Genomic DNA, 887,940 nt, shown 5'->3' with positions numbered 1-887,940 from the left:
TTATTTATTTGTTTTGGTATCCCTATTGAAGTTATCATGTACTTATATAATCAAACAATGCAGATAAAATGAAAACCAATCTCTTCCCTCGAAGCACTGTTCCACTGCAACTTTTATAGCTTTTGCAGCCTCTGGCAAAGGATTTCTCCTTTAAACTGCCACTGTGACACAATCACAAACGTACTTGTTTGTATTAATAACTTTTTTTTTTTTGGACAGGGTCTTGCTGTGTCACTCAGGCTGGAGTGTAGTGCATGATCATGGCTCACTGCAGCCCCCGAACTTCTGGGCACAAGCGATCTTCTCCACCACGCCTAGCTTTTTTTTTTTTTCTTTTCTTTTTTTTTTTTTTGTAGAGATGGCAGTGTCTCACTATGTTACCCAGGCTGGTCTCAAACTCCTGGCCTCAAGTGATTCTCCCACCTCAGCCTCCCAAAGTGCTGGGATTACAGGCGTAAGCCACCACGCCCAGCCTGTAGCTCTTGATAAAGAGATGCACACAGTCTCTTCTGAGATCACACACCCTTGATGGGATAGAATCCACTCTTCTTCCAAGCACTCAACTAAGACTTTTGAGCTGCACTAGCAGCTTTGTATACGTGTCCCATTTAACTTCCACAACAAGTCAAAGGAGTGGGGCATTATCATTCCTATCTTATAGACTATAAAACAGGGTTAGGGAAGTTAAGTGGCCAAGGTTACCCAGTTATTAAGTGGTGGGATCAATATTCAAGCCAGAATCTGAATTCCAAGGAGGCTCGTAAGTAATTACCGTGCTATTCAGAGATGAGTAAAATACAGGTCCTGCATTTAGAGACTTTATAGTCTGCTTGGTGAGCTCCAGTTAAGGCAGCTCAACCAGCTGGCTGGAAACATCAGACTTCCTGTGATGCTGAAGCAGGCAGAACTGAGGATGCTCTGTTGGATGGCTCTTGTCACTCTACAGGAATGCATTAAAGAGAGCCACGATCTCCCACTCATTGTACTTCCATGTCAAGTTACCCTGCAGTGTGAGCTGATGTGAATGAGATCTGAGGTGGAATTGCACGAATTAGGAAAACAGCACAGAGCTGGCCTATAAGGCAACCAGCAGTGCAGGAGGCTGTCCCTAATTCAGGAGGTCAGTTCTGGACAGCCCAGAGGACAGTCAAGTTGCCAGATTTGTCCCCTACATAAATATGTTCCAGGCAGCTGACCACAGTTCCCTCCAAAACTCCCTCATGTTCATTTTTCTTTTATTTCTGATTATACCAGGTTATGGGAGGGGTGTTGATTAGATACTAATATGCCCATAACATCGCTGTTTAGCACTTGGTAGCTTTAAACTTTCTTCAAATTGGGACAAATGATCTTTTAAGGAAAAGAGTGTGTCTGGAGTTCTATTGAAAGTTGGCTTTATTAGTATTTTAAATAATTCAAGGTCCATTAAGCACTTCCTTTGCTTGCATTTTGGCGATAATGTATAAATTATGTTTTAAAAAGCATGATTCCTTAATTCTTGGAACTAATGAGCTAAAATGGACAAGAGTGCCTTTTTGTTGGTTGGTTGGTTGGTTGGTTGGTTTGCCTCACAGGCCATCTGATGCCTCTTGCCTGAAAAAAAGTGTCTATACTTGTAAGAATAAGCCAGTTTATGCTGTGGTAATATGCAACTTTAAAAATCTCAGTGACTTGGCCAGGTGCGGTGGCTCACGCCTGTAATCCCAGCACTTTGGGAGGCCTAGGAGGGCAGATCACCTGAGGTCAGGAGTTCGAGACCAGCCTGACCAACATGGAGAAACCTCGTCTCTACTAAAAATACAAAAATTAGCCGGGCGTGGTGGCACATGCCTGTAATCCCAGCTACTCGGGAGGCTGAGGCAGGAGATTCTCTTGAACCTGGGAGGTGGAGGTTGCAGTGAGCCAAGATCGTGCCATTGCACTCCAGCCTGGGCAACGAGAGCAAAACTCCGTCTCAAAAAAACAAACAAAAAAATCTCAGTGACTTAAAATGACAAGATGTTGCCTAGGCACCAAGAGGCTCTGCTCTGTGCCCTTTTCCAGGACCCAGGCTGATAGAGCAGGCCCTCTCTGGAACACAGACTGTGGTCATTGGCAAAGGAAAAAAGTCCCCCAGAGAGTCTCATCCCAGCAATTAAAAGCTCAGTCCAGAAGTGACACATTTCAATTCTGCCTATTGACCACACAATAGGGGTGGGTGGGGCAGGAAGTGTGTGCCGCCTCATGACCTGAAGGCAGAGCACTGAAGCCCTTTGGTGAACAGCATCAGTGACTACCTGAGTGACCTAGCTCAAATCCCTTATCCCTAAATGAGTCAGTCTGCTCTGCCAGCACCTTAACCTTTGTTGCTTGTGACTACTCCAGCTCAGCCCACTATCTGGTCTCTGCTTGGGCATTCTACTGCTCACCTCTTTTCACATTTGATGTGTCTTTCCCAAACTCCATGACCCCGTAGGCCAAGGATATATCACCACATTATCTCTAATCTTTATCACAACTCTTCAGTGTAAATATGTGATTTCTTGTGGCAGAGACTGGTTCTGGCTCTCTGTTTGCCAAATCCATGCCCTCTTTTTCTCTGGGCACAGAGATAAATGACATTTCCTAGCTTGCCTTGCAGATACGCAGGTGTGGCCATGTGACTGAGTTCTAGCTGGTGGAATATAATGGCACCATTTCCAGGCCTGGCCCATAAAAACCTCCCATGCGTGCTCCTTTTCCTGTTCTACCAGCTGGAGACCAATGCCCAGGGGATTTTGAGAGCCAGCATTAGAGATGGCAGGCCCCTCATCAACTTGGGTCCCTGAAGGACTGTTCACAGCAGAGCGCTGCTGCCTTTGACCCAGGAGCATCCACAGTGGATTCTCTCTCTTTTTTTTTTGAGACGGAGTGGCCCAAGCTGGAGTGCAGTGGTGCAATCTTGGCTCACAGCAACCTCTGCCTCCTGGGTTCAAGCGACTGTCTTGCCTCAGCCTCCCGAGTTGCTGGGACTACAGGCACAAGCCACCATGCCCAGCTAATTTTTGTGTTTTTAGTAGAGACGAAGTTTCACCATGTTGGCCAGGCTGGTCTCGAACTCCTGACCTCAGATGATCCCGCCTGCCTCGGCTTCCCAAAGTGTTGGGATTACAGGAGTGACCCACCGCGCCTGGCCCACAGTGGACTCTTGTAAGGGAGAAATAAACTTGTTACCTCACCTATCATCACCCTAACTAATTACTCTCTTTATAAAGGAGATTAAGGAACTTGTCCAAGAGTTGTGTAGGGCTATTTGTTCCAAAATCCTTCACTAGATAGTAAATGTCCTCATGAAGCTGCTACAGTTTTCTTTTTTCTTTTCTTTTCTTTTTTTTTTTTTTTTTTGAGACAGAGCCTCACTTTGTCACCCAGGCTGGAGGGCAGTGGCGAGATCTCCACTCACTGCAACCCTCACCTCCTAGGTTCAAGCAATTCTCCTGCCTCAGCCTCTTGAGTAGCTGGGATTACAGGCATGTGCCACCACACCCGGCTAGAAGCTGCTCGAGATTTCTAGGGCAGTTCTGAATTGCACAGTTCTCTAGGAGGTGGGAGAGCAACAGTGGCCCGCGTGTTCTGGTTTGGTCTGGGCTACAGTGCGACACTGGGAAGGATGCCTGGGGGTTGCTTCTCCTTTCAGTTTTCCCTTTCCTTGTCAATCCAAGTGCAGATGGACAGCATGACCTCCATACAGAAGAATGCTGTGACAGCTTTCAGTACTCTGTTGCCGACTGAAATCTGTGACTGTGGCTTGTTTTCTTTGGTGCATGACTTCAATCTTCAGGCTGAGCACCAGTGTGCTTACACTGCAGAGGAGTTTGTAGCATTGACATGACTTCTTGCAGATGTGCTCTTGGAGTGCAGCCATCAGCAACTACTGGATTGTAATCAAAAGGTCTCATCAAAAAATTAGCCTGGGGTGGAGTGGGACATCTTTGCAAAGGGCTAAGAGGACAGGGGGGTTAAATGTGTGGAAGAAATTCCAGCAAGTGAACTCCAAGGGCCAGAGTGGATTACTGAAGCAAGCTTTGAAATATTCTGTATTTATTTATTTAAAATTACAATAGTACAACATACATGTTGTAACACATTCAAACAGTACTGAAGTATGCCAAGTATAAACGTTGAAGCTCTCTTTCCATCCAAAGTCTACTCCTCCCAAGTAATTCACCATTGCTGATAGCTGGAATGCATCCTGAGTTTAAATAGAACCCAAAGTTTGCGATATTTTGGAGAATTTGTCAATCTATGCAATATCAGCTAATTACAACTAAGGTTTCTCAAATTTTGACTAGGTGCCAGGTATTTCTCCAAACGCTTACTGTATTTTCTCATTTAATCCTCAACACAATGTCTTGCTACTTCTTTTACTTAGGTAGAGAAGGACTGAAGTGATTACCCAGGCCACACACTCAGTGTAAAGCAAAACCAGGGTTTTTTTGTTTGTTTATTTTTTGTTTTGTTTTGTTTTTAAGTTTTAAGTTTTTTTTATAGAGACAGGGTTTTGCTATGTTGTCAAGGCTGAGCTCAAACTCCTGGCCTCAGGCATCCTCCCACCTTGTCCTCCTAAAGTGCTGGGATTGCAGGAAACCCAGACTTTGAACCCAAGCAGTTGGGCTACAGAGTTCACACAGTAATGACTCAGCCATATACCTTTTAGCTAGTAGACAAGGAGAGTTCTAGGATGGAGTACATTCTATGTGGTGGACCATGGATGAACCCAGTTACAGGGTTACAGAACTGGAAACAGTGACATCCAAGTATTGACTCTACCACTTCCCTCATTTCCCTGAGCCTTAGTGATTGCAACTGTAAAGTATGGCTGGCAGGTCTTATGTTGCTGAGTATTGATATTAATGAATCAATGATGCTAAAGGGTCATGTAAATACTGTACCTAAAATTACCCCATAGATCTATAAAATCAGCTTACTTTCATTTGTACTTCATCTCAGTGAAAGAGTCATTGGAGGACAAATGGCTGTTGAGATTACTCTGCTACTTGTATTAGGGATAATTTAATTTCCTACACGTTAAAGGCTGTTAATCCTCGATTTTCACTTTCCCCAGCAGATGCAATGACTCCCTTTTGGCTTTCTAAACGCCCTGTGAATCCCCATAATCCACTTTGCAATGATTACTCTAAAATGTTTTACTTAACTCTTTCTAATTTTTTAAAGGGAAAATTATTTTGCGGTTACAAATTGTTATACCTCAGCAAGATCTTTACTGTACTGATAATTTTGTCCTTCTACCACTAAGGGGCGCTGCTTCATTGAATTTTTTTTTTTGGGTGTGTGTGTGGGGTGTGTGTGTGTGTGTGTGTGTGTGTGTGTGTGTGTGTCTTTCCTAAAGTCTTCTCTGTGTCTTGGAAACTTGGCGTTAAAATGCATCCAATTAATTGAGTCAGACAAACAAACAAACAAAACCTTAGAATTTTGACAATATCTTTATTCAAGGAGCTGAAAGGCTCTGATCCTCCAAAATTAATTAGAAACTAAGCTTCAATGATTAATACAGGAAAGAAAAAGAAAATTCTTTGTTTTGAAGCAGATTAGGAGAAAATTCAGTGATGTGAATAGCAATTTATAATTCCAAAACAGAAACATTACTATTTCATTTTTTTGTATTAATTGATGAAATTAAGTTTTCATCCATCTTGTAGGGTTTCTATTACCAGTCATGGAATATAGTTATTTCATGGGATAAATGCACTACATAAAGTCTTTTGGCTTATTTTGCTTTTTTTTTTTTTTTTTTTTTTTGAGACGGAGTCTCCCTCTGTCACCCAGGCTGGAGTGCAGTGGCGCAATCTCAGCTCACTTGCAAGCTCCGCCTCCCGGGTTCACGCCATTCTCCTGCCTCAGCCTCCCCCAGTAGCTGGGACTACAGGTGCCCGCCACAATGCCCGGCTAATTTTTTTTAGTAGAGACAGGGTTTCACCGTGTTAGCCAGGATGGTCTCGATCTCCTGACCTCGTGATCCGCCCGCCTCAGCCTCCCAAAGTGCTGGGATTACAGGCGTGAGCCACCGCGCCCGGCTCTTTTGCTATTTTGTTACTATATATGTTTGAACTTGGGAAAGTGAATCCCATTTTACATCTTATATTGATAAACTGAATTCTAAAACCTTATAATTACAATAGGAAGGTTATGAAAAATGAAAAAGAGAATAAGGAGTACTTAGTAATGATCCTAAAGTTCTAGGTTTTGGATACATCTGAATGAGGTATTAAAATATAGTGCAGTGGTGTGATCTTGGTTCATTGCAGCTTCCACCTCCTGCATTCAAGTGACTCTCATGCCTCAGCCTCTTGAGTAGCTGGGACTACAGGTGCAGGCTACCACACCTGGCAAATTTTTGTATTTTTAGTAGAAATGGGGTTTTGCCCTGTTGGCCAGGCTAGTCTTGAACTCCTGCCCTCAAGCAATTCACCAGCCTCGGCCTCCCAAAGTGTTGGGATTACAGGCATGAGCCACTGCACCTGACCGAATTTAAATTTTATTATTTAATAAAGGAAAAGACATTCTATTCTTTTGTACCTGGTTCTAAAGGAAGAAGAATGAGGTATAAAATTTATAATTGCATTTGTACTTAACTTTCTTTACATTTTAGGCCAGAGCAAATATGCTATATCTGATTGTAGTAGATTTCTATTATTGCATGACTACCACAAATTTAGCAGCTTAAAAACAGTAATTTATTATCTCACAGTTTCTTTTCTTTTTTTTTTTTTTTTTTGACAGGGTCTGGCTCTCTTACCCAGGCTGGAGTGCCCTGGCACAATCTCAGCTCACTGCAGCCTCCGCCTCCTCGGCTCAAGCCATCTCCCACCTCCGCCTCCCAAGTACCTGGGACCACAGGCACACACCAGCATGCCTGGCTAATGTTCATAATTTTTTTTTTTTTTTTTCGGAGAGATAGGGTTTTGTCATGTTGCCCAGGCTGGTCTTGAACTCCTGGGCTCAAGTGATCTATCAGCCTCAGCCTTCTGAAGTGCTGAGATTATAGGCATGAGCCACCATGCCTGGCCTATTTCACAGTTTCTGTAGTTCAGAAGTCTGAGCATGGCTGAGTTAGATTCTCTGCTCAGGGTTTCACAAGGCCAAAATCAAGGTGTTGATTGGGCTGCAATCACTTCTGGAGCTTGGGGTCTTCTATCAAGTTCACGTGGTTTTTGGCAGAATTTAGTTCTTTGTGGTTGTAGGGCCGGGCCCGCAGTTCTCTTGCTGGCTGTTAGCCAGCAGTGCTCAAAGCTCCTGGAGGCCCCTGCGGTTCCTTGCCATGCCCTTGCACACTTCCAAGCTCTTTCATCAGAGGAAGCCAGGCACTTTATGGCCTCACCTTATCAGATCAGGCCCACTGAGGATAATCTCCTATGTTCAGGTCAGCTGATTTGGGACATTTTTTTTAAATCTAAAAAATTTCAATTTCGTCTATAAAATCTCTTCAGAGTGGCGCCTACATTAGCCTTTGACTGAATAACTAGCAAAAATGTGTATGCCAGGGTTCAAGAATCTTTGGGAGCCATCTCAGAATTCTGCCTACCATGATGCATAATAATCATTTGAACTCAATAAATCATATTTAAAACTATGGTATTTGTTAAATATTTGAGAGCAGCATAAATAATGTTCTTAAAAAAGGAATGGAGGCTGGGTGTGGTGGCTCATGTCTGTAATCCCAGCATTTTGAGAGGCTGAGGTAGGCGGCGCACTTGAGGCCAGGAGTTCAAAAGTAGCCTGGCCAACATGGCGAAACCTCATCTCTCTAAAAATACAAAAATTAGCTGGGTGTGGTGGCATACACCTGTAATTCCAGCTACTCAGGAGGCTGAGCCATGAGAATCACTTGAATCCAGGGAGCGGAGGTTGCAGTGAGCTGTGATCATGCCACTGTACTCCAGCCTGGGTGACAGAGTAAGACTGTCTCAAAAAAGGAAAAAAAAAAAAAAAGGAATAGGAGAACCAGGCTGGTAATCCAGAGGCTAGACAAAAGTAAATACATGATGGCGAATGCCGCCTCGGTTAGTTCAAGCTGAGCGGCAGAGAACTCTGCCAATATATTAACCCACAGGCTGTTCATCTTCGGTAGCACTGATTTACACCGGGCCCAGAATTCACTCAGGAATCTTGTACAGTGCCCAGCCACTTTTGCTATCACAAGATCAACTTGGGGAGAGGGCAGTGAACTGAAGGCACTTTGATCCCCTTCCATCTCTACAAACAAGACCCACTTGGAGAGGGCAGTGAGGCTGGGAGGTGTTGTGGGTGAGAATAGTCTTCTTCGTTCCACTCCTTTTCCTACCTGTGAGGAATGAGGCTGTATCCTACAGCTTAGGATCCTCTCTTAAAGACTTCATACCAGGTGATGGGAAGCCTGGCGTTTTGTGAAGATTTGAATTTTAAATAGAATGTCATCATCATCAGAGGCCTCCTTCATTGTGCGTCTGGCTGCTGTGATCAAGCCCAGGAGAGTGGGAGGCTGTGGGTATTTGCTGCTCATCTTCCATGTGGAATTGTGACAGAGTCAGAGCTGTGATTCAGGAACCTCCTCTGATTGCAGTGTTTGCGTGGGGGATGCAGAGGGCTTTCCTTTTCACTTTTTTTTTTCTATTAAATGTGACATTTTTAAGAGATATCATTAAAAAATATTCTTCCTCCCTGAAGAGAAAGGGCTTGGATCTTAGATATCTTTCACTGAAACCATAAGGCTCTTGTCATGTTTACCATTTAAGCCTTCAGGGCCTTATCTTTTCTGTCCTGGAGAACAGAAAGCATTTTGATCCCCTTCCAGTTCTACAGACAATGTTCTTTAATCAGCTGGAGGCATCACTGTTGATCAGACAACAGTACTTCCCCCTCCATGAAGCTAAAAGCACCTGCCAATCTGAGCAAGAGAGAAGGGGTGTTCTTTGAGCACACAGAGCATTGTTATTTCAAATATACATGAAACTATAGAAAACAACCTGAAACCCATTGTTTTTTAATAGATGCCAAGGGTAGTGGCATTTACTAGACTTGAAAGCAATGCCATGAATTCGCATATTCACCAAATGCATTTATTGATTTATGGCTAGCGTGATATTTGTGATATTGAAAATGTCGTGTTTCATTTCCTTTGTCACTAAGTTCATCATCTTAATGAAAATGTAAAAAGGAAAAATGACTAAATAGGAAGTAAAATTGTATTGTTAGTAATATTGTTGATACCGGGTGTGGTGGCTCACACCTGTAATCCCAGCACTCTGGGAGGCTGAGGTGGGTGGATTACTTGAGTCCAGGAGTTCCAGACCAGCCTGGGCAACATGGGAAAACCCCCATCTCTACTAAAAAAATACAAAAATTAGCCGGGCATGGTGGCGGGCACCTGTAATTCCAGCTACTTGGGAGGCTGAGGCAGGAGAATCACTTGAACCTGGGAAACGGATGTTGCAGTGAACTGAGACTGCACCATTGCACTCCAGCCTGGGCAACAAGAGTGAAACTCAGTCTCAAAAAAAGAAAAAAAAAAAACGCTATCTCTACAAAATACAAAAAAATTAGCTGGGTATGGTCGTGCATGCCTGTAGTCTCAGCTACTCGGGAGGCTGAGATGGGAGGATTGCTTGATCCTGAGGAGGCCAAGGCTGCAGTGAGCGGTGACTGTACCACTGCACTCTAGCCTGGGTGACAGAGTGAGACCCTGTCTCAAAAAAACAAACAAAACCAAAACAAAGAACAAAGTAATATTGTTGATTAATACTGAGCAGGCTGTAATAAACCACACTTTTCTCTGTCAAAATACTTGTATTAAGCTTTCTTTAGTTTTATATATATATATATTCTATATATAAAAATACATATGATATCAGTTATATATACTCAGTTGTGATTGGCTGGGTTATACTGCAGTAGCAAAAAGCCCTGTCTCTGTGGTTTTAAACAACAAAGGTTTATTCCTCACTCACGCAATATGTCCCTCTGCTCTGTTGAGCTCACCAGGAGACCTAGGCTGATGGTGAGCACCCTCTCAGTGCTTCTGCAATTGCTTGGCAGGGAAAAAAGAATGAGGCAAACTAAGCACAAGCTTCCCGTAGGAAATGACACAAGTGACCTGCTCACAGTACTAGCCAAAGCAAGTTACTTGGGCACACCCAATTCCAGTGGTAGCAGGTGGAGAGCCAGAAATCCTTGGTGAACACATAGATACGTATTATAATGTGTAGATTGAAAAGGGGAGAAATAGCTTCAACTGTAGCCAAGCAAGTCAACTTTGATTTATTATTGTAATATTGTTACATTCATAAGTTTAGAATTAATGAAAACAATGACATAGGCAATGTTCATAGAATATACTGCAGTTAATGAGGAGGATAAGGCAGATCTTTATGTTCAGACATGCAAATATCCCCAAGAAATACTGAATATTAAAAAGAGCAAGTAGCAGAATACTATGATCTCATTTATTTAAAAAGCACATAAAATATATATAAACATTTGTGTGTCTGTGTGAAGTCCATAGTAAAAGGCCTAGAAACAGTTACTATTCATGGCAGAATAGAATGGGATTTGTGTAGCATGTAGGCGACTTGCTCCCATTTTACTTGGTGTAATCCTGTATTGTTTGAATTAATTACATTCTACATTTATCATGTATTACTTGTTGTATTGGTTTCCTGGGCTGCTGTAACAAATTACCACAACTTGAGAAGGCAGGAATTTAATGCTTTGACAATTCTGGGGGCCGGAAGTCCAAAATCTGGCAGGACGGTGCCCCTCCAAAGGCTCTGAATGAGAACCTGCTCCTTGCCTCTCCCAGCTGCAGGGCTGTCAGCGCTCCTAGACTTGCGGCCACATCACTCAAACCTCTACCTCCCTGGTAACATTGCTTCTTCCTCTTCTGTGTGTCTGTGTGTCTCCCTTTTATAAAGGCACTCACCCACCCAGAGAATCCAGTGACCTTCTCATCTCAACATCGTCAACTTTGTTGTATCGCAAAGACCTTTCTCCAAATAAAGTCTTATTCTCAGATTCCAGAGATTAGGATGTGGACACAAGTATTTGAAGTAGGGACATCATTCAACCCACAATACTTGTGTAATGTGAGAAAATTTTTAAAAGGAAAGATTGAAAAAATAAATCATCAACAGTGATTACTTTCACAGCTGGGTGCAGTGGCTCATGCCTGTAATCCTGGCACTTTGGGAGGCCGAGGTGGGTGGATTGCCTGAGCTCAGGAGTTCGAGACCACCCTGGGTCACATGGTGAAACCCGTCTCTACTAAAATACAAAAAATCAGCTGGGGGTAGTGGTGCACACCTGTAGTCCCAGCTACTCGGGAGGCTGAGGCAGGAGAATCGCTTGAGCCCGGGAGGTAAAGGTTGCAGTGAGCTGAGATCGCACTACTGCACTCCAGCCTGGTGACAGAGCAAGACTCTGTCTCTAAAAACAACAACAACAACAGTAACAAAAACCAGTGATTACTTTTAGGAGAGAAAAATTTCCAAATTTGCTGTTAGTGAACCTATGTAACATTTATAATCAGAAGAAAACAGAGACAAAAACAGCGGAGCAATAATAAATCCCCATGACCACCACAAAAGCAGAACATAGGCAGGTCCTAATTTGCACACACCCTGTGAACCAACGACCTTGACACACCAGGAAGGAGTGGAGAGGTCACGTCCTCAGACTCAGCGAGGGGCCTTGAGTTCTTAGAACCACAGAGACATTAGCCTTCTCTCACACAAGGTAGTGCCTTACCTTGGGGATAGTGCCCAGGAAGAGTCAGAAGAGGGGAAAATGCTTTTCTGGTGTTGAGTTGTAGAAATTAAAATGCATTTTCTCCACAGAAGCAACATTATTGAGCAGAGTTTGCAAGACTGGCCCAATTTCAGCTTACTGATAGATCTTGTTTCATTTGCACTGTGTTGAAACTTTTTTCTAATTAATTGCCAACTATTTCACATAAAAATTTGGGTTTTGGCTTCTCCCAATGTGCCGCATTGGGTCCGCATTCTCCCAGGGCAGCCATCCGATGCTGGAGCCTGGGGTGGCTGGTGGCCCCTTTTAGAAGCAGCCTGGAGTGGCTGGTGGCCCCTTTTAGATGCAATGTCCATCATGCCCTATGTTCCTGGTCTGACTCTCCTTGCTTATGTATTGTCCACCTGGCCACTTCAGGCATTCACATTTGCAAACCCCTCCTGAATAGAATAAAAATCACTTTGTGGTATTATAATGCAGTACATTAAGGGTTAAATGGGTTTGTGTAGGTTGGCTGGAAAACCCAGGCACTCTTGCTTTCAGGGAAAAACACTTCTAAGTTCCAAATAGCCAACCCATGAACTTGAAGCTTGCAACCTGTTCATCAATTGGTGACTCCTCAATAGTGATGTTTTATAGTCTGCCTCAACAAGTAATAGAAAATGCACATCCGTGTATGCACTCAGATATCAGAAATTCAATTCCATGGGCTATTTGGGAACGAAGTTTCAAAATTGTGCCATGGATGATTATGTTGCCTTGGCCTGTGTCTGTGCACAGTGGGGCATGTGTGTACCCGGGGGGAAGGGGGTAAGGATGTGCTTTTGCAATATGAGGGCAGGGCCTGTCTTCCTAACCCCAATTGTGGAGATTAATGAGTCACGAGCCAAAATTAGCCTCCACCTTATTGGGTTAAAACCTGGGACCTTCATGAAATCTTGCTGGAAGCTACCTTGACTTGTGGCAGGCATTTCTAGAAAAGCTCTTGAATTTTTCACTGGAGCTGAGCCGTAAGTCAGAGGAGGTGGGATGCTTGCCCTGGGTCATGGGGAGTGTTGCCTCAATGGGGGCTAAAGCCTTTTGGAAGTCAGTGAAGAATGTTCGTCAGGTTCCCCTCTCCTAAATTAATAAATATTTAGTGAGCACTTATTCTGTTCAGGGTACTAGGCTAGGGCACATAAAAAATTGAAACCTGGATAGTGCTTGCAGACCAAAAAAATTCCAACCCGATGGGGATGTGGGGAAAGAGACAAAACGTTAAGTAATAGCACAATGTTATGTAAAACAGATGAGATGTCACAGGTAGTGAGTGACAAATTGCCAGAAGGATGGTAGAAACTCTATATTGTGCATTCAGGGAAGAAAAATATTTCTGGCAGGGTGAGACCAAGCAGTGGAGATGGTGACTAAACCGTGTCTAGGCAGAGCAGAAATTGTAACAGCAGCAGATATGTGGCAATGGGAAAATGGAAGGTGGCTTTGGCTGTGACAGAGGGTTAGGTTAGAAAGTTTCAGGCAGGAGGACTGGGGAGAGTCTCAAATGGCAGGATGTGTCCTGTAGGCACTGGGGAACCCTGGAAAGCTTTTGAGCCGAGGAATGGTATGATCCAAGTAGTGTATTAGAAAATCAATCTGGAGGTGATGCCAGGGTGATCTGGAAGGATGAAGGGAATGAGAGAATAAGGGGAAGCTTCTGCAGAGGAGAAATGACTTAAGCTTGAGAAGGCCAGAAGGGCTAGAAAAGAAAGGATGGAGGGGAGAGAAGTCCTAAGGACTTGGCGGAAGACAGATTGCAATGAGTGGAGGGGGCGCAATAGCAGCAGCAGCATCAGCAGCAACAGCATATGATGCATGGGTGACTGTAGGTTTGGAGCCAGAAACTAGGACAATGGTGGTGCCACTAGCTTAAGGAGCCAAGTGTGGAGAGAGGTCCTTTGGGAGAGGGCAAGAAGAGCAGAATGTTTTGAGTCCTGCTTAGAGGCCCTGATGGGGCATCCAGATGATCCAGTGGCGCCATCTTGGTCACTGCAGCCTTCATTTCCCGGGCTCAGATGATACTCCTGCCTCAGCCTCCAGAGTAGCTGGGACTACAGGCATGCACCACCATGCCCGGCTAAATTTTGTATTTTTTCTAGAGACAGCAGTGATCCAGTTCCAGTCCCACTTCCTCAACTGCCGGCTGGTGGTTTCCACCTGCATGTGCTCATCTCTTTACTCATGCCCTAAGGACTCAACACCAGTGCCTGATAGGATCTACTGAGGATGCTGAAACTCACTTGGTAGATGTTCAAGCCCCCCCATGCCTTCTCCAGCTGGTGGTCAGTATTCTTAGGTCCAGCATATCACCCACCAAGCATCCTTGCCCGATTGAGTAAGTGTTTTGTACCTGGACAATTCAAAAGGGAATGTGGAGGTTGCTCTAGCCTGTATCTCCTCCTTTGGGCAGACCCATATCTCTGGGATTCCACCAGCTCTTCTGACTATGCCTCCTGTGTTCCCCACTCCCCGCTGTCAGGAAGCCCTTCCTTTTGCTCACTTTACATCACTCACATTGACGTTTGACCTCCACATTGGAATTCCAATGTGCCCCCGTTTTGTGACCAGGACTAGGCCCCCTTGACATCTACGAGCTCATGTGTACATGGGGTAACTCTGATAAAGCCAGCATTATTATGCTTCTGCTGAATACTCATTTATTATTGCAGTGCCTCCACCAGAACAGAGGAAAGCAAAGAAATTTGCACCCTGACCATCTGGGATTGTTGCTAAACGCAAAGACAAAATCAGGAAGTGAAGCCCGTGCTTAGGTACAATTGAGGCTGTATAGTTTAGCAGGATTCCCAGTAAGCCAGTCCTTATTGCCTTTTATTCTTCCTATTCCTTTGTCCTCTTCAATTTCTCCCCTTTGAGCATCAAGTCCCTTTTCTCTGCCCTTTGTGCTCTCTCCACTTCGATCCACGTCTTCCTTCTTTGTCCCACAGCCAGTCTGCATTGATATTCATGCCAAAAGAATGACCCAGTCCGTTCTGTGGTAGCAATCCGAGACTGGTGACTGGTGCAACTGCTGGAATATATAAACATGACTCTTTTTCAGGTAGCATCTGGGATGCCAGTCTTAGCAGCCTCATTTAAAAAATTATTTATATTCACAAAAGTCTATAATAGCATTTTTATTGTGTACGCCTGCGATTTGGGTGCATTTTTTCCCCATGCCAGCTTCTTCTTATTGTTCAACACTGACTACAGCCTTAAATGGTAATGAAAACAGAAGCACTCTTTCTAAAAGGAATGACTGCTTTCCCCGTCCTTTAGTATATATGTGCTCCCTGCCTGAAGGGGATGATTTAGTGTTTAGATGGCCGCTCCTGACTGCCTCCGAAACCAAGTTCACATCCTTGCAGCATTGACTCGGTCTTTTATTCTTCTACAGAGAATAAATTGAATACTAGGCTATTTTGTGTGTGGGTGTCTTTCAGATGAGACCTTAAAACCCAAAAGCTGTCTGTGGCTACTGGAGATGCTGAAGTTCTTGTCCTGCTGTCCTTGCCCTGGGTTCCAGAACCTGGCCTGGCCACACATGTCACACACTCACTTTACATTTTTTTATGTTTTGTTTTGAGACAGGGTCTCACTCTATTGCCCAGGCTGGAGTACAGTGGCGCTACCTTGGTCACTGCAGCCTCGACCTCCCAGGCTCAAATGATACTTCTGCCTTAGCCTCCAGAGTAGCTGGGACTACAGGCGTGCACCACCATGCCCGGCTAAATTTTGTGTTTTCTTTTTTTCTTTTTTTTGAGATGAAGTCTAGCTCTGTCGCCCAGGCTGGAGTGCGGTGGCGCGATCTCGGCTCACTGCAACCTCCACCTCCTGGGTTCAAGCGATTCTCCTGCCTCAGCCTCCTGAGTAGCTGGGATTACAGGCGTGCACCACCATGCCCAGCTGATTTTTGTATTTTTAGTAGAGATGGGGTTTTACTGTGTTGGCCAGGCTGGTCTCAAACTCCTGACCTCGTGATCTGCCGGCCTCAGCCTCCCAAAGTGCTGGGAGGCTGGGATTACAAGCGTGAGCCACTGCGCCCGGCTAATTTTGTGTTTTTTCTAGAGACAGGGTTTCACCATGTTACCCAGGTCTCAAACTCGTGGGCTCAAGCAATCCACCCGCCTCAGCCTCCCAAAGTGCTGGGATTACAGGTGTGCACCACTGTGCCTAGCCCACACACTCACTTTTGAAGAGAGCTGTTTATTTGGGCCTTTATTCCCTCAGTTCCTGTGGTTTCTTTGCTTCTGTGACATGACCTGCTACTTTCACCCCTTGGTTTTCCAGTGCATTAAAAAATCAAGCAACAAAACAATTTCCCTTAGAGTCAAAGTGCTACAAATGTAAGCTTGTTATCTGTATTCCATTATGATGAATAACTCACCAACCCTCATGCCATGTGTATGATTGACTTGCAATTATGTGTTGTATTTTACAGCACCTCTGAATGGTATTCTCCCTTGGCTGTTCCTTAAGCCAAGCCTGGAACCCCTGGGTCAAATGAGAATGGGTGGATTTTATAGACTCCAAGGATTTTATTTTCCCCGAGCCTAGATATTAGGTCTGTAATTAATGATGCAATAATAATACCTTTTACTTGCCATTTTATGCCTTTTCAAAAATGTGTTTCATGTTTTTGTGATTAATTTTCACAAAAATTTCTTTGGCATAGGCAGGACAGATATAATGGGCTATCTGATTTTACAGCTAAGGGACAGTCAAGGCAAGGTTCAGTGACTTGCCCAAGTTCCTTCAGCAAATCTAAGACAGACCTGGGACTGGAACTGGATTTTGTAATTTCAAGGTGGTGGTTTTTCTGTGGCCACTGCATGTGTAACAAACTCAAGACAATTGTAGTTACATTCAAGATTTCATCTGATCCTGTGATGACCTTACAGGACAGGGTGAGCAGGTATTATCCTCATCTTTCAGATCAGGAAGGAGAACTCCAGAGAGATGGGGTTACTAGGGCAGTATGGTAATTAAACAAAAGAGGAAGGACTTGATTCCAAGGCTCCAAGTCTGCAGCTTTTGGTGATGCTTTGCTGCCTGATTAATGCCTGAGACCACCACTCATTCAGTGGCTTTGGCCCAAAACTTAGACTCATCCTTGACTCCTTTTTTCCTCTTCATATCTGACCCATCAGCAAATCTTACAGATTCTATCTTTAAAATATATTTCAAATCAACCATTTCTTATCACCTTCGCTGCTATTATCCTGCTCTAATCCTTCGTTCTTTGTCACCTGGATTGCTGCAGTGGTCTCCTGTATGGCTGGACTACAAAGATGGTCCTCAATGAAGCAGTCCTCAAGGACTGCTTGTACAACATGGACATCTCAGCTCACCCGTGACTCATTTTAGCTCGTAGAATGTGGAGGATGTGACGCTGTGTGTTTCTGACCTAAGTATTGAGAAGGATTTTATACTTCTGAGACCCCCGAGCTACCTGTATGAAGTCTAGGTACTAGTATCTCTGCCAGAGATTCTAAGTGAAGAGACCACATGAAGAGGAAGAGGCCTCAGACTGCATGGAGTGAGAGAGTCCCAGCTAAGCCCAACTTTTTACTGCCCCCACAACTTTTTACTGTCCCCTGGTGGAGCAGAAGAACCACCTAGCTGAGCCCTCCTGACCTGTAGAATAATAAGAGATAATAAAAGGGTGGTTGTTTTAAGACACTTAGTTTTGGGTTAGTTTTTTACATAGCAATAGATAACTAAAACATCTAAGGGGTCTCCCTAATTCCACACTTGTCACCAATCTATTTTCCAGAAGATTTAAAAAAATTGTGGTAAAATACTCATAACATAAAATTCACCATCTTAACCTTTTTTTCTTTTCTTAGAGACAGGGTCTTACTGTGTTGTCTAGGCTGGAGCGCAGTGGCTCTCAACAAGTGCAATTATAGCACACTATAGCCTCAAACTCCTGGGCTCAAGTGATGCTCCTGCCTCAACCTCCCAAGTAGCTGGGACTAAAGGTGTGCACCACTGTGCCTGGCTTCACCTTAACCTTTTTTTTGGTTTTGTTTTTTATTTTTTTTGAAATGGAGTCTTGCTCTGTGGTCCAGCCTGGAGTGCAGTGGCATAATCTTGGCTCACTGCAACCTCACCCTCCCAAAGCTGTAAGCTGGATTATAGGCATGTGCCACCACGCCTGGCTAATTTTTGTATTTTTAGTAGAGACAGGGTTTTGCCACATCTGCCAGGCTGGTCTCGACTTCCTGACCTCAGGTGATCTGCCCACCTCGGCCTCCCAAAGTGTTGGGATTACAGACATGAGCCACTGCACCCAGCCACCTTAACCATTTTTAAGTGTATAGTTCAGTATTGTTAAGTATATTCACATTATTGTGCAACCAATCTCCAGAACGCTTTTCATCTTGCAAATCTGAAACTCTCTATCTGTTAAACAATAACTCCCCATTTTCCCCTCTCTCCAAGCCCAGCAACCACCATTCTACTTTCTGTTTCTATGAACTTAACTCTTAAATTCCTCACATAAGTGGAATTATACAGTATTTGTCTTTTTGTGACTGGCTTATTTCATTTAGCATAATGTCCTCAAGGTTCACCCATGCTATAGCTGTGTCAGAATTTTCTTCCTTTTTGTTTTTCGTTTTTGAGACAGAGTCTCACTCTATTGCCCAGGCTGGAGTACAGTGGCACAATCTTGGCTCACTGCAACCTCCGCCTCTCAGGTTCAAGTGATTTTCATGCCTCAGCCTCCCAAGTACCTAGGACTACAGGTGCGCACCACTAAGATGGGCTAATATTTTGTTATTTTTAGTAGAGATGGGGTTTCGCCATGTTGGCCAGGCTGGTCTTGAACTCCTGACCTCAAGTGATCCGCCTGCCTCTGCCTCCCAAAGTGCTGGGATTACAGGCGTGAGCCACCACGCCCAGCAGTTTTCTTCCTCTTTAAGACTAAATAATATTCCAGGCCGGATGTGGTGGCTCACGCCAGTAATCCCAGGACTTCGGGAGGCCAAGGCGGGTGGATCATGAGGTCAGGAGATCGAGACCATCCTGGCTAACACGGTGAACCCCATCTCTACTAAAAATGCAAAAAATTAGCCGGGCATGGTGGCTCGTCCCAGCTACTTGGGAGGCTGAGGCAGGAGAATGGCGTGAGCCCGGGAGGCGGAGCTTGCAGTGAGCCGAGATCATGCCATTGCACTCCAGCCTGGGCAACAGGGCGAGACTTCGTCTCAAAAAAAATAAAGAAATAAGTAAATAAAAATAAATAAATAAATAATAGTCCGTTGTATGGATAGACCACATCTTGTTTATTCATGCATCTGTCGATTGACACTTGGGTGGTTTCCACCTTTTGGCTATTGTGAGTAATGCTGTTGAGAACATGGGTATACACACATATCTCTTCAAGACTCAGCTTTCAATTTTCTTAGGTATATACCCAGAAGTAAAATTGCTGGATTATATTGTAATTCTATTTTCAATTTTTTAAGGAACCACCATATGCAGAAGACTTTAAAACATACATTTTGTCACTCCCTTGCTCAGAACACTCCACTGACTTTTCATTCCTCTTAGAACAACATCCAAGATCCCTTCTTACGGCCTGCGAGGCCTCATATAACCAGGCCCATAGCTACCTCATCAATTTCATTTCCTGCCATTCTTCCCCCTCCCTCTGCTTGAGCCATTTTTAGCATCTTGCTGTTCCTTGTCACCCCAAGCATGACCCTGCCTCAACGATTTTGCACTTGTTATTCCCTTTGCCAAAAATGCTTTTCTCTGGTTATTAACATGTCTTGCGCCCTCACTTCATTCAGGCCTCTCTGCTCAAATGTCGTCTCCTTCAGAGAGGCCTTCCCTAACCACTCAATCTAAATAGCACCCCCTATCATCTCTATGTCCTTCTTTTATTTTTATTTTTATTTTTTTGAGACAGAGTCTTGCTCTGTCGCCCAGGCTGGAGTACAGTGGCGCTATCTCGGCTCACTGCAACTTGTGCCTCCCAGGTTCAAGAGATTCTCCTGCCTCAGCCTCCTGAGTAGCTGGGACTGTAGGGTGCACCACCACGCCTGGCTAATTTTTGTATTTTTATTAGAGACGGGGTTTCCCCATATTGGCCAGGCTGGTCTCAAACTCCTGACCTTGTGATCTGCCCACCTTGGCCTCCCAAAGTGCTGGGATTACAGGCGTGAGCCACCGCACCTGGCCCCTCTATGTCCCTCTTTGTTTTAAAATTTATTTTAATTTTTTTGGATCCAGGGTCTTGTGCTGTTGCCCTAGGCTGGAGTGCAGTGGCACAATCATGGAGTGCAGCCTCGACCTCCCGGCCTCAAGAAATCCTCCCACCCCAGCCTCCCAAGTAGTGCCACACCTGGTTAGGTTTTTTTTTTTTGGTAGAGATGGGGTCTTCCTATGTTGTGCAGGCTGGTCTCGAGTCCCTGGACTCAAACGATCCTCCCACCTCAGCCTCCCAAAGTCCTGGGATAATAAGTGTGAGCCACTGTGCCAGGCCCCTTCATTTTTAATTCATTCCCTTATCTCTACCTGATAAGTGGAGAATTTATATTAATCACACACACACATAATAGTACTAACTATGTGCCTGCTTTGGTTCTAAACACTTTACATATATTGACATAATTATCTTTTTTTTTCTTTTTTATTTGAGATGGAGTCTTGCTCTGTCGCCCACGCTGGAGTGCAATGGCGCGATCTCGGCTCACTGCAACCTCCACCTTCCAGGTTCAAGTGATTCTCCTGCCTCAGCCTCTCAAGTAGCTGGTATTACAGGTGTGTGCCACCACGCCCAGCTAAATTTTGTAGTTTTAGTAGGGATGGGACTTCACCATGTTGGCCAGGCTGATTTCGAACTCCTGTCCTCAAGTGATCCCACCCGCCTCAGCCTGCCAAAGTGCTGGGATTACAGGCATGAGCCACCACGCCTGACCTGACATAACTATCTTAACAGCAGCTCTGTGGATTAGGTATTATTATTATTATCCCCATTTTACAGATAAGAAAAATAGACATCAAACGTTAAATAAGTTCTCTAAAGTTCAACAGCTAGTAATTGACAAAGGTGGGGTTTGAACCGAGGCAGTTGGGATCCAGAATTATATTATATTATTATTATATTATTATTATGTGCTTCTCATTATAAATGTATATTATGTGTAAGATATGCATGTGTTATGTATGTGTTTGTTTATTGTCTGTCTCCCACATTGGGTGTAAGATCCATGAGGGCAGGAACTTTATTCTGTTTACATTCCCCCAAGGGCTTGGAACAATGCCTGGCACATACTGTATTAGGTTTTCAATAAACACATGTTGAATGAATGAATGGGTTAGATTCTTTGTATATTGGGGGGGAAAAGGCTCTCAGTTGTTTTTCCCCATGAATTTGCTTGTGTCTGAAAAGAACGGTTAGCTGAGTAAAGAGTAGATGCTCAGTAATTATTTATTCAGTGAATCGTATTTGAACTCCTTGAAGATCAAGCCCCGTGTCTGTGTTCTTTCTGTGTTTCCCCTGCCCTCTGCTGACTCTCAAAGCTTTGTTGTTACTGTGGAAGAGAACAAAGCATATATTTGTTGAGAAAATTTAGCCTACTGTGTTGTGACAGTGAGTAGGTGCACTTGTTTTTGCAGAAGTAGCTACAGGAAAACCAAATGTGCAAATTCCAGACCAAAGGCTGTGTGGAGGAGAAACCACTTTCAGAATCTTTTATTTTTATCTTTTTAAATCCTGCACATCAAAAGCATCATTTTTCATGAGATTTAGTGTCAACTTGTGCAGTGTTTCAGAAAACACCTATGAATTTCCTCATCATTCTTCTCCTCTTAAAGAACTCCCATAATGTAAAGCATGTTGACCCCTCTCAAGCTTTTGGAAGAACTGAGACTTCAGAGGTCCACACAGTGCCTCACATGGAGAAATCACTCCATAAACTAAGCTAATGCTGAATTTTCTTCTTCCTCTTCTTCTTCCTCTTCTTCTTCTTCCTCTTCCTCTTCCTCCTTCTCGTCCTCCTCCTCTTCTTCTTCTTCTTCTTCCTATTATTTTTTGAGACAGACTCTCGCTGTCACCCTTGCTGGAGTGCAGTGGGGTGATCTCAGATCTTTGCAACCTCCGCCTCCCGGGTTCAAGCAATTCTCCTGCCTCAGCCTCCAAAGTAGCTGTAACTACAGGCATGCGCCACCATGCCCAACTAATTTTTGTACTTTTAGTGGAGACGGGGTTTCACCATGTTGGCCAGGCTGGTCTTGAACTCCTGACCTCAAGTGATCTGCCCACCTAGGCCTCCCAAAGTGCTGGGATTACAGGTGTGAGCCACCGTGCCCAGCCGATCTTATTATTTTTTAAATCACAATTAACAGGTGAGGGATGAATGAATGATTTTGTTATGCATTCTCTTAAGAAATAGCTGCCAGGAACTCAATCCCATGATTGGTTAGCTTTCTATTTGGGATCCAGCTGTGGGTCACCATATTACTTTTTTTCTCTAATTTTATTTTATTTTGATTTTTTTTTGAGACAGGGTCTCGCTGTGTCGCCCAGGCTGGAGTGCAGTGGTGTGATCTCAGCTCACTGCAACCTCTGCTTCCCGGGTTCAATCAGTTCTCCTGTCTCAGCCTCCTGAGTAGCTGGGATTACAGGTGTGCTCCACTGCACCCAGCTAATTTTTGTATTTTTAGTCAAGGTGAAGTTTCACCATGTTGGCCAGCTGGTCTGGCTTCAAGTGATCTGCCTGCTTCCGCCTCCCAAAGTGCTGGGATTACAGGTGTGAGCCACCGTGTCCAGCCTTTAATTTTAAATATGCTTAGGAGAATCTTCCCAGCTACTTTTTTCACCAGACCGTCATCAAAATGCAAGTCAAAAGAAGACCAGTGTCTATTGAAGAATGGCAGCAATGCATTAAAAGCTACCCTGGTGGCCTTAAAGACTTAACGCAGCTTTTAAAAATGCCTAATTTATTCACTGGGCTTCTCCAAATCACCTTGCACAGTGGATCACATTATACAGAAAAGTAGATGGAACCCACATATAATAGGCGATGGCTGGGCTGCGTTATGACCTTATTTTCACTGATAAAGACAAATCTCATAACTCACTGGTAGCAATGTCAGTCCTTTATCTTGCCTTGGACTCATGAGGATACAAGTCACATCCACCGAGCCTGCTCCAAGTGTGACAAGGAAACTCAGGCAGCCAATCGTCACAGAGGTGATTCATTCATTTGCATCCAGAAATCCTGTTGGTTAGAAAGCAATAAAAGCGTTTGGGCTTCTTTTTTCTCCCCCACTCTATAAAAAGTGGCTCACTCTGGTGAAATATACGCCTTCACTCATCTTGCAGAGCTGCTGTAAAAAATAACTTTTGGCAGTGGGAAGTGGGACTTTTGCTTGAGGAACTGATGTGTATATATAATATTTGTACATTTCTTAGATGGCCATGGACACTTGTCAATGCTTTCGTGTTCCAAAGACTTGTACAGATAAAATTTACTATGGTGTGGATCTTGAGTTTTAAAGTGTATGAGAGGATTCGTAAAGTGTGAGGTTGCATGATGAGGTGATAAGAAAAACAAGGCGACTGGAGCAGTAGAGTGGTGACATTAAGTGAAGCATTTAGTTTGACTCACACGTGAGTCGTGAGAAAGCACGGTGCTTTCTTTCGCCATGCACCCTGCCTGCTCTAGCTCTGTCTCAGAGTCCTGGTTGTTCATGTCTGTTTCTGCTCTCTGCCTGGTTCTTTGAACCCTGACTTTGGCCACAGAGGGCCATGCAACCCAGCCAGGGCCTTGGAACACTGAACAGATTCCAGAAGACCTGAAGTAGTAGCCCAAGGAAAATGGAGACATAGTGTTGGAGGTGGAGGTGGAGGTGGGGCTGTGGAGTGTCCCTGAGTGGCTAAAGGCTGGTTCCTCTGCTGGGGCACAAATCTGTGGGGGAGCCTAGATGTTTATTTTCAAAGCAGATGCTGCATCTTCCTTTACACTTTGTGCTGTGCTAAGTAAAATGTTGGTACTGGATAAATGTTAATAATAGCAGCCATAACGATGATAATAGAAATATAGTAGCTTCACCCCCTGTATGCCAAGAGAGCTTCAGAGACTTAAGCATTTCTTATGATTGACATTAACATGCCCAGGGGCAGGGTCCTTGTCCAGCAGACTCTGCCCCTGGGTATTTTTCCTACTCTCCCGGTTGCTTAGAAAGGCTGTGGGAGGTAGGCAAGAGGTCCTAGAGGCCAGGGCTTCCTGCATATTCATCTTCAGAACAGTCACTCTGAGAACCTCATGTGTCTTGTCTGTCAATCAGACCCCTCTGTCCAACGAGATCCTTTAAAGAAACAATAATGATACCTTCATTTTAATTATTCTTTCTCTCTTTTCTTCTTTTTTTTTTTTTGTCTCACTTCAGGATTGCACCTTTTAAATAAACTATACCAGTTTCTTCCGTCTCCTCTTGCTTATAATTAATGACAGTGGGGGGTATACTTGGTCTTATTTTCTTATTTAATTACACTGATTTTGGCTTAAAACAGGACCCATTGAAGTACTGAAAAGATGTATTTTCTGATTCAGTGAGGGTTTTTCCCTCCCATACTTTGGAAGATAACATAGCTCTGAGATGGCCCAGGTCTGGGCACCAAACCTAACTAAGCTTGCCTTGCTCTGGATGAAGGATAATAAGCCTCAGAGAGGACTCCAGCTCCTGCAGGAGAGAGCCCTATATCCTCTAGAGGACTGGTGTTTTGCCATAAGTAGCAGCCATCATGGTGGGAAGTCAAAATTGGGATGGCAGCTCCAGGAAATGTCCCAAGGGAATGCAGTAGTGGCTGTCTCCAAAGGTGAATGGTCTACTACTGGTTGCTCTTTCTTGCCCACCATAGCACCTGGCCTGACAGTCATTATATGCCATTTCCCTTCCTCCTCCTTTTCCTTTTAGATTCTGGTCCAGCATTGTGTTCTTGGGGTACTGCCACTTCTTCCTAGAGTCCATGTGATTCAATGGTAAAAAATATGAGCATTGGAGGCCAAGACCTTGGTTTGAGTCCCAGCTTGGCCAATTGCTGGTGAAGCAGTCTTGGGCAAATGACATACCCTTTGAACTCTGGGATCCTCTTCTATAAAAGAGGGACATGATGTCTACTTGGCAGGGTGGTTGGGAAGGGTGCATATGGTAATGGATGTTAAGTGCAAAATGCCTCCTGGCATGAGGCAGGTTCTCCATTAATGTTTGTTGACCCTTTCTTTTGTAGGATATGTGTGAGTGAGTACCTGAAAGGGTGGGCAGATATTTGAAGGCTGAATGATAAAGATAATAATTCCTGACAACACACACACACACACACACACACACACACACACACCTGTCCTATCCTCACTGTCCCCACCCATCCTTCTCTCATGATCCTTTTCCATTACCTCCAACTCCATAAGGTTTACCTTGATTATTTGGAGCCTACACTGATCCTTTCCGATTCTTTTGTACTCACTGCCTCCACCACATATCTAAACATTTCATTATGAGTCGTCATGGTTGGTATATGAAGATCTTTTCTCTCCAATAAGGTAAGCTCCTTGGGAAGCGACTGAGCATGATTCTTTTCCTTGTGTCCTTTGCAGCATCCAGCACAGTGCCAGGCGTGCAGTAAATGTTTCATAATTGATTGTTAAGTGCAGTGCCATTATCAAGCCTGCCTGATGGCAGAGAATGTATTTTATTTGTTTTTGTGTGTGTGTCCCCATAGGAGTTCACCCAGTTCACCAAGCACATAGGCACTCATAGGTACTCAATAAACATTTGTCAGATTAAAATTACCTTTTGCTGTTAGCCATTGACACAAAAAGTATACGAGAGACCTTGGTAGTAAAAGCTGAGTCTACAGAAGGTTCTGAAATGTCTGGGATTTGGGGAAGGCATATCTTCCTTTCTAGCAGTTTGTAAATCGTGTCATGGTATGGCAGAAGGAGCGCTGCAGAAGGAGCATTGCAGAGGGAGCTTGGGGACTTGGCTTTTGGTCTGAACTGAGCGCCTTATCTGTTATTGCCTCCTAGACTAGGTCTGGAACCAGGTGGCCCTGTGGCTTTTGGTAGAAATCACGTCTCCTCTTGTCTCAGGAGCCCTTTGGAAATTTTTCACCTGTCAGTGACTCTATTGACAGCTCCTGTTTTGTTTTTTTTTTCTGATAGATTTGAACTTAGCCCATAATCCTTGAATAGACAAAACTTCCAAGGAAATAGATTTCCGTTGGACTGGAAGTCAGTTATGCTGCCCCAAGAATATGAAATTAGGCTTCAGGGGAGGTGGTTAATTTTCTTTTTTTCTTTTTTTGAGATGAAGTCTCATTCTTGTCCCCCAGGCTGGAGTGCAATGGTGCGATCTCGGCTTACTGCAACCTCCGCCTCCCGGGTTCAAGCGATTCTCATGCCTCAGCCTCCCGAGTGGTTGGTATTACAGGCGCCTGCCACCACACCCGGCTAATTTTTTTGTATTTTTTAGTAGAGACGGGGTTTCACCATGTTGACCGGGCTGGTCTCAAACTCCTGACATCAGATGATCCGCCCGCCTCGGCCTCCCAAAGTGCTGGGATTACAGGCGTGAGCCACCAGGCCCGGCCTAATTTTTAATTATCCATAGGTTGGAGGCAGCAGGGGTCGCTTATCATGGAGTCACCCTGAGAAGGGTGACCAGGAAACTCAGCTAGATCCCCCCTCAGGGAAGCTTCTGCCCACTCCCCCAACTGCCCTGAGGCTCTTTGTCCTTCTGCATGTGTGCACAGCTCTCTGGCTTCATGCCCTTCTGGGCCTCGAGCTGAGGGAACCCCCGTGGCTGGCGGTCAACATGTTCTCTGACCTTGAGAACTCAGTTCTGTAGGTCTGTGTGCCTGTGTCCCATTAACACAGTGAGTACTACAGGAGCCATGAGATGTAGCCTTGTAGGCTGGGTTTAACAAAAACAAAAGGCCAGTCACCGTGGCTCAAACTTGTAATCCTCACTCTTTGGGAGGCTGAGATGGGAGGATTGCTTGAGGCCAGGAGTTCAAGACCAGCCTGGGCAACAAAAAATAAAAAAATTAGGCTGGTATGGTGACACACACCTGTAGTCCCAGCTTCTTGCAAGGCTGAGTGAGGCCAGAGGATTGCTTGAGCCCAGGAGTTTAAGCTTACAGTGAACCAAGATTTCCCCACTGCACTCCAGCCTGGGTGACAGAGCAAGACTCTGTCTCAAAAAACAAAACAAAACAAAAACAAAAACAAAAAACCAGCAAAGGCATAACCCAATGCTCTGACCCTGAGCTAGCTTCTTGCAGTTCAGGGGGCAACATACATGGGTGGTCCTAACATATGGAACCAGGGGTCAGGGGAAGTCCTACTCTGCTGTTATTCCACACAGCCTGATTTTTTTTTTTTTTTTTTTTTTTTGAGACGGGGTCTGGCTCTGTCACCCAGGGTGGAGTGCAGTGGTGTGATCACCGCACACTTTAGTCTCCACCTTCCAGGCTCAGGTGATCCTCCCACCTTAGCCTCCCAAGTAGGTGAGGCCACAGGCACTGCAGCATAACGCTGGGCTAATTTTTGTATCTTTAGTAGAGAAGGGGTTTCACTGTGTTGCCCAGACTGGTCCTCAAGCGATTCTCCTGCATAGGCCTCCCAAAGAGTTAGGATTACAGGAATGAGCCACGGCGCCAGGCCACAGGGCCTAATTTGTTTCAGCCTCTGGTTGCACTGTCCTCACGGTGAAGGGCAAGGATCCCTCCCTGTCAAGCTCATGAGAATTCCAGGGCAGCGATGCAGCTGTCTGGGAGGGGGCTTTCTGCGTGTACAGTCTGTGCGCTTTCATTAATTCACAAAGCGCTGTCCGTGAGGGAGCCAGGCAAGCGGCATTATTATTTCCATCAATCACCCAATACTGAAGAAACTGAGGCAGCTGAAGGCGAGGAAGGCTGCTGAGCTGGCTCATCCAATGGGAGGAGGAGGCGGAGGCTGGGAAGGCCCAGGCAGCCCAGGCCTGGCTCCCTCTGCCCGGGGATTAGAGGTGAAGAGTCGAAGCAGACAGTGTGTGGCTTGGCCTGCACCAGCCGCATTTCGAGTCAGGCACCCCACCGCCGCCGTTTTCTTTCTGGGTTCCCACATCACATCCATTTTGATTCAATTTTGATGTTCTGGAGTAGTGGAAGGGAACGAGGTTTGAAAGAGGTCAGCTCCATTACTCAGCGTTATTAATGATGCTGTCGGCCGTTAAAATCCCAAAAAACTAGGAAACCAATAAATTTTACATATTGAAAAATCACAGGTGGATCAGGCAAATGGATAAATTCTTAAAAGTATTTAATAGCTGTTAAGAGGACAGAATGATAAATTCAATATTGAAAACCAATATCAGATTCACAATTACAGGCCATTTATCATAACCAACTGCATGGACAGCATCTTATTGCAGGGAGCACAGTGTGATTCACACGCAGAGACCCGGAACAAGTCCATATGAAATGAGAAATAAATCTGCTTTACATATTGGAAGCTTATTTCCGCTTCCTATCTTTATTGCCAACAATAATGTTAGCTTTCACGAACAAATTGTTACGCATTAAACCTATGCATAATGAGCCCAATTGAGTCAAAAACTTCCCTAAAAAGAGCTTTAAATTATTCCAAATTGGGTTATTAGCCTAACTCTAATTCCTCGGAGAAAGCCCCACAGTCTGACAGGGAGTTTCAGCACTTAACCAGACAGTCGGTGTCCCGGGTTGGGCCCCAAAGTTCTGGATTTGTTCTTTGTTTTCCATCCCTCCACCTCCCCTGAATAATTAACAGTCATGCTAAGAACAAACATAATATTTAACAAATGTGTTAATTTAACAAATTGCAAGAAAATTGCAATGTATATTTCTGATTTTAAAATGAAGTTCTGCAACTTTTCAGTATAAAGAAAATAAAGTAAGATGAATTATTTTGCTTTGTTTGAATACATGAGCGACTATGAATAAGTGAAATGATTTGAGTTTGGACCCTTGGGTGTCACTGACAGGGTGCCAGCTTGGTCAATATTTTGATCTCCAGACATCGTAGGATCAAGGGCCAGGGAGGTGATTTTGCTCTTACGTTTCTCATCCTGCTGACAATCCAGGCTGACCCAACTGACATGACTGTAATCAAGACACAGAATGGATTTTTTTTAACTGTATCTTTTCCTGATTTCAAGAATGAGGTGTTCAAGCGTAGAAAATTTGGAATGCATAGGAGAAAAAAATCACCTCTATCTTCTCCCAGAGGCCACTGCTAATTACATTGTGAAATGTTTCTTTTTCATTTTCTTTACTGTGCATTTTTTCTTTACAGATTGAGATTATATAATTCTATCCCATGCAATCAAAATGTTAATGATTAAATAATACACCATTTTATAAGGGACCCTTTCCTAATGTTGGGTACTTAGGTTGCTTTCAACTTTTCTCTGTCATAAATAGCATTGCAATAATCATCTTTATACATGAATCTTTGGGTGAATTTCCGATTATTTCTGTAAGATTTGTTCTCAGAATTGTCATTACTGGGTTTAAGAGTGTAAACATTTAAAGGCTTTTGATATGTCCTGAGGCTAAAAATAATTTTATGTAAACCTCTAATTCGTGAATCTGTTTATTGTTTGTACAAGCTGCTGCCATAGCCTAAAAGTTAAGATCACGGACTTTGGAGTCAGACACATTTCAAGTTCCAGGTCCACTACAGAGTAGCTGAGAGATTTAACTACTCTTAGCCTCCATTACCTCATCTCTAAAATGGGCATCATGACACATCTCAGGGTTTTCGTGAAGATAAAATGCAACAATTCCTATCTTAGCAAGGCACCTGCCTGGTACAGAGTAGATATTTCATTTCATAAAAGACAAATAGTGTATTAGTCTGGTTTCATGCTGCTGATAAAGACATACCCAAGACTGGGCAATTTACAAAAGAAAGGGGTTTAATTGGACTTACAGATCCACCTGGCTGGGGAGGCCTCACAATCATGGCAGAAGTCAAGGAGTAGCAAGTCATGTCTTACATGGATGGCAGCAGGCAAAGAGAGAGAGCTTGTGCAGGGAAGCTCTGCTTTATAAAGCCATTAGATCTCATGAGACTTATTCACTATCAGGAGAACAGCATGGGAAAGACCTGCCCCCATGATTCAGTTACCTCCCACTGGGTCCCTCCCACAACATGTGAGAATTCAAGATGAGATTTGGGCAGGGACACAGCCAAACCATATCAGATAGTATTGGTGTTTATTCATTTTTTTGTGTGTGACAGAGTATTATAATATATGTCTTTTTATATAATAGATGCATAAAGGCATCATATAATTTAAAAACTTTTTCTCTTTTTTTTTTTGAGATGGAGTCTCGTTATGTTGCCTGGCTGGAGTGCAGTGGCATGATCTCGGCTCACTGCAACCTCTGCCTCCTAGGTTCAAGCGATTCTCCTGCCTCAGCCTCCCAGTAGCTGGGACTACAGGTGCCCACCACCACGCCTGGCTAATTTTTTGTATTTTTAGTAGAGACGGGATTTCACCATGTTGGCCAGGATGGTCTCGATCTCTTGACCTCATGATCCACCTGCTTTGGCCCCTCAAAGTGCTGGGATTACAGGTGTGAGCTGCAGTGCCTGGCCAATTTAAAAACTTTTAAGCTTTAATAATATTCCCCATTATCTCCAGAATAAAATTCTACCTTGTTATCTATCAATATCTTCCTCCATCAGAGCCCAGCTCACCTTTCCAACCTTTTCCTCTCTCTTTCCCGGCAGTTACATTTTGCTCTAGCTGCCCATGGCACGTATCCCTCGAGTGTGCCATGTGCCTCCTATCACTGTGCCATGTCACTCCCCTCTCTCTAGTCCTTTCTTTTCACTGTGCCAAATTCTACTCATTTATTTAGGCTTGGCTCAGGTGTCACCACTTTTATCAAACATTCCCTGATACCTTTGCAGACAAAATGAACGTGTTGGTCTTCTATGCTGTCATAGCATCTTGTGTATACCTGGGTTGCAACATCTCTCAGTCTCACATGTTACAGTAGGTCAGCTGTGTTTCAGTCTCCCCCAACAAACTTGGAGCTCTTTAAAGGTCAAGATCACATCTTATTAATTTTTGTTTTCTTAAGTGCCTACTACAATGCATGATACAATAAAAGGGCTCAATAAAAGTTTCTTAAATGTAACATAGGTCATGGGTATGATCAAATAAATCAATACATGGCTTTTAAAGGCACATTGAATTTCAACTGAATCGAAAGCTGATTGGACTTTATTTATCATGAGATAAATACATGGACTTTATTTATCATGAGATCTTAAATACAAAGGCATTTTGTGCAATGGTGTTTTCTAAGCCTTGAAATACTTAATGCAATTTGTAAAGTGTTTCTAGGCAAATTCTTAAGATTTAAAAATGTGCAAGGAATTTCAGAGGATCCTGTATAAACATATATCAAAATATCTCATGGGAGACTACAGTATATGTCCATCATGTAGGTGTGGACACTGAAGCCCAGGAAAGAGAGAGCATTGAGTTATTGGAACGCTGAATTTCCTGTCTAGGCTTAAATAATATTATAGCAAAAGCTGAAGTTTAAAACAGTCTTCATATTGACTCAACACATCAATTAACTAGCCTGGTAAAATACCTGGGTTGTATCTAATTGACAAGCACTCACTTTATCATTATTTTTGTGTATTTGGCTTAGCGTTGGCTAAGACTAGTGCTTGGCACATCATAGGCACTCAATCAATATTTGCCAAATGACCACATGAATCAGCAATCACATTTGGTATGACCCAATCTGCATCCGCTTGGGGTTGTTCAGTACAGCTTGACAAATCTTTATAGAGTGCTCTCTGTGTTCCAGATACCTTGCCAAGGAGCTGAGGGTATGACGATGAATAGCATATGGTTCCTGTCTTCATGATGCTCAAAGTCTGGAATGGGGAGCAGACACATAACAGATAAATGCAGTACATTGTGGTTAGTGCAAAGAGAGGCCTGTGCACATGGTGCCAGGAAACCCAGAGGAAGGGTGTATGGTCCAACCCGGGGGCTTCAGGGAGGATTATCTAGGAGAGAATATGCCTGACTTAGTCTTGCTGGATGAGTAACAGTTAGTGTGAAGAAACAGGTCATCCCAAGCACAGAAGACATCACTAGCAAAGACGAAAATATGACATATCATTCATTAACTTATCCAATACTCACTGATGGCCTATTATATCCAGGTGTAGTTCTAGATGCTGGATGTATAATGGCAAACAAAGCAAAGTCCCTTCCTCATGGAGCTTGTGTTCTAGTGGGCACAGGGCCCACAAGCCTCTTTCAGCATTGCTGGAGGAAAAATGTAGAGAAGGGAGTGGTAGCAGAGGAAGCTGAAGAAGAGGAGGACATTTTGCTTAATGTGTGAGAATTGTGTTGATACCCTACCTACTTCCACAAAGGATTTGAGGTGCTTATATAAAGCTAAGAATTTGCCAAGTCAAGCTACCATTCAGCCAGAGTTCCAGACCCCCTCTTGAGGAGGAGATTCTTCTGCTTCCCCCAAAGTCTGTTGGTTTCTGCGAGGAACCTGCCGACAGTGCTGGAGAGAAGAAGTTTTTCCTGGATGCTGCCTGCTACTAGAAATCCACCTGGGTTGATTTAGTGATTTGGGTTGTGGGTCAAGGTAGTGAGCAGGGAGCCTGGCACATAGTAAGAACTTCATAAATGTTTGTTGAATGAAAACATATGTTATTGGGAAACCATGAGGGGGATGACTTTTTCTGTAAAACAAAGGAGTAGCTAATCCCTCTGAGCTTTGACTTGAGTCTAAGAATGAATGGCATTATGAGCTTCCTGGAAAATAAGATCGCTCCTACTCCAACACCCCGCTCAACCCAAGTCAAAGGATAAAGAGCCGCAAGTATAATAAAACCCGTATGTTTTTATTTCCAAGTCCGTCCATCCATCCATCATCCATTCATTCATCCATGCATCCACCCACCATTAGGCCAGGCACTATGCAAGACACTGGAGATATTGAAATGACTATGGTATTCACCATACAATGTGAGCAGGTAGACCTGTAAACATATAATCAAACTACAGTGAGAAAAGTGCCAATCAGGGTAGGTAAACAGGTAGGGTAAAGGCACCAAGGAAGGCCTTAGCGATGAGCAGAATTTTAAAGGGTAAGACGAGTTTGCCAAGCTTAAAAGAGGATGGGAAAGTCATTAAGGCTCTGAGAACAGCATAAATAAGATCATGAAGCACGGCTAGGCGCGGTGGCTCATGCCTGTAATCCCAGCATTTTGGGAGGCCAGGGCGGGTGGATCACCTGAGGTCAGGAGTTTGAGACCAGCTTGACTAACATGGAGAAACCTTGTCTCTACTAAAAATACGAAATTAGCCGGGCGTGGTGGTGCATGCCTGTAATTCCAGCTACTTGGGAGGCTGAGGCAGGAGAATCTCTTGAACTCAGGAGGCAGATGTTGCGGTGAGCCGAGATCGTGCCATTGCACTCCAGCCAGGGCAACAGAGCGAACTCTGTCTCAAAAAAAAAAAAAAAATCAGGAAGCCCAGAACACTATGGAGGATTCAGAATGGGCAAGTAAACTGGTGTGGTATCAGGTAGAATTTAATTTAAAAGTTGGTCGAGTATTGAAGGTGAGGAGAAGAAAGAAAAGTGTTTAGAGGTGCAAATTTTTCTAATCATTTGTTGCAAATAAAATGAAAACAGTGGCTGAGCACAGTGGCTCAGGCCTTTAATCCTAGCACTTTGGGAGGCTGAGGTGGGAGAATTGCTTGAGGCCAGAAGTTTGAGACCAGCCTGGGCAACATTGTGAGACCCTGTCTCTACCAAAAAAAACAAAACAAAACAAAAAAAAATTAGCCAGGCATGGTAGCCACACCTGTGGTTTCAGCTACTGAGGAGGCTGAGGCAGAGGCATCACTTGAGCCCAGGAGTTTGAGGCTGCATTGAGCCATGATTACACCACTGCATTCCAGCCTTGGCAACAAAGTGAGACCCTGTATATATATATATATATGTATACACACACACACACACACACACACACACACACCCTGTGTGTATAAATATATATAAATATATATTTACATATATATAAAACAGTATCCAAGAAGTATGATTACATTGATTTCAGTCAGAAGGCTACTCTCCACCTACTGGTGGTGATATAATTATTCTTCTTTTGGTAGCATTTATTTACATTTGCTTTGGACCCCAAATCAGAGCAAATCAGAATATGACAAAGGTATGTCAGTGATGAGAGTTATTTGATGGAGAATGCATTACTCTTGTGAGTAAGCAGTTTATATCCTGCCAGGCAACAGCCTGCTGTGGCACAAGGGCTATTTCCAATGATTTCACTTTGACCCCTAACAAACTACATTTTGTAATTACTTATTAGCCAGAGAACATCATTAATATATAACTGTACCTTGTGTAAAATCCACACTTATGGATAGTTAAATTTATTCATTGAGTTCCTGAATCTCAAATCTTCCAAGGACTTTCACGAATCCCCATGATGCCTCTGAAAATTGCATTTTGCATCCGATTCTCATATTTCTGTAAAAGAAGTTTCAGAAATTCATGTTGCTTGTCTTCAGTCCACAAAGTAGAGTTACTTCTTTTGGACAAATTAGTCTTGGACAAAGTATAACACAGAAATTGCTTCCAGATCATCTTGTGCCTGTGGGAGGATTGAGGGCTTAAGACAGCATGCATTTCACAGTGTCATATTTGGCCCCTTTTCCTAGTAAACATGGAGGAAGGAGACCAAGAGACCCCAATCCAGGTTTTACTGGATGCAAGGAAATTCAGTATTTAAATGCCACATTTTCTGGGACAGCCTAATAATGTTATAATAGTGGAGCATCATAATAAGTAATGGTGTAATAATGTCATGATGATAACCTATAATTTAAATAAATCCATGAAAATGTAGAATGGAGAGCTCTCCAGTACCAGCTACTGAGAATGAGTCACAGACTCAATTCTCAATTCAAAGCAATTGGCACTTCTGACGTTTATACACAAATAGATCTCCACCAGTCTCATTAAATATTCAATCCATATTCAAAGTTATTAAATATTGAACACGATTTAATAAATACAACCAAGTTAATCAAGACTTCGATTGGTGGTTGTGGGTTCATAAAAAGCTTGTGAAAAGAGTCATGCCACTGTGTCTTATTCTGATCCTCTGCCTCCCGCCCGTTTTTAAGAGTGCAGGAATTGTGTTTTATTTGTGTGTGCAGGGGGATGTTTGGGGTGTGTTGGTGTGTGTGTAGGTGTGTTGGGTTGTCATCTCCCAGTAATTTGTGTATCAGGCAGGATTATTGTGTGTGGGTATATTTGCAGATGTGTCTGGCGTATATTGTATCAGTGTATGTTCTATCAGTGGATGTAATGCAGTTGTGCAATGGTTTCTTTTCTGCACCTCATTGATGGCTAGGACCACATGGATCCCAAAATTCTCTATAATTCTTTGGGGGCATTTTTCAAAGGTTACTTTCAGGTTTGTGTATGTGCATTCAGGTCCTGAGAGTGAATACCTCCCTAGGTTGCCTTACCCAAGTCCCAGTCCCATACTGCAAGACACTACAGCATCGAGAAAAGAGCTTAGAACAAGCTTGAGTTCAAATTCAGGTTCTGTCATTTACTGGCTATGTGGCCTAGGGCAAATTACTTTTTTTTGGCCCTCAGTCTTTCCTCCGTAAAAGGGAAATAATAATGCCTACTATACAGAATTGTCACGAAGTTTAAACGATATCATGTGTGTATCTTATTAATAAATTGTAGATATTTTACTTATTCTTTTAGCAAGGCAAGGCCCTATGCTGGGCTTTGTATCAGATATAAAGGTAAATAAGACGTGGTATTGACCCCAAATGTGTTAGAGTCTGGTGGGGAGGGAGACATTCTGCCCTCCCAAGCACTCTGACATATTGTGTTCCACTTGAAGTTTTAAAAGACCCCACAAGTTCCGAAATCGTTCATTCATTCAACAAATTCCAGTCATCCCTGGGTTTGCTTTGTGGGTATTCCTGCTTGGGGCTTTGAGTCAGAGTTCTGCAGGAAGATAGAGAGGGAAAGGCGATCTCCCCTCAAGGAATGGAGGGAGAGAGAAGGAAAACAAAGAGAATTCCCTGCCTGCACACTTGATTGAAGGAAAGACCATTGTGGTCTGAGCCTTGGATCCTCTCTCCAGTGTCCTAGACTTCAGATAATTTATTTCTAAGAGGAGGAGATCCTCTCACCTTAGGCGCCGGAGTTTTAGCTTCCTTACTTTTCACCCCTGTCCAGGCCAAAGTGTGCAGAGGGTGCAATTGCACTTGCTTGTGGTCATATAGCTAACATGTGACAGAGCCAAGGATTTGAAGTCAGGCTTCCTCTTCCAGGTTCCCTACTCTGCTTCTGCTCCTTTTTTTTTTTTTTTTTTTTTTTTTTTTTTTTTTTTTACTGTCTTCCGACTCCAGAGTATAAGCTTGTTTTTTTTTTTTTTTCTGGCAGCATCAACCAGGTATGCAAACTTTTTGATAGCAGGGTTTATAGCACAGAATAGTGGATTTTTATCTCAAATATGCCCTTCAGTGAGTAGCCTGGCTTTAGATGGCATAGCTTCCAAAATGAACTTGTTGCAGCTAGTTGAAGGTGGATATGGCAGTGGGCTGTGCAGAGTGGCGCCTCCTGTAAGTAGGCACTCAGAGACTGACAAATGAATGATGGACCATGCGCTCTAATGTGACCCCCAGCCAACCTCAGAGATGCTTGCTAAAAGTGTTTCTGGCTCTGTTGGGACATGTGTCCTTGGAGCCTTGCCATCTGGGTAGGGAAGGTGCAGCTCTATAGATTGGTATGGCTTTTTAGAGTGTAGCAGAAAACCAGGCAATCCCCAGCCCAGCGTGGAGGGGGCCAGTAATCCTCAGACACACAATTCAAGCCTGGCAGGTGTGAGTGTATAAGAGGAGGGAGCGAGAGTTGCTTCCTATTTATTGGTCATCGAGATGGGATGAGATGGGAAGACCTGTCTACCTTCCCAAACCTATCAGAACTGAAGTCTGAGACTTATAAGTGGATGGCTACCACGTAGAGGGAGGGTTGTGGGGCACGGTGGGGATCACAACTCATAATGAAAATGGGAAGGTGAAGATGAAGGAAAGATATGCCAAACCCTACCTTGTGCAGTATTAATTGCTCACAGTAGTCAAGTGCTACTCTGTGTCAGGAATTGTGCTTTGGTGCATTATGTGGTTTAATCCTCACACAGCTCACAGTACTATGATCATTCCCATTTTACTGATAGGGAAACAGGTTAAGTGACTGCCCAGTGTCACAGTTAGTAAGTGGTGGAGCAGGCATACAAATTTGGCATCTATGATACCCACAAACTGTGGTACCTCAGAGCTGGAGAAAATCTTAGAGAACATCGAATTCAGCCTCTTCATAGTCAGGTGGGGAAATAATGCCAGCATGGGGGCGGCCATGGACCAAGGCCAGACAGCTGGTGAACAGCAGCCCTCAGATTTGCCTGCAGTTGGGACTAGGGTGAGGCAGGGAGGCTCTGAGGGGAGAATTTAAGGAGGTGCTCACCCTCAGTTGCAGACTCTGAGGGTGAGCACTCCACGTGCCCCACCCGAGTCTCAGCCTTGAGCAGATGCTTCTTCTGGCTTTGTGGTGTGAACCACAGAGGCCCAGGCCGGGCTTTATTGACTTGATTTGATATCCCCAAGCGAGGAATGAATAGAATATTTGTGCAGAGTTTTGCTAGCACCCCAAAGTAGATTTTTACCCAGGGGCTGAGCAGAGGTTCTGCTTCTGGTTGTACTTCTGGTTCTGCTTCTGGTTGTGTACCACAGAAATTTCTGGCCCCAGAAATTAGGGGTGGAACTATGAGAATCCTGGTGGTGTCGGGCCGCAGCGTGGACTCCATGGGAACGGAGACCCCACGTCTCTCCTCCCGACTCCACTGGGCTGAAACGAAGAAGTGCCAGGAAAAGCTTCTAGGGGAGGGACTTGCTCCATCAGACCCAGAATGGCCCGGGTGGGCTAGGTGCTCAGACACACGGACGGACACACAGCTCCCAGTCTCGGGCATTAGGCCTACTTTATTCGCAAAAATTCATCTCCCCAGGTGTGTATGACCACCTTTCCAACCCTGGGCCTTTCCGCTCCAGTTTTAGTTCAAGGACAAAAAAGGGCAAACCCCACGAGCAAAGTACCCTGCCGCCACTCCGGTGTAAGCAGGAGTCAGCCCACATTTCCTGGAGAGGGGTAGGAGGTGGAGGAAAGGGGGTTCCCTGCATCACTCTTAAGAGCCAGGTCTTTACCCCCATCTGGCTTGGCCTCACTAGGAGTGTCGTGGGGCAGCCAGGCGGCCCCAGGTGCTGTAGCAGAGGAGGAAGGCTTCCTCCCCATGGCCCCCGGGACTTGGGCGCAGAGGCAGGCAAAGGGACGGGAACGAGCTGACCGGCCTCAGGCGCCCTCGCACTTCCCGCATCAGCGCAGGAGCCCAGTCCCAGGCTGCGAGGAGCGGTGGGGGTCTCGACCTTGCCTGGAGTAGACCTCGGCAAGGCAAGTTCATTGCCCTCTTCTCTTTGGGTCTCAGTTTCCTCATCTCACCAGTCACGGCTCAGCCCGACTTGGGTCTTAACATTTTGAGTTCTTTGCTTTTCTTGCCCTTTTCGCGGCCGGGACGTTTCTCGAGCCCCTGTCTTGAGTCCCTGTCTCTGGCCCTGCCCCTCCCTCTCGGCCTTCGGCCTGTTAGGAGCACGGCCTGGGGGTGCCCCTGGCTCCCTTTAACCCCCAGACCCCCACCCCCATCCCCGGGATCTCCCATCGAGAGTATAGAGGAAGAGGCGCGCAGGCCGCTCCACTCCCCCAGGAGGGAAAGGGGGAGTAGGGAAGAGAAAGGGGAGTAGATGCGCGAGAAGGTTAGCAGGAGGAGAAAATAGAAAATAGAGAAAAGAGGGAGCAAGAAAAATGACCAAAAGAACGAAAGTGGGGAGGAGGGAGGTGAGATGCTGGAAAAGGATGAATGGGAGAAAAAGGAGAATCCAAAGGCAAGCTGAAGAGAGACACTGAAGACAGGAAAAAGAAAGAACGAGCGCGCGCGTAACAGCAGGATCTGAAAGGACCAAACAGAGAGAAAGAGGAAAAAAATGAGCGGGGTGTGCGGGAGAGCGGAGGGAGGGAGCTGCGAGCCGGGAGGAGGAAGGCTGGGAGGGAAGGAGAGGGAGGGGCCGAGGGACGAAGCGGGTGGGGGCTGGCTCGGCAGCAGCCGCCGCGGCTCCAGCCGCCCGCTCGCTCGCTCGCTCAGTCGCTCCTGGTGCCCGCTGCCCGCCGCCCGGCTCCCGGCTGCTCGCGGCCCCCCGCTCCTGCCTGGCGCTCTGGCTAGGCTCGGGCTCTGGAGGACAGGACCGCGCGACTGGCCGGCCGATCCCTGGGCCGGCCGCGGGAGCAGGTAGGTGGCTGAGTGGGGACCGCGAGGACGCGGAGTCTCGGACGCCGGGGGCACCAGGGGACGCGGGGGTGGGGGTTCTGGCCCTGGGGAGGGGACTTTGCAGCCCCGCGACTAACTTTCCACCAGCTCCGCGGACCCCCGGCCGCCCTGCCCGGGTCCCGGCTGCCGAAGCCGAGTTTGGCTCCGGGAGTAGGTGGATGCCGGGGCTTGCAGGAGCGCCAGGGGGTCCGGCAGGATGTAGGGCGCCTCAATGTGGGCAGCCGCAGCCCTCCGGCCGCAGTCGGGATGCAGCGTCCGCGGCGCCTCCACGTGCGGGGGAAGACCCGAGAGCAGTGGCGCGGCGCGGGTGTCCCGGGGAGGGCGTCCGTCCTCCCCCTTGAGTCTGGGGACTCCGCTCTCAAGCCGCCCCGGGTGCACCGGCTGCTCTCACTGCACCGGCTGCACTCACTGCACCGGCGCCTTCCCCGCCGCGGTCGGGAAGCAGAGCCTGCGGGGACGCAGCAGGTTTTCGGCGGCGGCCGGCGATGCGCCCCGCGGCCGCCAAGCCCCAGCAAGTGCCATGCACGCTTTTGCTTTCGGGAGAAGCGAGGCGGAACGTGTATCCCCCTATTTCTTTCCCATCCCATAGCCGTTACTCTATTCCGGGAAGTCCAGGACCTGGACGGCCTTGTTGGTTGGCTCCCAGGACGATCCTCCTGCCCTAGACTGCGACCCTGGCTCCCAAAGTTAAAGGAGAAGCAAGTCACTCTCTGCGCGCGCCTGGAGCGTGGTCCCGAAGTTCCCAACTTCTCGCCCAGCCGTGGGCAGTAGTGTTGGAGGTGGGGAAATGGGTGGTGGTTGTGGCTCCTTGGAGCTGCCGAGCGCAGCCGCCTTCCTCCTGGACTTGGTTTATTTTCCTAATTTGTTAGAAAAAATACTACTTAAAAATAGGCAGAATCGTTCCTCGAGGGCGTCAAGGTCCCTGAGTGGGATGCAGCCGTCACCTGTCCTGAGCCCGGGAGCGCCGAGCCTCGGCGTGGCAGTGCCCAGAGCCCCCGAGCCCGGGCGGCTTCTCCCGGACCTGGACTCGCGGGCTCCATCCCGCGGCAGCCGCGTCGCGGGATCCGTGCCCCGCAGCCCGCGCTGCGAGGCCAGTGTGACTGTCTCCCGGGTGGTCATGTTCTCCGGAAAAATATTTCAAAGTGGCTCCGCTTCAGGATCGCCCACTCTCCATCCCTCCAAGAGCCGAGAGGACAGGGCCTGCGACGGGTTGGAGGAGGCCTTTGGGATGGTTTGGGCTCCTGGCCATCTCGGCTCCCTTGGGCTGGGGTCCTCGCGCCCCGGCAACCAGCGCCCCTCCGGCGCTCTGCCGGGGAAACAAGGGTTAAAACCCCGGCCGGTGGGGGGTGGGGGGCGGGGGATGCGGCTCGCGGCGGCCGGCTGGGGCAATCGGAGCCTGCCGTGGGCTCAGTCCCACTCGTTCCCAGAGTCGGAGAGGCCGGATTCGCCGACCTCTGCGGCTTCTCGGAGCCAGCGGAGCCCCGGCCCAGCAGCTCTCTTTGTTGGAGTGCTGTCGGGAGATTCTCTTGAGAGGTTTAGGGGGTTTAGAGGTACCAAAAGCTCGAGGCTTTCCGGAGAGGGTCCCTCTGCCGTCACTCCCTGCAGACTGGGCGGGGTGCCCCGAGGGCGTTGAGCGGACGTTGAGCATCCTCTGCTCCTCCGGCGGATTTTCCTGGTGCACACCATGCACCAGCTCTCTGCGTTGCTCACATTTTGTTTAAGCCGCTAGAAATTCGAGGTCTAGGACTGCAATCTCGCCACTTCCTCCCGCTCACAGATCAGCAAACTGAGGTCCAGAGAAGTGAAAGGACTTGCTTAGAGCTGCTATATGGTAGGAAGAGTAGATAAACCAAGTCTCCTGACTTCCGGGTCAGGGCGTTTTCTAGTATTCCACACTAACTTTACTGCTTTCTTCGCACAGGGCAAGTGTTCCCAGTCAGGCCACTGCACATCCTTGACAGGCTCGAGGGCTGGGTGTGTGTGAGGTTAGAGGCAGAGGACCTGTCTCTGGATTTTCGGGTTAGGTGCTGTGCTGGGAGCATCTCCCAGGATAAATCACTCATGTGACAGTTTGTTGCATACCTGTTCTGTCCCTGCACCGAGCTCTGGGGGTAAATGGAGCCCACACACAGGGCTCAGCCCCATCAGGTGCAACCCATAGGGAAAGAGGAGCCATTGTTTTGTAGTCAAGGAAGTGAGTGCATGTAGGCATTCTCAGGTGAAATCACTTCGGGAGGGGCTGGATTAGGGATAGTCCCTGGAGAAGGCAAGATTAGGAGCTGATCCTCGGGTAGGTTTCCAGTTGGGGAAGGAGTGTTGTCAGGATACAGGGCTTGAGTCCTAAGAAGGAGGCAGGAAAGCTGGTTAAGCGGCTGGTCAAAGCACAGCACTGTCAGGGCCAATGAGCACTGGGCCTTTGTGTGAGAATCACTAGGGAAGCTAGAAGAGCCAGTTGCTCAGAGCTCAAGCTCAGAACCTGACCCCAGGTTCTAGGCCTAGACTTAGGGTGAGCAATTGGCTGGCAAGTCAGTTCCCCATGAGCCAAGGGTGATGGGGTCAGATGGGCAGTATTCTGGCGTTTGCTTCTTTTCTCCTTTCTCATCATTCCCAGGGGTTTCAATCATTCTCATTATTTTTCCCCTTCTCTCTTTTTTTTTCATTCTTTTTTTTTTTGAGACGGAGTCTCACTTTCTCACTCAGGCTGGAGTACAGTGGCATGATCTTGGCTCACGGCAACCTCCGCCTTCTGGGTTCAAGTGATTCTCCTGCCTCAGCCTCCCAAGTAGCTGGGACTACAGGTGTGGGCCACCATGCCAGGCTAATTTTTGTATTTTTAGTAGAGATGGGGATTTGCCATGTTGGCCAGGCTGGTCTCAAACTCCTGACCTCAAGTGATCTGCCTGCCTTGGCCTCCCAAAGTGCTGGGATTACAGGCTGAGCCACCGCACCCAGCCCTTTTGCCTCTTCCCAACCATAACTTCTAGCTGCTTCAGTGTTCCGAACTTATGAAAGGCAGGAACACGTAGTCAGCAAATAGTTATTGAGCTCCTTCTTTGTGCCAGGCACTGGACTAGGCCCTTGGGATACAGCAATGAATCAGACAGGAAGAGTCCCATACCTTGTGATGCTGACATTCTAGGCTCTCTCCTCCATAGGCTTAAAGTCTAGTCGTAGAACAGAGGCAAATACACAACAATGTCTGAAGAAGTCCTGAAATGGGACAATATAATAGAGAATTCTGAACCTCCCCTCTAGTGGTTCAAGGCTCCAAGGTGAAAGATTTGACGCTGTTGGCTGTGAGATTTGGAGATTCTGTGGGCTTCCATGACCCCAGCTCCTGGTTGCCAGGGGTAACCCAAAGGCAGCTGCAGTGGTGACCTTAGATGCAGCATTGGAGAACTGCTGTGCAGAGCTCCTGCCAGGAAGGGAGCTGGTGAGTGCTGGCAACTATGATCTTGCTGGGTATCCATAGAGACTGGTGCCAGGTAACCATGTCCCTCTTAAATTCCAGCATCCACAGCTGTTTGGTGTGCTCTGGAGCCCCATTGTACAGATGAGTAAATGGAGCCCTGAATCTGTAGATTGGGACAGCTGTGCAGTAAGAGGGGCCCAGCCTGTATAGAATGCGGGTGTTCCCTGATACAGGATTCAATTTAAAATGCTGCTCTTTTCTTCCTAGTAAAGCATTTCTTCCTTGCAGACTAGTGATTCTGAGATTTCAGTGTGGAGGGCTTGTGAAAACACAGGTTACTGGGCCACACTCCCAAGTTTCTGATTCAATGGGTCTGGAGTAGGTCCAGCAATTTGCATTTCTAAACAAGTTCCTTGGTGATGCTGATTCTCTAGTTCTGGAGACCACACTTGGACACTTTGAGAATCAATGTGGTAGAACAAGGGAAAGTGAATGATTTTTTGAGATTATAAGATGGGGAAGCCTGGAACGAAGGCTGTGATTTAGCTCTAGGAGCTCATAAGACTTGCTATGTACATCCCCTCCCCCTCCCCCTCCAAGAGGCCATAGAATTAAAAGAATATTTTATCTTCATCAGCACATACACAGAGAGAATATATTGCAATATAATTAGGGAATAAATAGGTGTCATGTATTGGATGTAGACTTCATGCCTGGTGGCTCTGTGGGGGTTTATTATAGCAGTGTTATAATTGAAAAGGTGTCATCCACTCCAAGAGCCCCTCATGAAACTTCCATGGCCTGGGTGGTCATTGTCCAAAAAAACATGCCTTCTTCATTAAAAGACTGAAAGAGAGATTGCTTCTCCTGCTAATGGGACTGTGTTTCATTTGACAGTAACTATGCAGTGTGTTCTTAAGGAATTGTGGGGGGGGGGGGGAAACAACTGAACAGCCAGTGTGAACAGAGAGGTGCTGAAGGAAGTCCACACCACAGGTTCACAGGTCTGTTTGTTGAGCATCTCAAAATGTTTTGAAACTCTGTCTGTCTTCCTGTATTTCTGATATGAAGCTGTATCTCAGCAGGAAGAGGAGAGTTTGTGTTTCAACTTAGCTGGCCTGGTAAATGTAACAGCACACTTTATCCCCAATGTGTTAATTAGACCCAAAAGAAAAGAACCATAAAAGAGTTGTTCTCCTAAACGCCAGCATTTTTCATCTGGATTCTATTTATCGATTATTTTATAGTTGAGAGGGAGCAAAAATCCATGTTTTTATAGCAAATAAAGCTGGCTGCAGTAATTATGCAGGCTTAACATGTCTGTTCTGGAGCAGGAAGTTGGAATTCAGCCTGACTCTCAAACATTTGGGTGAGATCTAATTGAAAAAGACTTTTCAAAGAACAAATATTTAGGAATGAGGAGTTTTGCTGATGGTCTCTCTGGGCCAAGTGTGAGTACCTTGCTTTTAGTTTGATCCTCAGAGGTGGGAGGAGACCATGGAGAAGGACCTGGTCAGTAACGTTGAGACCACAGTCAAAATGTGAGGCTGAAACTTAAAGATAATCAGTGAGGCTTAGTAAAGGGAAGAAAGATGCCTTCAGGGAATATATCCCCTGTACCTGGTGAGCAAGGGGAAGATCAATTAATCAAATATAGATTGAATACTTATTGAATGCCCAACCTTGGGATAGGCACAATGAGGGCAGGGGCCAGGACTTTACTAGTTATATATCTTTTATAATGGTTAGCTCAGGTATCCATTGTGACAAAAGCTCTTGACTGGAGTGGGAATGAGGGCTGCAAGTGACAGAGAAGCTGAATTCAACTGGCTGAAACAATAAGGAATTTAGTATCTCCCATAACAAGAGGTCTGGGCTATGTCTGCCCTATAGTTGGTTCTTTCAGTTTGTTCAACAGCATCATGAAAGATCCGGATGCTTTTCATCTTTCCTGTTCCCAAGATCACAAGATGGTGGCAACAGTTCCAGGTGTTATATCCTCACAATCATGAGCAGAGGCAGAAAAGGCAGGAGGGAGTCTTACCCAGAAGCCCCTCAGCAGACTTTCCCTTTTGTCTTATTGGCTAGAATTGTGAATCATGTGTCACGCCTAAGTCAACCACAGGCAAGAGAAGGAGGTCATTGTAATTGACCTAGAACAATCTTTTTTTTTTTTTTTTTTTTTGGAGACGGAGTTTCACTTTTGTTGCCCAGGCTGGTGCCATCTCGCCTCAGCCTCCTGAGTGGCTGGATTACAGGCACGCGCCACCATGCCTGGCTAATTTTGTATTTTTAGTAGAGATGGGGTTTCTCCATGTTGGTCAGGCTGGTCTCAAACTCCCAACCTCAGGTGATCTGCCAGCCTCGGCCTCCCAAAATGCTGGGATTACAGGCGTGAGCCACTGCGCCCGGCTGAACCATCTTTTTTTTAAAGGGCTCTCCTTCTGTTGCCCAGGCTGGAGTGCAGTGCTGCTATCATAGCTCACTGCAGCCTCAAACTCTTGAGCTCAAGTGATCCTCCTGTTTCAGCCTCCTGAGTAGATGGGACCACAGATGTGCACCACAGCACCTGGCTTGGCCTAGAACAACCTTGATTTGTGTATTGGGCCTCAGATAGGATCAAAATTAAGATTCTTTTGGAAGGGTGAAAGGAGTAACTAACAGTGGCTGCCATAGAGCTCAAGACATGGGTTTGAATTATCTTTCTACTTGTTTTAAGCCCTGTTTTTCACCTCCTGTGCCTCAGTTTACTGAACCTAGGATGGGGATCTATTGGGAAGATAAATCTGAATTAGCACCATAATTATACTTGATTAGTACAAGAGAGTAGAAGATTATTTGTAAATTGATCTCTGAATCAAAGAATTTATAATCATCTAATGCAGGGGACATGTGAGGACTAGACCATCAAGAATATCAAATGGAGAACAGAACTAGAGAATAAATAATCATGACTTGCAGACCCACCATTATAGGAGGAGCATAACATCAATGGGAGCCATAGTAGCTAGGGAAGGCTTCCTGGAGGAGGTGGTTCATGGCTCATACTGAAACTCCAGCACTTAAGTATGGATAGGTTATAAAATATTTCTGCCTAACTTGCTTCCTCTTGCTTTTTTCTCAGTGGTAAAATGGGACCATTTGGCCAAGGTAAAAATCTTATCTCTACAATCACAGTGGCTTTGATAGTCAGTCCAAATACGATCAGTACTGACTAGCATGATTCTGGGAGGGAGGCCACAGTGACTCCCTCGCCAGCCCTGGATTCCTGGTTTCCAGTGCTGGATCACGCATCAATCTCCATGTCTCAAGCCACGTTTCATCTCCTGATTAGATATTATTATTATTATTAGTTTTGAGATAGAATCGTACTCCTGTTGCCCAGGCTGGAGTGCAGTGGTGCAATCTTAGCTCACTGCAGCCTTGACCCTTGGGACAAACGATTCTCCCACCTAAGCCTCCCAAGTGGCTGGGACTACAGGTGTTGCCACCATGCCCAGCTAATTATTTTTATTTTTTTTTGGTGGAGATGGGGTTTTGCCATATTGCCCAGGCTAGTGTCCTGAACTCCTGGGCTCAAGCAATCCACCCACCTCAGCCTCCCACAGTGCTGAGATTACAGGCGTGAGCCACTGCACTGGGCAGATATTATTATTATTAAAAGCAGTATTTGGATGCCTGGCCGCCATCATGAAACCTATATGCCTAAACTGAAATCTAATGTTTCCTCACCTCTCAAGTCATCTCCCCTTCTGGTTTCTTCACTTTTGTTGCTGGCGAAACCACCTTCCCAGATGTTTGGGCTCAAAACCTGAGCAGGTACCCCTGCCCCCATTCCATACACTCTGCTTGCAATACTCAAGCATCGACTTGCTTTTTAAAAAAAAAAAAATTAATTAATTATTTTTAAGATGGAGGCTTGCTCTTGTCACTCAGGCTGGAGAGCAATGGCGTGATCTCTGCTCATTGCAACCTCTCCCTCTCGGGTTCAAGCAATTCTTGTGCCTCAGCCTTCTGAGTAGCTGGGATTACAGGCATGCACCACCATGCCTGGCTCATTTTTGTATTTTTAGTAGAGCAAGGGTCTCACTGTGTTGGCCTGGTCTTGAACTCCTGACTTCAGGTGATCCACCCCCCTCAGCCTCCCAAAGTGCTGGGATTACAGGAGTGAGCCAGCATGCCTGGCTGCCTTTTGTTTTTAGGATGTTTCTTGTATATGTTCTCTCCCTTCTGACATGAGAAATCCTCTTTGCTCAGGTCCTCTCTATCTCATGCTGGGTGATGGCACTGCATCCTACTCTGCCATCCTCAGAGCATAGTGCATAGGTGTATGTGGGGACATGTGTCTTTGGGAGTAGTCTATGGGGGCTCTGTAAATGGGATAGTTTTTATAAATTCTACTGAGGGGTAGAGTCTCTGCAATGAGTCCAGAATCCATGGCTGCAAATCCCATACGTTGCTCTGGGAGCCATTTTCCAGCCTCTCATCTCTTTCCCCTTCATATCATACCGAAGCATTGGTTTTGGTTTGTTTTTGGAGACAGGGTCACACTGTTGCCCAGGCTGGTGTGCAGTAGTGCAATCATAGCTCACTTCCATCTTGGACACCTGGGCTCAAGCTATCTTCCCGCCTCAGCCCCCAGGGTAGCTGGGACCACAGGTGTATGCCACCATGCCTGGCTAATTTTTTTTTCTTCTTTTTTTACAGAGATGGGTCTTGCTATATTACCCAGGCAGGTCTCAAACTCCTGGCTTCAAGCAGTCCTCCCACCTTGCCCTCCAAAAGTGCTGGGATTACAGGAGTGAGCCACTGTGCCTGACCTAAAACATTGTTTTAATCAACTCATTATCTTACATTTTTTTTCCATAGCACCTACCAGATGAAGCCCAAATTCCTCAAATAGACAGTTGCAAGTCTCGACAATCTGCCTGCATCCTGCCTCCCCAGTCCCTACCTGTTCGCTGCTAGGACTCACCATTATGGCTGACTCAGCTTCAAGTTCTGTCTTTCCCTGTGTTTAATCCAAATCACCCTTTCCTTTAAGACCAGTGTTAGTCCTGCATCCTCAGGTGACCTCCCCTCACTACTGGAGCCCACAGTGATATCCAAGCGTTGATCTTTCCTTCCCATGAACTTCTGTAGCAATTATTGCCCACACCACAAATTTGGTATTTAATATGCTGCTGTTGTCATTGATAACATTTTATTGGTATGTTTATTGTCTTCCCAGTTGGATATAAGACCCCTGGGACCCAAGGTGTTGGGGGTGGGTGTATCTGTCTTTATACCCAGGGTCGTGGCCAGCAAGCCCACAGCACTTCAGTATTTATTGAATTAATAAATCATAGGAATAGATTATTTACCTGAGAAATCAGTTAATCTTCACCCTTTTTTCTTAACCTCAACTGGGGAAAGGGACTAAATTTAATGAATTCCTGCTCTGTGCTGGCTACTACTTTAGGTGATTTTTAGGAAAGATTTTAACTGAGCCTGGTAACCACCCTGTGAAGTTGGGATTCTTGGTGTTATCCTGCAGATGAGGAAAGCGTGGCTCTGGGACAGTTGGGTGTCTTCCTGTGCTCACTCAGCCAGCAGGAGAGGAGTGAGGGACAGGGTCATCTTCTTTCCTCTATGTTTTCTATTGCATACATCTTCCTGAAGTTCTCCCGACCTGTGGGTGCCTGTTCTCCCAGTCTCTTTTTCCTTGTGTCCCACTGTGCCCCACTGCTTTGCTGCATCCCCAGGACTTTGGAATAATTCAGGAACCTCTAGATTCTAGCAGCGGACTCTGAGCTTTCTGGTGGAACAGGTAAGATGTGTTACTTGGTGCAGAAAAGAGGGTTAGAGCCAGTAATGAGCAGGAGAGAACTTACTAATGGGCCTCAGGTCTCCAGAAGGCCTTGGATGACAGTAGGCAGGACATAGAGCCTTCTTTGGGGGTGTCTGGGAGGAGTGGATGATGTTTACTGTGGGAGAGATGAGGTGTGAGACCATAGCAAGGACCACCATTGTTAGGGCCTCGCGGTTGAGCAGGCACTTCTCAGGCGCATGTATTTTCTAGACTGTGTCTTACAACAACTTTGTAGAGCAGGTTATTGTCCTCAGAACAGGATGTTAAAGAGTTCAAGTGGCTTGGCCCAAGTCACACCCCGACTTGATGCCTACCTCCCAATGGTTAGTAACCCTGAGTGACAACAACAGGCTTGGTTTTCCAGAGGCCATGTGGACCATGTGAGGCGGCCATGCTTCCTGAGGTAGGGGCTTCATAGTATGACGTTGGAAGGACTGTTCTGGAATTGATTCTGCAGGTCGGTAGAGGTGACTTACCCTTGTGTATCTAGGGCCTATCTTTTCTCAGACCAAAAATTATTTAAAACCCACTCCTGTCCTTGGAACCTGTCCTTCCCTTGCCTGACTTGCCTGGTTTATCATCCAAGCTTAAAATAAATACAATAAATAAAAACACCCCAAAACTCTCCTCCTGCAGAGGATGAGCAACAATCTACATATGCAAATAAACGGCATGCCAGTCTCCATGAATATTAATTTGGAAAGGGAGTCTGAGGCCCTAAAATACACTCAAAACCAACAATTTGGCATCTCACAACTCTTCCAGCTCACTTCCAGTGATCGTGGCCTTGTTATATTTTAAGATTGCCCCACTCCCAGCTGGCCTCCCTTCTTCACCCCTGGAAGTTCAAGTTACCAAATGGATGGAGAGTGTCCCAGGTTGGCAGGTTGGAGGTCCAGGGATGACGGGTGAGTCCTCACCCTGGGGCTGGGCTGACCTTGTCCTGCCTCCCTGACCAGGGCCCAGGCCTTAGCCCCTCTCTGATCCCAGCATTAGCAGGGAGTCCTCAACACCAGGGGACATTTCTGGGAAACACCATGGGCAACCATCAACCTGGGACCCTTGTACTGTCAGGGAGCATGCAGGGTGGGGCAGGGCAGCAGCCTCAGGAATCAGCTTCTCTGGCCTCTCAGGGGCAAATGGAGAAACCGAGATCCGGAGGGTAGGTGCCTTGCCCAGAGTGCCACGGTGAGTTAATGGCAGGAAGTGAGAACACTTGTTCATTCTTCGCTCTGAAAAGCACATTTCTTTTTGAGTGTGTGTGTGTATGTAGAAGACGGTAGGCAGGGTAGTGCTTAAAGTTTGTATACTTTGGGGGAAAGAGTCATTCTTCTCTTATGATCATTCACCCAGAGACAAGTGGCAACAGAAAATTCAGCCTTGCGTCCCATTTCCATTGAAATAAATGATTTCCTTCCTCTCTCAGTAGATTTCCAAATTAGATTATGCATAGGCCAGAATTAATGTGAGGTTGTCTTGCAGAGTACCCTCTGGCTGAAGGTGTGATAGGGCAGGAGAGAGAAGGGCTGAAGTATCTCCAAGGAAGCCAGGTGGGAGAGGACCTCGAGGTGGAAGAGGAAGGAGTTGACAGTAACTTCTGTGTCCCACTTGTATGGGGAGGAGGGCAGAGGGGAATGGTGCAGCATTGTGGTATCATCAAGAGTTAGGTCTCTTGCTTGCCCTCCCTATCTCCCTCCCTCCCTCTCTCTTTCTTTCCATCTGTCCTTCTTTCTTCTTTTTTTTCTTCCTTTTCTTTCTTTCTTTCTTTTTTTTTTTAGACAGAGTCTCACTCTGCTGCTTAGGCTGGAGTGCAGTGGCACAATTATGGCTCACTGCAACCTCGACATCCCAGGCTCAAGCAATCCTTTGGCCTCAACCTCCCAAGTAGCTGGGAACACAGGTGCGCACTGGCATGCCAGGATAGTTTTTTATTTTTTATTTTGTAGAGATGGGGTCTCCCTGTGTTGCCCAGGCTGGTCTCAAACTCCTGGGCTCAAGTGATCCTCCTGCTTTGGCCTCCCAAAGTGTTGAGATTATAGATGTGAGTCACTATGTCCGGCTTGCCCCTACTTGTTAGTGCTGCTTTGTGAAGACTAAATGAAGATTTAATGTTCTGCACCATGCCTCACACAAAGGCATTCAGGACATCTAAATTTCTTTCTTTTCCAGATGGATTTATTTGACTGGCTGCAGTTGTCAGTATGGCTATGTTTTTTTTTGTGTTTGTGTTTCCACTTGTGTCTAGATTGGTGTGTTTCTCTTTGTTGTCTGTGTATGTGCTGCTGTTATCCATGTGTGTATTTCTGAGTGTGGTGGTGTAGATAGGGATGTGAGGAAGTCTGTGTATGTCTTTGTGCTTGTGTCTTTGCGTGTTGGGTTGAGTAGCGTGCTTTGTGCCTGTGAGCAGCTTTGTCTCTGTGTGTCAGTGTTTCCATGACGGCATGACTGCTCTATGTGTGTGTGTATTGCAGGGCTGGTATGCCCAGAGATCTCCAGGGATTCAGGAAGCTTCACAGTGCACAGGAGCCCTGGACCTGGGTCCCCTCTAAGGTCCCTATGGTGTCCTCCTCCCCGCAAAAAAGCCTCCTGCAGTTCCTGGAGCCCTTCCTAATTGCCCTCTGTCCGTTTTCCTCTGCCTCCCACTGGAGGCACATGGGGCCTAAGAATGCTTCCGAGGTGGCAGGGCCCCTGGTCCATTTGCATTCGTGTTTGCATATCATTTGCATTGTCTATACAGACCGTGCTTTCAGTTCTGCAGTTTTCAAGGTAAAATATAGTTGCTCTTCTTGAAGGTCATTATATTAAGTATTTTTCTGTGTTTTATTCTTTCTGGTCCAGACCACTCTCCCAGAACCGGGAGGGTAGGGCAGGATAGAAGCCCCAGAAGCTTCTGCTGTTCCATCAGCTCCTCCTCCTGGTCCACTGCCCCTCCCTGGGCCTCCAGCTTGGGGGACACTGTGACAGTCTTCCACTCAGCAGGCCTGGTTCAGTGGGTAGAGACCCTGGGCCCTGGGAGGAGGAGCAGCTGCGGGGGAGATTTTCTCACCCAGGGGTAGTTGATTCGGCCCATATCCCAAGAGGGCAGGGAATAACACAGTCCAACTTGTGCCTATTGCCTGCTTGCCCACTCCCCATGACTTACTCCTGTTAGGGAAGGACTACCATGGATGTTTCAACGTCTCTATACCCATCTTTGGCTGGGGAGGGGCCACGGGGCTGGGCTGGCCTTATAGGAAACAAAGGAGTCAAAGATGTCTTTTCCTTTCAAACATCTAATACATACTTAATAATATTTCTGATGCCACGGAAGACACAAATCCAAAAAGCTTCCCCAGGAGGGCTGTACCCAAAAAGCTTCCCCAGGAGGGCTGTACCCAAAAAGCTTCCCCAGGACGGCTGTACCCAAAAAGTATCTTCCTTATGGGTCACCCCATGCAAGACATCTCCTCTTTCAATGTGGATTTGAGTCCTGGCTCTGCCATGCACTAGCTGCACGGTTTCTGACCAGCTACCTAACCTGTCTGAGCACCCTGCTTCTCATCTGTAAGAGGAGAGTGATAATAGTACTTAAGATTAATAATACATAGGGTTGTGAAACTCAAATGAACAAGGCAGGTAAAAGGCTTAGCTTAGTGCCTGGAATGTAGCAAAGACAAAGACTCAGTGAATGTCTGACTTGCCAGTCCCCATGGGCGTATTAGAAAACAGAGGTTCCAGGGTGTGGTCTTTATCGCTTCGTATAAATTGTTCACCGGAAGCACCTCAGACGCATGACAGGCAACAGGCTTGGGTCCCTTCATGGCCTTTCTGTAAGTCCAGCTCTAGGGGAACTTGGCTGTTTTTGCCTTCCCACAAGGGGAAGTGTTGCAAAGGCAGCTGGGGAAGCAGGAGCATCCTTGTCTGTGTCTCCGAAAATTCAGCCCCCACTCTCCCCTGGTTCCAGGGTTGGCAGGATCTCATCTTCTCAAAGTCAAGTCATTCATCTTCTCTCATGTGTCTTTCCTCTGAGCAAGGCCCTGCTGGACACCCAGGCCCTTCCACAGCAGAGCAGATTTTGGGTTCCCCAGAAAACAGAGCTTGAGGGAAGTCTTTGTGCTAGTGCTTTACTGGGGGGCTGGGGTGGAGCTCAGGGCAGGGAGAGGGAGAGGAAAAAGGAAAGTGAGGCAAGGAGGGAGGAAAAGCGAATGCCAGCCACCACTTCGGGAGAAAAGAAAGCTGGTTGCTTAGTCATGAGGGATGGCTCCTGTTAGGCTGAGTGGAGCCACTGTGACTCAGAACAGTTTGTTGCAGGTAAAAGGGATAGAGTTTATCTGCTAGCTCTTTGGTGATTCATTGGTTCAGGTTTTTCCCATGGAGCATTAACTCCCTTGCACCTCTGGGTCATATCACCTGACCCTGTTGGGAAGCCTCTGGAGAAGCCCAATCCCATGCCCTGTGGCATGGTGCCTCACCTGGGCCCAGAAGTCATGACAGCATCCAGTGCTCCACATGACCGGTGGGTGGACCCTGGTACGGGAGCTGCTCTGGCTTCTGAGGAGTGTGCAGTGCAGGCTGTGCCAGAGTCTGGCCCTCACCCTGGGGGAGGCTGGGACAGCCAGCAAGGTTAGATGAGACCACTGGCAGTGGTGGCCTAGCTCTCCACCCAGAAAGTAGGTGATGGTCTGGGAGGCAGGTGGGGCCAAGCAAATCTGGGAAAGTGCATATGTAGGGTCTGATTCAGCCATCATTAATCAATGAATCAGTTCACGACTGGGGCCAGGTGCTGGAGTCTGGGCCTTCCCCTGTAGGCAGTGGGGAGTCATCAGTGGTTCTTGAGCAGGTGAGAGACTGCTCAGTGTTCAGTAATGACATGAGTTATTTGGAGAGGGTCCTTGCTCAGGTCTACATGTCTTTGTCCACAAAGATTCAGATGGGGGTCGTTACCAGAAGACCTGGCATTCCTAACTCAGTTCAGGGAACAGAAAATGCTCCTAGCTCACCATTGCCTATGGAGTTTCATTCAGCAGTGAGGAGGCTGAGTCCCCCATGACAGCTGTAGAGGTCTTAATCAGAGAGGAGAATGTCCTTCCCGAGTAAGGTGAGATCATTCTGAACTGGGTCAGAGACCAGAGTGCCTGGGTTCAGACCCCAGCTCTGCCATTTAAAAGCAGGTGACCTTGGGCAAGTGACTCAACTTCTACTCATTCAATGAATGTTTAGTGAGCACCTGCTGTGTGGCAGACTGTTCTTGCTGTTGGGCCTACAGCAGTGAGCAATGCAAGACAAACAGACACAAATCCTTCCCTTGTGGAGCTTCCATTCTCGTGGAGGAAGCCGGACTCTAAGCAAGTAAGTTAGTAGATGGTTTATTTGAAGGTGACAAGCGATGTGGCGGAAAGCAGGACAGGTGAAGAGGCAGTGATGGGTGGGGGTGGGGTTGCAGTTTTAAAAAGAGTGTTAGGGAAGGTCTGCAACAAAAAGGTGGCCTTTAAGTTATACCTGGAGGAGGGGAGGGTGTGAGACATGCTGATATCTAGGGGTGACACCGTTGCCTCAGTTTTCTCACCTGTACAGTCGGGGTTACGACAGAACCTATCTCAGGGGCTGCTGTGAGGGTTAAATGAGTTAATCCATGCAGTGGGTTTAAACCTGGCCTGGCACACAGTGAGACATTATTGTCACCACTGCTGAGGTAGGAGTCCATCTCTACTGCCTCCAGGCGGTGCTCCTGGGCTCTAGACTACAGGGATTTTGGTGGGCTTCATCTCCCCAAGAGTGCGTGTGGGGATCTCCTCCAACCTTCCCTGTCTCCTCATTGAAAGGGGCACACAACCTGCAGTTTGAGAAGCAACACATGCATTTTCTTTTTACTCGAGCATCTGAGTCCCTGAGGGAATCGCAGAAAAGCCTTTAGCAAACTCCAGGTTTAGGAAGCAGCTTCCAGCCTTTCTCTGGGGCATCTGTGGACTGGGGTGGGCAGGCGTTTCTGGCCCAGACCAGCTCAGGGTGGGTTGGGGAGGGGGTTTCCCACCCAGAAAACTGGGCTCCTAGCAGTGGGGATGCAGGGCTGGCCCTATTCACACCCTCCTGGCTGGGTGGCAGCCCAGTTCTCATCAGCAGGCGCTAAGAGTCCCTCCAGCAATTCGGATACTATTATTTACTATTGCAGAGATTTTTGTGGCTGTGATTTACCGCCACTGCGAAGCCCCAGGACCTGAATCCCAGTAGCTTCAGTATAGATATTGCATCGAATCAATCCTCTATTACCATGCAAATACATCCTATAAGATATTGCTGTCTTTTCCTTTCAAACACTTAATACATAATTAATGATATTAAAATACATCTAATGCCACAGAAGATACCAACCTCAAAAGCTTCCTGTTATAATTTATTCCCAGCTAGATAAAAGATTGATTTATTGGTTCACTTATCATTCAGGAGTGGTCCTCTCCTGGCCATCCATGGGAAGGGGCGGTGGAGGCAGGAAGTGCCTGCTGTGTGGCAGACTGCCCTCCAGACAGCATTGAGCCTGGCGGGAGATGGCCACATGCCAGTGTCTTCAAGGATTACTCATTCAATTCTCCCAAACTACTCCAGGAAGGAGGTCCTGTTGTTGGGGACTATAGATGGGGAAACAGAGGCCAGAGAGGCAGCCCCACTTGCCCAAAGTCATAATCTTAGGCTTCCCCACAGGACGGTGGACCTGGAAGGTGGGCTTGGCATTTCTTACCCCTTAAAACGGCAGCCATAGTCACTACTCTGCAGGGGTATTTGAGAATTAGAGATAACAGCAGATGTTAGGCACTAAAACGTGCTGCTGCCGTCCTTATTTGGAGGTGAAATGGTGAGACCATCAATTTTAAGGGTATTGTTTTGGCAGCTAGGTGGTCTTTTGTTGGGGGGAGTGAGTTGGAAGGAGACAGGGTGTGGGACCCCACTGTCATCAGGCACACACCTTCTCTGGCCGATAAGACACCATGAGAAGAAACCACACTCCAGAGTCCATCTGGGAGTTTCTTCATCCAGGCTTCACCCAGGCCCTCCTGTGAATCACGAGACCGCTGGACTTGGGAATGAAGATAACGTGGTCCCTGGATGAGGCACTGTGTCTGGTGGAAATGGACAGACACAGTAACTAGTGTGATGAGGTGTGATGGGTGTTAGCATGCAGGCACCAGGATTCCAACAGCCAGGGGTGCCTGGATGGTGCTGCCAGTGGACAAGGGAAGGAGGTGCTGGGTGAGGGAGTGGCATGTGACCCATGCCGGGCACACAGAGGGGCCTGAGAATGATTGAGGTGAATATCAAGATTGAGATGGCGGGGACAGCAGTCTTGTTCTTCCCGGGGTGTTACAGCGAGCCGCCCATCTTGGCTCAGCTCCTCTGCCCCTTTGTTCTGATGTGGAGGAAATGAACTGGGTTGTGTCCTCCCCAAACCAGGACCGGCAGAGGAGCTGTATGCTGAGCAGGGGCAGGAGGTGGGGACAGGAAGCTGCCTGCAAACAACCACCACAGCCAGGGGGCACGGAGGCTCACTGGGGACCCTTCCTGGGCCAGAGGACTAGGGTCCGAGCTGCTGTTCTTCCTCCAGCACAGCCATTTCCACACCCCCATGGAATTCTCAGGACGCCCTCTCATTCTTCCTTGTCCCATCCAGACTTTATCCATGGCATTGGTGGTATTGAATGGTATTGAGGGCAGACCCAGCCTGTGCCCCCAGACTGAAGAGCTGCTTCTTGCTCAGGAGTCCTTTGCCTTGGCTTGGGCCTTCTCTCCCTTTTGCCTGTGATGTCTTTTCCCTCCCCAGTCCACATTCCCTGTGGCAGGCAGAAGGATCTTTCTAAAGTGCAAACTGGACCATGTCCCTGCCTGTCGGAAACCCTTTAACAGTTTCCCATTGCCCTCGGGATGAAGTCAAAACTCATTAGCACAGAGTCAAGGCCCGGCAGCCTCACCCCATCCTCTATAATCCACCTTGCACTTGCTGCTTGGGTAGCACCAAGCCGCTTCTGGTCCTCCCTCCTCCAGAACACACAGTGCTGTGTCACACCTCTGTGTCTTTGCATATGTTGTTTTCTGACTGCAAAGCCCTTCCTACCTTCCTTGTGTGGCTGACTCTTACTCATCCTCCACAATTCAACCCAGACACCATCTCCTCCAGAAAGCCTTCCCTGAACTCCCCTCCCTCTGGTGGGCTGAGTGACTTGTCTTTCTGTTCTGACTCTCTGTGCTTATTATAGTCTAATACACTCAACACTGTAGTGAGAGCCTCAGGAGGAGGGACTTGGTCAAACAGGGAGCCAGTACCCAGTGCTGTCCCTGGCATGTAGTAGGGTTAAAGATTTGTTGTCACACTGAACCGGGATAGTCCTTGTCCTTGATATGGAGACTTGATGCCTGCCTGTGGCTCTCCTTGACCTGCGGGGAAGAGGTGGGGTTTGGCAGGCAATTTTGGGGTGGACTGTGAGATGTGGGAGTCCGGGCAGTCTTGAGACGCTTCCAGGATCCTGTAGGAGGAGCCAGGCTCTTCTGGAGTTTAGAGAACATCACTGCTCTGAGTGCCTGGAGGGTTTTGGCAGGTATTGGGGTATAGTGGTGTTGCTCAGAGGCTTGAGAAACGAGGATGATCCTGGGTAGTTGAGACCCCTGGGTAGGTAGTCAGTTTCTATTCTCCCTCTTGGCCATGTCTCTGGATTTGTTACAGATTTTGACCTTTTTTTTTTCTTTGAGACAGAGTCTTATTTTGTTGCCCAGGCTGGAGTGTAGTGATACCATCATGGCTCACTGCAGCCTCAACCTCCCAGGCTCAAGCAGTCCCCTCATCTCAGCCTCCCAAGTAGCTGGGAATAAAGGTGCATGCCACCATACCCAGCTAATTTTAAAATTTTTTATAGAGATGAGGTCTCCCTACATTGCCCAGGCTGGTCTCAGACTTCTGGACTCAAGCAATCCTCCTCCCTCAGCCTCCCAAATTGCTGGGATTACAGGCATAAGCCACCTTGCCCTGCTATATTTTGACCTTTGAATTGCTTTAATCAGCTCCCTAATTTTTGTCCCTAACTTGATCCTCTGCACCTTCCCCACCCTCCGCCATGTGTAACACAAGGGATTTAAGAAGAGGAAGATCTTCAAAAAATAGGAGACTCTGAAATGGGTTTTCAGGGAAAGCGTGGCGCCCCCTCTCTGGCTTTGTGCAGAGTAGGCGTGGAGGGTGTGGAAGCATAGGAAAGAGCCCCTTACTTCCTGTGGGATGAGGACAGTGAAATGACATCACCAGACCCTGAGTTCCGAAGGTGGGAAGGGCAGAGAGGACCTGGTTCAGGGCCAGGGATTGCTCTGGGACTCCCCACTGGAGGCTCGGTGTCCTTCTGGGTAATTTTCATCTTTAATTTCTCAGCGTTTTATGAACAGGGAGTAAATCAGGATCCTGAACCGACTGCTTCATGTAAAGGATTAATAAACTGGAGATTTATGGGGCAGCAGCAGAGGAAGGCAGTGGAAATGGAGAATGAAATGAGACTTGGTTCCCAAGGGGCAGAGGCTGGCTCCAGAATCTTCCCTCCATTGTAGGACATCTGCATTCCATTGTAGGGACCCGACTGGGATCCTTGTCCTTCAGGGATCATATTCAGGGTTGGGTGGTGGGCCTGGGCCTGGGCCCTGGCCTGTGTCTTCCATGTAGGAGTAAACCAGGTGGGCCCAAGGTCAAGGGGGCAGAACCATGCCTGGGTCTGTCTAGTTTGACAGCCTGATACCCACTCTTCAGCGTTGCGTATAGATACATGCTGTGGGCTTGGACTCAAATGGTCTAGTTTTGAGTCTATAGCCAGAGGACTGAAGTTGACATTCTCTTTGGCTATATCAGTTAAGCTGCAAGTAACAGAAAAGCATGACATCAGAGGCTTAAATAATAAGAATCTAGGTCCTTTCCGCCTCTCTGGCTGTTCCTCTCGGTGTGTGAGCACATCCTCGCAATAGCGCCTCATGGTGGTGACATGGCTGCAGTGGTTCCAGTCTTACATTCAGAAATGACAATGTCTGGCCGGGTGCAGTGGCTCGTGCCTGTAATCCCAGCACTTTGGGAGGCCAAGATGGATGGATCACTTGAGGTCAGGAGTTCAAGACCAGCCTGGCCAGCACGGCGAAACCCCGTCCCTACTAAAAATACAGAAATTAGCTGGAGGCTGAGGCAGAAGAATCGCTTTAACCCGGGAGGTGGAGGTTGCAGTGAGCTGAGATCCAGCCTGGGTGACAGAGCAAAACACCGTCCCAAAAAAAAAAAAAAAAAAAAGAAAAGGAAAAAAAAAAAAGAAATGACAATGTCCAGTGGAACAAAGGACTGCCTGTCTCTCTTAATGGACATCTCTTTTTAAGAGCAAGGACACTCTCCCCAGAAGACCTTTGGCAGGCATTCCTCATATCTCACTGGCCAGAACTGGGTCACATGCTCCTTCCTAAACCAGTCACTAGCATGATGAAAGGGACTACCATGATTGGGTCAGAGTAAGGAAGATTCACTGGGTCCTGCTTCCCTGAGTCATGTTGGAGAGAAGTGGGCACCTAGACAGAAGTGGGGCACTCAGGGAATGGGGAAAGGGCGTGGCTGCTGGACAGGCATTTGCTGTGGTGACTTTGGGTAGTTTGTTTTAGCTTGCTAAGCCTTAGTTTCCCCATCTGTAAAGTGAGAATAATCATAATAGTACTTTCTGGCCAGGTGCAGTGGCTCATGCCTGTCATCCCAGCACTATGGGACACTGAGGCGGGCGGATCACTTGAGGTCAGGAGTTCGAGACCAGCCTGACCAACATAGTGAAATCCTGTCTCTACTAAAAATACAAAAATTAGCCTGGTGTGGTGGTGGGCACCTGTAATCCCAGCTACTTAGGAGGCTGAGGCAGGAGAATCGTTTGAACCTGGGAGGCGGAAGTTGCAGTGAGCTGAGATCATGCTCTTGCACTCAAGCCTGGGTGACAAAGCTACACTCTGTTTCAAACAAACAAAATAATAATAATAGGATTTTCTTATAGCGTTGTGAGAATGAAATGTGACATGTGTGCTAAGTGCTTAGCAGGATGCCTGGCACATAGTATGCTCTATGCTAGGTGCTGGTATTATGAACAGCCCAGTGATTTGAGCACGCTGCTTAACCTGTTTGGGTAACAGTGCTGTGTAAAATGGACACGGTGTTATCTCTCTAGGGTCACACCTGCCTTTTGTTAACACTAGGAAACTGAGGTGGTGTTGTTATTGTCATAGCCCTATGGCATCCTCGTTCGTAACCTGGGCTTTCATATCAGACTAGGGTCCTCCACTCACCTAGCAGTGTGACATTGGTGAAACTGGTTAACCTCTCTGAGCCTCTGTTTCCTCATCTGTAAAATGGTGATACTTTTACTCATCTTATAGTGTTGTTGGGTGAGTTAAGTAAATAAGGCAGGTAAGTATGGCACTTGGCTGGCACAGGGCCTGGCACACGGTAGGCCTCGATAAAACTCCTTGCCTTTCCTTTTCCCTCGTAGGCACTCATTTCATTTGGCGCATGACCCTAATCAGAGACTGGAGGTATAAGGAGCAGGGTCTGTTCTCCTGGGGGTGGTATGATGAAGCAGAAAATGAAGGCCAGGGTTCAGACCCTAAGGTTCTGGAGTGCCAGCTGGGAAATGAGGCAGGAGAGAGCTAGGATTTTAGAGGAGAGAGCTAGGATTTTAGAGGAAGCCAACAGGCCAGGGGCAAAGAGTGGGTAGAGCTCAGATGGCACAAGGCTGTCCAGAGCTCCCCGGGGACTTGGAATGCTGAGTCTCTCGCAGCACAGCTGATTCCAGATCCTACTGTCTGCCTTGACTGGGGCCGGTCCAGCTGTAGGTAAAAGCCTCCTAAGGGCTGGTGGCCAGGACTGGGAGTGGGGAGAGAAGATAATGGGCAATGGTTAAGCTATGGGTCTGGGAAGTTGCTAGGGTTGCCAGAGAAGGTCTCTACAGCCTGTAGGTCTTGGTGCATTCAGGCTGGCTGCCTCAGGGCCACCTTTGACTCTTGAGACCTGCCTCTGGAGGATGTTCAGCTCTGCAGGCTCCCGGCCTAGGCTGCCTGCCGAGGGCAGCTTGGTGGAGGGGCTCTGAGCAGCACCTGTGGACTCCTCCTGCCTGGGTTCAAGGCTCAGCTCTACCACCATCATCTCAGTAATGTGGGGCAAATCCTTTAGCTTCTGTGTACCTCAGTTTGACCATCTGTAAAATGGGCTTGAAATAGAACCTAACTTGTAGGGTTGTTGGGGGGATTGGAAGTGGGTGAACACTCAGCACAAGGCCTAGCACACGGTAAGGGCTTGGTGAGGGTTAGTTGTTATTTGAGGATGATAAACACATGTATTCCGAGCTTCCACAAAGCAAATTGTATTTTTCTCTTACTTGCTCTTCCATGACCCAAGTCGTCACTACTGAGGGGGAGAAGGGTGGAGAGGAAGCTGGAAAAACCTATGCTTCATTAGTGATTAAGCATCACTATAGCTGCCCAAAGGGCCTGTGAAGCTGCCAGAGAAGCTGGTGTGAGCACAAAAGGGTCCAGGGATGAGGACTAGCAAGGAAGGGAGGGGCGGGAGTTTGAATCAGCAGCTCAGTTCATGACTCAGGAGACGGTTGGAGCATCTGTTTCTGTAGAGTGCTCAGGGGCAGCCTGTGTAGGAAAAACAGCTCCTCTCCCTTCTCCAGAATGAAACTTTGTGGAGCCCTGATGTAATTTGGGAGCCTGGAGGGCAGGGCCCAGGAAGGGCCTCATGTGCCTTCTTGGCATCTTTGACAACTTCCGTTCTGACCCCGCCATTATCTAGAGGCCGTATCACACCCTATAACCGTCCCCTCTCCCTGGGCAGATTATGTGTCCTACTTCTGTCAGCCCTCAGCGGGGTTCATCTGCAGCACATTCCTTCATGCAGACTTCACTTGGCCAGGGTTCCGGTTTCTGGAAAGTCCTGCCTTGGGGGATGGTGGGGGTTGGGGTGTGGAGTAGGGCTCCTCTTTACCTGCAGGTCTGTTGCAGCCTGCATTTCCCAGCCTGTGTTCTGCGGAACACCGGTTCTGCAGAATGTTCTATAAAGGGTCCAAAAAGTCTGCAGGACATGGACATGATTGCTTTCTTTAAGCTAGTATTTTCTAAACTTATTTAACCATGGGATCTTATTCTCTATAGAACGCTTTTAACATCCTAAGGAGGTGGTGTTGTGGGACCCACTTTGGGCAAGGCTGCTGTAGGAAGGAGACCACTTGGCCAGGAATGGGAACGCTGCCTCTCTGGTTCTGTGGGTCCACACAAACTGAGTGATTTGGACGAGCCAAGTCCCCTCTCTGGGTTTCCATTTCTTCTGCTTTAGAACATATGGGTGAGAATAATGCCTCTTCCATCACTTACATACTAGAGTGGGTTTTTAAAAACTCTTTACAATGAAAATTTTTGGAGACCCCAGGTAGAGAGAACAGTATAGTGCACTCCCACGTCCGCATCACCTGCTTCAGCAATTACTTGCATTTTGCCTATCTTGTTTCATCTCCTCCCTTTTATAAGAATGGTTTTGAAGATGAGGTGAAATTAAGTCTATGAAAGTGCCTTGCAAACTTCAAAGTGCTATACAAATGCAAGGCATCTATCATTATTATTATTAACTTTATTATTCTTATTCCTAAAGTTCAAAGTGCTGCACAGATGTAAGGCATCTGTCATCATTATTAGTATGCTTATAATTTCTTATTACTGTCTCTAGTCACATCACCAAAAATGCCCAGTAATGTGGATATTATAGACCTCCATTTGTAAGAAGCTGGGCTGAGCCCTGAGGGGAAATACGTTTATAACCCAGCCCTGCTGCCAGAGGGCTTGCAATCTAGTGGGGGAGGTAAGACAGAAGGTTTGAAAAACAGCCTCACAGTTCCTGGTGGAACGTGGGCAGCTGCCAGACAAGGGAGCAGGCAATTCTAGAGTAATTCAGGGAAGGAGAGAAGCAGGAGGCAGGGAGTATGTAGCCAGAGGCTTTCCTTCACTGGAGAGATTCCCCTCTACCCAGCTAGTTTGTGAGCTTGCCTGGACTCGGAGGCAGCTGGAGGGATGAGATGCCCTTTCCGGGACACAGCCGCCTAAACCCTAGTGATGCAGTGGTTCTAAGGAGGACAGATTCTGGACCTTTGTGAATGACATGAATCTCCCTCTCTTGTAGGAGGTAAAGTTGCTGCCAGCACTTCCCAACAGGACAGGAAGTTCCCACCACTGCCACTTTCAGACAGAATTTGTTGCAGCCTCAAAACAAGCAGAGCTTGAGACCAAACAAATAGATCCAGAGTAACCCCAACCTTTCTGAGGCCAGCCCCATTGCCCAATGGGGCCCCCTCATTTTAATCACCTAAATTCCAGTTTCCCATCTTGGTCAGCTCTGTGTCCTTGTCCTGGGGCCTCCACCCAACTGCTCCCCGCTACCCAGCTCTCTCTGTTGTCTAGGCTTTGCCAAGGGCCCTTCCTCCCTGTGGGAGCCTTGCCATTCCTCTTCCTTCCCCAGAGCAGAGAGAGACTCAGAGATTCAGAGTGTGCAGCCTCGGAAGGGCCACCAAAGCTGTCATCCTACTGAATTGTCTATGTAGGAGATGGAATTTCAGTCCCAGATTGTAACTTTTAGGGGAACAAACAGCTCTCTCTTGGCTACCGATAAGTTTGGCTTGAATTTTGCTTTGAAAACATGTGAGCCAAGAGAAGATTTTACATTTAAAAATGTATTTCCAGTTTCCTGGAGAAGATCTGCAACTCCAGGCCCACATTTCTGCCTGGCAACAGTCGAGGGAGCTGAGTGGTGGCCTCCCCATTCGGCTGGGACACGTGCATATCCAGGTCGCCGTGGCCCACTGGGAGCCTGGGGCTTGTGGACAGTCCTGCTCTGGCCCTGGTGGGCATTGGGGCTGGGGAAGCATACCACAGACAGCTTGGTTGTGCTCAGAGGCTGCAAGGCTAGTTAACCCAAAATTTGTTTCTGCTTGACTTTGTTGTTTCTGGTCATGATGGGTTTGTCATCATTATTTGACTAAGAACATTTTTTCTTGAGTGATATATCAGGATCCTGGCAGGTGACAAGTGGTGAACACAAGCAGGGCAATTTGATGAGTGCTTAATAAAGGGACTGTTTACAAAGGGGAGGGCAGAGTGCAGGAAAATCAGCAAAGGGTAGTGCAGCACCCTGACGCTAGCACCAGTGGGGAGCAGTTACCACCCCCAGGTCTGCAGGGACTTGGAGAGGGCGCTGTGTAGAGAGGGCTGCCTGTGACAGGAGCGGGGCCTCCTGGGATGGAGGCAGCCAAATCACAGTGACCCAGCTCAGTCTCCTCCAGCTCTGGGACATCCTGTGGTGTGCCCCACTGCCCAACCCAACTGGAAGCCAGAGATCAAGGGGGCCTCCTCTCATAAAGCCCATGCTTGTCAGCCTCCTGGGCCTGGAGCAGAGGGAAGCATGGAGAGAAGCTCTGGAGAAACACGTGGAAACCATCCAGCACTGGCAACAGTGTGATAAGGTGATGAGTACCAACCCCTCTGCTGGCTTGCGGTAGGAGATGGTTCTGTCGTGTGGGGATGCTGGTCTGATAATGGGGAGCCGTCCTCTCTCTGGGGTAGGGGCTGTTATTTCTGGGGCCCAAGAGCTTGTGCCCTGCAGGCCTCTTGGCCTGGCTTTCTGTCCTGCTGTGTGTGGCTCCTCTGTGTCTGTGTGCATGTGTGAGTGCATGGGCACCCCCTCTCCCCAGCTGCCTCTTTCTCTGGGGCTCCATAGCCTGTCACAGGTAGAAGCCTTCCTTCTAAAAGGAAACCTAGTGGAGGAGGAAGAGCAGGTCTGGCTGTCTGTGGAGGGCTGGCTCCGTAGTCTTGGCGGTGGGGACAAGGCTTCGTAAGCCCCTGGGCAGGGCTCCGTCACTTTATTGACTCTCCTACTTGAACGCTCGCTGTGTGTGGTGTTTTCTGAAGAGCCTTCCTGCTGTGATATGATTTACTAAGCTCCCCTGGTCTCAAAGGATCTTCCCCACTGGCCTGCCTTGGATTTTGAGATTCTCTGCAGCTTTCCAGCCCCAGAGAAGGTTAAAACTTAAAGGACCTTTCCACCCCCTCATTTGGCAGAGAGCACACCGAGGCCCAGGGAGAGGAAGTGACCTGCCCATAGTCACAAGGTGACTTAGGGCCCAGGGCAGGAATAGGAACCTGGACTAGCTCTTGGGCTTGGGGAGTTCTGTGGCCTCACCCCAGATGTCCTGGCACGTGTCATTGGAGTGGGGAGGTGGTGGAGTCTGACGGGAAGGCTGGAGCACCCAGACGCTGGCTGGGCCCAGCTAGTCTTAGAAGATGTATCTGAAGCATAAAAGAATCTACTGTCTAAGTGGGCTGGGGTGGCCCTTCCCTGGGGACCACTGGTGGAATGGGGACCAAGAAATATAAGATAACAGCCATTTCAGGGCATGTCCCAAACAGCAGAAGCCCGGCGCTTCCATGGCTTGAACTGGGGAAGAAAGGTGCTGTCTTCTCCTTCTCCTCTCCTCTCCCTTCCTGCCCTCTCTGCAGGAGATGCTGAGAAGCTGGGTGAAGCTCCATGGGGGTCCTGTCCCAGGAGAAGCAGGTATGCGGGTGGGTGGTGGGCATAGAGAAGTGGAAAGAATTCCTAGCGTTAGAAGGAAGGCCCGAGTTCAGTTCTCCCACTTGGCCGTGTGATCTTGGATACAAATCATTTAAAGTGCTGGACTTCTGTTTTCATTTGTGTGAAATGGGGAGAATAATACCTCAGAGGATTGCTATGGGATTTATTACTATTAACATCCAATATTAATAATAATGCTGAGGATGAAAGGTCTAATTTACTGGGGCTTACCACGTGGCAGGCACTGGGCTCAGCAATTCCCACGCGTTATCCTGTTTAATCCTCACAGCAGCTCCAGGAGGAAACTGAGGCTCAGGATGATCCCGTCAGTAAGCAGCACAGCAGGGACTCAGTGAGGTAATGGAGGAAGGCGTCCTCCACGAACCGCAGAACCCCAGCGTATTTTCTATTGACCTAATAAAAGATATTCCCATGCTGTCAATATTACTACCTAGTCCTCCCCATGGGCTGTAGAAATCCTCAGAGATGTCTTCCAGAACAAGGCTTTTCAGAGGCCTCCGCGGACCTGTTTCCACGCCTCACACCACCTCCCTGGGAATCCTGCCTGGGTTGTGATTTTCCGAAGGAGGAAAAGAGCCTGGCAAACGAGAAGACCATCTTGTGACTTGACTGCTGGCTTCTGGCAACCTGTCCTCCCAGCAGAGCCTGAAGCCCCAGCGGGCTGGAGGGCTGCCTCTGGGTATGTGTGTGAGTGTGCATGCGCGAGAGGATGTGTGTGAACACACGTGTGTTTGTGTGCCCATGTGAGGGTGTGAGTATACAGCAGTCACCCCTTATTCTCGGAGGACATGTTCCAAGCCCCCCCCCAGTGGATGCTGTGGACAGTACCGACCCCTATATAGACTATGTTTTTTCCTGTACGTACATACCTATAATAAAGTTTAATTTGTAAATTAGGTATAGTAAGAGATTAACAATAACTGATAATAAAATAGACCAATTATAACAATATAGCAGCATCACTACTGTTGCGCTTTGGGGCTATTATTAAGTAAATTAAGGGGCTGGGTATGGTGGCTCATGCCTGTAATCCCAGCACTTTGGGAGGCCAAGGTGGGTGAATCCCTTGAGGTCAGGAGTTCGAGACCAGACTGGCCAACATGGTGAAACCTTGTTTCTACTAAAAATACAAAAATTAGCCAGGCGTGGTGGCACACGCCTGTAATTCCAGCTACTTGGGAGGCTGAAGCAGGAGAATCACTTGAAATGGGGAGGTGGAGGTTGCAGTGAGCTGAGATCATGTCACTGCACTCCACCCTGGGTGACAGAGTGAGACTCTGTCTCAAAAAAAAAAAAAAGTAAAATAAGGGTCACTTGAATACAAGCACTGAGATACCATCGACAGTCGATCTGATAGCCAAGATGGCCACTAAGTGACCAATGGGCAGGGGGCGGCTACAGTGTGGCTACACTGGACGAAGGCGTGATTCATGTCCCGGGCTGGAGGGAGTAAGAGGGCACGACATTTCATCACACTACTCAGAATTGCATGCAAGTCAAAACTCATGAACTGTTTATTTCTTGAATTTGCCATTTAACATTTTTGGACTGTGGTTGGTAACTGAAACTGCAGAAAGCAAAACTGTGGATAAGGGGCTGCTGTATGTATGTGTGTTCATGTGAGTGTGAGTGTGGGTGTGGACATGACAGTGGGTGGGAGTGAATGTGTGCATATGAGCATGTTTGCATGTGCCTGTGTATGTATGTAAGCTGTTACATGCTGTGTGCATGCCTCAGTGTGTGATCTTATGCGAGTGTGTGCTTGTAAACATATGCCTTCATGTGAGCATATATGTATTCATGTAAGTGTGTGTATGATAGTGTGCGTGTGTGTGTGAGTGCGTGGGGTTGTGTGCATGTGTCTATGATTGTATATGTATGTAAGCTGTTTATGTGTGCATGTGTGTGCTCAAGTGTGCAGGACCATATGTGAATGTGTGCTTGTAAACATAACACTGGTGTGTGAGTGCGTCTGCCAGATGTGACCAGATGGGTTAAGCCCACTAGGTTCCTGCCTCCAAAGGGCATCATTAGGAAGCATTTGAATTTTCCAGACCCAGTTAAGGAGCCTGGTAAGGTAGAGGGTGGCACCACCCACTGAGCGCTGGTCTCCCCGCTCCTCACTAGGGCTCTTGAAGGCCATATTACCTACGGAGAACAGCATCCTCAGCCATTGCCTTTCTGGGCAGAGAGCTGGTTTTTATTGCCACTCTTAGGCAAAATGGAGTGTGGGTGGTGGGCAAGCATGCTGAAGAGGCCTCTTTTTCAGGCAGGGCTGCTGCCTCTTCCCCAGGATGGGAAATGGCTCCTGCAGCTTTGAGCCTTGGCTCTGCTCCCTAATGGGCACTTGGTAGAAGTGCTGGGCCGTGACCAAGTGTGAATCCATGCCAGGCCACTCACCTTGGCTGGGAGAGCAGATGGCAGGGCCGGGCCCTTCTGGCTGGCTGCTCTGCCCAGCCTGGGCCTTGCTGCACACTGCCTCCTTGTCTCAGGGTCTCGGGAATGGCCAGACCACACACGCCGTGTTCTTTCCTGTGCCTGTATTCTCCAGCAAGACCCTTCCTCCCAGGAGGAGAGGGGCTGGCGTGCTTGGGCTAAGGGGAGAGAAGGTTGGGGAAAGAACTGTGCAACTCAAGGAGAAATGAGTGCTTGGGGGTGCTGATTGAGATGAATATGCATTTTGTAAGCCTTGCCCGTCACTAAACCAATTAATGAGATTCACTCCCCCATCTAGGGAAATATTACAGCTAATCCTTGGATAGCACTTATGCTATGACAGGTACTTTATATATATATATATATGATATACATATATGATATATATAAAATGTATATATAAAATATACATTATATATTATATATAAATATGTACTTTATATATAAATATATATAATATATAATAAGTAATAATATATAATATATATTAAATATATATAATAAATATATATATATTTTTGAGACAGAGTCTCACTCTGTTGCCCAGGCTGGAGTACAGTGGCACCATCTTGGCTCACTGCAAACTCTGCCTCCCGGGTTCAAGTGATTCTCTTGCCTCAGCCTCCCAAGTAGTTGGGATTACAGGCATGCACCACCATGCCCAGCTAGTTTTTTTGTTTCTTTGTTTTTTAGTAGAGTTGGGGTTTCGCCATGTTGGCCAGGCTGGTCTCGAACTCCTGGCCTCAAGTGATCCACCTGCCTTGGCCTCCCAAAGTGCTGGGATTACAGACATGAGCCACTGTGCTTGGCCAGATACTTTATATGCATTAATTCCTTTTATCCACACACACACATCAGCCCTATGAGGTAGATAATGTTATTATCCTCTCAGTTTACAGACGAGAAAACCAAGGCTCAGAGAGGTGAAGGAACTTGTCCAAGGTCACAGAGCTGGTAATAGGCAGAGCTGGGATTGATGCTAAGTGGTCTGGTTCTGGAGACTGCAGTTAACCGCTACATTATATCATGTCTTGAAGTAGCAAAGTGTCCTGTTGTTGATTAAATGTCCCCCATCATGACTGATTGAAAAAAGAGGCCCGTCACCTGTACTGTCCTTCCTGGGCCAAGCAGGGGGCTGACCTCTTGAGGGAGGTTGTAGTAGTGGAAGAATACCCAACACTCAGCCACCCCAAGGAGGGGGACGTACAGGAGTTCGGGCCACTGGGGCTCAGTCCTTCATGAACCCACACCCTCCACACATAGTGAGTGCCTAAATGACTAAAACAAGAAAAAGATTTGTAGCAGCTTTATTGAAATACAATCCACATACCATAAATTCACCATTTCATTTTTTATTTTATTTCATTTTTATTTTATTTTTTTGAGACTGAGCCTTGCTCTGTTGCCCAGGCTGGAGTGCAATGGCGCCATCTCAGCTCACTGCAGCCTCTGCCTCCCAGGTTCAAGCGATTCTCCTGCCTCAGCCTCCCGAGTAGCTGGGATTACAGGCATGTGCCACCACGCCTGGCTAATTTTGGTATTTTTAGGAGAGGTGGGGTTTTACCATGTTGGCCAGGCTGGTCTCAAACTCCTGGCCTCAAGTGATCCACCCATCTCGCAATTCACTATTTTAAAGTGTACAATTCAATGGTTTCTGGTGTATGCACAGAGTTATGCAACCATCACCACAGTCAATTTTGTAGTATAATCCCACAATTACCCCAAAAAAGTAACCCTATATCCCTTATCAGTCACTCCCCATTTCCCCTCCACCAGCCCCTGGCAAGCACTTATCTACTTTTGTCTCTGTGGACTTGCCGGTTTGGACAATTCATATAAATGGAATCATACAATATGTGGTCTTTTGTGACTGATTTCTTTCACTTAGCATGTTTTCAAGGTCCATCCATGTTGTAGCATGAACTAGTTAGTACTTCATTCCTTTTTATTGCCAAATAATATTTCACTTTGTGGATATAGCACGTTTTATTTATCCATTCATTGGTTGTTAGAGATTTGGTTTGTTTCTGCTTCCTGGCTATTATGAATAATGCTGCTATGAAATTCATGTACAAGTTTTTGCATGGACACGTATTTTCTTTTATGTTGGGTACATGCCTAGGAGTGGAATTGCTGGGTTATATGGTAACTCTATGTTTAACATTTGAGGAACTGCACGACTGTTTTTCAAAGTGGCTACACCATTTTACATTCCCACTAGCAGTGTATGAGGGTTTTAATTTCTCCACATCCTCATCAGCATTTGTTATTATCTGAGTTTCTGATTGTAACCATCCTAGTGGGTTTGAAGAAGTTATCTCAAAGTGGTTTTTATTTGCATTTCCCTGAGGATTAGTGGTGTTGAGCATCTTTTCATGTGCATATTGGTCACTTATATACCTTCTTTGGAGAAGTGTCTATTCAGATCCTTTGCTCATTTTAAACTTAGGTTCTAAGAAGATGAATGAATGAGCGAATGAGCCAGCCTACTACATACCAGGCACTGGGGAAGCCAGGATGAATGAGACCTGGTCCTTGCCCTTGGGAAGCTTATAGCTCCTTAATTGTGCAGGAGACGAACACAAGACAAACACAGTTGTGTAGGACGCAAACACAAGGAGTCAGAGAGATATAGTAAATGCTTGAACAGCAATAGGTGCAAGAGGCTGTGGGTGGCTGCTGCTGATTGCATCTGACCAGGCGTCAAGGAAGGAAGATTGAGGGAGAGTAGGTTTGAGGAAAGGCCTTTTGAGTGGAAGAATTTGCTCTGGAGAAGGCCCACAGTATACTTGGGGAGCAGCTGGGAAATCAGGAGCAGGATGAATGGCGAAGCAGGGCATCTGGAGGTTGGTACTGGGTCCAAGGAGAAAGAGCCAGGAGATACACCTGTGTGCTGAGGGTCACAGAGTTGGGGACGCTCAACTTGGGTTTAAATTTGCCATCAAAACCCTGCCTGTCCTCAAGGCCTCCTAACAGAATTGCTGAAGCTGCTGCTGTGGTACCGGGTGGGTCCTTTTATGTTTTAGTAATTATCCTGTCACCCACCAAAAATAATTTCATCTTGGGAAGAAGGGAGGTTTGGTGGTATCGAAAACTGCTGCCACGTAAGTGCAAGCGGCCTAATTGGGACTCATAAATCCACTTTTTAACAAGCACAATTAGGAATACTTATTGCCGGCCAGCTTGAGGAAATCAGGAAAGTGCTGTTAGCAGGGGCAGATTTTATGTGGCTTTATGTAATGGGATTGAAGACTTGGTTTGATCCTGGCATCTCAGTTAGTTGCAAAGGGAGCAAGTCTCAACTTAAAAGTGGAATTTTACCCCAAAGTTTAATTCTCAGGGGGTTGTTAGGCAAAATTATAGTAGGAAGAGAGATCTTGTTAGATTGTTCTTTAGGGAAAAATGTTAAATCCCATGAAGTTTGGAAAAAGATAAGGGAGTACCCTACAAATCAGACAAAATATGAACAGAATTTGGAGAGACATATACTCAAATAAAGAGAGGTCTGTCCCCCCTCCCTCCCCACTTCTCTCTGCCTTCTAAGTGCTCAGCTGTGCCAGGGCTGTGGGGAGGGTGGTATGGTCTGAGTCCTTAGGAGCCGGTGGTCTGACTGGAAAGGGTGAACGAGGTCCTCTGACGGTTGTGAAATTATGTGAGGTCTGTAGATACCAAGGGCAATGGAGGGTAGAAGCAGCTGTCAGTGGAAGGAGGGATGCTTGCAGGCTAGAATAATCTGGAAAGCTTTCAAGGGAGAAGAAGCAGGACTGAGCTGGGGCCGGAAGCATGGGCAGGATTCAGGAGTGTGGGAGGGAGGCAGGCGTGCTGGAGCGGCTGCGAGCCCGTGACCCAGGCAGCCCTCTCCCAAGGAGAGTTGCAGAGAGGAAGACAGAAGTACTGAATGCAGTTGGGAGGCCTGGGGGATGGTCCCTGCAGGCTGTTACCCTGCCGTGGGACTCAGGCCAGCACCATCCCTGTGGATTAAAAAAAAAATTTTTTTTTTTAATTTGAAATAATTTTAGACTCACATAGAAGTTGCAAAAATAGTAGAGAGTTCTTGGGTACCCTTCACCCAGCTTTCACCCTGATGATGGCCAAAACCAGGAAATTGACATTAATACCACTTACTAAACTGCAGCCCTTACTTTCCATTTCCCCAGTTTTTACATGCACTCACTTTTTGGGGGAAGTGTATATTCCTCTGAATTTTGTCATATGCATTAATTTATGTAACCACTACCACAATCAGAACTGCTGATTTAAAACTCTTAGCAACTCCTGTGGCTGGGCATGGTAGCACATGCCTGTAACCCCAGCAGTTTGGGAGGCCGAAGCAGGAGGATCACTTGAGCCCAGAAGTTTGAGACCATCCTGGGCAACACAGTGAGATCCTGTCTCTATAAAAATTAAAAAATTAGCCAGGCACGGTGGCACACACCTGAAGTCCCAGCTACTCTGGAGGCTGAGGTGAAAGGATCGCTTGATCCTGGGAGGTCAAGGCTGCAGTGAGCCGAGATCACGCCACTGCACTCCAGCCTGGGTGACAGAGTGAGACCCTGTCTCAAAACAAAGCAAAAAAAAAACCCAACAAAACCTCCTTGTGCTCCTCCTTTATGGTCATACCCTTCCTTTCCTCCTCCCCTGGCAACCACAGATTTGTTCTCCATCACTCTAATTTTGTCATTTTGAGAATGTCATATAAATGGGATCATACAGTAATCTTTCGAGACTGGCTTTTTTTCACTCAGTGTAATTCCCTAGATTGCTGTGCCATCAATTCATTAATTTTTATTGCTAAGTAGTATTCCATGGTGTATTCGTTTTCTAGGGCTGCCGTAACAAAGTACCACATGGCGGGGGTTGGGGGGGTCTTAAAACGACAGAAATTTGTTTTCCCACAGTTCTAGAGGTTAGAAGTGTGAAATCGAGGTACTGGAGGTTCTGGGGAAAAAATCCCTCCTTGCTTCTCCCCAGGCCTTTGTGCTGCTTGTAGATGCACTGCTCCAGTCTCTGCCTCTGTTGGCACATGGTCTTCACATGGCCTTCTCATAAGGACACCACCAGTCATTGGATTTAGGGCCCACCCTAATCCAGTGTGATCTTATTTTAACTAATGATATCTGCAAAGACCCTATTTCCAAATAAAGTCACATTCTGAGGTTCCGGGTGAACATGAATTTTTGGGGAACACTATTCAACTTAATATATGCGGTGTGGATGTACCACAGCTTGTTTAACCATTCACCCACTGGAGGACATCTGGGCTATTTCCAGGTTTGGGCTATTACAAATAAGGCTGCTATAAACTTTCTCATATAGATTTTTATGTGAACATGAGATTATCTCTGGGATAAATGCTCAAGAGTGCAATTGCTGGGTTGTATGGTAGATACGTTTTTTTTGTTTTGTTTTTGAACACCAGTGCTACTTGCCAAACACATTTAATTTTTTAAGAAACTGCCAAAATGTTTTCCAGAGTGGCTATACCATTTCAAATTCCCATCAGCAATGTATGAGTGATCCAGTTTCTCCACAACCTTGCCAGCATTGGGTGTGGTGGCGTTTGTACTTTAGCTATGCTGATATGAGATTCTGCATGAGATCTCATTGAGGTTTTAATTTGCATTTCCCTAATGGCTGATGATGTTGAGCATTTTTCTCATGTGCTTATTTGCCATCTGTATGTCCTCTTTGGTGAAGTGTCAGTTCAAGTGTTTTACTCATTTTTAAAATTGACTTTTTGACTTCTTCCCATAGAGTTTAGAGAGTTCTTTCTGCAGCTGGATATAAGTCCTTTGTTGGCTATGTGAGGTGCAGATATTTTCTCCCGCTCTGTAGAGTGTCTTTTCATTCTCTTCACAGTGTCTTTTGCAGAGCACTTAATTTTCATGAGCTCTAATTTATTGATTCTTTCTTTTATGGATTGCACTTTTGGTGTCATGTCTAAGAACTCTTTGCCCTAAGAGATATTCTTCTATGTTTTCTTCTAGAAGGTTTTACATGTTACATTTAAGACCGTCCATTTTGAATTTAAATATATAAACATTACATCTCTCCCTATAGACATGTCTATGTCTCTATCTCTATCTCTATGTAGATAAGGTTTAGGTTAAGGTTTTGTTTTTGTTTTTGTTTTTGCCTGTGGATATCCAGTTGTTCTGATACCATTTATTGGAAAGGCTTTCTTTTCTCTTCCAACATTTTTAAGCTTCAGTGTGGTGTGGTAAACAGGCACTTCAGACTGATTTTACTGCTAAGGAAGCTGAAACCCAGGGAAGCTGAGGGACTGGTTTGAAGTCACCCTGCAAGCCATCAACAGATGGGGGCTAACATCCGGGTTTTCATGGTCCAAGTACATTCTATTTTAAAGATGAGAAAACTGAGGCTACTTAGTGCCAAAACAGGCCCTGGCTTCCCACTAGGGGCCACCTTTTTGGTTTTGTTTTGTTTTGTTTTAATCAGTTCCCAGGGGGCCACCTTTTGTGAAGCAAGTGGACAGGCAAGCAAACAATCAAAAACGAAAGTTCCACATTTTGGCAGTAAAACCTTCATCCCCGCTCCAGTGCCTCCATCTCCACATGAAATTCCTTGGAGCAGGGAGGGTTTGATAGGCTAGGTGCCACAGGGATCAAGCCTGGATCCGAGGAGTGGGTCCTAAATGGGAAAATCAAGTTTGGGGGCAGATTGCAGGGGTCTCTTCCTTAGCTTTTAGAGCATGATGACTCTTGTTGGGGAGCCCTGGTTGCAGGCCCCATGAGCCCTGCCCTGGCATGCGGGTGTGTTGGCAGCGTTTGGGGATCATCGCTGTGGCCCTGGGAACAGGCTTTTAGCTTAATTGAACCAAGTGTCTTAAAATGGCAACTCATCAGTTAGCTTTCATTTTGTTCCTTTCTTTAATGTATCTCCCTCTAGGGATGAACCACATTGATGTAAATGCTGGGTGATTTTTCCCCCGTTTTTAAATTTTGGGGACATATAGGTGATTGTCGACTGTAACAACCCAGCCGAAACCAATAGAAGTATCTCTTTCCTTCATTGAAAGAAAGAGGCTCCCAATAAATCTTGTAAAATGGCAGTGCTTGTGCCCTTTTCTGAGAAGAATGCTGGGGAGATGTGCCAAGAGCTGCCGAGAGATCACCCAGCAAGTTATTGGCTTCAGGGCACTGAATTTCCCACAAAATAACAGAGAAGCTGTGGGGTGAATAGGGACAGGGACCTGACCCTTCTCCATTACTCAGCTGAGGCCCAAGCCTCTCTCTGGGGAGGGATGCTTGGGGCCTCAGCTTTCTGGATGGTTCCTGGGAAAGTGTGCAGTCAGGAGGCCCGAGTTCTAGAAGCAGCTCTGCCAGGGACTGGCTGTGTGGACAGAGGCAAATCTCTTCCCTTCTGTGGGTCCCCTTGGGTCTGACATGAAGGATTAGATGAAACAAGGGGTCTCATGTCACTCCAAATTCTGTGGTACCCACAACATCAGGCTTGTCTCCATCTTGGCCATGAAAATTCCCTTTCCTGTGCCTTAATCCCCTGGCCAGGTACTTCTGCCCTGGAAGATGTGAACACATATTTGCATGTTGGCCACCTCTACAAAGAAAGTCCCACACTTTAGCGGGGATACAGAGGGTCTTTTTAACATCAAATAACAAGTTCTGTACCTGGGAGGAGTGGGTAGTCAGTTCTTATCACAAGCCTTAGCTGCATAGCTGTCCTTTTGTGAAGCAGATGTTGGTCAAACACCACATCCAAAGGGGCCCATCTCCACACTCATCTTCCTGCTAAGCCTAGTCTGTGTGAGAGGGAGCTGGAGGCTGTCCCTGCGCAGGTGGACCCTCTCTCTTAGCCACTTTCACTCTCTGGGCCTCAGGCTCCTTATCTGTGAAAGGAGAGAGTCGGACCAGCTGGTCTCTGAGGCGCCTTCTGTGGATAGCTCATGATTGTCTGTCTTGTTCTAGACATGCCCCCTGACTTAGGTGGGGTTCCCTGAGAAATAGACTCTGAGGTGGAGATCTCATGCAGCAAGATTTTTAGGGAGTGCCCTTGGTGTCAACACCTGGAGGAAGTGAAGGAAGCAAAAGGAGCAGAAAGAGAAGTTGGGCTGCAATGTGGTGGCAACCAAGGCCTCGGCCAGTCCCATGGGGTGCTCTGGAGATGGCCCTGCAGAATTGCCCTGCCTTGAGGCAAGAGGGCCAAGCCTTTGAAAGCACCTTCTCTTTAGCCAACTAACCAGGCATTGGAGGTTTGGGGTGTATCCTTGAGCCAAGTGGCTCTCTGTGGCTGAGGATAATTCTAGAGAGTGACTTGGGAATGAGTGCCTCAGTCCTGAAGGGGGTTCTGGGCAGCATACTGTAGCCTTCAACATATCCCTCCTCCTCCTTTCTCCCTAAATACTCCAGCCTGAGATACGTCCATTTCTGGGTTAGAAAATCTAGCCCAGATTTCTGTACTTCTGACTGTCAGCTGCTTCCAGGTTGGACCAGGGTCTGGGCAGCACTAGGACTTGCCTCTCTGCTGCCTCCCTTCTTTGGTTTGCCTGGGACCTGTGCTATGCCAGAGAAGGTGGAGGTTGGGGTGGGTTGCTCAGCAGGGCCCTGGAAGGCAGGAAGCATCTTGTGTTCCACAAACATGGCTGAGTACCAGCTGTGTGCAGGGTACTGGGCACAGTGCTGCTGTGAGAGGTCCCGGGCCCAGATTGGGAAGATCTCTGGCTGAAGGAAGTTCGTATGTGACCTGACCCTTCTGCGGTTCTGTGCCTCAATGTCTCCTTAGGGCAATGATAGGGCATCCTTAAGAACCACAGCCACTTCCCTGGGATGTGGATCCCCCTACATGATGGCTGCAGTCCCCCAAGCTTGGACAGTGCATAATTTTAAGAAGGATCTGGAATCCTTCCCCCAAAGACTCCTCCAGGCCAACAGCTGCCATTGAGCTATCACCTTTGCCTCAGCATCAATGGGAATTTCAATTTACAGCCTGTGGCTTTGGAGAGACTTTGTGACAGAAGCCATCAATCTCTGCATTGCAAATTTATTTTATTTTATTTTATTTTTCCAGCCTGAGCGCCTGTTCTGCTATGAACTCTGTCTAATCACCTTGCAGGCAGTTGAAGGAGAGTGGGTGTCCCCTTGATCTGTGGGGTTTATGTGCATAATTCCCTTTAATTCATCTCAGACGGGTTGGAGAGCCTCGGTTGAGAATGATTTTCAAAGTCTCTCACTGAAGTTCAAAGATGCATTTCTCCAGCCAGACTAGTAAATTATAGGAGCAATTTGCCATGAATTTCCAATGTGGAGCCATTCCTAGTTCCTCTCAGGGTGCAGCCCTCTCTCCCTCATTCCCTCCTGCCAGTGGAGGTGGAGACTGTGGCTGGTGTCTGGAGAGCATCTCCTCCCAACATTCACTGAACTGTTTATCCCAACCCACTGGTCTTCCTGGCCCCCAACTCTGTTGACCCTCCTGTTCCCCATTTCAATCTTGTCTCGAACCTGTGCTGATGCCTCATTTTTGGGGGTGGGGAGGTCCAGGTCAATTGTACACTCTGGTACAGACAAAACCTTGATCCTGAGTGTATGTCTTCACACTTTATTTGTCTGTATGATAAACGCAACTTCTGCATCAAGACTATCAGTCATTTTCTGATGTGATCTATGCAGCTCTGCTTGAATTGAATCAGCTCCTGTATTATTGTGACAGTTTATTTGGTAAGAAAATGAAATAAGATGTGTAAATTAAAGTGGAGGTTCCCAGGGCTCAGGTGGTCCCTCTGGGGGCATTTCCATTCTCTGTTCTTTCTCCTCTTTTTCCCACTCCTTGCATTGGGCTCACAGCTCTACTGCCTTCTAAGCTCAGGTCTAAGAGACCAATGCGAAGATACAAAGCGATGGCTGAGGGAAGGTAAAGATGCTGGGATACTGTCAAGAGCCCAGCAGATAAAAAGTGAAAATGCACTGAGACTAGAACTCAGATTAAGCTTTGTGGTCTTAATACAGAGGGCTGCAGAGAGCGCGTATGAGTGTGTGGGAGGAGGCGTTAGAGCTCCAGATGAGAGGTTAATGGTAAAGAGAACATCAAGACTCTTTCCCTGTGCATTCCATGTGCTTCTGCCTCCCTCCTGCTCCTCAGCCCTTGCCATGCAGGACCATTGCTGACCTAGGGTAGCAATCCTTTTCTTTTTCCTTCTCTGCACCTCTCCCCTCTCCTATTCTTCCCTCCTCTCCTCTTACCCCCGTCTTCTTTCCACACACACTCATTTTTCTCCAGCTCTGAGCTGGGCCTTGAGTGCAGTGTTAGTGCAGGAGGAAGGGGCAGCCTGTACCCTGTACGTGGCAAGGGTGCCCACAGTGCCCAGAGTTCCTTTGAGGAGAGGCCGGTCTTAGGGTGAGATGGCAAATAAACACGCACAAGATGATGCAGTGAGAAGGAGGGTGTGTGGGAGCTCCCAGGAGAGAGGAGGTGTCTCTGCCTGAACAGTCCTTGGCAGCAATGGATCCTACCTGGCTGGCTTTACCTATAAGTAATCTCAATTAATCAAACCACCACTTCTCTCCTCCCAGAGGCCTGCCCCTTCTTCTTCTGCTGTGTCATTCCAGCTGCTGCTGTACAGGCCTCAGCCAGGAAAGCAAGGGCTTGCCCCCTGCCTGAGACCTCCCAGATCACATCGCGAGAGTCATTTCCCCTGCAGCATGAGGACCAGAACTGGGAGGGGTCAGGCTGGGAGCAAGAAACCACCTACAGCAAGGACAGGGATGAAGTTTGTCCTCAGAAGTAGCCTGCTCTGGCCAGGGATTAATCCCTGTAATCCCAGTACTTTGGGAGGCTGAGGCGCAGACCACCTGAGGTCAGGAGTTTGAGACCAGACTGGCCAACATGGTGAAACCCTGTCTCTACTAAAAGCACAAAATTAGCCAGGAGTGGTGGTGGGCACCTGTAATCCCAGCTACTCGGGAGGCTGAGGCAAGAGAATCACTTGAACCCGGGAGGCAGAGGTTGCAGTGAGCCGAGATTGTGCCACTGCACTCCAGCCTGGGCAACAAGAGTGAGACTCCATCTCAAAAAAAAAAAAAAAAAAAAAGTGGCCGGCTCATTTTGGGCATATCTAACTGCTTCTGAGGTCTCAGGGAGAGGAGAAGGGTTGGCGGCCATATCCTTACCAAGGGGTGGGTTTCTCTGGTTGAGGAGCCATCTTGGGGCCTCTGAAAGTTCCATAGGATAGTCATTGGCAGTGTTGCCCTGGGTGGAGGCGCTTCTCAGCTTAGCTCCTGGGAGGGTGGAGAGAGCTTGCTGAGCTGAATCCTCTGAAATGGCACTGTTTAATGTTGTAGCTACTAGCCACATGTGGTTATTTAACTTAAAATTAATTAAAAATAAATAAAATAAACAATTTAAGGCTGGGTGTGGTGGCTTGCACCTGTAATCTCAGTGCTTTGGGAGGCTGAGGCAGGAGGATTGTTTGAAGCCAGGAGTTCAAGACCAGCCTGGGCGACATGGCGAGACCCCCTTCTCTACAAAAAAAAAAAAAAAAAAAGAAAAGTTTCTGGATGGAAAAGGAGATATATCATACAAACACTAATCAGCACAAAGCAGCAGTGCCTATATCACTATCAGACAAAAAGTTCTGTTGGGCTGAGTTGGAGATTGCCAACTCCACGAGGGCAGAAATTTTGTCTGTGTTGTTCACTGCTGTGTCCTTACCGTCTGGAAGAATCCCTGGCACATAGTAGGCGCTCAGTATTTGGACACTTGAGGAGTGCTAGCCTTGATGCTGCCACCATCTTTCTGTGTGAACGGGGACACACTGCTTCCCCTCTCTGGGTCTCTTCATCCATAAATTGAAGGGTTGGCCTCATCTCTGGCATCCTTTTCAGCTTTAATGAGCTATGATCTAAAGTATCTAGTTGGCTGATTTCATTTATTTTATTCACGAGGAGGGGCCAGAGAGAGCAGGAGAGGATGAGGTGGCAGATTTGATTTTTGATTTCAGGTCTCAGTTAGCTGTGGCTCACCAGCACTTCCCCAGTGCAGGGATTTGCAGGCCTCATCTCCTGCGGCCTCTCCTTTCTGCCCGTCCTTTGTCCACAACTTCCCGATATCACCAAACAGCTTCTTGGCCCTCCCTCGCAGATCTACAGGACTGGAAGCCTGGGCAGAGCATGAGGGGCTCACCCCATTCACACAGCTTGGCCCTCCCTGCCTCCACTGTCTGGAACCTGCAGCTGTTTCTCCCTTTGGATACCTTCTGTGTTCCGTGGTTTAAGGTAAACTGCTGGAGCCTTCAACTTGAGTCCCAACTGCTGGTGCTCCTGTATGGCTGGGGGGAGTCCCTGGCAGGAAGTCCCTGGCAGTGGGGACTGTGTGCTGGCTGCCACCTCAGGACATCTGCCAGCGAGCCTCCGGGGATGGGCCCTGACATGGGGATGCCGCGTGTGCGGATGGAGGCCAGGCAAAGACTTGGCAGTGGGGGTGGAAGGAAGCGCATTCTTGTGTTACTGGGGGCTCTGTGCCAAGAGGAGGAAAATAAATGTAATTACCTTCACTACTGGGATCCTGGCAGAGTGAGGGGCCAGCCCAGCCTGGCTCTAGGGCTCTGCAGGCTGAGGGTTTGGTCATGCCAGGAGGAGAAGCCTCCTTTATCTTCTCTCTTTCTTAGAGGCCTAGGGTAGGGCCAGGGAGGGCACCCTAGCTTCCCTTTTGCAGCCAGTCCCCCCACGATGCACCCAGCTTGTGCTGATGGGGATGGGAGAATACAATCCAGAGGGCGGAGAGATGATAGGTGGGTGCCAAGTCCCACCTCTGTGTGCTGGGCCTGGGGTTCGGCCGTGGTGTGTAAGTGGCTGTGTGTGAGAGGGGTCCTCCATCCCTTTGGGTCTCTCTGATTGCCACTTGCTCCCTGACACCCATCCCTTGTTGCCCTTCCTTGCCCTGCCCTCTGCCCTGGAGAGGCTTTCTCTTGTGTGGGCTCCCTTGCTTTCTGTCTTTGGGTTGGGTTTGGCCAATGGGAGGCCCTGTGGGAGACTGGCGGGCGGGAGGAGAGGGAGGTTGGGGTGTCTCCCCCTGCCTGGGCCCTGGCAGTGGCTGCATCCTCACAGTCCCCCTTGCTCTCAGCTCCAGTTCTCCGCAGGGCTCCTGCGACCCTTCTGCTTCTCTCTTCTCTTTGCCCTTCAGGACTTGTCATGGTGATGTCTTCCCACCATTGCAAAGTCCTGAGTGTTTTCACATTGCTTTTGGATTCCCACAGTCCTGCCCTGCCACAAGCAGAAGGGTCACAGGAGCCCAACGAGAACTGGAGCTGAGAGCAACTCTGCTCAGCTAAATGCTTTTGAGAGAAATTCTGGTGGTCTCTTTGAGTCTTGAGATTTTTGATTTTGTTTCATTAGGTCTGTGCTGTGGTCTGTATGAGTGATTTGGGTCCTTAGGGTAATGAGTCAGTATATTCTTCTGTGACTTCTCTGACAGGGGTAGTTATGTAGAGAAGAGAACATGAAATGAGCCTTAGCGTAGCATTTTGAATATACCCAGGAGAGGGTGAGGGCTACCACTTTCATGAGACTTCCTTGTGTACCATGTGGGTCAGGAGAGTGTCTTACTCAGGGTCATAGTCAAAATATTTGACAATTAGCACATCATAGCACCGACCAATCAAAATGAGGCATTGAGCTGTGTGACTGGGCTGGCTTCCCACCTCTGCCTGGGAGCACCCCTCCTGGGGAGGGAACGGTGACTGGCTGAGAGACCCTTGGCTTCCTTGAGTGCAGCTCACATTGGATGATATTCTTTTTTTTTTTTTTTTGAGACTGAGCCTCACTCTGTCACCCAGGCTGGAGTGCAGTGGTGCCATCTTGGCTCACTGCAAGCTCCCCCTCCCGGGTTCACGCCATTCTCCTGCCTCAGCCTCCTGAGTAGCTGGGACTACAGGTGCCTGCCACCACGCTCGGCTAATTTTTTTGTATTTTTAGTAGAGACGGGGTTTCACCGTGTTAGCCAAGATGGTCTCGATCTCCTGACTTCGTGATCTGCCCACCTTGGCCTCCCAAAGTGCTGAGATTACAGGCGTGAGCCACCATGCCTGGCCAGATGATTTTCTTTCTTATGGCCAATGGCAGAGGCTTGTCTTAGAGGGAAAAAATGCAAAGAAAACAAGTTAATATGTATGTGATACCTCCAGGGGAATGGAGGTGGCAGTGGGAGAGGAGATGCCTGGAGGTTTCTGGTGAGGTGCACCTTGGACTGGTCTTTGGGAGGGCCAAAGCCCCTCTCTTCTTACCTCTGGAGTGTAGGCAGCTGGTTGCCTAGGAGGGCAGCTGCTCCAGAGCAGGCTAGAAGTAGGAATGTGTGGCAGGGCTGACACCGTACTCTAAATTCATCCTTGACTGCTAGTTTTTTCTTGCCATCTGTGACTTGCTTCTTCCCCTTGTCCTGAGGGCTCAAGTCCAGCTCTTCCTGGAACCAGTGGCCCTGGCGATATTCATTGCTGGGAATTACCTAGAAGGCAGAGATGTTGCCATGTTTGCCTTTCATTCTAATGTGCTTCCTGCTCCTGAGAGGAGGACATGCTGCGGTAAGAATTCCGGGGAGGAATCTAGCCTTGGAGGGTAGCCCCTCTTCCTGGCCTCAGTTTCCCCAGATGATCTTGAAAGTCCCTCTCCCCTTTAAAATCCTGTCTCTGCAGAATGCAGTCGGTTTTCCTTTGAGTGCAGGGGATCATTCCACCCATGCTTCCTTACCCAGAATCCTTCATACAGCCGAGCTTTCACGTTGCAAGATACTTGGCCTGGGGTGGTTGGGAGGTGGTTGGTGGTGGAGCAACGAGATGATTCCCACCCCTGCTCCCCTTAGCGATCAAACTTTGTTCCTCTGGTTCTAGAATCCTGATAAGTGGGCCTAAGAAGCTGTCATTCCCAGGCAAGGCTGGGACTAGAGTGAGACAGGCAGGGCACTCAGGGTCAACACTTAAGGAAGCACTCACTCTCAGGTGCTGACCCTGCCATTGGACACCCTGAGAGTGAGCGCCTCTTTACATTTGTTTGAATTAAGTTCCTGTTTCGAGATATTTGTAGATTCACATGCAGTTGAAGAAATTATACCCTTTACTCAGTTTCCTCCAATGGTCACATCTTGCAAAACCATAGTACAGTGTCATAACCAGGATATTGACATGAATGTAGTCAAAATACAGAACATTTCCAGGCCTGGTGCAGTAGCTCACACCTGTAACCCCAACACTTTGGGAGGCTGAGGCAGAAGGATCGCTTGAACTCAGAAGTTTGAGACCAGCCTGGGCAACATAGAGAGACCTCATCTCTACTAAAAATTGAAAGTAAAAAATTAGCCAGGTGTGGTGGTACACATCTGTAATCCTAGCTACTTGGAAGGCTGAGGTGGGAGGATCACTTGAGCCCAGGAGATGGGGGCTGCAATTATGTTCGCACCACTGCATTCCAGCCTGAGTGACAGCAATGAGAAGAGAGGAAAAAAAAAAGCATTTCTGTCACCACAACGATCTCTCCTGTTGTTCTTTTATAGCTTCACTCACTTCCCTCCCACCCTTACCCCTTCCTAAACCCCAGGCAACCACTAATCTTATATCCATTTCTATTATATTCTCATTTCAAGAATGTTATATAAATGGAGTCCTATAGTATGTAACCTTTATGAATGGCATTTTTCACTTAGCATAATTCTCTGGAGATTTATCCAGGTTGTTGATTTATCCATGGTTTGTTCCTTTTATTGTTGAATATTATTTTATGGTGTGATTGTACCATAGTTTGTTTAACTATTCACTCTTTGAAGGGCATCCAGGTTATTTCTAGTTTTTGGCTGTTACAAATAAAGCTACTATCAACATTCTTGTATAGGCTTTTGTGTGAACACAAGTCTTCATTTCTCTGGGATGAATGCTGAGGAGTGTAATTGCTCATATGGTACTTGCGTGTTTAGTTTTTTTAGTTTTTTTTTTTTTAAGATGGAGTCTTGCTCTGTCGCCCAGGCTGGAGTGCAGTGGCGCGATCTTGGCTCACTGCAAGCTCTGCCTCCTCGGTTCATGCCATTCTCCTGCCTCAGCCTCCCGAGTGGCTGGGACTGCAGGTGCCCGCCACCACGCCCGGCTAATTTTTTGTATTTTTAGTAGAGATGGGGTTTCACCGTGTTAGCCAGGATGGTCTCGATCTCCTGACGTTGTGATCCACCTGCCTCAGCCTCCCAAAGTGCTGGGATTACAGGCGTGAACCACCGTGCCCGGCCTGCATGTTTAGTTTTTAAAGAAACTGCCAAACTATTTTCCAGAGTAGCTGTAGCCTTTTATATTCCGAGCAGCAATGTATGAGTGATATAGTTTCTTTATGTCCTTGTTAGCATTTGGTCATTGTTTTGTTTTGTTTTTTAGCTACTCTAGCTGGGACATGTTTTTATTTATTTTTTATTTTTTACTTTTTTGAGATGGAGTTTCGCCCTTGTTGCCCAGGCTGGAGTGCAATGGCATGATATTGGTTCACTGCACACCTCCCAGGTTCAAGCGATTCTCCTGCCTCAGCCTCCTGAGTAGCTGGGATTACAGGGGTCCACCACCATGCCTGGCTAATTTTTGTATTTTTAGTAGAGACGGGGTTTTGCCATGTTGGCCAGGCTGGTCTCAAACTCCTGACCTCAGGTGATCTGCCTGCCTCAGCCTCCCAAAGTGCTGAGATTACAGGCATGAGCTGCCACTCCCAGCTGGGACATGTTTTTAAATCCACTTTGCCAATCTCATCCTCTCCTGTCCCTCAACTCTGATTTATTTTTCAATTTCTCTTTTAATTAGTGTATTTAGAACATTTACATTTGATGTAATTATTGATACATTTTTCATTTATCATTTTATTTTTGTTTTCTGTTTTTCTTTTCCCTCTTTTTCCGGCCTTCTTGGGGATTATTTAATATTTTAAAATTCCATCTTGATTTATCTATAGTGTTTTTGAGTATATCTTTGCATAGTCTTTTAAATGGTTGCTCTATATATATTTCATTATATACACAAAACTTATCACAGTTTTCTCGTGTTGTCATTTTACCAATTTGAAGTATAGAAACTTTATCTCTCTTTATATCCCTTTAGACTTCCCCATGTATAATATAATTGTCTTAAATATTTCCTCTAGATAGATTTAATACAGCTTAACTTCAATAGTATACAAAAACTTTGTTCCTATATAGTTCCAGTCTCTGCTTCTTCTTCTTTTTTTTTTTTTTTTTTTGAGGCACAGTCTCACTCTGTTGCCTGGGCTGGAGGGTAATGGTGTGATCTCAGCTCACTGCAACCTCCACCTCCCAGGTTCAAGCAATTCTTCTGCCTCAGCCTCCCCAGTAGCTGGGACTACAGTGTGTACTACCACACCTGGCTAATTTTTGTATTTTTTAGTAGAGACAGGGTTTTGCCATGTTGCCCAGGCTGGTCTTGAACTCCTGACCTCAGATGATCCACCCGCCTTGGCCTCCCAAAGTGCTGGGACTACAGGCGTGAGCCACCATTCCCGGCCTCTCCTTCTCCTTTATGCCAGTAATTGTCATACGAATTACATCATACATTCTGTGCCCATCAACAGTATTTGTAATTATTGCTTTTGGCATTGTCTTTTAGATCATATAGGTAAAAAAAGTTACAACAAAAATAGGTTTATACAGTCTTTTATAATTACCTATGTAGTTACATTTAGTGACGTTCTTTATTTTTTACGTGGATTCAAGTTACTTATCTAGTGTTCTTTTATTTCAGCCTGAAAGACTTCCTTTAGTAGTTCTTGTAGGGAAGATTTGCTAGTAATGAGTTCTGTCAGTTTTGTTTATCCAGAATGTCTCAGTTTATTCATTTTTGTATAGTAGTTTTGCTGGTTATAGAATTCTAGGTTGGCTATCTTCCACTTTCAACATTTTGAAGACATACATCTTACTGCCTTCTGGCTTCTATGGATTTGATGAGAAAACAGCTGATAATCTCATTGAGTTTCATTGTACAGGACGAATTGCTTCTCTTTTGCTGCTTTCAAGAGTCTCTGTTGGTCTTCATCTTTTAACAGTTTGATTATGATGTGTCTAGGTGTGGATCTCTTTGTGATTATCCTACTTGGAATTTGTTGAGCTTCTTGGATGTGTAAATTAATGTTTTGCATTAAATTTGGGAAGTTTTCAGCTATTACTTCTCTCTATAATTTTTCTGCCTTTCCTCTACTCTCCTTTTGGGACTCCCATTATGTGTGTATTGACATGCTTCATGGCATATTATGGCTTTCTGAGGCTCTGTCATTTTTCTTCATTCTTTTCCATTCCAACTAGATAATTTCACTTGAGCTATCTTCAGGTTTACTGATTCTTTCTTCTGGCTGCTCAAAGCTGCTGCTGAGCCCTTCTAGTGAGTTTTTAATTTTTTGAATTTTTTAATTTTTAAGTCTCTCTCTGTTGCCCAAGCTGGAGTGCAGTGACACGATCTCAGCTCACTGCAACCTCCACTTCCCAGATTCAAGTGATTCTCCTGCCTCAGCCTCCTGAGTAGCTGGGACTACAGGCGTGTGCTACCATGCCTGGCTAATTTTTTTTTGTACTTTTAGTAGAGATGGGGTTTCACTATGTTGCCCAGGCTTGTCTCGAACTCCTGACCTCGTGATCCACCCACCTTGGCCTCCAAAGTGCTGGGATTACAGGTGTGAGCCACCACGCCTGGCCTCTAGTGAGTTTTTTATTCTGGTTATTGTACTTTTTGAACTCCAGAATATCTGTTTAGTTCTTTTTAAAAAAATAACTTCTGGCTGCTTTCAATTTTTTTTCTTCATCTTTAATTTTCAGAAGTGTAATAATCATGCATCTTAGAATGGATTTCCTTGAGTTTATCTTGTTAGGGGTTTGCTTCTGAATCTGTAGGTGAGTGTCTCTTGCCAAATTGATGGAGTTTTCTCTCATTATTTCTTTAAGTACTCTTTTAGCCCTGCTTTCTTTTTCTTCTTCTTTTTCCTCTTGCTCCTCTCCTTCTGATGACACAGATGTTATATATTTTGTTATAGTCCCATAAGCCCCTGAAGCTGCATTTTTTTCAAGTCTGTTTTCTCCCTGTTATTCAGAATGGGCAATTTCTGTTGTTTTGTTTTCCAGTTCACTGCTGCTTTTCTCTGCCCCTCTATTCAGCTGCTGAGTCCATCCACTGAGATTTTTATTTCAGTTATGTTTTTCCATTTTGTCCTTTATGCCTTGCATTTCTTTGCTGAGATTTTTTGTTTTGTTCATTTGTTTCAAGCATGTTCATAAGTGCTCAAAGAAACATTTTTGTAATGGTTGCTTTGAAATCTTTGTCAGATTTTAACATCTCTGTCATTTTGGAGTTGACATTTATTGATTGTTCTTTTTCATCCAATTTGATATTCTCCTGGTTTTTGGTATGGTGAGTGATTTTGTATTGAAACCTGGACATTTTCATGTTATAATATGAGACTCTATATCTTAATTAAACCTCTGTGTCAATTGACTTTGTCTGACAACTCTGGCAGGGGAAGGAGGTGGGGCTGCTTTGTTACTGGCAGGTAGATGTAGAAATCTAGATTCCCCACTTGTCCTCTGTTGACACCAAAGAGTGAGGGCACCTACTTGTGCCAGCTGAGCAGGGGTAGGAGTTCCACCTCACCACATGGTCTCCACTGACACTGCAGGGGGCAGTTTGTTACTAGCTGGAGAAGGTGAAAGTTTCAGCTCCTTTCTTGGTCTTCTCTGATACCACCAGCGAGTGTGTTGAGGTGCCTTGTACAACCTTGAGAAGACAGAAGTCTGGGCTTCCCTCTTGGCCTTTGCTTGTGGGCCCACAGTTGGTGTTTGGCTGGAGCTGAGTGGCTGTTATCCCCACCACCCCCAAGACAGGATCTCGTTCTGTCTCCCAGGCTGAATTGCAGTGGTGCAATTATAGCTCACTGTAACCTCAAATTCCTGGGCTTGTGTGATCCTCCCACCTCAGCCTCCCAAGTATCTTGGACTATCCAGGTACGTGCTACCATGCCCGGCTAAGTTTTTACATTTTTTATAGAGACAGGGTCTTGTTATATTGCCCAGGCTGATCGCAAACTCCTAGCCTCAAGTGATCCTCCTGCCTCAGCCTCCCAAAGAGCTGGAACTCCAGGCATGAGCCACTGTGTCTGACTGAGTGGCTATTATCTAAAAGTTTCTTGTCTTGCTAAGCTGCCCCTTTCTTAGTCCTCTGGCAACAGAGAGCAGGATTTTGTTGGTGCTTTTTGTGTATGCTCCTATTGGCATTTCTGGGTTCCTAGTGTCTTTAGCTCCAAATCAGGGATATATGAAGCAAAAAAAAAAAAAAAAAAAAAAAATTCAACCCAAGGAACACACCACCATGTTGCTCCTTGGGGCTTAAAGTTCCTAGTTGCTTTGGCTTCTTCCCTCTACCTTTCACAGTCTTCTTATGTTTGTTTTACATGTAATGTCCAGGGGTTTTAGTTGTGCTTAGCAGAAGGAATAGGGAAAAATATGCTTACTTTATCTCTCTGGAAGTGGAAATCCTTCCTTAAATTTTGAGTCTCATTGTCTCTCGCTAGACCGGTGGTCTTCCCAAGTAGGGAAATGCAGAAGAGGACAAGAATGAATGTTGATGGAGGCCCCTGGGTGCTGTGTGCTTCTGCATGTGCAAGTTTATTGAGTTCTCATGACTTGGTAAGGATGGTTTCATTATTCCCTCTTTACAGGTACGAATAACCTGAGGCTCAGAGAGAGTAGGTTCAGGCAGGTAGGCGGGCCTGTACTGGCCTTGAACCCAGTGCACATGCCTTTTCTACCACAGGTCACTCAGCAGCTAAAATCTAGGTTTGCTACTGGCATCACAAGGCCTGGAAACGTGGTTTATAACTGCTTCTTCTTTTTTTTCTTTTTCTTTTTCTTTTTTTTTTTTTTTGAGACAGGGTCTTGTTCTGTCATCCAGGCCGGAGTGCAGTGGCACAGTCCCGGCCCACTGAAACCTCTGTCCCACCCTGGGCTCAAGTGATCCTTTCACCTCAGTCTCCTCAGTAGCTGGGACTACAGGTGTGTGCCCCAACATGTGGCTAATTTTTGTGCTTTTTGTAGAGACGGGGTTTCACCATGTTGCCGAGGTTGGTTTCAAACTCCTGGGCTCAAGCGATCTGCCTGTCTCAGCCTCCCAAAGTGCTGTAATTACAGGTGTGAGCCACAGCATCTGACTATTATCTTTTTTGTAGAACCTTTTTTTTCCCCCCCTTTAATAGAGATGAGATCTTACTGTGTGGCCCAGGCTAGTCTCAAACTCCTGGGCTCAAGTGATCCTCCCATCTTGGCCTCTCAAAGTGCTGGGATTACAGGCATGAACCACCACACCTGGCCCACAGAAACATTTTAAAATAAATTATATCAAGATATTCACTCCTATGTCAACATACATCTCCAAAAATCCCCGCATTTTCCTACATAATCACAATAATCACAAGAACATTATTGCAACTGACAAAATTAATAATTTTCTAATATCTTCTAGTATCTAATCCATATTAAAATTTTCTCTATTGTCACCCAAATGTCTCTTATAGCCATTCATTATTGCATTGGTTGTTTGGTCCCTTTGTCTTGTTTAACCTGGGTTGGTTTCTGACCTTTGAAGAGTTTTGTTTTGGCTGATTTTGGTGGAGAGGGTAGAAAGGAGCAAAGGTGCTTAGGGGGTCAAAGCTGGGACTCTCTGACTCAGTTTCTCTCTGGGGACCTCTGGTCAGAGTTCTCCTTGGGATCCTGTCTTTCTTGTAAGCAGGTAAGCTGTGGTGCAGGAGAGGGCCTGAGAGGTCACCCTCACATACTCAGAGTTTAGATTTAGGACAACTTAGACTTTGTACACCAGCTTCTGCCCTGGGACCCCAGAGTCTGACTAGAAGTCCTCAGTTGCCAGTTCCAAATGAAAGAACAAAAATTGACTCATGCTGTTTCTTGAGAAGCCAGAGTGGTGGGTGCAATTCAAAGTGACTTTTCCCTTCCACTGCAAAGAATTTATCATGCCCGTAAATACCACACAGTGGCCTGCATGTGAGGTGGGCCCTCGGAATCAGTGGCCCGATGCTCTCCGACCTCCATGAAGGTCTCAGCTCCTACCCCACTTGGGGATGGCTGAGTGTGCAGGCTCAGGCAGCTGGGATGGCAGAGGTGCTTTGGGATTGCTGGGGTGGGCACAGGGGCAGGGGGCTGAGGTATGTGAGTACTGGGGCTGACTTTTTTGAGTCCAGGATCTGGAAACTCCTCTCCTCGGACGGTGAACTGAGGATGAGGTAGCTGTTCTGTGTAGAGCTTTCTGTAGCTAAGAGAGTGTAGGCTGGGGGTGGGAGAATAGCACCCGTCTTACAGCCGGATGCCTCTAGCCAGTTCCTTCAGGCGCTGGAGGGTGGAAAGACCAGGTCAGCACGGCTGAAATAAGTGGCGTCTTTTCCTGACATGGTTCATACCTGCTTTCTACATGCTGCCTCGGTGCCAAATGGGCCAGACCATCGCCCTCTGAGAGGCTACTTACCTGCCTGTGGGGGCCAGAGCTTCTGGAGAGGGGAGCAGAGTCCTGACTGGCAGTCCTGAAAGAAACTGACCAGTCCTGAAGGAAATCCAGCCAGAGGCCCGAAGGAAGTTTCCAGAAAGGGAAGGACTTCCTCGACATTCTGTGTTGGTTGGACAGTTGGGGATCAGGGTGCTGTTGCTCAGAGATACTGAGGGAAAGGAGGGTGAGCAGGATGTTGGGGAGGCCAGAGGCAGGTGTGCTGGGGCCAGGGCTGCCCCTAGGGGTCACGGAGACTGAAGAGCAGACTGCCAGGCCAGCTGCAGCATGCTCCTTCCCTCCAGAGGGTCTGGAGTGCTGCCCACTCCTCATTCTGCCTGAGTGGCTGTTACCAAGGAGAACAGAGCCCAACCTTAGCATGCAGGGCCGTCATGCCCGCTCACCACGGGTGTGATTGCTCTCTACTGCCATTAAATATTTCATTGTGAAAACACAGGGGTTCAAATGGGCTGCCAAGCAGGCACTGGGCATTGATTACTCTAATGGCTGGTGGCTGCATGTGTGGTGTGTGTACTCATTTGGGGTTGTATATGCACATATTTGTCTACATATATGGTGGGTGTGCACAGGTAAGGTATTGGTGCATGCATGTGTGATGAGTATGTGTGTGTGTATCACTTGTGTGTGTGTGTGCGCATGCACGCATGAATGTACATTGGGGGTCTCAGCACTTACCATGGCTTCAGCCCCCCATCTGCCATTCCTCTTTCCTAGAATTCTGCTCTCCTGGGACACTGGAGAAAGCCACCACCCCACCGGGATCAAGAGCTAGGTCTGGAGGCAGGTTTTTTTTTTTTTTTTTTTTTGACATGGAGTCTTGCTCTGTCGCCCAGACTGGAGTGCAGTGGCACAATCTTGGCTAACTACAGCCTCCGCCTCCTGGGTTCAAGTGATGCTTCTGCCTCAGCCTTCCGAGTAGCTGGGACTACAGGCTCGCACCAACATGCCTGGTTAATTTTTTTTTTTTTTTTGGTATTTTTAGTAGACAGGGTTTCACCATATTGGCCAGGCTGGTCTCAAACTCCTGACTTTGTGATCCACCTGCCTCGGCCTCCCAAAGTGCTGGTATTACAGGCGTGAGCCACCGTACCCGGCCTGGAGGCAGGTTTTTAACGGCAGGCCACATGTCAGGGTGTCGGCAGGGAGAGGTGCCATCATTGCAGAGCGGCAGTGGTTCTTTTGTTACACTTTCCTTTCTAGCTGTGGTTTCACAGCTCCTCCATCACCCCTTTATCCCGTGAGCATCACCCCTGTCCAGTGCTGCTTGGCCTCAGCACCCCTGGGTGCCGTGTGCCTCATCCTACCCTTTCTTCCCCCTGGTGTCTCCTACCCTGTGTCAATCCCTCCCTACCCCAACAAACTTCTGAGAGCAACTGTGGGTGGGGGCTTCCTCTGCAGCCTCGAAACAGCCTCTCCAGCCCCACATTCTGCAGGAGGAGGAAGGAGCAGGGAAAGATAACAGTGGAGGGGGGGCTGTGCTCCTGAGGCTGAGGCCTGGAGGAAGAAGAGGGCGAGAGGGATAGGTGAGCTGGACTTGTGGTGGGATGAGGGAGAAGCGTGGACCTCAGTGGGGTCTGCGGAGTTACGGGACCTAATTACCCAAGCGGTGAGGGCTTCTGGTCTTGGTCTGTCATCACACACCAGGGCTGGTCCTTTGGAGACCCTTTCCTTATGACCCTGAGTCACATGGAGGCCATGTGGTCCTGACTCTACTCGCCACCCTACCTTCTGAATGGGGTGTACATGCAGGGGCAGCCCAACCATCTGGCCTTGGGCTTGTGTCTGAATACTTCTGTTTGGCAGTGGGGAGGGCTGAGGGGTACTTTGAATCTCAGTGGCAATAATCTCTAGGGACAACCTGACCTCACCCAAGACTCCATGATGCATGCTAGGCTTTAGGGCTGGAAGGAACCTCAGAGGCGATTCACCAACCCCTAACTCAGAGTGAGCTTGCTCATACCCAGCCCACTTCTGCACCCCGCTGGAGTCAGGAATCACCTCAGTTTGTGGTTTAACAGCCATGCTAATAATAGGAAGGTTCTGCCTTAAGTTTAACTTCACTCCTTCATGTAGAAGTATAATCTCTTTTGACTCTTCCAGTGGAGATGGAGGTGGCTGCTGTTGTCACAGCCTCCTTGTTGGGTAGCCTAGGCTCTGTCATTCCTGTCACCTCCCTGGAACTAAGGTGGGGGGAGGGATGAGGATAACTGATGATGAGGTAAGACCCCTGAATTACTAGAGAAAATAACTACCTAGGAAAAGTATAATCATTTCTCTCAAAGAAACCATACCTGATTATCCCCTAGAGAGTCTTACAAGGAGTGAAAAAATGTAAGCAAGCAGGAATCAATACATACAATTCAGATTTCAAAACAGTCTTTGGGTTTACAGTACAAGCTCTCATAAGAAAACCACTGTTTGGTTCTGTTTTATTTGTGTAAATGTAAAAGTAAAACTTGTTCTTTACAGAAAACTACAAAAACCCAGAAACATATAAAGTAGAAAACCAAAATCAGCTGTGATTCCGTAAAGCAGGGCCTAGCTCAGTGCCACACACATAAGGAGCCTCACTGGAGAATTGTTGAACCATTGAAGGAGGCAAAGGCAAAGAAAGCTTCTGGCAACATTTTGGTATGTTTCCTTCCAGGCTTGTTTTCTGTGAATATTGACGTATTCATAGTTGAGGTTATACCGTACACAGATTTGTATATAGATCTGCTTTTGCATTTCATCTTATAACTTGAGAATTTCCTAATGTTATTAGAAGGTTGTAATTGGCTGCTGATAGATCATCTTGTAGATATACCATATTTTATTTTATTATTATTTTTTTTTGCCAAACCCCTACTGGTAGATATTTAGATTGTTTCTAGTTTGGACTATATTATGTAATATTTCAAGGGACTTTTTTTACATTGTTAGCATACCTTTTTTTGTTTGTTTGTTTTTTGTTTTTAAGATAGGGTCTGATTCTGTTGCCCAGGCTGAAGTGCAGGGGTGCAATCATGGCTCACTGCAGCCTCCACCTCCTGGGCCAAACCAATCCTCCTGCCTCAGCCTCCCGAGTAGCTGGGACCACAGGAACACACCGCTATGCCCAGAGAATTTTTAAATTTTTTTGGTAGTGTTGGTGTGCCTTAACTACACAATTACTCACATAAGTAGAGATCTGGGGCTTTGGTCTTGGCTGTGGGCCCAGGAACTGGTTCTGGCAGTGGGAGCCTCTGGGCTGGCTTGAGGAGCAGGGTCCTGGCCCAGTTGATGGCCAGTCAGTTTACTGGAGTCTCTGAAACATCAAGGCAGGAGAGCAAGCCAGAGATTGACAGCAAATAGCAGCGGAGTGGAGACTTGACGGACGTGGAGGCTAGAAAAACACCCAGGGCACTAGGACTGGGAGGAGAGGAGGGTGGGGAATAGGGAGATTTTCAGCAACGGCATCTCCATTTTTTGGATTATCCACTGCTCTTTATAAAAGAAGTTTTGAACTCTAATATACGTCAATTTACGAATGAAGTATATATGTACTACTTATCAATGAACACTAAATAATTAATAAAATTATTTTTCTCCATTTAGAGAAAATAATTCAGACAGGAGATATGTTTTTTTCCCCTTGCATGCCACAGACCCCTTTACCCCTTTGGAGAACACCTGCTATCACGAGTTGGGGGGCTGAGCCAGGCCAGGAAGAGGTTGTAGGGCCCCAGTGCAATTAGGAGGACCTCCAGAGGGAGAGAAAGGGCCTCTGGGTGAATTCAGAGTCACACCCAGTGGCTTACTCCAGAGATGATTATTTAACTTTTTTACAAGTGATTTGAAAGTCAGCATTCAGGCTGGGCACGGTGGCTCATGCCTGTAATCCCAGCACTTTGGAAGGCTATGGCAGGCGGATGGCTTGAGCCCAGGAGTTTGAGAGCAGCCTGGGCCACATAGTGAGACACAGTCTCTGAAACAAAAGGAGGCTGGGCTCGGTGGCTCACACCAGTAATCCAGCACTTTCGGAGGCGAGGTGAGTGGATCATTTGAGGTCAGGAGTTTGAGACCAGCCTGGGCAACATGATGAAACCCCGTCTCTATCAAAAACAAAAAAATTAGCCAGGTGTGGTGGTGCACGCCTGTAGTCCCAGCTACTAGGGAGGCTGAGGCAGGAGAATCACTTGAACCCAGGAGACAGAGGTTACAGTGAGCTGAGATTGCGCCACTGCACTCCAGCCTGGGCGACAGAGTGAGACTCCGTCTCAAAAAAAAAAACAAAAAACAAAAAAGAAAGTGACTTCGATGAATGAGCTTCAGGCTTGCTGATGACATTGAGATCACGTGGGTGGTGAAGTACCAAGGTAGGAAACAAACCAGCTATGGGGGAAACTGAAGAGGTTTGTGTGCGATCAGAGAAATGGTAGATGAGGGACAAAGTGTCTGAGTATAAAGAAATAGATACCTAGCAGTGGTTTCCAACCCAGGGTCCCTTTAAGAAGTGTACCCAGAATTTCCAAAAGAATCTCCCTGCCTCTGTTGAACGTTTGTCTATGTTAAGGGACCATTTTTCTCTGCTTTTATTTGAGACTGTCAAGTTCACATGGTAGGTAGTCTTCACGCTGATCAGAGCTCTTGACTGGTAGTTATGAATGCCTTCGATTAAAATTGGAAAAACTGTTTCAATTATTTATTTATGTATTTATTTATTGAGATGGGGTCTCACTGTAGTGCCCAGGCTGGTCTTGAACTCCTGAGCTCTAGCGATCCTCCCACTGCGGCCTTCCGAGTAGCTGGGATTACAGGCATGCACCAGCATGCCCCAGCTTTCAATTATTTCTTGATAAATGTAACTTGTTCTGTGGGCAAAATTTCTTGAAACCTGGAGGCCTTGTTAAGGCGGGGGGTGGCTGAGGAGAATTCGTTAAAGAGGTCCTTATTGGAAGAAATGTTGAACTCCTGCTGGGATGTAAGCTACCCATTAGGACACAATGAAGGACAAAGACATTTTGGAGGCTGTATAGATGTAGTTGGAACCTAAAAACATCAGGCTAGGTGCAGTGGCTCACGCCTGTAATCCCAGCACTTTGGGAGGCTGAGGCGGGCGGATCACGAGGTCAGGAGATTGAGACCATCCTGGCCAACATGGTGAAACCCCGTATCTACTAAAAATACAAAAAATTAGCCGGGTGTGGTGGCATGTGCCTGTAGTCCCAGCTACTCAGGAGACCGAGGCAGGAGAATGGCTTGAACACAGGAGGCGGAGGTTGTAGTGAGTTGAGATCGCACCACTGCACTCCAGCCTGGGCGACACAGCGAGACTCATCTCAAAAAAACAAAAAACAAAAACAACAAAAAACATCAGCTGTATGAGAGCAGTGACCCCAAAGGCAGGGAAAATGTGCATGGAATGAACCTGGAGATGAGAGTGAACATACTGTCCTACCGAGACATCACAGAGCCTGGGATTATCGCATCAGACTCTGATGAATCAAAGATCTTGCCCAGTATTAAGATTTACTAATAATTTCAAGGACATAAGTAATCAGGAAGCACAAATGAGACAGACAGAGGTCTGGGACCACTACACATCTCACCAAGCCTTTTTTCCTCACATCAGAACTTACTCTGCCCAGATTTACATATGAAGTGTCTAAGAACTGTATGTGGCTCCATTACTTACACAGAAGAGAGCTATTTTAGTTTTGAAAAATCTGCAGCATATACTCAGATAGTTACATAGTTTATGTGACAAAAGGGATCCATGCTCTGTAAATGTGTAGATTTCCATATTTATTTACCATAAGCAATCCTAGACACTCATATAAACGAGGTACATCTGCCTTAAAGCATTCTACAGATAAGGACTTACTGTTAGCAAACACCATTGGTTTATTTTTAGAGGTCTGTCATCTGTCTTTAGCATGTTTACTAGGGGATTTGACCAGTCATGTTTCTTTCCCAGGATCCCCCCACATTCCCCCTTAACCATTTCCTTTCTGGGAAACCACTTTGAGCCATGATACACCTACAGTTGCCACAGGCAATAGTTTCTGGTCTTAGTCACCTTAATTCCTGGTTGAAAGTAGATGGCGTGAATGCCACACTTCAGAGAAGTCACGAAAGAGCCGTTCTTCCCACTCTAAACCTGTCTGCACCTAAATAGGTAGAGTGACCTTTCTAAACAGAAATCTGCTGCAGGTCTCTTCCTACCCCTGCTTAAAACTTTCAGTAGCTCTCATCACACTTAGGATAATGTCCCAAATCCCACCTCACCACCGCCAACTTTTTTTTTCTGAGACAGAGTCTCACTCTGTTGCCAGGCTAGAGTGCAGTGGCATAATCTCAGCTCGCTGCAACCTCTACCTCCTGGGTTCAAGTGATTCTCCTGCCTCAGCCTCTCGAGTAGCTGGGATTACAGGCGCCCGACACCATGCCCGGCTAATTTTTGTATTTTTAGTAAAGACGGGGTTTTTGCATGTTGGCCAGGCTGGACTCAAACTCCTGACCTCAGGTGATTCACTTGCCTCAGCCTCCTGAAGTGCTGGGATTACAGGCGTGAGCCACCGCTCCTGACCCTAAATCCTGAATATGGGCCTGCACCATGTACCACCTGCCTGCTTTCCCAGCCTCATCTCCCAGCACTGGTTCTCCCCCGGTTCCAGCCATACTGGCCTTCATTTAGTGCTCTGAGTGCTCTGTGTGCACTCCTGCCTCAGGGCCTTTGCACACGCTGTTTCCTCAGCTTGGAAAGCTCTTCCTGCCACTTACCCCGCTCTGGTTAACTCCTACTCATCCTGCAGTTCACAGCTTGTACGGACACCGCTTGAGCCTCACTTCACATCCTCTCCCCACCACGTCTTACTCCAGCCCCTGCTGTGGTGACCAGTTCCACACAGGCTTTGACCAGCTTTGCACAGATGCAACCTGATAGGGCCCCACCGCGGCTCATTCCACATACCTCTTGCTTCCTGTCCTGGGGCTTTTCTGACACAGGTGAGAGACCTCTGAGGGAACCCACATGCTAGTGTAGAAGTTCAGGGGTTAACACCAGCAGTGTGGCTGTCCCTAGCCAGTGGGGACAGCAGTGATGGATAAATGCTTCCCTGTCTCATTTCCCGGATGGACCTTTTGGAACCCTCCTTAGGAGTCCAAGTAAGATGGAGCCCAGTTGCCTGCAGCGCTGGCCTATAGCTGTATTCGCTCTCCCTTCTTCTCTGTTCCTCTCCTCCTGAACCTCTCTCTTGCCCTGTGGGATCACTTCCCAAATAAACAACCTGCACACATACCTTTGTCTTAGGTTTGCTTGTGGGGGAACCCAGGCTAGGACACAACCCCGATGTGACTTCCTTAGGGAGACCTTCAGTGACCCCCCCAGAGTCCCTGTTATCTGCTCTTACTGTTACATATCCCTGAACTTTTATGTCTTAGAATGTTGTTGTGGACTGACGGTGTCCCTCAAAACTTCAGATGTTGAAGTCCTAACCCCCAATACCTCAGAATGTGATTATATTTGGAGATAAGGCCTTTAAAAAGGTAAGTAGTATAAGATTAGTTCATATGGGTGGGCCCTAAATCCAATATGACTGGCATCATCATGAGAAGAGATTAAGACACAGACATAGAGAGAGGATGGGATCTACAAGCCAAGGAGAGAGGCCTCAGAATGAAACCAGTCCCATAGGCACCCTGATCTTGGACTTCTAGCCTCCAGAACTGTGAGGACACACATTTCTTTCTTTTGTTTTTTTTTTCAAGGACAATGGACATAACTAGACCACGTGCCACTTACGATCTAGCAGGCTAACCCAGGCTTAGCCTGGTTGTCAAGAGCAGCAAGTGACGACAAGCCCAAATGCACAAACGGGGTTCAAAACTTGTCTTTGCATTATGTTTGTTATTTTTTTTAGAAACTACATTAATTTTTAATTTTTATGTTAGTTATTTTTAATTTCATAGGTTTTTGGGGGAACAAGTCGTGTTTGGTTACATGGATAAGTTCTTTAGTGGTGATTTCTGAGATTTGGGTGCACCCATCACCCAAGCAGTGTACACTGTACCCAATATGTTGTCTTTTATCCCTCACCCCTCCCCCTCCCCCCTTCTTCCCTGAGTCCCCAAAGTCCATTGTATCATTCTTTTTGTTTGTTTGTTTGTTTTTTGAGACAGAGTCTTGCTCTGTCTCACCCAGGCTGGAGTGCAGTGGTGCCATCTTGGCTCATGGCAGCCTCTGCCTCCTGGGTTCAAGCGATTCTCCTGTCTCAGCCTCTTGACTATCTGGGACTACAGGCGTGTGCCACCACACCCGGATAATTTCATATTTTTAGTAGAGATGGGGTTTTACCATGTTGGCCAGGCTGGTCTTGAACTCCTGACCTCAGGTGATCCACCCGCCTCGGCCTCCCAAAGTGCTAGGATTACAGGCATGAGCCACCATGCCTGGCTCATTGTGTCATTCTTATGCCTTTGTGTCCTCACAGCTTAGCTCCCATTTATGAGTAAGAACATATGATGTTGGGTTTTCCATTCCTGAGTTGCTTCCCTTAGAATAATGGTCTCCAGTTCCATCCAGGTTGCTGCAAATGCCATTATTTCGTTCCTTTTTGTGGCTGAGTAGTCCATGGTATATATACCACATTTTCTTTATCCACTCATTGATTGATGGGCATTTGAGCTGGTTCCACATTTTTGCAATTGCGAATTGTACTGCTATAAACATGCATGTGCAAGTATCTTTTTTTGTATAATGACTTCTTTTCCTCTGGATAGATACGTAGTAATGGGATTGCTGGATCAAATGGTAGATCTACTTTTAGTTCTTTAAAGACTCTTCACACTGAGGAAATAAATTTCTGTTTGAGCTACTTGTTCTGTGGTATTTATTACATTAAGCAAAGTAGGTGCAGACCCTAAACTCATGGAGCTTACAGTCCTCCAGGAAAGCAATATATTTATAACAGAATAATATAATATAATATATGGCTGTATATTAGTTTGCTCGGCGGCCTGAGTAAACTAATATACAGCCTTCCCTTGGTATATGTGGGACATATACTGTTCCAGACTCCCTCGTATACCAAATTCCACACAAACTCAAGTTCTGTAATTGAACCTGCAGAACCCACGTATACAAAGTCAGCCCTCCATGTCCTTGGTTTCACATCCCACAAATACTGTATTTTTGATCTATGTTTGGTGGGAAAAAAATCTGTGGGTAAGTGGACCCTTGAAGTTCATGAGTTAACTGTAAATGTATTATAGTTAGTACTTATATACTTATCTAATTATTCTATTATATTGCTCTCCTAGAGGACTGTAAGCTCCATGAGTTTAGGGTCTGCACCTACTTTACTTAACCTTGTACCTCTTGTGCTTAACACAGTGTCTGGCACTTAGTAGGTGCTGAACAGATTTCTGTTGCATGAATCAATGAATGAAGTCGAAAGCCTTTGAAAGGGTCCAGGCAGTCACTGAGCAGCTATATGAACACAAATGAGTCAGCTTCAGTCTGAGCCCAGACATCTAGAGGGAGGATGTGAGCACAACATGTAGACTCATAATGGGTTTGGAGTCAAAGAACAGGATTTTTTTCCATAACTAGAAGTACCTAGGAGTCTTCACAAAATGTTAAAATGGTATATTCAGCATGGGTTCTGCCTTTGTATACTGACAGTTTGTTAACACATGGTACTAATTTGAAAACAGAAATGGATTTAAGGATTTATATCGATCCAGGGATTGTTTGGTTCATTCCAGTGAATATTTCCCAATTTAGGGAAGATTGGGATGTTTGGGAATGTCCTTGGTGCTGCCTTGGTGCTGACCTATTCCTCTCCATCACACCACTGCCAGGTGCCATGTTGCCAATGAATAGCTAGTACCAAATTATAGAATCATTTGATGTTGGTGACATCGCAGACGGAGGCAAAATGATATAGTGCAAAGGGCACCACGCCAGGAATCAGAAGATCCTACCTATTAGCTGATGATTTTAGGTGAATCAGATTCACAGAAATGCTGGCTCCTCATCTCCAATAATGTTGCTTTTCCTGCCTTTATGGGACGGCTGAGAAGCCTGCCTAGTATTGTATATAGTGGTGGTTAAGGGGCAAATCCTGGCTCTGTTACCTTCTAGTTCTGTGACCTTGGGCAAATTATGTAGCCTTTCTGAACCTCAGTTTTTCTCATTGGTAAATTGGGATAATTATAAAACTTATATCCTAGGCTCATTATGATGATTTTATTTTATTTTATTTTATTTTATTTTATTTTTGAGATGGAGTCTTGCTCTGTCACCCAGGCTGGAGTGCAGTGGCATGATCTTGGCTCACTGCAACCTCCATCTCCTCAGTTCAAAGGAATCTCGTGCCTCAGCCTCCCAAGTAGCTGGGATTATAGGTGCACAACATCACACCTGGCTAATTTTTTGTATTTTTAGTAGAGACAGGGTTTAACCATGTTGGCCAGACTGGTCTCCAATTCCTGGCCTCAAGTGATCTCCCCGCCCCGGCCTCTCAAAGTGCTGAGATTACAGGTGTGAGCCACTGTGCCTGGCCATTATGACGATTTCAGCATAATGCCTTGTTCAGAGTAAGCCCTCGATATTTGTTGAACTACCATTTATTTAGTAGGTCTTTTTATTTTTTATTTATTTATTTATTTTTGAGACGGAGTCTTGCTGTGTCGCCCAGGTTGGAGTGCAGTGGCGTGATCTCGGCTCACTGCAGCCTCCGCCTCCTGGGTTCAAGCAATTCTCCTGTCTCAGCCTCCTGAGTAGCTGGGATTTCAGGCGCGTGCCACCATGCCCAGCTAATTTTTTTTTGTATTTTTAGTAGATACGGGGTTTCACCATGTTGGCCAGGATGGTCTCGATCTCTTGACCTTGTGATCCACCCACCTCGGCCTCCCAAAGTGCTGGGATTACAGGCGTAAGCCACCGGGCCCCGCCTAGTAGGTCTTTTTATTAAGATTATAACCCAGGCATCCACTGGGGACCCCCAGGCCTTTGAAATCAAGATAAGACAGTGTCATTCCCATGCCCTCCTCAAGGGGGCATCTGAACCGGGTTGATGGCTTGCTCTGAGGCCGCTGTGATACCAGGTACTCTCACTGGTCACCCCTCATCGCTCCTGTGCCCCACCACATCTTGCCTTCCTCTGCCCTCGGGGGAAAACAGATGAGTGCCCTGCATTGGCACTGCCTCAGTGCTGCTCCGTCTGCGGTTGCCAGACTTAACACCCCCCCAACCCCGACCCTCAGGGTCCAGGTCCCCCAGACAATATATCAAAGATTTTCTTCCCCCAGAGGCATCCTGGTGCCAGCTGTTAAGATAATGGATTTTTCCACGCAACTATGCGATGCAGAGCATCCATTGAAACCCCTGTATAGAAGCTTAGTCAGGAGGGACCTTAAAAGCCGAATCCTTTGTGCTTTGGCCTTGAGAATGTGTCGATAATCAATTAAATGGCCAGCCCGGAGAGCGGCCCTCCTTCCAGCCCGGGCTCAGACTTCACCGTGGTCCCCATTGCAGGATGGGATAGCAAAGTAGGATTTTTGCTGTTTATTTTTTTTGGCGGGGGGAGGGATATAGTTAAAATAGTGAATCTACTGTGTTCTTTCTTCAGAGGCAGCCTTCTGTCTTAAGTCTGGCCTCACATGGGGGGAGAAACTTGCTTTTCTTCCATTCCTGGAAGTCCAGCCGGGCTGTGTCCTCACCTCCAGCAGTTTCTCTCCAGGCTGCGGTGTTGTAATAAAGTCTCCCCTGTGAACACTCCGTGAAGCCTGATGTTAGGTTGGAATACAATTGCAGCAGGAGGGACGATAAATAAGCCAATTTATTTTATCTCACCTGCTTGGAGTTGGGGTCTTTTTTGAACTGAAACAAGCAAATTTATGCAAATGACATGCAAATTAGGCCCTTCCTGGACTAATAAAAAGGAAATTGAAGCCCTGGGTAGTGCCCAGGGCCTGACACAGCATGGAATGTATTGTGAATCTTAGTGTGCTGTGGGGGGGTGAATGGAGGCGCCAGGGAGGGCATGTGTGTCCCGAGATTCAGTGGGGTGAAGGCTGTCAGGTCACCTCTGGAGGTCTCAGGTGGGCAAGTATCTCAGACAGGTCAGGCATTTTGAGGGGTGCTATCTCTTGGCCACCTACAAACCCTCTTCCTCCACTCCTTTCCCTTTCTACCTACCAGGGACCTTGCTTGGTTTAGTCTCAAGTGTGTCTGAGGACCTCTGGAAGGCCCCTGCCCCCTCCTCCTGTTTCCTTCCTTGGTCACAAAGGGCTCAGTTCTGCTCTTACCAATCCCCATAGACACTCTACATCTTCCCTTGGACCTGGTTTCTAGAAAAGCTCACACCTGCAGTCCTAGTGACTCAGGAGGCTGAGGTGGGAGGATCGCTTGAGGCCAGGAGTTTGAGACCAGCCGGGGCAACATAGCAAGACCCCCACCTCTACAAAGCAATTTACAGAAAAGAAAAGTCCCATTTAGTGTCTACCCTAAATCCTTCCAACTGCAGAATAATCCATGCCATTGTGTTATATCCTAATGGAGACAGATTAGCGCAGAAGTCCTTAACTGTGGCTGCACATTGGAATCACCCAGAGAGCTTAGACATGCTGAGATTCGGATTTGATTGCTCTGGGGGCCCATATGAGCTTCAGGAGTTCTGAAAGCGTCCTGATGATTCCAGTATGCAGCCCATTTGAGAACTACTGGCTTGACAGGTCACTGGGCTTTATACAATTTATTTTTTGGAGACAAGGTCTAGCTCCATCACCCAGGCTGGAGTGCAGTGGTACAGTCATAGCTCACTGCAGCCTTGACTCCTGGGCTCAGGTGATCCTCTCATTTCAGCCTCCTGAGAAGAATACGATTGCTTTCGTGTAGGGATTTAATGCCCCTCATCTTCCCCCTGTTGCTCATTGGAACTCTAAGGCCCCATTATTTGAGCACCTACTAAGTGCCAGGGGCTTTAGATATCTTGTCCCCCGCAAGCCTCTCAAGTAGCATCTCCATCTTTTCCATGAGGAAACTGAGGCTCAGAGAGGTGAGGTTTCTTTCCCAACATCACTCAGCAGGGAAGCAGCAGAGGCAGGATGAGACTCCAGTGGTGCCCTCTCCTGCACCCGCTCTCATTGTCCTTCCTGGGGATTAGCCCAGCAGACCTGAGAGGGCTCCTGCAGGCCCCAGGGTTGCAGGGCTCCAGGCCTGGGTTTACTGCTTATCACCTGTGTGACCTTGGGCCTCAACCTCAGCTTCCCCATGTGCGCAATGGGGATAACAACGCAGGCCCCTCCGGCAATCATGAGGATTAAAGAAAATGAGCAGGTGCTCTGTAAAGCATGAAGTGTGATACCCACATTCATTATGTTTATTACATGTCCCCTTCCCGCTGGCATCTGTCCCCCTCCCCTCAGCCTCCACCCCACCCCAGCATGCTGAGGGGTTTTGAAGCTTGGATTCCTTGGCCTCCCCTCCCTAGTGCCAGAGGATTCTGCTTAATCCTCCGTGCTCCGCAGAACACAAGTGACTGTCTCCCTGGGAGAATGGGGCGGTAATTAGGTTAAATAATTTAAAGTAACTTTTAATTTTTAAATAATTCTAATTTGCATTTGTGCAATTTACTTTCCTTCTCTCCCCATCCCTCCTCCCCCATGGCTTTCCTTGTATTATTTGTTTGTTTAAAGTTTTTTCTTTTGCTTTTTCCTGGATAACCAATTTGCTTCAAATGGCAACTAGCCAGCTCCACTCAGAATCATCACAGATTGTAAGGCGAAGGTAGGAGGCAAAATCTGCTGACTGGGAAGCATCTGAAAGGCAACTTTGCCCAGCCCTGCAACCCCCTTTAGGAAAACAGGATAAAGAAAAAAAATTGCACATGTGGTTAACTTTCGATTTTCTTTCTGCAAGGGTGTCCACTCAGTGCTTGGTACCTGGTGCTCTGTGGGGTGCTTGATGGAGGCTAGGGAAAACACCAGATGGCTGTCTAGGCTCACTGGGTAGACAAGGGCCAGTAGGTGGAGGGGAGGAGAAGGCCAGGAGTCTGCATACTGGGTTCAGGTACTGGTATCTACTGGTGCTCCCAGCTGCAGGGCCTCAGGCAAGGTGGACCCTCCCTCTGGGCCCTGGGGTCCCCATCTGCAGAGAGGGGAAACCAGAACCAAGCCAGTATGGGGCTTCCATGAGTGTGTGTGCGGGAAGGTCTAGCAGGGTCTGACCCGTGGTTAAATGCCCTCCACTGTCGGATCCCTGAGCTGTGAGCAAAGGGAGTCAGGGCCTTGGGGCAGACATAGAGAGGGCTGTAACCTGGCAAGGTTTTTTTTTTTTTCTTCCTTTCTTTCTTTTCATGTTATAAGTGTTCATAAAATTTTATTTTTTTTAAACAATTTTTATTTGGAAATCATTTCAGACTTACAGGAAAGTTACAGGAAAGATAAAAACAGTACCAAGAATTTATATTCTTTACCCTTCTCTCTCTCATATGTATATAGATCCCCAGTGGTTCTAACAAGAGGCAATTTTTGTCCCCCAGGAGACATTTGACAATCTCTGGACAATTTTGTTGTTTCAAATGCCTGGGGTAAGGATGGGGCATCGGGGGGTGTTACTACATTAGTGCATAGAGGCCAGGGATGCTGCTCGATGTCCTACAGTGCACAGGACAGTCCTCCGGCTCCCCCCAGCACAGAATTATCCAGCCCAAAACGTCAGTAGTGCTAAGGTTGGAAGTGTGTGCATGCATGTATACTTGAACTGCTTGGTAGTTGCAGACGAGATGCCCCTTTATCCCTCAACATTTCAATATGTATTTCCTAAAAGCAAGGGCATTCTCTTCCATAACCACAGTTCAGTTATCAAAATCATGGAGTTCACATTGATACAGGGAAGCCATAGGTATGATGCCGGCTGGCGGATCCTCAGGAAACACGTGGGACTCTTCGTTAAGGATGCTGGAATCGTACATGGAAATGGACTGAAGCTTGAGCTCTGGGCTGTTGAGATCAAGCCCCACAACCCTGGCCAATCTTTTGGCATTTTTCTCTCTGTTCCATTGCTCCTCCCCTCCGAGGGTTGTGGATGAGGGGAAATGAGTCCCAGGAAGGAGAGACCGTGCTTTGCGTGTGAGTACACAAGACTGCCGTAATGCCACCAACTCCACCCAGAGCCTTCCTGCTGGAATGAGAGGTGGGGGTGTGAGGGGCAGCCTCTCTCCTGGTGGTTCCTGGTTGCGACGCTCCAGCTGTGGCCAGTCTCAGGGTTGTCGACAGGACTTCCACCCTCAGAGGCAGGCCTGGGCTCAGCCACTGAGCCACAGAGAGCAGGTGGGTGCCCCAGTGGACAGGGAGCTGGGCTCCCCTGTGTGTGGAAGAACATGACAGGTATCTGGGAAGGCCCGCTCTTTCTGTCCTTTCACAGAGAGAGGGATGGGAACAAAGGAGCCGGCATCACTGAAGACAGAGAAGTGCTTGGCCAGGCGTGTTCCTAGATTCCAATCTCTTGAGAAATGCTTCGCTTTCCCCAGGAAAGTCCTTTGTAACCTCCATGTTGGAATTATCCCAAAACAATATGTTTTAAGATTTGGAATTGGAAAGAAGGAACAAACATTAACTGCTTTCCATGTACCATCACTCTCATATATTTCATCTTAGTTCATCCTTCCTTGCATTTTGAGAGATAGATCATAATTAACACATTTGTTAAGAGAGGAAGCTGGGGTTCAGAGAGGTTAAATAACGCACCTGAGGCCACACACAGCTGGTAGGCAGCAGAGCTAAGACAAAATTGTAGATAGGATTCACTTCAAAGCCGGTGCTGCCTCTAGTTTAAGGCCTGGCTCAGCCATCAGTAGCTCTGTGACCCTGGGCAAGTTTCTTGACTTTTCTGAATCCTAGTTTCCCCTTTTGTAAATGAGGATCATCATGTCTGTTTTCATGGCCAAACAGGACAGAGAGAAAACCTGTCTAGACCATCTCTCAGTTAGATTTTGTCGTTAACACAAACGGCATTTGCCTCTGCATTTGATTCCCTGTCCACGGGGTGAGTGGGTGGAGGCTCAGCAGGGGTGATTGACTTAGCTGGATCAGGACCACTCGGTGATGGACACAGCCCGGGGCTCGAGAGATGGAGACAGGGAGTGCTCCCATAGCTAGACATCTGTCAGGTGCCTTTGCTTGAGGATGATCTCCTAATATGTGTAGCTGGCCTGTTTCCTGTCCTACAGTCTCCTTTCTGGAAACTGTCTTGGGTGAGCTCTAAGCCCTCAGAGAATGATGCCAGCTCCTTCCCCACATGGCAAATTCCAATGGCTTGGGGGCAGAGAAGGGATGCCTCTAAGGCTTGAGGTCCCGGCACCCCAGAGAGGGCCCAGAGGCTGCTGGCCAGTCCCGGGGCAGACAGACCACTGCTGGATGCCCAGCTCCAAAAACTGCTCTTCTTCCAAAAACTCTAGCCTCCTGGGCCACACTCCAGACCCCAGGGGAAGCTCACCGTGAGTCACCCTCTCTGCTTCCCAGAGGGTCTATGCTGTTAAATTCCTCCTCTTCTCCAGTGACATCTAAAGTGATAGAGAAGCCTGAAAATTATGGGGAGTGGTCAACCTGGGTCTGGGGCTCATGGGCATCCATTCCTTTCCATGTCCTCATCTGTCTAGGCGAAGCTGAACCCTATGAAGGAAGGTCCTGGGGCTGCCCCCACCTCTCCCCAGTAGCTGCTGAAGTGGTCCCGATGCCTCAGTAGGATTCAGGCAGGGAAATGATGAGCAAATGCTATGGCACAGAGAAGGGCAGGAGTGAAGGCAACTAGCAGCTTGGAGCTCCAGAACCTCTGAACTGTGTACCTAGCTGTGTGCTTGACCTTTTGAGTCCCTGCCTGGCCCTGCCTCTTTAATTCCTAGGACTGCCCAGGGCTCTGAAGTTCTGACAAAGACCAAGCCTGCTCCCTGGCTCTGCTTCTGGTGTTCTGGTCTACCTGGTGCCTGGCTGCTGGCTGGGCATCTGACCCACTGCCCCCTGACCTTTGCCATCCTGGTGTCTCTGCTGCCTGACACCTCGCCTACTACCTCCCCACACTTTGGGGTGACCTCCTCCATCTCCTGAGTCTTTGACAGGGTCTGGGGAGCAAGTCCAGAGGTTTGGTGGACTCACATGCTCAGGCCAGTGCGTGTGCCCTCCTGGAGGGGATTTTTGTCTAAATCCAGATTGTCCTCTGACACTTATCTTCCTACCCTTAAGGCACTGCCAGAGTTTGGGATCCAAGCCCAGAAAGGAAATGATTATATCCAAACACAGCAGTGTTGAAATTGTGGAAAGAAAAAAAAGAAAAAAACACCACAAAAGCAAATGTGCTATTTACTTTATGCAAAGTGGCTTTGAGAGGAATGGTAAGGATTAGGGTAGACATGAGGGAGGCAGGAGTTCCTGCTGGAACAGGGGTGGGTTGTGGGTCTTTGCAGAACTTGAGGCAGCAGGGGCTGGCGGGGCAGTGCAGGGTGGGAGGAGGAGGGTGCAGGGAGCAGGGGTTGTAAATGAGCTGCCGTCCCCACATTCTAGAGATGTCATTGCTTAGGGATGACCATGGCCCCTTTGGAGGATTCGCTAAGCATTCTTTCAAGAAACGAGTATGTATGGGGTACATCCTGGGTGCCAGGCGCTGTGTTGGCTGCAGAACAGACCCGGTGCCCTTCCTGGGGAGTACTATGCAGTGTGAGAGACAAGCAGGAATGAAACACTTGTGCGGGGGGCTGTATGGGACAGATGCATGCAGATGGAGTGAGTGCTTGGAAGGAAAGGAATATGGCTCTAGGAACACGTAAAGCAAAGGAGCCTGCCTTGGTTTGGGTGAGCTGGGAAGCAGGCGGGGAGAGTCCTGAGGGAAGGAGAGCTGAGCTGGGATGGGGGATGTGTAGGAGTTCACCAGGCAAGAGAAGGGGGTTGGGGGTGGGAGTTACAGACAGAGATCCTGAGCAGACGGAAACATGGTGCTTTGGGAGAACTCCTAGAAAGTCAGCGAGGCAGGGGTGGAGAGTGAGAGGAGAGGGGTGGAAAGAGGGGTTGAGGGGGAGTAGGTGGGAGGCACCCAGGGCAGGGTGCACCTTTTGGTCTTTATACCCTCCCATCTTGAAGGATTTTAAGTTAGGGGGTGGGCAAGTAGCGATGGGGGGGGGGGTGGTTTGGGGTTGTGGGGAGAGTGAGGAGGTGTGAGGTAGCAGTGATGTGCTCAGATCTGTAATTTAAAGAGATCACTCTGACTGCTTTGTGGAGAATGGATGGGGAATGGAGGGTGAAGGTGAAATCGGGGCACGGATTCTTAGGGCGGCCCAGGTGAGATGGTGGGAGCTGTGGAAGAGGGAGGGGGATGGGTTCCAGCCCTGGAGACCACAGGCTAGCTGAAAAGCTGCTCAGCTCAGCTTGAAGTGGAAACAGGCATCTTCAGTGTGGGATGCGTGGGGAGGAAGGCCACCTAGATTCTTTTTTTGTTTTCAGTTTTGTGGAGGTATAATTGATGCATATTAAACTGCACATATTTGAAGCATTACAATTTGATGAGTTTTGACATATGTATACACCCAGGAAACCATCGCCATAATAAAGATAGTGAATATATCCATCACCCCCAAGAGTTTTCTTTGTTAATTCATCTGTCCCCCAGCCCGATGTCCAGGCAACCACTGATCTGCCTTTCATTTTTATATATTAGTATGCATTTTCTAGAAGTTTATATAAATGGAAGCATAGTTTATGAATATGTACTCTTTTTTTGCCTGTCTTCTTTCATGCAGCATAATTATTTTGAGATTCATCCACACTGCATATAGAATCTTATTTGGACTTTGCTGCTCAATTTATATCTTGGTTAAGTCTCTTGAGACCTTGCAGCGCAAGGTGAGGTCCATGGGACCGCGGCATCTGCATCAGCTGGGAGCTTGTTGGAAGGGCACACCCTCAGCCCCATCCCCACTGCCCAGCCCTCCTGACTCGGAATCTGCATTTTCACAGGATCCCCGATCCCCAGGTGTCTGAGAAGCCCTGTCCTAAGCTCTCTGGACCTCACATTCTTTCCTTGTCTGTGGACTTCAGGTGGAGGGAGTTGAGTCAGTTACACTTAGTTAATAACTCATTGTCATGAACAGCTTTTGTTTGGCCTTTCTTTTGCTTCGTGGCATCCGTTTTCTTTCTTTTTTTTTTTTTTTTGGCAGTTGGGTGTGGGTGGCACGGGGTGTTGGTGGCAGGATGGAATCTTGCTCTGTTGCCCAGGCTGGAGTGCAGTGGCGCAATCTCCGCTCACTGCAACCTCCACCTCCTGGGTTCAAGTGATTCTTTTGCCTCAGCCTCCTGAATAGCTGGGACTACAGCCGTGAGCCACCATTCTTGGCTAATTTTTGTATTTTTACTGGAGACGGGTTTCACCATGTTGGCCAGGTTGGTCTCGAACTCCTGACCATGGGCGATCCTCCCATCTCAGCCTCCCAAAGTGCTGGGATTACAGGTGTGAGCCCCCACGCCCAGCCACCATGTGTATCTTCTCCTTCCCCTCTCCTCACTCCCGCAGACACCCACTCTGAAGTGTTTGGAATATGTTCTAAAATATGCAAGTAGTGTATCATTGTAAAATATGTAGTGTCATTCTGTGTGTGTGTTTTAAATTAACATACATTTTATTGTGCTACAAATCTTCCATTTCAGCTTTTCTCACTCAACATCGCGTTATTGTGACCACCCATATTGCTCTGCATACATCCGATATGCGGCTCTTTACTGATGGTGAGTTCTCCATAGTGTGTTTCCACTGCCTGCTACTCCTCATGGGTGAGGGACACCTAAAGATGTTTCCAGCTTCTCTCCACCGTAAACGGCTTCATCCCCGTGGGTGGAACCTGAGTCTGTGTCTTAGTAAAAGAAGTGTCTTAGACTAAATGACCCATGTTGCCTGCAGCCCTAACTCCCGTCGCTTATTTTGCAAGTGGAAAGACCATGGAGACTTGCAGGCCTCCAAACTGTCAGGCAGAAGATCTGAATAGTTATGTTTTCCTTTGAGTTAAGTTTGTAGCTGACACCAGGGATGGTCTGAAATCCTTTGATAGTCAGAGTCCCTGAGACCTTCTCTTTTCCCTTGAGCTCCTGAAGTGCTTTAACTTCTGATTTTTTTTTTCTCCCTGTGAATAATACACCAGCTGCTCCAGGGAGCTCAGTGTTGCACCAGTTTGCAGGTCTGTTTAAAATCCCGATTCTGCAAACTCCTCAGAAGGAAGTGACAGTTCTCACTCCTGTGTGATCATTTATAGATCAGGTAATGATTTCCCTGTTGGCTTAATGACAGTTCTATTCTTGGGACAGCTGGTCAGCTTGTCAAATACTGCTGATGTTCCCTCTGGTGTGGGCCCCGAGGATCAAACACCCACACACTGTGGTTCCATCTGCCATTCCTGCTTACCCGTGGCACCTACAAGTGGCAGGAAAAGTTACTTCCTTCAAAGGAATCTCAGGGCTTGTGAGAGGATGGGGAGCAGACCCGTGGAGGGGTATGAGGACTGGCAGACTCTATTTGCCGTTGGTCCCGAGATCATCAAAAGGCATGTCTACCTCCTTCCCTATTCCACCTGCTGTTGTCCTTAGAGGGGGGTGCCTTGCAGAGGAGGAGGCTGGGAAATATGGGAGGAGTTCCACTGTGAGGGAGGGGGCCGCCCAGTGACTTTTCAGAGGGACTCAGCAACTGTTAATGAGACTCTACCAAATGCCAGGCTCTGTGCTGGTTTGGTGGGGCTTGGGCAGAAGGTCTGGCTGGTTGCCCAAGGGGACATTCCTCTAGGAGAACTTCAGTGGAGCCCTTCCTCATTTAGGAGCAAACAGATTAGTATTCATGGAACTCACAGGATGGGAGGTCAGTTCCTCTGGACTACTGTGAAAAGAACTTTGCTCTCAATTACCAGGGCTGATAAGCGGCAGAGACACAGCGCCCCTCCCCCAGCATTGGCCCTAAATAAAAATTTAATTAAGAAAAATTAGTCTATGCCTGTGGTTCCCAAGGGTGGTCTGTGGACCTGTGCTAGACTGTAGCCAAGTTTCCACAGATGAGATTAGGAAAATGAGAACGGTATGGTGAGTTCTTCATGAAGCTAAACATATTCACTATTAAGGACTATTCTTTCTAAGATTGGCATCCTACATCCCTGGTATTCAGGAAATTGGAATGATAGTAGAAGTGATAGTAGAAGTTATAGTAGAAGAGAATAGAAGATGACCGCAAAGTCCTTATGTGGCTAAATAAAAAGCTGGCAAATTTCTGCCAGGCTCACTAAAGTGTGAATGTGTGTGCATGCGTGCGTGCATGCAAGTGTGCATAAATCTTACTGTTCTGTGAACCTCCAAATTCTGAAAAAAAACAAAAACAAAAACCTGAGCCTGGGAGGTTGAGGCTGCAGTGAGCCGTGTGAGCCGTGATTGTGCCGCTGCACTCCAGACCCTGGGCGACAGAGTGAGACCCTGTCTCAACAACAACACAAATTCTGTGAATCTTCAAAGTCTGATAACAACAGGCAACACCAATCAGGCATTGATTCTTAGCTTCTTCCCCAAATGGATAACACATTGTATCTAATTTTTGCCTAAGTAATATGTTACTTTTTTTCTAATAATAACAGATTTTTGTTAAGATAAAAATCTTCCCTTTGGAAAAGGAGCAAATGCTTAAAATTAGGTTACTTTAGCAAACATTTACATTTTAATGAATATATTCTGTTAAAAATCGCATAAGATGTAAATGAGCGCAGCCGGAGGAGCTGGTGAGTGGTCAGCTGAGGGCAATTGAGATGCAAAAGGCTCTTCTGTTGTGGGCATAGGGTCACAGCCAGGGCCGATTAGGGGCCTGGACCAGGCAGCCCAGTTCCTTTGCTGTATTTAAATGGAGAGGCAGAGTGAGAATGTAATTAAATTGTGGCCGTAGAGCTAGACAACTTAACTAGAGCCCCCTCATGCTACATGCTCCAGAATTTAATTTTCCAAATAAACTCAGTGTGGCTTTGATGCCCGGGGAGGATCAATAGAATGGAAATTGCTTGCAGTTTCCCCTAAAGTGTTACAATGGATTACCGCTCTCACATTTCTCCTTCATGCTCCCTTTTTTCTGCCAGAGAGAGCCTGGTATTCATTCTAGGCACATACTGTTTAAGGAAACAGAAAAAAAAAAATGAATAAAAAAGGAAACTACAAGCCACTGTCAGGAGGGGGATAAGACTGTGTCCTTCCGCCTGTGAGGCGAGGGCTCCTGGGTCTCTGTGAAGGAAAACAGCATCACCATTTGGCTCTATGGGGCTGGCTCAGGATGGGGTATGGGGAGGGGTTGTGTGTGGCATTGAGGTTCCCTGAGAAGGGACGTGGAGGGTCTTTGGTTCATCTGGTCACCTTCTCAAGAAAGGCACCCAGGAAGGTGACAAAACCTCAGGTCCTAGGGGTGCAGCTGCCTGGAACCTCACTGCTTGCCCATCTGCTCTGGAGTCCTGGGGAATGTTCTAACTCCTTCACATTCTCTCTGAAGAGTGGGGTCAGGGCACGGCCCTGGCTACCAGTGGCTTGCTTGTTCCTCTGGGGCTCAGAGTGCAGAAGATGACTGTCAGTCACAGGCTATTTGGAGTTGTAATTTGAATTTTTCAACTGTGGAGAACTTTACAGAGTCAGATCTCTCTCCTTTTTTGTTTCTTTGGGAGATATCAATGAGCTTATAGAGTTGGCAGGAAGAAGGGACTCTTGGGAGCAAGGTTTCTGGATCATAGGTCTCCCAGCTATCGAGGGCTTGGTAAACCCTTGCCTGGTTCTGATGGTGAGGACAGGCCAGGACCAGGAGAGTAGGAGACAGAGAAATCCAGTAGTCCTCTGTTAGGCACCGTTTGTGTGTCGGAGGGTGTTAGGCACTGTGTGTTGGTGGGGGTGGGGGGGGGGGGGTGGCAGGGGCAGGCTTGCAGAGATAAGACAATCCTTGTCTTCAAGGAGTTCATAGATTAGATAAGTATCCACATGGCTTTAATTCTGGGTGGGGTAACATGGGTTTGGGAACCTGAAACCGGGTTGAGTACAATCTCCTTATTTTGCATTTGGGGAAACTGAGACAGGGAGGTAGGTTCTTCCTGGTTGCACTCTCTACATTCTTGCATGCTGTTCCTCTTGGCCTGAGCAGGCTCAGGGACATGGTGCACTGCAGGGTGAATGGAGATTCAGAGCTTCACAGGCGGAGAGCCTGTTCCTGAAGGTCTGCGAGTTGCTTTGGGCTCTTCTCCTCCCCTCCTCCCATGTGTGGCAGAAGTTCCAGAATCACCAACCTCCAGCTGGGCGGAATGGCTCATGCCTATAATCCCAGCACTTTGGGAGGCTGAGGCAGGTGGATCACCTGAAGTCAGGAGTTCAAGGCCAGCCTGGCCAACATGGTGAAACCCCATCTCTACTAAAAATACAAAAATTAGCTGGGTGTGGGGGCGTGCACCAGTAGTCTCAGCTGCTCAGGAGGCTGAGAAGGGAGACTCTCTAGAACCTGGGAGGCAGAGGTTGCAGTGAGCTGAGATCATATCACTGCACTCCAGCCTGGGTGACAGAGAGAGACTTCATCTCAAAAACAAACCAAAACAAAACAGAGTCACCAACCTCCTAGAGCTGGGGCTGTGATGCTTCCCGGGGCTGACAGATTGACCCTGTTTTGAGATATCCAGAGAGTGAAAGTACTGGAAAATTAATTAGCAGCAGTAGACACTGGCTACCCGGAGGCTACAGGAATTTATGGGGTTTTTGTTTCTTTTTTGTCATGGAATAAGTTTTCAGCATGTGTGTTGATTGATTTCCTGCTAAGTTCCTCTCTGTCTTAAAAAAATAAAACAACTCTCAGAGTTTGGAGTCCGTTGAAGCATTTTAATGACCTTTTTTCCGAATCGCTTCTTCTTGGTATTGTGTCTATCCCCCACCCCCACTCTCCTTCTCTCTCTTTTGCTTCTGACTTTCAGACAGGCAAGGGGTTGGTCCCTCTGAAGGGCTGGGACCCAGGACCCGGGTAAGGCAAGCTGAATACCTGGGGCTGAAACATTTAAGGAGGCACTCACTCTCAGGGTCTGCAAATGCAGGGTCAGCATCTGAGAGTGCGGGCTTCCTTAAATGCTGCCCTAGGCACCTGCTTGTCTTACCTAGGTCCTGGATTTGCTCTCCTGACTGCTGTGCATGCCACATTCAGGGGAAGAATCAAACAATATCTGGGGAATTCAGGTGCTAAAACCTCATGGACAGCAACAAACAGAGCTGGCCATGACCTAAACAGACCAGGGTAGACCACTGCAAACAGGTATTAATAGGAAGAGCAAGTTTTCATTTAGAGGCCTCATGTCCTGTGTTAACTGGGATGGAGCTGGACAACTGCCCAGTGCTCCCTTCTCTGGCCTGTTTGGTTGCTGAGGCAGACCAGAGAAAAGCCCTCAAAAGGGCAGTGAAGAGCCAGGTGCAGTGGCTTACGCTTGTAATCATAGCACTTTGGGAAGCCGAGGAAGGCAGATCGCTTGAGCCCAGGAGTTCAAGACCAGTCAGGGAAACATCGTGAGATTCCCTCGTCTACAAAAAATTAAAAATTAGCAGCGCATGGTTAGCCTGTAGTCCCAGCTATTTGGGAGACTGAGGTAGGATTGCTTGAGCAGAGTGGCGGAGGGGCTGTAGAGGCTGCAGTGAGATGTGATAGTGCCACTGCACTCTAGCCTGGGCAATAGAGTGAGACCCTGAATCAATCAGTCAATCAGTGAAAAAGAAGGGCCGGGCATGGTGGCTCACACCTGTAATCCCAGCACTTTGGGAGGCCAAGGCAGGCAGATCGCTTAAGCTCAGGTGTTCCAGACCAGCCTGGGCAACATGGCGAAACCCCGTCTCTACTAAAAGTACAAAAATTATCTGGGCCTGGTATCATGCATCTGTAGTCCCAGCTACACTAGAGGCTGAGGAAGGAAGATAGTTTGAACCCAGGAGGTTGAGGCTGCAGTGAGCTGTGATTCCGCCACTGCACTTCAGTCTGGGTGACAAAGTGAGACCCTGTCTCAAAGGAAAAAAAAAAAAAAAGAAGAAAAAGGCAATGGAATTGGGGAAGGGGCAGACAGCGTGCTGTGCTCTGAGTTGCTTTTTGGAGCTCACGATACTTACAGTGCTTTGGTGGAGGTAAAGTTAAAAAAAAAACAAAAACAGCCGTTACTAATTTAAAATGTGCCGTTCCCCTCATCCCACCCCCTGGAACCAGAGGAGAGGAATTATTGAATATGTGACATCGGAGGAGAAAGATTACTGTGCGTATTAAGCAAGGAGAAGAGTGATTGCTGAATACATGATGTAAAAGGAGATAGTCACCACAAAATTAAACACAAAAAATTCAGTGGAAAATAATTATTGTCTATACATTATAGGCTTGACTTATGGTAAGTTTTCTGCTTTTTAAAGCCTCTTGTAATTTCTCGATAACCCATTTAGCTGTCTGGTTCCCACTACCCCACCCCATCCCTGCCATGCATCTACGCTATCAGAGCAAAGTTATTTTCTTGGCTTTTAACTCCTTGTGGGGATTTTCGCAGCCATATATATGAATAATTTGGGGGAAGATGAGGACCCCAAAAGGACCTCTGGGATTTTCTGAGCTCCCTTTGGTCATGTCTGCAGAAATCTCCCAAATCCTGGAGCCCCTAAAATGTTCTCTGACTCTTTCTCCTCTACGCCCACCCAAGGTGTAGTATCCTTGAAAGGTGGGAGTTACCAGGGGTTAGATCAAATGGTAAGGGAGGGAGTGGGCTGGCCTAGGCATGGCCTGTGAACTTTGTCATTGCTTGAAGCTTAAGATCTGTGGGGAACTTCTCTCAGGTGCCAGATGATTGTTAGCTTGACTGTTCCTGTCAGGATCTGGTAGGTGGCTGAAACACACAAGGCCATCTCTCAGGCAGACAGAACCCCTATCCTGTGGTCATCTGGCCCAGCTTCATCCTAAAACCATCTGGGACCCTCCCCAGAGCAGAGGACTGGAGTAAATGGGCTGGCTCAGCAGCGAGAAAAAATCAGCGGTGCAAGATGAAGCGCTTTCCAAAAACAAAGTTTAGCTTCTAGACCAGAACTGTCCAAAGGGTCCTCTGCAGTGATGGAAATGTTTTCTGTCAACACTGGCCATTGCAGTAGCCACTAGCCGTGTGTGCCCGTTGAGTTCTTGAGATGTGGCTGAGTCACTGGTGTGACTGAGGCTCTGAGTTTTAAATTTTATTTATTTTGATTAATTTAGATCTAAATAGCTACATAAAGCTACTGTATGAAAGAGGGTATGCCTGGCAGACATCTCCTTTATCCCCCCGCCACCCCAGCCTCCCTACCCTCCATATCTTGGCTATTGTGAACAGTGCTGCAATAGACATGGGAGTGCAGGTATTTCTTCAACATACTGATTTCTTTTCCTTTGGATAAATACCCAGCAGTGGGACTGGTGGATCCTATGGTAGTGCTATTTTTAGTTTTTTGAGAAACCTCCATACTGTTTTCCATAATGGCTGTCATCATTTACATTCCCACCCACAGCTTGTAAGAGTTCCTTTTTCTCTGCATCCTCACCAGCATTTGTTATTTTTTTATAATAACCATTTTAACTGGGGTGAGATGACATCTCATTGTGGTTTTGATTTGCAAATCCCTGGTGATTAGTGATGTTGAACATTTTTATATATGTTTATTGGTCATTTGTGTATCTTCTTTAGAGAAATGTCTGTTCAGATCATTTGCCCAGTTTTTAATGGGATTATGTGTTTTTATTGTTGTTGTTGAGTGCCTTATATATTCTGGATATTAGTCCCTTGTCCCATGAATATTTTGCAAATGTTTTCTCCAATTTTATAGATTGTGTCTTCACTCTGTTGATTCCATTGTTGTGTAGAACTTTTTAGTTAGATATAGTCCCATTCGTCTATTTTTGTTTTTGTTGTCTGTGCTTTTGAAGTCTTCCCCATAAAATCTTCACCTAGATCAATACGCTGAAGTATTTCCCCTATGTTTTCTTCTAGTAGTTTTATAGTAATGGGTCTTACATGTAAGTCTTTAATAGATTTTGAGTTGATTTTTCTATATGACGAGAGATAGGGCTCTAGTTTCATTCTTCTGCAAATGGATATCTAGTTTTCCTAGTACCGTTTATTGAAGACAATGTCCTTTCCCCATTGTATGTTCTTGGTCCCTTTGTTGAAAATCAGTTGGCTGCAAATACATGGATTTATTTCTGGGTTCTCTAACCTGTTTTATTGGCTTATATGTCTGTTTTTATACCAATATCATGCTTTTTTGGTTACGATAGCTTTGCAGTCCATTTTGAAGTCAGGTAGTGTGGTGCCCCCAGCTTTGTCTTTTTGCTCAGGATTGTTTTGGCTCTTCAGGATCTTTTGTGGCTCCATACGCATTTTAGGGTTGTTTTTTCTATTTCTATGAAGACTGTCATTGGTATTTTGATAGAGATTGCGTTGGATATGTAGATTGCTTTCACCATTCTTATTTAACATAGTACTAGAAATCCTAGCTAGAGATAGGCAAGAGAAAGAAATAAAAGGCATCCAAATTGGAAAACAGGAAGTAAAATTGTCACTCTTTGTAGACAATGTGATCTTATATATAGAAGAACCTAAAGACTTCACCAAAAATCTCTTAGACCTGATAAACAAATTCAGTAAATTGGCAGGATACAAAATCAACACACAAAACTCAGTGGCATTTCTATACACCAATTACAAACTAGCTGAAAAAGAAATCAAGAAAGCAATCTCATTTACAATTGCTACAAAAAAATACTTAGGAGCAAATTTAATAAGGAAATTAAAGTTCTCTACAATGAAAACTATAAAACACTGATGAAAGAAATTGAAGAGGACACATACAAAAAAGAAAGACATCTCATGCTCATGGGTTGGAAGAATTAATATTGTTGAAATGACCATACCACCCAAAGGTATCTACAAATTAAAGGGATTGGGGGTTTTGACTCCTTTTGGAATGATCTATGTCAGTTCCTCAGAGCAGCTTCTTCCAACAGCTGAGATAGCCCCACAGGTGGGGCTGGGCTGGGCTTCTTCCCTGTGGCTCTATTTCAGGAAGGGCATTATGGGGTTGAGGTCATCCAGAATGCAATACCAGGATTAAAGGCCACTGCTTCTCCTTCTCCCTGGAAAAATGCAGAGTTATATCACTTACAGCACTAAAGCTCATCTGATCCAACCAACCCCACATGTTACAGGAGAGGCCAGGAGGCAAGAAGGGCTAAGCGGCAGGGTTGAGAGAGGATCCAGGTCTCCCGATCCCCAGCCCAGAGGTTTCCCCTACACCATGCCTCAATTAACCAGGGTGAGTTTCTCTTGATTAAGTCTCGGGCACATGCTTAATTCCCCTCTTGGGAGGGATGGAGATAGGGCTGTTACCAGAGGTTTATAATAGAACAGCCCCACCTCCATCTCTCTGCAGCCCCTTTCTGATCTCTGGCCTCATCCTTCCCTTTGGGGAGGCTTTCTGGGTGATAGCCTATTCCATCTCAAGATGACCATGGAAATAGGATTTGCTGATGACTTTTAGGCTTGGGCCAGGTATATATGGACTTGGCAGTTTTCTTGGGTTCTCAATCCCTGTGAAATAATTGAGACCAAGCCAGAATGAAGTGTCAAGTGTGGACCACAAAGTGGTGAGCAGACAACCCATCACCAGGTGCCTTGAAACACAGGGAGAGCATTCTGCCTCAGGAGACAGAGGACATATGGGAGCATGTCTCAGGCTATAGAGGAAGGCAGGGTCGGCTCCTCTGAGGACTGTTCTGGAGGAGAGGCACTTGACCATCCAAGAGAATATTGACTTGAGCTGCCAGGATGGGCTGTTGATTTGTGGCAAACTGTCCAAGGGTGGTCTCTGCAGGAAGCAGGTGGTCAGGGCCTTTTCCCCGCAGTGAATGACTCCTATGATGGTAGAGGGTGATTTGGACCCTTCGTGAACAGCTCGCAGGGCTCGGAGTTGTCCCTGTGGACCTCACTGGTCTCCTTCCTGGGGAGGGGAGGGGTAATGGTGGAGGGAGGCAGTTCACAGCTATAGGAGAAACTCCAGTAGAAGTTTATTGACTAAATAATCGCCTTCTGTTGGCTGGGTGTGGTGGTTCACACCTGTAATGCCACACTTTGGGAGACCAAGGCAAGTGGATCACCTGAGGTCAGGAGTTTGAGACCAGTCTGGCCAACATGGTGAAACCCCATCTCTACTAAAAATACAAAAAATTAGCAGGGCATGGTGGCGGGCACCTGTAATCCCTGCTACTTGGGAGGCTGAGGCAGGAGAATCGCTTAAACCCGAGAGGAGGAGGTTGCAGTGAGCCAAGGTCGCACCACTGCACTCCAGCCTGGGCCACAAGAGCGAGACTCCATCTCAAAAAAAATAAAAATTAAAAAAAAAATTGCCTTCTGTCATGAAGGACTTATGTAAAAAAGAGAGGCTTTGGGTGGAAACTTGGACCCCAGATCTATTGGTTTGGTTGGGGTTTGCTTGTGGTAGAGACGGTCTAGGGTTTGGCATTTTCAATGGGTGCACTGTTACCTGAGGGGACAAATACAAAGACCGTAAGAAAAGGTGCTCCAGGCTACAGATCCACTGAAAGACGGATGCCCCCAACATCTGGAACATGCTGTGGAGGAGGGCATTTGAGGTGCATCAACACTGCTGTCTCTGGGCAGGCACAGGTTCTTTGAGCCCTGATAGCACCTTGAACACTCGCCTCCCAGGGTAGCCCATATACAAAGAGATGCATACTGCAGTCAGGAGGGACAGAAAAGGGATGCAGAAAAGTCAGGCTGGTGAAGTCTTATTAGACAGAGTCAAAAGACTTGAGTTTTGGAGCCAGCCCTGCTGTGACTGCGTGTGACCTAGGGCAAGCCGCAGTCCTGTCTGAGCCTGTTTCCTCATTGGTAAAATGAGAGGTATTGGTCAGGGTTCCCATTGGGTTCCAGCAGGAGACAGATGGCACAGTAAAGCTGGGTAATTTGATGGGAGCTGAATAAAGGGACTTTTACAAAGGTGTGGCAGAGTATGGGGGAAACACAGGGTGGTGCAGCCCCTGGAGTGGGTGACAGTGGGACTGGTGGGGCCTCAGACCTGAAGGGGTGAGGGAAGGGAGCATTGGGAGAGAGGGGGGATCACCTGATGGGAGCTGTGATCTTCATGACACAGGCAGCCTGTGGTAGCCCTGCGGGGAAAGCCCAGTCCAGTAAACACCCAGCCTCACGCCTCTCCCTCCGATCTGCTGCTGCTCCTCATTGGCTGAATGCAAGTAGAAGCAGAGGGCAAGGCTGCCTATTGATGCTGTCCACACAGCTCTGCCCACCAGGCCATGGAGCAGGCAGGGCCGTGAATGTGAGGGGTGAGTGGACAATACCCAGCCCACGAGGCAATGGACTAGGTAGCCTTCCAGCTCCTGGAGGGAGGCAGGGTGAGAGGAGACATTTTTTGATTCCTGCTGATGTCTTGAGTCTCCACTCTTGCAAGACAGTGCCTCCCCTGCCTGCCCTGTTAAAGGTGGTGGTCATTCTCCTGCCGAGCAAACTTCCGACTCCAGCCTAGTCCTGGAGGAGGCGGAGGACCATCTCCCTCACTGAGCCATCCACCGCCACCATCCGTCACTCTGCCAGCCGTGTGAAGTAATGATAGATTAGTGCACATTAGGCCTCCCATCCTGCAGGCCTAAAAGCCGGGGCTTTACCAATCAGTGTGGGGTGAAGCGGTGTGAGGTGAGCCAGGCTCTGCGCAGGGAGCTGGAGGCGCTGGGAATTAATAAGCACTTGGAGATGGCGGGGATATTGAACTCATTCCTTAAATCAATCCTTAACTAAGAAAGATGAGGGAATGAAATTTTGGACAATTAGTGGGTAATGACGACCTTGTGAAAAGAGCTGTTGACAAAGGGTGAAGCGGGGAGAGGGTGGGCGCTGGGGGTGGGGGGAGCTGGAGGAAAATGCGCATGGTAGTGAGTCTGCAGGGCTGGGGGGACCCTCTCAGACAGGAGGGAGCATTGAGTGGGGGTTCTTCCAGATCGGCTTTGGGGAGCAGACAGGTGGGAGGAGTCCCCGTGTGGTTTTAGAAAAAGAGACAAGGTTAGAAAGAGAAAAAGAGACAAGCTAGAGAGAGCGTCTGGAGACGTGCACAGGGTGACCCAGAATGCAGGTGTCCCTCCTCCTCCCACCTCTCCATTCCCTTCTTCAGGGACCCCCACCCATGTCCCCAGCCCCATGTGGGGTGAGGGACCAGCAGTCCTCTCTGTCCTTGGAATCTTGGAGTACTTGCAGCAAGGGGCGTTTTCATCATCCTGCGTCTGCTCCAGCATTCACAGGAGCAAGACCAGAATCCTAAAGGCAAGGGCCTTGCCCCGGCACCACTGGTGGGACCCTAGCTCTCCTCCCAGTCCCAGCTTCCCCGCTCGTCTGTCTTTTTGACCGCCCCCGTGGTTGAGCAGATACCTGCCCCAGCCTGCAGGTCTGGCAGAAACATTTGTGTTCTCCTTCCCCTGGCAGGACATGGCATCCTGCATTGGTGCTGTGGTCACTGTGACTCCAACAAGAGCCACAGCAGAAACAGCGGCCTTCACCATGCAGGAGTCCTCTTCAGCGGCTTCTTCAAGCAGAGCTTGAGACAAGGCTCCAGGACCTGTGACTTCCTGGGGTGCTTTTCAGAAAGAAACCTGAAAGGGAGGGAGGGAGGCAGGGTGGGAAGAGGAAGGAACTGAGCGAGGACATGGCCTCACATCCATCAAGTCCACCCTTGGTGGTCCCCCGGGGCAGGGCTTTGGAGCCTGAGCTGGACCTCCAAGTGGTGCCCTGGTGGGGAGTGAGCCAGCCTCTGGCATTAGGCAGTTACTGCCTGTGAGCTGTCAGGAAGGGGAATTGACCACCTCCTGGACAGGGGCTGCAGTCAGCTGAGGGCCGTGCTTGTGGGGAGGGAGGTGGGGATGGGGAGTGGGGGTCTTCAGCAGCCCACCTCACAGCAAATGGGGGAAGGGGCATCACAGTGTCCACTTCAAAGGCCCCCCTCCCATTCTATGAGGGATGACGACAATAATAAGAACTTCTTACATCTGTATAGAATATCACAAGCTACTGGTTCCTTTCAAAAAATTATCTTACTCAACTCACTTGGCAAGAAGGATTTGATCTCCATTTTACAGACAGGACGCTGAAGCCCAGAGAGGTCACATGGCATGCCCTGATAGGCCAGGAGGCTGGGCCTGAACCCATCGCAGCTACTAAGTGGATTCAGCTCAGATTGTCCACCCTGTAGACTTCCCTGTAAGAGACTCTGCTGTCTTCATGGGAGAAAGAAATGGCCCCAAATAGAGCATGCTATGAGTGTCTTGCACACAATTCCCCCACCCTACCCACCACCTGCTTAGCCAATCTCTTCTGCAAAACGCAAAATATCCAGAAGAGCTCTCCTCTCTGGAAACACCCCCAGCAGGCTGAGCAGTGTCAGGAAGGAGGCACAGCTCACCACCCTGGCCTCCACAGGTGCTCTCCATCTGCCCCATCTCTCCTAACACGCACCCAGGTTCTGACTCAGGCCTTCTTCCTGTTGCTATTATTATTGTGATTATAGAGAAGAGGTTACTCTGTCTTTAGTGCAGTCTTTTTGGTAGAAAGATGAACAAAAGGAGCTACACTTAATTTAAAATGACAAGTTAGGTTTCCTTCTGGATTTTTTTTTTTTTTTGGCAGACGGTCTCTTAGTAAATTACATCTGACACCCCAAAATAAACTGTGCAGAAGGACACTTTATGCATAGTTTCTGTGGACTCATGGGGCCCAGTTCCTGGGATGGCAGGGTGAAGGGAGCTTGGAGAAGGACTGGCCAGTTGTACAAACTGTGTGTATGTGACCTGCCGGGATGGTCCGGCTGCCGCGGTGCTCCTGCTCCGCCTGCGGGTAGGAAGGAACCCAGCAGCGCTGGCCGTCTCACCCAACCACCCGGGGTCAAGGAGCTATCCTGGTCTACGATGCCTTCTTCACAAGGATTAGCTGCAAAAAAGAAAATGAAACAAAATGGGGCAGGGAAGCTTTAGATAAGGAACCAAGGACGTGGCATCTTTGAAAGTTTTCCCAAAGGAGATGTCAGTGCTCGCTGAGACAGCCAGAATTTACTTTAGCTATTACTATGGATGAATAATTATGGGCAAGCCACCAAGTACGCGGGTTCACCGCAGGTTAATTGGGAATAATGGGTTTCATTCCAAACCATGAGAAATGATATTTCAGAGAGAGAGAGAGAGAGAAACTGACTCGGTTCTCCCTCACTGAGTGTCAGGACCGTCCTTTCCCTGCACATTTGGCTCTGCTGGTCCCGGCCAAGCCTCTCGAGTCTAGACATCTGGGCCTGGGCTTTTGTTGGGCAGACGGTGGAGGGTCGGAGGCTGGGGGCTGAAGCCAGGGAGATCAGGTGGCTCATTTGCATCATTTTCCCTTCTGAAATCAGACTGGGCAGCCTGGCGTTTAATCCTTCAGCGAATGTGTATTGAGTGGCTGCGTCAGGCAGGACGCTGTGGTCTGTGCACCTCCGTGAGACCACATGGTGCTGAACAGAAGCTGCCTGGGGTGATGGAGGCAGCATCGACCAGATAGTGCAGTCTAACAGAAATAAAGTGCTAGCCCCACATGCGAGCACATGTGGAATTTTAAATCTTCCAGCAGCCACTTTAAAAAAGTAAAAAGAAACAGGTGACTTTTATTTTATTTTATTTTTTATTTTATTTTATTTTTTGAGTTGGAGTCTCACTCTGTCACCCAGGCTGGAGTGCAATGGCACGATCCTGGCTCACTGCAACCTCCACCTCCCGGGTTCAAGCAATTCTCCTGCCTCAGCCTCCCAAGTAGCTGGGATTACAGGCATGCGCCACCACACCCGGCTAAATTTTGTATTTTTAGTAGAGATGAGATTTCACTATGTTGGCCAGGCTGATCTCAGGTCACCATGTTGAACTCCTGACTTCAGGTGATCCACCCACCTGGGCCTCCCAAAGTGCTGGGATTGCAGGCATGAGCCACCGAACCCAGCCTTATTTTAATAATGTATCTTCTTTAACCTGTTATATCCAAAATGGTATCAGATTCTTCCTTCAACATGTGGCCTATATATGAAATTAATAAGATATTTGAAACAGCACATCTGAGTTTGGACTGGTGGCTTCCCTCCCCAGGTGTTCTCCCTCTGCCCCATCTGCAAGTCACTGAGCTGTAAGTGCTCAGTAACTTATATCAAGTGCTCAGTAACCATATGTGGCCAGTGGCCATCATGCTGGATGCTGCAGGAGTGGATCATCACTGATGTCACAACCACACACAACTGTGGGTGTTCTGCAGAGGAGAGGGTCACACAGTGTCCAGCGGGCAGGCCTGATAGTTGGGCAGGGTCTGGAGGGCATTAGAGGAATAACCATTTGATGCAGTCTGAAGGAGAGGCAGCAGTTACCAAGGCAAGGGAGTTAAGGCAAAAACATTCCAGGCAGAGGGAAGTGCATGTGCAAAGGCCACATGGGGAGTTGAAGGCTGAGAAGGCCACGGTGGCTGGAATGTGGTGAGCAAGGGGAAGACGAGCTGGAGGTGAGGTTGCTCCATCAGGTAGGAGCTGGCAGGACTGGAATGCACCGTGAGCATTTTGGTTTGATAGGAGGAAGCGCGTATAAGCAAGGGTTGATAGGATCAGATGTGGGTTTTCTGAAGCTCCCTCTGGCTGCTGGGAGGAGCCTGGCCTAGGGGAATGCAGGAGGCCCATCTTGGAGGCTGCTGCAGAATGCTGCCCGCCCAGCAGGGGTTCAGGGGGGAAAGGCTACATCCCCTGAGGCCAGGCCAGTGATGGCCTCTTCAGAGCTGCTGCCCCTTCCCCCTGGCCTCACAAAGTCTGAGAGGCACCAGCGTGGTTAGAACTTACCCATGTTTTGAGCAGATCAGTGCAGTTTGACCTGCCTGGAAGTTAGGGCTGTAGATGGAGATTTCAGCTCCAGTTCCTAGCTATGTAACCTCAGACAGATTTCACATTTCTTCTCTCTATCCATGGGCCTTCTTTTTTGTTTGTTTGTTTGTTTGTTTGTTTGTTTTGTTTGTTTGAGACGGAGTTTCGCTCTCATTGCCCAGGCTGGAGTGCAATGGCGCAATCTCGGCTCACTGCAATCTCTGCCTCCCGGGTTCAAGCGATTCTCCTGCCTCAGCCTCCCCAGTAGCTGGGATTACAGGCCGGCGCCACCATGCCTGGCTAATTGTTTTTGTATTTTTAGTAGAGACGGAGTTTCTCCATGTTGGTCAGGCTGGTCTCAAACTCCCAACCTCAGGTGATCCGCCCGCCTCGGCCTCCCAAAGTGCTGGGATTACAGATGTGAGCCACTGTGCCCAGCCATCCATGGGCCTTCTTTAGCTGTATAAAAATGAAGCAGCAGAAGGGCATGTGGACCAAGGGTTTCTGAAACATCATGAGAGTAGGATGGAGTCTCCCTCTGGGTTGTCTTGGGGCACAACCTCTTCTGCCCCGGCTGGCCCTGGGCTTGGGCACTTTCTTTCTTTACCCCAAGGGTGGGAGCCATGGTCCATCACCCTGGGGCTGTTTGCCTTTATCAAGATGCCCAGCTCCATGGTGGCTCTGCCCACTGGAGCCATGTGGCTATGAAAGGCAGGGCTGTAAGTCAGCGTTCAGGTGAGGAGAGAGGATGCCCCTTGGAACTCTGCATCAACTGTGACCTCAAGGGCCACGACCAAGCTGAGTGTGTCCAGGGGAGGAAGGATAGGAGCAGGGAACCTGAAAGGCACATCCTGAGGGGCAGTGTGGCCTGACTCTGCTGTGTTCTCCACCCTGTAGCTGTAAGAATCGAAACCTTTATTCATTTGTACTTTTATTTAGAAGATATTTATTTATCCAGGATTGCTGTGTGCCAGGTGGCGTGCCAGGGCCTGGGATGCCAAAGTGAGTGTAGACAGGGTCAGAGAGAGCATTTCAGAGACGATGACTTGAATGACAAGGCGGAGCCAGCCAGAGGCAGATCTGGGAAGAGAGCTTTCCAAGCAGAAAGGAAGTACATCAGAGGCCATGAGCTGGGAACGAGCTTGCTGGAGGAGCAGACAGGAGGACCATCAGGCTGGAGCAAAGGGAACAAGGAGATGCAGCCAGGGAGGACACGAACAAGATCATGAAGGGCCTTTGGGCCTAGTGAGGAGTTTGGGTTTACCCCGGTTGTGAATGGAAGACACTGGGAGGTATTAAGCAGTGGAGCAGTGTGTTCTGATTTATATCTTTAAAGCTCTCCCTGGCTGCTGAGTAGAGGGTAGACTGGAAGAGGGGAAGCAGGAGGCCAGTGGGGGTGCTCCTGGGGTGACAGATTCTGGTGCATGGATCAGAGTCTGAGCAGTGATGGGATTCTGGACGCATGTTGGAGGCAGAACCAGCAGGATTTGCTGATGGACTAGATGTGGGGATGTGGGAAAGAGAGAGGAATCAGTGTGACTCCAGCAGCAGTATGAATGGTGGTGAGCTCCCCATGGCGGCAAACCCTGGGCGGGGAGAGCAAGGGGGCACAGAGTTCTATTTTGTTCCTGTTTAGTTTGAGAAGCTACCAGCCGTCCCAGGGAAGATGTCAAGTAGGCAGCTGGCGATATGGATCTGGAGCTCAGGAGCGAGGGCCCTGCTGATGTAACTATGGGCACCGTCTGATGACATTTAAAGCCCAGAGATGGATGAGATCACCCAGGGAGTGGGGGATATGTGTATAACTGGAGGGGCTTTGTGACTTCCTCCTCCTGCTCTTCAGAGCTCAGCCACCCTGCCTGGCAGGGCTACCTGGCACCTGGAGCAGTTTTGCTGTGGGCACGGTCTGTCCTGGGTGCAGGAGTCCACCTCCACTCCTGAGCAGAGCCGAGCCTGGGCAAGGTGTCTCTGGCCTGGCAGGACTGGGACAGGGGACGGAGGGAGACCCTGCCTTTGGTCTTCACTTCCTTTCTTGTCATGGGGGCCTCTGAAGGGAGCTTGGAGCCATTCTTCCTGCCTTTTCCTTATAAGTCCCCCACCTGCCTGGGAGACAGGAGAAATGAGGGAGAGGAAAAAAGATAGGAAATAGAGGAGAGAAGAAGAGACTGAGAGGGCAGAGGGAGGCAAGGCCCAAAAGGGGCTCCCCAGGGATCAGGAGGGGCCAGGAGACATGGGCGAGAGCTGGGGCAGGGCAGAGGTAATGAGAGAGGAAGGGGGAAAGAGAAGGACCGAGAGAGTTTTTAAAAAAGATGTTCCTTTCTCTCTTCTGTGCTGGTGGTGGTGACTAGTTCCCCAGAGCCCCTACTCTCCTGAGTAAAATGGTCTGAAGCTCTTTTACAAGGTCAGCTGCCCTGTGGACACCTGCTGTATATCAGGGACTTCATGTGTACTCTCTCCACTCTGCACCAACCCTGCGAGTCCGTGGCTTCACCTCCATTTCCCAGATGACAGACCTGATGCTTGGGGAGGTTTATAGTTTGCCCAGGGTCATGGGATTTTGGGGTGGTGGAAGCAGGATTCAAACCCGTGCCTGCCAGATGCCAAGTCCAGGCCCCTATGCCATCCCACCTCACTTCTGGTTTATTTCCCTCAGCAGCTAAGCCCAGATTCCTGAAAAATTGTGAACTTTTGGAAAATACTGTTTCTAACGTGCTGTGAGGGGTTGGTTGTAGGGGTTGCCCTAGTTTGAGAGATGAGCCCGGCTGTGCTCAGACAGGGCAACCTGCTGTCCGGGAGTCTCCCAGCCAGTTGCTGGCAGTCCTGCCACTGAAGTTTGCCTGTGCTCAGTTGTACCTCCTGCCCCTGAGCCCCCTCCCTGGTGGGGACAGCTGTTAGTAGCTGCAGTCACCTGCCTGGAACTGGCAAACAGATGGCCCTGGGTTTCTGGGACAGTTCCAATTTCAAATGTTCTCTGGTTGTCAGACAAATGTGCTGCTTTTTAGTTCAGAAATTATGGGGCACCTTATGCATGGCTATAAATCCTGTCAGCTCTAGTAGGTTCTGTCCCCGAAGGGAGAGGCCTCCAGAAAGGTAGCATGGTAATTTTTAAAGGCTGGCCAAGAATTGGGATTGGGGTCTGAGTGGATCCTGGAGGGGTCATACGTAGAAGAAGCTGTCCTCTGTCCAAAACTCCATGAGGCCCACAGGAGACATGCCAGACCTGGTGAGAAAGGTCCAGTGGGACAGGATTATTGTCCCCATTTTACAGGTGAGGAAAATAAAGCTCAGAGAAGTAATGCACTTGCCCAGGGTCCATGGCAAGTCAGGGATGAAGCTAGAACTTGGGCTCAGGTCTCCTAACTCTTGGTTTAATATTCTCTCCACTACCCTATTCTCAAGAAGAAAGACCTGTGATGTCGATCCAGCAGGCCCCTCACATGCAGCGATCCAGGTTGTGTACTGCACAACTCCATTGGCACAGTGATGAGGTGAAAAGCACTCCAAGCTGTGCAGTGCAACAATTCTGAGTCCAGGGCAGCCTGGCCCTTCTCTGTCCATCCATTGAACTTCTGCCATCAGACCTCCCTGCCACTAATAGAAGATGGAGGAAAGGGGTGCACTTCCAGCCTCCAGAAACAGGTGTGGTGGCTCCACCTCTGGTTTAGCTTCGTTCAGGCCACACTGGACCTCCACCCCACCCCACCCCTGCAAATCCAACGACCCTGCCCCCCGGTAGACAACCTTTTCTCATCTGCCCACTCAACACCATTTGCTTAGGGACGGGACTGGAAGGAGGGAGGTTTGGCGGCTTGGGTGAGAGGTGAGTTCAGAGGACAGCTACGTTTAGGCCTGCTTCTTCCTCATTCTCTCTTACCCTCCACCCACATCGCTGGAATTAAAACGGTGGCACAAGCTCTTCTCGAATATGACGCATCTTTGCCTCCTGTGCATGCGGGGAGGATTTATAGGTGAGGCCCAGTGGACTGATCTTCACTCTGCTCCAGTGGCCAGGCTGCCACTGATTGATGCCCCGTGCACTGCACAGCCAGGACGGATCTTTTTATAGGCTCCGCCCGCCTTCCCATAACTCAGGAGGGAGGCTGTAAATCCTCAGGGGTGGCAGAACAATCCTCTATTAGGACAGCCACCTGGAGTTTCTGGCAGGTTCCTCTAGCCAGCTCCACATCTCATTGTCAAGGCAGCTGTGAGCTGAGGGGACATGCCCAGGATGGGGAGCCAGGACAGCTGGCCAGCTCAGAACTTCCAGGTGGGAAAGGGCCTATAAAGGTCACCTGGTGTGACAGATTTTCAGCCTGTGCCTTCCCTCTGCTGATGGAGAACTCACTATCTACCCGCCCAGTCCATCACTGGAGCGCTCCTCCACTTCAGTTCACAAGCCCTTTCTTCTCCCAAGCTGAAATCGGCCTTCCTAGGGTTTCCATCTTGTTTATTCTCCTTGGAGCCAAATAGAAGGAGCCTAAAGATAGGGTAATGGTTATGTGCAACTTCTCTGCTAGCTTCAGAACCCAGCTCATTTAATTCTCACAAATCAGTTCTGTAGAACAAAACATATTGTGGTGGCTGAGTATTAAAGCAGGATGGAGCGAGCCCGGATAGGTGGACAGGAGCTCCAGATTCCCCCTCTGCCCTCTGTTTCCCAACATGGGTGTGGCGGTAACTGTAGACGTTGGGGGTTGCAGGCCTCAGCATCTGGGTCTCCATGTTCTCTTTGTTCTAGGCTTTGGTTGAATCTTGTGGCTTTCAAACTTCAGGGTATATGAGCAGTATGTTGCAGGATCGAATATACCTACATATACAAATCTCTGTGGGTGATTTAGGAGATTTGCCAGGGTGATTTTGACTATATGCAATGTTACCCTTTCGAGATGACTTTTGAACTTAACCTCCACCTGAGAAGTAATTCAATTAGATTTCTTTTTTTCTCTCATTTCTTTTCCTCGAAAAAATATTTTCTTACTTTTCCTTTCCTGTTGAGGTACAACTGATAAGCAGTAAAGTGCACAAGTCTTAAGTGTCCAGCTGGAGGAATCTTTACAGATAGATACGCCTGTGTGGCCCCACCCAGACCAAGATACAGGACATTTTTACCATCCTAGAAGGCAACTTCGTGCCTTTGGCATCAATGCCCTCTCCCCTCCCAGAGGTAACTATTGGTTTTTTTTTGTTTGTTTGTTTTTCGTTTTTCTATCACCACAGATTACTTTTGCCTGTTCTTGAACTTCTCCCAATGGAATCATACAGTAAGCACTATTTTGTCTCTGGCATCTTGTGCTTGGCATAACGTCATTTTTGTTGTGGGAAGTTTCTTATTTTACAGTGCTGCATAATATTCCTAAAGCAACACAACACTACCCTATTTAAAGGCATTTAAATTGTGGGCCATTCTCTCTCTTTCTACAAGTCAAACTAACGTTTATGTTGTGGTAAAATATACATCACATACAATTTAACATTGGAGCCGTTTTTCAGTGTGCAGTTTGGTGGCAGCAAGCACATTCACGTTGTTTCATGACCATCACTGCCATCGGGCCACTCTCTTTTTAAAAATTGCCTGATTGTCCCCAAGCTCCTCTTCTGGGCTCAGCCTGAACCTTACTTCTCAGGGTGGTTGGCCATGGGAGTCTTTGCTCCCCAGCACTTGTTTGTCCCATATGGTGGCACTTATCACACGTGGTTCACTGGTTTTCATGTTGCTGGCAGCAAGTGTGTCATAGGATCAATTCCGTGGGCCTCAACTCATCTCAGAAAAATAGAAAATATTAGATTGGCTCCTCTGTAGTAGAGGTAAATATTGCTTTGTGGAGCTTTTGTTTCAGTTCCGCGTGTATATGCACACATGTATTTGTGGGTAGTGGGTCATGATGCAAAGCATACTTTTTATTGTGGGTTGTTTTCAAAGACTTGAAAGCCACTGGTGGTGTAACTGCTGGCTTGCTGCTCCGTGAGGGCAGAACGATGGTTCTGTTTTTCCCAGAACGATGGTTGGCACATAGTAGGTGCTCACTGAGTGCCTAGAAGCACAAGAATCAGTGTTTGTCCCTCTGAGTGCTCATCCTCACTTAAATCATATTCATTTAGAAGTAGGTGGTGGATGAGTGCAGTGGCTCATGACTGTAATCCCCCAGCACTTTGGGAGGCCAAGGAGGGCAGATTGCCTGAGCTCAGGAGTTTGAGACCAGCCTGGACAACATGGTGAAACCCTGTCTCCACAAAAAACAAACAAACAAAAATTTAGCCGGGCATGGTGGTACACGCCTGTAGTCCCAGCCACTTAAGGGGCTGAGGTGGGAGGATCTCTTGAACCTGGGAGGTTGAGGCTGCAGTGAGCTGAGATCACACCACTGCACTCCAGCCTGGGTGACAGAGCAAGACCCTGTCTAAAAAAAAAGTGGAGATTATGTGACCAGCTTCTCAAGTGAACACATCCTTCTGCTGCTTTCCTGCCAGAGGGTACTCCTGAGCTTCTTTCCTCACCCGTGTGGCTGCCTGTCTTTGCTGTGCTGTTGATCCCTTGGATGAGAAGCACAGCCCCTTACATTCATCGCTATTATGTTTCACCTCCTCCCACTCAGTACATTGCTCCGGCCTGTCAAGATTTTCTGAGATTCTCATCTGATCCCATCTGACTTCACGTATTCAAGGATCTTGTGAGCTTATACTTTAGGTGTTTGTCCCAGTCTTTGAGAAAAAGTTGAAGAACCTAGGGCTGAGGGCTAAGGCTGTGACCTCATGTCACGAGCCACGGGCCTGCCTCCAGGGTGGCTTTGCTGTCCTCGTGGGCACACCTAGACTTCTCTTCCCTGCACCTGGGCACTCCTCCCCTGATCCCTGCATGGCTTCTCCCTCACCTACTTGGGCTCAGATTTCAGCTTCTCAGCAAGGTCCTCCAGGCCACTCTGTTTAAGCTGCCATCCTGCTTCTAGCTCTGGCATACTGGATTCCCTTCCCAGCTTTATTTTTCACCTTAGCACTTATCACCACATAACAGATACATCATTTACTTATTTATGTTCTTAATCACCTCTTCCTCCCTAGTAGAATAGAGCAGAAGGGCAGGAATAAATTCCTAGGGCAAGGGTGTGTGTGTGTGTGTGTGTGTGTGTGTGTCCCCTTAGGGCCTACAGCAGTGCCTGGCATATAGTAGGCACTCAATAAATGCTTATTGAATGCATGAATGAATGACATTAGAAATTATACTCTATCTTACCCTCATGGATGTGATATCAGCACAGAGTTCAGCTGCAAGTCAGGAAAAGTAAAACCCACTAACTAGAGTATTTTAAACCAATGGGAGTATTTATTTCTCACATGGCAAGATATCTGGAGGTTGAGTGTCTGATGCTGGTGAAGTGGTTCCACGGTGTCACTGGGGAACTAGGCCTTTTATCTCATTTGACTCTCCTGTTCTTTGCATGTTGGCTTGTTACCTCATGATCTCAAGGTGGCTGCTGCACCCTTAGGTATCACATCCACGTTCTAGGCAGAAAGTGGTGAGAGAGAGAGAGAGAGAGAGGGCTTTTCCTTGGAAGGCTTTGTCCTTTTGTTTAGGAAACAAAGCCCTTTCTAGCCTACTTCTCCCTCCCAGAATAGGAACATGTGCCCATCCTTACACCATGGCTACCCAAGGAGGATGAGCTTTCCAATCTTAACTCAGCCTTTGAGGCTGGTGCTGGCTCCTGGGATGAAAGGGTCTCCATCTATCACATGGACAAATTGGAGTTCCATTAGCAAAGAAAAATGGGGAGAGGGAGTGACCACATCATAAGAGATATCAAAACCTTTCAGAAGATCTCTTATGCTGTTTCCTGCATTTTCCTAATCTAGAAGAATCATGGTTACTCCAACTCGCCTTGTCCACAGAGAGCTCATGTGGGTTGTGGTGACCACTGCACCCTCTTCCAGGGCCTCACTGGTGTCCCTCAATTAACCCTTCGAGAATCCAGCCCAGGTGTGAGGTCCTGGCCATCCTTCCCACCAGGGCTCTCTCCCAGCTCCTCAGCATCCCCCTTCCCCAAAAGGTCCCCAGAAGGTACCACTGCACCAAGATCATGTCTCCAGGCCCCAGGTCTATCCTCATGGTCTGAAGTAAGTGCCATCGTGGCCCCTCTAGCACCAATGCTCATGCCTGAATCTTGCCTTTCCCATCCTCCCACACGCTGTAGGTCACTGAGTGTCCTTCTGTGGCTGGGAATGGTGGTCTGGGTTATGCAGAGGGTGTGCCTAGAGTGACCACTATTGTGGGCCAAGTCAGGGTGCTGAAAAGCCTCAAAGGATTTCCTCTCCAATGTATAAAACAGTGGATTCCAAGCATCTTAAACAGCCCTAGACCCCAGGACTAGGAATGGGTCATTCATTTCTGGAGGTTCTTGGTCTTTCCCTGACCTCTGTGGCTCCTGGGTACAGGTCTGCAGTAGAGGAGGGGAAGGAAAATATTTCAAGATGGGCACAGTGGGTGCCACCGCAGCCAGACGCTGGCCATCAAGTGGAAGACAAGGCCCTCTGGGCATTGTGTGAGTTCTACTGCATGGACTTCAAGCAAATTTCTTAAACTCCCTGAGCCTCAGTTTTCTCATCTAGAAAGTGGAGGCAGCAATAACTGTGAGACAATTGTTTGAAATCAAATGAGATCATGGTCATGAAAACATCCTGTAAACCTGACAGACTTAGAATCATTATTACTCAAGCTAAGTTCAGGAACGTGGAAGGTCTAGAGGAAGATCAACTCTCAAAGCAAAAATTAGAACCTCATTGAGACATAGGTGTAAACAACAGCTTAAAATGTTGTCCCTTTAAGAGTAAGGACATTTTAAAAGAGGTGCAATTTCAGCTCGTCTAAAGACACAGAGTTTAGAAGCTACTGCATGGAGCACTTTGAGATATTAAGCGGAGACTGGATGCTGGTTGTCTGGCCTGTTTTAAAATGTGGGTTCATGTGGATGCTATGGAAACAGGCCTTGGAAGGGGGAGGTTTCAGGTACCCAAAGGTGAAGGAGATATTTGAGAGCCAGTGATTTTTCTGCTGTTTACCATGTCAGGACTGTTGAAGCCTATGCTTCCCTAGCCTGGCTACTCATTAGGATTCTGGAGAAGCTTTCAAAAATCCTGCTTCCTGGGCCCCATGCTTGGAGATTCCCATCAGTGGGGCTGAGTGGGGGCCCAGGAACCCTGGATCCTTCATGCAACCCCAGATGATTCTGATGTGCAGCCAGGTTTGGGGCCCCGGAGGGGTGCACAGGGCTGTCTGTGCCTAAGGCAAGCAGGCGTTTCCGGGACCTGGCACCACCAGCACTGTTCCCAGCCCAAGGGGCAGAGCAGGCAGCCTCTGAGGAAGTTGTGCTGAGGCTGAGTCCACACGGTTCCATCTGATGGGAAGAGGGGGTTGTGATCTGGCGAAGCCTTCCTTTTGAATAGGAGAATTTTTAAATGGTTGACTACTGTTAAACCAAATTGGATTAGCTTTCCACACGAAGCTCCTGACTGTCCACTCTGCACACAGGAAGAGGAATTCCTGTGGGTGATGCCAGCTCAGGATTTGCAGGTGTCCCCAGCAGTGCTTCTGGCTAGAGGGGTGAAAATGATTTTAAACATTTAGTCCCTTTTCCAGCAATTTTTTTTTATTATCAAAAATGAATCTGGGAATCTGCAGCCACATACATTTTCAGCCCATTTGCAAGTCATTCACGCAAGTGAACATTTCATCCGACAAATGGGAAAAGCTATGTCTCACCCGGAGAACAAAAGATTTCAAGGGGCAACAGCGGGAGGTACATTCATGGATTAATTTAAAATAAAATCCTGTGCCTGTGTTCCTATTACCACCTCAGAGGTTGGCACGTATATTCAACCTTACACCCCTCTTTCATTTAGAATTAAAAAAAAATACTTTGCAACAAAACTTTAACCTTCCCTTTAGAAATCGGCCCAAAAGGTCAGAGCTGTGCTCCTGTAGATTTCCTGGGCTCAGCTGGGAACTGATTAAAGCTGCTGGCTTTGGTTTGTCAGCTTTGTCATAGACAACTATATACACTCTTTGTTATTCCCTTTGCTTCATATTATAAATATATTTATCTTCCTCTGTCAGGCGTCTGCAGGACAGGTGCTAGGGGGCTGGGAGTCCTGCTTAAATGCTTCTAACAATGTCCCCTCTTAATGACATTAGTGCAGGAGACAGGGACGAAGATGGCAGGAGATTCTGGACCCAGGGCTGCTGTGGGGCTAAAGAGAATACCTGGCACAAAGCCTTGCACATAGTAGGTGCCCTTCTCTCCACCCCCAGATTTGATTCCTGTGTGATCAGCAATGGGATTGTTGTGATCCAGGGGTGGGATCTTGTAGCTGCCGTGACATGGGGTGTGTGGGATGATGGCAGGTCAGGACCTTGCACTCCCTTGCTCACTTTGACTAATTAGAACAGAGCTGATTTGTTTTCTTATCAAAGGATGAATAGCACCCTGCTAGCTGTGATCAGGAAAGCAGAGCATGGGTGGAATTGCTCCCTCGGGAGTGAGGAGGGAGGCTGGCTGCATTTGCCCGTGGAGATGTCACTAGACATGGCCTAGGTACTGTTGTCCATGTGGGGTTGTCAATACCACATATGTTCTGATCCAGGAGCTGTTAGCTGCTGGCATGTCTCCGGTCCCATTTATTCTCCTCTAAAACCTGTAAGGCATTTGTCCCATTTCCACAGCTGGAGAGTCATAAGCCTCAAGGGTTTAGGAGGAGTGATGGTCTGGTTGAGTCTGGGCTTCCCCACAAAGCATGGTCAGTGAAGAAGAGAGAGCTTTGGTGGGTGGCTGCTCATATTGGAGGCAACTGACTCAGGGTTCCAAGGCCTGTGGGAAGGGACAGGTTGGGGTTTAGGGGGTTCTGCCTGGCTCTGTGACCTGGGGCATTTCATTTCCTCTTGCGTTGCTCTGTTCTCTCAGTACAGAGGAAATTGGACTGTGATGATAAAGTCCTCTCATCTTAGACACCGCCCAGAGGTGGTATAGGTCCACCCAGAGGTAGTATAGGTCCACCCAGAGATGGTGCAGCTGTGAGTTCACCAGACTAGGGAGGACTTGAATTGCCTGCTTTAGTGTCTAGCCCTGGTTAACGAAGGCAGAAGGAACTGGAAGGGGGCACGGACAGGGCGCACAGCCACAGAGGAAAGAAGGCTCCAAACCGAGGGGCTGGCAGGAGTCTTGACTCAGGGAGCAGCATCTTCTCCCTCCTCTCGGGGGCCGGGCTCTGCCATGTCCTGACACAGGGAGTGGTGGCCGAGCACAGGGCCACCACTGGATCCCCAGCTGTGGCTGTCTTTAAGAACAGGCCTGGGACGTGCAAGGCGAGGCTGCCTGGAGGGGTCAAGTGGGACCGATGACCCACCAGGTGCTGGTGGCTTGAATTTTGAAATTTGGAGCTCTCTGTGGAGGCCATGCTGGTGAGAAGGGGGACTGATGTTTAATCATGAACATTCCATGGAGTACAGTAGAACCAAGGTGTGGAAAGGTGGTGGGAGCTATCAGAACCAGCCAGGGGTAGGGGAGATCCCAGCAGTGCAGGTGTCTGGGCCATGCCTGGACATTCACTTCCAGGCTGCTGTGAGAGGACCCATGTGCTGGGCAGGAAGTTGGTTCAGGGGCCTCTGACCCTCCTTCCAACCTGGAGACTTTGGGACTCCAGGCCACATTGGCTGAGGGGATCAGATATGTCCCCAAGTGCAGGTGTGGCCATCAAGACCCTTTGATTCATCCATACTTCCTTCCCTGAAGACCAGCTCAGCAGCTTCCCCACAGGGTCCCAGATGGGAAGCAGCAAATCCCAGGCTGGTGGGTCGGTGGGTCTGTGCCGCTTGAGGACCATCACCCGCTCCCACCACAGGCCTGGAAAAGCTGTGCTCACTGTGAAAGTGAGCACAGACTCAGGGGTAAGGGTGGAAACAAGACCCATGAGTAAGCGATTACTCTAATCCAGGTGAGAGCTGACGTGGCCAGGAGCGGGCTGCAAACAGTGGAGTGGGGAAGAAGAACACAGACTTGGGCTCCATCTTCAAGGTTGAGCTGACAGAATTTCCTGAGGATTGGGATGAGGGAGGCGAGATAAAGAGAAAAATCAAGGCTAAATTTCTTGGCCCAAGTCACTGAAATTGGAGAGGTTGAAAGAGGGACAGGCTTATGGGGGAGATCAGGTTTGGGTCATGTTAAATCGAGGTTTCTGTTAGACTTCCACATGGAGAGATTGAGTAGGACGCTGGAAACATGAGTCTGGAGCTCTGGACAAAGCCCAGCCTGAATGATAAGTTTGGGAGTGGTCCCTGTATAATAGAAGCTATTTAAGGCCAGGAGACTGGAGGAAGTCAGCAAGGGAGTGCCTACCTGACCCCTTCACCTCTGTTTGCACCACATCCTAAATTTGGGGTGTGTTTTCTTCCCAGGCTCAAAGAACCCGGTCTCTTAGGGTTCACCCAGCCTCTTTCCTGCCCCACTCTCCCCGCCCTCACTCTGAGGCAAATTCTACAGCTGAGGGCTCTCCCTCCTGTCTTGCCTCTGAGCCCTTACCCCATAGCGAGGGGTGGGGGGCATCGCCATGTGTGTCTCACAACCCACCTGATTACTGCACAGGGGGTGACCTTGCAACACTGAGGCACAGAGCCAGGACAGCGAGAACTGACCAGGAAGTCAGGGGCCAGGGTCTCATTTAGGCCCTGCTCATAAGTCACACAGTGACCTTGAGCAGCCTCAGTTTCCACATTTGTCAACTGAAGACTTGGCCAACAGCATCTGAATATGATCCCTTCCAACTCTGACATCCTGACTCTGTGATTCTAATTTGGCCTTCGGTTTCCCCTGAAGGGAATTTTGTTGGCTCTCAGAGAGCTTGATGGTTCCTTGGGGAAAACCTGCTAGAGAAACCAGGGTAGGAAGGCGCATGTGTGAAGGTTGTGCAAATATTGAAACACTTGAATATTGGTTGGAACATAGCTGCCTCCCTGCCACCTGGGCCCTTCCCTTCCCCCACTGAGACCCCACCAAGGTTCATCAACTGAAAGGATTACCTCCTAGCCCAACAGGGGTGGCTGGTTGGTTCCTCTGCCCCCCTAGTTGTTAAAGATTTTGACTACCACCCAGGTGTGTGCGTCTTTCTCTGGCAGGTCTCCAACAGACAGACGGAATTTTAGAAGTGTCTCTGTCTTGCACGTCCCTCCAGCACTTTGCCTTTCATTCGAGGAAAATAAATACAATCCCAGTAAATAAAAGTTAATAACTGCATCTTTATGACGGGGTGTTGAAGGCATCTAATGTTGGAATCACTGTTAAATCCCTGGATTATTTATAACCCAGATGTTGACAGATGCTGGATTGGGTATTTGAGCCCCTGGGTTTTTCCTTCCCACTCTGCTCCGAAGAGCCCATGTGCTGATTAATTTCGCAGCCCCTTGGCTCTTGCGGGGCAAGTACTGTTTGCTGCAGATCCCAGAAGAGATGGCTGAGAGCTGGGCCGACTTCAGTGCAGCAGAATGGAGTGTGGGCGAGCGAGCACGAGGGTGGGGAGGGAGAAAGGAGTGCAGCAACAGTTCAGGTGTTAAACTACTGATGTGGAAAATTGCTCTGACAGTTATGATGTTGTTGTTTCGGGTAGCAAGGGTTACACTATCATTTACTCCAGCCACGCCTGCTGGCACTGCTGGGCTGCCTGTCTCATGCAAAGCTGCTCATTGGCGGGTGTCAGAGAAGGGTTTTTTTTTGTTTGTTTTTGCCTGTCTTTGGAGAAGCAGACCACTGAGGGGCTAGTGGCAGCCCAGCTGTAAGGGTGGCCATCCTCAGGGAGCTGTGCAGTGCCCCCCTGCCGCTGTTGATACCCGTCACCAGGGCCCAGATTGGAACCCAGAGCCAGCCAGTGGGGGGATGAGGGGAGCTGCATTTGGGGAGGGCCCACTGTTGCCCAGGTGCTTAATATGCACGAGCCCGTGTGACCCTGTCTGCCTCCCTGCCAGGTAAGATGACTGAGGCTCAGAGAAGCAGCAGAGTGCCCGGGGAGTAGAGTGGGAAGACAGACCCAAAGCTGGACCCAGGTTCCTGATTCTAAAGCCACAGACCCTATCACTTGCCATGCTCTGGGTGCCTCCTGCTAAGAAGTGACTTCTCTGTGTCTGGGCGCACCTGGGTGTCAGGTATGAGGGCCAAAGGGAGCAGGAAGTGCTTCTTTGGATCACATCATGAGTCAGATCTGCTTTCTTTCTTTTCTTTCTTTTTCTTTTTCTTTTTTTTTTTTTTTTTGAGATGGAGTCTCGCTCTGTTGCCCAGGCTGGAGTGCAGTGGCATGATCTCGGCTCACTGCAACCTCTACCTCCCTGGTTCAAGTGATTCTCCTCTCTCAGCCTCCCGAGTAGCTGGGACTATAGGTGCCCACCACCATGCCCGGCTAATTTTTGTATTTTTAGTAGAGACGAGACTTCACCATGTTGGCCAGGATGGTCTTGATCTCCTGACCTCGTGATCCTCTCGCCTCGGCCTCCCAAAGTGCTGGGATTACAGGTGTGAGCCACTGCGCCTGGCTCAGAACTGCTTTCTTTCATGGGCGTTGGGTAAGCCATGGAGAGCTTGCCTTGAGATGGGACCAGCCCATCCACTAAAGAGCTCTTATTGATCACCTGTTTGGCTCCAAGTGAGCTCTGTTAGTGCTGTGGGGAGTGTGGAGCCACAGAAACCAGGGCCCTTTGTGAGAAGTTTAGAGACTGGGTGGGAAGCAAAAAGGACTGAGTGTGGAAGGATGGTGTGTCCATTAAAGGCTCTCCATTGGGGGACAGAAGGTGGGGGCCGGAGGTGTTGGAGCAGGGTCCTGGAGGAGAAGGGAAGGAGCAGAGAGCAGGGGAGAGGGCTGTCAAGGCGGGACCGGCATGGCAGTACACACAAGGCCCAGGAGGGCTGCATGTGAGCAAGCAGTGGCTTCGGCGGGGAGGGGCAGCCTCCTTCAGCCTGGATACCCTCCCATGCCCGGTCCTGGGGCCATGTCCTGGCCTCTGGGTCACCACTGCCAAATGGGCAGGCTGGCCTCAGGAAGTGTGCTGGCCACCCACTGCCATCCGGCCGTGTGCATCCACAGGCCACAGTGGGAGGACAGCAGCGGGAGAGTCTCATGTGCCCCTCGCTCTGCATTCTCCTGTCAAGGAAGGGGAGGTTTCAGACCAGTGCTTCTCTCCACAGAGATCTCATCCACATAATGGTCCAGAGAGAAGCATGGTCACACCCCCACTGGGCCAAGGGGTGAAGGTTTCAGGGGACAAACCCTGTCCTACCCACAGGACCCCTGGCAAGGCCTTTCAGATATCAGGGGTCAGATATCAAGGGTCAGCCCATGCTTCTGGATAAGCGAGTTGCAGAATAATTTCTGTTTTATCTGCCTAGAAGGTGATGCTGAGAGGTGACTTACACCGCAAAGTCCCGAATCAGTGAGAGGAAGGGTGAGGAGGAGGGGGGAGTCTGGGATCCATGCCCAGTTCCTACATGAGCTGCTCATACCCTTTATCTTTGTCTCTGAAAACCAGGGACCCTCTTTCTTGCCCTTTCTACCCTCTGAGGGCACTAGGGATGCATTGAGGGAAAGGTGAGACTTGAGACCAAGGTGGGTTCATATTCATAAGTGGGGACACCGAGACACTACCTCTCCATCCCTGGTGACAGGCCCATGTTTCCTGGAGAAGCTGGCAGTGCCCATGAGGGGCTGAGAGCTGGAAGAGCAGGTGGGCAAGGTGGTGCTAGAGCTCCTGGAATGAAAACCCAGGAAGTAGGAGGAGAGGTGCCGAGGCTGGGGCCTTGGAACCTGGAGCTGGGCAGGTGGGAGGGGTGAGGGGCGGTGCTGCTGCATCTGCCTGCACACCCTGCCCCCCGCCCCATGGTAGGCCATTGTGCCACTCAATGCCTCTGATTGCTTTCAGGCTGGGAGCCAGGCACTGATGAAGAGCATCTGGGCAGCAGTGGGGTGGGGAGGCAGCCAACCCTGCTCCCCTTCTTATCCTGCCCTCCCAGGGTCAGCGGTCTGTCTTGCCGTGAATGGAGCTGGAAGCTTGTTTCTGGCTCCCAGGAAGAAGGGGGAAGTGGGTCTGGGGCTCCCTGGGGATGACCCTCCCGCAGCTACTGGGACCTCTTGTCTGCTGGAAACAAGAGTCAACCAGAGCTAATGACCTGTTCTTCCTGGGAGAAGTCTTTGCTCTAGGAATCAGGAAGGGAAACTGAGGACTCCTTAGAAGATCAGGAGACTGGGATTTCTCCTATCATTTCAGAATCTAGGGATATCAGCCTGGAAGGAGATGTAGGGATTGTCTGGTGTGGTGAGCTTCCTTGACAGATTAAGAAACCCAGGCCCAGAGATGGGGAGGGATCTGTCCGTGACTGGTGGCAGAGTGGAACTTGGAGCCAGTGTCCCAACCCCACATTCAGGGTTCTTTCCCTCATCCCCACCTTCCCTTGGGTGCACTGTCTAAATTCCCCCCGAGGTGGCTCAGCCCCACGTGGCTCAGGGAGAAGGCAGGGATCGTTTGTGGGTGCTGAGGAAGAAGGTTGTGTTGGTCCTCTCTTTGCTCTGTCCTCCCTTCTGGTCTAGGGAGGAGCCTGAGGGGCAGGAGACATTTCTGGGGACTTTGGTCAGGGCTTTGTGGCTTTCCGCATGCAGCCTGTGTTTTAGGGTTAGGGTTAGGGGGTGTCTCAGCTGGTCAGGACACTCCTCTCCTACTCAGGGAATTCCAAGTAGGTCAAAGGTGGGAGGTGGGACACTCCTGAAATATTCTGAATGCATTTAGAGGCAAAAAGGGGACCTCCCCAGCCCTTGTCCCTTGACATTCCTTCCTTGCCCCTTGAATCCTTGTCACCTTCTAGAGAGCTCAGCAGGGTGATCCTGGTGGCAAGGGGATGGGATGATTGTCTGAGACCTGAGTTTTCACCCTTAGTCACTGACAAAGGGTGTGGCCTTGGAAAATTCTTTCCTCTCTCTCTCTCTCTCTCTCTCTCTCTTAAGACAGGGCATTGCTCTATTGCCCAGGCTGGAGTGCAGTGGTGTGATCTTTCCTCTCTTTAAACCTCAATTTCCCCATTTGAAAAAAGAGGTGGTTGGACTAGATAATGATTCAAAGACTGTTCTTGCCCTCATATGCTAAAATTCTAACAGATTCCCAGGTGAACCCCTTCTTTTCTTCCTTCCTTCCACTAATTCTTTCTAACATGCCTACTATGTGTAAGTCACCCTTTCCTTAAGGGATAGGCCTGCTTGCCCATGGACAGGGAGGGTGGGCTTACTACAGTTAATGTCATCACAATTGGGGGAAAAGCCCCCCTCCCAGGCTCTGCGACTCCTCAAAGAATATTAATTATTCTCCAAGGAAGTCTTCATTCTGAGTAGTTCCCTTTCTCCGGTAATTAATATTACATGTCATTAACAGTCAGGGAACATTGTATGATCAAAGACAGCATAATTCCTAGCAAGATTCTGAGGAATAGCACAATATTTGTTAATTGTGTTATTGATTCTTATGGTCTGGAATGCCCTAATTATTCCTGATCTCAACTGGACCCCACCATGCCCGCCAGGCTGGCTTTGAACTGCCGTTCTCCCCTGGGTGGCCTGGCTCCCTGCTCGGGGGCTGGTGGGACCACAGCTTTCAAAGGGATCAGAGAAGCTTTGTCTCCCCAGAGCCACATGAAAGGGGGAGCCGGCTGGGATGTGGGGGCTGCTTCTCCCAGGCTCCCGCCACAGCTCTGACTCAGTCAAGGAGTGAAATGTAGCATCTCGCTTTAATTAGCCAGATGCTGTTAACGGACAGCTCGAGGGGTCCAGCAGGCACTGCTTCCAGGGAGCAATGGGATGGGCGTTCTTCTAGGCCCAAGGCCACTTGCTGCTTCTGAAGAGCCCAGTGCTGAGTGATGCTCCAGTGAGGTCCGGTGGGGCTGGGGAGCCCTGGTGTGGCCATCATCAGGAGTGTCTCAGGTGAACCTCCCCACTGGGCTCTAAAACTGCTAAGTGGATGGTGTATTTCTATCAGTGGCATAATTACTAAATGATGCTTGTTTCTTAATCGGCTGTATTTATGAGTGGGCCAGGCTCCCTCCCTCTTTTTGTTGAATCCTGCAATTAACCTTTGTAACTGCATGACAGTCAGCTTCTCACTCAGTACATTTTGTCTGAACCCCAGTGGGTTGTATTCTGCGTGATGCTGATGGAGATGGGGGAAGAGTGAGGTCTGTCCAGCTCAGAGCTCAGGAAGGTAACTGCTGGGGAGGTGGAGGGGGGTGTGAGAGTGGAAAGATAGGCTGAAGAGATCCATGGACACCACCACCAATAATAGTTAGAAACACCTCTTCCCCAGGCTAGGCTGATTACCTACATTGATTCATTCAGTTCTCATAAGAACCCCTTGAAGTAGGTTCTGTTAACATTCCCACTTTGCAGGTGGAAACCAAGGGTTGGAGAGATCAAGTGACGGTCAAGGCCACAAGGAAGGCAGAATCAGAAACCAAGCCCATCTAGACTGTCTGGGGTTATGACCCTCCATGCCACAGAGGACTTTTCCTCTATGTGGCTTTTGGAACGTATCTGGAGAGTTTATGATTCTTCCAGTAGAGGCTCCCTGTCACTAGATCTCCAGGGCGCCTGGGCCTGTGGCCGTGGTTGTGCAGGAAAGGAAGATGAGGGGCCAGAAAGGATCATTGAGTGGGAGCCAGGGGCAAAGGGCGAGCAGGAGACTGGAGGTGCTCCTGCCGGGCGCAGACCCTTGACTCCATCCCGTCCTGGGTGTCTGCCCTGCCTCCTCTTGTCTGGTCTTTTCAGCATCTCCTTACAGCTCTGGAGACTGAGGCCCCACATGGTGAGGTGGCTGGCTTGTCAAAAGTCCTCTTACTATTCAATGCAGAGCCATGTCCAGGAATCAGCCATTTGGGGGACCCTGGGGGAGTGAAGTGGTGGGACAGACGGTTCCTGCCTTAAGCAGCCTCTGCTCTAACAGGAACATCAGACCTCAGAACTCCAGTGGGAAGGAAAGACGACCAGGGACCCCGCACCAGACCTACCCACTCCCTCTCCACCCTCAACCCTGTGCTTGTCAACAGCTGGGCCAGGACAGATGTGGAGAGACTGCCCAGGCTGATAGAGAGGGGGCACTGGCTGGGCAGGCGAGAGGTAGGCAAGGACACAGTGACCAAAGAGCCTGTGCAACCCAATTGCTACTCAGCCTCTGAGGTGGATGTGGGGTTGGCTGGAGTGTCAGGACATTTGACCACAGAGGGACCTGGGGCCCCAGGCCCACTGTGGCAGCCTCCTGTCGTTCTTCCTGCCCCAGCCCCATCCTGTCTGATCCCTCTTTCCTTATCTCAGCCAGTGGGAGAGTGCTGACTTTTCTTTCTCCTAACTGCTTTTGATATTCTGGGGCCATTGCCAAAGGTGCCTGGGAAGGGGCACTGGCCAGAGGACAGGGCAGATAAGACCTGAAGGTCTCTGCGTAAATAATCTCACCTAAATGGGATTGTCTCAAGCTCATTTTTCAGTTCAATCTTTTAAATGTTTTTTTTTTTCCTAGTTTGCCTCTCTCCTTTCTTTTCCCTACATCACATCATTACCCCCTGCCCACTCAGGGAGCCCCTGCCAACATTTTGTCATGTATCCTTCGTATCATATAACTAAGAGCCATATACGGACACACACATGCACACATGTACACATTTATAGGCAATTATTGGCTTCGTAAATACAGGACTGTACTAGATGGCTTCGGCCTTTTCCCCCTCTCTGGTACCTCCTGGCAGTCCCTCCAAGTCAGCCAATATTGCTCCCATGCATTCTTCCTAATGGCTCCAAATCGTCCATGGTGTGAATGTCCATCATTAAAACATTATTCCCCTATTAATGAGCATTCACTTTTTTTCCACTTAAAAATTATTTTTAATCAGAAAAGGACCTTTTGAAAACACAACTCTGGCCAGATTGGTCCCTTGCTTAAAACCTTTGAATGGCTGCCCATTTATCTCAGAACAGTCCTGGCTCACAAGGTGTGTTGTGTTCTGGGGCTGAGCCCCCCTCCAGCTCAGAAGGCACCACCTGCTTCCTCAAACTCTGTTCCAGCTAGAAAGAGCCACTTCTGCTGCCTCGGTGCACCTGCTCTTTCTCACGTCCAGGCCTTGGCACCCACTCTGCCCGGAGCACTGTTGCCCTACCTGGTTAGCACATCTGCCTCCTTCAGGTCTCAGCATGTGTGCCCCTTCCTCTGGCCGGTGTTCCCTCCCAGCAACCGTGGCAATGGCCTTGAAGTCTAGGTCTCCAAAGGGAGGAGACCAAACCACAGGGTCTGTGGTTTCCTGGTAATGTTATTCTCTTTCCCGTTAGAATATGACTTGACATGTTACATGTGCAGGGCCTTGCCTGACGCCTGGCACTTAGTAGGTACTTCTGTCTTGAGTGAATGACTGGATGAAGCGCATGGCTTTACTCCCTGGGAGGAGGCTGGCAAGGGCCCTGGGCCGCGCAACCATGTAAGGTGCCATATGGGGAGGAGTCATGAGTCAGAATTTAGGAGGAGGGACTAGGGTGGGAGCCAGATTGATATGGACTGGGCTTCTGTGGGAGGTGGTGGTTTAGCGACAACAACAGTTAGACTGGGGCTTTGGAGCATGTGACATGCCTGAGGCTCACTTTTGGTGAGTCAGTGGCAGCAGAAGAGACTCAGGAGACAATCCAGGGACCTAGCGGCTACAATTGGGCTACCGTTTATCCCCAGTTCCCAGTGAGGAATGGTGTCCACATTATGCCTGCCTTGGAGAGAATGGCTTCAGGAGTGGGACTGAGTGAGCAAGTGGGGGCATTATGGGAACCTGTAGGAAGCAGTAAGATAAAACAAAGGCAGAGGAGATGGGCAAAGAGCAGGCACAAGGGTGAGGCAATAAGACGCCCCCCTGAGAAGGTGCCTACCTTCACCAACAATGCAGACAACGCAGGACCCAGGCCGAGGACCCCGTTTTGTCCCTCTGCCCCCACTGCCTTCCAGCTACTCGGCGTGTGCCTCCGTGGACTGATGCCAGTGCACAGGCTGCTGTCCACAGTGAGATTGGGACAGAATTGAGAGAGTCCTTAGACACTTCATGACAACTTGACACAGATCCAACATCCAAGCCTGTGCTCAGCAGGGTCCCCACACTGATCAGGATAGAGGCCTCTGTGGGAGGTGTCGGCATGCGTGGTGAGTCACACGTGGCAGAGCCATGGGAAGGCATGCACCAATCCGTGTCTTATTGGGAATGAAAAACAACTTGTTCCAGATCATGAGGCCATCCCATCCAAACGGTGGCGTTTGGTTTATCTCCATCTCTCCTGGGAACTTCAGTTAGACATCTGTAGGAATTAAAAGTTGTAGTCTGCTGACACTGTTGTCTAGAAGAAATGTAGACTCTTCCTGTGAGGTCTCGGGAGAGAGAGTCCCTTGCAGCCGGGAGAGGGGAGGCAAACCGTGGCATCTAGAACAGCCTTCCCGCTGGAGGTGAATGAGGATAATTCCCTGAACATGTATCATTTAGTATACATTTCAAAGCACTTTCACTTGCGTTATCTTTTTGATCTTTACAACCACCCTAGAGGTAGATCAGAGCAGGAATTATCATCCTCACTTTGTAGAACGGGCAGTGAAGGATCAGAGAAGTTAAGTCAATTTCCCAAAATCACCCAGCAAATTAAAAACCCAAAAAGGATATGACACAACACCCAGGGGCTTTTCTGGGTGGCTATGAAGAGAGGTTTAAGGAAACTGAAGGAAGCAGCAGTGTAAACAGTAGCTTCTGTTTACTGTTCGCCCAACGGTAATAGCAGCTACATTTGGTGAGTTTTTACGGTGTTCCAGATACCGTGTGTAATTATCTCATTTAATTTTCACAATGGATACAATTGCTATCTCCATTTGCAGGTGAGGAAACAGATCCCCCGCAGGATTAAGTCATTTGTCCGGAGTCACTCAGCTAGTAATTAGCAGAGCTGGTTTGTGGTTCAGACCAGCTCTGACTCCAGCACATTTCCTTAACCACAACACGGAGCCAGATGCCTCCCTCACATGGTCCTGCCAGGGACCCAGCAAAGTGTGTGTGCTCATCCCCATCTCCGTTACTTGAGCCTTGCCTTTCTGGCACATATTGTAGCCTCTCACAGCCACAAGCTTCAGCCCAGCCCCCTACCCTTCTAGATGTGCAGGTGTGAGGCTGGGGATGGCACCCAGGTCCTAGTCTATGCACCTTCCCTCTCTCTCCCTGTAGTAAAAACTCCAAAGCCAAAGGCATCCAGTTCAGCACCTGGCTATAGCTAATTATTAATGTCCGAGCTGCTGGCAGCTCCTCGTTATGTCATGTCTCACAGAAGATTTATGGCCACTTTGTAAGTGGCTTTGAAATGAGACAAAACCCAATATTGAATTTTTTTTTTTACCTCCTTTTCCCTTTGGGTTTTAGGGCATATGATATCAGCTTCCTCCCCATTAGCATATTTCTAATGAGTGCTTATTAAGGTGAATTTCATTGCAGCTCACAGAGTTATCATTAGAAGAGGGAGAGGGAGGGAGAACAGACACCATCAGATGTGGAGACCTCAAGGCTCTGGGGCTTGGGCCTGCTCTCAGCTCAGGCCTCTGCTAAGTGAGTTCTGCTCTCCTATCCTTGCAGGAGGGTCTGGCTGCTTTTCACTGTGGGACTGGAGAGAAGGACTTGGGCAGGTATTCTACAGCAGGGCTGTCCGGGAATTCTGGATCGGCGCCTGCTCTGCCATCACTCCTCTTTGAGCCTCATTCCCCTAATCTGTATAATGGGGCTTACAGTGGATAAGCTCTATGGGGAGAAACAGTGTCTACTTCATTCACTGTTGTATCTTCAGTGCCTGGCATATCAGAGGCACTCAGTACATAATGGCTGAGGAGATAGATGGGTAGAGAGAAGGATGAACAGGTTTGTCTCTACAAATAGGATCTGCCATGGATGCTATGGCACCTGCCTGCAGAGGTGCAGGTAAAGGTTTGTTCATTGACAATCTATAGTTGGGCTCAGGTGGTGGTGGTTGGTGCCCAGGGCACTTGTACCAGCCCCGGGGTGGCTGGGGGAGCTATGAACCTCTCTGCCCTGTGCCTGTTGCTGTATAGCTGCTAAGGGAAGGGGTCAGTGGGCATTCCTGTCAGAGTGATGTTGCCTTTCCCTTTCACCTGGGCCTAGCTGGCCTTTTGGATGTAACAGGCAACTTCACTAATGGCTTAGAGGACCCATATTTCTGCCACCCACTGACACTTTGATGGGTTGGGGGACACTTGTGATTCCAGGGAAGAACTAGGATATTGGCAGGAAGGGGGTACCCATGCTGGGTACCTGTGCTGTGGGGTGGGAAGGGAGAAAGAGATGAAGAAAGAACAAGGCCATCCCCTTGGTGGGCTTTCCTGTTGATGCCCTTGCTCTCAGGGAGCTCCTGGTGGGTGGTTCTCCATCTTGGCTGCTCATTGGAGTCACCTGGGGGAGCTTTTAGACAACACCGATGCCCAAGCTCCACCCACACCTAGTTGACCCCTCCCACCTTGTTGGCTGGGAATGAGGTCACAGCATTGAGAGTTGAAAAATGTTCCTCAGGCCATTCTAATGCGCAGCCAGGGTGGGCACAGTGGCTTAGTGTCCGTGTGTGCTGGGAGCAGGAACGAGATGTTCCCTCCAGAAGGAGTGTCTCCCCCTCCCTATATCCCCACCTGGAGCCTCTGCCCTGAGCTCTCTGATGGGGGAGCTTTGATTTCTGCCTTTGTAGCTCCTCCTGGACAGAGGAGGACCCGGAGGAAAGGCTGAGGTGCCTCTTGCCCCCTCTGTCCCCTCCTGGTCCCCACTCTGCCACTGAAACTCCCTACCCTCCTGAGTCCCACCTCGGGGTCCTCATCTGTAACAGGCTCTTCTGGGATCAAAGGACACGGTGAATGAGGGTGTGCTTTGTTAAAAGCTCACTAGAAGGTAAGGAATGGTCTCTGCCGAAGTCCCCTGAGTCCTGAAGAGACAGGGCTGGTGAAAACAGTTTCTGAGGGCTCAGGAAAGCAGGTGGAGAGAACAGAATAGGATCAGGCTGTGACTTCCCAGCAGAGGTCCCTGGAGAGAAGAAAGTCAACTTCCGGAAGCTTTCCTGAGGCATCTTGCTCTGCCTCTGCCGTTAGTTGCCTCCTCTGTGCACATCTTTGTAGGAGGAAAGTAAATACCTGTAAGAAAGCCTGAAGGAGGTGCCAGGGAGAGAGCCTGGCCAGCTGCTGGGCAGCCAGCCCTTCTGTCTGCACCCGAGAAGCACCCCATGGGACAGGGGCTTGGTGAATGGGCTGGACAGGGAGTAGACTGAGGGGCTGGTGGATTCTGGGGCCTAATCCAGCATGCTCCAAGGGGAATCTCATCCCCTGTCCGCAGGCTGCCTCCGCCTGGCCTAGCCCCCACCGGAGGTGCTGCTCAGGGCCTCCTTTCCCTTTCTTGGGAGCATGGTGGAGTGGGCTGAGTGCTGGATTTGGGGTTAGCTCTGCTATGATCAGCTGTGTGACCTTGGGCAAGTCTCTTCCCACCACCACCATCTTCAGTTCCCTCTCGCAAATGCAGGAACTTGTTCACTGATTCATTGATCCAATCATAGATTAGTTATCGAATGTTTATTGATATCCGCACTGTGGCAGGTGCTGAGAGCACTAGGACGCACCCCTCCCTGCTCATGTCTGCTCTTGCTTGGAATCACCGTAGAACTTTCCAGAGCTGCAAGAGACCTGAACTAGGATCCTGATTTGGCTTTCAAACTGCAGGACTGTCAGTCAACCTCCTTTTATAAATGGGGAAGCTAAGCCCTAGAGAAGCTGTTAAGGTTCTTCTGTTAGTCCCATGGCTGGTGGGTGCTGCTGGAAAACTCAAATTCAGGCCTTCAGGCCCATGTCCTCTTCTCAAGCGAGACCACCTGCTTGAGAAGTGATTCTAGCTCCTCCTCATCAAAGAACAGCCCAGAGAGGTGCAGTGACTCATTTGGGGTCACACAGCTGATTATTGGCACACCTGGGGCAAGAGACCCACTTCTGTGCTTTTTTTGTCCCTGGCCTGTTTCTTCTGGCCCTTGGCTGGGGGCTCAGCTCAGGCCGTCCTCAGACTCAGACAGTCTCATCAGCAGATGCTGTCCGCTCACAGGGCCTCCCTGTGGCAGCTGCGCCAGGCTGGCGGTCGTGCCGGCTCACTCACTCTTCCCACACTTACTCACTGAGACATATATATGCACAGCTCTACCATTTGGCTTTAGTGATTGCTCCACAGTGGGTGAAATTGGCTTGAAATAAATGTCTCCTCTGCCTTCCTCCCTCAGGGTGATTTTTTCCTCATATCCACTTTGTGGAATGGTCCAGAGTCTGGCGGGCGCCTGTTCTGTCTAGATATGTCCTTTTTGATGCAAAGATGTTGCCACGGCTACTGCTGTTTCTTGAGAGCCGTGCAGAAGTGGTAGCAGAATTCCACAACTTGCTGTCCCTTCCCAGTTCCCATCGCGGGGGCTCCATGTGCAAAGCCTAAAATTAAGGAGGTCTAGGAGTGCTCTCACTTTTTAAGCTGTTAGAGTATTTTCTGGATGGAGCCCAGAATAGGATGGGGCATTGCTTATACCTGGGGTACAAACCACTGTTCTGCCTTGCTGGGGAACTGGCCTGTTGTGTAATAAAATAAACTCCACATCCTCTAAGGTAGGGGAGGCGCAGGGGGATCATGTGCTTAATTCTTGATCCCCAAGCTCACCTTTCCTATTCAGATCTCTTGCCAGTTATTGCCACCGATCCCCCCACCAACCCAACACACACAATGCTTGCCCTAAGGGTGGGGAGTGAGGAGTAGGGCTTATCCCCTTTTGAGGCCTATCCCCAGTCTCTCCCTAGATTCCTCAAAGCACAGCTGAGGCACAATCGGCTCATTTAAAGATGATGTTAGGCCAAGGGATGACAGGAGGGAAATACACATGGGATATTGTGACCTAACATGGTTCAGGAGGTCTGGCATCCTCATCTGCAGCCCATCTCCTGAGGTCAGAGCCAAAGGGACCTTCGGGGCCACCTAGTTCCTTCTCAGCCAGGTTCAGGAGAGAATCCTGCCCTCATGCCCTAATGTGACCACTGCACGTAGCAGATTGACTTTTCTCTTGTGCATCTAGGATGTACCATCCTTGGGAGAACTGAGAAAATTGTCCATTAATCCTCTTCTGGGTGCTGTGGTTCAGGTGGGAGAAACCCTGGCTGACAGAGGCTTCCTCTCAGCTAACAGAGGACAGTGAAGCACCAAGCAGGCAGCCTCCTACCCAAGGTCACACAGCCAGCCCAAGCTTGTCTTCTGAGTTTCAAGCCAGTCGTTTTCTCTTTTCTCACAATAGCATTAACATCCTCCCCTCCGCTGCTCCAATCTCGTGAGCATGGAGGAAGCTCTGATCCAAAGAGATGAGCCTATCCCTGTCTCTCTCTCTCTCTCTCTCTCTCTCTCTCTCACACACACACACACACACACACACACACACACACACACACACACACCCCTGAGTCTGCAGGACAGAGACACAGAGACATCCCAGAAGCTTGGCATTGGACAAGCCGGTAGTCCTGAATTTGTGTCTAGGTCATCCACGTGAGCCTGCATTTCGCCACCTGCAAGAGGAGATCATAATGCCTACTTGATGGAGTTACTGGAAGGACTGAAACTGGCCATGTACCAAGGCTGGCACCTGGCACAGTGCAAGGTCTTGGGAACCATCCATTTTTCCTTTGCCCTGGTGCTCAGTAAGGTGCACAGTGGCTGATGAGTGAACAGCACACTCAGTGTTCAACCGAGTCTACGTCTAGGTTCTAATCCAACAGGGAATATTCACAGAGCATTCTTAGTAAGGGCTCGCAAGTCCCCGAATATGGCATTTGTACCCAATACCCGGCTGAGCTCAGACTTCCAGGCCCGCTTCCTGCCAGCTGTGCACACTCAGGCCCACAGATGCCTGCTCTCCCAAGACTGCCAGGTTGGCCTCCCACCGGCCTCACTCCCCACCCCATTCCTTTTTCTTTCTCCTCTTTCTCTCTTCACACAGCCAAACATACCTGTGTCAGAGGCCTCCCATGGCTTAGCAAGCTTCTGGCTTGCCTCCCGTTCTTCCTACCCTATTGAGTCCCTGTATGTATTACGGCAAATTTAGAAATTTGTGGGCACACCACAGAATTAGAACATTGGGGAAGCATGGTTTGGACTTGGTGCAAGCGTCCTGCTTTCTACATAGGGTGATTCAGTGTATTGAGGGTTAGTACCTCACGGGCCCAGGCCTGCCTGGGGAGGGAACAGAAAGCAACTGAGAGAAGCTGGAGTCAGGCGGGAAACCTGCCCCTGCCTCCATTTTGCCTCCAAGAATAAGAAATGGGTGGTTCACATTTCTGAATTTCCTACTGAGTTGGAAGATATGCAGAAAAAACCTTTCTGTAGTTCCAACACCTGTTACCAAAACGCTTTTGCAATTGTGCCCTTTTCCTTTCCTGCCCAGGGAAGTGGAGTACGATGAATAGGATCAAATCTCTCTGGATTTATCAGGATTTTGTGTGACTTCAGGATCATTGTTCCTAAAGGCCTGTCCTTGTTCAGGAGTGGGTATGAAGGGAGGGAAATTAAGCTGAATAAGTTATCAGAAGCTAGCCCTAAAAGCTGCTTTTCAGGAGAGGGGAAGAAAAAACCGCACTGGCTTTGGTTGAAATGCGCCGGTGAGGACTGAGCCTGACTGGCACCGGGGAGTGTGATCGGCTGTTTTGGCCACCTTTCAATTAACTGAAGGCTCCAGTTAATTGGGGTTTGGCTACATTTTCTCTTGACACTGGTGCTCAGGGTGGCCTGTGCCCTGCTGGGCCTGACTTAGTGACATGGCTCAAGTCCCCCTGACTTCCTCCTCATAACCTGCCTTGCCTCTCTGAAGCCTAAATGCCTTGGTCGGCATTCTTCCACGGAACCCTCAGAAGAAACTACGCTGACATGTTAAGCTTTTTAATTTAGCACACACAGTGCGTATATGCCCCCAGACAAAACAGAATTGATTGATAATTCTCTTAATGGAAGCACAGGCTTCAGTTGCTCCAGAAATAGATCGTTACCTCGGCCACCTTTTGTAATTTTCTCCCTCCCATTTTTTTTTTTTTTTTACCCCACTGTGGTCTAAAAATATGATGTTTCATTTCATCCTTCTTTCACAATCCACTAAATGCCAGGGCATTTCTTTTCAGACCTTTAATTTATAGCATGTTTGTTCAGTTTCACTTCATTAATTAATACTCTTCCCAGGCTCCCATGACAGAGTCTTTGTGTAATGCTCTCTTACAGTAAGCAGGTGCTTTTATCCTTAATGAACAATTTCCTGGAAAACACTGAAATAAACAACGACTAATCAGGCCAGGCACACAGTGACTCTGGGACTTATGTACCATTTTCCAAATTAAACCTGGGGAGATGAGGGACAGATTTTGATCGGCCACAGTACTGTTTTTTAGTGGGTCTTTCCTTTGGGAGGGCATATAGGGTGCTCAAGTTCTGGAAGGTGGGTGAGCTTCTTGCTCCTCCAGGAAATTAGAGTTCAGAGGAATTGTTTGATTGCAAATGCATGTGGCTGTGAGATGGTTGTCAGACACAGCCTAGGCCAGAAATGCAGCCAAATTGGCCTCTGGTCCAGACTTGGAATCATCACTAGCTTAGACTGCAAGTCAGCAGGGCCTGGGCTGGGCCAAATTGCAAACTTACTGAAATTCACCTTCAGTTCCTTTCTTCCCTTCTGGCAGACTTGCCCCACCCCCGGGAGGCAGTCCTTATCAGGCCCAGGACCCTAATAGACTCATTCCCCCTGTGCACCCCCAGTAGTATCTGTACTGCACCCCATACGCCCCATCAGAGAGGACAATGCCAAACCCAGCCATGCTGATATTTTCCCTGGGGCTATGCTGTTCACAGGCCCTTCTCATAACCTGTGTCTCTTTGGCATCTCAACCTTGGGAGTCAGGTTTATTACTAACCCCATTTTGCAGAAGAGGAAGCTGGGAGCCCCGGAGGTTAAATGACCATCCTCAGGCCATGCAGTTGGTAAGAGGCAGAGCTGGGATTAGGACTCAGAAACCTCCTGAGATTCCAGGGCTCCCTGTGCTTGCTGTTCCAGGGAGGAGCAGAGCCAGTGTGAGAGCAGAGGAGGGAGGTGAAGTGCCGGCCGTGACCCGACCGGGCTGCAAGCCAGAAGTTATCAGTGTCATGGACAAGAGCCTCAATAAATTGCTTTAAAAATCTGAATACCTGACTCATTTATTATTCTGAATACAGCTGACAAAATCGTGCTTTATCCATCTATTTTTCTGTGTCGTGAGATCATTTTGGGTCTTTGAAACGGCATAATGTTTTTCATCATTGCATGAGTGTACCATCACAGCGTGGACACATGCCACACCATTGTGATAGCAATCTCGCCGCAGCCAGATGGCTTCAAGGGCTGCCTGGGAGGCTCCCCTAAGTGGCCTGTGTCCCTAGGGGTAGCAGGTTTAGGGCTCAAGTCCTCTGTGAACCCCTGCTCTTTGGGAAAATGTGCCCCAAGGAGCAGAGGGGGAGAATCTGGGCCTGGAGGAGGGTAAGCTGTGGAGGAGTTGCCTGTAGGGCCCTCCCTTTTTTGTTTTCAAAATGAAGGTGGCTTTATTGTGGTTAAAAAATTTTTTTAAGACGGGATCTTGCCATCTCACGCAGGTTGGATCTCACCCAGTGGCACAATCATAGCTCACTGTAGCCTCAAACTCCGAGGCTTAAAACATCCTCTTGCCTCAGCCTCTTGAGTAGCTGGGACTGCAGGCGTGCATCACCGTGCCTGGCTGGTTTTTGAAATCTGAAAATTGAGACCTGCTCATACTGAAAATATATAGAGAAGAAAGTAAGTTGGTTAGGCAGAGTGGCTCATGCCTGTAATCCCAGCATTTTGGGAGGCTGAGGCTGGAGGATCACTTGAGTCCAGGAGTTCCAGACCAGTCTGGGCAACAGTGAGACCTCGTCTCTAAGAGAAAAAAAAAAAGCCAGGTGTTGTAGTGTGAGCCTGTGGTCCCAGCTACTAGGAAGGCTGAGGTGGGAGGCTCTCTTAAGCCCAGGGAGGTCAAAGCTGCAGTGAGCTATGACCGTGCCACCGCACTCCAGCCTGGATGACAGAGATGCTGTCTCAAAAAAAAAAAAAAAAGAAAGAAAGTCACCCAAAATATCATCATCCAGACATCTTTGTTAACATTTTTAACATACTCCGAACATCTTCCTGTCCTTCCTCCCTCACTGTTGGCACACGCACACCGTATGCCCGTGCACACACAGTTTATATAAATTTGATCATAATGTTCATGCTGCTTTGTAACCTGCGTTTTTCACATAATAAGACTTTAGGGTCATCTTCCCATGTCGGTGAATTTACACATAATAATCTTAAAATATCTTTGCTTTTCTGACTATAGTGATGATAATGCTCATTGTAAGAAATACTAATGTAACAAAAATGTTTGACTTAGAAAGCACAAATCTTCCATCCCTTCCCCAAAAGATGACCAATATTATTAATGCTCTGGTGTATGGGCTTCCATACTTTTCCACATCAATATTTGTAATGATCGCATAATAGTTTGTTATATAGACATGGTGGAATTTATTTAGCAAAGGCCCCATTCATGGGCATTTAGGTTGCTTCAGTGCTGTGGCAAGCATCTCTCTTTGTCTCTTTCTTTTTGGAGACAGAGTCTGGCTGTCACCCAGGCTGGAGAGGATGTGCACGTCTCACTGCAGCCTCAACCTCCTGGGCTCAAGTGATCCTCCCACCTCAACCTCCCTAGTAGCTAGGACTACATGCATAGACCACCATGCCTGGCTATTTTTTTTTTTCCTGTATTGTTTGTAGAGACGGGATCTCATTATGTTGCACAGGCTGGTCTCGAACTCCTAACCTCAAGTGATCTGCCTGCCTTGGCCTCCCAAAGTGCTGGGATTACAGGCCTGAGCCACTGTGCCTGGCTCAAATATCTCTTTATCAAGAGAGAATGCAACAAACGTTCTTGAACCTGTCTTTGGCCCCGGCCAGTTTTTAAACATGAAATGGCAGAAATGGAATGCTGGGTTAAAGATATATGTTAAAACATGTTTATCTATATTGACAACCTTTTTTTTTAGAACATGTGTAGGGCACTTCAAACTTTGAGACAATTGGTTTCTGGCTTCAGAATCCCCTGGCCCAGGTCAGTTGGGAAGGTTCTCTAAGGAAACCTGGAGAGGCTACCCTTGTCTGATGCCCATGTCTGTGGGCTGACAGCCAGGCTCTTCTGTTTATCTCCAGACTCAGGGGGTCTATTGACTGGGGAGACGTGGTCCCTGAGGTGTGGCGGGAGAGATCCTGTCCTAGTGTGGGCTCTTGGCTGGAAGGGAGCACACGAAAGAGGCCCATCTTCAAAGGGTGCCGAAGATTGGACAGAGAGGCGGGTAGCAACTAAGGATCCTGACCATGACAACAATACTGATCTCCGCGTGTCACCACTGGGCTGCAGTTTGCAGGGCACCACCTGCATTACCTGTTTAATCCTCACAAGAAACTGTTGTTCTCTCACCCTTCCTATTTGTAAAAGAGGAAAAGGAGGCTCAGGGCAGTTAAATGAGTTTTCCAGGATCAAAGACTAGAATCCATTTCTACTGCCTCCTCTGCATTATCTCCCTGCAGCTGGGAGATGGTGCAGACCTGAAGTGCAGGGGTGAAGAGGGAGGAGAAGATGAGGAGGGGAAGGGCAGGGAAGGGTGATACTTCATAGGTAAGCTTACAGAGTTGGAAGGGCCCAAGAGATGATGTAGTCTGACTCCAGCCCTGTGCACCAGCAGAGTGAAACTCAGAGAGGTTAAGCAACCTTTCCTGGGTCACACAGCAAGGTAGTGACTTAGGAGGCAGAGGGGAACTGGTACTGACTTTGAATTCAATAGGAAAGACCCAAGGGCAGGGGAAGTATGGCTCTCTGAGCCCCGACTGGATGGAGTTGGGAGACTGGATGAGCTTGTGAAAGGTTCTCTCCCTTCAGAGGCAGCCCTGATCAAGAGTGGATCCAGAGGCATCTAGAATGGAGATGGGCCAGACTCAACACACAGGGGATCTGCTGGGACATTAGCATCAATCCCTGCAAAGGCCTCTGATTTCCCATCACACTGGCCCGAGGCTTCCTGCAGGGAGAGGCCTCTTCCTGCAGGGAGGGGCCTCGGTGCTTTGAATTAAGCCACATCCTGGGTCTACTACCCTCTCCTAGCCATTCCCACCTCCCCTCAAGCAAGTGTTCAGGGGCTTGGGGCAGGGCCCCGCCTGAGTCTTCTCTGTGTCACAGTGACTGATGAGCATTCAATAATGTTTGCTGAGGGGATGGATGAAAGATGAGATCTGCCTTGATAATTGTACAGTTAAGACTAATCCAGGGGTCTCCCAAAACATACAGCCATGCCTAGATTCTCCAGCAGAGTATTTTTCTGTCATTGTCTTTTTTTTCTTCCAGTTCCTTAGAAATTCTAAAAGTACAGAGTTAGAAGAGTCTTTGAGGTGAAGGATGTGGATGGGAAGGAAAGTTCATTGGGTACCATCTATGTGCCAGACCTTGGGCCAACCACGTTACCTGCATTCTCATTTACTATCTTAACAGCCCTTGAAGTTGGTCTTCCCTAATATGCAAGATGTGAAACACTCAGCCCTGGAGCAGCTAAATGACTCTACTGGGTTATACAGCCAGGAAGGCAAGGGCAGGATTCGAACCCAAGTCAGGTGGACTCCACCATTCCCTTCACATGAAGACTGCAACCAAGTTTTCGTGTGTCTTTGAGCAAGTCACCTCCCTTTCAGGGAACAGTTTCCCCTCCTAGAGGATGAGGTGTTGGACTCTTTCTGCTCCCAGGTTTGTCTCGGCGCCAGTTCTGACACCATGTGGCTTGCTGTCCAGCCCATCATCCTCACAGCTCAGCTCCCGTGAGAGAGGCTTGGCCTTCCAGGGGTTCTCGAGGGCTCCCTCCCTCAGCGCCCTCCTCCCCGCTGGGCCCCTGTAGCTGCACCTTGTTGTTTAAGGAATGTTTTCTTTAAGGGGGCAGGAATGGGGACAAATCCCCATGGAGCTGAAGGGCCCTGGGAGGCTGACTTGTTTCAGAGGTTTTGTGGATGTCACCATGATTTAATGCAGGGCATGAGGGACACCTACAGTTATGAGAACTCCATAGCCCTGGGAGGAGGTGGGAGAGGGTGGCTGAGAAGGCCAGGAGTGGGCAGATTGCGGGTGGGGAGGGGCCAGGCAGGCGTCCAGGTTGGTCAGGCCAGCTGAATGTGTCCTGATTTGCAAAGAAATGGAAAGATGGAGATAATTGCTTTGTGAGAAATGGAATGGCCTAAGAACATAGATAAGTTTTCTCCCTTCATCTTTGAGGGGCTGGAGGCTGGGGGTGCAGACGCTGCCTGCTTGGGAGTTGGGGCGGGCAGGAGGCGGTTTGAGGGCCCAGAATTCAGAGGCTGTGCCTGTTGTGGGAGGGAGGCTGGTGCTTTATTAGTTTGGCGGTTTCTACTGCTCTGCTCCAGGGTAGGCTGTGATTTCTCTCTGGGCCTGACTGATGTCAGGGCCACTTGCTCTCTGCTGGGCTTGAGAGTGCAGGGGACAGGACAATCTCTTGACCCTGATTAATGGTGGCTGCAACCCTCATGGTACCATTTTCAGGATTTGCAGCCCGAGGTTTCCCAGGCAAGGAGAAAGCAGAATTTATCAGGGTCGTGGAGCAGGGACTTGGAGGCGGACATTTAACTTGTCTCAGGAGGTGACTCCAATCCCCGCTGATTTATCCCGGGGGGCAGGCACCTGGCAGAGACTCCACATTGGCGCTGAGAATTTTTGCTGTGCTCCTGCAGTCAGGGAATCACTCTTTAGGAGATTAAGAGCTGTGGATTTATTTTTAAAACTTTTTTTCTTTTTTTTTTTAAGTACAGGAAGATTAGAAAGCATTCAACATAAACCCAACGCCTGGTGGGATTGCTGCAGGGCAGGAGGCTTCATCAAGGCAAAGGACGAAGCTTCTTAATTATGAGGGCTGATCCAACTCCTCTTTTCATCTCGCACTAATCAGGCCCTAGCAAGGCCAGTAAATAGAGAGGGCTGGGGACTGGGAGCCAGCTGAGAGAGCCAGGGCAGAGGAAGGGGAAGGCCACTAGACGGGGTGATAACCTTGGCATTTGCCCCATTGTGTGCAAACTTGGCTTTTTGTTTTATTCAGAAAAAAGTAGAGAAGTGTGTGTGTATCTTCTATAATTAGAAGATAGAAAGCTCTCTCTCCACCCACATGCCGGGAGAAATGTGAGGCGTTTGCTTTATCAGCTCCAGTTTGGGGTTTGCTTCTGCTGCTTCCCAGACCTGAAAGCGCCTTTTCATGAGGCGTCTGGAACACCCAGTCCCCAACTGCAGCTTGAGCTACTGCCTGTGCTTCAATGCCTGCCTTGTGCTGGTGTGGGGAGCAGACATGCGCTGGTGCTGATGGGGTGGTCCAGGCAGGAGTCTTTGAATTGCTCTCAGGATGTCCTGGGTGCCCACTGTACAGTATCTGATGCCACCAGATTGGTGTCTCTGCAAATGCAATGTTAACACAACACGGAATGCCTTGTGCAGTGTGACCTGCTGTTGGGATGGGTCTTTGGTGTCCTCTCTCGGGACAGACACAAGCAATGTGGCTGATCCTGAGGCTTGGGATGGTTGAGAGGTTGGGGTGGAGGTTGGCTGCAGAGTCCGTAATCAGTTGACAAAGATGTCTTGAGCTGCTGTATGTGCAGGCAATGCTCTTGGGGCTGGGGACATAGCTGTGAACACAAGAGATGGAAACCCCTGCCCTCATGAAGTATATGTTCTAGTGGCATGGTACAAGGGGAAGGAAATAATCCTTAGGTCCTAGGGTCCAGAGGGAAGAGCCAAGGCCATATCTAAGTGGTAAATATAGGAGGGGAGAAATTTCCAAAGTGGTAACACCTGTTCAGCAGTATAGGCACGGTACATGGCACCTGTGTTGTCCCTCCCCAGAGTTCAAGACAGACATTACTAATCAATCCTGGCATGCTTTCCCACTCAGCCCCTCTTCCTCAGCACAGCATTCTAAACAGCCACTATAATAGATCCCCATTGTTGTGGGAGTGGGAACTTCCCTGGGCCCACAAAATAGTGTCTGACTGCTGCCACTCCTGCCGCCAGTGCAAATATGTTGAGAAGCAAAGGATCACGGGAAGATGGACTGGGATTGACAGAGAGCATGCTGTAGGCATGTGGGCCAGGCTCCAGGCTCCAGCGTCCGAGATTTAGGCACAGTCAGGAGGATGAAGCCAGTGGTGGAAGTGAAGCAGGTGGGGTAGGATTTTTGCACAGATGGACCTTAAGGCTGTAACAGCTGATCCCAGGGCAGAGGCCACCTGTCTGTCTGCCTTCTGCCCCAATTTATGCATCTTGGATAATGTGAGCAACTAATGTCTGGCCAGGTGTGTGCTGCCACCAGAGAGAGAGAGACTGGCCTCCACAGGTGCTGGTGCTAGTGATGGCAGGGTCCTAGGCAGAGGCAGGGGCCTCCAGAGGATGCTGCCATCTCTAAGATCTGCTCGGCCAGCAAAGCCAATCCAGGCCAGAGCAGAAGCCCTGGACAGGAGGAGGGATCCTTTGCTATGATGCCAGTGTCCCTTAAGCAACCTGGCGGCATTTTCCTTTAACACCAGGTGCCAGGCATAAGAGGCCCTTGAGTGTTAGAATAGACAAGTGCATGCAGACTCTCAGGACATAGCTTGACATGCACCAGGACTTTCTTCAGACTTGGTGTTGAGGGAGGGGAGCAGAGTTTCCTAAGCCGCTATCATCAGGAACACCGCTCTTAGAGCTGTGTCACTGGGAAGAGTTCCATGGGAAATATTGGGTGAAACAAAAAGTCAAATGGTCTCTTTATTTTGGGTCTTCTCAGAGTCTAAGCTATGCTAAAATGCTTAGACTGAATATTTAGGATGAGGACATAGCGAGCAGCATTTCCTGAGCTTATTCACCCTTGGAGACCTTTGTCTGAGAGATTTCTATCAATGTCTCATGGGACTAGTGTTCCACAGAACCCAGCTGTAGAGAATGCCCTCCAGAGGTGCCCATGCTGCCCACCACTGTACTGCAGTGCAAGCTCTCCGCTGTCTGGTTCCTCCAAAGTTCCTGCACATTCCTGCCTCCACACACTGCTTGGGCTGGACCTGACCCAGAAATGCCCTTTCTCTAGCCTCCACCTTTGCATACGCCATCCAGTCCAAGTCCCACCCACCCCACAAAGGCTTTCACAGCTCCGCCAGTGGGACTTAATCACTTGCTGCTTTGAGCGTCCTCAAGTGCACTGCAGCTGATGGCATCTTACTTCTTTGTGTCCTCCACAGCACGGCCCAGGCCCGGGCAGGTGGTGCACCAAGAGTGCTCAGTTTGGGCCATGGCCCGTGGGTGGCCATGTGGGCTGACAACACCCTGTCTGCAGGTGTGAGAGGTACGCCTCCTGGGCACTTTCTCTTCCCTTTATCCGCCCTGCCCAGTCCATCAAGGTTTGTAAAGCAGCCATGGGGCCCGATAAGGAAAGAAAATTTTCCACCTCTGCAACTTCCTCTGCTCCCTAATATGTAGACAGCTGGACCAGAGGGAAGAGAACCAGCAGATCTGTTTACATGGACTCTTCCCCTGAAGTGAAACCAGGGGCATTTTCTTATTTAATTATTAATGCCCTAAATCAGATGGTGCCCAATATGTTAACCTCTGTCACTCCAAATGGAGTCGGCCTAATAATCACTGCAGCATGATTGATTTTCCCTCAGTCATCTCATAAGCATATGTCTTTGGGATCTGTCCTCAGAGAGATCCCGGGAAAGTCCCATTAAAGTTAATGGGGATGAGTTGCCCCCATGTGGTGATGGCTTCTTTCTTCGCTGCGCCTGAGTGAAGTATCGGAGACAAGGAGAATTTCCTTCCTTCCTTCCTTCCTTCCTTCCTTCCTTCCTTCCTTCCTCCCTCCCTCCCTCTCTCTTTCTTTCTTTTTCTTTCCTTCTTCCCCTCTCCCTTCCTTTCCTTTCCTTTTCCTTCCTTCCTTTCTCTTTCTTTCTTTCTTTTCTTTTTTTCCTTTTCTTCTTTCTTTCCTTTCCTTTCCCTCTCTCTCTTTCTTTTCATGAGGATTTTAAAATCTCACAAATTACAGCAATGATCCAAGTTACCTCTCTCTCCCATCACATGGGTCAAAAGGGACCAGAGGAACAATCTTCTCCTGTCCAGCTGGCCTCATCTTTTGATACTCTTGGTGTATAAGTTTGAAGATGCTGTCAGGAGGTTCTCTCGGGAGAATGCTGGAGATTATAGGAGTGGCCCAAGTAATGAGTCAGGGCCACAGAGAGAATCAAGACAAGGCAAGGCATCCCCTACAGCTGGCATTCAGACTCCATGCCTTCTGGAACTCTGTGTCCCATTGTTTATTTCTTTATTTGATGCCTGATTAGCCCAAACCCCACTTGGAAGAAGATGCTTGTTCCACTTTTGACTCTCCACATAGCTGAATGCCATGTCCTGGGCAGGCTCTTTCTCCGCTCTAGGTTGAATCTCCCAGAGGAGAATGGATTGAAATGATCGCTGAGCTCCTCTGCAGCCCTGGCATTGCACAGACTCCAGTTTGTGTGGAGTCTTCTGAGGTGCTCACTGGGTCTCTGGGGATGGGGGAGTGGGCTGGGGGGATTGGGTGGGGAGCTCTGAGCAGCTGTGCTTTGCATACTCCTGGACTCTGCACATTGAGCAGAAACACCAGAATCGCTCCCCTCTTTCTGATTTTCAGAATGCATTCATTTGAAATCTGGCTAAATCTGCATTTTAGTCACATGATTTCCAGATCTCAAACAGAAACACCTCATTAATCATTAACTTAGACCCCCACAGTTATACAGAATTGGTGACAATTTGTTTATCTTTGAAGGAGCTGCTGAGAAAGAGTTTAACAAGGAAATTATTGTGGAGCGAAGGAGAGTGTTTAACCTTTCAGAAGAAAGGCACTCCATTTAGCTTCCCTGAGGGTACAAATGGGGGTGTGTGCAAAATACATGCCGGCTTTTATCTGTTCTCCTAAGTAGGTTGAGCGCTTCCTCATCTGCGAACCCAGGGCCAGCGGGATAGATCCCCAACCATTTCAAGCCTGTGACCCCTTTCCAATGTCAAAATATTTTCTATGACACCCCCACCCCCAGTTATTAGAAGTTGTAATTTTTAGTGTTGCTGATTAAGAAGAAAAGCTACTCTGAATTCAGTAAAGCTTTTAAATAAATCATGACAGCATCTATGTACACATGAAAAATAGTTCTGTCTTTCTGAGTCGCAGCGTTCATTCAGCCTACAGATGATGTTTGGGTGCGTATGATTTCCAGCTCCTCTGCACCCTTCAAGGTCAGCGACCCACCAGGTTGCAACCCTTGGACTGGAAGTTCTCTGAGGCAGGAGGACCACAGAGTCCTGGAGTGCCAGGACAGGAAGGAACCTCAGGAGGCATTTCAGCCACTCCCACTGGAAAGGTTGTCTCCCCTCTGTGAGGACCCCCTTGTTGGGGATCCCAATTTAGTGAAGCAAGGGAGTTGGCATCCCACGTAGGCACATACCTGCCATAGGCTGTCACTTCAGGGACCTGGATGAAAGCCTGCAAACTGATTCCTTACGGTCCCTTACCAGGTGGTCTAGGCCTGGCATCCCTCAGTGGGAATGGCATGTGACGACTGCATCACTCTGGGCAGAAGTAGCTGATACCCCATAGGAGACAGAAGAAGCAAGATCCAGTCTTCCATGGCTTGTGGGCCCAGAGCTCAGGGTTTTCTTGACTCATTTCCCCCCAGGTCCACACCAGACATCTTTTTTCTCTTTCTTCTTGGCAGGAGGGAGTAGGGAAAGGAAGTAGATGGGCAAAGAGTGTCAATGATGAGGGATAAGGGAATGGGGAGGGCATTCCCTTTAAAGCAGTCCAGATCTGGGGTCCCTGGGTCCAAGGATGGGCCCAGGGGCCTGAGGACACCCTGCAATTATAGCCGATTTTGCACTTGTGGGCATTTTCCTGGAGAGAACATCTATACCTTTCACTGGATTCTCAGAGCAGTCCCTGAGTCAAAAATCATTCAGAACCCCTGGCCTAGAATTTGGACTTTTTCCTGACTCAGGCTTCCCACTCTCCTGTTACTCAGAACCGGTGAACTGTTACAGCGTTAGTCAAAGCCTGCAAGGTGAAATATCAAATGCTCGTTACCCACGACGATGGGAAACTAAGTAGTTGCCAGGAACATGGTCTGATCACAGACGCAGCCTCCTTTGTTCTCCTGTGCAGGGCCCGGGATGGCGCTCTCCCTGACGGGGCTCATTGCCTTCTCCTTCCTGCAAGCCACCCTTGCCCTGAACCCCGAGGACCCCAACGTGTGCAGCCACTGGGAGAGGTAAGGTGTGGGCCTCAGATGGCCAGGCACTCTCTGGGGGATCACCCTGGGCATGGCAGTAGGGGACAGAGGCAGTCAGGAGATGCAGGAGCTGCCCTCTAAGGGTCTACAGCCTGGCTGGGGAGATGGCCCAGATGCTGAGAGACAGGACAGAGATGTGTAGATTCTGTCTGGAAGGTCAGGGTGGAGGCAACTCACATTAACTTCAGTTACTAGCACTTCCCAGCCATTGCACAGATGAGAAAGTAGAGACCCAGAGGGGCTCAGTCCCTGTCCACAGCCAGATGGGGTGCAGTAAGTGGGGGGATGCGGACTTTGGTCCCAGGTGGCGTGCTCTCTGATGCTGTGATGCCTTTCCTGGTCTCCCAGGACTGGCAGCCACGTGGCAGCTTGGATGTGTGGCCCCAGCAGCCTGCCCTGAGGAGGACGGGTGAGGGGGTCCTACTACTTCCAGTCTGGTGGGGGCAGGGTGTTGCCGGGGAAGGGTGGCCGAAGCTGCAGCGGAAGAGCAGGCTGCATTCCAGCTGCGGCACTAGGTCCTGGGGGAATGGGCCGGATCCCTGCAGACGGCCTGACTTTGAAGCACAAGGTTAAAGTATTGATTTTGGTGAGCAGAAAGACAGTGACCAGAGACCCAATCAGGAAAAAACCAAATTAAACCCCGGAATTGATTGGCCATGCTGACCAGGATGACTTTGCCACTTACATGTTAATAAATCAAATGAATAAAATTAAGATGAGGGCCCTATGGGAGAAGTGAATGGTAGAAGAAGAAAGGTGGGGGACTCGGAGGGGGGGGTCCGTGCTTCATGCCCATGAGGGTGGATAGCCCAGCCCTAGGGCAGGGAAAGGCACTTCAGCCAGGCAGGACCTGGCTCTGGGGTAGCCTGGACACTTGTGGGTCAGGAAGGATCAGCTGGGAGGCAGAGGGACAGTGCCTGCACTTGTGTGATCCCTGGAGACCAGATCCTGTGCGTGGTGTCCCAACAAAGTTGAGGATGGAGCAAAAGGCAGTACTGTGGTGTGTCCCTTTTTGGTGAAGTGGGAAGAAAACAAGATCCGTGATGAGAAGACCTCAGTTCATTCCAGTCTGGATTTTTCCACCTCTAAGCTGTGTGACTCTGAGGAAGTCTCTGAACGGCTCTGAGCCTACTTCCACCTCTGTAAAGTGGGGAGAATCATTATCCTTGCCTCACAGGCTCATTGGAGGATCAAGGGCAGCCATTTCACAAAAGTGCTTTGAGGGCCATAAGCGTCAGTTACTGTCTTTTCTTGTTGACAACTGTGGCTTTGCAGGAACTGGTTATCATGGACCTTAGTGCACATCAGACTCACGGGAGGTGCATAGAAAAAGTCTCCTGGGGCCTATGCCGGAGATGCTGATTCAATATTGCATTTTTCATAAGCTTTCTACGTGATTCTGAGGTTACTCAGGCCCCTTGCCCATTCTGGCTTTGGTGAATTTAAACCTTTATTTCCCAGTGGGTCAGAGAGGTATCGGGAAGAGCCCCACGTTATTCTGTGGGTTTTGGACTCCAGCCTCAGAGGACCCCTTTCATCCCTCTGGTCCTGTTAAGACACAGCTGCTTCCTGCTACTGTCTCTGCTGCGTCACAGCCCCTCGAGTGCCTCCTTTGCAGCTGCTCACCTCTGCCTGCCCTAGTGGCTCTATCCGGAGTCCCTCTCTTCCAGGGAGCATCCCCCACAGGGAGGGCCCCCTCTGACTTCTCTCTCTGTCTGAGCCCCACTTGTACTCACTAATTTTGTATACCTGCCCAACATGAATACATTTGGAATGTGAAAATATTCTGAACTGAGCTGAACTGAGCTGGCATTTCAGGCTTCTTAGGCTATCAGCCAAGGTTACAGCCTGGATGGGAAGACAAGGAGTGAAACCTAACAGCTGGAATGAGTTCTGGGGACTCTCTGGGCTTCTCTGGCCCCAAGGGGGAAGCCTTGTGGGCGATGCCTGGTGACACCAGGTGCTTTCTTCTTCTCAGTCTTTCCAGCTGAGCTCCATTGCTAAGTTATATGTGGATGGATCTAGCCTGTGTTGTTCCAGAAACACACCCCGGTCCCTGGAGACCGCTTAGGGAGAATTTCTCAGCTGGATTAGTGCTTCTGGCGGCTCCTCATTAATTATGCCCCTCCACCATAAAACCCAGCGTAAAGACCTCTCCCGGCTAGTAAAGCCTGGCTCTCCAAGATTAATCTGGCCCCTCATTAGCATGTTGGCAAATGAGCAGTGTTAAGCCACCCAGCCATGAAACCAGGGGTACACACTTCGGGTCAGAGAACTTGGAGTTGGTACGAGGCCTGGTTGCCAGACTCATTCAGCCCAGGGCATCCTGCAAAGCCTGGTCCCTGCCCTGTGACTGCCCCCTCCAGCCCTCTGCTGGGCTTCTCTCTGGGCATCCTAGGTCTATGTTAGGGCTGAAAAGGGAGGCTGGACCTCAAAGTGCTTAACAAAGGTGGGGAATCCATTCTGTGTGCTGGTCTTGCTCCCTCTCTCCCCACCTTGGTCAGGGAGGAAAGATCCTTCAGTGCCTAGCACGGGAAGTGAATCATTGCCTGTCAACATCTATTAAACACTTACTGTTTAAACATGTTACATGTATAGTGTATCTTGTTTTATTTTCCCACTGCCCTGACAGATAGAGAATATTACTGCCCTCCTTTAATCCTCACAATAACCACACAACCTGGTTAGACTTACAGGTGAGGAAACAGAGGCTTATATGAGTCAAACAACACATCTAAGGGCATGCTGCTAACAGGCAACAGGCTTCAAACTTGCCCCTCCTACTGCCTCCGTGTTTGGATTCCAGGGCCCGTGCATGCTCCCCATTCATCCTCTTGCTCTAAGTGAGGTATTCAGGAGATGTGCTGGAGCAAAGATTCATGCGATCCCAGAGTTGGAAGAGGACTCTGGGTGGCTGGAGTGAGGGTCGAGTTGCCTCAGTTTCCCCAAGCCTGGAGATAAAACAGGGTTTGGGCTGTTTTTTTCCTAGATGTGTGCCTCTGAGGCATATCTCAGGTGTGCCAGCTGGTGGGGGCACACTGAGAGCCCTCCTTACATCCCCAGTGCTTCAGAGAAACAGAATTTCCCACCACCCAGGCCTCTGAGCATTGTTGACTGCTTTTGGCCTCCTCCTTCTGGATGCCAGACCTTTGACCTTTCAGGCATCAGAGAGCCTACTGTGGACCCACTTGGGGAGCTGGCCTGCCCAGCCCCCTTGCAAGGTAACCAATGCAGTTTCCTCAGGCAAGGCAGACGTGCTTTACAGCCTGGACCCGGCCATCTGGCCCAGGTCAGTGAGCCTTCTGGGAAAAACACTGAATAATACCAGCCTACATAGAAATTAATTCCTTAGATCTCAGCTGAGGTCCTCTCTCCAGCCTGCTTAGGAAACGTGAGTCCTCACTTCAGCATCCTGGCTTGAATGACACTTCACGCAAACCCTGCCAGGGGCCAGCAGGTAGAAAGGCTTATTTTGGTTAAGCTGAGATCTGCTTCCCTGTGGCTTCCACCTGCTGGTCCAGGTTTACAGCTAACAGGCAGGATGACAAAAACCACTTCTATCAGGGACATATCCTCAATGTACCCCCAGCTATACTAGAGGCAGAATAGAGTAGAAGGTAACTGGGGTAGCTTGTGGAAGCCACTTATGCCCCCTGATGCTCAGTTTCCTGGTCTGTAAAGTGAGAACAATTCCACCTGCCTAAGATTGTGAGGAATGAAACGTATTAAAACACTTGACACAGGGTGCTCAATAAATGTTAGCATCTATTGATACTGCAGTGTGAGCTGGGCAAGTCACTTTTCTCTGAACCTTAGTTTCTTCCTCTATAAAATGGGGCCACTTACTTCATAGAGTTGCTGCAAAGACCAGCTTCCAAGCATGTTTTTTGAAAACCATAAAGATATGAACAATCACATATTTTTAAACTTGTTGGCTCTGCCTTCCAGAGCCACACAGAATAAAACTACCCCCCGCATCTTTATTCATTCTCTGTTAAATGAACAAATGAACTCGAATTTTAGAAAATGATCTGGGCCAAAGGTCAGTAAATATGTCCTGGGGCCAACCTGGGGTTGGGGAGGCTGGAATATGAGGGCATTCAGGGCAGGGGGAGGATAGTTGGGAGGGGGGAGGTCAGAGCCTCCGGACACTTGGCTGTGGAGCTTGGCTCCTCAGGGCTGTGGGCTCAGATGCCCTGCGGAATATCAGCTCAGCTTCCCAAGCGCTAATCATGGCTCCCATCTCCCATCTGGTTCTCAGCTATGCTGTGACTGTCCAGGAATCGTATGCACACCCCTTCGATCAGATCTATTACACACGATGCACGGACATCCTCAACTGGTTCAAGTGCACCAGGCACCGGTGAGTACCTCTCTCAGATGATGGGGCAGGGAAAAGGCACTGGGCTCTCAGGGCTTGCCTCTGTGCAAGTTAGAAAAAGGCCGCTGGAGCAGATGTTGTCACGCGCCTCCACTCTGAACACCCAAGATGCTCTGCTGATGGCTTCTTTCTGGCCAAAAGAGCTTGCGGGTAGGACAGGCCAGCAGTGCTGGAGAGTTAATGCTCTTGAGGGCATCCCTCAACCAGGGATGGGGAGATGGGGAGGTGGTGGATAACTACCCCAACTTCCTCACACTTGGGATGGCAGGAACATCTCCTAGCCATGTTCTACATGTATCCTAGAAGTCTCCAGTGATGGAAACCCAGTTGCCCATAGAAGTAACCTGCTCAATAATATACCATAGATTGGCTGCCTTTACTTCCCTGTCTCACTTTTCCATCCTCCTACCGGTACTTCCTAGGATTGCCTCCAAAATAAACTACTTGTTCTTGAATCCTTTTCTTAGGGTCTGCCTTTGGGGGAAAACCCAACCTAAGACAGCCCCCTGCCCTGAGCAGATGTAGCCCCATATCAGGGCATCTGGCTTGAAGAACAGAGTGCAGGCTAGAATTCAGCAACCTCTCGGCACCTTGGCCAGGCTTTCCTTAGCAGTGCTCAACATGAACAACTGCACATGGCAGTCTTGTACCCTTGTCTGCAGCCCTCCTGCAGATTATATGTTATCATGTCACTCAGGGAAAGGCAAGAGGAAGGAAGAAACAACATGCTTTAAGGGATGACCCTGGGAAAGACACTTTATTTTGGGATTCCCAGTGTACTCATCAAACTTAATAATCTGGCCAGGTGCGGTGGCTCACGCCTGTAATCCCAGCACTTTGGGAGGCCGAGGTGGGCGGATCACAAGGTCAGGAGAACGAGATCATCCTGGCTAACACGGTGAAACCCCGTCTCTACTAAAAATACAAAAAATTAGCCGGGCGTGGTGGCGGGCGCCTGTAGTCCCAGCTACTAGGGAGGCTGAGGCAAGAGAATGGCATGAACTCCGCCATTCAGGTGGAGCTTGCAGTGAGCCGAGATCATGCCACTGCACTCCAGCCTGGGCGACAGAGCAAGACTCTCTCTCAAAAAAACAAAACAAAACAAAACAAAAAAACCTTAATAATCCTTGTTCTACCTACCCTGCAGTGTCCACGGAGGTCAGGAATGTGAAAATTACTTTGAAAAATACAGGGGAAAATGGAGGAAAGTGTGAGATATTAGCCACATGTGAAGCGACACTATTTGAAGGGTGAGAGACTAGCTGTTGAAGGGTAAATAAGGTAGTAAGGGAGAGACCCCAGGGTGGGGCCTTTTCCTAGTGGCTGAATATCTGTTGATTCCAGATTTCTCCTTTGCTTTCTCCTATGAGCCCAGTTCCTCTTTGAGGATAATTCAGGAATCATGCTGGGCGGCGACATAGATGAGAAAACTCATTCTGTGCTGAGAAGCGGAAGTCCTGGTTTTCTTTGAGGTTTTGCTACTAACTGGCTGTGAGACATTGAGCAGAGCTATGCTTGCTGCTTTAAAATCCTTGCCTGCTAATTCCAACATCTGGGTCATCTCAGGGTTGGTCTTCACTGATTGCTTTTTTTTTCTGCATGGGTAGTTTTTTTTGACAGAATCCCACTCTGTTGCCGAGGCTGGAGTGCAGTGGTGCGATCTCGGTTCACTGCAATCTCTGCCTTCCTGGTTCAAGCAATTCTCCTTCCTCAGCCTCCTGAGTAGCTGGGATTACAGGCACCCGCCACCACACCCTTCTAATTTTTGTGTTTTTAGTAGAGATGGGGTTTCGCCATATTGGCCAGGCTGGTCTCGAACTCCTGACCTGGTGATCTGCTCGCCTCAGCTTCCCAAAGTGCTGGGATTACAGGCGTGAGCCACCCTGCCTGGCCAGTGTGTTTCTTTATATGCCTAGTAATCTTGGATTATATTGTGAGCATTATGAATGACATGGGGAGACCGGATTCTGTTATGTTCCTCCAGAGAATATTAATTTGTTGTTGTTTGTTTATTTCTTTAGCGGCCTGGTTACTTGGCTAAACACAAATTCCAAACTCTGAAAGTTTAATATTTTTAGCATTAGCTAGGCTGCTTGGAATATGTCCTCCGTAAGGATAAATCAGTGGCCAGACACTTGGGCAGGGATTTTACAAAGATGTTGGGGCTCCCTTTTTGTGACTCTCACCTTTTAAGGTTTCCCCTTTCACTTGCTACCTGCTGGGTCCACCCTGGACTTGTCCTGTGGTTCTTCAAACAAGCAAGGTTGTGTGTTTTCTATCTGAATTTTAGTTGCCCGGAGTATTGTTGTGCTAACTTGCCCACCACCATTCCCTTCTCTCAAATGTCCACTTGCCTCCAGTATCGGCCTGTTTTTGTCCTCCCTCAAGTGCCTTCAGGTAGTTGTTTTGTATATTTCCCCCTAGATTTTATAGTTGCTATTTGCAGAAAGGTGGTCCAATAGGAGCGACTCAGCTATTACTGCATCCCCTTCCTCTAGCATTTGACTGCGGAATGAGGAGGTGGGACTAAATGCTCTCTTTCACCCCACCAATTTTGCCAGAGTTGGCTGCTTGCGGCCCTGGTCAAAGACAGAGGCAGAAATGGTAGTGCTGCTCCTCCCAAAGCCCTGGCAGGCCCAGTGTGAGAGCCAAGTTTGCTCAGGGGTGTGGCCCTTTTGGGTACTTGGAGGCTAGGGCTGCCATCCATCACCACTGAGGTGGTGGCTGCTTATTAAAATAGGCTGTATTCCTAGAACATGAATTATTTTGCTAAATTATTAAGTTGCCTTGCAGCTTTCCTGATGACCTAGAGTGTGCATGCTAACAGCTTGCACCCTCCGTCAGCTTTGGTGTGGAATGGCATGTTTTAACCCAGCATCCTTCCCCTGAGAGCAGCCCGGCACCTGGCCTTGCTTCCCTCTCTTGCTTTCCAACCTGCACAGGGACAAACAAAGATGGGTGAGCTAGAAACAATGGGTGGCAACTCTCTCCTGAGGGGCGTTAATGATGCCCAGACCACCCCCCATTGCGGGGCTTGGGGATTATCCTGTTTGCTGGGGAGAACAGGCTGGATGACCTCTGAGTCGATTCTGAGTCATTCTTTACCTGAGAGGCTTATACAACCCCTGAAACTGCCGGGAGCTGCCTTCTGTGCTGGGGAAGTAGCTTTACTTTGAGGCCAGCTTTCCTTCCATTATGGGTTTTTGACAAAGTTGAATGACCTTAGCTTACGACATTCCCAAATATCACAGATTTCCCCAGAGTTCTGCACTGTCATTTGTTATGAAGTGAGGGCTTTAAGGTGTGGGAGGGTTGTCCCAGCCTGTATTACAGGACTCTCTTCCCAAGCTGGCCTGGCCATCCATGGAACGCAGCCTATAGGCATCTCTGATGACCAGACCCTGGTGCTGTGCTGCTGAGGAAGAGTCCACAGGGCAAGCTCCCCTTGGGTGCTGATGGAAAAGTGGAAGGAGGTCTGGCTTCAAGGCCTAAGGACTTGGGGTTGGGTCCGAGTTCCACTCCATGACCTTGGGCAGGTCACTTCCTCTCTGTAGTCTCTAGTGGCCACTTTAAATCTCTTCCACTTTGACTCTCCATGTGAAGAAGGGGCTTTGCCTATGAATACCCCATTTTGATTTCCTTCTAAGGACTCAGTATTTCTTTTTACTTACTCCTTCACTGTGGCCATCTGTAAGGCCAGAATCTACCCTGTGAAACCTGGTAGAGGGCAGTAGGTTAAGCCTAGCAGCTTTGAAATTGGAGTGAGCTAGGTTTGAATCCTGGCTCTGACCCTGATTAGCTGTGCTGGTCACTAACTTCACTAATTTTAGTTTTCTTATTCATAAAACAAAGGGTGGGGAGTTGAGGGGAACATAAAAAAATAGAATAAAAGCTCTAAAAGAGAAAGAAAGAAAATAAAGGGGGATAGTAATGGTGCCTGCCCCAGGGAATGGAATGAGATGTTGATCATAGTCCCTCTGGCATGGGGCTAAGCCTTAACACTTGTGTCAGCATAAGGTCTGGAACCCACGTGTCTGACTCCCAGTGCTGCAGCTCCATGGGCCTCAGCTTCTTCCTTTGCAGGGTGCAGGGTCAGTTCAGGGCCTTTCCAGGGATGGCATGCGAGGCTCCTCTCCCGGAGGTGTTATTTTTGGTGTGGGGGAGATTAATCTACTCTCCGGGACTGAGTTGGACTCAAAGCGTCCTTTTGCTGACTCTGCCTCAGTTCTTCAAGTGGGGGGACCAATACTCAGGGGGCTGTGAGCAGTCTGGCTTGTTAGAGGGGTGGGACGGGGCGGGCACAGAAACCCTCAGGGCCTGACTCCTATCCAGGTCACCCCGTGGGCTCTTCAAGCCCAGAATCTGGGTGTTTTAAGGAACTAAGGAGAAGTTCATGGTTGCCCTCCACAATGTCACTCCAGAAAGTATCTTCTGCAGCCCTTCTATTTAGAAGTGACTGGGGAAAAGTCAGCAGGTTTAGTAAGTGCCATGTTAGTAATACATTCTGCATCACAACAGCCCAAATCCCACTATTGATTTTTTTTATTGTGTTCCTTCATATTTGAAGTCGCCATGCATTTTAAAGTAATTATTGAATGGCATCCTCAATATAGCTTAACACAAATATCATTCTAAATGGGAGTGATTGATTTTCAATACTTTCAAGTGGCTTTCTCCCTTGTGCCTTAGGATCAGTTATAAGACGGCGTATCGGAGAGGCCTCCGGACCATGTACCGGCGGAGGTCCCAGTGCTGCCCTGGCTACTATGAGAACGGAGACTTCTGCATACGTATGTAGGGGCTGCTGCTGTTCTGCCCTCAGTGGGGAAGGGAGGAGAGGCAAAAGGAGGGGAGGGGAGGTGGGGCTGATATCCACGGCCCCTAGGCAGCAGTCCTCAGCCAGATGGCTCCAGAAGTCCCTGCCTGCTGCCAGTGCTCAGAAGGAATAATGAGTTTGGTGCAAATACAGTAGCAAGGGTTGGGCCATCAGATCAACCTCCTTACAGGGTGGATGGAAGTGCGTGAGTTCAAGGCCTTGATGGGGGATAGGGGAGAAGTGGCTCCTTCTGGAGTGGGCACTCTGAGAAGCAAGGGAGAAGAAGTGCTGGGTGCCTGGCGCAGGGTTAAGATGTGCAGGTGCTCAAGACAGCTTTGCTGGATGGACGGAGAGATGGATGGGTATGTAGATGGACAGTTGGATGGGTGGAAATGGGAAAGGGAGGAAGGAAGGCTGGGTTGTTGGATGTCAAAACCACAGTAAGAAAAGGATGGGGGCAAAGATGAGATGGACCATGAGGAAGTGGTTCCGGGAGCTGGGAGGATTTCCAAAAAGGATTTGGGGGACATTGGAGAAGAGGTGGGTGCATGAAAGACAAACATTGCCTCTTTTCCTATTTGTTTAGAGCAGCTCAGAAAATGCAGGCCTTAGTGTCCCCTAAGAAAGACAAGAGCTGAGTTGCTGGCAGCTGCAGGCCCTCTGGGAGAAGAGCAGCATGGTGCAGTGGAGGCACCCCGGAGCAGGAGCCTGTAGATCTGGGCTTCCTAGCTATGGGGCTTTGGGCAAGTCACTTAATCTCTCTGGGAGGATGATTGTAGGGTCCCTGTTGGGTTCTAAGGGACTCTTTCCCCACTCACCTCTGACCCAGTGACATGGGGCCAGTGGACTTTCCAGCGGGCCGTAGAAGGTTCCCTCTACTGTAGGAGAGTGTCAGAGGAGCTGGGAGGCCCTCGTTTAATGACTGAGAAGAGATTCCACCCCCAAAGCTTCTGCCTCTTCATTTGGAGAGCAATTTTCCTTGTTAGTATTCTCTTTGCCATTCGAGTGGGTAGAGAGAGTTCGCACCAGAGGGAAAATTTGGGCAGAGTGGGTGTGTTGATGTTGGGAATAAAATGACAATTTTCTCCTACTGTTGTTACATCTCCCCCAGTGCTGGAGAAACTCAATTCTAATTGCATTACAAGAATGAATGAAAAATGTAACCTCCAATGGGTTCGGTAGTGATGATTTTGTAGGAAAGATACAAAGCAGATCACCTAAAAGGCCGTTCCTCAGGGGCAGGGCAGAGGACTGAGCTAGGATGAGGCCTTGGTCAGTACCTCACCTGGGATGGGGTAACCGAGACCCAGGTGTAGATGTGAGATCAGGACAAAGGCTTTCCTGCTGCTGCTCTGTCTGTATGGAGTAGTGCGAAATCAGGCCGGGGCAGGACACGGGACTCACAAAGCCTCAGAGACAGATGTAAGCGGCCCGCCCAAGCTCAGGGCCCAGTGATGGACTCAGGGAAATTATGAAGGGAGTTTGGACGTCAGCACAGAGATCCAGGAATGGACGAGCACATTTCCTTTCTAATTTTCATTAGTGAACGGTGGCAAAGCTCTTTGAAAATGAAGAGCAGGGCAGAAGTGCTAAGCGTCCTGATTGCACAGGAGGCCCACTATCTTGCTGACTGGCAAGGGCAGTTTATACCTTCCGACTTACTCCTTATGTAACCACTGGGTACTACCTTCTGGCCAGGTGACCCTAGGACGGTCCACCAGGAAATCAAGCTCATAAAGCCACTTTCAGGATGAAAGACTTCTAGGAGGGGACAGGAGAGTTCTGGCAGGGAGATGGGATGTGTGGCACCCTGGGTGCTGGTAGTAATGACACAGAATCACAGGGGTCTGGGTTTGATCCTTGCTCTGCCACTGCCAGCTTCTTCCTCTTTATCTTCATCATCTTCCCAGCACCTGCCACATGCCAGGCACCATTCTGATCACTTTACATACGCTGATCCATCTACTGCTCCCAACAGCCCTATGAGGAAGGTATCCTTATTTCTCTCATTTGACAGATGGGGAAACTGAGTCATAGAGCTTCTGTAATTTGCCCAAGATCACACATCTGGAAAGTGGCAGAACTTGGATTTGAATCCAGGCTGTCTGGCTCCAGAGTCTCTGCACTTGGATGGCTTGGGCAGGCTGCTTGTCTCTTCACGAACTTAGGCAAGGCTTTACCTCTCTGAACCTCAGTTTTCATTCATGTAAAATGGCAGTAGTAACACCTGCACTCACCAGGCACAGAGTGGGGGTTGAGTAAATGTCAGTTCCCTCCTCCATGGCATTGGTGCTCCACATTGTTTGAGTCCTGGCTTTTAGTTGCTCAAAGAGGTCCATGGACACTGTCCCTGGGAAAACGCATAGTACCTATATAAACATACCAACACACAAAATCCTTTGCATTGGGTTCATGGGTTCATTGGGTTCATGGATCCCCTGAAACCCTTACAGGGTCCTTGTTGCATGGTAACGTTACCACATGTTCATGTTACCCATGCAGCATGTATTTGTTACTTCTTGCTATGCAAGATGCAGGGGCATAGATACAGATGATGGATAGTTGCTGCCTTCAAGGAGTTTCCAGCCTAGTCAAAGGAGGGGACTTAGAGTATGGTACAGGGTGTACTAGAAAGGTGTTTCAAGCCAGTATTTATTAAGCACCTACTATAGCCCACCCACAGTGCTGTGCTACGAGATAGAAGAGAAGAGTTAGAAATACAAATAGCCCCTGCCCTTGTGGAATCTACTTTCATGATGGGAAGGCGGGACTAACACTCAGTAAAATCATTCCATAACAGCCCAGAGACTGGATGTGAAAAAGGCTAGACAGAGACAGTTGAGCGCAGCAGGAGAGAATGCTGCCACCTGCTTCACGGGGCCTTGAGCTCCATCTTGAGGGTTGCAATGACGCTGTCAGGGGTGGGTGGGAGAGGGAACCCCATCAGCAAAGGCATGGAGGTGGGCGGTGAGGAGGCTGGCCAGACCCCAGAGGGCAGACCTGGGCTGCAGCGGGAGGTGCAGGTGGCTGGGTTGGGTGTGTCAATTGTCTAGGGTGGCTATTACAAAGTACCACAGGCTGGGCGGCTTCATCGGCAGCGGTTTATCATCTCACAGTTCTGGGGCTCAGAAGTCTGAGATCCAGGTGTTGGCAGGGCTGCTTCCTTCTGGGGCTGGGTGAAGGGTCTGTTCCAGCCTCTCTCCTTGCTTCTGGTAGTTTCCTGGCTGCAACAGCAGGACTCTGATCGTCACATGGTGTTCTTCCCGTGGCTTCACATTTCCTTGTTATGAGCACACACATCATAGTGGATTAGAGCTCTCTCTAATGACCTCATTTTAACTTGATTACCTTTTAAGACCCTATCTCCAAATAAGGGCGTGTCTCAGGTGCTGCGGCTTGAGACTTTAACATAGGAAATCTGAAGAGGCTGGTGTCAGCTTTTTAAGACCCTTGATTGCCTTTTAAGACCCTATCTCCAAATAAGGGCGTGTCTCAGGTGCTGCAGCTTGAGACCTTAGGAAATCTGAAGAGGCTGGTGTCAGCTGTTACCAGCATCCTCCTGTTCTTGTTTACTGTGATGGGAGGAAAGGGAGGGGGCACCAACTGGCCCCACATGGGCTTTGGCACTTGCCCATGAGAGAATGGAGACCCCAGGGTGAGGGAGCTTGTGAGAGGGAGAAATGGTAGTGAGAGGGTGAAGAATGACGCCAGGGCACTGGGGGACAGATGGGAGGCTTGTGAGCCTGGGAGCATTCAGGGGCTGGTGCCTGCAGCCCTGCCCCGCGACTTGTCTCTCCCGATCGCTCAGAGGCCAGAGAACCTCCAACTTCACCAGAACCTGGTGAGAACCCATCAGATGCCAAGAGTTCTCTGGATCCTGCACAAGAACATCACCTGTGCCCTGGGCAGGATGGGAGGATGTCATCTTCCCTTCAGAGTCACCTTCTGGGAGCCTTGTTTCTTGCAGGCTGACAAGGAGCAGGCCCGGGCGTGAAAGCCTTGGCTGACTCAGCCACCAACTTGCTCTGCAATCTTGGGCCAGTCCTTTGCCTCTGTGGAGCAGCGGTGACATAGGACGGACCATCCCTGTGTGTGGAAGGAGGAAGAGATGGAACAGGGACCCAGAGTGTCCTGGAAAACACAGAGCTCAATACAGATGCAGGGGGGCACTGTTTTTCTCCTCTCTGTACAACTTCATCTGCCTTTGAACTGCCATTCTCATCTGGGAGCCCTCCTGAAACCATCCGTACCAGAGCTTCCCACCCACCCCTGCCCAACTCATACCTCTTTCCGCTTCCATTATCTACAGCTACAGCGGAGTCCTGGCCCACTTTGGTCACCAGGTATGAAATATTTCCTAGAGATCACTGGGCAGAAGTGCCTGCCTGCCTTCCTCCCTCCCTCCAAGCTTTCCTTTCTTCCTTCTTTCAGGACAGAGGCATTTTTGCCTCTGCAGATGGAGCTAGTTTTATGTCTTGCAGAAGCAGACTTTCACATACGTGGTAGAGTTTGAGGCATTTTGGGAAGCTCTGTTCTTTGAAAATATTAGTCTCGTATCAAACCAGATGATACAGGACTGAGTTATGAGCATACTGAGTTTTGCTGCGGTAACAGACAACGTCCAAATCCCAGTGGCTTGAAACAGTGAAGTTTAATTTCTTCTTCATATTAGGTGTCCGCTGTGGGCTAGCTAAGGCCTGCTCCTTGTCAGCCTCACCCCAGGTCCTAGGCTGATGGAGCAGCAACTCTCTGGAATGTTGCTAGTTGCTGTGGCAGAGAGAAGAGGGCTCTAATTAGTCTTGAAGGCAGAGAGGGTCAGAAACATTTAGTGAGCAGTATTAGTTGCAATCACAAGTCCCACACAGATGGCCACAGTGCTCACAAACCACAACTCATTCAAATGTATCTTTGGTAAGCACTTAATAACAATATGAGACAGGTTCTGTGTGCTTGACTCCAGCGGTTCTCAAACGTGAGCTGCCGAACCAGAATCACCTGGGGGACTTGTTCTACCACAGACTGCTGGGCCCCAGTCCCAGAGTCTCTGATTCAGAAGATTTGAGGTGGGGCCCAAGAATTTGCATTTCTAACAAGTTCCCAGGTGATCCTGATGGATGGGAACTACACTTGAGAACCACTAGGCAACGGTTTCTTTTTCTTTCTTTTTTTTTTTTTTTGAGACGGAGTTTCACTCTGTCGCCCAGGCTGGAGTGCAGTGGTGCAATCTCGGCTCACTGCAAACTCCGCCTCCCGGGTTCACGCCATTCTCCTGCCTCAGCCTCCAGAGTAGCTGGGACTACAGGCGCCCGACACCGCACCTGGCTAATTTTTTGTATTTTTAGTAGAGACGGAGTTTCACTGTGGTCTCGATCTCCTGACCTCATGATCCACCCGTCTTGGCCTCCCAAAGTGCTGGGGATTACAGGCGTGAGCCAAGGGTTTCTTTACTGACTCAGTTTGCGAATCTGTTACAAAGAGGCCCAGCAGGTGCATCCCCTAAGTACTCAGGGCTTCTGCTGCGGGCGGCAGCAGGGAGAAAGCATGCCTCACTGCAGCGGGCAAGGAGGGGGAGTCTATCTGCCCAATTCCCCGTCTCCTGTTTCCTTTTGGTCGACATAGTTTCCTCCTGGCAAATGAACTCCCTCAAGCTTCCAGGTGAAATCTTCTGGCCCTTTCAGTGGTGGCTTGGAATGCCAGAGGCCACCCTCTGCAGTATGGTTTTCAGGAAACCCAGAAGTGGAGGGATCCACCAGAAACTCCAGGCACGTATGCAGCTGATGGGCCTGGCTGGCTTGGGGAGCATAGGTTGTCCCCAGGGAAAGGGACTGTGCCAACCCTAGGAGGTGGTCTGCACATGGTGTCCGAGGGAGCCAGCAGCTGAGGGTCTGGGAGACTGGCCTCACGGGTGGACTCTGGTTGAGGGGAGAGGATTCTGGTGGGGGGTTGGGCAGGGGGTCAGGCAGTGTAAGATTTAGTTCAGTAAATTCGACACATCAACTCTGCCAAATTAGGTACTCCTGTTTCATTATTGCTGTTGCTTTGCACAATTATTGTTTAAATTTAAATTGAATTCCTACGTTTCATAATTCCTTTGCTCATCATCTCTTCTTGCATCACTCTCCTAGGTTCAGCCTCATTCTTCTTGAAGGTTCTTTAGTTCTTTCAGGGAAGGTCTATGAGTTACCAATGCTCCTATGCTTTATTTGTCTTATGCTTTGATTTTGCCTTTGCTCTTGAATGATAGTTAAGCTGCCTGTGACATTCTAGGCTTTCAGTCATTTTCTTCCAACAGTTTGGGAAGTGGTGTTCCACTGTGTTCTGGACTTTGTCTTGCACTGCCCTGCAGTTTCCCTAGGATGTGTCTGGGTGTGGAGTTTTTGGGGGTTTTTATTTGTTTGTTTTATACTGTTTTCTTCTCAGAGGTATATGTCATCTTTGAGCTGAGGATTCATGTCCTTCATCAATTCTGGAAAATTGCCAACCACACCTCTTCAAAAATCTCCTTTCTTCCATTCTCTTAATTTCTCCTGTTGGAGCTCCAATATGTTGGATCCTCGTATTCCATCTTCTGTCTCTCCTAAGTTCTCGTTTTCAGTCTCTTTATCTCTCCGTGCTGCACCTTGGACATTTTCCTTAGATCCGTTTATTAGATGCTGTGGTTCTGCTAATGAACCTGTCTGGTGTGGTCTTAATTTCAGTTTCGGTTTCATTTCTAGGAGTGCCATTGGTTCTTTTTCAGATATGCTGTGCTTTTTCTGTCGTGTCCTATTCTTTCATTATGAATTCCATTCCTTCTTTTATTGCTTTACTTGTTTTAAACATATTTCTTTTATAGTCTCTTTCAGATAGTTTTATCTTGAGCGATTAGTTCTATTAGCTCAAGTTCCTAGAGTATCAATTCTCCTTTCATGGAGCCTGCTGATTCTCCATTATGGCAGATTGTTTCCTTGTACAGGTTGTACTTTTTTTTTTTTTTTTTTTTACTATTAATTTAGCCCTTTCTTCCCTCCCTTATGCCCCAAATTGTTCAGGGGCCCTACACATCAGTTTTACATTTTCTTGTTGGGCACTCTAATGGTTTCCCCCGGTTCAAGATCACCCTTTACTTTGTTAGCCTGATTTGGGATTTTATGCTGTGTTTGGTAAAGGCTTGGGGTGTTTTTTCTCTTAATTGATGTGAATTTCACATACCATAAAATCATTTTAAAGTGTGCAATTCAGTGGCATTTAGTATATTCACGATGTGCAAATATCACCTCTATCTAATCACCCCTAAAGGAGACCCCATACCCATTCAGCAGTCACTGCCTGTTCCCCTATCCTGGCTTTTTGTTTCTTGTGGGAGACTTTTTTTCTCCATCCAGAATACCTTGTTTATCTCTAGGTTGGTGGGTAGCATGTTCAAATCCCCCCTACATGGAGCTGGCGACTTCCAAGGCCAAGTCAGCCCTTGAGTGGGTGTGAAGTCCCTGGCTCCCAGCCTGCGCTGGGGGTGGGGGGTGGTGGCTGTAGCCAGGTCTAATGTTCCCTGAGCTACTTTGGCTTCAGCATCTCACATTCTGCTCTCCTATAAACTCCCCCTTTCCCCAACACTTAGAAATTTACCGTGCTCTCCTTAGAGCTCAGCTATGCATTTAAACATATTTTTACTGTATTTTGGGAGCACTTTTGTAGCATGAGGAGCTACATTAGCACTTTCTCCATATCACTGGAACTGACTCTGTTTTACAGAGAGAAGTGGAATGGGGGCTTTATAACCAACCCCTGTGACATTTAATTCAGTGCCTTCTTGGAGTGACTGCTAACTTTCGACCATAATAATGACAATTGTGTAACGTCTGGTGGTTTAGCCGGCGCTTTCACCTGCAGTATATCATCTGCTCGGTAGACTGGAGAAGTGAGCATTATTGTTACTGCCCTTTTACAGGACAGAAAACTGAAGCTCAGAGAGGCTAAGTGACTTGTCCACATGGATAAGTGGCAGGCCCAGATTTCAGATGGGTGCGACTTCAAATCCTGTACTTTCCCCTCCTATAGTGGGTTTTCTCTGAGTAGGAGAAACCTGTGGCCAGAAGAGAGAAGTGGGGTCAGTGAAGAGGGCAGGGGAGGAGGTTTGGAGGGGGAGGAGGGGAAGGAGGGGACTGAAGCTATACTCGTTTGAGCTCAAATTTTTGCTAAGGTGGGTCCTAACAGGCGCCAGGATCAAGGTGCCAAGAGGGCATGGGAGGTAGAGGAAAGGGCATATGTGTAAGCAGCATGATGGGGCCTGTCTGAAACTCAGCCTCTCCCTAGCTGCTAGGTAAAAACTCCCTGCTAAACCTCTAAGAGGCTCCCCAAGGAGTCTTGCCTGCTGCCATCACCAGAAACAGTGTTGCCACCACTCTCTTGGGTTGCCAACACCTGGTGCTGAGCTTTGCTGCCTAGAAGAACAACATCCATCCATCACCATTTATTATTATTAGATATCTGCCTTGCGGGTACTACTAGGTCCTGGGGATGCAGAGATGAATAAGAAGCACATGGTCTAGCGGGAGAGATGCCATCACAGAAGGATAAGCACAGTTTAAATAGGGAGGCAAGGAAGGCATGGCTGCCCGTCCACCCCCGACAGAGCCCCACTGAGAGGTCAAAGTTAATGCAGCCACCGTGGTCTGGTCCCCAGTCCGTGGGCTTAGAACATTGATTTAGAATGTTCAGAGTAGCTGAGACCCAGGTGATGGTTCACACTGACCAAACTCATAAATACGGATGCTTAACCCTGATACCAATTAATTCATTTGCAATGAGAAACGTAACTACCAAAGATTTGTCCTTGTCCACTTGTTAGTGCTTGTCAGGCCCTCAATAAATAATTGTTGAAAGAGTGAATTCATGGTCTGGGCACCCACAATGCCTGGTGGTCTCTCTGGATTCCCCCCTTCTGTTAATGCCTATTTTGGATTCCTCCTGTTCCACCCTGGAACTCCGCCTGTTTGGGAGGCACATGGTGGTTGGTACAAGTACTCTGTACCCACCATCCTGTCTCTCCCTTGGCCCTGCCACCCCTTGGCCCCTCTGCACCCTTGTCCTGCTGGTTGTGAAGCTGCTGTGCCTGTCCATCTCTCCCACTCAGAAGTGAGTTCCTGAGGCAGAGGGATCAAGTCTCTGCAAGGCTTTCCCCAGGGCCAGGCACGGTGTCCAGCCCTGAGTACTGATCAACCACTGAATTGAGTGAGTGAGTGAAATAGACTCATACCACAAATACTGAGAGACCTCTTAGGGAGAGGCAACTAGCTTTATCTAGGGATAGAAGGAAAGGGGGTCAAGGAAGACCCCTTCAGGGAGGTGAGTTTTGAGCTGAGTCTGAAAGATGAGTAGGAATTCACCAGGAGAACAAGAGATGGGCAGTGGGTAAGACGGAGCTTCAGACCTCAGCCGGCCGGAGAGTGACTCCACTCACTTCCTCTGCTAGCTGTGTGCCCCCGAGCACGTTGTTTTGCCTCTCCATACCTCGGCTTTCTCATCTGTAAAATAGAGTCCCATTGGGTAACTACCTCTTCGGGCTGTTGTGAAGATTCAATGAGTTGCTACAAATAAAGCATTTAGTAGAGGGCCTGGCATGTGAAGAGCTCAGTAAAACTTAGCTATTGTTCTTGGTTTACTTTTGTGAGGGAGGGCCTCGTCTGGCAGAGGGGCAGCATGAGCAAAGGCGAGACGTGGGAGACAGCAGAGGGGTCAGGACACTGCCCGGACAATCTCATGAGGTCATCAAGGGGTTTAAGTAGCAAGCGATGCCGTGAGGTGGTATCAGGGAGTGGTTGCTCTGGGGGCAGCAGCATGGACCACCAGTGAAGGTGGTGAAAGGCAAGTTATTGGGGGTGTGCAGGGATGGGTGAGCCATGGACGGCTGTGTTCAAGGACTTGGTCAAGGGGATGAAGACCTGGGGTCTGGCGGCTGGGTTTTGCTGGCCAAGCTCTAGTTTTCCCTGGCAGGACTTTCCTCCACCCTCAGTGAGTGCCAGCAGGGCCCCTCGTGCTGATACAGCCGTGGGAGGATTGAGGCATCGCTTCTTAATCACCAGCTGTGGCTGTAATTAAGCCTCTGCCATCTGCACCGGGCGGCCTCTGAAGGGAAGCCTTTGGTTGTGTCAGAAGCAGTCAGGCATTTATGTAAGCTCTCTTCCTGGGTTTTCCTGGGCCAGCTGAAGCCCATAAAGTGGCTACCCTGTGCCCAGTCTAAGCGCCAGTTTCTCTACGGGAACTTGCCAATGGCCCCCTTTTGATCTTCTGAATTCATACCTTGGATGTCTGGTCCTTGTTGGGCGTTAGCTGCTTGATGCTGCAAGCCCCACATAGCCTGGCCCCAGCTGACTCTGTGCCTCCCATGCTGGCCTCCTGGCTCCTCCTGCACACAGGAAGCCTTGGCAGTTCCTGTTCCCTCTGCCCGGAATGCTCTTCCCCAGATAGCCACATGGCACCAGATGGCCCGTCCCTCATTTCACTCAGTCAAATACTGTGTTTCAGAGAGGCTTCCCTGACCGCCCCATCTGCAATGGCGGCCTCCTCCCTGACATCTTTCTATACCCTCTTAGCCTGTTTTGTTTTGTTTTGTTTTGTTTTTTTCTTTGCACTATCACTACCTGGCATAGAATATACATTTTTAAAATTTCTGTCTCCTCAGTGGAACTATACACTCAACACAGAGCACTGTAGAGTCTACAGTGGGTCATGATGTGCCAGGCACATAGTAGGGGCTCAGAAAATAGCCTTGGAAAATTGGAGGCACCTTCAATCCACTCTATTCCTGCCTTGCCCCACTGCTGTGGTTTCTGGCATTTTCTTCCTCTCTGTCCAGGGCTGCCCACTCCAGGTTCGTTCCCCAGGGTCCTTCACATGAGACTTGTGATTCTCTGTCTTGCTCCTCAAGGTCCCGTTACCTGACTGCTGAGCCTCTGCATCCCACCCAGCTGCCTGAGTTCTCCACATTCTCTCATTCCCTGGGGCTTCGTGCAGGCTGCCCTCGCCTCCTTGAACCCCCATCCTGCTCTTGCAGTTTTTGCATGCTGGTCCTTGAAAACTCAGTGTGGAGCCTAACATTCTCTGGGAGCCCCACTTGACACCTCCCTACCCAGCCCCGGCCCTGTCTTGATTGCAGCCCCTTTCACTCCAGGTCCCATTGTCAATGTGTTTATTGTTTCTCTCACTGGCCATGAGCTCCTGAGGGCCCAGAATGTGGGACCCCTCTGTATCTGTAGTGCCCAGTGCTGGAACGTGCAGGCTGGTTGACGACGAGGATGAGTGGGCTGGCTTTTCCAGGGGACACTCAAGGGATGCCCAAAGGAGTAGTCTCTGGGCAGGGTCCTGAGAGTCCAGAGTGAAGGGTGGCCTGCTTCAGACAGGGCCCTGGTCTGAGGGCTGCTCAGGGCCCTCCCCTCTTTTATCCTCCCCTCCAGGACCTCAGGTTTCCAAAGCTTCTCCCAGAGTTCTGGTATCTGTACCCATGTCCCATGTGTGTGAAGAGTCTGGGAACCCTGCTCTGGGGCTCTGTGGGGACTGAGCTTACTGTCTCAGAACCCAGGAGGCCACCTCTGGGTTAGAAGCTGAGCTTCCAGGATGTAGGGCAGCAGTGACTGGAGGGACATGGGAGGGACGGAGCTCCTCATGCAGTGCCTCCTGGTTTGCTGAGCGCCTTCCTCCCTCCTGGCCACTAATGGGCTTTTGTGGACAATGGGCATGCCAGTCCCCAAATCTCCTCTAATGCTTGCTCTTCAGTGAGGGCTGCTGAGTGGCCCCAGTGAGGGTGACAATGCAAGCTCAGAGCCTCCCACTGCCTCCCAGTAGCTACTTTAATGTCTTTGGAGACCTGTCTTTCAAGAGCCTTGCTCAGCTGTCCATCAAGTAGGCGGGGTGGGGACTGGCTGGGGAGCTGGACACTCCCTACGCTGTGCTGACCTGACAGTGGCCAAGCCCAGTGGAGAGCCTAGGAGCAGGGTCCCTCGTTGCAGGCACACATCCCACCATCTTCTCCCTGTCTATACCTGGGGGGGTAGGAATATAAACATTGAACTACAGGCTTGGCACCCCTATCGCGAAGTTAGAATGGAATAGGTCCTGGAGGTCCCCTGTGTGGCTAGCTGTTAACCCTGTAGTTGCTGGATGATAGGAAGGTGGGGGTCTTGGAAGGGTAAGCAACCATTTACCAATGAGAAGAGGAATATTTTAATATTTTATCATTCAGTGTATTTTACCCTAGTCTTAGTTGAACTGGAATCCCTCATTTGACACTGCAGATGTGATACGTCTGGACCTCTGAGGAAGGGGCATATTGCTCTGATGTCTGGCTGTGTGTCGGTGTGGTGCATATGGGATTGTGAGTCTGCATGTGTGGAGGCTGCTCCCAATCCACGTGAGGGATGTCTGTGCAGGCATGTTATACCAGCTGATATCAAGGTTAACAGCATAGACCCTAGAGCCAGACTGCTGCCTACTGCCTGTGTGACTCTGGGCAAATTACCTAGCTTCTCTGTGCCTCAGTTTACTCACCTGTAAACAAGGGTAGCAATAATACCTTCCTTGTGGCCTCATTGGGAAGATTAAGTAAGTGACGGTATGTAAAGAGCTCAGAATGGTGCCAGGCATGTGGAAGGTGCTATGGAAGTGATGGCGTTTATTATTGCATACACACATGTATATTGAGAGCTGGGTTTTGCTGTGTGTAAAATGCTCCCCCCTACACATGTGTGCACATGTATGTTCTGCATGTATTACTTGCTGTATGTGTATATTACATGTCTGCCCATGAAAAAGCCCCCAGTAACCTATGTACCAAGTGCATAACTGCACGCTGGCATGTTTGAAGAGTCTGTGCCTTCACTTCTCCCTAGATTCTCCTGAGAGTCACCTTCCCCATCATTGTTTCCCATCTCCTTTCTCCTTTCCCTTTTTAAGCAGCAGTGGTGCTGAATTGTCACCAAGGGAGCCAGAATCGCTTCTTTGCTCCTGATGGGGTGGGGAAGGGGAGCCAAATGACACCATCAATCTCATTCCCACAATGGACGCAGACCTGGAACCAAGGGCAGAAGCCAGGGAGGCCTCCTCCCTCCCCTGGCCAGAGAACTGCCCCTCTGGTTGCCTTTACCCTGCCTTGGCTGGAAAGACAGGAAAACTCCCAAATCTGGGAGCCAGAGTGGCGGCAACTTAAAGGCAGCCCCCAGCCCTTTGGTGTGGCCAGGTGCAGGGACTATAGCCTTGGCCTCTGTTTATCCACAAGGCTTCATCCACCAAACAAACTGCGGAGGCCTGATAGTAAATCAACAGCAAGTGTGATTTGGAGGACTCTGTTTGCTCAGCTAAACTTTTGGCAAGGTAAATGCATAAGCTGCAGAAATTCTCTTTGAAACAGCCGCAGGGCTCAAACACCCTTCTGTCCTCCATAAAGGATTCTCAAAATTATATGGACTAGATTACTATCTCTATTACATAAAACCATTTCAGTGCCTGCTCGGGGCTTTGAGAATAAAGTCACCAGACAGACCTTTTGTTGCCCTGCCCCGCCAGCACATAGTAATTGAAGATTTCCCTTTAAAAGTGTGTCAGGTAGAAAGAGCTCCTAATTTACTAAGTGGAGGGGCCTTTGTTAGGGAGACCAATGCTTTGTTCTGCCTGTCCCTTTTAATCTTCTTGCACAATGGACTTATATAAAGCACTAATAGAGGATTAATGCCGGGGAGGGGACCATGGCAGGGCCCGGCCTTGCAGAAGGGAGGCCAGGCAGGGCCTCCTTCTCCCTTTTCTGCTTCTCTTCCTTCTCCTCTTGCTTTTTCCTTTCCTTTATTTGGGCCTTCTCCTATCTGGACCCTAGAATCAAGGAGCAGGTGCAAGCACTAGGACGAGCCCTGTGGCTCTGTAGGAGTGGCTGCCCTTGTTTTTCCTAATCAGAGCACATGCTTCTCCTTTGCTCCCCGTTTTTTAATTGCATCTCTGCATGGAAACTCCTGAGGCAAGATCCAGGTTTGGGGCTACATTCTCTGTGGGTTGCCAGATTTGAATCTAGCTGAGGTCTTCAGCCCCAAAGTCAAATGCCATCTGGTGCCTGATGGGACAGTTTTGGTTGGAGGGGTTTCTGCAGTACCCGGGCACTAAGCAGCATTTGTTGTCTGAGATGCCTCCCCAACTCTGGCCTCTGGCTCCAAGGAGGAGGAGGAGGAGGAGGCCACTGAACCCAAGTTGAGAGGACTTGCATTTTGCCTCTAGCAGGGAGCCACCCGCTTCAGGCTCGAAACCCCCATGATGCTGTTAGATGTGCGCCCTGACCTGGCTTTCAGAGATGGAATTCACCTGCTCGGCCATCATCTTGCTGTGTGAATGGATGCAGGATTCCACCTCCCTTGGGTCTTAGCTTCTTATCTGTAATGTAAGAAGACCTATCAGCTCTGAATTTCTATGAAATGAGTTCAAATTGTGGTGACTGTAGAGCAGAGGTTTTTCTCATTTTGAAGCCAATGGGCAAAGTTAATGAGACCCAAGACCAAAGGAAAAGTTTAAAATGGAAAAATGCAATTGCCATTCTTAATGAATTGGAGAAAGAACTTAAGAGAGGCAAAGTGATTAGAAAAGAATCATGAAACATCCTTGGAAATGCCATTTGGCTTGTTTCTAGATGGTGGACGTACATAGTTTCATGGTAACTATGGTAAGAGGGTAAGAGGTTCCTAAGCTTTCCCAGGGCAGGGCCATTTCTTCCTAGACTGCATCCCCAAACAGGCTGTCACAGGCCTTCACAGTTTCTTCTAAAGACTTAACTGCTTGGCTGGGGTGGGCAGAGGGGAAAGGTGAGCTAACAGTGACCAGACTGTGAAAGCTGTAACTCCAGACAAGATAGCAAAGCTTGTGGGGACCCATCAGCCCCATGTGGAGCACATTCTAGATGAAGACCTTCCTGGAGGACATTTGCCTTCACAAAGGGAGGGAGGGACAAAGGAGGGGCTCCCATTTTTGGTGTCAGGCCTTCACACATGTTATCTCATTTTATCCTTACAGTGACTTTGCAGTAATGCATTTCACTCTCTACATGTGTACAGCTGAGACTCAGAGGAGTGAAATCACCTGCTGAAGGACCCACAGCTAGGAAACAGTGGAGCTGGGTTTCCAGGGCACTGATGCAGAAAAAGCTGCGGCTGTGAAATCCACCAGGACCTTAAGTTTAAAAGAATGGCCCCTACGTCTGGCTGGGGGTCTGTGCTGTAAAGTGTCTAAGCTCTAGCTTAGGCTTAAGGACCATGGGTTGCAGCCCTGCCTTGCACTTTAACTAGCTAAAGACTTCGATGTGCTGTTCTACTTTCTGAGTTTCCCTTTCCTCATCTACAAAATAGGAGTAGTAGCCCCTGTGCCACAAGAGAATATGATGGGGCTTTGTCCTCACCAGCCCCTGACCACCCCCACCTTGACCGGCTGGCAGTAGAAATAACAATATTCTTCTCCTCTTCCTCCTGTTCCTCCTTTGCCTTCTCCTCTCCCATCCTCCTCTTACTCTTTCCCTCTTCCTCCTCCTCCATTGTCATCAACATAGCTAACACTTACATAGCACAAACTATATGCTAGGCCTCATTACTAACTCATTTAATCCTCACAATCCTATGAAGTAGGTACTATTAACATTCTCAGTTAATAGATGAGAAAATGGAGACACAGAGAGGTTATGTAACTTGCCCAAGGTCACACAGGAATGAAGCACTAGAACTGGGAAGTCAAACCCAGGCATCTGGTGTCATTTTCACGCTCATAATAACCATTCCGTTATAGCCAGTAGCCTGCAGACTTAGCTGCTCCAAGGCTGCACTGGAAGCTTCTGTGTCTGTCATCTCTGGAGGTTGAGGATGGACAGATTTTAGTTGATGGGATATGGCTGCAGCTGCCGGTCTGACCCCCCACTGTGTGCGGTCACCTCATCCCCTATTCAGCCATCTGTCCCACTCAGTTCCTATTCTAGTTCTTATTTGCTGCTGGGATGGAACTTGGTCTGGGGAACCCTATTGTTAATTCCCTCTGTGCCTCAGTTTCCTCATTGGTGTAAAGGGGATAATAACAGTGCTTTCCACTTGTGAAAAGGCTTGGGAAGATTAGGTGAATAAATTCATGTAAGGTGCTTGGAACAGTGTGTGGCACACAGTAAGTGCTGAGTGTCAGCTCTTATTATCCAGTACAGCATGATAACACAGAGAAAGCTGTACTGCTAGGCCAAGGGCCAAAGGAAACAAGTTTTCAGTTCTGGGAAGGAACCCTGGGTGTATAAGCATAGAGTTGGGAGGTGGTCAAGACCCCTCCCTGACTACCTAAAGAAAATGTTTAGGCTGGGTGTGGTGGCTCATGCCTGTAATTCTAGCATTTTGGAAGGCTGAGGTAGGAGGATCGCTTGAGGCCAGGAGTTTGAGGCCAGCTTAGGCAACTTGGGATCTGATATGAGAAAGACCCTGTTTCTACAAAAAAAATTTTTTTAATTAGCTAATTGTGGTGGTGCATGCCTATAGTTCCAGCTATTTGGGAGGCTGAGGCAGGAGGATTGCTTGAGCCCAGGAGTTGGAGGTTACAGTGAGCTGTGACGGCTGCTCCAGCCTGGGCGACAGAGTGAGACCCTGTCTCAAAAAAAAAAAAAAAAAGAAAATGTTTAAAATGGTTAGAGAGAACAGCAAATAAATATTGCCAAGCTCCTAGTCTTCATCATGGAAATGAGGTGCAGGAACTCAGCTTGATGAATGGAGAAGCCTAGTCATGGCTCTGCTTGCTCTAGGACACGCACAGATCGTACCACTTCCACCTAGACAGCAAAGATGGAAATTTTAGATCTGCATCATCAAGGTCCTGGGGGTCAGCCTACAGGTGTCCCAGAGAGAAACAATTATTCAGAACCGCAGAGAGGGGTCCGAAGGGCCAGCCTACCTGTGACAAGAACGGTCTCTGGCAGCCGGTGTTCTTGACTTTCCGCTGAGGAGGTCAGTATGGTTCTAAAGCCCAGGTCTTAGTGATTAATAACCTTACAGCTCAAATGGTGAAATATATGTGTGAGATTTGTCTGTCTCCGTGTGTCTGGAATGAAGCAAGCCTCTGTCAGAGGGCAAATAGCATGTTTCTCAAGGTCACTTCCAGCCCAGCATTCTGGGGCTTGTCTGGGTGCGGCAAGCAGAGAAACGGCTAGCTGACTTTCTGGGCATCTTCCTTTTCTGAATCTGTGATGGTAGACATTACCCCTGAGTAGGAAGCAAAGCCGGCATGCCTCTCCCACCAGCTTCCTGTATTTACCTTAATGGAGTTTTAAAACACAGCTTCTGACATGTGTACAAACCATGCATGGTACAATGTAGACGCCTCTGTTGGAGGTCTTCATTACCTGCTAAGAACAAGAGATGGTTCTAAGATCTGCGCAGTTGCTCATGGCAAGTGGTTTATTTCCCAGAGCAGAGTACGGAGCAAAGGGAGCCATATGGCCCAGCGGTGGAACAGCTGTCTCTTGAGAAGGAACAATTTGGGAACTTCCACCATCTGGGTGAATTACGAGACTTGCAATTTTCATGCATATGTTGCAACAACTTACCAGCACAGCAGTCAAGTGGGTCGATGATGGAGAGATGAAATGTCCCCATGGTCTGAGTGCTGGCCCACTGCATGGCTATCCATCCTCAGAAACCCTGACTCGGCGGCCACCTCTTGAGCCTGTCTGCCCTGGGCAGGGCCTGCCTCTGAGGTCACATGGGCAGATGCCCTGCCAGCTCCCTGAGGATCCCCACTGCCTTTGCCTGACAGGTGGGCCTTCCACTTCCTCCAGAAAATATACATGTCATTCCTTTAGCTGCAGCCTCCGTTTGCCTCTGGCAGGGCTGGGAAAATCTAGTTGAAGAGTGCTTAGTGGTTTGGGGCTGTTATATTTTCTCTGCTCTATGATCCATGTTAGGCTAAAAGGGCCAGAGCCACTTTTCCTTCCCACAGAAGATAACTCAACCTGGACAGGCTTCCTCTGGGAGAATTAAAGGTGATGAGGGACTTCTGTTGGCTGGAACCGTTAATATCCTTTTCCCCAAATGGTCCTCTCCCTTCCCTGCCTCCCCAGCTGGTTGGAATGATGGGTATATTCCAGTGTGTCTTCATCCCAGTGATAAAACTCTTTTCCTGTGGTTATTGGTGGCCTCCCAGAGCAAGTGCTGCATATCCAGGGGCACAGAGAGGAGAGTCACGTAGTGGGGTCCATGGAGCGCCAGGCCCCACAAGGGGTGCTCTTCCTCCAGTCTCTTTTTTTTTTTTTTTTTTTTTTTTGAGACAGAATCTCGTTCTGTCACCCAGGCTGGAGTGTAATGGCATGATCTTGGCTCACTGCAGTCTCTGCCTCCCAGGTTCAAGCGATTCTCCTGCCTCAGCCTCCTGAGTAGCTAGGATTACAGGCACGTGTCATCATGCCCAGCTAGTTTTTGTATTTTTAGTAGAGATGGGGTTTCACCATACTGGCCAGGCTGGTCTCCAACCTCTGACCTCAGGTGACCTGCCCGCCTCGGGCTCCCAAAGTGCTGGGATTGCAGGCATCAGCCACTGTGCCCAGCCTTTTCTTCCTCCATTCTTACAGAAGTGCTTCGCAGTGGGGCCTGTTATTCCTAGTTCAGATAGGAGGAAGCAGAAGCACAGAGAAGTCAGGTGACTAGCCAGAGGTCACTGAGCTGGGAACCCGAAGAGATAGGATTCAAGCTTATGTCTGCTTGACTCCAAAGCCAAGCCTCTTTCCTAGAAACTGTGCCAGACCTGGAAGGAGGCAGATCTCTGAATGAGGTGTTAGCAGAGGGTATGCTTTTGAGGAAAAAGGAATTGTACAAATTGCTATGTCTCAGGACCTCTCAATATCTCTCCTACTGACAAGCCAGAGATTTTCCCATTAGGGAGATGCCACTGGGTGATTTCCTGGTCTCCAGAAGGCTCCTGCTAAAATGTAGTTTTGTTCCCTGGGGAGGTGACATTTCTCTCCATGCTCCTTCGGATGGAGAGAGATTGACACAGATAGATGAAGGGTACTGGTGCCCTTCCACCTTTAAAACTTGATCTGAGCTGGGCGTGGTGGCTCAAGCCTATAATCCCAGCACTTCAGGAGGCCGAGGCAGGCGGATCACCTGAGGTCAGGAGATCAAGACCAGCCTGGCCAACATGGCAAAACCCTGTCTCTATTAAAAATTACAAAAATTAGCCGGTGTGTGTGGTGGCAGGGTGCCTGTAATCCCAGCTACTCAGGAGGCTGAGACAGGAGAATTGCTTGAACCCAGGAGGTGGAGGTTGTAGTGAGCCGAGATCATGCCACTGCACTCCAGCCTGGGTGACAGAGTGAGACTCCAGCTCAAAGAAACAAAAACAAAACAAAACAAAAAACGATCTGAAGCCAACCGTGTCCCCCGTTCCAATCACCCCACACCTTCTGTTACCAGGACATCCCAACTAGAGTCTTCACAATCCAGACATCACAGCCGATCTGAGCAGGTTGGCCTTGGGTGGATTGCCCAAGCCCAGCACCAGGGTGTCCCAGGAGGGAGGAGTGCAGCCTGTGGCTCCGGCCTTGCCCCTTGCTCCCTGGCTTGTGGGGATGAGGCACAGCCTAAAGGCCACCGTCTCCCCCACCAGAAGAAACCAAGGTCTCTCCAGAAGCCCAGAGGAAACTCAGGGTGCCCCTGCTAGTCACCTGCTGGGCTCTGTGTGGCATTATGTCATGTCACCTATTCACCCCTGTGCCTCCTTGGTGAAGTAGTCCTGAAGGTCCCCAAGGCAGGGTTTGAGTCTGAATGTCTCTATGTCCTTGTGGGGCTAACAAGAGTTAATAGGGTTTGTTGACCATTTCAGTGTCTACCAGGAAGGGGCTTTGGGGAAATCAAAATAGCACCTCCCCAGAAAGGCAGGGAGCCTTGCTCATTAACCTCTGGCAGCAGAAAGGCTGATTCAGTCTTTGGGTGTCACTTTCTTTTGGTTCCCCTCCCTAGAGACGGCCCTGGGCACAAGCTAGTGGATCCAAGCCCATTGAGCCTTTTGTGCTGGTGTCCTGTGACGATGGCCCCTGGCCACTAAAGCCGAGCTGGCTGGAGATCAGAATCACTTTCCTGCTTGACTTCCCCTCTGCCACCCCCGCTTGCTGCTGCTTCATGAATTTCTCTTTTCTTTGGGTGGAGACCATTTGAGAGTCCTCGTATTGGACCCACTGAGAGGGAAGGCTGGGAGGCAGCTACATCAATGACCTTCAGAGGCAGCTGGGAATTGGCATCCAGTTCCAAGGCAGCCACCTCCCTCTTCTCCTTTGTCTCTGGGCCCTGCTGAGCCTCTTCCAGCTGTACCTTGTTCTCTCTGCACAAGGACTGCCATGTGCGGGGGGAAGGTAGGGGCACCTGGGAGATGGCTCTCAGGGAGACAGCTGCCCCAGCACCTTGGGCCAGACTTGGGGATGTGTGAGTGAGATTGTGCCCAGATGGAGGAGGAAAGGAAAGATGTCCCAAGGGGACGGTGAGCATCGGGTGGATTTATGGGTGGAGGTTCCGTTTTTTGACCCCAAGCAAAGTCACTGGGAGAACAAAGGCCAGAAGTTGAATGGAGTAGCTGAGGCTCAAAGCTGAGTCCTGAGACTTTCTGATCCATAACCCCAGGCTTCATGTCCATGGGACCGGGCTGCAAATCAGGAGACATGGGGGTGAATCCTGGTCCTTCTCTGCACCCAGACCAGAGAATCACACATTCTCAGAGTTAGGTGGGGCCCTGCAGGTCTCTGAACCTGGGCACAGCTCTTCAGATGCTAATTTCTACCCCAGCCTCTGGGCCACCATTTCCACTCTTGGATGTAAACGGGCCTCACAGGTTGTGCAACGTGGAGGCCCTGCTGCTGTCACTGCCACAGAGATGCTTGTCCAGGCTCAGTTTGATTACCTTGGTTGACAGGGAATTCACTGTCTCCTAAGGGAGCCCATGTGGGTTTGGACTGTTCTTAGTAAAAGAAAGGTATTTATTTTGGTCCCAGAAATGATTTCTCTCTTTCACATAGTAACTTTTCAGATGTTTAGAAACCTGTCTCCCTTCTCCCTGCCCCCACCCCAACCAGTTTTCTTTTCCAGGACGGGCATCATTTGTTGATTTCACAATGGATTTTCAAGCACCTCTTTCTTATGTGCCAGGCTCTTGGCTAGGTGCTGACAAGACAGGAATTTATAAAACAGACATGACCCTTCACTCAGGGAGCTCACAGCCCAGCAAGTCATTATTCCCAGGCTCTCCCTCTTAAATGTAAAAGGGGCTGCAGGTCTGGCTTGATCAGGGCAGAAGGTGACAGCCCCGCTTTGTTCTCCATACTTCTGTTAATGTCTGTGTGAAGCTGGGCTAATCACTTCCCTTCCCTGGGCATCATCCCAAGGATAACAGCACTTCCCTACTACCTAACAAAGGTAAAGTATGGGATCTAACAGTCAGATTTTTACTTTGTTACACACAAGTATGAGATATTACTTGCATTTAATCCCAAGGAGGCAGAGAGACTGGAAAAGAAAGGTGTTTATTTTGGTGGTGTCCCTATGACAGTAATTACTGCATCCTTTCAGACGAGAGGGTCATCCATCCTCAGCAAACCCACTCAAATGGCTAAATAACATCTTCACTTATTTTTTATCTGGGCAGTAAGTATTGAGTGCTTACTGTGTGCTGAGCTCATTGTTGGGCTGAGAGGTGGATGCTGGGGGTGAATAAAAGAGATGAGGTGTCTGTCTCCATGATACCGACAGCCTAGTGAGAGAGGCTGTTAACAGCCATCCCCAAATAAATTGAGGACATTTTCAATGGATGGCATGGAGGAAAAGAACATGGGGTGCTGAGAGCTAATACACCAGGGAGACCTCCTTTAGATGGGAAGCTGGGGGGATCAGGGAAGGATTATGGAGCTGAGACCTGAAGGATTCAGAAGTAAAGCCTGGGGATGGGGAGGGAACTCCTGGCAGGGGAAATTGAATGGGTGAAGACCTGGAGAAGGAAAAGAGTGTTTTGCTCCTAAGCAACTAGAAGATGCTGGTGGCCAGAGGGCTGGAGGAGGAGGTGGCAGGGATGGAATGGAAGAAGTGGGCACAGCCAGATCCCCTGGGGGCTCCAACTAGAGTAAGAACCTGTGGCCGCAGCATCACCAGCTGGACCGGAGCCAAAGCAGGCAGGAGCCTGGAGCAGGGGCTCAGGGATGTGCAGGCACCATTGTGGCTGCAGATACCAACACTTGGCCCTGGGACTGCCAGGCCATCGGGCTGTGTCCTGGTGGCTGTTGCACTTTGTGTTCACTCCCTTGGGGCTCACACCCTTGCCTTGTGGGAATAGGACTCGTGCTTTGGGATGGTGCTTCACTGACTCCTGACTCCCTCTCTAGATGTGACTTTCCCAGAGCTAAGACCGTGGCACATTCTGGTACCCCCGTGCCTTGCACAGTGCCTGGCCAAAGCGGGCTTTGCTGTACTGGCTTCTGGCTGTGACACTGCCTTTATGTGACCTTGGGCAACTCACCTTCATCCTCTGAGCTGCTTAGGATTCTCATCTGTTCATGTCTGACAAATCATCCTGACTCTTGGACTGCAAGTGGGGATGGGAGCAGAAAAGCAAGTGAGATCATGGGAAAGAGGGGGCTTTGTGAAATGTGAAGTGTTGGGCAGGTAGAAGGTTGCCCTGGTGCCTGAGCCATGCCCTCGGGTTATCTTCCACCCTTTCTCCTCTCTTTGCCAAGGCCAGAGTCACCTTTTCCCATGGTGCCTGTCAGCTGCTTGTTCTCACACACGTGGGGAAACGTCTTATCCAGCAGTGGGTGAGTTGCCCTAGTAACTAGCTGGTTGCCTAGCTCTAAGTGCTGGAGTTGGAATTTGAACACAGGAACCCCAGCTCTAGAGTCCACAGTCTAGCCACTCGACTCTCCTACCACACTCTGTATTCTCTGCAAAGCACTTGCACACATATATGTCATGCTATCTGCGGCACAGGAAAGCTTCATCACTCTCATTTTCCAGATGAGAAAATTGGAGCTCTGAGAAGTGAAGTTCACCTGGGTCACACCGCCTGATCTCCCGACTCCGGGTTGGGTGATCTTGCCATCTGGGAGGCCCTAGTTCTGGCCCTGGAAGAATGTGGCGCGTTGGCCTTGGGGTGTGTTTGCACGTGGTGTGTAGAGAGCCGTGGAAGCACGCGGGCTGCAGCCCTGACTGCTGGCGTCCGAGGATTTGTCAGACTCCATGGCAACCCACACGCTGCCACTGTGGGCCTGATATTGTTTTTGTTGCTTTGGTAAAATGTTTTGTTGAGTGTGTGGCATTCATGCCCTCTGTAGGTGCTCTGGGGCAGGGGTGGAAGAAGCAACATTAGTTATGTGTTTAAGGGCTGAATTCCTTGTCACCTTTCCTCTACTGTTCTGCCCCCAGGAAAAAAATAAGTGTCCCGCCTCTCAGGCTTTCTAGTTTCTAGACATGTGCGTTCTCAGGCACCAGAGAAGCCAGCAGCACTGTGGGCTTGCTCATCTCGGGCAGGGTATGAAGTCCAGGCTCCCCGGCCCCCATCCCACCATTGTTCCCTATTGCAGGGCCTGGCGGGGGTTAAGGTTCTTAGTGACCAGTAAGGGTCCACCAGCCACTATGCAATGCCAGGTTCTGGGCTGTGCCTGTGGACTGGGAGGAACGGCAGAGAGGGGTCTCTGCCCTTCAGTGGCTGATAGCCCAGGCCAGTAGATGAGTCCCCCACATGCCAGGAGGCAATTAATCATGCCAGCTGCTCTAGGAGTCAGGCCCAGAGTATGCTACAGGTAATGAGAGAGGCTATGCCAAGTACCAGGGGCATGGAGCCAGGAGCTCTGGGCTCTGGACCAGATCTGGCATGGATGACCTTGGTCAAGTCTTTCATGTCTTTGAACCTCACTGTTCTCATCTCTAAAGTGGAGACAATAACACAGCTGTCTTGCCTACTTCTTAGAGGAGTTGGGAAAGCAAATTAAATGATAAACATAAGTGTGCTTTAGAAATTAAAAAGCACCAGATGAATAGCAACTATTATATGCTCTGAAAATTAAGAGGTAGAAATCTGTTTTGTCTTTATTTTCTCCCTCCCTCCCTTCCTTCCTTCCTCTCCCTCTCTGTCCCTCCCTCCTTTTCTTCCTTCCTTCCTTCCCTCCATCCCTTTTCTTCTTCCTTTCTGCAAATACCTGCCAAGTGTCTTCCCCATGTAACTGTGCTAGGTGATAGGTCAAGGTTGGGGGAAGAGAGTGAGGCACAAATAAAGAAGGCCTGGTTTCCCCCTTTAAGGAATTTGAGACTAGTTAGGAGCCAGATGTCACCAGAACTATGATACAAAGGAGGGTGGCAGCTGCATGACCAGCTGTGGTACTGGGCAGGATGTGTTGAGAGCAGGGGCGTGGGCAGCACCTGGAAGAAAGGTGGGAACATGGATGGGCAGCAGTAGGGAGGATAGCCTGACATTCCAGAAAGGAATTTGCTCCACTGTGGGTGGAGAGATGAAGGGGTCCGGGGACCCAAAGATGCTCGTGGTGTTGGCACCTTGCTCTCTGCTGGGCTGCAGTGGCTTCTCAAGAGCTGATGCTGGGCCAGTCGGGGGGCCCATCAGCTCCCTTCCCTGCATCCTTCTGACTCTCATCTCACCTGGGGGGCTCCACTTGAGATGACAGGGCCAGCTGGCACATCCTGCAGCCTCTGCCCCCGTCTCTTTCTCCCTCCCTTTGCCCCAATCCCCCAAAGGGCCAGAGTGAGTAGACTTGGATGAAGAACCATCACTGACAGGAAGAAAGGAAGGGAGGGAGGAAGAGAGGAGAGGAGAAAAGGAGGAAGGGAGGGAGGAGGGGGCTAGCTTTGTGGCTTCTGTGCCTGGCCCTGGCCCTGGCCCAGGGGAGGTGCTTAGAGCAGGGCTGTGAATTAAGAAGAAAGGGGGAGAAAGGGAAAGTGAAAGAGGAAACAAGAGTAGTGGAAGAGAAGGGAAAAAACGGGAAAAGGGAGGGAGAAGACATCTTGCAAGATTAGGTTGATGAAAGTTGGAGTAAGGGAAAACAGGGATCTTATTTGAAGAAATCGATATTGCTCTGAGTGTGCTACAGGAGTAAACACCATCTTGGGGCTCTGTGCAGTTATGCTTTATGGGGGCTCACCGTGTTGTGCTGAGACCAGCAGCTGCTGGGACCTTGCTGCAGCTGCCACCGCCCCTGCTCTGCCAGCCTCAAGGGACCTGCTGTTGTCCCGAGCTGGGCTAAGCAAGGTGTGACAGAGGCCAGGTCATTGCTGGGGAGGTGACACCTCAGGCTCCAACTCAGCAGCAGAACTGACCTTCTGGAAGTGGCCAAGGTTTGGCCCCTTGATCGGAACAAACCTTTCTGATCAATCCCGACTCCCCTTCCGTCAGGGCTCTGCCTTAGCAACAGTTATGCTTACTTGAGACTAATAAGTTTATGGATGCTAGCATGTTTCTTCTCCCAGAGGATGCTTTTCTGTGTTAGCAGAGGCCTTCAGGAAAATGTGCCTTATTTTTTGTAGTTTTAATGGTATTTATTTTCTGCACAGGTAACACATTCTCCTGGCTCAAACTTTAACAGTTATAAAAGGCAGTGCAGTATAAACTTTCTTCCAGACCCCCCTTCCTGGAGGAAATCCATGGTACCAGTTTTGGGGCATCTTTCTGGAGATATTTTATGCATAGATAAGGAAATATACACATATATTCTTCCCCTATACTTCAACATTCTTAAACAGATGGTAACATATTCTAAATTCTGCTCTGTACTTTTTTTCACTTTAGCTCTTGTATTGTACACTTTTCAGCACCCAAAGAGCTTTCTGTTCCTTTTTGTGGCTGCATACTATTCCATTGTGTGGCTGTACCATGATTTACCCTTTCCCTTGAGTATGGAAAGCTAGGTTATTTCTAGGCTTTTGCTATTGTAAACAGTCCTGCAGTAAATGACCTTGCACATTTGTCATTCTCTCAAGTTCAGATATATTGAGGTGGTGCTTCTTCCCAAAGACACAGAGTCAGACCCCTGAGTGAAACGCTCAGGAGAGAACAGAGCACCTGCCCATCCTCACCTCAACTAATTCATGAAAGCACGAACTCCCTGGGACTGCAAGGGAAGTCAGGGGCCCCCAGGGTAGGCAAAGCTGTTTCTCTGTATAGCTGCAGGGCCGGATGAGGGATAGAGAGTGGGAAGGGGGTGATGGGCAGGGACATCCTGCAGGGTGAGCCAGGGAGGGACAGGATGGAATGTCTGCTCCCTTTACCCTAAGTCTCACAGGCTAAGAGGATGACATGTCCTTTGCCTTGGTGACCCTAATTTGACCACTGGAGTTCAGAGGAGAGAGCTGATCAGGGTTCTGTTTCCACAACCTCAATCTGCCCAATGAAGTGCTTCATGCCACTGCACTTGGGGGTTTCCTCCTCTGCTAGGAAGCCTTCCCTGCTCACCCAGCCTGTGGGCCAGCATCGCTTCTGTATCCACCTGCCCCACAGGCTTGGGTTTGCTAGAAAGGCTGCGTGTGAGAGTTGGGGGGAGCGCGGGCTTTGGGGCTGCACAGTCCTGGGTTTGAATCCTGGCTTAGAAGCAGTGTAATAGGTGATTTTAAAAATAAAGTTATTTAAAAATAAGGGGAAAACATTAAATGTTCAAGTAGAGTTGTTGGACATGTAAGGAAACTCTTTGGGCTTGACCCTGGGCGTAGTTTGGATTGGGGGGAATGGAAATCAACTTCTCGAAGCTCTGGTTAGGGGAGAGCTGAACATTCCCAGCTCAAAGAATGTGAGGCTGCAAAAGGACTCTGGGAGTTTGTCTCCTCCTGCCCCGTCCTGCACTGTTCTGGCCAACAGTGTGACCCGTCCACATGAGGAGTTAGCCACAGAGCTGGGGCATGGACGGGCGGAGGACTCTAGACTCTCAGGCCAGGGGTGTTAAAGAGTCTTTTCAAGGAAGAAGTGCGAGTTCCTGGAAAGGCAGGGAATTTGTAAACACAACTCAGTGAGAAACAAATACAGCCGACATCATGAAAAGGATGTGGTTTTGATAAGGACCAATTCATAAAAGCACAAACTCCCTGAGATTGCAAGGGAAGTTAGGGGCCTGCAGGCTGGGCAAAGGTGCTGGGAGGGAAGGTGGGGGCAGGATGGGAGGGGTGACTGGCAGTGGCCTCTCACATCCGCTTTGTGTTAGGTTTATTAAAGTGCTAAATCAGTGGTGCTAAGTAGCTCCTGATTTAGCTTCTCACTGGAATAAGATTTAAAATCAGTGGGACCACAGGCTGCTCACTGCTGGGGATGTGGCAGTGACAGCTTTCCTAAACAGGGTGGGCTTCGTGGAGCAGGATGGTGGCAGCAGCCTTGCTGCAGTCCCCAGGACAAAAGGCTAACTTTGAAGGGAGAACACTTCTTCACAGGTGGGCACTGTCCCTGCCACACCCTGCTTAGAAGCCGTGGGTTCCTGTCACTCTATCTCTAACTTCTATCAGATCCTAATAGAGAAAAATCCCCTGAAAGCTTGTCACATGGAATCGAAATAAAATGTGTCTGGGGAGCAGGAAAGGGCAGACTTGCTGCCAATACGTGGAAGTTCAAGGAGGCAGATTTCAGCTCAGTGAAGCGAAGTGCTTGTAGTAATCAGAACTGCTTATAATTGAAAGGGGCTTCATTGATTCGCTCATTGACACATTCAGCAAATGATTATTAAGCTTCTGCTGTGTGCCGCTACCGAGCTGGGTGCTGAGGAGATGATGGTAAGAGAAACAGCATCCCCTTTTCAGAGGCTCCTGAGCCAGTGTTGAAGACAATCAAACAAAAACAGTGACACGTGACCCTATGATGGGGTAGGGGAGATGTTAGAGGAGCACGAGCCAGGAACATCTAACCTATGGAGGGTAGCCAGGGACAGCTTCCTAAAGTACGGAACATTGAAAGTGACACCTGAGAGATCAGTTAGCCAGGTGAGGAGGTGGGAAGAGGGGTGGGATGGGGGATGGGGAGAACAGCATGTACAAAGGCCCAGGAGTTGGAGAGAGCCATTTTCACTTGAGGACACGAATGCAATGGAGTTAGGCAGGAACAGAATGCCTGTGTTTGCTGTTAGCAGAAGCATCTCGGGAGAGGTTTGGCATGAGATGAGGGAGAGGGTCTGCAAGCACTGGATGGGGTGGTAGAAGCAGGGACTGTGTTATTACTTGGCCTCTTCTGTCCCTAGATGCTTGGTTTTGAGTCTGCTGAAGTCCCTGAGTTCAGCATGCTTGAGTCTCACAAGTGTGCTGCCTTCTCCAAAGCCAATGATGACAGGAAGAGTTGGGATTTCTGGGGCCCTTGCTGGGAGCCCACTCTGCCAGACACTTCACAGGTGTTATCTTATTTCTCCCTCACTATCATCTATTTGGGTAATGTGATTAGTCCAACTTTATAGATGGAGAGCACAAGGCTTTGTGATGTTAGGTAATTTTAATTGACTCAAGGTCACATAGCTGGCTCAGTAGAACTGGGACTCAAACCCAGGTCTGTCCAACCTGAATCCCAGGTGCCTAACTACTTCCCTCTGCCTGGAGCCTCCCTGATGGAGGGCAGGAGGTGGGCACCATCCGTCCTTCTGTCCATCCTCCCAGTGCCATCTCCTTCGGGACTCTGTCATATGTCTCCTTGAGAAGAGGCAGCTCCTTTGGGGAAGGCAAGTTGCAAGGCAGAAGCAGGGGATGAGTTTTTAAATCAGAGCATTAAAAAAATGCTTGACAAGCCTCATGTTTTGCTTTCCTCGTAGGTGGTAAGGATCAATTTCCCAAAGAAAAAAATCAATCAGTTGGAATGTGTCTTTCTGGAGAAAGCCTGGCATCTGTCAAATGGGGAAAAAAAGACCCAGAAAAAGATTTTCTTGGGTGGTGTGCGGGGGGTTGCTGACTCAGGCCGTATGCTCCAATATCATTAACAAGTTGAAAAGCTGTTGCTCCTTGCAGGGATACAGCATTGGTGGTTCGAACAGCTCGACCGAGAAAATCCTTTGCAAAGCAAGGAAGGCTGGGGTACCAGGAGCCGGCCACGAGCAGATCTGGGGCCCAAAGCATCGATTAAGGGAATTGACTGCAATGCTGGAGCTTTTATCAGGCCCAGTGGCTGGATGTGATTGCTTTATGTGGAAACCCAATAGGAATGTTCTGACAAGTTGACAATTTTAGTTGATAAACAATTATTAACAGTTAAGCCATGTTGAGGTGAGGCAGGCTAATACCCTGGGGTGATTAGTAGCATTGCAAGGGAGGTCCTCAGGGGAGTTTGTAATCTGACACTGGCATTTGATGACAGACGGCCCCCAGGGCTTCAGACTGGGGAGGCCAGAGCCTAGGCTTTGATGCAGAGTCACTGGAATTTTTCTAAAGACCGTTTTGCCATCTAGGGATTTGGGGCTCAGCATTGCCCTGGTCTTATAGCTTAATTATGTATTCACCTTCAGCCAGATGGGCATGGCTCAAGTTAGTACAATTAGAGCCCTGACGAGAGGACAGGGAGCCTCTGCAGATTCAGACACTCATTTGTTCAGCATGTATTAATATTTATTGAACACCTGCCATGTGCTGGGCATCATGCTAGGTGCTGGGACATAGCCCATTCCTTGCCTTCATGGAGGTATGGAAGACAGACAAGTAGTAGAGAGAAGTTAGTGCTGTGGCCTATGGGGCAAACCAGATACTGTGGGAGCAGTGAGAGGACCTCATCCAGCCTGTGGGGAGGGGGTGGTCAGTGCAGTCAGGGGAAGCTTCCTGGAGGAAGTGACATCCAAGTTTATGTGAAATGTACACAAGTAAGTGGTGGGAGAGCTGGAGATGCAGGTTGTAGATGGAGTTCCAGGCTGTTTGAAGGCCCAGTGTGGGGAGGGCAGGGGCTCATTCACAACCTGAAGTTCCAGTGCCAAAGATGAGAGGGCAGCCATCAGGGAGCAGCAGGCTGGAGAAGTGAGGGCCTGATGAAGGAGGCTGAAGGAGTCACACAGACAAGTGTCACTTTCTCTGTGAAGCTCTTCCTACGTCTTCCCCTGTCCCTGACATGTGGAAGAAGTGTCTACTCTCTCAGGGCCCATCCTGCACTCTGAACTGGCTATGATTTCAGCACCAGTAATGTTCCAGTGCCCTTGCTCGCCGGCTCACCCACTCACTGGCTCACTCACCCGCCTGCTCACCTGCTAACCCACCCACCCACGTGCCCATCCACCCACCCACCCACTCACTGGCTCACTCACCCGCCTGTTCACCCACTCACTCACTGGCTTGTACTCTTGCTCACCTACCTACCCACTCACTCACCCACCCACCCACACGCTCGCTCACTCACCCACTCACCCACCCTCCCACCCATCCAGTGGCTCACTCACTCATTCAGGTGCCGTCTCCCTTTCCTGCCATCAGGTTGTTGGTACCACGAAAGAAGGAACTGTGACTTATTTGCTTATGCTATTCCCAGCACAGCATCTGGCACATAGTAGGTGCTTAATAAATGCTTTTGGAGTGAGTGACTGCTCAGAGGAATGAATGACTTTGAAAAACATAGTGAGGTTCCCATGTGCCAGGCATTGTTCTCAGCAGTTTACAAGTGTTAATGATTTAGTCTTGCAATGAATTTATGAGGTAAGGGACCATTGTCCATGTTTCACAGGTGAAAAAAACTGAGGGAGGTTAAATAACTTGCCTGAGTAACCCACGGCTTGCAACCGGGAAGTAGCAGAATCCAAGCCTGAGTCCCGACAGCCTGGCTCTCGGTCTGTTCTCTGACCTTACACCCTGGCCTGTAGGAATTGGAGTGCGGCCCTTGTCCCTCTTTGGACAGCTCTCTATGGGGTGCCAGAGAGAGAGAATTCTCCCTGCGGCACTCCAGGCCCCTGCTCTTTAGGGGAAGGGTCAGGAGCAGGTAGGGGGAGGATTCACCGCCCAGAAGACCAGGAGGCAGGGCAAGGCCTGGCCCTCTCTGTATTTTGGACTCCTCTCTCTAACCCCTGCCCACAGAGCCCAGCCCACAGGAGGTGCCCGGTAAATACTGGTAGAGTGAATGCACATGTACATGGTACTGCATGAATGGGCAGAGGGTGCGCGGGGGCAGGGGGACCTTGGGGTACAAGCTCACATTTCCCCCCCAAAGCGCAACCATTGGGGCTTCATGAGACAAAGCGCCTGAAGGTGGGACTGGGGCCGCCTTTCATTCCATGCTCCTCTTCTCTGAGGACCAGATACGGAAAGGGCTATGCCCAGTGCTGCCCTAGTGGATGATCATTCACCAGTGAGTTGACTCTGGACTGTGTCTCCTTCCCCACTCCCAGTCCCAGCCCCTCTAGTTTTACCAGGGCTCCTTCCTCCCCACCCCCTCCCTGCCTAACGCAGGCCATTCTATCATCCTCTGAGCTGGAAATGAGCCTGAGCATGCTCAGGGGCCATGGTACCCCAGCTCCCCAGCCCAGTCCTGGGAAGAGGAATATTAATAACAACAGCAACATTTTAAAAAGAAAGCAACAGTTATAACTAACCCGTGGTACTTGGTGCTTTGCATGAGTTAACTCATTTACTCTGTGCAATAACCAAGTCAACAGCCATTCTACAGAAGGGGAAACAGGACCAGAGAGGTTGCTCAAGGACATGCAGCTAATGAGTGGCAGAGCAGGGACCTTGGCTTTTAATGCATTGCTGCCTTGGAATACAAATCAGCAAGGGCACCACCAAATTAAAGGAGAGTGGCAGGCTGGGCTGTGGCTCACACCTGTAATCCCAGCACTTTGGGAGGCTGAGGTGGGCAGATCGCTTGAGGTCAGGAGTTCGAGACCAGCCTGGCCAACATGGTGAAACCGCGTCTCTACTAAAAATACAAAAAGATTAGCCGGGCTTGGTGGCACGTGCCTGTAATCCCAGCTATTCGGGAGGCTGAGGCAGGAGAATCACTTGAACCTGGGAGGCAGAGGTTGCAGTGAGCCGAGATTGCACCAGAGCAAGACTCCATATCAAAAAAAAAAAAAAAAAAAAGGAGGGGTGGGAGGGATGGGGAGTGGCTCTTGGCCAGGTTGGGTGGGGGTCACACCCTGCAGGCCCCAGTCCTGCAACCCAGGAGAGTGTTTGGCCGTTAATGTCCTTCTACCTTATCAGCCTTGCTGGGGAAGTGCTGCTTGTTAAAACAATAATTGTCTCTTCATATATGGGATCCCAATGTGGCCACAGCAATTAAAAGCCAACTCTAGATGGGCTGAGGAAAGGACCAGCCATTTTTATTCTTCCTGGCTATGGAGGGGACTGAGGGCTGGGAACTGTAAAGAATGAGTGGTACACATCTGATGAAGTGTTTTAGAATTCCCCTTGGTGACTCCCCAAGCCCCACTACAGACACAGACACACACTAATACATACACACATGCCGTGTGACCTTGGGCATGGCGGAATCACTCATGCTAAGCATGTCACCTCAGAATTGGCACTTGGGTCCACGTGGATGTAGGTCATTTTATTTCCAAGCTGAATCCAATGACAGCCTGATCTGAGGCCTCTTGCCAAGAATGCTAATGGCAGACTGATCAATGTGCCTTGGAGCACTGGGGAGACTGGGTTCGGGGGTGGCTCTGGAGGTGATATGCTGGAGGATTCTGGGAGGCTACCACCCTTTCCCTGACCTCCCAGTCTTCTTGGATCTTAGCTGAATGTCAGGCTAGTTGGCCAGGGGGCGTGGAAGTTGTCTTTATTTATCCTGACCCTTTCATGTAAGTAATTTTTATAGTTCCATTAACTAGTAAGACCATTTGCAAACTTCCAGGCAAAATATATGACCACAGGCACCTCAGGGACCTGTGGGTCATCTTGGGTGGAGGCCCAATAGAGGGAGAATTGATTCAGAGGGCTTCCATGAGCTGGGGACAGCAGATGGGGCCACCTTTGGTTAGGGAAGGGCCAGTGTTATCTGAGCAGCTTGATTGCAGAGGAGACCCCAAGTCTGACGCACACACACCTTTGCTTGGTGCCAAGATCGCTGTCCTGGGTCCTGGCCTGCTTATGCAAGCTCACCTGCTGCCCCAGGACTGATGCCCTGGCCTTCCATCTGTACCTCTGAACACGTTTGTTCCCGGGCCAAGCTCTATGCCTGCATTTGTAGAACAAATTCCTCTCAAACTTAGCTTGAATCAGTCAGCCAAAGAATTTGGCAGTTGCTATCATGGAGGCTTTTACTCCCAGAGCTGGAGGGAACATTTAGATCCTGTCATCCAACCCTTTCATTTCACAGACAGACAAACAGACCCCGAGGAGGGAGGGAGATGAGCTAAGTTCTCACAGCAAGTCAGTGACAGATCTGCTGCTGGAACTTACTCATCTTACCCTGTGCGAGCAGGCTTTTGGCATCACACGTGTGGGTGCAAATCTCAGCTTGGCTCCTGGACCAGTTAGAGTCCCAACCAAGAAACAGATGGCATTTTTTTTTTTTTTTGTAGTTTTTTGAGATGGAGTCTTGCTAGAAGGCTTCTAGCACATTGGGAGGTCAGAAGCAGGACTGAAGCAGGGTGGTGAGAGTGCAGTTCATATTTCTTGGTGGGGCCAGGAGAGGGTGAGTGGCTGGCCCCATCACACGGCTGGTGCTGTCAGAGCCCATCCAGCTGCCCTGTCCATGACAGCAGACGGATGTGCAGCAGTGTGAAGAGGGACTTGACAAAACACTCTGTTTAGAGTTGTAAGTTTCCAAGAAGGAGGCCAGGGTGGCAGCACCCTAACCCAACCCCTCCCAGGCAGCCACTGGCATGGGGGTCTGTGGTCTGAAAGAGCTTAGGGCACCCACACGCTCTAGGAGCAGCAGCTGAGTAACCCCAGGCCTCTGGAGACGGGCTGCCAGCTGCTGGCATAGGAGTCAGCCGCCCCAGCGCCAGGGATGGCCACCTCCATCCTCCCTAGGAGACTCTCCCCGCAGCACCCCCAGCCCCTCCCCACCAGGTGTCCAAACACGCGGTGGCCCAATTGCCAAATACGGCAGCCTGAGCCTCGGGTATTTGCTATCAATATTTCATGCTTCAAACAACACTTACGAAATATGAATGGATTGAGGTTTTGACAAGCAAATAGTGCAGGCAAAATACCAGGACAATGAGGAAAGGAGGGAGATGCACCTGCATCCCTGGGGTCAAGCTAAGGGACTGTGGGATGACCGTCCTCCATGAGTAGCACAGAAGCTGACCCCGAAGCTGCTGCCTTAGCAGAGTCCTTACCAGGGTCTAGGGGCTGGATACAGGACCGAGCTGAGGTCTGTGTCTGCAGTGTGGGGGGCGGTGTTCTGCAGACTGTCCTGCTGGTCTCTGGGGCTTTGGGAAGTGACCAAGGGAAAAGGCAGTGCAGTGTGGAGCTTGCTCAGAGCACCGGAAGGCTGTTCCCTCCCAGCTTGGAGAAGGCACAGGCGGTAGGCGGATGGGCTGGGTCTCTAGGATCGGGAGCAGGGGGCAGGCAGGTCATTGGGTGGTCTTCCTTCTCAAATTACCTGCCCTCCACCCTATCCCTAACCTGTGTGGTGCTGAGCATGTTGAAGCAGCTCCTCCACCCTCTGTCTCTGGTCACCACTGACCTTCTTGTGGGCCTGTCACAGCACCCCTCTGCTGTTCCCTCTGGAACGGCCCCACCGCCAGCCCCTGAGCCATGTGGGCGGGGGAGGCTATCCAGCCTGGGCAAAATGTGAAGTCCCCACAGCCTTGGGCTCTCTCCACCTTCAGAGGCCTCTAGCTCCAGGAGCCACCCCAAGCTCCTTCCTCCCTGGCTGAGAGGCCACACACTGCCCAAGGGGCCATGAACGCTCAGGCCTCAGCTTCTCCAGGTATAAAACAATGGGCCAGGACATGATTTTCTCTTAAGTCTCTTCGAGCCCTGACACTCGGCAGGTTCGCAAGTCACTGCTTGATTTCACCGCCCTTGGCAGAGACCCCAGGGATCAAGGTCCTGCTCTCTGCAGTCAGAAAACAGTTGGCGGTGTTAGTGAGCTAATGTGACAAGCTGTAACACGGATGAGCCCAGCTGTGGAGCGTGCAGGGACCTCAGCCTGTGGGGGTGGGGATGAGGGAGAGGGAGCACTGAGGCCAGGGCTGGGAGCTGGCTGGGCTGAGGGGCTGGCATCCCGTGGGGAGCCAGAGGATGGACACTGGTGTGTCCTGGGGGCATTGACCCATTTGAGCTTGTTTGGAAAGTCCAGTGAGAACAGGGGGAGCCCGGGCAGCAGGACTGACAGTCTTGCTAGCTGCCGCGTGAGCAGCACATTGTGGTTCTAAGTGGAGCTGTTCCCCGGGGTCAAGGCCCACTGGGTTCTCCAGCACTGGGTTAGCCGCTTCTCAGGGCTGCAAGCGAGCGGGGCTCCAGCACTGGGGAAGCACCACAACCCTCCCCGAAGGCTACCTGTAGCAATCAGAAGGACCCAGGTGCTAGGGATCTCCAGACACACCACAACCCAGGCTTGCAGTGGACAGGCTGACTCCAGACCACTGACCAGTGGGGCATGTGAAATGGCTCTTCTGGGGTCTACCTTGCCTGGGGCCTGGGCAAAGCTAAGGCAGCAGCTTCGGGGTCAGTTTCTATGCTTAGGAGGGGCCAGAGGACCACATCAGCCATAAAATGAGCCTTGTTGTTTAACCCAACAGCATCTTCCCAGTGGGCATTTAGGCCAGGCAGTGGGTGGGAGGCCATCAAAGGGGACCATCTGCTCCCCTAGCCCAGGCCAGTACTGGGCAGAGAGAAGTCTCTTGCTTTTGGGAAAAACAAAACAAAACAAAAAACCATCTAGATCTGGTCTAAGGAATTGACAGGGTTGATGGTAACTGCTGATTCCCTGAGCTTTCAGACTTGGTGGAGGTGGCACATGGGGGCTTTCTGTAATCCTTCACTGATGGCTTAGATGGTGGGGCAGATCTTTCAGGAGCAAAAGATGACCTTGAGGAAATGTGGATTCTGTCAAAGAAAGAGAAAAATAATTTCCCTTCCTCAAACTGCTGTCAATAAGCCTCGGCACCAGAGTGGTTGAGGGAAGGTGCCTGCTGCTGTAACCTCCCACCTCAGGAGGCTGCAGCATTCAACTGCGTGATAAGAAATTGCCAGGCACTTTCTAATTACAATTATCATCATCGTGGATGTCTCTCTTAATTACTTTCTTATAATTAGCTGTTGCTTTTTTCCTCTGCATGTGTGTACTTTGCAGATTTGCTGACATTTGAGAGCCCCAAAATAGGGACATTTGGGGAGGAGGGCAGAAAGGTGGGGGGAGAAGTGAGAAGGGACCTTCTTTTCAGGCAGGCTGATACATTTTGGGGCCTTTTCAGAAGGATACTAGGGAAAGCAGAAGATACAAGGGACAGATCATTTCCTAAGCAGATGGGGAAAGAGAGCAGGGGTGTGGATTTAGGAGCTGAGGTTTGCGGCGGTCTCTGTTGTTAAACGTTGCAGGAAATGTTCTCAAAAAGCCAACGAAGTTACCGCTTCACCAGCTTGGGTTTCATTTTAAGAAATGAGCTGGGATGAAATGTACTCTTGTAGGATCCATTCTGGAGTTAATTAAATAACTCAGGTCAGGTGTAGCTTGATTTTCCCCCCAAGCCAGTCATGCGTTCTAAGCATCCCTGGGCACCAGCGAGTTGTGACAAAATGGATTATGCTCCTTGACCAGATGGTTGGTTTTCACTGTTTGTTCTGGTTCTTCCTCTCTCTCCCCATGTCCCCTCAGCCCTGTGTACGGAGGAGTGTGTGCACGGCCGCTGCGTTTCACCGGACACCTGCCACTGTGAGCCTGGCTGGGGAGGGCCCGACTGCTCCAGCGGTGAGTCTGGGGTTTGGGGGTCAGGAGGCCCCCTGGCTCTGACTTGGTAGGGGAGTGGGTTGTGGTGTGTGCATGCTACATTTTTGTGTTGTGCTGGGGCGACTTGGGGTGGGCTACCTGAGCCTGTGTGAACATCAGGGAGGAGGTATACCTGCAGTTAAAACATGGTGGCACTTGAGGGATGGTGATTTATGGGGGCCTGTGAGGGCATTGTGTGTTGTATGTGTAGGGAATTGTGGGATCATCTGGACAACTCTGACTTTTGATGGAACACCTCTGGATATGGTCTTTGATGGTTGATGTGAAATTGACACAGTGCCCAGGAGTACACACTGAGGAGGTCGCCATTGTCTAGCCCTGGTCCCCAGGTTCACTGGTCCAAAAGCTCAGTTTTGTGGGTGCCCACAGAGGCTCAGGGGAAGTGATTTGTGAGACTGGTGGACATTTGGGATGTCTCTGTGTCCCCAAAATTAGAACAGGACACTCGTGGGGGCAGGTCCTTGTGTTTCTACATTTTTGTGGGTGGATGGTTCACCTTCTCCAGGGAAGCCTTCCTATTGAGCCTGGGGTGAAGTGGATGCTCTCCAGGCTGGCCCAGTGACCTACAGTGGCATGGTGCATTGTCTGTACTGTGGGGCTGGCCACCAAGAGGGTAAGGCATACCTGGCAGCTGTTCAGGGAATTCTCTGCCAAGAACCCAGATGAAGATGAATCCTCCTTCCCCTCTGGTTTATTGCCCCCAAATATTTGCAGATGACTTGGCACATTATGCAGTCAAGGGTTGGTTAATATCATGGTCTTGTTTGATTTTCAAAGAGGACTTGACTAAGGCTGAAGCCCAAATTTCCTCCTGCTTTGAGTTGGAGTAAAGTCTCTTTATGGTGACCTGAGTGGATAACAGAGCCAAGCGGCTCCACTAGGGATCTAAGCCCGATTATTTGCCCATCTTGGGGAGCCACCTCCATGTTCCCCATCCCATACCTGACTACCATAGTCATGAAAACTTAGGAGAATGTTGGGTCCATGTTGGCCCAGTGTAGTGCTGTTGTCCTTTTCCCCTCTCTCTGCTGCAGTGGAAACATCTAGTTATGTTTTTTTGTTTGTTTTCCCAAAGGCCTTGACTGGAGCCTCTCTGTCTATGCAGTGCATGAGAACATTCTGGCCAAAGCCAGTATGTGGCTTTGTTTTGAGCCTGGGTGATTATCTTGGCTCAGGGAGTCCATAATCTGTTTGAGGTATCCAAGAAACCCCCTAACGTGTTAGGACCTCCAGTGACCACAGTGGCCTCCTCCTTCCACTTGTCCTACTGCTTTGAGTGAGCCATGACTGGGAAACAGGGCCAGACAATGAAAGGTAAACTGAGGCACAGGTGAGCTAAATAAAGGAAGATGTCCAACCAGTCTTTCTGTGGACTTGAGCTGCAAAACACACTGGGTAAAATGTCTGGGCTTCCCCCGCCCTTATCTGTGTTTTGTTTTGTGTAACTTGGCTTACAAGGAATCTTTGAGGAAGGAATATGTGACTTGGATTAGGTCAGCCCTGCTGGGATGGGTCTGCCTGCTGCTGCTGGATTATAATGCTGAAGGCAGCCTATTGGAGGTTGAAATACAGCCTGGGTCCCCCGGGGCCCTGAGTATATAGAAACCACCAGTGAGTGCAACTGTGTTTAGTGCTCGCTCTATGCTCGGGACTGTGCTGGGCCGTGGGGAGGGCCCTGGAGGGTTTTTTAGACGTGGTCTGTGTCTTTTCAGGGTTTCTGGCCTAATGAAAGAGATGGAACAAAGGTGGCATTTGATGAACAGGACTAGGCAGTTTAGAGTATGACTTGCCCCCAGAGTGAATTTACCAAGCAAGCAGGGAAACAGACTTGTTACTTTACAGCACAGAACTAGGCTGTCTGATTTAACTCCTCCCATTCAGTCACCAGACTTGGTGCTAAGCAACCCAAAAGCTCTTGCCTCTCAATTAAATCCACCCTCATGGGTTGAAGAGCCATGACTTTTGGATCTACTCAAAGGCATGTGCTATTGAACCCATGGGAAGTTCTAAAAGGGGTTCCAACCCTGTTTGAGGGACAGCAGCATTGAATTAAAGCAATTCATAGATTCTCACCTTCAGTGTCATTCAGAGCACTGAATGTTTAGATGCTCTGCTAAGAGCTTTCCAACCTTTGCTTGAATACCTCCACTGACAAGGAGCTCACTACCTCTTTTGGAAGCCCATTCTCATTGTTGGAAAGTTTTCCCTTCTCTGCAGTGGAAATCTACCTTTTAGCTTCTACTGATTGGTTCTTGCTCATAATAAAGTCCAGGGCAGGGTGATGGATGACCATGATGCTCCTTGTCCCTGGAATTTCTTCCAAGGACCTCACTGGATAAGACCACAGTCTGTGTGTATAGAAATGATCATCTCAGAGCAGTTGATAATAGCCATTGAGGCTGCACAGAAGAAACCAGAGACCCTCCAATGGGTCAGGTATTAGAAGATAGTGATCATTTTCCTCCCCAAGTGTTTCTTCTCCAAGCTCCCTTGCTTCTCACCTGATGTCATCGGGACTACCTTTCCCATCTGGTTTCTCTCCGTTGGCCATGGCCTTTATTCCTCTTAAATGCTCACTCCTAGATCTGGCCACACAACTGCAAGCTTGGTGTGACCAGTATGGAAAAATGATAGTGGAGATAGCTACTATATATTGAATTTTACTGTGCACTGAGTGCTTTATTTACTTATCTACTTGTTTAATTTTCACAACAAACTTATAGTATGGGAATTGTTATTTATCCCCATTTTACAAAGGAGCAAGTTGAAGCAGAGAGAGGTTAAAGAACTTCCAGCAGACACAGTTAGTCGATGGTAAGTCTGGGACTATCACCCAAGCAAAAACCTATGTCCTGAACCTGAACTCTTAATTATTTATACAATTGTAACTTATAACTCTACCTCCTTCTGGATGCTCAACCTCTGTTAATATAGTCCAAGGTTGAAATTGATCTGTCATGAGAAAACATGGTTGTTCATAGGGAAAAGTGAGCTCTGCTTAAAAGATGTGGCCCTGAGATATTGCTGTGGAGACAGAGGAGTCGTCCGTGGGACGCAAATTGTTACCAGCTTTCCTCAAGTAATTTGAGCCTGCTTGCTACATGCTATTTGGGGGTCTATCTGCCAGTGTGCTCTCTGCAGTGCCTTAGGGTCTTTGTGGGCCCAAATCTGTGGAGACAAGTATCTTGGTCCCTCTTCAGTGTGGTCTCTGGAGATCACTGAGTGGGGTCTATATGTGTGACACCCTTTCAGAGAAGCTTTGGTTTTGTTTAATTGAAAGCATCATTCTTGTTTGTTTTTTTTCTCTCTGGTTCTTAAGTTATACCTGTTCATGTTAAAAAGAAAAATCAAACTGTAGCAAAAGTTAGACAAAAAAGGTTAACTCTCCACCCCAGAGATAACCACTGCTGGCATTTGGGTGCTTATCCTTCCTGCCATTCCTCTATACATTTGCGCATTGGGCTAGATCTGGATATAACTTTTATTATTTAGATCAAATATATGAGCTAGTCTATAACTTGCTGTTTAAATTTAACTTTATGTCATGCACTCATTTTCTTGTTAATAAACGTGAATCTCCTCTAGATTTGTAATGGCCTTACAGAATTTCATTCTATGAATTACCGTATGCATTTAACTAGTCCCTTGTTGATGGACATTGAGGTTGTTTCTGATTCTTCACCGTCATAGGCCCACCATCCTTTTTCCAAGATCCGTGGGGCCTGTTGGCTTCAGAATTTAGAATTTTTCAGAGTTTAGAAAGCATGTGGTGAGTATGTTGTGTGTGACATATGCCCCCATGGGGGTCTGGGCAGCACCCTGGGTGAAACAGTGATATTTCTGAAGTGACATATGACTGATCACATCTAGTGACATAAAGGCAATATATAACCTCAAGTCGGTTTCATGCAGATTTTGCCTCTAAATGGATTTTGGTGCTGAATTTTTTAAAACATGTTTTGGACTTTTTAGGGATTTTTGGATTGTGGCCCTGTGTAAAAATGCTGCAGTGATTCTTCTTATGCGTATGTCTTTGCCCACTTGTCCCAATTTCTTCTTAGGATAAATTCCTGGAAGTGACAGGGAGGGTTTTGAAGATCCATCATCCAACTCCCTGCCCCTACCCTGCCCTGCCCTGCCCTTTGTGGCTGCCAAGGGATTTATGACTTTGACAGCAGTGAAGGGGATAAATGTAGTACCGGGGTCGGGTGGGGACTTCTCATTCTTTAACTGACTTATAAGCCCCTAGCTGAAATTTTTTAAGGCCTGGACTAATTTCTTTCTGCTCCATAAAGGAAGAGAGATGATGCTGATTTGCCTGGTGGGCTGACACACCAACTATCGGATAATTCTGGGCTGTTAGACGGACCACTATGGGGAAATGGAGTGGCTGCATGCCTGGTCATAAACCTCCATCCCATATAATAATGAAGAGTAAAAGGATGAAATGTCAGTTTATACTGAATAAAGACGACAGAGTGACTCTTATTAAATTGCCCTAATCTCACAAGTGGAGATAAAAAGGAAGAAAGTTTTCCTATATTGAATATCTAGCTTTTTAAAGTAATTAGGAATATTAAAGCACTGACAATGATTGAGATAGAAACATTATTCATAACTTTTATTTCCGCACTGGGCAATGATCCAGTATACTTCATTTATGAGATTTCAGCTGTACGGAGAAGGACGTGAGCCAATTCCTAAATTAAATATGCCCTGTTAACTTTTATAAATGATGCCCAAGAATTAACTTGGAAATTTAAGCTTTCATTGTATGATTTAATTATTGTATTTCCTGGGTCCCGTTTCTCTGCCTCCCATCCCAGGGTGCTTTGCATTTTGGGTTCCAGGCTACAGAATGGCATTTTGGTTTTGGGCCTGAGCCTGCCCTCCAGAAGGCCTGGGGTAGAGATGAGGGAGAAGGCTGCTCCTCCGTTTCCCATTATTTTCCACATTATCATGTATTCCACCAAACTGGTCTTATCCACGCACTTAGGACAAAGTGCAGGATAAGTCAAAGCCTGGTACACACTGTCCTGCTGTTTTGCAGAATTGCTCCCCTACTCCCCAGACGCTGGGCACAAGGCAGGACTACAGAGAGGCCTGAGTGATGAAGGCAGCTGGAACCAAGCTGGCCCATCACCAACTGTAGCTTCTGCCAAGTCCAGCGTGTTCTTATCTTGAATGGTGTGTGGGACCCCAGGCTGACTTGGCTTTAAGCTATCTGCAGATTAAAATAGAAAGTTAACCAGCTCAGAAATATGCCTATGCTCCTGAACTAGCTCGGGACCCTTAAGGTCAGTGCTTCTCAAACTAAGTGTTGGCTACAAATTCTTTCTTTAAAAAGTCCTGGTAAAAGATACATAACATAAAATTACTCATTTTAACATTTTTAAATGTGCAATTTGGTAACATTAGTACATTCACATTGTTGTGCAAACATCACCACCATCCATCTTCAGAACTTTTTCATCTTCCCCAACTGAAACTCTGTCCTCACTGAGCATTAACTCCCCGTTGCCCCCTTCCCTGGCCCTTGGCAACCAACAATCTGCTTTCTGTCTCTATGAATTTGACTACTCTGTGCTTCATATAATTGGAATCATACAGTATTTGTCCCTTTCTGACTGGCTTATTTCACTTAGCATCATGTCCTCAAGGTTCATCTGTGCCATAGCATGTGTCGGAATTTCCTTTTTTTTTTTTTTTGAGAATGAAGTCTTGCTCTGTCGTCCAGGCTGGGGTGCAGTGGTGCAATCTCGGTTCACTGCACCCTCCGCCTCCCAGGTTCAAGTGATTCTCCTGCTTCAGCCTTCTGAGTAGTAGCTGGGATTGTAGGTGCATGCCACCACGCCCAGCTAATTTTTCTATTTTTAGTAGAGACGGGGTTTCACCTTGTTGGCCAAGCTGATCTTGAACTCCTGACCTGAAGGGATCCACTCAGCCTCCCCAAGTGCTGGGATTACAGGCATGAGCCATTGCGCCCAGCTCCCTCATTTGGTTATGTCCTTTCCTGGTTTTGGTATTAGGGTGATGCTGGCTTTAGAATGAATTAGGAAGAGTTCCTTCTTTATCTTGTGGAATAGTGTCAAAAGGATTGGTACTAATTCTTCTTTGAGTGTCTAGTAGAATTCGGCTGTGACTCTGTCTGCTCCTGGACTTTTTTTTGTTGGTAATTTTTAAATTATCATTTCAATGTCACTGCTTGTTATTTGTCTGTTCAGGGTATCTAATTCTTCCTGATTTAAACTGGAAGGGTTGTAATTTTCCAGGAATTTATCCGTCGCTTCTAGGTTTTGTAGTTTATGTGCATAAAGGTGGGTTCATAGCAGCCTTCAATATTCTTTTGTATTTCTGTGGCGTCAGTTGTAATATCTCCTGTTGCGTTTCTTTGTGAGGTTATTGGGATTTTCTCTCTTCTTTTCGTGGTTAATCTGGCTAATGGTCTATCAATTTTATTTATCTTTTCAAAGAACAAGCTTTTTGTTTCATTTATTGTTTGTATTGTTGTTGTTGTTGTCTCAATTTCATTTAGTTATGCTCTGATCTTGGCTATTTCCTTTCTTCTGCTGGTTTTGGATTTGGTTTGTTCTTATTTCTCTAGTTCCTTGAGGTGTGACCTTAGGTTATCTATTTGTGTTCTTTCAGACTTTTAGATGAAGGCTTTTAGGGCTATGAACTTTCCTCTTAGCACCGCCTTTGCTGTATCCCAGAGGTTTTGATAGGTTGTGTCATTATTGTCATTCGAAGAATTTTTTAATTTCCATCTTGATTTCATTTTTGACCCAATGCTCATTCAGGAGCAGGTTATTTAATGTCCATGTATTTACATGGTTTTGAAGGTTCATTTTGGAGTTGATTTCCAGTTTTATTCCACTGTGGTCTGAGAGAGTGCTTGATGTAATTTCAATTTTCTTAAATAAATTGAGGCTCATTTTATGGCCTATCATATGGCCTCTCTTGGAGAAAGTTCCATGTGCTGTTGAATAGAATGTGTATTCTGTGGTCGTTGGATGAAATGTTCTGTATATATCTGTTAAGTCCATTTGTTCTGGGAAGTAGTTTAAATCCATGGTTTTTTTGTTGACTTTCTGTCTTGATGACCTGTCTAGTGCTGTCAGTGGAGTATTGAAGTCCCCCACTATTATTGTGTTGCTGTCTATCTCATTTCTTATGTCTATTAGTAATTGTTTTATAAATTTGGGAGCTCCAGTGTTAGGTGCATATATGTTTAGGATTGTGATATTTTCCTGTTGGACAAGGCCTTTTACCATTGTATAATATCCCTCTTTGTCTCTCTTAACTGCTGTTGCTTTAAAGTTTGTTTTGTGTAATATAAGAATGGCTACCCCTGCTCGCTTTTGGTGTCCAGTTGCATGAAATGCCTTTTCCCACCCCTTTAAGTTTATGTGAGTCCTTAGGTGTTAGATGAGTCTCCTGAAGGCAACAGATGGTTAGTGAGTTCTTATCCATTCTGCAGTTCTGTATTTTTTAAGTGGAGCATTTAGGCCAATTACATTCAACGTTAGTATTGAAATGTGAGGTACCGTTGCATTCATCCTGTTCTTTATTGCCTGTGTACTTTTATTTTGTTTTTGTTTTTGCTTTTTAACTTGTATTTTTGTTTTATAGGTCCTGTGTGATTTATAGTTTAAAGAGATTCTGTTTTGATGTGTTTCCAGGATTTGTTTTAAGATTTAGAGCTCCTTTTAGCAGTTCTTGTAGTGGTGGCTTGGTAATGGCGAATTCTCTCAGCATTTGTTTGTCTGAAAACGACCGTGTCTTTCCTTCACATATGATGCTTAGTTTTGCTGGATACAAAATTCTTGACTGATAATTGTTTTGTCTGAGGAGGCTGAAGATGGGTCCCCAATCCCTTCTAGCTTATAGGGTTTCTGCTGAGAAATCTGCCATTAATCTGATAGGTTTTCCTTTATAGGTTACCTGGTGCTTCTGTCTCACAGCCCTTAAGATTCTTTCCTTAGTCTTAACTTTGGAAAACCTGATGACAATTTGCCCAGGTGAAGATCTTTTTGTGATGAATTTCCCAGGTGTTCTTTGTGCTTCCTGTACTTGGATGTCTAGGTCTCTCACAAGGCCAGGGAAGTTTTTGTTGATAATTCCCCCAAATATATTTTCCAGGCTTTTAGAATTCTCTTCTTCCTCAGGAACACTGATTATTCTTAGGTTTGATCTTTTAATATAATCCCAGACTTCTTGGAGGCTTTGTTCATATTTTCTTTTTTTTTTTTTTTGTCTTTGTCTTTGTTGGATTGGGTTAATTCAAAGACCTTGTCTTCGAGCTCTGAATTTCTTTCTTCTACTTGTCCAATTCTGCTGAGACTTTCCAGAGCATTTAGCATTTCTAAAAGTGTGCTCAAAGTTTCCTGAATTTTTTATTGTGTTTTCTTTATTTATATCCTTGACTATTTCTCCCTTCACTTCTTGTATCATTTTTTGGATTTCCTTGCATTGGGCTTCACCTTTCTCTGGTCCCTCCCTGATTAGCTTAATAACCTCCTGAATTCTTTTTCATGTAAATCAGGGATTTGTTGGTTTGGATCCATTGCTGGTGAACTAGTGTGATTTTTTAGGGGTGTTGAAGAGCCTTGTTTTGTCATATTACCAGGGCTGGTTTTCTGGTTCCTTCTCATTTGGGTAGGCTCTGTCAGAGGGAAGGTCTAGGGCTGCAGCCTGTTGTTCAGATTCTTTTGTCCCATGGGGTGTTCCCTTGATGTAGTACTCTCCCCCTTTTCCTATGGATGTGGCTTCCTGTAAGCCAAATTGCAGTGACTGTTGTCTGTCATCTGGGTCTAGCTACCCGGTAAGTCTACCCAGCTCCGGGTTGGTACTGGGGGTTGTCTGCACAGAGTCCTGTGATGTAAACTGTCTATGGTCTCTCAGCCGTGGATACCAGTGCCTGTTCTGGTGGAGGTGGCAGAGGGTGCAACGGACTCCATGAGGGTCCTTAGCTTTGGTGGTTTAATGCTCTTTTTTTGTGCTGGTTGGCCTCTTGCCAGGAGGTGGCGCTTTCCAGAAAGCATCAGCTATAGTAATGTGGAGAGGGACCGGTAGTGGGTGGGGCTGTAGAACTCCCAAAATTATATGCCCTTTGTCTTCTGCTACCAGGATGGATAGGGAAGGACCATCAGCTGGGGGTGGGCATAGGCATGTCTGAGCTCAGACTCTTCTTGGGCAGATCTCGCTGCGGCTACTGTGGGGGATGGGGTGAGGTTCCCAGGTTAATGGAGTTGTGTACCTAGGAGGATTATGGCTGCCTCTGCTGAGTCGTGCAAGTTGTCGGGGAAGTGGGGGAAAGCCAGCAGTCAGAGGCCTCACCCAGCTCCCATGCAAATCAAAGGGCCAGCCTCACTCCCACTGTGCTGTACCCCGTCCCCTCTTCCCACCCCCCCACCCCCCCGCCCCTTCCCGCAACAGCCCGGAGTCTGTTTCCAGGTGTAGGGCAAAATGGGCTTGAAAACTTGCCCAAGGCTATCTGCCTTCCAGCTGCAAAAGAAATGGGCTTTAGTTCTTCTCTTGCTTGTGAGGTCTCCACACCAGATTCGTGCCCTCCCCCAAGTTATGGCCAGGAGGCTTCTCGCCCCATTCAAGTTGTTACAAACTTCTGCTAGAGAATTCCTTCTCTCTCTGGAGTTTTACCTCCTGCTCCTCTGGCCACCCTCCTGATGGATCCCTGTGGTGCCAGGCAGGAATGGGCTGCCTGGGGACCCCTAAGCCTTTCTGCTGCTTCCTCTACCCCTGTATTTTACTCGGCTCTCTAACTTGATTCAGCTCCTGGTAAAGTCAGAAACTTCTCCCACAAACAGACTTCAGCCTCTCCAGTGAGGGGGTGTGTTCGGGAGAGGAGGGTCTCCCTTTCCCACTTCCACACTTGGGGCACTCACAGTATTTGAGGTGTCTCCTGGGTCCTGCAGGAGCAGTCTGCTTCCTTCAGAGGGTCTGTGGTTCCTCTCGGGATTGCTGGCTTGTTCTTGCAGTTGATCTGGAGCTAAAATTCACACTGCAAGCCGCCGCATTGTCCGGGGCTGCAATCTAGTCCTGCCTCCCATCTGCCATGATCCCCTAACCCTTTGCCCATTTTTTTAATCAGATTGTTTTGTGTTGAGTTATAGGCATTCTTTATATATTCTTGATATTAACCACTTATTAGATACAGTCATGCACCACATAATGATGTTTGTGTCGGTGACTGACCGCATATACGATGGTAGTCAAACCTAGGTGGTGTAGCCTAGGTGTGTGGTAGGCTATACCATCTAGGTTTGTGCAAGTACACTCTATGATGTTTGCGCAACAACAAAGTCACCTACCGATGCATTTCTCAGAGCATATCCCTATGGTTAAGCAACACGTGACCATATGTGATTTGCAGATATTTTCTCCTATTCTCTGAGTTCCCTTTTTACTCTGTTGATAGTGTCATTTTTAAAAATTATTTTTATTTTTTAGAGATAAGAACTCACTTTCTCACCCGACTGGAGGGCAGTGGCACAATCATAGTTACTAACTTCAGCCTTGATCTCCCAGGCTCAAGCAATCCTGTGGCTTCAGGCTCCTGAGTAGCTGGGACTACAGGCATGTGTCACCGTGCTGGGCTAATTTTTTAAATTTTTTTCGTAAATACAGGATCTCACTATGTTGCCCAGGCTGTTCTCAAACTCCTGGCCTCAAGCAATGCTCCCACCTCAGCCTATTGATCATGTCTTTTGATATATAAAAGTTTTTTTTTTTTATGAAGTCCAATTTAACTATTTTTTCTTTCATTGCCTGTGCTTTTAGTGTAATATGCAAGAAATCATTGCCAAATTCAATGTCATGACGCTTTACCCCTGTGGTTTCTTCTGAGTTTTATAGGTATGCTCCTACATTTAGGTGTTTGATCCATTTTGAGTGAATTTTTTATAAAGGTTCCATTTCATTTTTTTGCATGTGCATATCCAGTTTCCCCAATATTATTTATTGAAAAGACTTTTGCTAGAGACTCTTGAAGCTACAAAGTTTAAATTTTTTACCATGTAAATGGCACATTAGTTACCTGATAGTTTAAACATTTCCTTAAGTTAAAACAAATACAGATTTATAATAGAATGAAGTGTACAATTGGCATTTATTGAAAAACCAAAAAGATGATCTCGACCTTCATACCAGAAATGATTGTGCTCCTGGGGAGGCCTGGTGGTATAGCCCCAAAACCTATGACTACAGGTCAGGCCAGCACTGGGATTGGGGATTTCCAGGGATGTCAACCCAACCAACTGCCTGATTTGGAAAGTACATCAGGGAGTGTCTCTGTCTCAGGCGCCCCTGGACACACACTCATGAAAATGGCAACACCACAGCCTGGTAGCCCAGGACATAGGGGGCAAAGCAGAGGTATAGGTTGGGGGCCTGGGTCCCTGCCCCTGGCCTGGGACAGGTGAGGGGTCCCAAAAGGAGATAGGCAGGGCCAGATGGGGGTGTGTGTGGCCCACCACATGTGTCAGCTGGGAAGGGCCACTGCCAAAACTTTAGGGCTCCTCTCAGCAAGGGAGTAAGGAGAATGAATGTGAGAGGTGGAGGGAGGCGGGAAGAAAGAAGCATGATGAGGGGCCACGATTTGGAGGAGGAAGGTGATGGTGATTTGTGCTCCCGCTGCATGCAAATGCTTCACGTAAACAGTCCCTCCGCACCGCCCTTTTTTTTTTTTTTTTTTTTTTTGAGACAGAGTCTTGCTCCATCTTGCTGGAATACAGAATACAGTGGCACGATCTTGGCTCACTGCAACCTCTGCCTCCTGGGTTCAAGCAATTCTTCTTCAGCCTCCCCAGTAGCTGGGACTACAGGTACACACCACCACACCTGGCTAATTTATATATATATATATATATATAATTTTTTTTTTTTTTTTTAGTAGAGATGGGGTTTTACCATGTTGGCCAGGCTGGTCTCGAACTCCTCACCTCGGGTGATCTGCCCCTGCTAGGCCTCCCAAGTGTTGCAATTACAGGCGTGAGCCACCGTGCCTGGCCAACTGTCCCATTTCATCTGCCCAGCAGCCTGGGGAGGACATATGTGTTATTCTATTCCACAAACGAAGAAATCAAAGCTCAGGGAGGTGGAGTCACTTCTGACATTCACCCAATTATCAAGCAGCAGATCTGGGATCAGAACCCAGAACTTGTGTTCTTCCCTAAGCTCCATGCTGCCCCTGAAGGGGTGGGAGTTGCCTTAGCTAGTTCAGGCTGCTGTAACAAGACTGGGTGGCTTCCACGGAAAAGTGTTTCTCACAGTTCTGGAGGCTCAGAGGTCCAAGACCAAGGTTCTGGCTGACTCTCTTTCTGGCGAGGGCCTGCCTTCTCACGGTGTCTTCCAGAGTGGAGAAGGGGGTCGTGTCCCTCATGTCTCTTCTTTAGATCAGTGCCCTCTACGGGGACTGATTACCTCCCACAGACTCGACACAGGTCCTACCTCCACACAGCACTACATTGGGGATTAGGGTTTCAACATGAATTTAGGGGGGACTTGAACATTCGGTTCATAGCAGAAGTCCTGTGCCTTAACATACAGGAAAGCTGGCTTTGTTCCAGGTCTTCCCTGGGGCACCCTGGTCCTTTCCTTTCTGTGGGCCTCAGTTTTCTCATCTTTAAAGTGGGAAGGGCCAGGCACAGTCGCTCATACTTGTAATCCCAGCACTTTGGAAGGCTGAGGCAGGTGGATCACTTGAGGTCAGGAGTTCAAGACCAGCCTGGCCAACATGGTGAAACCCCGTCTCTACTAAAAATACAGAAATTAGCTGGGCATGGTGGCAGGCGCCTGTAATCCCAGCTACTTGGGAGGCTAAGGCAGGAGAATTGCTTGAACCCGGGAGGCGGAGGTTGCAGTGAGCCGAGATCGTGCCACTGCACTCCAGCCTGGATGACACAGTGAGACTCTATCTCAAGAAAGAAAAACGAAAGTGGGAAGGTAAGCAGGGCTATTTCCACTGTGACAGCTCATGATGTTTTATTTCTAAGGAGTCAAAGTCCAGGACTGGCTCACCTAATCCGAGGCCCTGGTGACCTCCCCCCAGCCCCCTGATGGAGGTTGTCTCCCCTTCCTGCCACCCCGCTCATGGCCACCCTGATTCTCTCTTCATTCCCAGACCTGGAGAGGATGGGGAGGTAGGGAGGCGGGACATGAGGGGGATGCGGCGGCCTTGTGATCACATCCTTGCCCCCTCCAGGTGGGAGCTCCTGCTGAGCCCTATGCTGTCCAGGTATAGCTCATGCGTGCAGTGGGTGTGCAGAGGGCGCTGTGCCAGCCGGGAGGCCTCAGCTCTCTCTCGAGTTGTTTTTTCACTGCATCGAGCTGGCTGTCAAGGTTAAAGCAACTTCAGATGAATCGCCACAAAGCAATTACACTCACTGTTCCTCGCGTGCAGCTCTGCCAAGCCCGCGGCCCCTGGCAGACCCGCCTGGGCCGCCTTCTGCCAGCATCTGGTGTGCCTGTGGGCCTCCCTGGGACGGTGGGCTCTGTGTCAGCCCCACACACTGGGGCGCAGTCACTGTGACGGGGACAGAAGGGAGCTGTGTACGTAGCAGCAAATGCTTTTTCAAGGTTTATGAGTAAGAGGAGCTGCTATTCACCCTGGAATTCTAATTTTGAACAAAAAGGAATTCAATAGCCAGGACCACTGGCCTCATCGACTCAGTATTCTCCATCCTTGACTTCCCCTTAGTGCACATTTACTGAGCGCTTCTCAAAGGCCAACAGTGCCCGGGGTTCAGGACCAAATGGGGGGTTCAGAGATGAGGAGAGCATAGCCTCCATCTTCCAAGAACTTTGAGCAGAAGCCAGAACCACCAGCACAGAGAGGAGGAGGAGGAAGAGGCAGGAGAGGAAAGGCTCTGCTTTTATGGGAGGGGGACCTGGATTGTGAGGCCATCATGGGAGGGCAGTGGAAGGCAGGAGCCAGGTGTGTGCTGCGGTCCCCCTTTTAGAAAGAGAATCTGAGGCACAGAGAGGTTACATAATGGCCTGAGGTCCCGCATCTGGTGACTGTCAGGGCTGGGTCTGTCTGAGGCTTTCCACGAGGTCATGGGGTCAGAAGTGTGAGGACAGACTCAATTGTGAGGAGCCTGTGCTCAAGCCTGAAAGAGACCATCAGACAGGTAAGAGGCTGCCCAGCCCCTGAGTCCTGGGGGGCTGTGGGCCGCAGGGGAGGGACAGCAAGAGCCTGGGTCTGCCGGTCTTGATGTCCATCTCTCCGCCCTTGGCTGTCACATCCCCCAGCCTCTGTCTCCTTCTCTTTGAGATGTTCCAGCCTTGGTGACACTCTGGAAGCCAGCGGAGATGTGAGTCTCCTCTTTCTCATGCTCCGTTTCTTCCACAGTGCCTCCCAGGAGAAATGGGAAAGGAGAGGAAGCAGGTGCTGGGGAGCCCCGCCCTTGTGGGAGCCCAGACCTTTGTCAGGATGAGGATCAGGCTGGGAAGGGGCAGCCCATGGAGACCCCAGAACACCAGCCCAAAGGCAGCCGGTCCTTCCCACCCCATCTCTACCCTCCACCCACTCATGTTCCTGTGATGCTGCTGCCGGGTAAACGCACCTGAGAGCGATCACCTAAGTGCACCCCAAGAATGACCCTGTATGGCAAATGCACCTGAATGTGTGTTCTGAGCTAGGGAATCCGAGAGTGGCCAACCTGGAGATTCGTTCCTTGTCTATGAGGAATATCTGAGCCGTCGGCCTGTCTGGTGGAACACTGGCTGTACAGGGGATTAAGCCCTGATTTTTGGCGGGGGTGCTGGGGGCGGGTGTGAATGAAGGTTCCCAGGTGGAGGTTGTTACGGTGCTGAGTGGAAATGCTATAGCAACTGCATGCCTTTTACAAGAAGTTGTGGTTCTTCTGCCCAGCCCGCCACTGCTGGGCTCTCCTCTGCATATAAGCCCCCAGTAAAACCCCATGTCTCTTTTGCTGTTTCTGGGTCTCTTCTTTGGCCTCTTGAACCTGGTGCCATCCCCACTAGAGTTGTTAGGGGTTCAGCACAACAGATGCCCACCAGGAAAGGAGGGGAGACCTTCTGAGGGTCCTCATCCGTCCCCCCAAGAAAATCCCAGACAAATCCTCATCTGTCCCCCCAAGAAAATTCACAGGCAGGAAGGCAGGCAGGCCATGGGGCAGGGGGCGGTGTGGGGCCACTGCTCTCCCCATTCTTGAGAAAGGGCAGTCTCCCAGAGTCTCACCCCTTCCCCGCTGCCCACTGCCCCTCAGAGCAGGGAAGATTTGGGGCCAGTCACATCTGAGCAGGAGGTGGGGGTGAGGCAGGGCCCTGGCACGTGTGGCTCCTCCTGAATTTTTGGACCTGAGAAAGCCAGAAACAGGATAGCCTGGGGTCTGCGAGTGAACTGTGTGCTCGGGAGTGTTGGAAGTGGGGAGGGAGGTACATTCTGCCCAACTCAGTTCCTGCCATCTGCTCCCTGAGAACAAAATTAATAAATAAATGACACACAGGGAGTCTCGAGAACTGGCAAGAGGCAGGTAGTGGAGATCCCACCTTGAATGTGACAAAAGCAGAATAGAGTGGTGGGAGCCCAGCTGGCGTTGTCGCACGTGCTGGCAACCGGGCGGATACCCCTCCCCAGCCCCACACAGGCGTGAAAAGGACCTGCACTTCCAGGGGCAGCCTGCAGGCAGGGTCTCCAGGAGGGGACTCACGAACTGCACCCACCTGCTCCCACCAGCCTGCAGGATGTGCCTAGAACTCTGAGGGGAAGGAGAGGGAGTAGGTGCATCTCATCCTGGGCAGAGAGGGGCCTGGTGATGGGGGAGCCCTGCCCCCAAGAAGGTCAGTGCCAGTCAGCCCCTGCCCACCTGCGGGCCACTGCAGACCTCCTTTCATCCTGACTCAGCCCCATAAGGTGGGGTTAGAGAGCCGAGGCCCAGGAAGTCCAGTCATCCTCCAAGGTCACTCGGCTACGGCAAGTGTGAGCTCTCCACTCAGGCGTGTTTCCGCCACGATGCAGGGCTGTGGAGGAGGTGGCACTTGAGGCTGACAGGGAAGGAGGCTGGGCTTTGCTCATGCTTCAGCATCTCTCCTAACTCATCCAGTACTTCCTCTACACACTGTCCTAGAGAAAGTAGTTTATTATTCTCATCCCCATCTTTCAGAGGAGGAAATGGGCTCTGAGAGGTTCAGTACCTGGCCCAAGGGTACTCATAAGCAGCAGCAGCATGATTTGAACTCAGGCAGTCTGTCCCTGGAGACCACCCTTGAAACTCTGGTTGATGCCCTCTGCCTTCCCTCCCCAATCCCTCCCACACTTGGGAGGTGGGGAGGCTGCTGAAACGCCAACTGGGCCACACCTGTGTCCCTGCTCTCTATCACCTGCTGGGAAGTGCTCATCTCCTTGGCCAGGCCTTCCTGGCCCCTCTGGATGTGGCACCTGCCTGGCTTTCAGCCTCATCTCCCTCCCATCATTCCCATCCTTGCCCTCTTTCATCCACTGACCCATTGCTCTTTTGCTGTCAAAGCCCAGCACAGATGCCCCCCTGCTGTGAAGGTTCCCTGATTCCCAGGGGCCTCGACTCTGTACATGGCCATGCGGTCCTTGCCACCCTCGGCAGTTATGGTTTGATTGTGTTTGTCTCCTTCTCACCCGTATCCCCTGAGGCCTCTTCATGCAGGACCCACGTCTTTCTTGTCTCTATGACCTGGAGCCCCTCATGCTGCCCGGCACATGGAAGGTACTAAGCAGTGTTACATGGAATCTGGTGGACTTGCTCTCCTGTTTTATCACGTCTTTCGTTCCTTCTGGAGGTGGAGGTGGGACTAGGGAAGATTATGGGGCTCTAGGTTGGATGCTTGAGAGAATTCAAAGCCATATCACGTGATCTTCCAATGCTTCCCACCTATGGGGAGTAGGGGGCCAGACACGTGCCCCAAGAATTGCAATATGAGGCCAGGAGTCAAATTGGTCCTTCAGAGGAAGCAGAGATCATATCCAGTGGAGAGATCGGAAAGATGCTAAAAATATGGTAGAAGCAGAGCTCAAAGAAGGATGAGATGTGAGGTTTCAGTCATCAGATATGGAAAGAGAGGGTGCTCCAGGCAGGCCCACCCACATAGCAAAGGTGCCAGTGCTGAGCAGGTCAGTGTGGTTGAAGCAGAGGCACCCAGAGGAGTGGGAGCCAGGCTGGACTGGTGGGCCAGGGCAGGTGGCATGGTGTTCTCACACCAACAGCCCAAGGGGCTCTGGCATTATTCTGTGGGCATGGGGAGCCCCTGAAGGCTTATTTTTCATCTACTCACTCTGCAGTGCTTCCTGGTGGGCAACCCTTTGACTCTTTCTTCTCCTAAGTAGCATGTGACCAGCTCTGGGCCTAGGTATGGGAAGAGAGAGGATGCTGAAGGCTTTGATCTGCCCTTGGAGCCCTGGCCAGTCCCTCTGGGTAGCTGGGCAATGCTCTACTTCCTCCATCCCTGACTGGAGGCTACTGAAGAACATACGGCGGGCTATCTTGGCGTTGGAAGGAAACAGATTGGATGGGGGGAGATTGCTGTGATTAAGAGTTGGTGAATGGATCTGGGCAGAAGATGACCCACAGAGGCCAGGTTGGACATGTCCTGGCCTGACCTACCTCTCCCATTCCTGGTGCAGCCAGAGAGATATCCTGGTACAGCCTTACTGTCTCCTGACATCTCTGACTCCCAGCCTGCCTCTCAGGAGCAGCCGTGCCCTCCACATCCAGTCCTCAGATGCTGGTGCTGCCCCAAAGCAGGCAGTCACTGTTCAATAGTGCCACAGCAACAGAGGCAGCGGCAGAACTGGAGACTCTGTCACCCTCTAATAAGGAAAGCCCATTCTGGCAGGCTGGGTAAATGGCCTCAAATTGAATAATTAATAAAGTTATAAAAATATGTCTACTGTATGGCCAGAATAATTAAGCCCAATTAGAAGCAGTTATTTCTCATAGTTATGCCACTTGGTATTTTTTTTTTTTTTTTTTTTTACAAAGATCTTTAGTAACATGACAGGGTTATCAAGTTTGGCTGCCTGCTTGAGAAGTTCTTTTGAGACCAATCCCTCTTCCAGATGAGGAACATCCATCCATCCATCCATCCATCCATCCATCCATCCATCCTGTCTGTCAGTCCAACCATTCATCCCCTTGTCCAACTATGTATCAGTCCATCCATCTGTCCATCACTCTGTCCATTCATCCATCTCTTTATTCTTCCATCCATCTGTCCATCTATGCATACATCCATCTGTTTATTCATTCATCCACTCATTCAGACATTTCTTAAGCCCTTTCCATGTGCCAGACACTGTGCTAGGTTCTGGGCATATGGAGATGAATAAGATCCTGCCCTTGTCCCTGCCCTAAGGACCTCTCAGCCCAGGCAAGTGACCTTTGAGTCACAGAAGCTCTTGTTCCTCTTCCTCTTCAGAGGTCCTGCCAAATATCATTTTTGCCCTTCATCTCATTCCCTTTATTTCCTGGATACATATGCAGCTATTTGGACTTAAACATAGCCTTGAGCTAGGTAATGGGCTCCTTCCCAAGGTGGCTTAGCTCATTCTCCTATATTTGAGAGCTCAGGGATCTGCTTGCTTCGAAACACCCACTGTTCTGGGTCCCGACCTTTTCTCCGAGCCATCAGTGGCTGTGAGATCTGGCTTCACTCGTCCCCTGTCTTCAATGTGATCTGGGGCAAGACATTTACTTTTTCTTGGCCCATCTTTAAAATATGAAGGATCACTGTGCTGCTGTAAGCTCACAGGAATGGTGAGAGTCGAGAGGCTTGGGGCCACCTGTTGGAGATCCCAGTCTGCTGTCTGGAACACCGGACATGAGTTGAATTCTGAGTTACATCAACTCATACTTTACAGGCATCCTGCAGGAAATCCTTCCATAAAGCCAGTGCTCTTTTTGCAATGAAAATATCCTGCTTCTGATTTCTCTGCTGGACATTGGAGCTTTTCTCATAGCATAGCAAAACCGTGTCATTAAGTCTCCATAGGGCCCTTGCTGTAAGCCCAGATCTGTGCTGGCCTAATCTGATAGAATTCTCTAGTGAGTATGTTACAGTCACCAAACATTTATTAGGGGCCCGATATATTCAGGGGATGCAGAAAGACCTTGCTCTAGAGGGCCTCTCTAACATGGGTTCCCTTTTGCTTCATTGTGAATCAGGATGTCAGAGCTAGCAAAGGCCTTTTGACACCCTAAACAAAGTAAAATGGCAAGCTGTAGGTTGGGAGAAGATATTTGCAATACCTGCAATCTATAAGGATTAATATCCAGAATATATTTTTTAATCCTACAAATCAATAAGATGAAACCCAATTCAAACACTAGTGAAGAACATAAACATGTACTTAGCATGCATATTTTGACGGGTAATAAGTGTATGGAAAGATGCTGACCTCACTAGGAATCAAAGATATGCAAATTAAAACTAAGATGCCACCCTATGACCCCCAACAGATTGAGGAAAATCAATTCCTGATAATACCAAGTGTTAATAAGGACACAGGGAGATGGATACTCTCATATGATACTGGTGAGAGAGTGAATTGCCAGTACCATGTTAGGGAGCAGTTTGGTAACTTTAAATAAAGCTGGAGATAATACCAACCTCAGAATGCCAGGCATCTCAAATCTTTTTTCTACCACAACCTAGATTCATAAATTCATTTCATGTCATGTCCCAGCACATACGTTTTCACACACCGATATTTTAAAATCTCTTCTATTTAACTTTTAAAAATGGTGATCATGGCCCATTATATTGATTTCATGACTCTCCTCTGGGTTACAACTGCAGTTTGAAAAACTCGGCTCCAGAGAGCCTCTCCAACAGGCGCAAGCCTGCATTATTGTTCATAATGGTGAAAAGCTACAGGTCCCTCAAGAGGGAAGTGGATACATTGTAATATACTCATACAATGGAGTCTCCACAGCAGTTAAAATGAATGAACTAGCGCTATACCTGTCTACTTGTGTGAATCTCAAATATATCATATTGAGTGAAAAAAGCAAGTTGCGGAGGGCTTCATACATACCATATGGTATCATTTATAGAAGTGTAAAAGCATGCAAAATAATGAATATGTTATTTATCGGTCCATTCATATGTAATAAAAATACAAATACAGACATAGAAAGGATCCACACTAAACCAAAGTCAGGCTCAGGTTACCCCTGGGGAAGGAGAAGATGGGCTAGGGAGGGATACCCAAGGAATTTCAACCGGGTAATGTTTTTCATCTAAAATGAAAACATCTGTAGCAAGACTGGAGGATGTTAAGATCTGTTTGATGGATATACTGTGGTTGTTTTAATTTTATTTAAACTTTACAGAATACATGAAACAGTCCATATGCAAAAGAAAAAGGCCTTTGACACCTCTTTGTCCACCTGTCCAGCACCCAAGCTCATGTGGGGGAAAACGTGTTGGCTTGTCCTAAACTCAGGTGTTCGCTTAATGTAGTTCAACAAATATTTATTGAGCACCCACTATGGGTCTGACAATACCAGGTGTGAGGTGTGGGTTGGGCAGCAAGGAAGGGAAGATATTACCAGTGAAAATTTGGAGCTCAGCAAGGGAATAGGCTGCCCACCCAACTCTGCCATAAAAAGCAGGTAAACATTCATGCCACAAAGAGGAGCCCAAGTTCACCCTGTGTCTCCCTGGGGAACCAGGAAAGGCTCCTTGGAGGAGGTGAGGACCATGATGGGCATTGAAAAATGGATAGAGTGATCTGTTAGATCCTGGAAAGGAGATGGGAAAGAAGAGACGACGAAGCAGCTCAGGACTGTACGCTGAAGCACTACAGCTAAGACGGTGAAATGCTCCCTGGACGGCAGTGCCCAGGAGGAGATAAGATAAATGGAGTGAAGAGGTGGGTCTAATTCATCACAGGAGCTTAGGAGTGCTGGGTTCCCGGAAGTTGTGGGAGATGAGAGACAGGCTGCCCACAAGGAAGGGCACAGCCTCTCAGGGACAGCCACTTCCACCGCCCATCCTCAGCAAGGGCTCCAGCAGGGAAGAAGAGGGGTGTGATTCTGCTCAGATCCCAGACTTCCGATTTATTTGACCAGCTCCCAGTAAATTCCTCACACCAGAGGCCCCGCCACCTCACACCAGAGGCCTCGCCATTCATCTCAGGCTGGCGAGGCGGAGGTGGGGGTGCACTGCACAGGAAGTGTCTGTCTTAGATTGCTTGGGGACATGGCCACATGTCTTGCTGGGAGGCCAGCCCCTAAATCCTCCTCTGACTCATTCCCTTCCTAGTAAATCTGAATAGTTTAAAATAACTTCTTCTGACCTTGAGGCTGGTGCCAACTATCTGCCACCCATCAGCCCTGGCCTATTTCTTATTAAGGTTCAGCTGTTCCCTTGCAAAAGTTGTCACCTTAAATCAAAGGGCCCATAGGGCAAGGCAGAGACCGGGGCCTTGCAGACAGTGGGGCAACAGCAAGTCAGGAAGATGAGGTTCTAGTGCCACTGCTGGAGCGAGCCAGGCAACCTTCCTGGGCCTTGACCCTACAGCTTGCATGAGGGCCTATGGATGATAGTTGTCCAAGCTCTGCAAAGCTAGAAAAGGCTGCCTAGGGAGGAGCTCAGAGGAGACCAGCTTCCCAAGGTTTTCCAAAAGCCAGCAGGGAGAAGGCTCAGGTAAAGTGGACTTGTAGCACTGATTACATTCATTCATTCGCTCACTCAGGAATACATGTCACTTATTTAATAAATCTGTATCAGATGCCTACTGCGTACCTGTTTTAGATGCTGGGGATTCAGCAGTAAACAGGACAGAGAAGGTGCATGCTTTCATGGATATTACCCTTCAGTAACAGAAACACAGTTAACAAGAATGTAAATAAACACGGTAATTTCAATTGGTGATAAATGCTAAGAAGAAAATAAAAGGGCGTGACGGGTTAAAGTGTGTGAGGTGGGGTGGTCAGGGAAGGCCCTCATGGGAGCTCGTGGGAAGATTTGAGCCAAGACTTGAATGCAAGGAGGAGCCACCAGGCCAAAAACTAGGGGAGCTTTGTGTTCGTCAGCCCTCATTCTTGGTCTGTTTTTGACTCAGCAGAAGAAAATTTGTTTTACACTCAGGGGACAATTGCCAGGCTCTGCAGAGGATTTACAAATGGATGAGCATGTTCCTGCTCACACAATGCCTTCTATCTAGTGGGTGTGATCATGCGCCATGCAAGGAACTATAGGGCAGGGCGGCTGGGGACGCGAAGGCATCTTGCTGAAAGCTCAGAGAAGGCACAGGCCCCTTCCTGCCTGGATGAGCAGGGAAGGGCTCCTGGAGAGCAGAGCGCCGGAAGGGAGTCCTCTGGCAGGAGCTGTGGGCTCTGTGAGCAGTGCCTGGGTCCCAGTGGTGCTCATTTATTCCGTCAGATGCTGGTGCTGGGTGGGCACGTGTGTCCTATTAATTACCGGAGTGAACGGAGTTGTTTCTTGGAGAAATGCAGATGACACATATTGCCCCATCAGCAAAAGAACTATGGGCAGGGAGGAATGCGGAGTTGGAACCAGCTTTCTTTTAATAATTGGCAGCAGATGAGTGGCATGGATTTTTTTCCTTATTGTTGCTGCTGCCAAAGGAAATCACTGAGGTTTCCCCTCTTTTGTGCACTGCATGTCTCCTGGCTCCAGGTCACAGCCCCAGCTAGGAACCCGAGCCCCGGATGGTACAGATCATGAGAAATGACAGATCCCCGATGCAGCTGCAGGGCCTTTCTGGGGAGAGCACAGGCCACACAGGCCGGTCTGCCGTTGAAATGAGCAATTCTCTTTCATAAGTCAATACAATTTGCTTAGCAAATAAAGATTAGCAGGGCCACCTTCTCCACATTTGCTCTCAGCTCTAAACTTCTCTTGACATGGGTCACAGCCAAGGGTTGCAGAGAACAACCAAGAAATACAGTGGCTTCCCATGCACCTTGGAAGCTGATTGGCTGATGACCTCAGAGGCTGGCACGGCACCCCACGGTGGAGACTCTTGGAGGGCAGACTCCAGGCTAGGCAATGCAGAGACAATGTCAGCTCTTCCCCTCAAGGAACGTAGAGTCTAGGAGAGAGAGACAGGCATAGTCATCAGGGCCTGAACAGGTAGGTGTTATCCTACACCTGTGTACAGGGCAGGAGGTGAGGGCAGGGAGGGAGAGGACAGTTCTATAAGGTGGACCTTGGGTGGAGCTTTTATCTCCTTCTTTATGCCCATACAATGCTTGGCACAGAACAGGCGTGGAATAGAATGAAGAATATGGGACAACACAGTCTCTAAGTGCCACCAAGATATGCCACAGCTGAAATGAATCAGAGCCATCTTCTAGTTCTTGAGGGGTGGGGAGATTAATGTATAGTTTTCTCCTCGATTCCATGTTTTTCCCTTTAATATGTTCCTATAAACTTTGGTTTCTACAACTGCTTGACTACACTAAAGTCTAGGGAAAGACATGAATACTATGAAGCACTTACTATATGGTGGACTCTGGGCTGGGTGTTCACAGACATTGGCCTCACTTAATCCCCCCACTTCCTCGACAGCCTTGCAAGTTATTCCCATTCCACAGATGAGGAGACTGAGAGGTGATATAGTGAAGGCCTCCGTGCTGCTGCGGGGTGGGGAGAGAGATTAATTTGAAAGAGTATACCTGCGTAAGATGACGTTCACCTTAGCCCAGCATTACCTATCTAGCTCTGCAGATTTGGTAAATGGTGTTTTACAAAGATACCCCCCACCACCACCAGAGCCAGCCTCTTGTAGAATACAGGGTTACAGACCCTTCAACCAGCAATTGTTGAACATCATTTTTGCTTGCTCATTGGTGATCCCGTAAGGCTTAATGCTTAATCCTTTCCGGCCAAACTGGTCCTGGTTGTCACATGGACACCTGCCACCTAGCCAGGACAGGCTTGGGCAGTTGGCCTTTGGTTGGAGATGTGTTAAAGTGGGGCAGGTAATGCCCAGGTTAGGTGTGCCTTGGAAATTTCCAGAGCCCACCTCTCTGGCTGCTCACTTCAAGCTCTGATTGAAGGGGCAGCTGAGCCTGACAGTTTTCTCAGCTCCCAGACTGTTTCTAAAACCGACATCTCCGAAGATTAAAGCTGGGCTTCCCCAGTCCTCATTGCCTGTGGGGCAACCTCAGGGCCAACCCTCTGGGTGAGCAGACTACCGCCCCAGAGCCCAGACAGAGTGACTTTCACTCCGGTCTTTTCCTGATTGTCCTCCCCAGACTGCTGAGGTCATTTCCTTTGGGCTGGAGAAAAGAGAAAGAGGAGCCTAGGCCACTCCCTAATTAAACCAGTTTTCTTAGAGCGGTGGTCAGCAAGCTATGGTCCATGGGCCAAATCTATTCCATTGCCTGCTTTTATAAATAAAGTTTTATTGGAACACAGCCATCCCCATTCATTTCTGGATTGCCTATGACTGCTTTCTCACTGTAACAGCAGAGTTGAGTAGTGGTGACAGGGACTGTCTTGCTCAAAAGACAGAAAATATTTATTATCTGGCCCTTTATAGAAAAACTTTGCCAATTTCTACTTTAGAACAGTAGCATTTTTCATCCCAGTGTTTTTCTATGGAAAATATTAAATGCCTTAAAGACAGGATGGCCAAACCTTTCCATCACCTAGGATAATACTATAATAATAGAAGCAGTAGCAGTCTGGGCTAAATGCTGACTCTGTGGCAGTTAAGAGCACAGGTTCTGGAAGCAGGATGGTCCTATCCCAGCATCACCATGGTCCCGACTGTGGGACCTTGGGCAAGTAATATGACCTTCTTTACCTCAATCTCTCCTTTTATAAAATGGAGCTAACAGTGCCTTCTTTACAGGGGTTCTGTCTGGGTTAGATAAGGTGTTACATGTAAAGCACTTAGACGGTGCCTGACAAAGTATTCAGTCCATGCTGGTTTACTCATTTAATCCTCATGGCAAATTCCTATTCCTTACTTCATGGCAGGTACGGGCACCTGCCCATCCAAAGCCTTGGTAATTCAAATTCAGAAAGAGAAAAGCATCACATATAAAGTTTCGGATTAATCACTCACTGTGATAACTTCCTTCCTTCTTTCTGAGCTCAGGACCAAACAGACTTGGACGGTAAGGGATATTTGCCCTTGTGGTCTGTAAGTACTTTTTTGCAATTACTTTTAATGGCAAAACTGCAATTACTTTTGCACCATCCTACTAGATACCATTATCATTCCCATTTTGCAGATGCAGAAGCTGAGGCTGAGAGAGGGTAAGGAGCCATGAGATGCAGGACTCAGTCCAGACTGTCTGACCCAGGAGCACCCAGTGACCAAGCACACTGCCACTCCCTGGTGTCTCACCACTGTGTCCCTGGCTTGTAGTAGGGGCCCATGTTTGATGAGTGAATTTGTGAGTGAGGGGCACCCAAGAGCAGGCAGACACTGTTTTTCACCCATGCATTGTGCCTCATTACCACAGAGTTTGTTGTGCCTCATGCATTGTCACTAGGGTAGGGGACTTTACACAGCTGGCTACCCACTCTCCCCCATGACCTGCACCCTCATTTCAGGATGACCTCCCCTGATTCAGTCACCTGAAGAACAGAGCAGCAGCAACCAGCCTCTTCCATTCTGGAACCCATGACAATGGCCTGATGGAAGAGGCTTGGACAGTGGGCCATGAAAGACAAGGGCCAGGTGGAAAGAGCACTGGCTTAGAATTGGGACCCCTGGGGTTGAATCCCAGCTCTGCCACCATCTTGCTTTGTGATTTCAGGCAAGTCACTTACTTTCTCTGGGCCTCAACTTTCTCGTTTTTCAAATTAGGTACTAGATTTCACTAGATCAATGGTTTTTAATGCCAGGGGACATTTGGCAATGTCTGGAGATACTTTTGGTTGTCACAGTTGTGGAGAAAGAGCACTATTGGTATGTGGTGGGTAGTAGCCAGGGTTGCTGCTAAACATCCTACAGTGTGCAGGACAGCCCACACAACGATTATCCCACTTCACATGTCAGTAGTGCCACTACAGAGAAACCCTGTATCTATATCCAGCTCCAAATTCCCATTCTTCATTTGCTCATAAAACATTTATTTATCAGGTACCTACTATGCACCAGGCAGTGCACAGGACAGGATCCCTGCCCTATTGGGGCTCACAGTTTATAAGAATAATGATAAGAGTTAATATGGGCTGACTGCTAACTATATATTAATACCAGGGGTTTTTATTTTTCCATGAACTAGCTTACTTGATCCTCAACAACCCTTAAAAACTATTATTACTCCCATTTTACTGATGAGAAAACTGAGGCTCAGCAAAGTGAAGCATTTGGCTTCAGGCCACACAGCTAGTAAGTGGTGGCATCGGCATTTTTACTCCAGAACCCATGCTCCTAACTGCCCTGAAGCAAGGCGTTAAGTCCTTGCCAGCAACACCAGAGGAAAGGAGCTTGGAATGCTTAGCCCTGCTGTCTCTTTATCATGCAAACCGTTTAGCGAACTGGAAAAGGGCCTCATGACTATAAAACAGCCAGTAATGACCTGACAGGCAAAGGGGGCTGGAGAAGTGTTAGGGCCACAGAGACATTAATCTGCTTCCAGCCACTGCTGCTAGCAAGACATTTGTTAGCGTGGTTATGGGAGCCATAAAAGGCTATTTGATATCATTCCTCCCTACAGTGGGAGCCTCAGTGAGCAGAAAAGGAGCTTCCCAGGGCTCAGGTGTTGTAGGTCTGGTTGGCCAAAGGCAAAGGGTCCCACCTGCCACAGGTAGGATGCTGCAGGGAAAGAACGTGGGGCTGCAGCAGGAGAGCTGGATTCTGGTCCATTTTATGATCCAAAAACAGCTTTAAGGCCTCCAGCAAGTCCTGTAATTGCTGTGGGCCTCATTTTCTCTATCTGTAAAGTGGAAACAGTAATGTTCATTTTTCAGGGCTGTCCTGAGGCTCTAATAAGGTGACAGATGCAGACAGTGGATAGGAATGCATTTTACTGAGGTACTAGGCATCATTACTGTTGGTGGCCACTGTGTGGGTAATAATAACTGCAGTAGCAACGTACAGGGATTTAGTCAAACATTAGGCCCGAGACTGGATCTGAGGTGTCATCAAACATTAGACCTGGGCAAAGCTTCATAAATCCATCTAGTTCATTGTGTAAGTAATAGCTTTCATTCATCCTGCACTTGTGATGCACCAGACACCGTTCTAAGCACTTTATCTGTATTAACTCATTGAATCCTCACATCAAACCTATGAGTTAGGGATGAATGTGATCCCCATTTTACAGATGAGAAAACCGAAGCCCAGAGAGATAGCAAGGTGCTGCAGCTGGGCGCAGGCAGATTAGCTCCCCCTGTGACCACGCTCCACCCTCACACGGAGGAGAACTGGAATCAATTGTGGGTGGCAAGCAGATGGTGCCTCTCCTTTCTGGGGGTCTCTATCTCTCCTGATTGCTGGGGCCACAGAGCATCATCTGACCCCACCCTCCCTGCAGCAAAATGGAAACACAATGGTTTGTTTTTGTGGGGCTTGATTTTTGGGATGAATCCAAGCCTCATCCCGGTGGGCTGATCAGGGAGGTGCATTAAGGAGGCAGGCTCAGCCCTCTGGCTGGCATCCAGAGACCTCCCAGCCCCACTAGGGGTGTGGCAAGGAGATGGCAGGGTCTCGCGGCCGCGGAGCTTGGTGTGACCACAGTGCAGCAGGTGCATTTCAGACAGACCTGTAGTGAGCAGGTTCTCCACTTGGACGCAGGCCACCTGGACCCAGGGCGGGCAGCCAGGGAGGACAGCTTGGTGCTCGGTTATAATGTGGTCTTCCAGGTTTTGCACAACATGCTGATGTTTGTTGTTTTTAAAATTATCATTGAAATAGCCACATAAAAATTTAAAATTCCCATAGATTCCCCCTGGGCTTCCAGCAATTCTAGAGAAACACTGCCTTAGATGGATCCCAGCATGCCAACAGTGGGGAGGTGGTGGGGAGGCAGGTCAGCAACCAACTGGGGGGCTCTGGTGTTTGTGTTGGGACCCTAAGAGCCATGCTCCCCTGACCCCTGAGCCCCTGGCGTCTCTCGGCCTCCTCTTGCCTCCCCTGCTGCTGCCCTCAGGGAAATGTCCTGGCACCCTGCTCATGATCTTGTTCCTGAGCTGGCAGAAGCCTCACGTGTCAGGCTTCCTCTTCCAGCATTTGGGAAGTTCTTAGGAAGGCCAAACCCACAGAGCTATCCAGTGTCTTTCCTTCAAATTTGCTTTCCGTTTGGGTTCCTGTTCAGAGCCATATCAACCGGGAGATGGATGAAATGGCTTTTTCAGGTCTCAAATCCTGTTAACTTGGGGTGCCTCTGCAAGAACACAAGGACAAACTGTCCTCCCACCACCAAGGCACGGCCCTCACCCCAGGCCCCAGCCCCTCTGTGGCAGGAGACCTGGGTGGACACTGTCCAAGTTCCCTGGAAGGTGAGGGAAACCCCACTGCTCCCCCACTTCGCCGGGCCCTCCTTAAATACCCTCCACAGTGAAAAGTCAGGGGAGATCTTGATGTTTGCCAAGTGGAAAAGACAGGAAAATCAATAGGGGGAAAAAAATCTCATTTTCAAGCTTCTAAGCAGGTATTGCAATCAATAATGCAAAGAGCCGCAGGAGGCCATTAAGCCACATGGCAGTGTCCTCTCGGACCCAGGAAATGTTTGCTGAGCAGTGGGACTTCAAGGGCACCTCAGTACCCACCCCCACCTGCCCAAGGACCACGGCTGTGGGCTGTGTCTTTTAAGGGAGCTGGTCTGAGTCTCCACAAGGGAAACGCTACTTGGAAGTGAGTTAGCCCATCCCCCAACCAGTGCGGACCCCAGTGCAGTGGACCCTCAGATCCAGACATGCAGAGCAGAGGACACAAAAGTGCAGGGGGTGGCATCCCATCTAACTTGGCCACGGGAGGTTTACCAGGAGTTGACACTTGCCATTTTCCCCTTTGTTTTTTATTTTGCTCCTGGAGATAAACTGGACCTTTTTTTTTTTTCACCATCATAGAATAAATAGACTCCTGGTTTATGTTCCATCATTTCCTAGCTTATTGTGTATGCTGCAAAGTTTCATTTTTCCATCCTATTTCTGATAACTGCCAAAGAATATTAGGTGCTCTGGTGGGATGTTAGGGACGTGTGCTCTGACAATGGGTGCATCCCCCTCCTGCCCCACCCATGGCAGCATTTGCTTCCCCTCTTGCCTCTGAGCTGTGACTGTGCTTTTAAAACCTGCTGGGTCTCTATGGACACAAGGGCCAGTGAATCAGGGCTTATTGGCATGGCACTACATGGACCAGGAGGAAGAGGGCTTAGAAGGAGACCTGGTGCCTTCCAGACACTCCCAGGTTGGGGTGGGAGCTCCAGGCTTTGACTCACAGTGCTTGCAGCCTGATGGAGGAATCTAGACCCTGTCTATAAGATGATGGAATAATAGCACTTAAAAAACCATATAAAAATCATCTCACAAGGCCGGGAGTGGTGGCTCATGCCTGTAATCCCAGCACTTTGAGAGGCCAAGGCTGGTGGATCACCTGAGGTTGGGAGGTCAAGACCAGCCTGACCAACATGGAGAAACCCCGTCTCTACTAAAAAAAAAAAAAATACAAAATTGGCCGGGATGGTGGCACATGCCTGTAATCCTAGCTACTTGGGAGGCTGAGGCAGGAAAATCGCTTGAATCCGGGAGTTGGCGGCTGCAGTGAGCTGAGATCACACCATTGCACTCCAGCCTGGGCAACAAGAGTGAAACTCCATCTCAAAAAGAAAAGAAAAAATCATCTCACAAACCCCTACCCTTCCAAGAGATGGCCCTAATTCATTAATTGTCCTGAAATTCTGTTGTAGTGAGTATTACCTGGGGAAAATGTGTTATTTAATGGGATTTGAAGTTGTTTGATACAGTGTTTTCTTTCCTTCTTTTTTTCAAACAGAGTCTTGCTCTGTTGCCCAGGCTGGAGTGCAGTGGTGCAATCTTGGCTCACTGTAACCTCCAACTCCTGGGTTCAAGTGATTCTCCTGCCTCAGCCTACAGAGTAACTGGGATTACACACGTGCGCCACCACACCCAGCTCATTTTCTGTGTTTTTAGTAGAGATGGGGTTTTGCCGTGTTGGCCAATCTGATCTCGAACTCCTGGCCTCAAGTGATCTGCCTTCCTTAGCCTCCAAGTGCTGGGATTACAGGTGTGAGCCACTGTGCCCGGCCAGTGTTTTGTTTTGTTGCTATGGCGTTTCATCAACGTTCTAGGTGGCAGGTGTGGTGATAGGTTCTGAACATGGGCTTTGGAGTTAGACAGACTGGGTTCACATCCCACCTGCAGAGTTGACAGTTTCTGTGCAACCTTGAACCTATAATGTGACTTTTCTGAGATTGTTTCCTCATTAGAAAAAAGTGAGGATAGTCATACCCAATCACAAGCTTCACTTAAGAAGTACATGCTCCCAGCAATGTCTGATAAAGAGTGGGTTCTTAACAAATATTTGTTTTCTTCCCTTTATCCCTTTCCTCTACAGATTTTAATCTGACTGATGCAAATTTAATGGAGAACTCCCAAGTGTAGAGAGCTTGCAGGCTAAGAAATACTCCAAGTTTCGGGGGTTAATCAAGAAAGGCTCCCTGAAAATAGTTTGGGGTCTGTCTCTCCTAAGCCCCACTTGGGGCGCTTGTACCCAGGCAGAAAGACTTACAATGAAGACTTGTGGGGAGAGGCCGTGCACACCCTCAGTAGGTACTCCTGCAGCATGGTTTGGGGCTGGAACTACGGCCTGGAATTTCTGCTGCCCAAGAATGAAGGCCAGGCTGTATCACTTCCCCAGCCTTTCCAGGCCACCCCAGGGGCCCATCAGAGATGGAGCTAGGGCTGGTTAGTTGGGAGGGACCCCTGGCAAGTTCTCTTATTGTTCACCAAGACTAGTGTAACTGCCTCTCATCTGGCCTCCCTGCATCTGACCTTGCCGCATCCATCTCATTCTCTACCCAGCAACCAGTGTAAACTCTAAAACATGAGTCAGATCCCATCCCACTTCTCCTCAAAAGCCTCCAGGGGCCACTTAGAAATGATATTTAAAGCTTCAAGCCCGTCCTGGAGTGTTTTCAAATAAAAGTATCAATTTGTCTAGGTGCAAAGCCATTTGTTTGAAATTATGTAACTTGTTAGCATTTGAATAAAAGAGAAATTTCACAGCAGTGAAAATATGCCTTTTTAACACTCAATGGTTCAGTGACATCTTAGTTCCTCAGAATACACATACCTGACCTAGATGTTTTTGTAGATCGTATTTTTAAAACTCACATCTGAAAACACTCTTTTCCATAATTTAAAGGGATGGTTTAACAAAAATGTCTATCACTTTCACAAATAAAAACAATCTTCCGTGTCACTCAATCATGCCACTCAACCTCATCTCCTATAATTGCTCCCTTGCACACCTGCTCCAGCTATGCTGACCTCCATAGGGTTCCTTTCCTGCCTTACGGCCTTTGGCACTGGCTGTGTCTTCTACCTGCAATTATTGTCTTCCCCCAAATATCTACAAAGCTCACTGTCTCACCTTATTAGCTTTCTATTGCTGTAGAAAGAACTCCCACATATTTAGTAGCACAAAATACCCACATTTATTATCTCGTAATTTCTGTGGGTCAGGAGTTTGGGCACAGCTTAACTGGCTTCTCTGCTCAGTGTCTCACAAGGTTACAACCAAGGTGTCAGTGGGCTGCAGTCTCATCAGAGGATTGACTGGGGAAGATCTGTTTCCAAGGTCCCTCTGGTTGTTGGCAGAATTTATCTCATTGTAGCCATAAGACTGGGGCCCCATCCTCCTGCAGGTTGTCAGTCAGGAGCTACACTCAACTCCTAGAGGCTGCCCACAGTTCTCTGCCATGTGGCCGTCTCCACTGGCCTTTTACAACGTGGCAACTTCTAGCTAGTAAGGGAGAAAAGTCTTTCTAGTGCATGCTAGCAAAATAAAGCCTTCCTCATATCCTAACATGGGACAGCCCATCATCTTTGCCATATTCTATTAGTTAGAAACAAGTTATAAGTTCAGCCCATACTCAAGATGGGAGGGGACAAACATGGAAGCCACCCTAGCCTGTGGGCCTTTGCTTGCTGCTCTCTGTGCCTGGAAAGAGCTTCCTCCTGCTCTTTGCAGAGGTGACATTTGATTGCTCATATATCAGATGTCACCTTCCCAGAGAGGCCTTCCCGGATCACTTGACCAAAAAGAGGCTGCAAGCCAGCTCAGTGGCTCACACCTGTAATCCCAGCACTTTTGGGAGGCCAAGGCAGGAGCATCACTTGAGCCTAGAAGTTCAAGACCAGCCTGGGCAAGACTGTCTCTACAAAAAAATTTTAAATTAGCCAAGTGTGGTGGTGTGCACCTATAGTACCAGCTACTTAGGCTGAAGCAGGAGGATCACTTGAGCCCAGGAGTTTGATTATCAGCCTGGGCCACATAGGGAGACCCTGTTTCTACAAAACAATTAAAAAATTAGCTGGATGTGCTGGTGCATGCCCGTAGTCCCAGTTACTTGGGAGGCCGAAGCGGGAGGATTTTTTGAGCCCAGAAATTTGAGGCCACAGTGAGCTGTGATTGTACCACTGCACTCCAGCCTGGGTGACAGAGCAAGACCCTGCCTCAAAAAAAAAAAAAAAAAAAAAAAGCTCAAAAAAAAGAGGTTCTAGCACCCCCTACCCCATGCACTGTGCCCCTACTCACCAGCCAGACGTTGATGACAGTCTGTGATCATCTTATTGAGTAGGTCATGCATTTGCCTTCTGTCTCTGCTGTAGCTATCAGCCAGCTGTGGGGCCTCCTCTTGCCTCCTCCAGCATCTCCCCATGCCTGGAGCCATGCCCCACACTCAAGAGAAATGGAAGTGAACGAGTAAAGGAGGCTGAGGCTGACATGTGGGGGTCAAGCCTTTCCAGCCCCATGTTAGGCGAAGGGGACAGTGAGGTGGGAAAACTGCCTGGGCCAGAATGCCTGGGACGGCCTGCAGTGACTCCCTGGACTCCCTGCACTCCCTGGGCCTCAGCCCCTGCTCTGTGAAGTCAGGGTGGGGCAGCTCCACTCTCCCTGGTCCTCTGATCAGAGTCGGGACTTACCCCTTGGCCCTGACCCAAAAGGTCCCCAGGTTTTGAGGTGACAGCCTTCAGTCACCACGTTTCAGTGAGGCGCCTGGGAGTCACATTGTTTTAGTCCTTTCTGAGGCCCAGGTCTCTGTAACCAGCTCCTCCTCCTAACTGGGCTCCCCATCTTCACTGCTACCCTGGCCCTAGCTGGGGAATCCCAGCCCCTCCAGTCCCCATTCCAGCCCTAGGCTTCCTCAGGAGGGCTAGGAGCCAACGCCATGGGTCCTGGGCACAGCAGGTGGGTTTGCCCAGACTGCTCCAAGCCACAGAGGCTAGGCCTCATGAGGGTCTCTGTTTCCGTCCCTTTAGACTGTCATATCCTCACATCTGTTGTCAGTTTCCCTCTCATATTCCTAGGTCTCTGTCCACAATCAGTTCAACTGCACAGATCTTTCCTGCTCACTTAGTACTGTAGGTGCTGGGAGGACACTGGGATGAACAGATGTGGTCTCTCCTCAGGAGCTCACAGTCTAGAGGGAGGGACAGACACACCAGGTTAACCAACATCCAAGGCTGAAGCCATGGAGGGGGCCAAGTGCCTTGGGGGGTCCCAGAGGACAGAGGGTCATTTGCCTGGAGGGTACACTTCACAGAGGATGTGGCCTTTGACATGGATGAAGGAGGAAGACAGTTCCAACAGGTACTGCAGAGAGGAGAAGGCTACATCCCTCGGAGGCTTCTGCGCAAAGGCGTGGAGGCTGGATGGAGCGTGCAGTGTCATTCAATGGTGGGCAGCAGCTTAGAGCAGCAGTAGCTGGGTACTGAGCTAGTTCTGCAAGGGGAGAGACTGTGTTTGGCTTGGGGGTCTCAAGGGCATGGAAAGGAGTTTGGGATTTTATTGGATTTGGATTTCCTGACCTGAGGCCTTGGTGCTTGCTCCATCTCTTCCTTCTGCCACCACTTCTGGGGCAGCTTTTGCCGTGTCTCTGTCTCTCTGTCCTCCACCTCCCTGCCTTCTCTTTCCCCCTCCATCCCCATCCCTCTGACTCCTTAGCCCTCAACCCCACTCCCCTTTTGCAGTATCTCCTGTCCCGGGCCCCATCTCCTAGTCCCTCATCTCTTTGTTCCCCCATCCTTCATCCCTCTGCTGTCCATCCCTCTGTCTCTCTTGTCCCTTGGTTCACCACCTGCCCCCATCCCACAATCCTAATGCTCCCCCACCCACTGCCTGACCTGTCCCTTCCCAGGTTCCCCCTCAGACACTTTCCTGTCCTTCTGTGCTGCCCAACCTTCCCAGGAACCCTGGCCAAGGAGGTGTGGTTGTTTTTCGAGCAAGATAGCAGGTTTGCCTTAGTTTCCAGCTTGTTTGTTTTACTATAATTAGGTAAATAAATCAGCATGTTAGCTCCCTGCCTGGGAGCCGGGCTTCTTCTAGAAGGAGCAGTTCTACCATAGGTAGAGTGGGCAGGGGAGTCCCTGGGGTTCTGGGACGTTCTGGGCCTCTCCTGGCCCTGACAAATGGGGATCACTGGATCTCTCCCTCTGCTCACCCTCTCCACTCCTCAGCCAGCACAGTTCATATTTCTCTGAATTTAAGAACCTGGGGCAACTGGTTGGCTAGCGCTGTGGGGGTCTCTGGGACTGGGCAGGGGCGGGAGGGCTGGGAGTTTCGCTGAGTCAGAAGCACATGGGTAATGAGGGCTGCAGGTGTTGCTCATTAAGCCACACACCCCACTTTTCCTGATATCCCCACTTGGACTGTGGGGCAAATATGGCAGCCGATGAGCCCCTGTTCCTCTACCTAGGACCATTAAAACCCAATTAGCCGAATGAGGACCTGCTGAGCAGGGCGCCTTTCCTCTTCTGCAGGAATGCTACGGGCTGGGAGAAGGGGTAGCGGGGCTCTAATGAGGCTGGCAGGACTGAGCCAGAGAAAGTGCAACAAAGACTTAGGTTAGAGCTAGTGGGGAACTTCCTCATGGTGAGGATGGCGCGGGGGAGGGAACAGCTCTGGGCTGGGTTCTCCCCGGCTGTGCCACCAAGCCACACCCTCCCATTGGTCCTCCATGTGAGTTAAGGTTAGAGCAATGGTTTCTAAATGGAGCCAAATCTGGAGCAGGCTCCTCCAGGGTAACTAGGGGGGATGTTCCAAATATTCAACAGTCACTGGGGTTTGATGATGGGGCCCTGACCTACTCACCCCCAGACTCTTAGCAGGGGAAGGATCAATCCTTTAATTGCCGAGTGGTTGGGAGTCCTGGATGGGGAGGTCCCAGTGAAGGGGCTGGGGTGGTCTGGGGTAATGGGGAGACTCAGGGCACTACAGGGCTTGGGGAAATGGTTCTTTATCAGCTAATATGGAGATATTTCAGGATTTTCATGACTGGGACAGACATCTCAAAGTGTATCAGCTAAATAACAGCATTGCATGTCATCAAAGGAGGCATCACCACCTCCTCCTCCTCCTTCCTGGTAGGGAGCAGGATGCACTGGAATAGGGCCACCCCGAAGAGGGAGGATAGCATGAAGTGACCCCTGATGCCTCCCTACAGAGAATGACTGAGGCACCCAGAGGCAACTTTATCCCTTCCTCAGAGCCTCTAGAGCTGTGGAGGGGGAATCTGGGGGAAGTACATAACTGGGATGTCTCAGCCCTGAAACCTGTTCCCCAGATCTGTCTCTGCCTGACTGTATTGGGGTGCTCCGGGGCCCAGCCCAAAGCTGTCTCTCAACCCCTTGGAGAGATGTTATCAACAGCTCCTGAAACTGCCTCCTCAGCTCCTGGCTTGTCTTAGCCTAAGTAGGCCTTTTGGATTTATTAGTTCTGGGGGTGGAAAGAAAACAGCTTCTTGAAGAAGTGTGTTAGTGCCGCATTTCAAACTTCCAGGCTTGATGGAAATGGTAGTTAAAACATTTTAAGGCTCTTAGGTAAAGTTGCATTTGCCTTCCGCACAGCCTATATTCTGATATTATCCACTTACTGCCGTTGCCCTGTTATATGGCTGAGAGGTGGTGCTTTATCAACAGCTGTCAGCCCATCTTGCAGGGATATGGCCCCGGCTTCCATCTGTGAGCCCATCTCATTGAAACCACCAAGAATAAAAAACCTCAGAGAACAATTGTGCATTTTAATTAAGCCTCAGTGTGCACCCTATTGTGGAGATGCTAATATTAAAGAATTCTTTTCACTTTGCAGGAAGCTGGAATATTTGTTCCCCATGTCATTTCTAAATTCTTTTTGTGTGGCAATTAATAGTTAACTCCTGGGAAATAAAGCTACTGCTTGATTTCATCTTTATGGCCTGGCATTAAAATAACTGTTCCTGATAAACTATTATAATAAAGTATTGAGAAGACCCTGCTGAAAGGGGGTTTTCGTTCAGGTATTAATTCTACTTAAGAGCTGGGCCCTGAACAGATCTTTTGAATCCTAGTTTGTTTCCTTTTTTATGATGAAATGTCAGTGAGCCTAAACATAATCATAATAATAGGAGAATAAATGTGTATTTAAAGGGTAGAGGACCTGGTCCACCTTTCCACCCCTCCTATAAAGGTATTTCCGGTTAGTGTGATGACCCTAATTAGGTGCCTATAACAGCCTTCATCTGCTTGCATCACTTTTCGCCAGAACATGTCCTTGACATAATAGAAAAGGTGAAATCAGCACATTTGTAGTCATTGTAGCAGCCCAGCTCTACCTGATATCAACAATATTTAACTGGGAGACCTAATTTGAGTTTACAAGTGATTACAAGGTATCCTACGGGATGCTGCTTACCAATGCATTCTCAAGGAAGTTGCAAAACAGTGACAAATTAACTTGTTACGCTGTCAAAATCAATTACTACAAAAGACAGCTTAACTTCTCCAGCCCTGATCTTAGGGTCTCTGAGCCAGCACCACTGCCCTCTGCCCTTCAAGAGCTGCTCAGGGGAATCTTCCCAGCCCAAGCTGCCTGCCACCAGCCAACCTCCCCGACTCCCTACCCTCATTTTGCTTCACCGAAAGCCTCCAGTTTGAATTTTGGAAAGTGAATTCTCAGAAGCAGGGAGTTGGGGGAATGGGAGGGGAGAGTCAGCCTGACACATCCTCCCCACCACCCCCTGAAATGATGTTCTCTCCCATGAAGGCTGGGGGAGATTGATTCCTGCTGTGGTTTTAAGTAAGATAAACATCTGAAGGGCCCAAGATCTTTATTTCGCAGCATTGAATGGAAGGGGCAATTTATAAATGCTCCTTTAATATTTCTGAAACAGATTGGCCAGTAATTTATAGACTGCAACATTGAGGACTGAATTAATTTTCCCAGTGAGAAAAGTCCGCATGCAGCTTGGTGAAAGCTGCTCCTGGCATCCCTAAGCAAAATCAGAGAATGACAGGGTGAGGGGGGACCTTGGAGGTGATGAATCCCATGCTGTCAGTTTCCCAGTGGGGGAAACTGAGGCCCAAGGTCACACAGCAAGTTCCTGGCTGAGTCGAGTCTTGAGCTCCAGCCTCCTAAGGGCTAGACTAGTTCTTCACTCTATCCCCTTCTGGGTAGGTGAGGTCTCATTGTTGAGCTTACCTTTCTATGTTATCGGTGCTTATAGCCTCATACCACTGAGAGGGCCCTGCATTCTTCTCTGGCTTTTGTTTCCTTTCTTCTCAAAAGACGAAGATGTCCTTGCCTGAATTATGAGTTGTAGGCCCAATGCTGAAGATCGGGGGCAGGCTAAGGTTCTTGCTTGCATGACTGTCCACATGTGGGGCTCATGTGGGTAGGGAATCAATAGCTATTAAGTGCCTACTGTATCAGGTGCAGGGCTGAGCACTATATCTACATTATCTTGTTATAATCCTCACAACAATGCTGACTGGGGCTGGTATTTTGATCTCCTGTTTTACAAGGGTAAAATGAGGCTCAGAAGGTTAAGTCCTGCTCCTTTTTACCACCCCACACCCTGCCCCCTCTACAGCCCCTCCCTCTTCTCTCCAGGCCCAGAACAGCAAGAAATCAAATGGGTCAGATGCTTCCAGTGATTGGAAGGATTGGGTAAGGCATTAACTAGACCAGCACTTCTCCCACTGGAATGCACCCATCAGTCACCTGGGACCCTTGTTAAAGTACAGATTCCCAATAGTAGCTGGGGAAGGGGGTGAAATGTGGAGCCTGACACTCTGCATTTCTAACACGCTCACATATGGTGCTGCTGCTGCTGGTTTAGGACCATATTTCAATTACTAAGGGCCTGGATCACCCTACCAGAGCCATTTGCCTCCATGCTTTCCCGAAGTCTTCCATCCAGTGTCATACTAATGGTCAGAAAGCCCATTCTCCTGACTCTGGAATTCGGGGCTTCTTTTTTATCCTGGCCAGTCTCTACGAGAGAGATGGAAACCACCACCACCCCTCAACTGCAGAGCCTCCCGAATCATGTTGAGGTTGTTCTGTATGTAAAACCTAAGCAGTGCGGCTGCGTGAGGCTTCCCACCATTGTGATTTAATAACTAGCAACTGAACAACAAGTTGGTCCCTTCCATTTACTTGGTTCTTGAATCACAGAGCTTGTGTCACAGGCAAGATCTTTACGTGAAAACTGTGTTGAGTCCCGAATGTTACCAAACATTGTAAATAGCAGCTGGCTTGTTTTCCAAACGCTCTATGCTCTGAAATGAGAAAAGAAATACATAGAACCAAAGAGGCTGTTTCTGTCCCCCCGATTCTGACACACCAGCACAAACACACGCTACCGAATGAGGCACCCTCGTGCAATTATGTTGTGGATCACGTCTGAATATCTCCTTGTACATGACATTTACGAAGAAAAACACTTGCAAATTAAATGTTTGATTAACATTACATCTTTTACAGTGTAAAATGGGTGAGCATAATTGAAAGCTGCATTAGCTAAAGAACACGAACTTTATATGAGCTTTATCCTGGGCCTACGAATCTCGATAGTTTTACTGAATCCTTAGTGCCAATGGCCCAGAGTATTTATGCATTACATCTCATAAAATAATCTAAAGGTTCAGTAGTGTGCAGCCTTATCAGAGCTAAACCGGTACAGTTTGACCACGAATCTTGTCTAAGGGCAGTGAGCACTTGCCGGTGGAATTGTGGGTGTATTTTATCAAGAGCTAACTTGGTTAGTCTTTCTTGTGTGGTTCAATATGGGAGGGATGGCTACCCAGTCACCCAGATTCTAAGTCTGTACTCACTTTTCCAGATTCCATGTCTACACCAATAATAGCATCTAATTTACTGCCAGCTTCTAGAGAATAGCCTCTTTTATAATCTCGAGATGTAGACATATACTTTCTGGACTATTCCCTTCTTCCCTTTTGTATTTCATCCTTTTCTCTTCTCTTTATTATCCCTCCCTCTCTTTCCTTCCTTTCCACCTTTAATCTTCCCTTTACCACCCTCATAACCCTGCCTGTTCCTCAAGTTTGAGGACTGCATCAAATTTCCCAAGGTAGTTCCCTATTTAAGAGCACCTCTCAATGACTGTGTGTTTAAAATGAAGACTTTGTATAGTAGAGTGAGGCCCTAATTCCATTATCTGGCCTTTCTTGTGATACTTTTTAAAGGACACCTCTGCAGCCCAAGTGTTCAACATGTGTGCTCACTCCATTTTCCAGGCCGCTCACTCTGCCCAGGCCAATGGAGGAAATCTTCATCCAGACACCCCTGGAGGCGATTTTTAAAGCCCGAGTTAGAGTTTGCCAAGTGAAGAAGCCAGAGTGGGAAAGGGACATTCTAGGCAGTGGGAGCAGCACATTCAAAGGCCAGGAGTTGGGAAAGGGCCCAGGTAGTCTGGGAATGTTGGAGAGTCTGTGGGGCAGGTGGAGGTGAGGGGCTGGAGTTGACCCTGGAGGGACCTGTTAGGATCAGGCTGTGAGAGGCCCTCATGGAGGAGCCTGCAGAGAATTTTAAACCAAGAGGGGACCTGATCGCTTTTGTGTTTCACATGGTTGGCTAGAGTGCAGGGTGGACTGCCGTCCAGTGGAGAGCAGCTGGCTGGGAGCTGCTGCATCAACGCAACCAGGCAGGCACTTAGGAGACAGGGGCTGGGCCAGGCGGCCCTGCCAGGAAGCCTTCAGGGAACTGAGCAGAGCTGGGAACTGGGGACCCAAGAGGGCAAGGATGCCAGCCAGGAGGGGAAAACTGGCAAAAGAAAGGCTAAGGCCTCCAGTGGAGATCAAAGGGGTCAGGGAGGCCGGGCATGGTGGCTCACATCTATAATCCCAGCACTTTGGGAGGCTGAGCTGGGCAGATTGCTTGAGCTCAGGAGTTCAAGACCAACAGCCTGGGCAACATGGCAAAACCCTGACTCTACAAAAATTAGCCAGGCATGGTGGCGCATGCCTGTAGTCCCAGCTATTTGGGAGGCTAAGGTAGGAGGATCACCTGAGCCCAGGGAGGTTGAGGCTGCAGTGAACCATGATCACACCACTGCACTCCAGCCTGAGCAACAGAGTGAGACCTTGTCTCAAAAAAAAAAAAAAAAAAAAAAAAAATGGTGCCAGGGGAGGGGGAGCTGAGTCCTGGCCCTGGCTGGGAATGGAGAGGATTAGTGTTAGGTTTCAAGGGTTCCCAGAGTGTCTGGGCCATGTCTCCATGAGCAGGGGTCTGGGCCCTGAGGGTGGCAACTAAAACATCACGGAAGGCAGGATGGCTGCTGATTACCAGCAATGTAAGGGAGACTGGGAAAACTGCTGTTGGGTTGGGGAACTAAATAATGATAATGATAATAACAATAACCCCATTCCCCTATGTATACTGTATTTCAAAATTATCTGAGCCACTTGACCCTGCCATGTTGTTACTAACAGCATGAGAAATCTAAAGCAGGTTAATTGAACTAAAGTCGCGATCAATGAAGATGTAATATTTAAGTCCCCATCACCTCGTCTAGTGTTTTTAACAGGCAAGGATGTTAGTGCTCCTTCGCATACTTATATCTGGCTCTATGCTATAAGCATTGTGGAAAACACAAAGGATATGAAAAATCCTTGCCTTAAGGAAGCTCACGGTCAATGAGAAGGCAAAGTTAATCCAGTGGAAGTAGTGAACAATTACAAGGAAGTATCCATTTATTATCCACACATTCACTGGCCCACCCACCCATTCACCCACCAACCTACCCATCCACCCTGCCACTCATGCATCCATCCATCTATCCATCCATGTACCTGTCCACTTGTCCATTCATCTGCCCATCAACCCATGCATCCATCCATTTGGCATTTACCATAGTCATTATAAACTGGGTCATCAAGATCCTAAGTTGATTCTTCCCACTCTGGCTGCATATTAGAAGCACCTGGGCATTAAAAATACTGATGCCCAATTCTCCAGAGATTCTAATTTCTTTGGTCAAGGGTGGGGCTAAGCTTTGGTATTTTTTAAAAGCTCCCTGGGAATTTCAATACGTAGCCAGAGTTGAGAACCTTCTAACATGGTTTAGTTGTTCAAAGATGGGAGGGCCTCAGAAGGTTCCTAGAAGCCCCCTAGTGCAGCCTCACAGCCACTGAGGGGAGGCCTGGATGATGGTAGTTTCGGGAGTTGGCCCATTATCATCTTTCTCTCGGCTTAGAGTAGCTTCTCCTAGCCCTCTCTGCTAGCAGCTGGGGAAAGCATCGAGAAGGAGGCATGATTTGATCTGGGCTTTGAAGAACAGGCAGGCCTGGAATAGACAGGGGAAAAGTCGTTTCAAGTTGAAATGGAGTCACAGTGCAGCCCAGGATGTGGATCAGGATTGAGGCTGGTGAATTTGGAGACAAAAACCTCTATGTGCTTTTGAGAGCTCTTTCAAGTCACAAAACAAACAGACTTCTTCCCAAACACCCAGGCATCCCTTCTGTGGAGCTCCTTGACTGTGGCCCATACCAGAGTAACAGGGGAAGTAACAAGGACGGCTGGGCCATCATCTCCCCATCATCATTTACCATCCATCCTGCTGTTCTCTGAAAGCAAACACCGTGCCCTCCACCCCCTGGCACAGCCCCACCTGGAGAGCAATGAGGAGTGATGAGCCCGTTGCAGGGAGGAAGTTTAAACAATTACTTTGCTCTGATTAAGAAGGCTAATGCCTCTCTTTGAGGAGCAGCATTAATGGGAAAGTGGGGATGATGGATGCTCGCCCCTACCCACATAAATCTCACCTGTGCGCCTCTGTTGCCTCCTCATGATACATGTATGAGATAAATTCTCCAAATCTATTTTTGTGGCGTTGCCAGCAGCCTGCTGATGGAGTAAATAAGAGTTATGGCCGCCATAATGGCATCACTTAGGAGGGGCTGAAAAAACAGCAAACATGTCTACACTGTTCTTATAAATCTATTATAAATGTGGGCTCAAGTTCCCAAGGAAGTTCCACGAGACTGCACAGCACTCGCTTTCTCTGGAGTCTAAATGAGCACCTGAACGAACAGGTGCCAGAGATGCCGAAATCAACCAGCGAGACCTTCCCAGTCATTTCCTCCCTCCCTCCCCTCTGAGTTCTAAGCCCTGGTCAGCTGTGAGAGCAGAAGCCACACAGAGCCAAGGAGCCACCGAGCATGCCCCAAGGCTCCAGCCCCTGCAGATGGGATGGCTGCCACCAACACCTTCATTTAACAACTCTGGGGCATGGCAAATCTGAAGTGGCTGGGCAGAACTCTCATCTGATGGAATGGGCAGGGGGAAGGCTTTGAGAGAGAGCTGACTTGGGATAAGCCAACTCTTGTCTTCCCTCTGTGCTTTTTCTTCCCTGGATGGAGTTGAGACAGACTTCTCTGTGGGAAAAGGGGGTGTTTGACCTGGTAGGTCTGGGGTGGACCAGGTCTCAGAGTCTACTTCCTGGAAGTCTTGGCTTTTTTCCTGCTTCCCATCCCAGCCTCTTTAGTCTGAATGGGCTTGTCTGGCATGGAAAATGGAAGCAATGAGACCCAGGACTCTCCAGGGTCCACCCTTCTTCCCGCCCACACTCATCTCCCAGTCTTGACTCCCTGTACTTCCTCTCTGCTCCCCCAGCTGAGGCCTCAGTTTCTTCATCTGCAAAAAGGGAATAATACTAACAATAATAAAATAATAATACCTAACTTGTGGGGTTGTTGTGAGACTCCCATGAAATAATGGAGGTGAAAGCACTTTGTATGGTCAAGTGCTATGAGGCATAGTGTTCGTTGTAATGATTGTCCTTTGGGACTCATATCTGTCACAGAAAAATGCCTAAGCCATGCTCCTCTGAACTGGAGGCCCTCAGTCATTCCCTTGGGAAGAGCTCTCTGTAAATGCTGCCAGGTAAGGCTAATTATCTTTTAACTCAGGCATCTTCTTGCCCCAAGATAGGCTTTAAACCCCCAGAGGGCAGTGCCAGCCTCTGAAATGGCCCGGCAATCCCAGGGTGAGTGCTTGGCTGATCCCTGGCACATATGGGATTATGTGTGACCCTTCTGATGGTCAGGGTGGGCCCTGGCTGGGAAGATGTGTGGACTCCCCAGGAGCTGCAATGACCTTCTTCCTGGATTACAGCCAGAGCCTCCTAACTGCTCTCCATCTATTATCTCTAACCCCAATAGCTACTCTCCATGCAGCTGTCAGAGTGGGCCTTTTAAAACATTGGTCAGGTCATGCCAGGCCTCCAATGGCTCCCATCACACTCAGGGTAAGAGCCGAAGCCCCATGTGGGTGTCTAAGGCCCCGTGTGATCCTTACCCACCTCTCTCACTCATTGCTAGCCCCCCTGACCTCTCTCCTGCCCCTTGCATGTGGCAGGTCTCTCAGGAACCTCAGGGCCTTTGCACTGGCTGTTTCCTCTGCCTCCACATGGCTCACTGCTCGCTTCAGGTCTTTGCTCAAATGTGTCCTGGCTGAGGCTTTTCCTGACACTGTGTTAAAAGTGTAGGTCTCTACCCCAGCCCCGTCTTCCCCTTTCCCTACATATTGCTCCCCCACATTGCACAGTCAATATTCCACGTATTGCATTTAGTTCTTTTGTTTATCCTCTGTCTTTTCCACCAGAATGTAGGGGCTCTAGTCAGGTGTGCTGATGTGCACCTGTAGTTCCAGCTACTCGGGAGGCTGAGACAGGAGGATCACTTGAGCCCTGGAGTTCAAGGCTGCAGTGAGCTGTGATCACACCACTGTAGTTTAGCCTGGGCAACACAGTGAGACCCTGTCTCAATTATATTTAAAAAAATTTTTAACACGGAATGTAGGTTCCATGAGAGCAGAGACTAGATTTGTCTAATTCTTGACTGTATCCTCAGTACCTAGAATAGTGCCCAGCCCATAAGAAGCCGTTGATAAATGTTAGTTGCTTGAATGAATAAATGAATAAATGAGTGGATGAATAGATTACAGAGACAGAGAGGCCCTGGCTGGGCTCGACGCCGTGACTATTGGAAGTCTCCATCGGCTCTAGGAGAAGGGTGGGTTCTTGGCCAGAAGGCAGGTGGGGAAAAGGACCCTTTTACCCGCTTAGATCCTGAGGGAGTGAAGCTCTGGGCCCCATCCCAGTTGCCACTCTTTCTGCCTCTTCTTCCAGAGCAGAGAGAGGGTGTAAGGATGCAAAAACAGATGCATCTGGAAACCACATATGTAACAATTCCCATAATCACTGGCACTCACTTTTCCAGAAAGCTAGCAAACCCGTTAACATGCAGCTCAACCTATACCCTGTAAAGTATGCAAATGGCATGGGGTGGGGAAAACGCTTCCACAGGCGCAAGTCTCCATTAAAAAAACATTGCTGCCCTCACTGCGGCACTCGGCCTGCAGATAGATTCTAAATGTCAATAGTTCCCCCAGTGAAGGCAGGCAGAAGGTTGAAAGATCAGCCGTTTTAGGAAGCTAATTGCTATCAGTAAATTAGAACTATGAACACACCAGCCTTTCTCCTTTGTCACCTCTCCCCCTACCCCAACCCTTTTCCTGACCCAGGAACCCCAGGAACGATGCAATTTAAAACCCAGAGTTGGAACCTAGAATACAGGCTTTCTGTGATGAGGAAGATAATAGGGAATAGATCCCACCCTCCTGAGAATGAGTGGATCCTCGCCTAGTTTGCAGTCAGTCCAGGAAATAATAGCCCATCTGGGAGCCAACACTTAACCAGTTCCAAAGGCAGGGCTGACTCCAGCTTATGCTGTGACTTTGCAGGGCTGAGGGATGCAATTTGGGCACTGTGGCTGCCTCCCCCAGAATGCCCACTCTGGCCCCAGCTCTCTTCTGCAGCCCTTCCTCTCATTATAGGACAAACCCCTGGTGGTCTCTTCTGAGAGGAGAGAGAGCTGGGCTGAAGGTCATTTAACCTCAGTTTCCCCAACTGTAAAATGAGAATGTAGAAAGCGTGCCCCTCCCCCGGCTGCCTTGAGGTCTGGAGGGGGTAATGCCTGTGGAGTGCTCAGCACAGGGCCCCAGAAATTTCTACAAGGGGATAGCATTAGGATTTTATCTGTCAATTCTGCTGCCTAGAACTTAACAATGTCACTTGTGGGGCAAGTTAGCCACTGTGGACTCACTTGCCCATCTGGGACCCTTGGAGGGCCAGGCCTTTCCCTCCCTTTTTGCCACCCACCAGCGTGGCAAGGTGGGCAGGAGGTTCAGTCTACCAGCCAGCATAGGCCAGGTGCTGGGCATCTGCAGACCAGCCCACAGGATGTCTGTGTGTGTGTTGCTTCCCTTGGTCATCAGTGAGCTGTGGGGCAGGTGTTTTGTGGGCAGGGAGTCAGGGTGGCTGGATTCAGAAGCAGACTTGCTCACATGGCTGCTGAGCCCGCAGAGCCCCTGGGCTGCAGAGAGAAGCCATCTGTCCCTTGTTGAAATCCATGCCAATGGCTGTTTCTGCTTTCCTTTGAACCTCCCAGAAAAGGGTGCCTGTGGGGTCACCCCCTTGGTGACATAGTGCAGGATTGGGAGGCTCAGAGAGACACAGAGCTCTTCCTTGGGTCCTCTAACCCCTGCTCCTGTGAGCCTTCTCCATGAGCAGTTAGTAAAACAAACCCTCCTCCTGGCTGGGTGTGGTGCCTCATGCCTGTAATCCCAGCACTTTGGGAGGCCAAGGCGGGCAGATCACTTGGGGTCAGGAATTCAAGATCAGCCTGGCCAACATGGTGAAACCCTGTCTCTACTAAAAATACAAAAATTAGCTGGGCGTGGTGGCACATGCCTGTAGTCCCAGCTTCTAGGGAGGCTGAGGCAGGAGAATCACTTGAACCCAGGAGGCAGAGGTTGCAGTGAGCTGAGATCACACCATTGCCCTCCAGCCTGGGTAGAGGCTCTGTCAAAAAAGAAAAAAAAAACACTCCTCCCAGGGCCCATGGAGATAACAATGTCCCCTCAGGCCTCCCCTCCACCCGAGGCCCAGTGTGACACCTTCTACTTCAGACCACACTTCTGCCCCACGGGAGGGCATGTAGGCCAAGGAGCCATCTCTCAGCCCCAGTCCTGGGGGATGTCCCTGTAGAGCAGGCAGCCTGGCGGGCATGTTGCAAGAGCCACTCGGCCCAGACTCCCACAGGCCCACTGGGCCTCCTGCCTGCTGTCAGCCCCTTTTGTTCTCACCTTTTCAAGCAGCTTCACTGGTGGTTTGCATGGAGTTTGTGGGCCAGGGAAAAAGGGATTAAAAACAGTGAGGACATAAAAGGACCTGAAGAAGGTGTCTATTCTAGACAGCAGGTGTTATTCTTTATGGGATGGAACAGGTTATTCATGGCCATCATAAAGACTGGGGAGTTCGTGTTTATTATTCCCAGTGCTGTAGGTGTGTGCTCATATTTCATTTGATCCTTAATACAAGCTCATGAGGAGGGTAGAGTCAGTCCCATCTTGTAGATGAGGAAACCATGGCTCAGAGAAGACATGTAACTTGCCTAGCTAGGAAGTGGTAGAAGAAATCGAGGTTTAGAGATGTTCAGTAACTGGCCCCAGGTCACACAGCTAGGAAACGCCAAAGCTGGGATTGAATCCCACTTCTGTTTGTTGAACAACATACAACAACAAAAAAAGCTCTTTTCACTATGCCATGCTATTGACAACTGCCCAGCAGCTTTTTAAATGCCTGTTCTACACAGCAGGCATTTGGAGAGGACCTCACTGAATCCCTCATCTGTGGGGAGGGTGTTTGCCTCCTAAGTCCTCCTTTAAAAGGCAGAGGTCAGCACAACACCTGATGTGGCTCCCTTTCGACCCAGCTTTTCAGAATCTGCTGAGAGGTGAACTTCATGGGATGCGCTGAAATCTACATGTATTGATTTTGTACATTCACTGACAATATCACTTCCTGAAAGAGCAATGTGTCACCTGCAGGGGGAACCTGGGGACCTCTCTGCCCTTGTTGTCCCCATTCCTCACAGTGATGCTGGGGAGTGGAGTGAGGAGGGGAACTGGCAGATTGTACACAGGTGAGCCTTGGGCAGAGGGAAGGGAAAAATATGATAAGGGACAGCCTAGGCGAAGATACAGAGGCCAGCAAAGCCTACTGTGTGTTGGCAAAGTCAGGCTTGGCTGGGTATTGAGGCTCAGGGGCTGCATCTCTCCTCATCGCTGCTCTGGGCTCTCTCTTTAGAAGTGGGCACGATGTCTGCTACAAATGGGCAAATCCTTTAAGAACAAAGCAAACAAGGAAGCCCCCTTGGCCCCGGCACTCAGCCTAAGCCTGCGTGAGAAGTCTTAGCCAAGAGCTGAGGCCCTCAGCCTGCAGCAGCTGCCGAGAATCTGCAGGATGCTCGGCAGTGCCTGTCCCCAAAGTCTGACCATCCGCCCAGCTCTGCCGTCCCTTCGGCTTCAGCTGAGCTCTAAAGAAAGCCTGACCACCATGTCCCGTGAGGTGCACACACTGCATGCAGCCTGGGTACCTACACTTCTGGAGTCTGGGGTGTGCTTCCTCCATTAGGTTAAGAACTCTTAAAGGCTATGTGGGATATTTGGGAAGTTTGGATAGTCTAGATGGCGATTTGGGATCCTGGGTGTACGTTAAGGGCTGCAGGGGGAGGTAGTAAGCTAGGGGGAAGAGAAAGAAGAAAATAAGGCAAGGAAGCATGAGGAGTCAGCTTCCTGCCACTTAGTTGCCATGTGACCTGGAGCAGGTCCCTTCACCTTTCTGAGCCTCAGTTGCCACAGCTGCAAAATGAAGATACAGTAATCTTTTTTTGAGACAGAGTCTCACTCTGTTGCCCAGGCTGGAATGCAGTGGTGTGATCTCGGCTCACTGCAACCTCTGCCTCCCAGGTTCAAGCAATTCGCCTGCCTCAGCCTCCCGAGTAGCTGGGATTACAGATGCATACCACCACACCATGCTAATTTTTGTATTTTTAGTAGAGACAGGATTTCACCATGTTGGCCAGGCTGGTCTTGAACTCCTGACCTCAAGTGATCCACCCACCTCGACCTCCCAAAGTGCTGGGATTACAGTCGTGAGCCACCGTGCCTAGCCAGGATACAGTCGTCTTTATTGCACAGGGTTGTAGGAAGGCTCAAATGAGATAAGGGTGAAGAAAGTGCCCTGCCAACTGTAAACCACTCTGCAAACTGTAAAGCGCCCTGCCCACATAAAGCACTGCAGTTGTTAGAGACTGAGGGACTTAGGGTATATGTCAGAATCACACCCACTCTTCTGTGTTTCATTTGGAGGTGACACATGTCACTCCATTCACAGCCTGCTGGCCCGAACTAGTCTTCCAGACCTGCCTGGCTACAAGGGGAAATGGAGTAGAGCACATGGGCTGTTGGGTGGGCATTGATATCAAGCTGAGATGCTGAGCCAAGGGGTCCTGAATCAGAGCAACCACTGCCCAGGGCAATTCAGGGCATGGGATGGGCAGGCGAGCCCTCAGAAAGTGCCTTAAGTGGACAGGCAGGCAGGCAGCAGCAGACTCCCCATCCCTCCCCTCTCTCCTGCCAAGCCTATGGCTCAGGACCCTTGGACAAAAGCCCTGCTAGGTTCTACAGCCACAGGGCTCTAGGCATCCACAGGAGAGCAGGGAGGTATGAGAGGCTCTGTCCTGCCATGGCAAACTGGAAGCCTCAGGTAGAGATAGTAGAGCTACAAAACAGAAATGCCTGGATTGCTGAATCGCTCATGAAGGCCAACCACCCTGGGAAGCTGCCTGGACCCACAATAGATTTTGTATGAGCGATATATACATTTTTGTTATTTTAAGGCTTTTAGATTTGGGGGATGTTTATTATAGCAGCAGGACCCAGACTATCCTGATTTAATATACTTTTTCATCTTGCACTGTTTGAGCTTCATAATCCAGTCTGTCCTGCTGCAGGGCACTGCTAAGACTTTCTCCCAGCTCCTCATTCGGTGGACACAGCCTTATGGTTAAGACATCACCTTTCCATTCTCCTCACATTCCAGTTCAATTTCTTTTTCTTTTTTTTTTTTTTTTTTTTGAGATAAGGTCTTGCTGTCATCCAGGCTACAGTGCAGTGATGTGATCATAGCTCACTGCAGCCTCCAACTCCTGGGCTCAAGCAATTCTCCTGCCTCAGCCTCTCAGGTAACTGGGACTACAGGCACCTGCCACCACACCTGGCTATTTTTTATTATTATTATTATTTTTAGTGATACAAGGTCTTGCTATCTTGCCCAGGCTGGTCTCAAACTTCTGGACTCAAGCAATTCTCAGTCTCCCAAAATACTGAGATTACAAGCATGAGCCAGCACGCCAGTTCAATTTTTAAGAAAAGTGACCCCCTAATGCAGAAGTAAGAGGACATCTCATCACCTGTTTACTCTTGAGAATTATGGGCACCTCCTGGGGTGCTGGCCCTGTGTGTGGCATCAGAGATAGAAATATGTACATTCTCCCTTTCTGCCTTGAGGAAGTTCACAATGTGGACTGGAGCACAGAGAGAACACAGTGTGGTAATGAGCAGGTGATGGATGGATTAATGAGTGGAGGGTTGGATGAAATGATCACAATTCAGTGTCTACTGCATTGCCCCTTCTCTCCTATTACCTTCCTTAGTACCAACAACTACTCTATAAGGTATGTATTATTTTCCCTAATTTATGGATGGGATTCAAACCCAGGTCTGGGTGATGCTAGCAACTATCTTCCTTCCACATCACCTTGCCATAATGGAGATATTCATTGCTTTGTACAAGCTCCCCAAAGGTCGAGGTTTCCTCTCCTTTCTCAGATTAGACCCAGATCACTGCCTTCTGTGGGAAGCATTCTCAAAACTTTCCTCCATCCACCACCCACTACACCAAGCACCCCTTGCATCTTTTCAGTTTTTGTTTCTTAAAAGCCTTATTGAGGAATATTTCAAATATATATAAAAGCAAAAGAATAATATAATGACTCCCATGTCATGATTACCCCACTCCCTTTCCCTCTTGCCCAGGCATCGTGTTAGTTGATCTGTAAATACTTCAGCATTTATGTGGTCGCTTACTTCTGTTCATCCTTCCCGCTCTGGGGCTGGTATTGGGTCTTTTTCATCTTCAATTCCCCGGTGCTCAGTTCACTAGAAACTGGGTGTGTCTGTTGAGTGAATAAATGACAGAGTCCCATATGGGGACATGAGTAGGTTCCTGGTGCCTGTCACTGCCCCAATACAGCTTCTAAAGAGTCTGGCTTCTCAGCAGGGCCAGTTCTTCTGGGTAGGACGTTCCTTAGATTGCAGTGTGTGAAAACCTTTCTGTTGTGGTCATCTGGGACTCTGGATGCTGATAAAGCCTTCTCAAATATGGCTTCTTTTGTGTCAACATCCCGCGGGCATAATTACATTCACTGTGCAAACACACAGGCGAAGGGCCGCTGGGCCACGCAGTGTGGTATTAGCGTGGCTTCTGCCCAGACATCCCTCAGAAGTCCTGCCAGGAGAGCAGATGGGGCCAGTTCAGTCCCCCAGGACGCCCCCAGCATCCCAGCTGGCATGGCAAGGCCCTGTTCTTTGCATCTGATTTCAGCCCAAGAGGACCCACAGAGCTGGTCAGCCCTGTGGCCCTGCTACATTTCTGACAGTGGCACTGAGGGACACTTAGACATGACCATTGGGTTGCCAACCACTGTTGAATACCTACTATGTGCTTGCACCTGCTGGAGTCAGAGGGAATAAGACTCAGACCCAGCCTCGAAGAGCTCTCAATCTGTGAAGACAAGGAAAGCTCTAGAAGAGAATATTTACCATAGAAACAGCCATGGCCCCAGCCCGCCTTGTTTGCCTGAAGGACTCTCTTCTGTCTCTGGCTGGGTCCCTGATTCGGAAGGATTGAGACAGCCCCTCAGAGTTTTGAGACATTCCCTGTTACAGGCTGAATTATGTCCCCTCTAAAAAAGCATATTGAAGTCCTAACCCCCAGTGCCTGAATGTGACCTTATTTGGAAGTAGGGTCATTGCAGATGTCATCAGTTAAATTAAGATGAGGTCATACTGGAGGAGGCTGGGCACCTGATCCAGTATGCCCTGCAGTCCTAGGCCGTGTAAAGACACGCAAATGGGGGATCCCATGAGGTGGCCAAAGCGGAGCCTGCAGTTATGCAGCAGCCAGCAAGGAAGGCCAAGGATGGCAGCAAACCAGAAGCTGGGAGGGGCGAGGAGGGACTGCCCTAACAGGTTTCAGGGGGAGTATGTCCCTGCCAGGACTTGGGATTTCAGAACTTCTACCTCTAGAACTGTGAGTTGATAAATGTCTGTTGTTTTAAGCCACCCAGTTTGTGGTGGATTTTTACAGCAGCATTGGGAAACTGATACATTCCCCCCCCTCAGTGCTCTGAGCTCCCTGGAAAAATATCTGTTCCCCAGAAGTTTATCAGAACCTTTCTTGGCCTCCATTCACAGCTCTGACAACGTCCCCTGGGTAAAGAAATCTGTGCATTCTTGGCCGGGTGTGGTGGCTCATGCCTGTAATCCCAGCACTTTCGGAGGCCGAAGTGGGCAGATCACTTGAGGCCAGGAGTTCGAGACTAGCCTGGCCAACATGGTGAAACCCCGTCTCTACTAAAAATACAAAAATTAGCCAGGTGTGGTGGTGCGCGTCAATAATCCCAGCTACTTGGGAGGCTGAGACATGAAAATCGCTTGAACCTGGGAGGTGAAGTTTGCAGTGAGCTGAGATCACACCACTGCACTCCAGCATGGGTGACAGAGTGAGGCTCTGTCTCAGGAAAAAAAAAAAAGGAAAGAAATCTGTGCATTCTGTCTCTGCTACATGAGCAAATACCTCCTTCTAATTGGCTCTAAGTTGTTGAGCTAGAGCCCTCCTTGTCCTTGGGGTCTAGGATCTTGTACATGAACCCTTATGATCAGAAAAGCTGCTTAAGGGTCAAGAAAGGCAGGATGATTTGGTTTTTTAAGAGCATGGACTCAGGCTGACCCTGGTTTAGATCCCAGCTCTGCCATTTCCTTGCTGTATGACCTTGAGCAAGTAACTTAGCTACTCTGTGTCTCATCTGTTTTCTCATCTGTAAAATGGGAGTGATGATATTATGAGCCCTAAACTCAGAGGGTAGTTAGAAGGCTTAAATGAGTTAATACAGGGATTGGCAAACTTTTTCTGTAAAGGACCAGATAGTAAATATTTTAGGTTTTGCAAACCACATACAAGGTTTCTGTCGCAACGCTTCCACTCTGCTATTGGAGAGCAAAAGCAGACACAGGTAGCATACAAAAGAATGGCCTGCTGTGACTCGTAAAGCCTTATTTACAAAAACAATTGGCAGGCAGGGTTTGACCCAGAGGCCACAGTTTGCCAACCTTTGAACACTACGTCGGAGGCACCTAGTGCAATGTGCAGCGCAAGGCGACCCTCCGTGCATGGGGGCAGTTGTTGTGGAGCACAGAGCGCTTTCTCATGCACAGTTCCATTCACTGTCATGGAAACCCTGTGAGGTAGGGGTTGTGGGTATCCCCACTCTGCAGACAGGAAATCTGGGGTCCAGAGAAGTTCTTCATCTTGTTCTGTAGTGAGCCTAAGGCAGAGAGCTTGCATTTTCTGCCCAGCAGTCTGTGGGCCTTAATAAACACAGTTTATCTCTTGCCCAGTCAATCAACTTACCAAAGACCTGTTCCGTGCCCAGAGCTGTATCCAGCTTAGACAGGAAGAACTGTAAAGCATGGAAATTGTCAAGAAAAGTACAAGCCACAGTTCCTGCCCCAATTTTCAAAAGTCAGCTTCTTCTTTACCAGTTGGGAACAACAAACCTGCCCATCTCAAAGAGTTCTTTTCGCCATGCAGTCATTCATGGATTCTTGCTTATGTTCATTCATTTATTTATTTTCATTCATGTATTTATGCACCAAACATGTACTGAGAGACAGAGATATAGCCAGGACCAAACAGGCATGGTCTCAGGCAGGGCTATTGTCAGCCTAAGTGGCCTCTTTGTGAAAACTGGGGAAAAAAAAGAAAAAAAAAAGTCCCTTCCTCTGAGTGGATACGGCTCTATAGTAGGGCAGTTGAGGACTAGATTTCAGCCCCATTTTCCCCTTGGCCAGGCACCTTGAGCAGTGCACAACATACGTAACCATGCATGGTGTTCCTGTTCCCTGGAGCTTCAGTCTACTAGAGGTTTCAACCATGGAAGTGAGTGATGACAGCCGTGATGTGAGTGCTCCGACAGCCAGATGAGGGACAGGCCCTGGAATGCCCTCCACTCCTCTCCTCATACACTGGCTTCACCCTCCCCATTTAGCACTGCCACCTCTGTGCCCACATAATCAGCCCTTGGCATGAACCTTCCTCCCACCACCAGTGTAGACAGCTTCCTCACCTTGTAGGACTTGGAGGGGGCCCTACCTGAAGGGCTGAGAACATATCGCTGTGAAATATACTTCCCGGTGTACCCAATCTGCATTAGTGTGTGTCATCAAAAGATGATTATTATGTGAGAAAGAGGCCGGGGATGCATTAGTGAAACATCTGGAATTGTTTTAGTGTGCTGATGAAGAGCCAGTCTGAAGTGCCTCACTTTCTGCAGCCACCACCACCGCAGGTGCTGAATCTGAGGGCCAAAGATCTAACCTGTAACCTGCCACCTCACCCAGGAAGCCCTCCTGAGCTGCTCCAGGTCACACTCAGCTCTCTTTCCTCTCTCTGAATTGTTAAACCACTCACTTTGGTGTCTAGCCACTTACTGTCTGCCATTGGTAACTGTTTCGGCTGGGTTACATTTGTCTTCCTTGTTGGACAGTAAGCCCTCTGATACCACATGAGCCATTTTCATCTCTTAAGCCCCAGCGAACATCATTGAAAGACCAGCAGTTCGGACACTGTAACTGACACTTGCTACGAGGTAGAGATGAGAGAAGGCTGACTGTCACCCCACCGCCACCTGACCCGGCTCAGAACCGTCACCCCATCGTCACCTGACCTGGCTCAGAACCATCACCCCATCTCCACCTGACCTGGCTCAGAACCCTCAGCCAGATGGCTCACCTCTGCTCTGTCTGGAGGTGCCAGGCTTTGAGACAGTCCAGGCTTCCTAGAGGATGTCGTCTGGTGGAGAAAGCAGGGGTGGGAGGGGTGAAATCGAGACCTAGGTTGAAACTTAAACCCTGGTGCAGCCACTTAACGTAACCTGAGTTACGTTGGGCAGTCTACTCAACTCACTGCGTCTGTTTCTCTGTCTGTAAAGTAGGGAGAATGCTGCCTACCTTTTATCTGTGAGAACCAAATGAAATGATAACAATAAAAGGTCTAACTCAGTGCTCAGCACATTAGAGAGCGAATGCACATGTCCACTCTCTTCCCTCTTCCCATAGGCAGGAGACGTGGTCCTCAGGCTGAAGTTAGGCTGAGACCAAGAATCACTGAACTCCCTTCCTCCTCGGCTGTCAGGACCTGCTCCGAGCAAAGCCTCTCCTGCCACCTCTGGGAATGGGTGGGGTCACCGCAGTTCCATTCCTGGGAGCATTTATCCTTGTTGGCCTCTTCGCTGTGGAATGGAATTTCCTCTGTCTCTTTGTGTCTGCTCAAGGGAGATGTTTTTCGGTGGAGTGATGCATCCCATCCCTGGCATCCCTCAAATTCTATCGCATAGGTAGTCACCTCATTACCCTGTAGAAAATGGACCCATTTATCATTCGTTTCTCCTTCGGTAGGGCTGAGGTGGAGCCCGAGACTGCATTTCCAGCAAGCTCACAGGAGACAGTCCTGCTGGTGCTGCTGGTCTGGGGACTGTAATTTGAGAACCATTCCCTAGACTGCACTGGCAGGAGTATGTGCCCTGAGTGAACTGTTAAGCCCTACAGGTGCCCAAGGGTTAAACTAAGCCTTCCCTGGAATGCCCACTTCTTTTTTCCCCCTCCTGCTTTGCATCCAGGTGCTGCTCGGCACAGGTGCCAGTGAGACCCAGGTGATTGGATTTGTGAACTTGGCTCAATTTCTCATCATCTGCCCTAGGAAACTGCATTATAAGGTGGGAAGAACACAGGACTCAGAGGCAGAACCGGGGTTCAGCCTGGTATCTGTTTCATAATAGGTGTGACCTTGGACTGCTAGTAGTTGTAATTGAAGCAATGAGGACTTAGCTTGCCTGGGCTTCAGTTTTTTCATCTGTAAAATGGAGACATTACTGTTCTCCTGGCACACCGCCCATGTTTTTATGGGATGTGCTTGAACAGCCTCGTTAAATTAAAGTGCCGCAAAAAAACTATAATCTTATTATCCCTGGTGTGAAAGGAGAGGAAATAGTGAAAAACAGATTCTAACATCACAAAGATGCAAAGCCTTAGCCACTGAGGGGACTTTAGGGCATTGCTCCCTTAACCATCCCTCGATTTTGTAAAGGAGAAAATGGAGCCTCAGAGGCAGGCAGGGAAGTGACATGCCCATGGTCAAATAGCAAAACCAGGAGAAGAATCCAGCTCTCCCCTGAGCCCTGCTCTTTCCTCCATACCAAAGTATCAACATCTCCCCAAACCTGGGCTCAGAAATTCTGCTTCTCCCCGTCACCCCATCTTTGAAGAGAAGCCAGGTATGCACCTCAATTTATCATTCCTGGTGCTCCTAGGAAGTTTCCATTATTCATCTTGTTAATTACTCTTCTCTTTGCTCTCCCTGGTTCTGGGCTTGTCTCTTTTTCTGCCTCTCTAATCCAAGCCTGAAACAATAAAGAAATTTTATTACATATAAAAACGCTTTGGTAAGTGCTACCATTAGCTGATAATAAAAAGAATTTTTTGAGTGTTTCAAGCAGTTGTTTTTACATTTCCTGTTAATTATTCAAACCTCCAGGTATCATGTGGCCATGGGGATGTCAGGGTTGAGGGTGCCTCCTGTGCTTGTCCCGATCACCTCCTCTTCCAGAGAAGAAGTGGCGGTGGGGAACCCCAGGCTAGACACAGTGGGCAGCAGCCAGACTGGTGAGGACATTGTTCCTACTGCTGGAGAGCCTCTAATCTGAGGAGGAAGATGACTTTCCTAGGGAAAATCTAGTCTAATAAGGGAAATAAACTCCTGCCTGCCGAGGGCTGCCAGGATGGTGGGAGAGACCTGTTCTGATGGAAGAGAGCTGCCCCAATTGACTTTCAGAGCTTCTTGCATTTCTCCACCCACTTGCCCTCACCCCACCCTATGATGGGACCAGGAGAATTTCCACGTTATAAGAGCTCACCCTCAAAGAGCACTTACTACGTGCCAGGTGCTTCTCTATGGACCTACACATGATTACTGCTTTTGCCCTCATGGCAACCCTATGAAGCAGGGACCATTCTTATCTACAGCTAAGGAAACTGAGGCATAGAAAGATTAAGTCACCTGCCTGAAGCCATCCACTAAGAAAGCAGTAGAGCTCAGATACGAAAACTGACAGGCTCATTTTGGCAGATAGTGGGTTTAGTTATCCCAACTGTGGTAGATGTTTAGTAAATGCTTATTGGTTCATTGACTCATGGTAAGTATGAGACGGAAATGCTAAATCCTACAGGATTTGGTGCCTGGGAGAGTCAGGGATGCCTTCCCAGAGCAGGTGGGGTGTAATGGGAGGGCTGGATGCTGCGAGGACTGTTTCCCCATCACCCTCCCAGCATCACTGAGGCCTGACCAGCAACAAGCACTCGGAGCTGCCACTCGCAGGCCATCTGCATGCAGGGTAACAGGCCATGAAATGTCATTATCAGCATGTTGTTCTAAGAGACAGCGTAGGTTATTGCTGGCAAGGATAGCAGCCCAGCCAGGGACAGGGCCTTTGCCTCTGCACTTCCCTTTCTGCAAGAGTCCCTGAGGCCTGGGAGGATCCCCAGGGAAGCAGTGAAGAAAGAAAAAATGCAAGGAGGAATTAGAGAGGGGAAGGGGAAGTTGATAGACGCTTGTTATCCCAGTTAATGTGCCCGGTGCATAAATACTTCCTACATGAATGAATGAGTGGTCCTTTGGGAGTGGATGGTGATGCCAAGCTGGGTACCAAACTGAATTCAGCTTATGTTTAAGGCTCCCAGCTCTCTGCTCAATTTATTTGGTGAATTAATTTGCCTCCCTGCCCCTTTCCTTCCTCTACTTTCCAGGGCTTGCCTTTAGTTAGGAAGACATGGACTCCAAAGATGAAATGACAGTCAAGGCGGGTGTGACTCAGTGTCAAAAAGCCAATAGGAAACACTGAGGCTGTCAGAAAACCTGGATGGGAATGCTCAGTGCAGCACTGTGTGTGATAGCAAAACATTGGAGGCAACACAAATGTCCATCACCCGGAAAGGGGATATATATTCAGTTCTGTGGAATGCCGTGCGGCAGTGAAAATGAATGAATAGAGTAATATGGAGCAACATGGATAATTCTGCAAAGCAATGCAGAGAGCAAAAGCAATACTGCCTTAACTTGGGGTTCCCAAAGACAGAACCAGTGTGCAGGGAGCTTGTTTGGGAGGGAGAATGAGGGAGCAGGGAGAGAGGATAGAGAAGAGGAAAGCCAGTAAAGGGTGCATGACTGAGTAGGTCACTGCTGTGGGCAGCTGGAGTCCCTCCGAAGAATCATGCAGCGTGGACTTGAGAAATGGCCTCTGAAGGACAGACCTGGGATGGTTATCACTGATTCCTGTTCCCGTTGGTTGAAGGTTGTCCCCAGGGATGCCAGCTCCTGGCCCCTCTGGCTGTGCCTGCACAGGCTGATCAGCCTCCTGGAACTCGGGAGAAAGCCCAAGGCAGGAAAGCAGAAAGGACACTGGACTGAAGTGGGGCCACTGGCGGGGTGCTCTGAGCTGTCACCACAGCTGTGCTGAAAGCAGGTGGGCTGAGGGGCTGTGGCTCAGAGGACACAAGCCATCAGCCACAGATTCACCCGTAGATGTGAAGCTTAAAAACATGCAAAACTATAATATATATTGATAGTGGATATATATGTGTGTTAAAAACAGAAAGATACTCATGGCAGTGATAAACATCACATCCAGGATGCTGGTTACGTCTAAGAAGAAAAAGAGAAGCACATTCAGGAAGTGAACACAGGAGACTTCGGTTGTACTGACAATTTGTCTTCTCCTTTTTAATCTAAGTAGTGGGTACATGGGTGTTTGTTTCATTACTTTTTGTGTCTTTAAAACATTTCATCGTCATCATAAACACCATAGAAATGCATAAGGAAGGACCTCAATATTTGCCTTTGGAGCGTGTGGTTCATGGTGGAAGCTGGATAAAAGCTTTGGCTTTGAAGGAGGAATAGAATTTGGCTAGGTAAAGGGGGAAGAAGGGCCTCCCAGGCCAGGGACCTCATGAGCAAAGGCACGGAGATGGGAATGTGTGTGGGGTATCAGCCCATGTCAAGCAAAATCACTTTGGGGAAATAAACGTTGAATGTACAAGGTGAGGCCACATTGTGCAGTTATTGCAACACTGAGGAGTTTAAGCACAACAGGACCGTTAGAGTGGCAGCAGCAGCAGCAGTAGTAGTAGTCGTGGTGATTGTAGTAGCAGTAATATTAGAAGAAATAATATACTACTAATAAAACAACTACCGTAATACTACTTACGAAGTTCTTACTCTGCGTCCGGTACTTTGCTGCATACTCTGGGTACCTCAGCTCATTTAAACTACACAACAACCCCCTGAGGTATTGTCTTAATCCATTTTCTGTTGCTATAACAGAATGCCACAGACCGGGTAATTAATAAAGAAAAGGATTTTATTTAGCTCATGGTTCTGAAGGCTGGGAAGTACGAGAGCATGACACTGGCATCTGGTGAGGGCCTTCTTGCAGTGTCATAACATGGCAGAGGGCATCACATGACAAGAGGGAAGAGAGCCAGAGAGAGCTCACTTTTACAACAAAGCCACTCCTGTGATAATGAACCCACTCCTGTAACAGTGACATGAATTCATTCATGAGGGCAGAGCCCTCATTAATCCATTAATTCATCATGAGGGCAGAACACTCATTAATCCATTCATGAGGGCAGAGGGATTAAGTTTCCAACACATAAACTTTTGGGAAACACATTCAAACCATAGCATTTGCCTGGACACAGTGGCTCATGTCTGTAATCCGAGCACTTTGGGAGGCTGAGGTGCAAGGATTGCTTGAGTTCAGGAGTTCGAGACCATCCTGGGCAACATGGTGAAACCCCATCTCTACAAAAAATACAAAAATTAGCCAGGCATGGTGGCATGTCCCTGTAGTCCCAGCTACTCAGGAGGCTTAGGGGGGAGGATCAATTGAGCCTGGGAGATGGAGGTTGCACTGAGCCAAGATCACACCACTGCACTCCAGCCTAGGTGACAGAGTGAGACCCTGTCTCAAAAAAAAAAAAAAAAAAAAAAAAAAAAAAAAAAAAAACCAAAAAACCGGCATTCCACCCCAACCCCCAAAATTCATGTCTTCTGACATGTCAAATACATTCATTCTATCCCAATAGCCACAAAGTCTTAACTGTTCCAACACCAACTCAGAAGTCCAAAGTCCAGAGTCTCATCTGAATCAGATATGGGTGAGACTCAAGGCACATTTCATCTTGAGGTAAATTCCCTCCAGCTGTGAGATTGTGAAATCAAGTTATCTACTTCCAAAATGCAATGGTGGGACAGGCATAGGACAGACACTTCCATTCCAAAAGGGAGGAATTAGCAAGAAGAAAGGAATAACAAGTAAATCCAGGCTGGGCATGGTGGCCCGTGCCTGTAATCCCAGCACTTTGGGAGGTCGAGGCGGGTGGATCACAAGGTCAGGAGTTCAAGACCAGCCTGGCCAAAATGGTAAAACCCTGTCTCTACTAAAAATACAAAAAATTAGCTGGGTGTGGTGGCGGGCACCTGTAATCCCAGCTACTGGGGAGGCTGAGGCAAAGAATTGCTTGAACCCAGGAGGCAGAAGTTGCAGTAAGCCAAGATCATGGCGCTGCACTCTAGTCTGGGCAACAGAGCGAGACTCCATCTCACAAAAAATAAAAATAAAAAATAAAAATAAATAAATCCAAAACCAACAGGGAAAACTATATTTGGTCTTAAAGCTGGAGAATAATTTCCTTTGACTCCATGTCTTGCAGTCTGGACACACTGGTGTGGGGGTTGGGCCCCCAAGGCCTCAGACAGCCCCATCCCCATAGCCTTGCTGGGATCAGCCTATGCCTGGGTACCCAGACCATCTGCTACATCCTTTGAAATCTAGATGGAGGCCACCATGACCCCACAGTGCACACACTCTGCATACCTGCAGAGTCAGTACCACATGGACGCCACCAAGGCTTACTGCCTGTTCCCTCCAGAGTGATGGCCAAAGCTGCACCTGGGCCTGCTTGAGCTGTGACTGGGTCAGCCAAGGAGCACTATGCTGTGCTGGAATTCAGGGAGCAGAGACCCTAGTTGGCTCTGGGCATGGAGCCTGTGGAGGGCACCCTGGGGCCCTTCCCCCAAAACCATTCTGCCCTCCTAGAGCTTGGGGCCTGTTATGGGAGGGGCAGCCTCAGAGATCTCTGAAATGTTCTTCAGGGTCTTTCTCCCTATTGTCTTGGTGTCTTCTGTGTATGGTAATCTCTTCAGCAAACAATCTCTTGGCCACACCTAGGTGCCATTTCCAAAACCTACCTTTTCCCTCTTTGCATGACTAGGCTGCAAATTTTCCAGATATTTCTTCTCTGCTTCTTTTTTTTTGATGGAGTCTTACTCTGTCACCCAGGCTGGAGTGCAGTGGTGCCATCTCAGCTCACTGCAAGCTCTGCCTCCCAGGTTCACGCCATTCTCCTGCCTCAGCCTCCCAACTAGCTGGCACTACAGGCGCCTGCCACCACACCTGGCTAATTTTTTGTATTTTTAGTAGAGATGGGGTTTCACCGTGTCAGCCAGGATGGTCTCGATCTCCTGACCTCATGATCTGCCCACCTCGGCTTCCTTTTTAATCATAAATTCTGTCTTTAAATCTTGTCTTTCCTATCTTACTTTACTGTAATCAGTTAAAAGCAGGCATGCAGCAGGCTGCGTGCTTTGCAGCTTAGATATTTCTCCCACCAGATATCCTGGCTCATCACTCTTAAATTCTGCCTTCCATAATCTTCTCAAGCACAAGCGTAGTTCAGCCAAGTTCTTTGCTACTTTATAACAAGGATGGCCTTTGCTCCAGTTTCCAATATGTTGTTTCTTAGATCCATCTATGACTTTGTCAGAGTGGCCTTTGCTATGCATATTTCTATCAACATTCTGGTCACAACCATTTAATCTCTAAAAAGTTCCAGACTTTCTCCAGTGTTCTCTTCTTGTGAGCTTTCACCAGGATCATCCTTAATGCTCTGTTCACAATGCAGACTTTTTCCAGCATTCACTTCAAAACTGTTCCTGCTTCTACCCATTACCCAGTCCCCAAACCCTTCCACATTTTCAGGTATCTGCTGTAACAACAATCCCATTTTTCAGTATCAATTTTCTGTCACAGTCTGTTTTCTATTGCTATAACTGAATACCACAGACTGGGTAATTTATTTAAAATAGAGGTTTATTTAGCTCATGGTTATGGAGGCTGGGAAGTTCAAGAACATGGCACAGGCATGTAGTAAAGCAGCAATCCCCAGCCTTTTTGGCTCCAGGGACTGGTTTCATGGAGGACAATTTTTCCATGAAGGGGATGGTTTCAGGATGGAACTGTTCCATGTCAGATCATCAGGCATTAGATTGTCATAAGGAGCTTGCAACCTAGATCCCTCGCAGGCACAGTTCACAATAGGGTGTGTGCTCCTATGAGAATCTAATGCCACCACTGATCTGACAGGAGGCAGAGCTCAGGCAGTAATGCTTGCTCACCTGCTGCTCACCTCCTGCCATGTGGCCTGGTTCCTAACAGGCCACAGACCAGTACTTTCATAACGAAGCCACTCCCAAAATAATGAACCCATTCCTGTAATAACAACATTAATCCATTCACGAGGGCAGAGGGATTAAGTTTCCAACACACGAACTTTTGGGAGACACATTCAGATCAGAGCAGGGAGTACTGTCATAATCTTGTTTTACACATTTGGAAGCAGAGGCCCAGAGAAGACAAGTAGTTGCTCAAGATCACACACTGAATTGGTGGCAGAATGTGGATTTAAGTTCAGATCGGCTTTCTGCCCAAGCTCAGCCTCTCCACCACTCTTCCTCACTGCCTTATGGATGTCTTCACCCCTCCATCCCCCCACGTAAATTCCTGAATGTGAGGACAGTACTTCACTTGGAGTGGGAAATGGTTATCCTGTGCTCCGCCTCTGATCTGGTGCTGGATTGAGGTAGAACCCCAGCCTGGCCTCCATGGGAGAGAGTGTAGTGATCTCAAAGTGACATTTGCCAGGAAGACCTCAACTTTGCTAACCCTTCACCCAGGCCCTCCCCTCCCAAGACAACATCCTTGCATATTCTATGCCCTATCTCACAGAGGGAAACCAGACTGGGTATAGAAGGTCCTGACTGTGCGCCAATGAGCAAATCTACCCAACATCGAGGAACACGCACTGGGGCATATCAGATGTTAATTAGTGGGTACCTAGGATGGGCTGTGCTTCATGGAAAAAGTGAAGGGACCTTTACTTGGGTAGAAGACAGACCCATCAAAAGAGGCTTCTAAGACATCCTAACTTTGAGAATTTGGTCCTGATGCTTCAGAAAGGTGGTCAGAAAGGAAACCCCACTTCCCTCTGCTTGGACAAGGTATTTGCTTTATCCTATCAGGCTGATAATCCCAGTTGTTTGGGTTTGGGTACAGAATGGGCAAGTGCAGGCAGGACCTAAATCTTACTAAACAGCATATGAGCCCTCTTACATTTCCCTTTTATTTTCCCTGAATGGAAATCAGGCCCCAGGTTGAATCCTCAGACCAAGCCTGGGAATTAATTAGGCATGTAATGCTCGTTAGCAGTAATGGATGTTCCTTGCTGAAGTCCTTGTGCAGCTTGGCGGGGGACGTGGCCTCTGTGGTAGGAATTGAGCATTTTTTCCTGAGCAGGATCTTGACACTGCAGGGGCTCCAAAGCCTGTATGTAAAGTTGAGGGGTGGCAGGGCACAGTGGCTCACACTTGTAATCTCAGCACTTTGGGAGGCCGAGACAGGCAGATCACCTGAGGTCAGGAGTTCGAGACCAGCTTGGCCAACATGGTGAAACCCCGTCTCTACTAAAAATACAAAAATTAGCTGGGCGTGGTGTTGAATGCCTGTGGTCCCAGCTACTCCGGAGGCTGAGGCAGGAGAATCGCTTGAACTCGAGAGGTGGAGATTGCAGTGAGCCAAGATCATGCCACTGCACTGCAACCTGGCAACAGAGCAAGACTCCATATCAAAAAAGAATAAAAAGGTTGAGGACTGTGTGTTTGAGTGAGGTAATGGATGTGTGGTCTGAGGCATGTATACAACATGTATGGGATATGTTATGTGTATTGACATAGCATGGGTCCATGAAGGGTGGGTATTACATGTGAGGTTTCTGATATATATGCACTGGGTGTGATGTGGAAATGTGGTATGGGCTGGATATGTCATGTGAATACCTGCCATTTTGCATGCGGCAGGTACATAGCATATGAGTTGCAGACGTGTGGCCTGTGTGCACGAGAAGTCGTGTCTGAATCTCTCTGTGTGTGCTCAGGTGTTTGAGCCTGAAGGACTTTGTCACTGTCAGAAGCAAGATTGCTGAGAATTCCCATGACATTGGGCAGAATTATGATCCTGCTTAGCGCTGAGATAACATTGGTTGGAGAAAGGATGGATGAAAAATGTCCCCAGGAATAGAAAAAGGAGTTAGACTGGCTTAGCAGAGGATGAGCTGGTGCTGGGGAGACAGGGAGGAATACTTGATTAAAACTGAAAATATCTGTTACCAGGAGGGAGAGGTCCAGAGGAGGGAAAGGGACAGCTCAGCCTAGAGGAGCGCAGGAGGGAAGAGTCATAGGCAGTGGAAGCCGGAAGCCCCAGGAGGGGCGTTGATGTTGGTGGAGAAATGTGCAAAGAGGAAGGCCTGGGAGGGGGAGAGGAAGGCACAGAGGTCCCCACTCATCTCCCAGGACAGAGGTAACTCATGGAAGTCTTGAGTAGGGGGCAGGTGGCCCAGGGCCCACCTAGAACAATTCTTGACATCTCTGGGTCTGCGCCCCTCAGGGGAAAGACCCCACCGTCACACCACCGTTCATCAGTCACAGAGCAGCTTTCCTCTCCTCTTTTCCTGCTATAAAGAGGTTTCAGTAATGTGACCATGTCCCAAATGGGACATTTTTGAGACTGAAGAGTGCTATTAATAATTATGCCAGGCCAGCAGGTGAAAACTGGGACTGTCTCAAGCACACAGGATGTATAGTTTCCAAAGGCTTAGAGGTCAGGAAAGGTGAGTGTAAAGAGGAAGACTTCTCATTCCTCACCCAGGCTCAGCCTACCTCCTGTGGGCAAGGCTCCAGCAGAGAAGACCTCGAATGCCACCAGGCCCTTGAACTTGAACATCCTCTGCACCCCTCTCTGGCTCAACCCCCATCAGAACACCACAGGGTAGCATGGGCTTCTGAGAAAATCCAACCTCTCCCCAAAAGTACCCAGAATCATTTGAAGGCACCAAAAAAAAAAAAAAAAACAAGGCAATTCTGTTTGCCTGGCCACACTTCTCTAAGGCTAAGCTCCATCCAGAATCCAACTGTTCGTTTGAGCATCTCTCTCAAGATACTCTGGGATAGAGACAGGGATGGATTTGGAGACCCCCAAACATCACCCTTCTCCCCTCCTCTCTCTCCTTGTAGTCATTTGACAAACATTTATTATTTGGCTATCTAACTTTTACATTGTGAAAATGGCATTACAACAAAATTACAGGAAATGTTTAAAAACAAAAATAAATCACCTCTAGTCCTTCCAGTTTAACACAGTAATTAATTTCGTTTTGCATAGTCCCTTCTGATCCTTGTCAGCATTTTGATTATATAGTTATAATGCACATATAATTTTACATTCTAACTTTTTTATTTCACATTTTACCATAAGCATTTTTTCCACATAACATAGTTTTCATAAATATTTTAAATGGCTACATAATAGTGCGTTGGGTTTATATACCATAATTTACTTAACAATTCCCCTATTGTTTGACCATTTAGGTTGTTTTCCATTTGGGGCCATTGTAATGTTGCAATGAATATCTTCATGCATATAAATAATTGTTATTCTTTTGAATGATTTCCATTGGATACAGTATTACAAGTGGGATTACTGGGTCAAAGTGAATGAGCATTTTATGACCCTTAATGTATATTGCCATATTGCTTTCCAAAATGATCATTTGATCATTCCTATTTTCAACATTATCAGTAATGTGTGTACCAGTTTCTGTATAACATTGTCAGCAGTGCATGTTATTTGTTTCCCTAAATTGTTAATCTAGGAAGTGTAAAATAGGACCTCCCTGTTGTGTTAATTTGCATTTACTGGCTTTCTAACAAGGACAGACATTTTCTGTGTTATGAAAGACCTTTATTGGATACTTACTATGTGGCAGGGTCTGTGCTGGGTGCTGCAGGGGCTGCAGAGATAAGACAAGGTCTAGTCCTCAAGCTTGCAGTCTAGAACAGGCAGGGACACAACTGATCACCAGGAAGAGGAGACTGGGTACAGTAAGACTGGGTACAGAGACATCTTACTGCACCCAGTAAAAGGGAGCTGAGACAGGGGACTCTGGGAGGAGGCTGGTGGGTGTGCTGACATCACAGTTGTCAGAGCACCTTGCATCTGTGTGATACGTCCCTCTTTTCAGAGGGTTTCCCTCTTGATCTTTTTTGACCCTGAATATTCCTCCAGACAATTGTCTTCACTGTCCCCATTTTGCAGATGAGGAAGCTGAGGCCCAAGTCTGTTAAATAACTCACATTTGGTCACAGCTTAAGGTGGAGAGCTTAAGAACGCTAGCCTGGGGTTTCTGATCCTAAGCCCAATGCTCTCCAGGGGACATCAGGCCAACAGGAGAGGAGGGCATAGAGGGCAGTGACTCTCAGCCCTGATCATGCATCGGAACCACTGAGAGCTGAAAAAGAAAAGGTAGATTCTTGCCACCCCCACCCAAGATTTGTGCAATCTGAATCATCAAGGGAGGGGCCCAGGATCTGAAGCTCCAGACTCTCAGGGTGGTTCTGAGGCACTGCCTGGGTCATAGCCCAGAGATAGGGGGTGATGGAACAGGAAGTGGACCTGCAGTGGGGCAGAGGGGAAAGCTGGGGCTTGGCCATTGTGAACGGGAAGAATGCATGGGGCACCCATTATCTCAGCAAATGTTATGGTGCACAGTGATGGAGCAGAATGAGTTTCAGGTGGCCCTGCCTTATCATAGGCCCCTGTCTGTGAGGGACGGTGACTGCCAGTGGGTTCAGCTTGACGTGGTCACTGGTACTCAGGCATAACAGCCCAGTGCTGCCTCAGAAGAGGGTGATAAGTTGTTTACAAGGGCTACTGGGAACCCTAGTGTGGACTCAGCCTGTGGCTGGAAGGGGTAAAGTCGGGATTTGAACCTGTGTCTTCTGAGTCTTTGTGTGCTGATCAATCTGGAAGTGTGCTGATCAATCTGGAAGTGTGCTTGTTTCTGAGTGAGCTTGCTGGCCTGGCCAGGGCCCTGGAGCTTGCTGGGGAGGCCCAGAAGTGTCTCCACAGTTAGCGTGTCCAGTGCCCACTGGATTTCAGGAGTGGGAGTGCTGGTGCATGAGGGCTACCAGAGATAATCAGGCAGATCACAGGCACCAAGACATCACTGCAGGTGGGATATGTGTCCTTCCAGGTAAAAGAAGAGAAAAGGGATATTTTCAATTTACATTTCATATAAACGACACCATTTTATTCTCCCACTGATCCTATAAGGCTCCTGGGGCAGTGAGAGCATACCTGTTTTACAGATGCAGATGTGAGGCCACAGTTGATAAGTACCTTGCCTAAATCCACATAGCTAGAGCAATAATGCTAGGCTTCGGCCGGGTGTGGTGGCTTATGCCTGTAATCCCAGCATTTTAAGAGGCCGAGGCGGGTGGATCATGAGGTCAGGAGATCGAGACCATCCTGGTCAACATGGTGAAACCCCGTCTCTACTAAAAATACAAAAAAAAATTAGCTGGGTGTGGTGGCATGCGCCTGTAATCCCAGCTACTCGGGAGGCTGAGGCAGGAGAATCCCTTGAAGCAGGGAGGCCGAGGTTACAGTGAGCCAAGATCGCGCCACTGCACTCCAGCCTGGTGACAAAGCGAGACTCCGTCTCAAAAATTAATAATAATGCTAGGCTTCAAATACAGGTCATCAGCCTCCACATCCTGCACTGTCTCAATTAGGGGTGCATCCATTCCACAAGTGTTGCCTGAGAAGCCGGAAGGCTGGCAATGAAGAAAGATGATAAAGTCGTGGTCCCTTCATCAAGCAGTGCTACTCAAAGTGTGGTCCCCGGTCCTGCAGCATCAGCACCACCTTGAGCTTGTTAGCAACACAGAATCTCAGGCTCCTCGCCAGACCTCCTGAATCAGAATTTGCATTTTAACAAGACCTCCCAGGTGATTCTCATGCACATTAAAGTTGAAAAAGCCTTGTCTCTAGACAGCTTCTGCATGCTGGCTGCACATTAGAATCACCTGGGGAGCTTTGGGGAGTGGGGGAAATCCCCTGTCAGGGCTCCATCCCCGGAGATCTGAATCACAATCTGGAGCGGGGCCTTGGCATTGACATTTTTAAAGTTCCCCAGGTGATTCTGATGTGGGACTAAGTTGAGGAGCCACTAGTCCGGGATGTTCTAACCAATGCTGGTCAGGCCTTTCTCTCCTGAGTGCCCTGCCCTTTTCTCCTTTTAAGTTTTCTGTGCTGTGCAGTTGGGAGGCATTGTTAATTATCATCTTCAGGAAATAGGTGGGCCAGGAATTCCCCATCATTGTGGGGTTGAGATGCTGGACCCCAGAGCTTGGGAAGCAGGTCCTGGGGTCTGGATTAGAAGTTCACAGAAGTGTAAGTCTGCAAGCCCAGACTCAGGCTCGGCGGGGGGCTGAACAAATTAAGAGACAGGGGAATGTCCCGAGAGGCCCGCAGGCAAAAGGAGGTGTGGTCCGTTCCTAAGGACTCACAAAGCATTAACAGGAGTGGATCTGGGTGGCAGGTTTCATCATCATTCCCATATTATGGATTAAGAAATTGAGACTTGGAGATTTTAGGTTTTAGCTCAAGGTCACTTAGGCTTTTAAGACCTAGGACTTGAGCACAAGTCCGACTCCACCGCGCTACCCTTGTCCTCAGGGTAAAGATCTAGAAGAGGTAGTGGACCTCCTCGCCTCAAGTCCCTCCCTTTGGAGCTTTCTCCAGCCCAGCCCCTCTCCCTCCTCCCTCCTCCCTGCCTCAGGCTGACTGAGGGGCCCAGCATGAGTTTCAATAAGCCAAGCAAGAGTGGACCACGAGGAGCCCCCCAACTCAGGAATCAGCCTGGGACCAGCCCCTCCCTTGGGTGGCTGCCAGCAGCAGGGGACTTCAAGGAGGGGGCAAGGAGAGGAGAATGCGGGTGTGTTTTCCCCCTCTCTTGGGCACTGGCCCAGGTTTTGCATAGACTTGCTGGAAGAGAGAGTTCAATTTGGCTCTGATACAAACTCCACAGTCACTGCACTGTCATCTTCATTTAGTTAACGTTCTTTCTGGGCAGACCTGGCTGGAATTCATCTTCATTATCCAGTGAGGGGCTCACTCCGGGCCAGCTTTGATCTCCTGCAGATGATTTCCCCTGATGGCCATTAGCAGGGGTGGGGGAGGCTCAAAGCCAGGGAGGGGCCGGTCACACTCCCCCAACCAACACACACCACAGCCCCCACTCCACCCAAATAGGTGCCCAGTCCACTTTCAGCAGGACCCAGTTCGCCTCTGGCCTCTCTTAGCTGAGCTGGGAGGGGCTGAGATCCTGCTTCTTCCTCTCCCTGCCCCCACAGTGCCCCCATCCCGGCCCCATCCCTGAAAATTACCACCCACAAAGCCCTTTACAGAGCCCCTTCTCCTTTGATTTTCACAAGCTCTGAAGCCAGAGCTACCAGGGGTTCAGTCCTGGCTTGGTCACTTATATAGTGACCTTGGGTGAGTTACTTCGCCTCTCTGAGCCAGTTTTCACACCTGCAAAATGGGGCAACACCACCAGACTGACAGCATTTTGGAAATGATGCCACAACATAATGCATGTAAAGGGCCTAACACAGTGCCTGACACACAGTCAATGTGTTATTACTACTTCTTTGAGGCAGATATTAGCACACCTGTTTCCCAGATGAGGAGGCTCATGGAAGTGCCTCTGGCCAGCTGTGTGACTTTGGGAAAGTCATTTCTTTCCAAGCCTCAGTGTCCTCCACTGTGAGATCCCAAAGGTAACATCCGCACCTCCCAGGCTTGTGTGAAGGTCAGCTGAGAGAATGTGTGGGCGCAGCCCCAGGCGCCCCAGGGCTGACTGCAGGTTCAGAATTCTGGAGCTGGTGGGGCTGCCCCCATGGAGGGACTTGTTCTGGGCAGCCATGTTCCCCAAAGTACCTGAACTCTAAATGAGGCCTTTGTGGCTTTTAAAATTCTTCCAGCTTTTGGTTTGGGTACCAGGAGTACAGAGACTGCTGGGTCAGCAAGATCCAGAGTCTGGTTCCTCACTCTGCTCTGGGTTCCCCAGGAACGAACCAGCCCCACCCTGAGCCTGCAGTTCTTTCCCACTGCTCAGCCCACCCACCTGGTTTCTGCTGGTGACCTCCATCCCCTCTGTCCCAACTTCTCCTGCCCTGGTCCCAGCCCTAGGTGTCCCCATCCTCAGCCCACCACTGGCAACCCTGTATGCACCCCTCCCCCTGCAGCCTCCAGACCGACCCTCACCATCCCCAACCCCACCCTTGGCTGCCAGTCTAGCCTCAAGTCTTTCTCGGCAGGGCTGTGCCCCAGCTGGTTTTAATCCCCTGTGATTGGCACTCTCTGACAGTGCAGGGTAAGGACATTTGGTCTGAGCAACTGGTGCTTCACTGCAATTATCTGCCCAGGGCAGCAGGGTCTGTAATCCAGCCCATTGATTCAGTGGCTTTTCTTCTGCACACACTCATGGGCACGCCGACCCCACTTGTCTGTGCAGACTCTGCAATGAGCAGAGACAGAAGAGCCTTTTTGCAACTGGGGCTGTGAGTCTTTGAGAAGAGTCTCCATTCAAAAAGGCCAGCTAAGAGGGATTCATAAAGTGTCTTATAAAGCCACACAGATGCCTTGTGTTCCCTGGCAGGGAGCCTTGGCTGACGTCCTCACACCTGACCACCCATTCATCTGCCTTTTCACTGGGTCTGCATGTGGCCTGGGCACATGGTTACAGTCTCTAGCCCCAGCTGGGCCTCCTGCAGACTGGGTTACCCTGCAGGGCCATGTTTAGAGGCTGTCATGGATATAGCTGTGCTTCTTCCAGGCAGGCTCCAGCCCCAGGCCCTGAGCTGATGGGCAGTTTGCTGCACCCTGGAATTCAGAGCAAGAAGCAGCTGCTACTGGCCTCTCTCCAGAGGACGGTGAAAGAGTGGAATCTCCATCTGGGCTTTTCTCTGAGCCCAAGGGACCTAGAGCTTCAAACAAGTTTTTTTTTGTTTTTTTTTTTTTGAGACGGAGTCTCACTTTGTTGCCCAGGCTGGAATGCAGTGGGATAATCTCGGCTCACTGCAATCTCTGCCTTCCAGGTTCAAGCAATTCTCCCTCAGCCTGTGGGATTACAGGTACCCACCACCATACCCGGCTAATTTTTGTATTTTTAGTAGAGATGGGGTTTTACCATGTTGGTCAGGCTGGTCTCAAACTCCTGACCTCAAGCAATCCACCCCCCCGTCAGCCTCCCAAAGTGCTAGGATTACAGTCATGAGCCACTGCCCCGAACCAATTTTTTTTTTTTTGAGACAGAGTCTTGCTCTGTTGCCCAGGCTAGAGTGCAGTGGTGCAAACACAATTCACTACAAGCTTGACCCCCACCCTCCACCCCCAAACCCAGGCTCAAGTGATGCTCCCACCTCAGCCTCCTGAGTAGCTAGAAGTACAGGCATGCGCCACCACGCCTCAGCTAATTTTTTAAAAAATTTTTTGTGGAGATAGGATCTCACTATACTTCCCAGGCTGGTCCCAAACTACTGGCCTCAAGTGACTCATCTGCCTCAGCATCCCAAAGTACTGGGATTATAGGTGTAAGCCACTGTGCTGGGCCAAAACAGAAATGCTTAACCTGGAGTGCAGGCACTGGGCCACAGTATGACCATGAACTCCTTGAAATTATGTACAAAGTCATATGTGTGTGTGCCTGCATGCATGCACATTTTGGTAGAAACAGTCCACATTTTCATCAGATTCTTAAAAACGTCTGACACCTAACAGTGTGGTCAAAGCACAGCTGCCTGAGACCATTGGGCATGACCATCAGCACTGCAGGTAGGCCCAGAGGCCACACTGGGCACTTGTTTGCAGGAAATGTATTGCATTACCTTACATGGAGCTGAGAGAGTACATCTGATGGAATCGCCAGCAGACCTGAGGGCCCACACCTGTCCTGGCTACCACCACATGCAGGCTCTGTCTGCAGGAAGGAGCCCCGAGCTCAGCCATCCGTGACCCAGGGCCAGGGTGGCCCTCTGTTCTCGCTGCATGGGTCTTTATATCCTTATTCCTGGACCTTGTGGAGCCTCCAAACCCACCACCTGCCTGGCTAGACAGAGCCTCCTCATCACCCCCATGCCCTTAATCCCGGCTGACCCAAGAGGCGTCACATGGCTTGTTCCTCCCTGTGCCAGCCCTTCCCTGGACTGCCCTGTACCCCAGCTCCAGCCGCAAGTCATCCTCAGACTCTGGAGAGACATTTTGCTCTCTTGCCAGAAACCACTTTGAAATTTGCAAACTCTTGCAAATGGAATAGTGAACAGAGAGCAGGAGGAAATCCCCACAAGTGCCAGTGTTCCCCCTGCTCTTTCGGCTCCCCTCCCCGTCCTGAGATGTCCAACTCACACCAGCCCACCTGGGTCTTAGTTCCACACTTTGCCAAACCAGCGTGGAAGGGCAGGGGTATCTGGGAAACTCTGCCAGTCCCAGAGCCTCCTGCAGAAAAGCATTTGGGCTTGAGCCCCGGGAACTGGCTGCTGAATTTCCGTCTCCCTGGGACACAGCGTTTTTCCTTCTCACAGATTTTCAGAGCCAGGAAGGAGCTTGCAGACCACCCTGGCCAATTCTCCTCTATTTCAGACTTCACCTTCAGGACAGCATTATTGATTTTTTTCGTTTGTTTTATTTTGTTTGTATATGTATGGCTTCTATTCCCAAAGAGATTGTAGGGTTAAGAGATTTCTTTTTATTCCAAGTGTCTAAAACAGAATAAAAACTCATACATATAAAAGATACTAGGGCTGGGTTTGAATTCACATTGTCCAACCCTCTCATCTTGCTGACAGGCAAATGGAGGCTGAGAGGAACATCTGGCCTGCCCATGGCTTCCTGACCCTGAGCCCAACCTTCCTCTACCTTTTGTTGATTGATTGATTGACTTATGACAATATCAAGGAGCAGGAGCACCAGACAAGGTAGGGGTGGGCTCCCCAAGCGTTGTCCCTGCAGGCCCCTGCATCACCTCCCCAAGAGAGGTTGGGAATTTCTCAGGACCAGTGTCCTCCTGGACGGTGTGGAGACCCAACATCACTACTTCTGATGCCACTGGAATTCTTTTTTTTGTTTGTTTGTTTGAGATGGAGTTTCGCTCTGTCGCCCAGGCTGGAGTGCAGTGGCGCGATCTCGGCTCACTGCAAGCTCCGCCTCCTGGGTTCACGCCATTCTCCTGCCTCAGCCTCCTCAGTAGCTGGGACTACAGGCGCCTACCACCTCACCTGGCTAATTTTTTGTATTTTTAGCAGAGACGGGGTTTCACTGTGTTAGCCAGGATGGTCTCGCTCTCCTGACCTCGTGATCCGCCTACCTCGGCCTCCCAAAGTGCTGGGATTACAGGCGTGAGCCACCGCGCCCGGCCGGCACTGTAATTCTTAAAGATATCTCCAGGAGTGAGGGAATTGGGACCAGCCAGCAGGAAGTCTCACCATTTCTTTCAACCTAATGCCAGTCTTTCCCCCAGACATTTCCCTGGGAAGGAAGAAAGCTTTCATTAGTGAATTGGAAAGACAGGCTTCAGATACCATTAAACAATACTTTTTATTGCAAAAGACAGAAATCCAACCTAAGGTTTAGGCAGAAATGGGGATTTGTTGCCTCTTGTAACTGGAAAGAACAGAGGTGGATGTTGCTTCAGGCCCAGCCACACCAGGGGCTCAGATGATGTTGTCAGCAATCTGTCTGCACCTTGCCTCGGTTTTCCTTTGTGTTGGCTTTGTTCTGAAGTCTTCTCTTCCCAAGTAATGGCAGAGATAGACACCAACAGCTCCAGGACCACAGTCTCCCAGCCTAACAGCCCAAATGGAAGAGAACACCTACTTACCCAATTGTTCCTGTTAGAGTCCCAGGATTGAATCCCATTGGCCAGATTGGGTCACATGCGCATTCCAGAACCAATCGCTGCGACCAGGAAATTGAATGATCTAATCCTAGGGGCCTGGGCCCTGTGCTGTACAAGGGTAGAATCAGCCTCCTACAGGACCACCTACAGGACCCGAGCTGGGGAGGGGCGGTGGCTTTATGCTGACAAAACAACAGCTGCCCGTTATCCCCTCCCCGGTTTAGCTCCATCACAACCCCACCTCCGTGTGCTTACCGGAGTGGCCATGGGCTGTCTTGGAATGGGCAGGTAAAGGATTGAAGGAAATGGGTAGCCGTGGAAATAGCTTACAAGCCCAGAGCCAGAAGCTGGTAGGCTTGCTGGAGGGATAAAAGCTCCTAGGTAACCCACACCCTGGCTCTAAGTCCGTGGGAAGGATGGTATAAGTGATGCATGTGAGGTTTTTCATATTGTGTCTTTTTTGATCCTCATAAGAATGTCGTAAGATGAGGAGAAGAAACAGAGGCTCAGCGAGTGAGGTCGCATACCCGAGGTCACCCAGCAAGCAGTATTCCAACCCAATTCTCCATCCGAAGCTCTCAGCAGCATTCCGGAAACAGCGCCAGGCCCCCTGGAGGAGCCGGTCTGCTGCTGGCTGCGGGGCTGGAAGGGGCCTGCGGTTCCCTAGCCTCCCTCAGAGCTGCTGGGTTCCTGGAGTAGAGGCCTGTGCTGCCCCCAGGGGAGGGAGGGCAAAATTGGCCTAAGACCAAGGCAGCCGCAGGAGGGGCCAGCCTCTTGCAAATGAAATATTCATGGGGGTTATTGAATCAAGTTTTATTGGAATAAAAATACACTTGCTGAATACATTTATTTCCCGTGGTTGCTTTCAACCCCATTCCCTCCCTGAGTGATTTGATTTGGGGGCCACAGAAGGTTTTTTCCCCCAAGTAAATTAGACTTCGTTCAGCAGAAGAAGGATGCCATGTCAGGATTGGTGCTTGGCAAGGGGAGTGCTGTCTGCGGCCTCTGGGAGGACTGAGGGCCCAGAAGGGAAGGGTCAGGAGGTCAAGCTCCTGGTTCCCATGCACAGGCCCTGTCACCAAAATCATCCACACTCGCTGCACCCTCCCCTCTTTCTTGGCCTCCCTGCCCCTTGCCACTTATGAGGGACCAAGCCTGACGTGTGGAGCCAGGGAGAGTCCCACAGGCCTGGAGTCGTGGTCATGGGCCTCACTGTCAGATGGACCTTCCGAAGCCATCTAAGAGGTCCCCATCTGGGGGGCAGGGCAGATGACTCTGCCCTCTCTGCCAAATCTCTCTTCTTTCTGCGTTTCTCCTCCTCACCTTAGCGTTCTTGGTTTCTTTCTCTTCTCTCCCTCTCTACACATCTCATTCTGGCTTCCCGGCCTCTGGCCTCTCTCCAGGGTCAGTCTCTCTCCAAATGTTTCTTTTGGTCTCAGTATCTCTTTGGCTGTGTCTGTGAAGGTCTCTTTTTCTTCCTAACCTCACACTCAGCACCATTCCACAACCCCACACACACTCACACACAGAGTCTCATGCACAGGCGCACACTTGCACACGCGGACACCCTCACCCACACATAGGCAGGCACCCGCTCACACACACACATGCGCTCACCAGCTGCACACGCACACCCTCTCCCACACAGTCATTCACGGTCATGGGCTGCTGGCTGACTCAGCAGATACAGCCAGGGTCTTCTGTCCCCGCTCCCTGCCCTAGAGTGGGCATCTGGGGTTCACCCTACTCTTCATGCACTGCACAGAAACCACAGCGGGGCTGAGTCCAGGCCACCCTGTGCTGCCTGTAGCCCCACTCTCTTATTTCACAGGGAGGAGTCGGAGGGGAGAGCCTAGAGGAAGGAGCCCAGCCACAGGTGTCACTTCTCCTGAAGAGCACAGCTGGGCAAGGCGGAAGGACTCTCCCAAATGGGCAGGGCCACTGGCTGGCTGGTCCATGCCCTGCTTAGTGACTGGAATGAGATGGGAGGGGCAGACTCTGAACTGTGCTGAGGGCTCCATGGACCCTCAGACAGTCAGGCACCCAAGGGAGACTCCCTGGTTCTGTGGCCCAGCCAGCCTCATCCTGTGGACTGCCCTTCCTTTTCCTGAAGCTGGAGGGACCGTGCCGGGGTGGGCACTGCCCCATCACACACATGTTGGTGCCCCAGTGCCCTTCCTCCCCGCTTCCTCTCACATTCACCACTTGACTGTTTCTGGCTTCAAGCCCACCCGGCTCCTTCCCTGAAGTGTGACAATCAGGCTCTTTGCCTGCCCTGCAAGCGGCTCCTTCCCTGAAACCCTCTCTTGTCCTTGAGGGCCTGCCTCTCATCTCTCTGTCTTCCTGGCAGCCCCTAGATCAGCACCCCAGTCCTTCTTTGCTCTACAGGCCGCCTGACAAATCAGGTTCTCCCAGCACTCCTGCTCACTCACTCTTAGGCCACAGTGCTCCCTTTGGGAAACCTCTCTCTGGACCCAAGACCAATGGTCATTCTGTGCCTGGAGCAAAGACATCAGCAAATAGCCTCTGGGCTTCGGCTCCTCAGACCCCTCTAGCAAGTGGAGCCGAGCCTGTGGGTACTGAGGAGAAGGGTGTGACCCTCAGACACCAGGGAGCAAGCAAGGACCTCCTGGGGGAGGCATCCTCGGAGGGGAGGAAGGGATGGGTCAGACCAGCAGGGCCAGAGGATTCCGGGTGCTGATGGTAAGAAAAACCAGCTATGGGAGGGAACATGGTGGCTAGACAGACCTGGCCCCATCCAGGTTCTTCACTTCACAAGCTGTATAAGCTTGAGTAAGTCATCTGGCGCTCAGTCAGTTTTTCCTTCTGAAAAGTGGGCACAGTCGTATCCGTTTAGATGCTAAAGGATGAAATGTGCTTGGCCCACAGAAGGTGCTCAGTTAACAGCAGTCCCTATTGTCACCATCATTAGCAGTATCCTGAGGACCCAGGGGCACCAGCAGTTCCCTGAGGTGGCTCCCAGGCTGCCTGTCATCCTGACCATCTCTGCCAGGCCTGATAGGCTGCTGTCTGTCTGCAGATGACAGCTCCATTATAGTAATCACGGGCCTGGCCTGTGTGGCTTCCCCCTCCTCCGTCCCCTACTGCTTATGATAATTTAATCGATCGCATTCACCCGGGCTGTGCTTCTCCAGCAGCTCTTCATGACTTAACTTGGGAAGGACAGGAACAAAAAATAACCCCTGTCCAACATCCCTGGAATTAGGAGCTTTGGCTCTGCTCTGAGTCAGATGACCATGGGTGAACCAGAGAGAGCTTCGGAATCTCCCCTCATGGAGGTATCAGAGGAGAAGGGAAATCAGTCCCTGCCCAAGTTAGGCCACCTTTGGGAAAACTTCCTGTCTCTATAGGCATCCCTTTCCCCATTCACAGGGAGCAGACAAGTACACCAGCATAAAGAAGATTCATTCATTGCTAATTCCCACGGCATTTGAATGAATTTGTATTTATAATAAATTAAGTGAATAAAAGTAAACCTCAAATACTTGTATAGCACTTACTATGTGCTAGACACTCTTCTAAGGCCTTTACAAATAATAACTCACTTAAACTTGTCGTTTTGAAGGTGATATTCAGCTGTCAGCTTGGATTCGTAGCTGGAAGCTTTGTAAAAGAAGGCAGTTTGGATTAAAGACAATTTGTCGGTGTCGCAGGTTGTCAAGGGTGTTGCTAAGAGGAGACACTGTGTTTAAATTTTAACTCCTTGCTTCCAAAAAAAAGAAAAAACTGAATGGATGGAAAGCAGAGTCTTTGTTTTTCTTTTAGAATAGAATGACAAATTGTTTTGCGGTCGTTAGAAAACTCGGGGTTGTGATTCTGATCTCACATAAAATTTGTTGAACCATGTAAATGAGGCAGGCTGCTGCTCTCTGATGGCAGTGTGCAAATATTGCAGGAAAAGTACTCAAGAGGAGGGTTATTTTGCAAACCTGGTGGCAAATAACTGATCCTCTTCTATAAATGATCCTAATTGATCATTGAAAGAAAATAAACCACAGGATGGAGGAGGGAAGCAGGAGCATGATATAGTTGAAACAAGATTGGCCATATAGTGATGATTACTGAAGCTGAGTGGGTTTTTTTAAAATTAGTTAAATAGAAGGAAAAGATAATTCTATAAATAGCTAATTCTTTGCCCTCTCCCATTCTATGATTTGATACCTAGGAATGTGGAAGGGTCTCTCTCCTCTCACCAAGACATCCATCCCAATGCCTACCCACCCACCCCAAGTAGGTGGGCTCTGATGAATCTACCAGAGCCCCGCCACCAACTCCCACCACCCCACTGAACCCCACCCAACCCCACCCACACAGTAGCACAGGGAAAAGAAGATCATCAGTGGATGAGCAGAGATTCAGGGCTGGGAAAGGTGGAATCTTCTCATCGTCCTCTCAGGCTGTGGCCCGGTGGCCACCTTGCAGTTCCCAGCACTCCTTCCCAGGGCAGGTGTATGCTGTCTATTGGATGAATAAATTAATCTAATTACTCACCACAGGTCTGCTTTTCTAGATTCCCAGGAACATTTGCTGAGCCCCTACTCTGTTCTAGATACTGTGTTGGGAGCTTGCTATGTGTGTTCTCATTCAGTTTTCTGGGAGTAGACTCCTTACCCCCTTTTTCATGATGAGGAAACTACACCTACCCCCATGATACTATAACTTTTATGACTTTCTTCACCAGATTATGAGTTTCTTGACCCAGGGACTGTTTTATCTTTCATCTTTATTTCCCCATAACCCTATCACAGTGAATGGTCAAAAACTGTTGAATGAACGATTAAATGAATGATTAACATTCAACAAGAGGTTAGATGGTGTATCTGGGTTATGCAGTTAGTAAGTGGCAGAATCTGGATTCAGATCTAGCCGAGAGCAACTTTTGCATCATCAGAGCTGCCCAGATGACCCTCACCCTCCTACAGTGGGCTCTGAAACCTCTTAAGCTCATTCCAGTTGCCTGATGACCACTGCAGAGGTGACTAATCCAAAAGAGCAATGGCTGGTGAGGGGAGAGGGGACTTGGGTATGTAGACCCCTCCGCGTGGCTCCCTGGTCCACAGATAACTGTGTGCAGTGCTGTTGTGGTGCTGTCTTGCACTAGCTCATGAGAGTCAAGTGTGCACATCTCTTTGCAACTTCATGTTTTGTTACGTCATGTTGATAAGCTTGAAAGCAATCATGGTGGGACGATTTACACCATGGAAATTGGCAAATGCTACAGATCAGGACTTTTTTTTTTCCTCTAGAGCTGGTTGTTGAGTGCGTACAAGCACATCCCTGACTAGGTTACAGCTGGCAACAGGAAGCTTCCAAGGGAAGTGCAACTGTGAAGCGTACATCTCTATGTGGTTATTTTCTCTGGGGAGGGCTGTCTGACCTCATAATTCATCCCTTGTCACTGGCTATAAGTTGCTACAGGTGCAGTGATGGTAACAGGAAGCCCATGATGATGAAAGCGGAGAGTTCTCAGCTGTTTAATTTTCTTGCCTCTCACAGAAAGTGGCATCTCCATGTTGGGGAATGGTGGGGTGGGGTGGGAGTAGGGTGCTCTTTGTCCCTGGAGTTGCCTCCCCACGAGCTTTGTTGAATGATGAGCACTCTCCTCCTGGGGTGCCCTGGGAATCTCAAAGCGGTTTTTCATGCCTATCACTCTCCCTCCCAGATTTGTTTTTACAAGTGGTCTTTCTGAGGCTTTCTGGCTGGAAATTCTGGAGCAAACTCAGTGCCTGGAAGAGGAACAATGGAAGCCAGGTCATTGTTTGACATAACCAAATCTTGTTTAGCCCTAGGAAGGAGCCACCCTAAGGGGCAGATATATTATTCTCCTGTATACTGGATCGAATAGTGTCTCTGAAAATGAATGTCCATCTGGAGCCTGTGAATGTGACCTTATTTGGAAATACGGTATTTGCAGATGTAATCAAGTTAAAATTAGATCATACTGGATTAGTGTGGGCCCTAATCCAGTGACAGACATGGCAAAGTCTAGGAGTCCCCACAGTCACTCTCTTGCAGGTGCTATCAACCCTACTCAACTTTTTATGTTTCTCTCTTCACGATCCCCATCACTACTGCCTTTGTTCCAGGTCTCCTTGGCTTGTGCCTGGACCATCGCCTAACTTCTAACGGTCTCTGTGTTTCCTCTGGCCTCTCCTCACTCAAACCCATTGTAATCAGATCACAGTCCCAGAACCACCACCCCAACCATGGCCCTCCTCTGCCCAAAGCCTGCAGTCACTTTCCTGGCCCCAGAAAGGAAGTTCAGATTCTCCTGTTGAAATTGATAAGACCTCTATGATCTGGCCCCTAACTGCTCCTCCAGCCTCAGTCTCTCTTTGCCTTCACTTGCCTAAGTCAGCCTGTATCCACATGGAACTACTCTTATTCATTCCCTGTACTTTCCCACCTTTGCCAGGTGCAAAGTCTCACTCTTCTCTTTACTGATGTGGTGTCCCCTCTGCACTGTCATGAGACTATATGCTTCCTATACAGTCCCCACTATTATACGGCCCTTGGGTGTCCTTCTTTTCTTTCTCCTTCAAAAGAATCATGATGGGCGTTGGAGTAAGACAGCCCAGCTTCAGATCTTTGGCCTCAATTCACTGTGGGGATATGGCAAGTTAATTGATCTCTCTGAGCCTCAGATTCCTCCTACATCTGTTCCTCAGTGAGATGTGGAGATTAGATTAGAATGTGCATGTCAGGCGCCCAGCACAGAGAAGTCACTCAGGAAATGGGGGCTCCTTCTGTATCCCCAAGGACTCAGGATTGCAGGTGTGCAACCTAAGTTGCCATGTTGATATCAAGAGCAGTTGTGGGGCCTGGAGACCTGGGGTGGGGGTGGGAGGCCTGAATTCTCAAGGCCCAGACAGAGGATAATGGCAAAGCAAGCACAGAGCCTGAGTGGGAGGGTGAGGCTAAGAGCAGACAGGGCTGGCTCACTAAGGCCACTTGGGTACTGCCATGCTTCCCTGACTGACGATGGAGGCCAGAGAACAAGATGAACTCTGCCGCTGCCCTCTAGTCTCCTCCAGCTCAGCTTCCATGTGGATGGAAAAGGGCATGGAGGACAAAGACTTGAGTTCCAGCCCCACCTGGGCAATGACTCTTGAGCTATCTTGGTCAAGACCCACTCCTCTGTGGGCCTTGCTTGCCTTATCTGTAAAATGACAAGGTGAAAGAGGAGAATCTCCAAGGTTCTTACTACAAAAAGGACAATGAGATGGAAGTTAATCTCCACCCACTGATACAGCAGCAGAGTTCCAAACTAAGCCCGGTCCAGCTGGCTGGCCCTTACTGCGAACCCCTGTGCGGGGGCTGGCCCATCATCATCACTGGCCCTGCTTCCCAGAGAAAGCTGGCAAAGTCTGGGATGGCCTCCCCAGGGCTCCTAGGGGAAGCGCTGCTGCCTGGTGGCCTTGATGGCTGTGGCTTTTGGCAGGCAGGGAGCAGAGGGCAGGTGCTTCAGGGCCCAGTTTAGGGCTTGTGGGCACCACAGAGATGACAGCTGCATCTGCCCTCCTTGTGTTTTCTTATTTGTTCCCAACAGGAAATCGATAATGTCAGAAACTGTGGGATAACTCTACAGGCCCAATCAATAGACCCTGATTAATTCAGTCGTGGCCGTTGGGTAAATTTGCTGCATCATAATTAGAATTATTAATTAAAAATAGGAAATCGATTGACACAAATTAAGCAAAGGAGGAGTCAGTTGGGCTGCTTTGACATTGCATGGGCAGGCGCTTGAAGACATCCCATTGGCTCTAGCTTTGGGGTCTGTCATCCCACATGAGTCCCAGACTCCCCCACACCACAAGAGCCTAGCTCCAGCACCTGCCACTAACTAGGGAGCGGAGAGCCCTGGGCCTCCAAATGCCCGAGCTGGAGGCCCCCAAGAAGCATTTCACCCAATACTTACATTTTTTTAATGAAAAACAGTAAGGATTTTAGGAGAAAATATATTTCTGCTCATTATTTTGCTTTCTTCTTTTTGTATTTATAATGTTTTTGGTAGAGATCAGGTTTCACGATGTTGCCCAGGTTGGTCTCAAATTCCTGGGTTCAAGCAATCCTCCTTAGCCTCCCAAGTAGCTGGGACTACAGGTACGTGCCACCACGCCTGGCTAATTTTTTTTTTTTAAGAGATGGGGTCTCACTATGTTGCCCAGGCTGGTTTCAAACTTCTGGGCTCAAGTGATCCACCTTGGCCTCCCACAGCATTGGGGTTACAGCCACCTCACCCAGCCCTATTTTGCTTTCTTTATGCACATGCATACATCATCTTACCATAATATATACATAATTTGTGTTCTATTGTGTTCTTTTTTCTCTCAACATCATGGCATAACTGTTCCTTTATTTGCACAAAATTATCTTTTTGAATGGCTGCATAGTATTCTCTGGATATACCATAATCTGCCTAACCAGTTCCCCATTGTTGGCCATTTAAGTTGTTTAATAATAATAATGATGATAATAGTAATAATAGCTAAATTCCCTGGGGGTCCATTCTCACTGCTTGCACTGTGGGCGCTACATGCATCGTTTTTTCTGATCCTCATGACAACCCTCTGAAGCAGGTGCTATTAGGATCCTCTTCAGATGGGGAAGTGAACACTCAGAGGAGTTACGCGACTTGCCCGAGTGACTTGTCTGGGGTCACTGGAGGCTTGCTGGAGGTGGGGTGTGGGAAGATGAGGGCTCTCAAGTCCGAGGTTGTTCTGCCTCTGACTTCTCGATGTTCACAAGTGGGTGGCCACACACAGCTTTCCACATCTCGCTTTTTCTTGTCCCAGTGTCATTTTTATAGATGAAGACACTGAGGTCTGAAGGGAAGAAGTGATTCAGTCTAAGTCCCATAGCTGGGCAATGGCTTACCCAGGAAGGGAGCCAGGCCTCCTGGTTCCCTGGCCAGAACTCTTTTGACCTGCCTCCCACTCCCATACCACCTTCCTTCTCAGTCCCCTCCCTCCTCACTGCTCCCTCAGGATCCTCTGAAATCTTACGGTGGCCACATGTGGGCACAACAATCCCTGAGAACATCTGTCCTCAACTGAGTGCTGAGACTAAAGCCCTTGGAGGGTCAGAGCAGCTCCTGCCCCACCTGGCATTTCTATACCAGCTCTGGGACGGTCACCACCTGTGACTGCTCCTGGCAGGCCCCCTTTACACACACCCAGTATTGTACCAATGAGTGTGGCTGCCACATAGAGAGTCTCCATGGTCCCCAGTGCTCTAGCTGGGGAATTCCCTCCCAGCACCTGTGCCCCTCTCCCCACTGCCACACCCAATGGCTTCCCACTTGTCAAGAGTGGACTTTCTGACCATGCTTGAAAGTGGTTTTCTCAATCCTCATTCCACATGCTGCCCACATAGACTGGGGCCCAGTTAAGTTGGCTGTGGGTTATAGGTAATCTCAGTGGCTCCTAGTGGTGGAACCCCATGTTTTCTTTCCCATTTAAGAAAACATCTAGACATGCAAGTGATAGAGAGGGAAGTTATCATGCACGTCCAACATTGACACTCTGTTATTTAGTATGAGAAATAAATTATTCGCCAGCTTGGTACTACATTAGTAGCAAATCACTTGTGACAAACCCTGCACTCTATTCAATAGAGCTGTCCAACCTGCAGTCCATGGGCCGCATGCAGCCCAGGATGGCTTTGAATGTGGCCCAACACAAATTCATATACCTTCTTAAAACATTATGAGATTTTGCTGGGTGCGGTGAGTCATGCCTGTAATCCCAGCACTTTGGCAGGCCAAGGCGGGTAGATCACTTGAGGCCAGGAGTTCGAGACCAGCCTGGCCAGCATGGTGAAACCCCATCTTTACTAAAAATACAAAAATTAGCATGGCATGGTGGTGCACATCTGTAATCCCAGCTACTCAGGAGGCTGAGGCATGAGAATTGCTTGAATCCAGGAGGCAGAGGTTGCAGTGAGCCAAGATCATGCTACTGCATTCCAGCCTGGGTAATAGAGTGAGACTGTCTCAAAAAAAAAAAAGAAATTATGAGTTTTCTTGCACTTTTTTTTCTTTTTAGCTAATCAGCTGTTATTAGTGTGTTTTATGTGTGGCCCAAGACAATTCTTCCAATGTGGCCCTGGGAAGCCAAAAGACTGGACACCCATTCTCTATTGGATTATGCTGGTTTGTCATATACAACACCACACTAAGAGCACCTCATCCAAAATATGAAGATTATTCTGCACTGGTACTAAAAATTATTTTCTGAAATACCTGCAGCTTTGGACAAAGTCATTCAAGGCTTCTTCCCCCTACCTACCTTTCCTTTAGAAACCATATGTGGGCCGGGCGCGGTGGCTCATGCCTGTAATCCCAGCACTTTGGGAGGCCGAGGCGGGTGGATCACGAAGTCAGGAGATCGAGACCATCCTGGCTAACACGATGAAACCCCGCCTCTACTAAAAATTAAAAAAAAATTAGCCAGGCACGGTGGCACGCGCCTGTAGTCCCAGCTACTCGGGAGGCTGAGGCAGGAGAATGGCGTGAACCCAGGAGGCGGAGCTTGCAGTGAACCGAGCTCATGCCACTGCACTCCAGCCTGGGCAACAGAGCGAGACTCTGTCTCAAAAAAAAAAAAAAAAAAAAAAGAAAACCATATGTGACCCAGAATTTTCACTTTCTAGATTCTGCTCAGTGGCCCCAGCCTCTGCTTTTGAAATACCCACCCCTACAATTCACCCTAAGACACCTATCCTCCCAGGAAGGGGTCACTGGGTCTTGGGGAAAATAAAGTCTTGAGTCATAGATGGGAGTCAGCCTGACAGAGCCTCCCAGCCACTAGGAAGCATCCCCAAGGACACTTCCTCTTCCCAGAATGACATGCATTCCCCTGCACCCTCCCCACCTCCATGACTCCCAAGAAGTACTGTTAAGGGACTGGTCTTTCCTCTACTGGTAATTTATAGCACTCATGTGCTATTAAAAAAAAAAAAAAACTTAGGTTAACGTGTTCTCTAACCAACTTAATTACCACAAGCCTCCTTCTGAAGATCATTCCAGCTAGTTGAATATTAATCTGCAATTCAAAGAGTCCCCAGGCACAGATTGCAAGATCTTGTACATGCAAGTAATTAAGACCATAAGTAGACAGACTCCAACGAACCAGGGATTTCCTCCTAGAATGTAAGAGTGAAAAGCTTTTATGAACTTCTGGTTACATTGCTGTCCTTTTCAGCAGCCTCCAGCTCACCTGGCAGGCAGGCTGGACAGAAATTTAGGTTTTGCTATTTCGTGGGTCCTAGAAGAGGAGATGTTGTAAGATAGAGGCAGAATGGTATAGAAGAAGGAGCCCTGGCCTGGTATTCCAGGCAACTAGTTTACAGCCCCTTTAACTCTTTTTTTTTTTTCTTTTTTTCTGAGAGACAGAGTCTTGTTCTGTTGTCCAAGCTGGAGCGCAGGGGCACAATCATGGTTCACTTCAATCTTGAACTCCTGGGCTCAGACAGTCCTCCCACCTCAGCCTCCTGAGTAGCCAGGACCACAGGCACATGCCACCATGCCTGGCTAGTTTTTAAAATTTTTGTAGAGATAGGGCCTCGCTATATTGCCAAGGCTGGTCTGGAACTCTTGGGCTCAAGCAATCCTCCCACTTTTGCCTCCCAAAGTACTGGGATTATAGGCATGAACCACCATGCCCTATAACTCTTTTATGGTGGGCAAGTCACTGTCCCTCCTGAGGGGCAGAAGCATCCTCATCTTTAAAAGAAGGGAGTTAGACTAGGCTGTAATTTTGTGTGTGTGTGTGTGTGTGTGTGTGTGTGTGTGCGCGCGTGCATGCATGTGTGTTTCATCGTTAATGACTTAGTACTTAGCACAGTGCTCACGTGACACTGGGAAAATTGATGGTTTTCCCCTTGTGCTTAGAAAAAGGGTTGAAGGAAGGGCCAAGAGGGTAGGACTCAGGGACCCCTTCCTGACTCCTATCTCTGCTTCAACTACAACATCTCTACCTTTGTATATCTTGTATTTGTGGTTCTTTCTATGGTTTCACTAGAAGACAGGGTTCCCTGATTTTAAAAAACATCATTGAAAACCACAGGCCACAGTGAAGTGTGTGGTTCCTGTTACCTCTACAGCCTCTGAGTTGATGACCCTGTGTTTCCCCTGGGCTCTTGGTCTGCATAGTGGACACTTCACTGTCCCATACATCCTCCTTGGAAGAGGCAGGAGGAGGTGCTGCAGAGAGGGCCTGAAACCCTGACAACCATGCCACAGCTCCATGCAGCCAGGGACTGTGCTTGATCTGTGTTTATATTGATGCTTCTTTCCAATACCCAACCCTTGCCCACCCCTGCCCCCTAGCAGCACAGTGCCTAAATAAGTGCTAGGCACTTAGTAGATGCTCAGTAAATAGTCACTGACTGGGTGAAGGGGTAATGAGAATGTGCCCTCTGTGCCTTCTTTTCTTTTCTTTTCTTTTCTTTTCTTGAGACAGGGTCCACCTCTGTTGCCCAGGCTGGAGTGCAGTGGCACAATCTCAGCTCACTGCAGCTTCTGCCTCCAGACTCAAGCCATCCTTTCTCCTCAGCTTCTGGAGTAGTAGCTGGGACCACCAGCATGTACCACCATGCTTGGCTAATTTTCGTATTTTTTGTAAAGATAAGGTTTTTCCATGTTTCCTAGGCTGGTCTTGAACTCCTAGTCTCAAGTGATCCACCCACCTCAGCCTCCCAGGGTACTAGGATTACAGGCGTGAGCCACCACACCCAGCCTGGGCCATCATTTCTTTTGTTTGATGTTTACCCTAGCATGCACACAGGGAAATTATTCAACTTTTCCCTGACAAAGAGAACCTAGCAGGGAATCAAAATATTTGGATTGAGGGGGAGCCATTTCACTTGCCTCTGGAATATGCTACGTGGTATAAATGTGTGACTTTATTTTCCTGAGTTTGTCCCAAGTATGGGCTTGGCTGTTGCTTAAGGCTAAACATTGCATAAGCCTCATGCTGCTAGTGATGCGTGTAAACGCTGCCGTCAACATAAGGTGGTAGCCAGGGCTAGCCAAAGTGCCTGGTGACTCACGTGTGCTGACCTATGAGTCTTCCTAAGTTAGCACACTCAGTGCTGGCACGGTGGACCCTCAGCCCCAGGCAGGTCAACAGCGTGCAGCCGCTGAATCCGAACCTGAATTAGCCTTGCTGTTAGCCACTGAGCCAAGAGGGGAAGAATTTGAGCCAGGCTAATAGAAAGAATGTGGTGAGGTAAGCCCCTGGGTGAGGGAGAGGGAGGGGGCTTGTGTTTGTTTGCAATATTGGATCAGTGGGCTCAATTTCCTCTGCTTCCAAGGGAAAGCATGAAGGTCTCCCTCCCATTATGTGTCCACATGTGCACGCTTCCCTTTCTTGGAGACTGGAGGGGCTGCCAGCAGGGAGCTGCCCTTGGCTGTCTCCCAGCCGTAAAGCCCACCTCTCCATGTTCACTGCTCTGCTCTTTAGAAAGGGCTTTTATATACAGGTTATTTAATGTCATTTGGATCTCTTATTCCTGGGATATAGACTGGAACAAAAAGCAGAATGACAGCAGCAATTAATTTTCCTGTCGAGGATGCCAGCAGCAGAGAGAGAGCCAGGCCAGAGTGGGGAGCTCAACACAACAGGAGGATTTGGAATTCACAGCCCTAGAGTCTCTGTCTGGAATCCCTGGGCCCACCATGTATAAGTCATGCCCTTAGAGCTCAGCCACACGTGGAGAATGGGGGAAGGAGAAAGTTTGTTTACTCTCCAGACCTTGATGCTTGGCCCTGCCAAGCAGAGATTAAATGAAAATGGAATGGTTTGGCTTCTCCTTATCCCCCTCAGAGGGCTCTAGGCCAGCACTGCTTTAGCTCTGCGGGCTCAGGGAACTCAGGGAGAAGCCTGGTACCTAGGTGCATAAAACATTAGAGCTGGCAGGGACTGAGTCCCATTCTTCATTCTAGAGACCCTGTGTTAGAACAGCAGCCAGAGCCCTGGGCTCCTGATTCCCATCTCTCCCCACTCCCAGCCTGCCTCTCCTCTTCCCTCACAGCAACAACAAATAGGGTGTATGTGTGACTCATCTTATCTTTATCCCATTTACCTCTCTATGAGGTCAGGTCTTATTGTCTCCATTTTGCAGATGATGAATACTGAGGCTTAGAAAGATTAAATACCAAACATCGTATAGCACCTCTGGTTAACAAACCCTTTGTCATCTGATTCCGTTTTACTCTTACAGCCATTTCGGTGGATCGATTTTAGTAAACTCACTTCCCCCTAGAGAAAACTGAGGGTTGGAGAAGTGAAATGACTTTCCACAGCTAGTCAGTGGGTAAGTTGCACTTGAGCCCGGCTACTCTTCACTGCGTGTACATGTTAGTGGCTGAGCCAGGGCTAGAGTGTGGGTTCTGACACTCAGCCTGCTAACACTTTATACCATCCCTGGTGGACCCCATTTCCTGGACACGATGACACTGTCCCTCAGCTCAATGAGTATGAATGCTGTGACATCATCCTTCCCACTTAAGATATGTCACTGCCCACCTCCACTCTGAAAGTCTGTGATGCTTGCAAATGTCACCAGCCACCATCTGAAAAGGTTTTTGTTTACCCACAGGGAAGCCAACTGGACCATTTTTCTTAAAACTTTCTCAAGGATTCTTCCAGCTTAACTCAAGCCTCCACACTCCTGCCTTTTTTGCTTCCCACCTTGAGAGATCATTCCACTGCATACTTACTGGAGCACGAATCATAACAGTATTGCCAATTTCTAATTATAGTATTGCACTTAAGTGTTTTCACAAGCATGTTTTCAAGCATTCTATCACCTGGTAAAATGATCTCCACTTGGCAGATAAAGAATCAGAGACTCACTGTTGTGAAGGGATTTGCTCTGGGTCACAAAGGCTTTCAGTGACTGAACCTGAACTCAATTCTGAGCTTCTGGCTCCCAGTTCTGTATTTTTCAGTTTAAGGCTGTGAAAGAACAAGCACCGACTAGCAGAAAGTGGAGGTGGGAGAAGAAGTTTCAGGAGAACAAATGTCAGAATCCCCTCCTGTCATTTCGATCACCAGGATGTCCTGGAAATTAAACCATTAATTTGTGTCTTTTTTTCTTTTTTTAAGAGATAGAGTCTCGCTATGTTGCCCCAGATGGAGAGCTGAGGCTATTCACAGGCATGATCATGGCACACTGCAACCTCGAACTCCTGGGCTCAAGCGATCCACCTGCTTCAGCCTCCCAAGTAGCTGGGGCTACAGGCATGTGCCACCATGCCTGGCTTAATTTGTGTCTTATAGTAACAAGATTATTATTCTAGTTTCCAAGGTCTGTGTTCAAAATTTCATTGGTGTGGAATTCAGCACCAAGGACAGCACACCAGGTCCCATTGCCTGCAGCAATATGCTAGCCCTGGGTGTTATAAGGCTTGAGAATTGGAAAGGTCCTCTCAGGTCACAGAGTCCAACCTTCACCCACTGTAGAATTCACTCCCACAATATTGAGTGCCTATCTGGCCTCTGCTTGAATTCCTTTTGCAGTGGGGCTCTTACCACCCCCAAATTCAGTCCTTTCTGTTGATCCACAGTTTGCACTTAGAGACAGCATCTCCGTAAGTGCAGGAAGTCAGGGAATGGTGGCTGTTGAGAAGAGGTTCACCAAATTCTTTTTTAAATTATTAAATATTTGTGACATACAGGAAAATAGAGAAAATAACATGAAAACACCCACCACTCAGACTGAACAAATATTAATATTCACTATATTTGCCCCAGATTGTTTTTAAGAAAAGAAAATTTTACAAAAATACTTGAAGCCCCCCCCTCTCTGTGCCCCTCCCTGGTTGAATTATCCTCCCTCTCTTTCTCCCCAGGGGTCATCTATATGGTTGTTAAGACCCTTCATCCAGAAAGTTATGTCAGAGACAGAAGAGTTCCTAGAGACCTCCTTTTTCAATCCCCTCATGTAACAAATGGGGAAAACAAGGTCCAGGGGGAGGACTTAAGAGCTCAGGGGTGATCCTAAGCACTTTTACAGCTATTATCTTTATTTTCATTCCAGCTTTCAATGTGGGGCGGGACATGGATTGGTATGTCCGTTTTACAGGTGTTTGGGTTGTTTCTCTGACTTTTTAGCTCTCTCCCTCAGCTCCAAGATATTGAGTCACCCTTTTGCAAGTGGAAATATCAGGGAAATCACCACTGGAAAAGTTCCTCAGCCTACCCCCTTTTCCATATGAGAAATTTGAGTCATGGCCAAGATAACTGAATAATAAGGGAAATCAAATGGACTTGCCTTGTCGGAGGTCTAGCATGGGACGGAGTGGAGCAGGACTGTGGGTGCAGGAGCAGGAGGAGTAGCTTTGGTGAAGTTTAAGGCACAGGAAGGCAGGGGCTTCCAGGAACCTGGGCATGAAGGGGTGAATGGAGGGACTGGGCAGTGGGAAGGCTGGGCCTGAGCACTGAGGGCTTTGAATGCCAGGCCGCCATGCACCTGGTCTTGAACCTTGATTTACAAAGAAGCCATGGAGAGGCTCTTGGCAGGGCAGTGACCTAACCAGAGTAGTCATTTGGAAAGACCATTCTGGGGTGGGCAGAGGTGGGGTGAGGGAGGAGACTCCAAGTGGGGTGCTGGTTTGGGAGCCTGTTACAGCAGTCTGTGGCCACCACGGCTGCTCTTTCTCCTGGTGCTGTTGGGTTGCTTGGCAGATAAGGCAACTCTCAGGCTTCATTGGCTTATCCCAGGCCATCTTCTCCTCCCCACCCTCCATTCAGCCACCCCTAAGGAGAGAAAATTTGCTTTCATGAGACCTAAGAAAAACATGACAAATAAGGAAAACCTCCATAACTCACTGGCACATGGCAGGGAAAAGACAAGCACAGGGGGATGTCTAGGACTGTGGTTCAGCTCAGATGCTCTGATAGAAACAGCCCTGGGCCAGGCGTGGTGACTCACGACTGTAATCCCAGCACTTTGGGAGGCCAAGGCAGGCAGATCACTTGACATCAGGAGTTTGAGACCAGCCTGGCCAATATGGTGAAACCCTGTCTCCACTAAAAATACAAAAATTAGCCAGGCGTGGTGGTGCGCACCTGTAATCCCAGCAACTCAGAAGGCTGAGGCAGGGGAATCGCTTGAACCCGGGAGGCAGAGATTGCAGTGAATTGAGACTGCACCACTGCATGACTCCAGCCTGGGCGACAGAGCTAGACTCTATCTCAAAAAAAAAAAAAAAAAAAAGAAAGAAACAGCCCTAGACTTAAGAGAACTGTTCTAGGCTCAGCCCTGGTTCATCCTGTGACCTTGAAAAAATCATTTTCCCTTTCTAAACCTCTGCTTCTTCACCCCAAAAAGGGAGAACTGGACTAGCTGATTGCTCAGGTTCTGCAATTCTAACACTTTATACTTACATCCTCCTCCTCAACCTCTCTGAGTCACCTATGGGACTCTTGACTCTGAGGTCTGCAAACAGCCTGCTCAGCCCTGGTCCTTCATAATCATAATTGCTACAATTTATTGTGCATTTATCATGTGCTTGCACTGTGTAAAAACATTCAATTACTGCAACTACCCTACCATGTCAGTGCTATTATCATTTGCATTCTACAGATGGGAGAAACTGAGGCACAGAAAGTTTTAGTAACTTGCCCAAGGTCACCTGCAGAAGCAGGACTTGACCCAGGTCCATTGGCGTCCACAGCTCATGCTCTGAATTCCTATACCTTAATGCCCAGACCCAAGCTCAGGCCCAGGCCAGGCCCCCACAGTAGTGATTTCCAAGTTCTCCTTGGTCCACTTTAAACCATGAGGCAAAAACTTGTCTGGGGCTCTCCTGGGCTTTGTGAGTGACCAGACTCCACCCCCGTCCTCACCCCTAGAGAGCTCTGCTGAGGAGCCTACCTCCTGTTTGCTCATTTTAATAAGATTGTTCTCTCTCTTGAGCCTGAGTGATGACAGGTAGCCAGCTAGAACTAAGTACAGTGTTAACTTTGCCTTGAAATCCTCTGCGAGCTCTGCAGCTGCAGACAGCTTGAGCCATGAGCTCATTAAGCAACAGAAGCCTGTCTCCCCACCACCAAGATGCAGGCAAGAAAACCTGTAACAGATCCACTTTTACACTGAGTCGAAAAGATCTGTGCTCACCCAATCCCCAACAACTTGCTTGGGGTTGTGGTGTAAGGGGAGGGGATTCCATTTCCCACCCCCAGTATTCAATTAGCGGCCAATTAGGCACTGAAAGGTCCCCCATCCCCCTGCCAGCCCTGACCCAGAAGAGGAGAGGACCGCAGAGCTCTCAGCCAGGCTCAAAGGCCTTTTGATTGTGCACCTGAGTTTATTCTGCTCCTTTCACTCAGGGCCTGGCTTCCTTTGAAAGTGAAATGTTTTAAAAGGAAAAGAAAAGAAAACCCCACACTTCGGGGAGGCCCACTGGGACCCCCTTTGGTTCAAACATCCAGTTCAAATGGCCTCCCAGCTACCCCCCTACATCTCCCGGCATGTCAGTCTGGGACAGCCTCACCTAGTCCTCCCACCTCCACCTCTTCAGGACCCAGCCATTGAGAGGGGAGATGAGAGAGAAAGATAGGTGGGGCAGAGTAAAGGAGGTGAAAATGAGAGTGAGGCCGCCGAGATGGAAATAGAGACAGAGAGAGAGGAGAGACACCAGGGAAGCTGCTTCTCAGCCTCCTGTCCTCTCAGGGTGGGGCTGAGCAGCAGAGTGACGACCACCATTTTAGTATTTCAGCTTCCAGGGAACCCGATGCTTGCCTGTGACAGCATCCTCTACCCAGCTCTGGAGTACAGAGGCTGGAGACCTGAGGGGCTCCCAATCCTTCCAGCCTGGGGAAGTGTCTATTTTTCATCAGTTTCTAAGTGCCTCTTATTCCTCTCTCCTCCCTTCCTTATACCAGCCAGACAGAGCCACGAGGTACAGATGTTCAGGTTGTGCACTGCATAGAATAGACACAGAGAAACTTTCGTGGGGGCGTGTGGATGTGTGGGGGGACTCCAGCCTTCCCAGCAGCATCCGAGAGCAGCAGGGAGCCTCTCCAACATGCACTTACTGGCACACACTGCTGGCGGCTGCTCCCAATCCTAACTCTAGACATCCTCTGAGGCCAAATTTCTGTCCCCACATGTCAACTCTGAACCAGACAGGTTAGAGAACCTAGAGACTCTCCAACCAGAGTATCCTGCCCAAGTGTTTCCCAACACACCTGTGATGCCATTTCTGCCTCCAGCCTTTTGCCCATGCTGTTCTCCCAAGCCCCACCCCATCCTTTAAGCCCACTCTCCCTTCAGGCCCCACCAAGTCTCATCTCCTCCTAAAGCTTTCCCAGCCCTGAGGCTATCCTCCTCTTCCTACCTCAAGTGCCTTCACCTCTTCCTGGGGGCTTTCGCTTCTCCACTTTTAGTGTGATTTATCCATTGTCTTTTTTCTTGTGGAATAGTGTCTCCGTCTCTCCACTCTAGGTTGTGAAGACCTGAGGACCATGTCATTTTGTTATCCCTAGCTTCTCTAACCATTTCCTATATGGAGTTTGCTGATGAATTATTCACTGAATCAACAAATATTAATATCAACCCCTGATACACATCAGACAGCATGTTATGTCAGGGATTGTGTATACAGTGGGGAACAAAACAGACTTGGGCCCTGCAGCTGGTGCTTTTGCTTTTTTTTTTTAAAGAGACAGTTCTCTCTCTGTCACCCAGGCTGGACTGCAGTGGTGCAATTATAGCTCACTGCAGCCTGGAACTCCTGGACTGAAGCAATCCTTTCACATCGGCCTCCCAAGTAACTGGCACTAGAGGTGTGTACCACCATGTCCAGCTAATATTTAAAAATTTTTTTGTAGAGACAGGGTCTCACTATGTTGCCCAAGCCGGCCTTGAACTCTTGGCCTCAAGCCATCCTCCTGTCTCAGCCTCCCAAAGTGGTGTGGGCCACCATGTCCAGCCTGCAGATGCTCTTGATTCCCTAGACCCCTCAGTGCTCACCTTTACACACCAGAGGCTGCCCCCAGCAAGCATCTGTCACTCCACCACAGAAGGACACACAGAGCTAGTGGGGAGCACCCAACAACTAAGCTGCCCTTCACCAAGGACAGGATAGAGAGGCTGATGGATAAATGCCCTGGCTTCCATGCCCTTGACTGGGATAACTGAGGCGGTGGCCTTCATAGTCTCCCAGAGGTCCGGTGGGTTAAGCAGCACTTGTACTTCATCTCCCTTCCCTTCCCTGTGCACTGCCCCTTTCCCTTACCTGGCTTCCTGGAGCCACCTCAGGGTCTGCTTCTGGGGAAGCCCAAACCAAGTACCTCCCCTGAAGGAGTTTACAGCCAGTGGATGATGATAATGACCTACTGTCAATCCTGACAGTAATTCTGCTACCTAATTAATTTACTTGCACATAGCATGATGCCTTGATCATTGACTTTATTCATTCATTTATCTCCACATTTTCTTGAATGTTTTGTTGAAACGTAGTACCGAGCACCTCCTTCTTGCCAGGCATTGAATAAGGTACTTTTGTATCATATCCTGATGGCAACCCTATCAGGCACACAAGAGCCCCATTTTATAGGAGAGATGAAGAAACTGAGACCCGAGGAGTGAATGCTTCCTCAGGTCATACGGGTGGTAAGAGGCAGAGTGGGATTTGAACCCAGGTCTGTGTGATTCCAAAGCTCAGGGGCCTGATGGGTGAGCATCCACCTTAACCCAATGCAAAAAGCAGTGGGCACATGAGGTGGAGGAAGCAGGAAGGTTCTTGAAGCTTCTCTAAGAGGAAGCATTAATCTGAGCCTAATTAAGGATAAGGGGGCTTTTAGAGAATGGAGAAGCCCCCCTCATGTAGGGTCTTCAGGGTCTTTAAGGAAGTGATACCGGGCAGGTGCAGTGGCTTACCCCTGTAATCCCAGCACTTTGGGAGGCCATGGCCAGATAATGGCTTGAGCTCAGGAGTTTGAGACCAGCCTGGGCAACGTAGGGAGACCCCATCTCTACAATTTAAAAAAAAATAGCCGGTCATGGTGGTATGTGCCTGTAGTCCCAGCTACTCAGGAGGATCACATGAGCCCAGGAGGCCTAGGCTACAGTGAGCTGTGTCTGTGCCACTGTGTGCCAGTCTAGGCAACAGAACGAGACCCTGTCTTAAAAAAAAAAGAAGTGACACCCACATGGAGGACAAGCATTGTCCTTTGGAAGAGGCTGGGCCCCACTAGACAGAATGAGGGGGTGCTGAGGCCTGGGCCACTTCTACCAAGTGAAGGTCATTAGATTCCCTCCAAAGTCCCAAACCCCTAAGAGCTCCCAGGATGTTCCAGCAGCATAAAATGTGGATGTCCTGCTTAATGAAGCCTCCTGCTGCTGCGGGCCACGCCTGAGGTCATGAGAAATCCTAAGGGTCATTAACCTCACACCATTTGCTCAAGTGCTGGCTGTGTTCCTTGCTGGGTGACTGACGAGGCCATCAGCTCCCAGAATGGCTTTGGTCCTCCCCACACCCCCGAACCTCCTGCCATAACTCTCAGCTGCATGCGGGGACCCACTACCACCGTGACCTGCCCTCTTACGTCTCCAACTTCTGGCAAATGCAGCACCCGCTTTTAGTGATGGGTTAGAAAGATTTCAGGAATCATTGTTTGGCACCCAGAGACATAAATAACAATGAGGGGAACTATATTTAGTGAGGCCTCCACTGCTCCTAAAGAGGGGCGCTGTAATTTAAGAAGTCTCGGTTTGTGTACAGCTGTCAGCACATTTTCTGAATCTCCTGGATGCACTGAGCTGCCCCAACTGCTCCTCCTGCCCTCACCTGGCTCCTCCCTGGCTGTGTCTTTCTTACCTGGCAGGGGAGTGCATCTCACCGGCACTGGTCAGTGTCATGAACAAATCTGAGGAGTGGAAAGACTCATTCTTTCTTTCTCTCTCTCATTCTAAGCGAGCAGGCACTGGCCTACCAGGGATGATGATGAGCTGCAGAGAGGGACTGTCTCCCTCTTAGACCAGGGTTGCAAGTCCTGCCACAGGGAAGTCCTGCTTTACTGCTTTCATGAATTCATGATGGAGCACTTAAAGTGCTTCCCATTGCTCTTAAAATCCCAGCTCCCTGCTGTGGCCACACATCACCTGCCTTCTCTACCTCACCTAGAGCCACCTTTCCCTCACAGTGCCCCCCACCCCTGCCCGTGCCTTGACTCTACCAAGCCTTTCCCCACCCCAGGACATCTGCCCGGGCCCTTTCTTCTTCCTAGAAAGCACTTCTTACCTCCTGCTCTTCCCATGGCCATCTCCTTCTCATTCTTCGGTTCTCGGTGTCCGGGTCACCTTCTCAGAGCAACCTCTCTGGCCTCCCAATTGAAAGGAAGTCCCTCTCATTGTTTTCTATCAAGCTCTTGTTTACACCTCCATACCCTTGCTGCAACTTATAATTATATACTTACTTGTTAATTTATTCACTCATTCAGCAAATATTTATTGATCATCTACTATATGCCAGACACTGTTCGAGGCGCTGGGGATATAACAGTGAATAAAACAGAGCCCCTGCCCTCATGGAGCTGACATTCTAGTAAGAATCCCAGACAGTAAACAAAAGGATGAAAATAGGCAATATAGTGGTTACATCGTATTAGATAGAATAAGCGCTTTAAAGAAAAAAATAAAGCCGGAGGATGGGGGAGAGAGCTTGGAAAGGGTAATCCAAGAAGACTCTAAGGATGTAGTGTTTGAGCAGAGGAATAAAGGCCTTGCTTTGCTTACTGTGTCACTTTGCTGCTGGGCTGTGAGTTCCAGGACAGGACCATGGTGCTTTTATTCCCCACTCAATCCCCAGTGCCTGGCACATAGCAATCAAGTCTTGTTGAATGAATGAACAAATGACCCGCCAAGCTGACCTCCTACTGCTGCAGTAGAAGTGTCGTTCCTTGGCTTCATCCTGGCAGATCCCAGGAGCATCCAATCCCATCCTTTGATAATAACTCTCAATAGACAGGAAGACCATTTGTCACTCACTCTCAGGCCTCCTCTCTCCAGGGAAACCAGGGGTCATTGTCCAGCAGTGATGGATAGAGTGTCCTCTGACTGGCAGACCCAGCTGGGAGCTCCTCTCAAAGTCCCTCCCCTGCCTGGGGACAAATGGACCATGACACAAATAACATAAATAGCAAGACAGAGTTGAGGAAGTCCCCAATCCCAAAGCGACGTGCTTCCCACCGATAGGTGGGGCCCATGTGAAGTGACTCCACTGGGGAAGTGGCACCATGGAGAATGCTGGGTGGACCTGGGGTCTCAACTCTCCAACTCACCAGACCAGTGGCCTTGGGCAAGCTGCTTCACTTCTCTGGGCCCCAGGCTATCCATCTGACCAGTGGGAATGCCAGTGTTTGCTCTGGTCAGCATAGAGGTGCTGTGGAAGCTCAAAAGTATGCTAGATGGTGCCTCACGCCTGTAATCCCAGCACTCTGGGAGGCTGAGGTGGGCAGATCACTGGAGGTTAGGAGTTCGAGACCAGCCTGGTCAGCATGATGAAACCCTGTCTCTATGAAAAATACAAAAATTAGCTGGGTGTGATGGCTCACGCCTGTAATCCCAGCTACTCAGGAGGCTGAAGCAGGAGAATCACTTGAACCTGGGAGGCAGAGGTTGCAATGAGTCAAGATCGCACCACTGCACTCCAGCCTGGGTGACAGAGTGAGACTCCATCTGAGACCAAAAAAAAAAAAAAAAAAAAAAAAAAGTGTGCTAGAGATAAACAGGGCTATTTCAAATAGCAAGTTTCCCACAGTATTTAAAGGGCAAGTTCATTGCACAAGAACTTGGAAGAAGGGCTATATAAAGTGAGGCAAATGCTCATTTGCTGTATTGGTTTGGAAATTCTATTTCTGCCTATCATTCAATGGCAGCTGTGAGCAGAGGTGCCGAGCACTCATTTGCACCCCACAATTTGCTTTCCCCCTTTGGACGTGCTCTTCTCATCCCTGCCCTACGGATTTCCCCAGGTGACTCTGAGAGATGGAAGGCATCTCAAGGAGCATCCAGTGCTAGTGTCTTTATTTTACAATGGAAAAACTAAACGCCAAAGAGGGGATGTGTCTTCCCTGAGGCCACCCCGAAAGTCAGCAGAAGGACCTGGACTAGGACCCCAGTGTCCACAGCTCCCAGATGGGGTGAGAGGCAGGGAGGGTGGAGCCTTCCCCAGGACTCTGGTGACATCTGGATGCTCTCCTTAGGCAGGTCCCTTACCTCTCTGTGCCTCAGTTTGCTCATCTATAAATGGAGATGATGGAAGGGTGCAGTAAGATACTACTTGTAAAGCACTCAGACAGTGCTTCACATATAGTAGGGCTCATTGTGTGTTTGCTGCCACTGCCCTGGACGTCCTGAATACAGCCAGCAGGCGCCAACCCACCAGGCAGCTGGTGGGCAGCCTGCTCTGCCAGTAAGGAAGTCATTTGAATATCATCCTTGGTTATATTTATCATCCCCAAGTGCCTCGTCCCTTAAGTAGCACAGCAGCCTCTGGGAATCTGCAGGACTTCCTGAAGGACACAGAAAGGACAGGAATCTTGCCTAGCTGGAGTAAAACCACCTGCAAACCTGTCTTGATGGGCTCTTCAGCTCTCCTCTGACCTGCGCCTAGCCCAGTGCTCTTCAGAGTGTGCTCTCTAGACATGCAGCCTAGGGGCTGTTACTGGCCAATGATGAAATAAGTAAGAAATTGAGAGTAAACGTTTAGCAACCTTTATAGTAATTTTGACATTGCTGTCACAGCCACGCACATGGTTGGAGGGTTCCTCTCATTGAGCAGAGTATAGACAAACTTGGGTGTTGTCAGATGTTCATGATGAGTCCCAGGTGGTATGAACATCACAGGAGTTATGCTCAGTGAGGACCATATGATGGATTAGAAAACAAACAAAACAAGACACTTGGTCTTTCCCCATGGAGAGTTTGGGAAGCAGTGGTCTAGCCTTTCCAGGCCCTCTGCAGCCTACTCAGGCTGCGTACCCGCCTTTCCAGGCTGCCCTGCCAGCCCTGCGCGCCCCCTCCCTGTGCTCTTACCGGCCCCTCCACTCAGACTGTCTTCCCTTGTGTTCCCACCCATCAGAATCCCGTTCCTCCTTCAAGATCCCAGATCAAATCCCACTTATTACACAAGGCCATCCTGGGTAGATTAACCCCTTCCCCACCACACCCAAGCTCCCAATGCACTTTGACCTCTAGCAAGCCCAGCCTTCAGCATCTCATGTGACCTCTAGCTGCTGCACTTAAGCCCCACCCAGTCTGGACCCTACATCCAATCAGTTCTTAGTAGACCTAGGCCAAAGCAACTCCAAGCACCAGGAGCACCAGTTGGCTCCAGATGTTGCCTTTGCCAAAATGAAAGGTGGCACAACTGTGAATTCCTTTGGCTGGAACAGTGGTGGTGTGAATGCTGCTGGACGATCAGCAGAGCCAGTGAACCTGCTGGTGGGAACAGCCTCCTGCCAGGCCTTTGGGGTGCAGCATCAACTCCCAGGATGAGCAGCCCAGAGGGCAGATCCCAGGTCCCTCCTGCCCCTGGGCCATGGCCCCCTTCTGGCTGACTCTCAGCTGCCCAGGTCCAAATCACCCTAACTTGCTTCACCTCTCCCTGGTGCCTGTGAACCCACAGATAAGCTGCTGGAGTCGCTTCAACACAACTCCTCTCTCACTCCTCTTTCCCACCCGGTGAGAAAGGCCCCCAGCTCCAGCATGAATAGGGCAACAGGTGAGGCAGGCCTTCATTCCAAAATGCTCCGTGGGCCCACCAGGGAGCCGGGCCTCTGCACAGCCTCCACTTCCACTGCTCCTGTCTCTGCTTCCTGCTTATTCTTAGTGGGGGTGTGGCCCACAGTACCAGGCAGAAAGTCCCTTAGGAACAGTACCAGTCTGACTGCCTCCCCACAAGCATCCTTCTCGGTGCCAGGCCCTGAAGTGGCTGCTCAGTGAGTGGGTGATGGAGAAGAAAGAACTTCCAGTGAGAACTTCCTCAGTGAGACCTAGGGAAGAACTTTCTGAGTGTGAGAGGAAATAAACACAGGCGTTTAAAGGCAGAAATTGGGTTTTTGCACACCCTCCCCGCTTTTAGCTGCTTAGTGCTTTGTCCCTGTGTGAGGTTCCAGGTCGAAAACACAGCAGCTCTGGAGCCCTGGAAATGGGAGGTCCGGGGCCCCTGTCACAGCCCAACCCCGCTCCAGGCAGAGAACTCTTCTGAACTCCATGGGCACAGCTTGGCACACAGTCATCTGGCCTGATCCTGTTTTTTGCCAAGGGGGACACTGAGGTCTGGAAGGGTGGTGCCTTGCCCACAGCCTGTGACAGAGATAGAGAGAGGCTCCCTCCTCCAGACCAGACCTCATGGTTTGAAGGAAGTCGTGGGGAAGGGGAATGATGGGGAAATGGTCATGTCTGGAGTTCACTCCTCAGAGGAAATGGGCTTGGACCCCACAACTTCCAGTGCCGTTGCCCACTCCGACTGTGAATTCATTTCCCTCAGAGCCTACATAGCTGGGAAAGCATCACCAAATTCCCCTTGATCCCTACCCTCTCCCTCCCCTACCCGCCCCCACACAGCCTGAGACTTGCTCAGGGACCCCAAAAGGCAAGTGAGGGGGCCACGTCGGGGAGGGTGCAGGACCAACAAGGCTAGCCCGGTGTCTCTGCCAGCTGCCTTTGAAAGGCTCTTCCAAAGAGGTAATTCTTTTGTGCACAGACATGATTTATGAGGCTTTCCAGGCAAATTGTGGAGATAAATGGTCTTTGGGGCTGGGAAGCTTCAAAGGCAGTGATGCAAACAGATCAGAAGGAGCTGGGCCGCTGGGAGCTGGGCCTTCATTAAAAGCCTGTGGGTGGAAGGGAGGGCTTTGAGCAGAGCTAAGGACAGATAGCTTTCTGGGTCCCTGGGTCCCTGTGGGACAGCCCACTGCAGTTTGCCTCTCACCCCGAGCCTCATAGACCTCATTGCTGTATGGTATAAGGTGAAAGTGCTGGGGTCACTGAGGTACATTTATCTGCTGGGATAAATGCCACAGGACAGAGGTTGAGGGTGGTGCATGAGTTCTGACTTGGACTCTAGAACAGCAGGGAGGACAGTGCGGGGTGCTCCGGCCGGGAGCGCAGGTAGGTGGCATCAGCCTCTGTGATCAGCACCGTCTGGAGACCTGGCAGGAGTTCTGGGAGTCTTGCTCCTCTCCTGCCTCTCATGGGTGATCTGGCTCTCTGGGTGTCAATACCTTCTTCTGAACAAAGTATAAAAGAACTCCAATGTTCCAGCTCTGCGGTGCCTCCTGGGTCCTAAATGTCCTCATCTCAGAAACAGGCCAGAGATCACCCTCGCTGTGAGGTTGTGGGCAAGCCACCCAGCCACACCTGCCCTTGGTTCCTTCCTCTGTGAAGGGGGATAACTATTAGCTATCCTGAGCAGTTGTGGCTTAAATTGAACAAGATCACACCTGCAAAGTCTCTCACACTTACTGTTCCTTCCCATTATCTGTCCACACAATACTGTGGCATTCTACATCCAGAGCAGATGCTGATTTAAAAAAAAAAAAAAAGTCCCTGATAAAGTCCCTGATAAAGTCCCTGAAGTTGATAAATTTGACTTTCCCATCTTCCCACCTCCTCTCTCCTAAAGCAGGTTAATAAACATACACATACCCTGCTGAATCTGGCTTCCAGATCTGCTAATTGCCACTTGGATATTAAGAGATAACTGAGATATTAATGGCTGATAGTGCCTCAGGATATGACTAACCCCCCCCCACACACAGAGGCACAAACGGGGTTGTTTGCATTTTAATAGGGATTCCTGCAGCCCTTGAGGAACGGGGTCCTAATGGTGCAGTGCCAAGCAGGTGCAGTGATATTTGAAGCAAGGGCTCAGTGTTGGTTTCGATTCAGCCATCTGCAAAGAGATGCCCGGCTCTGATAAAACTGCTCCTGAATCTCCCCACTCACTCCTGAAATGTTGATGGTGATACTCCTGGTTGAAATGGACCTGGCTGCCTGGAGCTGTGGTGGAAGCTATGGCAATAGAGATGAGGAAGGTAATGAGCTGGTGCAACTGCCTTTGCTCAGGGCATTGAATGTACCCATGGCCTTTGTTCCCCCTCCTGCCCTGCTGCCCGAGACACTGCCCGCTCCCGGGCCTCCTTGTCTCTAGCCTGACAATGGAGCACCCTCCCCAGTTTTAGCAGGCAGCTTGCCCAGAGCTCCTCTCATCACCCCGTGTTCTGACAGTTTCCCATTTGCTTGTCTGTTTCTCAAACTGACTGCAGGCTTCTGAGCCCCTAACATGATAGGTGCTTGATAATTGTTTGACATTGAGCCTCTCATCTCGTAATAGCTGGTGTGATGGGAGGCAAAGAGCCCTAGATGGATACAGTCAGCTAGTTTCAAATGCAGCTGTCCAGTTTGTTAGCTGTGAGCTCACGGGCAAGTCATTCAGCTTCTCTGGCCCAGTTTCCTGACCTGTAAAATGTGGAGTGTACACAAGATGACTTCTAAAGCCTAGCAGTAAAGAAAGCCAATATATGACTCTCAACTTCACCTTTCACAATCAGGTGATGTTACCCACTGCCAGGGGATGTTTGTCAATATCTGGAGGCATTTTTGATTGCCACAATTGTGTGTATGTGTGTTGGGGAGGTACTACTGGCATCTCGTTCGTAGAGGCCAGGGATGCCACTAAATGCCCTGCAATGCACAGGATGGTTCCCCATAGCAAAGAATTTTCTGGCCCAAAATGTGCTGAGGTTGAGAAGCCCTGATTTAGTTATTTAATGTCTCTGAACCTCAGTTTTCTCATTGGAAAATGGAATCATAATCACATCTCTCATGGTTTAACTCAGATCCTCTTTGGAATGAGGCAGGATATGAATAACTGGCACAGGATTAGTAAGAAAATTAGAGGAAACAACCCATGGGAGAATGCAGCTGGTCCCTGGTAAGCTCTCAGGGTTAGGGATTTCCCCACGTGCGTGTGCTCACTCCTCCATCCCTGCTACCCTAGGAGATGGGTGGGATATGGAGCTGCAGCCTCTGTGAATCCCAGCCTCCCCTTGGAGGTTTAAGGGAGGTATAGACGGTGTGGTTAAGTAACACCGAGTAACAGGTGTAATAAATAGATCACTAAGAGCTAATGATACATCATTATAATCCTGTGCTGTCAGCATCTTCTAGGCTTAGGGACTGTGTCAAGAGATTTGGGTTTTAATCTACCTTGGTCTATTAATATTTAATTCCAACAATCTAAGTGGCAGAAAGATAGGAAACTGAGTGATAGCTCAGCTCAGAGCTCGGGTAACCTCCTCCAGTTTTTCTTTTTCTTACAAACACACCTCCTATCCCTGTGTCCTCTGGCCTGTTTCTCAAGTAGGGACATTTGGCAACAGGGCAGAGAATCACACAGCATTGGGACTTGAAGAGTCTCCAGCATTTACCTACCAGTGTTTGTTTGTTTCTTTCTTTTTCTTCTTTCTTCCTTTCTTTCTTTCTTTCTCTCTTCCTTTCTTCCCTTTCTTCTCTTCCCTTCCTTCTTTTTTCTTTTCTTTTCCTTTCTCTTTTTTTCTTTTCTTTTTTTTTTTCTTTTCTTTCTTTCTTTTCTTTCTTTCTTTCCTTTCTTCCCTTGCTTGTTGTTTGCTTGCTTTTGGACATGGTCTCACCATGTTACCAAGGCTGGAGTACAGTGGCGCCATCACAGCTCACTGCAGCCCGACCTCTCAGGCCCAAGCAATTCTCCCACCTCAGCCTCCTGAGTAGGTGGGACTACAGGCACATGCCACCACACCAAGCTAATTTTTATAATTTTTGTAGAGATGGGGTTTTGCCACGTTGCCCAGGCTGGTCTTGAACTCCTGGACTCAAGCTATCCTCCTGCCTCAGCCTTTCAAAGTGTTGGGATTACAGGTGTGAGCCACCGCATCTGGCCCAGTATTTCTTAATGGGGACATCTTTGGCATTTTTTATTTGTATTTTATTTATCTTATTTTTAGAGACAGAGTCTCTGTTGCACAGCTGGAGAGCAGTGGTACAGTCATAGCTCACTGCAGCCTTGACCTCCTGGGCTCAAGTGATCCTCTTACCTCAGCCTCCTAAGTAGCTGGGACTACAGGTGTGCACCACCACAGCTGGATAATTTTAGCTTTTGATAGATAATTTTAGCTTTTGGTAGAGACAGGGTCTCACTGTGTTGTCCAGGCTGGTCTTAAATGTCTAATCTCAGTGATCCTCCTTCCTCGGCCTCCCAAAGTTTTGGGATTACAGGTACGAGCCATTGCACCCAGCCAGGATACAGTTCTAAATTGTGTACAATTGTCCCTGGGATTATTTGTGACAACCTAAATTCCCCCCTCCCATTTCCAGATGCTGTCTTGGGGAGGGTGACCTACTCCAGGCAAGAACCACTGATCCAAACCTGTTTTACAGATGTAAAAACAGAGGCCCAAAGAGGGGAGCAGGCTGCCCAGGAGTACCCAGCATTGGCTCTGACCCATCCTTCAGTGCTCCCTCAGAATTGCAGCTTAGGCCTGGAAAGAGCAAGGGGCTCAGCCTCGGAGAACTTGACTTTGCTTTTACTGGGGCAAGTCAGTTGACAAATGGCCTCACTCACTGGGAAGTCACTTTATTTATCAGCTGGAATGGTTTCCGGCGGCTGCTGCTCCATCTCTGCCTCCCTGCCTACTGCTTTGTAAACTCAGGAGCAATCCCGTGACCTGTCAGCTCTCGCTGCTGCTTCTGCGGGTGGGGTAGGAGATTGGGAGCCACAGACCTTTCTGGGAGGGGCTGTGACTGCATCAGGCCTTCCCATTGCTAGAGAGGAGAAGGGAGGTGGGGGCCTTGGCCCAGTCCTTAGTACAAGCTGGGGCAGCTCAGGGGCAGTGGCTTTCAGGTTCGTTTCCATCCCTTGACCTTCACTTCAGAGGCCGACTCCTCCTCCTTGCTGGGTCTCAGGATTCCTATCTATGGAACGGGAAGGACTAACCTTCTCTCCCACCCCACCTCCAGCCCAGCATCCTCCTGCACATCTCCCTGAGAGGACCAGTGAGAACAGAGATCATGGGAAAAAAGAGTTCTCACCTGGGGAGCTTTTCAAGGGACCTATGCTTGGGCCCTACCACCCTAGACCAATTCATTTGGAACGGCCATGGGTAGAGCCCAAGCAAGAGGGTTTCTTAAAACTGTCCCAGTGATGCTGATCTGCAGCCAGGCCAAGAACCACTGTCTGAAGAAGTGAATCCTACAAGCCCCTGGGAGAGGGTTCTTTGGTAGCTGGGAGAAGGGCTGGCCAGTCACCTTCATCAGCACTGCTGACAGCTCTTCTTGTGCCCCGCTGAGCTGGCTGCAGGGTGGGACCAGATGGTGGATGTGGGGAAAGTAAAGGGCAATCACAAACCAAGGACACACCTTAGCTCCTGTCTTCCTCCAGCCCAGAGAGACTCCAGGGCTAATGCAGCAGACTGGGCACAGGCACCTAAACCTTCCTATACAGTAGTGAAGGCAGAAAAGTAATGGTCGGCCGCATTATTTATTATTCCTAGTACAGTCCATAACGGCATCAAAACATATTTAGTTGTGTCCCTTTAATGAATCGTCTTCAGGGACTCTAAAAGATATTTATATCCCAGTGTTCACTGTTGTCTTGTAGACAATAACCAAAAGGTGGAACAACTCAGTGTCATCAACAGACGAATGGATAAACAAAATGTAGTCTGTCCATACAATTGAATATTATTCTGTCATAAAAAGGAATGAAGTCCTGCTACAGGCTACAACATGGATGAACCTTGAAAATGTTATGCAAAGTGAAATAAGCCAGATACAAAAGACTGATATTGTATGATTCCATTTAGAATCTAGAAATATCTAAACAGGCAAATTCATAAAGACAGAGGGCAGGTGCAGTGGCTCATGTCTGTAATCCCAGCACTTTGGGAGGCCGAGGCAGGTAGATCGATGAGCCCAGGAGTTCAAGACCAGCCTGGCCAACATGGTGAAATCCCATCCCTACAAAAAAATAGGAAAATTAGCTGAGTGTAATGATGCACGCCTGTAGTCCCAGCTACTCAGGTGGCTGAGGCAGGAGAATCACTTGAACCTGGGACACACAAGTTGCAGTGAGCAGATATCGCACCACTGCACTCCAGCCTGGGGGGCAGAGCGAGACTCCATCAAAAAAAAAAAAAAGAAAAAAAAGACCGGGTACTGTGGCTCATGCCTGTAATCCCAACACTTTGGGAGGCCAAGGCGGGCAGATCACGAGGTCAGGAGATCGAAACCATCCTGGCTAACACAGTGAAACCCCATCTCTACTAAAAATACAAAAATTAGCCAGGCATGGTGGCGCATGCCTATAATCCCAGCTACTCAGGAGGCTGAGGCAGGAGAATCCTTTGAACCCAGGAGGTGGAGGTTGCAGTGAGCCAAGATCGCACCACTGCACTCCAGCCTGGGTGACAGAGTAAGACTCTGTCAAAAAAATAAAAATAATAAAATAGAAAGAAAGAAGCTTAAAGGTTACCAGTGTGGTAGGGGAGGAACTAGGGAGTTACTGCTTAATGGCTACAGAGTTTTTCTATTTGGGGTGATGGAAAAGTTTGGAAATAGTGCTGATAGTTGGTGCAACACTGTGAATGTAATTAATGCCACTGAATTACACACTTAAAAATGATTAAAATGGAAATTTGTATGCTATATATCTTTTACCACAATAGAAAAAAAATCTGAGTAAACAATAGATAATCTTAAGAGAATAAAATTTTGGGAAATAGGGCCAGTCATGGAAAACCTAGGACCTACGCCCACCATTCACACATAAACCAGTCCCTGAATAAGGCACTTGTGGAAAATCAGTCTCCGCTCTCACCTCTTTGTGGATTTTCAAGGGTGGCTGTTTAAGCCCAGGCTGGCTGCCAGCATACCGTGTCCATCTGCAGCAAGTGCTATTATTATGGGTTGTTGTGAGAATTAAATGAGAAAATTCACTTTGCACCTTTATCTCATGACTTGGCATTAGTAACTGCCTGATCAACTGTAGTTACAAATTTAAAAGCCTGTCGGTGAAGAAGACGGTGGTGAAGCCATTTGCCCTCTTGGGGACCCAGGGGCACACTAAGCCTGGACCCCAAAGTCTGAAGCAGTCAGCAGGGGAAGGGGGTGAGTTGCCCAGCCTCGAGGAACAGAACAAGCCAGGCCACACACTTCCAGGTGCCCTTCAGCCCTCAGTAGCTGCCCAGAGACAATCTAGCCACTTAAAAAATCAGCCAGTAATCCCAGCTACTCGGGAGGCTGAAGCACAAGAATTGTTTGAACCCAGGAGACAGAGGTTGCAGTGAGCCGAGTTTGCACCACTGCACTCCAGCCTAGGCAACAGAGTTGAGACTCTGTCTCAAAAAAAAAAAAAAAAAAAAAAAAAAAGGAAAAATCAGTCAAAGCCCAATATAATTAGGAAGGAAAGCCTGGGACAGAAAAAAAGAAATGTGTGAGGGGTGACATTCCAAGGCCAAATTGGTAAGAGTTTGCAATTCTCTGTGAAAGAATGCAAAGTCTTCTTGTAATTATAATGACGGTAGTTTTTAGTCACCTTCAGCAGAGTTGATAATTGACTCGCTGCAGCTCTGCCTCATTTCTCTGTCATTGCTGGAGAATGAGGTGTTTTAAGTGAATTTTCTAGATAACTGAAGCTTATCCCTGTGAACCCTAACATTGTTTTTTTTGTTTAATCACTCTGGTGGGAAATTTCTCTGGAATGAATTACACACTTCTCTGCTTCCTTAATCAGAATATTCTAAATTGAATGTCACTTCTTCCTGTCAATTTGGATATGAGAGGCTATTTGCCCCTATATTAATGGCTGCAAGTTGCTTTGCTTTTTTTCATCTATAAATGTTTCCTATTTCCATAGTTTCTTACTATGACACAGAGATCTTGCTCACATACTTTTTAGGAGCCCCATAAAACATGCAGACATTGGCCAGGTGCAGTGGCTCACGCCTATAATCTCAGCACTTTGGGAGGCTGAGGCAGGTAGATTACCTGAGATCAGGAGTTCGAGACCAGCCTGGCCAACATGGTGAAACCCTGTCTCTACTAAAAGTACGAAAAATTAGCTGGGCATGGTGGTGGGTGCCTGTGATCCCAGCTACTCGGGAGGCTGAGGCAGGAGAATCGCTTGAACCCGGGAAGTGGAGGTTGCAGTGAGCTGAGATCGTGCCACTGCACTCCAGCCTGGGCAACAAGAACAAAACTCTGTCTCAAAAAAAAAAAAAAATGCAGACACAAACATACACATGTGCATATACACACACACTCACATGCCAGTCTGTGTTGTGAGAAAGCAGAGTGCCAGGCTTAATAGAATTGTGTTTACATGTCCTTCTATAATGCCCTGAGCTGCCCTTATTAGAGCACTTTCGTAGGGTACCATGAATGCTGCTCCAGCATTTCTGCCCCTACTAGACTGTGCACCCCAATAGGGCAGGGTGCTTTCTGGCAGTAGCAGGTCCTTGGTAAATGTTTTTGAATGGACAAGCAGAAGAATGAAAACACCCAAGTGTTACCATGTGGACTTTATGACAATATTCTGGCTTCCTTATCAGGCGGCTAGTTTTGCTTCCTACTGGGTTTTGGCTGTGCCAGAAAGAACAGAGGTTGTTTGATAAGCAAAGCATAACTGTATGCCCTGCGATGCACCGAGAACAAACTGCCTTTTGGCTCCAACAGTTTTATACAGAACCAAGGTCTCAGGGCAGTAACTGCAGCCCCAACAAATGAAGGAAATTCCTTGTGCTGGATCCTGGGGTGGTTCACAGTGACGAACAGAGAAGAAGTGGCTAGTCTCTGTGGTATCCCTGATCTGTGCTTCGTGGCTGCCACCTTGTCCCCAAGGCCACCTCTAAACTTCACTCCTTGGACTCATCCTCCAGAAAGTGTCCCAAAGACCTGCAGTGGGGAGAGCTAGAACCAGGAGACCTGGGCTTACTCTTGCTGTAACCTCAGGTAATCACTTAACTTCTCTGACCGTGTATTCTCCGTCAAATGGGAAAATAAGAAAACCTAACTTACATGGTTGTTGTAAGGATTAAATTTTAGTCATGTACGTAGCACTTCTAGGATGGTGCCTGGCACACAGGGAGCTTTTAAAATGTGGCTGTCTGGCCGGGCATGGTGGCTCACGCTTGTAATCCCAGCACTTTGGGAGACTGAGGCAGGTGGATCACCTGAGGTCAAGAGTTTGAGACCAACCCGGCCAACATGGTGAAACCCCATCTCTACTAAAAATACAAAAATTAGCCAGGCGTGGTGGCATGCACCTGTAATCCCAGCTACTCGGGAGGCTGAGGCAGGAGAATTGCTTGAACCCGGGAGACAGACATTGCAGTGAGCCGAGATCACACCACTGTACTCCATCCTGCCTAACAGAGCGAGACTCTGTCTCAAAATAAATAAATAAATAAGTAAAATGTGGTTGTCATTATCATAATAGAGTCACAACATATGGACAATAAGCTATGTGAATTCAACTACATGTGCTTGGCAACTAAAAGAGAAAGGTACCATAGATAATTCTGCTAGTCCTTCTGCTCTTTGAGTGTGTGTCCCAAAGAGAGGATGAGGTAGGAGGTGCTGGACTGCTGGATACTCAGTCACTCTCTGTCCTGTGAGCCTTTTTTTTTTTTTTTTTTTTTTGACATGGAGTCTTGCTCTATCGCCCAGGCTAGAGTGCAGTGGTGCAATCTCAGCTCACTGCAACCTCTGCCTCCCGGGTTCAAGCAATTCTCCTGACTCAGCCTCCCAAGTAGCTGGGAGTACAGGCACATGCTGCCACGCCAGTCTAATTTTTTGTATTTTAGTAGAGATGGGGTTTCACCGTGTTGCCCAGGCTGGTCTTGAACTCTTGAGCTCAAGCAATCCACCCACCTTGGCCTCCCAAAGTGCTAGGATTACAGGTATGAGCCACAGTGTCCAGCCTTCTGTGAGCCTTTTTCAATGTGAGTGGAGGCTGTAGCTATAAATGGATTTAATTTTTGCTTTACTCACTGTAACAGCAGGTGGAAAATATAGGGTGAGACTCACTCATAACTTGGCAGCTCAGTTTGTGTGTGTGTGAATACTTGGGGCACAGATGAAGAAGGGATGAACCAAGATAGGGTAATGGGAGTTCCAGGCCTTGGTGATTCTGTCTGCTACAGGATGATAGGCAGACTCCATGACATTGACCACTTGACCTTGGTCAGCAGGTAGGAGGGACATGTCGCGGACTGGTGGGGCTGATCCTTCCACCAACCTTCAGCCCCCAAAGACCACGTGCACTTACTGGCCACACTGAACCTTGTACCCTTGTACACGCCCAACACTTGAACGCCGCTGTATCTTTGCTTATATTGAGTCTACCCCAGTGACACCTTCCCAGTCCCACTCACCTGCCCCCTTTCCTCTCTGAGTGTCTAAACCCTAGAAACCTGGAGCACAAACAGCAACAGATAATCTCGGTGACCGGCCACTCCAGTTTGCCCAGGACTGAAGGATTTCCCAGAATGTGGAAATTTCAGTGCTGAAAGCAAGATGGTTGCTCACCCTATTAGGCAGACAAGTGAGACATCCTTTACAGCCCACTTGAGATGGCTTCTGTTTTAAGAAGCCTTGCCTGGTCTCCTTAGCTGGGAGCAATCACTCTTTCCATCCAACTTCTCCCAGAACATTATGTGTGCCTGTCCATGCCTGAACTCCACACCCTACTTTCACCCCAGAATTTGAGCGAATGAGGCTGTAACTGAGGACATCTTGTTATTGTGTGTCCCATATGCATCAGGTGAGGGTCAGAGTGGGAGGTGGCAGCAGGCTTGGTGACCTCTCTGGGGCTCTGCTATTCAGCCCCTTTCCATAGCCGTAGAGTGTGAATTTCTGCAACACTGGCTCAGCTATCTCTCTTTGAAACATTTAATTACATGTAAAGATCTTGAAGGCTGCCTGTTACTTCCCAGGGAGGCCTTTCTTTTTCCTGCTCCTTCTGAAGCTGGCTGCTTGGAAAGTAATGAAACTGAACTGAAGCTGAAGCAACCAGAGGGCGTAGGCATTACTGAAAGGAAGAAGCATGAGGAAGAGATGAAAAGGGTGACAGAGAGATGGAGCCAGGGGAGGGACAGGGAGTTAGAGGAAATATTCCCAGAGAGTGAATGAAATGCAAATGGTGAGAAAACCAATGCGTGTGGGGAAGAGGGAGAAGCGGGCAGGAAAGATAGAGAAATGGGAGCTGGAATGGGCTGGGTCCCGCAGGTCCCAAGAAGAGGGGTAGGGTCACAGAGAAGAGGGGTGGCAGATGGGAAAAGAAAGGGCCCGACAGAAAGGAACAGAAACAGGCAGCCAACCAAGAGCTTAGCAAAGAGGGATGTAAACAGCTTGTGGCTCCGGAATTTCAATACAGGAGAGGGGGGTTTAGGGCAGCCATTTGGTTGGAAGAGAATGGCCGGACCAGGAGATGGGTTCTGAAGCTGCCTTGAGGAAACAAACGCTCTGCCCTTCTTAGCCTGTGTGACTATTTGCATGGCTTGGTGGAAGAACTGATGCAGGTTATGAGGCACCAAAGCTTCCACCCAGGCACCCCTTGCTGCCACCTGTCCAGGGAGGAGCGCTGCAAAGATGGGAAGGCCGCATGGGCATCGGTTCCTGGCCCCTGCCCCAAGGAGAGCCTTCGGGGCTCATGATCCCTGACTGCCCCGTCTCTTGCAGGCTGCGACAGCGACCACTGGGGGCCCCACTGTAGCAACCGGTGCCAGTGCCAGAACGGCGCCCTGTGTAACCCCATCACAGGCGCCTGCGTGTGCGCCGCCGGCTTCCGTGGATGGCGCTGCGAGGAGCTCTGCGCGCCTGGCACCCACGGCAAGGGATGCCACCTGCCGTGCCAGTGCCGACACGGTGCCAGCTGCGACCCCCGCACCGGCGAGTGCCTCTGCGCACCTGGCTACACCGGCGTCTAGTGAGTCATGCGGCAGGACCTGGAGGGGCGGGACCTGGAGGGGCCGGACTTGGAGGGTGCCTGGGTGGGGAGGGTAGAGGAGGTGGAGGGGCTGGGGCGGGGCCTGGAGTGGCTGCCCTCACCGCAGCTGCACGCCCAGCCCTGGGCTCCTTGTGGGTGGGCTGGGTGGTGGGACCAGGAGGGATAGTCTTGGCTGTGAAATCTCCTGTGAGTCTAAATGCCCAGGCCTCACCCACGCAGGTCTCAGATTCCTTCCTTCCAGGACCGCGTTGACTGGTCCTTCCTGAGACTGCCCGAGTGGGCACTCCCTAAAACCCTCCCAGGAGGCCCTTCCTGGCAGAGACAGCCCTTATCTTGAAAGTCTTTTCTGACCTTACCCAAATGATGCTGCTCACCTGGGGCCTTCCCTTCTAGGGCATTTGGGACAGAGAGAGGTGAGGGTCCTGGGCAGATACCATGTACAGATTTGGGAGGATTACTCCGCCTGTTCCTCTCCCCTACTTTCTCTCCCCAGACACCAAACAGCCCCTCATTCCAGTTCCCCAGAGAGTAGTATTGACAGGAGACCTACAAGACTGCTTAGCTGAGACCCCCTCAGAGGCAAGATTGAAGTTCTCCTCCCAACCCTGTAGCAGGCTCTGTGGCCTCTCCAACAGCCTAAATCCTGAGGGGTGGCCAAGGACTCTGACCACAGAGACGTTGTTGATTGAGGGTGTTCCCTACCCCGATGTCTGGCCAGCTCCCAAGTCCTAGCGAGCTAGAGGCCAGGGCCATTGGATGAAGGCCCAAGACCAAGACCCCATGCAAATCCTGCCCCACCCTTCAACAGCGCCCAGTCCCTGCAAATGAGCCTGTCATGGGAGCTGGGAGCCTTCCTGAGCCTGGAAGGAACATGCTCCAGATTCTTCCCCTCTCTGAATCTAGGTGGATTCTTGAAGATGGGATCCATGAGCACTTCTCAGTGCCTTCATTAATGCAATGACTTTGGCCTGGCATGCCCTTCCTTCCATTCTCCTGGTTAAATTAACTTCACCTTTAAGGCCCAAGTAAAATGCCTTCCTCCTTGGGAAGCCTTCCTCAGCCTCCTCCCCAGAATGCTCTTCTTTACACTAAGAACACTTAAGTCATCCCACAAGTATTGGCCCAAGCACCCTACATTCTAATGTATTCAGTCTGAGCCTTGCTTCCCCCTCCTGGCAGGGAGCAGGACTGCAGTTCAGCCGATGCTGTGCCTAATACAGATCCATTAACTGCGGAGGAATTCCTAGGGAACCCTGGAGCACTGGGGCCCTGCCACCTGATCTGAATGCTGCTGTGTCTAACACCTCTGCTTCTCCATGCAGCTGCGAGGAGCTGTGCCCTCCTGGGAGCCATGGAGCTCACTGTGAGCTGCGCTGCCCCTGTCAGAATGGGGGCACCTGCCACCACATCACTGGAGAGTGTGCCTGCCCCCCAGGCTGGACGGTAGGTGGGCCCAAAGGATCTGGGTGGGGCACTGGAGGGCTGAGCCTTCATCACTCATGCATACCTTAAAAGGCTAAACTAGCCGGGCATGGTACTCGTGACTGTAATCCCAGCACTTTGGGAGGCCGAGGCCCGCAGATCACTTGAGGTCAGGAGTTTGAGACCAGCCTGGCCAACATGGCGAAACCCCATCTCTACTAAAAATACAAAAATTAGCCAGGCATTGTGTCATACGTCTGTAATCCCAGCTACTCGGGAGGCTGAGGCACAAGAATAACTTGAACCAGGGGGCAGAGGTCACAGCCAAGATCAATTTGCTGCACTCCAGCCTGGGCGACAGAGTGAGACTCTGTCTTACAAAAAAAAAAAAAAGCTGAATTCTTCTCCCACTCTGGATACCCTCCCTCCTATTTATCACCATAGGGCATCACTAAACGCTGCCAGTGGTGCCATGGACACAGCTTTGAATCCCAGGTCTGCCATCTCTAAGTGCTGTGTGGCCTGAAGCAAGTTACTCACCTCTCTGAGCCTGTGGTCTCTCGTGTGCAAAGAAACTGAATTCTTCTTGTAAGATTAGCTTTGTCTTTGGGTGTGAGCACCCACATGAGCTGCCATGGGCCCTGGGCCAGAGGTGGCAGAAAAGGCTGGGAAAGGAGGAGAAACAGCAGGTATGGATGACCTGAATTTATCTAACTTCGCCCCCTGCACTTGCACACACACACACATTCTGATTCTGTGGGCCCCAGAATCTGTATTTTAACAGGTACTGTAGGTGATTCTGATGTAGCCTGAAGCAGCCCAGGTCTCATGTCTGGGAAAAACCACTGTGGGAAAGGAGGGTAAGATTTGTAACCTCATGGGCCTAAATTCAGGTCTCACAGCCAATGTCGACCCTGAAAAAAGCCTCAATTACTCCCCTTCCCCCAAGTACAAAACTGATATAACAACAGTGAGCCCTGCCCTGCCCAGCTGCCATGGTTGGAGGCTGGCTCATGTGAGGCTGTGCATGTCCAAAGTCTTTTGCAAACTCTGAAGCCCTCTACGATGGCTTGATTTCTATCCCTGGGTGCCACAGAACCTCCACAAGCCTCCTTTTAGCCAACACACCCTGCCTGTCAGTGCCTGCCTCGCAGACCAAGCCCTTAGAGGCAGTGCGTCAGCTGAAGCTGACCTTCCTGGGCTGCGTCCCTGCCTCTGACTCTCCAGTAACACGCTCCGTTTCAGGGGAAGCTCAGGGACACAGTCCACCACCTCCCCTGGGGCCTGAGACTTTGCAAAGCCGGAGAGGAAAGGGCTGCTGAGCAGAAGCAGGATATTTTAGGAGGCTGCAAATGCAGAGGTCACAGGGACAGATGGGAGGACACCTGCAGGGCCCATCGATGCAGGCACAGTCTTGTCAGAATTTTTTTAGGGCAGGAAAGGACCTTGGGGACCACTTGGTCCCACAGTATCCAAACCTGACTGCACCCCAGAGCTGACAAGGGGGTGGTGGGGGGTTAAAATACAGATTCCCAGGCTGCACCTGTGACCTCCTGGGACCGGGGGATCTCTATTTTTAATAAGCTCCCCAGATGGTTCTGAGGCAGCCAGTCCTGTCTGCAGGTCTGCATTTGGAAAGAACTGATCCAGACCATAGGACTTCCTTCTGTGTTTCACAGAACCCTAGGGTTTCTTGAGGGAGAGTGGGGGCAGGAGCCTAATCATTAGGACTCTGGTGCCCACCCCACCCCCACCTCTCCATTTTAATCTAGTTTCTATATTGAGGTGCTCTAGGTAAGATTTCACATAAAAACAGTGTTTCCCAGCTTTAAGAGATTTGAATCCCACTGGTCTGTCAATACCTTCCTTTCTCAGATGAAGAAGCTGAGGCTCAGAGAGGGTAAGGGACCTGTTCAAGTCCACACTGGTGGTTAGGAGTGAGGTGGAGCTAGAATCCAAGTCTTCTGACTCCCAGCCCTTGGTGTCTGTCTGTCCATCTGTCTGTCTCCTCTGAGGAAGAAAAAGGGACCGCCACCACCTTTTCTTCCACCCTGAACCAGTCTCTGGAAAGACCCTCTCATCTCCAACCAGCTTTCAGAAATCCACCCAGCAGGCTGGGTCCTCAGAGGCCCAGCTGCAGCAGAAAGGTTGGATCAGGATGTGGTGGGGAGAACAAGCACACAGCATCCCTTTGCCTGTAAAGGCCTCTCTGGAGACACTGCTGAGGCTCGGGTGGTTAAAGAGGGGGAAGGTGAGAAGCAAACACATGGAGGGATTGTATTTCTCCCCAGCACAGCAAGAGGTTTGTTTTTCCAGATGACAGGAAACTCTGTCGATAGAAGCCTTTGGATTTGAGGACTTTATGTTTTTAATTTTATTGTAGACAATTGAATTTCTATTTTTGACATAGCATTTAACTTGCAGATTTGTATGAATTATTAATACCCCTTGTGCATGCAGAGTCACTGTATAATGAAGTTGCATTCATGCCTGAGGCTCCTCCCAGGGAGAGCTGGGAACAAGGAATGGATACTGGGGAGAAGGCTCCCCACTTTAGCATCTTCCATTGCCTGACTTCCCAATGGCCCTATGTGACTTCAACCACACATTTTCCAACTCAGGGATATAGAGATTGCTTATTCACACCATGCACCTCCCCAAAGACCCAGGCCATTGTGTGGAACTGGAGAGAGGAGCTGCTAGGAACTCTGGCCCTCCGGGCCCCTCCTCAGAGATTCCTGGCCACCAGGCCCTAAGCATGCCCACAGGATATTCCGCTAGCCCAACATGAAGCCTATTTCAGGAGGGGTCTTTGCAAAGAGCCTGGGGAATTGTTTCCCCTCTTTTTCTGGGCTCTGAGACCTTTCAAAGCAGAGAAACCAAGTCTGAGTAGTTTCATGTGAGTGGGCACTAGAGACAGAGAGGCAGGAGGAAATAGGATTGACATCCCCCACCCTTAGGAGTTCACAGTCTTACGTTGGGGACTGGATGCAGTGTGTGTGTGCCTACATGCATACACACACACACACACACACAAAGAAAAGACTGGAAGAGAGGAGGCTGAGGAGCTGGGAAATAGGACCAGTTATCCTAGAGGGCCAAAGAGAGGTTTTGCATGGTGAAACCCTATCTCCACTAAAAATACAAAAAATCAGCCAGACATGTTGGTGGGCACCTGTAATCCCAGCTATTCGGAGGCTGAGGCAGGAGAATTGCTTGAAACCGGGAGGTAGAGGTTGCAGTGAGCCAAGATTGCGCCATTGCACTCCAACCTGGGTGACAGAGCAAGACTCCATCTCAAAAAAAAAAAAAAGAGAGAGAGAGAGAGAGAGGTTTTGGGGCCGAGGCCTAGCACCACAGATGCTCAGGTTTGAGAAGGGAGATTCATGGAGCCCCACTTCCCAGCCTGTGGCCTGGATCACCTTCACAGCACCCACACCAACCACAGCTCACTGTCCATTGAGGGTGTCCATGCCACCCTGGAGCATCACTGATCATTAGAAATGCCTTCAGATGCTTGATGAGGCTGAGTTGCCTCCCCTCCAGGAGAGCTGGCATGGCCTTAAGTCCTTTCACCATCTTGGCCCCTTCTCTTTTTATGTTCCACTTAGCCAAGATCCTCTTTTTTTTTTTTTTTTTTTTTTGAGACGGAGTCTCACTCTGTCGCCCAGGCTGGAGTGCAGTGGCACGATCTCAGCTCACTGCAAGCTCCGCCTCCCAGGTTCATGCCATTCTCCTGCCTCAGCCTCCCAAGTAGCTGGGACTACAGGCACCCGCCATCACGCCCGGGTAATTTTTTGTATTTTTAGTAGAGATGGGGTTTCACCATGTTAGGATGGTCTCGATCTCCTGACCTTGTGATCTGCCCTCCCAAAGTGCTGGGATTATGGGCCTCCCAAATTGCTGGGATTACAGGCGTGAGCCACTGGACCTGGCCACCAAGATCCTCTTAAAGTGCGACTATTTTCCAGATTTTGACAAAGCCATTTGGTCTAACCAGTTCTGAGAGGAACAGAAAATATCACCTTACCCCATGTCCAACCTTCTAGATGCCACAGCAGTCCAAGATCCCACTACATTTGGAGATACACACTCAACTGACCACAGGGCAAGTACGTGAATCTGTTGAGGCTGCCATAACAAAGTGCCACAGACTAGGCGGCTTGAACAACAGAAACTGATTCTCACAGTTCTGAAGGCTGAAAGCCCAAGATCAAGGTGTCGGCAGGGTTGGTTCCTTCTGAGCCTCTTTCCTTGGCTTGTAGATGGCCATCTTCTCCCTGTGTCTCTATGTCGTCTTTTTTCTGGGTCTGTCTTAGTCTCCTCTTCTTGTAAGGACATGAGTCATGTTGGATGAGAGCCCCCCCATATGACCTCATCTTAACTTGATTACCTATGTAAAGGTCCTGTTTCCAAATACAGTCACATTCTGAGATACTGGAGGTTAAAACTTCAGCATAGGAATGTTGGCGGGGCGCGGTGGCTCATGCCTGTAATCCCAGTACTTTGGGAGGCCGAGGCGGGTGGATCACCTGAGGTCAGGAGTTCAAGACCAGCCTGGCCAACATGATGAAACCCAGTCTCTACTAAAAACAAAAATTAGCTGGGTGTGGTGGCACATGCTTGTAATCCCAGCTACTCAGGAGGCTGAGGCAGGAGAATTGCTTGAACCTGGGAGGTGGAGGTTGCAGTGAGCTGAGATCACATCATTGCACTCCAGCCTGGGCAACAGAGCGAGACTCCATCTCAAAAAAAAAAAAAAAAAAAGGAATGTTGAAGGGGTACACTTCAGCTCATAGCAGCAGGAGAGAAACCACAGGCCATAGCCCTCTCCTAAGCTGACTTCTCTGGCTGCTCTCTCCCCCTGCCTCTCCCCAAAAGGCTGTTCTTCCAGCCAGCAGTGGGTGATGACTCCGACAGTTCTCTTCTACTCTTCTCAGTCTCAGGATATATGGGGCTCCCACCATGTGCCACCTCATCAGGTGTCAACTTGGTTCAATTACTATTAATTAAGTGCCCCCTGTTTAAGGCACTGTACTAGGTTCCTTCACATCTCTAATCTCACTTCGTCTTTATAACCACCTGGAAGACTAGGAGTTACTACTCCCATTTTATAGATGAGAAAATTAAGGCTCAGAATGATCACCTGACTTATCCTAGCTCACCTATCTGGGAGGAGGCAGAGCTGGGATCTGAGCCCAAATCATGACTTTGAACCCAGTGCTCTTCCCACCAGACCAGGCAACAGGACCTCCAAGATATCAAATTCTCTCAGGCCCCAGGAGCTCAAACCAGGGAAGAGGACTAGAGATTCGGCGGGCTTGGATGCCTGCAGTTTGGGAATCCTGAGCAGGGGCTGAACGAGGTGCTCACCCACTTCACTAAAAAGTCTCAAGGATGCTTGATTTCCCTAGGGAATGCTGGAAGGATGCATTCTATGTACCAGACTTCTCTACTGACCTCAGAGAGCACTGGTTGTGTCTGAGAAGCACTAAAAAGGACAGGAACCTGGCCAGATGTGGTGGCATGAGCCTGCAGTCCCAGCTCCTCAGAAGGCTGAGGCGGGAGGATCACTTGAGCCCAGAGGTTCAAGGTTACAGTGAGCTGGGATGGCACCACTGCACTTCAGCCTGGATGACAGAGTGAGACCCCATCTCTTAGGAAAAAAAAAGTTTTTTTGGCTGGGCATAGTGGCTCATGCCTGTAATCTCAGCACTTTGGGAGGCTGAGGCAGGTGGACCACCTGAGGTCAGGAGTTCAAGACCAGCCTGGCCAACATGGTGAAACCCCATCTCTACTAAAAATACCAAAAATTAGCTGGGCGTGGTGGCGGGCACCTGTAATTCCAGCTACTCAGGAGGCTGAGACGGGATAATCGCTTGAACTCAGGAGGTGGATGTTGCCATGAGCCGTGATCACATCATTGCACTCCAGCCCGGGCAACAAGAGCGAAACTCCATCTCAAAAAAAAAAAAAAGTTTTTCCAAGAGTGTCCTTATCCAGCCCAGGACTGTAGAAGACTGAGTCAGATAGAAGCCAGAAAGACTTCTCCTCCCTCTTGAATACCTAGAACTTATAATGTGCACTGAGAGAGGCCCCCGCCATGCCTGGAGTACCCCCACACCTCCAGGAAGAAGAAGGACCCCTACTCTGACTTTTCTTTTTTTCTTTTTGAGATGGAGTCTCACTGTGTTGCCCAGGCTGGAGTGCAGTGGCACAATCTTGGCTCACTGCAACCTCCGCCTCCCAGGTTCAAGTGATTGTCCTGCCTCAGCCTCCCGAGTAGCTGGGATTACAGGCACCTGCCATCACGCCTAATTTTTGTATTTTTTACTAGAGATGGAGTTTCACCTCACTGGCCAGGCTGGTCTTGAACTCCTGACCTCAAATGATTCACCTGCCTTGACGTCCCAAAGTGCTGAGATTGCAGGCATGAGCCACCGCACCTGGCCTGAGTGACTCTTCTCTCCCCTTTTCTCACACACACGCATTCTCTCACTGTCCTCGGCTGCTTCTGCCCTTCACTCCTCCCTCCCCTCCCCTCCCCTCCCCTCCCCTCCCCACCCCACCTCACCTCAGCCCCTCCTCTTAGCCCCCCTACTTCTGACTTGTGTGTGGAGGAGAGTCTGAGCTGAATGGCCTCCTATTTAATTCATTACAAGTAAACTGGATGATCTTGAAAGATGACTCTGGTCTGGCACAATTTTCCTGAATACACTAGCTTCTGCAGGGTTGGTGATTATTGGTGCTTAATAATTGTGTGTTGAACTAATTGATTAATTAATTGGAGGAACATCCTTGATCTCCATAAGAGAAATGACTGTCGGGTATGCGCAGGGCTGGAAGGGCAGCAGGAGACAAGAGCAGGCTCAGATCTGTTAAAAACCTAAGACTCATGCATGTAATTTTAAGTTATGTAATACCACAAGGCTAATACTTGGGGGGCCGGGGAGTCCCCTGCTCCATTTGCAAATCCTGCTCCCTAAAGGCAACACTTTCAAATCTTTTAGGTATTTCTTCTGGCATTTCCCTCCATTTTTCTACATAACATGCTTTATAGCCATTTCTTGACTTTTCCGTTTTAGACAGTCATTGAATCCATTGACTTTCTGCCATAGAATAAGATTCAGCTCTGTCATACACACACATACAAACACGCAACCCCTCTCCCACCCTCCCAGTGGAGTTATATTACAATTTGTGGTTAAATCATTTAAAAAAGTTTTAAGACACAGGATTTGGCTGTGTTGCCCAGGCTGGAGGGCAGTGGCTATTCACAGGCACAATCATAGCTCACTGCAGCCTTGAACTCCTGGGCTCAAGTGATCCTCCTGCCTCAGCCTCCTGAGTAGCAGGGACTACAGACAGGTGCCACCATGTCCAGTTTGGTTAAATTATTTTTTAATATTTATGTTAATATACATGTGTATTGTTACTAATTTATCCTTAAAACTCTCTAACAGAGCTCTCAAACTCCTCTCAATAAGGTCAGGCCCATTAGAAGTCTCTCCAGTTTTTGCTTTTGTTCTGTTTTTGAGGCAAGTTTCTTAGAAGCCTGTGTCTTCTGTTCCATTCTGAACTCTTTAACTCTTTGCTCTCCAGGCCTGCAGCATAGCTGTCATCTGGGGCTTCCTTTCACTGCTATCCTGGGATTCCTTTTACCTCTGTCTTCTGTTGCAGCCCCTAGTTCCTGGAATTCATGCCTTTCTTTTTCTTGGGTAATTCTTTTTTTTTTTTTTTTTTTGAGACAGAGTTTTGCTCTTGTTGCCCAGGCTGGAGTGCAGTCGTGTGATCTTGGCTCACTGCAACCTCCACCTCCCAGGTTCAAGCGATTCTCCTGCCTCAGCCTCCCTAGTAGCTGGGATTATGGGCATGTGCCACCACGCCCGGTTAATTTTGTATTTTTATTAGAGACGGGGTTTCTCTATGTTGGTCAGGCTGGTCTGGAACCTCAGGTGATCCGCCCACCTCAGCCTCCCAAAATGCTGGGATTACAGGCGTGAGCCACTGTGCCCGGCTTTCTTGAGTAATTCTTTTTGATGGAAAACAAATCCTACAATAGCTTTCTGAGAAAGTATTTATGGAAGGTTAACTTTTTGAGGCTGTTCAAATCTGAAAATGTCTTTATTGAGTCCCCTACTTGAGTGTTAGTTTAGTTGGGTGTAGAATTCTAAGTTGGAAATGATTTTTTTCCTCTGGATTTTTAAGGCATTGCTCCATTGTCTTCTGGCTTCTAGTTAAGAAGTCTAAACCCTTTTAATTCCTGATTTTTGTATGTTTGTTTTCCTCTTTGTATTTTCATTTTTATTTGTTTTTGTAGAGATGAGATCTTGCTTTGTTGCCTAGGCTGGTCTCCAACTCCTGGGCTCAAGAGATCCTCCCGCCTCAGCCTCCCAAAGTTCTAGAATTATAGGCATAAGCCACCATACCTAGCCTGTTTTCCTCTTTCTAAAATCTGTTAACATCATTTCTTTATCCATAGAGATATAAAAGTTTACGATAACATGCCTTGATGTGGGTCTTGTTTTATATTTTTGCTAAAGACTTTGTAGGCCTTTTCAGTTCAGAAACCCAGGTTCTCCATCCTTCCATTCTGGGAAATTTTATTATATTTTCCATCAATTTACTCACCTCTATTTTCTCTGTTCTACTGTCTGGAACTCCTGTTAATTAGATGTCAGACCACCTGAATTGGTCCTCTATATTTTCTCTATTATTTTTAATCTCATCTCTCTATCTTTGTGTGTGTCTCTCTCTCTGGTATACTTTATAAATTTCCTCAACTTTATCTTTTGGCTCTTCTGTTGCAATATTTTAATTTCCGCCATTTTATTTTTAATTTTCAAGACCTCTTTCCTATTCTCTGGATATCCTATTTTATAGCACTCTGTTCTTTCATAGGTGCAATGTTTTCTTATAGCTACATGAGCATGTTCATTTTAATTATGATAGAGGCTTTTTTCCTTCTCTTTTTTTAGGTTTTCCTTGCTCCAGGCATGGTTCCTATTTCCTCTGTGTTCCTGTTGCCTATTTGTTTATTTCAGTGTTTCTCTTTCATGTGAGGGCCTATTTCAAATATCTGGTGATCCTTGGCCATCTGTTCATGTTTTACAGTGAGCCCCAGAAAAGCTAATTGGACACCTGGGGGTGGAGGGAGATGTCAGGCGTGTTGACTGATGGGACCCTCAACTATCAGTATCTTTAGGTCATTTCTCTTGAGCTCCTCAGTGTCCCTAGAAAGGAACCCTCCAACCTCCTGCCACAGGGAGTTCAGTCCGGCAGTCAGCCTTTAGGAGCGCAGCAGGGAAGAGAGCAGCAGGAGAGTTCCACCCCCACCTTCGTCTGTGCCTGTGTCCCTTGTCCACAGCCTGTGACACCAACCTCTCTGAAAGACTTGGACAATTCACCTGGCTGCTATTCAAGGTGGGGGCAGAGATGGGGGCCTAATTCCCTATTTTATAAACTTTCAAACAGTCCTGTTTTGATCATACCTGCACCTTCACCTTCGGAGGGTCTCAGTGTCTCTGATTCCTGAGCTTTTTGAGGTTACAAAGGATTTCATCATCCAGCATTGTGACGCTCCCTTTGCAGGCACTTAACATTGCCCAGGAAGCAGAAACCAAAGCAGTTATCACTCCTCCACCTGCTTTTCCATCTTCCAGTGTGTGACATCCTTTGTCTCCTCTTCCTCTTTTCCTTGTGGGTTTATACCTGTACCCCTTTGACTCTCATGTCAGCTGGGTTTGAGAAAGAAGCTGAGCAAAGTGCACGTCTCCATACCAGCATGTTTACTCAGCCTCCTTCCTTATGTCTTCTCAGCACTTTACTGTGTACCCATGTGAGAGTACTTAGTGCCTTGTACTTAGCGGTTTTTTTGGCTCTTTCTGTGGTAGACTAGGAGGACAGGAATCAAATCGAATCACCCCTAGTGTCTAACACAGCACCTCGTATACAATAGGCAGTTCCTAAATTGTGCTGAATAACTGGATGAGCAAGTTGGCCTCAGTCTCCCATCTCCCATCTCTAAGAGGAGGGCTTTGGAGCCCTGGTGTCCAGCTGTCTGAACTTCTTCTGGGAAGTTGGGTGGTCCCTGGAGCCACAGCAGGTGTGCCATTCCCAGGAAAGTTTGGCATTTCTGGAGCACCACCATGCATGTCTTCCCACCTTTCTTTTAGGGAGCAGTGTGTGCCCAGCCCTGCCCACCAGGGACGTTTGGCCAGAACTGCAGCCAGGATTGTCCTTGCCACCATGGAGGGCAGTGTGACCACGTGACTGGACAGTGCCACTGTACAGCTGGATACATGGGGGACAGGTAAGGATAGTGTTAACTGTTATCTTTGCTGTCCATTTTATTCATATTCATAGGAGACTTGCAGAGAACAGCTCATAGCCCTCTCTCTGCCAGCCTTCCAATTCCTTTCTCAGAAGGCACTCTGAGCTCTCCTGCCAGGGAGAGTTGGCACCTGATCCCTCCTCACCCTCGGCCTGCAGAGACACCCTCTTCTCTAGCCTAGTGGCCCAAGCCCTGAATTTAAATGGGCTCACCTGGGGGAAGGAGGTGAGCACCTGCCCCCACTCTCTACTCTCTGCACTCATAGAGGGAGGCAATGGCACAGATAATCCAAGGAAGCTGAGAGTACAAAATCACTTCATACGTTTTGCACGATTTCTTCTGGAAGGGGATTTTTAGTCCTAATTTGGGTTCCACCAAAAGGATACTGGCAGCAGTTTGCATCCTCTGAAGGCCTGTGGCTTAAGAGCAGACTGAAGGAGGGTGCCAATGTCCTGGAATGAAACCAGCCTTGCAGAGTGGATAATCAAAAAAACACAGAACTGGGGAATTGCCATATGTGCACATGTGCCACAGCTGGAAGAAGGAGGCCATGATGACAGGGCAAGTGTAGAGGAAAAAGGAGAAACAGCAACCGGTGTGTGTGATGGTGAGTAGATTGGAAGCTGGAAAAAGATATTTGAAACCCACAGAACCCGGGCCAAGTCTCCTCCCTCTCACTCTTGACCACGTGGATCTCTTCAAGCAGAGAAGGGCGTACAGAGGCAGCCCCCACACCCCATGCCTTGTTCTGTGGGGATCCATGTTTCATTTCTGGCTCCTGGACTTTATATTCTTCTCAGACAAAATGAGGAAACATTTTTCATCATTCCATGCCTGGGTGACATCAGGAAGCCGGGATGGAGGCTAAGTTAACCAATGAATCCCTCCATTTCTAATAGACATAATCGGGGCTCCTCCAGCTCTCACTAGAATCAGCCCCAAAGCCTTAGTGATGTCCAGAAAAGAGATTGTCCATTAGCCTTGGGCTTATTTACCTCCAGCTGGAAGTCTTTTAAGCCAGATATGATCTCTTTGTGAGCCAATGTTCATCAACGTGAGCTTCCCCAGCATAGAACATGGGGTGTGGCATCTGGGGATCCGTCCCTCCCTGACCCGTGGGAGAGAGGGCTGAAACATTGAGTGCATGTTCCCATCCTCACCATCTCCCCAAATAAGGAAATGCTTAGGATGAGCCAGTATGGACTGGAATCAGGAAGATCCTCAAGCCAGCACAGGACTCCTTTTTCAGTCCACTTTCTCATGAGAGTGCAAACCGCCCGCTTGTTGTTGGAAATGAGCAGGCCCAGGGCTCTAGCCGGCTGGACTCCATACCAGTAGACCCTAGCTCATTGGTGCTGTCGATTTTCCCTGTCAAGATGTGCCAAATAGAGAAATAATCCAAAATCTCTCTGCTTGTTGGAGCCTGGTCCATGATCCTGGGCAGAGAGGAACCCCTAAAGCCAAGGGGCCCTCCAGCAAGCTTTGCCAATCAACCACAGGAGGGTTCAATAGGAGGCCAGGCAGCATTTGGGCTTCTCACCTAAACGGGCTGCCTGGTGTTTAATATTTTGTAAAATTGCCTCCATTAATTTCATAGGTGACAGCTGCATTAACCCACCCCAAATCATCATGAGCATATTAAAGTTGAGTGGGTGTAATAATGCAGGCCTCCCCGGATAGGCAGAAACCAGTGCAAATTAAACACGAAATGTAACGAGGGCTTTGCAGCTCATTTTGTAATTTAATTGAGCAATGTATCTGGTTGTTAATGGCAATATTGGACACATTAGATTGATATGGTGCAAAGGAAGGATGTTTAAGTAGAAAACTAATTCCTGCTGTGATTATCCTTCTGTTCCGCAGGCCCCATTATTAGCATGCTTTGTGTAAAATTCATTAGCCATCGTTGCTTGATCTCTAAATAAATAAGTTGTTTAAATTGTGAGTAGGGAAAAAAAAAGAGGCTGATTATGTAAATGAATTAGGTTGTCAATATTTCCAGATTGTTTTTCTGGGGCTGTAGATCCAGGCACCCCAAAAATATAGTGGGCTAGGGAACTGCCCTTCAGAGGAGCTTAGGGTTCAGGGCTCTGTCCAGTCCTGCTAAGCAGGAGGGAGCAGGAATGTTTGAAAAGGAACAGGTATCAGGAGGTATCTGGTTTGAGTTTTTTCGCCCGACATTTGAGACATTCGAGGCCAGCAAAGCACAGTGACTTCTGGAGAAATCCATTTGCAGGCTGAACAGGGGCTGGCAACTCAGATAGTGATTATTTGGGTCTTCAGCTGCTCTTTTTCCTCCCCTTCTGGCTCAGTTTCCCTCCTTCCCTTCCCCCATTCTACTTCTCCTCCTTCTGTCTTCTACTTTCCATTCCTTCTCCAGACATCACCTTCTTTCTTGCCTCTTCTTCCCTCTCTTTTCTGCTCTCTTTCCCTTCATGAGGCCTCAGATTGGCTGAAATATGACAAGATTTGCAGAAAGACAATCTGGGGTCATCTTAGCCACATGCAGGCTGTGTGAGCTTGGAGCAGTTGCCTCACTTGTCTCATGGCAGCCTCCTTAACTCCAAAGTGAGGGTGATGAGAATATGTGCTGCTCCAGGGGCTGGGGACAGGCTCTGGGGCCTGAGCAGCTGGAAGCCCCTCAGTATACGGTGCCCAGGGGTGTTGTCATCATGATCCCTGCTGCCCCACTATTCTGCCAGATCACTCCTTGCTACAGTGGCTCTGAGAGGGGAGAGCTAGTGGCATCTTCTTGGGAAGGAAACACTCAAGGCCAGACCCCAGTCACTGTCCTCTTCTCCTTGTCACTGTGGGCACAGAGCAGCAAAGGCACAGAACAGAGACAAGGACACCCCAGTCTCAAGTTGCCAAGGCTGGTGCCCCACACACTGGCTGCTCTCATCCCCCACACACTTGCTAGCTGGCCCTGCCACATCCACGAGGGTCTGACCACTCACCCTCACCATAGACAACTGAGTCACCCAGACACAGAATCTCCCTGCCCTGTCTGTAGGAGAATACTTCCACCCCCACGATCCTCCAAAATACATAATAAAGAAGTTAGAGCTGTATTTTTTTTTAAATTGCTTTTCCCCTCTGATTACTGTAGAAGATATACAGAAAACCTGGAAAATGGAAACATACGATAATTAAAACACTAACTCCTTAAATCTACTCTACTATTAACATTTTAGAATGTTTCCCTTTGGGCTTTTTCATGCCTGAATTTAAGGCCAGAAGGTCAGATAGGCTCTGTTATAAGAACTGTTGAAAACAATATTAACATGAGTACTAGTGAAAATAACTAACTTTTCTAATTGAGCCTCAATTATGGTCTGGGCGCCTTTCTAAATGTTTACACACATTATCCCATTTAATTCTTACAGAACCCGATGAGGTTTAGTGAGTATCGTCCCATTTTACGAAAAAGAAGAGGATGTCAGAGCTTTAGGTTAGTTCTCCATTATCCGTCCGCATTGTTGAATCAGTGCTGGAACAAAGATATCCCAGAACCCCAGAGGCCAGAGGCCATTTCCATTTGTCTTTGGGATGCCAGAAGTCGTCCCCCTCTTTTACCCCTATTCCCCCAGGTTTAACCCTTGACTTATCCAGATCTAGTTGCTGTGACAATAAGTCTGCATCCTCTGGGAAAGAGCCCAGGGTGGGGGTAAGGGGTGTTGAGGCACATTCAGGAAACCAGGTGGTCAGCAGTGGGGGTCACACTCGCCCACGGAGGAGCCACACCCATGGCTGTGAGTTAAATGAAGTTGAATAATTATCCTTATGTTGGGAGCTCCAAGTACTAGCCCAGACACACACAGGACACAAAGGTGGTCCCAGGCTTCCTCCTTAGGGGCTCACAGGCTGATGGGAGAGACTCAGCCCCTACCTTCAGGGGACCTTCTTCCAAGGAAGGGAAAATAGCCTTGTCACAGGGCATTCTATAGTCCAATGCAGGAAGACGCTTCCTCTACTCGAGGGAAAATCTGCAGTCAGGGAGGAGATATGTCTCCCAGTAGGACAAGAGAGACTGTACATCTGGCCCAAAGGCTCAAAAACCAGAGATACTGTATAGAAACAAAATCACCCCATTTCATCAAATCTAAGGTGCCACTGATTGTAAGATGCATCACTGTTTCATATGCTGCAAAGAATGAAAAACACTGGCAATTAAACTATGACATGTCACCAATTACAAGACTTATGTAATTTCAGAGATATAAAAATATCTTTTAAAAACAAGGTGGCTCATGCCTGTAATCCCAGCACTTTGGGAGACCGAGGCAGGCGGATCGTGAGGTCAAGAGATTGAGACCATCCTGGACAACATGGTGAAACCCCGTCTCTAGTAAAAATACAAAAATTAGTTGTTGGGCGTGGCAGTGCACGCCTGTAGTCCCAGCTACTCGGGAGGCTGAGGCAGGAGAATAGCTTGAACCTGGGAGGCGGAGGTTGCAGCAAGATCATGCCATTCCAGCCTGGGCGACAGAGTGAGACTCCATCTCAAACAAACAAAAAAAGCAAGGTATTTTTAAACCTACCTAAACAGTTTTTTGTTTAATGGGTGCGGAGTTTCAGTTTGGGAAGATGGAAGCGTTCTGGAGATGGGTGGTGGTGATGTGGCACAACAGTGCGAATGTGCTTAATGCCACTGAACTCTACGTGGTTAAAATAGTCAATTCTATGGGGTGTACTGTCTTAGTCTGCTTATGCTGCTATAACAAAATACCCGAGACTGAGTAATTTATAAACAATGGACATTGATTCTCACAGTTCTGGAGGCTGAGAAGTTCAAGATCAAGGGGCCGACAGGTTTGGTGTCTGATGAGGGCCCCAATCTCTGCTTCCAAAATGGTGCCTTGAAGCCTGCATCCCCAGAGGGCGAAAAGAATAGAAGGGCCAAAAAAAAGAAAGAAAGAAAGAAAGGGACCTCACTGGCTCCCTCCAGCCCCTTTTATGAGAGCACTAATCCATTCATACCCTAATCACCTCCCAAAGGCCACACCTCCTAATACCACTGCATTGGGTGTTAAGTTTCAATGAGAATTTTGAGAGAAACATTTAAACCATAACCTGTATATTTCACCACAACTTTAATTTTTAAAAATTATTAGGCTTGGAATCAATAAAATATGGTAGTACAAACTTATTGCTGGGGGGACTGAGCAGACCTGGCATGAAAGGCAGAAATGACTGGGGCGAACTAAACCATGGACTACTTCCTGGAGGAGGAGCGAGAAAAGGGGAGAGGAGGCTGTGAGCAGGGTGGAGCACACCAGGCCTGGGCCAGATGGCCAGGAGGACCACATCCTGGAGGATCTTGAAGCACAGGTGAGGGATCCTGGCCCACAGCCTCAGCCCCACTCTGCTCTCCCACAGGTGCCAAGAGGAGTGCCCCTTCGGGTCCTTCGGCTTCCAGTGCTCACAGCGCTGTGACTGCCACAATGGGGGGCAGTGTTCACCCACCACGGGTGCCTGCGAGTGTGAGCCTGGCTACAAGGGCCCACGCTGCCAGGAGCGACTGTGCCCGGAGGGCCTGCATGGCCCAGGCTGCACCCTGCCCTGCCCCTGTGACGCTGACAACACCATCAGGTAGGAGCTGGGAATGGGCGAGCCCGGGACAAGGGCGGGGGGTGCTCAGGTAGAGAGGAGACTTGCTAGGATGTGGCTCCCCACCTCTAGCGTGGACATCCAGGCGGCGGGGGGGGGAAAGGGCTAGGACCTCAGCACTGAGCCCTGAGAACCACTTCGATGAAAAGAAGGGGAAGCCAAGGCCACATAGCCACAGTCAGGACTAGAGCCAGATCACTCACCTCTGTCCACCACACCTGGCTACCTGCATTTCCAAATGTGCCTGTCTGAGACTCCACACATGGGAGCAAGGAGACAGCAAGGAGGTGGGGTGGAGCACAGCTGCATGACCCTGGGGGCTAGGATGGCAGGGCTCGGGTGCCACAAGCTCTGAGCACATTGTCCTGGAGAATATTTCCCCTCCACTTGCGTGGCATCCAACCAGAGACAGGGCCACTAGGGCAGAAGTAGAGGCTTGAGCTGCAGAAGGTCAGGACTAGAAAGGACCTTAAAAATCACTAGGGCCATCCAGGGCCTAAGGAGGGTTGTCCCAACAGGCCCTGGCAAGGCTAGAGGAGCAGGAACAACAGGGGCAGCCCTTTATCAGGGCCTGAACTTGGGGCCAGCCCCTCCCCCAGCACTCTGTGTCGTTTGTGGCTTGGGGACATCTGGGCAGAAGTTGTCCCTCCACCCCCTACTTCCAAAGGAGCCTGAACCTGTGAAGCCAGAGCTGTTCTGGGCTACTGCTCCCAGCTCCCCTCCCTGCCCGCTTCATGCACCAGCTGGCACTGCCCCAGCTAACAATTGAGACTGTCAGCCCCAGATAAATGCCCCCACAGCCCTTTATCGTGGCTGCCTCTTATCTGGGTGATGAAGGTCAGGGGAGCATCCCTTCTCCCTCAGGCCTACGGACAGCCCAGGGAAGACCGGCCACCCTGGGCATGGGTGCTGCTGCTGTTTGCAGGGCAGACAGAGAATCCCTCTGCTTTGCAGCCCTGTTGCTGGGACGGCCAGGAGTTAGCCTGGGCCCCTCTTCGTTTCCGGGCTTTGATCTTTCACAAATCACTCTGGAGCCTCGTTCACTGCAAGCAGAGGCATCTCGGCAAGTGTTATGAGTTAAACTAAAAGGTCCTCCCTCCCTGGAGTGGAGCAGCTGGGGTGGTGTGAGGTAGAGGTGGAAGGCCCGGGAAGGAGACTGTCCAGAGAGGGTGCTAGAGCCAGTGGAGCTGGCCTGTCCATGACCTGAGCATTCATTCACTCGGTCATTCATTCAACAAACACTGAGCGCCTGCAGGGCTGGGCTATGAGGAGGAAACCCTGAGCACCTTCTACCGTATTTCTTCAAAGACAATACCAGTAGTGAGGCATAGCTTTATTTGGGTTACTACTAGGAAAATTCTATCAAGTGAACCATGACATACCATTGATTGTATAGCCAATATCAGAGATGTGAATTACCCAGTATCAGAGATGTGAAAATGTAGAGGAGAAGTACATCTTAGAACTGATGAAATATATGTGGCTGGCCCTGCTGGGTCCCATCATGTGCCCAAGTAACTGTGACCCAGGACTATGTGATGCTGGTCAGGGAAGGCTTCCTAGAAGAGGTGGCATCTGGGCTGGGTTTGAAGAGCAGAGTGAGAGCTCCAAGGCGCTAATTACAGAAATCTCATATGGCTGGTCAGGGGACTAGGCAGCTGGCTCAGACTGTTGCATGTGTCTAAATATTAAGATTCCAGGATCTGTCGCTCCTGCTGGGAAGCTGAGGGAGGACCCTCTCCAAGACAGGAAGCAAGGCTGATGCCAGGGTCCAATGCAGGGAGCTCCTGCCACAGAAATCTAACCAAGCCCCAAATTAAAGGGTTACTGTTTTCCTCCTGTGCCTGGGCAACCATGCCCTGTATAATTCATCCTTCCTCTGAAGGAGTCCTCGATGCATTATTAATCTGAAAGGACTCCCTCTTCTCTCCTGCTAATCTCAGCCCATCCAATATTGATGATTATTTGCTTTACTGTCTTTAAAACGTATCATGTTTCAGGGACTGGGAGGGAGTAGCAGTTCTTCAGAGTGGGGGCTCTGAGCGTGCCCACCAGTCTACTCCCCAGCCTGGTCTCCTCTGAGTCTGCATCACCACCTCCTTGAGGGCACCAGCAGCCTGGCTTGTCCATCCCTGTGGCCTCTAGCCTCAGCATTGCACGGTGCCTGCACAGAGTAGGCCTTCAGTAAGAGGAGTCCCTGAACTCATCTTAAACAGCCCATCCCTCTAGGAGGTTCTACCCATTAGCTGAAGTCAACCCTATTTTTTAAAAAAACATATTTCTCCCTTTCTCTTGGTACACTGGCCCAGTGACTGAGCCCCTGGCACAAAGTTTTTGTTCAGTTGAAGTTAGGGTTTCTCAACCTTGCCACCGTGAACATTTTGGGCTAGGTAATTCTTTGTTGGAGAGGGCTGTCCTGTGCTTTGTAGAATGTTGAGCAGCATCCCTGGCCTCTACCCACTAGATGCCAGTAGCACCCTTCTTCCACTGCCCAAGTTCTGACAATCAGAAATGTTTCCAGACATTGCTGGATGTCCTAGGGTGGGGTGGGGCAGGAAAAATTCCCAGAGGTTGAGAGCCTCCAGAGGTTGAGAGCCTCTGGGCTAAATGAACTCTCTTGTGCTGCACTTGATTGTTCTTATGGACACCAGAAAACAGCTCTCTTCCTCTATGTGGATGGAGGGCAGCCCCTCTCTTCCCATGAGCCTTTTTTGGCCCATTATAGAGTCTTCTCTTGAGATTCAAGAAAAGCAAAGGAATGACTCTGTGACTTCTAATCTTAAGACAGTTAAAGTTCAGGTACTGAGTGGGGATTGGGACTTCTGAGTCCTGCCCTCAAACCTATCTCTGTCTAAGCAAGTATCCGTAATAAGGGCACTTTATATATGCACATAAGATATACGTCCTTCTCCTCTCTATGCATAAGTTTCCCAATCTGTCCATCACCTTTCATCAACCCAGTGGGGGAAATGTTTTCCTGTGGTCTTTGAAAGTGAAGCTTCCACCCAACTCCCTGAGAGAAGGAACGTGGGATCCCTAGAAGCCTAGCCTCAAAGCTCCCTGCCTTCTGCAGAGCTTACAACAAAGCCCCCACCACAACAGTGTGCAAGGTCTTGAGCATCTTTCCTAGGCAGAAAAAGTAATCCCAGCCCCCAGCCAAAGAAAGCCCTAGCCACCCAGCTCCAGCCTCTCTCTGTCTGTGCCCTTCCGGCAAGGCTGCTGCACAGAGATTGAATCCATGCCCTGGGAAGGAAGAAGTGGCTGGTGAGATTCTCCAATTCTTCATTCCCTTTATCAATTATTTGTAGCACACACAAAGAAACATCCTCCTTTATACAGGAATAACCTTGAGAGAGAAAGCACCTGTGTGTCAGGGCTCTTAAATGTCCCCTCCACAATTGGGTTGTCATAGACTAATTCCAGCAGCCATGATCGTGTATTACCTTTGAAAGATTTGATTTAGCCAACAGATGCAGCATTGATAGAAATCTCATAGCAGCTGAAAGAAAGGCAGAAAAATCCACTCTGGAAGGATTCCTGTATTGTTCAGCTTTTGGTTCCTATTAACTTGTGATTAATCTATGTCTAGGGGAAATGGGAGAAAAGAAAAAACCAGAGAGAACGGAACCAGGCTAAACACAAGTGACTGTAACTTCTGCCTGAGCCAAAAACAGCAGTCCCTGGCCTGCCATGTGACTCAAGAGAATGGGGACCACCACCAGGAAGAAGGGATGCCTGGGAGAGGGGCTGTGCAAGTCACTCTGCTGAGGGACAAAGGTTCCAAGCATGGCGATCACAGCTCTCCATCATGATCAGTCAGCTGTCACTCTCCCTCCTCTTTTCAAAGGGACTTTTGGAGTTTCTATAAGATGAGTAGAGTAATCAAATTAAGAAAGTAGATATCCCATTTCTAGTAGAATTGTAGGGATATGAAAAAAAAAAGGACTGATTTTAGATTTGGTTTTGAGCCTTCTGGTTCTCAGAGTAAAGAGTAAAATTAGTGCCTAACATATCCCTGAGCAGCCAAAGTGACGGCAGCAGAGATCAAAAGCAGGAAATGCAAAGAGTACTTAGGTCAGCATTTGCTAGCTCGTTGTGTGTGGAGTGTGCTTTTCACAAGGTGGTGCCCTCACCAAAGTAAGAGCGTGTAATGGATGAGCTCCAGCTTGACCATTTGCTAGTCAGAGACAGCAGAAGCATCTATTGATGGAAGAGGCAGAAAGGTGCCTGAGACCTTTTAGAATCTCCAATGCTCAGCAGAGCTGATGGCTGCAGCCAAGACCTGCCAGGTCATTCCTAGGTTCAAGCATGTCAGTCTCCACAACCGTGACTGTGCCAGTCTCTCTACTCTAACCCTAAGCCTCAAACGAAGCTCTTGGAAAGATGCAACCTAAAGAGAAGAGTGCTCCAAAACCATCTAGCAGAGCGTCAGGGCCACCAAGGGGCACGCCTTCCCCACGATACCCATGCAGGTCGCTGTCTCCCCTTCCAGTGCCTTGGGGCTCAGAGAGGAATTTTTCTCAAACTGTAAAGGTCAGAAAGTCTTTGAACACTCATCCTTTACACCCATTCTTCTTTGTTAGATATTTACAGTTTTTATTGCTTTACATCTGTTTATAAATAAAATAGATGCTCAGTTTTGGTAAGTTAGGGAATACATTTAAAGAAAAAACTTAGCATCACTCAGTTTCTCAACCCAGAGATAGCACAAAAGCCATTTTGGGGTAAATTTGTCGATGTCTATATCGTTTTCATATTTTAGATTTGATATATTTTCATATTTGAAAGATTTGATTTAGCCAACAGATGCAGCATTGATAGAAATGGCTTTGTATACAAAGTGCTTATTTCACTTAACCTTATATCATTAAACATTTTGAGAAACAACTGAATACATCTCTTAGCATTCCTTCATATGGATGTCATAATTCATTTAACCAATACCCTGTGGTGAGAGGTGGCATGAGGCAGTGGACAAAATGTGGCCAGACAGACCTGGGTTTGAATCACAGCTTTGCCACTCACTGTCTTAGCTATGTGACCTTGGGCAAGTCACATAACCTCTAAATGCCATCTGTGAAATACAGGCTCAAATACCTAATTCACAGGCTTATTTGACGATTAGAAATACATATATAACGTGCCTGGTGCCTCAATAGCCTAGTCACATATTATTTATTATTATTTAAATTGCTTCCATTTTCCACTGTTATAAATAATGCTTCAGGGAACATCTCTGTGCATAAATCTTTCTCCACAACTATGATTATTTCCTTAGGATAGAGTCTTCGAAATGGAATTACAAGACCAGAGTCTGAATAAAAGTATTAAAGTATTAAAGACTTAAAAGTAAGTCTCCTGATATGTAACCTCAGATTGTTTTGAAACCTTTACCAGCATTTAAAAGCATCTTCACTGTTTTGATGGAAGAAAAGTGGTGTCCAATTGTTGTTTAGACTTGATGGTTAATGAGACTAAACACTTTTCTGAAATGATTACTAGCTACTTGTAATTATTATTCAGGAATTGCCTGTTCCTGTCCACCCCCTCATTTTCTGTGAGAAAACCAGGGTCCCTAGAAGAGAAACAGTTTGGCTAGGCTTCACACAATTAGTTTGCTCGTTAATTAATTTTCTAAATATATATTAAGCACCTCCAGTGTGCCAGGGACTCTGTTGGGCCCTGAGAAGGGAACAAGACAAATGGCTCTCCCCCATGGAGCTGCAACCTAGTGGAGAAGACAGATGATAAATCAGTAGAAAAGAATAAAGAATCAATGGAAGATAATTATATTTAGAGGAAGCTGTATTCATTTCCAAATATTCACCAGGGCAGTGAATATGAGCCAGGTGTTGGGGATCCATCAATGGTCCAGCAGGGCAAGGCGCCAAGGCCCCATGGAAGTTAGCAGAACCAAGACTTGCCCCAGGTTCTCCCTGCCAGCCCAGGGCATGCTTCTCTTGACCTTATCCCCGGAGCTTGGCTCCAGAGCAGGGAGGCCAGTGCCACAAGGAATCTAAAAGGCTTGTCTCTACCACCCAGCACTTCTTTGGTGTGTTAGTCTGAGCTCCTCCAGAAGCAGATACCAACAGCAAGAGGTTTACTAGGGGAAGCATCTGTGAGGGAAAGTGGGGAGGAAGCTGAGGAGGCTGGGAGAGCTGACAGATCACATGTGAGGAAGAAAGGAAGGAAGGAAGTTGGGAGAAAGAGTCTTAACCCACAGCACGGTTCTAAGAAAGTTTGCCAGGATGGGGTATCTTAAAGCCAAGGTAACCATCAGAGGAGTCCCAGATCTCCCAAGAGTGTGCCCACCTTAGTATCCCTGCTGTGTTCCAGCTGGAAGTGGCGCAGGGGAAATGTGGCCTCTGGATTTCAAACTCAGCACTGGGGCCATAGGTCAATTATGCTCCCGCAGGAGTTCTGAACAGCACATGGTTACAACTGGCATCCCGCTGACCATGAATAGACGTTGGCTATTGGATCAGATGGCTGCCAGCTAGAGGTTGCCCTACTCTCTGGAGGTCATGCCAGGGATCCCCTGCCTCTAGCCGAATGGTCCTTTCTCTAGCCTAAACAGGAGATGGAGAAGAGCTTGCTCACTGTTGAAGAGCCTGGCAAAGCGTAGGTTGGGGTTGCTCTCTCCAGGGCAGACATTGCCAGAGAGAGAAGGCCACATCTGGCCCAAAGTCTTGTTTTCACTCAGCCCAACATTCATTGAACACCTACAATATGGAAAGCCACTGGGATATCATTGCTACCTTCTCTTCCTGTTCCCACACTAGGCATTCACCTTAGGTGAGGGATGGATGAAGCCTTGGACTGCATAGTCTATAAGCCAAGGGACTAAAAGGCCACTCTCTGTTTTGGTTTCCATGTGTCTGAATTATAAAGAAGACTTGTGTGGGAGTCAGAAGACCTGTGTTCTAATCCTGCTCTTGACTTCTCCTTGCTGTTGACTTCAGGGTAGTTATATAATCACCCTGAGCCTCAGCTTCTGGGTGCTAATGAGACCATGTGGCCTTGGCATCTTCTGATAAACAGAAAAGGCATTGAGCAATTTAATCCCAGAGGTCCTTTGATCCCGCTACCCTAGGCAAGCCAGGCTTGGGGTAGACAGAGGGCGGGGCCATGGCTGCTTCCCAGAACAAGCTGTCTTCTCACCCTTCTCTCATCTGTGCAGCTGCCACCCAGTAACTGGAGCTTGTACCTGCCAGCCAGGCTGGTCTGGTCACCACTGCAATGAATCCTGCCCTGTTGGCTACTATGGCGATGGCTGCCAGCTGCCTTGCACCTGTCAGAATGGCGCCGACTGCCACAGCATCACTGGGGGCTGCACTTGTGCTCCGGGCTTCATGGTAAGATGGGAGGGGCCTCCCGTGGCCTTCCTGACCCCCACCGGGCCAGTTCCCCTCACCTCCTGGTGCAATCAGGAATGTGGCCCTGCACCCAGCTGCCTCCTTGTGTCCGCCTCAGAGATAGACTTCATGAGGGGAGAGCCCCTGAAGCTGTTCTCAAAGGGCCAGGGTTTGTAATACTAAAAATAATAGGAGGAGGGGGTCTTTCCATCACCCCCAACTCTGAAGGTTGCCTTCCTTTGTGCCCAGCTCCTCCCTGTCCATATCCTTAGGCACACAATATTTTTACATCAGAAAAACCACAATGTACAGAGACAGTTTTGCATTCTGCTTTCTTTCACCCACATTGCTATGTTGCTGCTTAGGCTTCTTAATTATCATTTTAAATGGCTGCATAACACTGCAGGAGCAGATGTACCCCCAGTTTATTCAGCCATTCTCTTACTGCTGAATATTGTTTCCAGTGTTAACAGTGAATGTTGCAGTGAGCATCTTCATACAAATAGCATTCCCCCACCGCACCCTTGAATTATTTCCTTAGGGTGAATTCCCAGGGTCAGTGGGCATAATATATTTATGGCTCTTGATGGATGTTGCCATATTACTTTCCTCAAGTGTTCTATAAATCTACACTGCCACCAATAGTGTATGAATGTACCTATTTCAGAATAACTTTGCTAACATTTTCTTAATTTTTGCTAATTATGTAGGTAGAAAATGGTTCCTCAATGTTGTTCTAATTTGCATTTCTCTGATTACGAGGGAGAGTGAACATCTTCCCTATGTTTGTTTACAATTTGTATTTTCTCATGAATTATGCTGGTCTTTATGAGGTTTGTTTCTGGGGAACTTGACATTGGAAGTGGAATCCTGTTCAAAGGCAGGGCATGCCCAGCAGGCCCAAGGAGCCAAACACTCAGGGGTTCTCTATGGCCATGTTTAATTGTGCTGTAGGAAGTGGTACAATTGTGCAGTTGAAAGAGTGTGGCCTTTGGAAGCAGACCTAGGTTGCACCCTGGCTATCCTACTCACCAATTGTGTGACCTTGGACCAGTGATTCAACTTCTCTTCAGTTCTGTTTCCTCACCTGTGAAATAAAACCCCTGCCTCGCAAGGTTGCTATCAGGTGTCAAGATGGGATATATAGAGTGCATTCTAGCAGGCTTCTCAGGCAGTAGTAAATTTTCTAAGCACCTGTGGTCCTTGTTCACTTGCAGGTTCTGATTCAGTCGGTCTGGGATGGGGTCTGAGGTTCTGCATTTCTAACAAGCTCCCAAGTGATACCAATAATGCTGGTCAGTGGTCCTCACTTTGAGTAGGACGCTGATATGTAGCCATGGGTCTCAACTTGGGCTGCACAGTGAAATCACTAGGAAAGCTTTATAAACATCAATGCCTGGGCCCCACTCCCAGAGATTCTGATGTATTTGGTCTAGGCATGGTCTGGCTGAGGCCAGTGTGCTGCTAAGATGGAGATCCACTGATCCACAGGGAATTCTTGTAGATCAAGGGAGGGTTTGCTTGGTGACAATGTCTTTTAAAGCCAGGTTGCCCCTGGTCTGCAGAGCAAGGCCCAGAACAAAACACTATTCAAATTGAAATGTGGCTAGTTCTGAATTGAGATGTGAAGTGGAAAATGCACATTGGATTTCCAAGACTTAGTATGAAAAGGTGAATATAAAATATCTCAATAATTTTGTTATATTGATTACATGTTATATATATATTTTTATTTATATATATTTAAAGTATTGTGTGTGTGTGTGTGTGTGTGTGTATATATATATATATATTTTTTTTTTTTTTTTTTTTTTTGAGTCTCACTTTGTTGCCCAGACTGGAGTACAGTGGCACAATCTCGGCTCATTGCAACCTCCGCCTCCTGGGTTCAAGCAATTCTCGTGCCTCAGCCTCCTAAGTAGCTGGGATTACAGGCATGTGCCACCACGCCTAGCTAATTTTTGTATTTTTAGTAGAGACAGGGTTTTGCCATGTTGGCCACGCTGATCTTGAACTCCTGGCCTCAAGTGATCCACCTACCTTGGCCTCCCAAAGTGCTGAGATTACAGGCATGAGCCACCACTTCTGGCCTAAATATATTTGTTTAAGTAAAAACACATTACTAAGATTATACTAAGATTAAAAAAAAAAAAAAAAAAAACAGTTACAATCCCCCTTCTTCCTCCCCAGTGCAGATAAAACTGGGTAAAAATGAACTCTTTGGCATCTTTGAAAGAGAAGGAAGTCTGGTTTTCTCTTAATTTACCTTTGTTAGTGTAAATTTTTTGTTGTAATTTCCACAGTAAAATGGAGGTGCCCTGGGTTTTGAATTTGGGTAGGAGAGAATAATTGTTTGGGATTAAAAAATCTCATGTAGCCAAGTGGTCAGGTGACTGCACCACACTGCTCATGGGTGACCCCTGTCCCAGCTTGGCTTCTAGCATAGCTGTAGGACTTTGGGCATCTGTGGATGGGGTGTATACAGGGAGAGAGAAGAACCTATTAACTTCTAAGATGGTCCACTGTATGGACTCCATGGATCAAGTCAGGAAACACTGTTCTGGGGGAAAAGGGGGAAAGTAGGAGCAAGAAGGTATGTGCATACATAAGAGTGGGAAGCTCATTGAGGGTTTTACGGTATGGTCATATACATTGTCTGTGTGTCTGCTGGGGGTCTTTCCTCCCTGTTCCCCCTTCTTTATCCCCAGTTGCCTGCCTACTCACTTCTCCTCAGAACAAGGGAAAACTGGGGCCCCAGAAAGGCCTGGAAGACTAGCATCTGTTTGCTCACTGTCCCCAGTGCTCCAACAGTCTGGAGGCCAGGCCACTGCCTCTCTTCCTTGCACCTGAGATGCAAATGACTTCCTGTCCTTGAACTTTGGGGCACAGGTGCATGCCAGAGTCATCTCACTGTGGAATGCCCCCTGCCTGGGGCTCAGGGCTAATACAGATTGTGAGTCAAGCTGCCCTGGTGAGACCCAGCGAATTCCCATCCATCTCCTCCCACCCAGCCTCATTATTCCTGGAAAGGCTCCTCTGGGGCTCTGTTGGATGTTGGGCAGGGGCTGCAGGAGGTGATTACAGAACAGTTCATTGTTCTCAACCAGCATGACTCACTCCTGTATGCATCAAGCCCTGAGGGGGAAGCCATTACTCTTGTCCTCACTCCAGCTTCTGAGTGAATGCAACTTCCCACAATTAGCCAGTTCTGGTCAAAGTAGGGGCAATCAGCAGAGCAGACTCAGCAGAGACTCGACTCAAGATGTCCCACAGTCAGTAATAATTAGCAATGCCTTTGTTGGTTGCTTGGTTTGTGAATGTATGTACGCGCCTTTATCCTTGAATGATTTTAGGATAGGTAGTCAGTTAAGGACTAATTAAAGGAGCCCTTTTCTGGGTGTTTGGAGACCTTCATTCTAGGCTCAGTAATCTTGGACGTGTCACTTTACCTTGCTGGGCCTCCATTTCCCTATCTGAACGATGGGAGGAGTAAATCAGTTTTGCCTGCTATTGGATGTGAGTATCCCCCATGACAGTGGATGTGAAACCGCATCCTCAGCTGTCCCCTCCCACCCCAGCTCTCCCTGCCCGGGGTCTTTAGGGAGGATATTGGGACAGCTTTATGAAAGTAGACTCTAGGGGCTGAGAATGGTCTCAGGCTCAACATAAACGTGAGGAGTGCTGATGAAGTAGTGCAGAACCACACCTGTGAGCTCAGTGGCATGCCTGCCCTAGTCACGTGGTCTCCACCCCCGAGAGCACAGGGACACGGGGCAGAAGCAGGTCCTGCTTGGGGCTCTGGACTGGCCTTCACACACTTCCACTTCCTTCCCAGGACATTGGAAGTGGAATCCTGTTCACCGAAATGTGAAATACTGGATGTTTCCTCTGCTAGGACTTAGGGGGCAGGTGGGGATGTGGAAAGACTAATCAGACCCCCATCCAGGAACCTGTGTTCTAGTAATAAGCACATTCACACTAGCAGTGAACACTCACTGAATCCTGGCTGCACGCTTCATCTGACTTATGCCTCACAAGGGCCCGTGGAGATGCACTTTCACTTTCCTCAATTTGCAGATGAGGAGCTGGAGTTCAAACAGGATTAGCGACTTGCCTGGGATCACAAAGCCAGCAGTGGTGGGAGACATTGAACTCTCATATTAGTTGATGAGCTTTGATTGAAGGGTGACCACGGAACCAGACAAATCTAAGTTCAAATCCTAGCTCTCCAATGCCCACACTGACGACTGGCAAGCCACTTATCCTGCCTGACATGGAACTTCCTCATCTGCTAAAACAAGACTTTGCTTGTGAGAATTAGGAACATTATATGAAAAGTTCAAAGCCAGTGCCTGAAATACAACAGACACTTGGTGAAATGGCAGCAATTACTGGTAAGCTATGAGAGTAGTGGGGGAACGTTGCTTCCCCCATGCCCGTGATACCAGTAGGAGGGTGTTGGGATGAGCTGTACCCAGGGATACCTGATGGATCAGAGCCATGAACGTGCACAACTGCTGTTCTAGGCAGGTCCACCCAAGCACCTGTGGGTCACCCTGAATGGTCGGTCTCAGGAGGCACTGTACGAGTGGACAAGCCTCTCAACATTTGGGGAAATGGAGATAGAGATGGGGGTGGGAAGAGAGCCTGGGCATTTTACATGTTTGCTTGGCAGCAGTGATAGAATCACTTGGGGTATGCATTGGTAAATTGCACTGTGGCTGCCCAGTGGGGGCAAAGAGCCCTGGACCAGAAAACAAGAAATGAGTTTGTAGCTTTAGCTCTGCTAACTTTCTGGGTTTCTATTTCTCATCTATAAAATGGGAATGAAATTCCCTGCCCATCGGAAACAGTGGTGTGGGAGCTAGTCATTCCAGTGGGAGTGCTTACAAGTGGAAACGGCATCGTTTCAGCACCTTGGACAGCCTCATGAGCCAGGGATTCAAGGCTACTCTGTGCCTTCTTAGAATCCAGGGTCCTCGCCCAGACAGAACACCAGGGTGAACAGGGATGGGAGAAGGCAGAGTGAGGGGTCACATGACACAGTGGTCAGGCCAGCAGAGTCCTGAAATACCTGTCTTTGTGAGGATGATCCTATCCAGGAGGTGAGGACCTTTCTTCACACCCCGCTGAGCTAGGGAATTAGCTGAATTGTGGATGAGGGGACTAAGTGGAGCTGTCCATCCACTTGCAGGTTGGCATCACATCACCCCTCTCTGTGGCTCCCCACTGCCCACCAAATAAACCTCAAATCCCAGGCCTTTGTAACATGCCCTCGAACCTAGTCTACCCTAACCTCATCTCCCACTAAGTCCTGCCACAATCTGCAGCACACATAACTCATTTCCTCCCCACACACAGTACAGTAGTCCCCGTTATCCATGAGGGATACATTCTAAGACCTCCAGTGCCTGAAATTGTGGGCAGTACTGAATTCTGTATGTACTACACAATAAGAGATTAACAGTAATAACTAATAATAGAACAATTATAATAATATGCTATTAAATTTATGTGAATGTGGCCTCTCAAAATATCTTTAAAAAAAATTTTTTTTAGAGATAGGGCCTCGTTCTATTGCCCAGGCTGTAGTGTAATGGCACAATCATAGCTCACTGTAACCTCAAACTCCTGGGCTCAAGTGATCCTCCTGCATCAAACTCCTGAGCAGCTGAGAATATAGGCATGTACCACCATGCCCAGCTATTTAAAAAAAAAAATTTGTAGAGATGGAGTCTCACTATGTTGCCCAGGCTGGTCTGGAACTCCTGGCCCCAAGCAATCCTCTCATCTTAGGCTTAAAATATCTTCTTGTATTGTACAAGCCTACTTTGTTGGGGGTTTTTTTTGTTTTTTGTTTGTTTGTTTGTTTTGAGGTGGACTCTTGCCCTGTTGCCTAGGCTGAAATGCAGTGGCGTGATCTCAGCTTACTGCAACCTCCACCTCCCGGGTTCAAGCAATTCTCTTGCCTGAGCCTCCTGAGTAGCTGGGATTACAGGCATGTGCCAACACATCCAGCTAATTTTTGTATTTTTAGTAGAGACAGGGTTTCACCATGTTGGCCAGGCTGGTCTCGAACTCCTGACCTCATGTAATCTGCCCGCCTCGGCCTCACAAAGTGCTGGGATTACAGGCTTGAGCCACTGTGCCCAGCCACAAACCTACTTTAAAACCACAGTTGACCTCAGGTAACTGACACTATAGAAAGTGAAACCAGGGATAAGGGGGCACTACTATATGTTCTTTGGGGCCTCTGTGCTTTTTCTCAAACCTCTCTTTCTTCCTAGAATGCCCTTCCCATAGTCCCTATCGCATCTATGAAAATCCTTCTCAGCCTTTCAGGAAATCAAAGGCTGCCTCTTCCATGAAGCCTTCCCTGAATACTCCTCTCTTCGGAATTAACCATTCCATCCCTTTGTTTCCACTGTGTGTGGCTCATACTCAGGTTCTATCTCCCTAAGGACAACAACATGTTTCCCTCTAACCCTGGACCTCCTAACAAGCCTACAATGCCTACCACACAAATATCTTGCTCAGCAAACTCCCTGAAATGAATGAAATCCCTGGTAGACCCAGTGCCCTTAAAGCAGAAGTTTCTGGAACATTTCTGAGCTTTACAGTAAGGAAATTCACGGCATTTCCCAAGAGGCCTTGCCAGTAGGGCTGGGACTTGACTCTACCTGTTGGCTTCTCTGAAATTTATGTAAACAGATAGCTACAGTGGGACTGGAGCAGCTGACCCCTGACACCATCTCCAGATTCTTTGAGCAGTGGCATGAGCTTCTGCCTTATGAAATTTTGTGTAGTGGTTTGCAGAGACTCTGGTGCCAAATTCTCTGCCTTCGAATACCAGCTTTGCTGCACATTAGCTGTGTGACGTTGGGCAAGATATTGTACCTCTCTGTGCCCCTAGTTTCTTTTATTTCCTTTTGTGTGTGTGTGTGTGTCTGTGTGTCTAAGCCTCACTCTATTGCCCAGGCTGGAATGCAGTGGTGCGATCTTGGCTTACTGTGCAGCCTTGACCTCTCTGGGCTCAGGCGATCCTCCCACCTCAACCTCCCAAGTAGCTGGGTCTACAGGTGCACGCCATCATGCCCAGCTGATTTTTTTGTAGAGATGGGGTTTTGCCATGTTGCCCAGGCTGGTCTCGAATTCCTGGCCTCTCATGATCTGCCCATCTTGGCCTCCCAAAATGTTGGGTTTCCAGGCGTGAGCCACTATACCCAGCCTGCCTCTAGTTTCTTATATAAAGGAATAATAACATAGCCTTGTAGGATTATTGGGCTGACTAAATTAATTAGTAAATATAAAGTGCTTAGAATGTCTAGCATATTAGTAATCTTTCAACAAGCATTAGCTATTATCGCTGTTGATGATGATGATGATGCCACTACTGCTGCTGCTGTTGTTATTTACACCAAGGGGTCTCTCACTTGAAGAGGATGACTGGTCCTGGCCTGAGTGCCCTGTTTGGGGGTAGAGGTGGAAATGGGGGTGAGAGAAAGGAAGCAGTTAGTTGAATCTTTCCCTTGGCTGGGAACAGCAGGGTTGCCAAGGGCTCCTGGGTTCCCAAGAGCAGCCACAGAACCGAGAATAGACTTCCTGCTCACACGGGGGAAGAAGGCTGATTTCTCGGCTCCACCATGCTCCTCTGCTGACTAGCCTTCCTTTCCTTAATTAAGGCCTCACCTAGGTGGCCAGACTGATGGAGCCTCCTCCACTGCTGTAGGACTAATTACTGCCACCTTGGTGCCTGCAGTGAACTGTCTGTGAGGTCACTGCCAGGGCTGCAAAAACTTGATTTCTCAGACCCCCATCTGGCTGCCTCCTCCCGCATGGATCCTGTGTGGCTGGAAGATAAGGGGCCCTCTGGCCATTCCTCAGCCCAGATGCTCCCTTTCAGCTCCACTGTGATGGAGACAGGAATGCGGGAAGCAGAGGAGAGGGGCTCCAGTGTCCCCTCCCATAGGATTCGGGGCCCATATTTCTCCCCAGGATGACAGCATTTCTATTACCTTAAAGGGCTCATCTATTTATGCTGCAATTTTTTGAAGCCCTGCCTGCCATTATTGAACCCTGCATGCTGGCGAGGGGAGCAGGCACTCCATCACCCAAATGAACAAATTTGTTTCCGCATTTTTCTCACCTTTCTCTGTGCCACTGGTAGGTCATACAGAAACCTCAGCTGTTCTGACCAGGGAAGGTGGGAGTGGGGTGCAAGAGTTATGAAAATTCAGATCAGTGGAGCGGTGATTGAATTTCCCTCCAAGGTTTCCAATGTCCTTTAAAGATGTTACGCTCCCCTGGCCTCCCCCAGCTGGGCAGAGTGCATGTCCACCTCTTGGGTGGCTCCTAAGCTGGAACTAGGGAGTGAGAGAAGTGTGACCAGTAGAGAATGCAGACTGAAAATGACAGCCAGGTGACATGGATATCATGTGTGTGCATTTTCTTTTCTAATTGTTTCATTCTTCATCAAGCTGAGATCTACAGGCTGTTAGCCCTAAGAACAGAAAACCAGCTTCTCATCCCCTCACCTCCCACTATTGACTCATTTCCCAATTACTGTAGTAAAAGATTTTCCTGAATGCAGCACCGGGAATGAGGAATTCATCCTCTAGCTGCCACGCCTGTGCGAACAGAGGAGTACAAACACTGCAAAATAGCAGAAATGATCATCCAAAAATAAGACACACACACACACACACTCCAGTACCCAAGTCCTAGCTCTGTTATCACCTCCTATGTGGTCTTGTTGGAGTTACTTAAGCTTCTCAAGCCTCATTTTTTCATCAATAAAACAGGATAATTAATGGCACTATGCTGTAGTGTTATTCTGAGGATTGAATTAGATAAAATATATAGAACAAAGCCCGGCACGTAGCGAATGTTCAGTAAATGTTTGTCAAGGTTTATTATGTGGTTGTGGAGAGAAGACACACTGCAAGCAAAAGGACATGGACTTTGGAATCAGACAGTCCTGGCTTGGAATCCCACATCTGTCACTCAGTAGCTGTGTGACCTTAGGAAACACAGCCTCTTAGAGCCCATTTCTCATTGGTGAGATGGATTAATAATGCCAGCCCTTCGGGGTCGGTGGGCGCACTGAGCGAGATGCAGGGTGTAACGCTGTAAAACAGGTGTAACACTGTAAAACAGCTTCATAATGGTGGAGCTGGAAGAATGCTCAGGGCTTCCACAGTGCACAGCAAAAAAAAACAAGGTCAGAAAGGGAAAGTGAACTTCCCTCAGGTCACACAGCATATTGTAACAGCTGGGATGGAATACAGGCAACATGACTCCCAGCCTACTGTTCTTTCCACCTTTACCTCCATCTCATGAGCTTCCTGTACCCAGAGCAGACACGTACTGATGTTTCCCTGGGCAGGGAGGGATGGTGGGGGTGGCAGGTCGGTGGGGGCACAAAGGGAGTCACCAGGGGGTTAAGTCATGTTGTCAATTAATTCACAGAGCAAAGTAGGGAAAATTGGTTTTATGTCACTAAGATGAGTCCAGCCTTCCCCCTCTGGGACCCCACTGTACAGCTTATTAGGGAAAACTGCTGACTCTTCTACTCTAAAAAATAAACATTTGCCATCTCAGACCACCCTCCTGCTGTCATGGTCCTGATGTCCTTATTATCAGTACCCTCATTACTGGGGTCTGGGCTGGGGCTTTGTCTCAGGCCTAGTGGCCGCAGCAATCTCTGTGCAGCAAAAGAAGCTACTGGAGCAGATCTGCGGCATCTGTGCTTTAAGTATACCCAGTTTTCTTTTTGTCCAAGTCTCCAGCATAGATGGGGCTTCTGCTGGCTCCCAGTCCTAGCCAGAACCCAGGGCCTGGGTCTGACCTCACCAATTCTAGAGGGCAGGGATAGGGCCACAAATCAGAGAAGCCTCCCTGAAAGGTCTGGAGAAAGTAGACAATCAAATGGGGGTGATGATGGCTCATATTTTGCAGTGGGCCCTAGGCCAGGCACTCTGTTCTATATACATTGTGTTTAATCCTCACAACAACCCTGTAGGGTGGGGCTGTAGCATCCCCACTTTGCACTCTGGGATTCTACCCATCCTTCCCAACAGCTTGTTTCATTGGAGCTTTACACCAGCCCCAGGAGACAGGGGGTCAGCGTTTGCACCCTCATTGTGCAGAAGAGCCCACAGGCTCTAGTCCCCCCACAAAATCTGCAGGCCTGGAACAAAGAAAGCTCCTGCTAGCCCTGCGCTCAAGCTTCAGTGCCCCAGCTCCCCAGCCCCCTAGCCCAGCCCCTCCCAGCCACCTCTCCCTTAGTCATTAGTGCCGATAATTCCATCTGCAAGAGTAATTATCAACCCCAGGAGGGGAAGGGATTCCTGCCAGAAGATGTGATTATGTCTGGAAAATGAAGGATATTGCAAAAAAAGGTCATGAATAAATTATTTCAAGGTGGGGCTAATAAGAAAACTAACAATGGGGGTAAATGCAAAAAACAGAAAAAACAACAACAAAAAATCTATTTAAAAGTTATCTCCCAAAAACACTAAAAAATTAATATTCTTGCTTCTCCTAAAAGTTCTGAGGAGGGAGATATAATTCCCTGAGACAGGCCCAGGGAAGCCAGTCAGGGGCTCCCTGGCCATGAGGCACAGGTGTCGAGGAGGGTGTAGGGAGTGGAAGGAAAAGAGTGGGAGCAGAGCAGGTGGGCCCTGCATGCCAAGGTGGGGTCTTGCGCTTAAGTCAGCAGGCAAGAGGGAGCCACTGCCATCTCGAGCAGGGGTGTGACAAAACAGTACTGTATTTGACCTCCATTCTCTGTGTCGGGAGATGGTGATGTCACAGAATAAGAACCAGCATGCAGGCTGGGTGCAGTGGCTCACACCTGTAATCACAGCACTTTGGGAGGCCGAAGTGGGTGGATCACCTGAGCTCAGGAGTTCGAGAGCAGCCTCGCCAACATGGTGAAACCCCATCTCTACTAAAAATACAAAAATTAGCCAGGCATGGTGGTGGGTGCCAGTAGTCCCAGGTACTTGGGAGGCTGAGGCACGAGAATAGCTTGAATCTTGCAGTGAGCCGAGATCACGCCACTGTACTCCAGCCTGGGTGATAGAGCATGTAGTAGGTGCTCAGTAGATGCTGGATCCCATCCTCCCCAAATGTCTTCACTGGAGGCTGCTTGGCAGAGTGGGGAGAGCATGGACTTTGAGTCAGGGAAACCTGAGTTTGCATCTCAGCCTTGCCATTCACCTCCTGGGTGGCTTAGGGCAGGTTCACCCTTTGCTCGCCTCACATGTGGATGTTTCTTGTAGGACGGTTGTGAGCATGAGACAGGGCAAGCTCTACAAAAGTGTTTGGCACAGAGTAGGTAAATCATAGCCTCTTCTTGCACCTGCAGTGGGCCTAGTTCCTGTTGGGTCATATGTAATAATAAAACGCTGAAAGCATCTATAGCACTTACCCTGGGCCAGGCACTGTTCTAAGAACATTACGTATATTAACTTATTTCATCTTCACCACTACCCTTGGAAGAAGATACTATTGTAATTCCCATTTTGCAGACAGGGAAACTAAGACACAGAGAGGTTAACACCTTGCACAAGGTCCAAAAAGCCCCAGGGCCAAGACCTGAACCCAAAAGTCAGGTTGCAGAGTCCATGAGCTTGACACGCCCGCCTGCCCCTGCGTGTGAGCTGCGGGTAAACCCAGAGTGATCCTCACTGCCCCCAACAGGATGAAACCTTAACTGTGGCCTTGGGGGTGATGGAGCCAGGAGAGCTGAATTTGGAAATGGCTGACAAATGATGGGGGAATCAGGCACCTGTCAGGCAGCTCAGGGGAGGTGTCCATTCCCCAGGTGGTGGCAGGAATGGAGTGCCCAGTCACCACGCTGTCCATCCGTATCACTGTTCTCCAATACAAAACACTCATAAACACCATCTCATGTGCTCTCACTGCCCTCTGAGGGCTGTGATGGCGCCACCGACATTTTACAAATAAATAAACTGGCGTGGCAAGGTTACATAGTCTCTGGGGCATCTCAGCACTCCCCAGCTCAGGGCTGAGCCCCTCCTCAGGCCCTCACTGCTCCCCAGGGTGCCCCCTCCCACCCCATCTCCCTCAGTAGCTCTGCTCCCCTCTCCTCCCTCAGGCCTGCAGCGCCACACCAGGTCTGCCCTGCAGGGAGGTCTGCCCTGAGCTCCCATCAAACTTGCCCCTTCCTGGGCTTGGGTGCCTTCATGGAGGGCACATTCCAGGCCCGTGTTCTGTGTGGTGAGGCACTCTGTGAGAACTTGACTGAGAAACCTCTAGGGCCAGAAAAATCTAGAGGAAACTAGCTTTAAAAACCCAAGGGGCTGGGCACGGTGGCTCACGCCTGCAATCCCAGCAGTTTAGGAGGCTGAGGAGGGCAGATCACTTGGGGTCACAAGTTCGAGACCAGCCTAGCCAATGTGGTGAAACCCCACCTCTACTAAAAATACAAAAATTAGCTAGGCATGGTGTGCGCCTGTAATCCCAGCTACTCGGGAGGCTAAGGCAGGAGAATCACTTGAACCCGGGAGATGGAGGTAGCAGTGAGCTGAGATGGCACCACTGCACTCCAGCCTGGGTGACAGAGTGAGACTCCATCTCAAAAAAAAAAAAAAAAAAAAAAAACCTGAGAGTTTATATGAGTTGGGGAGTTGGGGATGCGGATGGACCAGAGGACACTGGACAGTAGAGGCAGCCGTCCCCACCCCAACTCCTTTTTTGTTCTCTAGTAAAAGCCTCTCCAGTGTTAAATTCTGGGCTGTCTTTGCATTCAGTCTATAATTGTTTTTATAATGATTCCACAATCAATAAGCAATTGGATTTGCCAGAGTCTAGACTCTCAGCCAGAGAGGAAGGGCCCAGGCACCTTTCTAAAACAGGCTGGAACACTGAGTCACTCACCTGCTCTAGGGGGCCCTCTTTTATCTCCCAAGCAAAGTTCACACCTGTCGCTCAAGGCCATCCTGGCTGGGCCCAGCCTGACCTCCAGGCTCCTGCTACTGCCTCTCATCACCCATCCCTAACCCCTGAACTCCAGCAAATCCAAACTGCCTTACCCTGCAGCCCCCCAACCCACGTGTGGCCCCACTGCCACGCCTTTGTTCAGTCTGCCCCTTCCCTCGAATACCCTTGCTCTCCATCCCCCTCAGCCAAATCCTGCCGGTGCACCCTCCAGTCTCCATTCAGTTGCCACCTCCTTATAAAGCCTTCTTGCTGTCTTCCCTATGGGACAGAGCCTTTCCATAGGACACTGACATACCCACTCTGGTGGCACATTGTGGATGTTTTTCTCCCATCTACTAAACAGAAAGCTCCAAGGGTCTGTCCAGTTCATCCCTGTGTGCTTACTCTATTCCCCACCCTGCCACCTCCTAACCCCCAGCCTATCCAAGCCCGGCACAGTCCCCTGCACAGAGTGTCAGTAAATATGTGTTGAATAAATGCACAGATAGTTTAGAAGCATCCCCTAAAATGTGAATGCACCGCATTTTACTTGGACCCTAGTTTTCCTTATTAGCCTCTGCAAGACCCTCTGTCCCCCACAGTCTGGCTCCCAGCTGGGACATTGTCACCATCACTATTGTCAGACTCTGGCTCTGCAGGCCACTGCCCCAAGTCCATACTACACAGCCCTCACCTAGGGAGCTGGGCTCTTTTACGGTACACATGCATGTATACCCTATAGATCCAAGCCACCCCTCCCTGACTTTGACCCGTACCATGCTCAAAGCCACTATGATCAAATCACCGTTGGGGCTCCATGGCCAGGATCAGCCCAGATGTCTGACATGCAGATGCTAAGCTTGCCCCACAGCTGTCACACCACCGATACATATCACACACGCATACCAAACTCACATACTACATGGATCACGTAGGGGGTGACCCTCTAAGTTACCATGCAAACCAGGACACTGGGACAGCAGGCCCAAATCCTATCCCTAACCTGCTCTCCATACATGCAGAGCACATGTACATCTAGTACCTCTGACACACATAGGGCCCACATGTGTTAATCACATGAAATACATCAGGAATATATATCACCGCTAGCACACATACACGAGCTCACCAAAAACAGCCTGCAGAACATGCACGTGGAGAAGTTGCCAGCCTGTGCCCCTCCCTGCCTCCATGGTCCACATACATACTCCTCTAAATGCCCAGAAAGACCTCCCCCAACACCCAACATAGGTTTTCCCAAAAGTTTAGAGGCAATTTTTTTGGCACTTAAAAATGACAAGGTTTGGGTGGAACGTGGTGGCTTATGCCTGTAATCCCAGCACTTTGGGAGGCCAAGGCAGGTGGATCGCCTGAGATCAAGAGTTTGAGACAAGCCTGGCCAACATGGTGAAACCCTGTCTCTACTTTTAGTAAATTAGCCAGGCCTGGTGGCATGTGCCTCCCAGCTACTCGGGAGGCTGAGGCAGGAGAATCGCTTGAACCCGGGATGCGGTGGTTGCAGTGAGCCGAGATCGTGCCACTTTACTCCAGCCTGGGCAAAAGAGCAAAACTCCGTGTAAAAAAAAAAAAAAAAAAAAAAGCCAAGTTGTTTTTTGTTTTTGTTTTGTTTTGTTTTTAGCACTATGGATATCATGAAACCTAACATAGATTGATTAGGGTCATATGCTGTCAATGATTGCCCAGAAACCCCTGAAGACTGAGGCCCAGGATTTGCAGGGAAGCTTCATTCTGTTCTCAGAGGGAGCAGGTCCCAGCAGAACTGTAAGAGATGCTCTGAATCCCTGTGGCCATAACCATCCTCACCCCCAGCCCCTCAGGAACCACAGAGCTCTGGACAGGGCTCAGCCCCAGGGAAGCAGGGAGAGATGAGGCCAGGCACGGGGAATCAAAGCTGCAGCAGGAAGCTCCTTCCTTCTAAATAAGGGCAGAGACCTGCCTGGATGTGGGATGTTGATAGCATCTGAGGTCAGCAGCAGCACCACCACCACCACCACCATAGTCATCATCATCATCATCATCATCAAACCAGCTTTCTCTCATTCAATGGATATACATTATTAAATACTAACTCACTCCCACTGCCTGTTATTCCGCCATCTTAGCTTTATACCCTGAAGTCTTGAAACCTTTTGTACTTCAGGAGCTTCCTAACAACATAAGATACAAATGCCCCCTAAGAGTTCCCAGCATAAGCCCCCATAAGCCATTTCTGCCTTCATTGTCAACACACATTTAACAACAAATGGGTAGGACAGGAGATTATGAAATTACACATCACAGGCACCTGGTAGCAAGCCTGGCACGTTGCATGGGCTCAGGACATTTAAGTCCCCATCATTTCCAACCTGTGTGCAGTCAAGGCAGCCTGGTCTAGGGGAGAGAACTTGGGCTTTGGAATCAGTTGCCCCTTCCCTTTCCCATGCTGTGACCTGCGGCAAATCGATCTCTCCAGCCTTGGTTTGCAAACCCTCTCTAGGATAGTTCTCTCTCTAGGAAGGGAATTCTCTCCCTGCAGGGCTGTTATAGAACAAAAGGAGATAAGAGGGGAAAAAAAGTGCCTGGCACAAGCCTGTCACCAAGGGGGGGGGCATGAAAAATATGGAGTTTCCTTTCTCCTGTCATCAGCACTAGGGATGTGTGGGTCTGCCCTAAGCCACAGGGCCAGCCCTGTCTGGAGGGGTGAAGGGGTGTGGTCAGTGGTGAGGACCAGGGTCCTGCTCCCCACTCCCTCCTGGGGCTGGCCATCATGCATATACTGTGCAAACATCTCCAGAGATTTTAGATTTTGGGTCTCCTAGTAAAGTACAAATACCTCTCATGAGTTTGCTCAATAAGTCCATATTAGCCAGTAATGCCTTCTCTAAACTCGGTACAGAATCTCAGGAAAGAGAATGGTTAGAAAAGGAGAAGGGGCTACAGGTAGCACAAGAGCATCAATACAGAGGAGAAAAGAAACTGCTCCACAAGAACTGCAGCTGAGTCCCTAGGAGCACCCTGGATGACTCAGCCAGTAAGTGGCATGGCCTCAACTTGATCTAAAACACCTTTTCTTGGCCACATGGACCGCCTCTTGGGTCTGAATTTTTTTTTTGAGATGGAGTCTCACTTTGTCACCCAAGCTGGAATGCAGTTGAGCAATTTTGGTTCACTGCAATCTCCGCCTCCTGGGTTTAAGCTATTCTCGTGCCTCAGCCTCCCAAGTTTAGGCTATTCTTGTGCCTCAGCCTCCCAAGTAGCTGGGATTACAGGTGCCTGCCACGACGCCCCCAACTAATTTTTGTATTTTTAGTAGAAACAGGTTTTCACCATGTTAGCCAGTCTGGTTTCAAACTCCTGACCTCAAGTAGTCCACCTGCCTCAGCCTCCCAAAGTGCTGGGATTACAGGCATGAGTCACTGCACCCAGCCAGATCTCTCTGAAATGTTTTGTTGTCTGTTTGGGAACTGTTGGAAGGTGTCTGTGCTCCTCCAAAGCGGCCCCTTGAGATGTCAGAGCCATATCACATATTTGTGCAAATTAGAATAAGTTACCCCTTTCTCCAGACATTCTACTGACATCTGCCAGAAAACTGATATAATATATACACAAATCTATAATGACTGTCATTTGAATAAAACCTCTAGATTTGTGCAGTGCACACCCTACACAACTGCACAGAGTAACCTCAGATCACTGGCAGCCTATTCATTTTTGATAGACATAAGTGAGAGTGAATATTACAGGGGCTTCCAGTCCTAACCTTTCTCCTCCTTCCACCTGCATGGGAGCCAGACAGAATGACTCAGCCCCACAGGCTGTGGACATTTCTCCCTCAGCATAGAAAGGCAGGGTCAGGGATAGATATGACAAGTGGCCTCCAAGTCTCTCTCTTTCTCATCCCTGCGGCTCTCTGTTCCTCATACCTTAGGCAGACTTTCTTTTCCTCAACATGCACCTGCTGTCAGTTGCTGCTTTATCAGTGACGCACTAATTAGGTCCAGCGAGGTTTGCTCTGCGTTGGAGAGGCTGCTGTGGCTGGCATTTGGACAAGCTATTCTGTTTGCCTTGTGGGCCACATGTCACTCTTTCTCCCTAGGAAATTACAAATGAGGCTCCCCACTTGGGAATCCCACTGTCCTAGCGCTTAGAGTTGGGAGTGGGGTGTGACTGACAAGGGTGGGCAGGAGAGTGCAGCAGCCCAGGGCTGGCATTCTGCTTGACAAGGAGCAGGCACTTGCTTGGCAAGGGGCTTTGTAAACAGTAAAGCATGCAACTCTTGTGTGCTGCTGGCATGGATGCGGCATTGGACACCAAAAGCAGTCCCCATTAGTAGCTCCGGAACTCCAGGAATGGCTGGGGTGATGAACAGAAGCAACCAGAGCCACTACAGGCCGCCTGCAGAACCCATGGAAGTAGGGCGGGACTAGCCTGTGCCCCTTTCATGCCACAGCCTCATTTTATGCCCCACCCCGTCTAGCCACTAGACATTACTGACAAGCTCTATTCCACTTCCTGTGTATCCCCTGACCTCGCACAGTGTCTGACACATACTGGCACTTAAGAAACATTTCCTGAATGTCTGAATAATTCAACCCATGTGTACTGAACACAAATGACTCAATTCTTATCCTCATGGAACTTGCAATCAAGTAAATGAGAGCTGAATTTTTTAAATGATTATCTCATTACAACTGTGGTAAGTGACACAAAGGAGCAGTAGTAACAGGGAAACCTGCCCTGGAAGTGGGAGGGCTGGGGGAGAGTTAAAGAGTAAGGGCTGGGCGCGGTGGCTCACGCCTGTAATCCCAGCACTTTGAGAGGCTGAGGCAGGTGGATCACGAGGTCAAGAGTTCGAGACAGCCTGACCAACATGGTGAAACCCCGTCTCTACTAAAAATACAAAAATTAGCCAGGTGTGGTGGCATGCGCCTGTAATGCCAGCTACTCAGGAGGCTGAGGCAGGAGAATCACTTGAACCCGGGAGGTGGAGGTTACGGTGAGCTGAGATTGCAACATTGCACTCCAGCCTGGGCGACAGAGCGAGACTCTGTCTCAAAAAAAAAAAAAAAAAAAAAAAAAAAATTGGGAGATGAAAGGGACCTTAGGTCTCATCTAGTCTAGTGTAATGGTTAGCAAGACCCAGGGCCTATCACAGTGCCTTGCTTGTCATAGATGCTCAAGAAACACAGATTGAATGAATGAATGAGGAAGTCACCTTGGGCTAGTGCTTTTGCCTCACTTGAACCTATGTACTCTGTCCCCAGGTCCAGGACCCATTCTTGCCTTGAGTCATCCTACCCCACCTACTCCTCCAACAAAAGGATAGCTGAGCCAGGCCAACTTCCTTGGTTGCTGGTCCCAGAGTGATCTCTGCTGAGCTCCCACAGGCTGGCAGGCTCATGCCACCTTGGCCTGTATCTAGAGAACTAAGTTCCACTCCATTTACACTGCCTCCTACCCACAGGGCATATTTAAGGGGACTAGAAGACAAACTCACACAATTGCCTCCCTCTTTTGTGTGAGGGAGGGTCAACCACTTTCCATCCTCCTCCAATTAGTCCAAAAAATACTCATTAACCTCCTGTCCATTGCAAGGAAAACAGATGATCAACATGAGAAGCTCAGCTGTTGATTAATTTTCCCAAACAGGGCCAAACTACAAAGCAGCATTTTGCAGGGGAGAAAATTCAATAAACAATATTTGAAACAAATTTAATAGAACATATAACTCATTACCCACCGGGGTCTGGGCCTGTGCCATCACGTTATGCATGGAGGCAGGTGGAAGGTAGAGGAGCGATTTGCATCTTTAGTGGGACCAGCGTCGAGGGTTTGTTAGTAGTGCTTTCAAATCAAGTTCAAGATGTTAATAGCCAATACTGCATCTATAATTAACAGGCCTTTGGATGGGAGGAAGGGTTCACATTCATTCTGCATTCACAGAAAAAAAGATGCTGAACAGGACTGGCAGGCATCCCCAGCAGAAGCATGGGGACCTGCCCTGTAGGTGGTGTGGACTGGGGAGATGGGGATAGATGAAGATAGAAAGACACCCAAGCATCAACTTCCAGGTGCTAAGAAAGGGTCAGAGCATCTAGGCCTTGGTGGGTGGTACTCCCTCAAGATCAGGGCCATGTCCTCTGGATGTCTTGCTCTGTGCTTAGGTGGCAAGTGCACTTTCCATATCAACAGGGATGGCACAGGCCAACCCAGAATTCCCACATTTGGGCTGTTAGCATCCTGTGACCCAAATGGGGGCGAGGAGATCTGAGTTCCAAATGAATGTTCACCTTGCATTGGCTGTGTGATCTTGGGCAAATCACTTTTCCTTTTTTGGCCTCAGTTTACTCACCTATAAAACAAGGCAGCTGGACCAGGTGATTCCCAGTGTCCCTTTCAGCTCTAGCATTATGGGCTATCTACCCACCATTAGGACAGGTGTGTGACCAGGCCGAAGCCATGCATTAGCAGAGCAGGTGGACCACAGCTGGTGGGATTCTTAGAGGCCCAAGAGGGCTCCCCATCTTTGGCCCTCCTTCCTACCATTCCTCACACCTTTGGGTTAAGACCCCCAGTCCAGGCAAGAAGATGCTCAGAGTCAGAGCTAAAGGGCCCTTAGAGATGACATAGCCAGTGGTTCCCAGCTGGACACTTGTAAAGGCTGCAGCAGGTTGCCAAGAGCAGTTTGGTACATTTCACAAAACCTACAGGAAATCCTGTATTACCTGTGATGAAGTTAACTGAAACACCAAGGTTTTTCTTTTGCTTTTAATTAGAATTAAATTAACTCTATGTGATATCCCTGGTTAGTGTGTGCTGATCAGAAGCTCTGATTGGTCATAGGTGACATCATAGGAATATCTAGATCATGATTGGTGGACAAGAGGCTGCCACTAGGGTCACATGGCATGTGGTCACTGGCCAAATTGTATTTGTCCAACATATGACTGGCCTTGAACACCAGCCCAGAGTGACTGCAGTGTCTTTCAAAGGCAGAGAATACTAACAAGGGTCCTTAGTGGTGAGAAGTTGGGGAGACTGGTTTCAATAGCCTCAGATGATTGATAAAGAAACCAAGGCCTGTACATTATCTTGCATTAACATGAATCTATCGGAAGAGAAGATAGACTACTTCTAGCAGGAATTCCGGATGGTGATTTTAGGGGAACAACCTCAATAAAGGACCTTAGGGGACAGGCCTGGCTGGGGGAGTAGGCAGAGTTGCTAGGCTAAGCAAAGCACATGACATGCCAAATGCAAACTCCCCAGCTCACAACCCTGGCTCTCATCCTGGCCTTTTCTCCAGTGTGTGACAAGATCAACTGACATGAACTGAGGGCTACTTTGGGTCAGGCTCTAGGCAGGAGGAGGCAGGTGTAGACAGCACAACCCTTGCAGCCAGTTCCCTGGGAGCAGTGGCCTGCAAGTCCCAGCTCTGCCTTGCGGGCCCACTTTGGCTCATAGTGGATTTGATCATCTCTAATGTCTGTTCAGCTCAGAAGGTCTTGTCTCCCAGAGTGGATGCTCTAGAGGCCAACTGGGTAATTTTTGCCTGTGCTTCTCACTCTCTGGTAGGCAGAGTTGGGCAGGGGGCGATGGGGTGAGGCATGGAAGCATAGACCAGGATCTCCTGGCTTTCCTTTCTCACAAGAGCCCCATGGAGGCTCAGAGTCAAGTGTGTTAGCATGGGGCCCATCCTTAGACTAGACAATATTCTGTTGCCTGTGTGTGATGAGAACCACAGAACCCAGCCTACCAGGGCCCCTCACACATTATTTAACAAAATTCCCATACTCTGTGCCAGGTACTGGGGAACCCAGACAGGTAAGGCCCCTCTTCTCATGAAGCTTCTAGTCTCTCTGGGAGAGGCACAAAGTAAGTGGACAAAGAAACATACCTGGATGTGGGCATGAGTATACCTGTGTGGGTACTGCCTGGGACTTGCCCAAGGCCAGAGACTGGGTCCCAGTCTCTTCTGTGCCCTTGGAGCCTGCAACATGGCTAGCTCAGAGTTGGCCCTTACTCAGCAAACATTTGCTGAATTGCCTGGCATACAAGAGAAAGCATATGGAAAGTGCCAAGTCCTTCTGCTCCTGTCCACAGTAGAAGCCAGCATGTACACACAAACATCTCATTTCAATTAAACATTTATCGAGGATCCATTATGTACCAGCAGGGGCCCAAGCTCTGAGAATCTAGACATGAATGCAATCAGATCCATCCCCATGGAGCTCACAGGCCTGAGGTGGAGGAAGGCACTGAGCCAACCACAACCATCCAGTGCTAGGATGAAGGTTGCTATGTATGCACCCAATTCCCACCAGGGCAGGGCTGGTGGGCTGGAGAGGAGTGTCAGGGAAGACACCCAGGAGAAAATGTACACAGACATACCCAAGGCAAACACCCACAGAAACACACAGATGTATACACTGACTGCCTGAGCACGTGTGGACATCAATGCCGACCCATGTAGACTTGGGTCCCACACAGACCATCATGATTAAGGCTTGTTTGTTAGTGGTCCCCCAAATCAAAAAGGTATCACTACACCTTGGGCCAGGGGATATGCCGGGGTGGGCAGAGCTGATAGTCTAATCTGAGATAGGCTCGTGATTGGCTTGCTATGAACATCAATCACCGGAGACTGGCCAGTCAATTATACACCAGGCCTCACCCTCAGATCAGAGGCTAGAAGTTAGGGAATTTGACAAAAAACTTTAACAGTTAGTGTAATACTTGTGCTTGTTGAGGTGTTAGAACCCGGTATGCATTGGTACTGAGGCCAGGGGGCCGGGACAGTGAGGTGGAAGAGCAGAGTGCTCGAAGTTAGCTGTGCCAAGGTTACACTCCTTCAGGGCAGAGCTGTGCACTTTAGAAACTGTCTGATTCCCCATTTGGACTTTTTGCTATTAGGAGCTGACTGGAAAAAAAACACAAAGAGTTTCTTCTCTTCTCCCACTCAACAACAATCAACACAGAAGACTTCTGTGATCAGATGTGTGGGGATTTCTCCCCAGCAGCAAGCAATCAATCAATTCTGCAGCAGACATCAGCTGGGTGCCCTCCAATTCAATTCTGACACTATCTATCTGGAGATAGCATCAGATCCCACAGGTGGAGGGCTCAGGCCCCAAGACTGCTCACCCTCCTGCCTTCAGATGCCAGTCAAAAGCTCCAGGCTGTTTTGCCTGTGTTTCTTTTTTTTTTTTTTTTTCTTGAGACGGAGTCTCGCTCTGTCGCCCAGGCTGGAGTGCAGTGGTGTGACCTTGGCTCACTGCAATCTCCACCTCCCGGGTTCAAGCGATTCCCCTGCCTCAGCCTCCCAAGTAGCTGGGACTACAGGTGTGCACCACCACGCCCAGCTAATTTTTTTGTATTTTAGTAGAGACAGGGTTTCACCATGTTGGCCAGGATAGTCTCAATCTCCTGACATCGTGATCCGCCTGCCTCAACCTCCCAAAGCGCTGGGATTACAGGCCTGAGCCATCACGCCCGGCCTTGCCTGTGCTTCTAACTGACGGGCTATAAATCGGGGTTCCTGCAACTCCCTCCTTGGGTTCAATTAACTTGCTAGAGAGGTTCACAGAATTCAGGGAAACACATTTACCAGTTTATTATAAAGGATATTACAAAGGATATGGATGAAAAGATGCAGAGTGCAAGACATGTGGGAAGGGGTATGGAGCTTCCATGCCCTCTCCAGGTGCACAATCTTTCGGGAACCTCCATATGTTCAGCTATCTCCAGAAGCTTTCCAAACCCTGTCCTTCAGGGTTTTTATGGAGACTTCGTTACATGGGAATCATTGATTACATTGCTGGCCTTTGGTGATCAACTTAAACTTCAGCCCCTCTTCCCCCTTCAGCGGGTGGGGCTGTTAAGTCCCAACTTTCTAATCCTGCCTTGGTCTTTCTGGTGACCAGCCCCCATCCTGAAGCAGCCATCAGTCATTAGCATACAAAACGACCTCACTTTTGGCCAGGCGCAGTGGCTCACACCTGTAATCCCAGCACTTTGGGAGGCCGAGGTGGGTGGATCACCTGAGGTCGGGAGTTCGAGACCAGCCTGACCAACATGGAGAAACCCCATCTCTACTAAAAATACAAAAATTATCTGGGTGTGGTGGCACATGCCTGTAATCCCAGCTACCAGGAGGCTGAGGCAGGAGAATCGCTTGAACCCGGGAGGTGGAGGTTGCAGTGAGCCAAGATCGTGCCACTGCACTCCAGCCTGGGCAACAAGAGCGAAACTCCGACTCAAAAACAAACAAACAAAAAAAACCCTCACTTTGGAGATTCTAAGGATTCCAGGAGTTGCTTGGCAGGAAACTGGATGAAGACCTTATATTTCACAATATCAGAGGAACTGACAAATGCAGTGTTTGGAACAGTGGCCCTCAGGGAGTGGTCATTCTGTCCTCCAAGACCATACCTGTAGTGTGTGGTGATAAAAGTTCCAGCCTGTGTCAGCTGTGAGGGGGGAACAGGGAGCCAGCCCAGAGAAGGTGATAAAAAGGTAAACAAGGTATTCTTTCCCTAAGAGATGCTATATCTTTGCACTAATAGCTTGTATAGTGCTTTCTACCCATCAGGCACTATTCTAACTGCTACACAAACAATAACTAATTTAATCCTCTTAATCCTATGAGAAGAGGACATTTTAATTCCCATTTAACAGATGTGGGAACTGAGGCTCAGGGGATGTAGTAAATTGCCTATGGTCACACGGTGAATAAGCTGTGGAAGCAGGATGGTACCAGAGTCCACCCTCTGATCCCTCACCCCTGCTGCCTTTCAGGATGGAAGATCTGGTTCTTTCTCCTTAACCTTGGCACTAACACACCAGGGGTCCTGGATAAGCCACTGCCCCTCTCTGAGTCTCCCTTTTCTTCTCTGGGAAGCAGAAAGCCATCTCAGCCCAGTGGCCTCCCAGGACTGTCGCAAAGACCAGGCATAGGCTTCTCTGGGAGGAAACTGACACAGCATTGTGGGGAGCAGATGTGTCGAGCTTGGCTTCTTGCATCCTGTCCCATGGATCACGGCCAGGGCAGGAGGCCTCTCTGAGCCCCATCAACAGACCTGCAACAGGGCTCACAGGCAACCTGAGGCCTTGCAGGGAGATCGGGGTTTGGGATACTAATGAGGACGCTGGGAGAGAAACCCCTTCTGATAGCAGATTCATGAAGAGAAAGGCATATGCTGTGCCTGCAGTCTGCACCCAGGCCAAGGCCCTCAGAGGTCAGATTCTTATGTGCTATTTATCATCTTGGAGAAATTGGAGTTTTCTGGGTAATGGGAAATCTGACAGACTCCAGCTGGTCAGGCCTGCTGGGGACTGGTGGGGGAAAGAGCAGGAACCGTGGGGCCTTCAGGGAAGGACTCCACACTCCCTGCCCCCAAGGGCGAGACAGAAGCAGAAAAGGGCTGGAGAGGAGCCTCTCCGTGGCAAAGACCCACACCCTCGGTTCTCTCTGTAGCCCACATAGGAGTGAAGCCAGATGCCTGGACCCTTAGAGTTGAGAAGGGAGCTCCTTTATGCCAAGCCTGTCATTTCAGAGATGCGGGAACTGAGACTCAGAGACGGGCAGTACATATCTGGTGTCACACAGCTAGTGGGGCCCAGACAAGCTCTGGTCTCCCAGCCCAGACAAATTTATTATCAGGATTCCCACGGAAAGCTTAGGTGTAAGGCCTGAGACACTGGCTGGAGACACTCCCTAGGGGCTGGAGGTGGGAATTCAACATCCAGTGACCACTTGCTCCAGCATAGACAGCCCCACAGTAGGTTCCTAAGTGGGGAAGCATGTCCTGGGGGACTCAGGGAAGAAAGCCCGAACTCCCTCCCCTGGCATTCTAGACTCCCAGCCCCACTTTTACCTATCTCCTTCACTCCTCCCTTCAGCCACCCCTAGCACATTCCCAGCTCATACTCCTCTGCACTCTTGTCCACAACCCTCTTCCCACCTGGATCCCCTTTACCCCACTCTTCTCTGATTAAATGCTCCCACTCCTCAAGGCCTCTGAAGCCTCCATTCCTGGTCTCCCTACCCTGTAACTTGCCCCTCGTCCAAATTGTTTTGTGGAGCTAACAGCGTACCCACTTACCGGTAGAGTGGACGCCCAGATTCACCCCTCAGGACGGAAGCACTCATTCTTCCCCAGCTGCCAGAAAGTTAGTGGCTCGCAGGTGAGGCCCTCTATAGACATCGCCCTCCAAGTTAGACAACTCACCTGAGGAGTCATGGCCCCTTCCCCCATCCCAGTGGATGGCCAGTGATTGATGGAGGCATAAAGGATCTCCCTCCCTTTACCCCCATGTGGGACAACTCCAGGGGTCATCTCAGCTTCAGAGCTTCCTGCCAGATCAGCAGAAGTTACTGTAACTGTGCCTTGGTTCAACTTTTCCTCAGCCTCGACCGCCTCCCTTATCCCTTATTGGGATTATTCTCAAGAGCTCACTAATCCCTATCTCAGAATGTTTTCCAGGGTAGCCAGTTTAGGATCCTCGGTAATGTAATGGTTAAGCAGCCAGCCTGGGTTCCAGCAAGGAGCAACTGGGTTTAGTTCTGTGACCTTGGCAGAGTTAAGTAACTTCTCCATGCAGTTATCTGTTAGGTGAGAATAATGCTGAGGCAGTAGCTTCTATCTCCTATGAGTGCTGTGACAATTAAATGAGATAGTGTGTATGGCACATGATATTGAGAAAGGACTCAATATGCATTAGCTATCATTTATATTTAACTTCTCTGAGGCTCAGGCAAATGCGGATAGGATATTACTACTCGTGTCATGGGGTTATGGGTGAGAAATAAGATTGGGAGACAACGGGTTAGACTTGGTGCTTCTTCGACCTAATACAGACTTTGGAGTCAAGGTCCCTGGTATTGTGGTCTGGAGGCCTGACCCCTCCAATAACTGAGAAGGATTATATTAGTTTTCCATTGCTGCTGTAAAAAAATCACAATTTAGTGGCTTCAAACAGCACAAATTTATTATCTGACAGTCCTGAAGGTCAGAAGTCTGGCATGGGTTTCACGAGGCTGAAGCCAAGGTGCCAGCAGGCCATGTTCCTTCCTGGAAGCTTTAGGAGAGGGTCTATTTCCTGCTCGCTCACAGTGTGGACAGAATTCAGTTCCTCTGATTGCAGGACTGAGGCTCTCATTTTCTTGGTAGCTGTAAAAGAGCTGTTGATCCCAGATTCTAGAGGCCACTGCATTCCTCAGCTCGTGGCCCCTTCCTCCATCTTCAAAGTCAGCACAAGCGGGTGGAGGGCTCCTCATGGTGTATCTCTCTGACCTACCTTCTTTGGTCATCTTTTACTCTTAAGGACTCATGATTATATTGAGCCCACCTGGATAACCCCTGAAACCCTGACATTCTCTCCATCTCCACGTCCTTAATCACACCTGCAAAGTCCCTTTTTGCCATGTAAGGTAACATATTCACAGATCCCAGGGATTAGGACATGGACATGTTGGGGGCAGCAGGGGTCATTACCCTGCCTACCACAGCCACCCAACATGGAGCAACCTTTGATCCAAAATTCATCCCCTCCCTTTCCAGGGAGAGGTCTGTGCCGTTTCCTGTGCAGCAGGGACCTATGGCCCCAACTGCTCGTCCATCTGTAGCTGTAACAATGGTGGCACCTGCTCCCCAGTAGATGGCTCCTGTACCTGCAAGGAAGGTAATGTGCCCTCTCCCAAGCCCATCCCCGACATATGAGCACATTCCCCAGGTGGTGCTGCCAGCTGAGGGGTCTCAGGTGGGGCTGCCCCAATCCCACCCACATGCAAGGTCAGGGAGCCTATATTGGTTGGGTTCCAGGCAAGAAAACCCATGCCAGGAATTTCAATAGCAGGAATGTAATGAGGGGATTCATTGCAATGTTGTTTGAAGAGCTAAACAGCACACAGGGAAAGTGTGCAACCGAGACACATTAACACCTGTGGGAGAAGCTGCTATCACTCTTAGGGTTGGAGGGACAAAAGAAAGATTTCCCAGAGCCTGGGAGTGAGGGCCACCTGGTAAGAGCTGGGACGTGGAGAGAGGGGCTGTGCCACCACCTGAGTCCCCAGGCAGAGAAAGAGGGAGAGGACACACCTGTCTCTCCTGCTCCCGCTCTCCAGTCTGTGGGCAGGTCTCCTACAGGCAGCCTGGCTGGGAGCCAGCTGAGGGGGAGCCTGGGATGTGCAGCCTGCAGGGGTCAGCCCCCACCATGAACAGGGAAGGGGAGAAATGGTGTGGTAGGCAAAGAGGCCAGTGACCAGCCTAAGAATGGAGAATCAGCCGTCCCTCAGAGGGTCCTGAGATAAGCTGCCAGACTCCACCCTGGGCAGAGACAGCACTCACCACCTGAGCTGGTGCCTGTTCCAGGTAGGATCATCTGCCTGCAGCACAAACAATGAGCACCCGGAGGCAGGAGACCTGGGTTCTAGCCCCAGCTCTCCTAACAGCTCTGTTGTATTTCTGAACTCTGTGTGGAATGTGTGTTCTAACCCAGCCCTCAGGAAACCAGTGGTTTGGGTGGAATGTTGTGTGCAGAGCTGGGGGGAGTGGGCAACAAGACACACTGGGCCTGGATGGAGAAGTGACAGTCCCTTTCCCTCCCCTCAGGGTGGCAGGGCCTGGACTGCACCCTGCCATGTCCCAGTGGGATGTGGGGCCTGAACTGCAACGAGAGCTGCACCTGTGCCAATGGGGCAGCCTGCAGCCCCATAGACGGCTCCTGCTCCTGCACTCCTGGCTGGCTGGGAGACACCTGTGAGCTGCCTTGCCCGGTGAGTGCCAGGGTGGGGAGGGACAGGTTGGGCTCAGCATCCCCTCACGCCCTTTCCCTGGTGTTAGTTCGTCCACAAGAGTGCACAGAGAACAGCACTAAGCTAGGTGATGGGACACTTGGATTTAGGTCACAGTCCTAGTCCTAACCTCTCTGTGGCTATTTTACTACTTTGGCCCTCATCCCTCTCGTCTATAAAATGGCAAATACTTGGCAGATGTGGTGACATGGCATCACTTTTCCCGTGCTGCTCTTGGTAAACATTATTGACTCTGGCACTTGAGCTCAAATGCAGCTTCAGATTCCTTCACAACCCAGTGCTACAAGACAGCCCTTACTAATCCATGAGAGTTGCCATTCGTTGGTAGATAATGTCTAAGCTTCCTTCTGGTTCCAACAGTCTGTACTTTTATGATCAGAGTGTGTGGTGACTAAAGCAAGCACTGTTCAATAATGACCACCCAGACTTAATCACTGGATCTTATAGGTCTGAGATACAAATAAGTTAAACCCACTGATATGATATTGCTGGATGAGCAATGCAGTCCTTAATGAGCAATTTGGAGTCCTGCAATCCTGGGTTCAAATCTTGGCTTTGTCACATCCTTTGTTACCTTGAGCATGTTACTTCACCTCTCTAACCTTGTTTCTCATCTTTAAAGTGGGAATATAATGGAATCATATCATGGAATTGCTGTGAGGATTAAGAAAAATTAAGTATATGAGGCTCTTGATACCTAATGAGCACATAAGAATTGGTGACTACCTTCTTCCCCGGCAACAAAGAATAAATCATAGTCATTCCTCACAGGTGATCAATGTGTTACAATTTGCAAAGTGCACTTTCATTTACAATTTTAGTTAATGATCATTACAGGCCTTTGAGCTTGACCACTGAGAAGTAGAGGAGGAGTATCACCTCCCTCTCAACCTCATACTCCTGTTAATGCAGCCAAATAATTCTTCAGAGTGTCTTCATGGCTGTGTTATCCCCACTTACAAAACGTGTCCCCATTGTGCCCCAGCCCCAGACTCCCTGCATCTCTGTGGGGTTCTGGCTCAGTTTTGTCATCAAGATCCAGTAGATCTCACTGGACCCTCCAAAAGTAAAAATTAAAGAAAAGATCCATAGAAGTACACAAACCTCTGGAAGTTTGGGTCTGATCATTTTTCTCTCCCTGTCTTCTCCACAGGATGGCACATTTGGGCTGAACTGCAGTGAACACTGTGACTGCAGCCATGCTGATGGATGTGACCCCGTCACAGGCCACTGCTGCTGCCTGGCTGGATGGACAGGTAACCTTCCCTTGCTGTGCCACCACCCAGGTACTGTGAAACTGGGTTCTTGGTATTCTACTTCTCTTGACCGTTTTCTTCTTCAATACCTCTCTTCTTGATCCCTGAGTATGCATCTTTCCCTTTATCTGCTCTGGGTTCCAGTTCTCCATTCCATTTAATTCAAGTAAGTATTTACTGAACATCTATTAGGTATAAGCTCTGTCCAAGGCGCTGGAGTCACTCCAGTAGGTCGAAAGCTGACATATGGTGGGTGTAAGTGCTCAATCTAGAGAATATGATGGAGAAGGGGACAAGGGCCTTTCTCCTTAGTCCAGTCTCAGAATCCTGTTCCTTATATCTATCCTGTCAGCCTGCCTCCTAAATACAAGGTGAATCCATCTACTTCTCTCCATCCCACTGCCACCACACGGTCTGCTGGGTACCATCCCGCATCTGGCACTGCCTTGGCCTCCGCTCTTGCCCAGCTGCATTCATTCTGCACCTGGTGGCCAGAGTCAACTTTTCAAACCCAGATCTGCCATTTCAGTCCCTGTTCAGAATGCCTCAGTGGCTTCCCACGACTCTTACATAAAATTTTAAATCCTTACCATGGCCCAGGGCCCACGGGATCTGGCTCTGCCTGACTCCACCTCACTCTGTTCACTTTGTGGCTCACTACATTCCAGCCACCAGGGCCGCAGTCTACTTCTTCAGGAAGCCAACCACCTTCCTGACTCCAGGCCTTTGCACATGCCATTCCCTCTGCCTGGATCATTCCTTCCCCTTTTCACCTGATAACTCCTTGTCTACCAGATTTCAATGTAAAGCTTTCTTCCTCTGGGAAGGCACTTCCCCTGCTACAATACCCACCCCAACCTGACCAAGACAAAAGCATTCCCTTTATTAATTCTTCTACCCTACACTTTTCCTATTGTGGTACTTAAATCAGAGTTCAATGACAACTGTGGTAACTGTTTATTATCTGCCTCCCTAATGTGGCCATCAGCTATATGGAGGCATCTGCCTTATTCACCATTGTATCCACTGCCTGCCACACACTGAGATATGGATAACACGGTAGTTAAGAACCCAGCTCTGGAGCAAGACTGCTGGGGCTTATGACCTTGGGCAAGTCATTTAACCTCTCAGGGCCTGAACTCTCCATCCATAAAATACAGATAATTATCCTTGCAACTACAGGGTTGTTTTGAAGCTTAAATGAGTTACTACCTATAAAGTGCTAACAGTGCCTGGCACATAGTAAGTGCTCAGTAAAAGCAAAGCAGGCCATGAATACAGGAAGTGCTTAATAAGCATTTCAGAAGTGAACCTACTAGCCAGTCCCAAGGTGATGAGCAGCAAAGAGAAAGAAATATAGTCATTTCTGGCAGTATAGGTTCTCAGATAAATAATTAACACCAGGTTGCTGCACAGCCTCTGTTCATAACCAGAAAGTTTCTAAGCAGCCAAGAGCCAGGGACATTGCTTCCTCTGCAGTATCTCCAGCCTGGCTTCCCCTGCCCTGCTGGCTCCTGCCCGTCAGTAAAGAATAAGGCTCAACCCTGGTCACTGGCACCCTAGAATCTCAGCAGGAGCCAAGTGGAAATCAACTTTAATTTTTCATTGCCTTAATTTTGAGTGAGCCAATTAAGATTTTAATGACATCTAGTGCTTAAAAATTCTGTCTTTGGTGAACAACCTTTCAGCAAGGCCTCTGCTGTTCTAAACCTAATTTCCCCAAATGTGGTCCTGAAGTCTCTTCAAAGAAGTGATTGATGTCCTGAGGTTTGTCATGCAGAAGGGGGCCAATGAGAGACAGAGATGGGCCTCCCACTGAGCCCTCCCCACTCACCTCTGCCTCAAGAAAAATCTGTGCCTAACTTCCCAGTCCCTGGCACACTGCTCATTCCTTGGCTCGGCACAGGTTTGGGGCTGCCCTGAGCTGTGCATATGTCTCCCCTTAACCCTCATAAGCCACAGGCTTACTGACAATTGGCATTTTGTCTTATTCATCTTGCCCTGCACATAATATGTGCTTATTAAATGTTTACTGAAATAAACTGGAAGTTGGCCTATAACCATTCATGGTTTTTCCCCTTAAAGTGGGGGAGGCTTTAAAGATTATCTCCACCAACCTTCTCATGCCACAGATAAGGAAAAGGAGTTGTCTGGGGTCTCAGGACATTAGGGCCAATAGGATGAAAGACTCAGGATTGTATCTTAAGGGGGAACCATTTATTCAATCAACTAGCATTTATTGACTCAAGCAATTACCAAGCCTTTATATTGGCAGCTACCTTGTGCCCAGCACCGTGCCAGACTCAGCAGTAAATGGTAAAAAGCAACAGTTTCTGAGTACCTACTGTGTGCCAAACACTGTGTTGGGCACCAAAGATGCAAAAATGACCAAGATGGCATCCTGTCCATAAGAAGCACCTAGGTAAGCAAAGTCAGAAGTGGCAGTAAGCCATGGTACCTGTCTTCAAATTGCTGGCAGGGGAGACAGGTCTCATGTATGAAGCTTTCAAGTAACAGGTAGAGACAAAGCTGTATGCTGCTGATTATCAAAGAGACACTTGTCTCCCTGGGCAGACATCCAAGAAGGCTTCCTGGAGAAGGAGGGCCCTAAACGGACCCTGAAGGATATGGGCTGCTGAGTGGCTACTGGCTTCATTGCATGAACTAGAGATCAACATGTATGGATTCCTAGCCTAGGTTTACCCACCAATTTAGATGTGGGGGTGGGGAGGAGTCCTGAAAAATAAAGCAAGGGGATTCCCTAGAGTAAGAAAGGAAAGGACCTCTGAGGGGGACTATCCCTATCCAACTGTAGCGAAAACTGGGGCCCAGGAAGGTAACTGAAGCTGCTTCTTCAGAAACTACAGCTGGGAGCCTCCCACAAGGCCAAGGCCAGCCCCTTTGATCATATCAGTAAGTTGCTTCTGGAACTGGGCACTCCATATGGGGAAATCCTTGACCCTTCTTTCCACTTAGATCCCATGTCTTAAGCTCCAAGAAGGTCTTGGGACATATAAGAACCACAAACAGCCCCACTCCCACAGAAACAGGCCCAGAATATAATAACTGCCAAGTCCTAGAACCCAGTGGGACTTTGCAGCCACCTTCAGTCTGAGAATAAACATGGTACACTCATGGCTCTCAATCTCCATAAATGAGGACCCCTTTTGACATGAAAACACTAAGGATTCCGCAATGAGAGTAGCTATACTTTTAATAGCCACTGGCTGGGATAAACACAATAGCAACCAGCTGCCACGAATTCAGTGGTGCTTTCACATACACTGTGTTTTATGAACACAGTAATACCTATAGCTTTAGGAGAGAGCACTGTCTACGTGTGACACATGTGCCTTGGTCAGCTGGCAAAGAGTGCTTGGCGTGCAGTGGAATTGGAGGCCCTGTGGACAGCAAAGCTCCACCTCAGTGCAAGGAACAGCTTTGTCCCTAGGCCTGTGGTCTGAATCCTGGGTTTCCAACAACCATAGGCAAAAGAAATCCTAGGCCAGCACAGTGGCTCACGACTCTAATCCCAGCACTTTGGGAGGCTGAGGCGGGCGGATCACTTGAGACCAGGAGTTTAAGACCAGCCTGGCCAACATGGAGGAACCCCGTCTCTACTAAAAATACGAAAGTTAGCCAGCTGTGGTGGTGGCTCATAACTGTAATCCCAGCTACTCGGGAGGCTGAGGCAGAATTGCTTGAACCCGGGATGCAGAGGTTGCCATGAGCCGAGATCACACCACTGCACTCCCACCTGGGTGATAGAGTGAGACCCCGTCTCCAAAAAAAAAAAAAAAGCCTTATGGCAGATCACAGCTTTTGTTATGCCCAGAAAAAGGAGAAACTTGAAGATGGATCCAAAACCTTGAACAGTTTTATGGTTGCCACTTTCCCAAGCTCCCTCTAGTCAATCTATGATGCCTGTCCAGGGTTCACCTCTTGGGCACCTGAACCACCAGTGGGAGAGACCCCTGTCAATGGGTAAAATATGGCAAATATGGCTGCCAGATCCCATTCCCTGGGGAGGAAACCACTTGCCCACCCCCCCCCCCTCCAACCCACACCCCACCTACCCACCTGCAACCATTTCCCAGAGAGTGGCATCTGAAGCCTCTACCCTGCTGCAAAACTGAGACATTACAGGGAGGGAGCACAGATGCTGGGCTAGACTGAGGAACAGGAGGATGAGTAAAGCCTGTTGCATCCCCCTCCCTCTCCCCTCTCCGGTGGTTCCACCCTCCCTCCCCTCTCCTCGCCAGCCCAGGTGGGCTTGTACAATTCCAGTCTGCCTCTAAATTGGTCCCACTGCTCTCCTGCTGCTGCTAGGGCTGGCTCTGTTCACTGGGCATGAGTGTCTTTCTCCTTTCTTTCTCTTTCCCACAATCACTGTCCTTATAACAAGGCAGACATGATTTTTCAGCTAATTCTGCCCCTCTCTGAGCCTCTGATATTCACCTTCTGAAGCCAAGCCAATCTCCTGGGCTCACATGTTCCATTTCCCTAATGCATGTCAGACTGGAAGCCTTTCTGCCTGGGAAGAAAACCTACCCCAGAGCTGAGGCATCCAGCCTCAGGCCTTTTAAAATTCCTTCTTCACCTTCAGGCTGTAGGGAACCTAACAAACATTTCCTCTACCTGAGCCCAAAAAGACTATTATAGACTTTGTTCCTTTTTCTTATTGAGAAATTCCATCCATTCCCCCATAAACCTCTGTCAAACTGAGGGTCATTAAATCAAATTGTTGGGTTACAACTAGCATTTTAAAAGTTGAAATCGAATACATCATAGTACAGAGAAAACATCAGAGTCCATCATACATAGTGACAGTAAATGTAATTTTTGCAAAGCACTGGTTTCTATTGTATGTGTGCATGAATGATACACATACTGCACTGAGGAGTCTGGTCAGAAGAATCTGAAAAGATCCTACCTACTCTCTGAGCCCCTCCCTGGGTGGGTTGGCAGGGACCCAGCAGCACCAGTGGCTCCTGGGCTAACATGCGTGGGCATATGGCTCACTCCCAGCTGGCACTTACTTGCCCATAGTTGGTTTCTCCCGGTCCTGTTCTTGGATGCCATACAGAAGAGGCCCTTGTGATCTGGTCCCTTCTTACTCCCACAATCTCATCTCTTGCCGTACCCCATTTTACACTTTGTGGTCCAGCCACACTTGCTATTTGTAATTTCTTTCAAGACATGATTCTTTCTCCTGCCTCCTGCTCTTTGTACATATAATTTCATTTGCTTGGTCAGTTCCTCCTTGACTTTTAGAACTCTGGACATCACTTCTTCCTGAAAATCCTCCATGACCAGCCAAGCCTCAGCCGGATTTCTCCTCTACATTCCTGGATGCACTATGCTTGCCTCCACCTCTTCATACTGCACTGTCCCCCTTCCCTCCATTCTTCCCTTCACCCTCACCTCTCTTACCACTGACCTGAGTCTGCCTCTGGCCCACAGGCATCCGCTGTGACAGCACGTGTCCACCTGGCCGCTGGGGCCCCAACTGCTCTGTCTCCTGCAGCTGTGAGAATGGAGGCTCCTGCTCCCCAGAGGATGGGAGCTGCGAGTGTGCCCCTGGTTTCCGAGGACCCTTATGCCAGAGAAGTAAGGCTAATCCCCTGACCCCAAAGAGGTCAGAGGGCTCATCCTCCCTAGCCCTCTCCAGTTGGAACTAGCCATGGCCTGAGAGAGGCTGGGCTCTTGAATCAGCCCCCATCTCTTCCTTCCCTCTAGTCTCCTCTCTCTCTGCAGTTCTGTCCCCAGGTTTGGGGCCCAGCCCAGCTACTCAATGGAAACAGGGCCACACCACAGCTCTTCTCTGCAGAAAGGGATGTGCCCTCCAAGATGTGGGAAGGATGCAGGTCTTCCCATGTTTCTGAGAAGCGTGGAACAGGAAGGGTAGCTAGGCTGGCTGGGGTCTCTTGGGCTGCTGACCACCATCTTCCCTTCACCCTCAGTCTGCCCCCCTGGGTTCTATGGCCACGGCTGCGCCCAGCCATGCCCCCTCTGCGTGCACAGCAGCGGGCCCTGCCACCACATCAGCGGCATCTGTGAGTGCCTCCCAGGATTCTCTGGAGCTCTCTGCAACCAAGGTACTGTCTCCAGTGGGAAGGCACTGGGTGGGGAGGTGAGAGGTTCTGGGAGGAAAGTGGCAGGGAAGGAAGGGCTTGGGGATTTTCATCATACGCTGTGGAGGTAGCTCCTTCCCTCTTCAGGACTTGGGCTGCCTTTATGAGAATTGAGCCCCACATGGCATGAGACAAAGGCCCTAACACAGTTAACAGGCTCACAGAAGTGAAATGATTTGTCTGTGATTTCGCAGCTAGCAAGTGGCAGAAACAAATTCTGATTCCGACATGCATGCTGAAGGAATGAAAAGTGAAACAAGCATAGAGATCTGCATCAGAAGTGGCACCATGTGGTCTGTGCCGAGTGCCAAGGGTAAAGGCAGAGAATGCTGTGGGAGTGCAGAGGAGCTGGCTCTGGCTTTGGCTGGAGATGGCAACTTCCAAGCCCTTCTCCCCGTCATATTCAGGCCACCATCCCTAATCCCTCCCCACATGCTTTCCTGACTTGACCTCAGAATCCTTCACAATACCGACTCCAAGAACTGCTACCACTCAGCAGGAGTTGAAAAGAGATATAAAGCTCATTTGCATTGGTGTTCTGCCCTACCAGCTCTTTGTGGGGGAAAAACCCTGATCTGTAACATCTGCAGATTTTTAAAATATAAATATTCCTACCATGGCTGATTTTAAGGTACCAATGGTTTAACATCATTCACAAAATTCCCAAATATTGAACAACCAGTGAGAAGGTAGGAGCTGCCTCCACACATCATTGCCTATTGCCATCCCTGGCTTTCTTAGGACAAGACAGTGTGGATTTGGGAGAAGGCTCCATGGACCATGCAGGACTTCAGCTGGGCCTTAGCTTGAAAGGTGGAAAAGGAAGAAAAGCATTCTGTGTAGAGGAAGCAGCTTAGGCAAAGCACAGAGACATGGGCATGCTACAGGGAACAGCTGATGGATATGGTAGCTGGGGGTGGGAAATGGGGCTCAGAAGGTAGGCTGGGGCCTTCAGAACAGGTTTGAACACAAGGTTACAGAACTTGCATTCTAACCTGAAAGGAGTGAAGGGAGCTTAGGATAAGTTAAACTTAGGGCTAAAAGCAACTTCAAGGTCATCTATGTAAGAAATCTCATCCGGACTCTGCTTAAATACTTCTGTTGACTGAGAGCTCACTACCTCCCAGGGGAACCCATTCTTTTGATGAATAATCACTGCTGAGCTGGGCTATTTTTGCAAGTGTGTGGGCTGTTAATATGCATGAATAGAAAGTTTACTACATGATGCTTTGAGGTCATGAGAAGTTTGAGCCCTAGAGAAACATATGTGACAGTTTCATTTACTTGCAGCCCTCCTAGGATGGTTTAATCATAACCTGACATGTTGAGGTTTACTTATTAAACACAGGAGACTAGGCCATCAATACAGATAGTCTAGGTCTAAATTAGGACCCATGCAGCCCGAGGAGTAACTCTCAGATGCTGCGTTGTCTGATTTATCGCCCACTGGCCTAATGAGTATTTCCCACATATAGATCTAATAGAGTTTGCTATTAATGGCAACTGCCCTGGTTAAGTCTCAAACCTTGTAAAAAATTGAACTGACACCTTCTAATGACTGGCTTTCCAGCAAGTTACAAATTACAGACACTGCTTATGCAGAATCATTAAACATAGATTAAATATAACCAGATGTTTTCTTTTCACCAGCCCCCCTTCTGTCCACTGCCCCTCTCTTTGCCTTACTCTTGATTCAGCTAAGAAGTCGACCAATTAATGGATTAGATTGATCGTATTAGCAGTTCTGTGGGTAAATTTCTTGGCCTCATGTATGTGAGAAAGACTTCAAAGATAAGACTGTCTTGTTAGAGAAGCTCAGAGTTCATTTTGGGGGTAGGGTAGGGGGAGCAGCTCTGGCACCCTACTCCCCACAGAGGGCCAGGACTTGGGGATGGGTTCCCCAAATCAAGCACCTCCCAGAGGTGGGAAAGAAGAGGCTGGGCAGCCTGCTTTTCAAAAAGCTGGAGCCTGAGCTGCAAACAGGTGAGATGCATGTCACCCTCTTGGCACTGGAACTTCCTGGAAGGGAGCTAAGGTTTCTGCCAGGGGAAGCATGGGGCCCCAAATCAGCCAGCCTGCCACAGCTACTAACCATGGTCCTAGGACAGTCAGTGAGGGTTCCCATTCCCACCTCAAAGATGAGGAAACAGAGAGTTTGCTCAAAGGCACTTAGCCAGCAAGCAGTACAACTTCCTAGTTGTGTGACCTTGGGCAAGTTACTTAACCTGCCTCAGTTTCTCATCTACAAAGCAGAGTTAATGATAAGGCAAAATAATGAGACTATATAATAGTATTCCAAGAGTAAGTGAACTAAATACAGGCATACCTTGTTTTATTGTGTTTCACAGAAACTGCATTTTGCTTGTTGTTGTTTTTTTGTTTTGTTTTTTTTAAATTAAAAGTTTGGCCGGGTGCAGTGGTTCACACCTGTAATCCCAGCACTTTGGGAGGCCAAGGCTTGAGGTCAGGAGTTCGAGACCAGCCTGGCCAACATGGTGAAACCCTGTTTCTACTAAAAATACAAAAATTAGCCGGACGTGATGGCGCGTGCCTATCTGGGGAGGCTAAGGCAGGAGAATCGCTTGAACCTGGGAGGAAGAGGTTGCAGTAAGCCGAGATTGCACCACTGCACTCCGGCCTGGGCAACGTAGCGAGACTCCGTCTCGAAACAAAAAAAACAAAGGTTTGGGGCAACCCTGCCTTAAGCAAGCCCTGTCGGTGCCATGTTTCCAACACCACGTGTACACTTCGTGTCTGTGTCAGCATTTTTTTTTGCAATAAAGTGTTTTTTAATCAAGGCATGTACATTGTTTTTTAGACATAAGGCTATTGCACACTTAATAGACTACAGTATAATGTAAACATAACTTTTGTATGCTCTGGGAAACCAAAACATTTGTGTGACTTGCTTTATTGCAATATTCACTTGCAGTGGTCTGGAACCAAACCCACATCTCTGAGGTATGCCTGTATTTGTGAAGCACATTGAACAGTGTCTGGTGCATTTAAGTGTCATGTGTATGTTTGTTGAATACATAAAGAAAACTTAGACCTAAATCCAAGGCTTTGGACTGGAGAGTCTGGTCCACCATTGCCTGTATTATTTGTCTCAACTACCAATCAAGTCCAGGAGAGGCACTGAGTAGATTTAGATCCTAGCCACTAGCTGCCCACCATCTGGCTGGGGAAGAACTACCAATATGAGGCAGTGTGGTATAAAGCAGAGGGTTTCAGCCCAAGATGTGAGAGACCTGGGCCCTGGGGGAAGTCATGTATCTTCAAGAATCAACACCTTCCCATCATCCTCTGTGCTGCTCTCCAGGATCGACTTTATTTTGTGGCGATGGGGAATTCACTGAGGCTCTCTGAGCAGGACATAGGAGTGCCATGAAGAAAGCTGTGCTTTAGAGAGCTCAAGCTGTAGGAAGCAGGTGGGGGATGAATTGCACAGGGAAACAAAAGGTTAAATACTCAATGAATACTCAAACCTAGTCCTAAAAGAGCTTTGCAGCCTGACTGAGGAAACCAGCTCTTCCTCCAGGGACCAAGCAGTGACTCCTCCAGGAAGGTCTGTGACCAAAATCCTCCAAGTGACTCAAATTGGAAATACCAGTGGTGGAGAGGGCCTTGTGAACTCAGGAGGGCTTTCCTGAGGAAGATGTTGAGCTGAGAGGCTTGAGCAACAGGTCAGAGGAAAGAGGTAGGCAGGGACAGACATTCAGGGCTGGTCCTCTAACAGTCAACCCGCAGGCAGGCCTGCCACGTGGCATTTGTCCCTCTCTGTCCAGCTGTACATATTCTCTACCCTCATGGTTGTGGAATCCGTGATGTTGGTGAAAGTGGTAATAGAAAGCAGAAGGCTGTGGAACAGTACAGGGAGCACTGGACTGTGAGTCCAGAAGTACAGTGCTCAGCCTCCCACTTCTCATCTGTGAGACCTAAGTCAGGTGATTCTACCTCCATGGGCCTCAGGCTGTTCTTAAAGGCAATCATAATAGAGCCTTCTGAAGAATGCAGCTGTACGCATGAGAGGGGCAACTCATTTATGTGCAAATGGAGAAGGGTGACCAGGGTACCAAGGCGGGCGTGGTTTCCATCCAGATCCATGACCCCCGGGTGATCATGGCTGTGGCTTGGGAACTTCTAGGGATAAGGCTGTGGGTGGAGGTCAGAGGAACACAGGTGGGAGGATGGGTGCCAGGCTGCCCTGTGCCCACAGTGTGTACTGGAGGATACTTTGGGCAGGACTGTGCCCAGCTCTGCTCCTGTGCCAACAACGGGACCTGCAGCCCTATCGATGGCTCCTGCCAGTGCTTTCCTGGATGGATTGGCAAGGACTGCTCACAGGGTAAGCTGCTGCCACCTGGAAATGCCCCTACCTGGGGTCAGGCCCAAAAATTCTCCCTTTGTTGCCCAAAACCTCTCTGTCCTGGTGCCTCCACTTCCAGGGATGAAATCGCCTTCTGCATGTAGGAATGAGCCCCATTTAGCTCTATAGCTAACATGATGGATTATTAGGATTGATCATTGGTATTAACTGCTGGTATCAAAGGTACTGATATTGTTCATAGTACCATTAATGCTATGAATTCTGAGACTTAACACTCCATTAGCACCTGCGCAAGGAGCAGCCCGAGTTTGGATGGGGAAGAGGTGGTGCAACAGCATGCTCGAGTTTGGGAGTAGGAAAGTGAGATGAGGCCCGGGCAGCCACCTCAGGAGGGTGCAGTGCCCTCTGGGTGGCTGGCCCATGTGAATGATGTCCTTGAGGCTGTTCATGTAAAGTGCACCAATCTGATGTGAAGGGAACAGCCCCTTTCCAGAAGCCCCCAAACTAAGGACAGAGACCCTGTGGAGCTCCTTGTCTGATGGGTGAGACCTAGCCAGTACCCTTGGGGCGGTCCTAGTTAGATGGCTGAGGGAATTTCCATTCTGATGAGGAGACAGGCTCCATCATCAGGAGCTCACCAACTGAGAGAAGAGAGCTCCTGCCCTAGGAAAGTCCCCATTTTCATGGGGAAGCACACACAGTACATACACGGTAAACCACAATGTTTACCCGCATGCTCCAAATCAGTCCCCTGAGAGGGGAGGCTTGGGGGCCCTCAGAGTCCTGCTGAGTCAGTCATCAAAGACTTGGAGAGTGGGCAGAGAATCTGGGCTTAATGGGAATCCTGGGTAACTAAGCCAAGAAGTAAGTGCAGGAATTCTGGGAACAGTGCATGAGGCCCCTGAAAGCCAGGAAATGTCAGCCAGGTCCATCTTGGCATCTTGGCTCTGACGTGTACTCCCCCTTCTTCTCCCTCTCCGTCTGCCCCTCTCTGCCTTCCCCTCACCCTCTGCATTTCACCGACATCCCAGCCTGCCCACCCGGGTTCTGGGGCCCCGCCTGCTTCCATGCATGCAGCTGCCACAATGGGGCGAGCTGCAGCGCCGAGGACGGGGCCTGCCACTGCACCCCTGGCTGGACTGGACTCTTCTGCACACAGCGTAAGCCCCACCTCCTGGCCTCCCAGCCACTTAGAATACCATGCTGCGGCCTACTGGCCACTGTGGGCATTGTCCAGACCAGCAGGGAGGGAGGAAGGCAGGCAGCCCCAGGACTGGTACCTGACTCCTGCCCCACGAGAACTGAGGAGCTCTGCAGGGGCAGCTCCAGACCTGACTGGATTCAGGGGATTGACAAGCCCAAAGTCCTGGAAGGTCAGGGCTGCAAGGTACCCCAGCAATCACCAAGACCAGACCTTCCTTGGACAGTGGGGCCCAGAGTGGGGAGGAGCAGCCTGTGTCCACACAGGAAGTAGACCCTAGCCTGACCTGTGGTTCCAAGGCCCCTCTGTCTTGGAAAGGCAAGGATCACCTTGCCCCTACCACTTCAGCTGAAGATCCTGAGCAGGGAGACAACTCTGGTGCAGGGTCTCACTAGTCTTCATCCCATGCTCAGCAAAAAAAGAGACAGAAGACAGGTCTGGTTCCTGCTGCCCCCCCTTGTCCCCACCCAGCAGCAACTCTCGTGACTGGAAATCCTGTTTCTCTAGGGTGCCCAGCAGCATTTTTTGGGAAGGACTGTGGGCGCGTATGCCAGTGTCAGAATGGCGCCAGCTGTGACCACATCAGTGGCAAGTGCACCTGCCGCACAGGCTTCACCGGGCAACACTGTGAGCAGAGTAAGCTGCCCTGACCCCTGATCCTGGGTGATGCTGCTGGGCCCCAGCCTCCTGCAGAGGATGCCTCCCACTTCAAGGTCGACTCACTCAGGGCTCTGTACCCCTTGGTCCCTTGACTTTGGGGACAACTTCCAAGGAAAAATGCTGAGGAAGGTCATGCCTACATTATTGTTTGAAGAATTTCTCCCTTCAGTTGGTGGGGGGCATTTAGGGCAGAGGTCATAGCAGGTAATGAGAGAATAGTGGGAGGCAGGATTTTTTTTTATTATTCTTTAAAGTCCCTATGGCACTCAGATTAGGGCATGGCAGGTGGAAGATACTGCTTAAATGTGTTGCATGAGGAGGAAGTAGGGGTGAGTGGGCCCTGCTCGCTCCTCCTCTGTCCCTGTGTCCCCCACTCAGTGCTATAAATGCTCCTCAACAGGAGCTAAGGGAATAGGCTTCACTCAGTGGGAGGCAGAACAGGCTTATTGCCATAGCTGTCTAAACATGGAATGGGAGGGGTGGAGAGTGAGTGGGTCCTCTACCCTAACTCTTTGTGCCACACAGGATGTGCCCCAGGAACCTTTGGCTATGGGTGTCAGCAGCTATGTGAGTGCATGAACAACTCCACCTGTGACCATGTCACCGGCACCTGTTACTGCAGCCCTGGCTTCAAAGGAATCAGGTGTGACCAAGGTAATACACACGTGGCAGAGCCCCGGGGTCTGTGGAAAGGGCCCCATGGCAGCTCTAGGGAGATTCCAACTCGAACAGCTGGATTTGATGATACTTCCCTTTATTCACATTTGTGAGGACAACAGCAGGAATAGGGTGGGCTGCAGAGGCTCCAAGTGCTGGAGAGGCATAAGGAGCAGGCAGTCTCTCAGTCACAGCCTCCCTAGGCTCACCCTTGGCAAGTTTCCCATGAGCCAAGCAAGGGTAGCCACAAGCTAGTACTATGGAAAGGCCACCAGACCAAGTTAGAATATCTGCCAAGTTCTAGTTCTGCCTTACCCACTAGGTGTCCTTGGGTAGGTTATTTGATTTTGCTAGGCCTGTTACTCCACATGCAAAGTGGGAAGAGTAGATTAATCATCTTCCCCCATGACACAAGGTTACTCTGAAGGCCGAGGAGCCCAAAGGGGCTCGACCTTGGTTCTAGCACTACAGTCGGATGACACCTCATAGGGCCTAAAGGGGATGGAGTCCCAGGGTCCAGTTGTGAGAATCACGTTGAGACAGTATGAGTAAGAGACTCAGCGGGGTGCCTGGCCCATAAGTGAACACTCCAATAAATGCTGGCTTTGTTATATAAAAGCCTTTATAACGTGCTGCAAACATGTTGGTTATAGATGGGGGATGAAAATGGGCTCTCAATTATTCACATTACAGAAAAGGAGCCAAAAGACAGATTTCCATTGCATTCTGAGGATAAATCACTGAGAACGATATTGCAGCACATTTACCTCCCTAGTGATGTTGGCCAGCTCAGTTCAGCCAGCAGCCAACAGTCAAGAAGTCTAGACACTGTGGGCCTGGCAGGACAGCCTCCTAGACTAAGCATCAGCATGGAGGGTGGGGGCAGCCCTCACATATATAACCAAGAGGGGTCCTGCAGGCAGTAATCCTGGAAATAATAGCACAGTACGTAAGAGCTTTCCTTGCCAGTCTATCACTTGGTGCTCACGACTGGGGAGGGTGGGGTTATTGTCCCCATGTTACAAATGAGCAAACCAGGGACTCTGAGCCACACAATTAGGAAGCAGGGAGAGGAGCTGTGTTCAGTTTTTCCTGACTCCGCCAATTATAGGTTATGTAATCTTGGGCACATTACCTAACCTTTTGATAAACTGGTTTTTTCATCTGTGAAAGGAAAATACTAATCCCTTCATAGGGCTGAAGAGAAAATGAATTAATATCTGTTAACTCATTTTTGGAACAGAGTGAAATAATATTTATTGTTTCACATCCACAGTCGCAATTGCTCCTTGTCATGACCCTGAGACTCCATCCCCTTTAGGGATGAAGGCACAGTGAGGGCTGGGGGTAGTCACGTAGGGACTCAGGAATCGGGCCAAAGCCAGAACCAGATCTCCTAACATTAGAGGGGTTACAGGCATCTGAACCCAGGCCCAGGAGACCTGAAGCACAAGAAGCCAGCCCCAGGCTCAGGCCCTCCCTCTGCCCGCAGCTGCCCTCATGATGGAGGAGCTGAATCCCTACACCAAGATCAGCCCAGCACTGGGTGCAGAGCGGCACTCGGTGGGTGCTGTCACAGGCATCATGCTCCTGTTATTCCTCATTGTGGTGCTGCTGGGCCTATTTGCCTGGCATCGGCGGCGGCAGAAAGAGAAGGCCCGAGACCTGGCTCCCCGTGTCTCCTACACACCTGCCATGAGGATGACCAGCACCGACTACTCCCTCTCAGGTAAGGGCCATGCTCCTGGCCTCCCTCCTCTTCCCCTCCACACACAAATACCCCAGGAATGGTTGTGCCTGTAGGGTTGGCTGCTGTGGCTGAATGTGGAAGCTCAGTCTCCCCTAGAGTGACAGTGGGGATGGGGAGCAGGAGCCTACCTAGAAAAGATATCTGGGGTTCCAAGGGAAAATTGTTTCCTGAGTCCCTAGCTCTGAGCAGCTGTGGTTGGGAGCCTCCTGCCATTTTCCCAGAGCTTCCCTATCCTTCTCACCAGCCTTCAGCCTCAGGAGCACCCACACTAACCAGCCACTTTCCTAAGCTCTCCAGAGGACCGTCTCCCCAACCTGATGCCTGTACCACCTCAGGAGGCTAGACCTTGGAGCCCAGTGCCCAGAGCTCATCCATTTCTGTTTCCCTGGTGAACGCCTCAGGACAACCCTCCTTCCCAGTTCCCAGTTAGGAGGGTCCTATTAGTACAGTGGAAGGGGATAGTACCTGACTTAGGGGAGGTCTGAAAGTTTGGACAATGTCCCTCCGGCAAGTGTGCCAGAGCCCAGTGCATCCATGAATGTGGTTAACAGCTCCAATACGCATTTTATTTGGGAGTCTGAGCGGGGTCAAGATGGGGCTGCTGGGCGATATCCTTCCTTTCCCCTGAACCCTGGACTGCTGCCTTGGAAATAAGAAAGGTTTTTTGCTTCATATTGGCTAAACAGTAGAGGCCAAAATGCTCTGAAATTGCCCTATAGTCCTGGGCTATGTGAGGCTGAGCCTGTCTGGGTGAGCACAAGGTGACAGCTCTCTCCAGGTAGCTCCATGGCACGTGGCTCATGGCTCATCTGCAGCCTCCTGCATCTTGTGCTTAGAAAACCCAGATCACTTCAGCCCATTCCTGCTAAGTGTTGCCTTCTGTATGTCCAGCTTCATGCTAGGCACTGCAGGATAGACAGAGGCAGGCCAGTGCACACCATGCCTTCAAGGAGCTCCTGGTCTACGTGCCACACTACAGCCAAAGCAGACATCCCACACACAGATTTGGGGATTTTCTTCTATGACTATACTGAGAAGGCTGGCTAGGGTTTCCTAAGTCATTCCTCTGGTATTCCCCAGCCCTATGGAGAGGTTCTGGAATCCTTAGGAGGGAAGAGCAGAGTCAGAAGTGAGGTTCTCTTTATGATCTCATTACCAGGATGTGACCCTAGAAGGAAGCAGGTGAGTCCAGCCCTAAATAGGGACTCAGGGACATGTAAGGCTATCAAAGCAAACATGCCCCATCCAGGCTCCAGTTGATAGTGCCTCCCCTTGGCACAGGTGAGCCTATCCTGCATTCTGCATGCTGCAGGGAGGACCAGCGTAAGGGAAGGAGCAAATCAGGCTCTCCAGATTTCAGTAGGAGTAGTGGATGCCAGGAAGCTTGGGGGATGGAGTACTTGCCTGTCTTTGCAGGGCTCTCTCAAGGCTCCCAGCGCAAGCATTAGTACTGGGGGTATCTCATGCCAGGGGCAGGGGTATGATGGTATGTGGCACCTTGTTCTCTTCCCAGATTTGTCTCAAAGTAGCAGTCATGCCCACTGCTTTTCCAATTCCAGCTACCACGCACTGGCATGTGGGGGGCCTGCCACCAGCCAGGCCAGCACTCTGGACAGGAACAGCCCCACCAAGGTACCGGGCCCCTGATTCCCCAGCCCCCACTCACTGCCCTCTCATTTAACCCTCACCTCTGCCCAGGAAGGAACTGCACCCCCCCGCCACATGGAGGGTCCATGTAGAACTGACCACCAATACATTAAAAGCAACCCTGCAATCCGTGGTACACGTAAACACTCTGTGAGGCATGTAATGGAGCCAGCATGTTATATGGAGTGCTGTGTAACCAACCCACAGCATCACTCAGTATAACATATACCCCTGTACCCTGTGTGTAACCAACTGGTACCAAGTCATGTAATCATGTATTAGCTTTATCACCTATAATCATGTAGACACTTTTGCCACATGTCAACACGTAATCAAAACACTAGACCACCTTGTAGGCTGGGCACAGTGGCTCACGCCTGTAATCCCAGCACTTTGGGAGGCCGAGGCAGGCGGATCACAAGGTCGAGATATTGAGACCATCCTGGCCAAGATGGTGAAACCCCATCTCTACTAAAAATACAAAAAATTAGCAGGGCGTGGTGGCATACGCCTGTAGTCCCAGCTACTTGCAAGGCTGAGGCAGGAGGATCGCTTGAACCCAGGAGGTGGAGGCTGCCGTGAGCTGAGATCACGCCACTGCACTCCAGCCTGACGACAGAGCAAGACTCCACCTCAAAAAACAACAACAACAACTAGATCACCTACCACAAATCACTGCAGTATGCTACCAACACAACGTGTGCAAGTGGCATATTATAGAGTAACTACTGTTATTCAGATAACCACCTAACAATGTTTCTTTTATCTGAACCTATCCGTTTCATCAGTACCCACTCATAACCGTTTGTTGCAATCTGAATCAACAAGGGATGTGGAACCCAAACTTCAGCCATAGCCAATGTTCTGTGGACACTGAGTTCTGTAGGTCTTCATGGCAGGTGTGCACCCTTCTGGACAGGACCTTCCCTGACAGCTTCCAGCATAACCCTGGCTGTTGGCAAGATGTCCTCTTATAGTCACAGGCCCTTGGGCAAGGATGTCTCAGCACCTATGTGTAGATAATACATAGGGAGCTCCCTTAATGTGCCCGGACCCATACCAGGCAGAGTGGGAAACAAGAAGTGAGGAAGAACGGCCCCCAAGGACAGGTCTGAGAGGCTCATGCTGCATACCTCTGGACACCCACCTGTGCCTGTGCCCATAGACACAAAACAGTGGGGAGCGGGGCCATGGTGGGAGTGGGAATCTCAGGACTCCTAGCTTCCCATAATATCCATTCAGGGACAAAAGCATGGCTTTCACAGTCCACGGCTATGCCCTAGAGATCTAGGAGTCCTTTCTTCCCTGTCTGTCCCATGGAGAATGACCATCAGCCTACAGACCTGGTCCAGCAATAATAATATAGATACTATACAGCCTCAAGGGCAACCACTATCAAGCCAACACCCCATAGCCACTCTCAGCCTCCACCCTCTTTTGGTAAAGGGCTGGAATTACTGCAGAGTAGCCAACTTGGTGACCCTCTGGGTCACCTCAGCCCAGGGGCCCAGAGTGGCTCTCTGTGGTTAACCAGTCTAACAGATAGGGCATCTGCAGCAGAGGCAGGCAGCTGTGATGACATGGAAAGGACTCAGCTGGGAACTGAGACCTGAGTTCCAGACACAGCTTTGTCACTGACTCGTGTCTGTTCATGAGCAAGGCACGCCAAGTCAGGACTCAGGTCGCCATCTGTGAAATGAGGATAACCATCCTTGCCTCATATGAAGGGCAGCTGTGAAAATGCAGAGAATGTAAGGACTACAATATAAGCCTCAAGACACTCTGTTCTGAAGCTTTCCTTTGGTCGCAGGAAAAAGAAAATCTCACATTCAGCCCCAATCAGGATCAGGTGGCAGAGGTGACAGTGATATTGCAGGCAGCCTCAAGACTTCCCTCTGTGCTGGAGATGGCCTCATGTTGCAGCTGAGACATCACCAGAGGCCCCTCTCCTAAAGCTCAGCCCCACCCCCCAGCTAATCTGCTTCCTCTGTCACGGCCAGCTTGGCTCAAGCTACCCCCAGGAGGCCTGGGAACCCTACAACTTCAGCCCAACAGCTGGGGTGGGGTATGTTCTATTCCCACTGGCATCAACCACACCATGGTGGCCTGTCATGGAACACCTAGCTCACCCTTTCTCTCAACGGCCTAGGACCCAGGTGGGTCAGGATTATTACAGGGTGCGTGCACTGAAGCTACGCAAAGTGAAGACTGGGGAGGGGTACCTGGGGCACTAGATATTAACTGGCTCTCCTACTCTCCAAACAGCTCAGTAACAAGTCCCTTGACAGAGACACGGCAGGCTGGACCCCCTACAGCTATGTGAACGTGTTAGGTCAGTAGTGGTTTGAGTCTGGTCCCCACCATCATGTCCCACCCTATTCTTCTTCCATATTGAGAGGCACCCAGCTTGAAGGGACAGGGTTGAGTTCTGAACATGGTCTCCCCCAGGGAGAAATTTTGGCTCTCACAAGCAGATGAAGCCCAAGAATCCCTTTCCATTACTATATTAGGGCTAAGTCCCTGCTATGACCCAGGGACCATAAGGGAGAAAACCAGGGCCAGGGTGTAGGGATTCCAGATGGAAGCAAAAGACACACTCACCATCTGGATAGGAACCTCTGCTTGACCCAGGCCCTACCAAGGTGCTCCTTTCAAGGGCTTCTTCCCCCTGCCTCCTCCCTGGTGGAGGAGCACTAATTCCTGCAGAGGGAGGGAGGGAGGGAGGGAAGGAGAGGGGAAACAAGGCAGATGACCTTGGCTCTAACAGAGCACCTGGCCCCGCTGGCCCTAGCCCCTCTGGATGCTATACACAGAGGCCCCCAAGTCCTCCCAGCCTGCCTCACCCTGATCCTGGCCCACTTGTGTACTTCCTACCCCCTTCCCCTGCCATACCAGGGCCCTGGGAATAATGGCTCCTCCCTGTCATTCCTCTCACTAGACTCCCATTTCCAGATCAGTGCCCTGGAGGCCAGGTACCCGCCCGAGGACTTCTACATTGAACTTAGACACCTCAGCCGCCCCGCTGAGCCACACTCACCAGGTCAGACCCCAGCCCTACCCTCCACCCCATCATGCCAGACCAGACCCAGCACCTGCCCTAATCCCCATCCCTGCATCTTGACCCCCACCCTATGGTCCCAGAACTCTCCCTTTTAAGCCCTCTTCCCTCCCAACATGTCTACCTGCTCAATCCCCTATCTAAAGATGGAAACCTGTCTGGATCTTCCCCATCACCCATTCTGTTCCCATAGTGAACGGTGGATGCGAACAACGGGCTATTTAGGGTGGAGAAGATACAACAAAACTGCCCTCCCTACAGGCCACAAAATACAATCCTACACCTTTCAAAAATGACTTGGGGATGGCGACATCTTTGGGGTTCTCTGGGCCCTGTCGGAGTGGATAACAGGGAGTTAGCTCTCTGGCCAATAAAGTCCAATGTCTCCCAGAGACTCCAGAAACCCCAGTGGCCCAAGCCAAGCTTTCTCAAATCATAGGGTAGGGTTGTCAAACAGGGATCTGGAGAGGCTGGGGCAGGATGTATCAACCAACGTCATCTGTACTCATGTACTGAGTACAGCCTGGGCTGAAACCTGGTGGCTTGGGAGACACACACACAAGAGACTTGGAAAGTTAGCCCTGATTATGGGAACGTGTGGGTAGGAGTTACAGAAGGTATCATGGGAATAAGTGCAATGAATGAACAGAGAATGTGGCCTCCCTACAATGTGGCTCCTCTGGGGCACCCTGGGGCAGGGCCTTGGTATACCAGACAACTCTAGGCCTGACCTCAGGCTCTAGGTGGCTTCTAGAACTCTAAGGAAACTGAGCTGCTCTACCAATCCCTGCAGGTCCCTGGGTCCAGTAACACCAGGAAGGGTGAATGTTCTGAATTCATCTGCCCACTGAGCAGGCATGGGCTGCATGGACCCTGGGCCTATACTCAGGAGGCTGTGTTATTAGCTGTGGGTCCCCTGGACAGTATCTAGGGCATTTAATAACCCCACCAACTACAATCTCTCCCATTCCAGCATATACACACACACACAGCCCCACCACCACCACCCTGTATCTCTTCCTACAAGGGAGCATCCTCTGAACTAGGCCAGATTTCTCCCTGCTTTACAGATCTCACTCTTCAACTAGCGTAGCCAGAGCACCATGCGCTGGCATTTGTCTTACACCCAGGCAGGCTGCTGTCCAATGAGAGAGAATACTTGGAGAGATCTGGGCTCTAACTGTAACTCAGCTTCTCACTTGCTAGTGTGGTTTTGGACAAGCCACTGTTGCTCTTTGGGCCTGTTCCTTGTTCTGTAAAAAGGAAAAGTTAATACCCTAGCCAGCTTCCCTCAGGAAGGGCAAAGGAAGCCCTTGTCTGGCATAAAGTGCTGAACTAATGCCAGCATATAGGCAGTTGCAGGCATGATTCTGGAGGACACAGGTACCTATAAGCCTTTCAGAAAAAACAGCAAATTTGAGGCTGGGTACGGTGGCTCACGTCTGTAATCCCAGCACTTTGGGAGGCTGAGGCAGGCGGATCACGTGAGGTCAGGAGTTCAAGACCAGCCTGGCAACATGGTAAAACCCCATCTGTTAAAAATACAAAAAAATTAGCTGGGAGTGGTGGTGCATGCCTGTAGTCCCAGCTACTCAGGAGGTTGAGACAGGAGAATCGATTGAACCTGGAAGGTGGAGGTTGTAGTGAAGAGATTGCGCCACTGCACTCCAGCCTGGGTGACACAGCGAGACTCCATCTCAAAAAAAAGAAAAATAGCAAACTTGAAAGAAAAACTTGGGCCTGGTTCTGCCATATCTCTCAGTAATATGTGGAACGTAGGCAGACAGGAGTAGACTCTTTCAAATTCAACATGGTAACTCTACGTAGAGGAGCTATAGCAACAAGATGGTCTTCAGTGTCAGAAACTGGGAAGAGTCAAGGAGAGTCAGACTGTATTTTAGTAAGTACTTGCTGCAGGCCTTGCTTGGTGCTGTGTCCTCAGTTAAAAGCCAGAAGAAAAAATTGCTCTGACTTTGAGCCAGAGTCATTACTGTCCCAACCTAGAAATGCCAAACAATTTCTTTTCTGGGATCACCAGCAGCAAAGAACCCAAGCTTAGTCCCTGAAGCCTCTGGCTGAGGCTCAGGGCCATCATGCATTGTTGGAGCCTAGGAAAAAACTGACAGCCGAAAGGTAGAAAGAAATCCTTGGGGCTGAAAACACTGGTAATGCTTTTCAAAAACAATTCTACATTATGTGCAAATGGCACACCCCAAAAAATGAGTAACTAAGAGAACTGGCTATGGGAGGGAATGTCTGTACATCCTACAAAGATGACTAATCAAGAACCTCAGCCACCTGTCTCCCTCTTTCTCTCTGGCTACCCTCAGATAAGCCTTGGATCCAGGAGAGGACAGACAGGACCAGAGCTGAGAGGTGATAAATACTGTCTTCAAACCCATGCCAAATTCCAACAGAACTGTGATTTGTAATGTCATACAACTTTCCCTCAAGCCAAGAACTGGTTCTGCTTCATTCCTTATCCTATACCCTTGGAGCCTGGAGTTTCACCTGCAGGGAATGGCATCAGAACAGCCTTTTATTACTTCCTGAAAGACACTCCCCTAGGGTGAAGGTTAAAGGGAACGAGTGCTGAATATGCCGGGGGTCGGGGGTCGCTGTAGCTTATGAGCCTTTTAAGAATTCCTATAATCAAAACAATTTCAGATGGATTAAACCCAGAATCATTTATCAAAACAATTTCAGGTAGATTAAACCCCCAGAATCATTTTCTAGCAATAAACAACTATTTATTTTCTGGGTAGGGGAGAAGGGGGGGAAAAGCAAGAAAAAAAAGAACACAAGCAGTCTAAGTAAACCTCACCCCCATATTTTCTTTCCTTACATGTTATTTTTACACAGGTGCTTGTGGATTGGATAGACGTCAGAACACATACATTATGGACAAAGGCTTCAAAGGTAGAGTATCCAATCCTGCTGTCTTATTACAGAGGGCTTAGCAAGATAAAGAGTGCAGATCTGAAATGGCCAGGAATTCCACTTGAGAGAAACTGTGTGTGCCTGCCCCCGACAGAAGGTTAAAAGACCACAGGGCCTGGGGCTGTTGGGTAGCTGTGCCCAGGAGGAGCAATCGTAATAATAATGAATTCATCTTTCGATTTCAGTTGCACCTGCTTAGCAAATGCTTGTGGGTTTTTTATAGATGCCAACTAAATGTCTTCGGAAATGTAAAGCGTCATTATCCAACCAATTAGTACGAGTTAAATTGATTATAAAATCTGAAATAAAGTTGATCTACCTGCCCCAGAGGCCTCCTGTCGTTGCACTAGCAAGGAATGCCACCCTGCACCTGCTGGCTTTCTGGGGGCACAAGGAATGAAAATGATACACAGTGTTAATATTGTATGGCACTCCAACCTCAAGAGATCTCTGCCTCCAAGAGCAGAGAAGCCAAGACAAATCCCTAACACATGGGAACTGCAAGTTGCATCATCCCTCTGGGAAGTCTACAGGTGAAGCCAAAGATGAAAGGTCAGGTCCTGCCCTAGGTTTAAATGCCGGAATGTGTGAAATAGGGGGCTTTGGAACTCTGTCACTTGCCACTCTGTTGCTCATTAACTGTGACCTTAGACTGGACTGTGAGCTTTCCAAGGCTCAGTTTCCTCATCTGCAAGGTTGGGATAATTTTGCCTGTCCTATTGTCTAATGCCTGTCCTACTGTCTAACAAGGTTATCATGAGTAACCAATAAAATCACCGATGGGAAGTGTTTTTGCATACTGTAAAGGTGGTACTAATATAATGGGGCTATTCTTTTGTCTAGGAGGTCTATTTAAAACAGCTTAAGGCCGGGCACAGTGGCTCACACCTGTGATCTCAGCACTTTGAGAGGCCGAGGCAGGTGGATCACTTAAGGTCAGGAGTTCAAGACCAGCCTGGCCAACATGGCAAAACCCTGTCTCTACTAAACATACAAAAATTAGCTGGACATGGTGGCACACACCTGTAATCCCAGCTACTTGGGAGGCTGAGGCACAAGAATTGCTTGAAGCCGGGAGGCAAAGGTTGCAGTGAACCCAGATCACGCCACTGCACTCCAGCCTGGGCAACAGAACAAGACTCTGTCTCAAAAAAAAGCGCTTAAGCCAAACAGATATGACAGCAAAGGTCCCAAAGCATATCCTAAATCTAACAGTGTACCAGAATCACCTGGAAAGCTTATTAAAAATACAGATGTTCACACCCCATCTCCTCAAAACTCTGATGCAGATCTAGAGTGGGGCCCTGGAATCTGCATGTGTGAAGAGCACCCTCAGGGTATCCTTATGCAGCTTATTCCCCAAACACTGGTCTAGACTGACCCAGATGTCCCTGATTACTGTTCTAGTCTTTCAGACCTAGTTTTACATACACCAAGACACAACCATTCCCTAACCAAGAACAGCTAGTCGTCTACAGTCCTTTTGGGGAGATGATTAGATGTGGGGTGAGCTCAGGGTAGGGGGTGGTGGTAAGTACTGCATTCTGAACAAGACAGCGATAAGGCTGAGTCACTATCGGCCTTTGTTAGGATATACACAGCCCAAGAGAACTGTCTGAGGACAAAAGGTCATCCCCAGCCAGCCAACAGACATTACTCCCTTGGAAGCATTATTTTGGCAATTTTCTGTGTGTTTTGACTTAAACCATCCAAATGAGGAACAGTAGGTAAGGCTGAAAACAAAGAACAGTTCTATTTCGTGACTATGACCTGGCACCTCAGTTTCTTTCTCAAAAAGGTATAAGGATTGGGCAGAAAGATCTCTAAGGGCCTTTCTAGCTGAAGACCACGCATGACTCAAGCATCAATAAACTCAGGACCAGAAACCCCAATAACTGAACACACAACTTTCCTATGCACTGTGTTATCCTGTACATTCATTAGGGTGGTTACTTTCAGATTCGCAATCATACATGTAAAACAAAGCTCAGGAAAGCAGTGTCTCTGCCTCAGCATACATTTCATTACTATTGTGTAGAATCATGTATCTGACCTCTGAGTGCAGGAGAGGGCTCAGCAGGCAGCCAGCCAGATCTTATTTTACCACTCTGGCTACAATCATCCTTTAAAAAGAAAAGAGAGCTATGTAAGCAAATGTACCAGCAGGTGTTGGGGACCAATACATCAGAATAAGAGAACTGAAAAAGAAGAAAATATAATGTCACAGTTCAGAACTTTATAACAATACTTACCAAAACATGGAATAAATCCCACTAATTGGCTAATGCCCCCCGAAATAAACACTTAATAAGCTAGTCTGTAGCACAAATGAAACTAGTTCCTAAAACTACTGGGGCAACCCAAATCAGAACTACTAAGAATTAAGAGTCTCAGTGTTCTCTGAACTCAGTCGGAAAAAGCCCTAGCCTAGGAGTTAAGGAATGTGGGTTGTAGTCCTAGTTCTTGCTGTATGGTGCTGACCAGGTCACAGCACTGTTTTCTGGGTCTTGGTTTCTTCCACTATAAAACGATGGGGCTGTACTAGCAGCATCTCTAAGGCCCTTTCAAGCTCTGACATTCCAAAAGCCTTAGTCAATGCCTGCCCTTTCCCGTTACTTACTGAAGAACTCCACTCACTGTCATCCCGGAGGTTAAGGGAGACCACTTACACTGCTCAACACCCTTCTATTTCCCCTTCTCCCCCCAGCACAGTGATTCTGCAACAAACTGCCTCATGTTCAGTTCCTTGTCAGCCATTTCAAATTGCTATTCTCCATCGCCTTTATGATGCTGGAATCCTTGAGCCCACTGTTGCTGCCACTTTCCCCACCTGTGTGCTCGTTCCCATCTAACTTCCAAGTCTGTCTTTGCATAAACTTGGGCTCTTAGGTAGTTAGGAGCCCAATGACATCCTGAAGATTACTTTTTAAAGCCAGTGTTCTGACCCCAAGACCTCCTCCTCCTATCTCTCAATCAAGAGAAGGATGCTAATTTATGGCCCAGGAAGAGAAGAGGCAGTGTGGCCTTCTATTAATAGTAGCAAGCCAAGAAGCAAGAGATGGATATTCGGTGCCTGGGTTTTTCCCTGACAGTTAAGTTGGGCCTTAGTGGAGGTTAGCATGCACCTAGAAGCCAAGGTGGGCTCAGATCCCACACACAAGGTGGCCCTGGAAAGTCACTGCCTCTCTCTAGATTTGATGCTCCCTTTATAAAATGAAAATGTTTAGTTCATCTCAGAAGCCCCCTCTGTCTCTGATAGTGTATGACTATGTGGGGAGGCAGGAACCAGATGAGACCGAATGCCAGGGCATTACAGGACCAAGCCGCCAATCCTGATGCAAATGACAAGCCTTGGAGGAGTGACTCCCAGAGCTTGGGTAGCCTGGGTTGATGCTTCCTCTTTCTTTGCAAAATGCCCTGAAGGGCTGGGACTGGGACAGGGGTGGGGCTATGAAAGGATGAGGAAGTATCTAAGAGCAGCTGGTTATTCTTCCACTCAACCCTGCCCTCCCCTCTTGCAGGCAGGTGGATGACTCAGCTGGAGAACAAAGTGGCTTCCTGAGGTGGAGTTTCCAGCTTGCCCAGCCCTTCCCCATTCTCCAGTCCCAGTAGAGATGGGGTATGGATGAGTCCATAATTCAACACCCTTTTCTCACCACCCAGCCAACACACACATGCACTGCTCCATCCTCTGCCCCTATATGGAAGATACTTCCCCCTGAGCTTAGCCCCTCCCCACAAACATCAACTTCTCTTTTATCCATTTAGGATCATCCCCTGCTCCAGAGCCAACAATTGATTCCCCAAAACTTTAAAGTAGCCCCGACTTTTCTGGTGAAAATGAGAAGAGGCACTATCAACTGGCCGAGGTTCTTTTAGGCATTGAACTTCAAGGCTCTCCTACTGCCCTAACTCAGTCATGGGATATCCACAAAAAACTTAAGAGCTTAGCCTTTTTCTCTCAGCTGGGCTTAGCCCCATAGATGAAAGACATTCCTTGTTAAGGGTAAGGTGGAGCTGCTGCAGATACAGTTTGCCTTTAGAGATATGGACAGGAGCCCTGGATAACAAGACATGTAGTGAGGGAAAACATCTTGATTGGTATCAAGAGAAGACAGGGGTTGAGTCCTGACTAAACTATTTACTAACATTAGGAATTATATTAGCAAATTTTCTGAGCTTCAGATTCCTCATTCTAAAGTAGAAAAAACAGTCCTTTCTGCCCAGCCCTATTCACGATGTAACAAGTTTCAAATGACCTAATTGGAATGAAGACTATACGTGCTACATAAAGTGGTTATTCCTCACATGTTAGAAAATATGCAGTTGAGGCAGCTGCAATAGCTTTTCTTTAAATACTACTAGTCCTCAGCTTCCAAACCAGAAGCTCTGTGCCTTACTGCCTTACTCCTTGACTGGTGAGTTCAGAGTAAGGTGGCGCCGCTGCAGATACAGTTTGCCTTTAGAGATAAGGACAGGAGCACTGGATAACAAGACACGTAGTGAGGGAAAACATCTTGATTGGTATCAACTAAGAGACGATAGGGGTTCAACTACTTACTAACATTAGGAATTATACTAGCAAATTTTCTGAGCTTCAGATTCCTCATTCTGAAGTAGTAATAGTCCTTTCTGCCCAGCCCTATTCATTATGTAACAAGTTTCAAATGACCTAATTGGAATGAAGACTATAATTGCTACACAAAGTGGTTATTCATCACGTTAGAAAATATGCAGTTGAGGCAGCTGCAATAGCCTTTCTTTAAATACTACTAGTCCTCAGCTTCCAAACCAGAAGCTCTGTGCCTTATTGCCTTACTCCTTGGCTGGTGAGTTCAGAGAACCCAAAGTGGGACAGATGGGCCATGCTGGGGTTCTTGGACTTACCACCACTTCCTTGTACTAAAAAACTAAGTACCCTCTAAGGGGCAAATTTATGTGGCTTGGGCAGGTCACAGTCAAGGGTCCAAGCAGCTATGTAGAAATGAAGTCGCCTGTGCACATGGGGTCTCCATACACAGATGTACCATCCTTGTCGACATATAATAAAAATAAATATGAAGTTGGTAGGTGTCTCAAATAAGTAACTTAGTGAAATCAGGGCAGTAGTGCAGCATTTGAAATAAAAGTCAACCAGCATCTGGGCCTATCTGGCCTCCCTTTAGGCCTTGCTGGTGCTAGCTGAGATCGTTCAGTGTCTCGCAAGGATGTTTTCTCCTTCTCTCTAGAGTCATATGCTAAAGAGGCCACAATCTTAAGACGTGACTAAAGCCAACATCCCTCTCTACTTCTGGGCTAAATTGTGATGGAAAATGTTGAGCCTGGTTCTACAGAGTTTGCTCTGCTACTGATAAGCAGTGTGATCCTGAGGAAGTCAATTTCCACTCTAAATCTCATAAGCAATGACTTCCTCAATAAGCAATGAGAGGAGGAGAGAGATAATTATTGCTCTACCTATACCACAGAGTGTTGTGTGAACACTTGAACGAACTAATGGCTGAACATATTTTTGTACAAGATTGAGGAAATACTATCTGCTGAAACAAACATCAACAGAATGGACACCTACTTTAACAGAAAAGTAAATCCTCTTCCAACCAGTTGCCTTTTATGGGAGATAAGACTACTTGTGGTGGCACACATCTAGCTACTTCAGCCATATGGAGTGTTCTGCTTTCAGGGTCCCAAGGTACATCTAAGTCATCCATTGAGTTACATTATCACTTTCACTTTTTACCATTTTCATTACTCTCACAAATTGGAGACAGCATAAATAGCAGCCCAAAATGTAAACTGTGGTAGTTCTAGTGACAGATCATCCAAGAATTTCACCATCTGCTACCTTTCACAGAAATTTAGTGCTGAGACGCCTTTTAGATCACTTCTATCAACTCAAGCAGCTCAGTGCTTGTGTCTAGATCCCTTGTCTAGCAGAGCCTCACAGAAGAAGGTCTGAGCTGCTAGATTAGAGTTTACTGCTCTTTCCAGGCAAATCCTGCCTTGCCTGGGACTATCTGCAGGAGGCAGTGATCTTCCCCAAACGGAGAATGGTACAGAGGCTGAAAGAGGGAATCCCCTTTCCTTCCGTAACTCCCAGTCACTAAAGAACCCATCTTCCTCCAGTGAAGCTACAGTACCTCATTTCATATTTGGAAACCAGCCTGCACCCTTTTGTACTCTGAAGTCTTGGGGATGGTACAACTATACAACTGAGAGGTGGCAGGAAAGGAAGCATGAGCTCTAGTATCAGAAAGATACTGCTGAAATAGGTTTCAGTTAGCATTGACAAGAACGGGGGGTAAGCAACCCAAGAACACGTTACAGGCTTGCTAGAAAACAGAAACTTTCCAAAGGCTAGCTTAAGACTGACGTGCTTTTTACACCTCAATTACACTTCAGTCTACCCTATTCTGATGAGCTCCTGGAGGGCAGGGATACTGCTAAGAGTCTGCCACTTATAGGCTGTCAAATTGCTGACATCTGTGCTAAAACATGCATGCCTACTTCTTCTGAACCTAAGCTTCTCAGTCATTGAAAACAATTCAAGTCAGGTGTGGTGGCACATACCGATAATACCAGCTACTCAGGAGGCTGAGGCGGGAGAATCACTTAAGCCCAGGAGTTTGAGACAAGCCAAGGCAACATCTCAAAAAAGAAGAATTCACAAGAATATCATCACAGAAAATGCACAGGCCAAGGAGTCCAAAGGCATGGATTTAAGTCTTGGCACTGCCATTCACTAGCTGTGTGACTTTAGCTAAGTCACTTCATATCTCTGAGCCTTCATCTCATAAAATGCAACTATCAGCAACCCTTGCAGGAATTTACAAAAATTAAATACATGTCAAAGCATATTATGCATATCTTGAATTAATACCCAACTACTAAAAACAAAAATGTTCCTATCCTCCAAAAACATAAGTTTCTTTGGAAAAAGAACTCTGCCTACCTGGGAGAGCACTTCTCAGCACATTTAATAAGTAAATAAATCTTGGATTATCCTGGCTTTTCCAACCCTAGGATCCTGAAGGCACATAAACTCAACTGCAGTCTGCTTCTGATATTAACATGAAGACTTGTATTCTTGCTTGTCCTAAGAAATGTCTCTTGCCTTGCAGATTACATGAAAGAATCCGTGTGCAGTTCTAGTACTTGTTCCTTGAATAGCAGTGAAAACCCTTACGCCACAATTAAGGACCCACCCATCCTCACCTGCAAGCTTCCAGAAAGCAGCTATGTAGAAATGAAGTCGCCTGTGCACATGGGGTCTCCGTACACAGATGTGCCATCCTTGTCGACATCTAATAAAAATATATATGAAGTTGGTAGGTGTCTCAAATAAGTAACTTAGTGAAATCAGGGCAATAGTGCAGCATTTGAAGTAAAAGCAAGCCCTCTCCACTCACCCCACCTTGACCACACATCCTTCTTTTGTTGCTTTCAAAGGCATCTCTAAGGTGAACTGTCTTTCCTAGGACTACCCTCCTAGCTAATGCAGGAAGTCAAATTATTGTACCAACTCTGCTTTAAAAAACACCAGGACTAATATGAAACAAATACTAGGGGTGGGAAATGGGCACATGCATGTGCACGCACACACACACACACAACTGATTGTTGATACAAATCTCATTTTAAAAAAGAAAGCAATCAGAGACATTGACAAGTCTCTAAATCACCTTCTACCTTCTCCCAGTTTATGTCCCTGGGCTCACTGGTAAGACTCCTACCTCTAGGATATTTTAAATCCTTTGGTGTTGACGAGAGGCTTGGATGTTGACAGCACATTCACTTAGTTTTCCATCTCCTGAGCAAGCCTCAGTCCTAACCCTCATGTATTTGTCATAGATTTATAAATCCCTGGCTCCTTTCCCCAAGTTAAGTAGAACTCTCTTCCTCTCCAACAAGGCAACCAAAGCTAATCTGTTCTCTGAACTCATTTTTCACTATATTTCTTAGAGCCCACAGTCAGTGTGGTCCAAGAAGGTTGCGGTCATAACTCCAGCTATATCCAGAATGCATACGACCTACCTAGGAACAGCCATATTCCTGGTCATTATGACCTCCTCCCAGTAAGACAGAGCCCTGCCAATGGGCCGTCCCAGGACAAGCAATCTTAAGAGGGATAAGCTTCTCTCTTGCAGTGTGTTCTACTGAATATTCTGACTCTGAAAGAAGACAGTCCCTTGACTTGAAGTAATGGTACAGACTGGCTCCAGCTGCATGTTAGTTATTACGTTCACCTGGAACTAAAGAAGAGCGTCCAGGTGGGACTGGGATAATTGTTCAAGGAATTGTGTTCTCAAAGGCAAATCCTATCTCCCACTCAGCCCCAAATGCCCTGGATTATATGATTTTTAAAACATTTTAAGATACAGCTACTCATCAACATCAGCTAAATATAGCTGATATATATATATATTTATCTGAAACGTGATATTTTAAAAACATGTAGGTTTAACAAACCTTCCTAGGACAAAAAGGAGACTGGGGAGGGAAGAGGATTACTTTAAAGCACCTGAAACGTATATGTACTTTTGGTTGCTGTTACCATCAACATCTGTTTTATTACCGAAGACAATTAGTACACAGACATGAAGTGTTCTTAAACAGAACAGTCTTAAAATGTCTGTACATATCTGTCTGGTCCATCAAATTACAACAGCCAAGATTACAGAATGTATATAGTCTAATGCTGACAACTTCTATTTTAAAAAACAAGACTTTACTTTCTTCTGCCCCCTAAGTGATAGATTTAAACACACAGAGACACACACACACGTTTCCAAAGTGCAGCAGTGTCTCTTTCAGTCTACAATAAGATTCCTAGGGCAGCTTTATCAAATTTTGCCAATTCAAAGTTCAAGGACATTACAAGTTAGTCCTGGCTTTGTCATATCTACTTAGTCCATCCAACACCTGAATCATTCCATGTAAAACAGAGCTCTAAGATGATCCTTTAAGCAAGCAGTCATAGACTGGTCGGGATTAAGTATCCCTAAAGACGGCTAGTTGGCCTCCTCATTTTATTTGGTCAGCATCCCTTGACTCGAAAGAGTACTTGCTTTCAAGTTCTTCATAAATCTTGAGACTGACATAGTATGAAACCTAAAAGTATACAGGAAATTGGACAAATGTGGATACAGCAAGTTTACACTGCTTAAAGTACATTATGCTTTTTGATGGAACTAAATGATCAAAAAAAGAATGGACTGTAACCAGTTGCTGTAACGTGATGTAAAAATGTTACTGTAAACAGCATGAGTATATGAAGTCCTTCCACCTTCTATCTTAAAACTACTACTTACTGAGCTAGCCCAATATGCATTACAATGAGCTAATGCTCCAGATCCCAGTATTCAGATGTGTCTATACCTTCCACTATGAACATAGATAAACTGAGGCACAGATAAGTCCAAATGAAATGAAATCAACTCCCAAGCCCTAAAGAGAACCTTCTCTCAAGAATTAAAAACAAAAAGGGCAAACCTAGGAAGCCAGCGGCTACTCCTGTACCACTCTATTCACTGGTACAGTCCAGCCAGTAAAAAACACTTCCAAAAAGATACACAGAAGAGGAACTAAATGACTGCAAAGCTGGAATACTGCTACAGGAAGTATGAGAGTTCTGAAACCCTTGATAGAAATTGGAAGCCTGCCATGGAACACAATACTTTGGGCAATAATCAGAAAAAGCAAAAAAATAAATAAATGAGTACATCTCCCCTTCCCACTTCACTCAAGGCATAAGCAGATTTTACTGTTAGAGGAAAATATGTAATACTTACATGAATGCTGCATGTGTGCATGGGAGCAACTGATTAGCAATAGTAAATTTACTTTCCAAAAAAGCCTTATTAAAATATAAATATTAGAAAATTACTTTGGAGACCCAAGTAAATATTTCTCATACATATGTAGAAAGAAATATAGGTAAGCAGCTTACCTCAGTATTTCAGGGCAGCAAGTGTTTGTGAAGCAAGGATGAGCAGCATGAAGATGTCAGATCAGCAAGGAGAAACTTCAACTCAATCCCAGGTTTTCTCTTCTTCCCTTATCCTGCATGTACAATAACTGCTGCCTGGCAAACTGCAAACAAGCAGCATCACTCAAGTTTGAAGTTTCGCCCCTTTTGTCAACTATCCTCTGGGCAAAGGTATTCAGCAAGAGGTGGAATGGCTAGGCACTGAATCAAGAGATTTCAGTGTTACTCTGGTCAAGTTAGTTGCCCTCTCTGGGCTCCCTTTTTTTCTATGCATAAAAAGGGGAGAAGCAGAGAGTGGGAAGACAGCTCTACTAACCCTTCAGCTCTAGCATTCCATGACTTTTTAAGGAAATGTAATACAAGTCAAACCAGGCAATACAGAGGAGAAGGGAAAGGCAGAGGGTGTGATTATGGTGACAACAGCTGCCTTCCCCTATCGAACAGTTATCAGTAAAAGACATTTCAATCTTACAAAGCAACTGTTAGAAACTTCTGTCTAACACCATCACAAATAGGTTCATGGTCAGCCTAAACATGTATACTGTGCATTTTATGGGTGACTTTGAAAGATCTGTTCAATTATTTTTCAGAAACTAAATTTTCAAAAAATTAATATGTGTACAATTAAAATGAATGAAAGAAAAACCATTATTGTACAGAGGTATTAATGAGACTATAAAATGGCAATACTTTTTTAAATCACAGATTTGTAATATATGTTCACTGTGCAGAGGGATTGTACCTTGTACAAAATAAAACAAATTTCTCAAACTAATTTAACAAGAATGCCTACTGTTGTGTTGCAAATGGAAAACGTGCTTATAATCTACACCTTAAGTTTAAGGGTAGAACTAACCTACATCCTGCTTGGGCACTTTAAACACTTGGAAGAATGAAAATTATTCTAGTAGATGTTTGAAAATAAGTGAAAAACTTGTATCAAATTTTTGATAGAGGAGTCTCTTTCTTTAAAGTAATAAATGTGAGCACCATATTTTTATTCATGTTCAAAACTTATTTAAAAATCTCGGGGCCGGGCATGGTGGCTCACACCTGTAATCCCAGCACTTTGGGAGGCCGAGGCAGGCAGATCACGAGGTCAGGAGATCAAGACCATCCTGGCTAACATAGCAAAACCCCGTCTCTACTAAAAAAACAAACAAAAAATTAGCCAGGCCTGGTGGCGGGTGCCTGTAGTCCCAGCTACTCAGGAGGCTGAGGCAGGAGAATGGCGTGAACCTGGGAGGTGGAGCTTGCAGTGAGCCGAGATCGCACCACTGCACTCCAGCCTGGGTGACAGAGCGAGACTCCGTCTCAAAAAAAAAAAAAAAAAAAATCTCATATACATTCAGTATACTAAAATTAGAGGGTTTCTCAGCTTTCACAAATATTTGGACTCCAAGACAACTACTACAGTTTGTGCTCAGCTCCAGAGGCACAAAGGTATTTATATGGAATGAATAAGGGCCAGTGTAAGGGCCACTTCATTTCTATAATGCAATGAATAGCTTTCCACTAGTAGAAGTTATCATCCAGTATAGTTACTATGGGTATATCTGTTTTATAAACTTTAAAGACATAAACTTGTGATCAAACTGGTAAAGAAGCAACAGGATTAATTTTGTAATAAAATACAGATGCTAAAATATGGCTTACTGAGTTCATTCAAATAAGTTTAAAATTCCTCCTTCATAGTTCCAAAGGTTTGTATATAATCCTCATATGTACATAACCCTCACATTCTGAAGACCCATTCAGAAGAAATTACTAATAGGTAATTCTCAAGAGCTATGAGTTGACATCTCAGTTAAAGACAAAACATAATCAAAGAGTTTTAAGACTAAAAAAGATATTTACTGACAGTAGTGTAAGATTATGCATTACAAGTCTCAGAATATTACTCAATACTATGAATGATAGCTAATGGCCAATTGCTGCAAGTTGTGCACTCAAGAATGACACATTAGCCATTCATTTAACCAGAGGGAAGACAGAAGAGGCCCATTTAATCAATATGCAGCAACAGGAGATGGAAACTCTTTCTATGAAGAGATAGATACATAGGGGGGTTCATTGTACTTTTATACTTTTGTATAATAATTATATATAAGTATATATTTATATAATTGTAATATATAATTCTGTATAATTTTTAATAAAAAACTTTAAAATTTAAATAGTAATTCTCATAGCTCCCCAGGCTACACCAGAATGAACCCTAAGACTAGCCCTCTCACTCTTTTTAGATGGCCCTCCCTAATTGTCCTGACATGGAATTGTCAAGGGGAGGGGGAGACAGATACTATGAATGTAAATACAGATTGAGTATCCAAAATGCTTGGGACCAGAAGTGTTTCAAATTCGGGATTTTTTCAAATTTTGGAATATCTGCATATACATAATGAGCTATCTTTGGGATGGGACCCAAGTTTAAACATGCAATGCATTTTACATTTCATATATACCTTGTACACATAGCCTAAAGGTAATTTTATACAATATTTTTAATAATTTTGTGCATGAAATAAAGTTTGTGTGTATGGAACCATCAGAAAGCAAAGGTGTCACTGTCTCAGCCACCCATGTGGACAATCTGTGGTGGTTTGCAACACCATCATTCGTGACTGTGACTTTCTATGCTACCAATAAGCAATTCATTTTCTTACACTTATTCACACATTCACACTAGTATTTTAAAAATATGATGTATCATTAATATAGTGAAAAAGAATGTGTTCAGGGTAACTAAGCAGCACAGTAGCATCACCAGAGTATCTGTACCAGCAGTTAACCACCACCGACAGCTGGCTTTCAGTCTCCACCTACGATGCTGTTTTGATTGAAAGGTTACTGTACACCTCTGCGGGAACACTGAATAAACTGTGTGGCGTGCCTGCATTTTGACTGTGACCTGTCACCTGAGGTCAGGTGTGAAATTTTCCATTTGTGACATCATGTTAGTGCTCACGTTTCCAATTTTAGAGCATTTTTGAATTTTTGGATTAGGGATGCTCAATCTGTATGAAAAAAGCACGTTCCCTGCCCTTGTGGATCTTACAATGTAGTGATTACCAAAGGGGAGAGATAAATGGAGAGCCCTGGTGATTAGTGGGGTGCTGATTATGTTATTTTCTTCCCTGGGCTTGCAAAGCTAGAAAGACTAAACAATGCTCTAATCCAAACCCACAGAAAGTGGAAGCTCTGGTCTTTAGCTTCAGTTGTCAGATTCCCTCCTCATTCCACCTTCTGCTTCCCAAGCCACTGTCCAGCCTAGCAGATGGCCCTCCAGATCCTTGGGTAAGAGAAAGCACGGGGACTGTACAAAGTACCGTCCTGTTATTTAGGCATCCACTCTAATGTAAACCAAAACTAGTAACTGAGGACCCCAACTGCCTCCTCCAGAATTGGTTTCACATCAAAGATAGCCTATGGAAAGTGTTGCTTCTTGGGGCTTCCCAGACTGTCCCGTCTCAGGCATGATCTTCTTCTACAGTATTCTTCGGCCCATATGATGAAAGACTGGCACAGAGGCTAGTACAATGGTCAGCAACTTCTTAAAAGATATGACAAGGAACGGTACCACTTCCCTAGAAATACCTGAGAAAATGGTATGCTGAGAGATTAGAGGTTGTCAACAGGGGGACAGGTGCTAAAAACAGTACATTATTCATTGGGATGAGAGTTAAAAAGGTCTGAGATTTTGTGGTTTGGAGCAAGGTTAAGTTCCACTGACTCAAACATAGTAAAGGAATCCTGTTGGCTGCTAATTCTCACTACCATCACTGGTACTGGTAACATAGTTAGCCAATATACATAACATTTTGTGCTCACACCTGCGTCAGGAACTATCCTATAATTAATAAATGTCAAAGAATTGAATTTAAATAATGTTTTGACTATTAATAATTAGATCACTAGATCAACAACCCCAAAATACCATGTATATCATGTACATGCACACATAAACCTGTACACTTGGATTTAATCACTGGTTCTACTGGATAGCTAGCCTGTGGATTGATCTACCTTCTTGTAGATTCCTATTAAAGAAATAATTTTTTAAAAATTAAACACAAAATGTTTTTAAAAGTTCTCTCCCAGACATGAGTATATTTTAAAGTACATATTAAAAGCCAGCAGTTTTTTTTTTAACAGCAAAAGCCATAAAACAAGCAGTTCTCAATTTACAGTTAACATAGCAGCCCATCAAGTGCTCCTCTCCCTTAGCATATATGGTACTTTGATGCATATTGTTGATATTGACAGTCATTTTGCAAATAAATGTTCTGAAAGCTTTCATCTTATTTAAAGGAGTAAACATGGAAATAAAGGCACCATTTTAATCAGGTTATTGTGATAAGACCAAAAACATTCCACAAAGTGTATACCTCATTTTGACTTCTCTATTAAATTTAAACTTGAGTTAAAATGTTAATAATTTGGCTTTAATTGAAGAGAGAGTTCATTCAGAGAATTACAGAGTTCGAATTGGGATGAATCCCCCAGAATTTATTTAATCTGGTACCCTCATTAATTGGAAGAATGTGAGGCTCAAAAATGAAATGACCACAAGAGCCATGACTAGAATCTCTTCGTTACTCAGTCCAGTGCTCTATCATACCAGCTACTTTCACTCTTCTAACCCACAGCTTACCGTATTTTCTAATACATGCTAGTATATTGCCTAGTACACAACATCCTTTCAAATATTCTTTCTTTATTCTCCAATTCACTTTTCAGGAGAATAGATAACCTCAATCATATTGATTCTCAGCCTAATGGTCTCCCTTACATAAATTATAATGACATTAGCATTTTGTATCACTTTATTGTTACCATCAACCTCCTACAGTTTGGGGGAACCCAATCATTCTTTAAAACATTAGAATGACAACTCCAGTTTATCTGGCATATTGTATAGGTGAGTGGGAAAGACCTGTCAAATCCCAGAAAGGGGCGTGGCACCAGCACCACCCAACCAGAAGAAAAATCTCTCTTTGGTGCTAGTGTCATAGCTCCCTATCTGTTCCGCTAACCCATTAAATGATGTGGTGGAAGAGGATTCTTTCACAATCTTTGTTCATTTTTTTACAGAGCAAATGGAAGTCATACATAACCTTTTACAAAATTCATTTTTTGTTTTAATTTTTTTCCAGGTATGTGATATTTGTGAGACATCAGAAAATCAATTTATATTTTTTTCCTCTGTTAAACAAACCAAGCCCCCCAAATTGAAAGCTGACAGGTTAGAATAAGTTCTTAAATATCCACCCAGCCTTTGAATTCTTTTGCTTCTAGTGTTGGCCAAAACTGACTAAATAGTACAGCTTCTTCTCTAAGGTAGATGGAAGAGATTATCACAACAGCTCAACCCACTAAAAGCATTTGTATTTTATAAATACAAGTCAGCAAAGACAAAAATTAAGATATTCATTTTCTCAATGATCAAAGAAATGTGACCAGCTCTGATGGGCAACCCAAACTCAAGAAGTCTAACTTTTCTGCAGAACCCTTCAGAACTTAAAAGATCACTGATGTAAGGTCACTAGCTGGCACCTCTTCTTATAATTACAATTTAACATATTCAATGCAATGGGCAATAACTTACCCTTACATAATGACAACTACTATTAAAGAGAAATCATGGCATTTGGGAACAATGACATAAGATTAAATCAAGGCACCATGGCTAACTATTCAGGAGACTATATAACAGGTTAAAAAAAAATTCAAGGCCAGGCACGGTGGCTCACGACTTTAATCCCAGCACTTTGGGAGGCTGAGGCGGGTGTATCACGAGGTCAGGAGATCGAGACCACCCTGGCTAACATGGTGAAACCCCCGTCTCTACTAAAAATACAAAAAAATTAGCCAGTTGTGGTGGCTGGCGCCTGTAATCCCAGCTACTCGGGAGGCTGAGGCAGGAGAATGGCATGAACCCTGGAGGTGGAACTTGCAGTGAGCGGAGATGGCGCCACTGTACTCCAGCCTGGGCAACAGAGCAAGACTCCGTCTCAAAAAAAAAAAAAAAAATTCAAAGTTAAAACAACTGAAAATCAAGGTCAAGTAGCAAAATACTTCTAAACTGCCTTAAGACCTGAACTGTCATAATATTTAAAAATTTATCGTTTCTTCCTTGAGACAGTTTGTCTCCTAAGATACTACTCAGAATAAAGACACCTGTTGAAACGCAATCAAAGTCATTTTCTAATACCTAATATTTCCTGGAATTCTCCCAAGATCCAACCATACTCAAAACAACATTTAAGTCTACACTTGGGTAAAAATTCTAAGTTTACTTTATTCATTTTCAATTCATTATTTAGTTTTTCTCTTTTCTCCTTACCTTGTAAAAAATCTACCACCAACTTTCAATAAAATAGAGATGGATTCTTTTCCTGGGTCTGGTGACACTGTTATATATGAAAATACACACTACTTTCCTAATGTTTTTGGACATACTTTTTCCAAGGAAAGCATAATTGAACTGCAGGTCTAAAATCAAAGCTGAATTCACACACTGATGCTCCCAATTCAATGTTTACTCAGTAATGCAAGAACCTATGCTTTTACATCAGGATTCCACGGCTGCACCCAAAGCACTCAAAGGAAAAATGTAATCTGACAGCATAAGAAATAATCCCCCTATAACTGTTTATTAGAATGTGAATATAATCCAAATCAATAACTAAAAAAAAAAATCAAATTACAGAGCATGCATAAAATACAAAGTAGCAATTTACAAATAGATAATATTATCTTCATAACCAATACACTAAAATAATAAAATGGCTATAGAAGAAAACCAAAATGACTGACTACAGCAATGCCTTCCGTGTGCCCCACACATCATGAGCACCGCAAGAGACAAAAGATTAACTATGAAATATAGTAATCTAAGCAAGCTCACACATACATATTTTTGGGGATTTCCCACCATCCTGAATAGTATCACCGCAGTTGACACAACTTCCAGGAAACTGCAGAGTAAGTGCTTAATATTATCCACGAGAAAGCAAAACTAAATATTAGTGTGCATATTTCTGAATGAGAAACTAATTGCTTCACTGATTTCAACAATGTAGTGGAAGAAAACTATTTCAGATCTCTACAATGCCTAAATGCATTCTATTTAAACTCAAGGTACTATTTCATTTTACATACTAAAAGAATACATGCCTTTAAGTGGTACCACTTGAGCAGAAATTAACCTCTCACTGTACTCTTCAGACATACTGAAACCAAAGATTTAACTGGACTATATTCCATAATATACTGCAAAACTCAAATATTAGCATTGTTAAAATAATTATCCATGCCTGCTGGTGGATATGGTGATAAAACTAGGTTGTATTTCACTTACTGAAAGGTTCTAAGACAAAATTAACACTTCAAAATTTGACACTACCAGCATTAAACCAATTATTGCCTGAGCAATAAAATGCCACATAATCTACTGCTTGGAAATTATTATAGATCATTTAAATCTTTTGGGCTGCCTGATCATTGCAACAGAGGCACCCGAGATGGAATACCACAAGTCTCTTCAGTTCCCAGCCTACCAGGCAGCACTGTTTAACTTATGGCCCCACAACCATACTACTAATGAAACCGTAACAATCTTTTGTGTTTACTAAGAGAATTCTCCAGAAAAAGTGCCCCCCTCTCTAATCAACTTTGATGCTTACAAAAATTAAAAAACAAAATTTACTCAACTACATAAACCTATTAAGGCATTTTAGAAATTCATGTCCAGAATAATGGAAAATTTTCAAGCTCTCAAAATCCTGCTATGTTTATAGGGCAATTCTTAGATTTGTGGAAATGTACACTGCACTGAGAGAAGAGTGTATTACCTATAAGCTGCTCTGTGGCAAAATGGTAGCTTATTTCTAAGGTCTTCTTCAGTTTGATTTGATCAAGACCAATAGGTCTGAGCTTCAAGTGATCAAGTTCTATTATGTCCTACATACAGTGACAGGCTTCCATGATGAAAAGTAAACCATAATTGAGGAATCCAAACATTCAGTTTATTAAACTAAGGCTAGAGAAGCCATAGCATGAAAAAAAGCTGCAGTCATTCGGGACAAGTGGATGATTTTATAAAGCTAAAATCAAAAGACTTAGGACATGGAAAAATTCATAAGTATGAAGTAATAAAACACAAAAGTGACACAAGAATTACAAATATATTTAAATCTCAGACCTGGGAAATGGACTATACACAGCCTTCTAGGGGAGAAGAGAAATGCCTTAGATGTTCTGACAGCACTGCACCTTTGGCTTGTTTTCAGTGGTTGGTGGAACATGAATAGGAACCACATTGTTGCTTGGAGACATGTCATTTTCGCGTCTGTCTGACATTTGCTTCTGAGAAACAATGCGGTAAATCTCTGAAGGAAAAAAGAAACCACAATACTTAGTGTGAATAAACCTATCATAGTTAGGATAAAAGATACATAAAGGTAGGAGATATATTTGCATCAAAGACCCTAAGGAAACTGAACAGAGAATACATAAATTTAAAGTTTTATTTTCAAACAGCCACTGATTAGATTCAACCCTTTATTTTAACAATTGCCCTTGGGGTAAGAAAAGAAACAAAGGTTTTTCCATGTCAGAGGGAAAGGTTCACCAGTCAAATAAATCTTTGTTTAAAGAGGTAAACCAGGTCAGGCAGATCACCTGAGGTCAGAAGTTCAAGACCAGCCTGACCAACATGGTGAAACCCTGTCTCTACAAAAATACAAAAATTAGCCAGGCATGATGGTGGGTGCCTGTAATCCCAGCTACTCGGGAGGCTGAGGCAGGAGAATCACTTGAACCCGGGAGGCGGAGGTTGTCGTGAGATGAGATCGTGCCACTGCACTCCAGCCTAGACAACAGAGCAAGACTCGGTCTCAAAAAAAAAAAAAAGAGGTAAGCCAATAGCATTACATAGTTTATGGACTTAGATTCAAAGTAAACCATAAGAGTATTTTCAGTCTACCTTTACCCCAAAAAACAAACAAACAAAAATTGCCTACACACAATGACATTGTACCACACAAAAAATAAATAAATTTGCACTATCAGACGCATTCAGCAGAGTACATCTTAACAAACATGCTAAAATCCCAAACGATTCTTGGAAGGGAAAAAAAGATAATGTGTTTATCAGTGACCTCCTGAACAAAACTTAAATTGTAATTAAAGAATGATACAAAATAGGCAACTTAAGGTGTTATATGTAAACTCTATTTTTATTTCATGACACTTATCAAAAATAATTTAGTGTCTGCCTCTTTTACTAAGTGTTAAACTCTGTAAGGATCAAAACTGTGTCTGTCTTACTGCTGTACTGCAACATATAACATGTGTTGTGACAAATAAATAACCGCATGAATGTCACTAAATTCCTCCACAATAAGTATCTGTATGTAACACGTTTGGTCTTATACTGCACTGCCTAAAAGTTGTTCCCTCTGACTAGATTATAAAGTCCTTAAGAACAGAGAATGTACCTTATTTTTGTTTACTCTCCCAGTTGTCCCTCCAAAAACACTACTCTCAAAAAGCAAGATAATTCTAAAAATGTGTCAAATTAACACAATTAGCCTCCTAATACGATGTACTAGGAAAGACACAATGTATTCCTATAAAGGACACCATGTATTCCTGACAAAAATATTTAAAACTAATTTAATCATGAGGAAATAATGAGATAAATCCAGACTGAGATGGGGATAAATGTTCTAAATTTATGCTATCCAACAGAGTAGCCATCTATTTTAATTAAATAAAATTTAAAATCCAATTCCTCATCTAACTAGCCACATTTCAAGTGCTCAATAGTAACCTGTGGCTACTCTATTCAACACCCCAGATACAAAACAATTCCATCTGTTAAGGCTCAGAAACCCATACTCCAAAATGGCGCTTTGATATGCTGAACTAAAGAAGCCTCAAGGTCTCTCTGACCTTCTCCCCCTCATCCTCTCTCCCTGGCACAGGATGAAGCTGAAGTTCCTTCATCTGCCTGAGATCCAGACCCACCAAAAGGGACAATTGTTTTTTCTTCCCCTCCCTGTAAGACCAAGAATGTAACCACACTTAAACAGACTCTTTCATGAGATAATGTACCAATTAATTTCTGTCCACTGATCCATTCATCCTCCCCAATAATCCCCTCAACAGAATTCCTTTTCTCCTCCTTCCCATAACCTGTTTTGCCAGAATGGCATAAGCCTCTGAATGCCACTGGGAGGTGGGTCATCTCTCTGGTTCTCCCCAGAGAAAACCAGTGTACAGTGTACATGTTAATAAATTTCGTATGCCTTTTCTCCAATTAAAATGCCTTTTGTGAGTTGATTTTCCAGCAAACTTTCAGAGGTTTCTATTTAGATCTCCTACAAGAGAAATCTAAATGATATAAAAATGATAAAGCAGGATTCTTTTTCTTCCTAACTTCTACCTATCGTTTGGACCTCGTGAAAGGTCCAAAGCTATATCAGATAGCTTTCAGCAAACCTTCAGAGGGCAATAGGGACACTTCCCTTGGCTCCTATACATGTGATCTTTAAATGGATCTTGAATTTTTTAATTAAAAAACAAATCTACAAAGGACATTATTAGTATACTGAAGAAATATGAATATGGATTGCACATTAAAAACTGTATAAATGGGCCAAGCGAGGTGGCTCACGCCTGTAATCCCAGCACTTTAGGAGTCCAAGGCGGGCGGATCACGAGGTCAGGAGACCAAGACCATCTTGGCAAACATGGTGAAACCCCGTCTCTACTAAAAATACAAAAAAAAATTAGCCAGGTGGGGTGGCACCCGCCTGTAGTCTCAGCTACTTGGGAAGCTGAGGCAGGAGAATCGCTTGTCCCGGGAGGGGAGGTTGCAGTGAGATAGCACCACTGCACTCCAGCCTGGGCAACAGAGCACACTGTCTCAAAAAAAAAAAAAAAAAAAAAAAAAAAAACTGTATAAATGTTAAATTTCTTGGATACGACATATGGTATTGTGATTATGTAGGAGAATGCCTATTTTTTTTTTGAGACAGAGTCTCACTCAGTGAGCAGTGAGGTTGAGATTGCACCACTGCACTCCAGCCTGGGGACAGTGTGAGACCCTGTCTCCAAAAAAAAAAAAAAAAAAAAAACCGGTGGGGGCGACTGCATAGGAATTGGTATATTCATTTGGTTCTAAAGGAGAACATGCCTTTGAAAGAAGGAAATAGATCTAGTTTAGCAAGTTCCTACACCCCCCACCCCCACAAAACTCCCAATGAAATAACCTTCTCTAATCAGACAGCTAGAAGTTACCTGCTTCCTACTTTCTTATCAGGTTTTTGGTTTGGTTTTTTGTTGTTGTTTTTTTTTAATGACACACCCAGCCACAAGAGACTTAAGTATGTAAATTACTTGTGGAACCTCTTAAAGCCAATCACTATTGCTTTGGTGGCATTTTTATTAGCAGACATCCTTTTTGGTAACTGGAGTAAGTGCAGCAGTAATCTATTTCTAAAAAACAGTATGCTGTACTTGTACACACCAACACTGCTCAAATTTCTTGCTCTGTAATGAGATCTCTTTAATTATTTACTTCTCTATGTTCTTTGAGAAGTCTGCCTTTCCCTCTCTTCCAGTTTTACATATATTTGTTTTTTATGTAAGAACTTTTTTTTGTTTTGGTTCCCCTAATTTAATCTTCAAAACAATTTACAAAGAAGTTAAAACTTACAGTGGGTTACATATTTCATCTTAATTTACACACATAATTTACACTTGAAAAAGAAGAGCCTCCCAGTTTGAGACTAGAGGGAAAGCTTAAAGATGCAAGTTAATTATCTTTATTCCTTAGCCACTCATCTGATTGAATGACTGAAGGGTAAATCCTTTTCTTTAGCCTTGGCACCCTCCCATCCCATCCTTTTTCATTGAAACAAAATCTAAATAAAGATTCCATATTCTTTTTTTTTTTAAATTTTAATTTTAGTAGCCTGTCTTTATTGAATCCTGGTTGTCTTTCCTTAATGCCTCTTCACATTTGAACCACTGTCAACCTTCTCAGACATAAATTTTAGCCACTCCCCTTCCCCCACAAAAGAATCTAAGAAAAGATATACTTGCTGTCTGTTTTTGTTAGTTTACATATTCAGTTGACTACAGCTCACTGTTTTTCAACTTCTAAGAAATTAGTTCTTAATTTTGGAAAATGCAGTAATTCAGTTAATACATCTCTCTTTAACTTTTTTTTTTATGGAAATTTTCTGACATACCAAAAGTAGAATAAGGCCAGGGGCGGTGGCTCACACCTGTAATCTCAGCACTTTAGGAGGCCAGGCGAATCACGTGAGGCCAGGAGTTAGAGACCAGCCTGGCCAACATGGTAAAACCTGTCTCTACTTAAAATACAAAATTAGAGGGCATGGTGGCTCAGGCCTATGATCCCAGCTACCCGGGAGGCTGAGACACGAGAATTGCTTAAACCTAGGAGGCAGAGTCTTGCCTGACAGAGCAAGACTCAGGGGGAAAAAAAAAAGAATTTAGTCTTCATGCTAAAAAGATAACCTGGACATATTAATTACATGGAGAAACCTAGCAGACATCACCTTAACCAAGTGGTCAAAGTTAACATCACTAGTAATTAATAGGACATCCAATTATCACAACCTGCTGATATGATGCACTGAGAACACTTCTGTGGTGTTCCTGCCAAAAGTGTATAACTTGAGTTTAATCATGAGGAAAGAAATCAGAAAAGCCCAAAATGAGGTACATAACAAAATAACTGGACTGTACCCTTCGAAAATGTCAAGGTCAATAAACAAAAGATTGAGGAACTGTTCGAGATTAGAGGAGACTAAAGAGATATGACTGCTGAATGAAACGCATGACCTGATCTTGGACTTTCTTTGGCTAATAAGGGTATTATTGGAACAACTGGCAAAATCTGAATAAGGTCTGTAATTAAACACTGATGTGGCACTATTATCTAACTCTCTGATTTTGATAATTATACTGTGGCTATAAAAGAGAATATCCTTGTTTTTACAAAATATACACTGAAAAGTACTCAAGGATGAGGGTCATCATGTCTGCCACTTAATCTCACATGGTGCCGAAAAAATATGTTTATATTTAGAGCGAAGAGAAAGAAAAGGACAAAGCAGATGTGGTAAAATATTAACATCTGAGGAATACGGGTGAAGGATATTTGCAAATTCTTTTTACTATTATTTCAACCTCTTTAAATTTGAAATTGTCAAAATGCAAAGTTAAAATAAAAAAGTAAAAGGTATTATTAAAAACATCCTTTAGTGAACCTGAGAAAACACAAAGCTGCACTGAAATTCAGAGGCGGAGCAATCTACCAGTCTCACTCTCATACTAGTAAACTACCTCTAAAAAAATACCATCAGCAAAATCATCTCATGGAGTCACTTTCAAATTCATGGGTGTCAAGAATGCCATGGGTCTATTCTGAAACCAACAACACAATTAACTCTGAAGTAACAATGTAAATTTTCTGATATATAATTTTACAACTTAAAATTTTTGGCCAGGCATGGTGGCTCATGCCTATAATCCCAGCACTTTGGGAGGCCAAGGCAAGCAGATGGCTTGAGCTCAGGAATTCAAGACCAGACTGGGCTCCATCTCAATTTTTAGAAGTTTTAAAGCTATTTTTTCTTTCAGCAATATCAAAACACAACGTAAATACTCCCTTAAGACTGTTAACATTTAAGGTAGAATCAACTGCAATAAAGTGTCTGTTCTCTTTACTGTTTTCTCTATGCATTCACACTTCCACTGGCACACAGGAGGAAGAAAGTTTAGAACAAACATCCTAACACCTGCAGAACAACACAGATGTCTGCTGCCACATGCAGTGATCTCTGATCCTACAGACCAACAGTGAGATTTATGCAGGAAGCTGAGGAAATAGTGAATATAGAAAGGAAAAGTGGTAGCAAGTGAAACTAAAGTCTTCTTTGCTTTCAAGCAACAATTAAGCTGTAACAAAAGTTCAATCTAGAGTGAATTTTAAGAAAAGCAACCATATGTTCATCTTTTTTTTTCTTTTTGAGACAGGATCTCACTCTGCCCCCAAGGCTGGAGTGCAGTGGCATGATCTCGGCTCATTGCAGCCTAAACCTCCCAGGCTCAAGCAATCCTCCCACCTCAGCTGGGACTACAGGCGCACACACTACCATGCCTGGCTAATTTTTTTGTGGTTTTTTTTTTTTTTTTTTAGAGACAGCGTTTTACCATGTTGCCCAGGCTGGTCTTGAACTTTTGAGATCACTGCATGTGGCAGCAGACATCTGTGTTGTTCTACAGGTGTTAGGATGTTTGAGCTCAAGCGATCCGCCTGCCTCAGCCTCCCAAAATGCTGGGATTACAGGCGTGCATCAACATGCCCAGCTCTCATCTTTAAAGACAAAAGGGCTCAATTTTAAGTACCGACTAGTTCATGTTTGAGTGGATCAGAAGCTCAATGTTACAAAATGATGCATAAAATAGTTAACTGCAGATGGAAGACTTGGGCTCATCTTCACTTAATATCAGAATAAATGGGCCAGAATTACAGCAGAGGAGATTTGATGGAACATAAAAAATATTCCAACAATGAGGACTGCCTAAAAAGCTTTTTGAGATGAGACTTTCTGAGGCCTTAAAATGCTCACACATCTTTAATGTAATTTAATTCACATGTTTTAAGACTATGACTCTGAGGAGCAGGGAGGTTCAGTGACTTTAGTTAAACTGGGACTAGAAGCAAAGTGATAAAAATGTAATGCCCTAGAACTCCTGGGTCTCAATCTGGTACTCTACATGTTGACTTAATAAAATGTACACAAATGGCTATAAAGAAAACAAGGACTTGCAGACATACTACATATTTAATCAAATCTTGCTTGCTTAAAACAATCTGCAGTGAAACTTTGACAGAGAACATTCTAAAGGAAAGCTACTGTGTTCCAAAGACTGCTTATCCAACCCCAGCACTATTATTCTGATAACAGAAAACAATTATAATAAAATAGGTACATAAATCTCCAATTTTCTCATGCCTTAATTGCTGTTCAGCTACTAATTTGCCAACTGTTCTCTATATACCAGGGATAGATAAGTAATTTACAGTATTCAAAATGGGTACTTTACAGGTACTCATTTTTGAAGTCTAGGGCAGTGACAGACCATTCTTTGCTAAGGGTTACTGAGACAAAAAACCTTCAGGTCACAAAAGTCAAGTCAAATCCTATCACAAGATTTTATAAATATAAGCCTTCTCTCAAAAAGGAAATAACAAAACTCCTCAAAATATATATGAATTTTATAGATGGAGAAATTAAGGCCTAAAAGGATTAGGTAACTTGCCTAAGATTGTACAACTAATAGTAAGTGGAGGAGCCAGGACTAGAACCCAAGTCAGGCTTCCAAATCTTAACTCCTTGACTTTACGCTTACATTTTTACAGTAAAAGAAGATAACGTGTTAAAGTTAAAATCTGTTAATCTCTAATACAGGGGCTGCATACAAACAATAAATCAAAACTTGTTACATAATAATTGTAAACTCAATCATATCTCTGTATAGACTTTTTAGAACAATGCCACGTAAAACTATACTATATATTAAGACCACATTTTAAATCATGAGTTCTTAAAAGTAACATACAATTTAAAAGTATTTAAAAACAACCCATCAAAGTACTCATTAGAAGATTAAGACTAATCTTACTATTAAATCTGGTTATTCTAATAGTTTCAGGATAAATATGAGTGAACACTTCTTATCTCAGAGGCTGACCTGGTCATTCACATTCCAAAACAGCATGAACTCCACCTCTTTCCAACTACTTTTTAAAACTTTTCTATATGCAATCATTAGCTGATTTTATCTACCAATTATCTCCCATGATACAATATAGAATACGCAAGTGATACCCTTCTTCTGTATCATGGGAGAATTTTATTTTGTCGCTATAATTTTTAAAAATGTTTTTTCCCTAGCTTTTCCTTTACTAAATTTAAAAAAGGGCATTTATATCTTTCTATAGCTGGGATCTCAATATTTACCTTATAAAAGTACATTTAAACATTACTTTGTGACCATGAAGAATGGAATACCTGGACTGAAGTAATAATGGAAGTGAATGAATTATTTTCAAAGTATTTTTCCCACTATAAATCAGATGAATTAGGACAACTGAAGCTCAGTGAGCAAGGGTTGTAGTTAATTTTGCACTCTAAACAGCTTTTGCTAGAGTAGCTCTCAAATGATAGTCACTCTTGGCTGATATATAGTTTAGTTACTGATTAGTTTGTTTAAATTACCTTCCTAAGACTTCTAGTCCTACTGGTGTAATCTGAAAATACAAGTCTTACCTGTTAAAATTGTCTGAAAAGCAGCTTCTACATTTGTAGAGTCTAGGGCCGAAGTCTCAATGAATGACAAACCATTCTTTTCTGAGGGGAGACACAAAAGTTCAGTCTTGTCAAGTTTTAAAACAAGGAATAGGATATACTCAAGCCCTCAAAAGGAAAAATAACAGAACTTTTTAAAACTTAAGACCTCCTCAGCTTCTGGGACAGTAAGGGCACCATTCTGTTTACACTTTATTTATTTACTTACTTTATTTACTTCTTTATATAAGTAGAGATGCAGGTCTCACTATGTTGCCCAGCCTGGTCTTGAACTCCTGGCCTCAAGAGTTTCTCCTGCCTCAGTCTCCCAAAATGCTGAGATTACAGGCATAAGCCACCATGCCCGACCCTACTTACACTTTAATATTTACACTTTAATAGATTAAAAATAATAGCGAGAGAGCTGGGCATGGTGGCTCACTCCTGTAATCCCAGGACTTTGGCAGGCCAAGGCAGGCGGATTGCTTGAGCCCAGGAGTTCAAGACCAGCCTGGGCAACATGGCAAAACACCGGAGAGAGGTTTTGCCTCTCTCTATATAAAAAATACAAAAAATTAGCTGAGCATGGTGGCACACACCAGCAGTCCCAGCTACTTAGGAGGCTGAGGTGGAAGATCACTTGAGCCCAGGAGGTCGAGGCTGCAGTGAGCCTTGACTGTGCCACTCCACTTCAGACTGGGTGACGGAGTGAGATCCTGGCTCCCAAAAAAAAAAAAAAAGTGAGAAATTGTCAATTGGCTCCTTAATTAAAATAAATACTTGTTACATCTAAGTACTACTCACCAGTAATGAATGACACCACTTAAAATGTGGTAAAAATGTATCAAGTGCCCAGTTATTTCCATCTCTTGCTATCCTCTCCATCAACTACATTGGCTATAGTATTCAGTATGTTGTAGCCATATTATTTACAATAAAGCTATTCTTGCATGGGAAATTTAAAAAACTGTTACAGAAAGTTATTCATAGCATAAGCATTAGTGCAAAGGCAAGACTTTCTCTCTTTTTTTGTTTGTTTTGTTTTGTTTTTTTGAGACGGAGTCTCGCTCTTTCGCCCAGGCCGGACTGCAGTGGCGCTATCTCGGCTCACTGCAAGCTCCGCTCCCAGGTTCACGCCATTCTCCTGCCTCAGCCTCCCAAGTAGCTGGGACTACAGGCGCCCGCCACCGCGCCCGGCTTTTTTGTATTTTTAGTAGAGATGGGGTTTCACCACGTTAACCAAGATGGTCTCAATCTCCTGACCTCATGATCCACTCGCCTCAGCCTCCCAAAGTGCTGGGATTACAGGCATGAGCCACCACGCCTGGCCGCAAGACTTTAACTAGCCACAATGCACAATGTTGTCTTCTGGCATGCCATCCCTACCAGAACAGGGGCAAGAGACATGTGAATTCTTTATGAAGCCAAAAAGTTATAGCTCCTAAGCAGCTGCATCCCTGTTGGTCCCTGACACTCCCTGAGCCTCTGCCTTTCACTCACATAGAGCTCACGTACAGCAGCCTTTGTAAACACAGAAACATAACAGAAAAAGAGACAGAATATACAATGTTTATATTCATTTTTTGGCAGCAAAATATTCGTGTTTTAATGACTCAAAGCAAAAAAGCTATACAGTCATCACAAACTTTCAAAACAATTCTTGCTAAGCATTCATGTTTACCTTTCTGAAACTATTATAACCTATTACTCTCATTGGAAAGGTATCAAAACCACAAGACACAATGGTAAGAAATATCATGGAATTCGTATCACTAACCTGCAAAAGCTCTTGCTTCATCTGTAGGAACTGCCCTGAGATGACGTAGATCACTCTTATTGCCCACAAGCATGATAACAATGTTACTATCAGCATGATCTCTCAGTTCTTTCAGCCATCGCTCTACATTTTCATATGTGAGATGTTTAGCAATGTCATAAACCAATAAGGCACCTACAGCTCCACGATAATATCTGAAAACAGAAACATATTTAGTATCAGAAAACCACAAGATGGAAGCAAACACCAGGAAGAACTCAAAATATGGATCATGAGTTTTAAAAACATACTTATAAATAAATTTCTAAGGATTCCTAATACTAGAATTCTTAAAAGAAAAAAACAACAGTTCTTTTTCCAATACCAAAAGTCAGCTAATTCACTCGATGGCAACCCATTTCACAGAACTTAAAAACCACGAGACTTACGCTGATGTTATAGCTCGGTATCGCTCTTGCCCTGCTGTGTCCCATATCTGTGCCTTTATTGTTTTTCCATCAACCTGGATGCTTCTTGTTGCAAACTCTACTCCAATGGTGCTCTTGCTTTCCAGATTAAACTCATTTCGAGTAAATCGAGACAGGAGATTACTCTTTCCAACACCAGAATCTCCAATAAGGACAACTGGAAAGACAAAGAATTTAATGTCAGATGAATGAGGCAAACATATTCAGAACACCACTATGCTTTCAACAGAATGAAGTTTGGCTTCAGAGTAAATAAAGCAAGAAAAATAAGGTATATGACTTTTAAAAAGGAATGGGGGTAGGGGGTTGAACAGCATGTTCTTGACCAGTTACCAATCAATAAAACTGATTTATTCTTTTCAACCTGTTTCTACCTGCATGACTTCCACATATCATCTGCTTAGCACAGATACGGTACCCTGTCTTAAACATGCAGTTTTAATCACAGATGCCCTTGGCATTGATGACAGGCATTAATTACCATCAATGCTATGCCAATCTTACTACTTTAGAAGATAACAACTTCAAAGATAAATCCTAAACTAAATGAATAATTTATGATATTAAAATGTAATGTATCAGAAATGAAAACAACAAAGGCTGTTAGTGGGTAGGGAAGGACAAAATGAATATACTTCGTTTCATCAAAGACTGGGTGTGACCTCAGGACTGAGACCTAGGCAAAATGAAAAACATTTAACATATGAGGCATAGGGTTTATAAACATCACCATACAGATCACAGAAACTAAAATGACCTTTAATAGTTGCATTTATCAGATTGGTTCAAAGTTAGAGACCCCTCTGCCAAAAAAACCCAAGCCACTAAAGATAAACAGGGGGTACTAGGAAACTAATAATTCTGACATACTGTGAGTCAAAACCAAAGCAAGTGCCGGGTGTGGTGGCTCACACCTGTAATCCCAGCATTTTGGAAGGCCAAGGTGGGCGGATTGCTTGACGCCAAGAGTTCGAGACTAGCCTGGCCAACATGGTGAAAACCCCATCTCTATAAAAATACAAAAATTAGCCAGGTGTGGTGGTGGGCGCATGTAATCCCAACTACTTGTGGGCCTGAGGCATGAGAATAGCTTGAACCCAGGAAGCAGGGGTTGCAGTGGGCCGAGACTGTGTCACTGCACTCCAGCCTGGGCGACACACTGAGACTCTGTCTTAAAAAAATAAATAAAATAAAATACAACAAAGCAAGGAGGGCATATACTTTCACTTATGACTCCATGATTTTTTTGAAAATAGGTCTTGATTAGATGAATTTGCTTCCTGTGATTTCTACAGGCAGCAGTTTATTTACTAACTAGATACATGGAGATTCTTTTTCACTCGAAGTGGTATTACGCTTAAGAATTTCAAAAACAATGGAGAAACAGGCAGTTAAGTTGTTTTAAGACATTTTCTATCTGAATTTAAAGTTCAAAATGAGTTCACACGTTTATAGAATCTGAGCTAGATATTTTTTCCTTTGTAAAAATTGGTATCAGCATTTCAGGAAACATTACATTCGTTCCTACTTTTGACTACTAAGACTTCTTCTTATCTAAACTAGCTAATTGATTTAGACACCAGGACTAGAAAATCAAACATACAAAAATAAGGCCAAGGAGTAAGACCATTCCTTACTAAAGAGACTGGGATTTGGTGGTACGAGTGGAAAGAACGGTAAAAACTGAGAGCTCACTGCATTCTGGTCAGAGGGCAAAGAGAGTCCATTATACATTCCCTCCTTGCCACAGGAGTGGATATAAGCTGGCCTCTGGACAGTCTTGGACAGAGTACATTATCAAATGCATATCTTTCTGGCTTTCTCAGTCAGCTGATTCAGCAAGAAATCATTCAGGAGGCAGTGAATCCAATGCAGCACAAAGAATGGTTATTTCTAACTAGAGAGTCAACTAGAGGGTGTCAAAGGTGCTGTGGCAAACACATACATGCTTTGATATCAGAAGAAAATGTCAAAGTTATTAAAGTGATGTACAAAAGCAATGCACTTTCAACTTTATAGGATGGTTAGTTGATATATTAGTTTCCAAGGTCCACCATTCTGGATATGAAGTCAAATCTCAGTTTCAGTTAATAGTCTATTATTAATAGGATACATTCACTGTTGCCTCTTAGTACAAAAGGCTGGATGTTTGCTAAGGAAATGGCCTTTGAATCACTTATACAAAAAAAAAAAAAATTAAATACAAAAAAAACACAAAAAATACATGAATAAAGACAAACAAAAAAATGAGACAGGCACGGTGGTGCATGCCTGTAGTCCCAACCACTCAGGAGGCTGAGGTGGGCGAATGGCTTGAGCCTGGGAGGCAGAGGTTGCGGTGAGCCTGGACTGTGCACCACTGTACTCTGGCCGGGGCAGTAGAGCCAGAACTTGTCTCAAAAAAAAAACTTCCAGCACTTTCTTTCTTTCTTTCTTTTTTTGAGACAGGGTCTCACTGTCGCCCAGGCTGGAGTGCCACGGCACAAGCAGAGCCCACTGCAGCCTAGACCTCCCAGGCTCAGAGGATCCTCCCACCTCAGCCTCCCTAGTAGCTGGAACTACAGGCACATGCCAACACGCTCAGCTAATTTTTTGTATTTTCGGTAGAGATGGGGTTTTGCCATGTTGCCCAGGCTGGGTCTCAAACTCCGGGGCTCAAAAGATCCACTCGCTTTGGCCTCCCCAAGTACTGGGATTACAGGTATGAGCCACCATGCCTGGCCAACTCCAGCACTTTCAAGTTTTGGTTTCCTCCCTTTTGACCTCCACTTTTAACTAATGATTATGTTCATTATCTCACCAATCTCAACTCCTTATACCATCATAAGGATAGCAAGGGAACTTTTCTCTTAATGTAACCAATTAATGTTAACACTATAAAAAAAAGCACTCTAATCTGAAAATAACTCAAAATTCATGAATGTTTTAAAAAGTTATCTCAACTAGGCCGGGCGTGGTGGCTCACACCTGTAATCCCAGCACTTTGGAAGGCCAAGGAGGGTGGATCACCTGAGGTCGGGAGTTTGAGACCAGCCTGACCAACATGGAGAAACCTCATCTCTACTAAAAACACAAAATTAGCCAGGTGTGGTGGCACATGCCCATAGTCCCAGCTACTCAGGAGGCCGAAGCAGGAGAATTGCTTGAAGCAGGAGGCGGAGGATGCAGTAAGCCGAAATCGCGCCATTGCACTCCAGCCTGGACAACAAGAGCGAAACTCCATCTCAAAAAAAAAAAAAAAGTTATCAACTAGACATCTGCTGTATTTGAGTATCATTGCAAACACCTAATACTAAATATCAAGCTGCTAAATGCATAAAAGCAGAATATACATATTAATTATCCATTGAAAATTTCTGCCTCTTCAACCACATTTAGTTTTATACTTTCTCTTGCAAACTAATTTACTGGACTAAAATATAATTCATCAAAGACAGTACCTCAACCCTAAAAGTTACCACGTGAGAGAATAACTGGTAATTTTCATTCTAGTTTTCATAAATTTGGAGACATTTCTATTCTTTCAACTATATTCATAGTCCAACCTCCTCAAAAGTTTTTAATATACAATGCGTTCAAGGCAGGACACAGTGGCTCATGCCTGTAATCTCAGCACTCTGAGAGGCCAAGGTGGGAGGATCCCTTGAGCCCAGGAGTTTGAGACCAGCCTGGGCAACGTAGGGAGACCCTATCCCTACAAAAAAGAAAATTTTATTTCTGTAAGTGGGATAGTCTTAAAAAAAAAAATAGCCAGGCATGGTGGAGCACATTTGTAGTTGCAGCTACTTGGGAGGCTGAGGCAGGAGGATTTCTTGAGCACAGGAATTTGAGGCTGCAGTGGGCTATGACTGTGCCATGGCACTCCAGCCTGGGCAACAGAGGGAGACCCTGCCTCAAAAAATATATATATATAGATATAGATATAATGCATACAATAAGGCTCAAGTCTAGACAAGTTTTTCCAGATTCAGCAGAATCTGAGTTGCTCAACCAAAACTTGTGAAAGAAAAACTACTACCAAGATGCAAGACAGCAAAGTTCCTATGATAATTTCTACTGACAATCAGCTGATGGTTAATTACTACTGACCTCCAATGTGATTGAAAAGAAAATGTCTTAAACAATAGACTATGTATCCAGATATTTTCAGAAAATCTAACTGTGGATTGGTGTCTACCACACAATATTTGTAAATAGAAATCATGATTGATGCTTACTTATGTCCCACAGGGCCTTAACCACATTGTTTGTAAATACTTACGGAATTAAAGTTTTAAAAATAAAAAGTCGAGTTTAAATAAAATAAAACTAATTCCCTCCCACCAAAAGTCTCACTATTGGGCTTAAATAAAGGTTACTGTTCAAGAACAAACACATAATTTAGAATAATTGTCCTGCTCGCCCCACATTACATTCCTATTTAGACCACTCCATCCCCTATTAATCAAAATATCCCTTTATTTTGAACTGGTTAGTTACAAACTAACTCCAATTCCCTCAACTATTGCATTTGCTAGGTAAACCTTCTAAGTAGAAACAGCTGCAGTCCATCTCAGTGAATAAATCTCTGTACAATAAAGCCATTTCGAAATAAAATCATTCTTGCTTCACTTTAAAGTAGGATACTTGTATAAATAAGAAATTGGCTAAATAATCAGCATTGAAGTTAAAAAAGAAAAAGTGACTCATATCCTGTAAGAGCTTTAAAAAAGTAGAAATCTGGCCAGGCACGGTGGCTCACGCCGGTAATCCCAGCACTTTGGGAGACCCAGGCGGGCGGATCACCTGAGGTCAGGAGTTCGAGACCAGCCTGACCAACATGGAGAAACCCCGTCTCTACTAGAAATACAAAATTAGCCGGGTGTGATGGTCCATGCCTGTAATCCCAGCTACTCGGGAGACTGAGGCAGGAGAATCGCTTGAACCCAGGAGGCAGAGGTTGCAACGAGCCGAGATCGCGTCATTGCACTCCAGCCTGGGCAACAAGAGCGAAATTCCATCTCAAAAAAAAAAAAAAAAAGTAGAAATCCTCCTTAGCAGAATTTTTAACACCCTATCTTAAACAGCAAAATGCACAACAAAATGAAACCATAACCCATGGAAACATAAAATGCATTCGAAGTTCCTAGTTTTATGTTTCTTTAATAATATTTAAATGCTCTTGTAGTTGAACCTACATTTAAGGTTCAAAAAACTGACAAAGGCCAGGCACAGTGGCTCACGCCTATAATCCCAGCACTTGGGGAGGCTGAGGAAGGTGGATTGCTTAAGTCCAGGAGTGCGAGACCAGCCTGGGCAACATGGCAAAACCCTGTCTTTACAAAAACAAAAAACAAAAAAACAAAAAACTAGCCAGGCGTGGTGGCGCGCTCCTGTAGTCTCAGCTACTCCTAGGAGCTAGAGAGTAGCTAGGGAGGCTGAGGTTGGGGGATCACCTGAGCCTGAGGAGGCCGAGACTGCAGTGAGCCTTGATTGTGCCACTGCACTCCAGCCTGGGGGACAGAGCGAGACCCTGTCTCCAAAAAAAAAAACAAACCTGACAAAACCACAGTAACTTCTTTCACATTATTACCATTTATTGAGTCCTCATGGTTAAAATTTTACGAACAGTCTCATTTAATTCTCACAATCTTAAGAGGCAGGTATTTTCCTTTTTATAAAGGAGAGAACTGAGACTCAGAAAAGTTAACTTTTCCAAGGTCATAAAGTAAATATAAGACCTGAGTCAGGATCTAAACCGAGGTCTACGTGATTCCAAAGCTCGGTGCTCTCAATTGTTGCTAGAAGGATGGTCTAATCAAAAAGTTAAAATACTTTAGGCCAATTCAGAATATTTAATATTCTTTGTTAAAAAATAAAAGGACCTTGTATAACCAACATTCAAGTTCAAACCAAACAGGAGAAATACCCTGACGGTCTATCTTGTTCTGAATTAATTACTTCAAAGACAACCTTTATAAAAGCACACTACCATTATACCATATTTCAAAACACAAACCTAACCTTTAACCCCGAAGTCTCAAGAGATTCAAATAGTTTCACATCATCTCAGATACCTTCGGCAAAAGGTATGCTGTCATATACTTTTTGTAATCCAGGCCTCAGTTTTGTATTTGTAAAATGAACTAAGTACCCTGAAAGTACTTTCCAGTATGGAGGGGGAGGGTGGATACCAAAAGTATTCACCCTATACAGTAGAATATTCTGAGTCAGAGGAGTAAGATGATAAGAGTATAACAGCAGACTAGTTAGTATAACAAGATTTGCAAAGTATTGGGAAAGCAAAGAAATCTTTCCTGCTTGGTTTAGTCAATCATTCTTAGCACCCAATGGCAAAGACAGAAACAGTCACCATGCTTAACACTCTTGAAACTCCACCCTCCACAGTAAAGCTTTAATAGCAATGGCTTCTTCCTCAGTGGTAATGATCTTTGTTCGGCACACTACTGATGGCTACCTTCCCAATCCAGGAGCAGAGAAAGAGCATCAGAGTGAGAGTGCATTCACTGAACAAAAAAAGCATCTACTGTACTCTCTTCTCATTGAAAAATGTACCCTTTATCTTCGTTGATTAAAAAAAAAAAACCGGATTCCTTCCGGACTCAACCAATAAGCAATTCTTTCTAACCAACCCTGACCCTCCAATATGTTCTGTCCAAGGGCACTACATGTTTCCGTATCTTATAATAAATATTTAATGTAACCAAAAGAGCACACAACTTCCTCCCACCCCAACCTTTTGGGAAAGGTATGTGGCTAACTAGGGCTCTTCCCTTCCTGTTGGATCCTCCCAGCGTTGCAGCAGGAAGCAACCAGTCCATAGAGATAAAGCAAGCTAGTATTTGTGCAGCGCACAACCTTTCCTGCTCAGGAACCAGGCCTTCAGGTCTGGCAAGGATAACAGCCACCACCCATCCGCAACCTCATCTCGAGAACCGAGTAAAGAGTTATCCCGGGTTGGGTGCCACTGAGTAGGGAGGGCAAGAAAAGAAAAGGCTAGGTGGGAAGTAATGTCAGCCTGCCGGGTCACTGCGACAAGTGCGCGAGTGGGTGATGGGCGATCCCTCTTACCCTCCCTCCCACCACCCGGGTCGCAACGGAGACAAGGGAGCTCTAAACACGATTTGGGGAGGGAAGGTAGAGAGAGTTGCCAAATGGGGAGTGGGAGAGGGAGCGGTCAGAGAAGGTTAAGGACCGCGAGAACCGCTGGGCGGAGGTGGGGGCGGGGGCCCTTGGCCCGCTCAGATTTTACGGGGTCCTGGACCCGGGATGGGAGAAGCTTAGAGGGGCGGCCGTCCAAGTGGAGGGGAGATACAGAAGAGACACTCGCTCGAGGGGGGAAAGAGGGCAGATAAGAAAAAGACTTGTAATGGGAGTCTGCACCGAAGGCAAGGCCAAGAGGGAAGCGAAGAACCCGTCAGAGGGGCTTCGGGAGAGGACGCGAGCTGGGAAGGGTGTACGCCGAGGGGGAGGGGGCGCTACACCCGAAAAGAGAGATGGTGGGAGGAGCGGCGGGGCCGTAGAACCCGGGGAAAGGAATTCGACGATGTGGGAGAAGGCAGTCCGCCAGGGGAAGGACACGCAGGGAGGGGCTCTGAGGCCAGCGAAGGCCTATGGAGAGGTCGCTCAGAGAGCGGCATGTGATGGGGACCCCTGTCTGAGCTGGGGAGAAGAGGCTGAGCTGGGTAGGAGACGGAACCGCACAAAAAGGAAGGGCTGAGGGAGGCCTATACCAGTGCAGGGGTGGCCGGCACGAGGGTCCACCGGGAGTGGCCCGGGTCCCCGAACGAGGACTGTGTAGAGTGCGAGAGCCCATGGCCTCACCTTTAAAGAGGTAGTCGTACTCGTCGTCGCGGGTGCCCATTGCGCGGCCGAGGAGCGAAAGGGCGGGAGCAGCAGTGGTATCTGCGGGACCAGGGGGCGTCGCTGCAGGGGTAACCCGAGCGCCGAGCTTCAACTGCCGGACTGGGTGAAGAGCCCCTCCCTGCCGCTGCGCCACTTCCGGCAGGCCCCAGCCTTTAAGGGGAAGTACTTCCGGGGGCGGCGCCCCGCCCCTGAGCCCAACAAGGGAGGTGTGCGCGAGAGTCGAGATGCGTGGGGCTTCAAGCTTTAGTCGCTAAAGGAGGCTCAAAGGGGAAACTGAGTTCTGGAACTCCTAGCTACCATAGTCTTAGGGGCCGCTTGCTCATCTCTCGAGCTACCCTGCCAGGAAGCGGCTCGCTGGAACCAGGCGGTACCGCCTGTGAGTGGTGGGTTTGTGGATGGGGGCGGGGTTCTCTGAGGATTAGAGAGCTGAAGGCAGCTACACACGCGTGTTGGTTCCATGGTGTAATGGTTAGCACTCTGGACTCTGAATCCAGCGATCCGAGTTCAAATCTCGGTGGAACCTGCATTGGCTTTTTTTTTCTTTTTATCTTGACAACATCTTTAATTCACTTTTTTAGTCACTAAGTAATTGAACAACTATGACACATCTTAAGGTGGAGATGTAAAATTTAATCCTTGCCTATGAAGACCTCACAAATTTCCCACTGCATTTCAGGTGCTATCTGCTACCTGGCGGGGGGTTGTCTTAATGAGCTTCTTCACTGCCTTTTTTTTTTAACCCTGGGCTCTCAAACCTTGATTCAAAAGCTTCAATGAAACTTGAAAATTCCTTTTGCTGGAATTTTCTACCTCCAGCTTCATGCACGGGTAGGCGCTTGTCACTCACTCCTCTCCGGAAATCTCGCAATCTATCTCATTTTCATTTAGAGTACTTCGCCCACCCTCCTCATCAAGATTCATCAAGAACTTGAGTCCTATTTGTAGGCCTCTAATCTAAGTCCGTTTACATAAGTATTTCATTTAACATGCCAAGCAAAGGATGGTAATTTCCATTTTAGCGGAAATTTGGATACTAAGACTCAAGTGATTTGCCAGATATCATGTCGCAGGGCCTCCCTGTATTTGAAGAGAATTTTGTCATTCCAGAAAAGCCTTTATCCAATTATTGTCACACCTTCTACCTCCTATATGCAAACTCTCGATTTAGACTTGTGGGCAAGTATGCCTATAACAGGCAGAATAATGCCCCCTGCCAATGATGTCCACTTCCCAATTCCTGGAGACTGAATAGTTTAGGTTACATGGCAAAGGGGAATTGAGGTTACAGATGAAATTAAGGTTGCTTATCAGCTGACATTAAATTAGGGATATTATCCTGGATTAGTTGGTTGGGCCCAGTGTTGTCATAAGGTCCTTAAAAGTGGAAAATGGGCTGGGCACGGTGGCTCAGGCCTTAATTCCAGCACTTTGGGAGGCCAAGGTGGGTGGATCACCTGAGGTCAAGAGTTCAAGACCAGCCTGGCCAACAAGGTGAAACCCTGTCGCTACTAAAAATACAAAAAATTAGTCTGGCGTGGTGGTGGGTGCCTGTAGTCCCAGCTACTCTGGAGGCTTAGGCATGAGAATCGCTGGAACCCGGGAAGCGGAGGTTGCAGTGAGCTGATACCACGCCACTGCACTCCAGCCTGGGCAACAGAGAGAGACTCGTTCTCAAAAAAAAAAAAAGTGGAAAATGGAGGCAGAAGAGGTCAGAGTGATGTGACTTGAAAAGACCTCAATCTGCCCTTGCTGGCTTTGAAGATGGAGGAAGGGGCCCAGGAGCCTAGGAATCTGGAGGCTTCTAGAAGCTGGGAAAGGCATGGAAACAGATTCTTCCGTAAGGCCCCCAGAAGGAACACAGCCCAGCTGACAACTTGATTTTAGCCCAATGAGACACTTGTCAGGCCTGTGACCTACAGAACTTTAAGCAATAAATTTGTGTTGTTTTATGTCACCAAGTTTGTGGTAATTTGTTATAGAAGCAATAGAAAACAAATACAGTGCCAATTTCAGTGCTTTCTCTACTGCTATAAAGTGATAGTAAGTTTATCTAAGGTCCTGTAATCCCAGCTACTCAGGAGGCTGAGGCAGGAGAATTGCTTGAACCAAGGAGATGGAGGTTGCAGAGAGCCGAGATTGTGCCGCTGCACTCCAGCCTGGTGACAGAGTAAGACTCCTTCTCAAAAAAAAAAAAAAAAAAAAAGAACAATAATGTTTAATTTAGTCTCAAGCATGACTAATAAAAACGGTGTGTTGGTTAATACTGAGTGTCAGCTTGATTGAATTGAAGGATCCAAAGTATTGATCCTGGTTGTGTCTGTGAGGGTGTTCCCAAAGGAGAAACAGTTGAGTCAATGGGCTGGGAAAGGCAGACCCACCCTTAATCTGGGTGGGCACCATCTAATCAGCTGCCAGCGAATATAAAGCAGGCAGAAAAATATGAAAAGGCTAAACTGGCTTAGCCTCCCAGCCTACATCTTTCTCCCGTGCTGGATGTTTCCTGCCCCCGAACATTGGACTGCAAGTTCTTCAGCTTTGAGACTCGCACTGGCTTCCTTGCCTCTCAGCTTGCAGAAGGCCTATTGTAGGACCTTGTGATCGTGCGACTTAATACTACTTAATAAACTGCCCTTTATATATGTGTCTATCCTATTAGTTCTGTTCCTCTAGAGAACCCTGACTAGTACAGTTGGTAAGAAAATCAAAAGGAACTCTCTAGTAAAAAGCCTGGAATTATAAATTTAGAAATGCCTAGCCTTAGACTATGGGGGAGAAGCAAGACCTGAAATATATCTCACCCTCCACATCTGGGGAGGTAACTTTACATGTTTGTTAAAAACAAAGTGAGGACTGATAAGTCTGTGTTTATACTTCAGCTCAGCCATTCACTAAAGCTGTGTCAATTTCAATAATTTAATCCTGCTGAATCCCAGTTTCTTATCTGCAAAATGGGGACAAACAGGAAGAAGGAATTAAGTAACAATGTATAGCTGTTAATATCATGCACGGCACATAATAAATATTTATGAATGCATTGATTTTCTTTTCTCTTTTTTTTTTTTTTTTTGAGTCAGGGTCTTGCCGCGTCACCCAGGCTGGAGTGCAGTAGTGCGATGGCAGCTCACAGCAACCTCCGTATGCTGGGCTCAAGCAATTCTCCCACCTCCACCTCCCAAGCAGCTGGGACTACAGGTGTGCGCCATCGCACCTGGCTAATTTTTGTATTATTTGTAGATATGGGGTTTTGCCATCTTTGCCCAGGCTGGTCTTGAACTCCTGAGCTCAAGCAATCCTCCCACCTCAGCCTCCAAAAGTGCTGAGATTACAGGAATAAGCCACTGCACCTGGCCAAATGCAATGATTTTCAACGGGTCAATTTGGTCCCCAGAGACATTTGATAATATCTGGAGACATTTTTAGTGTCACTACTTGGGGGTGCTACTGGTATCTAGTAGAGACCAGGGATACTGCTAAACGTTCTACAACACACAGGATAGCACTCCCAACAAAAAGAATTATCTGGCCCAAAATGTTAATAGTTACCAAAGTTGAGAACCATGAGTTATTATTGTAAGAATTAGCCAGATGCGAGGCCAGAGCCTATGATGGGAAAGGGGCAGGGTGCCATGATCCTCACCTCCCTGTCCTAGCTCATTTGAAGAAAGCGAACTCACTCCCTAGGTCTCAGGAAGAATGCCCAGGGACAGACATTCCTCCCGTCAGTATCCCATAAAGCAGAGCCTGGGGGCCACCGGCCTGACACAAAAAGCTTCCATAGTGGCTTCCATTTGTTAAATAAACCTATCACTGTTCTATTTCTTTCTTTTTTCTTATTTTTTTCAAGATGGAGTCTCTCTTTATCGCCCAGGCTGGAGTGCAGTGGTACTAACTCGGCTCACTGCAACCTCTGCCTGCCAGGTTCAAGTGATTATCCTGCCTCAGCCTTCTGAGTAGCTGGCATTACAGGCATGCACCACCACACCTGGCTAATTTTTGTATTTTTGTAGAGACAGGGTTTCACCATGTTGGCCAGGCTGATCTCAAACTCCTGAACTCAAGTGATCCACCCACCTCGGCCTCCCAAAGTGCTGAGATTACAGGCGTGAGCCACCGCGCCCGGCCTCAGTGTTCTATTTCTTAACTCAAAGGATTTTTACAGGGTTGTTCCCTTTATAACTGTGTGTTAAACTCTACATACCAGTTTTATGCACTTTTGTAATAGTATTAGGTTTATTTCACAATACAATTTTTAGATGGGGCATGGTGTCTTGTGCCTGGGAGGCCAAGGTAGGAGTATCACTTGATGCCAGGAGTTCAAGACCAGCCTAGGCAACCTAGCGAGAACCACCCCCCCCATCTCTACAAAAAATGGAGAAATTAGCCAGACATGATGGCACCTATGTACCTATAGTCCCAGCTACTCAGGAGGCTGAGGTGGGAGGATCACTTGAGCCGAGGAGTTCAAGGTTACAGTGAGCCATGATCATACCACCACACTCCAACCTGGGCAACAGAGCAAGACCCTGTCTCCAAAAAAAAAACAAAAATGTTTTTGAGAGAGAAAAGTTGACAAACCTTATGAAGTGAAATTTGGCCCAGCATGGTGGCTCCTGTCTGTAATCCCAGCAATTTGGGAGGCCAAGGCAAGCAGATTGCCTAAGCTCAGGAGTTTGAGACCTGCCTAAAAATAAGAAAAAATAGCCGAGTATGGTGGCATTCACCTGTAGTCTCAGCTGCTTGGGAGGCTGAGGTAGGAGAATAGCCTGAGCCCAGGGAAGTCAAGGCTGCAGTGAGCTGTGATTGCATGACTGCACTCCAGCCTGGGCAACAGAGTGAGACCCTGTCTCCAATAAAATAAAAATAAATAAAAAATTTAAAAAGAGGTGAAATTTGTCTTTAGTCTTTTTTATGTTTTCTATTATATAGAATATATATTAGAATCTATAATACCATATTATATATATTAGAATCTATATAATACCATATTATATATTAGAATCTATATAATACCATATTATATGTATTACAATCTATATAATACTATATTATATATTAGAATCTATATATACCATATTATATATATTAGAATCTATATATACCATATTATATATATTAGAATCTATATATACCATATTATATATACTAGAATCTATATATACCGTATTATATATGTTAGAATCTATATATATACCATATTATATATGTCAGAATCTATATATATACCATATTATATATGTCAGAATCTATATATACCATATTATATATATCAGAATCTATATAACACCATATTATATATATCAGAATCTATATAACACCATATTATATATATCAGAATCTATATAACACCATATTATATATATCAGAATCTATATAACACCATATTATTTATATCAGAATCTATATAACACCATATTATATATATTAGAATCTATATAATACCATATTATATATAGTATATTATGAGGTGACAAATTGTACACATGATCAGGAAAATTCTCAGCTTTGATTAGCTGGGTGTTTGTTTGTTTGTTTGAGACAGTCTTGCTCTGTCACCCAGGCTGGAGTGCAGTGGTGCGATCTTGGCTCACTGCAACCTCTGCCTCTCAGGTTCAAGCGATTCTCCTGCCTCAGCCTCCCGAGTAGCTGGAATTACAGGCACATGCTACCACGCCCAGCTAATTTTTGTATTTTTAGTAGAGACAGGGTTTCGCCATGTTGACCAGGCTGGTCTCGAACTCTTGACCTCTGGTGATCCACCTGTCTCACCCTCCCAAAGTGCTGGGATTACAGGCATGAGCCACCATGCCTGGCCTGATTATTTGTTTGTAGTAACTAAAGTATCAGCTAGTCTTAAAGAAAAAAGTGATAAAATATACATATTTACAAATAAAGAAATGTACTAGGCCAGGTGTGGTGGCTTAAGCCTGCGATCCCAGCACATTGGGAGGCCAAAGCAGGAGGATTGCTTGAGATCTGGAGTTCGAGACCCCCGGCCAACATGGCAAAACCCCGTCGCTACTAAAAATACAAAAATTAGCTGATGTGATGGCGCATGCCTGTGATCCCAGCTACTCAGGTGGCTGAGGCACGAGAATTGCTTGAACACAGGAGGCAGAGGTTGCAGTCAGCCAAGATTGCACCACTGCACACTAGCCTGGGTGACAGAGCGAGACCATCTCAAAAGAAAAGAAAAGAGGTAGTGGTGATGGTTGCACAGCATTGCAAATGTACCTAATGTCACTGAATTATACACTTAAATGGCTAAAATGGTAAATTTTGTTATGTGTATTTTACCACAAAGAAAACTAAAAGGAACTTAAATCTCAGATTGTATCATAATAAAGACAAAAAACAGAAGGTTAGGATGAAGGGGCTGATAGTGGTGCAAGACTGGGACGGGCTCCTGTGAGGTCCTTAGTCTTCACAAGATCCCTGTCTCTCTGGGGGCTGTTTGCCTCTTTCCTGACAGTCTCCCAGAATTCCTGTGGACTGGCTGGCTTTCAAGACCAAAATCAGCTTGTTCACCCTTGACCACACCCAGCCCAGAAAAGACACCTCCACTGGCCTCTGAAATCCCACCACTAGAGAGTCATTTCTTTAGCTACGTACTGATTGCCAGCTCCTCCCCTTTCCCCACACCCCCACCATGTGCCTCTGTATATGGCTGTGTGTTTACTACTGCCTCCTAGAGGAGTGAACTGGCCTTGGCTCTGTGGGACTCCATCAAGTTCCTGCATTCTCCCATGTGGATAAGAACCATGCTCACTCAAAGGAAGAGAAAAAAACTAGTAGAGTCTCATTTTTGTTTCTCAATCATTTATTTAGAAAATACTAGACCTTTTGGTAATGTAAAAACAAAAATACCACAATACTAAATTGTCAGGTGAGCAAAAAGAAGATAAAGCTGATACTTCTTAGGCTAGGTGTGGTGGCTCACACCTGTAATCCCTACACTTTGGGAGGCCAAGGTGGGAGGATCACCTGAGGTCAGGAGTTCAAGACCAGCCTGGTCAACATGGGTAAACCCCGTCTCTACTAAAAATACAACAATTAGCAGGCATGGTGGTGGGCACCTGTAATCCTAGGTACTCGGGAGGCTGAGGCAGGAGAATCACTTGAACCTGAGCAGCGGAGGTTGCAGTGAGCCAAGATTGCGCCAGGGCACTCCAGCCTGGGCAACAGAGTGAGACTCCTTCTCAAAAAAAAAAAGAAATAAAAAAGATAAAGATACAAAGATGACACTTCTAGATGTGGAGCCAAGGCTTAGAACAGGGGAATAATTACTGTGCAACCTCATCAATCCACCCCTAGGTATCTACCCAAAAGAAATGAAAGTATATACCCACACAAAAAGCCGTATGCAAATGTTCATAGCAGACTTTTTAAAAAAAATTTTTTTTTGAGACAGAGTATCATTCTGTCACCCAGGCTGGAGTGCAGTGGTACAATCTCAGCTCACCGAAGCCTTTGCCTCCTGTGTTCAAGCGATTCTCGGATAGCAGTCTTATTTGCAATAGAAAAAACTGAAAGTAGCCCAAATGTCCATAAACAGGTGAATGGGGAAGCAAATTTTGGTAAATCCACACAATAGACTATTATTCATCAACAAAAAAGAATCAACTACTGATAAACATAACAATGTGAATGAATCTGAAAATAATCATGCTGAGTGAAAGAAGCCAGAGGGGGAAAAAAGAGTACATATTGTATTATTTCATTTATATAAAGTCCACAGAATGCAAACTGACTTATGGTGACAGAAAGCAGAAAGCAGATTGGTAGTTGTCTGGGGACAGAGTAGAGAAAGACAGGAAGGATTACAAGGTATGAAGACTTTTTGGAGACAGGGTCTGGGTTTGTTGCCCAGGCTGGAGTCAGCGGCAAGATCACGGTTCAATGCAGCCTTGACCTCCCAGTCTCAAGTGATCCTCCCCACACCAGCCTCCTAAGTATCTGGGACTACAGGCACATGCCACCCCACCCAGATAATTTTTTTGTAATGTTTGTAGAGACAGGGGTCTACCTCTATTGCTCAGGCTTGTCTCTAACTCCTGGGCTCAAGCGATCTGCCCGCCTCAGCCTCCCAAAGTGCTGGGATTACAGGTGTGAGCCACTGAGCCCAGCTGACACTTGCAGGGATAATGGATATGTTCATTATCTTTATTGTGCTAATGGTTTCACAGGTGTATACATATCTCAAAACTCATCAAATTTCACATTTTAAACAGGTGCTCTGTATTGTTTTCTGGAAAGAGAGAGCAAGATCAAGAAAGAAAAAGGAGAGCACAAAAACAGAAAGTCCTCCCTCATCTTTGATATTCTTGAATGCAAGATTGGAATACTCAGATGCCAAAAATCATTATCACTACTCTCACACACACTAACCACTAAGTCACCTACATGGTTCCTTTCCTTTTTTTTTTTTTTTTGAGATGGAGTCTTGTTCTGTCACCCAGGCTGGAGTGCAGTGGCACGATCTCGGCTCACAGCAACCTCCGCCACCCGGGTTCAAGTAATTCTCCTGCCTCAGCCTCCCGAGTAGCTGGGATTACAGGCGCGTGCCACACTGCCCAGCTAATTTTTTGTATTTTTAGCAAAGACGGGGTTTCACTGCGTTAGCCAGGATGGTCTCGATCTCCTGACCTTGTGATCCACCTGCCTTGGCCTCCCAAAGTGCTGGGATTACAGGCATGAGCCACTGTGCCCAGCCCATGGTTCCTTTCTTTACAATATCTCTTGGTATGCTTCTTTCCATTCCCATAGCCACCACTCTGGTGTGATTTCCTTCTCCACTGTTTGGTTACAACCTAACCCTACCCTCAGTTTTCTTCCACTTCAATCCAACATGCTGGTGGCTGCCAGAATAATCTTAACAAATGACACCTCCAACTGCATGATTCCTATTATTCAGAGCCATCATTGAAATATCTATGTAAGTCTACACATGCCTGAAAACAAAAGGTTATAAAAATCAAATGTTAGCAGTGGTTATTTCTGCAGAATAGGATTACAGGTGATTTTTATTATTTTGTTTATCTGTTTTCTATATTTTATAGGAGATTTTAAAATAAAAAAAGCTTTACTGGTCTTGCTTGTTACAAAAGGAATGAACAGTCATTGTAAAATAGTCAAATAACACAAACAATATAGAAGTACAGTAAACTTGGAAAGTGAAGTCTGTTTCCTCCTGGCTGCCAACATTGTGGTTTCCTCCCCAGCACCACCCCACCCCTTCCATCCAGAAAACAGCCAGGCAGTTTGGGTGGGATTATCCCTACCCACAGCTCCAGGAGTGGCTTCTGGAATTATCTAACCCTGAGGTTCTCAATCCTAACATCCAAACCCTGATATTGTAACAAACGTTTCATAACACTGTCTTTACCATCCTGACATCAATAGATCTTATCTTATGATATACCTTCCTGCACACATAATTTTAAGTTGGGAGTCAAGCTTGCTGATATTTTAGTGTTTATTTTATATATGTGTATGTGTGTCTTTGTATGCCTATGCAGGCATGTACATATCACACATCCTATTTTAGTTGTTGAGTACATATTACACTTAGAAAAAGTTACATAGGAAAACACCAGAGTTGAAGAAAGATGTCAACCATCATTTTAGAGAACCTTTTGAGTGCTGCATAGGTGAGTGCACACACTTTAAAAATCAATATAATGCTATAAGTATAAAGGATAAATAAGAAAATAATGCATTATAAAATGATATGTGTTTCAATAAGTAAATGCTTGATGGCGGGCGTGGTGGCTCACACCTGTAATCCCAGCACTTTGGGAGGCTGAGGCAGGAGGATCAGTTGAGCCCAGCCTGGGCTATGGTAGTAAGACCTCGTCTCTACAAAAAAAAAAAAAGTAAATGCTTGAGCACAAGTGTAATAGAAGATATAATGAAGTTATTAGATACTTGCACCTAACAGAATCACCATTTATGTAACAATGTTTATTGAGTACCTACTATGTGCTGGGCACTGTTTACTAGGGATACAGACAGAAATCCTTGCCTTAGACTGGGCACAGTGGCTCATGCCTGTAATCTCAGCACTTTGAGAGGCCAAGGTGGGCGGATTGCTTGAGCTCAGGAGTTCGAGACCAGCCTACGCAACATGGCGAGACTCTGGCCCTACTAAAAATACAAAAAAATAGCCGGGCATCGTGGTGCATCCCTGTGGCCCCAGCTACTCGGGTGGCTGAGGTAGGAGGATCGCTTGAGCCTGGGGGGCAAAGGTTGCAATGAGCAAGTTCACACCACTGCACTCCAGCTGCGCCACAGAGTGAGACCATGTCAAAAAAAAACAAAAAAAAAGAAAGGGGGGGGAGGGTTAGAGAGAGAAAGAAAGAGAAAGAGGGAGAGAAGAGAGAGAAAGAGGGAGAGAAGAGAAAGAGGGAGAGAAGAGAGAGAGAGAAAAGAAAGAAGGAAGGAAGGAAGGAAATTAAGGAAGGAAGAAAAGAAAGAAAAAGAAATCCTTGCCTCATGGAGCAAACATTCTAGCAGGGTGGTGTGGTTATAGACCACAATCAACATAATACATAAGTAAGTTAAGAATTACATTAGAAGATGACAACTGTTATGATCTTTTTTTTTTTTTTTTTGAGGTGGAGTCTTGCTCTGTCACCCAGGCTGGAGTACAGTGTGCAATGGTGCTATCTCGGCTCACTGGAACCTCCACCTCCCCAGTTCAAGTGATTCTCCCGCCTCAGCCTCCCGTGTAGCTGGGATTACAGGTGCGTGCCACCATGCCCGGCTAATTTTTGTGGTTTTGTAGAGATGGGGTTTCACCTTGTTGGCCAGGCTGGTCTTGAACTCCTGACCTCAGGTGATCCACCCACCTCAGCCTCCCAAAGTGCTGGGATTACAGGCCTGAGCCACCATGCCCGGCCCTGTTATGACTTTTTTAAAGTAGAACAGGGTAAAAGGAAATAAGAGTTCAGAGCAGTAGAGAGGTGGATAGTGACTTGCAGTTCAAAATAGAGTAGTCAAGGCAGCCTCACTAGAAGGTACATTTGAGCAAAGATTTAAAGGAGGTGAGGGAATGAATCACACCGATTATCTAGGGGAAAAATACGCAGGCAGGTGGAATAGCTAATGTGAAGACCCTAAGGCAGAAGCTTGTCTAGCAAGTGCGTGGTCTGTAAACGGACCAGGGAGGTGGATTAGAGCAGGTACTATAAATAAAAGCAGAAGTAGGAGATGGGTCAGAGAAGTAAAGAAGCCAGATCTTGAAGGGCCTCATGGGCCACTGTAAGGCTTGTACTCTGAGTAAACTGGTGAAACATGAGAAGGTTTTGAGCAGAGGAGTGACATGATCTGACCTACATTTTAAAAGGAAAAATCTGGCTGCTCTGTTGAAAACATAGTAGGAGGAGGAGAAGGATGGAAGCAGGGAGACCAGTTGGGAGGTTGTTATAAGAATCCAAGCAAGAAATCAATGCAACAGCTTCAAATGCAGACTAATATTCACTAGTGTATTTTGTAGACGTCATTGATTGTAGGATACATCCTGATTTCAGAGATGTTAAAATATGCAGTGTGAATTGCATTATGCAGTGTGAATTGCAATATGCAGGGCTAAATCAGTGACTCAAATACCACAAGTGTTGGTTGTTGAAGACATGATTTTCTGAAACAGTGAACAACTTTTGGTAAAGTTCCAAATGTAGCTAAGTACTATTTTCTGTCAATTTACCCATTAGCCTCATATCTGGATATTCTATTTATATTAAAACCATGCAAAAATAGTTTATATTTATATATAAAATGGAATGAGAGGCTAGGCTCAAATTATTACACACAAGTTTTTAAAAATCTACATTAATGTCTAGTAGGGCGTTAAAAGTTGTGTGGAATGTGGGAAAATTCTGTAATGTATTTACCCATACATTATCAGAAATCTAATGCCCCTGGCCCACATCCTCTAAATGACCAATTATTGTGACAGCCAAAATTTCTCCCCAAGGCTAGGTGCAGTGCTCACGCCTACAATTCCAGCGTTTTGGGAGGCCGAGGCGGGCGGATCACTGGAGGTCAGGAGTTCGAGACTAGCCTGGCCAACATGGTGAAACCCCGTCTCTACTAAAAATACAAAAATTAGCTAGGCATGGTGGTGCGTGCCTGTCATCCCAGCTACTCGGGGGACGAGGCAGAGGTTGCATTGAGCCAAGATGGTGCCACTGCACTCCAGCATGGGTGACAAGAGTGAAACTCTGTCTCAAAAAAAAAAAAAAAAGTTTCTTCCCAAATTTCCAAAGAGAGCCCTAGAATGTGATGCCAGCAGAGTGCATGATCCAGAAACATACTATTATGGTCCAACCAGAGAGAAGCCTGGGTCGGCTGCATGATGGGTGAAGGGAGACACCCAGCACCTTAGTGACACCTGTAGCCTCGCCTCAATGTGCTGCAACTCTCCCACCACCAGGGGGAGCTAGCCTTAGGATGAGGCTTTTATTATACCTTTTTAGGCAATGTAATTTTCTTTAAAAATGTGATAAAATACACATAAAACGTACAATCTCAACCATTTTTACGTTGTACAGTGTACATTCACATTGTTATGCAACAAATATACCCAGAACTATTTTCTTTCTTTCTTTTTTTTTTTTTTTGTTTGAGACTGAGTCTTGCTTTCTTGCCCAGGCTGGAGTGCAGTGGCACGATCTTGGCTCACTGCAACCTTCACCTCCCCGGTTCCAGCGATTCTCCTGCCTCAGCCCCCCGAGTAGCTGGGACTACAGGCACCCGCCACCACCCCCAGCTAATTTTTGTATTTTTAGTAGAGATGGGGTTTCACCATGTTGCCTAGACTGGTCTCGAACTACTGACCTCAAGTGATCCTCCTGCCTCGGCCTCCCAAAGTGCTGTCATTACAGGCATAAGCCACCTCGCGTGGCCCCAGAACTCTCTTCATCTTGCAAAACTGAAACTCTATACCCATTATGCAATGCCCTGGCAGCCACCATTCTACTTTCTGTCTCAATGAGTTTGATTACCCTAGGTATCTCATCTAAGGGGAATCATAGGGTATTTACACTTTTATGTCTAACTTATTTCACTCAGTATAATGTCTTTAAGAGGCTTTTACCGCCAGGCATGGTGGCTCACTCCTGTAATCCCAGCAACTTTGGGAGGCCGAGGTGGATGGATCACCTGACGCAGGAGTTCGAGACCAGCCTGACCAACATGGAGAAACCCCATCTCTACTAAAAATACAAAATTAGCTGAGCGTGGTGGCACATGCCTGTAATCCCAGCTACTCAGGAGGCTGAGGCAGAATTGTTTGAACTCAGGAGGCGGAGGTTGTGGTGAGCCAAGATCGCACCATTGCACACCAGCCTGGGCAACAAGAGGGAAACTCCATCTCAAAAAAAAAAAAAAAAAGAGGCTTTTACCTTGAAGGCAAAGGGCAAGATGGAAAAAAAGCTGAACCACACGTTGAACACCTATGTCAACCCATCACCAAAGCCCACTCTGCCTTTAGGCATTTGACTACTTGGCCAATATATTCCCCTTATTATTTTAGTCCATTTGACTCTAACTTTCTATTGCTTGCAACTGAAAATACAAGTGATACCTTCCCCTTCTTTCCTCAAGTAGCATTAACATTTTGGCATATAGTCTTTCAGACTCTTCAACCTGCAGAATCTTTAATATACAATATATGAAGATGTGTATTTAATTCTTACATAAGTGAAATATACACTGTTGAGCAATCTCATTTTTTCTCTGAATCTTTCAATAGTAAGAAATACAGATCTAGTTTAAACTCTTATATACCTCTGTTATATGGATGAACCAAAGTTTATTTAACCAACCTATTATTGATAAACATTTAGGATCTTCTCAATGTTTTGATACTATAAAGATGTTGTAGTGAGCATCCTTCTAAACATTTCCTTTGAATACAATTCTAGAAGAAATGCCTTCCTGATGGTGGTACCAATTTTTATTCCTAGTAATGCTTGAGAGTTCCTGATTATCTTTTTTTTGGCAGTGGGGGAGTGGAATGCAGTGGCTCGATCTTGGCTCACTGCAACCTCCTGTCTCAGCCTCCTGAGTAACTGGGATTACAGGTACGTGTCATCACGCCCAGCTAATTTTTGTATTGTTAGCAGAGACAAGGTTTCACCATGTTGGCCAGGCTGGTCTCTAACTCCTGAACTCCAGTGAGCCACCTGCCCCGGCCTCCCAAAGTGCTAGGATTATAGGTGTGAGCCATGGCACCCGGCCACTGATTCTCTATATTCTTTAAAATATGGAATATTATCCTGTCCATCAATTTCACCTTTGCTAATGTATAAAAATTACATCTTTTATTATAATTAGCAGTATTCTTTTGCAAGTGAAGTTGAGAAGTTTTAAATGTTTAATGGCCATTTCCTTTGTGTGTGTGTGAATTGCCTGTTCAATCCTTTGTTTGTCTATCAGGATATTTATTGTTTGCCTATTGAGTCATAAAAGCTCTTTATAGAATTAAGGATATTAAATCTTAGTCAATCATACATGTTGCAAATATTTTCTTCAGTTCATTCTTTGTATTTTAACTTTTTTTTTTTTTTTTAGAGACGGAGTTTCACTTTTGTTGCCCAGGCTGGAGTTCAATGGCGCGATCTCGGCTCACCACAACCTCAGCCTCCTGGGTTCAAGCAATTCTCCTGCCTCAGCTTCCCGAGTAGCTGGGATTACAGGCATGTGCCACCATGCCTGGCTAATTTTGTATTTTTAGTAGAGACTGGGTTTCTCCATGTTGGTTAGGCTGGCCTCAGACTCCTGACCTGAGGTGATTCACCTGCCTTGGCCTCCCAAAATGCTGGGATTGCAGGTGTGAGCTACAGTGACTGGCTGTATTTTAACTTTTTAAATGGAATCTTTTCCACATATAAGTTTTATTTATTTTAGCATTAGTTTTTCTTATATGAATATCCAATTGCCCCAACATCATTTATTTAATAATCCATCCCATTGTTTTTTGTTTTGTTTTGTTTTTGAGATCGAGTCTCCCTCCATCACCCAGGCTGGAGTGCAGCAGTGTGATCTCAGCTCACTGCAGCCTCTGCTGCCCGGGTTCAAGCTATTCTCCTGCCTCAACCTCCCGAGTAGCTGGGATTACAGGTGTGCACCCCCACATTCAGCTGATTTTTGTAATTTTAGTAGAGACAGAGTTTCACCATGTTGGCCAAGATGGTCTTGAATTCCTGACCTCAGGTGATCCGCCCGCCTTGGCCTCTCAAAGTGCTGGGATTACAGGCATGAGCCACCATGCCTGGCCCATCCCATTGTTTTGAAATGCCATTTTTATATCTTCATTTCCCACTCTAAGACTCCATAGTACATGGATTAGCTTTTGGACTTTCCATTTTGTTCCATTAATTTTTTTCTACCCTCGTGCCAGTGCTTCTCATAATTCTTTTCTTTCTTTCAAATTTTTCTAGGCTTATCTCACATCTGTGTTTTCAGATGAACTTTAGAAACAATTTGACAAATTTTAAAATATCTATTGGGATTTTGTTTTGAACTCCATTGCAATCTTAGATTAATATGTGAAGAAGTGATTTATTTTTGAGTTGATTTATATATTGAGTTTTCCCTTCCATAAATATATATGTCTATTATTCAAGTTTTATTTTATTTATTTTAGCAGAATTTTTGTTTTTTCTGTAAAGGTCTTACACATTTTAGATTAAGTTTTATCGGAGGTATTTCACAGCTGTTGCTATTACTGTGAATCAAGTATTTTTCTAACTGGCATGTGGAGGGGTGGTGTGTGTGTGTGTGTGTGTGTGTGTGTCTGTTTATAAACATATTGCTGTGGTTTGAACGTGTGTTTCCAAAATTCATGTGGAAACTTAATCCCCATTGTGGTGGAACGGAAAGGTGAAGCTTTTGTGGAGGTGATTAAGTCATAAGGGCTCCTCATGAATGGATTAATGTCCTTATAAAAGAGGCTTCATTCAGAGAGAGTTTGCTGCTTTTCTGCCCTCTCATCTTCCACCATGTGAGGATAAAGCATTTGTCCCCTCTGGAGGACACAGCAACAAGGCGCCATCTTAAAAGGAGAGAAAGCAGCCCTCACCAGACATCAAACCTGCCCCTTGATCTTGAACTTCGCAGCCTTCAGAACTGTGAGACAGAAATTTCTATTATTTATAAATCACCCAGTTCGCAATATTTTGTTATAGCAGCACAAAAAGACTAAGACATACACACACATATGTATAGTATATACCCACTTAGCCACTCTACTGAACTAATATTATTTTCTTTCTTGATATTTTCTCAGTAGATCAAATAGCCTCCAAATAATGATGCTTTTAACTCTCTTTCGAAAGTTATTTTTATTGTCCTATTGCATTAGCTAGGCCTTCCAGAAAAACATTTTTTAAAATTTAAAAATAGAACTAGTGGCTGACATCTTGACATCTTTCATCTTTGTCCTGTTTCCTTCTTCTTTTTTTTTTTTTTTCTTGAGACAGTGTCTCCCTCTGTCAGCAAGGCTGGAGTGCAATGGCACGATTTCCGCTCACTGCAACCTCCACATCTGGGGCTCAAACAATCCTCCTGCCTCAGTCTCCCAAGCAGCTGGGACTACAGGTGTGTACCACCACACCTGGCTAATTTTTAAATGTTTTGTAGAGATGGGGTCTCCCTATGTTGCCTAAGCTGGTCTCGAACTCCTGGCCTCAACTGATCTGCCCGCCTCGGCCTCCCAAAGTGCTGGGATTACAGGCGTAAGCCACCATGCCCAACCTCCTTCCTTTTGTTAATAACAGTTTTATTGAGATACAATTCACTTACTAAAAAATCCTCCCACCTTAGCCTCCTGAGTAGCTGGGATTACAGGCATATACCAACACACCTTGTATGACAATTCAGTGTTTTTTAGAAAGCTGAGGTGGATCCTAAAGTCACTAGCAGCTGGAGGCTGTCAACCAGCTACATTCCTTGTAGCTGAATGGCAAGTTTTCTTTTTTCTTAATAGAGTCAGGGCAGGCTGGGTGAGGTGGCTCACACCTGTAATGCCAACATTTTGGGAGGCTGAGGTGGGCAGATGGTTCGAATCTAAGAGTTCGATTCCAGCCTGGGCAACATGGTGAAACCCCATCTCTACAAAGCATACAAAAATGAGCCAGGCGTGATGGCACACTTGTAGTCCCAGCTACTTGGGAGGATGATGTGGGAGGATTGCTTGAGCCCGGGAGGTCAAGGCTGCAGTGACCCAAGATTGCGCCACTGCACTCCAGCCTGGGTGACTCAGGAAGACCCTGTCTCAAAGAAAAAAAAAATAGAGTCAGGGAGTCTCACTATGTTGCCCAGGCTGGTCTGGAACTCCTGGCCTCAAGCAGTCCTCCTGCCTCAGCACCCCTATATTGCCATATTTGTATCGTAATTTTTTTTTTTTTAGACAGAGTCGTGCTCTGTTGCCCAGGCTAGAGTGCAGTGGCATGATCTTGGCTCACTGCAACCTCCACCTCCTGGGTTCAAGCAATTCTCCTACCTCAGCCTCTAGAGTAGCTGGGATTACGGGCATCCACAACCACTCCTGGCTAATTTTTGTATTTTTGGTAGAGTTGGGGTTTTGCCATGTTGGCCAGGCTGGTCTCAAACTCCTGACCTCTGGTGATCCACCCACTTGAGCCTCCCAAAGTGCTGGGATTACAGGCGTGAGCCACCGCGCCCGGCCTGTATTATAATTTTTTACATGCATGTTCTCACACGAAGTTTAGGATATCCTCCTTTCTTAGATAATTCTTCGTATCCCCCAAAGTGCCTAGCACGATTTCTTGCCCATGGTAGAACCTCATTAAATATGTGTAAAATAAATTAGTAAGTACCTGCCCATTGACTTCAGGACCTTTAGATAATTTGGGGTAGAAAAGTATACAATGCAGTCTTTACAATACAGCCCACAAATGGCAAATGTTTAACAACTGGCTTTTGGGAGTACTGATTTGTAGTGTTTGCTAATTTTCAGGTATAAATACTCCTACCATGGTCAATTTCAAGCTGCCCACATAACATTAGCCAGGATGCAAAATTCCTGAAAATTTAACAATCAGTTCTCTCAAGCTGATGACAAGCCACCTCCAGCATGCCACTGGTCCTTACATTCAAAGAGTTTTTGTATGTGTTTTTACTTCGGATTTTTATTTATTGAAAGATAAAATTCGAATAATATTAAAGTTTTAAAAAGTAATTCACCTACAATTCAGCTACTCTAAACCCAACATACTTTATTTTTCTTGTTCTCTTTCAGTCTTTGCTTCACACATGCATATTTTAAGTAGTGTAATTATCCAATTTTAAAAAGTATTGTGACAAATTTTAAACATATGCAAAATAGACAGAATAAAATAATGAACCCCATCTACTAGTACCTAGCACCTTAAAACATTAACCTGTGACCAGTCTTATTCCATCTACGTCACCAGCTACTTGCCCCACCCACATACTCACTGTTTGAAACAAATTCTAGACATCATATCCTTCCATCTGTAAATATTTCAGCAGTAACCTTTCCATTTTTCATTCAGCTTTTTGCACTTGTAGCCTAAGGAAGACAAAGACATAAATAATTCAACGAAAACACTTTTAAGTATTCTGATATTGGCAGTAAGGGTTGATTTGGGGGGCAAAGGAAGAGTGTATAAAAGCTACAACATCTGGAGAGCTTTATTACTGAGTCTTTTCATTTTTATCCCCATCCTGCTTCGTGTGGTAAAGTGCAGTAGAATCCCATTACAATTCCATGCGTTATCATATACACAACAATGTAACATGGACTGAAGTAATCATCAAAACAAATTTAAGGCCAGGCGCGGTGGCTCACGCCTGTAATCCCAGCACTTCGGGAGGCTGAGGTGGACAGATCACTTGAAGTCAGGGGTTCGAGACCAGCTTGGCCAACATGGTGAAACCCTGTCTCTACCAAAAATACAAAAATTAGCCAGATGTGGTGGCACATGCCTGTAATCCCAGCTACTTGGGAGGCTGAGGCACAAAGAATCACTTGAACCCGGGAGACGGAGGTTGCAGTGAGCTGAGATCGTGCCATTGCACTCCAGCCTGGGCCTGGGCAGCAGAGTAAGTCTCTGTCTCAAAAAAAAACACAAAAATTATTTAATAGAACTAAATCCTAAAGCAGTTATTAGCCATTCTCTCCAGTGTCAGCTATTTAATTTAATTTAATTAATTAATTAATTTTTTTTTTTTTTTCTGAGATGGAGCCTCGCTCTTCCCCCCAGGCTGGAGTTACAGTGGCATGATCTCAGCTCACTGCAACCAATTCTCCTGCCTCAGCTTCCTGAGTAGCTAGGATTACAGGAGTGTGCCTCTACGCCCAGCTAATTTTTGTATTTTTAGTAGAGACAGGGTTTCATCATACAGGCCAGGCTGGTCTCGAACCCTTGACTTCATGATCCACCCATCTCGGCCTCCCAAAGTGCTGGGATGACAGGCGTGAGCCACCACGCCTGGCCAACGTCAGCTATTTTAAAAGACTTCACTATAAACCCCCTTGGACAAATTTTATTTTTTACATTTTCCATCTGAGTATTCATTGATCAGACATTTTCAGAGAGATAGATTCTTGTCTCCTTCCCTCATCCCATTATTTCATGCTGTAGTGTCATGAATGGTGTTACCCCTCAACCCCTGAGGGAAGATCGGTATAGAGGAGACAGTGTTGAAGCGCAGCAGCAAATAGAAATTTGACAAACACGAAATCCTCATTATTCCCATATTTCCCACATAAGGCATTTGACATTCTGGTGGAATAACTCACCAGTGTAAACTAGGGGACCAGAGACTGCCCTTGTTAGTTTTCTAACCCCATTGGACTATGAGTTACAATTCTAGGCACGTATACTATCTTTTACACTGGCTCTACCCTGTAAGGAAGATATTATGATGGCAAATTTGCAGATGAGAAAACCAAGATTCAGAAAGATGTACACAAGAGCAAACGCTTAAATGTGGTAGAGCCAGGATCTGAACCCTAGTGCATCAGTTAGGGCTATTTTGGTTGCAAACAAAAAGAATTGGCTAAGTTCAGCCCAAAAAGGGGGCCTTAGTCAGAGGGATATTGAACAGCCCCCAGAATGAATAGGAAGCTGAAAGAGACATGCTAGAAGAAGGGCTGCAGGGATGACCCCATCCACAGTCTGGAAAGAGTGAACTCAATCTGTGACATTTCCAGTCACCAATTCTGTCTCATGTCAAAGTCCCACATTCTTTCCCCACAAGATGTAATTATGCTTCATTATGGCTTTTAAAAATTGTGGTAAAAAACACACAACATAACTTTTGGGTTTGGTTATTTGTTTGTTTTGAGACAGGATCTCACTCTGTTGTGTGGGGTGGAGTGCAGGGGCACAATCACGGCTCACTGCAGCCTTGACCTCTCAGGCTCAAGCCATCCTACCATCTCAGCCTCCTGAGTAGCTGGGACTACAGGTGCACACCACTACACCCAGCTAATTTTTTTATATATATATATTTTGTAAAAACGAGGTTTTGCCATGTTGCCCAGGTTGGTCTCAAACTCCTGGGCTCAAGCCGTCCACCTGACTTAGCCTCCGAAAGTGCTGGGATTATAGGCATGAACCACCATGCCCAGCAGTATGTATATAACATAACTTTACCATTTTAACCATGTTTAAGTGTACAGTTCAGTGGCATTAAGTACATTCACATTAGCTTTGCAATTTCATTTTTGGCCTTTAATTATACCTTTCAAATCATATATCTACAGAATCTGGGGAAGAGAGAGATCTTTACATACTAAGTATGTAAATACAACTACTGGAACTTACCAAACACAAAATTAGGGAAATAGAGAAAAATTGATTGGAGGTAAGAGAGAGAAATAAACAGAGCAGGCAAGGCCCTCCTCTCTGGCACTCAGTGAATGTGCACCCCAAGTGAACAAGAAGTGTAAACCTCAGGCACCCACAGGAACCTTCGGCTTCTCATAGTTGGGCATCTCTCCAGGCTGAGGGGGATTCTGAATTTAAGATTTGTATTTTGCTATAATACTGTACCAAACACGAACAAGTACTTCTCCAACTATTAATAGTACCTGAAAAAAACAATGATCTGTCCTAATGCTAGGGGAAAAACTGGGTGAGTTAAAAGATTGGGACAGCTTGAGGCCTTCCTAAAAGATTTCCAAAGGCAATTTTTATTATATTCAATGTTCATCTATATGCTGACCTTTGGACTTCACTCAGGTGAGATACTATCCCCTGTACATTTGCCTGGATTGCAGTAGTAGAGCATTAACTTATACCAAAAATCATGACATTGTAAAAAAAAAAAAAATGGTGAATGGGAGTACAGGAGAAGAATGACAGACAGAAAGAAGTTCTTAGAGAATTTATGGGTTTCCTTGTTTGTAGGACACTCTATAGCAGCACTGTCCAACAGAAACATAATATAGGCCACATAAGTAATTTTAAATTTTCTTGTAGCTGCTGTTTTGTTGTTGTTGTTGTTGTTGTTGTTTTAATTACACCAGAGCTGCCAGTTAAAGCCACATTATTTTTTAAAGGAAAAAGAAACAGGTGAAATTGGCCAGGTGCAGTGCCTCACACCTGTAATCCCAGCACTTTGGGAGGCTGAGGCAGGCAGATCACTTGAGGCCAGGAGTTCAAGACCAGCATGCAGAGGCCAACATGGCGAAACCCCGTCTCTACTAAAAATACAAAAATTAGCTGGGCGTGGTAGTGCATCCCTGTAATCCCAGCTACTCAGGTAGCCGAGGCAAGCAAATCGCTTAAACCTGGAGTCAAAGGTTGCAGTGAGCTGAGATCGCACCACTGCATTCCAGACTGGGCGATAGAGCAAAACTCTGTCTCAAAAAAAGAAAAAAAACAGGTGAGACAAACAACATAGTTAATTCAACTTAATATATATCTAAATTATTTTTTTTTGAGACAGAGTTTCACTCTTGTTGCCCAGGCTGGAGTGCAATGGCGTGATCTCAGTTCACTGCAACCTCCGCCTCCCGGGTTCAAACGATTCTCCTGCCTCAGCCTCCCAAGTAGCTGGGATTACAGGCATGTGCCACCATGCCCGGCTAATTTTTTTGTATTTGAAGTAGAGATGGGGTTTCACCATGTTGCTCAGGCTGGTCTCGAACTCCTGACATCAGGTGATCCACCTGCCTCAGCCTCCAAAAGCCACCACGCCTGGTCATATATCAAAAATATTATCAGGCCAGGTGCAGTGGCTCATACCTGTAATCCCAGCACTTTGGAAGGTTAAGGCAGGTGGATCACAAGGTCAGGAGTTTGAGACCAGCCGGGCCAATATGGTGAAACCCTGTCTCTACTAAAAATACAAAAAGATTTGCTGGGTGTGGTGGCGCATGCCTGTAATCCCAGCTACTCGGGAGGCTGAGGCAGAATTCCTGGAACCCGGGAGGCAGAGGTTGCAGTGAGCCGAGATTGCACCACTATACTCCAGCCTTGGTGACAGAGCAAGACTCCATCTCAAAAAAACAAAAAACAAAAAAAACATATATATATATATATATATATATATATATATAATCAGCATGTAATCCGTATAACAATTATTAAGGACATATTTTACATCTTTTTTATATTCAGTGTGTATTTTGCACTTACAATGCATCTCAATTCCAAGTGACCACAAGGGTGACATGTGAACAAGGTGAAATGTGGTTAGTGACGTCCTTATTGGACAGTGCATGTCTTGAACAAATAAATCTGTCATTTTCTGGAAAGTTTGGTCTAATGGGCTAACATTTGAGGGAAAGATGTGGGAATATATACAGTTCTATATCAAAACTTCACCTGCCAGAGCTAACGAAGACTTCTTTGCATCCTAGATTTAAAAGTAGGCAATAGTCTGCCTGTTGACAGAGAATGCAAACCCAAACTAAACCCTATAATGCACCCTTTGCAAAGAGAAGCAATATCTCCTGAGGCAGAACATAGATCAATAGTTTCCAATTCCCCAACAAGCAGTGAATCATTATGTTTTCATAAGGATAATTCACAGTGCATTCCAATCAAGTCTAAATTATAGACAACAAGTCTATTCTTCAAGCCTCACTGCCTTTCATCCCAGAGGAGAAAACAGAAACAGCTAACAGAGAAAGCATGAAAAAGTACTCAAGTATTGAACTGTTGATTTCATTTAAAACAACAAATCCTGCTTTTTACGACATAAAGGAATGAAAGTAGGAGCTCAATTTTTACTACTTTGAAGCAAAATTGAAAAACTGAGCTGAAAGAGCTTTGAGAAAAATGAGACAGATTTTAAAACCGTGAACACCATTCTACTAATTCTGTGCCTACGTAATGCCAAAGGAAATAAAGAACTAATTTATTCATGTCCTTAGGCAGGCACTGCACACTCACACATGCACATGCATACACACACACACCCGAAAATTTTCTGCATATGATGCAGAAATCTTGAGCTCAAAATTTCACATAAAAATTCTTCCAGCCAGGCGTGGTGGCTTATGCCTGTAATCCCAGCACTTTGGGAGGCCAAGGCAGGCGGATCACCGAGGTCGGCAGTTTGAGACCAGCCTGATCAACGTGGAGAAACCCCGTCTCTACTAAAAATACAAAATCAGCCAGGCATGGTGGTGCATGCCTGTAATCCCAGCTACACAGGATGCTGAGGCAGGAGAATTACTTGAACCCGGGAGGTAGAGGTTGCGGTAAGCTGAGATCGCACCATTGCACTCCAGCTTGGGCAACAAGAGCGAAACTTCCTCTTAAAAAACAAACAAACAAAAAAAAAAACTCTTCCATATAGCCGGGCGTGGTGGCACACACCTGTAATCCCAGCCACCGGGGTTAGGGGGTTGAGGCAGGAGAATCACCTGACCCTGGGAGAAGGAGGTTGCAGTGAGCTGAGATCATGCCACTCGATCTATCTCAAAAACAACAACAACAACAATAAAAACAAAACAAAACAAAATTCTCCCATAGTTAGTGACATCTGCAGGGACTTGGAAATAGCAAATTGTGAAACTGACCTATTAGAAACATCTTCAAATGGCACACATAACTCCTTCGGAAACAATCCTGCTGCATAGATGCTCAAAGTGAAAAATTACAAATCATATAAGGAGATGTCACCGAGAGAGAATTTAAGAGGGAGAGGCAGAAACAACAGACAAGAAAATATATACCCTGAAAACTCAAAATAATAGAACAATCTACAGAGATTTTTAAAGAAGTTTCTCTAAAGTGTTTAAGGAATGGATACCTTAGGGCATAAACAGGGCACTATATTTAAAAGTACCAATGTGGTCAAAGAACCAATTAGAAATTTCAGAAGTAAAAAAATATAATAATTGTGGGCCAGGCACAGTGGCTCACACTTGTAATGCCAGCCCTTTGGGAGGTCAAGGTGGGCAGATCACTTGAGGTCAGGAGTTCCAGACCAGCCTGGCCAACATGGCGAAACTCTGTCTCTACTAAAAATACAAAAATTAGCCAGGTGTGGTGGCAGGCACCTGTAATCCTAGCTACTTGGGAGGCTGAGGCACGAGAATCACTTAAAACTGGGAGGCAGAGGTCACAGTGAACTGAGATTGTGCCACGGCACTCCAGCCTGGGCAACAGAGCACGATTCCATCTCAAAAATCATCATCATCATCCTCATCATCATCATCATTGTGAAAAGCACTTAACAGACAAATTACATAGTATATTAGACATTGCTAAAGCGGAATTAATGAATTGGAGACTGGATTTTAAAAAATCATCCAAAATGCAGCAAAACAGGTAACAAGATAAGGAAACTTTTAAAAAAACAGAGACGTAGAGAATAAAATGAGAAGACCCCACATATATCCAATAGAAGTTACAAATAAAGAAAATAAAGAAGAGGAAATATTTGGAGAAATAATGAGTGAAATGTTAAATATTTGATTTTTCAAACTGAAGTCTCCTAGCCAACGAAAATAACAATACATCTCACCTAAACACATTGAAGTAGAATTATAGAACATCAAAGTCAAAGAGAAAAATCTTAAAATTACCAGAGATGATAAAGCTTATCTTACAAAGGCATGACTATTATTAGACTTATAGCAGACTTCTCATGAGCAACAGTAGATGCCAGACTATGGACTATCACCTCCCAAGTGCTGAGGAACAGTAACAGAATCAAACACTTTTACACTCTCACTCAAGACATTTCCAGACATAACAAAGATTAAGCACTTTGGGAGGCCAAGGTGGGTGGGTCATTTGAGCTCAGGAGTTTGAGACCAGCCTGGGCAATGTGGCAAAACCCTGTCTCTACAAAAAAATACAAAAAATCAGCCAGGCATGGTAGCATGCTTTTGTAATCTCACCTACTTGGGAGCTGAGGCAGGAGGATGGCTTAAGCCCAAAAGGTGGAGGCTGCAGTGAGCTGTGCTCACAACACTGCACTCCAGTCTGTGCCCTGTGTGACAAAGTGAGACCCTATATGAAAAAAAAAAAAAAAATCGAGTTTATTTTATTTTTTAAAAGGGAATTTTTTGCATCACGAATTTGTGTGTCATCCTTGCACAGGGACCACGCTAATCTTTTGTATTGTTCTACGCTAATCTTTTGTATTGTTCTAATTTTAGTATACGTGCTGCCAAAGTTAGCCCAAGTTTGCTTTTTACAGATTCTTGCTGAAAGAGCTATTCAAGGATATGTTCAGAAACAAAGAAATTGAACACTGAAGAAAAAAGTGGGAGCCGAGTGCAACTGTAAGCAAGGAGCTAGTAAACATATTGGCAAATCTGCTAATAGCTTAAAGAAAGTATCACTAGCTGATGATATCTTAGGAATTAAAATAAAAAAGAGAGAAGAAAATATCCTGACAGATGCACACAGTTGTAAAATCATCCTATGATGCAAAAAGTTACTTTAAGCAATATTTCATAAATATAAATTCTTTCAACAAGGAGACAAATGCTAAATAGCATCCAATTAAAAGTGTATTCTGGGCCAGGCGTGGTGGCTCATGCCTATAATTCCAGCACTTTGGGAGGCTGAGGTGGGCAGATCACCTGAGGTCAGGAGTTCGAGACTAGCCCGGCCAACATGGTGAAACCCCGTCCCTACTAAAAATACAAAAATTAGCCGGGTGTGGTGATACGAACCTGTAATCCCAGCTGCTCTGGAGGCTGAGGCAGAAGAATCACTTGAACCAGGGAGGCAGAGGTTGCAGTGAGCCAAGATCGTGCCACTGCACTCCAGCTTGGGCAACAGAGCAAGACTCCGCCTCAAAAAAAAAAAAAAAGAAAAAAAAGGTCTATTCTTTGGCAAAAGCCTGAAGAATGTTATTTGATGTTTTAGATTGTCCTGGTTTTTATTGCTTTATCCTACTTTTTTTAACGTGGGCCAGATGCAGTTGGTCATGTCTGTAATCCCAGCACTTTGGGAGGATGAGGCAGGAGGATCCTTTGAGGCCAGGAGTTTGAGACCAGCCTGGGAAACATAGGGAGACCTGAGCTCTACAGAAAATTAAAAAATTAGCCAGGTGTGGTAGTGCACCCCTGTAGTCCCAGCTATTTAAGAGGGTGATGTGGGAGAATCACTTGTGCCTGGGAGGTTGAGGCTGCAATGAACTGTGACTGTACCATTGCACTCCAGCCTGGGCAACAGAGTGAGACCGTGTCTCAAATAAATAACTAAATAAACAAGTAGGCTGAGTGCAGTGGCTCACGCCTGTAATCTCAGCACTCTGGGAGGCCAAGGCAGGTGGATCACCTGAGGTCAGGAGTCAAGATCAGCCTGGTCAACATGGTGAAACCCCACCTCTACTAAAAAATACAAAAATTAGTCGGGTGTGGTGGCATGCACCTGTAGTCCCAGCTACTTGGGAGGCTGAGGCAGGAGAATCGCTTGAACCCAGGAGGCAGAGGTTGCAGTCAGCCTAGATCATGCCACTGCACTCCAGCCAGGGTGACAGAGCAAGACTCCGTCTCAAAAACAAACAAAAAAACAAACAGACAAACAAACAAGTAAATAAAATGTGGCAATCAGTCAAAGGACAGTAGCTAAGAACACCCACCAAGTATTGAGCACAAAGACAAATCACACAAGCTATTTTACTCAGTTTTCTTGTCACTAATATGGGGGATTAGAGACATTTTAACAGGAGTGCCATGAGGACTGAATGGAATTATCCATGTGAAAGTGCAGTCTATAGCACAGTAGCCTGAATTGATTTAAAAAACAGTGTATTTGGGATGTCACTGATTATGGGGGTGGAAGTGAGGGAGGGACATTTAATAATTCTAAACAGAAATAATCATGGCTGCTCAGTAGTGCAAGGGAGAGCTACTTGAGCTCAGACCCCAGCAGGGTATGATTTTTCTTTCCAAAGGGATTTTCCTTTCTTTTTCTTTTTGTCTTTTTTTGAGGCAGGGTTTTACTTTGTCACCCAGGCTGGAGTACAGTGGCGCAATCTCGGTTCAATGTAGCCTCAACTTCCTGGGCTCCAGTGATCCGCCCACCTCAGCCTCTCAAGTAGCTGGAACCACAGGCACACACCAACGTGCCAGCTAATTTTTTGCATTTTTTTTTTTTTTGAGAAGGAGTCTCGGTCTGTTTCCCAGGCTGGAGTGCAGTGGCACAATCTCGGCTCACTGCAACCTCTGCTTCCCAGATTCAAGCGATTCTCATGGCTGCCTCCTGAGTGCTGCCTCCCAGACTGCTGGGATTACAAGCATGAGCCATCATGCCCTGCAGAAAGGAATTTTTCTTTATTTTTTTTAGAGACAGGGTCTCACTCTGATGCCCAGGCTGGACTCAGACTCCTGGGCTCCAGGATCCTCCCACCTCATCTTCTTGCGCTCAGCCAAAGGAAGTTGAGAAGTACACGAAACACTCAGATTAGATGACCCTAGCCTAGAGATATGAGCAAGTTGTAGGAAGGAAGGAAAACATATTTTCATCCACCTCATAGGGTTATTACGAGGACACAGTAAACATACAGTTAATATTAGCTATTGTTATTATTAGAATGGAGCAAATATTGCATTGTTTGAGAAAAACAAAACTAAGTATATATGAAAGGCACAAATGTCCACTTACAGAACTTTAAAAAATCTTTTTTTTAATGTTTTGAGACACAGTCTCACTCTGTCACCCAGGCTGGAGTACAGTGGCATGATCTTGGCTCACTGCAACCTCCGCCTCCCAGGGTTCAAGCAATTCTTATGCCTCAGCCTCTCAAGTAGCTGGGATTACAGGCACATGCCACCATGCCCGGCTAATTTTTTGTATTTTTAGTAGAGACGGGGTTTCACCATGTTGGCCAGGCTGGTCTCGAACTCCTGACCTCAAAGTGATCTACCCAGCTTGGCCTCCCGAAGTGCTGGGATGACAGGCGTGAGCCACCGCGCCCGGCCTAGAACTTTTTTAAAGCAGGTAAAATCCTCTCAAAATTACCGGAAGAAAAAAAAATCTGAAGAACATATACTTTACTGAAAGACAGAAAACCATATATGCCAAGCAAGCATAACAATAGAAAACAAAACAGAAAGACAGAATGAAAGTCACATCTAATAATTAAAATTATGTGAATGAAATAAACTGTTATTGAAAGAAATATATTTAAATTAGTCCAAAAACAGAATCAGACTACAAGACCCATATCTAAAATCAGAAATCGATAAAACTCAACGTTGTTGACAGTGGTGCAAACATGTCCTTAAATCCAGTGTTGGTAGGAGTAAAATTTCCAGAAGACAGTCAGGTAACTGTATCATAAAATGGACACACCATTGTATTGAACTTGTCCACTTCTAGAAATTACCCTGAGGAGAAAATTGCACAAAAGCAGAACACAGGATGTTTTTCACGTGTAGTTTACAATATTAAACAATGCAAACAACCGAAATGGCCAACAACAGGAGAAAGGTTGCATAAATCATGGTTTGTAAATATTACAAATAGCTGTTGATCATTAACAATCGTGGTGTTAGTCTACGGTTATTGACTTGGAAATCTACCCATTGCATATTCTCAGTAAATGTAGCAATTACAGAATAATATATAAATTATCATCTCACATACATGAAACTATATTCATATACCTCTAGGTATATATACTGCATAAAGATGTCTAAAGGATATTCACCAAAATTGGTATGAATGCTACGGGCGGTGGGATTTTGGCGGTGACTTTTATTTCCTTCCTATGTTGGGTAGAATCACTGGTCATGAGAAACCCATTTTTCTGTATGTGTCTAAAAATGCATAAGCCTTTAAAATGACTTGGTCAGCCTCCCAAGATCCCATATGTCTGTGTGCTTCGTTCCTGTCATTCTCTTAAAGATAAGCTTTAAGGAGGGGAACATGACTGGTAGCTATCAGGAAAGCCATGCCCTGACTGGCTTCCTGCTCAAAGTGACCAACATGGGCTAGTTACGTAGATCCAGGATTGTGTCATCTCTAGGGCAGGATTGAAAGCCACTTTTAGGACCAGAATTGAAGAGTTACTGAATATAGGCCCTTCTCTGTTTATATATGTATGTATGTTTGTTTGTTTGTTTGTTTGTTAATCTGCCAACCCCATTCCCAGAGCACCTGGTTTGGGATGATGGCATTCCTCCCTTTTTTTTTTTTTTTTGAGATGAAATCTTGCTCTGTGGTCCAGGCTGGAGCGCAGTGGCGCAATCTCAGCTCACTGCAACCTCTGCCTCCCAGGTTCAAGCGATTCTCCTGTCTCAGCCTCCCAAGTAGTTGGGATTACAGGCACGCGCCACCACATCCGGCTAATTTTTGTATTTTTAGTGGAGATGGGGTTTCACCATATTGGTCAGACTAGTCTCGAACTCCCAACCTCAGGTGATCCACCTGCATTGGCCTCCCAAAGTGCTGGGATTACAGGTGTGAGCCACCGCATCTGATCATGTATGTATGTACTTATTTGTATAAAATTTGTCCAGCTGGGCGCGGTGGCTCATGCCTGTAATCCAAGCACTTTGGGAGCCTGAGGCGGGCAGATCATGAGGTCAGGAGTTCGAGACCAGCCTGACCAACATGGTGAAACCCCATCTCTACTAAAAATACAAGGCCAGGCATGGTGGCTCACATCTGTAATCCTAGCACTGGGAGGCCGAGGCGGGAGGATCACCTGAGGTTGGGAATTCGAGACCACCCTGACCAATGTGGAGTAACCCTGTCGCTACTAAAAATACAAAATTAGCTAGGCTTGGTGGCGCATGCCTGTAATCCCAGCTACGTGGGAGGCTAAGGCAGGAGAATCACTTGAACCTGGGAGGCGGAGGTTGCAGTGAGCCGAAGTTGCACCACTGCACTCCAGCCTGGGCAACAAGAGCAAAACTCTGTCTCAAAAACAAAAAACAAAAACAAAAATTACCCAGGCTTGGTGGTGCGTGCCTGTAATCCCAGCTACTCAGGAGGCTGAGACAGGAGAATCGCTTGAACCCAGGAGGCGGAGGTTGCAGTGAGCCGAGATCGTGGCACTGCACTCCAGCCTAGGCCACAGAGCGAGACTCCATCTCAAAAAAAAAAAAAAAAAAAAAAAAAAAAAAATTTGCATAGCTTCCATAATGTCTATGAAAGAGCAAGTATGAAAATTTCCCAGCTGGGTACGGTGGCTCACGCCTGTAATCCCAGCACTTTGGGAGACTGAGGCAGGCTGAACACAAGGTCAGGAGTTCAAGACCAGCCTGGCCAACATAGTGAAACCCCATCTCTACTAAAAATACAAAAAAATTAGCTGGGCATGGTGGCATGTGCCTGTAGTCCCAGCTACTTGGGAGGCTGAGGCAGGAGAATCGCTTAAACCCAGGAGGTGGAGGTTGCAATGAGCTGAGATCGCACCACTGCACTCCAGCTTGGGCAACAGAGTGAGACTTAGTCTCAAAAAAAAAAAAGAGGAAAAAAAAGAAAATTTCCCCAAATTAGAAGGCTACAGTGACTAATTTCTGGGACTTTCTGGGGCTGTTCTGTGAATTGGGCAGCTGCACTGGGTGGCTGTCTGGCTGCTGAGAGTTCTTGCAGTACTGGCCCTGTCTGCAGCAGTGAGACCAAGTGAACCATGGAGCAGCCTCCTAATTCTTTCATTTATTGTTTGCCTTTTTTTTTTTTTTTGTAAAGCATCAATTGCTTTTGTAAAAACAAAGCTATTTTTTAAAGGACAGAGTGGTCAACAGTGTCTGAGTATGATAAGGACTGAGTTGGGTCCAGTGGACTGAGCAACAGGGAAGTAGTGAGTGACCTGGTCAAGAATAGTATCTGTGTGGTGGTGGTGGTGGGGGTGGCTTTAAGAGAGTGAGGGAAGTGAGGAAGTGGAGAGAGAGAGAGTGAGTTTGGACAATTATTTCTGGAAGTCTGGCCGAGAAAAGAAGGCATGAGGTACAGCAAGGGGTGCCTAAAGGGAGGAAGGGGGAGGCAGAAAGAGGTACTAATTTTGTTTGTTTGTTTTGTTTGTGTTTGTTTTTACTATTGAAAAGGAGCTAGTAGATAAGTGAATGATTCAGCAGAGAGAGAGACTGCTCCCTAACAAGGAATCTCTAGAAAGGTGGAAGAGGATAAGAACCAAAGCACCACAGAAGTTAGCCTTCAACAGAATGACAAGCCTTGTAACTGGACGAAAGGAGGAAAGGCCACATACAGATCAAATGGAGGTCTCTCTTTCCAATGAGAACAGACACTGAAATAAAGAGGGCCCTTAGCCGGGTGTGGTGGCTCACACCAGTAATCCCAGCACTTTGGGAGGCCAAGGCGGGAAGATCACCTGAGCCTAGGAGTTTTGAGACCAGCCTGGGCAACATAGGGAGACCTTATCTCTACAAAATAAATAAATAAATAAGGCCCTGCAGGGGCCGGTGCTATTATTTTTAAAAGGAGGGTATAGCTTTTACCACATGGTATTGAACTAGGTGTTCACCCTGTTTGCCCTGAAATGGAAAAGCTGTCTGGGATAGAAACGTTCATTATCTTGACTGCGGTGGTTTCACCAGCATATGCGCATGTTAAAACTCATCAAATTGTACCCTTTAAGTAGGACAATTTATTGTACAACAATTATACCTCAATAAAGCTGGTTGTTATTGCGGAGAGGACTGTTTTGTTTTATTTTGGTTTTTTTCTTACTCTTTGTTTTTGTTGTTGTTTTTAAGCTGGCATGCCTCAGTCAACAGGGGGCATTGTTGTGCATGCCAAGATGGGAAAGTGGTTTTCCCACCTGAATTTCTATTCTACAGCCCTTCTGGCCAGGTGCAGTGGCTCACACCTGTAATCCCAGCACTTTGGGAGGCCAAGGCAGGCGAAATCACCTGAAGTTAACTCAAAATACAAAATTAACCAGATGTAGTGGTGCATGCCTATAGTCCCAGCTACTCTGGAAGCTGAGGCAGGAGAATTGCTTGAACCCCAGTGGCAGAGTTTGCAGTGAATCGAGATCGTGCCATTGCACTCCAGCCTGGGCGACAAGAGCAAAACTCAGTCTCAAAAAAAAAATAAATAAATAAAATAAAATAAATTCTATGGTCCTTCTATTTTTCCTGGGCTTTTCTCAGATGACAGAGCTCTTATTTATAGGCACTAAAAGAAGGTAATTAAATAATTATAGGATGAAAGTATAAGCAAATGGATGTGCAGAGGTCTGCTGAAATACTCTTGATGCCTGAGTAGCAAGCACTTTATAAACTCAGCCAGACAAAGGAGGAGATTGCAGGACAAAATCATTTATTCACAGCCATGTGGAAGCCATACATGAGATTCTCTGGTGGTAAAGACTGCAGTTGCTGTCTTCCAGAGAGAAGGTTTTGTTATGCAATTTTTTTTTTTTTTCTGAGATGGAGTCTTACTCTGTCGCCCAGGCTGGAGTGCAGCGGCATGACCTTGGCTCACTGCAATCTCCACCTCCCGAGTTCAAGTTATTCTCCTGCCTGAGCCTCCCGAGTAGCTGAGATTACAGGTGTGTGCCACCATGCCTGGCTAATTTTTGTATTTTTAGTAGAGACAGGGTTTTACCATGCTCCCCAGGCTGGTCTCAAACTCCTGGCCTGAAGTGATTCTCCCACCTTGGCTTCCCAAAGTGCTGGGATTACAGGCGTAAACCACTGTGCCTGGCCTCTGTTCTCATCTGGAAAATCCAACTGATAGCCTTTGCCTTACCAGTGTTAAATCAAGTTTAGCATAAAGCTGCCTCCTTACATATCTTAAGTTCAGCCTAAAGGTTTCTCTGTACATCATGAACTATAACCTAAATGGAGCTGTATACAGGCTGTAGTCTACTTTTGTGTCAATCATTGAGTTTTGGCCAGTCAAGGATGGCCAACTGTTCAAACGTGTTCAAATAAGGCAAACACCGAACTGTAACCCATCCAGCTGTTTCTGCTCCTCACTTCTTTTTTCTGTTTGTCATTTTCCTCTTTCTGGCCATAAATCTTCCACCATGTGGCTGCGCTGGAGTCTCTGAGCATACTCTGGCTCAGGAGGCTGCCCGATTCACAAATTGTTCTTTGCTCAATTAAACTCTTTTAAATTTAATTTGGCTACAGTTTTTCTTTTAACATCTGTTTCTCAGAATAAAAGTGAAAGATTCCAATGAAAACATTGAAAAAGTAAAAAGAGCTATGAATGTGACATCTTAATGCAACTGCAACAATTTGGCAACACAATTGGTAATCCAGGGTTGCCTGGTTTGTGAAAAGGTACACATCTCCTGGGCCTCTGCCTCTTCCAGATACTTACGGCCAGTTTTGTTGACAGAGTACACTTGTCAATGACTCCTTCCTCCCATCCAAGCTTCCATCCCATACCTATCATAACAATACCATAAGGTAAACATTATTAAGCCCCTGTTACAGTTGTATGAAAAGTAGTACAGAGAGCTTAAGTGTCTTCTTTACAAGCTAATAACAAATATATATAGAAGAGCTGGGATCTGACCCCAGAACTCCAACACTAATCTCTGGTCTCCTATGTTTCTCTGTTATCTTTTAAAACACCAGTGTCTTGGCCGGGTGAGGGTGCTCACACCTATAATCCCAGCACTTTGGGAGGCCGAGGCGGGCACATCGCCTGAGCCCAGGAGTTCGAAACCAGCTTGAGCAACATGGTGAAACCCCATCTGTACTAAAAATACAAAAATTAGCCGGACATGGTGGCATTCACCTGTAGTCCTAGCTACTCAGCAGGCTGAAGTGGGAGGATAGCTTGAGCCCAGGAGACGACGGAGGTTGCAGTGAGCCATGATCGCACCACTGTACTCTATCCTGGGCAACACAGAGAGATCTTATTTCAAAAAAAACAAACAATGAAACATTAGTGTCTCTAATACAGTAGTCACCAGCCACAAGTGACTATTTGCATTTAAATTAATTAAAATTAAACTGGTCCGGGTGTGGTGGCTCATGCCTATAATCCTAGCACTTTGGGAGGCTGAAGTGGGTGGATCACTTGAAGTCAGGAGTTCAAGACCAGCCTGGCCAATATGGTGAAACCCCATCTCTACTGAAAATGCAAAAATTAGCCAGGTATGGTGGCACGCACATGTCATTCCAGCTATTAGGGAGGCTGAGGCACGAGAATTGCTTGAACCTGGGAAGCAGAGGTTGCAATGAGTCGAGGTCACGCCACTGCACTCTAGCTTGGGTAACAGAGTGAGACTGTCTCAAAAAAAATAAATAAACAAAAATTAAACTGAATAAAAACATCCTCGCTTTCCACATTTCAAGTATTCAGTACCCATGTGTAGCTACTGTATCAGATAGCATGGATATACAACATTTCTATCATTGCAAAAAGTTGAAATGAACAGTGTTACTGGCACACTACTGTATGCATCAGTAAGACACAGTCAGACTGGTGAAATATTTACTTTTACCTGATTCTGCCCCTCTTTCATCCTTATTGTCTAATTCTGAATGTTTTCTCCAGTCCCTCCTTCAGTCTTCTACCTAAATGCATGACTGGAACTGGCCTGCTGGCTCTGCAGGGCACCCAGCACAGGGCAGACACGGGGATTTTGATGATAAAGATTGATGCTGGCACTTTGCCTGAGCCCAGGAGACAGCAACTCTAAAGCAGTCTGCAGCAACAGCACCAGGGTGGGAAGTGAACACCCTCTTTCTGCACATCTGCTGTTTGTCCACCTGCTCTGTCAGAAGTAGACAGAGGCAGAAAGGAAAAAGGAAAGAAGTGAAGTGAGGAGAACGAGAGGAGTGGGGCTAAAGACACCAAAACTTGGTGATTGAATTGTCTTCTAGTTCTTCCAGGCACAAAAGCTTATTCTCTAAAACCATTAAGGAGATTTCATTTGCCATTCCTACAATGGAAAGAATTTAATAATCACTCACTCTCTTAAAGCACTCACCAAACATGGATTTAAATGATCCCGGGCCTAATGATATGTGAAACATCCACATCCTCCTGATGAAGAAGACCCTAGTATAAGTGTTGAAAAAAATCAAGTGTTACCAAAAAAAAAAAAAAAAAAGCCATGAATGAACTGTCTCCTCACCTAGTCCTGTCAACATGTACTCCTTCTGTCTTCATGCTATCCTGAATATTTAGAAGCCTCTGCTTTGATACTCACCCTTCTTAAGGGGTCCTTTATGCCCAGGGAAGTTATATGAGGACCCATGGAGGTTTCAGCACTCTTTCTGACATCTAGGCTACAAACTGTCCAACCCATCTAAATGTAACAACAGTTTTACCCACATTGCTTTTCTGGCTAACTTCTCTAGCTCTTTGTGTAATTTAGGAAGTAGCATCTTCAAAACATTATAAAACACTCCTTAAGTAATGTGTACGTGCTCTTTTGCAAGGCCCTGCCTCGCTCATGTGAGTATTATTTTAAAATACTGCCTCTGGATTCCTGGTCTTCAGTTTGAAATTTTTGTAGCTGCTTCAGCACTTCCTTCCCAGAGAGGGCTTGTGGCCTTGCTCCAAACAACACCACAGGACTTCCGCTAAGTATCCGGTTTTGTTTTGGTTTCCTACAACTGAGCTGTCACTCTCTGAGTTGCTGTTTGCAGAGCCCGCTGGGAGGAAAACAGGAATGGGCCCCTGCGGCACCATGCACAGGGCCAAGGAGCTTGGAAACCACTTGAAGGAGCAGCTGGGTGAAAAGTGGCAGGCCGCTATGGGACTCCTCTCTCAGCCTATGAGGACATAGATGACATCGGAAACCTGTGCTTACAGTTTCTCAGGGGCCTGGCACTTTGCTCTGTTGTCCCAGTGACTCACATGATAATTTTCCAGGCCTTCAAACTAGGTCAACAGCTTTGTTTGCCCAGAGAGCTCCCCTGGGAGGCCATTCTAAGGAAAGCAGACTGAATGGGGATGTTTGGCCAGGTGATTCTTTTTGCTGGCTTTTAGCCTGAGGAAACATGATCAGTATTCAGGCCAGGAGTTTGGAGAATTAAAAGCTGCCAGCATCTGGGCTAAACCAACATACATCAGTATTATTAGTTAAATGTTAACCATACTGCTAATTGCAGCCTTCTCCTGGAAAGAATTGAACAGATGATTTGGGAAGGCCCTAAAACAAGATGTCCACTCCTTATAGATAAGAAAGACAGCAGCTTGTGCTACAAATCTAGTCATAGAAGCTTCCATTAACTGTGAGTGGGACCTGATCAATTTTTTTCTTTATTAAGCGATGTAGTCTGATTCAGTATTTCTCAAATTTGAGAAGTCACAGAGCCCCAAGAACATATCTGAAGACTTGTAGACCCCAGTTTTTTAAGTCGGAATTACAAGTTTTTCTTTTCTTTTCTTTTTTTTTTTTTTTTTGAGACAGAGTCTTGCTCTGTTGCCCAGGCTGGAGTGCAGTGGCATGATCTCAGCTCACTGCAAGCTCCGCCTCCCGTGTTCACGCCATTCTCCTGCCTCAGTCTCCCGAGTAGCTGGGACTACAGGCACCCGCCACCACGCCCGGCTAATTTTTTGTATTTTTAGTAGAGACGGGGTTTCACCATGTTAACCAGGATGGTCTCAATCTCCTGACCTTGTAATCCACCCACCTCAGCCTCCCAAAGTGCTGGGATTACAGGCGTGAGCCACCGTGCCCAGCCCGGAATTACAAGTTTTTCATACCAGTATTATTCATAATGGCCAGAAAGTGAAAACAACCCAAATGTCCATCAACTGATTGGTGGATAAACAATGGGATACAATGGCAACGAAAAGGAATGAAGTGCTGGTGCATGCTACAACATGGATGAATATTGAAAACATGCTAAATGAAAGAAGCCAGACACAAAGGCCACATGTCATATGATTCCAGTTATATAAAATGTCCAGAATAGGCAAATCCAAAGAGACAGAGAGTAGATTAGTGGTTGCCAGGGGTTGGGGAGAGAGGGAAATGGACTGCTAATGGGTTTGGGGTTTTTTGAGGTGTGGGGGGTGATGAAAATGCTCTGAAATTATATAGCAGTGATGGTCGCACAACCTTATGAGTATACCAAAAACCACTAAATTGTATACTTTAAAAGGATGCATTTATGGCATATGAATTACATCTACATTTTATTTGATTTGATTGATTGAGACAGAGTCTCACTCTGGTTGCCCAGGCTGGAGTACAGTGGTGCCATCTCGGCTCACTGCAGCCTCAACTTTTTGGGCTCAGGTGATTCTCCCACCTCAGCCTCCCAAGTAGCTGGGACTACAGGAGCATGACACAATGCCTGGCTAATTTTTTGTATTTTTTTTTTTTTTAGTAGAGATGGGGTTTCACCATGTTGCTCAGGCTGATCTCAAACTCCTGGATTCAAGCAATCAGCCCGCCTCAGCCTCCCAGAGTGCTGGGATTACAGCTGTGAGCCACTGTACCCTCAGTCCACATCTAACTTTTAAAAGTTACATATTATTTTAATTTTAAAAGTTACATATTATTTTAGTTGATTACTGGGTATTAGAATACGTTAAATAGTTTGTGCAGAACAATGAAACCTTGTGTCAAGATTCACTTACGTGGTGGCTAGCCAGGTGGTCCAGAAGTGTAGGTTAATTGTAGATAATCATTGAGGGAAATCTAAAATATACTTGTAGATAATGTCAAGGCCCTAAGAACTCATCAGTAGAACTCTCAAGGGTCCCTGAACCCCAATTTGAGAAACATTGGCCCAGGTAACCTCCCAGGATTTGTGATCCTTTTACATGCTATGTGATGAAAACTCTTTATAATGTACTTTCCAAAGACAAAGTCTGGCCAGGGATGCCTTAGGATTTATAAGTCCCTTGGCTGAACCTTGGTAACATAAGTATGTTATTACTCCATCTACACTCCAGATACTTAATTGAGCATGTGATCTATAAGGATAGAAATGCATTAACCCCATCATGAGATGAAAGTAGAGTATGATATCAGGTGATCTAACATGGAAGATCCTCTGAGGAAGGCCTCCCACTGGGGCCTCACTTGGTTCGTGGATTGACCACTCCTGACTTAGATACTATGACCTTCCAAAAGGGTCCCTGGTGATGGAATAAAGATGGATGCTGGTAACTCAAAACAGAGGGGAAGGACAGTAGGCATTTATGTCAGCAAGGAGGCTTTCCCAAAAGGTCTGTTTGGGCATGGGCAAAGGTCAAGGTATATAGGGTGTGGTTCATGGTTGGCTTTTATACTTATTTAACTGGAGGACAACTCTCTCTATTCTTTGTTTTTTTGTTTTGTTTTTTGAGACAGAGTCTCGCTCTGTGGCCCAGGCTGGAGTGCAGTGGCGCAATCTTGGCTCACTGCAACCTCTGCCTCCCAGGTTCAAGTGATTCTTATGTCTCAGCCTCTTGAGTAGCTAGGATTACAGGCATGTATCACCATGCCTGGCTAATTTTTATATTTTTAGTAGAGACGAGGTTTCGCTATCTTGGCCAGGCTGATCTCGAACTTCCGGCCTCAAGTGATCCATCCACCTCAGATTCCCAAAGTGCTGGGATTACAGGCATGAGCCACTGTGCCCGGCCTGATTTTTTGTTTTCTCACCTAGAAAAAAAACAGAAATTATCCCACCTGCTAGGGTAGTTCAGTCATCAAACTGCTACCAAAGCCCCTATTCTTTATGTATTCTTTATGTACTACACACTAGGCTTGTGCTGGGAGGAAACTGGTGTGGCCCCTTTTCTAAGGGAGCCCACAGCCCAGTGGGGGAGACTATTGTACGTTCTTAGTGTTATGGAAAGAAACTTTGTGTTGAAAGAACTTTGAAAACTATGAGTGCTTTAAAATATATGACAATAAGTATATTTTAATTATCCACTATGAGTCAATGGTTGGTCTGATTTCTGCACCTGGGTATTTCTCTAAGAGGACTAGGTCTCGCTTTGTCACCCAGACTGGAGTGCAGCGGTGTGATCTAGGCTCACTGCAGCCTCAACCTCCCCAGGCTCAGGTGATCCTCCCACCTCAGCCTCCCAGGTAGTTGGGACTACAGGCGCACGTCACCACGCCCAACACATTTTTGCATTTTTTGTAGAGACGGGGTTTCGTCATGTTGCCTAGGCTGGTCTCGAATTCCTGAGCTCGGGCAATCCGCCAGCCTAAGCCTCCCAAAGTGCTGGAATTACAGGCATGAGCCTCCATGCCTGGCCCAAACTACTTTTGTAGAATTAAACATTGGGGCAGTTACTAAATATCATTCACCTGGGTATTGACTGAATTCACCATCTCCCATGATGGTATTTTCATGTTGTGCCCACTAGGTGTCTCGTTATTTTGTAAGAAAATGGAAAAGCACAATGTTTCCACCTGTGTTACCAGTCAGCTATAGGATAAACATGGGAATCACTTAGCTAAAATCTCAGCCCCGTCCTAGCAATCATTGATTAAAATGCCAGTGGTTACCTCTCATTTGAGTAGAAGTAGGGAATGTCCACAAAGATGTCTTTGTGGATTCTTTCTCCTTCTCATAATCCATGTACCTAAAAACTGTTCTCTTAAAGTCAGGACTAGGAAGATGAAGTAGGAATTCTTCCACAACATGAGTACTAAGACCTTAAGGGTAACAGCACTGCATCCCCATTGGTTTCCTAGGTTAATGTTTACAGTGTAACCTGCACGTGAGCTGACATTCCCTAACCACACCACACTATTTGTATGCCCAGCCAGAATGTGTTCTTCCCTATACATCAATCAAAAAGACTTGTTTTCACAACACAATCCAGGGTCTCTTCTTGCACTTAGAATTTCAGGTTTGTAAATAATATAATACTGCTTATCTCAATATTTTCACCTGTGTCATAAATGACTTTTCTTTAGATGGCCCATGCCGAACCTTCTGTATATGAGTGACATCAGAGAGGAAGGCACTAGATAACAAACAGGAAACTGAGTGCCTTCAAAAATTTATTGCAACCTGAAGAGCCCATCTCATCAGGCTTTCATACTCTACTAATGGGAGTGTAAACTGATATGACCTTTCTGCAATACAATTTGACAGTATCTATCAAGAATGTATTTTAAAATGTATTTCAAAAGTACTCTTTAATGCTGTGCCTGTCAGGATCCCAAAAGAAAAAGGATTTCAGCCAGGAGCAGTGGCTCACGCCTACAATCCCAGCACTCTAGGAGGCCAAGATGAGCGAATTGCTTGAGCCCAGGAGTTCAGGACCAGCCTGAGCAACATGGTGTATTAGTCTGTTTTCATACTGCTATAAAGAACTGCCCAAGACTGGGTAATTTATAAAGGAAAGAGGTTTAATTGACTCACAGTTCAGCATGGCTGGGGAGGCTTCAGGAAACTTACAATCATGGCATAAGGCAAAGGATAAGCAAGGCACCTTCTTCATGTGGCGGCAGGAAGGAGAAGTGCTGAGTGACGGGGGAAGAGCCCCTTATAAAACCATCAGATCTCGTGAGAACTCACTATCACGAGAACAGCAGGTGGGAAACTGCCCCCATGATTCAATTAACCTCCACCTGGTCTCTCCCTTGACACATGGGGATTATGGGGATTACAATTCAAGATGAGATTTGGGTAGGGACACAAAGCCTAACCATATCACATGGTAAAAACCCATCTCTACTAAAAATACAAAAATTAGCCAGGCATGGTGGCACACACCTGTAGTCTCAGCTACTCAGGAGGCTGAGGTGGAAAGATCACTTAAACCCAGGACACAGAGGTTGCAGTGAGCCTGTCAAAAGAAAAAGGAAAACTATTTAAGTCAGGATGGTTCAAATGAAGAGACTCTTTTTTTTTTTTTTTTTTTTTTTTGGGAGGGGGGACAGGCTCTCACTCCATCACCCAGGCTGGAGTGCAGTGGCACAACCTAGGCTCACTGCAACTTCTGCCTCCCAGGTTCAAGCGATTCTCCTGCCTCAGCTTCCTGAGTAGCTGGGTTTACAGGCACCCACCACCACCCCTGGGATAATTTTTGTATTTTTAGCAGAAATGGGGTTTCACCATGTTGGCCAGGCTGGTCTCAAACTCCTGACCTCAAGTGATCCGCCTGTCTTGGTCTCCCAAAATGCTGGGATTACAGGTGTTAGCATTGTGCCTGGCAATGAAGAGACTTTAATAAAAGAACTACTTACAGACAGGTAGGCTGGGCTAAGGGGTAAACAGGGATGTTAAGGCACCAAGAGAAAAGCAACAGTGGGAAGCAACAGTTCCTTATCCTAGGGATAAAGGAACAGAGGGAGGAAATAATCTTATAGAATCCAGTAAGAGCAGGGAATGGTGGAGGAGGGATCCAACCCCAAGAAAGGAGACTAGGTTGGGGGTGGGGAGGGGTAAGCAGCTAGCTGGCTCAAAGCAGGAAGAGAGTAAGGAGGAAATACCCTGACTTCTCTCTCTTCTGGCATATGTGATCTCTGGCTGGTGCCACCCCTGAATAAATCCCAAGGAAGCCAAGGGGCAAGGAATACTGGAGATGCAATTCTTTGGAATGAAGAAAGACAGAGATTGCGGTAGGGGTGGGGGCAGGAGTGAAAAATAACCTACACAGTCCTGTAGTTCCACTCCTTAGAATATATCCTAGGGGCATAATCAAAGATGGAAGCAAAGAATTATATATAAGAATGTTCTTCACAGGGTTAAGTATAATAGTAAAAAAAAAAAGAAAGAAAATAAGCTAAATTTCCTATAATAGAAGGATAAATTATAGTATATCCATACTTTGGAATATCATCATGACACAGTAAACATTTTTAAGGAATCTGTGATGATATGTAGAAATGCTTACAATAAAATGTTAATTGAAAAAAACAAAGACACAAAACTATATGCACAGTATTAACCCAGTTCCTTGAACACCTATATGCAAAAGGAAAAACATCTAAAAAATGTGAACAGTATTTGCTTTTGATGATGGGATTACTTTTTTTTCTTAGTAGCTTTCAATGTTTTTCCTTTTTTTCATGTTAAGCATATAATAGTTTTGTGATCAAGGAAAAAAGCCAGTGCCAAAAAGGAGAGCCTTTCTTATTGAAATGGACTCTGCTCAATAGAAAATATTAACAAAGGACACAATTATTTAAGTGTATTAAAATCAGTGACATGAGAGGTGAACTTCAATCTGTCTCCATTTGATATCTGGACAAAAAGTGAAAGAAAAATCAGTCAATTTCTACATGATATTAAATATCCAGATATTTTTAGCCTGGGTGACATGGCAAAACTCCGTCTCTACAAAAAGTAAAAAAATTAACCTGGCGTGATGGCACATGCCTGTTGTCCCAGCTACCAGGGAGACTGAGGTGGGAGGATCACCTGAGCCTGGGGAGGTTGAGGCTGTATTGAGCCAAGATTGAGCCACTGCACTCCAGCCTGGGCAACAGAGTGAGACCCTGTCTTAAAAAATATATATATACATATATATATATACACACACACATACGCACACACACACAAATACATACATATATACACACACATAGATATTTTAGATGATTTTGATTCTTTACTATATTTTTCCCTCTTCACTTTAGTTGTAGCAGGACAAGCCACAGACAAAACTCCTCAGACATCGAGTTAAAGCAGGAAGAGGTTTATTCGGCCAGGAGCATCGGCAGGACTCCTGTCTCAAGAGCCGAGCTCCCTGAGTGAGCAATTCCTGTCCCTTTTAAGAGCTCACAACTCTAAGGGGGTCCGCGTGAGAGGGTCGTGATCAATTGAGCAAGCACGGGGTACGTGACAGGGGCTGCATACACCAGTGGTCAGTGTGAAACAGAACAGACCGGGAAGTTTTACAATGTCTTTCTATAATCTATAGACAACATTAGTTGCTAGGTCAGGGGTTGAATTTTAGGCTTAGGTCAGGCAGGCCCAGGCCTGGTTTCGGGTCTGGTTCCTAGGTTTTGGGTCTGGTTCCTAGGTGCCAGGCTACCTGCTGGCACCTTAGTTTTGCTTCTCTATCCTTTTCTGAGTATAAAACAATATAAAACAATATGAGAGGGTCTGTCTCTCTTCTCTCATAGTGACAGGTATGAGATCAATTCAGCTTTAACTGGACTCACTCATCTTGCAACTCTGAAAAATTAAAAAAAAATTTTTTTTTCCCCCACAACTGTAGCATCAGGCATGGTGGTTCACACCTGTAATCCCAGCACTTGGGAGGAGAAGGCAGGTGGATTGTTTGAGTCCAGAAGTTTGAGACCAGCCTGGCCAACATAGCAAAACCCAGTCTCTACTAAAACATACAAAAATTAGCTCTGCATGGTGGTGTGTGCTTGTAATTCCAGCTACTCAGGAGCCTAAGGCACGAGAATTGCTTGAACCTGGGAAGCCGTGCAGTGAGCTGTTGGCTATAGTGGGGCCAAGATTGTGCAACTGCACTCCAGCCTGGGTGACCCCCCCAAAAAAATTTTTTTTTACTTGGTACTGTCCGTTAGCCTTACATAAAGCTTTATCAATTTACATTTCCAATAAAAAGATGAAAAGATGCTAAACCTCACTTATAATCAGGAAAATGCAAATTAAAATAACAATAGGACAATATTTTTTTTCCCATTTGGGTTCACAAATGTAAAAAGGTTGATAATGCAAAGTATGGAGGGAGATAGAGACATTTGTCCTCACATAAAAGTTCTTTTAACAACGAGAATCTACACATTAGGGAGTGTTCCTGAGAGAGATTAAAAGTGATTATATTATGCTAGATTGTTGTGATAAATAAACAAAGGACGCTTCTGTTACAGGATCATTGGTTATTTTATGTGTGCTAATAGCAGCCCTGCTGTTAACATGTATCCATTGAGCATTTTTATCTTGTATCATTATATTCTTTTCTTTTTTCTTTTGTATTTTCTATTTCTTGTATCATTGTTTTCTAATCACTAATTCATTACTTCACTAAGTAGACATGAATTTCTCTATTTTATCTTCTATTATCTATTTTTTTTAATAAAAAAGACAGGGTCTTAGTATGCTGCCCAGGCTGGTCTCAAACTCCAGGGCTCATCCTCCCGCCTCAGCCTTCCAAAGTGCTGGGATTATAGGCAGGAGCAACTGCCCCTAGCCAAATGTCTCCATTTTAATAGCTATAGTTTAGTTTACCATTTACACAGCACTTTCTCATCAAATACTTTCATTTATCTCTGCTTCAGTGACAGTGGGAGGTGCTATTTTCAGATGAGGAAATTGAATCTCAGAGAAGTTAAATGATTTTCCAAGGTCACAGTCACTAATAAGTGGAGGGGCTCAGGTCCTCTGACTCCCAGTTCCACTAGCTTCTCCCTTTCTCAACTGCTTTTCAAACGAAGCACAGTGGAAGCCCTCCCTGGCTCTTCCATGGAGTTCAAGTCAATCCGAAAGGAACCACAAGGGGCAGAATGGTGCAGTGGAGGATACAGCTAGCTGGAAGCCTGAGAACTGTTTTTTTCTTCACTCTGTGCTTCTCCCAGTTGTGTGACCATAGGCAAGTCATTTAGCCTCATGGAGCCTCACTGGCCTCTTTAGGAAAATAGAGATGAAGAGATGACACTTGCTTACTAGTGTTGAAAGCAGAGATGATGCCATGCAGTTCCTTCTAGCTGTGAGGGGTTTTTTTTGTTTGTTTTTTGTTTTTGAGACAGTCACATTCTGTCGCCCAGGCTAGAGTATCATGGTGCGATCTCGGCTCCAACCTCTGCCTCCAGGGTTCAAGTGATCCTCCCACCTCAGCCCTCAAGTAGCTGGGACTACAGGAGTGGGCCACACTACACTTGGCTAATTTTTATATTTTTAGAAGAGATGGGGTTTCACCATGCTAGCCAGACTGGTCTCGAACTCCTGGGCTCAAGTGATCCACCTGCCTGAGCCTCCCAAAGTGCTAGGATTACAGGAGTGAGCCACCGCGCCTAGCCACCTAGCTGTGAGATTTTGAGCCAAACTTAGACTAGTGCTCCTTCTCTGCTCATATATTTTACAAAATACCACTTTCTGCAATGGATTTAGTCTCTGCAAATGTGAACTCACAACAGACAAGCTCACCATATAATTAATGCTTTCCTTGATTGGGGTCTAAAACTGTTCCCTTACCTTTTTTTTTTCTTTTTCTTTTTTTTTTTTTTAAGTATTATTAGGTAAACTTGCTGAAAGATAAGGAAATCCCAAGAGAACAACAGCAAATGGTTTCAGGTAGCTCACTGTATCTGAAAAGGTGTTTTCTGCCTGGATCTCTATTTGGTGTGGCCACCTACATTGTTTGTTGCCTATTACATATTTTTACAGATTTTATTATTACAGTTTTTTTTTTTTGAGACAGGGTCTCGCTCTGTTGCCCAGGCTGGAGTGCAGTGGCACGACCTCAGCTCACTGCAGCCTCTGCCTCCCGGGTTCAAGCGATTCTCCTGTCTCAGCCTCCTGAGTAGCTGGGATTACAGGTGCCCGCCACCATGCTTGGCTAATTTTTGTATTTTTAGTAGAGATGGGGTTTCACCATGTTGGCCAGGCTGGTCTCAAACCCCTGACCTCGGGTGATCCGCCCGCCTCAGCCTCTCAAAACGGCAGCATTACAGGCATGAGCCACTGCACTTGGCTCACAGTTGGTTCTTTATAGTTTCAATTTCCATAAGCCAAAGAGTCTTTGTTTTTTTGTTTTGTTTTGTTTTGTTTTGTTTTTAAGACAGAGTCTCCCTCTGTTGCCCAGGCTGGAGTACAGAGGTGAAATCTCAGCTCACTGCAACCTCTGCCTCCTGGGTTCAAGCAATTCTCCTGCCTCAGCCTCCCAAGTAGCTGGGACTACAGGCTCGTGCCACCATGCCCAGCTAATTTTTGTATTTTTAGTAGAGACAGGGTTTCACTATATTGGCCAGGCTGGTCTCGAACTCCTGACCTCGTGATCCGCCCACCTTGGCCTCCCAAAGAGCTGGGATTACAGGCATGAGCCACTGCACCTGGCCAAGCCAAAAATTTTACAAGCTGGAAAGAGCCTTAAGAGATCACTTGATCCTTTCCCCTATCTTCGAGCGGGTAAAATATTTTTCCATTTAGCAGAGGAAGCATCCAGTGCCCAGAAAGCCTGAAAGTTATTGAAGGTTTCACAGCCAGCAAGTATCCTCGTGCTGCAGGACTTATTCCATTCTTGCTGCATGACCATTTATTAGTAATCCTGACTCTTCCAGAAAATTGCAATGAAAGCCAAAAAGAGTAAACTATATGATCATTGGCTGTTTTCTTTTTATCACACATCATGAATTCTTCTAGTCCTAACCATATTTTGATGCATTATTTATAAGAGCCATCTGGTCACAGGTTCCTGGAGAAAACTCTGGAATTTTAAAAAGTCTGCTTTATTTTTCCAGGAAACACACTGCATAGCTCCAATCTATCCTTTACCTGTTCATCAGGGATACAGAAGGCAATTTGGATTCTTTTTTAAAATTGAGATATAACTTACCTACAGTAAAGTGCACAACTTTTTTTTTTTTTTTTTTTTAGACAGAGTCTCGCTCTGTTAGCCAGGCTGGAGTGCAGTGACACAGTCTTGGCTCACTGCAACCTCCGCCTCCCAGGCTCAAGCAATTCTCCTGCCTCAGCCTCCCGAGTAGCTGGGATTACAGGCGCCTGCCACCACGCCTGGCTAATTTTTGTATTTTTAGTAGAGACTGTGTTTCACCAAGTTGGCCAGGCTGGTCTCAAACTCCTGACCTCATGTAATCTGCCCTCCTCGGCCTCCCAAAGTGCTGGGATTATAGGCATGAGCCACCGCGCCTGGCCTTTTTTTTTTTTTTTAAGATGGAGTCTTGCTCTTGTTGCCCAGGTTGGAGTGCATTGGCACAATCTCGGAAGCTCACTGCAACCTCTGCCTCCCAGGTTCAAACAATTCTCCTGCCTCAGCCTCCTGAGTAACTGGGATTATAAGCGCCCACCCCCACGCCCGGGTGATTTTTGTATTTTTAGTAGAGATGGGGTTTCGCCATGTTGGCCAGGCTAGTCTCGAACTCCTGACCTCAGGTGATGCGCCTGCCTCGGCCTCCCAAAGTGCTGGGATTACAGGCGCGAGCCACCAAGCCTGGCCAAAGTGCATAACTTCTAAGTGGACAACTCAAAATATTTTTACATGTGTATGTACCATGTAACACAGATCAACATATAGATTGTTACTAGCACCTCTGAAGAATCTCTGTGCCCTATACTAGTCAGCACCCTCTAGGGATAACCACTGTTTTGACTTTTATCACCACAATTTAGTTTTGCCTGTTTTTGAACTTCATATTAATAGAATCAGACAGCATGTATTGTATTTGTTTTCTTTCACTCAACACTATGCCTGTGAAATTATTGACCATATTCTAAAGATGCAATTCATCTTCTGGCTCAAGTCCTCAGGGAATCTGTCAAAACTAGGTACATACTATGTTAGCTATACACAGGTATGCATAGTCTAAAAACAGGCAGTTGAGAAAAGAACTTTCTTAAATGACCAAAATAGAATAACCAACCTATGCTGCTCTTGTTGCTTTCTACTCTTGCTCCAATTTCACTTTCATCTCTGCTTTGAAATGGGATCTGATCCACCCAAGTATTTTCTTTTCTTCTCCCACTAATGGATAAACAGCTTATGCAATTTTCCTTACTTATTTATATCCAGCATTCCCCATTAATGCTCCACAATCAGTGGTCTACAAGGTATAAATGGCCTCAAGCTATAATTTGATGCAGCCCTCTATCATCAGCAAGAAAAGCATTACTGGGGCCAGGTGCAGTGGCTCATGCCTGTAATCCCAGCACTTTGGGAGGCTGAGGCAGGTGGATCACGAGGAGGTCAGGAGATAGGGGCCATTCTGGCCAACAAGGTGAAACCCCGTCTCTACTAAAATAAGAAGAAAAAATTAGCCGGGCATGTGGCGCATGCCTGTAGTCCCAGCTACTCAGGAGGCTGAGGCAGGGGAATCACTTGAACCCGGGAGGCAGAGGTTGCAGTGAGCCGAGATCCCACCACCGCACTCCAGCTGGGGGACAGAGCAAAACTCTGCCTCAAAAAAAAAAAAAAAAAAAAAAAAAAAGAAAGAAAGAAAGAAAGAAAAGAAAACAAAAGCATTATTATTGGACGGGGTGCAGTGACTCACACCTGTAATCCCAGCACTTTGGGAGGCCAAGGCAAGCAGATCACTTGAGACTAGGAGTTTGAGACCAGCCTGCCAACGTGGTGAAACCCTGTCTCTACTAAAAATACAAAAAAGAGCTGGGTGTTGTGGCAGGCACCTGTAATCCCAGCTACTGGGGAGGCTGAGGCAGGAGAATCACTTGAACCCAGGAGGTGGAGGTTGCAGTGAGCCAAGATTGCGCCACTGCACCCCAGCCTGGGCGACAGAATGAGAGCCTATCAAAAAGAAAGAAAAGAAAAGAAAGGAAAGGAAAGAAAAGGAAAGGAAAAGAAAGGAAGAGAAAGAAAGAGAAAATAAAAGAAAGATTAAAGAAAAGAAAGAAAGGAGAGAAAGGAAAGCATTAAAAGCATTATTATGCTCTATATTCAGATTCAACAGATATTTACTGAGCACATATAATCTTTAATGTATTTTGCTAGGTGTTATGGAGAACTACAAAAATATAGCAAGCATGGGTTCTACCCTTATGAACATTCAGTCTAGCAAAGAAGCAGTATAGTATGGATATCTACATAAAAGATCATAATATAAGCTATAAAGTATTAAAAATGACACCATTTCAGTTAAAAGAAAAAAGATGCTATTCAAAAAGCTCAGAGGAAAAGTTAGCTTCTAGTCAGGGTGGTGTCAAGGAAGCTTGGTGGGAGAGTATTTATACTAGAAGGATTACAAGAAGTAGGATATCATGACTAGATAGGTTTAGTCATACAGTGGATGGGGCAAGGGCATTTTAGATAACCATAAGGACAAGGACCCTGAACTGGGAAATTATGCTGCATGTACAGGGAGTGACTGTGCAGTCTGACCAAAGAACAGGGCAAGTAATGAAGAAACTGGGGCCCCGGGTGGTTATGGATTACCCAAAGCCATAGCACCAGACAGCCCTAGAATGGGCATTGAATCCCAGGCGTTTTCCTTCTTTAATGCTCCCACAATATGACCAAGTCAACATTTTAGTCACTGCTCTGCTTTATTTACAACAACCCATTATATATTGTCCATTAAGTAATTGACTCAACAAACACTTATCGAATATCTAGTACACTCTAGGCATAATTGGATGCTATGGTCTCCAAGGCTGATTTGATATGTGTTATAAAATACTTTTTCCCAAGTGGGGAATAGGGCTAATATTGGGCTAAGACAGATTGTCTTTGTTAAAATTTTATAGAGTTATACTTCAGAGCAAATACTATAAACAACAAAGACAATTAAATAAACCACAAAAACAGATCTCTGTATCATGTTTTTCTACACGACATCAATACACTGAGTCTTAGCAATGACTGCCCATGTGTTTTTTCCATAACTATGCTCACTTATGTTTTAGCAAGGGGTAATACAGAAGGATATGAAACCCTCCATCCTTGAGCGAAAGTTTAAAAACATTTCTAGTATTATAGTAGAACAAGACTCACTTCCGTTTAGCTTATCAACCACCAAGAGACATTTCCCCTTTGTACTTGTTATGTTTTAGTGTAACTATGGAGACACAGCACTTTCCATGCAAGTGACACACATGATTTTGGTTTAACATACTCATTTTCTGAGAAACATTTTAAAATGTGGTCACTATTTTAAAAATTGTGGTCACTATGAGATCTTTGAGCTACTTTGGTATTTCAATGTAAATCCATGCATTTGTTAGCAATATTCATGAGGGAAGAGTTAAGTACCACGGATTATGGATTCTTTCCGATTCCATCAAACTATTCCTACTTAAAGCTTTGGTGCCAGAAAAAAAAAAAAGGTAATTATGAATTGAACAAATTGGGCTATCAGATATTTTTATAAATCATAGGGTATATCAAGTTGAGTTTTGAGAGCTCTGTTTCCAGGTATATGGCAGGCTAGGAATTCACACTGCACCTCCCACTAGAAACAATTAAAAAGGCTGAATTAAAAAAATCTTAAACCTCTTAGAAGCATTGAGCATGGGCAAGAAAGAAAGAAATTATTAGGTCAAAGAGAAGTGAAGAAGGAATCCAGACAGGTAAGTGGACAACACTGTCCAGGTGTACAACACCAGGAGGTACCATTTGGATTCTATTCACCTAAATGATGCTCTTGGGGTTGTTTGATGCTATGGCCCTGAGATCATTTTGCCCTAAGGGCATTTGCTCAACCTGGTGAACTGCAGCTTGGGCTTCACAATGGTTCCAGAGACAAGGTAAAGCCGAGGGCTTGGAGAATCCCACTGGAGACCATTCTCCCAATAAAGCTTGGACCCTTTAGGTGGAGATGAAAACCAGCATACCCATTCATCCTCAGGGTACTGCACAAAAAGTTCCTGTGGAACTAAGTAGAATTAAGTACTAAAAAATACTGTCACTGAAAGACTGACTTGTGATGATCTACAGCCAAAACAGGTTCATAAAAGCCTCAAGCTATTACTCTAAGTTGAGTAGGCAGGCCCCAGGTGCGTGGAAGAAACAAATACAAATCTTCTCTGGAGGAATGTACCTCAATAACTCACAAATTATTTTCTAAGAAAATTGAGCAGCTCACAGTAACAAACATTAAGCACTCAAAGAAATGCTACTATATAAATGAAAACCAGAAGAAAGAAGAAATCACATACAATAGAATTAAATGGAAAACATCTACAAATATTTGAGAAATTTAAATTATCACACATACAAGGTGAAAAAAACATTTTACTTCTTTTTTTTTTTTTTTTTTTGAGATGGAGTTTTGCTCTTGTTGCCCAGGCTGGGTGCAATGGCGCGATCTTGGCTCACAGCAACCTCCACCTCCTAGGTTCAAGCGATTCTCCTGCCTCAGCCTCTGGAGTAGCTGGGAGTACAGTCATGCACCACCACACCTGGCTACTTTTGCATTTTTAGTAGAGATGGGGTTCCTCCATGTTGGTCAGGCTGGTCTCGAACTCCCGACCTCAGGTGATCCACCCTCCTCAGCCTCCCAAAATGCTGGGATTACAGGCATGAGCCACCATGCCTGGTCACCATTTTACTTATTTAAGAAAAAAAAATACAAAGTAGAAAATACCTATTTATTAGGCTCATGAACCCCACGGAGGGAGCATCGTTAAAGTCTCTCTTCCCCCTGCCATCATGTCTAAGGCCGAGTTTCCTAAAGAACCAGAACAGCAGAGGAAACTCTTCACTGGAGGGTTGAGCTTTGAATGAGAGCCTGAGGAGCCATTTTGAGCAATGGGGAACGCTCACAGACTGTGTGGTAATGAGAGATCCAAGCACCAAGCGCTCCAGGGGCTTAGGGTTTGTCACATATGCCCCTGTGGAGGCAGTGGATGCAGCCGTGAATGCAAGGCCACGCAAGGTGGATGAAAGAGCTGTGGAAACAGAGAGCTGTCTCAAGAGGAGATTCTCAAAAACCCAGTGCCCACTTAACTGTGAAAAAGATATTTGTTGGTGGCATTAAAGAAGACACAGGGCCCAGCCCAGTGGCTCACGCCTATAATCCCAGCACTTTGGGAGGCCAAGGTGGGCGGATCACCTGAGGTCGGGAGTTCAAGACCAGTCTGACCAACATGGAGAAACCCAGTCTCTACTAAAAATACAAAATTAGCCGGGTGTGGTGGCATATGCCTGTAATCCCAGCTACTCCAGGAGGCTGAGGCAGGAGAATCGCTTGAACCTGGGAAGCGGAGGTTGTGGTGAGCCGAGATTGCACCACTGCACTCCAGCCTGGGCGACAGAGTGAAACTCCGTCTCAAAAAAAAAAAAAAAAAAGAAGACACTGAAGAACAGCACCTAAGAGATTATTTTGAACAGTATGGAAAAATTGAAGTGATTGAAATCATGACTGACTGAGTCAGTGGCAAGAAAAGGGGCTTTGCCTTTATAACCTTTGACTACCATGACTCTATGGATAAGACTGTCATTCAGAAATAACCATACTGTGAAGTTAGGAAAGCCCTGTTAAAGCAAGAGATGGCTGGTGCTTCAGCCAGCCACAGAGGTCAAAGTGGCTCTGGAAACTTTGGTGGTGGTCATGGAGGTAGTTTCGGTGGGAATGACAATTCTGGTCATGAAGGAAACTTAAGTGGTCTTGGTGGCTTTAATGACAGCTGTGGTGGTGGTGGATATGGTGGCAGTGGGGATGGCTATAATGGATTTAGTAATGATGGAAGCAATTTTGGGGGTGGTGGAAGCTACGATGATTTTGGCAATTACAACAATCAGTCTTCAAATTTCAGACCCATGAAGGGAAGAAACTTTGGAGGCAGAAGCTCTGGCCCCTATGGTGGTGGAGGCCAATACTTTGCCCAACCACGAAACCAAGGTGGCCGTGGCGGTTCCAGTAGCAGCAGTAGCTATGGCAGTGGCAGAAGATTTTAATTAGGAAACAAAGCTTAGCAGGAGAGGAGAGCCAGAGAAGTGACCCAGTGGAGCTACAGCTTACAATAGATTCATCAACTCAGCCAAGTACCGTGGTGGCAGGGCCCAGCTGCTACAAAGAAGACATGTTTTAGACAAATACTCATGTGGATAGGCAAAAAACTCGAGGACTGTATTTGTGACTAATTATGCATAACAGCTTATTTTAGTTTCTCTTCTGTGGAAAGTATAAAGCATTCCAACAAAGGGTTTTAATGTAGATTTTTTTTTTTGCACCCATGCTGTTCATTGCTAAATGTAAGAGTCTGATCATGACACTCAATAAATGTGTCTTTTTTTTTTTTTTTTTTTTTAAAGTGCTGTGTAAAGTTAGTCTACTCTGAAGCCATCTTGGTAAATTTCCCCAACAGTATGAAGTTAGAATTCCTTCAGGTGACACCAGGTTCTTTTTTTTTTTTTTTTGAGACGGAGTTTCCCTCTTGTTGCCTAGGCTGGAGTGCAATGACACGATCTCGGCTCACCGCAACCTCCGCCTCCAGGGTTCAAGCGATTCTCCTGCCTCAGCCTCCTGAGTAGCTGGGATTACAGGCATGCGGCACCATGCCCAGCTAAATTTTGTATTTTTTTTTTTTTTTTTTTTTTGAGACGGAGTCTCGCTCTGTCGCCCAGGCTGGAGTGCAATGGTGCGATCTTGGCTCACTGAAAGCTCCGCCTCCCGGGTTCACGCCATTCTCCTGCCTCAGCCTCCCAAGTAGCTGGGACTACAGGCGCCCGTCACCACGCCCAGCTAATTTTTTTGGTATTTTTAGTAGAGACGGGGTTTCTCCATGTTGGTCAGGCTGGTCTTGAACTCCTGACCTCAGGTGATCCACCCGCCTTGGCCTCCCAAAGTGCTGGGATTACAGGCGTGAGCCACTGTGCCTGGCCTGACGCCAGGTTCTATTTGGAATTTATATGCAACCTGCTTGGGTGGAAAAGCCGTTGTCTTCACAAACCTTGGTGTAGTTGAACTGATAGTTACTGTTGTGACCTGAAGTTCATCATTAAAAGAGATTACTCAAGCAAAATCATAGAATTATTGGTTATAGAAATGATTGTTGGCAGGGTGTGGTGGCTCACGCCTCTAATCCCAGTACTTTGGGAGGCCGAGGCGGGCGGATCAGGAGGTCAGGAGATCCAGACCATCCTGGGCAACAAGGTGAAACCATGTCTCTACTAAAAATACAAAAAAAAAAAAAAAAAATTAGCTGGGCGTGGTGGCCTGTGCCAGTACTCCCAGCTACTCCAGAGGCTGAGGCAGGAGAATCCCTTGAACCCAGGAGGTGGAGGGTGCAGTGAGCTGATATCGCTCCACCGCTCTCCAGCCTAGGTGACAGAGTGAGACTCCGTCTCAAAAAAAAAAAAAAAAAAGATTGTTGGCACATCCTATGCAATGTATCTAAATTGAATAATGGTACCAGATAAAATTATACATGGGAATGAAGTTTGTGTGTCATCCATTATCATGTGTAATCAATAAACGATTTAATTCTCTTGACAAAAAAAAGAAGAAGAAGAAGAAAGAAAATACCTATTTAAGGCTGACATGGTGGCTCACTCCTTTAATCACAGTACTATGGGAGGCCAAGGCAAGAGGATCGCTTGAGCCCAGGAGTTCCAGACCATCCTGGGCAACATGGTGAAACCCCATCTCTACCAAAAATACAAAAATTAGCCAGGTGTGGTGGCACACGCCTGTAGTCCCAGCTACTTGGGGCGCTGAGGTGGGAGGATCGCTTGAGCCCAGGGAGGTCGAGGGTGCACTCCAGTCTGGGTGACAGAGTGAGAACCTGTCTCAAAAAAAAAAAAAAAAAAAAAAGGAATGGAAAATACCTATTTAAAACAGGAAACTATAGAAAATAGCCTAATAGTTTTAAAAAATAGAACTTTAGAAATGAAATGAATAAAATAATGGACAAGTTTAACCTCAGATTACATACAAGTGAACAGAAAAATAAACAAACTGAATGATACGACAATAGAAAATTATCCAGCCTTCAGTAAAGAAAGACAAGAAGAAGGGAAACATGAAAGAGCAGTAAATAGATATGGAGGATAAATTAAGACAATCTAACATGTATTGATAAATTTGGAGTTCTGGAAGGCAAAGAGAGAGAAAATGGTAAAGAGGTAATTTTTTTTTTTTTTTTAAGATAAGTTCTTGCTCTGCTGCTCAGGCTGGAGTGCAGTGGCACAACCATGGCTCACTGCAGCCTTGAACTCCTGGGCTCAAGCGATCCTCCCACCTCAGCCTCCCGAGTAGCTGGGACCACAGGCATGTGCCAACATGCCTAGCTAATTAAAAAATTTATTTTCTGTAGAGACGGGGCCTCACTATGTTACCCAGGTTCCTCTTGAGCTCCTGGGCTCAAGTCATTCTACTGCCTTGGCCTCCCAAAGTGTTGGGATTATAGGTGTGAGCCACCATGCCTGGCCAAAAGGGTAATATTTGAAGAGACAGTAGCTAAGAAATTTTTAGGACCAATCTGTTTAAAAACACAGATTTAAGAAGTCCACTGAATTTCAACCAGGATTGAAAAAAAAAAAGTATTTTCAGTTAAACACAACATAGTGAAACAACAGCATACCAGAGACAAATGATCTCAGAAGCTGATTGACTGCTGACTTCACAAGAGAAAAAAAATAAGTGCGAACTTAGAATTTTACCCCTCAAAAAACAGCTTTTGGCCAGGCGGAGTGGCTCATGCCTGTAATCCCAGCACTTTGGGAGGCCGAGGTGGGTGAATCACTTGAGGTCAGGAGTTTAAGACCAAACTGGCCAACATGGTGAAACTCTGCCTCTACTAAAAATACAAAAATTAGCCAGGTGTGGTGGCGTGCACCTATAATCCCAGCTACTTGGGAGTTTGAGGTGCGAGAATTGCTTGAACCCGGGAGGCGGAGGCTGCAGTGAGCCAAGATTGAGCCACTGCACTCCAGCCTAGCCCACAGAGCAAGAATCCATCTCAAAAAAAGAATAAATAAATAAATAAATAAAAAGTTCAAAAAGGAAGATGAAAAACAGGCATTTAAGGCAAATTAAGTGAGAGATTTTGCTTCCACAATATTCATAAAAGGAAGTTCTAAAGAATGTACTTAAGAAACTGATCCTGGCCGGGTGTAGTGACTCCCTTGACTCACGGAGTTTGAGGCTGCAGTGAGTCCTGATGGCACCACTGTACTCCAGCCTGGGCAAGAGAGTGAGACCTTTATTTCAAAAAAAAAACAAGCAGGATTTAAAAGGTCTGGGGGAAGGCCTAACAATTTACGTTTATAACAAGCTCCCAGCTTGATACTAATTATTTAAGACCATGCTTTTTCTTTTCATTTTTCTTTTTTTTTTTCTTTTTTTTAGACAGGGTCTCACTCTGTCGCCCCGACTGGAGTGCAATGGTATGATCACAGCTCACTGCAGCCTTGAACTCCCAGGCTCAAGTGATCCTCCTGCCTCAGCCTTCCAAGTAGCTGGGACTACAGGCATGTGCCATCATGCTGGGTTAATTTTTTGTTTTATTTTTTGTAGAGATGAGGTCTCACTGTGTTGCCCAGGCTGGTATTGAACTCTTGTGCTCAAGGGATCCTCCCACCTCAGCCCCACAAAGTGTTGAGATTATAGATGTGAGCCACCATCCTGGGCCTAAAACCACACTTTAAATAGCACTGTTGATGAGCCATGAAAAGAAAGCAAAAACTGAGTATAAATTGCAAACTAGTAGAGGAGGAAAAGTTGAAATGAAAAAGAAAATAATTCAAAAGAAAGCAAAAAAGGAAAGTAAACTAGAACAGAAGGAACATGCAGAAAGCACAAAATAGGATGATGGTGGCTGGACGTGGTGGCTCACATCTGTAATCCCAGCACTTTGGGAGGCCGAGGCAGGCAGATCACGAGGTCAGGAGATCGAGACCATCCTGGCTAACACGGTGAAACCCCATCTCTACCAAAAATACAAAAAATTAGCCGGGTGAGGTGGCCGGCGCCTGTAGTCCCAGCTACTCGGGAGGCTGAGGCAGGAGAACGGCTTGAATCTGGAAGGCGGAACTTGCAGTGAGCCGAGATAGCGCCACTGCACTCTGGCCTGGGTGACAGAACAAGAATCTGTCTAAAAAAAAAAAAAAAAAATAGGATGATAGTTACAAATTCAAATATATCAGCAATTACATTAAATATAAAAGGATTAAATTATCCAATTAAAAGACAAAGACTGATACAAAAAATAAACTCAAAATGCATCATAGACTTAAATAAAACTTTTAGAATAAAATATAGGAAAAATATATATGCAACTTTGGGTTAGGCAAAGAGTTATTAGATAGAATATCAAAAACATGATCCATAGAAGCAAAGCTGACAATTTGGATTTCATCAAAACAAAAATTTTGTATTATGCCTGTAATCCCAGCACTTTGGGAGGCCGAGGCAGGTGGATCATTGAGGTCAGGAGTTCAAGACCAGCTTAGTCAACATGGTGAAATCCTGTTTCTACTAAAAATACAAAAATTAGCTGGGCATGGTGGCACATGCCTGTAGTCCCAGCTACTTGGGAGGCTGAGGCGGGAGAATGGGTTGAATCCGGGAGGCAGAGGTTACAGTGAGCCAAGATTGAGCCATTGTGCTCCAGCCTGGGTGACAGAGCGAGACTTCATCTCAAAAAAAAAAAAAAAAAAAGACACTCTTAAGAGAATGAAAAGACAACTCATACAGAGAGAGAAAATATTTCTCCTTCTCTGTCTTCTCTGTCTTGCAGATATGCAAATCACATAACTGACATTTGACTTGTGTCCAGAATATATAGAGAACTCCCAAAACTTGACAATAAGAAAACAAACAGCCCAGTAAAATAATGGGCAAAAGACTTGAGTAGACATTTAACCAAAGAAGAGGCATGGCTGAAAAACAGACACATGAAAAGTTGTTTAACAACATTAGTCATTAGAGAAATGCAAATTAAAACCACAAAAAATACTACTACACAACTGTCAGAATAACTAAAATAAACAATCTGACAATTCCAAGCACTGGTGAAAATAGGGAGCTACTGGTTTCTCTCATACATTGATAACAGCAATGGATAGTGATACAGACACTCTAGAAAACAGTTGGGCAGTTTTTTGTTTTGTTTTTTCTTTTTTCTTTTTGAAACAGTCTTGCTCTGTCACCCAGGCTGGAATACAGTGGCGTGATCTCAGCTCACTGCAACCTCCACCTCCCGGTTCAAGCGATTCTCCTGTCTCAGCCTCCCAAGTAGCTGGGACTACAGGCACTTGCCACCACACCCATCTAATTTTTGTATTTTTAGAGTAGAGGTGGGTTTTTACCATGTTGGCCAGGCTAGTCTTGAACTGCTGACCTCAAATGATCCACCAACCTCGGCCTCCCAAAGTGCTGGGATTACAGGCATGAGCCACTGTGCCTGGCCAGCAGTTTTAAAAATAAAGTTAAACGGCCAGGAGCAGTGGCTCACGCCGGTAATCCCAGCACTTTGGGAGGCTGAGGCAGGTGGATCACGAGGTCAGGAGATCGAGACCATCCTGGCTAACACGGTGAAACCCCGTCTCTACTAAAAATACAAAAAGAATTAGCCAGGCGTGGTGGCGGGAGCCTGTAGTGCCAGCTACTCGGGAGGCTGAGGTAGGAGAATGGTGTGAACCTGGGAGGCGGAGCTTGCAGTGAGCCGAGATCGCGCCACTGCCCACCAGCCTGAGCAACAGAGCGAGACTCCGTCTCAAAAAAAAAAAAAAAAATACAGTTAAACATAGAATTACCTGAGGCCTAGCACTCTCACTTCTAGGTATTTACCATAGTGAAGTTAAAATTGTTCACCTGAAAATCTGAACACAAATGTTTGTGGGTTGCTTTATTTGTTTATTTTATTCTAACAGTTGTGTAGTAGTATTTTTTGTGGTTTTAATTTGCATTTCTCTAATGACAAATGTTGTTAAACAACTTTTCATGTGTCTGTTTTTCAGCCATGCCTCTTCTTTGGTTAAATGTCTACTCAAGTCTTTCGCCCATTATTTTACTGGGCTGTTTGTTTTCTTATTGTCAAGTTTTGGGAGTTCTCTATATATTCTGGACACAAGTCAAATGTCAGTTATGTGATTTGCATATCTGCAAGACAGAGAAGACAGAGAAGGAGAAATATTTTCTCTCTCTGTATGAGTTGTCTTTTCATTCTCTTAAGAGTGCACTTTTTTTTTTTTTTTTTTTTTTTTGAGATGAAGTCTCGCTCTGTCACCCAGGCTGGAGCACAATGGCGCAATCTCAACTCACTGCAATTGAGTTGAATTCAATTGCACCTCCCGGGTTCAAGCGATTCTCCTGTCTCAGCCTAAGGTGTAGCTGGGACTACAGGTGCCTGCCACCACACCCACCTAATTTTGGTATTTTTAAGTAGAGATGGGGTTTTACCATGTTGGCCAGGCTGGTCTCGAACTGCTGACTTCAAACGATCCACCCACCTCAGCCTCCCAAAGTGCTGGGATTACAGGCGTGAGCCACCGTGCTTGGCTGGCAGTTTTAAAAATACAATTAAACACAGAATTACCCGAGGCCCAGCACTCTCACTCCTAGGTATTTACCATAGTGAAGTTAAAATCGTTCACTGAAAATCTGAACACAAATGTTTGTGGTAGATTTGTTTGTCATAACCAAAACCTGGAAATAGCCCAGATGTCCCTCAACTGGTGAATGGATAAACTGTAGCACATCCATATGATGAAATGCCAAGAGTAATAAAAAAGGAATGAGGCCAGGAGCAGTGGCTCACACCTGGATCTCAATACTTTGGGAGGCCAAGGCGGACGCGTCACTTGAGGTCAGGAGTTTGAGACCAGCCTGGCCAACATAGTGAAAGCCCGTCTCTACTAAAAATACAAAAATTAGCTGGGCATGGTGGAGCACGCCTGTAATCCCAGCTACTCGGGAGGCTGAGGCAGGAGAATTACTTGAGCCTGGGAGGCAGAGGTTGCAATGAGCCAAGAACGTGTCACTGCACTCCAGCCTGGGCAACAGAGTGAAGCTCTGTCTCAAAAAAATAAGATAAAATAAATAAGGAATGAGTTCTTCAGCAGTCAGGTCCTGCCTGTGAAAAACCACTGCACTCCAGCCAGGGCAACATAGTAAGATACCACCTCTTTTTAAATATAAATTACTTTTTTTTTTTTATTTTTTGAGACAAGGGTCTCACTCTGTTGCCTAGGCTGGAGGGCAGTGGCATGATCTTGGCTCACTGCAGCCTCTACCTCTCGGGCTCAAGCAATCCTCCCACCTCAGCCTCTCAAGTAGCTGGGACCACAGGTGTGTGCCACTATGCCAACTAATTTTTGTATTTTTTGTAGAGATGGGGTTTCACCATGTTGCCCAGGTTGGTCTCAAACACCTGACCTCAGGCAATCCGCCCGCCTCAGCCTCCCAAAGTGCTGGGATTACAGGCATGAGCCACAGTATCCAGCTATTATCTTTTTTGCAGAACCTTTAAAAAATATATTTTTAGGCCGGGCACAGTGGCTCACACCTGTAAACCCAGTACTTTGGGAGGCTGAGATGGGGGGATCACAAGGTCAGGAGTTCAAAAGCCTGGCCAACATAGTGAAACCCTGTCTTTACTAAAAATACAAAAATTAGCTGAGTGTGGTGGCACATGCCTGTAGTCCCAGCTACTCAGGAGGCTGAGGCAGGAGAATTGCTTGCACCCGGGAGGCGGAGGTTGCAGTGAGCCGAGACCACACCATTGCACTCCAGCCCAGGGGACAGAGTGAGACTCTGTCTCAAGAAAAAAAAATATATATATAATATATATATATAATATGTATATATATTATATATATAATATGTATATATATTATATATATAATATGTATATATATTATATATATAATATGTATATATTATATATATAATATGTATATATATAATAATATGTATATATAATATATAATATGTATACATATATACATTATATATATAAAATACATGTATATATATTATATATATATTTTAAAAAGGAATGCACTCTTGAAACACACAAGAATATGAATGAATCTGCAAAGCATTTTGCAGGCAGGGCACAGTGGCTAATGCCTGTAATCCCAGCACTTTGGGAGGCTGAGGTGGGAGGACTGCTTGAGCCCAAGAGTTTGAGACCAACCTGGGCAACATGCCGAGACTCCATCTCTACAAAAAATAAAATAAAAATATTAGGTGAGCACGGTGGCATATGCCTGTGGTCCCAGCTACACAGGAAGCTGAGGTGGGAGGATCACTTGAGCCCAGGAAGTCAAGACTGCAGTGAGCAGTGTTCATACTACTGCACTCCAGCCTGGGCGACCGAACAAGACTCTGTCTCAAAAACAAAAACAAAAACTTCTGCTAAGTGAAAGAAGCCAGACTCAAAAGACTACATATTGTACTATTCCATTTATATGACATTCTGGAAAAGGTAAAACTATAGGAGCAGAGAACAGATAAGTGATTGCCTGGGCTTGGGGGTGGGGTGGGGGTTCAATCACAAAGCGGTAGGTAGCACAAGAGAATTTTCATGGAGTGTGTTCATGTCTTGATTGTGGCAGTGGTTTCAATACTCTCTGCATTTGCAAAAAAAAAAAAAAAAATTAAATTTTTTTTTTTTTTTTGAGAAAGAGTTTTGCTCTTGTTGCCCAGACTGGAGTGCAATGGTGCAATCTTGGCTCACTGCAACCTCTGCCTCCCGGGTTCAAACAATTCTCCTGCCTCAGCATCCCGAGTAGCTGGGACTACAGGCGTGCGCCACCATGCCCTGCTAATTTTTTCTTTTTTGTATTTTTAGTAGAGACAGGGTTTCACCATGTTGGCCAGGCTGTAATCCCAGTACTTTGGGAGGCCAAGGTGTGTGGATGACCTGATGTCAGGAGTTCAAGACAAGGCTGGCCAACATGGTGAAATCCCGTCTCTATTAAAAATACCAAAAAAAAAAAAAAAAAAAAAAATTAGCCAGGCATGGTGGTGCGAGCCAGTAGTCCCAGCTACTCGGGAGGCTGAGGCAGGGAGAATCGCTTGAACCCGGGAGGCAGAGGTTGCAGTGAGCCGAGATCATGCCAGTGCACTCTAATCTGGGCGACAAAAGAGTAAGACTCTGTCTCAAAAAAAAAAAAAAAGACAAAGATTTTCAGACTGGGTAAAAATACAATGTCACGGTCTCTGACAGTATCTTTTGGCAAAAGGCAAACTTGCTAAAAAAAAAAAAAGTTCAATTCTCATTCTTACAAGATTATGCATGAAACCTCATTATTTAAAAATGAAAAGTATTTCTATTTTTAGATTGCTAATATGTAGCAGCAAATAAAAAATCCATACATATCACACTCAAATACATATGTACCACAGTTCTGTGTGTCTTATAAAACTGTAAAACATATGGAGATTAAGAATCAAAGAGGCGGTTGAATTTTATATGTCTAAAACAGCAAAACGAGTCTCTGAATTTTTCCCTTTTCATCCAGCTGTTTTGCCATCATAGAGCTAATTTTAGAAGGTGTAATCTTCTTATAAAATACATGTAGTTAAGAAAAGTAGTGGGTTTTTTTGTGACTTCTAATTCAGAGTTGTACAGGGTGCTTGGTTTCTGAACTAAGCCAGCAGACCGAGAATAATCTGAATCATAAGTCTGAGGCTAAGCCAAGAAACTTTTAGCTAAAGAATCATAGTAAGCTTCATAAGAGTTGAACTCCAGATCCTTTTTATTAATGGGCTTTAAAATGCAGATAAACTTCCAAACAAAGTTTTCCCTCAATATGGGAAAAACAAAATGAAAATCATAGTGTGTGATTCTTTCCTGCAAGTTGAATGACTACGTTTGCTCTGTAATGCATGTAAGAGGAATATACATGGTTGTTTATTCTTGCTGGAGACTTCAATAGTTGCTTTCATTTGCTTTCTTTTTCTGATGAGAATCAGCAACATGGACACACTGCCATTTTTTTTGAGCAATAGTATTTTTTTAAGCAATGGTTTTTTTTTAATGTAAAGAGTCAAACCCAAAGAGTCCGATCCAAATGAAATAATTTAGACCACAAAGTCCAGACTAATTTTCCCCGTTTCTCAAAATAACTAGAACTGAGTACACATCAAATCTTCACTTTTCTTTGTATTATATAGACACTGTCACAAATGCAAGAGATTCTTCACTTTTCAGGTCAAATTTTCACCATCCTTTGGTCCTGTTATATGTAACAGGTGAACAATCACTTTTCATTAACTATGAATCAAAATAGATTAAGTGAAGACAATTTTATGTAACTCCTCACAGCTTCAAGTGCTATATAAGGAAGGATTTAAGAGTGCTTATAACAGCTTATTCGGTACATGAGTTTCCATTGAACTACTTAACACAAATCTTAATTTATAGAAAAATTCAACCAATGCCAAGATCACCTAAAGTAAGTTATTCCAACCAGTCAAGAAACCGAAAATCTTGTATAGAAAAAAAAAAAAAAAAGAGCAAAGGAAACTGGTATTCTATATTGCCCCAGAATCGTGCTTATTCTGAGGGTTCAGTCTCACCTAATTGTCCTAAAATAGTGCCCCCAGTCACACGATTAAAACTATTTGATAGAGCATGAGACTGATGATTGGCTGGATGCACTGTGTGTGGTTAGGAAAGCCCTATTACTGAACTGTTGGCCACCGGCGTGTGACATTTATAAGAAGCTGGGCAATCTACCCACAATTGCTGAAAAAAAAACTTTAAAAAAATTCTTCAAGTTTCCACATTAAAAATAACCTTATGCATGTAGGAATGGAGAAAATGTGGAAGAGTTACTCTCATTAGGCTGGCCTTGAGTGGATATGCTGTGTTTACACAATATTTTGAGATGGCCAGATAAGCAGTACTAATGGCAGCATATTACACAGTTATCATGAACCATGTGTAGCTTAAGGAGAATTTTCAGTGTATCAGGGTGGCCCACATGCTGCTATTTATCATTTCAATTTCATATCAGAATCAAAACTGAGGAAAAAGAAAACACTTTGAAACCCAAGCAAGTCATCTGGGGCCTGAGTAATGAGGCCTCTTGAAAAAAAAAAATGAGACAGAAAGAGATTAACACATTTTTGACAAACAGGCTTTGGCTTCAGAGCACTATTGCAGCTGTTAAATTCATGTGCTGATGGAGTTCAGGTACGTAGACATTTACAGTAAGTTTTTACCAATGACTTTTACCAAGTAGTTGCACACATACATTTTCTGAAGCTGCATTTTAGTGACTAAAGTAACACTTTAGACAACAGGATTATGTCTTAGTTGCACTGCTATGTCTGAATAGTACAGCAATTGACAAATCTGATATAAAGAGGGTAAACTACCACCTAAAGAGTAACATTCTCCTGAAAAAGGCAATAGCTTTCCTTAATAAGAAGCAACACATGAAGTCTAGCAGGCATGGTTTCATATATTCCATTTTGATTGCTTAAGTTTTCAACTGGGCAGTATTCTATTTCAAGGCCATACTGTTGCAAAACCTTGTTCTGTGGTTGTAACATAGCTGCTGTGACTGTTGCAAACCGAGAAGACAGCACAGAGAGAGAGAGAGAGATTAGGAGAAAAAAGGATTCTTTATATATTTACTTATTTTTGAGACAGGGTCTCATTCTGTTGCCCAGGCTGGAGTGCAGTGGTGCTATAATAGTTCATTGCAGCCTCAACCTCCTGGGTTCAAGCAATCCTCCCATCTTCAGCCTCATGTGTAACTGGGACTATAGGCATACACTATTATGCCCAGCTAACTTTTTCATTTTTAGTAGAGATGGGGGTTTCACTATGGTGCCCAGGCTGGTCTTGAACTCCTCAACTCAATCAGTCCTCCCACCTGAGCCTCTCAAAGTTCTGGGATTACAGGTGTGAGTCACCACACCTGGCCCAGGAGAAAAAGTATTCTATATAACTTTCACATGAAGGTCTTTTAGTAAATAACCAGTTTTTTTTTTGGTTGTTGTTGTTGTTTTGAGACAGGTCTCACTCTCTTGCCCAGGCTGGAGTACAGTGGCACAATCATGGCTCACTGTAGCCTGCACCTCCTGGGGCTCAGGTGATCCTCCCACCTCAGCCTCCCAAGTAGCTGAGATCACAGGCATGGACCACCACACCTGGATAATTTTTAAAAAAATTTTTTTGTAGAGACAGAGTTTTGCCATGTTGCTCAGGTTGGTCTCGAACTCCTAGGCTCAAGTGATCCACCTGCCTCAGCCTCCCAAAGTGTTGAGATTGCAGGTGTGGCCAGGCATGGTGGTTCTCAGCAACTTGGGAGGCCAAGGTGGGTGGATCGCCTGAGGTCAGGAGTTCGAGACCAGCCTGGCCAACATGGTGAAACCCCCGTCTCTACTAAAAATATAAAAGTATTAGCTGGGCATGGTGGCACGGGCCTATAATCCCAGCTACTTGGGAGGCTGAGGCAGGAGAATCACTTGAACCTGGGAGGTGGAGGTTGCAGTGAGCCGATATCGTGCCACTGCATTCTAGCCTGGGCAACAAGAGGGAAACTTCATCTAAAAAAAAAAAAGATTACAGGTATGAGCCACTGAGCCTGTAAAACAAAAAAATTATAAGTTCTCTGAGCTTCTACCCTGAATGAGCCCTGTTTTTAATAAAGATTAAGGTGGTTGGTTCCTGCAGAGACTCTACAGCTTAGGATAAAACAGGATTAAAGACAAGTACTCATATAAATAAATGACTGTCTTTTTTATAATATGAGAAAATTATGAGGACTAATGCAATAGCAACAGTTGATCATCATTTATCGAGTACCAATAAGGTATATGATCCTACACAATTCCTTTTGAGGTTTCAGGGTCTGAGATGGGGTTTAGGAATAAAAATGAGAGACAAGAAATCTATCACATAAACTAATTGTCTTGGGTCAATGTTATTATTGGCTGATTGAGGAAAGGGAATATGTCTTTGGAATTTCCTTTGTAAATGCCTACTTGTGTGGATATATATAGACATGTGAATGTTTTTGATGATGATAAGTATCAATCATCCTATACAAATACATAGGTTGTTATAAACTATGTACTTAAGAACTGGGACAACTGTTCACAAAATGAGTGACACGTAGTGTAATAAAAGAGCTGATTTGTCCTTCAAACAATTATAGGCTTGATTATAAAATACTCAAAAGCGGGGAATGATTAATATACAGTTGGGTTTGTTTTTGGAGTGGAAGGAAGGTAGTTAGTTAAAAAGCAAACAAACAAAAAATAGTCAGGGTTTTCTGCCCAGTATCCCTGAATCTGGACTAGGATTTGTTAGTATCTTAACAATTTCTCAGTTGTGAATAAAACAAAAAACAAAGCAAAACAAAAAAATAAAACAACAACAAAAAAACAGTCCTTCCATGAGTTACCTCACGTCCAGGCCTTCTACTCAACTCCTCATCCTATGCAAAAATTCTCTTTCCTTGATTTAGAGATGGGGTTTCACTATGTTGCTCAGGCTGGTCTCAAACTCCTGGGCTCAGGCACACCTCAGCCTCCTAAGTAGCTGTGACTACAGGAGCCTCCCACCATGCCCAGCTGGCTAAAAATAAAATTCCTTTTCCCACTCCCTCTGAAGTTATAGATTTTTGTTTGTTTGTTTTTTAATAGAGACAGGGTCCCACTCTGTCACCCAGACTGGAGTGCAGTGGTGCGATCATGGCTTTCTTCATCCTTGAACTCCTGGGCTCAAGTGATCCTCCTGCCTCAGCCTTCCCAGTAGATAGGACTACTGGCATATACCACCATGCCCAGCTAAAGTTATATATATATATATATATAAAATATATATTTTTTTATATATTTTAAATATATAAAATATACATAATATATATTTTATATTTTTATATCTTAAATATATAAAATATATATATTATATATATTATATTTATATATTATATATATTTATATATAATATATATTATATATATTATATTTATATATTATATATATATAATATATATGTATTTATATATTATATATATTTATACATATATATTTATATATAAATATATATTTATACATATATATTTATATATATAAATATATATTTATATATATATAATATATATATTTAAAAAGGACCTTACAAAAGTTTCCCAGAGGTATCTGCACAGTTTTTGAAAAAAATTAGCATTGTAACTCCTTATTTCAAAAAATTTAGGCCAAAAAGAAAAATATCGAGTGAGGTTTCTTAGGTCCCAGGTATGAAGTTTCCTAGGAATGATAAGCTAATAATCATGGTACAAAGCTTTGCATAGTCTCTTCACAAACAAAACATATATCACTAGTGTCTTTCTTGTTTCAGTCCTGGAAAATGACAAATTTTACTCGACAGCTGCTTAACATATGGAACAAAACCTTGTCTCACAGGCAGTGCACTCATTTAAGCCATACATCTTTCTCTCTTAATTCAAAGTGACAGTAGTGACAAGAGCAAAGTTTTTCGGAAGATATTTTCAGAGCCACTCTAGTTAGCAGCTTAGTTACATCCAGTCTAGATGGCATTCTTATTTACCCATGTGAACTTCTGCTTCAGTTATTCAAATTCTTTGAATTCCTCAGTTCTGAGAACTGGGGTGGGCATTATCAATTTTTCCCAAAACTTTCATCTGTAACTATTTCCAATAGACTGTAATCCCCAAATGTGCTGGTTTCCACTTCCCTGTTGCTTTGGAAAACTCTATATAACATCAGTTAGAGTCTATTTTGCATTTGGTAGTTCCTTATAAACAGATTCACTGTGTTCTCTAGGTATGAATATTTGTTTTACATTGATTGTTTTTAGACATAGGACTTACTAACATTCTAAAATTCTGCTTTTTCTTAAATATGTGCCTTAGTTGAAGTATTAATAAAGCTTCTAAACTAGATTTTGTAGTTCATAGTAAATTTACATAGGCAATGTGTTAGACTTTGCATACGTTTTGTAGAAAAATAAAACCAAACCTAAGTAAGTAAAATAAAGGGTCAACTAAACAATCCAGCAGCAAACTCTCCTAAAGCTGCAACCACTTCTTACCCTAAATTATAGTTTCACTATTGGCCATACTTTCATTCTGCTTACTTTTTTTAGTTTCTTCCTTAGATCTATTCCTTATGTATATTTACAGATTATAACACTAACTTCTACTGACTTTCTCCTTCTAATGCAACTTGGCCAGTTTCACTGAACTCTTTTTTTTTTCTTTCTTTTTTTCTTTTCCGTTTTTTAGATGGAGTCTTACTCTGTCGCCCAGGCTGGAGTGCAGTGGCACGATCTTGGCTCACTGCAACCTCCACTTCCCAGGTTCAAGCGATTCCCCTGCCTCAGCCTCCTGAGTAGCTGGGATTATAGGGGCACACCACCACGCTGGCTAATCTTTGTATTTTTAGTAGGCACAAGGTTTCACCATGTTGGCCAGGATGGTCTCGATCTCCTGACCTCATGATCCACGCGCCTTGGCCTCCCACAGTGTTGGTATTACAGATGTGAGCCACCACACCCAGCTGGATGGGGTAATATATTAACAGTAAAGAATCTGAATGAAGCCCATCCTTAGGTGAAAGTTTACAAATATTCCTAATGTTGTAGTATACCAAGACTTACTTCTTGCTAGCTATCAACCACCAAAAAACATGCATTTCCCTAATAATTAGGTAATGTTCAATATTCAGTCACGCAAAATAGAAATCTAGTCTTACAAAATAAATCTTTTAGTTTTGTAAACTTTCCTGACAACTAGCAGAGTGCATTGTATATAACAGTACAAAGATTGAGGGAATGAATTCTATGCCTAGGCACATGGCATTTAAGGTTTTACTTTTTAAAAATCCACAAGGCAGTGTGGTTTGGTAGAAGCCTATTGGCCCAGGGATTGTAAGGCGTCTAGCCATGTGATTTGGGAAAACTCATTACACCTTTCTGAGCTTTAGTTTCTTCATCTCCAAAATAGGATTTTCCTATGTATCCAGTGTATTTCATGGGGAGTTTGGAATGCTGAATTCCAAGAACCGATTGGTATTTATGTAAAAGACAAACTAAAAAACTAGGAATCTAGGAATCTGGATTCTAGTCCTAGCTCTTCTCATGCTTTTGGGTGTACTGTATATGACTTTGGACAAGCCGCAGAGGGAAAATGGTCACTTTTTGAAGATGAAATGTTCACTAGATGATCTCTGAGATTCATTCCTGATAAAAATAATCCTATGTTCTGGATCAGAGAAACATGAAATCAATTTATGAGTGTCATTCTCATGAAGACATTATGATGTAGGTCAGATGATAAACTGTAAATCCATTTTTTTAAAATTGCCTGCCTCACATTAACTTTTTTATAGCCCAATCCATTTAGCCCCACCCTTGTCCAATTGTCCTACATGTTACCTAAACTCTAACCTTGAGATCTTCCTTTGCAACTGATGACCATTTTTATTACCCTTAGTATTTCAACTCCTGGCCCTACCCTTGCAGCAAACAGGGCCTTACTTTATGTGATCATCAGAATTTGAAATGGAAGAATATGTTTCTTGTCTCTTTTCATAATGCCACTAATTCCCCATTCCCTTTTAGCATACAGCTAGTTAAAAATGAATTGTATTATTAGGGAGACTGAGGCAGGAGGATCACTTGAGCCCAGGAGTTTGAGACCAGCCTGTGCAACATAGTGAGACCTTGTCTCAAAACCAACAAATAAAAGCCAAAAAAAAAAAAAAAAAACCCAAAAAACCAAAAAAATGACCTGTATAATTATATCCTCTCTTTAGCCTGACATCAAGGGTTCTGTGGATCTCTTTTCTTCAACTGTACCATGCATTACCTTCCAGAGAGAACTGCACAGGTACGGAGCAGTTTGCACCGCCTGATTGGGCCATCTTCAAAAGCCTTTCTTTCGGCCAGGTGTGGTGGCTCACGACTGTAATCCGAGCACTTTGGGAGACCGAGGTGAGTGAATCACCTAATGTCAGGAGTTTGAGGCCAGCCTGACCAGCATGGTGAAACCTCGTCTCCACTAAAAATACAAAAATTAGCTGGGCGTGGTGGCGCATGCCTGTAATCCCAGCTACTCGGGAGGCTGAGGCAAGAGAATTGTTTGAACCCCAGAGGCAGAGGTTGCAGTGAGCCAAGATCACGCCATTGCACTCCAGCTGGGGCAACAATAGCAAAATGCCATCTCAACAAAGTAAAAAAATTTTAAAGAAAATAAAATAAAAGCCTTTCTTCCATTTCAGATCTAATATAGTCAAGTAAAAGCCTCATCTCAATTCGACTTCCTTCTGTTTCTCTTTTAGCATAATTTTAAACTATGTAAGTTATTATGACATAAATCTAATACATCAAGAAGATGTTTATTAAAATTAAATCTGCCGTTAAGATAATTACAACCAGATATGAATACTTGCAGGGTTATGAATGGGAAATGTAGAGGAAGGTTTTCCATTTCTAGGAGATAATAAAGTGATGCTGACACTAGAGAGCCCAAAATAGCTTTGGGGGATTATTTAATTAACAAGGTAACCACCTTACAAGAGGCTTTAGAAATCTTTTTTGTTTTAAATTTAAATGTTTATTATTAAAAGTCTATTATTCTCCAAATCTTGAATAAGCTAATCGTTAAGAGTTTCTCCCTTCTGGACTAACTTTGCCCTTGATTTGGCGCACCTGATATAACTAACTGATCAGTTTATTTGTCTGCATGCACATACGTAGGAAAGAACAAGATGCTTTTAGGGGCGGCAGCAGCTTAAATGCTTTCTCTCAATTAAGAGCCTTGTGTTGACAGTCTGAAAGTGTTCCAAATGAGAGACTATCTCCACCACTCTAGAGAGGGGTAGGGGAGAGAGAAGCATAGGCCCTAGTCCCCTGCTCCTCTTAGGTAACATCAGGACTGGACATTGATGAACTTTCCACCAGGAATAGAAAGAAAGGAGAGGAGGAAGCTAGCAATCTCCAATGATGTCTGGAACAACTGATCATATTTCCTTAGAAAAATCAGCCTGCCAACACAGGGATGGTTGAAGAAGGAAAGAGAAGAGATAGAAAATCCAGCTGGGTGCGGTGGCTCACGCCTGTAATCCCAGCACTTTGGGAGGCTGAGGCTGGTGGATCACTTGAGGTCAGGAGTTTGAGACGAACTCGTTGCCTGGCCAACATGGTGAAGTCCCCTCTCTACTAAAAATGCAAAAATTAGCTGAGCATGGTGGCATGCACCTGTAATCCCAGTTACTCAGGAGGTGTAATCCCAGTTACCTGGGAGGTGGAGGTTGCAGTGAGCCAAGACTGTGCCACTGCACTCCAGCCTGAGCAACAGAAAGAGACTCTGTCTCAAAAAAAAAAAAAAAAAAAAAAAGAGAGAGAGAGAGAGAGAGAGATAGGAAATCCAATTAGATGACTACTGCAAAATTTCAGGCTAAAAAACAAACCAAAAGGTGTGGGTTTGAACTAGGTCAGTGGGAATGGGGATGAAGTGAGGGAGGATACTATTGATGTTAAGGAGATGACAACAATTCTTTTTCAAGATTAATTAGGTGTCAATGAATGAGGGAAAAAGAGGAGTTGATGACTCAGGTTTTGACTTTTTTTTTTTTTTTTTTTTTGAGATGGAGTCTGTCTCCCAGGCTGGAGTGCAGTGGCATGATCTTGGCTCACTGTAACCTCTGCCACCTGGGTTCTAGTGATTCTCCTGACTCAGCCTCCAGAGTAGCTGGGACTACAGGTGCATGCCCAGCTAATTTTTGTATTTTCGGTAGAGACAGGGTTTCACCATGTTGGACAGGCTGGTCTCGAACTCCTAAAAAAAAAAAAATTCAGTCTCCACAGGTGGCTTTAGCTTTTAGGTGCATGGTGAGTTCAACTATAAATTATTCAGGAAATGAGAAATTATAGGAGTAACAGGTTTGGGGTAAAGATAATGACTTCACCTTTAAATGCTGAATTTCAGGTATACTTGGGACTGAGCTATCTGGAGGCAGTTGAATATACAATCCTGAAGTGCAGGAGAGAGGTATGGACTAAAGACGTGTGTGTCTCCTATTCTGAGTGATTATATAGACAGAAAAGAGGAGGGCTTTTTTTTTTTTTTTTTTTTTTTAGTTTATTCTCAATTGCAGGTGTTTCCCCTTGCTGGCAGAGTTCCTTTAAGTCTTGACAATAAAAAGGGCATTCTTGTTGTCCACCCTTGTAGGATGCATGTCTGGGCCAATCAATAAAAAGAAAAGACTTGTGGTGTCTGATTTGTTCTGCTTCAGGTTTCCCAAATAGCCTAGCTATGACAACAGTGCTGAGTTCATGAGAAAAGCTGACTCATATTTCCTGCAAGTCAGCACAGATATCCATCCTTCCAAAGAATTTGAACCTCTGGCCACACCCAAAGACAATCAAAGTATTGCAACAATTTATGAGCATCTCTTTCTTTTGTTATCTCTATTATAAAGATACAAAGTAAAAACAAACAAACAAACACACCTTTCCTTCCTTGTACCACCCTCAGCCCCATTCCCCAAACAACGATGTCCTTATCCTTCAGAGAAAGTCCAGTTTCTCTCAGGGTTGGTTCAAATGCCGTCTATTTTGTCACTTCAATTCTCACAATGAGAATTAATCACTCCACTCGCTTGGGCTCCCATAGCAACGAGTTTACCAATCTAGCATAGAATTTGTCATAGTTTGACTTTTACTAAAGTTATATGCCTAGGAACATACTTTTTGCCTCTAATGTGTGCTTATCTGTCATTGTTTTCCTTCTGTGCCTAGCGCAGTGTTTTGTATACAAATGTTTTCTGAAGTGAATTTGTTAAAAGTTATGAAAATATTGTCTACCACTTCAAGAAAGTCAGAGGAGTATACTTCGTGGTTAATGACAGTTAAAATACATATTTTTAAAACAACTCCCCTGCAGATAATTTAAGAAGTAAAAATTCAACTTATAAGGAATTGCTGAAAGAGGTAAAATTGTTAATTTGAGGAAAATGTTGAGAAGTGATCATTTTCAGAAATTTGAAAAAGTGCTGAGTCAAAGATATGACTCCTCAGATGGCTACCAAAAGGGCAGAGACAGCAATGGCTCAGACTGCTACAGCTCTCCTGTCCTTGGCCACTCTTCTCAAGCACCAGGTTTAGAATTTGTATTTCTTTTTTTTTTTTTTTGAGATAGGATCTTGCTCTGTCACCCAGGCCAGAATACTGGGGTGGGATCTTAGCTCATCGCAGCTTTGAACTCCTGGGTTCAAGCAGTCTTCCCAACTCAGCCTCCCAAGTAGCTGGGACTACAGGCATGTGCCACCATGTCTGTTTTTTGTTTGTTTGTTTTTGTTTTCTTTGTAGAGATGAGGTCTCGATATGTTGCCCAGGCTGGTTTCAAACTCCTGGGCTCAAGTGATCCTCCCACCTCGGCATCTCAAAGTGCTGGTATTGCAGGCATGAGCCACCATGCCCAGCCAGAATTTCAGAATTTGTCACTTCTAACATGACTTTTCTTACTATTATTCTTGAAAATTGTTCAGATAATTTCTTTTTTTTTTTTTTTTGCAACCTCTGCCTCCTGGGCTCAAGCGATCCTCTCCCACCTCAGCCTCCCAAGTAGCTGGGACTACAGGGATGCATGCACCACCATCATGGGCTAATTTTTGTATTTTGGTAGAGATGGGGTTTTGCTATGTTGCCCAGGCTGGCAGATAATTTCTTTCAAAAATAATTTCATCAGGTTTGTGTTTTTAAGAAACAAATGGATAATTTGACCACATTGCTAATAAATTTTAGTTTTTGGATTAAATACATTGGAATGTCACTCAAACACTGTTTCCCAGTGAATACAATTTGTCAATATGGATTCTGCTTTGTGACACATCTAAATAATTTCTAATAGGCCATAGATCCCTGGTAGTTTTTCTCACCCATAAGGAAGCCCTGTAGCATAGCTATCAAGGACTGCTTTATAGGCCGGGTGTAGTGGCTCATGGCTGTAACCCCAACACTTTGAGAGACTGAGGAGAGCGGATCACCTGAGGTCAGGAGTTCGAGACCAGCCTGGCCAACATGGTGAAACCCCCATCTCTGCTAAAAATACAAAAATTAGCCAGGCGTAGTGGAGGGCGCCTATAATCCCAGCTACCCGGGAGGCAAGAGAATCGCTTGAACCCAGAAGGTGGAGGTTGCAGTGAGCCAAGATCACGCCACTGCACCCCAGCCTGGGCGACAGAGCAAGACTCTGTCTTAAAAAAACAAGGATTGCTCTCTAGAGGCTCCAGGTTTTCATTTAAAGATGTGAGAAACTTCTGGTATAGCAATTAAGGTACATAGATTTAACAGGTGGAGAGGATTAGGCTGTACAACAGCTTGCGCTTCCATTGCTTTAAATGGTTATTGGTTTCATAGTTTTCCTTCACGCATCATTCAAATCACAGCATTTTAAAATAACTTCTAAGAAATAGCCGGATACAGTTCCACATATAAAATATGACAATTTCAGAAATGGCATGGGGCCAAAATTTATTATCCAAAAAATTCTATTTGGCTCATGTCTACATTGTTAGAATCCCTTGCCCAAATCACATCTAGGGTTTAGGTTTAACTGTGACTATAGTCACATATGCCTGGAGTGTTGAGAGGACTCCTGATATGACTGTTAAGGGGGGCTCTGAGGTACGATATTTCCTGGGTACACAGTCAAATGCTGCGTATTGGTTTTCTACTGTTTATTAATATTGTTCTTTAAGAAGCTATTTTCTCTGATTAAAAAAACCTTCACGCCTTTTAAACTTTTGAAAGGTTTTAGAATCTCATTGTGTATGCTACATGCAACTATATATCTATAACATTTTAATTGGTACTCTGTAGATGAAAATATTTGTGTGTGTATATATATATATATGCACATATATATGTATAACCAACTAAAAGAGTGCTTTTGCTGCTAGTGGAATATTTTGATATGCCAAGCTACTCCTTAAAGAGGAATTGACCTGATACGTCTAGCAACACTTAAAACTAATGAAAGGCTAAATCTGTGTCCAATAGGTAAAGACTTGGGAGGGTTCCAAACTGGACTTTAAAAAAAGCTTTTTAAGGTAGGGCACAATGGCTCATGCCTGTAAACCCAGCACTATGGGAGGCTGAGGTGGGTGGATCACTTGACCCCAGGAGTTCAAGACCGGCCTTAGGCAACATAGTGAGACATAGTCTCTACAAAAAACAGAAAAATTTGCCGGGTGTGATGGTGGGCACCTGCAGTCCCAGCTACTCCAGAGGCTGAGGTGGGAGGATCGATTGAGCCTGGGAGGGAGGCTGTAGTAAGCCGTGATCAGGCCACTGCACTCCAGCCTGGGCAACATAGCAAGACTCTGTGTCAAAAACAAGTCTTTTTTTACAGCTTTAACTGACATACAGAGGACTACATATATTTAAAGTATGCAACTCGATTGTTTTGTTTTGTTTTAAAGCAAAATCTTGCTCTGTCACCCAGGCTGGAGTGCAGTGGCACAATCTCGGCTCACTGCAGCCTCCGGCTCTGGGGCTCAAGCGATCCTCCCACCTCAGCCTCTCAAGTAGCTGGGACCACAGGCGCACGCCACCACGCCTGGCTAATTTTTTGTATTTTTGGTGGAGACAGGGTTCTCGCCATTTTGCCAGGCTAGTCTTGAACTTCTGAGCTCAAGCGACCCTCTTGCCTCGGCCTCCCTAAGCGTTGGGATTACAGGCATGAGCAAAGGCGCCTGGCCTCAGTTATTTTTATAACCTTTATAGCATGTTTCCCCTTAAAATGTGCTGAAGTACTTTTTTATTGTCCCTCTTCTCCCACTAAACTGCAGTTTCCTGAAGGGAAAGGTTTTCTGTTTCCCTCACCACTGTGCACCCTCTGTATGGATGTTTGTTGACTGAATGAATGAATACAATGAAAGAACTGGAGGTAGGAAATAAAGTTGTAAACTTGGTTAGTAAAAGGCTATGCAATTTAGGAAAAGTTGACTTTAAAGCAGAGGGATTTTGGGGGTCCTGTTTCTTCTTTCATTTGTCCATGGAATAATGTCTAACATTTATTGAGTACTTTCAAGCACTATACTAAGTACTTCACAGGTACTATAGAATTTAACTCCCGAGCAACCCCATGGGGGTAATCAAGCTTTATTAACCTCACCTGTCAACAGCCATCAATGGTGGAGAGCCACAGTCAGGTTTAAGTAGGCCGTACCCAATTAATCCAAAGTAATCGACACCCCGTCAGTCAACAATAGCTGTTTCACCAACGTACTTTTCGGAGAAACCCCCTGAATTCCCCGCTTTACCTTTCTATCTTGGACCGAAACCTACTCGGCGGTTGCTAACCCTTAAGGGAGTTTCCTGGAGAATCTGAGCACCCTTGGTGGAGGAGCAGCAGCTGCTCAGACCTAGCAAGTCTGAGACGAACCGAGCAAGGCAATCTCAGGACTCCCAGAGTGCCGGGGAGGAAGGAAGAAACAGGTCAGTTGGCGCGAACTGGATTCTTGTGCCTCTGGGAGACGAAAGGTGAAGGGATTGTACGCTTCGCCCACGCCAGCCTGGGGCTTGGGAGCTCCTGACCCGACGGGGAACCGCGGTACGTTTCCCCAACTACACCGCACGTCACGGGCTAACGCGACTTAGTCCCGCCCACCTTCTCCGCCCCATCATCAGTTTGGCGCTAGGACCCCACGACCCTCAACTCGGCCCTCTCCTCCCACTCGGGCCAGATCCGGCCTTCGATTGGTGCTCGCGGGCGTGATTCCCGCCCCCGCCCCTTCCGTCATTGCCAAGATGGCGCCGGTCGCGGTGGCCGCGGAGGCTAGAGTCGGAGAAAGAGGCGGAGGCAGTGGCGGCCGCGAGGGGAGGGGGAGTCCCGTCTGACTGAGACGGCAGGCCTGGGCGCGCGGGCGGGCGGGGGTGCCGCGAAGGGCGGAGCGCCGGGCTGGGGATGAGCTAAGCGGGCTCAGAGCGCCGCGGCATTCAGCCCCTCGTGTCCCGCTACCGCGCGTGAGGGATTCCGGCGCCGCTCTCCGAGCTCGATCCGCTGCTCGCACGGGAGCCAGCTGGGAGGTGAGTGCGGGGGCGGCGACCCGGGCAGCGGTGGCAGGTGGAGCTGTCACGGCCCGGAGAGGTGACAGCCGGGGGCGCGGGAGCGGGGCGGGCGGGTTCGGGGAGGCGGCACGGATGGCCGAGATCTCCGCCCGAGAGCTCCTGAGATCCGGGAGGTGCTCCGCGGCTCGGTCCGCCCCGGGATGGCGCGGCGGTGCTGAGAGTAGCACCCGCGCCTCGGCGTCGGACGCGTGGGGGGCTCCTGTGTTTTCATTCCAGATTTTCTATTCCAGGCTGGCCTGGGGCTGTTGTTATTTGGGAGTGGGGGCGGGGAGGGGGAGGTCCTGGATCTGGGATTTTGACAAGCCCGTTACGTAAGTCGGAGGTGGCTTCCCGGAATCCCACCTGCTCGGTATCTGAGACAGGCGGCGGGGGGAGCCCGGGGTGCCTGCAGGCCCACTTTTCCTCCCAGGGTCTGTCCAGCCTTCCCCGGCCCGCGGGCACGGGTTCTGCGTGAGCGCGGCCAGCGTCCAAGTTGGCCAGTTTTTTTCTAGTCTTTTTGGGGGGGTGTGTGGTGGGGGAAGGGAACTGTTCCTGGTTACCACCATTCTCTTTGAAGTTTATTGTTTTCTGGAGGTGGGGGGCAGGAAAAACAGTAAAGAGCTTGTGACCTAAAATTGGGTCGCAGCGACAGCTTTTCATTATCGTGCTTTTAAATGACAGATGTGCTGGAAGATTTTTGTTGTTGTTCCAATGTGCTTTTAATTCAAACGTATGGTTACGCCTAGAACCGTAGAGAGAGATTTTTGTCTTATAGGACAGTTATTTCTTGTTTGCAACAGCAGGACAGGCATCAGTCAACAGGCGTGTATTTATTTGAGGAGAAAACGCGTGTCAGCCAGCTAGAGACCCGTGAGGGCAGAAATTGTATTACTCTGTGAATATGTTATTCTTTAAAATGTATTATACGTTAATGAAAAGAATAGCCCGAATGTAGAAGAAGTCTTACAAGATTACAAGCTGTTATTTGGTGTGTATATAGTCTCCTTCTATTTTCTGTTTACCCTAGTATACCTCTTCTCTCCTTGGGGGAGGAGGTGGAGACACCTGTAAACAGCGTAGCCCCGGTTACGCTAATCTATTGTAGTACATTTGGGATTATTTTAAGAAGTATTCTGGGGGACCTAAGATTGGGTAATAAGTAAGGACTCTTGAGCAAGTTATTCAGTTTATGTTGATAGCGGTTCTGGGATTCGACTTCTGAAAACTTAAGTATACAAAATTTCTGAGCTGTTTGAACCCTGTTTGAACTTAAAATAAAATATTATATTTGGCTTCTTTTTTGCAAAGTGTTTTGGGCAGAATTAAACATTTTCGGCAATTTTTACTTTATTTTCACGATTTCCCTTTGAACCACAGCTCTCAGTAGGAGTCCAGAACAGCATATGTTATCATCATCATTATATATAATATGTTACATAATTTTCTTTTTCTGAATGATTAAACATAGACCTACTTCACTGTGGAGTTTAATTTTTGTTTTATATTATTTTTTAAGCCCCTTCCATTCTGGGATCACTGTGGAATTTTATAACAGTGTACTTGCTGAGAAAGTTAATTGATCTTGATACCAGTCGCAAATTGGGAATAAATATAGATAAATTTTGGTCCAAGTTTTAAACTTATATACACAAATTTACATTTTTGAAAATTGGTGAAGCAATATGAATTTTTTGTCTGTGCAAGAGAGCCAGGAAGTTGATGCTGATTTGTTCTGAACTTTTCCACATGAATTACCACTGGTTTAAAGAGTTATTGATTCTCAAGTTCCTGGAACTGTTGTCCTATTTCTGGTAACTTGAATAGTATTTAGTATAATTGGGAGGCTAGAAGAAGAGACTACATGACATTTACTAATTCATTAAAAAAATTATGGCAGAATTGTAAAATAAAATTAGCTGGGATTAATAGAATTGTAAAATAAAAGTAGCTGGGACTACAGGCGTGCACCACCGTGCTTGGCTAATTTTTGTATTTTTTGAGACAGGGTTTTGCCATGTTGCCCAGACTGGTTTTGAACTCGTGAGCCCAAGCAATCTGCCCGCCTTGGCCTCCCAAAGTGCTGAGATTACAGGCGTGAGCTACCGCACCCGGCCAGTTATTACTCTTATAACTGCTATTATAAAACTTGGTTTTCCAATGAGTGGTATTAGTTACATTATATTTTGTTGTTTGCAGAATTTTTCAAAGCATTCTATGTCCTACAAAAACCTAGTTAAAGCACTGATGCAGATAGAGGTGTTTGGTATATAATAAAACTTGTGCTATTCCTACTTAAATTGATGGTGCGTTGTTCTAGGTGGAAAACAAAAGTTGCTCTAGCAGGAAAATTGACTTGTTATTCTTGCCTTCTCTGATGTCAGAGACTTATCTTTGTTGGATTTTTCCTTTTTCCTACCACAGGTAGAAGAAGAGTGACTGAGAATAGCTGATACATTTTTCTTCCTTATTTTTGTTTTTTTTATCTAATACCCTAGATTGATTGTTTATTCAGTAGAATTTGTGGGAGGATGCTGGGCGTGGAGGGAGTCAAGCACACCACACTTTATTATTGTATATCATAGTTATCACTTTGAATTCTACAAGACCAATGTAGAAATGTACTTTTAAGAAGTGATTAGGCCCTATGAGGTGGCTCACGCCTGTTATTACAGCCCTTTGGGAGGCCAAGGCAGGAGGATCCTGTGAGCCCAGGAGTTTCAGACTGCAGTGAGTTATGATTGTGCCACTGCACTCCAACCTGGGCAACAGAGTAAGACCCTGTCTCAAAAAACAAAAGTTTTTTTAAAACTTAGCATTTTATAAGAGTGGAACAATTTTAATAGTCAAATGCATTATAATATGGGAATGGTGAAATTAATGATAATCTATATGGTGGATACAGCTTCTAAAAATCATTTTAAAAATGTACTGACATAAGAAAGTATAATATAATATTAAGAGAAAAATTAGGATATAAAGAAACATATACATGTAAATGGCAAAAAGATTTGCAGGAGACATATAAAATAGTAAGAGATGTTATCCCTGGGTGATCGGATTATGGGTAATTTTTATTTTAGTTTTTGTGCTTTTCTCTATTCTGAATAATTATTACTTTTTTTTTTTTTTTTTTTAAGACAAGGCCTGGCTCTATCACCCAGGCTGGAGTGCAGTGGCGTGATCTTAGCTCACTGCAACCTCCACCTCTTGGGCTCAAGCCATCCTCCCACCTTGGCCTCTTAAGTAGCTGGGACTACAGGTGTGCACCACTGTGCTTGGCTAATGTTTGTATTTTTTGAGATGGGGTTTTGCCATGTTGCCCAGCCTGGTCTTGAACTCGTGAGCCCAAGTAGTCTGCCCGCATTGGCCTCCCAAAGTGCTGAGATTACTGCACCTGGCCGGTTATTACTCTTATAATTACAAAGAAGACATTGAAATATTTTCAAGGGTCATAGGAGAAAATACTGAAAATCCCAAATAACTATTGCTACAGTAGGAAAACTATCTTAAGATTCATTGTTAGCAAAACTAACCCAAAATATCATGCTTATTTGCATTACACAATAATAGACACAGCTTGTAATTTAGATGAAGGTGTTCTCTTAACCAGCACTGGCCAGGCACAGTGGCTCACGCCTGTAATCCCAGCACTTTGGGAGGCCGAGGTGGGCGGATCGCAAGGTCAGGAGATCGAGACCATCCTGGCTAACACGGTGAAACCCTGTCTCTACTAAAATACAAAAAATTAGCCGGGCGTGGTGGCGGGCGCCTGTAGTCCCAGCTACTCGGGAGGCTGAGGCAGGAGAATGGCGTGAGCCTGGGAGGCGGAGCTTGCAGTGAGCCGAGATAGCGCCACTGCACCCCAGCCTGGGTGACAGAACAAGACTCTGTCTCAAATAAATAAATAAATAAATAAATAAATAAATAACCAGCACTAACCTTGTAATAGTTTTACATATGTGGATTTTTGTGTCATTAAACATTGCTTCTCTCCAAGCTTTTTCTTTCCTCCACCAAAGCTGTTCTGTGTTGACAGTGCCACCTATTGATGGATTCCTCTGCTTAGTCATTTCCCCATTACTTCATCAGTCAGTAGGCAATGGTCTTTGATTATGAGATGCCAGATAATTTGCTAGTTACTGAGATTACAAAGGTAAATAAATGAATAGTGATTTCTGCCCTCAGACCTTGGGTCACGATGCTTTTTTTGCTTTTTGGACCATCAGTACATATTGTGTACTCTGCTTTTCCTGTTTCTCTGCCAGTAGCCTGGCACCTTAGGCAGTATCTTTTTCCTGGTGCTCTTATCCTTTTGTAACTTTCTTCATGGGAAGGTATGCTGTGAGTTCTAGACAAAAAATTTACAAATAAATTTTTGAAACATTACTTGATTGTAGGTTCTGGAATCCTATATTTAGAAGGGCTGGGTATATATTCATCTATGGCCGTTATTATTTTTAAAATGTGTGACACTTTCTTAGTTCCTACTTTGTACTTCCTTCTATTAAAAATCACAAGTAGAAAGCAAGAGAGAGAAGAGACAAAAAAGAAAGAGGTAGAAAGATATCAAGGGAATTTTCCTGCTAGTGTTATACTTTATTTTCACTGAGAATAGTGAGTCATTAAAATGTATAGTAAGAGAGATACTGTTTCTGATATACTTTGTTAAAACCTGTCTCCCTTGATCTGTGTAAAAATGTGTTTTCCATATGTATGTTAAAGTGTATATACATACATAAGTTCACACAGTTTAGCTGTTTTTGTTTTCAAATGAAAGCTGAAATATGAAGATCAGAACTTTATTAAATTTCTTAATTTTATTGTAATATTTTGTAGATGATTTTTATTTTTGAAAAGTTTTAAAAATAAATAGCAAAAATGTATACACCCACATACCCACATATAAAATGTTAACATATTTCATTTTTGCTTCAAATATATATTTAATTTAAAATAACTATTTATATCATAGTTATCACATTGAATTCTAAAAGAGCAATGTAGAACTTTATACTTTTCTTGAATATTACAGATCATGTTAAAGTCCCTTTTGTTCTCCCCAGTTTTATCCTCCTCACCTTCATCTCCCCTCCCAGAGGAAATTGTTGTAATGAATTTGATTTGTATCCTTCCAGTTTATCTTTTAATAAACTATATATATGAGCAATGACATGGCATTGCTTTGGGTGCTTTTGTAGAACATGTACGTTGTAGTACATTTCAAATCATACTCCCTTGGTGTGAATCTTGACTCTGCTACTTAATTTTGTGACCTTAGGTAAGTTATTTAATCCTTTACATGCCTCAGTGTCCTCATCTATCACATAGGGATGATAGAGGTGTCCACTTCATACAATTTTTGTAAAAATTAAATGAGCTTATTTATTTGTTTTACTTATTTTTATTAATTTTTTTTTCTTTTTAGAGACTGGGTTTCATCATGTTGCCTAGGCTGGTCTCAAACTCCTGGGCTCAAGCAATCCTACCGCCTTGGCCTCCCAAAGTGCTGGGATTACAGGCATGAGCAACCGTGCCTGGCCTAAATGAGCTAATTTATATAAGGTGGTAAAAACTGAGCCTGGCACTAAAAAAAAAACAAAACATGTTATGTTCTAGTAAGTTTAAGCAGCTGTTAATATGATTGTGTCATGGTATAATGGATTTTAAAGCTTGCTTTTTTCATTTTATTTTTTTCTGCCCTCAATCCTTGTTGATACTGTAGATGTAGTTCATTTATTTACACAGCTGTATAGTGTTCCAGTGAATGAATATATACAATTTATCATTTCTTCTATTGATGAGCATTTAAATTGTTTTCATTTTTTATCTATTATAAACATTGCCTCATGAATATTCTTGTAGCTCCTGAAGCAACATGCCATAGTTTCTCCAGGTCATATACCTGACTGTCAAATTGCTGGGTCCTAGGATATAAATATTTTTCCCTTTATAAGATATTTATAGGATATTGCAAACAATTTCTGTTTTTTCATATCCTTGCCAGCAGTTAGGGTTATCAAATTCTTTGATTTCTTACTGATTTGTAAGTTTTTTTGTTTGTTTTTAGGTATTTTCAGGATAGTTACAAATGTTAGGAAAACTTATTTTTATTTGGCTTTTGAAATTTCCAGATTTCTTGAACAGTGACCAATATGGACCCAAGTTACTGTAATTTTGTCCTATAGTATATATTGTTGATAGTGAGCTTTCCAATGTACTTTCTCCAAGTATGTTTAGTTATGCTCCTTTTCTGAGACCATGAGGAAGTGTTTCAGTGTTTCAGAATTCAATGTGATAACTATTATATACATAGTTATTTTCTATTAAATATATATTTGAAGCAAAAATGAAAAATGTTAATGCTTTATATATGAGTATGTGAGTGTATACTACATTTTTCGGTAATTTTATTTTTAAAACTTTTCAAAAATAAAAATGTCTCATGTACAAAACAATATAACAACAAAAAGAATTTAATAATTTTTTTTTTTTTTTTTTAGAGATAGGATGTTGCTCTGTCACCCAGGTTGGAGTGCGGTGATGTGATCATGGCTCACTGCAACCTCAACCCCTTGGGCTCAAATGATCCTCCTACCACAGCCTCCCGAGTAGCTGATACTACAGGCACATGCCACCATTCCTGGCTAATTTTTTTTTTTTTTCTTGTAGAGACTAGGTTTTGCCATGTTGCCCAGACTGGTCTCAAACTATGTGCCTGCCTTGGCCCCCCAAAGTGCTGGAATTATAATCGTGAGCCACCATGCCCAGCCTTTATAAATTTCTGATCTTTGTATTTCGGCTTTCATTTAGAAACAAAAAAAAATATTTACCACTACAAAAGCCATGTGGATTTTTGTTTTTGAGACAGAGTCTCGTTCTGTCACCCAGGCTGGAGTGCAGCGGTGGCTCACTGCAACCTCCGCCTCCCAGGTTCAAGCAATTCTTTGGTTCAGCCCTCCCAAGTAGCTGGGACTACAGGCATACACCACCATGCCTTGCTAATTTTTGTATTTTTTGTTAGAGGTGGGGTTTCACCATCTTGGTCAGGCTGGTCTTAAACTCCTGACCTAAAGTGATCTGCCTGCCTCAGGCTCCCAAAGTGCTGGGATTACAGGCATGAGACACCGTGCCCGGCCCAGGTGGAATTTTTATTAATATAATTAGTACCACAGTTTTGCTTTAGTCCCAAATTTGAGTGGCCTCCTCCTGCTTGGAGTAGGGTTTTTTGCTCCTGTAGTTCTTACCAATTAAGGAATCAAAATGTGCACATAAAAAAATGACTTATAGGCACTTACACATACAGTATTATAAATGGTTCATCAATGTTGAGATTATTTTGCACAATACTACCTGTATTTCTGTTTTTGTCCAACCCACTATACATGCCTTAAAGGACTAAAATCAGATTGGTTAAGGCAGCAACTTCCCCATATTTTTATTTAATTTGAATAAATGTTTTCTTATAAAATATGTTTAGATTTACAGAAAAGTTACAGGGAGTTAAGGTATACCTTGCACCCAGTTTCCCCTGTTTTTTTTTTTTTTTGTAAGAAATGGGGGTCTCATCATGTTGCCAGTGTCTGACATTTCAATGTTAAATTTGTCACCGTTAAGGAACCAATGTTGGTACATTACTACTAACTAAAATTCATTTATTTGGATTTCGTTAGTTTTTACCTAAGGTTCTTTTTTGGTTCCAGGATCCTATCCAGAATACAACAATACATTTAGTTGACATCTTCCCTTAGCCTATCTGGGCTGTGATGGCATTTCAGACTTTCCTTGTTTTTGATGACTTTGATAGTTTTGAGGAGTATTGGTCAGGGATTTTGTAGAATGTCCCTCAGTTTGGGTTTGTCTGATGTTTTCTTCATGGTTAGACTGGGATTATGGGTTTGGAGGAGGAGAGTCACAGAGATAAAGTGCCGCTCTCATTGCATCATATCAAGGGGAAATACTATCAGTACGGCTTATCACTGATATTGTTAACCTCGGTCACCAGGCTGAGCTAGTGTTTGCCAGGTTTCTTTACTGTAATGTTTTCCCATACTCTTCTTTTTGGAAACAAGTCATTAAGTGTAGACCACACTCAGTAGGTCTGTTTTCTTAAAGGGGAGCTGTCTATAAAATTATTTGGAATTCTTCTGGTATGGATAGTCTTTTTTTCTTCTCCGTTTATATATCTATTCAATCATTTATTTATATATGTATGGACTCATAGATGGTTATTTTATACTTGGGGTCATAATCCTATACTACTTTATTTATTTTGTTGCTCAAATTTTTCTACCAACAGGACATACTCCATTGTTTTGTTTTTTGAGTACTTCCTTACTTTCTGGCACTAGAAGAAGTTCCAGACTCATCTTGTGTATTTCCTGCCCCAGCCCTAGAATCAGCCATTTTTCCAAGGATCCCTGGTTCTATTTTTTGGTGAATCGTGTTAGAAACCAAGATCTGGTTACTCAGTGTGCTCATTGCTGTTGGAATGTCATGACTTCTAGGCCTTTTCAGTGTATAGACCTGGAAAATATATGTATGTATACACATATATAACTATTATCTGTATCTATATTGAGGTAAACATGAGTTCATACTGATGTCTTTGACTATCAGTACTGTATAGTTCATTCTGGCTTTACTCTGCTATCTATTACCTCCCTCTCCAAAAGTGAGAAATCTGGCTCGCGCCATCTGACATCTGTTAACTTATTTGTTCAGTCCCATCGTCCATGTATAGCACTTTTAGAATTGTTAACCTGTATCTCCATGAGAAATGCCTTTACCAAAAAAGAGCAGTGCTTATGTACAGTTCTTTTTGTTGTTAGAGTTTCCAGTTTCAAGTTTCCCAAAGTTACTTAAATCAAACCTTTTCCCCTGACATCTGTATTTTAATTTTATTTTTAATAAATTGATCTAAATTACATGGTAATTATATATAAAGGTTATAAAAAATTTCCCTTGCCCAACTAAAGATCTTTAGCTTTAGATGTGTTTTTTTTTCCTCCTGACTTTTGTGACCAAAAAAAAAAAAAAAGATCCCTTCCATCAGTAGTATTTCCTGAGGTTTAGTCAGAATAGCACTTCTTCATTTGGTTGTTAGTTGACATCTTTACATTTGGACTAAGAATTATTATTGCTTCAGATATTTTTAGTGGTACATATTGATAAATGCTCTTTGATAGAGCATTAAGATTACTGCAACTAAACAAATATGTAATAATATTTGAAAGCTTAAAATGTACCTGTATTCTTGTAGTAACTTTGTATGTTTTAGCTAATTTAACTCCCCCAAGAAGTCTATGAGGTAAATAATTATTTTGCCCATTTATTTTTATTTTATTTTTTTGTTTTCAGGGTATGTGTATGTGTGTATGTGTGTGTGTTATTTTGCCCATTTTAAAGATGAAGAAATTAAGACACAGAGATGTTAAACAACTTGTCCGAGGTCACATTGCTAGTAAATGACAAAGCTGCAGTTTGCAACCAGTCTGATTGTGGAGCCTGCACTCTTAATCACTTTGGCATATTATCTTTAAATAAATAAGAAAAGTTCGAAGAGTAGTAAGGGTAATGAAGGAAGTAAAACAGGGTGATCTGAGAGAATGAACGAAAGAGGGTCCTTAGAGTACTTCTTGGGGAAGCCGTCTCTTGGGAGATTGACACTGGACAAGCAAGAAGGAGCCAGAAATGTGAAGAGCTGAGTGAGGAAAGAGGAATATCAAGTGCAAAGCCTTGCAATACAAAGGGTCCTGGGATGTTTGAGAGCAGAAAGGCACCTGATGATGTGGCTAGGTGTAGTGAACAAGGGTGAAAACAGTCTATGAGGGCCTGTAACACTTACTATATGTGAGGTCCCGTGTAGTACATTGTTTAGTATTCACAGTCACCTACTATCTCAGTTTTGCAGATGAGAAAATTGATAGAGTTGTCTGTATCAATGACAAGGGCCCTTGTGGGGCCCTAAAATCCTTTTTCTCTTATTTACTCTTTATCCCACTGTAGTTTAATTTCTACTTTTTCATATCACTAAAGTTGCTCTTGTAACCAGTGACAATAATACTTTCTCAAGAAACTCTGTCCCATTACTTCCACTATGCCATCCCCTTTTGTGTATTCTCTGCCTGTCCCATAAACAGTGGTGTTTCTGAGTTGGCCAGTTGCTCTTCTCAGCCTTCACATTGTTCTAAGTTACAGTTATCCCTATAGTTTCAGTTACCATGTATCTACCCATTACTCCCCAGGCCATTTTTTCCAGCATCAGTATCTTTCCAAAGCATCAGATTAGATTATTTTATTTATCGTCTTCACTTCAACTCTTCTTGTCCAAACTGGACTTTATTTACCTATCTATAGTTTTTCTTTCAAAGACATCATGGACTACTGTTGACTTCATCAACCAAGGAAGAAACTTTGGAATCATTCATGATTTCTTCCATCTCCCCCTCTCTCTCTCTCATTCCTTACATCCATTTATTTACTGAATTCTGCTGGATTTATCTCCTAAATATTTTTTGAATCAGTCACTTCCCCAGCATCCTTGTTCCAACTTCTGCGTTATTAGGAACTATTTCCTTACCTTTTTGTAGTTTTCCTGTCTTCGGTTTTATCTCCTTGAGATTCACCTTCTCAGAATTGCCAGAATGGTATGTTTGAAACATAAACCTGAAAATTCGTTACTGACTCCCCATTGTCAACATGATAAGGTTTTAGTATGTCATTAAAACTCTCCATGACTTGGCTTCTATCTGGTTCTCTAATCTTAACTCTAGTAATTTCTGCTTTCTACTTTCCACTCCAACTCTGCAGAGCTACTTTTTGAAGATTTGCTGAATATACGTACTATTTCTGGATTGTTGACCATTGCTTATGTAGTCCTTCTGCCTGGAATGCCTTTGTTTCCTCCTTCCTTTTTCTTTTTGCCTACCTAACTCCTTTACAACTTTTAGGACTCAGCCGGGCATTACTTTCTCTAGAACGCCTTCTCAGATCCATACTCTTACCTGGATAATTGGGTCCCTCCCGGAATAATCTATTGGTAACTATGTTATAGCTCAAGCACCCAGACCAGACATGGCACTCAGTAAGAATTTATGGAATGAACTATAGTATTGGAGAAGCAGGATAAAGTAGTTGGCTCCAGACCCAGACTGTCTGGGATTGAAACCTGACTTTGCTGTTTGACTGTGTTAACTCTGTGTACATCATTTTCTTCCCTGTAAATGGGGTTATTGATGCCTTCATAAGGTGTTTGTGAAGCTTAAGTTTGCTAGTGTGAGTAAAGTACTTAGAACAATGCCTATGACTAATAAATATTCAGTAAGTAAGCTATTATAACTATTGTTGCCCTTAAATATTTTAATTTATGTTATCTTCTCCACCAGGCTATGAATTAGTGAATGAAAGAACAGACCAACTAATCCTGGGTTTTAAAATCAAAGACACAACCCTAGCTTTTGAAAATGTCATGGAAAGTTGACCATTAGTCTTTCTAGGAGGTCCAACATTTGGTGTCCTGTCACAAATTTGAAATTGGTGTTGATGATGATTAGTATTTCTTAATTGTACCACTTAATTAGTTGCTTATTTAAAATTCAGCATACTTTTCTTATTAATAGCACTGTTTAAACTCTAGGAATGCCCTTTACTTACTTTTAATCTTCATTTAATCTGTACTGTAGCATTTAACTAGCCTTTTCTCTTTTGGATTAAGGTGTGAGGGAGGTAGCTGTACTAAGACTATATTTTTTTATTCGGGCATAAATGAAAGCATGTTATAGAGAAAGGTTGAACAAGAGCACAGAATGGGCCTAGCGGGGTGGTGCACACCTGTAATCCCAACGCTTTGGGAGGCCAAGGTGTACGGATCTCTCGAGCCCGCAATATGTCATTAAAAATTATTGATACCTCTGCCTTCTTCCATTATTGTAAACAGTTACAATAAATCTTTACTTAAATTTTTTTTTTTTCCCTGCTAGGTGTGGTGGCTCATGCCTGTAATCCCAGTGCTTTGGGAGGCCAAGCAGGAGGATCACTTGAGCCCAGGAGTTTGAGACTGGCCTGGGCAACATAGCTAGACCCCATTTCTCCAAAAATAAAAAAATAAATAAATAAAGTCCAGACACTGTGGCTCACGCCTGTAATCCCAGCCTGGCCAACGTGGCAAAACCCCATCTCTACTAAAAATACAAAAATTAGCTGGGCATGGTGGTATATGCCTGTAATCCCAGCTACTTGGCAGACTGAGGCACAAGAATTGCTTGAACCTAGGAGGCAGAGGTTGCAGTGAGCTGAGATCGCACTACTGCACTCTAGCCTGGGTGACAGAGTGAGACTCTTTCTCAAAAACAAACAAAAAACACCACCTAGCTAGCCAGGCATGGTAGTGTTCCCCTGTAGAGGCTGAGGTGGGAGGATCACTTGAGCCCAGGAGTTTGAGGCAGCAGTGAGCTATGATTGTGCCACACACCCCAGCCTCAGCAACAGTTTCTTGTCTTTAAAAACAAAACAAACAAACAAACTAAAAAACAGCTTTTTTTACTTCTCTTTTTTTTTTTTTTTTTGTGACAGAGTCTCACTCTATCTCCCAGGCTGGGGTGCAATCTCGGCTCACTGCAACCTCTGCCTCCCAGGTTCAAGTGATTCTCCTGCCTCACCCTCTCGAGTAGCTGGGATTATAGGTGCGCACCACCATGCCTGGCTAATTTTTGTACTTTTAGTAGAGACGGGGTTTCACCATGTTGGCCAGGATGGTCTTGAACTCCTGATCCCAGACGATCCACCCGCCTCGGCCTCCCAAAGTGCTGGGATTACAGGTGTGAGCCACTGCGCCTGGCCTTTTTCCTTCTCTTGAATTTGTATCTTGAGATTAACAAAGGTTTTTTTTCCTTCTAATTTTTATTTATTTATTCTGGACATGTGGTCTCGCCATATTCCCCAGGTTGGCCTCAAATTCCTGGGCTCAAGCCGTCTTACTGTCTCTGCCTTCTGAGTGGCTGAAACTGCAGGCATGCACCACCTTATGGGGCCCTAAAATCCTTTTTATAGCAGTCAGTATTTAATTGCATGTTGGCCTCCTCTGAGCTGAAAGCAACATAGCCTTTTATTTATTTATTTTTTTTAATGCGGAGTCTCGCTGTGTCACCCAGGCTGGAGTGCAGTGGCGTGATCTCAGCTCACTGCAACCTCCGCTTTCCGGGTTCAAGCGAGTCTCCTGCCTCAGCCTCCTGAGTAGCTGGGATTACAGGCACGTGCCACCATGCCCAGATAATTTTGTATTTTTAGTAGAGACAGAGTTTCACTGTTAGCTAGGATGGTCTCGATCTCCTGACCTTGTGATCCGCCCGCCTCGTCCTCTCAAAGTGCTGGAATTACAGGCATGAGACACTGCGTCTGGCCTGCAACATAACTTTTTATATGCACTAGGAAACCAAAAAATTCGTGTGACTTCCTTTATTGTGATATTGGTTTTATCATAGTGATGTGGAACCTAACATGTAGTATTTCTGAGGTATAGCTGTAATGACTGTGGTACTGGGGAACGCTTTTTTTTTTTTTTTTTTTTTTTTTTTTAGGTCACTGTATTTTACCACTGAGTATTTTAGTTGAGGACTCTGAAATGTCACGTTTTTAAGATAAATGGGTGTAGATGGGTGGGGAAAACTATACAATGTTACTTTGGCTTGTTAGATAAGACTGGCTGTTATCACCAGAGAAGAAAAACCTCACCCCCTTTTTGGTCAAAATTATAGTAACTGATATTATTTTTCTTTAAAAAATAATTTGTTCAGATAAAGTCTAAGAAATTCCCTATTAATCTCTCATTTTTTCTGGACACCAGAACTTTGTAATAGAATTTTATTCATACTTACTCATAACTACACTGAAGTTGGATTTATAGAATATTGTTTGAAACTGCTGTTTGGTGAATATTTTTCATTTTATTATGCTGAGGAATATCTGAAGATACCAGCTTAACAGCCTTTTTTTTTTTGATACGGAGTCTCCCTCTGTTGCCCAGGCTGGAGTGCATTGGCCTGATCTCAGCTCACTGCAACCTCTGCCTCCGGGTTCAAGCGATTCTCCTGCCTCAGCCTTCCAGTAGCTGGGACTACAGGTGCATCCCACCATGCCCGGCTACCTTTGTATATTTTTATTTGAGACAGGGTTTCACCGTATTGGCCAGGCTGGTCTCGAACTCCTGACCTCGTGATCTGCCCACTTTGGCCTCCCAAAGTATTGGGATTACAGGTGTGAGCCACTGTGCCCAGCCTAACAGCCATTTTTTTAAACAAAATTTTTTTTCGCTTCCTTGATTAACTGATATTTTGCTTTTCTTTTTTGAGGTTTGTTTAATCAATTTTTTACGGGCTCACACCCGTAATGCTAGTACTTTGGGAGGCCAAGGCAGGCAGGTCACTTGAGATCAGCAGTTCGAGGCCAGCCTGGCTAACATGACGAAACCCCATCTGTACTAAAAATACAAAAATTAGCCAGGCGTGGTGGTGCGTGCCTGTGATCCCAGCTACTTGGGAGGCTGAGGCTGGAGAATCGCTTGAACCTGGGAGGTGGAGGTTGCAGTGGGCTGAGATCGTGGCACTGCACCCCAGCCTGGTCAATAGAGTAAGACTCTGTCTTAAAAAAAAAAAAAAATTGTTTGTAATTTAAAAAATGTAACCTGGCTTACCCAAAAAAGGGAAATTAGTTCCCATTAGGCAAAGATGCTGGAGTTTTCACAGTACCCGATGATAGAAGTACAGCCAAGACTCATGAAGGGGAAGGGAAACCAGGAACTGGAAATTTATAACCCAGGCAGCTATTTTCTTTTTTTCTTTCTTTATTTTGAGACAGCGTCTTACTCTGTCGCCCAGGCTGGAGTGCAGTGGTGCTATCTCGGCTCACTGCATCCTCCGCTTCCCGGGTTCAAGTGATTCTCCTGCCTCAGCCTCCTGAGTAGCTGGGATCACAGGCACATGCCACCATGGCTGGCTCATTTTTGTATTTTTAGTAGAGATGGGGTTTCACCGTGTTGTCCAGGCTGGCCTCGAACTCCTGGCCTCAAGTGATCCTCCCACCTCGGCCTTCCAACTTGCTGGGATTACAGGCCACCGTGCCCAGCCCCATGCAGCTATTTTCTTACTACCCTGAGGTAGCATGATTTCTCTGAGTCTTCCTGCTTTTCCACTTCATTTTTCTTACTTTGCATGTTGTCTTTCACCACTGCACGTGGATGGACATGTCTTCTAACTCTTAAATTCACATATTCGCTCATGGTTCTGTGATTTCATTCTGAACCTCTGGGAGAAAATTGAGTCTGAGGCAGGTATCTCTTTCTGGTCTAATCAGCTGTGGCCGATGAAGCCAAAGGTTCATAAAACATGGCTTTCAGGCCCAATTTTTATGGAAGGGGAATGATACAGGACATACGATTCTCAGAGGATAGGTGTGTAGGTAAATAGACTTTCTAAAAGGTGGTGGATACAAAGGGATACTTAATGATTAAAAAAATTATGATTTTTATGAAATAAAAAAGTTACTGCTCAGTGGCTTTATATATAGTAGGAAACTTAAATTATTTCATCCCCAATCTATACATGATTATTGTGAAGACTAAAAATGTCTCCCTTTTTTAAGTAAAAAACAGTGGAGGTGATTAGCTTCTGCATACAGAATTGCAAGTTTGAGTCATATTATTTTATGAGCATATGTGTATGATGATATATACCTTCTTTAATATTAATACCATTAATACATCACATCATTATTTAGCAAACATTTATTGACTGACTTCTCTCTGCCAGGGAGTATGCTAAAACAGATATTTACAGAAATGGGGGTGTAACATTGCTTACTCTCAGTGCATAATCTAGTTGAGAAGAATAGATGTTCAAAGAAATAATTAGAATATTAATGGGATAATCATAGTAGAGATATGTACAAGATACTCTAGAAGCATACAAAAAGAGAATGACAGTCTCTCATGGAGAAAACAGTAAGGAAGGCTTCGAAGAGCAGGTATCCAATATTACATAGCAGTTGACCATTGGAATAGAGATATTCTGATAGGAGGAACTGAATTTGCAAAGGTGGCATGGAGTTGTGTAAAGGGGGAAACTGTAAATGGTTCAGTATGACTGAAGTGAATTTTTACCCCATTTAACTTTATGAAACTTAAACTAAAACTTTTTTTCATACCTGTCCTTCACATGGTAGTAATGATTGCCTTTTTCAAGAGGCAGTTGTACATTGTAGAATACTCAAATCACTTTTTGTTATATAATTTTGATGTCATTTTGGGAATTGGGAATGAGATGTCACTGATCATTTGCTTTCAGATTCCTTTATTGCATTTTTTTTTTTTTTTTGAAGAGTCTTGCACTGTCACTCAGGCTGGAGTGCAGTGGCATGATCTTGGCTCACTGCAACCTTCACCTCCCAGGTTCGAGTGATTCTCCTGCCTCAGCCTCCCAAGTAGCTGGGATTACAGGCATGCATCACCACACCCGGCTAATTTTTGTATTTTTAGTAGAGGCAGGGTTTCCCTATGTTGGCCAGGCTGGTCTCGAACTCGTGACCTCAGGTGATCTGCCTGCCTCAGCCTCCCAAAGTGCTGGGATTACAGGCGTGAGCCACCGTGACTGGCCTCTTTTCTTTTCTTTTTGAGGCAGGGTGTCGCTCTGTCCCCCAGGCTGGAGTGCAGTGGTGTGATCATAGCTCACTATAGCCTTGACCTCCTGGGCTCAAGCAAACCTCCCACCTCAGCCTCCTGAGTAGCTGGGACCACAGGCATGAGCAATCATGCCCAGCTAATTAAAAAAATTTTTTTGTAGAGATGGGGGTCTCAAATTTTTCTAATAGTGGTTGGTTTGTTAGTTTACTTTTATGGTAGTTTTTCCTGTATAAGCCTGGACCTTCATACAGTGGATGACTGAAAATGGTAGAGCTTATAAAGCTTATAAAGTGCATATTTTTTATTAAAGTAAACATATGGGCTGTGTGTGGTGGCTACTTGGGAGGCTGAGGCAGGAGGATTGCTTGAGCCAAGGAGTTCGAAGTTAAGGTGAGCTATAATTGTGCCACTGCATTCCAGCCTGGGTAACAGAGTGAAACCTTGTCTCTCAAAACAACCAACAACAACAAAAAAAAGTAAACATTTGTAAAACTATTAAGTATCCACAAAAATTTTTTTAAAAAAAGCAAAAATAATACATTGTATAAGCCTATGTAATTTTAAAACATAATCTCTAAAATCAATGTCATTCTCAAATTTTATAATTTTAGAGAAAATAGCATATATATGTTATTTTATAAAACATCTTATTTTTATTTTTATTTTATTTTTTTGAGACAGGGTCTCACTTTGTTGCCCAGGCTGGAGTGCAGTGGCACGATCTCGGCTCACTCAGCAACCTCTGCCTCCCAGGTTCAAACGATTCTCCTGCCTCAGCCTCCCAAGTAGCTGGGATTACAGGTGCACACCACCATGCCTGGCTAATTTTTTTATTTTTTGTTTTAATTTTTTTGAGGTGGAGTTTCACTCTTGTTGCCCAGGCTGGAGTGCAGTGGCTCAATCTGGGCTCACCGCAACCTCCACCTCCCGGGTTCAAGCTATTCTCCTGCCTCAGCCTTCTGAGTAGCTGAGATTACAGGCATGCACCACCACACCTGGCTAATTTTGTATTTTTAGTAGAGACTGGGTTTCTCCATGTTGGTCAGGCTGGTCTCAAACTCCCGACCTCAGGTGAGCCACCCTCCTTGGCCTCCCAAAGTGCTGGGATTACAGGCGTGAGCCACTGTGCCTGGCCAATTTTTTTATTTTTAGTAGAGACAGGGTTTCACCATGTTGGCCAAGCTGGTCTCGAACTCGTGACCTCAAGTGATCCACCAACCTCGGCCTCCAAAGTGCTGGGATTACAGGCATGAGCCACCACGCCCAGCCAATAAAACATTTTATATCAGTATTTTTCTTCATAAAATTGTACCTACTGTTAAGCAAAACCAGTGTAGGCAGTTGGCAGAATGCCTTGTGCTTCACTACCCTGATGACAGTTGATTAACACCTTTACTTCTCTTTTCAATTCCTTTATCCACTCATTCATGATTCCTCCTCCACCCCATTAAAAATAATCAACCAACCAAAAACAAACAAACAAAAAAACCCCTAAAAAGCCCAGGTTGACTGTTCTGTGAAGTGACTGAGATGAGAAGGAGAGAAGGAAAGTAGTTTTGGCCAGATTTGTGGAGGCGGCAGCAGTGGTGTGTGTATGTTTGAAGCATGAGGTTTGTGATAAAAGCGACAAAAGTGACCAGTCTTCCTTTTGTCACTTTTATCTTTCAAATATGTTTCCCTCTAACTTTATTGAGGTATATTCAAGTATACTTTTGATACTGTCCAGGAAGGAAATGATGAGTAAAGAAAAGGTGATATCCATTGTGCTTGTTCCTCCTTTCATGTGGAATCCCCTTCCATCTCTCCTCTTATCACCTACTGATATTTCAGAATTTAGATGGTGGTGTTCTTTTTTGACTCCTCAAGCCTAAGCTGTGTGTCCTTCTTGTGCTTCCTGTGATTACTCCTGTTATAGACTTATCATGTATTATATTGCTTGTTTTCTTGTCTGCCTTCTCTATTAAACCGCTGTAAGGCAGGGTCATGTCTCATTTGTCTTTGTGTTTTAGTGCCTGGTTCTTCAGACCACATGGTAGAGGTACCATTTTAGGATTCTTGGTTGCAAATTACAGAAATTAATTCTGGTTAGCTGAACCAAAAGAAAAGGAATTTATTGGAAGCATATTGGTTGGCTTACAGAAATGATTAGAAGACTAGAGAACCAGACTCAGAGAACAAATATGAAACAAACCTCAGGGCTAGACCATAGCCAAAGTTATGCCATATCCTTTTCCTGTTGAACACACCGTTGATGCCACTGGATGCCATTGCTGGAGCATTGCCACTGGGTGCTGTATATCACTGCTCTAAGAATGATTTTTTTTTTTTTTTTTTGCTTAGAAACAATAGAAATTGATTTCCCATGGTTCTCAGGGTTGGAGGTCCGAGAGCAGGGTGCCAGCAAGGTCAGGTTCTGGTGAGGGTTCACTTTTTGGTGGCAGACTGCTGACTTTGTGTATCCTCACATGGTGGAAACAGCTCTGAGAATGAATCTTAAACTGTTTTTTCTACTTTAGCTCTAGATTCAAATTCTGCATGAGTGCATATAATTGACCAATCTATGTGCTTGGTCCCTAAATAGGGAGAGCAAATATCAGGTCTTTTTTTTTTTTTTTTTTTTTTTTTTTTGAGACGGAGTCTCATTTTGTTGCCCAGGCTGGAGTGCAGTGGCTCGATCTCAGCTCACTGCAACCTCCACCTCCCAGGTTCAAGCGATTCTCCTGCCTCAGCCTCCTGAGTAGCTGGGATTACAGGCGGGTGCCACCATGCCCAGCTAATTTTTGTATTTTTAGTAGAGACAGGGTTTCACCGTATTGGTCAGGCTGGTCTCAAACTCCTGACATCATGATCTGCCTGCCTTGGCCTCCCAAAGTGCTGGGATTACAGATGTGAGCCACCGTGCCTGGCCAAATATCTGGTCTTTTTCTGCTTTCATGATTGGTTCGGACATCCAGCCTTTTTAATAAGATACATACAGTGGCAGATTTTCTAAACATAGAAAGGGAGTTCACATGCTACATGGTCAAAAATAAAACTGATACATGTCCATTTCAGTATTCAGTAAATATTTGTCAGATGAGTGAATGAGAGAATCAGAGTCATGATTTCCTGTCTCTAGACCTTTAAGTCACCAAACATTGAAGTGATAATGGTGTTGCTAATGTAATTGAAAATAAAATCAAAGGAGCAAGCTATGGAGGGGAACAGGGATGAGGCTGAGAAATGTGTCGACATCGCCCAGGAGGCCCTGAATGCTGGCAACCGCGAGAAGGTCCAGCGCTTCCTGCAGAAGGCCGAGAAGCTCTACCCACTGCCCTTGGCCCGCGCATAAACAAATGTAAAAATTACTATGAAGTACTTGGAGTTACGAAAGATACTGGTGATGAAGATTTGAAAAAAGCTTATAGAAAGCTTGCTTTGAAGTTTCATCCAGACAAAAACCATGCATCTGGAGCAACAGATGCTTTTGAAAAGATTGGGAATGCTTATGCTGTTTTAAGTAATCCAGAAAAGCAAAAACAGTATGACCTCACGGGCAATGAAGAACAAGCATGTAACCACCAAAACAATGGCAGATTTAATTTCCATAGAGGTTTTGTGAAGTTGATATAACTCCAGAAGACTTGTTTAATGTATTTTTTGGGGGTGGATTTCCTTCAGGTAGTATACATTCTTTTTCAAATGGAAGAGCTTGTTATAGCCAACAACATCAGCATTGACATAGTGGACATGAAAGAGAAGAGGAAAGAGGAGATGGAGGTTTTTCTGTGTTTATCCAGCTGATGCCCATAATTGTATTGATCCTCGTGTCATTATTAAGCCAGCTGATGGTCTGTAATCCTCCTTATTCCTTATATCCCAGATCTGGAACAAGGCAAACTATTAAAACGCAGACAGAAAACTTGGGTGTTGTTTATTATGTCAGCAAGGACTTTAAAAATGAATATAAAGGAATGTTATTACAAAAGGCAGAAAAGAGTGTGGAGGAAGATTATGTGACTAATATTCGAAATAACTGCTGGAAAGAAAGACAACAAAAAACAGATATGCAGTATGCAGCAAAAGTATACCGTGGTGATCGACTCCGAAGGAAGGCAGATGCCTTGAGCATGGACAACTGTAAAGAATTAGAGCGGCTTACCGGTCTTTATAACGGAGGATGAACTGGAATTTTTATTTATACCTTTTAGCGTACTCTTTATTTTTTCTGTAAGTAAGTTTAGTTTCATCATGAGAGATGAAGGAAAAGATCTGATACTGAAAACTAAACTGAATAGTTGGTTCCTGAAATCTTGGACTGTTTATGACCTACTGGCTCCTTTAAGTAGTAACTGAAAACTAAAATGGAATATTTTAGTTACGCTTCTACAATTATTTTCATTTTAAAAGCTTGCATGATTCCTAACTAAAATGTCTTGAGAAAGGATTATCACACCTGTAGCAATTTCCAGTTTTAGTGATTCTCCATTTTTCCTCTTGTCATGTAAATATTTATGGAATGATCATTTTGTGTACATACAGGTTACTGCTTTTTTATTTAAATTCTTTAGTGTTTTGCTCCATGAGACACTTCAGTTTAAATTGATGGAATAAATGTTATATGACACATTTACATTTTCCTTATCAAGGTGTCAAATATGTGGACTTTAAACAATGAAACTTTTTCAAAAAGAAAAAACAAAAACTTTAACTTTGTGTAAAATCTTACAGTATTATCAGCTTAGAGGGAATTGATATTTTTAATATTGCCGTTATATTCCAAAATATATATTGAGATAAATGAACTGATGTAGAATATCATTTTGTTATTTAGTTTTATGAATTACTATACATATACATGCATAGAAATGAAATGCTATACTGATAGATTTTAAAGAAAATATGAGGAAATGGCTATAAATATTAAACTAAAAGGTTCTTCAACAGTAAAGTGCAGTTATGTCATTTACAATTCCAATACTTTAAAGGCCACCAAATTTTGATGTGTATGTCCTTGAAGGGCTGCTAAAATTTATGAAGAGGACTCTCACTTTTTCCCCCATAGAAATTTGCAGTTTCTTGGTGATCGTTTAAGCAGGATCCAAAGAAGTTCTTCTACAAATAAGTAATAAGAAAAATGAGTACTAAAATACAGCTTTGTGCCTTTTAACCTTATGCCAACTCCTAAACATGTAAGTAGATTATAGTATACTTATCTGATCAGAGCATGATCTGTTTGGCCACATGCAAGTGTGAGCAGAAATAGAGCAGCAGGTAGAATAGTAACTTAAAGCAAGTCCTCCTTTAAAAATTCTGAGCTAAAATCTGTTCACCATTGAGTAATTGAATTAATCCTATAGGAATAAGCTCCTTGTAAGTAATTCCATATTATGAATTAGAAAAAAAAACCAGCTGGAAATTGAAGTTTTTGGTGCCTGTATACTGGAGATGAAACTATTTGATTTCTAGTCTTCTGTGTTTAGCAGTTGTAATAGTTTAATGAATTTGCTTCATACTCGGTTAATGGAACATAAACATATCTTTGGTACTTCTTTGTGAGTGAAAGAATGCTAGATAGGGTGGCTTTGTTCTTTGTTTAAATTTTTTTCTGAATGTAGTTAATTTATGGCATCTGTTGAATAAAACTGCTAAAATGAAAAAAAAAAGAAAAGACAATCAATACCAAACCATAAAATAAACAAAAGATAAGCAAACTCAGCATATTTCTGCTTTTTTAAAATGACGAGTACCTCATTAAGTGATTTACATCAAATTATTTGAATTGAATTTATACTTTTTTTGGTCCCTTATTTTGAAATACCCAAGCCATGAGCTTATTTGCGTGATAATCTAATGCTGGATAGAACCAGGATTTTAATTTGGCTGAAGTGATTTCAGAGCATGTAGCTGCTATACCTTACTACATTTTATAGTTTTCATATAGTTGTATTCAGCAATGAATTAAAACAGGAACAACAAATCAGTATTTTAGAAAGCTCAGAGGAATGTTTATGTTTGTGGAGGAAAAAAGGTTTTTATTTATTTCTCAGCCATCTTACTCACCTATAAGGTCTTACTATATAACAACTTTGGAAAACAGTTAGGCATTACCTACCACAGTTGTGTGTGTGTGTGTGTGTGTGTGTGTGTGTGTGTGTGTGTATACACCTTATATGCTAGGAATTTCATTCTTAGCTATTTTTTAAAAATCTATGCGTTTTTACATGCATGAAAACTCATAATAGTTTATATCCGACTTTGTAATCATTTATAACAGCCTCACATTGGAAACCAGCCAAATGTCAATTAACAATAGAATGGATACATAAAATTGTGGGTTTTTGTTGTTGTTGTTGTTTTTTGGTTTTTTTTGAGACAGAGTTTTGCTCTTGTCGCCCAGGCTAGAGTGCAGTGGTGTGATCTCAGCTCACTGCAACCTCTGCCTCCAGGGTTGAAGCAGTTCTCCTGTCTCAGCCACCCGAGTACCTGGGATTACAGGCACCCGCCACCATGTCCGGCTATTTTTTTCTTTTTTTTGTATTTTTTAGTAGAGACGGGGTTTCACCATGTTGGCCAGGCTGGTCCTGAACTCCTAACCTCAGGTAATCCACCTGCCTCGGCTTCCCAAAGTGCTGGGATTACAGGCATGAGCCACCGCGCCTGGCAAAATTGTGTATTCTTAAAATGAAAAACTATACAGAAATGAAAATGAACAAACTGCTATATATGAGTATGGCCAAATCTCAAAAAACATTGTAGAATGAAAAAAGCTGGACCAAAATAATGTACACTTTATATGTCCTTCCATGTTCCATTTATGTAAAAGTTCAGAAATAGAAAAAAACTAATCTACTGTTAGCATTCAAGATAGTGGTTCTCTTTGGGAAGGTTGGAGGGGGCTTCCTGTTACTGTTAATGTACTATTTCTCGACCTGTGAGGTGTTTGTAATGGATGATGTGTTTATTTTGTGATAATTCCTGAGTTGTACATTTTCTATATGTGTGTTATACTTTAAAAAGTAAAAAAACAAAACAAAATGAAAAAAACAGGCTAGTGCAGTAGCTCATGCTTGTTATTCCAACACTTTGGGATGCCGGCATGGGCAGATCACTTGAGCCCAGGAGTTCAAGACCAGGAGTTCGAGACCAGCCTGGGCAACATGGCAAAACCGCATCTCTACCCAAAAAAAAGAAAAAGATAAATTAGCCAGACGTGGTGGTGTGTGCCTATAGTCCCAAGCTACTTAGGAGGCTGAGGTGGGAGGATCACTTGAGGTGAGCCATGATCGTGCCACTACACTCCACACTGATTTGAGTTTTGCTGAAACCAGTGGTTACATATTTCTCTCTGGAAGGAAGTGGGGTAAGAGCACCTGGGATACGGAGAACTGATTTCATCATATTTTTCATTTCATGGTATACTTTTGTGACTAACCTGTATGAAGCCCTGCTTTATTTTGTTCTCCTTTATCTCTCGTCTTCATCCAATTCCCTTTCCCTCACAGTTGTCCATTTGAATATGTCTAATATATCATCCTGAATGTCTTTGAAAACTATCATGCTAACTTTACTATATGTTTTAAGTTTATATAAATGCTATTTTGCTGTAGATTCCTTTCTGCTTCTTACTGATTTCATTCAACACTAAATTTAAATAACGTATTTGTGTTTCTATGTTTACATCTATTCTTTTACTTCTGACCGTCCCATGATACTCGATAATGGTATCAGTTGCATTTTAAAAATTATTCCTGGTTGGATTACAGGTGGTTCATGCCTGTAATCCCAGCATTTTATGGGAGGCAAGGTAGGAGAATTGCTTGGCCCAGGAGTTTGAGGCTGCAATGAGCTATAATTGCACCACTGCACTCCAGCCTGGGTGACAGAATGAGACTTTGTGCCAAATAAATAAATAATCATTCATTTAACAGATATTCACCATATACTATTTGCCAGGTACTGTTCTAGGTGCTGGTTATGCAGCAGTGAATAAAACAGAAAAATCTGTACCCTCATGGAACTTACAATCTTGTGGAAAGAGAGAATAAATAAGACATATGGTATGTTAGACAGGCAAGCTGGTTAATTTTTATGCCTCAGTTTGTTCAATTATACTAAAGGTACTTGAAACAAAATCTCCAAGGACCTTCCTAGCTCTAAAATCCCATGATTCTGTGGTGTTTTAACTTTCTCATTTTTTTCTACTGTGCTGACCTCATCCATTGAGTAAATATTTACACACCTACCATGTGTTTATAACTGCTATGCATGTGAGAGAATGAAAAAGTAGAGCACAAAGTTTCTGCCTTTGAATTGTTTATAGTCGGTCTGGAAACAAGAGGTATCTGTATATTAACACTGTTATTTCCAGTCTGTTCTTATTCTGTCCAGAACAGATCCATATTCTCAAGGGAATAGCAGCTACTTCAGCTGCAACCTAATTTCTGGGTGAGGGACAGGGTTGCCCCTGAACACAGTATAAGACTCCTTTTTTTTAATGTTCTTATATATGTAGGAATCCTCACTGTAGTTCTGTAGCATTATTTTATGTTGTCCACTTATTTTCGGTCTGGAACTTAGCCAGGATAGGAAAATTTATCTCAGAATTTAGTAGATTGGTTTTCATTGGGATTTAATGGATGATCACTCTCTGCCCTCCTTATCTTTTGTGTGCCTATATATGTCTGTGTGTAGTATCCCTCACTGTCTGCTGGGGACCAGTTCCAGGACCACCTGTGGATTCCAAAATCCACTCAAGCCCAGCAGTTGCCTGTTGAGAACTTGTGGATACAAAAAGCTGGCCTATTTTTGCAGCTTTCGTGTCCCACAATACCATATTTTTGATCCAAGTTGGTTGCAGATGCAAAATTGCCCATACTGAGGGCTGACATATTTATTACAAAAAAAAGAAAACCATGTGTAAGTGGAACTGCACAGTTCAAATCAGTGTTGTTCAAGAGTCAACTGTGTTTATATGTTTGTTTAATTATGTTCAAGTATAATGTTCTGGATGCCTGAGTGAATGTGACCAACAAGGCATTCAACACGCCAAATAAGCTTATACTTTGTGCTTTGGTTTGTTTCTGCATCTATTTTTTTTTTTTTTGAGATGGAGTCTCACTCCGTTGCCCAGGCTGGAGTGCGGTGGCCTGATCTCAGCTCACCACAACCTCTGCTTCCCAGGTTCAAGTGATTCTCCTGCCTCAGCCTCCTGAGTAGCTGGGACTACAGGCATGCACCACCATATCTGGCTAATTTTTGTAATTTTTTGGTAGAGACAGAGTTTCACTATGTTGGCCAGGCTGGTCTTGAACTCCTGACCTCGTGATCCACCTGCCTTGGCCTCCCAAAGTGTTGGAATTACAGGCGTGAGCCACCGCGCCCGGCTTCTGCATCTATTTTGTAAGAAAGTATTGTTTTTGGAAATATATCTCTGCATTTCATTGGCTGTATGTACTTTGTGATAAAAATATACCACTCCACAGGGATTAGGGATAATGGGGTGAAGCAGGGAGGGCAGTGTGTGTGCTTATAAAAGGGCAACACTAGGGACCCTTGTGATGGAAGTGCGCTGCATCTTGTCTTTGGTAATGGATATATGGTTTTATGCACATGTGACAAAACTGTGCTTATAAAGGGCAATACTAGGGATCCTTGTAATGGAACTGTACTGTATCTTGATTTTGGTGATGGATATGTTGTATTATGCACATGTGATAAAACTGCATAGAACTAAACACACACACAGATGAATACAAATAAAACTGGGGAATCAGGATGAGACAGGTGAATTGTATCAATGTCAGTAATACAGCTGTGCTATAGTTTTGCAAGATGTTACCATTTGAAGAAAACGTGGTGAAAGGTGTACCAGCTCTCTATTATTTCTTTCAACTGAATGTGAATCTACAATTATCTCAAACTAAAAGTTTCAATTAAAAATAACAATTTAAAGAAGTCTGTGTTAAAAGATAATGGCTTAGCACATGTAGCTGCAGGAAGCACATTCATATATCACTTTGTGGAGCATGACTTTCATTTACAATCAAAGGATGCTCTGCTAAATAGATTTTATAAATTTTCTATTCCGGGTTTTCTTGTGCATGTATAGAAAGTAAGGCAATACCTGTGATGTGTTATCTTCATTAGCAGAAGAAGAACTTTGCAAACACTTAAGTGATGCCAGTTTTGTGTCAGCCTCATCTTGTGTGTCAAATAGAAAATCAGTTAATTCTAATAATAGTTCTTTTTTTCGTACAATTCATGGAATAAAAGTTTTTGGAAGTTCATTCATCAGAATGGAAATATTTGATATTATTGTGAATGCTAATGTGAATTCAACATCAAAGAAAATGTTACTTTTTTTTTTTTTTCTTTTTTTTTGAGACAGGGTCTCGCTCTGTCACCCAGGCTGGAGTGCAGTGGTGCCATCATAGCTCACTGCAGCCTCAACCTCCTGGGCTCAAGCAATCCTCCGACCTTAGCCTTCCAAGTAGCTGGGACTATAGTGCACACTACCACACCCAGCAAATTTTTAAATTTTTTGTACAGATGGGGTCTCACTATGTTGCCCAGGCTAGTCTCAAACTCCTGACTCAAGTGATCCTTCTGCCTCGGTCTCCCAGAGTGCTGGGATTACAGGCATAAGCCACTGTGCCTGGCCACTTGTTATTTTTTTTAATTTCTTTTTAAAATTAAATTTAATTAATTATTGGTTTTTTTGAGACAGAGTCTTGCTCTATTGCCCAGGTTGGAGTGCAGTGGCACGATCTCTGCTCACTGCAACCTCCGCCTCCAGGGTTCAAGCAATTCTCATGTCTCAGCCTCCCGAGTAGCTGGAATTACAGGCACATGCCTCCACGCCCAGCTAATTTTTGTATTTTTAGTAGAGACGGGGTTTCACCCTGTTGGCTAGGCTGGTCTCAAACCCCTGATCTCAAGTGATCCTCCCACCTCTGCCTCCCAAAGTGCTGGGGTTATAGGCATGAGCTACCATGCCCAGCCAATTTTATTTTTTTGTCCAGATGAGGTCTTGCTGTGTTGCCCAGGCTGGTCTTGAACTCCTGGCCTCAAGTGATTTTTCTGCCTTGACCTCCCAAAGTGTTAGGATTATAGATATGACCCATCGCACCTGGCCTGTTTTTAGAATAATGATACAAATATTAAGTTTAATGGGGCAGAGTTATGGTCAAAACAGTGTTCTTACTATATTAAGAAACAATGTAGCAGAAAATGTATTTGAAATTGGTTGTAGCACATCCATAATTCATAATTACATCTAAATAAGTCTGGTATTCTACCAATAAAATAACTGTAATTTTCAAAATTTACAAGTATTTCTATATACGTACAGTATTTTTACTAGAAATTTTTGTGACAACTGATGTTGAATTTTTAAAAATGTTTCAGCAAGTCAGTATTTACATTGTTTCGTTGCCACTTGTCAGCAATAACATTTTAGAGATATTTGAAAAGTACATTTACCACTCCATATTTACTCCCTGAAATTGTTTCAGGGAACTTTTGGCATCCTCATTTTAAAAATACATATATCTATCCTGACAATATGTAGCAGTTCAAAAGGCAATAAGATTATGAATATATTATTTTGCTTTCATTCTTTTCACCCTCCATTTCAAGACACTATCGAATTTTTTTTTTTTTTTTTTTTTTTTTTTTTGAGACAAGGTCTTGCTTGGTCACTCAGGCTGGCTGGAGTGCAGTGGTGTGAACAAGGCTCACTACAGCCTCGACCTCCTGGGCTCAAGCAATCCTCCCATCCCATCTCAGCCCCACCAAGGAGCTAGGACTGCAGGACTGCACCACCAACGCCTGGCTACTTTTGGTATTTTTTGTAGAGACAGGATTTTGCCATGTCTCAAACTCCTGAGCTCAAGTGATCCAAATGCCTCGACCTCCCAAAGTGCTGGGATTATAGACGTGAGCCACTGTACCTGGTGTTTATTAAATTCTTGACTCAGTTTATGCCCTTACCCCCTTCTCTTCCACTTCTCACAGACACACACATGTCAAGGACCTAACCAAGTTAGATGAATCTTGTGTCTGGGTGTAGTTGCTCCTGTTTCCTGGTTGTTAGTAGATATTCCATGTTGGTTAAAGCTGTGGTTTCTTCCTCTTGAGGTGCTTATGATTTCTGTGCTGCAGCTTGTTTCCCCGCAGAAGCTATTGACTCTTACTGAAACTCCTTTTGTGTGTGCATGTGTCCAGTGTTAAAGCTAACCTATAGTGCTTGGTACAATACAGTTGGTCTGGCTCTACTCTTAAGACTTTGTCAGTGGCATCATCTTTCCATCTCGTGTTTAAAATGACTCATAATTACAAGTTACTAAATTACTTAATTAAAAAAAATAAGATATTGGCATATTGAATTCTGTAATATGACATTGCTTATTCTCTTGTTCAGAAGAATTTGGTTCCTTGGTGAGATTTGATACAAATGATTCTATGTAAGTACATTTGCCCCTTGGTATCCTCCATGGATTAGTTCCAGGATACCCCCAACCTCCACCCGATGGATACCAAAATCCACATATACTTAAGCCCCTTACGTAAAATGGTGTGGTATTTGCATATAATCTACACACATCCTCCTGTATACTTTAAATCACCTCGAGATTATCTATAATACCTAATTCAATTAAATGCTATATAAAGTTGTACCGAATTATTTTGTTAAATTTGTATTACATTTTTTGTCGTATCATTCATTCATTCATTCATTGGAGATAGAGCTTTACTCTGTTACCCAGGCTGGAGCGCAGTGGTGTGATCAGGGCTCACTGCAGCCTCAGCTTCCTGGGCTCAAGTGATTCTCGTGCCTCAGTCTCCTAAGTAGCTGAGACTACAGGCACGTGCCACACTTCCTGGCACTAACTTTCTTCTTTTTTTTTTAGAGACGGGGGTCTCACTATATTGCACAGGCTGGCTTTGAACTCTTGGGCTTAAGCAATCCTCCTGCCTTGGCCTCTCAAAGTGCTGGGATTACAGACGTGAGCCACTGAGCCCAGTCTGTTATTTTTATTGTTTTTGAAAAACATCTTTTCAGGCCATGTGCGGTGGCTCACGCCTGTAATCCCAGTACTTTGGGAGGCCGAGGCAGGCAGATCACCTGAGGTTGGGAGTTCAAGACCAGGCTGACCAATATGGAGAAACCCGGTCTCTACTGAAAATACAAAATTAGCTGGGCATGGTGGCACATGCCTGTAATCCCCGCTACTCGGGAGGCTGAGGCAGGAGAATCTCTTGAACCCAGGAGGTGGAGGTTGCGGTGAGCCGAGATCGAGCCATTGCACTCCAGCCTGGGCAACAAGAGCGAAACTCTTGTCTCAAAAACAACAACAATAACAACAAAAAAAAAACATCTTTTCAATCCATGGTATGGATGTGGAACTCATGGATACAGAAGGCTGACTGTAGTATCTTTGAAATTTGTAATAAAGGGAAAGTACTTTTGGGTATTGACTTCTTTGAAACTTTTTTTTATATGGAAGTTACTTGAGTCTATATTTGAATTATGTTAAATGTATACATTTTTCCCCTGTGAATGAGGCTCTGTACACAGTGCCCCAGAAATAGTCATGTTGTTCTTTCTCACACTCTTTGCCCTGTACACATTTCCTCTTTTGTACCCTTATTTATTCTTCTTGCTTTCTTTTTTTCCCCCTTATCTGCTAGTTTTTTCTTTTTTTTTTCTCATTGCCTCTCTTCAGCATGTTTTGTTTTTAAAGTATGTATTTATTCTTTACTGAAATCTTGTTTTAAAAAATTGCTTATTGGCTCTTAACCACAAGAAAACAATAAATGCAATCAGTTTAGTAATTATCACTGTTAACAGAACTTTAAGTATCCACAGGCATATTGGGGGAAATATTTGATTGGAATGAATTTAAGTCCAATTCTTACTGTTTTCAATACAGTTATTTCTCAAACTCTGAGGCTGCGGAGTTCACACATCGAAATCTGTCATCTTTTTTAGAGAGAAACTTTCGGTAATGTGTAAGTAGTTTTTGGCTTTCATTTTGATTTGTTTCAGTTAGCTATTTTCTGTGTTAAACACAGTGAAACCTTAATTTTCCAGAAGTCTTAATAATTTGGAATATATTCTCCACGTAATAATTATGGGTAACAAATGATACAAAATAATTCATTGAAAGATGTCTCAGGATGTGCCTTGGATCACAATTAATTCAACACCATTTATTAGAGACAAAATCTTCAATGTAAAGAATACGGTTCCCTTTTAGTAGTTATTTCCTGTGTTCTATTGTGAATGAGTTCAAATTATTAAATTTTGTGAAAAATACCCAAAAGAACTAATGACAAGGAATTTTATGAATAAATTTATCTCAAATATTTACTTATAATAGCTAGTTATTTCCAAGGATAAGGTGGTAGTTCTCAAAAAAACTTATTAAATATATGTTTTCATGATAGTACTATATCTCTTCTGTTTCCCTTTTTTTTTGAGACAGAGCCTCCCTCTGTTGCCCAGGTTGGAGTGCAGTGGCGTTGATCTTGGCCCATTGCAACCTCTGCCTACAGCGTTCAGGTGATTCTTGTTCCTCAGCCTCTCAAGTAGCTGGGATCATAGGCATGCACCATCATGCCTGGCTAATTTTTGTATTTTTGGTAGAAACGAGGTTTCACCATGTTGGCCAGGCTGGTCTTGAACTCCTGACCTCAAGTGATCTGCCCATCTCGGCCTCCAAAAGTGCTGGGATTATAGGCATGAGCCACTCTGCTCGGCCTCTTACCCTTCTTTTTACGTAGCAAGACATAAAACTATTTTATGCAATAGTGACTATCTGCTTTAGTTTGCCTGCTTTAGTTTGTTTATTTATTTATTTATTATTTTGTGACAGAGTCTCGCTCTTGCCCAGGCTGGAGTGCAGTGGCATGATCTCAGCTCACTGCAACCTCCGCCTCCCAGGTTCAAGCAATTCCCCTGCCTCAGCCTCCTGAGTAGCTGGGATTACAGGCGTGCGCCACCATGCCCTGCTAATTTTTTGTATTTTAAGTAGAGATGGGGTTTCACCGTGTTAGCCAGCCTGGTCTCGAACTCCTAACCTCAAATGATCTGCCCGCCTTGGCCTTCCGAAGTGCTGGGATTACAGGCATGAGCCACCTGGCCATGCTTTAGTTTAAATAACATAAAGTTAGCGTCTAGGAAAAAGGAGGATGTTTTAGTTTCTTCATTATGATGGAATGAAAATACTTTACCAGAGTAATTTTTAAGGTTATGTGTATTTAGAGCTTATAATATAAAATTCATGTACACACGAAAGCACATGAATAAAGGCTGATATAACCTTTGACCTAATAATTCTATTTCAACAGATGTATCCTGAAGAAATACTAGAGTTGTGTCCAGAGGTTTATCAAGATTATTCATTGTACCCTTTAAAAAAAATTAGCAAAATAAGTAGAAGTAATAAATGATCTACAGTAAGCACATAGGTCAAAAATGGTATATCCATAAAATAAAATACTATGCAGCCCTTTAAAAACTGTTTTCAAAGACTAATGAACTGGAGAAAAAAAGTTAAACACAAAAGTCCTTTTGTTATTCTGCAACTTTCTTAAATAAATAGATGGTCAATTGGGTAAAACTGCTCTTTTTTTGGAGCACTTGTTATATGCAATGAGCTGAGGGTGATAAGTCAGCATTTAACAGCCTTCTCAGAAGAACAGGTTGTTAGCACTTTCTTTTTAAGTGTCCATCTAGGAGGCATTTCTGAAAAGGTTAAGCCCTTTATTATATGTAGAAATCCTATATGTAAGGAAATTGCTGCATAGGCGCCATTAGTATGTAAATAAAACAAGTAGAAACATTTAATCTTCTTTAGTCCCATTTTTTTTCCTTTTTTTCCCCAGATGGAGTCTCGCTCGGTCGCCCAGGCTGGAGTGCAGTGGCGCGATCTTGTCTCACTGCAACCTCCGCCTCCTGGGTTCAAGCAATTCTCCTGCCTCAGCCTCCCGAGTAGCTGGGACTACAGGCACATGCCACCACACCTGGCTAATTTTTGTTATTTTTAATAGAAATGGGGTTTCACCATATTGGCCAGGCTGGTCTTGAACTCCTGACCTTGTGATCCGCCCGCCTCGGCCTCCCAAAGTGCTGGGATTACAGGCGTGAGCCACCTTGCCTGGCCTAGTCTCATTTTTAAAGAAAATAGTGGGAATACTTAGAGTATATTTGAGCGATGAATACAGATTCCAAGAAATGTGTCATGAATTCTGAAAACTGATGACATTAGCAATATAGAAAATTAAATGAGTTTTGGGATTTTGATGAAAATGTTAATAATTATATTGTAAACAAGTATATACTACGTAAGAATATCTTTGCCCTGAGATTTTATGGTCTACAAGGGAAGATTGTTTACTATAAACTAGCATTTTCTTAGGGTTGTTTCTAGTTGTTAAGTGGGAAAATGTGGTTCATTTTTCAAATAGGCTTGGGAAATCCTGAGTTAAGCAAAGTTTATCGGCTGCCTTTATCAAAAGACTGCTGAGGATTTAGTATTTTTATATATATAGTAAGTATCCAAAGAGACCTATAGTGTGTATACCTAATTTATTTGTCCATGGAATCTTTTCTTTGCACTTATTGGAACTGTGTCTAACATGAAGCAAACTCTGGGAAATTGTTTTAGATTAAACTTTTTTCCTATAATAGTGGTATATAAATAATGATGGTACTGTGGAATGTATTCTCCTAGTTAAAGAAACAAATAGGTTGGGTATGGTGGCTCACACCTGTAATCCCAACACTTTGGGAGGCTGAGGCGGGAGAATCTCTTGAGCCCAGGAATTTGAGACCAGCCTGGGCAACAAAATGAGACTCTATCTCTACAACAAAAACAAACCAGCCAGGCGTGGTGGTGCACACCTGTGGTCCCAGCTGCATGGGAGGCTGAGGCAGGAGGATTGCTTGAGCTCAGGTGGTCAAGGCTGCAGTGAGCTATGTTTGCACTACTCCATTTCAGCCTGGGCGACAGAGCGAAACCCTGTCTCAAAAATAAATAAATACATAAATAAAATTAAGTGATACCAGACAACGAGAGGAGACTGCAAATATGTGATAGATTCTATTTTGTGTATTTTTTCTTTGAATCTGTTGTAAGCATGCATTACTGTTACACTCTCTTACCTACTTTTATTATTTGAAATTCTTCTCTTTGATATATCTGCTGAGACTTACTTCTGGTAGACTTTTGTGTATGCATTTTTGTAGTTTTGGAACAGGAACTTGTCTTCCACTGGGCTTTGTTTGTGGAAAACCTGGGTTGAGGCTGTACCCTCAAGAACTGTTTTACTTTTCAAGGGGTATCACTAGCTTGGGAACACTTTTTTTTTTTCTTTTTGAGACAGAGTTTTGCTCTTGTTGCCCAGGCTGGAGTGCAATGGTGCGATCTCAGCTCACCACAACCTCTTCCTCCTGGGTTCAAGCGATTCTCCTGCCTCAGCCTCCCAAGTAGCTGGAATTACAGGCATGTGTCACCATGCCTGGCTAATTTTGTATTTTTAGTAGAGATGGGTTTTCTCCATGTTGGTCAGGCTAGTCTTGAACTCCCGACCTCAGGTAATCTGCCCTCCTCGGCCTCCCAAAATGCTGGGATTACAGGCGTGAGCCACCGCACTCGGCCAACCTGAGAGCGCTTTTATTATTAATTTCTTAGTTTGTAGTTTCCTGGGACCATCCATATGGTTTAAGTACAAACCCCAAACCCAAGTGTGAATAGGCCTATTGTTACGAATTCTCAGAGGAGACTCCCCGGCTACCCTCCCTACAACTTTATTATCTCCCTGTGTCAGTGGATAGGTCTTTTAAATCCACTCTGTGGCTGGGAGTATAGTCCTTTGAAATTCTCAGCTTTATACAGGTGGCTCAGTTCCAATTCTCTATCTATGTGGTCTGAAGTGCTTATCTCCCATATTTTTAATGCCTTCTAAAACACAAACAGGATCAGGTGCAGTGGCTTATGCCTGTAATCCCAGCACTTTGGTAGACTGAGATGGGAGGATCACTTGACCCCAGGAGTTCAAGACCAGCCTGGGCAACATAGTGAGACCCCCCCCCCCCCATCTCAGAAGAATAAAACAAAATAAACACACAAGCCTCTTGGTTATTGAGGAGATCAGTAAATTTCCCCACTCAGTGGTAGTTTACAGACTGCATTCTGACTTTTGGTTTCTTCAGTGTTTTGGGGACCTAGGAATTTCCCTTACATTCTTACAAGTCTGTGTAAGATTTATATTTAAAAGCGTTTACTGAACGACTGTGCATTTATTTATTTATTTATTTAAGATGGAGTTTCACTCTTTTTACCCAGGCTGGAGTGCAGTGGTCCGATCTCCGCTCACTGCAACCTCAGCTTCCCGGATTCAGGAGATTCTCCTGCCTCAGCCTCCTGAGTAGCTGGGATTATAGGCACCTGCCACCACGCCCAGCTAATTTTTGGTATTTTTAGTAGAGACAAGGTTTCACCATGTTGGCCAGGCTGGTCTCAAACTCCTGACCTCAGGTTATCCACTTGCCTTGGCCTCCCAAAGTGCTGGCATTACAGGCATGAGCCACTGCACCTGGCCAGACTGTGCATTTAAAAAGATCTCTTTTTGTTGTCTGCTTAGGTAATGTAGGTTTCCATATTGCCAAAATTGGGAATTCATCCATTACTTTTATAATAAAAGATTGCTAAAGATGTTTTTATTGTTAAATTCTTTTTACATATAAGTTAAATATATAATGCTACTGTGTTTATCAAGGAGCTAGTGCTCTTTTTGTAGTTTTTTGTTCTTATTTGCACACAAACCACTTGTATTTATTTTGCTTATTATAGGGGAGTACTAGTCTTTTACTTTCCTTTTAGATGTAACCTTCTGTAATGGAAGATGATTGAAGACAAGGGGCCTCGTGTTGCTGACTACTTTGTTGTAGCAGGATTAACTGATGTTTCAAAGCCTCTAGAAGAAGAAATTCACTTCAATGATGCTTGTCATAAAGTAGCTAAACCAAAAGAACCTATTACAGATGTTTCAGTTATTATCAAATCTCTTGGGGAGGAAGTCCCACAGGATTATATCTGTATTGATGTTACCCCAACTGGATTGTCAGCTGATCTTAATAATGGAAGTCTTGTGGGGCCACAGATTTACCTTTGCTATAGAAGAGGAAGAGATAAGCCTCCACTTACAGATCTGGGGTAAGTATTTTTTTAAACGACTTACTGTTATTGATCCAAATAATATGCCTTGTAGATTTTGAGATTAACTGTTCATTTTGATCATTAATAGATGTATGGCAGATTTAGAAAAATAGACAAGTTTGTATTCAGAAACCTGTATTCTCTCCCTGTTTCCTTTTGTCTCTCTTTATCCTGCAGTTCGCAGCAGTCTTACCTTGCCTGGGTTTCTTTCAGTTAGAGGCAGGGGAGAGAATTTGAAAAACATTTGCAGGAAAGTACTAGAAAATTAAAGTGTTATCCTGATTGGAAAATTTTTGATTATTTTTAAAGTATGAAAAAAGGCTTTTAAGCATGTTATAATGATCAATATAGATGGATTTTTTTCTTTTTAAAGGGACAGGGTTAATCTCTATCACCCAGCTGGAGTGCAGTGGCATGATCATAGCTCACTACAGCCTCAAACTCCTGGCCTCAAGTGATCCTCCTGCCCCAGCCTCCTGAGTAGCTGGGACTATAGATACACGCCATCACACCTGGCTAGTTTTTAATTTTTTTGTAGAGACAGGGTCTTGCTATGTTGCCCAGGCTAGTCTCAAACTCCTGGCCTCAAGCGATCTTCCTGCCTTGGCCTCCCAAAGTACTGGGATTATAGATGTGAGCCACCACACCCAGCCCCATTATAGATGGATTGTTAACTGTGTGTATCAAAGAAGGATATTGGGGTAAATTAGAGCTTTACTTAGGGTGCTTTATTATTGAGATACAATTCGTATACCATACAGCCACTCATTTATTTAAAATGTACAATTCAATAGTTTTTAGTATTTTCAGAGTTTTGCAACCATCACCACAATAAATTCTATGACATTTTTATCATGCCAAAAAGAAGCCCTGTACTCCTTAGTTGCTACCCAATTTCCTAACTCACTTAGCCTTTGGCTACTTTCTGTCTTTATGGATTTGCCTATTTTGCACATTTCATATAAATAGAATCATACTATGTATATGATCTTTTTTGACTGACTTCTTAGCATAATGTTTTCAAGGTTCATCCATGTTATAGTATGTGTTGGTACTTTATTCCATTTTATGACTGAATAATATTCCATCATATGGGTATACCACAGTTTATTCATCTGTTGATGGATGTTTGAGACTTTTCCACTTCTTGGCTATTATAAATAATATTGCCATGAATATTCATGTGCAAGTTTTTATGTGGACATGTATTTTCATTTTTTATGTGTATATACCTAGGAGTGACATTGCTGGGTCGTAATGGTAATTCCATGTTCAATCTTTTAAGGAACTGCCAGACTGCTAAGCAAACTGTACCATATTGCATTCCCCCTTGCGGTACATGAGGGTTCCAATTTCTCCATGTCCTAGTCAGCATTTCATATTATTTTGATTATTGCTGTCCCAGCAGGTGTGAGATGGTATCTCATATGGTCTTGACTTGCAGTCACTTGGTGGCTAATGATGTTGAGCATCTTTTCATGTGCTTACTGACGAGTTTGTGTATCTTCGGAGAAATGTCTATTCAGATCCTTTCCCCATTTTTAATTTGGTTGTCTTTTTGTTTGTTGAGCTATAAGAGTTCTTAATATATTCTAGATAAAGCCGCTTATCAGTTAAATGATTTACAAATATTTTCTGTAGGTTCTTTTTACTTTTCTTTATGGAATCCTTTGAAGCCAAAATGTTTAGATTTTATAGCTGACTATAAGGCTCAGAGAGGTTAAGTAACTGCTTACAGAACTGCAGCTAGTAACAGGTGGTAGGAATTTGAATTTAGATTGTCTAACTTCTCTGTGTGTAGGTGCCTTAAGTTAAGAAAAAGCAAAACAAGATCAAAAGAAGGAAGAATAAGCACTTAAGCTAACATTAGGATTCACGCAGTTGCTATGATTAAGCATCAAATTTAACTGTAAATTTTCAAAATATTGAGAAGATTTTTTTTTAATTTGTTGATGGCCAGAAGAAAAAGTGAAATTAAAACTTATATTAGAAATAATTTGGCCAGGCACAGTGGCTCATGCCTGTAATCCCGGCACTTTGGGAGGCCTAGGTGGGTAGATCAACTGAGGTCAGGCGTTCGAGATCAGCTTGACCAACATGGCGAAACCCTGTCTCTACTAAAAACACAAACTTAGTGTGGTGTAGTGGTGCGTGCCTGTAATTTCAGCTACTTGGGAGGCTGAGGCAGGATACTTGCTTGAATCCAGGAGGCAGAGGTTGCAGTGAGCGAAGATCATGCTGTTGCACTTCAGCCTGGGCAACAAAAGCGAAACTTCATCTCAAAAAGAAAAAAAAAAAGAAAGAAAGAAATAATTTGACTAGTTTTTGGCATTATATTTTATTTGTATAGTGGATTTTATATGAGAAAATATTGATTGATGATGAAGACATTGCTTGTTACAAGTTTTATAGCAAATGCAAAAACATTTAATTTATAGCTTTATAGCAAATGCAGAAACATATTTAATTTGTAGCTAGGCACAGTGGCTTACACCTGTAATCCCAACACTTTGGGAGGCCGAGGCAGACAGATCACTTGAGGTCAGGAGTTCGAGATCAGCCTGGCCAACATGGTGAAACTTTGTCTCTACTAAAAATACAAAAATTAGTCAGGTGTGGTGCCACACGCCTGTAATCCCAGCTACTCGGGAGGCTGAGGCTGGAGAATCGCTTGAACCTTGGAGGCAGAGGTTGCAGTGAGCTGAGATCACAACACTGCACTCCAGCCTGGGTGACAGAGTGAGACTCCGAGACTCTGTCTCAAAAAAACCATATATAGCTTATTTTATTTTTATTTTTTTACTAGTGCCAAGGACTTGGCATTAAAGTACAAATCAGTGAATTTAGTGAGGGAATAAACTAATGTTATTTAAGCACTATGTTTTTTTAGTGTTCCTAAGTGCTTAAATATAGAAAACTTAATGAATGGATGCCAGGTCCAGCCTGTACTAAAAGCCTATGATTTTACCCCAATAAAGAGAAAATAAAAGCCTAGTGCCTCACCCAGACTTTTGATTAAGGATGGATTTGAAGTTACATTCTCTTAGCCTAAAACTGTCTCTTAAAGCTAAGGAAAGTATTGGAGATAAAAGCGTCCAAGCAGACTCTACACAGTTGGGCAAGTAACCTTTTGTAAAATTTTAACTTTGGCCAAAATGCCCAGTTGCTTTTTCTAAAGAAGGTGCTTGTTTTAGAGACAAAAAATAAATTAATAACTATATTAAATGATGTGCCAAAACAGGTACCTTCACATTTAATTGTACCTTTCTCTGGTTTATATTAACAAACACAATGGTTTGTCAGAATTTTTCCTTAAAACAAAGTTTTTGGTGGGGAAAAGAGTTATTCTTTAATTCATACAAGACCGTGCATTTCAAAATTACAGTAAGATTGGAATGTTTTTACCATGCTACTACATTTAAGGATCAGTTGATGATGCCTGAGAATATTACTTTTCATATTTAAAGTGCTTTGTGTATTTGTGTATTTATTTTTAAAAATTTATTTTTAGGGTTTTATATGACTGGAAAGAAAGATTGAAACAGGGTTGTGAAATTATTCAGAGTACTCCCTATGGGCGCCCTGCAAATATTAGTGGGAGTACCTCATCACAAAGAATTTATATCACTTACCGAAGAGCCTCTGAAAACATGACTCAGAATACGTTGGCTGTCACTGACATATGTATTATTATACCCAGTAAAGGAGAAAGCCCACCACACACGTTCTGCAAAGTCGACAAGAATCTCAATAACAGTATGGTAAGTGACTTACTTGCACTGATAACATTAACCACTGATGAAAAGAGCATAATTTTAAATACATCTTTTTTTTTTTTTTTTGGAAAACAGCATAGTATAATTACAGAATTGAAAAATGTGTTTTTAAAGATATTAGGTATTTTACTTTTTGGAAAGTACTTTGGTTGTACTTTCAAAAGAAACTATGCAAAGTACTTTTTTCTAAATTAAAAAAATAATATCCCCCACCCCTCCTGCCCACTACAAAAGCAATGAGTGTCCTTCCACTTGTGACTAGATCCCACACCTCAACGGGACTAGATCCCACATCTCAATTTACCAATTTGAGACATGGCTTTAGCAGTCCTCCCTACTTTTTTGTAAATCATTGGTTTTTCCCTCCCTATTTCCTCCAACATGCAAATATTTCTTATCTTTGCAAAACTTCTTGATCTCATATTCCTCTGCTTTCATTGCCTCATTTCATTATCCTTTACAGTAAAAGTTCTAAAAAGAGTTGAGTATATTCTGCCCCATTCCTCACTTTGCTCTTTCCAGTCAGCCTTTTGTCACCATCACTCCATCAAGATTTCTCTTGTTGTCATATCCAGAGATCAATACTTTGTTTTAATTTTTCAGCAGGTTTCTACATAAATGGTTACTTCTTCCTTCTTGAAACAGTGCAATGAAGAAGAAATATACTCTCTTCTTAGGTACTCTCTTGCTTTTTCCTTTTACCTCACCAGTCATTCCCTTTCTGCCTTTGCTGATTCCTTTTCATCTCCCCATCCCTACACAATGGAGTGCCTCATGGTTCAGTCCTCAAAGCATTTATCTTCACCACCTAAACATACTCCTTTGGTGATCTAATCATTTAAATATAGGCCACGTGTCGATGACTTCTAAATTTGTCTAATCTGGACTTCTCTAATTCATCATCCCTTCTTGAATATCTCATCTAATGAAGCATCTCAAATTTAATATGTCCAAAACTGAACTCCTGATGTTTCTCTCCAAACCTGCTTATAGTCTTCCTTATCTAGCAAATGGAAATTCCATTCTTCTAGTAACTCACACTGAAAAACCTTGGCGTAAACTTAAGCTTTATCTTCTCCTCATTCAGTTCTTCTGTAAACTCTGTTAGCTATAATTTCAAAATGTATCTCGAACATGGCCACTTCACAACGCCTCTATTGCCATAACCCTAGTCTAAGCCATAATTGTCTCTTAATGGGATTATTGCAGTAGTGTCCTAATCCAGGGGTCAGGCAAATTTTTTCTTTAAAGAGCTAGGTGATAAATTAAGTTTTACAGGTCATACAATCTCTGTCTCATAGTCATCTCTTTTTTTTAACCCTTTATAAAAGCAAAAACTATTCTTAGTTTAGATATACAAGAACAGACCTTGGGCCAAATGCAGGCCATAGTTTTTTATCTAACTGATCAGTTCTTCCACTTCTGCTCTCTCTATCATATTCTTTGCATAGACAAGAGTGATCCTTTAAAAACATAAATCAGATCCTATCACTACTCTGCTTAAAACCCTTAATGGCTTCTCATCTCACTCTTAGTAAAAGCCAAAGTCCTCCCATGCATGATCCTTAACTGTCTTGTCTTTGTTCTTTTATTACTGTTTTAAATTTAAAAAAAAAAGGACTGTATACTCAAAGAAAATTGGAGGGCGAGGAGTATACAAATTGTAGATCTATGGAGTAGAAAGTGAGAAAATGAAGGTTCTTGTTCCTACTTCCATGTTTTGTCAGGGGTAACAATGAGCAATTTGACTTGTGTCCTTCCAGACCCTTTTGTGTTCACATATGTGGGGTATATATAATAAATTAATCCTTTTTTTTAATTTGAATTTTTTTGTATTTCCTTTTTCTTTTTTCACTTTTTATTTTAAAATCGGAGTACATTTGCAGGTTTGTTACAAAGGTATATATTGCATGATGCTGAGGTTTAGGGTATGATTGAACCCATCACCCAGATAGTGAGCACAGAACCCAATGGGTGGTTTATCAGCCGTTGCTTTCCTCCCTGTCTTCCCCCTCTAGTAGTCCCCAGCATCTTTTGTTCCCATCTTTATGTCCAGGTATACCCAATATTTAGCTCTCACTTATAAGCGAGAAAATGCAGTATTTAGTTTTCTGTTTCTACATTAGTTTGCTTAGGATGATGACCTCCAGCTGCATCCACGTTGCTGCACAAGACATGATTTCATTCTTTTTTTATGATTGTATAGTATTTAAAAAATGGAAATTTCTTTATATTTCTGATATAAGCCTTTTTTCTATCTTTATCAGTTTATTTAACTTTCTACTTAATTATTTTAACAACTGCATAGTATTCCAGAAAGTACAAATGCAGAATGATGAATACAAGTTATTTTCAGTTTTTTCCATTCCTAGTAATGCTACTTTGATTAATGCTGTGCATTTTCTGTAGATATTTGAGTGTCTCTGGAAGAATAAGTAATTGTAAGTGGAACTGATGGGTCCATGAGTATGCTGACCATTTTGAAAGTGTTGAAATAATTGTTCTGAAAACGCTGTGGCAGTTTTTACTCCCAGCAGCCATAGTTTATGGGAATGCTATTTCCTACGTTCCCACACCTCACCAACATTGGTTGTTACCAATTATTGACTTTTTAATTATTGACTATATAATATAAAATTGTTCTAATTTTAATTTGCATTTCTTTGCTTATTGTGGAGGTTGATAATATTGTAATATATTTATTAAATATTAAATATACTTAATATCAGTGTATTAAATATATTATTGAATGGCTAAATATTATTGTATTAAATGGATGTGCCACAATTTATTTATTATCCTCTTTTGTAAAGACCTTTAGATTCTGGTTTTTAAAAATGTTGCAAGCAAGCTGTTACGAACATACTTAGAACTAAATCTTCTATAAAACAAGTTACATTTATTTAGCTCTTCTGTGCTATACACCTTTCTAAGTATTTCACATTCAATAGCTCAGTTCCACACAACCACCCTGAATAGGTATTTTCTCCCCATTTTACAAAGAAGAAAATTTGAGAGTTAAAGAGGTGGTTACTTTCCCATGATCATACCTTCAATTAGTAGTTAAAGCAAGATTCAAATTCAGGCTGCAGAACTCCAGAACCAAACTCCTGAGCACTGTACTGCATTAATTATTTCCTTATGGTTTGTCCTGGAATTTCTGGATCAAAGCGTATATTTACTATTAAGATTTTACCCAGAAGGGTTTAACCAATTAAAATTCCTACCAATAAAGTACGAGAATATTGGTTTTTTTTCATAACTTTGTCAACAATTGGGTCTCTTTTTTCTTTTTTTCTACTGCAGCTGCTCTGAAGAAACAATTGGGTTTTTCTTTTTGTTTTTTTTTTTTTTTTTTAGAGACAGGGTCTTGTTCTGTTGCCCAGGCTGGAGTATAGTGGACTGCTCATGGCTCTTTGTAGCCTCGACCTCTTGGGCTCAAGTGATCCTCCCACTTTGGCCTCTCGAGCAGCTCAGTGGATTGACCACAGGTGTGCACCACCACATCTGGCTAATTTTTAACTTTTTTGTAGAGTTGAGGTTTCCCTACATACCCCAGGATCGTCTTGAACGCCTGAGCTCCAGCATTCCTCTTCAGTCCCCCAAAGTGCTGGGATTACAGACATGAGCCTCTGTGCCTGGCCAACAATTGGGTTTTTAATCACAAAATTTTAAATTTAATTTCTTTCTTTCTTTTTCTTGTTTTTTTTTTTTTAGAGACAGGATCTTGTTTGTCACCCAGCTGGAGTACATCAGTAGCATGATCATAGCTCTTTGTAGCCTCAAACTCCTGGGCTAACGTGATTCTCCTGCTTCAGCCTCCCAAATAACTGAGACTACAGGCATGCACCACCATGCTCCACTAATTTTCAAAATTTTTTGTAGATATTGGGTCTTATTGTATTGCCCAGGCTGGTCTTGAGCTCCTGGCCTCAAGCAATCCTCCCTCCTTGGCCTCCCAAAGCACTAGGATTGCAGGCATGAGTGACTTTGCTTAGCTGTAAATTTAATTTCTTTTTATTTTATTTTATTTTTTCTCACCCTATCTTGTGTGGATTTTGTTTAATTTTTTAATTTTTCCTCAAAAGCTAATTTCTTGATGTTGGAGCAGATATTTACAGTGTCCTATTATAATTATGTAAATTAACACTTTGCTAAGATCTAAAGATTTTATACACATTTCAACATGTGTTAAGTTTTTATGGAAGTTGACTTTTTAAAAATTCATGTTCCTTTTTCTGAAGTGTAGGGAAGCAGACTTTTTTTTTCTTTTTCTTTTTTTTTTTTTGAGATGGAGTATCGCTCTGTCGCCCAGGCTGGAGTGCAGTGGTGCCATCTCGGCTCACTGCAACCTCCACCTCCTGGGTTCAAGTGATTCTCCTGCCTCAGCCTCCTGAGTAGCTGGGATTACAGGCACGCGCCACCACGCCTGACTATTTTTGTATATTTAGTAGAGATGGGGTTTCACCACGTTGGTCAGGCTGATCTTGAACTCCTGACCTTGTGATCCGCCCACCTGAGCCTCCCAAAGTGCTGGGATTGCAGGTATGAGCCACTGTGCCTGGCCAGGAAGCAGATTTTTAAAACTATTTTTACTTTCTTAATATAGCAACATGAGATACTGAGGGTTAAGATAAAGCAAAAAGACGAAAAACTGGGTTGTATTGATATGTGGCTGGATACAGTACAAATTTTGGGACCCTGAATTTGGTTTTAACCCTCTCAATAAGATAGCACAGGATATCTGTATTTCACAGTGATTAAAATCAGTATAGATTAGTGATTCAGAGCACAAACTCTGGTTCTAGAGTGTCTGGGTCTGTATCCTATCTCTGACTGTTACTGGCTGTGTGACCTGGGACAAGTAACTTAACCTCTCTGTGCCTGTTACATGATTGTAAAATGAGGATGATAATAGCATCTAGTTTAGTCCATATTAAGCTTATAGAAAGAGTTTTCGAAAATTACTTTGTTTTAAACCTTGAACCATAGCCTTAAATGATTTGGACTTTGATTTGATATTAGAACCTAATTACAGTATTTTAGAGCTGGATGAGAACTTAGAGTGGTCATACAATCTAAAATTGCAAAAATTTGTGAAGAAGAATATTTAGTCCAGGTAGCTTGCTTGACTTGCTTTAAAACACACAGCTAATTTTTGGCAAATTTGAGACTATCTCCTTAGTTTTTGACTCTCGTTAAGAGTATTTTTTTTTTTTTTTTTAAACAGAGTCTCACTTTGTCACCCAGGATGGAGTGTAGTGGTGCGATCTCGGCTCCCTGCAACCTCCATCTGCTGGGTTCAAGTGATTCTCCTATCCCAACCTCCCGAGTAGCTGGGATTACAGGCATGCGCCACCACGCCCGGCCAATTTTTGTATTTTTTTTTTTTTTAGTAGAGACAGGGTTTTACCATATTGGCCAGGCTGGTCTTGAACTCCTGATCTCAAGTGATCCACCTGCCTCGGCCTCCCAAAGTGCTGCGATTACAGATGTGAGCCACTGCACCCGGCTGAGTCTCCTTAAGGGTATTTTTTAAATACTCTTTCCACATGGCTCTTGTTTTACAACTGTCCAAGAATGTCAGCATTTGATTTAGCGAGTTTACTTAGAAAAGTAGAATTGAGCCAGGTACTATGACCTGTAATCCCAACACTTTGGGAGGCTGAGGCAGTTGGATCACTTGAGGTCAGGAGTTCGTGACCAGCCTGGCCAACATGCTGAAACCCTGTCTCTACTAAAATACAAAAATTAGCCAGGCCTGGTAGTGCACACCTGTAATCCCAGCTACTCGGGAGGCTGAGGCAGGAGAATTGCTTTAACCTGGGAGGCAGAGGTTGCAGTGAGCCGAGATCATGCCACTGTACTCCAGTCTGCGCGACAGAACGAGACTCCGTCTCAAAAAAAAAGAGGAAAAAGTAGAATTGTTAACAAAGGAAGTAATTAAATCATGTACCTAATTCTGGGGGAAAGAGGAAGAATTTGAAAGTACGTTTTTGCTGTGGCAAACCACAATGTGGATACTTATTGGTAGAGAGTTTAAAGTAGTTTTAGAACAATGCCTCCTTCTTTTTTCACCCTGAACCTTGTGTGTAAAAAAATTTGGAAAATGCTTTTAATTCCTTTTTTTTTTTTTTTGAGATGGAGTTTCACTCTTGTCGCCCAGGCTGGAGTGCGATGGTATGATCTCTGCACACCGCAACCTCCGCCTCCTGGGTTCAAGGGATTCTCCTGCCTCAGCCTCCTGGGTAGCTGGGATTAAGGGTGCCCGCCACCACATCCGGCTAATTTTTGTATTTTTTTTTTTTGGTAGAGACGGGGTTTCACCATGTTGGCCAGGCCGGTCTCAAACTCCTGGCCTCAGGTGATCCGCCCACCTCGGCCTTCCAAAGTGCTGGGATTACAGGCATGAGCCACCATGCCTGGCCCCACTCTTAATTTTAATATCCATGGTTCTCTTTCCTACAGAGCCCCGTAACTTATACTGCATTTCTAACTCCTTGTTTTTCATTATAGAATATTCCTTTTGGTTTCTACTATATCCAAATGGTCATATAGTTCTTTTTTTATTGTCACCAAAGTTATTGAAGTTTTCTTGCTATCTTTACAAATTGGATTTATTGGGAAGTAGAGTTGGGACTTTCCAATAGAGAGCCCATTTTTATAAAATTTTTTTTATCCATTTGATAAACCAAAATTTGTTTGCCTATTCAAGCAGATTCATAATATCTGCTTGACTTTTACATATTCATGTGACTTAAAAATATTTTTCCAGTAGATTAGTGTGTTAAATGTTGCTTATGTTCATTGCTGTGTTGGGATTTTATTTTATTTTTTTTTTGAGACGGAGTCTCGCTCTGTCCCCCAGGCTGGAGTGCAGTGGCGCACTCTCCGCTCACTGCAAGCTCCGCCTCCCGGGCTCACGCCATTCTCCTGCCTCAGGCTCCGGAGTAGCTGGGACTACAGGCGCCCGCCACCATGCCCGGAGAATTTTTTGTATTTTTAGTAGAGATGGGGTTTCACTGTGTTAGCCAGGATGGTCTCGATCTCCTGACCTCATGATCCGCCCGCCTCGGCCTCCCAAAGTGCTGGGATTACAGGCGTGAGCCACGGGATTTTATTTTTATAAATGCTTTAATATTTTTCCATCAAGAGAAAATTTCCCAAAGCTACAATCTCAACATAATTCATTAAACTATATTAAAATAAAAGGTTAAGGGTTTTTGTTTTTTAGTAAGATATTTGCAGATAGCCAGACATATTATTTTATGTGTATCGTGTGTTTTAAATAAGAGAGATATTTGAATATTATTCTCTTTCACTTTAGTTTGACCACATTATGCTGTTAGCTATTCAGTATTTGGAAGGCTGACAGATACTTAAAGTTGAAAAGCAAAGATTTATGTTTTTGAATACTCAGGAGATTGTCATTTCTTGATAAAATATTATTAAATGATCATATAGTGCTATTTATGATATCTTCTCATTGTTATTCATCAGATTTTTAAGTACATCTAAATGAGAACTTTATTAAGTGAGTGTGAACTAAATATCAGAGAAACCAAAGTTGGAAAATAATTTATATTCAGACACTTGGCTTCTTACATGAAAATACTTATGTAACTTGTCTGTATTTTCTGTAATACTGATATTTTTCCAAAGTTTTAGTCGTTACCTTTAAGTAACTACTTGTCACCTCTTGTCACCTGGCTTTTGACAGCTATATAATGCATTTTTTATTCAGAAATGACTCTAGTAAGTACAATTCTTATTTAATTCTTGAAAGGATTACATGAGAAACAAGCCAACAAAAAGGCTTCTGTACATTCAAAATAGATACAAAGTTCAGACACTAAAATCTTATACTTTATGAGTCTCTCAGAGCTACCCACTAATGTTTACTTAGTCTTATGTAAGTAAACTTTTTTGTATTCAGATAATAGTTAAGAAAATATATAATATGCCAAATGGTGATACATGCTAAGGAGGAAAAAAAATGCAAGAGAGGGGTGATAGGGAGGACTGGGCAGGGTGGAGGGAGCCTTGTTATTGTATGTAAAATGGTGAAAGGAAGACTCTCTGATAAGATGATGTTTGAGTTGATACCCCATGGAGGTGAGGAAGTGTGCCGTGTAAATTTATCTCTCATCACCTATACATCAAATGGTGACCTCTCTCAAGTTTGTGTGTCCATTTCAGACCGCTCATCTTAGCTCTATTTAGTTCTTCACTTGGATGTCTAATAGATGTTTCAAACTTAACATGTCTAAAACTGAACCCCTTATCTTCACCCCAAACCTGCTTTATCCACAGTCTTCTCTGTCTCAATTGAGTTTCTTCCTTCCTGTTACTCAGGCATTGGCATCATCTTTGACTGTTACACTGTACTTCATATAATCAGGATTTTTTTTGTCCGTATTTTCAGAATATACCCAGAATCTGACCTCTTTTCATCATTCCCACTGTTGCTACCCTTATTCAAACTCTCATAATTTTTGCCTGGATTACTGATCCAAAATAATTGTGAGTACTTGCTTTCTTCCTTGTCTCCCACCCCCACTTCTCAACATAGTACTCAGAGTGACCTTTTAACTGTATGTCAAATAATGCCTCTCTTCTGCTCGAAACCCTCCAGTGGCTTTCACTATCTCAAAGAGTAATAGAAGCCAAAATCCTTAAAACAGCCTAAAAGGACACACATGATCTGGCTTCCTTATCTCCCATCAGTATCTCATTTACTCTTCTCTGCTGTCATTGCCTCTTTAGCTCTTAGGTCATGACGGGCATACTTTTGTATCAGGGCCTTTCCTCTTGACATTCCTTCTACCTAGAAACCTCTGCTCCAAGATTAATTCATTCAGCAAATACTTTATGGAGTACCTGTAATGCACCAGGCACTGTTTTAGGTATTAATGATAACAGAAGGTAGAAGTTATCAGAGTGGAGGAAAATAGATGATAATAAATTTTAGACAAATAACTTTTAAAGTATAGTATGTTAGGAAAGTGTTAAGTGCTGTAGTAAGAAAGAAAACCTAAAAGTATCATAAAAGGGGATTGGGAGTAGAGGGGAATGGGTTGCAATTTTAAATTGAGTGGTCAGGGAAGCCCTTATTTGAAAGTAACATTTGAAGGCAGTAAGGAACTAAATCATTCAGATATCACAGGCAAAGACTGTTTGAAATATAGGGAACAGTCTGTGCAAAAGGCCTCAAGGAGGGACCATTCCTGGCATGTTTTAGGAACAATAAGGAAAATGGTGTGTCTTAAAGCAGAATAAATTATGGGGAGAATAGAGATTGGAATTGGAAGTAGATGATTAGGGCCTTTAGGTGATTGTAAGGACTTTAGCTTTTATTCTGAGAGAGACTGAGATTTTGAACAGAATAGTGACATGCTCTGACATTTGATTTAAAAGGATCACTCGTTTATGTAATGATAGACTGTGGCGGGAAGCAAAGGTGGAAGGAGGAAGACCGTTTGGGAGATTATTGCAATCCAGGGTACTAGGGGTGGAGTTGTACAAATCACGTTAAATTGTAATAATAAAAATTTTTATTATATACTCCTTTTAATTATCAATGACATTACACTTCTTCATTTGCATGGATTGTGTAAGGAATGTGTTTCATAAAACTATTTTACCGTTATTTCAAAACTTTTAAATAAATTATGTATATATTTATTTAGTAAAACTTATTTAACTACTATGTGTGAGCCTCTGGGAGTACAGTGGTGAAGAAAACAAAATCCCTACCCTCATTGAGCATATATTCAAGTCAGAAAGACAATAAACAAACAAATATAGCATGTAATGATAAATAATCTTAAGAATAAAAAGAGGCTGGGCACAGTGGCTCACGCCTGTAATCCCAACACTTTGGGAGGCCGAGGCGGACAGATCACCTGAGGTCAGGAGTTCGAGACCAGCCTGACCAACACCATGGCCAACATGGTGAAACCCGATCTCTTCTAAAAATACAAAAATTGGCGGGGCATGGTGGCATGTTCCTGTAATCCCAGCAACTCCGGGAGGCTGAGGCAGGAGAATCACTTGAACCTGGGAGGCGGAGGTTGCAGTGAGCTGAGATTGCACCATTGTGACTCCATCTCAAAAAAAAAAAAAAAAAAATCAGCCAGTCATGGTGGCACGTGCCTGTAATCCCAGCTACTTGGGAGACTGAGGCATGAGAATCACTTGAACCCAGGAGGCAGAGATTGCAGTGAGCCAAGATCGCACCACTGCACTCCAGCCTGGGTGACAGAGCGAGACTCCATTTAAAAAAAAAAAGATTTGGAAGTTAAGTTATTCTTTTAAGGAGTGGTAATTAAAGCCTGATTGGAAATGAATTTGGGAGAAAGTAGGAAATAAGGAAGTGGACTTTAACAAATTACAACTCTTGAGGCATAAAGGATTGCAGAAAAACCTGGCAATATCTGAAACAGATTGTGGAGTCAAAGGTATGCACTTGAGTAGATACTTTGTAGTTTATCATTTATACCCACAGTTTGGACTCAGAATAAAATCTAAATGGTTGTGACTTAGCTTTGTTTAAAAGAGTCAAGTTTTCCTCATGTTATTGCTGTTGCAAGGGAAAAAAAGTAGTAATTTACTTCTGAAAGAAAAGTGGACAGTGATTCCAATAAAATACTGACAAAACAGCCAACTGAAAATAGCTAGCAGAGGGAAATTTGTTACTACATCTTAGATAATACATACTAGAGAGCTCAAAGAGATTCCATTTTATCAAGTTCCTACCTTTTAAAAATTAAATGATATTTCTATTTTTTTAAATCCAGTGGGGATCAGCAGTATACTTGTGTTATAAAAAATCGGTGGCAAAGACGAACACTATATCTTACAAAGCTGGTAAGTGTAATTTTTCATGCAGTACTTCATATATAAATGTATTATAGGGCCCGGAAAGGTTAAAGTAAAGAAACCTACCTAGGATGTGTTAGTATCAGGACTGAGACTACAATCCGTATCTTCTGATTCTCATTTTTGTCTGCACTTATATGTTTATTGGATGCTTGATGGAAGATTAATTTTAAAATAAGGTGAGTTTTTATTTTAAGCCTTGGGTTTAAATAAATAATAAGATCTCAATTATGTTTAAGTTTTTAAATCAGCAGAAATGTGGTAAAATGTATTTTCATTTTAAATTAATATTTCTTTAATACTTAAATTTAGTAAGAGCTGTAGTTCACATGAAATCATGTTTCATAATAATGGAAAATATTATAAATGAATTTGGGGTTTTATAATCCATAGTCAAAATGTCCAATTTTCAGAGACCTCAAAATATCAAACATAGTGACCTTATTTACAAGAGAACAGATTCAGCCTTTTAAAAATTGCTTTTATGCAGGGCATGGTGGCATGTGCCTGTGGTTCCAGTTTTTTCGGAGGCTGAGGCAGGAGGATTGCTTGAGCCCAGGAGTTCAAGACCAGCCTGGGCAACATAGACCCCATCTTTAAAAATATATACATATATACATATACATTTATATACGTGTGTGTTTAGAGTTCTAGACTCAAGTTTCTCTTTTACATTTGATTTTTTTTGGTGGGGGTACGGGGTCTCATTCGGTTGCTCAGGCTGGAGTACAGTGGTGTATGATTGTAGCTCACTGCAACCTCAGACTCTTGTGCTCAAGGTATCCTCTTGCCTCAGTCTCCCTAATACCTTGGACTATAGGAGTGTCCCAGCATGCCTGGCTAATTTTTTAAATTTTTGTAGAGACAGGGTCTTTCTTATGTTGCCCAGGTTGGTCTTAAACTCTTGGGCTCAAGCGCTTCTCTTGCCTCGGCCTCCCAAAGTGATGGGATTACAGGTGAGGGCCGCCATACCCGGCCTTTGATATTTTTAGATCTACAATTTATCACCTTTTTTTTTTTTTTTTTTAAAAGACAAGGTTTTGCTCTGTTGCCTAGTCTAGAGTGCAGTCGTGGGATCATAGTTCACTGCAACCTTGAACTCCTGGGCTCAAGCAGTCCTCCCACATCAGCCTCCCAAGTAGCTGAGACTACCGAGAGTACATGGTGGCATGTGCCACCGTGCCTGGCTAATTTTTTTTTTTTTTTTTTTCTTTTTAGTAGAGATGGAGTCTTGCTGTATTGCCCAGGTTGCTCTTGAACTCCTTCCCTCAAGTGATCCTTCCACTTCAGCCTCCCAAAGTGCTGAGATTACAGGCGTGAGCTGCTGTACTGGCTACTGGCTCTCATCAATATTTCTTTTTTTTTCTTTCTTTTTTTTTGGGGGGAGATGGAGTCTCACTGTGTTGCCCTAGGCCTAATTTGTAGATATCCCCAAGAAGATTATGAGTCATTCTCACTACCAGAATCTGTTCCTCTATTTTGTTTACTAATGGGTGCAACCATTGAAAGGCTGGAGTGCAGTGGCACGATCTTGGCTAACTGCAACCTCCGCCTCCCGAGTTCAAGCAATTCTCCTGCCTCAGCCTCCCGAGTAGCTGGGACTACAGGCACACACAGCCACGCCTGGCTAATTTCTTGTATTTTAGTAGAGATGGGGTTTCACTGTGTTGTCCAGGCTGGTCTTGAACTCCTGAGTTCAGGCAATCTGTCCGCCTCGGCCTCCCAAAGTGCTAGGATTACAGGCATGAGCCACCATGCCCAGCCGGCCTTCATCACTATTTCTATACTTACTTTATGACTTTATTAATTACCTCATGACCTGAGAGAGTAGTACAGAGTTAACTATAGATCCTCATGGGACCTACTTGCTGGCTAGCATGTAATTAAATAATTTTAGATCTGCCTTGGACCTTAGTTTATCTACTTCATCTGATTTTATAGATGAGAAAACCATACTCCTGTAGTATGTCATTTGTCCAAAGTCACAGATATATTAGTGGCAGAACCAACAACCACTTATATTCCCCCAGTTTATCTTTTTGTCTTTGTGGCTATGTCTAGTGATAGTTTCTACTTGACTTTAAGGGCTTTATGGCCAGGGAACCTATTTTCTGTTTCTAGTTCCACAAAATGAGGTACAAGGTTCTTCCTGGAGTGTATTCAGTGGAAGACGCCTGGACCGTTTTCCTAATGTAAACATTAGTTTACCTAATGTGAAATCATAGGCAACTTAAAACTCTATCTTCATATAACCTGGTGTTATTTAGAAGCTGAGCTTGAGTTGATACTATTCCTAAGACATTGTAAATATGTGACTCTTCTATTTTTATGAAAAATTTTCCTGTATTTGTGCTAGAAATTAACATATACTCCTATGGGATATGAATTTTAATGTGTAAAAGTTATTGAGAGCTGATGAAGTAGATAGATGAAAATAAACCATATTGAAAATTTCAAAAACTTAGTATGCTTTCTAAGGTAGTGTGACCACAAGCTGAATTTTTAGGAGTATGTTTGTGCATTTCTATAGGATATCTTTTTCTTGTTAGCTTTAACATAGCCTTTATAGATGAAGCTTGATAAATATTAAGCAGTTAGTTAATAGTTGTAATGTTCAAGGATTAAAATCTCTATGAATCCTACCAAAGTATTCAGTGTTATTTGATGAACATATATGTAATGCTTTGGCATTCCAAATGTGTGAAATAACAAAGCATTTTATCATCATTGAAATAATAAGTACCTAAATTCAAGAGATGATGACCTAATATTTATTGTTGTTTTTATAGGCCTAATTTGTAGATATCCTCAAGAAGATTATGAGTCATTCTCACTACCGGAATCTGTTCCTCTATTTTGTTTACCAATGGGTGCAACCATTGAATGTTGGCCATCAAATAGCAAATACCCTCTGCCTGTATTTTCTACTTTTGTTTTAACTGGAGCCTCAGCTGAAAAGGTATTATGTGTTTGACAAATTGTATCTACAAATTTCTTGTACATTTTCAAGTTTTCTATAATGCAAGGAATAGTAGGGGAAAAACTGATTAAATTGAATGCATTATGCATACTTTTCCACTTGATTAAAATAACTGTATCCAGGGACATAGGAAAAGAGAATTTTTATTCTGTCCCATCCACCTAAGTGCTTTTTTGTGATTATGGTGAAAGATTTTTTCGTCATCAAATGATGATCCTTCATTGATTCATTTTCTGTGATAAAGAAGCTTTGGAAGTAACATTATTAAATATATAATGCAATTTAGAATTATAGACATGATAGTTGGAAGCGACCTTGGAAATTATCAAGCCTAATGTCGTCATTTTATGGATAGGGAAATTGATGTCCCGAGAAATTCAATGAATTGCCCAAAGTTGGAATTTGTATTTCGTTATCTAAAGTTTCATCTCACTTTCTACCAAATAATTATTTTCAATCATTTTCTTATAGAGAATATTGATAAAATTGCTTCCACTCTTTATAAAACAAATAAATTTAATCAAAACACCTTTTCTTTCAGTAGTAAGGTAACATGAGAATAGCACTATATAGTTCTTAGATACATCAAGAAAGCAGGAGGGGTGTCTCTTCATCACTGTGTTCTTAATACCTGGCCTCTCACCTGGCTCATAGCAAGCATTTATTAAATATTTAACTGATGATGTGATTTGGATATATGATACAAAGTATATTTACTGGATATATTACTTGTTTTGCAGGTTTATGGTGCTGCTATTCAGTTTTATGAACCATACTCTGAGGAGAATCTCACAGAAAAGCAGAGACTTCTTTTGGGTTTAACATCAGCAGATGGGAAGTCTGATAGTTCCAAAACAATTCATACTAACAAATGCATCTGTCTTCTTTCTCACTGGCCTTTTTTTGATGCATTCAGGAAGTTTCTGACTTTTCTGTATCGTTATTCCATCTCTGGGCCTCATGTCCTTCCAATTGAGAAGTAAGTTAAGTGTTCTTGGTTCAACATTTGACAGATCTTTCCATTATGTGGCAAATTTGTGTTGGCAACTGGGTAAATTTTATATGGATACTAGATTTCTCAAGAGTTATTTGAAAAAAATGGTTTATTTCAGTCAGGTAGTATTTCTCCATTGTATGTTTGTAGTCTTGTTATTTAAAATAATTTTATCTCCAATGAGATGAAATTAATGTTTCATTTGTTTAATGCTCTTGGGAAGTTTAGAGATCCTAATCTGGACAGATGCTGAAAATTTTTTACTAATTTTTAAATTCTTATTTTACATATAATTTAAATTTATTATGAACCTTTACAAATATTTCTTACTGGGGCTGAGTGCAATAGTTCACGCCCATAATCTCAGCACTTTGGGAAGCCAAGGCAGGCAGATCTCTTGAGTCCAGGAGTTTGAGACCAGCCTGAGCAACATAGTGAAACCCCATCTCTACAAAACTACAGAAATTAGTTGGACATGGCCCATGCCTGTAGTCCTAGCTGCTCAGGAGGCCAAGGCACAAGAGTCACTTGAACCCGGGAAGGAGAGGTTGCAGTAAGCCACGATCATGCCACTACACTCCAGCCTGGGTGACAGAGGGAGACCCTGCCTCAAAAAAAAAAAATTTCCTTACCATATTTACATATAATGAATGTAAAGGAGAAATTAGATGAATGCATTTTTTTTTCTTTGGCAATATATGCAGTAATGGAATCGCCAGATCAATTTATTTTAAAGATAACAAACCCATTGCATGTTAATATAAATGTCTTTTTTGAAAAATAACTTTTCCAAAACTAAAAAAACTTTAGTGAGCAGAATGGCATTGTTTTACATTTTTGCAGATCTCCAATGTCTAGCTTAATTAAACATAGCTGGGCTTCCATATATGGTCTGCATTCAATCTGTTGCAGTAGTTGTTTTGGTTGAAATATACAAAGAAAGCCTGGCCTCCCACAGATATGTAGGTAGAAAAGGGAGGGATTTTGGATCATATTTTCAGAAAGTTTGGGATATTCTTTTTTTTGACACTGCACCAAGCCTGACAAATGCTCGTTTCTTACAGGTTATTTGCAATCTAAAACTGTAGTAGTGAACTTTGTCAGTTACATTAAAATCTATTGGTCTGGGCAGGTGTGGTGGCTCACACCTGTAATCCTGACACTTTGGGAGGCTGAGGCAGGTGAATCACCTGAGGTCAGGAGTTCAAAACCAGCTTGGCCAACATGGTGAAACCCTGTCTCTACTAAAAAAAAAAAAAAATACAAAAGCCAGCTGTGATTGGGGGCACCTGTAATCCCATCTACTCTGGAGGCTGAGGCAGGGAGAATTGCTTAAACCCGGGAGGCAGAGGTTGCAGTGAGCCAAGATCATGCCACTGCACTCCAGTCTGGGCGACAGAGCGAGACTCTGTCTCCAAAAAAAAAAAAAATCTATTGTTCTGTTTGACTCTTTGGGTGGAACTTTCACTTATGCATTATTTTGTAGCATTGTGCATTGGTCATTTGTTAAATACTGATTTGCCAAGTTAATCACATCTTCCAAATGTAGACACATTTTATTATTAATATTAAGAAATCACATTTGTTAATATCACCCCCATCTTAGAAAGGTTTTTGAGCATTAGGAAGCTTTCAAGCTCATGGTGGCGAAATTGTAATTTCCACTTGAAAGTTTGTATTTAATTATTGGCAAATATTGCCAGTAGCTGGGATTACAGGCGTGTGCCACCATGCTTGTCTAATTTTGTATTTTTGGTAGAGATTAGGTTTTGCCATGTTGGTGAGGCTGGTCTCGAACTCCTGACCTCAGGTGAAACACCTGCCTCGGCCTCCTAGAGTGCTGGGGATTACAGGTGTGAGCCACCACACCCGGCCTGTCAGTCATCTTTCAAACAAAAATTGCACTCTGTGGGAGAAAACCAGCAAGTTCACTCACAACTCAGTTGCACAAGTGTATTTCCAAAATCAAGACAACCATTGTGCTTCTGTATACAACAGAAGTTATTTATGTGTAGTTTCCCTTTCATCATACAGAATTTTAAAAATGTACACTACAGCCAAAACTTAATAAAATTAGTAATATTTACTGCCAATATTGACACTCTTTTACTGCAAGTATATAGTAGTAAAGAATATAGCAACTACTGGTACACTTTGGTGCCACTGCCTTGATTCGTAGTAAGTCACCAGCAGTTTTACCCACAATGCTCTTGCACTGTCAGTGCAAATGTCAACATTGTGCAGAAAGCAAATGACATCATATAATTTTTTGTTTGCTTGTTTTTTTCTTTTTGTTTTCGTTTTTTGACACAGAGTCTGGTTCTGTCGCCCAGGCTGGAGTACAGTGGCGTGATCTTGGCTCACTGCAACCTCTGCCTCCTGGGCTTAAGTGATTCTCATGCCTCAGCCTCCTGAGTAGCTGGAATTACAGGTGTGTGCCACCACACCTGGCTGATTTTTGTATTTTTGGTAGAGACAGGGTTTTACCCTGTTGGCCAGGCTGGTCTCAAACTCCTGACATCAAGTGATCCGCCCACCTTGGCCTCCCGAAGTGCTGAGATTACAGGTGTGAGCCGCCGCGCCTTGCCTGTTTTTGTTTTTGAATCAGTGTCTCACTCTGTTGCCCAGGCTGGAGTGCAGTGGCATGATCATGGCTCACTGCAGCCTGGACCTCCTGGGCTCAAGCCATCCTCCCACCTCAGTCTCTCCAAGTAGCTGGGACTACAGGCACATGCCACCATGCCTGGCTAATTTTTGTATTTTTTGTAGAGACAGGATTTCACCATGTTGCCTAGGCTGGTCTTGAACTCCTAGGCTCAATAAATTCACTCGCCTCAGCCTCCCAAAGTACTGGGATTACCGCACCTGGCCAACATCATACTATTATTATAAAAATAGCTGTGACCTTGCAGATCTTCCCTGAATGGATCTTGAATATCTTTAGGGGTTTTTGGATCACACTTTGTTTTCTTCTGTTCTAACTACTTCATAGTTCAAGCAGATGTATGTGCTGTGGTATTCATCCCCTGCTTAACGTTTGTTTAGATTATGAGTACTTTAATTGAAGGGGTGGGTTGCCCCTCCACACCTGTGGGTGTTTCTCGTTAGGTGGAATGAGAGACTTGGAAAAGAAAAAGACACAGAGACAAAGTATAGAGAAAGAAATAAGGGGACCCAGGGAACCAGCGTTCAGCATATGGAGGATCCCGCCAGCCTCTGAGTTCCCTTAGTATTTATTGATCATTCTTGGGTGTTTCTCCGAGAGGGGGATGTGTCAGGGTCACAAGACAGTAGTGGGGAGAGGGTCAGCAGACAAACACGTGAACAAAGGTCTTTGCATCATAGACAAGGTAAATAATCAAGTGCTGTGCTTTTAGATATGCATACACATAAACATCTCAATGCTTTACAAAGCAGTATTGCTGCCCGCATGTCCCACCTCCAGCCTTAAGGCGGTTTTTCCCTATCTCACATTCCATTGCCCAGGGACGGGCAGGAGACAGATGCCTTCCTCTTGTCTCAACTGCAAGAGGCATGCCTTCCTCTTATACTAATCCTCCTCAGCACAGACCCTTTACAGGTGTCGGGCTAGGGGACGGTCAGGTCTTTCTCTTCCCACGAGGCCATATTTCAGACTATCACATGGGGAGAAACCTTGGACAATACCTGGCTTTCCTAGGCAGAGGTCCCTGCGGTCTTCCGCAGTATTTGTGTCCCTGGGTACTTGAGATTAGGGAGTGGTGATGACTCTTAAGGAGCATGCTGCCTTCAAGCATCTGTTTAACAAAGCACATCTTGCACAACCCTTAATCCATTTAACCCTGAGTTTGACACAGCACATGTTTCAGAGAGCACGGCGTTGGGGGTAAGGTCATAGATTAACAGAATCTCAAGGCAGAAGAATTTTTCTTAGTACAGAACAAAATGGAGTCTCCTATGTCTACTTCTTTCTACACAGACACAGTAACAATCTGATCTCTCTTGCTTTTCCCCACATTAATGGTAGACATTGGTGGCTTTTTATGACTTTTTTACATATCCTGTCATGTCTGTTGGTGTGTTTTTATATAGTAAACAGTCAAAACATATTTGTAAATTAATAAATTTCTAATATTGTCTATCTAGTTGAAATTTTCTCCATTCTGAAACCAAGATGATTTTGAAATAATGTTTTTTTAAAAATAATACAAACATATTCAGACTGGAACAAAAATTAAAAAAAAAGTTCAGAAATAAAATAGCTTATTCCCCCCTAGGAAAGATTTTTCACTATGGTTGCTTTTTTTCTATTCCATAGTGTTAAAAACAAAATCCATAGATCTAGCTTTTTATCCATCTTATTCTGGGGAAAAAACCTACAAAATCAGTAATATAATTTTTAATGTATTATTAATAGAAAGAATACTGTTCATTTTTTAGAAGTATTAAACTGTTTCATTTTTTCTGGAGCACCTTAAGTGTTTGTTGTACATAAAACATAAGCAATTGACTAAAAAGCATATTGTAAATGTAAGAATTTACTTTTTGGGTAATTTCCACATCACTGATATATTGCATACTATCTAGGTAAAAGTTAAACAGACTTTTAAGACAGTGATAACAAATATTGTTGAATGTGAATGCCTATTAATGTGAAAAGTCACTGGGTTTAGGCAGAAGCAACTTTAATGGGATGAATGATTTTTGGTTGTTCACTTGTTTTCATAGTATTAGGGATTTGAAAATAATAGGGACACAGGGCTTTGACTCAACTTGGACTTGTGATGACATGTTGAGCTTTATAGCATATGACGTTCACTTTGGAATCACTTACACTTTTGTTTGTTTTCAAGGCATATTTCTCATTTTATGCATAAAGTTCCTTTTCCATCTCCTCAGAGACCACGGATTTTAGTTCAGGTAAGGTTTTTTTGTTTTTGATTGGGGGACCTATGAGTTGTTATTGGCTCTGTCAAAATGTAACATAAGAATAACAATTTTGAATGAGGAAAAAAACCTAATGAGATTTAGAGAGAACCAGATACTATTCCGTGTTGTAGTTTGGGCCTTTAATGTTTTATTAACTCCTCCCAGACATCTCCTGCTTTTCTTAGAGAACGGGTTCAAGAATTAAAGAAGTAGGTTGAAGTAGACATTTTGAATACACAGAAAGGAACTTTTTTCCCCTAAATTTGTTGTAGGTATTTGAAAGTTTGTGCCTTTGGCAGTTATTTAATAAGTTAAGGGAAAGTTGTGTGTGTGCATAAATTTCAAAACATAGATAAGAGTGATTACATTATTATATTGATACAGATAAAATACCTAGAAAAATAGTATTTTGAGCTTTATATTCAGTCTGAATATCCACATGTGATTTCTGTCTTGTTTCCTGGAATATAGTGTAAGAATATACATAGCACATTCAGTTTAAATACACACAAAAGATTGTTTTATGATGGAAGTTAACAAACTTTTTTGGTTATTGGTCATACACTAAATATTTTAGTCTTTACTTGTCATCTGATCTCTGTCACAACTATTCAGCTCTTCTGTTACAGCACAAGAACAGCTGGGTAATATGTAAAGAATGAGCATGCCTATATTTCAGTAAAACCTTATTTACAAAAACAGGCAATCTATGGATTTGCCATGTAGGCCATAGGTTTTTTGACCCTGGTATTATGGTATTAAATGAATAATTTAGTCTTTCAGTGTGAATTTGTTAAAATGGCATCAGGGGAAACCATTGAGGACAGAAGAAAAGAGGATTCACAGTAAGAAGAATTAGTAGTTGAAAGGGGTCAGGACATGTTTTTCAAGATCTTAGTGAGTAATACAAAGTGTTCTGATACTGGTAAATGGATATACTGAAACTTCATGGGCATAATCATTATTTTATATATTTTTAACAGAAAGTGGTGTTTTAAAGTTCATCTTTATGTTTCAAATTCTTTATTTTAAATCTTCTTCCAGTTATCACCACATGATAATCTGATTCTCAGTCAGCCTGTGTCTTCACCTCTTCCACTAAGGCAAGTAAAACCTCATTTCTATTTATTTTTCTCTCAATCTAGCATAACATTCAAATATTTTATTTTTCCTAGCTAAAATTTCAAATATTGATGGAAATACTTCTCATTTAACTACTACTTTTCTAAATTCCTTTTACTTAATGTTTGGGTTGCAGTTATTAATGAAAAAAGGAAACTTTTATAATAGTGTTTTGTATTTTGTGTTTCTATTATCATCAAGTACATACTATTGTGTGTGTGTGTGTGTGTATTTATATATGTAGATGATGAGAACAGTTATTTTTAGCTTTAATTAACCTCTGAAGAACATTCAAATGCAATTAATTTTTTCTTTTTAAAATGCAATTAATTTTAAATTTTACCCAAAAGAAAAAAAATAGTTCTAATTATTAAATTGTAGAATAGGACAATGTATTTTCTTACCTTAAAAGTTCAGAGAAATCATTATGTTTTCTCTACAGTATCCTTTCTTGAAATTTGATTAGCTGTGTAATTTTTTCATCAGAGAAATGGTTACAGTCTGATTAAGTTATATAGGAGATACCTAAGGGAGACCAGCTGCCATCTTTGACATTAATTTTGTAAGAATTGCAGATTATTTCATCACTAGCTCTCAGCCCAGAGTGACAAATGTTTTCTTAACCTTTGTTTGAGCTGAAAATAAACTAGAAACAATGAGTGAGACTATATATGTCACTCTAAATTACATAAAGGACTTTTTTAGGTAACAGCTTTGTTGAGATATAATTCACATATCATGTAATTCACCCAATTAAAGTGTATGATTCAATAATTATATTCACAGAGTTCTGCAGCTATCACTGTAATAAATTTTAGAACATTTTCGTCACCCGAAAAAGAAACTCTTTACCCTTCGGCAGTTAACCTCCTTAATTCCTCCCATCTCTAACATACACATACCCCTCTCCAGCCCTAGTCAACCACTAATCTACATTCTGTCTCTATAGATCTGTCTATACTGGACATTTCATATAAATGGAATCATACAATATGTAGTCTGGCTTCTTTGACTTAGATTAATGTTTTCCAGGTCTATCTATGTTGCCTCATGTATCAGTACTTTTTTTTATTGCCAAATAATATTGTATGGATATACATTTTATGTATCTGTTTATCAGTTGATAGACATTTGGGATAGTTCCACATTTTGGCTACTATGAACTTACCCCGATTTTTTTGTGGACATATGTTTTCATTTCACCAAGAGGCTTTTGTTATTAGTTTTGCTTTATTTAAAAGATTATTCCAGTGAAACTAGTTGTTTAGCATTATATAAACAAAATACTTGCTGGCTTACTGAACTATTTATTTACTTTGTCAGTTCAGTATTTTGTTACTATATAGAAGGCCTAAGTTTATTGTTTTCATTATTAACTTGCTTTGTATGTGTATCTTATCATCTTGTACCTCTTGATTTCCTATTACTATTATCATTACAGTAGTAAAGATTATTCACAAAATTAAGTTTTAATGTGTATTTACCTTAAGGGAAGTGGGCCTGTAAGTCATATGGTTTTTCTGATAATTACAGTGGAAGATAGGCCATGTTCAAAAACTTCCATTTAAGGATTTGCTTTCAATCAAAGCATCCCTTTTATAAATTGCATTCTTTATTTGGACATTATCTATATGACAGATCTTTTTATATGAAATGAAGCAGATGACTTTTCATTTTCCATATTGAATTCAGTACAAAAGAATGATTTTGGAATCTCCTAAAACTGCATTGTTTTCATAGTGTGTTTGTGATGCAGTGTTTTCCCTGCATCATAGCAGCAGTCATGTTTAACGGTGAATATATAATACAAATTGTACCCTAATCAACATATATAATACAAATCCTACTCTAATCAACTACTATTGCCCATTGTTTTAGATAATGAGGTGTTTGGATCATTATTTTTTAATTATATATTTTTGTTTGGATTGACAGTGGTGGCAAGTTTTCAACACTACTGCAGAATTTAGGCCCTGAAAATGCTGTGACACTACTGGTGTTTGCAGTAACAGAACATAAAATTCTTATCCATTCCCTACGGCCGTCCGTGCTTACTAGTGTGACAGAAGCATTAGTGTCTGTGAGTATCACAGTTTCTTATTGGCAGTCAATTTAGTTTAAACTTAGTTTATTTATATAACTTAAAGTCATTTTAATACTTAACTAAAATTCAGAGAGTAATGAATTTGTGTTTTTTGAAAGCAGTTTTGATTTCCTGACCATTAACTCTAGTTATAATTATTTCATTCATTATCAGGCATTAGGCTTTAGATAATACTTAAAAGACAGTTTTTTATGTGTGCTGATAAATTATGCTTCAGTGTTAAAAAGCTAAATTCTCTCCTATCTTTTGTTTATCCAAGATGATTTTCCCTTTCCACTGGCCATGCCCGTATGTTCCTCTCTGCCCACTGGCTTTAGCAGATGTCTTGAGTGCACCATGTCCATTCATAGTAGGGATTGATTCAAGATACTTTGATCTCTATGATCCTCCACCAGATGTCAGTTGTGTTGATGTAGATACCAACACTATTTCTCAGTAAGTACATTTTAGTGATTCTACATGTATATTTTACAACTTTGTAGCATATGTATGTAACTGTATATTTTATGATTGTTAAGTAGGATTCTTTTAAGACATATTGTTTTCCTTGTTATGTGGGGTAATCACCATCTTTGAATCAGACCTTATTATGCGTCAATGGAGTAGATTTAGAGTATTAAAGAGGGTTTTGTTGGAAGGGGTATACCTTTCATCCTCAGGCTTTCAATATTTAAGAAACATTTTAATGTTAGGCTTGCTTAGAAATTTAGCCAAACGGGGCCGGGCGCGGTGGCTCATGCCTATAATCCTAGCACTTTGGGAGGCCAAGGTGGTCGGATCACCTGAGGTCAGGAGTTTGAGACCAGCCTGACCAACAAGGAGAAACTCCATCTCTACTAAAAATAAAAATACAAAATTAGCTGAGCGTGGTGGCGCATGCCTGGAATCCCAGCTACTCGGGAGGCTGAAGCAGGAGAATTGCTTCAACCCGGGAGGCGGAGGTTGTGGTGAGCTGAGATCGCGCCACTGCATTCCAGCCTGGGCAACAACAGTGAAACTCTGTCTCAAAAAAAAAAAAAAAAAGAAATTTAGCCAAAGGGAAATTGAGGTTAGAAATAGAAAAAGTTTATTTCCCTTTAATGATATGAGTATAGGTGAAATCACAAATTGAATTAAAACACCATTCTTTGATTAATATTTCAATCCTATTTCTAGTCTTTTATAATACTATTAGAATACTTAAATATAGACTGGGCGTGGTGGCTGACGCCTATAATCCCAGCACTTTGGGAAGCCAAGGTGGACGGATCACTTGAGGTCAGGAGTTCGAGACCAGCCTGGCCAACATGGTAAAACCCTGGCTCTACTAAAAATTCAAAAATTAGCTGGACATGGTGGCAGGTAATCCCAGCTACTCCAGAGACTGAGGCAGGAGAATCGCTTGAACCCGGGAGGCGGAGGCTGCAGTGAGCCGAGATTGCATCACTGCTTTCCAGCCTGGGCAACGGAGGGAGACTCCGTCTCAAAAGAAAAAAACAAAAAAAACAAAAAAAAAACCCATCATAGTAAAATAATGCTTTAAAATTTTAAAATAAGTTTTAAATTATACATAATTTCATTATCTTTACACCCTAGGGATGCAAGGGTTTTATGTTTTCATTTCTTTGCACTGAATTTATATGTAAGTTATAGCTATTGGAACTATTTTTAAAGCCTTTTTATAATTCTGTATTGTTTTGTGTCCCTTATTTTAAATTTAATCATACTTAATCTATTCAGGGAAGAGGAAATTGATGCACTGTCCACATTGCACCCACAGGACATGTTTATAATAACTATGATTTAGTCTAATAAAGCCCAAAAGCTGGTACAGCTTTTACACTTAAATATGTAAATGTGAAGTAGGTTTTTCTCCTTTTTTAAAAAGAGACGGGGTCTTACTCTGTCACTCAGGCTGGAGTGCAGTAGCATGATCATAGTTCACTGCCAAATTTCTGGGATCAAGCAATCCTCCTGCCTCAGCCTCCCAGGTAGCTAGGACTACAGGTGTGTACCACCATGCCTGGCTAATTTTTTTTTTTTTTTTTTTTTTGAGACAGAGTCTCGCTTTGTCACCCAGGCTGGAGTGCAGTGATGCGATCTCAGCTCAATGTAAGCTCCGCCTCCCGGGTTCACACCATTCTCCTGCCTCAGCCTCCCAAGTAGCTGGGACTACAGGCACCCGCCACCATGCCTGGGTAATTTTTTTGTATTTTTAGTAGAGATGGGGTTTCACCATGTTAGCCAGGATGTCTTGATCTCCTGACCTCGTGATCTGCCTGCGTCAGCCTCCCAAAGTGCTGAGATTATAGGTGTGAGCCACCGCACCCGGTCATGCCTGGCTAATTTTTTAAAATGAGAAGGGGTCTTGCAGTGTTGTCCCGGCTGGTTTGGAACTCCTGACCTCATGTGATCCTCCCCCCTTGGCATCTCAAAGCATTGGGATTACAGGCATGAGCCACCACACCCAGTTTTTCTCCATTTTTAAGTAAGAGCTTTTTATCTTAAAGCTTTTTTTGAAAAAAATTTTTTACTTTTTATTCTTTTGAGACAATGTCTCGTTCTGTTGCCCAAGCTGGAGTGCGCAGTGGTGTAATCTCAGCTCACTGCAACCTCTTCCTTCCAGGTTCAAGAGATTCTCCTGCCTCAGCCTCCCAAGTAGCTGGGACTACAGGTGTGTGCCACCACACCTGGATAATTTTTGAGAGGGGTTTTCACCGTGTTGGCCAGGCTGGTCTCGAACTACTGGCCTCAGGTGATCTGCCTGCCTCGGCCTCCCGAAGGGCTGAGACAGCCTAAAGCTTTTCGATTTAATTATGAAACCTTAGATTAGTTCTCAGGCTTGTCACATGTCACAACCTCAAGTGCGTAAACCATTAGAAAAGTTTAGCAGAAAATGAATATTCTGTTATAAAGCATGCATACTGTCAAAAAGTTTTTATTCATGGAAAGCCTAACCAAGAAAATACGAAATATATTTTATGCATAAAAGCCATTTTACATACGGCATCAATAGATTCAATGATTCTTTACCATCAACATTTCATTCTTTACCAGAACTGTTTAATACTTTTAAACATTAAAGTAATACAACTTTTCCTTGCCAAGTTAATGTTACGTGATGTAGTATTTTTTAATTGAAATTAACAGTGGTAAGAGTGTATACTGTGTTTATTATGGTAATAAATTGTATTTTCCACCTTATCATGTCTCTTAATTTGTTAAAAGAATTTTCTCGGCTAGGTGTCTTGACTCATACCTGTAATCTCCACACTTTGGGAGGCTGAGGCAGGAGGATCACTTGAGGCCAGAAGAGACCCCATTTATACAAAAAATTTAAAAATTAGAAAAAGAATTTTGTCTTCCTACTTACTATTTTTTCTTTCTTTCTTGAAGTTGCTGAGGTCTGAGCTCTTTTCTTTCTGCTTTGATCACTAATGAGTTAAAGAATCAAAGAAAGATAAGTTGTTTCTGCTCGTGAATTCTTGCCATTACCACCCTCCCAAACCGGTGGAGGACTAGACTAGCAAACTGACAGCTTTCTACTTTCCTTCAATTAGAATTTCTGAAGCCCCAGCCTGAAGTTTGAAAGAAAAACAAATCCCAAGTATGGAATTTTTGGTTTCTTTTTCCCTTCCCTGTCTGTCTTAAGTATGTATGATACAGACTATTTTTAAATATGAAGAAATTTCTGAAGAAAGGGAAAGAAATTAATATGTATGTACCAAGTGTAAAGCTACATGTGTAGCCTGTTATCTCATGTTATTCTCCATACTTTGTGAGGTGGTTCTTTTTTTATTTTTTTTTATTATTATTTTTTGAGACAGAGTCTCACTCTGTTGCCCAGGCTGGAGTGCGGTGGCGTGATCTCAGCTCACTGCAAGCTCCACCTCCCAGGTTCATGCCATTCCCCTGCCTCAGCCTCCCGAGTAGCTGGGACCACAGGTGCCCGCCACCATACCTGGCTAATTTTTTGTATTTTTTAGTAGAGACGGGGTTTCACCGTGTTAGCCAGGATGGTCTCGATCTCCTGACCTCATGATCTGCCCGCCTCGGCCTCCCAAAGTGCTGGGATTACAGGCGTGAGCCACCGCGCCCAGCCGAGGTAGTTCTTATTAACCCTTCTGACAAGGAAACCAAAGCTTAGATTTTTAAGCGATTTATCAAAGGGCATATAGCTTATGTTGTCAGAACTGCATTTTAAAGCCATTACTGTTTGACTCCAAAACTAATGCTTCTACCACTAATTATTGGGTAACTATATAATATGTGTATGTCATGAAATAATATAGTAATCTTGTAAGTGGAAGTCATCATGAGTAAATATACATTTACTCATAAGATGATCTTTTTTATAAGAAGATGATCATAGACCAAACTCAAGTACTTCAAAAAATTCCCTTACCCAGCCAAGTTTTAGAGGGAAGATATCAAAGGGAAGAGGCAGAAATTATAGCAGTAAGTAACAGTAATTAGATGTGATCAGATGATACCAAGATGTTGTTCATTCATTTACGCCACAAACATATCCCCAGTGCCCTTTTTTTTGCTAGGCACTGGGAATAAAATAGCAAACCACATATTCTCCTTTCTCTTAAGACACTCATAATTAAGTCTAGCAAGACAGGCACTATGCAGTGAATGGTAAGACACAGTGGGAAAGCTGTGTTACTGAGTTTCATCAAGAAAATAATTTTAAAAAGTGTTTCTATGTTGCGTTCTTACTATAACACGGGATCCTGTTGGTCACATTGTAAATGTAATCACACCTTCACAGCAGGACATCTGCAGTTTGACTCTGCCCTATCTTTATTTTTATTCTCATTTGTGGAAAGATAGAGGGGACAAATTCCAAGACAGTCATTTTTGTTCAGCTTAAGCTTTCTTATCCCACTCTTTTTTCTTTGTTTATTTTCAAAGTGATATTTGCCCTTTTTTGTTCTGTAGGAAGTTTAGGGAATATAAAAAGGTTCAGCAAGTTCCACTACACACCTGTGCTATGTTGTTCTGTGGTGGTTAAAATATGAGTGTTTTACTTTTCTTTTCTTTTTCTATACATTTTTCAAGTTTTCTAAAATGAATATTCATTGCTTTTGAAATAAAAAAAAAACTGATTCAATAAAAAGTAGAGTCAGCTGGTCACAGTGCCTTTTGCCTGTAATCCTAACACTTTGAGAGGCAGAGGCCAGGAGGATTCCTTAAGATGTGGAGTTCAAGACCAGCCTGGGCAACGAAGCAAGACCTCATCTCTACAAAATAAAAATTAGCAGGCAAGGGGTGCGCACCTGTAGTCTCAGCTGCTTGGGAGGCTGAGGCCTGCTTGGGAGGACCACTTGAGCCTGGGAGTTAAGACTGCAGTGAGCCGTGATCATGCCACTGCACTCCACCCTTGGTGACAGAGTGAGACGTTGTCTCTCTGTTTTTTTTTTTTTTAAGTGGAGTCATTAAAGCTATCTTTAAGTCCAAATGCTTTGCAATGCTTTATCACCATGCTCTTTTCTACTCCTACCCCATGTATGGTTTAGAGACCAACTGTGTTGTAATTGCTATAATAAAGGAGATTATAGGAGCCTGTCCCAGAAACAAAGATACAATAGTTCCTCCCTTACCCACAGTCTCGCTTTCCATGGTTTCAGTTATCTGTGGCCAACTACAGTCTGAAAGTACATGAGTACAGTACAATAAGTTATTTTGAGAGAGAGAGCCCACGTTCACATAATGTTTATTAAAGTATATTGTTAAATTCTATTTTATAATAAATTGTTGTTGATCCCTTACTGTGCCTAATTTATAAATTGAACTTTATCATAGGTATATATGCTTGGGAAAAAACATAGTAAATATGGGGTTCTGAACTGTCTGTGATTTCAGGCATCCACTGGGGGTCTCGGAATGTATCCTCTACAGATAAGGGGGAAACTGCTTTATCATTTTTAATGGGTATCCTCTTTTATAGTTATATAAGTATTTCACAATATTATGCTTTATTCAAGTAACTTAGTATAATAGGTTATTTCTTTTTTGAAAGAAACAAAAATGATCCTTACTTATACTCTTAGGAAACTAAGAAACTAAGTATTTAAATATACCAAAGTATTTTGATAAGCTCTGTGGATCATGAATTTACTGAAAGTTTTTGTAGTGCTTTTTCTTACAGTATTTAAGAAAAAAACTTATGGTAGGATTTTTCTATTATTGAGGTGTCTAAGCACACTTAAATGGAGATTAAGAGTAAAGATCACCACATTAAGCTTTATGGTGATTAGCAAGATTCCAAAGCAACTGGAATTTACTCAGTATAAATATAAACTTGTGAACTATATTTAATACAAGGTTCTACCCTCATACAAATTAATTTTTGTATATTCAACATGCCAATTTACCCCTGTAGGATTTTTCTCTTGTTAATGCAAATATTTTGTTTTTCATTTTTCATTCAAGGTGTTTAATCTTTTCCCATTTTTATATATAACAGATATATACCTTTCCCCTCCAAAAGACCATGTAACAAATATATTCCTGTTGTTATTTAATCTTAGAATTGGTGACAAGAAAAATGTAGCCTGGAAGATACTTCCAAAGAAGCCATGTAAAAATCTGATGAACACACTGAATAATTTGCATCAGCAATTGGCAAAATGTAAGTGGTTAACTTAATTAAAGGAGGTAATTTAATCTGAAAAAGGGACTCCAATTACTTTGCCTTACTTATAAAAGAATAATGTTCATTTTATCTAGCAGAAAGCGGTTTTACCATTTTAAAGGCAGATGATCATTAAAGCAAAATTTGTTAGAAGATGAATGAGAGATTTATAAAATGTGTATTTTTTTTTTTTTTGAGACGGAGTCTCGCTCTGTTGCCAGGCTGGAGTGCAAAATATGTATATTATATCTACCAAATTTTTATAGAACCATCTTAAAATAATAAAATTCAAAAGGATGTTAAGGTGGTTTATTTTACTGTTACTGAAATACCATGGAAAAAATGTGGGTTTCCACCTTTATATTGTTTTTTTTTTCTCTTTTGAGACATGGTCTTGCTTTGTCACCCAGGTTATAGTGCGTGGCACAAACATGGCCCACTACAGCCTTGACCTCCTGGGCTCAAGTAGTCTTCCCACTTCAGCCTCCTGAGTAGCTGGGACTACAGACACAATGAGGCACTACACCTGGCTAATTTTTTAATTTGTTATAGAGACAGGGTCTTACTCTGTTGTCCTGGGCTCAAGCAGTTCTCCCTCTTCGACTTCTCAAAGTGCTGGGATTACAGGCATGAGCCACCATGCCTGGCCTATTTTTTTCATACACAGAATAGAAAGTTAGTTTTGAAAATCAAAGACAAATGATGTAAACTACATTAGAAAATGCTGATGGTATCAGTGGGGTAAGAGCTTTTCACCTTCAGTGGATCTTAATGCTGTGCTTATCTTTTAAAAATGTTTTTTATTTTTCTGTGTGCCTATCTTAAAGTTTGAAAATCGAAGTTTGCCAATAGCATTAAGAAATTAATCAAAATGAAAATTGATTAGGATATGGAATATTTCTATTTAAAAAGCTTATATGAGAATATATCTTGACTTGTGCAGAATTACTGATAAGGAAAATTAAACCTTCATTTCTTTATCTAATCTTCTTGGTATTATAGCAGATGACCCATTCAGAATCCATAACTTAATACTTATTATATAAAGTACAGTCAATAGTGATATAGCAGTATTTGATTCCTAAAGATGTAGCTGTAGTCTCAACTGCTTGGGAGGCTGAGGCGGGAGGACCACGCGGGAGGACCACTTCAGCCTGGGAGTTAAGACTGCAGTGAGCCGTGATCATGCCACTGCACTCCATCCTTGGTGACAGAGTGAGACGTCGTCTCTCTCTTTCTTTTTTTTTTTTTTTTTAAGTGGAGTCATTAAAGCTATCTTTAAGTCCAAATGCTTTGCAATGCTTTATCACCATGCTCTTTTCTACTGATAAGGGAAATTAAACCTTCATTTCTTTATCTAATCTTCTTGGTATTATAGCAGATGACCCATTTATGTAATACACGTTTATGTTTAGGTACAACATAAGCATAGGAGGTAGCCTACACCCTTGAGGATTCATCATAGTGTATAGTGTAGTTGGAAATAGACATGGATAAAAACAGTATTTACAAAGTACACTTCATAACAAGTAGATGATTCCAAAGTAGCTCATAGGTATTGGGATATTAAACAAATTACATAAAACGTAACAAAAATTTGCCTTATGGAACAAATAAATCACGCATGTAATATCATTTGTTACCTAGTTAATTGCTTTCTAAAAGTGTTTGCACTTCTTTTGAATAGCTAAGAAGCCCGACAGCTATTGTAGCAATATTTAAATATTATTAACATTGGCTGGGCAGGGTGGCTCAGGCCTGTAATCCCAGCACTTTGGGAGGCTGAGGCAGGGAGATCGCTTGAGTCCGGCAGTTTGAGACCATCCTGGGCAACGTGCTGAAACCTTGTCTCTACAAAAAGTATAAATATATATATATATATATATATATAATCAATGAAACAGCCCATTCAACTTTTGTGAAAGGCAGAATCTCAAAGGTTAAAACTACAAATATTTAAATAATACTGATAATTAAGGACTCTAACGCTTTATAGCTTCAGAGCACATTCACATACATTCTTTTACGTTACAACTATGAGAATGAGGTTGAAGGAGGCGTATAGTAGCTTCTCACAGATCATACAGTTAACAAGGATGAAGCTGGGATTAAAACCTAGGCTTTCTTGGCTGGGCGTAGTGGCTCACACCTGTAATCCCAGCACTTTGGGAGGCCGAGGCAGGTGGATCACCTGAGGTCAGGAGTTCGAGACCAGCCTGGCCAACATAGTAAAACCCCGTCTCTACTAAAAATACAAAAATTACCTGGATGTGGTGGTGCACGCTTGTTGTCCCAGCTACTTGGGAGGCTGAGGCTGGAGAATAGCTTGAACCTGGGAGGCAAAGGTTGCAGTGAACCAAGATTGTGCCACTGCACTCCAGCCTGGGAAACAGTGAGACTCCATCTCAAAAAAAAAAAAAAAAAAAAAAAAAATCCTAGGCTTTCTGGTTCCAATGCCTTACGTTCTTCCAGTATTTTCACTTTTTTAGACAATAAGAACTCCAAAAACTCTCAAAGATGATTAATTGTTCCTTATATTTTAAAATTTTGAAGTAATAACAAACTTTTTTCCTGACCCCTTGACATTAGATGCTTCATGACATTTGAATAGAATGTATTTCCTACCCAGTACGTTCTTTGACATCACTACAATGTAACCATAAAAATCAGAAAATTAACATTGAGAATTACTGCTGTCCTAATCCTCAGACCACATTCAGGTTTTGCCAGTTATCATAATAATGTTCTTTATAACAAAAGGATCCAGTTCCAAATCAGGTGTTGTATGTAGTTTCAAGTCTCTTTATTTGCCTTTCCTCCTGAACAGTTCCTCAGATTCTCTGCCATCTTTGAAGATTATACTTACCATTGTAGAATTGTCCATGGTGTGGGTTTGTCTGAGCATTCTCATAATAAATACAGGCCACCCATCTATTTTCTTTTTTTTGAGACAGGGTGTCTCACTGTGTCACCCAGGCTGGAGTGCAGTGGCGCGATCACGGTTTATGGCAGCCACAAGCTCCCAGGCTCAAGTGATCCTCCCATTTCAGCCTCCTGAGAAACTGGGACTACAGACACACGCTATCACACCCAGCTAATTAAAAAAAAAAAAAATTCTGTAGAGGTGGGATCTCACTATATTGCCATGCTGGTCTTGAACTTCTGGGCTCAAGTGATCCTCCCACTGCAGCCTCCTAAAGTGCTAGGATTACAGATGTGAGCCACTGCACCTGGCCCATGTCACACATCTTTGACAGGAATATCACAGAAGTGATGCTGTGTCTCTCTCATTGCGTCCTTATATCAGATCGCACACTATTTTGCTTTGTCCCATTATTGATGAAGATATTCACTTCGATCACTTGATTAAGGTGGTGTCTACTAGACTTCTCTACTATAAAATTACATGTTTACTATCTAATGGCTTTAGCATTGAATTGTCCAGGAAGAAGAATTGTTTTTTATATTTTAATCCTTGTGTGTTCTTCCTGCAGGTACTTGTATTAAAAAAAAAAAAAAGGAAAGAAGAACTGTTGCATTTGCCCTGCACCCAGTTTGCACAGGGTAAATGCAATAGTTCTTCTTTCCCTTTTTTTAAAGTCTGTTTTCAATAAGTAAGACAAAAACATGAATGAATACAAGAGGGAATGTCAATGCCACTTTGAAAAAGACATATATATGTAATATATAAAATATGTATGTTTTATATATATTCATATGGAAAGAGTGTGAGAGCAAGTATGTGCACATAACATGCAAAGTGGCTGGGCATGGTGCCTCATGCCTATAATCCCAGCACTTTAGGAGGCCTAGGCGGGTGGATCACCTGAGGTCAGGAGTTCGAGACTAGCCTCGCCAACACGGTGAAACCCCGTCTCTACTAAAAATACAAAAATTAGCTGGGCATGGCGATGGGCACCTGTAATCCCAGCTACCCAGGAGGCTGAGGCAGGAGAATCTCTGGAGCCCAGGAGGTGGGGGCTGCAGTAAGCTGAGATCGTGCCACTGTACTCCAGCCTGGGTGACAGACCAAGACTCTGTCTCAAAAAAACAAAAAACAAAAAGGAAAAAAAACATGCAAAACTTTTGAGGGAAAGGGGAGCAGTTTTTGAAATATTTTCAAATGTACTAGTTTATGTATAATCTCACCATAATCACTTGATGGTGAGAGAACAATGGAGACAATTCTGTATGAAGATTTGAGAGATCTGGGTTTATGTTCCTTTTTTATTATTCTCCTTATTCCTGTGTCAGGTCATTTCCCCTCTCAGGGCATGTGCAAAATAGTAGTGGTGTGGGAGGTATAGATGACATGGTTGTTCAGATTCTTTCTGAACAATGCCAATACTTGGTGAGCCTATGAATGATATATATTCTGACATATATTTATGTTGAACAGCTTTCTTATATTCTATTGCCTTCTCGGTTACAATCATTATTAACTTATATATAGTTATTTTAGAACATGAACTTAAAAAAAATTTTGTAAAGACAGAATCTCTCTTATGTTGCCCAGGCTAGTCTTGAACTCCTAGCCTCAAGTGATCCTCCTGCCTTGGTCTAGGATTACACGCATGAGCTACCATGACCAGCCTGAGCTTTTTTTTCCTGGTGGTAGTGAGATAAATGGGTAGCTTTGTGTTTAATTTGGATAAAATTTACTCAACGGAGCCTACAAAATGCTATGGCAAGCTTTGCTAAGGTTTACGGATGATTAAGTTATGTAAACAGTTGAGGTAGCTTGGGTCCTTTTGAAAATACAACAAAATTATATTGGTACCATCATGAGTGTTTTGTGAGTTTGGAGAAAACACTAACACTGTATGTCTTCACAGTGCAGCAGAGACCGAGAGATGATGGACTCATGGATTTAGCAATGAATGACTATGATTTTAATTCTGGAAAGAGGTTGCACATGATAGATTTGGAAATCCAAGAGGCATTTTTGTTTTTCATGGCCTCTATTTTAAAAGGTTACAGATCATACTTAAGGCCAATAACACAAGCCCCATCTGAGACAGCCACAGATGCAGCCTCTCTCTTTGCCCTACAAGGTGAGTGACTGCATAGTTTTAAAGCTTTCAGGTTATTGAGCTTAACTTTGTGATGATTCATTTGCTGTCTGTATTAATAGCTCATATTTATGAGAATACATACCTATTTTGAGGAGAATGTGAATACTAGCTTTGTTGGTTACCCATTTCCATAGGACTAGTTATTTTTCAGGCATATTAGATATAATCCCATTAGCAGATATGCAGAAGAAAAGTATAGAGCCTCCCAACCATATACCGACTACACTTTTGTGTCACATGTGTGTTGAGATACTGATACTTTCAGCTTTCAGAGCAGCAGGCAGTGTTGGGGATACAGAGGAACCCCTGAAATGGTCACCTCCAGGCTTGAATAACCTCATTTGTTTTATTTCAGTACACTTTACAAATATTTTCAAATATTATGTACTTTACAAATATTTACAGATATTTCCTATCTGTGCCATGAAGTAAAAAAAGTTGGGAAGTTCTGGAGTGCAACCGGTTTTATAATACATATTTACTTTCTTTTGTAGTATTTAACATTTGAAAGAGAAATCCATTTAATAAGTATATATTGAGTACCTCCGAATGCTAGGCATTGGATATATAGTGGTATGCAAAAGAGACATGGCCAAAAAAAAAAGTAAAAGATGAGAGACATGGTTATTTCTCTCAGAGAGCTTATAGTCAAGAGGATAGGCAATTGGAAATAATGAGTGAACAACTTCAGTTCACAACCTCATATCACGGAAGGCTTTTCTGAAGAAGTAACATCTGATCCATGATCTGAAAGATGAGTAGAGATTAGCCAGACAATGCAAATCAAAACCACAATGAGATACCATCTCACGCCAGTTAGAATGGCAATCATTAAAAAGTCAGGAAACAACAGGTGCTGGAGAGGATGTGGAGAAATAGGAACACTTTTACACTGTTGGTGGGACTGTAAACTAGTTCAACCATTGTGGAAGTCAGTGTGGCAATTCCTCAGGGATCTAGAACTAGAAATACCATTTGACCCAGCCATCCCATTACTGGGTATATACCCAAAGGACTATAAATCATGCTGCTATAAAGACACATGCACACTTACGTTTATTGCGGCACTATTCACAATAACAAAGACTTGGAACCAACCCAAATGTCCAACAGTGATAGACTGGATTAAGAAAATGTGGCACATATATACCATGGAGTACCATGCAGCCATAAAAAATGATGAGTTCATGTCCTTTGTAGGGACATGGATGAAATTGCAAATCATCATTCTCAGTAAACTGTTGCAAGGACAAAAAACCAAACACCGCATGGTCTCACTCATAGGTGGGAATTGAACAATGAGAACACATGGACACAGGAAGGGGAACATCACACTCTGGGGACTGTTGTGGGGTGGGGGGAGCGGGGAGGGATAGCATTAGGAGATATACCTAATGTTAAATGAAGAGTTAATGGGTGCAGCACACCAACATGGCACATGTATACATATGTAACAAACCTGCACGTTGTGCACATGTACCCTAAAACTTAAAGTATAATAATAATAAAATAAAAATAAAAGAAAAAAAGAAAAGAAATTAGCCAGACAAAGGTAAAGTAGGAGAGTGTTTTACGTAGAGAGAACAGTTTACACAGTCCCTGAGACTGGAAAGAGCTTGAATTCCTGGGCCTGAAAGAAGGCCCAAGTGCAGTGTAACTGAGCATAATTAGTAAGGTGAATCAGGAAATAAACCTTTTCTCTGTTTTCAATAAGTAAGACACAAACATGAATGAATACGAGGGAATGTTACTGCTGCTTTGAGAAAGCCATTTATATATATATGATATATATATTTATATGGAGAGAGTGTGAGAGCAAGTATGTGCACATAATATGCAAAGCTTTTAGGGGAAAAGAGAGCAATTTTCAAATATACTAGTTTATAATCTCTAAGATGGTGAGAGAACAGTGGAGACAGTTCTGGATGAAGATTTGAGAGATCTGGGTTTATGTTCCTTTATTACTATTCTCCTATTTCTTTGTCAGGTCATTTTCCCTCTCGGCACGTGCGAAATGGTAGTGGTGTGGGAGGTATAGATGACATGGTTGTTCAGATTCTTTCTAGTGCAAATATTCTGTGAATCTATGAATGATATTATGTATTCTCACATTATATATTTATGTTGAACAGCTTTCTTAAGAAGCCGGGACCGGTCACATCAAAAATTCTATAACATGATGACCAAAACACAAATGTTTATTCGCTTCATTGAAGAATGTTCTTTTGTTAGTGACAAAGATGCAAGCCTGGCATTTTTTGATGATTGTGTAGATAAAGTAAGTAACAGTACATCTACAGTGCCCTAACTTACTTTGTGTGACTGTTAAAAATGTTATGAGTTATAGTTTCTATGTACAGCTTTTAATGAAATTGAAATTAATTTCATTTTCATCATTGACCACTTATAATGAAAGTTTTGGTAGCCTGCTAGAAATTATAGAATGCACCTCTTATAATTACCTTGTAGAATTTTACTACAAGGTAATTGTAATCATAAGTTTTATTGTAACAATCAAGTCCCTAACCCTCCCTGTCCACTTACAAAACCAGGAATTTTTTGCCAGCCGGTGCACCTCCAACTTGAACATCTGTAATTTTCACCTCTCCTTTTTGTCTGATATGGGTTATCACATGCTGAAAGTAGGTGTGAAAGTATAATAAATGTTTTACCTGAATATTTCTACAATTGCGAATGGGTTCGTAGCTTAAATTAATTAGTTCTGTAATTTTAAATTTATGTATGAAACCTTTCCCTTCAGTCCTAATATCATTAGGTAGAACAGAGCAAGGCAGGTATTCATGCTGGAGAGAGAGGAGGTAGTAGGATGGTGGTCAAGAGAGGGGTTTCAAAACCTAAATAGGGTGGAGAGAGAGGAACAGCCTAGCTGGAATGTCAGAGCCCAAGCCAGGTAAGGAGAGTATTCCTGGAGAGGCATGGTCTAACATGGAGAATCAGAGGACAGGCAGTTTCAAGAGGGTATCCATGTTCAGGGGCAGACTGCTACGGGATGTCAGAACCTAAACAGGATGAGAAGAGCACTCATACAAAGGTGAGCACAACATGCAGTGTCAGAGTCTGAGCAGGGTGAGGAGAGTGTCCTCATGGGGATAGCAAGGGAAGCAAATGAGATGTCAGAGTTTCATATAGATGAGAGAGGTGCCAGCATGGTGGGGCAGGATTTGGTCTGGAGGGGGTTGTCAAAACCACATTAAGGTGAAGAAGTCATCTATGTGGGAGAGGGGTAGTGGTGAAGATGGGAGAATGTTACATATGGGGGAGATTGATCAAATAAGTGTATTAAAGATAATAAAGTTTTTTTTTTTTTTTTTTTTGAGACGGAGTCTCGCTCTGTCACCCAGGCTGGAGTGCAGTGGCGCGATCCTGGCTCACTGCAAGCTCCGCCTCCCAGGTTCACACCATTCTCCTGCCTCAGCCTCCCGAGTAGCTGGGACTACAGGCACCCGCCACCACACCCGGCTATTTTTTTGTATTTTTTTAGTAGAGATGGGGTTTCACTGTGTTAGCCAGGATGGTCTTGATCTCCTGACCTCATAATCCGCCTGCCTCGGCCTCCCAAAGTTCTGGGATTACAGACATAAGCCACTGCACCCGGCCAAAGATAATAAAGTTTCTTATTGAGAGAAGAGATTTACAAATACAGAAGTGAAGAAAACTAAAATGAACCCCATAGTGTTGGAATAGAATTGGAGATTTGCTGTATATCATTGGTTTTCAATGATAGATACAGAAATAAATGTAGATGTAAGTATATGTGTCTGTGTGTATATACACATATATTCCCTACCTCTGTACATTGAGAGGACCTGGATGCAGCCACACCCCAAAAGCAATGAGCACACCTAATGTATAGATTTTGACTTCTAAATACCATTCTCCACTAAAAGAATCAGGACTCAAGAGAAATGGCCAGCCCCAGGTTTAGGGCAAGGACATTATTAGGCGATAAGCCCAAAAGTATCTTGTGCTAGAAAACCAAGAATTGCTCTAAGAATGATGAGACATGTTACAACAAAATACACACACAGAAGTCAATTTGAAGGGATTTCCACAGGCAAATCTAGGACAATTTGAGCATCAAATGTTAGTAACAGATTAGCCCATTGAGTAAAATAAGAAACCATGAGTGTACACAGATATCAATCAACTGAAAGTCATCTGATGAGAAGCAGGATCTTACATAGTTATTAAGGACCTTCCCACAAAATGCATATTAATGACAAAAGGGAAAAGAGTAACTTTATAGTGGAAAAGCCTGGCAAATGCCATTTTAATCAAGTTATCAAAATGAACATCATCTGTAACGGGACAAGTCAACATTGTGTTCTCCTAATAGGTTACAATGAGAATGCAACATCAATTCTGTAATATTCCTGCAAAAATGTATGACCTATATAATCTCAAGGAAATACCAAACACATATTAAATGATATTCTACAAAATACCTATTCTGTAATCTACAAAGTATTAAGGTTAAGAAAATAAAGTAAAAATGGAGAAGAAACTTGTCTAAAGTGAAGTAAGAAGACTTGACAACCAAATGCAGTGCTTAGTTAAGAACTAGATCCTTTTGGCATAACATTATTAGGTTAATCGACAAAACTTGAATGTGGTTTGAGGAGTACATAGTAGTAATGTATTAGTGTGTTGATTTCCAGTAATAATGTATCAATGTTAATTCCCAGATGATTGTATTTCTGTAGGAGAATGTCTTTGTAGGAAGTATAAAAGTATTCAGGGGTGATGATGGGTCATCAGCTCAGCAGCTTACTCTCAAAGATTAAGGGAAGAAGTTACTTATACTATGCTTAAACTTTCATGTAAATTTGTATTTAAATAGGTATATAGTATCCATGATCTTACGGCCATGATAATAGAAAAATGGAAGAAATAAAAGCTTTATTATATATGATCACAACAATTTGTAACGTTAAGATTATTTAAAGAAGTCCATCACTTTCAAATTTATGTGACTGTGAAAGAAAATCAGTGGGTTTTTTTTTTAACACAACAGCCAAAATACAACTCATCCCTTGATATTCATAAATTGGTTCAGTTCTTAGTTTAACATAAAATTGGCCTTACTGATTGTTAAATATGTACCAAATGTGTCATATAAAAATGAGAAGTGATTCTCACTATGAATAGGAAAATAGTTTACTAGGAAAAACATACTACATTGGGAATCAGAAGTACTTTAATCTTGACTATTATACTTGTGACTTTAGTCATTTAGTCTTTATATGTTGTTTTCTTATGTATGTTTTTAAAATGTTTTGAGGAGAAATAATTATAGCTGCCTATCATAGTGTTCAGAGTAGTGTTGTATAAACTAAAAAGTAGAAAATATTATGACTATTTTTGCCTTTAACTGGGTTTTATTCACGTTTATAGATTAATGGTTCATTTGGTTTATCATTTCATAACAGAAATGTTCAATTTTTGAATGATTTGTACATATGAACAGGAACACATTCAGAGCCTTGTAGACATCTACCTTTTCCTTCAATTTAGAACACTTGAGGGATGATTGATACAGAGAAATACTCTTTCTGGTGCTGTTAGGGAATTAACAAATGAAAGTATCCAGAAATATCATCCCTAGTTCTTTCTTGAAAATGCTTTGGAATAGGGAAAAGATGGATACATGCCATTACCTGCTTAAAATTCTCAATTCATTTTCCCATAGAAACACTGTTATAAATGGTGATTAGCCATACTTCAAACGGTAGCAGTGTTTTGCTATAAATACATGTTAAATTTTTATAAGTCGGGCATGGTGGTGTGCACCTTTAATCCCAAGAGCAATTACTACCAGCTACTCAAGAGTCTGAGCGGGGAGCCCAGGAGTTGGAGTCTAGCCTGGGCAACATAGTGAGACCCTGTCTCTAAACAAAAACCAACAACAACGAAGTATTAATTTTGTGTGTGTGGAATAATATGCTAACCACTTTTTAAGACATTTTTAAAAATCAGATTTATTGAGATATACAAACAGTAGATACACCATTGATGTACAAAGTTTAATGAGTTTTGACAAATATATATTTCCATGTAACCATGAGTTCCAAATATTTTCATCACCCCAGAAAGTACATTGTTTTGGGGGAAGATTTATTTTCTACATTTTGAATAACCTACTTACAAACAGACTTGTGGAACCCTGCATTTTGTATGTTGAGTTCTGGTCTATAAAGCTTTGAAAACCTGGTTTTTTTTGTTTATTATTTTTTATTCTTGAGACAGGGCCTCTCTCTGTCACCCAGGCTGGAGTGTTGTGGCACGATCTCAGCTTACTGCAGACTCGACCTTCTGGGCCCAAGTGATTTCTCACCTCAATCTCCTGAGTAGCTGGGACCACAGGCATATGCCATCATGCCTGGCTAATTTTTTGTTGAGACAGGGTTTCCTTGTGTTGCCCAGGTTGGTCTTGAACTCCTGGACTTAAGTGATCCTCTTGTAGTAGTCTTCCGAAATGCTGGGTTTATAGGAGTGGCCCCTGCTCGTGGTGAAAACCTGTTTATTTTGAAGAGATAATGTCATAGCTCTTTGACAGTTTTGTCTTCATTTGAGTATTATACCAAGAACTTGTTTTTCAATATTTTAATCAAAGTTTTGTGTTTGCCTTATTTGGCACTTCTGTTAGGCCATTCTTGTGTTGCCATAAAGAAATACCTGCATCTGGAGAACTAATAAAAAAAAGAGGTTTAATTTGCCCCTAGTTCTACTGGCTTTATAGAAAGCGAGGTGCTGGCATCTGCTTCTGGTGAGACCTCAAGAAACCTGCAGTTATGGCAGAAAGCCACGGGGAGCCACTAGGGAGCCAACATGTCACATGGCCAGAGCTGGAACAAGAGAGAGTGGTAGAAAGTGCCATATGCTTAAATAAAACAGATCTCGAGAGAACTCACTCACTACCACAAAGACAGAACCAAGCTATGAGGGATTTGTCCCATGACCCAAACACCTCCCACCAGGCCCCACCTCCAACATTGGGGATTACATTTCAACATAAGATTTGGAATAGACAAATATCCAAACCATATCAGTGCTTATAAAATTAAATATTGGCAATAAATAGAAAGGTGTGCTTTAAAAAATAATTCCTCTACATTCTTTTTTATAGGAACAATTGTGGGGGTTTTTTTGTATGTAAAGATGATGTTTCTGTCTGGCATTACCAACTTTGAATGATTTTCTCACAGGTGCTGGGCTTCCATTGGTTGTATATATGTTCTCACTGAGCTTCCCTTACGAACAGTGGCATACATTTGTGTAACTGTTGTTCCTTGTGCGAACCTTACTGAATCATAAGGGACCAAATTGGTAACCAAGGTTTTGCCAATAGCATGCTTTAGCCAATAAATTTATTAATCCACATGAGAACACTGAATTGGTTGTCAGAATCCAAATAACAGTGAGAAGAGAGAAGTCTTATATTGTTCCCTTTTATTTTTGGCCTATTTTATGTATCCCATTCACAAGTTTCTGTTTTAGCTAAGAACTCAGGATTCCTAGCTAAGTCACATGATTTAAAGAAATATTAATATCTAAGATATACAAGATTTGTAATTTTGCTAACTAGGGTATTACATCCTAAGGAGCATATCTTAGTGCTCATGGTTAACACATTATGTTGTCTAGGATTTTCTGTAGGCCACCTGTTGTTTATGTGATGGTAGTGCATGCAGAAGGTGACTGGAATCATTGCTTAAAGATTATGAATTCTGAGAAGTCTTGAAAAAGAAAATTCTATTAAATGTATAATCATTGTTTCTAGGTAGACTATTTTCCTAAAATGTTATTTATCTATTCAAAATCTAGATCCAACAAAAGATCACTTACATATATGAATTAACATTATACTTAAAGATTTTAATGACTACTCAGAAAATCAAAACTGAAAATTAATGTATTAAAACATAATTACTTGTATTTGCTTTGTTATAATTCAAGAGACTCTTATTAGAGAAAATAAAGTGTCACTAGATTATATATATATATATATATATATATATATTTTTTTTTTTTTGAGATGGAGTTTTTGCTCTTGTTGCCCAGGCTGGAGTGCAATGGCATGATTTTGGCTCACCGCAACCTCCGTCTCCTGGGTTCAAGCAGTTCTCCTGCCTTAGCTTCCCGAGTAGCTGGGATTACAGGCGTGTGCCACCACACCTGGCTAATTTTGTGTTTTTAGTTTCTCCATGTTGGTCAGGTTGGTCTCAAACTCCCGACCTCAGGTGATCCACCCATCTCGACCTCCCAAAGTGCTGGGATTACAGGCATGAGCCACCGTGCCTGGCTCAAAATGTATTTTAATAAAGTTCATATGTAGTTAGAGCAGAGGTTAATTGTATCCCTGGTGTTGTTATTAGCCAGAACTCTCTGAAATGTAAATAATTATACAATGCTGTTACTACCTTTCATGTTTTGATACCATAGTAAGTGACTCACAAAAAATCAGTGCTTACTATTCATCTGCATATGTTTTCTGAATATCAGTAACACTTTAAAAAGAATAATTTTTGTGAGGGTTATTCCTTAGTTGAGTAACTTTGAGCTTAAGTTTTTAAGTGAACAAATCCTCTTACCTCTGGCAGTTTAGCTATAGAAAATAAATAACATTAAATATACATTAACTGTCTCATATGGTTCATGACTACTATTGAACAAAAATTAGACGTGTGGTACTATTATTCACTTATTCTCACATGGTATATTAACTCTTTTGATCTTAGCATATCCAAACAAAACACTTGACCGACTTTAAAAAGCTGGAGCGGGTAATACTGAATAGAAATAAGAAAAACAATATATGAGAATTATGTGAGTTTCATTTATGACTAATTTAAGAACCATGTGTTCTTGTTCTTCATATGATTATATTTTAAATCCTTACAATCTGTTCCTGTGGGATGGTGCTTAACTAAAGGCAGTTTTGTGTAACAAATAGTCTGGTAAGATTTTTTCTTGGTTTCCCAAGAATCCCTTTCCAGTGTTTTCTGAGCATATTAATGTCTTGTGGGAAAATATGAAGAGAATATGAAAATTATTTTAATTTTATCCTGCTGTGGGTGTTGGATTTCTTTTTCTCTCGATAGAGACAGATGTCACCATGCTTTCCAAAAGACAGAGATGTCCAACTGATAAATGTAGGATTTATTGCATGGCTATTTTTATAATGTTAAAATGAGATTTTATTGGTATATAAATAAAAGGAAGTATCTTTTACCAAGCTATTGAGTCTACAGTGCAAAATTTTAATATTTGTATAGACTTTACCGAAAACTAGAGCAGGTGTCCTGGACCCCACACTTTTCTATGAGAACAATATGGCTAGAGAATGGAAAGTAGGCACCAATATGGAGAGGGAGAAGCTGCTAAAAAAAGAGTGAGAACTATTAAATAAATAAACATTTGCTGAGCATGGTGGCTCATTCCTGTAATCTCAACATTTTTGGGAGGCTGAGGCAGAAGGATTGCTTTGAGGCCAGGAGTTCCAGACCAGTCTGGGCAACATAGCAAGACCCCATCTCTACCAAAAAAAAAGAAAGAAAGAAAAATTAGCTGGGTGTGGTGGCATGTGCCTGTAGTCCCAGCTACTTGAGAGACTAAGGCAGGAGGATCACTTGAGCCTAGGAGTTTGAGGTTGCAGCAAGCTGTGATTGCACCATGGCATTTTAGCCTGGGCAACAGAGCAAGACCCTGTCTCAAAAAAAACATTAAGAATCATAATATATAGGCTGGGTGCTGTGGCTCATGCCTGTAATCCCAGCACTTTGGGAGGCCAGGGCAGGCGGATCACCTAAGGTCAGGAGCTCCTGACCAGCCTGGCCAACATGGTAAAACCCTGTCACTACTACAAATATAAAAATTAGCTGGGTGTGGTGGCGTGCGCACCTGTAGTCCCAGCTACTTGGGAGGCTTTGACATGAGAATTGCTTGAACCTGGGAGGCGGTGGTTCTGGTGAGCCAAAATTGCACCATGCACTCCAGCCTAGGTGACAGAGCAAGACTCTGTCTCAAAAAAAAAAAAAAAAATCATAATATGTATACGATTTAGTAGTCTGATTCTTTTCTCATTTATTGTTATTTTGTAAATGTTTTTCTCATTATTATAATTCTGAATCATGTCCTAATTTTTGTCTAGTTCACTGTATGGATATACCATTAAAAACATTATTTAATCCAAGAGAATATAGCATATAATGCTGTGAAATTATAATCAATAATTTATATAAGAAGATTTTTGAATATATTGGTTCCTTTAAGTGTTAGAAAATTTTTAAAACTCATCTCTGTTCTTTTTCGGTATACTCTGCCCTAAGTCCTTATCTTAAAGGTTTAACTACTTAATAATTCTTACTCTTCCACTTAATCCACATGGTATATGATATTTCTAACCTAATAAAGTTCTGTGAAATGTGTTTTGTCATATGTATAACATCCTTTTTTATTAATATCAATATTATTCTTTTTAGTTTATGAGCTCTTGTGGGGCAGTTTAGGTTCTATGAAGTTTTCATTTTTTCTGGGTATTACCTTGCTATCGAGTATCTAGTGGAAATAGTACTACCAAAGTGCTTTCGATATTGATGTGACTAGAGTTTAACTCAAATATATGTCTACATATGCTGAAAGAGCTTAGGGAAATTTGTTATATTTAGTATAAATTTTAAAAATATATAGAATTCACTATTCTTATCACACAGACACACATGTACGTGGATTTAAAAAATATTATTTCTTGATTACAATCTCATGATTCAAATGCAAAACATTTGCATATAAAAAGGTATATTCAAATATAAAAAGGTATGTATTCATCTGGGTCCTATTCCATCCTTGTCTACCCTATTCCTTTCCTCTTCCTCATATAGGTACTTTTCTTAGTATCCTTCTAGTATTTCTTTATGTAAATATAAGCAAAAATGAAAGGCCGGGCGCTGTGGCTCACGCCTGTAATCCCAGCACTTTGGGAGGCCAAGGCGGGCAGATCACAAGGTCAAGAGATCAAGACTGTCCTGGCCAACATGGTGAAACCCCGTCTCTACTAAAAATACAAAAATTAGCTGGGCATGGTGGCACACGCCTGTAGTCCCAGCTACTTGGGAGGCTGAGGCAGGAGAATCGCTTGAACCAGGAGGCAGAGGTTGCAGTGAGCTGAGATCATGCCACTGCATTCCATCCTGGCGATAGAGCAAGACTGTCTCAAAAAAAAAATATATATATATATGTGTGTGTGTGTGTGTGTGTGTGTTATTTTCCCCTTTTCTTATTCAAAAGGTAATATGCTATTTACAGTTTGCACTTTGCTATTTTCACTTAATTATTTTGGCACTCATAGAGAACTTGCTCACTCTTCTTTTTTAATAGCTGTTTAGTATCCATTGTGCAGATGGTTTATTTAACCACTTCCCTTTATATGAACACTTGGCTAACCAATGTGGCTTTTTTAATATATGTTTTTAAAACTCCTTTAGGTGGATATGGACAAGAGCGGTGAAGTACGACTTATAGAACTGGATGAATCTTTCAAAAGTGAACACACTGTTTTTGTAACACCACCTGAGATCCCCCACCTACCCAATGGTGAAGAACCCCCTTTACAGTACAGGTATTCAAGAGGCAGAATGTTTGAGATTGAAAGAGAGAAGCAATCCATCATCTGTGACGTAGCTTTCTAAGGACTGTGGTATTTTCAAAAATCCAAACTTTACAGATCCCTAATTTTTAGGTGGTAAGCAAGCTTATCCCACATCCATTATTAAGCTTTGAGGTATAAAAAGAAAACATACATAATTTTGCATAATATAGACTTGGGAAGCTCTCTAATGATGTCTGCATAAGTATCTCTCCTTGTAAATGTTGGTTACATTCAGCTAGACTCCCCACGCCAAATGCAGCACTAGAATTTTGATTTTTTTTTCGTTAAAGCTGGTTTCCTCACTTTCAATTCCTCTTTTCATCTCATACACAGATTGATTAATATAGCCTTGGTTTACAAAAAGATTAAATCTAATTTAGAGCCAATCTTTGTGGCCTTGATTTGTACGATATAATTTTTTAAGTTACTAATTTTTTTCATGAGTTTTAAGTCATGGAAATTCAGAATTATTGGAATTGATCATTGTTAATTTAGGGAATTTGGTTAGACACTGTGCTAAGTATATAGACTTAAATGATATATTGTCCCTGCCTTCAAGTCTAGTGAAGAAGAGAGAAAAGTCCTGAGCACAGTAAAATAAGGGCTATGATAGAGGTGAATGCATTATTTAGTTCCCAATATACATTTATTTTTACTTAAAATTGTAGTTTCTTTTAGAGTTTAAAAGATTTCTTAATTCTCCAATAATACTTTCTTACTTTGTTTAAAGATTCTAAAAACCATTTCATATCTATCACCCATTGAATCATGGTTTGTTATTTTCATTGAAAAAGGATTTTTCAAGACATCTTTGTTTATGACTTGGATTAAATTCTTCCTTTTACAGATGAAAAGGTGGTGTGATAGATGTTTATGAATGTTGATTAATCAGAGACCACTTGATTTCTACTCTTTTCATCCAGTGATGATGATGTTTGTATCACTTTTTAAATGTCTTCTGTCAAAGATATTTAAAATATTTCTCTTAATTTCTCTCTTCCTCTCTTTGTCTTTCTAAACAAGTTCTCATTTTTTAATCTCTTTTGTACTTTATGCTTATTTGTCTTTTGGTATGTGTCACTTTGAGTTTTGTGTTTCTGTGGTTTGGTTTTAACTTCTTAATTTAAATTTTATTTTTAGATTTAGTCCTTTAACTCTAAGAAAATTTGGCCAGACACGGTGGCTTATGCCTGTAATCCCAGCACTTTGGGAGGCTGAGGTGGGCGGATCACTTGAGGTCAGGAGTTCGAGACCAGCCTGGCCAACATGGTGAAAACTCTGTCTCTGCTAAAAATACAAAAATTAGCTAGGCATGGTTGCAGGTGCCTGTAATCCCACCTGCTTGGGAGGCTGAGGCAGGACAATTTCTTGAACTGGGGAGGTGGAGGTTGCAGTGAGCCGAGATCGTGCCACTGCACTCCAGCCTGGGTGACAGAACGAGACTCTATCTCCAAAAAAACCACATTATTTCAGCCTGTGCAACATAGCAAGACCTTATCTCTATAAATAATTTTTTAAAAATAGCTGGGCGTGGTGCTGCACACCTGTGGTCCTAGCTACTCAGGAGGCTGAGGTGGGAGGATCACTTGAGCCTGGGAGGTTGAGACTGCAGTGAGCCATGATTGAGCTACTATACTCCAGCTTGGGTGACGGAACAGACATAAATCAAAAAATAAAATAAAAAGAAAATTACTTATCTGAAAACGTTTCTGTTTTTTAAGAATCTGTCGGGTTTTTTCTTCAGGCTACCAATATAATTTTGGTATAATCATTACCATAATTGGGAAAACACCGTAAATGTCCTTAATGAGCACAGAGTCTGCCTCATAAGAGATTACTCATAAACTTACATTGTCTTTGTAAAATAATGAGGCATTTGAAATAAGACACACAAAATGGTCTTATTATCTCATCATATACATACAATGAATTTTTTAAGGGGCATGGTTTTCCTGGATTTCTTTGCTGTTTCCTACTCAACATTGAATCATTACTAATATTTTCTTATTCTATGGCATTTGACTATAGTAATGTGTAAAAAATATTGTCTACCCTCTTTTATTATAGTTAGGTTTCTTCTTAATTAAAACTATATGCTTTTAAGAAAATATTATATAGTATTCTTAAACAGGTTAAGTGTATTGCTCGGGGGCTGATTTGGTTTCTTTCAGCATATCTTTTTCCTAACTGCTGCCTTTCACTTATTTACTTATTTATTAATGAAGTTTCACTATGTTGTCCAGGCTAGAGTGCAGTGGCTGTTCACTGGCAGAACCATAGTGCACTACAGCCTTGAATTCCTGGGCTCAGGCGGTCCTCCTGCCTTAGTTTCCTGAGTAACTGGGATTATAGGCATGCACTAACTGCACCCAGCCTAGCTGCTAGCTTTGAAATGTCCAGAGCATCTTGGTCTAGCACCCTTATTAGGTTTACCTCCTAATAGAGCACCTATTCTAACCTTTTCTTCCTCTTATTTAGCCTTCTCAATTTTCTTTCTCATAAATGATGCCCTGAACCCACTAGCTAACCTGACAAACCAATTCATGAGAATGTGAGAGCAAGGCCTGGTGTGCTAATGTGCTAAACCTAAGGTTGTTATTTGCATCTTTCTAAGAAGGGAGGTTCAACAGTAAATACGTTAATCCAAAGCAATGACATTAATGATTGCCCTTTTTGAAAGAGTCTTAATTTGGTAGGCCTTTTACCAACTGTCATATTATCTAATATGTTTGCTATGTATTAACAAGAGTACTAACTTTTAAAAGTTTGCTTAAGTTACCTTGGAGTTGGATGTCATGTTCATTTATATGTTTTTCCCTTTTCCTCAAAAACTAACTTGAGTCTGAATTTGGCTATTACATTTCTAATTATAGTAAAAAGAGCAACATTAGCATGAATATTTGTTGAGTGTATATCACAGCCTGACAAAGAAAGATAGTTAAATTCTATGTGAAGAAGTTATTCGTCGTAATTATATTAACCTGTAACCACTATGATCATCTATGTGTGCTTGAGAACTCTGTTTTGTTTTTTCTAAAACAGCTATAATGGATTTCCAGTTCTTAGGAACAATTTATTTGAAAGACCTGAAGGATTTCTACAAGCAAAGAAGAACAAATTGCCTTCAAAATCAAGTAGTCCTAATAGCCCTTCGCCCATGTTCAGAAGAACAAAACAGGTACTTTATCGCATTCTTCATGTAATCAAATTTTAGAACAAGAAATAAATTGGATATTCATCCTCCCGTAATATGCTTTATCACTTCATATATAACTATTACTAGATTATTATGTTCACCAAAGCACTCTGAAGATGGAGCAATCTGACTTCAAGAAATTAACTAGTTCTCTTGTCCTAGAACTTTATTTTATATGCTGTTTAATACAGATTCAAACAGAAACTTGAAAACACATTAATTACAGACATATTTGTTATGGAAACATTATAAAAGCATGTGACTTGTACTTGTTTAGCACTCAGTTAAATAAAGATGCCTAAGTGCATAAATTTATTAGTAAGATCTTTATATTTTTTCCAGGAAATTAAATCAGCCCATAAAATTGCAAAGAGGTACTCTTCCATCCCTCAGATGTGGTCTAGGTGTCTACTGCGCCACTGTTATGGACTGTGGTTTATTTGTCTCCCAGCTTATGTGAAAGTCTGTCATTCAAAAGTCAGGGCTCTGAAAACAGCATATGATGTGCTTAAAAAAATGCAGTCAAAGAAGATGGATCCACCTGATGAGGTAACAATTATTTTATTGTTGTTGTTATATTTTTTTGAGACGGGGTCTCACTCTGTCACCCAGGCTGGAGTGCAGTGATGCAGTCATGGCTCACTGCAGTCTTAATCTCTTGAGCTCAAGAGATGCAGTCCTCCCATTGTAGCCTCCCAGATAGCTGTGACTACTGTCACGTGCCACCACGCCTGACTAATTTTTTAATTTTTTTGTAGAGACAGAGTCTCACTATGTGGTCTGGGTTAGTCAGAAGCTCCTGGGCTCAAGAGATTCACCTGCCTTGCCCTCCCAAAATGTTGGAATTACAGGCATGAACCACTGTGCCCTGCCACAATTATTGTTTAAAATGCATTATTTTATTCCAGATTTATGTACATGGTGACATCTGTATTTCTGTACAATTTTGAACTTGTATTTCAGGTATGCTACCGCATTCTTATGCAACTCTGTGGACAATATGATCAGCCAGTGCTTGCCGTTCGAGTGCTTTTTGAAATGCAGAAAGCTGGTATTGACCCCAATGCCATTACTTATGGTTATTATAATAAGGTAAATACCTTGGTTTAATGGATAAAGAGTATTACTTTTGTCATTATGCAACATTAATGGCAGAAATAATTTATGCAGGGGGTTATTTGGCATTTATTTTAGAGTATATAAAATACATTTTGTCAATCAAGGAAGACTTTAGTTCTCTTTTATGTCATACAATCTACTTTGATTTTTTCTTTCTTTGAAACAGGGTCTCACTCTGTGAGACTCTGCGCCAGGCTAGAGTGCAGTGGCACAATCATGGTTCACTGTAGCCTTGACCTCCCAGGCTCAATTGATCTTCCCACCTGAGCCTCCTGAGTAGCTGGGACTACAGGCATGTGCCACCATGCCTGGCTAATTTTCATATTTTTTGGAGAGGTGGGGTTTCACCTTGTTGCCCAGGCTGGTCTTGAATTCCTGGGCTCAAGTGATCCACCTGCCTCAGCCTCCCAAATTGCTGGGATTACAGGCATGAGCCACCACTCCTGGCCTACTTTGATATTCTTTAGCTTAATTCTGAAACCAATATATGTTCACTTATAAAAATTATTTTACTAATTATTTTATTTTGTTGAATGAATAGGCTGTTTTGGAAAGTACCTGGCCTTCAAGAAGTCGTAGTGGCTATTTTCTTTGGACAAAAGTAAGAAATGTTGTTTTAGGAGTAACACAGTTCAAAAGAGCTTTAAAGAAGCATGCACACTTATCACAAACAACTCTCTCAGGTAAGGGATGTATGTGTTTTACTTGTTCTTCAAAATTAATTGATTAGCTACAGTTTACATTTTTAGAAATTTTAAATAGTTTTAAAATATTGAATGTTTTAGTTTTTAGTTTTATTAAGCAAATTATATTACTCTTCCCATTTAAAAACCACCAGATTTCACTTCTGTTTAAATGTTTCAACTTCTGACGACCTTTGTGTGTGTTTTAGTGTTCATTAATAACTCACAATAGGTTTCTTTGTTATAGTTGTATTTTGCTAAGTATGTGGCACTTTTCATGTTCAGTATTACATTGGTGGATTATTAGCTTGAGCAACAAATTAATGTGTATTTTTGGTACCTCTTCGAGTAGTAAAATGCTGTCAAATTGTGTTCTTAAGCAGATGGCAGTGACCTGGATGCTGTTAGTCATGGCAGCATGGATAGTGGTCATGGGACACACACTGTGGAGCAGGCACCTTTTAATACGGGTTTAATCAAAGTATATGCTACTGATGATAGATCTAGTACAGGTTTGTGTATGCTTATGTATACATTTATTATAGTACATTTTGAAAACTAGATTTGCTAGCCTATGTTTTTTTACATTTTCATTTTCAGTGATATGTTTAACTGTCACTTTTTAATTTTATATATTACGTATTTTATTTGATATTAGATTTAATAACTATATGAAATTTTATTCATTCTTTATTTGAATAGAAATAAAAGTTTTAAGAGAGGTTATAAATCACTTTATTCAAGTATTTAGTATATGATAATCCAGTTAACTCTGCATAGACATAGATCTGTTTACCCTATCATTTTCTTATAATAAATTCTTTGAAATTATGAAAATGATATTAGAGTTTTTTAAAAAAAGAAGCATAGCTCTGTATCTAAGTTAATAGTATTGTACCAACATCAGTTTCCTGGTTTTGACAATGTACTGTGGTTATGTAAGGTATTATCACTGGGGGAAGCTAGGTGAATTGTACCAAGGAACTCTCTGTACTGTAATGTTTTTGCAACTTCTGAGTCTTAAGTGATTTTAAGAACGTAATAAAAAATTTTAAATATATAAAAATATAGCATTTTAAGGCTGGGTGTGATAGCTCATGCCTGTAATCCCAGAACCTTGGGAAGCTAAGGTGGGTGGTTCACTTGAGCCCAGGAGTTTGAGACTGTCTGGGCAACATAACGAAACCCTGTCTCTACAAAAATACAAAAATTAGCTGGGCTTGGTGTCCCATGCCTGTGCTCCCAGATACTAGGGAGGCTGAGGTAGGAGAATTGCTTGAACCCAGGAGGTTGAGGCTGCAGTGAGCCATGATCAAGCCACTGCACTCCAGCTTGGGTGACAGAGCGAGACCCTGTCTCAAAAAAAAAAAATTTATATATATATATATATATAAAATAATATATGTATAATATTATATATGTATGTGTAGTAGTATATGTATAACGGGTGTGTAATACATATACACATATGTATATGTATTTATATATGTGTATATAGAATTATATATTTATGTGTATGTTTATATATGTGTATATAGAATTGTATACTTCAGTGCTAGAATTATAGTGCCAAAGATGGCATTAATTTCATACAAGTATAAGTTCGTATATCAGCTTTTCTTAACTATTATTACAATTGACACACTTAAAAATAAATTATTTACATAATTCTGTTCTTTTTATTATTACATTTCAAAAATTATACATGACTTTTGACTACAGATAAGAGCAAACTCTTAAAGGACAGAAACTTTAAAAATTGAAGCATTACTAATAAAATATGAAGGCCCCTATCTCTGCAAATGTCAATATTATTTTGGTCTGTCTTACTTTATACCTAAAGTTTAATAAATGTAAGCTCATTTTGTTGAAATGTAATATTCATAGTTATTCTTCCTTGATTGATTTTATTCCTTGATTATGCAGTGTGATTTTCATCAGTTACAATAGTTATCCTTTGGCATTATCTCTTACAAATGAAGAAATCTTATCTTTTAACTGTGGCTTTTAAAAAGGCTATCTTAGGCCTGGTGCAGTGGCTCACACCTGTAATTCTAGCATTTTGGGAGGCCAAGGCAGGCAGGTCACTTGAGGCCAGGAGTTCGAGACCAGCCTGGCCAACATGGCGAAACACCATCTCTACTAAAAATGCAAAAATTAGCTAGGCATGGTGGCACATTCCTGTAATCCCAGCTACTTGGGAGGCGTAGGCACGAGAATTGCTTGAACCCAGGAGGTGGAGGTTGCAGTGAGCCAAGATCACGCCACTGCACTCCAGCCTGGGCAACATAGTTGAGACTTTGTCTCAAAAAAAAAAAAAAAAAAAAAAAAGGCTATCTTAAAATAGTGCAAAACCTAATAAAAGCATGAATTTCATCAAGATTATGCTCAGATTTTTCTATTTATAGTTCCTTTAGAAATGGACCTGAAGTTTGATTAGAAAAAATAAAAACTGAAAATTATAACAACGATATTAAAGTGAATATCTAGTGATACATAATATAATTTCTTTAGAGAGTGCTTTACAAGTTTATAAACATTTTTCCTATATAGTCTCATATAATAATAACAACCTTATGTTTTACAAATTTGGGAACTTCAAATCCAAACAAAAAGATTACATTGTTACTTAAAATCATATGTCTCCTAAGATAGAGAACTAGGATTCAAAACTTTATCTTTTGTGACTAATCTGGTGAAAATGATTTTCTAAAAATGATTCAGAGCCTCTTTAGCAAAACAGTGTATTAGAAATTTTTTTTATATTGATAGACCTTTTTCCATTCTTTGAGACGGTCTCACTCTGTCGCCCAGACTGGAGTGCAGGGGTGCAATCATAGTTCACTGCAGCCTTGAACTCCTGAGCTCAAGTGATCTTCCCACCTCAGCCTCCCAAGAAGCCTCCCAAGAAGTGTCTATAGGTGCATGCCACCATGCCTGGCTAATTTTTTTTATTTTTTATTTTTAGTAGAGATGAGGTCTCACTGTGTTGCCCAGGCTGGTCTCAAACTCTTGGGCTCGAGTGATCTGCCTGCCTCAGCCTTCCAAAATGCTGGGATTATAGGCATGAATCACTGCTCCCAGCCCCTTTTGCTTTTCTTAACAATATCTTTAACACTAGATTTTTATCTCATTCCCATGTATTTGTACTCACATACAGTTCAATGATTATTCAGCTAAATTGTTTTAAAAATTAATTACCTGTCAATGAATTTGAAGAAATCCAATTTTTTGGTAAAATCATTTAGACATTTAGCTCTAGTGACCTATGTATGAATGTTCTGTTATAAATTCTTTGCAGATTTCTCCATTGCTTAGTTGAAACTCAGACTTTCAACTAGAAAGGTCATGGACTTGTATAAAGAATGTCTGGTTTGTCTGTGTCTTTTGGAGCTCATATAGTAGTGTGAATGTACGTAGTTACTTTTGACTACAGTGTGGAACCAAGAGTAAATTATTTCAAGATCATCTCTTTCTTATATTAATAGAGATGATGGAAGGGGTAGTTAACAAAATAATGCTTTAAGGGTAGCTAACAAAATAATGCTTTAAATTGGAAGTTGTCCAGAAAAAAATTTATAAGGAAGTCCAAACACTAGTATGTTGCTCCTAATTCCAGTTGCACTCACTAAAGAAGTTTCTAATAGAGTTTTGTTTATTTTTGTTTTTACCAGGTGGCCAGTCTGATCTTGGATATAATTCATTATCTAAAGATGAAGTTAGAAGAGGGGATACATCTACTGAAGACATTCAAGAAGAAAAAGATAAAAAAGGGAGTGATTGTAGTTCCTGTAGGTATTGTTTAAGTTGATATTGTATAAAATTGAGAACTTATATTCATAGAAAATGCAGGTGATTTTATAAAAGTGCTGGTTTTACTTTCCATTTTTCCATTATAACTCTTTCTTTTCTACCATTACGTGCCCTCTCAGCCACCACATACTCTCATACAAATGCTTTGTGTATGAAGTATATAGCCTTAGTGGCAAAACACTTCCCAAATCAAATACCATTAGAATGAATGCTACGTAACTCCCAAAATACATGTATTTAGTAGAACTGTATATACATTTCTTGAAACTATTTCTTTTTTGAGATTTAACAATATTTTAAAGCTTGTGATCCTTTTGTAGTTCATGAGCATGATGATTGGGTATTCATCCATGTTTGTGAGATGTTGCACCCTTGAACCTTGTTATGACATCAGCACATTACCCATCTGACCTGAAAAAAGAAAAAAAAAGTTTGTTTAATGGATTGTGATTATATTTACCCCCTTCCCCTCTCCACCAAAAGCACTCCTTTACAATCAGTGAGGAAATATAAAATTTGTGCATGGACCTCATGCATGATCAGTATTCAGTAGTTTGATCTACACTTCGAAGCCTCAAATAAGTGAAATCACTTATTTGTGGTTGACAAACAGATATAGAGGTGTTCAATATTTTCTTATCACCTATTTTCAAGTAAAAATATTTAGAACTGAAAACTTCTCTTGATACCTCCTACAGTGTATATAGATTTCATTTTATCAACATTTTCATTTTCATCTTTACAGTGTCAGAGAGTGAGAGTACAAAAGGAAGTGCTGATTGCCTTCCTAAGCTCAGTTATCAAAATTCTTCCAGTATCGTTCGCCTCACTGGTACAAGTAACAACAGTGCTGATAAAATATCAGGAGAAAGCATGGGTAAGTTGAATAGTACGCTTGTGTTATGTGCGGAATAAATTGTATCTGTATGACTAGTGAATACTTATTTTTTTAATAGTCTTAATTCTCCAAGGTGATTTTAAAAAATATTTTGTGCAGCCTCTCATGGCATAGCTTAGTAACTTGAGTTCTATATTTTATAACATGCTGTGTTCAAGCTTGTATTATAGTAAGGCATAGGGGTAAACCTCCAGCTTGTATACTATCTTTTGAGTTTAGACTGTTGGGACTTTTTGGAAGGGGAAAGTGACATCAGGAGAGGTGATGAGTCTGAGGGTACCATACACCTAGTTAAGTTTCAAATGAAGTATATGGCTTATTAGTTTTCATATTATTCCTGTTTTTCCAGAGGCAAAAGGATAGTCCTTCAGATAGTTTAAGTTACAATACCCAATAATTTTTCTTTTTACGGTCTTCTTATATATTATTTTATATAATATTAATATACAAATGCTTGTATCAAAGGAGATATTAGCACTGTTTTAAAGATGAGAAAACTAAAGCATACTTCAGTGATTGGCAGGTCACATAAATTATCAATAGTTAATAGAAAAGTCAGATTAGAAGTAGAATAATATTTGGCCTCAAAGTTTTTTACCAGACCATTTTTAGGGGATTAAATAGACATAAGATTTGGAGTTTTTAGTGTTAATAGTGTGATTACCTAAAAAATTTTTTTTGTATTAGCTTACTTTTGCATGATGTTGTAATATAAAAAATATTGAAGAACATGTGCTGTCAAGGGTGAAATATCTCTGTTTTTTGCTGCAATGGTGTTTGGTTTTTTTGCAACACAGTTAGATATGCCTGTAGTTCAGGGAAAGGCAAACTAAGGCCCAAGGACCAAATTTGCCCTGAAGCCTATTATTATACTAGCCTGCAAGCTAACCAAGCTACGATATGGTTTTTATAGTTTAAAATTGTCAGAAAATAATCAAAGGAGACTAATATTGTGGGACACATAAAAATTTTATGAAATTCAAACATCAGTTTTCATAAAGTTCTGGGAACACAGACATGCTCATTCATTTACGTATTATCTGTGGCTGTTTTTGCATTGCAACAGCAGAGTTGAGTAACTGTGACAGAGACCACATGGCCTGCAAAGACTACGATATTTACTCTTTAGCCCTTGATAGAAAAAGTTTGCGGAACCTACTCTATCTGTCAAACAGACAAAAGAAAGTTAGATCACCTATAACTCTTATTTTGCATTTCTTTGTTAGACAATTGTTATAACAGAAACATTAAAAAATTTTTCCTCAATGTCATAGAGTTGTTTCACAACCATTTAGTCCTTTGTAACTAATTTTCTAATTATAACTCTTAATAACTTGCCTTTGATCTTTATTTTATTGTTCTTTCATTGCTGTCTGTTCATGCTTGCCCTCCTCTTAAGATCTGTGTTTAATTTTTTTATTTAAATGTGATTGTACACCATCCTTTGATCTTGACATTTTGTCAGAATAATAAGCATCTGGTTAATCATCTGGCTTTGAGTTACCCTATATGCTGAACAAGTGAATTTTATAAAAGTGTAGAGTAGATTTCTTTGGTGTGAAGTAAAGTTATTGGTTTATCCTTGATGCTTTTGGCTTGAAAACTCTCATCTATTAAGTACTATGGGTTTATTACTGCTGCCAAAGACCATACATGGGATATATAGGAATACTTATTATATACTTGTACATACTAGGATTTAAAGCATTTTTCGGGTTTATTTATGTTTTGCAGTACAATATATGAATATTTTATTTATATCATTGAACACCCTTGTGTGTTTGTGTGTGTTTGTTTGTAAATATATACATATATGGGAGTGGAATAAACAAAGATATGTTTTAATGTTTGATTGGATATTGAAATAAAATCATCACCCTATCTTGAATTTTTTTTTTTTTTGGAGACAGAGTCTCACTCTGGTGCCCAGGCTGGAGTGCAGTGGCATGATCTTGGCTCACTGCAACCTCTGCTGCCTGGGTTCAAGCAATTCTCATGTCTCAGCCTCCCTGGTAGATGGGATTACAGGCACACACCACCACGCCTGGCTAATTTTTGTATTTTTAGTAGAAACGGGGTTTCACCATGTTGGCCAAGCTGGTCTCAAATTCCCAACCTCAGGCAATCTACCTGCCTCGGCCTTCCAAAGTGTTGGGATTACAGGCGTGAGCCTCTGCTCCAGCCCTCATTATTGTCTTGAGAATTTAATGTTTTGATAAATACATATTGAATTACTGAGTGTTCAACCACAGAGAAGTTTAATTCTGAGATGTTTCTCTAAGCCTAATTCTGGTTTTAGTGTGCCTTTACTTTTTATCCTTAGCTACCCATAATATAATATTTTAATATTATAATGTAATGTATTATATTCCAGGTTGGTTTGTTGGCTGCAGTTACTGCCTAATAGACAGTATTCATTCAGTAAATATCTTTTAGATTCTACTATATGTCAGGTGCTACTGGGGGTATATTATAATAAGAAACAAAAAACAAACACGGATCCTGCCTTCATGGAGAAAGCAGGTAGAAGGGATGGGAAGACATTAATCAAGTAAATGTGAAAGTATTCTTAGATTAAATACTATGAAAAAGGACAGTAAGTTGCTATAAGAACATATAATAGATATGTCTTGGGTTTGGGGTTGTTAGTCAGGGAAGACTTCCTTCAGCATATCATTTTTGAGCTTAAATTTCAAATATGAGTGGAAAATAAATGAGGGTAGGAGTCAGAAAGGAGGAATTGAGAGGGTGCATTCCAAGCAGAAGGAAGCATGTATAAAAAGGCTGTTTGGTAGAAAGGAATCCCACAGCATGTTCAAAGATCTGAGAAAAGGCTAGTATATCAGCTGGGCATACTTTCAGCTTTAAGTCTCGAATATGTGATTAACAGTGCTTAAAGAAGTTGCAGTTTATTTTTCTCAAACAGGAAATTCAGAGGTAAGCACTTGCTCTAAATGTTGGCTCAGGGGCTTTGCCATCAGTTCTTTTGACCTAACCATGATTACAGTATAGCTACTGGTAACTCCCCATATCACCTATTCGATCAAGTCAAAAAGAATGGGAAGAGAAACACCAGCCATATCTATTTCTTTTGTCAGGAAATAATTTTTCCAAAAACCCTCAAAAACTGTACCTTAATATCACTGGCCGGAATTATGTCATAGAGCCACCTAGCCCAAGGAAGTTAGATAGTTTGCAGTCTTTGTGTTAGAGGCATGCAGCATCCAGCCTAGCATGTGTAATATAGCATGTGTGTAAACTTAGGATCAGGCAAACTTTTTTGTAAAAGGCCGAATAGTAAGTATTTCAGGCCTTGCAGGGCACATAGAATCTGTTACCTGTTCTTCTGGGTGCATGATTTTTACAACCCTTTGCAAATGTAGAAACCATTTGAGACTCTACAAAAACAGGCCTCAGGCTAGATTTGGCTCATTGGTATAGTTTGCAAACCTCTGGTAAAGTCTGATAACCAACTTGGTCTTCAGGTCATAGCATATCACTGACTTTGCAAAGGAACCCTTGCACATCTATTTAAATGCAATTCCAGAGTATTATCTTTTGGTTACAAGATTCCTCCAGGTCTTTAGTAATATTTAACCTGTCAAGCAGAAAATTTCCCAGAATATCAGAAGAAAGTGTGTTCTTGATTTCCTATGTCCTCAGTCGTAAGCTGATGAAAAAAAGAATAAACTTTGCCTCTCTGATATGTCATTTTTCTTGTTAATGGTATATGCTTATTAAGTAATATTAGATGTAGGCTTTTATGATCTCTAGTATCCACTCTTATCTCTTGCCCTGCCATTTGCATGCATCACATGACAAGAAAAGGCACATTTTCAATACTTGTCTGGCTATAGAGAGCTAATTCTGTGCATAAGGCATGTAAGAAGAATAGTTGATGATGCTATACCTAGACTAATGCTTTAGAGGACTCCCACATATAGTAAGAACAATTAAAGTGATCAGAGATCTAGATTTCTGCTTTTAGTATTGTCATCTAAGTAATTTGGTAGAAAGCAGTGAACAGTATTTCCAAATAATGTGAAGTGGCCATTAACATTTGACTGGTATAAATGTGCAATCAATATGTTAAGCAAGGGTAAAATTATTTGGCCCCATTTATAGTTATAAGGACTTGGAGTTTTAAAAAATAACCTTTATTTATGGATAAAGTTAACATACTTCTATTTTGTTTCATGTTTTGGATGTTTTTTCGTGTTAATAAGCAGAAGATTCACAATTTTGGCTGGGCATGGTGGCTCAAGCCTATAATCCTAGCACTTTGGGAAGCGAAAGCAGAAGAATTTCTTGAGCCCAAGAGTTCAAGACCAACTTGGGCAACATAGTGAGACCCTTTGTCTAGCAAATTAAAAAAAAAAAACAAAAAAAAGGAAGACTCAGAATCTCAAGGTCTCTAGTATAACCACAATTGTAAAACTATTGTAATTTATTTAGTGGAATTAATATAAATTCATTATTAAATATAAATCTTAATTGATAACATTTTTAAAAAGCAGTACATCCTGATGTCTAGGAGCATACCCTTTATAATTGGACAAATCTGAATTTGAATCCCAGTTCTGTCTCTTAAGGACTGGGTAACTCTGAGCTAGATAATTAATCTCTCTGAGTGTTCCTTTTTTCTCAACCCATAAGGATGTTGGAATGTTTACAGTAGGAAATATAAGTAAAGTGTCTAGTATAGTATCTGTCAAATAGCAGACACTCAGTGAGTGCTTGCTATTATCATTTTCGTCACTAGAATTTTAAATATTTAAGATGACTTATATTTGCTATTATATTTTCATGGCTGAAAGCACTTTACTTGTTTTTCAGAAAGCACACCTGAGCTGCTCTTAATATCATCTCTTGAGGATACAAATGAAACACGAAACATTCAAAGTAGATGCTTCAGGAAAAGACATAAAAGTGACAATGAAACAAATTTGCAGCAGCAAGTGGTCTGGGGAAATAGAAACCGTAATCTTAGTGGAGGGGTACTGATGGGATTTATGCTCAATAGAATTAACCAGGAAGCAACCCCTGGAGATATAGTTGAAAAATTGGGAGCTGATGCAAAAATTCTTTCAAATGTTATCTCAAAAAGCACAAGACCAAATACTCTTGATATTGGGAAGCCACCTTTAAGATCAAAAAGAGACAGTCTAGAAAAGGAATCTAGTGATGATGATACACCTTTTGATGGTTCTAACTATTTGGCAGATAAAGTGGATTCTCCTGTTATTTTTGACTTAGAAGACTTAGACAGTGAAACAGATGGATCAAAAGCAGGATGTGTTGCTACACAAAATCCCAAGAGGATTCAACGTATGAACAGCAGCTTTTCAGTAAAACCTTTTGAAAAAACTGATGTCGCAACAGGATTTGATCCCCTCTCTCTTTTGGTTGCTGAGACTGAACAGCAGCAAAAAGAAGAAGAGGAGGAGGATGAAGATGATAGCAAAAGCATTTCAACACCATCTGCTAGGCGTGATTTAGCTGAAGAAATTGTGATGTATATGAATAACATGAGCAGTCCTTTGACAAGTCGTACACCAAGCATTGATTTACAACGGGCATGTGATGATAAATTAAATAAGAAAAGTCCACCATTGGTCAAGGCATGCAGAAGATCTAGTCTGCCTCCTAATTCACCTAAGCCAGTGAGACTTACCAAATCTAAAAGTTACACAAAAAGTGAGGAGAAACCAAGGGATAGACTTTGGTCTTCTCCAGCCTTCTCACCTACTTGCCCATTTAGGGAAGAATCTCAGGATACATTAACCCACTCATCACCTTCATTTAACTTAGATACACTACTAGTACCTAAACTAGATGTTCTAAGAAACAGTATGTTCACTGCTGGAAAAGGAGTTGCAGAGAAAGCAAGCAAATGGTATTCAAGATTCACCATGTATACCACATCATCTAAGGTAAGTTTGGTTAGTATTTGCTACTTTTACTGTCACACACACACATCCATCACCACCAAAAGCCCCTTACTTGTTTTAACTATTCTTCTAAACATAGCTTTATAAAAAGGACTCATGGGGTATGTAAGTTTTGTTAAGTATCAGAATTGGAACTGAAGTAATAACTTCAAGGAAAAGAAAACTTACTAAGGTTATATTTATAGTTCAGTTTTGAAAGAGTGATTTGTAGCTGGAGTAAGAATTAGTGTTACGTGAAAGTACTTACTGAATTTCAGTATTTCCTTCAAGATGCAGATTTTTTTTCCAGATAATGTGTCCAATATGCCCTCAAAAATTACCAGTCAGGCATATGATTTGCCCTTCTGGTTAGGATGGAGTAACTTACGATAGACTTACATACCTTCCCCTAAGAGCTAAAAGCTAGATGAAATAGAGAAAGTATCTGTTTAAAGTCATCAGAGAACTGCTGAAGTAACTAGAAAGCAGAGAGGCAGGATTCTAGAGAGGTGAGCTGAAGTTCTAGAGCCACTTTCTCCCTGAGGGGATTTGCTAATTATGGGCATGAAGCACTAGGTTGTAAATCTAGGCTTTCCCTTATCAGAAGTTTTGGGACCTTGTGGGTTAGGGAGACAAAATTGAACACTTTAAGGGCCTCAAATACACTGAAGATTTTCTTCCTTCAAGACATTTTCCAAATACTTGATACTGCATGAGAAGGGTAAGTAGAACGTCTGTGAGAAATCAAGTTCTCAGAAGTTTCATGGTACTGGAATCATAATAGCTAGATTCAGGAGCTGCCAGAGGGAGGAGGGCCTCAGTTGGAATACTTACAGAGGTATGCCTTAGGACCATTGGCAAACCAGAGGTAGACTAAGCCTGACCAAAATTGCAACCTAGACTTGACTCAGGTTATCTGTGATTTGGTTAAAATAATCAGCTTTTACTCTATCAACAGAGAAAAAATTGTACCTTTTCTGGAGAAATAAAACATCAATTAGAATCCTTACAGTTTTTAATATACAATGTCTATCACTCAATTAAAAATAGCTATGCCAAGAGACAGGAACATAGCTAAAAAACGAAGAAAGCAGATAACGGAAAGAGACCCTCAAGTGATCCAGATGTTTGAATTAACAAGGGACTTTGAAATAATTATAATATGTTCAAGGATATAAAGGAAAAGGTTTAAAAAATAACTGTAAGGATGGAAGATTTCACTAGATAATTGGAATGTATTCAAAATAAACCTAAATTTTAGAACTGAAAATGAAATAAAAAGCAAAAATCTTGAGCCAGAGAGAAGAGATGCATTACCTGCAAAGGAGCAGTGGTCTTCTGAAGAGAAACTATGATGTCAGAAGACACTGGAAAGATATCTTTAAAGTGCTGAAAGAAAATGACTGTCAACCTATTTTTCTGTACTCAACAAAAATATTCTTTAGGAATTGGAGTGAGAATACTGGTTCCACTGTGGTAACATAAGGCCACCACAGCCCATCCTTCCCACTGATTACAACTTAAAAACCAGACAAAATATAAAAAACAACTAAGGACTCTGAAAAATAAATAAAAGCAGACAGTTTCTGGGGAGAGACCCACACAGAAATGAGTTTATCATTTTCTTTCCTCATGCATCTTTGCCCCAAGGGCAGTCACATCATGGCATGGCACCTCTGGCAGATAAACTTCAAGAGAAACCCCATATTTCCTGAACAGAGAAGCCTGAGAAAGAGGCCTCTTTGTGCAGAAAGTTTGAGGGGAATCCCATACAAGTTTCACCCTACCCCTTGACCTGCACAGTCATGGGACAGATGCAAACTGGAATAGAAAAGGCTTAAGTAACTGAACTGCAAGTTCACTGCCTACAAAAAGTAAAACACAAATTACAGTCTGAATATAACTCAAGTGTTTGCCTGCTGAAACGAGCATCAACAGTCTCGGAAGTATTATAACAGTACCCAGGCTACATAACATAATATTCAGTGTCCAAGATAAAATCCAAAATTACTTGGTATAAAGGACCAGGAAAATGTGACCAGTTCTCAAGGAAAAGACAACTCCAGAATGACTCAGATGTTGGAAGTATCAGGGAAAAACTTTAAAGCAGCTTCCATAACTGGTTCCTTTAGGTAAAGGAAAACACATATGAAATAAAATAAATTCTAGCAAGAAATAGAATGTATTAAAACAAATTTTATAACTGAAATATATAATACCCAATATAAACTGATCAAATGGGTTAAATAACAGAATGGAGATGACAATGAAAAGTAAACTTAAAGATACAGTAATAGAAATTAGAAGAAGAGAGAAAAGATTTTTATAAAAATAAACAGCCTCAGGGACTTGTGTGACAATATCAAAAGGAACAAATGAAATATGGATAACTGGAGTTCCAGAAGAATCGAAGAGAGAGATTCTGTTAGAAAAGATATTTGAAGATTTGAAAAAATAATGGCTGAAACCTCCAAAATTGGTAAAAGATACAGATTTATAGATACAAGAGACTCAGCAAATTACAGACAGAATAAACTCAAAACCACACTTGGCACACATCAAAAGTAAACTGCTAAAAATCAGAGCTATTCACCTGCTAACAAGAAAACGGCTGCTAAAAAAAATTAAAATACACTGAAAGCTGTTAACAAAAAATTATTCATTTCCTACGGAGCCATAAAGATTTGAATGTACCCATGCACTTTTCATCAAAATCCTTGGAAGAATTTAGTGGAATGGTACCTTTAACGCATTGAAAGAAAAGACCTGTCAACTCAGAATTCTATATCCAGTGAAAATATTCTTCATGGGTGAAGGTGAAATAAAGACATTTTCAGATAAAAGAATTCATGAGCAATGGGATTGCTCTATGAGATACGCTGAAGGAAGTTATTTAAACTGAAGAAAAATGATACCAAAGAGAAACCTGCATCTTCAGGAATAAAATAAATGCAAAATAAATGGTAAATAGCTGGTTATTAGAAAAGATTACTTTTTTGCCTCCTAAACTGAAAAAAAAAAAAAAAGAAAAACCTATAATTGTCCAAAACAAAAATAGTAACTATCTCATGGAATTTTAAATATGCGTAGATGTTTGACAGTAGTGAACATCAGTAATAAAGGAACTTACCCCACAGACCTTCATTATAGTTATATTATTAAATATGAAATGATATAAAACTAACTCCAAGTAGACTTTAAATGATTAGATATGTATATTGTAATCCCTGGAGCACTGAGTTAAAAAATACAGTGAGATGTAGCCAAAAAGCCAATAAAAATATTCAAATAGTCTTAGAGAGAACAGGAAATCTTAAAGAGGCCAAGAAAGGGGGAACAGAAAAATAGACTAGATCTAACCATATGAATAATTAAATGATAACAATCTAAACACCTCAATTAAAAGGCAGACTTTGGCTAGGCATGGTGGCTCATGCTTGTAATCCCAGCTCTCTGGAAGGCCAAGCCAGGAGGATTGCCTGAAGCCAGGAGTTTGAAACCAGCGTGGGCAACATAGCAAGACCCTGTCTGTACAATTTTTTTTTTTTTATTTTAACTAGCTGGCCACGGTGGCACATAACTATGTAGTCCTAGCTACTCAGGAGGCTAAGGCAGGTGTGTTGCTTGAACCCAGAAGTTCAAGGCTGTAGTGAGCTATGATTGTGCCACTGCACTCCAACCTGAGCAATAGACTGATCTCATAATGATGAGGAGTTGGATGTTATGGTGTGTTCCTGTAGTTCCAGCTACTCAGGAGGTTGAGGTGGGAGGTCTGGATTGCTTGAGTCCAGGAGTTCTAGGCCAACCAGGGCAGCATAGCAAGACTCTGTCTCTGAAAAATATTGATTATAAGAAACAGTTCATCAGGAAGACACAATAATTATCCATGTATATTCACTAAATCACAGTCTCAAAACAATGACACAATTGGTAGAATTAAGGGGAGTTCTAAATCTGAGTAGGAGATTTTAAAACGCTCAGTTGATAGAAGAGGTAACAAAAATTGGTCAAGACAAATCTCAGCAACACAATCAGCTACCTTTATATAATTGACATTTATAGAATATACACTCAACAACTACAGAATACACATTATTTTCAAGTGTATACAGTACAGTCATCAAGATAAACTATGTTTGGCTATTTAAAAAACCTCAGTCAATTGAAAAGGATCCAAATCAAAGTACATTGTAAAGAGTTACAGAACCTTACTGAGGGATTTTAAAGGAGATTTAAATAAATGGAGAGACATGCCATGTTCATGGAATTGAAGACTCGGTATTGTTAAGCTGCAACCCTCCCTACATTGGCATCTAAATGTATATCAAAATTGCACCTATCAAACTTCTAGCAGGATTTTGTAGAATTTGACAAGCTGATCCTAAAATTAATATAGAAAATAGAAGGACCCAGCATAGCCAAAACAATTTGGAAAAAGAAAAAGTTGGAGGACTCACACTTCCCAATTTCAAAATTTACTACAAAGCTACAGCTATCAAGACTGTGCTGCTAGCATAAACAGAGATGAATAGATGAGAGAATAAAATTTAGACTCCAGAAATAAACTTATGTTTATGGTTATTTAAATTTCAATAAACATGCCAAGGCAATTCAATGGGGAAATGATAGTTTTTGTCAAAAAATGGTGCTGAGATAATTGGATATCTGCATGCAAATACAGTCAGCCTTCTGTATCTGCAAGTTCTGCTTCCATGGATTCAACCAACCACATTGAAAATATTACATAAATACAAATAATACAGTATAAGAACTATTTACATAGCATTTACATTGTATTAGGTATTATAAGTAACCTAGAGATGATTTAACTTGTACAGGAGGATGTGCATAGGTTATATGCAAATACCAACCCCCTGTGGATACTGAGGGATGACTGTAGGTGAATGTAGACACTCAACTTATATACAAGCATTAACGCAAAATGGATAAGATGTCTAAATGTAAGAGCTAACACTATAAAAATTGTGGGCTGGCGGTGGCTCACGCCTGTAATCCCAACACTTTGGGAGGCCGAGGCGGGCGAATCCCGAGGTCAGGAGATCTAGACCATCCTGGCTAACACAGTGAAACCCCGTCTCTACTAAAAATACAAAAAATTAGCCGGGCACGGTGGCAGGCCCCTGTAGTCCCAGCTACTCGGGAGGCTGAGGCAGGGAAATGGCGTGACCCTGGGAGGCGGAGCTTGCGGTGAGCTGAGATTGCGCCACTGCACTCTAGCCTAGGCGACAGAGTGAGACTCGGTCTCAAAAAAAAAAAAAAAAAAAATTGTGGGCCGGGCGTGGTGGCTCATGCCTGTAATCTGAGAACTTTGGGAGGCTGAGACGGGCAGATCCCCTGAGATCAGGAGTTTGAGACCAGCCTGGCTAACCTGGTGAAACCCCCGTTTCTACTAAAAATACGAAAGATTAGCCAGGCATGGTGGTGCTTGCCTGTAATCCCAGCTACTTGGGAGGCTGAGGTAGGAGAATCGCTTGAAGCCGGGAGGCGGAGATTGCGGTGAGCCAAGATCGCGCCATTGCACACGAGCTTCGGCAACAAGAGCAAAACTCCGTCTCAAAAAAAAAAAAAAATTGGAAGAAAATATAGGAAGAAAATCTTTTAAGACCTTGAATTAAGCCAAGAATTCTTAGGTATGGTACCAGAAACAGTCTATAAAAGGAAAAGTTGATAAGTTAGGCATTATCAAAACTGAAGACTTTTGTGATCCAAAAATGAAAATGTAAGAAAATGAAAAGCCACAGACTGGGGAAAAGATACGCAAATTCTGTATTTAGTAAAGGACTTGAATCCATAATATACAAACAACTCACACAGCTCAATGGTAAGATAAACAACCCAAGTTAAAAATAGATCTAAATAGATATTTCACCAAAGAAGAGATACGAATGGACGAAAAGCACATGAAACATGTTCAACATAATTAGTTATTAGGCATTAATTGCATTTGGAGCCACAGTGAAATCCCATTTCACACTCACTAGAGGAATGGCTATAATCCAAAAGATGATGACAAGTGGTGGGGATGTGGAGAAATGGGAACCCTCATACTTTTTTGGTGGGAATGTAAAATGGTACAGCCACTTTGGAAAACAATTTGGCATCTTCTTTAAAAGCTAAGCATTAATTTAACATATGACCCAGCAGTTCCACTCTAAATAATCTACCCAAGAGAAATGAAAACATAGCCTACACAAAGATTTTATGTGAATAATCATAACATTGTTCATAAAAGCCAAAAAGTGGAAACAACCCAAATTTCCGTCAACTGGAAAATAGGTAAAATGTGTTATACAGTGGAATAAAATTGAGCAATACAAAAGAATGAAATACTGCTACATGCCTTAAAAATTGGTGAACCTCAAATACATGTTTATTTTAAGTGGATTAAGCCAGAGTTTAAAAGACCAAATATTGAATGAATCCATTGATATGAAATGTCCAGAAAAGGCAAATCTGTAGACACAGTATATTAGTGGTTGCCTGGTGTTAGGAAGGCAATGGAGATTAACTGTAAATGGGTATGAGGTATCTTACTGGGGTGGTAAAAATTTTCTAAAATTAGAAACGTTCTAAAACTTGGTAAATTTACTACAAAGATTATTGAATTGTAGACAATATGAGTGAATGTTATGACATGAAAATTAAGCCCCAATAACGTTTCTTTTAAATCAAGCATATTTTCTGACCACAATAGAATTCAATTACAAATCACTAAGAATAAGTAAGAGATCAAGAAAAACCTGAACACACTTTCAAATAATTTGAATCAAAGATAAAATCATAAAGGAAATTAGAATAATGTTTGAGTGGAATGAACAAAAATATATCAAAATTTGTGGGATACAACTAAGAGGTGCTTAGAGGTTAACTCATAGCTTTAAATGCTGTAGTTAGAAGTGATTTAAAATTAATGATTTATGGTTCTACCTTAAACTAGAAAAAAAGAACAAAGTAAGCTGAAAGTAGGAAGAAGGAAGTAATAAACATGGAGCAAAAATCAGTAAAACTGAAAAGATGGAAAGCGTAAGAATATCAATAAAACCAAAAGCTGATTCTTTAAAAAGAACAAAATTGACACACTGCTGGCTAGACTGATCTAGAAAAAGAGAACACAATCACTAATATCAGAAAGATCCCACCTAAAGATTAAAATAAATAATATTTAAAGCCTAGCGTAGGCACGTCACATTTTATTGCACTTGCGTTGCTGCTCTACACAAATGTCATGCTTTTTACAAATTGAAGGTTTGTGGCAACCCTGTGTTGAGCAAGTCAATTGGTATCATTTTCCAACAGCATGTGCTTACTTCATGTCTCTGTGTCACATTTTGGTAATTCTTGCAATATTTCAAACTTTTTCATTATTATATCTGTTATGGTGACTTGTGATCCATGATCCTTGATGTTATTATTGTAATAGTTTTGAGACACCATGAACTGTTCCCATATAAGATGGTAAACTTCATCGATAAATGTTGTGTAATTTCTGACTGTCCACCAAATGGCCACTCTCCTGACTCTCTCCCTCTCCTCAGGCCTTCTTATTCCTTGAGACACAACAATGTTGAAATTAGGCCAATTAATAACCCTACAGTGGCTTCTAAAGTGTTCACATGAAAGGACGAGCCACACATTTTTCACTTTAAATCAAAAGCTAGAAATGATTAAGCTTAATGAGGAAGGTATGTCAAAAGCCAAGAAAGGCCGAAAGTGAGGTCTCCTGCACCAAACAGCCAAGTTGTGAATGCAAAGGGAAAGTTCTTGAAGGAAATTAAAAGTGACATGAGTGATAAGACAGCAAAACAATGTTATTGCCAAAAAGGAGAAAGTTTGAGTGGTCTGGATAGATCAAATCAGCCACAATATTCCCTTAAGCTAAAGCCTAATCCAGAGCAAGGCCCTAACTCTCTTCAGTTTTATGAAGGCTGAGAAAGCTGAGGAAGCTGCAGAAGAAAAGTTTGAAGCCAGCAGAGGTTGGCTCATGAGGTTTAAAGAAAGAAGCTGTCTCTATAACATAAAAGTGCAGGATGAAGCAGCAAGTGCTAATATAGAAGATGTAGCTAATTATCCCCGAGACCTATGTAAGGTCACTGATGAAGGTGGCTATACTAAACAACAGATTTTCAATGCAGATCAAACAGCCCTGTATTGGAAGAAGATGCCCATCTAGGACTTTGATGGAGAGAGAGGAAAAGTCAGTGTCCGGCTTCCAGGCTTCAAAGGACAGGCTGACTCTCTTGTTAGGGGGTAGTGTAGCTGGTGATGTTAAATGAAGCCAATGCTCATCTACCATTCTGAAAATCCTAGAATTTGCTAAAGCTACTCTGTGCCTGTGCTCTGTAAATGGAACAAAAAACCTGGATGACAGCACATCTGTTTACAGCATGGTTTACTGAATGTTTTAAACCCATTGCTGAGACCTACTGCTCAGAAAAAATATATTTATTTCAAAATATTACTGCTCATTGACAATGCACCTAGTCATGCAAGAGCTCCAATAGAAAAGCAGTCGCCAGGTGCAGTGGCTCACACGTGTAATCCCAATGCTTTGGAAGGCTGAGGCAGGCGGATCCCTTGAGCTCAGAAATTTGAGACCAGTCTGGGCAACATGGCAAAACCCTGTTTCTACAAAAAATTAGCTGGGTGTGGTGGCACATGCCTGTGGTCCCGGCTACTCAGGAAGCAGAGGTGGGAGAATTGCTTGAATCTGGGAAGCGGAGGTTGCATTGGGCTGAGATCACTGTCTGTACTCCAGCCTGGCTGACAGAATTATACCCCCATCTCAAAACAAAAAAAACAAAAAAAAAACAAAAAAATGAAATGTCAAGGAGTCAAGTTGAATGATGAAAAAAGAAATGTCAAGGAGATTTATTGTTTTCATGCTAGTATTCATTCTGCAGCCCATGGATCAAGGAGTCGTTTTTACTTTTAACTTAGTATTTAAGAAACACATTTCATAAAGTTATAGCCATAATAGGTGGTGATTCCTGTGATGGATCTGGGCAAAATAAATTGAAAACCTTCTGGAAAGGATTCTCTTCTAGATGCAATTAATGGCATTCATAATTCACAGGAGGAGATCAAAATGGCAACATTAACTGGAGTTTGGAAGAAATAGATTCCAATTCTCAAGGATGATTTTGAGGGGTTCAAGACTTCAGTGGAGGAATTATGCAGATATGGTGAAAATAGCAAAAACCCCTAGAATTAGAAGTGGAGCCTTGAAGATGTGACTTAATTGCTGCAATCAAATAATAAAACTTGAAGGGATGAGGAGTTGCTTCTAATGGATGAGCAAAGAAAGTTGTCAGACAGCATCACATGCTACAGAGAAATCTTTCTTGAAAGGAAGAGTCAGTGGAGCAAACTTCATTATTATCCTCTTTTTTACCACAGCCACTCAACCTTCAGCAGCCACCACCCTGTTCAGTCACCAGCCATCAATATCCAGGCAAAACCCTCAACCAGCAAAAAGATTACCACTTGCTGAAGGTTCACATGATTGTTAGCAATTTTTAGTAATAAGGTATTTTAAAGTTTATGTGCATTTTTTAGACATAATGCTGTTGTACAGTAGACTTCAGTGTAATGTGAACAACTTTTATATGCACTGGGAAATAAATTTGTGGTTTGCTTTATTGCGACATTTGTTTTGTTGAGGTGGTCTGGAACTGAACCTGCCATACCTCCAAGGTAGGTCTGTACAGTGCCTTCATTGAAGGCACTAAATAAATGGTTATTGTTGCTATACTCAGTAAAATTTAGTCTCATTAATTTTTTTGTGTATAAAGAATTTAATGTCTCTCAGTGTAAAATCATTCTTTTTTATAATCTACTCAAACATGCATAATCTGTATTTTAATTAGAAAAATTCAACTATTCTTATTTTTTATACTAAGTAATTCTTTTATGCATAAACAGCAACAAGACTTCTGGTTCAGGATGTTAAAATACATATCTGTATTCCCTCCTCCTCAAAATCCCATTAAAGTGACAGAAAAATAGGAGAATATAATAAATCCATCAAAGCAATGAAAGAAGAAAAGTATGCCATCAGGAGATGAGAAATTTTCATACCTTTCTGAAAATGAGAAAGCAAATGAAACTGGATTGATGAAAATGCCTGAATACAGAAAGTATAGCCTCCAAAGTAGTCATAAGAGAGATCAGCTACCAAGATGAGAACTGTTCTTGTGAATGAAGCCCAGGTGAGCAGGCAGAAGTATAAAATTACACAGCCAGGTAATTAAATTAAAAGACTACTTAAGGAATAGTTAGGCTAGGCGTTGTTTTTCCTCTTACAGGAGTAGTTGTGAAAATGAAATACTCCAGCTCACAAAGGTATGAAATCTGTAAGTACTAAGAGCGAAGGAGAGATACCAAGGACAGGCATTGAGATGAGAAAGAAAGTAGGGTTAAAAGCAATTCCAAAATTTCATTATTAGCCCAGAGTTTTTTTAAGGAAGCCCCACTCTACTTAAAATATACTGAAGTACCCACCAACCAAAGTAAAACCTTCCTTTGTTTGGTCGCCCTGTACATTCTCTTCCAATTCCCCATCCAGGCACTCTAAAGAGTGGCCTGCTTACAGACATGCTCACATTGAGCTCTGTCATTCAAGGGAGAGTCTGAGTTCAAGACTAGCCTGGGTAACATGGCAAAACCCCATCTCTAGAAAAAAAAAAAAAATTAGCCAGGTGTGGTGGTGCATGCCTGTGGTCCCAGCTACTTGGGAGGCTGAGGTGGGAAGATTGCTTGAGCTCTGGAGGTGGAGGTTGCAGTGAGCCGTGATTGTGCCACTGTCCTCCAGCCTGGATGACAGAGCAAAACCCTACCTCAAAAAAATGTTTTTAATATCATAAAAAATAAAATGAAAAAAGATGAAATAGAAGAAAACTTAGTTAACTTGATAGAGTATCAAAAAACTATAGCAAACACCATTCCTAACAGTGAAATATCATAATTATTTCTTTTAAAGTCAGGATCGGGCCAGGTGCGGTGGCTCACACCTGTAATCCCAGCACTTTGGGAGGCCGAGGCGGGCGGATCACAAGGTCAGGAGATGGAGACCATCCTGGCTAATATGGTGAAACCCCATCTCTACTAAAAATACAAAAAAATAGCTGGGCGTGGTGGCATGCACCTGTAGTCCCAGCTACCCGGGAGGCTGAGGCAGGAGAATCACTTGAACCTGGGAAGTGGAGGGCGGAGGTTGCAGTGAGCTGAGATGGGGCCACTGCACTCCAGCCCGGGTGACAGAGCTAGACTCTGTCTCAAAATAATAATAAAATCATAAAGTCAGGGTCAAGGGAAGGAAGCGTGCTAAACACCTGTGCCACCCAACAGCATTCTGGATTCTAACAATACCAGAAGGCAAGGAAAAGAAGTGAGAGATAAAGCCCGGGCATGGTGGCTCATCTTGTAATCCCAGCACTTTGGGAGGCCAAGGCAGGCATATCACTTGAGTCTAGGAGTTCAAGACCAGCCTGGGCAACATGGTGAAACCCTGTCTCTACTAAAAATACAAAAAATTAGCCAGTCATGGTGGTGTGCACCTGTAGTCCCAGCTACTTGGAAGGCTGAAGTGGGAGGATCACCTGAGCCTGAGGAGTCGAGGCTGCTATGAGCTGTGATCACACCACTGCACTCCAGCCTGGGTGACATAGTGAAACTGTCTCAAAACAAAAAATGATAGATAAAAATGTTGTAAAAGAATTTAATAAAACTTGATATTCTCATAAATGAGGTTATCTACTACCACTGAAAAACTGTTTGAACTGGTAAGGTGGCTAGAAACAACAAATATTTGTAAAACAGCTTTCCTGGGTATGACAATAGCCAGTTAGAAAAGTAATGGAAAAATATGAGCTAATTCACTAGAACACAAACATGAAATGTCTAGAAGTAAACTTAATAAGTGTGTAATACCTACATGGATAAAACAATAATACTTTACTGAAGGACATAATTTACTGATGGATTCAGTCTTGTAAAGGTATCAGTTCTAACCAAATTAGTCAGGGTAGTCTAATTAAAATACAAGAAAAAAAAGGCAAGCCAAATACCTGGTGACTAAATAATACAAGTCATAATTAGCTGCTTTAAAATTGATAGAGAAGATACATGAGAATAATCAAGAAAATTTTGAAAAAGAAAAGTATGAGGCCAGGTGCTGTGGCTCACGCCTGTAATCCCAACACTTTGGGAGGCCGAGGCGGGCAGATCACTTAAGGTCAGGAATTCAAAACCAGCCTGGCCAACATGGTGAAACCCCGTCTCTACTACAAATACAAAAATTAGCCGGGCGTGGTGGCGGGCGCCTGTAATCCCAACTATTCGGGAGGCTGAGGCACGAGAATCACTTGAACCCAGGAGGTGGAGGTTGCACTGAGCCAAGATCATGCCACTGCACTCCAGCCTGGGCTTCAGACCGAAATTCTTTGGAAAAAAAAAAAAAAGAGAGATAAGAGGCTGCACTCTAAAATACCAAAACTAACAAAACTATAATTAAAACAGTTTGCTAATCAATGCAAAACAGATAAATGGACCAGTGGAATGGAGAAAAGTCCAGAAATAAAACTATATGTACATAGAAGTTTGGGATATGAAAAAATAGCATTTAACATCAGTGGGAAATGAGAATATTAAATAAATGTGTTGGTACACTTAGGTATCCACTTGAGGAAAAGATTCCTGCCCTTCACTGGACAAAAAAAATAATAATCCTAGATGGATTAGATATTTAAGTGCACATTTTAAAAAGATTTTTTTCTCATTTAGGAGTGGAGAATTACTTCATTAGCAAGATACAGACCTTGGAACCCATAAAGGATGAAAATATTTTACTACGTAAAAATGTTAAAGCCCGGCCAGGCATGGTGGCTCAGGCGTGTAATCCCAGCACTTTGGGAGGCCAAGGCAGGTGGATCACTTGAGGTCAGGAGTAAAGACTAGCCTGGCCAGCATAGCGAAACTCTGTCTCTACCAACAATACAAAAATTAGCCAGGCACGGTGGTGCACACCTGTAATCCCAGCCACTTGGGAGGCTGAGAAAGGAGGATTGCTTGAGCCTGGGAGGCAGAGACTGCAGTGAGCTGAGATTGCCCACTGTACTCCAGCCTGGACAGCAGAGTGGACCCTGTCCCAAAAATTTTTGCCCTATATGATTAAAAATAACAATATGCACACACATAACATTTTTATGTAGTAAAATACTTTCATCGTTTATGGGTTCCAAGGTGGAATTACAGGTATTAAATTTTTTTCGTATAAAAATCTACAGCTACCAGATTTTCTCATGTATTTTTAATATAACCAGAAAAAGATTTAACTTCAGTGTTCTCAAAAATGAAAAGTAGAAATATATGTATCTTTGAAACCTTGGATATTGTGGAAAAGAATAAAACGTAATTCTAGTGGTTTCATGTTTGGGTGATACCTTGTCAGAGAGGAAAATTATCAATAAATGGAAATTAAAAGTCAACGAGGTTACCTTACTAACTAGTATATACTTTGCTGTAACTAAAAAATGATTTCCTAAAAATTGAACTGCAGCACATTTGTCCAAATTAGCATGCCTTTGTAAAATTGGTTGTTTTTTTCTCTCGATGTTGTAATATTAGTTCAGCTGATCATCTGGGTAGTTAGGTGATAAGTGTTTTTTCTGCCTTAGAAGTGACTTTTTAATTAATTACCTTTAAATGTACAAGAAATTAAGCTTATAATTATGTCCTTAGGATCAAAGTTCTGATCGTACCAGTCTTTCTTCAGTGGGAGCCCAGGATTCTGAATCTACCTCTTTAACAGATGAAGATGTCTGCCATGAGTTGGAAGGACCTATCTCCTCTCAAGAGACCAGTGCTACTTCAGGGACTAAGAGAATTGATAGCCGAATAAGCCTGGAAAGTTCTGCATCCTTGGAAGGTTTGTCCAAACAGTTCTGTCATACTGCATTTGATTTGTAGTTTCATTTGAATTGTGATATTTTCACTTTTTTCTTTATGATTTAATGTTGTTTTTTAATTTTGTAAACAATTTGTATAGTTCCAAAGTCAAAACAATAAAACCAAGGCACTTTCACAAAAGTATAACTTTTATCCCCACTCCCTCATCCTGTTTTCTCCCTATCCCTAGAAGCAACCATTTTTATTCATTTTTGGTTTATCCTTCCATCGTTGCTTTTTTAAAAATATAGATATAGGTATATATATATTTTTTTTTCTTATTACTTCCCTGTCTTCTTACTCAAAGGTAACATACTGTCAATACTTTCCTGCCCCTTGATTTTTTCACTTAATATACTCTGAAGATCATTCTATATCATCACATAGCAATGTTCCCCATTCATTTTTTCAGCTATATAGTACAAAATTATAGTTATACATCATGTGTGGATGTATTATAATTTATTTTAGCCACTTCCCTATTAATGGATGTCAAGTTTCCAGTTTTTCTAATGCTATAATGCATATATGTTATATTTTTACCAGTGTGTCTTTGGAAGATACTTCAGAATTCTTCCTTGAAGTGCTATTGCCAAGTTCCCTTCCTCAGGTTATTTTGCATTCCCACTGCCAGTATATGAGAATACCTATTTCCCCACAGCCTTGTCAACAAAATATGTTGGCACACTTGGATTTTTACCATCTGATAGGTGAGGAATGTATTTCAGTTCAGTTTTCATTTCTATTTCTCTTATAAATGAAGTTGAGAATCTGTTTAAGGACCATTTGCATTTCTTCTGTGGACTGTCCTTTGCCTACAGTTTAATTGTTGGTCCTTTTTTTTTTTAATGTTTTTAGTAGCTTTTTTTTATATTAGGGAGTTAATCCTTTGTTGCTTATATAAGTTGCAAGTAGTTTATCTAAGTTTGTTTTTTGGGGGTGTTTTTTTTGCCATATGTAAGTTTTAAATTCTATATCATCAAATGTATCAGTCTTTCCCCTTATTGCTTCTGGATTGTGAGTTGCTAGAAAAGGTTTTTCTTTCCTTAAGATGTAAAAGAATCCACCAGTGTTTTCTTCTGATACTTATCTGGTTTCCTTCTTAATATTTTCTGGGGCCAGCAGACTTTTTGTGTAAAGCATTATGTAGTAAATATTTTAGGTTTTGCAGGCCACATACACCTCTGTCACATATTCTTTTTTGTTTGTTTCTTTAACAGCTTTTTTAAATGTAAAAGACACTCTTAGCTCAGGGCCATACAAATATGGATTTTACCTCTGATTTAGATATTTGATCCATAGAAAGTTATCCTGGTTAATGGTATGAAGAATGGATGTAATAGAAGATTTGTTTTTCACTTTATCTTTGCTCTTTTAAAAAGATTTTATTATGGAAATTTTCAAACATGCAAAAGTATAAGGAATAGCATTATGAACCCCCATGTATCCATCACCAACTTCAATAATTATCAACCAATAACCAATCTTACTTTATCTGTTCCTTTCTCCTCTGCTGCCAACGTTTTCTCCTTCCTCAATGAGTTATTTCAAGCAAATCTCAGACAATGTATAATTTTATTCATAAACTTCAATATGTATCTCTAAAGTAAAAGACTTTTATGTTATCTATTTTAAACTATTTAAGTGTAACATATAATGTGTCCTTTTTTTTTTTTTTTAAGATAGGGTCTCACTCTGTTGCTCAGGCTGGAGTGCAGTGGCACAGTCATGGCTCACTGCAACCACGATCTCCCATGCTCAAGCCTCAGCATCCCAAGTAGCTGGGACTACAGGCATGCACCAGCACACCCGGCTATTTTTTTGTAGAGATGGGATCTCACTATGTTGCACAGGCTGGTCTCAAACTCCTGGGCTCAAGTGATCCTCCCGCATTGGCTTCCCAAAGTGCTGGGATTACAGGCTTGAGCCACCACACTCAGCTATACTTTTATGAATGTCAATACTTTCACAAATTCAGCACACCTGAGTAATCAGCACTCAGCTCAAGAAACAACATTCATAGCATCTAGAACCCTCTCTCGTGCCCATGTCTAGTCACTTCTTTCTTTACAGGTAAACATTAACTTCTAACACCATAGATTAACTCGGCTATTTTTGAACATTTTATGGGCTTGAATAGTATGTATCTTTTATGAAGTGTTTTTTGAAAACATAATCATAATACCATCATACTTTTAAGTGATATTTATCATATATATCAAATATTTAGTTTCAAGTTTTCATGGTTATAAAACTCATTTTATAGATGGTTTTTTCACATTGGGGTCCATACAGGGCCAGCATTTGCATTTGGCTGATATGTCTATTAACTCTTTTTTGTCTTTATTCCCCTTCCTCTCCCTCTTTTTTTCCCCCTTGCTGTATATTTATGAAGAAATTAGGTGATTAGCCCCACTCCCTTCTTTTCTTTTTTAACATAGAAGAACAGTTCATTGTCTAAGCAAATAACACTAAACTTATAGCCTGATTCATATTTATTAAAATGAATATTCTATACTGTAGATTAGTTAGATACAAAAGGTAGGCTGCTCAAATAAATGATACTCAAGGCTAATAGAAGGTTTGGGGAAGCAATTTTGAACTAGCTGTAGCAGAGGGATTACAGAAGGTTTTGGGGAAGAAGCATCAAGGGAAGAACTGCATTTACCACCAGTGCTAAGCATCTTAAAGGACAGTGAGATTTCAGCTCGTTTTCTGCCTCTCTAGGGTGTCTCTACATGGTAGGGAGTAGGACCAGTGATAGTTCTGAACCTTTTTTTTTTTTTTCCTCCTTGTTATTTATTTGCTAAGCAATCAAGTCTTTAGTCTGGATCACGCTGATTGCATCCCGGTGGTGGTGTTTAACATGTTTTCCCATCCCCTCTTATTTCTTGTGGACTGGTAGTTTACACCATTATTTTTTTTTAACCTTTGTTTATCATTTATTTTGAGACAGTCTCACTCTATCACTCAGGCTAGAGTGCAGTGGCGCAGTCATAGCTCACTGCACCTTCCTCCTCCTGGGTTCAGGTGATCATCCCACCTCAGCTTCCCAGGTAGCTGGGACTACAGGCACACAGTAACATGCCTGGCTACTTTTTTTGTATTTTTTGTAGAAACAGGGTTTTCACCATTTTGCCCAGGCTGGTCTCAAACTCCTGATCCACCTGCCTCAGCCTCCCAAAGTGCTGGGATTACAGGCGTGGGCCACCATGCCTGGCCTTTTGATCTTTATCTTTATAAAAATACCAGTCCTCGGCTGGGCACGGTGGCTCACACCTGTAATCCCAGCACTTTGGGAGGCCGAGGTGGACAGATCATGAGGTCAAGAGATTGAGACCATCCTGGCCAACATGGTGAAACCCCATCTGTACTAAAACTACAAAAAATTAGCTGTGTGTGGTGGCGTGCGCCTGTAGTCCCAGCTACTCGGGATGCTGAGGCAGGAGAATTGCTTGAACCCAGGAGGCGGAGGTTGCAGTTAGCCGAGATCAGGCTACTGCACTCCAGCCTGGCAACAGTGAGATTCCGTCTCAAAAAAAAAAAAAAAAAAAAAAATACCAGTACTCATTCATAAAATGTAGTAATGACAGAGAAAAACATGTGTTGAGAAGGTATAACATAGATCACCTCCAGTTTTACTGACAAGATACAATCACTGTCGACAACTGATTTGACCACAAAACTTCCCTTACTTTTTCGTTGTTATTGTTTTAATATTTACTAATATCCTATTGTTCTTAATAATATAATTGGGAATTCTTCTCAAGTATTTAAGAGCAAACAGCAAGATTAACCATCTTTTTTTTTTTTTTTTTTTTTTTTTTTTTTGAGTCAGGATCTCATTCTGCTGCCCACGCTCTCATTGTAACCTCAAATTTCTGGACTCAAGAAATTTGGACTCCTACCCCAGTCTCCCAAGTAGCTGTGATTATAAGCACACACCACCACGTCCAGCTAATTCTTTATTTTTATTTTTTTGTAGAGACAAGGTCTCACTATGTTGCCAAGGCTGGTCTCGAATTCCTGGCCTGAAGCAATCCTCCCACTTTAGCCTCCCAACGTGCTAGGATTACAGGCATGAGCCACCATGCCCAGCTATTCTAGTTCTTAAAAGACCCTTATAAGGAGAGAATTGCCACTAAATCTTTTCATGATTTGAAATAAAAATGGGCTATTTTATACTTTTTAGACCTTGGAACTAAATACTTTCCTGTATTTTAAACATGAAAAAATAGAAACAGCACAATAATTACTAATGACTAGAATGTTTTCTAGTCTGTTCACATAAAGTGCTTTAATAAGTCAGTAATGAGTGGACACACCTAAGATGTGGGGATGAGCAGAATTAGAGCACATTTCCTTAGGTTTGTGCTCAAAACTTCATGCCTTGAAAAAATCTTGTTCATTATTTGTTTTTCCTAATTACTTTTAATATTTTGACTGGAATAGGTTAACATTTTATCTGAGAACTTATGGAAGTAAAAAATTCTTATATCCTTTCTCATTAATTTTAATGGTTTCTGTTCTTTGTTTTTCACTAATGAACAGGATCCCTGTCGAAGTTTGCCTTACCTGGGAAATCAGAAGTGACATCTTCCTTCAACGCGAGTAATACAAATATCTTCCAGAACTATGCAATGGAGGTACACTTTTGTGCAAAAGAGAATCTTCATATACTGCTTTATAAAATGCACATTTCTTAAGTATTGGTGGACCCAGGTAGAGTAACAGAAGTTAAATACATAGGCTGGGCGCGGTGGCTCATGCCTGTAATCCCAGCACTTTGGGAGGCCAACATGGGTGGATCACCTGAGGTCAGGGGTTCGAGGCCAGCCTGGCCAGTATGGTGAAACCACGTCTCTACTAAAAATACAAAAATTACCCAGGCATGGTGGCAGGCACCTGTAATCCCAGCCACTAGGGAGGCTGAGGCAGGAGAATTACTTAAACGTGGGAGGCAGAGATTGCAGTGAGCCGAGATCACGCCACTGCACTCCAGCCTGGGCGACAGAACAAGACTCCATCTCAAAAAAAGAGAAAAAATAATAAGTTAAATACATAGCACCTGAAATTTCAGAATGTGAATTGCATCTGAGTAAAGTTAAAATTTAGCTTTTGGATATCCAGTATTTCAGATTATTGAAGTCATACTAACTTATTTCTATTAGGACAGATCTATGCTTACTTTAAGGTTTATCAACCTACAAAAGCATTTTAATTTTCATTGTTAGTATTTGGGTTTTTTTCATGAGTGTTCTCTTTGAGTGTTTATTTCACATAATAAACACAATCAGTTTTGCTATGCAAGCATACTTTTTTGGTGAATGTACAGGGAGTAGTTTTGGCATTATGTTGTCAGTTTCTTCCACCATGTTTTTCATTCTTTGTGTCAGTTTGACGTAGGTCTCTGCTGGGTAAGCGTTTGTATCCCACATACTTACAATGAAAAAGTTATACTTTTTCACTTTAAAACTTTTTCCTAATTTTTCTGTAAAAATTGCTTCCAAATACATTTGTGAGTATGGTTGCTATTTTATGTTAATTTGCATAAATCTGGAAAATAAATTTGCATACAGCCAAAACGTAGATGATGAACACTAACTTTACAAAGTTTCTGGAGGCTTCGAGAATTTCTATATTTTCTTAACATAATGATAGCATTTATAGTTATCTATAGCAATGCTTATTAAACTGTCTTTTGTAAAAGACCAGGGTTGTTTTCATTTTGTTTGTTTAATTTCTAATCTGTCATAGCTAATGTTCTTAGAAAATACATTGATTACACACTTAGATGTTACTGCAATATCACAGTACTTTAAAAAGTTTATAAATCCTCCTCTCAATTTCTTATTTATCTCATCACAATCCAGTAAGTGTTTGTAGACCAGTACTGGTCTGGCAACCACACTGATTTGTAATATGTAATTACAAATGCCTGTTTGGGGTATTAACAAATTAGTGATTGAGTTTACTTTTCCATTAATAAAACCACAGCAAAGTTTACTCTGATTTATAATGAAAAAAATCCTCACTTAAAAGCAAGTTTCCCTTTCAGGCAAAAATTCTGGAATAGATTTAGCTGAAGACGATTATAGTATATAATACACTGATGTAATCCAGTGTTTGTGTATAGCATCTGAATCCTTCTGGGTTTTAATTATCCAGTGAATTTATGAATTGTGAAATGGTTTTTAATTCATAATCTGAATTAACCAGCTTTCTTTATAAAGTGCTATCTTCTCCCGCAGGTTCTCATCTCAAGTTGCTCTCGGTGTAGAACTTGTGATTGTCTTGTCCATGATGAGGAAATCATGGCTGGCTGGACAGCAGATGATTCAAATCTCAATACTACATGCCCATTCTGTGGCAATATCTTCTTACCCTTTCTGAATATAGAAATAAGAGATTTAAGACGACCTGGAAGGTAATGATATTTTTTTTCCTTCATGTTTAAGGATCATGTTCCCTATAATATCTCTTTTCTCAAAAAGTTCCTTCGATTCACATTACAGATACTTTCTAAAGTCAAGCCCATCAACAGAAAATATGCACTTTCCATCCTCCATTTCAAGTCAGACGAGGCAGCCTTGCATTTCAACATCAGCCTCTGGTCTTGACACATCTGCTGTCTCTGTTCAAGGGAATTTTGATCTAAATAGGTAATTATGATTATGTGGAAGTATATTTTAACAACATATATTTACACATATTTTAGAAGTATGACAGAAAAATTAGTTGACCATTTCCAGGTTTAAATGTCTACGAATAACAGATTCATAATCTTAAATTCTTACTCTTAAAACAGTGTTAAAATTCTCTAATCACATAAATCTTTAAATATGTAGTTATATGTTATGCTTTATTAATCCCCAGAGTTTAAGCTGTATGTATATATGATAATGTTTACTAGTATTTTAAAGGGAAAAAAATTTAGAACACTCGAGGTTTATAATGACTATCTTTTTTCTTGTCTCTGTCTCTTCAGGAATTAAGTCAATACTACTACTTTTTAATATTTAATTTTCTACCTAGGGAATATTTAATAATCTAAGAAAACATTTGGAGCTGATATAGGAACTGCGAAATTAAACTAAAATTTATATAGTAAGCCTAATATAAGTAAATCTACACTTAAAACTGATGCAGAAATCAATTCCATTTTACAGAAGTGCCAAATAAGCCATATATAGCTGGACAGATGAAGCCATATTGGTAGCTGCATGTGCCAAAAAATGCCTGTATAGTGTTGGCAGGCTAATGTGACCTGTTTGATCTTGATTACTTAATAAAACCAAAAATCTGTTTGTGCACCTTCTTTCATCACAGGTCTATTGTAGCCCTTATCTTTGTCTCCTGGGTTGTGACTCCTGAAGGAATATGTGCCTTTTTTCTCTGCTTTCTATCCCCATGGTCTAGTGTGCTTTCTACTGTATAGAAGTCTACTAAATGTTTTGAATAAATGAATGAATCTTGAAGATTTACAGTTGATTTGATAAAAAAGGAAATTTATCATGACTATACTACTTAAAAATATATCCTATTTCCCAGCTGAAGCCTGAGTAGCATTTCCTTTCATTCATGTTGCCATGTCTAGCTCTGATTCTTTTTTTTTTTTGAGACAGAGTCTCACTCTGTTGCCCATACTGGAGTACAGTGGTGCAATCTTGGCTCACTGCAATCTTTGCCTCCCAGGTTCAAATAATGCTTCTGCCTCAGCCTCCCAAGTAGCTGGGATTACAGGCACCTGCCATCACACCTGGCTAATTTTTCTATTGTTAGTAGAGACAGGGTTTCACCATGTTGGCCAAGCTGCTCTCGAACTCCTGACCTCAGGCAATCCACCTACCTCAGCCTCCCAAAGTGCTGGCATTACAGGTGTGAGCCACCTCACCCGACCATCTAGCTCGGATTCTAAAGAGAAGAACATGGCCGGGAGTGGTGGCCCACACTTGTAATCCCAGCACTTTGGGAGGCCGAGGTGGGCAGATGGCTTGAGCCTGGGAGTTCGAGACCAGCCTGGACGACATGGCGAAACCCCATCTCTACTAAAAATACAAAAATTAGGCAGGCATGGTGGCGTGTGCCTGTAGTCCCAGCCACTCCTGGAGGCTGAGGTGGGAGGATCGCTTGAGCCTAGGAGACAGAAGTTGCAGTGAGCCAAGATCACACCACTGCAGTCCAGCCTGGGTGACAGAGCAAGACTCTGTCTTAAAAAAAAAAAAGAGAGAGAGAGAGAACATGATCCTTGTTGATGAAGTAAAGTAAATCTAGACACTGATACACTTTCTTCTTTTTTCAATTCCCAAGCAAATCTAAACTGCAGGAAAATTTTTGCACCCGAAGTATTCAGATCCCTGCTAATAGATCAAAAACAGCTATGTCTAAATGTCCAATATTTCCAATGGCCAGGAGTATTAGTACTTCTGGCCCCTTGGATAAGGAAGATACTGGAAGACAGAAGCTCATTTCTACAGGCAGCCTGCCAGCTACTTTACAAGGAGCTACAGTATGTATTTTGGTGTATTTTTTTATTTGGAAATTGATCACTTACGTATGATTTTGTTCCCCTTGTCCTAAGTAGTCTTATTAGCTTTATTATTGCCAAAAAGAGTCTCTTATCCCATGATACAATTATATTACTTTTCTACTCATATGGGAATCATTGAATTTTTTAATGGCTTAGTATTATTTTGCATTTGCCATTTATGGTTTTTATTTATTCAACAGGATTCTTTAGGTTTAGAATGGCACCTTCCAAGTCCCGATCCTGTCACTGTTCCGTATCTTAGTCCTTTAGTGGTATGGAAAGAACTTGAAAGCTTATTGGAAAATGAAGGTGATCATGCAATAACAGTGGCAGACTTTGTGGACCATCATCCAATTGTTTTTTGGAACCTGGTATGGTATTTCAGACGTCTTGACTTGCCCAGTAACTTACCTGGATTGATTCTTTCTTCTGAGCACTGTAACAAGTATTCAAAGGTATGAGACTAAAAATTAAAAGGCACTGAATGCTTCTGTTACCATTGTAATATTTGCATATTCCTAATGATTAAAAAGTAAGGTCTGTTTTTATGCTAAATTTATTTTATTTTATTTTTTGAGATGTAGTCTCACTCTTTCGCCAGGCTGGAGTGCAGTGGCACTATCTCGGCTCACTGCAGCCTCCAGCTACAGGGTTCAAGTAATTCTCCTACCTCAGCCTCCCAAGTAGCTGGGATTACAGGCACACACCACCACGCTCAGCTAATTTTTGTATTTTTAGTAGAGACGGGGTTTCACCATGTTGGCCAGGATGGTCTTGATCTCTTGACCTTATGATCCACTTGCCTCAGCCTCCCAAAGTGTTGGGATTACAGGCGTGAGCCACCGCGCCCAGCCTATGCTAAATATTTTTAATAGCCCTCTGGGTCATTAGATAAATAGAATTGTTTTAGTTGTATTTACAAATAATATTTTCTTCTTACAGGCTAGCAATAAGAGTCTTTTTTTTTTGCCTTCTCCTAAAATTTACATTAAATGTACTTGAATTTTTGCTATTGCTTCAAGAATAAACTGGAAATGACTCTTAGGAGGCAGATTTGTGAGTTAGGCCCACTTACATCTTGTACTTCTTTCAAAACAAGCCTAATTTTTTTTTTTTTTTTTTTTTTGACACAAGATCTCGCCCTGTCACCCAGACTGGAGTGCAGTGGTGTGGTCATGGCTCACTGTGACCTCTAACCCCTGGGCTCAAATGACCCTCCTGTCTCAGCCTCCCAAAGTGCTGGGGTTATAGGCAGGAGCCACTGTGTCCAGCCCAAGCCTAACACTTTTTAAGGATATCTGTACAGCAGTCCCTCCTTATTCATGGTTTTCCTTTCTGAGGTTTCAGTTACCCATGGTAACTGTGGTCTCAAAATATTAAGTGGAAACTTCGAGAAAGAAACACTTCATAAGTTTTAAATTGCATGCTGTTCTGAGTAGCATGATGAAATCTCGTGCTGTCCCATCTGGGATGTGAATCATCCCTTTGTTCAGTGTATCCACGCTGTGTATGCCACCTGCCTGTTAATCATTGAGTAGCCATCTCTGTTATCAGACCCACTGTGATGGTATCACAGTGCTTGTGTTCATGTAACTCCTGTTTTACTTAATGGCACAAAGCAGTGATGCTGGCATATTGTTTTAATTGTTCTATTTTATTATTAGTTATTGTTAATTTCTTTTTGTGCCTCATTTATAAATTAAATATCACAAGTATGTATGTATAGGAAAATACAGTATATATAGGGTTCGGTACTATCTGCAGTTATAGGTATCCATTAGAGGTCTTGGAATATGGCTGCTGAGGATAAAGGGGGACTATTGAAATTCATATTGCAATTATGTGCTACCACTCTCGTCATTCCTTTACCCTGGATTTTTGCTTAACATTTAGGCAATTTGTTTGTTATATGTTCATTTGTATTTTTGGTATGTTGTTTTATAAAAGTGTCTTTACTTTTTCATATACTGCCACTGCCACTAAATGGTGGTCTCTAAGTTCAGGAACCTTGCCTTCTCTCTTCTTGTGCTGCATGCCTATGATTGTGCATGTGCTTCGGATTTTCAGTACATCATACATGAGTGACAAAGACGTGAACTCAGTGTTATCTGGGCCAGGGTGTTGGATGATATAGGATGGGACTCCTGGATTTATCTTTCTGTGACTTTGAATCATGAGCAAGAGGAGCAAGATGAGTTCTTCTTGGTACCCTTTCTCACGGATCTCAAGTACTTTGTTATATCTGATCTTTAGAGATCATTAGCTTTTCCACACAGCCCATCTTCCTGTAGTAGATATCAAATGTAGGTAAATCAGTCTTTTTCTGTTCTCTTTTCTGTCTCGCACATATACATCCTAAAAAATATTTATAAGAATTGTATAAAATACTTATGAAAAATTATCATGTAAGGATCATTAATGAATGTTTATTGTATAACACAGATTCCCCGCCACTGTATGTCTGAAGATAGCAAATATGTTTTAATACAAATGTTATGGGACAATATGAAGTTACATCAGGATCCGGGACAGCCCTTGTACATTCTCTGGAATGCACACAGTAAGTGCCATCATAGAATGCTGACTTTGTTCATATGAGAGTAACCTCTACTAGCTTTAAATAGTGTAAACCAATGTATAACTGACTTTTATTTTACTGTACTACTTTTTGTCTTACAGGTCAAAGTCGTACTCTTTTGTTTGAGAGTGAGTGTTTGATTTTTTCAGTGCTACCTTCTATGGAGGTCTAAGGGTTTTTTTTTTGTTTTTTGGTTTGGTTTTTTGAGGGGTGCTGTGTATGTGCTGGAGGGGTTGGTTGTGTTTTGCAGAATTCAGCTTTCAGCACATTGCTCATCCCAATTTCTTCTTTTTACTTATTTTTTATTTGTTTCCATCCCAGGCTGCTGATTTAGAATTTTCATCAGAGGCTGTATTAAGGGAAACAATATTTTAGTTATTGTCTATTTAAGACCACAGAAAGCTTTAGACCTTTTTTTGTCATTATTTGTCTTATTTTTTGCTTTCTTCATTCTTGGATTCCTATTTCTTTATCTATTGCCCTTAATTTATTTTTAGTGCTTTGTAACTTAATATCTGTCAGTTGCTGCTTAATTTCTTTCTCCTTTCTACACAGAACATTTTCCTTCATCTGTTCTTTTGTTCGTTTACAGCCCAAAAATATCCAATGGTCCATTTATTGCAAAAAAGTGATAACTCATTTAACCAGGAACTGTTGAAAAGTATGGTAAAAAGCATTAAAATGAATGATGTCTATGGACCAATGAGTCAGATTTTAGAGACACTGAATAAGTGTCCACATTTTAAAAGACAGAGGTAAGTCCTTCTCTTAGACGAATATATTGTTCTCCTAGGCAGATTCATATTGTTTGCTTAGTAATTTGTTAGAATATCTCATGCTTATGATAGCATTAAATTTTTTATAGGGAACATATGGACTATATGGATACTAATATTTTCTCCATGACTTTTTCTCCCTAGGAGTTTATACAGAGAAATACTATTTCTCTCACTTGTGGCACTGGGAAGAGAAAACATTGATATAGGTAATTTAGCTTTATATCTAATATGTAATATTTATATATCATGGAATAGTTTTCAAAGTATTTTTATATTAGTAGTTATACTTTATTAGTAATATTAAATCTGTAATTATATAAAGGTAGATTAGTTGTTGCTAAGGACCAAGAGGTGGGGTGAATAGGGAGTGACTGCTAACTGATATAAGGTTTCTTTTTGGTGAGATGAAAATGTTCTGGAATTAGGCAGTGGTGATAGTTGTACAATCTTGTGAATATACCAAAAAAACACTAAATTGTATACTTTAAGTTAGTGAATTGTATGGTATATGGATTATATTTCAATTTTTAAAAGTTAATCTGACAAGAAAAGGACTAGTCAGGAAAAATTATTTAATTGAAAGAAGCCGGGTGCGGTAGCTCATGTCTGTAATCCCAGCACTTTGGGAGGCCAAGGTGGGTGGATCGCTTGAGGCCAGGAGTTTGAGACCAACCTGGGCAACATGGTGAAACCCCATTTCTACCAAAAAAAAAAAAAAAAGTTAGCCAGATATGGTGGCACATGGCTGTAGTCCCAGCTACTTGGGAGGCTGAGGTGAAAGTATCATGTGAGCCTGGGCAGTCGAGGCTGCAGTGAGCCATGACGGTGCCGCTGCATGCCAGCCTGGGCTGTAGAGCAAGACCTTATCTGATAAAAAAAGAATCAACAGAAGGTGATTCTTTTCTAGAAGCTACTGTAATTACATCAGGGTAATGCTACCAGGAGCAGAGCTGGAAAAATCAATAGTATAGAATAGGGAGTCTAGAAATAAACATAAATATCTATGGGAATATAATATATAATAAAATCAGCCAGGTGCAGTGGCTCACGCCTGTAATCCCAACACTGTAGGAGGCCAAGGCGGGCAGATCATCTGAGGTTAGGAGTTCGAGGCAAGCCTGGCCAATATGGTGAAACCCCATCTCTACTAAAAATACAAAATTAGCCAGGCGTGGTGGCGCATGCCTGTAGTCCCAGCTACTCAGGAGCCTGAGGCAGGAGAATCACTTGAACCCAGGAGGCGGAGGCAGCAGTGAGCTGAGATTGTGCCACTGCACTCCAGCCTGCGCAACAAGAGTGAAACTCCGTCTAACCAAAAAAAAAAAAAAAAAAAAAAAATATATATATATATATATACACACACATATATATAAAAAATAAAATCAGTTAGGAAAGGTAGACTATTAAATGGCACTGGGATAGTCATTCTAGCCACTTGAGAAAGATGCCAGAACTTAACCAAAATCATGAATAGTGTTATTTGAGCTAGGCCTTTTAACTATGGTGAAACAGAGGATACCAAAAAGGATTATTCAGATCCTTGTTACCATCCCTTTATTCCCTACCTAGTACAAGCCCAGACTGTAGTCAGATATTACTCTAGCCCTCTGCCAAAGGTGGGATTTCCTTGAATGTCTAAAAAATTCCAGACCTCCAAGCTAGAGAAGCTCACTTGCTCATGCACTTGACTCAACTCAAACAAGCCTTTATGGGTACCACTGTGGTACTGTTTCAGAGAGGAAAGATGTTCTTATGTCCGTCACCTCCCCAAAGCAGAAAAATAGGATCTTAGTGACATTGTTATAATTCATACCCCATTTGGCTCTCTGAGGGGCAAATTTTTATCCAGTATGTGTTTAAAATAAGCAATAAGTTAGCATGATTTCTAGGCTGAGAGAAACTTTTAGCAGAAGCTTGTAAACCTCGGTTGTCCCTTTTTGTCACATGTGGACTATCTTCTGGGGAAAAGGCACACAGACCTTGGTATAATGTCCTTAAAAATAAAAGTAACAGTCTGTTAGCTCCATCTGTTGCCATGTGGAAAAGGGAAAAAAAATCATTACATGGTGATTTCAGATATTTGGATTATTTTCCCAGAGGTTTCCCATAATATAGGAAGTTAGGACACATAAACCAAAAAAAATTTCTGTTGAAGCAAAATTTAAATTTAAAAAATGAAACCATAAAAGGACTAGTGTAAAGAAAATATGGGCAAAAAAACTTTTTGTCAATCCTGATGGGAAAAGGCTATTATTTATTTTTACTGTTTTTATTGAGTATGCAAAGCAAAGTACCAAAAAAGTGCATATGGTATTTGGTGGTTTTTAACATCTGTACCTGGTAAAATTAAAAATTGGCATTTTCAAACCTTTAAGTTTCACTGGTCTGTGCAATCCAGCTGTGGTCCTTTGGATAAAGAAATGTCCTAGCAATTCCTTCTTGGCCTCTAATGTTGTGTTTCTGTAGTATTATAGAAACTTGATAGTTTTCAACATCAGACCTAAATTTCTTTATCCTTTTATTTCTTTATCAATTTCTGCAGATGCTTTTGATAAAGAGTACAAGATGGCATACGATCGTCTCACACCTAGTCAAGTCAAGAGTACACACAACTGTGATAGACCACCAAGTACAGGGGTGATGGAATGTCGAAAAACCTTTGGAGAACCTTATCTTTAAGATGTATTTGTATGTGTAAACATTCAATGTATATTGTATAGTCAGTGTATAAAATAACACTTTTAGACTCTAAATATTTTTTCTTCAATTTTTGAAAATACAATTTGTAAATGGTTCAAAAGACTCAGACAGCTTATGTACAGAATGTTTGAAGAAGAGAATAGTGACAAGTGGGGAGAAAGCCACTTTGTTTCTCATTTCTTTTTTCTTCTTAACTCCCCTGTAATAGTAAATAAAGTATTTTTGTGATGAGGAAATCCCTAAACAAAATTAGTTGCCATAAAATATATGACAACTGTTTTATGGTTTCTCTTGGAAGAGACAGATTGAAAAATCATGAATGGAATCTAAACAGAAATGTCAGATGAACGTATTTCCTGTTTTCATAGACTATTCAAATGTTTTGACCATGAAGTTGTATTATACATATTTTAAATTGTTTATAGTAAGTTGATATTTTTTTAATTTTTAAATTGAATATAGCAAACTTAAAATGAATTTAAACTTAAGCAAGCAAGCAAGTGTGTATTTTCCTTGTCTGCTGCTATTTGAAGTAATTAGTACAGCTGCAGATCTCTCTGTGTATATCTATCTATATATATATTTTTTATTACTTGGGAGAATGAATTTTAAAATGTCAGTGCTAGTGTCAAGTGTTGTCCTAGGATTGCATGTTAGTACCCCTAAGCCTGAGTGCGGGGAGTGAGTTATGCGAGGGTAGCGTGCACTGCACAGACTGACTCATGGAGCCTTGTGCAAGGAGAGCCAGAGAGGTTCACTATACCATGACACCAAAATTGTCTCTATTGCTAATAGATACGTATAGTATACAGGGAAAATAGCTTATAAATCCAAATATCAATTTAAATTTTAATATTCTACATGAAAACTTACATTGGGAAATATGCAGACAAGTGATTATATTCCAAATTTTACCCTTATTTTAATATCTAAAATATTGGGTATGATGCAAATTATACTATAGAATATTTATCTGAAATATGACTTACTGGGGTATTCTGTTAATACTATATATAAATATTCAGAATTTTTTTCAAAAGTAGAAAAATTCCCCTCTGAAAGTACAGCCAGATAGATTTTCATCCATATTGAGGAACTTAGCTTTTTCAACAAGCTTCAGAATCTGAAGTCTGTAGAATCTAAAATACAGAAATATCCAGAAATCAGACAATAAATTGAAAGTTTAGACATCATGAGTATTAAATAGCTTTAAAAATATATTTTTAGTCATATTTCTAATGTAACTTTCTTTGGGTAATTTCTGGTAAGGAAAAACATCTTTTGGCTGCTAGAATTAGTTATAGATTTTCAATATGTGTGTGTGTTTGCACACATTATCATTAGTGAAGGAATTCCCTAGCCAGCTTTAAAGAAGGAAAAAATGGATAGTCCCAAATTAGGTGTATAAAGCCAGTAGAGTCCACGACACTTGGACTGGAGGTATCTTGGAGTCCTGAGACTTAGAATCAGTTCAGCTGCAGAAAACCCACCTTTTGAGTTCACATCATTAGTGAATAGCACCATGCTGAAACATTTCACAGCTTCCAACTCTGGGAAATAATGGAGAGAGTTTAAAAATGTAAAACTTCAGTTAGTTTGGGGCTGAACTTGCTTACTTGAAAAATCTGGTGCTAGGCACATGTATCTGCCTCTCCTTTGTAAATACCACTCCAATCTTATTCTTTGCTATTCAGATCCAAGTTTCATGTTCTACTTGTTCTTCATGTTCTTTAAATCATTTGAAAGTTTTCAACTGAGAGAAACATTTCAGAGGGGGGAGGCTTTTGGCACTGGTGATAAACATCCCTCCAAGAGAACCGTCTGGGGTTCTCTTCTATTTGTGGTTGGTTGTTTTTATTCTTTTAAAAACAGCTTTCATTGTTGTTTACTTTTTGTGTAATACAAACAAAATGTAGGAATCATAGTTTATTGATTTCAAATGGCTGACAAAGAATGAGTAAAACCATTCTTTATGGTTTTATGATTCAGACTCATTTGGAAAAGCGAATGTAATTTTTACCTCCTCTTTCCACCCCAAGTTTTGTTTCTGCTTTTGGAGAGGGTTGTATTTCCCCTACTTTTAATCCCTAGGGAATATTATTGCACAGATTTAGTCTTAAAACCTAAAACACGAATACAAAGTGGTAAACCTGTTCAAAAGAAAATTAAAATATGAATCATTCTTGAGCTGGGCGTGGTAGCTCATGGAGGCCTGTAATCCCAGCACTTTGGGAGGCCGAGGCAGGGAGGATTGCTTGAGTCCAGGAGTTCAAAACCAGCCTGAGCAACATAGAGAGACCCTGTCTCTACAAAAAAATTTTTAAAATTTGCTCGGTATGGTGGCTCATGCTTGGTAATCCCAGCTACTCGGGAGGCTGAAGCAGGAGGATCACTTTGAGCCTGGGGGTTTGGGGCTGCAATGAGCTGTGATCATGCCATTGCACTCTAGCCTGGATTACAGAGCAAGACCCTGTCTCAAAAAAAAAAAAAAAAAAAAAAAAAAAAAAAAAAACAGAAAATATCAATCATTTAAAATAACTCTATACAAACTTTTCTTCAATTTTTTGTTAACCATACATTTTGGAGAATAATGGCCAACCATGTTGGAGAGAAATGCCCTTGTGCTACATCATCTGTCTTTTATTTTCTTACTCTTAGTTTTGTTTATATGTTTAAATGGTTGACAATAAACCATGTCCTGTGCTGATGTAGCTTGTTTACTACGTCCTACCATTATGTTCTAAATGGCACACATTTGTATTCCATATCGTATTTCAAATATTCTACTTTTTCCTCCTAGTGTTAGGTGGAGAAATATGCAGCTGTTCATCTTCTGATTTTTGTCTTCTTTTCCCTGACTTTCTTGGGGTTTGAGTTTCTGTTTTGCTCTAAAACCCTAACACTACCAGCATATTTAATTGTAAGGTTTTCTAGTATGTCTCCCCATTTGTGTATTTAGAGAAATGGTCCCAGAAAACATTGGTTCAACATTTTAGGCAGTAAATACTTATTTTTACTCTATGCTGATAATTACTATGATACTTAAGTGCAACCAGCAAGTATTAGCTAGCTCTATTTAGAAGTTATGCTATATTTCTAAATACAGGCTGAGCTCCTGGAATCAAATGCTCCAAAATCCAAAACTTTTTGAATACCGACATGATGCTCAAAGGAAATGCTCATTTGAGCATTTTGGATTTCATATTTGGGATGTTCAACCAGTTTGTATTTTTCAAATATTCCAAATTTCAAAAACATCTGAAATCCAAAACACTTCTGGTCCGAAACATTTCTGATAAGGGATACTCAACCTGTACTTTGTAATATACGATATGAAAATACCTATTTGTTTGGTGATGTGCAGTAGCTCAGCTTTATTTTCATTTCTCTCACTAGAACTTGAAAGCTGCTATTTGGCACTTTCTCTCAGAGCAAGAAGAGAAAGAGCAGGCTGTCTCTTTGAGAAGACCCTTGTCCTTCATGCTAAAGTTAGCATGTGCTGCCTCTTCCTGTCTGGATACAAGACTAAGCTTTATTTCAAAACTGAACCCTCTAGCAGCTGCATACCAGTTTACCTTAATATCCTTAGTACTTGGTGTCTTAACATCCTCATACTACCTTGCTCCTTTGGCCTCAAAGTAAGCATATTGGCTGGCTTATATTTCTTAACAAAATTAGCAGTACACAAATTGAAGAATTTTCATCTTTGATTACAAAAGTCTGCGCATGTGCTTGTACTCTGAGATGGTAATAGATTCTTCTGATAAAGTTATTGCTGCCTTTCCACAGTTCCTGTTCATTTGGATGGCTCCCTCCTTTACTATTTAAAGATTTTCTTTTCAAATGTAGTACTATGATAAAACTGTTGCAGCAACTGGTGGATTTTCTGCAACTGAAATTCTCCAGGTTTTGCTTGCTCATACAGCGAAGGACCTAAAGACCAGAAGTGTGCCTTTAGTTGTGCAGGCAGACTTGGGCCAGGATGTCCTGTAGGCTTTAGTGAACCCCCAGGGATAGGCAGCTCTGCTCATGAGCCCTCTCATTACATCTTTCATAGCATCCAGTCCCCGTACACATTGCAAGCTGCACCTGCTGGAGGACCCTCCCACCAAAAAAGGGTCAGAACCAAGAGTATTCATTGGCACATAAGGCCAACCAATTCTTCCTGATTATTTATTTTTTCTTTTTTTTTTTGAGACAGAGTCTCGCTGTTGCTCAGGCTGGAGTGCAGTGGCACGATCTCGGCTCACTGCAGGCTCCGCCCCCCGGGGTTCACGCCATTCTCCTGCCTCAGCCTCCCGAGTAGCTGGGACTACAGGCGCCCGCCACCTCGCCCGGCTAATTTTTTGTATTTTTTTTAGTAGAGACGGGGTTTCACCGTGTTAGCCAGGATGGTCTCGATCTCCTGACCTCGTGATCCGCCCACCTCGGCCTCCCAAAGAGCTGGGATTATAGGCGTGAGCCACCGCGCCCGGCCCTTTTCCTGATTATTTACTATTCTGTGCTCTAGATAATACATTCCAATTCCTGCCCCCTTTGGTACTCAATCTTTAAATAATATTGATATAGACAGCTATAAAAGACTAAGCCTGTAATTTGGTAAAACTATTTTCGAATCTATTGATGACAGTGCAATATTATGTTCAAAATATATAGTAACCATTTTGGCTGGGTACAGTGGCTCATGCCTGTAATCTCAGCACTTTGGGAGGCCGAGGTGGGCAGATTGCCTGAGCTCAGGAGTTCGAGATCAGCCTGGGCAACATGGCAAAACCCTATCTCTACAAAAAAATACAAAAATCAGCTGGGTGTGGTGGTGCACTTCTGTAGTCCCAGCTACTTGGGGGGCTGAGGCGGGAGGATCGCTTGAGCCCAAAAGGTGAGGCTACAGTGAGCCATGTTCATGTCACTGCACTCTAGCCTGGGTGACAGGGCAAGGCCCCGTCTCTTTTTAAAACAAAACAAAACCAAAAACCATTTAAACACATAACAGTTTGAAAAATTTGGAATACATCTCTTTTTTCTGGTACTATATAGACTCTTAACCCATTAAATGAGGAAGAATTCAGAAATCTGGCTCAAACCTATTATCAGGGCCTTCAAGGAAGTGCAGCCTAAGGGGGTAGAAGTCATCCAATTAGCCACTGACTTCCAATTCAAATACCCATTTGGGACAGTTCAGACTTTCCAGGCTGAATGAATGACCTAGAATTTGTCACAAGTAACTATATACAGAATATTCTGCTAAGTGAGAGGACCATCTCAATATTATCTCGACATTTTTAAATGGTACTTTACCTCTAAAACAGCATGATTTTAATATTATAGTACATTTGTAAATGTGTGACCAAAAAATTTAATTTCCAGGTATAACCAATTAGTCTTTTAAAAGTTACACAAGTTTTCCATCTCACCAAAGTAATCTCACTCTCTCCCCCAGTGAATTCCTACTCATTCATCAAGACTCAGCTTTCATTTTTTGTACTTGTCCTTTTCTGTAACACTGTGAAGTGACCAGAACTTCCTTTCTAGGCAAAGGGGTATGCCAGAAATTCAGCAAACTGGGAAAAGGATGTCAGATTATTAGAGATGGTTTTAATCATTCAGTGGATATTTCAGCCTTTTATCATTACACAGCATTTTACGGTCCATCACTCCTTACTCCAGTCTGAGGAAGAACGTCAGATCCCAGGCTGTGGGTGAGGTGACATCCCCGAGGCTAACGGGAACAGGCTGCAGACACCAGGTTAGTGCCCAGAATTTTGGTATTGGGACCTCCCTCCCACAAGCATTGCCTTCTCCTCCTGTTCTTAGGCCTTGGCTATGGAAACCCAGCAATGCAGTAGCATCAGGAATAAGGATAAATAAGAATATAGAATTGGAACATGATTCCATACTCTTCATCAGTCTTCTCGGGAGGATTCTGACCAAATGACCTAAAGATAAGGATGAGCCCATCCATGTTGTAAAGTAAAATACCATTGGGATTCACAGTTTATTGAAATTTAATAAAAATTATTTCCAAAGAATGGGAATCCTGGGGTAGCGAGGCAATTAATTAAGCAATTCATCTTAAAAGATGGAATACTTGGAACACCTTAGCCATCACTCAATGCCAAAATGTTTGGGTTTTTTTCACATCACATCCGTCCTATCTTTTCATCTTCAGTGAATCATTCCTCATGTTTGTAATTAAAGCCATATTTACCATCATAATCTGCAGTCACCCGAGCTCATTTTGCTCTGAAGCCAGTGATATTAAGCTGTTCTATTTCTAATGTGTTCCTTAACTTGATTCTAGTAAAAGCAGCAAGCAGTGGTATTTAATATACAAACTCATCAAATTCCACATAAAACATTTAACCACATTTTTAAGAACTCAAGTGTCCTTTACACTAGCTACCTTGGAAGTAGTACTGCACCTTTCTCACCATGTTGTCATTGTGTTATGCATTCTTGGAGTTTCCCTTTTGTAATTACCTTAAGATCCATTCATAAACCACAGAAGAAATCAGTCTTGCTTTATAATCCTATTTAGGTTGACATACAAAAATAGCATTGTCCCACCAGATCTCTTACTTTATAAACCAGATGTGGCGCTACTGACTTTGGACTCTTTAGAATGACTTCCCTTCCCACTCCACTCAACTGTCATTGTTGGGTGAGAACACGCTGGAGGGTGGACCCAGGACATTCCATTAGAATGTCTAATCCCTCAAGGTGACCACTGATGGAGACAACATGAATTTGCATGTTCTAATAAATACATACTTTTAAACGGCCTCTAGAGTAGATTTCCTTCCCTAATCTCCATTCCTTCCAATTCAAGTGCAAATTATAAATTTTTATTTTTCAGGCTGCTTTTTAAATTTCACTTTTCAGAAACGCAACAATAAGAGTTAATGTAGTCCTTTAAACTAGAAAATACTGGTATAGGCCAGGTGCGGTGGCTGACGCCTGTAATCCCAGCACTTTGGGAGGCCAAGGCGGGCAGATCACGACTTCAGGCTGAGGCAGGAGAATTGCTTGAACCGGGGAGGTGAAGGTTGTGGTGTGCCGAGATCACGCCATTGCACACCAGCCTGGGCAACAAGAGCCAAACTCTGTCTCAAAAAAAAAAAAAAAAAAGAAAGAAAATACTGGTATATATCCAGATGCAGTGGGCTACAAAACGTGGAATGATCATTGATTCCTGTTATATTTCTTTTTTTTCTGTAGCCTTGGATCCTTAGACTCACCAATAACTGAAGCTACAGTGATTACAAACCTGATAGAACCTCACAATTTGAACAGAAAAGGAGGAGACAAAATTGCAGCGTGTGTTTGGGGCAGAGGTCAGGAAGGCTGAGATGTAGACCACATCTGCATCTTTTGGGCCAGCAGCCCTTGGAATGATCAGGGAACAGTGAGCATAGGAGCTTGTCTTATAGCTGCTGCGCCTATCCCAACCTTTGCCCCCAGTTATCTCATTTAGAAAACCCTCTGGCTCCAGGGGTCCTTCTACTGCCTCCATGTAATAGATGTCTGCATGAGTCAGGGGTAGAAACTCCACCCCTCCAGGGGTGAGGTTCTTAATCCACAATGAGCTGCAGGTGTTTCCAAGGACAAACTTTAGTCTCAGATCACATTCACATCAGAAGTCCTAGGTCACCCAGTTCACTTTCCAGGATCATATACATTCTTTCATTAGGGTCACAAGAGATACAGTAACTTCTGCATGGTCTTCTGATCCATGCCCATTGTGAGCAAGAGTGACTGATTCAGACAGATACAGGACAGGATATGATTCGATCTTCTAACATCACACTGATTATCAGGAATACAAAGTAAAGGAGGAACATTGTGAAGCCCAGGATCTTGTTCATTCTCCATTTACATGACGCAATTGAAGAGATCACAAACAGAAGCATGAGAAAAAGCAAAACAATTGCACAAAACAAGCCATTGCTGCTGACTGGAACTGGCTGTAATCCATTGATAAGAGAGAAAAGCAACCAAGGAACAGGCAAGCTGCAAGATTGAAGAAACGATGTGAATATCCTTAATGTTTATAATAATCCCATACACTTAAATAGTAGTTTACACTTTACAAAGTATTTTTCCACCAATAAAAAATCTATGAAGTGAACAGAAATTATTAGCCCCATTTCACAGACAAGGAAATTAAGTTTCAGGGAAATTAAATTACTTGCCCAAGGACTCACAGCTAATAACTAGAAGAGCTTAGGTTAAAACTGAAGTACTCTGAGTCTGAGCTTTGTTTTTATTTTCTGCATACTTATGACTTCTATATGACTCAGATCAGTTGATGTGTGCCTTTTTTTTTTAAATGCTGGAATTACAGGCACACTTCACCACACCCAGCCCCAATGTGATATGTACTCTTAAATCTCTACATTTTGATAAGGCCTACATTTCTTTTAATTCTTTAGTGATGAGGGCTGCCTTTTTAGCTGCCCCTCACCCCAAATACACATACACAAATTCAAATTTAAGGAAACAAATCTACCACCCAAATTCAGAACATGATTGGGGAAATGAAAATAGCCCCTGTTTCTGACAAGGTTGGGAGAATGGAGTAAGAGGGTGGGTACAGGAGGATAAGGCATTTGTGTGTTATACAAAATGCTGTTTAGAGTCTCTGAGCTAGCAGGAGTTCACATACAAAGGAGCAAGAGTAGTACCAAGAAGTGAAGTTGAGTCATTGCTCCTTCCAATCCCACCTCCACCGCCTTGAAAGTCAGTGAGCAGAGCATTTGACGGTATTTGGTAATGGAATGAAATGGACTTTGGTTTTCAATTTATCTGTAAATTCCAGTCAGTTACATTTCAGGCAGCATTTTAGTTCTATTATCCCATCTGGCTATGATGAATGAAGGGAAGATATTTTGTTGCTTTGCAGAAACTAACAATATAAATGCCCTTTTATTCTATGTATAATGAATAAAGCAGAAAACCAGTGAACAGAGCCAATGCAGTGTTTTCCAGTCATACTTAACACCCCTTAGAAAGTAACATTGCCACTCACCCCACAGTGATATCAAATATGTTACTGCCCACAGAGCTTGACACAGCCATGTCTCCCAGGCCTTTTCGAGCGACAATCACACTGGTGATGAGGTCAGGAATTGATGTGCCTGCTGCAAGGATTGTCAGGCCCATGATCTCTTCAGAAATCCCTATTGTTTCACCAACCTGGTAAACGGCAACGGTAATGAGAAACCATGGCAACAGTAGGTGAAAAACCTAAGGCACATCCAAGCACTATCCACATCCTACTTTGTGCAAACAGAATGCCTTCTAAGGAGCTCAGTCACACCCCCTCAGCCTGAGTGAGGAAGGGTGATTGATAGGGGGACCAACAGCTGAGATGGCCACAGAGAGGAAGAGCAAGCAAGACTCCTGCTCCTGGCCGCAGGGACCATGTTGCTCTTCTTTTCACAATTGGACTAAAAGTTACCTACACCAGATCTGCTGCTCACTGTCATTCCAACTCTTAACAACCCTACCTCCCCACAAGAACTGCCCTTCCAAAGAGCTGTTCATGTCAGCATTTCTATTTCCAGGAATGTGGACACTTGCTGTGTGCCAGGAACTAAGAGGCTGGAGGTGAAGTATGAGCAGGATGACATAGACCCTAATCTCAGCCTTTTAGAGAGGAAAGCTAGTAAACAATTATTACAGTTCAGTATTCCAGGCAGAACAGAAACACTATAGGTACTCAGAGGAAGACTAATTGAATGCCAGAGAGCAGGCGAAAAAAGCTGGCTCTCAGAATGCGTAGGATTTCACCAGGTGAGAGGGATGGGTACATGGCGGAGAAAGCAGGAAATAAGGCTAATAAGCCAAGTTCAGCTGGAATCAGGCAGGATTCCAAGGCCTTCTATGCCATGCTACAGGATATGACAGAAAAGCCACACTTGAGAAGCACTGCGTTCACTGGAATAAAAAGTCTACTTTTAAGCCTTTACAAACAACATAGAAACTGCACGAATTCACTTGATCCTCGAGATTCCCTGAGTACCGGAGATTGATCCTGAAGGAAAGTGTCCTTGGGACCTGCTGGTAGAGGATTTCGTTCCTGCTGTTCACTCACCTGGTGAGCCCACCACACCATGAGGTATGAGAACATGGCTATCCACACGATAGATCCCAGGAAGGTGAAAACAAAAAACTTCCTAGACTCCTGTTTGAAAGTTTGAAAAGGACAAGACGTAAGCTGTAGAGGTTAAAAGGTCTTTGGCCCTTCTGAGCAAGCCCAACAATCAGTGACAAGGTCTAATGGAAGAGTGATGGAGGTGAACTGGAGACATTTGACCTGAGGGCTCTCTCTCCAGGGAGGACCTTGAGATGGATGGAAAAGGATGGGGGTTGGGGGTACACCTGTAGGGGAGTCCAGCCAGTAGGGTGGACGGCAGTCACCAGATGGAAGAAAGTTGTTTGCTTGCCCTAGAACCAGGCCAATCTAGGTATCTGGTTTGGCTTTTGCAACCTCCTTGTACCATTCCTTTCTGGTCAGACCTTTCCTTGCAAATAAGAATGTTGGGTATAAATACCAGTGATTTCCCTGGGTTTTGGGAATACTCCTGTGAAATATGCAGGAGGTTTAGTGGTATCATTCTCAAATTAAAATCAAGAAACTGAGATAGGAGTCAAAGAGGGACTAGTGTATGCTGCTTATAGCAGTGGGAATAAAGCGCATGAGGTCTAGGGCCTCCCAGTCCCAGTGGTATGTCCCCTAAGCACATAGTCCCCCTCCAAGACTTCAGTCCCTTCCCAGATCTCAATGGTGGAGCCCTGATAAGCTGGGTTGTCCCTGGCCTCTTCCTCCTCTTGAGTGTGAGCCCCGCATGCCGAGAGACCCCACAGCCCTGCTGGGGATAAAGAGTCTGAGATACAGATGGGCACACTCACCTGCCTTCGCACGTCGGGGACTGTCAGCCACAGTGGGAACACGATGGGCAGAAGGAAGAGGTAAATGGCCTGCTTCTGCCTGGTTTCAGGCCAGTCCAGGGACAGAGGCTCTTCATTTCCCTTCTCCTCCTCTTCCTCCTCCTCCTCCTCCTCTTCCTCCTGCTCTTCCTCCTCCTCTTCCTCCTCTTCGCTATCCCCTCCATCACTTCCCCCTCCATCTTCTACACCTTTCTCATCATTTTTGGCTTCACCGTGATTTTCAGCACTGAGTTCCTGGCTTTCAGTTTCACCTTCATTACCTTTCATTTCACCATCTTCTGCGTGGATTTCACCCTCATCTTCACCTTCATTGTCTCCTTTTCCTTCTGCTTCATTTTCGTCTTCACATTCTTCTCCTTTTCCTTGTGTTTCAGTTTCACCTTCACCTTCACCTTCTGGCTGAGTTTCACCTCCACTTTTCTCTTCAGTTTCACCTTCACCAGCAGTTTCGCCCTCTTTGCCTGGCATTTCACCTGTGCTCTCGGCCTCAGCCACATCTTCCTGCAATCCAAAACCAACAGATTAATGTGTGGTAACTGCTCTGCTTGTTTTCCTTATGTTACTCCCCCATTTTTTTGTTGGCGTGCTTCTCAGAAGGTATCTGAAAACTTAAGTATGAGGAGAAAACTAGTGCGATAATTCAGCAGAATTCCCATGACCACACTCCTACCTAGTGGCTGTCCAGCTTTTATTTGATCATTTCCAGGGGTGGAAAGCTCACCACCTGAAGCAGCTTCTGTCATCTTTGGCACCTCTGATTCATCTGAAGTCCATATTTATATCAAAGTTCTACCCCCGTGTATAGGTTTACTCTTTGATGCCTTACAAAACATCAGTCTTCCATGAGACAGCTCTCTTCCCTGGGTTAAAGATTCCCAGGTCCTTATATCATTTCTACATGCTATGGCCTAGAGCCTCCTCCCTATCCTGGTGAACTCATTTTAATTAGCTTATATCCCAGGAGGAGGGCATCCAAAACTGAATACAGAATATTGCATGGAGTGGAACAGGACTATCACCTCCCTTGTCTTAGATACAATGTTTCCATTAATGTTGCTTAATATGGCATCACATCCTTTGGTGGTCACAATGCATTGCTGAGTCAACTAAAACTCCTAAATTGTTTTATTACCTTATATCTACAAAATAAGGATGATAATGCCTATTTATTGAGGGTTTTTATGTGCCAGGCACCATGGGAAGTAGTTTAATAATAATAGCTAGCACTTACGGTGTTTTATGAATCAATTAATTCATGATATGGATAAAACTATGCCCATCTTACAGATGGAGAAACTAGAGTAAAAGGAACTAAGTAACTTGCCCATGGTCCGCGTGGTTTATAAGTGATGAAGTTGGGATTTGAATATGGGTGGTCCACCAAGCTATCCTGCTTTACCAATCAATACCAGGTAAAGGGCCAAATGAGATGTCTGGCTCCCAAACTTGGTAGCCTGAGGAGCTTATTAGAAATTCAGATTTTTAGGCCGGGCACGGTGGCTCATGCCTGTAATCCCAGCACTTTGGGAGGCTGAGGTGGGCGGATCACAAGGTCAGGAGTTTGAGACCAGCCTGGCCAACATGGTGAAACCCTGTCTCTACTAAAAATACAAAAATTAGCTGGGCGCGGTGGCAGGCGCCTGTAATCCTAGCTACTCAGGAGGCTGAGGCAGAATTGTTTGAACCTGGGTGGTGGAAGTTGCAGTGAGCTGAGATTGCGCCACGCACTCTAGCCTGGGTGACAGAGCAAGACTCTGTCTCAAAGAGAAAAAAGAAATACAGATTTTCTGACCCCACCTGGACCAACTGAATTAGAATCTCTAGGATTGGAAGTCAGGAATCTGTATTTTAACATACTCACAGCTGTTCCTAAAACATCCACCTTTAGACCAGTGTTTGGGAACCACTGACTATCTCCACACACCCTAAAAGCCATTGATAGCTGGGTGTGGTCTCAGACATAGATGCCTATGTTTCAACTACTCAGGCAGCTGAGGCAGTAGGATCGCTAGAGCCCAGGAGTTCCAGGCCAGCCTGGGCAATATAGTGAGACCCCATACCCCCGTAAAAAATTTAAGAGATAGGCTGGGCACGGTGGCTTACACCTGTAATCTCAGCACTTTGGGAGGCTGAGTCGGGCGGATCATGAGGTCAGGAGTTTGAGACCAGCCTGACTAATGTGGTGAAACCCCATCTCTACTAAAAAAAAAAAAAAAAAAAATTAGCCAGGCATGGTGGTGCATGCCTGTAAGTGCCTGTAATTCCAGCTCATCAGGAGGCTGAGGCTGGAGAATTGCTTGAACCCGGGAGGCAGAGGTTGCAGTGAGCTGAGATCGTGCCACTGCACTCCAGCCTAGGCGACAGAGCAAGACTCAGTCTCAAAAAAAAAAAGAGATAAAATTAAAAGCCATTGATTCAGAGTGTCCTCAGATTAGGCAACCAGCTAACCTGTAGCAATATGCTGGTCCATCCCTTGAGCAAGAGCCCTGGGCTGTGTGTTCATGGAGTAAATATGTTGTCTGTAACAAATGTCATGATATTGGCAACCCCCAAAGGATGTTGAGGGAGTCTCAATTGTGCTGCACATTAAAATCACCTGAAGGCTTTTTTTTTTTTTTTTTTTTGAGGCAGAGTCTTGCTCTGTTGCCCAGGCTGGAGTGCAGTGGCACCATCTCGGCTCACTGCAAGCTCCGCCTCCCAGGTTCACGCCATTCTCTCGCCTCAGCATCCCGAGTAGCTGGGATTACAGGCATGTGCCACCACACCTGGCTAATTTTTTGTATTTTTAGTAGAGACGGGGTTTCACCGTGTTAGCCAGGATGGTCTCGATCTCCTGAGCTCGTGATCCGCCCGCCTCGGCCTCCCAAAGTGCTGGGATTACAGGCGTGAGCCACCGCACCCGGCCCTGAAGGCTTTTTAAACCATTGATGCCCAAGGTCCCACCCCAGATATTCTGACTTTATTGGTTGAGGGTGGGGCCTGGTCATTTTTTTTTACTTCCCCAAATTATTCTAATATGCAACCAGGGTTGAGAACCCCCAATGAAGACAACAAATACTACTGATGAGGCCTGCAGTTTGAACTGAGAATGAGGATTGAGAAGATTTTCGTCTGAAATCATTCCTGCCCTCTCCTGTCTACCCCCATCAGGTAGAGAATGCTTCCCAGAGGAGATGACAAGTCATTTAAACCCATAAATATGGGACCTCTACTCTGAAGACTGTCACTCCTAATAGCCCCAGCTGAGCAAGTAGCTTCCTCTTCCTGTGTTGGAGTCAAGTCAGCCAGCCACAACCAGTTGGATGCCAGCTGGATTCTTGACCAAGGAGCTGGGTTGAACCGATTCTTTCTCTCTCTGTCTCTCTTTTTTTTTTTTTTTTTTTTTTTTGAGACAGTTTCGCTCTGTCACCCAGGCTGGAGTGTAGTGGTGCGACTTCTGCTCACTGCAATCTCCGCCTCCACAGTTCAAGTGATTCTCCTGCCTCAGCCTCCCAAGTAGCTGGGATTACAGGCACGCACCACCACACCCGGCTAATTTTTGTATTTTTAGTAGAGATGGGGTTTCACCATGTTGGCCAGGCTGGTCTCAAACTCCTGACCTCAAGTGATCCTCCTGCCTCGGCCTTCCAAAGCGCAGGGATTACAGGTGTGAGCCACAACACCCGGCCCGATTCTCTAAGACTGGAAACCAGTCACTGATTCTCCTGTGGATGCAGGATTGGGATAGTAGCTTGGGATTATATGTGCTCATAAGGGAACAAATGAAGTCAGCCTGCCAAGAGAGGCCCATGATAGAGCCTGTACTCAGAGAAGGAATGTGAGGGAGAGCAGGACATGGAATGAGAAGCCACCAGGGTCACAGATGCCTTCTCAGGCCTAGGCCCAGCTCTTCATGAGATCAAGCTTCACTTCCTGCCCTGGGATTCCAGGGGATACCTCTGTATCCTCTTAATCCCTTTTACTTGAGCTAGCGGTAATAGACCTACTCATGTTACCATGAAGCTGTCTTAGACGCTGAACCCAAAGTTGCTGGCTTAAGGACGAGATATAATCAGGTGTTTTCTGGGTATTGAATGGAGAGAAAAAAAGAGATGGAACTTGCAAATGGAATGTTTTTTACTGTCAGTCACTCAACATATATTGAGCCAGCTGTGCACCAGGCATTCTGCTTCCCTCTGTAGGGGAGACAGGGATGACTCAGACTTTGATCTTGCCTTCAGGAACCTCACCACCTAGTAGGCTCAGAATCCAAGGAAGACAGTTGGTAAAAGCCCTGGGATAGGTGCAGAGCACCAGGGGCATTCAGATTTGGAGTGGTTCAAGGCAGCTACATGACAAAGGTGTTTATACTGGCCAGGGGCTGGGGAGGGGGGTGGGGTGCGTGGTAAGATGAGGATATATGAAAATGGAGGAGAAAAGGCATTCTAGGGAGAGAAAACCATGTGAGCCAAGGCTGGGAGGTAGAAAAACTTGGAGACAGCCAGGCGTGGTGGCTCATGCCTATAATCCCAGCACTTTGGGAGGCCGAGGCGGGTGGATCACAAGGTCAGGAGATCAAGACCATCCTGGCCAACATGTTGAAACCCCGTCTCTACTAAAAATACAAAAATAAAAATAAAAAAAAGAAAAACATGGAGACAAGAAATCCAGTTTGGCTGCAGCATGGTAGAAGAAGAGACCATGAGGCTGTAAAGACAGGGCAGTATCAGGACTTGGAAAGCTCTGCAGACAAGGCTGAGATGCCTGACCAGGTGCAGTAGGCAATGAGGAGCCTCAGAAGGTTGGAAAGCCTTCACCCAGCATCCCTCCCACCTGCATTTCAAGCTTCCCAGTGCTCAGGAGCTACCTGGTCTCACTGTCACCTAGTTGCTGACAGACCCACTAACAATTATTCCTTATGTTCTTATAGCATGTGACAGTTCACAATACATTGTCAATATGTTAGCTCACTCATGTAAGATGTTCCAGTGAGTTAATTGGCCCCCTGAGATACTTGTATTTTTCAAGTGATCTTCAGAGAAAGAGTAATATTTACCCCCAGAGGAATGAACCTCGAATAGGATTTCAGACCTTCAGGGAGGATGTATTTTTGGTCAAGAGTTCCTTCCCTAGACCTCTCCAATTTTGTCTGTGCCAAGGCTGGGTGCCTACCTGACCGCCTGGATTCTCCTTCTGATCTCCCTTGATGTCTGGAACAGAGGCTGGTGTGACCGTGACCGCAGGGAGCTTGGCTGGCTCCTCCTCTTTAAAGGATAAACATGGGTTACATCAGAAGAGTGGACAAGGTTCTGAAGGAAGCTGGCAGAGACGCTGGCATAAGTGGCTACAGGGCTATTGGACTAAAGGGTTTCTGAAGGTTTATTTGGGGGAATTTCTTGTTGGTAGGAAAAGTAAGATGATGTGAATTGTTATTGCCCTGACCTATCTGCAGATGAGAAGACAGTTGGCAAGTGACCATCCGTGCTCCCCTATAATTCACAGACATTTCCATCCTGGCCATTGTGGCCAAAGACACTGTCAACAGCTGGGCAGTCAGAACAGAGAGAGGGCAAAGCTCCCAGCACTCAGAGAATGACCCTTTGGGAAGGATCCTGCTGATTCCAAAGGCAGCAGCTTTTGAAGCCTTGGAACAGGACTGACGGGAAGGGAAACTTGGAAAGTCTGGAGAGCTAGGTTTAGGTACAGGTTCTCTCACTTCTTGGCTGTGTGGCTTTGGGAAGTCATTTGACCTCTCTGAGACTCTTGTCTATAGGATGGGAAGAATGACTGCTGTTCCACCTCCCTCCAGGGGTTGCTGGGTGGATCAGGCAGTCCTGGTGTGCTGTGCAGAGCCCACATGGCAGTGGCTGTCCCACTTTCTCAGTCCTAGATGCCACACAGATACTAGACTTCTGTGACACCAGACCCCTGGTAGCCTTCCCTCACTGGGGTTGCTGATTTCAGACCAATAACTAGCAACACTGTCCTTGTACAGAAGAGACAGGAAGAAGAAATAAAGTCCCACAGTCTCATTTGGGATGAGATTTAGCAAAAAGAAGTGGGAGTTCAACAACCCCTAGCCTTCCCTCGCCTACCCCAGCTGTGGAAAATGGAGAGGAAGCTGTATGGGGCCACTCTCAGACCAGCGGCCATGTCAGAAAGACAGCACCTGGGAAGGAAGAGTCTGGAGTGAAGCGGCGATCAGGGCAACACCCTACCATCACTCTAACTGACTGGCTCACAGAGGCCAAAGATGTGCCTCAGCCCCTGGCCTGGCTGGCTGCTGCCTCCAGGCCAAGCTCACTACTGACAGCAGGGAGAGGGGGGCAGGAGAAAACCCACTGGTCTGGCCATCCTCTCACCTTCTGGTTTGCTTTCTGCTTTGGCCTGGGGTTGGGCTCTGGCCTCTTGATTCAAGCTCTCCTCCTCCTTCTCCTTGGCAAGGCGAACTGCAAATGAGACAGGACATACATCTTGCCTGGAATTGTAGGATCATCCCTGCCACGCCCTTTCAGTTAGGACAGTCAGCTGAGCAGCCAGAGGGCAGCTGCAGAGTGTGGGAAAAGGCTGCCATGGGGGTTGTGACATCTGGATTCTGATCCTACGAGGCCTAGTTGTGGTGCCTAATTCCCAAAGTTCTGTCTTACATTCTCTGCATTGTCACTGACTGGCTGTGACCTAGGGTAAGTCATTTCCCTTCTCAAGGCCTATTTCCTCTCTGGTAAAATGACATGGTTGGACTCAGGACCAAGAAATAGGATTTATTTCCTTTACAAGCTCAAGTGATGGCCTGCTTGGGTACTGAATTGAGAAGGACTCTGACCCAAACTTTGTAGAAAAGTACCGTGATTGATTGGTAATGTCTGTGACAGACATGGAATGGAGAAATAATTGCAGGGAGATGTTTTTGCCATCCTTGGACTATATTATCTTTGTAGCTTACTTTCTATGAATCTACTAGAGGCTTTGTTATAGCTCCAGGGGGACGGCTGATGGCCATGTTCATAAACCTTCCGTCTCCAGTGGAAAAGGGGAAATGGTTCACCAACAAGCTCTCGGATACACCCTTTTTGACCCCAGGCACAACAAGAGCCTGAGAAGGGCCTCCTTCAGATCCCTATGCACATGCTTTGCTGGAGGCCCACAGGGCAGCATGCACAGAATTGTGCTGCCCTGATTTCCAGGTGAGAAACATGGGACAGGCAACTCTCTTTAACTGGGACTACATGCCAGGAAACATGCAAAGCACTTTACATGTATAATTTCAAGGTGAGAAGGGAAGAAGGAACAAGGCTGAGATGAAGGAGTCCACAGCTGTGTGGCCTGGGAGGGCGAGGGCAGTGGTGCAAGTGAAGAACAAAGTGGTGTCATGGGATCTATGGGCTCTATTCTGAATTTAGGCTGGCTCTGCCCCATGAGCACCGGGTGACTTTGGGAAGCCTGTGTGCCAGCACTAAGCCTCAGCATCCTCTCTAAAAAGGCAATACCATCATATCCTCAGGGGACTGATGTGATGAGGATCCATGAGACAAAATAAATAAAAACACTTTTACTGCTGCAAATGCTGGCCTCACTCATATTGTTCCTTTAGCACGAATTCTGAAGCCTGATGACCTGGGTTTGAATCCTAGTTCTGCCACTTGCACTATAGCTGTGGACCTAACTGGGTGATTCCTTAAGCTCTCTGTACTTCAGATTCTTCATCTGTCAAATCTTCCAGAGTTGGTGACAAAGTAAATGAATTTATACATGAATATGGTCAAAACAGTGTCTGGCACCTAGAAAGCACTCTATAACTTTTAGCTGTAACAACAACAACAACAATGATGAAAACAAATTGACAAGAGTAGTTGAGAGCAGCTGTCCTACCTGGGAAGCACCCCCACAGTGATGATGCCCGGCATCCCAGAGGGTCCGAGTTAGAAGGAACCCTGGAGATCATCTAGTCCATAATACAGATGGACTGAGAGGAAACGGAGAAGCTGGAAAGTGCAATCTGGGAAGCTGGGTGGATCAAAGCCTCTGCCTGGCTCCAGGACAGGCAGGAAACAGATAAATGGGTCTGGAATTTCCTCCTCTCTACCTGTCTCCTAAACTCTCAGTTAGTTCAGCTGCAGCTGGCTCTGGCAATAAGCTCCATGGGTAGAGCCACTATGACACGTGTGGTCCCTCGAAGTGGCCTGGTGGGCCTGGGTCCTCATCAGAACTGAGAGGTCGGGGGCCAACACACCTTCATCCAGACAAACCCAGTGCCCCCTTGGCACTAATCAAACCCTGAAGTCTTCTGTTGAGCAATGTGTAGCTGCTGTCACAGGAGGGCTCCCTTGGTTCTGGTCTTGGCACTGAGATTATCTGCTGGCTGTTGCTGGAAGGGCTAGCCATAAACACAAGCTTCCCCCTTTCCTTCTCATCCTCATCACAGCCTAGACTCTCACTTCCCATGTTACTGAGGAAAACAGGTCAGCTGCAGGGTCTCCCCCACCCTGTCTCACACACATCCAAGTGAAATCACCAGAAAAGCCATGGGACCCTGGAGAGGAAAAGCCCCTTCACAGGGAAGGTGAGAGTTCAGACCCCAGGAAACATCTTTTCCACGGATCAGCTCTGTGGAAAGAGCTGGAACACCTGGAAAGAGTGGAAACATCTGGACGGCCATCTGGAAACGGCATACAAAAGCACAAATGTGCATCTAGAAAGCCTGGGGAACAAAGGCCCTCATCACAGCCCTGCATGGTCCCCGCCCCTCCCACATGTCATCTCAGGGTGTAGAATCAGGCTGGGCTCTTGAGCACGACTGAATCCCAGAGGACATCTGCAGTCACGAGGGCCATTCCATGCCCCAAAGACACCCAGAGACAATGTACGAGCATGCTTGTCCTCCCTGGGATGATTGCTGCTGGCTCCTGGGCACTCGTTTCCTCACATGCCTCTCCCCTCTCAGCAGGGCCGGATCATGGCTTTAGCATCAATCTCCTCTGACCTCAGCCTGGCCTGAACATCACATAATCCTGTTAGGACAAGTAGGCCAGCTGGAGGCTGTTGGTCATGGAGATGCCCATCTGGGGGCCCTCCAGTCCCACCCAAGAGGTCTTTATCATCAGGACTTTGCTAGAGTCAGTGATTCCTCTGGGAGTAGCCACTGATGACCCAGAGATACAGCTTTCCTCATGGGGCCCTGGCCAGAGCACCCCGGCACTCATCACCAGAGGCTGTCAGGGGCTGCAGCTTCCATTCTGCAAACCCCAGAGGTACTATTTTTCTAGAGCTGACATTTGGGGGTGGCCTCTCTCACAATGTCTGCTGAGGTTTACCTTGAGGAATTGCTTTTTATTTTTTCTTTTCTCTCTCTCTCTTTTTTTCCTAACAGCTCCATTAGCAGCTTAGATTAATTTGTTTCTCCCTTTCTCTCTCTCTCTGTTCTTACCTTGAGGAATTCCTAAGGAAGGTTTCATCACTTGTCTTTGATGCAGCTTTTCACAGTATGGTTTATTTATTTATTTATTTATTTGTTTGTTTCTTTATTTAGAGATGGTCTCGCTCTGTCACCAGGCTGGAGTGCAGTGGCACGATCTTGGCTTACTGCAATCTCTGCCTCCCGGGTTCAAGCGATTCTCCTGCCTCAGCCTCCAAAGTAGCTGGGACTACAGGTGTGTGCCAATTTTTGTGTTTTTAGTAGAGACAGGGTTTCACCATGTTGCCCAGGATGCTCTCGATTTCTTGACCTCGTGATCTGCCCACCTTGGCCTCCCAAAGTACTGGGATTACAGGCATGAGCCACTGTGTCCAGCCTTTTTAAAAATTATTTATTTATTTATTTATTTATTTGAGGTGGAGTCTCACTCTGCAGCCTAGGCTGGAGTGCAGCGGTGCAATCTCGGCTCACTACAACCTCCACCTCCCGGGTTCAAGCGATTCTCCTGTCTCAGCCTCCCAAGTAGCTGGGATTACAGGCGCCTGCCACCACGCCTGGCTAATTTTTTTGTATTTTAGTAGAGACGGGGTTTCACCGTGTTGCCCAGGCTGGTCTCGGACTCCTGAGCTCAGGCAATCCACCTGCCTCGGCCTCCCAAGATGCTAGGATTACAGGCGTGAGCCACCGTGCCTGGCTGGTATTTTTTTTTAAAACAACTGACAACCCAATATTGTCTCTGAAAAGGACTTCAGAGCCTAAAGAAAATTCTGAGCCCCGAAAATTTGTCCTTGAGCCAGAAAGGTCAGTCAGAGTGCTCCCTGGGACTCAATGGATCATTCTGTGGTGTCATATTCAGCTCAGCCCTCAGCCCTCCTGCCCAACTGCAGTCCAAGCCCTTGGCTTTTGCCCAAAGGCTAGCATTTCCTTGATGGGCCTCCTGGCTGGGTTCCGGTTCTGCACCAGAGCCCCAGAGATGGGGAGGCTCCAGGAGAGCAGGAGAGTAGCTGAGAAGTGCCCTTTAGGGGTCTGAGATGCATGTTGGGGGCAGCTCTCTGGGGAAGAGAAGCAGAAGGCAGGATGTGGTAAGGTGGACAGTGAGAATCTCAGCTGCTGCCACCATTTGTCAAATTGGACAACAGCCCCCACTGTACTTTGGACCCTGCTCTTACCCTCGTCACCCTTAAAAGGGTCCTGGCTGTTTCCAGGGTGTCCTTTGGGATTCCAGACTTGGGGAGGAGTTGGCAGGTTTCCTAGGACTCCAGAGTTGAATATAAAGCAAAAGGAAGTGCCACTAAGAACTTCTGGGCTTTGGGACCCTACAAGAGGCGTCCCCAGAAGCAGCCCAGGCCAGTCAGCCTGGGCTGAGCTGCCTGGCTAGACACTCTCCGTGGAACACTGGGGCTGACTCCTGGGCAGTGGGCTTTGCAGGGCAGCCCCAACCCAAATCTGTGCAGAGCACATGGTACTCACAGCCTAACTGCAGGTTAATGCCTTCATTTTACAGGGAGGGACAGAGGCAGGGAAGTGGGATGTGGATACCCAAGGACCTTAGCCTCCATGTTCTTTGTTGCCCTCTCTTGGTGAGTCCCCTGTCTTGGTCTCTACCCTCTTTCCCAGACTGTCTGATTTTTACTACTTTCCTCTGCTTATTATCTCTTCCCACTCCCTCCTCACTGCCTCTAGGATTTTCAGGTCCCAGTTCTTCTCCAGCTGCAGGAGGGAAGGAGTGGATGGGGCAAACCACACAGGTCTGGAGAGGCCTTGCTTACCTTCCCTCAGGGGGTCCAGGCTGTGGAGCATGAGCTGGTAGATGGTGCTGCGGATGGTGCTGTTGTGCAGAGAGGTCGAGCTGCTCCCTCGGGTCAGCAAAGACGGGAGCTGAGCAAGAGGAGAGCCGCACAGGCCTCAGTGGGCCCCTGTCCAAGCCAGGGGAGGAACCACACGAGGGCATCACTAACCTTGCCTCTTTCCCATAAAGATCAGGGAGAAAGCACAGATGCCTTATCCTGACCTCCCCTCTTCCTCCACCTCCAACCAGGAGAGTTACACTACTTTCTTTCTCAGCCTCCCCTCAGCTCTTCCAGGACTACTTTGTTTTAGGTACTGAATAATTTCCCAACGTCTCCACAGGGAGCAACCTGGTATATTAGGAATATCACGTTACGAAGGGTTTGCACATCCCTGCAAGTACACCCTCAGAAACACTCCCTCACCCACACACCACACAGACAGACCCACTGCACATGGCTACAGCTCTTTACAGTCCACAAAGAGCATTATCACGTTTTATCATTGCCCCACTCCCAGAGACAAGCAAAGCTGTGATCCCCATCTATGGAAAGGGAAAGGAAAACTCAAAGAAGCTAGGTGCCTAAGCCAAGGTCATGCGGGAAGTAAATGAAAGAGTCAGACTGGTACCCAGGTCTTCTGTGGTCTTCTGATTCCCACTTTTCAGTTTTGTTTTGTTTTTTTTCTGCCCATGTGCTCAGAGACCTTCACAGGTACACACATACACACACATCTATACTGTACAGACACAGATGTGACACTTATTCATAGTGACACATATAGAAATATCATCTGATTTACAATGGAACATCCAAAGACAACGCTTCCACACTTGCTGAGTCCTCCCTCCCTTCTCTTCTTCCTCCCTCCTTTCTTCCCCCTCATCCCTCTGATCTGAACTCTTCTGCCATCTAGTGGTTGTGGTGACACTACTTCACCACAAGTCAGAGATTTTCTTTGGATGGGGGAGGTTCTTTAGGTTCAAGTTCGGAACTCCTTTCAAAGTTCCCCATAATTCTTTCCAGATACTTCATAGGCTATAAACAGCTAAGACACAGTTTTTCAGAAACCTCAGACTCCTGTCCTCTCCAGTTCCCCTGCTATCCTTCTCTTAGTTCTGGGGCATTCCAAAGCCATAGGTAATCCGGCTTTTATATCAATCATACAATGTTGGGCTGTACATTAGGACTTGAATTCATCTAGTTCAAACAGTCATTTTACAGATGCAGAATCTGAGGCTCAAGGTCACACAGCAAGCTAATGGCAGAGAGGGCTGTAACATTCCAGACTTAGCTCCCAAACTAGCACCTCCTCAAAGGCCATCTAGAGGTGAGAGTTCTCAGAAAAGGAGCCCTCTCCTCCCTTGCCTCACCCTGGCAGCGCTCCCAGGAGCTTCCTAGGCCTGAGCACAGCCAGGGTCCCCAGCACAGGGCCACAATACCCTGGGCCTGTGACCATCCACTGAGACCCTGCAGTGTCCCCACTGGGCAGACTCCATACGGCACCCACCTTCAGCTTCTTGTTATCCTGTAGCTCATCCACCGCAATGGCCCCATCGCCCGGCTGCAAACAGGGAGAGGAGTCACGAGATGTTGTGGCGAGACCCTCACTTTCTCCCTACATCCCTTTCTCCACGGAAGTCCTCAGGTTGAAATACAGAAACACACTCCGAGATAACCTGGTCTCAGAAAATGTTTCAACGTGTTCCATCCCTCCAGTCTGACCTTCTATAATCTGGCTTTAGCCTGCAATGCAGTACCCCCAGTCGAATCTGTCCACTCACCATAGTCCAGTGGCACCAACTGTCTTTGGGTTTCTGAAATGTGCCATCCTCTTCACCCACCTCAAAACCCTCATCACAGGGCCCCTCGCCCCCTGTCCGTAATGCTCTTTCCCTCCTCAGGCTTCTGGTCTCCACTTAAGTGTCACCTTCCTCTGGGAAGCCATGTATAATTCTTTTATAGACCCCTGTTCTTTTCCTTCACTGCACTTTCCCCAATTTATTTGTGGAAATAAGTTGACTGCCCCACTAGCATCTTGAAGGTAGACTATTTTATTCACCACTGTGTGGCCAGCATGAGAACACTGCCCAGCACTTAGCCAGAGCTCAATAAATATTTATTAAATGAATGAATAAATGAAAATCAACTGTCCTCTAAATACACTTAATCTATTCTAAGTCTTGTTCCCTTGTTCATGCCTTTTTCTCCTGCCTAAAATGCCATCTCCATTCCTTTCTGCCTACTCAAATCTTATCCATTTTTAATAAAATTGAGGGTGAATTCTTGTATGAAGCTTTCCCAAATGCCCCTTCCATGCCCCCTCCCACCCTCCCTTCAGCTCATTACAATACCTCTCTCCTGGAAAGCTGTATAACAGTGAACACATTCTGTGATACTAAAATCAGCTGTGTGCTCAGGTAAGTGCTAGTGTTTTGGGAAAGCTATGGGGCAGCCAGCTGGGAAGTGGGACAGCCCTAGACAATCCAAGATGAAGAAGCATTAAGCCTGTGTATTTACTGTCTGAACCACTAGCTTGCCACTTTACACTCACAGTCTTGTAATACCGTTTGAACTTTTTTTTTAAAAAAAGCACTGTTTAACTTTTCACTGCATGAATTGTCTACCAGCTACATGTAGACTCTACCTTTTTTTTTTCTTTTTTTGCCACGCAATGAACTTACAGTTATCTGTTTCCCCTCCTTGTGGCAGTGTCTTACTGAGAACAGGAGGTGCTCAGTAAAGGTGAGCTGAATGAGTAGACACTCCCAAGTGAGTGACCTTCAGTGCTTTTGGGATTACCATTATTATTATTATTATTATTATTATTATTATTATTTTATTATTATTTTGAGACAGAGCGCTGGAGTGCAGTGGTGCAATATTGCCTCACTGCAACCTCCCCCTCCTGGGTTCAAGCGATTCTCCTGCCTCAGCCTCCCAAGTAGCTGGGATTACAGGTGTTTGCCACCATATCTGGCTAAATTTTGTATTTTTAGTAGAGATGGGATTTCACCATGTTGGCCAGGCCGGTCTCGAACTCCTGACCTCAGTTGATCCACCCGCCTCAGCCTCCCAAACTGCTGGGATTACAGGCATGAGCCACTGCTCTCAGCCTTATTAATTTTTTAGACAGAGTTTTGCTCTGTTGCCCAGGCTGGAGTGGAGTAGCACGATCATGGCTCATTGTGGCCTCGACCTCCTGGGCTCAAGCCATCTTCCCACCTCAGCCTCCCAAGTAGCTGGGACTACAGGTGTGTACTACGACACCCGGCTAGTTTTTGTATTTTTTGTAGAGATGGGATTTCACCATGTTGCCCAAGCTGGTCTCAAACTGTGCCCAAGTGACTCACCCACCTATGCCTTCCAAAATGCTGGTATTACAGGTGTGAGTGACTGGCTACATTTTTTTGTTTTTTGTAGAGACTGGGTCTCTCTATGTTGTCCAACCTGGTCTCGAACTACTGGGGTCAAGCAGTCCTCCTGCTTCACCTCCACAAAGTGATGGGATCACAGGTGTGAGCCAGCACATCCAGCCTTTAGTGTTATCTTTAAGCAGCAGGATCACAAATAGCTGCCCTCAGCAATCGTCTTTACCTTCTCATTGCTTCCCTCACCCCACCAACCTCCATGGCTAAACCAGAACTGAACTTGCTACATTCCCTTCTTTGTTCAGCTCAGAAAATATAGAAAATAGTGCTTGATCTAGGGCCACTCAGCCATCCCTCCAACTTATTCATTCATGCAGTTCTTATTTACTGAGAACCTGCTATACTATTTACATGGTGCTATTCTGGTGGCTTTAGGGATACAAAGATGCTTAGGACATGGATTCTGTGTCCAGAAAGAAATTGAGGCCAATGATAATACAGATGCATGACAAAGAAGAATGTGGTTCCTGAAATAAAAGGCACAGATAGGTGCTATGCTGTGATGGGCAAGGAAGCTTTCTGAAATAGGTAGAATTTGAGTAAGCTTTGAAGGATTGGGAGAGGTTTGAATGCTTGGATACACATTGCTAAATGAATGAATGAACATAAAAATGAATGAAACAGAGTATAAATAACCAATCTGCATATGAAGGGGGCACTGTGCATTTTAAGAAATCCCCCCAACTCTTTTGTGACACACCTATAAGTTTACTGGGATTTAAGAGGCTACAGCACTGAACCCATTGGCCCAGCCATCTCACTATTTCTCACATCCAACCCTCACCCAAAGAGTTCTCTTTCTTTCTTTTTCTTTTCTTTTTTTTTTTTTTTTTGGAGACGGAGTCTCACTCTGTTGCCAGGCTGGAGTGCAGTGGCACAATCTCGGCTCACTGCAACCTCCGCCTCCCGGGTTCAAGTGATTCTCCTGCCTCAGCCTCCCGAGTAGCTGGGACTACAGGCGTGCACCACCAGACCCAGCTAATTTTTGTGTTTTTAGTAGAGACTGGGTTTCACCATATTGGCCGGGATGATCTCGATCTCCTGACCTTGTGATCCACCCGCCTCGGCCTCCCAGAGTGCTTGGCCAGGCGTGAGCCACTGCGCCTGGCCAAGAGTTCTCTTTAGAGGCAAAGAACTGTGAGGGTCCCGTCTACACTCTAGGGTGGATGGTTCTGTACACCGAGGGGTAGGAGAGACTGATCTATGCCCCATGGTGCACACCCCTAATGATTTCTCTGCCATTCAGATTTATTCAAGCCAAAATACCTTTCTAACGATTCATTGTTCATGGCTAATTTCAGCATGCACTTCTAACTTTCTGAAGCCTTTCATATCCATTTTCTTATTTGATACGACCAACTCTGTGAAATAGACAACACTCATATTATTGTAGCTATTTTGCTAGATTAGAAAACTGAGATGCAGAATGATTCCATCACTTACCCACACTCACAAAGATGGTGACAGAACCCTGTCTTCTTCTCTTTTTTTCTTTCTTTTTTTCTTTTTGTTTAGAACCCTGATCTTATCTTCATTCAGTTTTTTCTTTTTCTTTTTTTTTTTTTTTTTTTTTTTTTTGGTGCTTTTGATTTGGTTTTACTAAATCCCATTTATTTTCCCAAGCATAAATAAGGAAATGAGGTCAAATCTATATTCCCTAGTGGCTCTATTTCATATTTCGACATTTCAGGCAAATGGACATGAATGTTTGTCAACATTTGGGTGTGGCTGATGAGTCCATTTATGAGTAACAGCACTGGAAAGTAGGTGCTTTCTGAACATGCCCTTTTCACAAACACATTCACCTCTCACATCACAACATTCTCCCTGCTCTTTCTTCAGCCCAGTTACCCCCACCTTCTTCTCCTTACAACAGTTAGCAAGAGGCTGAGGTAACAGAAGAGGATGTCTTCATGCCTCTTGCTGAGGATGAGCAATGGGATCCTTTGCAGCTGTTTATAGGAACTTCAGGTGGCAAACCATGGTAGCCCCTAGCGGGCTTGTCCTCCTGACCTCCATTTGCTATTTCCCACTGATACAGCAATTCCTCTTCTCGACCATCCATAACACATTTCCTGAACCACACGTTAGTCTTAAATTTTTTTTTTAACATTCATTCAACAAATATTTATTGAATCCCTTGTCCGAGCCCTGCCTTCACTCAGCTTCTCTCAGGTAGAGCACACTTCACTTTAGCCCTTCACTGAATACAGCATTGCACCCCAATCCACTCCATTTGTCTATCCTGGAAACCCAGAAGTCTACCCAAATTCCTCCCTCTCCCTCACAGCCCACACCCAATTAGCTGTCAGACCTCTTTCCTGAGAGTTCTCACATTTTGCCTTGTCTCTGCACTCTCCTGCCTACAGTCCTGCACAGCCTCCTGACTTCTGATCTGTTTCTCTTCCAGCACATTCGCCACCCCTCAGCCAGAGTGGGTTTCTGAGCAAAGCACATCATGTCCCTCCCAACACACTGGGAGCCCCACTGTCACCCAGTAAGAGTCTAAACTTCTTAACTTAGCACAGCCTCCTGCTTACTTGCAGTCCAGTGTTGTCCAGTAGAAATATAATGCAAGCCATATATGTAATTTTAATTTTTTAGTAGCCACATTTTTTAAAAGTGAAAGAAACAAGTGAAATTAATTTTTTTATTTTTTGAGACGGAGTCTCACTCTGTCACCCAGGCTGGAGTGCAGTGGCAAGATCTTGGCTCACCACAACCTCTGCCTCCCGGGTTTAAGCGATTCTCCTGCCTCAGCCTCCTGAGTAGCTGGGATTACAGGCGCCTGCCACCACATCCTGCTAATTTTTGTATTTTTAGTAGAGACGAGGTTTCACCATGTTGACCAGGCTGGTCTCAAACTCCTGACCTCAGATGATCCACCCACCTCAGCCTCCCAAAGTGCTGGAATTACAGGCATGAGGCACTGTGCCCTGCTGTGAAATTAATTTTAATAATACACTCTAACCTGATATGCCTGAAATATAATTTCAACATGTAATTAATATTACAAATATTGGGGTGTTTTACATTCATTTTTTCAGACTAAGCCTTTGAAACCCAGTGTATATATTAAACTCAGCACATCATGAATCGGACTAGCCGCCTTTCCAGGGCTCAACAGCTGTATGCAGCTGGTGGCTACAGTCTCTTATTGCCCTCTCATTTCTCTGGTTTTTGCACATGGCTACGAGACTCCCTAGCCCTTGTATAGTCAGTGAATTCCTGCTTGTCCTTCAAGATTCAGCTAAGTATCCCCTGCCCTAGGAAGCCTTCCCTGACCCTCTGGTGTGTTGAGATGTTGGCTCTCTGCAGTACTAAATCCCTCAGCACTTACCTATACCATTACACATGATAGTGTAAACTACTGCTTTACTTATCTGTCTTTCCCACTGAGAAGGATTTACCATGGAGATGATGAAGCTTAAGCTTCAGGGCTCGTCACTCTCCTACACAAATCCCTTCCAAGGCTTGCACCTAATTTTGTGGCAACAGTTTTATATTCTTTTTCTTAGTGAGTATCAGGCCCCACAAAACCTAGATTAACTCCACCTCCTCCATTAGACTAAGCTCCTTGAGAGCTGGAACTGTACTTTATTTATCACCATATGCCAGACCTACCACAGGCCTCATACAAAGATGTTCAATGAATGTTTGCTCAATGAATGTTGGGGTTCTTGAGGGATTACTCCCAGACTATCTGTCTTTCAGAGTAGCATCAGCCAGTTCTTGATTTTAATTACCATACATTTGTTGGTGATTCACAATTTTCTGTTTCCAGCCCAGACTTTGTTCCTGGGCTTCAGACTCATTTGTGCCACTGCCTCCCAGATACACCCACTTGGAAGTGACCTAAGCACCCAAACTCACTATTCCGAAGTGGGAACTCTTGAGTCTCGCCAAACTTATTCTTCTTTCTCAGTGGATGCCACTACCATCCACCCTGCTGCTCAAGCCAAAAAGATCAGCATCATCCTTGATTTTCCTGATTCTCTCACCCTCCATATCCACTTCACACCAAGTCCAGATGATTCTGTCTTAAAACATTCACAAATACATATACATATAAACAGCCCACAACAGCCTCCTAACTGGACTCCCTGCTTCCACTTTTGCACACCTACAATTCAGCAGCTAGGGAGGACTCTCATTACTTCATTCCCTTGTTGAGCTTGAAATAAAATCCAGGCTGGGCGCGACGGCTTACACCTGTAATCCCAGAACTTTGGGAGGCCGAGGCAGGCAGATCACAAGGTCAAGAGATCGAGACCATCCTGGCCAACATGGTGAAACTCCGTCTCTACTAAAAATACAAAAATTAGCTGGGTGTGGTGGCATGTGCCTATAGTCCCAGGTACTTGGGAGGCTGAGGCAGGAGAATCGCTTGAACCTGGGACGCGGAAGTTGCAGTGAGCTGAGATCGCGCCACTGCACTCTAGCCTAGCAACAGAGCGAGACTCTGTCTCAAAAATAAAAATAAAATAAAATCCAAACTCTGTATCTGATGCACAGGGCCCTGCATGGAGTATTAGGCTGGTACAAAAGTAATCGCGGTTTTTGCCATTAAAAGCAAAGCTAATGACAAAAACCACGATTACTTTTGCACCAAACTAATAGCTCCCACCCTCTTCTCCAGTGGTATTCTGTACCCCTCTCCCTATTACTCACTAACCACACTGGCCTTTATTCTTTCCTCTAATATGCCAAGCTCTCTTTTCCAGCTCTGAGCTTTTGCAAATGCTGTTCCCTCTTCCAGGAATTCTTGTCACTGGCCATGGGGCGGTTTCCCTTCTCATTCTGCAGATCTCTACTTGAAATTCTCCTCCAAGAGACCTCCTACACTCTCCCTCACTAAAGGGGGCCCACTATTATTTACAATCACTCTCTATCACATGCCCTGTTTATTTCCTTTACAGCACTTGTCATATGCTGAAATTAACATCTTAGTTTATTTTACTTGTTTTTCATCCATATGTCCACTCCCCCACACTAAAAAAAATTCTGTTGGTTGCATATTTCCAATTAATTTAGGTGGCAGAGCATCTAGAAATTATGCTGTTCTTTGTAGAACACCATGAATATCTAATTTCATATTGAATCCCATCATATGCACTAGGAGAAAATATTACTGGGTTGTATGAATGCATGTAAAATCTCAACTACAAGCTTACACATATCCATGAAAACAACAAACTGTTAAACTAGATGTGATCAGATGTTTGAGTTTTTCTGTTAATATTTGTTTGTTTCTTATGCATCCATTTTGTCATCTGCTGGCACCCATTAGCAGGTGAACATTGAAAGCTTTTTTTTTTTTAATATTGTGGTTAGGTTTTAGTTTTGTTTTGTTTTGAGACAGAGTCTTGCTCTGTTGCCCAGGCCGGAGTGTAGTGGCATGATCTCAGCTCACTGCAACCTCCGCCTGCTGGGTTCCAGCAATTCTCCTGCCTCAGCCTCCCGAGAAACTGCAATTACAGGTGCGTGCCACCACGCCTGGCAAATTTTTGTATTTTTAGTAGAGATGAGGATTCACCATGTTGGCCAGGCTGATCTTGAACTCCTGACCTCAAGTGATCCACCCACCTCGGCCTCCCAAAGTGCTGGGATTACAGGCGTGAGCCACCACACCTGGCCAAAAGATTAAGAAAATTTTATGAAGAGAAACCCTAAAATTGAGCATTCAACTCTTACCATCTTTTCCTGACAATTAGAGGGAAGCTGATTATTATTCAAAGAGTCGAAGAAGGGAACCCCTCAGCCCAGGCTACAGTGGGCCCTTTGGCAGCACAGTGAGTTCCCTGGAGTCTAGTGTAGGCAGGACCCACAGAGGCAGGGGGGGTTCTCGGTGGCTGCTTCCTGCACACAGCCCCTTGCCTCCAAAGCAGGTGGCTGGCTCTATAGGTCACTGATAGAAGCCCTTAGGATAAATGCCAACCCTGATAAGAAAGGGGAGGACCAGACCCTAAACAGGCAGCAGGTTTGTCTGCTTGAGGTCTTGTTGATTGGTTTAATTTTTAAAATCCTTCCAGGGACCAGGTGTGGTGGTGGCTCACACCTGTAATCCCAGCACTTTGGGAGGTCAAGGTGAGAGGATTGCTTGAAGCCAGGAGTTTGAGACCAGCCTGAGTAACATAGTGAGACACACCCCCCATATCCTCCCCCCTCCCCACCTTCTCTACAAAAAGTTTTTTAAATTAGCTGGGTGTGGTGGCATGCACATGTAGTCCCAACTACTCAGGAGGCTGAGGAGGGAGATTGCCTGAGTCTGGGAGGTCAAGGCTGTAGTGAGTCGTGCTTGAGCCACTGCACTCCAGCCTGGGTGACAGAGCAATACCTCGTCTCAAAAATAAATAAAAAAGTCCTTCCAGGATGAAAATAGCCCCCAGTGCATTTAGGAGAGAATGGCAGACTTTTCCCCAGGAGTATTCTAGAGGGAAGAGTGTGGGTACGGAGCTTCCAAAGGAGCCCCAGCCAGGCTCTTTTCTCTGCTTTGCATCCCTTTTTGCCATTGGCTTTCCAAAGGACTGTCTTGCTAATCATACACCTCATGTAGATGGCTGGTGCTTCCTGGCTAATCTAGTCAAGTATAAAGAAGGGCCCCTGCTGTCCTTCAAATACCAATAATGCTTTTCAGCCAGCCTAGCGCCTCTGCTTTGCTGTCTGTTGGCTTTCTGTGACTACGCATGGTCAAGGCAGGTCAGAGATTTATCAGTTTTGGCCAGAACAAATACACTGAGAGCTTCAAAACCAAGTATACTTGAAAACTAAGTTTCAGAGAGACAGCCTGTGTTCAGAGTTAGACTGTGTTGATAACTATGCAAACATTTACCATTTCCTTACTGGGGTCATAAAAGGCATCCTCAAACCAATATATGTCAATCTGACAATGTTGTCCAAAATATTTTTAGCTTTGAATTTTTTTCAGCCAGTATCAAAAGTGAGACTCTAAAATACTTACTATATGTCTATGTCAAATACTAAGTCCTTTATTTTTTTCTGGAAATATTCTTAAGTAAATTCTGATTAGAATCACTCCTAAAACACCTTTATCCTGATTCTAGATACTCAGGGCAGAATAAACAGTAAAGTGAAAGATGCTCCAGCTCAGAAACTCAACAGCTATCAGGTGGGTGAATATCCAGTAATAAAATGGATTGTTCTCTGCTGATTGTATGTTTCCAAGTTGCTCAGGAAGAAGAATACCTGCAAGTATGTTGCTCTTACTAAAATACCACGTGGCCATTCCAATTAGTTTATTTATTATCTGTAGCTGCTTTCACACTACAAGGACAGAGTTCAGTAGCTTTGACAGAGACTATATGGTTTGCAAATCCTAAAATATTTACTGTCTGGCCCTTTACCGAAAAAGTTTGCCAACTTCTACATAGCTCATCCATTCACTTTACAGATGAGCAACCTAAGTCCTGTTTGAAAAGCAAAGTGGCTTTGTAGCACTTTGCACAGGGTTCACTTCATTGCAGTTAATTTTCTCTAGGCTTGTCCCTTCTACTGGATACAATCTTTTTATTTCCCACAGTGGCTTTCATTTAACTTAATAATAATGGTTTGTTGTATTGCATTGACTTGCCCAGGGAAACAGGAATAGTCAGCAATGGAACCTGGCTTAAAACCCAGATATCGTGATTCATGATCAATGGTAAGGATCACCAAGTAGCTGTGTAACTTTGGCTGAGTAATTATCCTCTCTGAGCTTCAGTTTCCTCACCTGCAAGATGAAGGTAATCTATTCCTTGTATGGTTTTATGAGAAATGTTAAGACAATGTATGTATGGAATAGGCTCTCCGTAAGCATGGATTCTCAACCCCTGACTCCTTTGTCTCACTAAACTAGAGTTCTGGAACTTTTAGGATTACCTGAGGAAACTGAACTAAATACTTATGGAACTTCTTCTAAGAACAAGACACTGGGCTTGGCCCTTTAGGAGGCACAAAAATTATTTCCCCATTTAGTGGCAGTGATAAGCCTGATGTGACCAGACTTATGATCTGGTTAAAGGGAAATAAGCATCCTTGAAGGGGTGATGACATTTAAAAAATGCTAAAGGGGCCAGGTGTGGTGGTTCATGACTGTAACTTCAGCAATTTGGGAAGCTGAGGCGGGAGGATCACTTAAGACCAGGAGTTTGAGACCAGCCTGGGCAACATGGTGAGGTCCCCATCTCTACAAAATATTAAAAATTAGCTGGGCATGGTAGCACATGCCTATGGTCCCAGCTACTAGGGAGGCTGAGGTGGGGATTGCTTGAGCCCAGGAGTTCTAGGCTGCAGTGAGCTATGAGTACACCAGTGCACTCCAGCCTGGGCAACAGAACAAGACCCTGTCTCTTTAAAAAAATTCATACTGGATCTATTTCAACAAATAAGAACAGAGATGTAATCATCACTGTGCTTACTAGTTGGCAAGGAGTTGCTACTAAAGCCCTTGAAGAGTCCCTTCAGTAGGTTATGTATTCTCTTTTGAAATGATGATTATGCTTCATTTGTCCTGCAAGCTTTGCTTTGATGGTCAGAGTTTGTAGAGTCTAAATAAAAGCAGAATTACTATGAGGGACTAGGAAGCAAGTCAGAGGCACTTTGGAAACTGCTGGCCTGTTGTACACCAAAGCATTAGGCATTTTCTTCAGAGGAGAATACCAGGACTTCATGGCCACCCCTGAGAACTTAGCAAGGCCTGCCCTAAGACCTGCATTAGGAGGGAGGTTCCTGTTTCCTTGTATTAAATTCTGTAATGCTCTAAGCCTTTCTTTCTTTTTGAAGCCTTTGGCTTCATGGAGGACAGTCTGGTGGGAAATAGCACTGAATGGGGAGTTAGGAGACTGGGTTCCTGTTCCAGTTCTGATACCTGCTGGCTATATGACCCTGGGCAGGATATTTCCTTTTTGGATCATCTACAAATGACACAATAGAAGCTCAGTTGACCAGATCAGACAAATAACCATTGCATTGGGTCCTGACAGAACTGAACTCACTTGGACACAGACATTATCATAGAATGTTAGAGTTAGACAGGACCTTTCAGTGATTAGTTGGACTCTGTCATTTCTCCTAGAGAAGGCAAAGGACCTGTCTATGGTCATACAATTCATTAGAGGCAGAATCAGATTAGAACCCAGGTTTCCTGGCTCTCTATTCCGTGCTTTGGCCAGAACAACATGTTATCTAAAAAGTCTAAAGGAAGTGCATTTAATCTCCCTTGCCTCAAATATCTCACAGACACGTTGCTGAGTTTGGTCTCCATTCTGCTCACTCATCAAAACTGCTCTGGATTAAATAGCTAAATCCTTCCACTCTGCATGCAAAATTCTGCTCACACCAGCGGCTTCTCTGAGACCTGGAATAGGCAGGCTGTGAGCCAACCCTTACCCAAACTCACCCATTAGGAGCAGGAGAGAAGTGGGGTCCGTGTTCCCTAAGGTACCCTCACTTTAGAGTCTCAAGGAACAAAAAACTTGGAATGATCCGGGTGTGGTGGTATGTGCCTGTAGTCCCAGTTACTCCCAACCCAAAAAACCCAAAAAATTTTGGAATGAATTTTCAGAGATCACTTCTGCAATTAATAATCTTCCAGGTTATTGAATCATCCAGTGAATTTAACAGGAAGGTCCCTCAAGCAGGCAGAGAAGTTCTTGGAAAGGAACTTATGGGTCAGGAGAAAGCCCAGGATTAGTGCTCCTGGTGTCTGGTCTCCAGCGGGCACAGAGAGAAGGGCTCTGTCCCCAGGGCTAGCTTGTCAGTGGGTAAGTAGAGCTCCCATCTTCTCTAATATTTTCAGAACAAAACAAAAATATAAAACCCTCCCCCTTCTCAGACGCCATCCAAGCCATCAGCCCCTCCAAGTCTGGAATGTGAACTAATGGGATTAAATGAAAATGAGGGTGCTAGCTAAACCCTGAACGCCATGCACATGGAAGAGATGATCATTTTTCCTCGCCTGGCATCTTCTTGGACATTCTCCAAAGCCCAACTCAAATGTCATTTCCAAACACCTGGTCGCACCAACCCAAGTTCAAATCTTGGCTCCACTGCCTATTTGCTGTGTGACCTTGAACATGTGGTTTAACTTCTTTGGGCTTCGGTTTTCTCTCCTGCAAATGGGGATCATAATACAACCAGTTTATAGGGTGATTAGGGGTTGAGCCAATGTCATGCTTACAAAGGCCCCAGCACAGTGCCTGGCAGAGAATAGGTACTCTATAAATGTTGAATAAATAGTAAGGGAACCAGAGCATTCATCTCTTGAGGTCTGATCCAGCACCTTCTCTTCAGGTCCTGGCTTCGCCACATCCTTTCATCTCAAAGGGGCTAGAGAAACCTGAGCCAATTTGTCCTTACCTTGCTGAGGTCTTCTAAGGCCATGACCTTGGCCACTGGCCTCCTGCTGAGCTGCTCCTTCACCCAGACCTCGATATGCTTGTTCCACTTCATGGTGAACACATAGAAGGCATAGGCCAGCAGCAGCAGCAGGCTCTCCCACCAAGCAATGAGGCTGTCCAGGAAGAAGAGGATGAGCATTATCAGGTCAAGGATGTAGAAGGAGACATCACGGAATAAGGGCCACCAGGTGAGGTTGAGGATCTCTCGGGAGAAGAGGGAACAAGTGCCAATGACAAACAGAATGTTGAACACAGCAGAGCCCACAATGGTACCGATGCCCACGTTGCTGTGGGAAATGAAGACACCGATGAGGGAGGTGAAGAGCTCAGGAGCAGAGCCTCCAGCAGCCATGAATGTCGCGCCTGCCACATCCTCGGAGATCTGCAGCTTGTCTGTGATGACACCCAGGGCTGGAACGAAGTACTCGTCGCAAACAATGGCCAAGGCCACAAACACATACATCATGCCAAAAATGTGCAGGACCACCCAGCCCTGCCGCCGCTCCTCCACACTGAACAGATCTGGGGGGTACTCTCCCTTGGGGTGGAGGTCTGGCAAGCTGGGAGGCAGCACTGAGGGACTGGGACTGAGCTCCTCTGGGAGCAGGGCCGTTGTGAGGCTTGGGGAGGGCGTGGTGAGCATGGCTGGGGACGGCTTCACAACCACACAGTGATGGACCTGCATGGTCAGCTTTGCCCTGACCGTGGAGGTTGTTGAGGTGCTGGGTGCTGTGGAAGGTTTCTTTGCCAGCCTCCAGACTATGGCTGGGGCTGTTTTGATGGCTGATACACTGGTCCTGGGTGAGGGATTCCTAAGACTCCAGGCAGCAGTGAAGGCTTTGGTTTCTGCTGGGCTGCTGCCTGTCATGGTGCTTATTGTCACCTGCCCCTCAGAGGTGGCTGGGGTGTGCACCAGGACTGTTCCCTGGGGAGTCTTCGGGTTGTTCTTCCCCACTAACCCCCAGGGATGGGCTGAGCTGTTACTTTCCACTCTTCTGGGGGGAAACAGGTTGTTTTTTTCCATGACGCTCCTTGGAGAAGTCAAGACGTTTGTTTCTACCTCATGTGTCAGAAAAGTTGGGGTGCTATCAAACATTCCCTTGAGAGTGGTTGGGGTGGTTTCCTCCATTATTCTCTTAAGAGAGTTGGTTTCCAGTATTTTATAGGTTGCTGTAATGTCACTGTCTTTCACTGTTGTCCTGGGGGTGATCACATGGCTTGTTTCCATTGTCATGAATGTGGATGGCACGTAAGTGCCTACTCTTCTACCACGTGGGGAAGGAGTATACTTCACCTTTTCCCTGACTTGAGTTGGGCTGTAGCTCTTCATTTCTCCCCTGGGTGTTGGGGTATACTTTTTTACTATTTGTCTGCTTGAAGTTGAGGTGTAGTAAGTCAGTGTTCTACTGGATGTTGGGGTGTCTTCCTTCCTTCTTTCTGTACCTGCTGCTGTTGGGCTGTAATTATTCTTGGTTGTTGTTGGGATCATCTTGGCTGTTCTTTTAGGCATACTGGGGATATTCTCCACTGTCATGCTCAGTGTTGCTTCATCACTGCCCACTGAGGCTTGGGGTACCAGCATCTTACCCCCCATTTCGGAGCTAGGTTTTGAAGGGCTGCTGCTCACCATCATCATCTCTTCACTGGAGAGGTCCCGACTGGCCAGTTTTATAGGCTGATGAGAAGAGACTGCTGCCCACAATGAGGAAAGGCCCCGGGGTCTCCTAAGGTGCTGATAAGTAGAACCGATGATCAACATTCCCAGTAAGAAGAGGAGGCGACTCCAATGAAGCCGCTTTGTCCGGAGTAACCACCTCTCTTGCGGCCCCATCCTGATCAATTTCCCCATGCTGGCCAGTTATATCTGGTTACAGAAGGCCTCTCATTCTGTCCTAAGATGGAGGCTACTCTGGGATTCAGGTTGGTGATCAGAGAAGATTTCTCCATGAAGCCCAGCCAGGGGGTATCCACAACCCTAGGTGGGTAAAAAAAGAGATTATTTACCACTAAGAGGAGATCTGGGATCCATAACACCCTCATATAGAAAAAAGTGATAATAGAAGCCCCAGGAACACAAAAGTATCATGCATGGGGTCTTTGCAAGAGTAAACTACTCCTGCTCCCTGCTCCAGAGGAAAATGCCTACTCTTAAGAGAAAGAGTGCCTAGGGGTCCTCTGTACTATGTAGGCATGCCAGCCCCCCAGGTTCCTGAGCTGGAGCCTGAGTGCACTATGGAGTCTACCAAGTCCTCCCTGGGCTCTCAGCAAAAGATCTGCCAGTACTCTTCAGGTCCAAGCCTAAGATCCTGGGAGCTCAGTCATCCATAGCTGGTGTCAGGCCACAGGTCTCACCTTATCAAAGGCAGGAAGGAGGTAGGGAGATATGGCTTTAAGCTATAGACAAAAAGAGGCAGCAGTGGAGGGCATTGCCAGGGACATTAAGGCTCCACGTATTTTTTTGAACTGACTTAAAACAATTCCACCATCCAGAGTGGGCAAAGCTTAAAAGTTAATGTTATAGAGCTTCCCAGAGAATATGGCATGGTGGGAGGATCATGGGGAATGGAGTTGAAAGCCTAGACTCCCTGTTCTGCTGCTTACCAGCTGTGTCATCCTGGACAGGCTGAGCCTTGGTGCCTCATCTGTGAAATGGGCATGATAACATATATATTGTTTATGCAAAGATAATCTCTAGAAGGACATCTGGGGAAGGGAAACTGAGGATCAAAGGTCAGAAGGTGACTTATTTTCACTGTATATTCTGTTAGTTTGACCTTTTTATCACGTGCATGTTATAATATTTTTAATTTAATTTAAATTAAATTAGAATATGAATAATAACAGTGTCACAGGAATGTTGAGCGAGTAAAAACATATGAAAAGCATTGAACAGGCCGAGCATGGTGGCTCATGCTTGGAATCCCTGCACTTTGGGAGGCTGAGGTGGGCGGATCACTTGAGGTCAGGAGTTCAAGACCAACCTGGCCAACATGGTGAAACCCCATCTCTACTAAAAATACAAAAGTTAGCCAGGCGTGGTGGTGCATGCCTGTAATCCCAGGTACACAGGAGGCTGAGACAGGAGAATTGCTTGAACCTGGCAGGCAGAGGTTGCAGTGAGTTGAGATCATACCATTGCACTCCAGCCTGGGCAACAGAGCAAGACTCTGTCTCAAAGAAAAAAAAAAAAAGAAAAGCACTGAACAGAAAGGTTAGTTTTACACAAGAATGAAGGAGGGAAGAACATGAAAGGCCCTCAAAGAATCCTCATTTTATAAAGAAGGGCATTGAGGCCCAGCCCAAGTAACTATTTATTAAATCTCTAATTAATGTCCACAAACTACTACAAAACAATAACTGGAAATGATTAGTTTTGCATATGATATATTAGAAGTGAGCTGAGTAACCCATGGAATCTGTCTGGTACAACTCTTCATCTGAGATATGAAAACACAGAGGTCCAGAGAGGAGATGTGACTTGCTTAACATCACACAGCTAGTGAGTAGCCAAGCAGATGAGCCTCCTAACTCCCCTTTCTTTCTTGCATGCCACACTAATCAGAGATGCAAAGGTACTTGTCTTAAAAAGCAAGAGAGGGACAAGCAAAAGGAGAAGTAGGAATAAGTGAATTTCCTTCTTTGTCCTTGATTTCTATAATTTTCTTTCCACTATCTCCCTGCAGCCCCCCGATCCTTGCCATGAACTCAACACTTTGCAGCAAGCCCGCTCGTATCCCCAGCAGAAATTTCAGAGGGTCTCTGTCTTTCTAATGTTCCTGTGTTATGTAACAGAGCTGAACTGGCACCCCAGCTGATCCCTCCTACCTAATTACATCATTTACCTTCAGACCTTGACATCTGGCTGTCTTCTCAGCTCTGGAAACTTGTCAGAATCCAATATCTCAAAGAGTGGGTCTGAAGCTGGACAGCAGGGAACACCCCATTCTCCTGCCCCCAGCTCTCCTATGGAATCCTAATTCAAGGCAGGGTCGGGTGTGAAGGGCAGCTCAGGGGAAGAATATCCGATCGTGGCTAATACCCACCTCCTCTAAGAAGCTTATCAGGGCATTGTACAAGTTCTGGGTCCCAGTGCACCTGACCAAGCCTGAGAGAGTGGGCCTTCCACCAGGGACACAGAGGGGCTCACTGTGGGCCCACAAAGTCAATGGAGGAACTGGGGAGATTTCTCAAACTTGTTTCTAAGCTATGAGAATGAGAGGTGGTCTAGGGTTTCCATGCTTAGATGGTGGAAAGTTTTGAAAAGATTCAGAAGGCGCTCTGAGAAAACCAAGGGAAAGTGACTGGGGCTTAAGAGATCAGAAGACCTCAGTTAGCATTAGGCTCGACTTGCTACTGTGTGATTCTAATGTAATCTAAAAGTAAATGTGGGGATAATAATACCTGTCCTTCCTATTTGTAAGGTGAATGTGAGAATCCAAATAAGAAACAAAGATTATAGAGAAAACACCAAGCAAACTTCAAAGCAATTCATACATGAAATCTATTTTATTAGGCCTAAAGGAAATCCTTGGTGTAGAGGGCACTAATGGATCTCCCCAGAGCAGGCTGGGACATCCCAAGATACCTGAGGAGTTGGCGCCCTGAGCCCCCCGTGCCTCCAGCCCATGACTTGGAGCTCATCAAAGTGGGAGTAGGGTAAGGTAGTGGGGATCTTGTGATCCTAACCATTGATCTGGAAGCCCTTTCAATCATTCAGCTAACTCGGCCTGACATTTACTGACTGCCCCTTTCTCCCTTTCCTGTTTCCTCCAGAGTACCTGGGTGCATGAGGCTTTGGGTTACTTTCATCTGAAATAGCAGTTAATCCTTACAGCCTCACCTCTACCCTGCTTCACCTTAAGGGGCCTGGAACAGTAAGAAGGTCACGAGCTCCCTCTGCTGAAGCCCACAGAAGGGCGCACCCACTGTGGAAGAGCTGGCTTCATCTCTGAGTATGCTGGGGTCACTCTGGATGTTGGAAGCCTGGGATCAGGACCTGAGGTCTGCTAGTTACATGTCCTTGCCTTTATGCTGCTGTGGGCAGAACAAAATCTAGTTCTTTCCCTTTTCATTGCCACTGTGTAACACAGTCTCAATCTGGCCCAGAAAGATGAAAAAAGGAATATAATTCACAAAGTAAAATGAGTGATCTTTTTTCTGAAATAACTCCTCTATTTTTACAATGTTGTTTATTCAATATAAAAAATTCAGGGGAGAAGGAAATCCTCAGAAAAGTGATTCCTTTCTCTCATATGTTCATAAATGTTGCCAAGGAGTTCTTCCTGGTGTCTAACCTAAATCCTACCCGCTGGGGGTAAACCCAGTTTCTTCTGTCTTATTATCATGGGATTCTGGCACATTTTGAAATTCAGCAGGAAATGTGGCTGCTCAACCAAGAATGGAAGCATCCTCTGTACTAGCCATGTGAGTTTGGACAAGTTATTTAACTTCTCAGTGGCTATAAACCTCTCATCCTGTAAAATGAGGATGATAATGACATTACCTGTTTGATAGGGTTGTTGTGGGGATTAATTAATTTGTAAAACATATTAACAGTGCCGGGTACTATTGTTGTTTTTCTGCTTTTAGGTATCACAATCAGATTGTGTTAGAGGGGTCAGCAGGTCTCTATGCATTTCATTGTTACAACACTCTACTGTGTATTTATTTGTGCAATCACCTGATTAATGTGTGCAACTCTTACTAGCGGGTGAACTCCAAGAAGTCAGGGAACTTGCCTGTCTTATTCACCACTGAATCCCCAGAGCCCAGAACAGTGCTTGGCAAGCAATGAATGTATTTAATAAATAAATGAGTTTATTTATTTATTAATATTATAAATAAAGTTATTTATTAAATATATTTTATATATATTAAATATAAAAAGCATAACCCAGTGAGGAAGATGCTCAGAGATGGGGGCCCTGAGCTACACATGGATGGAGAGGAGAATGCCCACTCAAAAAGCTCATGATCTTTTGAGAGCAAATGGATGGAGAATGGCCAGCACCACTGAGAAGAAGAAGCTGATCTAATTTGCTCTACAAAATTGCCTCATTTTATACCCTCCCCTGGAACAGGATGGAAGAACAGATGGGGTAGATCTGGCTCTGACCCTCACGATAAGATAAGGGGGTGAGGAAGGTGGATCTTAGAGCTTTGGCAGGACGGCAAGGAGGCCTTTCCTTGCCCTCCAAAGCTCTAGGCCTTTCCTAACTTTTATTAAAACAGAAAGAAGAGGGAATGAGACTTTTCATCTGACGTGGAGGGTTTGTGGCTAAGGATGGTTTATTTCTGGGTCTACATCAGGAGTTGCAGCCGACTCTACAGTTGTACGGTAGAAAGTAGACAAGATTTGAAAGCGTCGCAAATTTTATTTCTTTTTTTTTTTTAATCTGGCAGACAGCAAGCATTGATGGGTTGCAAATTTTAATGCCTTTAGGTCCCGGGTAGATAAAATTAAGTTACATCAATCATTTTCTAAGTAACTGGAGCGTGCTGGGGGCTATGTCTGGACAGAGAATAAATGACCCACCAATAAGTATTCCAATGTCAAACAATTTAAAAATATTAGGAAGCAAACAAATGAGTCTGAGGGCTGAATTTAACCTGCAGGTACTGCTTTGCAACCTCTAATAAAGTAACAAGTCTGATGAGGAGCAAGCCTAAGGTCTCTCATTCTCAGGCTCCTCATTTATGAAACCAGGAAAGACAAGCTTCCTTATGGAACTGCTGTTACAGTAACAGCGAGAGAATCTGTGGAAAAGCACTTTGATCTGTCCAACCTGTACAATGTCACGGCCTAAGGCCTTTTGTTTATATTGTTTTATTTGTGCATATTATATTGTTTATAGGATTTAAAATGGCTGTACAGTTGTCACTGGTGGAAAACAACAAAATAAGTCCCCAAACATCCTATGACACATCTTTCCAAGCCAGTGGCTAGAACCATACCTGAGACAGGGAGATGCAGGTGGTGGCACTTCACACTGAGTGCAGCTCAGAGACAGGATTTCATCCTTACAGTCAAGTGCCCTTCTGGAGGGGCCAGAGGCCTATAGAAAAGGTCAGAGAGGTGATTTCAGAGGACTTCAGTGTGGCCAAACAGGAAACCACACAGTCCCAGCACTATTCACAACCCCCGTCAAAGTAAGAGAAACAGCCCACTAAGTAAAACTCCCAAGTCAAATCTGACTTTACAAAGGCATGATGATTGAGGCACAGCAAGATACCTTTTTTCTCCCTGTAAGCTGACAAAGAGTAAGAAATTTAAATAACACCCAGTGCCATCGAAGATACCGGTGAAGATGTGTAAATCGGGTATAGCAGCCCAAGTGACCTTGTTAAACTATAAATCAGATAATGTCCCTCCTATATGCCAGAATTTCCAGTGGCTTCCCATCTCAGTTGGAGAAAAAGCCCCTATATTAGTCTACCAGGCCCTTTCCAGCTTTGGTTGTAGTAGCAAAAACTGAAATCTAAATGTCAATAGGAAACTGATTACATAAATGACAATGGCACATCTTTACAATAGTCAATTATATACAGCAGTTAAAAGGAATGAAGGTGATGCCCAAGATATATTAATCAATAACAATAAAAGCAAGATGCAGAACAGTATATATAACATTATTGCATTTAGGTAGAAAGTATTATATATGTTATATCATATAGTATATATAATATGTATATACATACACATATATACATACATACGTAAAGACAATTTTGCAAAGCATATGTAAGAATGTCTATACTTCCGTCACCAATAGATATAGAATAAACAAAAACAAACAACAATGCTGATATTTCACTTCTCCAACCCAGTGGCTAGAATCATACTTGAGGCAGGGAGATATGTATGATTGCTTCTAGGAAAGCAAATGCTTATTTTTCACTTCATCTATTTTGAAACTTTGAATTTTGCCTGATGCAGTGGTGCACTCCTGTAATCCCAGCACTTTGGGAGGCTGAGAAGGGAGGATTGCTTGAGACTAGGAGTTCAAGACCATCCTGGGCAACATAGCAAGACCCTGTCTCTAGTAAAAGAAGTATTTATGACAAACCCACAGCCAATATCATAATGAATGAGCAAAAACTGGAAGCATTCCCTTTGAAAACCGGCACAACACAAGGATGCCCTCTCTCACCACACCTATTCAACATAGGGTTGGAAGTTCTGGCCAACACTTGCAATCAGGCAAGACAAAGAAATAAAGGGTATTCAATTAGGAAATGAGGAGGTCAAATTGTCCCTGTTTGCAGATGACATGATTGTATATTTAGAAAACCCCATTGTCTCAGCCCAAAATCTCCTTAAGCTGATAAGCAACTTCAGCAAAGTCTCAGGATACAAAATCAATGTACAAAAATCACAAGCATTCCTATTCACCATTAACAGACAAACAGAGCCAAATCATGAGTGAACTCCCGTTCACGATTGCTACAAAGAGAATAAAATACCTAGGAATACAACTTACAAGGGATGTGAAGGACCTCCTCAAGGAGAACTACAAACCACTGCTCAACGAAATAAAAGAGGATACAAACAAATGGAAAAATATTCCATGCTCATGGAGAGGAAGAATCAATATCGTGAAAATGGCCATACTGCCCAAAGTAATTTATAGATTCAATGCCATCCCCATCAAGCTACCAATGACTTTCTTCACAGAATTGGAAAAAACTACTTTAAAGTTCACATGGAACCAAAAAAGAGTCCACATTGCCAAGACAATCAATCCCAAGCAAAAAGAACAAAGCTGGAGGCATCACGCCACCTGACTTCAAACTATACTACAAGGCTACAGTAACCAAAACACCATGGTGCTGGTACCAAAACAGATATATAGACCAACGGAACAGAACAGAGGCCTCAGAAATAACACCACACATCTACAACCATCTGATCTTTGACAAACCTGAAAAACAAGAAATGGGGAAAGGATTCCCTATTTAATAAATGGTGCTGCGGAAACTGGCTAGCCACACGTAGAAAGCTGAAACTGGATCCCTTCCTTACACCTTATACAAAAATTAATTCAAGATGGATTAAAGACTTAAATGTTAGACCTAAAACCATAAAAACCCTAGAAGAAAACCTAGGCAATACCATTCAGGACATAGGTATGGCCAAGGACTTCATAACTAAAACACCAAGAGCAATGGCAACAAAAGCCAAAATAGACAAATGGGATCTAATTAAACTAAAGAGCTTCTGCACAGCAAAATAAACTACCATCAGAGTGAAAAGGCAACCTATAGAATGGGAGAAAATTTTTGCAATCTACCCATCTGACAAAGGGCTAATATCCAGAATCTACAAAGAACTCAAACAAATTTACAAGAAAAAAACAACCCCATCAAAAACTGGGCAAAGGATATGAATAGACACTTCTCAAAAGAAGACATCTATGCAGCCAAGAGGCACATGAAAAAATGCTCATCATCACTCATCATCAGAGAAATGCAAATCAAAACCACAATGAGATACCATCTCATGCCAGTTAGAATGGTGATCATTAAAAAGTCAGGAAACAACAGATGCTGGAGAGGATGTGGAGAAATAGGAATGCTTTTACACTGTTGGTGGGAGTGCAAATTAGTTCAACCATTGTGGAAGACAGTGTGGTGATTCCTCAAGGATCTAGAGGTAGAAATACCATTTGACCCAGCAATTCCATTACTGGGTATATACCCAAAGGATTATAAATCATGCTACTATAAAGACACATGTGCACATATGTTTATTGTGGCACTATTCACAATAGCAAAGACTTGGAACCAACCCAAATGTCCATCAATGATAGACTGGATTAAGAAAATGTGGCACATATACACCATGGAATACTATGCAGCCATAAAAAAGGATGAGTTTATGTCCTTTGCAGGGACATGGATGAAGCTGGAAACCATGATTCTCAGCAAACTATCTCAAGGACAGAAAACCAAACACTGCATGTTCTCACTGATAGGCGGGAATTGAACAATGAGATTACTTGGACACAGGGCGGGGAACATCACACACTGGGGCCTGTCGGGGGGTGGGGGGGTGGGGGAGGGATAGCATTAGGAGAAATAACTAATGTAAATGATGAGTCAATGGGTGCAGCAAACCAACATGGCACATATATACGTATGTATCAAACCTGCATGTTGTGCATATGTACCCTAGAACTTAAAGTATAATTAAAAAAAAATTAAAATTAACTTTGAATTTTTATCCATAGACACAAATTATTATTTTTTTTGAGACAGGGTCTTGCTGTGTTGCCCAGGCTGGAGTGCAGTGGCATGATGTTGGTTCACTGCAACCTCCACCTCCCGGATTCAGGCGATTCTCATGCCTCAGCCTTCCAAGCAGCTGACTACAGGTGCCCGCCATGACAGCCAGCTAATTTTTGTATTTTTACTAGAGACAGGGTTACACTATGTTGGTCAGGCTTGCCTCGAACACCTGACCTCAAGTGATCTACCCACCTTGGCCTCCCAAAGTGCTGGAATTACAGGCGTGAGCCACTGTGCCCGGCCTCCCAGCCTCACAAATTACTTTTTATAAGTTTTTAAAAACTAGTTTTATTTGGCTTTATCTTCTTTTTCATTAAAAGATGCCACTAAGGTTTTAAGAGAGTGAGTGGTGAGACTGGGTCAGGGCCCAGATCATGAGGGGCCTTTAAAAATTTAGACTTCATAGCATTTTGTTTGTTTGTTTTTAGAGATAAGATCTTGTCCTGGCTGGAGTGCAGTGACACAATCACAGCTCACTGCAGCCTTGAACTGTTGGGCTCAAACAATCCTCCTGCCTCAGCCTCCTGAGTAGCTAGGATTACAGGTGCACACCACCACACCTGGTTAATTTTAATTTTTGTAGAGACAAGGTCTTTCTATGTTGCCCAGGCTAGTCTCGAACAGCTGGGCTCAAGCGATTCTCCTGCCTCCGCCTCCCAAAGAGCTGAGAGCCACCACTCTAGGCCTTTATAGCACTTTTCAAAGGAAAGAGTGTATGGAAGAAAGAAGTTCCCTTCTACTTTCTTAGAGAAATGTAGTATCTACCAAGTTTTCTCTGCTTTCCTCTTTGACTTTTTTTTCCCAATAACCTCTCTTACTCCCCTCCTATCTTCTTTCCACAAATGCATATCCACCATCACATGCCAGACCCTGGGGGATCCAGTGATGGATAAAGCTCACCCTATTTTCAGAGCAGAGGCAAAGTTAATTGGAATTGGAAATGTGTAAAGCTTTTCTTTGTTCAGTGAGTCTTTTCATTATTTAAAATAGAAGCTTTGTGGTTTTCTCAAATGCTCTGGAAAAAACTGAAAGAGGATTGAGAGCAGTTTTAAAAGGAGGGGGAGCACAGTTTTCCAAATACATTTCAAAGGAAAAGAGGGAGAAACCTATTGATTAAAAGAGACTTCTGAGATATAGCAACGGATTTCAATATCTGGATCTTACTTGGATCCTGATTCAAATAACCAAAGTGTAAAAAAGTAAAATTTATGATATTTATGACACAACTGAATATTTGAAAGCTGATTCGATATTTGATGATATTAGGGATTTATTGTTAATTATGTTAAATTTGATAATGGTATTGTAATTATATATTTTTAAGTTCTCTTTTAAAGATACATAAGGAAATATTCCTGGATAAAATGTTATGCTATCAGGGATCTGCATCAAAATAATATGTGGGGAGAAGTCGGTAGGGGTGTACATGAAACGAGATGAGGATTGCATTGACAGCAGAAACTGGGTGAAGGGCACACAGGGATTTATTATCCTAATCTCCCTATCTTTGTCTATGTTTGAAAATTTCCATAATAAAATTTTTTTTCAGAAGACAGAAGGGTCATATTTATGATTGACTTCTGCTTTGGTGAAAATAGTGAAATAGGGAGGGGGTAATGATGAGAGGAAGGGGCTGGAGCTTGGAAGTATGATTTGGGAGTGAACAGTCTCCAGACTACAGGGGCAGAAAGGGAAATGCAGGGCAAAGGACATCATGGGAGTATGAGAAGAGCGGGAAGAATGCAAAAGAGAAGTAGGCCCACTGCTCTTCCCCCACCCCTCAGCCTTTTCTTCACTTACTCATTCCCTATCCCTTATCTCTGTAGATGAAAAATCATCTTGGGGCCAAATGTAGTGGCTCATGCCTGTAATCCTGGCACTTTGGGAGGCCAGGAGGGAGGATCGCTTGAAATCAGGAGTTCAAGACCACTCTGGGCAACATAGTGAGACCCCCATCTCTACAAAAAATTTAAAAATTAGCCAGGCATGGTGGCACATGCCTGTAGTCCCAGCTACGCGGGAGGTTGAGGTTGAGGGGGATTGCTTAAATTCAGGAAGTCAAGGCTGCAAGAAGCCATGACCATGCCACTGCACTCCAGCCTGGGTGACAAAGACCCTGTCACCACACACACACACACACACACACACACACACACACACACAAAATCACCCTGGGAACTTAACAGCAAAGATTCTCAAGCACGAAGTCATGAAATTTCATTTCCATTTCACTTGGCAAGGTCTGGGAATCTGCATTTTCAACACGTGCTCTGGGAGATTTAGATATCTAGACTTCCCTTTGAGCTCCCCAGTACCTAGCCCCTGTGAGAGCCATGGTTTTTCTGTCATAAACCTTTCCTCTGTCAGACTGGGGATCAAACACTGCCTTTCAAAGCCTTTGGGACAGCAGTCCACTGTTTCAAGGCAGGAAAAAATAAAGGGAATGAGAGATTATGCAAAGGAAACTATTTATTGATTTCCTTTAATGTGTGTGTGGAAACACGCAAATGCTGAGGGTCGCTTGAGTGGGGAAAAGAAATTCATCAGCCAGTGATGGCTTGAAAGACACCTCCTTTAAAACCTTCTAACCTTTGTGCTGATGTTCTCTGATGTTATAGTCACCGAACAACCTTCTGATTTGTAATGGGATTCCACTAAGGAGGAAAAACAAACAAACTAGTTGCCCTAAGTAACACAGTCCTCCTGGCAGCTGTGCCTTTTATCATCAATTTAATATATTGATTTTTTGCTTTCCAAGTCTCCCAAAAGCCTGTTATTCAGAAGAACTAGGTCACAAGATTTGATCATCCATCAGCGAATTAACTTAAGCTTTAGGGTTGGGTAAGGTAATGAATCAGACCCTGCAACTGAGCCAGAATTACCACGAGGACAGTAACCCTATGGCTAAGTCGTTGTCACATTAGGGGTAACTAGACACTTGCTTACCCACACATTCTTGGCCACATCCCTCCCAATAGGGCAAGATTAGAAATTATGACTAAGTTATCAGGCTGCAGCCTTACTTACCTGGAGCCCAATGCCTACTCAAGCATAACTAGGTCTTGACATGGTGAGATCAGCCAGGTTGGGGAAAGAAGTTTTGAAGCAAATAGGGCAGTCTGCAGGGCCCTGGGCCCCAGTGCTGGCAGGGATATTCCCAGGGACAGGAAAAAACTACAAGCAACTGGCCCCACACTCTCCCACATAACAAGCTGTGAGAAGTCAGACAGACTTGTCTGTTCAGTTCAAAGCATCCTCCTTCCTCGTCCCATCTCCTAATCTCGCCCCATCCTATCAGCTAAAAGAAAAAGGCAAATGCCTGAGGCCTTCTAGAGGCCTTTCTGTACTCACTTTGTAACCTATGTGGTTCCACATTGTTCTTTGAACCGTAACTACCCAGGGGCCTGCTGGCATCCATCTAAGCCTATCTCTAGCCGGGATTCCCTGGCTCCCTACATGGTTAGAAAGAAAGTCACCTCTTGCCCTCTTAAGGACCTCACTGAGGCACAGACTACAATGGAGACACCAGGTGGCCAGAGTGGCAGGCAAGAGCCCATGTTGCCTTACAGGGAAATCTGAGCACGCATGCCTTGTCCAGGGTGAGAGGAACGAGGGCCCTCTGCTTCCCTCAAAGAGGGGATGGGGAATAAAGTGAGCATTTGGGCTGAGGAGACCAAGAGGCCAAGTCTTGAGGTAAATTGGGCTCAGGTCAGCTAAGAAGGACATACAAAGCATACCTCAGCCAGGAATTACAGTTTTGGGGTTTTTCCCCCCAAGATTCTCGTGCGTTAGCCTCCCAAGTAGCTGGGATTACAGGCGCTCGTTACCATGCCCGGCTAATTTTTGTATTTTAGTAGAGAGCGGGGTTTCACCATGTTTCCCAGGCTGGTCTCAAACTCCTGACCTGAAGCGATCCGCCCACCTTGGCCTCCCAAAGTGCTGGGATTACAGGCCTGAACCACCACGCCCGGCCAGGATTTGTAGTTCAGGAATTGCAGTTTAAAAAGAACAGGAAGAGGATTCTGTCAACCGGTTCAGAGGATACGAGAGAGGGGGCTAAAGAGTGACGAGGAAAATAGCAGGAAGGGTTGGGCTCGTGCACCCACGGGGCCCAGAGGAGTGAGGGGACAAAAGTGTGAAGCGGACACAGAGTCACCGGGCCAGGTGAGGCCCATGGGTCAGTGGGGCAGAAGGGGAAGGAAAGAGCCCGAGAATGGGGAGAGATTCAGGGCAATACAGAGAAACACGGCAGGAAACCCAGCCAAGAATCGAGAGAAGTTGGGGATTTGTGGGAGGAGAGGGGTGGCCGCGGATTGGCCATCGCGAAGAGAGGCCGCGCCCCCTAGCGTCCCTCCGGGATGAGCCAGAACCCTGCCCAGGCGACCGTGAAGCTCTCCAAAGACCGCCCCGCCCAGCGCAGAGTGCCGGCGCCGGATTCCCTTCTGTCGCGCGGCCTTATAGTTCCGGCTATGGCGCGCGGACGGAAAGTTTATGCCGACGGAAAGTTTATGCCGACGGACTGTGTCCGGCGATGGGCACGGGGTGAGTGGGGAGGCCGAGGGCCCGGGACTGCCTTTCGTCGCTTGTTGGGGTTACAGGTGAAGGGGTTATGGGTGAAGAACAACCCAGGGCCAGCGCTTGGCCTTCCCGCCACCGTGGCGGCCGCCCCGCGCCGTCTGTGAGGCGCCAGTTCCGGGGCGCTGCTCCCGGCCTCCCCTCGCTCTGAGGCTCGGGGTCCCCAGCTCCGCGTAAACTGCACGATTTCGCTCTCTGCTCAGCTCCCCTCTGCCCCCTCTTTCCAAGAGAGACTTCCAGATCCCACATTTTCTTGACTGATTTTTAAGGTAAAAATACATCTCCCAGATGCGATTTTCAGTCTGGACTTTTAGAGATGAAATTGTATCTGAGAACTGGGGAGGGACTCCCGGAGGCTGACGGGAAAGCCAAAGAGCAGGTGAGGCACTAGAAATTCAGCTAGAATCCTCCTTTGAGAGCGAGACTGCTGAGAATCAGTTCTTTATGAATGAGCTAATTGTCACCTTCAGGGAAGAATTATAAACGTCTAGCTGATGGACACTTGGTATTCAAGGCCAAATAGGTGGCTAGGGCCTATTTCTCAGACTGTTCCTGAGAAAGAAGAGCCCTAGTTGTTTGAACAGTACACGTGGGAAGGGGGTGGGGGTGGGAGACTTGGGGGCTCAGAATCCACCCAAGTGAGGAATACATAGTGTTGTTCTAACAAAATTGCTAGACTGTGGTGGGCAGGGATTCCCCCCCACCCAAGACGGAGTCTCGCTCTGTCGCCCAGGCTGAAGAGCAGTGGCGCGATCTCGGCTCACTGCAACCTCTGCCTCCTGGGTTCAAGCACTTCTCCTATCTCAGCCTCCCAAGTAACTAGAACCACAGGCGCACGCCACCACATCTGGGTAATTTTTGTATTTTTAGTAGAGATGGGGTTTCACCATGTTGGTCAGACTGGTATCGAACTCCTGACCTCAGGTGATCTGCCCGCCTCAGCCTCCCAAAGTACTGGGATTAAAGGCGTGCCTGGCCTTTTTTTTCTTTTTAATCAGGCCTATACTGCTTGAGTGAACTATCCTTCAGGAACTTTCAGTTCCCTCCTTTACTCCAACCTGAGTACTAAATTGATCTCCCACGACTTTGTAACTGTTAATGAGGTGCATTTGGGAGTCGACACAAATGCATCACTTCGGAGAAAGAGCCAGCTCCAGAGGTGTCTTCAGAGAAGGCAAGACTGCCAGCTGTCATCACTGTCAACAGCAGATTTCACGGGCTGAAAGTGCTTTTTTGTATTTGATCTAAGTCTGTGTAAACTGTTTCCTCCCATTCTCCTAAGAGGTGAGGGCAGTACTCCTCATGATCCTCAACTTGTAAAAAGGCCTCCCTGCATGAATGGGACTACCACAGGAGCTGGGCAGAGGTGAGGGAGTCCCCCATATGTCTGCTTGAATGAGGAGAAGAGGAAATGTGTTTCTGGTGTCCAGAGTTAACATTTATAATGTATTTTGCTAAATAATATATGGTATATCTGGTGATTTAGGGGTAGTTCATTAGTTGTTATCAAATTGTTGGGCACCTACTATGTGCCAGTTACTGTGATAAGTTTTGAGAAGACATCATGGGCAAAATGTGGCATGGTCCCTGCCCTTAGCGTATGTTATGGTCTAATATAGTGTAGTTGAACCAATATTGTGCAGAACCTCACTTTTTTTTTTTTAGTCGGGCCTATACTGCTTGAGTGAACCATCCTTCAGGAACTTTCAGTTTCTTCTTTTACGCCTATGCTTACAACCTGAGTTGTAAACATTGTTTCCATGAACCAGTGTATTCTGAGTTCGAAACAGCCTACTTACAAATGGAATTTTGGCCGGGCGCGGTGGCTCATGCCTGTAATCCCAGCACTTTGGGAGGCAGAGGCAGGTGGATCACGAGGTCAGAAGTTCGAGACCAGCCTGGCCAATGTGGTGAAACCCCATCTCTACTAAAAATACAAAAATTAGCCGAGTGTGGTGACACGCGCCTGTAGTCCCGGCTACTCGGGAGGCTGAGACAGGAGAATGGCGTGAACCCGGGAGGTGGTGCTTACAGTGAGCGGAGATCGCGCCACTGCACTCCAGCCTGGGCGACAGATGTCGCAAGACTCCGTCTCAAAAAAAAAAAAAGAACAAATGGAATTTTAGAATATGACACATTTGCAGCTGGGCACCATCCTTAAACAAGCAGTCTGGCTACTGTTAAATGTTTTGAAGTGAATCCCAAAAAAGAAAGTTGTGAACATTAAATTTCTAACCTGTTTATATCCACCTAATCTCTCTAATTGTATATATGCATTATGATTTTTATGAAGTTGTAAGCAGTGTATAATACAGTTCTGGGGCCTGCTTTTCTCAGTTACTAATGCTTTCTATAAGTATTTCTGATATCTGTAGTACGTATGTCATTTATTTATAGTTTTATGATATTTCATCATGTCAGTAGACTACAGTTAGCTTAATAATAGAGTAGCAGCAGGCTATATACCCATGAGCAGGTCTGTGTATCTGTAAACTTTTTTATTTTTGAGCACCAAAATGTTTTCTTTATGCTAATTCTCAATCCATAATTTTGAATAACTCCATTTGTACATTTTGACTTTTCTACCCAATTTCATGAGATAATCCCAGCTGTATAAATTTTTTTTTTTTTTTTTTTTTTTTTTTTTGAGATGGAGCCTTGCTCTGTCACCCAGGCTGGAAGGCTGGAGTGTGCAGTGGCATGATCTCGGCTCACTACAACTTCCACCTCCTGTGTTCAAGCGATTTTCGTGCCTCAGCCTCCCAAGTAGCCACCATGCCTGGCTGATTTTTGTATTTTTAGTAGAGACAGGGTTTCACCATATTGGCCAGGCTGGTCTCGAACTCCTGAGCTCAAGAGATCCGCCCACCTGGGCCTCTCAAAGTGTTGGGATTACAGGCATGAGCCACTGTGCCCGACCTTACATATTCTTTAATTTTGTTCTTTTCCTTCACAGTTGAAGCACCATTGGCCAGTTTATGTACAATGAATACTACTGAGGCTGACAGTTTATTACTTTTGTTATGTGTAATGATTTCCAATTTGTCTAATTTGGTTTATGACTTTATTAGTCCTTTCATTTTTATATTTGGCATTCATTTTACTAAAACAAGAGCACCAACCAACAAAATAATTAAACACATGCAGTAATACTGCAAAAAGGTTGTGACAGTGCCAAAAAACAATGGTTGTTTGTCAAATAGCACCACCATATGACAACTAGAAATGTTCTTCAGTAAATTAAGTGTTAGGAGATGTAGGAGTTTATTAAGTTGCATAAAAGTCGAATGTGTGAAAGTTAAGGGCTACCCTGAATTTAGCAGGGCTTTTTTTTTTTTTCCAATAGATATATTTAGATGGTCCTTGATTTATGGTCACTTAATGGGTGATTCTAAGAGTGGTCCTTACAATGAACTAAGCTGCTCACTTCCCTCTCACTGAGTTCTCTACAGATTATTCCTCACCTCAACTTAAATGGTGTTTGCCTCTGCTAATTTCTGAGAAGTTAGTTAAAGTTATGGTGAAAAATATTCTTTTCTCTCCATGACATGTAAGACCTTATTTATTTTCTGCAGCATTTCTCCGTTTATAGCTGTCTGTTTGCATTCTGATTGGGAACACTGGGATCATTTTCATCATGCCGACAGTGGTGGTAATGGATGTATCCCTTTCCATGACCCGACCTGTGTCTATTGAGGGGTCCGAGGAATACCAGCGTAAGCACCTAGCAGCCCATGGTTTAACGATGCTGTTTGAGCACATGGCCACCAATTACAAGCTTGAATTTACAGCACTTGTGGTTTTTTCATCACTTTGGGAGTTGATGGTCCCCTTCACGAGAGATTATAATACCCTACAGGTACAAAATGTAGTAAGTTATTGTATGTACAGGGCCTAAATTTATTGGGAGGAAAACAGTGTTATAATGCATCAAACATTTAGAACTTTGGCATTATTTAATAAGTCTATGAGTACTTAATATGTGTAACTAAACAACAAGAATTCACAGCCAGTAGGTCTTATGCCTACTGTTTCTTCGGTACAGCTATGAGTTACAGCTGTGAGTTGTTCCCTTATTTTCCTCTCTTGGTTTTCTGGAATTCTCTGTGGAAAAGTGAGCATCTCAGGATGTAGTGTTCCATTCCCTAAAATTTAGGATCTTTAGGCTCAACACTTAATTTTTTTCTACTCTCCCATAAAACTTTAGGAAATGAAAAAATAGCCCTTCCTTGTTCTAGAGTAATTCAAAATGATATTTCCTTTCCAACAAATAGCTTTGATTTTGATACCAATAAATTATAATTTTTAAATCTCAGTTGGTAGATATTATCTTTCAAAGGTGTTTTCTGTGTTATGTCAGAATTTACTTTCTGACAACATCTCTAAATCATAATATTCATAATATTTCCAGCAGTACCTAACACAGTGTCTTACCCATAGTGAGCAGTCAAGAAGTGTTTGTGGGCCAGGTGTGGTGGCTCACACCTGTAATCCCAGCACTTTGGGAAGCCAAGGCGAGAGGATCACTTGAGCCCAGGAGTTTGAGACCAGCCTGGACAACATGGCAAGATCCCGTCTCTATTTTTAATAAAAAGAAGGAAAAAAAAAAAAAAAAAAGAAGTGTTTGTGGAATTAAACTGAACAGTTTTAACAATTGTTAGGTGGTTTAGAAATACAGGATCAATAGAGTTTGAATTTTTTAATATAAGTAACAAAATTTTGTTAAATAATTCCTTTGATTATCTCAGATTTTTTAAGTGACTTAAAAGCTTTTTTTAAAAAATTAGTGACTTAAAAAAATTTTTTTTAATTTCTTTTCCTGTAAAAGGATATTAAACTTCTGGTATATATGCTGACTTTCTTACAGGTGAATAAACTAAGGATTTCTGATGTTCTGCAGTTCTGAAATTTAGAGAATTGCTATATGAGGAGTGAGACGTAATGTTTTAGACCAGGAGCCCTGAAGTCAGACTGCATACTTAACAAATCCACGTTCTGCCACCTTAGTCATGAGACCTGGGAAAGTTATTTAATCTTTCTATACCTTAATTACTTCACTTAAAGATAGGGTTAATAATCTATACCTTATAGTTTTATTGTGATAGCTAAATGCATAAAAGTGCCTAGGATGGTGTTTAGAACATAGTTAATATTCAATAGATTTTGTTATTATTTTTGTGATATGTTTAAAAGTTCCTTTTAATTTTTTCCTTCAAGTTCCACTTACAAAAATGTAAACTTGGTGGACTGTTCACTCTTACCTGATAAGAGGATAGAATAAATGGAATTCTTTTAACTATCTTTAATAGTTGAAGAAGTCCGTTCTAGCATTTTTCTTTAAGAAGCTATGCTTTGGTGCTCTCAGATACATCAGTGTCCCCTGTGTAACATTCATACTTTGAACAATTTATGTTGTTTTCTAATAACTAATTAAAACTAAAGAGTAACTAGCAATTTTATCTTTTATTCAATAAGGAAGCACTAAGTAATATGGATGATTATGACAAAACCTGCTTGGAGTCTGCATTAGTTGGTGTTTGCAATATCGTTCAGCAAGAATGGGGTGGTGCAATTCCTTGCCAGGTAATGATCAATTCTTTTTCATTGCCCTAAGTTAACAACGTTAACCACTGAGGTGCTTCGATTTTCTTCAGGCTCTGACACAGCATGCATTGTAATTTCTACAAACTACATTTTACACTATTGGTATCTTCTTAAGTGAAGGTACTAAATCAACACTAATGTGTTCAGAAAGCAGCAAAGTTATGCCTTAAGGAAAGCACCCTCCTAGTAAATTGACTTATTGCAAACTAGTACTATTATATAAAACACAAAGGGCTCACAGTGGAATTTTTGAACTACAATCCCTGGAAGGGGTCATTATAATTTTGAGTGATAAAATTGTAAACATCAGTATAATATAGCCTGTCTTCATTATCTCAATGCAATTATTCAGCAGACTTTTTTTTTTTTTTGGAGACAGGGTCTCACTTTGTTGCCCAGGCTGGAGTGCAGTGGAGCTATCATTGGCTCACTGTAGCTTCAACCACCGAGGCTCAGGTGATTCTCCCACTTCGGCCTCCTGAGTAGCTGAGACTAGAGGCAAATGCCACCATACCTGGCTAATTTTTTACATTTTTTGTAGAGACCAGGTTTTGCCATATTGCCCAGGCTGGTCTCAAACTCCTGGCTCAGGCGATCCGCCCACCTCGTCTCCCAAAGTGTTGGGATTACAGGGGTGAGCCACTGTGCCCAGCTTTATTCAGCAAACTTAACCATCTCAACTGAGTTGTCTAAAAAGTGAGGAGTATAAAACATAAAATCTAGCCAGGCGCAGTGGCTCATGCCTATAATCCCAGCAGTTTGGGAGGCTGAGTTGGACGGATCACCAGGTCAAGAGATCGAGACCATCCTGGCCAACATGGTGAAACCCCCATCTCTACTAAAAATACAAAAATTAGCTGGGTGTGGTGGTGTGCAGCTGTAGTCCCAGCTACTCTGGAGGCTGAGGCAGGAGAATCACTTGAACCTGGGAGGCGGAAGTTGCAGTCAGCCGAGATTGCACCACTGCACTCCAGCCTAGCGACAGAGCGAGACTCTGTGGCAAAAACAAACAAACAAACATAAAATCTGTTGCTCTTTACTTAGACTCCACAGTAGGCCACATTAGTATCAAATCAGAGCAGAGTAGTAGCAGAAAAAGATAACTGGAAATTTGTTCTATACAGATACTTTTGAAAAGTAGTAGCATATTTTGAAGGAAAAAGCAGAAACATTGCTAAAAGAAAAATCATAATAGTCTGCAACAGGAGTCCGCAAGTTTTTTTGTATTTTAGGCTTTGTAGGTGTCTGTGGCAACTACTCAGCTCTGCTGTTATAGCATGAAAGCAGCCATAGATAATAAGTAAATGAATGGGTAGGGCTGTGTTTAAATAAAACTTTATTTACAAAAACAGACAGTGGGCCAAATTTAGCCTGTGGGCCATGGTTTGCTGGACCCTGGTGTGTGACTTTTCATTATGGGGTCAAACACAGGATTCCTCAGTAATGTCAGTAGCATCACTAGTATTTATTTATTAATAAAAAAAAAAAAGATTGTAGCTAGGCATGGTGGCTCACACCTATAATCCTAGCACTTTGTGAGGCCGAGGTTGGGGGATAACTTGAGCCCAGGAGTTCAAGACCACCCTGTACCACATAGTGAGGCCCTGTCTTAAAAAAATAAGATTGTAGTTGCCTGGGAGTCAGGGAAAGGTATGAATTGACTCAAAAGAAGCAGGAGGGAATCTGGGACGTGTTGGAACTATTCTTTATCTTGTTCGTGGGGGTGGTTACACGACTGAATACAACTGTCAAAACTCATAGAACTGTATACTAAAAAGGGTGATTTTACTGCATGTAAGTTATATCTCAATAAACTCACCTTTAGAAAACAACAAAAACATTTTTTCTTATGAAAACCCCCCTGTTTTATACAATATAGTGGATACTTGCTGAAGAAATCAATAGATGCCTTTTGATCAATTTCTTTTCTGAAATAAAAAAACTTTTTATGGCATCTCAGCTTATAGGCATTACTTATTTTGGTAAATCCATGCATATAGGATGTCTTATTTCCTAACATTATAGTGAGTAAATGAAGTTTTGTTGTCAGTATCTTCTGAACTGAAAGCTAGCAAGTTGCACAGTTTCATTTGCTATTTCTTCTTTGGTTTTAGAGGAGAAATTCAGATTTTAAGAACCAGACTTTGTGCATCATGCAGACTTCTGACTTTCATGATTTTCTTTTGAAAAAAAGGAAGAATCTGAATTTGAGATAACCTGAGGGCAAGGGGCCAAGCCTGAATCTGTCTCTACTAAAAATACAAAAATTAGCCAGACGTGGTGGCGCATGCCTGTAATCCCAGCTACTCAGGAGGCTGCGGCAGGAGAATCGCTTGAACCGGGGAGGCAGAGGTTGCAATGGTCAGCCAAGATTGTGCCATCGCACTCCACCCTGGGCAACAAGAGAGAATCTCCGTCTCAAAAAAAAAAACAAACTGTAGTAGAGGTGGTGGTTACTGGTTATTGTTTTTATAATCAGTTACTATAAAACAAACTTGCTTAAATGTGGAATTTTTGGCCAGGCGCGATGGCTCACGCCTGTAATCCCAACACTTTGGGAGGCTGAGGTGGGCAGATCACCTGAGGTCAGGAGTTAAATGCCAGCCTGGCCAACATGGTGAAACCCTGTCTCTACTAAAAATACAAAAATTAGCTAAGTGTGGTGTCGTTCACCTGTAATCCTAGCTACCTGGGAGGCTGAGGTAGGGGAATCACTTGACCTGGGAGGTGGATTTTGTAGTGAGCCGAGAACGTGCCACTGCACTCCAGTCTGGGCAACAGAGCGAGACTCTGTCTTAAAAAAAAAAAAAAAAAAAAAAAAAAAGTGGAATTTTTAGCCAAGATTTTGTTTTTTATTTATTATTATTTTTTTGAAACAGAGTCTTCTTGCTCTGTCGCCCAGGCTTGAGTGCAGTGGCGTGATCTCAGCTCACTGCAGCCTCTGCCTCCGGGCTCAAATGATTCTCATGACTCAGCCACCTGATAAGTAGCTGGGACTACAGGAGTGTGCCATCATGCCCTACAGAAGTGCACTACCACACCCAGCTAATTTTTGTATTTTTAGTAGACAAGGTTTTGCCATGTTTGCCAGGCTGGTCTTGAACTCCTGGCCTCAAGTGATCCTCTGGCCTCAGCCTCCCAAAGTGCTGGGATTACAGCTGTCAGCCACCACACCCAGCCTTAACCAAGGTTTTAGACAGCTGTACTGTGTCTTTATTATTTAGTAAAGTCTGTTTCATTTTGACATTACATGAAATATTTCATTATCCCATAGCATCTGAAAAAGCCGGCAGAGGTAAATCATTGTATAGCAATTCTTGGTACCTAGAAAAGGAAATTGCCTTGTAGTCAATTGACTGTCATGCCAAAAGATGACATCCTTCCAGGGGACCTCTATTAAGCATTCTTGGGCTTTATCAGTAAGTGCCAATCTTGATATTTCACACAGTGTCACCACTTAATACTGCCTTAAGGGCTGGGCGCGGTGGCTCACGCCTGTAATCCCAGCACTTTGGGAGGCCGAGGCGGACAGTTCACAAGGTCAGGAGTTCGAGGCCATCCTGGCCAATATGGTGAAACCCCGTCTCTACTAAAAATACAAAAATTAGGTGGGCTTTATGGCACACACCTGTAGTTCCAGCTGCTCGGGAGGCTGAGGCAGGAGAATCACTTTAACCTGGGAGGCAGAGGTTGCAGTGAGCTGAGATCACACCACCGCACTCCAGCCTGGGTGACAGAGTGAGTCTCCGTGTCAAAAAAAAAAAATACTGCCTTAATGGCCTATTATTATCAAGTTACTGGACTAGGCTAGGGAGAGCAAAAATAATCCTCTCCTGGGATGCATGGGAAGTCTGTCCCCCACAGGATCATTCTGAAGCAATGAAGAAAAGGAAAATGATTTTGCAATTACTATCCATTGTTGGTATATTTTGTTGGTTTTTTCAAATTACAGGTTAAGAATGCGTTTTAAAGATCTTATATATTTCTGGTTAAATAGCCTTTATAAATACATATTCTAGCCAGGTGTCATTTTAGTTGACCAGGCGTAGAGTTTGTCATCTTTGAAAATAAAGTGGCAAAGTTCAGACTACTGTGCTGGTACTTCCTAGGAGCACGTGTGAAATGAATCTTCATTCTGTATTTGACATTGTTATGTTAGGTACCATCTCCTTATCTAAGAGTTGGGGTTCTAGTTTTAATACAGTTAAGTAAGAATTGGTTGTGAATGTTTTTGTCCTTTTTTAAGTGTTCAGGGGCAAGCTTTTAAAAAATATTTTATTAGATGAAATAGAGTAAAATGCATTGATCTTAAGTATACAGTTCACTTGAGTTTTGACAAATGTATACACCTATATAACCACTACTACAATTAAGATATAGTATTCTTTATCCTATAATGTGGAGTGGGGTTCTAGCACCTCACAAAATTTTCTCATGCCTTTTTTTGTTTTTTTTTTGCAGGGCCAGGTTGAGGGTTTATTTTGTTTTTCCAAACAGGGTCTCACTCTGTTACCCAGGCTGGACTGCAGTGGCATACTCACTGTAGCCTCGACTTCCCAGGCTCAAGTGATCCTCCCACCTCAGCCTCCCAAGTAGCTGGGCTGGGCCTGCAGGCACGCACCACCATGCCCAGTTAATTTTTGTATTTTTTGTAGAGGCAGGGTTTCACCATGTTGCCTAGGCTGGTCTTGAACCCCTGGCCTCTAGTGATCTGCCTGCCTTGGCCTCCCAAAGTGCTGGGATTACAGGTGTGAGCCACCATGTCAGGCCTGTTTTTTTGTTTTGTTTTGTTTTGTTTTAAAAAGACAGAGTCTCTCTGTTGCCTAGGCTGGAGTACAGTGATATGAGCATGGCTCACTGCAGCCTTGACCTCCCAGGCTCAAGTGATCCTCCCAGTGTGCTGGGACCACAGGTGCATGCCACCACTCCTGGCTAATTTTTTTTTTCTAAGTTTTTTTAGAGATGGGGTCTCCTTATGTTGCCCAGGCTGGTCTCAAACTCCTAGGCTTAAGCAGTCCTCCTGCCTTGGCCTCCCAAAGCACTGGGATTACAGGCTTGAGCCACCATAGCCAGCCCTGGTGCCCCTTTCTAGCAGTGAAAACACTGCTAAATGGGACTGCTTTAAATATGTAATTTAATGTACAACCTCCTCTCTCTCTTTTTACAAACAGGTTGTCCTGGTGACAGACGGCTGTCTTGGCATTGGTAGAGGGTCACTGCGACATTCCCTAGCCACTCAAAATCAACGAAGTGAGAGCAACAGGTTTCCACTACCTTTTCCTTTCCCATCTAAGTTATATATCATGTGCATGGCGAATTTGGAGGAGGTAATACCTTTTGCTAAGTTTTTAGTTTGATGAGGCATATTTTACAGCTTAGTTTATTTTTCAGTATATACCACTAGTGCTATATTGTATATACTGTAGCATTGAACTCCATTGGTTTCAGCTGAGGCTGGTATTTTATTTGAAAAGATTCTGGGTCTCAAATGTTCTTTGAAATTTCAGTGTTGCCCCATCTGGGGAACATAGCTGGAGTTGTTATCCATCCTGCTGATGGGTGCATAAAGGGTCAAGGTGTTCTTTTTGGTGTTGTTCATTTGCCTTATATAGAATTCTTATGTCCATTCCACCAGAAATGTTGACAGGAGTGTGCTTTGACTTTGACAGAAGAGTAAAGTAACATTATTCTGATACACGTTTTATTAAACACTTAAATTTTTGGTTTTCCCATTCATTTGGGAAGGTGGTTTAACCTTTTTTCCCATCAGTTTTTCTCTCTGTAAAATGTAGATAATGATGGTTCTCACCAAAAGACGTTAGAAACACTTTGGAGGGAAGATGTTGTGTAAATACTGTGGTCACCTCTGAGAATCTTTGCAAAACTACTCCTGAATGAAATAGCTCTACCTGTGTTATTTTACGTAACATTCCTCTTTGGTAACCTTGAGTCAAAATTGTTGTAGTTATTTTCTTCTCACATTGGCTATTAAAAAAATCATCTGTTATTTATTGCCTATGTTATTGTAATGGCTTTGACCTTGGTGTGCTGAGAATAATCTGGCATTTTGTGCCAGCCACTTTAAGGGTCATCTGTTTTGCTTTATAGCTCCAGAGCACCGATTCCTTGGAATGCCTTGAACGTCTCATAGATTTAAACAATGGTGAAGGGCAGATTTTTACTATTGATGGCCCCCTGTGCTTGAAGAATGTACAGTCTATGTTTGGGTGAGTATATGCTTAGAGCTCTTTTGCCTTCTTTACAATCCAGTATTATAATTTGACATCCAGGAAGACTATCTGTTTTACTGTTCCTAATTGTGTCATTTCATTTTCCCCAAGTTGTACATTTTTCAGATAAAGTGGTGGGTAGTAATGGTTTTTTAAAGTAAATCTATACTGTCTGTAGATACTGACTTCCTTATAATGACTCAGCAAAATTTCAAATTAACTTTCTCTTGGGCTTTTCAGAATTGAAATTTCCTCACCAAAAATGTCAGATTTTGTTCTGTTTTACAGATGGTCAGATCTTAGTTTTGGAACCAACTTGAAAGGAAAACAACCCTTGCGTCCTGAAAAATTAACTTTATGTGTATCATATTACTCTTCCTATAACTATTAATTATCATATTCTAGAAAACTGATAGATTTGGCATATACGCCTTTCCATGCTGTTCTCAAGTGTGGCCACCTAACTGCTGATGTACAAGTCTTCCCCAGGCCAGAACCTTTTGTTGTAGATGAAGAAATTGATCCTATCCCTAAAGTCATTAACACAGGTAACTTTTTAAAAAAACTTCTTTCTTAGTTTCTCTATTATCCTTACTTTCTTCTGACTTGTGACTTTTACTCTCTTCTCTGTCTAGGAAGGTTGAAAAGAAATATATATTGTGGTACAGGTTGAGTATTCCTTACCCAAAATGCTTGGGAACAGAGGTGCTTTAGATTTCAGATTTTTTGGGGTTTGGGATATTTGCATTTTACTTAGTGATTGAGCATCCTTAATCTGAAAATCCAAAGTGCTCCAGTGAGCATTTCCTTTTAGCTTCGTGTCAGCTTCATGCATGTGTAATAGTTGTGGATTGTGGAGCATTTCGGATTTCAGATTTTCAGATAGGGGATACTCAACCTGTACTAGGGTGCTGTTGTCATCAGCACTTTGGATTGGAAGATTCATTACCTAAGGGGTGGCAGAATATTGGTCTTGTATGGTAAGGTCATCAGTTGATCTCCAATCCTAGATCATTATAACCACGAATTATTAGAGTTGGAAATCATAGCCATATTCACTAGCATTGAAATCTTTGAGGTGATTCTTAATAGACATACTGAACTTAATTAGTATCATAATTAAGGTCATATAAGAAGGGCTAGCTTCTATACTTTGCAGTATGACTCTTGATATGTGACCCTGGCAAGTCTTCCTCTAGTTCTTATTGGCTAGGTAGGGAGAATCAACCAGATGGTCTTGGAGTTCTTGGATCTGATATAGTGTACTCTTCTAGCACTGCTGCTTATATTATGACTGAAAGAAAGTGATGTACCACAGCTTTTATCTGGTTCGTGTTGCCAATACTATGCTTAACTGAGACTTGCAAAGTGAAGAGTCAAAAATAGCAAGGAGCAGTGGAGAGGAGACTTGCTTCCTATTGGTGGGTGGACTCCTTGAATCTTAGGTGCATGTTAAATCTTTTAGGGCTGGATATTATCAGTGTTTCAGTCACCATTACAGCCTTGATGTCCAGCATAGTGCCTGACACTTAGTAGGTGCCCAATAGATAATTGTTCAGTCAATAAATGATTAGAACTAAATGTTCAGTGAATGCTCATTGTTTGTGGTATACAGATTTTTAAGGAGTGTTGGAGTGAGGGGCTGTGAACAGTCTTTTTACTTTTTGTGCCTTTAGCTTCTGGAAGCAAGGCATCCATCTCTTCTACTGTGACTAGACAGTAGTACATTAAGTTGTACCAAAAGTCTTGTTGCCTTCATAACAGTTAGATTCCACTTCCTTCCCATCCTTTCTCGATGAGTAAATTTGAATAGGTCTTTTCTTTCCCATATAAACTCTTAGTGGAAGATTTTTCTTGCAGCTAAACTGCTTTAAAATAAAGTAGACCTTTTTCTACTCAAATGAAAAATATCTAGCTGCTTATACTAATGCATTTATTACTCAGCTAAGGGAGGTAAGCACAGCAAATCTCCAGAGAAGCACACTTCCTAATGTATTAGAAATATGGTCGGGCACAGTGGCTCACACCTGTAGTCCCAGCAGTTTGGGAGGCCAAGGCGGGCGGATCACCTGAGGTCGGGAGACCAGCCTGACCAACATGGAGAAACCCTGTTTCTACTAAAAATACAAAATTAGCCAGGCGTGGTGGCACATGTCTATAATCCCAGCTGTGCATGGGAGGCTGAGGCAGGAGAATCACTTGAACTCAGGAGGCGGAGGTTGCAGTTAGCTGAGATTGCGCCATTGCACTCCAGCCTGGGCAACAAGAGCAAAACTCCGTCTCAAAAGAAGAAAAAAGAAATATAAGGTGTTCACCATGATTCTGATTTTTAAAAATTCTTTTGAAAATTTGGGTATTAATCTAGAAGAAAGACTGAAAAGCACATCAATAAAATATTAATAGAGATTTCCTTTGATTATGAATAATGAGTGACTTTTTCTTCTTTATAATTTTTATTGTTTTTTAAGTTTTTATATTATATAATTGAAATGTTTAAGTTCTTTTGGTTACAACATTTATTTTTATTTATTTTAGGTTTTCAACAAATACTTTTGGTCTTTACTACAGCATCTATAAAGCAGAGAAATCATTGTCATATTTAGACTGCTTACCCTAGTTTTGTAGAGAATACAGTTCTTTCTCAGAGAGATGTTTTTAATACAATAGCTTTATTTTTCAAAAGCTGATTGTAGTTGCTGTGGAAGTGTTTGACTATGATGCCCCCTGGTGACCTGAACATCCCTGACTACACAGAGGGATTAGACCTTTCAGTTTTTGCCTTGGCTGGGGTCCTAACCTTATAAAAATAAAATTTAGCTGATTTTGTCATATAACTTAGACTCATTAAATAAATGACAGTTATCATTATTTCCTGAGCAGCTTAAAATGCAAATTATTAGACAACTCCATAGACAAATCTAATAACTTTCCCAGTCATCATATTTGAAACCCCAACCTAAACAGTGCATTTGTGAAATGTAATACACAGAAAATAATGTACTTTTCCATAGAATGAATTAATTCTATGTTGATTCCTTCATTTCAGATTTGGAAATAGTGGGATTTATTGATATAGCTGATATTTCAAGTCCCCCAGTTCTGTCCAGACATCTGGTCTTACCTATAGCACTTAACAAAGGTGAGTTCCTATTCCACTGATACGTCTGAAGCGTCTTATTAACTAAAGTTATTCTTAAATCTTAGATAGTAGGATAGCCCATTTTGCAGAATTTAGGGGAAAGGAATAGTTACAGAATTGGATTTTAGAAAATGGAATATTGCCTAATATATCAAAAAAATAATTCTGCTTTACATGGTAGAAACATTTTGACACATATTTACTGTGTGTTGGTTTGTGAATTTACAGTGGAGGTCCTCTTTAGAGATGAGAATGCTTAGTCCCTCATCCAGGGCTCTGCCTTTCCTAGTACTAACATGCTGAGAAAGCTTAAGTAGTTATCAGATGGTTACTTGATAAAATGTGCAAGTCAAATACAGCTTTATACACGGAAGAATCACATCTGTTCTTTGTTCTACTGGTGCCCAGCACATAGTAGATAACTCAGTAAATATTGTTGAATGAATGGGTGAATCCAGGCCCTTGTGAGTCCTCCTTACTGCAGCATATATCTCTAGGAACTATAAAGTCATCTCCTCAAATTCAGCATCTCTCTGGAGAATGCTAGACTCTAACTCTTTAAAATTATCTTTTTCAGGGGTGGCACTGTGCTGTGGTGGGTATAGAGCAGGAGCTTTTGTCCCTGACTGGCTACAGGTTCAAATCCTAGTTCTACCCTTAAAATTATCTTTTCCTCTGTTTTAAGCTGACCATCCACTTTATATTTATCAGCTTTCTCTAAGAACTGTATGTAGTCAGTCAGGTTTTCACATACTGAGTAATGACCACATTCCATTTATACCCAGGTTATCTCAGTTGGAGTATTGAATATTCTATAACCAATCACATGTTCACAGACAGAATCTTGAATATATACCCACAGATGGCTTTATAATCACTGTGTTGATAATTATTATTCTCAGAGAACAGCCAGATTTCCCTTAGTTCTAAGGCCCTGGGGAATTCTGCATGCCAGTATACTTACCAAGAAAGAAATTAAGCAAAATAAACCATTTATATAGGGGAATAGTGAAAAGAAAAATACAGGAAGGTGGCCGGGCGCGGTAGCTCACACCTGTAATCGCAGCACTTTGGGAGGCCAAGGCGGGTGGATCACAAGGTCAGGAGATTGAGACCATCCTGACTAACATGGTAAAACTCCATCTCTACTAAAAATGCAAAAAAAAAAAAAAAAAAAAAACCCTGGGCGTAGTGGCAGGCGCCTGTAGTCCCAGCTACTCGGGAGGCTGAGGCAGGAGAATGGGGTGAACCTGGGAGGCGGAGTTTGCAGTGAGCCGAGATCGTGCCACTGCACTCCAGGCTGAGCAACAGAGCAAGACTCCATCTCAAAAAAAAAAAAAAGAAAAAGAAAAATATGAGAAAGCAGAGTAGGGCCATTTTGTAAGGGCTGTTGAATTTTCTAGCTAAACTGGGCTAATTCTTCCTGTTGAATTAGAAAGTCTTTGAACAAAACAGAGCAGACAGATATTTTTAGAGGGAAGTTAATTGTAGGAAGATTCATCTGTCAGCAGAGTGTGAGAGAACCTGGAGAATCCAGTCAAAAAGCTTGTAGAGTAATCATTGTTTACCTTTGGGGACTCACATGCATGTGCTGCCCTAAGCCTGTTGGTTATGAATGCACTTGACATCTCTGTATCTAATTCTGTTTCAATGGGTGCCTGAAGCTTCCAGATAGCATCTAACTAAACATCCTAGTGGAACTGTGGAAAATGGATTTTTGTGTGTAAGCTTTACTGAGATATAATTCACATACCGTATACTTCACCCATTTAAAGTGGTTTTTAGTATATTTGCAGAGTTGTGCAACCATCACCACAATCAATTTGAGAACTTTTTTATAACCCCAAAAAGAAACCCTGTACCCTTTAACTATCAACTCCCAGACCCCTCCCCCCATTTCCCCTACCCCAAATAACCACTAATATCCTTTCTGTGTATATAGATTTGCCTATTCTGGATGTTTTATATAAATGGAATTCATATAATGTGTGGAAACTGACTTTTATATAGATATTGGAAAACTGGAATGAGTTTTTCCTGCTTGTTATAATATTCCCTTAGAACTCTACGCTATCCCTTAAAGGCTAGAAACATCCAAGAGTATAAATTGGGGTTTGGGGTTTTTGTAGGTAATTTCAGTCTGACCTGTTTTCTCTTTTTTTCACAGAAGGTGATGAGGTGGGTACTGGCATCACTGATGACAATGAAGATGAAAATTCAGCCAATCAGATTGCCGGCAAAATACCCAACTTTTGTGTCCTGCTCCATGGTAGCCTAAAAGTGGAAGGAATGGTAGCGATTGTTCAATTAGGGTAGGAAACTTTGTATACATTTGGTTGAATGAAAGGGAAAATCATTTTACAAAGTGAAGTATTTTGCAGACTTTTCTGAAGGAAATAGAAAGGTCCTTGTCACTTTTTTCCTTTTCCTGCCACACACTTTTCCCACCTGCTACTACATTCCTTTTTTGTTTGTTTTTTTGAGAGGAGGTCTTGCTCTGTCCCCCAGGGGTACAGTGGCATGATCACGGCTCACTGCAGCTTCAGCCTCCCAGGCTCAAGCAATCCTCCCATCTCAGCCTTCCAAGTGGCCATGACCCAGGTGTGCACCACCATGCCTGGCTAATTTTTTTTTTTTTTTTTTAATTTATAGAAGTGGGGTCTCACTGTGTTGCCCACACTGGTCTTGAACTCCTGGGCTCAAGGATCCTCCCACCTTGGCCTCCCAAAATGCTGGGATTACGGGCATTGAGCCACAGTGCCTAGCTGCTATTACCTTCTAAACTACTCTTTTAATCATCCCCTAGAATAAGTGTGGAGTGAGCCTTTTAATTACATTGCCTTTATTTTATATCCTTTCTCAATTTTCCTCTTTCTAATCCTATCTAGAATACCTGGGTTCTGGTTATAGCAATGCTACTAACTTGCTTTAGGATCTTAGGCAGGATTCACAGGCTCCTCATCTATAAAATGAGGGGATAGAATGAAACAAAAAAAAAAGATGCTAATAACATTGAGCATTTTATTATGTGCCAGGCACTCCTCTAGGTATTTTACATATGTTAGCACATTTAATCCCTCATAACAACACTATATGGGAGGTATCAGCATTATCCCTATTCTATAGATGAGGAGACAGGCTTAAGAGAGGTTGTGGAACTTGCCCAAGGTCACACAGCTAGTAATGAAAGAACCATGATTCTTACCCATGCATTCTGACTCCAGAGCCTACTCATAAACATTCTGCTGTGTTCCTTCCCTGTGAGGAAACCCCGTTAGCTTTTACATTTTCTGAAGTCTCAAAATCTGCAAAACCATCTATTTCCCTTTCTATAATACATATTGTTAGAAAAAAGGAGGTCACTGATCATTTTCTGGCCACTACCTGGGGTTGGCTGGTATAGATCAAGAGTTAGGATTAATTAAAGGAAGCATGGCTCCATTTCTGCTACAGTTAAAATTAGCTGGTCCAAAAAGAGGAATGCAGATCTTACTAGGTATTAGTGTGCTATATTTCTTGGCACCCAAGCTACTTGTACTGGTCTGAATATGAGAATCATCTGGGACCCTTTGAGAAACTGGGGACAGAGTCTCTTTTACACAACAGGATGATGGCCTTGAGCCCTGTGGTAGAAGGGCTTCTCTTGGTGCTGCTGTGAGTGACTCAGTGAGGCAGGTGACAGGACCTGTAGGTCACAGCCGTTACCCCTCCTCATCACCTCTCCAGCTACTTGCTGCCCTTTGTGATTTGTTTTTTCTCTTTCAAGATTGCTTTTGATTTCCATATCCACATGATTTTACCTGAATAATAATAAATGTCTCAGAAGAATGGAAATATTAGGGGACAGCAGTATGCATTTTCAGGTTTAGGGTTTTGCTTTGGTAAAAGTAATGTGCCTGATTTCAAAGCTGAAGCCTGTGTCTCTCGAGAGAAAAATACAGGCTAGACTTATTTAACTTGACAGTCTCAGGCTTGATGTTCTTCTGATCTTCCGTCTTCTCTCCATCTAGTCCTGAATGGCATGGAATGCTCTACTCCCAAGCTGACAGCAAGAAGAAATCAAACCTCATGATGTCTCTCTTTGAGCCTGGCCCAGAACCTCTCCCATGGCTAGGGAAAATGGCACAGTTGGGTCCTATTTCAGGTATAATCCAGATCAGATTTTACTTATCCTGACTTTGTTTTCATTCTGCTGTTCTCAATGTCTCTGACTGTGCAGTCAGAGAACTGATTGATCTCCCTTACTGGTATGCCATGGTCTCGGATGATGCTGGATGTGTACGGGGAAAACTTGAAGAGAGTTTGATGTTTGAACTCCTAAATTTTACAGCTCAGGAGAAATCAACATTTAGATTGCTTTAAGTAAATGCAAACTCTTCAACGGCTTAGAATGAAAAACTAATCTCCATAATTTTTTTTCTTGGTGTACTATAGTTCAAGTAATTTCCTGTCATTCCTAGATAATGTAATCTTTCCTTCTTCTTGAAACTTTTTCTGTAGCTTTCCTGACATTGCTTCTGGTACCGATTTGACTTTTTCTTTGGCGGACTTTTCTTTCTCTCATCGTTTTGTCTTTTCTTCCCCTTGCCTCATGGTTTCCAACATGTTCTTTGCCTTCTTCTCTTTGGTTATTCATCTCCCTTGGTTATTTTATCAGCTGTAATAACTTCACATTTCCCAAATCTATAACTCTAGTCTCACCTGATCTCTCCCTGGAATTTGCATATCATATTTCCAGTTCCTAGTTGGATCTCTACACCTGGATATTCTGTCCCAGTCTCAAGCTCAGCTGTTTGTTACAGACCTATTGTCCCGCACCCCTTTCTCCTCAAACTATTCCTCCTTCTGATTTTCCTCCTCCTTTTGATTAAGTCATTTGTGCTGCTAGCTACTCGGGTTCCAACTGTAGTCATCTTTGACTCATTTGGGCCCATTTCAATTTCAGGAACATCTACCAAGCAACCTATCCTGTGCCAGGCCTAAGGGATAAAGAGTTAGCTGGAGTTGTTCAAAGTCTAGTGGAAAGTGGAATGATCACAGACTGGCACAAATCAGAGTAAGCCTGGAGGAGATGATGATGAGCTCTGCCTAGAGGACTCAGGAGAATCTTCACAGAGGAGAAATACCCTAGTTGAGTTTTGAAGAAAAGGAGGAACTTGCTGAGCTAATGAAGGGAAGAAAGGGCATCCTGGGCAAACAAAACCTACAGAAAGAAAAGGAAGTGTGGCACAAAATGTGAGAGTGGGTGTGGGAGGGGCAGATGGTAGATTGGAGATTGGTAGTAGCTAGAGTGGAGCAGGCCTTGTCTGAAATGTGAAGAACCAGGAATTTATCTTGCAGATACTGGGAAACCACTGAAGAGGAGTAATGTGATCAGATCCTTCTGGCTACAGTGAGAACAGGGGGATACCAGTTAGGAAACTATATTTTAGGGGCTGGTGCCCCCTGCACTTGTACAGTATGGCCATGATCCAAGTGAGAGATAAGAAATGTGTATTTAGAAAGATATCTCTGTGGAGTGTGGATTTGAAAAGGCAAGGACCTGTGGCTGAAAGTTACTGTGTTAATCCTGGAAATGTGACGATGAGAGCCACACCGTGGCAATAGCTGGGGGTAAAAGATATTTAGGAGGTAGGATCAATAATGTTTGGATATGAAAATAAAGGAGAGAGAAGTGTTAAAAATGATGCCAGGTTTCTGGCCTGGGCTGCGGGGTGAAAGATAGTACTATTAGTTGAAATAGATAATAGAGAGAGAAGAGTAAATTTGGGAAGAACATATTTTGTTTATGTTGAGTTCGTGCCTATGAGATACAGGTGGAGGTGCCTAGAGACAATTCTGTAGAAGTCTGAAGTTTAGGGGAGAGGGCAGAGTTGGAGATAAAATTTTAGGTTGTAAGCCTATCATAAATAGTTAAAATGGTGAGAATGAGGGAGATTGCTCAGGGCAGTGGTTCACAAATTTTGAGTTTTTGTGTACAAAAATAAACTTGGAATAAATACCACATGTTCTCACCCATATATGGAAGCTGAAAAAAAATGAGCTCATAGAAGTACAGAGTAGAATCTAGAATCATGGTCATTAGAGGTTGGGAAGGGTAGTGAGGAGAGGAGAATAGGCAGAGGTAACAGATACAAAGTTACAGCTGTTAGGGAGGAAAAAGTTCAGTAGTCTGTAGCATGGTAGCCTGAATATTGCTCACAATAATTTAGTATATATTTTCAAACAGCTAGAAGAGAGGATTTTGAATATTCACAACACAAAGAAATGATAAATATTCAGCCTGGTGTGGTGGCTCATGCCTGTAATCCCAGTACTTTGGGAGGCCAGGGCAGGTGGATCACTTGAGTCCAGGAGTTTGAGACCAGCCTGGCCAACATAGCGAAACCCTATCTCTACCAAAAATACAAAAATTTGCTGGGCATGGTGGCGTGCACCTGTGGTCCCAGTTACTCAGGGGGCGGAGGTGGAAGGATCGCTTGAGCTCAGGAAGCAGAGGCTGCAGTGAGCCCTGATTGCGTCGCTGCACTCCAACCTGTCTGGGCCTCACAGAAAAAGTTTGCCAACCTCTGACTAGACTATTGTGATGGTTTTCACCAAAGATGCCTATCTATAATCTAAGATAGTAGTAGCATTCAGACTCCTTTCTGATCTGGCTTCCAACATAGCAACACTTGGCTTGTTAAAATTGTTCTTCATTCCAGTTGAACTGCTGTTCACTCTGCCCTGTGTTCATGTTGTTTTTTCCTCCTGGATCTGTTCTGCTTTTCAGTGTGGATAATAATAGCTAATATTATAATGAACTTAACTTTGTGCCAGGCACTGTGCTGGACATAATGAGCATACTATCTCATTTAACTCTCACAGCAGTCTTGGAATTGGAATTATGATAAAAAATAACAATTAATAATAAAACTTACCTCAGAGGGTTGTTGAGCAAAACATGCAAAATAGCACTATTGTTTGTACCAATCCTTCCTACTCCCAATTCTGTTCCTAGAGACAACTACTTTTTAAAACTTATTTGTTTCTTTTGGTATTTATTTATATTTCTTTTTTTTTTTTTTTAATTGAGACTGAGTCTCACTCCATCACCCAGGCTGGAGTGCAGTGGCGCAATCTTGGTTCACTGCAACCTTCACCTCCCAGGTTCAAGCAATTCTTCTGCCTCTGCCTCCCTAATAGCTGTGACTACAGGCGCAAGCCACCATGCCCGGCTAATTGTTGTATTTTTAGTAGAGATAGGGTTTCATCATGTTGTTGGTCAGGCTGGTCTCAAACTCCTGACCTCAAGTAATCCACCTGCCTCTGCCTCCCAAAGTGCTGGGATTACAGGTGTGAGCCACTCTGCCCAGCCTTATTTACATTTCTAAATAATATAGGTATGTCCCTATTTCTGTCAGGGGTTCCCCCATTTTATTATTATTATTATTTTATTTATTTATTTTGAGATGGAGTCTTGCTCTGTTGCCCAGGCTGGACTGTAGTGGCGTGATCTCAGCTCACTACAACCTCTGCCTCCTGTATTCAAGCAATTCTCGTGCCTCAGCCTCCCCAGTAGCTGGAACTGCAGGTGTCCACCACCACGCTTGGCTGATTTTTGTATTTTTAGTAGGTACGGGGTTTCACCATGTTGGCCAGTCTGGTCTCAAAACTCCTGACCTCGAGTGATCCGCCCGCCTTGACCTCCCAAAGTGCTGGGATTACAGGCACGAGCCACTGTGCCCGGCCTCCCGTCTTATTATTTTTTATTAATTTTTTGAGACAGGGTCTCACTCTGTCACCCAGGCTGAAGTGCAGTGGCACAGTCTTGGCTCACTGCAGCCTTGACCTCTCAGGTGATCCTCACACCTCAACCTCTCATGTGGCTGGGACCACGGGTGCATGCCACCATGCCTGGCTAATTTTTTTGATTTTTTTATAGAGACAAGATCTCACTATGTTGCCAAGGCTGGTCTCAAACTCCTGGGCTAAAGCAATCCTCCACCTTAGCCTCCCAAACTGTTGGGATTACAGGCGTGAGCCACCACACCCAGCCCTTTTCCCCCATTTTAGATGCCATTTTTTGACTTTTTAAAGGATGAATATTTAGCTCTATTAACACCGCCATCTCCCACCCACCTACACAAGATGCACATTTTCCCTCCTACTATCCTCCCAATATAGTTATAATGTTCTTTTTGGTTAAATCAGTATTCAGTCCTTGTTACGTGATGTAAATGTTATTTACAACTAAGCTATACCAATTTGTATTTCCTTTGTTTTGCAACTTTTTGTCCCCTAGCTCAGTCCCAGTTATTTTTTTTCTTTGCTTGTTTTCTATATAACTAATTCCTCCCTAAGTAAAATACATTCTTCAGGTATTTTGTCAGTTTCCTTTTTTTTTCTTAGCGTCATCTTCCATCCTCCTGCTTCATAAATGGTATGGTTATTCCCCAGACCTGTTGCATAGGTGTCGTCCTGAGTCTGCCCTTTACATCTCTCCTATGGATCTCCTGTTCATAACTCCTCCTGAAAAAAAGGGTACATGGGAAGTAAATATTTTGAAATCTTGTATATTTTGAAAATATATATATGTTTATTTCATTCTTTATATTTAATGATTGGTTGGGAATTGATTTCTAAGTTGGAAGTCATTTTCCCTCAGAGTTTTGAAGCATTACTCTGTTGTCTCTTCTGGAGTCCAGTGTTGCTACGGGAAGTTAGTGCCGTGGTGACTCAAAGACCTTTGACCCTGAACTGTATTTTCTCCATATTCCTTGGTGATCTTCTTTGTATCCCTGGTATTCTGAATTTCAGAATGTTGGTCTCTTCATTGATTTTGCTAGGCACTCAGTGGACCCTTTCCATCTGGCAATTCATGTTCTTCAGTACTGGGAAGATCAATTATTTCTTTTATTTCCTCTTTCTGTATTCTCTGTTCTCCTTTTCTGGAACATATATTTGTGATTTGTGTTTGTAATTTTCTATCTCTTTCTGCCCATTTTCCCATTTTTAAAATTTTTGTTCTGTCTTCTGTATCTTCAAATTTATCTTATAACTTTTATTTTTTGTTTATACTATCTTTTTTAAATTTCTTCTTTCATAAGTGTAATATTTCCTGTCTCCTAAGCCAGTTAGTTACCACATATAGGCTCCAGACAACTAATGACAGTACAAAATAGGCTCTGATTAGATGTTGAAATGTTTGGTACTGATACTAAGTGCTAGGGGATAAAAGGGTCTACAAAAACCACTATCTGCCAGAAAAACTTGAAACAATTTCATGGAAGGGGTAAGATAGGATCTGGACTTGGAATATAGGTAGGTAAGTTTGGATAAGTAAGGAACAGCAGTGTTGAATGGTGGAAAAAGTGTTGGCTTTTGAAGCAGGCCCAACTGAGTCACTGTGAAACCTTGTATAAGTCCAACCTCTCTGTGCCTTAGTTTCCTCATCTTTAATGGGACTAATAACATCTTCGCTCTAGAGTTGCTGTAAAGAGAGAAGTTGAATATGTAAAGTATCTTGCACATAGTTGGAATTTAATAAATATTCTTTATTCTGTAAGTTCCTTGAGGCTGAAAAGTATCTTCTCTAGGCACAATTCCTGGCACAGTGCTTGCTACGTAGTGGGGTCTTACTATAGATAATGAATGAATAAGTGAATGAGTAAATGAGTGAATGAGAAGGGAGAGCATTCTAGGCAGTGAGGAGTAATAGAAATAGCAGGAAAGTTGGAAATGAACTGTTGTGTGGGAAAGGACTTGCAGGACCTTAGCCTGACTCAGAAGGTTTATATATTGACAAATATTAATGGAAATACGTCTGGAGAGTTGGGCCAGTATTTTATGGAGGAGTCAGGGCTGAAGAGGGTTGACAAAGGAAGTGTTGGTCCAATATCAAGGTGTTTCAATTAATGACCAAATCAGGGATAGAGAATGTCTGGCTCAATTAGACAGACTGGTCTAATTACATTTTTCAACACGAACTTTTGGGCAAGAGATTTAAGTTCTCTGAACTTGTAGGAAAATGACTACTGCTCTGTCTACACAAGAAGTTGCTAATAATAATAAAGATCAAATACACCATTAGAAGTATGCGTGCTTTATAAGTTTGTGGCAGTTTCATAGACTCAGGAAGCAGGTACAGAGACAAACCTTGTTTGTTCACGTAGCTATAAAACCAATGTGGCTTTACATTTTTGGAAGCAATAAACTAATAAGCCATATTGGGGTATGCTTCACCAATAAAAGTATTTCTTGTCTTGCCCTTTGCCTTAATTTGGCTATATATAGTTTTCCTTTTTAATTATTTTAATGCCTAGACCTATGCTGTCTAATCCAGTAGCTACTGGCCACATTAAATTTAATTAAAATTAAATACAATTTGAAATTCAGTTTCTCAGTCACACTAGCCACAGGGCAAGTGCTCAGTAGTTAGTAGCTACCACATTAGACAGCACAGATATAGAACATTTCCATCATACAGAAAGTTCAGTTGGAGAGCACTGGGTTAGACTATATAGAATTGCAGTATATATATGTGTGTCTATGTGTATGTATATATATATATATTTTTAAATATGTATTTGTTTTATCCTTTGACCTTAATTTATAAATCAGATAAGTGAAGCTTGTTTCTTTAAAAACATTAAGCTGTTTTTCACTTAAATGGGCCTCCTACATCAGTGGCTTTCTATTGAGAACAGGTTCTCCAACCTGACTGAAGTTAATGGATTTTCTTAATTAACAAAGTGATAGGATATCAAAGATTGAGTGATTCAAAGAGCTTCTAGTCTAAATGGAAATGTAACTGATTGTGTTTTGCCAGATGTCATTTCAAGAATGTCTTTTCTTTTAAGATGCTAAAGAAAACCCTTATGGCGAGGATGACAATAAGAGTCCATTCCCCCTGCAGCCCAAAAACAAACGCAGTTATGCCCAGAATGTGACTGTCTGGATCAAACCCAGCGGCCTGCAGGTAACATTACCATTTATGTTGCTTTCCACTGGGGACAGGAGACATTTGGGTAGGCAGGCAGGCATTTTATTTGATTTTCTTTTCCTTTGATACTTAGTAATTCATTTACTTCTAATGTTTGTCATTATTTCCGAAAGGGATTTGAGATGCCCTACAGTAAAACATGTATATAGCAAAATCATTTTTTACAAAATTTAGAGCAGTAAGAATCCTAGAGGAAGGAGGAAGAAGGAAGACAATTGTGCCAGGAACCCAAGGCAAAATAATAACTTTACGTGAGTGTTTTGGTTCTGAGCTTCCTGTTACCAAGGTCAGTTGTTCTTGTCTAAAGAAAGGAAATTTGTCAGTTTGTCTAGAGAGACATATTTTCCTGGCATTGAATTTTAGTGTGAAATTTTCTATATGGTGAGGCATTGAATAACATAATGGGTATTGTCTTTAACAACAGTTTTGGAAAAGATGTAAAAGTCTTCATAACTATATTTCTTCCATCCCTTCAGTAGAACTCAAGCCATAGCATTACATTTCACAAAAACACTTTCATAGGAAGTTATGATAATATGATTATCAAGGAATGATGCTCTCAGGCATGGTATTCAGGAACATTTCTCCTTTCATCAGCAAAAAGTCATTTATACCTGTTTTTAAAAATCACTTATTGAAACTTTTTTCTCCTTTGAGCACCTTTATTTACATTTGTTCTTCCAGTAAGTTCAACCTAAACCAAATGAGATGAGACAGGCCACTTGGACAACAAAAGTAGTTTCTGTTGACTGCGCAGTCTCTGAGCTCCGTTTCCATGGAGACTGAACCACATCCTGCCAAGGCTAAAGTGTCAGGGGCCTCTTTGTTGGAAAATCAGGGTCTTCTATTTTCCTGATATCCCTGACCCCAGTGCTTCCTTGTCAGAGGGATATTAGAACCACTTTCACCACCAGTTATAGCTGAACTTTTCTTAAATTATTTTTTTTAATTTTTTTTGTTTGAATCTTCACTACTATCTTGGGTTTATTTTTCTTATTCTGGTAAAATATACATAAAATATACCTTCAACCATTTTAAAGTACACAATTCAGTCCCATTTAGTACATTCACAATGTACCATCACCACTCTCTAGTTCCAGAACATTTTAATCACTCCAAAAGGAAACCCTGTGCCCATTAGGAAAGTCACTCCACATTCCTTCTTCCGGGCCCTGGCAACCATTGATTTTCTTTCTGTCTCTATGGACTTACCTATTCTAGATATTTCATGTAAACAGAATCATACAATTTGTGGCCTTTTGTGTTTCACTTCTTGTACTTAGCATGATGTTTTCAAGGTTTATTCATGTTGTAGTACGTATCAGTACTTCATTCCTTTTTATGGCTAATATTCCATATGTCTATATGTATATGTCACATTTTGATTATCCCTCAGTTGACGGACATTAGGGTTACCTTTTGGCTATTGTGGATGATGCTGTTACGAACATTCATGTGTAAGTTTTGGTCTGAACATTTATTTTCAATACTCTTGGGTATGTATTTTAATGGGAATGGGATTGCTGGGTCAGACAGCAATTCTCTTTAACTTATTGAGGAATTGCCACACTCTCTCACAGCAGCCACACCATTTTACATTTCTGCTAGCAGTGTATAAGTGTTCTAGTTTCTCCACGTTCCTACCAATACTCATTGTTTTCCTTTTATTATTATTATCATATAGCTATCATAGTAGGTGTGAAGTGGTATGTCTTTGTTTTTGCATTTCCTTAATGACCAGTAATGTGCATCTTTTCCTGTGCTTATTGGCCATTTGTGTATATTACTTGGAGAAGTATATACTCAAGTTCTTTGTCCATTTTTTAATTGGGTTTGTCTTTTTGTTGTTGGGTTTTTTATATATTCTGGATATTATGATCCTTAGCAGATATATGATTTGCAAATATCTTCTCCCATTTTGTGAGTTATCTTTTCACTCTCTTTATAGTGTCCTTTGATACACAAAGTTTTTGGTTTTGAAGAAGTCAAATTTTGTCTCTTGCTTTTGTTGTTTGTGCTTTGTGCTGTCTTAACTAAGAGATCATTGCCAAATCCAAAGTCATAAAGATTTACCCACTGTGTTTTCTTTTTCTTCTTCTCTTTTTCTCTTGAGAAACACATCTCACTACGTTGCCCAGGCTGGTCTCAAACTTCTGGCCTCAAGCAATCCTCCTGAGTAGCTAGGATTACAGGGGAACACCACTGCACCTGGCCCCTGTTTTTTTCTAAGAGTTTTATAGTTTTAGCTTTTACATGTACGTCTCTGATCCATTTTGAGTTAGTTTTTTGTATATGGTATGATGTAAGGGTCCAACTTTATTCTTTTGCATGTGGATATCCAGTTGTCTCAGCACCAAATGTTGAAGAGACTATTTTTTCCCCATTGAATGGTCTTTGCAAAAAAGTCCCTGGCAATAGATGTATGGGTTTACTCGGTACATTTTTATGAGGCAAGTTCGTTTCTGTCAGGGGATTTATTTTACTGTCAAGCCTTTTGAAGGAGGGAGTGTTTTACTAATGTTGAACTGACATTAACTCAGAAGGGATCCTCATCTTCACATTGTAGCTGTGTTCTCATTTTCATTTCTTTAAACATTTAGATCCATTCTTTTATATTATTTCCCTTTTTTACCACAGAATTCTAATGTTGGATTTTTTTTTTTACCCTTAACAGACAGATGTACAGAAGATTTTAAGAAATGCAAGGAAACTACCTGAAAAAACACAGACATTCTATAAGGTGAGACAGACAGAAGAGGATGTGCCCAAAATATATGGTTCACGACAGTAAAACTGTGAGATGGCAGTGTGAATATGGGCAGGGGTTAGAGATGTATGACTTGTGCCTCAGTTTTTTCATATAAACTCAGTAAAAGTGATAGGTCTGTTCCTTCCGTAAAATCCAAGAATTGGAAGAATTTAAATGGCCTAATTCTGTACAGGTGGAAGGTTTTTCTGTGTTGGGGCTGCTGTGAATGAATGACTGATGGAAGCAGCTGAGAGGACCTGTGGGTCATAGCTCTGAACTCTCCTCATCACTCCTATATGGGTATCCAGGCCAACCCCAGGCAACCAATGTATGTGGCTTCCTGGATGGGGAATTGCCCAGAACATTCTTTTTTTTTTTTTTTTTTTTTTTTTTGGAGATGGAGTGACACTCTGTTGCCCAGCTGGAGTGTCGTGGTGCGATCTTGGGTCACTGCAACCTCTGTCTCACGAGTTCAAGTGATTCTCCTGCCTCAGCCTCCTGAGTAGCTAGTACTACAGCACGTGCCACCACGCCCAGCTAATTTTTGTTTTTTTGTTTTTGAGACAGAGTCTCACTCTGTTGGCCAGGCTGGAGTGCAGTAGCACGATCTCAGCTCACTGCAACCTCCACCTCGTGGGCTCAAACAATTCTCCTGCCTCAGCCTCCCAAGTAGCTGGGATTACAGGTGTGTGCCACCATGCCTGGCTAATTTTTGTATTTTTAGTAGAGACGGGGTTTCACCATGTTGGCCAGGCTGGTCTTGAACTCCTGACCACAGGTAATCCGCCCGCCTCGGCCTCCCAAAGTGCTGGGATTACAGGCGTGAGCCACCGTTCCCGGCCTAATTTTTGTATTTTCAGTAGAGATGGGGTTTCGCTATGTTGGCCAGGCTGGTCCCGAACTCCTGACCTCAGGTGATCCACCCAAAGTGCTGGGATTACAAGCGTGAGCCACCCCACCTGGCCACCCCAGAACATTTTTATTGCACCAGAGACTCTGCTTCTAGGAATGATATCTAACATTACACATTTACGAATTGCAGAGGAGATGGCCCTGCAGAATCATATGCAGCTAATCCAGAACCATTGGTGAAGAGACTGTTAAGTTACAGGGGGTGGGGTAGAGTGGGGAACATTTAGGTTTGCTCCTTGATTCTCCCCTATTGTTCTGGTGTTTGGCTGGAATTAAATTAAGTGCAGCATAAAGTATGTCATTTGTGTCTTAGCTTTCTAATTCTAAAATGTGGCACACACAGCCAGCCTCAGGCTAGCATCTTAACCAGAGAAGATACATGCTACTTTGTCTGGGTGTTATCTCATTACCTTTATGTCACTGTTGTCTTCAAACCTAATTATGTAGCAAGCTGGTGAAATAAAACAGCTTTAATCAGAGTTCAACTGGAGAGCTTCTTAGCCAGCCAGGCCCCTCCCTAACTGAAGCCCATAATCCACACAGTCCATCCTCCCTGCAGAGCTTCCTACAGTCATCAACTATTTACTCATGATGACACACTTGTTTGGCCTTCTTCTTAACTTTCCACTTTTTTAACAGATGATAGTAGAAAGATGGTCAGAGAGCCCATTTCTCTTTTCTGGTTTTATATAATTCTACATATTAGAGCTCAAAAGGGCCTAGGGAAAGTGCTTCAGCCTCTGCAGTGGGTAAGGAAGGGGTTATTCTCCTCATTTTATAAATGAGGCCTTTGAGACCCAGAGAGGCTATACAACTTGCCCAGACCACTCCACTAAGGGGTTGTTGGGGCACTTCATATTTCTCTGCTTCTATCAGTAACCAGCCTTTGTTTTTGTTGGTCTTTCCACTCTGACTCCTCCAGGACCTCCTCTGAGCCTGTTTATTGTCTTAGCCTGAGGCCCCACCACAGTGGCATCAGAGGGTTAAGAGCCTTTTCAGATTGAGGGCAAGTCTTTTCCGTACCTAAATAACAGGGGAAAAGTACTCCTCCTTAAAAGTTAGGAGTAACGAAATGATGGATGCAAAGTGCTGACTACCACATGTGGCATAAATGCTCATTAACTGTGATGATGACGTTGTTTCATTCAGCTCACTGTCTTCCTTAGCCTGCTTCTGGTCACCTGCAGAGGAACCACTTCCCAGTAAAACCATCACATTCTTGTTACTGGCATCCCTAAATAAACATTTGTTCTCATATAAAATTGCTCCCTAAAGTTCAATCAAGGAGAACTTATTCTAAGCTGAGCACTTAGAAAGTATGTGTTAGGAACACGTTTCAGGAGCATTGGTGATTTTCTGTCTTGTTTCAGGAGCTGAACCGTTTGCGAAAGGCCGCTCTAGCCTTTGGTTTCCTGGACCTGCTGAAAGGGGTGGCTGACATGCTGGAAAGGGAATGCACACTGCTGCCTGAGACAGCCCACCCTGATGCTGCATTCCAGCTGACCCATGCTGCCCAGCAGCTCAAGCTGGCCAGTACCGGCACCTCTGAGTATGCTGCTTATGACCAGAACATCACACCTTTGCACACAGACTTCTCTGGGAGCAGCACTGAAAGAATTTGAAACTGACTTTTGGAGCTTTCCTTCTTTTTTCAACTGAAAATGATTTAGGTAAAAACCTTTCCAGTATGTTCACTTCTCGAATAGCCACCCAAAGACCTTCCTGAGGCTGCCTCAGAAGCACCACTTGCTGTTTTGAATGACTCTACTAGTATGAGAAGGATGTGAAGGTGGTTGGCTGGTTGGGCTTTAACTTCCTGGGATTCATAATTTTTAAGCTTGGAAGATAGCTGCTGTTCCCATGATGGGCACATTTCCTGAGAAGCTTGAATGACTGATGAGCATAGAGCACCCCTGCCTTCCTCAGGAAACCTGACCGGCAAGGGCTCTCTGGCTTCCTGAAAGCTTCGCCTCTTCCCTCGTTTATATCTCAACTGTAAGGGCATTTTCAAGCTTCTGTTCATGGAATGAGCAACTCAGACTGTCTGGAGCTTGCTGAGTACAAACACACCACCACTAAGTTTCAGAACTTTCCTTAGAACTTGGGCAAAATGTGGTGGTAACTCTTAAGTGCTTTTGGTATCTCTTGAGATTCTAACTTTTAAAGAGCAACCATTAATGTGTAAAATGATTCCAGTTTCTTCAAGGTTTTTTTTTTAATGAAAATAAAATATTTGATTTTCTAGAAAATGGTTTCACTATGAAACTAAGGTCCTTTGCTTTTGGTCTGTCTTATCACTTTAATATAATTTCAACTTTCTAAGTGGCATAGATTCATAAATCATGAGGTTTCCTTATTTCTGACACTGATTAGGCCTCATTGCCTAAGCAAGGTTCTGGCTAGATAATCCTGACGGAACACTGATTCCAAAGTTAATTATGGTTCCAATTTATCAGCTAGCTTTATGACTTTGGGCAACTTCTCAAGGCTTTGTCTGCATCATCAGTGTTTTTCATTTGCACCACCTTCCATGTAACGCTCAGGCTTCGACCAGAGCAACTGTTTTTGGTTTAACATGCTGAACTGCTACATAATATTTTGCCTGAACAAAGGTCTTTATCACTAACAGAGAACCATTAGACTAAATTATCTTTAAGCACAGTCATTAGAATTTTGATTGTAAATGTTTTAATAGAAATACACAATCTTTCACTTTCTCAGACAGCAGTAAAGGGGTTTGTAACAATCACTAAGAATACAGAATTTTGCCACGAGGATGCAGCATAATCTACTGCAAAGCTGATCTGCCCAATTACACGTAGTCAGCTGCAAGAATATCAGAAATCAATACAAACAAGTATTGACAGGTGTTACAGACATGCAAAATATCCTTCAATGAATTTTTAAGAAATCAGCTAGCCTATATTAATCAGATGTTTTAGGTCAAACCAAGTTTCCATCTTGGGCTCAGTGAAATAGTATTAACTTATTGAGTCTCCTTTCCCCCAGGAATGTTGGGAATGGCAGAACAGAAAGAGCTATCACTCCTTAAATTCTTTTATGCAAGTGATACTCCAACACTTATTTTACTTGGTTTACTTGGAATGTATGAGAGGAAACTGATGTTTTTTACAATGGCCAACTGTATGTCTAAATTTTCAGTTCCCCTTTTTGTGAGTTTCCTGCCAGAAATCCTTGTTAAAGGATCAGCAGGTGTTCACCCCGAAGTTCTTGCTGTTTTCAGTGTCCTACTGCAGACAGGTTTAAAAAGCCAACTGAACAGCAGCAGAATGAAGTATTTTTGAGGTCTATTCAAAAATGTACAGTCCCACCACTCACTAGAACAAGTACACAAGTAAATGGACTCAGCCAGTGCAGGAGATGGAAGGCTGCCATTTTTTATGTTTGTGCACAGCCTGACAGTTTGGAGGTGTGTTTGGCCTACTCTAATGTTTCTAGTTTGTCAAAGGCTGTACACTGTTACTGCCAGTTTGATCTACATACTGTGTTCCCTTTGGATCCCTGCTACCATTTGGACCTCGTGTGTGTGTGTGTGTATGTGTGTTTGTGTGTGTGTGGTTTGGTTTGGTTTGAGACAGGGTCTTGCACTGTCACCCCGGCTGCAGTGCAGTGGCACAATCTCGGCTCACTGCAGCCTTGACCTCCTGAGCTCAGGATCCTCCCATCTCAGCTTCTTGAGTAGCTGGGACAACAGGTGTGTGCCACCACACTCAGCTAATTTTTTTATTTTTTGTAGAGATAGGGGTCTCACTACGTTGCCCAAGCTGGTCTTGAACTCCTGGCTTCAAGCGATGCTCCCACCTAGGTGTCCCAAAGTGCTGGGATTACAGGTGTGAGCCACATTCCTGGCTGAGTTTGGAACTTGTAATCTCATTGTTTTCTAAATAATGTTTCATTTTTCTTCAGTGTTGAAAATAGTTGATTTACTTAAGAATGGCATGATCATGATGTTCCAAGATTCTGATTAGTTTCTTTCAAAGCATTCCGTGCCTCTTCAATGCCCACACTGCTGAGCACTATAATAGATGTTGTTAGGCCAAAGGATGTCAGATGTAAAATATGTTCTCTAGCCCCACTCTTAGAAATGTTTTATCAATGACTCAGTCCACTTGATTTTCAAAAAGTCAATGCCATCCCATTAAACAAGTAACCCCTTAGGTACAGAATAATTAATTCCTGCCTGAGTCACTTTAACAGCCTTCTATAGAGTGACATAGTCTTGCTTTTTTTCACAAGCAATAGCTGAAAAGAACAAATCTCAACTGAGAACTGTCAGTACATTGTAGGGATAAAGCACTTTTTGAAAAAAAAATCTCTGGCATGTATTAGACAGACTGAACATGAGATAGGGTTGGGGTGGGCTGAGCCTTTTGGTGTCATTAACTGAATACACAAGAATGAACCTCTCATCAGATATCAGGAATCCATGTCATGCAAGTACTACAATAAGATAACAGTAAATTCAGGAATGTTACTGGGGAAAAGGAAGATAGCCTCACTGAGAATTTAATCATTTAACATTAAAAAAACTTTTACATTGGTTCAAGAAGGTAAAACTGTAAGAATCAGATTAGGCTCAAACTGGCAAGAAGCCATCTAAATCTTTCTTTTTAGTGGATCTTTTTCTTTTTTTGTCCATAGCGCCGTCTGCGCTGTTTATAAAGGTGACGAAAATTTATGTATAAACCTGAAAAAGAAAAGAGGTCAATTAGAAATTAGAGTCTTTGTCTATTTATAACCAGAAGCTCTTGTGGCAGGGACAGTATCTAGCTGTCGTCATATCCCACAGCAAAAAGCTTATTGCAGCGGCTCAGGAAGGAGTACAATTTAACAAATTAACAATACAATAGACACAAAGCAATTTTTCCCCAGTGGGTTTATTTATTTATTTATTTATTGCGACAGGGTCTCATTCTGTCGCCCAGGCTGGAGTGCAGTGGCACAATCTCAGTTCACTGCAACCTCCGCCTCCTGGGTTCAAGCAATCCTCCTGCCTCAGCCTCCTGAGTAGCTGGGATTACAGGCGTCCACCACCATGCCTGGCTAATTTTTTGTATTTTTAGTAGAGGTGGGGTTTCACCATGTTGGTCAGGCTAGTCTCAAACTCCTGACCTCAAATGATCTGCCCAGCTTGGCCTCCCAAAGTACTGGGATTACAGGCATAAACCACCACACCCAGCCTCCCAGTGAGTTTAAAACATTTTTTTCCCTTATAAAATTTTCAAACACGCAAAAGATTAAATCACTGTACAGTGAACACCTAGATTTACTGCTTTTTACTATATTGGCTGTATCACATCCCTATTCATCTGTCCCTCCAGCCATCTCATTTTTTATGCACTTCAGTGTTAAGTTGCAGATATCAATACACCTCACCCCCCTAATTCGTCAGGTAGGTATAGTTCAATATTCTTTCTTTCTTTTACAGTAAAATTTACAATGAAATGCACAAATCTAAAGTGCAGAAACAACCTAATTTTTAATTCAAGGCTACTCAAGAACATGGCCAGGCATGGTGGCTCACGACCGTAATCTCAGCACTTCGGGAAGCCAAGGTGGGTGGATCACCTGAGGTCAGGAGTTTGAGACCAGCCTGGCCAACATTGTGACACCCCATCTCTACTAAAAATACAAAAATCAGCCAGGCATGGTGGCAGGTGCCTGTAATCCCAGCTACTCCAGAGGCTGAGGCAAGAGAATTGCTTCAACCCAGGAGGTGGTGGTTGCAGTGAGCCAAGATTGTGCCACTGCACTCCAGCCTGGGTGACAGAGCAAGACTGTCTCAAAAAAAAAAAAAAAAACTAAAAAGTCCTTTGACCTATATACAAATGTTAACTGGCTGTTTACACTGCTTCAAAATTATAAATGTGAAATTAGGATTTATTTCATTCTAAAGAATAAGAAAAGAGCAACTACATATTCACTATAAGCAAAGTAGATATGAACATAAAATCTTGCAAATTAGAGTGTACAACAATATAAACAACACAAAAAAAGATACTAAGGCAATGCACTTTAAAATATTTCTACCCCTCTACCCTGTTCACTAAAATATTTTAAATGTCTTTCCAATATTTATTCCTCTTTATCTTATGCCCATTTCATGGGGCCTAGTTATACTGAATTTATACAGTAATAAAGGTAAAAAGCTGTCTTTAATGAGTACATTTTCTGAACTGAGGGTTCCTCTCTTCAAGGGCAAAACATTTTAATATTTTTGGTTGGCAGTATTTCTGAAATGGATTATACCCTTTGCTGAAACAGAAAAAAAGAAAGAAATTTTAACCTTTTGCAAATGATGTGGGCCTACAATGTATACTATTTAACTGTACATCTGCCATGCACTGGCACACTAAGGGGCTCCTAATACTATGGTATAAGTCTCTCCTCTCCCAACACTAAATGACCAAGACCACTGGGCTTTCTGGCTTCCTGGGCTTACCTTGCGTGGTCTTCCTCTCACTGTCTGGGGTAGCAAGCCGTGACAATGATCCCAACAACCTCTATCTCCTGTTATTTCATACCTTTGTGTAGTCCCTTCCCATGTTATACTGGGTTGGTCTGTGTGATGATTTGTCACTTTTGAGATTAGGCACTGTGGCTTCTGGCTCTCTCTCTCTAACCAATTGCTCTGGGGGAAGCCATGCCATGAGTAGCCATATGGAGACGGGCTATGGCAAGAAACTGAAGCTTCCCGTCAACAGCCACAAGAGTGAGCTTGGAGCAGATCCTCCAGCCCCAGTCAAGTCTACAGAAACTGCAGCCCCAGCTGACAGCCTAACTGAAACCTCATGAGACCCTGAGCCAGCACCACCCAGCCAGGCTGCTTCCTAACCTTCAGAAACTATGTGAGATAATAACTATTATTGTTTTCAGCTGCTAAGTTTTGGGGTCATTTGTTACACAGCATAGAGAACTAATATACTATTGTTGCATCCTTCTGTGGCTAGGAGACTGGACAGTTATATTTATTTAGGGCCACCTTAAGTCTTTTGTGAAATAAAGCAAGGAGAAATATATAAATTACCACTAAAATGTATCAGAACTTTAAAGAGTCCTTATAGTTAGGAGCTTGTCTTATCCTTAAACATGTAAAGTTCTATGTATGATAATCAGTGTTTTCTCCTCTCAAATATATTTAATGACAAAATTCCTTTCATTCTGTTTTTATGTTCTTAGTTGTCATATTAAAATCAATACGTATTAGTCTGCTCTTAAAAGGAAAAAATTATTTTTCTCAAATTGTATTTAACCTACATATAAGAATGTATGTATTTTCACATCTATGTATAGAGTATAGATAATATGGGTAGAATCATGTATAGTTGCATTTAGAAATTACCAAATACTGATTACTAATAAATTTTTTTTTTTTTTTTGAGACAGAGTCTTGCTCTGTCACACAGGCTGGAGTGCAGTGGCACAATCTCGGTTCATTGTAACCTCTGCCTCCTGGGTTCAAGCGATTCTCCTGTCTCAGCCTCCCAAGTAGCCGGAATTACAGGCATGCGCCACCAAGCCCAGCCAATTTTTGTATTCTTAGTAGAGACGGGGTTTTGCCACGTTGGCCAGGTTGGTCTCGAACTTCTGTCCTCAAGTGATCTACCCACCTCAGCCTCCCAAAGTGCTGGGATTACAGGCATGAACCACCATACCTGGCCTCTAATAAGAATTTAACAACAACAACAACAAAAAATCCTTACAGTTAGGAAGCCTTTTAAATTTGTCATATTTGTAATAATTTAGGTTTCTTTCTTTTTCCCTTCTGTTAGTTTATAAAGGCAGGAATTTATGATTTTATATAAACATAAATTAATAGGTCAGCAGGTTTTCCATGAGGAGCAGGGGACTTTCCTATTGTGAGGTGGAAGGCTTTATGACAACCCTTGGCTGCTCAGAGGCCTTTATTCCCTTCTTCCTTCCTTGCTGCTGGTTGTCTTATCACCTCTATAAACTCTGGATGAGGAATGTGCTACTGAAATTAGTAAAAGTGGGAGCTTCTTAGTCTATCTTAAAAGGCTCCTTACTTTTTTTTTTATTTTTATTTATTTATATATATATATTTTTTGAGACAAAGTCCCGCTCTGTCGCCCAGGGTGGAGTGCAATGCTGCAATCTCAGCTCACTGCAACCTCTGCCTCCCGGGTTCAAGCGATTCTCCTGCCTCAGCCTCCTGAGTAGCTGAGATTACAGGCATCCGCCACCACACCCAACTAATTTTTGTATTTTTAGTAGAGACGGGGTTTCACCACGTTGATCGGGCTGGTCTCGAACTCCTGACCTTGTGATCTGCCCACCTCAGCCTCCCAAAGTGCTGGGATTACAAGCGTGAGCCACCATGCCTGTCCCCTTACATTGTTTTAAACAAGAAATATCTTATGGTATATTCCCAATCGCCAAGAGCACTTAAAGAACATAATTTAACCGCTGGAGATTTAGAAAAGAAATATTTCCTTACCATAGCATATTCCCCTAGTGGGTCTGTTTTTGCAAAGTAATCATTCTCTAATTCTGTCCCAAAAGAATTCTCATATGGACTTTTACATTTCTGAATGATTTAATTCTACTGTCTAAGAAGTGACAAGAAAAAGTCTGTATTAAAGAATCAATACTTACCTAAAAATATCATTATAAGATAAATCTGAAGAAAAAAGGAAAATCTAACTTTGATTTTCACTGGATATGGCAATGTGAAACTGAATCGTCCGGTCTCATTGAATATTGGAATGGACTGAATCACTGAGACAGCTGAAAACAGAAACAAGAACTTGTTAGAAGCAAATGAAACAGTCACATTTAATGACAGGAACTTCCAGACCTAGTACTCTAAAGTTTCAGTTCTGGGTGTGCTGGAAAGGCTTTCTCCTCCCTTTGTACAGAAAGCTCATGCCTCTCCTTTTTTTCCCCTAGTTTTCTAAGAGATCAGCCTCCAACCTGTCAACAGAGAGACAGATGAGGAAGTCATGGTAGTGGGCTTCTTCTATTCTATAAAATGGAGAGGAAAATCCCTAGCTGACTTATGTATGAGATGTTTGTCAGAATAAAATAAAGTCATCAGTAAGAACCCCCTTTGGAATACTAAAAGCATCATACAAATGGGAAGCATGCAGGACATAACCACCTGGCTTTCCAATGTTACAAAATGAGCTACTTTTCTCGAACAGTCTGGGTACCAGGAGTATCATGGAAGGAAGCCCATGGAAAGAAATCCCTGAAAAATCCAACATTTCCATTTATCGGACTAAGGCCGGGGAAGAAAGGACTGGTCTCTCAGCCTCTGGGTACCCCCTGGAGCTAAGCTATGAAAGCTAAGAGTCCCTGAGAGTACCTTCCGCCAAACATCCCAGTGGATATAAGGGAATCCACAGAGTGTAACGAAGCCATGTGAGCACCTTCCAATCCATGTCAATGCACGTCAGCATGTAGAAAGAGTACCTATTGAAAATAATGATTCCAATGTGAAAAGCCACTTCAGGTTCTGAATGCAACCTTAGAATATCACTTAAATAGAAGAATTATATTTCTCAGCCACACATGGCTTCTTCAGAACAGAATTATAACGCTGGCTATCAACCCATAAACTCCTGTCACACTGCACCCTAAATTTTCAAAGGATCTGAACGCTCTTTAATGGCAGACTAAGTTTAGGTCTCAAAGGAACCCTCTTTATTCGGTATACGGACTGTATACTCAGATGTTTTCTGGCTTTATTCCTAGTGCTGATATACATTCCCGGTGGGTAAGGATATTAGATACTTTATTTCTGGATAAGTGAGTTGTTACCAAAATTAAAGTATACAGAAGACCTCTAATCTAGAATCAGACATACGCTATTTTAAAAGACATCCCTTGAGAAGATAAATGTTCCTTCTCAAACAGTAAACATTGCATTAAGGACCCACAATCTGATCCTTTTATAGCTCCTAAGTGTGATAACTGGATTTTCACTCTCCTGTGTGAGATGTGCTTCCCTCAAACCTTGTTACATCAGCACATTACCTGTCTGATTTGAAAAACATAGGACCTATAATCGTTTTACCTTTGTATTAAGGCTATTAGAGGGTACACTGGGTGCCACGGGACACAGACCATGGTTAAGACACAATTTAAGGCTGCTATGGCCTGTTCTCTCTCTCAACTAGCAACTTTGTCAAAATACCACCAAACCTGGAGCTGAGGAGTTCATTTGCAAAATCCTTGCTCCAGCTGACTGAAAGGGAAGACATATGGAGTGTGTATGGTCTGGTAAAGAAGAACACATCTATTTTAACTAGATCCATTTCTTAAAAGATATTTATTCTACTAACAACCGAGAACGGGAAAATTGAGTTAGAGGCCATTTCAAACTTCAATAATCTTGTGGTATAAGATTCATTTCTATCATCCCTTGTAGAAATTTAGTCTTAAATTAGTTCTATCCAACCTGGATTGCTCCTTCAACCTCATGTTTCTTCAGCCCTTTCAAGAATTTTTCCATGTGGATGGGTCCTCTCTTTCCAAGACTGCAAGATCCTGAAGTCATGGTAAGATGAGTCTTCCCTTTCTCTGGTTCTCCTCTTCTGCTCCCTAGTATCCAGTCTGGTATTATGATCCAATGACGGCTTTAAAAAAATATGTCTCAACTTTGCAGAGCACATAGGTGCAACCAGAATTCTCCACATATGTAATCTTAGTCCCAAACCAAATGAGACTCTGGCTAAGATAACAACTCCCTCAAGAACAGAGCTGCTGCAAACAGGGAGAAGCATTCAAACACCATCCTGGCATTTCTACCCACCTGAAAATTTCAACTGCACTCCACAAATAAAACACAAAGAAAACCACAGCTTTGTTCTGCATTTCTTCCATGGTGCCAAAGATGATAAACAAAATAAAATTTCTTCCAAGAAGCTATTAGAAAGACCCAAAAGAGAGAAAAAAGTTAATAAAATATATGTAAAGTTATAGAAATGTGTTATCTGAAATCTAACCCCACTAAATGCAAGGCAAATAGAAAAGATTGAGCTCGACCAGTTTAATCCTGCTCCAGTTCTGGAACAAGTAAAGTGCCCAAACCAGTCTTTGTGACTAGACAGGTACAGTATTTTGTGTGTGTAACTATATCATAAATCATTTCTTTAAAATACAGACACATGTTCAAACGCAGTCTAAAGAATACTGCCAAATAAACATTTGAGTTTATATAACCCAAGTTAAGAAATAGAGCACTACAAACGTGGGACCCCTATAAGTAACTACTATCATGTGTTAATAATTCCATGGCTTTTCTTTTTTATCGAGATGGGGTCTCGCTCCGTCACCCAGGCTGGAGTGCAGTGGTGCAATCATGGCTCACTGCAGCCTTGAACTTCTGGGCTCAAGCAATTCTCCCACTTCAGCCTCTCAAGTAGCTGGGATCACAGGTGTGTGTACTACCACACTGGCTAATTTTATTTTTCTGTAGAGACGGGGTCTCACTGTGTTGGCCAGGCTTGCTCAAACTCTTGGGCTCAAGTGATCCTCTTGTATCAGCCTCCCAGAGTGCTGGGATTATAGGCATGAGCCACTGTGCCTGGCCCATGGCTTTTCTTTATGGATTACTGCTTGTGTATGTATTCCTGAACAGTATATTGTTTCATTTTGCCTGTTTTAAAACTTTTTGAAATCATTCTATATGTATCATTCTGTGACTTCTTCTTACTCAGGGTTACGGGCCAGAGACTCATCTATGTTTTTTGGTCTTTTTTTTTTTTTTTTGAGACAGAGTCTCGCTCTGTCATCCAGGCTGGAGTGCAGTGGCACGATCTTGGCTCACTGCAAGCTCCGCCTCCCGGGTTCATGCCATTCTCCTGCCTCAGCCTCCCGAGTAGCTGGGACTACAGGTGCCCGCCACCACGCTCAGCTAATTTTTTCTATTTTTTAGTAGAGACGGGGTTTCACCATGTTAGCCAGGATGGTCTCAAGCTCCTGACCTCGTGATCCACCCGCCTCGGCCTCCCAAAGTGCTGGGATTACAGGCATGATCCACCGCGCCCGGCCAAGACTCATCTATGTTGATGCATGTGGCTATAGTCCACTCATTTTCACGTGGCAAGACATTCCAATATATGATAGACATTCTATTCTTCATAGATATCTGGGTTGTCTGTTTCTGGGTTTTATTCTGTTCCCATGGTCTGTGTGACTATCTTTGTACCATACAACGTGGTATTAGCTACTAAATCTTTATACTGTCTTGATTTCTTATAGGGTAAGTCCCCAATTTGAGCTCGTCTTTAAAGAATATTCTCGACCCTTTGCTTTTTTTTTCCCCATTTTAAAAATTGTGGTAAAATACACATAACGGCCGGGTGCGGTGGCTCATGCCTGTAATCCCAGCACTTTGGGAGGCCGAGGCAGGCAGATCACTTGAGGTCAGGAGTTCGAGACCAGCCTGGACAACATGGTGAAACCCCATCTCTACTAAAAATACAAAAATTAGCCAGGCGTGGTGGCAGATGCCTATAGTCCCAGCTACTCGGGAGGCTGAGGTAGGAGAATCGCTTGAACGTGGGAGGCAGAGGTTGCAGTGAGCCAAGGTCACACCACTGCACTCCAGCCTGGGTGACAGAGTGAAACACCATCTGAAAAAAAAAAAAATACACATAACATAAACTTTACCATCTTAATCATTTTTTAAGTGTTTAGTTGAGTGGTATCAAATACATTCATTATGTTGTGCAACCATAATCACCATCCATCTCCACAACTCTTTTCATCTTGTAAAATAGAAACTATGACCCATTGCCAGGCACGGTGGCTCACGTCTGTAATCCCAGCACTTTGGAAGGCCGAGGCGGGTAGATCACCTGGGGTCAGGAGTTCGAGACCAGCCTGGCCAACATGGGAAACCCCATCTCTACTAAAACTACAAAAATTAGCTGGGCGTGGTGACGGGCACCTGTAATCCTAGCTACTCGGGAGGCTGAGGTAGGAGAATTGCGTGAACCCAGGAGGCAGAGGCTGCTGCAGTGAGCCTAGATTGTGCCACTGCACTCCAGCTTGGGCGACAGGGCAAGACTCTCAAAAAAAAAAAAAAAAAAAGAAACTATGACCCATTAAACAATAACTCCCCATTCAGCCAGCCCCTGGCAAACACCATTCTACTTTCTGTCTCTATGATTTTGACTATTTTAAGTACCCCATGTAAGCAGAATCATCTAGTATTTGACTTTCTGTGACTGGCTTATTTCACTTAGCATAGTTTCCTTAAGGTTCATCCACATTGTAGCATATGAGAGAATTTCTTTCATTTTTAAGGCTACATAACATCCCATTGTATGTATGTAACAGTCATTCTTATCCATTCATCTGTAGATGAACACTTGGGTTGCTTGCACATTTTAGTTATCGAAAATGATGCTACTATCCTGGATGGCCCTCTGTTTTTTCAAAAAGCTTCAGAATTTTCTCCTCACATTCCAAAATTTTTTAGATTGTGATTGGAAATGTATTGAATCTACAGGGAAATATGAGAACTAACAATATTATAATATTGAGTCTTATAATTCAAGAAAATTACATCTGTATATTTAATTTTTGTGCTCTCTATTCCTTCCTGTATCTCAAACAGTTCACTAATTTTCTCTTCAGCTATGTCTAATCTACAACACAAACTATCCATTAAATTTTTATTTTTTATTTTTTTTAGAGACAGGGGTCTCGCTCTGCTGCCCAGGTTGGAGGGCAGTGGCACAATCCCAGCTCACTGCAACATCGAACTCCTGCACTCAAGGAATCCTTCTGTCTCAGCCTCCCAAGTAGTGGGAATATAGGTGCACATCACCATGCCTAGCAAATTTTTATTTTTTTAGAAATGGGGTCTTGCTATGCTGCCAAGGGTGGTCTCAAACTGCTGGCCTCAAGCAATCCTCCTGCCTCAGCTTCCCAAAGTATGGGGATTACAGGAAATGAGCCACCATGCCTGGCTGTAAATTTTAAAGTTTGATTATTGTACTTTTCATTAATACAAGTTTTTAAGAAGTACTGCCTTCATCTACACAAGGTGGGAGGAGACCACGTACATTTCTAACTAAGGAGACTGAAGGTAGGTTTTTCAGCTCCTGCCTAAGAGTCAAATTTCCCTAGACTTAAAGCTCTTTATAACTTTGTGATTTCATAAGGATATTATAAAAAATGAAAAAGACCTGAAATAGTAAAAGTCTACTTTGGTAAATATCCCTGGGGTTTTAAATGTTCTTTCTTGTTCAGGTAAAATAATGCTATTCCTGTACAAATAGGTGTTTTTACTAATTGAGACTTCTTAGCAAAATGTAACATACAGATATGGTTTGGCTGTGTCCCCATTCAAATGTCAGCTTGAATTGTATCTCCTAGAATTCCCACATGTTGTGGAAGGGACCCAGGGGGAGGTAACTGAATCATGGGGGCCAGTCTTCCCGTGCTATTCCCATGTTAGTAAATAAGTCTCACAAGATCTGGTGGGCTTATCAGGGGTTTCCGCTTTTGTTTCTTCCTCATTCTCTCTTGCCACCACCATGTAAGAAGTGCCTTTCGCCCTGCATCACAATTGTGAGACCTTCCCCAACCACATGGAACTGTAAATCCAATTAAACCTCTTTCTTTTGTAAGCAGCCTGGTTTCAGGTATGTCTTTATCAGCAGTGGGAAAACAGACTAATACAGTAAATTGGTACCAGTAAAGTTGGATGTTGCAGAAAAGATACCCGAAAATGTGGAAGTGACCTTGGAACTGGGTAACAGACAGAGGTTGGAACAGTTTGGAGGGCTCAGAAGAAGATAGGAAAATGTACGTAAGTTTGGAACCTCGTAGAGATTTGTTGAATGGCTTCGACAAAAATGCTGATAGTGATATGAACAATAAAGTCCAGGCTGAGGTAGTCTCAGATGGAGATGAAGAACCTCTTGGAAGCAAAGGTGAACTGGAGCAAAGGTGACTCTTGTTATATTTTAGCAAAGAGACTGGCAGCATTTTGCCCCTGCCCTAGAGATCTGTAGAACTCTGAACTTGAGAGAGATGATTTAGGGTATCTGGCAGGAGACATTTCTAAGCAGAAAAGCATTCAAGAGGTGACTTGGGTGCTGTTAAAAGCATTCCGTTTTAAAAGAGAAACAGCATAAAAGTTTGGAAAATTTGCAGCCTGATGATTCGGTAGAAAAGAAAAACCCATTTTTTGAGGAGAACCTCAAGCTGGCTGCAGAAATTTGCATAAGTAGCAAGGAGCCTAATGTAATCCCCTATGTAATCCCCAAGACCATGGGGAAAATGTAACCAGACCATGTCAGAGGCCTTCACGGCAGTCCCTCCCAGCACAGGCGCGGAGGCCCAGGGTCCCTGTGCTGTGTGCAACCTAGGGATTTGGTGCCCTGTGTCCCAGCTGCTCCAGCCTTGGCTGAGAGGGGCCAATGTACAGCTCAGGCTGTGGCTTCAGAGGGTGCAAGCCCCAAGCCTTGGCAGCTTCCACGTGGTGGTGAGCCTGTGGGTGCAGAGAAGTCAAGAATTGAGGTTTGGAAACCTCCGCCTAGATTTCAGAAGATGTATGGAAATGCCTGGATGCCCAGGCAAAAGTTTGCTGCAGGGATGGGGCCCTCATGGAGAACCTCTGCTAGGGCAGTGAGGAAGGGAAACATGGGGTTGGAGCCCCCACACAGAGTCCCTACTGGGGCACTGCCTAGTGGAGCTGTGAGAAGAGGGCCGCCATCCTCCAGACCCCAAAGTGGTAGATCCACTAACAGCTTGCACCATGCACCTGGAAAAGCCGCAGACACTCAATGCCAGCCGGTGAAAGCAGCCGGGAGGGAGGCTGCTCCCTGCAAAGTCACAGGAGTGGAGCTGCCTAAGACTATAGGAACCCACCTTTTGCATCAGCGTGACCTGGATGTGAGACCTGGAGTCAAAGGAGATCATTTTGGAGCTTTAAAGTTTGACTGCCCCACTGGATTTCAGACTTGCATGGGCACTGTAACCCCTTTATTTTGGCCAATTTCTCCCATTTGGAACGGCTGTATTTACCCAATGCCAGTACTCCCCTTGTATCTAGGAAGTAACTAGTGTGCTTTGATTTTACAGGCTCAAAGGCAGAAGGGACTTGCCTTGTCTCAGATGAGACTTTGGACTGTGGACTTTGGGGTTAATGCTGAAATAAGACTTTGGGGGACTGCTGAGAAGGCATGATTGGTTTTGAAATGTGAGGGTACGAGATTTGGAGGGGCCACAGCTAGAATGATATGGTTTGGCTGTGTCCCCATTCAAATCTCAACTTTAATTGTATCTCCCAGGATTCCCACGTGTTGTGGCAGGGACCTAGGGGGAGGTAAATGAATCAGTGCGGCCGGTCTTTCCCATGCTATTCTCGGGATAGTGAATAAGTCTCACGAGATCTGATGGGTTTATCAGGAGTTTCTGCTTTTGCTTCTTCCTCATTCTCTCTCGCCGCGACCACGTAAGAAGTGCCTTTCGCCCTCCACCATGATCGTGAGACCTTCCCAGCCACATGGAACTGTAAGTCCAATTAAACCTCTTTCTTTTGTAAACTGCCCAGTCTCAGGTATGTCTTTATGAGCAGCATGAAAATGGACTAATACACATACCCACTAGACAAATAATGGGACCTTCCATTACCCACCCTTCAGCTTTACTATTCAATACCTGGATCAGAGAAGGCAGCACCGGTGACGTAGTGACTCCAATTGCTGCATTGATAGTTTCCACAACTGCCAGCATCTGGCAGAAATACATCATGTCAGCCACAGTACGGAATGTGTCATAAAAGGACTCTATAGGCAAAAATATACATTAAGGGTGAATCAGTTGGTAAATTCCAACAGAACTATTTCTCAAACTAGATTACTCCTTTCGTGAAAATAACTGTAAGAAAGGAATAACAAACATCCAGTCAGATTCGAGTTTCTTACTTAACTAAGCAGGAAGGGTGCAGGCCAATGGGGTCATGAATAGTAAGCTCTACCAGTTACCAGAAAGTTAACACGTACACCTTATATGCCTTTCTCTTTTTTTTTTTTGAGATGGAGTCTTACTCTGTCACCAGGCTGCAGTGCAGTGGCACGATCTTGGCTCACTGCAACCCCTGCCTCCTGGGTTCAAGTGATTCTCCTGCCTCAGCCTCCCGAGTAGCTGGGACTACAGGCAGGCACCGCCACGCCCAGCTAATTTTTGTAATTTTAGTAGAGACGGGGGTTTCACCATGTTGACCAGGATGGTCTCGATCTCTTGACCTCGTGATCTGCCCACCTCGACCTCCCAAAGCACTGGGATTACAGGCGTGAGCCACCACGCACAGCCACCTTTCTAAATTTTTTTAAGAGTCAAGGTCTTGCTCCATCACCCAGTCTAGAGTACAGTGTCATGATCACGGCTTACTGCAGCTTCAACCTCCTGGGCGCAAGAGATCCTTCCACTTCAGCCTGTTAAAGTGCTGGGATTACAGGTATGAGCTGCTACACCTGGTCCATACTTTCATTATCAGGTAGAAAAATCCTCTCCCATTACTCTTTCTTCTCCTAAATTTTATTACCTATTTATTCATCAAATAAAGTTTCAGAATACTTTAGATCAAATTCTCAAAAATTTCCCATTGGCATTTACCAATGGAATGCCACTGGTCAAAGCCAGAATCCTGCTAAACACATAAATTAATTTAAGAAGAACTAATATCTTTATGATGCTCTTTTTATTCTGTTTTAGAATAGTTCATCTTAGAACGTATTTAGGCTCCAAAAGGGTGAGAACCCTTTTGGCCTTGCATAACTTTGGCACTGGAAGTATCACATCAATTTATTTAGTTGTTAGTGAACATTTTTACAAAAGGATTCTAACCCAAGATGTGGCTCTGGCTAGCTATGGATGTGAACTATTTTTGACCATCTCTAGGCCTATATTTTATTACCTGTTAAATGGAAAGAATACCAGTCAGCTTATTTCACAAGGCCATGGGAAATAAGAGCTATGAAAGCACAACGAAAAGTAGAGGGTGCTGCACAAATGCAGGGGTTATTATTAACATCAAAGGCAGAGAGTGCTCTCTTTGGTGACTACTGGGCCAAACAACTGAGAAAGGGAAAATTAATCCAAAAATGTCTTACTTGCCTTTTCCCAAGATACAGAATCGCACAGTCAGGTTGACAAAGATCCAGGAGAATCCCAAGAATTGCACAAGATTATACATAAACAGGTATCCTTTCCTTAAGTTTGTAAGAGCTGTAAAGCAAAGCAAAGCAGTAAGCTATTAAAAGCAATAGTCCCAGCAGGAGACAGGTGTATGAGGCATATCTGGATGACTTCATCCCTTTTTCCTTCCTGAATGCTCCTAAGCTCCCACACAAATACCTGGTCCAGGTCCTCACCAGCCTGGGCTCCTACTCCCACAGAGAAACATACAAGGAACATTGCTCTCCAGCATGTATTTTCAGCAGGACTTCCTTTCCCAGCCTTGAAGAATAGGTATACAGACATAACAAACCCAAGAAAAAAATATTACCCCTGGTGTGATATTATGATATGTGTATATGTATATATAGGTTTTCGGAAACGGTTTCTGGCTTATAACTCCCACAGCCCTTGTTACAGTTTTTTGTTATAATGTTGGGACACTTTAGGCCTCAGAAAACAGAATCTCACTCTATGACCTTCCCTGCCTTCCTTTCAGCTGCCCAAGGCACGACTCTAATCTGATTGTGGGTCCTAAGACCCTCATTCCAGAGAGGGTCTTGCCTCATACTCTGGAGGAGGGAACACTGTACAGAGAGGCTGAGAAGAATCTGAACAGACAGGCCTTGCTGGGTTTAGGTCAGACCCTTTTTGTCCAATCACATTTCAACACAGTTCAACACGCTTCAGTCATGCCTATCCGATGAAGTCTCCATAAAAGGCCCAAGGGGACAGGGTTTAGTCAGCTTCCAGACAGCTGAACACATGGAGGTTCCTGGAGGGTGGCACACCTGGGGAGGGCATGGAAGCTCCGCACCACTTCCTCCATACTTCCTCCTAATCTCTTCATCTGTATCCTTCATAATATCCCTTACAATAAACGAACAAATGTGTTTCCCTGAGTTCTGTGGAGCCACGCTAGCAAATCAATCAAACCACAGGAGCGGGTTGTGGAAACCATAATTTACAGCCTATTGGTCACAAGTTCTGGAGGCCCAGACTCGGGACAGGCTGGGGGCAGGGGTGTGTCTTGGGGACTGAGCCCTCCATCTGTGGGAATCTGATGCTATCTCTAGGTAAACAGTGTCAGAATTGAATCGGAGGGCACCCAGCTGGTGTCTGCTGCAGAACTCATTGCTTGCTTGGTGTGTGGGGGAAAAAACCCACCCACTTGGTCACAGAAGTCTTCTGTGTTGATTGTTGTTGAGTAAGAAAATAGGAAAAAGCAGTTGAGTGTTGTAGTGTTGTATTTTTTCCATAACACCTGGCAAAAAAATGAGTGGCCATCTGAAGAGGCATTACAAAAAGGAAATAAAGATTTCCTCAGCTCCGGCTCAATTTTTTTTTTCTTTTTTTTTTGAGACAGAGTCTTGCTCTGTCACCCAGGCTGGAGTGCAGTGGCACAATCTCGGCTCACTGCACGCTCCACCTCCCAGGTTCAAGCAATTCTCCTGCCTCAGCCTCCCGAGTAGCTGAGATTACAGGCATCCGCCACCACGTCCAGCTAATTTTTGTATTTTAGCAGACACAGGGTTTCATCATGTTGGCCAGGGTGGTCTTAAACTCCTAACCTCAGGTGATCTGCCCACCTTGGCCTCCCAAAGTGCTGGGATTACAGGCATGAGCCACCGTGCCTGGCCCTCCAGTCATCTTAATATAATCCATAGTTTCTTCTTTTCTGGAATTTTTTTAAGGTCACTGAGGTCAAACTAGCTCAAAGAGACAGATACAGTAAATGAAAAAAAAATCCTGATATTTGGTTATATATTCACTCAACCAAGCATTAACTGAATACCTACAATGTGCAAGGTACTGTGAGAAGAACTACTGGGATACAAAGGTAGTTCAAGGCTGCCCTCAGAGCTTACAATCTAAAAACTAATACCAGGTGGGGAGTAACAAGTAATGTCTTGTGAAACTTTCAAGGTAAAAAAACGACATTAGGCTGGAGAAGTAGACATCAAGCTAGTCTACATGGATAAAGCTGGTATCTAATCTGGGCTTTTTTTTTTTTTTTTTTTTTTGAGATAGGGTCTCACTCTGTTCCCAGGTTAGAATGCAGTGGTGGGACCATAGCTCTCTGCAGCCCTGACCTCCTGGAGTCAACCCATCCTCCCACCTCACCTTCCAAGTAGTTAGTTCTACAGGTCTGTGCCACCACACCTTGCTAATTTTATATTCCATTATGTTTTGTAGAAACACAGTCTTGCTACGTTGCCCAGGCTGATCTCAAACTCCTGGCCTAAAAGATCCTCCCGCCTCAGTCTCCCAAAGTGCTGGGATTAGAGGCATGAGCCATCATACTTGGCCTGATCTGGGCTTTGAAAGATGGGCAGACTGAGGACATAACCAAAGCAGGACAATTTCAAACCAACATGCAGGAAAATAAGGGACATTAATTTTATCTGCAGCCTAAGATTCATGAAGATACAGCCAATTACAGAGTAAAGGAAGAAACAAGAGGCTTTGACAGAGTCATTGTTGAGTCAAAGGAGTAGGGTAAAGAAAAGGACAGTTCTTAAGAGAAGATCTATGGTGTTCAGATTTTGCTGCTACATATTTATTCCTAGGCTACAGATATTCTGCAAAGACATCTGGTTGGTCCTCAAATAATCACATTTAATAATGTGGTCAATCAAAAGCAGCCTAAGCCAGGCACAGTGGCATATGCCTGTAATCCCAGCTACTTGGGAGGCTGAGGTAGAAGGATCACTTGAGCCCAGGATCTTAAGATCAGCCTGGACAGCATAGCAAGACCCCATCTCAAAAAAAAACACAGCCTTATCCTAAGACTCCAAAAAATGTCAGACTTCTAGCAACATTTAGCTAATTAAAAGTTATTTCTTCAAAACTACAAAAATCTATTACACTTCCCCACCATAAAGAACTTCCTTGTTCAGAAAACTTTATGAATTTAGGTAAAACAGTTAAAGCTTTACCTAACACCCAAAAAATCCATATATTAGAATTTTTATCTATTTTTGAAGTTTATCCCTTTAAGACACCAAAACATTAATTTAAATCTCAAAGTGGCTTTTTTATGTTGTTATTCTCTGCCTCCACTGATCCTCTCCCCTCCTCGGCTTTCCTAAAAGAATATTCCCCTAAGGTAGTCGCTATTCAAATATTTTTTAAAATTCCTTCTCAAAAGAAACCTTATTCGGAATGCCGACACATAACACTCAAAAGAGAGCTGCTCTGACTGAGGTAGACCTGTTTGTGTGATCTACTCCTCCAAAGCATCTCTGGGAACCCCTGGGGCACCATGGAACACAGTTTGAAAACTACTGCTCCAAAACGTTCCCCTCCCTTATTTATGGCATGCTAGATAAGTACCACTAAAATTTGAAAAATTTCAACTTAGAACAAGTAAGAAGGACTTATTTCATTCTGCTTTTCAGAGGTAGTTTTACATAGACCTGCAGTTCTCCCACTAAGAATGTAAGCCCTTTTGAGTATAGGCGCTACGATGGATCCCTCTGGCTCTTGGTCAAGGGCCCAGCACAATGCTTGCCACACAGCATGACTTTAACAGATAGCTGCTGAATTTAATCTAACTACATCACCCAGAAGATAATACACTTACAGAGCTTCCTGCTTAAAGTGGTTAGACGGAAACAGAAATTGATTTGTTAAAGGTTAATGAATAGCAGGACTACACAGAATACTCTCCATCTTTCAGGCTGACAACCACACTTATGTATCGTACAGCCTTTGAGATTTCAGCTGGGAGAAAAACACCAGGCTGAAGGAATGTAGCCTTGGATCCATGCAATCATTTCCACAAGTCTCTGCAGGATTTGGTTGCCATCTGCCATGAGGCCAGTCCAGGAGTTCTTTCATTCTGCTACACTAGCCTTGGTGTACTCATGAAATAACAACCAAAACACAAAGGACACATTAAAGGTAAGGATTCTGACGTGGGTGGTGCAGACCTTAAGCACTGGACCTAAAAGCTTTTTCATAAACTCACCCACACAGCTCACCGGGATGAAATCATTAGCTCTCCTGCCACATCACAATTATCCATACTTGCAACACTAGCACAAGTTAACTGGTAACTACCGTTGCAGCAGCACAACTTACTTTCAGGAGAGCCTTCGCTTTCCAGTCGGAGTTTATTTAGGCGCTCTTCTTCCTAGAATTTAGACAAAAGTTTTCCAAGAACACAAGTTAGAATTCCCAGATGCTTGCAAAAGTCCATATGCTGGCTGAGTAATCTGACTCCCTCAAAGCCAACTCCTCCAGTTGGAGTCAGTGCATCATTGGGAAAAATATTCTAGGTCATAGGGCCAAACGCCTGACTCCTGCTTACTAAGCAGCATTAGCATCACAGGTGCCCATCCATTGTTCACAAAATTAACCCAATGAGCTGGCTTCCAAACTGACAAGTGACCTTGGAATCTTAAAGCTGGAAAGGACATCCAGAAGATCTGTCGCAGTCAGAGAAATAAAACAGAAGTTTAAGGCAGGAGGTAGACTGCTATTTTATTTTTCAAGACTTCTAGAATTTTAGTATAATTTTTCCAGAAGCTAAGATCATGTTTCCAACATCACTATGAACTCACGTTTAGCTTAACAGAGATACAGATGGATCCATACAGAAATATTTACAGGTGTATGTGTATGCATGGGTTAGTATCCAAACATATATTTTCTTGTTCTGTCAGTGAAGAGAACTTAAAAGCAATGGCAACCTGGTAGCAATGAGCATACCCGGCACCCAGATCTTGGTTTCCAATGCTATTCCACAATAAGAACAGAGCTCCTTGAAGAAATGGCTGTTCCAGGGCTGGAGCAGGAAACATACATGCAAGATAAGCCTGGAGCAGCTTATAGTGCCAGAAAGTAAGGAAGTGCTCAAAAAAAAAAAAAAAAAAAACCAGTCCCATAATGATGGCGCTTTCTCAAAAAGATACAAAAGCCAAATGAAAGATGGGCAGGATGGGCAGGATGAGGACATAACCAAAGGCCAGTTAGTGCCAAAGCTGGAAGAATTTGAGCAACAAAATAAATAATATTAGATTATAACTCAAAGTATAAAATAAATACCCATGTACTCACATGATATAAATAAATGATTGAATAAATAAATGGGAGACAATAGACATGCGTAATTATTCTCCTATGCAGAAGAATTCCAAATAAATTATGTAGATACTCCCTCCATCTAAAGGACAGGAAGCATAACTCCCTGCTCCTTAAATGTAGGCTACACATAGTGACTTCCTTCCAAGGAGTGGCAAGAGGAAAATAACCTTATAGTGGAGAAACCTGATAAGCGTCACCTCAAGCCGGCTAACCCATGGTTAATATCAACAGTGATGTGTCATGTTGACAGTATGTACTTTTTTTTTTTTTTGAGACTCTCGCTCTGTTGCCCAGGCTGGAGTGCAGTGGCGTGATCTCGGCTCACGGCAAGCTCCGCCTCCCGAGTTCACACCATTCTCCTGCCTCAGCCTCCTGAGCAGCTGCGACTACAGGCATGCGCCAGCACGCCCGGCTAATTTTTTGTATTTTTAGTAGAGACAGGGTTTCACTGTGCTAGCCAGGATGGTCTCAATCTTCTGACCTCGTGATCCGCGCACCTTGGCCTCCCAAAGTGCTGGGATTACAGGCGTGAGCCACCGTGCCCGGCTGTATGTACTCTTGATATGATGTGATAAGAATTGCACTTTACTTCAGTGGTCTTCTCCTCAATATCTAACACCTTAGTCTAGTTGTAAGAGAAACATCAGACAGATTTCAACTGAAGGACAGTCTACAAAATACATAGCCAATACTTCTTGAAAATCACGTCACCAGGTCTTTAAATGAATTTGTAACTTTGTAGCTATTCTTTCAGACCCTGAGAGGTATCTGAAGTGGCCTGAATAATGTGGGTTCCCCATGATTTGTCCTCAATGGCTAGACCCTAGGATCCTTACTAACCTTAGCTCTGAGCTCCATTTCCGCATCAGATTCATCCAGCCAACGATCAAAGTCAGGAGCCAAAAACAGTGGTCGCTTTTCCTGCTTCGTGAGTCTCTCCCACCACTGACTCACTTTCTTCTGTACTGTAATGTTTACCTGCCTCTGCGTCAGTTTGTAAACAGGCTAGGAGAGAAAGTGAAAATGTGAGAATGCCCTCTTCCGTTCCCTGAAGCAGCACCATGCCAGGGGCACCGTACATAGAAGCTGCAGGATATATTTATTCTCCTTCTTTCTCTGGTCCTGCAAGTCCTGATGCAAAGGGAACATCTAGACCAAGGGTCTCCAACTCCTGGGCCACGGACTGATACTGGTCCATGGCCTGTTGGGAATCGGGCCACACAGGAGGAGCTGAGTGGTGGGCAAGTGAGTGAAACTTCACCTATATTTAGACTCGCTCCCCATCACTTGCATTACTGCCTAAGCCCTGCCTCCTGTCAGATCAGCACTGGCACAAGATTCACATAGGAGCGTGAACTCTATTGTGAATTGTGCATGCAAGGAATCTAGGTTGCTCACTCTTTATGAGACTATAATGCCTGATGATCTGTCACTGTCTCCCATCACCCCCAGATGGGACTGTGTAGTTGCAAGAAAACAAGCTCAGGGCTCTCACTGATTCTACATTATGATGAGTTGTATTCATTATATATTACAATGTAATAATAACAGAAATAAAGTGCACAACAAATGTAATGCATTTGAATCACCCTGAAACCATCCCCATCCCACCATCTGTGGAAAAAGTGCCTTCCACAAAATTGGTCCCTGGTGCCAAAAAGGTTGATCTAGACCAAGGGCTGGCATGGAGAACTGGTAAGGACATAATGTCCTTCTCTGATTCCCCCAGTGAATGACACAGGAGGATATCAGGATAAGAAAGGCAAATAGTTCCTGGTTAGGCTGGAGGGAACTAGCATGAACCTCCTGCCACAGCCACATCATGCAAGGTACTATGTCCAATCACCCTCTCAAGGGTACTGCATTCAATTACCCTCAGCTTATAAATTTTCCTCCCATGAAAATGACTGTCCTGGCTCAGCAGACCCCGGTTTTAGAAACACCTGCATCAAGATCAGAACTGTATTGGATCAGTTACAGATTTTTTCACAGGGGTCAATTTGGGGAGTCTTCCCAACTAAACTCAAATTCTTACAGGCCATTCCAGCTCATTGTTTGTCTACATGTCCTGTCCCTTTTCTCCAAAGGAAGCTCCATGACAGGTTCTCTGCCCACTGTACCACTGGTTATTATTCATGCTTTCTCCAAACAACTGAGCACCTGCGCACGGAAATCAAGAAGCTCAAGCCACCAGAGCTAAGTGTAATTCCAGAAGCCAAAATACCCCATCTATTAGATTCTCTCCCTGCTTGTGAGAGAAGCTTCCTCAGGCTCTAAGGGAAGGGAAGTTTTGATGATATCTGCAGCATTCTTTCTGAAGGCCAGCTGCCTTCGCCCTTTCTGATTTCTATTTTTCTCACCTGCACCTGTGGCAAAGTCACATGAAAGTAACCCCTGGTGGGGGCTTCAACCACTCTATGTAACTCTGTTCTCAATGGGTGCCATATTCCTCTGCCATCACTAAAACCAGAGAATATCAGAGCTGGAAGGAACCCTGGAGATCACTTAGTCCAGACCTTCATTTAACACATGAGAACACCGGAACTCGAAGAAGTGAAGAGACTTGTTCAAGATCACACCGCTAATAAATGGCAGGGCCCTGACTCAACTTGGGGTCTCTGACTTTCCCATTCCTCTGCAGCTAAAACCTGGGCTCTGTTCCAAATAAAAGAACTCTATTATTCCCCTTTGGTTTTTATCTTCTTCCCTCCACAAACCCTGCTCCCCATTTCACTAAACTACTGGTATTCATTTCCTAAAATGGGAAGGGAAGTGAGAAAGGAAAGAACATACCTCTGGCTTCACAAGGTCTAAGAACTCCAGGTGAAATTCATAGACATTGTCTCCTTTGGCACCATGTCCTTGAGCTATAAAGAAAGAAATGTGGGTTACTGCAAACTTGAGCAGAGCAAGGCCATCCAAAAGCCAGCTTGGTGCAGTTCTTTCCTAAGTATGCGAATATTACACATTTTTTTTTTTTTTGAGACGGAGTCTTGCTCTGTCGCCCAGGCTGGAGTGCAGTGGCACGATCTCGGCTCACTGTAAGCTCCGCCTCCCGGGTTCATGCCATTCTCCTGCCTCAGCCTCCCGAGTAGCTGGGACTACAGGCACCCGCCACCATGCCCAGCTAATTTTTTTTATTTTTAGTAGAGATGGGGTTTCACCGTGTTAACCAGGATGGTCTCGATCTCCTGACCTTGTGATCCACCCACCTCAGCCTCCCAAAGTGCTGGGATTACAGACATGAGCCACTGTACCTGGCACGAATATCATACTTGATTGTAGCCAAAAGGCCAAGAAGCAACGTAGTCCACAAATCTTAATGGGTCCTGTTAAAATGTGTGGGGGCTTGTGAGCAGAGCTCCTCAACAGCTAGATAGGCCAAATCTTTGACACAAGTTTATCTCCATATGTCCTCTGATGTCAGTTTTGGAGTATTTACCCAATCTTCCACTGTGACCCTGATGATACCCCATACAAATAACAGGCAGGAAAAAGAATAGAGAAAGCAATGCCAAAGGAGCCACACGGATATAAATTTAACTTTCACAATTACTTTGGCTCTAAATCTAGAGCAGACAAAAATTGGTGGGTGTATCATCTTGACTGCAGGGTACATGGAAATGCTGGGTTGTCTTGGACAGCTCTGAATCTAAAACCTCCCAACCAGGGAGAGAGAATGAAGGCAGAAGCTGACTCCTCCTTTAGCACATCCCAAATGGAACAAGGAAAAAGAAATACAATCTTTCGCAGCTTATGAAGGACAGGTGGAACTAGGAGGGAAGTACCTGAGTTGGCCAATGCCCCATCCCTATGCCTTGACATGGCTCCTTTCCCCAATTCTAGCTGGCACCATGCCTAGATGCCAGTGACTGCTGGACCCAGCAGCTGCTGCTGAACCACCCTTCCACTCTCCTCTCTGATTCATTTACCATTTGGTTCCCTTCTGGGACTCTCTTTCCTTATCTGATCATATGTAGACTAATAACCTGCCTAATATTCGCTACAGGTAGCAATTATTCTCTGTGACGATAAATTCCTTAAGGTAGGACAGTATATAAGGTCTAAGTGGCAAGATATGCTTTTATCACTTTAAATTTCATGTAAATGTATATAATTCCCAAAAAACCTGAGCTGAGTGGTGACTACTCTCATCTTGAAAAGCAGATACAAAAGCCAGGCTGTACTTTCATGCAAGTATATTACAGTAGATGGAATTTCACATAAAGCAGAAACTCTTTATGCTCCAATAATCCCAGGAACTGGAACAGAGAGCAGAGAGAATCCTACCCCACTGGGTGACAGTGAATGGAAATCCCACCCTCTCCAGTAGAGCAGTAAATCTGCTGAGGGACTGAGGAGAAGGCAGATAGAGGCAGATTCACAGAATCAGAGACTGTCAGAGCTGAAAAGGCCTGAGACATCATCTTGAGTGTAGTGTTTCTCAAACTGGTCTGCTAATCTAGTATCAGGAAGCCACAAAGTCTCATCAAGAAAATTTCTTAGGAATGGTGAGAAGGGATGTAATAAATAATTATTATTTTTTTAAATGTTTAAAAAGAAAAATATTTAAAAAAAACAAAAACAAAAAACAAAAAACAGGCACGGTGGCTCACGCCTGTAATCCCAGCACTTTGAGAGGCCGAGGTGGGCAGATCACTTGAGGTCAGGAGTTCGAGACCAGCCTGGACAACATAGTGAAACCCTGTCTCTACTAAAAATACAAAAATTAGCTGGGCGTGGTGGCGGGTGCCTGTAATCCCAGCTACTCGGGAGACTGAGGCACAAGAATCACTTGAACCCAGGAGGCAGAGGTTGCATTGAGCCGAAATCATGCCACTGCATTCCAGCCTGGGTGATAGAGCAAGACTCAATCTCAAAATAAATAAATAAATAAATTTTCTATTTTATGTTTTCATAATAATCTTTTTTTTTAAAAAAAGCAGCATATTCTAGATCATCTAGATGGCCACTTCATAATCAAGTACTGCCATGCAATCAGTAGCTGTATGTGTGTCTGTATTCACAGCTGCAGTGGAGCCAAATATCACTTAAAGTGACCATATTTAATTCTTCACGTTTCTCAATCTCAGGTCCATGAGCCCTTGAGAGTCCTGTGGAAACATTCTTAGGTGTCCACGGGTCCTCGAGTTTGAGAAACACAGATTAAAACTCAGCATCTTCATTGTACAGGTCCAGAGAAGTCAATAACTTGTCCAAGATAGTGGCAGAATTAGAGCTAGAAGACACGTCTCCTGATTTCTAACCCAGGATTCTTTTTTTTTTTTTTTCCTTCACTGTATCTACTGCCTCTCCATGGGGGAAACAGGATTTTAAACCAATTCTTTGACTTTTCTAATCATATATTTCAAAACGATTTAGCTTACCTCATGAGGATCAGAGGCGTGAACATCAGCAAAAAACAAGTAAGACAAATACATTTTTTTTAAAAAAGGGAAACCACCACCACACCTCCTTAACTGTGTATAGAGATGGGAGCATTTGCTGGGATACTGACCTTTGAAATGCAGCACGTTTTCAGTGATGCTGATGGCAGGGTTCTGTGAAAAGAGACCAAGGATACAAGAAGGCATTTTAATGAAGAGAAAAAATGAGATTAAACAAGGGGCTTCTTCCCCTCATCCCTCTCCCATAAGGACTCAACCTCCTACTCTGTGCCTCCCCCAGAAATATATTTAGTCATTTATTCACATCTCTGTAGGCTTTCTCTATGTCTGTCTGTACCTATCTAAGACTGCAGACTCCTGCAAGAAGGACCCTAACCTGCTCTAACTGTGCAAACAATCAAGTACTGAATTAGTCCATTCTGAAAATGGCCAGTCATGCAAGGTGCTATGTGAGATATGACACGGGAATACAGAGAACTCCAGGACTCAATCCCTGAGCTGTAGAACAGAGGATCCAGTGGGACAGATGAGGCACTTTCTGTGAGAAGATATCAAATAGTTATTAAGAAACATATGGTCAAGACGAAAAGGGTGGTAAAAGGCAGTAAGTGTTAGCAGAGTTAGGGGAGAGAGAGAGCACAACAGGAATAGAGTGGTGGGGAAAAGCTTCACCAAAGGTGAGACCTGTACTGCAACCTGAATGATAAATTAATTCCAACAGGTAGAGGGAAGGGCAGAGGATTGCAGGTGGTGAATGAAAATGAAACATGCTGTGCCTGTGTCTCTAACTTAGAGGCTCCAGACTCTCTTAACCCCCAAAGGAAACAAGACTCGGGAGAGGTCAAAATTCTCCAGACTGCTCATTGATTCCCAGAAGTTGCTACATACCTTCAATTTAGCATCATAATGTAAAGTGAAACTACTTAACACTTTTTCCAGTGGATGAGAAACAACCCAACTCCTACTTCCAGCTCAAGGTTAACAAGCAAGAGGCAGCTCCTTCCCAGTGTCACGGTGTTTGTTTTTCTTCTGTGGGCTTAGCTTTCTGTGTTCCTCAACTACAGCTGTCATCTGACCACAACCTCATGAGATTCCAAGCCAGAACAACCCAACAGAGCCCCTCCTGAAGTCCTAACCCATAGAAACTGTGAGAGACAATAAATGACTATTGTTGCTTTAAGCCACTACATATTGGGTGATTTGTTATGTAGCAACAGATTAACAAATAATTATTAACTGCAATTATTTCTTTAAATGCTTGGTAGAACTTCCAGGTGAAGCCATTTAGACCTGCAAGTTTCCCTGTGGGAAGATTTTTGACTACTGAATCCATGTATTTAATGGTTATTGGGCTATCCAGGTTTTCTATCTCTTTTATAGAAACTGTCTTTATTTCTTGGAATTTATCCATTTTATCTGATATGAACTTGTTTAATATTTTCTTTCTTTTTTTTGAAAAATTCACCTGGAGTGCAATGGCTCAGTCTCGGCTCACTGCAACCTCTGCCTCCCAGGTTCAGGCGATTCTCCTGCCTCAGCCTCCTGAGTAGCTGGTATTACAGGCGCCTGCCATCATGCCCGGCTAATTTTTGTATTTTTGCAGAGACGGGGTTTCACCATGTTGGCCAGGCTAGTCTTGAACTCCTGACCTCAGGTGATCCGCCTGCCTCGGCCTCCCAAAGTGCTGGGATTACAGGCATGAGCCACTGTGTCCAGCCTAGATGCATATAACTTAATATTGTTGTATCTTCCTGGTAAATTGAAACCTTTATCATTATGAACTGCCCTTTTTATCTCTAAAAATACACTTGTGCCTAAAAGTCTATTTTGTGTGATATCAGCATAGCTACTACAGAGGATCGATCTGCATTTGCTTCTGCCAGGGACCTAGGGGTCCTACCAGTTGAGGCCACTTTAAACTAAATTCATGGCTTGAGGGTTCTCAAGTTTAGAGTTTTGGTTCTCCTAAATTGTGTGAATTTGGGCTACATAACCTTTGAGAGCCAACTTACAGTTTTAACTTCTCAAGGACCTTTTCTTCTATTAATACTTAGCTAAGTGTTAAGGCAACTGGAGACAAGCAGATGGAATGGGCTTATTTCTAGTTCATCCTAACCCTAAGTGTATAGTCCTCTCTGAAATACGGTTTATGGAGAAGATTTCCTATTACATGTTACACCTTTGGTGGGTCTTGGGCTTTGATCTTTTTTTTTTTTTTTTTTGAGATGGAATCTCGCTCTGTCACCCAGGCTGGAGTACAGTGACGCCATCTCAATTCACTGCAACCTCCACCTCCCAGGCTCAAGCGATTCTTCTGCTTCAGCCTCCCGAGCAGCTGGGATTACAGGTGTGCACCACCACACCCAGCTAATTTTTTTTTTTTTTTTTTTTTTCCAGCAGAGATGGGATTACACCATATTGGTCAGGCTGGTCTCAAACTCCTGACATTGTGATCCGCCCACCTTGGCCTCCCAAAGTGCTGGGACTACAGCCGTGAGCCACCGCACCAGGCTGGGTTTGACCTTACTTCTATTGCCTGCGCCCTGTCGGGCTGTCAAAACCAAAGTTCAAGTTCACTTAGTTGAGCAAATGTTTGCAAGGCAAAAGCAGTTTCCACGTTCAGCTTATCTGAGTTCCCAATTTCATTTCTACCTTGTTAACTTTTTGATGTTTTTAAGACATTTTTATTCAACACTTTTAGTTGTTTTTATTAGAAAGCTCAATCTACACAACCCAGCCCATCTCTTACAAGAAAAGAAACTGTGCCTTTGCTTATGAAAGGAGGAGTGAACAGCCAGGCCTGGTGCCATGCACCTATAGTCCCAGCTACCGGGGAGGCTGAAGTGGGAGGATCACTTGAACCCAGGGGTTCAAATGCAGTTAGGGGAACATACATAGCAAGTAGTCAGAACCTGTCTCTAATTCTTTTAAAAAATAAAAAGAGAAAGAGAGTGGCTGGGCAAGGTAGCTCATGCCTATAATCCCAACACTTCGGGAGGCCTAAGCAGGAAGATCACTTGAGCCCAGGAGTTCAAGACCAGCCTGAACAACATAGACCGTCTCTACAAAAATAAAAAAATTAGCCAAGTGTGGTGGCACATGCCTGCGGTCCCAGCTACTTGGGAGGCTAAGCTGGGAGGATAACTTGAGCCCAGGAGGTCGAAGCTGCAGAGAGCTTTTATTGCACCACTGCATTCCAGCCTGGATGACAGACTAAGACCCTGTCTCAAAAAAAGGAGTGAAGAGGGAAAAGGGAATAGGAAAACTTTCAAATCATCTTAATCATCTTTTTTTTTTTTTTTTTGGAGACAGAATCTCCCTCTGTCACCCAGGGCTGGAGTGCAGTGGTGCAATCTCGGCTCACTGCAGCCTCCATCTCCCAGGCTCAAGGATCCTCCCACCTTAGCCTCTCAAGTATCTGGGACTACAGGTCCACATCACCATGCCTGGCTAATATCTTTTTTAAATTTTTTGCAGAGACAAGTCTCACTATGTTGCCCAGGCTGGTCCCGAACTCCTGGGCTCAAGTAATCTTCCACCTCAGCCTACCAAACTGCTGGGATTACAGGCATGAGCCACCATGCCCAGCCATCATTTTAAAAATAACAATAAAATCACTTACATCACAGGTCTGCTGTAAGGATTAAATTATAATAGCACACACAGACCCCGGCAACTAGTAAGAATTCACATTCCAGTTGCTTTTTTTCCTCTGACTAAAGTGCCCATCTAAGTTTCCATGCCTGTTGAACACTACTTCTCTTTCAAAGTTCAGGTCAAATGTTAATTCCTGTTCTCTCCTCCTCACCCTAACATCAGAATCAACAGTTTCCTTCCTACTTTGTATTCACCTTTACTATAATACTTACCACACTGTTCCACAATCATTGTTGATCGTTTAACTGCCCCTCTTGACCTGACTTCTTTGATGGCAGGGACTGTGTCTTATTCATTTCCATATACCTAATGCCTCAATAACTGTTAAGTGAACTGAAATCAATTCATCCCATTTTCAGAATCTCTGGCAGAACTACAAAGAGTTCACAATAAACTACCTGCTATCTAACCCTTTAGACAAGAGTTTCCTTTCTCATTCAAATCATTAGTATTTATCTTCAAATTTATGTGATTAGTATGTGTGCAGAAGAGTTAATACAGCAAGCCTGAGGCTGCAGTCTTTAAAAGGGCCTGCTTCCAAGATCAGCCTTTGGCTGGCATCTATCTAGAAACTCGGCTTTCCTCCATCACCTAACTAATAAGGGTGGTCCAATGTTCCTAAACTGTGCCTACAAACAATGTGATTTATGGTGAATATCAACTTTCCTTCTAGGAGCCTGAAATTTTGGTACATGTTAGGCAGAGGTTACCTAAGTAACAAGCCCCCAGTAAAAATCATGGGTACTTGGCCGGGCGCGGTGGCTCATGCCTGTAATCCCAGCACTTTGGGAGGCCAAGGTGGGTGGATCATGAGGTCAGGAGTTCGAGACCAGCCTGACCAATATGGTGAAACCCTGTCTCTACTAAAAATACAAAAATTAGCCAGGCATGGTGGCGTGCGCCTGTAATCCCAGCTACTCAAGAGGCTGAGGCAGGAGAATTGCTTGAACCCAGGAGGCAGAGGTTACAATGAGCCGAGATCGGGCCACTGCACTCCAGCCTCGGTGACAGAGTGAGACTCCGTCTCAAAAAAAAAAAAAAAAAAAAATCCTGGGAACTCAATCACTAACGGGCTTCCCTGGGCAGAAAAGTTATACATAAGTCATTGCATTTTTCGTCGCTGGTGGAGTGTGCTCAAGTATACCCCCTCACAGGAGGAAGAATGATAAACAGGCTTATACGTGGATTTCTCCAGACTCCACTTGTGCTTTTTTTCCTTTGCTGATCCTGTCCTGTATTCTCCAGCTGTAACAAACCTTAGTCATGAGTACAATTATATACTAAGTCCCATGAATCCTTCGAGCAAATCACTGAGCACACTGGTGGCTGCCAGGGAACCCCAAAACTCTGTGTATTTTTAATGTGATCCTTTTCACCCCAATGTTTTATTTTGAAAACGTTTAAATCTACAAAAAAATTGAAAAACTAGGCCAGGCGTGGTGGCTCACACCTGCAATCCCAGCACTTTGGAAGGCCAAAGCAGGCAGATCACTTGACGCCAGTAGTTTGGGACCAGCCTGGACTCCAGCCTGGGCGACAGAGCAAGACCCTGTCTCAAGTAAAAAAAGAAAAAATAGTATAATATAATGAAAACTCATATACCTTCTACCAATTGATTGCTAAATGTCATATTTGGTTTTTTTAGGGTGGGGGTGCCTCCATTCTACAAAATATAATGAAAGCTCCCAATATTTGCTTTTTATATGCATAGTTTTTTGCTGAATTATTTCAAAATGAGCTGCAGACATCATACTTAACCTCCAAATATTTCCTCTAAGAAATTATATTATCTTGTATAATTACCAAAGCTTTCTAATACCTAAGAACAATAATTCCATATTATCTAATAAAAAATCTACATGAACAATTGTCTCAAAGATGTTCAATTGTTTTTGTTATTTACTGTAATGCACGCAACCACTCCAAAACTTAACTTAAAACAACTATTTTATTATCCTACATGATTCTACAGGTTGACTGGGGCTCAGCTATATAGTTCTACTCCATGTGATGTTGGCTGGGGCTGTATAGTATATTGGGCTGGAACATTCAAGACGGGTCGCTCACTTAGCTCATAATTGTTGCTGGTTGTCATTTGGTAGTTCAGCTAAGACCAGAATAACTATATTTGGCCACTCCATGTGGCTTGGGTCTCCCGCAGCAGGACTGCTCAGTTCCGAGAGGGAATGTCTCAAGAGCAAGTGGTCTAAGAGAGAAGAAGCGGAAGCTGGCAGTTCTCTTACAAAGAGTAAGCCTGGAACTGGTCACAGCATCATTCTCCAGCATTCTATTCACTAAGCTGCCAGAGGGCCTGCCCAGATTCAGGGAAAGAAGAAATAAACTGCGAATTTTGATGGCACTCTTGATGCAGTTATCCTGAAGCCACTACATTTACACTTTAAAAAAATCCAGAATCGGCTGCGGGTGGCTCACGCCTGTAATCCCAGCACTTTGGGAGGCCGAGGCGGGCGGATCACAAGGTCAGGAGATAGAGGCCATCCTGGCTAACACGGTGAAACCCTATCTCTACTAAAAATACAAAAAAACAAAAAAATTAGCCAGGCCTGGTGGCAGGCGCCTGTAGTCCCAGCTACTCAGGAGGCTGAGGCAGGAGAATAGCGTGAACCTGGGAGGCGGAGCTTCCAATGAGCCGAGACACTCCAGCCTGGGCAAAAGAGCGAGACTCCGTCTCAAAAAAAAAAAAAAAAAAAAAAAAAATCCAGGATCCAATCCAGGTTCATGCATTCCTCTTGATTGTCATGCCTATTTTTATTTAATACAGACTTACACTTTTATTTATTAGCCCATGCCAATTGTCTTGTAAAATGTGTCATATTCTGGATTTGTCTGGCCATTCGTTCATGTTAACCATTTTTAACAAAAATATTTCATAGGTGATATGGTTACTTATGGCATCCTTATGTTAGAGGGTGACAATAAATTTGATCATTAAATTGAGAAGGTGACTGCCAGAACTTTCCACTGTAGTGTTTCCTTTTGTAATTAGCAAGTTACCTAATAATGTAATCCGCCATTCCCTCACAACACTCTTTCATCCAATGGTATGGTCAACCATTGTTAATCCTTACCTGATGCAATTTTACACTGGAGGTCACAAAAGTATAATTTTCTTTTTTTTTTTTTTTTTTAGACAGAATTTCCCTTGTTGCCCAGGCTGGAGTGCAATGGTGCCATCTCGGCTCACCGCAACCTCCACCTCCCGGGTTCAAGCAATTCTCCTGCCTCAGCCTCCCCAGCAGCTGGGATTACAGACACGTGCAACCACGCCCGGCTAATTTTGTATTTTTAGTAGAGACAGGGTTTCTCCATGTTAGTCAGGTTGGTCTCAAACTCCCGACCTCTGGTGATCTGCTGGCCTCGGACTCCCAAAGTGCTGGGATTACAGGCGTGAGCCACCGTACCCGGCAACATTATAATTTTCTAATTCAATCATTCCTTTTTCATTTTCTAGTTGGCATTCTTCTGTAAAAAGTTTTCCCTTTTTCTCCTCTCCCTTTTTTTATTGAAATTTTTATTGAGATATAGATTCACATGAAGCTCTAAGAAATAAATATACACACCTACTGTGTACCCACAAAAATAAAAATTTTTAAAAAAGAAATAATACTGAGAGATCCCTTGTACACTTTTCCTAGTTTCCCCCAATGGTAGCATTTTACAAAACTATAGTATAAAATCAAAATCAGGATACTGCCATTGACACAACCCACCTATGTTATTCAGATTTCCCAGTTTTACTTGCATTCGCTTGCAGGTATGTGCATGTGCGTCTGTGTGTTAAGTTCTATCCAATTTGATCACATGTATAGGTTGATCTACCAACTGTCACAGTAAAGAGACTGAACAGCTCTAGATCCCTCATGATGCCTTCGCAAACACCACCAGCCTGTACCCTCTCTGGTCTATATTTCTTTTTTACTATCACTATGGGCTCACGGATTTTCTTTTTATTTTTTTCTTTTTTTGAGATGGAGTCCCGCTCTGTCAGCCAGGCTGGAGTGCAGTGGCGTAATCTCGGCTCACTGCAAGCTCCGCCTCCCGAGTTCACGCCATTCTCCTGCCTCGGCCTCCCGAGTAGCTGGGACTACAGGCGCCCACCACCAGGCCCGGGTAATTTTTTGTATTTTTGGTAGAGACGAGGTTTCACCATGTGAGCCAGGATGGTCTTGATCTCCTGACCTTGTGATCTGCCCACCTCGGCCTCCCAAAGTGCTGAGATTACAGGTGTGATCCACCACGCCCCGCCGACTCACAGATTTTCTTTTGTGATCCACTCAGCCAAATTCCATTACCATTATTACTCTCGTTGATGTTCAAATTGTCACAAACTTGGCCAGTAGAAATCCCTTCAAATCAAGTCCTGTATGATTCTGACATGACCGTGTAGCTTTTGAGGATACTGTTCTTTCTCTGGCACAGATTTGGAATCATTGGCCATTTTTTCAAGGAGGCATAGTTTCTTTGGTTGGAAATGGTAATGTAGAAGCCATGATCTAAGTACACTGAGGTATAGTCAATGTTCATCTTTCAGTGGGCTAGCTAGGAATTTAAAAAACAATGTCAAAGTGAAGTTTCCAATTCAAGCTCTTACAAGGCTTCTCCCTACCTTGTTATTTAAGATTTATATCTTTTACAGTGAAAAGCTTCCTGATAACATTAGTACATTTATATATTGGTTTTATCCCAAAAAAGTTTCAGAATTAGAATATCAATATTTTTTACCAACAATAAACCTACTAATTACTTGCAGAAGTTTCCCTGTGGAAAATAAGAAAAAAGAAAATTTGTATTCAATTTAAAAAAAAAGAAAAGGGAAAAAAACCCTTGTAAGTGTAACATTTAATTGCAGTTCTTTTTGTCCTTAGAATATATTCCACTAAAAGGGGGGAAGGTTGATTTTTAAAAAGGACGTGATCTACTAAAGTACCAGAGTACTGTATTCAAATACTATTTGTATTGATTAATTTATCTGTAAGATTTTGTCATCAATTTGATATACAGTTAGGTTCTTTTGGTTCTGTTTATTTAATTTGCTTTTTTCTTTTCTTTTTTTTTTTTTTAGAGAGACAGAGTCTCACTTTGTCGCCAGGCTGGAGTGCAGTGGCACGATCTTGGTTTACTGCAACCTCTGCCTCCTGGGTTCAAGCGATTCTCCTGCCTCAGCCTCCTGAGTAGCTGGGATTACAGGCACATGCCACTGCACCCAGCTAATTTCTGTATTTTTAGTAGAGACAGGGTTTCCCCATGTTGGCCAGGATGGTCTCGATCTCTTGACCTCGTCATCTGCCCGCCTCAGCCTCCCAAAGTGCTGAGATTACAGGCATGAGCCACCAAGCCCGGCCTGTTTTTTTTAAGACAATTTTATCTTTGAATATGTAAAACATTCCCATTGTTCAAAATTCAAACTTTATAAAATGATCTCCTCAGAAGTCTTGCTCCCAAACCCATCCTCCTCTACCACATTCCTATTCCCCACGTACTGGTAACCATTTCATTCATTTCTGGTTTATCTATTCTCTGTATATGCGTGTTTTGCAAAAATTCGCAAATATATTTAGATATTCTTATTTTCATCCAGGCACAGTGACTGATGCCTGTAATCCCAGCACTTTGGGAGACCAAGGTGGGTAGATCACTTGAGCTCAGGAGTTCAAAACCAGCCTGGGCAACATGGTGAAACCCTGTCTCTACAAAAAATACAAAAATTAGCCTGGCGTGATGGCATGTGCCTGTAGTCCTAACTACTTGGGAGACTGAGGTAGGAGGTTCACTTGGGCCTGAGAGGTGGAGACTGCAGTGAGCCAGGATCACACCACTGCACTCCAGCCTGGGTGACAGAGTGAGACACTGTCTCAAACAAACATACAAAACAGATATTCTTTTCTTTTCCTTTTTTTTTTTGAGATGGAGTCTCACTCTGTCGCCAGGCTGGAGTGCAGTGGCATGATCTCAGCTCACTGCAACCTCTGCCTCCCAGGTTCAAGCGATTCTCCTGCCTCAGCCTCCCAAGTAGCTGGGACTACAGGAACATGCCACCACGCCCAGCTAATTTTTGTATTTTTAGTAGAGACACAGTTTCACCATGTTGGCCAGGATTGTCTCGATCTATTGACCTCGTGGTCTGCCCACCTCGGCCTCCCAAAGTGCTGGGATTACAGGCGTGAGCCACCGCACCCGGCCAAAACAGATATTCTTCTTTTCCCTTCTTTCTATACAAAAAGTAGCATACAATATACATTCTTATACATCTTGCTTTTTTTTTCCACCTAAATAAATCCTTATCAGCTCATAAAGACCTTACTCTTGTTATAGCTGTATAATACTCAATTGGGTGTATGTATAAGTTTGTATCATCTTCTAATTCCCCCTTTTGGGGACATAGACAATTTCAAAGAATACCAACCAACTTGAGGTTACTATGAGACCATGGTAAAATTAAACAAAACAAGACCATTGCATAAATTTGTCTAATGACAGGTCACTATGCCAACCACAAAATACCAAATCATAGAACTGTCCCTGCTTTCTGTCAACATCCAATCTATAGCGGACCCCACTTCCTTAGACACCCCCGCCATCACATAATCAAAGCCCAAATCCTATATAACAAGGTCTTTTTTAACACCGTCTTACTGAGATACCACATGTTTCCCTATGATGTGTGTTTTCCCTCACTGGAACAAGCAATAAACCCAACTTATTTAACTACAAGGTGTGTTTTGGTGATCTTTGGCTGAACAGCATTAACAGTTTAAATAAACTCTCAGAGAGCTCTTTCAATAAATTAAAAATACTCAAAGTAATAAGAAAGCTTGTATCACAGTATAATCAGCAGCATTTTTCCCCTCATTATCATGAGGGAAAAAAATAAAATAGTGGTGCATTTTACAATCAATTAAGTCTAAGATATTATAAAATTCTATTTTCACCCAGACTACTGCCCTGAACTCTGTATTTGTATAGTTATATCACTAGTTCACATTTTCACATGGAAATTGTTTATAACAAGACTCTCAAACTAGTAAGTCTAAAAGGGGACTCTTGATTTTGGCCCCTAAACCTCTTCTCCAGTCTTAATCATTTCAGTTGTCATCTACTCTGTGCTTAAGTCAAAATCTTAAGACTAGTCATTAATTCTTTTCTCTTACTCTCCAACGAGTCCATCAAGGCCTCAAGGTTCTCTTCAGATATACCTCAAATGTGTCCACGGCTTTCCACCTCCACAACCCTAAACTGAGCCACCTCATCTCTTACCCACACTACTATAACAGCCTCCCTAAATGGTTTTCTAGAGTTCACTTTTGCCCCTTTATAATCCACATAGCAGCCAGAATAATCTTTTTTGAAACACAAATCCTACAAAGTCACTTCTCTGCTTAAAACTCTTTAATAGTTTCCCATTGCTCTTACAATAAAACCCAAGCTCCTTACCATGGCAACAAGGCTCTACATGACCTACATCTTGCAAACCCTTCTATCCTCATCTCCCTCTAACTTATTCCTCACTACACTCCAAACATACTATCCTTTCTGCTCCTGGAACCCCACTAAGCCTTTGCCTGCCTCTAAGTCTGTGGACTTGTTGGAATGTTCTTGCCCCAGCTTTCTGCACAATTTGTTTTATCTTTCAAGTTTCACCCAGCTAGAATATCACCTCTTCAAGGAAGCCTTCCCTGACCACTCTATTTAAAACAGCCTCTACCAATTATTCTCTATTTCATCACCCTCTTTATTTCCCTCATAGCACTTTACCTAGGTAATTATTTATTAACATATCTATTGTCTGTCTCCCTCAATCTGAAGGTAGTGCCTTTATATGTGTTGCTCATTACTGAATATCTAGTACTTAGCACTGTGCCTGGACCATTGTGAGTGGTCAACAGTTACCAGATTATTTAACTTACTGCTTTATAAGTAGTTTTTGTACTGTGGTAATAAACAGCTTAGACTTATTGATTTCTATTATTAAATATTTCAAGCAAAATCAAACAGAAAAATATAGCAAACACCACTATATCTAACATCCATTAGCATTTTGCTTTATTTGCCTCAATTTTTAAAAAAAGAAATAAAACAGAAACAGATACATTATACAATTTCTCAATCCCAATGCCCTCTCCCTCAAACATGCCCCAACTTCGCAGGTAACCACTACTCCAGGATCGGAGTTGGTCGTTTCCACTGTATTTATTTATTCATTAAAACACGCTGGGCATTCACAATATACAGTATGATTTGACATGTCACAAAATAATTTCATACTGCCTATATCATTCTTCAACTTGCTTTTTATTTGATATTATATTTCTAAGCTTTAATTCTATAAAGATGGTTCTGTTTCATTCATTGTAGCTGTTGTATAGTATGCCACTGTATAAATATACCACAATTTATCCATTCTCCCAGCTGACAAAAATTGAGGCTGTTTTCAATTTTTTGCTGCAATGAACATTCTACCTCCACCTGCATATGTGTAAGAGCTTCTCTAAAAAGCAAAACTTCCAACTCATAAAGACATACAACTTCAGCTTGACAAGATAGTGTAAAACTGTTCTCCAAATCAATTGTACCAATTAGTACTTCCACCAACTGTATAAAAAAAGTCCGGCTGGGCACGGTGGCTCACGTCTGTAATCTAGCGCTTTGGGAGGCCAAGGCAGGCAGATTACTTGAGGTCAGAAGTTCGAGACCAGCATGGCCAACGTGGTGAAACCCCATCTCTACTAAAAATACATAAATTAGCAGGGCACGATGGCGGGCGCCTGTAGTCCCAGCTACTCGGGAGGCTGAGGCGGGAGAATCACTTGAGCCCGGGAGGTGGAGATTGCAGTGAGCCAAGATTGAGCCATTGCAATCCAGCCTGGGGCGACACGGTGAGACTCCATCTCAAAAAAAAAAAAAAAAAAAAAAGTCCTGTCACTGAACATTCTCAGAAACACCTGGTCATGTCAGGCTTTTTCAATTTTCCTACTCTAATGTGAGAAACAGTATCCTATCATTTTAATTTACAGGCATACCTTGGAGCTATTGTAGGTTCTGTTCCAGACCACCACAATAAAGCTAATATCACAATAAAGTGAGTCACACAAAGTTTCTGGTTTCCCAGTACATATAAATGTTATGTTTATATTATACTATAGTCTATTAAGTATTCAGTATTATTCTAAAAAACAGTGTACATACCTTAACTTTAAAATATTTCATTGCTAAAAAATGTTAATGATCATGTGAGCTTTCAGGGAGTTGTAATCTTTTTGCTGGTGGCGGGTCCTGCCTCGATGTTGATGGCTGTGGACTGATCCAGGTGGTGACTGCTGAAGGCTGGGGTGGCTGTGGCAATTTCTTAAAGGAGGACAACAATGAAGTTTGTCTCATTGATTGAGTCTTTACTTCACTAAAGATTTCTTTGCAGCATGCAATGCTGTTTGATACTGTTTTACCCAGACAATAATTTCTTTTAAAATCAGAGTATACTCTCAACCCCTGCCACTGCTTTATTAACTAAGTTTATGAAACAGTATAAACCCTTCATTGTCATTTCAACAATGTTCAGAGCATCTTCATCAGAAATAGATTCCATCTCAATAAATCACTTTCTTTGCTCATCCATAAGAAGCAACTCCTCATCCCTTCATGTTTTATCATGAGATTGCTGCATTCAGTCACACCTTCAGGCTCCACTTCTAAGTCTAGTTCTCTTGCTATTTCTACCACACCTGCAGTTACTACCTCCACTGAAGTCTTGAACCCCTCAAAATCATCCATGAGGGTTGAATTCCACTTCTTCGAAACTCCTGTTCATTTTTATATTTTGACCTCTTCCTATGAATCACAAATGATCTTAATGGTATCTAGAATGGTGAATCCTTTCCAGAAGGTTTTCAATTGACTTTGCCCAGATCCATCACAGAATCACTACCTACGACAGTTTTAACCTTACGGAAAGTATTTTCTAAATAAGACCTGAAAGTCAAAATTACTCCTTGATCCATGGGCTGCAAAAGGAATGTTATGTTAGCGGGCATGAAAACAACATTAATCTCCTTGACATTTCCATCAGCACTCTTGGGTGGGACTAGGTGCACTGTCAATGAGCAGTAATATTTTGAAAGGAATATACATATATATAGATATATTTTTTTTTTCTGAGAAGTTGGCCTCAACAGTGGGCTTAAAATATTCAGTAAACCATTCTGTAAACAAATGTGCTATCATCCAGGAGTCGTTGTTCCACTTACAGAGCATAGGCAGAGTAGATTTAGCATAACTCTTTTTTTTTTTTTTTTTTTTTTGAGACAGAGTCTCTCTCTATTGCCCAGGCTGGAGTGCAGTGGTGCAATCTCAGCTCACTGCAACCTCTGCCTCCCAGATCCAAGCGATTCTCCTGCCTCAGCCTCCCAAGTAGCTGGGATTAAAGGCGCCCACCACCATGCCCAGCTAATTTTTTGTATTTTTTAGTAGAGACGGGGTTTCGCCATGTTGGTCAGCCTGGTCTTGAACTCCTGACCTCAGGTGATCCACCTGCCTCAGCCTCCCAAAGTGCCGGGATTACACACATGAGCCACCATGCCCGGCCAATTTAACATAATTCTTAAGGGCCCTAGGATTTTCAGAATGGTAAAGGGGCACTGGCTTCAACTTCAAGCCACCAGCTGCATTAGCCCCTAACAAAAGAGTCAGACTGTCCTTTGAAGCTTTGAGGCCAGGCATTGACTTCTCCTCTCTAACTATAAAAGTCCTCCACGGCATCTTCTTCCAGCAGAAGGCTGTTACATTGAAAATCTGTTGTTCAGTGCAGCCACCTTCATCAAGGATCTTAGTTAGATCTTCTGGATAACTTGCTGCAGCTTCTACAATCAGCACTTGTAGCTTCACCTTGCACTTTTATGTTATGGAGCCTTTCCTTAAGCCTCATGAATCAACTTCTGCTAGCTTCAAATTTCTCTTCTGCAGCTTCCTCACCTCTCAGCCTTCATAGAATTGAAAGAGTTGGGGCCTTGTTCTGGATTAGGCTTTGGCTTAAGAGAATGTCGTGGCTGATTTATATTCTATCCAGACCACTCAAACTTTCTTCATATCAGCAATATGGATATTTTGCTTTCTTATCATTTGGGTGTTCACTGGAATAGCACTTTTAATTTCCCTCAAAAATTGTTTCTTTGCATTCACAACTTGGCTGCTTGGTGCAAGAGGCCTAGCATTCAGCCTGTCTCAGTTTTGACATGCCTTCCTCACTAAGCTTAATGATTTCTAGCTTTTGATTTAAAGTGAGACATGTGCAACTCTTCACTTTAACACTTAGAAGCCATTGTAGGGCTTTTTTGTTTGTTTTGTTTTTGAGACAGAGTCTCACTCTGCCACTGGAGTGCGGTGGCGTGATCTCAGCTCACCCAACTTCAGCCTCCCAGGTTCAAGTGATTCTCCTGCCTCAGCCTCCTGAGTAGTTAGGATTACAGGCACCCGCCACCACACCTAGCTAATTTTTGTATATTTTTAGTAGAGACGGGGTTTCACCATGTTGGCCAGGCTGGTCTCCTGACCTCAAGTGACACACCCACCACAGCCTCCCAAAGTGCTGGGATTACAGGCATGAGCCATCACACCCGACCCCATTGTAGGGTTATTAACTGGCCTAATTTCAATATTGTTGTGTCTCAGAGGAGAGGCCCAAGGAGAGGGAGAGAGATGGAGGAATGGCCAGTGAGAGCAGTCAGAACACATACATGTATCGATTAAGTTCACCATCTTATATAGGTGCATTTCATTTTGCCACAAAACAATCACAATAGTGGCTGGGCACAGTGGCTCAAACCTGTAATCCCAGCACTTTGGGAGGCCGAGGTGGGCAGGCCACTTGAGCTTAGGAGTTCGAGACCAACCTCGTCTCTACAAAAAATACAAAAACTAGCTGGGCACAGTGGCACATGCCTGCAGTCCCAGCTACTTGGGAAGCAGAGGTGGAAGGATCACTTGAGGCTGGGAGGCGGAGGTTGCGGTGGGCCAAGATCACACCACTGCACTCCAGCCTGGGTGACAGAGTGAGACCCTGTCTCAAAAATAAATAAATAATAAACAATCACAATAGTAACATCAAGGCTAGGCACAGTGGTTCAAGCCTGTAACCTCAGGGATCTGGGAGGCCAAGGCAAGAGGATTGCTTAAGTCCAGGAGTTCAAGACCAGCCTGGCCAACATAATGAGACCCCACCTCTAAAAAAATTAAAAAATTGAAAATTAGCTAGGCAGGTACCTGTAGTCCTACTTGGTAGGCTGAGCCAGGAGGACTGCTCAAACCCAGGAGTTCAAGGCTACGGTGAGCTATGATCACACTGCTGCACTCCAACCTGGGCAACAGAGTGAGACCCTGCCTCAAAAAAAAAAAAAAAGTTAACATCAAAGATCACTGATCACAGATCACCAGAACAGATATAATAATAATGAAAAAATCTGAACTATTCCAAGAATTAACAAAATACAACACAGAGACACTAAGTGAACACACGCTGTTGGAAAAATGACGCCAACAGACTTTGTTGCCACAACCTTCAATTTGTCAAAACCGCATTATCTGCAAAGCACAATAAAGCAAAGCACAATAAAACAAGGTATGCCTGTACATGTGCCTGGTCATAATTGCAGTCAAGCATCTTTTCAGACTTATTGGCCATTCTTGTTTCCTTTTACTCTGAAATGTTTATATTATCTGCCCCTTTTTCTATTAGGTAATACGTCTTTTGCCTATTGGTCTGTAGGTGTTCTTTAAATAGTCATGATATTAGTCATCTCTCAATGATATGCACTGCAAATGTCTTCTTCAAGTTTGTCTTAAATGTGCCAATCTTTGTCTTTAGGGTTTGTGTTTTGTGCATCTTGCTTAACACATTCTCCCCCTTTCCAATATTATAAAGATAGTCTCCTATATTTCTTTTTAGTAGTTTTTCTTTATGCGTTTAGGTCATTAATGCACCTGAAACTGATTTTTGTGTATGGCATAAGGCAGGATCTTATTTTCTTTTTGCCATTTGGATTACCAATTGTCCCAGTACAATTTCCTGAATGGGTCATTCTCTCCTCATTAATTTGTAAGAGCGCCTCTTGTCATACCTTAACTTTTCATACATGAATAGGTCTGCTAATAGGCTCTATTCTTGCATTGCTCTGTGACCATCCCTCTCATCTAAGGTTTAATATCGCAATCATCATAATCACTCACTTGAACTGCACACTAGAATTTGCAAAGCACTTTCAAATCCATTTTCCAATTCAAATCTCAAAATGGTCCTATGAGTTAGGCACTACTGTTCATATCTGTCTGGATGAAGAGCATCAGGTTCATAAAGGTTAAGTGAATCATGGTCACTAGAGCATAAGTGTAATAAGAACAAGGACCCAATCTCATGTGTTCAGTTAGCACTCTTTCCACCAGACTCTGTTAGGTAAGGACAGGAACAATATCTTTCAAACAGCTCTCAAACACAGCTACGCTCTGTTCTCTGCTCACAACACCCAAAACAAACAAGCACCTTGTAAATAAACCAATGCTTTAACAACTATGTTTTTCGGGACAAACACGTTCATTATGCTCATCGTGAAAGTAAATTCGATTCTGAAAGTAACCGTGCTTTAGCTGGCCTCTTTGCTACCGTTCACCTCAAGCACAGACGATGCCACTGCTGAAGTCTTTATTGTCCACCATTTCTCCTCACATCAGCTGTGTTCTCTCATAGTCACTAGCCCTGCACCATCAAAGACAGAATAGAGATGTGATGACTGGACAGTTCCCTGTGTCAGGATGGACGGAGACAGAGCCAATGCCTCCAAACTGGAACTTAACACTTTAAAACTCACACTTACACATAAGCTGTGGGTCATGCTATAGAAAGCAGAGAGTGTTAAAGTGCTGTCCAAGAACCCCACACCTAGCTTAATGATAGACAAGAGTAGGTACTCCATAAACGATTTTTACTGAACAAATAAATGAAGTGCTTCATCCAGAGCCAGAACCACTGGTTTCTTTTCTTTCTTTTTTTTTTTTTTTGAGACGGAGTCTCGCTCTGTCCCCCAGGCTGGAGTGCAGTGGCGCAATCTCGGCTCACTGCAAGCTCCACCTCCCGGGTTCACGCCATTCTCCTGCCTCAGCCTCCTGGTAGCTGGGACTATAGGCGCCCGCCACCACGCCTGGCTAATTTTTTTGTATTTTTAGTAGAGACGAGGTTTCACCGTGTTAGCCAGGATGGTCTCGATCTCCTGACCTCATGATCCGCCCGTCTCGGCCTCCCATAGTGCTGGGATTACAGGCATGAGCCACCACACCCGGCTGCTTTTCTTTTTTCTTTTTTCTTTTTTTTAAATAACAAATCTGCACATGTAAAACCACTGGTTTCAACAGGCCCTGCATAGAGCAATCAGTTGAGAAAGAAATAAAAGGCAACCCGTGACACTCCAGAAGCAGGCATAGCACTCACAGCCAGGCCATGTTATTCTCCTATGGGACATAAACAATCTCACAGAATACCAACCTCAGACAAGGTTACTCTGAAATCCTCATAAAATGAGACAAAGGCCATTTCACAATTTTGTTATAAGCACAGACAAATACATAGTGGCTATGCCACCCACGAAATACCAAACACCCTCTGGCCAAATTGAGTGACTGCTACTCCTGTAGCAATTACAGTTTTGTTCTTATACTAGTCTCCCTGCCCTACAGATAAGATTTATTCAGATACCCAACCACGAAACTCCCATATTTTCTTACAGGATCTTATCTGAAGTGAAACCCAACCTCCTTAACCCTCTCCTCCCCTAATCACCAACACCCGAATCCTATAATCAGTTCTAACACCCTCCTAATGAAACACCCCAGGGTTCCCCATGGAGTATGCTCTCTCAATGCAATGAGTAATAAACCCAACTTGTTTAACTACGGGTGTGTTATTGGTGGCCTTTGGGCATTGACACGGCTTAAGTCAGAGATTCCAAGTGCCTAAAAGTCTATGCCTTTCTCTTTCTGGAACATTCTCCCAGTCTTAGTTTGACAAAAATAATTCTCATTTCTGGAAGTCATCACTAACTAAATGAAAGAAAGGTAACAAATTCCTTTAACACCAGATACCTGGTTCAACATCCAACTCCAATTCTACCAATAAACATACTCCTACACAAAACTTTTTGTTTGTATATGATACGCCTCCTTCTAGATAGCATGCCCTTGAAAAGCTGGGTCTGACTCATCTTTGTAAATCTGTACTACCTTACTTGTGTTAGAGGATTGCTAACACACGTAAACACTCTTTTATGAGGGTAACATGATGCTTTTAAACTAATGGTAGTTGAAATATGGGTGCCTCAAAACTACAGATGTGAAACCCCAGAGAAAACAAAAATTCAATAAGGGGGAAAAATAAATGGTTTATTTTTCCCCAAAAATTTTTAGATGGTTACTTTTTTTTTTTTTTTTTTTTTGAGACAGAGTTTCACTCTTGTTGCCCAGGCTGGAGTGCAATGGCACCATCTCAGCTCACCGCAACCTCCGCCTCCCGGGTTCAAGCAATTCTCCTGCCTCAGCCTCCCGAGTAGCCAACATAGTGAATTACAGGCATGCACCACCATGCCCGGCTAATTTTGTATTTTTAGTAGAGATGGGGTTTCTCCATGTTGGTCAGGCTGGTCTCGAACTCCTGACCTCAGGTGATCCTCCCGCTTCAGCCTCCCAAAGTGTTGGCATTACAGGCGTGAGCCACAGCACCAGGCCTGTTCCATACTTTTTTATTGACTGCTGGAAGAACCCTCTCTAGACGGGGACTTTGATCCCCATCTACAAAAGATTTTGTTTGTTTTTTCCTATTCTATTAAACCACCCTGGAGCAGTAGAGGGAGACAGCACAGAACACTTACTCATACTCTGACCCAAAAGTATAACCTCAGTCTGGATGAACACATTAAACGACACACCATGCAATGTCATAGCCTATTTAAAGGCATTCTGGCCACTACTGTCTTCATCTTTCAACAGGAAAACTGTTTATATTCCAGAAGCAAAGATTATATTAAATTCAATACATTCAATACAAATTCGACACTCAGAAAGCACCTACATTTTACCAGATCCACGGGTGATCCAAGCAGATGCCTGTTCAGAGGCAGAGAGAGTTAAATGGAGTGAAAGAGATGACAAAGTGCCATAGATGTTAAGGAGAAGTTTCCAATAAGGATGACGGTAGAAAGAACCTTCCAGAGGCTGGGCGCGGTGGCTCATGCCTGTAATCCCAGCACTTTGGGAGGCCGAGACGGGTGGATCACCTGAGGTCAGAAGTTCGAGACCAGCCTGGCCAACATGGTGAAACCCTGTCGCTACTAAAAATACAAAAATTAGCCGGGCGTGGTGGCACGTGCCTGTAATCCCAGTTACTCGGGAGGCTGAGGCAGGAGAATCCCTTGAACCCGGGAGGCAGAGGTTGCGGTGAGCCGAGATCGCGCCATTGCACTCCAGCCTGGGCGACAAGAGCGAAACTCCGTCTCAAAAAAAAGAAAGAAAGAAAGAACCTTCCAGAATGAAAACTCCAGTTTCTCAAAGCCCAGAATCTTTAGTTTGGACAGAGACATGAGGATACACAGGTCCTGGAATCTCCACTATTACGTGCCTTCAGCTTGCTTACATTAAGGGCCAAGGAGCTCAAACAGAAATGCTTAATGTAACTTAAGAACTTTTTAAGTTCTCTGTGCAACTCAGCAAACCTGAGCTCACAACCTTCAGAACAGAGGGGGAAATCACTTCCTCCAGCTCTTGTGAATTTTAAAATTAAAAGTAATGAGAACGATTTCCATCACTGAACGGTTGCGAGGTGGGTGTGGCCCCCCACCCCTCTCCCTCCCCCACCTCCTGCAGCGCCCAGCCTCAGTAACGTCCGAGGGGCCTGGCTGGACCTCTCAGGCCAGCGGCAGGCATCCAGCCACGGCCCAGCAAGCCGCTGTCACAACCGCACCCCTGACCCAACAAGCTCATCCCACATCTCGAAGGGCCCCAGCCAACTCGAACCCCGACGGCCAGGCAGCCAGGGCCGGGCCTGGGCTCCACGAAGGCCGCCGACTGCGAACAAAGAAGAGGCCCGGGGTAGCCTGAGAGGCCCAGGCCGAGCTCTCTGGGGACCCGAAGGTTCCTGCAGCCCTCGGGGGGTTGTGCCCCCGGCCCGAGATCTGCGGATGGGCCTCGAAAAGCGCCAGCACGCCGTGAGCGCACCGCGTCGCGGACCTTGTTGGCGCACTGCAGGCTCTCCGGCGCGCACGCGGACAAAGGGGGCAGGGGTCCTGGCGGGTACCCGGAGCCGCGATCCCGCGCGCTTCCCGCCGCCCGACCCGGCCTTTACCTGTACGTCACTCAGCTCCACGCGCAGATATAGCTCGCGGTGTCGCTGAGCCCAGTAGACATGCGGCGTCAACACCTGATTCTCCATGGCCACACTGCCCAGGGCGCGGGGAGGCTAGGCTCGCTGCGCCTCGCTGCCTCAGGTAGTGCTCTGCTGGCGCGAGCAGAAAGCAGGCCTCAAACCCCGGCGCTCCTGAGCGCCTGCAACCCGGCACTTCGAGACACCCCACGCTCGCGGGCCGCGCCTGCGCAGTGACGCGCCGGGATGGCGGCGGCGCCAGCAGTGGGCCTTGGCGCGAGCCGGGCGGGGGCGGGGCGCAGGCGGGATAGGGGCAGGCCGGAGCACAGAGACGCCGCAGCTCGCCGCGGCCGCCTAGGGAATTGGAATCAGCGGGTGCTCTGCTCTCCCCACTCGTCTTCAGGGACATACTTTAAAATAAGCTTTAAAATAAAAAAGGCTGGAGACTTATGGGAGACCGATCAGCATGGAAAAGGGTTTGGGACTGGTGTCTCTGGACGGTCCCTCGCATTCTGTTTACTGAGTACCTACTGTGTGCCTGGGTTTCAAAGCTAAACACTGGAACAACAGAAGTGAGACACAGTCCCTGCTGTCTTAGAACTCCCAGCCTATTAAAAGATGCAAGTAATTACAGATGAAATGAGGATAATAATGGTGATAGGGGACATGGTGTGGGAGCAGCGTGGAAGAGCGTTCCAAGAAGGGAAAATAAAGACCAGGGCAGCGCTGCCCAATAAAACTGTAGGTGATGATGGAAATATTGCACATCGCGCTCTTTAATACGGTAGCCACTAGCCACATGAGGCTTTTGAGTACTTGAACTGAATAACTGAATTTTCAATTTTACTCACTTCTGTTTTTTTGTTGTTGTTTTGTTTTGTTTTGTTTTGAGACGGAGTTTCGCTCTTGTTGCCCAGGCTGGAGTGCAATGGCGCGATCTCGGCTCACCGCAACCTCTGCCTCCCGGGTTCAAGTGATTCTCCTGCCTCAGCCTCCCGAGTAGCTGGGATTACCGGCATGCGCCACCGGCTAATTTTGTATTTTTAGTAGAGACGGGGTTTCTCCATGTTGGTCAGGCTGGTCTCGAACTCCCGACCTCAGGTGATCCGCCCTCCTTGGCCTCCCAAAGTGCTGAGATTATAGGCGTGAGACACCGCGCCCGGCCAATTTTATTCACTTCTAATTTAAACTTAAATATCCATATTTTTGGTGGCTATTCTATTGGACAGTGCAGGAGACTGTCTCAAAAAAACAGGAAACTCAAACTAGAGACAACACTCATTTATGTCTTACTTAAGCTGTCTTGTCTGTATCGGGTTTCATCCCCAAGTTCTTCTGCAGAGAAGAATTTAATGGGAAGAAATATTTATATGAAAACTAGAACTCTGGGACAAAAATGGAACTCATATTCAATCCTGTTAGCTCCCATTTATTTAGCAAAGTGATTCTATTAGCACCCGTTTGTTTAGCAGAGGGATCTAACGCTGAAAACAAATTCTGCTAGCTCTCTGGAAAGATTTAGCTCAAGAGTGGACAGAATAAAATATAGAGAGTTTTCATATAATGAATGTGCTGAGCTCACAAAGAGTTTATGATGATAGGAACTGACGGCTGTGGGAACCATTGTCAGACATTTGAGAGCCAACCCTTGAGAACGGGATGGTGAAATGCGAGTAGGAATTTGACCGAGTAAGAACCAGGTAGGCCGTGGAAGCACAGGGCACTTGCTTCGTTCACAGGTGAAAAGATGTGGACCAGGTGCAGTGTCTCACGCGTGTAATCCCAGCACTTTGGGAGGACGAGGCGGGAGGATCGCTGGAGCCCAGGAGTTTGAGACCAGCCTGGGAAAAATGGCAAGACACTGTCTCTACAAAAAATACAACAGTTAGCAGGGCGTGGTTGGCGCGCCCCTGGGGTCCGAGCTACTCGGGAGGCTAGGGTGGGAGAATTGCTTAAGCCCAGGAGGCTAGATCGCGCCACTGCACTCCAGCTTGGGTGACAGTGTGAGGCCCTGTCTTAAAATTTAAAAAAGAGAGAGGGTTGTGGAAGGAGGTTCTGCTGCTAGGGATTAAAGGCATAGAGGAGAGAGGTCGCCCTGAATCTGGAAAGGCAGAGGGTGCATTAGGAAAGTCTTTGTTTGCTTCACTGAGGTGCCTATACTGTATCCCACAGACACATGGGAGCCAAGGAAGTTTGTTAACCTGGAGATTAGTAAAATCAAATGTGCTCAGCAAGAAAGACCTGTCAGAGAGGAGGAGGAATTGGTAGTAGGCAAAGCAATTGGAGACCAATGCAATCTGCCAAGAATGAGTTGATGAAAGCAGTGACGTTGACAGTCTTGAATTTTAACGATAAAATATTTTTTATGATAAAGGTATTTTATTGTATTGTGTTTACTACAATGCAGATGCAATATGGGGCACTTTTTTAAAAAATTGAGGTGTAGTTTACATATAGAACATGAGTAAATCTTAAATATTCAGTTTAAGCTGAATTTTTCTATATGTATATATCCATGTAATTATCACCTAGATCAAGATCTGGAATATTTCCAGTATCCCAGAGGTTATTTCATGTTAAAATATCTTTGCCTCTCAGTAATTACTATCCTGATATATCACCATAGAGTCTTTTTTGTCTGTTCTGTTCTTGAATTTTATATAAATGGAACCTACAGTGTCTGGTTTCTTTTTCTTTTTTCTTTTTTTTTTTTTGAGACAGAGTCTTGCTCTGTCACCCAGGATGGAGTGCAGTGGTGCAGTCTCGGCTCACTGCAACCTCGGCCTCCCAATTCAAGCGATTCTCCTGCCTCAGCCTCCCAAGTAGCTGGGATTACAGGTGTCCGCCATCACGCCCAGCTAATTTTTGTATTTTTAGTAGAGATGGGGTTTCACCATGTTGGTCAGGATGGTCTCTAACTCCTGACCTCGTGATCTGCCTGCCTCAGCCTCCCAAAGTGCTGGGATTACAGGCATGAGCCACCGTGCCTGGCCCCTAATTTTTGTATTTTAGTAGATACGGGGTTTCACCATCTTGGCCAGGCTAGTCTTGAACTCCTGACCTCATGATCCACCCGCTTCAGCCTCCCAAAGTGCTGGGATTACAGATGTGAGCCACCACACCGGGCCTTGGTTTCTTTCATCAACATAATGTGTATGAGATTTATCCATGTTGCTGAGTGAATCAGTAATTCATTCTTTTAGTTTTTGGTTTTGCTCTGTAGTAGTTGACTATATGAGTATACCACAAATTATTTATCCATTCTCCTATCGATGGATATTTGTGTTGTTTCTAGTTTTTAGCTATTACAAATAAAGCTGCTCTGAATATTTGTGTACCTGTCTTTTGGGGATAAATGCTCTTAATTATCTTGGAATAAATACCTATGAAGGGAATTGCTAGGTTACACAGGTGTATGATTAGCTTTAGTAGGTGTGCTAAGCAGTTTTACAAAGTGTTTTGGTCAATTCACATTCCACAGCAATGTTTGAAAGTTCTAGTTGCTCTATATCCCTAGTATTTTCAGTCTTTTAAATTTTATTTTATTTTATTTTATTTTATTTTATTTTTTTGAAAAAGAGTCTTGCTCTGTTGCCCAGGCTGGAGTGCATTGGCGCGATCTCAGCTCACTGCAACTTCTACCTCCGCAGTTCAAATGATTCTCCTGCCTCAGCCTCCCAAGTAGCTGGGATTATAGGTGTGCACCACCACACCTGGCTAATTTTTGTATTTTTAGTAGAGATGGGGTTTCACCATGTTGGCCATGCTGGTCTCAAACTTCTAGGCTCAAATGGTCTCAAACTCCTGGGCTCAAGTGATCCTCCTGCTGCAGCCTCCCAGGCGTGAGCCACAGCACCCAGTCTAATTTTTTTTTCCAGCACCACCCCCACCCCCAGCCAGTGTTTTTAATTTTAGCCATCCTGGTAGGTGGGTAATAAAAAATAGAATAATTTTAATTCAGCGTATTTGAAACCTGAGGCTTATCAGCTGACTTCTGCCAAGGTGAAAGCTATTGATATAGAAGACTGAATGTTGGCATTTTGCCTCAGATGCTTCATAAGAAAGGTCCAGTGGAAGTGGGCCTATCCAGCCTGGTTTGACCACTAGTAACATACTGCAAAATGACTTCTTTAGGCCTGAGTTTCCACATTCATCAAATTAGGTAAATTTGATGAGTTGGATTTGGTTCCCTCTAATGCTCTTATCAGCTGTTTCTAAATTTTTCTGCAAAGAGACCCCACTATTATGAACCCCTCTCTGCAAGAGAAATCTAACAAGAAAAAAAATAGAAATGCAGAGAGGAAAGAGTATCATTCTGGTGAACTATAAAACTCCAGGGTGGGGCTGGACGTGGTGGCTTATGCCGTAATCCCAATGCTTTGGGAGGCTGAGGTGGGAGGATCGCTTGAGTTTAAGAGTTCGAGACCAGCCTGGGAAAAACAGTGAGACCCCATCTCTAGAAAAAATTTTAAAAATTAGCCAGGTACGGTGGCATGTGCCTGTAGTCCTAGCTACTCAGGAGGCTGGGAGGATCTCTTAAGCCTGGAAGGTCAGAGATGCAGTGAACTGTGATGGCACCGATGCACTCCAGCCTGGACAACAGAGCAAAACCTTGTCTCAAAAAAAAAAAGAAAACCAAAATACTCTGGAAGGTGGCAGGGGAGATTAAAAGGCAGAGCCAAGTGGCAGTGCCAAGCTGAAATAGGTAGGGCTAAGAGTTTTATGATACTATCAGTCAAATGAAAATGCAAATTTAGCCTTGTCTTTTTGTCCTACCTTCTAGATGCAGGCTTCCCAGCCTCATTTGGCCGAGGGCCAGCTCTCCCTTCTCAGAGAATAGTCACCACTAACTACAGGAAGCATTTGCTGAGTACTTGCCATGGATTAAGCTCATTCCCAGGGCTGAAGGCTGATTTCCTGCCTTTGGCAAGGGGTCATACACATCCTTGTTGTTATCTATGTATAAAATCTTCTATTCTGGAAGAGGTTTTAGAAAATGAGCTGTAGAATTTGGCTGGATTCAAACCACCCAGGATCACCCAGCCAGTTATCCCTGAGCAAAGTCAGGTTTCTCTAGATGGTACAAAGCTAAGTGTGGAGAGGGAGACTGACTGGATCAGTGCAGGTATCTAATGGGGAATCCTCCACAGCCAGATCATATACATGTAGCCTCCCAACTCTGCCTGGAGAATGGGTATTGTAGGCCATCTTTACTGGGAAAACCTTCCCCTCTACCTGTCAATCCACAGTTCAGAAGTGTGAACTAAAACTGAAATCCTAAGCCTCACAATTGACTGAGCAGACCCCTTCTTGGCCAAGGGGACCCCAGAAAAACCTTAAAAACTGAGTTCCAGGTCATGACGGGATGGGAGGTCAGATATGCCTCCTTATACCCCCTCCCTTTTGCGGTTGAGACACAACAACTGACCAGCATTAATGTGAAAATAGAGAGCATAAGACTGATGGAACAACAACAAAAAATAATAAAAAATAATGTGTTTAAAGACTGATGGGACGGACTCTTTGTGGCAATATGATACCAAATTATAAGTAAGACCTAAGGCCATGCTAGGCAAGAGTTAAGTCACACACCCCTACACTTAAAGAATAAACCATGTGTAACTGCCACAAGGTTTTTCTTTCTCTAGCAGCTAAACAAGCACTAGCCTTAAGATAATCAATATTAAAATTTCTAGCTTACCCCTCACCAGACACTGGCCAACTGACCCCTTGTTCCACAAGCCATAACTATAGCTTTGATTGGACAAGAGACTTATTTCAGTAACCTTCTGCTGATAAGAAGACTATCAACCACGGACGAGTTCTGTCTAGTTTACAGAGGCTGTACATTTGAGTGCCTTTGTGTCCTGAAAAGACCTTTTGACATATAGGTCAAATTGTAATACATTTAAGTGTTAAGTGTCCACTGCAAGGTGAACACGGGTCATATGTAACATACATGTTTCTTCAATATTCGTGCTTCAGGACCACCTTCATGAATATTCATACCTCCTCCTATAACCTGTTGCATATGTATGTTTAGCCAATCCATCCAGCATAAAGCTCCTGTCCCACCCCTTCATCCTTCAAAGTACCTGACTCTGGTCTTTACCAGAAGCTACACTTCCCAGCCTATCAGCACGGTCACCTTACAAGCTGTAACCCTTTATAGAAAATAAAGTCTCATTTTCTTTTCTTTCTTTTTTTTTTTTTTTAGACAGAATTTCACGCTCGTTGCTCAACACTCAGGCTGGAGTGCAATGGCGCGATCTCGGCTCACTGCAACCTCCGCCTCCCAGGTTCAAGTGATTCTTCTGCCTCAGCCTTCAGGAGTAGCTGGATTACAGGTGCGCACCACCATGCCCAGCGAATTTTTGGTTTTGTTTTATGTTTTTTGAGACTGAGTCTCGCTTTGTCACCAGGCTGGAGTGTAGTGGCACGATATCGGCTCACTGCAACCTCCACCTCCTGGGTTCAAGCGATTCTCGTGCCTCAGCCTCCCAAGTAGCTGGGATTACAGGCACATGCCACCACACCCAGCTAATTTTTGTATTTTCAGTAGAGACTGGGTTTCACCATGTTGGCCAGGATGGTCTCAATCTCCTGACCTCGTGATCCGCCCATTTTGGCCTCCCAAAATGCTGGGATTACAGGCATGAGCCACCGCGCCCAGCTAATTTTTGTATTTTTGGTAGAGACGGGGTTTCACATTGGCCAGGATGGTCTCCATCTCTTGACTTCATGATCCACCCGCCTCAGCCCCCCAAAGTGCTGGGATTACAGGCGTGAGCCACTGCGCCCAGCCCAATTTTTTGTATTTTTAGTAAAGATGGGGTTTCACCATGTTGGCCAGGCTGGTCTTGAACTCCTGACCTCAGGTGATCCAACTGCTTCAGCCTCCCAAAGACTGGGACTACAGCCACCATGCCCGGCCTTAATTTTTTTCTATTTTTAGTAGAGACAGAGTTTCACCATGTTGGCCAGGCTGGTCTCAAACTCCTGACTTCTAGTAATCTGCCTGCCTCAGCCTTCCAAAGTGCTGGGATTAGAGGTGTGAGTCACTGCACCCGGCTTGATGGTTTTAAAAAACAGGAGTTTAGATGGGGGCGGTGGCTCATGCCTGTAATCCCAGCACTTTGGGAGGCCAAGGCAGGTGGATCACGAGGTCAGGAGATTGAGACCATCCTGGCTAACACGGTGAAACCCCGTCTCTACTAAAAATACAAAAAATTAGCCAGGCATGGTGGCGGGCGCCTGTAGTCCCAGCTACTCAGGAGGCTGAGGCAGGAGAATGGCGTGAACCCAGGAACCGGAGCTTGCAGTGAGCTGAGATTGCACCACTGCACTCCAGCCTGGGTGACAAAGCGAGACTCCGTCTCAAAAAAAAAAAACAAAAAACACACACACACACACACACACACAGGAGTTTCTCTGAAGAAGGTTTTTTTTTTTTTTTGGTCTGCCACAATCCACCTAAGATGTGACTTGCTCTTCCTTGCCTTCTGCCATGATTGTGAGGCCTCCCCAGCCATGTGGAACTGTAAGTTCAATTAAACCTCTTTCATTTGTAAATTGCCCAGTCTCAGCTATGTCTTTATCAGCAGCATGAAAATGGACTAATACAACCCCCATCTCTACAAAAATTTAAAAATTAGCCAGGTGTGTTGGTGCATGCCTGTAGTTCCAGCTACTAAGGAGGTTCCGGCCAGAGGATTACTTGAGCCCAGTTCAAGGCTGTAGTGAGCTATGATCATACCACTGTACTCTAGCCTGGGCAATGGTGCAAGACTTTGTTTCAAAATAAATTAAGTACATAAATAAAAACTTAAATATGAGAAAGAAAATCAGAGGGAAAGACTTTTTTTCTTTTCTTTTCTTTCTTTCTTTTTCTTTTTTTTTTTTGAGACAGAGTCTTGCTCTGTCACCCAGATTAGTGGTGTGATCACAGCTCACTGCAGCCATGACCTCCAGGGCTTAAGTGATCCTTCCAAGGAGCTGGGACTACAGATGCCGCCACCACGCCAGGCTAATTTCTGTGCTTTTCTTTCTTTTCTTTTTTTTTTTTTTTTGAGACGGAGTTTCGCTCTTGTTTCCCAGGCTGGATTCCAATAGTGCAATCTCAGCTCACTGCGACCTCTGCCTCCCGGGTTCAAGCAATTCTCTTGCCTCAGACTCCCAAGTAGCTGGGATTACAGGTATGGGCCACCATACCTGGCTAATTTTTTTGTATTTAGTAGAAATGGGGTTTTACCATGTTGGTCAGGCTGGTCTCAAACTCTTGACCTCAGGTGATCTATCCGCCTCAGCCTCCCCAGAGTGCTGGGATTACAGGCGTGAGCCACTGTGCCCAGCCAATTTTTGTACTTTTTGTAGAGACAGGGTCTCACTACTTTTCTTTTCTTTTTTTTTTAGACAGAGTTTCGCTCTTGTTGCCCAGGCTGGAGTGCAATGGTGCGATCTCAGCTCACCGCAACCTCCGCCTCCGGGGTTCAAGCGACTCTCCTGTCTCAGCCTCCCAAGTAGCTGGAATTACAGGCATGTGCCACCACCCCTGGCTGATTTTTGTATTTTCAGTAGAGACAGGGTTTCATCATTTTGGTCAGGCTGGTCCCGAACTCCCAACCTCAGGTGATCCACCTGCCTCGGCCTCCCAAAGTGCTGGGATTACAGGTGTAAGCCACCATGCCCAGCGAGTCTCACTACTTTTCCCAGGCTGGTTTCGAACTCCTGGGCTCAAGCCATCCTTCTGCCTCAGTCTCCCAAAGGGCTGGAACCACAGGCATGAGCCACTGTGCCCGCCTTCTCTTTTTCTTATTACAGTTTGGTTTGAACTACACCCTGAAAAGGGGGAAAGTATGGGGGGAAGTGGAAAAAGAAACTGTAGACCCACCATATCCTATAATCAATGGCTGTTAGTGTATGTACTACATGCTTATGATCTTTTTTCTCACCGAGATTATAAACCTCAATAGAGCACAGATTACCTCCTTTTGGTATCCTGCAGTATCTAACACAATGTGCTTCAGAAAGTAGATGTTTAAAACATATTTGTTGGTGATAATACCCACTGCTAGATACAGATGGTTTTGCATCAACCCGGCCGTGCTATCTCATCACACCTCATGTGCTAGATAACTTGTCTTTTCCTGATGGGTCCCTAGAGTGCAGGGCAAAAGAAAGCCAGCTAGGGTTTGTCAACCACACAAACAAGACTTGGCAAGGCCACGGCCTGACCGATTCAGCCAGTAAAGATACATTGAGCCACTTTTATTTTTTACTTTTTTGAGATGGAGTCTCACTCTTTGGCCCAGGCCAGACTGCAGTGGCGCTATCTCGGCTCACTGCAAGGTCCGCCTAGCGGGTTCATGCCATTCTCCTGCCTCAGCCTCCTGAGTAGCTGGGACTACAGGCACCCGCTACCACGCCCGGCTAATTTTTTGTATTTTTGGTAGAGACGGGGTTTCACCGTGTTAGCCAAGATGGTCTAGATCTCCTGACCTCATGATCTGCCCGCCTCGGCCTCCCAAAGTGCTGGGATTACAGGCGTGAGCCACCGTGCCCGGCCAAGCCACTTTTAGATTCAGGTAGTTTATTACTTACATACAGTGCAAAAGCAAAAATGCACAATGGTGATAGATGCTTGTGATCCTTGTCTCATACATCAAAAACGACAATACAGTTGACTCTGTATCTGTGGGTTCTACATCTGGGATTCAACCTACCTCGGGTCAAAAGTATTTAGAAAAAAGCTGATATAAAAAAATAATAGGCTGGACACGGTGGCTCTCACCTGTAATCCCAGCACTTTGGGAGGCCGAGGCAGGTGGATCACATGAGGTCAGGAGTTCAAGACCAGCCTAGCCAACATGGTGAAACCCCATCTTTACTAAAAATACAAAAATTAGCCAGGTGTGGTGGCAGATGCCTGTAATCCCAGCTACTTAGGAGGCTGAGGCAGGAGAATTGCTTGAACCCGGAGGTGGACGTGGCAGTGGGCCGAGATCACGCCACTGCATTCCAGCCTGGCAACAGAGCAAGACTCTGTCTCAAAGGAAACAAACAATACAAAAAATTAGCCAGGCATGGTGGTGGGTGCCTGTAATCCCAGCTTCTCAGGAGGCTGAGGCAGGAGAATTGCTTGAACCCAGGAGGCAGGAGTTGCAGTGAGCCAAGGTTGCACCACTGCACCCCAGCCTGGGCGACAGAGCGAGACTTTGTCTCAATTAAAAAAAAAAAAAAAGTCAGCCAGGCGCAGTGACTCACAGCTATAATCCCAGCATTTTGGGAAGCTGAGGTGGGTAGATCGCTTGAGGTCAGGAGTTTGAGACCAGCCCGGCCAATGTAGTGAAACCCTGTCTCTACTAGAAATACAAAAATTAGCTGGGCGTGGTGGCACACGCCTGTAATTCCAGCTACTTGGGAGACTGAGGTGGTTGCAGTGAGCTGAACTGAGATCGCACCACTGCACTCCAGAGCCTGGGTGACACAGTGAGACTGTCACCAAAGGAAAAAAAAGTAATATATGAGAGGAGGATGTGCATAGGTTACATGCAAATACTATGCCATTTGATATCAGGGACTTGAGTACCGCTGATTTTAATATCTGCCAGGAATCCTGAAACCAATCCCCTGCAGATACCAAGGGACAACTGTACTGAAACAAAAGGGGCCAGATGACTGCAACGTGAGTTGTGAGATACCCTGTTGAACGGGAGCCAATTCTAGACTGCAGCCAGATGATTTTGTATTCAGCAGTGCTATTCTGAGGGAGTGGGGAGAAAGCCCCACACCTCATCAGAAACTATGAGGAGAGGAGAAGCTGTCTCCTGACTGCCTCCCCGAGGAGGTTGCCTCCAGGTCCCTATCAGCCTCCTATTTTCTTCTATTCTAGGAACATCACACAGCATTCTGCTAAGACTCAGAGATCCCTGGATTCAAGCCTATGCCTATGATGCATGCAAGGTGGCCAGCGTTCCACGGTGGAGATGTTCCTCTACAGCTTTCTCAGGGTTTGAAAATAAGAATAAAAATCAAGAACTCTGGCCGGGCGCGGTGGCTCAAGCCTGTAATCCCAGCATTTTGGGAGGCCGAGGCGGGCGGATCACGAAGTCAGGAGATCAAGACCATCCTGGCTAACGTGGTAAAACCCCGTTTCTACTAAAAAAAAAATACAAAAAATTAGCCGGGTGTGGTGGTGAGTGCCTGTAGTCCCAGCTACTGAGGAGGCTGAGGCAGGAGCATGGTGTGAACCTGGGAGGCGGAGCTTGCAGTGAGTCGAGATGGTGCCACTGCACTTCAGCCTGGGCGACACACTGAGACTCCATCTCAAAAAAAAAAAAAAAAAATTAAAAAAAAGAAATCTAGATTCCAATCTAGTCAAATATATAATTAGCTATGTGATATAAGCAAGTATTTTATCTGTCCATGGCTCTTTTTTTAAATGCATGAAATTATATATTTTTAATTGTTTGCTTTTGCGGGGAGGGGGCTCTATCTCTTCTTATTAGGCTATAAACTGCATGAAAACAGGGGCTTTATCTACTTTGTTCACTATTGTGGCCCTGCTGCTTAAAACAGTGACAGGTACAAGGCAGAGATTCAGCAAACACTTGTTGAATTAATGAAGTGCAAGATATTTCTCTGTATTTTGTGTGTGTGTGTGTGTGTGTGTGTGCATTTAAAGCCTTTAAAATCTGCTCTCAGGTCATTTGGAGAAAATTAATAGAAGAGACCCAAGGAAAATGACTTTGCCTTTTTTTTTTTTTTTTTTTTAAGGGAGCTCAACTTTAAAAAGCCTGAGGGAAGGCTCATTTAACCTCAGAGTGAATAATTATATACTGTGGAGTGGAGCATAGTACCCAAGTGGATTTTTTATTAGTGCTATTATAATAAATCCTAATGACACACGACTCTGACACATTGTTCTTTGTAATAATAGAAAATAGGGGAGGCCCCGCTTTTGCACAGTTTTGTTGTACACCTGCTACTTTCCTGGATATCTTCCTGAGTTCCCTTTTTCTCAGCCAATATACAGTGTAGACCAGGAAAGAAATTACAGGTCAAGGGACCTGCCTCTGGCTCTGATTATAACAAGTCATTCACTTCTTTCCCATAGGCCCCAGTTTCTTCATTTTATGTGTTAAAGTGCATACCTTTTTTTTTTTTTTTTTTTTTGAGACAGAGTCTCACTCTGTCACCCAGGCTGCAGTGCAGTGGCGTGATCTCAGCTCACTGCAACTTCTGCCTCCGGGTTCAAGCGATTCTCCTTTCCTCAGCCTCCTGAGTAGTAGCTGGGATTGCAGGCGCCCGCCACCATGCCAAGCTAAGCTTTGAATTTTTTGTAGAGATGGGGTTTCGCCATGTTGGCCAGGCTGGTCTCGAACTCCTGACCTCAAGTGATCCGCCTGCCTCGGCCTCCCAAAGTGTGGGATTACAGGCGTGAGCCTCCACGCCCAGCTGGTTTTCTTTAATTGCAATTAAGTGAAATGTATTATATCTCTTTTAGAGGTAAAGAAATTATGGCTCAAATAGATTGAGTGACCTGCTGAAAGATCGCTAGTTAATATTAGAGCCAAGTTTCGGACTCCAGGTTCAGATTTCTTTCCACCACAACGAGACGCTTAGATCTCCAAGGCCCTAGTCTCTTTCCTCAATATCATCTCGTTGAAAAGGGGAGGGATTTACCCTGGTTTGCTCCCAGCGTCTAAGGCTCTCTCTGCCTGGCACATGGACAGGAATTTTGTCTATTTTGAGCAGGCACTCAATATATATTATTTATTGACTACAGACGCGCCACATTTTGCCCTGTGACTTTCAGCAAGTCGCTGTTCCTTTCTGGATTTCATCTCTACCCCCTGCTCGGCCCAGTCTCCACCCCGCGCCTCCTTGGCTCCTCCGGCCACTAGATTGCGCTGTGGTGTTGGACCCCACCCAGCAGACAGCGGCGCCCTTCTTGGCCCGGCTGCGCCTTCGCCAGTCGGAAAGCGGATCGCAACGAACCGGAAGTGCTAAAGCCTCCGAGGCCAAGGCCGCTGCTACTGCTGCCGCTACTTCTTAGTGCCGCGTTCGCCGCCTGGGTTGTCACCGGCGCCGCCGCCGAGGAAGCCACTGCAACCAGGACCGGAGTGGAGGCGGCGCAGCATGAAGCGGCGCAGGCCCGCTCCATAGCGCACGTCGGGACGGTCCGGGCGGGGCCAGGGGGGAAGGTGCAGTATCCGCCCCCCTCTCCTTCTCCTGCGCCGGCGAGGCCTGGGCCACGGCTCACCAGGCCCTTTCCGCCTCAAGGAGGGACTGCTCGGCGCGTTCTCAGGGTCAGCGCGCTTTGCGGTTTACCCGGCGCGCCGCCTTGCCCAGTGCAGAGCTGGTGGTGCCCTACCCCCCTCCCCCCCACTTGCCGGAAGAGGAAGCCAAGGCTCTGAGATTCCGAGTCAACCACCGTTCACTGGGCGCCCCTTGAGCTCTGAGCGCTGGCCTCCTGACTTCCACGTCCGTTATCTTAATTGAGTCTCGCTGGGGTTGGGAGGCCGGGTATTGTCAGCGCTTACAGATGAGGAAACGGAAGCCCACAGAGGCGAAGGGATTTTCCTTAAGTCCGACTTGGCAGATGGGCTTCGGCCTCAGATTTTCTGGTTTCTCAGCTGGTGGTCTTTTTTCTCTCCTGCCTCATGCTAGGTCGATTCCCTCCCTGCTCACTGCCCCCTCCCATTCTGTTCCACCCGCTCGCAGCAGGACACTTTCCTTTCCTGCCACACCTGTCTTCTCACACACTTTTCTTCTAAGACTTGGCATTCCTCCCATCTCTCTTCTCAATATTCTCTGCTATGCCTCTCCTCTTGTTCCTCATTCATAGTTTTTCAAGGTCTTTGCCCCCTCTGTGCTATTGAATCTCTCAACTAGGTGTGGACCCTAAAGAATGAGATAGCTAGGCTTCAGTGAGGCTTTAGGTGTTTAAGTGGACGGCTGTTTGGCCCTTGAGTTAAAAATTAAGGAATTTCACTTGAGTGGATCCAAACTCAAGAGTCCTAAAGCTATTTTCTGAGTCAACATGCTCTATTTCTGAGTGAGGGGCTTAGTGCTATGAGGTGTCTTGACATCTTAGTCCATTGTTGCTGTGCTGGCATAACCTCGCTGTTTTTCCTGCACTTGCCACTTAGCTTTTCCCACCCCATCCCTTCATCACCTACTTGGGCTATGGGAGCCCAAAATTAAACTTACAGAGTAACAGATGTAATAGCAGACCTTCCTTTTTTTTTTTTTCCTAAGCCAGAATTTCAACAAGTTTAATGCTTCTTTTTCCAGAAAAGTTACCTATTTAAATTATTCTCAGAGTAATGCAGCAAGAAAAAAAGCGAAAATGGAATGCACTTAAGATGAATAGAAAATTGTTTATCTCGTGAAAAGTCTTAAGTTATTAAATTCAAGTTAATTCCCTTTCTGCAAAAATGGCCTGTAACTCTTACTGGTTATCCTCCTGAGTTAATTCTATCTCCATCCAGCTTGATATGACATTATTATGTAAAAGAGGAACAGGAATAGGCACATAAAAATAAATTTTATTAATCATATGCCGTTTTTGATGATTTGCAATAGTCACTGAGTAACTTCACATCTGTATGCCTTTTGTAACTTTTTAAAGCCTTTCCATGGTTTTCCTTTGTCTGGACACCAAAGTTTACTATGTTAGGATATTCTTTTGACTATATTGGGCTACACATCTCTGAAATAAAATAATTCTTGAATTCTGATAACATAAAATGCAGATACAAAATAATGTAGGCATTATATATTGCCCCAAAAAGTGATATTTTGGTATCAGTTTTAACTACTATTTTGGGGCTTCTCTTTTTGGCCACATATGGTCCATCTTAATGATCAAAGTCTTATCTTATTTCATTATCCTGGTGAGCAGGCTTTGATGGTGAGGAAAGGAAAGATTCCTGTGAGAAGAGCAGGATGAGCAGAGGGATTCTATGCTTGAAGTCGAGTCACTTGAAAAAGATCTCTTTGAATGTGGAAGAGATCTGAGCAGATGAAAATAAAATCAGGTAGGCACCAGGGAAACTAATTAAGTGACGAGGTAGGTGGGGCAGTGAAATATATGCACTGTGCTGAGAAGGTACACTGACCCTATTTTCCTATTTTTGACATTAGAAAATTCAGGTCACCTATTTTGAGAATGTGTTTGTATATAATCAGGAATTAAGTCATTTACCAAACATCTGCACAGATTACCAATATTATATAATATCAGGTATATTTTAGAAATGCAGGATGGACATTTGCTGTGAACTTACAGAATAGGAGACCATCATTTGGACTGTACAATGTTTGTACATGTACACGCAAGTATGCATGTGTATGCATAGAGTGTCCAGGGCTTAGTACGATTCAGGAATACCAGATAATTTAAATGTAAGCTAATGTACATTTTACATAAGAAAGATGTGACGTGAATGATAAGAAGCTGGGCATGGCCAGGCGCGGTGACTCACACCTATAATCCCAGCCTGTACAACATAGTGAGACCCCCATCTCTACAAAAAAGTTTTAAAAAATTAGCCAGGCATGGTGATGCATTCCTGTGGTCTTAGCTGCTCAGGAGGCTGAGGCGTAAGGATCCTCTGATTCCAGGAGTTCAAGGCTGTACCACTGCACTGCAGCTTGGGCAACAGTGAGACTTGTCTAAAAAAAATAAACTGGACAGTAAGGCTTGGGAGGAGTTCTTTCTGTTGAGCTTCCCTATTCTGTTCCCCAGCCCTATTCTTGCAAGCACTAGTTTGCAGGTGAACTTCCAAACATAACACGAGAAGTTGAGAAAAATGAGCCCAATTTGTATAGGTTCTTTTCTCATTTGTCCCTCAGTCCGTTAGATATAAAACTGGGTCCGTTGGCCGGGCACGGTGGCTCCCACCTGTAATCCCAGCACTTTGGGAGGCCAAGGCGGGTGGATCATAAGGTGAGGAGTTCAAGACCAGCCTGGCCAAGATGGTGAAACCCCGTCTCTACTAAAAAATACAAAAATTAACTGGGCACGATGGCGGGTGCCTGTAATCCCAACTACTCGGGAGGCTGAGGCAGGAGAATTGCTTGAACCTGGGAGGCAGAGTTTGCAGTGAGCCGAGATCTCATGCCACTGCACTCTAGCCTGGGTGACAGAGCAAGACTCTGCCTCAAAACAAAACAAAAACAGCAACAACAACAAAACTGGTTCCGTTGACATTTGGTAGAAAGTAGGCCTCCACTAGCTAGCTTTTATTAGGGCAAGTAAACAACATACGATAGTATATAACCACCACAGTCTTATACTGTCAGTAAATATCAGTGTGCTGGATACTCCTTGAACTAAATGACTTAATTCCCTGCCAAGCTGTTTTGGATTTTAGTCATTGAAAGTGAATGCTCACTTGTTACAATGATACAAGCATACCTGGTAACTGTCTAATAGGTTTTCTGGCCACTTTGTTACTGTTATATTGAAAATGGTAACATAGGTAACTGTAGCATGAAAAAAGACAAAATAAGCTGCACACACACTTCATTCAGTTCTTTGGCATGCCAGTAACGTGTGCTTAATGGACTAATTCACAATCCATACCTGCTAATAGCTTTTAGTCTGTGATAGTTACTATGAATTTATGTTAGCCTTCAAATTTGGGCTTTAAAAAAGATATATTAAATGTACAGCTTTGTATTTATTATTATAGAAGTAGTTAATAATTATGTTAAGTTTGGTTGCATAAATGCAATTTAGTTTATCTCCCAAGTCCACATGTCTTTGACATTTATTAGTTCAAAAAGAGTAGATTGCCCAGAATTTTTATGTTCCTTTTTGGCAGTGTCATGAATAATATATGTTGGAATACACACTGGTTTATGATAACACTTTTTGTTATTTGGTACTTCGCTCATGTTAAATGTTGGAAAAGATAAAGGAGAAATGCAACTTCTGGATTTGTGAAATAAGAATAAACATTAGCAGATGAGACATTAACAAACACTATTTAGGGGTTGAACCGGTAAACCCCAGTTCATACTTTTTGTCAAAATACTGTTGGTACAAATATTAAATGCTTTCTGTATCAACTACTTCAGCTAATTAAAGCCACTTTAAGATAGTATCTTTTTTTCCTGCCATTTAATCGGTATATGTTGTATGATTGGTAAGAATAGTCATGTAAGTTTCCTTAAAATACAGAGTCACCACGCTGGGCGTGGTGGCTCATGCCTGTAATCCCGGCACTTTGGGAGGCCGAGGCGGGCGGATCACAAGGTCAGGAGATCAAGACCATCCTGGCTAACACAGTGAAACCCCATCTCTACTAAAAATACAAAAAATTAGCCGGGCGTTGTGGTGCATGCCTGTAATCCCAGCTACTGGGGAGGCTAAGGCAGGAGAATGGCGTGAACCTGGGAGGCGGAGCTTGCAAAGAGCCAAGATTGTGCCACCGCACTCCAGTCTGGGTAACAGAGCGAGACTCCGTCTCAAAAAAAAAAAAAAAAAAAAAATGTAGGGTCACCACAAATGATCATGATAGTGATGTCTAGCAAGAGCAGAAGACTCAGAAATGCATCAGCCAGTTAAGTGTTTTGTTTGGCTTTCCATTTAAAAGGAAACAATATATTATCTTGGGTAAGTACCCTAGGAAGTTTATTACATGCACGTTATTTTTGACAATTTTATTACCGTTCTCATTTGTTGTGGTTATTTCTGTTAGCTGAAAAAAATCCACACTTACCAAATGTGTTACTTTTTAAAATGCAAAACACTTAGCTTCCTTGGCAGAGTTAGCTTCACTATTGACATGCTCTTGGGTGGAGCATAGCAGCCAACTGGCAAATGGCCTGTTTCCTTCCAGTGTGGGAAAGAAAAGGGAGTTTTGGCAAGAAATACCTAAGGAGAGCCTTTTATAAAAGCTACCAAAGGGATTTATAGGCACTGTGAAGTAGACCTGACCTCAATTTTTTTTTAATTTCATTTTTAAACTGAACACAGAGAAGGGAGAGCTGTTGCTTTTCTTACTAGGTTTCATTGCAGCTGTGCTAAAAAGCATTTTTTTCTTGTCCTCCCCACTCCCCCGCTTTTTTTTTGACCCTATCAGAGAATCATTCTGATAATAGAAGACAGACCTGTGAACAGCTTCATGTGCCTTGTTTTTCTAGGAAAATGCAACATGGCAGCAGCAATGGAAACAGAACAGCTGGGTGTTGAGATATTTGAAACTGCGGACTGTGAGGAGAATATTGAATCACAGGATCGGCCTAAATTGGAGCCTTTTTATGTTGAGCGGTATTCCTGGAGTCAGCTTAAAAAGCTGCTTGCTGATACCAGAAAATATCATGGCTACATGATGGCTAAGGCACCACATGATTTCATGTTTGTGAAGAGGAATGATCCAGATGGACCTCATTCAGACAGAATCTATTACCTTGGTGAGTACAAAGTTGTAGTTTCTGAGAGAAAATGATCTCTTAAGTCAAACTTAAAGTCTAGGTATAATTGACACTCAAAAGTTTGATGAATAAATAAATCAGTGACTTTTGGTTTCATTAAAGAAAACCTATAATTTGAAGAATTCGATTTTGTTGTATCGCATTAACTTTATTTTTACTTTTAGGTAACAAGTCATTAATTGATCATGATTGTTTTTCAAAATCGAAGATGCCAGAAATTGCTTCTTCCTAAAGCTAGCTTGAAATGCCTTTCTTTAGAGGGTCTGATTAGGAAAACAAACAATAAAACCATTAGTTTGTTCCCACTCAACAGCTGCTGCTTTTGTTTTTTTAATCCAAGGCTGTTTTTGGTCTCTTCTTCCTGAATCCATTCACTCCAGATTTAATGTCTGCCTATATTAAATATGTTAATCTACTGATTTACTTTCTTGTTTGTTAAATTTTTAAAGGTAGGTTCCTTCCCCTCCTCCAAAATTTTTCCAATATAAATTTTATTCGTTTATGTGAATGTGTGTGTATATGTGTTTTATTTATTTGTGTGTGTGTGTGGTGTGTGTATGTATGTGTGTATGGAGATATTAAAGATGTTGTCTGCATGAGTTCATGTCATAATTATAGTTTTTTTTTTTTTTTTTGAGACAGGGTCTCACTCTGTCACCCAGGTTGGAGTGCAGTGGCACACTAATGGCTCACTGCAGCCTTGACCTCCCAGGCTCAAACAATCCTCCCAAGCTGGGACTACAGGTGCACGCCACCACGGCCAGCTAATGTTTTGTTGTTTTGTTTTGTTTTTTTATAGAGATGGAGTTTTGCCATGTTGCTGAAGCTGGGATTCATTTTTTTTTAAAAACTTCGTTAACATTCCATTATATAATTGTGCCATATTTTACTTAACCAGACCTCTAATAATGGTCACACGCTGCCACAACCAGCTAATTTTTTGAATTTTTTGGTAGAGATGGAGTTTTGCCATGTTGCTCAGGCTAAGATTCTTTCTTTTTTTAACAACTCAGAATATTCCATTATATAATTGTGCCATATTTTACTTAACCAGACCTCCAGTAATGGCATTTAGGTTTTTCTAATCTGTTGTTACAAAAGATGAGGAAGTGAATATCACTGTATTAGATCATTTTGCACATGTATGAGTATACCTGTAGAACTAATTCCTAAGAGTGGAAGTACTGGGAAAAAGGGTATATATATTTTGAATTTTGATTGATATTACTGAACTCCCCTTTCAAAGAGGTTATAGAGTGTATACTACCATGATATTATCTCCGATTATCTATTTCTCCATGCATACACCAGTAGTGAGTAATTAAACTTTTTGATCTTTCCCAGTCAGATTAGCAAACAGCAGTTTCTCATTGTTTTTATTTTATTTCTCTTATGAGTGAGGTTGAGCATCATTTCACATGCTTAAAAAGCCGTTTGTGGCTGGGCGTAGTGGTACACACCTGTATTCCCAGCACTTTGGGAGGCTGTGGCTGGCGGATCACTTGAGGTCAGGAGTTTGAGACCAGCCTCACCAACATGGTGAAACCGCATCTCTACTAAAAATGCAAAAATTAGTCAGGCGTAGTAGTACACACTTGTAATCCCAGCTACTTGGGAGGCTGAGGCAGGAGAATTGCTTGATCCTGGGAGGTGGAGGTTGCAGTGAGCTGAGATGGTGCCACTGCACTCCAGCCTGGATGACAGAGCGAGACTTGGTCTCAAGTAAAGAAAAAAAAAAGCCATTTGTATTTCTTTTCTGTACATTCACAGTCTATAATCTTTGGTTTTTTAATTGGGTTGGGTTTCTTTTTTATTTTTTAAAGTTCTTTTTCCACCCAACCCCTGAAGAGGGTTTCTTTTTCTTAATGATTTGAAGCCTTTTATATAGTAAGTGAATTAATCCTTTGTGGGATTGTCCCAAGTTTGCTTATTTTTTAAATTAATTATTAATTATTATTATTTTTTGAGACAGGGTCTCAGTCTTCTAGGCTGGAGTACAGTGGCATGATCTTGGCTCACTGCATCCTTGACCTCCCAGGCTGAAGTGATCCTCCCGCCTCAATCCCCCAAGTGGCTGGGCCTACAGGCGTGTGCCACCATGCCCAGCTAATTTGTGTATTTTTTTTTGTAGAGACGGGTTTCGCCATGTTGTCCAGGCTGATCTGGAACTCCTGAGCTCCAGCAATCTGCCTGCCTCAGCTAGGATTACAGGCGTGAGCCACCGCACCTGGCCTTTTTTTTTTTTTTTTTTTGAGATGGCGGTCTCACTCTGTTGTCCAGGCTGGAGTGCAGTGGTGTGATCCTGGCTAACTGCAACCTCCTCCTCCCAGGCTTAAGCCATCCTCCCATCTCAGCCTCCCAAGTAGCTGGGACTATAGGCACACACCACTATGCCCAGCTAATTTTTGTATTTTTGGTAGAGATTGGGTTTCACCATGTTGCTCAGGCTCATCTCAAACTCCTGAGCTCAAGCTATCTACCCACCTCAGCCTCCCAGAGTGCTGGAATTGCAGACGTGAGCCACTACACCTGGCCAGAAATCTTTTCTTTTATAAGAAATACATTTTTGAGAGCCCTTATTCCAAATGTATGCTTAGAAGAAGCTCTATTATTTAGTAACAAGCATTTCGTTACATTAACATTTTACTTCATCACATGCTTAATTTTGCCTCTTGTTCTTTGTCATGCTATCCTAAAGAGAAACAAGACTCATTGATACTGTTGCCTGAAGACATGGGCCCAAAATTACTGCTGTAGCTCTAAAGACCAATAAATACCATTAGGAAAGAATGAGAAAAGCCCATTTGTGCTTATGTCAGAACATAGAATGTGCTGGGGAAATTTTTACTGGTCATGGATAAAGCCAAGGCAGACATTATGGAACTAGGAGCATATAGGGAGGGGCAACTGAAATGATTGTGGGGGAATGGCTGTTACTGAGGAGAGAAGAAAACCAGTTTTGTCTTTTTGTTTTAATATTTGAAGACTGAAGGCTCTTAGAAGGATCACATTTTGTAAAATTGTGAATGGTATTGATAGGTGACCACAGTCTTAAGAATTCTATAGCAAAGCAACTTGGGAATCTACAAAGTAGATTTTACACAAAATTGAGTGCTGAAGTAAATGTCAACTGATATATAACTTTTTACTCCAAAGGCAACATAAACTAATCAGAAAAATAAGAGGATAAAAAAAGATGTGGTTATTTGGGGGCTTATCCTCAACATTTGCAAGGGTTAGCATGGGAGTTATCATAAATACCTTTCCCGAGGCTACCTTCTGCTGGCATTAATAATTCAAAAACATAGGTTGAGGATCTCTTTCACCCAGGAGATTTCTTGTTATTTCTGTGTGATTTATTTTTTCCTTCCTTCACTCCTCCAGCTTTTTGGAAGCAATACCCCCTTTTTTGTTTTGAGATGGAGTTTTGCCCTTGTTGCCCAGGCTGGAGTGCAGTGGCGTGATCTCGGTTTATTGCAACCTCTGCCTCCCGGGTTCAAGTGATTCTCCTGCCTCAGCCTCCCGAGTAGCTGGGAATACAGGCATGTGCCACCACGCCCGGCTAATTTTGTATTTTTAGTAGAGGCAGGGTTTCTCCATGTTGGTCAGGCTGGTCTCGAGCTCCCAACCTCAGGTAATCCGCCCACCTCAGCCTCCCAAAGTGCTGTGATTACAGGTGTGAGCCACCGCGGCTGGCCAGTAATACCTTTTTAGAATAGAAAGGCTTTGTTTTACCTTATGTTTTCTTTGGTTCATATCTTCATAACCATAGTGTGTTTTTGTCAATCTTTTATATGTAACTCACTCTACACTGCTGTGACCTTCCCATCCAGTTATCACATGATTTTGCAGAAGAGATTTGGCTTCTACTTAATTTAGACCTTTTTCCTTTGCCCTTCCCCAATAAAGGACAAAGAGATTTTCAGCAGATCAGTTGCCAGATTCTGTGTTGTTTTAATATTAGTATAGTTTTATTGGAAACCCTAAAGGTCTTATTAATGATTATAGTTACAGAACTTTTTTTTTTTTTGAGACAGAGTCTTGCTCTGTTGCCCAGGCCAGAGTGCAGTGGTGTGATCTCGGCTCACTGCAATCTCCGTCTCCTGGGTTCAAGCAATTCTCCTGCCTCAGCCACCCAAATAGCTGGGATTACAGGCACGTGCCACCACGCCCAGCTAATTTTTTTGTATTTTTGGTACAGACGAGGTTTCATCATGTTGGCCAGGCTGGTCTCAAACTCCTGATCTCAAATGATCCGCCTGCCTCGGGCTCCCAAAGTGCTGGGACTACAAGCATGAGCCACCACGCCCAGCCTACAGAACTTTTATAATGAATAAAAACTAGAATTCAGTTAGATCTATGTGTTTCCAATTAAGCACTTTAAATGTTTCAGAAACAGTAATCTGAAGTTGTTATATTGGAATCTCATGAGCCTGTTGCCAACTTGTAAAGGACTCACAATTTTCAAAAAATTCTGAAAATGGTACTTTTCTCTACACAGCAACTTACATACTTTTATATTTATTTTGAGAGGGACTAAGATCTGAATACCAAAATGAAACCTGAGCATTTTTCTTTAAAGCCTCAGATTTCTTTTTTTTTTTTTTTTTTTTTTTAAGTTGGGATCTTGCTATGTTACCTAGGCTGGTCTTGAATTCCTAGGTTCACGTGATCCTCCCACTGTAGCCTCCCAGGTAGCTGGGATTATAGGCATGTGTACTGTGCCAGGCTAGCCTTGGTTTTATTGAAAATTTTTATGGCATATGGCATAAGCACATTCTACTTGTTAACATTCATTATATATCCCATAGAGTGCAAAATATTGCAGTGTATAGAAGGCATTATGTACTTGCAACTGTGACTGTAGTAAGAATGCTATTCGAAAAAATAATAATAAATGATTGCTTTCTCCTATAGCCATGTCTGGTGAGAACAGAGAAAATACACTGTTTTATTCTGAAATTCCCAAAACTATCAATAGAGCAGCAGTCTTAATGCTCTCTTGGAAGCCTCTTTTGGATCTTTTTCAGGTAGGATTAAATGTTGTTGTTCCTATGATTTGGTGTATGTATTCAGATACTGCATTTATTTAGAGGTTGGGATTTTATATTTGAAGTAGATGTAAATAAAAAAAATAAAACGTTTTTATGTTTTTGCATGTATGACCCTGAAATTCCATTTAATTCTTGATATCTGAAACTAAGAGATAATAAAATTCAATTTTTTAAACTGCTTTCTCCCTGTTTAACTGCATTTCCCTTCATAAACTTTGTACTTACGTAGTTCTCACATTTTTTAAAGGAGTTGTTCACAGAAAAGAACTGATACATATTTCCAGAAAGGCTTATTTATATATTTTAATTGATTTTGTATTTCTAAAGCTCAGTAACAGCACTAAAATAAAGGTACAAAGTTCAGTTTTACCTTCTGAATAGTATAATTCCATTTATGTAAAATCAAAGGTTGGGGTTTTATTTCCCCCAATATTTTATCTTTATTTTTTCTTATTAAAAACTATTTAACATATATATATAATAGTTTTTAAACATATATATGTTTATATATAAACATATATAAACAGATTCCAGGATTTCAGTGCATATGTATGTTTACATGTTTATATATATTTATATATGTTATATATATGTTTATATGTATATATGTTTACATATATATATGTTTAATAAGATGGGGTCTTGCTATGTTGTCCAGGTTGGTCTCAAACTCTCAAACTTCTGGGTTCAAGCAATCTGCCTGCCTCGGCTTCCCACAGTGCTGGGATTACAGGCGTGAGCCACCTCACCTGGCCGATTTTATCTTTAGATAAGAAAGTAAATTGTTGAAAATATCCCAAAGAGAATGTTTCGGTACAATCGTTTGCTTCTTTGGTTCTCATTATTATTTTTACAGTGAGTATTTATTTATTTATTATTATCATTTTTTTTTTGAGACAGAGTTTTGCTCTTCTTGCCCAGGCTGGAGTTCAATGGCGCAGTCTCGGCTCACTACAACCTCCGCCTCCCGGGTTCAAGCGATTCTCCTACCTCAGACTCCCAAGTAGCTGGGATTACAGGCATGCACCACCACGCCCAGCTAATTTTGTATTTTTAGTAGAGCCACAGTTTCACCGTGTTAGCCAGGATGGTCTCGATCTCCTGACTTCGTGATCTGCCTGCCTCGGCCTCCCAAAGTGCTGGGATTATAGGTGTGAGCCACCGCACCCGGCCTTGGCCGAGTATTTCTTAATTGAATAACATGAATGTGCTGTTTCTTATAGAAATTAAAAAAAAAATAACTTTTATAACAACTAATCTTTTTTTTTTTTTTGAGACACAGTCTTGCTCTGCAACCCGGGCTGGAGTGCAGTGGCGCAATCTTGGCTCACTGTAACTTCTGCCTCCCAGATTCAAGCGATTCTCCTGCCTCAGCCTCCCAAGTAGCTGGGATTACAGGTGCACACCACCATGCCTGGCTAATTTTTGTATTTTCAGTAGAGACAGGGTTTCATCATGTCACCCAGGCTGGTCTCGAACTCTTGGCCTCAAGTGATCCACCGCCTCAGCTTCCCAAAGTGCTGGGACTACAGGTGTGAGCCACTGCACCTGGCCACAACTAATCATTTTCACTCCAACTATTTGTCATGAACATTGCCCTTTACATAGGCATGTGACTTTTCTTTAAAACAAAAAATTTCTTATTCTGAGACCAGTGTCTTTAACTGAAATAACGATAATTTTCTCAGAAAAATTGGCAAAACTGTTTTAAACTTTTATAATGGAAATTTTTAAAGCATACAAAAGTAGAATAACGTGAAATATTTTCAACAAGGATTAAATCTTAGGCATCAGTGTTGATTGTAGCCCTACTAACTTCCCCTCACAACCCCCCACAGCCTACTACTCAGACTTGTTTTTTTTTTTTGAGACAGAGTCTCACTCTGTCGCCCAGGCTGGAGTGTAGTGGTGCCATCTCAGCTCACTGCAAGCTCCTCCTCCCGGGTTCACACCATTCTCCTGCCTCAGCCTACCTAGTAGCTGGGACTACAGGCTCCCGCCACCATGCCCAGCTAATTTTTTGCATTTTTAGTACGGACAGGGTTTCACTGTGTTAGGCAGGATAGTCTCAATCTCCTGACCTCGTGATCCGCCTGCCTCGGCCTCCCAAAGTGCTGGGATTACAGGTGTGAGCCACCGCGTCCGGCCCTGCTCAGACAGTTTTAAAGAAGATACCAGATATGTCATTCCTGAAATATATCAGTATGTATCTCTAAAGTATACAAATTCTTTTTTTAATTGAGACAGCATCTCACTCTGTCACCCAAGTTGGAATACAGTGGTGTGTGATCACAGCTCACTGCAGCTTTAACTTCCTGAGCTCAGGCAATCCTGCCTCAGCCTCCTGAGTAGCTGGGACTACAGGCGTATGGCACCATTGCCAGCTAATCTTTTAAATGTTTTGTAGAGACAGGGTCTCACTGTGCTGCCCAGGGTGGTCTCAAACTCCTGAGCTCAAGCGATCCTCCCACCTTGACCTTCCAAAGTGCTATAATAGGTGTGAGCCACCCCACCCAGCATGTTCTACCACAGTTTTTTTTTTTGAGACGGAATCTTGCTCTGTCGCCAGGCTGGAGTGCAGTGGCGCGTTCTCAGCTCACTGCAACCTCCGCCTCCCAGGTTCAAGCGATTCTCCTGCCTCAGCCTCCCGAGTAGCTGGGACTATAGCGTGCGCCACCAGGCCTAGCTAATTTTTGTATTTTTAGTAGAGACAGGGTTTCACCATGTTGGCCAGGATGGTCTCAATCTCTTGACCTTGTAATCCACCTACCTCGGCCTCCCAAAGTGCTGGAATTACAAGCGTGAGCTGCTGCACCCGGCCCTACGACAATTTTTTTTTTTTTTTTTTTTTTTTGAGATGGAGTTTCACTCTTGTTGCCCAGGCTGGAGTGCAATGGCACGATCTCAGCTCACGGCAACCTCTGCCTCCTGGGTTCAAGGGATTCTCCTGCCTCAGCCTCCCAAGTAGCTGGAATTACAGGCATGCGCCACCACACCCGGATGATTTTTGTATTTTTTATTAGAGAAGGGGTTTCTCCATGTTGGTCAGGCTGGTCTTGAACTTCCGACCTCAGGTGATCCTCCCACCTCAGCCTCCCTGAGTGCTGGGATTACAGGTGTGAGCCACTGCATCCGGCCCGCAATTTTTTTTAAAAAGGGCCAGGCACAGTGGCTGATGCCTGTAATCACAGCACTTTGGGAAGCCAAGGAGGGTGGATCACTTGAGGCCAGGAGTTCGAGACCAGCCTGACCAACATGGTGAAACCCCATCTCTACTAAAAAAAATACAGAAAAGGCCAGGTGCGGTCGCTTATGCCTGTAATCTCAGCACTTTGGGAGGCTGAGGCGGATGGATCACTTGAAGTCAGGAGTTCAAGACCACTCTGGCCAACATGGTGAAACCCCGTCTCTACTAAAAATATAAAAAAATAAGCCAGGCATGATGGCAGGTGCCTGTAATCCTAGCTACTCGGGAGGCTGAGGTGGGAGAATCGATTGAACCCGGGAGGCAGAGGTTGCAGTGAGCTTAAATCGTGCCACTGCACTCCACCCTGAGTGACAGAGCAAGACTTCATCTCAAAAAATAATAATAAATAAATAAAAATTAGGTAGGGCGGTGGGGGGGCAGCGCCTGTAATCCCAGCTACTTGTGAGGCTGAGGCAGGAGAATCGCATGAGCCAGGGAGGCAGAGGTTGCAGTGAGCTGAGATGGCACCTCTGCACTCCAGCTAGGGTGACCAAGGGAGACTCTGTCTCAAAAAAAAAAAAAAAAAAAGAAAGAAAGAAAGAAAAAAGTAATCAACAATAAAGAAATACTTCAGGCTGGGCACGGTGGCTCACGCCTGTAATCCCAGCACTTTGGGAGGCTGAGGCTGGTGGATCACCTGAGATCAGGAGTTCGAGACCAGCCTCATCAACATGGAGAAACCCCGTCCCTACTAAAAATACAAAATTAGCCGAGCATGGTGGTGCATGCCTGTAATCCCAGATACTTGGAGGCTGAGACAGGAGAATCTCTTGAACTCGGGAGGCAGAGGTTGCGGTGAGCCGAGATCGCGCCATTGCACTACAGCCTGGGCAACAGAGCAAGGCTCCATCTCAAAAAAAAAATAATAATAATAATTAATGGTGTTTCAAGATTGTTTTGGGTATTCTGTGTCTCTTGCAATTCTGTATGAATATTACTAGGGTCAGCTTGTCTGTATCTGGAAAAAAGGCATTTGGAATTTTGATATGCATTTACTCTGTCTTCCAATCCATGCATACGTGATGTCTTTCTATTTATTTAGATCTTTACTTTCTTTGAACAGTGTTTTACAGTTTCCCATATACACATCTTGCTCTTCTTTGGTTAAATTTACTACTAAGTATTTTTGTTTTCTTTTTTTATTTTAATGTCAGTCAAATGTAGCAGTTAGGGGTTGTATACAAACTTTAGTGACACTAATGTTAATAAGTTCCGATAACCCACTACTATTGGGTCAGCCTATTTTTTAAATAACATTTTAAGTAGAATTTTCTTTTCTTTTCTTTTTTTGAGACACTTTCTTGCTCTGTTGCCCAGGCTGGAGTGCAGTGGCGTGATCTTGGCTCACTGCAACCTCCGCCTCCCAGGTTCAAGCGATGCTCCTGCCTCAGCCTTCTGAGTAGCTGGGACTACAGATGCGCACCAGCATGCTCGGCTAATTTTTGTATTTTTAGTAGAGGCGAGGTTTCACTGTGTTGGCCAGGCTGGATTTGAACTCCTGACCACGGGTGATCCACCTGCCTTGACCTGCTAAAGTACTGGGATTACAGGCATGAGCCACCACACCCAGCCACAAACTTTCTTTGAGAGACATTATAACAAATATGTTTTAAGTAGGAAAAGAAAACCACAGAGATTCTGCTCTGAAGTTTTTTTTTTTCCATTTAGCAAATATCCTGAAAAAGTGAAAAACAATACCATAGTTAAATAAGTAACAGACAGTAACTCCTATAAATAATTTAGGACATAAATGAAAGAAATCACTTCTTTCATGAGGGCCAGGCTTGGTGGCTCACACCTGTAATCCCAACGCTGGGAGGTGGAGGTGGGCAGATCACTTGAGGCCAGGAGTTTGAGACCAGCCTGGCCAACATGGCGAAACTCCATTTCTACTAAAAATACAAAATATTAGCTGGGCGTGGTGGCACAAGTGTGTAATCCCACCTACTCAGGAGGCTGAGGCACAAGAATCACCTGAATCCAGGAGGCAGAGGTTGTAGTGAGCTGAGATCACGCCACAGCACTCCAGCCTGGGCAACAGAGTGAGAGTTTTGTCTCAAAGAAAGAAAGAAAGAAATCACTGTGAAATAGTGAATTGGAAAACTTTGCTAGCTGAGAATTCAAGCAAGGTTTTGGGGTATAAGTAAACTGGGATAGGTAGAAAGAAAAACATTCTTCCAAGAGTCCAGGGAAGAGGGGTAGAATACACAAAGACCAGGAGACAGAAAACCACTCATTGAGTTTTATTCAGATCAGTGATGTGACCAGCTTGACCTCTAAGGTTTTATTAAGAGGAGTATTGCTAGTGTAGTGGAAAGGTTTTAATAACAGCTGACAAATTTGAGAGCTTATTCTGTGTCAGTCATTGTGCTAAACATTGTAAATATTTTATCTAAATTAATCTTCACAAAGCTGATATAGATGATTTATTACTATTTTGAAAATGAAGAAAATTACTTTTGAATAAATTAAGCTACTTTCTCAAGGTTAGACTTCTAGTGAAGGGTCAAAGCTTGGATTCAAACCACTTGACTTAGAAGTCTGTGCTCTTAATTGCATGCTGGCTACTAAATTATAGTTAAGTTGTAGAAAGTCTTGAATGCCAACATGATTGGACTTTATTCTTGTTCTCTAATGTATACAGTAATCATCTAAAGACTCTTTACTAGGAAATCTTTCAGCAGACTTCCTAAAATTAATCTGCTTAAAGTTGCCAGCAAATTTTGGGGTCACTTAACATGTAGACTGTGCTCAGTGAATTAGAAGGCTGAAAAAAAAAAATGTAGAGTCGCCAGGCGCGGTGTCTCACGCCTGTAATCCCAGCACTTTGGGAGGCCGAGGCAGGCGGATCACGAGGTCAGGAGATGGAGACCATCCTGGCTAACACGGTGAAACCCCGTCTCTACTAAAAACACAAAAAATTAGCCGGGCGTGGTTGCGGGCGCCTGTAGTCCCAGCTACTAGGAAGGCTGAGGCAGGAGAATGGCGTGAACCCGGGAGGCGGAGCTTGCAGTGAGCCAAGATCGCTCCACTGCACTCCAGCCTAGGTGACAGAGTGAAACTCTGTCTCAAAAAAAAAAAAAAAAAAAAAAAAAAAAAAAGGAGTCAATAATGTTGGAGATTCTAGGATTTCAGTGCTAAAAGCAAAAGATGGTTTTTCAGAAGACTGGAATAGGTGACTTTCCTTTCACATTAGGCAACACTGGACTATGGAATGTATTCTCGAGAAGAAGAACTATTAAGAGAAAGAAAACGCATTGGAACAGTCGGAATTGCTTCTTACGATTATCACCAAGGAAGTGGAACATTTCTGTTTCAAGCTGGTAGTGGAATTTATCACGTAAAAGATGGAGGGCCACAAGGATTTACGGTAAGTTGGAGTTGCTAGTGGTTAAATCTGGTTTGGGTCCAAAAGGTTATTTGTACCCAAATCAGAAAGGTAATTAATAAACAAACCAGCAACTTCAGTTTACCCACCAACAAAGAAATTTAATAGCAATGAAAACAAGAAACATGGAGATTGGTTTCCAATTTTAAGAGCGATTTTTTTTTTCTTTTTTTTTTGAGACAGAATTTCACTGTTGTTGCCCAGGCTGGAGTGCAGTGGTGCCATCTTGGCTCACCGCAACCTCTGCCTCCTGGGTTCAAGTGATTCTCCTGCCTCAGCCTCCCAAGTAGCTGGGACTACAGGCATGCGCCACCACCCCTGGCTAATTTTGTATTTTTAGTAGCAATGGGGTATCTCCATGTTGGTCAGGCTGGTCTTGAACTCCTGACCTCAGGTTATCTGCCCATCTCGGCCTCCCAAAGTGCTAGGATTACAGGCATGAGCCACCGCGCCCAGCCTTAGGAGCTAATTTTTTTACCAGCTCAGGCAACAGAGAGAGACCCTGTCTCTACAAAAAAAAATTAAAAAAAACTTAGCTGGGCATGGTGGTGCACACCTTTAATCCCAGATACTCAGGAGTCTGAGGTGGGAGGATCACTTGAACCTGGAGGTCAAGCTGCAGTGAACTGTGATTGTGCCACTGCACTCCAGCCTAGATGACAGACCAAAACCTTATCTCAAAACGAAAGAGTTAATAATCTTTCTAGTTACATTAAGATACCATTTTTAGGTCAGACATGGTGGCTCACGCCCATAATTCCAGCACTTTGGGAGGCCCATGTGGGCAGATCATTTGAGCCTAGGAGTTCCAGACCAGCATGGGGAAACATGGCGAAACCCCATCTCTACAAAAAATGCAAAAATTAGCCAGGTAAGGTAGCATGCGCCTGTAGTCCCAGCTACTCAGGAAGCTGAGGTGGGAGGATCATTTGAGCCTGGGAGGCGGAGGTTGTAGTGCACCGAGATTGTGCTGCTGCACTTTAGCATGGATGACAGAGCAAGACCCTGTCTTAAAAAAAAACATACAAATTTTAAAGTGGTAAAAATACTTGCTGTATAGAAAGATAGAGTAGGCCATGCATGGTGGCTCACGCCTGTAATCCCAGCACTTTGGGAGGCTGAGGCAGGCAGATCACTTGAGATCAGGAGTTTGAGATCAGCCTGGCCAACATGGTGATACCCTGTCTCTACTAAAAACACAAAAATTAGGCAGGCGCACCTGTAGTCCTAGCTACTCGGGAGGCTGAAGCACGAGAATTGCTTGAATCTGGGAGTTGGATGGAGGTTGCAGTGAGCTGAGATCGCTCCACTGTCCTCCACCCTGGGCGACAGAGTGAGACTAAAAGAGAGAGAGAGAAAAAAAAAAAAAAGGAAAGGTAAAGGGCATCAATTCCCACTTCCTGTGTAAGCACTGAGGGAGGTTTTGGAAGCTCATTATCAAAAGGCAATTTTTTGTTTCCCTTGAAAGCTAATTCATCTTAATAAATTTATATATATATATATATATATACATATATATGTATATATATATATACACACACACACACACACTTTTTTTTTTTTTGGGAGACAAAGTCTTGCTCTGTCATCCAGGCTGGAGTGCAGTGGCAAGATCATGGCTCACTGCAGCCTCAAACTCCTGGGCTCAAGCAATCCTCCCACCTCAGCCTCCTGAGTAGCTGGGACTACAGATATGTGCCACCACACCCAATTACTAATTTAAAAAATTCTTTTTAGAGGTGAGGGTCCCACTAGATTGCCCCAGCTTGTCTTGGACTTTAGGCTCAAGTGATCCTCTTGCCTTAGCCTCTCAAGTGGCTTATGTTTGGTTTTATCCTAGGCAATTCATTATGAGCTTTAGGAACTCTTCTTTTGAGAATTGTGATGATCCTGGCTTCTATTACATTTTTATGAGCAAACTATTTTATATTGGTAAAAATAATTTTTAAATATTTAATAAAATATTGAGTGAATAAGTGTTTAATAACAATGTTTAATGAACAGTAATTACTCTCTTAAACAGGTTGGGCAACAAAATTTATGAAGTAGTGTTTTATTGTCTTTATGTCCTTTATGTCCTCTCCTGTTACCCTTAGCTTTTTCATTTGAAGTTAAAAAAAATTCCTTTCTGGTAAGTTAAGGCAATAGAAAGTATATTTTTCTGGGAAGCAATTATCATTGTTGACTTTTTTTTTTTTTCCTGATACTGAGTCTCACTCTGTCACCCAGGTTGGAGTGCAGTGGCACGATCTTGGCTTACTGCAACATCCGCCTCCCAGGTTCAAGCGATTCTCCTGCCTCAGCCTCCCAAGTAGTTGGGACTACAGGTGCCCACCACTACGCCCAGCTAATTTTTGTATTTTTGGTAGAGATGGGGTTTTTCACTATGTTGGTCAGGCTGGTCTCGAACTCCTGACTTCAGGTGATCTGCCCGCCTTGGCCTCCCGAAGTGCTGGGATTACAGGCGTAAGTCACCAAGCCTGGCCTCATTGTTGACATTTTACCTAGAAATATTGTTCATCTTATAGGAAGGGTGCTGGAACATGTATGTGTCAGCCTAATACTTACCTTAAAATGTTGTTTACTTTTCTAGCAACAACCTTTAAGGCCCAATCTAGTGGAAACTAGTTGTCCCAACATACGGATGGATCCAAAATTATGCCCTGCTGATCCAGACTGGATTGCTTTTATACATAGCAACGATATTTGGATATCTAACATCGTAACCAGAGAAGAAAGGAGACTCACTTATGTGCACAATGGTAAGGCATAGTTCTTCAGATTTACTTTTCTGAACAGTATTTTTTGAAGTATAATTTGCTGCTTGCATTTTGAAATTAGATTACCACGTTGGGTGATCTTTATATTTGAAATTCAAGTCTTTAAAATTTTAAAAAAATGGAGAAAAGTACAGAGGATAACTTGTATGTACCACATGTATAATATTCATTTTAATGTTTTAATGTTCATTTTCAAACAGTGAAACAAAAGAACCTCTGACATGATTGTTCTTTTAGCTTGCTAAGACTGCCAGAATTTTCCCAAAACTGTTCTTATTAAAATAAAATTTTAGGCTAGGCATGGTGGCTCATGCCTGTAATCCTAGCACTCTGGGAGGCTGAGGCAGGCAGATTGTTTGAGCCCAGAAGTTCAAGATCAGGATGGGCAACATGGTGACACCTCGTTTGACAAAAAAATACAAAAAATTAGCTGAGCGTAGTGGCATGTGTAGTCCCAACTACCTGGGAGATTGAGGTAGGAGGATCACCTGATCCAGGAGGTCAAGGCTATGGTGAGCCATTGCGCTCCAACCTGGGTGACAAAGTGAGACTCTGTTTCAAAATTAAATAAATAAATAAATACATTTTTAAAAATTAGTTTTGTTTTTGAGAAACAGATAGAAAAACCAATTACACACTCTAAGAAACTACTTGAGGCCGGGCGTGGTGGCTCATGCCTGTAGTCCCAGCACTTTGGGAGGCCAAGGCAGGTGGATCACCTGAGGTCAGGAGTTCTAGACTAGTCTGGCCAACATGATGAAACCCTGTCTCTACTAAAAATACAAAAATTAGCCGGAATGGTGGTGCACACCTGTAATTCCCAGCTACTAGGGAGGTTGAGGCGGGAGAATTGCTTGAACCTGGGAGGTGGAGGTTGCAGTTAGCTGAGACTGTGCCACTGCACTCCAGCCTGGGCAAGAGAGCAAGACCCTGTCTCAAAAAAATAAAACTACTTGAGACTGAGGCGGGTAGATCACTTGAGCCTGGATAACATAGTAAGACCTTGTCTCTACCAAAAAAAAAAAAAATAGCTGGATGTGGTGGCACATGCCTGTAGTCCCAGCTACTTAGGAGACTGAGGGAGGAGAATCACTCAAGCCTAGGAGGTCGAGGCTAAAGTGAAACGTGATTGCGCCACTGCACTGCACCCTGGGTGACAGAATGAGACCTTGTCTCAAAAAAAAAAAAAATTATCTTTCAGTTTTGGAGAGCCTACTTAGTTATTGTCATAATAGAAAAAATAGAACTTTGTAGAACTATGTATATTGTGGGAATATTTAATTAAGTTTTATTGAAGTGGCTATGATAATACTAAGCACTATTCAAAGCACAGAGAGATGTGAATGGTTTCCTCTAAAGGTTTCATACAAATGAAAGATGGGAAATAGTGTATTGCTTTTTCTTTGAACACGTGAACCAGAGTTTAAGTACCATAATGAAGATGATGACTGAAAATTCTTTTGTCTAACTTTTGCTTAATCTTATGTTCACAAAGCTGATTTACTGTCATCTTTCTTAATCATTATCCCCTCATCATCATCAATCATTAGTTAAAATTAATTACAGGCCAGGCGCCATGGTTCATGCCTGTAATCCTAGCACTTTGGAAGGCCGAGGCGGGCAGATCACGAGGTCAAGAGATCGAGACCATCCTGGCTAACACAGTGAAACCCTGTCTCTACTAAAACTACAAAAAATTAGCCGGGCGTGGTGGCGGGTGCCTGTAGTCCCAGCTACTAAGGAGGCCAAGGCAGGAAAATGATGTGAACCCAGGAGGCGGAGCTTCCAGTGAGCTGAGATCACGCCACTGCATTCCAGCCTGGGCGACAGAGGGACACTCCGTCTAAAAAAAAAAAGAAAAAAGAAAGAAAGTCATTGTTAACAGATATGTTACAGGTTGGAAAACAAAATGATACATATTCTCTCAAGTTTGTTTTTTTGTTCTTTTTTGTTGTTGTTTGTTTTTGAGACAGAGTCTCACTTTGTCACCCAGGCTGGAGTGCAGTGGTGTGATCTCTGCTCACTGCAACCTTTGCCTCTTGGGTTCAGGTGATTCCCCTGCCTCAGCCTCCCGAGTAGCTGGGATTACTGGCTAATTTTTTTGTATTTTTAGTAGAGACGGGGTTTCACCATGTTGGCCAGGGTGTTCTCAATCTTCTGACCTCGTGATACACCCACCTCGGCCTCCCAAAGTGCTGGGATTATAGGCACGAGCCACCGTGCTCAGCCTGTTTGTTTGTTTTTTGCAACAAAGTCTCGCTCTATTGCCCAGGCTGGAGTGCAGTGGGCTATCTCAGCTCACTGTAACCTCTGCCTCCTGCGTTCAAGTGATTCTCATCCCTCAGCCTCCTGAGTAGCTGGGATTACAGGTGCACACCACCACACCTGGTTAATTTTTGTATTTTTAGTAGGGACGGGGTTTCACCATGTTGACCAGGCTGGTGTTGAACTCCTGACCTCAAGTGATCCGTCCACCTCCGCCTCCCAAAGTGCTGAGAACAGGCGTGAGCCACAGCACCTGGCCAGACATAGGGTTTTATAAGAGCACCAATGTGGGACAGTGGTCAGGGAAGGCTTTCCAGAAAAGATGACACCTAAACTGATCCTAAGTAATGTCTGTGTATTATCCAGTACACTCCTGACAAGGGGACTACGTGAGAAAGGTCTTGATGCAAAAGACATCATGGTGTTTGTGAGGAGTTAGAAGCAGTGTGAAGGTTCTGAAGCATAAGTTCTGAGTCAAGAAGTAGCAAAAGATTGGCAGATAAGGGCCAGGGCAAGGGTAGACCATATCTTCTGTAAATGAACATGGACTTTATCATGATGTGAGGGTCCATGGAAAAGTTTTTAACAGTTGAGTGGTGTGATCATCATAATCATATTGTCGATAAGTTGTTCTGGATACTTTGTGGAGGTTAAATTTGAGAAGCATGGGTAGAGACAGGAACACCAAAGCTTGACTGTTGCAGTTATCCAAGTTATATGGCCTAAATCTAGAGCATAGGATAGAGAAAAGGGGATGGAGTAAGGAAAATCTTAAGTTAAAAGTACAGATTTTGGTGTTTAATGGGTCTCCCTTTGAAGTCAGGAAACCAGAACAGCTGTTCTACTACCAATGGCAATAGAAAGATTAGGTTGGTAATTAGTAAATCTGTTTTGGAAATCCTAGCCATTTTTTCATGCCCTTTTTTTTTTTTTTCCAATTTTTTTGAGACAGGGTCTCCTATTGGCTCACTGCAGTCTTCACGGGGCTGCAGCAATCCTCCCACTTCAGCACCCCTGAATAGCTGAGACAACAGGTGTGTGCCACCACGCCTACCTAATTTTTAATTTTTTTTGTAGAGATGAGGTCTCCCAGCACTTTGGGAGGCCAAGGTGGGAAGAGCTCTTGAGCCCAGGAGTTCAAGACCAGCCTGGGCAATGTAGGGAGACCCTGTCTCTACAAAAAAATAAAAAAAAAATAAAAATTACCCAGACATAGTGTCATGCACCCGTTTCTGAGTTACTCTGGGAGCCGAGGTGGGAGGATCACTTGAGCATGGATAGTCAGGCTCTGTTGCACCACTGCACTCCAGCCTTGGAGTGACTGTATTTGCACCACTGCACTCCAGCCTTGGAGTGAGCTATAATTGCACCACTGCACTCCCGCCTTGGTGGCAGATGAAAGAGAGAGACCCTGTCTCTAAAAAAAAAAAAAAAAAAGGAATATAGAACCGGTTTGAATTTCAAGTCTACCATTTATTAACTGTGTGGCCTTGAGCAGGTTATTTAACCATCTCTTAGTTTCCACATCTGTAAAAACAGATATTAATTAATAGCACATCAACATAGGGTTGTTAGGAGGCTTTAATGAGTTAATATCTATGAAGTATTTAGGATAGTGCCTGAAACATAGTAAGTGTTGTGTAAGTATGTGCTTAGATAGAAAGTAGGTAGGGAGTTAATGTCATCAGCTTATTCCACTTACTCACAATAGGTTTCTAAGTGAAAGTCCACTTGAGATGGATTTGGTCTATCAGTATGTACATGTGTTTATTCTTTGCCTGGTGATAGAGGAATTTAAAAGTAATAAAATCCTAGCTTCTGCTCTCAAATGACTTACTGAGACAATGAGATGATACTATTTATTCATTTAATAAATAATAATGGAAGTCTATAATAAACAGTAGGAAGATACAAATGGGGGTTACTTATCTTCATAGTCTTGGCTCTATAATTAATTCCAGAATTCAAAACACTTTGAAAACTGAGCTTAGTTTTCATTAGGTTGTTACTAAAGTTCATTTGGCAGTAACACCTGACCTGAAGTGACCTGAGGATATTGATAAACTTAATATGCTTATCTGTGTATTGTGCCTATTCATAAGTTTACTGCAGGAATATTGGTGTATATGATTGCAAGGTATTTGGTTACCCTGCTGGAGATATTACATAATGTATTATGGTAGATGTACAATATATGAAAAATCTTGGCCGGGCACAGTGGCTCACGCCTGTAATCCCAGCACTTTGGGAGGCCGAGGCGGGCAGATCACCTGAGGTCGGGAGTTCAAGACCAGCCTGACCAACATGGAGAAACTCTGTCTCTACTAAAAATACAAAATTAGCCAGGGTGGTGGCACACGCCTGTAATCCCAGCTACTCAGGAGGCTTAGGCAGGAGAATCGCTTGAACCCAGGAAGTGGAGGTTGCGGTGAGCCGAGATGGAGCTATTGCACTCCAGCCTGGGCAACAAGAGCAAAACTCCGTCTAAAAAAAAAAGAGAGAAAGAAAGAAAGAAAACAGAAAAGGAAAGAAAAGAAAGAAAAGAGCTCTCCCAAATTCTGAATTCCAAATATTTCTTTTTGGATTCAAACTTTTTGGATAAAAAAATCATTGGTTTGCACTGTACATTATGTCAGACTATATAGAAAATATAAATAAGCAAAAATAATAAAACTTGCTGGTAAAATTAAAATCAGGCCAGGTGCAGTAGCTTACACCTGTAATCCTAGCACTTTGGGGGGCCAAGGTGAGAGGATTACTTGAGCTCAGGGGTTTGAGACCAGCCTGGGAAACATAATGAGACCTCATCTCTACAAAAATTTTTTAAAAAATTAGCTGGGCTTAGTGACATATGCCTGTGTCCCAGCTACTTGGGAGGCTGAGACAGGAGGATTGCTTGAGCCCAGGAGATGAAGGCTGCAGTGACCCGAGATCTCACCCCTGCGCTCTACCCTTGGTGACAGAGCAAGACCCTGTCTCAAAAATAAAAATTAAAGTCACTATGAGATATGTAATGCCTACTAGACTGGCTACAGTGAGAAATATTGAGAACACCAAATGTTGGAGAAGAACTTTCATACTTTGATAGTAAGAATATAAAATAATAGAAATACTTTGGATAACTGTTTGGCACTTTCTTATGAAGTTAAACACACACTTACCACACTAACCAGCCATATTACTCGTAGGTATTTACTTAGAAACAAAAACACATGTTCTCAAAAATTCCCTTTTTTTTCTTTTTTGAGACATGGTCTCACTCTGTCACCCAGGCTGGAGTGCAGTGGCATGATCTCGGCTCACTGCATCCTCCTTCTCCCAGACTCAAGCGATTCTCCTACCTCAGCCTCCCGAGTAACTGGGACCATAGGCACTTGCCATCACACCTGGCTAAATTTTGTATTTTTTGTAGAGGCGGGGTTTCACTATGTTGCCAAGGCTGGTCTCAAACTCCTGAGCTCAAGCAGTCTGCCCTCCTCAGCCTCCCAAAGTGTTGGGATTACAGGCGTGAGCCACCGCGCCTGGCCCACAAAAATTCTTACACAGTAATAATGTGGCCGGGCGCGGTGGCTCACGCCTGTAATCCCAGCACTTTGGGAGGCCGAGGTGGGTGGATCACGAGGTCAGGAGATCAAGACCATTCTGGCTAACACAGTGAAACCCCGTCTCTACTAAAAATACAAAAAATTAGCCGGGCATCGTGGCAGGCACCTGTAGTCCCAGCTACTTGGGAGGCTGAGGCAGGAGAATGGCGTGAACCCGGGAGGTGGAGCTTGCAGTGAGCCGAGATCGCGCCACTGCACTCCAGTTTGGGCAACAGAGCGAGACTCCGTCTCAAAAAAAAAAATGTTCATAGCATCTTTAGTCATAATAGCCAGAAACTGGAAACAGACAAGATATCCATTAACAGATAAAAGAACTATGGTATGCAATGGAATACAACTCAGCAGTAAACAGCAACTAACTACTGACACATGTAACAATATTGAAACTCAAAAGAAGCCAAACAAATATATACATACTGTATGATTTCATTTACATGAACTTCTAGAATATGCAAACCTAACCTCTGGTGATAGAAATCAGATCAGTGATTGTTTCTGGGTTGGGACTGGGCCTTGACTGGGAAGGAGCATGAGTACTGGAAGTGTAAGTGGCGATAGGGATGTGGTCATACAAGTATATGTATTTTTCAAAAATAAACAGTACATTTAAGAATTTGTAAATTATAAAGCAATTTTAAAATCCTACTCAAAATCTCACTACTTGGAGATAACCATATTTCAGTTTATATCAGCACTTTTTAAAAATGCATTTTTATAAATGGAATCACAGTATAAATGCTATTCAATAATCTGATTTATTTTATTCAAGTATATTGTAAACATTTCCTCATGACACAAAATCTTTTTTTTTTTTTTTGAGACGGAGTCTTGTTCTGTCACCCAGGCTGGAGGGCAGTGGTGTTGTGATCTTGGCTCACTGCAACCTCCACCTCCCGGGTTCAAGCGATTCTCCTGCCTCAGCCTCCCGAGTAGCTGAGAGTACAGGTGCCTGGCACCATGCCTGGCTAATTTTTGTATTTTTAGTAGAGACAGAGTTTCACCATATTGGCCAGGCTGGTTTCAAACTCCTGACCTTGTGATCTGTCCTCCTCGGCCTCCCAAAGTGCTGGGATTACAGGCGTGAGCCACCACGCCTGGCCTCAAAATCTTATATAATTATGGCTTTGTGGTTTTTCTTTTAAAACAAGAGTCGCCTTCAAACTATTTGCTGGAAACCTAAGTGTAAAACAGATGAAAGCTGAGCTGCTCCAACTGAATGAGATGAAAGAAGAATGGTCGAATTATATGACCTATAAGATTCACTCGAGGTCTAAAATATACTTCTCTGTGTAAGAGAGTTATATGTCCCCTATACTGTGCTCCTTTTCTTGTAATCTTTTTTCCATGATCCTGCTAATTGGGAAAATAATAACATTTATTTGGAGCATGTACTGTGGTCCAGGCTTTGTTCTAAGTGCTTTATGTGAATTAATTAATTTAATCTTCATATCAACCTCACAAGGTAGCCTTTTCTCATTTACAAATGGGATACTGCAGTGGAATGAGATTGGATGATTTGCCCAAAGTCAGACATGATGGACCCCAGATTTGAACTCAGTCCATTCAGCTCCAGAGTTTACCACTGTACTCCAGCCACCTTTCCAAATAAACTGAATCATTTTGCTTTGTACCTATGAAAAGATAGCTTTCTGTGATCATTTTGCCTTTTATATTTGTCTAGAGCTAGCCAACATGGAAGAAGATGCCAGATCAGCTGGAGTCGCTACCTTTGTTCTCCAAGAAGAATTTGATAGATATTCTGGCTATTGGTGGTGTCCAAAAGCTGAAACAAGTAAGGGGGTTCAAAATAATATATTATGGGTCAATTAAAGTATTGTTAAGATTCAACTGTCATTTAAGTGCACAGATTCTAAATCTTGGATAATAGATTTGAAAGCGGATAATAGATTCCAAAGTGATGATGATTGATTCATGCCCATAGTTATTTAAAATATGTAGATTAGGCTGGGCACAGTGGCTAACACCTGTAATCCCAGCACTTTGGGAGGCCGAGGCAGGCAGATCACCTGAGGTCAGGAGTTCGAGACCAGCCTGGCTAACATGATGAAACCCTGTTTCTAACAAAAATACAAAAAATTAGCCGGGCATGGTAGCACGCGCCTGTAATCCCAGCTACGCGGGAGGCTGAAGCAGGAGAATCGCTTGAACCCAGGAGACAGAGGTTACAGTGAGCCAAGATCACACTATTGCACTCCAGCTTGGGCAATGAGAGCAAAACTTTGTCTTAAAAATATGTAGATTATGGCCGGGCGTGGTGGCTTACGCCTGTAATCCCAGCACTTTGGAAGGCTGAGGCAGGTGGATCACGAGGTCAGGAGATCGAGACCATCCTGGCTAACACGGTGAAACCCCGCCTCTACTGAAAAAAAAAAAAAAATTAGCTGGGCATGGTGGGGGACGCCTGTAGTCCCAGCTACTCAGGAGGCCGAGGCAGGAGAATGACGTGAACCTGGGAGGCAGAGCTTGCAATGAGCCGAGATCACGCCACTGCACTCCAGCCTGGGCGACACAGCGAGACTCTGTCTCAAAAAAAAAAAAAAAAAAGTAGATTATATTTCATCATAATGAAGTCTAGTAAAAACCATTGTATTGTGGTTTAATGCCTCTGGCCCCTCAATTCTCTTTGCCAGTTTTTCTCCTAGAGGCTGGTCTTGGTAATGCTGGCAGCATTGGTGGCAAAATAAAAAATACCACACCTTGGCTGGGCGCAGTGACTCACGCATGTAATCCCAGCACTTTGGGAGGCCAAGGCGGGCAGATCATGAGGTCAGGAGATCGAGACTATCCTGGCCAACATGGTGAAACCCCATCTCTACTAAAATACAAAAAATTAGCTGGGTGTGGTGGTACGCACCTGTAGTCCCAGCTACTCGGGAGGCTGAGGCAGAAGAATCAATTGAACCCGGGAGGTGGAGATTGCAGTGAGCTGAGATCGCGCCACTCTGCTCCAGCCTGGCAACAGAGCGAGACTCCATCTCGAAAACAAACAAACAAAAAACCACACCTTAATGTGTTGCTACAAAAATGTGTGATTGACTAGAGAGTCTGTTAAACAGATGACCAAATCAGTATGTGAATGGATAGGATAAAAGGGAAAAAATTTCTCCCCTTGGGGCAGATTCACAAGTATCTCACTCTCTGAGAAGAAGCTCACTAAAGCATGGCCTTCAAACTTTTTGACCATGATCCAGTTAGAAGTGTACTTATATTGTGGCCTAATACATATACTGTGTAGATAAAACTGAAAACAAATTTCAAGAAGCACTACTTATTCTTATGTGTAATGCTCCCTGATACTGTTATGTTGTTTTGTTTTTGTTTTTGGGTTTGTTTGTTTTTTTTGAGGCAGGGTCTTTGTTGCGCAGGCTGGAGTGCAGTGGTGCAATCTCAGCTCACTGCAAAGTCTGCCTCCCGGGCTCAAGCAATCCTCTCACCTCAGCCTCCCAAGTACCTGGGACTACAGGCACAAGCCACTACACCCAGCTAATTTTTGTATTTTTTTTTAGAGATGGGGTATTGCCATGTTGCCCAGGGTGTGGTTTGTGTGTTGTATTTTTAAAAATACTGATTATGACCCGTTAACAGATTTCATGACCTACTCATGGTTTGGAGCTAGCAGTCTGAACGCTTCTCTAAGAGACCCTGAAAAATACTTTTAAGCCATGTCTTGGATTTGGACATTTTATTTTAAGATGTGAAATGTTTTGTTGTATTTGTTAGAAGATGATTTTTACATAAATACAGAAACTATTCAAAACAACTGAACTGTATTTAAGTAGTATTTATTTTTTTAATAGGAAATATTATACATGTAATTAAATATTTCATTTTTCAACAAAGAATGCATTTTATGGTATGCAAGTACAAAGTCCTACAAAAATGTTTTCCCCTGTTTTAAAAATATGTATACATATCATCTCCAGTTGTTTTCCCTCCAAAAGAAGTGGCTTAACAATAACTCACCTTGCTACTACAAAGACTAGTGATATTTTCCTACAAGAAAGGCAGCATATTTTATACATAAGTTATTCTTCACTATAAGAAATCTGATACTAGAAGGAACGGTTGGTTATGACTACTCTCTGGAATAATTCTTCTAAATTTTCAATATCTAAATTTCTTTTAAGCTCCCAGTGGTGGTAAAATTCTTAGAATTCTATATGAAGAAAATGATGAATCTGAGGTGGAAATTATTCATGTTACATCCCCTATGCTGGAAACAAGGAGGGCAGATTCATTCCGTTATCCTAAAACAGGTACTGTACTCCATTGGCATTTATATTCACTCATTTCCTCTTTCCAAATAAGATTCTTTCTGTAGTCATCCAAAGGTGTAGCCAACAACATTGGTCATTTCCAGCCTTATTTACGATGGGTTGTTCACTAAGTATCACAAAAATAGATTTTGAATTAAAGGGTGATCCTTTTGATTCTTTTCAAAGGTAGGGATGTCTACACAATTGGTTTCCTCAAGGAATGAATTAGAAGGTATCTTTGCGCCGGGCGTGGTAGCTCACATCTGTAATCCCAGCACTTTGGGAAGCTGAGGTGGGTGGATCACTTGAGGTCAGGAGTTTGAGACCAGCCTGACCAACATGGTGAAACCCCATCTTTCCTAAAAATACAAAATTAGCCAGACGTGGTGGTGCATGCCTGTAATCCCAGCTACTTGGGAGGCTGACGCAGGATAATTGCTTGAACCCAAGAGGCAGAGGTTGTAGAGAGTTGAGATCATGCCATTGCACTCCAGCCTAGGCAACAAGAGTGAAACTCTGTCTCAGAAAAAAAAAAAGAAGGTGTCTTTGCTAGCAAATACAGATTTTTAAGTGATATTTTTCATAATAAGTGGTTTTTTTCCATTTTGCTTCTTACAGCATTTCAATTATAAAAATAATACATAATTTCACTTTTCACTTTATTTCATTCTTGCTCTTTTCAGCCCCCCTTTTTTTTATTTTATATTTTATTTCAGTAGTTTTTGAGGAACAGGTGGTTTTCGGTTACATGGATAAGTTCTTCAGTGGTGATTTCTGAGATTTTGGTGCACCCGTCACCCGAGCAGTGTACACTGTACCCAATGTGTAGTCTTTTATTCCTCACACCCACCACCCTTCCTCTGGAGTCTCCAAAGTCCATTATATCATTCTTATGCCTTTGTGTCCTCATAGCTTAGCTCCCACTTATCAGTGAGAACATGATACTTGGTTTTCCATTCTTGAGTTACTTCACTTAGAATAATGGTCTCCAGCTCCATCTAGGTTGCTGTGAATGCCATTATTTTGTTCCTTTTTATGGTTGAATAGTATTCCATGTTGTATATATACTACATTTTTTTAATCCACTTGTTGGTTGATGGGCAAGCACCTCATTTTTATTTTACTTTTTTAAGACAGTGTCTTGCTGTGTCATCCAGGCTGGAATGCAGTGGTGTGATCTTGGCTCATTGCAACCTCTGCCTTCTGGGCTCAAGTGATTATCCTCCCGCAGCCTCCTGAGTAGCTGGGATTACAAGTGCCTACCACCACGCCTGGATGATTTTTGTATTTTTAGTAGAGATGGTATTTCACCATGTTGGCCAGGCTGGTCTTGAACTCCTGACCTCAAGGGATCCACCCACCTCGGCCTCCCAAAGTGCTGGGATTACAGGTATGAGCTGCCGCACCTGGCCAAACCTCTTATTTTTTGATATTCAAAAAGTATGAATTTGAGATGGGGCTCTGAGATTCTTGTGTAGTAAAGCCCTGACCATCTACGTTATTCTTTTTCATTTTTTTCTTGAGACAGTCTCTCTCTGTTGCCAAGGCTGGAATGCAGTGGTGTGATCTTGGCTCACTATACCTCCACCTCCTGGGCTCAGGCCATTTTCCCACCTCAGCCTCCTGAGTAGCTCGACCAGCCTTGTGCAGCTAATTTTTGTTTTTTGTTTTTGTTTTTTTTTTTGCTCTGTCACCCAGGCTGGAGTGCAATGGCACAATCTCAGCTCACTACAACCTCCGCCTCCCAGGTTCAAGTGATTCTCCTGCCTCAGCCTCCCGAGTAGCTGGGATTACAGGCGCCCGCCGCCACGCCTGGCTAATTTTTGTATTTTTAGTAGAAACAGGGTTTCACCATGTTGGCCAGGCTGGTCTCGAACTCCTGACCTCGTGATCTGCCTGCCTCATCCTCCCAAAGTGCTGGGGTTACAGGCCTGAGCCACTGCGCCTGGCCGTTTTTTTTGTGTTGTTTTTTTTTTTTTGAGACAGAGTCTCGCTGTGTCGCCCAGGCTGGAATGCAGTGGCACGATCTCAGCTCACTTCAACCTCCACCTCCCAAGTTCAAGCAATTCTCCTGCCTCAGCCCCCTGAGTAGCTGGGATTACAGGCGTGTGCCACCACACTGGCTAATTTTTGTATTTTTAGTAGAGATGGGGTTTCACCATGTTGGTCAGGCTGGTCTCAAACTCCTGACCTTTGGTGATCCACCTGCCTCGGCCTCCCAAAGTGCTGGGATTACAGGCGTGAGCCACTGCACCCTGCCTAATTTTTGTATTTTTTGTAGGGATGGGGTTTTACCATGTTGACCAAGCTGGTCTTGAATTCCTGAGCTCAAGTGATCTGCCTGCCTTGGCCTCTCAAAGTGCTGGGATTACAGGCGTGAGGCAGCATGCCTGGCATATACGTTACTCTTGACTTAACTAAAGTGTAAAGAGAATTGATCTGGCAAAATTAATTTGAGTAATTTTGGGTAAGCATTACTATTCATTTATGTCTCTTTCTTTCTTTTTTTTTTTATTTTTATTTTTGAGATGGAGTCTCGCTCTTGTTACCGAGGCTGGAGGGCAGTGGCACGATGTCAGCTCACTGCATTCTCCACCTCCCAGGTTCAAGTGATTCTCCCGCCTCAGCCTCCCAAGTAGCTGGGATTACAGGCGCACACCACCATGCCCAGCTAATTTTTGTATTTTTAGTAGAGATGGAGTTTCACCATGTTGGCCAGGGTGGTCTCAAACTCCTGACCTCAGGTGATCCACCTGCCTCAACCTGCCAAAGTACTGGGATTACAGGCGTGAGCCACTGCACCCGACCTATACGTTATTCTTAACTAAAGTGTAAAGAGGATTGATCTGGCAAAATTAATTTGAGTAATTTTGGATAAACATTACTATCATTTATGTCTCTTTCTAAAGGTACAGCAAATCCTAAAGTCACTTTTAAGATGTCAGAAATAATGACTGATGCTGAAGGAAGGGTAAGTATAAAATGCTGAATTGACCTTCTGCGTAACATTTGACTAATCTATTCAGCCCAGTAGGGTTCTTTGATACACTTTTTTATTTTTGGACTTGCTGAACTTGCTGAGATATCGGTGGATCATGATTTTAGATTGACCTAATTTTTTACTTGCAAATCATCCTGCTGGTTCATAAGATGGGAATACGGGGATATGCATATTAACCACTCCTTTCCAATAGTTTTTCTGTTTGCCTTTATTCTCCAGATTAATGTTAAAAGAAAAAAAGGTAGTTATTGACTGGTTACCTTCTGTGTTGGGTAGATATCTGTGGTGCATTAAATATCCCACAGTTAATTTGTACTTCTGCTTTCCATTTCGACAGCCAAGTGCTTATAAGCTGCATGCACACAAGACTAGGTAAAAAAGTCTTGCTCTTCTAGACTTTTTTTTTTTTTGAGTTTAAGAGCCGAGGTTGAACAGGTGAAAGAAAGAGAAAAGAGAATAGCTTTCTCTCCTGCAGAGAGAGAGAGGCTCCCGAGTCAGTCTTCCTCTTCTAGACTTTTTTAAAAACAGCTTTACTGAGATATATAACTCACATGTAATACGATTTATTTATTTAAACTTTAAAATTCAGTGGCTGTTGGTATATTCAGAGTTTTGCAACCATCACCACAGGCAGTTTTAGAACATTGTTATTACCTCAAAAAGATACCCTATACTCCTGAGCAGTCATCCCCCAACCTCCTCATATCCCCCAGCACTAGGCAACCTTTTTTTTTTTTTTGAGACAGAGTCTTGCACTGTCACCCGGGCTGGAGTGCAGTGGCGTGATCTTGGCTCACTTCAGCCTCTGCCTTCTGGGTTCACATGATTCTCCTGCCTCAGCCTCCCGAGTAGTTGGAATTACAGGCGCACCACCACACCCAGCCAATTTTTTGTATTTTTAGTAGAGACGGGGTTTCACTATGTTGACCAGAGTGGTCTCAAACTCCTGACCTCATGATCTGCCCACCTCGGCCTTCCAAAGTGCTGGGATTACAGGCATGAGTCACCGTGCCCAGCCTAGACAACCATTAATCTACTTTCTATCTCTATAAATTTGCCTGTTCTGGACATTTCATATAAGTGGAATCATACAATATGTAGTTTGGTCTCCTTGACTTAGATTGTTTTCAAGGTCCATCCATGTTGTACCATGTGTCAATACTTCATTTATTTTTAATTGATGAATAATACCTTTATATGGATGTACCATATTGTATTTATCAGGTGATGAACATTTTGATTGTTTCCATTTTATGGCTATTATGAATAATGCTGCCATGAGTATGTGTGTACAAGTTTTTGTGTGGGCTTATGTTTTCATTTCTCTGGAGTATATACCTAGGAGTAGAATTGTTGAGTCATTGGATGACTATTTTTTTAACCTTTTTGTGGAACTGCTAAAGTGTTTTTCCAAAGTGGCTGCACTATTTTATTTTATTTTATTTTATTTTATTTTATTTTATTTTATTTTATTTTATTGTTTGAAGGAAAGTCTCCAGCCTGCCTAATATGGTAAAACCCCATCTCTACTAAAAATACAAAAAAGAGAAAGGTCTCACTTTGTCACCCAGCCTGGAGTATGGTGACACAATCACAGCTCAACCCAGCCTCAGCCTCTCAGGCTCAAGTGATCCTCCTGCCTCCGCCTTCTAAGTAGCTGGGACCACAGGCACACACCACCATGCCCCGCTAATTTTATTTTTCGTAGCGACAGGATTTCCCTATGTTGCCCAGACTGGTCTTGCACTCCTGGGCCCAAGTGATCCTCTCACTTCAGCCTCCCAAAGTGCTGGGATCACAGGTGTGAGCCACCACACTCAGCATGTACTATTTTATTATATTCCCACCAGCAGTGGATTAGATTTCCAGTTTCTCCACATTATCACCAATACTTCTTCTTGTCCATTATATTTACTATAGCCATCCTATTGTGTTTTTTTGTTTTTTTATTTTATTTATTTATTTTTTTGAGATGGAGTCTTGCTGTGTCCCCCAGGCTGGAGTGCAGTGGTGCGATCTCGTCTCACTGCAAGCTCTGCCTCCCGGGTTCACGCCATTCTCCTGCCTCGGCCTCCGGAGTGGCTGGTACTACAGGTGCCCGCCAAGATGCCCGGCTAATTTTTTTATATTTTTAGTAGAGACAGGGTTTCACCGTGTTAGCCAGGATGGTCTCGATCTCCTGACCTTGTGATTCGCTCGCCTCGGCCTCTCAAAGTGCTGGGATTACAGGTGTGAGCCACCACACCCGGCCCCTATTGTGTTTTAAGTGGTATCTCATTGTGGTTTTGATTTACATTTCTCTGATGGCTAACGATGTTGGGAATCATTTTCTGTGTTTATTATTAGCCATGTATATATTTTCTTTGGAGGACTGTCTATTCAGATCCTTTGCGGTTTTTAAAAATTATTTATTTTTTAAATTGTGTTTACTAGACTTTTAAAAGAAAAAAGTTTGCTTATCCAGGACTATTTCTTTAGTATATTACACAAATGGGCCAAGCACGGTGGCTTACACCTGTAATCCCAACTATTTGGCAGACAGGCAGATCACTTCAGGTCAGGAATTCGAGACCAGCCTGGCCAACATGGTGAAACCCTGTCTCTACTAAAAATATAAAAATTAGCTGGGCGCGGTGGTATATACCCGTAATCCCAGCTACTCGGGAGGCTGAGGCAGGAGAATCACTTAAACCCGGGAGGCAGAGGTTGCGGTTAGTCGAGATGGCGCCACTGCACTACAGCCTGGGTGACAGAGTGAAGACTCTCCAGTGTCTCAAGGATCACTTGAGCCCAGGAGTTTGAGACTAGCCTGGGCAACATAGGGAGACTCCATCTCTACAAAAAATTTAAAAATTAATATTTTATTTAATTTCATTACAAGCACACACCTTACCTGTAGTCTCAGCTACTCAGGAGGCTGAGGCAGGAGGATCACTTGAGCCTGGGAAATTGCGAAGGCAGTAAGCTGTGATCAAGCCACTGCATTCCAGCTGGGACAACAGAATGAGACCTAGTCTCAAAAAATATATATATATACACACACACATATATATATGTATAAATAAAATATAATTAGTGTGTGTATATATATATATTTCTAGGTGAAATATGGGGAACTAGGGACTATTATTTTTCTGGATACTGGAGTCTAAGGTGATTAAAACTTGATTTTACTAGTTATTATCAAGTGTTCTGTTAGTATCAACTCAAAGAAATAGATTTTTAGGCTGTGTTAAAAGTGCTCATAACTTTTTTAGGCACAGAAATTAAGTACCAGTATAGGTAACCCAGAATTTACTTCTAGATTTGCTATATCCTTTGTTCCTTTTTAATACCTAACTCTGGAAAAATTTTCTGCTTTTTGGATAAATTGTTAAAGTAGACTAGCAAGCTAATTATTTATCTAAATCTTCTATAACTAGATTCTTTTTTTTCTTTTTTAATAGATCATAGATGTCATAGATAAGGAACTAATTCAACCTTTTGAGATTCTATTTGAAGGAGTTGAATATATTGCCAGAGCTGGATGGACTCCCGAGGGAAAATAGTGCGTATGTTAAATTGTTACTTCTTTATAACTAATTTAGGATCCAGAGCTTTGGAATATTTGTGCTATTAGGTTTGCCTTGTAGTTGGAGCTGCCTTCACATGTAAATTTGCAGTACAGTTATTACTACACAAGGCATTTTTCTTGAATTAAGTGGATTTGTGCATTTGTCATCCTATAGGCATAGGTGCACTGCAGTTTAATTCTGTCTTTATACTCAGCCAGTTATGGTTCACAGTGTTATTTGTGATTAAATCATATGGCTTTAAGGCTCAGACATAAATGTGTATTTTTTAAATTGTATAATTGTAGAGCTTTATATGAGGATGATTACAAATAAATAGTTTCTGTGTCTAATGTAGACAACAGGAGTTTCACAAGACTGGCATTTGTTGACATTGATACTAAAGGGAGAAAACTTTTTTTTTTTTGAGTCATGGTCTTGCTCTGTCACCTAGGCTGGAGTGCAGTGGTGCAATCATGGCTCACTGCAGCCTCAACCTCCCTGGCTAAAGCTGTCCTCCTGAGTAGCTGGGACTACGGGGACATGCCACCATGTCCAGCTAATTTTTTTTATTTTTTGTAGAGACAAGGTCTCACTGTGTTGCCAGGTTGGTCTCAAACTCCTGGGCTCAAATGATCCTCTTGTCTCGGCCTCCCAACGTGCTGAGATTACAGGTGTGAACCACTGCACTTGGCAGAACTTTTGTTTATATAGACAGGGTCTCTCTCTGTGTCACCCAGACTGTAGTGCAGTGGCATGATCGTAGCTTACTGTAAGCTCGAAATCCTGGCCTCAAGCAGCCCTCTCACCTTGACCTCCCAAAGTGCTGGGATTATAGGCATGAGCCATCATGCCAGCCTACCGGGATAAAACACTTTCACAGGCCAACTATGGTTTTGGAAATTTCAAGAAAGCCACTTTTTATAAATTCTGTTCAAGCTTAAAGTGTATTTTTAATTAACTATTTGTAAGTGATAATTTAATATACACTAAAGCAGTTCTTTCATGGTGATTACAGATATAATTGATAGGTGCCAAAGGAGATAATAGGGGAATCTTTTTCTGATAGCTTGCTTTATTTCTGGTTCTTCTCTTTTATTTATTTAAATAGTGCTTGGTCCATCCTACTAGATCGCTCCCAGACTCGCCTGCAGATAGTGTTGATCTCACCTGAATTATTTATCCCAGTAGAAGATGATGTTATGGAAAGGCAGAGACTCATTGAGTCAGTGCCTGATTCTGTGACGCCACTAATTATCTATGAAGAAACAACAGACATCTGGATAAATGTATGCATTTTCTCCTGTACTTGTTTAAATATTTTCTCAGAATGCTAAAGCAAATGAAGTTATATAGCAAACTATCAAAATGCATTTTTTTTTAAGTTTAAAGGGACCATGTTATTTCTTTAGTATAAGCATTTCCAATTGGAGTGATGGTTCCAGAATGGAATGGTTTGTATTGATAGAAAGTAGATGCCATTGAAATGACATCTCCTTGGCTTCAGATTTGTTCCTGGAGATAATAGATATTAAATACACAGCCTCATCAGTGCTCCTGAGAGGACTTCATGAGTCTGGTCTAGAAAAGACTTTCTCTTTTATGTTGGTAAACTGTACCAAAATATACCAATTCTTAATTGAATTTTGAATTTTCCAATTTAGCAGACAAATTTAAATAAGATACAAAATAAATAAAGCCATCTCACTTCCTAGCTGAATATAAGCTTCATATGATTCACCTATGAACACCTGTTTTCCCCTGAACTATTAGAAAAATTCTTTTTGGAAAACAAAAATAAAAGAAAATTACCTCATCTTTCTGTAACAAGATTTATATTATTAAACAAACCTTGTGCCATGTTTCAAGGATTATAGAGATGTTGAGTAAGAAAAAACTTTTGGTCATATTTTTCTTTTTTACTCCATTTGAAAACATTTACTTCTCAGTGGAAAAAGTCTTTGACTAAAGTAAAATAAATCTGAAAGCCCCAAGCAAAATTTATTACTGTAAATATAGCATTCCTTTGGCATTGATGGTTATTTATATTTCAAAGTATATTTATCAAGTAATTTTTCCTGTAGCCTAATTGAATTATGTAGTATTTTCATAATATGTATAGTAAATTTAGCTATTCATTTTACAGATCCATGACATCTTTCATGTTTTTCCCCAAAGTCACGAAGAGGAAATTGAGTTTATTTTTGCCTCTGAATGCAAAACAGGTTTCCGTCATTTATACAAAATTACATCTATTTTAAAGGAAAGCAAATATAAACGATCCAGTGGTGGGCTGCCTGCTCCAAGTAAGAAATCCATTTTATTTTAAAAAAAGAAAAAATGTTGGAAGCAGAGGGTGGGAGGGACAGGGGAATGTATCTTTTGCATGCTTTATAAGCATCAATACTTGCTTCGTTAAACTTAATATGTAAGTTAAACTAAAACATAAATACATGTATGTGTAAAAAACACAGGACAAAGTTCTTAATGGATTGACACGTATTATAAAGTATTAATAGTGAATAATCTCTTAAATAACAGGATTACTGATTTTTACTTTTTACTTTTGCCTTGACTGCAATTTTTAATTTGTTTAAAGTGAGCCCATTTAAAAAAAACTATTTTTGGCCGGGTGCAGTGGCTCACACCTATAATCCCAGCACTTTGGGAGGCCAAGGCAGGCGGATCACCTGAGGTCAGGAGTTTGAGGCCAGCCTGGCCAACATGGTGAAAGACCATCTCTACTAAAAATACAAAAATGATCCGGGCGTGGTGGTGTGCACCTGTAGTCTCAGCTTACTCGGGAAGCTGAGGCAGGAAAATCACTTGAACCCAGGAGGCGGAGGTTGCAGTGAGCCAAGATCACGCCACCACACTCCAGTCTGGCAACAGAGCAAAACTCCATCTCAAAAGAAAAAAAGACAACACTATTTTTTTAAATGTTATGTAATTATTAGATATTTTTACACACTAGATGTTTCTTATACTATCTGCATCTACACTGGAGTTAATTTATAGTTATAGGTCTTTGGATTGATATAATTATGTTGCCCAAAGTAAAATTAAATGTTATATCAGCTGAAGTTAATTTTTCTTTAAAAAGTGGTTTTCCTTAAGTGGTGGTTTTCCTTCTGGAAAATATAATACGGAATGGATGCATAAGCCTAGGAAAAGTAAATAGGTACATAGAACACTTTTCCTGGGTTTTCCTAAAACCGAGTTACAGTTCTCAACTTTAATAATATAGTTTGTTTTAGAATAGGAAGCACTTTATGATAAGTTATGTTGTATGCTTAACTGCCATTTGTAACTTAACAGATTTGGCATGGTCCTTTTTAATAATTGTGGAAAAAGGCCGGGCATGGTGGCTCACGCCTGTAATCCCAGCACTTTGGGAGGCCGAGGCGGGTGGATCATAAGGTCATGAGATTGAGACCATCCTGGCTAACACAGTGAAACCCCCTCTCTACTAAAAATACAAAAAAAAATTAGCCGGGCGTGGTGGTGGGCACCTGTAGTCCCAGCTACTCAGGAGTCTGAGGCAGGAGAGTGGCGTGAACCCGGGAGGCAGAGCCTGCAGTGAGCCAAGATCGCGCCACTGCACTCCAGTGTGGGCAACAGCAGGAGACTCTGTCTCAAAAAAAAAAAAAATTGTGGAAAAGTGTACATAACAAGATTTAACATTGTGACCATTTTTTCCACTTTTAAGGGTATAGTTTAGTGACATTGAGTATGTTTATATATATATATACATTTTTTAAATTAATTAATTCATTTATTTTTTTGAGACGGAGTCTCGCTCTTGTCACCCAGGCTGGAATGCAGTGGTGCTATCTCGGCTCACTGCAACCTCCGCCTCCCGGGTTCAAGCAATTCTCCTACCTCAGCCTCCTGAGTAGCTGGAATTATAGGCATGTGCCACCATACCCAGCTAATTTTTGTATTTTGGCCGGGCTGGTCTTGAACTCCTGACCTCATGTGATTCACCAGCCTTGGCCTCCCAAAATGCTGGGATTACAAGCGTGAGCCATCTCACCCGGCTGATTATGTTCATGTTGTTGTGCAACCATCACCACCATCTGTCTCCAGAATTTTTTTCATCTTCCAAAACTGAAACTACCCATTAAATAGTCACTTTCTGTTACCCCCTTCCCCCAATCTCTGGCAGCCACTTTGTCTCTGTGAATGTAACTACTCTAGATGTCTTATTTAGTGGAGTCATACAGTTTTTGTCCTTTTTTGACTGGCTTGTTTACGTAGCATAATGTCCTCAAGTTTCATCCATTTTGTAGTGCATGTCAGGATTCCTTTCCTTTTTAGGGCTGAGTAAGGTTTCGTTGTATGTATATACCACATTTTGTTTAACTGTTCATCTGTTGATGGGCACTGGGATTGGTTCCACCTTTTGGCTATTGTGAATAATGCTGCTGTGGACGTGGATGTACAAGTATCTGTTCCTGTCCCTGCTTTCAATTCTTTTGGGTATGTACTCAAAAGTGGAATTTCTGGATCATATGGTAATTCTATTTTCAGTTTTTTGAGGGGCTACCATACTGTTTTCCATAGGAGCTACACCATTGGAACACCAACGGTAGTGGCTACTGCTACCCCATTTTACATTCCCACTAACAGTGCACAGGGTTTTAATTTGTCTACGTTCAGATGATACTTGTTATATTCTGCTTTTTTAATAATAGCCCTCTTAGTCTTTCTTGCTCCAAGTCATCCTCCTTTACCTTCATATCTACTTCATTTCCTTCTCCCTCCTCTTTGCTTTCTTAAGAGCTGTAATGTAAAACAGTTAGTATTTGTTATTTATATGTTAACATATAATTTTGTTTTAATAAAATTAAATTTTATTTTAATTTCTGTCTATAGTATTTAAAGTACAAAATTGATTTTTTAATTTTTTTGTGCTCTTCGAGTTTAAAATATTTTTTTAAACTTACGTGGAACCCTAGGAAAGACACTAATACAGTCTCACCACCTAGGCCTGTCATCAGCTGTCACTCCCCACAGCAATAGATATAAGGAGTGAGGAAAAGAGAAATGATTTTCACTTTTTAAGCCGTTCCTTAGGCCGCTGAGAGAGCCTCATCAAGACAGAAGCTCATAAAAACAAATGGGTGCTGGGTGAGGTGGCCCACGCCTGTAATCCCAACACTTTGGGAGGCTGAGGCAGGCAGATTGTTTGAGTCCAGGAGTTGAGACTAGCCTAGGCAACATGGCAAAACCCCATCTCTACAAAAAAGACAAAAAAAAATTAACCAAGTGTGGTGGCATGAGCCTGTAGTCCCAGCTACTTGGGAGGCTGAGGTGGGAGGATCACCTGAGTCTGGGGAGGTAAAGGCTGCAGTGAGCTGTGATGGTGCCGCTGCACTGTAGCCTGGGCGACAGAGCAGAACAGGAAAAAAACAAAAACAAAACAAATGGGGCATGTTGACATTTACTATAGTAAACACTTAGCTGGGTTATTTTTTGGCAAATGAAGAACAATTGTATTAAACATTTTCTTTTGTGAGTTTTAAAGTAGTTTGTTGCATTTCTAGAAGAAATGCCTTGTTGAAATAGCTGATATGGCTACCTCAGAAGTGCCAGGGAGTCAAGCCAGTCCTAATTCAGTGCCTGGGGATGGATTGCACCGGGCTGGTTTTAATGCCTTTATGGCAGGTCATGTGATGGCCTATGTGGGAGTGAGACAGGGACCCCAGCCCTGCAGCTCTGGACCCTGGCTCCCTGAATGCCATAATAAGGTATATTTGAGTGGCAAAGCTGTACCCCTCACAGTGGCCAAGAGCCAGTTCTCCTGTTCCTCCAAAGCCCACACTCAGAAGATAAAGCTGGCTCGGGGCAGCAGCTGACCCAACTTCCACCTACCACTGGGGTGGAATAGAGGTATTTGGGTCTCTCTAGCCTCTCTCTGTAAATGTCATACTCTCAACTAACTACTGAGTTTAGGGGAGGGGGAGTGTCCTGGCAGAAATATCACTGCATTGCCCTGGACTTCCTCCTTTACCCCAGTGTCAGAGGTAGAAGGGTACAAGTAAGAAGGCTGACCAACACCTTTAACACTGACTTTATTTATTTTTAAATCTGAAAATGTCTTGGGAAAGTTTTACAAAAAGAAAAAGAGAAATCAACAGAAACAAGTTATGAAAAAAAAACAACGAAAAGATGCTTTGTCAATCCATTAGACTTCTTTGTCTAACCAAAGGTTCAAGAATGCAGGTGCTTTTGAGTTTTCCTCTGGCTTTGCCAAAAAATCTCTTTTGCTGTTTTCGCATTACCTAAATAGATCATTCCATTATTATTCCAGAGTATTGTAAAGACTCATAACTTGGATTTTTTTTAACTGTAGACTTTTTTTATTGAAGTGAAATTCATAAAACGTTAAGTTAACCATTTAAAAATAAACAATTCAGGCCTATGCCTGTAATCCCAGCACTTTGAGAGGCCAAGGCCAGGGGGCTTTAGGCCAGCAGTTCAAGACCAGCGTGGGCAATATAGTGAGACCTCATTGCTACCAAAAATAATAATTTGCTGGGTTTAGTGGTGTCTAGTCCTAGCTACTCAGGAGGCTGAGGTGGGAGGAAAGCTTGAGCCTAAGTGGTCAAGGCTGCAGTGAGCTGTGATCATGCCGCTGCACTGCAGCCTCAGCAACAAAGTGAGACTCTGTCTACAAAAAAATGAAAAATAAAAATAAACAAACAATGCAGTGGCATTTAGTACATTCACAATGCTGTGCAACCATCATCTCTGTCTAGTTCCAAAACATTTTTATTACCCCAAACGTAACTTTTTGGAAAAAAGAGCTTAGAGTACTGTTCTTAATTGTTTCATTTGCTTATAGTCTGGTATAATGTACTGAATTATAATTATATTTATCTTCAGGTGATTTCAAGTGTCCTATCAAAGAGGAGATAGCAATTACCAGTGGTGAATGGGAAGTTCTTGGCCGGCATGGATCTAATGTATGTTATTTTATTCTACTGATATGTTTGGTCAGTATTACTGTGTGAATGCAGTGCTAAAAATGAGTAATGTAATTTAATATGACCCCGGTATTTTTTTTTCCGAGACAGAGTCTTGCTCTGTTGCCTAGGGCTGGAGTGCAATGGGGTGATCTCGGCTCACTACAACTTCCACCTCCCGGGTTCAAGCAGTTCTCCTGCCTCTGCCTCCCGAGTAGCTGGGATTACAGGCATGTGCCACCACGCCCGGCTAATTTTTTTGTATCTTTAGTAGACACGGGGTTTCACCATGTTGGCCAGGCTGGTCTCAAACTCCTGACCTTGTGATCCGCCCTCCTCAGCCTCCCAAAGTGTTGGGATTACAGGCGTGAGCCACTGCGCCCAGCCGACCCCAGTATTTTTAAAATATTAAGTTATGGCCTAAAATTACTCAAGTTGTTGGAAAGAAATAATCTTAGTTTAAATGATAAATCTCATTTATTTTATAGCCCTTTTATAGATGTGTTCTGATTACCAAAGGTTATTTTCTTTTCTTTTTTGTGAGACAATGTCTTGCTCTGTCACCCTGGCTGTAGTGCAGGGCACAGTCATGGCTCACTGCAGTCTCAACCTCCCAGGCTCAGACGATCCTCCCACTTCAGCCTCTGGAGTAGCTGGGACTACAGGTGTACGCCACCACGACAAGCTAATTTTTAAATTTTTGGTAGAGACAGGGTCTCATATATATTGACTGGGCTGGTCTCAAACCTAAACACCTACTACACCTAAATATTTACTACTTGCCCCTACATTTATTAGTTTTCTTTCATGTCATGTTTACTTGTGATACGTTAGTCTGTCTTCTCTATTTTCCCTCTATTCTTCCTTTTTTTTTGGAGATGGAGTCTCACTCTGTCGCCCAGGTTGGAGTGCAGTGGCATGATCTTGGCTTACTGCAACTTCCACCTCCTGGGTTCAAGCAATTCTCCTGCTTCAGCCTCCCGAGTAGCTGGGACTACAGGCACACACCACCATGCCCGGCTAATTTTTGTATTTTTAGGAGAGAGGGTTTCGTCATGTTGGCAATGCTGGTCTTGAACTCCTAGGCTCGAAGGATCCTCCCACCTTGCCACCTCCCAGGTGTGAGCCACTGCGTCCTGCTCACCATTTGCTTTTCTTTTTTGAGACAGGGTCTGACTTTGTCACCTAGGCTGGATTGCAGTGGCACAATCTTGGCTCAGTACAACCTCTGCCTCCTGGGCTCAAGCCTTCCTCCCACCTCAGCCTCCCAAGTAGCTGAGACTACAGGCACACACCACCACACCCAGCTAATTTTTGTATTTTTTGTAGACGGGATTCCGCCATGTTGCCCAGGCTGGTCTCAAACTCCTGAGCTAAAGCAATCCACCCGTCTCGGCCTCCTGAAGTGCTGAGGTTACAGGTGTGAACCACCACGCCTGGCCAAGCCCACCATTTTAAAATGTATTATTGCTCCTTGATGAGAAAGGGGCATATTCATAGTTTTAGAGCCTAGCAAAAGTTGTAAGTTAGCATATGGTTTGAAAAGTAACTTAAAAATCTGTTATAGACTACTTGTGTCTACATTATAAATTGCGTTTACTGGCTGGGCACAGTGGCTCACACCTGTAATCCAGCCCTTTGGGAGATGAAGGCTGGAGAATCGCTTGAGGCCAAGAGTTCAGTAACAGTTTGGGCAACATATAAGACCCTGTCTCTGCCAAAAATAAAAAATAAAAAAATTAGCTGGGCATGGTGATGCGCACCGGTAGTCCCAGCTAGTTGGAAGGCTGAGGCAGGAGAATCGCTTGAGTGCAGGAAGTCTAGGCTGCAAATGAATTATGATCACATCACTGCACTACAGCCTGGCTGAAACAGTGATACTCTGGCTCAAAAAAAACCAATAAGTAAATAAATAAATAAATTGCATTTACTTCTTCTGAAGTAGTACTTGTCTTTCATTCATGTGTTTATCTTACCCCACAAATTTAAACTTTAATCCACCATCTGCAAAGAGTGATGGGCATTTATACAGAGCTTAGATTGATAGGGAAAAGGAAGGAAGTCTACCCTCTGTTTTATTCTCAGTACCAATTCAGTGAATTCTTTAAAGAAAAAAAAATTGCATTTTTGAAGTACCTTGCATTTGTTTCAGCTGTCACTTGGATGATCACATTCATGAGATCTCTAGGAACTCCATCCTGTATGTGTGTGACACATATAGTTGAGGTATGCTGCCAGGATTTAGTGAAGGCCTAACTAAATGTGGTTTCCTCAAATTGACAGGAAGATTTATTGAAGGATTATGTTTACTGGCTACTGTAAAAATCACTTGTAGTCTCTAAAGTGATTAAGGAGACATAATGAAGATCCAGATCCCAGGTTTGTTTTTGTTAGTAAAAACTTTAGAGTATCTGCTGGGCATGGTAGCTCAAACTTGTAGTCCCAACACTTTGGGAGGCCAGTGTCGAGGGATCACTTGTGCCCAGGAATTAGATACCAGCCTGGACAACATAGACTCCGTCTTTGCAAAAAAAAATTTTAAATTAGGCAGGTGTGGTGGGGCATACCTGTAATTGCAGCACTTTGGGAGGCCAAGACAAGAGGATTGCTTTAGCCCAGGAGTTTGAGGTCAGCCTGGGTAACATAGGGAGACTCCATCTCTACCAAAAAAAAAAAAAAGATAGGCTGGTTATGGTGGTGCATGCCTATAGTCCCAGTAACTAAGGAGGCTGAGGTGGAAGGATCGCTTTAGCCGGGGAGGTTGAGGCTGCATTGAGCTGTGATCACAATGCTATACTATAGCCTGGGTGTCAGAATGATACCCGCCTCAAAACAACAGCAACAACAAAAACTTCAGGGTATCAGGACTGACCTTTAAAGTCTCATTTCCACTGAGATCCACACGTGGCCTTCTTGTTATATATCCAAATAATTTTTTTCTGTTTTATTTTTGTTTCCAAATATTGTTTTCTGTTGAAGTACCTTGGATATTACTGTCACCTGAGAAAAAAATCTTATTGTGGAATTCTAGGTTCTGAAAACAGAAAACTACACTGATGTAAATTTCGTGCTATGTGATGGTTGAAGGATGAATCGTTACATAATGCCGAGGGAACCCCAATAATTGTAATTGCATACATCTGATCCTTATTTGAGCCACCTAAACATCTACTACTTGCCACTACATTTATCAGTTTTCTTTCATGTCATGTTTACTTGTGATACGTTAGTCTGTCTTTCCCTCTTCTCTATTTTCCCTCTTTTTTTTTTTTTTTTTTGAGATAGAGTCTCACTCTGTCACCCAGGTTGGAGTACAGTGGCATGATCTCGGCTTACTGCAACTTCCGCCTCCTGGGTTCAAGCAGTTCTCCTGTTTCAGCCTCCCAAGTAGCTGGGATTACAGGCATACACCACCATGCCCAGCTAATTTTTGTATTTTTAGTAGAGACAGGGTTTTGCCATGTTGGCCAGGAGGGTCTTGAACCCGTGACCTCAGGTGATCCGCCCACTTTGGCCTCCCAGAGTGCTAGGATTTCAGGCGTGAGCCACCACACCTGGCCTTTTCCTCTTTTTTTTTTTTTTTTGGAGACAAGTCTCATTCTTGTCCCCCAGGCTAGAATGCAATGGTGCGATGTTGGCTCACTGTAACCTCTGCCTCCCAGGTTCAAGCAATTCTTCTGCCTTAGCCCCCTGACTAGCTGGGATTACAGGCACCTGCCACCAAGCCTGGCTAATTTTTGTATTTTTAGTAGAGACGGGGTTTCACCATGTTGGCCAGGCTGGTCTAGAACTCCTGACCTCACGTGATCTGCCCACCTCAGCCTCCCAAAGTACTGGGATTACAGGCGTGAGGCCACCATGCCCAGCCCTTTCCCTCTATTCTTGATTTGTTTTTTGACTTAAGTTACCTTTTTCCTTCTCTACTTTTACAAGTGACTGTTCCCACCCAAAGTTTTTTTCTTTTTTCTTTCTTTCTTTTTTTTTTTTTTTTTTTTTTTTGAGACAAGAGTCTCACTCTGTTGCACAGGCTGGAGTGCAGTAGTGCGATCTCAGCTCATTGCAACCTCCGCCTCCTAGGTTCAAGTGATTCTCCTGCTTAAGTCTCTTCAGTCGCTGGTATTACAGGTGCCCATCACCATGCCCAGCTAATTTTTGTGTTTTTAACAGAGATAGGGTTTTGCCATGTTGGCCAAGCTGGTCTCGAACTCCTGACGTCAGGCAATCCTCTTGCTTTGGCCTCCCAAAGTGCTGGGATTACAGGTGTGAGCCACCACACCTGGCCATCTACCCAAAGATTTCTAATGGCAGTAATTGGGTAAAGCTTTAAGACTTTTAAGCCTATGAGCTTCTTTTTCTTTTTTGAGATGGAGTCTCGCTCTGTCACCCAGGCTGGAGTGCAGTGGTACGATCTTGGCCCACTGCAACTTCCGCCTCCTGAGTTCAAGGGATTCTTATGCCTCAGCCTCCCGAGTAGCTGGGATTATGGGCATCCACTACCACACTTGGCTAATTTTTGTAATTTTTTTTTTTTTTTTTTTTTTTTGAGACGGAGTTTTGCTTTTGTTGCCCAGGCTGGAGTGCAATGGCACGATCTTGGCTCACTGCAACTTCTGCCTCCCAGGTTCAAGCGATTCTCCTGTCTCAGCCTCCTGAGTAGCTGGGATTACAGGTGCATGCCACCATGCCCAGCTAATTTTTGTGTTTTTAGTAGAGATGGGGTTTCACTGTGTTAGCCAGGCTGGTCTCAAACTCTTGACCTCAAGTGACCTGCCGCCTCCACCTCCCAAAGTTTTGGGATTACAGGCCTGGACCACTGCGCCCAGCCGCCTATGAGCTTTTTATTGTTAAGGGTGGTTCTCAAAGTGCTGGACCAACAGCAAAGTGTCAGCATCACCTGGGAACTTGTTAGAAGTGTACATTCTTGGCTGGGCGCAGTGGCTCATGCCTGTAATCCCAGCACTTTGGGAGGCCGAGGCAGGTGGATCATCTGAGGTCAGGAGTTCGAGACCAGCCTGGCCAACATGGTGAAACCCCGTCTCTACTCAAAATACAAAATTAGCCAGGCGTGGTGGTACATGCCTGTAATCCCAGCTACTCAGGAGGCTGAGGCAGGAGAATCGCTTGAACCTGGGAGACGGAGGTTGCAGTGAGCTGAGATCGCGCCACTGCACTCCAGCCTGGGCAACAAGAGCGAAACTCGGTCTCAAAAAGCAAAAAGAAATGCACATTCTTAGGCCCACCTCTGACATCCTGAATCAAACTCTGGTGGTGGGGCTTAGTAATCTGTTTAACAAGCCCCCCACACAATTATGATACTTCCTTGGATGTTAAGTAGTTACAGGAAAGAAGAAAACCATTGTAGATGGTGGTGAGGAATTGACTGGTTATTTTTTTAGTCTTGAAAGGCCTGACTGCCATCTGCTAGGTCAAAACGGAATGAGTCCTGATCTTTTGCAAAGATTAACACGTACTTGTAAAGTTTCATGAATATTTGTTTCCTATCATTTGTATGCTTTCTGTATATGTCGTATGGGCCTACTTAATCCCAACTGTGTTGATTTCTATTTATGCATGCTAAAAAAATGTTTACTGATGAAGAGGCAGCTTCCTGGGGGGGAAAAAGGCATTTAAAAATAACTTGCTTTTAGAAATTTATATGTGTTTTCATTGCTGTGTAAAAAATTTGAATTTTTTTTTTTGAGATAAGGGTCTTGCTCTGTTGCCCAGGCTGGAATGCATTGGCATGATCATGGCTCACTGCAGCTTCAAATTCTGGGCTCAAGTGATCCTTCTACTTCAGCCTTCCAAGTAGCTGGGACTACAGGGATGCATCACCATGCCCAGCTAATTTTTTCATTTTTTGTAGAAATGGGGTCTCCCTATTTTGCCCAGACTGGTCTCAAACTCCTAAGCTCAAACGATCCTCTCACTTCGGCCTCCCAAAACACTGGGATTACAGATGTGAATCACCACATCTGGCCATTTTCTTAAACATTGTTTGAGTTGGCTGGTAGAAGATTTACAGGAACAATAAAAGAAAGCCATTTATTTGAAATCGTACTGTAATTTGAGAAGAATATTAAGTGAATTCAGCTATTGAGTTTACTTGTGGTTTTTTTGAGTTCTGAATGAAGACTTAAAAGATCTTATCCATGTTTATTTGTAAACTATACCAGTATTGAAACTGATTTAGTTCCGTTATTCCACAACCCAATAGATAAAACACGTTTGCAAATTTGTACAAAAGACCAAAAAAGTAGTGCCTAAGATAATATAACACTAACTAATAAATATACAAGATAGTAAAATTAGACTTTCAAGTATGTATGAATGATTGCCCTAAGCTGCAATATAGCAGAGTATTTTTTCCCCTGTAAAGAGTTGTTATTTTAAGGAAATAATTCTTGTATTTTAAGAAAAACACACATTCTGACCAGATGGGAAACTATACAGTGTGTAACTCAGGTGTCCTTTTTCCTTCAGGGCAGGACCTGTTCTTAGCTATAAGTCATAAACAGCCAGGCATGGTGGCTCATGTTTGTAATCCCAATACTTCGGGAGGCTGAGGCAGGAGGATTGCTTGAAGCTATGGGTTTAAGACCAGCTTGGGCAACATAGTGAGGCCTCATCTCCTTAAAAACATTTAGAAACTTAGCTGGGCATGGTGGTGTATGCTTGTAGCTACTCAGGAGGCTGGGGTGAGAGTATAGCTTCAGCCTTGGATTTTGAAGCTGCAGTGAGCCATGATCGCATCATTGCATTACAGCTTGGGTAGCAGAGGTGAGACCTCAACTCTTTAAAAAATAAATAAATAAGCAAAATTAACTCAGGTTTATTAATAGTGGCAGCAAAAAAAAAAAAAAAAAGGCATAAGTCAAGGAGTGGCTCAAGTGATTGTAAATAAAATTGGGGGTTAGCTTTGCCAAGGTCATGTTAGCCCTGATTTTGTTATTGTTGTTATCTTGTCAGATCCAAGTTGATGAAGTCAGAAGGCTGGTATATTTTGAAGGCACCAAAGACTCCCCTTTAGAGCATCACCTGTACGTAGTCAGTTACGTAAATCCTGGAGAGGTGACAAGGCTGACTGACCGTGGCTACTCACATTCTTGCTGCATCAGTCAGGTATTAAGTTTGTTGAAAAAGGGTTTTGTGTCATATTAAAAATCTCTGCTTATGTAATACTCCTTTTGAATGATGTGAAATTGGCCTGCAAAAGCCTAATTCTCTAAGGAAAAGCTTTAAAAAGCTTAATTTCAACATTGTATATGTACATAAATAGTCTCTTATAATACTCTTGCTATATCATTAGTGCAGATGTAACAGCAGATAACCTTTTCTTCCTCCCTGACGAAAAATATAATTGTTTCTCCTTTCTCTAGCACTGTGACTTCTTTATAAGTAAGTATAGTAACCAGAAGAATCCACACTGTGTGTCCCTTTACAAGCTATCAAGTCCTGAAGATGACCCAACTTGCAAAACAAAGGAATTTTGGGCCACCATTTTGGATTCAGCAGGTATTCTTTTTTCCCCCTGATCCTGACGTTAAGTAGGATTAATATATTAGTACACTAAACGTGTGTCATATTTTCACATTTCCTGGACAAGTCTTTCCATCTCTCACCACTGCCTGTCCCTGAGCTGCTGAGCTCCTGATAGATCCCACTTCTCCTATTCTGTTAGCTACTGAATAAGATGGGTTACTTCTCACTCCAAGCAGCAGCAAGTCTGGAAGGCCTTTTTGAAAATAAGGTTAAGGCCAAGTGCAGTGGCTCACACCTGTAATCCCTACACTTTGGGAGACCGAGGCGGGTGGATCACTTGAGGTCAGGAGTTCGGGACCAGCCTGGCCAATTAGTAAAACCCCGTCTCCACTAAAAATACAAAAATTAGCTGGGCGTGGTGCTGTGTGCCTGTTGTCCCAGCTACTCAGGAGGCTGAGGCATGAGAATCACTTGAAGCTGGGAGGCAGAGGTTGCAATGAACTAAGATCACACCACTGAACTGCAGCCTGGGTGACAAAGCAAGACCTTGTCTCAACAAATAAAGAAAATAAGATTAAAATAGTCGAGGTGTCAGCTAGGAAACAATTTATTCACAAATTTTGATGATTTCTCAGGTAAACAAATGAAGAGAATAGTATTCTGAACTAGTAAGACTGTTTGAGCAAGGAAGCTGCAACTTTGGAGAATAACCAGCTGATAGCTTTCTTAAACTTTTGAAGCACTTGTAATGGCTATTTTAATAAAAGAACACTTGCTCTGTCTGGAATGAGAGAAAAACTGAATTATTTGTTTAAAATATTTGATTTCTTAAACATAAATAATGGACTGGGCTGGGCGTGGTGGCTCACACGTGTAATCCCAGCACTTTGGGAGGCCGAGGTAGGTGGATGACAAGGTCAGGAGATCGAGACCATCCTGGCTAACACGGTGAAACCCTGTCTCTATTAAAAAATACAAAAAATTAGCCGGGTGTGGTGGTACACGCCTGTAGTCCCAGCTACTCAGGAGGCTGAGGCAGGAGAATCGCTTGAACCCAGGAGGCGGAGGTTGCAGTGAGCCGAGATTGTGCCACTGCTCTCCAGCCTGGGTGATGGAGTCAAAACAAAAAACAAAAAAAAAAAAGAATGGACTGGTTTTATGTATCATCTAATTCACTTTAATCTCCAATCTTTTTTTCTAGTATTTTCACTAACTAGCTATTTCTGCTAAGGGATTAAGAAATTAGGCCAGGCGTAGTGGCTCATGCCTGTAATCCCAGCACTTTGGGAGGCTGAGGTGGTTGGATCATTTGAGATCAGGAGTTCAAGAGCAGCCTGGCCAACATGGTGAAACCCCACGTCTACTAAAAATACAAAAACTAGCCAGACGTGGTGGTGGGCACCTGTACTCCCAGCTACTCAGGAGGCTGAGGCAGGAGAATCACTTGAACCTGGGAGACGGAGGTTGCAGTAAGCCAAGATCACACCACTGCACTCCAGCCTGGGCAACAAAGTGAAACTCTGTCTCAAAAAAAAAAAAAAAAAAAAAGAAAAAACAAATTAGTACAGAACCAAAAAATATAAGTGTGTTTTAATGTCCACAAGCAGAATCAGAACTTGTAATATGGTGATGATCTCTGCTTAGACTGTAAATTATCTGCTGTACACAAACACTTAGGAGAGGTCTGTGTAGCTTTGGTGAACCAAAAGCTAATGATGACTTTTTTCTGAGTTCTGGTTAGGCTTATTTTCTAATGATCAGAAGCAAATGTTTTTGGTCACCTACCCTGAAAAATTAAATTGACTAATAATTTACCTCACCCCCCCCCCACCCAGCTTTATCTGTTTCTAACCAGATATATGGTTTAATCAACAATAAGTTATATTGAGCATAAAGTATCTGTATAGTTCTGCACATAGACATTTCCTAGGCTCCAAGGATTATTGATAACACTCTGTGTCTGCTTCTGAAATAATTTGATATGTTTGTTTTATTGTTGTTTTTTATTTGGTGGGTTTTTGTTGTTGTCGAGACAGTGTCTTGTTCTGTCGCTCAGGCTGGAGTGCAGTGGCGCAGTCACAGGGCACAGCTCAATGTAGCCTCAACCTCCTGGGCTCAGTCAATCTTCCTGCCTCAGCCTCCTGAGTAGCTGGGACTAAGGAGCACACCTCCATGCCTGGGTAATTTTTGTATTTTTTTGTAGAGACAGGGTTTTGCCATGCCACCCAGGCTGGTCACAAACTCTTGGGCTCAAGCAATCCACCCACCTCAGCCTCCCAAAATGCTAGGATTGTAGGTGTGAGCCACCGTGCCTGGCCTAGTTTTGTTTTTTTTAAATTATTTATTTATTTTTTTGAGATGGAGTCTCGCTCTGTCACCCAGGCTGGAGTGCAGTGGCGTGATCTCGGCTCACTGCAAGCTCCACCTCCCGGGTTCACACCCTTCTCCTGCCTCAGCCTCCCGAGTAGCTGGGGCTACAGGCGCCCGCCACCATGCCCAGCTAATTTTTTGTATTTTTAGTAGAGGCGGGGTTTCACCGTGTTAGCCAGGATGGTCTCAAACTCCTGACCTCGTGATCCACCTGCCTCGGCCTCCCAAAGTGCTGGGATTACAGGCATGAGCCACTGCGCCCGGCCTAGTTTTGTTTTTAAAGATGAATATACTCTTGCTTAAATTCTAGCTTATCATCTGAAAGAGGGGTGGTCAGTTTGTGTTGGCGGGGCTGACTTTTAATATCTTGTTTCTTGTTCCCAGATTGTAGCACTCCCATAAGAACTCTTTTGTAGACTCTGGTATGTTACCTATTCACAGGTCCTCTTCCTGACTATACTCCTCCAGAAATTTTCTCTTTTGAAAGTACTACTGGATTTACATTGTATGGGATGCTCTACAAGCCTCATGATCTACAGCCTGGAAAGAAATATCCTACTGTGCTGTTCATATATGGTGGTCCTCAGGTGGGCATATTTATATACATATATACATACACCCATATGCATATGTATTTTAGATCTTTTGTTGTTTAAATGTCTAGTCAGTTTAAGATTTTGAGCATTGTTGGGCATTTGCTTTTAATGACTCCGTCTTATATTCTAATTATTCAGTTTAGGGGGTCAGGAAACTGGTTTTTGTTGGAGGTTTAATTTGTAAATCACTGAGTCTTTTTTTTTTTTTTTGAGATGGAGTTTTGCTCTTGTTGCCCAGGCTGAAGTACAATGGCGCAATGTCGGCACACTGCAACCTCCGCCTCCCAGGTTCAAGTGATTCTTCTGCCTCAGCCTCCCAAGTAGCTGGGATTACAGGCATGCATCACCATGCCCAGCTAATTTTTAAAATATTTTTAGTAGACATGGGATTTCACCATGTTGGTCAGGCTGGTCTCCAACTCCTGACCTCAAGTGACCCACCCGCCTCAGGCTCCCAAAGTGTTGGGATTACAGGCGTGAGCCACCGTGCCCTGCCACTAAGGCAGTTCCTTAATTTGCAGGGTGGACTACAGCTCTGTGAGGAGTGCGGTATTCATGTCAGTAGGTAAATATGTTGCTTTCTATGTAGAGAAACTTGTTTGGGAAATAAAATGAAATAATTAAATGTCTTGGTAAATCAAAAGAGTCTTAACGGATATTTTTAGAAAGCCTTGGTAGCCTAGTGAATTCTCCCTCTTCATTCTAAAGCTGTGTCTCTCAAGCAAATTAAAATATTTTTATCAGCTAGTTAAGGCAACTGCTATACTACTATTTAGCACTGTAAGAAGTTTATACCTTGATTTTCCTTATTCTGGATTAAGTATTAGCCAATGACTGTTAAGTAAATGCTTTGACTATTGGAGTGAAATATTTTGGCCAGGCGCGGTGGCTCACGCCTGTAATCCCAGCACTTTGGGAGGCCGAGGTGGGCAGATCACAAGGTCAGGAGATGGAGACCATCCTGGCCAACAATGATGAAACCCTATCGCTACTAAAAATATAAAAATTAGCTGGGCGTGGTAGTGCGTGCCTAAAATCCCAGCTACTTGGGAGGCTGAGGCAGGAGAATCGCTTGAACCAGGGAGTCAGAGGTTGCGGTGAGCCGAGATAGTGCCACTGTACTCCAGCCTGGTGACAGAGCGAGACTCTGTCCAAAATATATATATTTTGGATGGGTGTATTGGTTAATTGCTAAATTTTAAAATTGTTTATTCATGATTATATATCCTACACTGAGCCTTGGAAGAAATTAAAATATAATTACAGTGTTTTCATAATGCAATCCTTAGATTCAGTAATACCCTTTATAATTAATAATTATACCCAGTTATTTAGTGTCTGGAAATGTATCTACATACCAAATTGTACACAAAAAAAGTAAAATAACTACATAAACCATAAAATCTCTAAATCACTTTGCCATCAAGTGTGTTTACAAACAAAATATGATTGACATTTGTATTTTCATCTACACAAGTCATGAAAGAGTTAGCCGGGCGCTGTGGCTCAAGCCTGTAATCCCAGCACTTTGGGAGGCTGAGGCAGCAGGATCACCTGAGGTCAGGAGTTCAAGACCAGCCTGGCCAACATGGCGAAACCTTGTCTCTACTAAAAATACAAAAATTAGTCGGGCACAGTGGCAGACACCTGTAATCCCAGCTACTAGGGAGACTGAGGCAGGAGAATTGCTCGAACCTGGGAGGTGGAGGTTGCAGTGAGCTGAGATTGTGCCACTACACTGCAGCCCAGGCAACAGAGTAAGACCCTGTCTCAAAAAAGAAAGAAGGAAAGTTAAATTTTAGACTTCTGGTTAAAGCTTGAAGTCAAATATTTGTAAACTTTAAAAAAAAAAAAAAAACGGTCGGCCGTGCGCGATGGCTCAAGCCTGTAATCCCAGCACTTTGGGAGGCCAAGGCAGGCGGATCATGAGGTCAGAGGTTCAAGACCAGCCTGGCCAACATAGTGGAACCCTGTCTCTACTAAAAATACAAACATTAGCCAGTGGTGGCAAGTGCCTATAGTCCCAGCTACTTGGGAGGCTAAGGCAGGAGAATCGTTTGAACCCAGGTGCTGGAGGGTTGCAGTGAGCCAAGATCGTACCACTGCACTCTGGCGTGGACAACACAGCGAGACTCTGTCTCAAAAAAAAAAAAAAAAAAGGCTTAATAGAAAGCAATTCAAGAGAGAAATCATAGAACACTCTCAAGCTTTATACATTTGTTAAATTATTTTGATGGTAAGACTAAATAAGAAGATTTTCCCCTCCCAGTGAAGAAATGATACAGTATATAGGATTGTTAAAAGACATTCTAAAAACTAGATTTTAAAGATTAGGCTGGGTGTAGTGGCTCATAACTGTAATCTCAGCAATTTGGGAGGGAGGATCACTTGAGCCTAGGAGTTGGAGACAAGCCTGAGCAGCAAAGTGAGACCCCGTCTCTACAAAAAAATAAAGTTAGCTAGGCGTGGTAGCTCATGCCTGCAGTCCCATCTACTCAAGAGGCTGAGGCAGGAGGATCCCCTGAGCCCAGGAGTTCGAGGTTGCAGTGAGTCATGATCATGCCGCTATACTCCAGCCTGGGTGACAGAGCAAGATCCTGTCTCAAGAAAAAGATTTAAAGGATTCATTATATGAGTAATTAAGTTTAAAGAGGCTTAGCCACATGAAAAGATGCTCAATATGACTAGTCATTAGGGAAATGCAAATCAAAGCCACTGTGAGATACCAGTTCACACCCATTGGATTGGCTGTTATCAAAAAGAGGAAAATATTAAGTGCTGTACAAGATGTAGAGGAATTGGAACCCTGCCTGGTTCATTGCTGGTGAGAATGTAAAATGTTATAGCTGCTGTGGAAAACAGTATGGCATTTCCTCAGAATGTCAAACATAGAATTACTATATGAGCCAGAAATTCCACTTCTTGATATATACCCAGAAGAATTGAAAATAGGGACAGGAACAGATACTTATACAGCCATAGCCATAGCAGCATTATGCACAATAGCCAAAAGGCAGTACACGTGTCCATCAACAGATGAATGGATAAACAAAATGTGGTCTATACATACAACGGAATATTATTCAGCCTTAAAAAGGAGGATGTTCTGACACATAGTATAACACCGATGAACCTAGAGGGCATTATGCTAAGTGAAATAATTATTGCCAGACACAAAAGGACAAATATTATTCCACCTGTATGAGGTACCTATAATAGGCAAATTCATAGGGATAGAAAGTAGAATAGAAGTTGTCAGGGACTGGATGGAAGGAGGATGGGGAGCGTTTGAGTGCTTTGTTTGTTTGATTCTTTGTTTTTGAGACAGTCTCGCTCTGTCTTCCAGGCTATAATGCAGAGGCATGATCTCAGCTCACTGCCTCCTCCACCTCCTGGGTTCAAGCGATTCTCCTGCCTCAGCATCCTTAGTAGCTGGGATTACAGGCGTGCACCACCATGCCTGGCTAATTTTTTGTATTTTTAGTAGAGACAGGGTTTCGCCATGTTAGCCAGGCTGGTCTCGAACTCCTGACCTCAAATGATCCACCCACCTCAGCCTCCCCTAGTGCTGGTATTACAGACGTAACCCACCATGCCTGTCTGGGAGTTATTAATGGGTACAGAATTTCTGTTTGGGTGATGAAAAAGTTCTGGAAATGGATAGTGGTGATGGTTACACGGCAGCATGAATATATTTAATGTCATTGAATTGTATGCTTAAAATGGTTGAAATGGTAAATTTTATATATATTTTACCATAATTTAAAAAATGTTAGCCAATTCAATTAAAACAATTTTTTTTTTTTTTTTGAGATGGAGTCTCACTGTGTTGCCTAGGCTAGGGCGCAGTGGCACGATCTCGGCTCACTGCAACCTCCACCTCCCAGTTTCAAGCAATTCTTTTGCCTCAGCCTCTTGAGTAGCTGGGACTACAGGTGCGCAGCACCATACGTGGCTAATTTTTATATTTTTAGTAGAGACGGGGTTTCACCATGTTGGCCAAGATGGTCTCGAACTCCTGACCTCAGGTGATCTACTCACCTCGGCCTCCCAAAGTGCTGGGATTACAGGCGTGAGCCACTGCACCTGGCCAAAACAAAATTAATTGTTTAGAATACTTTATGCAGTACAGCTATGCTTTTTTGCACTTACCGAACAGTCATATTTGAAAGGCTATGAGTGAATTTCACCATGTGGTTTTTGAAAAACTATAGGTGACTTAGGATGATTTATTGATTTCTTTCTCAGAATATTCTTTGGAAAAATTCAAATTTGGTGAGGCCAGAGAAGAATCTGGGCTGGGTGTGGTGGCTCATGCCTGTAATCCCAGCACTTTGGGAGGCTTAAACAAGAGGATCGCTTTAGCCCAGGAGTTTGAGACCAGCATGGCAAGATAGGGAGACCCCCATCTCTACAAAAAATAAAAAAATTAGTTGGGCATGGTGGCAAACACCTCTGGTCCCAGCTACTTGGGAGGCTGAGATAGGATTGCTTGAGCCAGGGAGTTTGAAGTTGCAGTGAGCTGTGATCATGCCATTGCACTCCGGCCTGGACAAGAGAGTGAGACCATGTGTCAAAAGAGAAGAAACAGAAGAATCTGGCCAGGTGTGGTGGCTCATGCTTGTAATCTCAGCGCTTTGGGAGGCCGAGGTGGGAGGATTACTTGAGCCCAGGAGTTTGAGACCAGCCTGGGCAACACAGCAAGACCCCCCCCCCCTTTTTTTTTTTTTAAAGGTTAAAAAAAAAATAAAGAATCTGGTGTTCAGTTTGCAGGGAGATTTTCCCATGAGATTTCACACATGATATAGTGCCCCTGTCCCTTCAGCTTCTTGGAAGATCATTCATCTTCTTGCTTGATGACTTCATTTGGGTTAATTATGAAGTGACTCTCTAATGTAGGACTAGGTCTTTTAATAGCACACAATAACATTGTAAAATTTGTTTAAATCTTTTAAGAGTATGATGTTCATGTGGTCAAAACTGTTCTTTCTTGGTGTGTATTCACGTCTAAGTGGAAATATGTTGAAACAGCAACAGTGTCACAATTCATAACATGAAGCAAATTACTTTGTCACTAAAGGCAGCAATTTCTGTAGGTCAGAAAAGAGTGAAATACAAGAAAAGCAGCAGATATTTCCCACTAAAGTTATCAAGGATCAGTTCCTTAAACTTTCCATTATTAACAGCTGTGTTTCTAAACATTTATTTAACAAGGCTGGGTAAGGTGGCTCATGTCTGTAACCCCAGCACTTTGGGAGGCTGAGGTGGGCGGATGACTTGAGGTCAGGAGTTTGAGACCAGCCTGGCTAACATGGTGAAACTCCGACCTTACTAAAATTACAAAAATTAGCCAGGCATTGTGGTGCACACCTATAATCCCAGCTACTCAGGAGGCTGAGGCACGAGAATTGCTTGAACCTGGGAGGCGGAAGTTGCAGTGGGCCGAGATCACGCCATTGCACTCCTGCCTGGGTGACAGAGCAAGACTACATCTCAAAAAACAAAAAAAGTTTGTGTAACAAATGATTATGTTTCCTAGAATGTGCCAGACACTGTTCTGCAAATAAAAATCCAAAGAGATCAGGCTAGATGATAACAGGACACAGGTTTTGAAGAATTGATACTGAAGGAGACTTTTGAATTCCCAGTGCCGAAAGGCATTATATTTAAGTGTTCATATCAAGCAATTGAGACCATCTTCTATACATGGTAGCAGACAAAGAAGTGAGGTGATTTTCTTTAAATGTTCATATTCGTGTACTTCTCTGCCTAGTATTTCTTCTTTCAGCACTCTCCCTTTAAAGACAAATATCTTTAGCCAGGTGCTGTGGCACACACATGTAATCCCAGCTATTCAGAGGCTGAGGTGGGAGGATTACTTGAGCCCAGGAGTTCGAGGCTGTAGTGAACTATGATTGTACCACCACACTCCAGCCTGGGGTACAGAGTGAGACACCATCTCTTAAGTAAATAAATAAATACAAGTGCCTTTACTCACCAAACGCCCTCTTCCCAAGGTAGAAATGGGAAAAAAACATTATTCTCCTGTTTCTCTTTTTCATTCATTCATTTAGCAAACAGGTATTAAGTTCCTGTGATGTGCTAGGTACTGTTCTAGGCAGTGAGGATACCCAGTGAACATGTCAGACTAATATTCCACTTCATGGACCATAAAGGGAAAATAGTAAGCAAACATAAAAAGATATGATGGTGAGACCCCATCTCTACAAAAAAATTTAAAAATTAGCCAGGCATGGTGGTGCACACCTGTAGTCCCAGCTACTTGAAGGCTGAGGCAGGAGGATCACTTGAGCCCAGGAATTTGAGGCAGCACTGAGCTATGATTGTACCACTGCACTCCAGCCTGGAGACCCCATCTCTTAAAAAAAAAAAGTATGACTTTTTTTGTTTGTTTTTTGAGACAGAGTCTCGCTGTGTTGCCCAGGCTGCAGTGCAGTGGTGTGATCTTTGCTCACTGCAACTTCTCTGCCTTCTGGGTTCAAGCAGTTCTCATGCCTCTGCCTCCCGAGTGACTGGGATCACAGGCCCTCCCCACCATGCCCAGCTAATTTTTTGTTTTTGGTAGAGACGGGGTTTCGCCATGTTGGCCAGGCTGGTCTCGAACTCCTGACCTCAGGTGATCCACCCGCTTCAGCCTCCCAAAGTGCTGGGATTACAGGTGTGAGCCACCACGCTCAGCCCAAAAGCATGACTTTTTATAATGGAAGTTCTATGAAGATTTGCTGGGAAAGGGGATGGCAAGACCTCTCCTGAGGTTACAAACATTGAGAAGGAATGAGCCATGCAAAAGATGTGAGAGAAAAGCATTCCAGACACAGAAAACAGTAAATGTCAAGTTCCTGGGGCTAGAACCAACTTGATAGTGTTGACAATAAGGTTAGAGTACAGTGCACTTGGAGGGAAATAGTATGAGATGAGGTCAGAGGTAGCCAAAGATCTCAAGGGCCGTGTAGACTTATTCTGAAGGGTAATGGTAGGCAGTGGAGGAAGCCAAGCAGCAGTCATATCTGATGTCTGATGGGGAGGAAAGTTTTTCTTATTTGTCCTTGTAACTGTCATTCGAATAGCACAGTTCTTCAGGGTAGAAGTAATCAATTTAGTAACTTTTTATATGGGGTGGGTTGATTCACTTATATGTAATTAATATTTAAGTTAGAATTTTAAAGCCTATGGTTGTTCAGTAATTGCCCTGAACTTGAGTGTGAAGTTAAGCAAGAAGCAAATAAACGGACTTCTTAATTTAAAAAGAAATGACTTAAAAAATTACATTTTAAAGGTAAAATAATAGTGAAATTAAGCTTTCTATTTCTTGCAATGCCCAGCTGCTCTTGGGTTTTTATATGCTTCCATATGATAAACTGAAGTTGTGTTTCTTCCTCAGGTGCAGTTGGTGAATAATCGGTTTAAAGGAGTCAAGTATTTCCGCTTGAATACCCTAGCCTCTCTAGGTTATGTGGTTGTAGTGATAGACAACAGAGGATCCTGTCACCGAGGGCTTAAATTTGAAGGCGCCTTTAAATATAAAATGGTGTGTGAGCATAAAACACTTTTCTTTTACAGACATTTACATTTTCTGGTGCATTGTTTGGTGTGAAACCCTTGAAAGAGAGTTGGGGGAGGGAAGGGGCTATGAATGAGTGAGTGAGAGAGTGTATGTGTTAGAGTTTGGGGGTGGGAGAGAAGATGCAACTTGATGTACACTCTACTTATACGTAACTTTGGGGAACTGAGAGCCACTTGTACATAGAAATATCCGCTCTGTTTTGTATGTCCACTTGGGTAGAATTTAGCACCATTTAGCTTTCAGCATCCTGTACACAGTTGAGGAATAATTGAGATTTGTTCTGTCCTCTGTGAAGAGGGAATCCAACTGGTTAGTGCCTTCCTTGTGACAAGCCTCTTTCTCTCTACAGGAAGCTTTAAATGCTACCTTTTAGAGATGCCCCATGTCCTTTCTGCTGCTTTGGGAAATGATGAGAATCCGATGTTCCTTTTGCACAGTAAGGCAGTTACTGTGTTTGCCAGTGTTATTGGACATGCTGAGTAAGACATGGGGATTTTCTCCCACAGCCAGTTCTTTGACCTTATGTTGTATTCTCATGTAAGTTTTTTTGTTTTTATTTTTGTTTTTGGCTCAGTGAAGTGAGATTGCGTGCACTGGCAGGCCTAGTAATATAGACAAGGTGGTGGTGGTAGGAATTAGGACTTTAAAGAAGTAGTATGTTCAGTTCCTAGAGGTAGTATAATAGGGAAATAAGAAGACAGGGCCTCAAGAGCAATTCCTTCTGCTTTACTGCACTAAAAATTAAAAAGGAGAAGTAGGCCAGGTGCAGTGGCTCACGCGTGTAATCCCAGCACTTTGGGAGGCCAAGGCAGGAGGATCACTTGAGCCCAGGAGTTCAAGACCAACCTGGGCAACATAATGAGACCCCACCTCTACAAATGAGTTAAAAAATTAGCTGGGCATGGTGGCGCATGCCTGTGGTCCCAGCTACTTGGGAGGCTGAGGTGGGAGGATCGGTTGAGCTACAGTGATCCCTGGTCACACTACTGCACTCCAACCTGGACAGCAGAGTGAGACCATGTCTCCAAAAAAATAGATAAAAAGGAAAAGTAAAATTAATTACTTAAGGGGCTAATTTTTTGTCTTTGGGTATAGGAAGGCTTGTTACAAGGAAGATGCTGACCTCTTAGCAGACAACAGAACAAATGGAAATGGGAAATACCCAAATAGCAAGGGACAGTTTGAGTAGCAGTAGGAGGGAGCTTTATGACTAAGTGGTAACTAAACTCTAGGACAGGCTAGCAACAGAAGCTATAGGCCCCTATCTCCAAATAGATTTTTAAAAAATTTGAGGGAGAGGGGGCAACAGAATCTCAGTTGGTAATAAACTCTAATCTAAAAAAACCTACGGGGCCGGGTGTGGTGGCTCACGCCTGTAATTCCAGCAATCTGGGAGGCCGAGGCGGGTGAATCACTTGAGGTCAGGAGTTCGAGACTAGCCTGGCCATAGTGAAACTCCGTCTCTACTAAAAAATACAAAAATTAGCTGGGCATGGTGGCGCATGCCTGTGATCCCAGCTACTCGGGAGGCTGAGGCAGGAGAATCACTTGAATCCACCAGGCGGAGGTTGCAGTGAGCCGAGACTGCGTCATTGCACTCCAGCCTGGGTGACAGAGTGAGACTCCATCTCAAAAAATAAATAAAATAAAAATTAAAACACCTACAGGTATTTTTAGTAAAAACATTTATCATCTTTGAAAGCACTCTTACGAGACTTTTATTCATCAGAATCAGTGAAATGTTCTCCCTTTTTTGACAGGGTCAAATAGAAATTGACGATCAGGTGGAAGGACTCCAATATCTAGCTTCTCGATATGATTTCATTGACTTAGATCGTGTGGGCATCCACGGCTGGTCCTATGGAGGATACCTCTCCCTGATGGCATTAATGCAGAGGTCAGATATCTTCAGGGTATGTGACTTCCTATTATACTCATTTTTGCAATAAGGGTAGATTTTTCTGTAAATGGAGGATGTATGAAAATGTCTATTTTCTGAAGGTTTACAGAGTTGGCAATTTTTTTTTTTTTTTTTTTTTTGAGACGAAGTCTTGCTCTGTAGCCCAGGCTGGAGTGCAGTGGCGCGATCTCAGCTCACTGCAATCTCTGCCCCTGGGTTCAAGTGATTCTCATGTCTCAGCCTCCTGTTCTCATATCTCAGCCTCCTGAGTAGCTGGGATTACAAGTGCCCACCACCACACCTGGCTAATTTTTATTTTTATTTTTTTTAAAGTAGAGATGGGATTTCACCATATTGGCTAGGCTGGTCTCAAACTCCTGACCTCAAGAGATCCACCCGCGTTGGCCTCCGAAAGTGTTAGGATTACAGGCATGAGCCACTGCGCCTGGCCCAGAGTTGGCAATATTGTAGAATGTTAGGGTTTGTATGTTTAAAAGCCATGTGAAATGTATATATATCTCAAGTTTGTTTTTTGTTGTTGTTCTGTTTTGTTTTGTTTTGAGACGGAGTCTCGCTCTTCACCCAGGCTGGAGTGCAGTGACACGATCTTGGCTCACTGCAGCCTCCACCTCCTGGGTTCAAGCGATTTCCAGCTAATTTTTGTACTTTTAGTAGAGATGGAGTTTCACCATGTTGGCTAGGCTGGTCTTGAACTCCTGACCTGAAGTGACTGCCTTGGCCTCCCAAAGTGCTGGGATTACAGGCGTGAACCACTGCACCCAGCCTTCAAGTTTTATGTGTGTAGATATATATATATGTATGTGTGTGTGTGTGTATATATATTTTTCTTTTAAACATGTATAATGTTTAAATCTGTCAACTGGATAACCAGTTACTGGCTGTTTATAGATACATGCCAAAGGGTGTAGGAGATGGTTATGATTAGTAAAACACATACAACATACCTGTTGGATTGTAATTACTTAATTGTTGGACTGCAAGCTATGAGGGCAGGGACCTGTTTGCCCTGTACACCATTGTATCCATAGCAGTCAAGCACAATGCTGGGCATATAGTAGGCCCTCAATAAATGTGTTGAATGAATTAATTATTAAATGTATAAATGCTTACAATTCTGTAAACAAACTCTTGGAAAAATATACTAGAAGAAATTACATAAGGATGATAACAATTGTTGAGAATAGGAATTATGAGTAGTGTTTCTTTTTTAATATTTCAATAACATGATGTTACTTTACAGTGAAAAGTAATTTTTAAAAATTTTATTTTATTTTATTTTTTTGAGACAGAGTCTTGCTGTCACCCAGGCTGGAGTGCAGTGGTGCGATCTCGGCTCACTGCAACCTCCGCCTCTCAGGTTCAAGCGATTCTCGTGCTTCAGTCTCCCAAGTAACTGGGATTAAAGGCACCCACCACTATTCCCAGCTAATTTTTGTATTTTTAGTAGAGACGGGATTTCACCATGTTTGCCAGGCTGGTCTCAGACTCCTGACCTTGGGTGATCCGCCCACCTCAGCCTCCCAAAGTGCTGGGATTACAGGTGTGAGCCATTGCACCTGACCCTTAATTTTTATTTTTAAGAACAAAAACAATAAGGTTTTTATTCTTGCACATATATCTAGATAATCTTTATAATAACCATAAATAAATTCTGACCACTTCCATAATTTTCCCAGGTTTGTAGCTGTCAAGAAAATAGAGTATTTAAATATAAAACTACGTATAGGAGAGGCACATTTTTAGTATATTTCATTTATTGTTTTAAATTCTATACTGCCAGCAGAGGCTTAAAAAAAAAAAGGTGGCTCCTTTTTTACATAAAACTGACAGTTCTCGCACGTTTTTTCCTCAGTAGCAGGATGTAGTTCAGTTGTCTTTTAATAACGGGCCTGGCTTTCATATTTCAGCTAGCCCAGGTTAAAGGTTTGGTATGTAGAATGCCCATGGAACATGAAACTGACTCACAGAGTATCAAATTCTTGACCTTGGCACTTCACTTCGTATTCTGAGTTGCCTAAGACATGTATGCGCCAGTAGTAAGGCTAAAGCTTAAGGATAATTTTAGACTGTAAATTTGCAGTTGTAAGATCTCACTGCTAGCCACTCTCTTTTTCCAGACCACACTTGACTGTCAATGTCATCTTATGCAGGTTGCTATTGCTGGGGCCCCAGTCACTCTGTGGATCTTCTATGATACAGGATACACGGAACGTTATATGGGTCACCCTGACCAGAATGAACAGGGCTATTACTTAGGATCTGTGGCCATGCAAGCAGAAAAGTTCCCCTCTGAGTAAGTGCAAGCTTTTTTTTTTTTTTTTTTTTAAATTGAGACAGGGTCTCACTCTGTCACTTAGGCTGGAGTGTAGTGGCATGATCAGGGCTCCCTGCAGCGTCAAACTCCTGGGCTCAGAGGATCCTCCCACCTCAGCCCCCGAGTAGCTGGGTCTACAGGCACGTGCCACCATGCCCGCCTAATTTTTTGTATTTTTAGTAGAGTCAGGGTTTTATCATGTTGCCTAGGGTGGTCTCAAACTCCTGAACTCAAGCTATCTGCCCACCTCAGACTCCCAAAGTGCTGGGATTACAGGCATGAGCCACCGGGCACAGCCTAATTCAAGCTTTAAAATGAAGATTATAAATTTTCAATTGTATTTTAAAAAATTGTCTTTAATCCTAATGAAAAATTCAAATACTGAAAAACCAAGACAAATGTTATACTAGAATAGCATGGCTGTTTCTTAAAACTGAATTACAGGCCAGTTCATATAATGTTTCTTTACAAGTTATATTTGAAGCAGTTGTTTTTGCTGAAAAAAGTTAAGTACACGACTTTCAAGGTGGAAAAAATTTTATGTTTGCCTGAATATATTTTACAAATAGTTCTTCTAGGGACATGCTATAATTATAGATGTGTTCTAATATTTTAATTATGAAAAATTGAACACAAGATCTTTTTTTAATCTTTCATTGCATGTGGCATCTGGTTAATATGTTACAAATTTAATATTGAAAATACTGAATTCTTATTCTAACATTACAGTATAAGGAAGTTAATATGGTTAAGTATGATTAAATAAGTGAAATGGTTTTCCCAAATACTCTACTATTTTGCCTAATCCTCTAATATTTCCATTTCTCCAGACCAAATCGTTTACTGCTCTTACATGGTTTCCTGGATGAGAATGTCCATTTTGCACATACCAGTATATTACTGAGTTTTTTAGTGAGGGCTGGAAAGCCATATGATTTACAGGTGAGTTACTCTACATTTTCTAGTTAAATGCAGTCATGATTAGTGATTGATTACTTTGAAATCTATTAACTGTGGGGTAAGGCCAGATTTTTAGAGTGTCCACCCTCTGCTTAAGAGAACTAAAGTAAGAGGCATATTTAGTAGTGCCTGTAGTTGGATAAAAATTAAGATTCTGTTGCAGTCAGGCTGACATACCTGCCTGTCAGATTACATGACTGTGTGTCTGTATCTGCTTTCAGTTTGGAAGCATGGAAAAGATGACAGGAAGTCCATTCACTGTTCTCCTTTGCTTTTCTTTTTCCACTTTGAAGGGTGAGGATGTGCTATTTTGATTTCATGGTTGTAAAAGGATTTTTAGGGCCTGATTATATGGTCTTTTGATTTTCTTTTATTTTACATTGACATTGGAGGAAAAACCAGCAAGTTACTCTCCTCCATTGCTCCATTATTCATTGCTCCTTATTCCAGTTTTTCTTAAAACTGAGTTTTACTCCTTAAACAGATTATGTGCACACAAAAAATGAAAAAATTACTTTTTCCTTTTTAACATTTCAGTTGATATTTATGTTTAAACTATGAGATATTTATAGCAGTAGTTTTTAAGCTTTTTGGTTTCAGGACACCTTTACCTACCAAAGAACTTTGTTTATGTCAATTATATCAATCAATATTTCTCATGTAAGATATGAAAACTGAGAAAATTTTTAAATATTTTAAAATAATAAACTATCAGCCCGGCACAGTGGCTCATGCCTGTAATCCCAGCACTTTAGGAGGCCAAGGCAGGTGGATCACTTGAGGTCAGGAGTTCGAGACCAGCCTGACCAACATGGAGAAACCCCGTCTCTACTAAAAATACAAAAATTAGTCAGGCATGGTGGCGCATGCCTGTAATCCCAGCTACTTGGGAGGCTGAGGCAGGAGAATTGCTTGAACTGGGGAGGCGGAGGTTGCGATCAGCTGAGATCGCGCCATTGCACTCCAGCCTGGGCAACAAGAGTGAAACTCCATCTCAAAATAATAATAATAATAATAATAATAATCTATTACATGTTAACACAAATCACATTTTTCATAGAGAAAAACTATATTCCAAAACAAAAAATAATTTACTGAGAAAAACAGCAATATTTTACATTTTTCTAAATTCCTTTAATGTCTGACATAGTAATAAAGAAGACACTTGCATTCTTATGTCTCTTTCTGTACTCAGTCTGTTGTGATATGTTGTTTCGACTAAAGTATGTGAAGAAAAATTTGGCCTCACAGAGTATGTAGTTATGAAATGGGGCCGGGTGCAGTGGCTCATGCCTGTAATCCCGACACTTTGGGAGGCCGAGGCAGGCGGATTACCTGAGGTCAAGAGTTCACAACCAGCCTGGCAAACATGGTAAAACCCCATCTCTACGAAAAATACAAAAATTAGCTAGGTGTGGTGGTGCATGCCTGTAATCCCAACTACTCAGGAGGCTGAGGCATGAGAATTGCTTGAACCCGGGAGGCAGAGGTTGCAGTGAGCCGAGATCGTGCTACTGAACTCCAGCCTGGGTGGCAGAGTGGACTCTGTCTTAAAAAAAAGGAAATGGGAGGAGTATTTTAGCTTTTTCAGTTAATTGTAAATACTATTCTTTGATACTGTACCAAAACTGGACAAGTGGTTGTTTCTTAAAGGTTGTGGGATTTTGTTTGTTTGTTTTTGTTGTTTTAAATATATATAATATATACTTTTTATTGTATATATATTTTTAAATTATATATATATATATTTTTTTATTTTTATTTTTATTTTTTTTCTTTTTGAGATGGAGACTTGCTCTGTCACCCAGGCTGGAGCGCAGTGGTGTGATCTTGGCTAACTGCAACCTCTGCCTCCCGGGTTCAAGCAGTTCTCATGCCTCAACCTCCCGAGTAGCTGGGACTACAGGCTCATACCACTATGCCCAGCTAATTTTTTTGTACTTTTAGTAGAGACGGGGTTTCACCATGTTGGCTAGGCTGGTCTCAAACTGCTGACCTCAGGTGATTCGAGGCCTTGGCCTCCAAAAGTGTTGGGATTACAGGCGTCAGCCACTACACCCAGACTAAATATATATATATATATATATATTTAGATATATATATATTTTATATATTATATATATGTATATTTTATATATATATATATATATATTTTTTTTTTTTGAGATGGAGTTTTCGCTCTGTCACCCAGGCTGGAGTGCGGTGGCGCGATCTTGGCTTACTGCAAGCTCCGCCTCCCGGGTTCACGCCATTCTACTGCCCCAGCCTCCCGAGTAGCTGGGACTACCGGTGCCCGCCACCATGCCTGGCTAATTTTTTGTATTTTTAGTACAGACGGGGTTTCACTGTGTTAGCCAGGATGGTCTCGATCTTCTGACCTCGTTATCCGTACGTGTCAGCCTCCCAAAGTGCTGGGGTTACAGGCATGAGCCACCGCGCCCAGCCTAAATATATTTTTAAAAATAAATAGAGATGGGTGTCACTAAGTTGCCCAGGCTGATCTCAAACTCCTGAACTCAAGCGATCCTCCCACCTGAGCCTCCCAAAATGCTAAGATTGCAGGGTGAGCTACCATGCTCAGCCAAGGAATTTTTTGTTGTTTTTTATTTATTTTTTTTTAAATAGAGTCTTACTATGATTCCTGGGCTAGTTTCAAACTCCTGGGGTCAAGTAATCCTCCCACCTCAGCCTCCCAAGTAGCTGAGACTGCAGGGAATGGGCTACTGCATCTGGCTTAAAGCTAGGTTTTAGCGTGGAATCTGAAGTGATATATATAAACTTCATACTCTGTCACATTAAAGTGTGGATCTTATACTTCAGATGGATCTTTTACCATGCATTGGCCATCTGGGAAATACTGGCTCACTGTGTTATGCCAGTCTTTCAAATATTGACTCCTTTTAGTGTACAATATTTTTAAAATCACATATAATAATATTACCACTGAGCTCATCGGAAAAGTGTCTAAGTATTGGGAAGCTCATTAGTTAATAGTAGTAGATGCAAGTTTTCCAAAATTCTAACTCAAAAGCCCAGATTTTATCATTGGCAACAAATACTGTCAGTGTTGTCCTTGAAGTGACCAGCTCACTTCATTCACTTTTGAGAAAATATTTACTGGATACCCTAAATAACCATAGTTGTCAGTCATTCTTTGAAGTTAAAAATGGAGTTCCATTTAAAAAGCAGCAGTTCAGCTTGTGACTCATTCACACTAGTACTTTTCTTTGAGACATCCTATAGCATAGGTGCTTTATGCATTCCCATTTCATAAACACAGAATATTAAAAAGACTTCTACTCAAAGGTTATAACTTAATAAATTCTAATTTTTACTGCTACTTAATTGAAACTGACATTTTTCTTTTTTATTGGAAGTGTGTGGTGGTGAGGAATACTGTGACTTCTAGTGCAGTTTAATGATAGTGCCTTGATTCATGCTAACCAGCAGTTTTACTCACCTTTGCTTTTGCATCATCACTGTAAATGCTGACACAAGTAAAGGCAAATAATGTCTTTGTGTTGTTCTAAAAGTAGTTTTGACCGTGTCTATCCCTTGAAAAGGTTTCAGAGACCTCTGAAAGTCTGCAGACCACACTTAGAGAACAAACCATTGGTCTACAGATAAATCCATCATTAAGCCTAATGTTAAATAAGGAAATCATAAGATGAAGAGAGGAGTGTTTAGATAGGATTTATTCTACAATATTGCATAGAGGCTGTGCTTCATATTATTAATCCTGTTAAAAATCTCTGGAAAGCTTTGGAAGAAGATGTATTACTAAATTCTTTTTTTTTTTTCGTATCTTTATTTTTTGTTGTTGGTAAGATCTATCCTCAGGAGAGACACAGCATAAGAGTTCCTGAATCTGGAGAACATTATGAACTGCATCTTTTGCACTACCTTCAAGAAAACCTTGGATCACGTATTGCTGCTCTAAAAGTGATATAATTTTGACCTGTGTAGAACTCTCTGGTATACACTGGCTATTTAACCAAATGAGGAGGTTTAATCAATAGAAAACACAGAATTGATCATCACATTTTGATACCTGCCACGTAACATCTACTCCTGAAAATAAATGTGGTGCCATGCAGGGGTCTACGGTTTGTGGTAGTAATCTAATACCTTAACCCCACGTGCTCAAAATCAAATGATACATATTCCTGAGAGACCCAGCAATACCATAAGAATTACTAAAAAAAAAAAAAAAAAAAAGACATTAGCACCATGTATTCATACTACCCTATTTTCACTTTTAATAGTATTATAAACTTCATGAACTTAATTAGTGTATTTTTACAGTATACTTTTGAGTTTGTTAAAATATGATGATATTAGTGATTGGTTTGGTTCAGTTCCAGAATCTCTGACTAGTTACAGATTTGATAGCACTTAAATGTAATTGAATAGCTTATGCTTCATTGCTTGGGCATATCCAGCATGTTATGAACTAGTAACTATTAAACTTGACTTAACCAGTCATTCATTAATGATTTTTCAAGGATAACTTAGTGGCCTCCTAAAGACACTTGTTTTGGCACTGACCAGTTTTTAGCCAATTTAATCTGTATCTAGTATAAATAATTCTCATTTTTCTTTGATGATATTAACAGAGTGGGCTTTTCCTTTTGCATAAAGGCTAGTAACTGTATATGTAGCATGGATTTAATTAGTCATGATATTGATAATTACAGGCAGAAAATTTTTAATCAAATGATTAGAGCTTAAATATTTGCAGGCAAGTTTTTTTTTTTCCTTTAAGAAAAGGAAAAAGTACACATTCACTAGAATTCTTCAGAAAATTTAGTGGTGCCAGTTTCCATTTGGTATTTCCTTATTAAAATATTCTAGAATTTTAAGGAGATTGAAGGGAATCACAGTGGGGTGGGGAGACCTGGGTTTGGGGAATGACAGAGAGAAGAGGTGGTGAGGGCCTGATTAAAAACTAAGCAGAAGTAGTTTTAACAAAAATACTCATGAAAATGTTTGGAAACTGAAATTTAAACAACTGTAATATTAAGGAAACCAGAATCAATAAATCACTGTCTTGCCAGCACAGCTACAGAGTAACCTGATTCAGGGGAGGAAAAGTTCCTTAGAGTTACTTTTATAATTCTTTTTTTTTTTTTCCTCTTAGGTTTAGAAATCTTACAAATTTAAACTTTATCCTTTTAAAATTATTTGAACATAATTTAGATATTGTAAGCTTAAAATACAAATGTTTACAGATAACCTCTTTACCATAAACTAATCCCTGGCAAGCCATGGCTCTCTTTTTTTTTGGTGTTTAAAGCCTGTAAACAGTTTTTCTGAATGATCATGAACTTTTCTTGGTTTAGCACTAGGATTTAGCTATGAAGAGAGCTCATAGGCTTTCAGGTGCTAATTGAGATCTGCCCTGTTAGAGTCTTGGGGTGCTAGATTGGTCACATTGACACCAGTGGCAGGGAAGGCATCTATGAGTTTGATGCTTTTTATCACACACTTCAGTGTTTAGAAAGTTATTACCAATACTTTTAAACAACACTCCAAGAAAATTTTGCTATATTTCTTTCTCATCACTACAGAGAGAGTAGATTTCCCCATAGAGAGCACAGCCTCCATTAGTAAGGTTGGTGACTATTGGTAAGAGGTGGACTTCATTGACACCAAGTGGGAGGTAGGGAAAGCCCAGAAATGGCAGGATGATATGGTGGTTCTGTCATTGGGAAAGGTATTGGGTTTTGCTGTTTGTATTTATACTGTATAATAGATACCACGCTTTTTCTTATTATCTGTATATGTATTGCTTTTCATGTTTGATATTTTGCCATGCCAAAATTTGTTTATATATATTTTCAATGTTAAATTAAATTGATTTGGGTAACTTTCTTCCCCAAGAAAGTATTTTCCCCCTTAAGTATATATCTGACTGTGGAGGGTGTTTTGTTTTGTTTTGTTTTGTTTGGACTAATTGGCCTCGAAGGATCTATCCTTATAATATATGCAAAGTAGAAATGGTATACAGTAGCTTTTAAGCAGCTACTCCATTGAAACCTCTCACCCATTAAGGCTGTTTCTTCAAAGTGGAATCTCTTATTTTACCGAAACAAACTTAGAAAACTTCATGTACTCTGGAGTTCACAGGTGTTTTCCTTTTGCATGTTGCCTTCTCCTTTCCTCCTATCACAAAGAATGCTTCTATTATCACTCCCAGTCACTTAAATGCCATTGTGCTTCTTTAGCAGGAAAAAATACCTGAATGAATTCTCTTAAAGAAAGACAGTTTGACTGAATTTGCTTTTTACAACCAGTGTGGAAAATATCATAGTCAATTGAGGCAATCAGTAGAAATCTCACTAAAAGTTTGTACCCCCTGAGTATGGGTAACAGCTTAAACGGCAAGAATATATAAAAGTAGCAACAGTTTAGTGGGAGCCAAAAAGCACTAGGTTAAATATCATACTACGTTTTTAAAGACTTGATAAATGTGTACACTTGAACAACCATCCAGAGGGATAGTTACTTGAGCATTATAGAGTAGTGGAACTCAAAATCTAAGATTCATCTGGGATACTTCTAAAAGAAATGTAGAGTTTCGAATCTCACTCTTAAAAATGTGTATTCCCAGGCTAGGCATGGTGGCTCACGCCTGTAATCCTAGCACTTTGGGAGGCCAAGGCGGGTGAATCACTTGAAGTCAGGAGATCAAGACCAGCTTGGTCAACATGGTGAAACCCCGTCTCTACTAAAAGTACAAAAAAATTAGCTGGGCATGATGGTGTGTGCCTATAGTCCCACCTACTCGGGAGGCTGAGGCAGGAGAATCGCTTGAACCTGGGAGGCGGAAGTTGCAGTGAGCCGAGATGGCGCCACTGTAGTCCAGTCTGGGCTACAGAGTGAGATTCTGCCTCAAAATAAATAAATAAATAAAAATTTGTATTCCATTGATTTGGGTAGACACCAGGAATGTGCATTTCTAACAAGCTTTCCAGGCGATCCTACAGTAAGTCATCTGTGGACTACTTTAAGAAACTCTTCTATAGAGAATGGAGTTGGATTAATAATAGGTGATTTTTTACACTGGACTGATTCACAAGAACCTAAACAGTAGTCCATGAAGCTGCTCATCTGTGGTAACTATTTGGCCCCTTCTCACTCTGAAAGCAGCAGGAGATGTTGTTTACTTTGTTTCTATCCCCTTTGTCTGGAGATTAATTTTGGAATGAAAGTTTTTCTCTCTGTGCCATTCCTGGTTCTTTTCCAAAGCCTCATACAAGAGGATTAGGTCACAATGCATGCATTACCTTTTAAAAGAATGCGATATTGATACCGATGCTTACTTTTTTTTTTTTTACTACTTGTTTTATTCCTTCCAGAAAGTATTGCCCGCCTTTCTATAGCATAGTTCTCTTTAGGTGGAATGATTCCTATAAGATTTCTCATTATTAAATCATGCATTTTTCAAGATGGAATCAATCTTTGATTTAATCTAAGCTGATATTCTCATTTGTTAGAAGAACAACCTACATGCTAGAGAGAGAGGAGGAAATATACCCACGACCACACAGCCAGTTAGTATCCAGTTGGTGCTGGACTCCAGCCAGGTGTCCTGCCTCATGGTAGTTAAATGATATATAGAAAAGGTAAATTTTTAAAGAAATATTAATATATTCCTATAAAACATTTTAAAGGTAACCACATAAAAATGGTTAATTTTTCCATTCCAAAGTAAATGCTAAGCATGTTTATTAATGAAGCAGTACTTCTAATTAGTATATGACATTCTGAAGTTAATTAAACTCATTGCACTAAATGTGTCTTCCTTGGTATAGTGGAGGATTTGAGGATTGGAATATAGTGTAGAGTGCTTGCTTAAGCCTGGGAGCCCATCTTTATAGCTATTTGATGTAAGAAAAGAGACATGGCCATTTCTAAACTATATAAGGTGAGTGTGTCTATTCCCAGCAGATATAAAGGAAAAAGGAAACTTTTTTGATTCCCACCTTCCCAGCCTCACCTAGCCATCTTCCAGCCTCAAATATAGAGATGTTAGTGCAAGGTGCTGGGCTCTAGGTAATCATTTCATAAGTCCTTTACAGATAAAGAAAAAGTAGTGTTTGTATGTTTGTTTTTAAGTAACCCCAAAACAAATTTATGTTGTATTCAGCAAAATTGGAATTCAGGTGTTTAATTTTAGAACATAAAGTGCCTGCTGTTTTAAGCATTGACTTGTATAAAAAGAATTGCATGTCTCACTCCAGTAAGCTTATGGGTTTTCTCATTTTTAGGTATATGGCTTTTAATCATGTAAAGTGAAACATTAGTTTTGTTGCATTTTATTACAGGTTCTTTGTTGCAATAAAGATGCTGCTGAAATTAATTGATTTAAGTGTGCCTTTTTCTTCCATTTCCCCATGGGAATTGTACAACCTTGCCTTGATTAGTGACAACTGTGGAGTGACTAATACACATGAACAAGGTCATGTGCTTGCAGTGGAGAAGAGAAACTGTAGTATGAAGGATTACATGGGCGTTTTAGTATAAACACTAACCAAAATGCATCCAAGCCCAATGGGAGGTGTGCAGAGAACTGCTTTCTATCTGCAAGTGGTTACCAACATCCAGTGGTTGATACTACAAGGGTAAATGGTGTTAGAGCCAGTGAGGAGCATATCCCCCTACCCCAAGCTCCACCCCCGAGCAGCTGGGGGTTTGTGGGAATACCACCTAGGGTTGATAGTGGCTTCTGCATGCTGCCCAGGAAATTATTTTTTTTTTTTTAATTTTTTTGAGACAGTCTCTCACTGTCGCCCAGGCTGGAGTGCAGTGACGCAATCTTGGCTCACTGCAAGCTCCGCCTCCTGGGTTCACGCCATTCTCCTGCGTCAGCCTCCCAAGTAGCTGGGACTATAGGCACCCGCCACAACGCCTGGCTAATTTTTTGTAGTTTTAGTAGAGATGGGATTGCGCCGTGTTAGCCAGGATGGTCTTGATCTCCTGACCTCTGACCTCGTGATCCACCCGCCTTGGCCTCCCAAAGTGCTGGGATTACAGGCACAAGCCACCACGCCCGGCCCCTACTGCCCAGGAAACTTTGAGGGAGTTTAATGTACTATGTTTTTCAGAGGTTTCTGTTGTTTTTTTTTTGTTGTTGTTGTTTTGTTTGTTTTTTAGGTGGAGTCTTGTTCTGTCACCCAGGCTGGACTGTAGTAGTGCAATCTTGGCATACTGCAACCTCCCCTGCCCAGGTTCAAGCGATTCTCCTGCCCCAGCCTCCCAAGTAGCTGGGATTACAGGCGCCTGCCACCACACCTGGCTAATGTAGAGATGGGGTTTCACCATGTTGGCCAGGCTGGTCTCGAAGTCCGTAATGACCTCAGGTGATGTGCCTGCCTCGGCCTCCCAAAGTGCTGGGATTACAGGCATGAGCCACCACGTCTGGCCTGACAATATTCTGGTTTTTTGAAGTTTTATTAGAGAAAGGTCAGAGGGGAAGCAGATGAACCCCTCTGAAATGAGTAAATGTGGGTTTCTGTGATAATCCTTCCAGAACAGAGGCTTAATCTGGATTCTGTAACCCTCAAGTTGTATGTGAAGTATTGCATGAAAAGTAGTAGTGTATTATTCTGGAGACAGGCTCTTTGGCTTTATCAAATACTCAAAGGGATAGTGACCCCAAAAAAGAACCACAGCTGTATTAGGGTCTTAAACTTTTATTTTGTATACAAAAATTATTAGGAATAAAGATGATTTTAAAATAAGGGACTGCTAGGCCGGGTGCAGTGGCTCACGCCTGTAATCCTGGCACTTTGGGAGGCTGAGACGAGTAGATCACTTGAAGTCAGGAGTTTAAGACCAGCTAGCCAACATGGTGAATGAATTTTTGCATACTAAAAATACAAAAATTAGCCGGGCATGGTGGCACATGGCTGTAATCCCAGCTACTCGGGAGGCTGAGGCAGGAGAATCGGTTGAGCTTGGGAGGCAGAGGTTGCAGTGAGCCAAGATCACGCCACTGCTCTCTAGCCTGGGCAACAGTGTGAGACTCCGTCTCAAAAAAATAAAAAGTAATGGACTGCTGTAGATGAGTGCTTCCTAACCTTTTCATCTTGTAACAAAAAGAGACACTCGTATGACACAGGGATAAACAGGCACACTGGGGTAAGCTGTTAAGGCTGCTTGTAGCCAGAAGTGACTGTCCAGGCCCACCTCAGCTCTAAAGAAATCAGTATCTCATTATACATATGATCTATTTATGGCACTATGGTTGGGAAATTTTATAGATTACCTTGGCCTATCAAAAATCCAAAACCAGCTTTCACCTGACACAGTGGCTCATGCCTGCAGTCCTAGCACTTTGGGAGGCTGAGGTGGGCAGATTGCTTGAGCTCACAAGTTCAAGGCCAGCCTGGGCAACATGGTGAAACCCCATCTCTACAAAAATACAAAAACTACCTGGGTGTGGTGATGCATGCCTGTAGTTCCAGCTACTCGGGAGGCTGAGGTGAGAGGATCGCTTGAAGCTTGGAGGCAGAGGCTGCAGTCAGCTGAGATCACACCACTACACTCCAGCCTGGGCGACAGAACCAGACCTTGTCTCAAAATAATTTTTTTTTTTTTTTAATTAGCTTTCAGGCCAGACGAGGTGAATCACACCTGTAATCCCAGCACTTTGAGAGGCCAAGGTGGGAGGACTGCATGAGCTCAGCAGTTTGAGACCAGCCTGGGCAACATAGCAAGATCTTGTCTCTACTAAAAATTTTAAAATTAACTGAGCATGGTAGTGCACGCCTGTAGTCCCAGCTACTCAGGAGACTGAGGCAAAGGATTACTTGAGCACAGGAGATCGAGGCTGCAGTGCGCTATGATTATACTACTGCAGTCCAGCCTGGGCAACAAGACCCTGTCTGCATACTGTGATGGAGGTGTAGACTTCCAGCTGTAGAACTCCAGTGCCCCAGAGTCGGAGCAAGTGCTACAGCCTTGAAGCCTTTTGACTTCCTTTGGCCCTTTTAACCTCACCCACCCCACCCAATGTATATGAAGAGGCAGATATTGATCCCTTGGTGCTTTTGTGGGGAGCAGAGTGAAACAGTCACAGTATGAGAATCTCATAAACAGAGTATAATTTTATTTTGGGTTCGGTGTAGTTTGGGGATTTACCAGGATTTAAGGCTTCATCTGCTGGCTCTATCACCCTGGAAGAGGTTGAGCTCCCATTGTAATTTCAGCTCTGAGACACAGATTGTTCAGTTTGCTGTTTGTTCCTTACTCCTTACTAAAAGATGCTCTCTGTAAATTGGCCTCCAAACCTGTGTTCTTAAAATAGAAGTTTGCGGAAGCAATTAGCCAGGATAGTTGTCCTTAGCCAGCTCCAGGATTCCCCCATCTTTATTGGAAAAACACCCTGTAGATGTGGCATAGCTTAACATTCTACTCACAGGTGACAGTTACTTGCAGGAAGGTCAGTCCTCTGGCCAGGATGGTTCTGGAAACCACACAGCTCCTCTGTAAAATGAACTCTCTGTGCTGGCTTAATTACTGAGCGCATACCTGGTCGTAGTTGCATCCCTAAGCATGTATGTGTATACCACTGTCTGCAGTTCAGTTGGGTACTTGATGTGTTGCCCTGCCAGTTAATTGCTTTAAGCTGTCTCAACCGTCCATTCCTCTTTCCTATTGTTGCTCCTTCCCCAGTCTAGGTCTCACGATCTCAATGCCGGGTAAATACAGCAGCTCTCTATCCACCCTGAGTTCGGGGTGAAGAATAGAATTCCAAGTGACTTCAAATAAGCATTTCTCAACTTTCATTTAGCAAATATTGAGGAACAATCATGTGCCAGGTCTGTACTAGGCCATCAGAAAACAGAACTGAAGAGGATACAGTCCTTGCCCTCACTAGGCTCTCGGGACCCACTTCACTTTCCACCCAGAAGTCACTTCCTTTAAAGGAAGCTTTTTTTTTTTTTTTTTTTTCTTTGAGACAGGGTCTCCCTCTGCTGCCCAGGTGGGAATGCAGTGGCATGAACACACCCACTGCAGCCCCAACCTCCCAGGCTCAGGTGATCCTCCCACCTCACCTTCCCAAATAGCTGGGACTTCAGGCACGCACCACCACTCCCAGCTAATTTTTTCATTTTTTGTACAGATGCGGGTCGCACTTTGTTCAAACAGGTTGGTCTTGAACTCCTGGGCTCAAGCAGTCCTCCTGCGTCAGCCTCCCCAAGTGCTGGGATTACAGGCACGCGCCACCGTGCCCGGCTAATTTTTGTATTTTTAGTAGAGATGGTGTTTTACCATGTTGGCCAGGCTGGTCTTGACACCTGACCTCAAGTGATCCGCCCACCTCGGTCCCCCAAAGTGGTGGGATTACAGGCATGAGCCGCCTCACCCGGCCTAGCATTTAATTTCATACCATACTGTTTGCTACCGGTTTTGTTTCTCCAGTTGGATCACAGACTCTCAAAGTGGTACCTTTACACTTGCTTAATTCTCACCCATAATACCTACTGCAGGGTCAGATATATATGAGATACTTGAATACCAAAAAACAATTTTCAAATAAAAATATCTGACATCCCCCATTTAGGGTTGTCTGATTGATAGCTTATAGGTTCCTAAGTACCCATCTACCAATTTGTTTGTAAGTGCAAAAGAAACCAAATCATTCCTAAATTTAAGCTTTTAGAACTCCTTTTTCAAAATGTCCTTGTAGTTTGTATTCTTTATCCCCCACTGAGGCTTCAGGTCAGGAGATACTGCCCTTCTCAACCCTAGTTGCTATTATAGTTGCCTGGGCAGCTTTTAAAAACATTCATATATAAGTCCCTCCCAGGATCCATTACATCAAAATGGGGAGGGGAGGTCCTGCCATCTTTTAATTTGTTAAAAATAAATTCTCTAGGTGAGCCTAATGTTTAACCAGAGTAGAGTCTCTGGCCAGGCTTGGTGACTCACGCCTGTATTCCCAGCACTTTGGGAGGCTGAGGACGGCAGATCACCTGAGGTCAGGAGTTCGAGACCAGCATGGTCAACATGGTTAAACCCCATCTCTACTAAAAATACAAAAAGTAGCCAGCTGTGATGGCACGCACCTGTAATCCCAGCTACTTGGGGGACTGAGACAGGAGAATCGCTTGAACCTGGGAGGCGGAGGTTGCAGTGAGCCGAGATCGTGCCAATGCACTCCAGCCTGGGTGACAGAGTCCCTGAGGTAGAGCAATGGAAGATTTTATTCACAGAGCGTTAAGAGCCGAACGTATTTTTAGAAATCATCTAATTTACAACTTTACTTAACAGACGAGAAGCTGATGTGAAGCCAGGAAGTGATTACTCTGCAGCCAAACCAGCTGCCTAGAGTCCATACTGAAGCTCAAGGCTTCTAGCTGTGTCTCCACCTCCCAGAACAATGTTCTCCCAAGCCAGACCCAAGCAGAGAAATTCGCCAAAATGAGGGTGCCAAGGCTGTTGCCAGGGTGGTCTCAGCAGAGGCACAGGGAGTAGAGGAGGTCCCCACCCCTTGTTTCACCCACAGCAACTTAGCTGTTTACTCATGTATAATCAGGGAAAACACGTTCCGCAGCTTAAAAGAACAGGTAGAAAATCAATGACCCCTCCCCTCACTTTCAGATGAGGAAACTGAGGCCCAGAGGACTACAAAGCCATACAGCTGTTCAGTGGCAGAATCAGAACCAAAACTCAGACCAACTAACTCCCTGAGGTACAAGGAGGTAAAGCGACTTCCCCAAAGGCACAAACTAGTTGGTAGCTGAACGTGGACACCTGAATACAGTATCTAGGACTCTCAATCTAGAACTCCTACTAACTTTCCTAAAATCTAAGATGTCACCATTTGTAAGACCCTAATATTAGAAACATCAAAACGTGAATTAAGACTGTATCCTAAGAGTCAGGTGCAGTGGCTTACGCCTGTAATGCCAGCAATTTAGGAAGCTGAGGTGGGAGGATTGCTTGAGCCCAGGAGTTCAAGACCAGCCTGGGCAGCATAGCAAGACCCCAACTCTACAAAAAATATGAAAGCCAGGACCAGGCGCGGTGGCTCACGCCTGTAATCCTAGCACTTTGGGAGGCCAAGGTGGGCGGATCATGAGGTCAGGAAATGGAGACCATCTTGGCTAACATGGTGAAACCCCATCTCTACTAAAAATACAAAAAATTAGCCGGGCGTGGTGGCAGGTGCCTGTAGTCCCAGCTACTAAGGAGGCTGAGGCAGGAGAATGGCGTGAACCCGGGAGGCGGAGCTTGCAGTGAGCTGAGATGGCGCCACTGCACTCCAGCCTGGGCGACTAAGCAAGACTCTGTCTCAAAAAAAAATGAAAGCCAGGCATGGTGGTACATGCCTATCGTCCTAGTTTCTTGGGAGGCTGAGGCAGGAGGATCACTTGAGCCCAGGAGGTTGAGGCTGCAGTGAGCTGTGATTGCACCACTGCACTCCAGCCTAAGTGACAGAGCCAGGCCCTGTCTCAAAAAACAAAAAACCAAACCAAACACACACACACACACACACACACACACACACACACACACACACACAGAAGAATGATCCTAGAATCAAGGAAATATGATACTTGCCTGAAGTCTGAGTTCCTTCAGGGACTCAACTGATGCTGAGCTCAAGAAGTGTGTGCTGGGTGGATCTTGGATGTGAATCTCCCTGAACTTGCCCAGAGAAAGGAGAGAGAGCATGAAAAAGAGAAGGGAATTTGGGATCTGATAGAGTTGGGTTCAGATCCAGCAGTTGTGATTTTGAGCAACACCTCTGCTTCTCTACCCTTGGTTTCCTGGACCCTAAAGTGGAGTTTTAATACATCGCAGGGTTGCTGTGAGGCCAAATTGTCAAGTACAGACTGGCATGGGATGGGGGTTTGGAAGTGATTCATGACAGTGAAGTTGGCCCTCCTGCTGTTGATCCAACCCCACCCATCCAGGCCTGCCAGAGGGCGCAGTGTGCTCTCCAGGACATGAGCTGTGAGGCCCAAACCCTGGGGAGAAGATAGATGCTGGAAGGGGAAAGGAATATGACTCAGCCCCAGGGATCTTGGGAGGACAGCAGCTTCCGGGCCATGAACAAGGGTGGGTACAAAAGCCTCCTGTGGGGGTGACTGAACTCTGCCCTGGCCTCAGATACTTCCCACTTACCTGACCCAAAGGCTGATCTTCTGGTATTGCACATTCCTTTCTTTCTTTTGAGACGGAGCCTCACTCACTCTGTCGCCCAGCCTGGAGTGCAGTGGCGTGATCTTGGCTCACTGCAACCTCTGCCTCCCGGGTTCAAGTGATTCTCCTGCCTCGACCTCTTGAGTAGCTGGGATTACAGGTGTGCACCACCACACCCAGCTAATTTTTTTATTTTTAGTAGAGACAGGGTTTCACCATGTTGGCCATGCTGGTCTTGAACTCCTGACCTCAAATGATCTGCCCACCTCAGCCTCCCAAAGCACTGGAATTACAGGCGTGAGCCACTGTGCCCGACCTGCATGTTGCTTTAAATGAAGGCATCATTAACTGTAAGGCCCTTGTTAGGGATAAAATGTTTTACCTGTGAGCCAGGTGACACATTTTCCTCTGAATACCAACTGCTAACATTTGTATGGTGAGTGTCCCACCACTTAGAGTACTTCCTTATGACATCATTATATTCAATTTGATCCTCACAATAAAACTGGGATGTCAGGCATATTATTATTCCCCTACTTTTTTTTTTTTTTTTTGGTCAGAGAAAGAAATGAAAACTCAGAGAGGTTTATGCCTTGCCCAAGGTCACAGTGCAGAAGTGGAATGCTGATCCTGGTTTCACCAGCTAATCAGCAAGCAACATGAATTGAGCAGCTACATGGAGCTAATGATTATTCTACTTCACGGAGCTGCTGTGGGCTTTGATATGAGAAAACACATGCAAAGCTCCTAGTGCCTGGCATGTAGCACTCAGACACGAGCTATTAGTTCTCTGGGCAGTGGAAAAGAGGGTGGTCAGGGAAGGCTGCACAAAGGAGGTGGCATTTGGATTGGGCACTAAAGAACAAGCTTCCCCAGGTGGGAGGAAGTCATTCCAGGCAGGGAGAATAGGGATGAAGGGATAAGGGGTGTGGGGGCTGGCATACTGGGAGCGCTGATTGTGGGGAGAATGGTAGAAAAAGCTGGGGGTGCCAGGGAAGAAGTGCGAAGGGCCATGCATGACGGAAGCTAAGGAGATTGTGCATCTGCCCCCAGCTCTGCTGCTCGCTTCACCTCAGCTGGCCTAGCTTATCTGGAGACAAATGACGGGACAGGTCATGGGATAGTCGTGCTTTGATGGGGAAAGTGTTGGAGCAAAGGACTGTTGGGTAGAACAGGCTCAGGGTGAGGATTCCAGCCCCTAGAAGCTGTGGGAAGACACAGTCTCCAGCCCGAGGTGGTGAGCTTCCAAAGAGGGATGGACAATATGACGGTGTCGCAGGCCTTTCCGTTCTGCGGAAGACAGTGCTCCCATCCTGCCATGATCAGTGTGTCCAGCTGCAGGCAGAGCGTCCAGAGAGACCCCAGGAGAGAGCAGGTCTCAGCCCATTGTGCCAGATGTGCAGGGGCCTTATAAAAGGGGACCGAGAGACTGAATCTGAACCCCAGTCTTGCTGGGGCAGGTGGCCTTGCAGAGGTGAGCATCTGGGAGCAGTGGTTCCAAGTGGGAAGTAGCCGTTGATGGGATGGACAGGTGGAAGAGTGTCTGCCTAGAGAGCTGAGGAGGGAGAGCAGGAGGGCAAGAGGGTGTCTACCTGCACCACCTTTTAACAAATTTTTAAAAGTTTTAAGTGTATCAGGGTTACACAGGCACATAGCTTGGAGTCAAGTTCTATAATAAGTCTCAAGTAATATGTTTGTATTATTATTCTTTTTTTTCAATTTTTATGTACTATCTAGTGGCGTCCCATTGTGAATGATTAGAATTTAGCTGTTTTCCCTTCCATTTCCACCAAATACCCACAGTTCCTATCTCCCTCATCCCTTCAGTATAGTTTTATTGTAATTTTACTAGATTATATTCAGTTTTTACATCGTTAAGACTATGTAAATGTATTCAGAGATGAATCCACACAATAAACTTCAAATATTTTCTTTTTTTGAGACAGGGTCTCACTCTGTCACCCAGGCTGGAGTGCACTGGCACGATCTCGGCTCACTGCAACCCCCACCTCTGGGGCTCAAACAATCCTCTCACCTCTACCTCCAGAGTAGCTGGGACCACAGGTGCACGCCAACATGCTAGGCTAGTTTTTTGTATTTTTAGTAGAGATGAGTTTTCACCATGTTTCCCAGGCTGGTCTTGAACTCCTGACCTCAAGTGATCCACCTGCCTCCGCCTCCCAAAGTGCGGGGATTACAGGCATGAGCCACTGCTAAACTTTGAATTTGTTTTCAGTCATGAACAGCTTTTTGTTTTACCTAGTTAATAATTATTTTTTAGCTTATATATTTATTACTAATTAGACCCCAAACTCCTCAAACTTTCCATTGATTTATCTATTTTGCTTAATTGCTAGTATTTCCAATGTTTCCCTGCAATATATACAACATTTCAAATATTTAATGAGTTAAATTGGTTTTGATTTGCTAGTCTGAGATGAAGCTATCATTTGCTGTGCTGATTCTTTAGAGAAATGTGTTTGGATTTCCAGGCAATTGGTGTGTGAATGTACTGTAGGCATGGCCACCTGCACAGTGCTAGTTTCTGTCCTCAAGGAACTTCCAGTGTCATCTGAGAAATATAAACATAAAGAAGTCACCATATGAGAAATAATCTAGTTAGTACCTGTTGAGTGGGACAGACAGGTCAGTGTGGACTCGAGTTGAGTTTTAAGGGAGTCTATGTTTTTTATTATGATAAAATATACATAACATAAAATTTACCATTTTATCTACTTTTTTTGTTTGCTTAAGACAGGGTCTCGCTCTGTCACCCAGGCTGGAGTGCAGTGGTAAGACCTCGGCTCACCGCAACCTCCATTTCCCAGGCTCAAGAGATCCTCCCAACTCAGCCTCCCAAGTAGATGGGACTACAGGCACGCGCCACCAAGCCTGGCTAACTTTTGTATTTTTTTGTAGAGATGAGTTTCCACCATGTCACAGAGGCTAGTCTTGAACTCCTGAGCTCAAGCGATCTGCCTGCCTTGGCCTCCCAACATGCTGGGATTATAGGTGTAAGCCATTGTGCCCGGCCCATTTTAGCCATTTTTAAGTGTACAGTTCCGTGACATTAAGTACATTCACATCATTGTGTGGCCATCACTATTATTTACCTCCAGAATATTTTCATCATCCCAAACTGAAGATTATAGGTATTTTTTTCCTCTCTATGTTACATTTACTCTTTCTCCTTACAAAAATAAGTGTTCAATGTGGATAGTTTGCAAAGAACATAGAAAAGCACAAAGAAGAAAATAAAAATATCCCGTAATTCCACAAATTGATTAGAGACTTGATGAGAAAGGTGTGGAAAGGCAACTCAGGGTGAAATGAGACCCATCCTGCTGACTCAGAGGGTTTAAGCAGGGGAGCAATGAGGGTGATAATTTTGAATATGAAGGGTGAAGATATTAGAAACATACCTATCTTTTGTATCTTCCTTAAAAGGGGATAAATGGGGGAGGCAATGAGTGGTTCTAATAGTGAACTCAACCCAGTAAAGATTCCAGCAGCTGTACTGGTTATCAGGTTTGTTACCATATATCAAACCACCCCAAGCTGAGTGCTGTAAAACAACAACAGTCATTTGTATTACTATCTCTCACAGTCCTGGGGGTTGGCTGGGCTCAGGGTCTCCTATGTGGTTGCAGTCAGACAATGGCTGGGCTAGAGCAGTCGGGAAGGCTTCCTCACTTACACATGTGGTTACTGGGCTGGAAGGAGTCAAACAGCTGGGGGCCAGAACAGCTGGGGCCCCTCCAGCCCCTCTGCCTCCATGGGGTCTCCATGATGGAGGGCTTCAAAGTGGCTAGACTTCTTATATGGTGGCCCTGGGCTCCAAAGGTGCATGTTCCCTAAGAGAAAGCAGTGCAGGAGTAGTATCCCCTTCTGTGACAGACCTCAGAAACCAGGCAGTATCACCTCTGCCACATTCTGGTTTTTTTTTTTTTTTTGAGATCGAGTCTTACTGTGTTGTCTGGGCTGGAGTGCAGTAGTGTGATCTTGGCTCACTGAAGCCTGGGTTGAAGCAATTCTCCGGCCCCAGCCTCCTGAATAGTTGGGATCACAGGCACACACCACCACAACTGGCCAATTTTTGTATTTTTAGTAGAGATGGAGTTTCACCATGTTGGCCAAGCTGGTCTCAAACTCCTGACCTCAGGTGATCCACCCACCTTGGCCTCCCAAAGTGCTGGGATTACAGGCGACAGCCACCACGCCTGGCCTCTACTTCTTAAAGGGAGGAATGTCAAATAACCTGTAGACATACTCTAAAACCACCACGGTGGTGGCTTCGGTTATCTAGTCTAGAATGATGTGAGTACCATGGACCCCCACTGCTGGTCTACAGAGCAGGTCATCCATAAATTCTTGATCTAGAGTCAGAGAGCCAACAGACATTTTAGAGATTACTCAGGTAAGTGCTTCCCAACATTTTTTTGATGCTCAAACTCCATTCACAATAATGTGCTATCTTGTCCCCTGCTTAGAGATTTAGAACTTTCATCATTTTTGGCCCAGGCATCTCAAGCCTGTAATCCTAGCATTTTGGGAGGTTCAAGGTGGGAGGATCACTTGGAGCCAGGAGTTTAAACCCAGCTTGGGCAGCAAAGGGAGACTGTCTCTCCAAAAAAGTCAAATAATAAAATAAATGAAATTTTCATCATTTTTGCATGGTTTATAATAAAGAATTAACTTTTAAAAACCATTCATTCAGAAAACATTCACTGGGATTTTACTATCTTCTGTGCACTGTGCTAGATGCGAGGGAGATGGGAGGACACATGGTTCCCACCGCAATGAGCTTACTGTCTAGCAGTGGAGACAGACAATTTAACAAAGGACGATAATAAAGTGTCTTCAGTGCTCTGAGCGGAGAAGTACCAGCTCACAAAATACTTTGTCTGGTTCTGATCTCTCTGCTTAGATTGAAACAGCATTTCCAGGCCAGGCGCTGTGGCTCATGCCTTTGGCTCACACCTGTAATCCCAGCCATTTTGGAAAGTCTAGGCAGGCAGATCACCTTGAGGTCAGGAGTTCAAGACCAGCCTGGCCAACATGGCAGAACCCCATCTCTGCTAAAGAATACAAAAATCGGCCAGGCACGGTGGCTCATGCCTGTAATCCCAGCACTTTGGGAGGCCGAGGTGGGTGGATCACTTGAGGTCAGGAGTTTGAGACCAGCTTGGCCAACATGGTAAAACCTCGTCTCTACTAAAAATACAAAAATTAGCCGGGTATGGTAGCCTCCCAGCTACTTGTGAGGGTGAGGCAGGAGAATCGCTTGAACCCAGGAAGCAGAGGTTGCAGTGAGCCGAGATCGCGCCACTGCACTCCAGCCTGGTGAATACAAAAATTAATCAGGCATGGTGGCAGGCACTTGTAGTCCCAGCTACTTGGGAGGCTGAAACACGAGCGAGAATCACTTGAACCCGGGAGGCAGAGGTTGCAGTGAGCCACTGCACTCCAGCCTGTGTGACAGAGCAAGACTTTGTCTCAAAAAAAAAAAGAGACAAAAAAGAAAAAGAAAATAAATGAAATGAAACGAAAAAAACAAAAAAGAAACAGCATTTCTAGCACTTTAATGCTGTCACTTGATGCCATACAGGGCCCTCACACTCAACTTGTTTAAAAGGCCAATTCACTTCTCTCTCCTCGGTTCTGCTCCTCCCCCATGTTCCCTTCATTTAGTAGTATCCCATCCACCTAGTCAAACCTACAAGAATTCTAGCCCTGTCCCATTCTCTTAACCACTACATTGACCTGTTCCCAAGATGTCACTTCTGTCCTAGAACTGTCTCAGGGATGTTAAGAAAAAAAATAACTTTAAAACAACATGTTAATTCAAGGTAATTTTAATATATTTAAATTAAATTGATTATTTAAAAAGCCCTGTTCCTCATTTAATAAATGATGCATGCCTATTTTAAAGTAATTAGGGGCCACGCACAGTGGTTCATGCCTGTAATCCCAGCACTTTGGGAGGCCAAAGCGGGCAGATTGCTTTGAGCCCAGGAGTTCAAGACAAGCTTAGGCAACATAGTGAGACCCCGTCTCTACAAAAAATTCAAAAGTTAGCTGGGTGCATGCCTGTGGTTCCAGCTACTAGGGAGGCTGAGATGGGAGGATCAGCTAAGCCTGGGAGGTTGAGGCTGCAGTGAACCAAGATCGTGCCATTGCACTCCAGCCTGGGCAACAGAGCAAGACCCTGTCTCAAAAAAGAAAGGAAGAGAAGAAAAAGAAAAAGAAAAGCATCATTTGTCAACAAACAAAACTATATATAAATGTGGTTTGAGGACCAAATATACAATGAAATATAATAGTGTGGGCCGGGTGCCGTGGCTCTCGCCTGTAATCCCAGCACTTTGGGAGGCTGAGGTGGGCGGATCACAAGGTCAGGAGTTCGAGACCAGCCTGGCCAATGTAGTGAAACCCCATCTCTACTAAAAATACAAAAATTAGCCGGGCGTGATGGCATGCACCTGTAGTCCAAGCTACTTGGGAGGCTGAGGCAAGAGAATCACTTGAACCTGGGAGGCGGAGGTTGTGGTGAGCCCAGATCACTCCAGTGCACTCCAGCCTGGGCAACAGAGCAAGACTCCATCTCAAAAAAAAAAAAAAAAAAAAAGGAAAAGGAGAAGAAAAAGAAATTAATAATAGTGTGTTATAGGATCAAAAACAGACAAAAATTGCTTTTATAATATGGTTGCCTTTTGTGCTAAATGTTTTAAATTTTCTGAGTTTTATTTCTGAGATGTGAAATAAAAGATTTTAGGATTTATTGGGAAGTATTCCCCACAAAAAAATATATTGTGGATATGGATGATTTGTCTTTCCAGTAAACAACAAGCCAAATTAGATTCAGTTGTCATTAGATTTTGTTTTTTTTAAACATCGTTTTTTAGGCCAGGTACAGTGGCACACTCCTGTAATCCTAGCACTTTGGGAGGCTGAGGCAGGCAGACTGCTGCTGAGCTCAGGAGTTTGGGACCAGCCTAGACAATCTGACGAAACCCCACCTCTACAAAAAAATATCAAAATTAGCCAGGTGTGGTGGCACCTACCACTGCTTGGGGGCTGCTGAGGTGGGAGGATCGCTGGAGCCCGGGAGGTTGAGGCTGCGGTGAGCTGTGATCATGCCACTACATTTCAGTCTGGGAAACAGAGCAAGACCCTGTCTCAAACAAACTAACGAAAAAAAATTTGGTTTTTGACCTGTCAGTGACTGAGTTTTATTTGTTTGTTTGTTTATTTTTTCTGAGACAGGTTCTCATTCTGTCACCCAGGCTGGAGTGCAGTAGTGAAATCTCGACTCATTGCAACCTCTGCCTCCCAGGCTCAAGCAATCCTCCCACCTCAGCCTCCCAAGTAGCTGGGACTACAGGCACACGCCACCACACCCAGCTAATTTTTTTGTATTTTTTGTAGAGACGGGGTTTCACCATTTTGCCCAAGCTGGTCTTGAACTCCTGGTTTCAAGAGATCTGCCTGCCTTGGCCTCCCAAAGGGCTGGATTACAGGCGTGAGCCACCATACGTGGCCTGTCATATATTTTTTATGGTCCCACGTAGCTATAAATTAAACAGTGTATAAATGACCAAGTATGAAAATAAGTTAAAGCTATTTAATGATAAAAACCATGACAGTGAACCATGTTTATCTGAGCATGTTCCTTGACCCTCCACTAACCACCACCCTGGAACACCCCATACACCCTTGGAAGCTTTCCATGTTACCAGCTGAAAGAGGAAAATAATAGAATATTTTATTATTGATTTTTTTTTTTTTTGAGACAGAGTTTCGCTCTTGTTACCCAGGCTGGAGTGCAATGGTGCCATCTTGGCTCACTGCAACCTCTGCCTCCCAGGTTCAAGCGATTCTCCTGTCTCAGCCTCCCGAGTAGCTGGGATTACAGGCGTGTGCCACCACGGCTGGCTAATTTTTGTATTTTTAGTAGAGACGGGGTTTCATCATATTGGTCAGGCTGGTGTCGAACTCCTGACCTCAGGTGATCCGCTCGCCTCAGCCTTCCAAAATGCTGGGATTACAGGCATGTGCCAGCCATCGTGCCCAGCCTGATTGATTTTTAAAAAGACATTAAAACAGGTGCTATATCCACTTTTAACGTTGTGAACTCTTTGGAACTGGTTAGAAATGTGCATCAGCCGGGCGCGGTGGCTCACGCCTGTAATCCCAGCACTTTGGGAGGCCGAGGCGGGCGGATCACGAGGTCAGGAGATCGAGACCATCCTGGCTAACACAGTGAAACCCCGTCTCTACTAAAAAATACAAAAAATTAGCCGGGCGTGGTGGCGGGCGCCTGTAGTCCCAGCTACGCGGGAGGCTGAGGCAGGAGAATGGCGTGAACCCGGGAGGCGGAGCTTGCAGTGAGCCGAGATCGCGCCACTGCACTCCAGCCTGGGCGACAGAGCGAGACTCCGTCTCAAAAAAAAAAAAAAAAGAAATGTGCATCATACCCCAACCCTTTTGTCTCAGTGATGAAACTGAGGCCCAGAGAGAGGATGGAAGTTGCCCAAGGTCATGCAGCAAGTCTGTAACCAAGGCAGGACAAGAACTATGGTTCTTACTCCTGCTGGGCTTGGCTGGCCTGAACCTGTAACTCTATCCCTCCTCCTCTCACATTTACTCCATACCCAGAGCCCGTGTAGTGAGATATGAATATAGATAAATTAATTGGATTTTTGTATGTGGCTGGTAGAATTAGTCTCTCTATATGGCAACACCTTGTTCATTCATTCATTCAATTGACAAATCAACTGCTTTCTAGATAACATATGAGGCCGGTCCATCTGGCCCTGGCCTCCCTGTTTGGCTTCATGTCCTGCCCCTGCTCCCCTGCCCAGTCCACACCTCCTGCACTCTGCTTACACTGTCTTTCCTGTAAGACTTCTCTGCTTCCCCCAGGTCTGGCCCGAGTGCCCCTCTTCCCTGTACCCCATCACAGACTGTATCACACTTGTCCATCTCCCTCAGTAGCCTAAGTACCATTCAGGCAAGATTCCTCTTGTTGCTAGTCTGCTCCCAGTGCTCAGAGCAGGGCCTGACCCATAACAGGTACCCCTTGAATCAATGATTGGATATGCCATTTCCAGGCAGGAAGAGCACACTTCCCTGTGCTCTCACAGCCCAGGGCCTCTGCAGAGGGAGTTTCTTGACCACCCTGTCAGTTCTAGCCTTTTAAATTGTCCAGACCCATGTCAAACATCCACAGGTCTGGCCCGAGTGCTCCTCCTCCCTGTACCCCATCACAGACCGTATCACACTTGTCCAATCAATAGTTCTGTGAAGCCTTCCTTCTCAACCTCCATGTCCCCCCACCCCACACACGGTAAATCCCTCCTCCTTTTGTTCCATCCTCCCTGCCACCCCATGCCACTTAGGACACTACTATCCTTGTGGGCAGGGACTTGTATTTTTTATCCAGTTCCCCTGGCACCTACACAGTGTGAGATACTGATTTAGCTGCTTAGCATTCAGCAGTGAACCTAGCAAACAAAAATCCCTGTCCTCATGAAGCACACATTGTGATTGTGAGGGGTGGGGGAACAGATCGAAAATAAGTAAAATGTAGAGCATATTAGTAAGTTACAAGTGTTGGCCGGGCGCAGTGGCTCATGCCTGTAATCCCAGCACTTTGGAAGGCCAAGGCAGGCGGATCACCTGAGGTCAGGAGTTCAAGACTAGCTTGGCCAACATGGTGAAACCCCGTCTCTACTAAAAATACAAAAAATTAGTCGGGCATGGTGGCAGGCACCTGTAATCACAGCTACTCGGGAGGCTGAGGCAGGAGAATCTCTCGAAACCAGGAGGCGGAGGTTGCAGTGAGCTGAGATTGTGTCACTGCACTCCAGCCTGGGTGACAGAGCAAGACTCTATCTCAAAAAAAAAAAAAAGAAAGAAAGAAAAAAAGAAAGTGACAAGTGTTGGCCAGGCGTGCTGGCTCACGCCTGTAATCCCAACACTTTGGGATCCAAGGCAGGTGGATCACTTGAGGTCAGGAGTTCGAGACCAGCCTGATCAAATGATGAAACCCTGTCTCTATTAAAAGTACAAAAAGTTAGCTGGGCATGTAGTCCTAGCTACTTGAGAGGCTGAGACCCAAGAATCACTTGAACCCAGGAGGCGGAGGTTGCAGTGAGCCACTGCCCTCCAGCCTGGGGGACAGAGTAAGACTCTGTCTCAAAAAAAAAAAAAAAGAAAGAAAATAAAATAAAAAAGAAAGTGACAGTTAAAGACAAGAATAGACAGCAGGGAAGGAGGATAGGAAGAGTAGGGGGTGGGGCTGTGAGAAAGCCTTTACGGTATCCAGTATGAGGGAACAGATCTCTAGACTTGCACTGGCCGGACAAAGGTCTTGAGGCTGGAGGGGAGGAGGCTGCCCGCGATCAAGTTACAGCAAGGAGGATGGTGTGGCTGGAGAGGTGGTGAGCACAGGGGGTGGTGTCGAAGGGGAGGTCAGAGAGGTAGAGCAAGCCTACAGATCAGATAGGCCTTGTGGGTCACAATAAGGACTTTGGGTTTTGCTCTGACATAGGAGCCGCTGGTGGGTTTCTAGCAGAGAAGTGGCATGATCTCATTTTAACCGGAGCACTCTGGTGGCTGTATTGAGAAAACACTCAAGGAGGACAAGGACAGAAAAAGATCAGTGAGGAGTTTGCTGCGACAATCCAGGTGAGAGGTGACGGGTCTTGGACCAAGGCCACAGTGAGAAAGTGGAGGGTGAAGGATCTGAACATGAAGAGTAGGAGATGACTCTACATTGTTTTTTAATAGAAATGGTCTCGCTATGCTGGCCAGGTTGGTCTTGAACTCCTGGCCTCAAGCGATCCTCCCACCTCGGCCTCCCAAAGTGCTGGGATTACAGGCGTAAGCCACCAAGCCTGGCCTCTACATTTTTGACCTGGGCAACAGGAAAGGAACTGAGATGAGGAAGACTGTGGGAGGAGAAAGATTGATAGAAAAGATCAGGATAAGTTTGTCTACTAGACAGCTAAAGGAACTGGGGCCTGGATGGCTGGATACAGAAGTCCGGGGTTCAGGAAAGATGGTCTAGGCTGAAAGTATACATTTGGGCATCATTAGCATAAAGATGCTCTTTAAAGCCTTGAGGACCAGATGAGATCACTAAGGGAAGCAAGTGTTTCAAGGAAGAGGGAGTGATTCACTAAGTCAAATGCTGCTGATCGGGCAAGTGAAGATGGGGCGTGGCAATGAATGAATAAATGCCAGGCCTGTTAGATATGCAAAGCGCCAGTGATTATTGAGGGTTAACTGACAACAGATAGGTGTAGAGACAAGATGGCTCTAAGTCACAGGAACACTTAGAGACACAGGGAAGGGAAGAACTATGGCATCTTGGAGTTGGAAAGGACCTTAACTAGGTCATTGAATCTACTCTTTTCTCCACCCTAGCCTGACAATTGAACCCTTGGCTGTAGAACAAGAAATATTTGCGGGATACTGAGGCAAACAGTCTGGCTAGGTAGGTTAGAGAAAGTACCGTTGAAGAATGAGAGAAAGGGTACTTCAGTAAATGCTGGACAGCAGAGGCAGGGTGAGGGAGTGGAGATGACCTTCCGAAGTCAGAAAACCAAGGTTCAGGTCCTGTATCTGCTGCTCCCTAGCCTCCTGTCCTTGGGCAAGTCACTTCACCTCCCCCAGCCTCAGTTTCCCCATGCGGCGACATCTGAATATGGTAGTGCTTGAAGGTAGTGTAAAAGTGTACTACTGCCTGTGTTAGTTACTGCCAGAGCAAGGGAAGGAGGCCAAGAGAAGCCCTTGGTTTGGGATGGCAGATAGGACTATCAAGATCTCCGCAGGTGGGCTGGCGCAACGTGTGGAGAAGCGAACCAGCATTCAGGCCAGGACCTGGGCTGGAATGGACTGGGCTCGGGTGGCAAGGGGGCCATCTGGACAAAGACTGTGGCCCTGAATCTGCCTCCCCTGAGCCTGGAACGGAGATGGAGACCCCGAGGCAGCAACAGGGAGAAGAAATAGAGACGCTGAGGCAGAGAGACCAGAAGACTCAGAGACAGGGAGACTAAGAGACAGACCCAGCAACAGGCGGCCTCACGGGGCCCCGCGGCGACCCGGAGAGGGCGAGGCACCGGGACACAGACCCGGGCCGAGAGAAGCCCCCGCGCGGCGCAGGGCCGTGGCGCGCGGGCGCAGGGTCCCCGGCGGGGCCAGGGCGGCCACACTCGCCGGGCGCCCCCTCCCGGGCCGCTCGCCCAAGATGGCGATGGAGGGGCGGGTGAGGCGGCAGCGGCCCTGGCCCCCGCGCCGGCCCCAGCTCGGGCCCGGGCCCCCGAGGCCGCGCCCCCGCCCGCGGCGCCGCGCCTCCCCGGGCCACTGACGCCCGGCGCGCTCTCCCCCCGCGGCGGCGGCCGAAGCACGGGGAGGCGGCGGCGGCGGCGGCCCGAGCCCAGCCCCATGGCGCGGGGGGACGCCGGCCGCGGCCGCGGGCTCCTCGCGTTGACCTTCTGCCTGCTGGCCGCGCGCGGTAAGGGCGGGCGCCCGGAGAGGCAGGAGCGACTGCGGAGTGCTGGTGCGCCCGCGCCCTGGGCTGCATCGGGCTGCGGGGCTGGCTCAAGCCGGAGTCCCGAGCAAGTGCGGGGGCTGCGCGTCCAGGTGCCCGCGATGCCTGCGCGAGGGTCTGCGAGCTGCGGCCGGGGGGCGTGTGTGGCGCGTGCTTGTCCGCAGTGGGTGTGTGCCTTTGGTTCGCAGAGTCTGGAGTCGTGTGTGTGTGTGTGTGTGTGTGTGTTGGGAGTGCTCCTGTCGTGTCCGCAGTGCGTGCCATGGTCGCGCGTGGTATCGGTGGGGCGGGTAGCTGCGGTGTCGGTGGCTTTCGCGGGGCGGGCTCTGCCTTGCCTGCGCGTGTCTTGGGTTGAGAGTGTGTGTAAAAGAGGAGGGAACTGGGGTTGTGTCTGCACCTCCATTTGGGTCGGGTGCGTGTGCAGTTGTGTTTATGGGGCTGAGCTAATATTTGGCCTTGGCATTTGGGAAGTGTCCTTGCCCATAGTGGGGGACAGAGCGATGGATCCCGATTGACTGGGGGTGGTGGTGATAAAACAACACTCAACTTTGCCCAGTGGGTGTGGTCCCTGGGGCCGGTTAGAGAGGGGTAGAGGGAGGTGTTGCTCCCCAAAACCTGTGGCCAGCAGTGGACTGGGGGAGGGGGCAGGAAACCATTTGCTTTCGTGGACATGTCCAGCGCTTGTTCTCACGATGGGACGCGTGTCACCCCGGCCCCACCCCCCAGGGACCGACCAGGGAAGCGTGGACGAGGTCAGCAGGGCCTCATCCAGTCCGCAGCCCAGTGCGGAGTGTGTACAGGGTAAGTCAGAGTTGTCCAAGCTGGAGAAAGGGCTGGGGAGGGGATAGCGAAGTCCCCAAGGGTGTGTGTCTAGGGCTGCGGCTTCCACCCACAGCTCTGTCGCTTCCTGTCCGGTGTGCGTTTGGGGGCGGCTCATGGGGAGTGTAGGTGGCAGGGCTGGGAGGGGGATGGGCTGGCCGCTTTGTTCGCCTAGTTCTTGCCTTCCCCGCGGAGGGGGGAGCTGAGGATGTGTCCGGGGAGAGTCGGGGAGGGACTTGGAGGTGGGGGTGGGGAGGGGGATTTCTCTCCAGCTGCTGCGGCTTTCCAGAGAGACTCAGCCAGGCCACGTGGGAGGGAGGCGGGGGGAAGGAGCCTCCGCCTGGCCAGCCCCAGGCCCATCTCCAGGAAAACCCAACAGCGGGTGGGAAAGTGCCGGGAACTCCTCGGACCCCTTCTGTCCCTACAAAGACACGCCCCTTTCCAGCCCCAACCGCGGATTAAGCTGGAGGCCGCCGCGAGGCTGGGTCTCGGCTGCTGGGCCAGAGGAGCTGGAGGCCCTGGCTTGTCAGGTGAAAGGGGCGGGGAAGTGTCAGAGAGACGTCCTTCTTCCCAGAGCTCAGGGGATTAAGGAATAGTTCCCCTGCCCCACCTTCCGCTATTCCTAGGACTCCTGGAACGAGCTCAGGGTCACCCAGCAAAACGGCATCAGGGCTGGGAACCGCACCGGCGCATTATTCAATACCTTTAGGACCTGCCGCGAGGGACCCAGCTTCCCTGGCCTCTCCCTGCTCCCGAACGCACAAAGTAGGCGAGGGACCGGGTTGCGGCGTCTCTTGGTTGCAGTGTGAGTGGCTACAACAGCTTGCCCTGGTCCTCCAAATCTCAGCAGACCGGGGGACACTCCAGTCGAGTTATGACTAGCCACCCTGATCTGTACTGAGGTCATTCATTCGTTCAACAAATATTTATGGAGCACCTTTTATAGGCTAGCTTGTGCCTAGTGCCTAGAATATAGTAAATAAGGAGGCAGACCTGATCCCTGGTGCAAAGCTTTCAGTCTGGTGGAGGGGGAAACTGACAAGTCCCCTGAAGTGCTGGGGAAGACGCAGGAAGGAGGGGCTCCTACACCGATCTGGGAAGGTCAGCAAAAGCTTCCTGAAGAAAGTGATGAGTAGTAGAGCTCGACATGGAGTTAGCCCTGTAGAAGGAGAATGATGATGGGGACAGTTTTCCAGAGAACAGCATGTGCAAAGTTCAGAGGTGATTTAGTTGAGATCATTGGATTAAACTAAATCTAGCTGGAGTTTAGGGACAAGGGGTGGGTGGGGGGCCGGTGAGGGAAGCATGGAAAGGGGTCAGGGAGTATCAAGACAGGAGGCTGAAGAGGGGAGCTAGATCCAGCTCACAAAGGGCTTCACAGGGCCCACCAAGGTTTCTGGCCTGAGAGTCCCCATGAGCCCTTGACAGGATTTAAGATCAGCTTTGCATCATCTCATTCCAGCCAGTGTGGAGGATGGATTGGGTGGGGCTGGAGGCAGGAAGCTCCAGCTCCTTCGAGGCTGTTGTAGCAATCCAGAAGAGAGGATGGTGGCAGCTAGCATAGTGGCAGTTGGGGTTGGGCTGGAGTGGCTGCATTCCAGAGATTTTCAGGAAATAGAATCAGTAGAACTTGAGGATAGATTGAATTTGTAGGGGGCGAGAGAGAGGAAAGTAAGAAATAGGCCGGGCGCGGTGGCTCACGCCTGTAATCCCAGCACTTTGGGAGGCCAAGGCGGGCGGATCACGTGAAGTCAGGAGTTCAACAGCAGCCTGGCCAACATGGTGAAACCCCATCTCTACTAAAAATACAAAAATTGTCTGGGTGTGGTGGTGCATGCCTGTAATCCCAGCTACTCGGGAGTCTGAGACTCGAGAATCGTTTGAACCTGGGAGGTGAAGGTTGCAGTGAGCTGAGATCACGCCACTGCACTCCAGCCTGGGCGACAAAGTGAGACTCTGTCTCAAAAAAACAAAAACAACAACAACAAAAAAAAAACATGAGGCAGAATGAAGGGCTGGTATTGGGGTTAGGATAATGCCTGTGCCTGCCCATCTCCTCCCAACACTGTTCTTGAGTCAGGGACTGGGACCCCTTTGTCAACAGGCGGCGAGAAGCCAAGCTCTGTTCTTATCACACGCACAAAGGTGGGGCTCTCGGCTCTCCCTTCTTCCCAAGTCAGAATTTGGAGGGTAGGGAACCTAGAGGTCAGTAATAGGAGGCCCCTAAGAACTTGAGAGCTTTCTCCTCCTCACCTGGGAACTCCTCACCTCCCCCATCCCTTTCTCAGCCCAGAGGCTCAGAGGCCAATCTCAGTCATTTGGGGTGGGCCTCTTTCCCCATCTTGGAAGTTAGGAATCAGGTCAAACAGTTGGAGTTTCTTTTAATAATGAATCTTATCCAGAAGATATGTAAACCTTCATTGATCCTCTATGTGCTTTCATGACTCAATTAAACACACATTTACATGTTAATTAGCATTTCTTTTCTCCTAAACGTATCTCTTTCAAGTGAAGCAATTTCACAATTAGCACATCATTGAATGTCAGCACTGAGAGGAACTTAGAAATAATTTCAGGCCAGGCTCATACCTGTAATCCCAGCACTTTGTGTGGCTGAGGCAGGAGGATCGCTTGAGCTGAGTTTGAGACCAGCCTGGGCAACATATTGAGACCTCATTTCTACGAAAAATTAAAAAAAAAAAAAAAAAGCATGGGGGGCATGGTGGTGTGCCCTGTTGTCCTTGCTGCTCAGGAGGCCGAAGTGGGAGGATTGCTTGAGCCCAGGAGTTCAAGACTGTGGTAAGCTATGATGGCTCGCACCACTGTTCTCCACCCTGGGCAACAGAGTGAGACTCTGTCTCAAAAGAAGAAAGAGAAAGAAAAGAAGAAACAATTTTAGCATGAACCTGTTTTTACAGATGAGAAAACTGAGTGACTTCCCAAAGTTACATGATTAGGGACTGAAATGGGGCCACCCCTTCTAGGGATACCCAAGTTCACTCTCTTTGCACTCCTCTATACCATATGAGACGTTATCAGCTTCAGGCTCTCCCCCTCAAGTGGGTCTATCTGGGCTCTGGAATCCACCCTCCTCCACTTACCCCCCACCCACCTCTTTCTATTCTCTCCCATGGTACAGCAACCAGACTTGATACGGAATTCCAGATGCAGAACAGATGTCATTACCAGGCAGGCTTGGGGGCAGGGGGAGGAGTAAGCATGGCTCTGAGGGAGAGGACCCCAGCCTGGTCAGTGGTGGGTGACAGGAGCTAGGGGGCCAGGGAAGGAAAACCAGAGAGTATGTTTTGGAGCCTGACATGCAGAGAAATCAAACCCTGTTACCTGTGCCAACTGGGCTGCCAGCTACTACTGCCTCACTGCTGAGGCTGAGTGAGGTATCCTTTGGATGTGGGGGCCCATGGGGTCCTTGGGATCAGGGAAGCAAGGACCAATAAGCTGTCCTTCAGGTGCAGACCCAAGACTCCTGGATGGTTCTATAAGGGACTTATGACCTTGTTAGATAGTTTGCAGGACAAAGCTCTGGCCAATGAGCAGAAAGTACTGGGAGAGACAGGTGGGCACAAGAGAAATAAATTTTTTAATCATATGAGCCATACAGCAAGAGAACAGGCAAGGTAGTGATCTCCCCAGCCTGGTCATGTTTAAGTACAGGGTTTCTTTCAGTGTGGACTTCAGCTGTTCTATCTCTGCTTTTCAAGCATGTCATGTCTACTGGGTGCCACACAGTGTGCCAGGCAGTTTCCACATGTCTTCCTGACATCCTTTCTTGCCCTGAAGGGAGTTACTGTTGTTTTTACAGATAAGGAAACTGATGCTTGGAAAAGCAGAGGGGGCTCTATGCCTTATCTTTTTGAGGATGTCTTCATGGGTTGACTCATCCATTCAAGAAATGTTTATTGAGCACCTACTGTGTATTAGGCACTGTTCCAGGTACCGAGGATTTAGAAAGCTAAGACATAACCGCAAGACTTTGGTGCCTAGTTGAGGAGAAAGGCAAGTCAAAAACCTAGAGTGAAGGCTGGGCATGGTGGCTCACTCCTGTAATCCCAGCACTTTGGGAGGCCAAGGTGGGCGGATCACTTGAGGTCAGGAGTTCGAGACCACCCTGACCAACATGGTGAAATCCCGTCCTACCAAAAAATACAAAAACTAGCCAGGCATGGTGGCGCACACCTGTAGTCCCAGCTACTTAAGAGGCCAAAGCAGGAGAATCACTTGAACCTGGGTGGCAGAGGTTGCAGTGAGCCGAGATCATGCTACTGCACTCCAACCTGGGTGACAGAGTGAGACTCTGTCTCCCCCCGCAGAAAAAATCTGGAGTGATAACTGCAATGATAGGGGTGCCAGCGTTCTACGGGGCAGAAAAAGGAGAGGTGTCTAAATCAACCAGGGACATCACAGCTATTCTAGGGAGTGAGAGCAGCACCAGCAATTCATGGAACAAGATGTGTTTTCAGAGAATTGGCCATGGTTCGCTGTGTGTGGAGGGGTAGAGGGTCTCAGGGGAGCGGGAGATAGGCAGGTCAAGCTGAGCCTGGCTTTGCTGTTGGATAGGCTGAGGCTGAGACTCTCCCCTCAGGATTGCAGATGAAGGGAGAGCTGAGGCCTTCCTTGTGTCCCAGGCAACTGTCCCAACTCTCCTTCCAGCTGTTGGGGGGAGGGGCTCAGCATGTGGTAAGGGAGGTGGCCAAGGTTGGGGGCAGGAAGGGAGGTTTCTGGAAGGAACCGACTTGTGTTCTCTGGGAAAGGAGAATTGTGATAGTGTCATGGAGAATTTCTCCTGGGCTGCAAACGAGTAGTAAATCTGTTGGGCCCTGAAATTCAGAAGTGAGGAGGCACTGATGTGATGTTTGTGGCAAGTTCCTGGCTTAATAAAGGAGCCATCTTGGCCTCGTTGTTCCCCTCCCCCAGCTACACGCCCCTTCCCTAAGAATTCACTGAAAAATGGAACTCACGCCAGGCCTCCACTAATCCCACGAAACAGCATTGAGCTGGCCCTGGAGCTCAGCAGCGAATCTCCTTTCTGTCTGGGTTCTAATTGGCCTCATAAAATCCAATTTATCCTGTAAGTGGGTAAAATAATCTGTCAGAAAAAGGAGATTGAGAGGTGGCCCTAGTGTTCCCAAGTGCAGCAGCTCTGTGTCTCTGACAGGGTCTCACTGAGGAGATTGAGGAGAAGGGATTATGGGAGGGGCGGCCCCCTCAAGACAGAAAGCCAGTGGGCAGCAAGTGTCCACTGGGCACCTGCAATGTGTCCACCCCGGCCCTGAGAGGGAGGGCTAAAAATGTTGGGGGCCAGCCATGACAGTGGGCTGGGGGTGGCAAGAAAGCGCTGGCCATGAAGCTCCTGGACAAATAAGGTCCCCTCCCCAGAGCATCGCTTTTATGAAAAGATTTGGTGTTATGGGAACCACACTTATATTAAAACAAATATTGCTGTGTTATGGAGCAGAATGCAAAACGTGCTAGAGGTTTGGCCGGGCGCGGCAGCTCATGCCTGTAATCCCAGCACTTTGGGAGGCCGAGGCGGGCGGATCACGAGGTCAGGAGATTGAGACCATCCTGGCTAACACGGTGAAACCCCGTCTCTACTAAAAATACAAAAAATTAGCTGGGTATGATGGTGGGCGCCTGCAGTCACAGCTACTCGGGAGGCTGAGGCAGGAGAAAGTCTCGAACCTGGGAGGCAGAGCTTGCAGTGAGCCGAGATTGCGCCACTGCACTCCAGCCTGGGTGACAGAGCGAGTCTCAAAAAAAAAAAAAAAAGTCAAAACATTTTAGGCAGTCAGCGAGCCTCGTAAATATGTGTTCCTCTGCTGTTGAGAGAATTTGGGTGAAAATGTTTGAGAAGTTCGGAGACTCCTCATTTTAAAATTGGGGAAACTGAGGCCGAAAGGACGAAAGTAGCTCACACAAGGTCGTGCAATGAATGACTGGACTTAGAACCCAGGACTCTGAGGCCAGGCTTGTCCCACCACACCCCTTTGTCTGTCTAGGCAAGAGTAAGGGACCTCCAAGTGGTTTTCAGTGTGAGACTTAGGAAAAACTTTACCTGGGGAAGGTAGGAGCAGCCTCACAGAGGGGCTGGCACGTGAGTCCCTAAGGATGCGCTTCCTGGGCACAGAAATCAGGTTGGGCACAGAGGCAGAGAGAACCCTCTTATTCAGGAGCAGTTGTCTCCTCAATGCTGGTTCATCCCCAAAAAGTCAAAGAAGGGCAGTTTTCCCAGACTGTCTTCCACAGAGATGAGACCCCTCCACAGGCCTCAGTTTCCCCATCTGTGGAATGAGGATTCTCAGGCTTCACAGACGTTTCCACTAAAATGGGCTGTCTTGGGCTCCTGGCACAGCACTGCTGCTCTCTGAGGGGGACCCCATCTTCTCTCTGTGTCTACGTTCCTGTTGCTTACCCTGTTCCTGCCTTGCTGAGCTCCTCAGAGGTGGGGAAGCCAGACATCTGCTGATCCATGAATATTCAGGAAGGGAATCGGAGCCTCCTCTGGGCTCCCCAGCCAGCCGCCAGCCCCTCTGGCGGCCGTCCTGCCTGCCAGAGCCCAGGCTGCTGACATACCCAGCAGCTGTTCAGGCCCCAACTGTTCACATTGTTTGTTCAACGCAGCAGGGGATTTTCCAATCCCGGGACATGCTTTAGGGGGCAGGGAGGCTGCCGGAGGGCTCAGGGATTTGTGTCCTTTGGGGGTTTTCTCCCCTGAAACCCAAACCGACTGCTTAGTGGCTGGAATGGGCATTTGGAAGCCGCTGGGCTGAGAGCCGGGCTTGCCTTCCCCCTACCCTGTACTTGAATCATGGCATCTAGGGCCTTAGAGATAGAAGGGACTGGATGATAAGAACAGCAAATAGCACTTGTACAGCCCTTTATAGTTACAAGGTGCCTTTAAAGAATAAGCTCCCCGCCGGGCATGGTAGCTCATGCCTGTAATTCCAGCACTTTGGAAGTGCTCTTCCAGAGCACTGG

At 44.6% G+C, this 887,940-nt stretch overlaps 8 protein-coding genes, 3 long non-coding RNA genes, 3 other non-coding genes and 3 pseudogenes across 59 annotated transcripts in view; 11 read left to right on the top strand and 6 right to left on the bottom strand.

Annotated features, from left to right (window-relative positions):
• Nucleotides 1–19,993: 19,993 nt before the first annotated feature.
• Nucleotides 19,994–409,668, top strand: MEGF11 (multiple EGF like domains 11). 6 transcript variants are annotated; one of them, XM_063698633.1, is made up of 26 exons: nt 19,994–20,565; nt 164,580–164,685; nt 168,968–169,069; nt 173,777–173,877; nt 210,603–210,695; nt 322,399–322,645; nt 323,989–324,109; nt 334,264–334,400; nt 339,801–340,013; nt 347,212–347,386; nt 373,897–374,017; nt 374,947–375,110; nt 376,303–376,405; nt 381,869–382,015; nt 382,369–382,503; nt 386,759–386,887; nt 387,901–388,029; nt 388,578–388,706; nt 389,256–389,384; nt 390,880–391,116; nt 392,651–392,769; nt 395,050–395,116; nt 395,723–395,824; nt 398,705–398,761; nt 405,901–406,107; nt 406,742–409,668. In XM_063698633.1, exons 2-26 carry the CDS (start codon nt 164,588–164,590, stop codon nt 406,900–406,902), a joined length of 3,423 nt encoding a protein of 1,140 aa, XP_063554703.1. In that variant the 5' UTR covers nt 19,994–20,565; nt 164,580–164,587; the 3' UTR covers nt 406,903–409,668. The 6 variants fall into 6 exon arrangements, with proteins under 6 accessions (XP_063554703.1, XP_055218635.2, XP_055218626.2 ...); XM_055362646.2 differs by lacking the exon at nt 19,994–20,565 and adding an exon at nt 38,942–39,278; XM_055362654.2 differs by lacking the exons at nt 19,994–20,565; nt 405,901–406,107; nt 406,742–409,668 and adding exons at nt 38,940–39,278; nt 399,006–399,568.
• Nucleotides 71,229–82,621, bottom strand: LOC129526866 (uncharacterized). 2 transcript variants are annotated; one of them, XR_008671661.2, is made up of 4 exons: nt 82,373–82,621; nt 81,913–82,130; nt 78,803–78,910; nt 71,229–71,632 (listed from the first exon to the last, which is right to left on the bottom strand). It is a non-coding gene; the product is annotated as an uncharacterized lncRNA (long non-coding RNA). The 2 variants fall into 2 exon arrangements; XR_008671660.1 differs by lacking the exon at nt 71,229–71,632 and having other exon boundaries at nt 78,278–78,910.
• On the top strand, nt 284,608–285,483 carry LOC129526865 (uncharacterized). The gene is made up of 2 exons (XR_008671659.2): nt 284,608–284,928; nt 285,115–285,483. It is a non-coding gene; the product is annotated as an uncharacterized lncRNA (long non-coding RNA).
• Nucleotides 409,669–415,404: 5,736 nt separating the features above from the next.
• On the bottom strand, nt 415,405–437,714 carry RAB11A (RAB11A, member RAS oncogene family). The gene is made up of 5 exons (XM_004056361.4): nt 435,236–437,714; nt 427,373–427,568; nt 426,945–427,138; nt 425,150–425,230; nt 415,405–417,160 (listed from the first exon to the last, which is right to left on the bottom strand). The coding sequence occupies exons 1-5, from the start codon at nt 435,273–435,275 to the stop codon at nt 417,021–417,023; spliced, it is 651 nt and encodes a 216-aa protein (XP_004056409.1). The 5' UTR covers nt 435,276–437,714; the 3' UTR covers nt 415,405–417,020.
• Nucleotides 435,729–435,800, top strand: TRNAQ-CUG (transfer RNA glutamine (anticodon CUG)). The gene has a single exon. It is a non-coding gene; the product is annotated as a tRNA-Gln (tRNA).
• Nucleotides 437,715–445,005: 7,291 nt separating the features above from the next.
• On the bottom strand, nt 445,006–511,839 carry LOC134757255 (uncharacterized). The gene is made up of 3 exons (XR_010131011.1): nt 511,273–511,839; nt 453,743–453,836; nt 445,006–445,132 (listed from the first exon to the last, which is right to left on the bottom strand). It is a non-coding gene; the product is annotated as an uncharacterized lncRNA (long non-coding RNA).
• On the bottom strand, nt 460,795–460,922 carry LOC115930862 (uncharacterized; annotated as a pseudogene).
• On the top strand, nt 486,992–488,457 carry LOC115930815 (heterogeneous nuclear ribonucleoprotein A1-like; annotated as a pseudogene).
• Nucleotides 511,840–511,885: 46 nt separating the features above from the next.
• Nucleotides 511,886–646,177, top strand: DENND4A (DENN domain containing 4A). Of its 13 annotated transcripts, XM_055362626.2 has the most exons (35): nt 511,886–512,186; nt 542,793–542,871; nt 547,749–548,081; nt 551,596–551,845; nt 562,660–562,729; nt 565,531–565,700; nt 566,462–566,700; nt 571,548–571,614; nt 572,668–572,726; nt 574,681–574,825; nt 575,109–575,284; nt 581,368–581,468; nt 586,307–586,525; nt 588,679–588,824; nt 598,051–598,184; nt 601,257–601,392; nt 601,753–601,959; nt 602,374–602,502; nt 603,071–603,212; nt 603,593–603,724; nt 606,887–607,003; nt 607,771–607,902; nt 612,760–613,856; nt 627,612–627,798; nt 632,370–632,464; nt 634,070–634,245; nt 634,334–634,480; nt 636,129–636,327; nt 636,549–636,803; nt 638,791–638,908; nt 639,028–639,054; nt 639,519–639,681; nt 639,847–639,911; nt 642,248–642,393; nt 645,802–646,177. In XM_055362626.2, the coding sequence occupies exons 3-34, from the start codon at nt 547,771–547,773 to the stop codon at nt 642,382–642,384; spliced, it is 5,748 nt and encodes a 1,915-aa protein (XP_055218601.1). In that variant the 5' UTR covers nt 511,886–512,186; nt 542,793–542,871; nt 547,749–547,770; the 3' UTR covers nt 642,385–642,393; nt 645,802–646,177. The 13 variants fall into 13 exon arrangements, with proteins under 13 accessions (XP_055218601.1, XP_055218602.1, XP_055218599.1 ...); XM_055362627.2 differs by lacking the exon at nt 645,802–646,177 and having other exon boundaries at nt 603,596–603,724; nt 642,248–645,116; XM_055362624.2 differs by lacking the exon at nt 645,802–646,177 and having other exon boundaries at nt 642,248–645,116.
• LOC101125904 (dnaJ homolog subfamily B member 14-like) lies at nt 531,515–533,126 on the top strand (annotated as a pseudogene).
• Nucleotides 607,334–607,437, top strand: LOC115930961 (small nucleolar RNA U13). The gene has a single exon (XR_004067543.1). It is a non-coding gene; the product is annotated as a small nucleolar RNA U13 (small nucleolar RNA).
• A 1,803-nt stretch (nt 646,178–647,980) lies between the features above and the next one.
• On the bottom strand, nt 647,981–693,108 carry SLC24A1 (solute carrier family 24 member 1). 5 transcript variants are annotated; one of them, XM_063698625.1, is made up of 11 exons: nt 692,574–692,991; nt 685,319–685,419; nt 678,324–680,339; nt 666,047–666,100; nt 664,519–664,627; nt 659,700–659,786; nt 658,510–658,601; nt 653,320–653,859; nt 652,502–652,591; nt 651,434–651,600; nt 647,981–650,415 (listed from the first exon to the last, which is right to left on the bottom strand). In XM_063698625.1, exons 3-11 carry the CDS (start codon nt 680,211–680,213, stop codon nt 650,166–650,168), a joined length of 3,279 nt encoding a protein of 1,092 aa, XP_063554695.1. In that variant the 5' UTR covers nt 680,214–680,339; nt 685,319–685,419; nt 692,574–692,991; the 3' UTR covers nt 647,981–650,165. The 5 variants fall into 5 exon arrangements, with proteins under 5 accessions (XP_063554695.1, XP_030858239.3, XP_063554698.1 ...); XM_031002379.3 differs by having other exon boundaries at nt 691,679–692,985; XM_063698627.1 differs by having other exon boundaries at nt 649,129–649,508; nt 692,389–692,996.
• On the top strand, nt 693,056–725,093 carry INTS14 (integrator complex subunit 14). Of its 10 annotated transcripts, none has more exons than XM_063698630.1 (13): nt 693,162–693,495; nt 694,225–694,510; nt 696,802–697,085; nt 698,702–698,809; nt 704,002–704,157; nt 704,939–705,057; nt 705,466–705,608; nt 708,107–708,199; nt 710,367–710,511; nt 712,210–712,343; nt 719,041–719,159; nt 721,858–721,923; nt 724,215–725,093. In XM_063698630.1, exons 3-13 carry the CDS (start codon nt 696,864–696,866, stop codon nt 724,464–724,466), a joined length of 1,557 nt encoding a protein of 518 aa, XP_063554700.1. In that variant the 5' UTR covers nt 693,162–693,495; nt 694,225–694,510; nt 696,802–696,863; the 3' UTR covers nt 724,467–725,093. The 10 variants fall into 10 exon arrangements, with proteins under 10 accessions (XP_063554699.1, XP_018866211.1, XP_055218615.1 ...); XM_055362637.2 differs by having other exon boundaries at nt 693,165–693,605; nt 694,225–694,592; XM_055362636.2 differs by having other exon boundaries at nt 693,168–693,495; nt 694,225–694,592.
• Nucleotides 725,094–725,515: 422 nt separating this feature from the next.
• HACD3 (3-hydroxyacyl-CoA dehydratase 3) lies at nt 725,516–772,960 on the bottom strand. Of its 2 annotated transcripts, none has more exons than XM_031002378.3 (11): nt 772,573–772,960; nt 751,640–751,682; nt 748,915–748,988; nt 746,962–747,126; nt 745,117–745,168; nt 740,971–741,081; nt 739,513–739,640; nt 733,643–733,755; nt 732,194–732,300; nt 731,482–731,613; nt 725,516–727,552 (listed from the first exon to the last, which is right to left on the bottom strand). In XM_031002378.3, exons 1-11 carry the CDS (start codon nt 772,657–772,659, stop codon nt 727,476–727,478), a joined length of 1,089 nt encoding a protein of 362 aa, XP_030858238.3. In that variant the 5' UTR covers nt 772,660–772,960; the 3' UTR covers nt 725,516–727,475. The 2 variants fall into 2 exon arrangements, with proteins under 2 accessions (XP_030858238.3, XP_055218617.2); XM_055362642.2 differs by lacking the exon at nt 772,573–772,960 and adding an exon at nt 767,457–767,565.
• On the top strand, nt 732,774–732,874 carry LOC115930968 (small nucleolar RNA U13). Its single transcript, XR_004067548.1, has one exon. It is a non-coding gene; the product is annotated as a small nucleolar RNA U13 (small nucleolar RNA).
• Nucleotides 772,961–785,527: 12,567 nt separating the features above from the next.
• DPP8 (dipeptidyl peptidase 8) lies at nt 785,528–860,772 on the top strand. 11 transcript variants are annotated; one of them, XM_019010659.4, is made up of 21 exons: nt 785,528–785,795; nt 787,499–787,634; nt 790,750–791,019; nt 795,958–796,070; nt 802,538–802,711; nt 805,323–805,491; nt 813,061–813,171; nt 815,528–815,656; nt 818,566–818,627; nt 822,104–822,204; nt 823,320–823,497; nt 824,355–824,514; nt 829,100–829,179; nt 836,149–836,301; nt 836,559–836,694; nt 839,473–839,618; nt 847,030–847,176; nt 848,973–849,125; nt 851,284–851,426; nt 852,278–852,389; nt 856,236–860,772. In XM_019010659.4, exons 2-21 carry the CDS (start codon nt 787,598–787,600, stop codon nt 856,356–856,358), a joined length of 2,697 nt encoding a protein of 898 aa, XP_018866204.2. In that variant the 5' UTR covers nt 785,528–785,795; nt 787,499–787,597; the 3' UTR covers nt 856,359–860,772. The 11 variants fall into 11 exon arrangements, 10 of the variants coding, with proteins under 10 accessions (XP_018866204.2, XP_018866207.2, XP_063554690.1 ...); XM_055362622.2 differs by having other exon boundaries at nt 785,580–785,900; XM_019010658.4 differs by having other exon boundaries at nt 785,580–786,075.
• Nucleotides 860,773–879,476: 18,704 nt separating this feature from the next.
• Nucleotides 879,477–887,940, top strand: part of IGDCC4 (immunoglobulin superfamily DCC subclass member 4) — a 41,975-nt gene continuing 33,511 nt past the window's right edge. Inside the window, exon 1 of one of the 4 annotated variants that reach the window (XM_055362618.2) lies at nt 879,477–880,092. In XM_055362618.2, the coding sequence (XP_055218593.1) occupies nt 880,023–880,092 (70 nt within the window). In that variant the 5' untranslated portion in view covers nt 879,477–880,022. The other 3 variants (XM_055362619.2, XM_055362616.2, XM_055362617.2) reach the window with 3 other exon arrangements.

This window comes from Gorilla gorilla, chromosome 16 (genome assembly GCF_029281585.2).
Source record: "Gorilla gorilla gorilla isolate KB3781 chromosome 16, NHGRI_mGorGor1-v2.1_pri, whole genome shotgun sequence".
NCBI classification, from domain to species: domain Eukaryota; kingdom Metazoa; phylum Chordata; class Mammalia; order Primates; family Hominidae; genus Gorilla; species Gorilla gorilla.
The sequence above is the reverse complement of the archived record's forward strand: the minus strand, read 5'-3'. Positions and strand labels throughout refer to the sequence as shown.

What these genes read in the sequence shown, in the direction of transcription:
- HACD3 (XM_031002378.3), bottom strand. Translation starts at nt 772,659, where the DNA reads ATGGAGAATCAGGTGTTGACGCCGCATGTCTACTGGGCTCAGCGACAC. An exon ending in TGGAGCTGAGTGACGTACAG is followed by an intron (nt 751,683 to 772,572) that starts GTAAAGGCCGGG and finishes CTCTTTTCACAG; the next exon opens with AACCCTGCCATCAGCATCAC. An exon ending in TAGACCTTGTGAAGCCAGAG is followed by an intron (nt 747,127 to 748,914) that starts GTATGTTCTTTC and finishes TTTCTCTCCTAG; the next exon opens with CCTGTTTACAAACTGACGCA.
- SLC24A1 (XM_063698625.1), bottom strand. Translation starts at nt 680,213, where the DNA reads ATGGGGAAATTGATCAGGATGGGGCCGCAAGAGAGGTGGTTACTCCGG. An exon ending in AGGATAACAAGAAGCTGAAG is followed by an intron (nt 664,628 to 666,046) that starts GTGGGTGCCGTA and finishes CCTCTTGCTCAG; the next exon opens with CTCCCGTCTTTGCTGACCCG. An exon ending in TGGTGTGGTGGGCTCACCAG is followed by an intron (nt 651,601 to 652,501) that starts GTGAGTGAACAG and finishes GCCGTTTACCAG; the next exon opens with GTTGGTGAAACAATAGGGAT.
- RAB11A (XM_004056361.4), bottom strand. Translation starts at nt 435,275, where the DNA reads ATGGGCACCCGCGACGACGAGTACGACTACCTCTTTAAAG. An exon ending in TACCGAGCTATAACATCAGC is followed by an intron (nt 427,139 to 427,372) that starts GTAAGTCTCGTG and finishes TTCTGTTTTCAG; the next exon opens with ATATTATCGTGGAGCTGTAG. An exon ending in TTTTCAGACAATTTTAACAG is followed by an intron (nt 417,161 to 425,149) that starts GTAAGACTTGTA and finishes TTTTTCCTTCAG; the next exon opens with AGATTTACCGCATTGTTTCT.
- INTS14 (XM_063698629.1), top strand. Translation starts at nt 693,143, where the DNA reads ATGCCGACGGAAAGTTTATGCCGACGGACTGTGTCCGGCGATGGGCAC. An exon ending in AATGTACAGTCTATGTTTGG is followed by an intron (nt 705,058 to 705,465) that starts GTGAGTATATGC and finishes ATCATATTCTAG; the next exon opens with AAAACTGATAGATTTGGCAT. An exon ending in GTAGCGATTGTTCAATTAGG is followed by an intron (nt 710,512 to 712,209) that starts GTAGGAAACTTT and finishes CTCTCCATCTAG; the next exon opens with TCCTGAATGGCATGGAATGC.
- DPP8 (XM_019010659.4), top strand. Translation starts at nt 787,598, where the DNA reads ATGTGGAAGAGATCTGAGCAGATGAAAATAAAATCAG. An exon ending in GTGTCCAAAAGCTGAAACAA is followed by an intron (nt 813,172 to 815,527) that starts GTAAGGGGGTTC and finishes ATTTCTTTTAAG; the next exon opens with CTCCCAGTGGTGGTAAAATT. An exon ending in TGACTGATGCTGAAGGAAGG is followed by an intron (nt 818,628 to 822,103) that starts GTAAGTATAAAA and finishes CTTTTTTAATAG; the next exon opens with ATCATAGATGTCATAGATAA.
- DENND4A (XM_055362626.2), top strand. Translation starts at nt 547,771, where the DNA reads ATGATTGAAGACAAGGGGCCTCGTGTTGCTGACTACTTTGTTGTAGCA. An exon ending in AATATCAGGAGAAAGCATGG is followed by an intron (nt 607,903 to 612,759) that starts GTAAGTTGAATA and finishes CTTGTTTTTCAG; the next exon opens with AAAGCACACCTGAGCTGCTC. An exon ending in CTACTTTACAAGGAGCTACA is followed by an intron (nt 636,328 to 636,548) that starts GTATGTATTTTG and finishes TTTATTCAACAG; the next exon opens with GATTCTTTAGGTTTAGAATG.
- MEGF11 (XM_063698633.1), top strand. Translation starts at nt 164,588, where the DNA reads ATGGCGCTCTCCCTGACGGGGCTCATTGCCTTCTCCTTCCTGCAAGCC. An exon ending in CCTGTGAGCTGCCTTGCCCG is followed by an intron (nt 375,111 to 376,302) that starts GTGAGTGCCAGG and finishes TCTTCTCCACAG; the next exon opens with GATGGCACATTTGGGCTGAA. An exon ending in AGGACCCTTATGCCAGAGAA is followed by an intron (nt 382,016 to 382,368) that starts GTAAGGCTAATC and finishes CTTCACCCTCAG; the next exon opens with TCTGCCCCCCTGGGTTCTAT.